This window comes from Eleutherodactylus coqui, chromosome 7, assembly GCF_035609145.1.
Source record: "Eleutherodactylus coqui strain aEleCoq1 chromosome 7, aEleCoq1.hap1, whole genome shotgun sequence".
Lineage (NCBI taxonomy): Eukaryota > Metazoa > Chordata > Amphibia > Anura > Eleutherodactylidae > Eleutherodactylus > Eleutherodactylus coqui.
The window spans coordinates 86,106,812-87,260,244 of NC_089843.1; the positions used below are offsets into that span (position 1 = coordinate 86,106,812).

General features: G+C 43.3%; 3 protein-coding genes across 6 annotated transcripts; 1 reads left to right on the plus strand and 2 right to left on the minus strand.

Moving 5' to 3' along the window:
• Window positions 1-9,543: 9,543 nt before the first annotated feature.
• Window positions 9,544-826,527, plus strand: SORCS2 (sortilin related VPS10 domain containing receptor 2). The gene is made up of 27 exons (XM_066573326.1): window positions 9,544-9,888; window positions 296,538-296,605; window positions 521,084-521,183; window positions 667,783-667,941; window positions 671,802-671,875; window positions 702,693-702,757; window positions 705,593-705,711; window positions 713,213-713,302; window positions 732,033-732,212; window positions 753,117-753,263; window positions 755,143-755,245; window positions 755,965-756,041; window positions 767,278-767,369; window positions 770,690-770,797; window positions 776,111-776,231; window positions 777,427-777,560; window positions 778,281-778,406; window positions 785,782-785,953; window positions 791,162-791,348; window positions 801,281-801,414; window positions 801,661-801,784; window positions 805,002-805,114; window positions 809,643-809,768; window positions 813,474-813,573; window positions 815,467-815,569; window positions 817,137-817,294; window positions 825,807-826,527. The coding sequence occupies exons 1-27, from the start codon at window positions 9,586-9,588 to the stop codon at window positions 825,869-825,871; spliced, it is 3,348 nt and encodes a 1,115-aa protein (XP_066429423.1). The 5' UTR covers window positions 9,544-9,585; the 3' UTR covers window positions 825,872-826,527.
• A 977-nt stretch (window positions 826,528-827,504) lies between these two features.
• Window positions 827,505-965,478, minus strand: AFAP1 (actin filament associated protein 1). Of its 4 annotated transcripts, none has more exons than XM_066573328.1 (18): window positions 965,351-965,478; window positions 911,615-911,743; window positions 907,111-907,208; window positions 895,993-896,074; window positions 888,843-889,054; window positions 887,259-887,438; window positions 874,396-874,488; window positions 872,504-872,582; window positions 863,439-863,591; window positions 862,933-863,144; window positions 861,804-861,949; window positions 859,229-859,346; window positions 857,003-857,260; window positions 856,198-856,312; window positions 854,404-854,568; window positions 847,162-847,352; window positions 846,672-846,833; window positions 827,505-833,769 (listed from the first exon to the last, which is right to left on the minus strand). In XM_066573328.1, exons 1-18 carry the CDS (start codon window positions 965,400-965,402, stop codon window positions 833,743-833,745), a joined length of 2,472 nt encoding a protein of 823 aa, XP_066429425.1. In that variant the 5' UTR covers window positions 965,403-965,478; the 3' UTR covers window positions 827,505-833,742. The 4 variants fall into 4 exon arrangements, with proteins under 4 accessions (XP_066429425.1, XP_066429424.1, XP_066429426.1 ...); XM_066573327.1 differs by having other exon boundaries at window positions 895,966-896,074; XM_066573329.1 differs by lacking the exon at window positions 965,351-965,478 and adding an exon at window positions 944,464-944,533 and having other exon boundaries at window positions 895,966-896,074.
• Window positions 965,479-1,017,129: 51,651 nt separating this feature from the next.
• On the minus strand, window positions 1,017,130-1,123,779 carry ABLIM2 (actin binding LIM protein family member 2). Its single transcript, XM_066573331.1, has 21 exons — window positions 1,123,692-1,123,779; window positions 1,095,255-1,095,398; window positions 1,085,260-1,085,443; window positions 1,084,533-1,084,648; window positions 1,080,037-1,080,163; window positions 1,077,626-1,077,719; window positions 1,074,285-1,074,372; window positions 1,069,051-1,069,109; window positions 1,067,099-1,067,176; window positions 1,064,156-1,064,302; window positions 1,056,682-1,056,802; window positions 1,052,105-1,052,206; window positions 1,047,916-1,048,020; window positions 1,044,868-1,044,921; window positions 1,038,335-1,038,387; window positions 1,035,760-1,035,898; window positions 1,032,319-1,032,377; window positions 1,031,705-1,031,759; window positions 1,028,179-1,028,186; window positions 1,027,903-1,027,983; window positions 1,017,130-1,020,412 (listed from the first exon to the last, which is right to left on the minus strand). Exons 1-21 carry the CDS (start codon window positions 1,123,705-1,123,707, stop codon window positions 1,020,299-1,020,301), a joined length of 1,944 nt encoding a protein of 647 aa, XP_066429428.1. The 5' UTR covers window positions 1,123,708-1,123,779; the 3' UTR covers window positions 1,017,130-1,020,298.
• Between the last annotated feature and the right edge of the window lie 29,654 nt (window positions 1,123,780-1,153,433).

The window sequence follows — 1,153,433 nt, forward strand, 5'->3', positions numbered from 1 at the left end:
CAAAAAATAACACGCTCCATAGAATGCATCCCTCTTAATTTTCAAATTGTCAGCCCCTTATATACCGGCAGACAACCGAGGGTCCCTTCTCCTTATGGAACCAATCCCATAAAAATGCATCTCTCTGAAATCAAATCGCTAGCCCCATATATAAGGCAAACCGACCGAAAGTCCCTTCTTTCTATGAGACATCTCACAAAATGCATCCCTCTCTGCTAAACCATTAACAACTAACTAAACTAACCTGAGGGTCCCTTCTCTTGTGAGATCAAATGAAAAGTAAGAGAAAAAAAAAATTCTGCAGATACAACAAACAATCTCCACTATCGCTAAAACGCTACGGACTTCAAAGTACAAATAAACTACAGACTAATTTCTGGGTGAGCCATTGGTGCGCATATCACGGTCAGTGGTCCATGACGGCAAACCCGGAGCCCACACGAGTTACCGTGTAGAACTCTTAACCCAACCCGTCCGGTCACAAACCACAGATAGTCCATCCCGCTGCAAGACTCGCAGTGTAAAACACAACATAAATATATGTTTGTCTTACCTGGAGTTCTAAGTGAGTTGATCAGGCTCGGTTTGCAGTAGGACGGTTTCTCAGTAGCGTGGATCCGGGTGAATTGCGCTGTAAGCTCCGATTTTACCGCCCCAGTTGGTTGCGCCATTTAAGAGGGTTAAAATTCTAAGTGCAACACCAATCGGGCCCACCCCACTTGCCCCGCTGCCGGCCGTAAGAAGAGACACCACACACAGGAGTCTGGTCTAGCTCCTCACACGGGAGAAAAAACTGCGCACTTTATTACAGATTACATGAGATCTTATACCCTCTGTCCCATCCCCACTAGGGGGTGATGGGCTCATAATCATATATGGGCAGTCCGGATTTCCGCCTTAGACAGTGAGGCGCCTCTGGCTTATACAGAAAATCACGTATTCAATTAACTCCAGTACAAAGAATTACCCACACAATTCTAAGAAGTCCGGCCTAACATCCATATATGGGAAGTCCGGATTTCTGGCCTAAGACAGTCAAAATTATGTACATTTGAACATCTTGTTCCAGCGCTTCTGGGAAATTGGCCAAGTACATGCGGCCTTGTCTGGTTCCGTATCTTCTCTGAATTTCTTAGAACATCTCTCTCAGCCTTGGGATATCTGATGTAAGGCGAAGTATTAAAGTTTTTTCTCATTTGGAATTGAATAAAACTTGCATACAGGTATAAAAGCATGAAAAACACATATGGCAATATATATATATACCCTCACAACTTCAGTTATTCCATGTAGGCCTAAAAAAGAGACCTACATTGTGAGCACAGTATCCTGTATAACCATATGGGAAATTGATCTGACCTGGCTTGGCAAGCATTGTTAGGTAACAGGCTTCACCCGGCTTGGTTGGGCATCGGAACAGACTTGACCATGCTTTGCTAGGCAGCACAAGTGATCTGAGCTGGCTTGGCTGGATACTGGATTTACCATGATGCAGCTTGGCTGTGCCCTGGATTTGACATGACCTAGGTTGGCTGGGTGCCAGATTTGGCCAAGCATGGCTGGGTATAGGACCTGGCATGGCTTGGCAGGGTGCTATAATTGATCCAACCTGGCTTGGCAATAGTTCGGCTGGGCACTGGACTTGACACAACGTGGCTTGGCTGGGTATCCGACTTGGCCTGGCGTGGCTGGGTGCTGCAATTGATCTTACCAGGCTTTGCTGGGCACCAGAATTGATCTTTCCGGTCTTGGCTGAGCATTGGATTTAACATGATATGGCTTGACTGCTCACCAGAAAAGGCACAATCTGGCATGGCTGGGCACCTGAATTGACCTGATCCGGCTTGATTTGTCAAAGGACTTGACTGGACTTGGCTTGGCTGGGTACTGGAATTTATCTAACCCAGTTAACTGGGCACCGGATTTGGCAGGACTCTACTTGGCTGGGCACTTGATTTGCATGCATAAAATTCCTTTTTGTCAAAGGATGTGGGCCATTCTGATATATAAAAAGCAACCACTTTTCTCTCTGTATATCAGAAAGGGTCCCATTCTTTTACCAGGATAGCTGGACGGAATCTCTTGTATAGGACTGGGAGGGCCTATACAATGTTAAAAAAAAATGTTTTCAATTGCAAGAAATGTGTATTAAATAAGCGCACTGCAAAACCATAGCCATTCACTTTCAAACAATTGGGGCTTGGTGTATAGTTTAAGACCGTACGGAATACTACCCCCTGAGTGAATACACCAGTCATATTAGCTGGTAAGGCGACGCAAATTCAGAATCCGATGCAAACTAATAAGTGTCAACAATATATGAGATTTATTTAAAGAAACAAAAGAACTGAACATGCCCAATGGGTGATGACGATGGTCTGAAGCTCCCAGATAAAAAGGGGCAATTTACTGCTGCCCAACAACAAAGAGCAGGGTGCTGTAACATGAGGTGCTGCAAGGGCACTGGAGTGAAAAAGCACTGGATCTGAAGGGTGCAACTGGAGATGGATGACCCAGTAAAGGAGACATGTTGAAATAGCAAGGAGCTATGGGAGAGCTGGATCGGTGACTAGAGTGGGTTTGGAAGACCTGTTGTGTCCACTGCATGAAGCCAACAGTGGAGAGGGCAACCACACGACATCGCTACTGCGATAAAGACCTAAGGAAACTGTGGTAGAGTCAGGCTTTGAACAAGCCTGAGCCAGTAGTAGCTAGGACCTACACACAACAAACTAGCCTTGAACCAAATGGTAGGTGTACACATCATTATGGACATAATTAGTAATCAACAGGCCTGTTGCATAGGAATGCACTACAGTGTGTTTCCATTGAACCATGTTGCTAATCGTTGGGTGCGTCATGGGGTCAGGATACAAGGTTAACACCGGACGTACAAAACTAAAGACTTCTTTCTTACAACCATTGGGAAGAGAATGCGTCTAAGAATGGTTAGTGAACTGTGGTAAGCATTATGTAACTTAACGTTTCGTGAAACAGTCCTAATTATCACTAGTTCGTTGCTTCCTGACAAAAAATTTGCCGCTGGGGCGGGATGGAACACGATTTGATGCTCGTTCGAGTACCGAGCACCATCGAGTACGCTAATACTCGAACGAGCATCAAGCTCGGCAGAGTATTTTCACTGAAATCTATTAAGCAACTTGCAGATAGTGAAAACAATTCTGATTTAAGTATTTTGTGCAATAGATGAACAAAGTTTTTATGTAGAAAGTACTAATCTAGGGGCAGCGGATTACCTCACAGTTAGGGTGCGGGCAGACGAGCGTAGGCGTATTTACGTTCGCACGAGCGCAACGTATAATCGCCCGAGCGATCGTTTTTCACCGATCACGACCAGAGCTAGAAAGCGTATTTTCGTTTGTTCCTACTTTGCAAACGGTCTTTTTGGCGATCGAATATGCATTGGCGCGTATTTCGGTCACATATGTTCCGTTTTTTTTCGAATTGCCGTTTTTACGCGCCGTAAAATCGCTCATGTGAACGAATACATTCGAAACCATTGCCTCAGATGGTCACGTATATACGTTTGGTCGCAAAAACGCGCCGTTTATGCGCTCGTCTGCCCGCACCCTTAGTCTGTATGTAATGAAGGAATTGTTCATGGGTTTTGTTCACAATAAGCAACCAGAGAACGGTTGAACAAAAAAAGTTGTAACAAAGTTCTGACTTGTCTCTGATTAAGTAATGGCACTCAAACTATGTGCCCAAGCCAATGGAGATGCTAATGTCTGGCCGTGTCTAGTGAGGTGTCTCTATCACTGTTTCTGTATTGCAGGCCTGCCCACTGCTGGACACAATACTCGTGTGTTCACACACCTGGTTTTACCTGAGGTCTTTCCTCACTTACAACTCTGGGTGTTCACAGTATTGTGTTGGCAGTGGCTGGTCTCCCAGAATCCGGCGGCAGCTTTTGATCCAAAAGCTGTGAGATATTGTATTACTCAGATGTGTTGCAGTCCTAGCAGAAGTGACCTTACAGAAGTCTCTGTGATTCTGCAGCATATCGTCCTGCAGCCTTGTATATCTAGTGGTCTACCTTGAGCAGAGTGTTTGCCCAGACAGCAGGGACCATGTGCTCTCTCCATCACACACCTCACCCTGAGCCCATGCTAGTTCACTTCCTCCTCCTCTCTGTGACACCTGACCTGCTTTGCCAATTAGTGAATTAATCAAGCAGAACAGCATTTTTCCTGCCATTTCCCAAACTGACCATTAGATGGCACCAAAACCTCACCTTTATATAAACCAGGTATTAGAGTACTCCCTTCAGCTTCATTACTGCATGAACCAATTTCCTAGGGAATTATTAAAGTGGGAATAACCACAGAATGCTCATAATGGTCCGCTGTCTTTCTACACTTCTACTGCACCTTTGAGTACTGCCTAATCCATTTCCCAGAAACACCTCAAATTTAAAGCTTCAGCTGCTGTTCTGAAACAGGAAGAACCTCTGTCATCCACACAACCAGATTTTCACTCTAACTCGTCCCTCCTGGCCACCTACAGTGCAGCGGTGACAGGAATGAATCGGTTTCATTGCCTTCGCCAACACCTTCTCAAACTCCATCCACCACCAATCAGAATCTAAGGCCTCAGCATGGCGATGTCCGTTCACACTGCATTGCTACTCCTATGCTCCTAAGGAGTCTCCAGATCAGTGCGGGGAGTTCTGATCCCTATGATGCTGTGAGTTTGAGTCAGTAAAGTCATTGTTGAGCTGCGACACTTATCCATGTTATGGGTGTGAAAATGTGCCTGTAATATGCTTGTGTAACTAGTCTTCGTTTACAAACCTAGCATAAAAAATGCATTTTTTTGTAAGACTTTTGCCGTACAGTTAACAACTGCCTGCAACTTTTTTGGCCAGAAAAATTTTTTACGAAAAGTGCCAAAAAACCCTTTTCCCAATTCGGTAGAAAGAAAAAAGTTTGGTACCATGTTAGCCAGCAGAACAAAATGCAATTGTTCTCAGTAAGGCCGCCTGCGCACAGGCGGATTTGCATTGCGAAATCTCGAGCAGGATTCCGCCTCCGGATTCTGCAGCAAAACCAGCCCATAGCATGCTATGAGAAAATGCGATTTCCTGCCCACAAGCGAAAATTGCGGTTCTTACCTCTCCCCGCTTGAGGGGAAGAAATAGCAGCGTGCAGTGATTTTTGTGCAGGCTATGCACGGCTGACTTCCATTGAAGTCAATGGAAGCCGTCTGCCCCACGGCCATTCTGCAATCATCATTGCAGAATGGCTGTAGGAGCCGCGTCATCGCCATAGCAACGGTGCAGCGTCCTCTGTACTGCGCATGTGCCTTCTGGCACTCCATCCGGCACATTCTCAGCAGAGGAGGAGACAGTGGAGCGTTAACCCCTTAATGACATGGCCTATTTTGGCGTTGAGGACCAAGTGATTTTTTCGTATTTTTCAATCTCCATTTTTCAAAAGCCATAACTTTTTTATTTTTCCGTGGACACGGCCGTATAAGGGCTTGTTTTTTGCGTGGCGAGCTGTAGTTTTTATCGGTGCCACTTTTGGGTACGTAGACAATATCGTAAAATTAAAAAAAAATTTTTTTTATGATAACAGGGAGAGAAACCGCATCAATTCTGCCATAGATTTCTTTTTCTTTTTTTTACAGCGTTAATCATGCAGCATAAATGACACACAAAATTTTTTCTGCGGGTCGGTACGGTTACAACGATACCAAAATTGTTATATTTTTTTAGGTTTTTACACTTTTTTGCAATAAAACCCCCTTTTTTTTGGAAATCTTTTTTTTTTCTCTATAGCTGCATTCAAAGTCCTGTAACTTTTTTTTTTTATGTACGGAGCTCTATGAGGGCTTATTTTTTGCGAGGCGAGCTGTAGTTTTTATTGGTACCATTTTGGTGAATGTACGGCTTTTTTGATCACTTTTATTGCACTTTTTGGGAGGCAAAATGCTAAAAATTAGCATTTTGCCTCTGTTTTTTAGCTTTTTTTTTTACGCTTTTTGTCGTACAAAATGAAAAGTGTGTTCAACTTTTTGTACACGTCATTACGGACGCGTCAATACCAAATATGTGGGGTTTTCATTTTTTCCCCCTTTTTTTATGCTAATATTAGAAAAAGCATAAAAAAAGGGGTTTTTTTACATTTTTTTTTTACATTTTTCTTTTTTTTACATTTTTCTTTTCTTTTTTTCACACTATTCGAGTCCCTCTGAGGGACTTGCAGCACTGTGCCTATGATCGCTGTCATAAGGCATGGCAGAGCTACTGCTCTCCCATGCCTTATCGCCTATACAGCGATTATAGGCACAGGCAATACAGGACGCCAGTGTCTGGCATCCTGTTGCCATGGCGACAGGCCGGGCTCTCGCGATGACATCGCGAAAGCCGGCCGGAGACACAGAAGGATCGCGATCCCTCTGTGAACTCTTTCCCTGCCGCGATCTACTTAGATCGCGGCAGGGAAGGGGTTAACAGCGGGCCCGCGCATCTCTGATGCCCCCCCGCTGTTGCAGCGGGACGCCGGCTGTGAGTGACAGCCGGCTCCCGCTGCGGGATAGCATGGGATCTTATGTGATCCCGCGCTATCCCCAGGACGTACCGGTACGTCCTGTTGCGGGAAGTACCAGGCTCCCAGGACGTAACGGTACGTCCTGGAGCGGGAAGGGGTTAAAGGGGTTGTCCCGCGAAAGCAAGTGGGTCTATACACTTCTGTATGGCCATATTAATGCACTTTGTAATGTACATTGTGCATTAATTATGAGCCATACAGAAGTTATAAGAAATTTTTCACTTACCTGTTCCGTTGCTGGCGTCCTCGTTTCCATGGAGCCGTCTAATTTTCAACATCTAGTCGCCAGATTAGACGCGCTTGCGCTGTCTGGGTCTTCTTCTTTTCTGAATGGGGCCGCTCGTGCCGGAGAGCGGCTCCGTGTAGCTCCGTCCCGTCAGGTGCCGATTCCAGCCAATCAGGAGGCTGGAATCGGCAATGGACCGCACAGAAGCCCTGCGGTCCACCGAGAGAGAAGATCCCGGCGGCCATCTTCAGCAGGTAAGTAAGAAGTCACCGGAGCGCGGGGATTCAGGTAAGCGCTGTGCGGTGTTCTTTTTTAACCCCTGCATCGGGGTTGTCTCGCGCCGAACGGGGGGGGGGGGGGGTTGGGTTTGAAAAAAAAAAACAAACCCGTTTTGGCGCGGGACAACCCCTTTAAGCTAGGGTCACCGGCTGGGCACTGGGTCGAACTCTGATGCGGGAATCCTGCATGCGGGGTCTGACCCGCCTGTGTGCAGGTGGCCTAAGAGAAGCAAAGTAATCTGGTAGATATGATCCCTTTTTATGGCTAACAAAAAGATGATGTTACAGCAAGCTTTCAAACCTCTTCCTAAGGGCGCATTCAGATGACCCAATATCGGCTGGGTTTTCACGCCCAGCCAATATACAGCGTCTTTCTCTGTAGGGGGAGGAGGCTGGAAGAGCCAGGAGCAGTGCTCTGAGCTCCCTCCCCCTCTCTGCCCCCTCTCTGCCTCCTCTCCACTATTTTCAATGAGGAGAGGCAGGGTGGAAGCGGAGCTAATTCCCAGAAATTAGCCCCGCCTATGTCCTGCCTCCTCTCATTGCAAATAGTGCAGAGGAGGTGGAGAGGAGGCAGAGAGGGAGCTCAGAGCACTGCTCCCGGCTCTTCCAGCCTCCTTCCCCTGCAGAGAGAGATGCCGTATATCGACCTGTGTGAATACCCAGCTATTATATGGTCGTCTGAATAAGCTCTTAGAATGACAGTCTGAAAACCATATTCCCGGACCCTCCCCTCCTATGTTACAGGCAACCTCCAAATTTGAGAACCTTTATAATCAGGAATTCATTGCCCTCTGACACACAAAAAGTTATCCCTGTAATGTAAGGAGCTGCCAGACCTGCTCACATATACTGACAATATACAAATCCCCAACACACAACAGGACTATAAGATCCCGGGGCCTCTTCTGCTCATCCTGTTCTAAGTGCAGATTAGTCACACCATGTCTGTGCCCTTTTATATGTGTGTATGTAACATATCTATAGATCCATTTTTTTTTTCTTTTTCTTCGACTCTTGTCCTATAATGCCTGACGAAGAAACCTAATTAGGTTTGAAAGTTCGCTGTAACATCTTTTTGTTAGCTATTAAATGATATCCTATCTACTTTGAGATTACTTTTTGTTTCTCTTACTGAGAACAATCACATATTCCTAAAAAAACACTATTTGTGAAACTACTGTAAAACAGAATGTGACTTTTTAAAACTTCTTTTTCTGACCACTTTTCCTGAATAAGACCTACAAAGGTAGTTGATATTGGCTCTAATTTTAAAGCACTTTTCTGACCTTTAAAAAGTCCCCGGGCTAGGGAATGGCATAAAAAATAAAATGGCCATCCCTCACCCATCCACTATGCCTCTGGTCCAGCGCCTCTGACCCCTTCGCCTCCACTATGGCTCGTGCTGAAAGAGGAAGCAATGACATCACGTTTATAATTCACATGACTGCTGCAGCCAATCGCTGATCTTAGTGGTCATGTGCGTGTTGAACATGATATCAACACTTCCTCCTTCAACTGGATCAAGGCTGAGAGGACTGGGTTGTGACGCTGGACCAGAGGCACAGTGAAGGGGTGAGTAATTACTAATTTAGCTTTATTTTTATACTATTTGCTACCCCAGGGCAAGTTGTGTGTTTTTTTTTGTTTTTTTTTAATATATATAAAGTTTGGGTATATGCACAGCCTTTTTTTCTGTTCTGAAAAATGGGCTTTTTTTTGTGATATTTTCACAATTTTTGTGTTTTGTTTTTTTTTGTTATCTATATATTTTCTCACTGTGATTTTAATCTGTTTTGCATCCTATTTTTGCGTGCAAAAGAACCCCACGATGGGTCATATGATGTAATTAAAGGTTCTACACACTATTTATGGTTATGTTTATGTGATTAAAAACGGACTTCAATTGCATTAAACAAGTGCATTTCATTTTTTAAATTTTTTTTTTATTGCCCTCATAGACTTGAATGGGCGCTTTTCGTCCGAAAATCACAACAAAATAGGATATGCTGCAATTGTTTTTGGACTGTACATCTGATTAAAAAAAATCACACATATCAATACAATCCTTTAAAATAATATGCTTTATTTCAGCCCAATTTTTACAGACAGAAAAATCATTTGTGTGAATGTACCCTAAGTCATAAAAGTTATATATGTTGTGCAAAGCAAAAATAGACTGAAGAAAAAGAAAAACACCCTTTATGCCCAGAGCTGTGACTATAGTAAGCCACTGTTATCAGGTTACCCTGTGATGTCCATATTACTTACTGTACACTGGTACCTGCTACAAAGTGATATAAAGTACATTACAGAGTCAATGCACATATTCACCAGCAGGTGGCGCCCGCATTCCTCTCCCAATGACAGCTTCACTTGTAAGCGCTCAGTGCTATCCAATGTAAGGAGGAAAAACCTTGCTTTGTTTGCAATCCCACCCTCTCTCTCTGTATCTATCTATCTGGTATACACATCCTCAGCCTGTCACTAGCCACATCAGAAGAGGAGCATGGCACTGAGGGGGCCACTTCTGCCTCCTCCTATGGGTATCCTGTGCTTTGCCAGTCTTTCCCTGCTGGTGCAGCTGGTCCAGGGCACAGGCTGGGTGAACAGGAGGAGTACTCGGGATCTACAGGAGGCTGAGAGCAGAGTTGATGGAAATGGGGTTACTGAGGATGCTTATGCTTCAGCTGGTCGTTTTGGGAGGGCTACAAGCAATGACCACATCTCACTACTCAGCACCTCGTTTGTGCTCAAGGGGGATACATCTCATAACCAAGCCATGGTGCACTGGACCGGGGAGAACAGCAGCGTGAGTGACTCCTAACATTTCTTGTGTGCTGGAATTAAGGTTACCTGGCACTTGACAGATGCTGCCAGCCCCTTTAACCCTCACTGCTACCATGGCACACTTGCTACATGCACCCTGATTTTGCCAATGGAAGCTTTCAAGTGCCCATTGATACAGGTCTATGAACTGCCAGAGTTAAATTCCCCGGCACAAGTCTTTGCACTGCAAGAGTTAAATGCCCTGGTTCAAGACTTTGCACTGCAAGAGTTAAATGTCCTGGCACGGGTCTGAGTTAAATCCTTTAGTGCATTTATATGGACAACTTGAGTTAAATTCCCTCTTATACTCCTAGGCACTGCCAGGGCTAAATGCCCACACGTTGATGTGCTGTCTCGGTTAATGCCCTGGTACAGATGTGTGCACTGACTAAATTAGATGCCCTGGTACAAGTCTTTGCACTGACAGAGGTATATGCACTGGCACAGGTCTGTGCATTACCCAAGTTTAAATAAATCCTCTGATGCATGGGAATGGACTATGTGAGTTAAATTCCCTCTTATATCCCTATACACTGCCAGGGCCCAGACATTGATGTACTTCCTGGGTTAAATGCCCTGGTACAGCTCTATGCGTTACCTGAGTTAAATCCTCTGGACTACTTGAGTTAAATTCCTTTATAGTCCTGGGCACTGCCAGGGCTAAATGTCTACACATTGATGTGCTAAACTCTGTTAAATGCCTTGGTATAACTGTGTGCTACTGTGCACTGACATAATTAAATACCCTGGTACAAGTCTATGTGCTGACAGAGTTAAAGGTCCTGGTACATATCAGTTAAATTCCTACTTAGATGCTTGTGCTCTGCCAGGACTAAATGCCCACACATCGATGTGTTACCTGAGTTAGGTGCCAACTTATATTTATGTACTTTCCCAATAGAATACCTACTTACTGAAAATGTTTATGCATACTCCCTTTTTGTCCATGTACCTACTTTTTAGTATTTTGTCCTGTAACCTATCTGTGTACTTGCTGAGCTAAATGAATGAAATGCTGAATAATCATGCATTTCCATTTAGTACATAAGTGAAGACCCATGAGTGAAACATCCATATAGAAGTCTATGTAATATGTTAATGCTAGTTTATGTGCTTTTACCACCCACTTCCTTGAGATTGCTATCATTGATGTTGCTGCTGTTTGTTACTGTACCTGTGCATTGTTGGATAGTGCCATGTACTTCTGCTCTATCTGCCCATCAATCTATGGTGACACCTGTCACACTTGATGTATGATCTTCCACTACCAGTTAACAGGGAACTGCTGATGTGCTGCTGCTGGTCATTCCCTTGGGTCTCCATTGTTTTTTATGATTTGCTATAAAGTATACCATGACATACAAGCTCCAATACTTTTGGATGCAAGTTATACCCCCTGTTTATATGATTACCATTCTTGCATTTCCTGCTGTTTGTAACTCTGTTTCTTGTATGTGATATTCATGTCATTAATGCATATAGGGATCTGTCCAACAGAATTGGGGGAATGTGAATGAGATATCTTGCATGGTTTTCTTTTCTTGTATCCACTGTCAAGAATTGGGGTGGTCTCAATTTAATTTCCGCTGGAGGATACTCTGAGCCAGGGAATACATAACAGGCTGGGGCTGTACAATTTCCACTCACTGGCAGGAGTGAGGCATGTGCCAGGGCATTCATTCTTCAAGGATGTGGTTTTTGCTTGGGAACTTGCTTTCCAGTGGTAGGAGAACTAAAAGTGACAGCAGGCATTAATGACTGGAGATGCTGAATTTATGAATTTATCAATAGCTGGGAAAATTGACTTCTTATGTATAGAAATGTTTTTGCATTGCAATTTGTCAGTAAATGGTTTGTGTGACCTAGACATGAGACCAGGGATGTCACATAAAGTGGGAAACTTGGTTGGGCAACAAAACGTACCTTCAGATCAGCTCCATCGCTGGAAACCCCCTTTCTTCACCGGGGCTGGGGTTTGCCCCTCAGCTGTGAAGCCCTTTTGTTATCGTCAAATTGGCCAACTGCTCAGTCTGTTCTTATGGAATCTACAGATCATGTTGGGGTGGGTCGTCTTGCAATGAGTATATAAAAAATGACCTAGGACTGTTACTTCTGATGCTTACGACCATGAATATTAAACGATTTACATGAATCAAAAATTAAGGTGGTGAATTACAAGCAAAGCAACTTGTTTATATACCAGCATTGTGCATGAGGGGATTGCTGCAAAAGTTAACTGACTCTTATTAAACTAATAATAAATAATAGCTATAAAATGAATAATAATAAACAATACTGGAAACCATTATTACATGTAGTTGTACAGAGAACGTTCTATAATCCATACTTTGATACTTGTTTCTAGCACTGAGACTAGAAGCAGTAGACTGAGCAGAGAGAACCAGTTGTAGGATTCCTCAGATTGGAAAACAAAGTGAGGCTGGTTTTACACCCAGGGTTTTTTTTTCTTTCTTCTTTTGTGGCATTTTCCTTGCAGTCTTTTTTTTTAATTTTTTTTTTTTTGGCCAATGCTGTGATCACGTTGGCTGAAAGTCTATAGTGAAATATAAAATGCACTTCAAACAATGCATTTGCTATATTTTTCTACCTTTTTTTTGGGCAGTGTTTCCCAGCACTGGTGCATTATGTCTCCACCGGATGTATGGGTGGAGACATGGGTTGGCCGGGCCGTGTTTCCCAAACTTTTTCGGCTCATAACCCACCTCATCCAAAAAATTTTATCTCGTGACACATCTGCAAAAAACAAAACTCTCCCCCTCTTTGTCTCCTTCCCACTGCTCCCCTGCACCCTTGTAACTTTTCAGGGCACACCAATGTGCCATTGCACCCTGGTTGGGAATCCCTGCTTTAGAATATGCACACAGGTGTACCAGAAATTGTCAGACGCAACTCTCATCAGACAGTGCAGGTTCTAATCTCTGGTGCTAGGACATGAAAGCACTGGAACTAACACATATTAAACATGTAATGAATAGTAACCCCCCCCCCCCCCCCCCACAAATAATACTTGTAAAATAAACAGAATAACAAGTGCTTGAATTTAATGGCACTTTTTAAAAGCAATAAAAAAAAAAGGCTGAAAAACTTTATTTATGAAGGAGGCCTCAGGATAACACTAATTCTAGCAACACAGTAAATATATATTAGTGCGTGTGTGTTTATAGTAATGCATTATTATTACTACTAACAGCCAGCCGTGTAATATTGTCATCATACACTCTATGATACTAATGAATAAGGATGATATATATTGTATTATATGACAATGTAACAATAATAGAAAATAATACAAATGTATGTTCTTTTTATTGGTTATTGACTTTAAGAGTGAGGCTGCCTGCACACGGGCGGGTCAGATTCTGCATGTGCAATCTCGCAGCGGAATTTGACCCCGGCAACAGCGGTATCTACACGTACCTGCCTTTCTCTTTCTCATCTGTACTGCGGATGATTTTAAAACTCCTGCTTTTCCCACATCATCGCCTAGCGGAAGGGCCGCGGATCGGACAGCTTCGGCCAGCTGCACACGAACAGATCGGCATTGCGGAATCCGCATCGCAGATCTGTAGCAAATGCTATTCGTAATATGCTATGTAAAAGTGATTCTTCCTGCAGATGAGCGGAAATCAATTGTATATTCTGCTTGCGGAGGAAAAATTGCAGCATGCTCCATTTTTGCACGGATTCCTAACATTGAAGTCAATGGAAGCCGTCCGGCCCGTGGCCCTTCTGCAATGACATTGTGGAAAGGTCCCGGGTACCCGCGTCATTGCCTAGGCGCAAGAAAAGTAGGGATATTTTAATAAAAGAACTGTACTGCGCATATGCGATGGCGAGCCGTGCAGACCATCCGCAGTACAGGAAGAGTAGATCAGAAGCTCGTATGCACGGACGCCGGCAGGGCACAGGGTCTGATTTCTGCTACAGGCTCCCGCATGTGGAATCAGACCTGTTCTTGTGCAGGTGGTCTTACATTGACTTCAACGGAAGCCGTCTGCGCAGAATCCGCACAAAAATGGAACATGTGGGCCAATATGGAGCTAAAATACGCTCATCTGAATGTGGCCTAAAACAGAATCATGGATAGAACCATAGGCTGTCATCACTAAAGCATTGACCAAAGTTACCAGCTTAGGTCTATGTGTCCTCAGGTATCCGTCCGTTTACCTTAGCTGGACAGAATGGCGCAGCTCGCAGCTTTGGTCTCCTTTTTAGAAATGGTTCCGACTAATTTCGGCATTTCAGACGGAACAGTTTTGGGGATCATAGATGCGGACTTGGAGGCAGTCTGGGTTGAGCCTTCTGCTTCAGTCCACTATATACTATTAGTCAATTACTAAAAATTAAACAGTCTATATTGATTATTCGTCTTAGCAGTCTGCCATAAAATATACGATGATCTCCTAGAAATGAACAATACATGGAGGCCAATTTCTAAGTTCAGAGCAACCTGTAGGAGTCGGGTCGTTTCTGAAGTAGAAGGCTCGTTATCGTCTGGCACTGTCCTTATTAATAGAGCAATTAGAGGGCGTCTTTCTCTGTTCCTAATTTGCAGTCCTATTACGAGCCGGTAACTTTAGCTCCTCGGTCACAGTAGGCTTGTATACAGGTCTAGTAGTAACATGTATAATACATCAGGGGGATGATAATAGAAAGCAGATTGTGCTAGAAGTTCATCCGATGTGGATTACAGGCCGACCTCTCTGTCCGTCATATCACAGAGGAGAGGGGAAAGAGAAAAATCAATTTTCTAAAATTAGACCAGAGAGCTGTAATCTTCGTCCTGAAAGAACTGGTCATGTGACTCCTTCAATCATTAGCTTTGGGTCAACTTAATTAATGGCCACTTTATTCTACACGGACTCTGCAGGCCAACAAAAGCGTGACTAGTGCAGTATGTCAAATGGGCTGAAACGTTGATTTAGCAAAAGTGCTCCTATCTCCATAATGCTTCCTGACTGCTGTGTCTTTATCCTCCTTATTGGGGAGGGGGATGTTTTTGCAAATTTAACTCCGTGCTGCCTGGGAATAGGAAACTTACTCAGGCTATCCAATAATTTGAATGTAAATTATGGCAAGAGATGATATAAAATAATCAGGAGTATATGGAGTATACGACTTATATGAAACATGTTGTGTGAGTTCACACGTTGTGAATGTGCTGCGGACTTTCACCTGCCGATTTCACACTACAATGTAAGTGAATGGGGTGGTAACAACGTCGTCTAATTACAGCGAGAATCTGCAGCTGAAAATAGTAAGATTTTCATGGCAGAACTAATTCCTTACAAGACCGTTTTTGCACCTCATCAGACAGGGGCGTGGCTAAAAGTAGTTGTAAAATGCATCACATTTACTAATTGTGGCAGAAACATTTAGTGTAAAGTAAGCCAAGGAAGAGAAGAGTATGTGATATATCCAGTAATGATGCACCAAATTTATCACATACAGTGCGCTACGGTGTATCGCAGCTTCTGTCTGACTCATCTACTTTTATGCTAAGTTTAAGACCATCTTACGAATCTCGCGCTGTTTCTAGAAGCTGAAATGTGTATTATCTGCAGTGGCTGAGATGTATAGTATGATTTACCACTGCAGTGGCTTAAATTATGATGTTCTGCAGCAGCTGAGATGTATGTTATAAGGGTCTGCAGCAGCTGTGGATTGTGATGTGCTGCGGGGGCTGAGATCTATATTATGAGGCTCTGCAGCAGCTGTGGATTGTGATGTGCTGCGGCTGCCGAGATGTATATTATGAGGCTCTGCAGCAGCTGTGGATTGTGATGTGCTGCGGCTGCCGAGACAGCTTACGAGGGTCTGCAGCAGCTGAGGTGTGCATTATGACATGCAGCTGTAACTCCTATCTGTAAATACACATCACAGCTTAAAGGGAACCCGTCACCTGTCTGAAGCACCATAAACCTGTATAGGAGAGCGTGCACAGAAGTCTAAAAAGAATCAGATTTTTGGCTGGCAGGCGGCCACCGAGGGTACCAGGAAGTGAGTATGAGAAATGCATCACCCGGATCTGTCACCTCGCCTAACAGTACCATAAGATAATTTATGGTGCTCCAGGCAGGTTCCCTTTAATTGGGTGTAGACCTGTAGAATACATTCTGTAGGGTGTGCTGTGGGGGTTTACATCAATACTAGACTAGTAAATGCTGCCAGTAAATTTCATACTCGTATGCTTTGCTCCTTTTGGATGAAGGTGCATGTCGCTCACTTTAGTGCTGCAGCCCACTTCTACCCATTAATGGGGTCTTGGCACCTTGATGCATATGGATTGCAACTTTCAATATGTCTTTTTGATGAGAAAATGTGCAAAGTGACAGTGACCTTTAAGGTGGATATGTGGTGACCTAGTGAAACTCGTCTTCATATCCACATAATGAACCATTCATCTGTAGGGTACTTCAAACTGCGATCTTAAAAACCGTGAGAAACTGCAGCAAAAAATTAATTAGTAAGTTGCAGAACCATACATTACAGAACCATGAAGGGGAGCTGTCCAGCAATTAAATCATGCACAACATTAAAATTCAATTGGAAACACTGTAATGGACTTTACACTCAATTTCTGCCAATCTTAAAGCCTATGTGTGTGTGATCATTCCTATAATATACTTGCCCTTTAAACATTTTTTGTTTTCACCACTGAAAATCAAGTTTGAAGTGCTTACCACTGGGGGTCTCTCTTGTCTTCCGGCAGTCCACTGCCTGTTGTTAGGCATTTGGCTTCTCTAGTAACAGGGAAATGGGGACACTACTAGTTACATGTAATGGAGGAGCGGGCATTCAGATGCTGTCTTGCAGCTAATAAGAGCAGGTCTATGTAAGGCAGCATGCGAAGTGTGGGAGAGGAAATCCCGGCTAGTAGAGTATGCTTGCTGGTGATCGTGGAATTCTGCGGTCTCCATTAATGGTATATTAATGGAGACCTCGAGCGGCGTACATTTGCGGCAAACAGAACATGCCCCGACTTATTTCCCACTGCAGAAATGCGCGGTAGAATTCTGCATGTGAACATTGGCAGGTTCTATTGAACCTACTAGCTTTCTGCCTAATAGCTGCAGAATTCACACACGGATTTCCACTGCGGGAAACTTGGTAGAAATCCATTCGTGGGCATTCACCCTTATGTGTCCAGTTAAGCCCTTTTATTTAGGCTTGAATGATTATATCTGGAACAAGGAGACCTCCCAGACGCCGTTTACTGAGCACACGGGAGTCAGGGGAAGCAATAATTAAGATAAAGAACTGGTGTCAGCAGAGAGTGCAGCTCCATGACCCTACGACGGCTCGCCACTGTATTAAGTCTTTGTGTAAGTGTATCAAGCAATTATTTGTACATTATCAAGTGGAGTGCTATCTGTCTTTATTTACATCTAAGACTGGATCTGCATGCGGAGGTTTACACTGTGATCACAGTCCACTTATAGTAGTCATTACATTGTGTGTTGCATATGGACAAGCCAACCTGAACCAATCGTTAGAATGGAGCAACTCCTAGATCCCATTTATACTGATAGATGATCGCTCAAACAAACGTTTGAGCGACGGTTTTGAGCGATCATCTTTGCATAGTCTATAGTAGCTATGTAGCTACTTAAAGGGGTTGTCCCGCGGCAGCAAGTGGGTCTATACACTTCTGTATGGCCATAATAATGCACTTTGTAATATACATTGTGCATTAATTATGAGCCATACAGAAGTTATAAAAAGTTTTTTACTTACCTGCTCCGTTGCTGGCGTCCTCGTCTCCATGGTGCCGACTAATTTTCGCCCTCCGATGGCCAAATTAGCCGCGCTTGCGCAGTCCGGGTCTTCTGCAATCTTCTATGGAGCCGCTCGTGCAGAATGCAGGCTCCGTGTAGCTCCGCCCCGTCACGTGCCGATTCCAGCCAATCAGGAGGCTGGAATCGGCAATGGACCGCACAGAAGAGCTGCGGTCCACGAAGACAGAGGATCCCGGCGGCCATCTTCAGCGGTAAGTATTGAAGTCACCGGAGCGCGGGGATTAAGGTAAGCGCTCCGGTAAGCTTCCTTTACCTCCCTGCATCGGGGTTGTCTCGCGCCGACCGGGGGGGGGGGTTGAAAAAAAAAAAAACCCGTTTCGGCGCGGGACAACCCCTTTAAGAGCTATGCAGGTGGAGCAGGACACCACTGCTATTGCTCGGCGAACAATACAGCTGTTTTGCATAAGCAAACGGGTGCATTGTTCTCCGCGCTTACAGCTCGCGTCCCGCTATGAACTACCAGCGGGACACGAGCTAAAAAAATCTTATCAGCGCTGCCGACTGTGATACCAGCCTGCACCGCTGATAAGAGTTCATCGCTCAATTCTAGAAAGCTAGAAATGAGCGAGGAATGAATGGTGCGTGAAAACTGCACGACGTCTGTACATTTAGACGTAGCAGTTATCGCTCAAAAGACGTCTTTGAGCGAATTTTGAGCAAGAATCGTTGTCTAAACAGGCCTTTACACTTTTCTTTGGTTGACTACCATTTTAGTATGTGCATGGGTGGCCATGGACCTTTTTAAAGGGCCCCTGTTTGGATACAGACTCCTTGACAAAGTGTGAAATGCTCATTGTTGATTACTGCCCTTTCGTCTCACAATTTGGTTGGTGGACTGCCATAAGAATAATTAGTCCTTTTACATGCAAACTATTAGAAAGTACTCCTTTTCTTTTCTTTACTTTTTGGACCCCTATGCAGCTGCAGAGATTATGTCTTCTCCTGAGTATATATCACTATGTGCATAGAAGTAGTATCATGAAGTTCTATCTGCTATACAATGTACTGCCTCTTCATGCTACACAGACTTGTTTAGGTCCCTCCTGCTCAGTGAACATAAAGCACTGTGCTAAATCCTGTAGCTCCATGATATAAAACATGGAGAAAAGAAGAAGAAAAGATATAAATTATAAGCTGCAGTGCAGTGATATAGCTCATGACAGTAGGTTTTGATATTTTATTGATAAGTGCTCGTGTCAGTAACTGGGTAGCGCCTGATGTGAGATTTATGCAAAAATTTCATTAACTGCGTAGTTGTAAATGTATAAACAGGACAGCTTTGTATTTCTGTTACAGCAGGTAAATCTGTGCAAACAGCAATGAGACGAAAGCCTTGATGATTAATTAATTATTCACACCTTGGCCACGCCTGGGAATAGGTTGGGCTGTATATAGCAGTCTCAATTGTTCTGATACTAAAGGGGTTGATTAAATATTAATTTGTTTTGTTAGAGCATGCAAAACAATGCTGGTGAGAAGAAATATATTCTAGTGCATTGATTCTTAATGCTTGGCCTTTACAATAGCGGGAATCACTCTGCTGCCTATGTCTTAGAGCAGGGGTGTCAAACTCCTTTTCGATGAGGGCCACATCAGCCTTAGGGCTCTTTCACATGGGTTGCTGTGTTTTTACATTTGCCCGCCGGCGCTGTAAAAAACACGTGAATGGGTGCACAAAGCAAACATTTGTGCGTCCAATCAGATGGCCCGTGTCGTAATGCAGTTGGGCGGCAGCCAGCAATGGGAGGGGGCGGGAGCTTAGCAACTAGCTCCGCCCCCACCCCTCCCATTGCAAACAGCCAGCAAGGGGCAGGCGCCATCGTATTCCGGCCGGCAAAGATAGTTTACACCATGGGAATATGCCCGTCTGATCTGATGCATTGGATTCCAATGCATCAGATGCTAGCGTATTTTGGCCGGCCGTGAAAACGTCAGCCGATATCCGCTTGTGTGAATAAAGCCTTATGGTTGTCTTGAAATGGCTGATTGTGTTTGACGTGTGTCATCGAGCATATAGGTCGTGGGACTGAGCTGTTAGGGCCAGTAGCAGATTTAAGACTTATTAAGCTGAATGTGCCAGAATTCAGGCTCAACTTGCACCAAGAAAGTGACCTACATGCATGGCAAAACATTCATTATGTGTTTTTAGATACTTTTTGCACTTTGCTTGACAAAGAGGTGTGTTGTAATGGGAAATGGGTGTGGTTAAACGTTACATTTTGTTTGACATAAAAGAAGTCAACCATTGGGTGGTATAAAGTTAGGCAAAAGTGCTGGATTGTGGCAGCAGACAATGGGTAAGTACAGATCCTTTTGTTTTAGCACAATGGATGCTATAGGTGGCATGTAAGGGGTTAACAGCAGGGATCTTTGTTCTCACCGATCCCCGCTGGGGCAGCGGGAGGCCAGCTATCAACCACAGCGGTTTCCCCACTGCAGATGGCACAGGTTCAGCTTATAAGCTTGTGCCATGCACAGGACGTTGGCTTAGGTCCTGTTGCCTTAAGCACCAGACAGTTGGAACGTAACCTAAAAAGTTTAAGCAATAATCACACAAAAATTTAAAATAGCATTCTAATGTATTGTCTTATATTATCATGTTTCCCTCGTTTTATGTGATGTACTCTATCCATCTCAGTTGTTGAAATCCAGAGCTTAAGGTCACTGATCTTGTCTTGGCCTTGATTAATGAGAGACAGCAGTCCTGCTATGTTCTACATGATGATCCTTTGTCCGGTGCCATCATCATTGTAATGGTTCATGGTGTCCTTCATGCCTTCTCATATATCTTTGTCAGTAGAACAACAGTACTGACCTGTTGCTCTATTTGTGTGTTCAGGAACTATATGAAGAGTGTAATACATATATAACCTTGCGCACATTTACACGGATCACTTTCTTTATGTGTTTATTAACAGCTGACTAAATATTTATTACCACAACTCTCATAACTCTCGCTATATTATATTGTGTCTCCAGGCAGTATGCTGTAATGCATATATAAACACTTTGATATAAAACCCGTTATAGTAGTGGAATGGGCGGGTGGTAATGCCGTGTTACAGGATGCATGATGGTTTTTATGGTGTGGCGGTGACAGACGGAGGTGGAGGCGGCATAATTTTTTTTTTTTTAATAACCATTTTTACTAAAGAATTGGTAAAGATTAGATGGGTTGCCCTCCTATGGAGAGACTAGTACTTCAAACATTACAAAAGTTGGCAAGTCCCTTCGAACTCTTTGGTAACTGGCCGGCTTCACTTATAGTACTGCATACTTTATTTCCTCGGCATTACACTATCATCATGGCTTCAGTGCCCTGTACGTGCCAGAGTACATCAAAACAGATGCATTGAATGCAGTACATCACTAGCGTCTACCAGAGGCGTAACTTGAAGCTCCCGGGCCCCGATGCAAAACCTGTAACAGGTCCTCCAACTATAATGCTTCACTCATAGTACTGGGTTACCTATATGGAGAAGAGAGGCCTTATGGGCCCCCTAAGGCTCCTGGGCCCGGGTGCAACCACATCCCCTGCACCCTCTATAGTTACGCCCCTGGCGTCTACTGTAACTGCACCTTGCACATAGCAACTTTGTAACGTGCCTTTACTACCTCGGTACATACATTTCTACATCAAGTACTTAATCCTTACATACCCAGTAGAACAATGTTAACACATATCAACTACTCTACACAGTCACATCCATCATGGTCCGTCAAGTGTTCACACGAAGTCATAGGAGACCGGTCTCGCATGTCCAGATGCTTCATAGTTTTCCCTGGACATGTGAGACCGTCTCATATGACTTCGTGTGAACACTTGACGGACCATGATGCCTCTGGGAATCGAATCCCCTACATGAAGGGTGTCTCCCTCTCCTTCCACATGGCTTTATGTTTTCGGCCACTTTTTCACCCTCTGTTAGGGCTTTTTCTTGTCGACCTGTGCTGCCCACCAGCTTATGTCGGATACGACTGCTGCCACGTCTTTGCAGGCCCATGTCTCTCTAATGTGCTGCTCACAGACTGCATGAAATGTCTTGAAACCCCATTAACATTGCTTGTACTATAAAATGCTGCGACATTCGGCACACATGTGAACATCATTCTAATGCAGCCTTCGGCCATGAGTTTCATTCTAATCCTAGAATTGCAACAACCACAATGTGACTTCAGATTTTGCCTATAGAGGGACCTCACTAAATATCTAACCATGAGGGTCTTATTGAAGTGATCCCACTATTTGTTTGCAACTTGGGGTGATTGTCTTACAGATATGACACAAGTATTATTGGTGTTATGTGGGGGAGGGATTGACACCTAATCAGTACAATTCATTGCATATGCCGCAAATATATTGCCAAGTATTTCAAAGGTATTATCTGGACTGGAAGAGAGAAAAATGCACATTTACAGCAAGATCCGTATTAATCCCATATGCCACAATGGAAAATGTGCTTAGAGCACTTTTAATTATGTTTCATTTAATCGGAAAATTCCTTTAAGTAGTATCAGACTGGGGTTCACTAGGCCCACCAGAGGAAATAATTCTTCAAGTCACCTCCATCTATACAGAACATGTCCACTTCTAATTACATTGTAATCTTTATGGCCATTGTGCACAAAGGACATATCATCAATAAGGTCTAATAGGTTATTTGGGATCATCCTATAAGAAATAGACCTTGGTGACAAGTGATTGATCCAAAGTCCTCTCCCAGTGGGGGTCTCTTCTGCCTTTAGGGCTCATGATAGGGTCATTATTTAGCCACAGTTTCCTTCCATTGACTGCAGCTGTGGCTATACTTGGGCGAATGCTACTACGTTACATGACCGTGACCATTGATGGATTAAACTAAATCTACATGGAAAATACGAGCAGTTTCTATTTGTAGCTCTCCACTAATGACAGAGGGACATTTTTTTTTATCTCCCTTGATTCCATAGCTTTCTATTCCTGGATGCAGGTAATTATAAAACATAGCTGGCAGCTGCAGCCAGGAAATTACATGAGGCTGAATGAAGCTGACCGTTATCATCATCAACTACTGACTTATTATCCTATTTATGTAAATGCTTAAAATCCATTTCTACAGAGAGCCAGGAATGGGCAAAGGTTCTATATATATCTATAGTATGCAAATGGGAAACCCCATCCCCATTGTACTGTGAATTGCTGCAGGTTTGCAGTGAACTAAAACTTGGCAGCAATTCTATCACCTATGAACTTAGCCTATGTTATATATGGCCGTAAACTTGAGATATTAATGTGAGACACATCTTTAAAGGATCTCTACTTTAATATTACACCCATGTTCCACCCAATAAATATGATCCGAGTAGTGAAGACTGCAAAGAAACCTACAGAAAACCTTCAGTAGCAAGTAGAGGTTCAGTGGACCAGTTTGCTTATCCCAGATGGTAGAGTAGTTTTCATAGACATTTGCATTGGGCTTTCTAGTAAATGGTTTATACCAATAAAAATATTATATACCCATGTGTTTCTTCAATTGGCCACATCATGAGGATGTAGCAAGGCACAGCAGCAGTGTAGAGTGGGAAAATGAAAATGCATAACTAATGTGTATCCTACTCTGTCTGCTCCTGAGGAAGGATTCAGGCCTTGCTTTCAAGCATGGTGTAAGTATGACTCATGGACACGTCATACCTTGACACAATTAACCCTTTCCAATCCAATTTGTATCCTGGTTTTCCTAGGGGGCTTACTCTTTTTCTGTCATTATACAACTGCACTATCTGCTGGCTGAACCCAGTACTGCATGAGGTGATACGTTGGATAGGTTCTGACAGCAGAGAGGCTGACAATATACAGTAAGAGAACCCCTATGGACGTCTTCCAACATCGGAGCTGTACAGCCTTAAATCATAATGTCTTCAGACGTCAGACAGTGGATTTGGAAAGGGTTAATGACCGCAATAGGGCAATATATACATGAGTTCAGACACCAACACTTGGGAAACACCAGTATAGGAGTGGGAATGCTCTCCCTAGCCAACTCTGGCTAGGCTGGCCTAAAAGCAGGGTGGACGTTCCAATAGGGATGGCCTCATGTCTCGAATGTAGGGGACCTAACCTGTCCTTACTTAGAGGATAGGGAAGAACTCGTATATAGTAGATGGAAATTCTATACAATACACAAAAAGGACCTAGTCTATTTTCCTGAGTATTTGCGCACCAAGCCCTCATAGATGTCTTTGGGTGGTGAGCATGCACATGCAAAACACAGGAACATGCGCAATTCTGTGAAAGAGAATACTTCTGGACTTTTTAAATCAGGGTGGGAGTGTTTTGTGCGCATATGTGAACAGGCCATGCATGTGCAATAAGTACAGTACTGAGGAACGCAAATCAAACTCTTTCACTCCGCAAATACATTGCACTGAAGCGTGTGAAAATGCGGTCATCTGAAGCCGCCTTAAGACCTCCAGCATGCTAACCATTTTTTCATGTGAGTAGTCTGCTAAAAAAAAAGCACTATACACCGCATACGGACTTGTATTACGTAATGTGGTAACACACACTAGCAAGTTTTTTTCAAAATAACATGGACTGCGAGAAAAAACGAATTGCATGCTCTTCTCTGATCCGCCCATGCAGGTCAGCGCAGTCCGTGCGCTGTCCGTGTTTTTGTTTTTTTTTTAAAAAGACAATTGGGTCTGTTAATTTTTTTTTCTCTTTTGTTTGTGGACCTAAAAACTGATGGCACACAGAGTAAAAAAAAAAGCAGCCACACAGACTGAATACGGAGGCCACATGGAGCTGCACACATCTGAAAAAAACCTACAATTCTTTTTTGCTAACAGAACATGGAATTAGTTTTATTTTTACTGCTAGTGTGTGCCTAGCGTTTGGTGGTAAATACCTGTATACTTCATTTATTTACATTATAGAATTCTCTTGAGGAGGGTCAACAAACAAAATCTCTGCGCCCCAAGTTTTCATGGAAATACTTCATATACTATTGCATGGGGCACATGCACCTATGGATTTCCGGTTAATCCTATACTGTCATTCCCGTATGGACAGGCTTGTACAATCCTCCAGCAGCGCAGAATGGGCAGCTTCTGCTATGAGGAAGAGCGTCTCAGGATAATCCCATTACTGGTATGGAAGTGGTTGTGTATAATTGTTGTTACATGTATGCAGAATGCTGACATCAGGGCTGAACACACGGGGGAAATTGGTTTGACAGCTTGAATGCAAATAAAGACAGACGAGAAAAACTCACGCTGCATTTCTTGTAAATTCTCTTGTGCTTCAATAAAGGGCATTTGTAAATTTATGACTGTGAAATACATCCTGCGAGGCTTATAAAGGCTGGGGCAGAAATACTATACATTAACCCTTTTCGGGCCTTACAAAAAGCAAGGCTATAGTAAGGGGTATGAACCTTTGTTATGTTCTCCATATTCATGGGAGGTCTCCAAAATATCCATGCTGCTTGAGAAATAGACGGGGACAAAGGAGAAGATAAGCGGTGAACCTGCACTATGAAATATTGGGCTGGGTAAACAGCTGTAGTATTTATTGTCTGTAAGAATTCACAGATGCCTTGTAGCGCTTTCAAAAAATTTCAAAAAAGGCACACAAGAAAAATTTAGGAAAACCAGGTATTCTTGGATAGAATTTTAGGATTCTTTGGAATTCTGTAACTTCTACAACTCTTAAGTGCCCAAGAGTTCTTCACTACATTCTCCTTAGAATCAGATACAATAGTTTCAGTCCCTCCGTGGGTTTGTACTTCTCTGACTTGTCTTCATATAACGTTCTTCTGACTCTTATGCCTAACCCCCCTTTCTTTTTTTTCTTTTTTTATTTCTTTCTTCTCTCTTCTTTCTTTGTCTTCTCTCCCTAAAGAGAATATTGTTCTCTTATATAGAAACATCTGTGGTTTTCGGGTTGGGTGGAGTTTCTGTCTGGTGACAGGTACTTAGTGAATGGAACATACATCCCACTCTTCCCCCTTTCTTAGGGGTTGGTAAAGGTGGTCCCTTGGTATTGTGCATAAAACTCTCATGGTGCTGTATTCTCTGGTTGGCAGACCCCACCTCCTCTGGTTTTGTTAAATGTGTTCTGATTAGAGATGAGCGAGTATACTCGCTAAGGCACATTACTGGAGCGAGTAGTGCCTTAGCCGAGTATCTCCCCGCTCGTCTCTAAAGATTCGGGGACCGGCGCAGGTGACAGGTGAGTTGCGGCAGGGAGCGGGAGGGAGAGAGGGGGAGAGAGGGAGAGAGAGATCTCCCCTCCGTTCCTCCCCGCTCTCCCCCACCGCTCCCCGCCCGCTGCCGGCCCCCGAATCTTTAGAGACGAGCGGAGAGATACTCGGCTAAGGCACTACTCGCTCGAGTAATGTGCCTTAGCGAGTATACTCGCTCATCTCTAGTTCTGATGCATTGTGTTTTACACCAGAAGTGCATTCTTTTGTCTTCACACCTTTTATGGTTGGCTATTTCACAAATTCCATTGACAACCATGTTGTTTTGGAAACCTTTAAAAATGTATAAATCCTAAAAAATAAATTCAAAAATGGTGGGGTTGTATAGTATTAGATGAAACTGTTGTGTTTATTATATAGTAGAAACATGTACGTGAATGGGGCTGAGCTGCAATACCACACACAACCTGTGAATAGGTTTGGTGTAGAGTAACATAGGTTGAAAGAAGACAAAAGTCCATAAAGTTCAATCTGTTTTACTGTGTTTCTGGAAGAAAGAAGCCAAGTCTTTCGAAACCCACATAACCTCTTATTAACAGGCGAGCTTTCTTTTTTTTTCGTTCTTATGTTTCCATCTTTGCATTCCAAGAGCTATAACCTTCTCGGTGCTGAATGAGGGCTTTGGGTTTTTTGCGTGACAGGTTGTACTAGTTAATAGTATCATTTAGTGTACTGTGTAATTTCAGCATGCGCAGATGAGCTACACCAATCTACCCGCAATAGTTCATCTGCATATGCGCTGGCTGACAACCATACAGCGCTCATGTGAGACTTGGCAGCGCTACGTGGGTTTGAGGAGGCGAGGCGGTGGACTTTGGGAACGAACGGGCTGCTAGCATAGATGGTCCAGCTCACCAACCGGACCGCGCTGCCTCGTTTCCATATTAAATGGGAGAACTTTGAGCTCCAATTACTGAAGTATGCTACTATTATCAGACCAACCAAAAGGTCTTGATAAAAAAAAAAGCATTGTCAGTATTGCAGCGCTTCTTTTGGCTTACATTACTAAAATCTGCTGACAGGTTCCCGTTAAACACATTTCCTCTACATATTTTAATTATGCTGTGTCTATAGTTTTGGTATGATATTCAAATATCAATAATAATAAAAGTCAAAAACAGCAGTAATGCATATTTTCAAAAAAAAAAAAAACCCTCCAAAACCATTAATAATAATTGTTGTGACCTGATTTTTGCCCCGATATATTATTTTTACCATTTTTAACGTCTTCTGTGTTACCAATAATTCCTTCTTAAATACGTGAACAAATCCTCTGAAATGATTGCAGTGCTGTTGCTTTTTTGACCTGAGGCAAACCGACTAAATATTCTAGACTTCTTATATGTAGCATTGGAGAACTTTCCAAATGACCTCTTCGATACGACAGCTTCACTAATCTGATTTCCCAATCCAAACAGGTCAAATTTATTCTAACCGGAGCCATGTATTCAGGGTTAGACCGGGCTCCCACAGCCGTAAGGGTAAAACGCTGTGGGGGCCCCCGCAGCGTCTTGCGGCTGTGAACCTGGAAATGACCCTGTGTATGACCACATTTGGTGCCAAAATTGTATTGCACATGATCATGACTCACGCAGGCGGTCATGCACAGTGCACTTTTATTTTTATTCTATACTTTCCGTGCCCTCGCTTAGCGATGATTCGGTAATAGAGTTAAGGGAACATACTCTGCTGAGCTTGATGCTCGTTCGAATATTAGCGTACTCGATGGTGCTCGTTACTCAAACGAGCATCAAGCAGTGTTCGACCCCCTCCCCAGTTTTTGGCTCCTCCCCGCTGTGACGTGCCTGTTTTGGCTCCTCTCCACCGTGACACAGAGAGAGAGACAGACATCCAAAAATGCTCGAGTCTCCCATTGTAATCAATGGGGTTCGTTACTCGAGTAGAGCTCTCGAATTTTACGAAAAGCTCGAATAACGCGGACCCGAGCATTTGGGTGCTCGCTCATCTCATAGTAACATAGTAACATAGTTAGTAAGGCTGAATGAAGACAATGTCCATCTAGTCCAGCCTGTCTAGCCTCCTGTTTTGTTGATCTAGAGGAAGGCAAAAAAACCCCAACAGCAGAAGCCAATAGCCCTTTTGGGGAAAAAATTCCTTCCCGACTCCCTAATGACAGACTGTTCCCTGCATCAACCCCTAATAGTTCCTACCTGCCTGTATACACGGATTAACAAATAATCTAAGATTTATATCCTGTAATATCCTTCCTCTCTATTAGGTAGCAACTCTAGAATTGGTACTAGGAAACAAGTGACCCAAATGAAAGCACTGGGTGAATACGTCACCTTTTTGAAGGATAGCAAAAAATTAAAACCCGTATATGCTACATTCGCAATAAAAACATAACTTTTATGGCAAACTTCTAATATTTTTATACTTTTGCTAACTTTTATTGCTTAAAAACACTAGGTGATGTTTCAAAGGTAATTGGTGATTTAATATTGTTCACTGTTTTATGAATTATTGCTACATTAGCTAGTTAAAATGCAAAATTGCCCCCCTGATGTGTTTCATTGGGTAGATCAGCGTCTTCAGGGGTATGGGGGGCAGTGTGCTATGAAGTAATAAAAATACAATTATATATTAAAATGTAAAAAAAGTTATCTAACAAAAAGTTAACTCCAGAAGAGGGAGTCTTGGGGCTCCTTGAGGCACCTGGACCTGGGTATAGCTGCTACCTCTGCACCACCGAGGTAGCCAAATTATTTGTCGTATAGATAAACTATAGTTAAGAAATAGAGATGAGCGAGCATACTCGTCCAAGCTTGATACTCGTTCGAGTATTAGGGTGTTCGAGATGCTCGTTACTCGTAACGAGTACCACGCGGTGTTCGGGTTACTTTCATTTTCTTCCCTGAGAAATTTGCGTGCTTTTCTGGCCAATAGAAAGACAGGGAAGGCATTACAACTTCCCCCTGCAACGTTCAAGCCCTATACCACCCCCCTGCAGTGAGTGGCTGGCGAGATCAGGTGTCACCCGAGTATTAAAATCTGCCCCTCCCGCGGCTCGCCACAGATGCGTTCTGACATAGTTCAGGGAAAGTGTTGTTGATGCCGGAGCTGCTATAGGGAGAGTGTTAGGAGTTATTTTAGGCTTCAAGAACCCCAACGGTCCTTCTTAGGCCATAGAAATCGCAGATCGCACCTATGTGCGATCTGCGATTTCTGTTCTCTTCTCTATATGCGCTCAATGGGGCTGGCGGCAGCAGCGCCGACCCCATTGAGAACATATAGAAGACAAATCATTCTTCTCTGCCACAGCTGTAACAGCTGTGGCAGAGAAGAATGATGTTTGCCCATTGAATTCAATGGAGCCGGCAATACAGCAGGTTCCACTGAAAGCAATGGGCTGCCGGCGATCGCGGGATGAATTGTCCGGAAGGGCTTAAATATACAGTATAAGCCCTTCCCTGCAATTCATCCAGAAATGTGTTACAATAAAAATATATACCGTATATACCGGCGTATAAGGCGACGGGGCGTATAAGACGACCCCCCAACTGTCACCTTATACGCCGGGAATACAGTGGAGCAAAGAATAAAAATCATTACTCACTTCTCCTGGCGTTCTGCGCCGCTGCTGCAGGCTGTCGCTCCCTCCTGGTTCCCGGCAGAGCATTGCTTTCTCTACGAAGGGCTTTAAATCCCCGCCTCCAGAAACACACGTGCCTTCAGCCAATCACAGCCAATGACAATGATGTCATTGAATGGCTGTGATTGGCTGAAGGCACGTGTGTTTCTGGAGGCGGGGATTTCAACCACTGCGTCCAGAAAGCAATGCTCTGCCGGGGACCAGGAGGGAGCGACAGCCTGCAGCAGCGCCGCAGAACACCAGGAGAAGTGAGTAATGATTTTTATTCTTTGCTCCGCTGTATTGCCGGCGTATAAGGTGACAGTTGGGGGGTCGTCTTATACGCCCCGTCACCTTATACGCCTGTATATATTTTTATTGTAACACATTTCTGGATGAATTGCAGGGAAGGGCTTATATATTTAAGCCCTTCCCGACAATTCATCCCGTGATCGCCGGCAGCCCATTGCTTTCAGTGGAACCTGCTGTATTGCCGGCTCCATTGAATTCAATGGGCAAACATCGTTCTTCTCTGCCACAGCTGTTACAGCTATGGCAGAGGAGAACGATCTTTATGCTGACAGTGGGGGGGGGGGGGGGGCACTCTTGCCGCTATTGTGGCTTAATAGTGGGACCTGGGAACTTGAGATACAGCCCAACATGTAGCCCCTCGCCTGCCCTATCCGTTGCTGTGTCATTCCCATCACTTTCTTGAATTGCCCAGATTTTCACAAATGAAAACCTTAGCGAGCATCGGCGATATACAAAAATGCTCGGGTCGCCCATTGACTTCAATGGGGTTCGTTACTCGAAACGAACCCTGGAGCATCGCGAAAAGTTCGTCCCGAGTAACGAGCACCCGAGCATTTTGGTGCTCGCTCATCTCTATTAAGAAACAGTTAAAATATTTTTTTAAACAGTTTAACACAAGAAGACGACTCAAGGATTTTTCTTCATTGCCGAATTCTCAATTTTACATCTCAATGCATTCTAAATACATGTTCTAGATTACACAAACCCAAGCCAACCTTGGTTTTTATGCAGCCCGACAATAGCCGCAGGGTTCTCTTGTTCACCTGTGTAATTTTCTGCAATATTCATTTCCCATGCTTGGAAGGATTATGTGCGAGACACTCTGATTACGGCCATCAATACATTAATAACTTTCATAAACTGGAGGTTTGCAAAACCATATGGTATTTAATCTTGGAATGTGACTGGAAGCCAGCGAGGAATATGGTGCTGGCTTAAAAAATTGCTTTAAGATTCCATATCCAAGCCTGTTCATGCTGGTTAGCGGGAATCTGCAGGTCCTAAAAGGGTTAAGGAAAGGAATATTCAACATTTTAGGTAGAATGTGTTGTCTGGTTTCAATCTCGGCTTTGTTTGATGACTTGTCAGAGGATTCCTGGGTAAATGTGCCCAGTGAGCCTGCATAAGCATGGCGATCACTAGACAATTCCACATCCTGTCATTACAGAGCTGAGCACGGAGGCGTGTAATCCGTCTCCAGTTCTGTGTCCTCATTACTTTGTTTTGTGATCTGGAGAATTAAATATTTATACATTTGCTGCACGGTTAAACCTATCCAAGGCTTCCCGCGTAAGACATACCGCAAAACTCTTATTATATCATTAATTTCAGTCTTACTGTTGATTCCATATAAGCGCAATAATTATTTACAGTCCAGCTGATGGTAAAAAGACGAGACTTTTCTGATATTATTCCTAGTGTTTTCACCCAAAATGGCTTTTGGCGCAATACAATCTGTACAGGAAGTAGAATATAACCTCAGTTAAGTATCTTAACACAGCATTTTACTCCAAGTGTTCGTGCTATTATTTTGGGTCTTGGTCCCCATCAATTACAAGTGAGCAATGTCCCTTTCAACCTCTTAATGCGACAGTGGGAGCCAGCTGACAGCCAGCCTCCTGCTGCAACAGCAGGGGTCAGTGAGAACACCAATCCCCGCTGTTCACCGCTTACATGTCGGGATCAATGTAGGTGATGGCATGTTAAGTGTTTAAAGAGGGAGTCTGCTCCCTTTGTGACATTATCGGCCCCCCTACTATATAATAGCAGAGGGCTAATGGGTTGTCATGGCATCTGGGCACCAGAAAATAGCCTGCCAGTGCCTGTGAATGCTATTAGAAGGGATAATGCATTGCAGTACAAAAGTACTGCAGTGCATTATCATAACATTCATAGCTTTTCTGGTTTGAGTCCTCTACTGGGACATAAAAAAATAAGAATAATAAAAAAAAAAACACTTGGCATGGCAAAAACTGGAAAAAAAAACTAAAAAAAAGGGAGAAAAAATACCTATTTTGTTCATTTCACTTCCCAAAAAACGCAATAAAAGTGATCAGAGAGCTGTATGTACCCCAATATGGTATAGCTCGTCATGCAAAAATGAAGCCCTTGCATTGATCTGTGCCGAATTAACCACATTGGAGTCTGTTCTGCACCTGTCCGGCGTTTTTACTTGATGATAAAGTCCTGCATGCACAACATTTCCGTCCGACATTTCATACCAGATCTGCGCCAAAGGCTTTGAATAGAGCCTTCGACGTAGATGTGAAGAAAGCCTTGGATGCTTCTTCATTTTTATTTGCAGTTAGCATAAGAAATCGAAATGCAAATATCTGGAGGAACCCAGGCTGATGGATTTAAGAGGAATGAAAATGGCAAATTGAAGGACATTTGTACAGGAAAGGAGCTAATCTCAGTTTTGCTAAGTGCAGCTTCAGTTTCAAGGGCTCTTGTCGATAATGCCCTTTCTTGCTCCCTATTTCCAAAATGACAATTGAAAATAATATACAACACCATCCAGTGACCTACATAATCTGTAATTAAATTGTTTAACTAAGAGCGCTCCTAGTTCCTTGAAGTAAAATGAGGATTTAGTGAATTGGCAAAGATGTGCGATATTAATTCAAACATATGTTCAAATTTACATTACATTAATGGAGTATAGGCCCCGTATAAAAACCCCCTTCATTGGCAGGTTTACAGCATACCGGAGCTGGTGCTAGAGAATTCAATAACATTTATCGCAGTATTCCCTGTTACATTTCTCATTGGGGATTAATTGAAATGACAATTAGCGATGGTTTCAGATTAAATTATAGTCCAAAAGTATAAATCCCTCAGCAAATAGCTGAATTTGCAAATTTATGTATTGCTAAGTTTTTTTCAATCATTAAGGCTGGATTCAGACGAACATATATCGGCTGGGTTTTCACACCGGCCGATATACGTCATCTCTCTCTGCAGGGGGGCGGGGGGGAGCTTGGAAGAGCCAGGAGCAGTGCTCTGAGCTCCCGCCCCCTCTCTGCCTCCTCTCCACCCCCTCTGCACTATTCGCAATGGGGAGAGGTGGGATGGGGGCGGGGCTAATTCGCGGAAACTTGGCCCGCCCCGTCCCACCTCCTTTCATTGCAAATAGTGCAGAGGGACGGAGAGGGGGTGGAGAGGAGGCATAGAGGGGGCGGGAGCTCAGTTCCTGCTCCTGGCTCTTCTATCCCCCCCCCCCCATGCAGATGAGGACACCATATATCTGCTCGGCCTGAAAATCGAGCCAATATACGATTGTCTGAATCCACTCTAAGGGGGTTTCTAGCTTCTAAAAATTGATGACCTATCCATAGAATAAATCATCAAGAACTGATCATTAAGGGCCTTTAAGAAGGTTTAGTAGGGCCTTGAGAACATGGCAGTTATAGAATTTAAAAAAAAACCATTTTGGTCATGTTAACAAATATAATGTAACCGTTTTTTTTAAAGTCTAGTACCGCTATGGTGGTGTTGGGAGTGGCATGATCGTACAGGGGCGGTACGGACGTAAAACTGTCCTGATCTTGGAGAAACAGAAGCAGTGACACTGAAGTTTTTCAGCTGGGCAGAAGGGAGAAAGCTAGATTCCTGAGTACTATCGTATGTATTCCCTGAATACAGCAACGAAGTAGAAGCTGTAAATTTAAGTCAGCAAGCCTGCATGATTTGCCTACATTGCATACTGCAGGGTGAACTAAGTATACGCAAAAATATTACCTGTGTAGTGCCAATGCTACTGTTTTAATGATGAGCAAATTTTTCAAAAGTGCAGTTTGGCCAGTTCACTGAACTTTTGCAGAAAGTTTGGTTCAATCCGAATTGGTTTGCACCGAACCAGATGTTCACCAAAACCCCTAAAACTGGTGTATAACACTATCTTAACCCCTTCCCTACCCATGACGTAAAGGTACGTCATGGGAGCGGGGTACTTCCCGCAAAAAGACATACCCTTACGTCCTAGGGATAGTGCGAGATCATAGCAGATCTCGCGCTATCCCGCAGCGTAAGCTGGCCGTCAGTAATAGCCGGCCTCCCTCTGCAAGAGCCGGGGTGCGTCGGAGATGCGACCCCCCCGCTGTTAACCCCTTGCCTGCCACAATCTACGTAGATCGCGGCAGGGAAAGGGTTCACAGAGGGAGCGCGCTCCCTCTGTGAAGTTGCCAGGCTCTCGCGATATAATCGCAGAGAGCCCAGCTGGTTGCTAAGGCAACAGGACGCCAGATACCGGCGTCCTGTATTGCCATAGCTTTTTGTCATATTAGGATTAAAAAAATTTAAATCCCACATATTTGGTATTGTCGCATACGTAATGATGCGTACAATACGTTGCACATGCTTTTGACTCTGCATGGAAAAAAGTATTTAAGAAAACGCAAAAAAACTGAGGCAAAATGCTAATTTTTAGCATTTTGCCTCTCTAAAACGCAATAAGTGAACAATAAAGCCGTATGTACCCCAAAATGGTACCAATAAAAACTACAGCTCGTCTCGCAAAAAATAAGCCCTTACAGAGCTCGTAAATGGAAAAATAAAAAAGTTACAGGACTTTGAATGCAACGATTTAGAATTTTTTTTTTCCAAAAAAGGGGTTTTATTGCAGAAAAGTGGAAAAACCTAAAACAAGTAAGAATTTTGGTATCGCTGTAACCGTACCGGCCCGCATTAAAAAAAAAAAAAGATTGTGTCATTTCTGCTGCATGATTAACGCTGTAAATCTACGGCAGAATTGATGCGTTTGCTCTCCCTGTTATCATAAAAAAATAATAAAAGTTTTACAATATAGTCTGTGTACCCAAAAATGGCACCATCAAAAACTACAGTTCGCCACGCAAAAAACAAGCCCTTATACGGCCACGTCCACGGAAAAATAAAAAAGGTATGGCTTTTGGAAAATGGAGATGAAAATCCACCAAAAATCATTGCGTCCTTAAGCCCAAAATAGGCCATGTCATTAAGGGGTTAATAGCCATAAAAGCCTTACATAAAATTCTGAAGGTAGTATACAGGGCTTTTATGACCTTTTTTAGAAAGTGATATACACCAGTGTTCAGCTAGTGTTGAGCGAACCAAACCAGTAGAACTCTAATTTGGGTACAACTTTGCTAAAATCTCAGTTTGGGTTTCTGTCAAACCAAACTTTTGGCAAAGTTTGACCCCAAACAAGGTTCTATTGGTTCAGTTTGCTCAACAGTACTCTTGTTATTAAAGCTTTGTTTGAGCAAGAAATTATGTGGTCTGTAAGAATGTACCGTATGTTCCAAAGAGCCGTATGATTCCGATGCAGGCCTGTAACTGGGCGTTCTTTCAACAGTAACCAATGGTGCTGCAGACAAAAAAGCAGTCTCTCCCATAGTAAGTCTGGAGAAGTCCCTGCAGGGGACTCTGCCTGGTAGCCCCATGTGTTGGTGGGGTTCTCCATCTTCATTCTCTCACTAGCATATGACATGGTCATTGTTATATGACAAAACCTAAGTCCTGCAGAAATTCTTCCGTTGAGCTTCCTCTTTACCTAAAATATATGATAAACTCTTCTTCAAAGTAACGTCCAGTTGTGAATTGGCAGAGCCCCAGCTGGAGAAATGCTCTTCATTTCGAGTGAAGTTTCAGTATCAGTCAGGAGATAGGAATCTCTAGGGGACGTATGAAATAACTTATACAAGTCATAAAACTTAGATTGCAGGTCTGGCAGATCATACCAGAACCACGAACAGATTTCAGCTGTCAGATCATATATCATACTGATGTAACTACTTGGGATTCTGAAGTTCAAAAGGTTTTCAGTAAATTGCAATGTCTGGTATAAGACAAGGAACCGCCTGAGAACATCCCATTGTATCATGACACCGTAATTATAGCCTGGCATCACAAGCCCAACTCTTCTGATTGTGGTCAAGCAAATGATACTCTTCTCACAGCCAGTTATTATGGCATGAGCACTTTTTACCTGTTCAAAGACTTCTACCAGACTGATGGATGGGAATATTTGATTGGGAGCTTGGATGTTTTTTTTTCATAACTCTATGACTTAAAGGAAAAGTCCATGTTGTCTAACGTTATGCATTTGTAACCCTTTACTACAGACAGAGATTAGGCTAGGGCTTCATGGTGAGAAAATCAAGGCTACTCCTCAATCCACTTTAATGACCTCTGTGTGCTTTTAGTGAATGGAAACCTTCTTATTTACATTAAGGGCTCACTCACAGGGGCGTATGTGGGCTGCGTATTTTTTTTTATACATGTGTATTTGCAGAGTGCAGCGTATTACATGTGAATTTGCTACATATTTTAAATGCCCAGAAGAGCTTCTTCGGATGACCATTTTTGCGCACATAAAATATATGCATGCAACGCACAGGGAATCGAGCCCATTGATGTCACTGGGTTTGTTTCATGCTCGTGTTTTTGTGTGTGGATTTCATGCATGTGTAAAAAAAAATAATAGCTGCTCTATTTTCTTGCGTATTTGCTCTCCAAAGGTCCCATAGAAGTCTATGGAAGGTGTGCAGATACGCACTCCATATGTGCGCAAATGTACAACACGCTGTGCAGTGTTACTGGAAATGGAACACCTCTGGATCTCATTAGGTTAAATAGTCCTTTAAACCACGGAAAGCGTGTGAACTGACCCTGCATGCGCAAAAAGTATACTACTATGCGCAAATCAGCCTCCTCATTCACAGTGCTAATATATTGCGCTAAGGCAACTGCATTTGCACATACCCTGGTGTGAGGCCGCCCTAACCCATAAAATAATGCACACCCAAATAGGACGCGCTGCGTTTTTTTTTTTAATGCGTGTAATATGTGCATGAGGAAAATACATGTCTGAGTGTCCCAAAGTAATTCAAAGTGCTATGAGGACTACGCATCACGCACGTAGGAAACACATGTATTACGCAGCGCACATATGCCCATGTGAGTGAGCCCATAGACAGTGACATGGTCAAAGTCGCCACAGCCTTCCAAGTTTTCCCTGCAGTGGGACCCGCACCTATCTTGAGTTAGGACCCCTGGCCTCCCTGAATGTGGTGTCTGAGGGTAGTCGAGAGAACCGAAATAGCAGAGTCAGTAGGAGTTACAGAAACTGTGTAGCACAGGGAACTATGCTATTTATGTAACCCAGTCATCTACACTGTTACCACTCTTTGCATAACTTCCATTGATTTATAAGCTGTTCCTGTTAGTCCGGCCACCCACCTTGTTATATCAGTGTTCCCATCTTGGCTTTTTTTCTTTTTAAGAAATAGCACCACCCTTGTCTGTGTCTGGTACTGCAGCTCAACTTCAAGTAAATGGGGCTGAGCTGCAATATTAGACATATCTAAGGACAAGGGTGGTGCCATTTCTGATGAAGAATCAGCCTTTTTTTTCTCTTTAACTCTGGATAACCCCTTTAAGGGAAAAGTGCTCTTTAAGATCAGATAAACTAAACAAACAGTTAAACTATAAGCTGTTCCATGATAACTGTGTGATTATATCCTGAGGGATGGTTATGTTACCAGGGATATTCTCGGTGTGCCAAGTGCACTAGTCCTGCCATTGTATATAATTTATATTGAAGTAATGTTCTATTATTTGACATATGCAAACCCTGCATACCCTTATAGGATGGGACATCTGTGCAGTCCCCTTATGATGCTGGAATGGGGCCTCATAGCGTAGTATATAGGTTTATATGGAACGGACAACTAGTTTACAGCAAGTGTCGTCTCGTATTGTGCTCAACTGCTGAGAATAACACACATGCTTCACACGGTGAAAATTGGCGGAGAACTCTGCATATTTTATTTAAAGTGCTTGTGCAGCTTAAGTTACATACAATTTATCTAAAATAGAGGAAGTCAATGCTGAAACCAAATATTTGTCTATCCCCGGCTGTTTCTGGCTGTGCCGGCTGCAGTCATTCCCAATATACCAATAACACCGGATGATGAATCCCTCGTGATATTCCTTTATGGTAAGCCGTGTATTCAAATTGCCAATGCACCGCTCCCGTCTGGCTCGTATACTTTTATTTTTGGCGTTTTGTTAAGATTATAGTAACCAGGTGTTTGGCTTCTGTAATGCTGGTCTGTATAGTCGAGGTCTTGTTATTATGGCCCTGCAATGGTTTCTTCTATTAGGCTGTCTTTAGGAAAGCTGGGTGACAACCGCAGAGCATGCAGAGGCTACGTTAGTTGTCAGGCCTTTTTTGCTTAAGTCTTATAGGCAGATCTGTCTGGTTCCCATTGCATGCCAAGAGCTAGGGTGTCGCCGTCGACGGACATTTCTTGGAGGACATCATCATCATATACAGAGTAAGTTTTACTAACTGGTTAATAACCGCACTCCGTTAACATATGGCAGGCGGTCCTGGGCTATAATATTGTAAATGTATGGGTTTAAAAACCCCTTGGATTGCAATTGAACAGGAGTGGGTTGGGTGCTCTGGAAAAATACTGTTTCTTCTGTTGGAACTTGTGCTGAAGAAATGAATGAGTATCCTCTGCATGGCAGTCGTAGCCGATCCAGATGATCTGTGCCGAGGGCTATGTTCAGGAGAAACTTCACTGTCAAAAATAAGTATGCCTGAATATCTCAAGAGGTTTTGGTATACTGTTTTTTTTATTCTGTTGGGGGCGGGCGGGCATATTATATAAAAAGATACTAATAAAAAAATATATAAAAACTGCAAAAAAGAAGAAAACAAGTGAATTAAAAAAAGTTAAAATAGCCTTCCGATCACACAAAAATATTCACATAATATATCAAAACAACCAGAACAAACATGGAAAAAATTGTAATCCTTCTAGTACAGATTTGTAGAATTAAAGATGAAAGCGGAAAATAATTTGTACTTTTTTGCATAATTTTGGCCTTAATAAAACCAGAAATAAAAAAAATAAAAAAACTATAAAAATTATATATATAAAAAAAAAAAAGACAATGGGGCAGATTTACTTGGCGTTTTTATAAGCCGGTATAAGTAAAGATTACACTGTCATGAAGTGTGGCTAATGTATTAAGAAGCGCAAGCCGTTCCCTATAGCAACCTTTTCTATTCTGCTTACTAAATTAGCCAAGTGTTTGCTATGTACAGTAGCTGCTCAGGTTTTCAATGAGTGGCCCTAATGTTTCCACTACAGTAAATAGACATAGCTCTCTAATGTCTGTGCAGATACATGATACCCATTGGCACACTGCAGTAGAACATTTGTTCTTTGATTGCACAGGCCCAAAGAGAGAACAGTAGTAGAGCAAGTAATACCTTCATTACATGAGGAAAGTGCTGGGAGTCTCTGCTCCGTCCCCTGGAAGAAAGGAATGTCTTATTCAGGTGTGCAGTGGAGTCTGCACAATACCTGCCAGGTAGAGCATGAGATAAGGAGGAGAGAAAGAAGTGCCGGATGGGAATCCTAAAATACTGTATATTCATTGAAAACTGTAGATCAATAATAAATCACACAAAAACTGTAATAAAATAACTCAGAAAAAATTATTTCTACTGCTTCCCTGGATATCAATAAGTGAATTAAAATGGCGACTGCATAGCCTGAACTGTTTCTCAATAATTCTGTGTATAGTAGTACCTCCTTGTTTCGGCTTGCAAATAGTGGCTGCTCAGATTTTTAATATTACATATTAATTATATAGCCTATACAAGCATAGACCATGCTCCTCTTTCATCTATCCCTACAAATGGTGTAGGCACAGATAGTACTACCTTCTCATAGCTAAATTATACAGGCATAAAAAATGCTAAATCCCTGTTTCTCCTTATAAATGATAGTATTGCCTTCATGTTTTTCCCTGTAAAAAAAAAAAAATGTAGACACAGATCATACTGCCTCTGTTTCTGTTTGTAAATTATATAGGTACAAATAGTACTGCCTTCTTGTTTCTGTTTGCAAATTATATAGGTACAAATAGTACTGCCTCCTTGTTTCACCCTTTAAATGTAGATACAGATAGTACTTACTCATTGTTTCTCCCTGCAAATTAGGTTGATACAGACAGTACTAACTCGTCTTTCTCTCTGTAGGCACAGTTAGTAGTATCTCCCTGTCTCTCCCTGTAGATACAGAAAAGGCAACATCCTTGTTCATCATTAAAGGGGTTTGGTCTTTAAAAAAAAATCAATACTTCCCTATTCCTCCCCAGGCAGCCTTCTTTCTGCATCTTCTCCTCACTGATCTTCTCCAGCCCCTCGGGTCACCTCACTACAAGCCGGCCGGATACTCTTGTTAGGATGTGTCCATCCTGGCATTCTTCTTCCTGCTGGGCAATGTATGCTACACAACTAGTGACATAACGTTCACTGCCTAGGAAGGAATGCCAATCTATTGCAGAGATGGGGCGAATGCGCTGTCTCTGTAATAGCTCAGCACTCCCTGCTAGTGACGTAGCGTACATTGCCCAGCCGGAAGAAGAATGAGAGGAATGGACGCTTCATCACTGGAAGAAAAGGATCCGGCTTTTGGTGAGGTGACCCAGGGGGACTGCAAGAGAGGGGAGAAAATCGTCGGGGAGATGATGTGGTAAGTAAACTGCCTGGTGACAAATAGGTAAGTGTGTTTTTAATGACAGAACCCCTTTAAGAACATCAGAGGGTCCTTTAGTATAACCAAAACAGAATAAAGAAATAAAAGTGGGAAAAAAAACTATTACAAAACTTAAAACACTAATAACCTTTAATTATGCTGCTTATATAGCATAAGATCATAAAGATCATCACTCCTTGTCTATAATGGGTCTCACAATCTATTTTGCCTATCTCGGACATACACTGCGGCCACTTAGCATATCAGTATGTTTTTGGGTAGAGGGAAACCGGATCACCCACAAGATACCCACAGAAATACAGGGGGAACATGTACATGAAATTTCCTTGGAGATGATGTCCTTGTTAACAGTGCTATAATGAGACTGCCTGAGAAAGCAGAGTAGAAGTGCTTGCCTATCTCCGTCAGTCCCATTGTCATGAATGGATTGATAGCATGCACACTTGAGACCACCACTTCATTCATTTGGGGACACTAAGGACCCCTGTTCTTGTGATCGGTGAGGGTCACAGCGGTTGGACCCTGACTGATCAGATACTTATTCCCTATCCTGTGGACAGAAGAATGACTTTTCCTGAGAAGTTTGTTTAATTTTGAAAGTGAAATAGTTTAGAAAGTTTGTGAACCGTCTATACTACGGATGACCTAAAACCATGCATGATTATGTATTCTGTTCGAGTTGCAAATAGATGAAGAAAAATGGCTGCCTTTAATTAAGCAGGATTTATGTGTCTTTCTTGTCTTTATACCAGAAGTGCTGGAATATTATATTAGTTCTGCGATTTTGTAAGTGCATTCTTCTTCCTTCTTTTTTTTACACTGTAGAATATAATCTCTCTGGTCAGGATAGAGTTAACCCCATTCCAGCTTTCTTGCTTCAGAGTTTGTTTTAACAGAATTAGAGTTTACCATCTTTAGGAAATGATTTTCTGCAAGTAATGATTGTAAGCATTATAAGCAGGCGTGATACATTCATGCAGAAAGGCCAATGATATCTTCTTGGAGTTTACAGCATACTAATAAATATGCCGCCATCTGTTGCACAGTACTAGGCAATGGTAAACGTAGCCTTGATTACAAGGTAGAGCCGCTCTATAGTGCTGCTATCCCAGACTATTATATTCTATAACCGTGTCAGTCTTCTGCTTTATCCGTTTCATTTAATCCAGTCAGAAGGATCTGAAAATATATACATTGAAACCAGACATGGCTTCCCTTTTATAAGCCACGTGAGACGGTCAGGTCGACATGCAGCTGCAGAAAAGGGTCACTTCAGCAGAGGTAGGAGGTACAAAAAACAGCCCGTAAAACACACCACAAAACTGTCATCACAACATGTAGGCCGAGAAGGGGAAAGAAGAGATCTGGCGGAATGTAGGGGAAAGACAAATTTATTCTAGAACTTTTAGTATAGAATTTCTTTAATGGAATCTGTGACATTTCTAGAACACCCTTATCTCCTTTCATTAACTATTCAATAAAAAATCTATTTTAATTCGGACTTTTTGCCTCATGGCTAATACAGCCAAGATGGGTATGAGGCTAATCACACAATGGTTAAATAAAATCTAAGCACAGTGTGATTGGGCACAGTGCCAGCTGCCACTTAGCCGATCAATACTGTTTAATATTTTCCCTCTGAGCTCCTGAGAGCTTGCAGAAAATGATATTTGCTTTTAGTAATATGGTACCCAGGTTCTATTTTTTTCTTCCTAGGTCTCTATTAAATTTGCATAATTATTTGTCCTCATGGTTGTATTCAAAGGGAAATATCTTGTTTCAGTATGATTTAAAGGGAGTGTCCACTTTTGGCAATACTTTTTGTTTTGCTGTGTCTCCTGGTGATCATGATGATTAGAGGGAATCTCATAGCTGGGACACCAGACATGAGCTGTAACTTGCAAGGGGACCTCTACTGCAAGTGATACCTACTAATAAACCCCTTTATTAGTAGGTAAATTGGTAGATCGAACACAATGGAGGAGGAGGAGAAGTAGTTATGGACATATGTCTGCTCTTTTAGGTTATTCTCTTGTCAATATGTACATACTGCACTGTAGATCATATTAAGGTTTTTTTTTTACTTTCCATTGGTTATAGTGTAGATGGTCAGGGGAATTGGGGTGGGACTCCCAGGACACAGGCCTGGACCACAAGGGGGTTTTAACAGAGGCCATCCTGGTCTTTGGAGAGCATTTTAGAGGAGATGTTAAAACCCCCGGGCTCTGGCCAAGACTTCTGACTTGTCCTTTCTATGGGCTGTGAGATGGGATACTGTGAGGCTGCGGTGGATGAATTATCACAAGATGGCAGATGCGTAGAGTATCTGCAGCTTGTATGACTGTCTTCTTTGTTGCTGAATACTAGGGAAGGGCGAACCATCCTAGGGGCTCTTGGATCAATTGCAACTTGCCTCAAGACTTGGAACCAGCAATGCAGCGTCACTACCAACTTAGGACTGCACCTCACTATGTCTGTGTGCGTTCTCGCTCCAGCAGAGTCCTTACGCCTTTCAAGAGAATGCCAACCACAACCTCCATCCTTTAAATAAATATACACATATATACGAATCAAACTTGTAAACACGATAAAGAAATGTAGAGCGGAGGGACATGCCCCCTCTCTACAATGGGATGCTTGGACCACACTGGTATTCTAAATCCTCTGCTCCTGGTGCTCAATTTCAATTTTGGCTGTACACATTGGAAGACACGTTGGATCTGTTCTATTTTCACAACTGCGCCAATCATTAAACAGATATTAGATACTGGGTTGAAATAACACTGTCTGGTGTAGAATGTGCTGTATTATAAAGAGTATTTACAGCAGGTCCCTACCTGCCCAGCAGTCAGAACAATGTTTTATGGGGCTTCGGAGACTGATCTAAAGTGAAGCCATTTCAAATTGTAGAAACGGCTAAATCACACATTTGGTTCCGGGAAAATGGACTTGAAGGGTGCTAAGAATTTGTTAGACCTGAAGACACAGTTGCCTTATTGAGATACATAAAGACATTCCGAAATAAAACAACCCCCTGAGGGTCGTTGAGTCACCAATTTCTATGTGGCATAAGAAATGAAAAGTGAGTAAAACACTGGGAACTCTTCTTTTTCAGTTTAATGCATCTGTTTTACTGGAATATATGAAGATAGAATATTGTCTGCTGACTGGGGGAGTTGTCAAAGGTCCACATTGTAGAATGAATCGTTGGCACTCGCCAAAGTAAAATCTATAGCACTTCTTTATTTTGTACCTTGGTACAAAAAAGTGCAGGAATAAAATCGAAAAGACGCTATCTCTAGCCTCTAAGTAGGAGGGCTAGAGAAGGCGTCATCTGACACGAAACGGCCATCGTCTGTGTGCACCGCGTCCTTGATTTTATTTTGTACCAAGATACGAAATAAAGAACTGCTATAGATTTTCCCTCGGTGAGTGCTACCTATTCATTCTACAATGGAGATATTTGAAAAACTCTCTTACCGTGGCTGAGCGCCATCTATCACACGGAACCGCGGCTCATTGATGGATAAATGCCGTCTGCTCTTTTGTTTGAGTTGTTAAAGGCACATGTAGTTACACTGCACCGAAAACAATATTGTCATAGTATATTATAATAAATTGTATAAAGAAAATGAATACAAAAAAAATGAAGGTGTTACATATAGGGATAAAAAATATGGACAAATGACAGAAGGAAGCTGATTGCTATAGAAACCCCTTAATCTCAAAGAGATTCTCTAATAAATGTATTTTCAGAAAAATCAGATTAATAGTGCAGGCTGAGAGAGAGATTAAAATGACTTCACTGCTGTCAAACTACCGTTTTATTTAAAAGACCTTGTCAGACATCACATTCCTAGCAACTAGTCTGTTTATACATCTAGAGCTCAAGTCCTGATTGCCATTGATCCAGGGACGAAAAAAGGCTTCGGAACACTCTGACACAGTGGATCCATTAGTACAGTGCGGTCTATGTCTGATTTGGCTTTGGGCTACTCCTCAGGCTGCTCTATGGGGTCCTCTGGTATTCGTCCTTTAAACCCTTTTTGATGGATCTGCTCTAAGGTGCAGGGTACCCCAGGTAATTTCCTCAGGAGTAGTCCCAGCACAGTGATAGCTAACCCAGGTGGGCCAAAAGGCACCGGAGCGTGATACCAAGAGACAGGCAAATATGTCAAGACAGGTACACAACATGGTAAATTAGGGTGCAAGTCAGGATAGGCAGAAAACGGGCTGAGGTCAGGACAAGAAGGGTTTAGGAAAACTGAGTGCACAGGCTGAGGGTCAAAACTGGTAGGCAGATAGGATACAGAACACCTTTGCTTGGAACACAAGGAACTTTATTGCTTAGGCACCATTCAGTGTGGGAGAGTGCTTTAAACAACTTGGGAAGAGTTGGGATAGGCTGAGAACAGGAAAGCTGGGTGCACGCTGGCATTTTAAGAGTTGGGCTTAACATGTGTGCAACCTATGGGACACGAGAGATGGTGTGGAGATGGAGACTCCAGTGACAGCGACCCACTGCAGAAGAAAGTGTGAGTAGGTGCTGCTGATTGCAGCTGGCAACCATAACAGTCAGATTAATCAAATGTTTGCAAAAATCCACTTAGATGGAGGACTTTGTTCTAACTTTTATACATATGTACTAATCTATTAGTATTTTGTTCAGTGTTGCTCTCTAGATCAGTAGGTGGCATGGTATTTTGGAAGGCTAGCTGAATTTTGTATAATAATCCTATAATCGGGAGATATAAAGAGGTTCACAGGAACATCCTGTATCACCGAGATAAGCAACATCTCTAATATTTCTCTGTGTCGAGTACCTAGGATCAGGCAGATATTGTCCCACCTCTCACATAGATCTTCAGAACAGACTCGTGGATGGCAGGAGGTCAAGCCTATATGAGTCACTGTTAAGTTGCTCCTGGAGCTGCTTGCATGCTCAGGTCCTGTACAGTACTTGTCCATAACCTGTTCCTGGGAATTTATAGGTGATAACTCAGTAACATGTGAACCGATAACCGTGAATTATTTTCTATACAGGTTCCCAGGTGGATTATGATACCTGTTGTCCGCACCTAAGTTTGAAGGCATCCTAAAGCTGCAGCTTGCAAGAAGAGGCCTATGTAATTCACGGTCAGCAGGTGCCACATAGTGTGAAGCACTCCTTCTCAGAGTATTGCCTATCTGCAAAAGTTAGATTAATTAGAATTAAATCATTAAATACAAATATAGCAAGAATCTCACCTTGCTTGCATCCGTATATGCTTGTCCACTTTCTATAGCAGAGAAAAATACTCACGTCCTGAACCACTCGATTCGGATGGTTACGCTTAAATCTGTGAATATGATGGTGGGAATATGGACACATGCAGAGTATTTTTTTTCTTGCTTTCTTTGAAGTATGTGCTTTTACAAAATCAGGTGCACGAAGAACGCGTTTCAATGCTACTGAGCCTTGTTCACCTTGTAGAGTTGAAACGCGTTGTTTGTGCACCTGATTTTGTAAAGCACATACTTCAATAAAAGCAAGACAAAATACTCCACATGTGTCCATATTCCCGAAATCATGTAATTTAGAATTAAAGCTTTAGGTTGGAGTGCCACTCTAGGGTTATAGGGTTAAAGCTCAGATTTCCTGTTGTGTGCAGTAATTAACTTTGCATAGTCTTGCTAATTTAAAACTTTGAAAGCAAAAACTGCTAAATTGCACGTTTAAAAAAAAAATAAAAAATTCTACTATATAGCAGTTGTGTAATTTCAATCTAATAGTCCTTTTTTTTTTTAAACTTCAGATGATGCATTCTTTCAGCTGAGTGCAAAAAACAATGCAGTTAGTTACTGTCTAGGCTACGATCCAAGCATCAGTAAGGACTCAAAATCTGGGTGGTTCCTCCAGCAAGAAAAAGTACTGTAAACTATTGTAGGTAGGCATGGAACCAGACTACACCTAGATTGCCAGACAGGAGATACTTATATAGGCACTTCACTCTGAAAATGATTGTGATGAGTAAATGCAAAAAAGTGCATTCATAGTGAATAAAAAGAAGTGCTAGGACAACCCAATCCTCTGACTGTGATTACTTGTATTGTAACAGTACACTGGTTTGGTGCTTGCAGGCACTCTACATTTCGTGGTGTCAAAAATCTACAAGATCTATCAGCTAACCATCCTGATCTTGTTGTAACGTAACATCCTAATTAAGTGCGATGGTCCAGAGTGATGTCCTAGTATTAGCTTGCCCACGACCACATGATACACTACACGGTATATTGGCAGTGTCATTTGGCACTGGATGCTGAGAGATTAAAATATCCTTTCAGTTCCAGGGCTGATAGGTTGACTAAGCCAATAGACAGCCCAGCTAGTCTATCAGTTTCTCTGTAAGGGTATTTGAGCCGCCTCTATTTTGCAAAGGTTGTTGAATATACTTCAAGTGTACTGGTCATTGTTCAGCTTTTCTGTGCTCCGTTTTCTGTATTCTATGCTTAAGTCTACAATGTTCTGTGGTTTGGCATTCAGCGGTCGGAGACACTTGTTCCACTTAGCTTCTCTCCTGCAGCGGGGTCACCCTTTTCGGGGGTGGTGCTCTGCTTGAGTTGTCGGTCCAGTTTGGACAGTTCAGGTAGTACCTAGTTGCCATTACCACAGTTCTTTCTCTTAGCCTGTTCAAATCCCTTACATTCATTTTAGCCATCACATTATTTTGTCTGCTGGTGTGTCCCTGTTATTTCCTCCAGATTGAATTATCTTCGGTTGCACCAGCAAACATATGTGACAGATCTCGGATGACATCTTGCATACATCAACCATGAATGGCCTCCACAAGACATACAATGAATGTGTTGAGCCACAGTCTGGTCTATCTGTTAATCCCAACATCCTTTTCTTCAGGAGTCTCCTTATTGCATGCTACTATTGACTCGGCACAGGCTCTTCAATCACTCTGAGGCCATTAGATAATGATGCAAACAGCATCCACTTAGCCGTATGGAATGGTGTATTTGTAAATGCTGCTATTACTTATCCTAAGGGCCAGCATTTCCCTGAGTGATATTTTTCTGTGGTCTCCTGTGATTTTCATACTATAATATTAATTTGAAGCTATTAATTTCTTCTGCTGGGCTCTGACTTAACCCCATATGATTTACCTAATGTCAGCTGCCTATACAAATAGACCTACTGCATTATGACCAGGGTGTGAATACTTATACTAGAAATTTTATTACATTTATTCCATTTTTTTTGCATGGTCTATTTATAGGGTACATCCCTATACACAGTCTATTAAGAAATTAAATTATATGTAATTCTCATAATTATACAAGCAGCATGTAATGCAACTCCCCAACATATTACCTGGTATACCTCTCAGTCAGTAATAATAGGATATTATGTCTGGGTACGGAAATATATTAGGAAATTACATAAATATTTAATTACTAATTAAGCAAAATTCCTTTAATGCGACATGAAACCAGATAGGTCTCAGATTTATCAGATGTTTCATTACAGATTCCTCCATTGGTGAAGGAAAAAAGAACGCTATCTTTTCTCCTTACGGAGAGCACCTAGAAGGTGAGTGATGAGGAGACTTATAAGGCCATTCATACTCCTCTGGGTAATATGCAAATAAGGGAGATGGAACAATACCTCTGCAGCACCACCTATTGGAAGGCAGCATTCCTGCAAGTCAATGTTAGACTCTTTTTATACAAGCATTGTTATAAGGGTGACTACCCACTACAGTTCTTTTTCACAGCGAAATTCGCAGCGTTTTTTTTTTTTCTCTAGGGGCCTGTGGGACTTGTTAATGTTAAAATCACATCACGCAAAGTCGCGATTGCGATATTTTGGTTTTTTTTCCACAATGCGTTTTTAACATTAGAAAGCCCCATAGACACCTGGAAAAAAAACACAGCAAATTCGCAAATGCTAGTGGCTCGTCGCCCTAAGGCTTGTATAAAGAATCTAACATTAACTTGCAGGAATGTTGCCTTTCAATAGGTGGCGCTGCAGAGGTATTGTTCCATCTCCCTTATTTGAAGGAAAAAGCACTATTTTACATGTCAAAATGATGGACATCCTATATGTCGATGGGGTCTGTTGGCTACTTGTCATAGGACTGATCCATCAGAGTGTTGTGGACACGCAGATGATTGTCTGTGTATTTATACTATATGAATGCCACTACTATAAAATCATCACTATATACATGTGATTTAAATAAAGCAGCATGCCCCAAAATGTAGCCTTTTTTTTGCAGGTGGTGGCCGTGCAGCTTGTCCATAGTTGGGAGTTCTTGTTCCCCGTGACTGCAGCGAGCGCATTGTATGCTCTCTCTGTTATTCTCAGCATGATCGCGGTAATATCAATAACAATACGGTAAAGAGTGAAAATGTCCAGATATGTATTCAGCTCCCTGCTGCTTATAGAAGGAGGGGTGTGATTGTGACCGCAGGAGTCTGCATCTGTGATTCTGCCAGCGCACCTTCATCATGGCATGCTGAGAGTCAGGAGACCCCGGCTGATGGCTTATCAATCAGTGGAGACCCATAGACCGCATGCTGACCCGTGTCTTACTTCTCTTGGGTTTTTTGTAATTCTAACATAAATTTCCAAGCTGTATACAAGCAGCTGCGCTGTGGAGATCTTGGAGATATATTTTTACACTGAAATATAATGTAAAATGTCTATCCCTCAGTCAGATGCTGCACTCATTAAAGGGAAGCTGCTACATCCCCACAGCTTCATAAACTAAGTTACGGTGATGTTATGGGACTTGACCTGGGGCTGGGTGATGTCTTTATACTCACCCGCTCCCACTTCAAAGCCTCCGGGAATCACAAACATAGTCAAGTACAACACCTGGCTATCTCGTTCAGCCCCGCAGAGTTGAATGATAAGGCAGTGAACATGTCTGACACAGGACCCCCATTGTGATGATCGGCAACTGGACTGCCACTGATGTAACCATTATCATCTATCCAATAGATGGGTAATAATTGTGTATTACCAGAAGTTCATACTTCAGGGGACCTTGTACAAAAGTTTACTATGAGGCCCATAGTTTCTAGTTACGCACCTGGGAATTCACTGACCATTAATGCCTATGAGACCCGGACGATTTACTACAGTGAAAGATATATATTAAATACATTTGAGGAGCTATTTTCCAGTAGTAGGGGTTATTTCATGAAGTCGGATTAATGATCATTCCTTCGCCATACAACACTATACAGTTTGCATTGGCTTGTGTAAAAGGTCCTTTAAATAAGCACCGATTGACTTGCTATATCGTTGAGCCATGCTTGTTCGGGCAGGAAATCTTCATGTGTAACAGAAATAGAGACAGCAGCTTAAAGGGGTTTTCTGGGAATTTACTATAGGTCATCAATAATTGATTGGAAGGGGTCCACCACTCTGGATCCCCACCAATCAGCTGCTCCTCTGGCCTCTGTCAGTGCAGCCAAACTGGACGTCCACATCGGTGGTCAGAATCGGGAGTGCAATGGAAGGCTTCAGCCCTATTGAAGTCAATGAGAATGATGCCTTCTATTATACTTACAGCTCTGACCGCAGTGAGGAGCCAAAAGTGTAATGGAAGGCATCACTCCATTTGATTTCAACAGGAGTATAGTCTTTCTATTATACTTCTGGCTTTGACCACTAATACAGCTTTACTGACAGCAGTTGGAGTATCAGCTGATCGTCAAGGATCCTGAGTGGTAGACCCCCACCAATCAATTATTGATGACCTATCCTGAGTATAGGTTATCAATCGTAAATACCTGGTGCCACATCTGACCAGGATGTACTGAAACCAGTCCCCTGAACAGCTCCTGTTTACACAGTGGAACAGAGAACATAAACAACCACACATGTGGAATAGCAGATGAAGAAGGAATCTTTCCCTATATGACTCAGAATAATGGACTGTGCCTGCCTATAGCGGATGTACCGTCCTGATAAGAATGCACCCGACCTCAGCCACTTACTGTCCCCATCAGAAATAGAAGTAAACAACTAAGTAAAAATACAACTACCACCAGTAACCTCAGTACTTAGCTTGAGAAGAGAAGGGAAAAACAGGAGACCAAAATCTAGCTCTGATTCCAACAACCATCAGATGAAGACTGAGAATAATCAGCACAGGTCCACAGCCAAGACAGGAATCATAGCCATCCCTAATTACAAAGGAGGTGCAACAGACACTCCCACCAGTGCTAGAGAAAGCTGAGAGGAAAATCCAAAACGGCACTAGCATAACTGAAAGAAAGCCGAAACCTGCTACAACACCCAGGAACCCCCTTAGTTTAGTGTCTTATAAGACAGCTTTCCACATGGCGGCTGCAGAAACCTCAAAATCTGAAATACTAGTGAACGAAAAAGTGAGAAATCTTTGCAGGAACAGTTGTTGCATTTACTACCTTTTTGTTTTATCTTCTTTTTACTCTCTTGACCTTTCCTTCTTGTGCCTGCAAATGTTAAATTAGGAATCCAAATTGCTGGATTATAATACAAGAGTCATAAAAATACATAAAAAGATTTGGTTTTATCTCGGCTTCATTCAACAGAATACTAACCTATCAGACTACAGATGTAGAAGAGCAGAGTTTGTCATCATGCACTCCTGGTGTTCCCTCACTGATTATATGCAGGACTACATGTATCCCTGCTACATTACTGTGTAAAGAATGGAGACCTAATGACAACTTTAACTCTGCTACATCTGTAGAACAGACCCAGTCATGATGTAATTTGGCTATTATCAAATTAAAATTCGTTTAATCCTGCAAGCTGTAATTAATGGAGATCTCTTCCTCCATCTGGTGACCTTACCTGACAGACCAACTCAGAACTTGCTGGTCTTGTGTTTTTCTAGTGACACGGCGGCTGGCAGCGTCGGCACATTATAAAGTCATTTTGCATGACGGAAGTTAGGATGTCGTGGGTAATGTACCAAAATAATTATGAAGTAAATGTCAGTCTTTGTTTATACTCCAGAATGCTATCGATTTGCGCCAAGATAAGATATTGGTACCTGCAATAAATGGTTATTGATTGAGCTGCTTTTTTCTTTCCATTGTTTTGCGCTGGATGCAACATGCTGATCCAACACTATATAACCATTATCAGTATTCATGGCTGGAAAACACGACCATGGCATCTACATTTCATAAAGTGTTCTGCTTAATATAATGGCCACTATTGCTGTGTTCTAAAAACTTTCAAAAATTGGCAGATTAGCAGCAATAGTAATGTGATTCTTGGGTATTTTTCTTCCATCCAAAGTTTCAGGGTGTGGGTAGTTCCTCTTTGTGTCCTCCCAAATGCCAGGTCATGTCATTAGCATGCACGTCAATGGGTGTTCTGGAACAGAACCTAAAACTCGTACCATATTACTTAGTTTACAGGGTTAGCACTTGGGTGTGTATGCCCTGTATGGTGGTAGAGGGAGCATCAGCTGCAACAGATATAGCAGTTTATTTGAACATTGTATCATGTTGTTGTTGGATAACGTTATGTATGGAGCTGTTATGTTGATACTATTTGAACACTGTATGATGGTATTTACTTAGACATTGTATGGTATATTATTTTGCAGTGTATGGTGGTGGCAGCATTGTATATCATTATTATTTAGGCAACTATGTGGTCAATGTATAGCACTGTTGTTTGGGCAGTATGCTGTATGGCTCTCATAATTGGACACTCTATAGTATGGTCATTTGTATTCTTGTAGAACATATGGGGGGGAGGGCACCCACATAAGTTAACACGTTGGACATAGTCTAACATACGGCTATTAGACTAATCCCATTTTTATATGTATTTTACTAGAGGCTCTACAGCAGAAATCTGAGGCCCATTAACCCCTTTAGTGGCACGTCCAGAAAATCTCTGGGGCTTGCTGCACTGACCATGCAGTTAAACCCCAGAAGATTTCCGTGGACAGCTCTAGTGCTGAAATGCTGGCCAGGACCCACAGTTATTGTGCCACTGTACACGTTTGTCACTTTGAATTACCTCTGGGGCTTGTTGTGCTGACATGGTAATAATAAAACCTGCCACTGAAGGGTAAAGGGCATATTCGATGGAATTATCTGAGATTAGACTTTTCTTTTATGGTTGACCACCATCCTCCATGTAAAACATGAATATAAGTGGATTTTCTAAATCAAAGAGCTCTCTTAGATTCCTGACCTGTAACTGTATATGTATAAAGGAAAACTGAACCTAAAATACATCATTTGCAATATGCGCAAACCTAAAAAGCTAGTTGATGCAGCTTTTCTAAAACCATGTTGTCAAAAAAAGAAAGTGCTGAACTAACAAATTTTATGTACAAAATTTTATTTCATTGATTGGAAAATCAATATTATCAAATAAGCAGTACATATTGTAAGTATAATTAGCCATTTGTATTGATTCATGTTCTGAAGCCACAATTATCAGCTACTGATTTGCAGACACATAGAAAATGCAATACAGCAAAAAAATCCATTTATCTCATGCAATTATTATCATTATTAGTCAAAGGCTGACAGACGATAAATTAAAAAAATAATGATTTTTGTCCCTTGATACAGTATCTGCAGGTTCAAGCAATACAGAATGAAATCCAATTACAGAATTATATGTCTTTCTTTACTAGACTGTGCAGTGGGCTCTGGAAGTCCAAAAAAATTCTATCTTGCTACTTCTTCCATTAAAAAGGGAAAATTGGCTACAAAGAGCATCATCTCTCTTTCTCTGGAGGACCCAACATGTTTGTCCACTACATTGACAATCCATTGATACTAGCTGGCACCATATAATGCCATCAGAGTATATATACCCCCAACTCTTTTATATTTTCTTTTATAGAACACCTCATGCTGTGATTATTTTTGTGGAACATTTTTATTCCTTTTGGATAATGTGTAATAGATTACCATTTACATGACCCGGGGACCATACAGGTTGTGTTATTTTGACATCACATCTGGGATTGATATTTGTTGGATTTGGCTGTATACTAAGATCATTTGCCAATCATTTGCCAAAATATCCTGTTTCATAGGAATACATTAGGTAGCTCAATTGGTCTGGGCAGCAACTTCTTTTGGGGATTTGCAACTTTTGAATGCTTGCAGCTACAGTTTATTTAGTGGAAAACATGCAATGGTCTTTTCATTGGATGGTGGGAAAAAATAGAAAATGAGCCTGTGCATTAAATATAACGCTTTTCTTTAGGCTGTGTTCCCACCTGTGTCACTTACTGACTTGGCTTTGGTTGACTCCTTAGGGCTGTTCTAATGGGTCCTCTGGTTTTTCTCCTTTAACTCATGTTTGAGGGATCTAGTCTTTGCTGCAGGGAACCCCCAGGTTGTTTCCCCCGGAGTAGTCTCAGTACAGTGACAACTAACCCAAATGGGCCAAAAGACACCGGAAAGTAGTATCAGGGAAACGAGCAAGGAAATAGCCCGTATAACAGGCCAAGGTTGAGTAAGGCGGTAATTGGGCTTGCATTTAGGGCAGGTGATAATCAGGCAAGACATAGACAAAAGACAGGCAGAGGTCAGGATAGGCAGAGTTCAGGAAAGCTTGGTAACCAGGCAGATGGTCAAGTCAGGTAGCAAGCAGAGTGCTGTAATACATTCCCCTTGAATGCTAGAAACCTTTTTAGTCAGGCACCTTCCACTAGAAGAGCTGCCTTATATAAACTGTGAATGACTGAATAGGATGGGGACAGGAAAACTGGATGCATATGCTGGCCCTTTAAGAGGTGAGCTGATCAGGTGCCTTATGGGCAGAGACAACAGCCAGAGGAATAGTGTGGCACGCTATAGTTCTGCCACACAGAAGATGGGGACCAAGAGGATGCCAATGCCTGCCCAGAGGTGGAGAGGATGGAGGGTGCCACAGACTGTGGTCAGTGGCCATAACACTCCGTCACTGATTTCAGCTGATTTCAGCTGACTTGACTGCAAGAATAGCTCTGTTCTACTCTTCAGAATGACTAACTAAAATGGATCCTGAATGACACTGTTATAAGTCAATGATTACTGTCAGGCACCAGTGGTATCCATTGAGCTTTAGTCAAGATTTGGCACCAGTAGCTTATCTAGCTGCATCCCTAAATCATACATACTGCAGGTGGGTGCCACATTGTGCCAAAGTATTATTTTTTTACGAGATGCTCCAGATCAGTGGCCATTGAATTGATATACTTCAAAATTGCATGTACAGTAGAACGTAATGGGAGCTATACAGGCTAAAGAAAGGGGCATTCAAGTTGGTTCTATTTCTCTTCAAATGGGCGATGTGATCCAAGAGCGCCACCAATGCTGTAGTAATGGCAAATTATGCCAAGGATCCGCCTAACGTTCCTGCCACAGTGAATGATGGGGAAAGCTTCTTGCCTATAGATAGGCCTGCCGATCCAAACCAGCACCAGGAGCCAGGCCGCATTTCAATAATCGGAAAATTGTCAAAAACCTTTCATATGCCTACAAAATAGCTTTATCCTTGCAGATGAATGACCCATATTGAGTAGAATTGTTGTACTTTCCTGTTGAAATTCATTGTGAAACGGCACATTATGTTTAGCATCTCCGTTCACCTCCATAAATCTTTGTCAGGGATAAGCTAGCATTGTGTGGTAAATAGACTGTAGTCTGCTGAGTGTCTGACTAATCCGCTATTGATTAATGCTGATCCCAAGAGGGGGAGGGTCCCGTAGCATTACAGAATACAAGAACATATTGATTATTGCATGTCTAAAACCACCATATACATACGAAAGGACTAGAAATGCCACTGGCAGCATCTCGCTGCAGTCACTGTACCAGAAAGTAGGTTAAAAGTATTCTGCATTTATAAATCTGATGTATTCATATCTGTGGTTCTGTAATAACTGGTGTGCACCTAAAGGCATTCAAAAATTACTTTTATGTTCATATTTCTGTATATGATTATTTATTGTAAAATTGTCAGAGGGGTTAATAGACTGTGAGGGTTATTGCAGCTCATCCCCGTTCAATTAAATGGGACCGAATTGCAATACCAGACATAGCCCATAGACAGGTGTGGTGCTGTTCCTGTAAAATACACAACCCTTTTAACTTCTAATCTTGAACATTGCCCTTAAAGAGAAGAATATTCTACCAGAATGGTGCTGGGAATAAAAATCAGTAAATTGGGTCATGTAGCCTAAATGCCAATTTTTTTTCTTGCATATATTATAATCCAAGGCCTAGAAAAGACTTGTTTTACAACATATACTAGCATTATATATATTGTGCAGGCCTTAGGGTGTGTGATTGGTGTGGTCCTATAGGGCACATTGGTTGCACCTGCTGAAGGCTGTCTCTTTGTGTAGAGGGAGAGATCTGTCACTCTCCATGATGCAGGCAGGGAGAGGTTGGTGCAGCTCCGTACTGACTTCATCTTCAATGTATGTTTATTCTGAAATGCTGCTGTGTTTCAGAATACAAGATACATGGATGCAATGTGCACGTCTGGGGTTCGAGTAGTATGGACCCGGTGACAGATCCCCTATTAATTGTACAGCAGTATTTTGTATAATGCTGCTGTTAGATTACATTACGTATGTAGCTTTATTTGGTCACTCTATGTTGGTAGTATTTGAACACTACATGGCAGTATTTACTTAGGTAGCATATAGCTCTTCTACTTATACACTTTATAGCATATTACTTTTGCAGTGCATAGAGGTGGCAGGACTATATAGCCTTGTTATTTAGACACCATAATGCATGGCACTGTTGCGGTGCATCAGCCACAATCACGTAGTGGAGTTGAGATGGCGTTGCAACATCTACCCCAATTCACATGACTGCACCTTTGACGTATGTGCCCTGCCATTCGGCGCTCGGTGCCCATGAGAGCTTTCTTCTTGTCACAGTAGAAGACCTCGGGGTGTTGCCTGTCAGAAATCCCTCAGTTGTCTCAGTGTATAATGTGCCCTTCACTTCCCTGCTCAAACATCCCCTGTGATGTATGGACTGATTGGCTGGCTAGGGAAAACCCTTTCCTGTCTGCCAATCAGCTATAATGGAAATGTATTTATTCCAGTCCCGCCTCTACATGGGCGCCAGTTATTGTCCTGGCTGTGGTGTTTTGCTGAGGCAACGGACTCCTCTCAGCTAAGAACTTGTGTGTTTTGTTTTTTTTTTCTTTTCTGTGTAGAGTTAACTTCTACCAAATATAGTGATATATATTCCTTCTACATTTAAACTTTTCCCTATCCTCCCATGTAGAGACAGACTTGGCCCCCTAGATTCCTGACAGGAGGCCACCCCTAGTGGAGTGATTGTCCTACTTCTAGGCAGGGTTTGCCACACCAAAGTTGGTAACCGATAGCGTTCCCATTCCCGTACATATTTCTGTTACCGTTATTTGCCCTACCAACGTTCTTGTAATATAATGTGTATCTATATTGATTCATTGTGGTCATTAATTACATCTTCGTCTGACGCGTTGGTGACGTTCTTGAAGGATGCCTCACTTGCACCCTGCACGAACATAGCACATATAATTAAGCACTGTTTGACGAATATTACACCATATGGGTGGAAGCAACAGATGGTTCCCTACTGGGTACCACTTAAACTAAAGCTGGCTGTGATACGATAGGATGATGGTTGTGTTTGGGGTCTTAAAGAACATCCTTGTAATAATGTTTGTCAAGTTTCAATAATGAAAAAAACTCACATTGTAGGACACGTAAGCTATAGTACTAGTAAATGTAAGTCAATGTTCATGCCGTGTTTAATTTATACAAGGAAAATTGTCTTCCCAGGTGCCAGCCTGAAGTGATAATCCTCAATTTTCTTGTTTCAATATGTTGGGTGTGAACGAGAGGTAATTAGGGGTGATTAGTCAGCCTTGGCTGTGCCAAGGAACGTCATGTATTCGCCTTCACAACACTCGGCGAGAAAGCAGAATCAACACTTCCATAAATGACAGCAGAAGACATCTTCCTCAGCTCCTTCACTATGTTGAAAGAAAACAGAGGCTTTCACTTTGAACACGGCAAATTGCTTAATTGGCTTTAATATGGCTGTAGCAAAAAAAAAAAGCTTTGCGGGAATGGAGCCGATGCTGATGTTAAACTGTCACAGACAAAGCTGGTTTTACCTTAATCAGAGAAATGCTGTTACGTTTTTAACCGGTATGTCTCGTTTATAAATAGCAGGCGAACTGATGGCGCTGTCACATGCCTGCGTTTCGGCTATGTGGATGCTCCTAATGACTCTGTAGCTAGGATTCTTTATTTGGTTGGAAACTATTTTTACTCCGCTTTCAGACCCATAATGATTCTGTTATATATTATTCAAGATTTTGTCTTGAGGTTTATGAAACCCTCGTAGCACATATATCATAGGCTTCTCTAAGGTGATTACTTCCTTGCTCTAGGGAACATATTGCTATTCTGTAATATAGAAAAAGCTGACTATAATTATCCTTATCATTTTTGTTGGGTTTTAGGTTGTTTTAAACTGTGCTGATAAAAGTTTGAGAAAGTTGAGCTGAAATTATAACTACAGTAACATGTCAGAAGCAACATTGGCAAAGTTAGCTTGGACTCTAAAGTTCCCTATTGTTTTTTATATTAATACGGTAGGGATCTTGAGTATCCCAACAGCATTATCCTGTGCAATGACCACATGTATTTGTAGGGTATAGAGATGAGCGAGTATAGTCGCTAAGGCACATTACTCGAGCGAGTAGTGCCTTATGCGAGTACCTGCCCGCTCGTCTCTAAAGATTCGGGGGCCGGCGCAGGTGACAGGTGAGTTGCGGCGGGGAGCAGGGGGAAAGAGGGAGAGAGAGATCCCCCCCTTCCCTGCCGACCCCCGACTCTTTAGAGGCGAGTGGGGAGATACTCGGCTAAGGCACTAATGTGCCTTAGCGAGTATACTCGCTCATCTCTAGTAGGGTACCATGTCCCCTTCATTTTGGAAGAGGCAGTAGTGCACATAGAAGAGGAGCAATAAGAGCTCCTCTTAAGCACGAAGATCAAACTGGACCTCTCATTACAGTACTGGGTTGTGCCAGGAGGGTCTGGGATTTGTGTCCCTTACCATTGACCAATTGGATTCTCGGTAAAAGATGGTCCTCCACACGCTTTTGCCAACTGAAAGCAAATGGAGTTGGATCAACCAAGGCAAGGCTCCAATAGCTACTTCTATAGCATATGCACAACAGGTTATGATTTGACCGGGCCAACTCCCACAAGAGTTATGCTCATATGTGTCTATATAGCATGGGAAATGATACTTCATTATCTCTGGCCATATATAGTACTGTGTAAAAGTTTTAGGCAGGTGTGGAAAAAGTGCTGCAAAGTAAGAATCATTTCAAAAATAGAAGGCACCTGACTCCAAATTTATTGCGCCGCAGGATAACCACCTCAAACATCCAGATAATATCATTATGAACTATCTTCAGCATAATAAGGAAAAGGAAGCCCTGGAAGTAATGATATGGCCTCCATCCACAGAAGATCTGTGGTTTAGTTCTCTAAAATATTTGGAAAAACCTCCTTGCAGAGTTCTTTCAAAAACTGTGTGCAAGTGTACCTAGAAGAATGGATGATGTTTTGAAGGCAAAGGATGATCACACCAAATTTTGATTCATATTTCTCTTTTGTTCATTCACTTTGCATTTTATTAATTGACCAAAAAACTATTAACACTTCCGTTTTTGAAAGCATTCTTTCTTCACAGCATTTTATCCACACCTACCTAAAACGTTTACACAGTACTGTACACCAGGTAACTGTTAGCCAAACACTCATGCAGCCAACAGCTAATACTCCCAAATTTCCAGAGGTATACTAGAAGGCGTCCTGATGCGAGCTGGTTGTGTGCATTGGGAGGCTTTCTATAACGCCTCTGGCTCCGACCCAATACAGATGGAGCTGTCAACATCCCGCTACAATGAGTGTGGGAGCGGAGATCAGCTGATTGCTGGATGTCCCAAGCACTGGGCCCCCAGCCTTATCTATTGAAGACCTCTCCTGAAGAGATAATGATGATAATCTATACTGTAAGGGGTTAAAAGCCCACAATACCACTTTAACCCCTCTAGTGGCACACCCAGAAAATCTCCGGGGCTTGCTGCACTTACCATGCAGTTAAACCCCAGAAGATTTCTGTGGACAGCTCTAGTGCTGAAATGTGCAGAGCACTGAGTTGTCATCTGAAATCTTCCAGAGTTTTTACTTGTATTGTTGGCTCATTTAAAAAAACCTGCCCTGTGATTCATGACATGGTAATGATAAACCTGCCACTTAAGGGGTTAATATTGATGGCTAGCCATAGATTTAAATAGGACTTTAAAAACCACACCACCTCAAAATAAAAATCCCTGTCGATCAGCAAATATTCCTGGAGAAAGTTTTGCCTAGATTTATTGCAGTATAAAGATACCTTTACCTAGGGTGGATGATGTCCGAATAATCACTGGAAACAGCTATTTTGGGCAATAATCGTCCAGTGTACACGAGAGAAATCGAATACTTGTCTGAGTAGGTTGGTTTTTAGCAGAACCAAAGACCAAACAACTATTGGCCCATGTAAACCGGTAGGCATTCATCTATGAACGACTGTCTGTTTGCAGTAAATGGAGCCAGGAAGCTGGAGCGATCTCCGGCCTGCTCCATCTCCATTCTCTGAGTGACTACACACTGGAGCGATAGTCTGTAGGATGGCTGTTGGGCACTTATTCACTCAACAGTCATTCCATGTAAAGGTACCTTTAATGTAGTGCCCTGACCTGTCAAAGTGGCTCTTTGCTGTTACTCATAGACGAGGACGCCAATCTGGAGATCTCTCTATGATCTTCATATATCCGTTCAGAGTATTTGAATAGGGGTTGTCTTAATGAGACAAAACCTTTAAAGAACAATTCTTGCTTATGAGGCTTCATGTCCACGGGCGGGTCGGATTCCTCATGCGGGAACCTGTAGCAGAATCCGACCCTGCCCGTGGCTGAGGACCCTGCATACCTGTTTCGGTGGTCTTCTTTCTGTATTGTAGATGTGTGCGGATATGCCGGTTGGCGCACATGCGCAGCACAGGTTTTCTTTTTCAAACTCCTGCTTTGCCGCAGAATCCACAGCCCGTCCGCAATGTCAATTGCAGATGGGCCGCGGATCAGACTGCTTCCATTGACTTCAATGGAGGCCGTCCGCGCGGAATCCCCACTAAAATGGAACATGCTGCGATTTGTTTTCCACATGGGGAATCAGGAAAACAATTCCACATGTCTAAATTGAAGTGCGGACACCATGCTACCCTATGGGCAGCTTGAATGGCGGATCTTCCGCGTTGGTGTCAAAGTCTTAAGCTGATCATAAAATGTTCCCTGTTGGAACCCCAGCGATCAGCTGTGATCTGTGGGAAAACCTGACAGTGTTCAATTTCCCAACAGCGCTACCACAGGAGAAATAAAACATTACACCTTTTTTTAAAACATTATCTTCAATGCCCATTTGCTTCAAAGATTGTATAAAGCAGAACAGGACAAGTCTTCCAGAACGAGATACACTCTTTATAACTGCTCTCGATTATGGTCAAGAGATGAGGATGCTGAACAGAGGCCCCCCCCTCTATGAACTCAGAATTCCCTAATGGGGGGTATGGAAATGTTTTTTTTTTCAAAATTGGACAATCCTTTTTGGTACTGAGAACATTCAGAAATATTTCTATACAGAAATGCGAGCGCTATTAACAGATCTGTGCATTTGTATTGATGTTCACAGTTGGGGAATGATTTATTGTTGAGTTCTGGTCACGACACAGAGGATATATCGGTAGTCAGTGTGAAAATTGACATAGAAGGTTAGCAGGAATAGAAAAGCCTCATATCCTGGGAGGTGAGAGAATGTATACATCTCACCTATTCTGTATATGGCCCTATTTTGTACACATGAAATCTAAAATGATCCTGGCATGAGTTACTCACCACTCGGAGGGAAAATTCATCTTGCAATTCCTATCACATAAGAAACACAAACACAATAAAAAATAGTTCACGCTGTGTCAATGTTCCATCCAGCACTTTCCTCAATACTTATTTATACAAAGCCGAACATTTAGAGATCAATCTGTAAGACTGCAGTTCATCTTTTAAAAACAACCTATACCACAATGCGCTAAGATTTCCGTAAGAAGAATAAAAGTAAATTACATTAATTGGAACACTCTCTAATGAATGCAAGAAATGGATATGAATGTCGCCGGCACAGTGGGGGGTCATGTTATTTTCCAAATACGCCACCTCTATTTCTCGGCTTACAGCGATCAGAATGTCACCGGTGCGCCGTACCCAGAAAATATATGCAAAGTGTGCAGCTAAGTGTTTTGTTTTTCTTCTTGACTTTCTGGATAAATATTCCTTTTTCTATTTCTACATCATCGGAGAATTGTAATGGAGCTGGGCTAAGAGTAATGGTTTATCGTAAAGTGTATACTTTCTCAAAAATTGTTCTGCTACATAAACATAAAGGCAAGAAGTAATACTGATATCTTAAAGCAGAGTAAGTAATCGCTCTTCCTGAAATTAAAGTTATGTAAAAAAAAAAATTCAAAAACATTTACTGTACAATATTGACCTGGAACAAAATTTACATGTATAAAGAGGTAGGACCAATGAGGGGTACAGTAAGCAGCTACGTAGGGCACCATTGGGAGGAATGTTAAGTTAGGAGGTAGCCTCACAAAAAACAATGTTCTGCATTTTAACTGCCTCCAGTATGATGCCCGCTAAATTTTTTCGACAGGTAGCAATGGTAACACAGGGATAAACTTTTTACCACTAATCTACGCTTTCCTGTAGAGGTGAATGGTGGTATACAATATGCTAAGTTGGTCAGTGGGGAGATGAAGATTGAGGGATAAAAGATGAAGGACTTTTGTCATTGGCACCACTTCATACATTTGTCTTTGGCGACAAGAGAGCTTGTTCCACTCCTGTTAAAGGGATTTGGCAGATTATCCAAACCTGACCCAGTGGTTCAATGCAGAATCCCTGTTGACTAGAAAGTTTATACATTTTTCTCTGGTTTCCAAGCTGTTGTTTATAGATGATGACCCAGTGTTATATGTCATACCATAATCATTGATTAGTTAAATATCAAACTAGGGTATTCCATTAAAGGGTTTGTCCGAGATAAAACTTCTTTGTTGAAATGGGTCTTCAGTGTGAAGAAAATAATAAAGGGCTCCCTGCAAGTCCATCACTGATGGGTCCTGGTCTGTTCGATGGCGATTTTTACAGGCTGCAGCATGTTGTGATGTCCCTTAAACAGGCTGCTGCCACCTATAAGCATTGTGTCATCAAGGAGATTTGGAGTCACCATAAGGGAACTTCCAGACAGCTGGGAGAGTTGACTATGACCTCTTTATCAAACTGGGTCTCCCATGTGAAAAAAAAATGATAGACGTTTTATCTTGGACAAACCCTTTAGTATTACAAAAATCCTTTCATGATGGCAACTTTCCGGTTTCTGGACAAAACTCTGTCCCAAGTCCGGAAGGTTTGTATATTACCTGCAGTTGTTTTGCTCTGCTGTCCTTCCTTTCTGTTGGCTTGGGGTCCTGTTTTAAGCTGTCAAAAATGGCAATTTTCTAACTACACTTCTCCCTGATTGGCAAGCACTGATCATATGAGCAGCTCTTGCCAATCAGAGAGCAGGTATAGTACATTGGTAGCCTAACACTATTAATGCACAGTGGGGATTAGGTAGTCTAAAGATTGCTTCAGAGCCAGCTTGAACAGCTGAAAAGGTGACCCACAACTGGCAGATTTGAAGGGAGGCAGAGAAGAAGTGGTCTAATAGGTTTAACCCTTTGCAATCCAATTTTGGATTCAGGGTTTCCTAGGGGGTTTTCTCTTTCTGCCATTATATAATGGCGCCACCTGCTGACTAGAGCCAGTACTGTGGTATGTGACATGCTGGAGAGGCCCCTGACAACAGAGTGGCCAGTAATCTACAGTAAGAATCCCCTGCCCGATGTCTTCCGACATTGGAGCTGTACAGCCTTCAATCTGAATGTCTTTAGATGTCAGACAGTGGATTGGAAAGTGTTAAAGAACATCTCTATAGGATCATTAAGTTTAATATATAATATAGATGTTTCCTAATCCCTTTCAGTTCATGAATAACATACAGGACTTGCTTCTTAATGGGTTAATAATATTCACAATTTATTAATATTTCTGGTATTGATTGGGATAGTAATGGCAACCTGTTCCTGGTTCATAGTAGATTTAATGGGTGAATGCAGTAAATAATACTAGCTGTTTTTCAGGGTCAGAAATATTACTACAATCATCCCCAGTGGTCTGGGGTCAATAACTAAAATAATTGGTCAATAGTGATTAACTTTACATACCAGTTCTACAATATAATATACAACTCTTATTTATCTATCTATCTCTATATCTCTATCTTTATCTCTATCTCTCTATCTTATCAATGTAATCTATGTTGTAAAATATGACCGCTGGCTTGCCATGTCTGATTGCAAATGGAGTGACGTCACGGTGTAAGCCCCGGTTCACATGATAAACATGCCGGTGCATGCTTAGTGTCACTTTAGACACTGACATGAGCCCTTTTCTGCTGGTTTGTGGTTGGATTGGTTGGCTGAGAATAGGTTGTCCCAGCCAGTCAATCAGCACTTGTCTGTACACCTTTATTCTGGCATCTCCTCAAAGAGAACGGTGGCCATACCCCAAATCTGAAGATGCTTCTCTGTTTACTGACTATAGTGATTTATGCATTGATTTGTCTACTAGCGCACTAGTTTGCGTTACCTCTAACTCTGCATATATTATTATTTACTATTGTTACCATATTCCCTGTTTCATACTAGGGAGAGTCAGGGTCTCCTCAGGTTCTTGATCTGGCATCGCCCTCATCAGGGCAAACGCGCTGCTTTTTGGCAGAATACTTGGTTTTCGTACTTTTAAGGTCAGTTTTCTATTCCCCCCCCCCCTTTTTGGTTTTGTTATTCATATATTGTGTTCTCTGCATTAGTAAATTGTTTGTATTTCCGTCGTTTTAGGACATTAAATTATGTCTGACCTGGATGAGGAATTTTGCATTCGGCTTGGACATAGATTTTTTTCCCATCTATCCACCAATGCTATTGTATTTTCTTCTGTCATAGTCCTCCTATGTCCTTCTCAGGTATATGTTTCAATGTTTTTACTTTTCTCCTTCAATTTCAGAGTTTTAATGTCTTTATTCTTAACTTTCTCCCTAGCAAGGAAAGAGGAGATAAAAGTCCTGTCTCTCTAAAAAGTCAGTGAGAAGTTATGACACACGCGGGATTTCAGAATTGCTCAGTGTTTGTATTTTATCAAATATTTGTTCAGCCGCAGTAAAGCTGTCTAGAATTGATAACAGTCTATAGTCCTAGATAAATTTCCCCACTGTGATACCGAAGGTTAATAATCCGTATGTGGCTTCTTTAAGACGGCAAAGCGTTGATTGCGATTCGCAGCTCAAAGTCATTAGCTGGGTAAGGAAGCTTGACTTAGATTTTCATTTTAGATTTTTGGGAAATTGCAAGAAAAGCTTCTAGAAAGTAGAAACTTTCATGGTTTTAATTTAGCCAAAATTCATTTTTACAGAATCTATACGCTCAATTTAGTAGGAGTATATAGATGTGTGTTGGCTGGGTGAAATGGAAAATGCCCTCAGTCTACTAAGTAAGTAGGATAATTTTTCCCTAATTTGTCTGAGAGCGTGTATGAGCATAAGTTGTATAAGTTACAGGAACCTCATTCCTAAGAGTATTTTCTTCTCCTAGTAGCAACTGCTGTTAATAGTCCTAAACCCATGCCAGGGCTGTGTATATCTCAAGACTTGAAGGCACCATAACCACCTATATGCACTCATTTATATATTGCTACGGAGCTTTGCTTCTATAGTGCTGTACATGTTCCGTAGAGCTGTGCAGAGCATGTTCCCACTCACATCAGTCCTTGTCCCTATTAGGACTTGATCTATTGCTTACACATAATACAAGGTGCCATTTTCATAGAAAGTCTATCAACCTTTCATTGTGTTTTTTTTTGGACTGAGGGAGGAAATTAGAATACATGGAGGAAACCAACCCAAGCATGGGTGGAACATATCCATAACATCCAGTGATGATATGTTTTGATGTCATGTGTTCTCAATGATCGTTTACGCTGAGACGGTGCTGTGTAAAGTTATTTGTACCTGACTACTAAATTGATGATATGGGGAAGGTATTGGAGTTTTCAAGTCCATTGCTACATATAATAGAGATTGCAAAATTCTCTTCTCTCCCTTCCACTTACAATTCTACTCACTTTGCCAACTTTCTACGTGTGTTGCATTTTTGATTGCTTACATAAAGGTGGTTATAGGGGTTTTCTAGGCTATATTTATTGATGACCTATGCTCAGGATGGATTAATTGTTGACCGGCTTGCCATCACTGGCAAAACACAGGGTAGAAAGGGGAAGCAGATGGCTTGGTCCCCTGTGTAGTGACTGTGGTTGGTAATTGCAGGCGCTGCTCCCATTAAAATCAATGAGAGCTACATAATTTATTAAAGGGCCCGACACTTTTAGTATTAATCTTTTTATTATTTATATAGTTGAACAGTTTAAGGTTAGTTTTACTCTCCTTGGTAATAAGTCTCTCTGTTTCCACCTTTGCTGCTTTTATCTGCTTTTTAGAGAATTTACTTTTTCCCTGTAGGTTGCTAGTGCTTCTTTGCCATCTTGTTGTAGCAGTTTAAACAATTTATTTTTGTTGTGTATTTCTCTCTTTCCTTCTTTATTGAGCCGAATTGATTTTCTCCTATTCTTAACCCGTTTATTCCTGTAAGGTGTGAACCTCCCACAAAAGTATTTATTTAAGGTGTTTTTAAACATTTCCCATTTATTGTCTGTACTCTTATTTTTGAGAACATTGTCCCAGTCAATAAGGTTAAGGGTATCTCTGAGGTGATCAAACTTTGCCTTCCTAGAGTTTAGTATTTTTGTAGCTACCTTATAAAACTCTCTCTTAAAAGACAAGTGGAAACTTATTGTAGTAGTATTTATATCAACCTGCACCCCTGCTATTCTGCGAGGTCTGCTGATTTTAATATTAGGTCCAAAATGGCCGTCCCTCTAGTTGGGTCCTGTACAATTTGGGTAAGATAATTATCTTTAGTTATTAATTAGAAACTTACTACCTTTATGAGATCTGCAGGTTTCAGCTTCCCAGTTTATATCCGGATAGTTAAAGTCCCCCATAATAATGACCTCATTGTGATTTGCTGCTTCTTCTATTTGTATCAGTAATAGATTTTCAGTGGCTTCTGTTATATTTGGTGGCCTATAGAAAACTCCTATGAGGATTTTATTATTGTTTCTCCCTCCATGTATTTCTATTAATAGAGACTCCACATGTTCATCTCCCTCATATATATATGCTCCCGTAGTGTGGGCTTTAAATAGGATGTTACATAAAGACAAACCCCTCCTGCTTTCTGCCTTTGACGATCTCTTCTGAATAAACTGTAACCCTGTAAGTTCACTGCCCAGTCACAGCTTTCGTCCAACCAGATTTCAGTTATTTCTGCTATGTCTTAGTTTTCCTCATACATTATTACTTCCAGATTATCAAGCTTATTGGTCAGACTTCTAGCATTAGTCACGATACAGATATTTTGTATTTTACGTGTATCCCTACTAACTATTCTGCCAGTTATAACTGTACTAACCCCTCCTACTGATCCACCCCTATTCTCATTACTCCCAGATCTCTGTCTACACTGTCTTCCCCTCTATCCCTCTAGTCCCACCTTCCAGTCCCTGGTTTAAACACTCCTCTAACCTTCTAGCCATCTTCTCCCCCAGCACAGCTGCAACTTCTCCATTGAGATGCAACCCATTCCTATAGCAGAACCTGTAGCCAACAGAAAAGTCAGCCCAGTTTTCCAGGAACCCAAATCCCTCCTTCCTGCACCAACTCTTAAACTACTTGTTTACCTCCCTAATTTCCCAGTGCCTTTCTAGTGTGGCATGTGGTGCAGGTAGTATTTCAGAAAATACTACTTCGGAGGTCCTTGCTTAAAGCTTACATCCTAGTTCCCTCAAATTTGTTTTGAAGGACCTTCCACCTACCTCTAACTTTTGTCATTGGTGTTAATGTGCAGCATGACCGCTGGATCCTTAGCAGTGTCTCACAATAATCTGTCAATCTGATCTGCGATGTGTCAAATTTAAACCCCAGAAAAGGGGCTCGGCGCTCCAACAGGAGAACAGTAGTGGAATAAACTTGAGCGCTAAAAAGGTCAGTATAAGGTTTAGGAGGGAGTGCCTCAGCGCTGGAGTTTCTTGCGGTCCACCTGGACATGACGTGCATTCCAGAGGACGTGCTCACGTCATCCGCTCAGTCACGATACCCGGCAATGGTGAACTATGCGCTTCACCAGTGCGTCTCGTGCACTCTAGAGAACATTTAACGTCACCCGCTCTATCCCGACACCCGGAAGTGGTATCTGGACTGACCGGGACGCTGTGGCGGGATGTCCATTGGCGTGCAGACATGTAAGTCCCGGTTTTCACGTTTAAATTAATTGTGTTGTATGATGTATTGTACTTGATAAAGTTGCGGTGATCGTGACGAAAAGCATCATACAGGACTTTTAAATGTTTTTATTACGGAATTAAAAGAAAGGAGATTCTTTTGCCAAATCCAAGATTCCACTGCTGTTCTCCTGTTCGAGCGCCGAGCCCCTTTTCTTGTTTTTTTTACTATCCTTATACGGACCCCATTGGAAGGAGGTACGATTGGCTAGGTAGCCCCCCTGCTTCACCCCATCAGGAGGAAAAAGGGAAGGACGTATGGATCTATCCATATGTGAGTGTTTTGATATGCTATCCAGGATGTGCAGGGGTTAGTGGGGAACCTGGCCCTTGGGCCACACCACTGACACCGGGTAAGTCCTGTGGATTTTCTTTGTGCATTTTCCTATTGCAATGGCTGAAGCGCTGTCCTATATATATATTATATATATATATATTTTCAAATTCAAGCACCAGGAAGACAACACACCATTAAACGTTCCCGGTCTTTGTGGCAAATTGCCCTGTGTTTGTGGCAAATTGCCCTGTCTGTTGCCCTAATAATTGACTTTCCCACTTCCAGGACCCGTCTAGCCTGTCCTGCGCTCCTATTTTTCTTTTTACTGGAGCAGACATGCCCCTGGTGCCCCTAACTGTCACCCAACTAGCTACCTGATCATCCTGCTCTCCCAAACTACCATCCACCCCCACATCTACCCCAGCGAGTGCCTGTTCAGTGAGCAGCAAACTCCATTCCATGATGTGAATGGATCTCAGTATTGCACGCCGCATATTTAGATCCAATATCTGGGCTTCCAAATGTGTAACATACTCACATCTCATACAGCAGTACATGGCTGTTCAAGGACTGCATACATGGCACAAGATGTACACTAGATGGCATTGTCAATCATGGAGCACATTTTAAAGGCCCATTTGCTCAAGTGACTTTTGAGCAATAATCGTTGTGTGCTTTTTGGCGCAAGGTGATCGTTCAAATGTGGAGCAATCACCTTGTGCTCCGAGTGGGGGATGAAGAAGACAAGCGGGGCCACTTGTCTTCTGCATCCAGCTGTTCTCTGCTTGGAGCGCCCGGCTCTTATACAGACGAGCACTCCGAGTGGGGTATGAAGAACACAGCTGGACCGCTCTGTTTACAGTGGAAGTCGCATAACTGCTGCAGCAAAGCTGAGGCCACAGTATTACCATTCAGAACTCCTAGCATCATGTCACCTAGGATGTGGGTGCTGATGCCATGAGTTCAGGCGGTGATGCTGCAGCCTCTGATTGGCTGAAGTACTTGCATGACGTCTGCTAATGGTACAGACCAACATCGTCACAGAACCGCTGCTCTTAAGGGTGAAGAAGACAGATGAGTATTGTTTAATTGGTTATTTTATAACATGGGCACTTAGAGTGTTAAGGCAGCAGTATATAGTCCTAAGATCTCACTCACGACCTGAAGGCTGTGAGTTCAATCCCCGCATGGTTCAGGTAGCCGGCTCAAGGTTGACTCGGCCTTCCATCCTTCCGATGTCAGTAAAATGAGTACCCAGCTTGCTGGGAGGTAATAAATAAATTACCTGAAAGCGCTGCGGAATAAGTTAGCGTTATACAAATAAGAAGTCCCTCCTGCCCTTTCTTTAATTTTTTTTTCATAGTTGAACGCCTTTAAGAAGTCCACTATGCCAGTGGTGCAGTTTTTTCCTCCACGGTACTTTTTGTATTTGATACTGGGATGGGTTATATCAGAAGTAAGTTGGCTGGCTTTCCCTTTTAAGATTACACAATAGGCAACAAGATCTTTTCACACAATACAGGGCACAAGAGTCAATTAATTTGCTATATAATAACTCCCAGCTAAGATGTAGCAGAGCTTAGAGACTGAGCAGTTCCTAACGACTGTAATTTTCAGTCCAGATGTACTAAGCAATTCCAGCACTTGAGCTTGTGCCAGCGTCTCGCAGAACAGCATAAAGTTTGCCCTGGGCTCTGTCAAGTCGATGCATTCCCTGACAAGCTAGCATGGGCGGCTGGTGGATGTGTGCGATTTACTGACTGCAGTGTCTGTGACACATACACCGATCAGGACAACACAACCCGTGTTCTACCTCTCTGTTCTAAATAGCCTGGTGATCTAATGGTATGAGACAGTAACATTGATATTCCTGTAATGACTGGTCCTTGGTTATTCACCTATGTAAAGAAGGGCTCATTAAAGGAAACGGGAAACTAAGTGATTTAACAGCTACAGTCGATTTATATTAGATTCCACACTTTATAATGTAACAGAATGACATCTACAGTATTTAAAGGATGCATTTACATATATTGTACTATACCTGTACTGTGGAATAGACAACTACATATACAGGGTGTAGTCAAAAACACTGCTGCGCTACATGAGTACGCTTACCTTACTTCAGTCATAGCAGCGGTCCCATGGGACATAGATGCGGAAAGCGGATTTCTGTTTTTTACGTGCTACTCTTCAACTTTCAATTGGGTTTTATTCTCTATCTATATCAGGGGCCACAACACAAAATTGAAATCTATGTTCTGGGCCTGTGTGCCATACCATTGTGTAGCGTATCCTCGCCTACCTATTCAAGTACGCTATTCTTATAATATAGGACACAAGTATTGAGATATAGTGCTGGGTCCGTCTTTTTGACCCCATAACTCAGGTATATTATAGAGTTGCTATACAGGATGGAAACATCTGTCTTTATGATCAATCTCTTGCAAATAGAGTAGGCTATAGTGATATTAACGGACGTTCCTAGATGCCCAATGCAACATTTTTAACAGGGCCACACTGGGCATGTGGCATTTATGCTGCAATATTGGTGTCTTATGTGGTGGACGGGGCTCAGGTACCAGAGCATGGCTGCTACTGCTAACTCAGCCTAGAAGGGCATAACTATAAGCGATGCAATGAACACTTTAAATGGAGCTCCCTACTGCAAAGAATCATGGTCCATAGTTACATTACCATTAAAAATTCACTTAGGAGGAGTTTTTACTACTGTTATACAGTGCGGCGATGTCCTATATCATGGCAGTTAAATCCTGAGCTGAAACGCCTTAACCTACATATTATAATGCCACATAAAGCGGACACAGCCTTAAAAGGATTTTCTGCATTTACAAGTATTCCATGAAAATACATTAATGCTGTCTGATGGATAATTCTATAGGGCAATTCTGTGGCTTATGTGATGTTCTATTACTGTAAGGCAGCATTAGAGGGGTCGGGAGTTTACTAGCTGGAATATATATACATACAATGATATTTCTGCAATTCACAGGACTGCAGCGGGGTTGGATCTTCAGAACGCTCGGAATTCTCAATTTTTTTCAATTGGATATTTCTTTATTTTCCAGGTTATTGGAGTTCTTGTTTCCTAATCCATAAGGCCCCAATGACATGATGTATGTATTGCACAGATTCTGATGCAGATTCATGTAGGAATCTGCGTCATTGTGCCATCCCATTGATTTCAATAGAAGTTTTCCTGGCATGGATTTAAAATCCACGCCATGTTGAAACCGTGCCAGGTGACCATATACGGATTTGCCCTATTGACAATGATACGTGGATCCGCATGCAAAGCTGCTACAGAATTGTGAGGTTTAGCCTTAGATTACGGCCACAGATTATGCTGCTGCACACAAACCATCCATTACAAAGCGCAATGCATCAGCCATATACAATGGTGCAAGGAACGTCATCATTGGACTGTTGAGTAATGGAAGAATGTTTAATGAAGTGATGGATCATGCTACTCCATCTTCAAATCAGATGGACATACCTGGGTGTGGAGGATGTCTGGGCAATGCCTTTTGCCTGAGTGTGTTGTGTCAATGATAAAGTACAGTGGAGGCACCGTTATGGTCGAGATGTTTTATATGGCATGGTTTTGGTCTGTTGGTTGTACTGGCAAGAACCATTAACATGGAGGTGTGCCTTGACATTCTAGACAATAATGTGCTGCTGATAATGTGGCAATGCTCTGGGAATTCTTAGCACTACTTGTAGCAACAAATCCAACGCTGTCCTACATTGGTTTGAGGATATGGATGTTCCACGATTGGGACGGCTGCACAGAGTCCAAACCTGAACCGTACTGGACATCTTTAGGATGAATTGAAATGTCAGGTCAGAAAATATGAACAGCGTGCATCTTTCTTTGATAGAACTCCTCGCCATATGTTTGCAGGATGAATAGAAGGAAATACCAGCTGAAGTGTATCAGACGTTAGTAGAAAGTATATCATGGAAAGTATCTGATGTCATTAGGGCCAAAGGAGCTCCACTAAGTATTACTACCTATTTTTTCAAGGTCAGAAATATAGCTACAAATATCATCCCTAGTAGTCTGGGGTCAATAACTAAAATAATTGGTCTATAGTGATTAACTTTGCATACCAGTTCTACAATATAATTTAAGTGTCTGTCTGTCGTCTCATATTCTATCTATCTATCTATCTATCTATCTCATTATCTATCTATCTATCTATCTATCTCTCATATCTATCTATCTCTCATATCTATCTATCTCTCCTATCTCTCCTATCTTTCCTATCTCTCCTATCTCTCCTATCTCTCCTATCTCTCCTATCTCTCCTATCTCTCCTATCTCTCTATCTCTCATATCTAGCTATCTATCTCTCTATCTCTCATATCTATCTATCTATCTCTCATATCTATCTATCTCTCATATCTATCTCTCATATCTATCTATCTATCTATCTCTCATATCTATCTCTCATATCTATCTATCTCTCCTATCTATCTCTCTCTCTCTCCTATCTATCTCTCTCTCCTATCTATCTCTCTCTCCTATCTCTCTCCCCTATCTCTCTCTCCTATCTCTCTCTCCTATCTCTCTCTTCTATCTCTTCTATCTCTCATATCTAGCTATCTCTCATATCTATCTATCTATCTATCTATCTATCTCTCATATCTATCTATCTATCTCTCATATCTATCTATCTATCTCTCATATCTATCTATCTATCTCTCATATCTATCTATCTATCTCTCATATCTATCTCTCTATCTCTCATATCTATCTCTCTCTCTCTCCTATCTCTCCTATCTCTCCTATCTCTCTATCTCTCTATCTCTCTATCTCTCTATCTCTCTATCTCTCATATCTATCTCTCATATCTATCTATCTCTCATATCTATCTCTCCTATCTATCTATCTCTCTATCTCCTATCTATCTCTCTATCTATTTATCTATCTATCTCTCATATCTATCTCTCATATCTATCTATCTCTCCTATCTATCTCTTCTATCTATCTATCTATCTATCTATCTCTCATATCTATCTATCTCTCATATCTATCTATCTATCTATCTATCTATCTATCTATCTATCTATCTATCTATCTATCTATCTCTCATATCTATCTATCTATCTATCTCTCCTATCTATCTCTCCTATCTATCTATCTCTCTATCTCTCCTATCTATCTATCTCTCTATCTCTCCTATCTATCTATCTCTCTATCTCTCCTATCTATCTATCTCTCTATCTCTCCTATCTATCTATCTCTCTATCTCATCTATCTATCTATCTATCTCTCTATCTCATCTATCTATCTATCTCTCTATCTCATCTATCTATCTATCTCTCTATCTCATCTATCTATCTATCTCTCTATCTCATCTATCTATCTCTCTATCTCTCATCTATCTATCTCTCTATCTATCTCTCCTATCTATCTATCTCTCCTATCTATCTATCTATCTATCTATCTATCTCTCTATCTCTCCTATCTATCTATCTCTCATATCTATCTCTCCTATCTATCTATCTCTCATATCTATCTCTCTTTCATATCTATCTCTCTCTCTCTCCTATCTCTCTCCTATCTCTCTCCTATCTCTCCTATCTCTCCTATCTCTCTCTCATATCTATCTCTCTCTCATATCTATCTCTCTCTCTCCTCTCTCTCCTCTCTCTCCTCTCTCTCCTCTCTCTCCCATCTCTCCATCTCTCCATCTCTCTATCTCTCATATCTAGCTATCTATCTCTCTATCTCTCATATCTATCTATCTATCTCTCATATCTATCTATCTATCTATCTCTCCTATCTATCTATCTCTCTATCTCTCCTATCTATCTATCTCTCTATCTCTCCTATCTATCTATCTCTCTAATCTATCTATCTCTCTATCTCTCCTATCTATCTATTTCTCTATCTCTCCTATCTATCTCTCTCTCTATCTCATCTATCTATCTATCTGTCTATCTCTCCTATCTATCTATCTCTCTATCTCTCCTATTTATCTATCTCTCTATCTATCTATCTATCTCTCATATCTATCTCTCTATCTCTCATAAATATCTCTCTATCTCTCATAAATATCTCTCTATCTCCCATATCTATCTCTCTATCTCCTATCTATCTCTCTATCTATTTATCTATCTATCTCTCATATCTATCTATCTCTCCCATCTCTCCATCTCTCCATCTCTCTATCTCTCATATCTAGCTATCTATCTCTCTATCTCTCATATCTATCTATCTATCTATCTATCTATCTATCTATCTATCTATCTATCTATCTATCTCTCATATCTATCTCTCCTATCTATCTATCTCTCTATCTCTCCTATCTATCTTTCTCTCTATCTCTCCTATCTATCTATCTCTCTATCTCTCCTATCTATCTATCTCTCTATCTCTCCTATCTATCTATCTCTCTATCTCTCTATCTCTCCTATCTATCTATCTCTCTATCTCTCCTATCTATCTATCTATCTATCTATCTCTCATATCTATCTCTCTATCTCTCATAAATATCTCTCTATCTCCCATATCTATCTCTCTATCTCCTATCTATCTCTCTATCTATTTATCTATCTATCTCTCATATCTATCTATCTCTCCTATCTATCTATCTCTCCTATCTATCTATCTCTCCTATCTATCTATCTATCTATCTATCTATCTCTTCTATCTATCTATCTATCTATCTATCTATCTATCTATCTATCTATCTATCTATCTATCTCTTCTATCTATCTATCTATCTATCTCTTCTATCTATCTATCTCTCCTATCTATCTATCTATCTATCTATCTATCTATCTATCTATCTATCTATCTATCTATCTATCTATCTATCTCTCCTATCTATCTATCTATCTATCTATCTCTCTATCTCTCTCAGTTCTATAGAAAACCACATATAACAAATTGCATCACTATAAAAGACAATTTTGATCGGGGTGATAAATGCGCACAATATAAAAGTCATTTTTCCATTTCAATGATGATTGATATCTGAAAAACAGAGTTGATTGATAGTTTTCTATAATATAATTATGGAAGATTTTGCGTTGCTCAGCACATATGTTTGTATATTGCGAAACAAATGAATCCTAGATGAGCCAGGCTCACACCCAGTCTGACATTTGACATTTCCATGGCATTTTACCCAGTAACCTAGTGATATCAGCCGTCTGACTCTGAGTCAGACACATCTGACATATTATTGGGGGTCCTTTTGCTTTCAGAAGGGAAATTTTAAATGTGATTCAGGATTGGCAAGGACAGAAACAAGTGGCAGCTATGACTTGTGGAATGAAAAATGTTTCTCTAACAGGGGTTTAAGATGTTTATTGTATAAGAAAAGTGCCTTTTCTACTAATATACATTGTATTGATTGTCTCTTTGAGACAGGTTTATAATGTTATGGTCAGCTCAGTGCAAGTTGGCAGCTCTCATGGGAGGATATGCTAATATCCTGAATCTAAAAAGCGGCCTCTATGCTGTCCGCGTATGTCACAGCAGCATTTTTTAATTGGTCGCTTGTGAGAGTGCTTCCAATAGAGGAGGTGTGAAAATTGGGCTGCAAAGTGCTATGTCACAGGAGCCTACCACGAGACAACGTAGTCCCTCCGTCCAGAGCACCACAAAGGGATAATCCCAGCTGTACGGTGCATGCATGGCCTATTTAGACTGCATCTCTTTTTGCTGTTCCTGATCAAGCTGATTCAAGAATGCAGCATCTGTGTCCTTATCAGCAGGTCCCAAGGCAGGTGATATGTGACCGCCACCATCACACCCAAAAGGGTACCAGCCAGGACCACTATGACGGGCATCCAGTGGCTACTGTAAGTGCTGTGCCAAGTCCTCAGGGTCAAGCAAACCTTTGTCCGTGGCTGTAGACATCCCCCTCACACCTATCCAAGACCCAACCGGGCATCATTCCTGCTAGCCACAGTCTATCCTTATATATTCAAGACATATATTGTGGGGAATGTTAAGCATATGGTAGGCGGGGGTAATACATACATATATGTCCAATGGATTGTATGAGATTTGAAAAAAGGTCTGCTTGTTTTAAACAGACAGCGCCACTCCTGTTCCTGGACAGTGTCTGGTATTGCATTTACTTGTATGGGGCTGAGCTGTTTCTGAAAAAAAACCAAACAGATTTATTGGTTTATAGTTTTATACAGCCCCTTACTTAGACCTAGATGAAAACATTTTTGCAGAAGTGTTCTGTCCCAATGTATTGTAAGAAATACATGATACGGCAGAGTGAGATATGGAAGACTATGGCATCATTACTGCCAAGGTGTTTAACCTCTCTTATGCAGTCCGTAGAGCACAGATACAGATTCGAGCTGATCAGTGGTATCTGACAGTCTGGTTGCCAAACATGTACAGCCCCTTGTTGTCAGGCAGCACATCCCTAGCAATCAGTCTATCTCAGATTCTTTGATCAAGGCCAATGAATGAGTTCAGGGGTGTCCAACCTTTTTGGAGGCAATCTGCAGAAACGGTTCAGGCTTTTACATGTCGATTTCGCCCATTAACAGGGTGCAGAGCCACGGCAAAAATCATAAGAGGGAGCCATGGATTTTGCTGCAACTTTTAGAAACTGAATTTGCACATGTGAAATTTCCGCCATGTGAACGTACCCTTAGGGTTCAAATAATTGATACCCAACTGAGACACAGCGGCAAATAACACTGATCTGGTGACTTCTAAATTAATGCACTGGGCTTCCCACTGATTAACTCACACAGACTCAATCACAGTATGGGCTACTGGGCATTGGCCACTGGCCTAGCTGCAGGATGAGAGGGAATTAGAGAGGGTACAGAAAGAGGTGGAGCTAAGAATGCCGCTGCTCCTCTGAGTATGTCCCAATGCCACCAGGCCAGTAGCGTGTCACGTGATCAGAACGGCCTGGAGGTGGGACTATTAAGGGCAGGACAAATGAGGGGGCTCACTGGCTTAGACTCGGCCAGCATGGCTCTCTATTGGCTCTCCACAGGGACTCTCCTACAACTTGGAGAAGCAACAGTGGATGAACTCTAAGTGCCCACCGACGGACCCCTCCACTTGTGTGCCAGGGTTTCTGTACTCTGTTATTTCACAGTTACATAGTACTAGTTGAGCAAATGGGTTACTGCGGTTCTTATATACAGCTTCGGAAGTATGCGGTTAAGTTGTCACTGACAGTGGCCAGCTCTATGTGTAATGAAGCACAGTGGTTGGCCCACAGAATGGTCAACCCATTGGGAAATTTCCAGGTGCAATAAATGGCCAATTCTCCCCTATGGGCCGCATTCCTAGCCATCTTGGGCCACAGGTTGGACCCCCTGCACTGGCATTTTGCTTCCGTTCAGGGCTTTAGTCTCTGTTCTCTTTTTGGAGCAGAGAAACGGAGAGGTAAACTGGAATAAGGTGATCAGTTTTTTCCCCCATTGTTTTCAAAAAAATTGAATGCCTTCAGTTTGCTTGCATTCCAGTAAGTTTCCATTTGCACAATCTGAAGCATTATTTTCCCACCAAGCTGTTCCATTATCCTTTTTTGCACTTGGATATAAGGGCATGTTCAGCAGCACTAGTTAAGGTGCACAGGGGAATGACAGTGGCCCGTTAAGTGAAGGCACAGTCAGTGCACCACTACTGGGGGGAGGGCGCCGCCGCCGATCACAGCAGGGTAGGGGTGTAGTGTGATGAGGAGACTGCAGTGCAAAGTGCCACGTCCTGCTGAGAGCAAGATTAACAGCAGCCAATCAGGAACAGGGGCGCTGCCCCCTGTCAAACACCAAGTATCTTGTCACTGCCCACACTTTCGGTGGCGTCAAGATACAAGAATACCGGTTTCTGCAAGGTATAGGTATGATTAGGACTCAACACAAGCTGACTGAACTCGCTCTAATTCATCGATGATGCAAATCACTTGCTCATTATTATTTACTATACTGCAACCGAAAGGGCCACCCATTCCCTATTGCCATCTATATCGCTTGGCTGTAAGGAAAGCCATGAAAGGTGTCAAGAACTGGAGAACAATGGGCTTCAATCACAATTTTTTGACAGAGTCCTAATGTGCTCCGAGTCTGTATAAATATAAAATCCATCAACTGCTGTAAAAATAAAATGCTTTATGGAAGGTGCCTAATTTTTGTCATGGTGTGCCACAACTGTGGCTCACCTGTCACTGGAGTAGCAGGCAGGCAACTCCGTTCCTCCTGTCAACAGCTGGGATCTGTCCACTCCATGCTCTGCATCCTCTGTTTGCTCTCTCCCTGCTGCTTGTAGGGCACTTGTGCTCCCGATCCATTTCTTAAAGGGCCCGTGCTCGCTCCCTTTTTATGGTTCCCTACCAATCTTAGTTCCCCTCTGGCTATTATAGGCATCTTCCCTATATGGAGGATGCTTAAGTAATTGGTCTACATCAGCCATTGTAACAAAGCCCCTGTTGGTGTTTATTCTGCATCTAACTCATGCTTGACTCCTGATGATTTTGACTTTTGTACTTCCTAATTATTGGACTTCACTATTGCTCACTGCCTGCCCTTATTTTCTGCCTGACCTTCTCCCTGACCATTGCCTGTCTGACCACTATGCTACAGTTCACACTATTGGGTACCGTGCCTCAGCTCTGTGCTACATCAGCAGCCGCATTACCGGGACTATATGGACAAATAATTGCTTAGCGACCCTGCAGCAAGCACCATATTCTGTTTGAAGGTGCAAAGGTAAAAAACAGGTTCCCCATTTATCCTAAATTCAAACCGGAGGGTTGCAAGGTGGATCCACAGCCATCCATTTGACAGTTTGGGAGATTATCTTGGTTTGCTGGTCCACAGGTGAGCCATGCACCTCCATTGCTTCACATGCTGCTCAGCCAGGGCATATTGACTTGTTTCTTGGATGGGTGGGCTGTACTCTTTTCTTCTTGACACCCCTATGCTGCCTGTGTCCAGGGCAGATGGTATGGCATGGTCTGCCACATACAGATGTGCCAGCGCTAATGCATCTTGCACTGGCATGGAACCACAATTTACAGTTGCAACTATGCTATTTGCGTAGCACAGCCTCCATGCAAACTGAATGGCAGCGGTCATACTATACAGATAGCGTAGCTGCGCCAGCCGGCTTACACCGCAATGTAGCGCTCTATCCTTAGAGAATGGCGCTGTTACATCTGTACATACAAATTGTGTGCGAGTCGATTTGAACCTTCAGACTTGAATGTCTTTGGCTATGAGGCACAGAAGTGAGTTAACCAAATTGTCTATGTTCCTATAAAAAGCAAGACTAAAGTTATTAGCAATCATTTCTAAAACATCTTATCAATTGTGGACTAGGCATTAAAGAATAAAGTAGACGGCGTTGCCTTTTTAAAATATACATAAAGTTTTGCCGCAGGAAGGAAGTCTGTGCTATAATGTGTTTAACTTGATTTATATGCAAATCTAATCACCCTACACCTCAGCTTGATTACTTTATTCATAAAATTTACCATTTAAATAAGACGCTAGAAAGGCAGTTTTTATAGACTAACGGCAGCGTCATCTAAATAGTAATTTGTACTTATAAAATTTAATGCGGGGATGTGATGGGGAGCACAGAACTAATTAGCATGGGTTTCTGCTGTCGCCCTGAATATGGTATTAGAGGTACAACAGGGGTGACTTTTGCTTGTCTTGGGAGGGGGGGAGTTGTTGTTTATCTTGTCCATTCAAGTCGCTGTATGAACAGTATACCACCATAGAGGGTGGATGTTTAAGTGCATTTAACTAACATACATAGTAACATAGTTTGTTAGGACGAATGAAGACCATGTCCATCTAGTCCAGCCTGTCTATCCTCCTGTGTTGATCCAGAGGAAGGCAAAAAAAACCCCCAAGAGGCAGAAGCCAATTAGCCCTTTTGGGGAAAAAAATTCCTTCCCGACTCCCTAATGGCAATCAGACTAATCCCTGGATCAACCCCTAATAGTTCCTACCTGCCTGTGTACCAGGATTAATAATTAAACTAGCCATAATACAGCCTCATCTTACCGACAGTATTCAGCAGCCATGTCTGGACTGTTCTTCATTCCTGTAACTCCCTTAGGGTTCTATGGTGATCTAAGGTTGGTTCAGCTGAGCTGCAGGAGATTTGTCTAGTTAGGACTGAATCGTTTGTATACTAGATCAGTGTTTCTCAACTCCAGTCTTCAAGTATCTCCTCTATGAGGCTAATCCATAGATAATGTCTATGGCAATGGCTGTTGCACTGAAAATATCTACTTCCCAATATTTGAATGTCTATTACTGAAACCTTATTAAGCGATGCCCTACTCTGCTACAAATTTGGATAAGTCTGCCTCCATCAAGGTCCATTTTGTGGGTCAATGCTACCAAAATAGGATAGATGGAGGGTATGTAATTATGTCACCTAAGGAAATCCTGAAAACATATAATCCTCTTCTACGAGGAGTTAGTACTAGACTGGACCAGGGAGAGTCATTGGATCTTGTGTATCTGGACTTTTCCAAAGTGTTTGATACTGTGCTGCATAAAAGGTTGGTATATAAAATGAGAATACTTGGTCTGGGCGAGAATGTGTGTAAGTGGGTGAGTAACAGGTCAGTAATAGAAAGCATAGGGGGGCTATAAATGGTACATTCTCTGATTGGGTCAGCATTACTAGCGAGGTACCACAGGGGGCGGTATTGGGCCCTATTCTTTTTAATATATTAATGACCCAGTAGAAGGATTGTGCAGTAAAATATTAATATTTGCAGATTATACAAAACTATGTAAAGTAATTAACACAAAAGGGTACACCAGACGGCTGCAAGAAGATCTAGATATGTTGGGGGCTTAGGCAGTAAAGTGGCAAATGAGGTTCAACGCTGATAAATGTAAGGTTATGCACATGGGTAGAGGAAATACATGTCACCATTACACACTAAATGGGAAACACTGACATGGAGAAGGACTTGGATTTTAGTTACCTGTAAGCTTAACTGTAGCAACCAGTGTCAGGCAGCTGCTGCCAAGGCAAGTAGGATCATAGGGGGCATCAAAAGAGGTCTAGGGGCACATGATGAGAACATTGTTCTTCCTCTTTACAAGTCACTGGTCAGACCCCACATGGAATATTGTGTACAGTTTTGGGCACCGGTACTCAAGAAGGACATATCAGAACTTCAGCGGATACAAAGGCGGGCAACTAAAGTAGTAATTGGTGAACTACAATACCCAGAGAGGTTTTTAATTTGGGGTTATTTAGTTTAGAAAAAAAGAAGGCTGAGGGGCGACCTAATAACTATGTATAACTAGATCAGGGGACAATACAGAGATCTCTCCCATCAGCTATTTATACCCAGGACTGTGACTGTAACAAGGGGTCATCCTCTACATCTAGAGGAAAGAAGGTTTCTACACCGACATAGAAAGGGGTTCTTTACTGTAAGAGCAGTGAGACTATGGAACTCTCTGCCTGACGGTGAACTCTCTAAAGGAGTTTAAGAGGGGTCTAGATGCCTTTCTTGAGTGACACAATATTACATGTTATAACATTAATTACTTCAGAAGGGTCGGTGATCCAGGGATTATTCTGATTGCCAGATTGGATTCGGGAAGAAATTTTTATCCCTAAAGTGAGGAAAAATGGCTGCTACTTCCTTGGGGTTTTATGGTTTGTTCTGGATCAACATTAGGGAAGGGATTTTTTTCAGAATAAAATACTACGCTGTTACTTTGTTACATGAACTGCTAGAGGGGCACTTGAGGACTAGAGTTGGGAAACGCTACACTAGCCCTGCAGTTTGGTGCTAGTATCAGGGTGCCACCTAGCAATGTTAAGTAACAGAAAAAGTGTTGAATGAGTGAGAATGCCAGGTTGTCTTGCTTCTGAATTGGTCTATGTTCCACTTTCTGTGGTACTGATGGACTGTTGGTTTGCATCAATACCGGTCACCACTAGCTGTTTGCTAATGATATGTATGACACAGTTGGATCTCCAAGAGAGCATAGATATCTAGCAGGGTTACCGGCTTCCTGTGCCGTCTGTTGCTGAGCACTGCCAAACATACTGACAGAAAAAGATATCCATTAGTGTTTCAGAGAGGCTGAGCAGTGAATAATTTTAACTTGGGTTTTTGCTGGTTTTACCCTTTTTAATTTTTTAAATGTGCATTATGAGCACTTCGTCTCTTTTCAGCAGTCACATCTAAATGGATGAAGCAGCAGTGTGCATGCTCCATGATCGGTGAAGGCCGGGCCAGATTAACAATGGTGCCAATGGAGCACTGGCTGCAAGTCCCACGTCCCCACTAAGCTTCAGGGTCCTGCGGCTGCCTGCTCTTCAGCAGCTTGAGAGACCCCTATATGCTGAAAATGAGGCAGAGCAGAAGTGGCGGCTTTATCTAATAAGGGGCTGAAAAGAAGGCATTATTATTATTAAAAGGGGTAGAAAAAGTGGGATTTCTAAAGGTGACACTAACAATGGCATAAAAATGGTGCATTATTAATAACAGGGATAGTAAAGGTGGCACTATTAGTTACAGGGGCCAAATTTGAAATTTTACTTTTAGCGTTGGCCTTAACTATTATGGGGTAAGAAAGAATGACATTGTTACAGGGAAAGAAGAGGGCATCATTAGCTATAAGGCAGGAAAGTCAGCATTATTATCTATGGGGGCAGGGGAGATACCATTTTTACCTATGGGGCAGAAAATATGACATTATAATAGAGGCAGAAAAAGCAGCATTTTTATTTATGGGAGCAGAAAGTATGAATTTTTACTTATAGGGGCAGAAAATGAGCATTTTTTTATTGTGGGACAAAAGAGGCAGCATTATAACTGAAAGGGGCAGAAAAGGAGGCACTTTTACTGTGTGGAGGTCACTAAAAGTAGCACTCACTCCATGGACCCCAATTACTTTCAGGGGAACTATGGATTGTATAGAGATGTGGAAAATGAAGGGAGGGTGATGGAACAGCCAGGAACCCAAGATTCCTGTGTGTCCAATTCTGCAGAGACAAGTTGTGACTGGGAGGAGTCATTGTGATGGTGTGGGTGCTCATAGAGAAGAATAGGAAGAGAGCACACCACCAATCATTGATAATGCAACCTGTGATCACTGGAGGTAGCTGCACTGTAATCAATGTCATTATGTTGATCTGGTCACTGACTATAATTTAGAGATGTATTATTGCTATGAAGGGGTGACTAGCAAGCATTATTACTACGAGGGGATACAAAGGGCATGGCTTGGCATAAGAAAGGTGTGTGGCCTAAAAGTTTTCCAAGGCGCACTACATGCGCTGCAAGAATGCTGCACTAGAGGGGGTTATGATGGCCAGGCAGGGAGGGCATAGGAGCCCCATCATAATTGATTGCTCTCTGCTGTGGGTAGCATTAATCTGACCCTGGGTGGAGGTCCCAGCAATCAAATTTAGCAATCAGACTCCCATCCCCAGTCTTGTGGTAGGGAATATGTTAAAATCTTTAAGTCAATCAGACCACTGGTGTTATCATTCACAGCAGAAGGGCTTATTCAGACAAGCGTATATCAGCCAGGTTTTCATGCCCGGCCGATATACGCTGTCCCTCTCACTCACCGGCTCTCTGCTTCTCTCCTCCCCTCCGTGAAGATGATGCTCATGATGCAGTTTGCGGTGGGATAGAAGGGCAATAATGCAGTTTGCGGTGGGATAGAAGGGCAATAATGCAGTTTGCGGTGGGAAGGAGGGGCCGCTATAATGCAGTTTGTGGTGGGATGGAGGGGCGGCTATGATGCAGTTTGTGGTGGGATGGAGGGGCGGCTATGATGCAGTTTGTGGTGGGATGGAGGGGCGGCTATGATGCAGTTTGTGGTGGGATGGAGGGGCGGCTATAATGCAGTTTGTGGTGGAATGGAGGGGCGGTGATAATGCAGTTTCACCTGAGCCCCAACAGCGGCAGAGAGGTGAGTATTTTTTTATTACACATGTAAGGGATGATTTTCAGGGAAGGGCTTTTATTTAAAGCCCTTCCCCAAAAATCACTGTACGCAGCCCATTGCTTTCAATAGAGCCACCGGCAGCAGCGGCGGCCCCATTAAAAGCAATAATGCACGGACCTCACTCAAGTATAAACCCACCCTAGGCTTATACTTGAGTCAACAAGTTTTCCCAGTTTTTGGGGGTAAAACTTGGTGCCTCGGCTTATACTCGGGTCGGCTTATACTTGAGTATATACGGTAAATAATATGAAGGCTGTGAATAGAGTCCATCAGAACAGAATGAACTTTGAAGTACTTTAGATAATGCTAGAACAAGAGTAGCAGCATGAGGCCATAATGAAACGTCTGCAATTTGTGAAAATTAAAATGCTTCCTTAGATAATATGAACTTTCCTGCATTAAATGATAAAACTTTTTACCTTTTGCGATGGAGCCGCATAGATTACTGACCCATTACTTTTTCATTTCCTTACATAATTGGGCTTAATTCAGCATGGTTATGTTGTAACCGTGAATTTTAAATTGAACTTTTTCGACTCCTACACGTCGTCTTTTCCTATTGGGGAACAATGATTGATGCACGCAAAGCACTGCTAAGTGTGTAATGAAACAAATCTCTCTACAGGAAACAAATGTAATGAGGTAGGGGCATTACTGCCGCCGGCATCATTAATATTAATATCTTCATTTCATAAGGCTCCGAGTTTTTTTTTATTTCAGTCCATGAACAAGTCAGGTGGTATCAGCCGTACTATTACATAGGGTGCTGTAAATCTGTAATACCTCTATAAAAGTAGCGTGTGCACTAACTGCCTTATCTACTGCAGTCACAACGAGATTAAAGACCATTTTCCCTAAATCAAAGTATCTCCCAAGACGAAGACAACAACGATTACTGCTTCTCAATCTGCCCTGTCATGCAGCAATATACAATGGGGGATATTTTACTGCGTAACTAGACACATTTGCCATTCGGTACTCTGATGAATAGAGTGTACGTACACAGAGCCACTTTAGTACCCTAGTGGGTCCAGTGCAAGGGTATTAAGGTGGGCCAAAAAAGAAGTATGGGCTCAACTCGCCAGCAGTATCCTCCAATATCGCAGGGAAATCAGAATTTCAATGGGAGCTCCGTCCTCAAGCAGCCGATGGCAGATGGCTAAACTCCATGTGAAAGGCTGTTGACAAAGGCTATTGTAGCCTAAACGCGTCCAGCGCAGACCTGTGAGCTGTATGCTTTTTATTCAATAAAGAATATAATTTTTTTAACAGTAGCAGCTCCTCTCCATTTTTATTTTTTTCATATTAAGGTGGGCCCCCTAATTACCATTGTCCTGTCCCCTCCAACCCCAAAGCTTTTTGAAGCTAAACAAACAGATATACTCTCTTTAAACCTGCAGCCTGCACTTCCCTGTGGTCCCCCGCTCACTACTGTGTTCAGTGGTCACATGCTCGTCTAAACATGTGTTACTCCGTGTTACTGAGACTGATGATTGGCTGCAGCAGTTGGCAAGCAAGAGCATAAGAAGTTGGTTGAAGTTCTGTATTATGGAGACTGTTTAGGTTTGCAAGCCCAAATGGTTACTCTATTCAATCACTTTAATCAACCTCTGTCCTGCCTGGAGTGCTTACTGTGGTACCTCAGTGCATATGGAATAAATGGTGGGAAGTGATTCCAAGAGGCGGAATGTACAGTAAACCAAAACTGTTTTTATTCTTTAAGAGCAGATGTGAGAGAAACTTGACTTGTTGCAGATCATCAGGGACGTGATATAGGGAAATACATTTATTGTCTGTGCATTGAATTTTAGCTGTGTTCCTTAGCTGTGCCTGATTCTAACCGACTTGCTTTCACCTCTGCTTGGTGCCTAGAAATGGCTGACTTAGATCTCCTTCTTCTCTCCTCTCCTCTTCTCTCTTTACTCTGTGACCAAAACATTCTTGCTCTTGAGTACTCACACTTTAGATTTTCAACTTCCCACTGCACTGGCTTTCTCCTTGTTCCTCCCTGGTCTCTTTCTCTGGCTTATCTAGACTAGACTTCTGGATCAGACTAGTTAACTCCACCCACTCTCTATCTTTTATACTACCAAGATAGGTCAACCTGTAATGGGGGTCTAGATTACCAATCCCAGTCTCTCTGTTCTTGCTAAGCCTGACCTAACACTCCCCTGACTGTTGCCAGGTTATCTATACACACCAAGGACTGGAGAATATTACCAGAACACACATTTCAGTGGAGAAATATGTATTTAAGTATACATTTACAATAATCCCTGCCCCCCAAAGGACTGATGTAGGAGACATTACAGTGAAATATCTTTCAGATAACTACCCAAAATGGCATTGAAATTTTGTCTTCACCAAAAAGTTATATGATCTAACTGAAAATCTGCCACAGGAAATGTGGTCTGGATAAAGGGGTGGTCTTCCCACAGAAGTGGTCTTTTTGGAGAGGTTTGGCTATATCTTTATTTGATTGCAGTTTAGAAACTTGCACAGGCAGTCACAGGCATTCTTCACGGACTTACATGTACATGCTTATAAAGAAACGCACCTTGACATGTCATCACAAACGGCGAGACAGAGTGACAGTCAGGCATGAACTACAAACATGACAGCTATGTGTGTAGCGTGCAGCAAGAATGAATTTACTTAGCTGGTATCTTATGAAAACAATTACAATACCAGAAGGAAATGCAGTATCTTTTTACTGAATCTCCAGCGTAGAGATATAGATACAACTCTCATCTGTCCCTGTTCTCATCCATTAATAATGAGGCACTATCTTTACAGTTTGTCTTAAAGGGATATTTTCATTTTATAATCTTATGGCATATTATATGACCTTTAAGATACCACTAATCATAAAAATGTCTATTGTCATGGAAAGAAAAATGGAGCTCTAAAAAAAGGAATATGACGAAATGAATCACCATGGTGTTAAAGAGGAGGTGTCACTTTTTTTGATATGTCTGTTTTAGTAAGTAATTCTATTGACCATGAAACAACAATTCAAGAGCATCATTTCTTAGAACACTGGGTTAAGCGGTTCCTCGGTTATTCCTCCTATAAATGTATGAATAAATAGACAACTGGATGCTTTCAGTTGGGGGAGGGGGGTCCCTGCATTGCCTGGCATTGTCCATCCAGTACGTCTAACATCAGACTGTGTAGAGATACAACCCTTTGGTACTATTGTACCTTGACTCCACCGGAAGCTAGGGGTCTGACATGGCTTGCATGGAGGAACACCCCTGTCACGCCCCTAGCTCCTGATTGGCTGTGGACTGTAGATTGGGTTCCCTGCTTCCCCACATGCCGCAGTTATGCCTCGCATTCCGACTCCGTAGATTGAGTTCCCCACATGCCACAGGTGTGCCTCGCGTCTTGCCTCTGCCTCTCGCACATCCCCCAGTGTGTCTGTCTCTGGTGCTGACTTTTGCCATCAGTGTTCCGCTGCTGTCCCCTCCCCGCTTTCACTCTCCGTGGCTCCCTCACATCAGTTGTGCCTCGCATCCCGGCTCCGCAGCTCACTCTTCCCGGGAGGCTGCTGTCCAGCGGCATCTCCCGACCCGGCTGCACTCAGTTTGGAGAAACCAGTCCTGCGGGCTCACCTATCTCACGACCCGCTGCTGTGATTTGGGCTAGTGTCTCACTAGTCCCTGGCCGCATTGTATCTTTGCTAGCGGCGCCGCTGTCACAGTCCCTGGGAAAGGGTTCGCATCAGTCGGCGCAGTGCACAGTGTCATCGGCAGTCTACCCCTCAGCCCTCCCGGACCTGGGAGCGGAGGCGGGTGGACTACAGCTGTGCAAACTACAGTGGCGGGCCAAGGAGCAGAGGCAGGGGAGCTGAGGCAGCGCTTCCAATGACAGTGGCGCAGCAAGGCGACTATATATGAGGCCGAGTGCTGGGATCAGGCAGGAGGACCCGTGCTGTCGCCAACTCGGCTCTGTGTCCTCCCGCTGCTGTACAAGCCAATCGGAAGCTATGGGCTTGACAGGGGGCATTAATCCCAGTGAAGCCAGATCAGCCCCTAGCTTCCAGTGGCATCAAGATACAACAGTACCCAACCCTTTTGTCAGATCTCTCTCTCTCTCTCTCCCTCCCGCTCCCACTGGCTCACCCCCGCTCACCCCTGCTCACTCGACTATCTGCCTTTACCAAGTGTGCTCGCTCATCTCTACAAAGTTGCTTCAGAATTATTATTTTATGGGGAATGCAAGTCTTTACTGATGTAGACATGTCCAGAAAGATGACAACTCCTCTTTAAAATGCCAGCATTTTAAAAAAGTTATTTAAATAAAAATTACAGGTTTAAAATGGTGAAAAGTGAAGACATCGTATACTCTCCTACTCCAGTGACTTCCATTAAGTGCTAGAACCCTGGTTCCTGCCACTGGGAACCTGGAAAAAGTCGGCAGGCGGTCATATGCCTTACATTATCCAAATGATGAGTCAGCCAACCACAGGCTTTCAACAGTGATTCTTCCATTGCTGCTGAAGCCTGGGACTGGCTGAGTGGTCACCTGCACGGTAAGACTGCCCTCTAGGGTCTTTCGGGTTCCAATCGACAGGAAACGGGGCTCCAGCGCTGTATTGGTGGCTGCTGAAGTAGGTGAGAATATATTTTCTCTTTTTTAACCCCTTAAGGACCAAGCTGTTTTGTACCTTAAAGGGGTTGTCTCGCGAAATCAAGTGGGGTTATACACTTCTGTATGGCCATATTAATGCACTTTGTAATATACATCGTGCATTAAATATGAGCCATACAGAAGTTATTCACTTACCTGCTCCGTTGCTAGCGTCCTCGTCTCCATGGTTCCGTCTAAATTTGCTGGCAGCTTGCTTTTTTAGACGCGCTTGCGCAGTCCGGTCTTCTCCTTTTCAGCACGAGCCGCTTCAGTGTGCTCGCCGCTACAGCTCTTCTGCGCATGCGCAGACGAGCTGTCACTGCTCGGGAGCGCGCTGGAGCGGCCATTCTGTACCATCCTCTGTTAGAGGAAGGTGCAGAGCCGCCCAGCTGTCCCGCCGTCCTGCCGCCCAGGTAAGTGATGGGCCGGGGGGGGGCTGCCGCTGTGCCGGGGGGGCTGTCGCTGTGCCGGGGGGGGGGCTGTCGCTGTGCCGGGGGGGGGGGGGGGCTGCGCCGGTTACCTGCTGCCTGGCGGTGGGTGACTGTGTGCCGTGGTCGGCCGCGTTCAATCCAGGGGTCCGGTCGGCGGCTGCAGGGCGTCTGGTTGTCAGGGAGACACAGCTGGTAGCGTCTCGGGAGCGCGCACGTCGGGCTACAGCAAGCAATGGGAAAAGAGCCGGCGGCCATCTTGGGAAAATTTTTATAAGTTGCTGAAACGCTGGAACTGTAAGTACAAACCGGCTAGAAAAGTCATTTACAGGGGGGCTTAGTAATGTATGCTTAATTAGGGGGACTGGGCAAAAAAAAAATTCACTGCTTCCTCGAGACAACCCCTTTAAGGATCAGACACTTTTTAGGGATTTTACCCATGTGGTGGTTTTGCTGCCCTATTTTTTTCCTTTAGCTATCAAAATTATTTTTGCTGTTTTCTTTTTTTTCCCTGTGACATATAGGGCTATTTTTTAATATCTTTTTCACTGCCTTTTCCCCCCCCATTTTTTCATTTTATTGGGGGTAAAAAGCTAAAAAAAAAGTTTTTTTTTTTTTTTAACATTTCTAGTTATTTTTTTTAAAACTAAAATAAAGTATGGGAATGGGTTTCTCTATTTGTTTCGGACGTTTTGTTAAATAATATGTATGGTTTTGGGTTACAGGGCGCTTATAGTGACGTTTTTGGTTGGCGTCTGCTTTGTGTTGTTTTCTTTCTTATGTATATATTGTTGTTTTATTCTGTAATTTAGTTGTATTGATGTATGTAATTATGTTTTTTTTACTATCTATGTCCCTCATGACATCATGTAAGACCTCTGGGGGACATTCACATGTTTTTTGAAAAAATTTTTTATTTGACACTTTCCTACTGTAGCTGGGGCATTCATAGAAGCCCCAGTTACAGGAGAAAACAACCCTCGTAGTGACATTAGTCACTGGCAGAGCTGGCCAGGGTCTAGTATGACCGTCCAGCTCTGCTGGAGTGCTTTCTAGTACACAGCACTCATTGAGTGGAAAAGGCAGAAAGGCTTAAAAACCCCTTCTGCCTTATTTTCCGGGTTATCAGCTGTCACTAACAGCTGATAGCGAGTATGCTCGCTCATCACTAGTTAAGTGCAAATGCTCGAGCAAGCGAGCATTGCCCTTAGCGAGTACCTGCCTGCTTGAGAGAAAAGGTTCGGCTGCCGGCGGCAGGCAGGGAGTGGCGGGGGATAGCGGGGAGGAACGGAGGGGAGATCTCTATCTCCCTCTCTTCCCTCCCCCTGCTGACTGCCGCAACTCACCTGTCACCCGCGTCGGCAACCGAACCTTTTCTCTCGAGTGGGCAGGTACTCGCTAAGGGCAATGCTCGCTTGAGCAATTGCCCTTAGCGAATATGCTCGCTCATCTCTACTGATAACCCGTCCTGACCCTGATTGATTGCAGAGGCAGGAGGCCTAAGGCGCCACCGTAATTTTCCATATGACTAGGCTTTAAGCCCGGGACCAGACACGGTAAATTTCTTTTTTTTTTTTAGTTCCAAAAAAAACTTTTAAGACTGGAAACCCACAGACCTCTCTTGAATAATTCTTAGCTGACACAGTTCTGCAGGAAATAAATGACAAGAAAGCACTACGCTCTGCACACTAGAGATTATAACCTATACTCACCTACTGGCCACCAAGCAATTTTATCTCGCCCCTTCTGAAGAACATTATTTGCATACATTCCCCAGGCTTTATGTATCCTGGCTGCATGGATGCGATAGAAGCTGACAGCAATCCCTTTCCATGGCTGTGCTCCGCAGGATCAGCACTGTGGGACATGATTTTAAAAGATAGTACATTAGTAAATTAGAGATGTATAGTGTTCAGTTATATGGGCCATATTTACTTTCCCCTTCAGTGGCAAATGCAGCTGAAAAGCTCTCCGAGGTCCACTCTCACATTGAACTGGGTATTGACAAATTACGAAGTCGTTGGCTGACACCCAAGAAAATAACATACTGTAGATACCAAACGATTCCATGAGCGGTTTGCTGCCAAGCAGCACATCCAGCATGCTCACTGCATCCCCTATCGTGTACTGCTAACTGGATTTGATTGTAAAGTGTCTCATTGTAATCTGCAATAAGTATTACTTTATATCAGTTAACCCAGAGTAGTGATAGAGGAACTAAGCCACTAGATGAAAATTGTCAAAAACTAAAAAAAAAAAATTCTCATACAGAAGATGAAGTGAAACCGCTGATCCCTTTAAAATGACCAGATTTCCAAAAAAGCTCATTGCTTCAGAAAAGAAATATTACCTATAGTTTTGTAGTCTTTGCTTTGAATTGTCTACTAATGAGAAAAGTATCTTGGGACTGCAAACTGTTAACACTGAGGTGATGAGGTCTGTTTACTTGTACATTTACGTAAAATTTTTTGACAGTTCTAAAAAAAATTGTTGATGCAGTTTTATAACTCTCTACAAGTGGTCTGACTGAAGCCTCAGTGGCAGGTAAGGCCTTGGGCATGTTGGGGCATTTACTCACCGTGCGTGAGGCCTTAGGACTTTGGATACTTTCTACCTGGTAGACTACCGGACTGGGAAGTGGGGAGTGTAGGCCCAGTCAGAGGGATTACTGGCATTGAGGTGGTAGACGGAGAGCTCTCGGCGTGCAGACCACATCACAGTAGACCATTCTTGCATCAAAACCGTTAAATGTAGAAACAAAAACAACACTTCACTGGTTAGCATCACCAGAATACTTAGGCATGGACGGTAGTAGGCAGCATGGTCCTCCTCTTCACTAACAAAACGATCCGTAACAAGTCCCAAATGACACCATTTTTGCCTTACAGTGTAGTGGACTACAGCCTTCCGAGGCTCCTCTCAGTCCCCAGATCGGGAACAGGAGATAATGCTCAGCATCTGTGTCTTCGGGAAAATCCTCTTAATCCCCCAGACTCTGTCACACACCCCATGACCACGTGGAACTCACTTCTTCATATAAACTTGACTTCCCTAGCATTAGTCAACTCTTCCCAGCTGTCCTTGTTGTTGTAGTCCTTGGGGGTTGGGGGCCTACCTGGATCAGGCAATACAACTTACTCCTTTAAGTAACTGGTTACCAAGAGCGAAGGGCAAAACAGTTGCTGAAAAACTGTGGGTGAGCTGAGTGGATGAAGGGGACTCTAGTTTTCCCTCCGGCCCAATCAAGTCCACGTTATTTTTAATGCAACTTTAACGACATGTGGCTTTTCTTTCTCCGGATGCTAGGGTGGCGCACACTTGAGTGGAATCAGGAAGTCATCACAGCCTCTGCTGCTGCTACTAGACCATCGGCTTACACTAGCAGTACTCATTACACACCAACTTAGACTGGTTTACTCCTAATCTGCTAGGTGGCGGCCACCATTCCCTAGTTTTCCATGGCAACGGGGACTTTTGGCACATTGTGCCAAACATGGATTGCCACACCCAGTGCCTAGATGGCAGACTGTTTAAACCAAACGTTTCTTGCAACATGCTCTTTGCAAGGGGCTATTAGAAAGACTGGCCTTATATTTTCAAGGCATTCAGTTACTTTTGGATTGCAATTAACAAGAGATATTGATTCATACTGTACTGTATATAGGTGAGAGATTTGCATAAAAGTGGTTCTCCATGATAAGCTGTTGGAGAGGAAGGAGCCAATATACTATTTTTGCACTTCTAGAAAGTGAGAGAGATTTCACTTTCAGGGTTGGCTATTTCAACTGATTTATGCCTCTATCTATCTCCTATATACCGATCTATCTCATATCATATTTATTTATCTCATATCTATTTTTTATATCTCATATCTAGTTATCTCATATCTATTTTTCTGCTATCTATCATCAGTGGCATAATTAGCTTTTTTTTCTCTCTTTGCAGAAAAATTCTAAAACTTATTTTTTTTTATTTATCCCTTATTTTGAGCAAAACCGGCACGAAAGTCAAGACAAAAGACAATATCACACATAGAAAATAATGAGAACAAATGACCCAGTAAGAGAGTTGTCCTCGCTCGGCAGTGGCAGGCTAATTGCCTTTACTGACAATTTGCATTTTTATGAGTTTAATCAAGAGATGTAAGAACATCACCTAGTGACCGAGATGAAAACTTAAGCAGAAGAGACATGATTTATTTATTTTGGGACACAAATATAATGTCTGCACAAATCAGAAATAAAATGCGCGGGCCTATTGCCAGGATTCATTAGGACGAGATAATGTTTACGTGGCAGGCAAACTTTTGGTTTATTCCAGAGGCAGCAAATGTTTTATTGTTCGCAAAGCATGACTTCATTATGAGTGATTTATATGGGTTGTCTGAGTTAGGGCCGGCTCACACGGGCTTAATTTAATAGAGTGTTATGCGTGTGATGTACGTGCGCATTATATGTGGTGAATGGGGTCGATGCAGGTACATTGATTTTCATTGATCCATTCACCCTTGCGTATATACATTGCATATGATACTTGTGTAAAAAAAAAAATGCAGGATGGTTTTTTTTTAATTTTACTGTATCTTACGCGCGATAGTCATATTCTCTATGGGCGCGTAATAAACTCTGTACATCGCAATTACATTGCGTAGTTGCGGCGTTTATAAGCAACATTGCTAAGCGTCAGAGCGGGAAATAAGGAAAAAAGTCAGACTGCTGATGACAGGGTGTGTGAGGCTCACATAGCGGTAAAACGCTGCATGATATACGCAGCATTTTATAACACGCTCATGTGAGTCTGGCCTTAATGACACCACTGTTTTGATACAGGCTGCTGTGACATCCCATAAACCTGCTGAACCAGCCAATGACAACGCTCAGCTATGATTGCTGCGCGCTGTCATTGGCTGCTGCAGCTTGTTTGTAGACAGGCTCAGGCTGTAAAGTGACGTCACGGGGAGATCAGAGATGCTGGCGGGGGACAAGTGGTGGAGTGGGGAGAGGTGAGTAACCGCTGATTTGTTATTTTAACGTATGGTAGACCCAATGACAGGGGTGTCTTTAACCGCAACAACCCCTTTAATGTTCATTGTGCATCCTCAAGATGTTACTGCTGTTTTACATGCCCCAAATTATAAAAGGACTTGTCCACTTCCAGACATCCCTTGTCAATTATTTTCAGACATCGACTATTGGTGACGTTCCACCTCTGCTCTAATACTAAGCTGCTTGTAAAAAATAAAGCTTTCTCATTGATAAGGTAAGGTCCCCTGATGCAAGCACCTAGTCATGACTGACTCCTAGGGTGACATTTTCTGGGCAGACTGTTTTTGCGGGGTGGTTTGCCATTTCCTTTCCCAGTCATCTTTTACCCCCCCAGCAAGCTGGGTACTCATTTTACCTATCTCAGAAGGACGGAAGGCTGAGTCAACCTTGAGCTGGCTACCTAAAACCATGAGGGGATTTAACCCGAAACCTTCAAGACTTTATTTGTGCTGCCCTAACACTCTGCACCGCACGAGGCAGCAGAAATACAGTACTAAGCTCTCACTCCCGACGGTGCTTTCACCAGGAGACTTTTACGTTGCCTTTCTCATTGAGCTGGTCTTAAATGGAACTAGTAGTTTACATTCATATCTGTCAGGCCAAGTTTAAAGCAGAGGTAAAATGAACGATCATCCCAAAACGTATACCATTCCAGAGCTCACACTAGGCCATCTTCATCATAAATGGCCAAGTAGGCATTCTGAGTCAAGGATCCGTGCCATCTACTGCAGACAGAGGCCACTGCTGTAATCATGGTGTGCTGCAAATGTTTACTACTGTATGGCAGGTATGGGCTGTGCAGTATTATAATGTGAGTGCTGCGTAGTAGCAGTTTTTAGGCACTCTATTGAGGTATTCTTGTTTTTTGGTTATCACGATGTATTATTGTGTATGATAGACCACTCTATGGCAGTATTTTGGATACTATATATATAGTATATAACAATACTTTTATCTTGATTGCTCAGAGCTATTCTCCGCTCTTCTATAAACACAAGGAGCAATAGCTGTGCTATTGCACCACGATCCTCAATTTGCTCCAAAAATTTGTGGCTGTATTAGATTTTTCTATGTGTTCATTGATATAATTTTTAATCACACTGCTGTATCAACCCATGTTGACCTCTTTTTACAGGTTTTTAACTCTGAAATATTCAAAAAAGCCCTCCCAAAAACCAGTTGTTTTTTTTATAACATCATAGCCACATCATTGGCCTAAAGGCTCCTTCAGACGACAGAGAGCCTGTATCTATGTGCTGTCATACTATGCTCTGTTGGTGCCTTATGTATAGAGCTATTCTACTCTTCTAGTGCAGGGAATAACTCTGTATATGCAGCATCTGATGGAGCAGGCTATGATTATTCTGTTGGAGATGTACATAATCCAAAAAAAAACCCTCTGTGTACTCCCGTATGAAATCAGAGCTGTCTGGGAGGATACTCTGTGGAATCCTGGATGTGAAAAATCTGCAACTTTTAGAGTAGAAGCAAAGTAGATGAGATTTACCAAATCTCCTCCACATGCTACGGGAAGAAAGCCCACTCGGAAATTGACCTGTGATACATTGAAAAGTGTGAAATCCCTGGTTAAAGGAAGTCTGTCAGTTGATTTTATAGCTTATTGTGTTATAGAACAAGCCCGAGTTGGACGATGACAACTGTGCCTTTCATTTTTTTCGTGAGATGCTTCAAGACACCACAATATCGCACTTGCCACACTTCCTGCATGGTATGCAATTCACAGTAAACCGCACACTGGGTAGATCAGCTTACAAACTATATAACCAAAGCACATGCCTCAGCCATCATACACATTTAATATCTGAATAAAATTGCACAACTGTTCTTTATACTAACCGCATAAAGATGCAATGTTCTTGGCTCATAATTTGATCAAAACGTGGGGGCAGTTCTGCTACGTCCAGGTAAACCTTATTGTATGCCTACCTTGCTCTAAAATACACCAATGCCTTGCATTCCTGGGGAAGTGGCTGCCCTCACTTTTTGTCTTGCACTTCATTCACCCATCTGTCCTACGTGGCTTATTGAAACTATATAGCCAGGTATCCAGCTTTCCCTGAGTCCATTGGAGGCCCAAAGAAGTCTTTTTAGAGTTAGGTACCTGTCTAGAAAAGTTCAATCTAACGTAGTAGATGGGCCTACATGCCTTGATCAAAATGTTATACGAACCTTGCATTTTTATGCGGTTAGTGTAAACAGTTGCGGAATTTTGTTCGGATATAGAATATGTATCAGTGCTAAGGCACATTTTCTGCTACTGTAACTATTACATGGCTCACGTTCCTTTTTAATATTTAATTTATTTGTTTTAAGTGCTGACTTTTGTTTTTCGTATGCATCTCACAAATGAAGTCTTGCATGTGCACCAGATGCCTTAGTGCCTCACAGGAGATGTCACTTGGGATCTGGCGCATGCGTGTAGTGTCATTTATGATGTGCATGGCCACCAGAGAGTCACTGCATATATGCTGGATCCCCTAGAGGGTCTTTAAGTGCGTGGCGTCTCGAAGGGTTATGTTAAAGACTGAAGAAGGTGAAGAGAGACTGGAGCACCGCAGAAGGGGATCTGCTCATCGGACAGATTTGCTGTCAATCCCCTACTGCACAACAAGTGGAATACTTTGGCTTTAGAGTATCTGCTGAAGTAAAGTAAGGTAGAGTAGTTATCTTCCACCTCTGGCACATCCTATGACACAATTAACTTGCGCTCGTAAAATTAACTCAGACTTTCTTTAGGCCGTCTGCGGATTCCGCAATTCAAATCCGTTCATCTACAGTCGGCTTTTGCACTGTGGATCCACAGCAAATACCGTTTGTTACATGCTATAGAAAAGCGCTTCTTCCGGTGCACACGCGGAATCGGATTGAGATTTCTGTGAGCGGAGAAAAAAATCGCAGCATGTTCTATTTTGGTGCGGATTCTGTACAGACAGCTTCCATTGAAGTCAATGGAAGCCGTCCGACCTGCAGCCCTCCCGCTTCTGACATTGTGGAAAGGTCGCCAAAAAAAACGTAAAAAAAAAAATCTATACTTTGCAAGTACGGATAAAAGAAGGTATGTGCGGATGCCGGCTGCCGTCAGGGGTGGATTCCGCTGTGGGCTCCCAGATGCTGAATCTGACCCATTCATGTGCCGGCGGCCTTGGTCTGCAGCAAAATCTGAATGTAGCATATGTGGATTTTGCAGTGGATTCACACTAAGCACTTCTGTGAGTACTTATATTACAGCTTCATTTTGCACAGAGCTGTAATAGACTGTGTGCCTTAATGAGTCACGTACCTGTGTCAATGTAAAATGATCAGGAATGGTTTCCCTTCACTGACAGCAAGCAGAGACCTTTAAAAAATGGTCATTAATTGAAACACAAAACAAATATTAAGTTGCATAAATTAATTCTATAGTGATTTAAGCCTTATTTACATAAAAGTAGAAAACCCCTTAAAATGTAAAGGCATTCTCTTGTTTGAGGATGGAGGGGGTCGCCTGAATCAGGCAGGCATCACTTGTCAATCTTTTGCTCGCACTATATTAGTTGTACAGTTGCCGCTGATGAACATCAGGTCAGTTGCTGGTGATTAGATCTGCACATTACCCCTGGCTCTGGGGCAGAACCTGCACATGTTACTGAGAGGTAGCAATGTATGATTGTGTCATCTGTTCATATGGAGCTTCCTCCACTGAATAAGAAAACAGATGTTGAGATTCTTGAGAAGTTCCTGTGGAGAGCCAGGCCACGAATATATGTCAGACCCACACAGGTCATTATCTCACATGACTATCCCTTTCATAGAGCAGACAGGAAAAGGATCTGCTCTCTGTCATCTGTCTCTATTCTCCCCGCACAGTGAACAGGGAGGAAACAGCTGTTATGTCGACTTCTGTGCTCGGGGAAATCACCAGCACCTGTTTAAGGTGGTCGTGGATACTTTATTAAATATGAGATGACAAGTGCATTCAGGGGGACAACGTTAATATAATTTATATGACTGGATACACCAGAAATGTTTCTCATTGGGTTGTTCCTACCAAGAGTATACATACAATAGAGGATGCTTTTGCAGTGGATCCAGCCATGGTGGGTCCCAATCCCTTTGGTATCAGGTGATGACAACCTGGACAGGAATTGTATTGTATTAGCGTTGACCTTATGCCAACTGCCCATCCCTTGTTTGCTAAGGGCAACAGTTTTTAAATTGTTGAGTGGCAAAACCTGGCACCTTAGTGGGGGAACATTTTATCTTTGGGCTCCTAATTGTATTCTCATTGATCTTCTACCCACTTTTTCCTATCACTACTTTTACTTCCTAGCATTACTACCTTCTTTATTTCCCAAGTACTCTGAACCTAACAGTTCCGCAGCTCTGGGTACTTTATCTACATACTTCTTGCACTCATTGTAATTTTGTATGTAGAAGAAGATGGGGTGCTATGCATAGCTGACAATGTAAAAGGGGTACGCCAGTGATATTTATTGATAGTAACTGTAATGGTTGGAGACCATGGTCAGGACTCCTCCTAACTCCCTCATCTATCAGTCACTGTCCACGATCTTCCTCAGCTGTCAGATGCTGCAGACAGCACATTATCTGTCATACCGGTGCTCCTGTCACTGCTGCTTGTAGAGTACGCACCTAAATTTCCCATCCCCAAATAATTCTAACAGCTTTGAAGACTCACTCCGCTTCACACCCTCTGTTTTAACATTAGCTCTGGGAGGTGTCTGGCAATTGGAGGTACAAGAGGTCCTTCTCCCCCTCTCCACCTTCACATCATTTCCTACAATGTGGCGCTTTTAGCCCATCTCTGACATACTGCTGGTTCTGACCAGGCTGTCTCTGGCATTGCCCCACGATGTCAGTTGCGGCTGTATAGAAAAAGGTAGAAAGGGACTAGTCCAATGGGCCCTTTGCTTTAGGGGACATGGAAGTTCTAGACGTTGGACGCTGACCTATCAAACGTGGAAGATATATGGATTTCTACCATGACCGTACCCTTTAATACTGCAAGACTAGGAAATTGTGCTCATTTCCTATATTACTATTTTTTTCGAGGAGCTGCTGTAAAAGCAACAAGTTCCCTGTTTTAAAAGTAAAAGATACTTTACTAAGATATCATTACTCCATTTCTGGGTATGGCAGCCATTACAGGGGGTGCATTTGAATGCACCAGATCATTACTAGCAATGGGTACCACAATCGGATGTAAGCATGGAGATCAAGCAGTGCCGCCGACACACGTTGCTATGGAAAAGCTAAAACATATTGGGGCTTATTCATACATGAGCTCCACTGCTCCTCTTTTATATGTTTACAAGGGGTGCGGCTCTACCCTGCTCTCTTAAGTATTAATACTAACAAGAACAGTCTGAAGCATTGTAAAGCCATGAGTGGCCGCTGAAGCTTTCCCAGGCTCCTGAGTTACTGGATAGCCATGTTTAGCAAAGAAGGGTCAGCATTCTGCACTGCAGCCTGACCCCTTAAGACTGAACCTTTGTTCTTCCCGGGCTCTTTTTCTGCTTGATAGTTAAGCTCTGTGTGGAAGCCAGGAATAAAACACAGCATGAATTGACCACTTTGAAGCAGAGCAGAGTCTGTGCAGTCTTAGTTCCAGCTGTTTTCCATGGGGGACAGAGAATGGGGGAATTGGATGGGGGAACAGGACTGGAGAGGAGATGAACGTGACTGGGCTTCTTTCAATGACTTCACTGTCTGCCTGTTCATTATGTTATGTTGTCGCTCTGAAGATTACTGCTTCAATTACCACATAAAAGCAGATTGGAGACAACAGCGTAACCAATGTATCCAAAATGTTGCTTGTGGATATTTTTTTCGCTTCCCAAAAAGCAACTGTGTCACTTATATGGAATAATGTAACACTATGAAGAAAAACCAGAATGTTTCATTAACTACATGTATTTGGATGTTACTATAATTTGGCTCATTTAAAAGACTTATCTTATGGCTACAACACAGTGCATAAATACCCTATTAGGACATATGGATGTCAGAGTGGGGTCCCCCTCTCGAAAACCCTTGCTATGAGGAGCAATCGTGGCTTCTACTCATGCAGGACCAAGACGGTCACGCATTACATAGTCATTCAGCTGAATGGCCAACATGCCGATTAGTTTATTTGATGGTAATTAGGTAGAGCGTCACCCTTACACTAAAATGCACTTGAGCGCTGCATGCATTGACTCTTTGGTGAACCTTTGGTGGGCTTGGACAGAGCAGACAACCCATGATGCCCAGCAAGTATTGTACAAGGGTTTTATTAGAGGAGTATTCCCATCTCAACTTTTACATTGTTGTTTAAGTTTGGCCACCGCTAGACAATCAAAATCTTCCAGTCTGAGACTGGCATATAGCATAGCTGCTTTCTTTCGCTTCAGCCGCACTGATCCATTCTCACAGGAGCAACACTGATGCCATTACTATAAGCTTCTCTCACTGTGTCACTTTTCTCCACTTAGTGGCTCTCTCTCAGCTTACATGGGCGTGTTTTTCTCTCCGCGAGGTTGGCTTGTAGGGGCCACACTCGCTCCCTCCACACTGCAAATCTTCCTGCGTCACCTGTCCTGTTTGAGCGCACTTTCAATGCCATCCAGCCCATCTCCAACCAGATGATCTGAACCCACCAATCAACAAATTGCTTGTGAGAGGGTAATCCAGAGAAGCTAAGACAATGGCAGCCAAGCAGCACTCACTCTTTGCTCCACAAGGGCGGGATCCGTCTTGCGATATCCCGGCAGATCACGCGCATTGAGTTGTATCAGACGATGGTGATTTAGATTTGTAGGAGATGACGGAGGAGCACGTACCAGGTGTGATATGGGCTATGCTCTATGTATGTAATTAAGTTATTATACACAGTTGTGTGGTCTATGCACTCATTGGTTGATGTCTGTTAAGTGTTATTTATACCATGTATTATCACATTGGCTGGTTATGCTTGACAAAGACCTGTAGCAGACTGGTCGAAACGTTGCAGCCAATTCTCATGACGGAGGAATAAAGTTTGGTATACTTTTTATTGCATCGGAGTGCTGTCTCTGCATTATACTCTATTAATCCAGAGATGCTGTTATTACAGTAGTATCTGGTAGCTAATTTGTATAAGTTCTACATTATACGTTTGCCCTTTAAAATTATTATTTGTACATTTTCACACCTTCCAGCAGAGTGGCCCCCTACAGTACACTGCTTTCATAATTTCTATTCACTTCTATGGGAGTTAAAGAAACAAACAGCATCGCCAGTGGCACTTAGCTGTTCTCATCTTCCTGGGCACCTTGTACACAGCAATGTTCCCATTGCAGCCATATCTGGCCAAAATGGGAACATTCCTTTTAATTAGAGTAGGACCCATGCACAATAACCACTGGTCGTCACACAATTGTATCAGCGTCCTTTCACAACCAAAGTTAGATCACGGGACAATGCCTGAAAAGAAACTTTTTAAATACACTCCATATATTTTAAGCTCATATGGTCAGTGCTCACACCAATCAATGGTTGATTTACACATTGCCATCTTTAACCCTTTCCAATCCAATTTGTATCCTGGTTTTCCTAGGGGGCTTACTCTTTTTCTGCCATTATACAACGGCACTATCTGCTGGCTAAAGCCAGTACTGCATGAGGTTACACATTGGATAGGCTCCGACAGCAGAGAGGCTGGCAATATACAGTAAGAGAACCCCGACGGATGTCTTCCAACATCGGAGCTGTACAGCCTTAAATCATAATGTCTTCAGACGTCAGACAGTGGATTGGAAAGGGTTAAATAATTTTTACAAAATTGGGACAAAATGCAACGGTTTTGAAGTGATTTAGTGAAAATTATGGCATTAAAACGCAATATAGCTGCAATATGTGAATATACATCTAATTTATCTAGTTTACACTAGGCATCCAATAATCCATTTTCATATGGTGGATGGAGCAGGGCTTCCAGCAACAATCCAAGTGAATGGAGCTGAGCTACACCTTAAGACATGACACATACACAAGACAGGAAAATGAATTTAGCTGCACCACCTAATGGGTATGAGACTTCATATAATGGAGAACAATTGCCTTGAATTACTGATTAATCAAAAGTTTCTACAGATATATATATATATTTTTAACTTATAATTGTTGATTCTGCATTCTGAAAAAATGGGCCGAAGTCTTCCTGCATAATACATTGCTCAGTAATCCTTGCCTATTTCTGGTTTGTCTTCTTAAAAATCCACAGGCAATATTATCGCCTTAGTCAAGATTAGCATGCTAGAGGATTACAGCATATCCACTATTTTATGACAATTTAATAAAACTGCCAAAATACCTCCTGCCAATCAGAAGATGGCATCAGACTGTAAGCTGGGAACAGCATAGGATGGATTCTGCATTGCAAGTGATATAACATATTAATTCTACTGGGAAATAAGCCGCTCTGTATAAAGTAAGCTGAGAAAACTGTTTATGGGTCGGCAGTGTTTTCTGACTATACAGTCAGTGTGTTGTGGAGTTTACAAGTTTACCAACACGTTATAAAAAAGTAATAACCGAGGTCGTGTTAGAAAGTACTGCAGATTTATATCTTGTTAGTTTTGGTTCTTTATTAAAGGGAATGTCTCATATATATTACAGTTTTAGTTTCATTCATTAGTTCTATGTCTCCAGAAGAGAAATATATAATTTTTTTTTTTTTTTTAACTCTCCCTGGGTGCAACCATATTGGGGGCACTTCCTTCCTTCCTGTACAGACAGTACAGCAGGGTGTATGCCGCTGAGTCAATTGACAGTCTCCAGGAAGTGATGCAGTACAGCCCCCTTCCTCATTGACCAGGGTGTGAAAAGGGAGCTGTATACGGGAATGTATCTGTGAGTATAGTTTACATCTTGCATTATCTGTCTTCTGCTGACTATGTCCCAGGCTACACAGCAAAGTTGACAAGTTATCTGCAGAAAACAGGAAATGTCAACCTATTGAGTAAGCACTAGTGGACTGGTTGTTGAAGGCCACCTGCACAAGGCAAAGCCGGATTCCTCATGAAGTGAAGGTTCTGACACCACAGGTCAGTTTGTATGTATCCTCCCTGGACAACCCCATTGAGATACACAGTAAAGTCAGTGTAAAGATACAGCATATGTTTTCACATTCTTTATTATTGAGCAGCAGTATTCTCCCATGTCCCTTCCCTATCCCTGCCGAATATTGCAGTATGAAAGACCTGCCAAATATATTTGGGAAGGGGGTGTAACAACTGTGTTTATTTCCAGTTCAGGAAGCTGGTTATCCCTATACAGCCCCCTATAAATAAGAATATGGATCTAAACATGTAAAACCTTTTTCATAATTAAGCTAAGTTAGTCTTTAAGTGGGTTTTGAGGGTGATAAGAACTTTGAAATCGCCTTAGGTCATGTTCACATGGCACAGATTTGCAATCTGTAAATCACAAAGTTGCATTTTGCTAATCTGTGGACCTTTTTCTATTAAATATAGAACAGAAATCTGCAGTTTAAACTCTGCTTTCAGATCGGCTAGCAGATCCTATGCAAAATTCTCCAATAGGGAGTTAGAAAATGGGTTTGCTGACCCAGGTCATTTATTTAAAACGTGTCTCTCGTGGAGACAGGTGGCTTAAAGGCCTGTTTCACACAGGTGACAGCAGCGATTTTGCTATGTACACGCAACTTTGTAGCTTCAGTGGTACTAATGTGAAGGAACCCATAGGAAAGCATGGGCTTCACATACATTGCAAGAAAATCGTGCATTTTTTTTTCTTGCCCGTGTGAAACAGGTAAACAATAGTAAAAGTCCTGGACAACCCCTTTAGGCCTATCCTCAGGATAGGTCATCCATATTTGATTAGCAGGGTCTACCACTTGGGATCCCTGCTGATCAGCTGGACCCCGCTAGACCTGCTGTCAGTGCAGACAGTGCTAAAAGCAGATAGCGCTGTCTAGATTGTTGTGGCCTAGTTTGGTACTGCGGGCACATTACTCATTGAATTCGGGCTGCTATAATGTTGACTGCTTTTTTTGTTGTAAACACTGGCATTCACCCTGGTAATTAGCTGATTGGCGAGGATCTTGAGTGTCAGACCCCATTGATAAACTATTGTTGACTCGAGGACAGGTTAATAGTAAATGTTATGGACAAGCCTTTTAAATGACAGCACATGTTAGTCACTCTAATTAAGATAGTATTACCCCCTGATCACATTGGCCAAGAAGGACCTGGCTATGGAACCTTAATAAGGAAGGAGCTGTGGATTCATCAAGCTTCCTCTCAAGTAAGAGGAGGGCGGCAATCGCATATATAGCCCCAACTTTATTGCAATACCTTACAAAGAAGTACAGGTAAATCCACAATGGGTGCAGAAGCACTGAGGCCTCATTCAAATAGACCTGTCTGATACAGATGCCCTTCAGGCCGAATGCACACGGACGGATTTGCATTGCGGAATCCGGAACGGGCGTCTGTCTTCAGATTCTGCAGCAAATACCTGCCATAGCATGCTATGGAAAAGGGGCTTTTCCTGGTCACGAGCGGAAATCAATTTTGACTTTCTGCTCGCGGGGGAAAAATCGCAGCATGCTCTATTTTAGTGCAGGCTCTGCGGGACTGAAGTCAATGGAAGCCGTCCATCCCGTGGCCCTTCCGCAATCATCATTGCGGAAAGGCTGCAGGGTCCACGTTATTGCCAAGCGATGGCGTTGCCAAATCTGTCCATGTGCGCCGGCCGGCGCCTCCGCAGCACAGAGGAAAAGAATCTGGACAGGTATGCAGGGGTCACCAGTCGGGCATCGGGTTGAATTCTGCTGCGGAATCCCGCATGCGGAATCCGACCCGGTTGTGTGCATGCGGCCCCGGTGAAAGCAGGATTTATTTGTGACTACGGGAGGCGCAGTGCAGCTGTAAGGCAGGTGCAGAAGTTAACTTTCTCTTTAAACGCTCTGACACAACAGCAGGAGCTGGGGAATTCTGAGAATGTGACATGGGTTAATCTCCAGTATCCTGATGTGATCCCATGGTCATGCCCGGGTCCTGCTAATTTAATAGCCAGTCATAACTGGGCAGATTATGTGTAAGCAGTAGCTGGTGACACATATGTTTTATATATGGAGCCACAGCAGCATTTCCAGTCCTCCGGCAGTGAAATCCTGCTGTTCATATATAATGCATGTTATTTCATCTTACGGCTCTTTACAACTTCATGTAGAGGTCCAGGAGTTCACTCTGCGGAGCGGAACATACCTCCAGGACTGTGAAGACCGTGGGTTGTGTTGGGGTTTATTCACACAGGCAGGTGCAATTACAGTCCATGAAAAACACACTAATTTCAATGCATAAGTGTGTGGGACATCAGTATGTGTTGTTGTTTTTTTTAATGTCGATGTGCATCTGTTTTTTTTTTTTTTTTTCACATGCACAAAGAAAAACTGAAGGACCAATTTATTTTCTCTACAACTTCTTACTATTAATTAGTGACAAACGGGGAGCACTCAGATAATCTTGTGCGCTCCGTTATTTTGTGCTCTCGTTGAGTTGAATGGGTGATTCTGGTCCGTGAAAACTGCCCAGAATAGAGCATGCTGCAATGTAATTTATATATATATATATATATATATATATATATATATATATATATATATATATATATATATATATATATATATATATGGGATTTTCTTTTAATAGAAACGAATTGTATTATTTTTAATTATATATATATATATATAATTAAAAATAATACAATTCGTTTCTATTAAAAGAAAAGAAAATCCCATTGTCTTTAATGGGTTCATTTGCTGTCAGTTACACAAAGTGAGGGCACATAGATCGAAAATACTCCAGTGTGAATAAGCCCCGCTGTCTGGCAACTCATTGTAAAAAGTAATAATTAAGTCATTGTGAAATGATTTCAGAATTTTAAAAATCTCTGCTGTCAGTGAACTCTGACAGCAGTTATGTTTTCTTTGTTTGTAGTCTGTTACCATGGAGACACATAGGGCCGCAAAGGAGCTGTAGATTAAAAAAAAAAAAGAAAGATTTTACATTGGGACAGTAATAGAATAGTTCAGCTGTCATAAAAGCCGAGCTCTCGGGCCCCAGTGCAATCTGTAACAGGGTTGAGGAAGCTTTTCCATGCTCTCTTCCAGACCCTAATTGAGCGAGCCGAGCCACTTTAACAAGTGGCCACAAGCTCCACGCTATCACGTATCATCCAACCATTACCAATTTGCAGGATAGAGCTAGCAGTGGTGGGCGGAGTGCAGCAACAAATCCCCCAGGGAGTATGCCTTGATGTGTCAGGTTGCCAGGGATCTGGCAACATTAACCCCTTGAGTGGCAGGTTTCCTACCACCCTGTCGTGCCCACCAGGGCAGGTTTTTTAAAATGGTCTAATCATTGAATTTCAACTAGTTTTGCAGTTGCGTCTCAAGAGCCATAACTTTTTCATTTTTCCATTGACATGGCCATATGAGGGCTTGTTTTTTGCGGGACAAGTTGTGATTTTTTAAACGGGGGGGGGGGGGGGGGAGGAAAAAAAGAAATGGGGAAAAAAGAAAAAAAGGGGCCATGTCATTAAGGGGTTAAATAATGTATTAACTTCCTTCTCTGGGTCATTACGACGCACACGGATACCACATGTGTGATTGTATTTTTGATTTTTTACAAAGTAAAGGGAGACAAGTGTTTTTTTTATTTGTTTAATAATTTTTTTACTTTTTTTTTTTTCATTTTTTTTAAATTTTTTTTTTTTTTTGTCCCTTTAGGGGACTTCCACAGGGACCCATCAGGACCCCTGATCACATTCCGGGGGTCCGATGGGGACAGCCCTTTACATGCTGCAGTGACAGCCCTTTACATGCTGCAGTCACATAGACTGCAGCATGTAAAGGGTTAACACAGCAGAGATCGGAGGTTTTCTCTGATCTCTGCTGTAAGAGCAGGTACCTAGCTGTCCTCTGACAGCTAACAACCAGCTCTCCCTGCCACAGAGACCATCGGCTTGCTTCTGACAAGCCGATGGTCTCTATGGCAACTTGTAAACAAAGCAGGACATTGCCGACATGTCGGCAATACCTTCTGCTGGTTTTTCAAAGCCCTTGCACTGCTCTGTGTGGGTCTGTGCAGGCAGAGCACACTGTCACAGCTTGTGGCATTGTGCTCTGCAGCTCCCATAGTGATACATAGCCCGGAAATCTTCCGGGCTATGTTGCTATGAGCAGTGGAGCTCGTCCCGGAAATTTTCCGGGCGTGCCACTCAAGGGGTTAAAGGAGGGGAGGAATGTAACAGACACTGATCAAGCGGCTGAGACACTGACAGGCAACCATGAGTGCCACTCCATCACATACCATCCGCCCATTATAACAGGGCCCCGACCTACAAAGTACCTTGATAGTTGTATCTTCTTATATGACAGAGGGGTTTCTGAACCCCCTAAGGCACCAAGGCTGGGGTGCGACTGATATCGCTGTACCCCCTTATTGCCACATGCCTACACATCGGTCATTACCCATCTTTCCTAATATCCTCAATGGCATAATTAACGTTCTATGTAGTGATACATCATCTGCCCTCATACACAGTAGCTTTGTAGCTCGGTTTGTTTGCCATGTCTATTTATTTATAAGTGCATCTGCCATGAGGAGTAACCGGAGGCACACACTGCAGAGGGTTGGCAGGGCCAGGCAGCGACCCTCTTTAAAAGGGGCGGGGCGATAGCCCACAATGCTGTACAGAAGCAATGAGAAGCAATGAGAACTCCAATCCTGTGCCACCTCCATCAGGAGCTGCAAACGTGGGCATAGCAATGGGGAATCCATGTGCCACACAGTATTCATTCTGTCAAGGTGTCACATAGCTCAATCCACACTGCAAGAGGAAAGCAGTCAGCGCTCTGCCCCCTACCCAAGGAACTAAGTTTGCACCAACAGCATAGGTGGGTCCTAGGAAACCCAAGACATGAACAAAAAATTGATCCGAGCGGCCAAACATAGCAGACTTGCACCGCGCCCACGGCATAGGCCTCGGCCCACAGATTCAGCAATCCTAGGCTGGAAGCGGACTTTCACTGCACCAAGGACATAGGCCTCTGCACAAACCCTCAGCAATCGCGTGCCTACAGCGGACTCCAATGCTAGCGTAGCTGTGCACGTCTCATTAGCGCTGTATTGCTCCTGTAGTTTGTCCCGATGCAGTGCCCCGGATAGTAGAGCTAATGTCAGATTAAATACAGGTGGGCTTCGGCCCACACTACATGCCCCAGTCAGACTGGGGTTCTTTATAAGTAGACACAGGCAGGTACAACTCAGTGTGGACCAACAGCATGGGTGGGTCCCAGGAAGCCTGCGGCGTTACATAAATTAATCCCATTGCATTGCCCAGCACAGCTGAGGAAACGTCAGATTAAATGCAGGTGGGCTTCGGCCCACACTGCATGCCCCAGTCTGACGAGGATTTTTAATACATAGACACAGGCAGGTACAAATCCCTAATGTGAAGTCCGTGTGGACCAAAAGCATGGGTGGCTCCCTGGAACCCACCGGCGGTACATAAACAAATCCCATTGCAGTGCCCAGCACAGCTGAGGTAACGTCAGATTAAATGCAGGTGGGCTTCGGCCCACACTGCATGCCCCAGTCTGACCGGCGTTTTTAATACATAGACACTGGCATGTACAAATCCGTAATGTGAAGTCCCTGTGGACCCACAGCATGGGTGGCTCCTTGGAACCTATCGGCGGTACATAAATGTATCCCATTGCAGTGCCCTGCTTAGCAGAGCTAACGTCAGATACAATACAGGTAGGCTTCGGACCACAGGGCATACTCCAGTCAGATTGGTAATATGTACCTTAACAGTAACCGCGTTGGTGGGAATGTGGTCGCGACTGCGGACCTAGTAGCGCGGTTTTATTTAGTTGGTTTTCGGAATGTGGCCAGAATTAAGTGGGCCGTGGCGGGGGGATGGTGGGGGGGCTCTCTTGCTGTGTCGTTAAAGGTGAAATTCTTGGACTGCCACCAGACGGACCAATGCAAAGGTATTTGCCAAGAATGTTTTCATTGTTGGAGGAGAAGGGGGATGTTTTTGAGGTACTACGTGTCCTCTCTACGTGTCCGTGGTTATATGCACCTTAATAGTAACCGCGTTGGTGGGAAATGGCCTCGCCGCCATCATGTCTTTGGGAAGCCTCCGTTTCCACACCCCAGTGACATAGCATTAGCAGCGGTATAGGCAGAGCCCAGAATTAGTAACATTTTAGCGATAGCATTAGGGACAGACCCCAGTAACATATCACTAGCAGCAGTATAGGGGGAGCACAGTATTAGTTCCATTTCAGTAGTAGTAGCAGTCAAGACAGGCCCCAGTAACATATCACTAGCAGCAGTATAGGGGGAGCACAGTATTAGTTCCATTTCAGTAATAGTAGCAGTCAAGACAGGCCCCAGTAACATATCACTAGCAGCAGTATAGGGGAGCACAGTATTAGTTCCATTTCAGTAGTAGTAGCAGTCTAGACAGGCCCCAGTAACATATCAGGGGCCTACCCCTACCCCTCAGCATGGTGTGTTACGAGTAGAGAAGAAACGGAACGCTGTAATTAAATGTGCCGCTTATTGGCCTGTGGTTGGAGGCTGACTTCGCTTACGGAGCGCACAGCAGAGCCACGAAACAATTATGCGCAAGCCTGTAGTGAGACCTAGGTGCGTATGACTGAGCTACTGGAATTCACAGCGCAGAAACAGTCAAGTGGCCAAAGGCCAGTGGTAGGCCTTAAGTATTTTGCTTCAATTTTTTAAAATGGTGAGGTGAAAAACCAGACAGACACCGTATGCAGTGTATATATTGTATACTGTTTCCCTCTGGCGGGATGACGGCGATCATGTAACGGACACAGCAGAGCCAGGAAACAATTATGCGCAGGCCTGCTGTAACGCTTAGCTGGGTAATAATGAGCGACTGCTACCCCCAGCAGACACGCAGTAAACTGAAGACGGTCACAGGCAGGCCAAATATAGTATTTTTTTTCCAATTTTGGGGAAAAAGCCCACTGCCTATATAGCCTGTATATGGATTTCCCTGTTGGAGGATGACTGTGGTTATTAAAAGCACAGTGCAGCCAGAACAAAATTATGCGCAAGGCTGGGTATTAATTAGCGACTACTACCCTCAGCAGACACGCAGTAAACTGAAGACGGTCAGAGGCAGCCCAAATATAGTATTTTTTCCCCCTTTTGGGGAAAAAGCCCACTGCCTATATAGCCTGTATATGGATTTCCCTGTTGGAGGATGACTGTGGTTATTGAAAGCACAGTGCAGCCAAAACAAAATTATGCGCAAGGCTGCAGTAACACCTAGCTGGGTAATAAGTGAGCGACTACTACCCCCAGCAGACACGCAGTAAACTGAAGACGGTCACAGGCAGCCCAAAGATTTTTTTTTCCAATTTTTTTGAAAAAGCCCACTGCCTATATAGCCAGTATACCTCTTTCCCTGTACCACTGTCCCAGCCTCACCAGTACTGCCCCTATACTCAGTAAAATGACTGTAGACTGAGGACGCTATGGTCTGCACGCCCGATATACAAAAAAAAAAAAAAAAAAGAAAAAAGGGCAACACTGCTTAAACCAGCCTCAACAGTACTGCACACGGTCAGATGTGGCCCTAAGAAGGACCGTTGGGGTTCTTGAAGATGAATATAACAGCCTAACACACTCCCTATAGCAGCTACAGCAAGACAGCACTTTCCCTAATGTCTCTCAGCGTGCATCTGTGGCGAGCTGCGGGCGGACCCAGTTTATATACTCGGGTGGCACCTGATCTCCCCAGCCACTGACTGCAGGGGGGTGGGATAGGGCTGGAACTTCACAGGAGGAAGTTGTAATGCCTTCCCTGTGTTACTATTGGCCAGAAAACGGCACAAAATTTTCTGGGAAGAAAATGAAAGTGACTCGAACATCGCGTGGTACTCGTCACGAGTAACGAGCATCTCGAGTACCCTAATACTCGAACGAGTATCAAGCTCGGACGAGTACGCTCGCTCATCTCTAGTCTTGAGCAAAAAAACCCAACAACTATGAGACAGAACCCAATAAAAGTTGGTGTGCGCATACTCAGTAGGCTTTATATTTCTAAAAATAGTACCAAATTTTGACACCAGGGGAATATTTGGCACAGTTGAATCGTAAAATAAAGGAGTAATCACCATTATTGGCTAAGAACCTGTTATGTTCATGCTGGGCACAACTACAATGCCCTTCATGAACCTCACCAACATCTCAAACCATGACACGCTCATGTCCGTAATGGACCAACATATACATATGTAACCACCAAAACAAAGGATAAATCAAAAAGAGGAATGGGATGGAGGGCTCTGTCTAATAGTAATCTGATCATCCCATAGGCATGGCCCCACATGTCGAACCTAAGGCATCTAGCCTGTCTTTAGATGGAGGATAGGAAAGGAAGTACAGCAGATGGAATTGCTAACAGAGCTAGGCAAAGGCACATAGACAGGAGGCAGGCCAGACACAACAAACAGGACATGGTTCAGGCATCTACCAGCAGATGGAGGAAAACAGACAAGACTAGACTCAAGCGTCCGATGACCATGGGATGGGTGGAAATAGACAGGACATAATTCGGACAGCTGATCACCATCTGATGGGTGGCTCTGAAATAGACAACACCAGACAGACAAACGTCTGAACAGCATGCTTGTAAGGGCAGGTCCAGAAGAAATACACACCGGTTATAGCTTAATAGCTGGCTAGAGGAAACCCTTCCATCATCCTATCAGTCCACACACCACAGGAAATATTGAAGAAGAGAATAGAGGAACATAAGACCATGGAACTTTTGTGTCACGTTCGAGTAGGACTTATTCACCTGGCCCGCACCAAAGGTTATCAACCTGTCTAAAAAGATGCGATAATTGTCCGTAACTCCTTAGTCACAAGCCTATATTTCCCTTAAAGACAATTACAATTTTTTTTTTTTTTGGGGGGGGTGGGGGGTGGGGGGGTAATGGACAAAAAATACAGAGATTACACCATTGTTTTGAGGTTTTGTTTTTGAAGCATTCAGTAAAACACATAAGTTTTATGCAGATTTTTATTTTGTGTTTTTACTACAGCCTTACAATAAAAGCACATTTTTAAAGAAAAACAATTGACTCCTCATCGCTGCATTGTAAGACCCATAGCTTTTTTTAATTTTCCGGCAACAGAGCTTGATTTTGTCTGGAAGAAAGGTAGTTTTTATCAGTACCATTTTGAGGTGCACATGACATTAGGAATGACTTTTATTGCGTTTTTTGATAGGCAAACAAAAGAAAAATAGCAACTCTGGCGTTACTTTTAAAAATTATTCTTACTATGTGTGATAAATAGAAAAATATTTTTGTCAGGGTCATTATGAACCCAGTAATACCCATTATGTGCTGCTTTTTGAATGTTCTATTTTTTCAGTATGTGGGGAATACCGCGAAACGTCCGTGTGGGTGACATTTGCGGATTCCGCAATTGAAATCTAGTCGTGTGAGACTGGCTCAAGTCAGTCATTCCTTTTGCAGTGACTCCATGGTTGGGAATCAAACAGAGGAGGAGGGATAGAAAAGGCAAGAGAGAGGAGAAAAAGACAGAGAAAAGAGGGAGAGTAAGCAGAGAGAGGAGACAACGAGAGAGTTATAGAGGAGAGAGAGAAGGAGAGCAAGAGAAGGAGAGAAATGGAACGAGAGAGGGATAGACGGAGAGAGAGAGAGGAAGTTTTCTTGGAAAGGATGCCATGAGATAAAACATTTTTGACGAGGTGTGTTTCAAGCTGATAAAGTTTTGAGAAACACTGAAATGCGTAGCACTGTTGGCTAACTACTCAACAGAACTGACGCATTTACAGAGAAGTCCTTATTTTCGAGGCAAAAGCTCCAATACTCCTCACTGGGACATCACTGGGTGAGACAAGTGTGTCTTGAGATCTTTTAGCTGCACTTCAAGGTGACAGACATTTGTGCTGACGTGCGTAACACTTTGCTCTTAAATGCTGAAATAATTGCAGACATGAACAAATATCTTGGAGTACCGGTATGATTAGGTGATTATAATGTGTACGACGTGAGAGCGAGCGGCTTAGTATAATTACATAAATCATTAATCACAAGTAGTGCTGCTCTGGATTACCCACCCCATGCATACAGACGGAGTGTGGCTCAATATTGTCAGTGGAAGGGATGAGCCCGTGACTGTACTTGTAAACCAGTTACATGGTAATGGAATAAGTATCAGTCTGGCAGAGTTTTTATTTTTCCCTCCTTTTTTTTTCCTATTTCCATGTATTTCTGTAATAAAAAGGATAATTTTTTTTATAGAGCAACAGAAACTGGTGGCGGATTAGGCATTCGAGTTGCAGGTTACGTGGTGGGGCAGGAGCTGACAGATGGAGACGGGATTTGTAATGAACTTTACTAACAAGAATCAAGATTTCACTTCACTCCATAGGAGGGCACTTATACTTAATCGTTTCAGGTTTTAATGGAAATTCACTCTTACAATATGTTTGTATGTGAGACGACAGAATTCACTCCTAACCAGCCATCTCCATCGCTTAATTTTCTATGTTTTCGGAGTTCTGCGGCATCGCAGACTCAACCCCCCCATAGGTGCAAATGTACATCTCCAATACATCACTCATATCTCAAGTTAACATTCATCATCGCATAATGCCACCACTACAGAATGCCTTATCACGCTACTGCAACAGTGCAGTCCTGTGAAAAACTTCGCACCAAAATCGAGGTGTCTAATGTGGATTTGTCACAAGGTGGTATGTCTTGTTAAAAGTATTGCTAACCATTGTCAGCAGCAGATTGTCGAGGCACACCTCTGTGTTCATGGTTCTTGCTACTACAACCAACGGACCAAGACCGAGTAATGTCAAGCATCCCCAGACAATAAAGGAACCTCCACCATACGTACCTTCTCCAGGCATTCTCCGCACCCAAGTACATAGAATGGCTAGATGGAGAGCTTGGCTGGATGGATTGATTGGATAGATTGGATGGATTCAGAGCTGTAAGGCCGCCTGCAGATGTGCGGGTTGGATCCGGTGGTGAGGATTCTCGCCGCGTGACCCGACCCGAGCGCCTGCAGGGACCAGCGCCTACTCACCCGCGGCCCCGGCTCTCTCATGTGCCGGCTGCCGGGCAGCCGGCGCATGCACAGACCGGAGCCGGCGGCGGGTGAGTGACGTTTCTGTGCGGGGCTCGCAGAGCCCCGCACAGAAATAGAGCATGCGGCGGTTTGTTTTCCGCGTGAGATTTCGTGCAGCCAAACCGCTGCCGTCTGCATAGGAGTGCGTTTGTTAACTCAATCCGCGGGAAATCCTGCCGTGGAATTTCCGCTCGTGTGCAGGCGCCCTAACTTGAAGCTTCTGGGCCCGCATACAAAATCTGTAACAGGGCCCCCAACTATAATGCTTTATTCATAGTACTGGGCTTACTATATGTAGAAAAGTGGCCTTATGGGCCCCCTAAGGCTCCTGGTCCCGGGTGCAACTGCATCCTCTGCATCCACTATAGTTATGCCCCTGGATAGATTAGATAGATATGAGATACATTATACTGCGTTTAGATGGAACAATTCTTGGAATTTTTAAATAGAAATATGAAACCCTGAACTAGAAATTAACGGTTCTTAACGATGAACTTGCCTATCTAAACATCCTACACGGGCGCAAACAAGCTGTGGATGACGGCACCAGCTCGTTCTCTCGTGCAAACGACTCTGATTCAGAATCATTCAGTGCAAAAAAATGCATTAGATACAAAGTAGATAGATAATTAGATATCACATTAGCAAGTATAAGCCCCGAGATATGGAGATAACACGGAGAAGCATTGATTTCAAGCTCTAACAAGAGCAGTCCTTCCTTACACTCTATTAGAGCTGTACAAAACGGCTGTTTCCTTCTGCTATGAAAATTGGCTCGGCAACTGATTATTGTGCTGCACAACTATTCCTTGTATTACATAAACTGGCAATATTGTTTAATAACCACATTGTTCATAGCCCTCGCTCGCTGCCGGAATGTCGGAGTATATCAATCCATCCTGAGGAAGAGCGCTGTCTGTCCACAATAATTGTCTGCATTTTATGGGAAGGAATCGCAGCTTCCCCTCAATTATATTAATGAATATCACTTACATTTCTTCTAACTCTCAGAAATCATTCGAAAACGCAGAAAAAAAAAGATTTCCCGTACTGGATGTAGACAGCGCTTGGAAGTGGCCGTAATCCCCTGTAATAAAACATAATCACTTTAATCTGGACCACAATAGTTGTTCTGTGTGTTGTGGACAAAGCGTTCTGTATGGTCGATAGCATTTCAGCTACGGTACAGTTTACATAGGACAATGTCTGCCCTGCTCTGACATTTCAGTTTACCGAAAACCGCAGATTATACTCGGGCAAGAAGAAGAATATGGGTTTCTCTAAAGCCGGCGTTCTTTTCAGGGATTATTGCTGCAGTGGCAAAAGCCATGATCCTCGGTCCTACTAATCTCAGCAACATGAATGGGAACGAAAGCAGCAGAGACAGTAGCGATTGGAGACTCTCACTGTATTATAGCTCTGCTCTTCAGCCGGACATGAACACTTAGATTAACACTCCATGTACCAAGTATTGTACCCAAGGCAAGTCACAATAATACAACACTAGCAATACCCATATAGGAATTTCTCAGAGCACTACTTAAAGGTAAAATTCTGTAAATCTGTCAAAACAATATATATTGCATAGCCGAAAAATAAAAGGGATTTTCCAACAATCTGGATATAGAAAAACAAGGTAAGGGTATAATGAATGTAGGAAGACAGTGACAAAATCACCGAAGCAGTGGCTGCAATCAACTGGGTCTTTACAGAAAAAGTTAGGTGGTAACAAATACAGTGGTGCAATAGATATAGCAGAGTAGAATAAATATATATATGCAGACAAGCTTTGACAAACTTTGTCAAAAAGTTCAGTTTGCCCTGAATTAGTTGGAACCAAATTGTAAATTCATAAAAAAAACCTAAAACTTGAACACTTTTTAAGAGACCTGAACCAACGCTGGTGGTCCTTCAGTGGATGCAGCTCAGTGGTTAACTTTGTAAAACTCCATACAGATGTTGTCTTTGCTCCGATTTGAACCTTCGACTCCAGCACTAGAAGGCAACAGTGCTAACAACTGAGCCGCTATGCTTTTTTTCTTCTCTGGAGGAAGAAACCAAAAACCATTCTGATCTGAACCTAGGATTCCAGTGCTACAAAGCAATACTGCTAACCACTTTTCCTCCTCCAACACAAACACGGGGAGAACATACAAGCTCCATGCACATGTTGTCCTTCGTCAGATTTGACCCTAGGATCCCAGCGCAAGGCAGCAGTGCTAATCACTAAGCCACATCCTTCGAAGGACATCCACCACCACCATTGCTTCAAATCCCTTAAACAGTGTTCAATATTAGTTTTAGGGGGTTTTATGAGCTTTTATTTCGGCTGAAATGAACCACCCAAAGTTCAGATTCTCATCAAACTGAACTTTTAGTAAAGTTTGACCTGGATTTGGGTTGTACAGGTTTGGTTCACTTATTTCTAGTTGCAAGCCTGTGTATATGGCAAGTCTCTAGCAAGCTGTAGCTCTACAGTGCACTACCATTTTTAGGAGCTCTATTCTCTGTTTAGCTAGTTGCTTTTTATACCACGTGCCCTAAATTTGTTAAACTTCCACTGACTTAGGTTAGTACCTGTATCTCTAGAAGAAGGCCTGCTTTCTAGGGATTACTGCTCCATCCTGTAGTCGTCTCCACCCTTGCACTAATGCAGGACACAGCACTAGCGTTAGACCAAGAGATGTGTCTGCTCAACCACGCAGTGCAGACACTTAACACTTAATCCTAACACCGCAGCAATATCTCTGGGTGTTTAGAGGAGTCCCGAGCTCAGGGGTGTGCAGTCATACCTGTCTATAGGAGATATGGAACAAGCCCAGTTGGGGCACTCGGCTGTTCTGTATATTCCATAGGTATTGATAGTGAGTGACCATACATATGCACCAAGTTTTCTACTACAAATAGGTCCAGGCACATTTTTTTGAATCTGTAGAAGCACCAGAGATTGGACCCTGCCCGATCAAACATTTCTGTGTGCATTTGAGGCAGCACACGTGGTTGTTTGTAGTGATAAGTGTTGCACATCTGATTTAAACCCACTGTCACTAACTAATACTCAGCTATACCAAAGTATTACGTGGTTGAAACTATGCAAATTAGTCCAAAATTTACTGACATATACTTTAGAACAGTACTTCTCAACTTCAGTCCTCAGGACCCCCAACAGGTCATGTTTTCAGGATATCCTATAGTAAGAACACCGGTGGCAATGTCTGAGGCACTGACCATAATTACATCACCTGTGAAACACTGAGGAAATCCTGAAAACATGACCTGTTGGGGGGTGGGGTTGAGACGTGAGTACTGGAGTTGAGAAACGCTGCTTTAGAAGCTCTAACAGTGATGTTTTGGATAGTTAAGGCTTTTGTCAAGCTGAATATAGAGTTGAATCTGAACTGTATTTGCCGCATTTGTTGGAAAAACTCTTTAATTAGGGATTTTGAGGGGCCACTCTCTGGGTCCTTATAAAACTGGTTAAAGGTTAAGTACACCCTTGCACATTTTTTTCCTTTTAATCAACATGTTTTTGTAAATGAAGACTTTTTGTAATTGGTTTTCATGAAAAATTTCTGATTTCTATGCTTTAGGCTGGAGGACTGAAATCGTGGCAAATTCTATGCTTGCATTGTTTTCCAAGGCACTTTAGACCAGAGGACTGAAATCATAGCAAATTCTGTCAGTCAAAATAAACTGACCAACACCCCCCGCCCCCCTTTCCCGCTAGCCTGCTCCCCTGTTGTGAACATGCATTCACTGCCTTTCCACTGAACTATGAAAGTGGTTTGTATGACAGTGCTAGGGGATGGTGGAGCAGATCAGGAGGACAGAGCAGAGAAAACTACTATCACAGAGGGCTAAATGACAGTGCTAAGTGATGATGGAAGAGATTAGAAGGATAGAGGGCAGAGAAAGCTATTATAGAGGGCTGGAATTCATTCCATGGGGTATTTTCTGTTATCAGCAGTGAGAGGTAACAGAACTGGCAGCTACTCAGAGAGAGGATGCAGAGATAGCTGTGTAGTGTTGAGTGGACATGGTTATGCTACGTAGCCTCTGAACGAGAAGAGAGAGGAGGAACAGCTGAGCTTGGTACATTCATGAGAGAGACTAGGTGATCAGTGCTGGGAACACTCCCGAGCCAACAACTTAAATGTAGGAGAGCCTGAAAATCAAGTGAAGTAAGACTCAGTGCAAAAAAAACCAAAACTATGAGTTCATATTTTTCTGAAGCTGCTCCATTGAAAGCAGAGGGATGAAGGCAACCCCTGCAGGGATGTGAGGCTCACCACTTGTGAGGATTTTCGAAAATAAGCCTTAGCTGTAGAAAAGGATAAAAAAATACATCACCTAAAAGCGCTGCCCAGCTCCGGCGCGTCTTCTCCCCGGTCCTTGGCACTGTTCTTCGTTTCTTCTGGCTGGGGATTGAAAAATCCGCGCCTCCTGAAAGCGCTGCCTCTGATTGCAGCACTGTGACCAATCATAGCCATTCAATGAATGGCTGTGATTGGTTCATTGAGCACTGGCTCTGATTGGCTAAGTGTCACAGCGCTCAGCTTATCAGAGGCAGCACTTCCAGGAGTCAAGGATTTTTCAATCCTCTGCCAGAAGAAATGAAGAAGAACTGTGCCGGGGACCATGGAGAAGCCGCTCCAGAGCCCAAAAGCGCTTCTAGGTGATATTTTTTTTTTTCCTGCAGCTAGGGCTTATTTAAGGGCTTTGATAGTAGCATTTCCTATTGCCTATTGATGCGCTAAAAAAAAAAAAATGCTCGTCTGACCTAACGGCAGGAAACTTTGTCATTTTTAATTAGAACAGAATTCTGTTTAAGTCTATGGATCACATTTGTCATATTTGTCTTTAGGTGTTAAAGGAAAAGGAAAATAGACACACATGTTGAACAGAGAGAACACAACCCCCTACAGAAAGCTGACCATCTGTAACTCTAAAATGGGTACTGGTAGACAAAGGCAGAGCATGGTGCTGGCACCAGTTATTCCTTGCAATTCCCTTTCAATTTCATTTTATGTCATCAATTGCCTGCAAATCATTAACATTCCTGAACAATTTGAGAAGTCTGAATCTTATTTTCTTGTAGACTTTGCTGAGCTGTGTGTTCTGGTCTGGATCTGATGTTTTATCATTAACTGGTGAGTTGTTTCGTCCATTGGCCAGCGTTCTGCACAGTGTCAGTTCTCTGATTTCACTCATGTATCTCTCAGATTTCCTTTGAAGGTCTGAAAAGAAGTCATTCACCTACAAACAAGCAGATTTTCTCACAGCACAAGGAACGACTTTGTTTAGTTTCATTAAATTGAACATTGGCAGTGTGGTAAAACGTAAAATGGCAAAATACACTGAATGGTCACTGCATTAGAAACCCCTACCTCACTGCATTAGAAACCCCTACCCCATAACAGGTCGGTCCACCTTTTTGGCTTATCACAGCTTTCATACGTCAGGGAACAGATTCCCTCCATACTCAACTCGCCCCATGCCCGCAGCAGCTCTATCAGTTGCAGGTAAGTGGGAGCAGATCCCACAGCCTTTTACAGTATATCCCAAAGATGTTCATTGGGGTTACAGTTCGGTGAGCTTGAGGAGTTCATTGTTGTCCTCCAACTGCTCCCTATTTATCTTAGCTTGATGACACGGATCGATGTCCTGTTTAAAAGATGCATTGTGTTTGGGGAAGATTTCCTGAAGATATGGGTCCAGATGGTCCCTGTAGGGTTCACCATTCTGATATGCTGATCAACAGTCCTAGGCCATGCCAGGAAAATGCTCCCCAGACCATGACACTATCACCACCAGCCTGTTGAACCCCAATGGTGCTCCCATATGATCTGGCTGTGTGCTACACCAGTCGTCCATATGTTTCAGCAGAAAACAGGACTAGTCACTGTAGACTACTTTCTGCCATGTGCCCAAGGTTCATTGATATCTTTCCTGGGCCCCTTGGAGGTGTTGTTGGCAATGATGCGGGATCATCAGGGGCACCTTTGTCAAGGTGACACAAGGTGTGCTGCTGCATGGTCCATTGTGGAAATTTGTCTGACTTCCCCGCTGTTATACTGCTGAGTCAGATGACCCACTGTGGCATATCCTTGCTAAGATACCAGACATGCCATCCAACACTTGTCTCGAGAAACAAGCACCCGTGGCCTGCTGCTGTGTGATCTTCTGTCAGATGTCTGTTCATAGTCCAACCAGTCTTGGTACACGCTTGATGCTGTGGTTTGGGAACCGCCAACAAGTACATCTGTTTCAGAAATACTGGCGCCGCACCTCCCGGTACCAACAGTCTACCCATGGTCAAAGTCATTCAAGTCACCATGTTTACCTATGACTCCTAAATGTTGCCTTCTACCGCAGAGAATTGGTCAGCACCTTATCTGAGAGCAGATCGTGATGTGACCATCACGTGGTACCATGTTACTGAGCACAAGAGGTCCTGTGCCAGCTGTTCCTAATGCAGTGATCATTTAGTGTAATATTAATAACTACAATGAATCAATTTAGATTATATAGACTGTATACCCACAAAAGAACTACATGGAAATTTCTACATAGCAGCTGCTTAGGGTTGTGGAAAAAAGTGCTATGTAATGCTCAGATAAAACAATGTTTAGGTCCTGGTTTTAAAACCAAGGAATGGAGACTTTAGACCCTGCTGTGAATCATACTGAGTAGGGTGTTGGCATCTCTGGGGCATTTACCCTTTCTTATCTTTCCTACTGTAAAATTTGGGTTTGCAGCTACACCTTAATCTTTTGGTTTTAACTAGTGTTTCAGGTCTAAGCTTCAACATATAGGTCAAGTAACAGCAAATTAGCAACTTAACCATGATCTGTCACCCATTGCACCAAGTATGAGCCTCATACAGTGTTCAGCCCAGTTCTTTTAAAGCACCTGGATGCATCAAACAAGTGTCCTCCACTGCGTTGAGCATCTAGTCCTAATATTGTAGGTTTTTAACATTGTACCTCTTAATTAATTCATTACATTTTATGCCAAGATTTTCAGTTTAACCCTTTCCAATCCAATTTGTATCCTGGTTTTCCTAGAGGGCTTACTCTTTTTCTGCTGTTATACAACGGCGCTATATGCTGGCTAAAGCCAGTACTGCATGAGGTGAGACGCTGGATAGGCTCTGACAGCCAAGAGGCTGGCGCCTGGCAATATACAGTAAGAGAACCCCGACAGACGTCTTCCAATATCGTAGCTGTACAGCCTAAAATCATAATGTCTTTAGACATCAGACAATAGATTGGAAAGGGTTAAGTAACCACATTATTCTCTCTGGCACAAAATGCTGGAAATGAATGGAACACTTGTTGGTCCCTGCTTTAATGGCAGTGATGGGTTCCATCCAGAAGTTTAATGGTTCTTCACACGATCATGTTTGCGCAGGTATTTGTGCACGCCAAAATTTGCGCATGCCAAGCGCACAGAATAGAACCCATTGATTTTAATTGGTTTGTTCTCATAAGCGCATTTAGCGCGTGCATTTCGCTGGCACGGGCAAAGGTAGGACCTGCTCTATTTTTCTGTGTTTTGCTCAGGAAAAGTCCCATAGAAGTCTATGGGAGGTGCGAAAATACGCAAGGGGAAGGGTGTGGCATTGAGCAAGACACATGGAAAAGAGCACATCTGCACCTCATTAGGCTTTAAATGGCCATGAAATCCACGTGTCACGTGTGTGTATGTAAACTGGCATGCACAAAAAAGTCCAGTACTATACTGAGACACGTGCGCAACACAGATTATGTACCTTCAAACTCTGTTCACGTGCAAAGTCACTGTGCTGCGGCAAGCGTTTTTACACATAGCCTTGTGTTTAGCCATCATTAGTGTTTATTGGTCTGCATGGCTTTGCATTCTAAACACTGTATGGATGTCTCTCCTATCCATAAAATACGCAACATACGTAGAAAGCACGCTATTTTTCCTGCGTCTGTATGTGTGTGTTGCATGTATTTTTGCTGCATATGTGTGGGTTTTCACGTCTGTGTTGCATCCGTGTGTAATCCCTTTTTCATGTGCCCAAAAATACAACGTTCAAGTGATCCTACTTTTGTTACAACCCAAAGAAAACGGTGTGCACAAAAGAACGGCACTGAACACGCACTAATACATGTTAGGGCTCCTTCACACGGTGGTTTTGAACGTGTAAAATTTCCGTGTGCAATACGCAGTGAATGGGACCCACTGATTTCATTAGGTTCATTCACACGGTAACATAGTATGTTAAGCTAAAGGGAAACAATGTCCATCTAGTTCAGCCTGTTTCAACCTTGTTGTCCAAGAGGAAGGAAAAAAAAGCCCCCAATGAGGCGATCCCTTTATTGTGTGCCATTTTCTCGTACACACGAAAAATAGGACCTGCTCTATCTTTTTGTGTATTTGCACACCAAAAGTCTACATAGAAGTCTATGGGAGGCACGCAAATGCATGCGCAAAAGAATGTGCAGAACACTGTGCAATTCCGTGAAAAAAGAACACATCTGGAACTCATTAGGCTGAAGGGCCATTTAATTTGGGACATGTTCATGTTCATAAAATACGCCTATACACATAGAAAATAGCCTCCTACATAGTGCAAATATGTTGCACAAAAATGCATGCACCAGTGTGAAGGAGCCCTTAGCTACGTTTTTTTTTTACGCACCCATAGACTTTTTAATGGGTGATTTTGGTCAATGAATACAGACCAAAATAGGACAGGCTGTATGTAAAGAATGCACATCTAAATACACGAATTTAATTCAATGTGTCCGTATGCTGTCAGTACTCAGTCCGTAAAAAATATGGACTGAATATGGACACAAAATACGCCAGTGTGAATGGGCCCCTTGTGTTGCGCAATGTAACAATGGTGTGGGTTTTCAGCTAATGGTCAAGTAGTCTGATTATGACAGTGATAGTATAATTTGGGCTGAAAGACTGAAGCCTAGAAGATACCGGGTTGTGTTCATTCTCACATATCACAGGATCTCTTAGAATGTATTTCCACTTTGAAAAGGTATTCTAAAATATTCTAAATTCCATATGCTGGTGAACTTGCCCCTTCAGGATGGCCTCTCAACCTTTAGAAAGTGGAGGCTGCATAGACGAGAATTCATATCTGTCCGATTTCAGTAAATGGCATTTCTCACCGGGTGATTCTTGTGTCTCCTTTTATTAAGAAAATATATGCTCAGAAGATTTATTTCAGCAGCCGCTATGACCTGAAGAACTCCAATTCCACAATGAAATAGACATTTCATTCTAAAGCTAACAAAAGCCGTCTTCTGTCAGCATCTCGTAATAGTCCAGATTATAATAGAAGCTTTCTTGGTTAAGAAGGAATTTAATAACACCCTGTTCTGATCATTGAGAAGACCCAGACATCTTTGTTTTGCTTTTATTTTGTACCGGGATGTAACAAGGACTACATTTTACAGTGTTCTTTGTCTTCAGCGTTGTCTTGCTGAAGATGACATTTTTAGGTTCTGTTCACATCACATTCAGGCTTTGCTTTTTACTGTCCTGTAGTCAACTCTATAGGAGATTGCAACAGACTATACTTAGAAAAAAGTTACATGGACATATCTCGGTGCTTTGGGCATCTGCCGAGTCTATAGGGCTCTATGGATTTATTTGGCATCTACATTGGGAAGTTTCCCAGTGCATTTGCCAAACAAAGGCAGCATGAACATAGCTTTACTGACTGAGGAGGGTCCTGTACGTTGGGGAATTGGAACTACAATACAGGCCGCTGCAAGGAGATGAGATTTCCCTCTTATTGCAAAGTTAGCACCCAGTACACTTAATAGCAAATCTTCAGTTTTAACATCTCACAGTCATTCACTTTTTATGGATCTGTAATATGGTCCATAAAAATCTGAGCCCATACTGTTCCTCTATGCGGCGCCAATTTCTTACATCATAAAGATGCTCACAGACTCGTATAGTACCCATGATAAAAGAAAAAAATCATGGCATTGCATGCAAAATACGGAAGAACGGAGTACCATGTAGAGGTACCTTATGGCAGGACATGGAGTCTATGCAGCTCTGTGGTATGGAACTATAGGGGCTCACTTATGTTGCTGTACAGTCATGTTCGGTTTCCTTGTGTAACTGTCATCTGAGCTCCGATAATACACTAATCTCTCATAGGAAAAGTAGTTGAATTTATGTTTGGGCTTGGACTTTAGAAAACATCATAGGTAGAGTTGAGCGAATGTACTCTGCTGAGCTTGATGCTCGTTCGAGTATTAGCGTACTCGATGGTGCTCGTTACTTGAACAAGCATCAAGCAGTGTTCGACCCTGCCCCAGTTTTTGGCTCCTCCCCACTGTGACGTGCCTGTTTTGGCCACTCCCCTTCGCGACGCAGCGCGCGTCAATGACAAATTTTTTGGCAGGCAGAAGGGGGAGAGAGATGGGGAGAGAGAGAGAGAGCGAGCGCTCGGGACCTGGCGTCCCACATACAAAAATGCTCGAGTCTCCCATTGTAGTCAATGGGGTTCGTTACTCGAGTAGAGCTCTCGAATTTTACGAAAAGCTCAACTCGAATAACGTGGACCCAAGCATTTGGGTGCTCGCTCATCTCTAATCATAGGACTAAGGATCAGTACAAGCTAAGTAGAGAAGTCTATTCGCAACATTTACAACATAGAGTTAAAGCATACTGGTCACCAAGTATAAGCAATATAAACTAAGTTTAGTTATGATGCTAATAGTTTAGGTGATGCGAAGTCCAGGGAGCCTTTTTTCATACTCACCTGGTTGCCCGCTGTCCCCTGGCAAATTCAGCTTGGGCACAGTAGGCTGTTAGCGTGCACACGCATAGATGAATATGAATGAATATGAATGCATGCAAAGCCTTCTGAAGATGACTGCGAACACCCTGACCACCAGGAGACACTGCAGGTATATGGGGAGCCAGGCGAGTATAAAAATGTCACCTAAACTATTAGCACTATAATTTTGTTTATGCTGCTTATAGCCGGTGGCAGCTTTTTTTTTAACATCTGATTGTTTTCTAAAAATAAAGACTACCGCCCCCCCCCCCAAAAAAAAGAGAATATGACTAGAGCTTATAATGGCTTCTCACGCTGTGGCCTACATTTCCTGTGCACGCTGGACTTAGGGACTTACCCTACTGTGGGCATCAGCCTCATTGACCTCCTGCACATGAGCCATGTTCGTTGCACATAAGGAGCTGAAGAAAACTGTAGTTGCTGATTATCAGGCAAGGGGAAGGGTTGGGGAGATATAGTGTAGAAATCCTGGACCAGTCCAAACGAGAGGGATACCCATTGAATAATTTACTGTTCATTTGCATATGGCGAGTGTTGTAGAAAAACAGCAGTTTCTTGGTGAGGGCAGCACTATAAGGTATGCTAATATTTGTGTTCCTTGAAGCTGAAAGCAGTAGTTTTTCCTCATGGAGGCCTTCCACTGTATATTATGCTCTGACCTCTATTGATCTGTCCCAGTCTACACAGCAAAGCTGAAAAATGGACTTCAGAAAACAAGTCCTATCAGCCTCATGTGTCTGCTCTAGTGGTTAGTGTGAAAACTGGAATATTTAAAGGGGTTGTCCCGTGCCGAAACGGGTTTTTTTTTTTTTCAACAGCCCCCCCGTTCGGCGCGAGACAACCCCGATGCAGGGGTTAAACAAGAACACCGGACAGCGCTTACCTGAATCCCCGCGCTCTGGTGACTTCTTACTTACCTGCTGAAGATGGCCGCCGGGATCTTCTCCCTCGGTGGACCGCAGGGCTTCTGTGCGGTCCATTGCCGATTCCAGCCTCCTGATTGGCTGGAATCGGCACGTGACGGGGCGGAGCTACACGGAGCTACACGGAGCGCCATTGAGAAAAGAAGAAGACCCGGACTGCGCAAGCGCGTCTAATTTGGCGATTAGACGCTGAAAATTAGACGGCTCCATGGAGACGAGGACGCTAGCAACGGAACAGGTAAGTGAAAAATTTCTGATAACTTCTGTATGGCTCATAATTAATGCACAATGTACATTACAAAGTGCATTAATATGGCCATACAGAAGTGTATAGACCCACTTGCTGCCGCGGGACAACCCCTTTAAGGTTTTTTTATGTGAATAGTAAGATTGTTTGTTTTTACACAGAACAATTATTGTTCAAAAAAATACTGGATCGTTAAAACTTGAGCACTAATGGTTCAGTGTAGCCACAGCAAATGATCAAACAGTGAATGATAATTCGTTCGTTCAGCGTTCATTTTATGCAAGCGTGCAAATCATCATTGGCTCATTCGCTAATCGAATTGGTTTAAATTTTAATCATTCAGTCATTCACATTCTCATTGTTGCAGTGAATGTGAACGACTGAATGATTTGCAATCAATCAATGTATCTGCCTGTATACATAGACTGCACAAGCGAATGAGTGAAGTCTTTCATCGTTCCTTGTGCAAACAATAAATCGCTCAGTGTAACAGCACCTTAACATAAATAATAAAAAAATGTTTAGCATAAAAACTCAATTTAGATGAACAACGATGAGACAGACGTGCGACAAAGTTAGTCCAGCAGCCATATTTAATTCACTTATCCTTTCCCCAACCTTCTCTTATCCAAAACCCCTCCCCCACCCCACCGAACACTGGAGGGCCATGGGCATCACAAGTTAAGTTTATCCCGAAACTGCCTCATAATTAAGAGGATAAAGTGGATTTGCCCCGGTTTAAAAAAAAAAAAACCCCCAAAAAAACACACGCATAGAAACTGTGAAAAACAAAGAGAAAATTGCAAAAAAATATTGAAATAATTATTATTGATGTTTATTTGTTTCTTTTCCTGCAAGTGACCAATATACAATCTGATGCAATTCATTTATATTATGTAATTGTACTCGCATTCCTTTGATTTTTTGTAAAACAAAGAGAATTTTTAAAAAAAGCAAAAAAAAAAAAAAAAGAAAAATCCCCCAATTTTAGATAATAGGCCATTTTTGTTGAGATACTACTTTTAAATTTCCCCGACTCATCACCTGCAGGTAATCCATTGTTACCCAGTAATGAATGCTGCAGGACTTTGGCTGATACTTTGTTGCTGTATGTGTATTACATGAGAATGCAGCTAATTCATTGATCAAGGTGGTATCATCAGACAACAGCTCCACACACTAATCTATTCCTGTTGTCCCTCACGGCTAGCCTGACAAGAGAGATGGGATTGCTGCAGTAAAGCGTATCAGCCACTGATCATTTTTTTTACTTTGAACGGATTCTCACAAACTACTGCAGCAGCATTATCTCCTATGTACAGCTGGTAGCGGTCTGACAAATGAACATAAAACTGCAGCAGACTACCAGGCTACCATCAAATATTGAGTCCTGTAGGGATATACGTCACCACATCGGGTTGTTGCTTTAAGCACTCAAACTCAAAGCTTATATTTTTAGTGCAGTAGATATATACACAAATCTAATGCAGAGAAATCTAGAATTGATAGGTCAGTATTGCAGGATGGCCCACCCTTGTATTTGTTGGTCCCATCTATGGTAGTCATGGGACACTACTAATGCTCTTAAGTGGAGTTTTGCAATCAATTTATCTCTCACGCTTATTAGAAGGTTTCCTACAATAAACCGCATGTCACAAAACTTGGCACAAGATGGGGGAATAAGCAATTCCTCTAGCTGGTACTATCTCCTAGAGTTGTGATCAAGGGGTTTCTGGGGTCTTAAGGGCTCCCCCAGCCACACCTTCTACCATTCACTTGTGACAACAGAGTGGCAAGCTGATTGAATGCAAGAAACTTCAGAATTAATATACTGTACAATTCAATAATTTTGTCACATTTCCCAATGAGGCACTCCTAGGGGGGAGTCCTAAATGGCTAGGACACTATGTGAGCACCATGTAATAGAATTTCATGTGGTCACTGACTGCTTGGCTGCTAGAAATAGGAAAATTACCACATGCTAAGAGACTGTTCTTGTTAGAAAAGAGAGATAATTTGACCATAGCCAACGTAGTAAGCTTGGTTCTGGTATCGTATCTATGTACTACACTTTGATCTGGTATTGTATCTATGTGTAAGCTTAATTGTGATATCTTATCTATATGGTATTTCTGTAGTAAGATTACTTCCGGTATCAAATCTACATAGTACGCTCAGTTCTGCTATTATGTCTATGCAGTAAACTTCAGATCATCATTAAAACTTCATACAGGGCCCATGGTAGTCTTAAACCACCCCTGGTCAGGACACACACAACACGGATGTCTAGAGGATAGTTTTCAGTAGTGCCAGGGTTGGAGAAGCCACAGGTTTACTTGCTGTCTATTTTGCAGGTACTGTATGTGCATAGCCGCACAGGCTGCTCTGGGGTCTGGAATCGGAGATTTTTTTTCATTAATTTAGTCTGATCTGGTCTTGGTTTTGGGTTAAACCATGATTTATAATTGGTCTATTTATTGATTTGACTGAAAGTGCTTGTGTTGGTGCAATATTTCAGAATTTTGGGCCATACTTTTAACTTTGCCTAGGGTCACACTTTGTCTAAAACTGGTCCTCCTTTTGGCAGCAGCATGCACTGTAGCAAGGAAGTCAAGAATGTATTCCCGGGGTCATCAACTGAATAGCATAGTCAGGAGATAGGCCAAGATTCGATACCAGGAGTGGACCACAGTAAGCAGGCAACACATCCAATAGACAAGACAGAAACATCCAGGAGCAAGGTCTAGGTCAGAATCGGGAGTCAAGAACAGAGTCAATATACTGTAACACAGGCACAATAGCCAAGCAAAGGATGTACTTTGATCTACAGGAGACAAAGCCAAGGTCGTCTTTGAATAAGCTACCTGGTTGATGTCAGAAGGAAGTGCCATGGCAATCAGACGCTTCAACAATGATGAGCAGAAGAGCTGCAGGCAGATCAACTGAGCTATGGGAAGCCATGGCAGAGGAGTGAGAAGAGGCGATTAACACCTAAAAAGCCACCTAATCTGCTAGTCCTCATCTCAACCCTGATTTTACAAGAAAAGGGATAAAACTAGAGGCTGTTTTCCCATAGGAGCAACATTTTGGAGATATGGAAGACTTCTTAGTGCCAGAAGATGCCCTAAAGTAGTGTGCGAATAGAAAACTTACAGAGCAGGAGTTTAGGAAGACCGCATGTAGCAGGGGGAACCTGAGGATCTGCCAAGGACACAAAAATATTCTTTCTGCCTGTAATATTTTTCCTAATGGGGGAGGTACATCTAAGATTTGCACTTCTTTTATAGTGAAGTTAATTTCATCCACATTAAACCTCTCATTGCTCGTATAAGCCTTAAGCTCCAGTCTTACATCACCCATAAAACGAGCAGAAAATGTTATATATTTTTGTCAATAGCGTTAACACTCATTCAATGTAACCTACATAATTCCACAAATCAATTTTGAAGCTACCTGTGCCAAATTAGAATCTTGGAGAACTCCATTAATCCTAAAAAGACCCTTTCAGTTTTATCAGCATTCCTATAGTAAAATATGTAGTAAAAATAATACCGCAGGCTATAAAAGTTTAGAGGGTCAATTTCTGACTTAAAAGATTTATAAGCTAAACATTATGGACACGGTTAAAGGACTTTTATTTGCTTCGGTGCTTTTTTTCACCGTGAATAAAAAGTGGGTAGAAAAAGTGAAAACAACACGTATAGGTCTGTTAGGATTTTCCAGGAACAGCTGCCCAGTCTTCACAACCGGTAGTCCCCTCAGTGCTGGAAACCTTCCCCCCCCCCCCCCCTCAATATCAGCTTTTAAGAGTGAAAATTCCCAGCATTTATAGACCTGCCAGAAATCCATATTGCCAAAAGCATGTTTTATCTCTGAAGTATTTGGATCAGAATTGCTTCCCACAAGGGAAGAAAAGGAAAATTACAAAAGAAATAGACTAAGACGTATTTGGTAATGAAAAATAATGAGGATCACTTGGGCTTGTAAAGTGATAATTCTCAAAAAATGGCTTGGTTAACCTTCCCTTATGGATGGTGGCACATTGGCACCAACTTTAAGGCCATCTTTTTGCATTGAAGAATAACCGAATACAAAATGCATTGCAAAAAGCTCAGTGGTGAAAACACAGCATGGAACTCCTCTCGTTTGTGCACTCCATGGATGTTTTTGAACATTGTATGGGTCCAGCTAATTTTTGTATTCCTTTAAGATATTGTTGCTTTATAATTTTGATTTTTCACTTATAGCCTAGATTTTTTTTTCTTTTAGTGTCTCTTCCATTAGCATGAAAACAGCGTCTCCTTCACAAAACTTTGCCCAAGGATCTCTACAGACCAGCCCTGCATAGGTCCACTATTATGTTCTCAGCTATAATGGATAGATAGATTCACTGAATAATAAAGTGTCCATAGCCCTTTAGCTAATAATGCATAGGACCTCCTTTTGATCTTCAGAACTGCAGCAATTTATTATGGCATAGATTTCACTAAGTTTTGAAATCCTTCTGCAGGAATATTGGCCCATGTGGACAGGAACCTTCTTGCAGTTGTGGCAAATTCACATATACACATGCTAACAGGAAGGCAGAGGCCTAACTTGAAGCTCCTGGGCCCCAATGCAAAACCTGTAACGGGGCCCCCAACTATAATGCTTTTATTCATAGTACTGGGCTCCCTATATGGAGAAGAGAGGCCTTATGGGCCCCCTAAGGTACAACTGCATCCCCTATTAGTTATGCCAGTGCAGGAAGGGTACATCAATTCATGCTGCTTGTACCAAATTCTGACTCATCAGCATAGTGCAGAAGAAATCTGGATTCCTATGGCCGGACAATTGTTTTCCACTGCTCAGAAATCCATTTTTTTGCGTTATTTGATCGACTTGAGTCTTGTCTTCCTGTTTCTCTTAGACATTAACAACACTCAAACTGCTCGTCTGCTGTTATAGCCCATCCGTGCTAGGGAACTATGAGTTGTACATTTGGACATAATTGGAGCACCAGCATTGTATTTGGCTAGTATTTGCTTGACTGTTTGTTAAAATGATCCTTGACATCCTCCTCTGACCCCTTTCATTGATGAGTTGTTCATGTCCACAGGATCCCATGTTGCTGTTTTTTTTATCCTCGATCACACCATTTTCTGTATACTCTTGACACTGTTGCATGAGAAAACCCCTAAAGGTTGGCAGTTTTTGACATACAGTACTTGACATACATTCAAGTACTGATGATGAGCCCTTATTTGAAGTCACTCAGATTGCATGATTTTCCCATTTTGGTATGGATTCATACGGAAACTGATCCACGGAAAGCTTGCTCACTTGACTTTATGCTGTAGTCCGGGATCACATGGCTAATTTCCATACAGGGAAACTCCAGTTGTGAAGTGTCTCTAATAGTGACCATACATGGTAGATAGCTAGACGGATAGATAACCTTTAACACGATTTTAGAACATTTAAAAGTCTTAGACGTTTCAATGAAAACTTTAGGACAATTCTAACTGTAATAATAATTTACTGCAGACGGTATGTAATATTATACAATTATTAGATATGCCAACCTATATTAAAATGGCACAATAAATTCCTATGTTTCACAAGTAATTTCTTTTTAAGCAAGGTTTACCTTTTATAGGTTCACTTTTTGAAAGTTTTATTATTGGTGATCGGTGGTGTTTGTACCTAACCGTTATCATGTGTTCTGTTAGAACGCTTTAGCAAATTGCTCCCATATACAATATGGTATGGACCACAAATGTGTAATACACATTAAATGATGTGGTTTTCATTTTGAACTGCTTTCCAGTATGGAGTGAATTTACTTCCTGCACTATAACTCCATTTTGCCAAGCCTCTTAAGCACAGAAAGCCCAAGAGACTTCATCTGAAATAATTAAAAAAATTTAAAAAAAGGTATAAAAAGAGTGAAATCAAATTTTCTAGTATTACATTTTTTTTTTACATTTTGAAAAAAAATCTGAGCTTAAAACTATAATATTAAAGTGGTGTTTTCATCTCATAAAGTGATATCGCTACGGCAGTAGGTCAGTATGTTACGATCAGTGGGGTCTGAACTTTGGGACCCTCACTGATCCGGAGATAGATGCTCCTGACCCCCCCCCCCCCCCTCTTGAATGGGGCTGGCATCATAGGTGGCCGAAGTGCCACAATGCAAAGAAAAACAGTAAAGGCCCATGGCAAACGATGCCCGACATTTGTCCCTGTATCCCCGCGCGCCCATGGAGCTAGCACAGCTGGCTCGCACACGGAGCGGCCAGCAGGGGGGCGGGACAGTGCAGGAGATTTCTCTCCTCTCGCTCCCCTGCCCCTCTCCATTCACATGACACAGGCGCCATTTGCTTTGGAATGGCGGCTATTTAAACTGTACGATGAGCAATGATCTTCATCGCTCATCTTTAATGCTGCATAAACTATGAGCTTCACCGCTCATCGTTCAGGTTAAACAGCAGCCGTTCAGTAGTGAACAGCTGCTGTGTTATCTCAATGCAGAAGGGCGGGGTAGCAAGAGAGAAATCTCCTGCATTGCCCCGCCCCCCTGCTGGCTGCTCTGTGAGGGAGACAGCTCTGCTAGCTCCTGTGCAGGAGCAAGAGAGCGCGGAGACACAGGGACAAGTGTCGGGCATTGTTTGCCTGACAATTGTCCAGTGTAAATAGGCCTTAAAGGGGCTGCTAAATTAGCACTGTGGCCCCTTCATTCTCATGATCAGTGGGGGTCTTTGAGGTCACATCCCCACTGATGTGTGTTAATTACAATGACTGCCTTCAGAGAGCGTAATTACTATTATTTCTTCTCTGTCCTTTTGCCTTTGGAATGTGATGTTCACATTGCCCAGAAACACCTAATGATGCTTCCACACAGGCTGAATTCTTGGCCCGATGTACAGAGTATCGATCAACATACGTGTCAATTGGTACTCCTTTCATTTTCCTTTACACGGGCGGAGAAGTTCCTGTTGAAGATGAAGGATCGGTAATATGATCGTTCATTCCCATAGCCTGGCTGTTCAGATGGGGAGATGTACTGCCGATCAGCGAGCGCTTTTACGATCACATAAACCAACTGATCAGCCAAGGAACGAGTGTGTGTGCTTTCATCGGCTGATCGTTGGTCCCTTTATATTGGTCAATTGAGCATTTGGAGGAACACTTGGGGCCCAATAATCACACATCTGGACCTCATTAGGCTAAAAAACCTATGAAATCACAGAGGGTGTGTTTTGCGTACACAAGTGAACTGGCCCTGCGTACGCAAAAAGTAGAGTACTATGCGCCGATACGTGTGCAAATCTTACCTCATTGGCCTCGATCATTGCGTAAATACGTTATACTGAAGTATGCGCAATTGCACATAGGGTCGTCTGAAGAAGCTCTAAATATGCTCCCCAAATGTGATGTGAACACAGCCTAAGGGCTCTTTCATTCGGGCGTGTTTTTCATCAGTATTTTGTGAGTGAAAACCCAGAAGCGGTACAAAATACGGAAGAAATGCAGATCTTTCCACAATACTTTCTCTCTGTATGTTCTACTTCTGATTTGGGCTAAAAAAATACTGATGAAAAATACGCCCGTGTGAAGGAGCCTTAGGCCTCATGTCCACTTGAAAAATACAATCCGCGCAGAATCTGACGCGGATTTCCGCGACGGATTCCGCGCGTATTTGCTTTAAATGGTATTTTTTTGCATGCAGATATCCGCACACATTGCTATCAATGTGATAGCAATGTTGCCGATCCGCGCGGAATCGAGCATGCCACGGTTTTTTTCTCCCGCGTGTGAAAAACGCAATTCTTTTAAAATGCCATCCGCGGGTGCAAAAATCAATTTAATGGACCGCGGATGGCCAAGGATTCCCTATGGGCAAAATATGCTGCGGATTCCGTTTAGCTAGTGGACATGAGGCCTTAAGGGCGCATTCACTTGGGTGTATATATGCAGCATATTATACATGTAATGTGCAGTGAATAGAGCCCATTGCTTTCAATGGGTTTATTCACACCTGCATATTTTTCTTGTGACTTTTGAAAAAAAAGGCAGCATATCCTATTTTGGTGCATATTACGCACCGCACAAGCCCATTGAAGTCAACGGGCTTGCTTAAATATATAGTTAATACCCAGCAAATCTGCATATTCACTGCATATTCACACTGGAAAACAATGGGGTTTCTTGCATTTTTGTAACCCATAAAAAAACTACAAATGGGCGAAATATGCAGGGAAGGGGCATTTTTATGCAATATGGCAGTCTGAATGAGCCCGAACCGCACCACAAATGTTGGCCACATAAGGGCTTCTTCACCATGTTTGCGCGGGTATTTGCACACACAAAAATATGCGCACACTAAACACAGAGAATAGAACCCATTGATTTTAATTGGTTCGTTCTCATAAGTGCGCTTTGTGAACGTATTTTGTTCGCATGTAAAAAAAAGTAGGACCTGCTCTACTTTCCTGCGTTTTGTGCCGCAAAAGTCCCATAAAAGTCTATGTGAGGTGCGCAAATATGCAAGGAGAAGGGTGTGACACTGCGCAAAACGCAGGGAAAAGAAGACATCTGGCCGCTCTAACTTTTCCCTATAGTTGGTTATAAAACAATCTAGACTTTGTCATTACTACCACCATACACTGCAAAAATATGCTAAGTAGCAGCGCCACACGATAATGTTAGCGTACAGGACTCAAATAATACTCAGATTTCCTTATGGAGGGATGTATAATACCACTGCTATACATGGTGGTAGCCTCTGGAACCATTACAGCAGGGTACAGCTGGTACACCATGCGCCGTTGCGCAGGTTAGACGCCATGAAGGCCAGCCCCAGTCCTATTGCCCCCAAACATAAGGTGAAAATACTACAAATAAGACCGATTCAGGGTAAAAATCAAGAAAAAGGTTGAACGACTTGAGTGCGTCATTGAGTTTTAACTTTCCCTTTTTAATGTTTGTATTGCTTTCCCTCTGCAAAGTGTTCACCTATTTTGATTGTTAATCTCCATTTGGTATGGCAGTAACGCAGCTGCTGCCTTTGTGGGATATTTTTACATCTCGTACAAAATGCATTTCGCCCACGTAAACATTTTAGATCTAGTGACAATGGTATTAATTGTTAACAGGAGCAGATTGAAGAAAAGTATGGAAGGGGAATTGTCAAGCAAAGAAAATAATGCGCTTTGGTGGCTGCTTACTAAATTCAGACTATCCATATTGTTTGCCGAAGGTCAGGCCAGGGCAGCACTACTTTAAATAACTGGACAACCCTTTTTCAATAGGAACCCCTGTGTGAAAATAATAAACCCATCTGCAGTCACCGGGATTGATCCAGCTCTGCAGCCTGCTGCAATCCCGTTTTTTTTGTGATGGATGATGTCACAGGAAATCATGTGACCACTGCAGCCAATGAGAGGCTACAGCGTCACGTTCTTGAACTTCTGGCATCACAGTGCTCAGGATGTGAGTGTCAATGCCAGGAGAATGGGCGGGTTGCAGCGCTGGATCCCAGCAACCATGGAGGGGTAAATATATCTCTGTTTAGTATTTTCATACTGGGAGTCCAATTGGAAAGGGCGTCTCCAGTAACCGTATTACTGCTTTAACTATTTTTGGTACTGTGACCCTTTCAAGAAGTCATTGGATCAGCAGCATGTGAAGGTGGAGGTACTAGGTTGTTTAAAGGTTCCTTCCCTGAATTGTGGACATTAGGTAACTGCTGTTTATGTCTAGTTCTACAAGGACAGCAAATGGTGGCATCTACAACGACCAAAAATTATGGTGTCTGCCAATAGCTACATTGACATGTGAAATCAGGTGGCACAGGTCCTAATGCGTATAACTTCATGCACTACTATGTATGATCCTAAACATTATATCAGCAAAGACTACCTACTGTGCCGATGGTGCAACCATTGACTTTTGCCACCGTGCAGCATCCAAGCTGATTTCCACCTAGAAACTTGTAAGTTGACATAATAGAAGGTAGGCAGAAGTAACAGATACTAAGAGCAAAATTGAACTAAAGGGTGACTTTACACGGGATAGTTATTATCTAAATAGTGGCTTGATAGAGCCAATGTAGGTGACAGTTGTTCATGTAAACATGGGCAGCAACTGGGCGATGAGCGGGAATTGTCTTTGCATAACTCTTCAGTAGCTAATTAGCTACTTAAAGAGTTAAATGCAGGTGGAGCAGGACACCACTGATAACAGCTGCTTTGTTCTCAGAGCTTTAAGCACCACCTGCCGAGAAAATCAGCATGCAGTATTGATAAGTCATCAGTGATTTCTAGCTTGCTAGAAATCAGTGATGAACGAATAGTGCACAAACGGTGCATGATGGCCGCGCATTTAGACACGATTATCGCTCAAAAGATGGCTTTTGAGCGAATTTTGAGCGATAAGCGTTGTCTAAATTGGCCTTTAGAGTGGCTTTATATGGAAAGACTGTTGTCCAAATAGTTGTTGAAAAGTGTAAATATAAGCAATAGAGATGAGTGAGCATACTCGCTAAGGGCAATTACTTGAGCGAGCATTGTCCTTAGCAAGTACCTGCCCGCTCGGAAGAAAAGATTCGGGCGCCGGCGGGGGTCGGGGAGCGACGGGGGAGAGCGGGGGGAACGGAAGGGAGATCTCTCTCTCCCTCTCTCCTCCCCCCTACTCACTCCCACAACTCACCGCTCGCCCGCACCGGCACCTGAATCTTTTCTTCCGAGCAGGCAGGTGCTCGCTAAGGACAATGCCCGCTCGAGTAATTGCCCTTAGCGAGTATGCTCGCTCATCTCTAATAAGCAACAGTTGCTCCATGTAAACGTGCCCTATAGTGATTAGCGATATTTCGTTCACTAGTCGCTTCATTTCATCCCACCTAAAAAATAGTCCCTGTTTGATTAATTATTGTCTAGCGTAGACAGGCAATCATTTAAATTTGAACAATTAGTCAGAGAGCTGTGTGCTTCAACAACCACAATGTTGAACCACAAGTGAGCAACAATCGCTCCGTGTAAGAGCTCACAGACAACAGTCATTCAGACACTAATAGCTCGCTACTTGAACGATAGCTGTCCTGTGCAAAGCCACTCTTACTTACATCTCTCCCAGTACTGAAGTAGCCAGGACAACTTCAGGAAGTCCTACATTTTGGATTGCCCCCTCCATTTAAAGTGTAAAGGGCCATTTACACGCAAAGATAATCTTTGAAACAATTGAAAGTTTGCCTAAAGTGTTAATTGCCATTTACACTTTATCATCTTCATTTCAATGTTAAAGGTCTTCCAAGAGCTGTTTGCAGAGCCCAGCCTGTGATTAATTACACGCCCAGCTGTGCACACAGCTGCATTGTTCTCGTTCGGGCTACCTGCAGGTTACAATGTAATTACCTAACTCCCGTGGAGAACCCAGCATGCAATCTATTGAGAGACACTTAATCTCTTTGCAGCTGAACAATGGATTTTAAGTTCACCTTAGTGAAAAGTGCACAACACCTGCGTTTACATGCAACGATTATCACTAATTTTCGGTCGTTTGATCGAATTTTGAATGATAATCGTTACGTGTAAGAATGGGCCTTAACTGGAAACCTCTCAAAAGCAGTGTCAGCAAGTTTTGCTTAACTGAATGCTTTTCATTCTATAGATATTCCACTGTATCTTCGAAAGGGTCCCCCCCATGAAATTTCGAGATCCCCCCCTAAGTACAGTAGGCTGTTAGGTCATAAATGCCAACATGGAGGGTCCCTAATTAATATATAAATATATATATTTTTGAGAGAGAGAATATCACCTGAACAGGAATTATTGGTAGAGGAGGAGGACCCTTTAAGTCTCTAAGGTGGTGGAGGTCCACAAGCACACGGCTCTTATTTGCCCTTTGCATAATGCAGCCCTGATTGCCAGTTCTGTCTGCTGAGGTTTGAGATACTTGCAGTTGTCTGACAGTTTCCTTTGATATCTGCTGCTGAACACATCATAAAAATATGACATTTTGCAAATGGAAATATTATCTTAATTGCCCCGGTAGCCTTGTGGGAGCAACCAGTCTCAGCTTCTCTTTGGTTCGCATTTCACAAAGATTAATTCTCTTTTTCAGCATAATGTCACATTTCTATTTTTTGCATCTGAATGAATTGGCTCTTGACTACATCTTCTCTGGGATGCATCTATTTTTAATCTGGTAATTAATGAAGGTTTTGGAACATTGTTTGTAGACATTAATGTTCGCCTTGGAAAAAAAAAGAAACCGCACACAAATGAGTTGCAAGCTGCCAATGCACGCCTCATTGCCAAGGCTGTTTCTCCAATTACTGTTGTTTCTGCAAAATTGCTTCGGGATGGCACGGCACTTGGTGCCTACGTAGGCATTTAAGTGCAGAAGCAAGTGGTCACACCGCTAGCTGCAGGGTCCACAAAAGCTTTCTTCCTCCTTCTGCCTTCTGTTTTTTTGTTGTTGTTGGTTTTAAAACGTGTCGGCATCTAAGGAAGATTACATAGAAGATGCTGAAAGGACGGGCAGTCTGCAAACATTACTCATCGCAAAGTATAGCCATCACTTTGAGTCCTCCGCTTCTCTCCGGCTTTTATCCAGGTGTATAACATAGCAGTTACTTAACGTCTGCCGGAAAACAAATGCAGATGTGTGTTTTTTATGTGGCTGAAAACCAGCAGCTGAATAACTTGAGAATAAAGGAATTTTTATTGATTTTTTTTTTTTTTTTTTTTGATACTTGGTTGGGAAAAGCATAAGCTCTGAACATATGGAAGGTTCTTTGAGGGCACTGATTGTTTCCTGTCATTCAATCAATGTTATTGGTGGGATCCCCTTAAAAAGACAACTCACTTTGACATAATTTTAGAGTTAACATCTTAATTTATTTATTAGCTGTTTTTATCTTCTATCGATCATGCGTTCTTCCCATATCCCAGACACCCCATGCTGGTTCAGTGTCTGTGCATTCACTAATACTTTGCAGCCTAGGAGATGATCCTTATACAAGGTACTAAAATATACCGAAATGCAATGCATTTGACAGTTCTGTTGTTCAGCTCTGTCCTAGGAGCTGGCAAATGTGGAAGTGCTAGAATGGCACATGGTAGACCCTAATGGCACTGAACAGAACCCACTGACTTTAACTTCACAGTGCCATTCCATCTGTGAGGCCGGGCGGATTTCAATGCCGCAGTAAGACGTAGGCATTGAGAGCCATGCTTTATGCGGATACGACTTGTGGAAGAAAAATCGCAGTATGCTCTACTTGGCCGTGAAATCCGCATGGACGGCTTCCATTGATCTCAATGGAAGTGTCCGACCCACAGCCTATACGCAATCAACATTGGGTATGGGCTGCAGGTAAGTGCGTCATCACTGAGTTGTGGAGGAAATACAACCCCCCCGTATTGCATATGACCGCCTGTGAGCCCCTGTGGTCATCCCCAGTACAGTTATAGGAGGTACGCAGGGTCACTGGCCGGGGTCACAGACAGAATCCACTGAGAGCCTCCCGTATGTGGAATCTGACCCGCTCGTGTGAGCCTGGCCTGATTTTTGTGAAAATCAGCAATGGAGGAGTCTGATCGTCTTCAACACTGATGTGAACAAAGTTTTAGTGCATTACATTGCAGGTGACTCTATCAGCAAGGGCATAATTTTAGAGGTTGCAGAAGTTGTGGTCGCACTCAGACCCTGGAGCCTAAAACTCCCAAACAATCATGCTTTCCCATTGAAGAGGTCATTGCCATAAATCGTTTCTGGCCCCATAATAGATGTTTTGTTGAGGCCCAGGAGCTACAGGGGATGCCATCTTGACACAACCTTTTTTAGTAAATACTTAGGATTTGGGTCCTGCCCAAAAGATTTTCCCAGTATAATCTTCACATTAGAAGCAGAAAATGTTGAGTGCTTATTCTGGTCCTCAAAGTTTCAGCCAGTGTTGCAGGGTTGTATCTGATAGGGAGCTGGCAGGGTAACTGACCTGTGTGGTGGGGGCCAGGAGATGCTACCAAGCCACTCTTCCTAGGCCAGGGTGGAAAGCCCAAATACAGTACATCTCTGCTATGTCAAGCTTTGAAAAGAATTGGTGTCTTAGATGTTTTAAGACTTGTCCCCTTGAGTGTGGCTGAAGTCTGAAACACTGACTTACCTATGCTTCCCGATACCAGCGGGGGACAATAACATAAGTAAACAAATGCAACAGAGAGGGGCAAATACCACCCCAGAACAGCCATGTCACTGGGCAGAAGACCCGCGGCACCTGGCCCTGGTACGTGAGCCTAATGACCTCACTGCTTGTTCCGGAAAATGATCTCCATTGCTTTCTTCGATTTCTGTTTTATACATTTAGATGCAATATACTGTTCTGCAAATGGTGCATTACTTACAAATATACTACCCTACCAAAAGTAATTGGACACCTCAAATCAAAAGTATTTGTTTACATATGTTAATACTTAGTGAAGCCTCCTTTGTCCCTAATGGCATTGGATACTCTTGGTGGCATAATGTCTACTAGTGCCTGCTATATTTCAGTTGGTATTTCCCTCCATTCATCCTGCAAATGTCTGAAAAGTTCTTTCAAAGAAGATAGATGCTGTTTATATTTCCGTAGGGTTCAGACCAAGTCTCTGATCAATCGTGGAACATCCATATTCTCAAACAAACGTAAAACAGTGTTGGATTTGTAACTAGGCGCATTGAGGTGTTGGAAATATTGCTGACTATTCCCAGAGTATTGTCAAATCGTCGGCAGCACATTATTATTTAGAATGTCATGCTACAGCTCCATGTTCATACTTCTGGCCACTACACACAACAGACCAAAACCATGCCATGTAGAACATCCACCATACTCGCCTGTTGGCACAATTCACTCAGGCAAAAGGTGTTCCCCGGGCATCATCCACACCCAGGTACATCCATCTAATTTGAAGATTGAGTAGCAGGATGTCGCTACATAGAACGTTCTTCCGTTGCTCAACTTTTAGAGATGGGCCAATGCATCATCTTTGATGTTTGCAGGATGAATGGAGGGAAATACGAGCTAAAGAGTATTAGATGTTAGTAGAAAGTATGCCAATGAGAGTATCTGATGTTACTAGAGCCAAAGTAGGTCCCACTAAGTATTAACATAAGTAAATAAATACGAATTTTGATTCTTGCTTTTTGGCAGGATAGTATAATAAGGATACAGCAATGACTATATCAAGACCTGAATAGTTCTAATATGTTATAATGGTACTAAAGAACTTTTACACAGCAGATCTGCACAATACCATTTCACCTGCACCCCTTGACCACATTTCCTTCTTGAGATCTATGTAAGCAGCATCTATGACATTTTATGCTCTTCAGTGTAATACTTTATATCACTGCGGACCATTAGGAATCCGGTTCCCCTTGTTTCCCCCTTAGGCTGTGGAGATACTTGGTAAATATCTAAATTCTGCCACACAGGAGATTATTGAGAGTCTTTACAAAGCATTAAGTAGAACACTGATTTTTGCCATCTGCCGTTATGCCTCAGCCGGGGCACACACCATTTAAATTCAATTTTGTTTCTATTCCTTCATGAGCATTTAATAGCTTTTTTCAGGTATTTTCACAGGCAATGGGGAATAGTGTACAGATCAGGTGTAGCCGGATGAAGTGATATGATGCTGCCTGTAAAAACATTTCAGAGGGAATACACCAGCCGGCTCGAAGATACAAGAACGCTGTACGAGAGAAACCTCAAGAATGCAATATTTATCAGGAAAGCAGTGGATCAGGAAGAATTGGGGCTTGTCGGAGACCTTTAGAGGAGAACCACTGTTAGGCCACATATACTAGGCTGATTCAAACCTCAATATACCTTTAAGGCTGTCTTTACACGTGCAAGTGCAACTTTGGCGCAAGAAGCTCGGACCATCATCGCACTTGTAAACTAGCGATTTTTCTTGCAATTGCAATGCACTTTGCTAGAAAAACACAGTGCATCGGTGCACATACGATTTCCACACGATTTCTTCATACGTGGAAATTGCGTTTTGCTTTAATAGTAGAAATAGAGAAATCGCATTGCACTCGTCTTTAAATGCCAGTGCAATAGGAGGGTTTTTTTTGCCCCCCATAGAAAATCAAGGGCTATTTCTAATCAGAATCGCCCAAAAATAGTGCATAAAGAGATTTTTGCATCTCAGACCATCGGTCCAAGAGAAAATTTCCTTGTGTAAAACAAATACATTAATGTGTTATTTTCACGTGTGAGTTTCAGTCATATCGCTATTGGCCAGTATTCGCCCATGTAAATACAGCCTTAGGGGTTCTTCACACAACCGTCTTTGCTCACGCAGAACCTGTGCAAGTTAAACACAGAGAATGGAAGCCATTGATAGGAAGCCATTCATAGAAACTAGAGATGAGGGAACGTGCTCTTTAGAGCAATTACTCGATCGAGCATCACTTGTTTCGAGTAACTGCCTAATCGGGCGAAAAGATTCGGGGGGCGCCAGGGGTGAGCGGGGGGTTGCGGTGGGGAGTGGGGGTGGGGTGGGAGAGAGAGAGCTCCCCCCTGTTCCCCCCTGCTATCCCCCGCTCCACCCCGCCGCCCCCTGCCCCCCCCCCCCCCGCCGCCCGCAGAATCTTTTCGCTAAAGTAGGCAGTTACTCAAAAAAAAGCGATGCTCGATCGAGTAATTGTCCTGAACGAGCACGTTCGCTCATCTCTAATAGGAGCCCATTCATAGGAACCAATTCATAGGATCCATTGATTTCAATGGGTTCGTTGTCATAAGTGTGTTTTGGGACTGTAGAAAGAAAAAAAGTAGCACCTGCTCTATTTTCTTGATTTTTGCGCAGCAACAGTCCCACAGAAATCTATGGGAGGTGCAAATATACGAAATGGGAAGGGTGTAACACTGCGCAAAACACGAGGAAAACAACCCATCTGGAGCTCATTAAACTTACATAGCCCTTAAATCCACCAAAAAGGTCTGTCATGTGCTCAAAAACTTCTGTAATATGTGCGGACATGCATGCAAATCTAACTCAAAAGCCTTGTTATGCTCAAATGCGCAGCACAGGAAAGCGTTTTTGCTCAAAGGCTTGTGTGAAGCTGCCCTTAGGCTGGCTCCACAGGCATGAAAATCGCATGATTTTCGTCTGGTACGATAGTAAAAAAAGCAGAATATAAAACCAATGATTTGCAATGGTTTCCTTCCCATCTGCAATGTTTTTACTGATGCGATGTCGAGGGGATACAAAATCGTGGCGTGCTCTATCTTTCTGCGATATGTTTTTTTTTTAAATCTCCCATGTTTGCCTATGGAGGTTTCTTTTCATCGCATCACAATGCTACAAACGTGCGTTGCAATTTTAACATTACAAAATCCCGTTAACTTATGCGATAAAAAATCGCGCAAATTTGTCACATGACTTTATCACGGGCGGCAGCGGTGTGAGATCATTCTCCAAAAAAGCATTGCGGACGCTCACAAATCACAGTGAATCAAGATGCGATATTTTGCCGCGATTTTCTTGCGGCAAAATCGTGATCGCCCGCGTGGAGACAGACTTAAGCTGAGCTCCGTTTTTCTGATAGAGGTCCAAGTTTCCTGAGCAGACAGTCCAATTATATAGTTCTCCCTGCCAGTGAGGATAGAGGGAACGTAGGAGTATAATGCATACTGTTTAAAGATTGAGTTCAATAGTCAAAGACCCAATTAACATGAATGAATGTTCGTGTGGATATTGTGCCAGAATCTGCACTGGAATCTGAGTGTCTTCCATGTGCCATTATTCCTCACGCCTAGATTTCAAATCTGCATCAAGAGAGAAAAAAAAAAGAATTGCAATGGCTACTACTATTTCTCTTGGGTGGCCATGCATGAATTTGCCCTGTTAAGTATGCATGAGGATCCACAGCATTTCAAAAATGCTAATCCATGGCCGAAATAGAAGGTCGCCTGCACATGGGCAGATCGGACCCTGCATGAGGGATTCCCACAGCGGAGTTTGACCCCAGCTTGCCTCTCCACCGCCTTCTCCTCTGCTGCAAATGTGCCGGCCGGCCGACACATGCACAGTACGGAGGACACAGCTCCTGCGACCATTCTGCAATGATGATTGCAGAATGGCCACGGAACAGGCGGCTTCCATTGACTCAATGGAGGCCGGCTGTGCGTGGCCCGCACAGAATCACAGCATGCTGCGATTTCTCCTTCGCGAGTGGAAAATCGCAATCGATTTCTGCTCATGGGCAGGAAATTGCGTTTTCTCATAGCATGCTATGGGCTGGATTTGCTGCAGAATCCGGAGGCAATGCAAATCCGCCCATGTGCAGGAGGCCTAAGGGTCAGCCTCAGATTCCTCAAGCTCCCCCTAGTGGTGACTGCAGGCTGTAAGAATTTTATGGTTTAACTATATGTCTGTGCGAAAAGTGAAATAAGCAGGGGACTTGGAGCTCCATATCAAAACAATAGAGTACAGAATTTTGGGTTCATTTAGATGAAAAAAAGTGGTGATCTAATTCTGTTTTCAGCTTTTAAAGGTTCCTAACTTATGGCAGCAAGCAGAGAACTTGAGAAGCAGAAGGAATTGATACAGAATACTTATTAGGAAATGGCATACCTTTTCTTTTAAAAGAACAATAATCTTTAGCTGTTGAAACTGGAATATCTCTTTAATGCATCTTCTGATAAGTCATAGACATGTGGTAGCATTGCCATTGATGGGATCTGAGCTCATTCCCAAATGTCTGTCATGTGAAATCAAACAATAGTAGCTATAATCGGAAGATGTGGTAGATTCAGCTCACACCTTACCTGCCGTCATTGGTGCATTAGTAACATTTTTACTTAACATTGTAAAGGGGTTTTCTGGCTGTAAACTACTGATGGCCTGTCCTCAGTGTAGGTCATCAATAGTAGATAGACTGGGGTCCTTTGCCCAGGACCCATGCCAATCAGTTGTTCATTGGGCTGGTGTAGTCATGTACTGAGCTGAATTCTGCAGGAAGCAAACAGCTCCATTCTAACAGTAGTGGCCAGGCTTGATATTGCAGGCTAACTTCCCACTGAAATAAATTGGAACTCTGCCTGCAATGCCAAGCCTGGCCACTGCAGTAAGAACAGAGCTGTCTGCTTTTTGCATAATTCAACTCAGTGCACAAACACGCCAGCTTGGAAACAGCAAATCTGTGGGGTTCCTGGGCAATGGACCCCAACCAATCTACTATTGATGACTGATCCAGGAAGCACAGACCTGGCGTGGAGGTGAGCGTTCTTTATATATGATCCTGGGAATAGGCTATCAATAGTTTATAACTGGAAAACCCCTTTAACCTTTGGCAACCGTACATACTTTTTTGATAACATTTTTGAAAGACTTTGGCTTATTCCACAGAACACCATAGCCCTTTTGACTTTGGAACCAGTTTTTCCAGAGCGTCATCCCGACGGCCCCATTACATATGGAGGTTGCCCTCTGACCCAGGTAGGGACAGGAAGAGTTTAAAAGCACCTCCCTTTCCACCCGTGCTTCAGTGTCTTCCTGTCCCTACGGTGGGACAGAGGAGCAGCTCCAGAGCTGCAGGAGATAGGAAGCTGCGGAGGCAAGAAGACTTACCGCAAAGAAATACTTACCGCACGCTGTGCGGCCCCCCTGGAGGGGTAGAGGTCGGGGCCGCACACTCAAGAGTCCCTGCATCCCCGACCTGCGCCGCCGACGGAGCCGTCAGTCGCCTAGTAGCGCTGGTCTCCCTCGCGCGGATCGCATGTTCGGGCCGCCGCTGCTGTGATGGGATAGTTCCTCCTGGCAGGGGAACGGCAGCGGCGGCCTCCCTGGACCTCGGGCGCATAGCGGTGACGTCATCCGGCGTGGTGACGTCACGCGCACAACGTAGGGGGCGTGGCTACCGGCGAAAACCCGGAAATGGCGCCAAATTCGAAAATCCTCCCCATAAAAGCAGGCTAAACTCCATGGAGGTTCCTGCTGACTGCCAGACAAGTGTATGTGAGTATGTCTACCCGCGACAGCTCAGCACGTGAGGGAGAGATTGACACCCTACCAACTGTAAGTAGGCTATACGCCAAAACATGCGCAAATGGTCACTTGTACAGCGGATGCATATATGTTCCCTTTCTTGTCTCCCCTCTCCCCCACTTTCATGGGTAGATGGATAAGGAGGGTCCAAAGAAAATGGACCCGAGGAAAAAATTGAAAAAATGCGTCCTCTGCAACAAAAGGCTCGAGGAGAGCTATAAAAAACCCCTATGCGAGGAGTGAGTGTATTACCGCAAGTAATGCTCCTGAATCCAACGCTTGCACTGCTATAGCAGTGAATTGCTCTGCCTTCACAGATGCACGGGGAAAATTCTCGCAGAGGAGAAAGCAGCATTCAAATCCGATATCCGCTGCATGATAAGGGAAGAGCTGCAGGCTTCCATGGCGTCCCTTCCCCAGGCCCAGCCAGGTCCGTCACGGGTCCCTAAAAGACCTAGACAGACCGAGTCGGCGAGTTCGATCTCCGGTGAATCGCTGGAGCTCCTATCCGAAGGGGAATTAGAGGACCCACCGGTTCCCATAGAAGACGAGAAGAAATATTACTTCTCATCAAACGACATTGCGCACCTCATCAAGGCGGTGAGGGAAACAATGCAAATTGAGGAAGATAACCCGCCGAGAACAATCCAGGATGAGATGTTTGGCGGCCTCCGATCTAGAAGAAAGATCATGTTCCCAGTCAACCAGACGCTGCAGCAAGTGATCATAGATGAATGGCAGGAACCGGAAAAAAGGATCACTGTTCCAAAAGAGATCCGAAACCGGCTCGCATTCGCTACCGAGGACGTCCGCCTGTACAGGGAAACCCCCAAGGTGGACATCCAGATCGCAAAAGTGGCCAAGAAGACCCTCTTGCCCTTCGAGGACACCTCCCAGCTATCCGATCCGATGGATAAAAAAATCGACGGATTAATGAAGAAAGCCTGGGAGGCAACATCCCTCACCATCGAGGCTAACATAGCCTCAACCTCAGTGGCTAGATCCATGACGCTCTGGCTAAACAGGCTAGAAGCCTCCATAAAGGATCGGGCCCCCAGAGAGGAGTTGGCCAGCTGTCTCCCCCTCTTAAAAATGGCTACCGCCTTCCTGGCTGACGCATCAGCGGAGACGGTAAGATACGGGGCAAAAACCGGAGTCCTCAGCAACTCAGCGAGAAGGGCACTATGGCTGAAGACTTGGGCCGCAGACATTACATCCAAAAATAAGCTCTGCGCCATCCCCTTCCAAGGGGAATATATGTTTGGGCCCGTCCTGGACAAAATCCTGGAAAAAGTCGGCGACAAGAGTAAAACCCTGCCTGACAGACAACCTTTCAGGAAACCATCCTTCCCGAAGAGGACGCGCCAGCCTCCTCCCGAAGTTAAAGGGAAAGGGAAGACTGGAAGATGGTCGTACCCCAAGGGAGGTCGGGGTAAGGAAGTCCAACCCTCCCCTGAACAAACAGGGGGTAGATTAGCGGGCTATCTAAGCCAGTGGCAAGGGGTAACGTCTAACCCCTGGGTACTCCGAATAATCGAAGTAGGGTACCAAATTGAATTCCACTCGCTACCCCCTAGGAGATTCCTTATAACCTCCCCGGGGTCCCTACAGGAACAAGGGAACCTCATAAAAGGCGTTCAGGAACTTAAGGACCTAGGGGTCATTGCGCAAGTCCCCGATCACGAAAGGGGTGAGGGATTCTATTCCCCCCTATTTCTAATAAAGAAACCGAATGGTTCCATTAGGACTATATTTAATCTTAAAGCCCTAAATAAATTTATCTCGTACAAAAAATTCAAGATGGAAACAGTAAGATCCATCGTCCCACTAATAGATCGAGATAGTGTAATGTGCACCATAGATCTTAAAGATGCATATTACCATGTCCCAATAACGGCAGCCCATCACAAGTACCTGAGGTTTGCTCTGCGGGAGGGAGACAAGATCCAACATTACCAATTCACGGCCCTTCCATTCGGAATCTCCACCGCCCCTCGGGTATTCACGAAAATCGTAATAGAGATGGTAGCCTACTTCAGGCGGAATCAGATCCGCATATTTCCGTATCTGGATGACTTTTTGTTGGTGTCAAGGACGGAAAAGACCATGCGTATAGACCTATCCATGGTCTTATCCACCCTAAACAGTTTAGGGTGGATAGTTAACAAGCAGAAGTCCGACTTGAACCCTGGTACACAAAAGGTGTACCTGGGAGTATTACTAGACTCCCACATCCAGGAATCCCGGCTTCCATCATCTAGGAAGGAAGACCTCACCCAAAGAGTAAAATCCTTCTGTCAGGCTACGGCGGTTTCCATTAGAGAAACAATGAAGGTGCTGGGCATCCTGACGGCTTGCATTCAGATAGTCCCATGGGCACAAGCCCATACCCGGCAATTACAAGGATTTATCCTTGCCAACTGGGACAAACGGCAGACATCCCTGGATAAGAAGGTGAGCCTGTCCGTCCGAGTCAAAGAGTCCCTACGCTGGTGGACCTCACAGAGGAACCTAAGCAAAGGTACCTCTTGGTCACAAGAATCTACCGTACCCATCACAACAGATGCCAGCAAAACGGGATGGGGAGCCCAAGTAGCCGACCAAAATCTACAGGGGATTTGGGACCCCCAAGTAGCTAAACGCTCATCCAATTTCAGAGAACTAAGGGCAATCTGGGAAGCCCTTCAGGCGGCAGAACCCCTTATAAAAGGAAGGCATGTCAAAATCCTAACCGATAATATGACAGCTCTGTCATTTGTCCGTCACCAGGGGGGAACGCGACACCCGCACCTGCAACGACTGGCAACAGAGATACTCCGCTGGGCGGAATCCAACGTGCTGTCCCTCTCAGCGATCCACTTAAAAGGGTCCACAAACGTCGCTGCCGACTTCCTGAACAGACAGAGCATCCATCCAGGAGAATGGGGACTGAATCAGCGAGTCTTCGACCAACTAATCTGCCAGTGGGGAGAACCGCAGATAGACCTGTTCGCCACGAAGAGAAATTCAAAGTGCCAGGACTTTTACTCGCTGAACCCCAGAGACAATCCACGCGGGGTAGACGCCCTGTCCCAAAGCTGGGACATGGACCTAGCCTACGCCTTTCCTCCCTTCCCACTGATCCCCCGCACCCTCAGGAAAATCCAAACCAGCCGGGCGTCAGTCATACTAGTTGTCCCTATGTGGGACAAAAGGCCCTGGTATCCCCTGCTAAAAGCCTTGGCGATCCGGGGTCCATTCCTACTACCAGCCGTAGAAGATCTTCTCCTCCAGGGCCCACTAACATACCCAGGGGTCGAGAAATTGAAGCTAGCAGCATGGATGCTGAAAGCATGATACTGCGTGGGAAGGGACTCTCCCATAATATAATTACTACCCTAACAAAAAGCCGTAAACCTATCACGATAGCTATCTACGATAGGATATGGAAAAAATTCACAGAGTTCTGTAAAATAGAGCCAGGGAAAATCCCAGGAATTGACATTCCCGTAATCCTGGAATTTTTGCAGGCAGGCCTAGAAAAAGGCCTTAGTCCTAGAACCCTTAAAGTCCATACAGCAGCACTAGGGTCCTATCTAGATTTTCCCTTGGCAGAACACCGCTGGGTGCGTAGGTTTCTCAAAGGGGCAGAACGGCTTCGACCCTTTGTTAGAGAAACCTTTCCTACCTGGGACCTAAATATAGTCTTAACTAGCTTTTGCCAATCCCCCTTCGAACCCCTCTCACAACTCTCCTTGAGGCTGCTCACACTAAAAGTTACCCTTTTAGTTGCCATAACATCGGCTCGGAGAATAGGGGAATTGCAAGCATTACATTGTATTGAACCATACATGGTAATACAAGACGACAGGATTACCTTCAAACTAGACCCAGCCTTCCTTCCGAAGGTAGTGTCAAAATTTCATAGGGAGCAGACGATCACTCTGCCCTCCTTCTGTCAAAATCCCCGTAACGAGAAAGAGAGAGAATTTCATAAACCTAGACGTTAGGAGAGCTGTTCTAGCGTACCTAGAGGCCACCCGCTCTTTCCGTAAAAATAATAACCTCTTCATTCAATTTCAGGGGCTGGCAAAAGGAAAGACGGCAACTAAGAGCACCATCGCGAGGTGGATCAAGACCGCCATCCAAGAGGCATATAAAGCCAGGGGTCTCGACCCTCCGGGAAAAATTAGAGCTCACTCCACTCGCTCTCTTTCCTCCTCTTGGGCAGAAAAAGGCCAGGCGTCTGCCGAGCAGATCTGCAAGGCGGCGACCTGGTCGAGTATACATACATTTACCCGACATTACAGGGTTAACGTCCAGTCGGACAAAGACCTGAGTTACGGACGTAAAGTCCTTCAGGCAGTGGTCCCACCCTAGGGCCACGTATAATTTGGTATACTCCATATGTAATGGGGCCGTCGGGATGACGCTCTGGAAAGACACGGATTACTTACCGGTAGTCCCTTTTCCAGGAGTCATCACGACGGCCCATAGTTCCCTCCCCTTTAAGAATAATTTATGTTCTTTAAATGTAAATATGACCGAATAAAGGTAAAATTTGGTTTAGTAAACATTGTCCACCGTAATGATTTATAAGTCACTGAAGCACGGGTGGAAAGGGAGGTGCTTTTAAACTCTTCCTGTCCCTACCTGGGTCAGAGGGCAACCTCCATATGTAATGGGGCCGTCGTGATGACTCCTGGAAAAGGGACTACCGGTAAGTAATCCGTGTCTTTCCTAGGGTGTCAAACTAAGGGTGCATTCACACGTGGCAGATTTGTTTCACAAATTTCTTCATTTATTCTATTCATCTGAATGGCACTTACAGGAATCCAGGTGTTTGCCACCAAAATACCATTCAGTTGTATAGGAGGAATTTTCAATGCAAACATCAAAATCTGCTGTGTATATCTTCATTTTCAGCTCACTGAACAACCTCGTTTACGACCTAAAAGGTTGCAAGTTCAATCCCCCATAGTTCAGGTAGTCGGCTCTAGAATGACTCAGCCTTCCATCCTTCCGAGATCGGTAAAATGAGTACTCAGCTTGGTCAGGGGTAATAAATTAAAAATCGCCTGAAAGCGCTGCAGAATAAGTTGGCGCTATAGAAATAACAAGATTTATTTTTTATTTTTTGAAAGCTGCAGATCCGATTCCTGAAATCTATGGAAAGTAGCTCCTATGGTCAGGTAGAGCTTCATCAATCAGTATATATTTACTCTGCAATCGCAGGGTTAATATTCTATTACATTGTGCCGATATAAAGATGACCCTAAAAAATAGGTCCAGGTACAAAACCATAGCTTAAAGCTCGTGGGTCACAGTCCAAAATTTGCAAGAGGGTCCCCCATCTACCATTTATAATACTAGTATTGTCTTATGTGCCATAGTGGCTATGGACCCTTGTGGCACCAGACCCCAAGAATAGCTGCTACCTCTACACAATCTCTCTTGTTCACTCCTAATCATGTACAGTATTACTTAACAGCTCTTTGCTCTGGCTCACGGGTTCACCATTAGGCCTAGTATTTAATTGCAATAGTCATTTATGACAATATTAACTTTTGGAGCATGATCAGTTAAAAGGAACCTGTCACCAATTTTGGGGGTATTTAACTGCTGGCAAGGTGCAATTGCAATGACAGAGCTGAGCGTGCCAAAGTGGGTGAGACCATGGGGATTGTAAGATGGTTGTCACGGGTGGCTCTGTAATCCCTCCCAACAGTGGCAATAAAGGGGCTCTGCTCAGCTGTCGCACAGTGGCAAGGATAAGGTGTAAGGACATGTTTGAAATAAACAATTGTTTTGTCATGGGTGAGGCAAGTACTCCAACCTGATCTCCCAAGTGTAGTGGTGGTGAAATAACTTGAGATGAGTCCAGTAACTTGTATTAGTAAACTGGGAGCACCCAGGTTTACTGAGGCTTTTGTGAATACAGATGAAATACAATTAACTTGTTGCAGTGTTAGGATGTAGCAGGGCCGGCGATGATGTAGTAATTGAACATGTTGAAAACGGTAGATTTGTATTTTGAACAATTTTCTTCAATGCTCTCTCTCTACTCTCCTAGAGGCTACTCTGTTATGACTTTCCCTCAGTATTGGTTAGCTGATGGGCTTACTGGAAGTGTAACATGCAGGTGTCGGATGTTAGTTGAAAATGGTCGTTGAATTAATCCAGGCTTTGAACTCACTGGGTAGTTTAACTTACTGTTTTGTGGAACGCTGGCCTCCAACTCAGATCTCCTCACTGCAGGAAAGACAAGGGAGTGGAAAGGGACATTCCCACCCTTGCTGGCTTTGTGAAATACTGCACCCACGGCTGATTTGCTAACACACCTCCTCTCCGACCACAACTTGCTGCTGACCCTCTCTTCTCCGACTCCTCTGTCTCTCTCTCTCTGTCTCTCTCTCTGTCTCTCTCTCTCTCTCTCTCTCTCTCTCTCTCTCCTCTGACTGCTCCTTCACTTCCTCCCTCACTTCCCGCACTTTTTCTTCTCTCCACCCTCTCTGCATAGGGACTCATGTTAAGGTTTCCTGCCCCGGACTCACTCACCAATCAGTGGAGGTGTGACATATAGCCAATAGGTAACCAGCACTAAGCTCTCAGCTTAGGAAGGGGAGAAACTGGCTTTCTCTGATGTGCAGCACCTTCTATGCCTAAGGAAAGCGCATAGACAGGCGTGCTAAGACAAAAGTTGATGTGCCTATTCTGGAGGACCCTCCGGGCCACTACACATTACACTTGTGAACACCACCATTGGCAGGTTATTGTAAAAATCTCTGTATTCTGTACCACTCCAAAAACTAACTTTTATAATTGTGTGACAAATACACAAATTGTTTGTTTCAAGTCATCTGGGTAGGCACCATTGCTTTTCGAGTCACTGCTTGACTGCCTTTTTCCTTCTCAATCCGACTTGACTGTCACTCTCCACTGCTCCTGAGGTCAGCATCTTCCTCTTTGCTATCCCTTGCATGCACTATTGGCCATAATCTACCCATCCACTGTGTTCATGCACCGTGAGCTGAAGTGTAAACACCTTGACTTGACCCGTATATATGTACATGCGCCAGAACCTAATGCCAGAAGGATTGTTGTTGCATATGGCTGGTGGGCTCTGCGCAGAGTCATCTGCGACAGACGACTTGTCAGTTGTCAATAGTGTCTTTACAAGGTAAGGGCAGCAGGTTCTGGCGCACGTACGTGAAGTGGAGGCTTACGGCAGAAGCAAAGGGAGGTGACAATCTGACCAGAGTGGGATGAGAGAGTGGCGACTCAATCAATTTGGAAGCAATGGTGCCCACCAGATGACTCGAAAATAATGATTTGCTTATGTGGCGCGCAATTCCAGAAGTAAATTTTGGGGGTGATACAGGATGCAGAGATTTTAACAAGAACCTGTCACTGATAGTGTTTACAAGTGGAATAGCACATTGTTGCCATCTAATACCCTAAAAACTGTTGACAGGTTCCAATTAAGTGTCATATATAAGTGATATAACACATCAGAAAAGGATAATTGACGTGTCGCAATGACCACTTTTCAACATAGACAAAATTATCACAAATGGACAATAGAAAGTAATATTTGTCAAATTACCCCAGACAATTACTTGTGCGAATACTTGTAATTGTTGCGATCCTAATGACAATTATAGGCCTGTGAAGTATTTGACACACAAACTTGAGCATAAACAGCAGTTTACAGAATATTTTCCAACTTTGAATATCAAGCAAAAACTAAAAAAAGAACATTAATCAAACTTAAGTCGGCTGTCTATGGAAACGGCCTTGATTTTGCGCTGGTGGCGTCTACGCTTATGTTAAGAATGACCCAGTTCTGAATCGCTGCTTTTCTTTATGAAAGTATACATTTACACTTGAATACGAAATGGATAGATTGTTGATTTTAGGCCCCCGAGGAAATAAATCAGGGCAGCAGATCTGCAGATGATGTAAACTGGAAAAGACATCATGGAAAACAATATAAAGAAGAGAGAGACAAGAGTAAAGGGAGTACTTGTAAAAAAAATCTCCAATACAAGTTAATACAGTGATGTAAAGATTACGGAGAGAATAGAACAGTACTGAGCGGGGATTAGAGAGAGGAGAAACGAACAATGAGAAATGTGAAACTGGAAAGTAACATACAGGAAGGGATTCTATTGGACAGCATGGCCCCAGACGCTGCAAGTGCGGTGGTCCCCATTCTCTGAAGTACATACAGTATAACAGTAAAGGGATTATATAAATACTCAATGCCTCAAGTATTTACATCATGTATGGTAATGTAGTTAGAGGCCTTGACATAGAGGGATGTACTTCATTTTATTATTTGTCGTTAGATGTGAGGGGGGGGGGGGTCACATAGAGGTGATCAAAATGAGCCCTTCATTGTGGTACTGGGCTTTGTTAGGACAGGAGGATGTAGCATTTCTTTAGAATAATATAACTTTTATTTATATCGCACAAAGATGTTCTGAAACACTTTACAAATCAGAGGGTACAGAACTGTGCAGAAGTTTTAGGTCAGTATTAAGGTGTCTTTAAGCTGAAAAATACAGACAGATACTTATCCATCATGTAATACCATCAAGGCGATAACATGTAATTTTGCAATATAATGTTATAATTTGTTTTACAAAGCTGCAAGATATTGCTTTACCTGTGGTTTCCCTCCACCGCCCGCTTAGTTCTCCATGGGTATCCAATAGTTAATACCTGCATGCTTTACTGGTCAGGCATGCTCGGTGCCTTTTTAAATTCTGTAATAATTACACAGTTTGTACAGTCATGAACATACACTCATCAGTAACTGGCAGTGGTGCATTGTGGGAGATGTAGCATTTGTACTCCTTGGTGGTCACTTTAAATAACAATGTGGAAACTTGCAGCTGGTGTCGCGACCTGGACCAGACCAAGGAGGGCGGAGGAGCATCGGAGAAGAAGATGGTAGTCACTGTGGCTCTGCTGCTCCTCTCCAATGGAAAACATGGCCAGGCGTGTGCTACACAGTGGTAAATGGCAGTTCTTATTTGGGTGCTACCCGCAGAGTCGGGTAGGGTAAGATGGTGATACCCCGTGCGGTGCTACCCGCGGTGTCGGGTAGGGCAAGATGGTGTTTTGTCATGAGGTCAGTCCGTATATGGTTAGGAACCCATTCCGAACAATTATAATAATACAAAAGGTGGAGAAATAAACTAAAGTGTGGTACCTCAGTGCAGATATTGACTTGGTGGTGTGGAACTCCATGAGTCAGGTTGAAAGGGGCAACCAAATAAACATTTATTGGAGGGAGAGTTGTTCTTTAAGTGTACAGCATACAAATTACTTTTACTTGACTTTGAGATGCAAACATGCATTTACTTTACTTTAAGATGACGGTCAACGCTGAATTGACTTTTACGGATATCAACTGAACTTGAATTGAGATTACTCTCTTTCCTTGACTTTGCTTTCTGTCCTGTTTAGATTAGTCTTAGGCCCTGACTCTTCTTCCCTCTAATGGTGCTAATCATTAACTGCTGTCATTGTTTTGTTCCTTGCTTTAACGTGCTCTCTCTCTGACATGGGAGCAATGGTAGTACTCACACTTTTCTCTCCCCTCCGCACTGGCTCCTCTCTGTCCTTGCTTCCTTCTCTTTCTCCTTTCTCTCCTAGACTGCCAACTCACTAGCTCCACCCCCTCCCTCCTCTTATACTATCACCGTAGCCCAACCTGTGGGGGAGAAACATTACTCAATCACAAAGCCTCTCTTTTCCTGCTATCTGGCTAACCACTCCCCCCAGGTTGTTAAGTGATCTGAAACCCTATGGGCATGCCAACTTGCCAGTGATAACTTTACAGAGCAGTGAATGTAAAACATAAACTTAACATTGGCATAGCACATTCCAGATAATAGGCGCAGCTTGAGAAAAGTGTTAGAGACAGGAATGGGGGGTTCAGAGTATGACGGAACTTAGTCTAAGGTAATTAGCAGAATGGGCAACGTGTAGGGTGGACGACAGATGAAAGAGGAGACATAAGGCAGTGCAGCACTATGAACAGCTTTTATAGATGAGCGTGATAGGTTTAAATAGTAGTCTGTGGTGGACGGGCAACCAGTGCACTGACTGGCACAGGGCGGAGGCATCAGTGTAGTGATTGGAGAGAAAGAGCAGTCTGGTTGTTGCATTCAGGATGGAATGGCAAGTGGAGAGATTAGTGAAGGAGAGACTGATTAGTAATTAGAGTAGTCAAGACTAAAATGGATCAGGGCAAGAATAAAGAGTTTTAGCTGTTTCCACTGTAAAAAAAAAAGGTTAGGTTCTGGAGTTATATTAATGCTAAGAGGGCTAAGAAAAGGCACATAACAGACAGGAGTTCACAGCCACATCTGACGCAACAAGCAGGATATGATTCAGGTGTCCACGCATCAATGGACGGATGGGATTCAGGCGTCCAAACACCAACAAATAGGGATTCAGAAGTCCACACACCAATGAATGGAGGGGATTCAGGTGTCTGCACACCAACAGACAGAGGGGATTCAGGCATTCACCAACTGACAGCAAGGATTCAGACAGGACATATACCTCATACATCCGACCACCATCAGATGGAAAAAGCAGAAAAAGTTAGACTCAGGCATTCGACAACCTTCGGACAGAACTTAGATCAAACATAGACAACACCAAATGTCCATACATCATAGCTACAGCAGAATAACTGGCACCCATACAGGGCGGGGCTGAAATAAATACACATCTGCTATGACTGATTAGCCAGCTAGGGAAAAAAAACTCCCTGTTGGCCAATCAGTCCACACAACATAGGAGATATTGAAGCAGAGAAGATAGAAACATTACACACTGAGGGATTTCCAACAGTTAACACTTCTGCAGTAACAGGAAATATGCATTTAAAAGCACCCAAAGCATGGTCACGTGGACCAGTCTGATGCAGAGACACCACCCAGGATCCACTTGGGTACAAAGAACTGTCACGGGATGTATTCTTCTCAAGGACTGTACAAAAGACCAGGGGACACTCATTGCATGTAGAAGAAAGGTGATTTAGGCATCTACATGGGAAGGGGTTCTTTACAGTTAGTGTAGTCACACTATGGAGTGCCCTATTCCAAGAGGTAGTAATGGCAGAGGTAATGATAACATTTCTAACAGATCTGTAACTAGACGTGGTATAGAGTCAGCAGTTAAAAATTGACAGATGACTTCCAAACAATGTCAGAAAAGTCATCAGGCAGTCCAGGAGCAAGGCTAGCATGGAAGATAATCTATGTATGAAGAGCACAGCACTTCTAATACTCTGAAAGTCTTGCTATTGTATAGAAGCTACATAAAATCTAAAATGATCGAATGTGGGGTGTAAATTGATGTCAAGTCAAGCAGGACCTGCGTGTTATTCTAGGCTGTCATAGCAGACAGTCTTTGTTCTGAATAAATGAACCTCAACACTTTCTATAAAGGGCAGGGAAGCAATGTCAATGTGGTTAACAGTTTGGAAAAAAGTAAATAATATTTGTAATGGGAAGTTTAATTACGCATGGATCATAAGCCGCGAGGAGGAAGCAACGTGAACGTCGGCTACGGCTGCTTTCTGCATTTAATGTCTGTCATGTATAATCCACAGTTCACCGAATAAATCGGAGGAGCGATTACAGGATTCTCCATGTAAAAGATTAATAACTCAAGGAGTAGGTTACACAGGAATGCCTCTGAGTAGCTCTGGGACTGATTAATGGGCATTTATCAGATCTAGACAATAGTTGGAATACGCCATGCAAACTGTAGTCCATAGAGAAGCCATCAAGTATGGGACATTTTACACCATGAACTCATTTGTCCTTTTCACTTAAATAAAAAATAAGTATTTTAAGTTATTTTTTTCTTTTCAGAGTACTGTACCCCTTCATTTTTAGGATCAGCAGGCATCCAAGAGCTCAAATACCCCTTTAAATAATGTAGATCATTTTGTTAGACAGAAAGATTGATGTAATGTTAAAAACTCTTTTAACATTAGGCCGATGGGTGTGAAGTGTCCATATAATTACATAAAATGTGATTGTTCTCAGTAAAGGCCCAATTACACTAAGTGATGATCGCTCAAAAATCACTAAAAAGCGATTGTTTCAGCGATCATCCTTACGTCTAAACGCGCGTCCATCGTGCACTTTTCAAGCACTGCTAGCTGATCGTTAAATTCAGGCCAACCTAAAAATCGTCGTTCGTCCTTATCAGCAGTTCTCCACGGGTAGTGCTGATAGCATTGTTTCCTGTCGGAGAACAATGGAACTGAAAGCAGATAAGAGCCCTCGGGCTATTAATTGCTTTCGGCTAAAGGCTTTATTTGCACACTAAATTGCTATTAAGTAGCTGAGTAGCTACTTAATAGTTTATGCAAAATGATCGCTCAAAGCTTTCACTCAAACTGTCGTTTGAGCGATCTTTGAGCAATCATTGCTCAGTGTAAATGGGCCTTAAGAGAAACCAAGTAATCTTGTAGATAGGATACCTTTTAAAGACTAACAGAAATACATGATGTTATAGCAAGCTTTCGAACCTCTTCAGGATTCTTCGTCAGGCTTAATAAAATAGATCCGAAGAGGCATGAATATATTTTTCTATCTCTTGTCCTTTTTAAAAAGTCCTTTGAGTAATAAGACTTTTAGGTCCATTTACACTGACATCCGGTCAAGAGAAATGGTTTCCTATGTGTGTTTCCAGCTTCTTTTGTTGTATATCTGTGCAGATTCGTCCTGGACTGTAGCCTCTGTTTTGTTTCTCCAATGTAGCTTCCATCAGGGCACCTTATACACCGTATCCTGTACACCACATTGAAGGATGTGCAGGAGAATCAGTGATCTCATAGTGCTGTGGTGTGTTGGGTATGTGGACTGTCTTTGGGAAGGATGTGGGTAGAGGTCTTGTATTTTTTGATGTTACAATGGGAAAGTACCCACCTCTGACGGTGATGAGAGGGCACTTCTGTAGAGAGGGTTTCTTACGTCTGGTTAATATGTGAAGAGACATAAATCAGGAAATATTTCCTTCAGTCTATTGACTTTTTTGGAATATGGGTTGGAGATCAGCATGAACTTTCCTGCAGATTTCCAGGAGCTGTATGTCACCACTAGGGGCACCCTGCTGTTCTCTTCCTTCTGTTTGTATTCCAAGAGGCTTCCCCGTGGACTCCCGGTGTCTCTGCTCATCTATAATCAGTGGATGGTACCCCTGTTGTAGGAATGTATTCCTCAGAGACGACAGATGTTGTTTCCTGTCTTCACTGTCTGAGCAGATCTGGATATATCGCAGAACGTGACTGTAGATTACGGACTTTGTGTCATGCAGAGGCGTAACTTAAAGCTTCTGGACCCCAGTGCAAAACCTGTAACAGGGCCCCCAAATATAATTTATTCATTGTACTGGGCCCCCTATATGGAGAAGAGAGGCCTTATGAGCTTCCTAAGGCTCCTGAGCCCGGGTGCAACCCCATCCTCTATAGTTAGTCCCCTGGTGTCATGAATGGAAGCTGTTCCATCTTAGATGTGCTGGATGTCCTGAAGGTTTGTGGTAGATTGAGTTTTTATTGATATGGTCATGTCCCAGAAACGTATTTGAGAACGTGAGAGGTTAAACGTGAGTTTGATGGTTGTATGGAACTTGTTGAAGTTCTTGTGGAAGGGCAGCAGCTCATCTTCAGAGCTTGTCCAGATTATTAGTAGATCATCAATGTAACGCACGTATGCTAGAGGTTTAATCATACAGGTAGACAAAAATTCTTCCTCTAGTTTGGTCACGAAAAAGTCTTCAGGTATATGTCCTTCTCAAATGAGATGGCATATGAACCAGATCAGTTGTATGGTTGGCTTTGTGGCTAGAGTGTTCTTTGGGAGGAAGTAGTGGCATGCGGCTATCCCATCCTTGTGTGGAATGTTGAAGTACAGGTACTCTAAGTCCACGATTGCCAGTACTGTGGCCTCTGGTAGTGGGCCCAAGGTTGACAGTTTGCACCCTTTAAAGGGGTTGTCCCGCGCCGAAACTGTTTTTTTTTTTTTTGCATAGGCGCCCCATTCAGCGCAGGACAAACCCAAAGGAAGTGTTGAAATTTTTTTAAAAAATGTTACTTACCCGAATCCCCTGTCTACAACCTCTTCCTTCTTTTCCTCCAAGATGGCCGCCGGGATCTTCACCCACGATGCACCGCGGGTCTTCTCCCATGGTGCACCGTGGGCTCTGTGCGGTCCATTGCTGATTCCAGCCTCCTGATTGGCTGGAATCAGCACACGTGACGGGGCAGAGCTACGCAATGATGCGTAAAAGGGGGCGTGGTCAGAACGCCGCTCGTGCCCGGACCGACCAGAAGGGAGAAGACCCTTCTGCGCAAGTGCGTCTAATCGGGCGATTAGACGCTGAAATTAGACGGCACCATGGAGACGGGGACGCCAGCGCATGGAAGGTGAGTATATAACTTCTGTATGGCTCATGTCAGGACAGTGTCCGGGATATGGGGGTCCCTGAGATATCCCGCAACCCCTGTCCCTGCCTACTTGCCCCCCTGGGCTAACCCCCAGGGCGACAACTGGGCGGCGGTCCCTACCCTCACTAGGGAAGCGGGACACGGGAAGACAAACAGACACTGAAGACAAACAACGGTAGAATGGTCAGACAATCCGGGTCGGCAACAGGAGGGTACGCAGTACAGGGGGGTCAGGCAAAAACGTAGTCAAGGTCCAAAAGCAGAGGTCAGGAAAGCCGGGGTCACAAACAGGAGTCAAAGAATACGCGGGTGCAGCTGGAAGACCAAACTAACACTGGCAAGGCCTGAGAGGAAAACACACCTATTTAAATGCTGTCAGCGCTCCCGCCCCAGAAGCTGATTGGGGCGGGGAGCCTGACAGCAGCAGGGCTAATCAGGGCGGTGCTGGGGGCACGCCCCCAGTCTCACTGCACAGACAGTTACCAGGGAAGCCAGCCTGGTAGTCAAGCGACTAGAAGCACCAGCTGGCTCCCTAGCAACCCGGCGGCGACCAGTCTTACAGCGGCCCGGGGAGATCACAAGAACCGGGGTACCTCTGCGCCGTGCTCCTGTACCCCAGGTGGCCGGACCGGTGGTGCGGGCACGGCGGCCCCGAGAGTTGCCGGTTCTGACAGTACCCCCCCTTCTACGGGGGGACACCGGACCCCCATGGCCAGGTGCGGGCTTAAGCGGGAAAGCCCTGTGGAATGCCTGGACTAGGCGTGGCGCATGAACGTCCCTGGCAGGGACCCACGTCCTATCCTCAGGGCCAAATCCTCTCCAGTGGACCAGGTACTGCAGCACACCTCTAACCCGTCGGGCATCCACCAGCCTTTCTACTTCATACTCCAGTTCCCCCTGTACCAGAGAAGGAGGAGGCGGGTTCTGGGTGGGTAGAACTGGAGTCACATACTTCTTAAGTAAGCTTTTGTGAAACACCTTGTGGACCTTCCAGGGGTCAGGAAGTGCCAACTTATATGACACCGGGTTGATGACCTGAGAAACAGTAAATGGGCCAATGAACCGAGGAGCAAGTTTCAGGGAGGGAACCTTGAGTCTCAGATTCTTGGAGGACAACAAAACTTGCTCCCCGACTACAAAAGGTGCAGAGATGGTACATCTTTTATTTGCGTATTTACGCAGTTTCTCTTGGGAACCCTGAAGGTTCTTACGAACCTGGGCCCAAACTGTGCACAGTTCCTCAGAGGATATGTCGGCGGCCGGATTGTTCGAGACCACAGGAGTGGAAAGCGAGAACCGGGGATGAAACCCATAGTTACAAAAAAAAGGTGACAATTGGGTCGACGAGTTAACATGGTTGTTGATAGCAAATTCGGCGAGAGGTAAGTAGTTGGCCCACTGATACTGGTTATCAGAGACAAACAGTCGCAGATACTGGATAAGTTCTTGGTTCATTCGTTCCGTTTGTCCGTTACTCTCGGGATGGAAAGCGGAGGAGAAGGACAAATTTACGTTTAAATTTTTACAGAAGGCTCGCCAGAAGCGAGCGACGAACTGAACCCCTCTATCTGACACAATGTCCTCGGGGATCCCATGTAACCGAACAATCTCCTTGATGAACATTTCAGACAGAAGTTTGGCGTTAGGCAACTTGCAAAGCGGAACAAAATGTGACATTTTAGAGAAACGGTCTACTATTACCCAGATGACCGTATTCCCCAGCGAGGATGGCAGATCAGTAATAAAATCCATGGACAAATGGGACCATGGCCTGGACGGAATGGGCAAGGGAAGAAGAGGACCCTCAGGACGTCTCCTGAGATTCTTCCCCCTTGCGCAAACCGGGCACGCGGACACAAATACCCGTACCTCCTTGGCCATGTGCGGCCACCAATAGAGTCTGGATACTAACTCCAGCGTACCCCTGATGCCGGGGTGTCCAGCTAGGACAGAAGCGTGTGTCTCCTCTAACACTTTCAATCTCAGTGACGATGGGACAAATAATTTGCCTTCCGGAAGGGCTTCAGGAGCAGATTGTTGAGCGGCGTGAATGAGAGGTGAAAGGTCGGAGGAGACAGCAGCGAGGACCACCCCAGGGGAGAGAATGCTCTCAGGCTCCGGCTCGGCAGGTTCCGGAGAACCAAAGCTCCTAGACAGGGCATCAGCCTTGACATTCTTAGAACCGGGTCTATAGGTAACCACAAAATTGAACCGAGAGAAGAACAAGGCCCAGCGGGCTTGCCGAGCATTTAACCTCTTAGCGGAATCTAGATAGGTGAGGTTTTTATGGTCTGTGAGTACCGTGATCTGGTGATGGGCTCCTTCCAAAAAATGCCTCCACTCTTCGAAAGCCCACTTAATCGCCAGCAATTCCCGGTTGCCTATATCATAGTTCCGTTCGGTGGAAGAAAACTTCCTAGAAAAATAGGCACACGGTCTAAGGTTGGTGAGAGTGGAGGGACCTTGGGACAGTACCGCTCCCACACCAAACTCAGAGGCATCTACTTCCACCAAAAAAGGGCTGGACAGATCTGGTTGTACTAGGACAGGTGCAGAAGAGAACGCCGCCTTTAAGGTATCGAAGGCCCTCAGAGCCTCAGAAGACCAGGTCCTCACATCTGCCCCCTTTCTGGTGAGGTCCGTTAGAGGTTTAGCCACCACGGAGAAGTCTTTGATGAATTTGCGATAGTAGTTGGCGAAGCCGAGGAAGCGTTGAAGGGCTTTCAACGACCCTGGCTGGGCCCACTCCGTGATGGCTTTCACCTTTTCAGGATCCATCTGGAAGTCGCATGGCGTGATGATATACCCCAAAAATGATATCTTTTGTACCCCGAACACACATTTCTCGAGTTTAGCAAACAGCTTGTTATGTCTGAGTCGAGCTAGTACAGTCTGAACGTGAGTATGGTGACTTGGCAAGTCGGAGGAAAAAATCAAAATGTCGTCTAGATATACAACCACGAACACCCCCATGATATCCTGAAACACTGAGTTCATGTACCCCTGAAAAATGGCGGGGGCGTTACACAATCCAAAAGGCATAACTAGGTATTCAAAATGCCCGAGGGGCGTATTGAAGGCGGTTTTCCACTCATCCCCCTCCCGAATGCGGATGAGGTTGTATGCTCCCCTGAGATCAAGTTTAGAAAACCATCGGGCACCAGCGACCTGGTTGAGGAGGTCAGGAATGAGTGGAAGGGCATACTGGTTTCGTACTGTGATTTTGTTTAGCTCTCTATAGTCAATACAGGGCCGGAGGCCCCCATCCTTCTTCTCAACGAAGAAAAACCCGGCACCCACCGGGGATTCTGAGGGCCGGATGTGCCCCTTGGCCAGGCTGTCCTGGATATAGTCCCTCATGGATTCTCTCTCAGGAACCGTAACGTTATAAATGCGGCCCTTAGGAAGTTTGGCCCCAGGAATCAAGTCTATTTTACAGTCCCATTCCCTATGAGGGGGCAGAGCTTCAGATAATTGTTTGGAGAACACGTCAGAAAACTCGGAGAGGTAATCTGGTAGGGGGGTCCCCTCGCAGGTGGAGATTCCCACCTTCACCGCACAAAGGTGGTTGGCACAGCGGGGACCCCACTTTACCAGTTCCAACGTGTCCCAATTTACTACCGGGTTGTGCTCCCGGAGCCAGGGGAGGCCTAGGACGACGTCCACAGACAAATCTCTCATCACTAGAAAGGTGCAGGTTTCCACGTGTAAGGCTCCTATAGTAAACCTTACTTCAGGGGTAACCAGATTAACTACCCCTGCTTGCAGTGGAGTGGAGTCCACTCCTGAAACAAGAATCGGAGTCTCTAAACGTAACAGAACCCCGGACAGTTGAGCAACGAAATTAAAGTTAACGAAATTAGCAGCAGCCCCAGAATCAACGAAGGCTTGCCCAGTACGGTGGAAAGCATGGAATTCTAGGGTGCAAGGCAATAACATTTTGGACAACACAGGGAGTACCTTGGCTCCTAGACAGTCCTCCGGACAACTGCCTAGGAGCGGACGTTTTCCCTGCCATGGCTTCTTGGCGCAGGTTGCAATGCGGTGACCCGGCTCCCCACAGTAGAAGCAGAGGTTCTTCTTCAGGCGATTTTCCCGTCGCTGCTTGGGGTTCATGGCTCCCAGCTCCATGGCCTCGGTGGTGGGAGGTGGAAAAGTCGGGTCAGTAGAAGAAGTGGGCGTGGGGAGTGGAGTGGTCCGAGCGGCGTGTCGGCCCCTCAAACGTCGGTCGGCCCGAATAGCAAGCGTCATGGCTTGCTCCAGGGTTCTAGGCTCTGGGTGGGCCACAAGTAGGTCCTTGAGACCCTCAGACAGACCGGTCAAAAATAAGTCTTTTAGGGCGGCATCGTTCCACCCGGATTCCGTACAATGTTGACGGAATTGGGAACAGTAGTCCTCCGCCATTTTACAACCCTGGCGCAGGGCCAGAAGTTTGGAGACTGCGTAGCCCGCCCGGTCGGGTTCGTCATAAATTTGACCCAGGGCGGAAAAAAAAACGTCAAGGGATAGTCGGGCTGGAGAGCCTGCTGGTAGCGAGAAAGCCCAATTTTGGGGGTCCCCCCTCAGGCGGGTAATTACAATTCCCACTTTCTGGTATTCAGTACCAGAGGAGTGGGGTCGGAGATCAAAGTAGAGCTTGCAGCTCTCTCTAAATGCAAAGAACTGACCTCTCTCTCCAGAGAAGCAGTCCGGCAGCGTGGCTCGGGGTTCTGACATAGTCCCGGGAGCGGAAGGGGGCTGCATGGGACCTGCAGCCGCCACTTGTTCCTGTAGCTGCGTGCGGGCGGTTAGGTCCTGGACCAGGTTAGTAAGGACCTGGACCTGGTTCGCTAACGCAGCCACGGCCTCCATCGAGGGATTCAAAGTAGCCGGGCGGATGCACGAGTCTGACCTACCTTCGGCCAGTGTTACTGTCAGGACAGTGTCCGGGATATGGGGGTCCCTGAGATATCCCGCAACCCCTGTCCCTGCCTACTTGCCCCCCTGGGCTAACCCCCAGGGCGACAACTGGGCGGCGGTCCCTACCCTCACTAGGGAAGCGGGACACGGGAAGACAAACAGACACTGAAGACAAACAACGGTAGAATGGTCAGACAATCCGGGTCGGCAACAGGAGGGTACGCAGTACAGGGGGGTCAGGCAAAAACGTAGTCAAGGTCCAAAAGCAGAGGTCAGGAAAGCCGGGGTCACAAACAGGAGTCAAAGAATACGCGGGTGCAGCTGGAAGACCAAACTAACACTGGCAAGGCCTGAGAGGAAAACACACCTATTTAAATGCTGTCAGCGCTCCCGCCCCAGAAGCTGATTGGGGCGGGGAGCCTGACAGCAGCAGGGCTAATCAGGGCGGTGCTGGGGGCACGCCCCCAGTCTCACTGCACAGACAGTTACCAGGGAAGCCAGCCTGGTAGTCAAGCGACTAGAAGCACCAGCTGGCTCCCTAGCAACCCGGCGGCGACCAGTCTTACAGCGGCCCGGGGAGATCACAAGAACCGGGGTACCTCTGCGCCGTGCTCCTGTACCCCAGGTGGCCGGACCGGTGGTGCGGGCACGGCGGCCCCGAGAGTTGCCGGTTCTGACAGCTCATATTTAATGCACAATGTATATTACAAAGTGCATTAATATGGCCATACAGAAGTGTATAACCCCACTTGCTTTCACGGGACAACCCCTTTAAATAACCAAATGCTTTCTGCCACCACCAGAGGGAGCTCATTGCATACTGTTTTATTATTGAGTTAAATGAGAGTTGTATATTCAGGGAGCTTTCCTACAGACAATCAACATTTTAGTGTGTAATGTTAAATTCTCATGTGTGTTGAGGCTTCCATATATAACATAAGCCACGATGCTCCCCAACTGCATTGTTTGGTGGACCCTAATGACTTTTATACAGGATTCAAATGGGTCTCTACACAACCTGACAGTGCCAGCTCTGACTGGACTGTGTAAAGAAATGTCCGCCTTGAGAATGGGAATCGTAACACCCAGTTTTCAATTTATTCATATTTCCAGAAGAAATGACAGCGGAATGGGTTAAAGCAAAGTTGCCAGAAAAGATGCTGCAGAATTATTGTTTCATGGGGAATCTAAACCAGATACATCAGCAGAGCTGACATCTCCCCTTTAAGACTCCTGTAGGATTAAGACCTTGACTTATAGTGTAGCATTGCACATGGATTTTGGGAGCAGCATTCTTCATTTGCAGGGGATCTTTTTCCAGGGATGAATTTGCAAGTTGTACATAGAAACTAAGAAAATAATTGATAGAAATCAAATCTATTTGGCTGTAGAATTATTGTGTTTGACAGGATGATGAAATGGGACTTCGTAGAAGGTTTAATCAAAACGTACGAGTCCTGGAGGTCTTTCAGTTCACATTATTCAGATATGAAATGGCTTTCCATTCATGGACTCTGGTAACTACGGGGTTGGCTTACACTTTTTCTTGGCACCATTTCAGGCAGAATATAATTCTCATGGAATTCTCTACATGTGTCACAGAAGTATCACTTACAACCTATAAAGCTCCAGCAGACATGGAAAGAAATGACATTTTGGTAAATCATATGCTTTAACTTAACTTCTTGCTGCAGTCGAGAATTTTAATGAAGATTTGTCCGTATTTGTTCACAATGAAAATACAGTTTCAGCATCCAGTCTATCCACCGCTTTAGAAGCTGTATGTGAAGGCTTGGGTATCTGAGTGCTGTTGCAGAATTGATAAGACCAGCATGACTTATCAAGGCCATCGGGCCTTCTACTTGTCCTAATTTGAAATGATACAACATAATAGACATGACTAGAAGGGGTTGTGCCGAGTTATAAAGTTATCCCTATCCACAAGATAGGGATAGCTTTATGATCGTTGATATTCCGACTGCTGGGACCCATATTGATCTCAAGAACTGTGGCCTGAGGGCCACCACATGAATACAGTGGAGGTCATGCATGCACTCCACTGATCCATGCATTTCAATGGGAGCATTGGAAGTTGCCAAATACAAGTACTTGGCAAACTCTGCTCCCTTAGAAATAAATGGGGTGGTAGTGCACAGGCATGACCTCTACTCCATTTATGTGAGGACCTTCTGGACCCATAATCTCAAGAAAAATTGTTACAGGACTTTCAAAGCATACGAACTATTGCTACTAAGCATAGTAGACAGCGATCAACCAATACAATGGCATGGATGAGATAATGATGTATATAGAAGTGTTGTAACATTAGTTCAATGACTGGGAAATGCCTAAAGGGGTTGGTGGAGGATCAACCTCTGGGGTCCCTATGATCATTAATATGAAAATCCCTAAATAAATGGAGTGGTGGTCAAGCATGTGCACTGCTGCTTTAATCAGTGGGACTGCCAGAGTTAGTGTAGTTCAAGCACTTGGTTATTTCCAACAAGCAGTCCCGTTAACATGAATGGAGCAGTAGTGTGTATGTTTGGCTGTAATTCCATTCACACAAGGGGGCATGGGACGCTATTCTCATGATCAGTGGGGGTCTCACTGGTTGAATCCCCACTGATCAGATAGCTTTGGATAGGGTATAACTTTCAATCTTGGAACAACCTGTGTAAAGGCGTTTTCCTATCTTATCCTTAAGCTGGCCATACATACCCATTCAGCCAACAGCTATTCCACCTGACCCTTCACATGCATACTTGGCCAAGCATGAACATGTTCTCAATAGGGAGAGGGGAGTAAGTTCCCACCAGACACCTATGTTTGCTTCTAATCTCCTTTGAGAATAAAGGTTCAGGCATGTTGAAATTCAGCAGCCAGATCCTTCTCTCTCCTGACATCTGCTGTTAGGGAAGCCAGGAAGCCCCCATACATATTAGATGATGGCCTACCCTAAAATATGCTGTCATACAAAAATCACAAAAAACCCATACATCTAACTTGTTACTACATCCAACCAGATGTCAACCATGCACTAAAGGGATTCTTCAATGTCTGGAGATCTACAAACACAAGGCCAACATTTTTCCCGGTGCAAGTTGGTGTTGATAGACTTCACTCATTTGAGAAAGAAGGGACACCTGATGAATGGATGGGGAGTTGGGCACTGTGTATACTTGCAGTGCTAAGTGGTTGAGTGATGTTATGCACACTGTCAACTATCCCATCCCTCCAGGCTAGCTCTTATATAAGTTGCCTTAAAATGTTTTTTCATAAAACTCTGCATGCAATTAGTGCATTATATGATGCAATTAATAAACTTACCATTTTCAGTGTATGCAAATCTCAGTAGAAAGCTCTTGTTTTTTAAACCCTGCCAGATGATTTTTCTCTATATGTCAGCATCTTGTGGAGCTGCATGAATCATTCTCCTCCTCTCTGAAGTTTCAAAGTGCCGCTATCAACCCATTAGCAGAATCAAGCAATTGTGTTGCATGGTGCCAATGTATTCATGTCATGGGCTTGGTTCTGGTACTGTATCTATATACCAAGCTTGGTTCTTGATGTATTTATGTTATAAGCTTGGTTCTTGTGCTGTATTTATTTACCGTGCTTAGTTTTGGAGCTGTAGGTTATGTGCTTGGTTCTGGTATTGAATCTATGTACTGAACTTGGTTCATGCTGTATTTATACATGGAGTTTAGCTCTGGGCTGTATGTATGAGCTTGGTTCTGGTACAGTATGTATTTACTGAGGTGTTCTGCTATTTTGCTGCTTTCTACGCTAGCCAAATACAGTCACACTGCCCATTAATGCAATGTATAATTTCTTTCATAAAAAAAAAATTCAGCATAGGGTGCCATCTAACCTAAGGCCAGGACTGCCGGAGGGTAAGTATCCAGATCATTCGGTGTATGGAAGCCTTGTTATGTGTTCAGGTCCCGAATATGTCTCCATTGTCTCCGAAAATACAACCGTCTTCCTATTACTGTTGCTTTCTTTACAGATGGCTCAGTCCTAATTTTACTGTGCTCCCAGGTATTATTCCATATCACACAACACCTGCCGGAATGGCTTTTTCCACAACTTTTTCCAAATTGCCTGTAAATCATTATATGCTTCATTTAATGGGGAAGACAACAAAACCATCTGCTCCAGTCTTGTGCCATTACCTGTGATGTAAATTAATCATTTTAGGCACATTATTGGTGATTCCGTGTCGAGAATATTCTTAGCATGCCCCCCCCCCTATTGTTTGCATTTAACTTCCGTTTTAAGATCTCTGCTGGCAGCCAATGAACAAAAACTTTCATTCTGTACATTCAATAGCTGCTTTTTATTGTGTCTTGCTCTCACTGTTGCATGGCTCATTAAAAGAGACATTAATGTTTGTGAATACCCTGGATATTCTTCCATTAGATAAATATGGAAAACACCCTTTAATAGACTCGTGTCCTTGAACTGAAAAGACATGATTTTCTCATTAATACGCGAACAATAACGCAAAACAAAGTGATGTGATGAACATCTTAGCCATATCATACATATTCTGGCGGAGCGCCATTGTGCTCTCGGAGTCTCGCTTGGATTACACAGACAGATGTAAACATGAGGCAGAACACATTTCTGGCTCATTATTACTATTTTATATATAATCTGCTCCTCTGGCTCAAATTATACCAGATTCAGAATTGGAGAAGAAGTATAAAGGAAATCGTTACAGCCTTTACCTGTTGGACCCAATTACTGACGTGGAGAAATAGCCGCCGCTTCCACGCATTATGGCCACTCTTAGACAAGCATAGTTAAACTCTGGATTTTTCGGACCGTAATAAGGAGCTAATGTAAATGTCTATGTATCTATTCACATGGCTGTATTTTTCAGAAAAAAAACACAATTTTCGCTTATTTTGTCTGTTTTTGCCTCCATATTGGGTTATTTTCTATTGGCCAAATACAGATGGGCGATGACACAGGTACCTGCGGCCTATCTGCAGTGTCAATTGTGGATGGGCCGCGGGTCAGACTGCTTCCAATGACTTCAATGAGGCACAAAAATAGAATATGTTGTGATTTTATTACCGTAAGCTGAAATCGCAATTGTCTGCACATCTTCTATTTTTTGAGTGAATGCGGAATGTCGCGGATCATCCGTGTGGGTGATGATTGCGAATTCTGCAATTCAAACTTGGTTGTGTGAGACCGGCCTTATGGAGCGGTTACAATACGCTGGTCTCAAAACTGGCCTGTTGAAGATTTTATCAGTATTCCCAGTAGTCGCAGCAGAGCTCCTCCTTAGGCCAGGCTTACACGAGCGGGTCAGATTCTGCATGCGGGAAGCCCAGATTCCGGCCGGTGACCCTGCATACCTCTCATAACTGTACTGTTGATGACAAGGAAGCCTCTGAGACGGTCATGCGAGGTACAGGGTTTTTTTTTTGTTTATTTGTATTTCCTGCGCTGCTGCTTAGCGATGACACAAGTACCCGCAACATGGACGCAATGTCAGTTGCATATGGTCTGTGGGTCGGATGCCTCCAGTGGCATTAATGGAGGCCATCCATGTGGATTCCACATAAACATTGAACATGCTGCGATTTTTCTTCCGCTTGCAGAATATACAATTCGTATCCACGAGTGTAAATGAAAAATCAAAAATGTGTGAAATTCAATGGCTGCGTTTTACCACAGATGGACAATACAATCTGCAATACAAATGCGCCCGGCCTTATTTGTAGACCTAATGGTGTATTCAATCTCCTACACAGTAGTCACAGCCATGTTTATGTGCTCTCCCCAGTAGTCGCGGCCATGTTTATGTGCTCTCCCCAGTAGTCACGGCCATGTTTATGTGCTCCTCCCTAGTAGTCACGGCCATGTTTATGTGCTCTTCCCAGTAGTCGCGGCCATGTTTATGTGCTCTCCCCAGTAGTCGCGGCCATGTTTATGTGCTCTCCCCAGTAGTCGCGGCCATGTTTATGTGCTCTTCCCAGTAGTCGCGGCCATGTTTATGTGCTCTTCCCAGTAGTCGCGGCCATGTTTATGTGCTCTCCCCAGTAGTCGCGGCCATGTTTATGTGCTCTCCCCAGTAGTCGCGGCCATGTTTATGTGCTCTCCCCAGTAGTCGCGGCCATGTTTATGTGCTCTCCCCAGTAGTCGCGGCCATGTTTATGTGCTCTCCCCAGTAGTCGCGGCCATGTTTATGTGCTCTCCCCAGTAGTCGCGGCCATGTTTATGTGCTCTCCCCAGTAGTCGCGGCCATGTTTATGTGCTCTCCCCAGTAGTCGCGGCCATGTTTATGTGCTCTCCCCAGTAGTCGCGGCCATGTTTATGTGCTCCTCCTCAGTAGTCACGGCCATGTTTATGTGCTCTCCCCAGTAGTCACGACCATGTTTATGTGCTCCTCCCCAGTAGTCACGGCCATGTTTATGTGCTCCTCCCCAGTAGTCACGGCCATGTTTATGTGCTCCTCCCCAGTAGTCACGGCCATGTTTATGTGCTCCTCCCCAGTAGTCACGGCCATGTTTATGTGCTCCTCCCCAGTAGTCACGGCCATGTTTATGTGCTCCTCCCCAGTAGTCACGGCCATGTTTATGTGCTCCTCCCCAGTAGTCACGGCCATGTTTATGTGCTCCTCCCCAGTAGTCACGGCCATGTTTATGTGCTCCTCCCCAGTAGTCACGGCCATGTTTATGTGCTCCTCCCCAGTAGTCACGGCCATGTTTATGTGCTCTCCCCAGTAGTCGCGGCCATGTTTATGTGCTCTCCCCAGTAGTCGCGGCCATGTTTATGTGCTCTCCCCAGTAGTCGCGGCCATGTTTATGTGCTCTCCCCAGTAGTCGCGGCCATGTTTATGTGCTCTCCCCAGTAGTCGCGGCCATGTTTATGTGCTCCTCCTCAGTAGTCACGGCCATGTTTATGTGCTCTCCCCAGTAGTCACAGCCATGTTTATGTGCTCCTCCCCAGTTGTCACGGCCATGTTTATGTGCTCCTCCCCAGTAGTCACGGCCATGTTTATGTGCTCCTCCCCAGTAGTCACGGCCATGTTTATGTACTCCTCCTCAGTAGTCACGGCCATGTTTATGTGCTCCTCCCCAGTAGTCACGGCCATGTTTATGTACTCCTCCTCAGTAGTCACAGCCATGTTTATGTACTCCTCCCCAGTAGTCACGGCCATGTTTATGTGCTCCTCCCCAGTAGTCACAGCCATGTTTATGTGCTCTCCCCAGTAGTCACAGCCATGTTTATGTGCTCTCCCCAGTAGTCACGGCCATGTTTATGTGCTCACCCTAGCAGTGCCCCTTTTTCTTCTTCTGCAGTCACAGATATCTGCTCCTCCCTCTGTAGTTATGGCTGTTACCATTGGTCAGAGCAATGCCCAAGTACTTCCCAGCCACATAGACAGCACTGCGACCGTTTTACGTAAAAGCTTTACGTAAAGCTTTAAGAGCTTTACGTAAACAAAGGGTGAGAGAGGGATGTTCAGCGTCAGGATGCAAGCAGCTCCATGACGTCACTCCATCATGCCACCTGCGCCGGGCCGGGCAAGGATTCTGCGCTGTCTAGGTTAAGCAACTACTGAGGTGGCATATGGGGAGGATATTAAAGATGAACTTGGGGGCACAGTTTTTGCTAAGAGGGCACTTGGACTTCAAATAAGATAAAAAAGGCCTTTGGAGACAACGTTACTATTTAGGGGGTTCTTGGGGTCACTATTAAGGGGACTCGGATAGTACTGAGGGGGCATGTGGGGGACACTATTAACCCCTTAACGACACAGGGCATACAGTTACGTCCTGTTCATCCTGCGTTTGTGTGGAGGCGATCAGGGGCCAGTCCCGTGCCATACAATATGGGTGCCGATGGTTTCTTACATCTGCAATCAGCAGCTATAAGATTCTTTAAATGACGCTGTCAGTTCTGATAGCAATTAAATCACCCCCCATTAAAGTTTGGCGATCTTGACCCCTCGCGCGATACGATCACAAGGTGCCGTTCTGTTACCATGGCAGCCTGGGACCTTCTGAAGGCTCCCTCTACAGCCATGGTCAATTGCCTGTCAAATCGCCATATAATGTAATACTATACTACATGGGTGATCAAATGATCACAAGTTTAAGCCCCCTATGAGGGCTAAAAAAATATATTGAGTATAAAAAAAGCTTTTAATTAGAAAAAATAAAAGGAAGTAAAAATGTTTTAAAATAAAACCTTTGCCCATATGTATAATTAAAAAGTACAAACAATTAAAAAACAAAAACATATTTGGTATTGCTGCATTTGTAAAAGTCCGATCTACCAAACTAACGCATTAAGTCTTTTGCAAAATGATCATCGTCGTCAAAATAATACACAACCTCAGAATTGCGCCTTTTTTCTTTTTTTGGTCCTTCCATCTCCAAGAAAAAAATTAAGAGTTATATGTACTCAAAAAGGGCATAAAAAACCTGTAAGTAGTCCTGTGCAAAAATAAGGCCTCACACAACTAGGTGAGTGGAAAAATAAAAATGTTATGGCTGTCGGAACATGAGCATGCGTGAGATAGGCTGTCGTGCGCAGTAGAAAATTGCTGCCATTTTTTTGCATGACTGAATTGCGTACACCAGATTTGCGCTTGTGAACAAACCCATTGGAATCAATGGATTCTATTTTCTGTATATTGCGCTTGCAAATATGTTTGTGTGAATCCGGCCTGCGGGTATACATATCTGAATATTCTCAGTAAATCCATGAATATGAGAGACGTACGGACCCCAGGTTCAGCTACGGAGGGGCCGTTGCAGCCATTGTTCCTTCGCCCAGGCGAGAACTATATAAGATATTTATAGAAGCCTTGTTTAATCTTCCCTGGTCTTTAATGTAACTTAAATCTGCACAGTTGTTTCTGAAGATTAAAGGTTGCAGCCATCTGGAATGAATCTCGCCATCGCGTAGAGACGAGGGAAGATGCTGTAATCAGGGATTTTTCTCCCAAGCATGAGACAGTGCCCATTACTACAATTAACCAATTGGGATCTGGCTGTACAAAGTGATTGCACGCTTTACAAATCCTCCAGAGAGAACAGTAATGTATACCATCAGTGGAAAAACACAGAACAACAATATTATTTAATACTTACAAGGTAATTCCTTAAGGAGCAACTCCCTAGTATCATTACTTTGCATCACTCCTCACATCTAGGAGTCGCTCTGCGAATACATATACACAGTACATGGGAATGTCATGTCCTATGCAAAATTCCATTTTACACAGAAATCCACGGAGTAGATGGCAGGCAGGTATTCTTACCCGCTATGCCACTTGTAAACCATAGTCCATAACATTTTACAAGATGTATACACACGCACAGTCATGAGAAAAGTTAAGTTTTTCAAGCTATTGATTTATGAGGAGTACTTGATTTTTCACACTCTGCTTCTGCATTTTGGCCTAGTTCTTGATACATGAATAATGACACAATGGTGTAATTTGTCATGAGTTGTTGTATTTTCTTATTTTATGACCTTCTGAGGACCAGATAGTTTTGTTGTGTTCAGGCGTTTGGAGCCTTCTCAGGTAATTCTGGACTATAATACTGTAACATAGGATCAGGTCAAGATAAGTAATACAATACTTTTGCATAACTTTGTACGTTGCTTATATCTGTATATAAAACTAAAATGGCCTGAGTTTTGGGGTATCACTTTGTGACCATTACAAAAGACAGTGTGGTACACACCCATTAGATGGACGTTTTGTCCATACAAGCTTAGTCTATGGGCTCCTGCCCACAGACTGATCTTTGCTGCAGAATCCACAGCGGGTGTCCACACTGCGCATCCGCAGCAAATAGCGCCCATAGCATGCTATGGGAAATCGATTCTTCCTGCACACTTGCGGAAATGAACTGTGGTTTCCGCAAGCAGAGGAAAAATTGCAGCATGCTCCATTTTTCTGCGGATTCCGTGTGGACGGCTTCCATTGAAGTCAGTGAAAGCTGTCCGAATCACGGCCCTTCTGCAATGTAATTGCAGAAAGGTCACAGATTCTGTGAGAGAAGCAGCAGTTTAACCCTTGCGAATCCAACTTTGGATTCGGGGTTTCCTAAAAGGCTTTCGTTTTTTTGCCATCTGCTGGCTAAAGCCAATGTGTGCACCAGAGAGGCTCCGACAGCAGAGTGGATGGCAATAGACGGTAAGAATACCTTGTCGAATGGCTTCTGACATTGGAGCTGTACTGTCTTCAATTATAATTTAGGAAGACGTCTGACAGTGGATTGGAAAGGGTTAAAAAAATCTGTATTGTACATGTCCAACGGCGAGCCATGCAGACTATCCGCAGTACAGATGAAAAGACAAGACGGCAGGTACGCACGAACGCCGCTGCTAGCAGAGCCAGATTCCGCATGCAGAATCTGGCTGCTGTGTGCAGGGGCCTAGAAGGAATGCTAAATAAGAGAGTTAAGGGAACAGCGTAAGAGGCTCCAGACATCAGACGGAGTCGCACCCAGGTCCTGCTGCCTGAAGGAGCCCAGAGCCTCATTGCAACATATGTGGGGAACCTATTACCGATTTTGCTATGGAACCTGTGAAATTCAAGTTAGACTATATATATATATATATATATATATATATATATATATATATATATGAATAAAATAAATATATTATATGAATATGACCACAGCACATGGTGACATCATGTACCTTATCAAAATCGATTCCAAAAACAGCCAAATGAAAGCTCTTGACTTCATTTCCATCTAAAGCAATCCTTGTGTAATAGTAAATACCGCTGTTTGCAAAATGAAAGAACCCAGAACATGTTAGAGAATCTCCATAATGTGCAGTAATGGGAATTTGCTTCAGTGAATTGTCTGTGGGTGAGGATGAAAGGAGGAGAGCTTAAAACACTAGGCCCATCACGTCATCCGTTAATCTCTTCTTGCATCTCAAGGTTTTCTTTGGATTTCCATGGCTCCATCTCCGGCTGCATGTGTTCTGCAAACCACTTTGCCAGTTGCTACAAACATGAGCAGGTGATGCTTCCTGCGAGGAAGAAACTTCCAAATAAAAGAATAGATATGAAATAAGAGGAACGCGTGTAGAATGAGGCAGGGATTATCAGCTAGACGCTAGATTTTGTAGTTTCATATGATTTATTTTCCCAGTGAACCCTGCGTTCCTTGGGTCATTTTGAAGGGGCACCAGAAACCCTCACAGGATAGGAGTTCAGATGGCAGCGCTGCCCATGTGCAGTGATCCGTATTACACACATGAGTGAAAGGTGCACTTGCTGTCTTGTCAAATCCGTGTTTTAGGCAAACTTTTGATTTTTGAGATTTTCTTTTTTTACTGCGCATTTCTAGACAGAACATTAGCGTGCAACTTAAAGGAAAACCCAATGACTATGTGGACATTATTCTTCGCCCAACAGAAGATATAATTAACCCTTTCCAACCCAATTTGTATCCTGGTTTTCCTAGGGGGCTTACTCTTTTTCTGCCGTTATACAACAGCACTATATGCTGGCTAAAGCCAGTACTGCATGAGGTGACACGTTGGATAGGCTCCGACAGCAGAGAGGCTGGCAATATACAGTAACAGAACCCCGACGGATGTCTTCCAACATCGGAGCTGTACAGCCTTAAATCATAATGTCTTCAGAGGTCAGACAGTGAATTGGAAAGGGTTAACGGATCAGTAACATAAATGCTATAGTAACAGAAACTGGGCTTCACAATTAGGAATAGCTTTAAATTACTTTCAGCTTTTCCGTTTATAATTTACAGATCCACCAAAATTGGCTACTAGTTATGGGCAGCTTTAGTGCGCTTTACCCAAGCAGCAGGATGACAGGTTTCCAGCACTATGGAGGAAAAGAGCACAATTTATAGATTGTTTCAATTGTTAATAAACAATATTACACTTCACTACAAAACCTAATATTATATCGCGTTGTAAGTTTGTATCAGAAATGTGACATTATGTGGTGGATTATAAGCAATGCCCTGCCTTTTATATTCCATTTGTACAGCTAGTTGAATGCGGTGTCCCAGATCTTTGTACTGTAATATCTAGATTTTGGGGTTCATTAAAAGCTTCCCTTTATTACACTAGCAATGACATGGTGCCTGTCACATAAGGAATAGACTTTCATTGCATGACCGGTGCTCAACATGCAGCTATTTCTTGTAGAAAAGTGGCAGACTGAAGAGAATGAGTCCTGGCCGGCAATCCATATCATAGTTTAAGGGGTATTCCACATCATAGACATTTATAGCACATCAACAAGATATACCATAAATGACCTATAGGGAATATCCAGAGGTGGGATCCGCACCCATCTCCAAAACAGGAAGCCTTGAACCCTGTCCCATCACAAGCCACTACATCCAGGTAAGGAATGAATAAAGGGATGGCCACACATATGCACAGCGCCCTCCATTAATTTTTATGAGAGTTATAGAAACAGGCAAGCAAGAAAACCTGCACCTATCAAACATTTAGGGCACATCCTGTGACTGTGATAGGAATGCCTAGGATGGGGAGAATCCTTTCTAAAGGGAATGTGTCATTAAATAAATGTCATATTGTATAAAATAGGTTTTTATGTTAAATTATAGTTTTTTTTTTAGAATTTTCAGTAACTTATAAATTCTTTGAAAAGTTGAATTAAAGAAAAATAGACTCCAGCAGTTTTCACACTGACCACTTTTTCTGAAAAATATGCAGTGTCCAAATACTTTTGTCCATATAGTGTGTGTGTGTGTGTGTATATAATATATACACACAATCCAACATTCACAAAAAAGTGATGGTCACAGCTTACCTCTTCTCCCTCTCTGCAGACCTATATCTTTCCAAGTTAACAAGATACGAGCAAAAGCTGTATAGTCTGACCCTGCAGTCATATTCTACATATTACTAACTTACATTTGATAGATGACAGATGGAATAGAATACTGCTGCAGGATTAGACTATACAGGGTTTGTTTTGTAGTCTGTTACCATGAAAACCTATAGCTCTCCATAGGAGCTGTATACCCAAAATGCTGGAAGATTTTTAACTAAGAAGGGTTGCAAGCAAAGTTGCTTGATTTTTTTTTTTTTTTTTTTTTCATTTTATATCCATTGGGGAAAAAACATTCCAAGGCAAATGTGTTGGTTACTCTAGACATTTAAGGGTTTGTTTGGTTGTTAACTACTGATGGTCTACCCTTAGGATTGGCCATCAATAGTAGATCAGCTGGTGTCTGCTACCCTGGACCCCAGCTGATCAATTGTTCACTGAGCTGGTGTGTTAATGTACTGAGCGATTTCTGCAGGAAGCAGACAGCTATGTTCTCACTGCAGTGGCCAGACTCGGTATTGCTGGTAAAGTTCTCATTTACATCAGTGGGAACGGAGCTGCCGTCTTCCTGCAGAAATTGGCTCAGTACTTAAGCACACTGGCCCAGCAAATAATTGATTGGTGTGGGTCCTGGGTGGCAGACCCTTGCTGATCTACTATTGATTGCCTATCTTAAGGATAAGCAATCAGTAGTTTACAACTGAACAACTCCTTTAGCTGCAGGAAATGTCCTATAACTCACCATCGTCTGCCTTCTATAGAGTACATTGTAGCAGCAATATAGTAAATAATTCCAGCTCGTCCTCTGCTGTCACCGGAGTAATCACGCGATTATTTCTTAAAGACACTCAGAGGCAAATGTCAAGAGAAATGAAATCAAGTGGTAAACACGTCTCCTGGAAAATATTATTTTCCATTTGACATGTCCAAAAGTGTAATCATCAGTCATCTTGTGAGCTGCGAGTTTAAGGAGAGTGAACTTGGTTTTCACTTCGTCTTATGTCTCCTGGCATCGAAAACTACAATTATATAATCAGGTGAAGTTTTCTTCTTCACGTCTCTCAACTTGTCCATGTGACTTGGACCAAGGATGAACCGTAATTGTCTCCTGCCTCAGAATTTTCTGATCCTCTTAGTGGGGAGTTTGGTTAAAGTTTATTTAATTCTTAAGAACATACAGTTGTCCTGTGTGCTATGTATCCTGTTGTTCGTAACCATTTCCAAATCCACGGGAGATTCCTGACCAGTGTCTCATGTTTTTGTGACCGCGTTTGAAGTGAGTTAAAGGCAAGATGATGTCCTCCACCACAGACTTTAAATGCTCCATTCATCTCCAATGAATTTAAAGGAACATTTCCATCATATTTTATTGTCCCAATGCACCTAAAATAAATACTAAAGAAAGTCTGCAAATAGTTTTAATTGAAAACTTGGTAAATGTATGTATCTTCATGGTTACAGGCTGTAGACAAATTTGGAAGTCTATATAGTTAGAGGGAGCTGATGCCAACCCTCGTTGTGTTTTTTAATTGGCTAAGGGCATACAATACCTTCAGAAAGTTCTGGGGGTTTTTTTTGTGGGGCTTTTTTCCCCTGAAGGGAACATAGAGTGGTTGTTTTATGGGTGGGCATGTAACAGTTCTGACATTTTTATGTTGGGAGTTATAACAAAGATGGCTGAGGTTGCTAGCTGCAAGAGGACTTGTCAAATATATAAAGGTATATCACTTGTTTTGCTACAAATAGTGTACATATACCTCAGCCATGAGGTGGTAGAAGGAAGACAAATTATATGGAGATGAGGCAAATACAGTATATTATACCATATGTACCATCTTGATGAATTTGGCATAATTGGCAAATGGTCACATTGTTCATGAGGTTTTAAAAAGAGGCACAGGTCTATCAGGCTCAATTAGTATCTTAGCGCTGATCAAGAAGAAGACAAAAATACCTATTAGGCCTACATCCGTTGCCCAATCTTACAGGAGAAATTCCTGAACAACTCCAGTATGGTAGAATAAGTCCCTATATCATTGTCCCATCTCCTGTAATCCTGTACATACTAATATAGCTGGATATTATTGCTTTCAAGAAATGCATCCAGGTCCCTCTTGAACTTGCCGTAGGGTGGCACATGGCCCTTTTACATGGGTTAAGAATCTGCTTATGAGGACAGCTGATCACTAATATAATTGTTTATCCCCATAAGCCGGCTGTACATCTCCGTATCCACCGATCAGTGAGCAGCTTTATGCTGGCATGAGGAAGCCAATCAGCTGACAAATGAGCATTTGCTCATTCATTGACTGATTGTTGGTCCTTTTACACAGCCTGATTTGTCGGGCGGAGCAGTGTTCTGAGGAATGCTCAGACGGAATGAAAGAATCAATAGTCTCACTGCAATTACATTACTGTATCTCTGATTGTGAAGCCTTCTTTCCTCACGCCTAGCTGTGGAGGATGCCCCCTTTTTCATGGTTGCAGACCTAGGGATAAAAGGATCATTAGATAGATCTCTGTACTGTCCATTCATATATTTGTACATAGCTATTAGACCACGCCTAAGTGCTCTTTTTTTCCAGAGTTTTTTGCAACTTGAGTGCATTTTTCATTTTTTGGAAGTTCATGCATTGGCTATGGATAAAACTCCTGTGAAAGTGTTCAGGAGAAGGGGATACAGTACTTACCAATAGTCAGACTCCAAATTTCAGGACAATTTAAACCCCACTTCCATCTTGCCCCTTCAGAGCTCCCCTTTACATTTCAAATTAGTATAAAACTTCCCATTTTTTATTCTGCCTTGCAGGGCTTTCATGCAAGAATTTGGACTGCTAGCAACTAGGCATTAGTTAAACAACATCTAATAGCTTAAAATGCATAATTCTGTTCTTTGACAGGTGCTTCTTAAACAATGTGAAGATCTTTAGGTCTTTCAGTGCTCAATTAAAATGTCTTTCAGTGTAATTAATACTTTATATATAAGGAAACGGCCAATTAAGTCTCAGTGACCCTTCAAATAAGAAAACTCCTGCTGTAAGTAATGACTTACCATCAGTCTTAGAAGATAAGCTCATGTAAATCTGTCTAGTTACCGATAGCGGCTGCCCTCCTGGCTGTTCATCAATACCTGGGCCCGCTTGTGGCAGTGATTTCATATTTTGACATATGTCAAGATCCTTGACCTGACCCTTTACACTTGTAGTAACATTTTATACCCATTCATCTACTCCCTTTACTGCTGGGAATCCAGGATCAAAGCCGTCTTTATGCAGAGGTCTCGGCAGGCTTAAAATATAAGGCAGCAGCAATCCATTCATAGTTATGGGATTCAATGCTGGGAACATAATTCTCTTAAAGTGTTGCTTCTCTCTCGCACAATGCAATGTAAAGGAGTAACCACTTTATAATACATCCTTCTAATACACTTCAGATGTAACGTGTTAGATTTTCAGATCTGTAAAGCCTATGTAAAATAAAATATATTTCTAGAGAAGATTGGCCGGGAACATTCATTCAGGCTGAAGAGGTGACAATAATGTGATCTGAAGTCAACTTTATAACAGTTTAAAGGGTATTTACTGTCATTTTATAGAGAAATCGGTTATAAATATAAAATCTACTTTATCAACACCTTCTAGGACTATTGCTCTATGATAAATGGGAAATAAATAATACATTTCTGAATATAAAATCTACTATTGTTTATATGGATCCAGCAAAGCACTGTACACTACATTATCAGCCCCTCCACCAATGGAGCACGAAAACTAAGGGTGCTTATAGACGGAACGATTTATGGTTCAAAACAAAAGAAAACATTCAAATGGCATAAGTGAACGTTAATCTTCGGTCTAAACGCAAGCCAACGACTTGCAGGCATAAAAAAACTATTGTTGGCTTTTTCACTTATCGTTCGGTTTAAATGGCGCTGGTTCAGACCTTCTCATTCGCTAGTACAGCTTGTTTATTGACCACATTTAATCAGTCCCTTGGTCTGATTCATCGTTACGAAAGTATTTTGCCCGTCCTGCCCTCGACTCTGTTCCAAGACCATTTCTTTGTATATACCCTCCAGTACCATGTTATGGCAAACCTGACCAAGTTACATCAGCTCTCTCTGAACCAAGACCTAAGTAATGGTCTGGAGTTCCCCACAGTGAAGACCATATCCTGATTGGTGGGGTTAAATGGTGAAAATTGGGAAAACCCTTTAAGAGGCGGGCCCAACGCACAAGTACCCTTTGAGCTGCAGTGATCGCTTGAGATGCAGGCAGAGAGAATTAATGAAGGGGTAGCACAAGGGGCATGGAGGAGGTAAAGAGCTGCTGTCGGTCATGACCAGCAGACATAATAATATGGCTGTTTGAATGGAGTGGTTGCTTCAAGTGCACGTCATGATTTCAACGGGATTGCCGGATATATTCAAGTACTCTGCTATCCCTTCACAGTCCTATTGAAAAGAATGGAGTGTCAGAGCGCATGCATGGCCATGCTGTCCCGGAATCTATTAGTTTTCACCTATTTGGAATACTTTCCTGGCACTGGTATATATGGGAATAGTCTGTCATAACTGTATATTGGGGTCCCACTGTTGCCATTCTTTATGGAGTACCCTTCTGCCACTGTTTATGGGGCACTTTTCTGGCACGGTTTATAGTGGGCACTCTACTGCTCTATTATTGAGGGCACTTATTGGTACTGTAAATAGTCAATGCATCTGTGGTGGTAATAGAGGGACCGGTTTGTACTTGGACATTGCACCTATGGCAGGGATCTGACTGGTTGTTGGGTTACAGTGAACTATCCCAGCATTGAGAGATAAGAGCAAGTGATTTTCATTTTCTGCTGAATGCAATGACAGAAGGACAAGGCTGTTACAGCAAACCGGAGCAGAGAACATGCTGCTCGTACATTATACTCATCCCTCACAAAAACCAGCTTTAGCTTTTTTTTTAAAGTGTCATCTAATTTTGTACAGCAAGGAAAAGCGGCACAAAGCCTATTCTATGCATGAATATTTGAAGAGCTGTTCCGCACCTCCGACGTGATCCTTCATACTTCACATCTGGTTAATGTATGAGCCAGCACTTTCCTGATCAAATCCTGCGAATAGGAAAAAAAAAAAGAAATCCTACCATATTGTGTGATATTTCGTTTTGCTTATTGAGTGATTCTTTGAAAACCCGTGTTAAGCTCAAAATTAACATCTTAAAGAAACATAATAAGTGTGGACAAGGTGTTAGGTAAATGAATGTTCTCACTCCCAGTATTACATCTGGCTTGACAAGTGGCTGTGGAGGGACAGATGTATAATTGGGGTGACATTTTAATATACGTGTCATGGTCAAATATTTACTTTGGAACTTGCTAATGGCTGAATGTATAATAAGAATGTTCTATGTAAATAGAATTGGTGATATCACAAGATATTAAAATATGAAATGGTACTATATACAGATTTGTGGACTGCTTTTTATGGGCTGTTTCTGGGGTCTATTATAGTTTTTATCGAGTAGAGTATTAAGATTTTAGAAATTATAAACTTCATTGTGAGACTTAAGTGCTTAAAAAAAAAAGTCACATGCATTATGGTTTTTAGTATTGGGACTTCTCGGTGGGTTCTTCATGACAGTGAGTAGTAATGGAGCTGTTCTAGTCTGGTGGAAGACTTGTCAAAAAAGTGTTACCAAATTCAGTGCTTAACATAGAGCCAGCTTTCAGAACGGAGGTGTAAATTGAAGCCCCTGGATCTTAATGTAGAATGGTATTGGTGTCTTCTTATGTGGTAGATGGGATTTTGGGCAGAGGCGAGACTGCTAATTCTGTATCCCCGATAGAGCTACGCCCCACTCCTAAAAAAATGTAATTGGATTTGCTTACAAGAAAGAACATTCTAAGGCCCCAATACAGACATGAATGACCATGTTCCAAGGAGACCACTATTGTAGAGCTCACACCTTCCTCAGTTGCCTGTAGACGGTAAGCAAGCTTGTAGTTGTGGTTTGGTAATTGGTTAAGAGAGTGACAACCACTCTAGATAAGAAATGAGCAAGAAAGGAGATCTTCAAATCAAAACGGGACACCGTCCCCCAATAGTTGTCCCCTGGACAAATCACACAATAGTCCTAAATGTTCTCCAAGTTGTTACTTCCTTCAGTGATGAGTTGTAAGTAGAGGACCTCACTGATGGGACTTTGGGTGCCCAGCAATCAATCATTCATTCAAATTCATTTGCTTCAGAGGAAGGTATTAAAAAGGGGGTTGCACCAGATGGGGTGACATTTTAAAATACGTGTCATGCTTGGGGGTTAGACCAGATGACCCTGGAGGTCCCTTCCAACTCTACCATTCTATGAAGGTGCTCATTAAAATCAACCAATGCACTAGGTCCACCAAATCTAGAGTAGCTAAATCTGGTGAATAGAGGGGGGGTCTAGAGTGGGGATCATCTTTATTACTTCCATAATCCCCAATAGTACATATGATAAGCGGTTTTCCAAAGTCTTCAAGCCTCCTTAAAGGGATTTCATATATTAGCTTCCATCACTTACTAACTTGCCATGGACGTTGAGGTATAGTACTTGCAATTGTTTCAGACAAAGTGAATATGGTGTTTGCAGTAAATGAAGAACTCCAGTTTAGATTTGTTAAGAGCTGACAGCTGTCTGTAGAGTTTTATGAAGCACTTACCCCGAGTGCTGCCGGCGAGTACAGGCTATATCAGCGGAAAACAGAATACTTTCATGTTTAGCTATTCACTTAGGTGGAGAAATGATCGCTGTTTTGACTTTTGTTTGAACTGTAGGATAAATCAGTTCTGCAAGGTACAGAACCATGAACTCGCCAAAAGTGGCAGAAATGCACTTGTTATTTCATCTCCTGTTTGTTAAATCCTCTCTTACGTGTCAGGACGAGTTCATTGAACTCAGGGGATTTTAGAGATGACACATGGTCTTGTATAGACCGGAATCAGAATTGGGGTACATTTTACACCAGTTTATTATGGCTCTGCACAACCCTAGAAGTTGTATGGAACCCTAATATGGCATCTTATGGAAGCTTTTCTTCTCCATTGGATACTGTATGAATCCCAAAGGAACAAAAATGGTGGCTTGCTCCATTATATAGTATATGCATAATAAGGTACCATATGATGGCACTTGGAATCTGCCCTGTGTATCAGGCCTTAGTAAACCTGAAGTAGGTTAGGGGTAAAGGTGGTAGAACTACTTCTAGAGCATAATGCTCCTGAAGACAAGGAGATGTTGGAAGTAGGAGTTTTTCTGGGATTTCATATTGATTACTTGTCTCTAAGTACGGCTGCCCCTAGAAAGACGTAGACCACCGAATAAATATCTTTTAATTCTTCTTATGACTTTTTTGGGTGGTCCTTACACCTGGGCCAGGGACCTTAATATATGCCAAACGTATCAGGTTGGGTTGCACCAGTGTTGGCTCTTGCCTGCCCTACTGTGCCACTTTGGGTCTCTGGGAGGCTAGCCTCTACAAGTTATCATGGGTACTTTGCAGCACAATGCTAAATTTCACAATGCTTGGAAGCACATCAGTGTTGGGTTACGCATGGGCCTGTAGTGATTCTAGATACCTTCTTTGTCCTTCAAGCTAAAAGCCAACATGTACACAACACAAATAGGGAATAGTGGGGAAACAACCAACAGGCAATAATAAATTGAAAGGAGAACATGCACATTTACCGTAAGGAGTGAGATAAGCCAGCTATCCCTTTGTACACTTATCTGTGATTGGTGGGGATGCTACCTTTAGGACCCACACATCAATAGATGGAAGACTTCTTCACTATAGCACCCAACCACAGGGAAGAGGATGCATAAGTTGCAATAGCGCCTAGGCTCTACTGCCTAAGGGTGTAGAAAGACCCCTCTGCCCCGTAAGAAAAAAAACACTTAAAAATGGCGCATACTGATTGAGGGGCACTGCTACAGATTTTGCATTGGACCCCAGGAGCTTCAAGTTACTCCTTTGCCCAGCACAATGCCATCTAAGTGTATACAGGCTTGCCTGATACTACAGCTCCAGTCCAGTGAGTTTTGGCGTAGATGCAGGACCATATAAAATGGTGCAGATTAGAGCATTGTTGTATCCAGTAGTTCCTTCATTGTGCTGTTGAGTGGGGCTCCTGTGCAAACTCCCACATATTACATATAATGATAAGCCATTAGTGTTAAATCGTGGGAAACTCGAGAATAATGGATTAGTCTGGTGCAGATCAGTACCCATGGGGATATCTACCCACTCATCATTTCATGTAAGGCAATGGTGCCTTGGCTATTGACTAGATAATACACTCTGTCTTTGCAAGGTACCTGTTCAGCCAGATCTCCCTGTTGCATGCAATAGCAATAAGGTTAGAGGGAGTAGGAGGAATGAGAACGATGACATTTTACAGATGATTGCACATCGCAGCCCTGTTCTTCTCTGTAGGGTGATACAGGACATTTGGGATATGGGAACCTCCCCTTCCTCTTATTTCTATCTTTGAATTACCTTAATCATGATCTTCAATTCTCCTCAAACGCTAAGAAACCTCATTGGCTGCACATTGTAGACCTGCATTAGGCACAACATGGAAAATACTATCATTTTTATTTTCTGAAGATTGTGTTTGATTGTGGGATATCTTTAAGTTTTGAGAAGTCTGCAGTTTCTAGAGTATTTTCACCTAAAATCGTCTTTCATTATATTCAGTTTCTTCGTTATGTCTGGTTATCTCTTACTCTCTGAAGTTTTGTGTACAGGAGATCTCCTTTTTGTAATAAACTTTTCTTAAAAGTTAAAGCGAATTTGGAAGAGTTCAGGCCGCACATGTGGGATTTCACCTTCTAAATGGCTATACATTGAAAACCCATGCGTTAAGTGGCTGAACAATAGCCGCCTATTGTCCCAGGGATATAGAATATACATTGTATAATGCTATAGAGAGAAAAAAGTGATAAATGGAAAAGATGACAATTGAGGTTTTGTACTGAAGGCCTGACTGCTGTTCTATATAAAAATCTACTAACAATGTGATGCCGGCATTGAAAATATGATGCCTCTTTGGCGCTCAAATATTACCTAAGCTTTTCATTGACTTGTTTTCCTTGAATGCATTTACTTGTTTCCTTGAATGTCTCCTAATGCAGATCATTCTGTATTAGGGGTTATTCACACAGGGGTTATTAGAGGTATGTTGATCAGTGCCTAAATATTGCACCGCTCTCTCCACATGTTCATATGCATATTTAGTGCTTATGCTCTTTTTTGCATGTCAAATTCACTGCATTTTTCACGCGAACAGCCCCCCCCCCAAAAAAAAAACAAAAAAACGCAAGAAGGAACAATTGATGTCACTGCCTACCCTTGCAGAAAAAGGGACCATACCTCAAAAGTGTTCCTCTTTTGGAAGGACAGTCCCAATTTTTGACCCAAGTCCGTCTATCCCTCTTTGGCCCGTAAATGTCCCTCTTTTTGACCTTGAAAATAGATTTGCATTAGTAAACTTACCACATTGCTGTATGGTTCATAACTGTATATTAGACACCAATTTGCATATTATTCTATCATATGGTGGAATTCGTAAAAATTTCTAAATTCCTGTTCTAATATTTAAAGGGGTTGTCCCGCGCCGAAACGGGTTTTTTTTTTTTTCAATAGGCCCCCCTTTCGGCGCGACACAAACCCAATGCATGTGTTAAAAAAAAAAACGTTTAGTACTTACCCGAATCCCCACGCTGCGGCGACTTCTTCCTTTCCTTACTAAGATGGCCGCCGGGATCTTCACCCACGATGCACCGCGGGTCTTCTCCCATGATGCACCGTGGGCTCTGTGCGGTCCATTGCCGATTCCAGCATCCTGATTGGCTGGAATCGGCACACGTGACGGGGCGGAGCTACGAGGACCAGCTCTCCGGCACGAGCGGCCCCATTCACCAGGGAGAAGACCGGACTGCGCAAGCGCGTCTAATCGGGCGATTAGACGCTGAAATTAGACGGCACCATGGCGACGGGGACGCTAGCAACGGAACAGGTAAGTGAATAACTTCTGTATGGCTCATATTTAATGCACGATGTACATTACAAAGTGCATTAATATGGCCATACAGAAGTGTATACCCCCACTTGCTTTCGCGGGACAACCCCTTTAAATAAAAAGCATTGAAGTGTGTAGATATGGATGGAAAAGTGGATCCATCACACCATGAATCAAGAGGGCTCTTCTTTAACCGTTTGAAAGGTTGGGAGATATGCATCAGACCGCTTTCACATTGGCTACAAAATTACACGATTTTCCAGCAATACAACGGTGCTACAAAACGCATTTTTGTGAAACTCATGCTTTTTAATGGTTTCCTTCCCACTAGCGATGTTTTCACTGATGCTATGTTGCGAGAAAAAAAATCATGACATGCTCTATCCTTCTGCGATGTGTTATTTTTTTTTTTTTTCTTTTTTAATCTCCAATGTTTCTCTATGGAGCCTCCTTGTTTATCACATTGCACGAACTTGTGATTTTTATGTGATGCGATTTTAACAAGTCCTATTGACTTTCGCAATAAAAAATTGTGCAATTTTATTGCGGGCGTCAGCGGTGCAATTTGAGATTATTCTCAAGAAAAAAACTCTCTGATGCTACAAAATCGTGGGAACAAAGCTGCAATATCATGGCAATATCGCTGGCGCCTGTATGAAAGAGGCCTGGTGCTCTCTGCTCAGGAACCTAGTCGGGTCTATGCCCAACAGGCTGTCATCGACCTGGAAAACCAGGGACGCTCCAAACCTGAAGCCGGCAGACCCTAAATTATCATCATATGATCAGGACAGATTTCCAGCCCTTGGAAGTAAACAATAAAGATTCATATTTAGTGACCACAAGTAGAGTTATTGAGAACAGTAGGGAGTTTATACAAAGAGAAACGAGGTTTATTGCTGGAACTATCTATTTTCAAGACAATTTCTGTCTATAGGTCCTATTAGGCAACATGAACATAATAAAGGGGTTCCACCACTTGGAACCCCACTTCAAGGAGCCTGAATGCAGAACCACAGTATCTGATCTGTTGGGCTCAGCACATCCATGCATCCATGTGTAAGGGGGTGCCTCCACATGTTCCTTTACACAGCAGAAACTTGCAGCTGCAATGTTAAGTCCCAGTCTTACGTGATGGAAGTGATGTACTGCATGAAATGCAGCTGAATTTGATGTACCTTTCACAGTTATGGTGCATGAAGTTTGCAAGTAGGCGGTGCTCCGAATTTACATGTAACTAGGTGGTTTGGCTTAGTTGCAGAAGTTGGCACCTACAGTGTCTTGAGGCCACAGACCTCTGGAAACGGAGTATGTGGTACTAGTTTGACAGACAGTAACCAGAGAGATGCAGATGCCTTCTTGGCTTGAGATTGATACGTATTGTAAACGTGACTTCCGGTTAGAGTGATGATAGGCAACGTTTAAGTACCTCGGCCTCCCATGGAGCGGAAGCATTACTCAATCGGCCCATATTAAGGTAATGTTTATTTTGTAAATAAACTCTGGCCTTCGTCAGGCACTGCTGCACCATCCCGCACCTTCCACCCCCGACACAGGCACAGCCATGCATTTCAGTAGTTGACATTTAATGTTATATTCCACTGGAGGGAAAATGTAGCCTAACTTATCAGCCATGAAATTGAAAAGCATAGCCAGATTTGGCTTGTTCCGGCAAGAAGAGCTGAGGACTTCAAGTAGCCGGATGACATCATCTTACCAGCTTTGATGCAAAAAAGGCTTGTCCACACGAGACAACCTCTTCAAGACTTTCCTTCAACCATTTTCAACTGTGAGAATAGGTTCTGCAATGTTACTGTCTATACAGCGTTCTGTTGGGTGAGAAGGATGTGAGGTTTTCTGCAATCCCCCGTGTTCTAATTGTGTATTGTGTGGTGGTTTGGCAGCGAGGTGGTTAAGAACCTAGATTACACGGTTCATTGCATTGTGTATTTTGCAGCTGTGGTGAATGATAGGTTGGTCTGCACATTTTAATGAGGTGAGGTTCATGGACCGCTCTATCCCGCAGATATGGCTGCACATTCTTGGCTTCAGACAGGGTTTGTGTAGACTTTATGCAAGGGCTGCAGCTATACATATACAGTACACGGGTGGTAAGTGCCACTTCTCGTCTTCTGACGGGTAACCAGCGGAGAGCTGTACTTGTGTTTATAGAACGGGATATTTGAAATCACTGAGCAAATCTTTCAAGCTTCCACTTGGAAAGGCAACTTGCAGCTGAACAGTCCGGCTCCTGCATGCTTGACTTATTTCTTCCTTGGTGGGAAATGCTGTGAAGCTGTTTTAATGCTTCATTTCCGGCGCTACTATTGCCAGAATGGTGCCGTAGTGGGCAAAGGTACCCCCTGCCAAATGATGTTTCCATTTATTGACTACTTGTGTCTTTGCTGTGTTTTTTGATTGGATTTAGTATTCACATTCATACGGCGCATGAAACCTATTACAGATTCTACCTTTTCAAAGAAACATAACTAATTGCAGATATTAAAGTGCACCTTTAAGTAACATTAATTATGTAGTCAGTAGAAATAAAGTTCAGCAACTTTTTAATATACAGTGTGATCACAATTAACCCCACCCCTCCCCACAACTTAAAGTTGCATCCCATGGAGGGCATGGGCTTAGCTTCTGTGACTGACAGCCGGCCCCCTTCTGCTACAGCAGGGATTGGTGAGAACACTGATCCCTGCTGTTAACCCCTTACACAACTCGATCAATGTTGATCACTGCATGTAAAGGGTGCACAGAGTAAGGGCGCTTCCTATATGATGTCATCGGACCTCCGCAATGTAATTGCAAAACTTAAAACTTGAGCAATTTTATCACCCATGTGAATGCACCCTAAGTAACAATACTATTCAGACATGTGGAAGAAATCTGTCAAGAATGAGGACATGCAGAAGTGATCCTTGAAGAGCCCAAAGAGAATTTTGGCAAGTTAGCCAAATGAGAAGAGGCCTAGTGACACTGGACCGATAAGGATGGGGTGAAATTAAAAAAACGGAAAGTTTGGAACTCTGAGCTGGAAGAGTATGGAAACTAGTCTCCTAACAACAAATGGACATTGCTACAGCCGTTGTTGAGAGGTCTATGGAGAATCTGTGAGAGACAAAACAGACACGGCCCAGTCAACAATGCTGAAATTCTTTTTTTTCACATGGATCACTCCCACGTGTCCTGAATAGTATTATTACCAACTTTGGTGTAATTACACCCAGTAGACGTCTCTCTAGACACCTCTGAATAGGGATACTTTAATTATGATCACCCTGTATATTGCTTTGTTGTTTCTTTGCATGTTTTCACTTATTTATTTATGTTTCTGGGTACTGTGAAATAAACTACATATAATATGTGGCAGAATCTGTGGTGCAGATGTGAGCTCGGCCTCATTATGCTATTATTGTCTGGTCGCACCCAGGGCTGGCCTAATGCTGGACAGTGCTTTGTTTAGTACTTTCTGTTGGCATCCCCCATGTAGCGTATGGCCATGTAGTGTACAAATATTGCCTAATTGTAAGCAGCATGCAATTTTTAAAGCAACTCTCCCGTCTTGGACAAATAAAGATGGCCGCACCAGCTTCTCTGACTACCTGATGTTCACTGTGCATTAGTATGCACCTTTAGTCTAAAACCCTACACCTGCTTTGATTGGCCAGTGCTGTCCATGTGAGTAATGCCGGCCAGTCAGAGCAGCATGTAGTGTCGTAGAGCATATTCATCATTGTACTCAGAGCATGCTTGGAGCATGGAGAACAAAGAAACCAGGACTGGAGAGAGGTGGAAGAGGAGAGAGCTGATAGCAGTCACTGCCCAGTACTACAGTCCTGGTTTCTATGTTTTCCATGCTTTGGGCAGGCTTGGAGTGCAATGATGAATATGCCATTAGACTACAGAGTACATGCAAAATGTCAGACCACTGGTGTTGCCATCATTGTTTTTCTAGGAATGGAGGGTTGCTTTAATGATTGCACAACAGTGCCATATGTTGACCAAATAATCCTTCCATAGAGTTGTAATGAGAATGTCACACAGTGCCACCATACATGTTAAAAATACCCCGAACAGTATCTTGGTAAGGCCTTAGTCAGACGGGCGTTTTTAGCCGCGATTTGCGCATGCGCATGCATCCGGCGATTTTATAAAACCATTGCTTTGCAATGGTATCAGACACATGGGTGCTTTTTATGCGCTCGTCCGATAAATTATAGAACAGAAATCGCAGATCGCACCTATCTGTGATCTGCGATTCCTGTTCTCTTCTCTATATGCGCTCAATGGGGCCGGCGGCAGCAGCGCCGACCCCATTGAGAACATATAGAAGACAAATCATTCTTCTCTGCCACAGCTGTAACAGCTGTGACAGAGAAGAACGATGTTTGCCCATTGAATTCAATGGAGCCGGCAATTCAGCCGGCTCAATTGAAAGCAATGGGCTGCTGGCGTGCGCGGGGTGAATTGTCGGGAAGGGCTTAAATATATAAGCCCTTCCCTGCAATTCATCCTAAAATGTGTTAAAATAAAAAAAAATTGTATACTCACCTTTCCGCTGCAGCCGGAGTCCAGCCGCGGCCGCTGTCAGTTCTCCTGTACTGCTTCTCGGCACTATTCAGCTGGCAGGGCTTTAAAATCCCCGCCTGCTGAATGATCTGCCTCTGATTGGTCACAGCCCTGACCAATCAGAGGCAGGTTTCACTCACACACCCATTCATGAATGGGTGAGTGATTGCTGCCTCTCAGCGCTGAGCCAATCAGGGGGCAGGTCTGACTCACACCCCCTTCACACCCACTGCAGGACGGCCGCGCGGAGCTCCGGCTGCCGGGAGAAGGTGAGCATATATATATTTTTTATTTTTACACATTTTAGGATGAATTGCAGGGAAGGGCTTACATATTTAAGCCCTTCCCGACAATTCATCCCGGGTTCGCCCGCAGCGCATTGCTTTAAATGGAGCCGGCTCTATTGCCGTCTCCATTGAATGCAATGCGCTGGACAGCTGCGGCCCGTTTCTAATGAAACGCGGCTAGGAGCAGATTTTCGGGCGATTTGCGGGCGACTTGCGTGCACCGGTCACGCGATTTGCGGATGCGCATCCGTCATGCGATCCGCAAATCGCGTGAGAAAACGCCAGTGTGACTAAGGCCTAACAGTCCCACATAATGTAGGTGAAGGTTGCACTCTCTAATGTCTCACCAGTTCTCATGGCGTGCTTACTTGCTCTGAACAAGTTTCATTTTTCTATGTCTTGGCCCAATATTTAAATTTCAAAGAGTTGTTCACCTTTTTTTTTTTTGCAAATTGAGGTTTATTCCTGCTATTTTCTTTTTTGCAGTCAAGTGTAATAAATGTGCTAGGGGGAGACAAAAGGCAATCAGACACTTTTTTAGGGAGGCTTCACACACCCTGTCCATGCTGCAGTATCTCGGGAGCAATTTTTCCTGTGGATATTCCGCAGCATTTAAAAAATCTTGTCCAATGGAGCGGAAAATTTCTGTGCAGAATCCGCAGTGTATCTGAAATATGCTGCCAACTCAAATTTTGCAACATGTCTAAATCTGCAGATTCTGATAGTGGATTAGAAGCCCGCAGCAAAATCTGCACCTTTTAGGCCTCATGTCCACGGGGAAAATCAGGCCCACCGCGGATTCTTCATGTAGAATCCGTAGCGGGTCCCTCCTGCCCCACGGATATGAGGCCTAAAAATCAGAATAAACTCACCTGCTCCGGACGATGCGGATCTTCCTTCCTTCGCGGCCGGATCTTCTTTCTTCGGCCCGGCAGATGTGCTCGGCACGCGCCAGGCCGAAGAAAGAAGATCCGTCCGTGAAGAAGGGAAGAATCGCATCGTCCGGAGCGGGTGAGTTTAATTCTGGTGCGGGTCTCCCGTGGATCAGGACGGCTTCCATAGACTTCAATAGAAGCCTGCGGGAGCCGTCCCCGCGGGAGACCCGCACTAAAATGGAGCATGTGCATTTTTTTTTCCACACGAGCATCCGCACCTGACGGGTATTTAACTACCTGCGGATGTCCAATGCATCCCTATGGGGTGCGGATCCACGTGCGGGAGAAACGCTGCGGATTTCAACCCCGTGGACATGAGACCTTAGGATTTACTATGTATTCTCTGTGAATTTTCTGCTGCGGTAAGACAACAGCGAATACGCCTCTTTGTGAAGGCACAGTCTCTCTTCATAATGTTTTCTTTTAAATACAGCACTATAGATGTACCACTATGGAACCCTTGGGGACCTTTCACACTGGGTGGAGTAGTCTGCACCGCAAGCCACAGTAAATTCTGCACCAAAATCCACAGGCGGATTTGGATGCGGAATTGAAAATTCGCCTAAAATCTGCCTGCAATTTCGTATCAAAATCCGAAGTTAGACCTGCAGATTTTGGCATGGAATTCCGCAGCAGCTGCTTTGTCTGCATCCTGTGGTGTAATTCCGTCCCCTCACTAAGATGCACCTAAAGACGCAGTTTAATCTGCAGATTTCTGCCCCACAATGTGAACTCGTATGAAAGTTCCTTTTAAGGGACAGAATATTTCTGCAAAACACAGCAGAATTTACCGCCACACCATAATCTCTAAAGTGCTAGCAGAATTAAGATATTTTCAATTCCGCATATTAGACTTGAGGATTTGGTGCGTAATTCTCTGCAGGTCAGCAAATTCTATTGCGTCCTTTATTTCAGTATTTAGCATGACTGCTGTCACTTGCAGAACCCCCCCCTTTTTTTTTCTATCACAGATTATCCATACTTTCCATAGGCATCAGTTCAACAGCGCCCCTATTTGTCAACAACAGGTACTACCTTTATTGGTTCTGGACGATTCTATATTCTGTCCCTCTCCCCAAAAAACAGAGCTACAATTCTAAAGCACTAGAAATAGTTATTGATTCTCTACACAGAGAGGAATGGCGTAAAGCAACAGAACACGGTTTAGCTCGCTAACTCGACAATAGCGCTGCCGCCCTAGGCTCAGCTTTATACAGTCTTTCCACAAATCCAGACCTGCTTTTATCTCTATGTCAAGGTTTGTTTTATATTGAAATAAATCCAGACATTGCTGAATGCATTACCTTTACACCCAGCTTTATTGACACCACCAACAGATATTTCTTACCTTCACATGCGAATGCATTTCCGTATACGCCGGAGTTATATCCAGGAGTCACATTTTTATAGAGCGTGTCTGCTTCCCCTCCGCTCCAAAACAATTCATATGCTGGGCTTTATATCAGAGAAGACAGTTCTATTATATAGATGTTGACCAGTTGCCCTCAATTAATAGTGTTTGGCAGGAATGGACTATTTTTTACAGTCTTACACATATTTTCCTTCAGAAATAAGAAAAAATATAGAACGCGCACGCACACATAGGCACTCATACATAAAATGGGAAAATCAACAGCCGGATTGTGTAAGCCTGACCTTTTAATCCGTTGGCTGTGAAGTTAGCATATAAATACAGAATACACACATTTCTGCTCCGCCATCTGCTTGGCTTAAGTTCTGTCTGCGAGTGTTTGGTTTACTGACAATCGTGAATTATACCATTCTATTAAGCCATCAGCTCTTATCTATGCGTACGTGTGCGCGCAAATGTCTCTGCTTGATCATAGTGGCGCAATATAGACTGTCTTAGGGACAGATGAAGGACTCGGGGCGGGGGAAACGATTAAAGTCCACTTTTTGCATTTTTTCAAACTGAATGTTATTTTGTCGATTGATGTTGGTGAAGACGTTGGTTAAGGCAGAAAAATGATCATGGTCCATTCTAGAATCATGGAAAGAGAACACGGTTGGTTGCTGGAAAAATGATGCCAACGGGACAAGTTCAAAGACTATAATGCATTTTATACGTCTGTTGTCCATGTGCCAGTGTCCATTTCACATGCAAAAAAACAAGCGAATGGGAAATGTCGCAATGTGTACACTGGACCTTGGACTTTGTCAAGATTCCCAAAACACGATTCCATGATGTGTCCAAAGATGTTGGAATATTGAATAATCTGTACTGTTCTGCCATTACTTGTGGACAAATTTGCAGGCTCTAAAACAATTAGTGCCAACAGAATACCATGATTACTATGACAATTTGCCACAACTGGGCAACGTTTTAAGATGATGATTAACCCCTTTAGTGGCACACCCGAAAAATCTCCGGGGCTTGCTGTACTGACCATGCAGTTAAACCCCAGAAGATTTCCATGGACAGCTCTAGTGCTGAAATGTGCAGAGAACTGAGCTGTCATCTGAAATCTTCCGGGGTTTTTATTGCATTGTTGACTTATTTAAAAAACTTGCCCTGTGAGGCATGACAAGGCAATAATAAACCTGCCACTGAAGGGCTTAAAGGGACGATAAAATGTTTTTTTTAGAGATGTTCCATTCATGTATTACAGTGTTCAAAATTCCATTTCATTGTATATCTTAGGTCAGTTTCATGTCTGCATTAGAACCTCCAGTTGGAGGTTCAGTCTCAGATCTGGCAAAAAATACTGAGAAGAAAAAGCACCACATGCAGCTGAGTCGAAAGCAAACGGACCCCATTATAGTAGGTGAGGTCCATTCAGCACTGTTCAGTTCTGTCCTAAGACGGAGCCGTTCAGCCACAAGGATTCCCCTTTTCTGTTCCCCGAAGTAGGAAAGCGGGACCCGTGACACATCTGGGAAACCACCCTTAGGATTGATGAGCTGTGAAACTTTCAAATTAAAATGATGAAAATACCGGTACACTGTGATCATCACATTCCAGACGTGAACGGCGTTGAATAGACCCCTTTGACTATAATGGGGTCCATCCAGTTTACAGCTTACTGACCAGCATTTTGCCACACGAAATAGCACAGCATGCTTCACTATTTCATTTGGGATCTTCTGCCGGATCTGTGCCGGACGCTCCAAACAGCCTGTGGGGCAGATGGGAACGTGACCTAACTAAAAAATATTAGACATCACGACAAACTTTTTAAATGGACTTCCCCTATACAGATTTAACCATGAATTTCAATGTTTGTAATGAGCCACCACCAGACAGAAGAATAGAGTCTGCTTTAGTTATATTACGCTGCAGTTTGCTGGGGATTTCCCTTGCAGAATTCGGGTCTCAAAGGTTGGATTCTTGCCGATCAAACATTGATGGTCTATCTGAAGAATATGTAGGTCATTATTACTGAAGTCTCGGAGCATCCCTTTAACCTCATGGATTTGGCACCCTCATATGCAGTAGTATCATGTTTTGCAGCCCAACTTTCCAGCTTATTCTTCTGTGTCCAGTTTTTCTATTGAGTCGGATGATTATTCATTAGTGCAATAAACATCAAGGTTTTTTGAAGAGATAAAGGGATTACACAAGAATTGCATTCTACCAGCTGGTAACCTCTGCAGCCCCATTAGTTGGTAATACAAGTTGGGCCACAGAAAAGTAGTCTGGCACCACGCTCTTATGAAAGCTGTATAAAAAAATCTTTGTTGCCCATAGCAACCAATCACCAATCTGTTTTCATTTTAGCTCAGCAGTATAAGAAATGAAAGCTGCACTGTGATTGGTTACTACGGAAAGCAAAGACATATTTTCTTTTAGACAGGCTTCATAAGAATGTGGTACCATCTTACTTTTCCATGGCCCACCCTGTAGTTCAGCTTAAATACCTAATCCTAACGCATTAGGCTGCCTTGTCCACGGGTGTAGCGATATCACGTGGCGGATCTCCTCCTCGAGAGCAGGAGACAGCTGACGTTTCTCCGCACTGAGCCTATCTGACAGATGGGCTCACCGCAGCAAATTGCAGCATGCCGCGATTTACCGCCCACGAGCCGAGAATCGCTATGATTGTCAATAGGGGGGGCTGCGCTTTGGAAAGCATTCACTGCGTTCCCCGCGGCTGGATTATCACCAGAAAATTCACCCGTGCACAGGCAGCTTTATATACATAAATTGCTCAATATATAGAAATGTCTAAACTTACAGAATTTGGTACTGTGCCTTTAAGAAAACAATCTTGTATTCTATAGGTGTATCGGTGATCACATGGTTTTATACTTAAAGGGGAATTATGGTTATAAAGTAAATTTTCAAAAATTCCAGATATGAAAGGTGTTTGTGCACGGCTGTTTTGGGGTATAAATTGAGCAGCTATTACCCTCTTATCCTGACCTCAATTTCTGATATTTACCCACATCGCTATTTTTCAAGATGGCCGACACATTCTTGCTGATATGCAGCTTTAAACTACATTTCCCATCATTCCCCTTCTGTACTTCCTACCTTTCTGCATCCCCACCTAGGTGATTATTGGTCAATAATCTGGTCCAGATTGCCGAACCCATCCCTGGTCGTTCCTACTGAGCAAGTCCGAGCTGTAGCACTGGAGTGTGTACAGGACGTATCCAGGGCAACCTGGGGATAAACACTTCTGAAGTGCCAGTAGAAAGTAATAGTGTTCAGAGCCACAGACACAAAGCAGAACCACACCGAAAGCTTCAATAAATTTTGATTAACGCTCATTTGACAGCAACTTAGCGTAATCGGAATCCCCCATTAATATTAGATGACGTTTGTGTTTTGGGTACATTATGTCATATATCATTGATATCTGATATGTTATATCCTAAATGATTTATTCAGAAGTGGAAATGAGGAATATAATCCGGTGTATGACCGCAGCGGTGTTGAAGTCATTTTAGTTTTCACTCACTTCCAGCTCATGTTGATCTGACATCTGATATTCTCTGTAGTGAAATAATACATCGACCAAGACGCCCCTTACTTACAGCATTTCCTGGTGTGTTTTATTTCCATTGAGTGACATGCAGGGGCAGAAGAGAAGACCTCCCAGGTAGCCTGTGTGAGAAGACTGTTAGAATGTGCAATTAAGCGCAGCCAGTCCGGTGCACAGATACATCTGCTTGCTATCACCCTGCTTCATGGCCAAGTGTCCTAATTTTGTTTAGAGCAGATTTGGAATTTCGCAGCTACAAACATTACATCTTTATCAGATGACTGTTGCCAAATGACTAACATATGATGGAACTCCAACTGTCTAGAAATAAAACAAAACCAATGTTTATAATTCTCGAGGCCCGTCCACACTGACGTATGATCATCCGTGAAATGCACATATTTTTACTCCCCAAAAAATGGATGTTTTGCGGACCCATAGGCTATAGTGAGTTACATGTATGCAAACAGTGCATATATTGGACTACATGTAGGGAGAGTGCGATTCTAAAAACTTAAATGTATCCTTACATTTATGCCTTAAATGTATGCCTTTTTAGGTTTTTTTCTCATCCGTGAATCCTATGTGTGGATACCAGCGTGGTGGTCCCTCAGTCATACTGGGTTGATAGGAGTGCGGTTCCTAACTGCAGTAACGGACACACACACTTTACAGACACCATTTCCCAGATGGAACTGCTACATCTTTATCTCATATACTCGTACAATTGAAAGTGCATGCAGTGATGTCACTGCTCAGGAATAATTCTTAGGGCCTGTTCACATTAGCGTCGGAGGTCCCGTCTCTGAATTTTGTTAAAAAGCAGGATGAAATAGCACTGCTGCAGCACTATTTCATCTTGTAACGCTATTTCTTCTTTTAAAATGCCAGCCGGAGACCAGACACACCCCATTATAGTCAATGTGGTCCATTCGCTGCCATTCGGTTTTGTCATATGATGGTTCAGTATGGCCTTTGGGTTCCATTCTTGGTGTCATAATAGAGCAGTAAACTAGAACCCACAGCGCTAGTGTGAGCTAGCCTGTAGAAGGATGTCATAGAACATGGATAAAATGCACACTACCACACAGATAATAAACACAATTATGCCACTGTACAGGAGTAATAAATACAGTGATGCTACAGTAGAGGGTGGACAAAAATAAGGAAACACCGTGCAAAATGAATGGGATTTTAATTGGCACTGAGCTGCCTTCTTGACCCAAGCTTGGTGGAGAGCTTTCCCACCAAATTTGTGTTTACTCCACCTCTTGCCCTGCTCTGTGTGGTTTGGGGAGCAAGCTGGTAACAGCAGCTGAGTGGCTCAAACCTCTGACCAGTGAAACCTTGTTGCTTGGCAGATGTTCACTTCTGCCTGGCAGCATCTGTGTCATATTAGCTCCACTTTAAAATCTGTCTTTACATGTCTTATTGAAATATGATTTACAATCTCATGTAACTTAAGGCATGTTCCCATATTTTTTTCCACCCCCTGTATATACAGTGATGTCACAGTAGGGAAGAATAAATGCAGTGATATCACGGTATGGAAATGATAAACACAGTGATGTCATAGTACAGAGCTAACAATCCTATTGATGTCACGGTACAAAAAAACACGGTGATGTCACAGTAGAGGGATAATAAAACAGTGATGGCATAGTACAGAAAATACAGTACAAGGGTAATAAAGATAGTGCTATTCACATTGATGTTGTAGTATAGGAATGACGTGCACAGTTATCTTGTTAATACACAGACAACGCACAAATTACTGCAGCACAGACATAATAAACACCATGAAGTCATAGTAAAAATTTAATTGCACACAGTGATGTCACATTCTGCGATAAACCTTTAATTATTCACACACTGTGATGTCACCGTACAGATTGTACAGGTCACTGGGTCCCCTAAACCACTTGTCCCCTTTGGTGACTACAACCTCTGCACTCATTTAGTTACACTCCAGATGAAGGGATATGTTCTCTGTCCCGCATCTTTCATGTACAACAGACATCCAACGGCACTGTAGGATAAAGAATGGTCAACCCAGAGTCTAATAATGGTTATGTTTAGAAAAGTGATAGATCTTTCTTCCTAAAATCCATTGCTATATAACCAATTAGCCCAGACACCATCTTTACCATCGTGTAATAGATTGCGTTTTACTCTGCAAGGCACTAAAATTGTCGTGCTGCATACAATCACACAATTAATGACTCTAGAGTAAATGTGAATTTCAATTCATTATGAGAAGCTCTTCGTTAATAGGTTTCCTTGTGTCATCTTGACAGCACCGAGTTATTATCCGTAAATTTGCTAAACATCAATACCACAATGCTATGCAAAAGATAAGAAAGTCTAATTATACAAAGGTTATTAGAGAGAGCCTGTCACGGTTTCCGGACCTGTGACCCCTTTTCTCTTAAATCTGGACAGGGAAGGGTCAAGTACACTTGATGCAATTGAATAGCCAAAAAGCCTCATGTAAAGAAGGGGATCATATATATTAGTTGATTTCATGTATCCATTATGCTATTTTCTACCTTTCTTCAGATGCCTTAAGTCAGTGTTTCTCAAAGTTCCTAAGCCAACTTTCAAGCCCCTGTTACATTAAAGTACCCCTATGATTATATATTCTGCCGGGTGACCTCTTATCCTATTGATTGAAAGGACAAAAAAAGGAATTTTATTCTAAAGATGGCCATATGCAAAAACCAAAATACTGCCAACTTCTTATGTGCATGGGGAAGCCAGATTCATTGTAGAACTAAATACCAAACTGGCTTCTAATGAGTAACCAATACAAAAAATTGGAACAGGTATTCACAAAGATGACTATGAGCAGATAATAGGTGCAGGAAATTAAAGGATTGTGTTTATCATGGCCTTCACTCTGTTCTTTGTTTCTTTTTCGCCATTGCTAGACATCTTGCTTCCATTCTTCCATTGCCTTCTCCTTCGATCATCGATTAAGATTATTATGTGCTCCTGCTGATGATTTTCTTTTTTTTTAATGGAGTTATGCCTTCTCACCTGCTGGGCCCCAAAGCAGCTAAATTGGTATTAACAGCCAATCACTAATACAAAGATCACCAAGTTTGATAGATCTTTTCAGTTCTTAGCACAAAATGGTACTCAAGTTAGGTTGTACATATTATAGAGTCTGTCATTGATGCCATATGGGTAAGGCGGCTAGGACTGGGGGGGGGGGAGTAAGGAGGGGGTCCCGTTTGCTGCTTTCCTCCTTACTTCCAAGTTTCCTCTCCCATGTCCATGAACAGACAGCAGGTCACACAAGCACACTGCCACTCCGTTGACTGCCAATGAGACTGCCGAAGATAGCCGAGCTTGTGCAACCTGCCTTCTGCTCGTGTTTTAATCTATCCAGTGGATGGGTGAAAACATAAAATTTTTGCCCCAAACCAATTTATTCCTTTCACATCTTCCAACATTTCTTTGAAAGCTCAAAGTTCTCCTAAGTTGATCTTTTTATCTTTTTTATAAGATTTAACCATTTTTATCATTTTCCGTTCTAACCAGAATGCTTGATATTGTTAATTTGCCACCTGAAATATACCGCCTTTCATGTGCCTCTTCTCCTCTTAACTGCGTCTCCTTGCTTCATCGAGAGAATGCATCTTTCATTCTAGAAGCTAAGGAGCCTCCCCCAGCCACTGAATGATTATTGTATAGCTTTTATGGCTAAGGAAGGTCGAATGGTCCAACAGGAAAATGATTGGTGTTAACTGGTTTAACTTTTCCTTTTTCAAACTTCAAGCACAATTTTTTTTTCTCTTTGTGATGATCAGTGAATATATTTTGTTGCGCCCATTTCCCTGGCTGTGATCCATAATAATGAAACTCCTTGGTCTGAAGTTCAAACGGAATATGATGAATCTGTACCATTACCGCATTGCCATATCTCTGAAAAAGAAGACTATGCAGTCGGAACAGAGGATTCTAGTAGACTTTGATCAGAAAACTGATGAAAGGAGAAGAAAAAGAGCTAAAAGACAATAAAAACTGTTCATGTGGCTTAGTTAGAAGATCACATTAACTAAATCACCTAGGGACATGCTCAAGAGATCCCCAAGGACTGCAAAGTACTGATCTCAACCAATGCCTAAGGTCTAAACCTGTGATTTCCAAAGAGGTGAAAGACAAAAACTGATGGTAGAGGAGACCCTTCTACTGCTAATGGCAAAGCCCCATGCATGGACCCTGTATGGTGGCACATGGAGCCTCTATGGGTTTGTATTACAGAACTATATAACTGGTCACTCTTGTGCCACCTTATTTTGCCTCTTTAAAGGGGTTTTTCAGGCTTTTACTATTTTTTTCTCGGATCTATATTTTATAAGGGATCAGAGATAACTGTATAATCGCCATGGTCGTCTTCAACTTAGGCCAATTGTTCGTCATTGTTAACAGGCAGATACTTTTAGGTAACTTTGCATTGGGTGCTATTCCTAAATACATGTGTATTATAAGAATACGCTTATCCAACTTGGCCAATTGCTTATTAAATACACAACTTCAGTTGCCATAAGCTCTTCCACAAATGACATTTTCTTGAATACGTTTACAATTTTGCGACTGGATTTCCTTGTGTTTCCTTCTAATCATTCTTTATACATGATATATGTTAAGAACTGTTCGGTTACATTCATATCATACAGGAAAATGGCTTTGTGTATGTCATAGCTGAAGGGGGTATCTTGTTCTTAATCATCCCCTCCTGTTCTCAACATGAGTCGACAATAGAGGAAAGCTTGAATGGAGGCTGCCGACTTCTGCCTCAATCATGCAGAATGCATTTGCCATTAAGAATTACTAGAAGCAAAGCAAGCAACTACGAGACGCATTGTCATAGGAATTTAGAGTATATAGCACTGTGCAAAAGTTTTAGGCCGGCGTGGAAAACCTTCTGCAAAGTAAGAATGATTTAAGACATAGAAGTGTTAATAGTTTATTTTGTCAAATAACAAAATGCAAAGTGAATAAACAGAAGAGAAATGTAAATCAAATCAATATTTGGGGTTATCAATCTTTACCTTCAAAACAGCATCAATTCTTGCACACAGTTTTTGAAGGAACTAGGCAGGGAGGTGGTTCCAGACATCTTGGAGAACTAACCACAGATCTTCTGTGGATGTCGGCTTGCTCAAATCCTTCTGTCTCTTCATGTAATCCAAGGCAGACTCGATGTTGAGATCAGGACTCCAGGGGGGCCATATGATCACTTCCAGGACTCCTTGTTCTTCTTTACACTGAAAATGGTTCCTAATGACCTTGGCTGGATGTTTGGGGTTGTTTGACGGTCTGCAAATTTATTCTGCAGCAGAACAACGCCTTCTATTTTTGAAAATAAATTCTTCCCTTACAGCACTTTTTCCAACTTTGCTGCTATAACAGGTCAAACACAAATTGTAGATGTTGAAGAATGATATCCTACAGATACATCCAGCATCATTAATGTATAATTATGATAGCTTCTTGATTATATCACATTCGTGTCCCCTCATACATCATCTATGTACCCTAACCCATCATGTGATCGTTGGTGGGAATGTTTCCATTGCACCTGTTCTCTATCAAAAACTAGTAATTAAGTGTTAATTAACAGTACTGGAACGAGCACAGGCCTGCATGCTGCTGGACAGCGCAGCCACTCTTCACATTACAGAGTGGTTCCAATTAGGGAGACTTGAAACGAATTTCCCAGCATGCTCTGTGCCTCCTCTGGAAATGACTAAAACAAACTGAAATCTGGAATATTATTAGAACTAGCAAAATATTAAATTAAAATTTGCATTGTAAAAGATCGCTGGACTTCGGGAAAGAAGCAATTATGTAATGTTATATTATAGAAATGAAGCCAATAAAAGTGGCGATGCTTAATCCGAATTCTATGAATAGAGATATTAGCATACATTTTTACTTTTTTTAAGATGAATTAATAAAATGCAGAAAAACTTGAGCACAAAAAGAAATTAAGTTAATTGCTCTATATTATATCGTACATTGCAAAGTCTTTGAAAACAGTGCTCGGTTCTCTTATTCTGGCAGTTTAATAGCCGCGACTTAATTACACTAATTATCCCCCAGTATAAAAATAACTCCTTTTTTTGCACCTGCATCTTTGACTTTGTTTCACAAAATGTAATATTTTTGTTAAGCTAACCAGAAGAAATGACGCCAGTGAGCACAAGTTATGTAAATCGGCAGTGAGCATTCAGAAAATGGCTTTGAACATACTGGGGGCACAGAGGGTCAGGGCCATTATCTGGTACAGTTGGTTAGCTTTGTCCTTAAAGGCTACAGTATGTCCACTTTTGCAACCAACGTACTTTTGTTGCAGAGCATCTCAAATGGAAAATGAAGCAACATTGTAAATAGTTTTAAAAAATTAGTGCTTTGTGTCTACAGCTCCCATGCAGATTTGTATGTTGTTAGGGTAACAAACTACATCAGGGGCATAGCTACAGGCTTGTACGCTTGGGTGAGAAAGCTCAGCTTCCCCCACACACCACTCCACCACCTCACACCACCCCACCACCCCACACACACTCCCCATTGTCACATATCCAACCTTCGTTAGTGCAATTTTAGTCAGAGAAAAACTGTTTTCCGTGACATTTTAATGTGTTTGCAATACATTTTTTCGTTTTTCGCATGTGATTTCCACCCATTTTACATCTGCTTTTCACTGCTCTACATATTTCTGTTTTTTGATGTAGTCCTCATAGTAACCTGCATGAAAAATGCATCAAAATCCCATACAAAACTCATGGCGTGCTATTAGTGTAACTCTCCCATAAATAATAATGGGCAATTCTGGAAGAAGAATCTAACAAATATAGGACAAGCGTGAGCAATATGCAGAGAATAGAACCCATAGATTTCAATGGGTTTGTTACCACTATTGCCTTTTGCGCATGTATTGCATGTGTGCGGGAAAATACGCAGCATGTTCTATTTTTGTGCGCATTTTCGTACCAAAGGTCCCCATAGAAGTCTATTGGAAGTGCGCAAATGCACACAATATACGCACAAATGTGCAATATGCTTCGCAATTCCATGAAAAAAAGAACACATCTGGACCCCATTAGGTTAAATAGCCTTTTAAATCGAGGCGTGGGAGTGTCCCGTGCGCAACAAACCCTGCCTTGCATGTGCAAAACGTGCAGTAAAGTGTGCTGCAAAACGTGCAGTGAAGTGATACACGCACAAATCAACCTCGTTCATAGCACACATACATTGCACTGGGGCGTGCACAATTGCGCATGTGCTCGTTTTAAAAAACATTTAATTCTGTTAAATCCAAGAGAAAAATCACTTGTGTAAAATTAACCCATTCGAATGATTGGGTTCTATTCTCATGCGAGTTCTGGCTATCTTTGAATCGGACAGAGAAAGAGCAAGGTATTGAGTTAATTACACTAATTGCCCATTTCAATGAATGGGAGCATGGTTGCGCACTGAGGGATTTCTAACAGATGACAGTTCAGTGGCTTTCTGCGGTTACAGGAAGAAGGCAGCACATTGTCATTTGTAAGTTCATGTTGGTGATGAGGACCCTTGGGCCCCCCTAGTTTATGACCAGGTCCCCGTTGTGACCCCATAGCTACCTTACTGGACTGTTTTAGACTTGCATAGTCTAATCCTGCAGTCATATTACTGTCTGCCCCCTACTTCTTGCTGACCTAGTAAGTTAGTAATTAGAGATGAGCGAGCACCAAGATGCTCGGGTGCTCGTTACTCGGGACGAAATTATCGCGATGCTCGAGGGTTCGTTTCGAGTAACGAACCCCATTGAAGTCAATGGGCGACTCGAGCATTTTTGTATATCGCCGATGCTCGCTAAGGTTTCCATTTGTGAAAATCGGGGCAATTCAAGAAAGTGATGGGAACGACACAGCAACGGATAGGGCAGGCGAGGGGCTACATGTTGGGCTGCATCTCAAGTTCCCAGGTCCCACTATTAAGCCACAATAGCGGCAAGAGTGGGGCCCCCCCCAACAACTTTTACTTCTGAAAAGCCCTCATTAGCAATGCATACCTTAGCTAAGCACCACACTACCTCCAACAAAGCACAATCACTGCCTGCATGACACTCCGCTGCCACTTCTCCTGGGTTACATGCTGCCCAACCCCCCCCCCCCCCCCCGCACGACGCAGTGTCCACAGCGCACACCAAAGTGTCCCTGCCCAGCCTTCAGCTGCACTCATGCCACACCACCCTCATGTCTATTTATAAGTGCGTCTGCCAGAGGAACCACAGGCACACACTGCAGAGGGTTGGCACGGCTAGGCAGCGACCCTCTTTAAAAGGGGCGGGGCGATAGCCCACAATGCTGTACAGAAGCAATGAGAAATATAATCCTGTGCCACCGCCATCAGGAGCTGCACACGTGGGCATAGCAATGGGGAACCTATGTGCCACACACTATTCATTCTGTCAAGGTGTCTGCATGCCCCAGTCAGACCGTGGTTTTTTATAAATAGTCACAGGCAGGTACAACTCCGCAATGGGAATTCTGTGTGCACCCACAGCATGGGTGGCTCCCTGGAACCCACTGGCTGTACATTAATGTATCCCATTGCAGTGCCCATCACAGCTGAGGTAACGTCCGATTAAATGCAGGTGGGCTTCGGCCCACACTGCATGCCCCAGTCAGACTGGGGTTCTTTAGAAGTGGACACATGTAGTTACAACTCCGTGTGGACCGACAGCATGGGTGGGTGCCAGGAAGCCACCGGCGGTACATAAATATATCCCATTGCATTGCCCATCACAGCTGAGGTAATGTCATGTTTAATGCAAGTGGGCTTCGGCCCACACTGCATGCCCCAGTCAGACTGGGGTTCTTTAGAAGTGGACACATGCAGTTACAACTCCGTGTGGACCGACAGCATGGGTGGGTGCCAGGAAGCCACCGGCGGTACATAAATATATCCCATTGCATTGCCCATCACAGCTGAGGTAATGTCATGTTTAATGCAAGTGGGCTTCGGCCCACACTGCATGCCCCAGTCAGACTGGGGCTCTTTAGAAGTGGACACATGTAGTTACAACTCCGTGTGAACCCACGGCATGGGTGGCTCCCTGGAACCCGCCGGCGGTACATAAATATATCCCATTGCAGTGCCCAACACAGCTGATGTAACGTCAGCTGTAATGCAGGTGGGCAAAAAATTAATTGGATTACACTGTAGGCGAGGGCCCCAAAAAATTGGTGTACCAACAGTACTAATGTACCTCAGGAAAATTGCCCATGCCCAACCAAGAGGGCAGGTGAAACCGATTAATCGCTTTGGTTAATGTGGCTTAATTGGTAACTAGGCCTGGAGGCAGCCCAGTTAAAATAAAAATTGGTTCAAGTTAAAGTTTCAACGCTTTAATGAGCATTGAAACGTATAAAAATTGTTTAGAAAAATTATATGACTGAGCCTTGTGGGCCTAAGAAAAATTGCCCGTTCGGCGTGATTATGTGAGGTTTCAGGAGGAGGAGCAGGAGGAGGAGGAGGATTATTATACACAGATTGATGAAGCAAAAATGTCCCCGTTTTTGATGGTGATAGAGAACGATGCTTCCATCCGCGGGTGCAGCCTACGTATTGCTTAGGTATCGCTGCTGTCCACTGGTGAAGAAGAGAAGTCTGGGGAAATCCAGGCTTTGTTCATCTTGATGAGTGTTAGCCTGTCGGCACTGTCGGTTGACAGGCGGGTACGCTTATCCGTGATGATTCCACCAGCCGCACTAAACACCCTCTCTGACAAGACGCTAGCCGCAGGACAAGCAAGCACCTCCAGGGCATACAGCGCGAGTTCAGGCCACGTGTCCAACTTCGACACCCAGTAGTTGTAGGGGGCAGAGGCGTCACCGAGGACGGTCGTGCGATCGGCTACGTACTCCCTCACCATCCTTTTACAGTGCTCCCGCCAACTCAGCCTTGACTGGGGAGCGGTGACACAGTCTTGCTGGGGAGCCATAAAGCTGGCAAAGGACTTGGAGAATGTTCCCCTTCCTGCGCTGTACATGCTGCCTGATCTCTGCGCCTCCCCTGCTACCTGGCCCTCGGAACTGTGCTTTCTGCCACTAGCGCTGTCGGATGGGAAGTTTACCATCAGTTTGTCCACCAGCGCCCTGTGGTATAGCATCATTCTGGAACCCCTTTCCTCTTCGGGAATGAGAGTGGAAAGGTTCTCCTTATACCGTGGGTCGAGCAGTGTGTACACCCAGTAATCCGTAGTGGCCAGAATGCGTGTAATGCGAGGGTCACGAGAAAGGCATCCTAACATGAAGTCAGCCATGTGTGCCAGGGTACCTGTACGCAACACATGGCTGTCCTCACTTGGAAGATCACTTTCTGGATCCTCCTCCTCCTCCTCCTCCTCAGGCCATACACGCTGAAAGGATGACAGGCAAGCAGCATGTGTACCCTCAGCAGTGGGCCAAGCTGTTTCTTCCCCCTCCTCCTCATGCTCCTCCCCCTCCTCCTCCTCCTCAACGCGCTGAGATATAGACATGAGGGTGCTCTGACTATCCAGCGACATACTGTCTTCCCACGCCTCCGTTTCCGAGTGCAAAGTGTCTGCCTTTATGCTTTGCAGGGAACTTCTCAAGAGGCATAGCAGAGGAATGGTGACGCTAATGATTGCAGCATCCCCGCTCACCATCTGGGTAGACTCCTCAAAGTTTCCAAGGACCTGGCAGATGTCTGCCAACCAGGCCCACTCTTCTGTAAAGAATTGAGGAGGCTGACTCCCACTACGCCGCCCATGTTGGAGTTGGTATTCCACTATAGCTCTACGCTGCTCATAGAGCCTGGCCAACATGTGGAGCGTAGAGTTCCACCGTGTGGGCACGTCGCACAGCAGTCGGTGCACTGGCAGATTAAGCCGATGTTGCAGGGTCCGCAGGGTGGCAGCGTCCGTCTTGGAGTTGCGGAAATGTGCGCTGACCCGGCGCACCTTTCCGAGCAGGTATGACAAGTGTGGGTAGCTGAACCACCAAATTAAAGACATGGGCCAGGCATGGCACGTGCGTGAGGCTGCCGAGCTGCAGAGCCGCCACCAGGTTACGGCCGTTGTCACACACGACCATGCCCGGTTGGAGGCTCAGCTGCGCAAGCCAGCGGTCGGTCTGCTCTGTCAGACCCTGCAGCAGTTCGTGGGCCGTGTGCCTCTTCTCTCCTAAGCGGAGTAGTATCAGCACGGCCTGCTGCCGCTTGCCCACCGCTGTGCTGCCACGCCGCGCGACACCGACTGCTGGCGACGTGCTGCTGCTGCTGACACATCTTGATTGCGAGACAGAGGTTGCGTAGGAGGAGGAGGAGGAGGGTGGTTTAGTGGAGGAAGCATACACCGCCGCAGATACCAGCACCGAGCTGGGGCCCGCAATTCTGGGGGTGGGTAGGACGTGAGCGGTCCCAGGCTCTGACTCGGTCCCAGCCTCCACTAAATTCACCCAATGTGCCGTCAGGGAGATATAATGGCCCTGCCCGCCTGTGCTTGTCCACGTGTCCGTTGTTAAGTGGACCTTGGCAGTAACCGCGTTGGTGAGGGCGCGTACAATGTTGCGGGAGACGTGGTCGTGCAGGGCTGGGACGGCACATCGGGAAAAGTAGTGGCAACTGGGAACCGAGTAGCGCGGGGCTGCCGCCACCATCATGCTTTTGAAAGCCTCCGTTTCCACAAGCCTATACGGCAGCATCTCCAGGCTGATCAATTTGGCAATGTGCACGTTTAACGCTTGAGCGTGCGGGTGAGTGGCGGCGTACTTGCGCTTGCGCTCAAACAGTTGCGCTAGCGACGTCTGGACGCTGCGCTGAGAGACATTGCTGGATGGGGCCGAGGACAGCGGCGGTGAGGGTGTGGGTGCAGGCCAGGAGACGGTAGTGCCTGTGTCCTCAGAGGGGGGTTGGATCTCAGTGGCAGGTTGGGGCACAGGGGGAGAGGCAGTGGTGCAAACCGGAGGCGGTGAACGGCCTTCGTCCCACCTTGTGGGGTGCTTGGCCATCATATGCCTGCGCATGCTGGTGGTGGTGGCTCCCCAGCTGATCTTGGCGCGACAAAGATTGCACACCACTGTTCGTCGGTCGTCAGGCGTCTCTGTGAAAAACTGCCACACCGTAGAGCACCTTGACCTCTGCAGGGTGGCATGGCGCAAGGGGGCGCTTTGGGAAACAGTTGGTGGATTATTCGGTCTGGCCCTGCCTCTACCCCTGGCCACCGCACTGGCTCGGCCTGTGCCCACACCCTGACTTGGGCCTCCGCGTCCTTGCCCGCGTCCACGTCCTCTAGGCCTACCCCTACCCCTCAGCATGGTGTATTACCAGTAGTGCAGAAACAGAACGCTGTAATTAAATGTGCCGCTTATTGGCCTGTGGTTGGAGGCTGACTTCGCTTACGGAACGCACAGCAGAGCCAGGAATAATTTTGCGCAAGCCTGCTGTAACACTTAGCTGGCTGCGTATGAATTAGGAGGACAACTACACCCAGCACAGACCCAGTACACTGAGGACAGTCACAGGCAGCCCAAATAGATTTTTTTTCCCAAATGTTTTTGGAAAAGCCCACTGCCTATATTTAATAAATATATGTCTTCTGTCCCTGCCTCACCACTACTGGCCCTGGAGTATGTAGAATTACTGCAGGGCGCAATGCTCTGCACGGCCGATATGTGCAATGTGCAACACTGCAAAAAGCAGCCTCAACACTACTGCACACGGTTAGATGTGGCCCTAAGAAGGACCGTTGGGGTTCTTGAAGCCTAAAATACTCCTAACACTCTCCCTATAGCAGCTCCGGCACCAACAGCACTTTCCCTCCTCTATGTCAGAATAAATCTGTGGCGAGCCACGGGAGGGGCCGATTTTTATACTCGAGTGACACCTGATCTCGCCAGCCACTCACTGCAGGGGGGTGGTATAGGGCTTGAACGTCGCAGGGGGAAGTTGTAATGCCTTCCCTGTCTTTCTATTAGCCAGAAAAGTGCGCTAACGTCTCAGAGATGAAAGTGAAAGTAACTCGAACATCACGTGGTACTCGTCACGAGTAACGAGCATCTCGAACACGCTAATACTCGAACGAGTATCAAGCTCGGACGAGTACGTTCGCTCATCTCTATTAGTAATCCTTAATGCAAATAAGAAAGATGCAACAATACCTCTGCAGCGCCACCTATTGGATGGCAGCATTCCTGCAAATCAATGTCAGACGCTGTATACGGGCCTGTAGGGCAATGATTGGGGATAGGAAACCAAGCCAGAAAACCACTCACAGACAGCTGTATCACGGTGATAACACCTAGGGGGTGGGGTGGGTACATGGTCTCTCCACAAGGAGAGAAGACACCTGAGAGGTGAGTTAGGAGACTCATACGGCCATTAGAGATGAGCGAGCATACTCGTCCGAGCTTGATGCTCGTTCGAGTATTAGGGTGCTCGAGATGCTCGTTACTTGAGACGAGCACCACGCGGTGCTCGTCTCAATTAAACGAGCACTGACCATTGAATTCAATGGAGCCGGCAATACAGCCGGCTCCATTGAGAGCAATGGGCTGCCGGCGAGTGCGGGATAAATTTTTGGGAAGGGCTTAAAAATATAAGCCCTTACCTAAAAATCATCCTAAAATGTGTAAAAAGGAAAAAAAATATATACTCACCTTGTCCCGGCAGAACGATGTTAGCCCATTGAATTCAATGGAGCCGGCAATACAGCCGGCTCCATTGAAAGCAATGGGCTGCCGGCGAGCGCGTCATGAATTTTCGGGAAGGGCTTAAATATATAAGCCCTTCCCTGCAATTCATACAGAAATGTGTAAAAATAAAAAATATATATATACTCACCTGGTCCCGGCAGACGGAGTTCAGCTCTGGCCAGCTGGCAGTCCTCCTGAACTGCTCTGAACAGCTGTAAGTAGTATTCAGCAGCCGGGGATTTAAAATCCCCGCCTGCTGAATGAGCTGCCTCTGATTGGTCACAGCCTGACCAATCAGAGGCAGATCTCACTCACACCCATTCATGAATTCATGAATGGGTGAGTGAATGCTGCCTCTGATTGGCTCAGCGCAGCTGTCAGCTGAATGACAGCAGTTCAGCACCACAGTGCAGGGGACAGCAGGAGAAGACACAGCTGTGCCCCGACAGCTGAAGGGAGGTGAGTATCTATTTTTTTTGTTTTTTAAATCACTTTTAACTCATTTCCAGGGAATGGCTTATATGTAAAGCCCTTCCCTGAAAAAGAATTCAGGTGTGCCAGCAGACCATTGTCTTCAATGGAGTCGCCGGCAGCAGCAGCGGCTCCATTGAAGAGAATGCCTGTATTTTTATTCTTTTTTACACTAAAATCTTTCTTTTTCAGGTAAGGGCTTATATTTTTAAGCCCTTCCCGAAAATTCATCCCGCGCTCGCCGGCAGCCCATTGCTTTCAATGGGCTAACATCGTTCTTCTCTGCCACAGCTGTTACAGCTGTGGCAGAGGAGAACGATCTTAATGCTGACATAATTTTTTTTTAATTTTTACACATTTTAGGATGATTTTCAGGTAAGGGCTTATATTTTTAAGCCCTTCCCGAAAATTCATCCCGCGCTCGCTGGCAACCCATTGCTTTAAATGGAGCTGGCTGTATTGCCAGCTCCATTGAATTCAATGGGCTAACATCGTTCTTCTCTTCCACAGCTGTTACAGCTGTGGCAGAGGAGAACGAGCGTTATGCTGACAGTGTGTGGGGGGGGTCTCACTCTTGCCACTATTGTGGCTTAATAGTGAGACCTCGGAGCCCGAAATGCAGCCCTGCATGTTGCTCCTCGCCTGCCCTATCCATTTCTGTGTTTTTTACATGACTTTGGTGATTTGCTAAGATTTTCACAAATGAAAACCTTAGCGGAGCACCAGTCATATACAAAAATGCTCGAGTCGCCCATTGACTTCAATGGGGTTCGTTACTCGAAACGAACTCTCGAGCATCACTGAAAGTTCGACTCGAGTAACGAGCACTCGAGCATTTTAGTGCTCGTCCATCTCTAACGGCCATGCATGTTCATCTGGGTAATTTATGCAAATAAGGACGATGGAACTATATCTCTGCAGCGCCACCTATTGGATGCGCTTTAGAACAATGATTGGGAATAGGAAACCAGTAACCCTTAAGGAACTGATGGAAGGGAGTATGACTGCAGGATCTGACTACATAAGGTTTCTCTGTAGTCTGTTACTATTGAAACATAGTCTGCATAAGAGCTGTAGACCCAAAACAATGGGAGCATATAAAATTTTATTTACAAAATGCGATTGGATTTTTAATCAAAACTATTTACAAAGTTTCCTTTTTTTTTTTTACATGCACTTGATAGAAAAAAAAACTAATTACGAATGTGCTTGGCCCCATGGCGAAATTTTAAATGTCCAATCCTTGAGCTTAAACATTACCAGCTCCATGTTGGGGAGCCTTAACACGGGATAGAATTAGTCCGCACAGACATTTCTGCACCACAATGTTATCCCTATGGGGCTTGAATTCCGCATCTGTTAAAACTGCAAGATTCAATTCTGCTGCGAAAATCTGAGCATCTTGGAGAATTGTTCTTGCAGATTTCTAACATAATTCTGCAACTAAAGTCTGTGGGACAAAAAAATTAAAGAAATTCCGCAAGTCCTTCCGCAGTTAAAAATGCAACCAAATTCGCACTAACTGACAAAATTTGAATCTGTGCTACGCCCTACAAACAATACCGTTTCCATGTGAAAGGTCCCTAAAAGCTATGCAAAAGTTCAGGCGAGGACACCCTTTTTTGTGGAGTTGTGCTTAGAGAAAGAAAGCCAGACCGCTGTGCTGTTACCCTTAGGCTGGATTCACACGAACGTATATCGGCTCGGTTTTCACGCCGAGCCGATATACGTCGTCTCTCTCTGCAGGGGGGGAGGCTGGAAGAGCCAGAAGCAGTGCTCTGAGCTCCCGCCCCCTCTCTGCCTCCTCTCTGCCCCTCTGCACTATTTGCAATGGGGAGAGGTGGGACAGGGGTGGGGCTAATTCTCGACACTTAGCCCCGCCCCCATCCCACCTCCTTTCCCACAAATAGTGTAGAGGGGCAGAGAGGAGGCAGAGAGGGGGCGGGAGCTCAGTTCTTGCTCCTGGCTCTTCCATCCTCCCCCCCCCCCCCGCAGATGAGGACGACGTATATCGGCTCGGCGTGAAAACTGAGCCGATATAAGTTCGTGTGAATCCAGCCTTGGGCTGGTTTCACACGGCCGAGTGCGATATTGGGCCGTGAAACTCTGCTCGTTATTGCTTCCGATCACTTCAGTACAGTTTGAAATCCCCTGGTGTGGCTGAAAGCCACTCCGGAGGATCGGCAAGTGTGTTCCATTGTTTTTTAATGGGAAACCTTGCATCACACTTGAGTGCATCTCACATCCCGTGCGCGGTGTTTTCCAGCCCCATTGAAAACAATAGGCAAGACATTCCAAGAGAACGCCAAATGTTAGGTCATGCCAGGATTTTTTTAAAGCACCACGATGCGGGAAAATAAAATCGCTCATGTATATGACCCCATTCATCTCGCAATGCACAAATCTCGCACGATTTTCTTGGCCATGTGAAAGCGGCATTACAGGCTTAGGAATAATGTAACAAACAGCGGAGTTCCGATGCGTTGTCCCAGACCTGAGACCTAAATTCATTATGATCTCAGACCTGACCCCCAAATTATATCATAGCCTATATATACAAGGTGCAGATATTAGCACCATTCATATTGCCTCCATATTTTTACTAAACAAACCCACTTTACTAAGAGCAATATTACCAATAACACCGTAGTAGGTCTAAATGGTACCCCACACCATAACATTTTCCCACTATGTAGCCACATAATAATAGCACCATAGCATTATTGAATAAAGACCACTACAAAGATCAATATTACCATCAATATCACTATATGAAAACCAAATACACACCCCTAGACCATGACTACATAATACCACTATGCTTTTACTAGAAAAAACACTATACAAAGGCCAATATTACCGCTATATAGTGGCCAAATAGTGATGGATACTAGTTCTTCACATGTGCAGGCTACATAAGTGGTTATAGTACAGTTATCACTAGTGATCACAGGTGATGTTCCCTCTGACTGGAGTCATTTACTTTTCCCTTTTTTCCCCCATTCAGCTCAGATCACATTGACGACTTCTTCCAGTCACAGCTAGTCTCTGTAGAACTCAACACATATACATTTTGACTCCTTGCTTTTTCTGCACCTTCCCTGCCTTTTCCACATCTCTACATAATATACCCTTCCATAGTGCCCCAGATAGTAATAATGTTGTGCAACACATTGTCACCCATTTTTTGCCCCCCTTAGGATCCACACAGTAACCATTGATTTGAGTGCCCACACATAGTAAAAATGCCCCCTTATGTCCTATATTAATAATGTCCCTGGTATGCCCAACTTTATAATACTACTTCCATATGATCCCATTTTAATCATAGCGCCCCTGTATGCCTCCACTTTAGTGATACTGCCCCATATGCTCCAACTTTGGTAATGAGCCCTGTCCAGTACATAGTATACACTTTTCCATGATCGCGTGAGTATTCTATTGTAGAATGTGATAATTCCCCTGTCAATCCAGATTAAAGGTGTGTTACTGGATTACCATGCGAGCACACGGCACATAGGCTGTATGGTGCTTTGATTTTTGTTCGGGGGTTGCTCACAGTCTGAGTATTGCCATATTTTATTATGTCCATATAGAGTAAATACGGTATCTGGATGTGTTTTTACTTTGAGATGATTTGCAGAAGAAATGACACACAAGAATTGTCTCCGGTACTTACAGGAGTATTATGAAATGTCACCATTCATCTGACCAATCATGTACAGATCAGCAGTATTCAATCAGACAGTGATTCTCCTCCCAGCTAAGAAATCATCCAGCTTCAGTACACTGAGGAGAGAGACATGCAGCTTTCATCAGCGAGATGTTTTCACCATTTCACGTTTTACAGCTTTCACATATTAGCAACATTTCCCTTTGGGGTATTTAGGCTGCACATGTGTATTACATTTGTCTTAATTACTTTCCCGTTTTCTAGCGGATGGTTCAGCCCTTTCCCTCTTTTGCATTATAAGGATGTATGCACATAGGCAGGCAGTCAAAAAGGCACTCGGGGAAAATGGCACAAATGTTACTGCAATTTCACAATGAAACATTAAGGGAGATATATTAAAGTAAATGTGCCAGGATTCAGTCTGTCTGTGCTATAAACCAGGCATACATGGCCTGCATCGGATTTATTATGTGCTTTAGACTTTCTGTACCTCCCCATATAGGGGGACCTTGTTGAAGAAGGGTACGGTTTAAGTGGACTTAAAGTTTTGGCATAAAGTAAGCCAACCAAGACTGTCTGAGCATTTTTGGCACATTTTTAGCCTGCCTACTCTAAGCCTATAATGTCTAAATATTAGGTTACATTCACACATGTGAGCGAGATATTGGGCTAAGAAACTTGCACTTGGCGACTTGCGATTTTTCACTGCGAGATGTTGCGTTTTTACTTAAAAATTGCATCACATTGCCTCTGTGAAATTATGATTTTCACCCTTATGCATCCCAATGACTTTAATGGGAAAAATCGCATCGCACACGCATGCAAGTGCGATCCGTTTTTTTTTTCAAAATTCCATAAGAAACAATGGGCAATTCCTTCTGTGGGAACGCCCAAAAATAAAGCCTGCTGTGATTCCCTTTTTTCCCTCGCAGCATCACGAGGAAACCCATTCAAAAGAATAGGTTTCATATTCGTACAAAGTTTTGTACATCTCGCATCGCATAACCCTCGCTCAAGGTTCTCGCCCCTGTGAATAAGCCCTTGGGGTGGCTAAACATAGCACGTATTTACTGTGGATTTTCCGCAGTGCAAGCCCACAGCAAATCTTCAGTAGCCAAATCCGTACCTAAATGGGTCAGGTTTGGTCCTGGATTTACTTGCCGAAAACAGGCAGATTTTAACCCTTATTTTTCAGCAGAAATCTACATTTAGAGTCTGCAGCATTTTTTAGAAAATGCTGCAAATTCATTGTGGAAAGTTTCTGCACTGTGTGAAGGAATTTTAGAAATCTCTTCCACTTGGCTTGTAGTATAAATGATGCAGAGTTTCTGCAGTGATTCCTGCAATGGAAGTTCTGCAGCATATCTACCAGGTGTCCTTATGCCCCATGCCCATGGGTAGATTTGATTTGCGGAATCTGCATGGGTCACCCGCATAGAAGATCTGAAATTCAAAGTGCCCATAGGGAAGCATTGGCATCCACAACTGAATTTAAGCACGTGGATTTAATTTCCAGACCGTTGGGTGTGGAAAACAAATCACAGCATGCTCCATTTAGTGTGGATTCCATGTGGACAGGCTCAATAGAAGTCAATAGGTGCTGACGATCTGCAGTGCATCCGCAAATACAATTGCAGAGGCACTGCGGATTTAAAAGTTAAAATCAATTAGGGTGGTGGGGAAAAGGCTGGGAGGAGGGGTTGGGGATTTTCTTCCATGTGGATGATCCACAGTGTGGAAAAACCATTACATTCGCGATCTCCCGCAAATAGTTTCCGCAGGTCTACCATTGTTGAAATCCGCTTGCAGAATCCGATTTGCCAGTGGACATGAGGCCTTAGAGTAGGACCACATGGTGCACACCCTTGTTACGGTTTCACAGATTGTGGTAGTGATCCCCTATGCACTCCCGAAGGTGAAATCCTCGTTTCCATGCTATGAATTCAAAACCTGTTGAGGATTCTGTGCTGCTTTTTTTTTTTTTTAATGCAATGTGGATGGGATTTATAAAATCTCATGCAGTTCGTCGCTCCTGTAAATGCTGAGGATTTTTTGCCTACAATTTTGCGGCACAAAATCCACAACGCATGCAAAATCCACCCCATATTGGACGTAGGGGAGGATGCAGGTACAATAATTTGTGGTGCTGGGAGATTCGAGGCAGAAGACCAAGTGCAGCGATTGTCACCATGGGCCGCGCTCATGTGAGTTAAACACCAGCTTGTTTTGACTAAAATCAACGGTTTTTCTTCCTGATAAGGCCTGGTAATAGATTACTGCTGAATGGCACAAACTCTATAAAGGTTTACTAGACACCTGGTTTATATTTGTATAAAATATTAATGCAAAGAACCTTGCTGCCAATGCGTGCCAAGCGTGGGCATTCATCCCCAGCTAAAATCTATTTACTCTTGTCACTAGAAGCTTCAGCAACACGAAAAATCCATTTTATTTTGAGATTGCCTGAAAACTGGAACAATTCAGTCTCCAATAATTGTGTTTTTTACCTGTCATTAAAAGATAGAAATAGCACACAATGACTTTATTGTTGATGCAGACGACTCCGGGAGGTCAAAAAACTGTTATCAAACCGAGTTTAAAAAAAAATAAAAAATTGAGTCTTTTCTTTGCCTTTGTGCTTTATATTTTTCACCTTGTGGACATTTAATGATTTTTTTTTTTTGCCTTTTACTTATTTTTTGCTTTGATCATATATTATCTTAGACCATTACTTTTTAGCTACTGGCATTAAGCATCTAAGCAAAAATGTGATGTTCAGAGAACATGACAATGGTTTGATTGAATGTTCCATTATTCGGCGGGAAGCCTTGTCACCAAGCTACCTGAACCAGTCGGGAGACCCGAGCCCTTTAGTTTGATTGCAACACTTGTCCTGGAGGAAATGATTGATGGTGTTTTTTGTATGAAGCATCACTAGCTGGATCCTGTACGTTGAGAAAGTTAAAAAATAAAATTTCTAAATGGCTACTAATTTTTCAAACAAGTTGTGCTTCTATGATAGATAACCAAAGTGATAAATAACAAAACAGCTATTTCATTTATTTACCTAAAATGAGTTTTTGTTCGACCATTCATCCAAAGTGCTGGCCACTAGGGGTCTTCCTTTCCTCCTAACCTGCTGTCCACTGTCTGATGATTGACAGGAGACTTGGAGATGTTAGAAAAACATGTGGGGAAAGAGATATGTCATCATGCTCATTAAAATGTACTGTATAGACAGCAGAGGGGAGGGGGGAGGAGGGAAAGGTGAAACACAGTTGCTGCTTGCAAGCTAAAATAAAGTCATTGTGTACTGTGTTTTAACTACATGAATCACATCTTCACTTCCCTTTTCTTGCTGTTCACTGTTTTACATGATGATGTTATGTCTGTGTGTTACAGACACTGACCGACCAGAATCTTTACAGCTTTCAGTGTACAGTCTACAGAACACAGTAGCAGCTCCTTCCACCAATCCTGAGAGAATTGAGAATCAGATGTATACCCTGCAGAGGAGGAAATGGGAACAAAACAGGATGAAAGTTATATAATGGCCAGAATTAGGGCTATTCTTCATGTACACACATGGCAGATTATTCTGAAAAGTTATCTGCAAAGTTAGCTATAATTTAAAGCAGTGTTTTCCAAATTCCAGTCCTCATAGACCGGAACAGGTCATGTTTTCTGGATTTCCTCAGTGTTGCACAGGTGATGTAATTATGGTTGGTGCCTCAGACATTGCCACAGGTGTTCTTACCATAGGATATCCTGAAAACATGACCTGTTGGTGGTCCCTGGGGACTAGAGTTGGGAAACGCTGCTTTAAAGTTATTTGTAGAGGTGAGCCTGAAATATAATATACATCTTACATGGCTTATAAGTGTTTTCTCATTGGTCATTGAATCCTGAAGTAATAATGGTATTGTCCCTAGTTTGGTTGTCAGGAATGTGGACAGTGATGTGGTTGTTTCTGACTCATAGGGGTATTTTCCCCTATGTAATAAAGTAGGTACCATGGTGTGACTAAGAGGGTAACACACAGGATGTCCAAAAGCAGACAGTGGATGACTAAAGACACCTCTCCAGAGCTTTCAGAATGGCTGACCATGATTGAGGCCTTCTGTAACACACAGAGATGATGCTGCAGTGTCAAGATAAGGTGTACCTGTTTCCTAAGCAGAGAGCGCTTAAAGGGCTTGTGCCAAGTTATAAAGTTTTCCCCCATCAACAGACTAGAGTATAACTTTGATTGTTGAAGTCTAAACTCTGGGATCCCCACTGATCCTGAGAATAGGAGTCTGGTAGGTCTCCAAGTGAATGGAGCGGAGGTCGTACAGATACTCTGTTACGCTACTTCATTGACAGCACCGGAGATTGCTGAAGCGCTTGCTATCGGTAATCTCCAGCTCTGTCATTAAACTGTATGGAGCTGTGGCACACCTGCAGGATCTCTGCCCCATTCACTTGGGGACCGACCGAACCCTCACTCTCAGAATCATGGAGTCCTAGCAGACCCCATCAATCATAAAGTCATCCCCCCAACCTGTGGGTAGGTGGTAACTTTATAATTTAACATGAACCCTTTAAATCTGCCATGTGCCATAAAGAAGTACAACCAAGTGTGATTAATTGCAAAATTCTTGAACAAGTAGCTGGACTGTGCCGCAGGGAGAACTGGCCACTCATTGATGTATTCCTCTGAAGTGAAGATGATGGCAGAATTGGTCTAGTACAGATCACAGTCAGTATGTACTGAGTACATCAAGGACACCTGGTGTAAGGAGCAATTGCTTAAATAAAACGTTAAACGCTAATATTAAAGCTGCTCTCACGTGGCCTGCTTTTTACTTTGATTAGCGCAGCATTTGAAATGGCGTGCTAACCACTGTACAACACTTGCATTGATTTCAATTGCGGTTCGCAGACCAGTGCTCAAACCAGCGCTTCTTGTGTGTTTTAGTGTTTAACGCACCTCATTGCTGTATTCGAAAACACAGTGCAACGGATTTGGACAAGGCGTTTTGTGAACACATGTGTGAGAGTGGCCTTAAGGGTTCTTAATATGTTGAATAGCCAGATTTTGCTAGAAACTTTGCCATCCCCTAAACTAGTAACATTCAGAGACTGCAGATTTCATCTGTACATATATACATGTGCATTACAGTCTTGCACTGCTGTACTTGTTACTGCCTAAAGAAATAGTTGGCGCCCACCACTGCCTGATTTTGTCATTGTTTTCTTGCATTCGTTACACATTAGTCTGGTTCAATCCATCCCAGGCTATGCTAGGAAAAGGCAGCTCTAAAGTACAAGCTGCTGGTTTAAAAAGCTGGGATTCTGCACTTCGTAGCTCAAGTTATTCATATCATATAGGGTTATAGGCACAAGTCTAGGGACTGAGACAGTATTAGTATTTCCAATGAAAGTGCAGAATTGGAGTTGGAATACAATTGATAGTGCTTATTTTTGGTCATATTTAGTAAAAACACAATCCGACTAATAGGTTTACCAAAGTCTTATATAACTGGATACCAGGTGAGCATTACTACTGTAAATCATAGAAACATTAGAAGTAATAGTCTCATGACTATATAGTAGCACTGTGCCCAGGGTTGCCACCCTGATTATAATTTTTTTGTATTGATGACCTATCCAAAAATTAGTCAACATTTTTTACGGACAAACTAAAAATCATAATAAATTCTAAAGATTACGACTACTGTATCTCTATAGGTGAGAAGAAAACCCATTATTAGAATATACTTTGTATTTATCATCATCACAAAAACCTGCCCATGCCTCTCCAGCTTCAAGAATCAAGGACACCTATATGAGAATGATGATTGCTAATATTAACAGACGTATTAATAGAAAGTGTCCATTCCCAAGTATAATGATCTAGTTGTGCAATAATAGCAATACTCCTATATTACCAATGCACTGGGGCAGTTTTATGTTATTTCTGTTATTAGACTCTGATTAAATTATAACATTTTTGTCCTGATGACTTCTCTTTGGCAATTTCCATCACTAAGTTTCATTAAAAATTGCAATAATAGTAATGTGTATAATTAATAATACACCGTGACCTGTATATAGTGTATACACAACCAAGCCATTAATTTTAATAATATACTTTTAGAGGTTTTATGTCTAAACATTTGCATAATCCATTTCTTAATTTAATTGGCTGCTTCACCTTTGGGAATATTCTGTAAAGTCAATAAAATGTGAAGCTTGCCGCAATGTTTATTTCCTTTGTTAGGCGTTCTTCCCTTAGGTTTGTTCATTGTTTGCATATGGTGTAAACATTCAGATTTGATCTTATTAAAACAAAAGCAAAAAACTGGAAATGAGTTCAAGGCCTCATACACACAGATTTATTATGGACCATTGGTGTACAGAGCTATACTATGGGCCCATACTATACCTATATGTGCCTTTGACATCATGCAAAGGTCGCCTGCACACGGGCGGATTTGCATAGTGGGCGTCCGCCTCCGGGTTCAACAGCAAATACCACCCATAGCATGCGTAATGTCATCTGTAACACCTCTGTAATACGAATCTCTAAACTGACCCTTTAGTAAGTACAGGTGTCTTCACAAATTGCGCATGATTATTCAGAGAATAGATTACATCGATATAAATGGGTTCGTACACATTTTCCGTTTTTGTGTGTGCAAAAAAATAGAACCTATTCTATCTATTCGGTCTATGGGAGATACACAAATGTGCGCACAGAACACATCTGGAATGTATTAAGCGAAATACAAGTGAACATGCCCGCGAAAAGTACAGTGAAATGCACTGATGACTCAGTCATAGAGTAGAGATGAGCGAGCACCAAAATGCTCGGGTGCTCGTTACTCGGGACAAACTTTTCGCGATGCTCGAGGGTTCGTTTCGAGTAACGAACCCCATTGAAGTCAATGGGCGACCCGAGCATTTTTGTATTTCGCCAATGCTCGCTAAGGTTTCCTTGTGTGAAAATCTGGGCAATTCAAGAAAGTGATGGGAACGACACAGCAACGGATAGGGCAGGCGAGGGGCTACATGTTGGGCTGCATCTCAAGTTCACAGGTCCCACTATTAAGCCACAATAGCGGCAAGAGTGGGCCCCCCCCCTCCCAAAAACTTTTACTTCTGAAAAGCCCTCATTAGCATGGCATACCTTTGCTAAGCACCACACTACCTCCAACAAAGCACAATCACTGCCTGCATGACACTCCACTGCCACTTCTCCTGGGTTACATGCTGCCCAACCCCCCCCCGCACGACCCAGTGTCCACAGCGCACACAAAAGTGTCCCTGCGCAGCCTTCAGCTGCCCTCATGCCACACCACCCTCATGTCTATTTAGAAGTGCGTCTGCCATGACGAGGAACCGCAGGCACACACTGCAGAGGGTTGGCACGGCTAGGCAGCGACCCTCTTTAAAAGGGGCGGGGCGATAGCCCACAATGCTGTACAATAGCAATGAGAAATAGAATCCTGTGCCACCGCCATCAGGAGCTGCACACGTGGGCATAGCAATGGGGAACCTATGTGCCACACACTATTCATTCTGTCAAGGTGTCTCTGCATGCCCCAGTCAGACCGGGCTTTTTAATTCATAGACACAGGCAGGTACAACTCCCTATTGTGAAGTCCCTGTCGACCGACAGCATGGGTGGCTCCCTGGAACCCACCGGCGATACACAAAAATATCCCATTGCATTGCCCAACACAGCTGAGGTAGTAATGTCGTGCTTAATGCAGGTGGGCTTCGGCCCACACTGCATGCCCCAGTCTGACTGGGGTTCTTTACAAGTGGAAACGGATGCATTTATAATTCCCTGTGGACCCACAGCATGGGTGGGTGCCAGGAAGCCACCGGCTGTACATAGAAATATCCCATTGCATTGCCCAACACAGCTGAGGTAGTAATGTCGTGCGTAATACAGGTGGGCTTCGGCCCACACTGCATGCCCCAGTCAGACTGGGGTTCTTTACAAGTGGACACATGTAGGTTAAACTCCGTGTGCACCTACAGCATGGGTGGCTCCCTGGAACCCACCGGCGATACACAAAAATATCCCATTGCATTGCCCAACACAGCTGAGGTAGTAATGTCGTGCTTAATGCAGGTGGGCTTCGGCCCACACTGCATGCCCCAGTCTGACTGGGGTTCTTTACAAGTGGAAACGGATGCATTTATAATTCCCTGTGGACCCACAGCATGGGTGGGTGCCAGGAAGCCACCGGCGGTACATAGAAATATCCCATTGCATTGCCCAACACAGCTGAGGTAGTAATGTCGTGCTTAATGCAGGTGGGCTTCGGCCCACACTGCATGCCCCAGTCAGACTGGGGTTCTTTACAAGTGGACACATGTAGGTTAAACTCCGTGTGCACCTACAGCATGGGTGGCTCCCTGGAACCCACCGGCGATACACAAAAATATCCCATTGCATTGCCCAACACAGCTGAGGTAGTAATGTCGTGCTTAATGCAGGTGGGCTTCGGCCCACACTGCATGCCCCAGTCTGACTGGGGTTCTTTACAAGTGGAAACGGATGCATTTATAATTCCCTGTGGACCCACAGCATGGGTGGGTGCCAGGAAGCCACCGGCGGTACATAGAAATATCCCATTGCATTGCCCAACACAGCTGAGGTAGTAATGTCGTGCTTAATGCAGGTGGGCTTCGGCCCACACTGCATGCCCCAGTCAGACTGGGGTTCTTTACAAGTGGACACATGTAGGTTAAACTCCGTGTGCACCTACAGCATGGGTGGCTCCCTGGAACCCACCGGCGATACACAAAAATATCCCATTGAATTGCCCAACACAGCTGAGGTAGTAATGTCATGCTTAATGCAGGTGGGCTTCGGCCCACACTGCATGCCCCAGTCAGACTGGTAATATGTACCTTAACAGTAACCGCGTTGGTGGTAATGTGGTGGTGACTGCGGACCTAGTAGCGCGGTTTTATTTTGTTGGTTTTCGGAATGTGGCCAGGATTAAGTGGGCCGTGGCGGGGGATGTTTTGGAGGCACTACGTGTCCTCTCCACGTGTCCGTGGTTATATGCACCTTAACAGTAACAGCGTTGGTGGGAAATGGCCTCGCCGCCATCATGTCTTTGGGAAGCCTCTGTTTCCACACCCCAGAGACATACCATTAGCAGCGGTATAGGCAGAGCCCAGAATTACTAACATTTCAGCCGTAGCATTAGCGACAGGCCCCACTTACATATCACTAGCAGCATTATAGGGGGAGCACAGTCTTAGTTCCATTTAAGTCATTGTAGCAGCCTACACAGGCCCCAGGAACAATTCCGAAGCAGCAGTATAGTGGGAGCGCAGTCTTAGTTCCATTTCAGTAGCTGCAGTATAGCCAAGGCCCAAGTTACATTTATGTAGCTAAAGTGTAGGCCAACCCCGCACACACTTCTGTACCATGAGTGCAGGCGAAGAACATACAAATTGCTATGATTACACTGTAGGTGAGGGCCCCAAAACATTGGTGTACCAACAGTACTAATGTACCTCAGTAAAAATTGGCCATGCCCAACCAAGATGGCAGGTGAAACCCATTAATCGCTTTGGTTAATGTGGCTTAAGTGGTAACTAGGCCTGGAGGCAGCCCAGTTTAACTAAAAATTGGTTCAAGTTAAAGTTTCAACGCTTTTAAGAGCATTGAAACATATAAAAATTGTTTAGACAAATTAGATGAGTGAGCCTTGTGGCCCTAAGAAAAATTGCCCGTTCAGCGTGATTACGTGAGGTTTCAGGAGGAGGAGCAGGAGGAGGAGGAGGAATATTAGACACATATTGATGAAGCAGAAATGTCCCCGTTTTGGATGGTGAGAGAGAACGTAGCTTCCATCCGTGGGTGCAGCCTACGTATTGCTTACGTATCGCTGCTGTCCGCTGGTGGAGAAGAGAAGTCTGGGGAAATCCAGGCTTTGTTCATCTTGATGAGTGTTAGCCTGTCGGCACTGTCGGTTGACAGGCGGGTACACTTATCTGTGATGATTCCCCCAGCCGCACTAAACACCCTTTCCGACAAGACGCTAGCCGCAGGACAAGCAAGCACCTCCAGGGCATACAGCGCTAGTTCAGGCCACGTGTCCAGCTTCGACACCCAGTAGTTGTAGGTGGCAGAGGCGTCACGGAGGACGGTCGTGCAATCGGCTACGTACTCCCTCACCATCCTTTTACAGTGCTCCCGCCGACTCAGCCTTGACTGGGGAGCGGTGACACAGTCTTGCTGGGGAGCCATAAAGCTGTCCAGGCCCTTAAAGACTGTTGCACTGCCTGGGCTGTACATGCTGCTCGTTCTCCGCACCTCCCCTGCTACCTGGCCCTCGGAACTGCGCCTTCTGCCACTAGCGCTGTTGGATGGGAATTTTACCATCAGCTTGTCCGCCAGGGTCCTGTGGTATAGCAACACTCTCGAACCCCTTTCCAATTCGGGAATGAGAGTGGGAAGGTTCTCCTTATAGCGTGGGTCGAGCAGTGTGTACACCCAGTAATCCGTAGTGGCCAGAATGCGTGTAACACGAGGGTCACGAGAAAGGCATCCTAACATGAAGTCAGCCATGTGTGCCAGGGTACCTGTACGCAACACATGGCTGTCCGCACTAGGAAGATCACTTTCAGGATCCTCCTCCTCCTCCTCCTCCTCCTCCTCCTCAGGCCATAAACGCTGAAATGATGACAGGCAAGCAGCATGGGTACCGTCAGCAGTGGGCCAAGCTGTCTCTTCCCCCTCCTCCTCATCCTCCTCATGCTCCTCCTCCTCCTCCTGAACGCGCTGAGATATAGACAGGAGGGTGCTCTGACTATCCAGCGACATACTGTCTTCCCCCGGCTCTGTTTCTGAGCGCAAAGCGGCTGCCTTTATGGTTTGCAGGGAACTTCTCAAGATGCATAGCAGAGGAATGGTGACGCTAATGATTGCAGCATCGCCGCTCACCACCTGGGTAGACTGCTCAAAGTTTCGAAGGACCTGGCAGATGTCTGCCAACCAGGCCCACTCTTCTAAAAATAATTGAGGAGGCTGACTCCCACTGCGCCGCCCATGTTGGAGTTGGTATTCCACTATAGCTCTACGCTGCTCATAGAGCCTAGCCAACATGTGGAGCGTAGAGTTCCACCGTGTGGGCACGTCGCACAGCAGTCGGTGCACTGGCAGATTAAACCGATGTTGCAGGGTGCGCAGGGTGGCAGCGTCCGTGTGGGACTTGCGGAAATGTGCGCAGAGCCGGCGCACCTTTACGAGCAGGTCTGACAAGCGTGGGTAGCTTTTCAGAAAGCGCTGAACCACCAAATTAAAGACGTGGGCCAGGCATGGCACGTGCGTGAGGCTGCCGAGCTGCAGAGCCGCCACCAGGTTACGGCCGTTGTCACACACGACCATGCCCGGTTGGAGGCTCAGCGGCGCAAGCCAACGGTCGGTCTGCTCTGTCAGACCCTGCAGCAGTTCGCGGGCCATGTGCCTCCTATCTCCTAAGCTGAGTAGTTTCAGCACGGCCTGCTGACGCTTGCCCACCGCTGTGCTGCCACGCCGCGCGACATCGACTGCTGGCGACGTCCTGCTGCTGCTGACACATCTAGATTGCGAGACAGAGGTTGAGGAGGAGGAGGAGGGTGCTTTAGTGGAGGAAGCATACACCGCCGCAGATACCACCACCGAGCTGGGGCCCGCAATTCTGGGGGTGGGTAGGACGTGAGCGGTCCCAGGCTCTGACTCTGTCCCAGCCTCCACTAAATTCACCCAATGTGCCGTCAGGGAGATGTAGTGGCCCTGCCCGCCTGTGCTTGTCCACGTGTCCGTAGTTAAGTGGACCTTGCCACTAACCGCATTGGTGAGGGCGCGTACAATGTTGCGGGAGACGTGGTCGTGCAGGGCTGGGACGGCACATCGGGAAAAGTAGTGGTGACTGGGAACTGAGTAGCGCGGGGCCGCCGCCGCCATCATAGCTTTGAAAGCCTCCGTTTCCACAACCCTAAACGGCAGCATCTCAAGGCTGATAAATTTGGCTATGTTGACGGTTAACGATTGAGCGTGCGGGTGCGTGGCGGCGTACTTGCGCTCCAACACTTGCGCTAGCGACGGCTGGACTGTGCGGTGCGAGACATTGGTGGATGGGGCCGAGGACAGCGGAGGTGAGGGTGTGGGTGCAGGCCAGGAGACGGTAGTGCCTGTGTCCTGAGAGGGGGGTTGGATCTCAGTGGCAGGTTGGGGCACAGGGGGAGAGGCAGCGGTGCAAACCGCAGGCGGTGAACGGCCTTCGTCCCACCTTGTGGGGTGCTTGGCCATCATATGTCTGCGCATGCTGGTGGTGGTGAGGCTGTTGGTGGTGGCTCCCCGGCTGATCTTGGCGCGACAAAGGTTGCACACCACTGTTCGTGGGTCGTCAGGCGTCTCTGTGAAAAACTGCCAGACCTTAGAGCACCTCGGCCTCTGCAGGGTGGCATGGCGCGAGGGTGCGCTTTGGGAAACAGTTGGTGGATTATTCGGTCTGGCCCTGCCTCTACCCCTGGACACCGCACTGCCTCTTGCAACCTGCCCTGCTGCTGCCCTTGCCTCCCCCTCTGAAGACCTGTCCTGAGTAGGCGTTGCACACCAGGTGGGGTCAGTCACCTCATCGTCCTGCTGCTCTTCCTCCGAATCCTCTGTGCGCTCCTCCCTCGCACTTACTGCCCTTACTACTACCTCACTGCAAGACAACTGTGTCTCATCGTCATCGTCCTCCTCACCCACTGAAAGGTCTTCAGACAGTTGCCGGAAGTCCCCAGCCTCATCCCCCGGACCCCGGGAACTTTCCAATGGTTGTGCATCAGTGACGATAAACTCCTCTGGTGAGAGAGGAACCACTGCTGCCCAATCTGAGCAGGGGCCCGAGAACAGTTCCTGGGAGTGTTCCCGCTCCTGAGCATGTGTCATTGTAGTGGAGTGAGGAGGCTGGGAGGAAGGAGGAGCAGCAGACAGAGGATTCGGATTTGCAGCAGTGGACGGCGCAGAACTGTGGCTGGACGATAGGTTGCTCGAAGCACTTTCTGCCATCCAGGACAGGACCTGCTCACACTGCTTATTTTCTAATAAAGGTCTCCCGCGTGGACCCATTAATTGGGCGATGAATGTGGGGACGCCAGAAACGTGCCTCTCTCCTAATCGCGCAGCAGTCGGCTGCGACACACCTGGATCAGGAGCTCGGCCTGTGCCCACACCCTCACTTGGGCCTACGCGTCCTCGGCCGCGTCCACGTCCTCTAGGCCTACACCTACCCCTACCCCTCAGCATGCTGTATTACCAGTGATTTCCAAGCCAGGAAAGAAATTGGCGCAAGCCTGCAGCCAAAATAGAATTTTTTCCCTTGTTTTTCAAAAGGACAAGCCACACTGCGTGTATTCAATGAATACTACTAAGTTTAATAACTGTGTTGTGGCCCTGCAAATGTGTCAGAGAACTGCAGTGATGCAAAGTTATTCGCTACAGTAGATCAGGGTTTTCCCATGCAGGAAAAAAATTGGCGCAAGCCTGCAGCCAAAATAGAATTTTTTCCCTTGTTTTTCAAAAGGACAAGCCACACTGCGTGTATTCAATGAATACTACTAAGTTTAATAACTGTGTTGTGGCCCTGCAAATGTGTCAGAGAACTGCAGTGATGCAAAGTTATTCGCTACAGTAGATCAGGGTTTTCCCATGCAGGAAAAAAATTGGCGCAAGCCTGCAGCCAAAATAGAATTTTTTCCCTTGTTTTTCAAAAGGACAAGCCACACTGCGTGTATTCAATGAATACTACTAAGTTTAATAACTGTGTTGTGGCCCTGCAAATGTGTCAGAGAACTGCAGTGATGCAAAGTTATTCGCTACAGTAGATCAGGGATTTCCCATGCAGGAAAAAAATTGGCGCAAGCCTGCAGTAAAACGTGGCTGGCTGCGTCTGATTTTTTTTAACGTTCTGCACGCAGCACACACGTACCCAGAGCCCTGAGGACTGTCAGAGGCAGGCGAAATAGAATTTTTTCCCTTGTTTTTCAAAGGACAAGCCACACTGCGTCTATTCAATGAATAATGTATGTCTTCTGGCCCTGCCTACACAATTCTATCCCTGTAGTATTAATGCCGGGTGCAATGCTCTGCACAGCCGGTTTTGAGAAAAAAAAAAAAATGCAACACTGCTAACAGCAGCCTGGACAGTACTGCACACGGATAGATGTGGCCCTAGAAAGGACCGTTGGGGTTCTTGAAGCCTACACTCACTGCTAACACTCTCCCTGCCTAACCACCACTTCTGTCCCTATTGCTGGGCGCAATGCTCTGCAGATCCAATTTTGAAAAAAAAAAAAAAATTACAGTGCTAACACAGTACTGCACACTAGTAGATGTGGCCCTGAGAAGGACCGTTGGGGTTCTTGAAGCCTACACTAACTGCTAACGCTCTCCCTACAGCAGCTCCGGCACCAGCATCACTGTCCCTCAGCTAACTCACAAGGCATCTGAGCCGAGCCGCGGGAGGGGCCGATTTTTATACTCGGGTGACACCTGATCTCCCCAGCCACTCACAGCAGGGGGGTGGTATGGGGCTTGAACGTCACAGGGGGAAGTTGTAATGCCTTCCCTGTCTTTCAATTGGCCAGAAAAGCGCGCTAACGTCTCAGAGAGGAAACTGAAAGTAACCGGAACATTGCGTGGTACTCGTTACGAGTAACGAGCATCCCGAACACGCTGATATTTGCACGAATATCAAGCTCGGACGAGTACGTTCGCTCATCTCTATCATAGAGCAAATATGTTGCGCTGAGGCATGCCAAAAACATATACACTCATGTGCAGCTTCCCTAAGATATATGGGAACAGTTCTGCACCCTCTGAGGATGTATTTACACAATTTCCAAGAATCAGGCTAAAATGCATTATGACTGCAAAGCGTGATTATAGCTTAATCGCGGCAGCAGGGACCAGGAGCCCTCATGCTCTTGTTTTGTGAAGATCCTAATGGTGAGTTGCTAACCCATCATACATCCCTGGAATATCTTAAGGTAAGACCCTTTTAGATTAGTTTTACATGGCGAGTGTGATGTGCCAAAGCACCTCCCATCACTTCAGTACAGTTACGATTCTCTGGAATGGCTTTTAGCCGTGTTGGAGAATCAGAAAGTGTTTCCCATTGTTTTCCATGGGAAACCTTGCATTGCACTCGCGATTACATCTCACGCCATACAATGTGTTTTCTGGCCCCATTGAAAACAATTGGCTAGGCGTTCCGAGGGTACGACCAAAGATAGGGTATGCCACAATCTTTTTCCCGCACTGTGACATGGTTAAAAAAATCAGTCGTGCATATGACCCCATTCAATGGGGTTCATATTCGTGCGAGATGTATGCATCTCGCAACACACAAATCTTGCACGATTTTCTCAGCTGTGTGTAAGTGCCCTTATGAAGGATGACTAGGACTTTTAAACGAGGGCGCATTCACATGAATGATATTCTTGTGCAAGTTTTATGCGACGCACACATAGCTCACAGAAATATGAAATTCATTCACACAAGCGATTTTTTTTCTTTCTCTCTATTTCTCTCGCAGCATGCTCTGTCTTTAGGCATTTCCTTGGAACACCTCGCCCATTTTTTTCAATTGCACCTTGAAAGACATTGCATGGCACTCGCATGTCATGCAATGTTTTCCATTGAAGTCAATGGGAAATGCCTGCGATCCTTTCCTGATATCGGGCATTATGGGAGATGTGGGTCTCACAAAAAAAAAAAAAAACATGCATAGTATCAAATGTCGAAATAACTACATCTTCTACAATGCAATATAGCATTTCAGTATCTCCCCTGTGGTGAATCAGTATCCTGCTTGCAGCTTTAGATGTAACTGGAGAAGGACATCTATAATGAAGCCACAATGTCATGGAGAAATACCAATTACATTGGAAAAGTTTCTATAGAATTTTTCAGTTCTGATCATTTCAGATTGTGAAGTATAGTAGCCAAATTCCGCCCTACGCCCACTTATGCCCAACATAGGCAGTTGTCTCCCCCAGAATAGCTTGTCTGCAGCTCCTCTCTCCCTATGAACGGCGCGGATAATAATATTAGTTATTGTGTCTTGTTTTAGATCCGTGGCAGATGGGTCGGCTGTAAGAGCATAGGATTCCAAACCCTGTTATTATAATCATGTATCCATCCCTGCTATGAATAGTTACTGAAAAGTTACTTTTACTAAAAACATGAAACTTTGTATAGTCTGTAGCAGCTGCTGAAAATACTGCCGTTTATAAAGAGATTCTTCACCAAAACATCTGGAGTTTTATACCCTTTTTATCAGTTTTGAAAAGACTTTACAACAAAGTTTCCAGTACGGTTGTTTGTAAATTTCTTGTATGTAGATGTAGTCGAGTTTGCTAACAAAGCGGAGCTGGTTATTCTGCACTGCTCATTTTGATATAATTTGTGGCTTTTCATAGCACTGCAAGTAACTTTCCTGAATCTTCTCAACCAAGTTATCCTGGCAGATGTGGTGAGACACTTCATAACCATCTCTGCTGCATCTATAAATGTGTTACAGAATGAATGCGCTATTAACATTCTATGAGCCTTTTTTAATTTAGAAACTGCATTTCATTAGAGTACATAGTAGAGAGAGCCTCATAGGAATGATCGAACTGGGCATCCCATTATGGTGCCAGGCTTTGCCACCCAAAACAGAAGAGCCTTGTGTCTGTTTCCCCCTTCTTTCCTCTACCTTGTTGTTTGCATACAACTAGCGATGAGCGAGCGTACTCAGCCACGCCCCTTTTTTACCGGAGTACCGTGATTTTCGAGTACTTCCGTACTCGGGCGAAAAGATTCGGGGGGCGCCGTGGGTGAGTGGGGGGTTGCAGCGGGGAGTGGGGTGGAGAGGGAGAGAGAGAGGGCTCCCCCCTGTTCCCCGCTGCTACCCCCTGCGCCGCCACGCCGCCCCCGAATCTTTTCACCCGAGTACTGAAGTACTCGAAAATAGCGGTACTCGATCGAGTAATTACTCGAAACAAGTACGTTTGCTCATCTCTACATACAACGCATCTTTTCTACAGAGGGGAAGTTTACAAAGGGCCCCCCTCCTCTAGAGCCCTAGAGCAAGAATTACAAGTCGTCTTTATTTCCATATGTTATTACTTAGTGGGGCCTCGTTTGGCATTAAAGACATTGGATACTCTCTGTGGCATACTTTCTAGTTACATCTGATACACTTCAGCTGGTATTTCCCTCCACTCTTCCTGTAAATGTCTAGTAAGTTCTATCAAAGAAGATGCATTGGCCCTTCTACAATGGTGTAAGTTTCGTTGTCATTGGGATTTTCCACAAAGTGCCAGCTGTCAGTGCCATGATGCACTAGGGTCGGAACCGAAGCTGTTGCTCCAACCCCTGTGAAGTGGCCGGTGCTTGTAATTACAGGCTGGGATCTCCATCAGTGCCTGCCAAAAGCCACATGGTAAAAAGATAAAAGGATCCCTAGAGAGACCGGGCTCCAATTGGCTATACCAAACTTGCCTACAAGTCAACAAAAGCCCGGATTATGTCTGCCTTAGCATAAAACATAGGTCCTTTTATTGGGAAAATATGAGATGAACTAGCAGGCGTACATGTGATTTAAAAGCCCAAAGATGCTGGGAGTTCAAGTGTTGAACAAGTTCCATTTAGAATGTGAGATTCTGTAGTGTAATTCAGTTACATCAACTCTCCGTAAACCCTGCAGTCAAAAGATCAATACAGCCCCGACATGTTTTACCAAAAACGTGTCCTCAGGGAAAAATGGCTATATGCCCACGAGCCAGTGACTACCGACAGTTAGACATTGGGAGGTACCCATGGTAATATCAATCCAAACAAGAGGTCAAACCTCCATAAGATGTTCCACAAATAATAGTACTTGATGGATAGGTTCATGTACCTATCCAAGCGCCACTACCAATTGTTACTAACCTTTTGTTTCCATTGTGCTGGTCACAGCGCTGCAATAGAGAACGCCTGGTTTTGTTGGGCATTTTGCATCATAGCCCTGACATTGTGAACTCCAATAGTAAATAAGCACTTGCAAATGGATAGTTGAAGTATCTTCTCCCATTTGGTGTGCATGTGCCTGGCATTTACTTTGGCGCATGTCCATTGCTTTCAATGTTGAACTTAGGAAAAAAATCATTCAGCTATCAGTTAGTAATAAAAATGTTAGCGTAAAAGTAGTACTTAAAGGTGGGGGTATTGATCGGATCCATGAGGGGGAGCTGAAAGTACTCACCTCCATCTTTCGTGATGTTCCACAGTGTTCTGGCCCTTCCAGGACCTAACACCACCTTCTGCGCATGCACTCCAGATGTAAAATGTCACACGCATGTGCAGAAGGCTGGGAGGCCCAGGAAATTTAAAATCACCCTGCTCCCGACTAGTATGCGGTTCCCGGTCACATGATCGTCATTATATAATGGATAACAGTGATCATGTAAAGCAAAAAAAAAGTGTGAAAAGAAAAAAAAAATTAGTTTCATCTCCACTCGTGAGTCATATCTTGGGGTACAAATCCTAATTTTCCTGTGTTCTCTAAAGAAAAAATGTCTTTAAAATGACATATTTGCAAAAATATGAAATGTTATGTTTTTTCCTCTAAATTGCATTAACTCCTGAAAAAAAACTTGTGGGGTCAAAATACTCCTGACACCCCTCAGTGAATATATTAAGGGGTGTAGATTTTAAAATGGGGTCATCTGTGGGGGTATCTATCATTCTGACTCCTATGAGCATTTGCTTTCCTACAACCAGCCAAGATTGTAAAGTGTTCCTCAAAATGTTAATGTTAAATTTTTACGTGTCCTAAATGGTTAAAAAAAACTATCGTTTTTCAAAGGTGCATGCAGAATAAAGTAAACAGATGGAAATATACTATATATTATCAAAAATAAGTATATTATGTTTGCACATCTATGAAATTTGAAAATGGGGAAAAAATATCAATTTTTCTCAAATGTTGCCAATATTGGCACTTTTAATAAATATACACAAAATCTGTTGGTCTATTTTTACCACCTAAAGGAAGATCAATATGTGACAAAAGCAATGTCAGAATTACTTGGATATGCAAAACCTTTACGGAGTTACTCTATGTTAAAGTGACACATGTCAGATTTCCAAAATTTGGCTTCGCCATTAAGGTGCAAACAGGCTTTGTCACTATAGGGTTAAGATTAGGAGCCCTCCTATATGTGACATCAGGTATGCTGGCATGTTCCAGGTCAGAATCTGCCCGTAAAGTTGGCCTATATCATCTCATGATCCTCAAGACCTGTTCAGAGTAACCATCGTATGTTCCTATACAGCTTACAATCTTGTTAGAGAAACCGTGCTCAGCAATCATAACAGAGCAAACTGTTTTCCATTTTAGCCCTATGATAGCCTAAACGGTTAACCCTTGTCTCTAAACATTCTACGGCGGTTATGACACTCCTGTTCAAAAGATTCATTACTAGAGCCATTTCTTCTAGCCCTTAATTATTGTCCAGTTGGCATTCCCCTTCTAGGTAATTGGTGGGACCAGCTGTCCCAGCATAGAAGGCCATTAGATTTTCTAAAGCTGTCAACTTTGTTGATCTTTCAACCATGAAAACACACTACAAATTAACAGATGCTTGCCAATATTGTTGTTGAACACTCCAATAAATTCCGAAAACAAGGTATTCAACTGTCCCATAAGATGACTATATCATCTACGAAGCATCCCCAGCAAAGGGTATCTAAGAAGACGTTAGTGGATTCCCACCAGCCAAGAAATAGATTTGCATGTCTGTGCACACAACCCCCCCCCCCCCCCCCCATGGCTACCCCATGTGTCTGATGAAAGTATCCTCAAACAAAAAATAATTGTGAGTAGGGGCAAAGTCAAGAAAGAACCAAATCATTGTGTGTAGAACAGTTCTAGTTTGGGATACTAGCATCATACTGACTATACATATGGATGCATTACAGAATCTAACCATTCTCGGTGGAACTTGTTGGACACTTGAGCTCCCAACATCCTTGGACTTTTAAGTCACATGTATTCCTGCTAGTTCATATTATAATATTCTCAATAAAGATCTATGTTTTATTCTAGGAAAGACTTAATCTTGTTACTTTGTAGGCAAGTTTGGTATAAACAAATCATGTGATGACATGGCGCTCGATACATCCTGCAGCAGGAGGAGGTAGCGGTTACCCTCGGCCATGACCAGTGGCCATAACAATGGAGTGAAGCTTTATAGCAGGAACTCCTGCTTCAAGAATTAGGATATTGTACAGATAACAGGAACATTCACGGGCACATGGACGGTTTATGATGCCGCTGAAGAGCCACCGTCACGTAGTACTAATAAAGAAGATTGCGTTTTAGTTTATATTGTGTGATCTTTTTAATAAGTAGCTGGGTCCTTAGGGGAGCTTTATTTATAATTAAAAATGTTTAATTGTGACTAGAGGATTATTAGATTGAATTCTATTACCTTTATCTGGTCATAATCCTCCGCAACTATTCCCAACTAATTGTCTAATTATTTTCAGTACAAATGTGCACTGCAGAGGAAATGGTATTAAGAGTTCGCATAACAATACAATCATGTAGTTCATTGTAGAGGAAAAATGGTTCTTACTGTTTTCTCTATTTATGTCTGTCTATCTATCCATTTAATTCAAATAAGATATTTGGGGGGGGGGGGAGGGCAGGACTAAATACACATTAGTATTGCCAAACGAAGTGAGAAATACGAGATTGAGGGATAAGGACTCATGCCATGGACTTGTGTAGCTCCTACATCAGATATCATCATATCCCTCTAAGTCTGTAGCAGGCACTAACATATTGTGTATCTATCTGTCTGTCTGTCTGTCTGTCCATCCAGTGTTGGCCAGACTGGAATAGAAGTGACTTACCGTATGTACTCAAGTATAAGTCGAGTCAATAAGTTTTACCACAAAAAAATGGCAAAACGTATTGACTCGAGTATAAGCCTAGCTAGACTCAAGTTTATACTAGGTAAAGGAAAAATGCGATCCTCACCTCCCAGCCGGCGTCTGTGTCCCCGGCGCGATGGTCTTCCCGGTGGTGCGGCAAGCTGCTTGAGAATTCTCCCCGCAGTCATCTCCCTGCTTGGCTTTGAATTCCCCCTCCGTCAGCACTGTGTAGGTAAGCGCTGTAATTGGATCGAGCGCCAACCAATCACAGCCGGCGCTCGATAAACCAATCACAGCAATTCAGTGATGTCATCCACTGACTGTGAATGATTGAGCGCTGGCTGTGATTGGCTGGCGCTCGATCCAATCACAGCGCTTACCTTCACAGTGCTGACGGTGGGGGAATTCAACGCCAAGCAGGGAGATGACAGCGGGGAGTATTATCAAGCAGCTTGCTGCACCACCGGGGAGACCATCGCACCGGAGACACAAACGCCGGCTGAGAGGTGAGTATTGCAGGTTTTTCGTTGTTGTTTTTTTTTTTTACCTCACTCAAGTATAAGCCGAGGGGGGCTTTTTCAGCATAAAAAAATGTGCTAAAAAACTAGGCTTATATTCGAGTATATATGGTACTTGCATTACCTGTACATTTTCAGATCTTCAGGATGCAGTATTTCTTCTAATCAAAACACTCTCAAGAGCCATAACTTTTTTTATTGTGCTGTTGAAGTAGATTAATGAGGCCTTCTTTTTCAATGACACCATTTCAGGGTAGATATCATTTATCGATTCACTTAGTTTTTCAATTAATTTTTTATGAGGGGTAGATGGGAAAGGACAATAGTAAATCTGCTATCCTTTTGTTTTACCTTTTTTTAATGGCATCTGCTGTGAGGTATAAATAATATAACTTTATTCTACAGGGTCATTATAATTGCAGTGTTCCAATTATGTATAGTTTATTTCATATTTTATTACTCTGGCACTGTAAAAACAGGATTTACAATGAAAACAAATCATTTCTGTGTCTCTACAATGCTATAGTCCATAATTTTCTAGTTTTTCCACTGCCATAAGTGTATGAGTGCTTGTTGTTTGCTGGATGAGTTGTAGTTTTTACTTTTATTTTTTTTTAGAGAATCATAGAATGGTAGAGTTGGAAGGGACCTCCAGGGTCATCTGGTCCAACCCCCTGCTCAGTGCAAGTTTCACTATATTATCCCAGACAGATGTCTGTCCAGCCTTTGTTTGAACACTTTCATTGAAGGAGAACTCACCAGCTCCCGTGGTAACCTGTTCCACTCATTGATCACCCTCACTGTCAGAAAGTTGTATATTGCGATGATGGGAGAGTGGACCATTTCTGGAGCGTAATAGTACAGTAGTTTGCAGGAAGGAATACAGGTCCTGGCAGTTCCTGACAGTCAACTCCAGCTGTCGGGGAATGCTGGGAGTTGTAGGTCCAAAATCTCCTCACTGCATCGCTAGTAACTGTGAGTGAAATCCTGCCGCCATGCTCTGCTGTGAGCTCCAGGATGTGGGCGAGTGACAGTGGATATTCTGATATCAATATCACTCCTGACTTGCAGAAGGAAGGTGCAAACTGATAAATGGAGGGCCACCTAGGAACACATTCATGGCAGAAAGGTAGAGCCCATGGAGGGAGAAGAAGGGCCAATGTTCAGGTTCTTTCTTTGTACAAGAGCTAAGCCACGGGGTGTTATCTGGGCTAAGGTCTTACATTGGAGGCTGGAGCTGGGAGCCTAGTATTCGTGCTTGGGAAAGATCCAAACTTGGTAGGCTAGAGGTGGGCACACAGTATCCGTCTTGGCATTTACCATGCATGGGTCAGATCCGTCTGGCCAAGAACTCATACCTGTTCCATATGTTGCTTAAAGAATCAATAGACTTTATTAAGTAACTTTGTAACAGGTTCACTCACAAGTTTGGATTTCATGGTAATAAGAGTTAACAGTCTCTTTGTCTCCTATGAACCAGGCTATGATGGGGCAAGGACACTTGAGGTACAGAAGACATCCTATTGAGAATTCACCTCTACTCTAACCGACAGCAAAGGAGGCTAGACTGCCTGGCCTCTTCAGCGCAGGCACACAAAATTGCGCCCCCATGAAAAAATAAAAAGCAGCAACCAACTATGCCACTTCAACATGGCCCCTTCCCATTTCCTCCGGCTATACCTGAAGACAGCCTCCCCCTTCTTAAAGATACAGTAACACACAACAGGGGAAATAAATTTAGACACTAAATAGATATGAAACCTAAAATAACAATAAACTACAGGGGTTAGAGATGAGCAAACCTACTCAGTTCGGGTGTTTTTGAACTCGAGCACCGCTTTTTCCGAGTAATTCACTACTCGGACAAAAAGATTTGGGGGGCGGCGTGGTGGAGCGGGGGGTAGCAGTGGGGAACAGGGGGGGAGCTCTCTCTCTCCCCCCACTCACCCCCAGCGCCCCCCGAATCTTTTTGTCCGAGTAGTGAGTTACTCGGGAAAAGCGGTGCTCGAGTTCAAAAACACCCGAACCGAGTAGATTTGCTCATCTCTAACAGGGGTACTCCTTGCTACATTGCCACTTGCTGTACCCCTAGGCTCTATACCTGGGTGCTCTGCTCGGCAGGTGGGTCTGCAGCAGCGCTGGAAATGCAGGGAGTGGCACCTACTTTTCAGCTCAGGACCCAATAGGGAATTCACCAGCTCCCCAGTGGGACAGTCTTTATCTCGATTTACCTATTTGTCGGTCTGTCTACTCATACATACACGGCATTATGCATGAGGAGTTAAACCTGTTGTACAGGATTGTGCGCCGCTGTAGTGAGAGGATTATGATATATGAGTTTAATGCCATTTTTTTGTCTTGTGGAGTAATTGCATTGAATTATCGCAGCGAATACTTGGTGCGCGAATTATTGTTTTGTAATTGAAAAGGTTTTGGGAATAAATGGTTTCCTCTAGGAAGCTGAGTGCAAATATGTTTTAGGTATCACACCGGTAGCAATGATTGAGAAAAAATATTTCTAATGAATCATAAACAGCAATGATTCCCTTTCAAAGACGGCTTTGTTCTGGAAGGAAACAATAGGGAATCTATGCAAAGAATGTCGTATTTAAGTTCAACTCAGAAAATGTGTTCAAATAATTGGATCGTCTTATCATTTTTACAGCGGAATAAAAGGATGAACCACATTACAGACTCGTGTTATAAGGTATGGGAATACGCTGATCTATCCGGCACAATCATTTTCAAAGATTGGACTAGAACTAGGCCCCTGATGTTGTAGACCCCTCCACCACAAGAGAGAACAGTAGTATGATAAATGCATGATGGGTCGAAACAATGTAATAGTTGTAGTCTATACTTAATGAATAAAATCCCAAATCTTCGACCATTTGTAAGCCCCACCTCCATTCTAACCATTGGTCTAAAATTGGTCCTCTTCAGGGTTTGATTTGCTGGTCAGACTCATAAAAAATAGTACTATTGGCAAACATGTGTTTTACAATTTTGGGGAACCCTTCCTAAGTAATTTTGTCCTGGCATCAGGAGCCAGGTGAAGGCTGCCTTAAAGGGGTTAGCAAACCTTGTAAAATTGAAAGACCATCAGGATAGACTATCAATATCTTCTTGTGGGCATTCACCGCTCGCGATCCTCTTCGATAGGGTGATTGAAGGTGCTGCGGTGCTCATATGAACATGCTTGTACTGTCGAATACCTTCTTATTGATATTGGCTGTTCTGAGCACTACAGGCGAGGCCCCGTTCACTTCAATCAGCTAACTGGTGGGGATCATGAGTGGTGGACCGCCATCAATCATATGTTGATAGCCTATCCTGAGGAAAGGCCATCAATTTTACAAGGTTGTAAGTTCAACTCTAAGCCTTTCCTGCATGGTGGAATGTATGCTTGGATTCAGATGTGAATTTTGTACCGAAAGCAATGTCGGAATCCCAGTGGTTTCCAGATCCTCATATTTTTATAGGCATTTGTGTGGAAGGGAAAAAACGAGCATTGCAATTTTTTGTCACAGTTTTCATTTAGAAACCGTGCAGATAATATGGCAGATGACTGCACGTAGATTTTCCCTATTGAATGAGCTAAATCTGTTCTGCTAGCCCCACCCACAATCTGTGATTGACAGTCTTCTAGCTATTACACAGTATACTGAGAAAACTGCCAATCACAGTGTGTGTGTGGTGTATGCCTAGAAGTGCTTCATGAATAAACTGAACTCATCTCTTTCCAGGAGCTGCAGAAATATGCTGTAAGTTCTTAAAAACCACTGGTGTAGATTTCAGCCATAATATTTTCCAATTTTTGCAAATTACAATCAATTTAACAAGCTGCTGGCAACCATGTCCCATAAAAAAAGTGAGGCCAGAGCAAAAGTTAAGGAAGTTGCAAAATAGCCATGCATTACATTAGCAACTTTCGTTCACCAAGTGGAATTCGTGGATACCGCTTGTTAAATACCCCCATTCGTTTTTTTGTGGCATTTATTGCAGTATTTTTGTTCAAAAATGCTACATCCATTTTAAAGTTTATGGTAAAATCTATATAAACAGAGTTTTGGAATTTTTTTTTTTTTGTATTTTTGGAGTTACTGGCATTTTATTCGTACCTGTACAAAAAGGCACAGAATGTAAAGCTTCATTAAAATACATTTTTAAAATCTACATGAGTTTTTAATAGAGATGAGCGAGCATACTCTGTAAGGCAATATAGTCGAGAGAGCATCGCCTTATTCGAGTACCGGCTAGCTCGTCCCTGAAGATTCAGGGAGGCCGCGGGGGTGCAGAGGGGATCTGGAGGGAGACAGAGCGAGAGAGATCTCTCTCATTCTCCCCCCCCCCGCAGCCCCCCCGAATCTTCAGGGACGAGCCAGCAGGTACTTGAAAAAGGCGATGCTCTCTCGAGTATATCGCCTTAGCATGTATGCTCGCTCATCTCTAGTTTTTAACTATAAGACAAAAGGAGTGTGTGTGAACGAGGCCTAACGCAGTCAAATTCTTTTGACTGGCATCTGATAATTTAGAAAACTATGATAGCTAAGCACTTTTTCCTGCAATGAAAATAAATAAAATATGGATTGCCCAACAATCTGTCCAGAAGTGCCCCATAAATGCATATTAACATAAACATCTCTCCTTTTCTGGTCTGGGTCTGGGACTCTTGGCAGGCATGGGTTTGTGAGGGATAGCGGGAGATTTATCAAAACTAGTTCAAAGGAAAAGCGGAGCAGTTGCTCATACCAACCAATCACAATACTGCTTTCTATTTTGCATGATTGGTTGCTATGGGCAACTGCTTCATATTTACTTTGCATAGACTCTGATAAATCTCAGAGCATCTTTTATGTCAGCTGTTTTAATTTGATGTGAACGACTCCATCAGTCTTGGCTCTGTGCGCTCTGCACCTTACCTTGGGACCGTCAATAGTTTGTTTTTTTTTATTGCCGCCTTCTCTTGTGCGCATCGTTCGGTGAAATGACTTCATATATGATCTCAGATAATGTGCTTCTTAAATGTAATTGGTTTGGCCGTGAAAAATGAATTATATAATAAACATATGAGCATAGCGCTCTGGAGGTCATCATCTCCTATGAGTTAGAGCCATCATAAAGGCATAGTGGCTGCATACAAGAAGTGCAAGATCGGGATATTATACCGTATTCTGTGTTTTCTTTTCGTATAAAGTGTTTATGAGGCCTCCACAAACTTGTATGTTCTTTCAGTGAAGCTAGAGCAAAGTGAACTATGATTACAGTTTTTTCAGGCTATCATTGGTGTTGGAGGTTTGACCTCTTGGTCCCTGCTGATTAACACAATGAAGGGGTCCCCTTTACTATTAACACAGGAACAGCAGGACATCACAGCCAAGCTGCAATAACAGGCATATTCGACTATCCAGACGAGTCACTGTTTCTAGATAAAGAACCTAGGAACAATTTATTGTTAGGATTGGCGGATGCCAAAAGGTCAGGCAACCACCAATGAAACACCGAAGGCCTATCCTATGGATGGACCATCAATCTTTTAATCTTGGAAATCCTTTATAAACATTTTGTACCACATCTGATCTGAAACGTTTATCGACATCTATTTGAACCCACACCGCTGTGTTCAGCGGTGTTCATCGGTACCATGGACAATGAATAGAGTGCCAGGACTACGTTCAAACTGCCCTCAGCCACAGACTTTCAGATGATGGGGAGTGAGAGATGTTGCATTCACATTTTGGTGATTAAGAGTCCCAGTAATCGAATCACAACTGATTTAGCATGTATTACCTCCATGTGATTAGGTGATAAATGCTTCAGGCTGGAATACCCCATTAGTTTATACAAGCTGCAATGATGTTTCTACCTAAATGCTATATATACAATTGCCATCTCCCTGCACTCAGAAGGGAATACTTAAATGGGTTTTGTCATTAAAAATAAAAATCTATACTCGCTTATTCCTCCCCCTGTCAGTCTCCTTACCACATCTTCTCCTGGCTGAGCTTCTGCAGTGCCCCCGGGTCAGCTCACCGTACACTGGCCGGCTTGTTGTGAAGGCTGCATTCCTTACATTCCTTCCGGCTGGGTCAGTGAAGGTCAGGTCCCTGTGCTGTAGCTTTCACTGCCTAGGAAGAAATTCTAATCTATTGCCGAGGCAGCTCGCATGAGCAACCTCTGAAGTAGATCGGCACTCCCTCTACTGGCCTGTGAGCTGTGACGTAACATACATTGGCTGGCAAGAAGAAGACTGCCTGTAAATGTACATAACCTCACAGGAATGAGCCAACCAAGTAAGTATAGAATTTTTCTTTAATGATAGAACCCCCTAAAAGGATTTTTTTTAGATTTACCATTTCTGTAAAATCAGCCCCCTCATGCCGTAAAATAACAACGTACTCACCTTTCCCCGCTTCCACTATGTCCTGCGGCACTGCTCTGGGCCTCCCCTGTGATGCTACATTTACAGGCTTCTCCAGCCTGTTTATGGGACATCACAGCCACTGCAGCCAATAACAGAGCTCAGCACTCAATTGATGAGCTCTGCTATTGGCTGCATTGCCTATGATGTCCCATAAACCAGGTGGGACTGCAGTCTGTATGTGAACATAGACACTGAAGACTGAGCAGGACAATGGGACACAGTGGGGAGAGGGGAGTATATACTTATTTGTTATTTTACTGCATGGGGGGGTTGAATTTACAGTAATGGCACAACTTGGAAAACCCCTTTAAGTTTTAGGATAGGGTGCCATAGTTGATCTTTTCCCTGCGTGAAGAGAGCAGGGAGTGGAGGAGAAAGATGCAAGGCACCATGATATTGAAATTGAGTGAAGAGAGGGGTTCTGTTCCCATTGAGCTGATCTTCCTCATCACTCAGGTCCTGCAGCTCACTAGCAGGTCAGTCCCCTCCATAGGAGATAATGCAGGACTAAACCCGACCCCAGCCCATAGGTACTGCAAGATTACTAGCAGGCCTGCTGAAGGACTATATAAAGCAATTAAAGCTGCTGCACTAGGCAATGTGGCAGCAGCAGAGTAGAAGCAGCGGTATCTAGACTATGTGAGGGGCTGGAGAAGGGCACCAAGAACATCATGGTGGACATTGTGAGGCTTGTAGAAGCAGCAGGAGGCTGCTTGAAAAGACTGATAGTGGTATGAGGAGCAGAAGTGATGGAGTCACAAGCCGTGATCCAGAAAGACACGGACAGCGAGGAAGGATATGGTGGCTCTCTTCCTGCACGGGACTTGGTCTTGGAAGAGGACAGCGCCCGGTGTTCGAGCCCGGAACATCGACAGCTGGACAACTGTCAGATATGTGAGGCCAGCCTCAGACGATTACGTGTGCGCACAACTGAAGGACTAATCGGACTATTCAGACATATGACTGCTAGGTGAAGACCTAAAATGTGGTCACTGGTTATATATGTTAATATGTGTACTGGTAATGTAGGGGTTAATTATCAGGGAGAGTTAAATTCTGTCTATGTAAATGTATGTACTGGGACGGCAGGCCACTTCACAGAGGAGCTTTGCATGTAAAGATCATGTAAACTGTAAGTGAGGTACCGCATTTAGTGCGACTGTATTTGCCGTACCTTTTGCACCTACGGTACATCAAGTCCATGAGTACATGGAGCTCTAAAATAACGTATAGGTGAGCATTACGGTCTGTATGCATGGAGGCCGCGATCTTGGTGTGTGCCACAGACCTCCTGAAATTGATTATGTAAGACATCCACTGTTATACCTCAATGGGTCATGATGGGCATACCGCCAGATAATGGGCTCGTGACTACAAAGGAGATAACTGAGTCTCTCTGGCTGGACTGTTATCATCAGTTGCTGGCACTCTGAAAACATCGACCTATGACTGGCACCATGAAGGACATCTATGTTATTTTCTCTGGGAGGCACACACTGTTTAAGAAACCTCGGTGACTTAAGGCCAATTAACACGCAAAGATAATCTTTCAAACAATTGAAAGATTGAAAGTTTTAGCAATCTTTCTGCATAAAGTGTTAATGGACACTAATGTCCATTAACACTTTATCATCTTCATTTCCATGCAAAAGGGTCTCCAGGAGCTGTTTGCAGAGACCAGTGTGTGATTAATCACATGCCCAGCTGTGCACACAGCTGCATTGTTCTCATTGTGGCTGCCAGCAGGTTACAATGTAATCTCCCGCTTCCCGTGGAGAACACAGCATGCAGTCTGTTGAGAGATACTTTATCTCTATGGCTGAACGATGGATTTTAAGTTCACCTTAAAATCATCGTTCAGGCAAAAAGTGCACAATGCCCGCATTTACTTGTAACGATTATAATTGTTGCGTGATAATGGGCCTTTATTCTTGGGGCACAGTGGGATTTCCATATACTGGGATCTAAGTAGTGGAGGTATCTGAGGCATCTCGCGGGGAATGGTGGCATCAGTGGTTAGCATTATGAAGGACAATTGTGAATGTCACTCTGGAGGGTGTCTCTTGCTGCCACCCTGGGGAGGGGGCATCTGTGATTGGCATACACTGTTAAAGCCCCATTCTTAGAACCATTGCTGACTGCCTCCATGTATGAATTCACTAAGCTTGTGTCATACTTGTATGCTTGTTAGACTAATACACAGTATTGCTTGTAATAACTCAAAGTATAGTAATAAAGGACATATCTGTAGCCAGAATTGTATTTTCAGTAGTATTTACCTAATTAAAACAAGCGTATTGTACAACAATCTCAGCCATGCTCATTTACAGATAAATTAAAATAACTCACCAAACCGTATCCCCCCGCTGAATATATTATAAGCTCATTATTACTCATTTGAATAATCGCTTGCAGCGTTGCCAATATCACCGTCATCTTGGCTTAATGTGAGAATACTTCCATATCTGAAGCATTTTTGAAGTTCGGGTGCAAAAGAAAGAAAATTAAAACTTAAAACGGCACAATATTAGCAGAGGCCACGAGCGATAGCCGCAGGTGACTGCTGTTCGGCTGCCATCGTTCAGTATGGTGGACAGGCTTCGGAATAAGGGTTCAGCACTTGCTGTGTGTCTGAAGCGAGGGCTGCTTTGGATATTCGCTTAGAAAGGCGTTTATTTTAACACGAAAACAGTTGGGCACTTACTCTGTGCCAAGCTGCAATGTGTTGTGGCATTGTAATGCTTTAGAGCATCGCTTCAGCCCGCAGCCATGGGGTTTCCGGGATGCACGTTAATCAGCTGGTTCTTGGCTTATTTGAAACAGAGTAATTTACATAGGTATGATAATGGGATAATTCATAATAAACTGAAATCTCATCAGTCATCTGATATTGCACATACTCCGTTTAGAACTGCATGATGATCTGGAAATTTCTAAAGGAAGAAAGCGGAGAAAGATCCAAGTAAGGCCGCTTGCACATGGCTGGATTTGAATTGCGGAATCCGGAACGGGCATCCGCCTTCATATTCCATAGCAGATGCCTACTATAGCATGCTATGGAAAAGTGTTTTTTCCTGCCCACGAGCAAAAATCAATTGTGATTTTCCGCTCGCCGGGGAAAAATCGCAGCGTGCTGTATTTTTAGGCGGATTCCGTGTGGATGACATCCACTAAAGTCAATGGAAGCAGTCCTACCCACGGCCCTTCCACAATCATCATTGTGGAGAGGTCGTGGGACCCGCGTCATCGCCTAACAATGGCGCGGCCGTAACTGTACTGTGCATGTGCGCCGTCCGGCTCATCTGCAGTACAGAATATGAAGAATCTGGACAGGCACGCGGCGTCGCCAGCCAAGCACAGGGACGGATTCCGTCCCAGTCGTGTGCAGATAGCATATAAGTAATAGTGGCACAATTTGTGTTTAAAGAGGTTAGTCTTCCACTTCCCCCTATTCACAGGATATGGGAGAAGTGTCTGGTTGGAGTCTGACTACTGGGACTCCCATGGAACAGAGTCCCCATCTATGGAGTGGAATTTGCGTATGTACTTTGCCGTGCTTTATACAGCTCTATGGGACAGATGGAGATATCCAATGCTGTACTGAAGAAACTCAGACAGGATTCAGATCCATTAAAATCAATGGGGCTTTTGGACTAAGTCTTTTTTTTCATAGACCAATGGTTTGTGTAAACAGAATTGCAGCATGTCCTGTTCTGGTCCGATTCACAGATGAGAATCAGACATGCAATGTCCACTCTTTCGCAGATCAGACAGCACACGGATGGGGTGTTCAGAAGCTATATAATGTGAGTTCTACCCTAGAATCTCTGGTGTAACTCGCACTCTACCATTTGTTTGCAGCTATAGAGCCACTATCTTTTCTTCTTAGGGAGAGCACCTAGACGGCGAGTGAGGAGACTCAAAAGGCCATTCATGCTCCTCTGGGTAATATGCAAATAAGGGAGTGGAGGTATTATTCCATCTCCCTTATCAGCTATAGAATTGAATGGAGAGGGGCGAATGTGGTGCGGCATTTAAATGCTATATACAAGACCCCTGTGCTTCTATTCAATGGGGTCCCACAGGTGGAAGCATCACTGATCAGACAGTTATTCCCTGTCTTATGGTTTGGGGGTGGTAGTGTAAAGTTTAGCAGAAGCTTTTAAATTGGTTATTCCTTATCTCTACCTAGTTTAGTCTCTGTAGAAGCAAATGTTATCTTTCTGTGATAACTTGATAATCCAAGACATCTGGCATCCATCAACTCCCATGCAAGGTTATTTATACTAGCAGGCAGACTATGTGGTTGCAATGGGGTTGCTGGAGAGAGTGGAGAGAACCTGGACAGGACTTGGCCCTATAGAAGAACCGCACTGTTAAAGGGGCTTTCTCACTTCTACGGTAGCCATTTTGCTGTATCAAGCAGACAGCTCTTTACATCACACGGTGGCCCCAGTTGGTACTGCAGGCTGAATCCATTTACTTCAGCAGGACTTAGCATGCATTATCAAACCAGGCCACTCCAACGTATAGAGCTGTCTGCTTCCTGTAGCAAAAAAGCTTAAAGGGGGCGCAACCTCTTTAAGAAGTAATGCTTCTAACACTGCCTGGTGATATATCTTCATTACCTTGTTTTCTATTTTCACTTACTATTACTCTATACAGTAAAAACTCTACCTGGAAACTATCAACAAGCAGGTTATGAACTGTTAATGATCTATGGATTGCTTGAAAACACAAAGCTGCCTCAGCTAATAAATACCTGGTGGTTATTAAGTGTAGCCCTCATGTTGTTTCATCCCTTATATTGGCTGCCTCCGCCATGCAGAGGATGCTTCAGTTGTAAAGTTTGTCTTGTAATACTAAATTTGTCTGGTACCAAGAAGAACGAGGTGTCGGGATGGGAGCTGTGCTTGTCGTGCAGGGTAGAAGAAGGTCAGGTGTATAAAACACCTCTGATAAAATCTATAACCGCTGTCTCGCTGAATATATAACGGAGTGGATTTATTGATCCATAAAACTTTCATCTAGGGCAACTTCAGTAAAGAATCCCGTGAGAAATGTAAACGGAATCATTTATCTTCTGATCGATACTTTTGGTAGTTTTAGGAAACTGTTGTACAAAAAGTTAGAAGAATAAATAATGGCAATCTATCCTGCATATGGTAAAACTGTGGAAAAGGGGGGTCCACAAAATCCGGTCTCTTTTACAAGTCTCGCAGGGGCTGTTACCCAGCTTTCCTAATATACTGATCCATCGAATGCTTGAACTAACAAAGATGCAGCAGCACTCTGCGGGTGATATGATTTGTTATGCTCGGCTATACACAGAGAGGCGGTATATGATAAGTGGTTATGGGATTATACAATGTCTAGGCGTCCATGTACTACTCTGCTCAGCTCTGTGAGGCGACCTCACAGCTGAAGGGGCACAGGGCTTAGCTAAAACCTTCTTGACCCTTTTTTCCAGTGACCTGTGTGGATTTCGGCATCTGTACTTCCAGCGATCAAGACTTAAGATGTTATCCGATATGATGGATACCCTCTTAGTTCACCACTGGTGTGAGACCATGACAAAGTGGTCTCATTCAAATACGCTGTGTTTTTGGGTTTAGCCCTGCAAAATCTACCCAGGATGAGTAGGAACTGACACATTTGCAAGTCATGCACTGACTGCGAGGTGTATAAGTGTATGACATGGTCGAATTGCCATTCTGATGGCTAATGTTGGCTATATTGGTTGCCACCTGATTTTCGCAGAAACAGAGTCTAAAGCTGGGCTCACACGGGCAGCTCGGATTCCGCATGTGGGACGATCGCTGTGAGCCCGGTCGGTCACCCTGCGTACCTGTTTTATCTGTATTGCATATGACTGCGGTGGCTTGTCGGCGGTTATGCGCAGTAAAATTTAGGTTTTTTTTTATTAGTATTTCCCGTGCCGTCGCTTAGCGATGTCAGGGGTACCCACAGCCCATACTCAATGTTGGTTGTGTTTGGGCTGCAGGTCAGATGTCTCTCTTGACTTGGCTGTCCGCAGCAAAATAGAGCCTGTTGCAATTTTTCTTCCGGTCATGGAATATGCAATTCGTATCTGCGAGTGTGACGGAAAAATCTAAAGTACATGCCTTCCAATGCCTGCGTTTTGCCACAGAAAGTCAGCACGGATGGCGATCGGGAATTCTGCAATTAGAATCCGTTTGTGTGAGTCCTCCGTAAATAAGGTTCTGTACATACCACCTTCAGGGCATACGCCTTGAATTGTGCCTCTGAATGTATACAAAGACGTATGTAACTGTATATACCTACCAGTTGCATACATAAGGCATTGACTCCCTTTGTAATGTACGGGCTTTTTTTAAAGTAAAATCCCCTTGATTCGAAGAGGGAAGTCAACCACGTTTTACAATCGGTTTCTGTACGGTCTGAACATTTTACTCAGTCCGGTCTCCGAACACAATTTCTGCAATAGCTTCTGCTGCCTTAAAATAACAAACAGAGCAGTACTTATATGTCTTTAGCACTGTTGCCCCGCTGTCCTCCCAGTGACTGTTGTGGAAGATTATGTCAGCGGAAGTCACCTGACCCCTGCAGCCAATCAGAGGCTGCAGCATCACTACCCGTTATATTGGCATAAAGGCTCACATCCTGGGCATCATTATGCCAGGAGCTCAGAAAGGGGACACTGCCGTGGTCAGATGACTTCCACTGACCTATTCTTCCATAGCAATCACTGGGAGGACAGCGAGGTAATATTGCTGGATCTCCATGATGCAGGACAGGTAAATACTACTGTTTGTTATTTAAAGGCAGCAAGAGCTATTACAGCAATGGTTTTTGGTAACCAGACAACCCCTTTAGGCCAAAGTTGACAAAGTTGCGCGAGTATATAGCACCACATGCAAGGATTTTTGTGGTGGGCTTTAAATATAAGCCCTACCCTGAAAATAAGCTCTAGCTGCATAAAAATGGTATTGCATTTTTAAAGCAAAACATCAGCTCTCCAGCACTGTCATCTCCCCACGCATCTACCCTGAAACTCCCCGGCAATCACTTGAAGTTCTACTGCAGAGTTTTCTGATCAGGACTTTGAAAATCCCTACCTGCAGGAAGCTCTGCCTCTGATTGGTTCCTCGAGCGCTGGCTCTGATTGGTTCTCGAGGCCTGGCTCAGCCAATCATGGCAATTGAATGATTTAATGAATGGCTGTGATTGGTTCCTCAAGTGCTGGCTTTGATTGGCTGAGCGCATGCTCAGGAACCAATTAAAGGTAGGGCTTCCTGGAGGCGGGGAAATGACAGTGCTGGAGATGTGATGGATTTCTTTTTTTTATGCTGCTAGGGCTTAGTTTAGGGCTTTTATAGTAGGATTTCCTACAAAATCACGCAAGAAAATCGCTGTGTGGAAGCAGCCGTAAGGTCAGATGCTGAATGCTGTACACAGATATCCATTTATGAGGCACACATGAGTTAAAAAATGATAGTAATGCACAATACAGCATCTGATACTCCAAGACCAGCACCTATCAAATGCTATTCACTTAGGACTCATTCACATCAGCTTTTTTGTTTTTCGTTCTGTTGTCTTGAGCAGCAGCACAACGGAAAAAATGGTTCTGTTTTACTCACTGTTGATTTTAAATGGGATTTTCCAAGTTCCGTTATGCTTAGTTTGGTTCTGTTCCATCTGCTTTCAGTTTCTTGAACAGAAAAAGTAGTTCAAATAAAAAAGTAAAGTGAGCGGAATAGATCCTTACTATGTATTTTACATTAAAGTCAATGGGTGACAGAACTGAAGGGAAAAGTTTCTATGTGGTTCAGTTTTTGTCGTCCGTTTAATGGATCCATTTTATCCTTCAATAAAACAAGTAAATAAAAAAAGATAAGCCACTAATACAAACAACTGCAGCTACAATGTATCAGCTTTACAGTATAATAGGGGTAATAGATTTAAAATTGTAAAGTATAAAACTGCAATGACTGCAATCCCAAAATACTTAGAAATCTGCTATGGATATCGATAATTTTAGGAGAAGGGAGGGAAAACGAAAAGATAAAGGCAACGAGCTAATAGGGGGAAGATGGTATATTGTGATTTAAATATTGGTTTGACAATGAAAACATAAGTTAGTTTATAGGAGAAGTTATATAATTTGACAATATTATGATTGCTAGATGGTTTTGCTATATATCGTTGAGAATTTTGAGTGAAGACTATACAGTCTTAGACATCATATATCCCATATCTTGTGGAACTTTTCAGGACATTTTCTTTTTTTAATCACAATTTTTTCATAGGAATGATCATGTTGACTATATTATACCATTGGGCTACAGTTGGGGGTGGTCGGTCCATCCATCTCATTCGCTATTGTCTTATGAGCTATAAGAAGTGCTTTACTAAGTAAGATTCATATATGGTGATGCCACTGATCATCATCTAGAAGACCTAAAAAATAAGCCTCTGGAGTAGAGATGAGCGAGCACCCAAATGCTCGTGTCCTCGTTATTTGAGTCGAGCTCTTCGTAAAATTCGAGAGCTCTACTCGAGTAACGAACCCCATTGACTACAATGGGAGACTCGAGCATTTTTGTATGTGGGCCGCCGGGTCCCGAGGATTTTTTTTTCCTTTTTTGGTTCGTGTTCTCTCTCTCTCTGTCTGTGTCTCTCTCTCTCGGTCTGTGTCTCTCTCTGTCTGTGTCTCTCTCTCTGTCTGTGTCTCTCTGTCTGTGTCTCTCTGTCTGTGTCTCTCTCTCTGTCTGTGTCTCTGTGTGTGTGTCTCTCTCTCTCTCTCTGTGTCTCTCGCTCTCAAAAACTTTGTCGTTGACATGCGTGCTGCGTCACGGCGGGGAGGGGCCAAAACTGACACGTCACAGCAGGGAGGAGCCAATAACTGGGGCGGGGTCAAACACAGCGTGATGCTCGTTCGAGTAACGAGCACCATCGAATATGCTAATACTCAAACGAGCATCAAGCTCGGCAGAGTACGTTCGCTCAACTCTGCTCTGGAGTTTTGGGAACAGGGAATCTGATTAATTCGTTAAGTAAGTTTGTCACCTCATTGCAAAAAGATTGAATCTCATTGCTGTTACACATTAAGTGAAAGAAATCAGTCTCTGGTATTAGATCTATGACATGTAGAGGTTGGTCGTCTCCCCATGTGATGTAATTTAGCAGGCGTTGATGTATTATGTAAAGTTGAATAAACGTATTGTTAGCAGGTGGAGAAAGCATCAAATGGGATTCCATAATGTGAGACCGATATCCAACGATAAAAATGGATATAAAGGATTTCTCTTCTATTTTGAGTGCCATAATTGAGAATTTAGATCTAAATAGATAGGTGTAAATGGGATATCAATCTCTTCGAGCTCTATGTATGTAAGATTCTGATTTAAAGGGTACAAGGAGAAGGATGGGTATGGCTCTGGAAATTGAGTACATACAGCATGTTGTAGTTAAAGGAACTTGTGGAAATCTGATCTGGGATTCAAGGATACAAAGGTGCTTTGATATGTGATAAAGATCTTATATATCAATATTCAAAGTTAGGAAATTTAAAAAGGTGAATGGATCTGTCTTTAAATGAGCATACACCGAAGAAAGACAAAAGAGTACAAAACAAGTCTGTTAAAAATGGAAGCAAACAGATCAAAATGGAAATAAATTGATAGAAATGGTCTTTTTTTTTTTTTTTTTTTTTTAAGATCTGCCTACCGGGTTTATTAAGAAAACGGAAACTATGGTTTCCATTTGATTCAGTTTTAAATTTTGTGTTTCTCTCCATCTTATTTAAGAAATGGATTTGTTAAAAATGCAAAGCGCTGATGTGAACGAGACCTTCCTGAGCATTAGAGAAATGAAATGGTAAACCAGACTTTATCAGCCTTTGCTTAACACTTAATCCCATGTGACAAGAAATGTCTGCCAAGAAGCCTCTAACATCTGTTCATCTCATACTAAGTAACAATAACTATATGTAAATGTACAGGGAATAGCAGGAGCCCAAAATATATTCTAATCCAATTCATTTGCATTGCGATTTGTTATATTTACTTATTCGATTTAGATTGGAATATATTTTATTCATCACTAAAAAGCCCAATCCTGTCTCAAAATTCAGCCAGGGTGACTACAGATAGCTACAAGATCCCTTTCACAATTCCTACATCAACCCCTTGTAAAACATTGATGACCAGGGATGGTCTGTTGTAGAGTTCCCTGGTGTGTTGATGCCCCCTGCCTCTTATAGTATTTTTGTCATACGGTGCACAGTAAATGCTGCTTAATATTAAAAGTACCATACAATGTCAGTAGCCATAAAGTGCTCGACTCCTATAACCATACTGTAAATATACAGAACGATGTCCAAATAATAGTGCCAGTCTCAATCATGAAACCCAGGGAAAATGAGCAGGTTTCTGATTGCAATAGGCAACTTATCGACTTTTGTTCTGCATTCGTTTTCCCTTATGAGCCACAGCCTAGTTACACTATCCTACCAAAAGTATTTGGACATCTCTTTTAGTAGAATGTATTTGATTTATTTAGCATGTCATATGTTCTAAACCACGCCGCATAACATGCAGACCCTTGGAGGTGTCAGCCATAGTCTGTGACAGGAACTGTACACTATTGGGTTTACAGATTCTGCTGCTGCACACAAGCCATCCATAGTGAAGTGCAAAGCATCGGGTAGTCTACAATGGAGGACAATGGATACAAGAAATTGTTAGCATTGGATAGCTGAACGATGGAAGAACCTTGTATGGAGGGACCAATTGCACTACTCCATTATCTAATCAGATGGAAGTGCTTGGGAACGATAGAACGATGCAATGCACAAATAACTGTGCGAACAGTGACCATATAATAAGGTACATATAACAGCACCAAACAAGTAGTACTGCTTTAGAATCTTTTTATCTCTGTATATCACCAAGAATTTAGATAATCCCCAAAAATTATTAATTCTCAACATCAAGTGATCTGATTCGAATGGGGTTTTCCAATGCTGGGTTTACCTTTAAGGCCTATTATCACCTCAGAATCTCACCCAATGGAGAATGTTCTTAACCTCTAGTGGGTGAGTCAAGAAAACAGTGATAATCTGACAAGTCTTCTTAAAAGGCATGTAGTGACCCCAAAAGGGTTGTATATAATGTTGACACTGTTTTGAGGTAGTTCAGACACTCCCCTCAGCCTTAAATAGTTAACCACAAGTTAACCTGCCTAGTAACAGGATTAGGCGTAATCTGCCCGGCAACCAGCTTATTTTCATTGGCTGATGGCAGTTTGAATTCTCATTGGCAAATCTCCAGTAATAGAAGAAATTTAGGATTGGCTAGCAGACAGTAAGGTGACAGATGAGAGGAAGGTAGTGATTTGAAAGAGAGAAAAGGAGTTATAGGAAAGCCCCGCGTGGGACGTCAGTTAAACAGTAAGCTAGAGTAGTTAGTGGTCGTAGAGCAGAGAAGAAGCACATAAGAAGAGTTAGTGTGAAGAGAAGACGGGGAGTGGAGACAGAGCGAGGAGGGGACAGCATAGAGATCCCACTGCGGGTGAGCGGCTGTAAGAAAAAGGGAGTTCTGAAGTCCTCCTTCCAGTCAGAGTTCAAAGCGAGCGTATAACCGAGAGGTAAAGCACTGAAATGCCTAAGCCGGGTATAATCACCTTGGGTGAGCGAGTCAGCGCAGCATCAAGCACCTAGTTCTGACAGATATGTTACTGTAGGAGCCAGCGCCATAGTCAATACTACAGTAGAAAACATCCTAAAAGCTGTCATCCCACAGCCATATATCCCCAAGTCATCCCATCTACCTCACTGCCATTTATCCCCAAGTCATCCCGTCTACCTCACTGCCATATATCCCCAAGTCATCCCGTCTACCTCACTGCCATATATCCCCAAGTCATCTCGTCTACCTCACTGCCATATATCCCCAAGTCATCCCGTCTACCTCACTGCCATATATCCCCAAGTCATCCCGTCTACCTCACTGCCATATATCCCCAAGTCATCTCGTCTACCTCACTGCCATATATCCCCAAGTCATCCCGTCTACCTCACTGCCATATATCCCCAAGTCATCTCATCTACCTCACTGCCATATATCCCCAAGTCATCTCGTCTACCTCACTGCCATATATCCCCAAGTCATCTCGTCTACCTCACTGCCATATATCCCCAAGTCATCCCGTCTACCTCACTGCCATATATCCCCAAGTCATCCCGTCTACCTCACTGCCAAATATCCCGAAGTCATCCTGTCACCTCACAGTTGTATAACTCCAAGTTATCCTGTAACCTCACAGCCATATATGCACAAGTTATCCTGTTGCCTCGCAGCCAAATATCCCCAAGTCATTCTGTTACCTCAAAGCCATATATCCCCAAGTCATCTTGTCACCTCACTGCCATACATTCCCCAAGTCATCCTGTCACCTTGCAGCTATACATCCCCAAGTTATCCTATCTACCTTACAGCCACATATCCCCAAGTCATCTTGTCACCTCACAGCCATATATCCCCAAGTCATCTTGCCACCTCACAGCCATATATCCCCAAGTTATCTTGTCACCTCACAGCCACATATCCCCAAGTCATCTTGTCCCCTCACAGCTATATATTCCCCAAGTCATCTTATCACCTCACAGCCATATATCCCCAAGTCATCTTATCACCTCACAGCCATATATATTCCCAAGTCATCCTGTCACCTCACTGCCATATATATCCCCAAGTCATCCTGTCAGCTCACTGCCATATATATCCCCAAGTCATCCTGTCTACCTGACTGCCATATATATCCCCAAGTCACCCTGTCACCTCACTGCCATATATATCCCCAAGTCATCCTGTTACCTCACGGCAATTATTTAAGCAATCTGTGTAACCCCTGTATGACTTTGAAGAAAACCTTTTATGCTACTTCTTGTAAAAAGGAGAAATGTTTACTAGTTTTCACCCAATTGAATATTTAAAGTGTTTCCATCTTGATTACCTTACTGCCACTGTCCATTGCTGTCTGATTCCTTCACTACTAAGTATTGTGCTGTGTAGCACTGGCGTTACGACAATTACCATCACCAGTCATCTTTAGCCATTGACTCCTCTGCTGACGCTCCTATTTGGGAAGCACTAGTGATGGCCGCTGTGACACCAGTTTAGCTAACTGCCACTCTCATCATTCACATTGTGCTGCAGGACGAAAATGCCGTCAAATAGGATTTGTACCTCCGTGGCCTTTATAATAGACTCTTTTGGTGCTTAAAATGAGAAAAGCGAAATTTGAGATGTTGCATACAAACAGTCAGGTAGCACAAGGTTCTGGGTTATTTATCACTATGTACACCTATATAGTATAACATTTGCTGAAATGTGTCAAAGTAGTTTATACCCACTGACCTTGTTTTGGTATAACAATTAAATATGCATACATCCGCTCCCGGCAGAAAACGCCATTTGTTACACTTTTCTTAGCTGACACTGTGATTTCTCTGTCTTTTGCTAGGAGTAGACATTAGACATGTGGAGCAAGAACAAGAGCCAGCCTAATGCCTTCCAGTCATAATGAATATGTACTCTTAGAAGGAGGATATACTTTCTTTATAAGCAGTAGGCATTGTAATTGCGCTTTCTGTATATATTATGTACAGGTTAAAGGAGGTTCTCTAGAACTAGAGAAACATGCCAGTTTTCTTACCCAAAAGGCACACCACTTGCCTATGGGTTGTGTGTGGTATTACAGCTCAGCTCCATTGAAATGAATGCTGCAAAACCGCAGTGCTGCATAACGGAGCAGATTTATTATTGAAAATATGGAAGTTTTCTGGTGCAAATTTTGACCTAAAACTCTTGCTTTGTGCCATATTTATCATGTGTTTTGTCTGAATCATAATGCTGCAGCCAATCAGAAGCTGTGGCATCACTGCCTGTTCTCCTGGCATAAGCGCTCACATCCTGCGTGCCATGAGTATAGAATCATGATGCTGCAGTGGTCTTGTGACATCATCCTCCACAACCACCACTGGGACCACGGCAGGGCTACGGTGCTGGATCGTTGGGGTTAAGGAAGGATTAGTGCAGATCATTTTCTTAGCACAGCTGCTCTCATAAATATAACGTTGTCTGGTAACTGGACAACCCCTCTGATCATTGTGCGATTGGTAGGTGTCTGACCCTTTGTGCATCTGACAAGTTAGCAGAATGAAGATGCTGTAGTATTTGCTGGTGCTACATGGTATTTATTAGTACACAGTGTCATTCATGTTGCTGTGGCTGTAACTGGTATTACATCTCAGCCCCTTTTACTGCCGCCCCTTATTTCTGCTAATCAGTAGGATAAGATCCCTTCCGATGATACATTGATGGTCTCCCCCATGTTATATCATTGATAACTTCTTTAAGTAAAGCCGTGTAGATGATATCTGTGGATAGTAATGTTTTCTCGGAAGTTGCCAAATAAGAATTGCTTATTCAGGTGCCAATAAAACCATCCTGCCAGTCTTCTTGCTTTAATGTTTTTAATAGTGGACTGCTCAATGGCTTGCTTCACAGGACATTAATTTCTTGGGTGTTCACTTGGAAGGACCGGTATAGTCATGGCACATTAAATAAACTATGACTGTGAACCACTGCCTTCCTAATAGCTGTTGACTCTCACTTAAATTGCCTACCATAACAGATGACAGGGAAGAATGCGCGTCTCAGCAGTCGATGTTTTATAACCCCACTCCAATCTCTTAGATTGTGGAAGCCTTTGACAGTTCCTTTTTATGATGACTCAAAAAGATCTTCCCTGCTTTGTAAGATTTTTTTAAACCAACATTTAGAATTCCACTCGCACTACGTTTTTTCACAGATTTTTACAGTAGCGATGTTACCGATGTGGAAAATAACTTGAAATAGACATTATTAGGTACAATGATGCAGCTATCGTTGTGTAATGGGGCTTTTAAAGATCAGGAGTGGGGTCTGCTTTCTATACAATCCCCCCCACACCCACTGCTTGTACAAGTATAAGGACTTCTTTACATCATGGTTTTGGATTGCTGTCAGAGTTGCTGCACAACAGAAAAAAATGGCTCCGTTTTAAGTCCCATTGATTTCAATGGGATTTTCTGAGCTTCAGTTATGTTCAGTTCTATTTGATTTATGGGCTTTTGTGTGTGGGATGTAGAAAATATAAATGAATGTAAAGGGAAAAAAAAGAGTGCAATAATTAGGAAATCTCCTATAACCACATTGTATTCCCAATAGAACATAAATCTTGTTATTTGTATAGCGCCAACTTATTCTGCAGCGCTTTCAGGTGATTTTTTATTTATTTTATTTAATGTTGCCCCATTCTTGTCTGATGTAGGATTCCAGCTGCTCAACAGTTGTGGGTCGTCATTATCGGATTTTGCGTTTATCATAATGCGTCAAATGTTTTCTACTAGTGAAAGGTCTGGACGGCAGGGACCGGTAAATACCGGACTCTTCTGTGAAGCCATGCTGTTGTGATGGATGCAGTATGTGGTTTAGCATTGTCTTGCTGAAATATACAAGGCCTGTATATGTGGTTCTAAAACCTCTATATACTGCTCAGTACTGATAGTGCCTTTCAAGATGTGTACGCTGCCCATGCCATAGGCACTAATTCAACCCTATACCATCAGAGGCTTTTGAACTGTGCGCTGATAGCAACCTAGATAGTCCCTCTTCTTTGAGTCTGCAGGATATGGTGTCCGTAGTTTCCAAAGCGAATTTAAAATTTGGATTCATATCACCACAGAACAGTTTTCCATTTTGCCCCAGTCCATTTGGCCCACATAAGATGCTGGCATTTCTGGATTGTGTTGATGTATGTCTTCTTCTTTGCATAATACATCTCTACCTTGCCTTTGTGGATTGCACAGTAAATTATGTTCACAGATAATGATTTCTGGAAGTATTCCTCAATGGACGCAGTGATTTGCATTACAGAATCATACCTGTTTTTAATGCAGTAGCGCGCGAGGACCTGTAGATCTCATTCATTTAATATTGACTGTCGGCCTTGTCTCTTGTGCACATGAATTTCTTCAGATTCTCTGAATCTCTTAATGATATTCTGTACTGTAGAAAGTGGAATATTCAGTCTTCGCAATTTTACATTGTGGAATTCTTAAAGGGGTTGTCCCGCGGCAGCAAGTGGGTCTATACACTTCTGTATGGCCATAATAATGCACTTTGTAATGTACATTGTGCATTAATTATGAGCCATACAGAAGTTATAAAAAGTTTTATACTTGCCTGCTCCGTTGCTAGCGTCCTCGTTCCCATGGAGCCGACTAATTTTCGCCCTCCGATGGCCAAATTAGCCGCGCTTGCGCAGTCCAGGTCTTCTCCTGTTCTCTATGGGGCTCCGTGTAGCTCCGTGTAGCTCCGCCCCGTCACGTGCCGATTCCAGCCAATCAGGAGGCTGGAATCGGCAATGGACCGCACAGAGGAGCTGCGGTCCACGGAGGAAGAGGATCCCGGCGGCCATCTTCACCGGTAAGTATAGAAGTCACCGGAGCGCGGGGATTAAGGTAAGCGCTCCGGTAAGCTTTCTTTAGGTCCCTGCATCGGGGTTGTCTCGCGCCGAACGGGGGGGGGGTTGAAAAAAAAACAACCCGTTTCGGCGCGGGACAACCCCTTTAAATTGTCCCACAACTTTTAGATGCAGCTTTTCACAGATTGGTGAACCTGTGACCATTTTTGCTTCTGAGACACCCTGCTTCTCTAATATGCTCTTTTTATACATAGTCATGTAACTTAGTAGAAAATTCACCCTCCAGCTGTTCATTAGTACCACTTACTTTTCCAGCCTTTTGTTACCCATGTCCTAATATTTGCGAGATCTTTTGTTGCCATCCATTTCTAAACGAGTTAATATTTTTAAATTAAATGGAAAAATGTCTCACTTTCCCCTTGATATGTCTTCTAGGTTCTATTGTGAATAAAATATGGTTATATGAGATTTCAAAATCATCTCCTTCTTTTCTTTACATTTCTTTACATTTTACACAACTTTCTTGGAATTGCGGTTGTACACCTTCGGCCAAATTTATAGCATATACAGTTTAACTTTCTCTACTTGTCATCTTTAGCCATTCGAGCTCACATCCCTGTCCTGACAGTTTTCACTGCTTTCATTATTCGTTTTAAGTTTAAATCTCCGCTACAAAAATTGAATTTTCTTTCGCCATCATTACCAAAGAGTTTCTAGACATTATATGTCAAAAATGTAGGCACACTGACACATTGCGCAGAAACTGGTTTAATCCAAATGTTTCAGAATTCTTTTCATCGTCAATGTTACTTTTTATAACGTGGTAAGTCTATCCAGGGAAAAGCTAACACAGTCCCTTAAACCCTTAGTGACGGTCCTATAGAGTTTTTACGTTCCAGCTAAGTGGGCTTTAGTCCTCAAGGACGTAAAAATATGCTACCCCTGAGGATTAAAGCCACGTGGGTTGTGGACGTGACGGCTCCATGCTGTCGGTTCCTAGAGGTAGCCGAAAACCTGGAGCTGTTCCGGTCATGCAATTGGCGCTATCCGCTGGAAAGCAGCGATCGCATCAAAGTAAATAAAAAGTGAAAAAAGTTAGAGTTTCAGCTCCCCTCACGGATCACATCCATGAGAGGCGCTGAAACTGCTCTCCCCCACCCTCCGCGATGATCTGGTCCAAGAAGGACCTTCGGCCATCTTCTGCGCATGCGTGACAAAGGACAAATGGCGATGCATGCGCAGAAGACTGAATTGTTGCAGGACATTTGAAATCTCCTGGCTCCTGGTTACTGAAGGTAGCCAGGAAGCAGGAGATGTCACCGGGGACCACAGTGACTGGTCCCTGGGCCTGTGATCACCGTTATCCAATGGATAACTGCGATCATGGGAAAAGTTAAAAAAAGTGAAATTTAAAGTTTCACCTCCGCATTAGGGAAGTTGAAAATACTCACCCCCATCCTCTGCGATGTCCTACAGCGATATTGTCCTTCCAGGATTTTATGTCACCTTCTGCGCATGTGTGCCCGACAGAAACGTTGTGTACGTGCACAGAAGGGCTCGCGCCCTGGGAGATTTGGAATCCCTCTGCTCCTGGCCAGCATGTGCAGCCTGAAGCAGAGAGATCATGGTTATCCAATGGATAATAGTGATCATGTAAAGTTAAAAAAAAATGTAAAAAAAAAGTTTGTTTCATCTCCAATCACAGATCATATCAATGAGGGAGGATGAAATTACGTACCTAAGACCCCTGGAATTATCCACGGACCTTACCGTGGCCTTTGTGCACGCTCCCATCGCCAAATGGCGGACGCATTCACAAAAGCCGCTGGTTGCCCGGGTGATTTTAAAATCTCCCTGCTCCTGGCTACCAAACTGTGGGGGCAAAATACTCATGACACCCCTCAGTGAATACATAAAGGGTGTCGTTTTTAAAATGAGGTCCTTTGTGGGGATATCTATCATTCTGACACCTGCGAGCCTTTGCAATCTTGGCTTCATACAGGAAAACAAAGTTTTCCTCAAAACGTTGATAAGCAATGTTAAATTTGTATTTGCGTCTCCTAAATGGTTTTAAAAAAACGAAGTTTTTCAAATATGCGCCCAAAATAAAGTAAACAGATGAAAATATATATCTTAACAAAAAATCTGTACGGTATGTGTGCACATATTTGAGATATTGCAGTTGAAAATGTGAAAAAAAATGTTTTTCCAAAATGTTCCCAATTTTAACACTTTTAATGAATATACACAAATCCGATCGGTCTATTTTTACCACCTTAATGAAGTACATTATGTGGTGAAAAAGCGATGTCAGAATCACTTGGATATGCAAAACCTTTACGGAGTTATTCTATGTTAAAGTGACACGTGTCAGATTTCCAAAATTTGGCTCCGTCACTAAGCGGTTAAAGGGGTTGCCTTATCCATTTCTCAGAGTAGTTTTATGCAGGCTGCGGCCATGGATTTATCTCATTATCTCTATCCACAATATCTTAACACATCAGTGAGTGATCTGATCTGTTGAGCGTATCTATTAATTGTGCTAACAATCTCAGGCAGTTTTTAGTAACTTGTCTACTTATTTTACAAGTCAGTGAAATGCAACATTACATGTGAGCCTGTGATCTAATTGTTAAGAATGCAAAGTCATTGACTAAGCCTCAGTAATGAGAGTTTTACATTCTTCCTCTCGCGTGGTGTTAAAGTACTTAAGCTTTGATTGTTAAGGAGGAATAATGGTGATCGTTGACAGAGGTATTGGCTGCATAAATATAATTAAATTTTGGAAAACCTCTTGCCATTTATTATAGATTTATAATACAGCAGTGTCCGTACTAAAAGCCATGTCATATGGTTTATATGTTTTAGGTATCTAAAGGCATAAAAATATGAAGGGCAATAAGGTCATAGTTTTCTTAAAGGGGTTGTATGAGAATTTCAAGATGATCTCAAGAATGGTAATCCCATCTCCCACTTTCCTGTAATCTGTGGGTCGCTTTTACCCCCACAGTGATATCACTTTGAATGGCCAAACATGTGCAGTTAGCACTCCTTTTATTCCAATCGGGCTCACTGAAATAACTGAGCGCGAGCCACATGCGTATCTCAGCAGTCCCATTGAAAATGGAGCGCTACATTCAGTCTCCTTGTCACTGGGAGAGCTGCAGTAACCCTGCAGTGAAGATAATAGAGAACATGAGACCATCATTCTTGAGACTAGCAGGGGTCCCAGCAGTGAGACCACCTCCACCCCTCACTGATTAGTAAGTTATTTTATGTATATACTGTGGGTAGGGTACAGCTAGGAATTCTGGTACAACCCCTTTAAATACATTAATGCGAACCCAAAAAAGGAATTAAAAAAAACCCACTATAATTTGCATCCCTGGGCCTTGATGAGCACATTGTTAACCACCTAGGTGCCAAGGTCACTATTGACTATGAAGGCTTCATCTGGCATGGGACATCTGAGGGCTTATTCCATCAGTACTGTGTGAGGTGATAGTGGTGGCGAGGATTCCCATTGTATTCTGCTAAATTCAGAACTGTTAAATATGTTAAAGATCCTGTTGCTTTAATGAGGGGCTGGGATTGAGGAGTCCCAAAATCAGTGGGCTTGGAACATAGTGAAAAGAAGGAAGTATGATTAGGAGGATAGGTATAGCATCAGGGAACATCTCATAGGAGAAGTAAGCATCTGCATTGAATGGTCTTATGAATTACAAGCCACAGAGAAAAAGAGAAACAATTATACCTGAAACCATGTAAATTTAAGAAAATGGGTCATGTGGCAAAGAATTTGCCTACTATTTCTGGCTGTTGTGTATTCTGTCCTAATCAATCTACCTCAAGATATGATGGATTTCCAAGAACTATTGTTCAAGTTGTTAATAAATTGGTTGTCAGAATGAGTTTCTGGCCTTGGTATGAGTCTTTTTCCTGGAGACCTAAATCTACCCCCTGTGGTCAAGCCCCTTTCCTGATCCATACACCCACCAACACCCTCCAGGAAAGGTAAACCTGGTGTAGTCATGGCTGTGCCTTTCCAGTCCAACAAACCTTTCCCCTTCTTGTCCTCCTACAGATGCATAATAAAGCCCCTTAACAGCTGCCATAGGAAAACACATTAATCCTTAAGAATAGTGAATACAGCATCAAAATATATATAATTTGCAGAATAAGACTGCAGTTCATTCAAGTATCTTGAGTTTGCCATTTTTCAGAGTCTCACGTCTTAAGAACAGGAAGGACAGGTACTCATCTAGCTTTCAACCTTATTCCTTGCAAGAAGAAAATTGTGGTATAACCAGTTGAATTGCCTTTTTCAACCTTATCTTACATGGTAAAGTCATGGGAGGGAGATCCATGCAGAGATAGGGAAGAAGTATGCAACTAATTCGAATTACCACCCATGAGATCCACCAATGTATCCTTTCAACTTTTTGGATGCCTATGGATTCCTAAGAACTTAATATGAGACATTATTAACCCTTTCCAATCCACTTTGTATCCTGGTTTTCCTAGGGGGCTTACTCTTTTTCTGCCGTTATACAACGGCGCTATATGCCGGCTAAAGCCAGTACTGCATGAGGTGACACGTTGGATAGGCTCCGACAGCAGAGAGGCTGGCAATGTACAGTAAGAGAATGTACAGCCTTAAATCATAATGTCTTCAGAGGTCAGGCTGTGGATTGCAAAGGGTTAATATTATATTTAAATTTCCTCTTGATTATGTTAAGACAAACCTGTCCTCTAATTTTTCTGTATCACACACACAATGGGACCAATATCATAGATAAATAATAAACTGCATACCAATATAGATGGTACATATCAACCCCATGAAGATTTGTCCCTGATTTGGTTTAGAACAAAGACCTAATTGCTCTATAGCAACATTGCTAACCCCTGAACCCATGTTTTACCCTGTATACCATATGAGGCCACATAATGCTGCCAAACTTCAATTATTCTATGGCTTTTCCTCTGTTACAAGCCCTTCCATTTAGCATTATTCCATAGTAGCTTGCATGTTGCAGTTATTGAATGTACTAACTAAATACAGAAGCTCAAAGCCTAATTAGGCTATGGGCGTAAAGAGTTGATTCCCCTAGTCCGAATACGGTAACAGACTTCTAGCATCAGCCAAATAACGAGTATGAATTCTTTACTCCTCTTTCCCTGTAGTTTGCCATGGAATAAAACGCACTGTTCTTTGATGTGAAACAAGTGATTCAAGACGACCATTAGATGACAACACCCTATATCATTTTCAGCAGCCGATCTATAGAAGGCAATTCTCCAAGATTCTGTGTCTAAGAAATAATTACTTGTGTTTTAGATAGCAACAAGTATAATGATCACTTATCTTGGCCGCGTTATGTCAAAAACAGCTAATTTGTGCTTGCTAAAAATAACTACAAACAAGATTAAAGATACTTTGGTGTGTTACAAACAAGCATAGAGACCGTGGAGTTAATGAGATTTAACACCCCAACTTGTGAGCAACCATTGCTTCAATTACTGGGAGTTCTAAAATAGGGGTACAGAGGATGCTGTCACACTGCAAGCTGGTACCTGAGATGGCCCTGCCAGAAAGGGAAACGCAAGCATATAATGGCACCTGTTAAGTGGGTGCTACAGATACTGCATTGGGCTCCGTGAGGTTTAAATAGCACCCAGGAGCGTAGCTAAAGGCTCATGGACCTGGGTGCAAAAGTTTATCTTGGGGCCCCCCAACTTTTCTTAACCCCTTAACGCAGAGGCGTAATGCAAAACCTGTAACGGGCCCTAACTATAATGCTTTATTCATAGTAATGGGCTCCCTATATGGAGAAGAGAGGCCTTATGGGCCCCCTTAGGCTCCTGGGCCTGGGTGCAACCGCATCCCCTGCATCCCGTATAGTTACGCTACTGATTGCACCTCTCTTGATTACATTAAACCAGCAGTAACAGAATTAAGTTGGAAGCCTAACGAAAACGGCAAATAATGGATAGATATTTAATTGGTATGGCATTGCTGAACATTCTAGGGCACTGAACAGCATTGGGCCGTGGATACCTGCATGCCTAGGCCCTCCATAAATAGTGCGGCATGATGTTCCATGATAGATCCCAACTGGCCCCAAAGTATCTATGTTCAAAAAATATATAGTTATAGAAAAAAAACTTGTTTCAGCACTGCTTTATAAGTGGTGGCCGTTATGCCCCACTAGCACTGACCCAACATAGTGGATCGTGCCTATCAATGCATTCTGCACGTTCCAATTGTCTTGGTTTTTAAGGAGTTGAACTATAAAACAGTCCTCACATATGTACAAAAGTGGGCATCTCTAGAAGAGTTTGTGGGCGTTCCTGGACAGATTGAGGGTGAGGCTTAAAAATGTCCTGCAAATAGAAATACAAATATTCTGTCAGTCCTTGCGGTCAATGTAGTTGACATTTTCAGAATGGAAAACATCTCCTATTAATCTAGTTGTACACAAGATCTATAAAGGAGTTTCTGGGATTTTTATTTGTCCTTACACTGAACCATTCAATTATGATTGATGGGATATTCGATCCTGAGGATCCCATAGATCTGCAGAAGAAAAGGTCAATGTAGCTTGCTTGAGCACCTTTTAGTGTTTATCCAAGCACAGTGCTGTCCATATAAGTGTGGTCCTGCCTGGTACTACACTCAGCTATGTTTACTTGAATGAGCAAGGTTGCAGTAACAGGCTTAGCCAAACTCATATAAATGTCACTGCATCAGGGTAAATTAAAGGGGTTGTCCCGCGCCGAAACGTTTTTTTTTTTTTTTCAACCCCCCCCCGTTCGGCGCGAGACAACCCCGATGCAGGGACTTAAAAAAAAACCGCTCAGCGCTTACCTGAATCCCCGCACACCGTTGACTTCTATACTTACCGGTTGAAGATGGCCGCCGGGATCTTCTTCCTCCGTGGACCGCAGCTCTTCTGTGCGGTCCATTGCCGATTCCAGCCTCCTGATTGGCTGGAATCGGCACGTGACGGGGCGGAGCTACACGGAGCTACACGGAGCCCCATTGAGAAGATAAGAAGACCCAGACTGCGCAAGCGCGTCTAATTTGGCCATTCGACCATTTTAGACGGCGAAAATTAGACGGCAACCATGGAGACGAGGAGGCCAGCAGCGGAGCAGGTAAGTGAAAAACTTTTTATAACTTCTGTATGGCTCATAATTAATGCACAATGTACATTACAAAGTGCATTATTATGGCCATACAGAAGTGTATAGACCCACTTGCTGCCTCGGGACAACCCCTTTAATGAATAATTCTCTTGTGAGCATAGTAGTCTCCTTTGATGATTGGGGGAATCAAATCCATTAGTACTTGATGGTCTGCAGTATGCTAAGCATAGACCGTCAATGGCAAGTTCCTTGAAAAACACCCTTTTGAAGTGGTTGTCGAGTGTAGTAAAACATGGCTACTTCCTTCCAAACACGGCACCACTCTTTGTCTGTAGGGATGTATCTAGTATTGCAGCTCAGCTCCATTGAAGTGAATGGGAGCTGAACCGTAATACCAGACACAACTCACAAACAAGGGTGGCACTGTGATTGGAAGAAAGCAGCCATGTTTTTCTAACCCTCGACAAAACCTTTAAGGTTCTACATTCAGGACAATTGGTTGATTTCAGAAGCAATTAGCATTTTGTGTAGAGTAGAAGTTGTAAGTGCCCAGAGTACACACAAGCCAATGGCAAACAGTCAAGACATAATTGTTGTGACCTGAGATTCATTGAAGTGCAGTTTTTAGTAAATTCCCATTCCCTATCACTCTTACGTCTACAATATCCCCACAGGGTCTACCAGGCAGCTTTTCTCTGGTGCTTCCTGTTGGTTGATATAGCTGCCAACATGAGAAAAGATAGTCACCCCAGTTTCTGCAATGGGAGAGAACTACTAAAATTTACTTTTCTGACTTTGCGTGGAGCATATGTAGTCTGTAAGGAAATAGTTTTATTTCTTGCTTCTTCTGTCAGTATATACTGACCCTGCTATAGCAGCAAGAGATTTGGGTTGAGCAGCCATGGCCAAATGAATCGTTTGCTCCGGCTGGTTTCTACACTCACATTTGCTTATAAAAGATAGCATGAAAATAGCTATTATTAAAAGCTGGGAACTCTCTCATTAATGATAACGGCATATAATCTCCTATACAACGGCAAACATGTTTATGAGGAGAAAATTGCCACTCCACGCCAAATGAAAACATTTTATCCATGTGGTAACATGAATCATTTTCACTCAGGCATCATGTAGCTATATTGTCATTGAGGGAAAACAGCATGTTGAGATGGTGTAAAAATAAAGTGGCTTTCACCACAATCCCCTATCAAGTACTGTTATTAGCATTAAGTTGACTTTACTGCATAAACTGTACACAAAGGCCATGACTCAGTGTTCATTATAGAAATGGTTTCATTCATAACTGTTCCTTTTGTAGTCACTATACCTTAGGGGAGCCGTAGAGAGAACCTTTTAGTTTTTACTATAATTTAAATGATATTTTATGTAATATTTATGCAATACACTGTAAAATGATTTTTATGGCAATCTTAGCTTCAATTTTTTTAAAGGAATTTCTGTAGCGTTCCAGCATGTTCCTTTTCTTCCACCTCCTCCTTCTCTTGTTCTCTTTCTCTTCATTCTTTTCTTTTCTCCTACTTTAAACTTTCTTCCTCTTATCCCTCTCTTACCCCTTGTCTTTCTCTTCAACCTTCCATTCCTCTTTTCCTTCTTCCCCCTCTTCTCCTTATTGATTTCTCTTCCTCCTCCTTATCTTAGTCTTCATGCTCCTGTCACTATTCTTCTTCCCCTCCTTCTTTATCTTTTTCTTCTTGCTTTTCTTCCATTTTCTCCTTCCTCTCTGTCCACTTTTCTACTTTCCTTCTTTTTTTTTTTTACTTTTCTTTATCCTTTTCTACCTCCACTTATTTTTCCTCATCTTCTCCTTACTGATTCTTCCTCTTTCTCTTTCTTCTTCTCCTTCTTCTTGTTCCTATTACTTTTCCTCACCTTCTTCATTTTTTTACTGCTCTTCTTTAGCTTCTCTTTCTTTTTTCTCCTCTTTCTCTTCTTCCCTTCTTTTACTATTATTTCTCTTCTTTGTCATCCACTTCTCCTTCCCTTTTACCTTTTTTTCTTCTTTCTCCTTATTTATCGAATTTTCTTCCTCTTGTTTTTCCACTTCTTTTCCCCCTTATGGTTCCTTTCAGTTTTTTTTCTTTCTTTCTTTTATTCCTCCAGCTCTCTCCCTGCATGTTCTTTTCCTGCCACTTCTCCTTTTTGGTAATGGTTCCTTTTGCAAACATACTGTAAGCAAAATTAAAATTGTTGTCTAGGCTTAGACAAACATGGCTCCTATTTTCCAAACACAGCGCCACCTTTGTCCATAGGATTGTGTATGGTATTGCAGCTCAACTCCATCGAAGTGAATAACAGCTGTGCTGCAATAGCAGACACAACCCATGGACAATGGTGGTGCTGTAGTTGGAAAAAAGCTGCCATGTTTTTCTAACCCTGGACAATTCCTATAAAGGAGAGGTTATTACCCATATTTTTCACTAATTATGACCAGCTATTGATACAAATTTATTTTCTTTTCTCCAATCTTTTTATCTTCCGACTTGTAGATTTGTAAATTGAATTGTCTGTACACGATAATGGAGGTCGTCTTTGTGACTGAGCAACTGTTAATGGCATTCAAAGATATGCTTTACAGAGGTTACATGAATCATGGGAAACTGTATGTAACTCATTGGCTTTGATCAGAAAGTGTTGTGGGCATGCTCTGTGACTGATGATGCATGGGTTATTCTGCAAGGAGGGGGAGAGGAGTTGTAAATTAATCTTCATCAAATGTGTTAAATATGGGTGTCGCCTTTCTTTGCAATTCTGTCTGTGATGATAATGAGATGAGTACTAAAAAGTTTTTTCTACAGAACAGAAAGTGTCAGTCTGCTATTAGGCTTAGTGGTCAGTATGAAAACTGCAGGAGTATTAGTATTTTATCATTTTACATGATGACATGGAAATTTTTTTTAAAAACCTAAACATTTTTGGAAAATATGTTGAACATAAAAACTTGAATTAAACTATTATTTGTCTGATGACATATTCCTCATTTCAACTTTTAGCTGTCTTAAGGGAATTTGTCATCAGGTTATCCTATGCCTATTAATATGCCTGTCCATTAAAATCTGTGGGCGTGCCTGTGAACAACAAGAACACTTCACGATACAGTTTCTCAAAAGTACAGATTACAGTATGTAATAACCCTCTAGTACTATCAACATTGTCTATTAGAAAGGCAAATCATAGAATACACAAGCACTGTTTTCGGTATTTAAAGGGGTCCTGTCATTTAAAAAAAAAAAAATTAATTCTATACTTACCTATTCCTTCCCCGTCAGCCTTCTTACCAGAACTTCACCTCACCGATCTTCTCCTGGCTCCTCCAGTCCCCCAGGTCACCTTACCACAAGCCAGCCAGATCCTCTCCTTCCTGTGATGAAGAGTACATTGTGGGCATTCTGCTTCTTGCAGGTCAATGTACGCTATGTCACTGGTGGAATAGCATTCACCAGTGATCACTAGTGTTTCATATACTATATGAAACACTAGTGGCGAGATATCACGCATCTGTACTGAAGCAGGCTGTCGAGGATTCGGCATTCTTTGCTAGGCAGTTAACGCTATGTCACTTGTAGAGTTAATTGACCTGCAGAAAGTGAACTGCAGCTGATGGACGCTCGAAAACAGGAAGAAGAGGAGCTGGTCGGCTAGAGGTGAGGTGACCCGGGGGACTGGAGATGAAAGGAGAACATCAGGGAGGTGAAGATGTGAAGGCTGCAGTATAAATTTTTTTTTCTAATGACAAAACTCCTTTAACATTTGCTTGGTACCCTGGGTGACCTATCCCTCTTCTTTTGCTAACAAATGTTTTAGTCCATGAATAGGGCTTGAGCACAAGAAATTCGCTAAAAATTAAATAACCTCAGTATAAGATTTCTTCCCTACAGCAGGCCTGCTGACTAGGCTAACTTTCACTTTATATGTACTCGCATACAGTCATAACACAGGCCGGCCACACTTACCGTTTGTCGTGTCAGGTGCCTTATCTGGTGCTGGGCTAGTCCTTGCCTTTCTCCAGGATTGGGATCACAATGATGGACAGTGTTCTGCATATAGCCATTCTGATTGCTTAATAATGCGAAGAATTCTACATTATTGACATACATAAGTAAATATTTTCACCCCAACATGTGCAAATTTGTCCTCCTTTAAATTTCCTCTTGGCTCAAGATCTCTCTAGATTAGTGGTATGAGATGACTAGCTTTTTCAAAAATTGTGTTATTATGTTTGGTGGTGGTAATGCTTTATGTGTCTGCAGGAAAATGTATGAAAATTGTATTATCAGAACTTGGAGTAGCAAAAATGTACGGCTGGACACATCTGTATGTAAGGTATCTGTGCACAAACCAAGATCCCATATTTTAGCTTTATCCATAGTGCATAACTGAAGAATACAAATGAGTTTGCTCTGAGTTCTTACTACACAGCTGTGCAAATAAAATGAAAAATAATTGATTTTTTTTCTAATTATTGGAGACGTAAATTATGCAAAAGCCATTTTGTCTCTCATCATATTTAGTTTTCCGTGCCCTGAGATACGTTTACACAGTCTGACACAAACTATTTGTGGAATAGAATTGCAAATCTAGTCTGAAAGATTTCAGTTTGTGAACCGTTCCAATCAGTAAAAAGATCTGGAGAAGTCTGTAACTACAGTAGAAAGTATTTTTCCCCTTCTGACTATTAGGGACACGTTTAGACCAGAGGTCCTTAACGTGGCTCTCCACCTGCCAATAGCTCCTTTGGCCACCAAATGGCACATCTGACTACAGAAGAGTAAAATAGTTGGTAAACCTGGGCTGGTCTGCCCCACTATCATACTGGGGACTCTTAGTCTACCACACTAATGGGCCCCAAAGGTCCAACAGAGGACAGCTCAGTGAAGAACTAACTTTGGAGTTCATTTCTTATGGGATGATCCACAAATATCCTATTAGACCTTATCGATGATTTGTCCTGCATTTGCAATGATAACAACTAAGATTACAACATAGTTAAAAACTGGACATGTTCAGTATAAATGGAGAGGGACTTTTAGAATCATTTCCTCTTGTGGCCTAAGAAGCCCCCAGTCCAACATTGCTGCCAACACTCATGTCCAATGCATTCTACTTGGTCGAAGTCGACTCTTCACCAACATTGCAGAATGTAGTGTATTTTTCATTTTCCATCATATTGCTACTGGGTAGAGATTAGAGAGTTAGAAGGTGTACCACATTTATCACAGCGGCATACACATTGTGATAGATTTGGTGTATCTTGCTGGACATGTTAGATACTTTTCTCTTCCTTATGCCACTTCTTAAAGGGAACCTGTTATGTCCCCACAGCACTATAAACTAAGTGCTGGTGCAGTTGGGGTAGGTGACTGAAAGTCAGGTGATGTATTTTTTATACTCAGCCACTCCCTGATTCTTGCGGTGTCCCCTTCTAAAGTACATGCACTGCAAGGACTTGCATGGGAAAGCATGTGCACAGGACTTTGAAAAGAATCAGATTTTCATGTGAAGCCTGGATTTCAGATGTGTGCACCGTGGGATCCAAAGAGCAGCCTGGTATAAAAAAAATGCATCCTCAAACTCCCTGTCACCTGCCCTAATTGCACCATAACTTAGTCTATGGTGTTTTAGGCAGGTGACAGTTTCCCTTTAAACATCTTTCTTTAGATCATTTTATTTTGCACCAGTATTTTGACACAATGTGCCACATTTTAGGCCATGCCTCTTTTTGTAAGCTATTTCTACTTTTCCTCATTGGCCATTTTTCAAAGCATCTATTGAGGCACGAAAAATGTCCAGAACACAGCATAAATGTTGTGCACCTGATTTATTTTATTTTTTTTGGTCCCAATTGAGCTAGAATATTGGTGCATTTAACTTAATAAATCTCCAATGTCTTCATGCCAAACTCCAGCAGGGTGGCATCATTCTTCATGACAGATCCCACCTGAAAGTATCTATATTCAAAAAGAATATAGTTACAGAAATGTATTTTTTTTAGTATTGCTTTACAAGTGGGGGACATTTTGCCTGTCAGCACTAACCCAACATAGTGTATGGTGTCTATAAATACATTCTGTACCACCCAATGGTTTTGGTTTTTGAGGGGTTGTGCTTTAAATCAGGCCTCAAATGTGTTCCAAGGTGGGCATTCCTAGGAGAGTTTCTGAGCGTTCCAGGATAGATTGAGAATGAGGCGTAAAAATATGATGCAAATAGGGATATAAATATTCTGTCAACCCTTGTAGTCAATATAGATGACCTTTTTATATCTCCACTAAACTGCACAACTAGAGAATTATTCAGAGATTTAACCTGAAACTATCAGGAAGACCATTGTCAGGCGTTTAGGTGCCCAACAGCCGTCCCAACGACTGTCACTCTTGTGCTTTTATACAAGAGCAATAGTTGTTCAGTGAACGGAGACGGAGCATGGCAGAGATCTCTTCTTTCATTAACAATGAACAGGCAGTCGTTCAAAGATGAAGAAGTTGCTCATTAGTTGCCTCATTTCAGTGAGTTCAAAAGAAGCAACTAGGGACTGATGGGCATTTTCTTACTCAGTACCCTATCTCGTTCACTTTTTCATGGGCCGACTAACAGGCCCCCTCACCTACCATGTATCACTCATGATACTGTTGTCTTCTTATGTGGCAGAAGGGTCTTTGAGCACTCTCAGCCACCAGTGGTTCGGTGGGACTGCTACTTCCTAGCTACAACCCTGTTCACTAGGACGTCTGAAAGACTTCTTCATGAAATTATTATGATGGGAATCTATTTTTCACTGGAATTCACTTCTGGAACATTTATGTACCTTTCATTAGAATGAAGGTTCAGGGTACTTCATGGAGGCGGATATATTTTGCATTTTACAATTTTATCACCCAAAGAATACATTCATCATACAAAGTGATCGACAGAACATATTGTACAAGGACACGTCGCAAATGACTTCATGCCACAAACTCCTACAAGTACATTTATTGCTCTTGTGGAAACTTCCAGCATTGAACCTATAATTGCCTTGTTCCATTAGTTGTCCCAGATTAAATAAAATGTTACCTGATGGGATAATTATCCTAGTAGTTGGAAGGAGCAGCAGTTTTCAGATAATGTGAAGGCCGAGCCTAAACAATGGACGATTTCACACTGCAAGAACACTTGTATTTTTAACATCAGCTGTGAACAGATAAAAGCGACAAAGGAAAAAATCCACTGGAAAATACTAAGAATATAAGAAAATACTAAGAAAATACCACTGGAATGTCCTAAGAACCAGACAAAATATCAGGACAGGTGTGTAATTATATTTACTTGTCCTCTTGCTGTGCCTGATCCTGCTTGGATGCAAGTCTTGCTGTTCTCCTAGTTAAAGAGGTCCTTCAAGTAGAGGTCCTTCATCTAAAAATATGATTACTAATACAGGCTGAGATGGGAATTGCCATGTTGTGACTCAACATTGAATGGCTGTGATTGGCTGATGCCGCGTGAGTTAGCCAATCGCAGCCATTCAATGATGTCATTAAATAGCTGTGATTGGCTGACGCCGTATGAGTTAGCCAATCACAGCATTAGCTTTCTGGAGGCGGGGATTTCAAGCCCCGCTTCCAGAAAGCAATGCTCTGTCGGGGACGAGGAGGGAGCAACAGCCTGCAGCAGCCCCGCAGAATTCCAGAGGAGGTGAGTACTGCTTTTTTTTTTTTTACAGTTTTTTGACACCCCATCCCAGGCCTCTCACTAGCGAAGCCAGATTCCTACTGTACACTGATGAAGGGCAAAAACCCTGAAACAGCTGTATGTACGTGGAGTCTGGCTTTGCTTTTGATTCCCGGTCATTGTAACAAGACTTGTATAAAAAGTCTGACTTTGATTTGAAGGAATGCTGCCTTTCAATCTCCCTTATTTTTAATGTTCGGAGTAACATTTGTGCTCGATAATTGAGCCATATAAAAAGCCCTTTAGGCCCTGGTACCTAAGAGGACCCAACAGCCCTTCTGTCACAATATTGGGCAGTTTTATAAATAAACTGTGGTGGTTGTGGTGCTTAGTATAGATTTTATACATAGTCCCGGGAACTTTAAGTTAAATGGGTTTTCCAAGATGTATGATTTACATGAAATCCAGCTCCCCTGCCATACAATAACAAATAGGCTTGTACTCATCTCTCCACGCTTCCACTGTGCCCCATGGCGCTTCTCCAAAAGTCCACTCTGACGTCAGGTTTACAGGCTTCCCTCGCCTATTTACAAAAAGTCTCACCGGTAAACTTGGCGAGACTGCAGCCTGTACATAAACAGTGGGATCTGGACAAGCAGGGGTGTGGGAAACAGCAGGAACAGGGAGAGGTGAATATAAGTCTAATTGTTATTTTATGGCAGGGGGCTGGATTTTATGTAAAACCTACATCTCGGAAAACCCCTTTAAATCTATGTCAGCCTCAGTGGATCTGAGGACAAATAAAGCATATAGAGTCAAGTGGCTTTCTTTCTATGCCATATTAATTAGATTTGGCCATAATCAATTTTAGCATGGGATTATACCTCACTATAGAGGATATAGTAGGATGCTGGAAAATTGTAAATGAGATAAAGCAGGGGCAGTTGTGCATATTTCAATTTTTGATACTTTACCCTCTTGCTGTTTCTACATTGAGCCATAAATTAATGATGATAATATGCAAGGTCAATTACAACTACAGAGTGTGGGAGAGTTTAATAGATTACCATGGTCTTCACCTTTGATTCATACTACACTTAACAGAATGTTCCAATTAAAAATTGTAACTCGGCTACTACGTAACCATGAAGCTCTTTGTGCTGCTTTGTACTCTACAGTATGGTTTCCACGCAGTAGCACTAAGTGGCTCTCATCTTCATAACAATCAATGTGTTAACCTCCTCTGTTCCGAAAAACAGATCTCCATTCACCATAAAGCTATATTGAGCATTTATTCTGCACAAGATTTTGGAGGTATTTCGAGTTGAACAATTGTCTAAATACAGACATTAGTCAATGAAGTAATGTTAGACAAATGTATCACTCTCTATGGGTAGATCGCATAGGGAAACATTGTTACCACCACAGTTGTTACTCACTACCCAGTGGGATCAATGTCATTTTGTATCATAGCAAGATCATTTATATTTTCAACTGGAAGCCTGAAGAATAAATATTCTGCCTTGGAAGTCCAGTTGTTATAGAAACCAGGAGGAACATTTCGATAAATCATCAAACAGAAGAGAAGGGTAAAGTCTATCTTATCATATCCTGACCCGGAGACATATTCCATTCACTTTAATAGTGCTACTTTATTGATTTGACTCACAAACTATATCCCTTGGACTTGAATTTAGTAGAAATTAATGAAATTTTCATACAGATGTAGCAGAACTGATTGGAGAAGATGCGCAGAGTTGAGTTTGTCATGTATACAAGTCAACCCGGTAATAAAATGTATGGCTGAGAGTCAACCTACTACTAAGAATTTATCACAAAGAGCAACCCAGCAATATGACAGGTCTGTAGTACGGGATCTGTATGCGGGAGAGGTCTTGGTCCCGGAGTCATTATTTTGTAGTGCGAATGGTACATAGCGCTGAAGGATGGGTTGTGTGATACTCGCAGAGAACTGACAGGTCTTGTACTGTCGGACGAGTTTGTTATATTATCAAAAAGAATCTAAAATAGAATTTATTTTGTTTGTTGTTTTTGCTTTTTTCTCTTTTTTTTTCTTCTCAGTATCCAGATAATAATAAATTATTTAAAGCTGAGGTTAAAAAAGTGTTTTGCTCAAATTTATATGGAGGAGTATGACTGAAGGTCGCGTCTGCAGTTGTGGGCATATTGGGTGCTGCCATAAATTATAGAACTGGAAGTCTCAGCATGCGACCGGCGGCAGGGACTTGTCTGCAAAACAACAGGATGGGATTGATTATTTATAATGAGACGTTTGTTGTGCTTTATTACATTTCAGTTATGAAATATTTGTGAGACTGCACTGCAGGACTGGACTTTAAAGGGTTGTTCTCATTAGGACAAGTCCTGGTTATTAGAGATGAGCGAACACCAAAATGTTCGGGTGTTCGTTATTCGTAACGAACTTCCCGTGATGCTCGAGGGTTCGTTTCGAACAACGAACCCCATTGAAGTCAATGGGCGACCGGAACATTTTTGTATTTCGCCGATGCTCGCTAAGGTTTTCATGTGTGAAAATCTGGGCAATTCAGGAAAGTGATGGGAATGACACAGTGACGGATAGGGCAGGCGAGGGGCTACATGGTGGGCTGCATCTCAAGTTCACAGGTCCCACTATTAAGCCACAATAGCGGCAAGAGTGGGCCCCCCCCCTCCCCACTGTCAGCATAAAGATCGTCCTCCTCTGGCACAGCTGTAACAGCTGTAGCAGAGAAGAACGATGTTTGCCCATTGAATTCAATGGAGCGGCAATACAGCATGTTCCACTGAATGCAATGGGCTGCCGGCGATCGCAGGATGAATGGTCGGAAAGGGGTTAAATATATAACCCCTTTCCTGCAATTCATCCAGAAATGTGTTACACTAAAAATATATACCGGCGTATAAGGCGACCGGGCGTATAAGACGACCCCCCAACTGTCACCTTATACGCCGGTAATACAGTGGAGCAAAGAATAAAAAGCATTACTTACGTTTTTAGATGATCTGCGGCGCTCCTGCAGGCTGTCACTCCCTCCTGGTCCACGGCAGACAAGCTTTCTCCACGAAAGACTTTAAATCCCTGCCTCCAGAAGCACATGTGCCTTCAGCCAATCACAGCCAATGACAATGATGTCATTGAATGGCTGTGATTGGCTGTGTTTCTGGAGGCGGGGATTTCAAGCCTTGAAATCCCCGCCTCCAGAAACACAGCCAATCACAGCCATTCAATGACATCATTGTCATTGGCTGTGATTGGCTGAAGGCACATGTGCTTCTGGAGGCAGGGATTTAAAGTCTTTCGTGGAGAAAGCTTGTCTGCCATGGACCAGGAGGGAGTGACAGCCTGCAGGAGCGCCGCAGATCATCTAAAAACGTAAGTAATGCTTTTTATTCTTTGCTCCACTGTATTACCGGCGTATAAGGTGACAGTTGGGGGGTCGCCTTATACGCCGGTATATATTTTTAGTGTAACACATTTCTGGATGAATTGCAGGAAAGGGGTTATATATTTAACCCCTTTCCGACCATTCATCCTGCGATCGCCGGCAGCCCATTGCATTCAGTGGAGTCGGCTGTATTGCCGGTTCCATTGAATTCAATGGGCAAACATCGTTCTTCTCTGCTACAGCTGTTACAGCTGTGCCAGAGAAGAAGGATTTGTCTTCTATATGTTCTCAATGGGGTCAGCGCTGCTGCCGCTGGCCCCATTGAGCGCATATAGAATGCATCCATAGCGAGCAGCGGGAGGGGCAGATTTCAATACTCGGGTGACACCTTATCTCCCCAGCCACTCACAGCAGGGGGGTGGTATAGGGCTTAAACGTTGCAGGGGGAAGTTGTAATGCCTTCCCTGTCTTTATATTGGCCAAAAAAAAGCGCTAACGTCTCAGGGAAGAAAGTTTAATTTACCAGAACACCGCATGGTGTTCGTTACGAATAACGAACATCCCGAACACCCTAATATTCGCACGAATAGCAAGCTCGGACGAACGCGTTCGCTCATCTCTACTGGTTATGTGTCTTATATGGGTTTATGGACATCATAGAGCAGAATTTGCTGCTTAATAAGGGCTGTCCGATAACTGGATAACATCACTTGTTTAGGGCTGCCTGGGATAAAATAATAAACTGATATATATATACTTATCTTATGCCTCTGCTGGGATCCATCGCTGCAGCCCCACTGTGGTCCCATCGTGTGTTGTGACAGATGATGTCATAGGAAATCAGTTGACCGCTGCAGCCAATGAGATGCTGCAGTGTCATGTTCCCGAACTCCTGACATCATGGCTCTCAGGGTGTGAGCGCCGATACCATGAGGACGAGCGGTGGTGATCATTTAATGCAGTGGTCACCTGATTTCCTGCAGCGCTGGAACCCAATAGAGGTTGTGAGATAACTATATCTCAGTTTATTGTTTTATCCCATACTACCCTAGGTTGTCCGGTAACTGGACAACCCCTCCCTTCATTAGCTGGATTGCTGTCAGATGTCTGCCAGGCCCAGACTCATCATCTGATCACTAAAGGTTCCTCCAGGTGGTTTTACATAGGATGACTATCATCCAATTAGTCGTTCGAAAGAGCGAAAGTGAGCGATGGTTGTCAACACAGACACCAAGGTGACGAGAAAGAATTGATTCACTAGTTTCTTGGCACTTTATTTCAGCTCCCTTAAAACAGGTACTTATTAACCCTTTCCAATCCACTGACGTCTAAAGACATTCTGATTGAAGGCTGTACAGCTCTGATGTCGGAACACGTCCAGCAGGGTATTCTTACTGTAGATTACTGGCCGCTCTGTTGTCGGGGGCCTCTCCAGCATGTCACATATCGCAGTACTGGCTCTAGCCAGCAGATGGCGCCATTGTATAATGGCAGAAAGAGAAAGCCCCCTAGGAAACCCTGAATCCAAAATTGGACTGCAAAGGGTTAATTAATAATTATCGTCTGGTGCAACCAGGTAATCATCGTCTTCTAACAACTTGGCCAGGAGGTATGCACTTGTTTGGCATCCGCCTCCCACTGAGCGCTGATTGGCTCCCGCATTTTTTAAAAATATATTTTTTCCCCTGCTACTTAATGCTTATTGGTTCTGAAAACGCATAAATACGGGGGGATGATTCCCGACTGAAGACTTCCTGCTTCTCTTTGAAAAACCTTGCTACAACTGTCTCTGGCTGGATTTTGTATTCAAAGATACACTCGCTACTGCAGTCTGTCGCTGGTTTTACCTTTCACAGAACACTTGGCGGCGCCTCTTGGTTGAAGACCATTCATGTATTTATGGGCTTTCAGTGGACTCAACAACCAATGAACATACATTGGGTATGGAGTCAAAATTCAAATACGAGCCCACGAGAGAAGCTCATGCCCCTTTTAACTAGTCATTAGAGATGAGCCAGTATACTCTCTAAAGACAATTGCTCGAGCGAGCATTGCCTTTATCGAGTACCTGCCCGCTCGAGACCAAAGGTTCGTGTGCTGGCGGCGGGCAGGGAGCTGCGGGGGAGAGCGGGGCGGAGGGGAGATCTCTCTCTCCCTCTCTCCCCCGCTCCCTCCTGCTGACTGCTGCTACTCACCGCTCCCCCGCGCCGGCACCCGAACCTTTGGTCTCGGGCGGGCAGGTACTCGATAAAGGCAATGCTCGCTCGAGCAATTGCCTTTAGCGAGTATACTCGCTCATCTCTACTAGTCAGTAAACAATATTTCGGGCCCTGTAAACAATTTGTTGAGGGATTGTGTGCTTTTACACGAAGCGATTCTTGTACACTTGTCACTCAATTTTACAAACAGTCATTCATACACTTTAGTGACTATTCCCAGCTACTATTCAATGAGAGTTCTTTCGTGTTCGGTTAACCATATACAAGGGGTTGTCCAGATAAGACCACCCTTTTAAATGAGGTTTGGTTCTTTTAAGACTGACTCACCCTAACCTTGCCAGCTCAGCTGTCATAAAATACGTGTAGATTCATGGGTTGTCGCTTTATAGCAGATGGTGTCATTAGAGTATTGGCCCTTTTACACACAATGAGAACTGCACGATTCTCGTTTGCCCAAGCGATCGAGCTGGTGACGCCCTTACCTGCTTGTTCGCGTTTGTGCAGCCTGTTGAGGCAGACAGATCATTGTTGAGAATCGTTCAGTTCTCGTTCAGTGTTTCAGATTCCCATGTGATACACCGAGCGGGGAGTGTTTAAACGCAACAATAAATGAGCGAGCCAACAATGATTTTCATGGCAGCTGAAATTGAATGGTGAACGAAAAGCAAACGATTCTCATTCATCCAGTTGCTGGCTCTCGTTTAAACTGACCAATTATTGTTCACTTTTGTTTGTTTGAACGATTTTTTGAACGTAATCATTCCATCTAAACTCACCTGAAGGCTATGTTCACACTGTGGTTATGGCATATATTCCGCATATGCACTCCATGCACAAAATATTTTCGTAGGAACCATTTGACCCACAGATGTGAAAAGAATATCCTTTTGGCATCTGTAGTGGTGGTACACATTTTTAAATACCAGATCCTATGGGCAACCTCTGCCAATGTATACATATATAGTAGCAAATGTCATAGCCTTTTGCTGAAGCATACGTCAGGAAATCCTCCCAGTGTGCCTCCATTTGGAGGCTGAAACCCAATGTGAACAGAGTGGTGAGCTGTTAAGCCTTGGAGCTATTCATATCAGCATTATGTTTAGGCAGTTGGCTTTGAGTTGAGCACATTAGTACAGAACTTTACATTGGCAAGAAAAAGTTAGTGAATTCATTTGAATCATCTGGATTTTTGCATTGATTACTAATAAAATGTTGTCTAATTGTTGTTTAAGTCACAATTATAGACAAGCACAATCTAACCATAGTAATAACGCACAAAATAGTTGTACTCAGGTGTTACATCTGAGCCGAAATCACTTTATCTGGATCTGTCCAAAGGGACAGATATATATATATATATATATATATATATATATATATATATACTGTATGTTTAATATAACAAAACTTTAACAAGGAATATCAAACAACGGAAAGAGAGAAATTTCATCCTAACTAATACGGCAACATCCTGCCGCAAAGTTGGGCGATCACCCTGATTAGGGCAGCCCCACACTAAGAACCTTGGGGGACTACCTAGATAAAAGGGGGTGATAATTGACAGATGTTACAAAAATAATCAGCAGCACTAGGAAGCAGATGTAACACCATGTTAATAAAAAAAAAAAGGGATGTAAATGGTAGATGATAACAGCAGAAGGATGTGGACAGGACCAGAACTCCACCACCAGAGGAATAACTGGTGCCTTCTGAGAGGAGGGGCTAGAATTTATATACTACAATAAGGATGGACTGCCCGACTTGGGAAACCACCTCCCCACCGAAAGATCAAACTCCACAGTGGCAAAAAGATGTTAACACATTGGTGCATAGCTTTGAATGATGGAGCATATGATCAAGTGGGCTGGGCTGCCATTGTGATGTCAGCCCAGACCCGCTTCTGTGTTATACGGCAACACCGATCTTAACTTTTGCTTACTTTCATTGATCGTTCTCTCTGAGAGGGATTATGTCAGGAAAGGTTTTCAGCTTCTGAATCAAAACATGAATAATTTCATTAATTTGCAGCAAGCAAAAATTTTGAAAATGGTGAGACATTAAAAAAAGTGTTAGGAAATTGGTTCCATTTTCATTCTACAATGGTTAAAGGTGTTTCCATGATCTATCATTCATGGTCTGACCCCTCCTACCAACATGACTAGGACCTGACCCAGCACTGCGCTCACCCTGTATCTGGTTTTTAGCCTAAAATCAATGAGACAGAGTTGCGGTATTAGATTCAGTAATTGATGTAGATGGAATTGCGTAAAAGAGAACAGCAATCCAGTAAGTGCCATTATTTTCCGAAACCTTTTTTCAGTATGTGCTGTAAACAAGAAAACAAAGTTTTATTATCTTTGATTTTATTTTCTGTATTTACACAAAATATTCTATATGGAGCACAAAGCGAGGAAAATAATAGAAGTGACAGGACACGGTGTTCCAGAAATAACAGTCGTGGTTACAATGACAGCCAGTTCTAAAACTTCTGCAAATCTCTTTCAGTTGTATTGTTCCCACAGACAGGTTGACATGCAAACAATGTTAAAAAAAAGTACGGGAAGAACAATACCGCAAAAAATAACAAACAAAGTTTGAATATAAATTGAACTGAATGAGTGGGAGAAGAATTAATTGGCTTGGATCAAATTATCTATCATGATACCACCAAATGATAAATTTAGCTATTATCAAATCTTAAAAACCATGGTACGTGCGTGACTGGGGTTACTAATCTCAAGGAATGCTGTAGAAAAGACAGACCTTGCCCACTTATTTCACTGGTCTCCACTTGTCTAGTGGTAGCTGGTAACTTGCCGTCTAAGCACATGACCGCTGCGACCAATCCCTGGCCTTTACCACTGATTGACGCCAGGATTGGCTGTAGTGATCACATGCTTAGAGATCATGTGACCAGCTGTCAGAAGGCAAGCGGAAGTGACGGAGGCCCAGAAGAACTGTTATTGAAGTAGCTGGAGAGCAGCTCAAAAATGGATATTGTTACTGAGTGGGGTCATAAAGAGAGCATTCTTAATAGGTTGTGGCATGAGGGGCTTAATTAATGAAGGGGGATCTAAAACAGTATTATTCATGAGTGGGAGCATAAAGGAGTAATGATTTCCACCAAATGACAAATTCAGTGCTGTAATATCTCACAAACTCCCCTCTGTATGCAGATTTATTAGATATTGTCTGTGTACAGATATATATTTATTACTGGGACATCACTTTGCATTGAGCTGACAGTTTGTGTTGTGACAATATGTTATTTTCATTGTCTTCTACATCCAATTACCACACCTGCAGTTGCATCAAGTTAGACAACTATCTATGTAATGTGAAAAAGTTTCCCTGTAGTCAGTGACTGGCACACTGCTCCTCCACAAGTCACCCCAGAAACTTCACTTTTTTAATGATCTACTTCAAGTATTCTCCAAAATAATGACCAGAAAGTTTTAAAAGCTCTTTTGACATTATGACCCCATTCTGTAATACACATCTGCTTGTTGCCATTTGTAATGAGCAGTATTATAGCATGAAACGAAATGTACACAATACAACATGACTAGATAGATAATAAGAGAGATGTGAGAGGGATAGATGGTCGGACTGTGAGGCAGATATTTGGACTGATAAATACTGTAAGTAGATCCTGTTGATGGCTGGCACAAGATATTTGTCTACATGAGTCCCACTTCCCCTTCTCCACCAATATTATTGACCGCTACTATATGCTCCCCCCCCCCCCCCCCTTTAATCCAAAATGGCTAACCATATAAAAAAAATCAGTAATTAAGTACATAAAATCACAATTTAAAAAAATCAGTAATTAAGTACATAAAATCCCAATTTAGTAGAATCTTACCATTTTTAACACACTCAATTACACTTGGATGATATTTGTATATCATTCTAGGTTTATAAATGTAAAGTAAGATTCCTTTTAATCTAGTAACAGTGTCACATTATCATGTACTGTGATCTGGATTATTGGAAGGTCATGAAGAACTGTATAAAATGTACCTGGAGGAAGTATATATAGCAATAAATTACATTACAGTTCTATGGTAAAAAAAAAAAATTACAGTATCTATGTTGCAAAATTAAAAGTTCCAGTGTAATTTTTGAAATCTAAGCCCTCCCCCAAAATAAGCCCTACATGAAAAAAAAAAAACAACAATACTCACCCAGTAGATGACGTTCGTGTTCCTCGGGCTGGGCTGTGGCATTGCTGCAGGCTTCTGTGTAGTCATGAATGCCGACAGAGCATTTCTTCCTTGGAGTGGGGTATGAATATCCTGCCCCGGCAAGCAATTGCTCTGATTGATTCATTGAGCGCCACCTCAGCCAATCAGAGCCAGCACTCCATTAACCAATCACAGCCATTCAATGATGTCATTCAATGAATGGCTGTGATTGGTTAATCGAGTGCCGGCTCTGACTGCCTAATGCAGCACTCGGTGAGCCAATCAGAGCAATCACTTGCTGGAGGCGGGGTATTCCTACCCCGGGACCAGGAAGAAATGCTCTGTTGACGTTTAGGAGTACTCAGAAGCCTGCAGCAGCAAGGGAGACCAGCGTGAGGAACCCGAACACTGGCTGCTAGGTGAGTATTATAACTCCCCCCCATCCCCGAAAATAAGACACTGTGCCTCCTTTGGGGCAAAAATTATCATAAGACAGCGTCTTATTTTCGGGGAAACGCGGTATGTAAGGCTCCTGCAGACTGCTGATATACGCAGCATTTTATGCAGTAAATAGAACCCTACCTGTGAATGAGCGCTTAGACTGATGGCTGTACTATGACCCTACCCCTTAACCATCTCAAAGCAACATCTTGAAAATTGCTATTTGAGAAAGTGTCACATCCCTGTTTTCTGCTCGCGCTCTTGGTTTATTTATCAGTCGTACAGAGTAGCAATAATAAACATAAAGTTAAGAAAATAATCTCCGGTGCAAGTCATATAAATAAGTGGCTCCTGAATGTAATCCTATGAGCATAAACATCTGTGTAACAAGTGCCTCTTCCTGTCTGCTGTTCTGCTACCGGCTCTGCTCTTAACCTCCCATTCAACCACAAAACATGCTGCAAACAGGAGTCTCCACGCTACAGATCACCCACTAATGTGGAAAACACATGACACTCTCAGCAGTATGGCAAGAAGGTAACATCAATCCTGAGGGAGCAACAGGCAGGAGTACATTTATTTTTTATTTTTTTACTAGAAGACAGAAGTTCAATGACTATAACACATGATGAGGGTCATTCTTCATATTCTTCTTCTGTTTTATACTATTATAATTTTTTTCTATGTTACTGCCTTTGTCATCCTCTCTGTTGTATTATTTTCTCACTTCCGTTATACTTTTTGTCATTCTTTCTTTTGTATTATTTTGGTTCTTCCCCTGTTGTATTTTATTATTATGTTTTCCTCAGTATTATTTTGCTAATTTTTCTATTGTATTACTTTGTCACTTTTCTGTTGTAATGTTTTTTTTTATCACTGTATTATTTTGTCATTTTATAGTTTTTTTTCCTGTTGTATTATTTTCAACTTTTTTTCTAGCGCATTATTTTGTCTTTTTTTGTAGGATTCATTTATCACTGTAAATTACATTATTTTGTTATTTTTCTGTTTGTATTTTGCCTCATTGTTTTATTTTGTAAATGTTATTTTATTTATTATTATGCAGATTTATTTACAAAGTTCACCAACTGTTAGCACTAAAAGTTTAATTATTATAACGTTCTTTCATTCCTCAATATAGTTACTTATAGAAATCCTTTTGGAAGGACATGTAGACTCTCATTTTATGAACTATGAAGAATGGTCAAATATTCACAGAGTTGCTCAATGTATCTCCAAGGCTCCTGTGTTATGATAATGGGAGCCATACAGAAAGTCTCCTTTATTGATTTTGAGAGCATAGGAAATAAAGAATATGATTTTATGGAGATCTGAGCAATTTTTCAACCGCATGCTTATTCAGCTTACTCCCCTCTCCCAGCCAGGAAACTGTTGGCCAAGATGTGTTTATCCAAAATAGAGGAATATCCCTATATCCTTTGCTTATGGAGAGGAGGAGCTCTCTTCTACTCCTCAGGGGTGGTACAAACCAGAAGTAAAGCCAACCTGAGTTAGTGGGCCACAAACTTCATGCATTCCACAGTAATCCCAGGTTCATAGGTTCTATAGGATATATGCTCTTGTTAACAGTAATTTTATGAACTTGTTTTCGCACTGTTCAGTTCAAACAGTCTCGACTTACTTCTGCATAGGGCTCACAATCTAATTTAAGTATCTCAAACACACATACCAAGGCCAATTTCATAGGAAGCTAATAAACTATTGGAATGTTTTTGGAGTGTGGGAGGAAAAGGAGAACCCTATGGAAACTGAGACAAACACAGTAAGAACATATAAATTTCCTGCAGATGTTAACCTTGGCTGGATTCAAACCCATGATTCTGTTGCCTAAGCAACAGTGCTAATCACTGAGCCTCTTTGTTGGTCATGGTGGTCCTCTCAAGGAAGACCGGAACCTGGTTCCCCAGTGCTGATTTTTATAATATGCAGTTTAATTAGATTTATTGTCAAAAAAGTTATATTGGGTAGTACTAGTATTGTAGCTTTAAATTGCAGTGGGGTTGCTGAGGACTCAAAAGCGGAGGGATGAAACACGACACTTCTTTGGGTGTAAGCTTTTCTTACCGGGCGGATGTGCGAGGTTGATTCTTCTTGTAGGTGTAGAGTAATATTTAGATGGTTCTGGACATTGTAGAGCAAAGAAGAACAGTGTGTTGACAAATCTGTTGGTGTTACTGGACTCATTAATCCAGGCAGTGTTTATCTCCAGTGGCCACCGGTTCCTCAACACCTCCTCTGCAGCCTACCTCTGACCCAAAAATAAGACGACATTGCTGTAATGAACTGTTGCCAAAAGTTTGTTGGTTGAAAATAAAAGTTCAACATTCCAGCGTGAACAGTGAGTTTGGTCAAATTCATTAACTGTACACTTTGCTGAAATCCATGAAGCACAGAACAACTTCTGCCACAATAACACGATTCACCACTCCAGTTTTTTCCTGGAGGAGAGAGCGACGGCTACAGAGATGAGGGCCCTCACTCTCATGACTGAATCCGATTTTTTTTTTTTGCTTTCGGCCATTCTTCCATTACCTTCTATCTGGTCTAGATCAAGGGTTGTCTTCTCAAGAAGGTCTGTTGGAGACAATTCCCTGTAGTTCCTACCAATTCTTTGAGACCTAACCAATTTCACTTTTCATCTCCGAGGTTTCACTGCATTTACATCTCTTAGACAATAACTTTGGTACAATTTGTAGAACAAAGTGGATTCTACATTATTATTACTACTTATTATACTAATGATGACCCTAATGGGACCTAAATGCTATAATCCTCAGATCTCTTCCAATGTATACCTCATTACTGTTTCGCTTTGAACTTTCCAAATGTTGTGACATTTGCTTAGAAAACCATTGCAATTTCTGAGAACAAAGAATTCTGACCACATCATTCAAGGCTCTCTGCAGTCTACCAGGGCAAACAAGAGCTAATTTCATATTTCAATGCATGCAAACACATTTGATAGGAATAATAAAGTTCCCTTTGATTAGTGGCTGTATATTTATCCAAATGCTCTAGTTTGCAGATTCAGGAATGGTTATCTCTATTTCTTAAAAGACAGGAAGAATAGAGCACATCATTTTAAATTGTAAATCTATTTATATGCTAATGTCTCTGCATTCCCAACCACAAATAGCACAAGTGGCGTTGGACAGTTTAATCGCATACGTGGATTAGGCAGCAATGGCCGATGCATCTAATTTTACCGACTCCGATTTATTTATTTTTCTATGAAGTTAAAATATACAATCGGCAGCATACATACACACCATAGAAGCATCCAGGAGGTTAGAGAAGGAAGATCTGGGCTTTCTTGGTCTCATTCACTTTGCTACAAGAACCTGTGCAGAACTCTCTTGTAGAGTAGACAAGAATGAACTATTTCAAGGGTCATGGCAACAAACACTAGGCACCTCTGTCCTGTTGGCAAATCCCAGCGCTACTATGTGGGGTCCAGTTCGATCTTGGCTATGGTGCCCTCTCTCTTCTGGACACATTGATGAGGAGCTGTGTGTGAGCTATTGTTCTGCCAGTGATGGACATCTTAATAGACTGTGCAGAAGATAGTGTGGTTTCATTTCCAAATAGTTTTATCCTTTTTGTGATCAGGCACTTTCATTTCTGTAATCATAATAGCAAAAATTGGAAACCTTTCCGTCTAGACGATCCTGAGTTTGACTTTGAAATATAACTTGGAGAGACTTTCTGTTATTTTATATTCTTCTCTTGTCTTAAGTTGGCTGTGAAGAGAAGACAAAGCAAGTTCTTCACCATATTGTTACTTAAATTACCTCTGTGAACTTAAATAAATGTATCCACATGATCTGATTTACAGAAGAATAAAGGGGTTGTAGAAGATTATAAAAATGTGGCTGTTTTTTATATTCAGCTTGTGTGGCATTACAGCTCAGCCCCATTAACTTCCATGAAGTTGAGCTGCAAAACAGAGACCCCGCCAATAGATAGATGTGGTACCATTTTTGCAGGAAAGCAATGTTTTTGTAAACCTCTAAAACCTCTTTAATGTTAAAAAAAAGTTTCTTCTTTGTGATGTGACATATTAAAATTCATTTTTTGTCTGTCACATGTCAGAATGTAAGATTGGGATTGGGGTGAAATCATGCTGTCACCCCTGGTTCACGAGGTGCTTTGCGTCTGGCTCGTACAGAACATTGGCTTTGTGCACATTAATAATGCTCCATCCAGGGTCTTAATGGAGTTAATATCAAAATCTGTGATATTTTTGAAGGTAACCGAAAGCGTACCCTGTTGGCCCATTGAAGTCAATGGGGCCCATCGGTGACTATTTGACTCTATATAAAAAAAGATTAGTCACAGCATAATGGTGTTCATTATAAATAGAAGCTATAATGCTAATGTAAAAGGGGCCTTTTTGTGGTGTGGATAACAAATAGTAGATGCCTTTATTACTGGAATGGAAGATCTGACCAAAACAATCCAAAATAGTCCCTCCTCTTCCAATTCTGAATAAGCAGCTGGTAGGTTCTATATCTACTCAAAGGTATTAGAAGGCAAATCTGCTAACATCCGTAGAAGGGTCCAGACCCCATTTGTTGTGTAGTATTCGCCTGTATGTAACCTACTTCTAGGAGGACCATACATTTTTTGTAATCTTTTATATGATTTCACTAGTACAATATACAGCTGTGTGTTATTTCTATTGAATTGATACATATTTTCATGTAATAACCTAAAAAAGTAAAGAGAGATAAAAGATTAGATGATTGCACTATAACAGCTCCGTACTGACCATTCATTTGTGATAGGTGAACTTTGAAAAGCTCGGTCCGACTGGTACGTGGAACTTTTGCAAAATTTTGTTTGGTCTGAATTAGTTTTAAAGAAACTTAAAGTTCATTAAAACCCCTAGAACTGGTGTATAGCACTGTCTAAGGGCTTAGTCACACGGGCGTTTATTGCCGCGATTTGCGCATGCGCATGCGTCCGGCGACTTTTTAAAACCATTGCTTTGCAATGGTATCGGACACATGAGCGCTTTTTATGCGCTCGTCCGATAAATTAGAGAACAGAAATCGCAGATCGCACTTATCTGCGATCTGCGATTCCTGTTCTCTTCTCTATATGCGCTCAACGGGGCCGGCGGCAGCAGCGCCGACCCCATTGAGAACATATAGAAGACAAATCATTCTTCTCTGCCACAGCTGGAACAGCTGTGGCAGAGAAGAACGATGTTTGCCCATTGAATTCAATGGAGCGGCAATACAGCCGCTCCATTGAAAGCAATGGGCTGCCGGCGTGCGCGGGGTTAATTGTCGGGAAGGGGTTAAATATATAACCCCTTACCTGCAATGCATCCTTAAATGTGAAAAAATAAAAAAAAAGGATGTTCTCACCTGCTCCCGGCAGCTGGAGATCCCGGCGGTCGGCCTGCAGTGGGTGTGAAGGAGGTGTGACTCAGGCTTGCCCCTGATTGGCTCAGCCTGAGCCAATCAGAGGCTGAGCTCAGTCACACCCATTCATGAATTCATGAATGGGTGTGACTGAGACTTGCTTCTGATTGGCTCAGCGCTGAGCCAATCAGGGGCAAGCCTGAGTCACACCTCCTTCACACCCACTGCAGGCCGACCGCCCGGATCTCCAGCTGCCGGGAGCAGGTGAGTACATCCTTTTTTTTTATTTTTTCACATTTAAGGATGCATTGCAGGTAAGGGGTTATATATTTAACCCCTTCCCGACAATTGACCCCGCGCACGCCCGCAGCGCTTGCATTCAATGGAGCCGCTGTATTGCCGGCTCCATTGAATGCAATGCGCTGGACAGCTCCGGCCCGTTTCTAATGAAACGCGGCTAGGAGCAGATTTTCGGGCGATTTTTGGGCCGATTTTTCGGCGCCGGTCACGCGATTTGCGCATGCGCATCCGTCATGCGATGCGCAAATCGCGTGAAAAAACGCCCGTGTGACTAAGGCCTAAGGGTGGCTTCACACGAGTGGGTTTTTGTGCATGCATATAAGCCCTTCCCTGAAAAAAAAAACATTTTAATGTAAAAAAAAATACTTACCTCTCCGCTGCTGCCGTCACCCCCGCGGGGATGAAGAACACATCTGCTGCATGCAGCAGATGTTTCCTTCATCCCCGCTAGTTAAAAGGATTCCCTGCTGCTACATCTGCCACATCTGTGGCAGATGCAGCAGAGGAATTCTTCAAATTGTCACACATGTCAGCTGCGGTAGAGGATTCTGCTGCCGGCAATTGATTTCAGAGAAGGGCTTTAAATATAAGCCCTTCCCTGAAAAATCAAGTAAAAGTGCTGAAACCCCCCCCCCCCAAAAACAAACATACTCGCCTCCCTTCAGCTGCCGGGCTCAGCCGCGTCTTCTCCTGCTGTCCCCAACTCTCTAGTGCTGAAAGAGCTGTTTGTGATTGGCTGGCATGCTCAGCCAATCACAGGCAGCTCTCCCCGAATGAATGACGGCAGAGCATTGTTTTCAATTGTTTTCCAATGCACGCAGCTGCATACATGCGGTTTTTGCTCGTATGTAGGTGCGCACCTATATACGCGCAAAAACACACTCATGTGAAGCAACCCTAAGAGCTATAAAAGCCCTCTATAAGGGCTCATTCATACTAGTGTATGAGAACAACGCTGCGTTGTACTCATCGCAGCCCCTACTCTCTGCCGGCAGACATCACGTACGGGCTACAATTGACACTGCGGATGCCTGTGATTTTGACGTCACGGACGTGTGCATTGTGACTTTTTTTTTCTTTTTTTTTTTTGTCCTTAACATTTCCTGCCCTGTGCAGAGCAGGGATGCGTATTCAACGTTGTCTGTTCGCAGGCATTGCGAAGGGGCAGCATTTCAATATGCAGCCCTTCAAGGGCTGCGTAAGAAGTGCAGAGAAATAGAGCGTGCTGTGATATATTTCTCATGCGTCTTATACGGATGTCCCCTCTCAGTTCTAACGCAGGTGTGAATGGAAGAATGAAAGTCCATAGACTTTTATTTCTTCCATTCACAGCGTGTTACGCACAGGAAGTACGTATGCCTAATATGCGGGGACAATACACCTGTGTGAATGAGCCCTAACACTCAGTGTTATCAAAGCTTTTATGGCTCTCAGACAGTGCTTTACGCCAGTGTTCAGGACTAGTGTTGAGCGAACTGATCCAGTAGAACCTAGTTTCAGGTAGAATTTTGCTCAAAGCTCGATACGAGTTAATGCTGAACCAATCATTTAGCAAAGTTCAACCTGAAACGGGCTTCTACTAGTTTGATTCGCTCAACATTACCATTTATAATAATGCTATCTTATTCTATGGTAAAGAAGCCTTAGGAACCAGGGCTGCGGGCAGCTGTCATTTCTTTTCTCTTACAGCTAATCTTTTTTTTTTCTGAGAATGTTAGTCTGTTGAAAAGATTTGCATAAAATGCAAAAAATGGAGTGTTTATTTTCTAGAAATAGTGCCACCCATGTCCATGGGCTGAATCTGGTACTACAACTTAACCCGATTGATTTGGGCTGAGCTTACAGTCCTAGAAGCAGGCAATAGAGACTAAGGCGATTAAGTCTAGAAAAAAACAGCAGATCTTTATAAATCTCATAAACACTTTTAACCCTCCCTAGCAAATTTTCGAAATTTATAGAGATGCATGTTCACCGCTGAAAGTCTCTCTCTCTATCTCTCTCTCTATCTCTCTCTCTCTATCTCTATCTCTATCTCTCTCTCTCTATCTCTCTCTCTATCTCTATCTCTCTATCTCTCTCTCTATCTCTCTCTCTCTCTCTCTCTCTCTCTCTCTCTATCTCTCTATCTCTCCCTCTCTCTCTCTCTCTCTCTATCTCTATCTCTCTCTCTATGAGAGAGAGACTGGAATACCCATGTACATTCTATATTTACATGAGACATATGCCTCATTTATGGATAGCACAGTAATTGAAATAATTTGGTTGTTGCAGTCTCTAATCGTTGAGCTCTTTATAGGATATCTTTATTAGAAAATAGGGCAGTAAAGTAGCAGAAAACTTTTATATGCAATACAAAGCTCATATTAATATTATGTTGCTCCCAGCAGGATGACGAATTGGAACAAGAGGGTGTGCAAAATTTTGTGTTTTTATGCTTTTATGTTTCTGTCATACTGGTTATAAGAACATGGCTATTTTCGTCTAAAAACAGCACCACACGGGTTGTATGTACTATTGCAGCTTAGCTCCACTTTCTTTAATAGAGCTGAACTGCAATACCAAAGACAACCCATGGACAGATGTGGCACTGTTTCTGGAAAAAAAAGAACACCTCTTTTTCTAATCCTGTGCAACCACCCTTAGGCCAGTGGCACACGAACGGATTTACATTGCGGAATCCGCAGTCAACGTCCACACCACGGATCCGGAGCAAATACCGTTCAGAGTATGCTATGTAAAATCCCTTTTTCCTACAGACTTGCGGAAACTAGTTGCAATTTCTGCAAAAGGAGAAGAAAATCTCAGTATGTACTATTTTCGTGTGGATTCCACACGGAGATTTTCCAATGAAGTAAATGGAAGCTGTCTGACCAGTGGGCCATTCGCAATTGATATTGCAGATGGGTCAGGAGTACCCGTGTCATCGCCTAGCGCCGGTGTGGGAAAAACACAGATTTAAAAAAAAAAAACTGTACTGCACATAACCAACGGAGAGTATCTGTGCTCATCCGCAATACAGGTACGCAGGGTCACCGGCCGGGGTTAAGGTCGGATTGCGCTGCACACTCCCACATGTGGAATCCAACCCGATCACGTGCCGCCGGCCTTAGGGTATGTTCACACGGCAGATTCCACCACAGACTTCTCAGTGTGGAATCCGCCTGTAAAACTCTGGCAGAGTTCTATGGCTCTATAGCTATTGGCATCTGTAGATACTGTCATAGCATTACAGAAATGTATTGCAGCCGGGTCAGAACTTTATATGACCGGCTGTTGCCACCAGATAAGAACGTAGTCCTCAGCAATTGCTCCCTGGGTCAGGATTATATAACAAGCACTTAGTAATATTGAAGTGTTGTTAGCATCAACACAAAATCACCGACACTTTTCATAGCCAACTTTTCTGCTTGTTTGTAACTTCTGGACTACCACCGAAAGTGATTCTGAGGATCCGGTCCCCAGCTATACAAAACCTGTGCATGTCTACTTTTAATGACATGGTAATGCATGTTGTCGTCATTGCCCATCAAGAAGATAAACCCATAAGCAATAGATCGAAGTGTTAAGCAATTGTCTTCAAAGTCACCCCCCAAATCGGGCTACTTTTGCCGGAACATTAAGACCTATGACTGTTTAAGAGCTTGAGCTCACAAGAGGTTCCCCTGGTAGTCTAGTCGGTCACCTGGTACTGGTATATTATGGAGACCAATGATTTACTGTATTTACATGACATGCAAACGAAAGTTCATCCAGTCAACTGTGCTAGTTCTTTATAATTTTGCAATACTAATATCTCTGTATCTTCCACAGGTCATCCTCATACTGACCAAGTACTATCACTTCGACATGGGGAAGGTCCTTGAGAGCTCTTTATGGAGGTAGGACATATTATTACAACTTTTTTGAGTAGCTTTCTGAATGAGTTTAGACCAATCCAATAATTGACGTTCATATTATATTGCGGTAGTGTTTTATTTGTGGTTTTTTGTTTTTAATTTTTTGAAAATTTGGAAGAAGATTGTATATGTTCTATGAGTAAAATGAATAAGAGAGCAATTGGTTAATGAAATGTTTGGACATGTGACAGTGCATATTGTTAATTATTGGCTTTAGCTGCCTCTACTGTGGCATTTGACCAACGACACCCACTTTGGTTTGCCAATAACAATGATTGTTGTCTATTATATGGTTTCGTGACTGTACAAAGTTTTAGATTGACATAATTCCGTACACATTACTGTACAAATGTTCAACATTTTCACCTTTTTGTATACAATATGTCTATAATATAAAATCTCATGCTCTGTACAACCACCAAGTTGTTTGGAGACATAACATGACAGCTATCTCTTTGGTCGCCTGGGTGCCTAGTCTTAAGACATAGAAGACATACTGAGGTTTGTGATGTGCTCTACTGGAGACCAAGTTGCATAGTTATTCTCTCCTAGAAGCATTGCTTGTAGAACAAAATAACTTCCTAATTTGGTGCCACAGAGTGCTCTGTATCAGGGGCGTAACTATAGGGGATGCAGGGGATGCGGTTGCACCCGGGCCCAGGAGCCTTAGGGGGCCCATAAGGCCTCTCTTCTCCATATAGGGAGTCCAGTACTATGAGTAAAGCATTATAGTTGGGGGCCCTGTTACAAGTTTTGCATCAGGGCCCGGGAGCTTCAAGTTACGCCTCTGCTCTGTATGGTGGCACATAGCATGCATACTGCTCCCTATCAGGAACTTGCACGGATTGTGCTACACATGGTTCAGATGTTTGCATAAAGCCTAAAGGTACTGTATAAAGAAATGAATGCACGTAGTTTAGAAAATAATATAAAACCTTTTTTGAAGAATTTTTTCCATCTGCTTGTTCCACATTGTAGAATGAATGGTGTTACAAAAGTAAGGCATGATTTTGATCGAAGTCTAGATATAGCATTTGTTGGGTCCTTTGCCTCCAGTACTGCCCAATATTCCATGACATGAGTATTTTCCAGTCTTTCATGCAGAATATTAGCACCAGATGTATTGACCTATACACAAAACATACTGTGGAATTCTGCAATGTGCGAAGCTTATGGGCTGGATTGGTGATACAGATGTATAGACTTGAGATACTGGCATGCTACGGCCTCTGATCCTGATAACCTCGCAATTTCATGTCTTTGGGATGCTGCTGCTCTATTGACTCATACTAACAATTATTTTCATATGTGTGGAAAATTATGACAACAGCAAACACATGTTTTAAACCACTTGACATTGATAGCTATTTTATGAATGCGTGACTATAGGCCTCTCTGGACTGTAGACCTTTCCGTTTAAATGCTCCGCAAAGTGCTATGTTTTATGGGTGATATTACATTATAAAGGAGAGATGAAGGAAGATTGTAAAGCAGACTTTTCTATATTTTCCATCTGTGCTGCATGTGTTTCAGCAGCTAAAAAAGGTATATTAGAATAGGCTGAGACTGTATGTTCCCACAATGTAATACAGTCATTGTGACCTTCTGGTATGGCATTGAAAGCCACAATGTCAAGTTGTGACATAATCTATTTAAAGGGGTGGTCTCGCGAAACCAAGTGGGGTTATACACTTCCGTATGGCCATATTAATGCACTTTGTAATGTACATTGTGCATTAAATATGAGCCATACAGAAGTTATTCCACTTACCTGCTCCGTTGCTAGCGTCCTCGTCTCCATGGTTCCGTCTAAATTCGCTGGCAGCTTGCTTTTTTAGACACGCTTGCGCAGTCCGGTCTTCTCCATTCAGCACGAGCCGCTTCAGTGTGCTCCCCGCTACAGCTCTTCTGCGCATGCGCAGACGAGCTGTCACTGCTCGGGAGCGCGCTGAAGCGGCCATTCTGCACCATCCTCTGTTAGAGGAAGGTGCAGAAACTGGAGCTGCCCAGCGGAGAAGCCCAGCCCAGCCCAGCAGCCCCGAGAAGCCTCCCAGGTAAGTGATGGGTCGGGGGGGGGCTGCCGCTGCGCCGGGCTGCGCCGGGGGGGCTGTCGCTGCGCCGGGGGGGCTGTCGCTAGGCCGGGGGGGGCTGCCGCTGTGATGGGGGGGCTGTCGCTAGGCCGGGGGGGCTGCCGCTGCGCCGGGGGGGCTGTCGCTAGGCCGGGGGGGGCTGCCGCTGCGCCGGGCTGCGCCGGGGGGGCTGTCGCTAGGCCGGGGGGGGCTGCCGCTAGGCCGGGGGAACTAGCGCTGGGCTCCGGAACCTAGCGCTGGGCTCCGGGGCCTTCACCTGGGCTGAGGGTCTAGCGCTGGGGAGCCGGGGGCTAGCGCCGGTTACCTGCTGTCTGGTCGGCGGCTGCGGGGCGGCTGGTCGGCGGCTGCGATGCGTCCGGTTGCCATGGAGACACAGCTGGCGGCGTCTCGGGAGCGCGCACGTCGGGCTGCAGCGAGCGACGGGGAAAGAGCCGGCGGCCATCTTGAGGAAACTTTTATAAGTTGCTGAAACGCTGGAACGGTAAGTACGAACCAGCTAGAAATGTCATTTACAGGGGGGCTTTGTAATGTATGTTTAATGGGGGGGACTGGGCAAAAAAAAAAATTAACTGCTTCCTCGAGACATCTCCTTTAACATATTGGGAATGGACACTGTAAGCATTGAGCAGATTTGCATAGGAAATGGAGCTCTGGACAGAGAACAAGCAAATTAGGTAGTGGTTCTCATTAATTTATAATTTACATAATATTACCATACCTCCATATAGTGCAGAAAGAATACTGTCATGCAGCCCACATCATATATATATATATATATATATATTGTGCCTAATATGGTAGTATCTATACATTACTGACTTAAAGAGCTCACATAATATTGTCATATTGTAGTTCCTCTATAAAACTACAATTCAAATAAGACCACTACACACTGTAAGACAATACTAAGTGGTTTAAGACCTTTAGTGGCCCGCCTGGAAAATCTCTGGGGCTTGCTACACTGACCATGCAGTTAAACCCCGGAAGATTTCCGTGGACAGCTCTAGTGCTGAATTGCTGGCCCGGACACAGAGTTATTGTGCCACTGTACATGTTTGCCCCTTGAAATTTCCTCAGGAAAATCTTCTGGGCTTGCTGCGCTGACTTGGTAATAATAAACCTGCCACTGAAGGGGTTAAAGGGGATATCTGGATGCTATACAATTTTTAAACCTATATTCAAATCTGTGAAAACAATTAAAGCAGCTGTGTTTACCTGTCCTCATTCCTGGCGAACCAGTCCTGCAGCCGCACGTCCCTCCTGATCTAAGTTTAGATATGGAAACCCCCTGACTGCTGCAGCCAATCAGAAGCCACAGCGGTCAGGTGCCATACTCCTGGCATCATGGCTTCCTGAATCTGAGCAGTGATGCCAGGATAATGGCACCTGACCCTTGTGGCTCTGATTGGCTGCAGCCGTTGGGTGGTTTCCATTCCAAAACAAAGACCAGGAGGACTGCATGGTTTCAATGCTGGATCGCTGAGGACAGGACTATGCCGCTTGAGAGGGCCCATGGGTGGATAGAGGGGCAACTGGTAGGTTGTTGTCTAGGGGGCTTCAGAGAACTGTAACACTGAGCTACCTACTAGTTGTGTCTGGATGCCAAGGCATTCATTTCAAGGGAAAAGGAGAATAACAGGGAGAAGTCCTCTTCTAAGGGCCTAAGCAAGGCCTGGGGCACAATATCCTGTGTGTTAGATTCGAAACCATACTGGGTGTGGTAGGCTGGTCACAGGGCTGGGACCTTACAGGTGTGGGTCATCGGCTGGGTGCCATTACAGTGAATGTACACATTCTTTTGATGGTGCAAACAGAGCCTTTTATTAACATCTGACTTCACTATCACCACTCCACTGCACTTCTACGTCTGCAATGTTCATACATGCCGCCTTGTAGAGCATGTGTCATTCCTATGACGATAATTTAATACTTTAGGGCTAGCCCCTCACAGGTATGTACTAATACTTTTATGTTTTCACAAATTTGGAACTATGTTTAAAAAAATGTGTATTGCTTCCCTGCGGGTATGAGAATTGTGGCCTCGGACATGGACCTGGTGGAGAGGAGGATTTGGGGAGGTGGTTGCTGGGGGATCAGAGAGGGGGAGGAATACCGGGCGCTAACTCAAGCTTTATTAACCTCTTGAGTGAGTGCCTCTGTATGCCCCTTTCCGGCCTTGGCCGCGGCTCGACCGCTACTGCCTCTGGTTCTCTTTACTGGAGTTCTATTCTTTCTCTTGGGTGTCTTGTCCAATGGGAACCTTTAGGATACATTCACATGGGCGAGTTTTCTGCACTAATTCCATCCAAGTGCAATATGGATGGAGCTTGCACATGAAAAGAACATGTGTATTTCTATCTTTTTATTCACATGAGCGATATTTCTCTTGGACCAATGGTCCAAGATGCAGAAATTGATACATATCCTATTTTTGGGAAATTCTTGTTTAAGAATCGCCCATTATTGCCTATGACAGACAAGAAAAAAATGGTATCACACTCACATGTAAATCCGAGGTTCATGCAAGTGGGATGAGATTTTTCTATCTTTACTATTGAAAAAACATGGTTTTCACACACATGAAAATCGCAAGTTCAGTGATGCATTTTTCTCTTAAGACAAATCGCAATTGCAGGCCAAAATCCTAGGTTAAAGAATGCGATATCGATATCTCACTCGCTTGTGTGAATTCACTCGGACACACTGTTTACCAGTCTTTAAACCATCCCTGCATAAATAGATAGACTTTACATTGCAGGATGAAATACTAGTTAAAGTGTATCAGTATGCAAAAACTGGGTTGAAAGCAGCACACAGACGTACCTTGTACCAAAGGAGGCCTTGTAAAAATTGATGTTGCATGCTCCAAAAACCTGGTTCTGGATCCTGAACCATAAACATGCATATAGTCCATATGTGGTAGAGTAGCAACCAGGAGTACTCCAAATATAAGGTCTCGCTCACATCCTCCGATGTACATAAATCTTTATTGTGCCCAAGTAAAACGTGAAGTGTATCGGACGTTAGTAGAAAGTAGATCATGGAGAGTATCTAATGTCATCTGGGAATGTCTAGCTTGCAAAAAAGAAGATTGAGAGGAGACTTAATAGCTGTCTACAAATATCTGAAGGGCTGTCACAGTGCAGAGGGATCAGCCCTATTCTCATTTGTAGAAGGAAAGACTAGAAGCAATGGGATGAAACAGAAAGGGAGGAGACACAAATTAGATATTAGACAGTGAGGGTGATCAATGAGTGGAACAGGTTACCGCAGGAGGTGGTGAGTTCTCCTTCAATGAAAGTGTTCAAACAAAGGCTGGACAAATATCTGTCTGGGATGATTTAGTAAATCATGCACTGAGCAGGGGGTTGGACCTGATTATCTATCTATCTATCTATCTATCTATCTATCTATCTATCATCTTTCCTTTTATCTGAAGCAGATTTTCTTTAGATTTCTAATCTATGACCGTGTAATGATCTTTGCAAGGCATCTCTTGAGTCCTCTACTTAAATGAATCACCAAACGAGTAGGTAGGTATGTAGATAGGAGAGATATAGATTAGATAGATTAAAATCTATGAATGTTTTGTCTGCAGCAGATTGTCAATGGATTTCTAATTTCTGACTGTCTAATGGTCTCTGCAGCAGGAGTCTCTTGATCTCTCTATTTAAATAATCCCCTTTTCAAGTTTCTTGGTAAACAATTACCTCATGTTGGAATAGGAAATAGATTATGGAGATGGATAAATACTGTAGATAGATTTTTTTTATCTACATTTTATCTGCAGCTGATTTTCTTTGAATCTCCAATTTATGACTGTGTAATGATCTTTGCAAAAGGAGTCTCTTGAGCCCTCTACTTAAATATTTAATTGAATAATGCTATTAATATTGACCTTCCCGCGGTCTCTCAAACTTCTGGGAGAACATCCGGAAAAAGATCATTTAACACCATCATTACTTTTCTATGACATTTCCAGGTTGCTATTTAGAAGATACTTAATTGTTCTTCATTGACTACTGCTGATTATTAATGTATGTAGATATATTGGACTTCTTCTTGTTTGTTGCATTTTCTATTCAAAATTACAAAGAGGAGCAGCACTAAAGGTCTTACAGGATATGCCTGCATTTACAGACCAATTTATAGTTGTTCTTAATAACCGACACCAATGATGCTGGTAGTTTTCTTGCATACAATAGTGCAGCAGTCTATAGCAGTACATGTTGTATCTGCCTTGCGGCTTCCTAATGGTAGGATGCATATTACATCTATAGTATGGTTGCTCTTATGACCCTAATGGAAAGAATAATGGGAGTACATTGTAACTGGATAATAGTTTTTGATGTACAGATGTAGCAAACGTTTAACTTGAGCAAGGTGACTTTCTGCAACAAGCTGTTTTTATAGCATTGAAAAGCTATTGTTATCTTAACCCTTTCCACTCCAATTTTTTGTTCCTCCATTCTCCCCAGCTCCAATTTATTTGGAGCTGGGTCAATGGCATTCTCCCTTCCCCCTTCTGATCTCTGATAGAGATCAGGAGGGTGCTGGCAGTCACATGATCGTCGGGCGGAATGCAGCATTCTCTCTTTACCCTCCTGATTTCAGCTGTGACTGATAGCTGAGATCAGGAAAGTGTCAGTGGTCACATGATCGCCAGGCGGAATGCCGTATTCTGTCTTCATCCTCCTGATTTCGGCTGTGAGTGACAGCTGAGGTCAGGAGGATCCTGGCGGTCACAAGATCACCGGGCGGAATGCGGAAGTGTTACTTCTGCATTCTCTCTGCATTTCATAGTGCTAATTGAGCGCTATGTAATGTGTAAAGGGGAAGGCATGAAGGGTTAAAAAACCTTTATACCTTCTCCTCGGGGGTTCTCGATGAGGATCAGTGCAGGAGTGCATCTGCACCTGGTATTTCTGACAAGCGGGTGCAGATGCACTCCTGCCCTGCATTGGTGAGCCTGTTCCAACATCGGAGCTATGGAGAAATTTCATGATGTCAGAACGGGTCAGTCCTTGAATTGGAAAGGGTTAACACAAGAAAAGACATAGCAAAGCTATTCAAAGGGCAAATAAATAGTGACACCGAACGTTTGTTTAAAGTATTAGGTCCCAAGTAAAACTTTGCTACATCTGTCATTTTGTTCTTATATGTGCATATCTACAAGACACTGAGCTAGTTATCTTGAGTTGTAACTCTAGCTTTGGGGACACCAATGCAAATTTCGTAGCACAGCACTCCACCTACCATGTACCATTTATAATAGTGTCGTCTTCCACTACTTCTGTCCTCCCTCAAGCATATCCAAAGAGATACCTAGTGATGACTATGGGGTCACCCCAGTGTGGGTGAGTATGCAATAGGTTTACACTATTAGGCTATTCTGGAGCTAGGTATGAACAGCCCTCTCTCTACTTCCTCTACGGTTCAGTGATGACCCGGTGATTTGAACCTTTGGGTTGTGTTCAAGGGCTATGGCCAAAAAGTGGTAATAGTACGTAAGTCAGATGCCGTAAACTTTACATTTATGGTCTGCAAAAAAAAGAAAGACAAATGCTATTCAAAGGCACAAGCATATTATAAATATGGTGGTTAAGGGGTCCATGACCATTAATGGTCTAGGGCTAAGATACTTTATCGCTGCTTCAATTTTATACCGAGTCATGCATTGGTTTCATCTCTTTTTTTTGTTTTCATTTGACTTTCTGAACCGATGTGGAATTGTTTATTCATATTCTTCTCAAGTATCCTAGAAAACTGAAACAGTGCTCTGTTTTTTCCATATGTTCATTATTGCTGGGGATTCGACAAAAAAAAGCCTTGGATTAGCTCAATTGAATTAAATTGCAGCTAATCTGCATGCAGCTCTGTTACCAAATCCACAACAGGAATCTGAATTTCAGCCACCAAATTATTGTAAAAAAATGCACAGTGGATTTGACAATAGCAAATTGGAGACGGGTGAACATGTATCATGGTACAAAGCCACAATGACTAATGAGGATTCCACAATTATGTAAGAAGAAAATATCGCAACACACAATTCAACCTTTATTATTGTCCTTTAATATATAAAAATATGCAAATCATGGATGGAAGAGTGCCTCCACAGTGCCACTTACTGGAAGGTGACTTCCCTATAAGTCAGTGTTCGACCTTTCAACAGGCCTTAACAACATGAATAAAGATTGTAAAGGCCTTTCAAGGTCTGCTGAAAGGTTGAACATTGATTTATAGGCAAGTCACTTTCTAATAGGTGGTACTGTGGAGTTATTTTTATGTATTTGCATATTTTTTTCCCCAGGAAGCATTGCATGGCCCATATAAGACGTCCTATGCCAACCTAAAATGGAAATCATGTCAAATGGAAGCACCTTTGGACTCCATTTGACTAATTAAAATCTATGGTTCCATTGGTTCCATCTAGGGTTCTGAATGCAGAACCAAAAAACTACTGGATCATGTAAATGGTATCCTACCCTCCCTGTTTTTGCCTGTAGGCTTAGTCCCAAGAGAGGAGCATTCTGAGAGGTAGGTACCCAACTTTCCCAGGTTAAGATTAAACCACCTGGTATTAGCGTTAGAACCCATCTGAAAGCTTGGTCACCTGGATGTTGGTAGATGGGCCAATATGATTTGATCAAATTATATACCAAGAACCTTGCATTATTTAATGTGGTTAGAGTATTGATTCTAGGTATGTATACCTCTGATAGTCAATATATTATGAGTGCTGTTGCCATTATTTGGTTCTGCTTCCATTGTATGTTGCAGCCGTGGTTTAACGTGCATCTGTATAGTTCTATTGGGAAGTGATGACCTATTTTATCCTTTTTTCTGCAAATAGGGTTCTGAATGCCATTTCCAGTGATTCGGACGGATTTGCAGGATTGAAAGGCTGGGCGCACAGTAACTCATAGTGTGAACCCAGCTTTTTTAAGGGGTGCATTGAGACTCTGTGCTTTGGGCAGCACCGCCTATAAATATAGTCCTGGGTTAACTATAATAACATTGACCTTGTCCACAATGCTATAAATGGTAAGCAAGAATCCGGCCAGAGCCTCCTAGTGTCAGGACAGTGTCCGGGATATGGGGGTCCCTGAGATATCCCGCAACCCCTGTCCCTGCCTACTTGCCCCCCCTGGGCTAACCCCCAGGGCGACAACTGGGCGGCGGTCCCTACCCTCACTAGGGAAGCGGGACACGGGAAGACAAACAGACACTGAAGACAAACAACGGTAGAATGGTCAGACAATCCGGGTCGGCAACAGGAGGGTACGCAGTACAGGGGGGTCAGGCAAAAACGTAGTCAAGGTCCAAAAGCAGAGGTCAGGAAAGCCGGGGTCACAAACAGGAGTCAAAAGAATACGCGGGTGCAGCTGGAAGACCAAACTAACACTGGCAAGGGCTGAAAGGAAAACACACCTTTTAAAATGCTGTCAGCGCTCCCGCCCCAGAAGCCGATTGGGGCGGGGAGCCTGACAGCAGCAGGGCTAATCAGGGAGGTGCTGGGGACACACCCCCAGTCTGCAGCACAGACAGTTACTAGGGAAGCCAGCCTGGTAGTCAAGTGCCTAGAGAAGCACCTGCTGCCTCCCTAGCAACCCGGCGGCGACCAGTCTGACAGCGGCCCGGGGAGATCACAAGAACCGGGGCTCCCCTACGCCGCACTCCTGTAACCCGGGTGGCAGGACCGGTGGTGTGGGCACGGGGCCCCCGAGAATTGCTGGTTCTGACAGTACCCCCCCTTCTACGGGGGGACACCGGACCCCCATGGCCAGGAGCGGGCTTGAGCGGGAAGGCCCTGTGGAATGATCGGACTAGGCGTGGGGCATGAACGTCCCTGGCAGGGACCCACGTCCTATCCTCAGGGCCAAATCCACTCCAGTGGACCAGGTACTGCAGTACACCTCTAACCCGTCGGGCGTCAACAAGCCTTTCTACTTCATACTCCAGTTCCCCCTGTACCAAAGAAGGAGGGGGCGGGTTCTGGGTGGGTAGAACTGGAGTCACGTATTTTTTAAGCAAGCTTTTATGAAAAACCTTGTGGACCTTCCAGGAGTCCGGAAGTGACAACTTATATGACATCGGGTTGATAACCTGCGACACAGTAAATGGGCCAATGAACCGAGGAGCAAGTTTCAGGGAGGGAACCTTAAGTCTCAGATTTTTGGATGACAATAAAACCTGCTCCCCGACCACAAAAGGTGCCGAGATAGTACATCTTTTCTCAGAGTATTTACGTAGCTTCTCTTGGGAGCCCTGAAGGTTCTTACGAACCTGGGCCCAAACTGTGCACAGTTCCTCAGAGGATATGTCAGCGGCCGGATTGTTCGAGACAAGGGGAGTAGAAAGCGAGAATCGGGGATGGAACCCATAGTTACAAAAAAAAGGTGACACTTGAGATGACGAGTTAACATGGTTGTTAATAGCAAATTCGGCGAGAGGCAGGTAGTTGGCCCACTGAAACTGGTTATCAGAGACAAAAAGTCGCAGGTACTGGATAAGTTCTTGATTCATCCGTTCTGTTTGTCCGTTACTCTCGGGATGGAAGGCGGAGGAAAAAGACAAATTGACATTTAGGTTTTTACAAAAAGCTCGCCAGAAGCGAGCGACGAACTGTACCCCTCTATCTGACACAATATCCTCGGGGATCCCATGTAGCCGAACAATCTCCTTGATGAACATTTCAGACAGAAGTTTGGCGTTAGGTAACTTGCAAAGCGGAACGAAATGTGACATTTTAGAAAAACGGTCAACTATGACCCAAATGACCGTATTCCCCAGCGAGGATGGCAGATCAGTAATAAAATCCATGGACAAATGGGACCATGGCCTGGACGGAATGGGCAAGGGAAGAAGAGGACCCTCAGGACGTCTCCTGAGATTCTTCCCCCTTGCGCAAACCGGGCACGCGGACACAAATAACCGTACATCCCTGGCCATGTGCGGCCACCAATAGAGTCTGGATACTAACTCTAGTGTACCCCTGATACCGGGGTGTCCAGCTAGGACTGAAGCATGTGTCTCCTCTAACACTTTCAATCTCAGTGACAACGGAACAAAAAATTTGCCTTCCGGAAGGGCTTCAGGGGCGGATTGTTGAGCAGCGTGTATGAGAGGTGAAAGGTCGGAGGAGACAGCAGCGAGGACCACTCCAGGAGAGAGAATGCTCTCAGGCTCAGACTCGGAAGGTTCCGGAGAACCAAAACTCCTAGACAGGGCGTCTGCCTTGACATTTTTAGAACCGGGTCTATAGGTAACAACAAAATTGAACCGAGAGAAAAACAAGGCCCAGCGGGCTTGCCGAGCATTTACCCTCTTAGCGGAATCTAAATAGGTGAGGTTTTTATGGTCTGTGAGTACCGTGATCTGGTGACGAGCTCCTTCCAAAAAATGCCTCCACTCCTCAAAAGCCCACTTAATAGCCAGCAATTCCCGGTTGCCTATATCGTAGTTCCGTTCAGTGGAAGAGAACTTTCTAGAAAAATAGGCACACGGTCTAAGGTTAGTGAGTGTGGAGGGCCCTTGGGACAGTACCGCTCCCACACCAAACTCTGAGGCATCTACCTCCACCACAAATGGGCAGGACAGATCCGGTTGTACCAGGACAGGCGCTGAAGAGAACGCCGCCTTTAGGTTATCGAAGGCCCTCAGAGCCTCAGAAGACCAGGTACTCACATCTGCTCCCTTTCTGGTGAGGTCCGTTAGAGGTTTAGCCACCACGGAGAAGTCTTTGATGAACTTGCGATAGTAATTGGCGAAGCCGAGGAAGCGTTGAAGAGCTTTCAAGGTACCTGGCCGAGCCCACTCCGTGATGGCTTTCACCTTCCCAGGATCCATCTGGAAGTCGCATGGCGTGATAATATACCCCAAGAATGATATCTTTTGTACCCCAAAAACACATTTCTCGAGCTTAGCAAACAGCTTGTTATGTCTGAGTCGAGCTAGCACGGTTTGAACATGAGTACGGTGACTCGGCAAGTCGGAGGAAAAAATCAGAATGTCGTCTAGATATACAACGACAAACACCCCCATGATATCCTGAAACACAGAATTCATGTACCCCTGAAAAATGGCGGGGGCGTTACACAAGCCAAAAGGCATTACTAGGTATTCAAAATGACCGAGAGGCGTATTGAAGGCAGTTTTCCACTCATCCCCCTCCCGAATGCGAATGAGGTTGTATGCCCCCCTGAGATCAAGTTTAGAAAACCATTGGGCACCAGCGACCTGGTTGAGGAGGTCAGGAATGAGCGGAAGGGCATACTGGTTTCTGACTGTGATCTTATTTAGCTCTCTATAGTCAATACAGGGCCGGAGACCCCCATCCTTTTTCTCGACGAAGAAAAACCCGGCACCCACCGGGGATTCTGAGGGCCGGATGTGCCCCTTGGCCAAGCTGTCCTGGATATAGTCCCTCATGGATTCTCTCTCTGGAACCGTAACATTATAAATGCGGCCCTTAGGAAGTTTGGCCCCAGGAATCAAATCGATTTTACAGTCCCATTCCCTATGAGGGGGCAGGGCTTCAGATAATTGCTTGGAGAAGACATCCGAGAACTCGGAGAGGTAATCTGGTAGGGGAATCCCCTCGCAGGTGGAGATCCCCACCTCCACCGGACATAGGTGGTTGGCACAGCGGGGACCCCACTCTACCAGTTCCAACGTGTCCCAATTTACTACCGGGTTGTGCTCCCGGAGCCAGGGGAGACCTAGGACGACGTCCACAGACAAATCTCTCATCACCAGAAATGTGCAGGTTTCAACATGTAGGGCTCCTATAGTAAACCTTACCTCAGGGGTAACCAGATTAACTACCCCTGCTTGCAGTGGAGTGGAGTCCACTCCTGAAACAAGAATCGGAGTCTCTAAACGTAACAGAACCCCGGACAGTTGAGCAACGAAATTAAAGTTAACGAAATTAGCAGCAGCCCCAGAATCAACGAAGGCTTGCCCAGTACGGTGGAAAGAATGGAATTCTAGGGTGCAAGGCAATAACATTTTGGACAACACAGGGAGTACCTTGGCTCCTAGACAGTCCTCCGGACAACTGCCTAGGAGCGGACGTTTTCCCTGCCATGGCTTCTTGGCGCAGGTTGCAATGCGGTGACTCGGCTCCCCACAGTAGAAGCAGAGGTTCTTCTTCAGGCGATTTTCCCGTCGTTGCTTGGGGTTCATGGCTCCCAGCTCCATGGCCTCGGTGGTGGGAGGTGGAAAAGTCGGGTCAGTAGAAGAAGTGGGCGTGGGGAGTGGAGTGGTCCGAGCGGCGTGTCTGGCCCTCAAACGTCGGTCAGCCCGAATAGCCAGCGACATGGCTTGCTCCAGGGTTCTTGGCTCCGGGTGGGCCACGAGTAGGTCCTTAAGACCCTCAGACAGACCGGTCAAAAATAGGTCTTTTAGGGCGGCATCATTCCACCCGGATTCTGTACAGTGCTGGCGGAATTGGGAACAGTAGTCCTCCGCCATCTTGCAACCCTGGCGCAGGGCCAGAAGCTTGGAGACTGCGTAGCCGGCACGGTCGGGTTCGTCATAAATTTGACCCAAGGCGGAAAAAAAAGCGTCAAGGGATAGTCGGGCGGGAGAGCCAGCAGGTAATGAGAAAGCCCAATTTTGGGGCTCTCCCCTCAGGCGGGTAATTACAATTCCCACTTTCTGGTATTCAGTACCAGAGGAGTGGGGGCGGAGATCAAAGTAGAGCTTGCAGCTCTCTCTAAATGCGAAAAACTGACTTCTCTCTCCGGAGAAACAATCCGGAAGCGTGGCTCGAGGTTCTGTCATTGTTCCTGGAGCGGAAGGGGGCTGCATGGGACCTGCAGCTGCCGCTTGTTCCTGTCGCTGCAAGCGGGCTGTTAGGTCCTGGGCAAGGTTCGTAAGGAACTGGACCTGGTTCGCTAAAGCTGCCATGGCCTCCATCGAGGGGTTCAGAGTTGCCGGGCGGATGCAAGGGTCTGACCTTCGTTCGGCCAGTGTTACTGTCAGGACAGTGTCCGGGATATGGGGGTCCCTGAGATATCCCGCAACCCCTGTCCCTGCCTACTTGCCCCCCCTGGGCTAACCCCCAGGGCGACAACTGGGCGGCGGTCCCTACCCTCACTAGGGAAGCGGGACACGGGAAGACAAACAGACACTGAAGACAAACAACGGTAGAATGGTCAGACAATCCGGGTCGGCAACAGGAGGGTACGCAGTACAGGGGGGTCAGGCAAAAACGTAGTCAAGGTCCAAAAGCAGAGGTCAGGAAAGCCGGGGTCACAAACAGGAGTCAAAAGAATACGCGGGTGCAGCTGGAAGACCAAACTAACACTGGCAAGGGCTGAAAGGAAAACACACCTTTTAAAATGCTGTCAGCGCTCCCGCCCCAGAAGCCGATTGGGGCGGGGAGCCTGACAGCAGCAGGGCTAATCAGGGAGGTGCTGGGGACACACCCCCAGTCTGCAGCACAGACAGTTACTAGGGAAGCCAGCCTGGTAGTCAAGTGCCTAGAGAAGCACCTGCTGCCTCCCTAGCAACCCGGCGGCGACCAGTCTGACAGCGGCCCGGGGAGATCACAAGAACCGGGGCTCCCCTACGCCGCACTCCTGTAACCCGGGTGGCAGGACCGGTGGTGTGGGCACGGGGCCCCCGAGAATTGCTGGTTCTGACACCTAGTGCTTGGAGTCATCACTTTCCGATCAATTGAATTATTCTATATTTGGATATCACCCTTTATGGATTATATATATCCAACCAGCAAAAAGTCTGTTATGCCAAAAAATTGACAAACTCTAGGCAAATGCAGAAGAGTGAGAGAGAACAGATGTTTGTACTTTTGTTGTTGAAGAGAGAATGAAGTTGAGCACGAGTAAATAAAGTCTGTAGCGGAGGGGTGGAGGGTTGAGAAGGGCAGTAGAGGACTCTTGGGGTTGCATTGCACCTCCTTCTTTAGGGTTTTTTTTTATATATAGCAGAAGTACTGCGATTTTCCACAGCTAAATTGACTGTATTTTCCATTACTAGCTGGAAGGATGAGATTTCAAGAAATATTATCCACATACTGAAAAAAATGTGTAGCATAAATTGACCTGTGATGCGAATTCTAAATCTGCAGCGTGTCAATTGATACAGAAGATTTTCGGGGGAGATTTCAGCTCTTCAAATGAGAAGGTGAAATTAGGTTCAAAATTTTCACCAAAGTTTTTATGTTAAATGTGGATTTCAATGCAGATTTTGTTATGCTGCTGATTTTCAGTGGAGATTGCACCTCTTCAAATAACAGGGTGAAATGGGCATCAAAATTCACACCAGAATCTGACTGTTACATGTGGATTTTTGCTGGCAGGAGGCCTAAAAAGCTCAAATTATAGACCCACAAAAAAAGAACAAAATCAGGACAACATCATTTTAAGTGATTGCACTCTTTAAACAAGCCCATTTTATAAAAAAAATCAGAAGTGACCCCAACAAAAAGTTGATTGCAGGGTGTCTTGATACTGTGACTACCAATGATCAGATGTAATCTGTGATTGATCCTGGCAGCCAGTGTTTAATTTCTCTGCAGCGCCACCACAGGGAATGTATTGGCAGTACACAGTTCCTATAGAAATCAATGGGTTGTCTGTGTAACCTCTGGACATGCCAGATCCTTCGAACTGAGAGAAGCTGTGGTCAATAAATGGGGACCCAGAATGGGAGACAGTCAGTTAAAGATATATTCTCATCTCGGTAAGTTATCCACTATAGGATAGGGGATAACTTTCCAGTTAGTGACGGTCTGACTGCTGGGACCCCATCTATTCAGAGAAATTGCCCCTGGCATATCCCTAAGGTTTGACAGCAGTGGCCACGCATCCACTCCACTGTGCCATTCAATGGGAACTGTCTGAGATAGCTTAGTTCAAGTGCTTGTCAATATCCGGAAGCTCCATTTTGTTTAATGGGACCGCCGGAGATTGCCGAGCGCTTGTGCTGAACTCTGCTATTTCCAGCTAACCTACTGTAGTCACTTGTGCGTTGGCGCGGATGTGTGACCACCTCTATCAAAATTTCAGGACATGCGGATAGAATCTTTCTGAATTGGTTGAGGACAATTTGCCAAGCTGAGAATAACCCTTTCACTCAGAATTCCCTAACAGTGCCCTTAATTCTTACTGGCTGCCTAGTTTGAAAAGAAATTAATCATGTACCCCTACTGGCATCTTTTGTGTGGAGGTTACCTTGTATTCTTTTGTTAAGCTGCATGTATTTTATTAGCATTTGGTCCTTGCTGTATCAAATATCCCCTCTTAATGCATGAAATCTGTGGAGAATTGTGGTGGGCTTGTGCTAATAGAGGAGAGCCAATCAGAATAAGCAGAGCTGTAGTATAAAGCATGATGGGGGGGGGGGGGCAGACTCACAGCTCAACGCCTCTGATGAGGACAAAGTGCGATTTTAGACTAAAAAGCAGTTAGATTGTTGGTTGTAACTTACATTTCATGTGTGAGTCCTCAAGTGCTCTAATGCTTTAATCTCAGTGTGTGTGTGTGTGTGTGTGTGTGTGTGTGCGCGTGCGTGCGTGCATGTGTGTGGCGGGGGTGGGGGGGCATAAAGCGACATTATAATACGTCCTCCCTCCATAATGACTGAGATGTTTATTTTAACAGTGTAGAAATGTATATATTTTCGATACAAGACCTATCTAATAAAAGTTTCCACATCTCATCATCATGTTGGCACCGTCCATTCCTTATTCTGGGAATGCAATTAAGCTCTGTTATTAGATAAATAAAAGATAAAACGTCATATTCACGGCCGGCTTGTACGTTTGGACCTCAGCCATATACTGAAAGAATTCTCATTATACAGAGGTACAATGGCCAGTTAATATTGGATTACTTTTGGCAACAAGACTATGGCATTGAGGTGTTTTAACACATTTAATTACTTTAGTCTCATAATAAAAAGTACTTAAAGTTACATTGTGGGTTCCACCATTAAATCTGACACCAGGCACTTTCTAAAATTAAAATATTGCATGAAGGCGTTACAGCAGAACGCAAAACTCACAGTTTTAATTGAATTTCTCTGAAGAGCTGGCTAATTTAGAGATGTTACAGTGGGTCTGACATACTGTGCAGGAAATTCACAGATATCCAACCTGCATAAAGTCTAATTGCACTCTAAACCAATTAGGCGCCATGTAATTTTGCAATGTAAATCAGTTTGTAAGGCTTTTCCCTTTCTTTTATCACTGCTGCTTCATGCTTCTTTGTAATACACACTCAATAGCAATTTGCAGCTTTAAAGGGGTTTTGCAGCACTGAAATATTTATGACTTATCCTCCGCATAGGTCATCAATATCAGATTGGTGGGGGGCCAACTGCCGACACCGTTTACTGATCAGCTGTTTGAAGGGGCTGCGCCACGTAGACTAGCATTGCAATCTCTTTATTGTATACCAGGCACAGTGCCATGCATTGCATAGACGCTGTGTTTGGTATTGCAGCTCAGTCACATTCACGTGAATACAAATAAGCAGAAAGGCCATGTGATTGATGGGCATGACATCTAGGGCAAAGGAAGAGGGCACACTGCTTGCTTGGATGCTGTGCCCTCTTTAAACAGCTGATTGGTATAGGTGTCCAGAACCGGACCCTCACAGGTCTGATATTGATGCACTAGCCTAAGGGTAGGTCATCAGTACTTAAAGAGACTGTCCAAGTAGGTTTTTACAATTTTATGTTTGTGCTCCCCTTGTATAAAAGCAATTAAAAAAAATCCTACACTCACCTCTCCCTACTCCCTGCTGTGTCCAGAAACATCTATCTTCCATGCTGGGTAACGGTTGACAATCTGCAGTCAGTTTGCAGCAGCCAATCACAGACCTCGGCATTCAAACACTGAGGTTTGGGATAGGCTGCAGCAGCCTATGATGTCATGTACACAGGCTGACTGCAGACCATCAGGAAGACCTCAGAGGGTGCTGGACACATCGAGGAGCCAGTAGAGGTGAGTATATTTTTTTTTTTATGGTTTCATACACGGGGATCACAAATTAAAAAAAAACAAACTTTGATAACCCATTAAAAGGAGTTGCCCGGATACCGGACAACCCCCATTCAATAGGGCTGGCTGTGTTAAAATAGACAAATACTTATCCCTCTGCAGCCACAGGCTACCACGGCTGCAGCCTCGCTGTGGTCCCAGTGATTGTTGTGACAGATGATGTCACAGGAAATCAGATGACTGCTGCAGCATCACTGCTAATTCTCCCGGCATCAGCACTCACATCCTGAGCGCCATAATCTTAGAAGTTCAGAAACGTGATGCTGCAGCTTCTCATTGACTGTAGTGGTTACCTGATTTCCTGTGACTTCCTCTTTTACAACCATTGCCAAGACCACAGCAGGGTTACAGTACTGAGTCCTGGCTGCCACAGAGTGTTAAGTATTGTTCTGTTTAACAGGTCTGAATGTGTTAAAGTAATAAAGTGGGGCTGTCCGATAACCAGACAACCTCTCTAAGTCCTGTATAATTCCTTTATAAGTTTCTTTTTACTAATATATATATGTATATATATACACTACCGTTCAAAAGTTTGGGGTCACCCAAACAATTTTGTGTTTTCCATGAAAAGTCACACTTATTCACCACCATGCGTTGTGAAATGAATAGAAAATAGAGTCAAGACATTGACAAGGTTAGAAATAATGATTTGTATTTGAAATAACATTGTTTTTACATCAAACTTTGCTTTCGTCAAAGAATCCTCCTTTTGCAGCAAGTACAGCATTGCACACCTTTGACATTCTAGCTGTTAATTTGTTGAGGTAAGCTTGTGAAATTGCACCCCACGCTTCTAGAAGCATCTCCCACAAGTTGGATTGGTTGGATGGGCACTTCTGGCGTACCATACGGTCAAGCTGCTCCCACAACAGCTCAATGGGGTTCAGATCTGGTGACTGCGCTGGCCACTCCATTACCGATAGAATACCAGCTGCCTGCTTCTGCTGTAAATAGTTCTTGCACAATTTGGAGGTGTGTTTAGGGTCATTGTCCTGTTGTAGGATGAAATTGGTTCCAATCAAGCGCTGTCCACTGGGTATGGCATGGCGTTGCAAAATGGAGTGATAGCCTTCCTTATTCAGAATCCCTTTTACCCTGTACAAATCTCCCACCTTACCAGCACCAAAGCAACCCCAGACCATCACATTACCTCCACCATGCTTAACAGATGGCGTCAGGCATTCTTCCAGCATCTTTTCATTTGTTCTGCGTCTCACAAACATTCTTCTTTGTGATCCAAACACCTCAAACTTGGATTCATCCGTCCACAACACTTTTTTCCAGTCTTCCTCTGTCCAATGTCTGTGTTCTTTTGCCCATCTTAATCTTTTTCTTTTATTGGCCAGTCTCAGATATGGCTTTTTCTTTGCCACTCTGCCCTGAAGCCCAAAATCCCGCAGCCGCCTCTTCACTGTAGATGTTGACACTGGTGTTTTGCGGGTACTATTTAATGAAGATGCCAGTTGGGTACCTGTGAGGCGTCTGTTTCTCAAACTAGAGACTCTAATGTGCTTATCTTCTTGCTTAGTTGTGCAACGCGGCCTCCCACTTCTTTTTCTACTCTGGTTAGAGCCTGTTTGTGCTGTCCTCTGAAGGGAGTAGTACACACCGTTGTAGGAAATCTTCAATTTCTTAGCAATTTCTCGCATGGAATAGCTTTCATTTCTAAGAACAAGAATAGACTGTCGAGTTTCAGATGAAAGTTCTCTTTTTCTGGCCATTTTGAGCGTTTAATTGACCCCACAAATGTGATGCTCCAGAAACTCAATCTGCTCACAGGAAGGTCAGTTTTGTAGGTTCTGTAACGAGCTAGACTGTTTTCAGATGTGTGAACATGATTGCACAAGGGTTTTCTAATCATCAATTAGCCTTCTGAGCCAATGAGCAAACACATTGTACCATTAGAACACTGGAGTGATAGTTGCTGGAAATGGGCCTCTATTCACCTTTGTAGATATTGCACAAAAAAACAGACATTTGCAGCTAGAATAGTCATTTACCACATTAGCAATGTATAGAGTGCATTTGTTTAAAGTTAGGACTAGTTTAAAGTTATCTTCATTGAAAAGTACAGTGCTTTTCCTTCAAAAATAAGGACATTTCAATGTGACCCCAAACTTTTGAACGGTAGTGTGTATATATATATATATATATATATAAATAATATAAAATTGATGCTACCTAGAAACTGTCAGCAAGCAGTCTTGTGCTTCTGAAAGGTCCTTTTTAGAGCATTTTGACCTGTAAGATGTAATGGTAATACCTGGACCAAGCAGATCTATTTTCTTTTCACAGCAGGTCACTATTATGCCCTTAAAGTATTACATTGGAACATTGCATAAGAATAACAGGTCTGTAAACAGCAACTTGTCGCTAGTTTCCAACCCACAATGTGCATATTATAAATAGCTAATGAAATAACTAGACCTATAGGTCATACAGAGCGAGACACTTTTATGTCCTCAAAGTTTGATATAGGAATATAGCAATAAACCTAAGAAAATGGTAATCAAATCAGATTTAGGCCTGGTGCAGCTAACCCTTATCATAAAAGAGCAGCTGCAGTAGTGACAGAGATTCCCGAGTAGTGTTGAGCATACCAAACCAGTAAAACCCTGTCGGCACAAACCTGAATTGAGCTTTTAGCAAAGTTCTATACAAAACGGGGTTCTACTGGATCCGTTTGCTCAACACTAGTCCTGAACAATAACATTGTCTAAGAGCCATAAGGGCATATGGAAAAGAGATTGTGGAGAGGAGACTGCCCCTTTAATGAGCTAAAACTGCTGATTGTTTCCATGTATAATATGTGTTAATTACCCATAAGCGTTAACCTAGTCCTATAGAGGCTTTTTAGTTTTACTATCCCGTTTCATTATATTTGTAAATCATATTGCATAAAAGAATGTACCCAATGGCCCTCATGGCATACATTTATGAGTTCTCAGACAATCTGGAGCTCGGTTTAGCAGAAGTTAAATGTTTAATTGCTCCTTCTAATGTGTCTTCTTGATATACTGCCTGTGTGGGGGATTTCAGGCAGCGGGCTAAAAGCTTCTGTTAAGCTAGAGTATTTGATACATGTGCAGTCAAATGTATCTGCGAGTAAAGAGGGAACAGTGTTTCTTCATACAGTTGAGGAATAGATGAAAAATAGAATACATTTAAGCTAAAAGCCAATGAAAATATTCAGCAGACAACTTGTTTTGTTCCACTTTTAAGGAAAAAAGTAGTCTAGTAATATATCATTCCTGGCATGAAAAATGACCTTTAAAATCGAACTCAAAAGTGCACTTCATATTATACAAGCTACATTTTTTAACTATAGTTATGTTACTTCCAGAACAGGGAATATAAGCCTTTTCAAGGATGTGACAACTTACTGCAGTGCAGAGCATCCTGGTCATATATCTGAGTTTCTTGAAAAATTGTATCGGAGGCCCCAGCGCAAAATCTAAAAAATGTGTAACATATTTGGTCACCTAATGTACCATTTCTTAGGTGCAACTGCAATCTCTGCACCTCATACTGCATACAAGAATATTCACAGTGATGTCACAACCTGGATAATGTATAGAATAGTATCCCACCGCAGGGGTAATAAACACGCTGATGTCACATTACAGAAATAATAAATATAGTGATGTCACAGGGCAAGAATAATGAGCAGTGATGTCAAAGGACAGGGATAATGAACACAATGATGTAACTGTATAAGGATAATAAAGACAGTGATGTCAGAGTACAGGGACTTTAAACACGATAATGCACACAGTGATGTCACAGGACAGGGATAATAAACACTGTCACAGGATAGGAATTATAAACACAATGATGTCACAATACAGGGATAGTAAATAGTTTACTGTAGAAGGATATAAACCCTATGATGTCACAGGATAGGGATTATAAACAGTGATGTCACAGTAGAAGAATAATAAACACTGTGATGTCGTGACACATTTCCCCGGTCAATTAATGTCTATGACCGGTTCATCAGGATAGCTATGCTTTCTATTAGTCTGATAGTAGCCTGTTCAGCCACGAACATATTTTGTGCAAAGATTGAGATAGCTATACTCTCTCAATTAGAGTTGTTATTTCTGAACCATCTAGCCGCAGCCTGTTTTGCTGCCAGCATGTTATGTGCCCAAGAACCGGTCATAGACATTAATTGACCAGGGAAACGCGTCGATAGGTGGCTTTCCTGAGAAAATAAGATCATAATAGAGATGCTATCCTAGATGAATGAACATTTATGGTTAATCTGGCTAACAGCATGATGGCATAGTGTGACTTTTTAGTTACTAAGATTGGGGTTGCCTTGGTGTGTATCAACTGGCATTTGTGCTAGTATATAACAAAGGACAAATGATTGGCTATTTTAAATCATATTGCCAATCCATAAAATCCGTTGATACTATTGGATATTTAATGGTACCTTGCATATGGAATGGTGGCACTCATGAGGCCTCATATCAATGATATGCATGAGATTATCATAAATCTATATGGATTTCCTTGACAATAAAGTCATCCTTAGACTCTTGCCATCGTAGTCTTGGGTGACGTCTGTAGACCCATTATATGCCATCATAACATACGCTGTTATATGCCAGTTCATTCATGCATCCTGGAGAGTATATACACATAATATCCTCCATGATGTACTGATTGCATTATGTGCACAGTGCATTGATGTTGATAAAAAAAAAACCTATGGGACCCATATTTCTTTTCTTCTCTTTTTTTACATAAAAAAGAGACACAATAAAATAATTACAGTTGTCTCAACAGAGGTTGTTGGGATAATATTAATAAAATAATAAAATATCTTCCCAAACCTCTTTATAAGAAGAGTTGCTTTCATGCATGAAACAAAAGAGCATAACTGCATGATAGAGTGCTTTTTGTGGGGATCCTATTGAGTTGGTCATTTTCAACACTAGGCCCACGAGGGCGTGATTATAGTTTCATTACATGTATGTGTGTCGTCCAATTATTTTACCTACTATATTTAATAAAAATTAATTTTACGTCCTCTCAGTGACCTCATATAATTCTAATGACTTTCTTGCCACGGTGATAGAGATCACGATGCGAGAGTAATTCACAAACAATGGCATAAAACTATATAATAAAGACAATATATAAGGATAAACACAGGGATGTCACAGTAGAGGGGTAATAAATACAATAATGTTACAGGAAAGGGATTATGATGAACACAGTGATGTCACTGGAAAGGGATAATGAGCACAGTGATGTCACTGTGTTACGCCAAATTTTGTTGCATTTTAGGCCATGCCCACTATCTTATAGCCACCTTCCTTGTGCAGTAAGCCATGTTCCTGATCTTCTTCATTGTTGTCACAATATGGAATAATGGACACAGTGAAATCACAGGAAACATATCGGTTATCCTTCTCATACGTATCTAGTACTTTGAGTTTATAATGATGTCCACCAGGGGCTAGTCTCCTCATTACTACTTTAGGGTGCGTTCACACATAGCTGATTTAGTGTGGGTTGTATCACAGATTTTGGTGCGGATTTGCAGCAGATTTCACTTGAATTCAAATTGTAGGGGTGAAATCTGCTGCAGATTTGCTCCAAAATGTGCTGCAAAATTTCAGCAAATCGGCTACATGTGAACATACTCTTAATATAAAACCCTCTTGCAGTCCAAATCCAAGAATGTTTACATTAATCAGTGTATTTGAATGTTCATTTGTCAATGAGCCTAGCTGCAGAGGGAATTGGTAAACTGAGGTACACAAGTGATAATTAGAAAAATAATAAAGCCATGTTAAGATCCATTTGTAGCAGCAAGCCTGCTTGTTGATGGTTTCCAAATAATTTCATTTTTTTTCTATGAAGACTATAGATAGTACATTCTAAATTCACATTCATAAATCAATGTTAATGCAAGGCGGAACTTTTTACATGAAGGGGTTAAGCATCCTTCGTACTAGATGCCAATGCCATTAACTATATAATTGGGCCATGCTGGACGTTCACTTTTACAACATCTGGAAAGCCACCTACTGCAGACCACTGCTCTTGATTAATATTTTTAGGATGCTATGATGAGTTAATTAAAGTTTTCTGTAAACTTGATATCTTGACACAGACCGCCACATATTTATTATCACTGAACCCAATTACTGGATCTGGTTTATTTTATGGTAAATAGATACCTGAAGCATTTCGATATCCGGCTGAATTCATTATTCACCAACTCAGACTGATTGACTCATTTACATAAGTGAAGTTAATTTTAGGAATGTCTAAGAGGCTTGTTAATATTTTATGTAATCCCTTTCCAAAAAAGAAATCCTAGTCACAATGCTTCTATTTATACAATAGCACTGGCTCTGCTGGGTCAAGACTGGAGCCGAAGTCTAATGGTCCTGCTCACTTTCTAGGCATGAGTAGATACAAATTTAACTTGCTTCCGAAGATCAGACTGGAGTTTCCCCCGGACTGTAGGGGGAGGATTGAGTTAATACATTGTCAGTGTGCATACCGGTTTCAGCCCAACGCAGAATCCGGGTACTCTGGTCAGCTTTGGTAGGTAACACCTTTTGGCTTGGTTTATGGTAAATCTGGTTTGGGCCGTGACCGAGCCTCTTGGAAATAGGCACTGGGCAATGCAGCTGTTCTCCTCTGCCAGGAATAACTGACGTAGGCATCTTCTATCCTGAGAACTGCAGTTCAGCATTATTTTAACAGTGCAACGGGCTCAACTGGTTCATGGCCATATACCAGCCGACATCAGTAAAGTTTTGTCATCAGGTTGCAAAAGTTCAAAAGTCCTTTCTCCCTTCTCCGGGTGAATAACAAGCCATCATAAACAATGTTCTGTCTCTCCTCAAGCTAACCATGTCTGGGGAGAGTGTCCCCAGGTGCTCCATAATTCAACTTTAGTCCATAGGGCTTTGCAATCACCTGGTTTTTGGCCTGAAGGGCTATCTGTAGCCTTATCCCTATCCTGTTCAGCACTTCGCTGCTTCTACTTTACTGAAGACTCTACACTCTGGCCACACAACGCCCCCTTTCCAGTTACTGGTCCAGGGTTGCATAGAATTTTTTTTTTTTATCCGCGAAATCTAAGGCCCACTCACAATGTCCGTTGCGGACGGGCTACGGGTCGGATGGCTTCCATTAACTTCAACAGAAGCTGTCCACGCAGAATCCCCAGGAAAATGGAGCAGGCTGCGATTTTTCATCCGCGAGTGGATACTGCAGTTGGCTTCCGCAATTTAAATCCGCCCATGTGCATTCACCTTAACAAGTGCAAAATATATTTAAAGACATACGCACATAGACCCCCAGAAATATTAATTCTTCCATATAATGACAGTTCTGGGTCACTACAGTTCTTGGTACAAGGGTCCTTTTAATGTAAAACTGATCACAGGGTGGTCCTCTGGTGAAACCTGGAGCGATCAGTGATCGTCTGTTTGGGAACCTGGCAGGAAGTGTTACATTTCTATCGAAATCACTTCTAGAGCGACAAAATTATTCTTTTTAGCCAATCACCTTCCCAATTATTATCTACATTAAACCTGGCTTGAGTGGTGGTAGTTACACATCTGTATATGTTTATTGGGGAAATGCTGATTTGGGTCTGTAACTACAGTGTAACATTAGAGATGAGCGAGCGTACTCGATTCGGGTGTTTTTGCATTCGAGCACCGCTTTTTCAGAGTAACTGACTACTTGGACGAAAAGATTCGGGGGGCCGGGGGCGGCGTGGTGGAGCAGGGGGTAGCAGTGGGGAACAGGGGGGAGCTCTCTCTCCCCCCCCCCCCACCCCACTCCCCTCTGCAACCCCCCGCTCACCCCCGGTGCCCCCCGAATCTTTTCGTCCGAGTAGTCAGTTACTCGGAAAAAGCGGTGCTCGAGTGCAAAAACACCCGAACAGAGTACGCTCGCTCATCTCTATGTAACATATATTACCATTGAAACATGTCCGGAAATTACAATTTTCACATTTTTAAGCTGCATGAAAAGCCTTTATATATGTGTCTTCTGGAAGATCACTTTTGAATGCGTCCACTGTAGTTCCTCTATAGTCTATAGGGACATGCACTTTAGCAGACATGTCTTTAGATTACTACCCCTATACGTTTATAAGCCTTTCAACTGCACTCGACCTTGGTGGGTATAAATACACGCTATACCCAGTATTGCTTTACATTTTGCTAATTGCTTGTGCTGAGTCAGCACATTATGGATATATGCATATCGCACTATATATTCATCACAGAAGCCATTAGCCACCTGGCTACTGCAAACGTTGGCAAAAACTGGATCATTGAACAGATGTGATCACCCCCTCTTATATAAATCTCCGTCATTATTTTCTAAGGAGATAAACATTTGTTTTGGACCGATAAATCGTGTGCAGAAGCTGTGGCATTGTCTGCAAAGCATCATGGACTGTTTGAAATATGACAACCTCTGCTCATGGTTTTATTTTATGCACCACTGGATTAATCAAGTAAGATCTTCTGTTTTAGGCCTTACAGCATTTCTTTCTTTGACCTGCTACATATGCAGCTCGGCAATAAATCAATCTCAGTGTGGAATTATACTGCAAGATGGCAGTCGTTCACTGTGGCTGTACAGTTCAATGATTTCAAGTCAAACTACCAGTAATTAGCTGCTATGCAGTATGCCACGAGATAAAGTGAGTACAGATGGTTTTCTCCTGCCCACTTCATTGCCCAAAGCCAGCGTAGCAGAACAAGTGAATATATTTACCCAATCTATGTGGCTGTTGTTGCTTCGTTTATTTACATATGTGCATTTTTGTTAGGTTTGTAGACCAATCCTTTTTTTTGTTTAATGCTCCAGTGCATTTAAAATAAAAACAAAATGAGAATTAATTTTACGCCTATTATGACCTGTTTATATAGTGCCTGACCAAGAGTAAAAAATGCCTATTTCTTAAAAGCACTCCTGTATTTGGTTTTAACCTTTTCCAATCCAATTTGTATTCTGGTTTTCCTAGGGGGCTTACTCTTTTTCTGCTGTTATACAATAGTGCTATATCCTGGCTAAAGCCAGTACTGCATGGGGTGACACGTTGGATAGGCTCCGACAGCAGTAAGAGAACTCCGATGGATGTCTTCCAACATCGGAGCTGTACAGCCTTAAATCATAATGTCTTCAGAGGTCAGACAGTGGATTGGAAAGGGTTAAAGGATACCTGTCATGGAATAAAGTCAGTGGGGAATAGCTACATAGCTCTGCAGTTGCAGCCCTACTGACTCTTTCCTAGTTTTATTTTCCATATTCACCTTCCTTCACCCAAAGGGCCTTTTTTTAAGGGCCTGCCCCTGGTGTTGTCAATGTGCCAAGTGGGCAGTCCCCAACACTCACTATCAATGGTTGGTATTGCACTGTCAATCGAGTCTGATATCAATCATTGACAGAGAGCAGTGGGGACCACCCACTTGAATCATTAACACCACCAGGAACAGGACCTAAGAGGAGACGATCTGGGAGAAGAAAAGTTTTACATCAAGTCCTGCTGACGTTATAACTTGAAGGTCCTCTTTAAGGATATATTAAGGTTGATGGAAGATCCCGGACGCAGACGATTGGATGCCCTGGAGGATTACTTAAAGATCTATGTATTTTGCTTCTCGGAATAAAATGTAGTGGAGGCCACCATCCCATTTCTAAAATTTGAACTACCTGACCTATTATAACCACATATAGAAGAGGTAGTTGTACACATGTGCATGGCCACTAAAGTCCATGGGAGTTATGTCGATAGTCAAGCTAGTCACTCCCTTAGACATTAAAATATAGGGAGCCACCTGTATGCATCTCCATGTTGTTGACTGATTAGAATTACCAGACCGCTATAAAAGAATCCTCATTTTTCTGGGAGGCAGAATTCCTAGAAGTGAGTAGTGACTAATTTACACATATAGGTGGTGTAATGAGCCAGAATGGAGATGTTCATGGTAGCCGTTAAAGTACAAACCACTCCCTAAACAGCTACACTACAGGAAAATATCAGGGTGATAGTAAAGGGCTGGTCTCTACTCCCTGGTATAATGTTTTAGTGTGTATCCTGATAGAAGAGAATCCAAGGAGACAGGGGAAAAGAGTCCAACTCATGTGTATCTGGTTCAAAAACTTGTCGATTCAATATCCAATTGATGAAGGCACAAAGCTTTGCAATCCAGTTGAATGTCAGGTTCTGAGGGTGGTGGCTTTAGTCCCTGCTACCTTCCTGCTCTGCACTGCCTTTGTGGGTTTCGCTCCATGACCCTGGAGTCTGCAGCTTTCACTATGCATCACTGCTCCTTGAGGACTAGATCCAGGAATGGCTGTGAGATACTGTTACAAACACCAGCTTACTTGTTTACACAACACTCTTCACTCCTTTCTGAACATTATAGATAACTAGTAGAACTTTGCTCCTTCCACTGCTCCATGCTAAGTATCCGAACAGCGGACTGTTTCATCCCTCTCTATACTGCTCTTTACCAAGCCACCACCTTCAAGGCAAGACATCAATCAATACACTGCACCACACATTTAAAGACACATACACACACTTAGAGATGTCATTATTATTATGTAGTGACAGTTCTGGGTAGCAGCTGCCAGGATCATTAATAAACAATGATAGATAGTAAGGAGGTGGAGTCCGTAAGGCGGTAGAGGCCCCTTTGCAACTTGCGAATCCACTGTAGCACAGGGCTAAATTATAGGGCGGACACATGCATTATTTTTGCAAATTTAAGTCAAATCTAGTCAAAAAGCAACACATTATGCAAGAATATAATAGTTTAAAAGAATACATTAAAATGAAACCTAAAAGTAATTGTTCATCCTTTTTCTCCATCGGTCAATAAAATATATTTTCCATTATTTGTTTTCCAAATTCTGAAGGTCATTTCAAAAACTCAGATGTTTAAAAGGTCGATATAAGGTCAACCTTGTATAAAAATATGATTAAAAATGCAAGGGCCTAGAGATTACTGCGACCCATGATTGATTTTCAGTTGCTTTCTCCTTAAAATAATATTTCAGAGGATAGGGTGTTCAATTATTTGTGGATAACTGGACTGAACTGTCATGGACTGATGATTTAGGATTTTTTTTCTCCAATAGCCTTATCTCTTCACTTTACCACATGCTGTAATGCCTGTTTTCTAACATTCCTCCAAAATCAATTTATATGACACAATTTCATCTGGCGAAGGAATGTTAGATAGGATTAGGATCTTGACATAACTTGGAAGTGGCACAAAAGGAACAGCTGCAAGGAATGTAGAGTCACACAGAGTTCTGAGCTCCATAGCTACTCATGCGAATCACAACTGCTCGAATGTCCTCAAAACAATATGGCTTCCGGCGTTATGATTTTTTTTTAAAGTTGAAATCAAGCTGTTATTTAATGAAGCAATGACACATTAAAGATCAAAAAAACAGATTAGAACTAAATCCATTTTGACAACTTAATTTGTGTATTGTACTAAAATAATATTATTAGGGTTATAGCATTACATTTAGGAATGCTAAAGGAATTTAGGGTTATGGAAGACTAGACAATGCATTGTAAATACTACAATACCAGGGTCAGTATGCTTGCTTTCAGTGAAAACTGTGCAGTACTGCATTTTCCCATGGTTGGGACAACATGAACCTGGTGACAGGGTACCTTTAAAGTAGATATCAATGTAGATAATGTCGTTTTTCGTCAGTGGACTCCTATGACCATCCTTTGGTGGGTTCACTGCATCCAGTCTTATTATTACCCCAAGATAGCTGATGCCAGATGCTAGTGGACAATACTTACCCCAGGCTAAGGAAAGGTTGTGTTGCCGTTAAGTCTACCAAATGTATTAGGCGGTTCAGCACTATTAATACATTTGGTGCATCTATCAGGCTGTCTGTGCGCCAAAACTGAAATTTACGCCAATTACAAAAGGCCTTAGGTTTCTGCTATAATTTACACCAATTTCTGACATAAATTATAGTAAATCTGATGGGCTGAACATGACTACACTCCGTCGCTTAGCCTAGCCCACTTTTTAAAAAAGTTTTGGGTTCTGCCAGTAATCTTCCAAAATTTGCAATTTTGGCCCTTGCACCAAATTGCTGACCTTTTGAATGCCAGAATTCTGGTGCAGGAAGATTAATACATACATATTCCTTTACTTAAGTGCACCCTTTCAATAAACTGCTTCACAGAGTAACTTATAATAATGCACAGAGTGCCAAGGGTTCTGTAATATGGCTAGGCCATGCCAGGTGTGGCGACCCTTGAAGAGACTTTGCCACCTAGTTTTAGCCCTGTAAGCTAACCTTTTGGGTTGAAAGTAGGTTATCTGCTGAGCCCAGGGATGTAAGTGTTAAACTTGCCTTACCCTGTTGTGAGCGCTGCAAGACGCCACTGCAGTGCACTGAGCGGCGCTGTTAAGTAGTTCGCCCATTATAAAGTTAGAACGAGCTGACTACTTGGTGCGTTGCTCAATTGATTCACTGGTGGCTTTCCGCGTTGACACCAGGGCTATGATAGGAGAGATATGTATAACACATCCTTGGACTCAATGGGTCACCTACTTTCAGCCCATAAGCTTAACTTACAGGGCTAATAGTAGGTGACAGATTCCCTTTAACATTGAATTTCATTTCATCAATTTAATATTTAAAACCCCTTTAGATACTTATTTGGTTACATTTCTTAAGGATTTAAGAAAAGCTTTTGCCCAGACGGACATTCCCCAGCTCCAGCATCTCCCAGCGTTGGCTGGATAGGAAAGCCGAGTGATCCGATGTTCTACAGGAATTCCATCTAGAAATCAGTCTCACTCTTGCTCAGGGCTAATATGACCCTTTAATATAATTCATAGAAGTGTTTGCAACAAATTCCAGGAGTCGGATTTTCAGTAATGGAGCAATTTCTTCTTTGAAACGATTCCACTTAATATAAACTGGAGGGACAACCGAGGACTGCTAAAAATAAGAACAATCCATTCAATGTGAAGCATTACGCTGCACCAGGGATCCCCTAGGAGCACACTTCTAAATAAACATACTTGTCTTAAGTGGAGAATCGTAGAGCTGAGACCACAGAAGGGGCCAGCAGATTATTTTACTTCATCTCACTTTATCTGATGGCAAAATCATTCATTCCCAAACTCCCCGTATTAATAAATTGTGGTATTTATCCTTCAGGTCCAATAAATGAGAAACTGCATAGACCACTTCAGTTTCCATGTAAATAAAATAAAACGCCAGTTACTTTTATTAACTCTTGTGAATTAAAAGAAAAACGCACACAGCAGTTGATGACATAGGAGAATTACCTAACACTGCTATACTGATGGGACCTGTAGCAGGAAGGTTATAACTAACTGCAAAGGCTTCATAGACAAAATCTATTTGGATGAGTATATGCATCAGTAGTATCTATTTATCTGTCTACATGCCAAAAGTCATGGGACAGGAGCTAATAAGTAGAACTCTCTCTAGCCCAGTGAAGTGCATCAACTCGACATAGCATCAATTCCAAAAGTGAATTGGAGCCGTCCAGAGAAATGTTGCGCCATGCTGTCAGGATAGCCACTCACAACTCTGTGGTATTTGTAGGTACAGGATCTCGGGCACGAATGGACCTCTCCACCACTTCCCATAAATGCTTGATTTGGCTGATGTCGGGTGACCACCATTCATAGGAACTCCCCAGAATGCTCCTCAAACCAATTCTGGACAACTTGATCCTATAAGATGCTGCATTATCATACTGCAAAATCATTGTGGGGGTATATGAAGTCCAAGAAGGGTTGTAAATGGCCATCAAGTAGTGAAACATAATGGGCACTGGTCAATAACGTGTTTAGGTAGACCAGTGGACCCCATCTGTCTCATAAGAACAAACCCCACACCAGTATTGAACTACCACTAGCTCGTACAGTTCTTTGTTGATAACTAGGGTCCATGACTTTATAGGGTCTTCGCCACAACAAGACTCTACCCTCAGCCTAAAACAAGTGGTACTGCGACCCATCAAACCATGCTACATGTTGCTAGTTCCCTAAGGTCCAGTTAGTAACCACACGACCTCGGTGATGCACTGTGTCCAGTGTTGAGGTGTTAGAAGAGGCTCTCTGGTGGGTCTTCCGGTCCCATATCTCATGGAAGCTAAAGAACGCTGCATTGATATGCGGGGATGACCTCTTGCAATTCTAGCCAAACATGGACAACCCCTTTAATAATCGTGATTGGCAGAGTTTATACAGTTGTAATGTAAACAGGCTCTCCATGGGTTAAAATAACAAATCCACTTATAATCTCCTCTCCTGGTTCCCTTTTATACAAATTATTCCTTTAAATGTAAGGCTATGACAATTTCCTTATTTTATTTGGTTCAGGGATTATTGAGTTAATCCATATTCTAAAGCATATTTTATGAATATGGAGTCACCTGAGAATATCAAAGTAAAAGGGGATTTCTGGTTTATTTATTAAAACAAAATTAGTTTCATATGCAATTAATTACTATGATTGATGGATATGGTTTCCATTGACTATTGGGGCATGTACAATCTCAACGGGGTTTTGTCCTTTGTGAAGCTCTGGTATATATTTAATAATTAGGCACGCACAGCACATGTCCTGTAAGAGACTAAGAAGCTATTCAGACAGCCAAGTAAAAAAAAAAAAGAAAAGAAGCTCATGTAGTATATGAAGTGTACTGCCTACAAGCGGGATGATCGTCCCAATAGAGATGGCCCCATGTTAGAGCCTAGGGGCCTGGCTTGCCTTGGATGGTAACAGGCAAGAACACTGGACAAGGGAAATACAACATAAACATAGAAACAGGATTGCTCACACCTAGTGTCCAGATCCCTGAACAGGGGTTAAAGGGTGAATACCGGGAAATCAGCAGGATAACCCCCTTAGGTTTAGCCCTAAATCAAAGCAGTTGGTTGGCACAGTGGGTCCACACTCACTGTCCATAAGAGTGCACTCAGGCCTTGGACCTTGGCTGACCCCTTGTGCAGGGGAATTCTGGAATGGTTTCAAGAAGAAAGAATTTCGGAATGGTTTCAAGAATTAAACAGCGTGATCGGCAAGGACAAATTCTGTTCTATTTGTACAATCTGAACGCTCACCCCTTATTTCCATTTATACTGCTCCGTTCCTGGGGCCATCACACAGCACATGGGCAGTGTCTGTGTGCTGTGCAATGTTTTTGGCATATGTTTGTATGGGCACTACTCACAAACGACCCTATGAATACAGCCTTAGGCCAGTTTCAGACAACTGTAGTACGGACGTATTTCTGCGTCCATAGTAAAGACTTGTGTGCCAGCACAATTGCAGGGTTTACTCACCTGAACTCAGAGCATCATAGGGACCTATGATGCTTTGAGTTTGGGTCAGTAAATGCTGCGGTCAGGCCAGGACACACATCCGTATTGCAGATGCAAAAATGTGGCCATAATACGCTTGTCTAAGCCTGGCGTAACTCAGATTTTTTATTAGAAATATAGGAGAATTGAGTGTTGGATTTTCAGCATTATAGAAAACATTGCTTAAAGTGAACCTGTCATATTGAACATGCAATTTGATCTGAGCATATTATGGAGCAGGAGGAGCTGAACAGATTGCTGTATTGTTTTGTTTCAAAAGATTCAGTATGACTTGTATTTTATTCAATCGGTGATTGATAGCCTTCCCTGTATCAGTGTACATATAGAGATCATGTCAATCAATGATGGCTCCACCCACAGGACTCCTAAGCCCTTAATAGGCAGTGATCAATCTGATTAAATTACAGTTTGTATTATGTCTTTTCTAGAGATGAGCGAACACCAAAATGTTCGGGTGCTCGTTATTCGGAACGAACTTCCCGCGATGCTCGAGGGTTCGTTTCGAACAACGAACCCCATTGAAGTCAATGGGCGACCAGAGCATTTTTGTATTTCGCCGATGCTCGCTAAGGTTTTCATGTGTGAAAATCTGGGCAATTCAAGAAAGTGATGGGAATGACACAGAAACGGATAGGGCAGGCGAGGGGCTACATGTTGGGCTGCATCTCAAGTTCACAGGTCCCACTATTAAGCCACAATACCGGCAAGAGTGGGCCCCCCCCCCCCTCCCAACAACTTTTACTTCTGAAAAGCCCTCATTAGCATGGCATACCTTTGCTAAGCACCACACTAGCTACAACAAAGCAAAATCACTGCCTGGATGACACTCCGCTGCCACTTCTCCTGGGTTACATGCTGACCAACCGCCCCCCCCTCCCCCCCACAGCGCACACCAAAGTGTCCCTGCGCAGCCTTCAGCTGCCCTCATGCCACACCACCCTCATGTCTATTTAGAAGTGCGTCTGCCATGAGGAGGAACCGCAGGCACACACTGCAGAGGGTTGGCACGGCTAGGCAGCGACCCTCTTTAAAAGTGGCGGGTCGATAGCCCACAATGCTGTACAGAAGCAATGAGAAATAGAATCCTGTGCCACCGCCATCAGGAGCTGCACACGTAGGCATAGCAATGGGGAACCTATGTGCCACACACTATTCATTCTGTCAAGGTGTCTGCATGCCCCAGTTAGACCGGGCTTTTTAATTCATAGACACAGGCAGGTACAACTCCCTATTGTGAAGTCCCTGTGGACCGACAGCATGGGTGGGTGCCAGGAAGCCACCGGCGGTACATAGAAATATCCCATTGCATTGCCCAACACAGCTGAGGTAGTAATGTCGTGCGTAATACAGGTGGGCTTCGGCCCACACTGCATGCCCCAGTCTGACTGGTGTTCTTTAGAAGTGGACACATGTAGGTTAAACTCCCTGTGGACCCACTGCCTGGGTGGGTGCCAGGAAGCCACCGGCGGTACATAGAAATATCCCATTGCATTGCCCAACACAGCTGAGGTAGTAATGTTGTGTGTAATACAGGTGGGCTTCGGCCCACACTGCATGCCCCAGTCAGACTGGGGTTCTTTAGAAGTGGACACATGTAGGTTAAACTCCCTGTGGACCCACTGCCTGGGTGGGTGCCAGGAAGCCACCGGCGGTACATAGAAATATCCCATTGCATTGCCCAACACAGCTGAGGTAGTAATGTCGTGCGTAATACAGGTGGGCTTCGGCCCACACTGCATGCCCCAGTCAGACTGGGGTTCTTTACAAGTGTACAGATGTGTTAAAAACTCCGTGTGCACCTACAGCATGGGTGGCTCCCTGGAACCCACCGGCGGTACACAAAAATATCCCATTGCATTACCCAACACAGCTGAGGTAGTAATGTCGTGCATAATGCAGGTGGGCTTCGGCCCACACTGCATGCCCCAGTCAGACTGGGGTTCTTTAGAAGTGGACACATGTAGGTTAAACTCCCTGTGGACCCACTGCCTGGGTGGGTGCCAGGAAGCCACCGGCGGTACATAGAAATATCCCATTGCATTGCCCAACACAGCTGAGGTAGTAATGTCGTGCGTAATACAGGTGGGCTTCGGCCCACACTGCATGCCCCAGTCAGACTGGGGTTCTTTACAAGTGTACAGATGTGTTAAAAACTCTGTGTGCACCTACAGCATGGGTGGCTCCCTGGAACCCACCGGCGGTACACAAAAATATCCCATTGCATTGCCCAACACAGCTGAGGTAATGTCAGCTGGAATGCAGGTGGGCTAAAAATTAATTTGATTACACTGTAGGCGAGGGCCCACAAAAATTGCTGTATCAACAGTACTAATGTACATCCCAAAAATTGGCCATGGCCAGCCAAGAGGGCAGGTGAAACCCATTAATCGCTTTGGTTAATGTGGCTTAAGTGGTAACTAGGCCTGGAGGCAGCCCAGTGTAACGAAAAATTGGTTCAAGTTAAAGTTCCAACACTTTTAAGCGCATTGAAACTTATAAAAATTGTTCAGAAAAATTATTTGAGTGAGCCTTGTGGCCCTAAGAAAAATTGCCCGTTCAGCGTGATTACGAGAGGTTTCAGGAGGAGGAGCAGGAGGAGGAGGAGGAATATTAGACACAGATTGATGAAGCAGAAATGTCCCCGTTTTGGATGGTGAGAGAGAACGTAGCTTCCATCCGCGGGTGCAGCCTACGTATTGCTTACGTATCGCTGCTGTCCGCTGGTGGAGAACAGAAGTCTGGGGAAATCCAGGCTTTGTTCATCTTGATGAGTGTTAGCCTGTCGGCACTGTCGGTTGACAAGCGGCTACGCTTATCTGTGATGATTCCCCTAGCCGCACTAAACACCCTCTCTGACAAGACGCTAGCCGCAGGACAAGCAAGCACCTCCAGGGCATACAGCGCTAGTTCAGGCCACGTGTCCAGCTTCGACACCCAGTAGTTGTAGGGGGCAGAGGCGTCACCAAGGATGGTCGTGCGATCCGCTACGTACTCCCTCACCATCCTTTTACAGTGCTCCCGCCGACTCAGCCGTGACTGGGGAGCGGTGACACAGTCTTGGTGGGGAGCCATAAAGCTGGCCAGGCCCTTAAAGACTGTTGCACTGCCTGGGATGTACATGCTGCTCGATCTACGCACATCCCCTGCTACCTTGCCCTCGGTACTGCGCCTTCTGCCACTAGCGCTGTCGGCTGGGAATTTTACCATCAGCTTGTCCGCAAGGGTCCTGTGGTATAGCAACACTCTCGAACGCCTTTCCTCTTCGGGAATCAGAGTGGGCAGGTTCTCCTTATACCGTGGATCGAGCAGTGTGTACACCCAGTAATCCGTCGTGGCCAGAATGCGTGCAACGCGAGGGTCACGAGAAAGGCATCCTAACATGAAGTCAGCCATGTGTGCCAGGGTACCTGTACGCAACACATGGCTGTCTTCACTAGGAAGATCACTTTCAGGATCCTCCTCCTCCTCCTCCTCCTCCTCCTCCTCCTCAGGCCATACACGCTGAAAGGATGACAGGCAATCAGCCGGTGTACCGTCAGCAGCGGCCCAAGCTGTCTCTTCCCCCTCCTCCTCATCCTCCTCATGCTCCTCCTCCTCCTCCTGTACGCGCTGAGAAATAGACAGGAGGGTGCCCTGACTATCCAGCGGCATACTGTCTTCCCCCGCCCCCGTTTCCGAGCGCAAAGCAGCTGCCTTTATGGTTTGCAGGGAATTTCTCAAGATGCATAGCAGAGGAATGGTGACACTAATGATTGTAGCATCGCCGCTCACCACCTGGGTAGACTCCTCAAAATTACCAAGGACATGGCAGATGTCTGCCAACCAGGCCCACTCTTCTGAAAGGAATTGAGGAGGCTGACTCCCACTGCGCCGCCCATGTTGGAGTTGGTATTCGACTATAGCTCTACGTTGTTCATAGAGCCTGGCCAACATGTGGAGCGTAGAGTTCCACCGTGTGGGCACGTCGCACAGCAGTCGGTGCACTGGCAGCTTAAAGTGATGTTGCAGGGTGCGCAGGGTGGCAGCGTCCGTGTGGGACTTGCAAAAATGTGCGCAGAGCCGGCGCGCCTTTACGAGCAGGTCTGACAAGCGTGGGTAGCTTTTCAGAAACCGCTGAACCACCAAATTAAAGACGTGGGCCAGGCATGGCACGTGCGTGAGGCTGCCGAGCTGCAGAGCCGCCACCAGGTTACGCCCGTTGTCACACACGACCATGCCCGGTTGGAGGCTCAGCGGCGCAAGCCAGCGGTCGGTCTGCTCTGTCAGACCCTGCAGCAGTTCGTGGGCCGTGTGCCTCTTATCGCCTAAGCTGAGTAGTTTCAGCACGGCCTGCTGACGCTTGCCCACCGCTGTGCTGCCACACCGCGCGACACCGACTGCTGGCCACATGCTGCTGCTAACACATCTTGATTGCGAGACAGAGGAGGAGGAGGAGGAGGAGGAGGGTGCTTTAGTGGAGGAAGCATACACCTCCGCAGATACCACCACCGAGCTGGGGCCCGCAATTCTGGGGGTGGGTAGGACATGAGCGGTCCCAGGCTCTGACTCTGTCCCAGCCTCCACTAAATTCACCCAATGTGCCGTCAGGGAGATGTAGTGGCCCTGCCCGCCTGTGCTTGTCCACGTGTCCGTAGTTAAGTGGACCGTGGCAGTAACCGCGTTGGTGAGGGCGCGTACAATGTTGCGGGAGACGTGGTCGTGCAGGGCTGGGACGGCACATCGGGAAAAGTAGTGGCGACTGGGAACTGAGTAGCGCGGGGCCGCCGCCTCCATGATACTTTTGAAGGACTCCGTTTCCACAACCCTATACGGCAGCATCTCAAGGCTGATGAATTTTGCTATGCGGACGGTTAACGTTTGAGCGTGCGGGTGCGTGGCGGCGTACTTGCGCTTGCGCTCCAACAGTTGCGCAAGCGACGGCTGGACGGTGCGCTGAACTACACTGCTGGATGGGGCCGAGGACAGCGGAGGTGAGGGTGTGGGTGCAGGCCAGGAGACGGTAGTGCCTGTGTCCTGAGAGGGGGGTTGCATCTCAGTGGCAGGTTGGGGCACAGGGGGAGAGGCAGGGGTGCAAACCGGAGGCGCTGAACGGCCTTCGTCCCACCTTGCGGGGTGCTTGGCCATCATATGTCTGCGCATGGTGGTGGTGGTGAGGCTGTTGGTGTTGGCTCCCCGGCTGAGCTTTGCGTGACAAAGGTTGCACGCCACTGTTCGTCGGTCGTCAGGCGTCTCTGTGAAAAACTGCCAGACCTTAGAGCACCTCGGCCTCTGCAGGGTGGCATGGCGCGAGGGGGCGCTTTGGGAAACACTTGGTGGATTATTCGGTCTGGCCCTGCCTCTACCCCTGGCCACCGCACTGCCTCTTGCAACCTGCCCTGCTGATGCCCTTGACTCCCCCTCTGAAGACCTGTCCTCCTGAGTAAGCGTTGCACACCAGGTGGGGTCAGTCACCTCATCGTCCTGCTGCTCTTCCTCCGAATCCTCTGTGCGCTGCTCCCTCGGACTTACTGCCCTTACTACTACCTCACTGCAAGACAACTGTGTCTGATCGTCATCGTCCTCCTCACCCACAGAAAGTTGTTGAGACAGTTGGCGGAAGTCCCCAGCCTCTTCCCCCGGACCCCGGGAACTTTCGAATGGTTGGGCATCAGTGACGATAAACTCCTCTGGTGGGAGAGGAACCGCTGCTGCCCAATCTAAGCAGGGGCCCGAGAACAGTTCCTGGGAGTGTTCCCGCTCCTGAGCAGGTGTTATTGTAGTGGAGTGAGGAGGCTGGGAGGAAGGAGGAGCAGCAGACAGAGGATTCGGATTGGCAGCAGTGGACGGCGCAGAACTGCGGGTAGACGATAGGTTGCTCGAAGCACTTTCTGCCATCCAGGACAGGACCTGCTCACACTGCTCATTTTCTAATAACCGTCTCCCGCGTGGACCCATTAATTGGGCGATGAATGTGGGGACACCAGAAACGTGCCTCTCTCCTAATCGCGCAGCAGTCGGCTGCGACACACCTGGATCAGGAGCTTGGCCTGTGCCCACACCCTGACTTGGCCCTCCGCGTCCTCGGCCGCGTCCACGTCCTCTAGGCCTACCCCTACCCCTCAGCATGCTGTATTACCAGTGATTTGATTTCACAGGCAGCTAATAAATTGGCGCAAGACTGCAGGCCAAATATAATTTTTTCCCTTTTTTGAAAACGAAAGGCCCCACTGCCTCTAGTGAATGAATAATCTAAGTTTAATAACTGTGCTGTTTTCCTGCTAATGTGTCACAGAACGTGAGGGTAGCAGAGTTATTAACTGTGGCAGAGCAGGTATTTTTTTTCCCGATTAAGGAAAGCAAATGGCGAAGCCAGGAGTAAAACGTAGCTGGGTGCGTATGATTTTTACAGGTTGCACACGCAGCCGACACGTGTCCACCGGCGTTAGGACGGACAGAGGCAGGACAAATAGAATTATTTTCCGTTTTTTTGCACCAAAAGGCAGCACTGCGTATATTCTATGAACATGAGAAGTTTAATAACTGTGCTGTTTTCCTGCTAATGTGTCACAGAACGTGAGGGTAGCAGAGTTATTAACTGTGGCAGAGCAGGTATTTTTTTTCCCAATTAAGGAAAGCAAATGGCGAAGCCAGGAGTAAAACGTAGCTGGGTGCGTATGATTTTTACAGGTTGCACACGCAGCCGACACGTGTCCACCGGCGTTGGGACGGACAGAGGCAGGACAAATAGAATTATTTTCCGTTTTTTTGCACCAAAAGGCAGCACTGCGTATATTCTATGAACATGAGAAGTTTAATAACTGTGCTGTTTTCCTGCTAATGTGTCACAGAACGTGAGGGTAGCAGAGTTATTAACTGTGGCAGAGCAGGTATTTTTTTTCCCAATTAAGGAAAGCAAATGGCGAAGCCAGGAGTAAAACGTAGCTGGGTGCGTATGATTTTCTAAAGGTTGCACACGCAGCCGACACGTGTCCACCGGCATTAGGACGGACAGAGGCAGGACAAATAGAATTATTTTCCGTTTTTTTGCACCAAAAGGCAGCACTGCGTATATTCTATGAACATGAGAAGTTTAATAACTGTGCTGTTTTCCTGCTAATGTGTCACAGAATGTGAGGGTAGCAGAGTTATTAACTGTGGCAGAGCAGGTATTTTTTTTCCCAATTAAGGAAAGCAAATGGCGAAGCCAGGAGTAAAACGTAGCTGGGTGCGTATGATTTTTACAGGTTGCACACGCAGCCGACACGTGTCCACCGGCGTTAGGACGGACAGAGGCAGGACAAATAGAATTATTTTCACTTGTTTTACAAGCAAAAGGCAGCACTGCGTATATTCAATGAATAATAACTGTGTTGTGGCCCTGCCTATACAATTCTTTCCCTGCAGTATCAATGGAGGGTGCAATGCTCTGCAGAGGCGATTTTGAGAAGCAAAAAAAAATGCAGCACAGCTAACAGCAGCCTGGACAGTACTGCACACGGTTAAATATGGCCCTAGAAAGGACCGTTGAGGTTCTTGAAGGCTACACTCACTCCTAACACTCTCCCTGCCTATGCAGCACTTCTGTCCCTAATGCCGGGTGCAACGCTCTGCAGAGCCGATTTTGAGAAAAAAAAAATGGCACTGCTAACAGCAGCCAACACACAGCTATCAGTGGCCCTAATAAGGACCTTTGGGGGGTCTTGAAGCCTACACTAACTACCAATTCTTTCCCTACAGCAGCTCCGGTACAAACAGCACTGTCCCTCATCTAACTCACACGGCATCTGAGCCGAACCGCGGGAGGGGCCGACTTTTATGTTCGGGTGACACCTGATCTTCCCAGCCACTCACAGCAGGGGGGTGGTATAGGGCTTGAACGTCACAGGGGGAAGTTGTAATGCCTTCCCTGTCTTTCAATTGGCCAAAAAAAGCGCGCTAACGTCTCAGGGAAGGAAGTGAAAGTAACCAGAACACCGCATGGTGTTCGTTACGAATAACGAACATCCCGAACACCCTAATATTCGCACGAATATCAAGCTCGGAAGAACACGTTCGCTCATCTCTAGTCTTTTCCCATAAACTGTATATCAATCTGCTCATCTCCTCCTTCTCTATAATAACATGATTCAACTGCATGCACAATAGATTCATGATGCGTGTTTACAGATTCCCTATAAATTAGGCAAATTAGGAAAAAAGATATTTCACCAATCATCACTCATTACTGAAGCAAATGCAGATTTTTCTAAATAAACACAATTCCCCTTTAATAGCCCAGATATTACTTCTCGGGTCCAGAAAGAGAACTCTGTATATTGTAGATGATTTTTTTTTTCCGATCATGTCCCATATTCGGTTTGGTATATGACATTTCTTAATGACTTGTGGCTAAGTGTATTCAACCCTAAATCCATTTTTGCCTTTTATTGGTGACAATTTTTGTACATAAATATATCTCTGTAAAGTGACTTTCCCTTGTAATTATTTTTTTTCACTTACAGTTGACCTTTTGCTTATGTCAGTGATAAACAGACAAAACTACAGCGCTGAAGTGGTAATATATCAAAGCTGTAATAGGAAAACAGCGTAAAACTATGTCCTATGTTCTGCATGAGAGAATCATAAACTTATTAAAGCCACGCAGTACAGCCCTAAAGAAGAGACTTAAATACACATTGAATAAAAAGTGAATTGATACATAGATAAATATGAGATAGAAATGCAGTTGAAAAAGTGGTTCTTTTTCATCCATGCATGTAACAATGCAACATTTGAGCTCACATTATGGAGCTCTCCTTGAAGCTGCATTTGTGAGTGCTTGTTACTAGAACTATTGTTCTGTGATCAGAAAAGGAACCTAGCCTTTGCCATTTGTTTGGCTGCCCTTTGTAATGTAATCATGTTGGTAAAGAAAAATTAAATGCCACTGTAGTGGCCCAGCGGGTTCTACAGAACACCCACAGCAACACCTGTCCTGTCCCACCTGTCTGTGTGCCGTCCTTAGACATAGAAGCTGCCATCCGTAGGAGAGACCCCATTTCTCCCCTTTTTTCTACTAAGCCTAGAGCTTAGCTCGTTGTCAGCTGGTGCCCTATTGGCTGTCAGTCAACTTTCAAATTCATTGGTGCAGAGTCCAGGGGCGGGAAACCAGCAACACAGGTCCCTATGCAAGAGTGGGAGGAGTAGAAAAAGTGCGGGAATGAGAAGAGGAGATAAAAGCAGCAGTGAGTGAGCAGTCAGAGACTTTAGGCTTTTTGCTTCTGGCTTCCAGCTAGTCAGAGAGTCAGAGAGATAGAAAGGAGTTCACTCTCATCATCCCGAGGTTGAGCGAGGTCCCCTTTCCGTTCCCTTGGTGTTTCCGTGATAGCGAGTAGAAGTAACAGTGAGTTTCAATATACCCGGTGAAGCCCCAATATACAGTGCTCTAGAGATCACCTTAAATCTCCCTTCATCCACCCCCTGCTCAAAGTCCGTTAAATCAGGCTAGCGGGGAACTATCTCAAGTCAGTGAAAGTAACAAGAGAGAGAGAGTTTTGAAGTATTTCCTTCACAATTTCAGCAGTACTGTTATCCCCATTATATTGAAATCACTGCCATCTACAAGCGTACATTATAATCGTACTTGTGAAACAGCTTAGTAGACCTGAGTGCTCCCAGTCTTACTATTACAAGCTACTGGACTTGTCTCATTTATTTCTTCGCCATTCCATCCTGAGAGACCCAGAAAGGAGTACTGGCGTCACCCGTGACATCAACAGATTCGTCTGTTACACGTACCGCAGTGCATTCTTTAGACAGCTGCACAACCCATGAGCAGAGCACCCTTATCGCCACTGTTGGGAGGGATCACCGAGCCACCCGTGACAACCCTTCTACAAACCTCCCTCACTTTGGCGCACTCAGCTCAACCCTTTTGAAAAGGGGTTATCTTTATTAGACAGTTCTTTTAACTCCTGCCATACCTTAACCACAGTAATAAATTGCAGGAACCACATTGCTCCTGCAAGTCACTATAGTATTACAGAGTAGTGACGACACAGGCTCAGGAGCTGTTCCCATACCATAATTTGAGAGTGCCAACTGTATTATACAACTGGCACACCGCAGGAACGCCCAAGATCGGAGATAACGTTGTTCCTCCAGTGACCTCATTGGCCCCCTGCAATGTGATCGTGGGGTGTAAATGTATATAATGTGTGTGTGTGTAAATGTGTGTGTGTGTGTGTGTGTGTAGATAGATGGATGGATGGATGGATGGGTGTGTGTGTATATATAATGTGATATGTGTGTGTATGTGTGTATATATATATATATATGTGTGTGTGTATATATATATATATATATATATATTAGAGATGAGCGAACACCAAAATGTTCGGGTGTTCGTTATTCGGAACGAACTTCCCGTGATGCTCGAGGGTTCGTTTCGAACAACGAACCCCATTGAAGTCAATGGGCGACCAGAACATTTTTGTATTTCGCCGATGCTCGCTAAGGTTTTCATGTGTGAAAATCTGGGCAATTCAGGAAAGTGATGGGAATGACACAGTGACGGATAGGGCAGGCGAGGGGCTACATGTTGGGCTGCATCTCAAGTTCACAGGTCCCACTATTAAGCCACAATACCGGCAAGAGTGCCCCCCCCCCCCTCCCAACAACTTTTACTTCTGAAAAGCCCTCATTAGCATGGCATACCTTTGCTAAGCACCACACTACCTCCAACAAAGCACAATCACTGCCTGCATGACACTCCACTGACACTTCTCCTGGGTTACATGCTGCCCAACCGCCCCCCCCTCCCCCCCCACAGCGCACACCAAAGTGTCCCTGGGCAGCCTTCAGCTGCCCTCATGCCACACCACGCTCATGTCTATTTAGAATTGCGTCTGCCATGACGAGGGACCGCAGGCACACACTGCAGAGGTTGGCACGGCTAGGCAGCGACCCTCTTTAAAAGTGGCGGAGCGATAGCCCACAATGCTGTACAGAAGCAATGAGAAATAGAATCCTGTGCCACCGCCATCAGGAGCTGCACACGTGGGCATAGCAATGGGGAACCTATGTGCCACACACTATTCATTCTGTCAAGGTGTCTGCATGCCCCAGTCAGACCGGGCTTTTTAATTCATAGACACAGGCAGGTACAACTCCCTATTGTGAAGTCCCTGTCGACCCACAGCATGGGTGGCTCCCTGGAACCCACCGGCGGTACACAGAAATATCCCATTGCATTGCCCAACACAGCTGAGGTAGTAATGTCGTGCTTAATGCAGGTGGGCTTCGGCCCACACTGCATGCCCCAGTCTGACTGGGGTTCTTTATAAGTGTACAGATGTAGTAAAAACTCCGTGTGCACCTACAGCATGGGTGGGTGCCAGGAAGCCACCGGCGGTACATAGAAATATCCCATTGCATTGCCCAACACAGCTGAGGTAGTAATGTTGTGCTTAACCCTTTCCAATCCAATTTGTATATGGTTTTCCTAGGGGGCTTACTCTTTTTCTGCTGTTATACAACGGCGCTATATGCTGGCTAAAGCCAGTACTGCATGAGCTGACACGTAGGATAGGCTCCGACAGCAGAGAGGCTGGCAATATACAGTAAGAGAACCCCGACGGACGTCTACCAACAACGGAGCTGTACAGCCTTAAACCCTAATGTCTTCACAGGTCACACAGTGGACTGGAAAGGGTTAATGCAGGTGGGTTTCGGCCCACACTGCATGCCCCAGTCAGACTGGGGTTCTTTACAAGTGGACACATGTAGGTTAAACTCCCTGTGGACCCACTGCCTGGGTGGGTGCCAGGAAGCCACCGGCGGTACATAGAAATATCCCATTGCATTGCCCAACACAGCTGAGGTAACGTCAGCTGTAATGCAGGTGGCCTAAAAATTAATTTGATTACACTGTAGGCGAGGGCCCACAAAAATTGCTGTATCAACAGTACTAATGTACATCCCAAAAATTGGCCATGGCCAGCCAAGAGGGCAGGTGAAACCCATTAATCGCTTTGGTTAATGTGGCTTAAGTGGTAACTAGGCCTGGAGGCAGCCCAGTGTAACGAAAAATTGGTTCAAGTTAAAGTTCCAACACTTTTAAGCGCATTGAAACTTATAAAAATTGTTCTGAAAAATTATTTGAGTGAGCCTTGTGGCCCTAAGAAAAATTGCCCGTTCAGCGTGATTACGTGAGGTTTCAGGAGGAGGAGCAGGAGGAGGAGGAGGAGGAATATTAGACACAGATTGATGAAGCAGAAATGTCCCCGTTTTGGATGGTGAGAGAGAACGTAGCTTCCATCCGCGGGTGCAGCCTACGTATTGCTTACGTATCGCTGCTGTCCGCTGGTGGAGAACAGAAGTCTGGGGAAATCCAGCCTTTGTTCATCTTGATGAGTGTTAGCCTGTCGGCACTGTCGGTTGACAAGCGGCTACGCTTATCTGTGATGATTCCCCCAGCCGCACTAAACAACTAAACACCCTCTCCGACAACACGCTAGCCGCAGGACAAGCAAGCACCTCCAGGGCATACAGCGCTAGTTCAGGCCACATGTCCAGCTTCGACACCCAGTAGTTGTAGGGGGCAGAGGCGTCACCAAGGATGGTCGTGCGATCCGCTACATACTCCCTCACCATCCTTTTACAGTGCTCCCGCCGACTCAGCCGTGACTGGGGAGCGGTGACACAGTCTTGGTGGGGAGCCATAAAGCTGGCCAGGCCCTTAAAGACTGTTGCACTGCCTGGGATGTACATGCTGCTCGATCTACGCACATCCCCTGCTACCTTGCCCTCGGTACTGCGCCTTCTGCCACTAGCGCTGTCGGCTGGGAATTTTACCATCAGCTTGTCCGCAAGGGTCCTGTGGTATAGCAACACTCTCGAACCCCTTTCCTCTTCGGGAATCAGAGTGGGCAGGTTCTCCTTATACCGTGGATCGAGCAGTGTGTACACCCAGTAATCCGTAGTGGCCAGAATGCGTGCAACGCGAGGGTGACGAGAAAGGCATCCTAACATGAAGTCAGCCATGTGTGCCAGGGTACCTGTACGCAACACATGGCTGTCTTCACTAGGAAGATCACTTTCAGGATCCTCCTCCTCCTCCTCCTCCTCAGGCCATACACGCTGAAAGGATGACAGGCAATCAGCCGGTGTACCGTCAGCAGCGGCCCAAGCTGTCTCTTCCCCCTCCTCCTCATCCTCCTCATGCTCCTCCTCCTCCTCCTGTACGCGCTGAGAAATAGACAGGAGGGTGCCCTGACTATCCAGCGGCATACTGTCTTCCCCCGCCCCCGTTTCCGAGCGCAAAGCAGCTGCCTTTATGGTTTGCAGGGAATTTCTCAAGATGCATAGCAGAGGAATGGTGACGCTAATGATTGTAGCATCGCCGCTCACCACCTGGGTAGACTCCTCAAAATTACCAAGGACATGGCAGATGTCTGCCAACCAGGCCCACTCTTCTGAAAGGAATTGAGGAGGCTGACTCCCACTGCGCCGCCCATGTTGGAGTTGGTATTCGACTATAGCTCTACGTTGTTCATAGAGCCTGGCCAACATGTGGAGCGTAGAGTTCCACCGTGTGGGCACGTCGCACAGCAGTCGGTGCACTGGCAGCTTAAAGTGATGTTGCAGGGTGCGCAGGGTGGCAGCGTCCGTGTGGGACTTGCGGAAATGTGCGCAGAGCCGGCGCGCCTTTACGAGCAGGTCTGACAAGCGTGGGTAGCTTTTCAGAAACCGCTGAACCACCAAATTAAAGACGTGGGCCAGGCATGGCACGTGCGTGAGGCTGCCAAGCTGCAGAGCCGCCACCAGGTTACGCCCGTTGTCACACACGACCATGCCCGGTTGGAGGCTCAGCGGCGCAAGCCAGCGGTCGGTCTGCTCTGTCAGACCCTGCAGCAGTTCGTGGGCCGTGTGCCTCTTATCGCCTAAGCTGAGTAGTTTCAGCACGGCCTGCTGACGCTTGCCCACCGCTGTGCTGCCACACCGCGCGACACCGACTGCTGGCGACATGCTGCTGCTAACACATCTTGATTGCGAGACAGAGGAGGAGGAGGAGGAGGAGGGTGCTTTAGTGGAGGAAGCATACACCTCCGCAGATACCAGCACCGAGCTGGGGCCCGCAATTCTGGGGGTGGGTAGGACGTGAGCGGTCCCAGGCTCTGACTCTGTCCCAGCCTCCACTAAATTCACCCAATGTGCCGTCAGGGAGATGTTGTGGCCCTGCCCGCCTGTGCTTGTCCACGTGTCCGTAGTTAAGTGGACCGTGGCAGTAACCGCGTTGGTGAGGGCGCGCACAATGTTGCGGGAGACGTGGTCGTGAAGGGCTGGGACGGCACATCGGGAAAAGTAGTGGCGACTGGGAACTGAGTAGCGCGGGGCCGCCGCCTCCATGATACTTTTGAAGGACTCAGTTTCCACAACCCTATACGGCAGCATCTCAAGGCTGATGAATTTTGCTATGCGGACGGTTAACGTTTGAGCGTGCGGGTGCGTGGCGGCGTACTTGCGCTTGCGCTCGAACACTTGCGCAAGCGACGGCTGAACGGTGCGCTGAACTACACTGCTGGATGGGGCCGAGGACAGCGGAGATGAGGGTGTGGGTGCAGGCCATGAGGCGGTAGTGCCTGTGTCCTGAGAGGGGGGTTGCATCTCAGTGGCAGGTTGGGGCACAGGGGGAGAGGCAGGGGTGCAAACCGGAGGCGGTGAACGGCCTTCGTCCCACCTTGTGGGGTGCTTGGCCATCATATGTCTGCGCATGGTGGTGGTGGTGAGGCTGTTGGTGTTGGCTCCCCGGCTGAGCTTTGCGCAACAAAGGTTGCACACCACTGTTCGTCGGTCGTCAGGCGTCTCTGTGAAAAACTGCCAGACCTTAGAGCACCTCGGCCTCTGCAGGGTGGCATGGCGCGAGGGGGCGCTTTGGGAAACACTTGGTGGATTATTCGGTCTGGCCCTGCCTCTACCCCTGGCCCTGGCCACCGCACTGCCTCTTGCAACCTGCCCTGCTGATGCCCTTGACTCCCCCTCTGAAGACCTGTCCTCCTGAGTAAGCGTTGCACACCAGGTGGGGTCAGTCACCTCATCGTCCTGCTGCTCTTCCTCCGAATCTTCTGTGCGCTGCTCCCTTGGACTTACTGCCCTTACTACTACCTCACTGCAAGACAACTGTGTCTGATCGTCATCGTCCTCCTCACCCACAGAAAGTTGTTGAGACAGTTGGCGGAAGTCCCCAGCCTCTTCCCTCGGACCCCGGGAACTTTCGAATGGTTGGGCATCAGTGACGATAAACTCCTCTGGTGGGAGAGGAACCGCTGCTGCCCAATCTAAGCAGGGGCCCGAGAACAGTTCCTGGGAGTGTTCCCGCTCCTGAGCAGGTGTCATTGTAGTGGAGTGAGGAGGCTGGGAGGAAGGAGGAGCAGCAGACAGAGGATTCGGATTGGCAGCAGTGGACGGCGCAGAACTGCGTGTTGACGATAGGTTGCTCGAAGCACTTTCTGCCATCCAGGACAGGACCTGCTCACACTGCTCATTTTCTAATAACCGTCTCCCGCGTGGACCCATTAATTGGGCGATGAATGTGGGGACGCCAGAAACGTGCCTCTCTCCTAATCGCGCAGCAGTCGGCTGCGACACACCGGGATCAGGAGCTCGGCCTGTGCCCACACCCTGACTTGGCCCTCCGCGTCCTCGGCCGCGTCCACGTCCTCTAGGCCTACCCCTACCCCTCAGCATGCTGTATTACCAGTGATTTGATTTCACAGGCAGGAAATAAATTGGCGCAAGACTGCAGGCCAAATATAATTTTTTCCCTTTTTGGAAAACGAAAGGCCCCACTGCCTCTAGTGAATGAATAATCTAAGTTTAATAACTGTGCTGTGTCCCTGCTAATGTGTCACAGAACGTGAGGGTAGCAGAGTTATTATAACTCTGGCAGAGCAGGTATTTTTTTTCCCAATTAAGGAAAGCAAATGGCGAAGCCAGCAGTAAAGCGTAGCTGGGTGCGTATGATTTAGCAATGTTTTTCACGCAGCTCACACGTGTCCACCGCCCGTAAGGACGGACAGAGGCTGGACAAATAGATTTGTTTTCACTTGTTTTTCCACCAAAAGGCAGCACTGCGTATATTCAATGAACATGAGAAGTTTAATAACTGTGCTGTGTCCCTGCTAATGTGTCACAGAACGTGAGGGTAGCAGAGTTATTATAACTCTGGCAGAGCAGGTATTTTTTTTCCCAATTAAGGAAAGCAAATGGCGAAGCCAGCAGTAAAGCGTAGCTGGGTGCGTATGATTTAGCAATGTTTTTCACGCAGCTCACACGTGTCCACCACCCGTAAGGACGGACAGAGGCTGGACAAATAGATTTGCTTTCACTTTTTTTTCCACCAAAAGGTAGCACTGCGTATATTCAATGAATAATAACTGTGTTGTGGCCCTGCCTATACAATTCTTTCCCTGCAGTATCAATGGAGGGTGGAATGCTCTGCAGAGGTGATTTTGAGAAGGCCCAAAAAAATGCAGCACAGCTAACAGCAGCCAGCACAGTACTGCACACGGTTAAATATGGCCCTAGAAAGGACCGTTGAGGTTCTTGAAGGCTACACTCACTCCTAACACTCTCCCTGCCTATGCAGCACTTCTGTCCCTAATGCCGGGTGCAACGCTCTGCAGAGCCGATTTTGAGAAAAAAAAAATGCCACTGCTAACAGCAGCCAACACACAGCTATCAGTGGCCCTAATAAGGACCTTTGGGGGGTCTTGAAGCCTACACTAACTACCAATTCTTTCCCTACAGCAGCTCCGGTATAAACAGCACTGTCCCTCATCTAACTCACCAGGCATCTGAGGCGAGCCGCGGGAGGGGCCGACTTTTATATTAGGCGAACACCTGATCTCGCCAGCCACTCACAGCAGGAGGGTGGTATAGGGCTTAAACGTTGCAGGGGGAAGTTGTAATGCCTTCCCTGTCTTTCAATTGGCCAGAAAAGCGCGCTAACGTCTCAGGGAAGGAAGTGAAAGTAACCAGAACACCGCATGGTGTTCGTTACGAATAACGAACATCCCGAACACCCTAATATTCGCACGAATATCAAGCTCGAACGAACGCGTTCGCTCATCTCTAATATATATATATATATATATATATATATATATATATAATATAAAATGTGATATATATATGTGTGTATGTATATACACGCTGCACTACAGAAGTGTTGCTGTGTATTATATGAACAACTATAGGTTTGCATTTTGAAGCCCCTATTGGGCTTTTGAGAGGGAATTTTCCCCTAATTTTCTTTATACTTTCTAAGTATAGAAATCAATAAAAATGCCTTTTTCCATTACTTAATCCTTTATTTTTGTTAAAAAAAACATTACCTACATGGTATCACTATGTCAAAAACAATAAAATCCGAACCTACAATAAAATGAACACATTATTTTGCATCGTGAAAATTGTAAAAAAAAAAACAAAGCCAAGGAACTGATCAAAAAGTGATCATAAAGTCACAAAAATGATAGCAATGAAAATTACAACTCAACGTACAAAAGAGAAGCCCGTAGCTTGGTGGATAGAAAAGTAAAAATGGTATAGGTCCCAGAATGCACCAAAATTATATTATTTTCAAAAGTAAAATGTTTTTATTGTACAAAAGTAGAAGAAAACCTTAAAAAAATATATAATTTTTGATATCTTTGAAATTGTAATGATCTACAGAAAAAAGTTATCCCGTGATTTAGCGATGCAGCCAAATGTATCATGACTGTGATAACTTTCTGAGACAAATTATCTTAAAGTCTTAAGCCATTAGAAAGTTATTGCTGTCTTAGCCCAATAGAACCCATTGCAAAGTAATTGTAAGGGTAAATAAACGATTACATGCAAAGTTATCATAGCACATTAAAAGTCGTGTGAAACTTGGCGGCATCGGCATACTGCACAGTGAACGCTGTAGAAAAACAACCCAATTTTAAAAATGCCAGAATTTCTGTCTTTTTTTTTACTTGTCTTCACCCCCTCCCCCCTTAAAAAAGAAAATTAAAAAGATATGGTACAAATAATGCAATGTATAAGATGGTGCCATTCAAAAATGCAACTTGTCCTGCAAAACAGGAGCCCTCATATGGCTATGTTGACAGAAAGATAAAAAAGTTATAGCTTTTGAAAAGTGGAGATAAACAAAACCCCAAAATTACTATGCCATTACTAAAGTTTAGGTCACATGACTGACAGAAGGATTGAGATGTATATCTGTCTTTAATCAAGGGCAACCCAAGGAATTCTAAAAGTTATGAAAGTCACTTAAGTAAAATACATCATGTATGTTGAATAGAACAAAAGTGGAACTAAATATTTGCTCATTTAGGCTGGCTTTACACAGTTTGACTATTGTTCAAATAGTCCCTGGAGGTAGTCGAGATATTAGCGTATTGGAATCCAATGCATCAGATCACGGTGCGTATCGGACGGCCGTGAAAATGGACAGCCGATATGCGCTCATTTGAAAGAAGCCTAAGACTGAATAAAATTAGAGATGAGCGAACATACTCGTTTAGGGCGATTTCACAATCGAGCAGCGCTTTTTTCAAGTAACTGACTACTCGGGCGAAAAGATTCAGGGGGCGGGGGTGAGCAGGGGGTTGCAGAGAGGAGTGGGGCGGGGGGGAGAGAGAGAGCTCCCCCCTGTTCCCCACTGCTACCCCCCGCTCCACCATGCCGCCCCCCCCCCCCCGAATCTTTTCGCCCGAGTAGTCCGTTACTTGAAAAAAGCGGTGCTCTATTGCGAAATCGCCCTAAACGAGTACGTTCGCTCATCTCTAAATAAAATACATATGTCCATCTAGTTCAGCCTATTTTTCTGCTATCTTGATCCAGAGAAAGGCCAAAAAAACTCAGAGGTTGAAGCCAGTTTTCCTAATTTTAGGGGAAAAAAATTCCTTCCCGACTCCAATCTAGCAATCGGAATAATCCCCGGATCGAAGTCCTATAATGTAAAATAATTACATTACTAAAAACGTTGTTTCCGGAGTCACCCACCATTAGAAGTTTCCACTCACAAACAACAAAGCTACAATTTTAGGATAACAAGAGCTTTTCCTATAGCCTAACATTTTGGCAAAGGTTTTATTGCGCTATATTATATGAAACACGTCTCGTAGATCTACAAGAAATGTGCCTGGAATGAAACGCAATGCATTTTACAACCCGGAATACCAAAGATAGAGTACTTCAAATGCTGAGATCAATTTTACAGCCATTCCTGGTTAGTGCTCCCATAAATGACTTTCAGGACCGAGTCTTGAAATACAACTATGGCATGTTGTTGCTGCTGGTAAATGATGGAGTGCACCAACTACATAATCCAGAACAATTCAGGGAAACGGGCAGAAAGAACTTGTAGGTATAGAACACTGGCAAGCAGAAGGGGATTTTACTTCCAGAATTCTACTATAGTTCCATGTATTTTTGTGAAATCGCTTATATGGAACTAGTCATGAAACTACCAACCTAGTATCCTTCTGTAGGGCATTGACTGGGGATGTCCAGTGGCATAGCTCAGAATGAGCAGATCATGTAACTCTTATGGGGTCTGCATGGGCAGGCCCTTCCTTTGCTGGTATAGTACTAACTTCAGTTATAAGCAACCAAGTTATTGAGACCTTCAGTCTGAGAAGTAATTGTAATGTGGAGGGGATGTTATAGACAGTGCAGCCGTGGATAGATGGAGGCAAGGCAATTAGTGCAGCAAAAAAACTTTTTACTGTACATCCATACACTCTTTCACTCCATAGGAGGCCACATAATGCTTTAACTTTACCAAATGTGCCCAATGCTCGCTCTCTACAGTCCTGCAACAATATATAGGCCTAAAGTTCACCATACAGGCATCTACATTAACGAGCATCATAGTTTCTCACCAGTCTTGTAGTTTTCGGGGGGGGGGGGGGCTCCCTGATACTGGGCAATGGGCGGTCCCTCTGGCTTTACAGTGTTGCTTGTGGCTACTCCGTCCCTCCAGCAAGTACTCTTCTGGGTGGACATCTGGCGACATTCTCTCTTTTGACTATGGGCACACTCTGCCTCCAAACGAAGTCTGCAACTCCTTTCACGCCAATCTGCTATGAAAGACACCTACCTGCTCACCATCTCTCAGGACACTGTTGTCTACCTGTTCATATCTATTGTTATGTCCCTGTGCTTTCTGTGCCTATTTCAATAGGTGCCATAGGACATTCACCAGAGAAGTGACTTGAAGATCCTTGTCCACGTGTACCTGTCACTTTGCTTTTTCCTCTGTACAGCGGATGGTACACATGGCGAGCCGTCGTACATGTGCAGTACAGTTTTTTTTTTAACCTCTGCTTTTCCCGTGTCTTTGCTAGGCGATGATGTGGAATCTGCGACCTTTCTGCAATGTGATTGCAGAAGGGCCGCGGATCAGACAGCTTACATTGACTTTAACCCCTTAAAGGGGTTGTCCCGCGGCAGCAAGTGGGTCTATACACTTCTGTATGGCCATATTAATGCACTTTGTAATGTACATTGTGCATTAATTATGAGCCATACAGAAGTTATAAAAAGTTTTTCACTTACCTGTTCCGTTGCTGGCGTCCTCGTCTCCATGGTTGCCGTCTAATTTTCGCCGTCTAATGGCCAAATTAGACGCGCTTGCGCAGTCCGGGTCTTCTTATCTTCTCAATGGGGCTCCGTGTAGCTCCGTGTAGCTCCGCCCCGTCACGTGCCGATTCCAGCCAATCAGGAGGCTGGAATCGGCAATGGACCGCACAGAAGAGCTGCGGTCCACGGAGGGAGAAGACCCCGGCGGCCATCTTCAACCGGTAAGTAAGAAGTCACCGGAGCACGGGGATTCAGGTAAGCGCTGTGCTGTTTTTTTTTAAAGTCCCTGCATCGGGGTTGCCTCGCGCCGAACGGGGGGGGGGGGGGGGGGGTTGAAGAAAAAAAAAACCCGTTTCGGCGCAGGACAACCCCTTTAATGACATGGCCTATTTTGGGCTTAAAGGGGTTGTCTCGCGGCAGCAAGTGGGGTTATACACTTCTGTATGGCCATATTAATGCACTTTGTAATGTACATCGTGCATTAAATATGAGCCATACAGAAGTTATTCACTTACCTGCTCCGTTGCTAGCGTCCCCGTCGCCATGGTGCCGTCTAATTCTGATGTCTTCTTGCTTTTTTAGACGCGCTTGCGCTGTGCGGTCTTCTTCCTGGTGAATGGGGCCGCTCGTGCTGGAGAGCTGGTCCTCATAGCTCCGCCCCGTCACGTGTGCCGATTCCAGCCAATCAGGAGGCTGGAATCGGCAATGGACCGCACAGAGCCCACGGTGCACCATGGGAGAAGACCCACGGTGCATCGTGGGTGAAGATCCCGGCGGCCATCTTGGTGAAGGAAGAAGAAGGAAGAAGGAAGACGTCGCAGAGCGGGGATTCGGGTAAGTAATAATTTTTTTTTTTTTTAACACATCCTTTGGGGTTGTCCTGCGCCGAACGGGGGGCCTATGGAAAAAAAAAACCCATTTCGGCGCGAGACAACCCCTTTAAGGACGCAACAATTTTTGGCGGATTTTCTTCTCCATTTATTAAAAGCCATTACCTTTTTATTTTTCCGTCGACGTGGCTGTATAAGGGCTTGTTTTTTGCGTGGCGAACTGTAGTTTTTATCGGCGTCCTTTTTGTGTACATTAACTATATTGTAAAACTTAAATTTTTTTTTTTAATGATAGCAGGGAGAGAAAACACATCAATTCTGCCATAGATTTTTTTTGACAGCGTTAATCATGCAGCATAAATGACACAATCCATTTTTTCTGCCGGCCGGTACGGTTACAACGATACCAAAATTCTTACATTTTTTTTAGGTTTTTCCACTTTTCTGCAATAAAACCCCTTTTTTTGGAAATCTTTTTTTTTTTCTAAATCGTTGCATTCAAAGTTCTGTAACTTTTTTATTTTTTTATGTACAGAGCTCTATGAGGGCTTATTTTTTGCGAGACGAGCTGTAGTTTTTATTGGTACCAATTTTTTGATCACTTTTATTGCGCTTTTAGTGAGGCAAAATGCTAAAAATTTTCCGTGCACAGTCAAAAGTATGTGCAACTTATTGTACGCGTCGTTACGGACGCGACAATACCAAATATGTGGGGTTTTATTTTTTTTTAACCTTCTTTTATGCTAATCTGAGAAAAAGCATAAAAATAGTTTTTTTTACTCTTTTTTTACATTTTTTTTTAATTCATTTTTTTAATCTTTGTTTTTTTTTACAACATTTGTGTCCCTCTGGGGGACTTTCACCACAGTCCTGATGATCGCTGTGATAAGGCATGGCAGAGCTACTGCTCTGCCATGCCTTATCGCTTATACAGCGATCTCAGGCACTGGTAACACAGGACGCCAGTGTCTGGCGTCCTGTTACCATGGCGACAGGCCGGGCCCTCGCTATAACATCGCGAGAGCCGGCCAAAGACACAGAGGGAGCGTGCTCCCTCTGTGAACTCTTTCCCGATCGCGGCAGGGAAGGGGTTAACAGCGGGGGGCGCATCTCCGATGCCCCCCCGCTGTTGCAGTGGGACGCCGGCTGTGACTGATAGCCGGCTCCCACTGCGGGATAGCGCGGGATCATATGTGATCCCGCACTATCTCCAGGACGTAAGTTTATGCCCTGTTGCGGGAAGTACCCCGCTGCCAGGACGTAAACTTACGCCCTGCAGCGGGAATGGGTTAATGGAATTCATCCACGGAGAATACATGAAAAAAATGGAGCATGCTGTGATTTTTCTTCCGCTTGCAGAAACCGCAATTGGTTTCTGCAAGTGTGCAGAAAGAATCAATTTCCCATAGCATGCTATGGGCGCTATTTGCTGTGGATCCGCGGTGCAGATGAGTGGCGCGGATTCCACACAACTATCCGTCCGTGGGCAGGAGCCCAAAGAGGGAAGAGTACTACCTTGCTCCCCTCTTACTACTAAAAGAAGCTCACAGACGCTCTGATAAGCAGCCTCATCAGTTGTGCTTCTGTTGACTCTAATGGGGTCCGTTTAATCTCTGGCCAGCAGTTTGGCATTTTGCTTGAATTTACAGGACACAATAGCACTGCTTGCTGCACTATTTTTTCATATTTTCTAGCAGAATCCGTGATGAAGATTCCGAACAGAACCTGTGACACTGATGTGAACGAAACCTTATTAGAACATTAATCACTTTCATTCCTTTGTTTGTAAATAAGTATAGTATCATTTAGTAATTCCTTCTGCTGCATCATATCCTGAATCTGAATACCACCACTCGCAACACAATTGCAACTTCTTCACCCCTATAGCTACAATGCAACACTTAATATCTGCATGACAGACCATATAGATATCAAGTAAAAAAAATAAAATAAAAAATCAAATGTTGTATTGCTGTGTTCGTAATGACCCAGACAAAAAGGTTACAACATTATTTAACCCACACAGTGCATGTCATGAAAAAAATATAAAAAATCTGGTAAAAAAAGCTAGTTTTGCCTACCTCACCTTACAAAAAAACGGAACAGAATGTGATCAAAGCATTGCATGGTTCAGCAAATGGTACTATTAAAAAGTACAACTCATCCTGCTAAAAAACCTTTTTACAATACCACTGACAAAAAAGAAAGATGTTAGGGGGCTTTGAATGCAAAGATAAAAAAATATATATATTTTTTTGATATTGGTGTAATCGTATTGGCCTGCAGAATTAATTTACCGTATGATTTAAAGAGAAAAAAAATGGCAGGATTGCAGATTTTGTTAATCTTGCCTCTAGAAAAAAATTGAATAAAAACAATAAAATGTTACATGCGCCCCAAAATGGGATAGATGAAGACTAGAGTTCATCCCACACAAAAAAACAAGCCCTCATAGAGCTCAATCGATGGAAAAATATAAAAATTGTCTGGCTCTTGAAATACGGCAACAAAAAAGCAAATGTTTTGAGGGGCGGGGGGGGGGGGGGGAGAAAGCGTTTTTTTGTGTACATAAATAACAAACTATAGAAAAACTATATAAACTTGGTGTCGCAGAACTTGTGCTGACCCAGAGAATCATGTTATCCCATTATTTATTTTTAAAAATGAACGCTGTAAAAATGAAATCCAAAAAACAATTGGCAGAATGTCTTTTTTTTCCCTAAATCCCCCTAAAAAAATTAACAAATTTTTTACAGTACATTAAACGTACCCAAAAATGCCATTAAAAAATACAACTTGTCCTGCAAAAAACAAGCCCTCATACAGCTATGTTGACAGAAAAATGAAAAAGTTCTGGAGTGCGACGATTGATCATTAAGGCGCAAACGGGCGTAGTCGCTAAGGGGTTAAAAGAAGGGGGAATCGAGAAAACAGCTGAAGACCGCTTAAAGTCTATTCTATCTATCCATCCATCCATGACATTTCGAACACAATACTGGAAGTAAACTGTTAATAGTATGCCAAATACAAATGTGTAAACTCCAGCTCATTGATGGAACAGGCCCACTCCTCTGACCTTGCCTCGCACGATTACGGTGGCTGATTATTTATTTAACACTAGGCCCGTTGATTGATGTAATATCCAATTGCAGTGAATTTCCAGAAATCTGCTAAATGCTGTTGACACGGACTTCTCGGGTAAGGGACATGTTTCAGTAACAGCTGCTGCTTTATCTTCGATCTAGAGAAGAAGGCACAAGCTGGAGATTAGAAAATACTGTACTTAATGAATCAACAGAGGAGCTGATTGTCAAAATTATATGGCGGAGAGCTCTCAAGACCCGCAAGTTCTCCTATTCCGATGCGTGTTTATAGAGTAAGGCCTGAAGGAGAGGTTGAACATGGGTAGATGCTGTAATTTCATCTTGTGTTGGTGCTTAGACAAACAGATTATAGCGTTGCCAATTTTATAAAGTGTGCTGTGCAATTTCAATTTGAACAAACATAAAATATCACTTAAAGAATTGATAGTTTGTGACATTCTTCTTCTTTTCAAGTATTCTTCATGCAAGCAAGCATGTATTGTGCTCAGGCTGATTTTTTTTTTTTTTTGTTCTTTTTTTATAGAATACAAGGCATTGGAAAGCTAGCAAGATGTATTCAATTATATTTATACTTTTAGCTCTCATTATACTGCCTGACCGTGCCAAAATACTATGTAATATCCATAGTACACACATAAAACTGCCCTATGGTTTCCACATTATGCTTCAATTCGATTCTCAAATAATATTGGCATGCACAACTAAATAATGCTGTGTGATGGAAGCTTGCACTGCCATTCATGTCCTAGGTTACCCTGGATCTCAGGAATCTCAACCAAAGAGCATCAGATTATTGACAGTAGTTGATGGACACTGTTCAGCTCTTCTTCTCTCCTCCTTTTCGAGGGGTGGGGTGCCCATAGCCTTTCTGATGACTGAGGCAAAAAGCAAATCTTCCCACCCCCTCCTTCTCACAAAAGAAGCAAAAAAAAAACCTAAACTAATAGTCTAATAAAACAGTTACAGTACTCCAAATATGTATTATTGTAATCATTAATACTAGAACAGTTGATTACATAAATACAGTACCAAACTCATGCCGAGTATGTAAATACAGATCCAATATCAGTGCCAAAATATAGCCCCAGAACCAAGCTCAGTAAATATATACAGCAAAATAACCAATCTCAGTACACAAATACAGCCCCAGAACCAAGCTCAATACATAAATACGGTACCAAAACCAAGTTCAATAAAGGGATAAACTGTAAAATCAAGTCAGCCCCTGCTATTTAAGTGTATATTTGCTAATACCACCTGAACAATGGTAATTTATGATGGGAGTTGTCAGTTCAAAAACAAGAGTGCTACTACCGATCATCACTCTACAGACCATACAGTGACTACATCAGAGGCAGTCAGTAGCAGAATAAATAATGACACACTGATTCACACATGATGTCATCTCTAATAACCATTGTCATTTTCTTCTCCCTCCAGTGCAGACTGACATAACAACTTCTCCTGGACACAATTTGTCTCTTTGGAGGTTGCTTTTTTATATCTCTAATCCCTATAGTAAGATAAATTTTTAATAGTGCCACACATGGTTTCCTGTATATACGTTTAGTTCATAGCGCCCCCTGAGTAATAAATAACAACCCATACTATCCCCCTGTAATGAACAATGATCTGCACTGTCTCCCTGCAGTAAACAAGGAGCCACACTGTTCCCCTATAGTAATAAATAGCCATAGCATCCCGCTATAGCAAAAAGTAACCATAATTCCCCCTTTAGTAATAAATGACCATAATTCTACCTGAAGTAATAAATACCTAGAAACCCTGTAATAATAAATAGCTATAGTGTACCCTGTATTAATAAAGAGTCATAATCTCACCCTATAGTAATAAATAGCTATTAGAGATGAGCGAACGTACTTGGTAAGGCCGATTTCGCAATCGAGCACCGCGATTTTCGAGTACTTCACTACTCGGGTGAAAAGTACTCGGGGGCACTGTGGGGCGGGGCGTGGTGTGGTGGAGCAGGGGGTAGCAGTGCGGAACAGGGGGGAGCTCTCTCTCTCCCTCTCCCCCCCACTCCCCTCTGCAACCCCCCGCTCACCCACAGCGCCCCCGAGTACTTTTCACCCGAGTAGTGAAGTACTCGAAAGTAAGTGCTCGATTGCGAAATCGGCCTTACCGAGTACGTTCGCTCATCTCTAATAGCTATCAAACTACTAACGACCACTTGTCTGTAGTATGTGAGTGAGAGCTTTTGATGCTCCACCCCTGGTAATGTCATCGCTTTGCCCCCTGGTGATGCCATCGCAGGTCCTACAACATATATAAAACACAGAGTCTGACCGACAGAAGAACAACACAGTTGGGGATCGGGAAGGGAGGATAAAAATAACCCACTAAGAATACAACTAAGCCATTATTATCTCAGAAGACCCAACTCAGTAGTCCTGACAGAAGACACCGACCTACCACCACCACAGAGATCCAGTGGAATAAAGGACCTGTGGTGATGTCACTGCTGTGGGAGGAGCCAAGCTGTGTGTGAGATGTGTGGGGTGTAGTAGAGCTGTGTGTGTGATGTGTGGGGATCATAATGCATGTACCATGTAGCAGAGCTGTATGGTGCATTGCACCACCAGAAACACTGCTACAATAATTTCCTATGCAACTCAGCAGTCCCGACAGAACACACTGACCTACCTCCACCACAGAGATCCAGTGGGCTGAATGAGCTGTGGTGATGTCACTGCTTTGGGAGGGGCCAAGCTGTGTTTGTCTTTTGTGGTAATCAAGCTATTGTGTGATGTGCCACCAGAAACACTGCTACTATAATGTCCTGATAATTACTAGTAATGTATTAATAGTCATAATGTCCCCCCTCATATTATTAAATAGCCATAATGTCCCTCTGTAGTAATATATAGCCATAATTCCCACTGTAGTAATAAATAGATATAATGTTCCCAGTATTAGTAATGCCTATACTGTCCCCTGTAGCAATAAATGGCCATAATGTTCCCTTTTGTAATAGCCATAATATTCCTTTTTGCAATAGCCATATTATCCCCTTTATGAATATACAGCCATAATGTTCCCCTGTAGTAATAAATCGACATAATGTCTCCTTTATCCTATTTCCTTGAAAGTAAGACGTAGTAATAGCTATACTGTCCTCTGTGGTAGCTATAATGTCCCCCATAGTAAAATAGTAAAGTCATTCACCTTACCCATTGTCCGATAACGCCTTCCGTCCACCACCTGCACTCTTCTATCTGACATCCTGTGGAGCGACATGAGGTGACGCAATAACATCATTACACTGCCTGTGTCCCATAGAAGGAGAAGGTGTCGGAAGCCTAGTGTGGCTTCCAGCACCATCGCTGCCACTGGTAATTGCATCTGCGTCTTAAAGATCCAGATGTGATTAATTTTAAATCCTGCCATATAGGATCAGGGAGCAGCTTGCTGATCCCAAGCAAGCAGCAACTGTCCTGCAAATTGCTGCCCCCCCTACAGTAGGGAAGAGGGGCTACCTTAGGCCGAATGCTCAACTTGCCCCATAGATGTAGCACCTGTCCCCCTCCCTGCGCCATGACTTCTGCCCATGGCAGCGAAAATGCCCACAACATTCTCCCATTGAAGTCAGTTTTTTTCCTTACTTAATTGTATTATGTCAGCATGTCAGCTGTAGAGCAATTCTCTGCATCTGGTACTGCAGCAGCTTAGGCACATAATTATCTAAAGAAAAGAAAGCTTGTCAATGTCTATGAAAAATTAGGGGAACAATTAAAACAGCGCGTAAATGTCCAGGTTTTGTTCAGCACTTAGTTTGGAGAAGTTTTGAGCTGGGAGTTTACCCTACCCACTAGCTTCTGATTGACAGCTTTGTCCCTATCCCCAAATACAGCCACCAGCCAGCTTCTGATTGACAGCTTTGTTCCTATTTCCAAATATACCCACCAGCTTCTGATTTACAGCTTTGTCCTTATCCTCAATTATACCCACCCACCAGCCTCTGATTGACAGTCTTATTCCTATCTCCAAATATACTCCCCTACCAACTTCTGATTGACAGCTTTTCCCTATTCCAATAACACTATTAGGCATATAGATTCCATACACATTCCAAGTTTTCAAAACTAAATTTAGTTCAACCGCCCAGACAAACTCTCCCAACACTCACAAGCAATCATTGAGGGTTTATACAGAAATCGGCTCATTTAGGTCTTTTTAAGATTGTGACTATATGATCTACATGCCCGATAGCCACCATAACCTTTGTAGGCACCAACTAGCAGGAGTATAGTGAGGCGGAAAGTTACAGGGGGCATGCATCCTGGGTGCTGGGAAGACTATTAAGCCACTATGTCTTATTCAGGGTATTTAGATACAGGGCTAAGGCAGCAAACTGAAGCTTTTCCCAGGGCAAAGTAAAACCTAGCTATGCCCTTGCCGACAAAGAGTTGAAGTGCAGATGAGTTTCTAACAAAGGTCCGTCAAAATCATTGGCTGCACTTCTAATCTTCGCTGTGTGCCTTTGTTCATCTTGTATGTGTATTTTGCATGTCTTTTATGTACAGTTCTATAAGATACAACATACAGATAATCCTCTTAGTACAATGCGGACATTTAAGAATCCTACTCCCAGTACAGTTTGGGCAGGATCAAAACACTGAATCTTTTATCAGATACTCTGGGAGCAGTCATAGAATATCTGAGGGAAAGGATAAGAGAAATGGACATTGCAGAAGGGATGTTTGGATTGGGGTTTGTTTTTATTATATAATTGACTGATGACGGCGGAAGCAGGATGCTTTGCAGAGCTGTGTGACCCCCAGGAGAATGTCCTGCGTGGTGTGCTATTTCAGCTGATAAAAGCAGCGTGTGTTCTGTGATATTTGTTGCAGCCTGGGGTCATTTTTTAGAAAGAAAACATAAAATGAAAAATATTGCAAGATTTATCACATCAAAGGAAACTCCTTGCGGCATCATAAATCCCGAGCTTCTTTTGTATTGCTGTGGCAAAGCACTGATCGTTGATGTAGTGTTTGTTATTGTAGCTTGCAGTCTCTACACAATGTGCTCAGAAGTGGAGCAGATCTTTATTGATACATGCTGTGTCTATCAATGTGTACAAGGAATTGTGTCACTATAGGGTTGTGTCTTTACTTCATCGGTAATAGCCAAGGTGCTGCTGCAGAACATAGCAGTGTGCTCTGCACCATGATATATAGCAACAGTCCTCACAGATTGCAGGAGTCAGGGCAAGACGGAGTAATTGTGATAGCAAGAGAAGCCCCAACCGGTTATTGGCTGCGGTGAGGTCAAGTAGCCTCTAGCTTTAGGCTCTTTATGCCGGTGGCATCTGTCAGCTTTTATAAAATACTAGAGTTGTGTTGTTGGCCTCAAACCAAAACGTCAAGTGTCTATGTCATTTCCTTAGGTATCTGTTGTGTCTGATTAAAGGGAACCTGTCAGCTTAAATTTACAGTCCCTTTTGCTGGCATGATGTTATGGAGCAGGAGGAGCTGAGCAGATTGATATATAGTTTTATGGGGAAAGATTCAGTATAACTTGTACTTTATTCATGTAAACCTCTGCTCATTCTGAGCTGAACAGTCCAATGGGCGGAGCTATCAGTGATTGACAGCTACCCATATATGTACAGTCATACACAGTGATAGGACCGCCCATTGGACTGTGCAGCTCAGAATGTGCAGGGATATAAATGAATAAAATACAAGTTATACTGAATCTTTCCCCATAAAACTATATATCAATTTGTTCAGTTCCTCCTGCTCTATAACAGGATGCCTTTCGTTTGGACAGCGTGTTTTAGCTGACAGACTCCCTTTAAATGGAATAGTTGGGTTTCTGTATGGTGGTCCCTATGATCTGGCAGCGTACTGCCGGGAGGATTTCTTGCATACATATGATATGCTTGCAGGAACTTGAGGTGCTTACTTGTTGGCCACCCAATCTGGTCAAAGTTGGTGGCACAGCTTAAAGCTTCTGGGTTTAACTGCAACATCTGTAACAGGGTACCCCACTTACCATGTGCTATTTTTAATACTGGTGTCCTTTGATGGGGACTTTTTGAGCCCCCTCAGGAACCAGGTCCCTTGACTAACCGACTACCTCTGCACTTGTATTAGCTTACACTTCTGGTCAAAACATTGTTTTTCTGCTCTGACTCACAGGTAAAAATATAGATATAGTTTTAAGCCGTATTCATACAAAATGGGTGCAAAATCACACACAACACACGGACACCATCCCTTTGCTCTGCAATGTTTCTAGACCCCATAGACTGCATTCCCTACTCTCGTCCATGAAAACAGCCAGCAATAAGACATGCAGTGATTTTTCTCATATGGACCATCAACCATCTACATGCAGCAGCCTCATTTGCTATTATGTGTGCTGTCCATGGAATACATGGACAGTTCTCGGCTCAAAAATACGGCCATATGAATGGGGTCTTAAAAAAATGTATGACAACTTTTTTAATGCTGGTTATATTTTACACTCATTAATACGATCAATAAGACCTATTAATATCCTCAATAAGATCTAATTGTGAATAAGCTCATAAGAATAAGATGCAAGTGATGAGTAATTGGCTTCAATTTCACCTCCCAATGGAGTTATCTCCTGCTGGACCATTGGGGTGTATTGTCCTATTATTGTATCAGACCTTAAACCCACAGGAGGATTCTCTAGGTTAACCCCTTAGTGACCATCCCATAGTGTTTTTACGTCCTGGCTGGCTGGGCTTTAATGCCCAGGGCTGTAAAAACACACTCGCTCTGGGAATTATACCCCTGCGGGCTGTGGACGTGGGTAATCTGTCATTAAGGGTTGGGATATCCATCCCCCGGTCATGCGATCGTCAGTATCTAATGGATAATGGTGATTGCATTAAAGTGAATACAAAGTAAAAAAAAAAGTTAAAGATTCAGCTCCCCCACAGATTGGATCTGTGAGGGGAGCTGAGAGTACTCACCCCCGTCCTCTGCGATGTCCATACGTCACGCGCACGCCCAGAAGGCCGGGAGTAGCCGAGAGCAGGGAGCTGTTACGAGGAACCACTGCATGCGGTTCCTGGTCACATGATCATATCCATGAGGGGAGATGAAATTACGTACCTAAGGCCCCTGAATTTATCCACAGATCTCACCCTGGCTTCTGCGCACACGCCCGTCGCCAGAATAGTTGACGCATGCGCAAAAGCCGCGTATTGCCGGAGTATTTTAAAATCTCCCTGCTCCTGGCTACCAAACGTAGCCCAGAGCCTGGAGATTTCACTGGAGGTCGTGGTACATGTTCCTTGGTCACGTGATCGCCATTAACCACTGAAGTAAAAAAAAGTTAAAGTTTCACCTTCTGTCACGGATTGGATCCGTGAAGGGAGGTGAAATTACTAGCCTAAAGCCTTCGGTGATGTCCTCCGACAGGATCCTTATCCCGAGCTTTGGCACATTTGCCCATCGCCAAAATAACGGATGCAAGCGCAGAAGCTGCGCAGGGCCCAGGAAATTTAAAATCTCCTTGCTCCTAGCTACTAAAGGTAGCCGAGAGCCTGAAGCAGTGACCGTGGGATAATAGCGATCTCGTAAACGTTAAAAGGCAGTTGAAGTTTGATGCTCCTTTCAGTTTGTGCCCTGTTGTGCATACGGACAGAAGATTAGGGCCACAATGGGTATGTTTTTGAACACAGGACAAACGGGGGTATCCATTTTGGGGTGTAAATCCTCATTCCTATGTATACTGTACAAAGTTTTTTTTTTTAACCCCTTGAGTGGCGGGTTTCCTACCACCCTGTCGTGCCCACCAGGGCAGGTTTTTTAAAATAGTCTAATCATTGAATTTCAACTAATTTTGCAGTTGCGACTCAAGAGCCATAACTTTTTCATTTTTCCATTGACATGGCCATATGAGGGCTTGTTTTTTGCGGGACAAGTTGTGATTTTTTAAACAAGGGGGAGGAAAAAAAGAAATGGGGAAAAAAGAAAAAAAGGGGCCATGTCATTAAGGGGTTAAATAATGTATTAACTTCCTTCTCTGGGTCATTACGACACATGGATACCACATGTGTGATTGTATTTTTGATTTTTTACAAAGTAAAGGGAGACAAGTGTTTTTATAATTTTTTTTATAATTTTGTTCCTTTTTTTTTTTTTTTTGTCCCTTTAGGGGACTTCCACAGGGACCCATCAGGACCCCTGATCACATTCCGGGGGTCCGATGGTGACAGCCCTTTACATGCTGCAGTGACAGCCCTTTACATGCTGCAGTCACATAGACTGCAGCATGTAAAGGGTTAACACAGCAGAGATCGGAGGTTTTCTCTGATCTCTGCTGTAAGAGCTGGTACCTAGCTGTCCTCTGACAGCTAACAACCAGCTCTCCCTGCCACAGAGACCATCGGCTTGCTTCTGACAAGCCGATGGTCTCTATGGCAACCTGTAAACAAACCAGTGCAGGAGTTTGCCGGCATATCGGCAATATCTTCTGCTGGTTTTTCAAAGCCCTTGCTTTCTTCTCTGTGGGTCTGTGCAGGCAGAGCACACTGTCACAGCTTGTGGCATTGTGCTCTGCAGCTCCCATAGTGATACATAGCCCGGAAATCTTCCGGGCAGTATCGCTATAAGCAGTGGAGCTCGTCCCGGAAAATTTCCGGGCGTGCCACTCAAGGGGTTAAATGACACAATTACTAAAAAAGTGAAAATCATTTTTCCCTTCTGCTTTGATTCATTCAAAATCCATGGGGTCAAAATACGCAGTACACCACTAGATGAATTCATTAAGGGGTCTAGTTTTCAAAATGGCGTCATTTGTGGGGTTCTCTATCATTTTGGCTGCTCAAGGGCTCTGCAAGTGGGCAATAGGGCCTAAAACACAAGCAAATGTCTGTACTGAAAGCCTCCGGCTGCTCATTTTGGTGTGGGCCCCGTTGTGCATACAGACAGAAGATTAGGGCCACAATGGATATGTTTCTGAAGACAGGACAAAGAGCGGTATCCATTTTGGGGTGCATATTCCCATTTTCATGTACTATAGAAAAAAGAACTGTTTTTAAAATGGCATATTTGCAAAAATAATGACATTTTATTTTTTCTTCTCTAAATTGCATTAACTCCTGAAAAGAAACTGTAGGGTCAAAATACTCCTAACCCCCCTCAGTGAATGCATTAAGATGTGTATTTTTTAAAATGGGGTCATTTATGGGGGTATCTATCATTCTGACACCTATGAGCCTTTCCAATCTGGGCTTGGTGCCGGAAAACAGTGTTCCTCAAAATGCTAATGGTTGAAAAAAAACTAAAGTTTTTCAAATGTGAGTCCAGAATAAAGTAAACAGACGGAAATATATATCTCATCAAAAATGTGTACAGTATGTTTGCACATAATTGAAATATTACAGTTGAAAATTAAATATTTTTCTAAATTTTCCCCAGTTTGGCACTTTTAATAAATCTACAGAAATTCTATTGGTCTATTTTTACCACCTTAATGAAGTACAACATGTGGCGAAAAAAGTCAGAATCAGTTGGATATGCAAAACCTTAAAGGGGTTGTCCCGCGGCAAAATTGTAAATTTTTTCTCTGCCCAGTCCCCCTCCTAAAACAAACATGATCTACCCATGGAAAGCGATTTTAAAGAGAGTTTCTACTCACCGTTAGATCGTTTCATGAAGTTATAAAAATTCCTCTTCCAAGATGGCCGCCGTCATTTCCCAAGGTGCACCGCTGGTCTTCTCTCATGGTGCACTGCGGGTCTTCTCCCATGGTGCACCATGGATGTTCTTCTCCATTGGCTGATCGGCACCATGTGACGGGGCGGAGCTACGCGATGACGCTGAGAAGGGGGAGGAGCCAGGACGCAGCTCGTGAGCAAGGACCTTCCAGAAGGGGATTCCTGTCTGCGCAAGCGCCGACTGTTGCGGCGACCAGAGAAGAAGGCTTCAGTCATCGCCATGGAGATGGGGACACCAGCACGGGAGGGGGTAAGTGTATAACTTTTGTATGGCCAATATTTAATGCACGATGTATATTACAAAGTGCATTAATATGGCCATACAGAAGTGCTTAACCCCACTTGCTCACACGGGACAACCCCTTTAACTGAGTTATTCAATGTTAAAGTGACACGTGTCAGATTTCCAAAATGTGGCTCTGTCACTAAGGCGCAAACAGGCTTGGTCACTAAGGGGTTAATCTGCTCGGCCAGTATGACCTTGCATTAGCGACAGAGCACAACAAATAGGGTGTTTGCATCCCAAATGACCATGTATATCCTCATTTTCAGGTTAATAATTCTTTCTGTACTCGTGCAACAGTTGAGCAGCACTTATCAGATGAATTCACATCAGTGCAGAATTAGAGAAAAAGTTACATTTTGGTTAATTAAAAAGGCTGCATTTGTCATCAGAACTAATATATGTTCGCTAAAAAGTTTTCATGACCTGAAATGAATCCGTAAATGTTGAAAATGTACAATGGAAATTCTAAAGAGAGGTTTAGCAGAATTTGTGCAAAGACTTTTGTGTCAGTGCCTGACATGCAGAACATTGAACTCTCGTAACAGACAGAGGTAATTTATCCTCATTTATACAAGCTTATTTCTGCATTTAATCCATGTCCAATCATTTCCACAGCCTAACAAACTGCTGAACTCGCCGGGAATAAAGCATATGAAAAATTCATCTCAACCTTTGGAGAAAAGGTTGATTGAGATTACGTCCTGCCAACATGTTGTGTTTGTTTCTTGTAAAGTAAAATGTGCCTTATTAGAATATACGTATTTTTGCCATGCAAAGCTAAAAATTTGCACTGGCGTCGGGGTAGATGATAAAACCATTAGGGGATACTTAGTGCAGTGTTTTATTATTCAGTCCAATGTACATGTGTATAGTAAGTGCCTAAGCCTCTCCAGTGCTTGAATTTAAGTCCGAATATGCAGGAGATTTGGAGTTCTGCATCAGAAAACAAAAGTGGCAATTCATCATCAGGGGGATTTTTGATGCTTCGCTTCTCCAGTTTAAAAATTTAACAAATGTATCAAATCTTGCATGATGTTAATAAATTTTGTTACAGCTATAAATACGTCTATAGATGTGAAGTCACTGCGGGAAATTTATTAAGACCGGCATTTCATACGCCAATCTTCATATGATTTCCCTAGACGCATAATACACCTAATATATCCACAAGCCTCTTCATATATTAGACTCATCTCTGCTGCTCCATGGGCCGAAACAGAAACATATGCTAGGTCCAACCTAGTGCAAATTTCTGGTATAAGTTATACATCTGTTGGTGCAGGTAGCCACACCCCTCCTGATAAGACCTGCCCACTTATTTACAAGAGTGGCAAGGGAAACGCAAAAAAACAGAAACTTGCCTAAAATACTTTATGACTGTCCCCCACCGTGTGGGGAATTTATCAAGGCTGTATGGTAGTTTTTTGGCATTACAAAATTGCTAATTTTTGTGCAAGAAAGGTTTTCCTTAAATTTTTCATGACTATTTCCTGTTATATGCTTTACATTGCAGTTTTCCAAAGTGTCTAAAAATGGGGGGTGTAGTCAGACTGCAGTGTAATTTTTAGACAGATTTCAGAAATGTGATTTGTTTTTTTTCTAAATGTCGCAAAATTTGTCGCAATGTTCCTCCAATAGCTAGCTTACTGGCATTAATAGCAACGCCACATTTCTAGAGCTATTTAAAGATCCAACTAATTTTATCATCAACGTGCGAACTTTGATACATTTGTTGCAAATAACAGCAAAATGGCCTCAAGCAAAAACCACAAATGACAAATCCCCCCCAAGGTATGTTACTCAGCTACTGGAGTAAGATTGTGACAAATTTTGCAACTCTTTAAAACTTTACATGTCAAAAATGTTTCTAGAAACCTCATTCTACTCAAACTCCATCTCCTTTTTTAGGCACTTTTGAAAAGTGTACCATCTGCTCTTTGTGGGGCAAATCAATAGTAAATAGTAAAACTGATTTGCACCAAAAATGTGCTGCATACACCAGAATTCTGTAACAACACTAAGGCCCTCTGTCAACGGGCATTGTGGTATCCCACGGCGGAGATCCGCTGCAGAAGCCGCCCGGGAGCAGGAGCGGGCAGACGAATATCTGCCGGTCAGCCTATCCGACAGATAGGCTGACTGTGGAGAATCGTGTCAATTCGCAGCATGCTGCGAATTGCCGGCCGCAAGCAGAGAATTGAAATGATTCTCTGTTCATGGACACGGGGTCGGCGCTTTCCATAGTGTTGCTATGGAAAGCTTCAGATGGCGTGATTCGCTGGTGATTTACCGTCAGCGAAATCACGTCCGTGGACAGGGGCCTAAGAATCAATGTGCTGAAATGTTCTGACTGCTGTGAAGATTAATTCATCTAAAACAGAGAAATTTAAAACATCTAAACAGAATATTGGGGGGAAATCCAAATGCTCTTCAATTCCTCATCACTGGGTGATCCATCTGTGTGTGATCAATTGTGTTTTCTGCGGACCCTTCTGAAAAGTTTAAACTTTTCTACAAGAACAAGACATTCCAGAAGGGATTTTGTAGAAAAAAAATATTGGGACACATTTATTACTGGTGCTGTGCCAATATTCTGGAGCAGGTTGCCTGCTTTTTGGGTGCAAATCAATTTAGACACATTTACTATTGATTTACGCCAAAAAGAACAGATGTTCCACCTCTCATTCCACTTTTCAAGTGTCTATAAAAGGAGGCGTGACTTGCCGCTCAGCAAACTTTAGAGACATTTATGACATGTGAATTTTTAAAAAGTCACAAAATGTTTTGGTCTCACTCCAATAGCTATGCAGGGTACAGTATATAATGATTCCACATCTCTAAATATATTTAAAGATGCAACAAATACATAAACCTCTTGTGATATTTGATACATTTCTCATGTAAACTGGAAAAGGGAAAAAATATAACATAAAAGTGGCATCAAAAATTTCCCCCATTGATGTATGTTGTCTTATGGACACACCAAGCCAGATCAACATTGAAGGGGCCCTGGCACTCCAGCAAATAGTGTACCCCCTTCATTCTGTTGATCAGCAGGGGTATTTTGAGTCATACACTCACCAATTACACATTGATGGATAGGACATCAGTGCTTTTCCTAGCAATGCTATTAAGACATTGAATTGATACTTCAGTTATGCAAGATAGATAGACCATCTAATCAGAAGTAATTTGGCACCTGAGGAAGAATCAAAAGTACTATTTATTTACATATAGTAATACTTAGTTAGGCTCCTTTGGCCCTTATGACTTTGGATACTCTCCATGATATACTATTTACTAACATCTCCCTCTATTCATCCTGCAAACTTCTGGCGAGTTCTCTCAAAGAAGATGTATCGGTCCATCTAAAATGCTGCAAGGAGCGTCAAAAATGAAAGAACGTTTTCTAAACTGACATCCTGCTACTCCATTTTCTAATCAGATGGACATACATGGGTGTGGAAGATGCCTGGGGAATGCTTTTTGCCTGAGTGTGTTCTGCCAACAGGTAAGTACAGCGGAAATTCCATTATGGTCTCAGTCTGCTGCTTGTAGTAGCAAGAACCATGAACACATTGGTGTACCTTGACATTCTAGATAATAATGTGCTGCTGACAATGTGACAGCACTTTGGGAATGGTCAGCAATACTTCCCACAAGACAACATGCCTTGTCACTCATCCAAAACTGTCTTACATTGGTTTTAAGATATGGATGTTCCACAAATGGATCGGCTGCACAGAGTCCCGACTTGAACCCTACAGAACATCTTTGAGATGAACTGGAACATTGAGTCAGGAAATCTGGAGGGTGTCTATCTTCTTTGAGAGGACTTGCAAGATGTTTTCAGGATGAATGGAGGGAAATACCAGCTGAAGTGTATCAGAAGTTAGTAAACCGTATACCATGGAGAGTATCCAATGTCTTTAGGTCCAAAGGAGCTCCACTAAGTATTAACCTATATAAATACTATTTTTCATTCATACTGAGGTGTCCAATTTTCTTTTGGTAAGATAGTATAGATACATAGACAGACAGACAAACTTTTTTGCAAGTATGTCCTTTGGCAGGCGGTTCTGACATCCCTCACAACTACATACACATAAGACCTTTTAGATAAAACTATAGCAGGAAAATATGATAACACTACTTACTGTATTAAAGATAAAGCTGTATTCTTTAAATGAGCAATACGTTCACATGTTTAACTTTTTCATAGGAGGTATACAGCATGTTGGGGTAATTTCACGCTGCATATCACTGTATAGGTGCATATGTCGCCCATAGTCCTGCATTATATATATATATATATATATTCACACCATGTAGTATATGTATTTTTACTGGAGCCCTCTGGATGGAGAAGTAGTCTACCATGCTATTCCATGCAGCAAAATGAAAGTGTATTGACATATGCCACCCTGACGGACGGTAAAAGAACATTCTTTTGAAATCCCTTGGGAAGATGAAGACCTACAGAGACGTTTGACATATATGCTGAAAGCTTCCATCGTTTCTAATGTGATGTGAGCAGTGCCTAATAATTCCTTTTCCTGAGAACATAAGTAAGGCTGAGGTGATCCATCTTTCTGTCTCCGAGCTCCGATAGTATCTCTTCATGGACGGACCATTAGTAAGGTAGTAGTAGTCTATCTCAATGGCAGGACACGGCGCACTGTCATTATTCTTCTATTAGATATCAGGTAGAGCTGTTTTCTTTTAGCACCATGCCCAGATTCTGTCCGCCATAATAAATTGCAGTTGTTTTCATAATCTTCTATAGAACTTTCAATATCTTTCTGGACACTTTAGAATCTTGACTGGAACAGGGACAAGTCATTTCTTCTACATCCGTCATTGGGACAAAGCGGAGGGCTAGGCTGCAATAATGAAAAAGGAGAATCATTTGCTCAACGAGAAAAAACCTGTTCAAAATAGAGCTGCTCCATCTCCACCGACGATATATTTATGAGTGGTAGAAGAAGTTCCCTCATTGTCAGACAATAGATTCTAAGGTGCTTTAAGAGCTTCTATGAAAGTGGAATTTATAGCGTTTCTTTGAATGGACACCACAATCCGTCCGATGCAAGTGACTTTGATGAGTATGGTAATTTACCTTTCCTGACTTTTTGGTTTGGCCTTTTGTTCTCATAAATTTTCTCTTTAATAGAATCACTGTCTTTAAAGTCTTTTGTAACCTTTTAAGCAAAACTTTGCATATACTCTACGGTAGAAAAGGTTTCTAAAGAAACTCGAGTTGCTTCGTAAGTACATTGCATTATTTATCTTGTACTGATTCTGAGTTACAACCTGTATAATAGCCCAGAGCTGCATTCACAGTTCTTCAGGGCTGAAATTTCCCAGCATTCCTTGCTGATTGAATGCCTAGACAGATCGTCATTGGTAGTTTGCATTCTGGGAAATAGTAGGGCGGAATCACTATTGAAAAATGCTGCAGTTTTTTGGTGCACATTGGGGCTTAGTTACTTAGATTGGTGTTTGACATACTGGCCTAAATACACACTGCGCCGGGGTGGGAGTGACAAATGAGGTGCAAGACTCTTAATCGACCTGTCTCATCTGGCAGCAGCTCCACGTGTCTGATGCAACTACACCAGCTTGCAGATGGAGTAGGCTTTTGCCTTAATCTATGCCAGGTTCTGGCATAATTATAGTAAATGTGACGGGCTGTGCACGGCCGTACCACCCTAACACCAGGCTGCACCCATGTTTTGAAAAAGTGGTGGGTCACAGGGTAAATACCAGAAAAGTTGCAGTTTTGGCACTTGTGCCAAAATTGCAACTTTTTGCCACTAGAATTCTGGCACAAGTGAAATGTAAAATACTTCGCAGTGTGCCTGGAAGCTTTCTTACTTGCTTTCCCCCACATCTGTGATGTATTTTAAACACTTTACACATTTTTCTTTTCGCCCAATCTAAAAAGTTGCGTGTCTTCATGGAAAGGGGGCATGGCTTCCTGGTAAAGGGAATGTGTGATATTTTTTGCCAATGTTTATGTAAACTGGTGTAAAATAGGCCAACTAATAGGTGGTATTTAGGGAGCATTCACATGGCCGAGACACACAAAACTTGCAAGAAAATACAACCCGTTATTTGCAATTGGTTTATTTATATGGGCATTTTTTCTCTTGTTGCTAAGCTGTGAGTTGAAAAAATTGTGGCATGTTCTATATTGCCATGCGAGTATTAACACCTTATTCAAATAAATCACTAAATGTTTCAATCTTTCATTCATTTAAAGATTATATTTGCGTGTAAAGGGGCCTTAAGTTTGCACTTTTTTAACTACTGGACAGTATTAGTAAATCTGCCCCCGTGTCCTTTCTCTAGTCCCGCTAAAGTAACCTGATGTGGAAAAAAAACCTCACTGTCCTACTGCATTATATGGGTTCAATAAAGCAGTTAGGTACATGTCGCTTTCAACTGACCTGCTGACTGTTTCCAGTAACAATCAACAGACTTATCAATGGACCTTTAACTTCGGTCAGAGATAAGTAATATGTAATATTTACAAAGTTATTCATCTTTTACGTGGATTATATCTGTGCACAGATTGACTAACTGCTGCTTTATTGCCAGCATTGAATTCTATGGCATTGTTAGGAATATTCGTATTAGTGACAGATAATCCATATGTAATCTTCATGGCCGCCAAAGAATAGGAAGTGGAAAAATACCTGACAAAAACATCAGTTAAGTAACTTGTACTGTACAAATACAGTGGAGTACATGGGCTTTGTGCAAGTACTTATGGTAACTGTAGCCAGCAACATCTAGTAGGGAAGACGGCACACAACCTACAGACCATACAGTGCCGCCAGGTTTCCCTATAGAGTCACAATAAAGACATTGCAGTAGAAGAAGAATCACAACACCTCAAACCCCCCTAAAACCTCTTTAGGGAAAAGTCATGTTTGGCCACAAATCTCCCTATAGTGGCCACTGCTGGAGAAATCAGGTATTACAGTACATGCTAGTTATTCAAACTAATGGCATCCATGTAATACATGGATAGCTTGATTCTTCTGTAGTGGGATCCATTCTCACAGAGCAGCTCCTCTCTGATAGAGCAGGAGACCTCATCCATGACGTCCATATGTCTCAATAAGGATTATAGACAAGAGTTGTCTTGCTAAGATAACTAACCCCCTCTGTAATAATTAAATGTAATGTTTGTATATCCAAATAGCAAGAAACTCATTCCCAGCAGCGATGGCCTGAGCGTCAGACATTCACTTTATTTTCACCAAAAAGTACTTTGTGCTAAATTGAATTTTCCTAACAATTATTATGCTTCCTCTATCACCTTTCAAGTGTGGAACATTAGAAGTGGTTAGCACCAGCTATAAATCATTTATGGAAGTCCAATTTAATTTGCAGTATAAAAGTAACAGAGGCCCAAAACTACAAGAGCCGAGAAATCAAATGTAGCTGCGCCAGATAGCATCAGCTGCAAATAACAGCATATTGCTGCGGGTGACCTGGATCTAAGGAGGGGTATATTGCTGGAGAAGTGTCTTATGCATGCAATTAAAAGATAATGATGTTTACTAGATATATAGTATATTTATCTGCATTAATTTTATGTGTGTCCGCCAACTACCACTGGAAATTGGGATTATTTAATCTCATTTCAATACATACTGTATCTCTTAATATGTGCATGATTGCAGGGACATATTCAGGGTCTATATGCAACACAGATGGACACCTCATACATACATTAACCCTTTCCAATCCAATTTATATCCTGGTTTTCCTAGGGGGCTTACTCTTTTTCTGCCGTTCTACAACAGTGCTATCTGCTGGCTAAAGCCAGTACTGCATGAGGTGACACGCTGGATAGGTTCCGACAGCAGAGAGGCTGGCAATATACAGTAAGAGAACCTCAATGGACGTCTTCCACCATCGGAGCTGTACAGCCTTAAATCATAATGTCTTAAGATGTCAAACAATGGATTAGAAAGGGTTAATCAACACATGAACATGCCAGTCACTGCAAGTTCGTAACAAAGCCTTCATAGCCGTACCTTCTTCATTGCCCTTTAAGTAGTGCCAACCACATGCTATGGTGATGGACTATGATATGCACCCAAATCACTGCCTGCACCAACATTTAGCACACCAAAGCTGGGCATGCTCAATGAGAACTTTCTAGCGGATGGAGACCTGACTATTTTTGCTGTGCCATAGGAGAGAGCACAGGGACCATGTCAGGGAGCTGCCAAGAGACTGCAATAGACTGTAGAAGAGCTGCTGCTGAGAGGAGCCTAGACCCCTGGTTGCGAGAGGGCTGCTTGAAGAGGACACCGTGTGCTGGACTGAGTAACTGAAGTCTGCCTACCGTCTGCAGCTAGTATGCTGCATTGATGCCAGTTATCCCTTTAGTGAAGAACTGTGTGATTTGTCTTTCTGTTCTATGGAACTGATCTTTGTACAGCATGATTGATATTGTACTCCCGACACTATTTTGCATTGTGCGCAAAGTATGATTAGGCCCAAGGTCCATGGGCAGGTCGGTGCAGGCGAGAGCCCGCAGTGGAATCCCACCCTGCCCGCAGCCCAAGGCCCCTTTGTACCTGTGCAGAAAGTCGGCAACGTCCACACGGACCTGTCAACTTCTGGGTTCTCTGTACTGTGGATGGTCCGCATGTCATGAAGAGTACATGTAGGTATAGATTGGATATACAAGTATATATTGTAATGCAAATGCATTATCCTATATACAAATGTAGCAGAGTTGCATTTATCATTTATCGCCATAACTCAGTAATCCTAGGTAAAAGCACAGTGCAAAATTACACACTCAGCTCTACCATACCTGTAAGCTAATAGTGCTATGATTTTTATAAATCACTGAAGGCAGCAGAAACCCCAGAAAAACAAAATTGGGAATTACAGAAATAAGGTCTCTGTTAAAATATAACTTTTAATGGACTGACATTATGACCAAAAAGACGAGACAAAAGACATCCCACATAGCTATGGTTAATAACATAATCTTTATATAGCACCAACATATTCCGCAGCTCTTACAAAACAGGGAAGAACAGATACAAAAAACAAAGATGCAAAAACCACGGTTCCATGTAGTAATCAGTTGATGGAGACAGTAGGGGTGAGGGTCCTTCTCTAACGAGTTTACATACTACAGATAATGGGGTGATACAGAAGGTAAAGGGCTGGAGATGTGCACGGTATGGCGAGGTGGAGAGTGAGGGATGCTATACACACAGACAATGGTCAGGCCGTATAGTGGCGGAATCGGTATGACTGCCGGGGGCGAATGATGGCTAGCAGGGATTGCAGTCAGTAGGATAGGGAGCATGTTATCAAGCGGAGTACAGAGGGGTTTGGTTTTTAGAACATGCCTGAAGTTTTGTGTGTCAGGGAATGCCTGGATAGTTTGGGGTAGCGCGTTCCAGAGGACTGGTACTGCTCTGGAGAAGTCTTGGAGGTGGGAATGAGAGGTCCGAATTAAAGGGGCCTTTAATCTGATTTCATTAGCTGATTGGAGGTTGCAGACTGGAGGGCGGCATAGTGCTATGGAGAGCTTTGTGGATGAGGCTAGTGAGTTTGAATTGATTTCTGTATTTGATGGGCAGCCATTGCAGTGACTGGCACAGGGCAGAGGCGTCTGAGTAGTGGCTGGACAGGGAGATGAGCTTGGCTGCTGCATTCAGGATGGATTGGAGAGAGGTTAGTCTGGTGCAGGGGAGGCCGATCAGCAGCGAGTTGCAATAATTGAGCTGAGAGTGGATGAGGGCAACAGTGAGTGTTTATAGTGTGTCCACAGTGAGAAAGGAGCAGATTCTTGCAATGTTCTTGAGATGCAGCTGACATGTTCAGGCGAGAGATTGGATATAGGGGGTAAAGGGGAGATCAGAGTCAAAAATAAACAACTATTCCTTTTCCCTCAGTACGATCATGCACTCAGTAAAGGAGTACTGGCATTATGGTTGACAAAATTGAATTAAACCACACAGATTCTTAATTCCACATATAATGGAAGGGACAAAAGTGACAATTAATGCCCACTTGGCATCTGTGCCATAAGATATATGCTGGTTATGAATCATATGCTGGTTAGGAATAGCATCCACTATAACGGCTGTAGTCCATCACAGCCAACTGCTATATCTAAGTTAGTGCCTGGCTATACCACCACTCCTACTGGGCGAACTCCTGTTAAAATAGTAAATCATTACTAAATCTCTTTGCTTTTTCAGTGGTGCGTGATGTATCAACACTAGATGTATATAGTTCAGTATTGATAGTGTAGAATATAATGATATCTGCTTTATTTTAGAGCCTACTATCAGTAGTATTAGCTTACACCACAGCACACTCTCAGTAGGTTCTCCCCTATCACTAAGGTTCAATGCACACGGGCGTATTTGCATTGCGGAATCTGGAGCAAGCGTCTGCCTCCAGATTCTGCAGCCAATACTGCCTGTAAACATGCTATTGAAAATCGCTTTTCCATGTCCACGAGCGGAAATCAATTGCAACTTTCTGCTTTTGGAGGGAAAATCGCAGCATGTTCTATTTCAGTGTGGATGGCTTCCATTGTCAATAAATAGCAGTCTGATTCGCGGACGGGACGTGGTATCCACATCACGGCGTGGTATGATCTGTACTGCGCATGTGTCCCGGCGAGCGAATCGCAGTTCAGATTATGAAGACGATGGACAGGTACACGGGGGTCACTGGACGGGCACAAGGTCGGGTCCACTGCTGGATCCCACATGCGGAATTCGACCCGGCCGTGTGCATTTGGCCTAAGGGTGCATAGTAATAGTTCTGGCTCTCTGAATTAAGTACAACAATGCTAGTGCCTGTGCTGATAAATCTGCTCAACAAGTTTCCTTTCATAAAGAGGTTGATCAGGAGATAATATGAGTCAGGCTAGTACAGATATACATGCCAGTAGATAGCACCAACTGGCTAATAACAGATAGTAGAACCTACAAAATAAAGAAAGCACCATTAGCCTTGATGGTGGACTGGTGGGGAATTTGATAAACCTATATTATTATCAGGCAGATATACATTTAAGAATAATTTACTGCTTCCTACGCTGAGTAAAAGATAGCATTGCTTGCCAATTTTTATATCTCTTTTTCTTGAGGTTACTAAGGAGGAAGCTGGACTGGAACTTACATGTTTATGAAAAGGCTTGATCTTGGCGGCTGTTCTTTGTGAGCACTTACATTAAGTATATTTTACTTGGCACAGAGAAGAGATTTTTGGACAATCCTGGTTTCTTACAGTGGGGCAGCGTCGGGACAGGGAACTGTAATAGTATCTTCTATAGGACTCTTATAATGAGTCAGACGTCTTCCTGCAGTAATAAACTTCTCTTCACATATGAAATTACAGCTGACACAATCTGAAAATAATTTAAGGGAGGGTAATTGTGCCAGTAGTTTGTTCAAATATGTCTAAGGGGACATCAGGACATTGCATGAGAAAAAGTACAGTAAAATATCCCAATATGTGCGCAAAAATGCCCATTTACGGCGAAAATACGTTGTGCTGAGTCGCACACAAAAACCCATATGCCCGTGTGAAGCCGCCCTAAGGCTGTTGATCTGTATGCAGAATTAGTCCTTTTCAATAGCAAATCCACGTGTTGAAATGTCAACATAGATTCTGCACACATCAAGAAGTGTGATGTGCCTTCACACCAGGTAGATTATGATGAGGATTCGCATTGGAGGTAATGGGATGCAGATTTGACTCAGAATTGGCACAGATTGCAAATTCTACTGCAAAAACCTGCTATGTGAACATACCCTTAGAATGCGCAGTTTGGGGGTCATTTACTGTGTCTGCTGCCAGGGGTTATAAGGCATTTTTGTGCTGGAGACCTATCTAGTAGTCTGGTGAAACCTATAGCGCCCTTATAATAACAATAATAACCTATACTTGTGTAGTGCCAATATAATCCGCAGTGTGTTTCTACCAGGTAAAGCAGTGATCATATGAATGAACAGATTCTGAACATCAACAAACGAGGAGGGTGGATGGCACTTGTTCTCAGATTAATGTTTTTAATTTTAGTATTGTTGAGGGTAAATGACATTTCCAGATATGTGCAATAACTGTAATGTGATAGGAAAATATCTGTGCTTCCTATTAGTGACAACGTCCGCTGATATTACCACCATCTGTTACCTACATGTCAGAGGCTTGGAAAAGTTAAAAATTATACCATTCAAGCTTACAGACGCTCTATAATCTCTTTGGACTTCAATAACTCTCAGGCGAAACAACAATGTTGCTGCCATTCACTGACAACAGGCAGTGGCTGTTTTCATTATGCAACAATTCAAGGTGTTCTCCAGTTTTATGCAAATAAAGCACAATATTGTATAATGACAGTTGGGCCAATTTTCTAACGATATTTGCGTTTCCATTTCTTACTGCTTTTGAGTGGATCTTATTGCTTACATCCTGCAAAATGATTTGAGAGTTTATCATTCAGTCCATTCTATGCAATCCTCTGTGAGCTAAATGCATCAGTAGCACTAATCTCCCTTCTGCCCTCATAGTTCGTTACAATGTATCAGTGAAATGTATCATTTTGGTTTCAGGCGCTTTATTCACAGAGAATTGTCCAGACTTGATACATTGTAGTAAGCCTCCAATCGTGAGATGCCTTAGGTCTGTGCAGGATGTCAAACTCTGGATTATTGCTGAGTGAACCAAACCAGCCAAACCCTGTTTCAGATTGAACTTTCCTAAAGTTTAAGTTTACAACAAATCTGAACCTCAGGTGGTTCATCCCGGGCAAACCAGATGGTAGTTCTTCTCTTGTGGCTTAAATGCAGTATAATGTGGTAAAATTCTTTAGAACATGGCAGGCCTGGATGCCTTCACTTGGACCTGGGCTGCCATGGTACCCAACGTCACCCTGCAATCACATAATAGAGGTGGTGTTGTGGCAATAAAAGCAGACACCCCTCTCTGTAGCAGTTTAGATCTTGCAGTCAGCATTGACCTTAGCATCTAAGTGGTTAAAAGGATAATCAAAGTTATTGGACATTGCGGGCAGGTACACAGGTCAAAAGTTGGTTAAAGGAACTAAATATAGAGGGTACACCATAGAAACCCTAATAATTTCTCTCTCTACCCCCTATAGTTTAACACGAACAGAGCTCCAGTTCTATCAGTGCTACCAACATGCTATTGGTGCCATTTTAAAGGGAAAATTGTTACCACATCCCCCCCCCCCCATCATATCAACATATTTGCTCTTTGTCACATATGACGGCCTTTTCCCAGAAAAGGAGTGAAAAGATGAGCAATTGCTCATCTAATCCCTCCTCTATGCCATTTAACCCCACAGATGCTGCAGACATTGCGAATGACTGAACAATTATTTTTATGCCTGCAGAAAGTGAATCCTGACCAAGAAGTGAATTCTCATTTGTCTTTCACTCGTTGGCCATGGTTACACTTATAATTCAAATTCACATGATACAATGATTTTTTTAAACAATTATCATTCTGTATAAAAGGGCCCACAGTTTCAGCGGTATGCAGAAAACTCTCAGACTTGGAGCTCATTCCCACGGCCGTATGTGTAGAACGCAGTGGGTCTACCAAAGCATTTTACAGATACACAGCCCATAAGCCCTGCTGGCAAAGACCGCGTATGAGCTGCATATGTCAGTGAATGACACATCACAAACATGCGGAGTGTGTTTTTTTTCCCCCCATGCTTTGTATGGAAACGTTGCTCATATGTATTGTATTGTGTATGGACAGATTATAATATGTAGCCTATACAAGGGCTGTGTATGATATGCAGAGAAATAGAGCATGTTCCAATTTATTTCTCTAGTGTATCGATACGCAGTGTCAACACCACAGTATGCATGGAACAATGAAAGTCCATTGACTTTTACAGACTCCATTCTCTGCGTATCATCACGATGAAAAAACGCCCGCGGACAGGAGCTCAGTGAGATCAGAACTATGACAATTACTTTTATCACTCATTTCTGGGAGTAGTTTTCCTCTAAGAACTTTTATATTGTATTGTGCTATATATGTAGACATTCTGGGGTAAAGAGGACTCACCTTTTCCTTTTGTCAGCCTCCTTTTCTTTTTGCGTTCCTTTTTAATCTTTGCGTTTCTTAGGCAACAAGTATTTCATGATGACTTTTATCTGCGAGTCGCCTCATGAGCCCTAAAACCTTTGTACAGCGAGTGAAACTTGTGATGGAATTAAACTAAATTTTCAGCGTGGGCTTCATTGGCAAGAAGAAGACCGCTGAACCTTGAATCCGTGCAGCATGCAGCATGTCAGAACAGAACATACAAAGTAGCGCACAAGTTAACTCCCAGTGACAGCGAGAATTGTTTCTGTATCATTTCCAGTAATAACACCGTTCAGCCTCTGATCTTTCACCCCCCAGAGTTACAATCATTTAGTCTTCTTACGAAAACTGTAAATGAGATCAAATAAAGTATAAGTGGGAATGACAAGCCCTTCATGTACACTACAGAGGACATATCACCAGAAAAATCATTTCAAGAGGCTTGGAGGATTAATTACAAATAATTTCTCCGCAAAAAATATCATTGGAAACATTTGATATACTTTTTAAGGGTTATTAAAGTGTTGGTTTTGGCCACTAAGCAAATTTGGGGAATACATCACAAGTCACATAATGTTTGGCTACTGTAGAGGGGTTTGCTTAGAGTTCCAAAACTGCTCATTTGGGGTAAAATACTAAAATGAAACACCTTTGAATGTAGTTTCTAATATATCTCATGGTTTCCAGCTGCCCTTGCCCTTTTTTCCTCTTCTCTGCTGGGAAGTGGAGGCTCCTAGGTAACTTTTTAACAATAATTTTTATTGATGTTTGAAACTGACATAAGTAAAACAAAAGTAGAATAAGGTATATTGTAGTTACATTGTATCAGAACATCGTGGTGGTCATAAAAGCAAGAGTAAGGCCGCCTCCACACGGGCGGATCGGACCCCACATTTTATACAGCTGAGCGCTCCGAGCGGGGGATGAAGAACACAGCTAGACAGCTGTGTTCTTCATCCTCCGCCTGTCTTCAGGGAGCGGGATACAGCTGAAACAATAGTATCAGCTGTATCCCACTGTGAATTCCTGATAACTGATCGCTGATGTTTCAGCATGCTGAAAAATCAGCGATTTAGCGACTGGTTGACAAAAACTGTACGATGTCAGTGCAGTTAGACACAACTATTATCGCTCAAAAGATGGCTTTTAGCGATTTTTTTTTTCTTTTTTGAGCGAAAATCGTTGTGTTTAAATGGGCCTTTAGATGTGGATCAGTAGCATATTTGGTAATCTTTGAGGTAACCTGACAAAAAGTGTTCAGTTTCTCTGCAGCATCCGCACAGGTTAAGTTAAGCATTGCATGATGATCATGCAAATCAATGACTTGTCTATGTAATGGATAATCAAATTAGTCCTCCGGAGAGAGTCACTTTTTTGTAGCTGTTCACCTCTCGAATTTATGATGGAGGTCCCAAATTACTCTTTCCCCTCCATTAGCTGAAAATCTGCTAAGAGGGTATTTGAAAATAAATGTTCTAAACAAAACAACTTTTCAGCTATCTTCAGCAGTGAATGGAACGGTAGTGCACACGTATGACCTTTGCTCTGTTTATTTAGGGACTTCTCATATTCCGTTCTGGTCACTGGTTTGAGTCCCAGTAGTCAGACCCTCACCGATCAGCTGTGGATAGGTGTTAAGTTACAGTAGTTTTGTGGGACAATCTATTTCAAGATCTTGATTTTGGAACCAAGAGTAAACAAATCAGGTTCTGTTGTAACATTGGGTTCCTGCGTACTTATTCTGTTAATTCAAAAAAAAGGGGAGGAGATATTGCGTTGTATGTTAAGAAAACATTAATCTCCACAGAGATTTAAGCTTCAGAGCATGGGAGTTGTGTAGAAACTGTTTGGGTAAGAATACAAGGAGGGAACAACAGAAAGGACACCATTGTAGGCATTTACTATAGGCCGCCTGGACAAGCAGAAGATATTGATTAACTCTTTCTACATCAGATGGCCAAGCTATCAAAAAAGCACAACAAAGTGATCATGGGAGATTTTACCTATCCAGACATTTGTTGGGAATCTCTCTCAGGTAAAAGTAATGGATCCAACAAATTCTTATCCGCTCTTGTTGACAACTTTATCTTCCAAAAGGTCTAAGAGAAAACAAGGGGATCTGCTATCTTGGACCTAATTCTTACCAACAGAGAGGGAATGGTTGAGGATGTAAGGGTGGCTGGGACCTTAGGAGGCAGTGATCATGCTATCCTTGAATTTTGCATAAAAAGGGGAGGAAGACCTCAGAAAACTCAGACCTCAAGGTTGGATTTCAGAAAGGCAGATTTCGATGAACTCAGAAAGAGGGTAGGAAGAATTCAAAGGCTGAATGTTCTTAAGGACAGAAATGTCCAAGAAGGTTGTGAAATATTGTGAAATTAGATTCTCAAAGCACAATAGTTAACAATCTCTAAAAGAAGAAAGAATGGGAAGCATTTAAAGAGACCAGGATGGATGAACACAGAACTTGCACACATGTTAAAAACAAAGAAAAATATGTTTATCAAATGGAAAGAGGGGGAAATAACTAAAGAAGAATATAATGCAGTCTGCAGAAACTGTAGGGCAATTGTCAGAAAAGCTAAAGCTAATAATGAATTGAGGCTTGAAACAGAGGCTAAAAGCAATAAAAAGGGATTTTGGGGGTATGTCAAAAACAAAAAAAAAGTCAAAGATGCTATTGCATGCTTACCAGCCGAAAATGGTGAATTGGTTAAGAAGGATGTTGAGAAGGCCGAACTTTTCAATTCCAATTTTGTATCTGTTTTCTCTCAGAAAGTAGATGGAACATCAACTGATCTTCCCTATGCTATTGGGGGAATAAAAGAATGCAGGCTATCTATAAGCAGAGAGATGGTGAGTGAACACTTAGCTAACTTAAATGAACTCAAGTCTCAAGGTCCAGATGAATTACATCCTAGGATACTAAAGGAAGCAATTGAGGTAATTGCTGAACCCCTCGCCATAATCTTTGAAAATTCCTGGAGAACAGGAGAAGTCCCAGAAGATTGAAAAAGGGCAAATGTCCCTATCTTCAAAAAAGGGAAGAAGGTGGATCCAGAAAACTACAGGCCTGTGAGCCTGACTTCTATACCAGAAAAGATCTTTGAACAAATTATTAAACAGCATGTATGCAAGAACTTGGATAAAAATGGAGTAATTAACCAGAGCCAGCATGGGTTTGTAACAAACAAGTCATGCCACACTAATCTAATTTCTTTTTATGACAGTATCACTGACTGGGTTGATCAGGGAAATGCGGTGGACATAGTTTTTCTTGACCTTAGTAAAGCATTTGACAAAGTATCTCATACCATTCTTATTGAAAATATGACCAAATATGGGAATGACAAGGCAACTGTTAGATGGATTCACAACTGGCTGAGTGATCGTACTCAAAGAGTGGTCATAAATGGCTGCACATCCAAGTGGAAGAATGTATCAAGTGGGGTACCACAAGGCTCTGTCCTAGGCCCAGTGTTGTTCAACATTTTTATAAATGATCTGGAGAAGGGAATTGACGGGAAACTGATCAAATTTGCTGATGACACAAAGCTAGGAGGGATAGCTAACACTAGGGAAGAGAGAGAGAGTATTCAAAAAGATCTAGAAAAGCTTTCACAGTGGACAGCAACTAACAGAATGGTATTTAGCAAGGAGAAATGCAAAGTCCAACATCTGGGCAAGAAAAATGAAAAAAGCACATACAGAATGGGAGGAATTGAGCTAAGCAGCACATCTGAAAAATACTTGGGTATACTAATGAGTCAGCAATGTGATGCAGCAGCCAAAGACTGAACATGAGTCAACAATGTGATGCAGCAACCAAAAAGGCAAACACAATTCTAGGGTGTATTAAGAGAAGCATAGAGTCTGGATCACGTGAGGTAACTATCCCCCTCTACTCTCCCTTAGTCAGACCACATCTGGAATACTGTGTCCAGTTCCAGGCAACCCACTTTATAAAAGACACAGACCAACTGGAGCAAGTTCAGAAAAGAGTTCCCAAGATGGTAAGCAGTTTGCAGATCATGTCCTATGAAGAACGGTTAAAAGATCTGGGAATGTTTAGCTTGCAAAAAAGAAGGCTGAGAGGAGACCTACTAGCAGTCTACAAATATCTGAAGGGTTGTCACACTACGAGGGATCAGCCCTATTCTCATTTGCACAAGGAAAGACTAGAAGCAATGGGATGAAACTGAAAGGGAGGCGAGAGATTAGATATTAGAAAAAAAAAAAAAAATTCTGACAGTGAGGGTGATCAATGAGTGGAACAGGTTACCGAGGGAGGTGGCGAGTTCTCTTTCAGTGTTCAGAGGCTGGACAAATATCAGTCTGGGATGATTTAGTAAATCCTGCACTGAGCAGGAGGTTGGACCTGATGACCCTGGAGGTCCCTTCCAACTTTACCATTCTATGATTCTATGTCACTACTGTATTATCCAATCCTTTCCTCTACTTGTTCTGGTTTGTGGACTTGCTATCTAGCACTTCTACTTAACTTCTCATGTCTAATAGAATAATATTACCCACTTCATAAGTCAGAGATGGAGCTTCCAGGCTATTAAACCATGCATGTGCTTCTCTATGACACAATGGATGAATACGCTACTGTACTTTGGCGCCTACAGCAAAGAACGGGAGTGTAACCCACTCCACACCCTGCATTAAATAAAGCTGTATAATATATGTGAACCTATAGGCAAATGACATGGAAGTCTACAGGGTATGCGTGACTTAATATCTCTGATTTTTATACAATCAATTGCTTTAAGACTGGGAGGAATATATATATGATACTTTGAATGCTTGTTAACTTACATTGAAATTCTGTATTAAATGGTGACATCCCACTGGCCTTAGAGCAAGGAAATGCAAATCACCCATAATTCTTGCCATTAACGGGTCTTATATCTATTTGGTAACGCTGTGTTAATGATAGCTAGACTCGTGTAACTGCTCTAATTGACATTTCAGATGTCATTTTTACAGTTTAGTCACTTTCTCTTTTTTACTAGAATATTAGATTGTGTTTTAATGAATAAACATTCATTTACTGGGTTTGGACACTGATATAACAAGCTGTTATGTGGTGTTTGCATTTGAGCACTTTTAGGATGAAGGTAATCACAGAATGTCCCTGTGCTGAAACCTCCAGTGATCAACTGCAATCTATGATGGAATAGCTAGTGTTAAAGTTCCCTGCAGCGCCACTACAGGGGAAATTTTGCATTACACAGGTTCCGTCCTATTTGAAATGAATGGGCTTCCCTTCTAATGCATGAACAACTCCGGTCCTACAGAACTTGTGGCGTTCCTTGTAGCTGTTCTGGATAATAGATCAGGGTTCTGAACGGATAGACCCTCTCTATTAGCTCAGATTTCCTCTATAGGCAGCAATTTTGAACACTCCGAGAGGTCAAATAACATGAATTGCAAAGAAATGAAGTCACAATTTGTTGACAGTCCAGGCTTGTCATACAGTACAAGAATATCTGAGTGTCTCACTTATAGACTGTTGTGCATGTTAGTCATGCATCAATTATACTTGGAAGGCATGTACTTGATTTCAGAATATTTGACCGTTGTGGGCCTTATAAGCACCACACCAACTCGTGACCCACCATACCCAATGAAGTCAAGAACGCCATGTAACTTGGATAAATTGGCCACAGCAGCCTTTTTATTAACAATTATATTAATATTAAAAATATAAATTATATAAATATCCATATAAATACAGAGACTAAGAACAATAAGAAGGGGCATTGAAGGTCTACCATGCGTTACGAATTTGTAACCTCAACAGCTCCTGTCCAACTCTCACCCACACTGCACCAATTCCAGCTGAATCTTGCCCCAAATTGTCGTCCTACTGAGATTTCGGACCAGTAGGGGCACACTCCATAAATAAAATATAACCCAGGGGACTTGTAGGACAGGTTTTTCATAACCAGGCATTTCCAAAGGTGGTTGCCTGTCGCAAGAGGCACATGTGAAAGTGAGGGTCCCATCACTAATCATAAGTACATTTCAATGTAAATCTTTCATGGACAGTGAAATATATCTTAAAGGAGATGTCTCGAGGAAGCAGTGATTTTTTTTTTTTGCCCAATCCCCCTAATTAAACATACATTACTAATTACCCCTGTAAATTACTTTCCTAGCTGGTTTCTACTTACCGTTCCAGCGTTTCAGCAACTTATAAAAGTTTCCCCAAGATGGCCGCCGGCTCTTTCCCCGTCGCTCGCTGCAGCCCGACGTGCGCGCTCCCGAGACGCTGCCAGCTGTGTCTCCATGGCAACCGGACGCCCTGCAGCCGCCGACCAGACGCCGCGCAGCCGCCGACCAGACGCCCCGCAGCCGCCGACCAGTCACCCACCGCCAGGCAGCAGGTAACCGGCGCTAGCCCCCGGCTCCCCAGCGCTAGACCCTCAGCCCAGGTGAAGGCCCCGGAGCCCAGCGCTGGGCTCCGGGGCCTTCACCTGTCAGTAAACATCACCCCGACCCATCACTTACCCCCCTGGCCCAGCGCTAGTTCCCCCCGGCCTAGCGACAGCCCCCCCATCGCAGCGACAGCCCCCCCCGGCCTAGCGACAGCCCCGCCATCGCAGCAACAGCCCCCCCGGCCTAGCGACAGACCCCCCCGGCCTAGCGACAGCCCCCCCATCGCAGCGGCAGCCCCCCCCGGCGCATCACAGCGACGACAGCCCCCCCCGGCGCATCACAGCGACGACAGCCCCCCCCCGGCGCAGCGGCAGCCCCCCCCCCGGCCCATCACTTACCTGGACGGCAGGACAGCTGGGCGGCTTCTCCGGACGGCAGCTCCAGTTTCTGCACCTTCCTCTAACAGAGGAAGGTACAGAATGGCCGCTCCAGCGCGCTCCCGAGCAGTGACAGCTCGTCTGCGCATGCGCAGAAGAGCTGTAGCGGGGAGCACACTGAAGCGGCTCGTGCTGAAAGGAGAAGACCGGACTGCGCAAGCGCGTCTAAAAAAGCAAGCTGCCAGCGAATTTAGACGGAACCATGGAGACGAGGACGCTAGCAACGGAGCAGGTAAGTGAATAACTTCTGTATGGCTCTTATTTAATGCACGATGTATATTACAAAGTGCATTAATATGGCCATACGGAAGTGTATAACCCCACTTGGTTTCGCGAGACCACCCCTTTAAAGTAACATTGCTAGTAAGCAAATACACTGTGTTATGCCTAGTCTAGGGGAAGGTGTGTGGCACAAGGATTCTCCCTTTGGTGCTCTTTGAATCCCTTTAGAGGACACAACCCCAAGACGTAACAAATGGGTCTCTTTTTTTTAATAAAGAATCTTGGATAGAAAAACAGGCCTCGCTGTCTATAGTGACCAATCACGGCAAAGTATTCATTTCTTAAACTGCTCTTGAAAAGTTAGAGCTGCTCTGTAATTGTTATACGCAAAAAGCAGTTTTTGTTATAGACAGTGTTGATAAAGGTGGTCCAGTACATCTGTTTTCTTAGAGAGTTTGTTTTTTTTTAATTAAAAGGCCCAATCATAAATCGACATAATTAAATCAGGTTTTATCATAGCTATATTCCTTTACCATTTTTATACCGTTTTTATTGATTTATTCATTTTAGTGTTCCTGTTCACATAAAAAAATCCAAATTTAAATTAGCCACTAGAGCAATCAGCATAGACATGGCATCTGCTTTCCCGTCTTATGTAGCTCACTTGTCAGCTTTGCTGTATACACTGTGGTACAGTGAGCAGAGTCATCTCATAATCATTTGAATGTATAAAAATTATTGAAAGCTTTGATGTACCTATATATCCTGTCCCCTGTTCTCCGGGGGCTAGGGCTGTTCTCCATTACTTCCTGAAGTTATGACATTTCTCCCTAGGATAGCTGATAAAAGTATGATCAGTGGGGGTCTCAGCGGTGAGAACCCCATCAATTTTGAGAAATAAGGTTTTATGTCACAGCTTCTCCCCACTGCAGGATTGAATGGAATGGTGGTCATGCCGTATGTACTAGCGCTTGGCTATTTCCGCAAGCCGCATTGAAATGAATGGACTGGCAGTCACACATGCACAGCCAAGGCTCCAATCAGTATGACATCAGTCTGGGTGGGAGAAGTGACCCCACAGTGACTGGAAGAGGAGGACATGGGACAACCATTGTTGAAATCCCACCGAGCAGACTTAAATCGCCTCTCCTATGGATACATGATAGAAGTTTAATTTGAATATAACCCCTTTAATGAAACTAAAATCAAACACAGTATTTGAGCCATTCCCTTTTAAAGGGACCGATCGTTTTAAGTTTGGTATCTAAAGTAGCAGGCATAAGTTTAAAAAAATAACAGGTCAACATCGTTATATTATATCATATATTGTAAATCAACATTCAGTTATTCTCTTCATGTAAAGACTGATATCTCAAATATGATTTTACTAAATTATCTTGTGTAAACTCACTAATTCAATATGGTTTTATATAAGAACTGTACAAATAGTAATTATAGGCAGATCTACAAAAGTATCTCTACGTGGAAAGTTTTCTTTATTTTGTGATTCTATGTTGTGACTACTAATTATTGTTCTGCGTTTTATATTCGGATCCATTTGCCTTGTAGAGTTTATCGTTTCTTTTAATTGCATGTCTAATCTGTATGCATGATTAGCATCGCATCCTATTTATCATCTGCTTTTAGTCTATAAAACAATCATAAAACCAGAGTATAAAAAGATGATACATAGTTGCAAAGAAAATTAACCAATCACTACACATCCAGCGTGCCAAGGAATTGCAACGGCCCGAGACATTTGAGTGGCGAAATGGTTACCTCTCCCTTTAAATTGGAGTCCTAATTCCCACTGGTATTGGAATAGGTGGCGCATTCAGATGGCATTTCGTTTGGCAAGCTGACTGTCATTATCAGTAAATTAAATGCATAAATTAATACTAATCACGGATATCAAATGAAATAAAACAAACAATGATTCTCCATCTAAAATGTAATTAAACACTTGATTGCTATGCTGTAACATATCTGCAAATGTACGACTCCTGTATAATATTAATTCCTCCAGCTTTCATAGTTGGCCACAATTTATACTTAGTTCTGCCGTATTTGTAAGTCTGTTCAGATGTTGCAGCAATCAGAGAAATCATTGCGACGTCGGATCAGTTGGCGGAGACACCAAGGCCCCTAGGGGGATACGTAGCTCATTTCATCCACACACACTGGGCCCTCCAGAGGAATTGTGGAAGACGCTATGCCGAGATGAAGCAAACATCCTTTAATGTCTCTATCAAAGTATGATGTCTGTCCCTTAATGGTCTCTTGCTGATTTATTTGGCGTACAGGAGTTAAGTCATATCTTTTATGAAGTGAAGCAGACTGTGGCGTTATTCTCTTTCATCAAATTTGCCATAATGGATTAGAAACCAGTAGTTGAGTTTGTCCAAATCATAGTGAGCTCACGACTATGAAGTTACATAGGACTGCTGGCAATTCTGTTGCATTATTTTAACCACTTCGCGACAGCCTACTGTAAATTTATGTCGCTGCTTGCTGGGCTCTGTGCAGCAGCAACGGAAATTTATGTTCTTCACTCGGCAGGTGATCACATTCCTCTGAGCAGGCGAAACACCCCAAACTGGCTGTTACTAAACACCTGTGGTTCAGGTGCCATAACGAGGATCTAATTAGTTCATGTCCCAATGATGTCATCAGAGTGATAGCCACTTGTAGCGCTGGCTGGAAAAGTTTGATGTGCTAACACACATTCTGCATTTCAGTCTCTCTCTCCCCATCTCTCTCAGAGAAAAGCTGAAAGTATTGTGAAACATCACACTTTAAACCTAAATTAACCCTGTCTATGACAATTAACTATATTAAATTAACTATTTAGTTAGTATAGGTAATTGTATAGCGTATGGTTGGTTAATTTTTAATCATTTATTTAGAAATTTCAAATCCACATTAAAATCCCCACTAATGGTGGAACGCTTAATTTGCTATCTTTGAAGTACCTTTACATTCATTTAGTTATATTAATTAGTTATTACATAATTTAATCAACACCATTTATCTAAATTAAAATTCATAATTTAAGCATTGAATACAATATATTTCAACATTTTAAAAATTCAAAGGGTTTTGGTGAAAATACTATTGATGACCTATTCTTAGAATAGGTCATCAATAGTTGATTGGCTGAAGAATGCCATTGAGGACCCTGACCGATCAGCTGATTGTGCGCCTGCTGACAGCGCCGTAAATAAATAATGGTCAGAGTGGAAGCCACTGCTCCGACCCCTGTGTAGTGGTTGGTGCTTGTAACTGCAGCCTAGGGTCCCATTGATTTCAGTGAGAGCTGCGCTTGCAATTACAAATGCCAGCCACTACACAGGGATCGAAGCTATGTATTTATGGCGCTGTCAGTGGGCGCACAATCAACTGATCGGTCAGGGTCCCAAGTGGCGGACCTTGCCCAATCAACTATTGAGTATTTTTTTCTGGAAAATGCCTTTAATTTTAAATTGCTATGTCTCCTAAATTGCTCAGAAACATGCAACATTTTTAATGTATGCTTATAAAATAAAGAAAACAAGTGAAAATATATAGCTGATAAAAATAAGTGCAGTATGTATGTAGATATTTGACATATTGCAGTTGAAAATGCAGCGCACTCTTACGAAAGCTGCCTAAAAGAAAATATGTCCTTGTCCCTCCTAGCAACCAATCACAGTACAGCTTTCACTTCTTATACTGCTGAGGTAAAATGAAAGCTATGCTGTGATTGGTTGGCAACAAAGATTTTCTTTTAGATGGCTTTCAAAAGTGTGTGTTGCTGGACGGCTTTTCTATGGCTCAACCCTGTATTTGGGGTAGACATGAATTATGACTTTAATGAATTTTTTTATGGTGTGCTGCATTTTTTATTTATTTTTTGCTGACCTCTTTGAATTGGAGGGAACCCTACATCTTGACCTCCATCAATTAGATCTTTGGTATGTCCTTTTGATATTTCATAACAGTGATAAGGTGGTGTTACACAGGACGACTATTGTCCAAATAGTTGCTTGATTGAGTGAACATAAGCAACAGTTGTAAACCAGGTCACCAACTGAGTGACGAGCAAGAATTCATTCAGTAGTCACATCGTTTCAGCTCACCTACTATTGATGACCGGCAGCAGGAAGCAATCTCCGGCCCGCTCCACCTCCATTCACTGAGCAATCATTTCTGTTGTGTGAAAGCACAGGAGCGATAATCACTGGGACAACTGTCAGGCGCTTAAGTGTCCAACAATCGTCCCGTTTAGAAGTACCCGAACACTGTCACAGATGTGATAACTAGGGAAAAAAGTTCCTACAGCCCAGACAACTCCTACATTAGATGCTGTCCATGGTGCTGAATCTTGCAGCAATGTCTATTTCTGTGCTCTGACTCCTGACCATAGTCGCATTCACAGTCCCTCATTGCTGTGGACCAATAGAAACGTCCATATGCATTGCAGAAGTCATAAGTCTGACACAAATGTTCTGCACCCATAAGAGGAGATCAGGGTACTTGAAGGAAATAACTCACTGCAGTTATTAAGGAATCCTGTAGGTTTTAGTTGCTCTGTAGTCACAAGCTCCTCTAGATATGTTTGCCAGCTGCTGATTCCCATTTTACCACTGAAATTAATAAGCATACCCTGAGTGGTATAGTTATGAGGGATCCAGGAAGACACCCATTGGTCAAACAAATTGTGTATGGCCAGCATGTGTCGTGCCAACATTTAAGTATAGTTCCGTTATGATATGGGGGTGTTTTATGTGGCATGGTCTCGGTCTTTTGGTTGTAGTGGCAAGAACCATGAACACAGTGTGCCTTGACATACTAGACAATAATGTGCTGCCGATAATATGACAATACTCTAGGAGTGGTCAGCAATACTTCCAACAAGACAACGCACCTTGTCACAAATCCAACACGGTTTTACATTGGTTTGAGGATATGGATGCTCCATGATTGGACTGAATGCACACAGTTCTGATCTGAACCCTACTGAACATCTTTGGGATGAAATCCGACATTGAGTCAGGAGATATGAGAGAACTTGCCAGACATTTGCAGGATGAATGGAGGGAAATACCAGCTGAAGTCTATTGAATATTAGTAAAAAGTATATCACGGAGACTAGCCAATGTCATTAGGGACAAAGGAGGCCCCACTAAGGATTAACATACGAAAACAATTACTACTTTTGATCCTTAAATGTCTGATTACTTTTAGTAGGAGGGTGTAAGTTGGCTTTGGCTTTATTATGGTCATCCAAATGTTTTCTTATAGTAATTATTTCAGTAAAATTCAATTAATCCGACACCATGGGCTCCAGAAATTTTAATCGTCCAGAATGCAACAAACGTCCAGAACAGCTTAGTGAGGTCTGTCAGGGCTCTGTGCTATTCTTGCTTACCCATGTGCTGGCACTATGGTGGTCCCAAATGACAGCATGAACATAGTCTTACATTAGTAACAGGATGCTATTCCGTAGTCCATGCACAGTATATATATTCAGGGAAGGACTTGGCCATCATAGCTCTGAGCTAAATGACCCTGGAAATTTGACCTGAATTTGTAAAGTTGAAATTCTGAAATCCTGAGAGGTCCCCGGTGTAATTATCATTTCAGAAACTGCTGTTGGAGAGTCCTTTATATAGATCGGGGTTACACAGACTGTGGGGTCAACCTGGAGATGAGGCAAAAATGAATCCAGGCCTGCGAACTGGTGCTGAAGAGAATTACACGGGAGATTGAAGAAAGGATAGAAATATACATAATTCAAGCTGAGTGGAAAATGTCCTGCTTGCTGGCAGTCAGCGTCTTTGAATGAAGTCCAGCTCTGGAAAGTGCTGTAGGGATGTAACTCAAAGAAGCCAGCTTGTGGGGTCACATAGGCCAGCACACAGCTACAGAAACATGGTAGCCAGACCCTTATATGCTGGCCAGGACTGGTGGTGCTGATTCGTAACTGCTAATGTTTTATCAGCAGGCGCCCAGAGAAAATAAAGCAATTGAAGATTGATTAAAAATCCATTTGTTTTAAAGATTCTCTGGGGAGATTTGTGCTTTTCTCGAGATTTCTTCTGTATGACGGATGTGGAGATGTCAATATTTGCAGGTAGATGCAGCTCTTAACCTTGATGGGCAGAACTACACCGCGGATGAGTGAAGCAGCGTCTTTACAGCTTCCTCCTGCACTCCAGCATATGTCTCAAACCGGGGCAGACATCTGCTTAGACAGAATGGATCGAGTTTTAATTTATTTGTCGTTGACAACAGACAGTTTTATTTATCCGTTCACCGTCATCGCAGGCCGCAACACACGCACCACTGTGACACCATTATCGGGATCGTTAAATATCATTTGCCTATTTCTGTCTTGTCCAAACTGAGCTTTTAGATTTGGTTTAGAAAAGGAGTCTGGATTTCGACCAACACTTCCCAAGTGGCACTGACATTTGCCATGTATTTAAATGAATTTATATTGTCTCTAAGAAGCCATTCGTGCTCATTCAGGATTTTCATCTCGTAGCTAAAAATGGCTCAAAACTGCCTTTCGCTCTTTGGCACACAGTCTGGCTATGCAAACATGGAGAACTTATTAAATGGGTTGCCTAAGACTTCAGGTACTTCTTCTGTGGATGACCTATTTCCAGAACAGGTCGTCAATAGCTGATAATGCAGGCACAACTCCCATTATATTCAATAGGAGCTGCGCATGCAGTTACAAAGCAGGCCAATGCAGTACGGATGGCACAATCTGCTTCCTTCAGCCATACTGACAGCAGTGCCAGGAATCAGCTGATTGGCAGGGATCCTGAGCAGCCAATCATCTACTGATTACTTATACTGAGGATAGTTCATTAGTAGAAAAAATGCCCAAAGTCCTGTAAACCCCCTTCAATTTAACTGGGACTATATAACATTTCATGTCACCTAGGATGGCGCTGCAGTCCAGTTGAATGCCCACTGACTATAGCCGATTAATGAGGGTCCCAACACTTGGGTGCCTTATAATTATCTGGGTACCCTTCTATCAGTAAGGGATTATCTGAACTGGAGAAACACTTAAGTATAATTAAAAGTTGTTCTTCTAATATACAGTATTTAGTTGCTTTCAGTGAGTGATGACAGGGATATTCCCATCATAGAATGCTTTGGTATACTATTGGAACATGCTGTAACATTTCAATCAGTTGGAGTCTAACCTCTGGAACCCCTGCCGATTCAGAGATTGGGACACAGTAGCACCCAGGTACAGAAGCTGTTGCATAGCTTCACTCAAATGGGTAGGGCTCTATAGTAGATTCCTGTACAGTTGGAGGCCACAAACTTCCCCGTGCAGGGAAATACAGAGATGTAAGGTGTGCCCAGGGCAATTCACTTTTCGCCTCATGTGGTGCAGTGTTAAGGCAGCAGTATGCAGTCCTAAGCTCTCACGACCTGAAGGCTGCGAGTTCAATTCCCGCAGGGTTCATGTAGCTGGCTCAAGGTTGACTCAGCCTTCCATCCTTCCGAGGTCGGTCAAATGAGTACCCAGCTTGATGGGGGGGGGGGGAGGGATAAATTACCTGAAGGCGCTGGGGAATAAGTTGGCGCTATACAAATAACAAGTCCCTTCCCCCTTATATGATTACGGTATATTGGTCTGCACCATAAACTATGCACGCTATGGATGCCTGCACAAGTGTTCCATACCAGCATATATATAAATATATATATAGAAAACATTTTGGTGCCAGAGAGTGGATTTACTTGGCACAGTAGATGCTGGTAGTTCTAGAGGAGTCCGATCAGAGAAGCTGTGGAGAACTATGCAGGGTGAAGATTTGTGTGTGCATACTGAACAGAATGCGAGCTGCTAATGGCAAAGGGAGTAAGTACCGCCAGAGACTATATACAATTTGCTGACTAGTGACTTGCTAATTGAACATTACAGACTGATCCAAATCTGCATGGATGCACATCCCCCATGCTGCAAGAAAGACCAGAGGTGAGTACCATCACTGGGTCCTCTAATGCAGTGGTCCCCAACCTTTTTGGCACCAGGGACCAGCTTCAAGCAAGACCATTTTTACAAGGCCCGGCAGGGTTGGGCGGGACATGGGCGGGGTTTTGGTTATAGGGGGCGGGGTTATGAAGGGGGTTGGAGTTTAGTGCATTCTTATTTAGTTATGACATTAGAATGTCCTGGCAGTACACACATAGGGCAGTGTATAATCTCCCCCCCCCCCCCAGCACACACATAGGGCAGCATATAATTTATCTCCCCCCCCCCCCAGTAATAGACAGCCCCCATCCCTCAGTAATAGACAGCCCCCACCTCTCAGTAATTAGCAGCCCCTCCCCCTGTAATAAGCAGGTCCCCCCCCCCCCAGTAATAAGCAGGTCCCCTCCCAGTAATAAGCAGGTCCCCCCCCCCAGTAATAGGCAGCGCCCCACCCCCAGTAATAGGCAGCGCCCCCCCCCCAAGTAATAGGCAGCCCCCCCCCCCAAGTACTAGGCGGCAGCCCCCCCAGTAATAGGCAGCCTCCCCAGTAATAGGCAGCCCCTTCCCCTGTAATAAGTAGCCCCCAGCCCACCCCAGTAATAAGCAGCCCCCCCAGTAAGCAATCCCCCCCCCCCCCAGTAATAACCAGGTCCCCCCCCCCCAGTAATAACCAGCCCCCCCCAGTAATAAGCAACCCCATTCCCCTGTAATAAGAACACCCCCCCCCAGTAATAAGCAGCCCCCCCAGTAATAAGCAGGTCCCCCCAGCCAGTAATAGGCACCCCCCCCCCAGTAATAAGCAGCCCCTTCCCCTGTAATAAGCAACGGCCCAGTAATAAGCAGATCCCCCCTGTAATAAGCAGGTCCCCCAGTAGTAAGTAGCTCCCCCAGTAATAACCAGCCCTCCCAGTAATTGGCAGCCCCTTCCCCTGTAATAAGTAGCCCCCCAACCCATATACTTACCTCCTCCCTGCTGTCGCTCTCTGTCTGCTTGCCCTGACGTCAGCCCGGAACGCTTCCTCCCCGAGTCCTCTCCTGCGGAACTAATGAGCAGGGGACTCGGGGAAGAGTATCCTGGCTGCACAGACGTCAGTGTGCGCCGGCATCAGCGCGATTACCAGCGGGGAGCTGCGGCGCCCTCGCTGGTAATCGCTTCGGTGGTCAGCGGCGTCGGCACGCCGCGGGCCACATAGCACAAGGCAGCGGGCCGGATTCGGCCCGCGGGCCTTGTGTTTAGAGTAAAAGTTCCCGGCGGTGCCGCGGACCGGCGCTAAACACCCAACGGCCCGGCCCCGGTCCGCGGCCCGGCGGTTGGGGACCCCTGCTCTAATGCACTGATTGTTAGTTTAAGTTGGACTGTTTGCCACCTAGTAGGAAAACCTCCAAAATTTGTATTTAAGCACTGTAATCGCTAAACATGTGCTATAAGGGGGTTTTCTGGTTAAATACTAATGATGACCTATCCTCAGGAGATAGCAGTGGATCCTTAATTATCAGCAGATCGCCAAGCCCGCTGTCAGCTCTGGAGAGACTGTAACACTGTAAGCTCACTGCCCAGTCACAGCTTTCATCCAACCAGGTCTCCGTTATTCCCACTATGTCATAGTTTTCCTCAGACATTATTACTTCCAGTTCGTCCACTTTATTGGTCAGATATCTAGCATTAGTCACCATACAGTTTAGAAGGTTTTGGCTATTTTTTATATAATGTGTGTCCCTCCAGTGTAATTTCATTCCAGTTTCACAGTTTTCCACTTTAACAGCAGCATCCATAGGTGCCCCAGTTACAGGGGAATACATCCCCCTGTAGTGACAGTGGTCACGGACAGAGTTGGGTTTGGGGTCTTCTAAGGCCCTGCATCTCTGCCATGTCAGGGGTCCCCAGCAATCACATGCTTGCTGGGTCCCATAGAGGAAATGGCACTGCCACTTCCTGCATTCTCTACATAGCGCTCTTGAAAATGGTGGGGAACTGAAACACAAGTTATAATAGAAAGTTGGAGAACTTTTTTTGTGCACAATTGTTAGACTTTTTTTTACAAAAAAAGAAAATAAAACCTACAATGCTTTTAAAATGCCATCTATGCAAAACAAGAGGAATGAAAAGTCACAGTTTTAGAGTGAAGGTGGATGACATGAATTACTCAGCAGACATCACTACGCAGTCCTCATCCTCTCTTTATGCCAGGCACATAGCACTGGAATATTTACCAGCAAGGAGCTGCTTTCATGCATAATGCAATTATGTAAGTATAGCTTTAGTACACACAGATAAGAAGCCCTTTCCCCCCATTACAGATGCATGCTGTTTATTTAAAATGAATGATGCATACTCGAATGCTGTCCGCTATAATCCTTTATAATGAAAAGATTTAGTAGAGATTGATCAACTTTTATTGTTTTCCACCCTTAAAGGAGAAATCCCCTTTACTGGCTCATTCTGCACTTCATTTAAGTCCAGATAAAGATTCTAATCAACAATCAATGTCCAAAATGAATATGGACATGAATGCCATTGGCTCCAAAACATATCCTGGAATATTCCTTTTATCTTGTTCTGCATGGAATTTCATTTGTTAGGGACCTTTCACACAGGATGGAATATTCCCTAACAGCGTTGCAGAATATGCCCTCCTCCAGAATATCCAGCCCCAAAATCCGCACTGCTTACAGAATTCCGCACCGGAGCAAAATTAAAAATAGCAGACGCTTTCCAGCAATTCCACAACAAAATCCGCAGTTAACAGTGCAGAATTTAGAGACGGCATATTCCGCAACGCTGTTTCTGCATCACAATGTTAGCCCTATGGGGCTTGAATTCTGTACCTGTTAATGTTCATCTTTACTTCAAGACTGTAAAATTAAATTCTGCAGTGGAAAAGCTATCAGCCGTGGAATTAAGAACGTCTTGTGGAATTGTTGTTGTGGTTTTCTAACATACAGGAGATGTGATTCTGAAGTTAAAGTCTGTGGAAAAAAGCACAATAAATTCTGCAAGACGTTCCGCAGATCGCATTTAAAAATGCTACAAAATCCACATCTTTGCTGTGTCCTGTTCAATATTCTATCCCGTGTGAAAGGTCCCTAAAGGTCCATTTACACGGGATGAATGTTGGGCAAACGAAGCCTGACACTCGTCCCTGTGTTTCCTCGCTCCCGTGCTGTCACACGGGAGCTAGCAGAGCTGTCTCGCTCACGGAGTGGCCAGCAGGGGGGGCAGGGCAGTGCAGGAGATTTCTCTCCTCTCGCTCCCCTGCCCCTCTCCATTGAGATAACACATTGGCCGTTCACTACTGAATAGCCTCTGTTGAAACTGAACAATGAGCTCATCGTTTATGCAGCATAAAAGATCAGCAATGAGCTCATTGTTTAGTTTAAACAGCGGCTGTTCAGTAGTGAACGGCTGCTGTGTCATCTCAATGGAGCCGGGTGGGGGAGTGGGAGGAGAGAAATCTCCTGCACTGCCCTGCCCCCCTTCTGGCTGCTCCCTGAACCAGCCAGCTCTGCTAGCTCTTGTGCACGGGAGTGAGGAAACACAGGGACGAGTGTCGGGCATAGTTTGCCCGACATTCAGCCCGTGTAAATGGACCTTTAGTGTTTCAGAGCTGCGTTCAGAGTTGGGAACAGGGCGTTGGAATCACAATAGATCATCTTAGATTTACATAGATACATTTTCTAGTCACCAGTCATTCACTTACATGCAGCATACATTGATCATTTCCTGTTTTGTCCTCATTTGCCCTCATTTTAGGTGACCTTAACATCCCCACCAATGACTCCACCTCCCCATCTGCCTCTCAGCTTCTATCACTCACCTCCTCCCTTGGTCTCACAACTCGCAGCCTCTCCCACTTATAGGGATGGAAATATTCTGGATCTGGTCTTCCTCTGTCTCTGCTCTGTTTTCAACTTCACTAACTTCCCTCTCCCACTCTTTGACCATTACCTCCTCTTTTTCTCTATCAAACACCTTAGCATCTCTACAGACCCACCTACCTACCGTATGTTCAGAAATCTTCAGGTCATTCACACCCAGAACTTTGCTGAGTTTTTACAGTCCTCTCCTGCCCCAACCTGGCTGCCACACATTACAACACCACTCTCAAACATGCCCTGGATGAAGCGGCACCCCCCGTGACCCAAACCATCCGGTGCAGACCGTAGCAACCATGGCTCACTTTCAGACGCGCTTCATCTGTCGGTGCTCTACGTATGCTGAACGGTTGTGCGGAAAGTCACGAAGGTCCGCAGACTTTCTCCACATCAAATTCATGCTCAGAACATACAACCTAACGGTCTACCATTGCTAACAAGTCTATTTCACCTCTCTCATCTCCTCACTATCTCACAACCCGGAATGACTCTTTGACACCTTTCACTCCCTTCTCAGCCCTAAATTGCAATCCCAGCGATGAATCCCAGTGCTGAAGAGCTGGCTGCTTACTTCAAAAAGAAAATTGATGACATCTGGCGAGAAATAACCTCCCAATCTCAGACTAGCCCCCATACTAGTCTCTTCAGTACTGCATCTAGCTCCTGCTTACTCTGTGTACTCAAACCAATGACCGAGAATGAAGTCTCCAGGTTTCTTTCCTCTGCTCGCCCCACCACCTGCTCTAGCGACCCTCACACCTCCTCCCATACCTCTCCCCGGTTGTCATCTCCCACCTCACCACTATATTCAACCTCTCTTTGCTGATGACACCCAGTTATATACCTCTTCCCATGAAATCACAGCACCATTCCTTCAGAAGTTAACGCCACTGACTGTCTGTCCGCTGTCTAACACTATGTCCTCTCTCTACCTAAACCTAAATACCTCAAAAATGGACCAAATGGTGTTTCTGCCCTCTGCTAACTGACCTCATCCTGACATCTCCATCTCAGTGTGTGGCACCACCATAACTCCCAGACAGCACGCCCGCTGTCTTGGGGCTATATTCAACTCCATTCTCTTTATACCCTACATCCAATCTGTTGCCCGAACATGTCAGCTGCACCTCAAGAACATCACAAGAATCTGCCCTTTTCTCACTGTGGACATGTTAAAAATGCTCCCTATTGCTCTCATCCAGTCTTGGCTCGATTATTGCAACTCTCTGCTAATCAGCCTCTCCTGCACCAGACTCACCACTCAAGAACCCTGGTGGTCATTTGAACAACTGGTTCATTGTCAGTGCAATGGGGCCAGACGTCGTCATCGGGGTCAGAGCAGGAAGTCTTAGAGGTGCCTTCACTCCAATTGAAATCAATGAGAGTGGAGCCATCTATTACACTTCTGGTTTTGCATTGGGGTCAGAACAGGAAGTCTCAGAGGCAGCTTCTCTCCCATTGATTTCAATATGAATGGAGCTGCCTAAGATTCTTGCTCTGACCCCACTGCACAGACAATGTGTTGGACAATCAGCGGATCACCTGGGATCCTGAGCAGTGATAGGTCATCAATAGAATTTTACTGGAAACCCTCTTTAAGCTGCTAATATCTATGCTCAGCTTTTCTTCCAAAATTGCACTAATCAGCCTTTTTGGTTTAGTAAATAAAGAGCACTGAATTAGGAATGCCCACATGATGGCACACATGCACCCTGGGAGCTAGAAATACATCTCCTCCATTTAGAGTTTGCATTTATTAGCATGGTGGCACAGCCTATGTGAAAACAGCTATTAATATGGTTAATGGTGCACCCTCATCACCATCTCTACCAGTCATTTTCAACAAGTAGGAATATGTAGTAACTTTAATGCTGTCTTTATTGACAAACTGTCTTCATCACCAGTTGCAAAAAAAAGTATTTTGCTATCCTAAGTTGCTCTTTGAATATTTCAATAGACTCTGCATGGCCATCTATGAATAAAGCTGAGCTTGGCCTTGAAAATATGCAAGTAGGCTTCTTGTAAGAATTTGCTAATTAATCTGTAAATGTCAAAATACCATATGGTTGCCTAATTTTGCATAAGTGGTTGGAGGGAGAAAGTAAAGCAGCTGACAGCCAGCAACTGCTTAAGCCAAAACTCCATCAGAAAGCTGCTTGTTTCCTTATAATCTCATTTCAAGTTCCTGAAAATTTCTTTATTAAAATCAGGAGCAACTAAATGGTGTGTGTCAGTCCACTAATAGGTAGCTGGATGCTAAGAGTGAATCTCCACTACTTAAAGCAGATGTCTGCCCTTATTTCCACTGATGACCTTTCCTCTAGATGGGTCATCAGTAGTTGATGGATGGGGTCCGCTGCTCATGATCCAGTGCAGCGAGCCAGATGATCAGCTGATCAGCCCCCTTCTTCATTTACCGTTAACTGGCTCCACTTCCTTGACAGCTGCTGCTGGAAGTCAGGTGACTGCTGTATCTAATCGGAGGCCGCAGCGTCACCTTCCTGAACTCCTGGCATCATGGCGCCCAGGATGTGAATGCTGATGCGCAGCAATCGGAAAGTGATGCTGCAGCCTCTGACTGGATGCAGCGGTCACTTGACTTCTGGTGACTGAGGATGAGGACAGGGTAGCGGTGCCTTTTAGTGATGCCCCGAGGTGGGCAAAAACAGGTGAGTATACCTTATTGTTATATTCTAGCCCATGCCCAACCTGTTGAAACCACACAAATTTAAATGATGAAGGTTTTCATTCAGTAACTAAAAGTGGAGTTCCTGAAAAAAAAAGTTGAATGGGTATGTTTTAGTTATTTAATACCATTTTTTTTGGTGAAACCAGATTACCATTCACCATCAGCTGCTCAACAGTAGTACGACTCATAAAACTGCAAGTAATTAGCTAAAATTGTACCTTAAGTATTTAGCAAAAAAACTGCAAGTAATTAGTTAAAATGTACTTTATACCAGACTGCAGAATGACTGCTCTCACAGCAGTGATGTCACCGCAGGTCCTTTAGCCCACCGGATCTCTGTGGTGGTGGTAGGCCAGTGTCTTCTGTCAGGACTTCTGAGTTGTGTCTGAGATAATAACAGCTTAGTTGTATTCTCATTTTGTTATTTTTTCCCCTTTTCAAGAGCCCTTACTTTGTACTTCTGTCGGTCAGCCTCTGTGTTTTATATATGTTGTAGGGCCTTCAATGACGTCAACAGGGGGAGGAGCGATGACATCACCATGGATGAAGCATGAGAACCACTCACATACTAACTGACAAGTGTTCGTTAGTAGTTTGATTCACCTGCTGCCCGCTCAAGTAAATGGGCGATCTTCTAGTTTAGTTACTGGCTTCTCTAGCTAATAATGTAGAAAGTTTGGGAAGTTTGAGTCTACAGCTCCTATGCAATGTGTGTGTCTCCCCGGGTATAGACTTCAAACGAACCCCATGTAGTCTGAGCCTGCAGTCACACTCTCTTCCATCTGCCCCCTACTTATTGCATTTGTTAGGTTAGCAAGAAGAAAAGGATAAATGGATGTCGATATGACTGCAGGATCAGACTACACGCGGTTTGTTTAAGTCTTTTAACATGGAGAGACAGAGATTGCATAGGAGCGGTAAGCACAAAACAAAAGTAGATTTTTAATTAAAACTATTTGCGAAGCTGCTTAATCTTAGCTGAACCAGAACAATAGAAAATTTGGTTGCCAAGATGGACCTTCTCTATTAATAAATCTGCATGGTACGCTTTATCGTACAGGATTTCATGAAGATATAATATTAATTACGGTGCACGACTAGGAATTATTTTCAACCGTCTCAATATTTAATGGGAAAGATAATTATTCCCAACATTGACTTTTACTGCGTGAATATGCATAAGGAACAGATTGAACATACAAGTGAGACAGGTTTAAAGAAATCACATGCATTCATTTTTTAGCACCATCCAGCGATATTATTTTTTATGAGCCTTCTGGTAACTTTGTTATTTACCGCTCTAACTTTTAGAGTAAATTCCAGCATGTGAAATAGCAGAATAGACAGTGTGGAATGTGCGGGTTTAATAGTCACTGTAATTTTTAGAGAAGTCATGTTTTTTAAGCACATCAACGACTTACTATATAAATGGGGTAATAACCATTGGGAGGCAGGTAACTGGCACATGCAAATTGGAGACTACAAGACTAGAACATTGACCTTTTGGGTTGATAGCGGCCTCATTCCAGCAAATTAATTGGCTGTAGAAAGGGTGCGCTTTAAATGAGATGTAAAGCACAACTGGCTTCCTTGCAAGTTAATTTCAATAGAGTTTCTGCTCTGAATGGGGAAACCACGCCATTAATCTCTGCTTCACCACATTTGTCGGCAGTTCTAATGGCCATATACCTAAGGATACAATTAATGTAACTGCAAGGGTGCTGTATTCATTCATTAGTCATTGTGTGGCCCTGAAATGTTTATCAGTGGTTTGCATAGAATTTAGAATGACTTAATTTGTGGTTTGATGCCATACCTATGGGTCAGTAATTGTTGACCTGCAAGCATCTGATTCTTTGCCTAGCGTATCTATTTGAATGTAATAGGAACCTAACGCTAATGAGATTTTTCAAGATGGCAGGATTTATTAATGCATAAATATTTAATTATATCCCTTGTGTCACATAAAAGCATAGCCCATGGGCTCTGGCAGCATACAGCTGAAGAGCCCATAGGTGATACAGATCCATAATTATATCACGTGACCCTATATAGGTAATGCCGGATGGAGCAGCTTTTTACTTAGCCCTTTTTAATGATAAGTTCTTTTACATTCTTTCAGGATACAACCGAGATGGTGTTCATGAACGTTACTGTAGTATAATGATATTGATAATGTCACCCAACTGTCTATCAGCTGCCACTCAGGAGACTGGGAAAGCTGAACTCCTCAATATTTTTAATCTCACCTTCCTCCCTCACATCTGAGAGTTTTCTGATATGCATTTGGCTTCACGAAGTCTTTGATCCTGATGTTAATAAAATTAACCAGGGACAGGGGGATATTAATTACCCCCTACCAGGGAGGTTTGACACCTTGGGTATTTCTCCTGACATTCTGGCTCCAAGATTCTATTCAGAAGAAAATCTTTTAGTAGGGATTACTGGTTGTACGAAGGTCCTAGCTTGATATAAATTATTTTTTTGGAATTGGGCAAGCCAGCCAATTAAAATGCATCTACACCCATTGAGGTACGGGCCCCAGAACACCCCAAATGGCATATCAGCGTACCTGGTTATAATTTATGTGTCATGCTGAATAGATAAAACCATGACCATACATATGCCGAAGGATCTCTTGCAGAGATATGGCCAAAATGGGGAATTATGGTTTTTCAGAGGTCGTATGCATCTAACCCACCCCTCCCTAAATTATCTCAGAGGGAGCTTGGGGGAGGTGTGTTCTGGGGAATCCTTTATAACTCAGGGCTCAATGAACCCATATTGTCAGACTACAGAGATACGCTATGGTGTAAGTCTTTCCTATTTGCTTCCTTGACTCCACACAAACAGAACCTTGGCCCAAATATCCCAAATCTGGTATCTCTCTTTATTTTCTTCTTGCTTTATTTTAACGTACTGTCTATTGTGTATGCCTGTAAATCTTATTGCTGTTGTAACATCTTTTTCTGTATATTTTTGTATACTTATTAATATTTAGCACCGCTAGTCATTTTTAGAATTAATCTGCAATTTATTAGACTTGTCCGTTTTAAAATGAACCATAACTCTGAAAATTGTGTTCATAATTCATAGTCTGGGTTCCAGCTCACCTTTTAAAAGCTGGTAGTGACAGTGAATGAGTGTGGGTAATGTAGAGTGCCGGAGGCATTAGACCACTTCAGGGGGTGACTTGAGCTTTTGTTCTGTATGCGTGCAGGAGCCTGGAAAAGCTGGATACAAATACACTTGTAGTCTAAAGACTCTACACTTGAGTGATCGATTGAGGCTCTGCCGTGACAGTTGGTAGCAGTGAGTGCACTCAGATTAGTCGATCCATGACAAATTGGTGACGCAGGCGGAATCGGTCAGGGTCCCCCCTCACACTCTCCTTGACAGTTACCAATATTACCAATATGTCAAACCATGATAATGTTCTTCATAGGCCAACATATACATATATCTGAGTACCAAAACAAGGGATACACCAAACCACAGAAATGGGAATTCTATCCCTAACCAGCGTTGGCTTGGAGGATTCTGCCTAAAAGCAGGGTGATCATCCCAAATATATGAAGCTTAGCTAGTCCCTAGATGGAAGAAAAGAAAGGACATACAGCAGATAGAAATGCCAACAGGACTAGGAAAAGGCACACAATAGACAGCAGTGCAAAGCCACAGCAGACACAACATGATTTAGGTGTCCGCACACCAACAGACGGAGGAAATTCAGGCAATTGCTCAACAATGGATGGAGGGGATACAGACAGCCTAATACCAGCACACAACTGATCACCATCAAACAGGTGGCTTAAACAAGACAGGACGTAGGCCAAGCATAGATAACACCTGAATAGCATGCATGCACACAGCAAAATAACCGGCAACGTGTACTTGCGGGGTCAGAATAAATATACACCAGTTATGGCTGATAGGAAGGTGCTGCCCTTAGTCGGCCAATCAGTCCACACAGCACATGAGATATTGATGCAGTTAAGAGAAGAGGGGAACATTACACACTGAGGTATTCCCGAAAGACAACTCCTAAGGGAACCCCTGCAGCGACAGTATACACTGAGGGAATCCCGACGGATGACTGCCAAGGGAACACTGGCAATGACAGGAGACCCAGAGGGACCCCCTATAGATAACACCTAAAGGAGCATCTGCAGTGACAGGGAAAAGACATTCAACCGCTACCCAAGGCGTGATCATGTGGACCAAAGTGACATAGAGATAGTATTCCGGTTCCACTCCCTGATTGCATCTGGCATGCTGCAACAATTGTCATCCAAACAATATTTAGGGTACGTAAATAAATCTGGAATTTAACTTAAAAAATATGTTGCCTTTGAACAACGAGAACAAAGAGCAGATTATTATGTGATTTTTTTTTTCCGTTTTCTATATCCCAAATAACCGCTTTAATGGCTTGCAAGACCGCAGAAAAACATGACCTCTCTTTTTGAGAAACAGCGCCACTCTTGTTCACAGGCTGTGTCTGGCATTGCATGTAAGTGAACGAGGCTGTGCCGCAGTACCAGATACTGCACATAGACATGAGTGGCGCTGTTTTTAGAGGTAATAGCGTTGTTTTTCTAATCCTTTCTTTCTCATCAGTCTACCTCTGCCTGAAGCTGTCAGCGGAACAGATTGCCTTCCGCACCACTTACAGCTTATGATACTCAGCTGGTCAATTGGCTGAGCATCTCACATTATGTGATGCCACAGCACTGGTTTCATCACTAGTTCTAGCTGGGATATTTGGCTGCTTCAGTCCACTCCTATACATTTTCCTGTCTTGACAGCCTACTCTGTCACTCTATTCTTACTGGTTCTGGCAGGTTTTGCTATTCTGCTTCTATTTTTTATTTTTCTGTTCTGTAGGAGACTTGGCCATGGAACACATGAAACACTGAGCCCTTTTAGGCAACTGGCATCTAGAGCTGATTTCCTGGAGGTTGTAGAGAAAGCTGTAAAATTGAGGCAGAGAAGTATTTTGGAACATTTTCAGACATACATTACTTTTAATTGGTTCTACCTGTGGGCAGTCTGGAATCACTTGGTTCTGAAGTAACTGGAAACTCCGTCAAAGAAGTTGCTTTTCCTGAGAGAAAAGTAGGGCATCTTGTGTTACTGACCTGTGTCATTGTTGTTGGGTGTGCAGGTCATGGTATATAAAACAACCCACCGAGAAACAAAATCACAATCATTATCAACAAAGAGATTATAAAGCAACTTTAGTAGAAAGTTAAAGGCTTTTTTTTCACTTTTATAAATGAGGCTGAATGCGCAACTCCAGCGGTCCTCTTATTAAAAACCTCTTCCCCCTCCGTGTATGAATTCAACTTTCTAATCTAGTATTAAATAATAAGAGATGTATGCTGTTTGTTAGCTTCAGGCTGCATACTGTGTTCATTTCTATATGGGGCAGAATGGGAGACTTCAATTACTGCAGCCCTTTACTTCCTCCCTGCCTTTGTTAGCTGCAGGAGCATATAGAATGTGTGTGAAAAAGATTTATAGATAATAATAGACAGCATAAATAATATGACTACCTTACCAAAACTGTGTATTAAAATGTCACGGCACTGACTGCACTGTGACTTTTGGGATGTTGATAAGGGTCCAGGGTGACATCACTATGTCATCCACGGACCATGTGGTACACTCAGTGGCACATACGAAATGTCATTTTGCTCAACACACAAAGGTAATAACATCTCCCTTTGGCTCCAGTGCTTCCAGATTTGTTTTTCATCCCAGTTAGTCTTTCTGTTTAAGGGTATTTAAACTGGCTCCTTGATGTAAAGGGGGACGGTTATACCTATGTACTGGTGAACACGCTATGTGATAGTGCTCAATAGACCTGTGTTCAGTAGTTCTGTTAGAGTTCAGCTTTGTATTTAGGCTCCCCGAGTCCCTGTGGATTAGTGTTTAGTACTACGTCTCCCTAGTGCACCTAGGACTGGTTCTAAGCTTTTCTCCTATAGTGGAGTAGCCCTTTTTGGGGCAGATACTCCGCTTGAGGAGCTGGTCTAGTTCAGGCGGTTCTGGTAATAAAATGGCAACCATTTTCACAATTCATCATCGCAGTTTGCTAAAATCATCTTGGTTAGTCTGTAAAAATCCAGGTAATCTGCCCACCAGTTTGACTCAGTGTTGTGATCCGGAACTTGTCACCTCCGGTAATTCCAACTGGTTGTACTGGACATGACATATAAGCTATTCATTTGTTTGTAGAGAGAACTTAATATTTCATCAAGTCCTTTGATTACAGCAGCCTTGACACTGTTTCAAGTATGCTGCATGATAGAGGTGAGGGAATGGGGAAATGGAGACAAGGGTTTTGTAAACTGTCTCACTTGTACCGGTAGTTGCAGTTCCTGTTTCCAGAAAGCAGCTTTACAATATTTGTAACATGGCTGACCATAACAACATCCTTTTAATAAATGTATGAAGAATGAGAGGTCTGCAGTAAAAACAGCTTGGCATTGAAAGGAAAGACTTAACAGAGATATTGAGAACATTTCAACATCCTTATTTGTTCATTAGTATGTAAGTTCCATGCAAGTTGCAATTAGGAGGTAAACTATTGGGATGATGTTACCAAGTGGGTTTGTACAAGTATGTTGCCTGGTACCGCAATTGCATAGGAACTGGGGACACAAAACAGTGGGACATTTTCAATCACGACCCCCATTACAAAGCAATTGTAGATGCATTGAAGTGATAAAAAAATGGTTGCAGAGCCAGAGATAACATTTGTGGCCATTTCAACAAAATCCTCAGTTGGATCTGCAGATTTTAGTGTGGAATTCCGCAGCAGCAGAATAAGTTGTAGATTTTGGTGCATATTGTGGGTTAATTCTGACCCGTGGGATAGCACCCTTATGATAAGGACCCAGCCTGTTCTCATGTTTTCTATTCTGGGAAGTGCTTATTTACTCTTTAGTCTGATGTAGGAAGTCTAATTATCCTACTACATTATAGGAGCTCGGCTAAGCTGTTACAGAAATGTCTGACAGCAAGCTTGTTGACTGTTTCCAATGTCAACTATCAGAATAATAAAGTACTACTTTGGAGTATAATCCAGACATAGGCCGTCTGCCCATTGCGGAATCCGGGTCTGCCAACAGCAGCCTCCGCGTACCTAGTTAGTTTAATTTTCATCTGTGCTGTTGATGGTTTGCACGGCTCGCCATCGGACTTGCGCAGTACAGATTTTTCAAATGGAAACTACTGCTTTTCCCACATCATTGTTTAGCGATGATGCAGAATCCGTGACCTTTCCGCAATGTGATTGCGGAAGGGCCGCAGATCAGACGGCTGTCAATGGAAGTCCTCCATGTGGAATCCACAAAAAAATGCAGCATGCTGCAATATTTCCTTCGCTTGTGGAAACTGCAATGGGGGATGTGTCTCAAAGTACCGGAAGAAAAAGCATACATGCAGCACTTTTTCTTCCATCCAAAAGCTGGGCAGTTGAGCGGAAACTGAATGGACCCCATTATAGTCAATATGGCCCATCCAGCGCTGCTTGGTTCTGCCCTGAGACGGAGCCATTCGTTCATGGGGATTCCCCTTTCCTGCTTCTTGAATAGATCAGGAAAGCGAAACCCCGAGCGCAGACGTAAAACCACCCTGAGGCTACCTTCAAATAGGCGAACACGATATCCGTCTGAGAAACCCACCCCAATATTGTACATGTCAACGTGTGATTTACCCGTGGATGCTAGGCATTTTACATGCAAAAACACCTCTGTGAAATTCCTATTCTCCGGCGCGTGTTTCACGGACATCATTGGAACAGCAAGTGTTTCTAATTGATTTCAAGGGGAAACCTCACATCGCACAGTATGCGGTGTTGGACTGTCCCATTGAAAACAATGGGTGATGCGTTGCGGAGGACCAAAAAAAAAAAATAGGACATGCAGCAATTTTTTAACTCGCATCATCGCTGTAAGGGAAAAACAATCATTCATATTCGAGCAATTTTTAAAGTGTCTCTTAATGAGTGAAACTTTCACATAATTCGTGTCGTGCGAATGTAGCCTAAGTGTGCGTTATCACCTGTGGAGGATTTTACCTTATTACCTGTCTTTCTCCATCCCTGTCGTTGTATGACAGATACTGCACACCTTCTAATTACAGGGAATCAAAATAGTGTCGAGAAAGCGAGACTGGAAATATCCACAAATCCTTGTCTATCAAACGAGATGAGTTTTGACAGATCACACTGAGAACTTCTCTCTTCTCCCGCTTTGCATTGAAGATGCCTGTGCTTATTTTAATCTCAGCGCCGTCCTCCCTCACCAGTTAACAGAACAAGAAATGAACCAGTAATAATTCCCAGCTATAAACTGGGACTAGTCCAACGGAAGATTTCAGAACTCTATAAAGTTTGTCTCCTCTCTGATCATCTTCCATCCCCGCCTATAAATGTGAATGCCGATGATTCTTTTACTGGAGACGGAGATTGTAACAATTCTGACTGATCAACTTTTTATTGAAGAGAAGCATTCATTTTACTGTTTCACTTCACTTTCTTTTCTGGCCTCTCCCAATTCCATCTTAAGAGGATCTTTTTGTTTGTGATCTTTACACTGTGATGGTAGCACCCAACTTCAGGGGTTCCTTGAGACTCCCAAGGGACATGTTTCTACTCTCCAACCATATAGAACTCATCCATTTCATAGACACTGGTGGTGATTGTCTCCAAAGTCAGCTCTTAGGCCTCATGTCCACTGGGTAAATGGAATTGCAGCGGATTTGGCCCATAGGGAATCATTGCCATTCGCGGGTCCATTAAATTGATTTTTGCACCCGCGGATGGCATTTTAAAAGAATTGCGTTTTCCATGCGTGGGAGAAAAAACAGGGCATGCTTCATTTGCCGCGGAATCCACGCCGATCGGCAACATTGCTATCACATTGATAGTAATGTGTGTGGATATCTGCATGTAAAAATATGCCATTAAAAGCAAATCTGCGCGGAATTCGCCGTGGAACTCCGCGGCGGATTGTATTTTTTGAGTGGACAGGCCCGCTACGGATTCTCCATGGAGAATCCGTAGTGGGTCTCTCCTGCCCCGCGGACATGAGAGCTGAAAAGAAGAATAAATAAGAATAAACTTACCCGCAGCGGACCAGGAAGGTCTTCTCTTCTTCACGGCCGGATCTTCTTTCTTCGGCCGGCGGATGTACTCTGGGCCGAAGCAAGAAGATTCGGCCGTGAAGAAGAGAAGACCTGCCCGGTCCGCTGTGGGTAAGTTATTCTTATTTTGGGTCTCCCGCGGATCCAGACGGCTTCCATAGGCCTCAATAGAAGCCTGCGGGAGCCGTCCCCACGGGAGACCCGCACGAAAATGGAGCATGTCACGTTTTTTTTCATGCTCCATTTTTTTTCTTAATTCACTTTAATTGACCATCCGCGGGTATTTATCTACTCGCGGGTGGTCAATGCATCCCTATGGGATGCGGATCCGCATGCGGGTGATCCGCTGTGGATTTAAAATCCGATTTTGCCCGTGGACATGAGGCCTAATGTTGTTGTAAGGAACCGCAGGCAGCGGGTTCAGGGGTTTCCCCGTTGATGTGAGCGCAGGGTGGAGGAGTCACCATTGCTGTACAAATGTTCTGTTTTTCTCCTGTTTTTTTTTCGTGGATTCCGCGTCATCGCCAGGTGATAATGCGGGAAAAGCAGGAGTTAAAAAAAAAATCTATACAGCGTATGTCCGACGCGGGCCGTGTGGACCATCTGCATTACAGATAAAGAAAAGAGAGAGCAAGACGCTGCTACTGCCAGGGATGGATTCCGCATGTGGAATCAAACCTGCCCATGTGCAGGCGGCCTAAGTTCAAGTTGCCGGCAAGACACAGAATATGTTATGAACTGCCCTTCGTTATTCCTTGTCTGATCTTTAGCTTTTATTCCCGGCACTGGCAGTTGACTCCTTTCTGGGATCTAAAGGTCAGCTGTGATGCATCCTTTCACCACCGCCACCATACACTCTGCACCACCTAAAATTGTGCTGAAGTACATCTGTTTCCAGGGGAGCTACTTAGTTACCTGACCACTCTTTAACCCTTTCCAATCCACTATCTAAAGTCTTCCTACATACTGATTAAAGCTTGTACAGCTCCAATGACAGAAGATGTCCGACAGGGTATTCTTACCATCTATTTCCAGCCACTCCGCTGTTGGAGACTCTCTGGTGCACACACACTGGCTTTAGCCAGCAGATGGCACGGTTGTATAACAGCAAACAGAGAAAGTCTTTTAGAAAACCCTGAATCCAAAATTGGATTGGAAAGGGTTAAAGAAACAAAATAATTTATTAGCCGAAGTACCAGGGCTGCCCCCCCCCCCCTACAGCTGCATACTGTATACTGAATATGTAACCGGTCTGTTCAAGATCTATAACCTGTAATGGTAGATAGTTGTCACCAAGAAACCGAACTAAAGAAAAAGCTGAACATACAGTTAGTGGCCAATTAAAAGCTATTTTCTGATGAAATAATAGGTTTTTAACTGCAATCTTAAGCCCCATTTAAGCAAATATGATCGCTCACAATTTGTCAGTTTCTGACAGTTTTGAGCAATCATTTTGCATTAGCTACTAATGGGCTAATCAGCCCATTACTAACTAATTAACTTCATTTGCATGTATTTAGAGAATAGCGGGTGGTCTGTTCTCTAAACACATGCCCATTGTTTTGCCGTGGGCTGCCGGCTGCATACTATGCTATTAGCGCCGCCCGCAGAGAGCTCAGCATGCAGCCCCTGCTATCAGAGACAACGGATTTCATACTGACCTGAAATCAACGATGAACGAACAGTGCACGGTTACTGCACAATGGGCACGCATTTACACGCAAAAGCCATTGTTTGGACAAATTTTGAGCGATAATTGTTGTGTGTAAATGGGGCATTATGTAAAACTTCAGAAGATATAATAATGAGTTCTACCCTATAACAAAGTCAGCTCTGCTACATCTGCTGTTGTTTTTGTGAATATTAGTAAAACTTTTCTAAAGTCAGATAGAACTTTTGCCCTCTGAGATATAAATGTCACTGTGTCCTATCGCGTCTGCTCTTGGAATAAGTGCACATTTTCTTATAATGATGATTGAAAATTAGCTAACCCCCGCTATTAGAGGCGGCCTGGAAATTAGCAACGTTTACTGCTGTCTTTATGTCACTACCGGAACAATAGAGGCCTTCCGAACTCCTGCGAGCTGGATTTAGGCAAGCTCTTTTTCTATTTTAGTGACTGTAAACTCCGCAAGCACCCGGGACAAGCTGTGATTTTGTTTTCAATCGGCCTAATGCACAATTTTCCTGTAGGAGGAAAGTAACTGAATGATTCTGGAACATTAAATGAAGGGAAATGAATGGCCCCTGCTTTCCACACTGAGAAATATGGCATTAGAATACTTGGACTAAATCTAAGTTCGTCTTGTACCCCAATGGTTTTTCTTATATAGTGTATTGCGTTTAATAGAGACGTTTCCATTAATTTAATTTTCTTAAAAATAGAAAATTATCACCTGTTAACATACATGGTGATTCAAAAAGTAAAGCTGATTACTTCATACATGAATTGATATACAACAGCTAGAATGACATGGAAAGTTAGAAGAACTCTACCAGTTTTTAATGCACCTTACAGATGTACGATGTAGGCTCCGATGGGGACATGACAGAAGTGAAGTCTGGAGTCCTGTTCTGTCCAGTCCCATTCCAGCGGATCCTCTGTTATCAATTTCATATCAGTTGAGATGCATTGTTTTAGGTAGTCTAGTGTCACTAACAGCGCCCACATCAGACATCTGCAAGGTACAATAAAAACTGGAAGAGTTCACTCTGGCTGTTGTATGCCAATTCATGTATGAAAAAATCAGCTTTACTTTTACACCATCCCTTTTGAATCGCCCTGTATGGGTACTTTACTAATTTTTCATACTGGACTCTTGTACCATCCACTGCTCTGTGTATGCAATGGTGCATGATGATGCATCATCCTAATGATGACACACCACATCTCTCTCCCCCCCACTCCCCCCTGCTGACTGCCGCAACTCACCTCTCACCCCCGCCGGCACCCGAACCTTTTCTCTCGAGCGGGCAGGTACTCACTAAGGGCAATGCTCACTCGAGCAATTGCCCTTAGCGAGTATGCTTGCTCATCTCTAGTTATAAACATCAGACATGCAGGATGACACAGTAGGGTGGCGAGGAACCGGATGAGAATTTAATTGGGAAGTATATAATGCCGGTGTATTATTCTCCTGTATGAGGGACTTTTGAGATGGTTGGAAAACTCCTTGGATTTGTCTCAGCAAATAAAAGGTTATTCGTTGTATAATAAAACCTAATGCAACTTTACATTATGCTTTCAGTATCCATTTTTTCATGGTTTTTAAGATCTCTGCTGGTTGTCATTAAGTGGAAAACATTCATTGTTTGAAAATCTGACTCGGTTCATGTGATAGACACCCATGCACATGCTTAAAGACTTCTGTAGCTCTGATGGTGTGAAACCAAGGAGCGGGGACTGAAAACCATGTGGGCAGAGTTTTCATACGGCCGCTTGATTTTGTGGGAAAAACGGCATATTACAATTTGCAGCCAATTAAGAATTTCCTTTTTTTTTTTTTAACCCGATCCACATTTTTTGGCACGCAGCCACCACTAAATTATTGGGATGTGTGAAGAAAATGCAGAAGTAATCATTATAGCCAGCAAATTTATAAAGACTAAGGTAATACTTGATGTAACATTTGCATCTAGTGGCTAAGTTGTGTAATAACACCTCTGGATCACTACTCTAGATGATTTTCTGATTGGTAGTCTTCAGGTCACCTCATGGACAAGGGGTGAAGCAGTTGTTGTGAAGTGTGAACTGGTGATGCAGGTAGTTTTGGAGTGGCTGAGAAGGAGTGAGCACAGGTCAACCAAGTCTACCTTGCTGGTAGACAGAGAGGGCTACCTGAGCTGGGAGGAAGCTACTGAGACCGGGGAAGAAACTCTCAGTAAGAGAGCTTAGAAGAGATGCTTTCGAAGAGGACAGATCGATGCTGCAAACATTAGAGAATGGCTATAGTGTTTGTGCAGCAACTAAACATAAACATTACGTGTAAGTAGAGACCGGTCTCTAGGGTAGGACTATAGTGGGCACACATTAACACAACTACAATAGAATTATAACTTCCAAGTGGTTGACTACCATCATTTTGAGCTTGTAAATGTATTGCCTTTATTTGTCCTGCTGTGTAGCAAAGTCAGGCACTGGGGTGGAGCCTCAAGTTTAGCAGCTGCAGATCTGGAGAGTAGTCAGGGAAGAGCCAGGAGTCAGCAACAGGAGGTCTCTGTTTGCAGGTTAGATGGATGAGATGGGTAGCATAGTCAGAAGAGACGTCAGCAGTCAGCAACAGGAGGTCTTGGTTTGCAATGTAGATGGATGAGGGGGTAGTGTAGTCAGAAGGGAAGTCAGAAGTAGGTATCATGAGGTCTTGTAGTAATAGTAGAGGAGCAGGCAGAAGTAGAGCTTGACCAATGCTGTGGAGCAAAATAATCACGCAAGGAAGGGGTGTGTGGGACAGGCTTTTATTGGAATTCCTAATCAGGAACAGGCGGAGCTACAACAGGGGCTGGATAGTAGGATGTGGAAACAAGGTCATGGTATGCAGGGGAACTGTCCAAGGCTGAATTGCTCAATAGGTAGAGCCACCAACTAGAGCACAGGAGGTTGTGGGTTCGAGCCCTGACATGCTGTGTACTGAAGATACCTCTCCAAGTAGTGTTAGATACCCAAGCTACTAAGGGAGGCTGCATTAGTAAACTTCAAATATTGAAGCACTCGGATTTGTCCACATTGCTGATGATGATATCAATGGATTGATCAAGGAGAGCCTATAAACTCCTGATCGAGCAGTGTACTGTAAAGTTGTTATAATTAGGGTAGTATGTGTTTACGTTTAGGAGGTATTTAGGTTGTGACAACCATCAGATTTGATGACTTACCATTAAATCACACTGGTTATACTCTGTCACAATCTCTGTTCCAAATCTTTTCAGCGCTAAACAGAAAATACTGCAAACCTTGTCTTTGCAACTCTGGTTTCTCTGTCATATTCCAACCCCTTGTGTACTACTATGATCACACTAGAGTATTGTAACTATATGCAGCCATGCTCCTGTGTGTCACACATCACATGATTGGGACAGACATGTATCCTCTGGAAGGAAAGTAATAAATTACAGCAAGCAGAGATCTTAACAAAGGAATTGATACAGAAACTAAATTAAAAAATTGCGTAGCTTTTCATTATGGAATCAAACAGTTTTAGTGGCTAAAACTCTATGCCAGGGCACCGGTTACCAGTGGGCATATACCAGGGCACTTATTAGCAGTGGGCAAGCTAGTCTGATGCCTGCCGTGACAACTTATAAACGCCATAGTGTAGATGGAGGATGCTTTTAGGTAACAAGGAGAATAGCTCGTCTGCTGGGACCACTTTATCTATTTACTACACTCGCCGTTCTGCACTCATCCTTGGAAAAGTAGCTTATTCTATAAAGTGCAGCTGTAGACCTCGGGCTTAACCTCTTATTGCCCACAGTCTCTGGCCCATCTTTTAGACACCTGTGAGCCTACACAAATTGCTGAGATTATATACATAGAGATTTACTGCAAGCTACTGTGACTCTACACTGTACAGCACTGACAATGTGCACTACAAGTCACAGCATGGCCTGCGCTCCTATAGTGTTGTATGTGCATCTACTGATCCCTGCATGCACTAGCTTCTGTTTGCAGGTAGATCAATCCTGGGGGGTGAATCCTAGTAAAGAAGGACATTGAGCTAATACAGAAATATTACAAAATCCATTGTTTTTTGCACCTCACACTTTGGGCCACATACATGTTTTGAAACAAAGTATAGCACAGATATAGCAGAGCTGGGTTGGTTATTAATTGCAGTGTGTTATGTGTGGTTTCTCCTATTTCCTAAAGTGGTGTCCCTGTCATAGAAATGTATTGCCTGATAAGTGGGGTCCCACCTCTATTGGGACAATGGACCCCACTAATCCTGAGAACTGGGGGTGAATGGAACAGCTGCCAGGTATGCACACTACCTCTCCATTCATCTCTACTGCTGAAGAGAAGCCAAGTGCAGAGCTTTCCAATCTTTGGTGGTCTCACAGAAAAGAATGGATTGGCGTAAGTGTGCTCAACCATTGCTTCATTCATACAGAGAGACAAGGGACCCTGGTTCTTGCGATCAGAGGGGCTTCCAGTAGTCGGACCCCAACCAATCACACACTTAGCCCTTATGCTCTGGATGAGGGATAAGTTTAAAGGGGTTTTCCAGGCTTTTACTATTGATGATCTATCCTCAGGATAGGCTATCAATAGTTAATGGTGGACTGCTCTTTGGGATCCCTGCCATATTACTACTTTATGTTGATTTTTAGATGTGGCATAGCTAATTTTGTCATTTGCATGGATAATTTGTGACTTTTAATAGGAAAAAGGCACTAAGAGGGCTGTCCAAAGATTTGAAATGGTATTCCAGGCATTTACTGTTGATGACCTATTCTTAGGATAGGTGATCAATAGTTGATCGGTGGGGGTCTGCCGCTCGGAATCCCTGCTGATCAACTGGTCCTCTGGCCCGCTGCATTAAAATTGGACTAATGATCCTCCAGCCCGCTGTCAGTGCAGCAGACCGGTTGTCGTCATCAGGGGTCAGGCCAAAAGTGTAATAGTCAGCCTCCCTTCCAATGAAATGAATGGGAGCGATGCCTTCCACTACATTTCTGGTTCCTCATTGGGGTCAGACCCGGAAGGGATTTTAATTGCAGTGTAGACGTGTATTACACTTACGGCCCTGAGGACCAATGGCGACAGCCGGCCTGACTGCACTGTTAGTGCATCAGAGGATCAGCTGATCGGCGGCGATCCTGAGTGGCTGACCTCCACTGATCAGTTGATCCTGAAGATAGGTCATCAATAGTAAAAGCCTGTAATGCTCATATAAATCTTCGGACAGTCCCCTTAGTGCCCTTCCTTTCTATGGAAAGTCACAAATTAAACATGCAAATGACAAACTCAGCTCTGCTACATCTAAAACTCAACATGAAGTAGCACTATCTCGATCTCCACCTCTATTTTGTCGCTCTCGTGGCTTGCTGTGAAGTAAGAACTCTACGGCCGGATTTGCACCTTGTGGATGTTTCAGAATTGCGGTGGCAGAATCGCCACGTCACGAGTTTTCTGCTGTGACCCCAGTATTAGACTCTATTTTCCAGCCATTCGGACGAGCGACATTTTGCAGGGTACTAATTAAATATAAGCACGCAGTCTGTCTGAGAAGGCCTGTCAGATGTGGCAGGTGTTCGCTATCCGTAAGTAGATCTATTCCCCGCGGAGTGGAACTTGTTGCATATATTACATGGCACTTGATAATGTTTCAATTAATGTTAAAGTAAATATTCAAAATGTCTGCAGACGTCTTCACCGAAGCAGATGAAGCCTGCGAATGTAGGAGGAAGGCGTTGTGTCGCGGGAGAACGTTCCCCGTAGACGTAGCGGACGTCTACCATACGTGAAATCTAATAAGTTTTGGCTGATACATTTTCTTTTACTTTGTGTTTTCCTTGCTGGTAACCTGAATCTTAAACAAATCCATTTGCGGTCCGCAGGGAGCGCGGACGGCGGCGGGCGCTGCAGCCTCTTACCCACACGTGTCTGTTGTTCGCCATTGACATCTGCGTCTCTGACCTACTGGTGAACTCTGTAGCGAGAGGGTCCGTCGCTACTCAAGATACACGGCCAATTCTGTTTCCTTTCCCCGTCACTTGTACGGTACTAGAGGCTGATGTACAGTGCAGATGTAGCAGAGCTGAGTTGGCTGGTGTACAGTATAAAGAGACCCTAGGCTCAGCTCGTCATGATATTACATTGTGTTATACGGTACAGGTGTAGCAGAGCTGAGTTAGCTGGTGTACAGTATAAAGAGACCCTAGGCTCAGCTCGTCATGATATTACATTGTGTTATACGGTACAGGTGTAGCAGAGCTGAGTTGGCTGGTGTACAGTATAAAGAGACCCTAGGCTCAGCTCGTCATGATATTACATTGTGTTATACGGTACAGGTGTAGCAGAGCTGAGTTGTCAAGTGTATATAGCCAACGTTGATGCAGCTCATTATGAATTACAGTATGTTTTATGGTACAGGTGTAGCAGAGCTGAGTTGCCAGGTGTATGTATAGTATCTAATGACGCAACTCATTGACAACTCAGCACTGCTACACCTGTACCGTATAACACCTTGTGATAGTATAGCTTGTGCCGTAATGTAACCCACCTTAATCTGCCAACTCAGCTCTGCTACACCTGTACTGTAAAACATGACCTAATTCCACAGATAAAGCTAGATTGGCACAAGCTATACTATCACAAGGTGTTACACAGTACAGGTGGAGCAGAGCTGAGTTGTCAGGTGTATATAGCTAATCCTGATGAAACTAATTTTGAATTACAGTAGGTTATACAGTACAGGTGTAGCAGAGCTGAGCTGTCAAACAAAACTGTGGCACAACTATAATATCACAATGTACATTAATGAGGCAGCAGAGCTGAGTTCTCAGACATATAAAGCAATTTTTGGCTCAGCTTTATGATATCACATTGAGTTATACACTACTGATGTAGCAGAGCTGGATTTAACAATGCCACACTACATTTAGCCCAGTTTATGATATCGCACTGTGTTCCCTACTTCAGATGTAGTCGAGTTGAGTTGCCTGATGCATAAAGTTTCTTTTGACTCAGCTTGTGACATTACAATGTGTCATACAGTATAGATGTAGCAAAGCTGAGTTGTCAGATAAACTAACTCCATTTAATGTGACAATCCCGTTGTGTTATACAGTACGAATGTAGCAGAGTTGATTTGTTAGATATACTGTATCTCTATCAAGGTGACATTGCATGGTGTTATATAGTACATATGCAGCACATCAGAGTTGTCAGATGTATCAGGGCTACATTTGGCGCCCCTTTTTGTGATCTGACAATGTGTTAGACTGCACACATATAACAGTGCTGCAGTATCAGGGGCATCAGGATATACTTTGTACACCTTATCAGGATATTGGCATGTGATGGAGATGTAGCAGAGTTATCCCGTTCAGCTCTACACTGGCCATACACACTGATGACGGCCGAGGATTTGGTTGCCCTCCCGCTGTCCACAATGTCTTCACAGGAGAAAGAAGAACTGATGATTCTGGATTGCAGCAGTCTGTATAGCATGGGGTCATAAGCGGTATATTCAGTGCTGATTTCACATTTTCAGGTGGGCAGACAAATGTCAAATCATTTACTTTTGGAACTTATTCTGTATCAAACTTGTGATGTGTTCCAACCGCTGCCATAATTACCGCTCTACTCTGTATTCCAGCCAGGGGCGTAACTATAGAGGATGCAGGGGATGCGGTTGCACCCGGGCCCAGGAGCCTTGGGGGGCCCATAAGGCCTCTCTTCTCCATATAGGGAACCCAGTACTATGAACAAAACATTATAGTTGGGGGCCCTGTTACAGGTTTTGAATCGGGGCCCGGGAGCTTCAAGTTACACCTTTGATTCCAGAGGTTTCAAAACTTCAGTCCACACAACCCGCCACCAGGCCATTTTTTCAGGATATCCTATAGAGCAGTGTTTCCCAACTTCAGTCCTCAGCGCCCCCAACAGGTCATGTTTTCAGGATATCCTATGGTAAGAACACCTGTGGCAATGTCTGAGGCACTGACAATAATTACATCACCTGTGCCATACTGAGGAAATCCTGAAAACATGACCTGTTGGGGGGCGTGAGGACTGGAGATGGAAAACACTGCTGTATGCTACACATGGAAGAACATTTATAGGAATACCCAGTATATATACAAGGGGTGTTGAGGTAGGAACCCCCATGACAGCCCACATAGACAATCACCCCTGCATTACATAGCTCTAAAATATGGAAACATGTACTTAAAAAAGTGACCTCACTAATGGATTTTCAACCTGCTCATGTGTCTTTTTAAGCTGACTACTGACAGCCAGGCTCCTGCTCTAAATGTCAGGAGAGTAGAGACCTCAGATCCTGGCTGTTTAACCCCTTACATGCTACAATTAATAACAACTGCAGCATATAAATGGATGTCGGGGGTGGGGGCGGGGGATCTTGCTGTCATCCAACAGTAGCCTGCATGCGATAGCATGGGTTCCCATGGCAGGTGGAAAGCTGAAAAAGATATTTAGGTCTGCTGTGTAACTCAGCCTGTTATACCCCACCTCCAGCAGAGTCTAATACACTGCTTTCATAGGCTTAGTAAACTGCACTACCTGAGTAATGCGGTGTACTATCCTAGTGATCAAATTATCTACTCTTCAAGCCGACTTGAGGGACTAAAAAAGTGTGTCAAAAAAAGTTCAGTCAAGTTTAATTTAAAGAAAAAAATCCAGTTAAAAAAACAACTTATTTTTCACCACAAAAACCTGTTTTAAATGGATAAAATAACAGACATAACTGCATTTGTAGTGACCCAGACAATGAAAATATTTAGTTATTTATCGCACATGGTGAACGCAGTAAAAATAATTTTTAAAAGTAATGCCAGAATTGCTACTTTTCTATTGTTTGTCTCCCCAAAAAACATTAAAAAAAGCAATCCACAAGACATATATATGTAAAAATGGTACCAATAAAAACTACAACTCTTTCTGCAAAAACAATAAGACCTCAAATAGCTCTGCTACCAGAAAATTCAAAGCTGGTATTTCTAAGAATGCGATGATATAGATTCAATTGCTTTTCTTTAAAATCATATTTTTGTTGTAAAAAAAGTAGTATAAGGCCTCTCTCACACGGGCTACAAAATCTCGTTACAAAATGCATATATGTGAAGCCCATGGTTTCCAATGGGCTCTTTCAGGATACATACTTGGTATCACAGTAACTGTGCAGATCCAGATAAGAAAGTTATCATTGTCTACATGCCTAATGGGTACTGTTGTATCTTGTTGACACCGGAAGCTAGGGTTGTGACTGGTGTTACCAGAAGTGAATGCCCCTGTCATGCCCCTAGCTTCAGATTGGAAGACAAGATACAACAGTAACGCCCAGGGGAGCACACACAGACGCTCACTGTACCCGTCAGCCTCGCAGCGCAGTGTGTATCCCCCCCCCCCATCTCACCTCCCCGCTGTCCTCAGTCTTGCAGCCGCTTGCCTTTCTCTGCTCCCTGCTATGAACATGCAGTCTGCATTGCTAAATCTCACCTCCCCGCTGCTGTCACTGTCCCTGGCGCTTGCAGTTATTGCCCTCACGCTCCTGCGCTCTCTGTTGCGAGTGTCCGGACAGTGGTGGTGCTGAGAGGGGAAAAGGCACAGTGCCAGAGACACTGACAGCTGACAGCAGGGGAGGCTGAAAGCGCCACACATAGCACTGATGGCAGCCCACCGGGGAGAATCACTACGGGCAGTGGTGGAGCGGAAAGCCCATAACTGCAAGTGGCAGTGACAATCACAGCAGCGGAGAGATGAGATTACCGGGAAATGCTAGTTGCCCCAAAGGGGAAGCGCATCAATCCACGTGGCATCCTCACTTATTGCTGACGCGCTGACACTCACAGCGGGGGACATTGCAGGGAGCCCGGCAGAGAACAGTCACAGCAGAGGACTCAAGTGCCTAGCAGTGGCCAGAGGAGATTACACGGGGCACATGTCAGAAGAACTGAACTTTGGCTTGGATGGAGGGTTACAGCTAATTTGCTTACATTATTAGCTGTAAATGCTTCCATGTGAGAGCAGCGGGGCTGCAGTAACATGGTAGCATTATCCGCTAAAAATGTAAGCCTAACACTGAAACTAACCCTCCATCCCATCCAATACTCATTCCCCACGCTGCTAGGACCTTGCTCCAGGCAGGCAATCAGCATCTTGTGGGCGTACACTGGGCGGATAAAACCCCATCACTAGGTCTCCACCCACACTTGTGGTGGAGACAAGATACAATAGTACCTTCCAAATGGTGGATGCTGTAAAAACAATACCCAAAAGCAAAGGCTCAATTTCTGGACATCCCCATCCCCCCCAAAAAAACATAAAAAACAACAAAGAACAGCATAATAAAAGGTTATCCAGCACATTACATGTACCCCAGAGTGGTGCTATTAAAAATACAACTTGAACTTGATACTATAATAATAATTAGTGAGATTATTATATTAAAAGATCTAATGTACATGTAAATGTAAAGATTCTGGTTGATATTAAGTTATCCTCTATCCAACCACTGGGCCCGCCACAGAAGGCCAGAACAGGGGTCTTATGCCCCTTGAGAGACTGGCAAAATAAGTGGCGCAGCAGCAGCACGCATGTTCAGTCAAAGCCATATACATTTCAATGGCAGCTGAATTCAAGGGCTCGGCAATCTCTGGGGCTCTCACTGAAATAAATGGAGCTGTGGCTGAGCATGTGCACTGCCACTCCATTTACTTTGACAGTCTCTTGGGGCATGGGACCCCCATTCCGGCAATGTGTGGAGATCCCGATTGTCAGACCCCCAACGTTCAGCTAGTTATCCCTTATCTTGCGGAAAGAGAATAACGTAACATTACTGGAATATCCCTTTAATAAAAACAATACAGTATTGCACAATGTAACCCTCATAATTAGTATCCTTCCGACCGTAACAAACCATCCTATAACTATACAGCATATCCAGAATTTAGATTTGTCACAAATGGGGAAAATAAAAGAGGGAAATTCTGGAATTGTGCTGCTTTTTTATTTGTACCCTGAAAATTAAATTGACAATGAATAAATACTAAGCTACATACGGACAATGGCCAGAATGGTGCACAAAGTTCATCGGGTCTCTGTTGAAGCAAAAATACATTTATGAATGCCGATGTGGCTGTATGAAGAAATGGATCTCATACTTGAGAAGAAATGAGTCCGAGTCCTAAAGGACTTAAATATCCCCCATGACCGATCCTTAGCAATTCAAATATATTAAAATGGAAAAGCATCAGGAGGTGCAGATGAATTCGGAATCAGAAGAGTTAATTGCTTAACAACTTCCTGGTTTTAAGAGGGAAACATTTATTGGAGAGAGCCATGGAGATCTATTCAGAGTAAAATCAATTCGCCTAAACTCTGCAAAATGGTCAATCAATGGAGAAAAATCCATCATTTGCGAGGACACAGTATTTGCCGCTGAAGGAAGCGCTGTTTCCTGTTATTTCCCAACAATGAGGCTTTGCCAGCGGAGGCACTGATGCGGTTTTTATGAGTGATACAGAATATATGGTGCTATTATTTTGCTGGTGATTGCAGCAAAAATGAACATAATGGGAAGGTAAACAATGGATATAATACATAATTGTATTTATTTAAAAAAGGCTGAAAACTTTCCTTCCAGAGCGATCAAATCATCTTCTACCGCCCCCCAGTGTATTGTCAGCCCTTAATAAGCCTGGCAAGGAGCAAGATTCTTAAAGCAAAGACTTGGATGCATCTCGCACAAAGACCATTGTGTTCACTATTGACTTGGAGCCTAATAGTTAAATCTAAATTAAATTCTGTTCTCGGGTTTTGTTTGTGACCTTGAGCGAGTCGCTATCTCTCCACACCTCGGGCGAAAAGATGAAATGATTGAGTTGGTTGCTGGGCTCTCCCAGAGATAAATTGGCGACAACTAACTACAAAACACAGCAAAGGCCAAATGTTAATGTTACTTATCGGCAGCAGGATGTTTGTCTGATACATCCAAAAATTCGAAGGCAACAGTTTTTAAGGTCTGTCTAGGTTTTAGAAGAATTCTTCTAAAGTGCTTGTATGAGTTTAAGGCGCACTAACCTTTCGGATGATGTATGCTCATCAGCTAGCTTGTCTTATTTATGTAATATACTTGCGTTAAAAATGTTGCTTTAACACTGTAAATCACGTTTGAAGGGGCTGCCACTGGGGGCATTCTTTCTGGGTTCTTTGCTGTCCACTGTCTGTCATTTGGTACAGAGCTCCTGTAGTAACAAGGACACAGGGATGTTTCCTTAGCAATAGGGTAAGAACTATATTCGCAGGGGAGCTTTCATGCACGCAGAGCTAGGAGGCTGACAGATCTGCAGACACTGTGATAACGATCTCCACAATCTCTGCCTTTTCTTTGTGCGCGTGTACACACATTACATTGGATTTACTCACCATTTGGCCAGAATGCCTCAATTGTCCGGGGAGAGCAGAAGTGGGGAAATTTAGATTCCCCTTCCCTCTCTGATTGGACCACAGACTGTACAGTGTAGTATGGGAAGTCAGGGCAGGGAAATGCAGGATAGTGAACTACTGGGAGAATGCTAGGCTTGCTACACCACTCCCCAACATGAAAGTGGATTGCACACAGCATAAAAATGGGGAAGACCACCTGAAAATCATAACCTGTTATGTCTTAGAAAGGGTGTTGAAAATTCAGGTATGCTTTAGTAAGTTGGAATAAACTTTTCTCATACTTAAATAGATATTTTTTGCAATTTTCTGATAAACCTTGTTTTTCATTTCATCATCAGTTTTAAAATCTCTGCTTGCTCTTTGCATATTCTGATTATACTATTTAATGGTTGACTTAGGACAGGCACTGACATATGACTCTTCAATGTGTTTTTTAGAATAGATGACCATTGACTATAATGGCCTGAGTATATGGCCTCTGGAGAGAAACTTTTTGTCATTGCTGCTTCCATTTCGTAACAATCACTTCTGGTCAGATATGCACTAGTCAGATGTTAATGCCATATCTTAGTGGTATGATATCAATGTCTATCCTACCAGGCTCTTAGTCAAGTGAACCCTTAAACACTATATATGTTGCTATGGGAAAATAAAGATTCATAAAGTCTTGATACTTTTTGGATGATATCACCTTTTTTTGGATTCTGCAATATTGTACTGTGGAATCATGGACCACAGTGACTGATGTATCCAGTTTGATGACCCAATGATATTATATATATGGAGTTCTGTAGACCTTTGCACAGTAAGCTGTCATTGTCTATCCTAAGGCGTCGGCTCTGCTGATGTGTGCTTTAGCAAAGACTTGCATTCTCCACAAGAAAACTGTTTTCTTAGAACTCTACATTGTACCAGTCCTGTACTACTATTTATGATTTAAAGGGCATTTTTTGTTTCATTCATTATGTAACTGGCCCCTGTATATATAAATCAGGTAATGTTACCTTGGTTAGTTATTCCATTCTATCTGAAATTCCAGGAGTGCTTCTCCTCAGATGGTCATGTGATCTCAGTTCTGACCAGCTCAGATTTTACTTGGGTTTATGTGTTCTCAAACTAGTCAGGTTGTCAGTCAGCATAATTCTGTGTGATGGACCCAACCACACAAACTCTTTATAGGGAAACACAGACACTCCTGTCACAATCACTGATGAGGATCACACAGTTATAATAGAGCAGATCACAGCTCAGCCTCCTGACTGTATATTAGTGGTTTCTAGTTTATTTAGGGGACTACAAAAGGTAATGGTAGTGTCTTCTTCGCAGGTAGAGATTGTGCAGGCTGTAGCTGGTCATGTGATGCTGTTCTGATTCATTATGGGAGTGTTAGCCGAGTATAGAGAAAGTGAGCAGGGAGAATTCTCAGCATCAAGATGGTGTCTAATAGGTATCAGACAGGTGGATGCTCTGCATGGAAGTGACTGCAATACACATAGGAGACATCCAAAGTGTGACGGACAATCAGGTGAGTGGTGCACGGATGAAAAAATGTGTTTTCATTGAAGTGGCCTTTTACATTGACAACTGGATGTTACTATTCTCCTTGTTAGAGGCAGTGACCTTGCAAATTTAGCCAGTATCCAATCAGTACTCACAGTTCATAAGGACCCCCCCCTTCCCAATAAGGGCAATGGTAATACCAAGTTATCATTTTTATTCATACATTTCCAGTAGGAATAACAGAGGCACAGCAGAACAGAAATTAAAATGTTAGAAAAGATACTTCAGAATAGTTATTTCAGGAAAATGCAAGCCATGATTGGTCGCAGCGCTCAGCCAATCAGAGGCAGTGCTCAGCCATTCATTAAATTCAATGAATGGCTGAGTGCTTCCTCTGATTCACTGAGCACAGGGACCAATCACGGCCATTCAACTGCAATCAGAGGCAGCGTTCCCAGGAGGCGGGCTTTTTAAATCCCTGGCCAGAAGAAAATGATGCAGAACACTACTGGGGAGCCAGGGAGAAGACGCATCAGAACCCCAACAGTGCTGCTAGGTGAGTTAAGATTCTTTATTTTTATTTTCAGCAGCTAGGGGTTATTTTCAGGGAAGGGTTTATATTTCAAGCCCTTCCCCGAAAATCCCTGCAGGGGTTGCCTTCAATCCAATTGCTTTCAATAGGGCGGCAGCAGTGCTGACCCCATTGAAAGCAATGGATAGCATTGCGGTCCTCTGCCACAGCTGTGGCAGGGGATTCTTTCGTCCCCGCTGCAGTCCCATCATTACTAAACACTGTGATAGTGCTGATGGGACTGCACAGTGTTCGACCTTGTTCGCTGTGCAAATACGTTGCACTAAAGCGTGTGCAATTACTCATACAGTCATCTGAAACCATTCTAAGAAAGACTCGGTTATGATATAATAACATTCCAAATTGAGAGTAGAGTAATATATCTGTATCGCATACATCATGCACAATGTGAGGTAGCAGCCAGACCGAAAGGAGCCGTGAATGTAGTCATTAGAGGCATGAAAGTGTCATCTCACTTATTTATGACAAAACTTTTGTAAGTTAATCTCACTTAGACAACTTCCATCTGCTTTAGGAAAAACCTGAAAAAAATCTGTCCTTTGTATACAAAGTTGACATGTGATATTTTACCAAGCGTGGGATTAACATTAAATTGCATCGGTGAATAGAGGAATTAATGTGAAGTGTTGTTATAAAATATTGGGTTACTGACAGTCCTTTCCCAGAGTGCATCAAGCAAACCCATCCCTTCCGTATACAGCAGAGCTGTTCTCATCTCTGCCCCCCTGCTTAGCACCACTCATGTAGAATATTGGAGCAGGGCTGACATAGTGCTTAACCAGGGCTGTACAATGAAGCAATGCGGTCTCTGTGGTTCCCAAACATGCATGAAAAGAGGGCCCCCGATCTCCTAATAAGAAAGAACACCGGATGTGGAAATCTCAGCTATCTGACATTGATGATATATACACTACATCGATATGGCATAAATATCTCAGATGGATATAGATGCCATTCTAGCTGCATTTTCCACTGTCCACCCATTTGGTTGTGGTCCAGGACTTCCATCTACATCACTTCCACTTTCCTCTTAGGTTAACGCCCTTCAGTAGTAGTGCTGGGTTCCATGGCGGTGCTACTTCCACCCACCACAGCGTCCTATCCTTTCTTATAACCCCACCGCCTACACCCATAGGCATTCCGGGTGCAGGTGCAATAGCAGCAGTGTGCTGGGATCCTGGCAAGTCCTTCTGCAAGGGTGGCTTAATATACAGACTATGCATGAGCAAGGGATACAGGTCAAACAGATCTGACTGGGCAATGAATGCTACTTCACTAGTGAACGTACATTGCCCAGGCCAGAACTAGCGAAGGAAGATGATGTACACAACATCACTGGAAGTGCCAAAAAACTAAAAGAATTTAAGTCACATGACCATATCTTGGATCTCGAGAACCACAAAAGCTGGTAGGACACTAACTTATTAGCCTTCCATAGAGTGATGTCTGTGCAGTAAATTCTTATATTTTTCTGTACCGGTCAAAACTTACAACCCAGTAATAAAGCATTCGTGGTTGTTCTCTTTGGATAACCCCTTTTATTAGGGAGGCCAGATGAAAATAAGTTGACCACATGTTGTCCTATTCTGGGTCCCCCAACAATTGCCGATAATTTGCAGAAAGTGTTCAGTCACCTGTAGCGGCACCACAAAGGAGATGAATCATTACATACAGTCCATGCAAGTGCCCGGCATGCCAGGTCTCTCAAGAGAAAGACATAAGGGGAAAATTACTAAGCTTGGCATTTCCAATGCTGGGCTTAGTGTGATTCCCCCCAATGCACACCTCTTCATGTATACAGCGCATCCCAGCAGCTGCCTTCTTAGAATTGTACACTGGATCCGACCTGGCGTAAGGTTTCAAAAAAGTGGTGGGCCAGTGCAAAAAGGGCAAAAGTTAAAAAAAAATTTTAATTCCAGAAACTGGTGTAAGACACTTTATAAATGTTGCCCCATAATCTTTGTGGCTTGTTATTGATGGAGGTCACACATACCATTCTTCTAAACCAGACAAGCCCTTGAAGCAGGAGTAACGTGAGATTCAGTATTAATAAAGGTGCTAGCTACTGTCTATATGCCAGCCTGAGATCCTTGAGGATTAAAGTGCACGTCTCAGATGCATCTCAAGATCCAACTGTCACTTGGCTCGCTCTCTTAGCTCTTTTGTTGTTTCTTCCTTGTAGCTCTTTTCATATGAGGAAAAGCATGTAGTAAAAACCATCAAATCCAGGGAGAAATCAAGAAGAAACCCCCTAATGGCCATTTGCTTATTTAGCTTGGGAAAAGTTAAAGATGGTCACAGATGAAACACATGATAGTCAGGCTGCTTCCCCAGATAAATCAATTCAATGTCGTTTAAGTGTTAAGTCTACATATAGCACTCTCTTTAGGAAGGACTCCAGGAAATATCAGCTATATTTTCCTAAATGATATTTTAGTATGTGGGTCTGTGGTGTGCTGGAGATCACGGAGCACTTTAATAGTCCCGTAGAAATGGATGGAGTCAAAATTAGCATGCATCACAACAACTCCATTCATTCATGAATACTAGAGACCCCCATTCTTAAAATCAATGGAGGTCCAAGTGGTTAGACCCTTACTGACTAGATAATTACTATCCTGCTGATAGGTGAGTCATGGAATGACCCTTTTAACCCCTTACTGTCATCCGCCAAACATGTGGGGCTTATAAGCCCTCTCCACACAACAGCCATGATCAAATATAACTCCAATCACAGTTGTTGAGAGGGTGTACAAAGATCGCAAGTTATCCCCTATCCATAGGATAGGGAAATATTTGCTGATCAGTGGGGGTCTCCTGTGTCCACCATCCTCCTCCTTGCAGGCGCACTGCACCCCCCAAAGTGAGGAGGAGACTGAAAGTAGGGACTAACTTGCTATCAGTGGATGTCTCCGGTGTTCCCCGTCATCCTCCTGCTTGCAGGCTTACTGCACCCCACAAAGTGAGGAGCAGACAAAGTAGGGACTAACTTGCTGATCAGCAGGGGGTCTCCCGTGTCCCCCGTCATCCTCCTTGTAGGCTTACTGCACACTCCAAAGTGTGCAATTTGGGGTGTTTGTCACATGGGCACATGGTCCTATAAAAAATATAATCCTGGAAATGCAAACATGTCTGTCTCAGAAATGATTGCTTGCTCTACGAAGAACATCAATGAGCACTTTCTGCAGTATCATGACAATGAGGCGTATTAACAATTCATTTTGACATACATCTACCTACTGAGATCTCTTTTCAGCTTCGGTACCAGGATGCCATTTAAAAAGGGAAGAAAACCACTTTGAAGTCCTCCCGGCGCTTTGTCAATTTTATCAGATGGGCTGAAGTGCCGCACTCTCTGTACTTTGTCACATGCTGTTGCTTTTCAAGTCCAGCTATAGGCTAACACAAACCCCTTCATGTCCCAGTGATAAGTGGCGGGGGCTCGGCGCTGGAAGCTTTTAGATGGATAGATTGCTAGGTAAGATTTGAAGGCTTAAAACAAACGTCGTGTTCTCCTTCATTGTTCGGAAGATGAAAATTCAGGGTTTTTATATGGTTAAAAAGAAAAGGCAGTCACCGGGGGACCCTAAAAGCCCCGGATAATCCTGGTTGATCACAGGTTATGTGAAGTTGCCAAAAATCGACACAGGTAGATTGTAACGCCGTCAGCTACATTGTTACATTTTAGCTCTGCCATACATGGTAACTAGAGATGAGCGAACGTACTCGTTTAGGGCGATTTCGCACTCGAGCACTGCTTTTTTCGAGTAACTGACTACTCGGGCGAAAAGATTTGGGGGGCGCCGGGGGTGGCGTGGTGGAGCGGGGGTAGCAGTGGGGAACAGGGGGGAGCTCTCTCTCTTTCTCCCCCCCCCACTCCCCTCTGCAACCCCCCGCTCACCTCCGGCGCCCCCCCGAATCTTTTCGCCCGAGTAGTCAGTTACTCGAAAAAAGCGGTGCTCGAGTGCGAAATCGCCCTAAACGAGTACGCTCGCTCATCTCTAATGTTTACGTATAAAAATGCTATCCCCGTATGGATGATGATTGGTGGGCGGTCAAAGTGGACATTATTAGTATAAAGATTTAATCAGTTATGGAAACACAGTATCTGATAAGCCTTTGGAAACCTTTAGGGGCCCCTTCACACACTCAGATGGTGATGAGAATTTTGGCAAAGATTCTTGGAAGTCTCTTCTAAATCTCTTGAAAAGCACTTGTAAGGGATGATTTCATGCACCGTGGGGCAGGTTTACTTGTACTGTCTAAGGGCTCCTTCACACTGGAGAGAAAATCTTGCATTACGAGAGTGAGTGAAAACGCACGATTATGAAACCAATGATTTTCAATGGTTTTATTTTCATTTGTTATGTTTTCGCTCCTGCGGCAGAAACCGGCCCATTGAAAACAATGGGAAAACATTGCAATCTCCTGCTGCGGCTGTGACAGCCGTGACGGGGATGAAGGGAAACCCTGTAGGGATGCAAGGCTGTTTCTGTGTGAAAACGCCTCACATCCAGGGGTTTTCAGAAGGATTACGAGGGCAATATTGGGCCGTGATTTATGAACTAGCTGAGCCGCAACATTGATTGGCCAATTCATAAATCCCGCCTCCACAACATTGATTGGTTCTTAAAACTCTGCTCAGCCAATAAATGCAGAGCTGGATGAACCAATCACAGCCCTCGCATTGGTTCATCCAGTGCTGCATTGATTGTTTGAGTAGCGTTGGATTAACTAATCAGAGCCATTGCTTTCTGTAGGCAGGATCTTTGAACTTCTATTGACTTTCGTGATAAAAAAATTGCACAATTTTAATTTGCAATTTTATTCCAAATGGCCGCGATGCGAAAGTATTCTCACAAAAAGTAGTGATATCACTTAAAAATTGTGGAAACAAAGATGCAATTTTCCGTGATTTTTTTTTCGTGGCAAAATCGCTGTCTCCCATGTAAAAGAGGCCTAATGGCTTGTGTAAAGACAGCCTTGAAAACTTCATTACTACAAAAGTGTGTATCTGCCTCAACCTAAAGAACTCATGCACATGCCAGAGCCTGAGATATTCTTTGCTAGAAGCAATGGGCGTATTCATCATTGCACTCCAAGTATGCTCTGAGCGTGGAAAGCCTAGAAACCAGGACTATAGTACTGGGCAGTGACTGCTGTCAGCTCTCTCCCTCCCACTGCTGGCTGAGTACTCTGACTCTCTCCTGAGGTCACTAACATTTAGGCCTCATATCCACGGGCACGCATGGTTTTCCAGTGCAGTATCCTGCAGCGGTTTCCAGCCGTGCCCACAGACATGATACCAAAAAATACATTTACTCACTTGTCTAGACGCGATATGGGTCTCCTCTGTTGCAGACGGATCTTCTTTCTTCTGCACGGCGGACTCGCTCAGGACGCCGGCAGTGTGCCATGCGCATGCGCTATGCTTTCTTTTTTTAAATGTCCCGCTTTGCTGCGGATCCGCATACGGACGCAGTGTCAGCTGCATCTGTGCCACGGTGCGGACGGCTTCCATTAACTTCAATGGAAGCCGTCCATGCGGGAAAACCGCAGCAAATGGTGCATGCTGGGGTTGTTTTCCCCAGCAAGCAATCCGCGCACCGGGGTGCCCAATGATTCCCTAGGGGCGCTGATTACACACGTGGGAGACCCGCGCAGATTTTTAAATTCCATTTTCCCTGTGCATATGAGTAGAGATGAGCGAGTATACTCGCTAAGGCACATTACTCGAGCGAGTAGTGCCTTAGCCGAGTATCTCCCCGCTTGTCTCTAAAGATTCGGGGGCCGGCGCGGGTGACAGGTGAGTTGCGGCGGGGAGTGGGGGGGGGGGGGGAGAGAGGGAGAGAGAGATCTCCCCTCTGTTCCTCCCCTCTCTCCCCCGCCACTACCCGCCGGCCCCTAGAATTTTTAGAGATGAGCGGGGAGATACTCGGCTAAGGCACTACTCGCTCGAGTAATGTGCCTTAGCGAGTATACTCACTCATCTCTAGACATGAGGTCTACTAGGCTTGTTTCAATACGGAGCTCCAACATGGCCGTGTGCATGGCCTTTAAAGCTGGACTTTTTATCAGAACTTTCTGGCAGGCATCATGCAGATAAGTATCTTGCGTTTCTCCAACATATCAAACATCTTGTATAATTACTTAGAACCAGCATTTGTTAAAGAGAAGAATACCTCCCTTGGATGTTCGAGTGAATAGAGATGTTGGCTCTGAATAGACGCTCAGCATTTTCATAAAAAGGATCTCTAGACAGAAAGGGGTTGTTATTTAATCATGTTTGTTTGTGCGCCATTAATGTCTTTAAACATCCCATTACATAAGCTGATTTCAATGTACCTAATTTTCAATTTGATGTACTGAACAAGCTTGTTAACTGGGTTTGATTCTTTGAATGAGCAGAATCAGGATGACTAACAAATCAAAACAAATTAGAGTTAGAAACGAGGCGGGGAGGAGATGAGCAATGCAATCTTTTTGTTTCCGAGTACGGCAGTACAAGACTCCATTGACATGATGCAATATATTACATAAAGGTCATTCACAAGCCGGCCGCTGCTCAGTGGCTTACAGTATTGAGGGCCCGAGCTCCTATTTCCTAAAACCTTTTTGCACCATATTACCCTACTTACCACCATGTAGGTCATATTAGAATTTAGAAACTTATAGAAGGGCAGAGTTGGAGGCGACCTCCAGGGTCACCGGGTCCATTTTTCTGTTCTCTGTTCTCAGAATCGGTGGAGGTTCAGAGGTCGGACCCCCCTCAATCTATCAGTTTTTCACTATCCAGTGGATGGGGGAAAACCATGTAGGGGCTATTTTACTATTAGGAGGTTTATTTACAACTCGCAGTTTTCTGTCAAATTGCAGCTGAAAATTTGCAGCACTCTTGCAATGTATTTTAGATACTTTTGAACACGGTATCTGACAAAGGAGTGGGTGTTCCTTCTTTAAAGAGGACGTAGGCTGAATTGCACCCAAAATTGTGGCAGATTGTGTCAAAACTTTAGCACAATTTTTAGCATAAACTAAAGGCCCATTTATACTGAAAGATAATCACTTAAAAATCGCTCAAACAACATTTTTAAGCGATCGTCTTTACATGAACTCTTAAGTAGCTAATTAGCTACTTAAGAGGTAATGCAGGTGGAGCCGGATACCGCTACGATAACTCTGAGAACAAAGCAGATGTTTTGTATATGCAAACAGCTGCATTGTTCTCACAGCTTTCAGCTAATGTCCCGCTGAGAACTGCCAGTGGGATACCAGCTGAAATAATACTATCAGCACCGCCTACTGAGAAAATAAGCGTGCCGCGCTGATAACAGTCATCAGTGATTTCTAGCTTACTAGAAATCACCAATGAACGAAAAGTGCTCGATGGCTGCGCGTTTAGACGTAACTGCTATCGCTCAAAAGACGGCTTTTGAGCGAATTTTGAGCGATATCGTTGTGTCTAAATGGGCCTTCAGCCAAATAAAAGGTAGCTTAAACATAGACTCGATAGTTTTAAACTTCAACAGAGCAGTTGCAATGAATCTTGCATTTTATGACTGTCTAGTCTACTTTTGCTCTTTCTCAGGGTGTATTTACATGCTCAACTTTTCTGTACAAGTTTTGTTCATTGCGAGACCGACAAAACCCACACGGAAATAGACCCCATTATTTCCTATGGGCAAGTTAAAAATTGCATTGCACTCACATCGTACTCGCATCTACATATGAGTGCGATGTGATTTCTTAATTTTCCTATTGAAAATACATGCACTTTGCTCGTGTGTGAAAAACATGTTGAAATCCGTAAAATGTTCAACAATGCGATGGGATATTTTGGCAAATTGCATCGCATAGAAAATTGCAATTTTACAATTCTTCATCCGTGTGAATGCAGCTTTACTTTTAGACAAGATTAGCAAATAAGCACCAAAGTCTCCAAAATACCTCTTTAATGGTTCAAATAGCCCTGCTGTAGATATTAAATTATTAATCCTGTGCTGAATACTTTCCATATTGTCATATATTCATATAAGGTTCAGAGCTCCAGTTTTTAGTGGTGGTCCGACCACTCAGATCCCCACTAGAGATGAGCGAGCATACTCGCTAAGGCTAACTACTCGAGCGAGTAGTGCCTTATGCGAGTACCTGCCCGCTCGTCTCTAAAGATTCGGCTGCCGGCGCGGGTGACAGGTGAGTTGCGGGAGTGAGCAGGGGGGAGCAGAGGGGAGAGAGAGATCTCCCCTCCGTTCCTCCCTGCTCTTCCCCGCTGCTCCCGCCCGCCGCCAGGCAGCCAAATCTTTAGAGACGAGTGGGGAGATACTCGCATAAGGCACTACTCGCTCGAGTAGTTAGCCTTAGCGAGTATACTCGCTCATCTCTAATCCCCACCATTCACCGGAACGGGGTCATGCGTCTCTAAAAGATTTGCAAAATGACCATAGCAGCAGAACGCATGCTTGGACTCATTTCATTTCAGTGAGAGTCGCAGAGCTTGAATTTGGCTATTTTAGACCCTCCCATTAAAATACATCTAGCAGTGGCTGCCGCACCATTCATTCTCTCGGGAGACACAGGACTCCTCTACTGGCGAATGATGAGGGTCCCCCACTGATCATTAAGTTATCAGTGACATTGCTGATAGGGGATGATCTAATGTCACCAGAACACCCGTTTAACACGCCAGGGCCTCGGTGCGACTGCTACCTCCGCACCCCTTACAGCTACACTCCTGGTCCCACACTACAATGAGTAACGGGCCTGGTTTCGGATAAGGACACTTCTATTTATTTCCCAATCTTCAGGCACTCGTTCTCGGTTTTCTTACATTACAATCATTCAAATTGATAAAATACATTTAGATAAAGAACGTGTCAGAGCCTACTGCGATAGAGAAGCGCCAGTCTGTCTCAATTTGTCACATAGGCTTTTTATCACAAGTTCATTCATCCATTGTGGATGTTATTATGTGAGGAGAACGTCGGCTTCTATGGTGTTTTTTTGACAGTTGAGCAATTCTGAAATCAAATCATCGTTACATGTTCATAAAGGGTTATTACAGCAGAAGCACCGAAGGACTGCCATTTATTCTCCGTAGAGCTCGCGACGGGCGATCTGCTCTGTTGTCCTTCAATCAGGATATCTTCATTGCAGAGCGGGAGTCATTTAACATTTACAACATCAACTGTAAGCTACCTGCATCTTTACCGATGTCCATTAATAATCATTTCCCCTTTGATTTCTGGATATGTTAAAGGAGATGTCCCGCGCCGAAACGGGTTTTTTTTTTTTTAAACCCCCCCCCGTTCGGCGCGAGACAACCCCGATGCAGGGGTTAAAAAAACAAACAGCACAGCGCTTACCTGAATCCCGGCGGTCCGGCGTCTTCATACTCACCTGCTGAAGATGGCCGCCGGGATCCTCTGTCTTCATGGACCGCAGGGCTTCTGTGCGGTCCATTGCCGATTCCAGCCTCCTGATTGGCTGGAATCGGCACGTGACGGGGCGGAGCTACACGGAGCTACACGGAGCCCCATAGAGAAGAGGAGAAGACCCGGACTGCGCAAGCGCGGCTAATTTGGCCATCGGAGGGCGAAAATTAGTCGGCACCATGGAGACGAGGACGCCAGCAACGGAGCAGGTAAGTATAAAACTTTTTATAACTTCTGTATGGCTCATAATTAATGCACAATGTACATTACAAAGTGCATTATTATGGCCATACAGAAGTGTATAGACCCACTTGCTGCCTCGGGACATCTCCTTTAAATGTAAATTATGCAAAAACATAGAACTAGTTGTAGAGCTACAATATGGTACTAATGAGAAATACAAAGCCTGAAATCGCTGTCTACAAATGGGTAGAAATGGGTCTGTAAATTTGTATTTCATCTTCATAAATGTCTGAGACGTATGGATCACTAATTCGGCCCCGTGGCAGTGTACAGGACCATATGAATTCCTATAGAATGGGGGAGAATACTTCTGTAATGCCACCAGGGGATTGACTGAGAACTTTAAATGGACTTTAAAAAAAATCTAAAAGTGGCCCCATGTTGTAAAAGGGTCGTATTTACTAGCAGAGAGGGTCAATACAAGTATTACCGGATGCGGGATCTGTGCTTTGGTATGTCATCCATCCAACATGGTGCAAACTCCATATCAGTTTTCTCCACATCCAGGGTGCCTTCCCCCTTAAAGTTGTAAACAGTAATATGGAGGCCCTCCTTACATTTGATCGCAGGGGTTTGACTCCCAAAATCCATGCTGATCAATAGAATATATGTGCCCCAAGAGAGCACAAACCTGTATTTGGTCATAATAAAACTGCCTGCCGAAGGACCCCCCCCCCAATGTTCTTTCTAAAATAGGAGGGAACTTAGGCCCTCCTTCTTCACAGATTAACCCCTACCTATTTGCAAAAATTGAAGAAAAATCGTTATAAACTAATTTCTGTGTTCTCTACAAGATTTTTACAATACAATTTTTTGAAGGAGATGAGAAAACACAATAGACTAATAAACCAAACTGTGAGGGCGAGATGTCCCCTGCTGACTTTTATCATTCACTTCTAGGTTTAGTGTTTCTATAATACGTGGATGACAGTTCAGGTGTGTTTATATTTTAACCCTTTGCAATCCAATTTTGGATTCAGGGTTTTCTAGGGAGTTTTCTCTTTCTGCCATTATACAATGGCGCCATCTGCTGGCTGGAGCCAGTACTGCGATATGTGACATGCAGGATCGGCCCACGACAACAGAGCAGCCAGTAATATACAATAAGAATACCCTGCCGTACGTCTTCCAACATCGGAGCTATACAGCCTTCAATCAGAATGTCTTTAGATGTCAGACAGTGGATTGGAAAGGGTTAAGGTTGAATTGGAATGCATTGGACAGTCATATGACCATGCGATGCACTTCTCTATTCAAGTAAGTTATATAAATAAAGCTGGCCTGCTTGTTGATGGTTTCCATAAGTAGCAACAAACTTTTTACAAACTGCACACTACTAAACTGTTTAAAAATATTTATAGTCTTTCCTTGGGGTCCTTCCACACGAGATGATTGTCGGAAGCTTAAGCTCATGACCGTCGCGATAATTGCTGCTATGCTTTTAAACAGGAGCGAAAATCACTCAGTGAATGGAAGTGAATCTGTCAAAGATCACTCCAGCCGCTTGCCTCCATTCACAGTAAACAGACTCTTGTACATCTATGTTTACACAGGCCAATCATCGTTACTGCCTGCAGAAACTGAATGGCAAACTAATTATTGATTGGCCTTCAATTTCACCAAGCATTTACACTGAATGGTTATTGTTCAGATCTTTATTATTCAGTGCAAATCTGAAAAATTATCGTTCTGTGTAAAAGAGCCCTTAGGATATAGTGGTTCATCAATGTGTGGGATTTGTGGATTCAACCCTTGGGATTCTCAAGATCAGCAGGGGAGAGAACAGCTGTGAATATGGCATCTAATGGACTTTATAGTCCAATCATTTTCTGTTGGATTTTTATTAATTTGTGATATTATTGAAATGAATGGGATTAGCTGGGGTACCAGTAGAGCTGTATGTACTAACTAGCCTTTCTGTGGACCAATGGGGGTCCAATTAATCATCTTTCGATTAGCTATCCTAAGGATAGGCAATCTATGATGTTTTCTGGAAAGAATGTAAATATATTACAAAATTGCTTCAGTTTTACAAGTTTATGATTTTTTTAACTGGTGTAAATCAACAATTATGTGAGGAGCTATAGTAAGAAAAGGCTGGTGGATAATATAATAATAATCTTCATTTATACAGTGCCAACATATTCCGCAGCGCTTACAATACAGAGGAAATAACACAAGACCCCGGTTACATGAAGTAATCAATTGGTGGAAACAGTAGGGGTGAGGGTCCTGCTCCAACAAGCTTACATACTACAAGTAATGGGGTGATACAGAAGGTAAAGGGCTGGAGATGTGCACGGCATGGCGAGGTGGAGAGTGAGGGATGCTATACTTATAGACAATGGTCAGGCTGTATAGTGGCGGAATCGGGATGACTACAGATACCAGTTGATGACGGCTAGCAGGGATTGCAGTCTGTAGGACAGGGAGCATGTTATCAGGCGGAGTACAGAGGGGTTTGGTTTAGGGGATGTGGTATGCCTCCCTGAAGAGGTATGTTTTTAGAGCACGCCTGAAGTTTAGTGTGTCAGTGATTGCCCGAATATTTTTGGTAGCGCATTTCAGAGGACAGGTGCTGCTTTGGAGAAGTCTTGGAGGTGGGAATGCGAGGTTCGAATTAAAGGGGCACTCAGTCTGATAGGCGCAACTATCCAGAAAAGATGGAGGGACAGCAGGAAAAGTGTTTCAGCTCCATCACTGGTACCACCAGCGCTTTTGGATTCCATATCCCTTAATCCTAGAAGTGATGTCCCACCCAACGTGACTGAAGACTGCCGCAACTCACCGCTCCCCCGCGCCGGCACCCGAACCTTTTCACTTGAGCGGGCAGGTACTCGCTAAGGGCAATGCTCGCTCGAGCAATTGCCCTTAGCAAATATGCTCGCTCATCTCTAATCGACACCAATATCCACTGAAAAATCTGCACCACTTGGTACGGATTTTGACACAGATCCACAACAGACTTAACACCTTCAATTGAAGGGGTGAAATCTGTTAAGAAACCACATCAAAATCTGCACCACATGGTTGTTATACCTTCGGAGGAGTTGCTATTAGTTTAGCTATTGGAGAACAAGAGGCCCATAAACTGTTCTTGCCCTCTGATGTCTGTGTCCTCCAGTGACTTCTAAGTAGCTGTATGATAACTTGTCGATACAACTTGACTCATGCTTGTCTTGTCTAGAAGAAACAGATATACATTTCGCATAGAATATGTAGCCCTTCATTATTCACCCACTCCTCTTTTGCTGTTTTTACCAGACGAAGAAGAAAAGTACATGTATCTCTTCAGCACCTGCCAGCTGGCTCCTACTAGCGCTTAATGCTTAAGTGCCTAAGGATCCTCAAACACCAACACAAAATTGCTAATTGCAGCGGAAACTATTTGGATAGTCAGAACAGTTGAGGAAACAAATTATCTGTAATGTTGAGACAACAGTTTGATTCAGATTCTAAATTGTTCATCCATGAAAGGCGCCACCCTGTTCAATAAGCAGAATCCTATGACCTTTACTTCTAAGTTCTCCTACAAGTTTAATGCTCATTATCAGTCATTGCAAAACAAGATCTAAGGAAGGTGCGGCAAATGTCTTAGTCTGATTTATCTACAAGATATGTGAAGAATGCTAGCTGCTTATGAAGCCATGTGCAGGAGACTGTGTAGTGGTATATATATAGTCCCCTGCTGCTTCATACTATGTGTGCTGCTGTATTGTGCTCCACGGGGCGCCATGTGTTGGAGATAGTCTCTTCTAGAGGATGATAGCTTTATAGTATGGCATCCAATAGAACAAAAGGATGTCATCTGGAATGCATGTTAAAGCTTAGGCAATGTATCTACATATACCCATGTGATATGACAAAACAGCGCATCCCATATTTGATTTCTCACGCATTACAAAACAAATCTCTGTGTATCTCTGTATGCGGTTATCTGAAATCCCACAATGCACTGCCCTTTGGAGAAAAAAAAAACTAGCAGAAATCCAAGTCTGGTTTTGAATAGCAATGGAGAGAAAATATCATGTTGCAGAAATTTAGTAGGACGTAAATAAAAAGAAGACCTTAAATTGGCTAAGTCAGGTCTCGTATCTGAGGGCAGCACAGGATAAAGGGGAAGACCCTTAGTTGGGGGATATATAGTTTAATATGGTTTAAGTCAATATTTCCAAGTGAAAAGTCGTTTAACTGCTGCTAGGACTCATAGAGAAAACTTGTGAGTCCTGCTACAGTGCCTACTCCTACATTAACCCTGTGAGTCCTGCTTCCTCTTCCCACTTACAAGCAAAGCCTGTGGGTGTTGCTTCGTCCACCCACTCATACAGAAAGCCTGTGAGTCCTCTTACTCCATCCACTCATACAGAAAGCCTGTGAGCCCTGCTCCCCCTGCAAACTTAGATAAAACCTATGAGTCTTACTCTACGGTAACAAGAGGGCATCCTCTATGTCTAGAGGAAAGAAAGTTTCATCACCAACATAGAAGGGGGTTCTTTACTGTAAGAGCAGTGAGAGTGTGGTACTTTCTGCCTGAGGACGTGGTGATGGCAAAATTGAAAGAGGAGTTTAAACGGGGACTAGACGTCTTTTTAGAGCAATACAACATTACAGGATATAGACATTAAATAGTCAGAAGGGTTGTTGATAGGGGGATCTTCGAGCAGCCGGACTCATAGTCAGGAAGGAACTTTTCTGTGAAGAGAGTTGATCCAGGGATGATTCTGACTGCCATTATGAAGTTGGGAAGGATTCCCCCCCCCCCCCCCCCAAAAAAAAATGGGGTAAATTGGCTTCTGCCTCATTGGGGTTTTTTTTGCCTTCCTCTGGATCAACATGGGGGGTGGAAATAGGCTGAACTGGATGGACATTTGTCTTTTTTGAGCCTAGCATACTCTTACTTCTCCCATCCAATCATAAAGCTAGCCCATGAGTCCTTCTACTTTCACCGCACATAGTGACTGACAATTCTCCCTGTATACAAAGTCATGAAAATAGCTGTCAATCACTGTGTGGGCAGGGAAATCAGGACTCACTGGCATTATCTATAAATGAAAAAACGTGCCAGCATCCATGAATGTGAAGAATTTAAAAGAAGTGATTTATTCTCCCATAGCATCAACAGAAAAAGGCGACGTTTCGGACCCCAATTGGGCCTTTGTCAAGCTCATTTTTCATTTCTACAAACACTGCGGATGAGGCTTGGTTCCAGGTGGCTGCTGCATCATTTTAAGGTCCTACCATAACTGGTTTATTATATGTGCTGCTAGTAATTTTTTCTGATCGAGGCTTTATCTATAAGAGAGAGGTGTAAGCAGGATATATAAGCTCTCTGTACAAATGGGCGGGAGAAGCATGACTTGCCTTTTCCATGAGTGGACAGGGGGAGGAAGACTCACAGGCTTTTATCATGAGTTGGGGGAGGAAGCAGGACTCACAGGCTCATTGTACAAGTGCTAGCAGGACTCACAGTCTGTCTATATAGAGTGGGCATGGGAAACAGGACTCTCAGGCTTTGTCTGACTCCTTCTTCAAGCTCTACATCTCCTCTTCTACCCTACGCTGCTTCCAGATAGGACACCTGACACATTTATTTGAAGTTCCTGACCATTTTATGTTAACTTAAACTATGAAATGATGTTGAAAACTGGTCTTTCCTACTGTGTCTTAAGGGGCGCTACAATATTACAAACTGTTTCAATCACCTAAACGGTCTTAGAAGCCCACTCTCCTCTGCACAACACGGGACTCCCTGTTAAAGCTTTTGCACTGTGGCCCAAAAGCCTAAATCTTCCCTTTGCTTGTATTCCCATGTAGTAAGTGCGCCATAGAAGTATCAATTGCTACAGGACATTGAATTTTCAGATTAATGACACAGACCTTCAACTCTTCTGCTACAAACTTTTTGTTATCCATAGCACAATGAGAAGATGAAGCTCTAGTGTCCTGAGGTCAGCAGAGAAGAGTGGATAACGGTATTCAGATGATGCTCAGAACCGCACTTCTCCTTTATGGCAGCATTAGTCAGCAGAACCGCTATTTAAAGCCTCATATTTCTTGTCTGCTATAAATAACTTAAAGCACCAGAAATAACCTTCCATGAGCAGCGTCAGCTCCTAGTCAGTGCAGAATAAATAGTCCAGCATCACCCAGAAAATGAATAAATCTCCTCTGGTTTATGAGATTCGAGAAGAGATTGCTGTGTTTATGTTGGGCCATTTGTTAGACATTTTGCAAACTAAAAGCCATAAAAGTGACATATTATTTATACGTATACACTTAATTGTGGCATAGATATAAAATCACTAGTGTACAGATGTATTAGAGCCACCTAGTTTGTGTGTTATGGTCAAGGAGAACTCCACTTCTGCAAATCATATTACAAGATACCACAGTTTAAAGTGGAACTCGAGGCAAAAATGAATAATCACCAATTGATCAGTGCCATTGAAAGGGGCTCCTGGGTAGTTGTGGGGGTCATGGGTGGTCTTAGGGAGAGCCCATGTAACTGTTGGAGGCTAGGGGATTTTGGACATAATAGACTTGATCACAGGGATTGCTCCTACTCACTCGCAATTCTGGATGGCGGAGCTCACCATAGGCTATCATAAAGATGTGGCTTCAACATGACTTTAGTAATAAGTTCAAATCCCAGAGTTTAGTGTCTGAGCAGCTCCCATATTATCCACTAACCACTCCCTGCTATTTTGTATGATAGGGAATTTTTAATGTTAAAGGTTATAAGTATATTGTACGATGATCCGCTATATGTTTTATAGTGTATGACTGGATGTTGACTGCCATCATGCCTCGGAAGAAGCCATCCAGTAGAACCCAGGGTCGGGCTGCTGCATGGGGTGCTGATGATTGCAGCCGACAAGCTTTGATGTTGATATAATTTACATAATTTGGGGGGAATGATCATTAAATTATCCCTTACTGACTTTAAAGATTCTATTGTGAGCTTTCTTCAGATAGTTCCATGTTGGAAACCACTCAACTTCATAGAGATGGGATTCGGATGACGAACATTGTTCTAGTTTCTACTGTAGTTTGCTTTCACCGACGCGGTGCTGAGGCATTTTTTATGTGTGGGAAAGAGCAGCTCATTGTGAGAAGTTACAGATAAAGTATATTGTATGTAGACTTAGCTGGAAATGGACTACTCCACCTGCTGAGCATGTATACTCATTAGAGATGAGCGAGCATACTCGCTAAGGCAAAGTACTAGAGCGAGTAGTGCCTTATGCGAGTACCTGCTCGCTCTTCTCTAAAGATTCGGGTGCCGGCGGGGGAGAGCGGTGAGTTGCAGGAGTGAGCGGGGGGAGCGGGGGGGGGGAGTGAGAGAGAGATCCCCCCGTTCCTCCCCGCTCTCCCCCTCCGCTCCCCACCGGCACCCGAATCTTTAGAGACGAGCGGGCAGGTACTCGCATAAGGCACTACTCGCTCGAGTAGTTTGCCTTAGCGAGTATGCTCGCTCATCTCTAATACTCATTCCAACTATCAAAGTATTTTCTTTATTATTATTCTTCATGCAACAGAGCAATAAACATGGATGCAAAAGTGTACAAACCCTTCAAGAATGCAAATCCATTTTTGTTTTTTTTACCATATCCGAATGTAATACTCTTCTAATGGTCAGCGTTGTCCAAGTCCTGATTAGCACATATCTATATTAATAAGAGAGGGTATACAGAAGACTAAGCACGCCGCTTTGCTGATTAACGGCAGAAATCAGCCGTGATTTGTGCTGATTGAATTTAAAGGAAAAAAAACTTCAGGCAGAACTCTGAAAGTAGCTCCACGGGTCTTGTTCATTGCTACAAAAAGCTGAGTGATGCATACAAATAGCACTAATTAATTTTTCAGTAGGATGCCAATGTGCCGCGCATACTGAGTCTCACAACACTGGCATGGAATTATTATTCTGCAAATGTCCTTAGTGCCGTGAATTATAATCGGACTGGAATGGGAATATAAAGAGTTTAAGCAAAGTTTGAATTAAGACCCTTTTGTATTTCCATGAATAGGAAACAGTTCACCTTCTTCTTAAGTAAAATAAAGCCTGACCTACTTGAAGACACAATGAGACTTGTTTAATAACACAAGGAAGCGGTACAAATGGTGCTGTGACCCTGGCAACCAATCAGATGCCAGCTTTGATAACTTTTCTTAAGGTCAGAAGAATGAATGTGAATGCCTTAGTGGTTACTAAGACTTGAGGTTGTTTGTTTTTTTTCTGCTTGAATGCTAATACATTAGAATTCCGACTAATGAGATTGATAGATGTAGAGGAGCTGAATTTGTTATTTGGCACAGCTCATGGTGATAGCACAATGTGGTGTTTTACATTGGACTTCACCGCAGGTTACCACATTGATCTGATTTGGTATGAGAAATGTTCAGCTCTATTTTACATTTTTGTAGTATAGAATAAGTAGAATAATTGTTGAATATCAGCTACAAAAACGGTTTCCTTGAGTTCATTATATTATGGGGGATGTAATATATATATTTTAATACATCTAAAATAACAAATAAAGCAACTTTGCAAACAATTTAGATTTTTTTTAAATCCTGCTCTTTTGTGTCTACAGCTCCTATGCAGTTCTATGCGTCTCCATGGTAGCAGATCACACATGAAGCCTGTTCCATGTGATCGGTGCAGTTCTACTCTCTTCTGTTTGTTCCCTACTGTTTGTTACAGTAAATTCAGTAGGTTAGCACAAAATATGGGACAAATGGATGGGATTAAGTAGAATTGCAGGATCAGACTACACTAGGTGTATTTCTGTTGTCCTTTACCACGGAAACACAGATTTAGGAGCTGTATATACAAAACAGTTGACTTTAAAAAAAAACACTTTAAGGACCAAGCACTGTAAATTTATGGCGCTTGGTCCTGGTTTTTAATCTTGGACGATAACAGAAGTATAGCATGGGATTAAATATTCTGCTCCTGCAATCAGGCAGGAGCAGGTTGGGTCCTCGGCTGTTAGTCATAGGTGAGAACCCGGAGGAGGCAGGAGAAGTGGTTTTTAACCACTTAGATGTTAAAGAAATAGTTAGAAAAATAATTTACAGAATGAAATAATATATACATAAAAAAGAAAGATATTCAAAATTAGCCCCATATGTCATAGGAAGAAAAAATGCAATAAAAAGGGCAGTAAAACATCACATGGGTAAAATCTCCAAAACACCCTGGTCCTTTAAGGGGTTAAATTAACCCTGTTTGCAAATAAATAAATGGCTGCAAAGATGTACATAACCATTAAAGGAACACTTAGCTGTCATGGCGTAACCAATTCCAGGGCACAGGTGCAGTTCTGGGCTGACATCACGGTATCAGCTCTGGACCATGTCATGCATCTGCTGGCACATGCTCAGTTGTCATCCAGTGCTGGACACTGAGAAATAAATATCTCTCTGTTGTCTGTTGACTGATTGTCTGGCTGGGCTGGCTGTTATCCAAGACAACCTATCAGTAACTTTGTTTGGATATTTATACCAGCTCCTCCTTGCAGAGGATGCTGGTTATGCTATTCAGTTTCCTGGTATTTCTGGTCATGTTTACTGGTGGTGTGGAGTAATTACTCTTGGTCAGTGTTTTGTGCCGTCTCTTGTTCAGTGTCAGTTTGTGCTCCTATCTTTTTGTATGGTTTGCTTCTTTCTTGTATCTTTTCTAAGGCATCCCATGTGTGTTTACTGGATCTAGCCAGTATGGTTCAAACCTGGTGCTTGTGTCTCTCCTGCATTCCATCTAAGAGCATTCCTGTAGAGGGGTTGCCCTTCTCATGGCAGTTGGTCCACTTTTTAGGCCGATTCAGTAACATTAAGATCAGGGAAAGGTCCAGACACTTCCTGGTTCTTTGCACTGGTGTGTATGCTGTCTCCCTGCCCTACCTTGTCGCTGTGGTTTCTATGTCGTCCTTATTAGATGTGCCATTAGCTTTTGTGATTCTATTTAACCCTATTCCTGATGGTTGTTTCCCTTCTTATGACTTACAGCCACTTCTTCCTGCCTTTCCTATATATGATGGCACTTCCAGGACCATTTAAGGACCTCTTGTAGCTATAGGGCCTCAAGCGCATGATGTGTACTTGAAATGAATCTTTCAATCAAGCTTGAAGGGTTTGATCTGTATCAGAGAAGGTTTCTGTTTGCTTATATGAAACATCTGCTCTCATCTAAAGAAATGTAATTGCCGTTATTCATCTTTTGAACAGTTGTTACATTTTCATGTTGTTTGCCGATATTTAATTAGCGGCAAATGAAACTTTATTGGTGTTTTAGTTGCCATGTTCAGCGTGCCCAATTACTGCACTCATTCCTGGAGAACTTCTCCCCCCTTAAGAGACATTGTAGCGAAAACTTGTCATCTTCATCTGTCAACAGATTTTTATGTTACATTTCATTGTGTGAGTGGAACATTAACACAAGTGAAGAAGTCACATAATTAAAGGGGCAGCGACAGCTATTATCATATCATATTATTGTGGCAGTGAAAAAATAGCCAATGAGTTGCTTTCTATAACCACAGTTTTTTAAAAGTGTCATTTGCACATTACTGTCATATTACCTGCATGGAAATACACATACAGAAAACACTGGAGGGAAATTATCATCAGGGAGATTTTTTATACCATTTTTGACAGAAAATCTAACCATTTTGCTCATATCTATCTGATAGATATGAAATAAATTGATTGAGAGGTAATAATCTATATGGATCTCATTTCTATCCATCTCATCATTATCGATCAGATTGATAGATTTGGTATAAATAGATATGACAAAAATGGATAGAGAGATTATCTATCTATCTATCTCATATCTATCTATCCCATATCTATCTATTTATATATCTCATATCTATCTATTTATATATCTTATATATATCTATCTATGTCCCATATCTATCTATGTCCCATATCTATCTATGTCCCATATCTATCTATGTCCCATATCTATCTATGTCCCATATCTATCTGTCTCATATCTATCTATCTATCTATCTATCTATCTATCTATCTATGTCCCATATCTATCTATGTCCCATATCTATCTATGTCCCATATCTATCTGTCTCATATCTATCTATCTCATATCTATCTGTCTCATATCTATCTGTCTCATATCTATCTATCTCATATCTATCTGTCTCACATCTATCTGTCCCACATCTATCTGTCCCACATCTATCTGTCCCACATCTATCTGTCTCACATCTATCTGTCTCACATCTATCTGTCTCATATCTATCTATCTATCTATCTATCTATCTATCTATCTATCTATCTATCTATCTATCTATCTATCTATCCTATATCTATCTGTCTCATATCTATCTATCTATCTATCTATCTATCTATCTATCTATCTATCTCATATCTATCTATTTATCTATGTCATATCTATCTATGTCCCATATCTATCTGTCCCATATCTATCTGTCCCATATCTATCTGTCCCATATCTATCTGTCTCACATCTATCTGTCTCACATCTATCTGTCTCACATCTATCTATCTATCTATCCATCCCATATCTATCTATTTATCCATGTCCCATATTTATCTATGTCCCATATCTAACTATGTCCCATATCTATCTATGTCCCATATCTATCTATGTCCCATATCTATCGGTCTCATATCTATCTATCTCATATCTATCTGTCTCACATCTATCTGTCTCACATCTATCTGTCTCACATCTATCTGTCTCACATCTATCTGTCCCACATCTATCTGTCCCACATCTATCTGTCCCACATCTATCTGTCTCACATCTATCTGTCTCATATCTATCTATCTATCTATCTATCTATCTATCTATCTATCTATCTATCTATCTATTTATCCTATATCTATCTGTCTCATATCTATCTATCTATCTATCCCATATCTATCTATTTATCTATGTCATATCTATCTATGTCATATCTATCTATGTCCCATATCTATCTGTCCCATATCTATCTGTCCCATATCTATCTGTCTCACATCTATCTGTCTCACATCTATCTGTCTCACATCTATCTATCTATCCATCCCATATCTATCTATTTATCTATGTCCCATATTTATCTATGTCCCATATCTAACTATGTCCCATATCTATCTATGTCCCATATCTATCTATGTCCCATATCTATCGGTCTCATATCTATCTATCCGATATCTATCTATCTATCTATCTGTCCCATATCTATCTGTCCCATATCTATCTGTCCCATATCTATCTATGTCCCATATCTATCTATGTCTCATATCTATCTATGTCCCATATGTATCTATGTCCCATATCTATCTATGTCCCATATCTATCTGTCCCATATCTATCTATTTATCTATGTCATATCTATCTATTTATCTATGTCCCATATCTATCTATTTATCTATGTCCCATATCTATCTGCCTATTTATCTATCTATCTCACATCTACCTATCTCATATCTACCTATCTCATATCTATCTATCTCATATCTATCTCATATCTATTTATCTCATATCTATCTATCTCATATCTATCTCATATCTATTTATCTCATATCTATCCGTCCCATATCTATCCGTCCCATATCTATCCGTCCCATATCTATCTGTCCCATATCTATCTGTCTATCTATCTCATATCTATCTATCTATCCGATATCTATCTATCTATCCCATATCTATCCCATATCTATCTATTTATCTATGTCATATCTATCTATGTCCCATATCTATCTGTCTCATATCTATCTGTCTCATATCTATCTGTCTATCTATCTCATATCTATCTATCTATCCCATATCTATCCCATATCTATCTATTTATCTGTCATATCAATCTATGTCATATCTATCTATGTCCCATATCTATCTGTCTCATATCTATCTATCTATCTCATATCTATCTATCTATCGATCTATCTATCCGATATCTATCTATTTATCCTATATCTATCTATTTATCCTATCTATATCTGTCTCATATCTATCTATCTATCCCATATCTATCCCATATCTATCTATTTATCTATGTCATATCTATCTATGTCATATCTATCTATGTCCCATATCTATCTGTCTCATATCTATCTGTCTCATATCTGTCTGTCTATCTATCTATCCCATATCTATCCCATATCTATCTATTTATCTATGTCATATCTATCTATGTCCCATATCTATCTGTCTCATATCTATCTGTCTATCTATCTCATATCTATCTATCTATCTATCTATCCCATATCTATCTATTTATCTATGTCATATCAATCTATGTCATATCTATCTATGTCCCATATCTATCTGTCTCATATCTATCTGTCTATCTATCTCATATCTATCTATCAATCTATCTATCCGATATCTATCTATTTATCCTATATCTATTTATCCTATCTATATCTGTCTCATATCTATCTATCTATCCCATATCTATCTATTTATCTATGTCATATCTATCTATGTCCCATATCTATCTGTCTCATATCTATCTGTCCCATATCTATCTGTCCCATATCTATCTGTCTCACATCTATCTGTCTCACATCTATCTGTCTCACATCTATCTGTCTCACATCTATCTGTCTCATATCTATCTATCTATCTATCTATCTATCTATCTATCTATCTATCTATCTATCTATCTATCTATCTATCCATCCCATATCTATCTATTTATCTATGTCATATCTATCTATGTCCCATATCTATCTATGTCCCATATCTATCTGTCTCATATCTATCGGTCTCATATCTATCGGTCTCATATCTATCTATCTATCTATCTATCTATCTATCCGATATCTATCTATCTGTCCCATATCTATCTGTCTCATATCTATCTATGTCCCATATCTATCTGTCTCATATCTATCTATGTCCCATATCTATCTATGTCCCATATCTATCTGTCCCATATCTATCTGTCCCATATCTATGTCATATCTATCTATTTATCTATGTCCCATATCTATCTGCCCCATATCTATCTGCCTATCTATGTATCTCATATCTACCTATCTCATATCTACCTATCTCATATCTACCTATTTCATATCTACCTATCTCATATCTACCTATCTCATATCTATCTATCTCATATCTATCTCATATCTATCCATCTCATATCTATTTATCTCATATCTATCCATCTCATATCTATCCATCTCATATCTATCCATCTCATATCTATCCGTCTCATATCTATCCGTCTCATATCTATTTATCTCATATCTATCCATCTCATATCTATCCATCTCATATCTATCCGTCTCATATCTATCCATCTCATATCTATCCGTCTCATATCTATCCGTCTTATATCTATCTATCTCATATCTATCTATCTCATATCTACCTATCTCATATCTACCTATCTCATATCTACCTGTCTCATATCTATCTGTCTCATATCTATCCGTCTCATATCTATCTGTCTCATATCTATCCGTCTCATATCTATCCGTCTCATATCTATCTATCTATCTATCTATCTATCTATTTATCTCATATCTATTTATCTCATATCTATTTATCTCATATCTATCCATCTCATATCTATCCGTCTCATATCTATCCGTCTCATATCTATCCGTCTCATATCTATCTATCTAATATCTATCTATTGCGTATCTATCTCTCTATGCATGCAGAATAGGTTATCCGATGTGTGCGGTGTCATTGGTATTTTTAAGGGAGCATCAAGTGGGAAATAGTCCTCTTGGAATCGCCTTTTACAGTTTACTCATAAACATAATTTGCCCTACATGAAAAGTTGAGTAACTTTGCAAATATATTAAAATAGATATCTTTAGCTGTGAGTTATTAGAAAAAGATGATGCTTGACAATCCCAGAGGATATATAGTTTAATTGCAGGTTTTTTTTTACAGAGATGTATGTCAGTCTTCACTCTAGCCCTGTCATTCTATTCCTGAGTGAACAGAATAGCCTAAACAGGAAATAAAGTCCCACCTTCCAGATAGAAGAGCACTACAGTGGATAAAAATATGTAATTGCAAAGAAAATACACAATTTAAATTGTAATTCTGCAGTTCTTTCAACTTTTCATCTTGACCTTGTCTAGTTTGGCTCAGCAACTCTATTATTTGGGTCAGTTAGTAAATCGGCTGAAAGAAAAGTTTGTAGACCCAATTAAACATAGTATTTTATCAGTTTTTTAAGACTTGGCCCATGGCTTTCCTAAATAAATAGAACCAAGTACAAATATGCATATTTTAGTTGAATCCAAGCACATTCTATGGCCTGTATTGAAAACAGATGTGTATTCGTACAAGCCATGTAATTTGTCAGTGGCACCACACCTACGCTGTGAGATATTTATTGTCCTAAGGAAAGGCATGGGCTTCACCTTCTTGCAGGGTTCCCATTCTGAGCCTTTAGAAGAACATATAATGTAATTATTTATCCAGGTGTCAGTGTGAATGGGGCTGTATCCCCAATTTTGGAGGAAATAATCTGCTATGACATAAATTGCTGCTAAGAGGATGGTTTATTTTTACAGTTCATATTTGCCTACCTGCCAGTTACTTGCTGGTTCTGCCTTTAAGATTATTTTTTCTATCCATATGCCCTTGATGGAACTGTCTGGACCAGTGTTCCCTTTAAGCTGCGCAGCCACACAGCTTCTTGTTTCCCCATGCACAGAAGAATAAAATCCACGTATGCCACGCAGCCCATAGGAGTGTCTCTTCCCCTCTGCAGCAACATCCAAAGCAGGCTTACAAGCTGCTGCAGCAGAGGAGGGATGCTCCTCCTCCTTTGCCATGACCACCAGGGGCTAGTGATGTGGGTGGTGGTGTAACACCGGATGCAGGATACGATGCAGTAGATGGAGTGACTAAAGTTTACAATATTTATTGATAAACATGGAAATAAAAATGAAGACCAATAATACCACAATAATGTTTACCCAATTAAATCTTTTTACTTAGAATAACTATGGCTAACTAGACCCTAGGGATAATACTCTGTGCACCATTGAAGAACAATATCAATAACACTCAACTATTATCAGCAACGTTTCACACAATGTCTAGTTATGGAACATATAGCACACCGACACAGCTTCCCCTTAAGGGTTAAAACTTTACTAGAGTCTCTTAGAAATGCTGGTTCCCATATTTATATAATACCCCTTTAAATAACACCATCCATAACATGGGTTCGAGCATCAGAAACTTGCACAATGTTAGTGACCGCAGTATGAGCCCTACCTCCTATAGCAGGCCTGCTAGCACACTGTCTTTAACTCTCCTCCATGTGCACACCTATTGTAAGATTGAGGCTAGGCTCACTTAAAATATGTCACGTGGAAGTAGTCACTTCGACTGACCCAGACTAGTTCAGGGCCAGGATTGCTCCTCCCTCCATGATTTCCGTAGATCTTTGTTGTGTTTCCAGACCAGCAGGGCACCTGGACAGCAGCGCTCTTTCTCTCTGCTCCAGACACCAGGCAGTCCCCAGTCACTTTCCCTTCTCAGTAGCTCCTGCAGCTTCCCCTCATAGGCAGCAGCTCCTTATCTCTTAGATTCGGGTTCAGTAGCTCCTCTTACTTTCTCTGCTCAGTGCTGTTTCTCCACTGTAACTCGGCACAAAAAGGTCCCATTTATAACCAAGGCTCCAAACTTTAGAAAGTTCCTTCTGAGCATGCTCAGTTTCAAAGTGCCAAACGTTGGTGCAATTTACACTCCAAATCCTTGGCAACATTTTAACCCTTTAGGGTACCTTTTTACACCTGAGTAGGACTAGGCAGGAAAAAGTAGAGCAACGCAGACACATCAGTTAAATGATATTGAATTGCGCGAAAGGGTTAAAGGTATTTTTTTAGACCAATCTTAAGGTCCATTTACATTAGCCAGACTTTTGCCCTGATGTAATGAAGTTTGAACCACACGCATTTGTTTTATTTTCTTTGACACAGACTGAGATTCAGCTTATGGGGGCGAATAATGGCAATTACAATCTTTCATCCCCATAGGCCGGCTGTACATCTCCCTGTTTACGTTAACATTTTACCTGGGAGAAGGTCAGAATGCTGATTACAGGGATACTGTCTAGGCTCTGTGGAGTCCCTATGGGTTTATATGAGCCGTAAAGGTTTAAAGCTATGCTTCATATTGACAGATTTAGGAGAATTTGCTTAAGCATTGAGATTGTTTTCTCGTGGGGTCTGCCTTCCAAAAAGCCCAGCGAATGAACCCAGAAAATGGTGAGACGTATCACTGACTGCACAAATAAGCTATGGTAACAGTTCTTGTTGATAAAGTTTTGGAAGCATTATATGGCGTCCTGTGTCTTCCTAGTATGGATGTGATTAGACAGCTTTCCAAGCCAGTCTGATGAGTCTCCAGGTTACTAAGGAAGCAGATGCCTGGTTGCCCCTCTTGGAGATCCCTAGACAAATAACCTGCTCCAGTTTACTGGGTGCAACTGACTTCCTACTTCTCATTTCTTAAATAGTAATGAGTGAACTTTTGAAAATTTTGGTTTAACCGTTAGACCCAATTGGTTCGAACCAAACTAGAATTTAACCAAAACACCTAAAAACAGTGTTTAAGACTGTCAAAGAGCCGTGAAAGCCAGGGCTTTAATTGTTGGTAAGACAGTGTTATATACTATTGTTGAGTGAACAGAAGCAGTAGAACTCGGTTTGGGGTAGAATTTGGCTAGAAACTTGGTTCATGTTCATGCCGAGCTAAACTTTTTAGCACCATTCAACCGAATATAAGCTAAACCCAATATTTCGTTTTAGTAGGTGTTGTGTGTCTTGGGCACTGCTTTGGTCATCCACCAACACTACTTTTTACGTATTTGAAACAGAATTGCATGAGTATAAAGGCATTTTCATATTCTACTGATTGTTTACCAATATAAAATATATTATTATAGAGTGTAAATATGAGTATAAATAGGAATTAGGTTAAAAAGTATTAAACAATCAGGAAAGGGTTAAGGCAAAGTACTACAGCTCGGGTAGTGACATGTAGACCAATCGTTTTTGCCCAGATGAGCGTGGTCCACTGTTGTAACCCCTTGTAATCTACTCTATAATGTATTGCAGTGCCAGGTCATGTGTGGGCTTCTATTTTGTGTACAGGACTTTGATCTTAATTTGCCGTCTGACTGATAGTCAATGTAGTTGTCGGAGCTTGGCTGATAGCTCTGGCGAGCTGCCTGAAAGCAATTGATTTTCTTGTTGGAAAAACAGAGCGAGAAGACGTTTCCATTGTTATACCTTTAGCATGTTGTTCCTCCACCTCAAGTCTCATATCAGTCTGTAGACAACATATATTTTAGCCTTTGGTCAAAACTCCCATGAGACTAGTTAAAGGTAATGGAGAATTACGAATACCCAGAAGATGAAGCAATATGATCAGTTGGGGATGAAGAATGAAATTTGGAAAATAATACAAAAAAAAATAATAACCTATTCACAAATAATAACTTGGATCCAATATTCACACCTTTAGGGCTAATCTCTATTATTGTCAGGGATTGAACCTAGGAACTCCTGTACTCCAGTCAGCAGCTCTCCCTGCTGAGCTATCAAACTGTCTAGGCAGCTGCCCTGCTGAGCTTAGTCATGACCTGGTTCCATGTCCTGGCCCTGCCCTGCTTCTGATTAGCCAAACTATAAAAGCTTGGCCTTGCCACTGCTCCAGTGCGCAATTATTGAGCTCCCTGCCAATAGTCTAGCTCCTCTTCCTAACCCAATCCTCTACTCCTGTGAACTGAGACAACCTGTTATTGACTCCAGGCTTCCTCCTGACTACGTTACCTGCTTTCTCCCTTGTACTGCGACCTGAGACCTTCCGACTCTCCTCTGACTACGCTCTCAGTGCTACAACACCAGTGGCTCCAACCCAAAACCAGACTTTTTACAAGTATAGGCTCTCATTGTGTGATTTGACGAGGGTCCTTGGCAGGGGCGTACGTAGAAGTCATGTGGACCCAAAGCAAGACTTAGAATATCCCCCCCCCCCAAAAAAAAGAGAGAATATATAGAGATCACAAGTTAACAGGAATGATTCACTGAGGACTGCTGCCATACCAGATTAAGCTCTGTATCCACACAGCGTGCCAAGTCAGGCTGACTGGCTACTACACTCAAAAAGTGGCAAAGCACCAACAGCCACTTACTGACCTGGATGGAACCAGGTGCAATCGAGGTACAGAAGGGCACACACATGCAAGAACAGCTGGCCCAGCAGCAATCAAACCTAGGAAAGATGGTGCTGCTACACACATTACAAAAGTGTGCCGCCATCTTTCATGAAACAGAAGGTTTAGAAGCTAAGCTGCAAGAGCAGTGTCCTGGCAATCAGATCTCCACCGTTCACTTATTGAGGACCTGTCCTCTGGATAGGAGTCTTGAGGATTATGTGTCCTTAGAAATAGATGGCAGATGGGCACCAGAAAATCACCTAGCTTTGGGTAAGGGAAAGCCTAGAGACAGTTATTGGGCTATCAATTAGCAAACCCTATTGTAAGTTCTGATTCACAGTAACCATATTGAAATAGAAGATGGATATAAACACAGAACATGGATTTTTAATGGATTCTATTCTTATGAGATTCCCATGCCAGTGTTTTCAACACCAAAAATGTCATTTAAATTGGGAGGGTCTTTGAGGTCATATCAATTTAGTTACTAAGAGTCTAAAATGCTTGTAACTTAGGAACAGGTTGAAGAAAAATCCAATTGTCCAGATGTATCAGCAGATTTAACAATAGGGTGTGTGCCGTATTGATAAATCTGCTGTACACTGCCCTGGCGAAGAGACCGGTGCACCAGTAATAATAAAGCTCCCCTTCAGCATGAAGTAATGTCCTGTGGTGCATTTACAGTACCAAAAAATGTAGGACTTAAAGACAATACTATGGGGGAAGTGGGAATTTAATATGTTCGGCATTTCAAACACAGGTCTTAATTTTATCCATGTTGGCATAAGATGCACGTAATATATCAAGAGGTGCATGCTTCTTCATATATTAGGCACATCATGCGCAGACCCTGCACCTACACATAAGTCTATGCCACTCAGTAGCTGGAGAAGATTTTAGGTATAATTTTCAGTAATTAATGGTGTAAATTACACAAAAATTTGTCAGTCATGGAAAGCCAAGCTCCTTCCCAACAAGCCACACCCCTTTTAGAGAATCTCTTGGATTCTTTGGAAAGCTCCTATGAAAATGAAACCTTCCAGACTCTTGGAAGAGTTGGCAGGTCTCCTGTGTGCTGCATACACCTACCATGCCTAATACCTAACATTAGTATCAGGGGTTAATACAGGGATTTCTCCCATGATTTATTTATACCCAGGACTGTAACTGTAATAAGGAGTCATCATTTACGTCTAGAAAAAAGAAGGTTTGTACACCAACATAGAAAGGGGTTCTTTACTGTAAGAGCAGTGATACTATGGAACACTCTGTCTGAGGACGTGGTGATGGTGAACTTGCTAAAAATTGTCAATAGTGGCCTGGACGTCTTTCTTGGGTTTAACAATTGTAATGAACCAAAGCTGGGGGGTCTGATGTCATAGTGGTGAATGTCTCTGCCTCTTTCCCACCTGGCGACACTACAGCAGAAAGTTGAGGTACCTGGTGTTATATGCTGGTCTCTGCCCCTTGCTATGATCTGGTGTAGTGCTGCCTGTGTCCCCCAGAGAAAAGAGTCCAAGGAGGCAGGAGGAGGTTAATTAACTCCCCTGTTTATCACACACTCAGATGGTGACAAGGTAACCTGATCACAGCATGTAAGGTGTTTATAGAGGATGCATGCTCCTTCTGGGATGTCGTTGGCCCACTGCAATTTCATCACTGAGGGCTGATGGGTTGCCTTGGCAACCAGATGCCATTACCTGGCGCCCAGGTATGCCATGGCATATGATTGCTAGCAATAGGGATAATACAACGCAGTAAAGACATACTGCAATGTATAATCATAACAATCATACATTTGTGAGTTTAGGTTCCCTACAAGGCCATAAAAAATGTGTAAACAAAATAAAAATACTATAAACAAAACGTAAAAAAAATACAGTCCAAATTCCAAAAACGTTGTCGCGCTGTGTAAAATGTATTGGATGATTGAGATCTACAGGCCTTCAGGCGGCACTGCATTAAAAACGGGCATGAATCTATAATGCCAATCACTGCATTGGCTCAGGAATACTTCCAGAAATGATTATCGGTGATCGCAGTTTGTTGTGCAATCCACAAATGCAAGTTAAATCTACGTCATGTAAAGAAGATGCCATATATGAACACAATCCAGAAATACCAGCGTCTTCTCTGGGCCAAAATTCATATAAAATGGACTGAGCCAAAATGGAAAACTGTTCAGTGATCAGATGAATGTAAATATGAAATTTTGGAAAATAATGAAAGTCGTGTCCTACGGACTCAAGAGGAGAGGGACCAATCCAGCTGGTTATCAGCGCACAGTTCAAAAGACTGAACCTCTGATGGCATGGGATTGCATTAGTGCCTATGGCATTGACAGCTTACACATCTTGAAAGGCACTATCAGTACTGAACAGGATATAGAGGGTTTAGAACCACATATGCTCCCATCCAGACAACATTTCTCTCAGGTAAGGCCTTGCATATTTCAGTAAGACAATGGTAAACCACATACTGCATCTATCACAACACCATGGCTTTACAGAAGAAGAGTCCAGATGCTGAACTGTCCGCCTGCAGTCCAGACCTTTCCCCAGTAGAAAACATTTGGCGCATTATGAAATACAAATTCTGGTAAAGAGAACCAAGGACTGTTGAGCAGCTAGAATCCTACATCAGACAAGAATGGGACAACATTCCTCTCCCAAAACTTCAGCAAATTGTCTCCTCACTTCTCAGATGTTTACTGACTATTGAAGAAAAGGGGGTGCTACACAATGGTGGGACATGGTCCTGGCCTGACTTTTTGTGAGATGTGTTGCTGCCATCAATTTCTAAATGAGTTAATTTTTTTTAATGAAATGAAAAAATTAGCCCCTTTCACCTTCTGACATGTGATCTGTGTTCTATTGTAAATAAAATATGGTTTCCAAATCATTGCATTCTTTTTTTCTAAACATTTATTTACATTTTACACCTTTTTTGCAATCGCAATTGTAGTAAAAAAAGAAAAACAACCTTTCTTGCCCACCACTTACCCCTCTTTTTCAAACATAAAATATAAAAGCACACATTTAGTATCACTGCCTCCATAACGACCTGTAATATAAAACGAACACAGTGTTTATTCTGCATGAAAATAAAAATTAAAAAAACTCAGCTAAAGTGCTTATTTTGTTCATTTTGCCTCTCCAAAAAAGCAATAAAAGTAATCAGAAAAGCCATATGTACCCCAAAATGGTACCAATAAAAACTTCAGCTCGTCTTGCAAAAAACAAGCCCTCATAGAGCTTTGAAAGGTAAAAAAGTTATAAGAGTTTGAATGCATCGATGCAAAGAAAAAAATTGTATTGTATAATAAGTGAAAAAAAATATTTTCGACATGTTACATAAACATGCAGAAAAAATGTATAATGTAATTTATGCTGCATGATCAATGCTGAAAAAAGCCAACAAAAAAACCTTTTGCAGAAATAAGGTGTTTTTTTCTCCTGGCCCTCCAGAAAATGTACAATAAAAACTACCGATAGCAGTTGCGAAAAACAAGCCCCCATATGGTCCTATCGACGATAAAATAAAAAAAGTTATGGCTTTTGAAAACTGGAGATAAAAATCTCCCAAAAAATCATTGCATCCTTAACGTGGTTTTGTCATAAAAAGAAATAAAATTCTATACTTGCCTGTTTCTCCCCCCTTTAGGCTCTTTACCACATCTCTCCTCGCTGAGCTTTTGCAGTGCCCCCAGGGTCACCTCACCCCACACCTGTCTGCTGGATTCCTTGCATTCTCTTCCAGCCGGGTCACTGAATGTCGCTTCCCTGTGACTTGGCGTTCACTGGCTAGTAAGGAATGCTAATCTATTTCAGAGAAAGCATGCATGAGCAGTCTCTGCAGTAGATCGGCTCTCCCCCTGTTGGCCTGTGAGCTGTGACGTAACGTACATTGCTGGCAGGGAGGAGACTACCTGGGAATGTACGTAGCTTCACAGGAAGCAGAAGAATCAGCCAACTGGAGGTGAGATGACCCACTCGGACTGCAGAAGCCAGGAGAAGATGGGGGAGGTGAAGATCTGGTAAGCACACTGTCTGGGAGGAACAGGTAAGTATAGAATTTTATTTATTTATTTTTAATGACAGAACCCCTTCAAGGCCTGTTTTACATTCATTTGCATTTTTGTGTAATGAACAGTGCTTTTTTGTGCACGCCTTGGCGTATTATACTGTACTTTTTGCTTCCGCAAGGCATGTTCATTTGGATGCAGCAAATAAACACTCTAATTGAAATGGGTCATTAGTTCCAGAAGTGTGGGGTTTTTCTGTTTTTCTTTTGATTTTTTTTTTCAGCACACACATTTGCGCACCCCTCATGGACTTCTTTTGGTGCACAAATACACAGAAAGAGCATGTTCTATTTTGTTTACGTGACCGAAATTCACACACAAAATGTGGAAATCTGAGGGTTCTATTCTCAGTATATTGCGTGTGCAAATATGCCCATATGAAGCCGAACGAAGTCCAAATTAGGCATAAGTTGTGAATTTTGTTTGTAAATACGGCCAAAAAGAGGACATCCTGCGTTTTCTTTTTATGTGAACAATCAGTCTATGAAAACGCTCATCTGAATAACCAATGCAGATGGCCTTGTGTGCAGAGGGCCTTGTGTGCTGAGGGCCTTGTGTGCTGAGGCCTTGTGTGCTGAGGGCCTTGTGTGCAGAGGGCCTTGTGTGCAGAGGGCCTTGTGTGCAGAGGGCCTTGTGTGCAGAGGGCCTTGTGTGCTGAGGGCCTTGTGTGCTGAGGGCCTTGTGTGCTGAGGGCCTTGTGTGCAGATGGCCTTGTATGGTGTCCGGTTTACAGATGTAGAAAATCCGGATGGTGCTGGTATATAGATACCACAGTATATGGTAAGCTTATTTGTACACTGTACAAATGAATTATCTGTGCCCTTTATAGTATACAAAAGGCAGATCTCCAGAAAAGGTACTGAACGAGGCTCCGTCTGAGGATGGCTGATGGGTGAAAACATATTTTCTACGATTGCAGCTCATATCTAATGCAAATTGATCAAATATCTGCCTAAGATGCTCTTATGAAACTGGCAAGAGACCGCTTCCTACTTTCATCCTATTATATATGAGCACACCTGCAGCGTGCATCTCCTTCCATAACAGAATATGTATAGATGGAACACCAATTTCCCAGCACTTACTGCTCATTAGTGATATGTTATTTTCTCCTCACACACCTGTCATTGGAATACTGTACAAATATTCAAACATATGTTCTGCTGATTACGAAGCCCAATTAATGTAAAAGCAAATAGCATCTACTTTCTAATGGGAAGTCAAATAACTTTTTTTTAATTAACACAGAATATATTTTTAACGAGAAAAGAAGAAAACTTTTTATTTACGTAGAGAACATGCGGTTTATTATATCTGGTGTTGGGCCAGTGGGAACGATGTATGACACAGGGGTTCAGAGAAAGAATCTTCCCCTCAAACCCAGCACTAAAAAATATATAGTAAAATATTGACATTGTAACGCAAAAACGTTTAGCTGGGATGAGAAAAACAAGTTAAGGAGAGAGAATGGGATGAAAGTCCTATTCAGGATTTCAACGAGAAACTAATGTCTATTAATAGAGATGAGCGAGCGTACTCTGAAAAGCACTACTCGCTCGAGTAATTTGCTTTATCCGAGTATCGCTGTGCTCGTCCCTGAAGATTCGGGTGCCGGCACGGAGCGGGGAGCTGCAGGGGAGAGCGGGGAGGAACGGAGGTAAGATCTTTCTCTCCCTCTCTCCCGCCCGCTCTCCCCTGCTCCCCGCTGCGACTCACCTGTCAGCCGCAGCGGCACCCGAATCTTCAGGGACGAGCACAGCGATACTCGGATAAAGCACATTACTCGAGCGAGTAGTGCTTTTCCGAGTACGCTCGCTCATCTCTATCTATTAACAAACCTGACTGGGACAAGATATGTGAATACAAGAATATCATCCTTCCGTTGCAGGCACCAGATCAGAACCCTAAACTAATACAGACCACCTAAGTAAATACAAACTCTAGACCAAACCCTCCAAATAAATATCGCCAGAGCAAACCAGCTAAACACATAAAGACCTCAAACCAGACCCCTAAATAAATACAGACCACTAAATATATTTAGACCACTAGAGCCCTGCAATAAATGCAGACTAGGTCCTCAAAATGAAAGCAGACCCTACAGTGGACCCCTGGGGCTGGCATCAGGCCATTGTCCATGGAAGAACAGTAGAGGATCAGGGAGAGGCGAGTTAGATTTAAAGACCCAGATTCTGATCTTTATAGTGAAATATGTACAAGCGTGGATCTGAATATAATCTTGTAGTTTACCCCAGAAGTGTTGTACAGTTATACAGGTCCTCATTCGGGAGCTTACATTTGGGGCACATCATCATTCTATCTGGATGCTGTATAATTTGAGGTAGATTAAACCCATAATAGGCAAATTTTCTAACTTGCACCAATCCCTCCAGGATTTTATTTGCTAAATCCTGTTCAGGTATGGATGTCATCTAGTCACTTAATGTAGCAATTGTTTTCTTGTGTCAGTAGAGGGTAGCTATGGTAACCTTTTGTGAGTTCTGACCCAGTAAGTTATCAAAACCGTTACATATTGATTATTTTTCTAAATTCAATGTAAACACTTTTAATGACAAAGGATATAATATAAAATTCTGTAAGTAGTCAAGATCTGCCTATACTTAGTCCTCCTGCGCATGGCAGGGTCGGATCAGGCATGCGGGATACCGCAGCAGGATCCGACCCTGTGCCCGGCCGGATTCGTCTTTTTCTGCACCATGGGAGGGCCACCCGTTGCACATGCGCAGGACAGATAAAGCCATGACGTCGCTAGGCGATAATGTAAACACAGACCGGCGCGGGTACCAAGCGCCATCACAGACACAGCGGGAGCAGAGAGCGGTAAGTATATTGCCATTTGTCATTGAAATACATGGAAAGGGGTTGTCTAGAGTTTATATAACTCGGACAACTCCTTTAATGAAAAACTAGGGATGCAAGCAGTGAAAAAGAAAAAATCATCATTACTTTATATGATCTGATTAGAAAATTGCATTTCAAGATGTTACTTGTTTTGTATGTGACTAATCATGTTTTGTAATTGCAGCTGACAGGGAGGAACGCTGCAAGCATGTTGTCTAATAACGAAGATGCTCTATTTATAACCTAATTTATAACAATAACCGCCTCGTCTAATGGCTGATGACAAAAGCACCTGTTAGATAAATTGTTATCAGGTGTTTTCATAGCATGAGTGCTGGATGCTAGGTAAAAAGTACTTTAAAACTCTTCTAGTCATCAGTGATTAGATAATGTTTGCCTTCTCCTGCTGTAATCACTCGATAATGAGAAACATGCTACATAATAGTCGGACAAATGTTATTGCTTGCCGTTATTGGTAGATTAAAAAGGGTTGAGCTCTACATGATCTTGGTGTTTATAAGTGGCAGTATCATAGTAGTTGGTCGTGATGGAGTCAAGATATTGTCGTAGACTAATAACTGGAAGGGTTAAAGCAAGATGCCACCCTCAAAAACACCATCCAAAATTCTGTGCTGATTAATTACATAAAGGGCCACTCCAGCAAAAACATTCCTGCCCCCCTCACTCCACACATTTGATGTCTCCTCCGTATATTGCTGTCACTGTCGGACACCATCTAAAGGTTGGGATTTATCCCTGCTTTCTCTTTTACTATTCTCTGCTATCGATTCCATGATGCGTCAGTATGTTATTACGTAAGCAGTGCCATCTCTGCATGCAGGGGGGACACTGCCACTGCCATCTCTATTTTGTATATAACTACAAATTATAAATATACAGTTGGGAGAATGAATTTGGGATCTTATTCAATATTGCTAGATTGACGCGGTGTTCACTACTTGAACATAAAATATTTGGAAAATGGTTCTAAGTGTTTTAAGAACTACGGAGCCGAGGATTCGCCTTGAACTGTTCGCCGTCCACGGCTTGGTCTTTCACGTTTTGGGGACGTGGCAACAGTCAAACTGGTCAGCACTTGATATAAACGTCGCTTAGCAATGCTTGACTCTCCCTAGCGGCGCTGTTGGCTGAAGCACAACAGCGCCGCTAGACTTAACATAGGAACTTTGACCTTGCCTGAAAGGGAGCTCAATGTATCAAACTCAAATTTTATGATTTTATGGTGGTGGTGAGGATGTCACAAATCTAATGACACCAAAATCATCCACCAAAGGTCACACAAAGGGGTCAAAGTGTGGTGCACGAAAAAGCCTGCATGTTTTTTTATATTAGATATGTGACAAGAGTTGTGTGATCATCAGTAACTGTGATAGGGGTGTCTGTGTCCCCCTCTTAAAGAGCTTGTGTGGTAGGGTCCATCACACCTAAATTATGCTGTCTGAAAAACTGACTGATTTGAGAATACATAAAGCCAACTAAATCCCATGTGTTCAGAATGACATTAGATGACCCACCAGAGGAGAAAGATTGCAGGAAATTTCAGATAAAAAGGAATAAGTATCCAAGGTAATACTTGCTGACTCCTATGCACTGGGGGGGCTAGTTATATAATGAATGGAAAAAGAAATAGCTGGAATGGCCCTTTAATACACTGAATGGACACTTTATTCGAGACATCCATCTAGTAGCTCCTTGGACCTCCTTTGCTCTTCAGAACCGTGGCATTTAATTGTGGCTGAGATCCCACTAGGTGTTGAAATTGTTCTGCAGGAATATTGGCCCATGTGGAAAGGAAGCTTCTTGGAGTTGCCACATATTAGCTACAGGTGCTGACATGCTCTAAACAGCTGACAAAAAGGGTTCAATTTATGCTGTTTGTGCTTATTTTAGACCCTCCCATCAGCATGGCACAACAGAAATCAGGATTTAGCTGACCAGGCAGGGGCGTAACTATAGAGGATGCAGGGGATGCGGTTGCACCCGGGCCCAGGAGCCTTAGGGGGCCCATAAGGCCTCTCTTTTCCATATAAGGAGCCTAGTACTATGAATAAAGCATTATAGTTGGGGGCCCTGTTACAGGTTTTGCATTGGGGCCCAGGAGCTTCAAGTTACGTCTCTGTGACAAGTGATGTTTTTCCACTGATCAGTGATCCAGTTTTTGCCCACTGGAGTCTTGCCTTTCTGTTTCTCCTAGACAGCAATAGCGCTGGAACTGGTCACTGCTGTTATATCCCATCCGTGATAAGGAACGATGAGTTGTGCCTTCAGACACATTAGTTGGAGAACCAGTGCTGTATTTGGCTGCAGTTTGCTTGACTGGGCACCGTCTGCTCATCAGAACGATTCTTGACATCCTTCTATGAATCTTATCGCCGACAAGTTCTTTATATCCACAGGATCCCCTTTCTCTGGATGTTTTTTCTCGGTCACACCATTCTTTGTATAGTCTTGACACAGACAAAAGCCCACAAGGTTGGTACTTTTTGAAATCCTGGCCCGACTAGTCTAGCATCGATGACCAGGCCTTCTTTGAAGTCACTCCTTTCTAATGTGGATTCACACTGAAACTGATCCATGGAAAATGTGTTACTTGAGCTGACAGCCGCAGCGGAGGTTCCCTGCATCCCTGAAGTGATGCATGGCAGTTTTCACATGAAAAGACCTCACATCCTCGGGGATGGCGAGGGCGATATCCAACCGTGATTTATGGCCCAATATCACCCTTGTCCGTGTGAAGTTAGCCTGTTATTTATATTAATCACATAAAAATGCAGTTTTTAGCGCACAAATAAAATTGTACACCAAGAACCTGGCATTTTTATCCGGATAGTTTAAATAACAGTTGTGCATCTTTCACAGATGTTAAGTGTGCATGAGTGCTGAAACGTGTTTGTTACTGGGTTTTTGTAGCATATCACAAGAATTTACTCAATTAGTATCAAGAGAATTTGGAGGGGTTGTCTAGTTGTAAGCTAATAATGGCCTATCCTCAGGATACACTATCAGTAGAAGGTTGGTGGGGGTCTGTCACTCAGGACCCTTAATCAACAGCTGCTTGCTGGGCCAATGCACTTGTGCACTGAGTTGATTTCCACAGGAAGCCGATTGCTCTGTTCCCACTGTAGTGGCCAGGTTTGGTGTTGCAGGGCAAGTTCTCATTCATTTCAATGATAACTTTTCTGCAATACTAAGCCTGGCCACTGCAGTCGGAACAGAGCTACCTGTTTCCTGCAGAAATCATCTCAGTGCATGTGTTCACCAGGTCAGCAAACGGCTGATTGAAAGGGTCAATGGCAAAAAAATGCCTCACCAATCTACTACTAATGGCTTATGTTGAGGAATGGACATGAATAATTTACAAGTGAGCTACTCCTTTAGTTAATTTTATGGAAATGCAAGGGAGGGCACATCTAAATTCCTCCTGATTCCACTATAAGTATACATGATCAGTTGAGCATACATGTATTTTTTGATAGGGAGAGGAGAATAACCCGCTGTTGAACCACTCTGGCATGGGCTTTTCTTTCATGGCTATAAAGGATGGAATATGTTGAAATCTAATATGCCAGATCAATTTGTCCCCTGCCATCAGGGCAAAGTCAGGAGACCTCCCCACACACATTAGATAATCATTTGATCCTGGCAAGACTGGCAGTCTTGGGTGACCTTTATCTAATATCATTGGCCAAGGGCAACGAACTTAACATAAAATATGTTCAATGTTTGTAGCGAATTCTCCTTTAGAAAAATCTAATCTTTTCTGTCACAGTGTCAAGCCTGATTGATATGCTAATAACTTGAATGAGGTTGCCAGGCAGCACATCCTTAGCAACCAGTCTGTCAGATTTCTCAGGTCAAATTGTCAATGAGCTGTTGGTAGATTCTGAAATCAGGTTTTTTCCTCATCTCTTTCCTGCATAAATGTTCCTTTTCTACTTTGCATTTAAGAATAAAAAACAAGAAGCGAAGAGAACCTACAAGATAATTGTTCAATTGTGTTCTATTCAAAACATTCTCTGAAATATAAAGCAAGACGGAAGATTTTACTTTGCTCCCACAAGACAGCGGAGAAGAAATAAAGGTCAGATACCTTAATTTATATTCAGGCTTGCAGCGAAAAGAAGAAAAAAAAAGAGATGTTCCTTCAGAATCCAGGATGAATCCACAAGACACGAGTCTTCTACTAAAGAAGCAAGGGAATTGTTTCAATTGGACTTGGGTATTGATTTCCTCGAGTCTTGATTAACTACAATGGACGTAGAAGAACATACAACTTGTGATATCTCTGACCCCAGTGCCCAGCCGAATGTAAAACAATGCGGATCGTCCCATATAGATTTATATATGGGATGTGATGAGACCGCTACCCGTTCTACTCGTGCATGGTCTTATAAACATGTCACTGGAACAGAATAGCATATTGACCAGCTTTTGTTTTATTCCGGATGACACCTTCAGGTCACTTATTCTCCAGGCATTGGAGCAGCTGTGTCTATTGATTAAATGTGTGTTTCTAGACTAATGGACATTTGTTTTTCTATCATGGAGTTTAACACACAAAAATAATGGGAATATATGTGCTTTCAGCATTTTCTGGGGCAAAGTAAGTTTTTCTACATAAATCACCATGCGCTGATATTACTAAAGATTGACCATTGACTAGCTGGCATCTAGCTGATTACTTTACATTGTGCTCATTTACATCAGCGCTAGGACTTTCTAATTTTTTGGGAGCAGATAAACTGCATCTTAAGGTCGAATGAAACTGTTATATAATGAAACCAAATGATGCCGAACAGACCCCATTGACTACCAGATTTTGCCGGATTTGACAGGGATGCAAGTAGTTCTATTTTGTCCTGTTTTTTTGGTGGAAATCGGTGACAAAATCTTCGACGCTGATGTGAATGAGCGCCAATTGTTCAGCTTGCGATGATTATTGGTACGACTATTGAGTGTTTGCGCCTGACAGGTGGTCCCGTGTAAAAGCCCCCTTACACATACTTCCTGGAGCACACACCTAGAGAGAAGTCCTGCTTTTTCGTGAGGCATTGGTAACCCCAACTACCAGCTTGATTGACCGTTTTCTTCCTATAACATTGCAGAATATCATCATTCATGGTATGTGGGTGGGTTAACAGGGTCTCATAAATAAGCTGGACCTATCTCTATCCATGCTGCCCTCAGTGAGACAAGCCTAAAGAGCATGACGTATTCTCTTGAAGGGGAATGTATCACCTTATTTTTTACTAATTAATACCAGATAGTTATACATTTTCCATTTTTCTAATCTGATTGTAGATTTTTTATTCTATTGTCTGTACATAACAATATGGACAACATCTTACCTGAGCCGCAGTTAACAGCATATAGAGATATTCTTTACAGCAGAACTCATGGGTGCCAAACCATAGTGGACAGGGAATGACCCATTGACTTCTATAAGCAAGGGTTCAATGCATACTCTATGACCTGGGCAGAGTTCACTGCAGAGGAGGGGTAGAGGTAAGCTGTGACTACCACCTATTGTGGATTTTGTGTTATCTACTATATGCATAGGTGTTACATTTCATTGTAATCCTGCCTGTCATAATGAGCGGACTGCTGAAAACTTTTCTCTGCAGAACAGGAAGTGTCAGACTAGTAGGCTTAGTGGTCAGTGTGAAAACTATAGATAGTGACATCAAAAATGTAAAAAAAAAAATTAAATTATGTTTTCTATTTAAAAAAATGACTTGTACAACAGTTCATTTTTTGTTGACATATTCAATTTAAGTCGAGGTTAAAAGCTACTTTCTCCTTTCCAAACTTTCCGCTTGGCTCTGATGATAAAAATCCAGCCTACCCATTTACAATGACTTTGCTCTAGCCGGATGACTTTGTCTATTTTTTCCTCTCCTTTCCCTGTCACCTTCATTTCACTTTTGCCTTTTTCACTTGATCTTGGACTTAAAAGAAACCTTTCAGACCTTGTCGTCTCGTTTAAAACAGAAAACAAAATCCCGCATTTCATGCCATTTCTTTGTAGTAATTTGGTTTCATTCTGCCTGGGTTCCGCCTGTCAGTATGTGAGCTATCTCCCAGCCTTTAATATTACCAGCTGTGTAACTAATTGCATATCTTCAGAATTCATGCAATAAAAACTGATTTATCAGAAAGCCTCGTCAATTCACTTTGCTTTACAGAGCCATTTGCCTGAATTATTTTCCTTTGACATTTCGGCTCAAATCTTTTCAAAGTCTGTAGAAAAATAAGTAAGTGAATACACTGAAACCTCGTTATGTGCTTACTGTTGTTTTCCAGAAAATGGCAACACAATGGTAGATTTGCAGAGTCATTAAGCAATATCTATGACATGCTGCAACCGATGGAGAGTCAGTAACGCTGTAGACTGTTCTAAAAGGATCAGCACTGCGGTCTAATGGGTAGAATACTGAAGGAGAGAATACAGTCGTACAAGCCCAACTGAGTACCAGAACCGCCCCCCCCCCCCCCCCCCCCCGACGCTCTGAAACAATAATGGAACTCAAAAGGTCCAACTTGGGGTCGTTGTCGTGCTGCAGACAAAATTTTGGAGTCAAGCGAATGCCTTTTATTTTTGAAAGCATTCCTACTGTGAAACATTTTTTTCTGGTACTATATAGTGCATTTGTGTTTAGGGGATATTTGGGTCAGACCCCGATTTTTCCCTATGTTGTGTGTGTATGGAAGGAGTATTATTTTTAAGCCATGAACAGATGTTTAGAGGTATTCCACATATACTCATAGCTTGAAAAGCCCCATCTTACACATAGCACAGGCTGACACTTAGAAATTTTCCTTAATCGTGATATTTATGGACCTGTGCACTATACACACACCTGTTTGCAAGGTTGGGACCTAATTTGGCATCCATGTATTGCCAGTATAGTTGAACAAGGCTTGCATTCTTATGGAATGCACAATATTCTGACCTGCACAGTTTCTCTCTTATAGATAAGAGAAAAGCTTTATTTTACAAAAGCTGACAAAATGGCTATAAATTGTCTAATTGGATAATTTTGTAGTAATATCATGTAGCATCATCTAGGGTTTATAAGTTTATGGCAGACAAAGCTGCTTGTCAGACGATCCTCTCTAATAGTGGTTTGTCGAGGGTGTCCTGAGCCGGGTCGCCGTGTGTGTGTGTGTGTGCCGTCACACATTCACTGGTCCCAACACCTCCTTACAGTCTGGCCAGAATGGGCCGAGTGGCAGGTAATTCGTTGATACAACCATCCAGCTTCTCACATTACTATATTATGCCTCTTTCAGACTCTGGTAATGGGGTGAAATCTGTTTGATTGCATCGTAGAGGCGTCTAGTGACCAACAAGCTCTACACAAGCGGAAGAAGAGGTCACTGCACACAAGGAGCCTCCGATAGCATTTTTATAGGCCAAGGATAGAACCACTTTTAGGGCCTCGGGTGACAAGACCGTTCATCTAATCACACCCCGACTCTAATCATTTGTATATCAGCCTGAGATGTAACTGCATGCCAGGTTTTGCAGCAAAACAACAACTTCTTATAGGGATGTAATTTTTTTTTTTTACAAAAAGTGTATGTATGCATGTTTATCTATCCATCCATCTATCCATCCATCTATCCATCCATCTATCCATCCATCCATCTATCCATCCATCCATCTATCCATCCATCCATCCATCCATCCATCTATCCATCCATCTATCCATCCATCTATCCATCCATCCGTCTATCCATCCGTCTATCCATCCGTCTATCCATCCATCCATCTATCCATCTATCTATCTATCCATCAATCTATCCATCCATCCATCTATCCATCCATCCATCTATCCATCCATCCATCCATCCATCTATCCATCCATCTATCTATCCATCCATCCATCCATGCATTCATCCATATAGAAATTTGTTAACCCCTTAACGACCGGGCCATAGTGTTTTTACGTCCTCAGCAAGTGGGCTTTATTCTCTGAGGAAGTAAAAACATGCGTCCTGCAGAGAATAGAGCCCCGTGGGCTGAGGACATGACAGCTCCATGCCGTCGGTGCCCGCATGTAGCCGACAGCATGGAGCTGTCATCCCGGGCTGCGGGGACCCCCCCCCCCCCCGGCATTGCGATCGCAAAAAAGTAAATAAAAGTGCCCCAAAAAGATAGATATTCAGCTCCCCTGATGGATTGGAACCATCAGGGGAGCTGAAAATTCTCACCTGTCTTGTCGGCGGTGTCCCCCGGAGATCTGGTCCTCCCGGACCCGCCGGCGGCCTTCTGCACATGCGTGCCAGACGATTACGTCACGCGCATGCGCAGAAGCCCGGGAGCCCCCGGCAAATTCAAAACCTCCTGGCTCCCGGCTCCTGAAGGTAGCCAGGAACCAGGAGGTGTTACCGGGGACCGCGGTGAGCAGTCCCCGGGCCCGCGATCGCCGCTATCCATCGAATAGCAACGATCGCGAAAAAGTTTGAAAAGTAAAAAAAAAGTGCTAGTTTCACCTCCCCTCATGGATCCGATCCATGAGGGGAGGTGAAAATACTCACCTAAGTCGTCCCCGATGTCCCGGGTGCCCGAATCCCCGTCTGCGCATGCGCGCCCGATGATTGACATCGGGCGCGTGCACAGAGGGGCTCGAGCCCCGGGAAATTTAAAATTTCTCTGCTCCAGGCTGCCATGTGTAGCCTGGAACAGAGGGATGTCACTGGAGACATGATCACTGTCATCCAATGGATGACAGTGATCATGTATAGTAAAAAAAAAGTGTGAAAAAGTAAAAAAACAAAAAAGTTAAAAAAGTTTGAAAAAGTTTTTAAAAAGTTTAAAAAGTGTACATTTCATCTCCCCTCACGGATCATATCCGTGAGGGAGGATCAAAGTACGCACATAAGGCCCCCAGATTTATCCGCGGACCTTACCCCAGCTTCTGCGCACACGCCCGTCGCCAAAATGGCGGACGCATGCGCAAAAGCTGTGGATTGCCAGGATAATTGAAAATCTCCCCGCTCCTGGCTACAAAACTGAGCCAAGAGCCCAGAGATTTCACGGCGGGCCGCGGTGAGCGGTACCTGATCACGTGTTCGCCGTTATCCAATGGATAATGGCGATCACGTAAAAGTTTTTTTTTAAATTTGAAGTTTCATCTCCCCTCACAGATGCGATCGGTGAGAGGAGATGAAACTTTTTACCGGAGGCCTCCGTATTTGAACCCTGATGCAATGCTCATCCGTGAACTTACCCGGATTCTGCACATGCAACCGCCGGCAAAACACCGGACACATGCGCAGGAGTCGGGGAGCCCAGGAAACTTAAAATCTCCTTGCTCGCAGGCGACCAATGGTCACCGAGAGTCTGGAGCAGTGACGGGTGGCCTCGTTGAGCTGTCCCCGGTCATGTGATAAATAGGTAGCGATCTACCTTAGGCCGGTCTCACATGACCGGATAGGAATTACGGATTCCGCATGCGTCTGATCCGCGGTAATACGCAGATCAATTGCATTGGATTACCTAATTCCGCTCACATTAGTGAGTCGGAATTGTGTAATCCACTCGCAAAAAAAAGAGAACGCAGCAGGTTCTATTTTACCGCGGCTATCCGGAGCATAGAGCCTGTTGTGCTTTATGGTCGCGGATATACCCGCAGCCCATACGCAACTGCGTTGTATACGGGCTGCGGGTACCCGCGTCATCGCTAAGCGACGGTGCGGGAAATACAAACAAAAAAAAGGTACTGCGCATGACCGCCTGTGTGAGTAGGCAGTTATGCGCAGTACATTACGCGGCCGTACGCAGGGTCACAGCTGGGATCCTCTGCGGGCCTCCGCAAGCGGATTCCACCCACGGCTGCGTGAGCCCGGCGTTATTCTGACCGCTACCTGTGATACGTATTTTACAAGAAGCCCCGGGAACGTTCGCCTTCCTGCAGTTCCAGGAGCAGCTTGTTGAGCGCCTTCTATGTGAGACCGCCGCACCTCATCAAGCTTGCGGAGACTCACGGAACGCCACTTTTTACACCCCATACCCGCTACTGAGGTCAAGAAATGACCCCCAAAAAGCATGAGAGGAGGGGGGATACCGGTTTTATTGCCCCATAAGCCCATTCCAACCAGCCTCCGTAATTACCACTGTCTTCGGAAATACCACACAGTTCACATTATTACTTTTATCTAAGATTTGCGAAAGCCAAAAAGGGCGCGGAGTGTGTGTGTGTGTGTGTGTGTGCGTGTGTGCGCGCGCGCGTGCGTGCGCGGGGGGGGGGGGGATTTTTAGGGAGTCAATTTTTATTCTGTACAAATAAGCAATGGGGTCTGGAATTTATTCAGTTGTGCCCTGAAATCCAACGGGTGTTCCCTCCTTTATAGGCCTTGCCATGGGACCTGTAAGTAGATGAGGGCCACAATGGGTATGTTTTTGAACACGGGACAAACGGGGGTATCCATTTTGGGGTGAACGTCCTTATTCCTATGTACACTGTACAAAAAAACTGTTTTTAAATTTAAAAAATTGCCAAAAAAATTGAAAATCGTAACTTTTTCCTTCTGCTTTGCTTAGATTCATTCAAATCCTGTGGGGTCAAAATACGCAGTACACCCCTAGATGAATTTGTTAAGGGGTCTAGTTTTCAAAATGGGGTCATTTGTGGGGGTTCTTTATCGTTTTGGCCACTCAATGGCTCTATAAGTGGGCAATGGGGCCTGGAATTTATTCAGTTGTACCCTGAAATCTAACGGGTATTCCTTTTATTGTAGGCCTAGCCATGTGTCCTGTAAGTTTATTAGGGCCACAATGGGTATGTTTCTGAACACGGGACAAACAGGGGTATCCGTTTTGGGGTAAAAGTCATCATTTATATGTGTGCTGTACAAAAAAACCTGTTTTTAAATTGACGCAATAGCCCAAAAAACGAAAATCGTAATCTTTTTCTTACTGCTTAGCTTAGATTTATTCAAAAATTGTAGGGTTAAAATACACAGTAAACCTCTAGATAAATTTGATAAGGGGTCTAGTTTTCAAAATGGGGTAATTTGTGGGGGTTCTCTATGGTTTTGGGCGCTCAAGAACTCTACAAGTGGGCAATGGGGCCTAAAAGGACTTCAAGCAAAATCAATGTTCTGAAAGCCACCGATTACACCTTTCATTTTGGGCCCCGTTGTGTATGCGGACATAAGATTAGGGCCACAATGGGTATATTTCTGAAAACAGCACAAACAGGGGTATCCATTTTGGGGTGCAAGTCTTCCTTCATATGTGTGCTGTACAAAAAAAGCTGTTTTTAAAATGACAGAATTGCCAAAAAAACAAAAATTCTAATTTTTTTCCTTTTGCTTGGCTTAAATTCATTCAATAACTGTGGGGTCAAAATATGCAGTACACCCCTAGATAAATTCCTTAAGGGGTCTAGTTTTCAAAATGGGGTCATTTGTGGGGGTTTTCTATGGTTTTGGGCGCTCAAGAACTCTACATGTATGCTATGGGGTCTAAAAGGACTTCAAGCAAAATTTCTGTTCTGAAAGACACTGACTACTCCTTTCGTTTTGGGCCCCGTTGTGGACTCAGATATAATATTAGGGCCACAATGGGTATATTACTGAACACGGGAGAAACAGGGGTATCCATTTTGGGGTGTAAATCCTCATTTTCATGTAAACTATAGGAAAAAAATATGTCTTTAAAATGATAGATTTGCAAAAATATGAAATTTTACTTTTTCTCCTCTAAATTGAATTAATTCCGGATAAAAAACTGTGCGGTCAAAATACTCATGACACCCCTCAGTGAATAAACTAAGGGGTGTAGTTTTTAAAATGGGGTCATTTGTGGGGGTATCTATTATTTTGACACTCTCGAGCCTTTCCAATCTTGGCTTGGTGTAGGAAAACAAAGTGTTTCTCAAAATGCTAAAAAGTAATGTTAAATTTGTACGTCTCCTAAATGGTTAAAAAAAAAACGAAAGTTTTTCCAATGTGCACCCAAAATAAAGTAAACGGGTGGAAATATAAATCTTAGCAAAAATTTCTATATTATGTTTGCACATATTAAAGATATTGCAGTTGGAAATGTGAAAAAATGACGATTTTTTCAAACTTTTCCCAATTTTGGCGCTTTTAATAAATAAACACAAATTCTATCGGTCTATTTTTTCCGCCTAAATGAAGTACAACATGTGGCGAAAAAACAATGTCAGAATCGCTTGGATATGCAAAACCTTTCTGGTGTTTTTCCATGTTAAAGTGATACATGTCAGATTTGCAAAATTTGGCCTGGTCATTAAGGCGCAAACAGGCTTGGTCACTAAGGGGTTAAGGATATCACAGCATTTCTAGATGTCCAATAAAAATTACCATTTTTATGGACTCTTTAGGCTCAGTGGCACCAACCATGGATATATAGTACTTTTCTATTCAAAGGCCAAAATATTTAAGACCTGAAATCAGAAGTTTCTGCCTCCAACACATCGCCCTCAATGGCTATAGTGTTCCTTTTAAGAATACTTTCATGAAGGTGACTATAAATAGGATCTTACTGTCTTATTTAAGATGTGTTTATGTTCACAGAAAGGTTTCTCTGGCAGGGAAACATTTGGCCATCACATTACTGGCAAGCTAGTTATGATTTGCTGTGTGATACGATCAGACCTTTCTAGTTACTGGATTTTCTTGACACATTGTTTAATTTAAGGGAAATTGTTTGATGTTTAGAAATACCTTTAGTTATTTGTATTCACCACAAGTTTAAAAAAAACCTCCATGTCGATGACCTCTGTGGTAGAAAAAATGGAATTGCAGAATACAGTAATTCTTCGTATAAGCCTCCTAGTCTTGGGCCGAAGACTTTCCAACCTATAAGACAGGGACTAGAGCCAGTGGCAACAAAGATTGCGGTTGTGGAAGGCAATTAGCCAAGTTTATGGCATGATTCTTATGTTTCTGCTTAATCTGAAAGTCTCATGTAAATTTGTACTACTGAAGATATAAATCACATCAGTGAATTACCAAAACCAGACTTCACTGAACTTAGATGGGTCTTCTACCAAACTAGGAGCGAGGATTTTCAGTTCGCCAGAATATAACATTCCTGAAATGACTTCCTGTAGTAGTTGTCACCTTTTAGTGCCTGGAACTGGCCTAACCATAAGATACCACAATCGTTGCCGTTTTTCAACAACTACCCTTGTCTATGATCTTTTCCTGGGTTAAATCAATGTTGACAAAGGCCTTTGAACAAAAAATTGGCAGTATTTTTGTTAAAGGGGTTGTCCAGGACTTCAGGTCATCCATAGATGGTCGTCAGCAATCCGCCGCTCTGGATTCCCCCTCAATTCCATTTAATCCAATGGGAGCTGTGTCTGCACTACTAAAATCGGCCACAGCAGTGTGGATGGCGGAATCTGCTTTCTGCTCTGGCCATACTGACAGGGTGCAGGGAATCAGCTCATCGACAGGGATTCCAAGGGATGGACCCACGCCAGTCATCCTGAGGATAGGTCATTAAAGGAGATGTCCCACGCCGAAACGGGTTTTTTTTTTTTTAAACCCCCCCCCCGTTCGGCGCGAGACAACCCCGATGCAGGGGTTAAAAAAACCACCCGCACAGCGCTTACCTGAATCCCGGCGGTCCGGCGTCTTCATACTCACCTGCTGAAGATGGCCGCCGGGATCCTCTGTCTTCATGGACCGCAGGGCTTCTGTGCGGTCCATTGCCGATTCCAGCCTCCTGATTGGCTGGAATCGGCACGTGACGGGGCGGAGCTACACGGAGCTACACGGAGCCCCATAGAGAAGAGGAGAAGACCCGGACTGCGCAAGCGCGGCTAATTTGGCCATCGGAGGGCGAAAATTAGTCGGCACCATGGAGACGAGGACGCCAGCAACGGAGCAGGTAAGTATAAAACTTTTTATAACTTCTGTATGGCTCATAATTAATGCACAATGTACATTACAAAGTGCATTATTATGGCCATACAGAAGTGTATAGACCCACTTGCTGCCTCGGGACATCTCCTTTAATACCTAAAATCCTCAAAATACCAGGCAATTCGCTTAAGGTGATTATCAAGTATAAGTTTGTTACTCTTCCTTCTTACGTTCTGGCAACCATAACTTTTTATGAGGCTTCATAGTTTTTGAGGCCTTTTTTCTTGTAGCATGAGATGTACATCTTTAGTCATTATTCTCAGATACTTATATGGCAACATTTAATTCACATTATTTACGCTCCACATGAACAGATGTCATAACCTTATTGTACAGGTTCTTACAATCACAGGTATACCTGATAAGTATACAGATGTGCGCTCCCTTACCTTTTTCTGCAAATTCTATTAAGGACTCCAATTTCTCATGACAGAAATTTAATATATTACCGTGGCATGCTCGAAAAACCTCTCGACAGGCTGCCACTTACATCACAGCCACTGGGTGGCCACAAATAGATAAATATAGAATAAATCTCTCCTGACAGAGTATTGTGAAATTATGATTTTCTTTCTTTTAAGCTGGTTATCTCATGGCACGCATCTCTGGATATGTTCTGCCAAGAGAAAATATTTTTTTTTGTTTTATTAAATTATTTTTTTTAATGTGTTTCAAAGTAACTTTTATGATTGCTAATTTTATTTATTTTTAAGTGTAACTATTAAGGTTAATTTTTTGTCCATCCATCCCTACCATACCTCCCCCCCTCCTACCCTGCTTCCCTCCTCCCTCCTTCCTTCTTTCCCTCCCTAACTCCCTCCCTCCTTCCTTTCTCCCTTCCCTTTTTTCCTTCCTTCCTTCCCTCCCTCCTTCCTTCCTTCCCTCCCTCCTTCCTTCCCTTCTTTCCTTCCTTCCCTCCTTCCTCCCTTCCTTCCTCCCTCCCTTCCTCCCTTCCTTCCTCCATTCCTTCCTTTCTTCCTTCCTTCCTTTCTTTCCTTCCTTCTTTTCCTTCCTTTCCTTCCTTCCTTTCTTTCCTTCCTTCTTTTCCTTCCTTCCTCTCCTTCCTTCCTTTCCTTCCTCCCTCCTTTCCTTCCTTCTTTTCCTTCCTTTCCTTCCTTCCTTTCTTCCCCTTTCCTTTCCCTTTCCTTTCCCTTCCTTTCCCTTCCTTTCCCTTCCTTCCTCTCACCTCATCTCCCTCCCACCTTGCCTCCCTTCCTCCCTCCTATCCTTATCACCTCCACATTTAAAATGCATAGGAATCTGCATTGCCCAAGAATTACCTACTGCCAATGACATACAGATTTACAAAATGTTAACTTGACACTTAACAGATTAAATTCACAGTTGTAGCAAACTTTAACTTTACTTTTCAAGTGGCTTTTGTTGCATTCTCTAATGGTCACCTTAAAATTGGAAAGATGCTCCTGAAAATGTTATTTTTTTGAGGATTTAGAATTTGTGTTATGTAAATATTTAGTGCAGAATGCGGTTGCCTTAAATCCATTTTTAACCCCTTTGTGACATAACAATCATTTCCCCTTTTATATTCCAGCTGTCATAACACACTTATTTTTTTGCTGCTGTAGGTGTATGAGACCTTGTAGTTTGCGGGACAAGTTCTATTTTTTATAGGAAACAATTACAGGTATATACAGTATAATGTGCTGAATAATTTATAGCATTTTTTTTGCTGCTGGGCAATGTGAAAAAACAATTTCACCTTGTTTTGCAATTTCCTTTTCATAGCAATCATCATGTGATATAAATATTACATTAACCTTATTTTATGGATCATTATGATTTTGACATCACCACATTTACAGAGGTTTTATTATGTTTTACCACTTTTCTGCAATATAAACACTTTTCTTTTTATAAAAAGATTAACTTTTAGTGGCACTGCATTCCAAAACCAGAGCATTTGTATTTTTCCATCAACAGAGCTGTATGAGGGCTTGTTTTTTTGCAGGACAACTTGTTGCGTTTGTTGATAATTATGACTTTTCAACTACTTTTTATTCAGAACTGAGATGATCAGAAAACAGCTATTTTGCTATGTTGTTTTGAGTCTTACAGAATTTAATTTGTTTGATAAACAGTAGCTTTATAGTACAGGTTGTTACAGATGTAGCAATTATGGATATTTTTTTCAATATTAAAAGAATTGAGCCATGAGAATTTTTCCACTCACACTTCAAATGGATGTAACTCCAGTTCGTTGGAGGCTACAGACATGCTTTTGGTCTTGTTTTAAAACCAAAAGCATGTATATATTCACAAACAGAGCTCGGGGTAATCAGTAGGTGGTTAAAGTTGGTTGCAACCGTGTACTTAAAGTGTTAAGTGTCAAATCAGTGTTCGCTACATCTGTATGTCAATGTGCATTAAGGGGTTAAGAAATGATCTCTGATTGGTTGCTATAGGCAATGAGGTCTATTTTTAAAAATATAGCTCTATGGGTGCATGCACACGGTTGGATTTGCTTTGTGGAATCTGGAGTGGGCATCCACCTCTGGATTCCGCAGCAAATACTGCCCATTACATGCTATGGAAAAGTGATTCTTCATGTGCACAAGCGGAAACCAATTGCAGTTTTCCCCCACGGATGAAAAATCGCAGTATGCTTCATTTTTGCGCAGATAGCTACCATTGAAGTCAACGGAAGTCGTCTGATCTGCGGCCCTTCCGCAATTAAAACTGCGGAAAGGTTGCAGGTTCTGTGTCATCGCTATGCGATGATGTGGGAAAAGCAGGAGTTTTTAAAAAAAGAATCTATAGTGTGCATGTCTGATGGCTTGCAGTGCAGACCATCCGCAGCACAAAGAAAAAAAATGGATAGGCGCGGACGCCGCTGCTGCCAAGGCCAATATTCCGCTGCAGAATGCCGCATGCGGAATTCGATCCGCCCATGTGCAATGCAGCCTTAGGGTACCCACTAAATCGATCTTTACTGAAGGCGTGAAGTACAAGGTGCTAAACCCATTCCACTGATATTTCTGAGTACCTGTGAGCACCTTCCATCTCAGTTTTTCTAAATGTTCAATATTTAAAGAATCCCAGTATGGCAGTAGTAATAGTAATTGATTCTTTTTTTTACAGTGCATAGATACTAATGCAGGCATGCAAAGCTATTGACTACAGAAATGTACAGAATGTAATGATCCGCCTCCATCCATATATTATGCAGATGAATTCCCTTCATGATTTCATATTTTAATTATTTTATTGCACCCTGCTGTTATCCCTTCATTTGGGTCATTTGCTAACACCTGACAAATGATATTATTTTGTAATGTAATTCTTTGCATTTTATGACTTAAGTAGCTACAAATGACAAACTATCCCCACTATGACTGTCAGAGCAAGCTGAGATTTGTAGTTTTGATATAACTAGAGAGCCACAGGTTGGAGACCACTGTCCTATCTCACCAACCCCCATACCCCATTCATTCATACTTCTTTTTTCTTTTGTTAATTTTCCTTTTTTTCTAAGGTTGCACCCTGAAGTTGTGCCATTTCTGTATTGTCTTTCTGTTGCCTGGGGCATATTGTCATAGTAGATTCACAGCCTGTACCATAGCATGAGTGCATATTCTCCAGTGATGTCCAGCCAATAATGCCACTTTGAAAAATGAATTGTGACTTACACTTTTATGTGGCACTATGGCTGATACTGTTATGTGTGCGAGATGTGATGTTACTGTGTTGGAAGGAATTGTCTGCCAGCAACAGTGCTAGCAGAATCGGGCTTTTCAAAAGTTGGCTACTCCAGCTAACAGCTCTCATGGACCACAGGTTGTCACCCTTTTACATCTGGCTTTCTGGTGTACAGTCCAACGGAAGTCAGGTGACCACTGTGGCCAAACAGAGGCCGCAGTGTCACCACCCTAACTCCTTACATCAGCGCTAACACTCTAGGCGCCATGATGCTAGGAGTTTAAGACAGTGATTTTGCAGCTTCTGATTGGCCACAGTGGTCACCTGATTTCTGTCGGGCTGTACACTTGGAAGCCGGGGCTAGAGTAGCTGCTGAGCTGAGTTCAGGGAGAGGTAAGGATTCTCTATTCTATATTTTACAGTAGGCCCAACTGCTGGCAGAATTTTTCATCAAAGTGATAAAACTCTTTCAATGCTTTTGTAGGATATCAAGAAAATAAGATTAATGTACATCAAAGGGAAACTGACTTTTCATTGTGTTTGGGCAAATGACAATAGGTCTCTTTTTCAACATCTGCTATGCAAAGGGTCCTGTGGGCTCAGCTGTTGCACTCTTAGGCACTACCTTATAATTCATTCCAACCCTAGATTACACTTGTAAAGTACTGTATATTGAATCTCTTTAGTTTGTTAGAGACAGAGTGTTAAGTAGAATTACAATAATTGAACTTGATTCAGTGATTTCAGATTTTCTGCTCTGCATTTAAGATTCTGTATATGAATTTAGGATTGGAGAGGTTGTCCAGTTACCAGACAACATTCCCTGTACCGGTCCAATGGTGCTAAAATATCAAAAGGAGCTATACTTATCTTTACCTACAATCCAGCACTGCAAACCTACCGATCTCCCAGTGTTTGTTGTGGAGGGTGATGTCATCTGACTACTGCAGCCAACCAAAGGCTACAGCATCATCACTCTGAACTCCTGGCATCAACGGTCACATCCTGGGTGACATGATACCAAGAGTTCAGAACAATGACGCTACAGCCTCTGATTGGCTGATGACAGTAGGTGATGTCATGTTCTACAACAAAATGGCAGAAGATCGGTGGACCACTGGAATGTGGGGATTGAGGACAGGTAAGCACAGCCCTTTTTTTGTAGTTATATTAGCACCGTTGGACCTGTAAAACGAATGTTGACCGGTAACTGGATAACCCCTTTAGGTATTTTTAATTTTTCATCTTTTTGGACATATTTTCTTTTCCAAATCTATAATCCAGGGCGCTGATACTTAGTTGTAACATTCTTCTTCCTGGTTGTCAATTGTAATAATTTATTTATAGAGAAGAAGCACTAAAAGAAAGTTTTATTTCTTCACAATGTTGCCTGCGGCATTACCTCTGAGGCACAATGGTAAACTTGCACAAAATACATAATTCTCCTCCTAATTTGTTAGCTTATCCTTGGTATATCTATGTAGTTATAATACATTTATGATGTGCTCTGCAATTGCAATTAGTTGTATGTTCCACCACAATAATGCTGCTTATATGGGTCCTGCAGATGCAGAAAATGAGGAGTTACTGTAAATGACACCTAGTCATCTCCAAAAAAACATTATTTGTTAGGATTAGAGTTAAACGAACATTCTCTGGCAAGCTTGATGCTCGTTCGAGTATTAGCGTACTCGATGGTGCTCGTTACTCGAACGAGCATCAAATCACGTTCGACCCGCCCCAGCTTTTGGCTCCTCACCGCTGTGACACAGCGCGCGTCATTGGCAAATTTTTGGTCGGGAAGGGGGAGAAAGAGGGAGAGGGGGAGAGGGAGGGGGAGAGGGAGGGGGAGAGGGGGAGAGAGAGAGAGAAGGAGGGAGAGAGAGAGAGAAGATGGGGGGAGAGAGAGAGAGAAGGAGGGAGAGAGAGCGAGAAGGAGGGAGAGAGAGAGAGAAGGAGGGAGAGAGAGAGAGAAGGAGGGAGAGAGAGAGAGAGAAGGAGGGAGAGAGAGAAGGAGGGAGAGAGAGAGAGAGAGAGAGAAGGAGGGGGAGAGAGAGAGAAGGAGGGGAGAGAGAGAGAAGGAGGGAGAGATAGAGGAAGGAGAGGGAGAGAAGGAGGGAGAGAGAGAGAAGGAGGGAGAGAGAGAAGGAGGGAGAGAGAGAAGGAGGGAGAGAGAGAGAAGGAGGGAGAGAGGGAGATAGAGAGAAGGAGGGAGAGAGAGAGAAGGAGAGAGAGAAGGAGGGAGAGAGAGAAGGAGGGAGAGAGGGAGAGAAGGAGGGAGAGAGGGAGAGAAGGAGGGAGAGAGGGAGAGAGAGAAGGAGGGAGAGAGGGAGAGAGAAGGAGGGAGAGAGGGAGAGAGAAGGAGGGAGAGAGGGAGAGAGAGAGAAGGAGGGAGATAGGGAGAGAGAGAGAAGGAGGGGGAGAGGGAGAGAGAGAGAAGGAGGGAGAGAGGGAGAGAGAGAAGGAGGGGGAGAGAGAGAGAAGGAGGGAGAGAGAGAGAAGGAGGGAGAGAGAGAGAAGGAGGGAGAGAGAGAGAGAAGGAGGGAGAGAGGAAGATAGAGAGAAGGAGGGAGAGAGGGAGATAGAGAGAAGGAGGGAGAGAGGGAGAGAGAGAAGGAGGGAGAGAGGGAGAGAGAGAAGGAGGGAGAGAGGAAGAGAGAGAAGGAGGGAGAGAAGGAGGGAGAGAGGGAGAGAGAGAAGGAGGGAGAGAGGGAGAGAGAGAGAAGGAGGGAGGGAGAGAGAGAAGGAGGGAGAGAGGGAGATAGAGAGAAAGAGGGAGAGAGAGAGAGAGAAGGAGAGAGGGAGAGAGAGAGAGAAGGAGGGAGAGAGAGAGAGAAGGAGGGAGAGAGGGAGATAAAGAGAAGGAGGGAGAGAGGGAGATAGAGAGAAGGAGGGAGAGAGGGAGATAGAGAGAAGGAGGGAGAGAGGGAGATAGAGAGAAGGAGGGAGAGAGAGAGAAGGAGGGAGAGAGAGAGAAGGAGGGAGAGAGAGAGAAGGAGGGAGAGAGAGAAGGAGGGAGAGAGAGAAGGAGGGAGAGAGGGAGAGAAGGAGGGAGAGAGGGAGAGAAGGAGGGAGAGAGGGAGAGAGAGAAGGAGGGAGAGAGGGGGAGAGAGGGAGAGAGAGAAGGAGGGAGAGAGGGAGAGAGAAGGAGGGAGAGAGGGAGAGAGAGAGAAGGAGGGAGATAGGGAGAGAGAGAGAAGGAGGGGGAGAGGGAGAGAGAGAGAAGGAGGGAGAGAGGGAGAGAGAGAAGGAGGGGGAGAGAGAGAGAAGGAGGGAGAGAGAGAGAAGGAGGGAGAGAGAGAGAAGGAGGGAGAGAGAGAGAGAAGGAGGGAGAGAGGAAGAGAGAGAGAAGGAGGGAGAGAGGAAGATAGAGAGAAGGAGGGAGAGAGGGAGATAGAGAGAAGGAGGGAGAGAGGGAGAGAGAGAAGGAGGGAGAGAGGGAGAGAGAGAAGGAGGGAGAGAGGAAGAGAGAGAAGGAGGGAGAGAAGGAGGGAGAGAGGGAGAGAGAGAAGGAGGGAGAGAGGGAGAGAGAGAGAAGGAGGGAGGGAGAGAGAGAAGGAGGGAGAGAGGGAGATAGAGAGAAAGAGGGAGAGAGAGAGAGAGAAGGAGAGAGGGAGAGAGAGAGAGAAGGAGGGAGAGAGAGAGATAAGGAGGGAGAGAGGGAGATAAAGAGAAGGAGGGAGAGAGGGAGATAGAGAGAAGGAGGGAGAGAGGGAGATAGAGAGAAGGAGGGAGAGAGGGAGATAGAGAGAAGGAGGGAGAAAGGGAGATAGAGAGAAGGAGGGAGAGAGGGAGAGAGAGAAGGAGGGAGAGAGGGAGAGAGGGAGAGAGAGAAGGAGGGAGAGAGGGAGAGAGAGAGAAGGAGGGAGGGAGAGAGAGAGAAGGAGGGAGAGAGGGAGATAGAGAGAAGGAGGGAGAGAGGGAGATAGAGAGAAGGAGTGACAGAGGGAGATAGAGAGAAGGAGTGACAGAGGGAGATAGAGAGAAGGAGGGAGAGAGGGAGATAGAGAGAAGGAGGGAGAGAGGGAGAGAGAGAGAAGGAGGGAGGGAGAGAGAGAAGGAGGGAGAGAGGGAGATAGAGAGAAAGAGGGAGAGAGAGAGAGAAGGAGAGAGGGAGAGAGAGAGAAGGAGGGAGAGAGAGATAAGGAGGGAGAGAGGGAGATAAAGAGAAGGAGGGAGAGAGGGAGATAGAGAGAAGGAGGGAGAGAGGGAGATAAAGAGAAGGAGGGAGAGAGGGAGATAGAGAGAAGGAGGGAGAAAGGGAGATAGAGAGAAGGAGGGAGAGAGGGAGAGAGAGAAGGAGGGAGAGAGGGAGAGAGAGAAGGAGGGAGAGAGGGAGAGAGAGAAGGAGGGAGAGAGGGAGAGAGAGAGAAGGAGGGAGGGAGAGAGAGAGAAGGAGGGAGAGAGGGAGATAGAGAGAAGGAGGGAGAGAGGGAGATAGAGAGAAGGAGGGAGAGAGGGAGATAGAGAGAAGGAGTGACAGAGGGAGATAGAGAGAAGGAGTGACAGAGGGAGATAGAGAGAAGGAGGGAGAGAGGGAGATAGAGAGAAGGAGGGAGAGAGGGAGATAGAGAGAAGGAGGGAGAGAGGGAGATAGAGAGAAGGAGGGAGAGAGGGAGAGAGAGAAGGAGGGAGAGAGAGAAGGAGGGAGAGTGAGAAGGAGGGAGAGAGGGAGAGAGAGAGAAGGAGGGAGAGAGAGAGAAGGGGGGAGAGAGGGAGATAGAGAGAAGGAGGGAGAGAGGGAGATAGAGAGAAGGAGGGAGAGAGGGAGAGAGAGAAGGAGGGAGAGAGGGAGATAGAGAGAAGGAGGGACAGAGGGAGATAGAGAGAAGGAGGGACAGAGGGAGATAGAGAGAAGGAGGGAGAGAGGGAGATAGAGAGAAGGAGGGAGAGAGAGAGAGAGAAGGAGGGAGAGAGAGAGAGAGAGAGAGAAGGAGGGAGAGAGAGAGAGAGAGAGAAGGAGGGAGGGAGAGAGAGGAGGGAGGGAGAGAGAGAGAGAAGGAGGGAGAGAGAAGAAAAAAAAGAAAAAAAAACAAGGAAAAAACAAAACTAAAGCTCCGGGACCCTGCGTTCCACATACAAAAATGCTTGAGTCTCCCATTGTAGCCAATAGGGTTTGTTACTCGAGTAGAGCTCTCGAATTTTATGAAAAGCTCGACTTGAATAACGCGGACCCGAGCATTTGGGTGCTTGCTCATCTCTAGTTAGGATGAATGATATAAACTTCTTTCCAAGTAGAACTTCTATTCTGATACATATGAGTATGTACAATGAGCCGCTGGTTTCATGATCATTCTGGTATAAATATCATTTTATTACAGCAGCATTAAATAAGATTAATTAAAATTGCACTAGCAGTGTTAACACCTCAAGAGTTCTCGACTGAACTCAGTCCAAGCAATTATATTAAATTATTCATTTTCTGTAATCATCTGAATTTTAATATGTTCTCAGCAGACCTTGTTTTTTCACCAACTGATAATGTGTGTTCAAAAAGTTTCAGAAGACTTAGAAGAATAGACAGAAAAGTGACAACTCCAATGATACACTCTTCACCTTTTATGGCTCATAGACATACAGTGTACCATCGACATAAAAACGTTGCATAATTTTACTAATATTATTTACCTTGTACTGATCTTGAGTTACATCCTTTATCATACTCCAGAGCTGCCTTCACAATTCTGCTTAGCGGAATTTTTATTATAAGTATAGAGATCTTTAGTTTTCCCACATAAACTACACAACGCCTGAATTACTAACAGATTACACTACCTTGAATGTGAATCGCAAGCGAAAGCTATGTGCCAAAATTGAATTAACAAGGGATCTCGGTTCTGAAACCTGCAAAATTGAAAGGGCAGTTCTGGAGTACAAGATAAATAATGCAAGATATTTACAATGTTTTTTAACTTTCCATGTAGAGTTGTAGGCATATAGCTGCGGAAAGGTTTAAAGGGATCCTCCAGTTCTACAAAATGAAGGGCCTATCCTTAGCACAATGGTGCCTTCATTCAACTGATCGCGAGGAATGCTTGGAGTTGGACCTCGGGGATCTTAAGGGTAGGCTGTCAATTTTGTAAAACTGGAGAACTGCTTTAATAGCGCCAGATTGTAGGCATAAAACTACGCTCAGACAACGTTGATCATGGCTAGTAAGTAGGCAAATGGAGGGGAATAACGCTTTCCAATCCACTGACTGACTTCTGAAGACATTATGATTTAAGGTTGTACAGCTCCAATGTTGGAAGACGTCCATTGGGGTTCTCTTACTGTATATTGCCAGCCTCTCTTCTGTCGGGGCCTATCCAACATGTCACCTCATGCAGTACTGGCTTTAGCCAGCATATAGCGCTGTTGTATAACAGCAGAAAAAGAGTAAGCCCCCTAGGAAAACCGGGATACAAATTGGATTGGAAAGGGTTAAGAGAGTGTATATAGATGCAACAGAAGTAAGGGTCCTTTTACACAGCAGGTCATTTAGTAGTGCAATGAGCGCTAACTGACAATGAGCATGTTCAGTATGCATACATGGGCAAATGATTGGCTGTATAGAGACAAGGAATACTTTGTCCTCACACTATATTACAATTGTACTGGATTACGATTTGTCCCCATACTGCTATCATTGGTCGGCTACACATTTCCCCATTCACCTAGAAAGATGTGCAGCTAACCAACCAGCATTTATATGTGACGATCAGCTGACACAACCAAGCATTTGCTCGTGCATCGACTGATCTTTGTTTCATTTAAGGGCTTTTTATACAGTCTGATGATTGGGCATGGTAACAAGGTAAACCTTCTTTGAGACTGGAATTTGGGTCTTAATAGAGCTTTATGTTTCAGGTGACATATGCAAAGTTCCTGTGTTACAGGGTTAATCCAATCTTATAAAGTGAAGCATATCACTAGGCTAGCCATCGTTTTATGATTGGTGGGGTTTGATCTCTGAGATCCCCACCAATCCTAGAATGAAGGGACGGTAGTGCTGGTTTGGTGCTGTTTTCCCTGCACAGCTGCGCCCTATCCATCCTCTGTACAGGGAACTGCAACTGCCTCATACAAATGAATGGGGTCTGCTGCAATACGCTGCACAGCTAGAAGACCAGGCACCACAGTGCAGCGAAGACCATCACTCTGTCCGCTTCATTCTCAGATGTGCTGGAAATCCGGAGGTTGGACCACCACCAATCATAATGGTTACAATTAATTAACAAGAACAGAATTTTTTTTTAATATTACTTATATGGCATAGAACCACCATAAACAGCCGGGTGTATGGCGTAATCCTCCAATGAAGAAACTCTTGACCAATGAGTTCAGATTGATAACCTTTTTTGTATGAAGCAGCAGCTAAGAAACGCATTTTGAGGGCCAATGGCCTCTTCCTCAGTCCAGCTGGGATACACGCGGTGTGGAGTGTGGTTTATGCATGGCTCAGTAGTATTGAATATAATGGGTTAGGCACCAATACCAGATGATATTGCTGTATAGTGCTGGTACATGTGCACCCACGTGCACCAACACCATTTAGCAATATCCTCTGGTTTCAATGCTGGTGTTTCATACAATAAAAGTTATCAATCGTACTCCTTCTTCAAGAGTTTCTTCGTTGGAGGGTTGTGCCATGCACCAGGCTTTTTATGGTTGTTCCACACTCTATTCCACACCCAGTCATGTGATGAGGCGTCCACCTGGTTGGCAGCACCTCCATTCCTCTACTCTGCGATTGGACATTAAGCTATCCTAAATCTCGAACTTCTAGGCGCTAACTCAGGGTTGCTCAAACTTCTCCTCCATACTATTATTTATATGGTGACAGGGATGCTTTGTCTGACATTGGGTTTCAATAAATTCTGTGGCTGACTCTCAACAAAAGATCCAGTTATTGGACTAGTATTTTATAGTATTATATTGGCACTAATAAAAATGACGGTGGCTGACACTCATGGAGAGGGATAATGGCTTTCACTATTATAGGGGCACTTAAAGTCTTGTAGTTTTAGGGGCCTTGTAGTGGTTACCGCTATATTTGGTACTATGGATGCCTTTGCTATTGAGAGCACAGTGGGTTTAAATGTGATGGAGGGACTATTGTGGTCACAGTTCTGTTATGCATTAAAAGAGAACTTTAGTAAAATCTTTTTGTCACGGAGAGAGCGGTGAGGGAGAGAGGGGGCGATACCTATTGATCCCGCTTCTGTTCCTGATTACTTACTAATCAACTATTCTGAGCGCACTTGTTGCTACCAACAATCAAGGCAGAGCCTCAATGGATCATCCTAGCGAGATTGCAAGCTTGGAGTCATTAGAATACAGTTTTTATCCAGGTTTCCCATGCTTCTGCAAGCATGCAAAGCAAAAGCTCAAACCACCACTTGGTCCGGTCTAATGCACTCTAGCGCTCTACAATGCTGTGCACAATACACACCCTGCCACCACCAGCTATTAAGGGAAGCTGGGACCCAGACTTATGAATTATTAGCACAATCTTTGGAGTTAGGAGTCATTTTAAAACGGACAAGGCTTAACTAATAAATATATATGTACAAAAGTATACAGAAAAAGATGTTACATGGGAATATAAGGTATGCAGGTATATACACAGAATTTTAAGATAAACAGGAAGAAATTTAAAGGAAGTTACCAGATTTTGGGATACACAACGCAAAGGTTCTGATTGGTGGAGTTCCTAGAAACAAAGTGCTGGGTAGTAAGTTGGCGCTATACAAATAAAGAGTATTATTATATTATTATAAATCTAATGCACAATACATAGTACTGGGCTGGAAGAGGTACTGCATGAAAAGTAAAGCTAACTAAGAAAAACTGCCTTCAACCAAGTCTTAGCTAAAATTGGATTTTTCTCACAGGACCAAGTAGCAGTGTATTATAGTACACAGCACATTTATTGTCTGTAGCCAGGAAATAGAGTTGTCATTAGAAGGGTCTATGGTCATGGCAAAGTCCTGCCTTATAATACCAGGGGAGAACTAGAAGCAGAATTGTGTCTGACAGCTACTTTATAGGATCTATCACTGGTGAGTTGATGATTGCACCCACAGTATGCATGTGAATAATACAGAGGGACATTACAGTAAATACTTAGTGCAGCTCTGAGCTTGTTATAGGCAGCATCTTATAAAAGATGTGAATTACAGTTTGTACTAAGTCTATAGACGAGAGAGTTTATATGTAACCATGTTGCTAAAGCTCTCTCCAGAAAATAAAGAGGATCCCAGTGCTCCCTCCTCTCTATCCTAGTGCAGAATGGCCCTTAATAGCCGGGCAGGAAAATTGCTTTATGGGATTGTAATGGGAGGCTTGTTTAGCACTTAGACTAAATTCTCTCATTGAGTAATTTATCATAGTGGGCTATGAACCAAAGAACACAAAATAAGAAAGTGCTATGGATCTTTCTCAATCCTTTTTCCTTTATTTTTCTTGGATTTTCTTTCAGTGCTCTCGTAAAATCTAAGTGTTTCAGCTACAAGGATGAATGTTACCATATAATACTTGAATATACAGTAAGTGTATGCATTCAATGTAATGTATGGCATTTGAAATGTAAAAATGTAATATATAGAGATATTTAGCTTGGGAGGTAAATAATCGTGGAGAATTTTATTTAGAATTGTGAAGCCATTTTGGATACCAATTTATTCATTAACCAACAAATTATCTATATCTGTCTATTGCATATCTATTTATCTATCGCATATCTATCTATCTCATATATATCGTTCTATCTTATATCATATTTATTGCATATCTATCTCTCTCATGTCTATCTATCTTATATCATATCTATCTATTTTATAGCATATCTATCTCATATCTATCTATCTCATATCTACCGTTCTATCTTATATCATATCATATCTATCGCATATCTATCTCATATCTATCGATCTATGTATCTTATATCATATCATATTTATCGCATATCTATCTCTCTCCTATCTATCTTATATCACAACATATCTATCTATCTATATCTATCTATATCTATCTCTCTCATATCTATGTATCACATATCTATCCATCTATCTTATATCATATCTATCGCATATCTATTTAGCTATCGCATATCTATTTAGCTATCGCATATCTATCGCTTTCATATCTATGTCTCTATCAATCCCTCTCCTATATTTCGCTCTCATATATGTATCTCATATCTATTTCTCTCATACCCATGTCACAGGCCTCTCGCTACCCAAGCCAAAAACCTACTGCACACTAATGAGGGGCACATACCCCAAAACAGCTGTCTATGTATGGATTCTGACTTGGCTTTCAATTCCCAGACATTGTTACAAGGCTTGTATGAAGTCTAACATTGACATGCAGGAATGTTGCCTTCCAATAGGTGGTACGGCAGAGGTATTGTTCCATCTCCATTATTCTCAGATCTACGTCTCTCATATCTATGTCTCGTCTGTCTGTCTGTCTGTCTATCTATCTATCGTAATAAGAGCACTATGTAACTGCAGTCATGCCCTGGAATACTCAATCACTATAGACATAGATATTAAACCACAAGACATCATGAGTAGGGGCACCAAACCATTCATGGATTAAAACTTTCAAGCATCAGACAACAGTGACTTCGATGTTCTGGACACCAAGTGCTGTGCACCTACTGTAGATGTACATAAAGTTGCATTAACACTGGAACTAGACCCTGTAAGCTGCAACGCTACTGCCGCTGGCTAAACAGAGGTGCAGAGTCCAAGAGATTCCCTGCTTTTTATCCTTTAATCCCTATATAAGCATCTGAACTTTGCTGCATGGAAACGCAGGTCATGCTCTCCAAAATCAATACCAAATATATGAGGGCAAGGTAAGATTAACCATCGCACCACTAAAGCAAAGTGTGGGCAGGAGCTTGTGAACTACTAGAAAACAATGACTTGGACATTAAAGGGGCTCTACAAGAATAAAAAGTTATCTCTTATCCACAGGATAGGGGATATTTTGCAGATCGGTGGGGGTCTCACCGCTGTTCCACTCTCCTGTCACTGCAAGGGTTTTTTCTCTCCTCACAGTGACATAACTCTGAATGGAGTGCTGGCCGAGCATGCACAGTCAGCTCTCCATCAATTTCAATGGGAGTGACGAAAATACCTGAGTGGGTGCAACTCCTGTGTCTTTGCAGTCCCATTGAGAGTGAATGTAATGTTGGTGCGCTTACATGACGGGCGCTTCATTTATTCTCCGCCTCACTGCAGGGGGTGCAGTAAACCTGCAATGAGGAGGATGGGGGACATGGAACCCCAATTCTCGAGATCAGTGCTGAGAGCCCCACCCATCAGCAAGAGTTATCCCTTATCATGTGAATAGGGGATTACTTTAAATTCTACTACAAGGTATGGGCTCTACAACCACTAGATTCAGGAAATTGACCACTCAATGTAAAGATAAAAATACCAGACTTCAGAAAATGGTGCACCAAGTCAATGGACTCAAGGATTGGATCACTCAATCACTATACAATAGTAATTTGGATATTACAGCACTAGACACCAGGGATACAGGGAGCAAACGACTGGATTCAGAGATCGGAACGCAAAGTGTCTTGACAACTAAGACTTGGACAGTATACCAGTAGAAACCTGAAATGCCAGGGCACTAATCCAGTAGACAGCAGGCATTGGAACACCAAAATAAGTCTATTTCATGGCTGTTTCATGTGTCTTTCAGATCGTAGCCTCCTTGAGATGTCCTTTCTTTGCTTAGCAGTCTTGTTTCGTGTGCGATGACGTTTTTTTTGGGGGGGTGGGGCAGAGTTGGGGGGTTATTTTGTTCTGATAGTATTATTATAGTGTAATAGAACTTTTTACCAACTATCCTTCTAGAAAAAGACAAAGTTTGAGAAAGGCTCCAAGAGAAAGAGGTAGTCAAAACATAACATTGGCACTGGTTGGAGAATAAAGGACTCTGTTGTTCTATCATCATATATTTGGAGTGCTGCCCCTTTGTCTGTCTGTCTGTCTATCTTGGTCAGGGGGATTTCCATTTACTTACTTCAAGCTAAGATCTTGGGAATAGAGAGGGATTGAAGTACAAAATATATTAGAAAGTTGGAAGAACTTTTCATTATCAATGATTTTTATTTGCTTGGACAAACTCTTTAAGAGGATTAAAACTTTTAAAGAGCGTTTCTTTAATTAATTCCAATTTTAGATAAATACTTAATTGTGCTTTCTGGACATGCCTTTGAGCTTTGGCCTGCTTTTACAATGCAGTAGTAGTAACCCATATTGATTATATTACTGTCATTATAGGCTTAGGCATTGTTGTCACACATCATTCAGCTTAAGCCGTTTTTATTTTTCTGTGGTTCATTTTTCAGTAGACCCTAATTTTTTATCATCCATTGTAAAGAATCCTTCTGAGCATCTGGTGTACACTCTAAGTCTGGTTATGAATCCCCATAAATTACATTTTACGGCCCAATTCACTTCTTGAACACCTACCTAATTATTTGTCTGGGAGATGTAGATGTGCGGGGATAGTGCGATTAACTGTGTGGTTTCTGCTGTCAATAATTAGGTGGTATATTTTATACATGATCCAAACTATTCAATTAAAATACAGTAAATGTGCCAGTATCCAAAACAATGAGAGATCTGCTTCTGTCATCTGTAATCATTTGCAGTAACATGGAGGATGAATCAGTGGCTAGAATGTGTCAGTGGTTAGTGCAAGAAAAAGTAAGTGAACCTCTATATAAATGACCTCTCCAAGAGCTAACTGGCAAAAGTCTTTCAATTAAAAAGATAAGACTGGAAATGTGGGTTTCAGAGGTTCTTTGCTTATTAACCCCTTCACACCCCATGACGTGCATGTACTACACCATCCGACCTGGGAGTTTGCATCCCACTGTAAAATCAGGGATCAGTGAATCGATGTTGATCACAGTATATACAGACTTAAAAGAGGGATGGAGTTCCCTCTGTGACATCATCAGCCGTCTGCCATGAAATTACAAACGGCTCATGGGTTGCCATTGCAACTGGAGGCCTAACAGTGGTCTTGGGGTTGGCCATAGCAAGTACTGGCAGGGAAACCACATAATTCTCTGCAGTACAGAAGTACGCACTATATTGCAGGACATATATTATAAAGTAATACCTAAGCAATCATAGAATTGCAGGTTCAAGTACTCTAAATGAACATAAAAAGGTGAAAGAAAATAAAAATAGTTTTAAAAATACACATAAAAGTGAATACAGTTTATTGTGCATTTTTCTTTCTTCTTTTTTTTTAAGCCATACATTTGGTATCGCCATGATCCTTAATGACCAATGCAAGAAATCTAAAACACTTTTTATCCCACATGGCAAATGCTATCGGAAAAAACACAGCCAAAATGTTTTTTTCCCCTCTCTTTTTATCTCCCAAAGAACACAATAAAAGTGGTAAAAAATAAGTCTTATGTAAACCAAGAAGATACCACTAGAAACTACAGTTCATCATGCAAAGAACAAGCTCTTACATAGCTCCGGCCTTAAAAAAAATACAAAAGTTATGGGTTGAATGCAGCGATGCAAAAAAGTTTTCTGAAAAAGGGTTTTTATTGCGAAAAAAAATTGTGGAAAATCCTGAAAAATATATCCTTTTGATATTGTCGTAATCATATTAAACAGCAGAAAAAATTATCATGTCATTCCAAACGCATTGTAAACAACGTAAAAAAAATAAAAAATGGCAGAATGTATGCGTTTTTTCACCTTGATGTCTCAAAAAAAAAAAAAAGTCATATAATACATTATATCCACTCCAAAATGGTACCAATAAAAACTATAGCTCGGCACACAATGAACACGCCCTCAAATGGATATGTTAATGGAAAAATTAAAAAGTTAGGCAGTATTTATACGATCAATAGTGAGTCGAACCCGAGCTTCTTGAAAAATCGCGCATGTAAATAAACGCATTCAAATTCAAAAATGGGTTCATTTTTCATGTGAGTTCTGTCCATGCCAGACAGAATGGAATTCACATGAGTTAGGCCTTAGTCAGACGGGCGTTTTTAGCCGCGATTTGCGCATGCGCATGCGTCCGGCGATTTTTTAAAACCATTGCTTTGCAATGGTATCGGACACATGACCGCTTTTTATGCGCTCGTCCGATAAAGTATCGAACAAAAAATCGCAGATCGCACCTATCTGCGATCTGCGATTCCTGTTCTCTTCTGTATATGCGCTCAATGGGGCCGGCGACAGCAGCGCCGACCCCATTGAGAACATATAGAAGACAAATCATTCTTCTCTGCCACAGCTGTTACAGAACGATGTTTGCCCATTGAATTCAATGGAGCGGCAATACAGCCACTCCATTGAAAGCAATGGGCTGCCGGCGTGCGCGGGGTGAATTGTCGGGAAGGGCTTAAATATATAAACCCTTCCCGGCAATTCATCCTAAAATGTGTTAAAATAAAAAAAAATTGTTTACTCACCTTTCCGCTGCAGCCGGAGTCCAGCCGCGGCCGCTGTCAGTTCTCCTGAACTGCTTCTCGGCACTATTCAGCCGGCGGGGCTTTAAAATCCCCGCCTGCTGAATGATCTGCCTCTGATTGGTCAAAGCCCTGACCAATCAGAGGCTGAAAACACTCACACACCCATTCATGAATTCATGAATGGGTGAGTGACTGCTGCCTCTCAGCGCTGAGCCAATCAGGGGCAGGTCTGACTCACATCCATTCATGAATTCATGAATGGGTGTGAGTGAGGCATGCCTCTGATTGGCTCAGCGCTGAGCCAATCAGAGGGCAGGTCTGACTCACACCCCCTTCACACCCACTGCAGGACGGCCGCACGGAGCTCCGGCTGCAGGCAGAAGGTGAGTCTACAATTTTTTTTAATTTTTACACATTTTAGGATGCATTGCAGGTAAGGGCTTATATATTTAAGCCCTTACCGACAATTCATCCCGGGCTCGCCCGCAGCGCATTGCTTTCAATGGAGACGGCTGTATTGCCGTCTCCATTGAATGCAATGCGCTGGACAGCTCCGGCCCGTTTCTAATGAAACGCGGCTAGGAGCAGATTTTCGGGCGATTTGCGGGCGACTTGCGCGCACCGGTCACGCGATTTGCGGATGCGCATCCGTCATGCGATCCGCAAATCGCGCGAAAAAACGCCCGTCTGACTGAGCCCTTAATCCGCTGAGTAAATACAGCCTTAAAAGGTAAGGCACATTTACACACAAAGATGATCTTTCAAATGATTGAAAGATTGTAAGTTTTCAGTGATCTTTTTGCATAAATTGTTAATGGACAATAATGTCCATTAACACTTGATTATCTTCATTTGCAGTTAAAAGAGCTTCCAGGAGCTGTTTGCAGAGCCCAGTATGTGCTTAAACACACACTTGGCTCTGCACACAGCTGCATTGTTCTCCTCCCGGCTGCTAGCAAATTACAATGTAATCTCTGGCTCCCGTGAAGAACACAGCATGCAGTCTATTGAGAGAGACTTTATCTCTCCATGGCTGAAAGATAGATTTCAAGTTCACCTTAAATTTATCGCTCAGACAAAAGGTGCACAATGCCCATGTTTACTTGTAACGATTATATCGCTAATTTTCAGTCGTTTGAACGAATTTTGAGCAATAATCGTTATGTGTAAATAGGCCTTTAGGAAAAATAGGTGTGTGTTTGTTTGTGCCTCTGCATAATAAAATATTTCCATCTTCTGCATTAGCACAATTTAATAATGATATATTAGGCATTTAATGAGAACGTAGTTAAATGTAATCAAACATGTGGAACGGAGGCTTTAAGGAGCTTCGTAACAAACAAGTACATTAATAGAGGCTGATTGTAAGCACTGAGTGTTCATCAGTGACTGGGGGACAATAATCAGCCTTGTGTTGTGTAAACCTTTAGGAATTATCACATTTGCATACATTAGAATGATACAATCTTGCTAATTGGTAGAATGTAACAATGTATCAGAATTCAACATTCTAATTCCTGAACAGTGCAGTGACCCGGTAACAATAGTGGCAATGTATGAAATAATAATAAGGCCTTATACATGGATGACATGATAGGCTTTTCATACAGCGAGTTGGTCTGGGAAGGTAATGCATTTGGATAACTCCACAGAAAAATACTGTAGTTCATCTACAGTATTCTTGTACTTCTCTCTGCTTCTTTGTGGACATTCACTGATGTAAGATTATGGTTGCACTCTACATAATAGGCCACTCACTATGCATCACACCTTCCATACTATGGAAAAAAATCCAATCAAAATATCATCTGTTTTAGGGCTCAGTCACACGGGCGTTTTTTTTGGTCCGATCTGCAGACATGCTTGCGATCTGCAGATCTATAGACCCAATGCATCCCAATGGGAGCAGGCACATGTCCGATTTTTATGCAGATATGCGATGAATTATAGGACACAGCGATTCGCAGAACACGCCTATCTGCATTCTGCGAATCGTTGTGTTCTATGTATGTGCTCAATGGGGCCGGAGGCAGCAGCGTCGACCCCATTGAGAACATATACTACAGATCGTTCTCCTCTGCCACAGCTGTAACAGCTGTTGCAGAGGAGAACGATGTTCGCCCATTGAATTCAATGGAGCCGGCAATACAGCCCGCTCCATTGAAAGCAATGGGCTGCCCGTCCCTGAAAACCATCCTAAAATGTGTAAAAAAAAAAAAGTATACTCACCTTTTTCCTGCAGCCGGAGTTCAGCTGCGTCCAGCCAGCAGTACTCCTGAACTGCTCTCTGTAGTATTCAGCAGCCGGGGATTTAAAATCCCCGCCTGCTGAATGGGCTGCCTCTGATTGGTCACAGCCCTCACCAATCAGAGGCAGCTCTCACTCACCCATTCATGAATTCATGAATGGGTGAGTGAGTGCTGCCTCTGATTGGCTGAGCGCAGGGACCAATCAGAGGCAGCTCTCAGGTATTATATGGGTTTGTTCAGACTAATTTGGACCCAACCAAACTTTTTGCAGAAATTCGGTGAGCTGTCCAAATTGAGCTTTTCAAATGTCTGCTCATCGCTGATCATAAATTCTAGTACTGCAATAGTTTTTTAGGCATTTTTGAACTTATTTACTCAATTTTTATGGTTTCCACAGCCACTTTTAGCAAGTAAATTAATACGGTACGTAACCACTGGACAACATTGATTGAGGCACCAAACTATTGCACACCATATGATCGAGTCACTTCATACTAGGAACATAAGCATCAACAATGAAGGGCTGCAACCTTGGGTACAACAAGAATTGAGGTATTACACCACTAAATGTCAAAGGCAATGGAACTAAATTACAAGAATATATGCATTTGACCACCAGACATCATCATGTACTGAGATACTAAGCCACTAAACAACAGTAATAAGAGCACCAAGCCACACTCAGCCACTAATGACATAGACATCATGAATAGGGGCACCAAACTGGTTTATTCAGGGACTAAATCACTAAATCTCCAGACAACAGTAATTTCGACATTAATCCACTAGGCACCAAGTGTTATGCACCTCCTGTAGTTTAATGGAGCTTCTCTACCATTCTAAATTTGCATCTCATAACAGTCAAACTTCTTTAGCGCCACATTTACTATGTGTTTTAGATGCTTTTGGACACTTTTTTGCTGTGCTGGCAAAGGGGTGTTCCTTTGTGGAAAAGCGGTGTGACCTAAATGCCACAGGATGTGCCAAAAAATGCCACAATTTTTGTCCTAAACTAAGTCAAATAAAGGTGCTAAAAAGTTAGACTAGACAGTTCTAAAAATCGACAAATGTATCATTCAGCAGAGCTACTGTCTAGTCAATTAAATGGTACTAGATATTAGAATTATTCATAATACCAGTGTTTCTGGTGGCACAATGCACTTATAATATAATATAATATAGTGAATGACATCATCACATGTAACTCACTGAAAGACCTGTGATGATGGTTGGAGTTGGTCAAAATATTGAAGGACCTGTGATGACATCGCCGTAATGTGATCAGGGCCGGAGCTCTGAGCTCCGGTGATTCAGCTGCTCACTGAGGTGAAATCATGGCTGGGATAAAGGACCTGTGATGATGTCACTGTCATGTGATCAGGGGTGAAGCATGTAACTCACTCTATGAAGGACCTGTGATGATGTGACAATCATGTGATCGTGGGCGGAGCATGTAACTCAGACACTCACAGACAAGTGGTTGTTAGTACCTTGACTAGTAACTATTAGGAAATAATTATAGTACCAGTGTTTCTTGTAGCACAACGTGCCACTAAGCTGTACTACATGGTACATGCATTACGATCCCCACACATCACACACACAGATCTACTACATTCATCTTGATTCCCACACATTACATACATAGCACATCACACACACAACTCTGCTACATGGTACATCCATTATAATTCCCACAAATCACACACACAGCTCTACTACATACATCCTGACCCCACACATTATACACACAGCACATTACACACACAGCTCTGCTACATGGTACATCCATTATGATCCCTACACATCACACACAGAGCGCTACTACATCCATCTTGATTCCCACTCAAGTCAAACACAAAATGCCACAAGGGCATCTTGCAGGGCTATATAGCAACCCTGTATTGCTCAATATACATATGACATTGAGCTGAATTGCTACAAGAGTACCTCACAGGGTCAGATACCCTAAGGGCTATGCCTTAGGTCCCATTACCCCTACTCTCCAGCACCTGTTGAGGGACTTTTCTTTCGTGTGTGTATGTCAGACTTCTAAAAAGTCTTTTTAGATTTTATTTTCAATAAAGGTTATATTTTAGCAACAAATGTACTAAGAGGCACAAGCCTTTTAAAACATTTGTTGCATCTGATGACACCTCCGTGTGTCAGAGTGAAACCTACATCAGCTATAATTTACACCAGTTTCTGGCATAAATAATAGTACATCTAACGGGCCACATGTGGCCACACCCCCTAACTCTAGGCCATGCCCAATTTTTCAAAAAGTGGCAGTGACCAGCTTAAATCCCCAACAAGTTGCAATTTTGCACCAAAATTCTAAGAGTCAAGGGATTCAATAGACATTAACCAGTGTATGGTTGTTTCACGTCTTTTGGACCCTAACCTCCGTCACACATTCCTTGTTCACATCGCAGCCTTTTATCATCTGTGATCTAATTTCTTTCCAGATTTTATTGTGTTTATATTATTGTGGTGTTTAATAGAACCTCCTTAACAATCACACAGTTATAGCGACCTTTTATCAAAGCCTCCTGTTGTTCTCGTTACCTGCCTTTTACCGATGCGTTTATTTACTGCTTCCTGTAACCCCCCCAATAATCCCCATTTACAGAATGACACAATTATGTTACTACTTATAGGTACAGTGGCCTTTGTTCACCTCATGTCCTATGTGCAGTTTATTTTATGTTATTGTTTGATGCCGCTGACACCCCGTTCTACTGCTCTGTCGGCAGTGATTATGGCTTTCTGATGTTAAGTCACTCTTATGCAAATCTGTTGTAAACATTAGTACAGAAATGTCACTTTCAAGTAATATTCTGACAAATCATTTTTATTTTCGCAAACTTTAACGTTAAGGCCGTATGTTGAAACATAATTACCACCCTGAGGAATGAGTCGGTGCTCAAACCAAGTCAATTATAAAGATTGAAAATAGATGAAGTCTGAAGTACGAACACAATAGAAGCCATTAAAGAATATACAGCTCCAACTCACAGGGGGGCAGTTAACACATCAATTTATGCCGTAACGTATAAACTACATCTAATATTAAGGGGATTAAAGGCAATACATCAGCTATATTTTTCTTACTAATTAGAAGTAGATAGTGATACATTTGATTCATTTTCCATTTTTCTAATCTATTCTTATTTTCTGATGGTAGATTTTATTGTTCTGTTGTCTGTATGTCACTATAGGGGAAGCCATCCTGCCTGATCTGCATTTAACAGCATATAGGAATATAGAAAATTAGTGACAAAAAATGACCAAATGGTCCATCCAGTCTGCCCTTATATTGTTTCCTTTTCATTTGTCTCTTAAGATAGATACACTTATCCAGGGGCGTAACTAAAGGCTCAGGGGCCCTGATGCAAAAGGTGAGCTAGCCCCCCCCCCCCTCTATCTGTATCTGTACCCGTACCCATACCTAAACCATGCTGCACAGAGGCATAACTTAAAGCTCCTGGGCCCCAATGCAAAACCTGTAACAGGGCTCCCAACAATAATGCTTTATTTATAGTACTGGGCTTCTTATATGGAGAAGAGAGGTCTTATGGGCCTCTTTATTTTCACTGAAATGCATGTATTTTGGACCAGCAATTGTTTTTGCATTAACATTTTGCTCTCTTTGTCTTCTGCATCTTTTACTTATCACTGTGTATATAAACTGTATTCTAAGAAAACTTTTTTTAATGGGTCAGCTTTTAGAGGCTCAAGCGCCAGATAGCCATCTTAACGATTATTGCTGCTGTTCTTTCACACAGGAGCGATGATCTATTGCTCACTGAATAGGGGTATAGCATGCCGGAGAGCTCTTCCGGTCTCCCACCTTCATTCGTTGTAAACAGGCAGTCGTTCATAGATGATCAGCTTCCTGTTTACACAGGCCGACAGTTGCTTGGTTTTTAGCTCAACTTTAAGCCGAGCGACAAGTAAGCAATTTACTTATCCTGTAAGGTCCCATGTTTACATGGAACAGATATAGTGGTAGAGCGCTACTCTGTTGAGGATCCGGTGTGGAAAAGAGCAAAGTGTTGATTCCAGTGGGTAATTCCTTTACTGTACAGTGAAGAAAGCGACTTATATATATATAATCCTGGTGCTGCCAGATCAGTGACAACCTGCTGAGGTTGGCCAGTGTCGCAGTGGAGAGGAAGAGGGATATGGTGGCGCAACCTTTAGGATAGATGTACCCAAGCTTGGAGTTTTGAAGGAAAATGTATTAACTTTTTTTGATAAAAGCCAGCAGAAAACATAGAGCGCTTCAAGGCCTTGAAACGCTCTCCAGTTCCCTTTGTCTATTATTACAGTTTGTTTACAGATTAGAACCCAATCAATGTGAATAATACACAGTAATAGGAAACCTATAAAAGGGTGCACATACTTTTTTTAACGGCCCCATAAATTTCTTTCCTTAATCTTGTGGAGCTTTCCATTGAATACCTCCACATGTCTATATTTATATTGGTCTCTACATAAACATTTTAGAACTAGTTTGTTTTTTAAGTGCCGTCCTTGAATTGGAAACATGAAACCCTGGCATCCTAGACATTTACATACAGCAGACTAAGATATTCTAATGTCATGCTCCAACGTAATTTACATTACAAATTTATTTTCCAACATTAAATTCTGCATCTCCGTTCTTCCAAGTCCTCGAGAGGTTTAGACGCACTTAAAGCAAGTTATCCAATTCCTCATTGCTAATTCATTTTTAAGCTCCTGCTCTAAAGGAAAATCTGGTTTGAGACACTGTGTCGGCTCCTGGGGATCGTAGGCAAGTGACTTCTTCCCTATGTGCCTCGGGCTTCAGATACTGAAAAGCCAAAATTGTGATCCTTTCTCTCTAAAGCATGACTGATCTCTGGTTGAAGGCTGAGAAAATTAAGTGTTGTCCTACTGTGATATCACTGAGGAGGTATGGAGGCCATCAATAGGCTCTTTAACTTCTGCCTAAAGGTATTCTCAATGAGATTGGTATAGATGAGGTCAGGGTGGCCTGTAAGTACCTGAGAAAAATTTCTTGACGGTTTATTATTATTTATTGCCAATGGGATTATGTTGAAAGTCAACAGAGTCCAAGAAACTGTGCATTTCTTAAGGTCTGTATCAAATGTAAGCATTTTAGAATTAGGCTATATATGGTTGAAGTTCCCTCTTCTTCTGTCTTGGTTCAACTGGACTCAGCATTGGTAATAGGTTTACAAATAGTTTGTTTTCCTCTTTTCTTCTACAATATTACAAATAGTTAGCACCTGGCTTCCATATAGCCATAATATCTGACCAATCATGAAGGGTAGAGGAGTTAAGTTATATACAGTCAGAATAAATCCAATATACAAGTATAACGTGACAATTTCTATTTTCTGCTACAACTTTTATGACCCTCATTATGTTGGCAGGGAGTAGCACCATCCGAAACAACAGATAGTATTCCCCTTACCCGTGGTAGTATTCGTTGTTTTAACCACTGCAGGAGTGATGCATGACTAGTGCTGTATCACGAAGTTGCAAGTAAAGATGGCCATCATACAGGGTGTATCTAAAGTAAGTCCCACTTTTTAGTAAATTTCCTACTCAGCATCCAACATACATGAGAGGCTGTTTTCTGGTTTACGTGATGCACAAGGATCCCCGGTGTTATCCACATTACATCGATTCAATGTGAGCCCTGTAGGTGACGCAACAAACATCAGGCGATCACAGGGAGGAGCCATACAAATTGTCCCTGTGCCAATTCAAATACACAATTCAAATACATACGTATGAGCCCAGCCTTAAGGACCACTTAGACACAACGATTATCGCTCAAAATTCACTCAAAAGCCTTGAGCAATAATCGTTGTGTGTAACTGCACTGACATTGTGCCGTTTTCGTTAAGCCGTCACTCATTGTTGTCTTTCTGTGCTGAAAGACGACCATGAACCTTATCAGGGATTCACAGCAGGATACAGCTGACACTATTGTGTCAGCTGTATCCAACTCCCTGATGACAGGCGGGGTATGAAGAACAGAGTGGTCCAGCTCTGTCCTCCATACTCAACATGGAGTGCTCGGCTGTATAACAGTCGGGCGCTCCGTGCAGAAAACATCTGGATGCAGAAGACAAGTGGGAACACCCCACTTGTCTTCTGAATCCTCTGCTCGGAGCACCCAGGTGTATAACAGCCGGGCGCTAGCAGCAGGGAACAGCTGGATGCAGAAGACAAGTGGGGACACCCCGCTTTTCTTCTGCATCCTCCGCTCGGAGTGCCTGGCTGTGTGACAGCCAGCTGCTCCGAGCGGAGAACAGCTGGATGTCTTCTGTGAGGGTATATGACCCTGACACTTCTGCATCCTCTTCTCTGAGCGCTCGGCTGTATGACAGACAGGCGCTTTAGAGCGGGTAACAGTTGGATGCAGAAGACAAGCAAGGACACACCGCTTGTCTTTTGCATCCACCGCTCGCAGTGCAAGGTGATCAGTCAACTTTTGAGCGATCATCTTGCGCTGCAAATAACACAACAATTATCTCTCAAAAGTCGCTCAAAAGACATCTTTTGAGCGATTATCGTTGTGTCTTAATGGGCCCTTGGATGGAGTCTTGCAGGAGTTCGATTATCACATTGATGTTTCTTGCGTTATTCACTGACCTCACATTTAACCAATGCAATGTGGATAAAATGTGGACTCCTTGTGCATCATATAAATCAGAAAACAGCCTCTCATGTACATTGGTTGCTAAGTAACACATTTATTAACCTGGACTTCCTCTAGAGACACCCTGTCTATGCACATGTAATATATACATCTGATTGAAGTTTGACAATTGCCAAAAAATGCGGATGACCACATCATTTAGTGTCTGTGAGAAGATGCAGCTAAAAGACTCTATAGGCAATAATCTTGCATGATACTGTGATATTCTGCATCTTCATGCGACCGTTGCATGCAATTTTATTTTATTTAGTCTAAATTGTGAAAAAGAAAAAAAAATTACTAAAATCTCATTACAATCCTGTCAATTACACGGGCAAACTTATAAGCACGTTTGGTAGCACCACTTCACGCAATACATGTCAAACATGGTCTTTCACCATGGAGCCCCAACCCTGATTATAGCAGCAAGGCGCTGATTCATTTAGTTTATAATTAAATAGTTAACAGGAAGAAGAGAAAATCCTAAACCAACTCAGCAATGACTTATTTCTGAATTGTTCTGTGTGTTGGAACTGATGCAATTCTATCTGATGACTGGAAATTAGAACTTGAGAACATTTATTCTTCTCACATTGGTGTTTTGGCCACAATACCGATGTTCTTTGGTGTTTGTGAGTCACAGCAATGACCCGTCTGTGTAAATGGATCGAAATGCGTGCAGTATCATTTTACTCTTAAGAGCTGTTGTGCAAGTTGTAAAACTCATCTGCCCTTGAACGTTTTGGACAGAATCCTAGGAAACAATCAATAGCAAAAAAGACACCTGGTTTTAGTATTCATTACTTTCCAAGTTTTACAAGGGAACCGGCAGCAATCTACATTTTCACATATCAGTAAATCTCAGTTGACCAGAATCATCAAGGTAAAGTTTTGTTAGGGAAACATCTTAGCAGAAGACTTTTAAAGGGAACATGTTGCTATACTGGTTTGCTACAAAGTAGGGGTATCTTGGGTTATCAAACAAGAAATGCAACTTGTAACTTCTTTTTGCAACTTGAGTCTGCCTGGCATTGTAGATGTCCATGGATTTCCATGGATAATTGGGCATCCAGAACTCTGTGCTGAATGTAGCTCTGGGCTCCAGCATACTGAAAGGGGGGAAATGAATTCCTCTACAAGCCCAACATGCTCTGATATTAAAATGGGTTGTCTACAATGGACCAACCATTAAAAGGAAGCCTCTCACGGTAGTTGTAGTCTATAAAATAATCCCAACAATGGCTGGGTGATGTGAAGACCAGTACAAGCTTACCTCTATTTTACCTCAAACTGCTGCCTTGTCCCTGAAATGAATGTTTTTCTGCAATGCACACTGCATTCACATCAGCCAGACAGCAATGCACTCCCTAGGACTGGTCTGGACAATCTCACCACGTTCCTTCTAAGCTCTTCCATTTTTCTAATGGCTGACGTCTCCAGCTCCTTTCGATATTGAAAGAGAACCTGTCACCTTGGAATAGCACCATAAACTAAGTTGCATTTTCGGGAGGTAACGGAAAGATTGGGGATGTCGTTTTTATACTCGCCTGCTCTAGGTTCCTATGGTGTCTGCCGGTGAAAATCGCACGTGGTCTATAAATCTGACTCTCTCCAGATTGCCGCTGCACAAGCCCTCATAGAAGTCTATGGGAGAGCGCATGCATAGCAGTCTGTAAAAAGTCCAATTTTCAGACCATGCGCAATCTTCATTGGGGGACAGCACAGGAATGGGGGAGCAGATGAGTATAAAAATGACATCCCCCAGCTTAGCATATGGTGCTGTTCTGAGGTGACAGGTTCCCTCTAATAATAATCCTTATTTCTGGAGCATCCACATATTCCGTTGTGCTTAACGAGTCAGAGGAAACAGACAAAATAAGACATTGCATACAGTATTAAACCAGTAGACCGTTTAAACAATAGAGGTGAGGGCCCTGCTCACAATGGCTTACAATCTATGTGGAAATAGGGGTGACACAAGAGATAGAAGTGCTTGTTCTGTACAATAGCTCTGCCATCTTTTAAATAAATAGGGTATTGTACATAAAGCTGTATGGACCGATCACCAGCCAGTATCTGTTGCATTGGGGTGTATGGGGTGTGGGGAATATATTAGGATGAAGGGGGTCAGGTTTCCAAGGCGGAATATAGCAGCTGGGTAAATGAAGAAGAAATGGATTACGAAATGTGATAGGTCTCCCTAAAAACTTGTATTTTTAGGGCATTCTAAAACTGTATGGAATTAACCTGGTTGTCTAAGGTAGTACATTCCAGAGAGCGGATGCAGCTCAGGAAAAATCTTAAAGACAGCATTGGGAATTTCAGATTAAAGATGAACTTGTTTAAGTCATTAGCAGAGAGAGTGAGTAGGGCGATAGACAGAGGCGAGGGAGGAGATATAGAGTGCAGCACTGTGGAGAGCTTTGTGGATGAGAGGAATGAGTTTAATATGTATTCTATAGTGGAGGGGCAAGCAGTGCAGTGACGGGTACAGAGTGGAGGCACAGGATATTTAATACATTTATTAGATTTAAAGAGAACATTTTTATATCAAAATATGTATAAAGCATTGACACCATAAATCAATAATTGCATATGTAGGATTAATAATTCTTTCATAATTCTATTTGGTGTCTTCTTGCAAATTCCTCATCTGGAGAAAATTTACTATTAAAAATGTGCCACATTTCTGGTGCAAATTGTGCCAGAAAACTGTATTGTATGCTTTGTACCACATTTATGATGTGTTTTAGACCTTTTTGGATGCTTTTTCTTTCCACATCCAAAAAAAGACGTAAGGCTTTCCAGAAAGGGGACATATTTCATTGAAAGGGGTGTTGTTTAAATGCGACATCATGCGCCAACATTTTGGAGCAAAGCCTGGCATAAACCTCTAAAGTCAACCAGGTTTGTCATCCAGCAGAGTCACTGTGATAAATGCGGCACATTTTAAGCCTGTCTGGTCTAAGTTTGCACTGTCTGACTAATTGACAATAAATCTACCCTAGTGTCTTTACCAGATTAATGTCCGAAGAAATATTACCAAGCTGCACATATAGGAACACAATGCCATGTGAAACAATAGACAGGAGCCCCTGATGTCCTCCCTCACCCCCTACCCCACAAACTGCTTCTGTTTTACATTCCAGTCATGTGAGGGCAATTTCTTCTGCATTACATTACAGCCGCAGCTCCGTATAAGAGGTAACACTGAGTTAATTACATATTCCAGGCAAGTCACGGAAAGGCGGTGAAAATAAGGCAATCACTATAGGACTGTTTGACAATTCAAGCAGAGGAGCTGTGGAAATTACTTTGCAACCATAGACATTTTTTTGTCCTTTCATTTCGTTTTCAAAGGATTAAACAAAAGGGTCCAAGAAACTTATTGAAACAAAAACCAGTAAAGGAGAAAACCCGCAGAAGGTGGCACAATCTGCATAACTCATACAAATGAGGATTTTCCAAGATATCTTCTCATTTTTGGTAAAGAACTAGTCACTGAGCCTCTTATATTGACCCCTTTCTATATCAGTACCAACTTAGACTCCAGTCCAGTAGGAGCAACCTATACATGATGTGATATGAGCTTTATTATAACAGTTATGTCTCATTTATGGATCTGTCCTTCGTTACCTTTTATGCTTAGCTCAACATATCCCGAAATTTGTAGCACGAGATGAAAAAAAGATGATTTTGTGATACTCTGTCAGGAGATGTTTCAGCTATAATTGTCTATCGTGGACACCCAGTTGCGTCATACTCATTGCAGCCGGTTATGAGTTTTGCTAGCATATTGAGAGAAGGTATTGGATTTGTATTGTGATTAAATAGAGTCCTTAACAAAATTTTACCTACTAAGATACAATTCCAAGTCATATCTGAGACCCATACTGTCCGACTAGAACTTCAGCCCAGCAAGGAACCAGAATGGATTGAAAATTACCAGATTAATACTTTATATGTGGTCATCAATCATTCAAAGTGTTCAAGTGAGTCCTGCACTGCAAGATTGCTCGTCTGTGATCTTCAAGTCATCAAGTAACCGAGTCACTGCCATTACGTCATATATAGGATATGAACAGGTCATGAGGCAAGGTTGTGAATAGGGTTGAGCAAAAAGTTCAGTTTGCTAAAATTGCAGCTCAGTGAAAACTTTGCTTATCTCTTAGCGTTACCATGTAGCACATTAAAAGGATAATCTGGGACTTTTATTATCCGCAGGAAAGGTCATCAATAGTTTATCAGTGGGGGTTTACCAGTTGGGATCCTTGCTGATTGCTGGTTCCACTGTCAGTGCAGACAGCACTGGAAGCAGATAGCGCTGTATATACTGTAGTGGCCCAGTTTGGTACTACAGGTACAGCTCCCATTGAATTCTCACACTGTTGTTAGCTCTACTTGCTTTCAGCGCAGTGACAGTGTGCACAACAATCAGCTGATCAGCGAGGATCCCTAACAGCGGGCCACCGCTGATCAACTATTAATGAACTATCCTTACAGCCTTTCTAACCTCTCTTCCATTGACTTCAATGGAAGCCGTCCATGCAGAATCTGCATGAAAATGGAGCATGCTGCATTTTTCCTCTGCAAGCGAAAATCACAATTGATCTCCATAGGAAGTAATGAGTGGTATTTGCAGTGGATTCGCGGTATAGATTCTGACTGTGAATTCTGCAGCGAATATCCGCCCGTGAGCAGGAGGCCTTAACTGGACCGCAAAGGTATATTTAATTTGCACTCATCATATTGTTGTTTGTCAGAGGAGACCTGAAGCTGTTTGAACGCAGGGCAGCAGTAACATCTTAAAACAAATGCATATGTGCATGGAACTACATGTCCCAGCCAGCCTGCTAATGGGATACCCTGCATGTACTATCTACTAAGCCCGCTATACAATTAGGGTGTAGATTCCCAGCAGTGACACAACTTTGAGGGGCTGCAGTGCAGGAAATGCTTAATGAATATGCATCTTAAGGCTCAAAACTTGCTGATTATGTCTTAAAGAGGGAGTAAGTGCCGGAGTCTGGCATATGGTTACTGAGAAAGTTTGGAAGTGACTTGATGCTGATCAAGGGACTCCATAGGTGTGCAAACCTGTTGTGGGTGATTGTTTAATGAGAACTTGGGGACACTTTATAAAGAATAGCAGTTCCAGTGTATTGTCACCAATACTCTAGTTTGTCACATTATACTGCATTACATGTGTTTCCGCGAGCGCTCCACGGTTTATCAAATTCTAATTGTTTTAATTTTATTTTAGAATTTGGTATTAAATTAATTTTTTAATTTAAATATGATAAAATGAACTTCATACAGTACAGTCTAGAGTATATGATTTCCCCCTTTCTTTGTTTGACAAAGGCGGAGGGACCCCGAAACATTGCAGAAGTGGTGGGTTGTTACAGAAATTTGTATGGTATTTTCCCCACCTTATTACACATCTAAATTACATTCTTCTCTTGATGGCTTAAAAAAGTGATAATCGGCTTTAACAATATCCTTCATACCATTTGTATGCAGCGATTGAAAGTTTAGAAATTGTTAGCCTTACTATTTAATTAAATTGATTCTTATTAAAACTAACGAACATATGGAAATCGCTAAAGTAACAAATTGCAATTTCAATTTAATAAAAAAAAGTCCAAATAAATCCATCTGTGCCAATTAAAATCATTTTTCATTAGAGAGAACTTTTCATTTCGGTCTTGCATATAAATAGCGTTTGCTTGGTGAATCAGAACTTTCATGAATCGAAATGATATAATAATCACCTGCGCATAATGGATGATATTTTACAGCTTCGAGGTGAACACTTTTTTAAGAGTACGGTTACTGAGTTCGGTTGTTGAAGTTTGAAAACCTAAAATAAGTGTCCACTTAAACTAAATTCTGTGCTGATTAACTTCATAATCTATATTTGTAACAAGCCTGGCTCCATTACTCTGATCATTCTGTGCACATATTGCGGAGGAGAACAAGTTCTGACATAAATCTAACATATGTGAGAGTAACCCTATTGACCGTCTTTGATAGTTGTAGATGGTATTAATGCTGCTTTTTGGGACTAAAAAAAATATATATAATAAGTCGGAAATATATAAAAATTGAGAAATAGGGTACACTCAACTGCCTAAATGGGTCCCTCAGTCCAGCACAGGAGCCCTGGTCCCTGCTTCTCTGATCCCGGGAGAAGCTATTGCAGTCACCTGCTGTCCATTGCACATGTGCCAGTGTAGCCAATCACAAGCTTCTGTGGTCATGTGCCGTTCATGGTACTATCACCATTGAAGTGTGTGATTCGCTAAGCAGTCACATGCACAATAAATAGCAGATGAAAGCTGTAGCTTCTTCCAGTATCGAGATATAGTGGTTAAAAAGGTATCCTGTGCTTAGGGTGCAGCTTCACCAAAGTTGTGTTCTTAGAGTGGCAGTTACTTTAAAGAGAGAGCGTGCGGGTGGATACCCATAGACATTGTACCTATAGGATTGTATATCTCAGGATTCTCTATGCCCGCTCTCCTTCAGATGTCCCAAGACAAGGTGCCACCCTTAACAGTGGCTACCTCTTCCTTATAGCGAACTAGAATCGGAGACGTAACGGCTAACCCTTCCAGTTTAGGCCGATAACACCAGGTGAGTCCATTTCCTGTACATTCACGTCTGCTATTAGGATTTCACATCACTGGCAGAGGCGCTGTCCTGGTGACCTGTTTATTTCTTCTGTGATCGAAGACGTGGGGATTCAAACTCCTGCGTTGAACTGGGGCCATTTACAGACATTACTGTGGCTGATTTATCAAGTTTATTACATGCTCTGCCTAGTATTTCTTTTTAGTTCTGATAAACCATTGCAAAGCTTGGTGTGATGATCCTTTGTTCCACCAGTAGATAAGCACTGCCAGAGGTATTTGGAAGCTGCTTATCCCCCTCTCCCTATGGTAATAAACATGAAATTACTTGACCACCAAATTTCATCTAGTTACCAGTGTCTATCATGTCTGCTGGGAGTGTCTAAGAAAGGCTAGAGGAGTGGTGGAGAACGCTGGCCAATTGCCCCTTTTGCCCTCTAATCTGACCCCTCCTTCTCTTCCATTGTTATTCGATGGTCCTTTTTATGTGCATCATTTTTGTATGTTTATGAATATTTTTGATAACAAAGCCAGTGAATGTTGGAAATGTCAGCTGAAGCTTATATTAATTTTTTCTCTATTACTTAATATATCCAAATTGTGAATAAGCTAAATGCCTTTTGTATCAATTCTATTTTTTATTTAGTACAAAGCAGAGTCTTTTGGGGGACGGGGGTGCAGAGATTTTGTGCAGAATGGGATTCACCATCTAAAATGTACCTCTTCCAGTGCTTTATCTGAAATAAATAATTGTACGTTGCCAGTCAGAATGATGCTGTGAAGCCAACCGCTCTCATGTGCTTAATCTGCACTTTCCAGATTAAGCCTGCCAATGTCATCGGGTCTCATCTGACAGACACGCTTTGCAGCATAACAATCACATCCACTTTGTACTATGAATCCATGAGTCTATTTATAAAAACCAAGTAGATTTTCACAAAAGTACGTTGGTGTCACATTGACACTTCTGAATGTTTGTAAATGAGCCTTGGTGAGCTTCATTCCTTGTGAGCTTGCCATTTAAAGAAATACTAAATCTATAAGTGATGGTATAATTAAGCATGAGATAAAATTGCCCCCACTGTATGTCAGTCTGCAAGATGTTCTCTATGTTCCTGAAATAAACCATCATGTAGAAATCTTGCAGAGAAAGATCATTTCCCTTATATTTTAAGAAGGTGAGGATTAGCTAAGGAGAAGGGGCTTACAGTTTCCAGCCCTCTATTGCCATCAGGGCAGGGGGAGAGGCTCCTGCTGCAGCTGTCTACCTTACAGTAGAAGGGGAGAGACTAAGCCTCTCGTTTATGATTGTTTTGTGTATTACCTGTTCATGTAATGTGCACCTAATGAAAAGGGGCGTGGTGGAGTGAGGGGGGAGTGGCTGGTTTTTGGCGCAAAAGGGCTGTTCTACTTTCTGGAGTGGAGAATGTGTAAGAGGGGGTAGACAGTGTTCTGCAGGAAACCCATTACCCGGGTACACAGAAAACAAGGACTTTGTTTATGCGGATCTCAAGCTGAAGGCTACTCACATCCCGAGTATGGGAATCTTTGATCCACAAACCGATTGCAGACTAAAGTCACTAGCATTGGCCCAAGTAAGGCCTTTCTTGTTCTTGGAACTGTTAGATTAAAAAGTTTGTTCAGCAGCAAGGCATGAGAAAAGCTATTTCCTTCCAGAGCTATACTTGAAGCATACACTGGGTCGCCAAACCAAGGGTAGTGTTTGAGGCTAAGCAATATAGGTCATAGCCGGATTTAGCCTGGCCAGACTGGAGCCACAATAGCCTTATGAGTCTGTTACTGATGTACGCTAGCAAGGCCACTATGTGCAGACTGGTATCCCAGTCCTCGTGGTGGAAACTGGCTGTCCCGAGTCACTGGCCAGATCGTCCATGGTAGGGGAAATCCCAACTAAAACTACTACTTGACAGGTAGTGACATTGCAGCAGAACACAGTTTTGTGAGATGAAGGAAATGGCTGACCTCCTGAGACATATGCGCAGCCTGAGGGGTTCCCCATGGTTTAAAATAACAAAACCGCTGATACCGCTTCCTGCTCGTCCCCGCCACCAGCTTCAGTCTCCTTACTGATGTTATCTTTAGAGGCTGCAGTCAGCCTGAGCCATCTACATACAAGCTGCTGCAGCCAATGACAGTGCTCAGCAGTTATAGCTGAGCACTGTCATTGGCTGCAGCAACAGGTTTACAGGATGTCACAGACTGGAACCTTCAGCAGGGAAGAGGGGAGCAGGGAGTATTACCAGTTTTGTCATTTTATGCCTTAGGAAATCCTTTAGGCTGCCGTTTCATAACTGTGACAACCTCTCTGAGGTGTCCATATCCTTTTAACGGCTGTTGACCAACATCTATTTTTTCCAGTTTTACCCTACACATGTATGGCTGCAAAGCTTGGGAAGAGTGGTATAACCCTTAGTTAGACAGTTGGGAATAGCCGATTGGGCATGTTGAAATCCAACATGCCTAAACCTTCTTTGCCCATCGAAAAAGAACCAGAACACCTTTATACACATTAATAGTTGACCAATCCCACTGAAATTGGCAAGTTCAGATGAATTTCCTCTAAAGTTTACAGGCATCTTAAGATATGGGCACCTTATTATCGAGGAAGCTGTTTACACAATGTCCCTCTGCAATCTGTGTGGGAACCTTGCATCCAGTGTTCAATTTCCCTACAGTGCCACCACAGGTCCTCCACATCCTTTGTAGCCGCTCTCCACTTTAGCTGATAGAAGAGAGTCCTAAATGGATGACTCTGCTCTGTTAACTAAAAAAACTTTTGTTAGGCAGGTGGATGTGGATCCATCTTGCCACAAACTGACTTCACTGTGGGCTATCTGAGGAGGCATCACCTTCACCCTTCCAAGTGGGACACTGTCTTTGCTGCCAGGGTCCCCAAGCTGTTATACACACAGATAGTCTCCGTTATGAGGCTGCTGATGCTGCACTGGACCAAGGCGAAGTACTTGAAGGTCTGCACAGGAGCGTAGTGGAGAAACTGACTGTAGCCAGAGCTAGCAGCACAGGTGCAATAACAAGGTCCAGGCTGAAGGTCAGAGCAGGCAGCAAGCAACAACAAAGTCCAGAATACAGAGCTGAGGTCAGGGAGCACAGACATCAGAAAAGAGGCAAGAGTTGAAGCCAGAATATATGCAGAAAGGGGCTTTGTCACAGATAACCAATAAGATCGAATTGCATAGGCATCCTCCATGAGGGAAGGATGCTTATCATAGTAGGGAATGGCTGGTAATTGGTGGGGGACTGGATTTGGGGACGTGAACTGGCCCATTAAGAAAGGGGCGAAAGCTGAGCGAGCAGAGGTATGGTGTGCAGCATGTGACAGGCCGGAACCCCAGGACCAGGTGAGCAGCGGCAACACACTGTGACAGCTTTAATAGGGGATCTTGAAGATTTTAAGCCAGACAACCCCTTTAAAATGACCATTCTTGAATTTATTACAACTTATGGTTCTAGACAAAGTTTAGCCACTAAGCTAAACGAAAGCTAAACATTTTATTGGTTACAAATTTGCTGCATTGGTTGCTCATTTCCTGACCTAAATCCGTGTCTTGGCAGAATATGTAAGAGAAGGTTAAAAATAAAGTTCCTTGAGAATATTTTTGTGATTAAAAGTATAAAATAAAAGCGAGGCCATTCAAGGGTACTGCGTGAAAGTAAAGCCAGTACAAAGTGGTGAGTTAAGGAACAGCCAATTACTGTACAATATAATTACACTTCATTCAGCAAAGACCTTGCACAGAGTGTACAGTAATGGGTGGAGAAAATGGACAAGGACTATACAAATGAAATTATATTTAGCCGGTACAAAAAGCATCTATAAAAATAATGATAATTTTCCTGAGATGGACAATGTGATTCAATATTCCTGCTGTTCCGGCAAGTACATTAAATTGCTAAAATGTGTCAGGAGGAAGGGACTGTGCGTGACAATGGGCCGTGACTCTGACATTTCAGAATTTAAAGTGAGTTCTAATGTATCCAAAATTACAAAGTTGTCGAAGTTACTAACCAAGATTGTTACTCCCCACCATTGTCGTGGCACAGTGGAGTTTTTTATTTTTAAATCTCCTGCTTTCCTTGGGGCGATCTGCGGGACGTCCACAGTGTCCGTCATGGATGGGCCGCAGATCAGACAGCTTCCCTGGACGTCAATGGAAGCCGTCCGTGCAGGACCCGCAGAAAAATGGAGCATGCTGCAATTTTATTTATTTTTTCCCGCACGTGCAATCCGCAAATCAGTTAGAATGACATCCACAGGTATTTAATTACCTGCGGGTGCCCAATGATTGTCTATGGGCTGATTGAATTGCGGATCACATGTGCTGGTGACGCGCGGATTCTGCAATTAAATTATGCCAGTGGACATGAGGCCCTGGGTTCACACAGGGCGCAATTGCAACAGAATTGCCATGCAAACTTTCCGCACGAAAATTCTGTCTGCAATCTTAAGCCTGAGACTCAACAGCAAAGCGGGCAAGATTTGCAAAAATATCATCCACACATTGCAGAGAAGCCGTTGTGGCCAAGCTGCACTGAATCTGACATGCTGCGCAGAATTCAAAGCTGTGGCATGTCAATTGTATCAGCGTTTCTGCGGCGGCCTCTCTCCTCTCTATAGGGACAGATGGCCTCAGCGGAATACAGGCGGCGAAGTCGCTTCAAAACCGGGTTTTGAAGCTGCATTTCAGCTGTGGAAATATCACGTTTTTTCCATGGGGACCCACTGCGGTCATTCCGCCAAATTTCCGCCCCGTGTAACCGCAGCCTAAATGTTGTTTTGTTGTACACAATGGTGATGTGGGCATCAATGAAATGTACTGAACAGGGTACCAACCAATCTTACAATGACTCTGAGTATATGGACACCCTAAATAACCTGTGCTATTTTGCCACTGTGGTAATAATGTGTGGGCACAATGTAGTATTTCATTATGGGGGCATCAATCAGTGATTGCAATGAGTATATGAACACTTCATCTTGTAGTTAGTGGGTTAAATGTCTCTTTTTTAATAAATCATTCTTGGCTTGCTAGAGCAGCAAGGTCAATTGTATTATCTTTGTGAATTCGCAATATTGAGGAGCAATAATGAGTTTAGTACAAATTTGTAAGCCACAAGGACAGACATACCATATGTGATAGCGGTGCCGATGCAGTAGGAAAAGGCTCCTTAAAAGAGCTTCATACTGTCTGATAGATTTCATGTAAGATTCTGTGTTAAATGGATTCTGGGCTATTTCATTGTTGACTTCTCTTCATCAATAGTTGATCAACAGGGATTCACCACTCGGGACACTGGCTATTGTTTCCTGTGTCTGCATTTGCTTGTCGCTCCACCAATCAATAATTTAAAGATACCAGGATCATCTCTTGGTTCTTTAAGGATGTTCCTGAATCTAGAGGAGCCCTGTTCTTTGTTCATAGGGCTCCTCTACGAAGTATGTGTCATTCTTCACTTCACCTGTATTCTCCATACCATTGTATGAGCTAGAGGTTTCCCACCCGTGGACTCCTCTCTTCATGCTCTCTCTAAAAGATTAGGGATTTTTGCTCTTTTGAACAGCCTTTTCGGACTGACTGTGTGGACGCCTGTCCCTTGACGGGCGCTCCACACCTGGTAAGTCCTCCCCCTCTACTTTTTCAATCCTCTACCATTATCCTTCAGCCACCTCCTTAAGATACCCTGTAGTTGGAGCTCTGGTCCACCAATCTTCTTACCTCCTTTCATCCTTGGGTGGGGGAATCCCTTCCGCCCTGGGCGGGGAAATCACTTCAACCTCGGGGGGATGAAGAGATTCCTCAGAGTGAGAAGAGGCTATTTTCACATGAAAATTCCTTTCACATGGTGCAAAGTGAGATATCGGGTCATGAATCACAACCCAATATTACCCTTGACAGTGTGAAGGAACCCTAAAGGGGTTGTGCCAAGTTTTAAGATTACGCCCTATCCACAGAATAGGGGGTAAATAATTGGTGGAGGTCCAACTGCTGGACCCACACAATACCGAGAACAGGGGTCTAGTTGGTCCCCGAGTGAATGGAGTTATGGTTGCGCAAGTGCTCCACTCACTTCAATGACAGGGCGGGAGATTGCCAAAGCACTTGAATTTAGTAATGCCCTGTCACTGACGTGATTGGAGCAGCAGCATGCCTGTGTAATCTCTATTCACTTGGGGACTGACTAGACCCCTATTCTCAGGGTCAGTAGAGGTCCATCCCAGCAGTCAAACCCCCACGATCATAAAATTAATCCCTTTCCTGTGGATAGGGGATAATTTTACAATTTGGCAAACACCTTTAAGTCTCAATCCTGTATATTGGCAATTACTCTTTTCGAGTAATTGCTTGCTTGTCCGAGCACCATGCACGGGAAGGGGGGGGGGGGGGGAGAGTGAGAGATCTCTCTCCCCCCCCCTGCTCCCCCACATGGTGCTCAGACGAGTAGGCAGTTACTCGAAAAGACCTCTCGAGCATCAGCCTTAAACGAGCATGCTCGCTCATCTCTAGTCACAATGTTACATTGCATGACAGTTATTCCAAAGAATATTTTTACTTCAAAGCAGTACAAAGCGGGTATAGGTTTTGCATTTTGCAAGAATTATCAAGCTAAATCAAGCCTAGAGGTGACCACATGATTAGTACCAATATATAGCTTCCTTGTAAGCATCGCACTTGTTATTATCTGATATTAGAGAATTATGCCGCCAGTCTGACCTCATTTAATGGGTTGATCACTATTTGTTGCCAACAGCAATAATAGGGAACAGGCTGGGAAATGCGAATACTGTATGAACATGAGTAGCAGTCCAGAGGTTAAGTGAAGTTTTATTGCCTGTAAAATTATATAGCATCTAATAAGAGCAGAAAATTCCAATGTAGTTCCAAGCTACTGTATAGCTGAAATATAACTCATCCTCGCGTCATACGAATAGTGTAAATAACCTAATGACACCCGCACCTTTAAATTATGGGTTTCGTGAAATTTGACCCAGCTATTGTGGGCAACTCATTTTCCAGAAAGCTTTGGACTTATTCAGGGTATCATTATATCATACAGTGATATGAAGTGACACTAAATCTAGATATGAATAGTAAAAGTGTAGGGGGGTAGCGTTGTAACTCTCCCCCTTACTGTAGACAGCGGCTTACGGGCGCTCTGTCTACATAAAGGAGCGCGAGTGGGGAGAGAGAGGAGACTGGCGCTTCTCAGTGCCAGTCTGAATAGCGCTGCAGCGCTATATGACCAAGCCTTTGCACCATCCAGAGAGTCACAGTCAGGGAGGGCAGTAGGAAAGCGCCAGACGATGCCATTTTGTTGAAGCTTATATGAGGCTGTGAGAGAGGGGTTCAACCCTGATAGTGATGTGGGTGATGATGTGGCTAGCATGTCACTGCTCAGTAGATTCCCCCCTCCATAGGAAATAATGAAAGGCTCAGCCCCCCTCTGGGATGAAAACATTGCTCATCCACCTTGTCATGGTTAAGTAATCTCTACTCAAAATCTTTATATAGAGAGTATTATGCAACTTTAGATCACTTCATATTATGGGTTGTGTCCCTATTGAGGATTACGACTTTTAAATTTGTCTATTTGCCAGAGCGCTTAGAGAAAACCCGCATAAACACATGGAAACGATACAAACTCTATACAGATGTTGTCCTTGAATTGATTTGAACCTAGGGCTGCAAGGCAACAGTGCTAATCACTAAGCCCCCTTGCTACCCTAAATATAAATATGTGTCATGTTCTCTCTATCTGCATAGAGTTTTACTTGTTAGGGCAGCAGATTGTGCTTTAGGGCTGCTCCTCCTACTGTTAAGGCCCATTTACACGCAAAGACAATCTTTCAAACGATGGTAGAACTTGCAGAGGGGTCATGTATCAATGCCATTATGCATTATCTGGGCTATTCAATTGGGTAGATACCTTAGGCCCCACATGGCCTCGAGGGAAGGCCATGTAAAGAAATTTTACATGTGAACACACACAATTTGATGCATTCCTATGTAAATTATGTATCCAAGAAGTATCCATTTTATTAGTGTGTGGTCTACATCATGGGTGCAGTACAAGGTGCCTATACTACAGGCTTCCTAAATGTAATTGCGGTACTGACCATTTTGCTCGGGTTTATTTGCTAAACATTCAAGAAATATTTGGAATTTGTATCCATCACTATCAGCGTTTGGTAAATCCAGATGGCACATGAACAGATCAAAGCACTGGAAAACAACGGAGAAGTCATCCTGGATTTGCGCCCACTGTTCTTAGTCTACATAAGAAACAAATGACGATAAACATCTAAGCTGAATCAAACTCCAGAAATGTCACATTTATCAGATCGATGGAAATATGTTTCTGGTTTACAATGGAGAAACAAATCTGTTGGGATTTTCTGCTTCATTTATAATTAAAACAAAGGAGATTTAGGCGTTGTCATTCGTATCCTTTCTTTTTTCCTTGTTTTAGGGTGGTTTCATGGACGGGTTTTTGTGGCCTTTTTTAGGGGCCTAATTCAAAAGTGTATTTTAAAGTAAAGGTAAATCTAAAGAAAGGCCACTTACATTCCCCTCCTGCTGGACCCACTTCTGATTTTGTGGCTCAGACACTGCCACCCTCAGGGTGCATTCACACGACCGTATATCGGCTGGGTTTTCACGCCCAGCGGATATACGGAGTCTCTCTCTGCAGGGGGAGGAGGATGGGAGAGTCGGGAGCAGTGCTCTGAGCTCCCGCCCCCTCTCTGCCTCCTCTCTGCCCCTCTGCAATATTTGCAATGAGAGGAGGCGGAACGGGGGCAGGGCTAAGTTTCGGGAATTAGCTCCACCCTGTCCCGCCTCTCCTCAGTGAAAATAGTGTAGAGGGGCGGAGAGGAGGCAGAGAGGGGGCGGGAGCTCAGAGCACTGCTCCTGGCTCTTCCAGCCAACCCCCCACCCCCTGCAGAGAGACGCCGTATATCAGCCAGCGTGAAAACCCAGCTGATATCTGGTCGTGTGAATGCACCCTTAGGGTATGTGGACTCTGTCCATGTGAACTTACTCTTAAGCTACCCTCAGAAACAGTCTTTTTTCTGACTTTTTTTGTGGCTAAACAAAGCAAAATAAACCACCTGTATTTTTGTCTGATGCCAGCGTTTTCTTAATTGGCTTTTCTATGGTTTTGTTTAGCAATATGCAAATACAATGTTTGGAGGGCACTTCATTTTTTACTTATTGATGTACAGCAAACTTCTCGATGCAGCGTTTTTTGCCAAAAAAATTGCTTCAAACAACACAAAAAAGCTGAGTTTTTACAAGGCTGTAAAAGCAGCCTTACCGCCTTAATACTCCAGGACGTGTGCAGGATTTGTATAGAGTGTTATTGGGAGCCGATCCTGCTCCATATAATGAGGGTGCCGGCTGTTTATCACAGTTGACCTTTGCCGGCAGCTTCCGCGATCAGCGCTCATGTTGGTGGCAGCTGGCATTTAAATGCGCCGATCAAAGTTCCGGGATCCGAAATAGGCCCCCATGATGAGATTGCGATGTGCCGTTTGGTTGGCCTCTGAAAGCCCATGCCTGTGGCTTGCCTTTGATAGACTGTCAGTTCAGAGTATAATGTAATACTATGGTATTGCATCATACTGCAGGAGCGATTGAATGATTGCAAGTTTAAAGGGGTTGTCCCGCGCCGAAACGGGGTTTTTTTTTTTTTTCAACCCCCCCCCCCCCCGTTCTCCGCGAGACAACCCCGATGCAGGGGTTAAAAAGAACACCGGAGAGCGCTTACCTGAATCCCCGCGCTCCGGTGACTTCTTACTTACCTGATGAAGATGGCCGCGGGGATCTTCTCACTCGGTGGACCGCAGGGCTTCTGTGCGGTCCATTGCCGATTCCAGCCTCCTGATTGGCTGGAATCGGCACGTGACGGGGCGGAGCTACACGGAGCCGGCATCCAGCACGAGCAGCCCCATTGAAAAAAGAAAAAGACCGGGACTGCGCAAGCGCGGCTAATTTGGCCATTAGACGGCGAAAATTAGTCGGCTCCATGGAAACGAGGACGCTAGCAACGGAGCAGGTAAGTGAAAAACTTTTTATAACTTCTGTATGGCTCATAATTAATGCACAATGTACATTACAAAGTGCTTTAATATGGCCACACAGAAGTGTATAGACCCACTTGCTGCCGCGGGACAACCCCTTTAAGTCCCGTGTGGGGCCAAAAAATAGCTAAAAATCAGTTTTAAAAAGGATTAGCAATTATTTTAAAAAAAAAGGCAAGGTCACTGATGGCAGCATGAAGCAGTGACAGACATGCTAATTCCAACGGTCTGTCAATTATGGGGTAAAGTGCAGAAGTTTTTAAAAACTTATATAATGTTTCTCCAGTTCCAAGCAGGAGATGATTCCAGATTATTCATGAGGTGCTGCTAGCCCCATCCATCCTCCATGATTTATAGTTTTCTAGCTACTACACTGCATACTGAGAATACTGCCTATCAGGGCTGATGGGCGCTGCAGATAAATAATCTGGACTCTTCGTTTTGGGGAAGCTGCAGAAATATGATATACGTTCTTAAAAACCGCATACCCCATAAGTGATAGACCACTGAAATCAGCATGGCTGTCACTACTTCATACTGCCCAGAGAGAGGACAGCAAAAAGTATATGACAAGTTCCTTTTTAGCAACATTATTTAAACTACATTTTGGGGTGAAAAATCACTTTTTCTGCTTTCCAGACTCAGAATAGAATTTATCTGTTTCAATCTAAAGCCCCAATAACTTTATGTAGTCTAGGGCTCCATGGTGACTTAGATTGCAGTTAAATTGCATGTTGGAGCGCTGGTTAGACGACCTCAGCTTTTTTTTTGCCAAGTTGCACCAATGGCAACAATTGAGACCACATTTTGTACAATTTAAGAAAAACAATTCTGTAATTCATCTATCTAATAAATGTATGACCTCACCTATCTAAAATATATACGCAGTATATTTAAGGAGAGAGACATTGCAGCACTGGCCACCCTAGTAGCTGCACTGCTACAATACATATATATACTGTATATATATGTATATATGTATATATTCTTCTTTTTCATAAAATTGTATTTTTCCAGCAGCAAATTGTTAAAAACCAACTAACGTATCAGATTTTTACAGCCGGCGTAACCCATTTTCTAAAGGATCAATATTTAATATAAGAAATGTGACCTACTGTACTAAGGAAGAATGAATACCATAGTAATAAATATAGTATTATGCAAACGGTGGGAAAACTAAGCCTTGTAGTGAACAAGGAGACTCAGGTTTCCCCGTCCATAAAATATGTTTTCTGGGAAGAATGAATATTAAAAAATAATGTTTTCTTTTGGTTACGCACATGGCATGATGTTATTTTTGTATGAGGTTTTGCACTATAGGATAACATATTCTCCGTTTTCTCACACACTGAGTTTTTTTTCATCTTGTCTGCACCGCTAATTATTCTATGATGGGTGGCGGTTTCCGAACCCACCACAATTTCATGCGGTTTGGGCAAGAAAGAAAGCCAATGTAGCATAGACATAATATCAAATATATAAAATAACACTGGGTTGTGTAAAACAATATAGCAAATATTAAAGTTATACCTACAGTGAAATCGATGCAGTAATAAACCATACATAAAGGTACCGGGTAATGGATGTGAGCTGCCGGGGCCAGCATGCCATATCCTAAGTCAGCGACTTCAACAGGAGGAATAGGGAAATGCAATTTTCTAATGGGACTTCCAGTTGTTAATATATCATTGCTTTCTCTAACTAGGTCTTCGGATTATGGAACTACGTACACAAAGCTGAACCTGCAACCTCGTGCCACCACGGTGATTGACAAGTTCTACATTTGTCCCACCAACAAGAAGAAAGTAAGTAAGAATGTCCGTCATCTCAGTTCAAAGTCACTCTTGATGTTGTAAAACAGTAGTGGGTCTCTCCACTTTGGACCATGTCCTGGTGGGTTATCAATACTTGGACTGTTATAAATGGTTCTGTCCATGTCTAACTGTAGTATAAGCACTGAAGGAGCATATTGTATGGTGGTGTGACGTGTGATGTCATCAACTTTGGGATTATTTAGGTTTTTATGATTTTGTGACATCATGGAATCTTGTTTTGTGGGTGGTTCTTGTTATGCGTTAGTGAAGCTGTGACATCACTTAACCTGATCTACCAGGAAAAGTACATTAAATATTGTTGTGATATCACTTACCTTGCTGTTATGAAGCTGTGATGTCACTTGACCTGGCCCTGTGTTTGCATTGTATGAGGTAATTAACTTTTTGATGTTGTGACGCCTATCCACAGCAGCGATGGAATTCTGCCATGGGGGAGCACTAAAGGTCACTGCGATGAGCCTATCTTAATGATAGGTTCATCACGGAGAACCGCGGCACACCGCGATTTTTAGGTGCGACCGGAAAATCGCTGTGGATTTCCCGCTCGTGTACATCGGGCTGCGCTTTCCATAGTTATCCTATGGAAAGCATTTCAAGCGAGATCCACATGCAATTTATCGCCGCAGATCACGCTATGAAATACTGTGTACAGCCAACCTAAGTACAGTATACATGTAATGGGTGTGTTTTGTATGATGCTATGACATATCTAACCCTAGCATTGTATCAATTTATATATTTTCTGTGTGACTTGCCATATGTATTAAGTTAATATGACAGCATTGACGTCTACGCTATGACTGCCTGATGTGATCTCATTGACTCTGATCCTATAAATCTGACCCTTTCTGACCTCTCCCATCTAGACCTATTATGGCATCACTTAAGCCAGCTCTATATAACTTTGAAGCTTTTGACCTTACTGTGACACCACTGAACCTCACATTTTCTGTGTATTATATTATGTTATCTTGTGATATCCCTGACCATGGGCTTATAAATTCGTTGCATAATGTTATTAAATCCCTGAACACCCATTGCATGGGGGCAGTGCATTCACTGAGCTCTTACCTTTGAATCCTTTTAATGATGCTATGACATCACTGACTTCTACTGATTGCATATATTGTATTAGGATGTGACCACTAAATTCTGCAGTTTGCATACATTTTGTTACGTGTGCTGCTGGGATCTGTAGTTCTAGGCTTCCTAGCAGCACAGCTCCACAGGAGGTGGAGGGTTAATTGATTGAGCTGGCTGGGTGCGGTACTTCCTGATAGCCAATCTCCTGGGTCTGTGCTCACATATAAACTAAGCTCTTGGTCAGTCTGTGTCTGGAGTTCAAGGTGAGCAGGAGTGAAAGTGGCCATGTGTGAACAGTGACTAGTTCATCCTCCCAGTAGCACAAGGCCAGTTTGCAAGATACCTGTGTGTACCTAGTCCCTTTGGTCACGATCGTGTGGGCCCCGTGCTTTGTTTGCCCACACGATCATAACACATTTGAGGATATTTATAAAGCCTTTTATGGTAGTTTCTGGAGTACAAAAGTTGCATATTTTTGTGCACTGGCATACAAAAGTTGTATAGATTTGTGCAAAAACTTGCGACTTTTGTGCTAACCTTGCCACCTTTGTAATAAACGGTTAGGGCTTTTGGGAGGGTAGTGGCCACCCAGCTTGACACACTTATATATGCTAGAAAGGTATGCCAAGATAGACCAAGTTTACTTTTCATGGACGTGCCAAGATGTGCCTAATACATGAAGATCCATGTGCTTCTTTATATACTAGCCACATTGTATACCGTGGAAAATTTTCCTTAGACGGGCATTGGAAATTCTGGACTTACTAGATTTCCCCCATTGTATTATTATCCCTAAACTCTACCATTTGTATACATTGTATTAGGATGTGACATCACTGAGCTCTACCATTTGTATACATTGTATTAGGATGTGACATCACTGAACTCTACCCTTGGTATAGATGTATTAGAATGTGATGTCACTGGCCATGGTCTTTTGTAGTCAGTGAAATGTTTGCTGAAGTTTCTAGTTCATATACCGTTAACATACACTACGGTGTATAATCTCAAGTTGTTACTAAAACCTAAAGTTTTGTATAGTATTAACTTGTAAAATATGTATAGATATGTTCACCTTTACCTTTCCTTCAGTTTTCCTAAAGACAGCAATTGAAATACAAATTCAATACATTATTGCCAGATTGCCAGCAAAATGCTGTAAAGGCTGCAATTCACATCACAACCAATGGGGGACCAACATCTCCTGGCAGAGCAGAGGCTAACTGGCAGATTTTAGCCTGGATGGCAAGCACCCAACACTGGCCCATGAGCAGCGGCCCATCTGTAACCTGTTTACTTCTGCTTTCCATAACATAAATACAGTATCAAAACTAACCTCGGTACATAAATACAGCACCAGAACCAAGCTCATAACATAAATATAGCACTAGAACCAAACACAATACTTAAATTGGGCACCAGAACCAAGCTCATAACATAAAACCAACATCAGAAACAAGCTGAGTACATAAATACAGCCCCAGAAACAAACAGTACATTGGGCACTTGCAAAGTCAGGTTAGTCATTGGCATGTAATTTCATACCATGTGCAATTTCAACTCCTAATATAACTTTAACAAGGGTATGCTGGGAGTTACTTTTTTTTTTTGCAAATAAAAACATTGCAGCCCACCACTCTGGCCGTCAAACACCGGAGGAAAATAAAGATTTATATTGAAAGGATTCACATGTCTTCTCTGGTTGGAGTCCTTGGCCTTTTCTTCTTCATCCGTCATGATGACTTCTCCTAGTCATGACACGCCTTTGTAGAGTTGTCTTCCGCTCCTTCTTTTGCAGCACATCTCCATACTCTGCCCTTGAAAAAGTATCACACAGTTTGCCATGAGTAAGGCCGCTTTCAGACGAGTGTATCTTGGCTCTATGTTCTGCGAACCGTAATACGCAGTTAAAGTATATATATGTATGTATCTATTCACATGGCCATGTTTTTTCTGTTTTTGTCCCCATATTGTTATTTTCTATTAGATAAGTACGGATCAGTATTTGTCAAGTAGGATATAAAATCTATGGAGGCAAAAACAGATGAAATATTGATGTCATACGGTTGTAATGTCATCTATAACACGTCCGTAATACAAATCCGTATTACAGAGGTGTTCCAATACGCTGCTCTGAAACTGGCCTAAAAGTGTGGCCTGAATAACAATGGCCCCCAAACTGTGCAGAGTATCATAAATTCATCTTGTCCTTTCAAAGCTGGTTGAGCCAAGAGGAAAAATAAGGAAAGACCCATATAATGTATAAGACTGTTGTTGCATTTGTAGCAGAGTTAACCAGAAAGTGCATACAGATGCCTCTATCCCAGTCATATTAAACATCCCGACATAGTGTGCAACAAGCAATGCACTGGTGCAGTATTGATGGGTGTACTTCAGCAAGGTCAGTGCAAAGCATCCATTGCTATATTTAACCAGTACAAGGCGAGTGATCTGGTAATGCACTACATGAACTGAGACAAACTCATCCTTACAAGGAAAGGCTAAGAAGTCTTGAAGTGTATCCAAGTCATTGATTTGATTCTTAAAACATTTATAGGCACTTTAAATGGCGATCACTAAAGCTCTGATGTGTGTTATATCAGATGGGATGTCTCCTGCACTCTATATGTTCAGACAAAGTTGGCTTTGGAGTAAAGGCCCATTAGCACGGTCGATTATTGGGCACAAACGCTTGTTCATCAGCGGTTATGCAAACAGAAAAATTTTTGTTGCTCGCCTGCACATCTTCCCGTGTGAATAGGGAGATGTACCAATGACAGCTCTATGAGAACCAGCGATCATATTATTGATTGTCCCCATTAATCCGATCATCTGCTGTGTGTGAGCGCCCGTGGACGAGTGTCGATCAACATGCTTTGTTGATCGGAACTTGGGAACTCATTACATTGGGCCAATACTCAGCCTGTGTAAATGGAGCTTATAACTGATCCCTAATCATGGAGTGTCAGTCTAAGCAGTGCATACATGTGAGGGCAAATGCATATGGCAATATAGCATGCATAGTGTGCAATATGATGTGTGTATAGCATATTATCCAGGGTTATGACCCGCGTGTTCCAGATATCTGTGAGAGTTCCAGCTAACAGACTCGTATTCTAAGGCAGTGCTTCCCGAGCTGTGGGGTGGTCCTCACTACTGAGTTATCCCCCAGTTTTATGACCCTTCTGTCCCATCAGAAGTGATCTATAGCAGATTTCCGCATGCACTAGCAGGATGTGACAAGTTATAATCCTCCTTGTGGCAGAAGAGGTGTGAAGAGGGTGATTGGTGACTCAGTGGGGTACAGCGGCTGATACTGAGAGGGCACTATGGCTGGTGCTGGGGACTGTAGCTAACATTGCCAATAACACGTTCTCCTTCGTTTTGGCTGCATATAGTTGTATTTCAATTAGTGTGGCCCAATGATATCACCATAGATGGCATATTTAAAGTGGTATCACACTTTTAAACCTTTGTTTTCTGTCTGTGTGTATTACCTCTTCCTAATCCTGACCTTGCTTCTCTCTTGGTCCAAAGGCCTGATATTACTTTGTTGACCCCAGTTCTTTTGGTAATTATCAGCACCTGCCTTCTATTAACCTTTGTCTATTCTGCCATGACCTAGCTTGTCATCCTCATTAATGTAGCTGCCACTAAAAAGTGATTACTCTGGTGACTGTGACCCAGAGATCTGACTGGGAAAGTCCATGGCTTAAGTCACATGTAACCCATGTAGTTGCACAGAACACCGGCCACCTTTCTGCAGGGGGGGCATCAGACGGATAAATTACAACCTTAAATCTGTTAGACCAGACAATCTTCTTTCTCTATGCAGCAGCGACTTGTGAAACTACACAAATCCTCCTCCTGGCTCTGTCGCCTCCTCTCTGATGTGCCAATGTCAGCCCATTGGTGCCCCTGAACACAATAGCTTAGTTTTGCTGCGATTATATGTTATATGCTTGGTTCTGATATTGTATCCATGTATTGGGCTTGGTTCTGGTGTTTTATTTATATTATGAGGTTGGTTCAAGTGTTGTAATTATTTTATATGCTTAGGCCGGGCTCATACCGGAGAATTCCAATTGCAGAGGATCCACGGCAAAACACGGGCTTTGTAGAGCATGTAAAATCGCTTTTTTGCTCACACTCATGGATCCGTGTATTCCGGGGGTGGAGGAAAATCACAGCATGCTCTACTTTGCTGCGGACCCTGTGTGGATGGCCTCCATTGAAGTCAATGGAGGCCTCTTGACCCGCAGCCCATACGTAAGTAACATTGCGTATGGGCCGCAGGTACCCGCGTCATCACTAAGCAACAGAGCGGAAAATACAGACCGTCAAAAAAGAAAAACTATACTGCGCATGACCGTCAGCGAGCTGCCACGGTCATACACAATACAGAAAATTCAGGTATGTGATGTTAGTTCTAGTTCTGTATTTATTTTGTAAGCTTGGTTCTGGTGCTATATTTATATCATGAGCTTTGGTTCTGGTGCTGTATTTATGTTATGAGCTTGGTTCTGGTACAGTATTTATTCACTAAGCTTTTCTAGTGTGGGTATACAGCTAATTTGCAGCTTTCTCATAAGCAAAACACAGGCAGCCTGCTTATCAGTGCATTATAAATAGTTTATGATGGGAGAGGCACTAAAAAGAATTTCATAGGAGTTGCCATCTAACCTGGGAAGGTCTATACCTCCATGAGTGGATAAGAGGAGAATAACAGGAGGATTCTGTAGACTTTGCTGCCTGATTAGTCAGCGCCAAACTGCTTTCACTATCCTGAGTGAGTTCCATGATAAAGGATGGCTACTGAGCCGCATTCTGACAGCAAATGGGAAATATTCCTTAGTATTCTTAATACATATGATTTTTTTCTGTATGTCCCTAAGCTGAAGTGAGGGCAAGATAATTGGCACATGGACTGACCTTCGTTTTAGTCAAACCAGCAGAACAATCTGCAGACCAGCAGATCAGATTTCACAGAACCTACAGAAGTGATAATGTAACAATGGAGTTCAGGACTGACACAATTTAAAACAATTCTGTCCCCAAGATCTGGAGCCACCGCGGTGAATAATTCACATGGTTCCTCCGTCCTTCTCCCAGGAGTACGGCAGGATATTTTTGCTCAGACCATTAACATGTTTTTTTTTCTTCCCTGTAACTTGCTCGTGTCTGAAATGCTGACAGGTTGTATTTTTCAGGAAGGCACAAAACTGCACATTGAAAAGCCATTATCTTGCAGCAAGTGCATTGCTGTCAGTTAGAAGTCACCTCTGACAATCACTAGGCTATATGGTAGATAAGCGTGTGATAGGAAGCTGACACCATATCTGTCCATTAGGATGGAGAAAAGGAAAGATTCCCTTACTCCAGGCATACACATCCACCTTGGTAATGGGAAAAGCTTTAAGACAATAGATATAAGTGTGTGAAGATAAGGGCCAAGCAAAGGAAATTGGTGGCAGGTAGACAGTTGTTGGTCTGGTATTATCAGAGCAGCACAATGAAACACAAGTCTGTATCCAGGTGTAGAGCAGATAACCAAGAATGGGGGATGATGGATATGAGTGTGACCTTGCCAGGTGGGATACAGAAATACTAAGCTGAACCTATTGTATTCTATGGAAGTACTATAGCTTGTATGTTACAGGCAGATTTTGATGTGGACTTTGCTGCAAGTTTGACCACTGATTTGCCCATTGTGTTGCAATGAGAAAACAAGTAGACATGCAACTGATGAATGACAGCTGTGTGGGGGACAAACAAGCGTGTTAACAGTGTTAACCCTTTCCAATCCACTGTCTGACCTCGGAAGACATTATGATTTAAGGTTGTACAGCTCCGATGTTGGAAGACATCCTTCGGGGTTCTCTTACTGTATATTGCCAGCTGTCGGAGGCTATCCAACATATCACCTCATGCAGTACTGGCTTTAGCCAGCAGATAGCATCACAGCAGAAAAAGAGTAAACCCTCTAGGAAAACCAGGATAGAAATTGGATTGGAAAGGGTTAACAGTTGGCCATCCCCAAAGAACAGATCTGTCCGTATGAACTCTGAGCAACATGCTCACTCTCAGTCAGTGGTCCTCAGCACAGGCAGATTATCTGCCCATCTTAAAGGACCATTAGACGTCCTGATTATCACCATTTACGGCTGTCCTTGTCCCCTGTTGAGTTGGATGCTTAAGCACCCGAAGGTTATCCCAACGGTTTCTCATGTGCTTGCACACAAGAGCGATAATGGCTCAGTGAATGGAAGTTGAGTAAGCCGGAGATCTCTTCCAGCCACCCACTTCCATTCACAGTACACAAGCAGGTGTTCATAGATGAACGGCTGACTGTTTGATCAGGTAGATTGTTTGATTTTTATGCCTGCACAAACCCAATGATGAACGATAAGTGTACAAATAATCTTTCATTGTTCAGTCGCTGGCAGTGTTTATTCTGGATGATTATAATTCAGTGCAAAATGGCCATATGGCTCACAATGGTATTCAAATGCACACACATACACACTATTAATCTAGCAGTACAGTATATTTCTGAAGCAAACCAGAGAACCTGGGGAAAACCTACCGAAACCCCGGTCAGATGTTTGTAACTCAACTGCTTTACCAATAACTTGCTACTATCAGAAGCAATTAAAAAATTATTGACTTGGCAGGTTGTACCAGCTCGGCTGATTTCTGATCAAATGATTTACTGCAGATGAAACGAGTAGGAATTCCCCTGTGGACACAAATATTTGTACTTAAATCAGCAAGGACATCATGTTCTGAGTGCGGAGTTGAAAAGGTTTCAATTGAAAACTAAAAACAATTTAAAGCGTTCTTGACTTTGACAGGTACAATCAGGCCTCGTGTGTTATGGCTCCATGAGACCTCTACTGTCTCAAAGACTCAACCTGAACTCAAGAAGCCACCTTATTACATTTAACCCTTTCCAATCCAATTTGTATCCTGGTTTTCCTAGGGGGCTTACTCTTTTTCTGCCGTTATACAACGGCGCTATCTGCTGGCTAAAGCCAGTACTGCATGGGGTGACATGTTGGATAGGCTCCAACAGCAGAGAGGCTGGCAATATACAGTAAGAGAACCCCGAAGGATGTCTTCTAACATCAGAGCTGTACAGCCTTAAATCATAATGTCTTCAGAGGTCAGACAGTGGATTGGAAAGGGTTAAGCTTCATAAAGAGACAAAAAAATAAATTCTGGACAGTTTGATATTTTTGGAAACACAGTCTAACATATGGATCTTATTTAAGTTGTTCAGTCTTTTACAAAGTTTAGCTATCTATCTCATATCTGTCTATCTGTAGAGTAAATATTAAAGTGATCACTTAATTTAGGTAATACTCAAGATATTGTAGCCTTATCAATCAGGTATGCCTAATTTTATATAGGTGATGCAGAAAAGAACAATGAGAAACACTCAAGTGATGCTTCCAAGCTCTTCTGTTTTATTGTTTCAATGCAAGAGGTTATGTAGTTTGGCATTCCCCACAAAGTCAGCAATTCGAAGTCTATAGCATGTGTAATACTTTTCACTTAGTAAAACATTACAAAGGTTAATTATGACAAAGCTGCATGCTCAGCATTTGAGACCCTGTTAGTAAAATTTCACTACAAATGCGTCTTTTGCATCCATACTTTTTGCTATGTACACAGCACAAATATGATGCACACAACACTACTGCGTAAAATATCCAATACTTTCACAATACAGTAAAAACTCTACTGACGTTAGTAATCCGTCCGAAAGCAATCATCTTTACCTTAAACCGTTGCTACTCAAGGTAATTTCTATAGGAATCAATGTAAATCCAATTAATTCGTTCTGGACATTCCAAAAAACACTCCAAACCACATTTAATGGAGAATAAATATGGTCTTTAATACAAAAAAAATAACAATAACAATAATAAATGAATATGAATGACTACTGTAAAGAATAAATACACAGTTAACATGTTATTGTGTGTTATCCTTGGTGTTACATAGGATTGCAGATCACATCTACTACATCATCTGTCCTCAGTATTATCACCGTGTTCCCTGTGGTGCTGTTACAAAGGACTGCAGGTGACATCTGCTGTACTACATACAGTACATCATCTGTCCTCAGCGTCATCACTGTATTCTCTGTGCTGTTACATAGGACTGCAGGTGACATTATTATCTGTCCTCAGTGTTATCACTGTATTTTCTGTGCTGTTACATAGGACTGCAGGTGACATTATTATCTGTCCTCAGTGTTATCACTGTGTTCTCTGTGATGTTGCATAGCACCGCAGGTGACATCTGCTGTACTACAGTACATCATCTGTCCTCAGTGTTATCACTGTGTTCTCTGTGGTGTTACATAGCACTGCAGGTGACATCTGCTGTACTACAGTACATCATCTGTCCTCAGTGTTATCACTGTGTTCTCTGTGATGTTGCATAGCACCGCAGGTGACATCTGTTGTACTACAGTACATCATCTGTCCTCAGCGTTATCACTGTGTTCTCTGTGGCGTTACATAGGACTGCAGGTGACATCATTATCTGTCCTTAGTGTTATCAGTGGGTTCTCTGTGCTGTTACATTGTAGTGCAATTGTACAATACTGCACTAGTATATTACCTGCCGCCGATGATGGAAAAGGGTGGGTTGCATTAGCAGCAGAAGGAGGAGGAGACGCTGAGCAGGAGATCACGTGGGTTCAGCAGCAAGGCCACGTGGGTCGGCACATGGCAGTGTTATTAGAGGCAACCAATGTTACTTTTGGCTAAAAAGACTAGACTTACTCGAAATCGGCCTTAGTAGATGTCAATGCTAGTAGAGGTTTTACTGTATCAATCAATACTTTCATTCTCCCTCTATCTCAGGGGCGTAACTATAGGGGATGCTTTTGCACCCAGGCCCAGGAGCCTTAGGGAGCCCATAAGACCTCTCTTCTCCATATAGGGAGCCCAACACTATGAATAAAGCGTTATAGTTGGGGGCCCTGTTACAGGTTTTGCATTGGGGTCCAGGAGCTTCAAGTTACGCCTCTGCGCTCTCTCCTTCTCTCTCTCTCCCCCTATCTACCTTCTGTTATTATCACTATTGCAAACAATATTTCTTCTCAAAGCACCAAAGTTTACTATATACACATACAAATACTGTATATATGTGTGTGGTCATTCCTGAAGAAAATAATCTATACAAAGGCTGCCTATTGTGTCGGTTACATGATGGAGGAAATACACTGTGCCTTTTAGAATGTGACGTATTGTAGGAAACACGTTGCATGCATATTATATTAACCATGAAGGAAGTCATGTGCTACATTTAGTAGTTTAATATGCAGAAGACAATCCCGTTACATGTGTAACCCATTGGATCTTCCTTTCCTGTGGAAAATGTCAAAACTGGCATTGTTCTTTCACGATGCTTCCTGGGGGGTAATTGTCATACAAAGCAGATCTCCTTATAACAGAAACCTTTTGCAATAAGGAGAATTCTGTGAAATGTTTGGAAAAAAGCTAAATGGTCATTGTTGAAGAAATGGTGTGGCGCAGGGGGCGTTTTTCTGTTGTCACTAATCTTTCTCGGCCTTATATGTTTTTTTTTTTAACATGGTGCCTATAGGTGAAGGGCGCCCCTGTGTGTATATTACTGTATACATAAGCATTTCGTGGCACACTAGTAGAAAGCCGATCCCAGGACGGTGGCTGCAATATTACCCAAAACAAACCAACGTGGTGGTCTCATTGCGTGTCGCCCCCTGGCCTACTACTTTTGTAGACACAGGTGGAATTTTTCAAAATCCTCCGCAGGCTTTCTTTTATTTTTAGAGTATATAATTAAAATATTTCCTGGTAAACAATATTCTAGTGAAGTTTGTTCTACTGTGTGGTCCATGGAAATGTACGCCGGCACGACGCTCTTAGGAAAGCTGTCTAAAAGAAAGGCCATCTTTGTTGCCCAAAACAACCAATCACAGCGCAGCTTTATTTCACCTCAGCAGTATAAGAAATGAAAGCTGCGCTGTGATTGGTTGCTAGCGACAACAAAGGCAGGTTTTATTGTAGACTGCTTTCATGAAAGAACTTACACAGAAATTGAAGCCATTCATGTGACTGGGTTTGTTCACATGAGCTATTTTTCATGTGGACCCAGGGTTTAAGTTTAAAAAAATCTCTGCGTGTCCTATTTTCATGTGAGTGAGAATAGAGCATGTAACGTGCCGGAACCTGTGCATTACACAACACGTGGACGGGGTGTTCGTGTGATGTCAGATGCACCAAGAGTCTCGGTTGTTGGAACGCAACTTGTTCTTGGCATCTGCCATGCGTACAGGACATACAGGACGCAGGCGCTGGAGGGAGAGTTCAGGGGTCACAGGCTCTGATTATGCTAGCATTGGCCAAACTGTAGATAAAAAGGGAAATTGAGTGAAATACTTGACAATGTCTGATTGCTGCCCGACCGGATGATCGAAAGGAGGGGTGGGGGAGGGGGGAGTGAGCTATTACTACTAGGCCAAATACTAAGAGCAATATTACTATTGGGGCCACTACTGGAAGTAATAATACTACTGAGAGCACTATTGAGGGCACCATTACTATTGGGGCCACTACTGAGGTTACTATAACGATTGGGAGCACTATCACTATTGGTGTTGTTACTGGGGGCACTATTACTATTGGGGGCACTACTTGGAGCACGATTAGTATTGGGGCCATAACAGGGGAATACTATTACTATTGGGGCCACTACTGACGGCACTATTACTGTTAGGGACATTACTGACCTCACTGTTACTGTTGAGGACACTACTTGGAGCACTATTACTATTGGCGGCATTTAAATCCCCCAATTGTTCAGGGGTCCCACACAGCCCCCCAGGGCTGCCTTAGCAGACTGCCTATCAAGCCATCCCCGTGGGGTGGCTTGATGGACTGCCTGTCAAATGGCAGTATGACACAATGCTATAGCATTACGACATACTGCAGGAGCGATCAAAGCATTGCATGTTGTAGTCTCCCAGGGGGACTTTAAAGTAAAGTAAAAAAAATTAAAAATCAATAAAGTTTTATTAATTGTAAAAAAAAAAAAGTTATAAAAGTTTGAATCACCCCCCTTTTGCCATATTGATTATTAAAAAATCTAAATCATAAAATAAAAATACATGTTTGGTATTGCCGCGTCCGTAAAAGTCTGGTCTATCAAAGTAGTGCATTATTTTTCCTGCACGGTAAATGGCGTCCGAAAAAAATAAAATAAATAAATAATGCCAGAAATGCACTTTTTCAGTCACCCTGTCTCCCAGAAAAAATGCAATAAAAAGGCGATCAAAAAGTTGTATATATTCCAAATTGATACTATCAGAAACTACAGGACATTCCGCAAAAAATGAGCCCTTGCTCAACTATGTCGACAAAAAAATAAAAAAGTTATTGCGCGCACAAGATGACGGCAGAAAATAATTGAAAAAAATTAAATGTCTTTGAGAAAAAAAAAGTGTAGTATAGTAAAAAAAAACTATACAAGTTTGGTATTGTAGCAATCGTACTGACCCATAGAATAAAGTTATCATGTCGTTTTTGTTTTAGTTTGTGCGCCGTAAAAACAAGACGCACTGAAAGATGGTGAAATGTCGTTTGTTTTTTTTCATTTTACTCTACTTATAATTTTTTAAAAGTTTTTCAGCACATTATATGGTACTTTAAGTAGCACCATTAAAAACTGCAACTCGTTCTGCAAAAAACAAGCCCTCATACAGCGACGTCGATAGATAAATAAAGGAGTTATGATTTTTTTTAAAGCGGGAGGAAAAAACAAAAATGGAAAAAAAAGGGCGCGTCATGAAAGGGTTAACTGCTACAGAATTTCTGACCAAAACAAAATATTTTGTGGCAAAATTAGCTTAAACAGGATTGCCCAGTTAGGATTACCCTTGTCCAGATGCTCTGTTAAAGCATATGGCTCTTATTATATAGCAGTGTGGGATCCACTGCTCAGGACGACCCTCTTAACTAGAGGGAAGAGCCTGCTCTGGAGAACTTCCAACTGGGCAGTCATTCAGCTTTTCCTACACTGAGGATGTACACTTGCACAGTATCACTGCATAATTGGGCAGTTTTACCATTCTGGACTCTGTAAAAGCTGGGTGACGACCCCACGGAAGCTGTAATTGCAGCCATATTACTTGTCAGCCTGCTTTCCCAGAAAGAGGTGTAACTAAGAAGGCACAATCACAGAGTTTTATTTGCTGGCTATTTTTTGTAGGAGGGAAATGCTCCTTGCAATCTATTTTAAGGCGACTTTTAAGATTTCACTTGAGCTCGATAATAAGCCCGAGCCGTGGATGGATTAATTGAATCAAAATGTTCATACTACTTTGCCGCTGCATAAAAAGATGAAGAGGTGATTAATTAAATTAGCATTCCTGCATTTAATCTCAAGTACAGCAAATGACCTACATAGCAGAGATAAAAGCAGATTTATATTACCAGGCTTCTTGTACCCACTGTGTAAGCTCCATACATAGCATGTGTTTATGTAATAGTAATAGTGCCCTGAGTAGTGTCCCCAATAGTAATAGTGCCATCAGTAATGTCCTCAATAGTAATGGTGCCCTCAGTAATGTCCTCAATAGTAATAGTGTCCTCAGTAATGTCCCCAATAGTAATAGTGCCCTCAGTAATGTCCTCAATAGTAATAGTGCCGTCAGTAATGTACCCAATAGTAATAGTGTCCTCAGTAATGTACCCAATAGTAATAGTGCCGTCAGTAATGTCCTCAATAGTAATAGTGCCGTCAGTAATGTACCCAATAGTAATAGTGTCCTCAGTAATGTCCCCAATAGTAATAGTGCCCTCAGTAATGTCCTCAATAGTAATAGTGCCGTCAGTAATGTACCCAATAGTAATAGTGTCCTCAGTAATGTCCTCAATAGTAATAGTGCTGTCAGTAATGTCCCCAATAGTAATAGTGCTCAAAGTAGTATCCCCAATAGCAATAGTGCTGTCAGTAATGTCCTCAATAGTAATAGTGCCGTCAGTAATGTACCCAATAGTAATAGCGCCCTCAGTAATGTCCCCAATAGTAATACTGCTCAAAGTAGTATCCCCAATAGTAATAGTGCTGTCAGTAATGTACCCAATAGTAATAGTGCCCTCAGTAATGTCCCCAATAGAAATAGTGCTCAAAGTTGTGTCCCCAATAGTAATAGCGCCCTCAGTAATGTCCCCAATTGCAATAGTGCCGTCGGTAATTGCCCCAATAGTAATACTGCTCCAAGTAGTGTCCCCAATAGTAATAATGCAGTCAGTAGTGTCCCCAATAGTAATAGTGCCCTCAGTAGTGTCCCCAATAATAATAATGCCGTCAGTAATGTCCTCCATAGTAATAGTGCCGTCTGTAATGTCCCCAATAGTAATAGTGCTCCACCAAGTAGTGTCCCCAATAGCAATAGTGCCCTCAGTAATGTCCCCAATAGTAATGGTACCCTCAGTAGTGGCCCCAATAGTAATAGTGCTCCATGTAATGGCCCCAATACTAATACTGCTCCAAGTAGTTGCCCCAATAGTAATAGTGCTCCAAGTAGTGTCCCCAATAGCAATAGTGCCCTCAGTAATGTCCCCAATAGTAATGGTACCCTCAGTAGTGGCCCCAATAGTAATAGTGCTCCAGGATTGACAGCGGCATTTAAAGGGTTCATTGCTATTGCCAGCGAGAGTCAGCTGTAGTAAACAGCTGACGCCTGCGCTGTATGCAGAAAGGTCGCCCCGCGTTCTGGAGCGGGAAGGGGTTAAAGGACAACCTGGTGGCTCCGTGGTTGGCATGGCTTCCTTGCATTGCTCAGGTCCTAGGCTTTCATTTGACCCAGGCAACATCAGCATGGAGTTTTTTGATCGTCCCACACTCCAAAGAATATACTTATTAGGGCGGCTTTAGGGCTCTTTCACACGGGCGTATTTTACATCAGTATTTTGTGAGCCAAAACCAGGAGTGGAGAGAAAGTAGAATGGAAAGAGTCGCATTTCTTGCGTATTTTAGACCCGCTGCTGGTTTTGGCTCACACAATACTGATGTAGAACAGCCCGTGTGAAGGAGCCCTTAGACAGCCGTATTTGCCCATGTATTTTAGTGCAATGATTTCAATGGATTCATTCTTATAAAGCTGCTCTCACAGAGGCGTCTTTAAAAACATGGCGTTTACAGCGTTTTTTAAACGACGTTTGCAAACGTATTCAACATAATTCACCCCATCATTGTAATGGGTGATGAGGTGTGATAAAAATCACTAAAACACACCAAAATAGAGCAGACAGCGCTCGAATATCACAGCGATATTAACACCGAGCTCAAACGCTCGTCTGAGAAGCCGCATTGAAATTTGTTGGAGGCGTTTTACGGCGCCGTAGTAAACGCTGTTAAAACCGCCTGTGTGAGAGGAGCCTTATTTATCTTTTGTGCGCACAAAGAAAACACAGCATGCTCTAGGGTTCCCATAGAAGTCTGTGGAAAGTGCACAAATGCACACGCAATATGCGCGCAAATGCACAAGACACTGTGCAATTCTGCAAAAAAAAAAAAACACATATGGAACTCATTAGGCTTAAAATCATGGGGGGGTCCCACGCCCATGTAAACTGTCCCTGCGCGCACAAAAAGTACAGTAATATGTGCAAAAACGCACACAAAAGAGCATCATTAGCTGTGCAAATTCAATGCCCTTACGGGAGTTTTTTTTATGCATATGCTCGTGTAAAGGAGCCCTTAATTAGATTAAATTACCTCCTATCCAGTTGGCCCTATTGTGTGTGCTTGAGATAGGGCACATTTATATGGGTATATTGTATGTCCATATTACATATGTATTTTTTTACGGATGTAATATAGATACCATAAACCCTACTGATTTGCATTGAGGTATTCGGATGTGCCTTTTTTACGCTCGTTAAAAGAAAAAAAGAAATCGCAGCTTATCCTAGTTTAGGCTGGATTCAGACGACCGTATATCGGCTCGGTTTTCACACCCAGCTGATATACATCGTCTCTCTGTGCAGGGGGAAGCCTGGAAGAGCCAGGAGCAGGAACTGAGCTCCCGCCCCCTTTCTGCCTCCTCTCCGCCCCTCTGCACTATTTGCAATGGAGAAAGGCGGGATGGGGGCGGGGCTAATTCTCAAAACTTAGCCCAGACCCGTCCCGCCTCCTTTCATTGCAAATAGTGCAGAGGGGCGGAGAGAAGGCAGAGAGGGGGCGGGGGCTCAGTTCCTGCTCCTGGCTCTTCCATCCCCCCCCCCCTGCAGATGAGGACACCGTATATCGGCTCAGTGTGAAAACCGCGCCGATATACGTTCGTGTGAATCCAGCCTTAATCTTCATCACGGTCCAAAACCACCCATTAAAGCCTATAGGATCACGTAACAATGCAGCCAATAATGCAGTTGCATGCGTATTCGCTGCATTTTATGCATGTTGGCAGGAGAGATGACAGTGGGCAAAAAATACTGGCATCAATTGGGCCTCCTTGCATTTCTTTGTACACACTAAAAACCGCAGATATAGATACAACACATGCGTACAAAAAAGAACACATATGCACCAAAAATGCACTAAATACACACATACACCGGAATTACATATACCCGTGTGAGTGTGCCCTTAGATTGGACAGGAACTGATGTGAATGGTGTCAGCTTTTGTTCAGTGCTGTGAAATATTTGGCGCTACATAAGTGACGGGAAATAAAAACGAGGTTTTCAAAGTTTGGACCCCCACCAAGGATTGGAACCTTGAAGGAGATAGAAACAAAGAGCTTCCGTTATTTTATGTAGATTATTCCTATGGGAGTAATGGGACAGATGTGCAGATGTTCTCTACTGGTGGTCAGCGGTATTAAAAATCCATTTCCTCAACATGCATACCCTTGAACTGAATTCTTCAACGTGATAGGTGAAGTACAGAAATGTGTGTGGATAGGGGGGTACGTTCCCTGCAGCTGGGCAATGCCGGGGGGGACAGACCACAAGAATGTCAGTCTGCTGGGAGTACAGCTGCATGGATATTGTCGATTTGCAGTGCCGGCTTGGGGCTGATCTGACTTTTTCCACGTCTGGGAAGAGAAGTTGAGTAACTTACATCTGTGTGTTACAATAAAGGTCAACATTTATCCCGCTTTCATTTTTATTGCAGATTTCTTGTAATCAAGGATGACACATCGCTTGACTCTATTAGGAAATTGTGTACATCCAGAGAAAGACGCTGATTAAAGACAGCTTCTGCCATGTTCATACTTACCGTACTGATGACTCAAGAGATGCGATGTACAGATAAATCAAAATTTAACATGACTTTTTATGTGTTCTAACAGTCTGAGCCTCAGTTTGTTTACGCTTTAATTGCTTTACAATGGATATTGTGTTACAATAAGAGAACTATAGTTTTTAATGCCTTAGAGAATTGTCCAGTTGCAAACCACTGATGGGCCTATCTGCGGGATAGGCCATCAATAGTAGATTGGTGGGGCTCTACTGCCCAGGACCTTGGCCAATCAACTGTTTTCTGAACCATTGTTATCATGCACTGAGCTGATTTTTGCAAGAAGCAGATAGCTCTGTTCATTCTGTTGTGGCCAAATTTGGTATCGCAGGCAAATTTCCTATTAAATAGCAGCTTAGCGTGCAATGGCAAACCTGGCCACTACAGTGGGAACAGAGCTGTCAGCCTTCTGCAGAAATTGGCTCTGTGCACAACAACATCAACCTAGAAGACAGCTGGTTGATAGGGATTCCGTGTAGTGGACACCTGCTGATCTGCTATTGATGGCCTATCTGTGGCCTATCCTTTTAAGATAAGATAAATTGTTGCAGAAAATTATCACACTCAAGATAAACTTTGCTGCATATGTATTTTCCTTTTTATTAAAGGAGTTGTCTTATATATATCTTATAAAGTCATCTAGTCATCAAATAAGGGGGTCTTCTACTTAGGAGCTTCTTCTATTAATCATGGCAGAGAGCTGCTAAGAATCAGCAGCCCTGGGTGATCATATATATCATAAGCAGTCATTGGAATGGCTGCTTGTAATATTATATTTTTCCTGTAGTGGCCGCTGCAGGGAAAAGGAGCAGCTGGTTGTGGCAGCAATCACCTGATTGTTGCAGCAGCTCTCTTATGAAAGGGGTTGTCTGTGATGTAAAGCCACTCCAGAAGGCCCTTATAGGTCACAGTTTCAACAGAACTGCAGGAACTATTGTGACATTTACGAAATAAAGCAGTTATAAGAGCTGTCTTTGCCGTGGATTTGATGTGCTATCTGCACTGCAGTAATTCCACATCCCATTACTTTCAATGAGAATCCCTGACATAGCGGTCCATCTGCTGGGCCCCAGCCAATCCTCGTAATTAAGGAGCCACAGAGCTAATTTAGCGCTATGTGCTCCTTAGATGGGTTGTACCAGAATACACTTTCATCACCTATCCATAAGATAGATGCTAAAAATCTAATCATTAGTAGTCTCGCCAATGAGTTCTCCACCTATCCAGAAAATGAGGGTCCTGTGTCCTCACTCTCCTTATGACTGCAGGCTCGCTGCACCCCTAGAGTAAGAAACAGGTTAAATGGAGTAGTGGCTGAGCATGCGCAGCGCCACTCCATTCATTTCAATGAGGCTGATGGAAATAGATTAGTACAAGCGCTCTGCTATCTCTGGAAGTCCTGTATATGGGACCACCACTCCATCCAGTTTCCTTTTTGTTGTGGTGGTGCAGTAAGTCCATAGTGAAAAAGAGAGAGGGGGCATTGGACCCGTGTTCTCAGGATTGGTGGGTGTCTCAGTGGTGAGACCCTTACTGATTAAACTTTTATCACTTATCATATGGACAGGTGATAAAAGTGTATTCTGGTGCCACCCCTTTAACAGTAATTCCCTGCACAGGGTTGCAGTTGACCACCTGCTGTGTAAGAAATAAGTCGAATGGACCTCATGATCGACTGGGGTCCTAGTGATATGCTGTAGTATTATGATATAGGAATGCTCATCCAAGACCCTGAAAATGTAATGGAAAGCATAGACACACATTGTCAGTTTGTAGTTACACCCCCTGATTGGACTCGCTGAGAAATTTGGACTGATCACCCAGGGAAAATCCATCCCGCCAGATTATCTTGTCTGTGGGGGATTCCCTCTATATTTGCAGTGATAATTAAATATTAAACTGGGGCCGATGGCCCTTTAAACAACATCATCTTCCAATGCCCTTCATTTGCTAGATGTTAACTTGTCTCATTTATGGTTTGTTTTTGCTGTGAAGCTCAAAGGTGAAAGATTAATTTGCTGTGGTATATTGGATCCACAGTATTTAAATGAGTCTCACATTCCTTCCCCCTTACGAGATGAGATGATTCAGGGTCTGCGCAGCCATCAGTCACTTCACATTGCTCCTTATTGACTGGCATAATGAATACTTTAGGATTATTGAGTTTTTGAATAATTTGGAGATGATGAAGTTTTTTTTTCTTTTAGATCACTTATGTGACCCAAGCCTGTATAACTTATAAATCCTGTAGAAAGAGGCTGCATATAACAGCAGGCACGAAGTCACTATATCAGCATGTATTATAACATGACAAACGCAGGCTTTATACCAGTCAATATCTATTTTTGTTAGTGTTGATTGCCTGACTGTTTTTTAGCCCTGCTCCATTAGTATATAGCTATAATCAGTGGCTCCAGCTTAGATGCGGTCTGTTTGAGTATACAGTAGACTGAAATACCTTTATTGCATCATCAGAGCTTCAGGTTGCATTACACTGCAGTACTTACTACCTCAAGGCAGAATAAAACAGCTAGATATAGGGTGAAGATAGTTAGCGGGATTCTGAAGATAAAGATCTTGGCCATCATTCCCAAGTTGAACAGATCTAGTGGGACCATCCTGGATTTTACGGTAAGTGCTATCCCTGGTGTCTCCTCTGCTAGTCCCAGTGCTGGGAGGACCTTGCAGACCTGGAAACTTGTAGTTATGAAAAGCTAGAAATGTCAATGTCTGGCCACAGAATAACACTAGATGAATTTGGGCAAAGCATGACATTGTGTGGCTACTGTTTGGTGTCATGTGGGCAATAGAGTATGTTCTACATACGTGGCACTAACAGGATCTGTAGGTACTATCTACGTACTGAATGGATGCTGCATGGCACGGTCAGGCCAACACATGCAGTGTCCACTCTACTTATCTGATCACTGTGCAGCGCTGTTTGTTGTCTTACTAAGGGCTCATTCACACGGGTGTATTCAGTTTTGGTCCGTGAAATAAGCAGTGTTTTCATGGTATGAAACTGTGCGTATTCCCTGCTTATTGCATTTTTTTGCATGTATTCATTACTTTTTTCACATGTGCAAAAAGAGCCCCATTAATGTTATGTGGCAATACGCATTGAATACACAGGCATCATGCGTATTTACATGACCTATTGACTTGAATGGGCTCTTTCGGCCTGCTATATACACTAAAATACAGCATGGTGCATTTGTTTTTGCGCTGGTAAAAATACACGTCTGTATCCTCCAATTCGATTCAACTGGGTTTCCACTCTCAGTTTTACGCATGTAATATGGAGCACAAATACACGTGTGGTGGTCTAAGGCCTCATGTCCGGCCCCACGGCCGAGGACACTGTGGGTTCTCTACTTACCCATCCGAGACATCTGCAGGTCTTCATTTTCTCCTCTGCAGATGCATGTGGGCGCTCCGCCGCACATGCGCAGTGGGGATTTTTTTTTATAATCTCCTGCTGTCCCGCGTAATCCGCGGCATATCTGCAATTCAATTACAGACAGGCTGTGGATCAGACGGCTTCCATTGACTTCAATGGAAGCCGTCGCTGCGGGATTCGCAGCAAAATGGACCATGCCGCGATTTGTTTTCCAGACCAGGTCAGCAAACAAATCTGCATGCTTTAATTAAGCTGCGGAAGCCCATGTCTCCTTACGGGCGGTTTGAATTGCGGATCGTCCGCATGGGTTCCCCCGCAATTCAAATCCGCATGTGGACATGAGGCCTAAGGCTGTATTTACCCAGGCGAGTGCGATGTCAGTGTGAGGAAATCAGACTGGAGCTGCACTCTCTTTTCTGCAATTTTGCACATAATTTCAAAGCATGTGTGAGGTATTTTGCACAAGAATCACATGCTATGCATCACGTGTACTTGCATTTTTCTTGCACATGAAAAAAATTTTTTTTTAATCTCCTGCTTCCCCGCAGTCCGCAGCACGGACGCAGTGACAGCTGGAAGCCACGGGACCCGTCTGTGCGGGAAAACCCTACAAAAATGGAGCATGCTGCGGTTGTTTTCCCGCGGCCTTGATCCGCACGCTGGGGGAAAATGACATCCGCAGGCATTTAATTGCCTGTGGATGCCCAATGATTCTCTATGGCGTGCGGATCGCAAGCGTGGGAGACTCGCACAGTTTTTAAAATTACATTTTTGCCGTGAATATGAGGCTTTAGGGCTTTTACCCACTAGTGATATTTTCCCTGCGATGCAACAGCGATGATTATGAAACCAATGGTTTTCAATGGTTTCATACTCCTTTGCGATTTTTTTTTTTTTACTCCGGCTTCGCATCGCAGAGAAGAAATCTGTGATATCGCTCAGTGTTTTCAATGGGGCCAGCGGCATTGGCGCGAGCCCCATTGAGAACATAGGCAGTATATCACTGACTTCTGCCACAGCTGCCACAACTGTCACAGCTGTGGCAGAAGTCAGCGATATTATATCATTGCTTTCAATCGGGTTGGCGTTGCTGCTGCCGACCCCATTGAAAGCAATGGGTTGTAGGCAACCCACGCAGCATGGTTTTCGGGGAAGGGCTTGAAATATAAGCTCTTCCCTGAAAATCATCCCTAGCTGGTGAAAAAAATAAAAAAAATTATATACTCACGTCTCCACTGCTCAGGCGCGTCCTCCGGCTGGCTCCCCTGCACTGCTGTCAAGCTCTCTCAGCAGGCGGGGATTTAAAAATCCCCGCCTCCTGAAAGGGCTGTGCTGATTGGCTGAGCGCTCAGCCAATTACAAGCAGCGCTTAGCTATTCATTGAATTCACCCCCTATGGCTACGCCCCTGCATGGAGATCCCTCCTACATATGATATGTCAGCAAATAACTAACAAACAATAACTGTGTAAAAGTTTTCAAACATTTGTCTTCAGTACACTTCAGCAACTTTTCTAAGCAACTATCTGAACGATAGTTGCTTTCTGTAAAGGTACCCTAAGAAGTATATTTATATATAAATATTGCTGGGTGGAGCCAAAGTCTTTACAGCCTTCTGATCAGCATATCATAGAACTGTTAGAGGCGACAGATGCAGTTTCTAGTCATGATGATAATGATCAGAAATGTTGGGTAGTATGCCTATATGCATGAGCCTTTCTGAAAAGTTATACATGGGGGGGACATAGTTTTCTAGGGTGCTCTTAAACTGTCCACTATGTATAAAGCATTCCTTTGTCTTGAAACCCACTAAATGGCTGAATCACTCAAGATGCTGGCTTTATGTTTTGCAAATGATACCACCTGCCAGAACATCCAAAGGATGTACCATAAATGCTCCATAGGCAACTCTATCCATGGGGAGAATGTGGGTTCCATGATCTCTGCTCCTTGGTTCACACTTTCCCCTATAGTGAGCGCCACTTTGAATAGTTTGACAAAATGATTGCCGTCAAAGAAATGTAAAAGTTATGGCTTTTGGAAGGCAGTCATGAAGATAAAAAAACCCTGAAATATACGCCGTCATTAGGGGTTAATGTGACTACACATTCTGCAAATAAACTAGAAATGTAGCAGACATGGCATATATCACATTAGAGAAATGTTCAGCAAGACTGTTAATGCAATCCCATGAAAGTGAAAACCGCACAAAATAAAAATGGAAGTATAGAACCTGCACCGGTAATGCCTTTCCTTACTTTGATTTTCTTCTCCCTCTTTGTATTCACAATGGCACTTGACAGCGGTGGCTAAGATGCCTGTCAGCAGTCTTTTGAAGTTGTGTGTCACAAAGTATTCAGAGTCAGGTGCTTACGAGTCCGCGGGGACCTGGGCTCAGAGCAGAACATAAAACTTTTGTAAAAGACTAAACTGAATAAAAGAGTCATTAAACAGTCTGACTTCACATGACTAATTAGGTGTGCGACTGTTTTTTACCAGTCACAGTGCCCTTTTTTAGTCATACAAGTTGGGGGGGTTAGGGCCTGTGGTAATTCATACTATGTACAGTACAGCAATGTCTCATATAAAACCAAGTGAAGAGAGTGGAAGGATGGAGCGACTTTTTCACTTGGAGTACAGAGTGGAGTGACTTGCACACAGAGTGGCCAGCAGGGGGGCGAGGCAGTGCAGGAGATTTCTCTCCTCCCGCCCTCCCCTGCCCCTCTCCATTGAGATAACACGCATCCGTTCGCTACTGAACGGCCGCTGTTTAAAATGAATGATGGGCAATGAAGCTGATCGTTCTGTTTAAACAGCAGCCGTTCAGTAGTGAACGGCCACTGTGTTATCTCAATAGAGAGGGGCAGGGGAGCGAGAAGAGAGAAATCTCCTGCACTGCCCCACCCCCCTGCTGGCCGCTCCGTAAGCAAGACTGCTCTGCTAGCTCCTGTGCAAGAGCATGGGAGCGCAGAGACACAGGGGGCGAGTCTCGGGGATCGTTTGCCCGACATTCCTCCCATGAAAATGGAACTTAATTTGAATAAAAATAATGCACACAATCTTATTAAATGAAGCTTACAACAACTTATTATGTAGTCGTTCTCAGCTGCCTCCGCAAATATAGTCGGATCGCCAGTGGTTGACGTGTGTGGAACTTGGACTCATCAATTTAAGCAAAAAACCAAGTCCAGGTGCCATCTGGGAATCAGCTGAGATCCGTCTTCCTTTGCAGTGGATATCCACAGTGTGTAGGGGCAAACTTAGTGCAAAATTAAATAGCCTCTTTTTCGATGCTACAGGGCCGCACAGGGACTTTTCTAACAGTAAATCGCATTTGATTAAGGGCTTATTTACACGAGCGTATATCGGTTGGGTTTTCACGGCCGGCTGATATACGCTTCCATCTAAGCAGTTCCCCTCCCACTCACCGGCTCTCTGTCTTTCTCCTTCCCTCCGAGCGGTTTGCAATGGGAGGTAAGCTCCTGCCCCCTTCCTGCTCCTTGACCATAGCCAGAAATGGGAGTGGGCGGGACAGAGCAGAGCTTAGCTCCGCTCTGCCCCGCCTCGCCCCCTCCCATTGCAAATACCGGACTGGAGGAGAGAGGCAGAGAGCTGATGAGGGGGAAACTGCTTAGATGGAAGCGTATATCGGCCAGGCGTGAAAACACCAGCCGATATACGCTCGTGTGAATAAGCCCTAATGGTGTACCTTTAAGCTGATATCTGAGCAAAGGCAACACATGTCTGGAGGTTCATCCCAGTATGTTTTCAGTTTCCTCTTATGCTCCCAAAACATTCTCATAGGTTATGAAATTGACTCTATGGATTTGTCCACATGGTGGATTGACAGGTGCGGAAAAATCAAATGTTGATTCTGTGCCTACAACCCGCACGTACTTTTATGGCTTTCAGGAGAGGTTTTGCATCAGATGCAGATCTTGACGTGGATTTTTGAATAAGATTTTTAGTAGGGGGATTTTTACATGGATTTTGATGCCGACTTCTACTTTCAGCCAACGGGGAGGTATAATCTGAGATCTGAAAAATAAATAATCACACCCCTTTTTACAAGATGCCATTTTGAAACAATATAAACTGCTTTGCAGACCATACCTCTCGTAGTTCCCATATAGAAAAAATAAATGCAATTCCCAAAACATGACTGATGTGCTATTATAGGCGGTAGGACGATACTATTATGCAACGGGTATGTTCACACGGGATGTATATGCTTTGTATTTTCCACTGCAGATTTGTGTTCAACACACACACACTGTACTACAGTACATGGTCAATAGAGTACATTTCAATAAACCTTATCCAAACACTATAGGGAAAATCTGAAGCATGAGTTGACCTGTGGTGCAGATTTTAATTCCACAGCATATTTATTAGAGATGAGCGAACGTACTCGTTTCGAGTAATTACTCGATCGAGCACCGCGATTTTCGAGTACTTCAGTACTCGGGTGAAAAGATCCGGGGGGCGGGGGAGGCGTGGCGGCGCGGGGGGTAGCAGGGGGGAGCCCTCTCTCTCTCCCCCTCTCCCCCCCCCCCACTCCCCGCTGCAACCCCCCACTCACCCACGGCGCCCCTGAATCTTTTCGCCCGAGTACGGAAGTACTCGAAAATTGCGGTACTCGGGCGAAAAAGGGGCGTGGCCGAGTACGCTCGCTCATCTCTAATATTCATTTATTCTGCGGATTGGTTGCAAAATTGTTATGGATCAATGGGGAAGTCAAAATCTGCAATAAATCCCAGTTGTTGCAAATTTTCAGTGGATCACTGGTCGATCCCGCAGCAAAATCCACAGGCAAGGACACGAGTACAATTCTTTGCAATCATTTTTATTGGGTTTTATAATAAAGAATAACAGAAAGTTGACATATTTGTTGTATTGGAATACAATTTCTGTTTTAACCCTTTCCAATCCACTGTCTGATGTCTGAAGACATTCTGATTGAAGGCTGTACAGCTCCGATGTCGGAAGACGTCCGGCAGGGTATTCTTACTGTATATTATTGATCGCTCTGTTGTCGGGGGGGGGGGGGGGCTCTCGAGCATGTCCCATACCGCAGTAGTGGCGCCATTGTATAATGGCAGAAAAAGAAAACCCCCTAGGAAACCCTGAATTCAAAATTTGATTGCAAAGGGTTAAACTTACAATGCGTTGCTGAATGAAACTAATGTTCCTTCTTAGAAAAGAAAAGAAACTAGTTGCCTTTCCAAGAAGCAGTAAAACTTTACTCACCTTCTCATCTTCTTCTCGCTCCCATACCTGCTCCCCTGCTGGTCTCTCCAACCCGGTCATCCGAGATGATATATCATATAAACATGTGATCGCTGCAGCCGGTCACAGACTGCAGGGGTAAAATGGATTGAGACGTCCTTAATGGAGGACAAAAGAGAGGGGAGCAGGCATGTCTCTGTATGGGAGTGCAAAGAAGATAAAGGTAGGTATACTATTTAAAAAAAAAACGATCCCCAGCCACCAATCCGCAAGCAAGTTTGTAACCAATATGGTGGAGATTTGTAGCCGCAGAATTGCTTGCAAATTTGCTGCAAAAACTCTGGGCACAATTTCTGCTGCAATTCTGCCCTTTATGGACCTCCCTAACCCTTTCCAATCCAATTTGTATCATGGTTTTCCTAGGGGGCTTACTCTTTTTCTGCCGTTATACAACAGCACTATCTGCTGGCTAAAGCCAGTACTGCATGAGGTGACACATTGGATAAGCTCAGACAGCAGAGAGGCTAGCAATATACAGTAAGAGAACCCCGACGGACGTCTACCAACATCGGAGCTGTACAGCCTTAAATCATAATGTCTTAAGACGTCAGACAGTGGATTGGAAAGGGTTAATATGTGCCTGCCTGAAATAGAGAAATTAGATTGTAAACCCAAGTGGGGGTTATACTGAGGTGAATGATGATAATCCCTGCACTGTGGTGTGAAGCATGCTATCTCTATATAAGCAACTAGAAAATAGAGAAAAACAAACACGATTATAGGTCGTCTTTCATACGCCCCCCTACCTAATGCTCTACTAAACCTTACTATGTACAAGACTAGGTTCATCCCCATCTTAATCAAATATGTTAATACTTTTTTTATGATGCACCAAAGTTTCACTTCACTCTTGAAATAGAACAACCTACTGACCTTCTTTTCCTATATTTATCAATCTTTTTGTTTCCTCTTGTTGCTAAGCGACATCTTCCATGGCGACTGAAAACGGAGCAGCGGTTCACTATGATCTAGGGCTAGGTTCACCACTTTGGCTAACTACTACTGTAACGGAGGATTTTCTCTGATTGATGTTTGGGTCGAGTGACACGGAGCATATTTTCCATCCAGGTGTTCAAATGCCAGAGACGCTCATAGCAGAAAGTTATGTGTTTTATGTATTATGGAATTTCGTAGTAACTTTCTGGCTCTTCAGACATTTTTTACACCTGCAAAATTCTTTCAAAAGCCTAATTAGACCTCTTGATTAATGGGCATATGGGTTTTTGTTAACTTGGAATCTATTGAGTTTAACACTGGCAACGATCTGGATAGTTTCTATAGCTCATGGCGCATGGGGTATGGGGCATAGTGGGTCCCATCATGGGCACTGTTTGTTATGCCTGTAGAATACTAATGAGTGGGCATACAATGTCTGCTCGTTGAGGATTGGCCATTACATGTACTTGGCACTTTGAGCAAGAACTAAATAAATTGTGAGTATTTCTTGGTCTGCAACAAAGATGTAGTCCATCATACCATTGACTTACTTAGTCCCATGCACATGATGTCCCATAGGAGGAGTGTGCGTATGGGACTCTGAAAAGAGTCAGATTTTTGGACGTCAGCACCTGGCTCCCTGCCACCAACCTCAATAGCACCATAAGTTAGTTTATGGTTGTTTAGTCAGGTGACAGGTTCCCTTTAAGTAACAGCACAATATATACCGTCTGGGTCTATATGTTACAATATGAGCAAAGACTACCCTGAGTGACAGCCCACTTCCCAGTATGCAGCAACCTGGGTGAATACTTAGATTTTGACTATATATGACTGGCCAGTAATTTACCGACTTCGATAATTCTATATTGTGTGCACAATATTAAGGACACACAATTGTAGAGTGCGTACTAAGTGAAGGCTCGCCACTATGTTTGTGTGCAATATTGCGGTACTATAAATGTGTGTAGTATAGCGGTACTATGGTGGTATAGTGATAATATGCATCAAAATACTTTTTACATATGACTTTTTACACAGGTTCCTGGAATGGAACCTGTTCACAAGTAGGGGATCCTCTGTATGCAGCATATTACACACATTTTTTACACAGCATATTACACACATTTTTATTAGAAGATGAGTATTTTTAATCACAAGATTTTTGGTCGCATGAAAAAAACGCAGCAATAGGCTAGTGTAAAAACACAGTAAATATGCAGGAAACCTGCATGGAGGCAGTCCTACCATTTGCCAATTCATCACTATTAACTTTTGAATCCCCTAGACTAAGAACCACGGTCTCCGCATTTTTTCAAGCCGCCCGCCCCGCCCCCCCCCCCAAACGTCACACCCTGCCCCCTTGGTCTTTGAATAACAATGTTTTTTTGGTGAATGCACACCAGCACCAGGAAAATCATGCTATGTCTTATTTTCAGGGAATGTCTTATTTTCAGGGAAACAGGGTAGTTATTTGGTCGCCCCTTAACAGTCTTTTTTCCAGGGTGAATAATCCCAATTTTGTCAGCCTCTCTGGGTATTCCAGTCTTCTCATTCTGTTTATACTCAGTAATAGTTAAAATACTTTCCTAAAAATTAGCATATATTTGCTATAGAATCATTATTTAGGAACATTGAAGATCTGGGACCAGTATGGCCCTTTATGTGAGGACTTAGAAGAGCGTTTCCACTCCACAGCTTTCCTGCTAGCGGCCTCTTCTTCTCAGGAAAAAAGTCCTCTGAGATATATAGTATTCTGAAAATCATTTATCTTTCACTTCGATTTGCAAGGAAATACCAGCACGGAGAGCAGTAACACAAAGATGATTCTCTAGATGTTGAAAATCAATGGCTGAAAATTAAAAATCAACAAAGCTCTTACATTCGGCCTAAATGAAATGGCCCATGATCCAGTGAATTCTTGTTACAAGCAAAATAGACTGTTAATGGTGAGTGAGCGGCATCTACCCATGCCGTATCATCACTGTAAATAGCCGGATAATGGGGAAATGATAGTCAAAGCTTAATTATAAAATAACAGAAGAACTCAAATTAGATGAGGCAACTTTATTTGACAGTAGCACCTCTAGGAATGGGCAGCAAAGGCAAGGGCAACGGGTCTTTACCAGTGTCAGGAGAACAGGCTAATTGCCATATCCTCAGGCAAATCATTTGGAGACAGTGCTAATATGGGCCACATAAGTACTGAAAACGTTTTTTTTCCCTCTATACCCCAGGTTTCTTCAGATTCTAGCAATAGCCATAACCAGTGGCGTAAATAATAACATGGCCAGTCTTTGGTGGCTATGAACAATGTCTCATACCTGATGTTCATAGTAGAAGTAGCTTGCAGCCTCTTGTGAATCAATGACTAGTGAATAACTAGTAGCAGGTAAAACAAAGAGAAAGCTCCTGTGGGATAACCGTTATCTGATAAAAATATAGGACTCTACGAGAGTAGGAAACTATGACAATTATCCAGATCCACACTGATGGCAGGATATCCAAGCTCTCCATATATGTATGAATTTCGAGAATGTAGATGTGTTTATTGCAGGTATTTTCTCATATATAGAAGTTTGGCTGATCACATTGATTGTTTCTCCTATATTAGGGATGCCAGTACTTTTCCAGTGTCTAAGAAAAACGAAGTTCGATCGTACCAGAACTTGACAGCCCAAAATTAGAAATTTCAGTGGGATTAGATGTGAGTTAATATTCATCAAGGCTAATTAGGGAGAGTTCTGACGAACTAAAGAAGATAGTTAAAACACGGAGTCCCAATACTGTTGGACCTTAGGGCAGTTCCACAAAATAAGTAGTAATGAAACCTTGCTGCTACAGTTTCTCCATTAATCAGCCGATCAATGATTGGATTGGAGTATAATACCATTAGTGTGATTTTCTTTAATGTTTCTACATGAGTACTACACTTGAGTGCTTTGTGAGTCACTGGGCTTGCTTCCATTCTACATTGGTACATTTTAAGGTCTAACTCCATTTGCCACTCTTTCAAAAAGTATGTTTTTGGAAACTAGCACCATCATGTAGAAATGCAAATATAGGCTTTAATCCTTTAGGAAATATACAGAATATATTTAAGCTGCCCCCGAAGAAGTTGAGGTTTATGTATGTAGAAGATGCTGAATTTGTAAATATTGGTATTGGCCCCCTGGTGTCAGATAATATTGAGTTGCTCAAATGGAGTAGGAGATTCTTCCATTGATAGATGTGGAAGTGTAGAGATACCTAGTGCTCTGGGGAGTCTTCCTGAAATACTTTCAACATAGGATCAAAATTGTCTTCACATAGTTTTGTTTTTTTATGTAGAGCTGCTGTTGATATCCCCAGGTATTTTATACCTTCCTTTTGCCAATCAAAGGGGTGTTTATTTTGGAAGTAATATAGCAAGTCGTGGGGATATTCATAGGTAAGATTTGGGACTTCTGTGTATTTATTTAGTAGCAAGATATCAGTCAAAACTATTTTATGATCTCCAGTGCATTATCAAGAGATGGTATGGGGTCTGTTAATATCAAAATGATATTGTCCACCGATAGCAATAAGTGGGGATGATCACATCTGTATTCCTTTTACTTAAGGTATTTTCTGTGAAGGCTTGGGCTGGTGGTTCTAGGCATAATATAAACATTAGTGGGGATAGACACTAATGTTTATATTAGGGTTGTAGCCCTGTCTGGTGCCAATTGTAATTTTGAATGCACCATTAGTGAACACTTGCCCAGAAGGATTTGAGTACAATGCAGATATGACTTTGAGAAAAAGGGTTGTCAAAGACCATTTTGGAAATAGATGCAATAGCGTATGACCAATTTATACTGTTGAAAGCCTTTCTGGCAACCAGAATTTAAAAATGTTGGAATGTTTTTAGATTTGATTTAGAAAGTTAAGATAAACGCCATTCTGGAGGCTAGAATTTTTGCATAAATTTTGATATCAGTGTTTAGTAATGATACAGGCTCAAAGTTCTGGCAGGAATAAGGTAGCTTCCCTGGTTTAGGAAGAGTAACTATTAGGGATTCTTGGCTTTCTAAAAGTTTTATACTAGACATTTATAAGGCCATCTGGGCTAGGTAACATAGTATGTAGGGCTGAAAAAAGACATATGTTCATCGAGTTCAGCCTATTACCCGCCAATGTTGAAATGGAGGAAGGCAGAAAAAAACCCAATGAGGTAGAAGCCAATTTTCCAAATTTAGGGTAAAAAATTCCTCCCTGACTCCAATCTGGCAATCAGAATAATCCCTGGATCAAAAACCCTTCAGAAGTTATTAATGAATGTAACATATAATATTGTAGCGCTCAAGAAAGGTGTCCAGTCCCCTCTTGAGTTCTTTTATAGAATTTGCAATCACCATATTCTCAGGCAGAGAGTTCCATAGTCTCACTGCTCTTACAGTAAAGAACCCACTTCAATGTCGGTGTAAAAACATTCTTTTCTGTAGAAGTAGAGCATACCCCCTTGTTACAGTCACAGTCCTGGGTATAAACAGATCATGGGAGAGATCTCTGTATTGTCCCTTGATATATTTATACATAGTTATAAGGTTGCCCCTTAGCCGTATTTTTTCTAAACTAAATAATCCCAATTTTGGTAACCTCTCTGAGTATTGTATTCCACCCATTCCATTTATTACTTTAGTTGCCCGCCTTTGTACCCGCTCAAGCTCTGATATGTCCTTCTTAAGTACCGGTGCCCCAAACTGTACACAACAGTGTTGTTGGGTGATTTACCAACTGGTAGGGCATTGATATGTTTGAGCACTTCCATTGTTGTGATTGATGAATCTAGGGTTTCCTTTTGGGTTTCAGAAAGAGTGGGTAGATTACTGTTTTGCAGGAACCTTTGAATATGATGAGTAGCACTTGGGAACCTGAACGGGTCGGTTTTTTTGCTTATACAAGACTGACTATTAGTCTTGAAAGCCAGTTGCTATATCTATAGGGTTTGTGGTGACCTATTCTAATGAAGGAGTCTCTTATGTATGCTTTGTGGGCGATCAATAAGACATGAGGTTTCACTTCAGGTGATGTATTATGAGTGAAGTAGTCCTTCAAATCTTTCTCCATATTGTTTTTATGTTCCACCTGCGATAATAAAGAGTCTTTACTACGCCAAATATATATTAGTGGTTGGTTATATTGTTGGTAAGATTGCGGCATGATCGGACCAGGTGATCATTTTGATCGTTGATTCTTGAGAAAGCAGTAGTTATTTTCTATCTGGTATGAACATGTCTATCCTCCAGTAGTTATTATGGACTTTCGAATGGAAGGAGTAATCGCTCTCAGAGCTATGCATTGCACGCCAAAAGTCGAAAGGTTCTTCCTTCCACCATATGTCACCTATAAATTGGGCCAGGTTGTGCAAGTTGGAGGAGGTGTCAATGTTGTGTGAAACTGTATTGAAATCACAGATCAGTAATTTGCCTTGTTTACTTTTTGAAATGATGCGTAGGGTTTTCTGCGTGAAACCTCCTTGTTTTTATATTGGGGGCATATTGTGTTATTTATGGACTGTTATAACGTATCTGCCTTGGGAATCTATTTTCTCTCTGATAGGCTGAAATGCCACACAGGTTTTTTTTTTTATTGCAATTAGAACACCTCTCGATTTGGTAGAAAAGTGAGATTGAAGAATTGTGGAATAACTAGGCTGTTTAATGCAGAAGGCATCCTTCGATATTATATTATCTTGTGCACAAAAAACATTGGGGGTAAATTTTAAAATTTTCCTACAAAAAAAACACGTTTTTGGTGGCTATTAAGCCCCTTAACATTTAATGATACTATTTTAATTACCATGTTTAACAGTGAATAAAAGAAGCATAGGAGTCCTGTGTAGTAAAATCAGTACAAGGGAGTTATCATAGGAGTGGTGATCTTGTGCCATTATTAAAGCGGTTTTTCAGGATAGGTCATCAATACTTGATGGGCTGGGGTCCATCGCTCTGACCGATTAGCTGAGCGGGTGCATGCAGTCAGTGCCGCTAATACAGAGGTTGGAGCGGAAGCCTCTGAAATCAATGGAAGCCATGCCTGCAGTTACAAGCACTTGGCACTATACGGAGGTCGGCGTGGAGGCTTCTGCTCTGACCTCTGTGTATTTGGAGTGGAAGTCTCCACGCTGACCTCCCATGTAGTGGCCAGCGCTTGTAATTGCAGGCAGAGCTCTCGTTGAAATCAATGGCATTTCCTTGGAAACCCCCCTTAATATTTGGGGCATAGTAAGGGAGGAAAAAGGGAAAATGGAAACAACAGCAAACAGTCCTTCACAAACTTGCGAGTGGGGAGTAAAATGTAGCAGCTCGTTTGGAGCTGAGTACCATATGCAGGGATAAAAGTTCTCCGGTGTATCTGAATGTTGTGATTCATGAACTCTCACCAGCGGGGCAGATTTAAAGGCAGTGGTGAACTTGTTTGTGAGCCCTTACAGCGAGCCATTCCTATGGAAGGTGTTGACTGGCTTGTGGGATTGCTCTGAATTTGATCATCTTGTAGCATGACCTGTCTTCTAGGTGCACCACTTTATTTAGAAGTTTCTCAAGTTCTACTTACAAGTTACAGTGCAAGTCTATAAAATTACTGTCCGATGATGCAAGTTCTGCCATTTTGGATTCTGTATGGGTAATTCTATTTTCTGCTTCAGCAATTGTCTAACTAATAAGTAGAAGTAGATAAGTAAAATTAGATTGTAAGGAAATTTGTAAGGCTTTTTTTTTAGCATCGCTTTCATGGTGGTGTCCATCACCGATATGTCATTGACAGGTATATCGTCAAAAACAACTGTGATGGCGGGTGATATAACTTTAGAAGAGGTTTGGTCACTCACTCTTGCATCAGGATGTCCTCCTGGAGAGCCCATCTTTTGTCATTATTTCGCTGAGCTGACTGAGGAAGAGAAGGCTACCTCTGCCATGTGCTCGGGGAGTTGATGATGGTCATCAAGTTGTTTCAGGAAGTCTTGCACCGCTTTTGTGTGGAAATTCCTTCAGGTTTTTAAGTGAACTTGTAAGGCTTTGCTGGAAGTTCCTGCTAACCAATGGTTCAGTGTTGGATCTTCGCATTGACGCCTCAGACTTTCTCAGGCTAGAACTCAGCAGGTTCAGATACAGGGGAGCTTTCACGTGAGCTTCTTGTTCCTGTGTTGGGGACTTAGAGAAGTAAGAATTGATCAACTCCTCTGGTACGCCTCTGCAGGATCCTAGATAGCTGGGTAGCAGATGAGGTCTGTTTAGCTATGGAAATAATGCTTTGAAGTCACATTATAGCCCTGGTGATTGAAGAGCTCTATAGTCAGGTAGCCATTTACTTTGGCACCTAAGCCAACCCCCCCCCCCGCCCCCACACACCCTTCCCCACCATCTGAAAACTTTTTATGCTACTGTTGTAGTTTTATTTGCAACCCATATCCCTACCAAGCTCACCTATGCCTAGGGTTCATCACAGTGCCAAAGAGAGCAGATCAATAAAATATTACCTTGCACTTTAACTTTACTACTTATTATGTCTTGTTTGCAAACTCCTATGTATGGAGAATGAGAAAACAAAACTCTGCAGCCTAAATAAGTATTCTGTATGTAAAATTTGGGGCACCAGTTTGAATCTGATTGCTAGTGACACTGCGATGATATATAATATAGAATGTCTGCCAAGGTCATTCCTTCCGACATTTCATAGCCTCGCTCCTTGATTTCCTGACCTTCCTAGCAGATTAAGTAATCCTGTGAGGTGGTGACATTCATCGGCAGAGACGTTTACTTTCCCTTGTAATCTTCTTCAAGAACTCCAGAAAGAAAAGGTCTAGAGCAACTTTGGAATGATTGTATACATTACATAGAGGACTGGCCGTCTGCAGATCTTATTTTCATATCTCAGCTGGATCCCATTTATACAAATATCTTGTATTGGGGTACGTGCACCATTCCCATATTAACTATTTCAGGCTGGTTTCAGATGGTCATAATGCAGCTACCTATTATCATCCATATTATGGCAGTGCTAGCGTAAGTCTGTATTTCTGTGCTGTCGTACATAACCCACTACTGGACAACTACGCAGGTTTAACATGCAGAAAACGGGAAGAAAGTCGACGACGCTGGTGAGAACTTTAATGGCAGCCATGTTGGTTGTTGAAACCAGATACATGTAAGGAGCGGCTGAAAAGCATTCTGTTTCATTAGATATACCAATATTAGTTAAAGTGACCCTCCAGTCCTGGACAAAGATGGCCGTACCGTTTCTCTGACTATCTGGTGCACACTGTGCATCAATATGCATTAGTAGTCTAAGACACTACATGCTGGTCTGACTAGCCAGCACGGCTCATCGGGGTGTCACTGGCAGGTGTAGACTAAGGATACTTAATAATTCACAGTGTACACTAGGTAGTCAGAAAAGTCGGTGTGGCCATCTTTGTCCAAGTTCGGAGGGCACAGACAGCAAACTGAATAGTGTCCCTGGTAAAGAGAAAACGGGCTGTGACTGTCCATAAGTGTATTAAATAGGGTTGCCTGCTATTCTAATTTTTTTGTTTTTATTTTAAAAACCCTTTTAACAAAGCGTCTTCCAGTTTGGACCCCCTGGGATTAGTTGTAATCTGTAGGGAAACCTGTCAGTAAATGTTCAATTTCCGTGAAGTTTCACCACAGGGGAAATAAAGCATTACACAATGGTCACAGAAATCAATCTGCTGTCTGTGTAATGCAAGAAATGTTCTTTGTAACCGCTCTGCACTTTGACCAAGAGATGAGGATCCGGATTAGAGGACCCCCTCTATTAAAGGGGTATTCAGAGCATTTAACCCCCTGCAGAATTGATGACTTGTGCTCAAGATAGGTCATCACTCAGTAGTAGTTAATAGGCAGAGGTCTGCCTCTAGGGACCCCTAGTGATCAGCCACCACAGCTGGCCATATGTTCACAGTTCCATCCGCACTGAGGTCAGAGCCAAAAGTGCAATAGAAAAACCTTTAAGCAGATGACCAGCCCTACGGTAGTGAGTGCGAGGGCTGAGATTAGCTAATTGATGGGGTTGCCTGCCGATCAACTACCGATGACCAATCTTGAGCATAGGTCATAAAAACTGCTACCATATTTCCCCGAAAATTAGACCCTGTCTTATATTAATTTTTGCCCCAAAAGAGGCACTGGGTTATATTTTCGGAGAATGTCTTATTACAGTGGTAGAGCGCTACAATTTCAATTTTACTTTTGCTTTTTGAGGCAGCGTTCCTGCCTCTGACAGTGGCTTTAGCACATCATTGATGAGGTGCACTAAACGCAAAAAAATGGAACAGACAGCACTTGAAAATCTCGTTCGAGCGCATGTCTGCGAGGCTTCGATTGAAATCAGTGGTATTGTTATACCACGATTACCACGACGTTCAACACGTTAAAAAAAAATCTGTATGCTACTTACCTAGCACGGATTAGGTCCCTCCTGTTGGTCTGTGGAGTTCTGGCAGCTTGCTGGCAGTTGCCGACAAAAGATCGCTTCCTGGTAACAGAATTCGTAAACCCCGCCTCCAGGAAGCGATGGCTCTGATTGGTTCTCGAGTGCCACAGCTTACCTAATCAATGCAGCGCTCGATGAACCAAGCACAGCCATTAAATTGAATGGCTGTGATGGGTTCATTGAGCACTGCATTGATTGGCTCAGCCATGGTGCTCAAGAACCAGTTAGAGCCATCGCTTCCTGAAGGCGGGGTTTACGAACTTTGTTACCAGGAAGCGATGTTCGGTCGGCTGCTGAGGACTGCAAGTAAGCTGCCAAAACTCCGCAGAGCGGCGTGAGGGACCTGGGCAGCTCCTGCTACGTAAGTATTGCTTTTTTATGTAGTGTAGCAAGGGCTTATTTTTGGGGTGGGGCTTTTATTTTAAGCACCTCCCCCCTAAAAATTAGGGTAGGGCTAATTTTTGGGGTAGGTCTTATTTTCGGTAGGGGTTTAATGCCCAGAATATTCTTTTAATGCAGTATTCAATAATGGGGATATATATTTTTATATATATATATATATATATATATATATATATATATAATTTTTATTATTTTTATTTTTTTAAGTAGTCATTTGATTTAACTATCAACTGATTTTGTAAACAGTTTTACAACTAGGCATGGCTCTACTATTATGTTGTTGAAAGGTAGTTTATTAGACATCGGGCTCTTTAATCCCTAGTATTTTTGTAGACTTTCAGTTGCTGCAGCCTATTCTTTTCATTGTTACACATGGACCTTTTTCCTCGGACACACCGCTGGCAGCTAACGACTTCGCAGCTCGTCTGCTCTCACTTCTATTTTGATAAAACAGTGCATTTTCTTTTACCCGCTTAACATTAACCAATTGTGAAATTCTTATGATCACATGAAAAAAAAGACAGTAATTCTCGACTTGACAAGACAGTGAGGTCCCACAGACTTGAGCTTGTGAAGGCCCTTTCTTCGCAAGCTCTTTTCTTTATTAGCGGAAGTTCCTAATTGCAGAGTGTTCACAGTGACAGATGAAGAATACATCCTGGCTGCCTGCTGGCCCGACTCCCGCTGTTGTAAAGCAGGCAAGAATCTGAGGCTTGTTTGAGAAAGAGCATCGAGGATCTATGAGGAGAAGTCATGAATGGTTCTGCCTGTTGTAAACAAGATGACCAAAGATGGCAGCTATTAAAGCACCGTGTATTTATAGACGTGTCACATGGCTGCCTTGTCAATTATCCATTTCCTTCTTTTCATGTCAGAGCGTTAATTTGCAAACAAGTTGGATAATCCTGTTGGAGGCCTCGATGCTGAGGTGAAGAGAAGGATGTGGGAAGCCCTGTTCAGTGTCAAGTGAAATGAATGTTAACGAGGTCCAGCGGTTAGATTTCCAGTCGGCAGATACGGCTAAGCTATTATTTACTAATTGGGTAAGGACCAAAACCAATGGGTAAATACATGTATCTTTAGAGGAGACGCATAACTTTGGGATTCACTTGGATTCATACACAAAAGGCCCTCATATATTAAAACTCTCCAAGAAAACAAAAATGGCCTCGTTGCACATAGCAAGCAAGCTCAGCACAAACGGGCTTTTTTTTTATATTGGAGCCACTTGAACCATATGCTGATTGCAATGGAACTGCTTACCAGCAAACAGCAGACAAGCAAGAGGTTTTTTTTTTCTGCACTGGCCACTGCATGTAATACATGAATGATGGGGGTGTGGTATAACAGAAGCCACTTTTACTGAGTGGCTTTCCTCTGTGGCTCCTACAGGTCGTTCCCTCTATGAGATAGGTGGTTCCCTTCATATACCTTAAAGGGGTTTTGTCATTAGGAAAAGAAAATTAATACTTAACTATTCTTTCCCAGGCAGTCTACTTACCGCATTTTCTCCTGGCTCCTGCAGTCCCCTGGGTCACCTCACCTCCAGCCGGCTGGATCCTCTTCCTCCCTTTTTGGAGCATCCATCCCAAGCAGTCTCCTTCCGGCAGGTCAGTGTACGTTACATCACTAGTGGCGTAGCGTTCACTGCCTAGCAAGAAATGCAGGGGTATTGCCAAACTGCCCCTGTGCATTGGCTCACCACGAGCGTTCATATACTATCATCGCGAGACAGGGCGCATGTGTAGTCTCGGCAGTAGCCAATAGTGCGACGTAGGAGTCGGCATTGATGTAGCGAACATGGAGCTGCAGGAAGGAGAATGCCAGCAATGGATGCCTTGTCACAGCAAGAAGAGGAATCGGCCAGCTTGAGGTAACGTGACCTGGGGGACTGGTGGAGCCCGGAGAAGATTGGTGGGGAGAAAATGCAGTAAAAAGACTGATGGAGGAGGAATAGGTAAGTATTGATTTTTTTTTATGACATAACCCCTTTAAAGCAATCTTCTGGTTTCAGGGCAAAAATCTGTTCGGGGATCGGGGAAGGGTATATTTCCTGCAGTTATTCTTCTTTGCTGTCACTCCAAACCGCCATTTCTCCATCCTGCTTTTGGCTGTTGACGATTGTGTGATACGCGGTGAATGGAGTTGATGAAAGTCAGTGGACTTTCATTGATCTATTCACATGTGCTTGTAGATATGCACAAAAAATAGATTGCAGCATTTTCTATTTCTCTGCATACCACGCTCTGAACCAATGGATTGGAAGGACAGCAGAGAAGAACTGCTGCCACTTTACCCATTCTCATCCCAGGATAGAATACTATCTCAAAACTGGAGAGTCACTTTAATAAGACATATGACAGGGGTTGTCATTAGGAGAATATCTTTTTAAGGTGCTCAGAAAAAATGAAATTTGCACTTTTCTTGATAGTTGTGGCCCATTTTTCTTCTTCAGATAATTAAAGGGGTTGTCCCACGGCAGCAAGTGGGTCTATACACTTCTGTATGGCCATATTAATGCACTTTGTAATGTACATTGTACATTAATTATGAGCCATACAGAAGTTATAAGAAGTTTCTCACTTACCTGCTCCGTTGCTGGCGTCCTCGTTTCCATGGAGGCCGTCTAATTTTCGGCATCTAATGGCCAAATTAGACGCGCTTGCGCAGTCCGGGTCTTCTTCTTTTCTCAATGGGGCTCCGTGTAGCTCCGCCCCGTCACGTGCCGATTCCAGCCAATCAGGAGGCTGGAATCGGCAATGGACCGCACAGAAGCCCTGCGGTCCACCGAGGAAGAAGATCCCGGCGGCCATCTTCAACCGGTAAGTAAGAAGTCACCGTAGCGCGGGGATTCAGGTAAGCGCTGTCCGGTGTTCTTTTTTAACCCCTGCATCGGGGTTGTCTCACGCCGAACGGGGGGGGGGGGGGTGTTGAAAAAAAAAAAACCCGTTTCGGCGCGGGACAACCCCTTTAAAGATGGCCGTAAGGGTGCATTCAGACAACCGTATATCGGCCGGGTATTCACACCGGCCGATATACGGCATCTCTCTCTGCAGGGGGAGGAGGCTGGAAGAGTCGGGAGCAGTGCTCTGAGCTCCCGAACCCTCTCTGCCTCCTCTCCACCCCCCTGCACTATTTTCAATGAGGGGAGGCAGGACGGGGCGGAGTTAATTCCCAGAACTTGGCTCCGCCCCGCCTCCTCTCATTGCAAATAATGCAGAGGGGCGGAGAGGGGGTTGAGAGGAGGCAGAGAGGTGGAGGGAGCTCAGAGCACTGCTCCCGACTCTTCCAGCCTCCTCCCCCTGCAGAGAGAGATGCCGTATATCGGCCGGTGTGAATACCCGGCTGATATACGGTCGTCTGAATGCACCCTAAGGATGTATTCGCACGAACTGGTATAGGGATTCTTTTTTTTTCTAAGATATGGCTAAGATATGTGACTCTACAAAACTATTCACACAATAAGGACATACATTGGTCTACCATAAATATATGCTGAATGCATGCATGCATCTATCTCATTAACTGCTCGGGGTAGCTTTTATAGAGATATAATATTCATGATTTTCTTAATTTTTCCTGTTATTTTGTTCTCATCAAAAACCTCAAGAAAACATAAAAAAATACCTTATAGTGTACTTGCCAACTTGTGAAGAGAGATACAAAGCAGATGCTGTATTGTGATGTTTGAGCAGTGAGCAAAGCTTTGGGCCCCACTGATTTCTTTAGGGCACATCCACAACTCACAAAATAGTGACCATGACCCCCTAAGTCATCGTTTGCCAAACTGTGCTCTGTGGAGCCCTCATGGCTCCGTGAGCAATAGTCAGGGTCTCCGACCGAGGGTCTTGGTCTGTGGTGGCGAACCAATGCATGCGTGCCAGAGAGGTCTCTGCGTGCCTCTGCTGGCACGTCCGCTGTCGGCTGCTCACCACGATAGTGATTACCGGCCGGGATGCCGCAGCTTCCCGGCCGGTAATAATGCAGCGGTGCTGATCCCGGTCAACACTACGACATCAGTGTGTGCAGCAAGGATCTGCAGGAGAGGAGGAGGGAAGAAACGTTTCGGGCTCACACACTGATGTCAGTGTGCACCTGGGATCAGTGCCAAGAAGAGGAGGAGCAGCGCTGACTACAAGTAGGAGGTGTGTATATGGGTTGGGGAGGCTATTATTACTGGGGCTACTGTGGGGTTAACACTGAGGGGGTTACTATTACTACTGGGGCTACTGTTGGGTTAATACTACTGGGGCTACTGCGGGGTTAATACTACTGGGGCTACTGTAGGGTTAATATTACTACTGTGGCCACTGTAGCGGGTCACTATTCTACTGGTGCTGCAATAGGGATCACTTTTACTACTAGGGCCAATATAGGGAATGCTATAGGGCTATTACTAGTGGGGCCAATAAAGGGACCGCTATTACTACTGGAGCTACTGTTGGGGGTCACCATAACTACCGAGGCCACTGTGGGGGATACTATTACTACTGGGGCCGCAATAGGGGTCACTATTACTACTGGGGCCAATAAAGGGGATGCTATTACTACACAGAACGGATTTGCTGGGGAATTCACAGCAGCTGTAGCAGCAAAGTGGATGAGATTTTGAAAATCTCATCCACACTCTGTGGAAAAAATCTGCACAAAACCCGTGTGGCTATTGACATGTGGTGTGGGCTTTAATTCCGCAGTATGTTAATTTTAAAAATAATGTATATCAATAACCCATCCAGTGCTCCTACCTGTTTTTTTGGGACTCCATGAGAAACTTTTGCTTCAAAAGGGCTCCATGGCTGAAAAAGTTTGGGAAGCACTGCGCTAATTACACCCCAAAATGAATATAGACACACAAATGCCCACCACACACCAGACCGCCGATACATTTGCTTGTCTTTGATTACTGCATATACAGTATATATCATCCAGCACAAATAATCCAGAATATTCCAGGTTTCCTGTGTGCAGATGCATTGTTTCTCATCGAACTCCAGCTCCGTGGAGATTTCTTCATTGCATACGTTATAACGTCATTCCGTAGACCAGCAAAGACGCCATTTCTCTAAATAGAATTCCTATAGCAAGAATGTTATTTTTGAGTCCCAGCCAACAGCCTATCCCGATTGAAATGTCAGTGCGGTCATTAGCTGGTTCCCTGAATGTTCCCATGAAATATGGCTGACACACTCTTCACCGTCACACGGCTTTGGATGTATTTTTGCAGATGCTGAAGGCCTCACACTCCCCATGTGTTTGAGTAGATTTGAGTCACCCTGCCGGATGCGCTCTCTGTCAGTCACTTAGTGATTTATGGAAAGAAGAAAATCTTTCACCTTATTTAAGAATTCTGACTTGGGTTTTCTTGAGAAAAGTTCATCGTTAAGTGCTTGCAAACACGGGGATGTTTGACATATTGTATACTGCTGTCTGCTAGGAACGATTTGAGGTATGAAGGCCACATTTGAGACACATCCAGCATTTCAAGCAGTGTACAAGGCCAAACATGGCATCTCTCAAATGTCCAGAGGCGCAGCAAAAATTCCTGCAGGGAGAATTTTATTTTTGTCTAAAACTATGATGTTTTTAATGGAGACATGACATATTTGTTTCTATAGATTTCATTTTTATACATTTTATTTACTTTATATATTTATTTTATTCACTATTCTTCATGTTGGTCTGCTTTTTAGGCCTCATGCCCACGGCCAGGTTGAATTCCGACAGCAGAATCAGACCTGGCACCCCCTCAGAGACCCTATACTCACCTGTCCGGATCAGCCGCAAGTGTTTCGGCCGGCACACATGAAGCAGCGACGCTGGGCTGTGACGCGGATTACTGCGATACTACTTAGAACATGCTGCGATTCTCCCCCCGCGAGCGGAAAATTACAGTTGATTCCCGCTCGTGGGCAGGGGAGAATCGTTTAACACAGTATGTCTATGGACGGACATTGCTGTGGAATTCGCAGCGATAATCCGTCCGTGGGCATTCGGCCTTAACCCTTTAAGAACACGTCCTCTTTTTGGCCATAAGGAGGCAACAATTTTTTGGCGATTTTTTTTTTTTTTCATCTCCACTTTCCAAAAGTCATAACTTTTTTATTTTTCTGTCGACATGGCCCATCTGTGTTCGGTGCTTTCGATGGCAAGAATATCATGGTAGTATATGGTAATGTCGGTAATTCTCTGTGTAAAAACACATGCAAAATACAGATCCAATGGAGCACAGTGCCGATTCGACTAGAGCCTAACACATAGGCAATACAAATTAGTACATCAGCAGTAATGTGATAATTTCATGGAAAAAATGGTCCAAATTTTTATTAAAATTTTAATAACTTGGGGATGGCCATAATTGCTTCATTGTTGCATGAGTACCGTACATAGGATCGCTGAGTCAAATGTGCAATGATTTTGTGCTCATAGGATACTAGTGGAATGAATCAGAAAATCACTGAGGCCAATTTGGATGCCAGAATCCTGACATCCAAAAATCGCCAATTTGACGTACACACCAAAACAGTGACTTTTCAGTAGCTTGCTTCCTTTTTTTTAAGTAGGTGTGCCTGATTTTAGGGGTCAGGGCTGAGTGCAGCCCATCATATGTTCTATGATGTAGCCCAGAAACTGGACTAGATTGTAATGAAAACCTGTTCCAGCTCAGAACTGGCGTAGATTTTCATATGCTACCCAGATGCTCTGCCAAAAGAGACATGTATAAAGAGGCTAGTGCCTCTTAATGTATCACTTGTAGCCAGGTGCAGTGTTAACTTAGGGAAGGGACTTGTTTGTATAGCGCCAACTTATTCTGCAGCACTTTCAGGTACATTTTGATTTATTACCCCCCCCCCCCCCCACCAAGCTGGGTACTAATTTTGCCGACCTGAGAAGGATGGAAGGCTGAGTCAACCTGGAGCCGGCTACCTGAATCATGCAGGGATTGAACCCGCAACCTTCAGGTCATGAGTGAGAGCTTAGGACTGCATACTGTAGCTGCCTTAACACTCTGCACCTGGCATGTCAAAAACTTAGACCAGCATGTGAAAAGCCTATCTAAGTAAATAGGACCCAATGTGTATAAATACTCTACAAACAGACCAATACTCTACAAACAGCTTGTATAGAGGTGCATTGAGTCCCCAAGCATTTGTAGCATTGTACAGCACGATATTATGGAGCAATGTTTCTAGGGAAGCGTACCTTCGTAATATGGTGCCTAGTAGAGCGTACCATGAATTTTTCTACTGGGTTCATACAGGAAAAACTCTGTATGCCTCGATATGAAATTGAGGGCATTCAGAAATACCATAGGGCTCCATAGACTTCTACGGGTTCCATTTTACAGCTCTTTATATTTTGTAGATGTCTGTTAAACAATGCAGCGCATATAATAGCCTATAAACCCATTGATGTCGAATATATGAATTCACAATGCCCCATTCCAACATCTGATGAATGCAAGCTTCAAACATTGTATACAGGAAGCTAGGTGACAGCATCTTCCAGAAAAAGCACATGAAATAATGATGTATTAGTCGAACAAAGACTACTCACCAGGGGTCACTGTTAATTATGAGCCTTCGAATTCAGATTGTAGGCTCATTAATGGAATTGCCTTTTGATCAGTAATTATTGGGAAGTTTGCATGGACTGGCAGCCCTCCGTATAACGACACATAGAGCCTATCTTTCGGATCTTAAGTAATAATTACTGCTAACATTTTGGAAAGTTTAAATAACCTTTTCGCTTGATTAAGTCATTAGTTGAGTTGTTAATTTATGAGTGTAGAGGGTTATGAATAAATTATTAATAGCAATTAAAAGCTGGCCACCATTCAGGAGTAATCAGGACTCGTCTTTGCAGGGGATGAATTCATTTAATTTAATATGCATTTTAAATATGTATAAAATATTGACTGCTCTAGCCTTTCGTGACGACCTAAGAAAACGTGAAGTTTATGGCAGAGAATTTCCTATTTCGCCACATTGTAAATTGAAAATTTTATTACAATTAGGTTTCTACAATGATTTAGAGATCTACATTCAAAGGATGAAGTGAATGTATTACAATATAATAACCGAATCCGATTCTAATAAGTGAAGGAAATTAGTGTAAAAGACAAATTAGACATTTTTTTAAATTATCTTTTCACATGCTGCTTAATAATGATGTTAATACCCAACATAATTACAAATACACAAACGTTGGCTTGTAGAAAACCTGTTTTCAAACCCCTTGTTTGGAACTGTTGGGTTTATAAAGTGGGGCTCTCTGTTCAGAATACTTTTTGGCCAAAATGACCCATTTTTCCTGTGTGGCACTGTAGGGAAATTGAATGATAACTGCGTTGTACCACAATTGCAAGTTATTCCCTATCCACTGGATAGGGGATAACTTATTTATCAGTGAAGGTCTAACCGCTGAGACTGCCTCTGATCCAGAGAACGGTAGTCCCATGTCCCTTGCCCTCCTCACTGCAGGATCAATGCATCACCCGCAGTGATGAGGAGACTGAATGGAGCACTGGCACTAGTGCTCCTTTCTCTATCAATGGGACTGCTAGATATGTGAGCATCATCTTCTTGTCTATTTCCGTCAGTCCCATTGAAATGAATAGAGTGCTGACCATGCATGTTTGGCCAGAGTTCCATTCATACAAAACGTCACTGCAAGGGTGAGGAGTGACTCCCGTAGTGATAGACAGAGCAGGACACAAAAGTCCCGTTTCGGAGATCGGCAGGATTCTGAGCCCTGAGACTCCCTGATTAGCAGATTATCCCCTATCCTAACCCCTTTAATGTGAAGTTGCCCCAAAAATTACAGCTGACCTCTGGGGTTTCAGCAGGTTGACCCATTTGAGATGAGGTTATTGTCAATTGACACTTTTAACTGATATGGATTCTTTTATATTACTTTATAATTAATATGGCAAACAGAAAGGTGAATAACTGGTCCATGGGTCATGAAAAGGGAGGGATGGATCAAACAGCCGTTCTATATTGTGAGGCAAATAATCAGGGGCCAAGTTTGAGCTTTGCCAAAGAGACCCTCTATTCTAGTACCATTTAAAACTACTTCTCGCTTGTATGATCAGTAGAGATGAGCGAACATCAAAATGTTCGGGTGTTCGTTATTCGAAACGAACTTCCCGCGATGTTCGAGGGTTCGTTTCGAATAACGAACCCCATTGAAGTCAATGGGCAACCAGAACATTTTTGTATTTCGCCGATGCTCGCTAAGGTTTTCATGTGTGAAAATCTGGGCAATTCAAGAAAGTGATGGGAACGACACAGCAACGGATAGGGCAGGCGAGGGGCTACATGTTGGGCTGCATCTCAAGTTCACAGGTCCCACTATTAAGCCAGAATACCGGCAAGAGTGGGGCCCCCCCCCCCTCCCAACAACTTTTACTTCTGAAAAGCCCTCATTAGCATGGCATACCTTTGCTAAGCACCACACTACCTCCAACAAAGCACAATCACCGCCTGCATGACACTCCACTGACACTTCTCCTGGGTTACATGCTGCCCAACCGCCCCCCCTCCCCCCCCCCCACAGCGCACACCAAAGTGTCCCTGCGCAGCCTTCAGCTGCCCTCATGCCACACCACCCTCATGTCTATTTAGAAGTGCGTCTGCCATGACGAGGGACCGCAGGCACACACTGCAGAGGTTGGCACGGCTAGGCAGCGACCCTCTTTAAAAGGGGCGGAGCGATAGCCCACAATGCTGTACAGAAGCAATGAGAAATAGAATCCTGTGCCACCGCCATCAGGAGCTGCACACGTAGGCATAGCAATGGGGAACCTATGTGCCACACACTATTCATTCTGTCAAGGTGTCTGCATGCCCCAGTTAGACCGGGCTTTTTAATTCATAGACACAGGCAGGTACAACTCCCTATTGTGAAGTCCCTGTCGACCAACAGCATGGGTGGCTCCCTGGAACCCACCGGCGGTACACAAAAATATCCCATTGCATTGCCCAACACAGCTGAGGTAGTAATGTCGTGCTTAATGCAGGTGGGTTTCGGGCCACACTGCATGCCCCAGTCTGACTGGGGTTCTTTAGAAGTGGACACATGTAGGTTAAACTCCCTGTGGACCCACTGCCTGGGTGGGTGCCAGGAAGCCACCGGCGGTACATAGAAATATCCCATTGCATTGCCCAACACAGCTGAGGTAACGTCAGCTGTAATGCAGGTGGGCTAAAAATTAATTTGATTACACTGTAGGCGAGGGCCCACAAAAATTGGTGTACCAACAGTACTAATGTACATCCCAAAAATTGGCCATGGCCAGCCAAGAGGGCAGGTGAAACCCATTAATCGCTTTGGTTAATGTGGCTTAAGTGGTAACTAGGCCTGGAGGCAGCCCAGTGTAACGAAAAATTGGTTCAAGTTACAGTTCCAACGCTTTTAAGAGCATTGAAACTTATAAAAATTGTTCAGAAAAATTATTTGAGTGAGCCTTGTGGCCCTAAGAAAAATTGCCCGTTCAGCGTGATTACGTGAGGTTTCAGGAGGAGGAGCAGGAGGAGGAGGAGGAATATTAGACACAGATTGATGAAGCAGAAATGTCCCCGTTTTGGATGGTGAGAGAGAACGTAGCTTCCATCCGCGGGTGCAGCCTACGTATTGCTTACGTATCGCTGCTGTCCGCTGGTGGAGAACAGAAGTCTGGGGAAATCCAGCCTTTGTTCATCTTGATGAGTGTTAGCCTGTCGGCACTGTCGGTTGACAAGCGGCTACGCTTATCTGTGATGATTCCCCCAGCCGCACTAAACACCCTCTCCGACAAGACGCTAGCTGCAGGACAAGCAAGCACCTCCAGGGCATACAGCGCTAGTTCAGGCCACGTGTCCAGCTTCGACACCCAGTAGTTGTAGGGGGCAGAGGCGTCACCGAGGATGGTCGTGCGATCGGCTACGTACTCCCTCACCATCCTTTTACAGTGCTCCCGCCGACTCAGCCTTGACTGGGGAGCGGTGACACAGTCTTGGTGGGGAGCCATGAAGCTGGCCAGGCCCTTAAAGACTGTTGCACTGCCTGGGATGTACATGCTGCTCGATCTCCGCACCTCACTTGCTACCTTGCCCTCGGTACTGCGCCTTCTGCCACTAGCGCTGTCGGCTGGGAATTTTACCATCAGCTTGTCCGCAAGGGTCCTGTGGTATAGCAACACTCTCGAACCCCTTTCCTCTTCGGGAATGAGAGTGGGCAGGTTCTCCTTATAGCGTGGGTCGAGCAGTGTGTACACCCAGTAATCCGTTGTGGCCAGAATGCGTGCAACGCGAGGGTCACGAGAAAGGCATCCTAACATGAAGTCAGCCATGTGTGCCAGGGTACCAGTACGCAACACATGGCTGTCTTCACTAGGAAGATCACTTTCAGGATCCTCCTCCTCCTCCTCCTCCTCCTCCTCCTCCTCAGGCCATACACGCTGAAAGGATGACAGGCAATCAGCCGGTGTACCGTCAGCAGCGGGCCAAGCTGTCTCTTCCCCCTCCTCCTCATCCTCCTCATGCTCCTCCTCCTCCTCCTCCTGTACGCGCTGAGAAATAGACAGGAGGGTGCCCTGACTATCCAGCGGCATACTGTCTTCCCCCGCCCCCGTTTCCGAGCGCAAAGCAGCTGCCTTTATGGTTTGCAGGGAATTTCTCAAGATGCATAGCAGAGGAATGGTGACGCTAATGATTGTAGCATCGCCGCTCACCACCTGGGTAGACTCCTCAAAATTACCAAGGACATGGCAGATGTCTGCCAACCAGGCCCACTCTTCTGAAAGGAATTGAGGAGGCTGACTCCCACTGCGCCGCCCATGTTGGAGTTGGTATTCGACTATAGCTCTACGTTGTTCATAGAGCCTGGCCAACATGTGGAGCGTAGAGTTCCACCGTGTGGGCACGTCGCACAGCAGTCGGTGCACTGGCAGCTTAAAGTGATGTTGCAGGGTGCGCAGGGTGGCAGCGTCCGTGTGGGACTTGCGGAAATGTGCACAGAGCCGGCGCGCCTTTACGAGCAGGTCTGACAAGCGGGGGTAGCTTTTCAGAAAGCGCTGAACCACCAAATTAAAGACGTGGGCCAGGCATGGCACGTGCGTGAGGCTGCCGAGCTGCAGAGCCGCCACCAGGTTACGGCCGTTGTCACACACGACCATGCCCGGTTGGAGGCTCAGCGGCGCAAGCCAGCGGTCGGTCTGCTGTGTCAGACCCTGCAGCAGTTCGTGGGCCGTGTGCCTCTTATCGTCTAAGCTGAGTAGTTTCAGCACGGCCTGCTGACGCTTGCCCACCGCTGTGCTGCCACACCGCGCGACACCGACTGCTGGCGACATGCTGCTGCTAACACATCTTGATTGCGAGACAGAGGAGGAGGAGGAGGAGGAGGGTGCTTTAGTGGAGGAAGCATACACCTCCGCAGATACCACCACCGAGCTGGGGCCCGCAATTCTGGGGGTGGGTAGGACGTGAGCGGTCCCAGGCTCTGACTCTGTCCCAGCCTCCACTAAATTCACCCAATGTGCCGTCAGGGAGATGTAGTGGCCCTGCCCGCCTGTGCTTGTCCACGTGTCCGTTGTTAAGTGGACCGTGGCAGTAACCGCGTTGGTGAGGGCGCGTACAATGTTGCGGGAGACGTGGTCGTGCAGGGCTGGGACGGCACATCGGGAAAAGTAGTGGCGACTGGGAACTGAGTAGCGCGGGGCCGCCGCCTCCATGATACTTTTGAAGGACTCCGTTTCCACAACCCTATACGGCAGCATCTCAAGGCTGATGAATTTTGCTATGTGGACGGTTAACGTTTGAGCGTGCGGGTGCGTGGCGGCGTACTTGCGCTTGCGCTCCAACAGTTGCGCAAGCGACGGCTGGACGGTGCGCTGAACTACACTGCTGGATGGGGCCGAGGACAGCGGAGGTGAGGGTGTGGGTGCAGGCCAGGAGACGGTAGTGCCTGTGTCCTGAGAGGGGGGTTGCATCTCAGTGGCAGGTTAGGGCACAGGGGGAGAGGCAGGGGTGCAAACCGGAGGCGCTGAACGGCCTTCGTCCCACCTTGCGGGGTGCTTGGCCATCATATGTCTGCGCATGGTGGTGGTGGTGAGGCTGTTGGTGTTGGCTCCCCGGCTGAGCTTTGCGCGACAAAGGTTGCACACCACTGTTCGTCGGTCGTCAGGCGTCTCTGTGAAAAACTGCCAGACCTTAGAGCACCTCGGCCTCTGCAGGGTGGCATGGCGCGAGGGGGCGCTTTGGGAAACACTTGGTGGATTATTCGGTCTGGCCCTGCCTCTACCCCTGGCCACCGCACTGCCTCTTGCAACCTGCCCTGCTGATGCCCTTGACTCCCCCTCTGAAGACCTGTCCTCCTGAGTAAGCGTTGCACACCAGGTGGGGTCAGTCACCTCATCGTCCTGCTGCTCTTCCTCTGAATCCTCTGTGCGCTGCTCCCTCGGACTTACTGCCCTTACTACTACCTCACTGCAAGACAACTGTGTCTGATCGTCATCGTCCTCCTCACCCACAGAAAGTTGTTGAGACAGTTGGCGGAAGTCCCCAGCCTCTTCCCTCGGACCCCGGGAACTTTCGAATGGTTGGGCATCAGTGACGATAAACTCCTCTGGTGGGAGAGGAACCGCTGCTGCCCAATCTAAGCAGGGGCCCGAGAACAGTTCCTGGGAGTGTTCCCGCTCCTGAGCAGGTGTCATTGTAGTGGAGTGAGGAGGCTGGGAGGAAGGAGGACCAGCAGACAGAGGATTCGGATTTGCAGCAGTGGACGGCGCAGAACTGCGTGTTGACGATAGGTTGCTCGAAGCACTTTCTGCCATCCAGGACAGGACCTGCTCACACTGCTCATTTTCTAATAACCGTCTCCCGCGTGGACCCATTAATTGGGCGATGAATGTGGGGACGCCAGAAACGTGCCTCTCTCCTAATCGCGCAGCAGTCGGCTGCGACACACCTGGATCAGGAGCTCGGCCTGTGCCCACACCCTGACTTGGCCCTCCGCGTCCTCGACCACGTCCACGTCCTCTAGGCCTACCCCTACCCCTCAGCATGCTGTATTACCAGTGATTTGATTTCACAGGCAGGAAATAAATTGGCGCAAGACTGCAGCCAAATATAATTTTTTCCGTTTTTTGAAAACGAAAGGCCCCACTGCCTCTAGTGAATGAATAATCTAAGTTTAATAACTGTGCTGTGTCCCTGCTAATGTGTCACAGAACGTGAGGGTAGCAGAGTTATTAACTCTGGCAGAGCAGGTATTTTTTTTCCCAATTAAGGAAAGCAAATGGCGAAGCCAGGAGTAAAACGTAGCTGGGTGCGTCTGATTTTTAAACGTTGCACACGCAGCCGACACGTGTCCACCGCCCTTAGGACGGACAGAGGCAGGACAAATAGAATTATTTTCAGTTTTTTTCCACCAAAAGGCAGCACTGCGTATATTCAATGAACATGAGAAGTTTAATAACTGTGCTGTGTCCCTGCTAATGTGGCACAGAACGTGAGGGTAGCAGAGTTATTAACTCTGGCAGAGCAGGTATTTTTTTTCCCAATTAAGGAAAGCAAATGGCGAAGCCAGGAGTAAAACGTAGCTGGGTGCGTCTGATTTTTAAACGTTGCACACGCAGCCGACACATGTCCACCGCCCTTAGGACGGACAGAGGCAGGACAAATACAATTATTTTCAGTTTTTTTCCACCAAAAGGCAGCACTGCGTATATTCAATGAATAATAACTGTGTTGTGGCCCTGCCTACACAATTCTTTCCCTGCAGTATCAATGGAGGGTGCAATGCTCTGCAGAGGCGATTTTGAGAAGAAAAAAAAAATGCAGCACAGCTAACAGCAGCCAGCACAGTACTGCACACGGTTAAATATGGCCCTAGAAAGGACCGTTGAGGTTCTTGAAGGCTACACTCACTCCTAACACTCTCCCTGCCTATGCAGCACTTCTGTCCCTAATGCCGGGTGCAACGCTCTGCAGAGGCGATTTTGAGAAAAAAAATAATTGCCACTGCTAACAGCAGCCAACACACAGCTATCAGTGGCCCTAATAAGGACCTTTGGGGGTCTTGAAGCCTACACTAACTACCAATTCTTTCCCTACAGCAGCTCCGGTACAAACAGCACTGTCCCTCATCTAACTCACACGGCATCTGAGGCGAGCCGCGGGAGGGGCCGACTTTTATATTAGGCGGACACCTGATCACCCCAGCCACTCACTGCAGGGGGGTGGTATAGGGCTGGAACAACACAGGGGGAAGTTGTAATGCCTTCCCTGTCTTTCAATTGGCCAGAAAAGCGCGCTAACGTCTCAGGGAAGGAAGTGAAAGTAACCCGAACACCGCATGGTGTTCGTTACGAATAACGAACATCCCGAACACCCTAATATTCGCGCGAATATCAAGCTCGGACGAACACGTTCGCTTATCTCTAATGATCAGTTCAAACTAGTTATATAGTAGTGGATCAATATTAATACAATTTTACACTTAGCTAAAGGTTACGTCACACAGGATGACAGTTGTTCCAACGACTTATGGCTCTTGTGCTTTCACTCAGGAGTATATTTATCCAGTGAATGGAGGGCAAAGCATGCCAGGGATCTCTTTTAGCTGCTTACCTCCATTCACTGTGAACAGGCAAACTTTCAATGATAAACAACTGCCTGTTTCCACTGGGCGAGAAGTCGCTCACTATTTTTTTTTTTTTTGCTTCAGTGAGCTGAAACAAATCGACTACCGACTACAGAGCAGTTTGTCACTCAGTACCCTCTCACAACTATCCCTCAAAATCACTTGTTTGAGAGATTTCTTTGGTTGATTTCTTTGTGCTGTGTAAAGCCTCATTTAGACCAACGAATGTCCTCTCCTGCACGGGAGCTAGTATTGCTGGCTCACAGAGGGGCGTCAGGAGCTGATTTCAGTCCTCGCCCCCCCGCCCCTCTCCATTCAATTAACATAGTGACTGTTCACTACTGAACGGCTGCTATTTACACTGCATTGTCATAGTTAAACTCATTGCTCAGGATTGTATGCTGCATAAACGATGAGCGATGAGTTTAACTATGACAGTGCAGTTTAAATAGCATCTGTTCAGAATTGAACGGCCACTATGTTAACTAAATGGAGAGGGGCGGATAGAACGAGAATTGAAATCTGCGCTTGCCGCCCCACTGTGAGCCAGAGATACAAGCTCCCATGAAGGAACACAGGAGCGTGTATGTGCGGGGACGAGTGTCGGGCATCGTTTGCCTGACATTCGTCGCGTCTAAATGGGGCTTAAAGCCACCCTTAGCTTAACATTCCCAATTCTATAAATATCTAAAGAGATTTTAAATTTTGGATTATCCCTTTTTATTAGAGGGGGCTGCGTATTTAGGGTGTATGTCTGCTAGAATCCTCAGCAATCAGCTATAATCTGCTAAGAGCTCAGCAGTAAGTGTTTACTTTTCCTGCAGCTCCCCCACAGGAGAATTTAGGCATTACATAGTTACTTTTCAATTGAATGTGTAATCTGTGTAATGCATGGTTATGCCTGGTCCTGCAGTATAAGTGATGCTCTGGGGACTTCTCTCTAGTAACGCAGATTTCCCTATTAAGGTTTTTTGAAATTGGTTTTCTAAACCAGACAGGACCTTTAAAATCATATTTTAACATCTTATATTTTAAAACCATATATTACAGTATTTCTGTACATAAAGCAGCAAAAATCTAGGAAGTTCAACATCTTTCTTTACATTTGAATAGAGTTTTAGAATGACAATAGAGCTATAGCTTTCCAATACCAACATACCTTTGGTTATACCTGGAAGGTTAAATATATATAAAGTCAATCTGCTGCGGGATGAAAAACTCTAAATAATTCCATTTAACTGTCTTTCAATATTTAATGCATCTGCAAGTAAACTCTGTCAAAACACATTTCCCCCTGAGCTTGAAGCTGATAAATTCAACCTACTTCTAGCTTGTACTGGCCGGGTGTAAAGGCTGCATGAACACAGTGGTGTTAGTTTCTAGGAAAAAGTTGATGATGCCACGAGGCAGTCTTTACTTTTTACCCAATGGATAATATTTTATGTCTTTGTGAAACAATACTAACTACCAATCATTTAAACATAAGGGCCATTTACACACAATTATCGCTCAAAATTTGTTAACCCTTTCCAATCCACTGTCTGACGTCTGAAGACATTATGATTTAAGGCTGCACAGCTCTGATGTTGGAAGGCGCCCGTCGGGGTTCTCTTACTGTATATTGCCAACCTCTCTGCTGTCGGAGCCTATCCAACGTGTCACCTCATGCAGTACTGGCTTTAGCCAGCATATAGCTCCATTGTATAATGGCAGAAAAAGAGTAAGCCACCTAGAAAAACGAGGATACGAATTGGATTGGAAAGGGTTAAACGAAAATGAAAAAAATATGTTTACTATTCGTTCAGTATTCGTTATCTCTGACTTTCAGTCAGCATAAAAAATATCGCTAAATTGTGGGCTTGTCGTTGTCTCTAAACGCTCCCCACTCAGGGCTTCCCATGGAATGTGAAGCGCTAAGCAAGAAGCCAGTGAGAAGCCCATGATCCAGAGGTGAAGTCTGCCTGTCTAAGCGCTCTGCACCAGCGTTGATGACCTCAGCGGTGCTATCAGCACTCGTGTAGTCGTTTAGAGGACTGTCAAACGTATCTAAATAGGAGATAAGAGTCTTTATCATGTTGGATACTTAAAAGGATTGTCTCACTAAAACAGTTAGGGCATATGAACATCATAGAACTGGTTGCCATGTTAATGTTGGCTGCATCAGTCAATGGCCATACATCAGATTGTCTGTCTTGCAATACCATATTTCCCCTGCCTTCCGTGAGCTCTGCATGGGAAATGCCTGTCTGGTCACATGTTTTCACAAAAAATTAGCTTAGAAAGCTTAGATAACTTTTTCAGAAACTTCCCATTACTCCCACTGCTTTGAATTTCAACCAATATAGAGACTACATAATGGAATTTGAGTGGATGATAAAGTCAAATTTATTCAATTGACCAAAAAGAGATCTAATGTGAAGCTCCAGGGCTTCTGAGCAAAATTTGTAGCATATAGTGCTGTAACAATCTCTGTTGGAGTGGGTTCAGTCATAACCATGCCCAGAGAGAATGGAGATCCACACTCGATCCCCGGACAAATGCCGATCCAGTTGAAAACTATTGATTATGCCAAGCAGCACTTACATCGTCGTGTGATCTTGACTTAGGCCTTATCTTGCCCCTCTGTGTGGCTATTTATGTTTGCTGTTTGGCAACTGGCATCATTACTTTGGCTCCATAGGTCCACCTAAATTTACCCGCACGGGTAATGTCATCCTAATCATTTCCTCTTGGAATTTTTATGTGCTGTAGCCTACAGAAACACAGGAATGGGAATGCTATCCTTTACTGACTTTGGTGTGGCAGACCCTTCCTAGAAGGGCAGCTGCACATCAGGAACCTAAAGGGCCTAGACTGTGCAGAAGGAAAGAGCAAGTACTTAGCTGACAGGGGTCCGCGGCCTTACCGAACATTCAGGCGGGGAAATAACCGGTGTGGGTCCAGAATAAATAAATTTACGTTATGGCTGATTGGCTGGCTAGTGCAAACATCTTCCTTTGGCCAGTCAGCCCATACATCCCAGGAAATGTAGCAGTGTTGTCAAAAAAGGGCAAATTATACACTGAGCCCACTGCGGGATTTCTGACATAAGACACCTCAGGGATCTTCTACAGTGATAAGAAGAAGGCAACTATTGGCGCCCAACACCTAATGACAGTGTGTATGCGGCGAAGGTGCATGTGACGTCACCCTGGCTCAACACCTAATGACAGTGTGTATGTGGCGAAGGTGCATGTGACGTCACCCCGGCTCAACACCTAATGACAGTGTGTATGCGGCGAAGGTGCATGTGACGTCACCCCGGCTCAACACCTAATGACAGTGTGTATGCGGCGAAGGCGCATGTGACGTCACACCGGCTCAACACCTAATGACAGTGTGTATGCGGCGAAGGTGCATGTGACGTCACCCCGGCTCCACTTCCTATTTGCAACCGAAGCACCACGACAGCCTGATTTTTTATTATCTGGTCTGGGGTCATGCCCAGAAGGGGGCCCCATTTAAAAATGTGGCATGGGTCTCAGCACATTCTAATTATACAACCTACCATGTGCTGCTATCGTTTTATATGGCAAAGGGACCTTTTGGCCCCCAGATGTAACTTCTTGCTTGGCATCCTTATAGCTATGAACTGGCAACAAGTCATTATTACCCAAAGTAGTATTTCATTTAACAAATGAAACATGACATTGTGATGAAGTCAAGTCAAGATCCATCGTAATAAGTGGCATACAGATATGAAAAATGATGTTTTGTATTCAGTTGTACACATGGCATACAACAGCAAACAATGCGCCAAAGATGAAGCTGCAGCAAGAAGAACAAGTATTTACACTGACAAAGCAGAGGTATCAAGGGAGTGAAAGTCCCTGCGCTGGAACACTGCTTGTTTTCCAAAACAGAAAGTTCCATTTGCTTTGCAACAGTGTCGGTTCTAATTATAAATAACACAATCCGTTTCAGTTACTTTCTGGTTGGCAGAAGATCTGATCTGACTCTCATTTTTAAATGCAGGACTTGAATGTGTTCTTACCCATTTCAGGGGTTCTTTGAGATAAAATAACTTCTTAATGACTTAGTTGTGCATAGAATGAGAGATAACTGCAAAGTTTTATAGACTTTTTAAGCCTTTTTTTCCCATCTTTTTTTCATTGCCCTCACCTTGTCATGAGGTTGCCCTTGTCCACAAATGGAAGATCGTACAATGCCTCTACAGCGTCACCTATTGGAGGTAGTTTCCTATAAATCAATGTCAGACCTTCTAACAGGCCTTGTAATATGACTGGGAATCTAAGTCCAAACCAGAGTTCTTTCTAGAAGGAAAACTGTACAGACAGACTGTTTTGGGATATTTTTGTGTACAGTAGGTTTGCTAACTGGCTGGGTGTCAGGCCTATGATGTTGGTCAGGAAAGGTATAGTTTCTCATTGTGAATAGCACCTAGTAGGCATGAGGCCCAGGCATGATCCTCTGGGAAATTAAGTATGCAAATTGAAGATGGCAGGATGCCACCTATTGCAAGGTAGCTTCCCTTAAAGTCATAAACAGCACTGTCCTCACTAAAAGATGACATGAGTGAACAGAACACATACCTCTCCTGCTGCTGTCATGCCCATCAACCAAAAATGTGGCTTTGTTTTAGCAACTATAGTACATGACAGTTCTATCCAGACCTGTCCATGCAGACATATTGAACTAAGTATTTCCATCTACATCTTCCATTTACTTGACCCATGTTGTCTTCATAAAGGTGATTGGACAGGTCACGTATTTCACACAAGCATACTTCTGTACTGATACTCTACTATTATCATAATTTCCATCATCTGTCTGTGTGGTTTATGCCCATCTATTTATGGCACTTTCCTTGGACTATCCAGCTCTGTCCTTGCTGACATAATGATATGAGTGAACAGGGGTCAGAAACGCTATCTTTTCTCCTTAGGGAGAGCACCTAGATGGTGAGTGAGGAGACTCAAATGGCCATGCACACTCCTCTGGGTAATATGCAAATAAGGGAGATGGAATAAAATCGGTCATTGTTACAAGGCTTGTATAAAAAGTCTGACTTTGGCTTGAAGGAATGCTGCCTTTCAATAGATGGCACTGTGGAGGTTTTTTTATTCCATCTCCCTTATTTGCATATTACCCAGAGGAGTGTGCATGGCCATTTGAGTCTCCTCACTCACCGTCTAGGTGCTCTCCCTAAGGATAAAAGAGCGTTTCTGACCCCTGTCCCGGCCTCTCACTAGCAAAGCCAGACTCCTACTGTACACTGATGAAAGGCAAGCGCCCTGAAACAGCTGCCTGTACATGGAGTCTGGCCTTGCTTTTAATTCTCGGTCATTGTTACAAGGCTTGTATAAAAAGTCTGACTTTGGCTTGAAGGAATGCTGTCACTGCGGAGGTTTTATTCCATCTCCCTTATGTGTGAACAGGGTACTGCTACTCACAAAATCAACGTATTATTCTACTGTTGCTGTCATGATTCCTATCAATCAGTTTGGTCTATTTCCATCAGTGTTGAGACTATACTTGTCCTATTCAGCACCGTCTTCACTAACATAATGACATGAGTAAACCAGTCACTGCCTCCCACAAGATCAACATACTCTTTTCCTGCTGCTATCATTCTCATCAACTGCCAGTGTGGCCTACTTCTATCAACTGTATGACGCTGTCTCTTCCCCATGTACATAATTACAAGAGTGGCAGGTCAAGGGGATCACTCTGCTCCTGCTGTTGTGAACATTCCCATCATCTACCTATGTGATCTATATCTACTTTATGACCCTGTTCTTGTACCATCCAACAATAATAATATGAGTGCAGAGGTCACTGTCTATGAGAAGATCATCATACTCCTCCACTGCTGTTGTCTTCATTCTCAGTATCTATCAATGCTGTCCACTTTTATCTCCCTTTTTACACTGCCTTCATTCCATCCTGCCCTGCCATAATAATTACATTAGGGGGCAATTTACTGCCTATATAAACTATAGTGTTTTATGCTTGGTTCTGTCTTCCCAGCTGTAACTTTAGAAGAGGTAATGGTATTTTATTCTCACTCGAAGTTTAAATATAAAAATCTGTCCTCTACAACTTTTCCAAGCAAAAGAAATGGGAGAATTATGAGACGACTTTTGAACAAAACCGTAATCGTGCCTTATGAAAGTAACCGATTATTTCCCACATGTTTTGCTGCAGCACATTACACAAAATGAAACATTTCTTTGCTTGTTATAGGTATACATTTGCTATTCGTCCTATACGTCGGCTTATTTCATCCAGCATTCGGCTAACATCCAGACTCCAGAACGACCCAAGAGAGTAAATAATGCATAAAATGTAATATTTAACATTTTCTTACTTTTATAGGATCACGAAAACAAAACATTTCCAAACGAGAATAAATGTTTCCATACAGTCTAGATATTAAACTCCTCTGTTTACTCTTCTGCGGTTGTAAGTAATATATGTTGTACGCTCCGTCTCCTAATGCAGATTTTTATTGCCTGACTCTTTGTTTCGCTAAACTTTAAATCATGTAAATACTTTAAAAATGAAAGCCATGAAATGAGCTGACGATCATACATACACGCAGGGCCAGCCTTATGTTGGACGGTGTCCTATATGAACAGTCTTGTATATACCTTCTGTTGGCGACCACCCCATATGTTTTACTGCCATGCAGTATACAAATAGACCCGTACAGTGCCTAAATAAAAACGCCATACTGTGCTGCCTAAATATTAGTTCTGTGCACTGACAAAAAGTCTTCAATACAGTTGCCAAAATGAAAGTGCTATATAATGACTTTAGTAGCAATGAAAATAGCGCCAAACAGTGCTTGAATATTAATAACATACCGAGACCATATAACCGCTCCACACAAAAAGTCATCTATTATTTGAGATTAACAAGGTCTAAATAATACTGTCAATCAATATTCATGGTGGTCACAAGAAGACATTATTTTGCCATCTTTGGTGCGACCACACAAGTTGCACAACCCTGAGGCCAGCCCTAGTGCTTGGATCCCTCTTTGTAAATATTAATAAAATAGAGTAGCAATAAAGGGAATGCTTGGTTTAGAAAACCCATTTACAAATTCCCTATTAGGAAACTCTGAGTTAATAGAGGGGGTCCCCTTTTCAGGACCCTCATCTATTAGTAGAGAGCTGCTACAAAGGGAGTCTCGCGCTCTGGAGGACCAAGCACATGACTGCATTACATTGATAGCCCATTGATTTCAGTGGGTAGCGTGTAATGCATCATTTGTCCTGAGGTGGTGCTGTAGGGAAATTGTACACTTGTCGTTGGTTTTGCACACTGCTTCTAACAAAAAACATTTTAATAAGACATTTTAAAAAGTAGACAACCCCCTTAAAGGGTTCTCCCAAAATCTGAAGTTATAATAACTTATTACCTATCCACAGAATAGGGGATAACTTTATGATCAGTGGGGGCCTCACTCCTGAGACCACTACCGATCATTAGAATGGGGTTCTGTTTCCTCCTGGTCACTGTGAGATCGTGTCTCCCATAGCTGGTTGCACAGTTGTTCCATTCATTTCAATGCGCCTGATGGAAATTGCCGAGCACTTGTATTTGGTGACCCGACAATCCTTTGAAATGGAATGGAGTGAACAAGTAGGCATGACTACCGCTTAGTTTAATCTCCTCCTCACTACTGATGGTGCAGTAAGCCTGCAGGGAGAAGGACGCCCCTTGTCCCTGTTCTTGGGAATGGTGGAGGTTTCAGCAATGTACGAGTCAGACCAATCATAAAGTTATCCCGGTGACAGGGGATAGCTAGATTTTTTGATAACCCCTTTAAGTCAGTCCACTGTAATGGTGCAGGCCAAAATCCATTCCTCTACAGTAAATACATAGTAATGTAAGATACAGCAAGAGAATAAATATACAGTCCGTTATGCCGGTGAGCATCTACCCACAGCATTATACCGTATGGAGCACAACTAATGAGATATTCACTTTTATACAGTAATATAGGAAGTGTCGTGCCCTGCGGCTTCTAGTACTCATTATCCACAGCATCCGTGACCCAGGGCAGCCAGGATTGTGCTGCAATACAAGGGAAGGAATTAGTGCTCAGATACAACCGTACATAATCTCGGCATGTAGACTGTATCCATGTCACCTCCAATGATGTTGAGCTATTACTACTTGATAGCTGACCTGAATCCACGCTGTATGTGATGACGAGCTGAAAACGCATGTTTTCCTATTTATAAATTATACAGATTTATGATATTTAATGTCTACTTAGCACTTAGAAAGTGCATTCACTTTTTAATGTCAAATGCTAACATGGGTCTGTTTTAAAGGTAATGTCCAGGACCATAAAATTGGATTTTTTAATTTTTTTTTTTTTTGGGGGGGGGGGGGGGGGGGGGTTAGAAATAGCACCCTCTTATTCATGAGCTGTGCAAAGATTTGCAGCTCAGTCCCAATCGCTTTAATGTGGAAGAGCTGTCCTACCAGACACATTCCATATAAGCAACAGTGATGCCTTTTTTTGGAAAGAAATCTAATGTTGTTTTTTTTGTTTTTTTAATTAAATCCCAGACGCCACAAATAAAACAAAGATCATTGGAGAGGTTACCATGATGCCTAGGGCAGAGGTACAGTAACATGCAAATTGGTCGATGATTCAATCACTGGAACTAGATAAGCATCCTTGCTCAAAGGAGCACCACCAGGAATCTAAAGACCTACTCCGTAGTCCCAGGAAAAAAAAATTGTACTAGGGGGCCAGGGGATGAGTTAATATTACCTGGTGCCCTCCTTTATGATCTCCTGCTTTCTTCTTCATTCTTTCAAATGGCCACAGTGATTCTTAGACTACTCCATGCTTACTGAGCATCAGTAATCTAAGACATTACAGTCTGCTCTGATTGGCCAGCACTGCTCATATGACTAGTACTGGCCAATCTGAAAACGGCATGCAGTGTGTGACTACCGAAACACAGAGTGCATCGAGTAGTGACAGTATAGCCATAGCCATCTTGGAAGACTGAAGAGGGGCACAAGGAGCAAACTAATCGGCAGCAGAATGGGTAGAAAAGAGGGCATAAAAGTTACTGTAACTCCTCATTCCTGTCCTGGCACAAAGTTTGTCCCAGGGAATGGAGGATCACTTTAATATTATTTCTCTAACAGCATTATTTAGAATTTGTATATCACTGATGATATATATGGAGCTTTTATGTGTCATTTTACATCGATATCATTATTTGCATGGCAATATTACTGAACCTATACACTATTTTACGGTATATTATTTTGGCAGTATATAGGGGTAACCAAACTGTACAGCATGGTCATTCCAGCAACTGTATGGAAGTGTTATTTGGCCAGCCTATGTCCCTGTTTATTTGGGCACCATTCTAGCTGGAGCTTATAAATAGGGCCTATATATTGTATAGTTATTTGTGCACTATATGGCAGTACACCACATCAGAGGCGTAACTTGAAGCTTCTGGGCCCCGATGCAAAACTTGTAACAGGGCCCCCAACTATAATGCTTTACTCATAGTACTGGGTTTCCTATATGGAGAAGAGAGGCCTTATGGGCCCCCTAAGGCTCTTGGGCCCGGGTGCAACCACATCCCCTGCATCCTCTATAATTACGCCCATGCACCACATGTTCTCTCCTGTTGGAACGCCAATGCAGATGTGAATCAATTAAAATCTTCCCCACTGTTCCTGATTTGGTTTCAATTTGTACTTCCTCTCTTGTATTTACTCAGCCTAATGTCAGCACAGAAACTCTCCCCGGTGCCCAATGTCCTCCTGCCTGATGCATGACATGGACAGAAAAGAAAGCTGCCTTCACTTTCCACTTCTCGTCAGCTTTCCTTAAATCAATTGAAAAACTCCATAGGGTTCAGCTGCCCTAACATTTTGAAAACTCATTTGTCCCATGAATTCAGCTCTAACTTAATTTCACGTGGCTGTTATATATGAACTGTACATGGAATAATTTTTGGTTAAGTACTTAGAGCAGGAAATTGAGAGCTCCGTCCTTCTCAGCTCTTCAGGCATTCGGTGACCTGTGAGGGAACTTTAATTGCACAGAAAGTAAATGTCTCTGAAGTGAATGCGTAATAAATCTCCTTTAGAATTCATGCTTCCCCTCTTGAAATAATACGGTTTACTGCTCTTGCAGAGTGGAGCAGTAAAAAGCTGAGACCTGATAGATGGAGTGCTGCTACCTGCCATACAAATGTTGACAATCACCAATATTGAGATTGATACAGTAAAGAGCGGAAATGGTTGACGCTTAAAGGGACATGTAATTAAATTGTCGAAAATGTTTGCATCTCTATATGATTTTTGCATATTTTTTGCTTTCAGTTGGATCCTATATATATATATATATATATATAGGATCCAACTGAAAGCAAAAAATATGCAAAAATCATATAGAGATGCAAACATTTTCGACAATTTAATTAAATTGTCGAAAATGTTTGCATCTCTATATGATTTTTGCATATTTTTTGCTTTCAGTTGGATCCTATATATATATATATATATATATAGGATCCAACTGAAAGCAAAAAATATGCAAAAATCATATAGAGATGCAAACATTTTCGACAATTTAATTACATGTCCCTTTAAGCGTCAACCATTTCCGCTCTTTATATAGCATTTGAATCACAAAGTATTGAACATGTAAAGCTAGACCCCCTTTCTGATGAGAATGTCCCCAAATATCCAATATGCAATGGCCCTACAATAATAATCTAAACAGATTAATTAGCTATGTAAAGTCATTGCATATTGGATATTTGTCATTGCAGCTCATGTCAATATACACCAGAGCTGCATTCACAATTCTGCAGGCTTCAGAGATGGAATCTCTCAGCATTTCCTGCAGGGTCGATGCCTAGACTGATTTTTTTCACTTCATGTGGATATAACCTTAATGATGGAGCAGAGCCTTCCTGAATCACTCCGCCCAATCATAAAGTGAACTGAATTACCTATTGAGCCACAGATTTATAGGTGCATGATCTTTTCTATCTGCTCCCTGCTCATATCTCAGAGCAAGAGCCTGGAGAAGTGGGTAATCACAAATAAATCTGTTCTGACTTCCACTAGTGATCTTCAAATTAACCATTTGACTGCTGTAGATCACCAAGGATCTGTACATTAAACCCTTCACTGTCCTAGACCTCCAGGGATTCTGACATATACCATTTCACTGCACTAGACCACCAATCATACTGGAATAAATCCGCTCACTGTTCTAGACCAACAGGTATACTAATAATAGACTTTTTATTGTGCTAGATCACCAGTGATTCTAACGTTTACCCCTTCACTGCTATAGACCACCAGGAATATTGTCATTAACCTTTTCACTGCCCTAAATCACCAGGGATGCTGATGCTAACACCTTGTACATGGACAACCTGGCCTACAGACCTAAATCCCGTCACTGCCTTAGGCCCCCAGGGATATAGAGATTACCTTTTTCTCTGCTGTATGCCACCAAGGATACATATATTAACCCCCTCATTGTCTTAGACCACCAAGGATGCAACAACCTTTTACTGCTGTAGACCACCAGAGATGCAGACAGCTATATTTACTGAGCTAGACCCGAATGATGTTTGATACTATTTGCTTGGAAGTGGCTGATTTATACCTTATTCTAAGTGTGCTGAGTGGTAGTATTTATTTGCTGCAGTTCTGTATTGCCCAGAGGGAGCAGCATCCTGGTCCCAAACGTCCCCATTCACTAGATACAAAGGAGAGGACACACTGCTGAAGATCTGTCCTGGGTAAGCGCTGTATGCATTTGGCGGTTTGCCAAAAGATAGAAAACTCTCCTATGATTCTCATTCAGTAAGCAGAAACATTACTAACAGAAGCTATTTTAGTAAGATTCGTAGATACATTGGCAGGGAACAGATCGTTTGTGCATTTCTAAGACATCTGTTTGATGTATTATACGACAACAGAGGAGAGCGTTGAGTTTTTTTTTGGTCTTTTCGTTGTTTTTTTGTGCTTTTTTGTTAAATTCCTTCCTGAAATTGTTGACAAGTTAATGTATTGCTGACAATTTGCACAGAGCAAAAAATCTGGCTCATCAATGAAATAGACATCATCAAGCATATGCTGTCCTACATTCGTTCTGGTAAACTGCATGCATTTTCATTGGGAGTATAGAGGAGGAAGAGGAGGAGGTCCACCATGCTGGATTTTCCATTTCAACATTCTGCTAGAATACGCAGTAGGTGCCAGGTTATGGCATGTTTTAGATTATTGAATGGTCCTAGGAAAGTACATTATTTACTTGCAAGGGCAATGACCCTTTAGAAGACAGGCCATAATAAGCTGCCAACATAAAAATATAGCACTGTCACCATATCTATTAATCCCATCAATTTCAAAGAAGGCAGCAAACAGTCGCCCTTTGACATGCACCCAACTACAAGCGTCCTTATCGTACTTTTGTCACATTGTGCAGGCTTGAAATATTGTTTTTCAAAAATGTCACAACTGTAGAAGTACCCCAAATATGTACAAGTAATGTACAATAATTACATGGAGTAGATGAGGTCCCATAGCAAATAACGAAACGGGGGCAGATTGCTAATTCACAAATTCCCTGCATTGTTAAGGAAGTTGCCCGGAGACCGGACTACCCGCTTCAATGGTGCTGCCGGCATTACAATAATAAACTAAGATATACTTGCCCACCCGCGGCTGCCTGGATCCAGCGCTGCGAGACCCTTTGTGTATCACGGACTGTTTGCTTATCTTACAAGGAACTGTTACTGTCTTCCGACTGATGGATCGCTGCCAAGTAATCCTTTGTGAAGTGAGTTATATTTCCAGCAGACTGTTTGTTTATGGCAAGAATACCCGTTCCGAATTATCGGAAGTATAAACGGATTCAGGGACTGTTTCAGTTACTTGTTTTCCTGTTGTTGAAGTTAAGACGGAAGTCGGCCTCCAGTCTGGGAATTACTGCAAGCCACTGCACCTTGTTGCACTCCTGCGATTGGCTTGTTGTGCCAGTTGTGGCCCAGAATCTGGCCTGCGAGTGGTAATGCCTACCCCGCCACTAGGAGTATCAGCGGGTTCACATCCCGAGTCTTCTGTGGTTGCCAGTCCCCCAGCTCCAAACCTGCAAGAGGGCCTGGCCTCAACCCAGGGGCCCCTGTTGTTAGTGTATGGAGTTGTTTTGCAGACGTTCTATACATTGCCCAGTGTCCTGGGCGAGGCACATGTTCTGAGGGAGCGCCAAACAATAAGACATGCAGTGATTTTTAACCTTGCATCATCGCTGTGAGGGAGAAAGTCATTAGCGTGAAGAACTCTATTCAAGAGAATGATGTTCATATTCGTGCACGTTTTGTGCGCTATGCAATGCACAAGACTCATTTGAGATTGGCGCTCGTGTACATGTAGCCTAAGGGTCTATTTACTCCATACGATTTTTCGTTTGACGGAGCGAACGATGTCAGAGTTCGCTTGGGCAGCCTGTTTATACAGGCAGACACATCATTGGCCCGTTGAAGCGATAAATCATTCAGTCGTTCACATTCGCTGTATAAGTGAATGAAAACGACTGAGCGAACGGTATGTAAACGGAACAATAAGTGAATGAGCCAATGATGATTTTTATGCCGGCATAAAACGAACTATGAACGAAAAGCGAACGATCGTTCATCAGCTGCATTTACACTGAACGGTTATCCTCACTTTCGCTCAGTTAAACGTTTTTTTGAACTTTCATCATTCCGTGTAAAAGGTCTTAAAGTGCGTTGTGCTAACGGAAGCAATGGCAGAATGAAGCCAGTTGTATTCAGGAGAGAAACGCTCCCCCCTGCTGTGACTGGTAGGCCTGGGTGTGTATAGGTCTGAGCGAGGAGGGGCGAGGGAAGTGAGGGGAGCAATCAATACAGCAGACTCAGAACTTTCTTCTTTCACTGTTAGCCAAAGAATACAATATTTTTGTGCCACTTTGGCTAATAGGAATATGGGCCTGTGTTTGTAGCATGCTGCTCTTACACAGCATATTCGGATGACAGATCCACTTTAAAGGCTGTGTTCTCTTTTTAGGGATTTTTTATTGCTCCAGCACATCTGAAACTTAAAAAAAGCTAATTTGCTAATAGTCTTAATTAAAAATACAGTTTGTAGTAGTTTTGACTATACAGCTCCTACGCAGACCTATGTGTCTCCATAGTTATAGGGTACAAACAAACCCTGCGTAGTTTGTAGTTTTGGCCTGGAACCTTTGTATGCCTTATCCATGTTAAAGTATGGTACTTAACAGCCACTCCTTCAGTATAGGGAGGTGTGTGAGTGGTTGTTCACCTGTGCGGTGGCTCCTCCATGTAGCAGTCTGCATGTTGAGGGGTGTGGTGCTTCTACCTACCCTCTTGTATCTGTATATAGGTAATTATATGGCTGCTTTCTGTGATTTTTTTTTTGTATATCCTTTTTTCCGTGATTTGTCCCTGTAGTTTGAGACTGCAGTCATACTCCTTTGCATGTGTCCCCTAGTTCTTGCTAACCTACTACGTATAATTATGAGGATAAAGACATTGTTCTGTGATCAGTGACCTTGGGCCGTATAGTTCTTTCTACTTGAAAGAACATTTTTCTCTTCCCAATCCTCCATACTGGGTGCATGCCATAACCCATTAATAAAAAATATACTGATTCATTTTTGGTATAGATGTTCAGAGGTGATTTCTGCTAAGTATCTGGCTTGAAGGACATTTGGATAATTTTCAAAATGAAAAACTTGCCAGAAATAGAGAAATAACCTATAAAAATGATCCTGCTGCCCTACGTTACCACTCTGGGTTGGCGCCTGCTGGGCTGCTGTGACGTTGTGTCCATAGTGTTATCCAGTGAACTCTATTAGATGACTTCTTCTTTAGGATAATAACTAGCGATGAGCGAGCATGCTCGGATACAGCAGTTACTCGAGAGAGCATCGCTCTTCTCGAGTAACTGCTTAGTGGTCCGAGCGTGCTTGGGGGGGGGGTAGCGGGGGTGGAGAGAAAGAGATCTCTCTCTCCCCCCGCCGCTCCCCCCCGAGCACGTTCGGACCAGTAAGCAGTTACTCGAGAAGAGCGATGCTCTCTCGAGTAACTGCTGTATCCGAGCGTGCTCGCTCATCTCTAATAATAACGCAGTGGATTTAATTCCCTTGCAGAATAGCACATTCATCGGTTTTAGACATTAATTTAGTTGGGATGTTCAACTTGCTATCTCTAAGAAAAGCCAGGCTGGGACAAGGGGTTGGCTTAATAGTCATCTTCTTCAGGCACCATTGATGAGTTAGTTTACAAGTACCAAAACCATGTACACTGCAGATGCCAGGATATAGAGGTGCATATGTAAGGGGTCTACCTCCAGACCTCAGTGTTGTTGCAGCTTCTGCAGTGTTGATTTTTACTATATATGTTCAGTGTACCTTTTTAAGAGGGGGGGGGGACTCCTAGGGGATGGGAAGCAGATGTTTGCACAACACCATCTTAGTTTGCAGTGTGAGGCAGAGCAGCAAGCATATAAGTAGTAGCATGCTTCTTTCGCTCCTTTGGGGCAAGGATGGAGAGGTCAAGTTTCCTTTGTATGAGGCACAGCAGGAGACTCCAACAGAAAGAGTATCTTTGGACTGTTGCAAGTGTATCGGCCCCTGCAATCTCCTTTCCTTAAGAAACTAAAGGTGCATTTACACACACAGATGATCGCTCAAATTTTGTCCGAAACTGACAGTTTTGAGTGATAATATTGCATTAGGTACTAATGGGCTAATCAGCCTTTCAGTAGCTAACTATCTTCATTTGCATGTATTTAGAGAACAGCGGGTGATCTGTTCTCTAAATACATCACTATTGTTCTCCAGCAGGACAGCAGCTGTTAAGTAATGTTATCAGCGCTGCATGCGGAGAGCTCAGGATGTGGTCTCTCTTATCAGGGACGCTGGATTTCATGCTGATCTGAAGTCAGCGATGGCCGAAAAGTGCACGATGGGCACACATTTACACACGATTATCACTCAAAATATGGCTTTTGAGCATATTTTGAGTGATAATTGTTGTGTGTAAAAGGGCCTTTAGCCTAGTGACTAAAACCAGTGATTTTGCTATTTAATGTTGGAATAAAGAACTCTTTTTGGTCATCTGCAACTATGTGGAGTCATCACTAGTACCTTCAATAATTACAATGGTTGGTTGCCCAGGACGGGGAAGCCCCCCACAAAACCGTGACATATGTCTGGACCCCAGCAGGCCCCTGACTCATTTCCATCACATACTCCACAGAGGTAGACCCCAGACCCGAAGCCTCTCCAGTGTCCATACAGTCCTTTTGTGGGGGAACAACATATGTAACATAATTCTAAAACCTACCTCGAGCAATAGGAAAAGTTACATTGCCTGTGACCTCTGTAGATGGCTTTGTGGTTGCTCTTTGTTATCAGCTAGCTGTCAAAGGCAGGGTACTTTAGTGTGATCAGGGACGTCAAATATGTGCTTTCTTGATCTGTCAACCTAGCTGGTCACAATGATAATAGAACACAACCAAAGCTGGCCCTATGAGGTCCCCCATGGGAGCTCCACGGCTTTCTGCCTAATAGAGTTGTCGAAGCAAGCTTGAACAATCCTTCTGATAGAATCCATAGCCTGCAACCTGATCAGCTTGTGTCCTCATATAATACATCTTGCCCATAAGCTTTTCTTAGGTGCTGAGAGAGGTTGTATCTCCACCAACTTCATTTTGTTTTTTAGAATGTTGGTTGCAACATTATCCCTTCGGTAGCTTCAGGGAACACACATCTTCCCATTGCTCCCTTATATTTTCCTCTTCGCATGCTTCTATGGCATGAACTGACTGGCTGAAGCCCCTGTCACGTTATGACCTGACCTCCCTTACCCTAGTTTCAAAAGTACTGAACATGTCCACCAAAATGTCCCTTTTGAACTTCATGTCATGGGTGGCTCGCTTCCAGTCCTACTCCATCGGTCCGCCTCACTGTAGCAAGATAGGTCCTATGCCAACCTCAACTCATGCGTAAACCAACCCCGTGACATGAACCAGTACAATAGTATCCACCTAACAATGTAAACCGGAACATTGACTTTGCCAATTTGTTTCTGATTGGTTCGTTACATAGAACTTTTCATTTTGTTATTCCTAAAGCTTTTCAGAGGTTAACAAAAAGTTAACTTCCTAAAACTCCACACTCGTTGAATGTTATTTCTCATCATTATGTATGGATATTATTACCGGTTCCAAGTTCTGAATAAATCTGTGTTTCCAGTTAACAATTTTTGGTAAATGCTAATGTAGTGTAGGAAAAAGCTTGATATCCCTGCTCAGCAGCCGCAAGTACAAGTTCAGCTGTAATCTGCTTTTCAGCTAGCCATGCATAGTATTGTAATGAGTCTACAGTGTTAACGAAATTTATTGTACAATTATAGAACAATTTAATGGTAATTTGTCCTCGGCACAGAACGAGTATTTCCTGGGAGTGCAAGGGCTGTATTTGCCTTTTTTATTACCCCCATCAATGTGAAATACGTCCTCTTCGTAGGCAAAATTTTGTATAAACACATACTAATTTGCAAAGAAACAACTCAGATCTCTGGTTTACTTCATAAGGAAGACAAAAACATAACTATGGATGGCACAGATATTATCTCACTATATAATACATTTTCTACCAGGAGCCGTAAGCAATCTATGACAAAGATACGCCTCCTGAAACAAGTAAAAAATTTACATTTAAATGACTATTTAGAGCATCCAGTTACACTATTGTGTCACCGCTCGCTATGAGCTGCCCCGTGGATCACCTTAAAAGATAAATGCATTGCTTCTTCGCTGTATTTGAGCATTATGAAATGAAAACTCATTAATATTTGCTTTATCGATCGATTAATGCTTGCAAACTGTTACAACTTTTTTGCATAGATAAGTAGTGCATGTGAATTAATTAAACTTTGTAATCTTCAATTTCTGGTAGCCTGTAGTTCCCTTTCCTAACACGCAGGTGCTTTGTAAAATTTATGGAACATACTCCAGTGTAAAATTGTAATTTGAAGAGGAGGGAGGAGGGGGATGCAGCTGCAGTATGTAACTTTAAATGGGATAGGGAGTGGCAAGGGGAAACATCAGATTGGCTCACAGCTCTTACATCATACCCTGAAGATCCCACCCACTTATTAATCATGATATTTGGTATTTGTGATGTCATAGTAGGGCGTATTTTTAAAACGGCACAAAATAATGGAGCACTTGTACACTACAACTAATCCGGATTTAATAGTCATACATGTCTGTAATGTTAAATAAGGAGCAGTGATCTGGTAAATCCAATAGGGTTGTGATTAGGGATGAGCGAGTAGACTCGCTAAGGCACTACTCGCTCGAGTAATGTGCCTTAGCCGAGTATCTCCCTGCTCGTCCCTAAAGATTCGGGGGCTGCCGCAGCTGACAGGTGAGTTGCGGCGGGGAGCAGGGGAGAGCTGGCGGGATAGAGGGAGAGAGAGATCTCCCCTCCGTTCCTCCCCGCTCTCCCCCGCCGCTCCCTGCCCCCCGTCAGCCCCCGAATCTTTCGGGACGAGCGGGGAGATACTCGGCTAAGGCACATTACTCGAGCGAGTAGTGCCTTAGCGAGTATACTCGCTCATCCCTAGTTGTGATCCCTACCAATCGCAAGATTGACCATTCGCTCTACTTGTCTTTCACCATGTGAGTGGATGGAATTCCCAACGGAGTTAGCAGACAGGGTCACACAAAACTTCCCTAGTAATGATTGGACATTGGAGAATTAAATGACAGGAACACTTAGAAGTGGTGGGACCACACAGGGCTGTTTTAACGCATTGGTGGACCCAGTGCAAAGGTGTCATGAGTGGCCTCTCCCTCCTACACATGATGGCACTGTGTATATTTTATATATATATATATATATATATATATATATATATATATGATTTATTTATTATATCCTTTTATTCTGTTTGGTTTCTATTTTTTTGACTAATCAGATAAGGCTCTTTTCACATAAGTGTCGGAGGCTCCGTACAGAGCGCAAATCTATCATGAAATGCTGGACAAAAAAAAAGTTGTGAATGCAGGACTTTTTCATTCACTAAAAAGGCCAGACAGGTGCAGGAACCAAACAAACCCCATTATAGTCAATGGAGTCCGCTTGGCACAGTTTGGTTCAGTTATGAGACAGATCTTTTCAAGGGGATTTAGTTTTTCTAATCCCTTAACGAAGCAGAAAAATGGAATCCCTAACATAGCCTGCAACACTATTTGTTCCATTTAGAAAATGGAAACCGAATGGAAGCCAACGGAAAGCTATCTTTTTGTTTTCTGTTTTTTTAAAGAAACAGAATTATGACTGGAGCCCTAATGCTTCAAGGATTGGCTTCACTGAAAATGTAGCCATAGATGTGTGACAAAGTGAGGAGACTTTCCCACCACAATGTGCTTTTTGTACTTTGTCTCATCAACTAACGCATGAATATCCAACTTTTTCTTATATAGGCTCTAGGTTCTGTTATAGACATCACATTATTTTTACTCCACTCCTCAACCGTCACCCCCCACCCTATAGTGGGGACAACACTGTAATTAGTAGTGGGGGTGTTATTCTATAGTTAGACTATCTAAATTGGTCTTTTGAATGACCACATAAATTATCATCATAGAAGACGTTCAATATTCTCTGGTAGTTTCCAGCCTTCATGAACCTGTGGATTAGACTTTCTGATGTTGACTACAGGGCATCAGGAGCATGCACGATAACTGCTTCTTGGCTGCACTGACGTCACCACGCATGCGCCTCATCACTCAGAGATGTACACATACATTGTGTTGGAATACACGACGTCTCCAGCAGGCAGAGCTGGGGACGTCACTAAGGGCAGAAAGGGATGATAGGAAGGGAACAAGCCCAGACCACAGACAGAGGTGGACCGCCCATTGGAAGCCCAAGTGGCACAGCTCCTTCAAACAGCTGATCAATGGGAACCCCTAGTAATCTGATACCGATGACCTAACTTAGGGATTGGCCATCAATATCACAGTCATGGAAAACCCTTTAACTCATTACTATAATTTTCATTATTTTTTCCCTTTTGGCTGAATAACGTCTAACAGACATAGTTTATTCTTAGGTTACTCATTCATTTCAAGCTCGTTTCTCGGCTAAAGACAAGTCTAGATGTAGATATGTAGTTATGGAGAAGCACGCAGACAAATTCCCTTTAATTGCTGTGTAGAATGTAAAACTCTCATTTTCCCTGATTATGTAAAGTGCCTTAGTGGCAGAATCCAAGATTTCATTCTCTTACCGTGAGATGAGTGTAATTATGTGCGGCTACATCAGGTAAACCCTTGTTTGTGCTGCTGACATATGAATCATGGAAATAGATAATGTTCTCCACCAGATGTTCTATATATTATTCAGCGCCACCTCTCCTTCGGGGACCAGGTCCAGTTTGTGTTTAGCTGGGATTATCTTGTTTTACTTTTTAAAGATTCAATGCAAAGTTGCTTCATCTCCTGCGCTTGGATTCCATATTGTGTCTACTATACAGATGGTCCTTTTATAGTAAAGCGTTTGAGATTGCCTGTATGTACGGCTAACGCATAGAATTCCCCATAATGAGTTAGCTAGTTTAGGATAATTTGAGAAAAAAACCTGCTGTGATAACTAGAAGAAAACATCCTATCCAATATACGTAGGCGTAAGAAGCAGATGAGCAATGCAAGGCAATCTTCTAATATGTACTTACAACAGAGAGACAGTGGAGGAGCAATGGGTAGCCTAACCATGCACCAGGCTAGGGATGCCACTAGCATATGTCCTGGGTGCCAGAGTGGTGCCAACAAACCGCTCTGTCTTGGCCAGGGTATTTAGATATAGGACTAGGGCAAGAAACCTTTTCCACAATAAGGGCCCGGTCAGATGGGCTCCACACATCTGCCAAATGCACGTGACCGAAGCGCCGTACAGAGGCACAAGACTGCAATACTATCCCACTGCTTTCAGTGGAGCCGGCACTGATGCTGCCACATTGAAAGCAATGTAATGAAGGCAACCCCCACATGGATTTTCAGGGAAGGGCATGAAATAGGAGTCCTTCCCTGAAAATAAGCCCTATCTGCCTAAATTCAATGAATGGCTGAGCGCTGCCTCTGATTTGACTGAGTGCTGTGACCAATCACAGGCATGGCTAAGCTGCCATTCAATGAATGGCTAAGCGCTGCCTTTGATGGGTTACAGCGCTCAGACAATAAGACCCAGCGCTTTCAGGAGGCGGGGATTTTCAAATACCCGGCCAGGAGAAAATGCTTCAGAAGAGTGTCGGGTAGCCAGGGAGAAGATGGGCCAGAGCTGGACAGCGCCACAGAGGTGCTGTATGTATGTATATATATATGTGTGTGTGTGTGTGCAGCAAGGGCTTATTTTCAGGATAGGGCTTATATTTTTTATTCCCCGAAAATCCACCATGCGGGTGTTGCCTTCATCCCATTGCTTTCAATGGGGTGGCAGCAGTGCCAGTCCCATTGAAAGCAATGGGATGGCATCGCGGTCCGCTGCCACAGCTGTGGTAGGAGATTATTTCATCCCTGCGGGGAAACCCATCATCATTGAACACTGTGACAGTGGTGTCACAGTGTTCAGTGATGAGGGGACTCTCCGCGAGGATTAACGGAACCCTTCGGGAGTCACATCTGTAATTTTATGTGCAGCACGGACCTTACAGGCACGCATTTCCTATTTTTTGCAGATGAAAGTATTTTGTGCCTCTAAAAGACAGACATGTCAACGCTTCATAGGGAACCAATGGTTCTAATAGACACAATTAGGCACTCACAAAAAGTCGCTCATCTGACCGTAGCCTAAAACATCTCCCAGCTGAAGCTCTATACTTATGTGTCTCCTCTCTAATATTAACCCCTTTTGTTTTTTCTTCATCTTTGTTTTTTCCTCTCTGCTTAAGGCTTCCTGTCCATGGGCATGGAGGAATATCACTATATTCTGCCGCAGGGAAGGGGGGGAAGCACTGAAAGGCCTCCGCAACCAGCCTGTCTAATAGATAGGCTCACTGCAGAGAATCGCAGCAAATCGTAGCATGCCCCTATTTTAATCTCACGAGCGGAGAATCGCTATGATTCTCCGCTCATGGATATCGGGATGCGTTTTCCATAGTTAGCCTATGCAAAGCTTTTCATAGCGTGATCCGTGGGCAATTTATTGCTGCGGATCGCTCTATTGCTATCGCCCGTGGACAGGCAGCCTTAATAGAAATCATAACTTCTTTATTTTTCCATCAACATAGCCATCTGCGGACTGTTGTTTTTGTGGGAACAGTTGTATTTTTCAGTGGTACCATTTAATATACCGAAAACCTGAAAAAGCGGATGAAATTGATTTAAAAAAAAAAACAAAAACATAAATTTTGCCATTTTGGAGGAGTTTTTTTGTTTTTATACAGTACATACTGCAGTAAAAATGATGTTAAAGGAGATGTCTCGAGGAAGCAGTGAATTTTTTTTTTGCCCAGTCCCCCTAATTAAGCATACATTACTAAGCCCCCCTGTAAATGACTTTTCTAGCTGGTTTCTACTTACAGTTCCAGCGTTTCAGCAACTTATAAAAATTTTCCCAAGATGGCCGCCAGCTCTTTTCCCTTCGCTTGCTGTAGCCCGACGTGCGCGCTCCCGAGACGCTACCAGCTGTGTCTCCCTGACAACCAGACGCCCCGCAGCCGCCGACCGGACCCCTGGATTCAACGCGGCCGACCACGGCACACAGTCACCCACCGCCAGGCAGCAGGTAACCGGCGCAGCCCCCCCGGCCCAGCGACAGCCCCCCCTCCCCCGGCCTAGCGACAGCCCCCCCGGCCTAGCGACAGCCCCCCCCCGCCTAGCGACAGTTCCCCCGGCCTAGCGACAGTTCCCCCGGCCTAGCGACAGCCCCCCCCGGCCTAGCGACAGTTCCCCCGGCCTAGCGACAGTTCCCCCGGCCTAGCGACAGCCCCCCCCGGGCATAGCGACAGCCCCCCCCGGCCCAGCGACAGTTCCCCCGGCCTAGCGACAGCCCCCCCCGGCCTAGCGACAGTTCCCCCGGCCTAGCGACAGCCCCCCCCCAGCCTAGCGACAGCCCCCCCCGGCCTAGCGACAGTTCCCCCGGCCTAGCGACAGCCCCCCCCGGCCTAGCGACAGCCCCCCCGACCTAGCGACAGCCCCCCCCCCGGCCCAGCGGCAGCCCCCCCGGCCCATCACTTACCTGGACGGCTGGGCGGCTTCTCGGCTGGGCGGCTTCTCGACTGGGCTGCTGGGCTGCTGGACGGCTTCTCAGCTGGGCGGCTCTGCACCTTCCTCTAACAGAGGATGGTACAGAATGGCCACTCCAGCGCGCTCCCGAGCAGTGACAGCTCGTCTGCGCATGCGCAGAAGAGCTGTAGCGGCGAGCACACTGAAGCGGCTCGTGCTGAAAGGAGAAGACCGGACTGCGCAAGCGCGTCTAAAAAAGCAAGCTGCCAGCGAATTTAGACGGAACCATGGAGACGAGGACGCTAGCAACGGAGCAGGTAAGTGAATAACTTCTGTATGGCTCATAATTAATGCACAATGTACATTACAAAGTGCATTAATATGGCCATACAGAAGTGTATAACCCCACTTGCTGCCGCGAGACAACCCCTTTAACTTTATTTTGTGTCACTATGATTATGATGATACCAAATTTATATAGTATTGCTTACTGTACTACCTTTAAAAAATAAAATATATATTTTTTAATTTTTTTTGCCATTTTCCTGGGCCACTAGGACATTCACAAAGTTGTCCCTTAGGTCTTCCTGTGTTATCTGGACGGTGTGCTTAAGAATATTTCTGTACTTTGGTCAGGGTTGATGGAAAGCTGAATGGAGCTGTCTCTCTGCCCCAGCCACTGAAAAACACCCCTGCAGCACTCATGCCGCCGCCACTACCATGCTTTACTCTAAGGTTGGTATTGCATCAGTGATGAGTAGTACCAGATTTCTTCCAGACATAACTCTTAGAATTGTAGCCAAAAAGTACAATTTTGGTTTCATCAGACCAGAGAATCTTCTTTCTTACAATCTGAGTCCATTCATTGCTTTTTATCAAACACTAAGCAGGCTTTCATGTGTCTTTTACTGAGGAGAAGCTTCTTTTTGGCCACTCTGCCATAAAGCCCAGATTGGTGGAGTGCAGCAGTGATGGTTGACCTTCTGAAGGTTTCTCCCATCTGCACACAGGATATTTGGAGCTCAGCCAGAGTGGCTATTGGGTTCTTGATCACATCTCTTACTAAATCCCCTCTTCCCGAAGACTTAGTTTGGTGTGTCGGCAGCTCTAGTAAGAGTCTTGGTTGTTCTAAACTTCTTCCATTTAAGAATTATAAAGGCCACTGTGCTCTTGGGAGCTTTCAGTGCAGCAGAAACTTTTTTGTAGCTTTCTCCAGATCTGTGCCTCCATACAATCCTGTCTCTGAGCTCTATAGGCAGTTCTTTCCTCCTCATACCTCATAGATGATCAAAACAAATGGGAAGCCGCCAAAGCTAAATCTCAAGTGTCATACCAAAGGGTCTGAGTACTTATGCCAATGCAAAATGTCAAAAATCAAATAGTTGGAGCACTACCAGGGATAGAAATTACAACCCACCTCTATGGAAAACTAAGGAGACTCTACTCATAAGTGTCCGTACATACGGTAAGCACTCCTACAAATAGGTAGGCACAACAAAAGGGAGTTGAACTTACTTAGATGTGGTGGGTACCATAATCGGAGCTTCAGATGTAGCAAACGTTAATTTAACGAGTAATGATGATTTAACTACATTGTAGTATTGTGCTGTAAATTGAGATATCCCGATGCATCAGTCATGTTAGAGATCCCTACATCGGTAAGTATAATGTTCACTAAGTCTCAGGTGGATGGTAATGTGAAAAATAGAGTTGTCTACTTGCTGTCATTTCAGTTGTATAGCATAGTCAAAGGTAGCAGGTAAAGGACCTGTAGGATGTAGATTGTGGGACGCTCCGGACAGTAGCATACAACCACTGACTTCCATCAACAGTCCATCACTGAATCTGATGCAATGGCTGCACAAGGTCACCTACCAATGAGAGAGAGGTCTCCTTTGTCAGGAAATAGGCTTCTGTAATTTGCCAATTACTGTATTACTACTTTGCTATTTTATACCATTGTTTCTATTTAAAAAAAATCATAGGGCTGGACAACCATTTTGGGTCAGAATTTCCTATGGGGTTTTTCAATGTATGTTTTTTGTTTTATACCAGCAGCCCCTTTAAATTGCACAACCACTTCTTAAAGACCTCCAGTAATGTAGAAGACAAATACAAACCAACTGCTTGTTCACATCTATGTCAAAGGCTTCATATAGATCCTCCGTCGCAGATTCTTGTTACAATTCTGGATGAAATAGAATTGCCTGAAAAATGCTGGAGGGCAGAATGGAATCCAGACAGACCCTATTATATTCGATGGGGTCTGACCAGCACCATTCTGGTCTGGCATATAGCAGATTTAGGACTTTCAGTTTTACTATCTTTGGATTGTAGGGCAGAACCAAATGGAATTTGAAGCTATAGATGTGAACAAACCTTAACAAAAACTATTGTATGCTTGATTTTATTTCTTGAATTCCACTTTACATCACAATACAGAGTCTGCGCACAATATATACACCCATTGACAAAAAAATAAATAATGCACCAAGGAGTTGTTACTGATATAGGTAAGTGATTACAATATAAGCGTGAAAGAATAAGTTTATTGGTAATAACTATACAATGAAAGGAGGCTTTAGTTGGACCGCCTCTAGGTTGGATACATGATGAGATACAATTGAGCATGACATACAGGCTCTCTATGGTATCCTGTGGTACATTTGCCCACAGTTGTAGCTACGAAGACTCTAGATCCTGCACACTCCTAGGCTGCAGAAGCTAGTTTACCAGCTGGTCCCATAAATGATCAATCAGTGATATATTTGCCAACCGGGCAGGCTAAGTAAATGCAGTAACCTGCTGGAGGCTTTCCTGGCAAACTTTTGTTGCATGCGGACAACTATTAACCTGCAGAAAAATGGCTCTTGGAAGCCACCATGAGAGCTGCAGGATGTCTTGAACATATCACTGATCTGTTAGTGTCCCTCATACTGCTACTAGGGGTGACCGAGTCTTGTATGCAATGGCTCTCTGGATCATCACACCAGCAGTTGGAGCAGTGTTGCTCCACAGCAAAGGCAGGATTGAAGTGCTTTATGTGAGCCTCCATACTTGACAGTCATCGGCTCCCAAACAGAACGTGGATTTGCTGCTAAAGATGATACAGTTCCAGTCCGTAGAATTTCAGGTTTTTCGTTCACAACTCCACTGCAAACAAAGGCATTGGTGTTGGGTGTTAATTGCAGGACACATATTAGGCACTGTGACACCAATTTTTTTTAATGCTAAGCACCTCAAAATAGTTCTGGCAGAGACAGGTTCTGTAATGAAGGTGCCACCTTTGTCTTGATGGTGGAAAATGAAACTCTTCGATCTGCTCGCGCTTGTGGGCTGATCAAATGATCCTCTCTACCGGTGTTTTGTCTGGGCCATTTCAATCAATGATCTCTCAATAAGAGTTACACAACACAAAAATAGCTTCTGAGAGCACATTTAAAGGGTAATGGTGGGGGGGGGGCACTTTTACAGCCTTTGGTGGCAAGATCCAGTTTCTAATTGGACCACAACTGTAATCATTTACTTATCTGCCTGAGACATAACCACATGCAGAGTTTTGCCCAATCTAACATTTCTATTTGGATGCATTATTATTTTTTTGTCACTGAGTGTAAATCTTATGTTATCAGACAGCCATTATGTATAAAAGGGATCTGGTTCTATTATATAGTAAGCATTCTGCCACCACTATGGCATTAATTATCCAAGTACAACCTTACATTGCCATCTGCTGCTGTAGGGCATCAAAGAGAACTTCTGAACCCACTGAAACCCTTCCAAGTCCTTAAAACAAAAGATTGGAGTGATAAGAGACACATATGTTGTGCAACGTTGTTAATGCAAAATTATGTTTGTTGCAAGCAATATTAAATCTGAATTATATACAATGTTCATGGGGCCCTTACCCCAAGTGGATCTATTTCCTGTGCCTTTCGTCACTTACTGCTGACTGATATACTTTGTGTAAGCCGCCAAGAGGAGTAGAGGAAGGGAAATGACAACTATTTAAAAACTCACTTCATTGAACCTGCCAAATGTAATCTTTACCACGCTTATGCTACTTATGGCACTGCCCCCAAGGAACCTACAGATATGAATAGATAGGATTTTTGCATTTTAATTTCCACATTTTGCTATGTGTGTTGTAGGCACGGGGTACACATTTTATAAATAAGATCTACGTCTTGTAGCCTTTGCCTGGTTGAAAGGTTGACTGATTGTCTTTACTGTGAAGTAATTTACCAAAGTGGATGACCTAATTTTGTAATTAAGAGATTATTTTCTGCAAAGCTGTCTTGGCTGTAGAGCTACTGAGGCGCGAGGCATGGAGTTTCCCTAGGATAGTCACATTTCAGTGAGTAAACATGATTTTAATTACCAGTAAACAGCTGCGTGATGCTCTACATGAATATTATCAGAGGGCTTCTAGAGAAAACCATGTCCCAAAACCACTCAGCCAGATGAATTCTCTTCTTCGAGTGTGAAATTGAACTTATCATATATGCCTTATAGGTCTTAATTAAGTCAAGCATTCACTGCTGATACAGCATTTTTATATTTTCCATTACGGACCTCGGTGTAGACGATTTGTAAATGTTATGGATAACTGGGAACATATCTGGAATTGGGGAAGACTTAATAACTGAGCTGAGCCTTCCAAAGTAACTAGACTGCCATCAGATATCTTAACGAGTCCATCAAGGTCAATCTATTATCATTTCCAATGTGTTAATCTAGAACATTGTTCTTAGGGCTTATTCTGGCTCCTAGGGCTTATTCAGACGTGCGTATATTGGCCGGGTTTTCACGCCCGGCCAATATACGCTGTCCCTCTCTGCAGTGCACTGAGCTCCCGCCCCCTCTCTGCCCCTTACCACTGTTCACAATGGGAGGATGGGGCAGGGGCAGAGCTATGTTCCGCCACGCCCCCTCCCATTGCAAATAGTGGCGACGGGTGGAGAGAGGGCAGAGAGGAGGTGGGAGCTCAGTGCACTGCTCCCATTCTGTCCCGCCTCCTCCCCTTGCAGAGAGGGGCCGTGAAAACCCGGCCGATATATACGCACGTCTAAATAAGCGCTTAAGCTGTTTCAAGACTACAAGTCTCAGCATGACTTGATAGCTTGTGGCTACCAGGAAATGCTAGAATATGTAGTTTTGCAACAGCTAGAGAGCTACAGGTTGGGGGTTACTGACCGTTGTAGAAGAAACCTGCAAAACCCTTTTCATTTGAAAGCACAGTGAATCTTTGTCTCAATGACTTCAATGAGATCTAATAAATTTCCATCTTTGATCACTATTTTACAATTTATGTATATAATTGACAAAAAGACAAAAAAAAACTAGCAGGGACACAATTGTGCCGTCATCCTTCAATTATGAAGACCAAAACCACAAACAAATAAAAAAAGAAGGCACACCAAGATTAAAATAAAACCTCTCTTTATTAAATCCCGTTAAAATTAATTAGTTAGGATATCCTAATACAGACATCACCACTATTGTGATATAGTAATCATAATCCATGAATACAAAAGGGCAAAATACCTGGATACATAACTCATAAATAAATCATGTAATTCTCCCTAAGTGTGGGAAGCGACCAAGAAATTGATTTAAATGTCCCCCAATTCTGTAGAAAATGTATGTACTAGTCCATAAATAGCAATGCATTCATAGTCACTAATATGTAGGCAAAAGAGCTATATTCACTTTCTTGACAATCAAATGCTATACTTATTATTGTCTCCTTTGATTTGATGGAAATTGCTCGTTATAATTTGCCATTTAATTATGGGAGGAAGAAGATAAAAAATATGGCTTATTATGATGGGCTGATAGAGCGCCATTGTGCGAGGTATTACTACTTATGTATTTCATCGAACTTCTGTACTAAGTCACGTGTGTGAAAAATATAAAATAAAAACAACAACTAATAAAATGTTCAAAAAGAAAACCCTTTTCCCATTTTTCCCATAGAATTTCTAAACCATAAAAAAACAAACGTAATTGGCAGTTTTTAAAAGTCTGAACTATTGAAGCGTTGTATTATTGTATTATTTATCCTCTATGGTGAATACTGTTAAAATAACTAAGGGAAAACAATAATGCTAGTAACTCCCAAAAACAACTAAATAAAAAGTCATCAAAAAGTCATATGTACCCTGTAATGTTGCCAATAAAAACTACAGTCAGCACTGCAAAAAGCAATCCCTCATACTGCCCAATTAATGGGAAAACATGAATAGGATGATAAAGTAATTTTTTTTTAAATTAAGATTAAGTAAAAGTAGAATGCTGTGAAAACAAACCCCCCCCAAAATCAATGTCTTGTTGTGTTTTTTATCATTTTACTCATGTTAAAAGTTATAAAAGTTACAGACTGCAGTGATGCAGAGAAGTTGCGTGGGGGTTGGCAAGCTGAACGTTTGCATCCAGGCCCATGAACCTTCCCTGTTAATGGGACATAAACAACTGCAATCATTTTAGGGGAGTGCATTCAAGTAGCTGTTTCTGTATAAAACAAGCACAGAGTATTAGAAAATACTATATATGCCTCCAATTTTATGCAGGTTTGCTGCTTAATTGCTTCTTTTCAGCTTCATCCTAACTTTAGATAATGCCCTACGTGATACCTTTTGTTGCCATTCCTCATATAGTGCACCTTAGTTATACAGTATAGTGCCCAAATAGCACTGCTACACGATGGCCATATAACTAGAGATGAGCGAGCGTACTCGCTAAGGCAAACTACTCGAGCGAGTACTGCCTTATGCGAGTACCTGCCCGCTCAGCTCAAAAGATTCGGGTGCCGCCGGGGGAGAGCAGTGAGTTGCAGGGGGGAGCGGGGGGGGGGGGGGAGAGTGAGGGAGAGATCTCCCCCCGTTCCTCCCCACTCTCCCCCGCCGCTCCCCCCCCCCCCCCCTGCCGGCACCCGAATCTTTTGAGACGAGCGGGCAGGTACTTGCATAAGGCAGTACTCGCTCGAGTAGTTTGCCTTAGCGAATACGCTCGCTCATCTCTACATATAACCCTTTCATACATTAGCCTAAATACCAATACTAAAGTGTCGCTACCACCACGCATTAAAAAAATAATACACTGCCACTGAATGCCACTATGTAGTGTTCCAATAATAACAATAAACAGTGACCAAATAACAGTTTCTTGCGTAATCTAATAACATTTCTATACAATCTTTAAGGCCTCCCTCACATAGGCGTTTGCAGAAACTGATTTAAAAAAAAATCCATACTCACCTGGCGGGGTCCCCGCCGCTGTTCTCTGTAGTTCCGGGCACTTGTCAAGCCGACAGGAGTCTTTTGCTAGTGACAAGGTTTGAAGACCCCACCTCCAGCAAGAGATTGCTCTGATTGACTAAGTCGGCGGCTGAGTGACAGCCAGCTCAGCCAATCACAGCCAGCGCTGGATGCACCAATCACAGCCATTCATTTTAGACTACATTAGTATATAAGCCCCAATGTGACTATTGGACTCGTATGCTGCCATACAGGGACCATGCACACTACTTGTCTTAGTGCTCGAGCCCTACAGATGCATCTTTGTACAGCATACTTCATGGGAATTACACTACATTTGCTATCTTTCTTGGGCAAAGAATATCTGGCATTTGTCTTCTGCGATGATCATTTTCTTCATGCATTTCGGATTTCTTGATGCTGCTTTTAATTAAATAATTGGAGCTTCTGTTTGGCTGTAGTGTGGCGCCTGGTTATGATGCTGATTTATCTGCTTGTTTACTTAGAGCTGGTAATGTTGTCTTCATTAAGGTCATCTGAGGTAATGAGGGGGAGCGTAGCGCTCATCCAATTTCTGCAGGCTCAATGGCTGAACCTTGCTAAAAAAACAAATCTGAAAAAAAAAGGATCTTAAAAGGGTATTTCCATCTCAGTAAATTATTCCCTACCCAAAGTATATGGGATAATTTGCTAATCAGTGGCGGCCCGGCCGCTGTAACTCCACCAATCAACATATGTCACTCCAGTGCATTCTTCATTTCTCCATTCATTTCAATGGGACCACCCAATGGGACCACCGGAGATTGCTGATCATCTAAACTCTGTTTTATCCATTGAACAAGAGTTCCCATTGAAGAGAATACAGCGGTGCTGCCATACTGCCAAAATTCTGGGATGTGCTGTGAGGTGACATCTCTGGATCAGTGGGTGTCCCTTGTGGATAGGGGATAATTTGCTGAGATGGGAATATCCCATTAAATTAAAAAAAATATGGGCGGAGGTTTATTAAGACCACCATTTCAATTGGTGAAGCTAACATGCCCCATACAGGCACACGGTGCATCTAATGTATGAAGAGGTGCACGCTTCGTCGTGCATTAGGTAATTCTTGGCCAGTCTATACACCAACACAGAAATCTATGCCAGGTAGAAGCTGGCATAGATTTCTGGTGTAATTTGTCATTTTCTGGTGTATATTATGCACAAATGTGTCAGTCTGGGGCGGCCACACTCTCTCCTGAAAGCTATGACACTTTTATGGAGAAGGTCACGGAGTGGTGTAGAGCAGGGGTCCCCAACTCCAGTCCTCAGGGACCACCAACAGGTCATGTTTTCAGGATATCCTATAGTAAGAACACCTGTGGCAATGTCTGAGGCACCGACAATAATTACATCACCTGTGCAACACTGAGGAAATCCTGAAAACATGACCCGTTGGTGGTCCCTGAGGACTGGAGTTGGGGAACACTGGTGTAGAGGACAAAAACCTACAACATTTTTTGTACAGGCTAGTCTTATTTGTCTTCAACATGTTGGGCCTCAGTTATTTTTGCACCTATGTTTTTTGCACTAGCAGCAGCAAAGTCACTTTGTAGACTGATGGTCTTCAACCTGTGCCTACTGAATAGTTGTTGCCTTTTAGTTGTTGCCTTACATTTTCCCAATATTTCCTGAGCTGAACATACAATTACAGGTGCAACCAATGCAATTAGCTCTATTACAGTAGCGCTGACAGGGCTCATGTAATAACAGCCTTAGTTCTCATCTGTGCAATTCAGGACTGGATGGGACTTTTAATTGCCTTGCTGGATGTTAGACTAAATGACAGTGACATTCACAGTTCTTGTGGTGTAGAGGCTGAACTGCAACTCATTTTCCCAAGCAGTAAAGTATCTCACACTAGTGTGCAAGTATTCTCCTCCGCTTCCTACCTTCCATGACTGACAGCTGATATCTTTAGAGAGATAAAGTTTAAACCACTTTCACACCCCTGTGTTTTGTGTCAACGTCGTGTCAAGGCAGCTTTTTCCGTTTCGATGGAATTGTCACAAGGAACCTAATTCTACCTGGAGGTACAGCTGATATAAGGAAAATTGTTTAAGAAGAAGGTGCCCTGTCAATACCAACTAGAACAGCTAAATTAAGACCGCTCCTCATACAGTAGCTTAGAGTTACTCATGCAACTTCTATATGGCGGGGAAAGTTTTCTGAATATTTACTAGTAGTATAACTTTAAACTAATTTATAATAGTATCTTTTCATATACATTAGCATTTGAATTACTCAATGTATTGAATATACACCTATGAGTTTGTACTTAAAGGGGTTCTCTCAGTAAAATAAAAAAATGTATGGTGTAACTTGTAAAAAGAAAAGAGTGAAAAAAACAAAGCTAACTCACCTCATCCCGTTGTTGTTCTTCCCTCCGATGTTTACCTGGCGCGTGAGGGATCAGCTCTTGCACGCGCATGCGCGCTCTTGTCGACCTGGCCATGTCTATCCTCTGCCGTCCTGGAAGAGTTCACAGCGAGTGCGCAAGCGCGCCGGGAAGGGGAACACGTGTGCACTCGCCGTCGACTCTCCAAGGACGGCAGAGGTTAGATGCGGCCAAGCCAATTAGTGGTTGATGCGTCACTTATGATGCGTCGACCACTGACCTGGGCGGCAGGAATTGCCGCCCGACATGGTTGGAGCAGATGCGGAAGCTGGAACTTTACCAGCTTCTGCCCTGTGATTGGATGGCTGCCGGAGAGAAAGAAGAAGAGCAGCAGCCTCCCGGTGACCGGCCCCGTAAGGCACAGGTGAGTATGATTTTTTTTTTCTGACAGAACACCTTTAAAAGGCCACTCTGGCAAAATCACATTTTTTGATCCCTGCCCCTCTCACCTGATTGTCTGTTACTCTCGGCAGCCCTCCTTTATATATTTCGGTCACTTCCATGCTGTGCAGCCTCCTGTCTGATGCTTATCAGATGCCATCTTAATCTTGCTTTCACTTTCCCATCAATCCTATGTTGCATCAGAACAGCACAACATGATCAGCTACAACTTATGCTATCTCTACAACACTGCCATTACCTTCTGTATTCTATGCTCTCCTAAATAAGCTATAAACCATAAGTATGCAGTCAGGAGGATGAGCTGTGATCTCCTCTATTACAACTGTATGATCATCACTGTGACAGAAGTGCCTCCCCTTCCCTATGGGCAGTTTCTGTAGTAGTGTCCATGTAATAGCATTACACAGACTAGCACATTGACTAGAAACTGAACACATAAATCTAAGTAGTTCTAAGCTGGCCAGAACTGAAATCATATGACCATCTAAGGAAAAAAGTTTTCTAGAAATTTTAGATAGATAGGAATATCCAAAACTAACCAAGATAACACTAGTGGATATAAATACTGGGGGGATAGCTACACAATGAATAAAAAAAATCACTCAAGTGGCTGTTCGGGTTCCGGAACACAAAGCTACTTATTCCACAAGTGGCCCCACAATTGTCCATGGGTGGCACCTGGTATTGCAGCTCAGCTCCATTGAAGTTAATAAGATCGAGCTGTAATACAGTAAACAACCTGTGGAGAGGTGGGGAGCTTTTTTGAACAACTCATTTAACTCAACCCACTGTATAAAGTGAGGTGATTTGTATGATTGGTTAATTCCTACTCATGGGTGCGGCATTACACTCAAGCAACCCAAAACCTGAAAATGTAAACTTGACTGCTATTAACTCTAGTCTCCTACTCTACCCCAAGTCAGACTCGGATGCTGATGGAATGGATGGAGCATAAATGCTGCGTAATTAGTTGTTGAGATAACCACCAATGTTACTGCCATTGGCTCCCAATCGCACTTGCCATAAGTAAGCACTATAAGGTGCCTGGAAAATGAATGAACAATTAGTTAATAAATGAATGAATGTTAGATTCCATTGTTATGATAGTATATGGTATATTTATCTATCATATTCTATGTTCTTCTCCATTCCACTGTGCACAGGATATTGTCTCCTGCCGACAACTGATGTGCTGGCACCCAAATACCTTGGCACACATCTCTCCCGTCTCACTTATGTCACACATGCTGATACTGATAAGTGGAGCTTAATTAGCTGCCAGTAACAATAACACATAATGATACTGAGACTGCTGCAAACCCTGCTGAGCTGATGTTAAAACCGCCACTTCACTGATGTCAATGGTTTAGTTCACATTCGCGTATTTTGCATGCGCATTTCGGTTGCACAAAAAAATACGTAGCGTGCTTTATACATGCACATTTGCGCAGGGTAAGAACGTATCTTGAACTCGTTACACTAATTGGAGATTCAGTGGCTGAGAGCATTATAACGTGCTTTTTTTGTGTGCACACGTGTCCATGATTTGCGCGTGTAAAAAGTATAGTAAAAGATGTAGCTGTGTGCACAATTACACATTGTCCGTTCCACAAAAATGCAGCACAGATGCGCATACGCCTGTGTGAATCCGGCTTTAGAGGCTATTCACATGGCCTATGTTTCTATGCAAGTTTTGTCCAATTCTGAGATGGGAAGACCTCATACGGGAATAGAACTTAATCATCTGAATGGGTTTATTCACAAAAGTGATTTTTAACTTGGACCATTAGGCCAGATTCACGGGAGCGTATATATATATTTATGCATGTATTTGCCCCCCATTTTTGCAGAGAGGATGCTGCGTACTTGCACGTGCAATTGCGGTTTTTACTTTACTTTTTGTGCACACAAATCGTGCACATTTGTGCGTGCAAAAAAAGATACACAGCAATGCTCGCAGCCTTTGGAATGGCCAATTAGTTTCATGACTTCAAAATGTTCTTTTTCCCTGTGTATTTTTTTTGCGTGATTAAAATGTGCACGCAAAATAAGCGCATGTGAATGAGGCCATTGAAATCAATTTTCTGTGTATTGCACACACAAACACGCTCGCCTGAACCCAAGTTTGAAAAATTGCTGATTGGCTGAGTGCTGCCTCTGATTGATCACAGCTCTCAGCCAATCAGAGGCAGCGCTTTCTGGAGGCGGGGATTGAAATACAGAAGAAGATTGCTGGGGACAGGGAGAAGAGCCGGACAGCGCTTCTAGATGAGTTAACTTTTATTTATTTTTTTTCCTACAGCTAAGGATGATTTTCAGGGAAGGACCTATAATTCAAGCCCCTCCCCACCTTCACCCCCCAAAAATCATTGCCACAGGGGTTGCCTTCATCCCATTGCTTTCAATGGGACAGCAGCAGCGCCGGCCCCATTGAAAGCAATGGATAGCATCGCGGTCCTCTGCTACAGTGCTGTCACAGTGTTCAGTGATGAGGGGACCTTCCTGGAGCAGCTGCGCTTCTACAAGTGAACAGGCATATGAAACTTTGCCTATTGAAGGCCTGAACACAGTATTTTGTGCGTATGTAAAAAAATAAAAAAATAAAAAGCACAGAGCTTTGGTCACGCCCATTTTGCACTTCCGCGAAGTGCAATTTGTTTTTTCCGCACATAAGCGCGCACAAAAAAAAACATGCTCATCTGACCAAGATCTTATGTCGTTTGGAGTCATAGCCAAAATTCTTGAGCACAAATCACTTCACACAGCACACGGACACCCTGTATGTGCGATGTGTTGGACACAGCGCATTTGTATGTACTACTCTTGTGCGAGACTCCTACAAAAGTAGAACATACTGCGACAATAGTGTCTTTTTTGTGCACATTTTGTGCATCTTGCAACGCACAAAACGCACAGGAGAATACCGGCCATGTAACTACAGCCTTACAGAACATCTCATGGAGGGGTGGGGGTTCTGAACAGGGACTCCCTTTACAGCATGTTATCCATATATCCCAGTAGGGTATGTGGACTGGCACTTTCTTCCTGAAACAATACCTTTAATTTAGGGTCAATAAAAGAAGCAAACACGTTTAAAAACTGTTTATAGTTTCATTAAAGGGAAGATGTCATCACAAAATGACCTATTATAGAAATCACATTTTTAGATCAAATATATTTTTAAAGAATTTTTGGTGTTTTTTTCCTTTTACATTCTAAAATCTTGCATTTTTGAAAAAAACTCTCAGTTTATCACTGACCGATATCGCACTTGTTAGTGTGACAACAGCCTTAGGCTATATTTTCATGGTGAGTCATAGCCAAGATTCTCGAGCACAAATCGCACATTTTTGGATCAAATATATTTTTTGAGCCGAGGACATATAATATATGTCCTCGGCTCTGTAGTGCTGATATATCAGCAGCCGGGGATTTAAAATCCCTGCCTGCTGAAAGAACTGATTGTGATTGGCTGAGGTGCTCAGCCAATCACAGGCAGCTCTCCCCTGTCATTCATTTGGCGTTCATATAGCCGTTTTGCTAGTAGTTATCACACTGGCTACTGTGCCGTATAAGCACAAGGTGTTCGAACAGTTAGTGACCATTTAACAATGTAGGCTCTTACCACCCATTAGGTTGAGCCAACCTCGAATTTGCTCCGTTTCTCCATAAATCCCATAACAACCGCTTACTTTCACAGTGCTGCCATCAGGACACCACAAATAGTACAGCAGTCAGGAGCCAAGAAAATGAGTTTATAAAAGGGGCCTACCCAATTCAGCTTAAGCCCCCCTCGACAGTTTGCAAAGATTCCCTCTGTCTTTCTCCAAATGTGAACTATGAATAAAAGTATTGGGGGTTTAAGATGAAGAACAGAAGAAGTTTTGATGTCATGAGGTCCACACGTTTCAAATAACATCCTTGACGCTATGTACAGCATGCCTTTGGCTGCAGAATATATACACAATGGAAGTTAATAAATGATAAATGCCTTTGGAATATATAAAACTATAAAACTTTTAACAGAGTATATCAAGAGTTCAAGAGTTTTGTAGGTCAAACGCTGAAGACGTCTCTGGTGGTGGCCCTGGTGCCAGGAGTCTATATCTGGCGCTAGCAGTTCAAAAGACGTCAGAGCGCAGACAAGACTATAATGATGTGCACAACGACTTGTCTGCTTGGCTTTCCTTACTTTAAAAAAGTCATTTATTTGCAGTGGGCTGTGAAATCCCTTCCAAAATAAGTGAAGCCTTATCTGTCACACAGGGACAGAACAGCTCCCTCAACTCTCCAGGCTACAATACGGTGGCTGGAAGATCTGAAATGTCTCAAGCAAACCAAAGCAAACTGTAAGGGATTTGTGCCGGAGCTTGATAAATGTTATCTCCCGTTCCGTGTTTTGCATGTTGGGAGAGTGAGAATAAATGAAATAATATGTAAGACTATCGATTGTGAAATATCATAAGCTGCTACAGTACGGCAGCATTGATTTACAGCGTCAGCTCTGACATAAATTGTGATTGCTGTAATTCAGATACATTGTTATTTTAATTGTTCTGCATAATTCCGGTGTTTGTGCCGCGTGTGACAAATAGTCCATTCGGGAAAAAATCCATTGTATTAAATCATGTGCTAAAGCCTCTTATTCACATTTAAAACTGGCAATCCCTGTCTCCGGGTGAATTATGGGCGTCTGCTGCAGCCGTCCAGAAGTCATTTTTTTTGGCTTTATAGAATTCATTTTATCACCATTAAGGGAGAACAGATTTAGATTCCTTGTAAAGGGAAATTATTCCAGATACTGTCCAACATGCACTTGCTCTGTAATCACAGGTCAATTTTATAATCATTAACAATAAGTTACAATATCAGTTCTGGCTTTTTTTTCTGTCCACCGACCATTCTTTTCACTGTTGTTTCTAACACCTTTCTGGGCAGTGGATACTGTATAGCCCTATACTGATCTTGCTGGCTCGTGAATAGAATGCCAAGATGACAGTGAAGACTGATGCTTAATAGGCAGAGCAATGAAGATCACAGAGGGGGTGACTGAATAATAATATAGTTAGCTAAGGCCATCCATGAATGGAATATAGCTATGTGTGACCTGTGTAGTTGCACGGGGTGTCAACTCCGAGCTTGTAGGAGAGGCACCAGGCGGATGTTGACTGATGGTGATTGACCTCCTTAGGTCCATTCGGCCAGATGATCTTCTTCCTCCAGCAGCATCTTGTGGAGCTACATGAATCATTTTCCTCCTGGCTCTGTCACCTCCCTTCTGATGTTCTGAAGCGCCATCAACCTATCAGTGTCCCCATAACACAATTGCTTATTGTAACTATGTGCTGAGATTGGTTCGTGCTGCATTTATGTTCCGAGTTTGGTTCTGGTGCTGTATTTATGCTATGATCTCAGTTCTGGTGCTGTATTTATGCTATGATCTTAGTTCTGGTGCTGTATTTATGTACTGAACTTTGTTTTGGTGCAGTATTTAGTTTGGGTCTGGTTCTGTTTTGTTATAAGTTTGGTTATAAGGCTATATTTATGTACTGAGCTTGATTCTGCTGCTGTATTTAGGTTATGAGCTTGGTTCTGGTATTGTAACTATGTACTGAGATTGGTTTGTGCTGCATTTATGTTCCGAGTTTGATTCTGGTGCTGTATTTATGCTATGATCTTAGTTCTGGTGCTGTATTTATGCTATGATCTTAGTTCTGGTGCTGTATTTATGCTATGATCTTAGTTTTGGTGCAGTATTTATGTACTGAACTTTGTTTTGGAGCAGTATTTAGCTTGGTTCTGGTTCTGTTTTGTTATAAGTTTGGTTATAAGGCTATATTTATGTACTGAGCTTGATTCTGCTGCTGTATTTAGGTTATGAGCTTGGTTCTGGTATTATAACTATGTGTTCACATTGGTTTGTGTTGCATTTATGTACTAGCCTTGGTTCTGGTGCTGTAGTTGTAATGACCCTGAATTGTAACTACATAGAGTATGTACGTAGTTTATTTAAATAATTGTTTCTACTCTTAGTGTATATATTTTATTAATGTTTATATGTCACTTTATATATAAGCTAGAACAGATTTGGTTATTGGAGGAACCAGCAAGTCCTACCTAGTGGGCAGACTAGACTCCTGTCTAGCCCCTGAGGTCTGTGCTCAGGGGAGGTCCTCCAGTCAATAAATAGCCCCATCCAGATTTTAGACAGTTTAATTGTAGTAGTGAGTTGTTTCTGAGAAGAGGAGAAGAAGTGAAGAGAGTATTTAGAGTAAGCAGTAGTGTGGTAAGAAGGAAAGGTGTAGTAATAATCACGATTAGAGGAAGGAAAGTTAGAGATAGAAAGGAAAAGAAAGGAAAAGAAAAGGATGGTTACAAAAAAGCTGGGAACAGGACAGTCAGAGACAGATCCATTCCCCATGTCTGAGAGCAGGTGCCAGATATGATGCATGATATAGCGAGCGGTATCTTCAGTACTAGATACAATGCATTGTTCTGAGGGCGGTATCTCAAGTCACCAAACTCTGGACTGTTGCGGACGGGAATTGAACTATGTGGAATGTTACTTTGTTTTACCTGGAACTACAAAAGTGAGTTTTCCTGTTTCACCCTTACTGTGACTCCTGGAGCTCCTTCTCACTAGGGAGCTCATGCACTATGCCGCATGCTACACCGCCATCCGGCAGCAGGGACCACAAACCCCAACCAAAAACCTTGTTTGTAGCACAACTGGGTGGGCATGCAACTATCAAGCTGCCCTTCACTTATGAACTACAACCACCATCATCCACTATTTCACCCCTTTCACTTGCAGCAGAGCAGATGAGAGTCAGATGGGAATTTGTAGCTAAGGTGAACATAAGCTGAACCCTATTCCTCGTGCTCGCTGCATATTTATGTTATGAGCCTAGTTCTGGTGTTGTATTTATATACTGAACTTGGTTTCAGTGCTGTATTTATGTACTTAGCTTGGTTCTGTTGCTGTATTTATGTACTGAGCTTGGTTCTGGTACAGTATTTATACCCTGAGCTGTTTTTGTGTGGGTATGCTTCTATTTGGCAGTACAAATCTGGCATTACATTGCGGCCATTAAAATGAATGACTTTCCATGTAATGTAAGGATGCGCCAGGTCTAAAGACAATAATACTTTCAGCACAGTTGTCCTTTCAGCTCCACACTACTCCACGCTCAGGCAACTGCTTATCATGCCTTGGACTGCGAGTAGAACCTACAGAATCACTAAGCCTATAATCCATGTAGCAACAATGGTTCACAGAAGGCTGCATATTATCCCATTGTTCCTGTCTCTTATTTAGGATCCTTCTTTATCCCTTGTTTCTCAGTAGCTGGCAGGTCCTTCTTCTGAATCATATTAGATGACCCTGCACGTCCTGGGCAGGTTAATGTGGATGAAGCATGATGTGACAAGCTGTCAAAACGAGGATGTGAGTTTACTATAGAGAAGCATGGCCGACGTTTACCAGTTGCTTTATTTAAGTCCTGCTGCTGCCAAATCCTCCGATGGTTCAACGTATTCCTCTTTTATATGCTAGTCCTTTCATATCACAGCACACAAAGAATATGAAGACATAGAACGGATCTTCTTCAGTGTATCAGCCAAGTGCGGTCTACAACTTTTTATCTAATCCGGTTCCTCTGTAAGGAGTTAATGAGAAGTCTGAATGAGGAATTAAAGGGGCCGTACGGAATAGAAAAGCCATTTACCAATACCCTATAGGAAACAGGGAAGTCCTACGTTTATGGCCTTCTTCTTTTAGCCAGAATATCTCTCTCAGTAAGAGCCAGCACTTCATTGTATTACATGACAGGACTGTTTTTTGGGAGTTCTAAGATGGGCATCTGCCCAGGGTCACCATTCCCTAAAGGTCCCAAGGACTGGACCATCAAAAGTGACCTGAAAGTGGAACATATAAAATTTCACAACTCTGGGCCTATCCTCTTTATTATCTAATCATTTCATGGTTGTATTATTTGGGTACTGAATGGCGGTTTTAATTGTTCACTAAATAGAAGTATTGTATGGGAAATATATGAGCACTGTGTGGTAATATTGGAAACTGTATGAAGGTACAGTATTATGTAGGTATTGTATGACCGATTGAATCTCTTAGGGCTCACTCAGATAGGCGTATTTAGCCTGCTTATTATGCGCATATTTTCTTAATGCACATAATAAATACGTATGCAGTAAATACGTATGTAGAATGGATACTAGAGCCCCCATGCCTCCCTTCCCCCATAAATCATCTTGTATCCAAGCTAGAGGTGGTACAACAAGGTACTAGAGCCTCCATACCTGCCCATATAACATCTTGTATCCAAGCTAGTGGCGGTACAACAGGGTGCTAGAGCCTCCATGCCCACCCATATTGCATCTTGTATCAAAGCTAGTGGCGGTACAACAGGGTGCTAGAGCCTCCATGCCCGCCCATATCTCATCTTGTATCAAAGCTAGAGGTGGTACAACAGGGTACTAGAGCCTCCATACCTGCCCATATAACATCTTGTATCCAAACTAGAGGCGGTACAACAGGGTACTAGAGCCTCCATACCTGCCCATATCACATCTTGTATCCAGGCTAGGGGTGATATAACAGGGTACTAGAGCCCCCATCTCCCCCCTACCCCCATAAATCATCTTGTATCCAAGCTAGAGGCAGTACAACAGGGTACTAGAGCCTCTATACCTGCCCATATCACATCTTGTATCCGAGCTAGAGGCTGTATAACCGGGTACTAGAGCCTCCATGCCCGCCTGTATCACATCTTGTATCCAAGCTAGAGGCGGTACAAAAGGGTGCTAGAGCCTCCATGCCCGCCCATATCGCATCTTGTATCAAAGCTAGTGGCGGTACAACAGGGTGCTAGAGCCTCCATGCCCGCCCATATCTCATCTTGTATCAAAGATAGAGGTGGTACAACAGGGTACTAGAGCCTCCATACCTGCCCATATAACATCTTGTATCCAAACTAGAGGCGGTACAACAGGGTACTAGAGCCTCCATACCTGCCCATATAACATCTTGTATCCAAGCTAATGGTGGTACAACAGGGTACTAGAGCCTCCATACCTGCCCATATAACATCTTGTATCCAAGCTAGTGGTGGTACAACAGGGTACTAGAGCCTCCATGCCCACCCATATCACATCTTGTATCCAAGCTAGAGGTGATACAACAGGGTACTAGAGCCCCCATCTCCCCCCTACCCCCATAAATCATCTTGTATCCAAGCTAGAGGCAGTACAACAGGGTACTAGAGCCTCTATACCTGCCCATATCACATCTTGCATCCGAGCTAGAGGCTGTATAACAGGGTACTAGAGCCTCCATGCCCGCCTGTATCACATCTTGTATCCAAGCTAGAGGTGGTACAACAGGGTACTAGAGCCTCCATGCCTGCCCGTATCACATCTTGTATCCAAGCTAGAGGCGGTACAACAGGGTAGTAGAGCCTCTCTTCAAGTGTTCAGTTCTCCACAATAAAGTATCCTTTTGTTCTGATATTGCAATCACTTATTTATATCAATGTTACAATCACACAGAGAACGTTTCATTCGATTCCGACCATGTCTTCTAGTGGATGTATATATTTTACAGTGAGTGTATATATGTGTGATCACTAACATTTGCATTTCATTGTATATAAAATAGTGAAGGTCACACAGTGCCCACTTTGATGTACAGTCAGCTGCACATATCCCAATATTATGTCCCATTCCAGCACATGGGAGCTCAGTATAGTCAGAGATAAGCGTGGCTGCAGTGATTCCCTCGGCGTGCATTGATGATTCAGTACTTTTGACAGGATCTCAGGCGGTAGAGTATTTGACTTGTGCTCGCCTTCAAAGAAGAATTCCAATTAATTTAAATCTTCAATTCCCCGACCCATCCATATCTGAGGGCACATAATCAATATCAATCAGATGCAACTGTGAAAGCATACACCTAACAGCAAACCAGCTCCATCAGTCCATCAACAGTCTGAGCTTGTCATTATCCACAGCAGTCATCATCTTGGCGTCTTTAAAGGAATAATAGCACAGATATGAAATCATCGTTTATCAAAGAACGTTTCCACCTTCATGCGACTTCAGCTTTTTTTTTTTTTTAACCTATGGGAAATTATCCTAAATGCAATACAAGTACTGATGTGCGGGATTATCATCTATAACTAGAAGCACTCCCTGATTGTTGATCAGAAGTGCCACAGTTGACATCTTTTGAGGAATCTGTAGGTATCTAGTCCATATGGACAAGCGTATGTAAATAAGAAAGCTCCATCCGGTGGTCACATATTAAGGAGACTATATTATAATATGAGAACACATGTACTACAGACGTATGCTTCTATACAATATGTGGTATGAGATGAGCAACTTTAGAGAAAAACAACATGATTACTCCATACTCTATCAGGAGATATCTAACCTATATTTGTGACTCTGTAGCCACCCGGAGGTTGTGATTGTCCCTGCAGAATACCGAGATTTTTCCAAGAATGCTGTCATACAATATTAAATTAGTATTGCGAGAAATTTGAGTCTTTCACTAAATTCATGGAAAATTAAAGAAATATTCTCATCTGAATCTTATACGGGATATGCCATAAAAGTCTGATAGATGGGGATCCCATCTCTGCAGCCGCCAAGTTATAGAAACAATGGAGCTCGCTATGTTACACTGTTTCCCTAACTCCCATTCACTTTTATGGGAACTTGTGTACGGCAGCCAGTTTGTCTGTTTTGTATGTTCCGACCACCCTTGGCTCCTGCATGCAGATTCATCAGGGAAGGGGGGGGACAAAATTAGTGATAGGTGCTAATTACAGATGAGCGAGTATACTCGCTAAGGCTAACTACTCGAGCAAGTAGTGCCTTAGCCGAGTATCTGCCCGCTCGGCTCTAAAGATTCGGGTGCCGGCGGGGAGCGGCAGGGGAGAGCGGGGAGGAACGGAGGGGAGATCTCTCTCTCCCTCTCTCCGCCCCGCTCCCCCCTGCTCACCGCTGCAACTCACCTGTCACCTGCACCGGCAGCCGAATCTTTAGAGACGAGCTGGAGGATACCCAGCTAAGGCACTGCTCGCTCGAGTAGTTAGCCTTAGCAAGTATACTAGCTCATCTCTAGTGCTAATCCAAGACCTGCATCTTCCTAACAAAACTTTATACTTCTAAGGCTAGTTTCACCCCAACGTGTTCTCACACATTCTTAATACGGATCCATGATGCTGACGTGTTATAGATGATTTTGCAACCATATGTCATCAGTATTTCATAATTTTTTGATCTGGATTTGCTGTTATTGGTTTTATTTTCTATTGGGCAAATACAGATCCATATGGCCTAAATGTGGAGTAAAAATACACTCATCTGAAAGTGGTTTAACTCTAAATGAAAAAAAAAAAACATTGCATGAACATCAGAGGTTCAGCTAAAGGCTCAAAAGTCTTGGGCCTACTTCTATCTTCTTGGTAGTCTGAGTGGGTGAAAAGGAGGTGGCAATTTAGTATCTCTGGGATGTTGAGTGGTTATTCGTAATAACCATTGTGATTTAGGATAGTGAAGTTGTTAATTCCAGCATATTTAGTAGTCTAAGGGGTTTATGCCCACTTTCTTTGAGGTCTAGGCTCAAATTTGCATCCCTGGTGATTAGAGATGAGCGAGTATACTCACTAAAGCACATTACTCGAGCGAGCAGTGCCTTAGCCAAGTATCTCCCCGCTCGTCTCTAAAGATACGGGGGCCGGGGAGCGGCGGGGGAGAGCGGGGAGGAACAGGAGGGGAGATCTCTCTCTCCCTCTTTTCCCCCCCGCTCCCCGCCGCAACTCACCTGTGACCCGTGCCGGCCCCCGAATCTTTAGAGACGAGCGAGGAGATACTCGGCTAAGGCACTACTCGCTCGAGTAATGTGCCTTAGCGAGTATACTCGCTCATCTCTACTGGTGATCTGAAATATTTTTTTAAATATACGTTTGAAGGGATCAATGGCAACTTTCCTAGTGGTCTAGGGTATTGAACTGGTCTAAATAACATCCCTATTGGTATAGAGTATTGAAAAAAATCAACATCCCGGCTGGTCTATGTTATTGAAGGGTTGATGCTAACATCTCTGGTGGTTATGTAGCTCTCTTATACCACTCCTACAACTTGTACCATATAAAGTCAATGGAAGCCATCCGACCCGCAGCTTTTCTGGAACGTCAATCTGTAGATCTGTACTGCGCAAGTGCGCTGGTGCGATGGCTGAACCATCGGCAGTACAGAGAATGAAGAAAAATGTAGATACACAGGGGTCACTGGAATACCTGTGGGGATTCCGTGCTGGATTCCCCATGTGGAATGCGTGTGTGCCGTGTGCATGAGGCCTAAGGGTGGTTTCACACCTGCGTTGGAACCTTTGGTCGGAGGTTCCGTCGCAGATTCGGCACAAAATACCAGAAGAAAAAGCACTGCATGCAACACTTTTTCTTCTGGCAAAAAGCCGGACCGCCAAGTGGAAAGCAAACAGTCAATGGGGTACATTCGGCATTGTACTGTTCCATGAAAAGACAGCGCCGTTCTGCCAAGGGATTCCGTTTTCTTGCTCCCTGAACAGAAACAGAAATCAGAACCCCTGCCACAGATGTGAAACCACCCTATTGATTATTATCTAACCCCTTTAAATCGGAAATAATAAAATGTCCTCCTATAAACTGCACTGCGCCTTCATGGGACGTTGCAAAGAAAGGATATGGGGTGGGGAGAAATCTTCACAGCATCAAGCTTAATTCAAGAAATGAAGAGCTGTCTTGTGGACTAGAGATGAGCGAGCATACTCGCTAGGGCAAAATACTCGAGCGAGTATTGCCATTTTCGAGTACATACCCACTCGTGAGAAAAGATTCGGGGCCGGCGGGGGTGAGCGGTGAGTTGTGGGAGTGAGCAGGGGGGAGCAGAGGGAGAGAGAGAGATTTGCCCCCAGGTCCTCCCCGCTCCCCCCCCCCCCCCCCCCCCCCGCCGCCCCCCGAATCTTTTGGCGCGAGCAGGCATGTACTGGAAAATGGCAATACTCGCTCGAGTATTTTGCCTTAACGAGTACGCTCGCTCATCTCTATTGTGGACCCTTGTCTTGGATTTAAGCGATCATTCACAAGAAGAACAGAATAAGACCAAGGAATTTTTGGAGCAAAATAATGCACTTATTCCAAAGAGAAAAGTAAATGGCTCAATGTGATTTCATGTATGATTTACTGGAGAATGAATATGTAATAACAGTGCTACTTAACTTGTCAATTTCTTTTTTGATAGTAAATTACCCTCTCAATATAAGATCGGCAATTCAGATGAAATAGTTGGTTAGGTTAAAGAGAGAAAAGTGTCTTGTTTGCCAAATTCATTACCCAGGAGAAAGATATGAGTTTAGAAAATGTCAATCAGATCACTGTCTCTCCCCGGATCCATAATCCAATTTGCTGTGAAATGCCAGCACACTGCCTGCCCTCCTGGGAATATAAAGACGTCCACAACCGGAGCGAACACATACAGATTTGTCTGGTTAGGGACATGTGATGGGCAGGAAAGACGAGATGGCCCGAGAACTCAAAAAAGATTTGTATAGAACCCCATATGTTCACCCTTGGTGGTTTTTGTCACGGTTGTCAGCTGTTAACAAACGCATTTATAAAAAAATGCATGTGGTTTTAACAATACATGTGTGTTTTTAAAAAGGCATGTTTTTTGAAAATCCACATGCAATTTTTAATTGCAGTTTAAATGCCATGTGTGAACGCAGCAATGGGGCTCATCCACGGGAAGAATTTTTACGTCACTGTGTTGTCGGTATTTGCAACTGACCCATTACAGTTAATGAGGTCATAAAGACGTGTATTTATTTACATGAACTGCTCTATTTTGGTCCAACTTCTTGGATGACAGTTGCCCATTGAAGTCATCGGGTTTGTCCGGCAGAGAAAGGGTGGCTCTGCTTAGTAATTAGGCACGCCCCCCTCCTTTGCGCAACAGCCTCCCAGGTGCTTCCTCTCCCAGAGAACTCCTGGGATTCTGCAACCCAGGCTGTATGAGAAGAGATGCCCCTGTACTGCAATAAGAGTATTAGTAAAGGACTTTGGTTGTGATGATGAAAAATGTGATGGCATTAGGCCTGTGAGTTAGGCCCAAGTCTAATGTATAGTTAGAGGCCAGGCGGCCAGGTGTTGATTTTATGTACTGGTTTATTGTGGAGTGCTGTAAACAATTGTGGTGATGGAAGAAAACTGGCAGGTGCCAAATAAAGTTCTGGTTGTCAAGTGAGTTTCTGAGAGTGACATCAACCAACTTATGAGAAGATGGCAGTTCTAATGCCCTACTGTCACAGCCCTAATTCATGTAAACTTAGGTCATGTGTGATGAGTATCCAAAGAGGTTGTTTTGTTGATCCTGAAGAAGAAAACACAAAACTGCTGTAGATAGATGCCATTACAATCATCATTGTTGCAATATTCGGGGGAACACATCCTAGACATTTACAGCATATCCACAAGTTACATCTGCAAAACCCATAATGTCTGAATTCCCTTTTAAACTCCTCTCCATCATCCCCTACATTTTCAGCTGCAGATTGCTGAGGAGGCAGGGCACAGTCTTGAGGGGGTGGGGCTTAGCATTCCGTCCCCGTGTGAAGGGTCCATAAGGAAACTTTCTAATAAAATGGAATATTTCGCAACAGCATTTCAAAATATGCCACCTTGTAGAATATTCAACCCAAAATCTGCACTGCTGACATGTGGATTTTGGTGCAGAACTGAAATTCACAATCCTGCCAGCATTTCCGCTTCAAAATCCGCAGTTAGCGGTCCGGAAACACTGTTGTGGAATCCTTTGTCCCATGTGAAAGGTCCCACCACAACAAACAAAGATGGCTGAACTGCTTCTCTGACTACCTGATGCACACTGTGCGCTAGAATTGATCGTCTAAGACCCTACACGCTGCTCCTACTGGCCAGCACTGGCAATCACAGCCGTTGTAATGTCTCATACTAATGCGCAGTGTGCGTCAGGCAGCCAAAAAAGCTGGTGTGCTTTGTTTGTCCAGGCCCGGGGGTCACTTTAAAGAAAATTGGGACATGGCGGAAAACTTTAATATCTTAATGGCTTAAACAGGGTTCAGGAGGGAAAAAACTAAACGCAAAAACAAGGGGGCACATTCTGAAATTAGTTGGGTGACTTTCAGAAGTCGAGACATAAAATCTTACTAAAAGAGTTGTAGATATTTGGAACAAACTTCCAGAAAACATAGATGGAAAACCAAAAGTAAGTGAATTTAAGTTGCTTGGGATAAATAGCTATCCTAGGAGAAAATGGAAATAATTCTGAGGGCAGACTGGATGGACCATGAGGTCTTTGTCTGCCTTCAATCGTCTTCGTTTCCTATGCCAGACGGAGCAGTGGGAAGGATTCCTGCTGCCGCCAGCTGCCTTACAGCTGGGATACAGTGATAGATGCAGTGTTCTTGCCAATACTGTGCTGCACCCAGTAAATATCGGGGTTCTATACCATTGTGTCATTTGGCCTGGAAAGGAATACATCTTGTTTGCTATCATGTCCATCATTCTTTCCCGTTGTATTCTACCTGGTCTTGAGAGGCACTGAGTACTTTTAAACTCTCTCTTCATAAACCACTTTACAGTCATAATGAAATTTCTGCAACTGATGGCTCCAAGGTTACATATCAGAAATGCAAATCCATTAAGCTATAAAATGCACACAACAGCCACCTCTAGCTGTACCCAAGATAATATTGCTATAAGCAATTGCTCTAATTGAAAGGCTTTACTAAATATCCTGTATACATGCCAACTGAACAAATCCCCCTTTTTTTTAAAGCAATCTGGAAGTGAAGTCTCAAATTAATTCAGCATCTTTATGTAGCTAAAAAAAATTCCCGTTAATTAGAGTTATTTATATTCAGCTGCATGTGTCTTGCATCATATTAACTGAGCTGGGGTATATTAGTGCCAGCACCCATGCTTATTTTGTTTGGCACATCGTCATTCTAACAGGAAGGCTAAATATTTCATGCAACATAGTGAATGTGCTGAAATGTACACTTAAAGGGGAATGGAACATAGGCATGTATAAAATCTGTAAGGCTGAAAGGGGTATTCCAGCCCCTAACATACTGTATATCACTGATAAATTACTGTGTGTGTTGATTCGTTCCTTAATATATAATAACTTTATAGGGACCAATGCCCAGTTTTTTCTTTTATAAAGCTCAAAATCTTCTGCTTCCCTTCCTACGGCCATAGAATTAAACTATACAATTCTGACTGCCTGTAGTCACCACTAGGGGGAGCTTACCGTATACTGCTTTAAATGACTGGAGGGGTGTATATTACCTGCTGTTGTTTATTTTTGCTAATGCCCCTCACTGGTTCAGGATCCTGTTTTTAGCTGTCCAAGTTTGCCATCAGAATTAATTGTCTAGCTATCTGGTGCCTTCTGCTCTGCAATTGACCAGTAGTGATCACGTGAGCAGTGCTGGCCAATCAGAGATTAGGTATAGTATATTGGTAGTCTTAACAGTAGCAATGCACTGTGAGGATTAAGGAGTCTGGTCAGGAGTCTTGGACAGCTAAAACAGGAACTAGTGGATCAGAGGGACTTAAGAACTGAAGACCAACAACAGGTAATATAACTGACGATTACAGGCTACAATTTAGTGTAGAATTGGAGGGTTGCTTTATTGTCAAGATCAGTTGTTACTGTAAAAATCCACATGTGGTAAAGTTTACCATTGAAGAGGTTTTTCAAATTTTAAAAAACTTTCCCCAAGATTGAGAATGGGATGAAATCTAAGCCAACCATTATTCACCTTTCCAGGGCTGCCAACCAAGTCCCCTAGCCTTTGCTTCCCAATGAAACAAGAAGTGATGACATCATGTCCATTGGTCACATGACAGCAGCAACCAGTCACTGGCCTCAGCATTCACATGCCATTCGTGCACACATTATTTCTGAGGCCAACAGTTGGCTGCAGCAGTCATGTGAGTGATGAACGTGACGTCACGACTTTCTGTTTCAGCAGGGACGTGGTCAACAGCACAGTGAAAGGCTGAATAATGGTTAGTTTATTTTTTTAAGCCATTCACTACCCTGGGGCAATTTTTCTTTAACCCTTTCCAATCCACTGTCTGACGTCTGAAGACATTCTGATTGGAGGCTGTACAGCTTCGATGTCGGAAGACGTCCGTCAGGGCATTCTTACTGTATATTACTGGCCGCTCTGTTGTCGGGGGCCTCTCAAGCATGTCCCATACTGCGGTACTGGCTCTAGCCAGCAGATGGTGCCATTGTAAAAGGGCAGAAAGAGAAAGCCCCCTAGGAAACCCTGAATCCAAATTTGGATTGCAAGGGGTTAAAGGTTAGAAGACCCCCTTTAACTCTTTGTCTTTCCTAGCTCCCACCTCTAAATGCATATTTGCTTTGGCATGTTTCTTGGCACTTGTGGTGTGCTGTTATAAGTTTGTAATCTAGCCATTGCAACGTGCCCTTGCATATATTTATTTCACTTTGCCTTGGAGGTGCTGCCTAAGCCCGTTTTCCTTGCATTGTGCATTTGGAGGTGTGACGTTCTCCATCTTGGACATGTACTCCTTTCCATTTGGCCAAGGCTGTTTTAAATTAGAAGTATATCTGGATCCTAGCTGCCCTGAGTTCACTTTGTAGACCTATGGCCCAGGAAAGGTATGTCATTTCATTTTAGGGTCCTATTTGAGTGGTCTTGTTGGGGCGAATAGGATCTGGCAATGTGATCAAAATATGTATTTAAAACATCAAATGTATAAATATTGCAATAATGCAATTTGGATTTCAAGTTTTTGCTTTTGGCATGTTTCTTGGCACTCGTAGCGTGCTGTTACACCCTGTCTGTGTGTTTGTAATATGGTCACTGTAATCTGCACCGACATATATTTATTTCAGTTTGTTTTGGAGGGCTGTCTAACCAAGTTTCTTCCTAGATAGATAGATAATATGGCTTAGCGATGCCAGGAAGTATGACATGTCATCCCTGGCATCCTGTAAACAAAGACCATCGGGAGACCACCAGAATATTTGGACTGGATCAGTGAGGGATTGAAGAGTTGAGTTATGTATTTTTGGGTTATTTTGAGAATATTTGCTACAGTTTTTTTTGTTTTTTTAAACCCTCATACAACTCTTTAAACCTATATTTTATGTAACTATAAGGGGGAGCAGCTGCCCTTGCTGTACTTACAGTGGAACGGCTCACAGCTACTTTGGCAGTAATCCCCCCTACCCTCCGGTCTAGATGCAGCTAAAAGGGAGGACAGGAAAAGTAGAGACCGGCTGAACATCGATTTGAGGGTGGCACTTGTCAATGGCATAAATACAGGCACCCTTAGCTCTGGGTATTGGCTATTTTCCCTGCCAGTGCAGCAGCAAGGAGATGAAGGGGCTAACAGAGGCACTGGAAGCACCAGAGCTGAGTGTAGTGAGGTGCCATTTGTAGATGATCAGACCCCAGTAGAAAAAATGAGCAGGATTAGGCCCCGTCTCAGCCTGCCCCCCAGCGACAAGGTCCTCAAAACTTCTAGGTGCCCCAGAGGTGCTATAAAAGTGATTTCAGCTGCGTCACAGAGGAGTGTGCATGTGAATCAGCAACACTAGGCTGGACTGAAAAAGGCTTACAGCTGAAGTGGCCGCTGACAGTAGAGAGCGGCCTAAGCATCACTGTTCCCATGCGTGCTGGGACTACGAGAGGGTCTGATAACCATGGGCTGAATACAGACTATGAAAGGGCCTGATGATCCGGGGTGATGGGGCAAATACAGAATAGCATTGAAAGGGCCCTGACAATTGGGGGCCAAAGGCCCAATGAGCTTCACAAGAGAGAAAGTCCTTGCTGTGGCTTTGATGGCAGGGTGACCATCCAGACTACTATGGACTCTTGATTGGGGAATGCTGCCGATCTTGGGTTAGCCAGGACTGGTGAAAAGACACTGCCATAACGTGACCTATATAAGAGGTATCGCTAAAAAATGAATGGTGTACACACATGAAGGGAGTTAGCAGGCCTGCCAACAGGGGTGATGTTAAGGGGACTTAAGGCCCTTTTACATGCAATGATTATTGCTCATAATTTGTCCAAACGGCTGAAAATGAGTGATAATCGTTACATGTAAACATGGGCATCGTGCACTTTTCGTTTGAACACTGGATTTCACTTCACATAAAACCCATCATTCAGCTGCTGAAAGACTGAGCAAATACACTCCATTTGAATGTTTTTCGCTCCTCTTTCAATAGACTGCACTATGTTCCCCTCACAGCATGTTTACACTAGCCAGGATAAGAACAATGTAATGTTCCAGCAGCCTGGAGGAGAACAATAGAATGTGAGGGCAGCTGTTTGCACAGCTAGGAGTCTTTAAACTAATGCTGGGTTCAGCAAACAACTCTTAGAGGTCCTTTTACATGTAATTGAAGATGATAAAGTGTTAATGACCATTAACACTTTATGCAAATACATTGCTAAATGTTTCAATCTGTTGGCTGTTTGAAAGATTATCTTTGTGTGTAAAATGACCCTAATACAGCTAGAAACTGACTTTTGATAGAATAGATTAGAAAATGGTTTCCAGATACTGTGAGACTTGGAGTATGCTTTATTCATGGACTATGTGAATTCCAATTAAGTATGCTAAAGTTTCAGTTGTCTTATTAATACTGTATGGAAGGACGCAATAGATCACTTGCCGGTAAAAGTGTAGCAGTGAGGTGTAACGAGGCCTGCGATGGAGACCTTTGAAGAATTTGATATCTATGTCTGTATGCGCCTTGTGCAGAAAGTCAGGGCTCCAATGGGGGGTTAAAAATCTAGGCTGTAATTAGCAGAGTCTATAACGACCATTATGTAACAAGTAGTTTACTTGTTGCGGCCCGGTCTAAAGGCCCATTTAGACACAATGATTATCGCTCAGAATTCGTGCAAACAACATTTTTTGAGCGATAATTATTGCGTCTAAATGCGTTGCCATCGTGCACTGTTTGTGCACTATTCAATTATCAGTGATTTCTAGCAAGCATCACCAATGGCTCTTATCAGCGCCACATGCTGATTTTTTTAAGCAGGCGGCACTGATAGTATTCTTTCAGTTGGTATCCGCTGGCAGTTCTCAGTGGGACACCAGCTGAAAGCTGTGAGAACAATGCAGCTGTTTGCATATACAAAACAGCTGCTTTGTTCCCTGAGGTATCGCGGCAATATCACGCTCAGCCTGCATAACTCTCAAGTAGCTAATTAGCTACTTAGAGTTATGCAAAGATGATCGCTCAAAACTGTCACTCAAACTGTCATTTGAGCGAATTTTGAGTGATCATCGTTCCGTGTAAATGGGCCTTAAGATATTTGTTCTGTTGTAACAGATGAGAAGGTACTCTAGAGTAGAGGCACCATGTGCCAAGGAGAGTCTACACCAGACATCAGTATGTAATGGAGAAGACTGTCGCACTTATGATGCATTGAGTCTGCGAGGTTCGTGTCATGCCATAGAGCTTCAAAAATATGATAAATTGCGTGATACAGATGATAGTTGCAGACCGCGATCAAAATACCTTCTTGTACTGACGCACAGACATATCAGTATGTATCTTAATTTGTAACACTGTATGATGTTTAATATAGGATCCAAGTAATGCGCACCCTCCTATGTAGTGAAAACCCGACCTTTATTAAGTTGTTTGTTTGTTTTTAGTTTTTTTTTTAAAATGTGCTGCCTCCGTCTGTCACCGCCGCGCCATCACGCCGCATCCACCTGCTGCACAGTCTTAAAACAAGCATTGTCCTAGTTAATCTGAAGGCTGAATTAACCCATGAATGACGGGTACGTATGTTTCAAAATGCTTCCAACTTAAAAATAGGCATTAATATATTTATATGAACTGGAAAAACAAATAAAATATACACATTCACAGGTATTTTACTGATCGGGCGGCACAAAGAGTTAAAGCTCTGACTGGCCGAATACATGATATGATTGACTGAGTCACTCAATTATTTCAATCACATAAACACATCTTCATCGCGGCGGCACGTAGATTTGATTAGTCACCACCAAGGCTCAGAATTCCCCAGCACTTCATTTACCATCATGACCGTAATTAAATGTAGCGCACACTCATTGTGGTTGCCATGGTGACCCATCAAGGACATGACCATGGTACCATCAGAATAAGTGGTGAAAAAGCTTCAAGAGGGCCCATGGCAACCGAACAGTCGTTTCAGACAGAAGTCAACAGGGAACATCTGCGTTTGGGCTCGTTCACACACGCAGCGTAGTAGGCACGCATAATTCGCAGTGAATAGAGCCCATTCACATGAACGGATTTTTTTCACTCGGTAGGCGATCGTGGGAAAAATTATGCGGCATGACTTATCTTGGTGCGTATTGAAATTAATTGGCGTGCGTAAATGCACATGACATACGCAGAAAACCTGCATATTTGCTGTGCACATATGAAGAAAATCAATGTGATTTTGTGCGGATTTTTTTGTGTGTAAATGTGGTGCATTTGCGCACACAGGTACATGCTGGGGTGGGCAAAATACACGGGCATAAGCACATTTCGGGGGGTCAAACGCGTGGTGTCGTTTCGTTGCTGAAATGCGCTTACACTTGTGTGAGCAAGCCCTTCCTATTCGTAGACGGGGTGTTGCTCGTTCTGGAGGACCTGTCTTGTCCTGCATTACACAGACACTTTATTTGGGCACTGTGTAATACTTAATTTCTCCTGTGGTGGTGCTGCAGGGAAATTGAACAGTTATTGCCAAGTTTTCCCCTTAGATTTTGGTTGATCATCGGGGGCCCAGCTGGGGGACATTTTTGTGATTACCTAATTACCAAGGGACCCGTCTAATTAGCAGAAATTGTCCAAAGTGGAGAATCCCTTTTAATGTTCTTATATTTAGGTCTTACTAGGTAATGGTGATAGTGACAACCACTATGAACACTATTTTTGTTGCTCACAGGTTGTCACTTCCCTTATATACAAAGTGAAGGAAAGAACAATTGAGTCAGAGCAGATGGGTTATATAGTATGTACTGTGTGCATCCCAAGTCTTAGTGCCTGGGAGGTGCCATAAGAAACCAATAACCAACCCATTACTCAATTAACAACCTTAACTATCAATGAAGCATAATAAGCTTCATTTCAATAAGCGATCGATGGGTAGATTCTACATAACCGTGCAGCCTATAAGGCTGATGTCCCAGAGATGCAACTCTTAATTAAGCCTGCTTCAGTGTTCTAGTATCGGGTTCGGTTAGGGGTATTATCTAGGCAGGTAAATTACCTTATTGGAGGAGATACTAGCTCTGAGAAAACCGTGGCTATTTCATTTTCTGATAATTTACAGAAATTTGCTCTGATTCAAAAATATGTTCCTTGCTGTGCTGGCGGCATGAGTCTGTCCCTCAAGGAAATTGCTGTATAAAAGTAGTTACTGCAGTTATATTGTTCCACTGTGGTCAGCAGGAGAATTCTCAACCGTTCACATATGTGCCATAAGGATGACTGTACTTATTATGTTGTTTATCCCAAAGATTGTAGCTTCCTTAAGGTTACAGCCGAGTCTAGCTTTGTGGATCAACTTAAAGTAACCACAAGCGGAATCAACAGACTGTAAATGTAGCTTCCTGGACTGCTGCAACAGTTCAGACCTTTGCAAAATACAGTTTTTAGCCGGATAGAGAAAAATTTTCTTCGGCACTTTTCTATCCAGCCAAAAAGACTGAGAGGGATGAATACCTAGTGGAATGGAGACCAACGTGGTCTCCGTCTTACATATCGAACTCTCTGGTTCTGTCCTGCTTTCATCAAGGTCCCTATCCAGTTTTCTACCTAGAAGACAGAAACCCGAGATTAGAACAGGGGCTGGAGATGAAGTCCTAATGTGAAAGTGCATAGCCCAACACTTTTAACAGTACGTGTGCTTTTTGGAGTACATTTGCGATCTAACCCTTTCCAATCCACTGTCTGACGTCTTCCTACATTCTGATTGAAGCTTGTACAGCTCCAATGTCAGAAGACGTCCGACAGGGTATTCTTACCGTCTATTGCCAGCAACTCCACTGTCGGAGCCTCTCTGGCGCACACATACTGGCTTTAGACAGCAGATGGCACCGTTGTATAACAGCAAAAAGAGAAAGCCTTTTAGGAAACCCTGAATCCAAAATTGGATTGGAAAGGGTTAACATATTGACTTAAAAAAAAAAAAATCTCTTTGCACAAAGGGCTGTCTCACACAAGCGTGTTGGTATAGCATATTATAGCGCGTAGCAAACCTGTGCACAGAATGCGCTGTACTAATCTTCCATAGGCGGCCATGTTGCACTCTCATGTATTGTGCAAAAAACACACAGAAGCAAAATCGCAGCCCGTTCTATCTTGGCACGTGTTACGCGCCCATACGCGCCAAGTTAGTGTATGGCGATTGTTAGTTTGCAGTAAGCACATAATGTCATTGTGTACTTGCTGTGGGCCACGTGTGTGACTCCCGCGGGTGGCATGCACTAAGTTACGTCCGTCTGAGCCCAGACAAAAACAGTTGGCAGTGTCTTAAAACCAACGGGATATCCATAATCTGCTTTATTGGCCGGTGTTCAGAAAGCTGAAGAAGGAGGAGGTTATCTGTTGCTTTAGTTGCCTCTTGTTTTATGACTTTATGACTAAGGCTGTTTTCACACGGCCAAGAAAAGCGCACAAGATTGGTACGTTGCGAGATGCATAAATCTCACACAAATATGAACCCCATTCTTTTGAATGGCATCATACATATAAGGAAAGAAGTCACCGCATGTCCTGTTTTTGGCTTTCCCTAGCATTGCATGGTCCTTTGTTTTCAATGGGGCCGGCAGCAGCATCGCACCACCTGCTAGGTGCACGCGGTGTGATGCAAGGTTTCCCCATTGGGAGAAACTCTTCGATCCTCCGCCGCCTCTGTTAGCCTTGCCGAAGGATCACTACCTCTCTGAAATGATGGGAGGTGGTTTATAGATAATAATGCCTTGCATCTGTGGGGTAATGGCATGTTGGCGAGTGCGATATCTGGCTGTGAGTCACAGCCCGATATCGCACTCGCCCATGTGAAGTTAGCCTTAGGGCTGGTTGCACCAAAGTCTGATAGGTTTTTCCTGGGTGGTGAAATTACACCCGCGTTTGCTGCTTGGAGCGGCCATGTTTTTACAATTGCTATCAATGGTGTGAAGATCACCTGACCACAGTCACCAGTGTTGGGCTTAATGCATCCATATATGAGCCAAAGAAAACTATCAATAAGCTGCATGTGTCATTCCTGTCTTATACGTTTCTCTTCTGTATTAGATACTTTGGCTCACAGAAATAATCAAAAACTGGATCCGAACTGCATACATGAATCCGACCTTCTGCTGCTCTCTTGTATCTACCTCTTTTGCTTAAAAAACTGTTAAAAACTGCTAAACAAATCTACATTTGTGAGTGCAGCCGTACACTACAGAAGGGCTCACTGAAGGACACTACATAAAGGGGTTGTCCAGTTACAAAACTAGTTTTTAAAAATAGGGCCAATTCTGTTAAAATGAAAGAAGCAGCTCTGCTTGACCATCCTCTGACCTGGCGATCCAAGCACTAAAGCTCCGCAGTCTACCCGGTCTTTGTTGTGAAACGGACACCACATAACATGGACACCAATTAAAGGCTGCAGTGTCACTGTTCCGAACTCCTGTCATCATGGTGCCCAAGATGTGAGCGCTGATGTCGTAACAATGGACATGGACACTGTGACCTCTGATTGGCTGCAGCGGTCAAGTGGTGTCTGTATCTTAACAATGACCAGGAGCACGGTGGGACTGCATTTGAAGACATGTAAGTATCTCTATTCTCTACTTTTATTATTTTAACAGTGTTGAAACTATTTTTAAAACTTGTTTTGTAACCAGACACCCCTTTTAGTTTAGCAGGGACATTTTTTTTTAATGTTCATTTGCGTCATTAATGCAAAACTAAATAGTTTCTAAATAGTCTTTATTAAATAGTTTCCTACTATTTTCCTGTTGCAGAGTCATTGTAACTACTGTGCCTAGCTGGCTATGTGGCTGCCTGTGGCAGATCACACAGCACACTGCTCCTGGCTGTCAGGTCTCTTTGCGTTGCTCCTCCCTTCTCTCAGTGATAGCATGGGGAGAGTGTAGTGGTAGACTAGAATGTAGAGAATGGGAAACCTTCCAAGCCTTCAGTGAAGAAAGATCACACAAGCTGTACAGTACCAGGCTATAGATTGGTGGAAAAGGACAAACAGGGTGGAGGGGTGCATCATGTAAGCTCTATGTGAGCATATAGAGAAGTAAGAGCATGCACCACAAGGGAGGGGAGATCCCTTATGGACTGGAGGAGAACTCAGTCCAGAAATGAAGTTTTGGGATACCTGAGAGAATTGAAGGCAGCCACATCTTACGCACGCAGACCTCAGAGTCAGCATGTATAGTGTGCCATAGTGGGAGGTTAGTGTCATGATGACAACCGATCTTCTCCCACCTGGTTACATTACAGTAAAATGTGGGGGGAAGTGGTCTTACAGGATGGTCTCCATCCATTGCTATGATAGTTGTAGTGCTGCATGTGTCCCCTGAGAAAGCGAGTGCAAGGAGGTAGGAGGGGTTAACAGAAAAACTCACTTGCTTATTACGCACCCAGGTGATGATGAGGTAATATCCATTAAAGTTCACTTTTACAGTATCCAGGCCCTGAGGTGGTGGCTTGAAGTACTGCTGCCTAAAATCCAATAATACTTGGGACAAATCGTGCAACCTCTATTTTGCATCCTTTATCCTCAAGTTCTTGGAACCAGGAAAATGGCTGATGCTTCTGTTCCCTGATATCTGCACGATGCACACTACACCCATTCTTCCAGTCTTCTGAACCTTCTGGAACTCTGCAAGTACTTTTTTAACTTTGGGTCCTCCCAGTGATATAGAGCCCATTGGCTGAGAGGCAAGAGGCTAGATAACCACTGAGTTACTGAGGCTGCCTTATCTCCTTCTGAACTGTACTCTATGAGCAAAGCCTGGTGTACAAGGTGCAGGTTAAAATGTTCTAATCAGGGGGCATGGCCTGACTGATGGAGGGTTAAGACATGTGGTGCCTGCGCTCCGTCTTCCCCGCGGCAAAAAACCACATAAAAGAGGCATCCAACTGCTAAAAGACTCCTTAAACGCAGACATGGGAAGGAGAGGAGGGGGAAGCAGCACCAGCAAGTCCAGGGAGGACGATTCCGGGCCCCTGGACCGCTACATGACCGCCGCCGGCGGGCGCCGCATGAGGAGAGGAGAGGGCGCGAACTCCACAGACCTAGAAGAAACCATGGAGGAGAGGGGAAGGAGGCGCCGGACAGAAAACACAGCAGGTCGGGACACGGAGATCGGCTCCCCACCTAGAGAAGAAGACCCCACGAGCCTACAGCACAGCGGACCGAGCGGCGGGAACAGAAGAAAACAAGATGGCGCTGGGAGAAAGCACGTGAACATGCCTCGCGCCAGACACATAGACAGACCCCGGGACCCCCCGGCAGCAACCCCAGACCTCCGCCCGCACCCGGAGTATCCCTTACCAGCGTCAGAGAAGACTCGGGTGCCGGCGCCGAAGCCGCGGGAGCGAAGAGCCGCACCAGGAAGTCAGGGTCCGGCGGCCATCTTCCACAACCTCCGAACCGGAAGTAGAGGTACACGGAGGCCTGCAGACGCGGAGAGAGGCAGCGGGGGCCCAGGAGACATGGCGGGAGACAAAAGACCACACAGGTACAGGGGAGGGATCACACACCAGCCCCCCTGATACTGGAAAGGCCAGTCCAAGACTCCACAGCGCAAGGTGGGAGACGGGGGACAGAGAGGGGGGAACAGACAAGACACCCTCACCCCAGGACCATACCTGGGAAGCAGAGGAGGAGTGGGCAACCACACCTGGACCCTCACCCATACCCCCTGGAAGGGGAAAGAAGAAGGGCAATATAAGCCCCCAGACCACCACACAAAGCCCAATGAGGCAACCAGATTCCCCAACCAGGGGCTTAGCAGGAGGGGCAGAAATGAGCAGTAGCCCACCACAGCCACACAGGCGCAACATTGACAGTGACAAAAACAGCCATGTCAAACACTCAGATACCGCCAAGAACCTGCAAAGCACACAGAAAACAGACAAACAGACTCTAATTGCTAACCAAGGTCAGGCAGAGAAGAGAAACCCCAAACAAGCTAATGTGCACACCACAGATGACTGGGATTGGAAGGAACACCTCAGATCAATCCCCACCAAGGAGGACCCAGACAACCACTTCGCACAATTCGCCTCCTCACAAAGATCTGCGCTGGAATCCTTGCAGAAAGAAATCCAGCAAATGGGCCATCGCCTGCAAGAAACAGAAGAAACACAAGAACAAATGCCTCAATATATAAATGAACATCATGACATATTAAGCGAACACGCTAACCAAATCGCAGAGCTAGCTACCCAGTTAGATGATATAGAGAACCGCCATAGGCGAAACAATATTAGAATCCGAGGTCTAAGTGAAGAAATCGAAAACAAACACTTAGAGAACTGGGCTACCAAATGCTTCGGCGACCTCCTTAGCAGAACCCCGAACGATATAATTGAAATCGACAGGATCCACAGGGCCCTGGGCCCAAAATCTACAGATCCAGAAAAACCAAGAGACGTAGTATGCAGGATCCATTTCTTCAAGGAGAAAGAGGAGATATTACGTCAGATCAGAAACAAAGGGCCGATCAACTTCCGGGGAAGAAACTTGCTGTTTCTACCGGATCTCTCCAGAAAAACGTTACAGCAACGTAGAGCTCTCAGACCACTGCTAGCACTCCTAAAAGAGAGAGAAATCCCCTACCGCTGGGGATACCCATTCCAACTGGTTGCGGGAAGAGGGAGCGAGACAGCCACCTTCAGATCTCTCGGAGACCTCCCTAAATTTCTTACGGTTCTCAAACTGCCAATGGTCGCACTTCCGGAATGGCAGAAAACGAGTTACCCCACAATCACCCCACCTAAGGGGCAGTGGCAAGTGGTGAACACTAATCGCAGAAGACCAAATGAGACTGATAGAGACCAACAACCAAGAGCCCACAGACAATGAACTCTGAATAGGAAACCCCCGCGAATGGAGAAACAAAGGACAACCTTCTCGTTCTGTGGCTCTCCCTCCCACTTTCCCCCCCCCCCCCTTTTCTTTTTTTTCTCTCCTTTTCCTCTCTCTTTTACCCTCTCGCTCTTTGAGTGATTTACAGGATTGGATGCCCTACACAGCGTTCTTCAGCCGCCGTGGGGAGGGTGGACGAGGCCCGGACCCAGACCCGACCGGACTCAGTCACTCGCCCCGCTAGGGACCGCAGCAATGCATTGCTGCAAAGACGTTAGTCAAATGTTAAGTGTTAGTTTAGAACCACATGTCATACCAGAAATGACAAGATTTCAAAACGTTACAAGTGGTCATATGTTCCCCTTTCCCTTCCTCCCCCCCTTTCCCTCTTGTTTGACCCTCCCCCTCCCCCAACCTAGGTTGTGCCCGGTAAGAAGAAGATCTCAACTAACGGTACTCGCTGACCCACAATATCACCTCCTCACATGACAGGATGGAGAGACTAAATGTATGCTCCTTTAACACAAAGGAACCAGGTGCTGTGCAGGCTCCACAGGAAAAGGGTCACGATCGCCATGCTGCAAGAAACACTCTTCCCACGTACCGGAACCCGAGAATGTGGAAAAAACAAATTCTACCCCTTATGGTTTCACGCCACCCACCCGAAGAATAAAACCTGTGGAGTCTCTATAGCATTCCATAAATCCATAACACCTGTCATCCTATCTCAAGAAATAGGAACAGATGGGAGATATATATTTCTTAAGATATCAATCGACAATAGGATTATAACAATTGCTAACCTTTATTTCCCTAATCAAGGACAGGTGGCTTTCGCCTCCAGAGCTCTTCGGGGACTAGCGGACTTCGCAGAGAGGACCCAGATTATTCTGGGAGGCGATTTTAACATGTGTATGGACCCCCGACTAGACTCTTCCACGGGACGCTCGGCACTCACCAGATCAGCCATCCGAAGGGTTCAGAAAGTGTTAGTGAGTATGAATCTGATTGACCTGTGGCGCATTCTCCACCCGGGTAAGCGTGATTACAGTTTTCATTCTATGGCACACAATTCTTACAGTAGAATTGATTACATATTTGTATCACATAGTTTACTCGACAGGGACCCTCATTGTTCCCTAGATATATTTCTATGGTCAGACCATTCCCCGGTGTTCGCATCCATGGGCCCTGGGGGAACAGAAAAGAAGACACCCACGTGGCGCCTTAACGATCACCTACTCAAGGACATAGCCTGTCTAAACGATAGAAAACAAACGATAGAAAATTTCAAACTGGACCACGCCACGGACCCCACACCCGCCCCGATAAAATGGGAAACTTTGAAATGTGTGTTGAGAGGGGTGTTTATATCTCATGGAGCTAGAATTAAAAAAGATCAGACAGCAAGACTCACCCAATTAATAAAAGATCTCAATGCTAAGGAAACGTTAAATTAATCCAAAGCGACCCCTGCCCTACAAACCGAAATATCAGATCTTCGGCATAAAATACTAGACATCCTGGATCAGAAAGCCCTTGCCAGAAGAGATAAAATTAGAGCCAGTTACTACGAATACGGTGATAAGAGCGGCAGATGGTTGGCCAAAACACTACACCCTAGATCGGCCCCACCACACATACACTCCATCAATTCCTCAACAGGAAAACGAGTACACTCCCCACGGGAAATAATGGAGGAATTTCGCCTATTTTACTCCACACTATACAACATTCCCGAAACACAGAGAGAACCAGATACTCAACACAAGCAAAAGATAGAGGAGTACCTAGGACGCCATGTCACGAGACACCTTTCTGCAGAGGAGTCTCAGGCCATGGAGGGAGATTATGCAGGTACTGAAGGGAATCAAAACGGGGAAGAGCCCAGGTCCGGACGGGTTCTCCCCGGGATTCTATAAGTCATGTGGGAGCCTTGTCTCTGATGTGATCCTGAGGGCCTTCAACGCGGTGTCCCGGGGCTGCCCCTTTCCTCCACAGGCCCTGCACGCGCATATAGTCCTAATCCCCAAACCGAGAAAAGACCCTCTAGCGTGTGGTAACTACTGCCCGATATCGCTCATAAACTGCGACCTAAAAATTTTCTCCAAAATCATAGGAAACAGGCTGAGCACCTTGATACCCCGACTTATACACGGGGATCAGGTCGGCTTTGTACCGGGGAGAGAGGCCAGAGACAACGCTGTCAGGACCCTGTCCCTGATAGACTGGGTGAAAAGGAGGAAAACGCCACTATGCTTGCTCTCTGTTGACGCAGAAAAAGCATTTGACAGGGTAAGCTGGAGATTCCTGGAGGCGACACTTCAGGAAGTCGGACTGGGACCTAGGACATTAGCTTGGATCATGGCACTATATAGGGGCCCCTCGGCTCAGGTCAGGGTCAACGGCAACCTATCTGACCCCTTTGAGATCAAGAATGGCACGCGCCAGGGGTGCCCCCTGTCCCCTACCCTCTATATATTAGTGATGGAGACGCTAGCTAATGCCATCAGAAGCAATCCCTCGATTAAAGGAATAAGGGTGGGAGGTGAAGAACATAAAATCTCACTCTTTGCGGACGATCTCTTAATCTACGCAGCCGAACCCCGAATAGGCCTTCCCAATATCATGCAGGAATTTACAGCATTTGGCAAACTCAGCAACTATAAAATTAATGCCCAGAAGTCGGTAATCCTTAACATATCGATTCCCAGAAGGGAGGCCGACAATCTAGCTGCGGTTTTCCCATTCCTTTGGAAATACAATTCATTCAAATACCTGGGGGTCCACATCCCAACAGATATATCACAGATATACGAGCTTAATTATAAACCTATATTAGAAACCCTGAAGGGAGACCTAGAGTGATGGACGGGCGCCCCACTATCATGGTTTGGTAGAATGAACGCGGTTAAGATGGATATTCTCCCAAGATTACTATACATCTTCCAAACTGCACCATGTAACCCCCCGAATAGTTTCTTTAATAGCCTTAGAAGTCAATTACTTAAGTTCATATGGAAGGGAGGGTCCAAAAGACTCAGCTACAAGAGCCTCACAAAACAGAAAAAAAAAAGGGGGAGGGGGACTCACGGACTTTCGTTTATATCATAAAGCGACCATAGGCACCTTAATTTTAGACCTATACCATCATAGGACAGATAAATTCTGGGTGCAAATAGAGATTGAAAATAACATTGTCGAGACAAGGGGGGGCTTCTGGATCCCAGGAAACACCAACTGGGAGAAAGCAGACGCATCAAGCATGATACGAACAATGTTGGGAGCGTGGAGGGGAGGATGCCGGATCGCGGTCCCGGGGCCCCTCACACCACTAGTCGGGAATCCCCAACTCCCGGCGACACTATCGGCACGCAGACTGAGGTTCATACCAACAGGAGCGGAGGCCAGGGTGGGGGAGGTGGTGGAGCCCGGAGGCATGCGAGATCTAGTGTCCCTGGAAGGAACACGGGGGGTCCCCCCGGGCTCATGGATGCAGTACCTTCAGATACGTAGTTACCTAATAAAGATCAAACCTAGCTCGGTATGGAACATGAGTTACACTCCCTTCGAGAAATTATGTTGTGTCACGGAAACCCCCAGACACACAGTCTCATTACTTTACAATCAGCTGTTGGATGAGAGCCTGGAAAATCACCAACCCAGGTGGATAAGAGCCTGGGAGGAGACGCTGGGCAGGCCGGTCTCCGAGGAGCTCTGGAGCAGAGCGTTCCAACTCACACATAAAATGTCCATCTCCAGTAGGCTCCAGGAGCTAAACTTTAAGATCATATCACGATGGTACATGACTCCAGAGAAACTACACGCATTATTCCCCTCATCCCCGAATGTATGCTGGCGTTGCCGGGTAGGAGTGGGCTCAATGATACACATTTGGTGGGATTGCCCTATGGTGACACCTATCTGGCAAGATATGGAACGCCTGTTCGTAGCAGTGAGCAGAGAACCACTCACATTAACACCTGAGCTGGCGTTACTATCCATTTCGCCAGGCGGTGCCCCGTCGCTCCAAAAAGGTCTATTGAGATTCTTCATCATCGCCACAAGGCAGGTGATACCGAGATTCTGAAAACAGAGCTCAGGTATACCCAGAAGCGCATGGGTAGGGGCGATGGACGAGATAGAATGCATGGAGAGACTTAGGCTAACGGAAGAAGGGACAGGATATGACCAGTTCTACCGAACGTGGGCTGCGTGGATAGATATACGCAACACGCCTGTATTCTTGAGATGGCTAAACACAGGTTCATGCGAGTGACGAGGATGGATCACGAGTACCTATGACAAAACAATGTACACAACCTAGAGTCCTGGCATTACCCCCTGCCTCCCCTTGTTTGTCTTTCCCTTTCCCTCCTACCCCATTCACCCCATCCACCATTGCAAAAGTTAACCCCTAGTTACAACATAGCCAAAAGAAACTGGATTTTAAAGGAAGTTTATTTGTTGATGCATACAGCAATACCGCAGTTTAATCTTCATAAGTTGTATTTACATAGCAGTATCCAAGCTTTGACGATATCCGAAATAATTGTATAAGTGATGTTAACAAAAAAGCAATAAAAATACTTTGATGAGAATGTTCTAATCAATGGGTCTGAAAATGAATGAAGGAATGAAGATTGCAACTTAGGGCAACTGTTCTAACTCAAGGTAACCGCTATCATATGTAACAATCATTTTGTCCATGTAAAAGGTGTCCATAGTAGAGATGAGCGAGTATACTCACTAAGGCTAACTATTCAAGCGAGTAGTGCCTTAGTCGAGTATCTCCCCGCTCATCTCTAAAGATTCAGCTGCCGGCGGGGAGCGGGGAGTGGGGAGGAACGGAGGAGAGATCCCTCTCTCCCCCCCGCTCCCCCCTGCTCACCGCCGCAACTCACCTGTCACCCGCACCGGAAGCCGAATCTTTAGAGACGAGCGGGCAGATACTCGACTAAGGCACTACTTGCTCGAGTAGTTAGCCTTAGCGAGTATGCTCGCTCATCTCTAGTCCATAGCCTTTAAGCTAAAATCGCATATATCCTTATGCTGTTTGATACAATTACAATACACATGTACCTTTTTTCCAAACTTCCAGGAAATTCACTTTTTCGAAATATTCAAGAAGTCGCTTTTAGCCAAGATACGTTATCAATACTATTCACTGCCTCTCTTAATCCATCGCTTACTTCATAGTCATCTAAAAGCTGATTTTAATAGAACAAGCTTGAAAATTCTACATTTCGCCTGCGCTGATTGCTCATTTCTTCATGTTTACGAAGAAGCAGTTTTGAATTGGAATAGAAAGCTTTTCTCGAGACGTGAAAGGCACAGTTATATTTTCTACAATTGGATGAGATCCCGGGAATCTATAAAAACTTCCTACCTTTCTTATCTACGGCTGATTACACTTTAAATGCTTCAATCTTCCCCTCTTTTTGGGTAAAAAGTACTTATTTTTAGATGGGGTCAGAAGACATTTTCTCTGAATCCTTTCTTTGGGCAGGAAATAAATCATATTCGGCATTCTAGAAGCAATTAACACCACTTGGTGTGGAAGCTTTGTCTTTCAGTCTGTAAAGGAGAGAAAACGTGACACATCATTTTCACATTGTACAGAAATTCCTTACAACCGCTGCAGATACGGTTTATGCTTTACGCTCCCTGTCTATACCCAGATAACATGTTAACTTTCAAATTGAAAAAATGGTAAGGTAGAAAATTCAAGTTACAGAATTTTGAGATGTTAAATATGTCTTAAAGACTGTTAACTCTTGCGCACTAACATTTAAAGAGACATACCAATTACTTATCTTCTGACATTTCATAAAAGCTATACCTTTACACCTTCTCCTGTGTAAAATATTAATTCGAACTCACAAACCCACAATATCTGGCAGATGCCAAGAGAAGAACTATAAAATGTTATCTTGTTGGTATAGGGGTCTTGTTTCCATTCACAAGAGGTTCCTCATGCCTCGGATTCCTGCTGGTACTTCTGTGATGGTGGATCCTATTGATACATATGGTGGCATTGCGCAGTTCTGCAACCATTCTGGAAGGCAGTCTTTCAATTATATTATGCTGTCTGTGGTAGTTCACTCCCAACGACCCTTGAGATAGCATTAATATCCCTCTTACCAGGCCTATTTCTGGGGTGAAATAATGACTTCTCCACCACTTTATGGGGGCAGTTCGTATCTTGATCATGAGATATTGGAATTTGACTTGTGTTCCTTTCAGTTTCGGAAATTGCAGACTGCCTTAATCATATCATGCACATGGAGGAACTGACCACTATGAGTAAAGATTGCTATGACCCCTTTATGCATGCATGGTATTACTGGTTTACATTCCGAGCTACTGCAGTCATGCATGACTGCATCCAAGGCTGCGACTCCTGATCATCAAAGGTGATGGGCTGCAGGTCTTATATCAGTCTTACTTCCTTTACCCGATTTCCTATCCCTACTTCCCATTCTCCAGGTGTTCAGTTCTATTAGTTTGTCTTCTTTTGGGGTCTGCCCAGGTACACTTTACGCAGAGCGTTTGTGATTTGTGGAGATATCTTCAATAGATTTACTAATGACACTTGTGTTAACCCTTTCCAATCCAATTTTGGATTCAAGAATTCTCTTTTTGCTGTTATACAATGATGATATCTGCTGGCTAAAGCCAGTGTGTGTGCCAGAGAGGCTCCGACAGCGGAGTGGATGGCAATAGACGGTAAGAATACCCTGTCCGACGTCTTCTGACATTGAAGCTGTACACGCTTCAATCAGAATGTAGGAAGATGTCAGACAGTAGATTGGAAATGGGTTAAATTTTACTAGTGCTTGACATTTGCTCATCGATGTATCGATCCTTTAAAATGATTGCATCACCAGAACACCCAGCCATTAGAGCAGGAGCTCGGCTGTCACCAGTGAAGAACTCGCTCTTGAGGAGGCATGGGACACCGATGCAGGGCTTTATTTCATAAAAAATAGAATGAGGCTCATCAATGACCATCGTTAAAATGATTGACAGTTATTAATGGGTTATAGGGATTGCCTGGTTACCCCAATATAATGTTTGCCCAATGTAAAGGAAGGGGTGAAGGGAATGCTACTGCACCCATTTGTGGAGCTGTTCTAATAATGGCACCTTCACTTGTTGGTTGTGATAATACGTTTATGTGTAAGGGTATATCTAAAACTCCTCAATTAGGGCTCTCTCACGCGAGCGTACATTATCACGTATTACGTTCGGGTTTTGATCAAGTAATCGGATCTCGCATTGACTTTCGCTGTGCCTCTTACACACAGCGCACAAAATGCGTGCACAAAAAAAACGTGTCATGCACTATATTGGGATGTATTGCCGGCATGCAGCAAGTACGCATGTCATTGGTGACCTCCGCGCAGGAGATACGCTGCAAAAAACCCTGGTGTGAGAGAGCCTTGCCTACGAAGAAAAATTATGTAGATTTGATGCAAGTTTTTATTTATTTATTCCAGTTTTTCTCACGTACTGTAAGTGCAAAAAGGAAAAAACTAAAGTAAATTGTGGAGTTAGACTCGTTTTGTAACATTTCATGCAAAGTAGCTCATTTCAGACCCTGCAATTTTTATATATTTTGTAACATCTGATGCTTTATTCATTTAGAAATTGAATTATTATGTGCCCAAGGGTAGTAAAAGGATATCTCCCCTACACTGCGCTGTATAGAGGGTTACCATGGTAACCACAGAACCTACAAATGAAAAATACATAGTTTTCAACCAAAGAAGATGATGGTAAATGCCGAGGGACATTATATCAACACAGTTTGGACTGGTATTTGGTTAGAGGTCTTCTCTAATAAAAACTCTTCTGCTGATTATTCTTTTATACTCCCATCTATAATTAATCTAAAATGCTCTTACATAAACAGAGCATAGTGTGAAAACAAATAGGAAATCAATTGTAATAACACAAATAAGAGTTGTTGCAGAAATTCTTCATATCAAAGAGAACCTGTGATCAACTAGAAGCACCATAAAGGAAGTTTATGAACTTCTAGGTCAGGGGCCAAAGTGTCCAGGGATGTGCTTCTTATACTTACTTGGCTCCCTGTTCTCTCGCTGTCAGCTCTGGAAGTTGGTGAGCGGTCCATGCATCAGACTCATCTCTGCTGTTAGTGATCACATACACCCATAGGGAACACTGCATGTGCACGTGCATTGACTGCAGGCAAGAGTCCGATGCATGGACCGAGTGCTAAGTTCCTGGGTTGCAGATGAGGGAACAGGGAACCAGGGAAGTATAAAAGCACACCCCTTGACTCCTCAACCTCTGTCCTATAAACCCATAAAAGTAGTTTATGGTGCTCCTAGGTGATGACAGGTTCCCTTCAACTTTGGCTGTGTCACTGATGGAAGTTTCATGATGCAGAGTTCAGGATACGATGCAGCAAAAGGAGCAACTAAAATGTACAACTTTTTTTTAAGAACAGAGAAATTACAAAAAAGCAATAATGAAAATACTTAGATTCTATCTACTGCTAACTAAATTGTAGGACACCTTTTGGGCAACACTTAGTAACAGCAGTATCCCTGTAAACAACATTAATAATACTTGATTATTAGCAATACCGTCTCAAAGAAATACAGATTGTAGAATGCAATGCACAGCTTCGATTTCGAGATTTCCACCCCAACACAGTCTTTTATCAAGGCCAGTTTCCATATACATTTGCAATGTCTCTTTAAGTAACTCAGTCCATGAACAGGGTTCAAGCACCAAAGACTTGCCTGATACTCAGTGTTCTTAGTATGAGCTCTGTTTCCTATAGCAGATCTGCTAATTAATTGTCTTTATAATTAATAGAGATGAGCGAACGCGTTCGTCCGAGCTTGATATTCGTGCGAATATTAGGGTGTTCGGGATGTTCGTTATTCGTAACGAACACCATGCGGTGTTCTGGTAAATTAAACTTTCTTCCCTGAGACGTTAGCGCTTTTTTTTGGCCAATATAAAGACAGGGAAGGCATTACAACTTCCCCCTGCAACGTTTAAGCCCTATACCACCCCCCTGCTGTGAGTGGCTGGGGAGATAAGGTGTCACCCGAGTATTGAAATCTGCCCCTCCCGCTGCTCGCTATGGATGCATTCTATATGCGCTCAATGGGGCCAGCGGCAGCAGCGCTGACCCCATTGAGAACATATAGAAGACAAATCCTTCTTCTCTGGCACAGCTGTAACAGCTGTAGCAGAGAAGAACGATGTTTGCCCATTGAATTCAATGGAGCGGCAATACAGCATGTTCCACTGAATGCAATGGGCTGCCGGCGATCGCAGGATGAATGGTCGGAAAGGGGTTAAATATATAACCCCTTTCCTGCAATTCATCCAGAAATGTGTTACACTAAAAATATATACCGGCGTATAAGGCGACCGGGCGTATAAGACGACCCCCCAACTGTCACCTTATACGCCGGTAATACAGTGGAGCAAAGAATAAAAATCATTACTTACGTTTTTAGATGATCTGCGGCGCTCCTGCAGGCTGTCACTCCCTCCTGGTCCACGGCAGAGTATTGCTTTCTCCACGAAAGACTTTAAATCCCTGCCTCCAGAAGCACATGTGCCTTCAGCCAATCACAGCCAATGACAATGATGTCATTGAATGGCTGTGATTGGCTGTGTTTCTGGAGGCGGGGATTTCAAGGCTTGAAATCCCCGCCTCCAGAAACACAGCCTATCACAGCCATTCAATGACATCATTGTCATTGGCTGTGATTGGCTGAAGGCACGTGTCTTCCTGGAGGCAGGGATTTAAAGCCTTTCATAGAGAAAGCTTGTCTGCCGTGGACCAGGAGGGAGTGACAGCCTGCAGGAGCGCCGCAGATCATCTAAAAACGTAAGTAATGCTTTTTATTCTTTGCTCCACTGTATTGCCGGCGTATAAGGTGACAGTTGGGGGGTCGTCTTATACGCCCCGTCGCCTTATACGCCGGTATATATTTTTAGTGTAACACATTTCTGGATGAATTGCAGGAAAGGGGTTATATATTTAACCCCTTTCCGACCATTCATCCTGCGATCGCCGGCAGCCCATTGCATTCAGTGGAACATGCTGTATTGCCGCTCCATTGAATTCAATGGGCAAACATCGTTCTTCTCTGCTACAGCTGTTACAGCTGTGCCAGAGGAGGACGATCTTTATGCTGACAGTGGGGGGGGGGGGGCACTCTTGCCGCTATTGTGGCTTAATAGTGGGACCTGTGAACTTGAGATGCAGCCCACCATGTAGCCCCTCGCCTGCCCTATCCGTCACTGTGTCATTCCCATCACTTTCCTGAATTGCCCAGATTTTCACACATGAAAACCTTAGCGAGCATCGGCGAAATACAAAAATGTTCTGGTCGCCCATTGACTTCAATGGGGTTCGTTGTTCGAAACGAACCCTCGAGCATCACGGGAAGTTCGTTACGAATAACGAACACCCGAACATTTTGGTGTTCGCTCATCTCTAATAATTAACCTTTTCCTTGGTGAGCACATCCCATGTCCCATATGAAGCCAGCCTCACTTACGTTTCGTGGGCTTCCACCATCTTCCACCAGCTTCCACCATCTGCCATAGTCATAGTAGTCAGTAATTGTATAGGTAAGGTAAACTCTGCTCACCTTCCATTAAACGCTGTTTGGCAGGACTATCCAAGTGGGAAATGTCTATGCATGCACGTGGTTCTCTCTTTTGAAGTTGAAAGTAGTCGCCAGTTCAGCTATTGTGTCTTCATAACTCCCATAGACTTTAGTGGAAATGTTCATGCACATTCATGGGCAACTCTTCTATATGTGGCTGCAATACTGGGGCCAGGTGAGATCTGAGCCCCAAATGTGGGAAGGGGACTACCATAAATATCAATCAGTCTCTGCATGTATGTGATCCATGCTACTCTTATGTGTCTCTATTAATCATTACTACATATGGTGCCCTATGTCATCCTGTTATCAAAGTGAATCATATAGATAATTACTATAGTCTTCTACATGCTAAATACAGTACCAATGTAACACAGAACTTTCATCCACAGTTTATCCAATAACGCTGTTGCTATTTAAAAATCCCATTTAAAGCTTTGGCTGACATGACCGAATGTGGCAAAGGATATTTTGTTGTAGTAAGTTAAGTTAGTAGGATTAGACATATCTAGGACAAGTAAATGCAGACACTGACAGGCATGCTATCAATAATAAACTTCTAGTTCATATACTTGAATGGGTTGTCTGGGATTTTTACTATTGATGACCTATCCTCAGGATAGGTCTTTAGTAGTTCATTGTAAGGATCCCAAGATCATCCACTGCTTGGGATCCCCACTGATCAGTTCATCGCCAGTTCTGCTGTCACTGGGGACAACTCAGGAAGTAGATATCGCTATCCATATTGCACCCGCCTGGTGTGCAATATGGATAGCACTATCTGCTTCCAGTGCTATCCGCACTGACTGTGAAGATGGGAATCAGCTGATTGGTGGGAATCCTGAGCGACAGAACCCTACTGATCAATTCTTGATGGCCTATGCTGAGGATTCATCATCAATAGGGAAAGTTCCAGATAACCCCTTTAAAGAGGTTGTCCAGGATTAGAAAAACATAGCTTTGTTTAAAAAAAAACAACAAAACAAAGCCACACCAGTTCATGAGTTGTGTGTAATATTGCAGCTCCCCCCCCCCCCCCCCCCATTCACTTTAATGGAGCTGCGATACAATACCAAAGACAACCCATCAACAAGTTTGGCAAAATGTCTGAAAAAAAAGCAGCCATGAGTTCATAATTGAGTACGTCTTTAATAAGGTGATGCTACTTGCACCCACTATGGCTTGGAGGCTGTATACTGAACTTTGTAGTAGGCAAAATGTAGCACACTGTCAGGAAGGCTCATTAAATATACAGCACCAGATTGACGAAGGATGACTACTGATTCACCAAAAATTTTACTTTAAGTAAAAATCAGAAGTGTTCTGTTCACTCTCAGAGACATAGCTAATGTACAGATGTGTCCTCTTTTAACTCCCTTCTTGGCACCCCAGATGAGTGGCACACAATGACATAGGTTCTCATGGTAAGCATTAAAACTTATATCTGTGATGGATGCCTCTGACAGATGCAATCCATCCGCCATCCATTGCCAGTAGGCTCCAATGTTAAGAAAAATGTATATATTTAACGTATGCAGTATTTTGCTCAATGGTCGTAATGAATGCCTCACATTCATTGTCAATGTTGAAAACAACTAATTTTTTAATGTACACTTGTTTTAAAGGTGCAAGAATGTTTCAATGTTTGTATGCTGAGAAATTGGAACCATTGACAACATTTAAAAAAAATGTTCACAGAGGACGCATCTTCTTCATATTAGCAGAGGTAGCAGTTATACACAGGACCTGGTGCCAGAAGGGGCTCAAAGGCTGTTCTGCCACACAAGACGACACAAATAATAATATAAATCGCACTGTAGCTGGGAGGCCAAGATTTTACATTGAGGATGAGGAACTTAAAATATGCCTCTTTTTGTTTTTTGTTTCTCATTCTCAAAGAACTGCCCTTGGACTACTACTTGCCTTCCAAAAGCTCAGTTTTAAGACTGCCAACTATTAACCCTTTGCAATCCAATTTCGGATTCAGGGTTTCCTAGGGGGCTTTCTCTTTCTGCTATTATACAATGGCGCCATCTGCTGGCTAGAGCCAGTACAGCAGTATGTGACATGCCAGAGAGGCTCCTGACAACAGAGCGGCCAGTAATCTACAGTAAGAATACCCTGCCGGACGTCTTCCGACATCGGAAACTGTACAGCCTCCAATCAGAATGTCTTTAGACGTCAGACAGTGGATTGGAAAGGGTTAAAGCTCACCTAGTGTGTTCATGTTGTCCACCGTTCAATTCCGACTAAGAAACCCCAGAAAAATAATTTTCTTGCTTGGATTCTTAGACTATTTTTGATTATTTCCCTAGCCAACTTTGGATCACGCCAAGGGCAACACTATATGGGCTCTTTTAACCTAAGCTACTTTAAAACCCTGTAAGCAAAAGTTTCTTGCTGTACACCGAACTCGCTTAATAAGTGAATCAATCTTTCCTGAACCTACAAATCCTTATGTTTGCCCCAAACAAATGGTCTACATGGGATTTTTTTGTTCTTTCAGCATGAATCAAGAACAACTCTTTGGATAGCGGCTAATAGATAAATGTTCAAAATCCATAGGATCGTTCAGCTTTTTCCCCCTTACAATAAACATTACTCCAGGGGAGCCTATTATAAAAATTCTCTCAGATATCACAAGTTACTATATCCTTTCCTATTTCAAAGGCCATCATAAGATCTTTTTATAACACATCTTAAATAATACAAAGCCTTTCTTCTCGCCATAGGATCAGAAAGGTTCTCAGTGTGACTATAAACTGCAGAAAATAATCAAACGTTCCGGATTCTAAAAATACGAAGGAGTCAGAAAGGTGGGCTATTGAATGCATTCCTAATGGTCTGGCTGAGATTTTATAAAAAGAATCTAAAGTATCCTATCGCCTGGAAGAATCTTCAGCAGACAAGAACCAAAAACATAACGATCCCTCCAAGACCTACATTTCCAATTACACACTATACATACCAAGTTCTACAACACAATAATTAATCCCATGGCAACACTGAGAAATTTGAATGACAGTTTCCACAAAAACACAATACAGTGGCCTTTGCGTTTGGTCTATTCAACAATGTTAACATTTTTTGTAAGGCAAGAAATGGCAAAAAATAGAATTAAAGTATGTAGAAATGTTCAGGTCATCAATTTGTCAAGTTTCATGGTCACATAGGTTGAAAAATATTCATCAAGTCGACTCCAGGGAACTGGAGGAGTTTCTGAAAAAAGAAACTAATAAGACCTGATCCAATTTGCCCTACGAGGGAAAAAAAGACCTAGACCCCTTGTGGTGATCGTATAGAATCTAAGCTCCAGTAAGATTTTATTTTAAACTAATATTCATGCCACTTGGAATTAGAACCTAAGGCTTTCTGAAAGGAATCCTTTGATTGCAGTAGAGGAAGACTTCCAAATTTTCACAGCTCTTCCACAGTAGGATATTATGCCTTTTTTCTTTAGTAACAGTGTCCACATGTAATACCGCCATTCACTGTAGTGTCACTGCAAATTACAAGTAATCAGAAAGAAAATGTACAATGCACTAAAAAAAAAAGACAAAATATTCAATATTCAAGAGGTCTTGCTGCTATTATCCCCTTTCTATGGGTGAGTAGTAGAGATGAGCGAGCGTACTCGCTAAGGGCAAATACTCGAGCGAGTAGTGCCTTATGCGAGTACCTGCCCGCTCGTCTCAAAAGATTCAGGTGCCGGTGGGGGAGGGGAGAGGCGGGGGAGAGCAGGGAGGAACAGGCAAGATCTCTCTCTCTCCCCCCCCTGCTCACTCCCGCAACTCACCGCTCACCCCCGCCGGCACCCGAATCTTTTGAGAAGAGCAGGCAGGTACTTGCAAAAGGCAATACTTGCTCGAGTATCTGCCCTTAGTGAGTACGCTCGCTCATCTATAGTGAGTAGCTATAAGGGGTACAAAGATAGCAGTTGTTCCCAGGCCCTGGTACCAGAAGAGCATCAAAGGTTCATCTGTCAGAGGAGACACCTGTGTTGTTAATGCTACATGGTAGATAAGGCCTACTTCACACCGGCAACACGGCATCGCCGCAAGAAAATCACAGCGATATCGCTTTGCTGATCTGTGCAATATCACTGTGGTTTCTCGCGGTGATACCAAGATTTTGTAGCACTACAAAGTCGCGTGACTTTGTAGCACCACTTGCAAGGATTTTTCTTTTTGGTGAGGGGAGGGGGTGCTTGAAATATAAGCCCTAGCTGCAATAAAAAAAAAAAATTTCTTAAAGTATGCATCACCTTAGAAGCACTACGGGCGCTGCTGCAGCTTCCTCCTGGTCCCTGGCACTTGTCTCCTTCATCTTTTCTGGATGGGGATTGAAAAATCCCTGCCTCCTGGAAGTGCTGGCTGTGATTAGCTGATACATAGCCAATCAGCCAGCTCTCAAAAATGGCTGTGACTGGGTCATAGAGTGCATCATTAGCCCCCAGAAGTGCTGCATATACATCTTCCCCGGTTACTGCATGGTCATGTGACCAGCTGCACAGTCAAGTGGCCAGTATTGGAAAGCGTCCTATAAGCACCTCCAGTCCACGTTGTAATGATGCTTAAAGAGATTTTCTGTAAACAAAATGGAAATTCTAAAAATACTGAGAACTAGGAGGTACGGCTAAGTAGTGGAAATCTGTACCATTTATCTGCCGCTCTGGACTATCTTCCTCGTCTCGTGTCACCCAAACTTTACCACCAATCTTATGGTGAGACCCCCCTGCAATCCTGGAGGGCCCTTACTTTATGTTTACATGCATCACTTATGCACTAAACACCATAAGAGAGTGTTACCTCCAACTCCCAGCATGCATAGAGCTTGTTTACCGGCCAGCGCTGTAGCCCCGCCCACAGCTTACCAGTCCTACAACTTACCAGCAAAAACCTCCCTCTCACTCAGTGCCAGAGAGCTGCTGCAGCAGGCAGACAGGAGCTTCCGGTACTCTGAACTGCACATGAGCAATACAGTGCAGTACTTCTGCTGCTGTCCTCCCATCATGCACTGCTCACAGGATGTTGGAAGCTGTGAACATGGAAAGAAGTAGCAATTGCAGGCAAGATATCAAAGAAAATTGTAATATTTTTTCAGGCAGAGGGTCAAGTAACATAAATACAAAATGAAGAAAGTAGCTTGTGATGATGTAGATTATGTTTTAATATTTTAGTCTGTGCCCGGAATACCCCTTTAACAGTTTATTTTGTACTCCAACACCCTTTGGTGGATTCGGTTTCGTAAAGAAACTCTATTATATTTTGTACATGTTGGTTGCTATTGAAGACTTTGGGTTCTGAAGTATTGTTCTTATTGATCAGTACTTATTGGACATTAATATAAATGCAAATTATATGCAAATCTAAATGTAAATTAATTTATCACATTATTTAAATACATTTGTATCACAATTAAGTACATATCATTCCCTCATATGTAAAAATTTACAAAGCAATTAAAATTAATAAAAATATGTATAGAGACAATTAAAACAAGCTTATAAATCGGCTTATGTAAGATTTAATGTAATCATATAATATAATTATGCAGATGTAGCCAAGATTAACTTCATATTTATCTTGCACATTTGAAAAGCTATTGTTCGCTTATCTTAACATACCAAAAGCCATTGTGAAACAATTGATAGGGTAAATAATCTGTGCAACAGGAAGTTATCTTAATGCACTTAGTCAAGTTAAACTTTGCTACACCTGTATCTCTAACTTTGCAGTCAGTGTACTAGCTTTGCCTATTGAAGAATGGTTTATACAACTCCCTTGGAATGCAATAATACATCTGTATGCAGTAAGCCTCTAAGCTCCCCCTACTGGCGGCAAGCAGCTTCAATTTTATTTTTTAACTACGCCTAAACAAAAGATTTTTCACTATGTATCGGAAAATTGGACCTCTGACACCTAAAATTTATGTGTTTTAATCACAGATTGTGCAATCATTTTTTTTTTTATATTATCTACATGGCGTCCTACTAGCTGGAGGCCTAGAACAATCTGTAATAGCCCAAAGACTAATAAACAAATTTGAATGAAATTTGGTCAAATCATACCTTACTCAGTGAGAATAGGGAACCTCTCATAACATGTTTGTTGAGCACTCTTTAAAGGCCCATTTACATGGGACGAATGAGGGGTAAATGATGCCCGACACTCGTCCCCCACATTTACTCGCTCCCGTGCTGTTACACAGGAACGAGTATCTCTGGCTCTCTGACAGAGCGGCCAGCAGAGGGCCAGGACAGCAGGAGGAGATTTCACTCCTCGCTCTCCTCAGCCCCTCTCCATTCACTTAAGACAGCAGCTGTTCAGTACTGAACGGCTGCTGTTTACACTGAACAATTGTCATTCAGAATTTTATGCAGCCTAAACTATGGACGATGATGGTTCAGTGTAAACGGCAGCTGTTCAGTACTGAACGGCCGCTGTGTTAAGTGAATAGAGAGGGGCGGGGGAGAGCGAGGAGTAAAATCTCCAGCTGCCCTGCTGCGAGGCAACAATACTTGCTCCTGTGCAAAAGCAGGAGAGCAGGTACTTGCGAGGACGAGTGTCGGGCATCATTTGCCCGACAGTCGTCCCATGTAAATGGGGCTTAACCCAATTGCCCTTGTCTAAACAGTGGCAGTCACCATCAAAGGAAACACAATGGCTAGTCTGGGTGGCTAGCCTGACTGTCTCACTCGGCATACTATGCCACCACAAAAGCCACTTTTTGCTTCAGTTGTGTGGTCTTTAAGAGCTTGTGCTTTTTGACCAAATTTAAGTTTGTTCATTAGTCTTGGAGTTCTAGCCAATTTTATGGCCCTCCAGCAAGTGGAAAACCCTGTAGTTGTGTTTTTATTATAAGAAAAAAAGTCTTTTTTTTATAATATCGTAAATGTTCTATAATATATATGTATGTAAGCAGGACTAATACTTTGTGGGTTAGACCAGGACAGCAGTCAGAAAAGTTTCATCAGAATTTTTGGCTGCAAGCTTGTTAGGTTTACAATATGGCATGTTGATTGCGGTATAATATGTATCTCCAGGAGGTGTTTACTCATTAGAATATATAGTCCTTAGTTGATTAAATAATTTAATTTACCCTTAAATCTATTTTGCAGCCCCTGAAGGCATTGCTGGTGGATTCCATTACAGGAACAGACTGCAGATTTCAACTTTTTCTGTAATAGAAGTAATACTTGCAGACAGACTCTTAACCTCTTTTCCTGGCAAAGAAAATCCAATATAATTCATGTCAGCAAAGACTCTTTTATTAAAGGACAAGAAACACCCTGCGGTTGTGCGCAGACGTATAGAGTGTGGCACTTTAATGATCAGCACCATTATTAATACCGCATCATAAATCCTCCATCCATCAATAGCTGCAGATGGTGACGATATCAGCATTAGTAGTCTGTAGAACCTCTACTGCTTAATCAATAGCTATTAGATAAAAGGCTAATTTAGATATTGAAGCTTGCATAGTACATTTGGAATTACACGGGAAGGATCATTCATTTTACGAAGTTCCATTTCATAGCCGTCAATTAAAATATTTTTCAAAGTTCTGAAGTGATTGAGGACAGAAAAGAACTCTTTCCTCGTCATTAAAGCTGTAAAAGAACTTTGGGCTGGAACAAGATCAATAGAGACTAGAGATGAGCGAACTTACTCGTTTAGGGCCTTTTTGCACCCGAGCACTGCTTTTTTCGAGTAACTGACTACTCAGGTGAAAAGATTCGGGGGGGGGGGGGGGGCGGGGGGGCGGCGTGGTGGAGCGGGGGGGGGGGTAGCAGTGGGGAATAGGGGGGAGCTCTCTCTCCCCCCCCCCCCCCGCACTCCCCTCTGCAACCCCTCGCTCACCCCTGGCGCCCTAAACGAGTAAGTTCGCTCATCTCTAGTAGAGACTAGAGCATGCTCGGTTAAGGCAGTTACTCAAGCGAGCATCGCTCTTCTCGAGTAACTGCATACTCGTCCCGTCAAATGCGAGGGGCGGCGGGGGGTAGCGGGGGGGGGGGGGGAGAAATCGATCTCTCTCTCTTCCCCCCCCCACTCCCACCCGCTCACCCCCGCTGCTCCCCGCATTTGCCCAGACAAGTACCTTGTTTCCCTGAAGATAAGACATACACTGAAAATAAGACATAGCATAATTTTCCAGAATTTTTGAGGATGCAAAATGATTTTTCAGGCTTTTTGAGGATACTTGAAATATAAGCCCTACTCTAAAATTAAGCCCTGCTAACAGTTAATTAAAAAAGTCAATTTAAATAGTGTCCAGGCAGCTATACATGTAAAAAAGTTAAACCTTTTTTTTTTTTTTTTTTTTTAAAGTATTTTTATTGCTTTTTTGTTAACATCACTTATACAATTCTTTCAACTGACTTGGATACCGCTATGAAAATACAACTTATGAAGATTAAACTGTAATATATCTGTCTGCTTCAAATAATAAACTTTCTATAACATCCAATTTCTTTCGTCTGCTGTAACTTGCAGTTAACTTTTGCAATAGGGGACGGGGTTAGTGAGGTAGGAGGGAGAGGGGAAGACAAACGGGGGGGGGGGGCAGGGTTAGTGCCAGGGCACTAGGTTGTGTACGTTGTTTTGTCGTAGGTACTCATGATTTATCCTTGTCACTCACATGAACCGGTATTTAACCACCTCAGGAATCTAGGGGTGTTGCGTATATCTATCCAAGCTGCCCACATTCGGTAGAACTGGTCATATCCTGTCACCTCCTCCGCCAGCCTAAGTCTCTCCATGCGTTCTATCTCATCCATCGCCCCCACCCAAGCGCTTCTGGGTATACCTGAACTCTGTTTCCAGAATCTCGGTATCACTTGCCTTGTAGCCATGATGAAGAATCTCAATAAACCTTTTTGGAGTGATGGAGCGTCACCTGATGAAATGGATAGGAGCGCCAGCTCAGGTGTTAATGTGAGTGGTTCTCTGCTTACTGCTACGAACAGGCGCTCCATGTCCTGCCAAATGGGTGCCACCATAGGGCACTCCCACCAGATGTGTAGCATTGAGCCCGCTCCTGCCCGGCAACGCCAGCATACGTTCGGGGATGAGGGGAACAATGCGTGTAGCTTCTCTGGAGTCATGTACCATCGTGATATGATCTTAAAATTTAGCTCTTGAAGCCTACTGGAGACAGACATTTTATGTGTGCGTTGGAATGCCCTACTCCAGAGCTCCTCGGGGACCGGCCTGCCCAGCGTCTCCTCCCAGGCTCTTATCCACCTGGGTTGATGACTTCCCAGGTTCTCGTCCAGTAACTGATTGTACAGTATTGAGACTGTGTGTCTAGGGGTTTCCGTGGCACAGCATAGTTTCTCGAAGGGAGTATAGCTCGTGTTCCATCCCGAGCTCGGTTTAATCTTTATTAGGTAGCTACGTATTTGAAGGTATTGCATCCATGAGCCCGGGGGGACCCCCCGTGATCCTCCCATGGACCCCAGGTCTCGCATGCCTCCAGGCTCTACCACTTCTCCCACCCTAGCCTCACTTTCTACTGGTATGAACCCCAGTCTACGCGTTGATAGTGTCGCCGGGATTTGAGGGTTCCCAACTAATGGTGTGAGAGGCCCCGGAACCCCCATCCTGCATCCTCCCCTCCATGCTCCCAGCATTGTTCTAAAAAAGTTAAACCTTTTTGAACAAAAATTAATATGACACTGTCTTATTTTTGGGGAAACACGGTATGCAGTTACTCGAGAAGAGCGATGCTCGCTCAAGTAACTACCTTAGTTGTGCGTACTCGCTCATCTCTAGTAGAGACTTCTACCGGCCGCATGAGGTCACACGAGGATCCATTAAAGTCAAAAAGACTATGTAAAATCCTGATATACTAAGCAGGTATTTTTTATTTAGATTGAGGTCAAGAGAAGAATTTCTATTGAAAGGAAGAGCTCAGTGTCTCAGTTCATATAAATAAAATGGGATATTGTCACTACACGTACGAGGGATTTACTGTGTCCAAGCATTGTCAGGATTGAGATTGCTTCTATATTACTTTTGGAGAAGGCAAGTAATATAATCGCCCACATTCTTTCCAAAGATAAGAAAAATATAACGAAACAAAGTTTTAGAAGACAAGAAAAAATACTTTCAAGCATTCTTTGAAATAGCACTGACATGTATTGTTCCAGCGCATCCATAGCTCTATGGCTAATTGGCTACAATTCAGTCATCCTTCCTTTTACTACAAGTTTTATAGGCGAGGAAACTGAGTCAAGGCTCAACAATGAAATTCAGATATTATTTGACTTTATAAATGCCAAATGCATAAGGACAAAGAAGAAGAAATAGTTATAAATATTAATAAAATGTAACCGGAGACCAGAGGATAGATAAGACATTTACATAGTTCAATGACATGCATTCTTATATTAAAATTCACTGTTCTAAAGGAGGTCAGGAGAGACGCTGATGACATTTTCTGCCTTATTCACATACAATCAAATCAAAATATTAATGTACATGCTTAAAGGTAGAGGTCTGGTTTAGGAAAATCATATTCAAATACCTTATTACTCTTATTCGCAGTTTCCAGCTATTAGCCAGAGAGGAGTGCAACTACAAAGAGTGTCTCTCTTTCTGGAGGACCTTGCGTTACATAGACAGCCCATTGATATCTATAAGCACCGTGTAATACTGCATAACCCCTGTGGTGGCACTGTAGGGAAACTCAACATTTGCTTTTAGTTTCCTTTGCTGACTACAGCTAATTGTTGGGGGTTCTATTAGTGCAAAATCCTATGATGAGTTTATTTTGGGGGCTCCTGCCTGAGAAGAAGGGATAATATAGATAATAATGTGAATAGAGTTAAACCTGCTCACATTGTATTAACATTTATCGGTAAAATCAGCTTCATAGGCCATTAATTAAAGGGAGCTTATCATGTCCCCACAGCACCATAAACTAAGTGATTAGAGATGAGCGAGTACACTCGATAAGGTGAGTAGTGCCTTAGCCGAGTATCTCCCCGCTCGTCTCTAAAGATTTGGGGGCCGGCGGGGGGCAGGGAGCGGCAGGGGAGAGCGGGGAGGAACGGAGGGGCGATCTCTGTCTCCCTCTCTCCCCCCCGCTCCCTGCCGCAACTCACCTGTCACCCGCGCCGGCCCCCGAATCTTTAGAGACGAGCAGGGAGATACTCGGCTAAGGCACTACTCGCTCAAGTAATGTGCCTTAGCGAGTATACTCGCTCATCTCTATAAGTGATGGGGTTTTTTTTATACTCGCCCACTCTGGTGATCCATCAGTAGTGTCCTCTTCTGAAATCCCAGTTGCGCACTCCCATAGACTTGTATTGAAGAGCACGGAACTCTGAAAAGAGCCAGGTTTCCATGTCCCGCTGGTGAGGTGGACACCGTTGGATTGCAGGATTGGGAGAGTATAACAAATACATCGCCCAGCTCCCTGTGACGCCCCCTAACAACATCATAACTGAGTTTATAGTGCTGTGGGGATGTGACAGTTTCTCTTTAAAGATCTAGAAAAATGCTGAAATATTTCTATATACAAGATCATACAGTAGTTCTAGATGCCTTCTAAGAGGGCCCATAAACTTCACAGACTATTTAACCTCTTTCTGCAACTATTTTTCCTTTTTTCATTTCTTTAACCTTACTTTCAAAAAAAATCATAACTTTATTTTGTTGTCAATATAGCCACATGAGTGTATTTTTCAGAATGAGTTGTATTTTCCAATGGTTCATGTATTGAAAAATGTTTAAAAATTTCTAAGTGGGGTACAATGGAGAAAAAGTTCAATTTCACCTTTTTTGGGGTGTAGGGCAGGTTGTTTTTACTACCGTAATGGAGTAGTAAAATCGAAAGGTTAACTTTATTCTGTGGGATCGATATGATTACATCGATAACACATTTATATAGTTTTTCTCTGTTATTCTACCCAAAAAAAATCACTTTCTGTTGCCATTGCATAACTTTTTTAAAAATTTTCAGTCGATGGAGCTTGTTTTGTGTGGGACAAGCTGCGGATTCTATTACGGATGCCACAATGCCAATTTTATGTTTTTTCTTAACTTAAATGTTTTTATTGCAATGACTAGGAAAAGGGTTTTCTTAAACTTTTAAATAGTTTTCTTGTAATTAAAACATCTTTGATTTACTTTACTTTTTTTATTGGGCGGTTGACCGTGTGAAGAAAACTCCTGTCACTAAGTGTGTTAAAATAACAAACCAGTGGTTACTCACCTTTTCCCTCCGCTCATTCCCGCCACTGCTTCCGGTCTCCACTGTCTTTGTTTACAAGCTGCTGTGACGTCCTGTAAACCTGCTGTAGCAGCCAGTGTAGGCATCCAGCCATGATCGCTGAGCGCCCTCATCAGCCACTGCAGCTTGTTTGTAGACCGGCTCTTTATGATAGCAGCCTGTACAATAATGTCACAGGGAGACCAGAGATGGTGGCAGGGGACAAGCAGGGTAGCAGCAAGTGGTGAGTAACTGTTGATTTGTTATTTTAATGCATTGGACCTTGTGACAGGGGTTTTCTTAACTTGGGCAACCCTTTGAACTTGCGATTATCATATTGCTTGTAAAATATTCCGTTTTGTATTCAGTATACTCATATTGTTCGTAGATTGGCCTCTTCTTAAGACCTACCACAGGCAGGGCTTAATAGAAAGAAAACCGTAGTAGGCTAGGGATCCTTCGTTAAGGCCCCAGGCTGCCATGATAACCAATTGTCACCTTGCAATCTAGCCGTAGTGGGGAAGGTGATTGGGGGACGGTGGTAGCCCCTCCTTTTGTCAGTACTGATAGCAGCATCTAAATGGTTACATGCCTGGGATTGGAGTTATCTCTGATCCCAGCTGCTGTGGCTGGATATCAGCTGTATTTGGCAGCTAGCACCCACCATGCATGGAGTGCGCTCAGATCCTGAGCATGCTGCATACAATGACACCCGATATCCGCTATGCATATACAGCAGATGTTGGAAAGTTGGGGTTCATAATAGTTTTTTTAGAGTTCTACGCTGGGCAATTCCTTTGCCATTCTTCTTGGAAATGTCTAAATAAATTAACAACTAGGTCTTACCATTCCCAGTGGGCTCTGTCCCGAATCTGTCCATTCAGTGCCAGGAGTTTAGATTTTTTAGAGATGCATTGACAAGGAAAATGGTAACATCTAGTTATCAATGTATTCATGTATTTCCAGGAGCAACAGAAGGAATTGTGTAACATAAGGGGTTACAAGTAGAGATGAGCGAATGTACTCGGTAAGGGCGATTTCGCAATCGAGCACCGCGTTTTTCAAGTACTTCACTACTCGGGTGAAAAGTACTCGGGTGCGCCGGGGGGAAGGAGGGGGGGTAGTAGCGGGGAACAGGGGGGAGCCCTCTCTCTCTCCCTCTCCCCCCCCCCCCCCCCCTCACTCCCCTCTGCAACCCCCCGCTCACCCCCGGCGCACCCGAGTACTTTTCACCCGAGTAGTGAAGTACTCGAAAATCGCGGTGCTCGATTGCGAAATCGCCCTTACCGAGTACGTTCGCTCATCTCTAGTTACAAGTCAAACAACTCCTTCAGATATAGGTTTTTTTATTTCGCTAATTGATACAATCAACATTATTGTCCCAGTTGGAGTTATACTTTACATTCTGAATGTAACCAAAGCTATAAAAGAGAGAAGCCTAATTATCTATGAGCTGATCTTCTCTGAAGCCCCTCGAGACCGCTTCATATGCTTCTTCCTCCCACTGATTTTTGCGGCAAAGTGGCAAATCATGAAACGTAGAAGTAGTTACAGTAAATGTAAATAATTTCATCACAGTCTCCTGGGAGGTGGAGTTCTTCTCCTGAGGGTAAAGTCATTTTACTGCTCGGCCCAGCCATGATTTTCTTAAATTTGCCACCTGAACCTAATATTTGTGTGGAGCCTTTGCATGGTAACACTGTTAGCTCGGAGTATTTGCATCTTGTTCCTGGGACCGTGGTTACACTTGTCACAGTGTAAAATCTAAAATCGGTGACAGACCTAAAATAAGCCAAGCGAATCTTATTAATTCTTCTCTAGGTTTTCCTAAGGAAACATAAAGTACATTAAAGGTCAGCTGGGAGGCTGAAAATGTAGAGCAAGTCGTGTGTGTGGAAACAGGCGCTGGATACCAGATAATAAGCTCCTTCTGAGATTGTCAGCAGCTGTCAATTATGCGAAGGCATTACATGACAGTTTAATGAGGCGCCTCAAATGTGGGGGATTTAACAGCTCCCAGCAATGTGCAACCTATCCCCTTAAAGGTATAGAGAAACTGATAAAAGATGGTATGTGATTGGTTGACTGCATTCACTTACATTCTCAAACCTTTTGTGGCTCAACCCAACGGTAAAAATGGCCTGGTACTTTGTAATCAAGGCAGACGTGATAGATCCTGTAGATATATGATGAGAGTAGGTTGTTACGGATGTCGCACAAAAAAGACCGGTGGAGACAAGGACAATATTGCAGTATGCCATAACTTTTACAGTATATTATTTTACGCGGTTCACTCATTGGGAGAGTGCAATATTTGCAATATTACCCGCAAGAGGTAATCTGCTAGGTCTTGTGGCCACAAGCATCCTCCTTTGGTGACTATTTACAGCTGTATCACTAACAGGATGGTAGAGGTGGCTTAAACTGTCCTAGTCACTAATGTGACCTCCCTGACATAGGGGAGATGTTCTATGTAAGGTGTCTCTGGTCTCTCTCTTTCTACTGGGTCCCAGTGTGACCCTGGACTGCGGATATTGCAGGTAGACTTCTGCCAGCACTTCCCTCGCAACCAACTACAAGAGTCCCTTTTTCTGAGGCCCCAGACACACCCAACCGACTGTTTAGGCAGACTTACTCCAACTGGGGGTAAATAAGAAACTATGTCCACAGCTATGTACTTGCCCCCAAAGATATCTCTGGTTTTGGCTTTCTCATTAAATTGATCTTCTGCTACTACCTCTCGGGTCTAAGGTCTATGATGCATCCTAGGCCCTAGTCACTCTTCTCTTACATCTGGTCAAGCAGGAGAGAGACTCACTCTCTTCCCGCATGTTCAGCCATTTTTGCACCACAGCCGCTGTGTCCAGCCATAAAGTTACTCTGTCTTTTGCTTTCACATTGTCTCCCGCAATCACTCTCCTGCAACTACATCCATGCACAATTTGTTACAGGACTGGAACTTGTAGCCTAGCCCACAGATTGCTTTGTTCTCTGCTTCATCACCCTTCTACTGGATAGTTGTCAAACTCCAATTTTTGGCATACTACGCCACCAGCTCTTTCCCTCCAGCAGTTACTGGCTGCCCCACTCCTGGAGGAGGGAGACTCCTTCTCCCCCTTTGAATGCTCTTCAGCGGCCTTTTCATAATGTGGCTTCCCTTAATGCATTTGGAACCTACTATGTCACTACTCAACTCCTCTTCTTCACCAGTCACCAAAACAGGGTCTCTCTCCTTTGCTCACCCCGAGAAAGGGAGCTGAGTGCCTGCCTGTCATGTAGCCTGAGCTTAAGTTCACCACAGTAATGACTAGAAATGAGCGAGTACCAAAATGTTCGGGTGCTCGTTATTCGAGTCGAGCTTTTTGTAATATTTGAGAGCTCAATGGGAGACCCGAGCATTTTTGTATTTGGCCCGCCGGGTGCCGATCTCACTCTCTCGCCAGCCTGCCACATACTGCTGTGGACGTGCCGATGCTGGCACGTCACAGCAGGAAGTTGTAATGCTGTGAGGGGTCAAAACGGGGCGGGGTCGAACTCTGTGTGGTACTCGCTCGAGTAACGAGCACTATCGAGTATGTTAATACTCAAACGAGCATCAAGCTCGGACGAGCATGTTCTCTCAACTCTAGTAATGACCCATTTGGCACCAATGTTTAAGGCACACCTTCACTTCTAAGCAGGTGATGCATAAACCTTGTTACTGCTCCTTATCTGGGCCAGCACATCGTTCCTACAATCTGCACTCCTATCAATGTCAACATGTACATCAGGAAGGGAGCAGGGGTTCCTCTCCACTTTCTCAGATGTCGGCGTGACAGAGCCCCTCCAATAGGGCAGTGTTGGAGTAGCAGCACTGTTCGTATCTTCAAAGGCGGTTCTTCCAACAATAGAGAGCTAGAGAGAGAGAGCTAGAGAGAGAGAGAGCGAGAGAGAGAGGGCGAGCGAAAGAGAGAGAGCGAGAGAGAGCGGGATAGATAGAGAGCGAGAGAGAGCGGGATAGATAGAGAGCGGGATAGATAGAGAGCGGGATAGGAGATAGATAGGAGATAGATAGGAGATAGATAGGAGATAGATAAAGGTATGAAAGAGATCAGTGGCATTACTAGAAACTCTTGGGCCTAATGTAAACATTTTAACAGGGCTCCCCCTGCTAACGTGTATTATATTTGGGCCTTCAACAGCTACAGGACCTTGTAGCAACTGCGACCTCTGCACCCCCTATTGCTACACCCCTGAGAGATAGATAGAACAACCCCTCTTGTTAGACGGGTTCCCTAACAATATGCTAATATGTAATACAGACATTTTGGGTCTTCCAAATCGTAAGACGCTCTTTATGGCATCTTCTCTGCTCTGGTCAATAAATGAAGAACCTCTTCCATTAACTCATAATTTTCCTATTCATCAGTTGAGCACCGTATAGGTCACATAAATATTGTTAGAGCCCTTATGCTATATCTGGCCGACAATATCCGCCCTTTCATATTGTCTCGCCATTAAACTGTCTCTTCCACTGTAGCATTAGAGGTCAATCTTACCCAGAGCCGCCTGTTTTGCATCCCCATTTGTCTTGATAATTGCCCACTGCTTCATTTGCACATTTTCTTCAGGTAATTTCCTTAAAGTAAGACAAAGAGACCGTTTTTGTGCCTGAGATATGTAGAGAGCTTTTAATTTTCTTTTAATTATGTGGAACGGTTCTTCATTTGTCTCAATGTATCCATTCTTAGCCCAGTCCTCTAAAGAGCGATGCTAAATCGACATTATAACCACTTTGCGCCAGGGTTTGTTAATTTTGGCAAGTTTTCCTATAACCACCGTCTGACAGAATCAGTGAAATAATGAATTCAGTCGGGAAATCCTTTGTAGTCTTACAATAAATAGAATTTATTTGACAATTTCAGAGTGTCTGCTGGACATTTCCAAGTAGGTTGTATATATTTCTTCAGCCAAAGATTGGTCTTGATGCTGAACTATGTACAAATCTTCACATTTTCTGCTTCCAAAAAACAACCCATTTTTCATTCCTCTTCCAGTCACGTAGTTACTCTTCATTTTTATGGGAAGTAAGTAATCATGTTCGAATGCTTTCCTCCAACTGTGACTAAAATCAGAGGTGTGCCTTCATCCATACTATTACAAATAAGACCGTGGCTTCACGGCACAAATACATAGATTGTCACGTTACGTTTCTGCAGCTGAACTGCATTTCACCTATTTGGATTAATGCTCTCCAATAGCAGAATGGAGCATTCAATTATCAACCACTTTACAATTAGGTTCCTGTGGACAATCGGCTTGATTAACTCCATGGTTTGTGTCCCTGAACAAAGTATTTTGTAAAAAGATGGAAATCTCTGTGTACTAGTTTGTTTAGTGTTATGTTAACTCCTTGAGGACATTTTTTTGTTCTTCTGTTTTTTCATCCTCACCCTCATGACTTTAGTATTTCTCCATCAACATAGCCATATGATAGTTCATTTTTTGCGATATGTGTTGTATTTTCTAATGGCACCCTTTACTTTAATCTAATTTTCTGAAAAACTTTTAAAAATTTCTAACTGGTGTGAAATGGAACATTTTAGACATTTTTTTCTTTTATGGCGTAATCTTGCAAAAAAAATTACATGTTAAAACAACCCTCCAATTTGGGGAAAAATTCTGTTCCAAGTCCCGAGCAGGAGGGGATATATTACCTGCAGTTATTCTCTGCCTGTGATTCTGCCACACCACTGCTTCCAGGGCCTACCGGACCTACCGGACCTTCACTGACCTAAATGAGAGTCATGTGACTGGCTGCACGCTGTTCAGCACGGCTGGTCATGAGACAGTCATTCACTGAAGGTCCCTTACCCTGTACACTTATGTCACCCTAGCAGTAAAGTTTATGTTTTACCACTAGCACCTAGAATGACATGACTGTGCCACAAACTGTGATACAACTATGATGTCAAGGGGCTAGTCACCAGCCTTTTGACAGCATAGTTATATCACAATCCGTGGACTGGTAGAAATTCTCTGCTAGAGTGCATATGGGCCATATGTTGTACAGGCCTGCTTTAGATGAGCCCTGGTATAACATCAAGGACTAATGCACCATAGGTGCAGACGTACTTGCTGGCACATAACGCCTCTCTTCCACAATCTTTCCTTGCCCTCTCCCAAGTGCCTTGCAGTTCCATCACAACCTATTTAAACCTTGCAGCAAACCACACACAAATACATCATTGCTTACCCATAAACAACATGGGTGTTCTTCTGCCACCCGCCGTGCCATAAGAGAGATACTCCCCTAGTCAATGTCCGTCATCATTATCCCTGTAGTGTTGGCACACTAAACTGTTGGAAACCAGTCTCACACGTCTGGGAGCTCGATCTTTATGTGGATCCCATGTCATAGTGCCGTCACTTTCTTCCGTGACTGAGTCTTGTGCGGGGAGAAAGATATTGCCTCTACTTCCACATGGCTTCTCTTCGGGCCTCTGGCCACTTGATCCCTGATCACTCCCCAGTATGGCGATATAGCCACTCATATGACTCATGATAGCAGCCATAGCAGGTCTATCTCTGTGCCTGTTTTACTAGTCTCTGGCCATTCCCCAGCATGGTGATTCGGCTACAATCTTTTAGGATGGTCTTCAGCATTTCTATCGTTCTCACACGAGGACTATGTCCTTCTCTGAGCTGCCTCATGGCCTCACCGTCCTGTGGTGCAGCTCCTTGTTTTTTTGCATATACCCCAAGATAGCTGCTGGCCACGTCACACACAGGCGGGATCCAGGGGAAGGGTTTAGCAGTCCACAAACTATTCCCTATTGAGAGGCTGTCTAGCTATGCCACCGCTACATAACTGAGAGGAAGAAGCCTTCTCTCCCAGCTCTTCACAGCACCTGTCTGATCAGTTCTGTGAGCGCCAAGTCTACTGTTTCCATGTGCCCATTTTCTGGCGCATGGCTCAATCTCTCCTCTCCGCTTCCTGTGCCTATCTGACAAGACGTGGGCCAGAGTTTCTCCTGGTCAAAGCGACTGCTTGTCAGAGTGGCTGTGAGATGCTACAGTGACAGAGGTAGCTGGACACCACTTACCCCTCTTACAATGGTAGCAGGAAACTGCCCTATGTCAATGGAGAAGATATGGAGTTCTATATTGATAACACCACTCTAATAACATGAATCAGTGCAGACTTTTGGGCCGATTTAGAGGAAAATGGTTAAAGTGGGTCAAAATATTTAAGTATTTTGAATAATACGTATTACTTTTTGAAACTGCCTTTCAAGTAAACACATAATGGAGGATTCTATCAAAAAGTTCTTGGAAGTGAGAATAACCCTGGATTGTAGCCATCTTTGTCTATCATGGCATATTTTCTTATTTAGAGCACAGAAGTATACTGATTACGATAATCACATATTTGACATTTTTGAAAGATTATCAAGACCATGATCTTATAGAATAGAAAATCAGCAACAGTTAGGTGAATGAGAGCTGGAAAGGAAATGATCTGAGAATTTCCTTGGAGGTTACATCAAAAACAATTCTGTCTCTTAGATGAAAAAAGAATAAAGAGTAACTTTAAAGGAGTGCACCTTTGAGGGTAAAGTGTCTCTTATTGGTACAGATATGAAGGATTGGCATTATAAAAGGCAGTGTAACACAAGAAGGAATTAAAATACTTTTTGCATTTTTTAATGGTATTAATGTCCACAAAAAGATACATTGTACATTAAAATGTGTCCGTAAAATGTACATAAGTCGGTATTAATGGGTGCGGGAGTCTGAAATACAGTGATCAAAGACTATCCATCCATAGAGTATAGTACATAGCTAAGTAATTATAGATAAATGTGATAGGGTATTTATACAACTGTAGATACGCTGATCTATTCTGCAAGCAGGGGACTAAAAAACGCTATTCATAATTATTCAGGTGATATTTCAAATGCATGGGTTTATGGGCACAGTTGAGTGACAGATGTTCGTGCATTCACTGGTGAGATGGCATAATTTGCAACTATTTTCCTAGGTGTGCCCAAAATATTTGTCCTCTTCCCTCAGTGGTATTACAGTTCTTCTCCATTTCCATCAAAGGGACTGAACTGCATTCTTGACTGAGCTTGGAAGAGTATTCAAAAACATAGTTTACCACAGCCACATGGACCATAGACTGGGGATTACTCATTGACTTTATGGGAGAGTGCTGCGTGCATGCTTTGAGTGCAGTGTGCAAGAATAGTGAGGAGATGGTTACTTAAGGCCTTTTTACACACAACGATTATCGCTCAAAATTCGCCCCAAAGCCATCTTTTGAGCGATAATTGTTGCGTGTAAACGTGCCCATGTTTCATTTTTCTGCCGAACAATGATTTTCAGTTCGGCATAAAGTCCATCATTCGACAGAAGAGCTTATAAAAAGGACCGCATGCTGTGTTCTGCCTGGGGAGCGCTGATTACATTGCCTCAGCTGTCAGAACAAATGTATTCAGAGAACAGACCACCCGCTGTTCTTTGTATATAGCTCCCTGCAGCTCACACTCATTGCTTAAGCTACTAATTGGTACTAATAGGCATTAGTACCAATTGGTAGTTTTATGCAAAATGATCACTCAAAGGCCATCTTTTGGGCGATCATCTTTGTGTGTACATGGGCCCTTAGAAGCAAATGTTTATAGAACAGGAAGTGAGGCTTCAGGACTGTTTATATATACATATATATACACACACACACACATACAAAGTCCATTTTCTGGCATTACATTCCCTTCGACAGTGGCTATGTACATGTTCTGTGTAAATGGAGGAGTCGCACTGTATCATTTCCTTTATCCCGGACAGGATCATGGTATGCTTCAAGCACTATAACACATTTAAAGAACTACATCCTATGATCCACTGGAGGAGATCTGAGTATCACAGGATAAATCCCACTTTAGACAGATCCTAGAAGACAAGTCATCTTAAACTATTCTTATTATTCTCATTAAGTGACTGAATGTTCTGCTATTTACACTTTGTAGCTAATCTGATTGCTGATGTGACACTGATTTGTCAAAAGGTTCCCTCTCGCTGGTGTTCTTATGTAAATACTAGCATATACAGAAATCATTGCAAAACTACCCAAAGGAAGCCCTGTCAGTATCTGAATAGATGATAAAGCCCTATTAAGTCCTTCTCCTAATGGTGGCTGAAGTCGAAAAGAAATGTATTACTTATTTCTATGGCTTTGTGGCTGCTTCTACTAAGCACTGACATAAAAGGGAGAGTTGGTGCTCTGAACAGACACCACGTCCCCCTTTAGTGCACCCTTAACTCCTCGGGAGGACTGGTCAACATGAAGACACACAAATTAGTTAGGATTTTGTTTATTATTTGACATCCCATTTTCTTAAGCACATGCTTTGACACAAGACACTTTTTTTCTGCTCCGAAAGATTCCCGTCATTATTACAATTTTGACTCATTGTAACACAATCAGAACTTGGGATTTGGTTTTCTACACAATTCTAATTACTTTCCTTGTTCTCATCTTCTTTATTTCTCTTCACAGATTATTCTTGTCAGCTCCTCCGTCTCTGAACAATGTCTCTTCACAAGCAGCGATGAAGGGGCGACCTTTGAGAAATCCGTGATTACCTTCTCTGTGGAGACCCTCATTTTTCATCCAAAAGAGGAGGACAAGTTACTTGCTTACAGCAGAGATGCCAAGGTATTGTTTTAGGTTCAGCCTTATGATTAAATTGAAATTATGCTGTTGTCGAAAATCCAAAAAGTACAAATGGAGAATGAAGAGGAGACGTTGTCAAAACTTTCAGCCAAACCTTTGGCAGACCTTTAAATAAACTGAAGGTATCAGAAATAGGAACTGCATTATTGTACACAGACCAACAAATGTTACAATGTTGTTTGTAGGGTCTATGTGTATTCTATTTAAGCAGCTATGGGGTTACATGTATGAACATATCAGACCTCTTAAGGCCCATTTAGACAAAAAAAAAGGCTTTTGAGCGATAATTGTTGCGTGTAAATATGCCCATCTTTCAGTTTTCTGCCGAACAACAGAACTCAGTTTGGCTTGAAATCTATCGTTCAGCAGAACAGCTGATAGGCAGGACTGCATGCTGTGTTCTGATAACAGAACAAAGAAAATTTATCCAGAGAACAGAGGGCGGTCCTCTGAATAAATTCAGCTCCAGGTGGCTCACATGCTACTAATTGGTACTAATAGTCATTAGTACTGATTAGTAGATTATGCAAAATAATTGCTCAAAAGCTATCTTTTGAGTGAACCTCTTTGTGTGTAAACGCATCTTAAAGGGCCCATCAATCTATAGTCTACAATGTTCCTGGCACATACTGTATAAATAAATACTTTGCCTATTACAGGACATGTAGCTGATGCATTGCTCACAACATTTAACTCTCAAGTCATGTGACATTTTATGCTCCATCCATAAGCAGCTGGCAATGGCTATTTTATGTAAATGTGCATAAACCAGTTTCTACCATTTTGTAGGACAGTTACACAGAAAAATTGGACTGTTGGCAGGTATTTTTTAAAGGTCTCTACTAGAGATGAGCGAGCATACTCGCTAAGGGCGATTAATCGATCGAGCATGGCCCTTAGCGAGTACCTGCCCGCTCGGAAGAAAAGGTTCGGCTGCCGGCGGCGGGGGAGAGCGGGAGGAATGGAGGGGGGATCTCTCTCCCCCCCGCTCTCCCCTGCTCACTGCCGCAACTCAACTCTCACCCGCGCCGGCAGCCGAACCTTTTTTTTCCAAGCGGGGAGATACTTGCTAAGGACAATGCTCGATCGAGTAATTGTCCTTAGCGAGTATGCTCGCTCATCTCTAGTCTCTACATCATTAGTTTGCTAACCTATACTTTTGTGGCATTGCAGAGTGTGGTTGGACAATGATCATATAGATAATTATACATATTCTGTATATGAATATGTACTGATCAGCCATGACATTAAAACCTGCCTAATATCGTGTAGATCATTCATGCTGCCAAAACAGCCGTGACCCATCTTGGTAGGCATGAACTCAAAACCTCTGTATGTGTCCCGTGGTATTTAGCGCCAAGTCAGTAGCATATCCATGTTTCACACTTATTTTTCCAGCTTATCCCTCAGATATTTGATTGGATTGAGATCTGGGGAATTTAGAGGCCATGTCATCACCTTGAACTCTTAATAATCCTTAAAGCATTCCTGAACAATTTTTGCAGTGGGCTAGGATAGGTTATCCTCCTGAAAAAAAGCCATTGCCATTAGGGAATACCATGAAGGGGGATAAATGGGTCTGTATTATGTTTAGGTAGGCGGTTATGTCAAAGTTACATCTACATGCCAGGACCCAAGGTTTCCCAGCGGAACATTGTCCAGAACATCACAACGCCTCCACCGGCTTGTCTTCTTTCCATAGTACAACCTGGTGCCATCTCTTTCCCACACCACCACCTTCCATTGTAGCACGGTCCTATTGCAATAGTCATGAGCCTATTGTTGGTACTTACGGTGATGGACAGAGGTCAGCATGGACACTGTGACTGCTGTGTATATGTGCAGCTACTTATATAGCAAACGGTGATACACTATGTGTTCTGACATCTTTCTATCATAGCTAGTAATAAGATTTTCAGCGATTTGTGCTACAGTAGCTCTTATGTGGGATTGGACAAGATGGGCTAGCCTTTACTCTCCTACACATCAAAGAATGATGGGTGCCCATGACCCTGCCACCAGTTCGCTGGTTGCCCTACCTTGGACCACTTTTGTTATACTGGGAACACCCTACAAGACCTGCTATTTTGGAGATGCTCTGATTCGGTCAACAAGCAAATACAATATGACCCTTGTCATAATCATTCAGATGCTTACACTTGTCCAGTTTCCCTTTTTCCAACACGTGAACTTCAAGAACTGACTGTTTGCTCAATGCCTATGTACTGACTATTGACGTAGAACCACTATGTCAATCTACCGGGTAGGTGATGACCCAATCCAACACGGCTGACAGCTGACCTCGGCAGCAAGATGCCTGATGTCCAAAACCCTGTAGGGAGATAAGCTAGGGAAAAATACCTTGCTCTGAGCTGGTAACAGGGAGAGGGAAGATCCTGCCTATAAGCAGGGCTGACATCCCAATAAGAACAGCCCTGTGGCCTTCCTCTAGGCACTGACTGACCCTCACAGGACAGAACACCTATAAAACAAAAGGCAGATCAGTATGGGGGCAGGGGCGTAACTATAGAGGATGCAGGGGATGCGATTGCACCTGGGCCCAGAAGCCTTAGGGGGCCCATAAGGCCTCTCTTCTCCATATAGGGAACCCAGCTGGGGGCCCTGTTACAAGTTTTGCATCGGGGCCCGGGAGCTTCAAGTTACACCTCTGTACGGGGGAGTACGGAAGCAAAAGAGGGACAGGATAACAAGGATAAACAGAGAAGCAGATTCACAAAAACGACAGACAGCAGGACACACGGAAGGATGAACAATAAAGCACAGAACACTGAATGATAGCAAATAACTGCAGGAGCAGCGGTTAAACATGACATCATGGAGCAGGACTCACAACAACACTGAAGCGCTGTATGAAAGGGCCAGGGCAGCTAAATAGGCCAGTAATTGGAAAAGATGCATCAGCTGAGCTGAAAACCCAGAGCAATTAACTATAGGAGTGCTTGAAGAGAATAGGTATAAACTTAGGAACAGGTCGAACAGGACGACGCCCGCATCTGCCAAACACAGAAGCAGAGGACTTTGTCTGAACAGTGCACCCAAAAGCCTAATATATCTCGCCCTTTGACAAGTGCCAATATAGTTAGATAATCAACGTTATTCCCTTCACCTGTCAGTGTGGTTATAAAGTTATGGCTGATCTGTGTACAGTATGTTTTCTGATATAATTCTATCTGCTGGTGGTCACCAGTTGGGAGAACTAGCTGCATATGGATGTATAAAGCTACTATTACATTCAATGGAACCTGTATGTATCTGTATGCAGTGAGCTCCCCTTAGAGGTTGCAGGTAATTGCAATGACATTGTCTTGGCAAGAAGGGTATGCAGTTCACTGCTGGGCACAGAGTAGTAAATGGTAGGTACAACACTGCCAGTCAGTTCATCTGCATTCCTATGGGACACACACATTCATTCCCCTGCTATAAGAATACCACATTACAATCAATAATTCAGATCATATTGGGATGGAAACCTTGATGAAACAGGTTGTGTATTTTATGACTGTTCTACAGCTCACACAGAGATGCACTATTTCCACAGATAGATTGCATCCTCTCTATTGAATACACAATATAACTTGTCTTGCAAAGTGTACAGTATTACGATCTCAACAATAGTAATCGGTTGCTATTCAAGACATAACACAAATAATATCCCTTCTTCTGGACTAAATCTACAAATCTCAAAGAACATGAAATTGATGTAAAGTCAAATGTATCGCACCGTACTTGCTGCCCACCAAAAACTGCTGTGCTCTGATTCACTAGTCTTGTCACAACCCCATTATATCAGCATAATCCTGTTTTATATTTTCCTTCTGCAGCTTTATGTCTCAGTAAATCTTGGGAAACAATGGGATCTTTTGCAAGAACAAGTCACCAAAGAACATATATTCTGGTAAGATCTCCATCTCCGCTGTTATAGAAACAATGTAGCTCTTGGTTTGTTTGTTACTTTTGCTTGGTTACTTTTAGACCTTATTTACAGAGAGCATGTAGGGTGGCATACAAAATCCGCTCTGTGCTACAGAGCTGTTGGCCTCAAACAGAGACGATCTGTGTAATATGGCATTCAATGGAACATAGCCTATCAGACTATGACATTGGCAGCATACGATAGTACGGCATGGCCCCATAGACTTCTGTGGGTGCTATATTACAGATATATTTGGCTCTAATTGGAGAGCTGAGCATGGGATGGACAGACTCATAAGTCCATGGACAGTGGAAGATGGGGAATTTGATGGTCACAACACATGGACAGCAGCAATTGGAGGTTTTTTTACAGGGAAGATATACTTTTCAGACATATTTAGGTGTTCTAAAGCGAGCTAAAAGAGGACAGAAACGTTCAGGGGAGCAGATGGATCCATATACTTCACGCTCAGCTCGCCTTAGGATAGGAGATAACTTGTTGATCAGTAACATAAAATAGTATATTAGGCTGAATGAAGACGGTATCCATCTAGTTCAGCCTGTTTCAACCCCCTTGTTGATCCAGAAAAGGCAAAAAAAAAAAAAGGCAGAATCCAATTAGTCCATTCGGGGGAAAATTCCTTTCCAACTCCATAATGACAATCAGAATAATCCCTGGATCAACCTTTGATTGTTCCTACCTAAATGTAAGACGCGGAACAACAACCCTTCTGGTCACCTAATGTCTGTATTCTGTAATATCATAGAACTCTAGAAAAACGTCTAGTCCGCTCTTAAACTCCTCTATGGATTTTGCCATCACCACATCCTCAGGTAGGGAGTTCAACAGTCTCACTGCTCTTACAGTAAAGAACCCCCTTCCGTGTTGATGATGAAACCTGCTTTCTTCTAGACATAGCGGATGCTCTCTTGTTACTGTCGCAGTCCTGTGTATAAACAGATCCCTTATATTGTCCCCTAATGTATTTGTAAAGAGGCATTTGGTCGCCCCTTAGCCATCTTTTTTTCCAGAGTGAATAACTCTAATCCTAATCCCTTAGCCTCTCTGGGTATTCCAGTCCCAGTGGGGGTCTGAATGCTAGAACCCATACTGATTCTGAAAATGGGATCTGCTGCATCCAGGAATGAACATGCATGCTGCCACTCCACATATTCATTCCCCTTCATGGGAGTGCTGTAGATAGTTGAACGCTTGAACCTGGATATCTCCAGCAATATCATTGAAATGAATGGAAGCAAGCTTATGCAACTATTGCTCTCTTCGTTCCTGAATGCACTGGAGCCCCATTTTTTGGGATCAGTGGAGATCCCAAAAGATTGACCTCTATCATTTGTACCCCCTTATGTGCTTCCTTCTTCCCTTGTTCGCTAACATAGCCCATGTAGATGAAGGCATATTCCAATCTTTCCTTTTTAATTGCACGCTTATTAACAATCCTGCAACTCTAACAATTGAAGGCCATGAACTTTTTGAATATTTTTAAGAGCTGCCTCTCATGTATCTCTCCGGCATCCAGAAATATGCGTTCAGCCTGTGCTTTATGGTAATTTATTTGTCATAATGATGAAAAATCACATTAAGATTTTCATGATGCCAAAACAAAACCGTCTTTTTAGAAAAATCCATTTAGAGTTTCTCAAGAGTTGAGCCTGAAATGACAAATTTCATGTACCGCCTTAATATCTGCTCCATTCACTTAATGTATAACGCCATAAATAACTTTGTAATGCTTCTGTGGGAACCAAATCATCTTCATTGCATGATGGTGATCGATGAGTTCTCCTCTCAATTAATAGTCAACAGATGGTACAGAATAAAGAGGAAGAAAGAGCTATTTTGCTACATGCAGCTACGCAATCAATAATGTGACGATAGACAGGTCTTTTCAGGATTTTTTATTTATTTGCTAGCTGGAACACACAGTTATAATATAGCATTATATTATGAACTACGACTTGGAGAATTTCACATTGTGTTCCAGGTTTATGTGTGTAGGTTGAGTAAAAGAAGCTATGCAGTAAAAGGGGGAAAATAGCTGACCATTTCATCACGTTAATAAGGCCAAATTTCACTTTTTTGGAATATGAAGGAAATTTTATTTATTTTTTTGGTGGCAACTAAAAATTATGTAAGCTATACCGAGTCATAAAATGGTGCCCAAAGAAATCCGTAGGGCCCTACTGTATCTCTATAGGCCTCTGATTTCATATCAAGGCATATAACATTTTCTTTTGTTGGATTTCTTATGAATTGTACAGGGAAAAGAAAATTGTGCCCTGTACAATACAGCCCTGTAGTAAGGAGCTACAAAGACTCTGTGTGCCTTCATCTAGCCTACATGTCGGATAAGGAACGGGATGGTGGCACAATGTCAGCACCGGTCCACGTGATCTACATACTAATTCATGCTCAATGTCATTTCGGCATTGGACGTTGACATGAGCTCCTCTGCTTGTCTGTGGATGGATTGGTTGGCAGGGAGTGGAAGGTGTCCTGGGGATGGGGGGGGGGGCAGACAGCCAATCAGCACTTGTCTGTACACATTTATTATGTCTCCTCCTCACAGAACATGCTGGTTATACTTCTAGCTGAAGGTATTTCTGGTCCAGTTGGCTGCTTCTGTCCTGTTCTACAGTTAAGATAAGTCTATTTGACTTAAGTGTAGTCTCGGGTGTATTTACATCTGCCTCCTGACTTGTTGCTATATATGCATTGGTGCATCTTGTTTATAGTAGCTTAAGTAACATCTCTGCATTATAGTTACCATTATCCCTGTACGCAACTAGAGAGAGTCAGGGCCGCCCTCATCAGGGAGAGTGTTCAGCTTTTAGGTAGGCTCTCCTCTTATTGGTAGGTTAGTGTCAGATTTCCCTTGCTTACCTCTTTTTGGTTTCGTTATATATATTTATTATTTTATCAGCATTAAAATATTTTGTGTATATCTGATCCGGATGAGGTATTTTTGCACCCAGCTCGGATGTAACCCTTCGTGTATTTGCTTGTTTAGTCTATTTGCTCCCTTTTTACTCTTGAAAAAAAACTTTAATAGAACGAAAAAAATACCACTTATCAAAAAAATTCAAGATCTCCTGACCAACTTTTCCCTTCCCCTGGCAGCAAAAACCTGAAGTGCTGGTAGGAGGAATGAATACACACTAGCATCACTTCATTTTAATGTGAGTGACAAGGATGGCCCTCTGCCAACACACAGATATGCTTTGTTGTCCCCCAAGGGTCACATCCTTTGATGGCACACAACAACCCAAACACATTCAGCCTGCGGCTTTGTACATAATGTTGCCAGAAATACATTCATTAGGGAAACTGAAAGACTCTCAATGTATAATTACAATAGGAAACTCCTTGAAAAGCTTGTCTCCAATTAAATACTTGCTAGGACTGCATCCCCCTTCTATAACACATCCTATATTTCTTTTACCCATCTCTGCTTTCCCCTACATTTGCATATTAACCAACATTTGAACCCCAAAGCATAGCACATATTAAGTCTTGTCCCCAGAACTTGTCCAGAAACGCTCCCCTTACTACAATTTAGCATAAAGCCAACCCCTTTTGAGCTCCGGTTTGCAAGAAAGTTCTGTGAATATTAAGAATGTTGGCAAGTATGTCTTTGGCCCTTGTCCTCTTTCCTGTTGTAATTAGCAGGCACCATCATAAGTGAGTCCACCGTGCCGCAGACAAGAACTAATGTTGACCAAAAATATTACTTGTGTAGTCAGTAAGGTCGTTGATGCAATAAGTTATAGCCGCCTTTGGAAATTGAGGCATCAGAACATGCAGATAGAGCTGAGTCTTGAATCTCCTGGGCCCATTGCAGAATCTGTAACTGAGAGATACCAAGGGCTAATTAAAATGCTGCTGTTGTCTTATGTGGTTGAGGAGTTTTTCAGCACCAGGGGACTAGGTGCTTATAGGATTTTGAAGTGGAGGTAAGCTTTATAGGTAAGTGCAGACGCAGTGGGTGGTAGGGTCTTAGCTAGTCTTTCCTTCACCTGGAGCAAAACATTTAGTTGCTGCTCTAGCCTTGTGTCTAAATCATCTCAATAGAGTGGAGTGACATATTGTTGCACCAGCCTCTGAGGAACATGCCCACCGAATCTGCCCATTTCCACGCCCCTGAGCAGAGTATATAAGTGTATAGAAAGACTAAAACTGTGCAGTATATCCCTTATGGTTGCTTTTTCACATAGGGCCACACACATACAACTATTACAATCCCTGCCTCATAACATAATGCCATTTATTTACTCACAAGCTATGTGGTTTGAATATGGGAGTTATAATATATTGCCGGATCTGCCGGCAATCTGCTATCATTTAGCCTTTAATTTTGGAGCATTACGAAGCTATTTGGTACAGCAGAGTCATTTTTAGCATCCAAGCCTGATAAAATTAGAATCTATTTTTAGTGGTTTACAATCTGTCCAATTACAGGTGTTATTCGCAACCATTAAATTGATTCATTGTGTTCGTGAAATCATATTTATAAAAAACAACTCATCTATTTTTATTGCTCTGCAGAATGTAACCCTTTTAAAAGCTTAAACAACAATCTAGTCCTCTTACAGAATAATCCAAACATATGTTGAGGAAAAGCCCCATAAGCATAGTTTATTTTAATCATGTTCCATGGATTGCATGCAAATTCACATATACAGGCCATATGTAGTAGATGGCGTTATACCTCATAGCTTTTAACAAAGTTGTACGTGAGACTTCGCTAAGGACTTTATTAAGGAAAAACTCAACCACAAAAAGAGAATATATAATTAGCAAGAAGTTTGCAAGCTTGCACTGCTTTCTGGCTGTCACCGGTACAGTATCCCTATGTGACTGTAGGACCTTTGCTCCACGAGGAGCTATAATGTGAGAGCCCCTCAACTCACCTGTTAGAACTGGGGTTTGGAAATTCCAATTCTTTTGATAGCCCAGAGTCTTAGAGCTTGGGGCCACACTTATCAGACATCCACTATATAGACTGTTAATCGATGTCCATGATGAGGAAACCTTTTTAAAAGGTTTCTCCACTTTCCTGTTAGAAGAGTCCTTTGACAATACGCTGATCACAGAATGTCCCTCTGCGGACCTCCAATGATCACATGTAGTCTGTGTGTGAACCTGGAAATAAGTGTTCAATTTCCCTGCAGCACCACCGCTGGGGAAATTAGGTAGTACACAGTGCCCATACACATCAATATGCTGTCTATATAATGCAGGACCTGATAGGTCCTCCAGAGAGAGATGCTCTTTGTAACCGCTCTGGCCAAGAGATGATGATCCTGAGCAGGACCCTCCTTTATTAGCTCAAATGAGGTACATGAATGTTGATTTTCTACACTGAACAGCTTTACTTGACAAACTCAGCTCTACATATGAATTCATATAACTCCATTGTTTCTTAATGTAAATATGAGTTGGGTAGTGCAGAATTTAGAATTAAAATGTCAATCTAAAAAAAATTCAACTTTAAAAATAAATTAGAATTTTAAGGAAAAACCATAATCGTGAATATAGATATATTTTGAAAGCCAACTAAAAAAATGATAAACTGTCATTTGCATATTTAAAGATATTAACCCTTTCCAATCCACTGTCTGACGTCTTCTTACATCCTGTTAAAAGCTTGTACAGCTCCAATGTCAGAAGACGTTCGACAGGGTATTCTTACCATCTACTGCCAGCCACTCCACTGTCAGAGCCTCTCTGGCACACACACACTGGCTTTAGCCAGCAGATGGCGCTGTTGTATAACAGCAAAAAGAGAAAGCCTTTTAGGAAACTCTAAATCCAAAATTGGATTGGAAAGGGTTAGAGAGCTAGTCTGGTGAACTTGCTTTTCATTCATTATGTAACTAGTCCCCCAGTATATACAAGTCTGCTAGTGTAACCTTTGTTAGTTATTCGTTTTCACCTGAAAACTCCTGTAGTCCTTCTCCTCAGTTGGGTCTTTCACACCACCTGGGAATTAATTTGCTTTATTCTCTCTCAAGAAGTCACTTTTTCAGTAAGCATACAGTAATTCCTGTTTAATGATATAACACGGGCTATTCAATGGGCGAGACAAAATTCCTATAACAGTTACTGCTGACAATTAGAGGCTTTTGTCACACAATTATAATGAAGAAAATGACAGTTCATCCTCCCTGACTATGGTTTTTAGCTTAGGAGAATATGGAGGTTAGTGATAATTACACTGTCCTCCCAGCAGGCAGAGATGATACAGGCTCTAGCTGGTCATGTGATGTTGTGCTGATATGTCATGAGGTTGCTAGCTCAGCATAGATAAGGAGAATTCTGGATACATCCAGGATATGACAGGAATCCGCTAATGGGGAGGGCAGTGATTAAAAAGTGTTTTTGCTGTGTAACATAATCATGGCAATGATTATGTAACTCAGTAAACAGAAAAAGATGACATTGCACGAACATTATCAAAGGAATTCCGATTGACCAGAAATGTAAGCAGTAATAATAAATAGTAATAATTAATACAAATTAATAATAATAATGATAAATATGTATTCTAAGCATCTAGAATCTATTGGGCCAACACTTTAATTTCCAAAGTCATACCAGTAAAATGTTTAGATTTTTCTAGAATATTGTCCTGGACTACTGAATGTATAACCATTTCTGGCTTCCATCCTGGGATATTGATTGCTGGAGTTTCACCATAGGGCTTTTAAGTTAGTTCTCACTCTATTTGTTTGTGTTTTTTTATATTTTGACGTAAAACTTTGCAGTTCTACACTTTTTGTCAACATTGTAAATGACAATGATCAAAAATTCCATTTTTCAGACAATCCCCTGTGAATGACTTCCCTGCAGTTTACTTTGAATATTGATTTAGAACTCTTGAACCTGGGAAAAGCTGACAGATTCTCAGCTATTATGGATTGTTTCACTCACGTGGACCCATAAGTCTTCTTCCCAGGAACCTTCAGATGGTTCATTATATTCTCATTATCCATCATACAGCTGAACTGGTAGCGCAAGAGCTTGAAGCGAGAATGCTAAATGCATGGGCATACTGCTCCAGACTAAAAGTGTCCTCGCCTGATTTTGAAGATTTTTCTCTTATTATTTTTAGGGTTTTAGGCAATTCAGGTCAGAGCAGAGATTTCTGTCGGGCAAATTTGAAATCTATTGCAAAGGAAAAACTTGTTATAAATGCATTTTCATTGGCTATGATGGTGTTAGGATTGTGAAACTTCTTGTAACTTTCCAGAATCCTTGGTTATTGCACAGTTAAAATGTGAAGGACTTCTTAGAAGAAGCCCTTGAAAAACTGCTACCTCTGCACCCCTATAGCTACATTCTTGATTATGGGTGGTTACATAGGGTGAAAAAAAAACATAGAAGAGGGTGCTATATTTGAAACTGCTACTGGTCTCCTTCTGGCACCAATAAAAATGGCTTATGCCACACACTTCATCGTTTACTTTATATTTGACCCAGATTGCCCCGCATCTGGATTGCTGGCCTTACAATAGATTAAAAACTCTCTTTCGACCCTAAATGGGCAGTCAGATAATATCACTAAATCAATCGTTATGACTATCAATGCTATTGATGGTGAAATGAATGAATGATTAGCCCTTTTTAAATTTCTGCAATATTTTTGATTTCCCTATTACTATATCTTGTAGTCAGTACTGTAAATAGCTCTTTCCTGTAGATATGGTGGGATGAGTTCCTTTTCTCCGCTCATGTATTATTACCCCAAGCCATGGTCAGTCTTGAAATGAATAATTTGTGTTTTGACCTTGTATTATATATTTATGCATATTTTAATGGGGTATTTCCATCTTATAAAGTGTTGGCATAGCACTAGCATATGACATCACCTGATGATCAGTGGGGGGGGAGGAGGTCTAAGCTGGTCCAGATGCTAGGACCCCCACCATTCCTGCGAATTGAAGGCCTGTTCCCTGCACAGCAGATAGTTGGAGCACCACTGTGCAGGAAGAAAACCGTAAAAGGGCCATAGTGCTAAATCAGACTGATATCTGATCTAGTGATATACAATGGAAATAACCCTTTAATAAAATTACCTCTGAAAACATCTTATTTCCAAGCTCAATATTTAGAGGGCAACCCATCCCTTTTCTTATTCTTGTCTGACACATTTTAACTCTCTTCATAGGGATGAGCAAACTTTTCAAAATTCATTTGGTTTGCCAAATTTTGTCAGGACATGAAGGAGGTGGTGGTGGTTTTTCAGTGGACGCAGCTCAATGCGTTTAGCACTGTTGCCTTTAAGGGCTGGAGTCCTGTGTTGAACTCTGACCATGGACAACATTTGCAAGAAAGTCTATGCAGATGTCCTTGGTCAGCTTTGAATCTAGGACGCCAGCACTTTAATAACCATTGAATAACCACCACCCACTCAAAAAGTGTTCAGTGTTCGTTGTAGGGGTTTCTATGAACTTTCGCTTAGGTCAAAATGACCTGCCTGGGGTTTGGCTTCTTGCCGAAATGAACTTTTACTAAGGTTTGACCCAAATTCGAGGTCTCTATCTCTCCATCATCATTTTTACAGTGTGGAACACAAACCTGCCTGCATAGGAAGCAAGATGATAGCAGTCCTATGATTTATCCACATAACTGTTTCATCAGCTATTCATGCCTGCGCAGGTGCTGAACAGTAGTTGAACAAGTCCATCGCATGCACAGTTATAGATGTTTTTGCTGGATTAATCACATGACCATTGCCATCTTGCAACCTTTGAATACAGAGATTGCACGTCTCAATGCAAACATAAGCGCATACATTGGCAGACAGGATCTTCAATTGTAGTGCTGGCATGAGATATAAACATAGTTATAGGCTTATCATCAACACGATACTTTATGGCCATTTAGAAAATTTTTACAAAACGTTGCCAACTCCTTTAACCCTTTCCAATCCACTGTCTGACGTCTAAAGATATTCTAATTGAAGGCTGTACAGCTCCGATGTCGGAAGACGTCCAGTATGGTAATCTTACTGTAGATTACTGGCCGCTCTGTTGCCGGGGGCCTCTCCAGCATGTCCCATACCACAGTACTGGCTCTAACCAGCAGATGGCACCATTGTATTATGGCAGAAAGAGAAAGCTCCCTAGCAAACCCTGAATCCAATTGGATTGCCAAGGGTTAAATGAATCGCACATTTTACGTTTGCTGTGCATTTTCAGTTTAGGTCTTGCTTGGCTCCAAGATTGTAGTGTGCAGTCATTCACTGGATAGTGTTATTGGAATTGCGTCAAAAAGTGTGGTGGATTGAATGCTTACAGTAGCAACAAAAGTCTCATAGTCCTCTAACTTGGTTAAGGCTGAATGTTGGAGATGACACCAACTAGTCAGAATCTGTACAGAGAACTATAGAAACGTTATGCCCCCATGTTTTGCATTTTAACATGTTACAAATTCAAGCTGAGGTCAGAAAAGGAAGAAGGTCGTCAATCCAGAGGAGGGGCAATCTAGGTCAAATATAAAGTAAATGATGAAGTGTGTGGCAAAAGCCATTTTAACTGGTGCCAGAATGAGACCAGGGGCAGTTTCACATATGGCACCCTCTTCTATGTTGGGCAAATATCAGTGGATTTTGGCACAGTAATAATGACGAACAAACTGGTACATTTACAACTTAACATTTAGACATTATTTATGTTATGAATCCTGCACTGAGCAGGGGGTTGGACCCGATGACCCTGGAGGTCCCTTCCAACTCTACCAGTTTATGATGTTGTTAATTAAAGATGAACAAAATTTTGAAAAGTTCACTTTGGCCGCTTCACCAAATTTTGAAAAAAAGTTTCATTCAAAACGAATTAGAACTTCACCAATCCCTATAAAATAATGATCCTTGCCAAACACTGGTGGTTCTATGGCTCAGCGGTTACCATTGTTGCCTTGTAGAGCTAGAGTCCTAGGTTCAAATCTGACAATATCTGCATGCAGTTTATATGTTTCATAATAATCCCCTTTATCTGTGTAGCACATAGATATTATACAGCACTTAACATCACTTGATATGTTCTTTCCCCATTAGGACTCACAATCTATATTTACCTGTTAGTATATTTTTGGAGTGTGGGAGAAAACCCACATAAACACAGAGATAACATACAAACTCCATGCAGAGGTTCTCCTTGGTGTGGATTTCCTCCCACACTCCAAAAACATTCTAATAATTCCCAATGGGGACAGAAAATATCAAGGGATGTAAAGGTGGTGGGGCTTCTTCTGTGGCTCAGTGGGTAATGCTATTGCCTTGCAGTGCTGGGGTTCTAGGTTCAAATCTGACAACACCTACATATATGTGCTATATAAATAAAGGTGATTATTATGAAGCACAAGGAGAACATACAAACTCCATGCAGATGTTGTCAGATTTGAACCTAGAACCTCAGCACTGCAAGGCAATAGTGTTAACTATACATACAGCGGCTCCTGGTGACAGCTCCCTGCTCTCGGCCACCCGTACTAGCAGGGAGTTTTTAAATTTTCCAGGCCTCCTGGCCATCTGTATATGCACTTGACGTAATACTATCCGGGGAGGACGAGAAAGACACCAGACATCGCGGAGGACTGGGGGTGAGTATTCTCAACTCCCTTTACGGATCCAATCCGTAAGGGGAGCCGAAACTTTAATTTTTTTTACATTGACTTTAACGCGATTGCCGGTATCCGGTGAATACCGGTGATCGCGTGACGGGAGTGGGGTCCTGCGGCCCGGGATAACATCTCCTGCATGTTGTCTACCTCCAGTAACCAACAGCATGGAGCTGTCATGTCCAGAGCCTGCAGGGCTTTCATTCCCAGAGGATGCATGTTCTTGGTATATAATTTGATCAAATTACGTTGGCGCATCTACCAACATCCAGATGACCAAGCTCTCAGATGGATCCTAACGCTAATACCAGGTGGTTTAATCTCAACCTGGGAAAATTTGGTACCTACCTCTTAGAATGCTCCCCTCTTGGGACTAAGCCTACAAATAAAACCAGGGAAAAGTAGGATACCTTTTATATAGGAGGGACAGAAGGTAGATGGCCGGCAGGTGTGCACGACCCAGTGAAGGCAGCCAAAACTTCACAATCTTTGCAGAAAAAAAGGATAAAATAGGTCAGCACTTCCCAGTAGAACTATACAGGTGCACGTTAAACCACGGCTGCAACATACAATGGAAGCAGAACCAAAAACCGGCAACAGAACTCATAATATCTAGGTTTCCCTAGCATGCCATTATATTGTATTGAATTTATATCATGAGAAATTGGGGCCTTTAACACATTTATCGGACAAGTAACTGTATACAGTCCGGGCTCATTATAGACGCTACACAAGTTGTCTTTTTGATACATAGTGAAAAGTATCTAGAGGGTTTGTCCCATTTATGAAGCTGGAAGCCGTCCCACCTCAGTGTCCTTAGCAGCAGCTATGTTTTCTCTCTTTAAAAGCACATTTCAGCAGTTCTTTGAAGCCGGGCTTGGTTTCTCGAGTCAATGCTGTGTGTTTGAGAGGACAAATATTTGGCAGAACATTTCAAATCACTCAGGTCCTTTGTTTTTTATCCCCTTGCAAAAAACATCATTTTCATCAGTGTCTGGCGGGGAGCTAATTGAGAATGTATCAGTTCACAGCACTTTTGTGAATGAACTATTACTGCTTTACCATAATGATTTGTGCTGCAGTCTGAAGAGAAGCTTCTCTGAGTGCTGCAGACAATAGCCAGTGGGAGACTTTAATTAACCCAGAGAAAGTGACCCTACTATGGCACAGCATATAGTCTTCTCTGAATAATAATGGAAAATTGTATAACAATACCACTTTTCTTTTTGTTCTTAAACTTTAATGAAAAAGAATAGAATAAGTGGCATAATAGATTTGCAAGGAAGCTATTTGAATAAAACGCCAGATAGGGTTCCACTTTTTTTTTTTACATTGCAGATTCTAGCACTTTTGTGTAAAGGCTATAATAAACACTTGATGTGGGAATGTTATTAGACAAGGGGATATGTTAGATTTAAAAAGTTTTTTTTTTCAAAAACCGCACGTCTCTTGTATGTGTACATTCACAAGAAAAAGTTTACTAGCCCTTTTGAAAGGACCTGAATTTCTGCATTGATTACTAATAATAGAGAAAAGTTCAGAATTATTTCTGGGATGCCTTGAATACACGGGTTTCTTCAGGTAATGCTACAGCATCTTGATAAGGATAAAGTCAGGACTCTCCATTCCAAAACACAAATCTTCTTCTTTTTCAACCATTCCTAACTTGACTGACTTGTGTTCTTTGGACCATTGTTGTGTTGCAACATCTCTTCAGCTTGAGGTCATGGTCTGCTGCCCTTACATTCTCCTGCAAAATGTTTTGATACACCTTAGCATGCAATGTTCCCTTAATGATCATAAGTGGACAGACCCCGAGTTAGTAAAGCAACTCCAAACCACAATGCTCCTTCATGGTAGGGATGAGTTTGGTGTTGGTGTGCAGTGTTCTTTTACCTCCAAGCATAGCATTGTGTATTTGTTCTAGAAAGTTCAACTTTTTTTTTTTTTTTTAACCAAATAGTTTTTTATTAGTTTGATTCCACAATTACAAGTATTTAACATTAATCAGTCAATACATGTTGAAGTATTGTCTCATCTGTCTATAGAAGTTTTTCCCAGAGGTATTGTGGAACATCCAGGTGGTCTTGGGAAACTTAAGATTGGCTGCCATGTTTTTTTTGTTTTTTTCAGTGGACAGCGGAGTGTCTCTCTTCATTGTGCCCTGCCCTGAGCACCATTCTTGTCCCATGTTTTTTAATGGAGGACGTACGAGCAGCAGTTTTTGCAGTTTGCAGAACTTCTGCCGGTCTTTTGCTATTACTCTTGGGTTCTTTCTCATCTCTTTCAGGATCAACCATTGCGCTCTTGAAGTGATCCTAACAGGGTTCCTGCTCCTAGGGAGAGTAGCAACAGTTCTGAATTTTCTTCATTTGTATATACTTTTTCTGACAATGCATTGATGTACACCCTGGTCTTCAGCAATGTTCTCTAGTCCTTTCCAGCTTCCTGTGTCTCTATAACATTCCTTGTGAGCTCTTTTGAAATTGTTTGTATTGAGACGTGATTCACTCTAACCAGTCTTTCTTGAGAACTGATTTTTCAAACTCTGTCTATATGCAACAAAGGCCTGTCTTGTGCAGTGGTAGCCTTATAAGAAACAAGGTCACAGAGACCAGTGGAGGAATCCTAGGACTCTGTTCGGGGCCCTATTCTTTTTTTTTATATGTTTATAGGTGACATAGGAGAAAGTTTGATAAGATGCATTCAGCTTCTCTTTCCAGCACACCCACCCCTGGCCTAGACCCATTGCACATCCATACATAGGTCTCAGTATTATACACACTGCATCGGATCTCACCCGAAAGTGGGCACATTGGGAACAGGCCTACTTGTGATGGGACAGATCCAGCGCCTGCTCGTCGGCCAGACACAGAAGCTGACAGCACAAAAGTAAAGTTTATTAAACAGAACACATCTACTGTATAAGCCATTAGTAAAACTAAGCTACTGCATGAAGAACTGTGCCGTGAATGGTGTAGAGAAGACTGCAGGCAGACCGTGAAGCAGCAGCCATCCCTGCACTGCAGTAGCCCTACTGCACTCCGCTATACAGCTGAAGATGGATATTCCTTAGCATGGTCTTCAGCTACAATAGCTAGACGGGGCAGCAGTAAAAGAGCTCTTCATCATTAATATCCTCCTCAACGTGTTAATGAAATCTATTGGAAAAAAAAATAATTTTTAAATGGCCTGCTTTAAATAAGAATAATAATAAGTAAATGACAATTACACTTTATTACAACGAGCCATTGAAAAGGGCAATATAAAGTTTGCTGCAGCTGTGTAAGTGTATATATGTACAATGTAATCACTGGGCAAGTTTCTCCGCGAAAACCCCTCCTTTACATAAATCCCACATATGTCTCTGATTCTAGAGGTAGACCCTGAAAGTTAAATTCAGGAAATCCTCTTTAAACCGGTAACATGTTTAATAGAAAACCTGGACTTAAGTATTGTAATTCTGCCTATACTCCGAAAAGTTTGGTGAATCCCCTTTTAAATTAAATTTTTGAATCTACTGATTTGTATTCTTTGCCATTTAAGAGGTGATAGAAGACAATTCAATCTAGATTCAGCTGTTTGTAGGACTCCACAAATACTAACCGCCTTCTCTGTGCTCTCGGCCTCCTTATGAAATGATCTGTCATGTCACTTTTATTGCAGCATATTTGCTGAATTCACCTGTTTATCCGGCTGCAGCTCCTACGTTTATTACTAAATGAACGGCTGCATGAACCTTATTTTATTACCCAGTGTGATCCATTCCTGACGTGTCTAGAATATATTGATTTTTCACTCTGTGACAGGGACAGAAGAACCTTTAACAATGAAATATGGTGTTTTGATGGGAGCCGAAATGACCAGTCACCTAATTCCTGCCCTAATGGTTCTAGGTTTGTATTAGTGCGACATGTAAAGTGGCTACTTTGAATTTAGTAATAATCTATCAGCACACAATGTGTTGTTTGACCGCTTATCGATTTAGGCTTCTTGTAGAAAAATTCAACATACATTATATTAACCCTTTCCAATCCACTGTCTGACGTCTTCCTACATTCTGATTGAAGCTTTTATAGCTCCAGTGTCAGAAGACGTCCGACAGGGTATTCTTACCGTCTGTTGCCAGTCACTCCGCTGTCGGAGCCTCTCTGGCGCACATGCACACTGGCTTTAGCCAGCAGATGGCAGCATTGTTTAACAGCAAAAAGAGAAAGCCTTTTAGGAACCCCTGAATGCAAAATTGGATTGGTAAGGGCTAAAATATCACAGACCAAAACTGAGCATATTTATTGTGACTTCATTGACTTTCATGGGTTGCACTGTTGCTTTAAGATCAGTTTTTGTCTAACTTCCGGACTTGTCCATAGTGGGATAATAAGAACAAATCAACATTTCACACTGTATATCTATAAGGCCATTTTCAGCCAAGCGTATTTTATCTCCGTATTTTGCAGACTGCAATACAAAGCTAATATTAAATTTATATATCTATTCACGCGGCCATATTTTTCATGGCTGTTTTTTAAATACACAGCTTTTTTTTTGGTGTATTTGCCTCCATATTGCTATTCTTTTCTATTGGGCAAACACAAATCAGTATTTGCCCAATAGAAATTATCATATACAAACTCAAATACCGATGAAATACAGCTGTAATGTCATCTGAATTGCATGCGTATTACGGACAGGTTTCCATACGGTCATCTGAAACCGGCCTAATTCATATTTAACTCCTCTAGGACTGAGCCTGTCAGGTTCTTTTGCGCATCGTAAATTAAGTTGGTGGGCTCAGGAAAGGGGCTACAGAATCCAGCGGTGTGCTTTTTATACCTACCGGCCTCGCCTTTCCTTCAGGAAGCCACAACTTAGCCCATGCATCGGACTCCTCTGCATTCAATGTGTGCACACACATAGACAATAGTGGGGCACAATAGAAAAGTTGCCAGTGTTCTGACACTAATTGCACCAGAAGACTGTCTCACTGACTTTGCGCCATATTTATGAAGTGCTTCAGATGCTTCTGAAAAAGTGACATTGTAGAAAGAAGCAAGTTCTAAATGTGACATTGTGAGCCAACTTCGAGCCAACATTTGGACACAAAATTTGGCGTAAACTAAACCGACTAATAGGTAGTATAATTATGTGCACAACTGCTAATATTTTATTGTTTGAGACTGTTGCTGTAGGTTTTGTGCCGGTAGGTGCCAGTTTTGATTGACTGAGCGTGTGCATTGCTGGTATGGTGTAGGAAGGCTTATGTGTTGCTACATGACACCCAAAATAATAAAAAGGTGGCCAATACAGGAAGGGCATTGTTGTTGAGGCACTTGGAGTTGGGTTGAGCAGAAGGACGTGTGTCAATTTCCCTTGGGCTGCTGTTAGCTGAATAGGCCAGTGTTCGCATAATGGACGCTTTAAGAAAAAACAGTCCATCGGAAGACGTTTCAGCTGCTTGAACCAATACTGGACCAACCGGAGAGAAAGTCAATACCGGGAGAAAGCCATCCAAGAGTGTGCCATTCTGCTATAAACTTAAAGGGGTTGTCCCGCGCCGAAACGTTTTTTTTTTTTTTTTAACCCCCCCCCCACCCCCACCCCCCCGTTCGGCGCGAGACAACCCCGATGCAGGGGTTAAAAAAACAAACCGGAGAGTGCTTACCTGAATCCCGGCGGTCCGGCGTCTTCATACTCACCTGCTGAAGATGGCCACCGGGGTCTGCTCCCTCCGTGGACCGCAGCTCTTCTGTGCGGTCCATTGCCGATTCCAGCCTCCTGATTGGCTGGAATCGGCACGTGACGGGGCGGAGCTACACGGAGCCGGCATTCTGCACGAGCGGCTCCATTGAATACAGCAGAAGACCAGGACTGCGCAAGCGCGGCTAATTTGGCCATCGGAGGCCGAAAATTAGTCGGCACCATGGAGACGAGGACGCCAGCAACGGAGCAGGTAAGTATAAAACTTTTGATAACTTCTGTATGGCTCATAATTAATGCACAATGTACATTACAAAGTGCATTAATATGGCCATACAGAAGTGTATAGACCCACTTGCTGCCGCGGGACAACCCCTTTAACCATTTTAAGCAAAGATGTAGTCTCCACCTCTTGAAGCAAGAAAGCAAGGCCATGGCCTTGGGAAGCCCCATGACTGGGCATTCACCCACCGATTCCTAGTGGATGAAAGATGCGAATCGCTAGATAGCCCAGCGGTCCCCACAGTACCTTCCTGAGGCTCCCTCTGCTGGGGGTCCTCTTTAGTGGTATAACGTTAGAGTAGACTGTCTAAAGATGTGCCTGAGTTATCTTAAATCTGACAAGCTATAAGGCTGCCCAATTATTAGACAATATTTGTAAATCTGCATCCGTGCATGCGTACTGATCGCAGAGATTAGTCTGATGCATGGATCATGCGTTGGTGTCCCGGTAAGCCAGCGAAGTAAGGGGGAGGCAGGTAAGTATTAAAAGCACAGTCCTCGAATTAGTGGCCTCTGGCCTATGAGAGTTTGTGGAGCTCATATGATCTTACAGGTTCTCTTTAACCCATGAAGGACTAGGCACAATAAATTTATGGCGCCTGGTCCTGGGCTTAAAGCACCGCCGATAGTAAAATGAGAGGGCAGGACGGGTTATCAGCTGTTAGTGACAGCTGATAACCCTGAGGAGAAGACAGGAGGGGGTCTTAGCAGTTTCTGCCTTTTCCTTTCCTGAGTACACAGCGCTCAATGAGCACTGTGTACTAGAAAGTGAAAGTGGAAGAGTTTCTTCCACTGCGTGAGTCAGGAGGACATGTGACAGCCGGGGTTCCCTGCTATAGCAGTGCTGGAGGGTCATACTAGACCCTGGCCAGCTCTGCCAGTGACTAATGTCACTACAGGGGTTGCTTTCCCCTGTAACTGGGCTCCTATGGATGCCCCAGCTACAGTGGGAAAGTGTCAAATAAGAATAAAAAACATGTGAATGTCCGCCAGAGGTCTTAAATGACGTCATGGGGGACATAGATAGTAAAAAACATAATTGCATAAATAAGTAAAACAAAATTACAGAATAAAAAACAATATATACATAAGAAAGAAAATAACCCAAAACCGTCGCCATATGCGCCCTGTACACTAAAATCATACATATTATATATCAAAACGACCGAAACAGAGAAACCCATTCCCATACTTTATTTTAGGATAAATATAGAAATTAAAAAAAAATAACTATAAATTTTTTTTTAAAAATCATTGTTTTTAGCTTTCTACCCCAAATAAAACTAAAAAACGGGAAAAAAAGTCAATGAAAAAAATATTTTAAAAATCGCCCTATATGTCATGGGGGAAAAAAAACGCAGCAAAAATAATTTTGATAGCTAAAGGAAACAAAATAGGCCAGTAAAACCGCCACATGGGTAAAATCCTTAAAAAGTTTGTTTTTTAGGGCTTATTCAAATGACTGTATATTGGCTGGGTTTACACGCCCAGCCGATATACGGTGTCCCTCTGTGCAGGGGGGGGGAGGCTGAAAGAGCCGGGAGCAGTGCACTGGGTTCCCTCCCTCTCCCCGCCGCTCAGCACTATTTGCAATGGGAGGGTGCAGAACAGGGGCAGAGCTAACTTCCAGGATTTAGCTCCGCCTCATCCCGCCCCCCATTACAAATAGTGGCAGGGGGCCGAGAGGGGGAGGGAGCTCAGTGCGGGAGCCCCCGGCTCTTCCAGCCTCCTCCCCCTGCACAGAGGAACACCATATATCGGTTGGGCGTGAAAACCCAGCCGATATACAGTCGTCTGAATAAGCCCTTTAGGTGCAAAACAGCTTGGTCCTTAAAGAGTTAAGGCTGCCTGTCAACAGGCGTTGCGAAATCCCGCGGCAGATGTCCGCCGCTTGAGCCGCCGCTCGGGAGCAGGAGCCGCTCGGGATCTCCACGGTGAGCCTATCTGACAGATAGGCTCACTGCGGAGAATTGCGGCGAATTGCTGCCCACAAGCGGAGAATTTAAGGCCAAGTTTATTTCTTTGTTTTGCAAGTTTTTTCAGCATAATTTTATAGTACTTAAGAGGAGCATTTAATTCATACAATTTTATTTTTAGAATAGTGGCATAAAAGAGCAATTCTGTTCTAGTTTTTTATATTAATGACAGTGTTCATCATTTTATGTTAATACAAACGATATCTTTGTTGTTCAGGTCATTGCAAGCTTTTATTTAATCACAATGCTGGGCCTGACTGGCATGAAATGAAAGGGGTCACTGCAACACTATCAGTACAGACTGGTTACAAATATTGGGATCCTGGCTCTTATTGTGGGAGCATGGTTGTCAATTACACGCAGCAAAATGGCGCTAAGTGCTTACTTACTGTTTTTGCCATTTTGAGCAGATTGGGCGGGCTCTTATTTTTGTCCAGTATGATCTTTCTGTTGTTTCCAATGCTGGGGCTCCTTCTAGTGGCTGGTGCACGGTACTACAAGCCAAATGCTGATGCGCTATACTAATATACTGGAGCACTGTCTAGTGGTCAGCATGTGGTACTACCTCTACTTTTGAAGCCCTCCCTCTGATATCACCTCACCTATTCCAAACAAACAGCCTTTTAGCTCTCATTGTGACTCCCGCACAATGTATGTATTGTATTTTTTTCTGTAATTGTCTTTTGTCTACCAGACCTTGGCTTGTGATCTCGACCTACTGTACTTCTTTATTATCTCTGAATTTGAGCTTGCAAATCTGACCTTCGCCTTGATTGACTACTCACTTATATCTGGTTTGGCACATCCTCTTCTATCAGTCACCAACTAGGGATGTTAATGGGTCAGTTAAAGGGCTACAACATGCAGGTCCATGGGATCCAAGTTCATACTGCCTTGCAGCGTTCCCTGGTGAATACCAGAAGAGGGAAGACCTATTAAACTCTATGCCTCAAGACTGCCAGTGCTAACCATGAAGTGACAAAAAAACAAATCTAGGAAAAAAGAACTCCGCGCTCCAAGGATCGGGGTGGGATGAAGTAAACTTCCCAGCAGCTAGATGGTTAACAACATATTTATTCGCTGAAAGGTTCAGAAAAAGGATTTGCAACGCGTTTCGGGACTGGTAAGCGCCTTTTTCAACAAAGTAATTACTAGTCAAAGAAGTTTTCATGTAAGTGCCCATGTAGCAGTTGCGGTTCCGGTAAACTTCATTGCTAAGGTATGATTGACAGACAGGTCAGATATGGCTAAGGTATGGGGAAATATTGCATTGAAGTGCAGTTTTACTGTAAACCACTGTAGTTTTCAAATTGATTGATAGCCATGTGGGGTTTGCAAGTAAAACTGCTACAGATGTACCCAAGCTTTACTTGACTGTAATAACTGTTTGCTAGAGGTAATCTTAAGCCATTGATAGGCCATTGTTATATTAATACAACACATTGAACAGCTATTGAAAAGGTAAATAAACTGTGGTGCAGAAAGTTATCTTAATGTGTTAAGAGTTAAATTAAGGTCCTTTTACACGCAAAGATAATCTTTCAAACGAATGAAAGTTCGAAAGATTTAGCCATGTATTTGCATAAAGTGTAAATGCCCATTAACACTGCATCATCTTCATTTGCATACAAAAGAAAGGATCTCTAGTAGAGATGAGCGAGCGTACTCGCTAAGGCAAACTACTCGAGCGAGTAGTGCCTTATGTGAATACCTGCCTGCTCGTCTCAAAAGAATGTCGGCGGGGGAGAGCAGTGAGTTGCCGGAGTGAGCAGGGGGGAGCGGGGGGGAGAGAGTTGAGAGAGAGATATTCCCCCCGTTCCTCCCCACTGCTCCCCGCCGCCACCCGAATCTTTTGAGTCGAGCGGGCAGGTACTCGCATAAGGCACTACTTGCTTGAGTAGTTTGCCTTAGCGAGCACACCCACTCATCTCTAATCTCTAGGAGTTGTTTGCAGAGCCCAGCATGTGTTTAAACACACTCCCAGCTGTGCAAACAGTTACCGATACATTCCATTGTTCTCCTCTGGCATGTTTACACTAGTCCAGGGAAGAACATCATACAGTCTTTTTAAAGAGGAGAGAAATACATTCAAATGGAATATATTTGCTCAGTCTTTCAGCGGCTGAGCGACGGATTTCATGTGAAGTAAAATTATCGCTCATTTTCGGCCGTTTAGACAAATTTTGAGCGATAATCGTTGCATGTAAAAGGGCCTTTAAAGAGCAATCGCACTTTTTACAAACTTTTGACATGCCACAGTGACATATCAAAAGTTTTGATCAGTAGGGGTCCCGGTGCTCAGACCTCTGCTGATTGCTGACACAAGAGGACTGCAGCACTCATCTGAGCACTGTGCTCCTCTGACTGTCATTGCTTCCTGCCGCCTCTTCTCGGCAGTTTAAGACTGACACATAGAGGTCTATCTTCTGCAGACCTCTATGCCTGTATGTCCAACGACTGAGAGGAGCCGACATGCAGCGAAGACAGACGAGCTGTGAGGCCTCTTTGTTTCAGCAATCAACAGGGTCTCTGCAGCAGGACCCCCACTGATCAAGACCTTTGACATGTCAAAAGTTTGTAAAAAGTGCAGTTACTCTTTAAATCTGGCTACACCTGTATGTTTCCACAATAAGGGCCATGCACTTCTATGGAAGCTCTATTGCTGCTGCATACATGTGGATCTGCATGAAACCATAATCTTCATATGCTTCATGCACAAGGAGGATCAGGATGAACAGTGCAACATGTCCTGCTGAAGTAGGAAAGCGTACAAATTTGTGCTTTACTACATGGGATTCGGAGGAACCTATTACATATAGAATTTAAGTAGTAAAATGAATTTAAAACCCCTATGGAAGTTGTACTGGTGTCCACGTTAGATGTCACCCAGCTTTCCTAGGAACAGATATTACAGCTAAGTAACATTTTGACAGAAGAGGTTCCATTCAGTATGTTCTCTTCTTCTTTGGGATGACTTTCAGCATTAGCAGTTGTTGTTTTGTATGGATTACATGACCCGCTTGGTCTCTTGTGTTGTAGAACCTGAGAATGCACAAACCTTTTTATGTAACAGATTTACTGAAAGTGCCTCTCATGGGAGATTTAGGCTTCAGAAACAAATACATGGCTGCCGGTGAAGCTTTACCCGTGATCTATGGCGGCCTACAGCTCTTTCTTCTTCTAATACTTCTCCCCATAGATCTTTCTGTGTTCCTCCATCGGCTCTTTGAAGTCTTTGAATATAATGACTTTCAAGCACCCATCCGGCCTACAAGGCACCTATAATCCCTCCATACTCTGTGAGCATTCCTCTCACTTAACCTACATTGCGGCACATGCCTATACCAGACTACTAGTGGCCTTCTATAGACCTACTTGTTCACGGTGGGAACCATCAGTCTGATGACATGTAGAACAAGCAGTAATGAATTGTCTTTGCTCCGGGACCCAATAAAGATACCGAAGACCCTTGAACTCAATCACATTCGAAAAGAAAGCTGTCTTGAATCTGATACATCTGGGAAGGATTATTCCACCTGGAGCAAAGCAAACGACATACAAATGCAGAACATTGCGAGGGGTTGGACATCAATGAGGACTTTATTATACTATAATGTTACACCATTTACATTGAAATTGCCACAGGCCGCAGCAAACGTAACAAAGCAATGGGTTGTTGGAAAGCACAATTTATGGAACCCAAGTGTAAGTACAGTAAATCAGATTAGCTCTATAGTTTAACCCTTTACATGGGATGCTTCTATAGGGATTTGCTCTTAGGTCACCGGAAAACCTAAGATACTGAATTCTGTATTATACTGTATATACAAAGGTATGGCAGATATGTGCAAGTACACAGAAGACTTGGTCTATTCACAGGGGCATACTTGTCCATATTACGCCCGTATTTTTTACAGACATGATACAGACATTGATTTAGAAGTGTATTTTTTATACTTGTTAAAAAAAATGTATCATGTTTCATTTTAGTTCACATCACAAACCTAAATTAACCATTTAAAGTCTATTGATTGATGTAAAGAAACAGTAAATATGCAGTTGAATGCACAATTATTGCAGTTTTTCCGCATGTTGCCAGGAGGCAATGGAAAAAAAAGGGACATCAATTGGGCCTTCTTGCATATTTTCTTTTTTGCTCATGAAATACACCGTGTGCTAATCCAGAAATGAATGCAATATGGATGTAAGAAACAGACACATGCACCAAAAATGCATATCCACATGAGTGAAAATGGTGCTTTTTTTTCTGTAACTAAAATTGCATAGGCCTTAGAGATGAGCGAACATACTCGGTAAGGCCGATTTCGCAATCGAGCACCGCGATTTTCAAGTACTTCACTACTCGGGTGAAAAGTACTCGGGTGCGCTGTGGGTGAGCGGGGGGTTGCAGCGGGGAGTGGGGGGAGAGGGAGAGAGGGCTCCCCCCTGTTTCCTGCTGCTACCCCCCACTCCCCTCTGCAACCCCCCACCCCACAGCGCACCCGAGTAGTGAAGTACTCAAAAATCGCGGTGCTCGATTGCAAAATCGCCCTTACCGTGTACGTTCGCTCATCTCTAATAGGCCTGTGTGACTGAAGCCGTCGCGGGACAACCCATGTCCATATGCTCTGTTAGGACATAGAGATGCGGGAGGGTCTTTGGATGTTCTTCTATTACCCAGAGGAAACCGCTACGAGGAGGGAATGTCTCTCGCTCTGACAAATTTGGCCAACCAATGATTAGGGCAACATCCATTAAAAAAGAATGCAGCATAATGAAGATTTTGGAAACTTTCTAATAAACTTTGGCTCACATTTACAAAGTTGCCAAAATAATTTGACACATTCAAGGCCTGCTCTTAGGATCACCCAGAAATGCCCAGAAACACCCACAAACTGCCCATTTTTGGATACATGTGTACAAACCGTGCTTCCTTTGCCTGGACTGTTGGGCTCTATGCATTCTTTAGGCTGGTTTCAGATGAGTGTGTTTCAGCTCCGGATTTGGTCCGTGTTTTGAGGACCGTAATGCAGAGCTAATATAAATCGATGTAACTAGTGTGTGTTTACCTCCATATTGTATTATTTTCTTTTGGGCAAATACGGATCAGCATTTGCCCAGTAGAAAATAAAATATGCAACAGATCAAATCCATACAGTTGTAATGTCATCTGTTACCTGTCCGTGTTACAGATTTGTCTTAGGGACATGTTACAATACACTCGTCTGAAATCTGCTTAAGTAAAAGAAAAAAAAAGATTTTTTAGAGCAAATTGCACCAAATTTATTAAAGCGTGCACTCCTCCGGTAATGATTATAAAAATCATAGAATGGTAGAGTAGGAAGGGACCTCCAGGGTCATCGGGTCCAACCCCCTGCTCAGTGCAGGACCACTAAATCATCCCAGATAATGTCTGTCCAGCATTCGTTTGAACACTTCCATTGAAGGAGAACTCACCACCTCCTGTGGTAACCTGTTCCACTCATTGATCACCCTCACTGCTAGACAGCCCTCTCCAGGTCATGCTACAGCATCCTGATGGGGTTAAAGGGTTCTTCCAGGCTATCTTTATTGATGACCTATCCACAGGACAGGTCAACAATAGTTGATCAGCCATTCAGGCACCTGCTGTCACCGACAAAACACAGTGTACAGAACGGAAGCAGACAGCTCCAACCACCATGCACCGGCAAATGCATGCACAGCTCTCATTGACTTTAATGGAAGCTGCGCCTGCAGTCAACAGCAGCAATCTGAAATCTGATTTCCTGCAAGTTACCTTGTATCACAGAGGCGTACAGAGCCCACGTGATAAACATCCAGTCGTGTGAGCCCGGCCTTATCATTGGGAATATTGCATGTATACAACATGTGAACAGGTGCGGCACTAGTTTTGAAAGAAAGCAATCGCATTAAACAGCATTGAAGCATTGTATCAAACTATCAGGATAGGAGAGGGATTTTGCTACTGTTTAGAGCATACCTAACTTGTCATATGACTTTTCAGAATAAGCGGTCGTGTGTGTACATGAAGAATAGCACCATTTCTGCTCATTTTATGAATTGTTTCCTGCATTTATCCCATTTCTTCACTATGCAGGCTGTATATCTGATTCTCAGTTCTCTCAGAACTGGTGGGAGGAGGCTGATGTTATGCAGTCTTCTATACAGCATCGGTGGGTGTCTGCTGCCCAGGACTCCTGCAGATCAGCTGTTTGCTGGGTCTGTGTTCTCTTGTACTGAGCTGATTTCTGCAACAGGCAGACAGCACTGTTCCCACTGCAGTGGCCAGGCTTAATATTACAAGTTCCCATTCAATTCAATGCCTGTAATACCTAAAATGGCCACTGCAATGCAAACAGAGCTGTCTGCTTCCTGCAAAAATCAGTTCATTCCACAAGTGTATTTTCCCAGCAAACAGCTGATTTGCAACCCTTGCTGATCTACTATTGATGGCCTATTCTGTAGATAGGCCACCAGTGGTTTACAACTGGACAACCCCTTTAACTGCAAGACAATTTCCTTCACTGGATACAAGTGTAGCAAACTCGCAGCATTAACTCCATACATGTTTTAGGCTTTAGATGTAACCAAGAATATTTTCAGACACCGAATAAATATTAAACATCTTTTCAGTCCTATTGATTGTTAATTATGAGGACGTCCTATTCCATAGTGCCGCACAACATGTTGGCCATTCTAAATGAGCCTAGTGATATGATTTCTGAAGCTGGTTATGAAGCATATGGCGGCATGAATCATTCACATGGGATAAAATGCTTGGTGCAGCCGCTAGAATTTATTAATCCTTTGATGGGAGACATATGCACCCGGGTCTTTTAAGGTGCAGAAAATGTGACAGTGCTTCAGAAATGAGATGCCATTAAAGTGAGGCGAATGAAATATTTAACAATGCAGCTGATGTATGAGGAACCCCTTGAAGTTCTCCGCTGATTGTTAGCAGATTCCAGGCTCTCACTTCTTTTTTTACCTGCACAATTTAATTAAACAGATTTGCAAATGGAAATATTTTATTTTAGAAGGTGGAGTGTGATATGGAATGAATGGCAACATATTGTCATCACTTTGTGTGACTGATCACATTTAGCATTTTCTTTGTTTAGTGGTTTTGAACCTGCGGCTCTCCATCTGCTGCAAAACTCCATCTTGATAGGAGAAATCGTTTGGCTACAGGTTGGAGGCATCACTGTTCTAGAGTAATTGGTGTGCATACGAGAAAGATTGCACCATAGCAAAGAGCATAATGAGCCCCAATTATGGTTTGTGAACCAGGACAGAAGGGTCCGCTAAAGTTTTCATCCTGTCCCCCCTTTCCATTATCTTTACAGCTATTCTGGCCTGTTTGATAACAGTGCAGTTTATGTATAGGTTCGTACCAATCATAAGAATGGAGATAGGGCCAAACAGGGTTAGATAATCTCTCCAAGGGCCCCATAGCAGCACCATGATCTGTCTCTATGTCCTTGTCTAGAGCAGTGTTTCTCAATTCCAGTCCTCAGGGACCGCCAACAGGTCATGCTTTCTGGATTTCCTCAGTATTGCACAGGTGATGTAATTATTGTCAGTGCCTCAGACATCACCACAGGTGTTCTTACTATAGGAGATCCTGAAAACATGATCTGTTGGTGGTCCCTGAGGACTGGAGTTGGGAAACGCTGGTCTAGAGCAGTGTTTCCCAACTCCAGTCCTCAGGGACCCCAACAGGTCATGTTTTCAGGATTTCCTCAGTGTTGCACAGGTGATGTAATTATTGTCGGTGCCTCAGACATTGTAACAGGGGTTCTCACTATAGGATATCCTGAAAACATGACCTGTTGGGGGTCCGTATGGACTGGAGTTGGGAAACACTGGTGTACAGCACACCATTTACTAAGTCATCACATTCAATTGCATAACAAAATATCACCAACGATAATCCTTGCAGTTATAAGGTTGTATATACACCGGCACTAGCGATATCGGGGTTTAAACAGATGGCCATGATTTTGCCCCGTTATGCGGCTGTGAAAAACAAAACAGTTGATTTCAATGGTTTCGTTTCCACTATTGGGATTCTTGGGTGTTAATACTACGTGCAAGAAAGATAGGAGTTGCCCTATCTTTCTCGCACGTAGTTAATACTACATACGAGACAGGTAGGGCAGGACCTATCGTCCCGCTCTTTTTTTTTTTCCTCAAACTCGCACAGAGTTTGAAAGGTAAGAAAAGAAAGATTTTTACCTTGTTCATGCACAACTACACTCCGCAGCCCTCAGTCAGTGAAAATCAGAGATGTTTTTCTATCAATTTCCCTGCAATTTTAATGCATACGCAATGCTTCTTGCATTAAGAACGAGCCACTTACATCAGATTTAGGCTATCTACAAAAGGGCGAGCACAATATTGGGCTGAGAAACCTGGCCCTTTAGGTGTTACAGTATGAGGAACATCAATGGGATGTTATAGGTGACTTCAAAATGATCCCATTCTTGGTGGGATTGCAAGGTGAATATACATAGTATCCATGTTCCTTGTGTTTATGGGATAGTAGAGATACTGCCAGGCTCTATGAAACTGTTGGGTGGCCAACGAGAAATGATTTTGTGGTTGATGAAAACAACATAAAATGTGAACAACTGGTGAAGCAAGAGAAGATATTAATGCCTCCTCTTCACATAAAACTGGGGCTCATTAAACAATTTGTCAAAGCATTAGGCCCTAATTCTGAAGCTTTCCAATACCTAAAGACTGTTTTTCCACAACTTTCAGAAGCGAAGATCAGAGGGGGAATTTTTGTGGGCCCACAGGTGAGGAAATTAATGCATGATGACGAATTCATGAAGAGACCACTATCAACTGAAAGGAAAGAATGGAAGAGTTTCATTAATGTTGTAGAAGGTTTTGGGCAATCACAAGGTGAAGAATTACAAAAATGTGGTTCAGAATCTTCTTAACGACTACCACAAGATGGGATGCAAAATGTCACTCAAGTTGCACGTTCTCCACTCACATCTAGAAATGTTCAAGTCAAACATGGGCGCATATTCAGAGGAACAGGGGCAAAGAGTCCACCAAGACATTAAAGAGTTTGAAAGGAGGTACCAAAAACAGTATAATGAGCAAATGCTTGGTGACTATATCTGGGTAATAATTAGAGAAAGTGACCTAACCCACAAGAGGAAGAGGAGGAAAACTGTGCACTTTTAGAGGTGGTTATTATGTGTTTAATCCTTTACAATCCAATTTTGGATTCAGGGTTTCCTAGGGGGCTTTCGCTTTCTGCCATTATACAATGGCGCTATCTGCTGGCTAGAGACAGCACTGCGGTATGTGAGATGCTGTAGAGGCCCCCGACAATAGAACGGCCACTAATCTACAGTAAGAATACCCTGCCGGACGTCTTCTGACATCGGAGCTGTACAGCCTTCAATAAGAATGTCTTTAGACGTCAGACAGTGGATTGGAAAGGATTAATGACATTTATGTAACCCTCAAGTGATTTTTCATGCACGGATGCATATTTTACATGTTCAGGACAGTTTCAGCAATTTTATTCCCAGTAAATATTTTTATACAACACTGCAATCCAATTTGAACTGAGAAAATAAAGGAATTTTCGCAAATTTTGAAAAATCGATCTCCTGATTCTAAAAACAATCTCACAGATAAAAAGTTTGGATGTTTTCATGGTTTGGTGACCTAATGAATCGGAAACAAAAAAAAATCCACCGAAACAAAATCTTGGTACACAGTGTTATCACTCAAAATTCGCTCAAAAGCCATCTTTTGAGCGATAATCGTGTGTAAATGTGCGCCCATCATGCACTTTTCATGCACTATTCATTCATTGCTGGCTTTAAATAAGTTTAAAGCCATCAATGAGCCTTATCAGTTCTCAGCAGGATACAGCTGATAGTATTCTTTCAGCTGGTATCCCGCTTGAAGTTCTCAACGGGACACCAGCTGAAAGCTCCGAGAACAAAGCAGATGTTTGCAGATAACAGCACTCCTGCTGTCATCTGCATACAGCAGGAGCCTTCATTTACACGCTAATAAATGCTTAAGTAGCTAATTAGCTACTTAAGAGTTTATGCAAAGTGATTGCTTAAAACTGTCACTCAAACTCATGTTTGAGCAGATTTTGAGCGATCATCTTTCAGTGTTAATGGGCCTTTAGCCAGTTTGGGTGGGAAGGCAATGTGAGCCAGTACTAGAGACAGGTGTGGGTCTGTGAGATGTGACTCTTCTATTTAGCTTTCATGCTATATTCCGTGCATATTCTATGGAAGTCTCAGTTGAGAATACTCTTTTAACCTCCTCTTCAACCCGGAAATAGAATAAAAACACTACTTCTACCCTAAACCACTGTCAAATAAATTTTTCTCCTCTTCCTTGGACTACTATATATTAAACCAGGAACTAAATTTGAATCCCAACCTTTACCCTAGAATTCCTTGCAACAAAATATTAAAACTGCTTCTACCCGAGACCACCAGGGATTAAACTATTAATCCCCTTCTGCCTTAAACCCCCAAGAATGGTCTACCCGAGACCACCAAGGAGTCAAACCTTAAAGAGGTCATTTAGGTCTTAGGGCGATTTTTTCTAATAATGACCTATCCTCAGGACAGGTCATCAATAAATAATTGTCAGTGGTCTGCCAGTTAGATCCCCGCCGATCAGCTGATTTCTGGTGCTGCTGTCAGCATGGCAGCCCTGGAATTTAAAAGAGCTGTGCCTGCTATACCAACCTGGGCCTCTGCACTACTGACAGCACAGTCTGCTTCCTGCATGTTTGTGTTGTGAGCAGCACCATGAATCAACTAATTGGTAATGAATGATCTCTAGCAGCAGACCCCTGCAGATCATCTATTGCTGACCCATCCTAAAGATAGTCCTGAACAAACTCTGTAATCTCTCCACTACTCTAAACTACCGGGGAAGTCTTTAGTAGTCAAAAATATGTATTTCCCTTTTTTTCTGTTGTCTAAACTTGGGTGTTCCCATAAAATTAGCTGCATTTAAAAGATTACGACACAAATGTGTTCCCATATGGAAGTTTATTATTCCTCTACTGTACCTGCCTGGCTATTAAGTCTGTGCTATGATATACCACCCCTGTCGTGCATTAATGACTTTTCCTTGCACTTTGATGCGTTGCTTTTGGTGATGTTTATACAGAAGATAAATAAGAATTTTTTTCCTACCGTTTTATATTCCTGGGTGAGTTTCATATTCGGAGTGAGAGATTGTCTGTTGTAGCATTGGTGATCTAATCTTGTATTCATTATGCAGCATTAATTACACATTGCTGGGCTTTATTCTAGGCTCAGTATGGGTTTGTATTCTTGACTTGATAAATTGGCTTAAAGTACAGGAAACCGAAGATTGTGGAATACATTTCACTAGGCTGGGTATTAAAATAATTACTTTCTGCTGTGCCTTATTATTGAGACTTTACCAGCGATTGTTCTCTCTGAAGAAAGAACATTTGGTGTTTTTCAAGCTTTGAAGTTTCAGAACAACATTTGCTTATGGATGAGCGTCAGCTCCGCAGCACTAAGTGGACGTGTAATCTCCAGGACTTGAATATTTCCCTATGAAATGAATACAGTACAAATTGGGCCTCACTGTGTAATGAGGATCATTTATAATGTCATCATTACTGTTATTATGTAAATATAGAGCACTAATACAAATAAAGCTGGTTCTAATTAGGAGCCTGGCTGGGAATGCCAGCGCTGCTAGTAATTATTCTGCTGCTGAGTATTTCACAGGTCAGATATGACTTTCCCAACAAATTGTATCTTACTTCTAAAGATCAGTGGAATCGTCAAAGCATTTCTACTTGTAGCATAGTCCATCCATCCTCCGGGAGTCTAATGCAGAATTTGCATGTGCCATTTACACTAGTAGGCTCTTATGTGGTAGAGGGGCACTAGGGCCCACTCCGGTATTAGGGCTTGGGTACAACTGCTACCTGTGGAGTTTGTACCCCTATAGATATGTCCGACTGTCCGTCTATCCATCCTTACTTTGTAAATGTGACACCTTTAGGGATGGCCACTGATTGTATCTACTGGTGGTCGGTGAACGGACAGCATTGTTTTTGTAAATTTCTTGTCTGCTGAAATAAATGTCAGCTGCATTTCCTAAATGGATGTATAGTAGGTGATTGACATGACTCTTTTGTGTGTTTGCAGGTCTGTTGCTGGAGTAGACACAGAACCAGGTCTGGTCCACATGGAGATACAAGATGTAGATGGAGGTAGGCTAATTTACTTTTTAATGTCATGTATGTAAAATTCAATTTGCTCTATAGCTTGATTGTCATTTGTGTCAGGGCTTAATAGGCTTACATTAAAAGTATAATATACTGCAGTACTGAAGTGTTGCAGTTTATTATGCATGTGATTGAATGAGTGTTAGTTCAAGTCCCCTATGGGGGCTAAAAATAAAATAAAGGAGGGTTTGATAAAGCATTTTTAAATATTAAACAAACATAACCATTAAAGGGGTTGTCCAGTTATCAGAAAATATTCCAACTGTGCTAAAATAACTAAATAGTGCAAGAAAGCAATTTTTAAAAAGGGTTTTTGCTCTTAAAAAGTAGTAAAACATAACAAAATCTATAACTTCGGTGTTGCTGTAATCGTTCTGACTTGCGGAATAAAGTTAATAAGTCACTTTGACCACAACATGAAGACTGTAAAAACTAAACCCAAAACAAGAATGGCGCGATTTCATATTTTTTCCATTTCACTCCACTTAAAATCTTTTAAAAGCTTTGCAGTACATTATGTAGTATATTAAATGGTGCCATTATAAAATGTAACTCGCAAATCGTCCTGCAAAAAAAAACAACAAGCCCTTGTATAGCTATCTCCACAGAGTTACCGCTCTCGAAAGGGGCAACAATAAAATGAAAGGGAAAAATGTTTCAGGAGTGAATGGGTTAAGCACTTAATCAGCACAGAATTTTGAACCCACATATAGATCACTGGCGTAACGATAGGGGATGCAGTTGCACCCGGGCCCAGGAGCCTTAGGGGGGCCCATAAGGCCTATCTTCTCCATATAGAGAGCCCAGTGCTATGACTAAAGCATTATAGTTGGGGGCCCCGTTACAGGTTTTGCATTGGGGCCCAGAAGCTTCAAGCTACACCTCTGATATAGATGTAGCAAATGGCAAACAAACATTCTGCATGCTACATTGTATGACAATCTGATGATCTAGAACATTTCATAATCCAGCCAAACTATAGCGCCCCTACGGTCCAGGGACAAAATTATGTCTGGGGGACAGAGGGGAAAGTTATATTACCTGCCGTCCATCCTCTGCCCTGTTGTCACTCCGATTCTCCAATCCCGGGCTAAATTTATTTGTGTGCTAGACTACAACTGCTCTCTGATTGGCCAGTGCTGCTCATGTGGTCAGCATACTCCAATACAGTAGGAGTATTGGAGTATGAATTAGGTAGCTAGGAGTAATAGTGAGACTGCAGTCGGCATCTTGGATGACTGAAAGTGAAACCAAGATTCGGCAGATCTGAGAGAAAATGGTGTGGAGGATGGATGGCGGGTGATTAACTCCCCCATCCATTTCCTGGACAAAATTGCTTGCCAGGATCAGAGGGTCACATTAAAAGAATTTTTCTTTTTTCTATCCTTCCCCTTGATCATATTAAAAGGGTTGTACCAAGATCACAAGTTATCCCCCATCCACAGCATAGGGAATAACTTGCTCATCGTGGTTGTCTCATTGCTGAGACCCCTAACAATCTCAGAAATGGGGGTTCCATGTCCCCCTTTGCCTGTCACTGTGAAGATCACCCCTGCAGTGATGCTAGAATGAATGGAATGATGGCAAAGAATATGTGATCAGCACATCATTTATTTCAATGTTGCTGATGGAAATACCCATGTGCTTCCTGCTTGGCTATTTTAGCAGTCCCATTGAAAGCGAATGGAGCGTCAGCATCCTTGTGCGACCAGCGCTTTGTTCACTCTTCTCCTCATTCCAGTGGGTGCAGTTAGCCAAATTGAGGAGGACGGGGGATATGGGACACCGCCTTCTCTGGATCAGTAAGGGTCTTAGCGTTGAGATCCCCACCAATCAGCAAGTTAGGGGATAACTTGTAATTTTGGTGCAACCCCTTCAGTGATGCTTTAGTGGGGTCTCTATGTTATTGCAAATCAATCTGAACTACTGTACTTATACACTACATTTCCCCTATACGTTGAGCTGTCATAGCAATCTGTACTGCCGGGCCCCATTCAGGCGGTCATAATGCGACCACACATTTGCATCCATAGTAAACACGGCAGTAAGGTTGACGTGAACCAAAGTTGGATCACCGTAGGGATCTATGCTGATCGAAGTGCAGATTCTTGAGCTTTGGAGTTTTAAGTCTTGCAGGCATACTGGTGAATTCATACACGGTTCCACCACTTTCAGTAGAACAGGGATGAAATGTACAGTGAATCCACAACAAAATTCTCAGTGAATTTGGGGGCGAGATCCACTGTGGAAGATTTGTGCGTCTTTTCTCACCCTAAGGGCTTATTCACGCGTCAATATTTTTTATCAGTATTTTGTAAGCCAAAATCAGGAGTGGAGAGAAAGTAGAATTGCATTTCTTCCGTAATTTGGACCCGCTCCTGGTTTTGGCTTACGAGATACTGATGAAGAATACCAACATGTGAAGAAGCCCTAATACCGACGCTAATATTTGGCTACATTACGGCTGTCTGAATGAGACCCGAAGCAGCATATAAAATTGGCTTATATTTCTTCGAAAGCTTATTTCATGCCAAGACCCATTTACTCTGCTCCGTCTCATGCTCATATTTAGGGATTTATAGCTCCTTCAAGGTTATGTTTAATCGCGGCTCCAGTAGAAGTTGCCTCCTGAGATTTTGCAAGAAACAGCAGACTCTTAATACATTTGTCTCGCAGTGGTTGTCTGCCGGCTCGGTACACCGCATCTCACCTTAACTGCAAATACAAGTGGTCAATATTTATATTGTGGGAAACGCTATTCTTCACTTCAGCAGCCTCTTCCAGATACTTAATGTTTCCACTATTGATTCTTCTCCACAGGTTATCGATATGTGACATGCCAGATTCAAAACTGCTCCGACAAAACACTAACATTTCAGTTTAATGGGAACATTGATCGCAGTTCTTTAACTGTACAGGATGATTACATCTTTCTAAAGGTACGTGGCATCATATTAATATGCAGTAGCTGCAAGGATTACATAGGTATTATAACAGTGGGATGAAGCAGCCGAGTTGTTACTAAACTTACTGCTCTCCGTTTATATAGCGCATACATATCCCGCAGTGCTATATACAGATTATCATGCCCGGTCCCCTGGGGACTCGCAATCTGTATGTGTGTATTAGTATATTTTTGGAATGTGAGAAACCCATGCAAATGGGGCAAGTGGTACGTGATGGTGTGGCGGTGACAGACTGAGGCGGAGATGGCGCTCTATTTTTTTGGTCTTTTCATTTCTTTTTCTGCAAGTATACTCTACTTAGAGGAAGGAATGGTAGGCCTCCATAGGAGGGCACTGGTTCTTGTATGTTACATTAAACATCACACAGCGTTAAAGATAATAATTAGGCACGTCAACTTTACGTCACTTCACGAGACTGGAAGCAACAAGTTACCTGCTTCGTCTCAGGAAATTGCCTCCTATGCCCAATCCTTATTTTTCTTCCTTTAGCCAAGACCCATAGCATCCTGTAGGGGCTGTGTCTATTCACAAGATGCCGATGTCATTGACGTCAATACACCTCAGGTCTGCCACACTATGAACAAGTGGCTTGTTGTGCCCTCACATCCATCAAAGACATTAACACTCCTAGTATAGTATAATCACAATAGTGGCTTCACACAGGTTATTGTTAACAAAATATTCCTCCGCTCCTTGTGGGATTCAAAACCACTTTGCATCTATTCAATACTATTTGTAAATATCCAGACTCGATTCCAGTCAAAGTCCCAATACTATTGTTCAATACTTTACTATCCTAACAATTGCCCCATACTGGTGTGCACACCCAATGTTGGAGGATCCACTTGCATCTCAGTGGCAGGAAGTACGACTTTGATCATCAGAGCTCTTTCGGCTGTCTATCTTTGGCTCTGATCATCAGGGCCCTCTTTCGATTCATACCTACACTTCAGACACCAGGAGCTACACATGCAGCCTGGTTCTTTCTCCATAGTTTCTTTATTGTCTGTGCTGGTGTGGCAATTTAAATACTCATCGTAGCCATCCAGCATGTTATGCTCCAGCATTTACCGAAGAAGAGGTTTTTCCTTGAAACGCATTTTTCTGCTGGTTATACTCCTTATATAATAAAATCTTCTTATATCGTACCATTATCACCATTTTTGGAGTCATTGCAACTTAAGCCATTTTTCTTTCATTTTCACTGTGTACTTGGTCTTGTACAGGTCTATATCTGGCCGGCAGCACCTCCCACGTCCACTTGTACCACTATACACAAACAAACTTTGTATATACACCCATGGAATAGCTCTACCACGCTCCTTTCACCCTCTCAATTCTCCTGGCACCTTTGGCCCATGGTCATCAGGGCCCTCTGACCATATCCAGCACTGCTCCGCAGCATGGGGACAGTACTGGACTATTGAACTATAGCATCTGCCACTTCACTTGTAGGCTATGTTTTTTCTGCTGATGGTTCTGCTTCCTTCAGATGCTGCATCACAAATACTTGTGATGTAACACACCTTTATATACGGCACCTGCACAATGTGGGGAACTTTCCCCAGTGTTCGAGCCTGGAGACGGGGCTTAGCCCCTCTTCATTTCCTCAACAAGGGTCTGGCTTTTCATAGTGGTGACATGATTAGTACATCACCGCTAAATCACTGCTTCCTCTTTATAGTGCTCTGTGCACCTATTTTTTAACATTCTAAGCACTGTCCTATTCCTCAACTCCCTTCTGCTGTGCTGGAAGAGGAGCACGGACTTCTACTGATGCTCTCAGCTCCTCTCCTCCTCTCCTGATTTCCCCCCTCTGCCCAGCTAAGGCTTGGGCCAGGGGGGCGGAGCCTAAAGGCAGCAGTCCTGCCACTTGTTACAGTGGCTTAGTTGCACAGATGTAAAGGGGGTGTGGGGGCATGGGCCAGCCCCCCCCACCCCTTATAAAAACATGGGGCGTACATACAAACTCCATGCAGATGTTGCCTTGTTCAAATTTGAACCCAGGACCACTACACAGTAAATCACTGACCCACTCGGGTGCCCTTAATAAGAATTTCACATCCATAAGAAATTAATTATGTTGAAATTCAGCCCTTAGGTTGGGCTCATCAAGATTATGATGTTGTATTCACTGCGGTTTACTGCATCCCCCGTAGTGAGGAAGAGAATTAATGGAGTGACAGTCGTGCAAGCGTGATGCCACTTCATTTATTTTTAATTGGTCTGTGCAGATAGCCAAGCGGCAAGCACCCGAGTGTTTCTGTCACCCCCAAAGAAATGGAGCGCCGACTGCTCATGCTCATCCAGCGCTCTATTCAGTGTGGCATCACTGCGGGTGGGAGAAGCCACCCTGTAGTGACGAGAACAGCGGCATTCGGGATCCCAGTTCTCAGGATTGGTGGGTGCCTCTATATTGCCGATGAGGGACTCATGCGACTCAGGGAGTATATCCCCAAAAGAGACTGTGATATGGGAATGTGAGAATGGTCGCAATGTGGTGTGAGGTTGAGTAGGAGAATAGAAAATATGATACAAGCCGCTATGTGTGAAGAGATGCCATATGAAGACATGTGATATCCTGTAAGTGGAAAACAAGGCACTTTGGGGTAGAAGCGTTATGAGCCAGCAAGAGATTATGACAGGCGAAAGTATATGAGAGATGTTTGCTTGGTTCGAAAAAACGTGCCGCCTCCATCGGTCACCGCCGTGCCATAACACCACCTGCCTTCATAACTGCACGTACATAGCAAACATCTGTACTAAGGGTTATAAAGCGGTAAGGCTCATACTAATGATTATTTAATGACTATATACCATTAAAAAAAATCTATAAGAATGCCTTCTGCTGGGCCAGAGAACTTAATGGATTCCTGCAAGCTTATATAGACTCTTACTTCTAACTTGCCACTTTTAATCAGAAATGGCTTCTGTTCGAAAATGAAAGCCATTGCCTCCAGAAATCCATAGGCATCATACTTAAGTTAATCATGTTTTGCAGTTCAGCTATCAACCATTATTACGAAACTATGATCTTAGCAGGCACCATAATTGGCTAAAACGGTTTAGTTTAGAGTCAGCAGCAAGTCAGACTACTCCTGGGGTTTCCATTGTGTTACCAGCATTCTGCTGACCTGATAATCCACTGAACCAGTGTGTATATTCAGCTACACATATGTATATTATATTTCAAGGGATTTTCAGAGAGTAAATCATAGATATCTTTAGCATAGACTATCAATGTTTGATTGAGAGACTCCCCACTAATCAGCTAAATGAAGGGGGTATAGCATTTTGGCCTGAGCTGCAGCGGACCTGGTTGGGTGTGGTCATACTGTTCATTAATTGATAGCCTATTCAAAATTTAGGCAATCAATGTTCTACTTCCAGAAGACACTAAAAAACGTGTATCTCTGTTTACCAGAAGCTTCAGAGTCCTCTGCCCTTGATTTCAAGGGGAATTAGAGATGTTCCCTTCTTACAGGAAGCCTCAGATATCTGCCTTCTAATTACAAGAAGCTTTAATTATGTTCCCTTCTTACAAGAAGCTGAGGTCTTCCTCTGTTTACAAAAACTTTAAATGGGTTATCCTAAAAGCAAAGTTATCCCCTAGCCACAGGATAGGTGATAGCTTTATGATCGGTAAGGGTCCAACTGCTGAGACCCCCACCATCATCAAGAATGGGGGTCCGGTATCTCCCTTCCTTCTCTCTGTGGGCTAGATGCACCCTCAACAGTGAGGAAGAGATTGACTGGAGCAATGGCCGCGTATGCATAGTGCCACTCCACTCCTTTTCAGTAGGACTGCTGGAGACAGTCAAGTACAAGTGATTTGCAATTTCTTTAAACGCCCCAGAAATAAATTTGGGCGTCTGCCAGAGTTCCATTCACTCTGACATCACTGCAGGTACGATAAGTGTCCACTGCAGTGAAGAAAGAAGGGTACACATGGGATCTGTGGGGTTTCAAGGGTGGGACCCACACCAATCATTAAGTTACTCCTGTGTTGTGTACAGGGGATAAATTTTGGTTTTGGGATAAGACCTTTAAGAGGAGTAGTTCTTACCAGAAGCTTTAGAGTTGTCAGTCCTTATTTCAAAGGGACTTTGTACAAGAAGCAAAGGTGTTCCCTTCTTTCAAGAAGCCATAGAGATGTGGCTCTGCTTATAAGAAGCCTCGGGGTTGTGCCTTCTAATTTTAAGAAGCTTTAAATGTGTCCCCTTCTTCAAAGGAGTCTCAGAGGTGAGTCTCCTGCTTAACAGAAGCCTTGGAGGTGTGACTACTAATTACAGGAAGCCACAAGGATATCCCTCTGCTTACAAGGAGCCTAGGAGGTATCCTTGTCTAAGAAGCTTTAGAAGGTGCCTTCTCCTTATTTACAGTATGCCTCAGAGGCGTTCTTATACTTATAAGAAAGCTTCAGAGATATGTATGACCCTGGTTACTATAAGCTTGAGAGATGCAGACCCTCTTTGTCAGACTTCTCAGAGGTTTGCTTCTCTAAGGTGCATTTACTGCCAACAAGAAGCCTCAAAGATGTGGTTCTTGGTTAGACAAAGTCTCTAACGAACGCCTCCAACTTATAAGAAGCTACAGTACAAAGATGTGTCCTTGCTAAGCAAAAGTCACAGAGAGTGTGTGGGGAGCTTACTGCTTACCAAAAACCTTAGAGGTGTGTCCCAGCTTACCAGAAACCTCAGAGGTGTGCCCCCTGCTATGCCACAAATGTGAAAATGACCGTGTAGCATTGATGATATATTTTGTTTTTCTGTAACGGTGCTAACTGTTCCAGTTTGCATTGCAGTACATAAGCAAAATGTCAGGCATGGCAGGATGCACTGTATTATGAAAACTCCTTGGCTCCATAAATCTATGTAATCTAATTAATTTCTGTATGGTGTCCGGCCACTTTACTGCTACCTTCTGAAGCTTTGCTTGTCTCTAAGAATTTAAATCAAAAATGCTACTGGCAGCAGATAAGAGCAATTCATTTCTCCTGATGGGCATGCTGCAGTGATGAGGACGGGCATTGATTGATGGTAGAAATGGCTTCTGCCTCTATGAACTGCACATTGTCGAGATATGATACAAGATTGAGTGATTTATGAAAATGGAAGTTAAACATAGGTTCTACCGCTACATGCGAATTTGCAATCACCACAACTTCTAGGGATATCAGATACGACAAAACCCTTTAAAGCATTTCCAACTTTTTAAATGACTTTTCACAATAAGCTGTAGTGTATATGCATGAGGAATAACACTATACCTGTCATTATATGGTTTGTATATGGCATTTATCAACAGATTCCCCTTCTGCAGACTGGATCTCTAATTTCCAGTTCTCTCTGAGCTGTTGGAAGCAGAAAACTTGTCTCTTTAACATACGCATAAATGACTGCATCAGCGGGAATAGAAGAGAAGTACCGAGAAGTGTAGCTGTGATTTCAGTAGTTGTAATATAGTAAATAGCTCGCCTTTCCCTCGTCATCACCTCTTCCCCACTACTCTCTATAGACTTATATGGGCAGCACAAGTCATCACTCTTCTTTACTTCCTGTTTTCTATCTTATGTCTGTTACTTGAAATGAGCGTCACTTGACAATAGGCAGTAGACAGCAAATTAAAAGGAAGGGAGACCCCTAGTGGGCGGCACTTAAGAGACTTTTTTTTTAATACAAAGATATCATTTTAGATAAAGTCATTTGCACTTTTGATTTACACAATTATCACACTGGCGATCGCATAAGCACCAGTTGTTTGAAAAGTTAGTGACCATTTAAATTCTCCAACAGATCCCAAAACATATTTATGGACAGATTTTATTTGCAGTCATTGATAGAGGTCAATGAAAGAAGATAACACCTACATTATATACTCAATAGGACTGAGCAATTAGATTATAAGCTCCCAAGCCGCCCTTAGATGCTCCTACTCACCAACTAAATACAAAGGGCAAAGATCTGATGATTCACAAGTCAAAAATGAAAAAAAATGTACAACTGCATCACATTTCCTATCTTGTAGTGATCTACTATTCACAATGATCCACTCTGACACTAACATATCCCAGTGGGCGCTGCCTGGATAACCCGTTTAGATTCGAAGCTACACTGTGTATGTGCCATGGTATTGTCTCAGGTGGTAGTATTGGGATGCAGATTCAGAATACAATGCTGCAGAAGGAGTTACAAAAATCTGCTATATTTATAAAAAAAAGAAAAGAAATGCAAGTAAACAATAGTATATTAACAAGTAACCATTAACCTTTACTGATGATTCACCTTTCACGAACTACGGTTAATGAAATCCTAGGATCAGTAATACGTTATGCACAATAAGAAGCACTAACACTTTGTATTTAGCATGAAATAATAATAATGCCAGCAAAACAGTATCAGTAATGCTGTAAGCAAATTAGTAAAGTTGATCAAAAATAGGAAGCATGTAACGTAACCTACTGTTCGTCTATTAAGGATCAGCACAATCTCACGCTCTTGCTGGCCTCCACACAGTTCCTCTCCCTGGCCTGGTCAGTACAGCGCCAGCACTTTGGACAGTCCCTCCCGCGGCCCTGGTGCTCCCTGCAGACTCTGTTACTCTGGATCTGCAGCGCTACTCTCTGTCTTGGCTGCTCAGCAGCACTCCTGCTGTGTCCTCTTTACAGCCTCTGCTGCATCTCTCCCGGCATCACACAACAGCACCTTTTATATGGCGCTTGCAGTGCTGAGAACATCCCAGGGGCACAGAGCACAATAACTTCCTGCGCCTTACTCTTCAGCCATGCTTCTGAGTCTGGTGCAAGGCCAGTCTTCTCCTTTGCTCCGCTTCCTTGTCTGATAGAGGGGCGCATCTTAGCATTACCGAAGCGGATGCTCGTCAGGGCAATTGCGAGCTGCTAGAGTAAAAGAGGGGAGTGGAGCAGCACTTCCCTCTTACAGTATCGCTACTCAGGGGCGTAACTATAGAGGATGCAGGGGATGCGGTTGCACTCGGGCCCAGGAGCTTTGGGGGGCCCATAAGGCCTCTCTTCTCCATATACGGAGCCCAGTAGTATGAATAAAGCATTATAGTTGGGCGCGCCATTTCAGGTTTTGCATTGGGGCCCAGAAGCTTCAAGTTATGCCTCTGTCACTACTATTAGACCGATTTCACACAATTGTATTATGGGTGCATGTATGCATTTTTAATATAGATGAGTGCCCTGACCCGACTGCAGGTGTACCCTCCTGAACTCATAACATCATGGTAGCTATGATCTTCCAGGGTCAGGTCAGTAGATGCATGGTCGGGCTAGGACACTCGTCTTTGCATAAATGTGCCCGTAATACAATTGTGTGAAGCAGAGCTTATAGTTGTGTACGCCTTCTATCCAGTGCATTCTAAATCTCACTTGTTATTTATGTAATTCATTCGTACCTTCTCAGCCATAACATTGCTCTAATATTTTACAATCTGCTTGTGAATTTTGCAGACAACGACAGGAAACCAAACTAAATACTATGTATCATACCGACGGAACGACTTTGTGCAAATGAAACTTCCAAAATATGCACTTCCAAAGGTGGGTTGATACTTCTGGCAATTCTAGGGCTGAAGTTCTTGTTACTAGATATTTGTGGTAATACAAAATATTTACACATTGATGGAAATTTACACTGACATGTATATAAATAATAATTGTATAAACAACACATTCCTATATACTATTATAGAGATGAGTGGGACACATAGGCGCTGCTTATCTCTTACTACAGAACTCATCTGTTGCTGATCACTTTTATAGGTACATTCCCTCTCTGCCAGCCACGGATTTACTGATATGTAGTGCTTCCTCTCTCTTTAAGAAGAATTTCTTCAGCAGCTGCAGTGTATTATACAGTACTGCAGTGTATTTTAAAGTACTGCGCTGCAACTGTTGAAGACCTTCTTAAAGGCTTGTTTTTTCCATGAGAGGTTTTATTTTTCATAGTACTATTTAATGTACAATGTAATGTATTGGAAAACATTTAGAAATTCCTAAGTGGAGCAAAATGGAAGAAAACACAATATAGCCATTTTTGTGTGTGTGTGTGTGGGGGGGGAGGTTTACAGCATTAACACTGCAGTAAAATGACATGTTGTCTTTGTTCTGTGGGTCAATGATTACAGCTATATCAAACTTATATATTCTTTTTAATGTGGTACTGTTCTGACTTCTATTTTGGTGTACATATGACTTTTTGATCATATGACTTTAATTTTGAAGTTTTTTCTTGGAGATGAGAAGACAAAAAAAAACCACAATTCTGGCGCTGCATATATATATATATATTTTTTACTGATGCTGTTAACTGTGGTTGATTAAACATGAGATATTTTAATAATCTGCCCTTTTACGTATGCAGCGGTACCACTTTTAATTTTTTTCTTCATTTTCAATGTTACAACGGGAGTTTTTAAAACTTACTTTTTAATATTTAAAAAAAAAATAAAAAAGGGTTTTTTTTTTAGAGATGAGCGAACGTACTCGGATAAGCACTACTCGTCCGAGTAATGTGCTTTATCCGAGTACCTCCCCGCTCGTCCTGAAAGATTTGGGATGCGCTGCGGAGCGGGGAGCTGCAGGGGAGAGCGGGGAGGAACGGAGGGGAGATCTTTCTCTCCTTCTCTCCCGCCCGCTCTGCCCCGCTCCCCGCTGCGACTTACCTGTCAGCAGCGGAGCGCCCCGAATCTTTCAGGACGAGCGGAGAGATACTCGGATAAAGCACATTACTCGGACGAGTAGTGCTTATCCGAGTACGTTCGCTCATCTCTATTTTTTTTACATTTTTTTTCCCCACAGTGGACTTGAACTTGCGATCATTGATTGTTTATCCAGTATAATGCAATACAATGGTATAGCATTATAGTGTACTCTAACTGGCAATCTATGCAATCATTCATGTCAGCCCTGGGGCCATTCAGAAGGGTGGCTCGGCTACCAGAGCCAGTTCCATACACAGATACCCTATGGCACACCTTGGGAAGAGGCTAATGTTCTTATAATTTACAGTGGAGAGTACAGTATCTGATAGTCAATTAAATATTTTCTAAAAAGTTGCAAAGAAAAGAAAAAATGAGTGCCAGCACATGTAAACAAGGAAGCTCCACAGATCCATGGACATGTAGACTGATCTATTAGATTTGTCTGAAGTCCAGAAGTTATAGTTTCAAAACAGCTGTGCCTTAGGCACCATGCCAATACAACGGTGCCAACCAGATAATACTGCCTTTATACCCGTACCAGTCCTGAGAAACTACAAGTCACACATCATTATGTTTACAGCTGTTGACCGAAACCAGTGCCAGCCTTAAAATGATCATGCCCTCATGGTATAGGGAGTACATGTACAGTATATGTCCATGACGGGGGATTTAAATAGCAAGTTTCTCAGCTTCACATGACTGAATAGGGTTGAATACCTAACTTCAGGCTTGTTCACATCAGCATCAGATGTTCCATTCAAAGCCTTCGTAGCTAATTTAAGTCAAAATACAGCATGAAATCGCTGCATGCAGTGATATTTCATTCTGTAAAATGCCAGACAGCTAAAACCAGACAGCAGAAACCAAATGGACTTCATTATAGATAGTTCATAAGCCAATGATAAGACCAGTGAGGAAGACCGTGAATAGAGTGGCGGTCGAGCATGTGGTGCGCCGTTCCATTCATCTTCAATGGAACTGCGGTAGATAGCCAAGCTCTTGTACTCAGCTATTTCCGTCAGCCCCATTGAAATGACTAGAGTATTGCTACATCACTGTAGGCAGGTTCAGCGAACACATAGTGAAGAGAAGAGAGTGTCATAGGACGCCCATTTTTGGGATCGGTAGGGGTCTCACTTAGGGTTGAACTGGGACTAAAAATCTGCCCTTGCACACAAACCCCATCAGCCCACATACAAAGCCTGACAGTTTTCACACCTGTCTGCTGGAGCCAACCACCCCTCCAATATTTACATAATGCCAATAGATTTGATACCAGAACCATGCACAGTAAACATAGTACTAGAACAAAGCACATATCAGTAGATAAACATGGTACCAAAACTAAGCTCCATACATAAATACAGCACAAGAACTAAGCTCGTTACATAAATACTGCCTTAGAACCAAGCTCATAACATGAAGATGGCACCAGAATCAAGACCATGACATAAATGCGGCACAAGAACCAAGCTTGTAACAAAAACAGAATAAAACTTTAACATAAAAGCAATACCAGAACAAAGCTTGTAACATAAATACAGCACCAGAACCAAGCTCACAGCATAAATACAACATCTGAGTGACAGAGGCTCTGGCACCGCAGTGAGCACTGCATCCCCTGCTGCACAGCACTGTGTATTAATATACATGTGCCTTGTCACATTATAGCAGAGTCTTATTCAGTTGAATGGGACTGAGCTGCAGTACCAGGCATAGTCACTACTTGAAGTATAGCGCTATGGCTGCTGGACAATGCAGGGGATGCCGCACTCACGGAGCATCTCTGCTTCTTTAATCAGCTGATCGGTGCAGGTCCCAAGAGTCGGACCCCCCACTAAAATATAGCATTTATCTATATATATAAACCCTTCTACCTGAGTCTGTACAATTGAATCTGTGTGTCTTACATAGGTCATAGATCTGTCTGTAAGGCTTATATGGCTAATTCCCTCCAATGTCTCTATTTTGCTGCATACTTGATGTGTAATTAGGGCACTTTTTCCATAGCATGATACCAAGGTGCTCTATTTTACAGAGTACTAGGATAAGATTACTAGCAGTGCATAGAAATAGCAGGTCATTCATCACGGCAGGACTTATCTAGCCCTCGCAGTGGCATCAATTGTTCAATGTTGTATGGAAACAGTAATTTTGTAGTGCAGTCTGCTTCTAAGGAAAACTTCAATACCGAGAGTCTGAAATGAAGTGTTTTACCTCAACTGTCTTAAAGCTCTTCCTACTCCAGCTGTGTAAGATGCAAGTTGTTTAGATGGAGCAGAAATAATTCTGCAGAGGCAAAGTTCAATTTGCAACAACTGTAAATTTGTACTGCACATGATATACATTCCTATAGTACAAGGGAGCGCACATCACTTAAAATGCTGCATATAACTATGTCCCGGTAACAATTCACAGTGGTAGAGAACCGGCCTTACTACCACTGCAATTAAATAGAAGGAAAACCCATTTTCATATGCACTATTAAGTAATTCTGAGTTAATAGAGGGGGGCTCCTGTTAACCCTTTCCAGTCCAATTTGTATCCTGGTTTTCCTAGGGGGCTTACTCTTTTTCTGCTGTTATACAACGGTGCTATCTGCTGGCTAAAGCCAGTACTGCATGAGGTGACACGTTGGATAGGCTCTGACAGCAGAGAGGCTGGCAATATACAGTAAGAGAACCCTGATGGACGTCTTCTGACATCAGAGCTGTACAGCCTTAAATCATAATGTCCTCAGAGGTCAGACAGTGGATTGGAAATGGTTAAAGATTCCTATCTCTCGGCTAAGGGGACAGCCGTTATAAAGTGCTGCTCTCGCTCTGGAAGACCTAACTTAGGGCCCTTTTACATGGAACGATCATCGTTCAGCAATATCACAGGATCTGAGTGATGATAATCAGTGTAAATGCTGCCAGCGACTGAACGGCGAACAATAATCCGTTTACGCTGGCATAAAAATCAAAGGACAATCGCCCTGTGCCAGTCTGTTGGGGTTGATGGAGACAAGTTTTTGAAAATATGTAAATCTGTCCATCACCATTGTATTTGACTATGTTTAATTTTAATTATATTCTTGAAAAGCAAATAAAGAATAAAACAAAAAAAAGTCTAATACATTTGAATAATACAGTATGCATAAATACAAATTAATTTATCAAAGGCGCAAAAGCAAATATGGTATAGCTCACCATTCTCAAAGCAATATTACAGCGAGTTAGACAATTGTAGAATCTGGGTGCTAATCTGAGGCAACAAAAGTAATCCAGCACTCGGGAGACAAAGATCCAAAATCTTACTTGAACGATTTAAAATCCACCATGTTGGCTACATAAACCTCCTGTATAGCCATAGCCACACTGTAGCATGTGTCGGAGTTGACTCCCATTCTAAAAAGAAGCTTGGTATACATTTTATTGCTATATCCCTTCGCATAGGGAATTGTAGTAGAATTGTAGACATACTGGTCCAGTGTATGCCTAATAAAACACTCTTGACAGGTACATGGGGTTCTATGGACATATCAGAGGATATGACTGAATACTCCTGATGTACATTTCAAACACAGCCAAAAAGGAGATGTGAACAGAGACTTCGATGGTTAACAGATGCCATATAAATGTTATGGGTTTGAAAATATTTTATTGCCTCCTTAAACAGAATGTATAACGAAGGCCTCAGAAAATGACATGTTATTTAAATTAGCTTTCTGTTTATTTTTTTAATTTTTGCAGGGTTTTTTTGTCCTTTTTTGATTCGTCGCATAAAAAAAATCTGAAACTTTTTCTTTTGTGATCATGTGTTTCCTCCTTTTAAGTAAACAAGGAAAGAGCGCATTGTAGTCAATGAGAACATGAAAATGATGGCAGCACCAGGAGAAGAGTGTACTGATTATGTGGGAGGGAGTGACTTGTCCATTTCTGCTGGAATGTTGGTAAAGACACAGCTTCATGTGACAGGGGAAGAATCCTAAAACAGTCAGGCTAGAACATCTTGTTAGTCAGTAAGGTCACTGGCATGATTACAGCAACAGGACAGGAGTGTGCTGAATTGTGGGAGATAATGATCTGTCCACTCCTGTTGTTATGAAGACAGAACTTTGTGAGACAGGATATAGTTATGAAATGCATGTCTATAGAACATATTGTATTCAATCAGATAACTGGACTATTTAAAGCAGCAATCAAAGGGTGTGCTGATCGTGTTGGAGGTAGTGATCTGTTTAATTTTGTTTTTATGAAGACTTCATAGGACAAGGGCAGAGTCACAAAGTCGACTGGAATAAAATATCCTGTAGCTAATCAGATCACTGCTTTGATTATAGCAGTAGGACAGGAGTGTGATGATTTTGAAGGAGGCAGTGACCTGTCCACTTATTTTATTGTCTTATTGAAGCCAGGGCTTCTTGTGGCAGGCAAGAGTCATGGATCAGGAATGGTATTATTTCTCCTTAGGGAGAGCACATTTGCAACACCCCAGAGGAATACCCTGGACACTTGACTTATGTGAGGAGCTGGGAGGGATAAGTGTTGGCTTGTCACGGCAGCACTCACCAGCTCCTTTTCCCAGAGGGATGACACGTAGCCAAGGCCAAAGCAGGATTGCAGGACACCTTTGACACCCCTAGGATAGGAAATGCCAACAAACAGGATGAGGGGAGAAGTAGTTGTTGTCGCGGGTGACGTCACAATTCCCACACACCGATATATCACACGGCAGAGAATAAACACTGACACTGGTGTATAGTACCTTGGGTCCCCAGGAATGGTTAGGGCCCAGTATTAACTTTACTTGAATGAAGACTATGGTACAAGGCAATTTAGACTTTTCAAACTTTACAGTGCAGGTAAATTTATGCTTTGCAGAAATTAGACTTTAACACAGCTCTATTAGACTGAAAGACACACGTGTGTAAATGAAGTCACAGAATAGCAGTACCTCCACCTCGCTGTCATAGACTTCTGGACGTGTGGGTGTAATAATTATTTGGTGTACCTCTACATGGTGATCCTGAATCTGGACGGCCGTGTAGGAAAATGACGGCCTTGCACACCAACAACTTTGAACTCACAGCTGCTCTCTCTTAGGCTGGGGCTCACTCACTCACATCCAAGATGCAGTCGCTACAGGAAATCTCTCTTTCTCCTCCATCTTCACCACAAGGAAACTGAAGGTGCTTCAATGTGGCTCTGTGTTAGCACTCTCTCTTATGTTAAGCCAAGATGGCACTCTCAGTGAAGATGGATCTCTGAAGCTCCTTTCCCGCTCTCAAGCACTCCTATTTATACCTTCACTTATACCACATGAAACAAGAGACTGATACAGGCAGGCAAAGATTTTATTAGAGTTAGGCCTCCTTTCCACGAGCGTGACGGGCTCCGCCGCGTAATATTACGCAGTGAAGCCCGTCACGGCGCCCCCCAGAGCCCCTATACTTACCTGCGGGAGATAGCGTGAAGACGCTTCCCCGCCCACCGCCGTCGCGTCGTGTGACACGCCCACCGTGTCACGTGACGCGGCCGGCAGTGTCACGTGACGCGCCGGCCGCGTCAAATGACGCTGCGGCGGTAGGTGGGGAAGCGTTTTTTCACGCTATCTCCCGCTGGTTACAGCGGGAGATAGCGTGAACGGACGGCTTCCATTGACTGCAATGGAAGCCGTCAGCGCGTACAGCCCGTCCTCACCCGCAGCAAATAGAGCATGCTGCGGGTGAGGACGGGAGAAATCGCGGTGCGTAATTCCGCGGTGGAATTACGCATCGTGAGCATTGTGCTATTAGGTTCAATAGAACCTAATAGCAGGGGGCCACGCAGCAGATTTTTGCCGCGAATTTACGCGGCGTAAATCCGTTCGTGGGAACGAGGCCTTAACCTCTCAAGCACCGTAGCTGTGCAACACATACACTGGAAATAACAAGACAACCTTGCACAGTGCATCTACATGGGACAAACATGTATGACATTTATGGAGTGGGCAAGGATGATATTCTGGGACACTAGACATTGAATGTATGAGGATTATAAGGCCATTCATGCTCCTCTGGGAAATATGCAAATGGCAAGATGGAGCAATGCCTGTACAGCGCCACCTATTAAAAGGCAGCATTCATGCAGGTCAATGTCAGGTCCAGTAACAATGACTGGGAATGATTAGCCAAGGGCAAAATCCTTTTCGGAAGCAAAAGATAATCCTGCACCAACAGACTGTCCCAGTCATTGCTATAAGGCTTGTTAAAAGGCCTTACATTGACTTGCAAGAATGCTGCCTTCCATTAGGTGGCATTGTAGAGGCATTGTTCCATGTTCCCATAGGCGGAGTCATGGAATGGTCTCGGTAGGACTACTTATAGCAAATCACACCACTGGACTGATTGCAGCAATGTAAGAAGAGCATGCTGATTTTGAAACAAGACGAAACCTCTCCTTTAAAACGAAAGAGTTGTCAGACTAACTTCCTGCTTCCAGTATCAAGAAGTATAATAATACCAAAGACATCAGTTTGGTTATGACTAGAGATGAGCGAGCGTACTCGGAAAAGCACTACTCGCTCGAGTAATTTGCTTTATCCGAGTATCGCTGTGCTCGGGTCTGAAGATTCGGGTGCCACTGCGGCTGACAGGTGAGTCGCAGCGGGGAGCAGGGGAGAGCGGGCGGGAGAGAGGGAGAGAAAGATCTCCCCTCCGTTCCTCCCCGCTCTCCCCTGCAGCTCCCCGCTCCGTGCCAGCACCCGAATCTTCAGGGACGAGCACAGCGATACTCGGATAAAGCAAATTACTCGAGCGAGTAGTGCTTTTCCGAGTACGCTCGCTCATCCCTAGTTATGACCTCTACTCTATAAACAGCCTTGTATGTGCAAGCTACATATTTAATTTATCTTGGAAAGACCGGGCGCTTTTAATTTTTGTCCCATTTTTGCACCATGTGCAAGGTGGATCTACAGGCTGCATCTGTCTGTATGAAAACAGATGCTTGTTAGTATGCAAGAGGTTACCTAAATTAAGTACTTTGCTAAATTGACGTTGATATCAGTGTATATTTGATGGTTAAATGAAGTAAATGATGCCGCATTTCATTAGAAGAAGAACATTCCTTTAAATTATCATTTATATTTATGCCGCACTCGCCAAGCGCCTATTGACCATTATTCACTTCTGTGAATTTTGATTAAGTAGACGCCTGCAGAACAAGTGGGAGGCCGCTCTGAAGCGCACGCCATAATATATCACCAGTAAGTTATACTGCTTGCAGAGGCATCACTGGTTTATTAGACTATGTTAATTACTCCGTCCAGACACACTGAAAATACATCCATAGTAATAGACCCTACAGTTTAAATGTATTAACAGCTCGCCAAATATATGACTGCCCTGATTCCTATAACGCTGCCTTCCCTCTTCGGAGGCACATATTTTGTCTGAACTAATTCTGATGATAAATATAGAGTAAGAAGAATGTAACGGCATAGAAATGAATGGTCGCTGCAAAAGCTAGACATGATTTAGAGGTCATTAGCGAAGGGAGTTGTGTCCTTTCATAGCAGTGATATAAATAAGGATTATTATCTGTGTTTGCCATGGATATGAATTAGATATGGAAATTGATTTTATTTCATATATTTTTCTATTTAAATGAGTTGCTCATGATTAAGTAAAAAAGTTTTTTTTGCTCTGAAAACAGCAGCAGGCTTATCCATCGGCTATGTGTGGTATTGGTGCTCAGCCCTATTCACTTAGGCCACCTGCAGACGGGCGGAAATTCCGCCCCTGGAAGCTGCCATAGGATTGCGTTAACAAATGCAATCCTATGCAGACGGCTGCGATTTTGCCATGCGGAATCTCGCGCGGCAAACAAATTGCGGCATGCTCTATTTCTGTGCGAGCCCGGCACAGAAACGTCACACACCGGCCGCCAGCTCCGCTCTGCGCATTCGCCGGGCCGTGGGAGCAGGTGAGTGTCACGCTTCTCTCTGCAGACGCTCGGGTCGGGTCCTGCTGCGAGAATTCTCGCAGCTGGATCCGACCCGGCTGTCTGCAGGCGGCCTTACATGGGACTGAGCAGACTGCCACACAAGTCTATGGACAGGAATGGGGCTGAATCTGTAATCAGCTTCCCATTCCCCTCTTCATAAATGTAAAAAAGTCCCCAGGTTCTCAGACTACGTTATGCACAGTGTGCTTCAGTACTCTGAAAAAGGTTTGGTATTGTGTTGGCCAGTAGAGCAAAATGTGATTGTTCCCAGCAAGAGAAACCAAGTAATCTTGTAGATATGATACCTTTTAATGGCTAACAAAAATACATGGTGTTATAGCGAGATTTTCAACCTACAAAGGGTTCTTCCTCAGGATTAAAGTGAATAGATCTGAAGATATATACACACACATATAAAAAGGCACAGACATTAATCTGTACCTAAAACAACACTAGAACATGATGAGCAGAGAAGTAAATACCCCATTGGTCCACTGATAAGGGATGTGAAAGTTTTATGGTCTCTAAATTGGTGTTAGGGGGTCACCAGGCCTGTGTGTTTTCTCTGCTCCAGATTTCTCATATTGCAAGAAGCCACTTCCGAGGTTCATTCCGGGTTTTAGTATATCAAAGAAGGTTATAAACTTGTACTCCCAAATTCTTCTGTGACGTAGAGATTTGAAGTCGCCTTTTAATATAGTAACTTCCATATGTTCTATGTTGTGTCCGTGACTAGAAAAATACTACATGTTCCCATATGCTAACCACACTTGCAAGCGCAATATGGGGCCCTAAGTCCAGCCCCATATCATGCTCCCCATCATATGAATTCCCCGGGGACGCGAGGAGTTTTCATGTCAAAACAGCCTCACATCACTTTGGGGAAGAAGCAACCCTCTGCCGCGGCTCCGATTGTTTTCAGCAGGAGATCTTGCGATGCTGCCACCGACCCCATTGAAAACAATGGGCGCTGTGATGTGAGGGCACGCAGCAAGGTGTAAAATGCTGCCATTTGTTTCCTACGTAGCATTGCAATGCCATGCAGGAAGACATCACTCATGGATATGACCCCATTCCAAAGAATGGGGTTCATATTTGTGCAAGATTTGTGCGTCTCACAATGCACAATTCTCACACATTTTCCTCGCCCGTGTGGCGGCAGCCTTAAGGTGCTCACACAAATGTCAGGGGAAAGAAGGGTCGGGTATGTTAGATTTCAACACGCCTAATTCTCTGTTTCCCATGCATGTCTGGCAGCGGCATGTTCCCCTGTCCCCAATGATTACACGCCTGTCTGCACCTAGCATGCACGTGTTTGGCGTGTGGATGGTAGAATAGCTGTTAGATGCCAGCTATTGAAGATGTATGGGCACCTTGATATAACTCATTGAGTCCTCCTCTTATGTCCACTACTTTCTTCCGGGAAAGTCGGGTGACAACCAATTATGCTGCAATTCCATTCCACCCAGAAGTTGTCCCTCCTAATCCAAAATAGACGTATATAGAATTCAAGAACCTAGAAGGATGGGTTATAACTTCTATGGGCACTGTGACAACAGCCATATTAGACACAAATTCCTAGCAAACAGTATTATTTCAGCTGTACAGGGCCATCAATAAGTTTACAGTTGCAGTAGCGCTGACGCGGCTGAAAGCAGCGGGCGGACTGTGGTCTATTTTTAAAAAATTATGGAATTTTATTTGAATTCAGCAACTTTGAGATTACATTGTCATAGACTGAAGATCTTAAGTACATTTTAGTGCTATCAAAAGCAGCACACATTGACGTTCATCTTAAAGCCATCATTAAAATTCCAAAGCTGCTTACAATGTGCTTGTTCTGCCTTCACAGCTCAGAATTAGAGAAGTGAATGTTTTCTTCAGTAAGGAAATCGTTTAATCCAAAGTTTGTCACTTTGAACTGAACTTCTTTCTATAATGGAGGTCCTGCTCCTTTATCTTATTAACGATTTTTACACTAACCTTGTAACTGCATGGAAACCACATCCGTTGGGGACATTAATTAAAATAACTTAGTCATAATTAGAGGCATTGGATCCTAAACAACTGTTCCCCACATAGTCAGAAATAATAAAACATTGTCAATTCAGTCACCCAGTAAGACAAATAAAATAATCTTGAAGATAGGATACCTTTTAATGGCTAACAAAAAGGAATGATGTTAACAGCAAGCTTTCAAGACCTGTCACGGCGCTTCAGGCATTGACTAATTTTGGGTATAGGCGCAGGTCCTGGGTTAAACATATCCCTATCTGTAATGTTACTGGTAGGCTGACTGGGTTGTCAACCTCCTCAGTCTATCTGGTACTCTGAAGGGACTCTAAAAACTGACTTTGGAGTTCTGGGAGCGTCAGTAATACTCTTAGTGCTCTGGTCAATATTTTGCACTGTGTTCACTGCTCATTGTCAGGTGTGCTTGTTTCTCATTGACTTAGACTTTGCTTCTTTCCAGTGGGGTTGCCCTTTTCAGGGTGGGTGTTCCATTTAGTTGCAGGTCCAGTTGGGGAGTTCCAGGAGTACCATCATCAGTGTTTGTTTGCGGTGTCTGGTTTAACCCATTAAGGACCAGGCACAGAAAATTTATGGTGCCTGGTCCTGGGCTTAACACCCCGCCGATAGTAAAATTACGGCGGTGCTTTAAGCCTATTGTCTCTGCAATCAATTAGAGGCAGCACGGGTTATCAGCTGTTAGTGACAGTTCATAACCCAGAGGAGAAGGCAGGAGGGTGTTTTAACCCTTTTTGCCTTTTCCTTTGCTGAGTACACAGTGCTTAATGAGCACTGTGTACTGGAAAGTGAAAGGGTTTCTTCCACTGTGGGAGCTGGGGGGTCATGTGACCGCCGGAGTTCCCTGCTACAGCAGAGCTGGAGGGTCATATAGACCCTAATGTCACTACAGGGGTTGTTTTCCCCTGTAACTGGGGCTCCTATGGATGCCCAATCTACAGTAAGAAAGTGACAAATAAAAATAAAACAAAAAACATATGAATGTCCCCCAGAGGTCTTACATGATGTCATGGGAGACATAGATAGTGAAAAACATGATTACATACATCAGTAAAACAAAATTACAGAATAAAACAATCTATATATATATAACGCTGAAATCCCTCACTGACTGACTCACTGACTGACTCACTGACTGACTCGCCAAAAGTTCTCCAACTTCCCGATGTCGTAGAAACATGAAATTTGGCGCAAGCATAGATTATCTCCAAAATAGGAAAAGAAATTGGGTCCCAACTCGATTATTCAATTCTAGCGCAAAAGAATTGGCGTCGAAATTTAACGTACATAATCTAAATCACTCACTTCCCAATGTCATAGAAACGGGAAATTTGGCACGAGCATTGATTATGTCATAAATAGGAAAAGTTAATAGGTCCCAACTTGATTATTCAATTCTATGCGCAAAAGAATTGGCGTCAAAATTTTACGTACAGAATCTAAATCTCTCACTTCCCAATGTCATAGAAACGTGAAATTTGGCAGGAGCATTGATTATGTCATAAATAGGAAAAGCTAATGGGTCCCAACTCGATTATTCAATTCTATGCGCAAAAGAATTAGTGTCCAAATTTTACGTGCGGAATGTAATTTTCTCACTTTCCGGTGTCATAGAAATGGGAAATTTGGCACGAGCATTGGTTATGTCATAAGTAGGAAAAGCTAATGGGTCCCAACTCAATTATTCAATTCTATGCGCAAAAGAATTAGCGTCCAAATTTTACGTACGGAATCTAATTTTCTCACTTTCTGGTGTCATAGAAACATGAAATGTGGCACGAGCATTGATTATGTCATAAATAGGAAAAGTTAATAGGTCCGAACTCCATTATTCAATTCTATGCGCAAAAGAATTAGCGTCCAAATTTTACGTGCGGAATCTAATTTTCTCACTTTCTGGTGTCATAGAAACATGAAATGTGGCACGAGCATTGATTATGTCATAAATAGGAAAAGTTAATAGGTCCGAACTCCATTATTCAATTCTAAGCGCAAAAGAATTGGCGTCGAAATTTTACGTGCGGAATGTAATTTCTTGACTTTCCCGTGTCATAGAAACAGGAAATTTGGCACAAGCATTGATTATGTCATAAATAGTAAAAGCTAATGGGTCCCAACTCCATTATTCAATTTTATGCGCAAAAGAATTAGCGTCCAAATTTTATGTGCGGAATGTAATTTTCTCACTTGCCGGTGTCATAGAAACGGGAAATTTGGCATGAGCATTGATTATGTCATAAATAGGAAAAGCGAATGGGTCCCAACTCGATTATTCAATTCTAGCGCAAAAGAATTGGCGTCGAAATTTTACGTGCGGAATGTAATTTTCTCACTTTCCGGTGTCATAGAAACGGGAAATTTGGCACGAGCATTGATTATGTCATAAATAGGAAAAGTTAATAGGTCCCAATTCCATTATTCAATTCTAGCGCAAAAGAATTGGCGTCAAAATTTTACGTGCGGAATGTAATTTTTTCACTTTCCGGTGTCATAGAAACGTGAAATTTGGCACGAGCATTGATTATGTCATAAATAGTAAAAGCGAATGGGTCCCAACTCGATTATTCAATTCTAGCGCAAAAGAATTGGCGTCGAAATTTTACGTGCGGAATGTAATTTTCTCACTTTCCGGTGTCATAGAAATGGGAAATTTGGCACGAGCATTGGTTATGTCATAAGTAGGAAAAGCTAATGGGTCCCAACTCAATTATTCAATTCTATGTGCAAAAGAATTAGCGTCCAAATTTTACGTATGGAATCTAATTTTCTCACTTTCTGGTGTCATAGAAACATGAGATTTGGCACGAGCATTGATTATGTCATAAATAGGAAAAGTTAATAGGTCCCAACTCCATTATTCAATTCTAGCGCAAAAGAATTGGCGTCGAAATTTTACGTGCGGAATGTAATTTCTTTACTTTCCAGTGTCATAGAAACAGGAAATTTGGCACAAGCATTGATTATGTCATAAATAGTAAAAGCTAATGGGTCCCAACTCCATTATTCAATTTTATGCGTAAAAGAATTAGCGTCCAAATTTTACGTACGGAATCTAATTTTCTCACATTCCGGTATCATAGAAATGGGAAATTTGGCACGAGCATTGATTATGTCATAAATAGGAAAAGCTAATGGGTCCCAACTCGATTATTCAATTCTATGTGCAAAAGAATTAGCGTCCAAATTTTACGTGTGGAATCTAATTTTCTCACTTTCCGGTGTCATAGAAACGGGAAATTTGGCACGAGCATTGATTATGTCATAAATAGGAAAAGCTAATGGGTCCCAACTCGATTATTCAATTCTATGCGCAAAAGAATTAGCGTCCAAATTTTACGTGCGGAATGTAATTTTTTCACTTTCCGGTGTCATAGAAACGGGAAATTTGGCACGAGCATTGATTATGTCATAAATAGGAAAAGCTAATGGGTCCCAACTCCATTATTGAATTCTATGCGCAAAAGAATTAGCGTCCAAATTTTACGTACATAATCCAAATCTCTCACTTCCAAATGTCATAGAAACATGAAATTTGGCACAAGCATTGATTGTGTCACAAATATGAAAAGTTAATAGGTCCCAACTCGATTATTCAATTCTAAGCGCAAAAGAATTAGTGTCCAAATTTTATGTATGTAATCTAATTCTCTCACTTCCTGATGTCATTTTATATAAAGGAAACGTCGCATGGTTGCCTCCCCGTGGTGTTTCCTGGGTAACGCAGAGAACTATGCAAAATGGTGAACATATGTTTTTCCTCAGTATCTCTAAAGTAACCACGACTTCATAAGATTTTCCGTGTGAACACCAGATAAACACCAGTACCAAATTAACTCGGGCGAAGCCGGGTATATCAGCTAGTACATACATAAGAAAGAAAATAACACGAAGCCAATGCCAACAAAAACCGTCGCTATAAGCGCCCTGTAATCCCAAACCATACGTATTATATATTAAAACGTCCGAAACAAATAGAGGAACCCGTCCCTGTACTCTACTTTAGCATAAATACACTAATTTTTAAAGAAAACTATAAATGTTAAAAAAATCATTTTTTTAGCTTTTTACCCTTAATAAAACTAAAAAACAGTAAAAAGTTTGTGAAAAAGATATTTTAAAAAAATTGCCCTATATATCACGCAAAAAAAGCGCAGCAAAAATAATTTTGGTAGCTAAAGGAAACAAAATAGGGCAGTAAAACCGTCACATGGGTAAAATCCCTAAAAAGTGTCTAGTCCTTAAGGTGCAAAACAGCCTGGTCCTTAAGAGGTTAAAGCTTCACATGTACTCAATAAAAACAATAGTAGCGTTTGACAGAGTTTAGCGCTGCGCTGAAAACGCAGCATTAAATGCTGGACAAAACGTATGCATGAGAACGGCCAAAGGCTTGGAGTTTAGAAGTACTCGATGAAGACGTGACAATGAAGATCTGTTCACACAACAGCAAGTCTGCCAAATCTTTCATTTGGGAAGTCTTTCACCTTAGTGTGCAAGTCTGTTTTTGACAAGAAATAGAAGTTCCTCCTGTTTTTTTTTAAGGTCTTATAAGTGCAGCCTAAGCTACTTAACAGCAGATGGTGGGGGAGAGAGGTTCCCAGCTTTTCCGTAAGTTCCAGTAAAGTTTTCCCACGGACGATTGGCTTGCTTTTTGTCAAATATCTACAACTCCACATCAGCATTTTTGCATTTTATTTTTGCTCCAGGCTTCCTCATCTATATCTTTAAGGTTCTGTTTGCCAATAACATATTCTTCATTAGCTGAATCCACATCTGGTCTTCACAACATTCCCTCAGAATAGAAAGCACACACGACGCTGCTGGAAAACCATGTATGTAACGCGGCCAACTCAGGAACAAAGTATGTCAAACATTGAACGAAGTGATCTCAGTTCCTCACTAGGAAGCCATGAATCATTTCTAAAGCTGCATAGATCTGTTGTGATTGGTTATTGGCCTGTCTAATAATGCTGCCGTGGGTTTTATTAGTTAATAATGGTAAAAAATTGGCTGCTTAAGTATTCATATTTCATGAAAATTGCTATTCAAGCTGACCTAATTGCTTTCTAGAGGACACTGAATTAGGAAACCTTTTAACCACAGCAGCTACGCACGTTAAGTTTTAATATTGCGCCGAGCAATTGAATATATATGTCCGATTAATCAAGTGAAATCTAACCAGGGTTGTACATATATTTTACACATACTGCTGTATATCTTCTCATTAATTAGATAATAAATGCTTCATTCCCTTCCATGATTGATATTTCATTATCGGTTAGTATCCTGTATGTTCCCTATTAGTCAAGACTCCGAAAAGTCTAGAATTTGAAGCAATGTCCTCTTTGAACAACCCATTTTTGATTGAAGGGTCCTCTGACAATTTACTATTCCTAGGGTGTCCTGCAGCTGGTACCCCTAGCAATCAGCTGGGATCTGTGTAGGAACCTGGCATCAAGTCATAAATTTCCCTGCAATGCCCCTACAGGGAAAATTTAGCATTACACAATTCATGCTGAAATATTTTTGATGTCCATGTAATTTATGGAATTGCCAAGTCCTCCAGAGTGAAAGACACTCTTTGTAGCCACTTTGGTTAATATGTAAGAAGTCGAAATGGGACGCAGAACCACTACTGACTCAGAAATCCGTAATTTGGGCTATAAAAAAGGATTTTTTAAATCAGACAACCCCTTTAACCCCTTGAGTGGCGGGTTTCCTACGACCCTGTCGTGTCCACCAGGGCAGGTTTTTTAAATGGTCTAATCATTGAATTTCAACTAATTTTGCAGTTGCATTCCAAGAGCCATAACTTTTTCATTTTTCCATTGACCAGGCCATATGAGGGCTTGTTTTTGTGGGACAAGTTGTACTTTTTGATGGCATAATTTTGGGGTATATATAATGTATTGCATAACTTTTGTAAAAACATTTGTAGAGAGATTGGGGGGAAAAAAAAAAGAAATTCTGCCATTTGTTTTTTGGATTTCATTTTTACGGCATTCAACATGCAGAATAAATAATGTGATAACATTATTCTCTGAGTCACACCATTCCAGCGATACCAAGTTTATACAGTTTTTATGTTTCGGGGAGGAAAAAAAGAAATGGGGAAAAAAGAAAAAAAGGGGCCATGTCATTAAGGGGTTAAATAATGTACCAACTTCCTTCTCTGGGTCATTATGACGCACACGGATACCAAATGTGTGATATTATTTTACATTTTTTACAAAGTAAAGGGAGACAAGTGTTTTTATTTTTATTTTTTTTATACTTTTTTTACTTTTTTTTTTTTTTTACTTTTTTTTTTTTTTTTCCCTTTAGAGGACTTCCACAGGGACCCATCAGGACCCCCTGATCACTTTCCAGGGGTCCGATGGTGACAGCCCTTTACATGCTGCAGTGACAGCCCTTTACATGCTGCAGTCACATAGACTGCAGCATGTAAAGGGTTAACACAGCAGAGATCAGAGGTTTTCTCTGATCTCTGCTGTAAGAGCTGGTGCCTAGATGTCCTCTCACAGCCAAGCACCAGCTCTCCCTGCCACAGAGATCATCGACTTGCTTCTGACAAGCCGATGGTCTCTATGGCAACCTATAAACAAAGCAGGAGACTTAGAAGCAGGAGATTGCCGGCATATCAGCAATATCTTCTTGCTTCTCAATGTCCTGCTTTGTTTTCTGTGGGACTGTGCAGGCAAAGCACACTGTCACAGCTTGTGCCATTGTGCTCTGCAACTCCCATAGTGATACATAGCCCGGAAATCTTCCGGGCTATATCACTATCGGCAGTGGAGCTCGTCCCGGAAAATTTCCGGGCGTGCCACTCAAGGGGTTAAAAGAATACTGGTTGGTGTGTTAATACGGTGTTTATGGACTACGTCAGACATATACATTTGTCACTTCATAGAACTTTCTTCCATTGTTCAACTGTCCAATGACAATGCTCCTTAGACTATTGTAGATGGGCCAATACATCTTCTTTAGGAGAACTCACCAGACATTTGCAGGATAATTTAAGGGAAATACTAGCTGAAGTGTATCCGATGTTAGTAGAAAGCATATCACAGACATTATCTGATGTGATTTGGACCAAAGGAGCCCCACTAAAGGCCCATTTAGACAAAACGATTATCGCTCAAAATTCTTGTTTAGGTGTCCAATTACCTTTGATAGGATAGTGCATTTGCAAAAAAAACAACTAGTATGAAAACTATACTTTTCTCATTAGGAGACCTACACAAGCCTATATATTGTCTCGTGGTCAACATTTGGAACTTTTGATGAGCCGTTAAGCAACTATAGATAAATCTGGTTATCCATGACACTAGAGATAAACCTAAGGCATATCCAATTGTATTTCAATTCAGCTCAACTGCATCTTAAATGGTGGTCACTCAGATGAAGACAACTTGAAGTAACTTTTCTGTGGGCTTAACAAGAGGAATAAACATCACTTCTGTAAAGATCATATTAATATAATGGAAAACAGTAACAGCATAAACAAAAGGAAGTGTCAATTTTAGTAAATTGATGAAAAATTTAAATGTTTGCTTTTTTTTGTTTGTTTTCTAGGATTTACAGATCATAAGCACAGATGAAAATCAAGTGTTCATTGCTGTTCAAGAATGGTATCAAACAGACACTTACAACCTGTATCAGTCGGATCCACGAGGAGTGTATTACTCCATTGTTCTGGAGAACGTGAGGAGCACTAAGCAGCCGGAAGAGAACGTCTTAATAGATATTCTAGAGGTAGGAAGAAATCACAGCAGGACACACTATAAAAGTAGAATTACATGTTATTCCATCCTGCTAGATTCTAACATTCATGTGCAATGGTTACATGTATTGATGAGCGAGTATCCGAGTATCCTCCCGCACATCTCTAAAGATTCGGCTGCCGGCGCGGGTGACAGGTGAGTTGCGGTGGTGAGTGGGGGGGGGAAAGAGGGAGAGAGAAATCTCCCCCGCTGCTCCCCGCCCCCCGCTAGCACCCGAATCTTTAGAGCCAAGCGGGCAGATACTTGGCTAAGGCTCTACTCACTCGAGTAGTTAGCCTTAGCGAGTATACTTGCTCATCTCTAGTTACATGTAATGCTCTGCGAACCTTTGAAAAGTTTGGTTCAGCCAATTTGCCAAACTTTTGTAAAAGTTCGGTTCGGTCCAAATTAGGTCAAACTGAAATGGAAGTTTTCCAAAGTCCCTAAAACTGGTGTATAACACAGTCTAAGAGCCATAAAAGCCTTGTATAACACTCTGAGAGTGTTTAGGAATAGTGTTTAGCAAACCGAACCAGTAGAACTTTGTTAAAAGCTCGGTTTGGGTTTTTTGCCAATCCAAACTTTATCAAAGTTTGACCCGAAACAGGATTCTACTAGTTCAGTTCACTCAGCACAAGTTATATGGCACAAGGGACAATTTGATGAAATGGGTGATCTAGAGAGCAATATGGAGGCAGATCATGTGGCTGCTATAAGGTCTGTTCCTGGTTGGTTCTATTCCTATTACTACTAGCTGGTGAGAACCTAGGGCCAATTTGGTTTATGCAGTGGGACTTCCTCTTTTCTGTATACACTGCTGATTGTTAATCAATTGAGGGTAATACACTATTCAGGGCACCCTTTGCAAAGAGTGTCTCATTTTCTGGAGGTCCCTTTGATTTCAGTGGCGTATAAGAAACCACTGATAATATCACCTGATCATGAATTGGTCCCAGAAACATATCCATTCTGGATCCTTTTATCAAAAAGAGATTATCCACACTGGACATCATCTTTAAGAATAAACTAGTCAGAAAATTCTAACAATTCACTTTAGTCTTTTATCTATATTTTACAAAAGAAGGAGTTGTAGAAAAGTTAGCAGAGATTAGTTTGTCCTTTTAGCACTGATCATGGTGATCATGCACCACCATGCACTTCTGTTGGAACCAACATTGGAAAGTCACATTGCTGTCCTGTAGATCCTCAGCCTTCTGAATTACTCCTGCAGATAAAGTTTTCTGTTGAGCAAAGATCATGAAACAACTTTACTGAACAGACCAAAAAGTCGATCCTAGGAGTCGCATTAACCCTTTCCAATCCACTGTCTGACGTCTAAAGACATTATGATTTAAGGCTGTACAGCTCCGATGTTGGAAGATGTCCGTCGGGGTTCTCTTACTGTATATTGCCAGCCTCTCTGCTGTCGGAGTCTATCCAACGTTTCACCTCATGCAGTACTGGCTTTAGCCAGCATATAGCACCGTTTTATAACAGCAGAAAAAGAGTAAGGCCCCTAGGAAAACCAGGATACAAATTGGATTTGAAAGGGTTAAATGGCTTTTTGCTCTTTGTTATTTTGTACATTATTGCAGCAGTCAAAATCTATAATGAAGTTGTGAATTGCACTTTTTGTGGCAAGAACGGTCACAGTCGGCTGCCTTTCCTGGAAATCTTAGCTTTGTTTTATCAAACCCCAAACTATTTAATATGACATAATAGTTGAGTAACAGCAAAAAAAAATGTCTAGATGTACAAAGAGCAGATTTGGTGGCCAGTTGACCATGTTGGCAAACTTCAGAAGCTAAGGAAGCTACATTATGGTCAATGTCATGCTCATTAACCCTTTCTAATCCAATGTCGGGCCTGCCCCGACATCATAATTTCCCTCCACAGCTCTGATGTCGGGACTGGTCCGACACTGCAGTGCAGCAGTGCATCTGCACCCGATCATCAGACACATCGGGTGCAGATACACTTCTGCACTGATCCTCATCGAGGACCCTCGAGGAGAAGGCAGACAGAGTTTTTAACCCTTTCTGCCTTCTCCTTTACACATTACATAACACTCAATTAGCGCTATGTAATGCACAGAGATTCCGGCCACCGGTCATGTGACCGCCGGTGTTACCTGACCCCCAGCGGTCACATGAACGCCGAGCTGGGAACCTGCACCGTGGGAGACCTGTTTACCTGTCCGGCGTCTTCCGCATTCTCCCTTCTGCCTCCCGGCCCGGCGATCGTGTGACCACTTAGTGCCACCTGACCCCAGCGGTCACATGATCGATGAGCTGGGAGGCAGAACGGAGAATGCGGAAGACGCCGGACAGGTAAACAGGTCCCCCCACGGTGCAGTGAGCACCTGCACCCTCCGGAACTCTGTCAGTTCAGGAGGGTGCATGGAAAATGTATTTTTTCTCATCCATTCTCCCAAGCTCCAATTTATTTGGAGCTGGGGAGAATGGATGAGAAAAATTAAATGGATTGGAAAGGGTTAAGTTACATAAAGTTATATACAGTAGTATCACTTGCGTATTCTACTCTAATGCTTTAGTGTATGATAAATCTGTCCGCAAGAGCGTCAGAATTTGAATATACTTGTAGCTCGGTCCAAACCACTTTGCAAGTACAGTATTTCTAGGGAAATAATGAAGATCCAGGACTTTTTAGACAAACCTCAAGGTTCTCCATTTGACTTCAAATGCCAAGAGCAGAAAGGATTTACCCATCTCAGTAGTCTAGCTTTAGGTCTATAGGATATTTTAGAAGATCTGAAATACCCCTTTCGTCAAAATTCTGTTATTTTATTATTGCATATGCAAATAGTGCCAGCCCACTCGGCAGTTCAATACATTAGCATGAAAATGTATGGTCCTGTAGTGTCCAGTTATTTCAAGAATGTCTTGTAATTTTACTTAATTTAGCAAAATTTGTTTTTGTGAACTTTGTTTCACATGGTAGAATAATGTACAGTAAACGGGTCTTTGTCTATAGAAAAGGATTAAACAGCTGTTTGGCAATTTGTATAAATTCACTCAGCTTGGATTACTGCTTTGCCAAACAACTATATAAAATAACTCTGCAGTAAAAAAAAGGATTATAATGTGCATCTGTGCATGGACGTCCTCCTACAATGAAGAGCGGATTGATCTTCCAGCATGTGATCCTACTTTATGAAAGTACTTGTAGTAAAATTAATGACCCAGGTTGCAAAGAAAAACAGCAAATTGCAAAGAGCCACCACCGAGGCATAAAAAAAACCCACTCCAAACTTGTTTACATCAGTCACCGGCTCATTGTAGGCATGCTGAATGACAACTAGAACATAGCTACACCACATTCCAAGAAAAATATAGACACCCACCTCTGACCCAACTCTGACCTTATATGTTCATCAAAAAGATCAAAATGTTCCTAATTTATACCAAGATTGCTTCTGTCATTAAACACAAGGCTGCAAAACATTCTTGCCCACAAAAATCTCATTCCAAAAATAACCACTAAGGGCCCTTGTACACGGGACAATTGTCGGGAGCTTCTGCACCTGACGGTTGTCCCAGCGATAGTCTCTCCTGATCTTTCACACTCGAGCGATGATCGCTCAGAGAATCTAGGTGGACCGGGCTGGAGATCGCTCTGGCCACCTGCCTCCAGTCACAGTAAACCTGCTTACATGGACCGATCATCACTCAGTTTTTACGCCTGCTTAAACTGAAAAGCAAACAAGCAAATGAATTATTGTTCCGTCGCTGGCAACATTTACACTGAATTATTATCATTTAGATTCCCGCGATCCAGCGAGAATCTGAATAATTATTGTTTTGTGTAAAAGGGCCCAAAGGCTCATGCACACAGTCAAATTGTGGCTTTGTACAATCTCCAATCTGGACAGAACCATAATATGGAACCCACAAAGGTCTATGGGGCCCCATTGTATCTCATATGGAAGTTGATGCTATATAGGTTCTTGACACATGCTTTTGTAGTCTTTTCTAGCTTCCTGCATCTCTATAACACGTCTTTCGAGGTCTCATGAAAGCTGCCTGCTTTGAGGCGGGGTTCACAATAACTGATCTTTCTTGAGTAAAACAGAAAAACAGTAACCAGACTTTGTGTTTCTTTACTTAATGAGTAAAGCACCCGTGAAACCCAAACTTTCAACCTCTACTTCTCATGGGGACGAATAAGCGTATTTGCAATCACTCGTCCCCATAGGCTGGCTGTATATCTCCCCTTCCATAGCTGATCAGTAAATGTTTTTATGCTTGCTAAAATTGAACAATCAGTCGATGAACGAGAGTTGGTGATAATTAGCTATTGCAAGTGCTTGCATTTTCTTGGTAATTACAAGGCTGCATCTGCAAACACAATTAGCACAATTGCATGAGTGTTTGCTAGAAAAACTTGCAGGGTAATTTGGACTGAGCTGCAACTCGGTAACTTTCGGGAAAACGCAAGCATTAACGGTAGCCGCTAGCGCTTGTGTAATAGCACCATTAATTGAAACACCTTCTGCCAATTAGTTCTTAGAAAAGTCATTAAACAGAGGTTCACTTACATTTTCCTCCTGCACTTTGAATGTTTATTCAGTGTGGTCAACTGTGCGTTATTAGATTAGTTAGATTGAGTTTTTTCTATAATCGTGACTTAGATAACAATCAGACCACATTTTATTATAGTCTGTCTCACAAGAGAATGCAGCCGGTAGTGGCAGCATTGAGTGTATCACTCTGCCGTTTGTGGTTGGTGATTGGCCTCCTGTCCTCTCCTCTGTGATTGGCCTCCTGTCCTCTCCTCTGTGATTGGCCTCCTGTCCTCTCCTCTGCTTTGGTCATGTGATTAGCACCAGTAATCTTTGGCCAATCCACAACCGGCAGGTAGATATTTCTAAATTTTCTGGTTTATTTTAAGATGTATTTCGGGGAATTAGAAAACCACATTACAGTAATGTATGTAAAAAAAACTGGTTTTGTTTCCACAACTTGTTTTATTTCCTTTATTATTGTTTCCTATTACTTGCTAACTATTATTTGTCCCCAGCGACCTCCGCTGCCCCGCCTCCCCACTTCAATAATGCTCTGTGTTCGACATATCCAACAGAGATCTTTCTATGTAGCTTTTAATGCGCTGTACTTTGCCGATGGTATTTGTGCTTCCAGAGATAATACACTTCCGCGAAGTAAAATCTAATTCAGAGCAGATCCCCGTCCCGGCACTCTATTATACAGCACTGGATGTCTTGCATGTAGAGAATTTTTGGCCGAATTGTCAGTGCCCACAATTTTACAGAGCACAGATGTTCACAATATACATCAGGGCTAATTGCTTAATATGATGATGATAATTGACTGCTAATTTCAGGCTGTCATAGGAGGAAGTGTTATGAACCAGGGCTTTTTAGAGAACACTATGGATTATGTATAAGGCTCAAATGTTACACTTAGTGCCTGCAAACTAAAGCCAAAGGAGAAAATCCTGGATTGTAATAGTTCTAAAGGGAGAGGAGAAGCTCAACCAAAGCAAACATTATATCAATGATGTTCTCATTCTGCTCCATTACTAGATCCTAGGGTCCAGTTTAAAGGGAATACATCAGCTGTATTATTTCTTCACTAATTAAAACCAGATAGTGAAACCATTTCCACTTTTATTATCAGTTTTTCATTTTCCGATTATAGATTTTTATTCTATTTTTTTGTATATGACTAAGGGGGGCGGCCATCCTGCTTGAGCTGCATTTGAAAAACAGCATTTTGAGATGCTTTACAGTAGAACTTTTGGGCCATTCACACAGTGGACAGGAGGGGAACCATTAACTTCTATGGGAGAGTGTTCTAGGCATGCTCTGCTCACGTGCAGAGGTCCTTTTCAAAAAGGGGGAGGAGGTGAGCTTTGACTATTTTCTATTGTGAATACTTGAGCCTGTGTTATATATATATATGTGCAGTAAAACCTCTACTAGCATTGACATTTACTAAGGTCAATTTCGAGTAAGGTCGTTTTTTTTAGCCAAAATTGTTCAATAGCCAATATGTTCAATAACATGTTAAATGCTCATTTATTCTTTACAGTAGTCTTTTATATTTATTTATTATTGTTATGTTTTTTTAGTATTATAATTTTTTTATTTTTCCGTCGACATAGTTGTGCGAGGGCTAGTTTTTTGCGGGATAGCTTGTAGTTTAAGTTAATACCCATTCGGCATACATACAGCTTTTTGATCGCTTTTTATTGCATTTCAAACATGTATTTTTCCTTTTATGACTTCGATTTTTTTATTATAGATATGGCAAAAAGGGGCTAATTTTAAACTTTTATTACTTTTTTTTTTTTACAATTGATAAAACTTTATTGATCTTATTTTCACTTTTTTTTTTTAAGCCCCCCCGGCGGACTACAACATGTGATGCTTTGATCGCTCCTGTAGTATTACCTAATGCTATAGCATTACGTCATACTGCGATTTGACAGGCAGTCTATCAAGCCACCCCACGGGGATGGCTTGATAGGTAGTCTCCTAAGGCAGCCCTGGGGCCTTTCAGAAGGGGCATTTAAAGGGTTAATAGCTGTGCTTGGCAGTGGGGCCGATTGCATCTATTGCCCGCTAGTGTCAGCTGTAATAAATAGCTGACGCCCGCGCTGTATGAGGAGAGGTCGCCCCGCGACCTCTCTTCATAACACCCCAACGCTCCAGGGCGTAAATGTACGTCCTGGAGTGGGAAAGGGTTAAAGACCATATTTATTCTCCATTAAATGTGGTTTGGTGTGTTTTTTGAAATGTCTAGAACAAATTAATTAGATTGACATTGATTCCTATGCACATAGTTACCTTGAGTAGCAAGGGTTTCAGGTAAAGCTGATTGCTTTCGAATGGATTACCAACGTTATTAGAGGTTTTACTGTAGTTGTTGCCCTTCATTGTAAGCCCATGGGGGGGGGCTATAAAAAAAGTATTATAGGGATTTAAACCTTTGCAATATCGATTATCCTAGCCTCAGGATAGGTCATCAATAGTTTATATTGCAGGGTGCTTGAAAAAGGGCTACAGTGGTTAGCCGAAACGTGTTACACTTTGTACCGCAGGTCTCATGCTAGAGACCTGCCTTTTATTGTATCCTGTACCAATAAATTGGAACCTCCATTACCTATATCCTGTACGTGGACCCAGAGTAATTTGTGTATACAAGGTGATCCTGGACTTCTAGAGGGGAGAGTTTTTTCAGCAACCAGCTGATTCCCCTCCCCTCTACCTGGGTGAGTAAACTCCGATCCTCCTGACCTAGTGTCCGAGGTTAGATTCGACACTAGGTCTAACTGGTTAGATTCGAACTGCCTTTACCCCCACCTTCACGATGGGGGGGTCGATTTTTTTTCTTCCACATGCGGCTCTCCTCTGAGGTGGATTGTGAGAGGATCAGGGAGGACCTCCTTGGGAATTGTCGTGTTTCTTCATCAGTTCCAAGTCACTGTCATTTATTGCTGTAGAATCCCCCACAGTGCATTGGTAGTGTTAGACTACTAATGCACTCTACTTGCTCTCTGATTGGTCAGAACTGCTTATGTGATCAGCCCTGGCCAACCAGAGAGCAGTGCATGGTGTGCACTAGGTTGTTAGAAAATTGCTATAGACATCTTGGCAAGCCAAAAACGGGGCCTACAATTGGCAGATCGGAGGAGCGGCAGAGAAGAACAACTGCAGGTAATGTACCCGCTCCCTCTCTGGTCTCAAGATAGACTTTTGTCCTGAGACCGGAGGGTCACTTTAAGGTAACTGGGATGTTTCCATCTTTGCTGTCTATCCAGCCCTTAGGTGTCTGTCACTCTCTGAATCCATGGGTAGCAGTCAAGAGTTCTTCTCACGTCTTCAAACAAGCAGCTACTAGAGGAGGTTATACAAATAGGACTTATGTTAATGCCAAATCATTTCATGGTTCATTGTACTCTTGGTAGACCCTATTAATATACCGGAATGTAAATTTGGATTACAGCTCATAACAAACAACGTTCACAGGAGAAGTGCTGAAAGAGGCTCATGTTTTTGAGACGTGTCATGTTGGAAGAATGCTGTAATGCCCACATACAATAGAGATTGGCTTATGACCCTTCATAGTTCCTGAAAAATGGCAATCACTGGATTGTCGTCCCATCGCAGTGATCACGTTCTTTAAAAAAATACCAGGTAAAGCGCTGAATACTTCTGGATAAATAATGTAACAACTTTTATTTTTTGCATTCCGCGAATCTGTAGTGCATGTGAATATGGAAGGGTGGCATCTTCTGATAGTCCCCTTTGTATCCTGGAGAGCCCAGTATTATCAGAGTACAACAAAACCTTATCCAACCCTATAATATAAACCACAAAGGAAACTTTTGGAAATATCAACAAAGCAATAAAAAAAACAGCAAATTGCAATGGCATAGTGAGAAACAAGCAATTTATAGCGTCTAGTGTAAAGCAGCCTCTTGTAATAGGAATCATATTCCATGCTGCTCTGAGTAATTAGACCTAGAACATCTATAAAAACCCAGCTGCCCCGCGCTCACACCTTGGCCCATAAATATAATTGAAATCCACATGTAAAATAATGACAGCTATGATATGTTGATTTTATGTGTCACCTGCCTCTGCTGCAGGAACAGCTGCACATAGATCAGTACCAGGCAGACCTCACTTGTAGGGTCCTGCTGAAGCCTCCTCCGAAGAAGGACTCAACTCTTCCAAGCTCCTCTGAGAGGGTCCTTTTGGCATACGTTTGTAGGGTATGCTCCAGCATGCTTTTTTTTTTTGCTATGTTGAAAAGCATAGTCAACTATGCTTTTCAATACAGAGTCATACTGCACAGTATATATTTCTTTATCCCCCTCTTGGCCTCTGCCATACATGTATGATGAGGTTTAGGCCGAATGCACACGGCTGGGGCGGATTTTGCATGCGGGATCCCACAGTGGAATCGGACCCTGTGCCCGGCTGGTGATCCCTGCGTACCTGTCCGGATGGTCCTTTTCTGTGCTGCGGATGTGCTGTCCAGTGCACATGCGCAGTACAGAAAACACTGCGATGACGCGGTATCCGCGACCCTTCCGCAGTGCCACTGTGAAAGGGCCACGGAATGAACGGCTTCCATTGACTTTAATGGAAGCTGTCCACACGAAATCCACGCTGGAATAGGACATGCTGTGATTTTCCCTCCGCGAGCGGTTTTTCATAGCATCTGTATGGGCAGGTATTTGCAGCAGAATCCAGAGGCAGATGCCCGCTCTGGATCCCGCAATGCAATTATGCCCAAGTGCATTGGTCCTTAGAAGGAGAAGTATTGAGTGGTCTCCGCAGCTGAACCAATTTCATACATGACAGGTGCTGCTATGTTACATGGCTGACACCTGCCTGCAGCAGTCAGGATCAGAGATAACTCTGATCCCAGCCATTTAGCCTCTTACATGCTTTTGTTAATAGTGACACGCCATTAAAGTGTTTCACTAGAGGAAGAGGTAGCTCACAGTGTGCCGATGGCTTGTCATGGAAGCCGAGCACCTAGTAAAGGCCCCCTGGGCTGTTACCTTAGTGTCATGGCATGTCTTCAACACTTCACCTGCTGCCTGGTTTGCGGTCAGGTGCCGTCATCCTGCACACACCGCTCACCATGTCTGTTCCACCACTGGCACTCTGCTGTTTGTATGTTCGTGCTTCTACCCCTTCACATAAAAGGGCCAGTGCACATGCTCCTAACAGGTCCCCCATAAACCACCATCCACTTCCTGCTATATTAGGCATCCTGCCCCATGGGTATGCCTAAGCAATCGGTCTTCTATAGCCACTGTGTTTGTGTAATCTGATTCTGCTTTTGCCTGTGTTCTTGACAATTCTGATTTCTGCCCTCCGTGACCTCTGCTTTGTATCCTGGACTTATTATTGCCTGCTGCATGCCTTGTCCATCTGCTTGTACCTCATTACTGTACCTGTACCGCCAGCCCCGATCATAGTCTGTTCACAGCATGAAGTACCACGCCTTGGCCATGTGCAGCGTCAGGAGCCACACTATTGGGACTATATCTATGGTATATCTTGTTTAGCCAAACGACGAGGTTCCCCAAGTGCTGCCTTCTCAGCCCCAAATCAAACAGGTGTGTGCTAGGGTGGATCTGCATCTGTCTGCTTGACTACATCTCGCCCTGCAGACAACACGCCTTTACATAAGCCACATGAGGGGAGGCGGGACGGGGGTGGAGCTAATTTATGGCACTTAGCCGCACCCCATCCCGCCTCCTCTCATTCCAAATAGTGCAGAGGGGCGGAGAGAGGGTGGAGAGGAGGCAGAGAGGGGGCGGGAGCTCAGTGCACTGCTCCTGGATCTTCCAGCCTCCTCCCCCTGCAGAGAGAGACGCCTTATATCAGCCGGTGTGAATACTCGGCCAATATACGGTCGTTTGAAATAGCCCTCATACAGATACGTCAATGGAAAAATAAGAAAATTATTGTGCTTGGAAAATTACTACGAAAAAATTAAAAATCTCTGTGATGGGAAGAGGTTAATATGAGAGGCTATATACAGATGTGTTGGTCTCTAAATGGAACCTGTCCCAAAGCACAGGCAGCATGCACCTGGAACAGGTATACACAGCGCAAACATGTAAGTGTTCTGAGAAGCTGTAAGGGTTCAGAATAAACATACATTAAAGTTTGCCTGTTTGACTCAGGAACGGAGCTCTCAAGTCAGAGGCGGATTGCGGTGGACTCTCCCCATTCACAGCAATGAAGTCTGACCTTGTATTTAGGGAGAGACCTGTCCAACATGCTGCAGGCCGGGAGAGCCTCTTTGACTCATGAGCTCCATTTCCTAATTTAACAAGCATACTTTTTAAAGTGTGTTTATTCTGAAATGGTGTAGCTTTACAGAAGAACGCTTTCATGGAATCACTGTGCATATCTGCCTCGGGTTCTTGCGTCAAATACAGAATACAATTTAAACTCACTATCCTCATCCAAGCTCTCCACAGCACCGCCCCAACCTACATTGCTTCCCTCATCTCAATCCAGCACCCAGCCCGCACCCTTCGCTGACAAAATCAGATTAAGTGCCCCTTTAATTCGAACTTCTCATTCCCACCTCCAAGACTTCTCCAGAGCAGCACCAATCCTCTGGAACGCGCTACCAAAAGCTATCCAGGCAATCACTGATACACTAAACTTAAGGTGTGCTCTAAAAATGCACCTCTTCATGGAGGCATACCACATCCTCTAAACCAAACCCCTCTGTACTCTGCCTGATAACATGCTCCCTGTCCCGCAGACTGCAATTTGTGCCAGCCACAATCACCCGGCACCTGCAGTCATACCAATTCAGCCACTATACGGCCTGACCGTTGTCTGTGTGTATAGCATCCCTTACACTCCACCTCGCCATACCGTGCACATCTCCAGCCCTTTACCTTCTGTATCACCCCATTATCTGTAGTATGTAAGCTCGTTGGAGCAGGACCCTCACTCCTACTGTTTCCATCAACTGATTACTTCATGTAACCGGGGTCTTGTTTTTATTTCCCCTGTAATGTAAGCGCTGCGGAATATGTTGACGCCATATAAATAAAGATTATTATTCTTGTGGTTGGAGCAGCATGAGCCCAGTGACAAGTTCCCTTTAACTGTTCACCTGTTTCAAGTAATGCCAAGAGCTGTATAGTACACACTTCCATATGTCAGGGCTTTAAAGCAGTACGTATGGAGTGCACAGTATATTAAATATCGGAATAACCGTTCAATCTATATTCTAATCCTGATCTCAATATAACACCTGTTTTCCTCCTTTTGCTTTTTAGATCTTTTTCTAAATATCTGTTTTTCTGTTTGTTCTCAAAATTGCCGAATAAGTACATAATGGTGTGTGTAAAAGATAACAGCGGTAGAGTATCATTTGCAAAAACACACTTAATTACACTAATTACATTAATAGGTGCAGTTACTGCAATTTGGACTATGAACAAGCAGCTGAGCATTAATACCACAGAAAGGCAGCCCAGAATATTGAATCTCGTAGATGCAGTCAACTGTTCAGTTCTCAATATCCACAATGCATAGGCTATGATATAGAATAGAAAACTTAAGGGGGTTGTTGCACTTCTATCTGTTTTGCTGCAGGAAACGGACTGTTCCATACATTTTACAGTGGCCCAGGTTGGTACTGCAGGCTGAGATTTTCTGAAATTAATGGAACTCAGCCTACAATACCAACCTGGGCCACTGTGCAATATATGGAGCTTCCTGCAACAAAACTAGAAGTGAGACAACCCCTTTAAGTTGATCACAGCTTTGTGATTCGAATCGATGTCCTTTTCATAGTTGCAGGCCTTACGTGGCTGCCATTACCACATTACTTCTCATCTGGGATTCTGTCCTATATCGGACCTTCCACGAGCAAGCAGCACTCACAGAACTAAGCAAGTAAGTTAGAAAGGTCACTGGGTCCTGTTGACAGGGCACGACACTACCGGCAATACCGCAGAGCTTCCGATTTTGGATTACCTCCCTCCCATCTGGCTGTGATGCTAACACTTTGGTGAGGAACTTTTGACTTTTTTCTGTACCTGTTATTACAGAATGTAATGATTCACGTACAGTGAAGATGTGCTCTCTTCACATTCGCTCCCTCTCCATGTTTGTCTATGTTCCATACATGAGGAACAATTGGCAGGGTCCTGCATCACAGCTATATCTCTGTCTCATCGATTGCTGCCCCCATCACTATCCACTTCCACCTAGCCCACTAGCTACTACATTTTCTGGAGCTGCGAGCAGGTGAGCCAAGATGAGGATTGGGTAGCACCAGCTTGCTTCAGGAGACAGATCAAGGAACTCATCAGTAATGGCAGAAGCCCACCAGCTAGAAATATCTACAGCACAGAGTGCAGGAGTACCAGAGCAATGTGTGAAACCTCTTGTTTCACAATCACTGCATGCTTACTCACCACCTTTTCCTCCTGGACAGAATCCGCTGACTTTGGGCTTTGTGGCCAATATCAAGTGTGAAAGGGCGAAGCGAGCACGGTTGATATCCTTCACCGCTGAAGAACATGCAAATGCCACTATTACAAGGAGGTTGTTCAGTTTGACCCACATGTATTGTATGGTTTTGTTAAACATTTTGGACATAAGGATGATATATTTGCACACTGTCTGTTGCCTGGATTGATGTCTACATTTCACCCTAGTGGAAGGTCCAAGGGGGCATGGGTTGCAGTCATACACCACCCTCATGAACGAGATGGCAGAGTTGTAGTAAAAGAGACTGACTGGGACTGAGACTTATTTGGATCTAGACTTTTGGCATCGGAGGTGTACATGCTGCCACCCCCAGGACTTATCCAAACTGGGATTGGCTGCGGAACATCCAGTGCCAACAAGGAAAATGTACTGCTCCTAAGCACAAGCCCATCCCTGTAGAAACATCTGCCGAATCAGTGGCTAAAGGTCAGCAGACTCTAGCTGGGCCTGCGTAGCAAGAAGGAGCTGCTGTTAACATCCATTTAAGTCCTGTGCTAGTAGTGAAGGGAGGACAGGACAGATGTCTCCTGTGCCACCTCACCAGTTTTAATATGATATGGTCTATATTTTGCTGTTTGTGAGAAACTGTTGACATAGTTAATTTTACCTTAATACGTGTTTCCCTTTATTTGTGTTTTTGAAAGCAGCGTTTTCAATTTTTCAGCTCCGCATCATGGTCCGGGACAACCATGTATAAAAAAGGGGGGGGCATGTAAGGGAGATATTTTTGTGCCTCCTATGTTTTCTTGCTTACATATATTTTGTGATAATATAGTGTTATCATGCTACTGGTTCTTTAATAGTGGGTTGCGCAGTGGAACTGAGGGCAGGTTTTTCTTGTGAGAGGGTCCCAGAAGAGGTAGGCCCATGGCTAGGAGAGAGGGAGTTCAGGCTAGTGAAGGAGTTGCTGCAAGTTCACTACAGAGATGGTGATTCTAAGCTCCACTTCATAAACTTGTTCACTTGAGATTCTGTCCTATACCGGACCCTCTGAGGGAGCAGCACTCATAGAATGAAGCAAGTGTGTCAAAGTGTCACTAAGTCCTGTTCACACGGGAAGACACTAATGGCTACAGAACAGACCTCCTGATTTCGGATTACCGCTCTCCAATGTGATTGTGACACTAACACACTGGGGAGGAACTGTTAATTTTTTGTCTGCAACTGTTATTAAAGAATGTTTGAAGCAAGTGATTCACATGTGGAGAAGATGTGGTCTTGTCCTATTCACCCCATCACTATGCTGTTCTATGTCCAAAATCTAGGGGACAGTTGGAAGGGACCTGCATCACACCTATATCCATGCCTTACTGGTTGATGACGCAATTACCAACCACTTACTCTAACTGCCATTATCGAGTTAGGAAGGCATTTTTTTCCTCCAAATGAACTAAATTGGCTTGTTTTTTTTTTCTTTTTGCCTTCCTCTGGACCAACGTAATTCATATACAACCAGAAAAAAACTTTTTTTACAGCTGCGCTACAATACTGACCCTTTAAGTAGAGAGGGAATAAGCTCCTAGAAACCGCAGTTCATAGCAAGCTGCTTATTATTCCCCAAAAAAACATATACATAAAAGATAATAAAAGCAACGCGTTTCTGCGTCAACTGACGCCTTTATCAAGCTTGATATAAATTTCTAGGAGCTTATTCCCTCTCTACTTAAAGGGTCGGTATTGTAGCGCAGCCGTAAAAAAAGTTTTTTCTGGTTGTATATGAAATACGTTTTTCCCATTTGTTTGTAAAAACTCTGGGGTACTTTTTAAGCTGCTGCTCTCCAGGATAGCATGGATGAGTAATATCAGATACACATATATATGTTTTTCTGGATAATACGGGAGACCCTCCAGCAAAGAAATCTCTGAAAGGTGAACTTGGATTCCAGGTGCAGGCGGGACACAAAAAGTTTTTTGTTGCTCCGCCTGACACCCGGTAAGTAGAATCTCCAACAGTATTTTTTTTTTTTTTTTCTCCCCATGGTTATGGCGCTCTTCCTAACTTGTGTTTCTGGACCAACAAGGGGGGGAGGGGGTTGAAACATGCTGAACTAGATGGACATTGTCTTCATTCAGCTTAACATACTATGTTACACTTCCATCTGCCCCACTGACTATTACAGTACCAGGAGGTATTTGCAGTCTGGCATGATTGCATTGATACTCATTAAGTGGATATTGCACTTCATCAGGTAACACCTTCCCATATATTTCTATAGATGATATGGTATGGAAAAAGAAGTGGAGCTACCGCAGTGGAGGTCAGGTGCAGTGGTGGAGAATAGATTCTTGTCCTAATTTGGTATCCTGTTGGTGAAATAGCAAGAAAGCGTGGGTTGCTGGTTGCTGCCAACCCAGTAAGCATACAACCAGTGGGTAGACTTGTGCAGAAAGAAATGGTGGAAACCAAAAGGCTGAGAATAAGGCGCAACCCTTAAATAGACATGCACATACATAGAAGTTTGTCATTAAAATTTCTCAATTTTTATTCAGTAGAACCAGCTTAAAAAATGTGTTTCTTAGCAATGCAATGCTTCTTCTTCAGTATTGCTGGGGCCATGCACTCATGAACAGTGGGCCAGGGCCTGGGTGCGTGTAGGGCTGACTGTGCACCGCCTGTTTTGAAAGCGGAGTTTTCAGTTTTTCAGCTCCACATCATCGTCAGGGACAACCATGTATAAAGAAGGGGGGCTTGTAAGGGGGATATTTTTGTGCCTCCTATGTTTTCTTGTTTACATATATTTTTTGATACTATAGTGCTATGATGCTGCTGTTTTTTTAATAGTGGATTACGCAGTGGAACTGAGGGCAGGCTGTTCTTGTGAGTGGGTCCCAGAAGAAGCAGGCCCATGGCCAGGAGAGAGGGAGTTCAGGCTAGTAACTAATCACAGCCATCGCTTCCTGGAGGCAGGATTTATGATTTCAGTAACCAGGAAATTATGTATGAGCGGCTAAGGACTGTGGGAAACATGTTGGAGCTGTGGAGAGCAGCGGGAGGGACCTGGACCAAGCCTGCTAGTATAATAAGACGCCCCCCCCCCCCGAAAATAAGACCTAGTACCTCTTTTGTGGCAATAATCAATATAAGACAAGGTCTTATTTTCGGGGAAACACGAAATGTAATAGACGCAATCAATAACAATTTTCCCTAGTAGTTATTCTTTGCGGCTCAGTGGTCTCACCCAGCATTGTCATCTTTTAGTAGACGAGTCATAGGGTATGGTATAAACGTTATTACATCCCATAAAAATGATCTATAAAGCATGACTTTGATGGAACTTTTTGAAGACCTCCTTAAGTCATTTTTCCACTTACTCAAAAGCCTAGTGAGAACAAAACCGTAAATGTGTCTCTCCGTCTTCCTTTAAGAATTCATTTTTCCAGTTGCAGCAACATCTCTAAAAAGAGTAGCCAAGGGATATTTCATTGTAAGAACTCTTAAATCATATTCGATTATTTTTCCTCCGTGTAAGTAGTGAAGTTCCCAAGCAATGCCAGACTTCCATGCGAGGCGATCATTAATTTTCAAAATAATCAAAATCCTTTTCTTCTCATTTTTTATTCCAAAGCCACAAATTGCTGAAAAAAACCAGTGTTTTAGTATATGGATGGATGCCAGGCCCGTCCTGTTGTGTGATCTCATGCCTTGCACAGGGATAACCCAGAGCAGGAGATGTACATGCTGACAATGCACAATGCAGACCATCAACACTTAATAAGTTCCAGCTTTAATTTGCTATGAACATATGTATCCAAATAGTTCAAAGAATAGAAAAAATATGATAGTCTGTTTATTTTCCTGTCTTTAAATTGTCTTCTGCCAGGTGGAGACGATACAATGCTTAATAATCCCGCTGAGCTCCAGCAGACTAAACCAAGAATGTTCCAGTGAAATGCTTGCAAATAAACAGATAGTTGAATCTATCAAAAGTCCTTATTTTCAAAGGCAAAATTAAAAATCTGGGTAGCTACAGGAATGCCCGGGATTAATAAAATATGCCAGTGTGCATACTGAGGTTTGTTATATAATCAACATGCTTTGTACCAAAAAATATACATACTATTGGGTGGGGTCCATGGAGGTTAGGCTTAACTCATGTTGACCTCTTCTCAAGGAACAGCGAACTGACCCAAGAATCATCGCTCATACAAAGGATTGGAAAAAGTGGGAAAGCAAGTAGTGGGTTCTACTGTCCCATGATGGTAAGGGTTTGGGGTCACCAAGCAGCGCCAGTAGAGCCCCCATTTGGATTTCTTCAATGAGGTTTCATCTTTTCTATGTATATCCTTGATCGCTATGATGACCCTGTTGTAGAAGAGCACGCTAGGCTCTTTCTTGCCGTTATTGAGTTCTTCAAAGGACCCATTCACACGGACGCGTTCTGTGTCTGTATTCAATCCGTATTTTTTATGTACTGAATAAAATTTATACATGCAGTTTTTTATGGTGACTGATGTGCATAAAAAATCTCAGCATGTCCTATTTTGGTCTATATTCCCAAATTAAATTGCCCATGAAAATCTATGGCAGTGTAAATAAAACATAGTGAAAACAAATGTTACAATGGTTTTAACGCATGTTACCAGGAGCCAACCAGTTATAGCTTTACCAATAGTATAAAAGGGGTTTGGGGGAATTTGTCTCCTTTCAGTACTGATGACCTATCCTACTAGTTGGAACCCTAGTGATCACCTGATCTCAGGCCCCGCAGTTGGTCGAATTCTGATGGCTCTATCTGCATTGGGGTCAGAGCCAGAAGGTTATAGAAGGTTGATTTCAATTGGAGTGAAGCTTTCTTTAAAAATTCCAGCTCTGACCCCAATGCGGACGTCCAACCTGGCAGCAGTGAGTGAGGGACTGAGGCCAAATGATCACTGCGGGTGCTGTGTGTTGGACCCCGCCGATCAACTACTGATGACCTATTCTGAGGATACTGGACAGGGTTAAAATGCTCGGCAAACCCCTTTAATTAAATGACATAACCGTGCCAAAGCACTATGAACACCTGCCAACAGTTTTTGCTGTCCTGAATGTAATTGTCAAATGTACAGCATATGGTCCTGCAGCTTGGCTTCGTTTTGCACTCTGGAAGCACTATTGGTTTTAAGCCTGGATTATCAGGATATTTTATTACAATAGGAAATAATTTACTACTCTACTATTGAGATCTGTCTCTGTTGTGCTGTTACAACGGTCTACTCTACGAGGAGATCCTCTGATGGACCCAGGCTACGATCCAGTAATGTTTTCCAAAAGTCCTGCACAAGAAAACCCCATTTGGAAATGAGTTTAAAGCATTCACTGGGGTCTATTTCATATAGGAGGATCACAAATATCATTGTTCACAACGTTAATAGATTGAAAAGGTTAACACGAAGGTTACAATGTAATTATACATGTTCTGTACAAATGGGTGGACCTCAAAACCATTTGGGTGCAAGGAAGTCCAACACCGCCCTCTTATCACAGCTCTGGAATTGTCTACTTTCCTCCAAGCAGTAGATGCATTTTCTTATAACAATTAACGTCTGATGATTTATAAAGAATAAGCCCGGCACATAAATTCCCTTCAGTTTATAATGTACTTTTCATGAGCTTCTCAGGTGAACTTATTTTCCATTTCCACACTCCGATGCTGTAACGTATACTTTACTGCTCACTGGAAGAAATATTGTCTTAAATCTTTGTCTCCCAGAGCTCTAAGCTCCTACAATTCTTAGGAATATAAACTATAATTTCACTTCAAGTGCCTGATGGGAAGAACTTGTATATTTATACGAAAAATATTAGCTTTTTACATTTAGAAAACCTTCCCTGTGGCAGACATTGTAAAACATTTAAAAGTGCTTTACAGGCCGGTATGGTAATAGGAGGATCATTGTGCGGATTATTTACATATAAATAAAGCAGGAAAAAACTGTGAATCTATAATCGTCTGCCGTCCGGGGGGTCTGCATACTTGTGGATGACATTGGTGGCTTTGTAATTCACAGCTTAGCTAAATTCTGGGCCACGATTCCAGAGAAAGTGTGGTTATTGGAGGTGCTAGACGCTTTAAAGGGTTAAGTTTTTTTTATTTTAAGGACAAATGTTTTGTTCTAAGTTCTCAATATATCTTTCTAGTAGTCAAAGGTTTATTTTTTAACCCAAATCCACTGCATAGATATAGATTGAAATGATAACATTCTGGCTGCCTTTGGCGACCACTAGAGGGAGCTAAGGAGAATAAGGTCTACTGTACTTACACTGTATCTATGGAGCTCAATGTATATAAAGTCTGCAGTGAATACTGAAGCTGCCTCTATTGGTCACTATAAGTACCTAGAAGTTTTACATTATCCTGCATGTTGGTACAGGAGATTGGAATCTTAATAGTGGTGGGAGTACCATTTTTTTTAAATTCAGAATTCCAATCGTCTGAATCAACATGCAGGATAATGTGAAACTTCTACTTACCTATAGTAACCTCCAGTGTTCACCATAAGCAGCCAGACTGTTATAATTTCAATCTATGTCTATGCAGCGGATTTGGGCTAAAAATGTATTTACTGCAAACGTTATATGCATTTAGCACAATAGACACAATATTCTCCTGAGCTCCCTCTAGTGGTCACTATAGGCTGACAGAATTTTATCATTTCATTCTATGTCTGTGCAGGGGATTTGGGTATATACATAATACATAGTAAATCAATACAAATGTTGGGTGGACATTCACTTTAAAGGGACACTGCGCTTTTCAGATCACTGAGGTACAGGCGTTTAACCCTTTCCAATCCAATTTCTCTCCTGGTTTTCCTAGGGGGCTTACTCTTTTTCTGCCATTATACAACGGCGCTATATGCTGGCTAAAGCCAGTACTGCATGAAGTGACACATTGGATAGGCTCCGACAGCAGAGAGGCTGGCAATATACAGTAAGAGAACCCCAACGGACGTCTTCCAACATCGGAGCTGTACAGCCTTAAATCATAATGTCTTCAGAGGTCAGACAATGGATTGGAAAGTGTTAAATGTTTTGATCAGTGGGATACAGTTGCTGAGACCACTACGGATTGCTAAAACTAAGGGATAGAAGCGCTCATCTGAGCGTGGCTCTTTTTGGCTCTCCTTGTAGCAGTGTCTAGGATCAATAGAAAGTCTGCACACTTTATGTTCATCACAGCTGATGGGGCACAGAATTCAGCTTCGTTTTAGCAATTGGTGGTGGTCTCAGTACCTATACCCCACTGATCAAAACTTCTTACATGTCTATTTTATAATGTTTTCTATAATTAATTCTAATTTCCAATCCATTAATGTTAGTAAGCCCAATAAAAAATATATATTTCTGCCTTCCAACTTCCCCTGAAGCTATATTCACATAGCAGAATTCTCAGTGAGGATTCCACCAGTAAACCATAGAAGAAATGCGTGGCTGTGGTGCACATTTCAGCTGCGGATTTACCTCTGTCAATGGACAAAATCCATGTGCAGAGGTGGGGGGGGGGGGGGTGAGTGTAGAAAAGAATGATTTATTGGGTGAAACGTACCAATATAATAATTGCCAGAGGTGATATTGACATGATGACACAAGCCAATTGCCCAAGGAACTCCTGGGAGACGGCACCGGTGAAAGTCGAGGATATGTAGAGATGGTTTTGATAACTAGTTATATCAGTTTGAAGTCAGGGAAGCAGAGAGACACTGGTAAGCCCACACCACTATAGGGGTAGATACAGGAAATACTGTACCCATTGCTAAATGGCCCGCATTGTGCTAATACAGTAATTCATGTAACATATAATGTAGTTCAGTGGTAGTTCATGGAAGGCGCGAGAATGAATACAATTTAAGTGACCTTTCCTGTGTTTTATTTTCCAGGTCAGAGGAGTTAAAGGAGTTTTTCTAGCCAATCAAAAAATAGATGGTAAAGTGACCACTCTCATTACTTATAATAAAGGCCGTGATTGGGATTACCTGACCCCTCCAAGTGTGGACATGACGGGCAAACAAACCAATTGTAAACCGGTAAGTTTCAATAAAATCTGTTATGCATCATTATGCAACTGACTCAGCTAATTTTAGAACTCTTCTGTTGCTCCAGATGCCAGCCTACAGGGCCAGAATTTCTCAACGTACATCTATATGATATATATACGCACACGGTCTAGACATAACAGCTGGCTCAATGCTAAGAATTTGTTATTAACGAAAAATAACTAAAAATGATATTATAGTGAGAGAATCTAAGTTCAAATTAAAAGAAATTGTAAAATCAACGGTTTATATGAATTGTTTCATTTCTTTACTTATTTGAATGTCTCATAAGTATTTCATTGATGCCAGTCTTGTAGGAAACAATAGGGATTAGTAGAAAAAAAATCCAAGCCAACCAATTATGATTTTGATGATGCCATAGATTGATGATTTAAGTATCTGATGTCACACTCAACGAGTCTGATATATCTTAACATGATTAACTTCTAAAATGTTATACACCTTTCAACAGCTGTGTAGCCAGAACCAATCAAATGAATCCTATTTAAAGGCTATGCGTATTTTTCAATGGATTTTTGGAGTAAATGAAGACATTTTGTATTTGATTTTATTAAAAATTGTTGATTGTTTGATATCCATGCTTGTGGTGTTTTACAAGGCACTGCAGACTGGTGGAATTAAATCTTAGCAAATTCTATCAATGATAGTTAACCGACAGCTCCTTCTCTAGTCTGCTACCCTGTCAGATTAGGAGGACAAAAAGCAGACTAGAGAAAACTACAGCCCTCTGTAATAGTTTGATAGTGCCAGGAGATGGTGGAGGAGTTCTTATCAGCACTGAAAAAGACCAGCATCTACTTGGAGAGAGGATGAGATACAGGTGATAGCTGTGTAATACTGAGTGGGCGTGGTTGTGCTACACAGCCTCTGAGAGAGGAGAGGGGAAGGAGAGCTGAGCTTGTTCACATACATGAGAGACCAGCTGATCGGTGCTGGAAATACACCCGAGACATAAATTTGAATGTAGGAGAGCCTGAAAACAAAGCATGAGGCTTTCTAAATGCATGAGAATGAAAATTCAATGTAATTTTCTTTTTCTGCAAGTACTTAGTAAGGTATGTGTGTATTCATTTTACATGCACAAAAGTTTTCATAGCATTTAAGCAAGAACTTACAATCATTTTTTTCTTGTGGCTAAACTGAAGGGGGAGGGGTAGTCCAGGCTACACAATTATGCTTTATTTATGTATTTATTTACGGCGTAAATTACAATAGAAAACTATGTCAGCTCCTAACTGGCATAGATTTATGGATAGGTGCAAGGACGGCCCTAGATACACCTACTATATAAAGAAGTGTGCACCTCTACACACGTAGAGCGCATCGTGTGCTGTGGAAATTATATTAAGAGCGGTGTTCGAAACACTGGTATTAATAAATCTCTACCATCTTTCTTGGAGATGTAATGGAGGCTGCTAACTTATTCTGGGCGCATATATTTATATTCCACAACACTTCTGCTCGATTCAACCCAAACAACCAATCACTGTGAATCAGCCAACCCAAACAACCAATCACTGTGAATCAGCCAACCCAAACAACCAATCGCTGTGAATCAGCCAACCCAAACAACCAATCAGGTTGTGAATCGAGGAGAAGTGTTGTGGAATATAGATATATGCGTTCTGGACCCTGTTGAGAAGAGTGAGACATTTCAATGGACAAGAATAAGTATGGGAGGTTGGTCGGAAGTCAATAGAAGTCCCTATTTATATTCATTTTATGTTAGAGTACAGAAATTGTACTTTCTTCTGCGAATTCAAACTATGGCTGTGAACTACACTGGATATCCACTGGATGTTTAATAGAATAATTATCTGTGTTTTGATCTCTCTTCTATCCTGAAAAGCCTGAATGCCACCTTCACCTTCATCTCCGCTGGGCAGATAATCCTTACGTATCAGGAACCGTCCATACCAAGGACACAGCCCCTGGCCTGATTATGGGAGCTGGTAGGTCTTTTATTTTACTTTTTATCTGATTTGTTGTCAGAACAGCTGCAGAAAGAAACTTTTTATGTAGAGATCATCAATGAAAAGGACACACATGAAAAACATCCTTCTTTATTTGAAGTCATATTGAAGAGTTTTAGAACATTTTGGCCTATAGATATTTTACATACTTGTTTATTTCCACAATTTACGTGGTAGACCAAAAGAAAGTTGCTTGGGAGGTGGTTTTTTTTTATGACCTTCCTTTATAAAATACAGACACTGACAAAACGCTTCAGCATAAAACCAAATTCAAAGAGATGTGTAACTGGTCCCCAAATAAGTTGGCACTATACAAATGAAGATTATTATTATTAACTACCATGGATCATTTATAATATTAGTACTTGGTGGGATAGAGGTCATGTTACACATTTATAAAGTGTAGTTTAAAGGGTTTGTCCCGTTTCTGGCTGTTTTCTTGCAGGAAGCAAACTGCTCCATACATTGTGCAGTGGCCTGGGTTGGTACTGCAGGCTGAGTCCCATTCACTTCAATAGGACTCAGCCTGCAGTACCAAGCCAGGCCACTGCACAATATATGGAGCTGTTTGTTTCCTGCAGCAAAACACCTAGAAGTGGGACAATCCCTTTGAAGTATGTGAACAGAAATTAATTTTTAATACAAATTAATGATGTAAACCTTCTTACTCAAATTATTACCATTTTATTTAAATCTAGGTAACTTGGGCTCACAGTTGGTGGAGTACAAAGAAGAGATGTATATAACATCAGACTGTGGGAAGACGTGGAGACAAGTAAGCTCTTCCTGTTTTCTGTTGATGTATGAAGATAATGGCTTCACTCACAGAAGCTCCTTGTTCCTCAGTGTAACAGGACCTCCATGTGCCATGGACCATTTATAATGCTAGTGTCTTCTGGTGGGGCAGATGGGCCTTTGGCATATCATCATGGATATGGGGCAATAGCTATCTCTGCACCTCTTATAGCAACACCTCGGCTATACTAATACTGGCTATAGACTATGTATGTTGGCTAGGCTTTCAGTGGAGAACTTTAGGAAAACGCAGCTTTTATACGTCAGAACGTAGCTTTGGATGTGAATAATAAATGATCAATAATAATAAACAAGATCAGTAGAAGCAAAATATCTGACTTTATTAAAATGTAGACTTTAGAGATACATGAAAAGCTGTACTTAAAGGGCTTGTGCCAAGATAGCATCCTCTTTTCATATTACCCCCTCTATGGATGGAGGAGAGAGTCCACCTAGACAGGAGACGATGTGCCATCTTGTAATTACAGGCCAGCCATTTATGTGAATCGCTATCTTGTAACAATACATTTCTATTGCAGCCAGCCGTCTTTTTTCTAAGCTTACTAACCCCAGTTTTGATGACCTCTCTGGGTATTGTAGTCCACCCAGTGGTACATTAAGGGGACCAAAAGCTTAGGGCTGTTCACATACTGTAAATTGCGGTTCTTCTCACATACAACACAACCCTCTCCCCCTCTGGTAGAATATTCTGGAGTGTTCATGGTCTCTGATCATGTCTGCACGATTGGAACATGACCACTGGAACCAATGATTGCCTTCGATGATCATGTGAACGACGAACCAACCCATGAAAGCTGCAGGAGCTTCCTGGTCTGTAGTAGTGATACTGGACCAAAGGGACATTTAAAGGGAAAGCATTGTTTTTGCTTTATTTAATACTGTTAGGATACGTTCGTATGGGGCAGATTTTGGTGCGGATTTTGACGTGGATCCATAGCAGATTTCGCCCTTTTTCTTTTTGTTAACAATTTTGATGTCCCTGTAGAAGACTTGATCCTGCAATGCTATGATCCGATAATACATTGCAGTATGCATGTGTGAATTAACCCATGCAAATGAATGGGTTCTTATCCCGTGTGAGTTCTGCCCATCTTAGAATCGGGCAAGGGGAAATCGCCTGTGTGAATACAGCCTAAGAAATAGTGCCAATAAAAGCTACATCTTGTTCCGCAAAAACATAAGCCCTTATCAACAAAAACTGTTCTGGCTCGCGGAATGGGGCACTCAAAAAAATACACAGTCCTGAAAGCTCAAAATAGACCAGACTTTTAGCGATTAAGTGCCTCATGCACAACAGGAACTAAATCTGTGAACAATTGGCTCGGCCATATTTGAGAAGATTCCTACGATTGGTGTTCATTGTTCAAGATCATTTTTGAAATTTTTTCCTTGAAGTGCGTCCCTCCTCCACGTCTTACAGCAACGTTAAGCAGCGTAGGTTGCTTTTCATTCATTGTAATGTAGGTAATCAATTAGCTCCACGCCGCGCCCCGCTGTTGTGTGAAATGAAGTTTTCAGGAATAAAGACGGACCCCGTGAAGGAGGAGAAATATTTTTATCCATCGCTTTGCTTCCAGCTGTTAATATTAATCTTTACCCTCATATTTGTTTTGCTGCCTGTAATGTATTTTATTCTCAGAACAATAGCATTTGATATAAAAGTCTGGGCTGCTGAGGCGCTGCAGTCTTCAGAGCGTCGCCGGGAATTAACTATGAGCAGAGTATGGAATGTTTGACATTCCGGGAACTGGTTTCACAGCCGGACATTAACAAGAAACCATCACACACATCTCTTACGGAGAAGGACTTCTTTCGCCAAATGTAAGATCATATGGAGACAATAACTAACTTGAATCTCCTGGGCCCCAGTGCAAAATCTGTAATGAGCCCCCCTACCTACCATGTACCATTTATAATACTGGTGTTTTCTAACGGGGCAAGGGGGGCTCTGGCCCCAAGTGCAATCAGTACCTTTCATAGCTGCACCTTAAATGTAGTATAAAAGATACAAACGTTCAACAGGAAATTACAACTTAGAAGTTATTAAATGTGGTAAAATAGCAGCGTTTCTCAAGGAGGGAAAGAGTGGTTACTTGTGCAATTGCTATACATCTTTTTTTCTCTATAGGGGAAACATTGAGGCCCTCCAAGAATCATAGTATTGCCACAATTTTGCTGTGAAGTCTATGGCATACAATTAATGGGGGTGTCAGCAGACAGATGTTGGTTATGGGTCGGATCTTAGCAACTTGGGGCCAAGGTTTTTTTTTCAAAGGTCCTTGAGCAACAGTAATCATGGCTGGCATGGCATTCATAGTCATCGGGAATCTCTGGGTGACTCCAAGGCCTCAGCACTGCTGCTTCATGTCATGAGGAGGTCCACTCCATAGTTGCAGTGCAGCTCAACAAACAACGTTATTTAACAATTTGGGTCTCTGGCTTCCTTCCCTCAGGCATGAGAGCTGGTTCTTTCCCTCAGGCCTGAGGGCTGGACTGGATTTAAGTGCCGTGACAATTCAGGCATCCATATAAGCACTCTGGAGGAGTGAACCAGAGAGCTTCTCTCGTAACAGGTGTAGCCTCTTTTCCCGTGCTTGCTCAGTGGGCAGAACCTACTTTCTTTTTTCTAGACTCCTCCGGAACTCTCTGTTCCAGAAATGAACAGCCTCTTTGTATAACAAAGGTGCTGCCTGGCAGTGCCTATGCACACCCTTCCTGCGTGGCACCTTATCACCAGTCCATGCTCTCAACGTGAGGGCACTTACTTGAACATTACAGAAAACAAACGATAGCAATAAAACATGTATGAAATGTGGACCTACCCAGTCATCCCTTACATACACACCATGAATGCCGATGATGTGGCTCATGAACCCACTATAAATATTTATATGTGACAATATCTGCCTAAATGTGGAGGGCTAAACTTCTGATCAGCGGGGGAACTGGCTGCATGAGGTATACAGCCATGTCCCTATTGATGCTATCCCAGTTTTTTTCTTTACATACCCTTCTGTTGGCATGCATCAGCCCCCATTGGATATGAAGCCCAGAAATGGTACTCTGTCAGGTGGGCAGTCTTTTCCACTGAGTGCCAATGAAAGATGTCAGGCTTGATTGACACTGAGTGGTGGAGATTGCCCACCTGATAGAATACTAGTGTATCCAATGGGAGCAACTGCGGGTAAATTGGGTTATGTTTAAAAAAATGGCAATAAAGTAACCAGGGATACAGCTGTACATCTAAGAGGATGTGACAATACTCCTACGCTGTATAGGTAAATATCTGCTTACTATAAAAAAAAACTGTATTTTTGCCAATTTCTTAGAACATCTATGAAAAACCACATTGTAGTACTGCAATCAAAAACCATAATTGCTCATGTATAAGCTTTAAAGTATAATTCAACTTTTTAAAAACTCCTGACATGTCAGAAGTTTTGATCAGTGGGGGTCCCAGGGATGAGACACTTACATAGTAACATAGTATGTAAGGCTGAGAAAAAGGCGTCAGAAACGCTATCTTTTCTCCTTAGGGAGAGCACCTAGATGGTGAGAAGACTCAAATGGCCTTGCACGCTCCTCTGGGTAATATGCAAATAAGGGAGATGGAATAAATCCTCCACAGCGCCACCTATTGAAAGGCAGCATTCCTTCAAGCCAAAGTCAGACTTTTTATACAAGCCTTGTTACAATGACTGGGAATTAAAAGCAAAGCCAGACTTCATGTACAGACAGCTGTTTCAGGGGTTTTGCCCTTCATCAGTGTAAGGTAGGAGTCTGGCTTTGCTAGTGAGAGGCCTGGGATGGGGTGTCAAAAACGCAATCTTTTCTCCTTATGGAGAGCACCTAGACTGTGAGTGAGGAGACTCAAATGGCCATGCACGCTTTTAATTCCCAGTCATTATTACAAGGCTTGTATAAAAAGTCTGACTTTGGCTTGAAGGAATGCTGCCTTTCAATAGGTGGCGCTGTGGAGGATTTATCCATTCTCCCTTATTTGCAGGCTGAGAAAAGACATATGTCCATCCAGTTCTGCCGATTACTACCCAATCTTAATCCAGAGGAAGGCATTAAAATCCAATGAGGTAAAAGCCAATTTTCCCCATGTAAGAGAAAAAATTCCTTCCTGACACCAGTCTGGCAATTAGAGCATTCCTGGATCACCGACCCTTCTGAAGTTATTAATGATTATAACATATAATATTGTATCACTGAACAAAGACATCCAGGCCCCTCTTGAACTCTTTTATCAAATTCACCATCACCACGTCCTCAGGCAGAGAGTTCCATAGTCTCACTGCTCTTACAGTAAAGAACCCCTTTCTATGTCGGTGTAGAAACCTTCTTTCCTCTAGATGTAGTGGGTGCCCCCTTGTTACAGTCACAGTCCTGGGTATAAATAGCTGATGGGAGAGATCTCTGTATTGTCCCCTGATCTAGTTATACATAGTTATTAGGTCGCCCCTTAGCCATTTTTTCTCTAAACTAAATAATCCCAATTTTGATAACCTCTCTAGTTATTGTAGTCTGCCCATTCCATTTATTACTTTAGTTGCCCGCTGAAGCTCTGACATATCGTTCTTAAGGAACGGTGCCCAAAACCGTTCACAATATGCCATGTGTGGTCTGACCAGTGATTTGTAAAGAGGAAGAACAATGTTCTCATCATGTGCCCCTAGACCTCTTTTGATGCACCCCATGATCCTATTTGCCTTGGCAGCAGCTGCCTGACACTGGTTGCTCCAGTTAAGCATACAGTTAACTAAAGTCCTTTCCCATGCCAGTGTTTCCCATTTAGTGTGTAATGGTGACATGTGTTTCCTCTACCCATCTGCATAACTGTACATTTATCAGTGTTAAATCTAATTTGCCACTTGTTTGCCCAAAACCCCAACTTATCCAGATCTTCTTGCAATTTCCTTGCGTCCTCTCTTTTGTTAATTTCTTTATATAGTTTTGTGTCATCTGCAAATATTGATATTTTACTGCACAATCCTTTTACTGGGCCATTAATAAATATATTAAAAAGAATAGGCCCAATACTGCCCCCTGTGGTACCCCTCTAATAATGCTGACCCAACTAGAGTATGTACCATTAATAACCCCCCTCTGCTTTCTAGCACTGACCTGTTACTCACGCACTTACACACATTCTCGCCCAGACCAAGCATGAAAATTTTATATACCAACCTTTTATGTGGCGCAGTATCAAACACTTTGGAAATACAGATACACAAGATCCAATGACTCTTCCCGATCCAGTCTAGTACTTACCTCCTGGTAGAAGCTGATCAGATTGGTTTGACAGGAGTGATCTCTCATAAATCCATGCTGATATGGAGATATACAGCTATTTTCCTTGAGGTACTCCATGACAGCATCTCTTAGAAACCCTTCAAACATTTTACCCACAATAGAAGTAAGACTTACCGGCCTGTAGTTTCTGGTTTCACCTTTGAGCCCTTTTTGAATATAGGCACCACATTGGCTGAGCGCCAATCCAGTGAAAAAGACCTTGTCGAAATAGAGTCCTTAAATATAAGAAACAAGGGTCTCTGTATCACATTACTTATTTCCCATAAATTGTTAAAGCGAATGGGCAGAAGTGTTCAGCTGAGCACTGTGCGCATTTGGCTGACATTGTATGCAGTGTATAGACTCCTTAGACTTTCTATGGAGCCCATACATTGCTCTGAACCAAGCCAAAAACAGCTGAATGGTCACCGCACTCAGATAAGCGTTTCTGCCTGTGTGTTTGAGCAATCAGTGGGTATCTAAGCACCTGGCCCACCACTGATGAAAACATCTGTTGTGTTACTATCACGTCAGAAGTTTTTTAAAAGTTTAATTGCACTTTAAAGCTGTTTTCTCATTTCAATAAATAGGTCATAAGATGTTTAACTTAACCATTCCCATAACTTCTGTTTGTTTTGATAAGTTTCAATATGTTTCCACATGTGGATTCTGCCATCCCTAATGGACTCTAGGCAGTCCATTCTTGGGTTTCAGTGGTCACACTCCCACAATTAATATTTGATGACCAGTCCTATTATTTGTTCACAAATGGTGGGAAACCTCTTTAGGCTAGGGCTACACAGCGACACTTGGCCACGACGGAGGTTCCATAACCAAACATTTTTGTGTAGCAGTGCAAGCCACAGCTTGCGCCGACCATAAGTAACAAATTGCAACCTCGGGTCTTAATGTCAGTATTGTATTGCAAAGCCCTGGTTATACAAGATGGCTGAAGGCTGGCACTGTGCCCTTGTAATTACATACACTGGATTTGACCATTGGGAGAGTTATAGAGATTGTGTGTGTCCAAGGCAAATATTAGTTCACATAATTTATCATCTGTGCACAATTCAGAACTGTGACCTCGACACTGAGACACTTTCATATGTTGTCATCCCAGTTATTTAATGACTAAACCTTGTTGCTAGCAAATATATGAGTGTGCAGTCTATGCCCGAACTCTGCTATATATCCTCGTGCTGCATTATTACTTCAGCAAATACATAACCGTCATTCCTGTTTTGCTAAGTCAAGCTTTCTATATGAATTGATGTAAAAGCAGGTGTATTATATTACTGTATGTTCTGTGCCAGTCGAATGGACTCGTCTACAGTTCATCTAATTGGATAATAACATTTGGGAATTTAACACTAGTTTTGTGTTGCCTAGGTCACATGTAACTGGTAACATTTTTTTATTGAGTCATAACTTTGGTTTTGTACCAATTGAGTCGTATTTTAGCTGGCCTTATATCCTATGCAGCATATTTGTGTGTGCCTCACACCCAACCCAATCATGACAGATTGTAAGCAAGCGTGTCATTGTGCACAGCACATGCATCTGTTTGTTTTTGCTAGTCTGGAGCTGCCTGGAAATCTGAAGTATACTTTCTGTTTTCTGGAGACACAGGCCAACAAATTATTCACATTAGTTTTCCCATGGCTTCAAGAGATTGGAACTTCTCATGGCCACCATAAAACCAGTGTGGATACTTTGTTTACCTGAATGTCCCCTGAAAATAAAAGAAAGTATGTTTCAGATTTCCAGGCAGCTCCGGACTTGCAAAAACAGACAGAGACATATATATGTTTGTTTACATGCATAGGATGTATGGCTCGCTAAAATACCGGCTCATTTGGTACAAAACCAGAGTTATGACTCCATAAAGGCACATAACCAGTTAATTGGGACCTAGGTAACACTAAACTAGGTTTCAGTGGTGTGGATTTTTCGGCATGGGAATTTCAAATCCTCTTTTTCTGATAAGAAAAAGAAGTGATATTAGACTTCTTGACATGGGATCCACATAGTTTTTTCTGAACTCATATCCCCATTGTATGAGCCTTATCAGTGTACAGATCTGTAGCTTCTAAATATGAAAATCCATGCAGACCTCCACTGTGAAAAAGCATGTATTTCTGACAAAGATTTCAAATGAACTCCGCGGCAGAAAATTCTGCCAGATGCCTGCATGAACATGGCCTTAGGCTATATCCACACATCTGTTGCAGATTTTGGTGAGGAACTGCCTCAAAAAGTAATACACAGATTTTGATGCAGATTTTGACATGGATTACACCCCCTCATGTAATGAGGTAAAAGCCACACTGAACATCTGCAGCATGCAGAATCCGCGCTGCATGTCAATTAGGGCCCAGTTCATACATGGGTTCCGTCCCCAAATCCCATCCACACTGCCAGTACTGTAAAATGCTGTGTATCTTCCACAGGAAAATCTTCAGAATTTCTGCAGTGTGTAGACATACCCATGATTTTAAAGGCTATGGATACTTTTAGGGAACACATTTTTTTGTCACTTAAATGCATTTTGGGCTGACAATCACTTTTTCAGTTCCCGAGGCTGCACTGGCAGTTTGGTTTTCAGCTCTTCTCTCTCCTTTCCTGCACTTTTTATTAACTAATTGTTGACCACAGCAAAGAAGCTTTGTTGTGGTCATAAATTAGCTTAAGAGACTGTGGAGGGAAACTAAGGGTCATTTTACACAGAGTGAAAAATCCTTTGAACAAGATAACGATGACGGAGCCCAATGAGGTCCAGATTTGTTCTTTTTTTCACGGCATTGCGCAATGTATTGTGCATTTCTGCACATATATAGTGCGTATTACCGCACCTCCCATAGACTCCTATGGGGCCCTTGGTATGCAAATATGCAGGAAAATGGAGCAGGTCCTTTTTTTGCGTATGAACAAGTGTGTTGAAAGGAAGCGACTACTTTGCAGTTTGTCGCCCAGTACTCTGTCAGGTCGCATGTTTATCGCTTGTTTTCGACCAATAGTTTACCCCATGTAAAGTCACCCTGTAATATCTGTATACAATGATATGTAGAAAGTGCGGAAGTCAAACTGTGCCAAACTTTTGAATTAAATCCTATGGCAAAAATAATTGTCAGCTCAAAATGCACTTAGTTAAGCGGAAAAAAAAATTAATTTACTACTTGCTCAGTGGTAGATGTAGGGAAGACTGGATCCTTATAGAAGGCGGTAATAGGCCCCTTGCTTTCCAATAGCTAATTTGTCAGTAGTAAGGGGCTTAAAGTGGAATTCCTTACTCAATGACCCTTTAGTCAGGCCATACAAACTGGTGAATGACAAGTCACCATTACTTTTGAGCCAAAGGAATTCTACCCCATCAGGATATATAGACAACAGTGAGTGGGTTGACTTGCTTAGGACTCCCCTTGAATAGCCGCAGCAGAGAGCCATAGTCATACTTTTATATGGGAGCTATATACTTGTAATGGAGTAAACACTGCAACAAAAATGGGAGACTTTTGGGGGTGCTTTAACTACCATGATCCTATGATCAACAGTTTTTTTTATGGTATCTAGAAAAAAAGGGGTTGGGTACCGTGTTAACGAGCAGAGCAAAATGTGATTGTTCTCAGTAAGAGAAACCAAGTAATCTTGTAGATATGATACCTTTTCATGGCTAACAAAAAGACATGATGTTATAGCGAGCTTTTGGACCACACAGGGCCCTTCCTCAAAGACCCTGCCTGAAGAAGGACCCTCTGAGGTCTGAAAGCTCACTATAGCATCATGTATTTTTGTTAGCCATTAACCCTTTCCAATCCACTGTCTGACATCTTCCAACATTCTGATTGAAGTCTGTACAGCTCCGATGTCGGAAAACGTCCGACTAGGTATTCTTACTGTGTATTTCCAGCCGTTCCTCTGTCAGAGCTTCTCTGGCGCATCACATACTGCAGTACTGGCTTTAGCCAGCAGATGGTGCCGTTGTATAACGTCAGAAAGAGAAAGCCCCCCTAGGAAATCTTGAATCCAAAATTGGCTTGGTAAGAGTTAAAAGGTATCATATCTACAAGATTACTTGGTTTCTCTTACTGAGAACAATCACATATTTTTGGTATCTAGTAATCCTCTTGTCTGCAAGGACTGCGCACTGGTATGTGTGATCCCCTGACTTTACTTCATTTATCGTGTATTGTTCTTGAGTTCATTGTCACTCTAGTCACATCCAAAGCTGTATTCAAAAGACAGAGGACAGCTTGATCAGCTACTTCTCCTTAAATTGCATGCAACATTTGATCTCTTCTATGCTACGTGAACGGATTTGTTCAAGTTCAGATAATATCGGTAATGGATTGTACTTGAGGATCTATGGCATCATGGCTTTAAAAATGCAGAAGCCTGGAGATCTGGTAATCTCATGTGTTTACTGCTGGACACCTTTCCAAACACCAAAAACAAAAGGACTCCACAACTAAGTATTGCAAAGACAACCTCCAGTTTTCACTGAACTGTCTCTTTAAGAAAACCTCCCCTTTGTAGATACACCGCAGGAATTATTCTGCATCTATTTAGTCTTACCAAGCAGAGTACTGGAGAAAAGCATCACATTGACTAAAATCCAGGAAAATCATAAAGATGATGTTTTTTGGAGCTATGAGAAATGTCTCGGTCAGCCTGTACTGCTAAATAAACTTGACAGATCATTTCAGGCAGATGATGAACAAGTGCAGAATTGCTGCCAGCCACCAAAAAGAGGCTTCCAATCCAAAATTACAGTAAGAAATCCTCCTTTCCACAAGAATTTTTCTCTTGGCAGCCAACGCTCCGGGAGAGAGAGCGAGAAAGATTTAGGAACTGGTATAGCAACTTGGTAAAGATTTAGCCCATTGTCATCACCTTTCAGGGTATTAATCTGTCATTCTTTACAGCCCCAGATAGCGGCAGCTGTTATAGCGCTGTCAAACAAAGTATCCGTCCAAAACAAACAAGTGAATAAAATAACACTGCACAGAAAAAGAAGTGCTGCTCCGGAGTATCACCTTACAGGGATTAGCAGTTACTCTAAACTACGGGCAAAGATCATCTGTGAAAAAGATCAAAAAGTCATAAAACAGGCAATGAGATTACAATGAAGATATCCACTTCACTGCTATACATATGTTATACATATAATACTTCTACAAGTAGACCTTATCTCTATGGACAGCGAACCCACCTTAGTGATGTGCAGTCTACTGGAGACACAAACCTACCTCTTTATGCTGGTAACGCTGTATTTACACAGGCGATTGGAGGTCTATGGACTTGCGATATGGACAGAAGTTGCACAAGAAAAGAACACATGAACACTGATGCAATGCATTTTTCCTGCAAATGCATCGCAGAAAGAAATCAAAGGCTTACGAGTGCAATATTGGTCTGATTTTCTTACTTGCCCGTCTAAATGTGGCCTAAAGGCATTGATGACCTATTGTTATTATATGTCTAATATATGTCTAATCAATGGGATTCTGCCTGCTGCTACCTCCAAGGATCATAAGAATGAAGTGCCATGCTGCTTCACCTCCTGTCAGCTCCACCTGGGTTTTTTTAGTGGCCATATGACTGGACCATGGTAGTCAGTGATCCACCTTGTGGCCTCCAAAAGAAACCAAGTGGAGCCATCAGGAACTAGAGAGATATGGTACGTACTTAATGCCACTGCCATCTCATTCTAGCGCTTACCAGGGATTACAGGTTGGATACCCACCATTCTTATTGATATGCCATAAGTGTGACAACAAGGAAATCAGCGATGTGTGAACGTACCCTTGGGAAGCTTTGAGTCAATAAACACGCCAATGATCAATTTTATGAATTGGCAAAATTGTAGCTGACTTAATAATCTTTATTTATTTACATAGGTGTTTGAAGAAGAACATCATATCTTATATCTGGACCATGGTGGGGTTATTGTGGCCATCAAAGATACATCCATACCTCTGAAAATACTCAAGTAATGTATTATGTTTTGACTATATAAATTGTATCTTCCGAAAATGTGATTTTTGTTTTTTCTTCCTTTAATTGCCTCCTTTTCTTTGACCCCGTTTTGTCTCATAGTATAGTGAAAACAGAGAAATACCTATGTGCATCAGGAGGTGATCCATGTCCCTCTGCTCCTCACTCTCCTGTAACTGGCTGCAGCTGGAGCCTCCCCCCACTGCTCTGTGTTCAGTAGGACAAACACATTGGTATTCCCCACCCCTTAGCTAAGCCATTCCTCAGCCAAAAATGTAAGAAATCAGCAGTATTTAAACAGAATTGTTTAAAGAGACTCTGCCACCTACTTTTAGACCTACAAGCCAAGCTTATGGGCTGAAATTAGGTGACCCACTGAGTCCAGGGATGTAAGTGTTATACTTACCTTTCCTGCTCCCCCGGTGTCCGTACTGAAAGCTGGCGCTGATTGCAGTGAGTGGTGCTGCTAAGTAGTCCACCCATTATGAAATTAGAATCGGCGGACTACTTGGTGCGCTGCTCAATGAATTGAGCGGTGGCTTTCAGCACTCACACTGGGGGGAATGATGGGGAAAGTTTAGTATAACACTTCCTTGGACTCGGTTGGTCACCTACTTTCAGTTCATAAGTTTTAGCTTATTAGGGCTAAAAGTAGGTGACATTGGGCTCCACTCTCAGTTCTGCGGGTCCAGTCTCCCCCCTCCCCTCACCTCCCCTCTACTTACCACCTCACCTATCGTACCTATGTCTAGTTGTTCAAAGTTTAGTGTCTGTTGTGTCGTCAACTGTTCTACAAGTTGTTTTTCTCTTTTTTTGTGCTTAATTCTTTTCTTTTTTTGGATGCTACTCGAAGTTGGATTTGGTAATGCCGTGATAGGCTCTTACTGAGCTCTTTGAGTTATGCTCCTCATTTTTCTCTCCTCTGCAATTTTAACAAGCTCACATAAGATTGGATTTTTTTGGTAGCTGTCTTTCTTTTATGATGAGACAAGTTTTACGAAAATGTTAATAAAAAAGAGAAGAGGCTCTAAAGAGAGGGTGTTATCCTAGTCATCCATCCAAGCCGTGGTGATTACAATCATTGGTTGGGGCCAACGGTGCTATGCCTCAGTCCTGGGCCTAAAAAAGATCCCCTCAGGGCTATTCTAAGACTGGCTGTTAGGGCATAGCTAATGAGAGTCAGTGAATGAGAGGAATCCTAGAGTCCTCAAGGACCCCAACGGGTCATGTTTTCAGGATTTCCTCAGTGTTGCACAGGTGATGTAATTATTGTCGGTGCCTCGGACATTGCCACAGGTGTTCTTACAATAGGACAGTGATGGCAAACCTTTAAGAGACCGAGTGCCAAACTGCAACCCAAAACCCAGTTATTTATCAAAAAGTGCCAACATGGCAGTGGGCGGGGCTTATCACGATGTATGATTTTACCTCCATTGTTCTAAAAAGGACAGAGCGACTTCAAAATAGACAATATGCAGATTTTGACTGCTTTTTGGATGCGGAAATCCTGCAGAATGTCCTCAGCGCAAATTTCTGTGGAAAATTCTGCAGCATTTCCGCATCCAAAAAGCAGTCAAAATCTGCACACTGTCTATTTTGAAACTGCCCATTTCCACCCCAGCGGTAATAGTGACCCCCTCCCCACGGCGGCCCCAGTAGAATAGTGACACCCCACGGCGGCCCCCAGTAGAATAGTTACACCCCACAGTTGCCCCCAGTAGAATAGTGACACTGCACAGCAGCCCTCCATTATATGTAAGCCTCACTGAAAAATAGCCCTCCAGGCCAGGTAAAATAAAAGCGAAATAAAATGCAGAAGCTGACCTCTCCTGTAGTGCTGCCGACAGCGCTCAGTGTCCTGGTGCCACCGCCGCTCCCTTCAGCATCCGCTGCCAGCAGCTCTGGTCCTGCCGCCGCCACTCCTTGTCCTCATCCTGCCGGCGCTGCATGTGCTGCTGCCCCAGCCTCTCGGGATGCGCCGATGCCACCGACGCTTCCTCTCCTTAGGCCACACACACACCGAGCCAATCACAAGCTGGGGGCGTGAGTACATGTCAAATTCCTGTATTATGTCGCCACCCCTAACTTCCGGTGGCGACATAATACAAGAATACCAAGTCGGGAAGGGGGAGGAGGATCCTGGCTGCACACTGATGTCACAGTGTGCACCAGGATCAGCGCCGCTAGCTGCGCAGCTGAGTGAATGCCGGCAGGGGAGCCGCGGCCCCTGTCGGTATTCACTAAAGTGGTGAACGGCCAATGGCGACGTGTGCCAGCAGGGAGGGCTCTGCGTGCCGCCTCTGGCACGCGTGCCATGGGTTCGCAACAACTGTTATAGGATATCCCTCTATCTATAGGATATCCTCTAATCATGACCTATTGAGGGTTTGTGAGGACTGGAGTTTGGGAAACACTGATCTAGACAATGTTCTGTCAGTTGAACAGCCTGGACTCACATTGTAGCAAGCTGCCAGAAAGATTTGTGCATATATTATGAGGATTCAATATACACGACACTTTAGTATTTCAGTAAGGCCAGGTTCCCATGAGCAGGCCAAATTCCACATGCAGGAGGCCCACAGTGGATTCCGTCTGTGAGCCCGGCCAGTGATCCCACGTATGGCACTTTACTGTATTGCGCATGACCACGGAGGCTCGCAGGCGGTCATGCGCAGTGCAGGTAATTTTTTGTTTGTATTTCTTGCGCCGTTGCTTAGCAGTGACGCGGCTACCCGTATTAATGTTAATTCTGTATGGCCTGTGGGTCGCACGCCTCCATTGACATCAATGGACGCTGTTCTCACCGATTCTGCAGTAAAATAAGGCATGCTGCAATTTTTCTTCTACTCGCAGAATACGCAATTCATATCCGCGAGTGTGCAGGAAAATTTGAAAATACATGCCTTTCAATGCCTGTGTTTTATCGCAGATTGTTAGCAAGGACACCGATTATGGAACCCACAATTCAAATCCAGCCGTGTGAGACCGGCCTAAGGCTGCATTCCCATCTGCGGTGTGGTTCCGTTTTTCTGCTCTGTTACGGGAGCAGAAAAATGGAATCCCCTAGCCAACTGACAGCGCCGAACAGACCCTCGTGACTATAATGGGGGCTGGTTGGTTTCCATTTTACCAAACGAAAAAGTCCTGTATGCGGCTCTTTTTCTTCCGGTATTTTGTGCTGATCCCAACAGCTGTAAAAGCAGCGAACTCACTTCAGTCTCACCTTTGCATTGTAATAATTATGCAACTAAAAAAAACATGCTTTTTTCAGTTTTCTTTATTTTGATCGATTTCTTGTCTTATTTTTCCTTTTAGATTCAGTGTAGATGAAGGCTACACTTGGAGTGTGCACAACTTCACCAGCACCCCTGTGTATGTGGACGGACTTCTTAGTGAACCCGGAGATGAGACTTTGGTGATGACGTATGTTACTTTTTGGTTCAGACTATTATTGTGCTTTTTTGATGTATAGACATTTGGAGGAAGATTCCTAAAAATATTTCCACCATCATTAAGGTGTGAGAAAGTTGCAGTTTTTTGTGCAAGTCTTACCTTTGCAAAAATTTGCAACAGTTGTTATTTTCTTCTGTTCTTGCCACTTTTGTAAAAAAAAAGTGGATTGGGCTTGGTGAGACAGAGAGGGGGTTACCCATGTCCCATCTAATCCACTATAAATATTGCCGGATTTTAGTAGGAGGCACATGGGCGGATCAGGATGCGACAAATGTATTAGGGCTCTTTCCCACTGGCAATAGATTTTCCTGCGATGCGAGAGTGAGAACGCATGATTATGAAACCAATGATTTTCAATAGTTTCATTCTCACTTGCGATGTGTTCACTCAAGGCTCGCAGCGCTAAGAAAAATCTGCACTATCCCCCATTGTTTTCAATAGGGCCGCTGTCATTGAATGACAGCTGAGCGCTGCCTCTGATTGGTCACAGCACTCAGCCAATCAGAGGCAGCGCTTTCAGGAGGGTGGAAATTTTCAATCCCGGCCCACCAAAAGACAGATGAAGATTGCCTGGGATGGAGAGAAGAGCCGGACAGCTCTTCCAGGTGAGCTGTGTCAGGGGAGCACGATGTACTCCCTATGTTTTCAACAGGGCTTGTGCTGCTGCTGCCGGCACCGTTGAAAACAATGGGTGATAGTGCAGATTTTCTTTAGCGCTGCGAGCTGTGAGTGAACACAATGCAAATGAGAATGAAACCATTGAAAATCATTGGTTTCATAATCATACGTTTTCACTTACTCTCGCATCGCAGGAAAATCTATCGCCAGTGTGGAAGAGCCCTTAAGAGGCTTGAGTGTCTTTATACATTTGCCACATCTTACTCCAGCAGTGTGTAAAATGCTGGTCTTAGATAAATGTGCCCCATTGTACCATCTTCTAGTTTTGTGGATGTGGCCGTTATCATACTGTAAGCATTTGGTGTTTTTTTCCATATTTCTTCCTTTTGGTTATTAAGGCTATGACTATAGACATGTATAGAATTCCACCACCAATCTTTCTTCCGTGTATAACTACCGTGTTTCCCAAAAAATAAGACAGTGTCTTATATTAATTTTTGTTCAAAAAGGTTTAACTTTTTTACATGTTTAGCTGCCTGGACACTATTTAAATTGACTTTTTTAATTAACTGTTAGCAGGGCTTAATTTTGGAGTAGGGCTTATATTTCAAGCATCCTCAAAAATCCTGAAAAATCATTTTGCATCCTCAAAAATTCTGGAAAATCATGCTATGTCTTATTTTCAGGGTATGTCTTATTTTCAGGGAAACAGGGTAACACATCCCAGGACGAAGACATTAGTTTGTTGTAGATTGCAATTACAATTCTAGAATACCCTGTTTTGTTTTGTTTTTAAAGTTCCGCAGAAGCTTTAGGTTTAAAAAATCTACATATTTTGGTATCCCTCAAACTTGTTACATCCTTGGTGTGAGATACAGATTAGAGTTGAGCGAACACTCGATGGTGCTCATTACTCGAGCGAGTACCACGCCGAGTTCGACCCCTCCCCGTTTTGTCCCCTCACCGCATTACCACTTCTTAATGTAGTAGGAATACTGTAGTACTGTGGAGAGACACAGACATCCTGTTGTGTTGAGGAAGCAATGGGATGTCTGTGTCAACCCGGCCACAACTGTAATATAACCCCTAGTGACCGCCTTGTTTTGCACCTTAATGACCACCATTGTTTTTTTAGGTTTTATTTTCTGGGTTTCCCCAAATGCTATAAGTGAGACATTCTTTTCATTCTGTATTTCAATACAATTCCAGCAATACTGTAGTTTTTTATGTGCTAATATTTTTATTCAGTAAAAACACTTAAAATAGAAATTTTTCCATGTTTTTTTTTACACTTTTCCCCATGAGACAACGGACATAATATTTTTTTAGTTCGGGTCATTATGAACGTGGCAATATGTAGTATGTCTATTTTGTATTTTTTTTCCATAACAAAGGGGGTTTGTAGGGAGAAAGTGTTTTTTCCTTTTTTTTTTTAATAAACTTTATTTAACCTTATAGAATTTTTTTATCTTTCTACATATTTTTGCGATCATTCAGTTACTTGTATACTATGCTGCACTATTTATGTAGTGTACTGTACTTTTGACAGACCAACAATCAGACCTTGCCAAAGTTAGAGTCTGATAGGCTGGCATGCCTAGCAGATCTGGAGTCTTTCATCAGGCTTCCAACTGCCATGGCAATCCATAGGCACCCTGCTATGGCATTAAGGATTGCCATTAGATGACAGGGGAAGCCCCCTCCCTCTGTCACCTGCCTATATGCCCCTATAGTTATTGATTGCGGCACATAAGGGATTAAATGGTTGAAACCAGAGGTCTCTCCACTCCCGGACGTTAGTGCAGGAACCCGGCTGTCAGGATGCATCTGAGCCCCAGCTCATCTTGACTTGGGAATTCTGTGCCAGCCTTAGATTAGGCCACCCAAAAAACATGGCAGCCTAGCCTAAAGACACTAATTGACTGCCATAAAATCACATTCAGCTGGTCACTGAGAGGTTAAAGGAATTGTCTCTCCTTGACGCTTAAACTAGTCTTGTATATAGCTGGCCCCATGAGTTAGGCTTTAGAAACCCCTAATGATATATAATGATTTAGATATATCCACTCCTGGGCACGCTGGGTGGTATTAGTTAATATGACCCCTATGACAACTCGAACAACTTTTCCATAGTCCCAGATGGCAAATATCTATAATGCATTTGCATAGTTGAGAGTCATCTGTCTGGGAAAGCAGAGTGTTGGCCCCTATGGTGTCTATACTGGTTAATCATCAGGCAGGTCCCATTGATGCTGAATTAAAAGACTTTCATTGTATACTTCCATCCTGTATATCTTATGCATCGGAGCTTGAGAAAATGAAGTGCTTTGGAATAAGGATGTGAAGATTTTGAGTGCATTAAATGAAGCATTATAACAAGCTTGAAGTGATATCCATTCACCAGAGGAGTTCCTATCTACAGTGAGAAACTACACTGAGGATTCTCTTTGACAATTCCCTGAGCCTCAACTTTTATTTTGATGATAAATGTAGCGTGCTTACCTGTAAGACTAACAGATGTGCTTCAAGCTCAGCATTTTATCTGAAGTATTTCTGCAAAGTAACCACAAGTTTTTAATATTCTTCTAAGCCTCACTATTTCTCAGTGGGTATCGGAATGAGGAACAGTGCTTAGATCGCAGTGCCACCTAGTGGACAAGAAATGGAATATGGAAGTGTTCATTTTCCGGAACATTTTGAATAGCCGTTTCGTTATTATCCAATTATTTAATATGAATTCTATAATATTGTGTATTTATTATTATTGTTGTTATTACTATTTATAAATAATTATTAACTATTTAGGTAACAAAACACACATGTTCCTTCTATGTCCTGCGTTCTGCTTGGGTCTACAAGTTTTAAAGCTACAGTACAAAATTCCCAATGATGTCTTCATGATTCTTGTGATTGTACCCATCTATCCACACCAGCTGTTTCATCTTCTCATTATATAGTATTTGCCTTTCTCAGTAAATCAGGTTTTCCCTATTGTGGTGCGCCGGCCCCGATATGGAAATGGAGCCCCGTGGACGTCTCGACATCAGCCCCTACTTACGTGTCCATGCCTTTTGACACATCTGTCATTCGGCGCTGAGCACTATTGAGTGCCTTCTTCCTGTCACTGCAGAAGGTCTCTCGGGTGTTGTCTGTCACAAATCCCTCAGTGGGCTCTGTGTATAATGTGCTCTTCTTCACTTTGCTACCATGACATCTCCTGATTGACAGGGAAGAGTTTCCCCTAGCTAGCCAATCAGCCATAATTATAAGGGAAGTGTATTTTTTCCAGGGCCACCTCTACATGGGCGCCGGTTATTGTCCTGCCTGAGGCATTTGGTAAGGCAGTAGACTTTTGTGTCAACTAAGTACCTGTGGTTATTTATTTGGTGTGGGGCTTATTCTTTAGTAATGGTTGATCCAAGGGGGTCCAGCACTTGAAATCCCTGCTTATCAACCGTTCACCAGGCCTGCTTTCGGCGTAGACATCGCGGAAAGCAGATAGCACTGTCAATATTGTAGTGGCACAGGTTGGTACTGCAGGCACAGTTCCCTATGAATTCAATCCGAACTGTATGTGCAGTACCAACCTGGGATAACACTATCTGCTTCCAACGCAGTCTGCATTGATGGCAGCCCAGCAAAAAACTGAAGGGAAATCCCAAGTGGCGGACCCACATTCATGAATTACTAATGATCCTGAGGATAAGTCATCAATAGTACGAGTCCCAGACAACCCCTTTAAGGCTTCATGTTCACTAGGAAACTCGGGCCCGCGCGGATTCACCATGCAGAATCCCGCAGCGGGTCCCTCCTTTCCCGCGGTCATGAGGCCTGAAAATTGATTTTTCTTACCTGTTCGGACGCAGCGGAACTGCCTTCCGTCGCGGCCGGATCTTTTTTTTTTCAGCCCGGCACACCGGATGCGTGCCGCGCGCATGCGCCGTGCACTCTTTTTTTTTTCTTTTTAACTCCTGCTCTCCCGCGCTCCCGGGGCAGAGCAGAAATTCAGCTGCAGGTGTGCCGCGGATACGGACGGCTTCCATAGGCTTCAATGGAAGCCTGCGGAGACCTGCAGAAAATTGAGCATGCTGTGGGTGATTTCCCGCATGTGCAATCCGCGCAGCAGGGAAAAAGGACATCCGCAGGTATTTACTTACCTGCGAGTGTCCAATGCATCCCTATGGCCACGGAAAACGTGTGACACCTGCACGGATTTTGTAATTATGATGGTCCAGTGGACATGAGGCCTAACTCTCAATTCCCTAATATAGTTTTTGAAAATAGATTTTTGGAACCAGACATCTCTTTTAAGCAAGGCTTCTATTTCTTCAAAAATGTTAGCTTTTCTTTAGTACTTCGAATTATGCGGTGGTTACAAGTTACATTCCCTTATGGCAATTCCCTATTAAGCCCAGCAGCTCAGCCTCCATGCCTGGCTGATCATAGCAAAATGTGTTAAGGTTTGTTGAGGATATTGCTGCTGAGAAATCGTAGTTGAGCATTTGGGCTTTGTCAGGTTTTTTTCTACACGGTAAGTCATATGTCTGCTAGTAGACCCCATCCATCAAGAGGAACGGTCGGCATCTGCTCCGCTATCAAAAAAGTTACTGTTCTGTAAGAATAAATCAATAAGGAAAACCTAACATATGGCCATTTACATTGCAGGGTGTTCGGACATTTTGGTTACCGATCAGATTGGGAACTAGTAAAAGTGGATTTTAGACCCTCGTTCTTTAAAGAGTGCACTGAGGAGGATTACGACTCTTGGAATCTCTCTAATACACAGGTATTGTGTGCTGATGGGTAAAATGTAGATATACAAAGGTGCTGCTCCATTCACTTAAGGAACTTGGGATGTGCAGATATCTGGATTTCTAGGAGTCCCAGAACCCTAGTAATCAGATATCTATTGCCATTTCTGAAAACCCCTTTAATTTCTTAAAGGGAATCTGTTGGCTCGAACATACTGTCCAAACCACAGGCTTCATGTTATAGAGCGGGAGGAGCTGAGCAGATCAATATATAGATTTAGTATAACTTGTATTTAAACCTTTGCTCATTCTGAGCTGAACAGTCCAATGGGCGGAGCTTTGGTGATTGACAGCTATATGTGCATGACTGTACATTCAGAAGTAGTTGTGAATCACTGATAGCTCCGCCCATTTGACTCTTCAGATCAGAATGAAAAAGGTTTAGATGAACAAGATGCAAGATATACTGAATCTTTCCCCATAAACCCATATATCAGTCTGCTCAGCTCCTCCTGCTCTACAACATCACGCCTGCAGTTTGGACAGTGTGTTCAACCTGACTGATCCCCTCTAATAGTTGCATTGTGCTCAGAGCATTGTTTTCCTATTTAATAATTTTATATTAATATACTTAATATATTAATATAAAGAGACTTAAATAGACCTTTAATGTAACTCTTCTTCCTCTCATCACAGCATGATTAGAGCCGGGCAGTGACATCATCAGACCTCAGATAACACTATATCCCCTTCTGTTTAGAATTGTCTGTTTGCTATTGTCAATATTAAAGCTACTTATCTTGGATCAGGTAGTATTACAGATCTGTCATTCAGTTTTGCTGTACACTGTAAAGCAAAATCATACTTAACTAGTTTGGAGCCTAGCCTATAGTGTTGACCTCTAGTGGCCATTTTTAAAAATGCAATATTTCCTGACTTCTTTTTTATATGCTTCTAATATGTAAAATGAACTTTAAAAATATAACATTCAGATGTTAGTGTCATTTTGACCAATAAGATTCACAGTCTTTAGAGCGAATAAACCTCATATTGGTGGTTCAGTATAGTATATCACTAGTTATGTACATGTAAGTTATACATCTGTAGTAAAAACCAACCAACCCTGAAGAGAACATAAAAATACCAAACTTCCCTGGTTGGATGTGATCTTGTGGCCCTATCCTTATAACCCATCGACAACTTATTTATGTTCATGTAATTTACATACAGGGAGACCATTGCATTATGGGTCAGCAGAGAAGCTTCCGTAAGAGAAAGACATCATCATGGTGCATTAAAGGTAGAAGTTTCACTTCAGCCCTTACATCAAGAATATGCCAGTGTGAAAGCACAGATTATGTGTGGTATGTATATTCTATGTTTATTAATGATAAGCCATGTTGGGTGTTTACAATATAAACGATAAAAAGCATCCCTATGTAATAGCTCCATTGACTAACATTAGTGCGATATTGCAGGTAGATGTAGAGAGGCCTAAAAGAATCTCTCTGCCACATAAGTACATGCCAGTATTATAAACAGTACATGATAAGTGAGTGGTACAGATATTTTAGGGTCCAGCAGTTTCAAGTTACGTCTCCGGAGTAAGGAAATAAAACAAGCATTAAATACTGTACAAACAATTGAATAAGTCCTTAAAGTCTTCCAGTCTGCTCATCGGCTTGGAGATCACTGGAACTACTTGGGCAGAGGACGGCTGTACCTCCCATGCAGAATCTTGGTACCCGCCCAGGAGCAAACTTAGATGATGGGAGGAGAACATGAATGTAATGCAGAGGGCAGGAACAGGAATTAGAGCAACAGCTAGTAAGTAGGAAATAACGAGAGCAAAGTAGGAAATGTTTGTAACCCCCCACAATAAGGCATAGCCAGTACAGCCTGGAATTATAGTATGAAGCAAAACTGATGAGGAGATCAGGAGATATCAAAAGAAAGAAAGCTTTTCTACACTGAATTATTACACTTATAAATATTACAGAGGAGTTTCTTCAGATTACACGTTTTGGGCTTTGTGTACATTTTATGTCTGTTCTAAATTTGTATTTCATGTTCTTAACTTGCAGTGATTATGGATTTGAACAGGAGGTCACCCAAAAACAAACTAGCAGATGTTTTGCCGATTTTTGGTACAACCCAGAATCTCCACCAGAAGATTGCATGGTGGGACGAACTTATACAAGTTCAACAGGGTAAGACTCCAGATTGTATAGTGAGTTCTGTATCAATTACTGTATGTTCTAATGACTGAAGAGACTGGTCAGCATTGTCCTTTAGCATTGCTTACATTTCAGCTTCCAGTGATTTCAATGGAAAGATGACAGTGCTCAGTCAGATCAAAGCTGGACATGTAGATAGATAGGGATCCTCTACCAGCTGCTAGACCATAGTGCTAGACCACAGCTTCTAGACCACAGCTTCTAGACCATAGCTTCTAGACCATAGTGCTAGACCACAGCTGCTAGACCATAAACCACAGTGCTAAACCACAGAGTCTAGTCCATGGACCATAGTGCTAGACCATAGACCATAGTTATAGACCATAGACCATAGTGCTGGACCATAGACCATAGTGCTAGACCATAGACCATAGTGCTAGACCATAGACCACAGCTGCTAGACCATAGTGCTGGACCACAGCTGCTAGACTATAGACCCTAGTATTGGACCACAGCTGCTAGACCATTGACCCTAGTGTTAGACCACAGCTTCTAGACCATAGTGCTAGACCACAGCTGCCAGATCATAGACTATAGTGCTGTACCACAGCTGCTAGACCATAGACCCTAGTGCTGGACCACAGCTTCTAGACCATAGACCCTAGTGCTAGAGTGCAGTTGCTAGACTATAGGCCATAGTGCTGGACCACAGCTGCTAGACCATAGACCCTAGTGCTAGACCATAGACCCTAGTGCTAGAGCACAGCTGCTAGACCATAGACCCTAGTGCTAGAGCACAGCTGCTAGACCATAGACCCTAGTGCTAGAGCACAGCTGCTAGACCATAGACCCTAGTGCTAGAGCACAGCTGCTAGACCATAGACCCTAGTGCTAGACCACAGCTGCTAGAACATAGGCCATAGTGCTGAACCACAGCTGCTAGATCATAGACCCTAGTGCTAGACCACAGCTGCTAGACCATAGACCCTAGTGCTAGACCACAGCTGCTAGACCATAGACCCTAGTGCTAGACCACAGACCCTAGTGCTAGACCACAGCTGCGTGGGATATATGAATTGGCTGAGCCGCAGCTGTGATTGGTTCTTCGAGCGCTGCTTAGCCAATCAATGCAGCGCTCGAAGAACCAATCTCAGCCATCACTTCTTGAAGGCTGGATTTCTGAATCCTGTAAAAAGGAAGTGATGTTGTATGAGTGGCTGGGGATTGCAGGAACCGTGCTGGGCTCTGGAGAGCAGCAGGAAGGACCTGGACTGAGCCTGCTAGCTAATGTTTGGGGTTTTTTATGTAATGTAACTTGGGCTTATTTTCAGGGTAGGGCTTATATTTCAAGTCTCCTTGAAAATCCCAAAAAATCAGGCTAGGGCTTACTTACCAGGAACCACGGTAGTCACTTGCTGTACAGGCAACTGCAGCAAAGCTCAACTCACTTGAATAAAGCCATGTTACAGCCGGTGAACGAAGCGCTGCTGTGCAGGCAGAAAGCTGAGGGGATTGGCAGGAATTCCAGTGATCAGACCCCCACCATAATGTTATGGCATAGCCTAACAATATGCAATAACATTATATGATGGAAATACTCCTTTAAGTAAGATTATTAAATAACCAAAGTAGTAAAAGATGGAATGGTGCTGGGAAAGTACGGGCTGCTCCATCAGCAGGATGGATTGCAGCATCGTTCTCCGTGTCTAGAAGTCTTGAAGCATGAAATTTAAAACCCAGCGCACAGTCCACCTCTATAGCACCCAGGGAAGCACAATGAAAAATAGCCCTGATGGAAAGAAGAAAAAAAACACAAGGCATACGAAGCAATTTGCACCTTATAAAGTCTTCGTTCCTGAAGGGCAGTTTGATAAATAGCCGTGGCGTCCTGATTCTCTCCTGCCCTTATCCTTCTGTAATAAATATACAGGATCAGATATCTGATTATGAAGAATGACCACTTAGATGTATTGAGCCGCTGCTAGTCCTACAGGTTCACCATGTCTACCCAACGCACCCACAACTAATATCAAAGAAACTTCTGATAAAACTGACCGAAGATCTGTGCATAACTTCTTGCTGAAGTAATCACAGGGCAGGGATGTGCCACATAATTATGTAATGCCCGTTAGATAGCCCATTGTGAAAAAGAGAAGTGTGCGGTGCTATGGAAGGTGGCAATGGTGCAAGGAGTCAGCAAGATGCCCTGAAATACTGTGCCTACTATAGCTCTCATAAAAACTGTGCCAGTCACAGCGTCCCCAAAGGCAGTGCCCCCCCCCCCAATTGCATTGTTAGCTACAGTGTCCCTAAATATATATTGATAGCCACATGCATGGTATACTAGCCCATCAAAGTGAACTGAGGATCTCTACCAAATAGCCCTTCTACAGGTTAAAAAAAATATATAATTTTGTGACTTATTAAAGCAGCCCTCCGATCCTGGACAAAGATGGCCGCACCGCTTCTCTGACTACCTGATACACACTGTGCATTAGTATAAGACAATACACGCTGCTCTGACTGGTCAGTACGGCCCAGGTGAGCAGCATTGACCAGTCAGAGCAGCATAACGTGTCTTAGACTACTGAGGCATACTAAGGTTATAGTCACACAGGAGGGTTTTGTTTTTTGCAGACGTGAAAAATCAAACTAATTTCAAGCAATTTTTTCATTTTTGTACTTTTTCCTAGCGATTTGCATCCAGTTTTTACATGCATAAAAAAATGCTGATTGGCCAAATGATGTAAATGAAGGTTCTTCACACCTTATAAAAAAGTGCAATCCATCTCTTTAATTGCACTCATAGATTTGAATAGGCAAATTCTCTTGTCTGAAAATTGCTACAAAATAGGAAATGCTGTGATTTTTTTTGCTTCGACTGTTGATCTGATTAAAAAAAAATACAGGTGTGAATAAAATAATTTGCAGCGTCCCATAGGGGGACCCCGGACACCAGACATACGTGGGGAGCTGGGAGGGTAGAGTGCTGACTTGCCACGGTGGCACTTACTAGACTCCATTCCGGAGGGACACATGTAGCCAGGGCCACAGTCGCACTGCAGCCCAACTTGGACACCCCTAGAATAAGGAATGCCCACCAAACTCGATAACAGGGGGGTAACTGTTATGTGTGACACCACTGTTCCCATCAGTATGATCCCCGGCAAATAAATACAGCCACAGACAGTCTTTGCAGTACCACTAGTCTCTGGGAACATCCAGAGCCCGGCATTAACTTTACTTGGAGAATAATCAAAACAGTACAAGGCAGGTCAATGACTGACTTTTCAGTGCAGGTAAATGAATAGACTTTAGAGATTCTTGATTCGTAGTACCTCCACCCAGCCTTAGGGACGAGTGGCTGTGACAGACAAAAAGGGTGTACCTCTATGCAGTGATCCAGACTTCAGACAGCCGCGTAGGAAAATAATAAACTGGATAGTACCTCTGCACTGGTGTGATAGTACCTCTGCACAAGTTAGACTTACTGACGCTCTCTATCTGTTTCTGGGGCTCACTCCATTGACATCCAATCACATGCAGAACGGGAAATCTCTACTCCTCTTCCATGCTTCAGCACATGAGGGCTGAAGGTGCCTCCATGTGTCCGGAACTTCTATCCCACCAAACTCCTGAAGACATGGACTCTCCCTTCTCCCGCTCACCAACACTCACATTTATAACCTCCTCTCATACCACATGACATGACATACTTGATACATTTACATGCAGGCTTGGATTTTATTAGAAATTAACCTCTCAAGCGCCACAGCTGTGCAACACACACACTGGAAATGACAAGACAGCTTTGCACAGTGCATCCACATAAGACAAACATGTATGACAATATGGAGGTTTCCAGAATGAAGTACTGGGTCACTACACATGTAAAAGAATATGCTTTATTTCTATCCAATTATGGTCCAAAAATTGGATGTAAAAATTGTGTGAATTTACAGCCATATGATGGTGACACATAGTGATGCCTTCAATATTTTAGAATTCACATCCGTCTTTTCTGATATTTGAGGGAAAACTATAAAAAAAATATAAATGTTAGGAAAAAATACAAAAATAAATTAAAAAAAAAAAAACAAGCACTGTTATAACGCTAGCCTGACTCCTGTAGTGGACATGTAATACATCAAAATTTCCAGGAGACAGTGCTGAATATGAATAGAAAACCTATTTAAACGAACACCATATCATAACACTGGAAAAAAATAACTAGATTGCTAAAAATCATGCTTTGCTTTTCTGTTTTTTCAAGCTATAAATAAAAAAGAACTCTAAAAAAGGAGAAAAAAAAGGGGCAGTTCTGTGTATAAAGATGATCAGAAAAGTAACCTGCATTCTCCATGAAAAAATGGTGCTGTGCAAGAATCACATCAACAGTCCAAAAAAGGACGGCTCATAAACTGGCATGTACCTAAAAAGGCTAAAACTGTGTCCTAGAGGCTCAAAAAACACCCTGAAACGGTTAAATTCCATATTCTTACTATATTGACTGAAACAAATACCCTAGCGATATTCATCTGGCATTCATCAGCAGCAGCACAACATGTATCACTTGCAGGGGCATGACTGTCTATTGTTGGATGTTCTCTGTTTCTAGTCTCCTTTTGTTTTATTCTCCACTTTCTTCCCCCCTTTAAATTAGGTGGATCATCTCGTAGCGTCGACATCTAGAAACGTTGCGAGCCTCGCCCAATCTGTTCTCCCTCATTTTCATTCACCCGACATCAACTGCACTATTAATTAAATTCAGTGTTAGTGTTCTCCAAGCGAGTAGGCGCCCATGAAATTCCTAGAGCATACAAGCCAACGAAGGGGAAAGCACAGCTTCCATTGGAATAAACAGTCCGTCCCTTTGAAAAATAATTGCCTGCTTTACATTTTAGGCCCATCCAATTTAAAAAGGATTTCGGTTTACTGCAAACACAAGGCTGTTTAGTAAAGCAAAGCCCACGGATGGGTTATCTGGCTTCATCTGGAAAGATACTCTGTATTTCTTGTCTTTCTCGCACATTGTGCTGTTAGCCGATCTGCCACTGTGCCATTTGTGGTTGTTATGTAGGATTAAGAGACTTGGAAGTCACATTTACAGGGTCTGCCTTTCCAGGGATTTAATGCCGAACAGTAAAAGCAATTCAGTGACACAACACATGTGCTAAATGATGTATCCAAGTCATTATTCGGGGCTTCCTAGGCAAATGACTGCAGAATACAGTGAAGGGCATTAAAGAGGTGGCAACACTGAAAGAAGATCATTAAAATCACGTTCGGCTGCTTCTGTAACTCCAAAGAAAGTTACTCGGAATATTTGAACCCCGAATTGTGAGGCATTTTATTAACCCTTTCCAATCCACTGTCTTACGTCTAAAGACAGGCTGTACAGCTACGATGTCGGAAGACGTCCGGCAGGGTATTCTTACTGTAGATTACTGGCCGCTCTGTTGTCGGGGACCTCTCCAGCATGTCACATACCGCAGTACTGGCTCTAGCCAGCAGATGGCGCCATTGTATAATAGCAGAAAGAGAAAGCCTCCTAGGAAACCCTGAATCCAAAATTGGATTGCAAAGGGTTAAGACCCAACACGTTCTGAGCAGGAAAGCCTCTGAAAATAATATTATCATGCCCATTTTACAAGCGAGTTTTCTTTCAAAGTCTAGCAGGGACTGTTCAGTTGACAATCACTTATATATGTCTATGCGTTTTCGGGAACCAATGAGAACTAGCTTGGAGAGCAAAATATTTTTTAAAAAAAGGGAGCCAAATGGACATTTGGTGGGAAGTGCAAAGAAGTGCATACCTAGTTGTTGGCTAGTCCTTGAAAGATAATGATTTTCTGTTTGCACTATAATAAGCCCCTTAAAGCCAGAGGACGTAAGTTTATGTCCTAGCAGGGTGGTAGTTAACCCCTTAATGACCACTAACACGGAATTAGACAGTCTGTATCGGTGGTCTATGTATGAAGAGAGATCGCACGCAGGAGCGATGAAAGCACCGTAAGTTGTTGTCCCCTCTGGGGACTAAAAAAAAAAGGAAAAATGAGAACAATGAAGTTTTACTAATTATTTTTTAAAAAGTTATAAAAGTTCACAAAAAAACATATTTGTAATAAAATAATTAAAATAATAAAACAAAAATACGTCTTTGGCATCGCTGTGTCCGTAAAAGTCCGATCTATCAAAGTAATGCTTTATTTACACCCCATACGATGAACGTCGTGAAAAAATAAAAAATAACGCCAGAAATGTGCTTTCTTGGTCATTCCTTCTCCAAGAAAAAATGCAATAAAAAGCGATGAAAAAATCATATGTATTCCAAAACAGTAGCAACGCAACCTACAGGACGTCCCGCATAAAATAAGCCCTTGCACAACTATGTTGACAAAAAATAAATAAAAAGTTATTGTGTGCAGAAGATGGCGGCAGAAAAAATTGAAAGAAATTAAATATCTTTGAAAAAAATACAAGTACTACAGCAAAAAAAACCTATACAAGTTTGGTATCGTAGCAATCGTACTGTCCCATTTAATAAACTAATCAGGTCATTTTTGTCAGTTTGTGCGCCGTAGAAACAAGACACACCTATAGATGGCGGAATTTCATTTTTTTCCCATTTCTCTCCACTTAGAATTTTTTCAAAGTTTTTCAGTACATTATATGGTACAATAAATAGCACCATTGAAAATACAACTTGTTCACAAAAAACAAGCCCTCATGCAGCGACGTCGATGGATAAATAAAGGCGTTACGCTTTTTTAAAATGGGGGAGGAAAAAAATGAAAAATGGAAAGACGGAAAAAAGCTTGGTCACTAATGGGTTAATGCAACAGGATGTAAACTTAGGTTCTGTATATGGCATGGGCCCTGAAGTAAGCCCACACTATCCCAAAATGTCAGTCAGCTGTGACTGAAAGCTGACCTCCCACTGCAACAGCGGGGATCGATGAGAACACAGATCCCTGCTGTTAACCCCTTACATGCTGAGATCAATGTAGATCTCAGGCATGTAAAGGGTTTAGAGAGCTTTTATCTATACTGCATGGGAAAGAAGAAACTGAAGCTGAGTAAAAAGGGCACAATGGAGTGAGGAATATAATGGAAAGGACTTTGGAACAGCAAAAAGGGTGTTAGAAGGATCCCCTGAAAAAAAGGGCTGATCACTGGATGTCCCCTTGCTGCGGGAACCCCATCAGCAGTAATCTGCAGGGAAACCTAGCAACAAGTGTTTAATACCCCTGTAGCGCCATCACAGGGATAATTAAGCACTGCATGGTACCCTTTGAAATACACGGGCTATACATGTAACACGTGAACATGCCATGTGTGTCTCTTTGTAATTGCTCACCACTCCAGCTAATGTGTATATATTCTTCCTCTTTTTGGTATATTACAGGTATAGGAAAGTTGTATCTAACGTGTGTGAAGGAGGCATCGATCTGCAGGAAAATTTAGCCCATTATCAATGTCCATTAATTCCACCAAAAGGTTTGAGAATCACCATCAAAGGAGACTCTATGGCTGTAAAGCCCGGAGAAGACGTCATGTTTATTGTACAGCAGGAACAGGTAACTGATTAATGATTATACAATGTGAAATACTGTGCATGGCATTAATGCTCATTACAATAATGAAGCTTATGATCGTTAATACACTATCCTACCAGGAGTAATTGGACACCTGAGCAAGAATCAAAAGTAGTGCATATTTCCGTATGGTAATACTAGGTGGGGCCTTCCTAGGCCCTAATGATACGAGATACTCTTCATCATATACTTTCTACTAACGTCTGATACACTTCAGCTGATATTTCCCTTCATTCATCCTGCAAACGTCTTGCAAATTCTGTCAAAGAAGATGGACACTGTTCTTATTTTTGGACCTGACGTTCCAGTTCATCCCAAAAATGGTCAGTAGGGATCAGGTTGGGACTTTGTGCAGCCGGTCCAATCGTGGGAAAATCCATATTCTCAAACCAACGTAAAGCAGTGTTAGATTTGTGAGAAGGCGTGTTGTCTTGTTGGAAGTATTGCTGCCCATTTCCAGAGTATTGTCATACTGTTGTCTAGAATGTCAGGCCCACCTCCATTTTCATGGTTCTTGCCAATTCAACCAACAGACTGACACCATGCCACGTAAACCATCCCCAAACCATAATGGAACTTCCACCATACTTAACTGTTGGCATAACTCACTCAGGCAATAGGTGTTCCTCAGACATCCTCTACACCCAGGTTCTATAGAACCTTCTACCATTGCTCAACCATCCAATGACGATGCTCTCTTACCACTATAGATGGCCCAATGCATTTTCTTTGAGAGAACACACCAGACGTTTCCAGAATGAATGGAGGGAAAAACCAGTTGAAGTGTATCAGACATCAGTATGCCACGAAGAGTATCTGAAGTCATTAGCGCCAAAGGAGGCCCACTAAATATTAACATATGTAAATAAAAGCTACTTTTGATTCTTGTGTCCAATTACTTTTGATAGGATAGGGTACTGAGGGTATGGGAAGGCTTACTATAACCATTTCAAAAAACAAATGATAATGTTTCTTAATTTCACCCCTTTAGCACACTTTAATGTATGGGCTTTTCTGCTACAGTTTTTATTGTTGAGTTACATTACTTTATAAAAAGCCAGAGCTGCATTCACAATTCTGCTGGTTGTCACCAGAAACAGTCAACAAGCTTGTTAGGAGACACATCCCTAATAGGTTAATGGGCCATTTAGACGGGACGAATGTCGGGCAAACGATACCCGACACTCGTCCCCGCGTACACTCACTCCCGTGCTGCTGCACTGGAGCTAGTATCGCTATTTACACTAAATAATCAGTGATCTGCTCATCGCCCATCGTCTATGCTGCATAAACGATGGCTGATGAGCTGATTGCTGATCGTTCAGTGTAAATAGCAGCCGTTCAGTACTGAACAGTCGCTATGTTAAGTCAATGGAGAGGGTCGGGGAGCACGAGGAGAGAAATCTTCTGCCACCCCACTGTGAGCCAGCGATACTAGCTCCTGTATGTACTAGTGTGTACGGGGACGAGTGTCGGGCATCGCTTGCACCGCATTTGTCCCATCTAAATGGGCCTTAAGTGAGCCCCTGTAATGCACTGGGGCAGTTATTTCTTTCCTATACTACTGTAAAGTGTCAAGATCCAACTCTGTGATCAGATAATGAGCCAGCCAAGGAATTCTGGGAGACTTCAGCTCTGAAGTCTGCAGAACTGTAAATGCAGCTCTGGACTATAATATCAGCTGAAAAGGTGCAATGTATTTACAAAGTTACTCTACTTTTTATAAATATTAATTCTAGATGTAAAATAGTGATCAAAGTCGGATACTTTACATAGACGTTAAGGTGGACATGCACTATTAGGCACGATGCTGCTAGTTGTAGCAAAGCCATAATAGAACTCCACATGAGGCTTGCGTTAACTTGAGTGGCATAATGCGTTAACCCAACAGGATAATGCGGTATAGCGTGCTTAAGAGAAACATGATAATAATGCATCAATGGCTTTCCTCTATAGAGAAAAACTATTTGCAAGATGTAATGTCCCACATCCAACAGCAGGTGGCACAAAATGTCCCGGTGTCCCTCAAAGCCAACTGTGAGCTGGAGAGCAGCAGGGTTATGACGGCTGAGCTGCTGTATTCAAGTGCAGGAAAGGCTCCTGCCTGGTGATCCCTGATAGTGAGCCACCCCGCTTGTGCCCCAGTATACCACTGTGTGCTCCAGTGGTCCCTGAAATCCCCAGCTATGAGCTGGAGGCGGAGAGGAGCAGCGCTCTGACAGCTGAGCCACTGATCAGTACTGCTGACTCCAAGTGCAGGAAAAGTTCCTGCCTGGTGAAACTGGGTAATGAGCCACCCAGCTTGTGCCCCTGTGTGTTCCAGTATTTCCATAAGTCCCCAGCTGTGGCATACAGTGTCCCCCTTTGTGCCCCAGTGTACACCTGCGTGTTGCATTGTCCCCCAATATCCCTAGCCAGAGGCGTAACTTGAAGCTCCCGGGCCCCAATGCAAAACCTGTAACAGGGCCCCCAACTATAATGCTTTATTCATAGTACTAGGCTTTCTATATGGAGAAGAGGGGCCTTATGGGCCCCTAAGGCTCCTTGGCCCGGGTCCGGGTGCAACCACATCCCCTGCATCCTCTATAGTTACGCCCCTGTCCCTAGCTATGGGCTGAAGAATAAGAGCAGCATCCTTAAAACAGCTGCACTGCTGTGCTCTTCTCCCCACATGCAGTCAGGGTACCTGCCTAGTATACCCACTACTGAGCCACTCATCTTGTGCCAAAATATCTCCCAAAGTCCCCAGCTCTGAACTGGAGAAGAAGACCAGCAGCGCTCTGCCAGCTGAGCCCCTGATGCAGCACTGCTGTCTCCAAAAGCAGGAAGGGTGCCTGCCTAGCAAGCCTCACTAGTGAGCCACCCAGCTGTCTACTTGTGCCTACAAGCCTCCTCTGTGTAGTGGAGCCCAATCCCCATAGCCCTTTCACTGGGGTACTGTTCTGCCTCCTGCCACCACAGCTGTACTCTACTGTGGCCTTTATTGTTTCCATTTGTTCGCTTGGCTTTGGTTCTCTTCAACTGCCATCTAGTGGCTAAAGCAGATATTACACTGTACATTGAATATTATCCTTCTGCGTTATGACAGACCACACTGGCATGGCATTGAGTGAGGCTACCTAACACGCAACGAGCCAAGTTAACGCAAGCCCTACCGTATCTGTACTCAAGCAACTATAGAAATAATTCTTTATAGTGTGAATATGCTCTTAGTCAACATTTGCCCTACAGAATGTATAACCTAGTTGAAATACAATCCCATATCCATCCATTACAGTCAGCCGCGATTATTCTCTCTTGCTGTAGAGACATAGACCCTAAACCATTCACTTTGTCACGACCAAACACACATCTAGTTGCAAGAATAAAAATGGCTACTTGGATGTGCAGCAGTGAATATGACCCGTAGTAGGAATATTTGGCCAATATACACGGCCATATGGACATAACTTGGTAAACAAAGACGGTCTCTGCTACAGTCAGAGTTAACAGGTCACATCTCAGCAGTTACATTTTCTATGGAGCACAATTATATCAGTCCGATATCCAGAAAAGTATAAGACCCCTTAAAGCAATGCCCTATATACAGCATGCAAGGTCTGAACTAGTTGCTATTTGAGGACTGCGACCAGAACATCAGCAGATCCGTCTCTTGATGGGATTCTCTGAAAAGCTGTGTAATTAAATTATTAGAGTAGGAAGTTGGCTCGGCCCAGCATAAACTATGTGACAAAGCTCTCGCTTCCCTGTGAAAACATTACATTCCTGCCAAAATAAATGTGTGAAGTTTTATAGACTTCTGAGAACGACCTGCTAAACTAATATATGGGGAAGAAGAGCTGCGCCACTAGAGAGCCCTGCACACAACTTCTATAGGGGATTTATGGAGATTTTAGCAGTTTATCGTATATAAAGAAAATACAAAAGGCGCCTCGCAATTTCCATTTTCCAGCCATTAAAAAAATTGCTAGATGAAACTTTGGGCCTCTAGTGAATTTTAATAGGTGCTAAAGGGTCTTTTTCTAAATGTCTTCTCGTAGGTGTTCTATAAAATGAAGCTTAAAGCGGTTGTACCAGAATTTCAATTTATCTCCTACCCACAGGATAATGTGCTGATCGGTGGGGTCCTCACCGCTGAGACCCCCGCTGATCTTAGCGAGGATCCCGTGTCCTCACTGTGGGGTTAAAAAGAAACTCTTTCACCCCCCACCCCTCTCCCCTTCATTCCCCCACAGTGAAGAGGAGATTGAATGAAGCGCTGGTCGCGCAAGTACACTAGTGCTCCATGCGCTTTCAATGGGACTGACGAGATACCCAAGTGGCACCAGTTTGAGTATTTCACTCAGCCCCATTGAGATGAATGGAGCGCTGATCACAGTGACATCACTGCGGGGGAAGAAGTGACCTCCGCAGTGACTGAAGAGCATAGAACGGGAGTCCCATTCTCAAGATCTCAGTGGTGAGACCCCCAACGATCAGCAAATTATTTCCCTTCCTGTGGATAGGGAATAACTGGAAATTCTGGTAGAACCCCTTTAAAAGGGTTATTCTCAGCACAGCTAGTTATCCACTACCCACAGATAACCTGCTGATCAGTGGGGGTCCGACCGCTGGGACCCACTGATCCTGAGAGTTCAGCCCTGGTGTCCTGATTTGTGCGCGGCAGAGGCTGCACATGCATGACTCTACTCCATTCATATTGGGGGGACTCTTGGGAGATGGCCAAGTTCAAGCGCTTAGCTATCTCCAGCGATCCAATTGAAGTGAATAGAGATACGCATATATAACCAACTTTTGGTGCTGACTGGAGTTATGTCACTAAAGGCTTACAATGCGCTGTGACTGAGATGTGCGCAGAATAGATTTACATAAAACATACATTCAAAATCTACAGTAAAAAAATTGAAATTTTTGGGCGGGTTTTCCCACCTTTAATGTGATTGTTGGAGGGTTAAATTTCAACATTTTGTCTGCCGGCACCTACCGCTAGAGGAAGCTTAGTGCATAGGGAATGACTGCAATAATATATCAGTATACAGCGAGATCTCCCTTTTCGTAAACTAGACTAATAGCGGTTTTCAGTATGGGGACCCCAGGTAGTCCTTGCATTATGTTGGCTTTGTCATTTTAATATCACCTTTACAAAGAGCTGCATGTCTAACAGTGAAATATTTGGGCTTTTTCCTACAGGGGGACATATTAAACACGAAGTATCAAGTAGATTTGGGAGACGGATCCAGGCCCATTAATGTGAACCTTACACTGACAGGTGAACCCATCCACCACCGCTATGAGAATCCTGGAATATACCGGGTGTCTGTTAAAGTGGAGAATGTTGCTGGACATGCCGACGCCATCATCTACGTGCAGGTCATCAGTAAGTGACACTTGAATGCTTTTAATTAATTATTTCATACTTGCAACAACATTGAAATACTTTAATCTGCTTTACCTTATCATTGTTTAATTCTCTATTCACATCCAGAGCTGCATTCAAAATTGAGAGCAGTGCATTATGGGAGCTGAATGGCCCAATTTGAGCTTGGGTATTAGCTCATATACTGAACTGAAACATATTCGGTTTCCAAGTTCACCCAACAGATGATGTAAGCAGCTTTGGTTGTGAATGGAGAAAATCAGCCCAAAATAAGTAAAGCAAAGTATCTGCAAGGTTAGCGTACATTTTGCATAGCTGTAAAGTGTGATATACTTTAAAACATAGAAATTAATATGCAGGTTCTTAATAAATAAGTAATGTGACCGTTTATGATAATTATATGTATCACAGGTAATTATTGAAATATGTGTATAAACCGATGCTGAATTTATATCATTATCCACTTCAATTGCAGATTAGACCTATTGGATCTGTGGAATGGTAGATTTTTAAACAAGTACAGACTATGTATGGATTTCATATATATATGTACGTGTGTGTATATGTGTGTGTGTGTGTGTGTGTGTGTGTGTGTGTGTGTATATATATATATATATATATATATATATATATATATAATGTGTGTGTGTATATATATATATATATATATATATATATATAATGTGTGTGTGTGTATATATATATATATATATATATATATATATATATATATATATATACACACACACACACATATACACTACCGTTCAAAAGTTTGGGGTCACCCAAACAATTTTGTGTTTTCCATGAAAAGTCACACTTATTCACCACCATGCGTTGTGAAATGAATAGAAAGTAGAGTCAAGACATTGACAAGCTTAGAAATAATGATTTGTATTTGAAATAACATTGTTTTTACATCAAACTTTGCTTTCGTCAAAGAATCCTCCTTTTGCAGCAATTACAGCATTGCACACCTTTGACATTCTAGCTGTTAATTTGTTGAGGTAAGCTTGAGAAATTGCACCCCACGCTTCTAGAAGCATCTCCCACAAGTTGGATTGGTTGGATGGGCACTTCTGGCGTACCATACGGTCAAGCTGCTCCCACAACAGCTCAATGGGGTTCAGATCTGGTGACTGCGCTGGCCACTCCATTACCGATAGAATACCAGCTGCCTGCTTCTGCTGTAAATAGTTCTTGCACAATTTGGAGGTGTGTTTAGGGTCATTGTCCTGTTGTAGGATGAAATTGGTTCCAATCAAGCGCTGTCCACTGGGTATGGCATGGCGCTGCAAAATGGAGTGATAGCCTTCCTTATTCAGAATCCCTTTTACCCTGTACAAATCTCCCACCTTACCAGCACCAAAGCAACCCCAGACCATCACATTACCTCCACCATGCTTAACAGATGGCGTCAGGCATTCTTCCAGCATCTTTTCATTTGTTCTGCGTCTCACAAACGTTCTTCTTTGTGATCCAAACACCTCAAACTTGGATTCATCCGTCCACAACACTTTTTTCCAGTCTTCCTCTGTCCAATGTCTGTGTTCTTTTGCCCATCTTAATCTTTTTCTTTTATTGGCCAGTCTCAGATATGGCTTTTTCTTTGCCACTCTGCCCTGAAGCCCAAAATCCCGCAGCCGCCTCTTCACTGTAGATGTTGACACTGGTGTTTTGCGGGTACTATTTAATGAAGATGCCAGTTGGGTACCTGTGAGGCGTCTGTTTCTCAAACTAGAGACTCTAATGTGCTTATCTTCTTGCTTAGTTGTGCTTCCACTTCTTTTTCTACTCTGGTTAGAGCCTGTTTGTGCTGTCCTCTGAAGGGAGTAGTACACACCGTTGTAGGAAATCTTCAATTTCTTAGCAATTTCTCGCATGGAATAGCCTTCATTTCTAAGAACAAGAATAGACTGTCGAGTTTCAGATGAAAGTTCTCTTTTTCTGGCCATTTTGAGCGTTTAATTGACCCCACAAATGTGATGCTCCAGAAACTCAATCTGCTCACAGGAAGGTCAGATTTGTAGCTTCTGTAACGAGCTAGACTGTTTTCAGATGTGTGAACATGATTGCACAAGGGTTTTCTAATCATTAATTAGCCTTCTGAGCCAATGAGCAAACACATTGTACCATTAGAACACTGGAGTGATAGTTGCTGGAAATGGGCCTCTATTCACCTTTGTAGATTTTGCACAAAAAAAACAGGCATTTGCAGCTAGAATAGTCATTTACCACATTAGCAATGTATAGAGTGCATTTGTTTAAAGTTAGGACTAGTTTAAAGTTATCTTCATTGAAAAGTACAGTGCTTTTCCTTCAAAATTAAGGACATTTCAATGTGACCCCAAACTTTTGAACGGTAGTGTATATTATATACATATAATGTATAGTGCCTTAGCGTGTCTTGTGTCAGTTTGTAACTGAAATACTGCCACCATGTGGTTGGATAACCACATGACGCACTAAGGCACATATATATGGGTCAATAGAGGGGGACTTGACACCTAATGATTTATACTGTAGAGGACACTGTGGTCCACACTCACCAGCCATGTGGTGGAGGTTAAGGGCGAATGATGCGCCATCCACTTATCAGTCTAGGTAAGAGCGGCTCCTGCTCCATCCGTAGAAACTCCTGTGCCCAGCGGTTCCTACTGCCCAATCACGGGTGGTATCTGGCACCAGTTTTTGGCCACGGGCAATTTTATGTTGCCTTCTCAAGAGTAAGGAGAGGAGCAGATGTAAAGGTAACTGTTTTGGATTCGCCTTTGCAGCGAAGATTAGTGAAAAATCATGACAAAGTATTTACCTGGAATGTTGTTTATCGGGAAAAATTGTAATTAGATGCGCCAACAAAAAAAGGAAAAGCCTGCAGAGGTTTAGGAAAAATTCCACCAGTGTCTACAAAAGTAGTAGGCCAGCGGGGCAACACGCAAAGGGACCTCCGTGTTGGTTTGTTCTGGGTACATTGTGTATTCGAAATAGCTGATGCCTTTATATTACAACTATTATTCCTAATTCCACTAAGTAATTGTCATGATCAGGAAAGGGTTATCTAATGAGACCACTCTGAGTAATCGGCTGACCACCAAGAATCCCGTTCTGTACATCTTTTACAAAATCAGCTGAGGCCATGCCAGCCACACATTTCTCTTGCAACAGCTACTGTAGGGGAAATGTAGTGTCACACGATGGCCATTCAGAGCAGAAGTCCCCTGTTATAGGGCGGGTCTCCATTCTGGCACATAGAAGAGGTCCCACGCAAGCAAACACCCTTCAGGTTTTATCCACCTCTCATTGAGTACAGTGCATTAAAGAAAGGATTAGAGATGAGCGAGCGTACTTGCTAAGGCAAACTACTCGAGTGAGTAGTGCCTTATGCGAGTACCTGCCCGCTTGTCTCTAAAGATTCGGGTGCCGGCGGGGGAGAGCGGTGAGTTGCGGGAGTGAGCAGGGGGGAGAGATCTCACCCCCACCGCTCCCCGCCCCCCGCCGGCACCCGAATCTTTAGAGACGAGCGGGCAGGTACTCGCATAAGGCACTACTCGCTCGAGTAGTTTGCCTTAGCGAGTATACTCGCTCATCTCTAGAAAGGATGCATCTGTATTCCATTTCCGTTTTTCTGTTCCTATGACGGATTGGCAAAACGGAAAGCAAACACACAGAATATCTAACGGTTGGGGTAAAATACAGTAATGCAGGCGTAAGCAAGAGCAGCAGCTCCATGAGATGGACTCTGACTTTCTATTGTTACATCTCCTATTAGAAGGAAATCTCCTACACTGTAACATAGTTTCCATTTGGGTAAATAAAGGGAAACACAATTTCCCTTCTGCAGAAAGTTGTTTATACATGAATTAGTCATTTGCTTGTTGGAGAGAAATCCCTTCACAATAAGCCCAAATTCTCACTGCAATGGAAAGTGACAGCAATTCTGCTGATACAAAAGCGTTCGCTTCTGTCTTCTTATAGACAGAAAAATCTGAATAAAATTACAATTTTTAACCTCGGCAGAGATAATATTTTGCGATTCCCAGAGGAAAGGATCCAATCCAATAGCAGGAAATCTTTCCTGCACATTATTTGCTTGCCTTCGGTAGACCTCCGAGTCAAGTCTTATCTCCATGTCCCTATACTAATAAAATCCAAGTCTAATAGAAGTTATTAAAAGCTGCAGACATGAATCCCCATAGTGTGTAACAACCCCCAAATATGTATTTACCAATGGCGGGCGCTACCGCTTAATATAGAAGAATTCACTGAAGTCCCAACTTACTGGAAGATATTTAATGAGATGATTTTCAATGTGGACGTAAAATGTCATAAACATCTTCCAAGTGCATGAGTAATCCTGTGAATATATTCTGCGACCGGCCAAATTATTATTGGGAGTGTGTTTCTTTTGTTGGCCGCGTCGCATCAGAGTTTTGCCAGCAAATTACATCTCTGTTATTTAATCCAAGACTGCACACATAAGGACATTAAATCAAAGCATATGTTAATACATTCCTCAATAAATATTTCAACTCACGACCATATTTATTTTTTTATTTTGGGCGACGCTGTAAAACTGAGATTACAGCACTTTTATTGCTAGACACCGAGTAATCCATCGTAATACAATGGAATACAATTTAACGTGCTACAGTATGCTATTGCAGAAACACGAGTAGATTGCACAGAGCAAGCTTGAAATGGACCAATACTACTACCCCACTGAGAACTTGTACTTAGGGTAAATGGAACCCTGCATGGAGATTCTATTGCCACCCTCCCAGGCATAAGAAAATAAGATATATATTGTATTAATAAGCGGTCAGCAAACTAGCAGCATAACCACATCAAAACAGCTCAGGGAATAAATACAGCACTAGCACCAAGCTTATAACAGAAATACAGCACCAGAACCAAGCTCATAACATAAATACAGCCCCGGAATCAACCCCAGTATATAGTTCCAATATCAGAACCAAGCTCCTAACACAAATGCAGCACCAGAACCAAACTGTCAGCATATCAAATTTCCCCCCCCCCCCCTCACCCTCCACAACGTGCCACTGCCGCTCCCAATGCACACCCACCTATGGCACCTAACACTCCCCATTTCCCTGAACCTCCTGAATTAACCCCCCACCCCTCCCATTTTTTAGGGGGGGGGGGCGCCTCCCCTATTGTTTTCTACTTATTGAATACTATATGTACCCATTGTATCATCTGTGCTCCTCTGTGTTCTGAAAGCGCTGCAGAACACGTTGGCGCTATACAAATATAGACTATTATAATTTATTATAAGTACTGCACCAACCAACCGAAGTACATAAATATAACACCAGAACCAAGCTCATAAAGTAAATACAGCACCAGAACCAAGCCCATGAAATAAATGCAGTACCAGAACCAAACTCTTAAGATAAGTAGTCTACTAATCAACCTCAGTACATAGATACAATTCCAGAACCAAGTTATAACATAAATAGAGTAACATAACCAAGCTTATAACATAAATATAGTAGTAGAACCAAGCAATCATGTTGCCAGGGTGCAAATAGGCTGACAGCTTACCCTAGGCCTAGGACATCAGAGGGGAGAAAACAGCCAGAAAGAGAATAATTCATGCAGCTCAACAAGGTGCTGCCGTACAGACCTAAGGAGAGCGAGTGCCCCCATCCTGCCTCCCCTACCGGCTACTGGCCAGCACTCTGTGCGACCGCATACCTTGTACATAACTAAGGCTGGCCATGCCTATACTTACTGTGTGGCAGGGGTGATTAACCCTGGTGGTCTGAGTAACATTCAATGAATGGTCCCTGGAGGTTAGTGTAGGATCAGCATTTTATAAGTGGCCCGTGAAGCAATTCGTAGCTGATCCCTGAAGTTCAGTAATATTTTGAGTGGTTCGGAACTGGTGGTTATTGGTACAAAAAAAAGGTGGTATTCCTGATAGTCTGTTTGTTTTTGTAAACTTAGTGCCCTAGTAACAGAAAAAAATAGTTTTATCCCAGTTAGTTGTTTTTCCCATCTGATCATTCTTGCTTTTTGACAGAATAGTGTTTCAAGCTGGGCTATTCTGTATATATTAATCTGCATTCTTTTATGCAGGATTTATACAGCATGCTTCTCTGTTAATCTGTGCCAAGCCAATATACCATGTTAGGACATAACGCGCAATGTCCCATCAAGTGCACTAATGTGTATTCCAGATGATTTCTTCTTTAAAGCTTTCTTCCCTTTAAACACTTAAACAGATTCCCATAAGTCTGTTAGCACTATAGTACACTGCAGTGTGTTACTTCCCCTTATTATTGTGATTGTTGTGGTGGTTAAATATTAAAAGCTTTGTGTATTATAACACTATAATTATATAGACTTCTCGGGAAAGAACAAACTTCAGAAGTTATGTGCATCAGGATATTCGTATAACATATTTAAAGGAACTGAGGTTTTTTAGGTTGCAGGTTCACCCAAAATCAATGACATCATGGAGCCTGAGTGATGTCATTGTGCTTTATTGCACCTGTGTGCAGGTAATGGATGCATTGTAAAGGATTGCTGCTGTAAAAAAGTTCTTTGTTATATTTCCTATTAGGTCATGTTGAGATTATATGGATCACTTTTTTACTACCTTGCCATCATGCAATCAATGTAATAGACACCTACTGATTTCAGTAGACATCCTGTAATACTTTATTATTCCTCTAGGGGTACTGTATTTAAAATGAGCGCTTAAAGGGGTTGTTCAAGTTAAGGGAAATCCCTGTCAATGGATCCCCCATGCATTAAAATAACAAATCAGCAGTTACCTCTTCCCATTTTTCCCCCAGCACCAGCTCCCGGTCTCCACTGTCTGTTTACAGGCAGCTGTGATGTCCTGTAAACCTGCTGTAGCAGCCAATGACAGCCTAGAATGCTGAGTGCTGTCATTGGCTGCTACAGCTTGTTTGTAGAAGAGCTCAGCCTGCCAAGTGACATAACGGGGAGACCGGCAGCTGAGGATGACCAGGGAGAGTTAACTGCTAATTTGTTATTTTAATGCATTCATAAGGGTTTTCCTTAACTCAGACAACCCCTTTAAATTTTACCTGGGACCTATCAGGAAGTCTTCCCTTCTCCCCACAATCTTCCTGACTCAATGAATCAGCAATCTGGAATGTCCAAACTAGACAATTTCTTTAACTATGTTATTCATAAACATATAATGGTTTCAGTGGGCACCCTGTAATACTTTATTTTTCCTCTAGGGGTGCTGTATTTAAAATAGGAACTTAAGTTTCATCACAGATCGATCAGCAAGATGTCCCTTCCCCTCACAATTCTCTTGTTTCAGGTGAATCTGCAACCTGGATTGTCCAAAGTAGACAATTCCTTTATATTTGGTATTCATAGAGAATACTTCCTCAACAATTAAAAATGAATGATTATCTCTAGCAGCATGACAGCTCTGCATACAGCCTACGGAGTCTATCCGCAGAAAGTTCTACAAACCATATGGAAACGGTTTGTGAGGCACAATAACAGATTTCAGCTTCAGGATGAGATCACTGGATGCTCTTAATCTTGCATTTCTCTGGATCTTGAGCTGTTTGAGTAAAATGAAACTGAAGGCCGGAATCTGCAGAATCTTACAATATTAATGAGTGTGGTGGTTCAAAGGGAAGGCCGGCCGGCATGGTAGAATTCGTGGATAGAAGAGAGGATTTTTTTCAAAGTCAAATAAAATCAAGCGATAAGGAGAATAAAAAAAGATATCGCTCAATTCAAATAGTTATTATCTTTACCCTCTTCCTTTAATTCACTATTACTATAAAGTAAGTCTCCACCTTTGATCAGCATTTTGTTGTTTTTACACTAAACAGATCCAAAATTTCTTACTGATTATATTAATAATAGATGATTTGCAGATTTGGGGTGCCAAAGCTTTTACTTTCCTTACAAAAGGCATAGATTTAACTAATAACATTTTGTTCACCTGTAGCCACCTCTAGGGGGAGCTTACTGCATACATGCACCTCCCATTGAAATCAATAATAACACAAATGCAGTAAGCTCCTAACCCCTCCGCCACTCCCCCCCCCCCCCCACACACACACATTTCCAGTGGTGGCTGCAGACCGATCTAATTTTATCATTTAGGCTGGGTTCACACAGGGCGGATTTGCCGCAGAAATTCCGCGCGGAATTTCGCCGCGGCAAATCTACCTGCAGCCGCTAATCTCGGGATTAGCCAGCCATGTGGATGAGATTTCTCAGAAATCTCGTCCACACGGGACGGCCAATCCGCTGCGGTAAGTCAGGCTGGAACCTGAAGATGCAGAAGGCTTCAGAAGATGCAGCATGTCTATTTATCTTTTATTTCCGCTGCAGCCGCGCTCTCCTCTATGGGAGCGCCGGCCGCAGCGGAAGAGCGAGCGGTCGGGCCGCTTCAAAGCCGCTGCGGGTTTTTCCGCGGCGGTTCTCCCGGCGGAAATCTTGCGTTTTTTGTTGCGGCCAAACCGCGGGATTTCCGGCGGGAATACACCCCGTGTGACCCCAGCCTTAAAGTGTAACTGTGCTTTCCTAAAAACTTTTAACGTAATTGGGGGTCTGTTTGGTGAGACCGCCACCAATGGTTAGAATGAGCCGGCTGAAGTGTTTATTTGAATGTCACTGCCCACTAGCTGAAAATGGGCCCATAGACTTTCTATTGAGCTCATCTTCAGCTAGCATGTAGTGACAGTTTTCAGATAAGTGTTCCAGCTGGTTCGTTCTAGCGATCGGTGAAGTCATCAGCTGGACCCCAGTGATCACAACTATTGACATGTCTCCATAACATATCAAAAGTTTTTAGAAAGCTCAGTCGTAAGTTTATGGCTTGAATAGAGTTTGGAATGGTTTATCACAAAAACAGAGCTACTCCTAAAAATGGGCACTACATCTGGCACTCCATTCTGAGGAAGAAAGACATAATGACTTGTTCTCCTTCAGGCAACGGAAAGGGCAGAATCATCCCTGCTGTGACTCGTGGGCACCTTAAATGTTTACTTAAGGGGAAAAAAGTTTTATACCTCTGGTTCAAGAGAGAGAAAATAAATCCTAAGTCCCCACCTTCACCCATGTTCTCCTTCATTCATCTTCTTCCTCCTAGTTGAACTCAATGGATATACTGCGTCTTTTTAGCTGTCCTAACTATATATACATCAATATACGACATGACAAGCATTGTAGACTGATGACATCATTTTTATGCCAAGAAGCATTGTGTGCTTATGCCTACATTATTGTATCTTTAACCTTACATTGTGTCTTTTATTGGCTACTTACATTTAATAGGAACTCTGGAACACACTTATGTTAGGGCTTCAATGTGACTGTTGCCTCTAAATGTCTGTAAAATTGCCACAAATCCTAGCTTGATTTACAGCATTATCAAAAAAGACAGGAAGACCATCATAGCAAACCTGGGAGTTCCTCTAGCTGTCCCGTAGAGTTGGCCATGATGGTATAACTGCAGCTAGAGGGCAGACTTGAACCAGTAGTACACAAATGTGCCATTTCTCACTGTTTGTCTATTTGTTGTATAACTGGAGAGCATATAGGATCCTATAGCTCTATCCAGACGTGTAATGTGGGTACAGATAAAAAACATGTACAATGGCTCACACTACCTACCATACAAGTATGCCAATTACAGTACCGGGGTCCTCCTATGTGGAAGAGGTACTATCATGCCCTACTAGGCACCCCTGTTGGGTACTACTGCAACCTTTGCTCAGCCTGTAGCCATACTCCTGGTTCCATCACCTGGATTAACCAGGCTGCCCATGTGTGCCCTTCACAGATGTGTCCAAAAATACCTCGTATGTTTAATACAACTGTGACTGGTGACTTATGTAGCCGATATTGTCTAATGCTCCCAGGGTAAACTGGAATAAAAGATGTGATTTGTTTTTCAGCTCCTCTCCAGGCTTTACATCTTGAAGTGGTGCCAGTCGCTGGCAAAAACCAAGAAGTGAATTTGTCAGCTGTTACGCTGCCAAGCAATGCAAACCTGTCAGTCTACTACTGGTGGATTGGAAATAACACGCAGGTACAAGCTCAGATCTGGGTTGTAGTCGACCATTGTAAGACAGATTGATCCTGAAGGTCATTACGGCAAGCGCTTTACTTCTTGTTCAGTGAACAGTAAAATCCCCGTCTTGGAAAGGAAAGTTGGAATTAAAAGAAAAGGAATAGAACTTCTGTATTGTTAGATCAAATTGCCAACATGGAGGGGGGTCAATGTTTTTTTTTCCTTTCTCTCTTTATTTAATAACACTTTTGTGTTATTTTTTAGCCTTTCCTGACTTTGGACAACTATCTTTTGACCAGATTTGCTGAGGGTGGAGAGTTCAGGGTGACGGTGCAAGTCTTATACTGGAATTCCATGCTGCAAGACTCAAAGGTTGTCCGAGTGTTTGGTGAGAAACTGTTATTTTTGTTTCATTTTGTGACTCTATGCTCATAATAAACAGGTAGAGGCTACCACTCAATAAGACTGATCAATGCATATGGACTGCTGCTAGTATCGTCTGACTTAGTGCACTTTGTGTGATTAGTTTTTGAGCACCTCTCCAGTGGGGCACAGCTATAATAAATGACTGCGGTGTATTTGTATTGGCTATTGTTATCCTGTAATGTGAGCTTCAAGCTGCAGCTCTGCATGTTCAGATTGGCTTCGGGGTATAAGCACAAGCCCATACATATAGCTAGAGATGAGCGAGCACCAAAATGCTCGGGTGCTCTTTACTCGGGACGAAATTTTCGCAATGCTCGAGGGTTCGTTTCGAGTAACGAACCCCATTGAAGTCAATGGGCGACAGAGCATTTTTGTATATCGCCGATGCTCGCTAAGGTTTTCGTTTGTGAAAATCTGGGCAATTCAACAAAGTGATGGGAACGACACAGCAACGGATAGGGCAGGCGAGGGGCTACATGTTGGGCTGCATCTCAAGTTCACAGGTCCCACTATTAAGCCACAATAGCGGCAAGAGTGCCCCCCCCCCCCCCGCACTGTCAGCGTAAAGATTGTTCTCCTCTGCCATAGCTGTAACAGCTGTGGCAGAGAAGAACGATGTTTGCCCATTGAATTCAATGGAGCCAGCAATACAGCAGGTTCCACTGAAAGCAATGGGCTGCCGGCGATCGCAGGATGAATTGTCGGGAAGGGGTTAAATATATAACCCCTTCCCTGCAATTCATCCAGAAATGTGTTACACTAAAAATATATACCGGCGTATAAGGCGACGGGGCGTATAAGACGACCCCCCAACTGTCACCTTATACTCCGGCAATACAGTGGAGCAAAAAATAAAAATCATTACTCACTTCTTCTGATGTTCTGCGCCGCTCCTGCAGGCTGTCGCTCCCTCCTGGTCCACGGCAGAGCATTGCTTTCTGGACGCAGGGCTTGAAATCCCCACCTCCAGAAACACAGCCAATCACAGCCATTCAATGACATCATTGTCATTGGCTGTGATTGGCTGAAGGCACGTGTGTTTCTGGAGGCGGGGATCTAAAGCCCTTCGTAGAGAAATCAATGCTCTGCCGGGAACCAGGAGGGAGCGACAGCCTGCAGCAGTACCGCAGAACGCCAGGAGAAGTAACGAGCATCTCGAACACCCTAATACTCGAACGAGTATCAAGCTCGGACGAGTATGCTCGCTCATCTCTACATATAGCACATGCATATTTTGCATCGAACATTTGGTTGGCAAATGACACATCTGTATGTGTAGTTAGCCAGCATGGTGGTGATAGTTTGGACTGATGGTGTTATCTTCACGGTGGCCTTTAGTAAGTGAAGGACTCCCTAAATGGCTACAGTATAGTGAAAGATGGGGGTGATGGTGAAGGGCTGGTCTCTGCTCCCTGGCATGGTAAAGGAGAGTCCAGAGAGACAGGATGTGAATTAGGGCTCGTTCACATGGGTCACCGCATATTACGCACGCATATATCTCGCGGGTAATACGTGGGGAATGGAGCCAATGAAAGTCAATGGACTTTCATTGATTCATGCACACCTGCGTGTGGACACTGCGTATTGATACACAAGCGAAATAAATTGCAGCATGCTCTGCTGCTCTGCGTACCACGCAGCATAATACCCATATACTTCCATGGGCTGCGTATGATACCCTGTCCATACGCTATGCATTGCATACTTGATGCAGAAGCATAATGGTTCAACGTCAAATAGATGTCAAGACACAAAACTTTGTAATCCAATTTCCAAATCCAGTCCTGAGGATGGTGGCTTAAACAAGTTCTACCTTTTCAAGTTCTATCTGAATGGGGTAAATCGGCTTCTGACTCATTGGTTTTTTTTGTCTTCTTATGGGTCAACAAGGGGGGATGGAAACAGGCTGAACTGGGTGGACGTTTGTCTTTTTACAGCCTTGCATAGTATGTTACTATATTTCTACTCTACTGCTTATGTGGATTTCCACTACAGCGCTAAAATATGAAGCCAAGCTGTAGCTCTGTACGGGGCCTCTAGACATGGTCTTAATGCTCACATTGTCAGTTTGTCCTATTACTGATTTGTATTCATATATTTGCGTAACTTTGTATATGTTGGTTTCTGAAGGTGAGACATTCTTCTTCACTGAACCTTCTTGTATTCTTGCCACTGGACATCCAATATTGCACAAGTGTCAGATATGAAATATATCACTGAGCATTAGTTATACTATTTATGCCATTAAATATAGGAGTTTATATTTGCTTATTTTTTTCCAGAACTAGCACCACTATTCTCTATTAGCGGTGTCTAGTCCTACAGCTCAGTCCCATTTGTGTGAATGCAATACCAGTTTAAGGACAAGAGTGGCGCTGTTCCATCCCCTTTTGATTCCCAAAGAATGGGCTATTTAAAGTGACTCTCTGATTTTAAGACAAAATTCTGTCCTGGGACAGGAGAAGAACCTGCAGTTGTTCTTTGTTGCCCCTCTGATTCTATGGTTTCAGGCTTTGCTTTCAGCAAGATTATTGCAGCAATGTTGTAATTATCTAACACACACTTTGCACTGCTCTCTGATTGGTCAGTGCTGATCACATGGGCAATTCTGCCCACTGAAAATGCAGGTACAGTGTATTGGTAATCCTAACATTGCCAATGCTGTATGGGGATTAGGTAGTCTGAAGATTGCATCAGCCATCTTGGATGACTGAAAACAGGACCCAGAACTGGAGGATCAGAGGGACGGCAGAGAGCAACTGCAGGTAATAGACCTCCCTTCCCCTCCAGAATTTTATCCTGAAACCGGAGGGTCACTTTAAGCACATACCTCATGATTCCACCTACAATTTGCCCCCAAATGTTCCAGAAACACCCCTTTTAATATAGTTCAGCATAAACTCTACTTCTCTTACACTCCAGCTAGAGGGACGGTCCAGTGAAAATCGTGACTGCTCATTTTGTAAGTGAGGATTGCAGAATGAAACCCATCGAGTGAACACTTGGTGTGTGTGCCACAAAACTTAGTCCTAAAAGTAAGACCATGTGAAGATTCATACGAGATGAATGTGTTCTATCTCTGTCCAACTTCTGACTCGGTTATCTTTCCAACCTGAATGCTTTCTTCTGTCTCTTCGTGTAAAGTAACTGATCGCTCTTATGTATGCAATGTCTTCCAGATGAATTCCAGGTCCTTCCACTTAAATTCAGCAAACACCTGGACATGTATAATCCCAATATCCCAGAGTGGAGAGAAGACATTGGACAAATAGTAACTCAACTCCTTGCAAAGGTAACACAGGGCTACAGATACTATCTTAGAAAATGATGACAAAGTGTCAATACTGTTCCAGACCACTGGGCCCCATTTCCAGTTTTCTTGTTGAGCAGATCTGGCCCTGTGCATTCGTATATCTGAAATAAATCTATTTCTGGCATGTTTTAATAGAAAGGAAGCTTCCACGATTCACTCAGCTGTCTGTAACTGTACTGGGAAATCTGGCTGGATAATCAGGTCAGAGAGAAAATATATATTACAGAGACTGAAGACACTCGTGTGATCACAATAACCCTTTCCAGTTCTATATCCCGGTATTGTTACTCCCACTGCTTATACTATCACACTAAACGAGTATTTTTCTGGAGGTAATATTTCACATTTGTCCAAATTTATATTTCTGGAGGTAATATAGTAGGTTTCTGGAGTAATATTTCACATTTGTCCAAGTCCTTTCCAAGAAACCAACCAACAGATTCAGAAACGGGGGCAGGGATAAACTGAATGATGTATATAAGACAGAAGGTCTCTGGGTTGCTCGTCTAAGACAAGACAACTGACATTCCTAGGTAAACCCCAGGATCTGACCTGCCAATATACCGGAGCACCCGCCCTGAAAAGGGTGACCACACAACTGTAAGTTAAGTTGATTCCCTATACATTCCTGGTGGAGAGGAAATATATGAGGATAGAGCAGGACAGAATAGACAAATAAATAAGTCAAGGAAAGAGTTTGAGAGCAACAAACGTCCATACCAGAGAGAGAGAGAAGCAAATGGTGGAATCCAAAGTCCAAAAAATGAAGGCACTAAAACAAAACCTTCGCAAGGACAAAAGCAAAACACATGTAACCACTAGGACCAGTATACAAATGTATTACCAGCATCTTCACCAGAGAAGAGCCAGAATAAATACTCTTAGTGAGCTCTTGATAGGCTGAGACAATCGACAACTCAGCCAGCCTATTGGCTCTACAATAGAGCGGAGATGTTTCTCCCTTGGCGCTCAGTGCTGAATGCCACTGTGCATGTGCCAGGAAGCACATCACATGGTTCGACGACACCAACACTGTGACATGCAGTAAAAATGGAACAGCAACCCTGACATATACCACTTCTACATAGGTACGACCTCAGGCAGGCAATCAACTGTTGATGTTCTATCTTGAGGATAGGTCATCAATAAAAATAGCCCAGAAAATCTCTAAAAAAAAAAAACTTGCTAAGGATTCCCTAGACTAGATGCAAGTGTAGCAAACACTGTGGATCTGAAATCTGCTGTATAGCCATAGCACTAAATAATACGATTTTGGCTGTTTGCAAACACTAGAAGGAGCTAAAGAGCTTACTGCATATAAATTATCATTGGGTTTACTGGGAGCTGTATACAGTAAGCTCCCCCTAGTGGTGGCTGAAGGCAGCAAGTATTTTATCATTGCCTGACTGCAAAGTTCTTGTCTCATAACATGTACTGTGCCCTAATTATCTTCAAAGTGAGACCCAAAGTGTCGTAGTACATTGTGTTGTAATTTTAGATGTTTAGATGCCTCTTTGCTGTGACTATAAAACTAAGGCATTGCTTCTAGATGAGACTACAACGCCTCACTGAGGCACCATATGGCGGCACATGGAGTCATCTGTGTGCGCACAGGTTTTGCACAAAGCCTTATTGTAATTTCACATTATAAAATAATCAAATGCCACTATAGGATGAAGCAATATTCATCAGAAACCTAATATCAGACGTTTCCTGCTGTGTGTCCACGCCGGCCAGGCTGTCGGGAACTGGAGTGCATATTGACAGATGATGAGGAAGTATCATTATGTGAGACTTTATTATTTGGTTTTGTGCCCCAGAAAAGAAACACAATGACATGATTGATATGCAGATTTTCCTGCCTTGGCAGATCCGCTCCACTAAACTGGCTGGACTAATGTTTATCTCAAAATTTGATTAAAAATGTGCAATTCTCGTCTCCAAAATGCAAGTTACAGGTCGTGTTCTATTATTGTCAAAAGACATTCACTGCGTGATTCAGTCCAAGGCTCAGATCTCAGGGCAGCAGGAGGAATCCTGGAAACAGTACATCATTTCACTCTACACTTGGCATTACCCAGAGTTTCAGGTTTGCTTAGACAGATGTCTGATTTAAAGTCAATTTATGGTCCTTATACACCTGGACAGTATTTTTATTGCTCTCAATGTCATTTTCACTTTTCTCCCATTTAAAACCGTTGGCCACAGATGTAGAGGATGTAGAAGCTTTTTCCATGTACAGGGTGATTCAAAATGAATGGTGCAAAAGTAAAGCTGATTTCTTCATATATGAATAATTAACATACAACAGCTAGAATAGCATGAAAAGATAAAAGAACTCTTCCAGTTTGTATTGCACCTTACAGATGTTCGATGGTGGGCGCTGTTGGTGACACTAGACCACCTTAAAACATCACATATCTATTACAGTGGAATTGATAAGAGAAGTATCTGGTAAGAACTGGCCTACCGACTTCACATCTACCGTGTCACCAATGGCACCCACATCATACATCTGCAAGATGCATTCAAAACTGGTAGAGTTCACAATATGGCCATTCATAGTCATGTACAGACAATAGAATAAAAAAATCCACAATCTAAATATAATATTAGAAAATCTTCTACTATCTAGTTTTAATCATTGGAAAAACATATAGGTGATATATTCCCTTTAAACAGGACTCCGTCCCTCCCTTTTCCCTTCCCTATCTAAGGGTAGCTTCACCTCGGCTTCCGTGGTCATCCCTCCTCCTGTTCTCTGTTTAGGACATCAATGGGAAGGCTAGGGAGGAGATGGAGGCACACAGTGGTGAGCTGGTGCTCCCTCTTGGGGTGGTACATGTGGCATAGAGTGCTGCCTGCTTCCCAACCTAACCTTTTATGGCCGGGCTGGGCTGTAGTAGTCCTCTGATGGTCTCACTGATGTACTGTCTCCTAGCGCCTTCCTTTTCCTGCTGCCCTAAATACTTAGAAATGGTGTAATGGGGATACAGTTTCTTAATTGTCATTGCTTCCTTTAAAGTTCTAAGCAATGTTTTTCTTATGTAGGAACACATGATTGGTTTATGGCCTCCTCTGGTGGCTAAATGTTGCTATTATAGTTATATTTTCAGGTCCCGGTCATGTGGGGCGGTGGGGAGGATTGCTCTGATGACAGTGTCTTTACTTAAACATTCGTTCCTGCTAAAGCAGGACAGGAAGTGAAACGTTCGTCATGCCAGTCGGTAACTGCACTAGGCCGCTGACACGAACCTGTGCTTCACCACACCACGCGGGTGGCACGGCAGTAAGAAAGTTGTGCAAAGCACTACCGAATCGGCATCTGCATCAATGGAAACTCAGAGAGCTGCATGTTGGACTGGGTCTCCCCCTGCCACACATGGTCTGTGACTGAACTGTAAGTGCTCCATCCGAGCTCAGACTCCGTAGCCAGCCGGCCGGCCGACAAGATAATTCTGAAGAGAGCTCTAAAGAAATATACAAAATACCAGACTGCCGTACAACGAACTGTCTTCTGAAGCGGTTTTTAGTTACCAAAGTCTTCAACCTGAGCAATAACACAAACTTTGTTCCCGTTTGCTGTGGGTCACGTAATCCTCGAACCGAGGAACTGGAAGAACTGTTTGTTTTTGACTTGTACCTTACTGACTCCCTGGAGCTGAGGGGAAGCGTTCTTTTCTTTACCATTAATTGTTGACCGCAATATGGCTCTGTTACCCTGTGATTTCCGCAAACCATTATCGCCCTCTCTACAACCCCCCTTTGACAGGGAGTATTTCAGCAGGCAGGGGAAGGGGCAAGATTGAAATGCCAAGCCGGAAAGTCTCCTGCAGGAGACAGCTGCAGCCGAAATTACAATGGCTCGGGCCCCACCGGTAACTCCCCTATCCGAGAGCCCTCCAGCAGCCCTGACACCGCCTCCGGTTACAGAGGACTATTAGAGGGGGTAGGATCAGACCACGGCACATATTTATGGTAAACATATCATAAATAGTATTAAAAAAAAAATTAAGGCTGCGAAAAATGTCGGGGAAACCTGGTTTGAGAAGCTCTGATATAGATGATAGATATGATCAGTTTATTAAAGCAGTAGTATCTCCTATTTTACTCCACACCATGTCAACCACTTCACTGTGGTTGTCAAAACTTGTCTGCTCAACCAATCAGGGGTGTAGCTATAAGGGCGGAGAGGTAGAAGCACATCACTACCTGGCCCTGAAGCCTTATGGGGTCGATAGGCTCTTTTTTCACATAAGAAGACACAGTATTATAAATAGCACATGGTAGGTGGGCCTTGATACAGATTTTGCATTGGAACCCAGGAGCTTCTACATCTTTGCAGCCGATCCTCCGGTTCATCCAGGCTATGCCACAAATCTGTTAATGTTCACGTCAAATTCCTTGTACATGACATTAAAAAGACACCTTTAATATACTTCCCCTATCTTGTCTCTACCTCCTGCATATAATGGAAACGTAACCCACTTGTTTAATGTAATTACAGGAAACGAATATCCCTGAGCAGACTCTAGTGACGGTGGTGAAACCTGGATTACCGACCACGGCTGACTTATACCTACTACCACCTACAAGTCAACCAAAGAGGAAGAGAAGTGTTCCCATGGACAAGGTATGGTATAGAAGCACTTACTATTAGTCAGTCCTCAATCCCTGGGAATGTTCACTCATCACTGACTGATACAACAACAGACCTCAGGAAAGTATTGCAGATTATTATGTGTACACTTTTAGGGCAGGAATATTTCTTGGGCTATAAATGCCACCGCTTCCCTTCTCCCTGGTGCCAAATGGATGAAAACGGCCGGCGAGCAGAAATAAATTACTGTTCAACAGAGTATTCGTATTTGTCATGCATGAAGAGGCCAACGGAGGCAAAGACAGCAATCTGTGTCCGGGAAATGGAATTGTCCACAATAAAGCAAGCAGGAGGTATAACACTGGAGGTTATGTTAGTGTAGTAATATACCTGCCTTCATAATATGTCCGTACACCAATAGAAAGGACTTCAAATCAATCTTATTCCTGCACATCCCTGTCTTGTCTTGATTATTTTACATCATGTAGTAGTGTGATTGTAGAGGCCTCCTTGTGGGAAGTAGCTTTAACCAGGTTCTTCACCAGGTAAGTCGATGGCTGCAACATACAATAGAAGCAGAAACCAAAAAGTGACAACAGCACTCACAATACAGTTACTATCAGAGGTATACATACCTAGAATCAATACTCTAACCACATTAAATAATGCAAGGTTCTTGGTATATAATTTGATCAAATCATATTGGCCCATCTACCAACGTCCAGGTGACCAAGCTATCAGATGGGTCCTAATACTAATACCAGGTGGTTTAATCTTAACCTGGGAAAGTTGGGTTCCTACCTCTCAGAATGCTCCTTTCTTGAGACTAAGCCTACAAATAAAACCAGGTGCCTATTTACCTTCTGTCCCGCCTATTTGAGATTATAAATGGTATCCTACCTTCCCTGGTTTTATTTGTAGGCTTAGTCCCAAGAGAGGAGCATTCTGAGAGATAGGTACCCATCATTCCCATGTTGGGATTAAACCACCTGGTATTCGCGTTAGAACCCATCTGAGAGCTTGGTCACCTGGACGTTGGTAGATGGGCCAATATGATTTGATCAAATTATATACCAAGAACCTTGCATTATTTAATGTGGTTAGAGTATTTATTATAGCAATAACTCTAATAGTAAATTTATTTGGCTGGCTATTGCCACTTTTTGGTTTCTGCTTCTATTCTATGTTGCAGCCGTGGTTTAACGTGCACCTATTTCTATTGGGAAGTGCTGACCTATTTTATCTTCCATTCAGTCAGTGATGCTCCTTCCTGTGTAAAAGCACAGGAACGATAATCGCTGGGATGACTCTCCATGGTAACAGACTGCAAAACAAATTCTGTGTAGTCTAAGGGTGCTTTTACACAGATCGTCCCATGTAAAAGCACCCTTAGACTACACAGAATTAGTTTTGTAGTCTGTTACCATGGAGACACATAAGTCTGCACAGGAGCTGTGGGAAAAAAAACGGTAGGCCATTTTTAGTTAAGAACTATTGCAAAATTGCATCATTTTGCATTCTGGGTGTATTGGGATAATTAAGAAATAGTTATGAAGCTGTAGAGAAAAAAATGGAATACTTTATTTTATTTGGACTCTTTTATACTTCGTTTCACTTCTTTTGCTTTGTGAGCCTAAACTGCATACAGCAGAGTTTCCGGATGCTGACATGAGCCATTAATATTGGGCACGTTACCCTGGGATTAATATATGCAAGCTGTGGTTTTCTCATTTGTACACTACACTCGTTACAAATCTTTTGTTGGAGAAGATTAATTGACTGCTTGTTGTTATAATGGGATGAATATATTTGAAGCTTTGTTTTTTCTGATCCTATCGTAATTATTTTTTGATTGTATAATGATGTTGCTGAAATAATGTGGTTAGTTAAAAGCGTTAATAATTCAGAGCCGCTGTGATATTGTCCCAGGTAATCATTTCCTTATCTGCAAGGAGATGAATTAACGTTTTGCTTTACAGATCCTCGTGATTACACAGAACCTTTTATTTGCATTGTCTGGCATTAAATTTAATTAAAGATTGATAAATATTTATAAAAATCCCAATTAATTATTTATATACAATCATCAATCAACGTCCACATTTCAAAATAATAATCTGAAATGGTTATTTTCTTTGTTTTTCATTACTGCTGCTATAAACACAGGAATGACCACTTTATTAGAGACACCCATGTATGGAGCTTAGACCTGTGACCCCAGAGTGCAGCATGAAATCAGCTGAGTAAAGGCCCATTTATACACGATTATCGCTCAAAATTAGCTCAAAAGCCGTCTTTTGAGCGATATTCGTTGTGTGTAACTGCACTGACATCGTGCCGTTTTCGTTAAGCCGTCGCTCATCGTTGTCTTTCAGCGTGCTGAAAGACAACGATGAGCCTTATCAGGGATTCACAGCGAGATACAGCTGATACTATTGTTTCAGCTGTATCCCGCTCCCTGATGACAGGCGGGGTATGAAGAACAGAGCGGTCCAGCTCTGTTCTTCATACCCGGCACGGAGCGCTCGGCTGTATAACAGCGGGAGGCTCCGTGCAGAAAACATCTGGATGCAGAAGACAAGATGGCACACCCCGGTTTTCTTCTGCATCCCCTGCATGGAGCACCTGGCTGTTATACAGCCGAGCGCTTCGTGCAGAGAACAGCTGGATGCAGAAGGCAAGCGGGAACACCCCACTTGTCTTTGCATCCTCCGCTCCGAGCGCTTGGCTACATAACAGTCGGGCGCTCCATGTAGAAAACATTTGGATGCAGAAGACAAGCGAGGACACCCCGCTTGTCTTCTGCATCCCCTACACGGAGCGCCCGGCTGTTGTCTTCTGCATCCTCCACTGGCAGCTGTAAATAACACAACGATTATTGCTCAAAAGTCGCTTGAGCGACATCTTTTGAGCGATAATCGTTGTGTCTAAATGGGCCTTTAGCTTTCTGTGAATCAGTTTCAATTTGAATCCACAGTCGATGGGAAAATTGGGAGATCTGAGTGACTTATAGCAAGGCCTGGTCATTGGTGGTACACTTGCCGGGCCAGTATTTCATAAACTGCCAACCTTGTGGGTATGATAGAGAAAAAGCATGCAGGAAAAGGGGATCACGTTGATGTAAATAACTTGCTGAGGAAAGGGGTCGGAGGGGGATGTCCAGAATCGTTCTTAACTGCCCCATCCATATATCTCTGACCTCATCTTCCGATACCTTCCCAGACATAATCTCTGATCCTCACTAGTCCTCCTCCTCTTGTCTGCTCACATAATTATCTCCAAGATTCCCCCCCATACTCTGGAACTCCCTACCCCAAATGATTAGACCCTCCGCCATCTTAGAAAGTTTCAAAAAGAACTTGAAAACCCTTCTCTTCAGAAAAGCCTACAAGCTACAGTAGTCCTGCTGCCTCCACAACATGAGCAGCTTCTAGCCTCGCCTACTGCCCCCTATAGACTGTAAGCCCTCGCGGGTGGACCCTTTCTCTCGCTGTACCGGTGTCACTTATTTAATCATATTTATAGTATTTCCTGTGTTATTGTCATGTTATATACAGTACTCACTCCCTTCTGTATGTCATATGCAACGGCCTGCGATTAATGATGCAAATAAGTAGTAAGAGCAAAAAAAGAACTCTGAGATTGGGCTAACTGGCGATATCTGGATATTTTTTTTTTTTTACGAGAAATTCCATTTTAACCCTGAATTGACATTCTTTTCTTTGTGTCTTCTTTTAGAGGATATCGGTGATAAAACAGGCCTTGAATGCATATAATATCACATTCTTCCTCAGAGGTGGATTTTGGGTTCTAGTAACATTAAGTGATTCTGATTCAGGTAACCCTTTATTTTACGTGTCCCTTTAAACAAAAAGTATGCTTCACATTTGGGTTTATTTAGCTTCCAGCAGCGATTACGGTTCATGAAGTTCCCCACACACCGTGCTTGGCATATAAATCTGTATTGTGTTCCGATTACATTCCGTGCCGTGGCTGTCAGTCCTAATACTAAGAGCGATTCATTCAGACTCTTGCTGGACTGCAAGAATCTGAACGGTAATCATTCAGTTTAACCCTTTCCAATCCACTGTCTGACCTCTGAAGACATTATGATTTAAGGCTGTACAGCTCTGATGTTGGACGATATCCGTCTGGGTTCTCTTACTGTATATTGCCAGCCTTAGCCAGCAGATAGCGCCATTATATAACAGCAGAAAAAGAGTAAGCCCCCTAGGAAAACCAGGATACAAATTGGATTGGAAAGGGTTAAATGCAGCTAGAGACTGAACGACGAGTGATAATTATCATTAGAATTATAACTAGTTCGCTTGTTGTTTAGTTTCTGAATGAAATAAAAATCAACCGACGATTGGCCCGTGTGGACACGGAGTCGTTCATCTATGGGAATGGGGACAGGTGGGCAGGCGGAACAATCTCCGACCCGCTGTGCCTTCGATCACTGAATGATCATTACTCCTGTGTGAAAGCACATGAGCAGTTATTACTGAGACGACCGTTGGGCGCTCAAGCGCCCTACAATCATCCCATGTGAAAGGCCCCTTAGCTATAGAGGACATTGGGTTGAAGTAGACGAACGTATCTGTTTTCCAACTGAGTAAGGCTGCATTCCCATGAACGTATATCGGCTCGGTTTTCACGCCGAGCCGATATACGTCGTCCTCATCTGCAGGGGGGGAGGATGGAAGAGCCAGGAGCTGGAACTGAGCTCCCGCCCCCTCTCTGCCTTCTCTCCGCCCTATTTGCAGTGGGGAGAGGCGGGACAAGGGCGGGGCTAATTCACAAAACTTAGCCCCACCCCCATCCCGCCTCCTTTCATTGCAAATAGTGCAGAGGGGCATAGAGGAGGCAGAGAGGGGGCGGGAGCTTAGTTCCTGCTCCTGGCTCTTCCATCCTCCCTCCCCTTCCCCTGCAGATGAGGAGGACGTATATCGGCTCGGTGTGAAAACCGAGCCGATATACGGTCGTGTGAATCCAGCCTAAGTGTGATTGCTCAAGATAGTGAGTCGGGACAGTTGGCCACTAGTTCAAAAAGGTCGTCTGTCATCCTCTGGGTCAATACTGCAAAGTTTTACAATTTCCTAATGTACTCCATGTAGCAATTGATCAAATCTTTTTAAAATCTCTGCTTCTGTCATTGAATGGAAACTTCCATTGTTGTGGCTGAAATTTGGTTTTGGTGATGTGATGGACACACAAATGTATGGCTGGTTGCGGGTGTAGATTTCAGAGGTTGCTTTTGTAAAGAAGCTGTATGATCAGAACATGACCAGGACAGATTTTTACGCTCTGGAAGTAAAGAGTGGTTCCCATTCAAGGGCTGCAAGCAGAGATGTTAAAAACAATGAGGAATTAATATTCCAAGTAGGTTAGAAAGTTAGAGAACTTTTCATGATACAATGAATAAGTTGCGTCAGTTTCTAATCTCTCATAGAAGGAAACAGCGCAATGTGATTATTAAGGTGAAATACTCGATGATTTGGTGATTGAAAACCACCAGAAAAGTTTTTTTTAATGATTTCCAGGAATGATATTTTTTATAATACGTTAATTCATTTTTATCAGCCCAAGCCTATTAGACTGTCCAAAGTCTAATGTCTACATAGAGAGGACACAAGAAGTGTGAACAAACACCACCCAAGCCTTCTGCCCCAAGTAGGTGCCCAGTAGACGACTGCGTTTATTAACCTAAGCTCTATGTTTTCTCCCACAGGCTCGCAGGCAATCGGAGGAACAGGAGGGTATTGTGCCATAGTGATTATATTCACCATCTGCCTTGTAGCGGTTGGAGCGTTCATCCTATATAAGTTTAAAAGGCAAGTTACATCTATGTAAGGCATCCTGGAAGGAATGGCAGATGTTTGAAGGCTACAGATATAGGGACGTTTAACATAAAGAGTTTGTCCAGTTACCTTTTGTAATGTCAGGTGCAGATCTGTGAAAATAACAAATACAGCGGTACTTTCACATTCTCTGCCCCAACGATCCAGCGTTGCAGTCCCGGTCTCTGTTCATAGCAGAAGTCACCTGACCCCTGCAGCCAATCAGAGGCCTCAGTATCACCGCCCATTCTTCTGGCATCAGTGGTCACATCCTGGGCGCCATTATGCCAGGAGTTTGGAACAGTGATTCTGCAGCCTCTGCCAGTGGTCAACTAACTTCCACTGTCAACAGAGATCGGGAGAACCGCGGGGGATGCAACACTGGATCACTGGGGCTGAGGACCAGTAAATACTGCTGGATTTGTTATTTTCACACATCTGCACCTAAAATTAAATTTTCAAAAAGTAACCAGACAGCCCCTTCAATTGCAATAAGAGAACTTGTTGCAGAAAGTTACCTCTCAAGACATTGAAAAGCTATTGCTATTTTATATTAGCACAACAAAAGACATTAAAAAACTATTTAAGGGGCAAATAAACTGTGACACAGAGCATTCTCGTAATGCGTTACAAGTCAATTTAAGCCTTGCTAGATCTGTACATGCATAATAAAAGGAACAACTGAAGTCCCACAAAAAGGAAAAAGATTAAACAAAGGCTGGACAGACATCTATCTGGGATGATTTAGTGATCCTGCACTGAGCAGGGGGTTGGACCCGATGACCCTGGAGGTCCCTTCCAACTCTACCATTCCATGAGATTTGTAAAAGCAGTTGCTTAATGTAGACAATCCATATACCCGAGCATATAGATGTATTAAAGTGAACTTACACTTATCAGTCACAGCGGAGATCAGCAACGAAGAATATCTATCCTCTTGATGGACTGGCTTTGTCTCTATATTACACTGATAGCTCATTGATTTAATGGTTTTTAATATTGTTGAGCGAACCGAAACAGTTGAACTCTCTTTTGTGTTGAACCTCGGGTGGTTTGTCTCGGCGAACCTATTAAAATAGTGTTTCTTCTTCTTTCTTCTACTTCTTCTTCTTCCTCCAGTGTTAAGAGTATTTGTGAAGTTTGAGTTTGGTTCAAACTAATTCAACACGAAACAAACTTTTTGCCGAAATTCGGCAAACCTGTTTAACCAAACTTTTGAAAAATTGGCTCATCGCTAGTTTTTAATTTCATTTTCCAGCAGTTTTTCTCTTTAAGTAATATGTTTGCTTCTCTTTAACTTTTGCACATCGATGGTTCCATGTGAAACACCCCGGCCATATGAACCACTTCATGATGTGAACACTTAGAAAGAAGAAGACCTGGAGGTCCATAAGGATCTTCTGTCATTATTTATCAGTGGGCCCCTTGGATTGCTTTGGCAACAGTCTAATTTGCTTATAATAGGCTCAGTATTGGGTATACAGCCTAAATATACAGTTCTGTTGAATACATGAAAGCTGGTAGTTCCAGTTCTTCAACACTGTTTTTATGTGTGATACAGGAAAATGCCAGGAAGGAATGTCTACGCTCAGATGCACAATGAGAAGGAACAGGAGATGACAAGTCCTGTGAATCACAGCGAAGACACACAAAATATCATCCAGGGAGAAGAGTTCATTGACGATGACTTGGACACACAAACGCTAGGAAATGCGAGAGGTAACGGAAAACTTGTAGATAGATATATGAAGGGGAAACCTGTGGTGTTTAATAGCATAATACAAAACTGTAGCTTAAGATGAAGATAGAGATGCAGGTCCCAACATAACTGAGACTTTGCTGCTCTTCAGACCTTCTCCGTTGTGAGCTCCATCCTCCTCCTTATTACCTTCTTCCAAAGAAAACCATAAGGATTATGTTCATAACACTGAAATTTTTCAATAGATTTGAAAGTCTTGCTTAACATGAGAAGTCCTATATGGTCTCCTCGAACTCAACCCAAGTCTTGTCTGATTATCGAATGCGACCTTAACTACAGGATTAGAAAAACATGGCTGCTTCTACAAACAGCACCACACCTGTCCTCAGCCAGCTCAGCTCAATAACTACTTGGAGCTAATCTGCAGTACGATCACAACCCATGGACAGATGTGGTACTGTTTTTGGAAGAAAAGCAGTCATATTTTTCTAATTCTGGACAACCCCTCTAAATAACATCTGATTGTTGGGGTGAAGGGCTTGGCAGCTGCACGTTTCTCCTGCAGTGGCCACTACAGGAGGAATGGGGTATTACATGGCGCCCATTCAGATGTAATAAAGGGTCACGCTGAATCCTCCCAACAGGGTATATGGAAGGGGTTGTCCTAATGGGTCAACCCCTTGTTCTCTCAGATTATGCAGTGATCAGGCTTCATCTTGCTGCATTCTGTCTGAACATTGTTTGGGTCCACTGTACTACAGAGAAAAACTAAAGATGGACCTTATTGTGCCCAGTATGTGTATTGTTTCTTTTAAATTGGCCAATTATGGGGCCCAAACATTCCTACCTACATTCGTTCACCTGACACTCAGACGTGTAAAATGGCAAATAGTCAGCTGACGAATGAGCAAGGGTCCCTTCCTCAGCTAATTGTGTTAAGTGAGCAGGATAGGTACGGCTGCACATCTACCTCTGTAAATGGGGAGAAGTGCAGCCGATCAGTGATAGGGACAAACGATCAGTCATTCCCATAGATCAGATGATCTGCTGGTGTCTAGGGAGGCAACAAGCTCTGACCGACATTACAGCTGAATGTCATCACTATGCCTCCTTACAAGGTCCAAGATTTCTTAATGAGAATTGATTAGCATGAACTTGTATAAAAGTGGAAATTCCCTTTAAATGCTAATTATGTTATATAATAATCCAAATAGTTGTTTTTCCCACCCCTGATGCGCACATAATGATGTACGGTGAACGGGCCTGTGACAATCTGATCCAATTGTACAGCATGGGGTGTTCAAGTTTTATATGTTTTTTTTGTTGTCTTTGGCCAAGAACACAAAGATGGTCACCATGTTAGAATTTTCTGAACTATGTAACTGGAAGACTTGTTAGATCATTTAGTCATCGCCCAATGTCCTCAAGGATCTTCTGCTGTATTGTGTGATGGTATGGGTGTTGTATGCAAGAAATGGCTGCGCTTGCTTGTTGCGTTACTTCATTTTAGAGGGAAGGAAGTGCTGTTAACCCCCTTCTATACCTGGAATTGTTATAGGCCTATAGATTTGTTACTAGACATTGAAAATGCCATTTGGTGGACAAATATTATCGTGTCTCCTACGAAACAAGAAACAATTTTTTATGCTTTGCACTCCACATCTTCGAATGTTACCATAGCTTGATTTTTTTTTTACTTTTAAAGGGCCACTAAACCTAAAAACAATAAAAAAAAACAGTCAGAAGTGTAAGGAACATGTACAAAGCAAAAACACTCAATTTGATATTCGGTATGACTAGAGTCATGGGGGTGCGTTACGTACGTGCACAAAACATGTCTTGTTCTCAAAGCGTTCCTATCATTACAACTTTATATATAAAACTTTTTGGAGCAAAATTTATCATCCTCACATCTGTGTAAATTTTCAGAAACCTCAGTCACCAAAAATCCATCTAGTATAAACCAGTAAGTATGAGATAGGGAAGAAGAGAGGGAAGAGGAGGATGCAGTCTATTGTGCAGACATGATGTTATGGAGCAGGAGGAGCTGAGCAGACTGATATATAGTTTTATGGGGAAAGATTTAGTATAACTTGTAGGTTACTCATTTTAATCTCTGCTCTTTCTGAGCTTAATGGTCCAGTGGGCGGTCCTATTAGTGATTGACAGCTGTCTGTGTATGACTGTACATACAGGCAAGGCTGTCAGTCACTGATGGCTCCGCCCACTGGACCATTAAGCTCAGAAAGGGCAGAGATTAAAATGAGTAACCCACAAGTTATACTGAATCTTTCCTCATAAAACTATATATCCATCTGCTCAGCTCCTCCTGCTCTATAACATCATGCTGGCAGAAGGGTCTGCAAATTCAAGCTGACAGGTTCCCTTTAAGTGACACAGCAAGCTGGAGAGGGAGAAGCAGAAGGCGGTGACAGCTAATTGGCTCAAATAACAGAACATAGCTCTGACATCACACCAGGAAGAGCCGGCCCACTTCGTAATTGGAGAGGGAAACCAACAGAGGCAAGAAAAAGACCCAAAATGTGCAGGTTACACACAACATGGGAGCCGGCCAGCTAATACACAGTGTGACATCGGGTGGACTATTCAAGTCAGGATGGCTGTATTTTCACACAAGACAGATAGTAACACTTTCAGGAACTCAGTTCCATAAAATAATTTCCCTTTTAAATATGCCTTTCACTAGTTTTATTCCTATACACAATACAGCAATGTTCACACTGTATAACACATATATAGAATGGTAGAGTTGGAAGATACCTCCAGGGTCATCGGCTCCAACCCCCTGCTCAGGATCACTAAATCATCCCAGACAGATATTTGTCCAGCCTCTGTTTAGTTTGTGCATGTCACTGTGCACAAAATAAATCCTAACCGTCTGGCCTCTTACTACACATTCATGTAGACCCTCATTATATTTAGACGTAGCACCAGATTTCAAGCATTACAGGTCAGCAACCAATTACCATATGTCTTCTGTCAGCACAGGGGGCTTCCTTTCTCTGTCGTGCCTTACACTTCACAGCATAGAGAGCCTCTCCAAAAACCGACTGGACTCGGGAAACAGCAATCTCAGAAGCTATTCCTGAGAGGCACATGTTCTCTTTTATTGAGACATCTTAGTTGCCTCCTAATTAGGCTCATTAGCCAGCCCAACACATCACAAAACACTTTTACCCTCTGGTGGCCACTTTACTTACTGCACTCCTACAACATTAGGATTTACTTGTTCATAACAATAGGAACGCTTTAAGATTGTTCTAATGGAAACATCAACCACTTTCTACTCAATCGACTTAGTGGCCCTTTATGTCATTGAGCAGCCATCCATTGAGCATCCATCAAGAAGCTCTCATTCATCCTCTACTTCATTTTCCCATATACTTTATTTTTGCTTGTTTGTTTGTTTTTTTACGGCCCAACCTTGGGATTCCTCCACACCATTGCCTTGCAGTGACACTTTCTGGGAGAGGAGGATTCTTGAGCAGCTACAAGGTCCCTTTATTGTCGGTGCCTGCCAGTGTTCATTCGCAGGTCAGTGGCATGCTAGGTGGATGTCTACTCCTACCCCTTTGTCCCTCAAGATTATATACACTCTTAAAATGAAACTCCGCTTTTCTGCATTATTATACAGTGTATTCTGCATATAATGATGAGTTTTCTCATCTTGTACTGATTTTGAGTTCCACAATTTCTTGTGCACTAGTCACATCCAGAGCTGCTAGCGAGTGTACTATAGGTTGACCAATAATAATTCTGGAACAACCTTTCCTAGAACTCCGCACTGTGCCATGCCCCTGTTATTACTCCTGGAAATGTATGCATAAAGTGACAACTGAGAGCTATCATTCATGTTGTCAACCTCATGACATCTGTTCCTGACAGTTCAGTCAGAAACATGCAGCGCAGAAGCCCTCTGAAGACCTTTTTGTAGGGCTCTGGCAGTGCTCTTTCTGGCCCTACTCACACACAGGAACAGGTACTGGTTCAGATGCTGGGTTGATGTCCTTCTGTGGTCCTGCCTGACTTGGCTTTGTCCTGGTGCCTACTCCATGCCTTGAGACTGTGCTGGGAGATGCCGCAAACCTTCTTGTGACTTATAGGCATACCTTCTGGGAGGAGCAGGACTACCTGTGCTACCTAAATGGACTGCAGGTACAACCTCATGCTACCAATACTGACAGGGACACTACCAAAACTAGAGAAGAATCAATCAGGAGAGAGAAATTATCTGTGTCCACTACCGGCCAAACATCTCATTTTTAGGGGTTGCCTTGCTGTTGACTCTCCAGTGGTGTTGAGTGAACCTAAACAGTCGAGCCCTGTTTCAGGTCATACTTTGCTAAAAGTTCAGTTCCATATAAACCTGAACCTCGGGCGGTTCTTCTCAGCTGAACCCACTAAAATTCCTCCTCCTCTCAGTAGTTAGTACTGTTGCCTTGCAACACTGGGGTCCTAGATTCAAATCTAATGGAAGGACAACATCTGCATAATGTTTGTGTGGGTTTCTACAAACATTCATACAAACTCCTTGCAGATGTTGTTCCTGGTGAGATTTGAAACTAGGACCTCAGTGTTGCAAGGCAACAGTGCTTAACAGTGAGCCATCATGCTTCTTCATCCTCCTTCCTGCTCCTCCACATGAGTGTCACAGCGCACTATCATCACAGCTCACCCACATCTGGAGATGTGGCTAGTCGCCGCTGTCTCTCTTCTTCCTCAAGCTGAGCTATGTCCTCTCCACCCTGTGCTCACCCTTAGGTCTTTGCCCATAGGGCTCATACGCACTCCCAACGCTTCTCTTAAAGGGCCGGTGGGCACTTTCTAAACCTTTCTGCATCCAATTCAGTCCCTGGGTGAATACCTAAGCAATTGGTCTCATTAGCTTTTGTGGCAAAGTCCCTGTTAGTTGTGGCTCCTGACAATTTAGGCTTCTGTGCTTCCTGACCTTAACTCTGTTTACCAGACTTCGTTATTGTCTATTGCCTGCCCTTCTGCCTGGATCTCGTTTCTGCACTTCTACTGCCAGCCATGACAAAAGCTAGTTTTTCGGATACCTACCTGTTCGCAACCTTTAGCAGCCACACTACTGGGACTATCTGGACAAGTAATGGTTTGGGGCCATGCAGTAAAGACCGTATCCCACTTAGAGGGTTCATGGGTGAAAACTGGGGTTAACCAGGTGCTGCCTCCCTAGATTGCCACACACAAAGGTTTTGGATCCATATCCATTTATCGGAGGAAACATGTATCAAGGAGAGCGCCTTGCACACCGTCTAAGACTATAGCAATATAAAAATATATAATTCAACTCACCCGGTGCTAAGCGTGCCACCTAATGGTGACCCGCTTGTACCATGAATCCAAGTCCGTATATATTGGTATCTTTCCAGAGGTTTCCCCGATATCCAGTTCCCTCGAGAGCTGCAGACTAAGTGATGCTCCGATCCTTTTACAAAGACCGGGAAGAAGTTAAAAAACTTTTTCTGCGCTTCTTTTTAGGAGTTGCCTCGTTTTCCAAAAGAATCAGGGTGACCCAAATTCAAAAATTGAGGTTTATTAAATAAATGAAATCCGGAGGTGATGTACCTCTTTTTTTAAAAAACAGATAAAACATCCAATATGTATGCAACGCGTTTCGGCGTTATCAAACGCCTTTATCAAGCATAATGTTCTCAAATCATGATTGCTATATATAATAAACTTTACATACCATGTGAGTTTCTGGGGGAGGAACAACCTCTATTCTGATCCGATGTGCAGCGCCATCATGGGCGTTTGCCCTAGCATGGCATTCTGGACCCAACTGAAGGCTCCCAGAGCTGCTATACGTAGATGCCTATAATGTCCTGTGCATGGTAGGGTTAGATAGGCAACAGTAAAACTCACTATACACTTCAATACTGTAGTATTGCATTATATAGTATGAGCAATCAAATGAATAAAAGTTCAAGAATAAAATGCGTACAAAAATACATTTGTTTCTTAAAATGGAATTAATAAAAATTACAGCTCATAATGCAAAAAATGACCACTCACACAGCCCAATCGATGAAAAAAATAAAAAAAGTTACGGGTCTCAGAGTGTGGTGACTGAAAGCAATTTTTTTAAAAGAAAAAAATGTATATACTTGTTAAAAATATAAATACATTAAACTATCTGCCAGAGAATGATGCAATTTTTACTACGCTTCAAAAGCTGTAAAACAACCCCCTCAAAAATTGGCGCAATTGTATTTTTTTTTACTTCTCTCCACTTAACAATTTTTAAAAGCTTTTCCATAAATTATATGGTACATTAAATGGTACCATAAAAAAAATACTACTCATCTCTCAAAAAGCATCATTCAGCTATGTTAATGGAAAAATTACAAATCATGGTGCTTGGGAAACAGACAAAAAAAAACGAAAAATTAAACATGAAAAAATCTCTGTTCATGAATGGGTTAATATTGTGTACAGTTTTGGGTATCTGTGCTCAAGAAGGACATATCAGAGCTTGAGGGGGTTGAAAGGCAGGCAACTAAAGTAATAAATGGAATGGGCGAACTACAATACCCAGAGAGGTTATCAAAATTGGGATTATTTAGTTTAGAAAAAAAGATGGCTGAGGGGCGACTTAATAACTATGTATAATATATCAGGGGACAATACAGGGAGATCTACCATCATCTGTTTATACCCAGAACTGCGACTGTAACAAGGGGGCGCCCTTTGTGTCAAGAGGAAAGAAGGTTTCTACACCGACATAGAAGGGGGTTCTTTACTGTAAGAGCAGTGAGACTATAGAACTCTCTGCCTGAGGATGTAGTGATGGCAAACTTAATAAAAGAGTTCAGTAGGGGTCTGGATGCCTTTTTTGAGTGATACAATATTGCATGTTAGTCACTAATTACTACAGAAGGTTTGCTGATCCAGGGATTATTCTGAGTGTCAGATTTAGACTCAGGAAGGAAATTTTTTTTCACTAAAATGCAGAAAATTGGCTTTTACCATATTGGGTTGTGTTTTTTTTTGCCTTCCTTTGGATAAACATCATGGAGGGCGGGAGGGGATAATGGATTGAACTAGATGAATATGGGCCTTTTTTCGGCCTAGCATACTTTATTACAATGGGTGGTTCATCTGCTGAACTCATCCGGAAGCTCTACTCCTTTCTTGTTCAAAAATGCCAAGATGCCATGTGTTCTAGATAGACTGCACCTGAGTTGTAGCAGTGGTGGCTCAGTGGTTAGCACTGTTGCCTTGCAGTGCCAGGGTCCTAACTTCAAATCCGACTAATGACCGCATCTGCATGGAGTTTGTATATTTTTCCTGTGTTTTGTATGTTTATAGTGCATACATTTACACCGGAGGAGAAGTGGTGGCTCTGTGGTTAGCACTGTTACCTTAAAGCACTGGGGTCCCAGCTACACCACTGACCAAGGAAAACATCTACATGGACTTATATAATGGAGATTATTATGAAAAACTGGGAGAACTTGGGGCCCTTACACACTGAACGATAATCACTCAGACTGTCACTAGATTGCAGCAACTGAACTACAAACAATTTATTCACTTACCACTTGCCGCTCAGTTTCTACAGGCATAAAAATCAAATGACGATTGATCTGTGTTCATAGATAAACGACGGCCTGCTTCCAATGAATGGAGGCGGACAGCCATAGTAATCCCCGGCCCACTCGGCCTCCATTCACTTAACAATCCTTGCCTCTATGTGAAAGCGCAGTAGCGATTGTTGCTGGGACGGCTGGTAGACGCTAAAGTGGCCGACAGCCATTCCTTGTAAACTCTATGCAGATGCTGTTCGATTTGAACCTAAGAACCCGCAACTACAAGGCAAGAGTGTTAACCACTGAGCCATAGGAGAATACCCACCTCCATTTGGCCAGGATCCATTATATTGGTGAACGCTCGGATCAAACTAATTCCGACCAAACCAGCTGAACCGAACTGTACAAAATTTCGCTCAGTGACTTCTTTCCATCTCAATGACGTCACGCGACTACACCGAATCCCCAAGTGCAGCATTGCTATCGGAAACATCCCAAATTACTCCAGATTAGAGCTTTTTCTATCTTAATGTTGACAGCTATTATATGGCAACCTGCAGAATTTTCAATGCAGCTCTCATATGGAGAAGGAGATGTGCAGCAGCTCAAGATGTCTACAAGATAAATACAGTAAAACAAAATCCATGCATTTATACAATCTTTCACCATCTTCAAGGAGTTCAAACCGTAAAATGATGTTCTAAAGCGGAGTTACACTTTAAAGCCCAACAGACAACTCATACGCCTTGCCACTGATAGACGGTCCCCACCGACTCACCAGAGCATCCATGAGCCACCATGGATCAGAGCACAGTGATTTTTCTTTTCCGTTGGTACTGCACCTTTTTATTTTCTATTCTTGTGATAAAATTGCCCTTTTTCCATTTTTCTTTTTTTTTTTACTTGTCATTTTAGGAGCGACCAGTCATGTTGTTCATTTTCTCTCTTTCCGCAGGTAATCACTCAGGAGTGGTTTTAAGTATTAACTCCAGAGAAATGCACAACTACCTGGTTAGCTGATGTTTACATAAGGAGACAATCGTCACAGACTCTTCCCTACATTGTAATATTTCTCCCTGGTAAATCATCAGACTGGATGATCAGACTGTAAAGCAATCGGAGAAGTTGTTTCTAACCCGTTCCGAATATATAAAAATTTCTGCTACTAAGGAAGAGCAATCGACCGATACGTTCTAAGGACTCGTTTTCATACGAATTGTTACAATTCATACTCAACTGGTAGCAAATTTGTAACCCGCCACATATTTTGTGTTCTATCCATATTATGTGTACACTTTATTACCTTTTATCTAGATTTTTTTTCATCTCCCAAGATTCAAGTTTACTTTAGAAATACGGATATTTCCACCATTTGGTTATTTTTTTTTCTCCCCCCCCCCCTCCCCCGTTTTTTTGTATAAAGGCAATGTGCTCTGGGAAAGAACAGTGATGTAATGATACTGTATTAATACGTCAGTAGTATGTCCGCACATAGGATCAGTCTCTGCACTATTTCACTACAGCACCTGAAAGTAGGAGGAGCTTCTCCCTAACAATGGGGATTCTGCACCAAATGGTAAGACATTCCAGACTGTGGTATAGTCATTGCAAAATTAACACAGGGCAATGGTATTTTTTGTATCTTTGAAAAATATTAATAAAATTAAAAAAAGAAATTCTGGCGATTAGAGGTGATTATTGGAATTTGAGGCGTAAAAGGGAAGGGATGAAAAGTCACTGAGCTTGTTGTAGTCTCTCCGACATCCAGAGGTTCTGCACTGGTTCAAGTTCTGTGAGGATCCAAATTATCCTATGTAAATTATTGTATTGCGGCACTCCGGCTGCAATCTGTGGAGCCAGGGATACATCATGGCATCAGCCACGTGAATGTGCCTTTGCTGCCGGGTGGCGATGAGTGCCAGTTTCCTTTCACTACAGAAGTTCCTTTAGGAGTCGTCTGTTGGGAATCCCTCGGTGTTTGATGTTACTTCCTTCTCTTTCCTGCTTCAATGTCTCCTGTGGTGTATGGACTGACTGGCAACAGAGAAGTGCCGGCCAATTAGTCATGATGGAAGTGTATTTATTCTGGGTCCGCCTCTATATGGGCGCTGGTTATTTCCTGCAGCCAAGTACCAATGGTGATACTTTCACTGTGGGACTTAGTCACCTGAGACTAGCTCTGTTACTATTTCAATTTATCCCTCGTTCTCCTCCATCTAGAGACAGGCTAGCATTTCCAACGTCTGTCTTAGTACAATTTCCTCTGACGCACAGTGTGCTTAATACATGAAGAGGCACATCCTGGCATCTCTGTGCGCTTTCTTGCTAACTCCAACCTGGCATACACCTCTGGTATAATTGCCACACTCCCAAAAAGTGGGTGGGGCTTGCCAGGAGGTAAAGTGTCAGGGCTGGTGCAGAATGATCAACAGTCCCAAATGTTTACACAAATGCCCTCATGCACAAAAATTTGCTACTTTTTTATTGCCAGAAACAGACATAAAAGGTTTTGTAAATGTGCCCGCGACCCTACAAGAATCTGAACGATCATTTCGTGTAAAAGGGCCCTTTGTCTTTGTTTACAAGACTCACAAATCAATTCTCTGAATCTACAAATAAACTGTACAAAAAACACAAAAACTGGACATTCTTGTAAATTCATTTTATTAATAGTGCACAGAATTTTATATGCACTCGAAATGCAAGTGCAAGTCCATATTAATACAGTGTAGAGAATGTTTAGAGAATAGCCTAATACAATAATCCATTGGATCCACTTCCAGAACAAGCAGACACGTCAGAATATTTAAATAAAATATGCATTTGAAAAATTAAATATGTCCCATAAGATGGATCTATTTACAGGCACTACATAAACGCTGGACCAGGATACTCTGAACCGGTCTGTACTATTGCAAAGAAGTCTGGCATCGCCCCCTTCCCTCCGCAACAATAAAAAATTATACATTTTTGAAATACAATAAAAAAAAAAAATTAACAATATAATACATTCATGGCAGGTACAGCATATGACAAGGTCCGGTTAGATTACAGATAGAATATATATAGAATGGAATACTGATGTGTAACAACTGCTCAAAAGTGCCACTGTACCCAGAAACCGAGGGCATCGCATTACAGGGTCAAAAGAAAACCTAAAAAACACCCGCTGGTATGAATATTCACCAAAAGCATAAAAAAACGAGGTGTAATTCAATTAAAATGTGGAAACTCCACATCAGCTCTGGAAAGCTTTACATACAGTCCTGTGTGAAAGTTTTAGGCAGGTGTGGAAAAAAAGCTGCAAAGTGAGAACTTTTCTAAAAATAGAAGGCGCCTGACTCCAAACTTATTCTGCAGCCGGACAAGGACCCCAAACATCCAGCCGATGTCATACCAACGAGGAGTCCTGGAAGAGATGCTACGGCCTCACAGAGGGGCCATGCTACTCGAAAGCATTCTGACTTTGCAGCATTTTCCCCACCTGCCTACAACTTTTGCACAGTTCTGTATATTCTCGTGTTGATGCCACAGTAATTCTCATCTATTAGCACGCTGTGCTTAGCTTGAATGAGGTCTTGTTCTCACTGGCGTTAGCCTTCGCTAACCATTTCCCAGTTCCATTTTGAAGAGCCGAGAAATGGAAATAAAAAGAGAGAATTAAGCATTTCAGTTGTTTTCCCCATCGATTTCAATATTTAGTTTTCTTTTAAGAAACAGAAATATTTTTGTTGCTTTCCGCATAATTCTATTGCATTTCTTTTCCGTTTTTCAAAGTGGACAAATGGTGCAGCTGCCGGCACGATTTGTTCTATTTTTGTTTTTTTATACCGTTGAAGTCAATAGGAAAAAACGGAAACGTTTAAATTCCGCTTTAGCGCCCCTCACACGGCCTCTGTTAACCATTTCTATGTTCTAACAGCAGTGAGAACGTCCTGACCCTGTCAGATGCTGTTGTTATTGAGGGTTTTATTTTACGGTCATTGTAAAAATTGTATTAAAAATTTAAAAAAAAAATTAGAAATAAAAATATAAATTACCAAAATAAAACCCTGCCGAGTGCCGTTCTGACTGCAATGAGTGAAAGGAGGCCCATAATCAAAAGGTAACAGTAAAATAGAAAATAGGCGTTTGTTATTTAACCACATATCCCAAGGTCAGACTCCTGCGTTTCCAGTTGAAATATCGTTCCAATCATTGATATCAAATCAATGAAAGGACAATTATGAACTAATTTTTGTGACCTGTGATAATAGAGACTGATATTTAGAGTTTGTGCGAACAGCCCCCATATTACGCTTCCATGTGACCGATTTTATATGGAGGCACATACATATTTGCATGTTCTGTTACATTAAAGGGGTTGTACTAAGATAGGTGATAAAAGTCTGATAGGTGGGGTCTCACCATTGAGAGCCCCACAATCCCGAGAACCAGGGTCTCTGTTTCCTGTCCTTGTCACTGCAGGCTCGCTGCACCCACCCACAATAAGGAGGAGACTGAATGGAGCGATTGTCACGCATGCACGGTGCCGCTCTCTTCATTTTGAATGGCACTGCCGGAGATAGCGGAGTACATGCGCTTGCTTGTTCCAGTCACTGTCACTGAAATGAATGTATACCCGCAACCATGCGTGCATTCAATCTGAGGTCACTGTGGGTGGGAAAAGTATCCTGCAATGACAGAAGAACGGGTCACAGAATTCGCATTCACGGGATCAGTGGGGCCTAAGTGACAAACAGAGAACCAAAGATGGCCACACCACTTCTCTCACTACCTGATGCACACTGTATGCTTCAGTAGTCTCAGACACTACATGCTGCTCTGACTGGTCAGCACTGGCCAACCAAAGCAGGTGTAGTGCCTTAGAGTAATAATGCATACAAATACATAGTGTAACATCAGATAATCAGAGATGTGCTGCGGCCATCTTTGTTTCTCCAGAACGGGTGGGTTGCTTTAATGAATAAAAAAAAGTGGTGAAAAGATAAAAACTACAAAGTTTAAAAAGTTCATATTGTACGCCCATTAGAAAAAGGGATCCTTGCAAAAAAAAACCAAAAAACAGAATCTGTGGATATTACAAACTGCATCGTAGGAAAAGACAACCTAAATTACGCTGTAAAAATAGACTGACGTAAAAACAGTTTAGATTGGATTGAAACCATATATACACCAAATGTATATATCACTACATGGATGGTGGTGGGGGGGGGTATCTTATATATACATCACCTAGAAGCTCTAAGTGTGTTAAATACTAAAGTTTGTGGCCAAATAAAAAAAGTTACTTGTGCTCTTGAATTTCCTGTTCTGCACAATCTGCAAAATAGGAGGGGGGAGTCAAAATTTACCCGCACTCCAGTTATATTATGGCAAAACTTCTGTGGACCGCACTGTCTTATCAACACTTTCTGTTGTATTAAAAAGGTTTTTGCTCACCCACTGCCTAGGTGTCTCCTCCTTTGGAAAGATTATGCATCGGCTTGGGATCTCTTTCAGACTGCTTCAACCGCTCTGTCCAGTTGCGGTACACAGGTAAGTAGATGCAGAAAAATGCTGTCTTCACCAGGTGATCGACTCCTCACGGAGTGGAAACGCGTCCTGTGTAGACGTCTGACTGTTTTTATGTAGCGCTTCATTCAATAAAGGCTTGTGGACACTATCTCTGTGAAGACAGCATTTTTCTGCATCTACTTTCCATTGTAGACTGCTGTCTCCCAGTCACTGCTGTGCAGGTTTGTTACTCCAGTGCAAAACAAAATGTCCGTGCAAGCTAAAAATCAGAGATGACTCTTATCAGCGCCGCACACAGAGTTCTCCGCGGGATACCAGCTGATAGCATTCTTTCAGCTGGTATCTTGCTTGGACTTCTCTGGGGAATACCAACTGAAAGCTCTGAGAACAAAGCAGCTGCTGTTCTTGGAGTTATCAGCAGTATCCCGCTCTGCCTGCATTGAACTCTTAAGTAGCTAATTAGCTACATAAGAGTTATGCAAAGATGATTGCTCAAAACTGTCACTCAAACTGTTGTTTGAGCGATTGTCTTTCAGTGTAAATGGGCGTTAAGGGAAGAGGATGAAGATTCACTTCTAATTTCTTGTTGACAGAGGGACAAAATATATTGAAACGGGGGGAGATTATCTTGAAAAATATTATATTTGTCTTTTCTGAAAGTGGATTCAAAAAAAATTCTACAACCAAAGTGCAGATAATTTTTGACTCCCTCTCGTATTTCACTGGTAGCCGGAAGTTACCAACAAAACCGGCCATTGGTGAGGCAATGCAGAGCTAGTCTTAGTCACCCAGTGATAGGAGCTACATACAAAAATACACAGACTCTTCCCTGTTCTTCACCGCTTTCCTTTAGACTTGTGCGTATTTACTCTTAGTCACATCTGTGTGCCTTCTGTGCTTATTTGGATTGGCGCACTCCTATAGCTGCGGTAACAGCCCATGCACGAACAGCGCACCCCAATATCCCACTCAGGTACAGCCTTGGTAAGACATGCAGTATAAAAGCGCGTTACCATTTCCAGATCTCGAGGTGGTCCATAAATACGCTGATAGCTCATTCTACGTCTCCTCTTCCTCTTCTAATCTTTGTGACGATTCAGGTGGAGAATAATGAGATGTACGAGTCATGTAGATTAGGGGTATGCGCTTATAAACGTGTATATATCCCAGGAGCCCCAATGACCCCCCCCCCCTCCGCCCCAAAGTATTTACAGATATAAATTAAATCACCAACAATACAAGATATAGAAATATACAAATAAATAATAAAATTTGTAGCAACAAAAAGATTTTAAAGGAAATCTAACAGTTTTGGTAAAATTTTGATCCTTCAGAAGCGTAAGGCTGAGGTGCAATCATGAAACGGATGATCAGATGTGGCTGTAGCCAAATGAAAAGCACAAATCAGGAGCTTCTATACATGGGCTGTCGCCACTCCTTAAATCTGCAACAAAATCCTCAACATTTACAAAATTCATTTGAATTAACATATGAGAATAAACTGATAAACTGTGATTGATTAAAGGGGTTGTCCACTACTGATGGCCTTAGGATAGGCCACCAATAGTAGATATACAAGTGCGGGTCTGCCACCCCGATCAGCTGTTTAACAGGGCAGTGTTCCCAGGCATGGAGCAGATTTCTGCAGGAATCAGACAGCTCCGTTCTCACTGTAGTGGCCAGGTTTGGTACTACAGGCACAATGCCGATTGAAGTGAATGGGAACTTTGTCTATAGTACAAAGCTGTGACTGCAGTGAGAACAGAGCTATTCACTTCCTGGAGAAATCATCTCCGTGCACATGCACACCTGATCAGTGGGGCATCCCTGGCGGCAGGCCCCTTCCAATCTAGTAATAATGGCCTATTCTAAGGCTAGGCGATTAATAGTTTATAATTGGACAACCCCATTAAGTATAAAAAGACCTGTTTACCCTAGGTATGGATATGAACTACAATGATGTAAAGTGGCCATATACACAGGTAAGTACATTTTTGCAACCAGTATTTTTATTGCTCTATTGCATTTAAAGTGAAACAACCTCACAAATAGTATTCATTAAAAGGTCTACTTTTTTGTGTACCCAGCTCTTATGCAGAATAAAAAGAAGTGGTTGCAAAAGTGCAGTTACCGTTCTATGTATGAACATACTGTACATGGAGGTAGATGTGTTACCATTGGAATCAGGTTGATCACCTTAAGATTAAGGTCCCAAATTATCTCCTAATTCAAGGTAGCATAAAGAGTTGCCCCCATCCCACACCCAGTTGAATAGATTAGCTTTAACTTTGAATGGGCAGACAAGGGCTTTGTTCTGCCCACAGAAATGCCATCTGAGCAGCTCAACGCAAATGCAATACTAAACTCCTCGTAAAGGGAATGTGTCAACGACTAGACTATGATGGACTTATTATTTCTAGTGGTCGGTAAACCAGGCAGGCAGCAATGAACAAGCCAGTTTAGAATCCCCCTGGGAGTGTTGTCTTCTGTGAGCTGGCAGACCTTCCTATAAAGTCTACAGTACCTTTTTATAATACATTAAAGGGTTACCCAGGACTGGAAAAAACATGGCTGCTTGATGCAGGTTCTGTCTGGTATTGTAGCTCAACTTCCTTAAATGGGTTGTTCCACTTCTGGTTGTTCTGCTTCAGGAAGCAGACAGTACCATACATTGCACAGTGGGTTACTACTGCAGACTGCTTCCCCTTTAAAGTGAATGATGCTGAGCTGTAATACCAGTAACAAACTGAGGACAGGTGTGGTGCTGTTGCTTCAAAAAAGCAGCTATGTTTTCCTAGTCCCTGGGCCTATATCTCATACATATCTGGGGCCATTTTCAAACTCAAGGCGTGGACTTAGAATAAAGATTTCTGTCGATCGAGATTAGTGATGACAAATTCCATTGTCTGTACAGGACAGCCAACGCTGTGTGCCAATACACTTCTGTCTTTTGCTATACAGAGTGAAAGGTGCAGCAACATATTTGATGAAACATTGCCAGGATCTTAGAAAACTGAAAATGCAATTCATCAGGTCAGACAGCAGGGGGCAGACAAGAGAAAAAAAAACACTGGAATGTGACTGAAGGTGTATTATGTGCATATAAAATAAGATACTGAGGATACGGCCGGTTAACCCTGATCCTCAGCGAGCGGTCAGCTGGCCGGTAATGAAAAACTGAGGCCGTTCAAACGCTGACCACATGGCAAAGTAATTGGTCCTCTGAGACAAAGCCCTTCACAGCCGTTCTGCTACGTTAGGAGAACTTTATACAACAAGCTATGCACTCTTGTATAAAAATACTGTGTGGTTCTGTCTCTTGGTCCGCGCTTCTTAAGGCTGAAATTCAGGCCACAGGATGACTGGTTGTTTGCTTATGTGCCATTTTTCTGCTCCCACTCCTTTAGAAAGAAAAGAAAACGATTCATTAGTGAACACGAATATCTAAAGGATTTAGGACATTAAATTTTCAATTCTGGCTATAAAACAGATATTTTTGGTATAACTTACCGTAAAATCTCTTTCTCGTCGCGTTCATTGGGGGCCACAGCCTAGACCATGGGATATAGCCACTGCCCTAGGAGGCGACACTAAGCAAAAAAGTGTTAGCTCCTCCCTACCTGGCTATATCCCCCCTGCAGGCACTCAGCTAATTAGTCTGTCTGCAAGCAGTAGGAAGCCAGTGGGAGTAAAATTATACATATTATGTTTTATACATACCAAAACGAACTCTTTGGCACAATTTTCTGCCGAACCATGACCGAAGAACAGAAAGTTCCAGCAACCGCCTAAATAAATAAGGGGTGGGTGCTGTGGCCCCCAATGAACGCGACGAGAAAGAGATTTTACGGTAAGTTATACCAAAAATATCTGTTTCTCGTCCGTATCATTGGGGGCCACAGCCTAGACCATGGGACGTCCACAAGCAGTCCCGAAAACAATATATTGGGTGGGCATTCAAAGTTCGGCTGTGCGGTCAACGACCGCCGCCTGCAAGATCTTCCGGCCAAGAGCGGCGTCAGATGATGCAGCTGTGTGGACCTTATAAGATTTTGAGAACATATGTAAGGAAGTCCAGGTGGCTGCCTTACCCTCCTGAAGGGCTGAGGCTCCGTGACGGACTGCCCGGTAAGCCCCTACCGCCCGTGTGGAGTGGGCCGTAACCCGAAATGGCGGCGAGCGCCCTGAGGTGCGATACGTCTCTGTTATCAGGGACCTTATCCATTTGGATAGGGTGACTTGAGGCTGCCAAGCCCCTTCGGGTCCCCTCCGGAATAACGAAGAGGGTGTCGGTCCTACGAAGCGCCTTTGTACTTTTCACATAGATCCTCAGCGCCCTTACTATGTCCAGGTGGTGCAGCATTTTTTCCTCTTTGTGTACTGGATCTGGACAAAAAGAAGGCAAGACAATTTTCTTCATTAGTATGAAACTGTGATACCACCCTTGGTAGAAACTCGGGTGATGGCCTCAGCACCACTTTGTCCTGGTGGACGGTCATATATGGCGCCTGCATAGCCAAAGCCGCCAGCTCCGAGACCCTACGGATTGCCGTAATGGCGACGAGGAATACCACCTTCCAGGTCAGTAGTCGCATAGGAATCTCCTTCAGCTGCTCGAACGGCTGGCCCGTCATAGTGTCTAACACGAAATTAAGGTCCCAAGTTTGGACCGGGGGTTTAAACGGGGGTGTCGTATGGGCGACTCCTTGCAGGAATGTACGTACTGCCATCCTCTTTGCGATTGGTTTTTGGAACAGTACCGTTAATGCCGACACCTGTGCCCTTAACGAGCCTACCCTCAATCCTACCTCGAGGCCTGATTGTAAGGATGCAAGAATTCTGGCCACCGACAATTGCATCGGTTGTACCCGCCCCTCCTCACACAGGTGAAGAAGCGCTTCTCAGACTCTATAATAAACTGCCGATGAGGCTGGTTTTCTGGCCCGTATCATAGTCTGGATAACCTTCTCCGAATAACCTTTCCTCCTCCACACCTCGGTCTCAATGGCCAAGCCGTCAAATGTAGAGACTTGGAATTTGGGTGTAGAAAAAAAGGCCCCTGGGATAGCAGGTCTCTTTGCTCTGGAGGATGCCACGGTGTGTCGAACAGTATTTCTATGATGGTCGCGTACCAGCTTCTTCTTGGCCAGTCTGGTGCTATTAATACTGCTGATCATCCTTCCTGCTTGATTTTCCCTAGGATCCTCGGTATGAGAGAAATGGGTGGAAATACGTATAGGAGCTTGTACTCCTCCCACGAAATGGTTAGCGCATTCGTTGCCGCTGCTTGTGGATCCCGTGCTCGGGACATAAATGGGCGTAGCCTGTAATTTAGTCGGGACGCTCTGAGGTGCACGTCTGGCGTGCCCCACTTCCGGCATATCGTCCGAAATACTTCTGGGTGCAGCCCCCAATCGCCGGGATCCACTGTTTCTCGGCTTAGGTAATTCGCCACCCAGTTTTCTCTATTCCGGGAATGTAGACTGCGGAAATCGAGCTCAGATGCTTCTCCGCCCACGTTAGTATGCCTGCTACCTCGCTCATTACCGACACGCTCCGTGTTCCTCCTTGTCGGTTGACATAGGCCACCGCTATGGTGTTGTCCATCTGAATACGTACATTTTTTCTCTTGAGATTGGGCCCGAAGTGTCGGAGAGTCAAGTAGATGGCCCGCAACTCTAGGATGTTTATATGTAGCCTTGTCTCTTTTTGAGACCACACTCCTTGAACAGACTGATCCCCTAGTGTTCCGCCCCAACCTGAAAGGCTGGCGTCCGTCGTCACTACTGTCCAGCGACTTGGGCCCAAAGGCCATCCCGCCTGAAGCCTCCCAGGTTCCAGCCACCACTTCAGTGACCTTTGGCCTTGAGGAGTTATCTGGATTCGCTGTTCCAGGGTCATCCAGAACCCATTCTGGCGTGACAATATCAAGTGTTGTAGTTTCCTTGACTGGAAACTGGGCGAACGGAACCGCCTCGAATGCTGCCACCATCTGGCCCAGGATAGCCATGCAGTGTCTGAGGGTTAACGGTTTCCCCTGTATTAGGGACCGGACCCCCTGCCGGAGCTTGTCTACCTTTGCTTGAGGTAGCCGGACCTGGTGCTGGCTGGTATCGAATATCATGCCCAAAACTCCAAGTGTTGTGTCGGTATTAGGCATGATTTTTCGCGGTTCACTATCCAGCCGAATTCTTCTAGAATCTTCCTCGTGACGTGTACGCTGTTGCCGTCCCACGACGGTGCCTTTATTAGTATATCGTCCAGGTATGGAATGGCTGATATACCTTCCGCATGGAGTGGCGCCATCACTGCTGCTAGTACCTTCGTAAAGACCCTTGGAGAGGTAGACAGGCCGAATGGCAGCGCCGTAAACTGAAAATACCTTCCCTGTGTTTCGAAACGAAGGAATTTTTGATGCGTTTCCCGAATCGGGATATGGAGATAAGCGTCCTTGATATCTATTGAGGACAGAAATTCGCCCGGTTGCATGGAGGTCATCACGGACTTGATTGACTCTATCCGGAAATGTTTTGTTCTGATGAATTGGCTCAACCTCCTTAAACCCAGCACCGGCCTCACTCTGCCGTCCTTTTTGGGTACAAGAAAAAGATTCAAATAGAACCCTTGCCTCTCTTGTGCCTCCGGTATCGGTTTCACAACCCCCTGTGCCAGAAGGTTCCGCACTGCCTGCTGTAGGTTGGCTACTCCTTCCGGGGTGGTAGGCACTCTGGACCTGCAGAACGAATTCCGTGGGGGAGTCGTGAATTCGATTGCGTAACCGGATGTCACAATTTCCTGCACCCACTTGTTACTCACGCGCCTCCCCTATGTCTCTCGCAATTGGGAGAGCCTGCCCCCCCCCCCCACCCTGGTGACACTGGGTGGGGGCAGCATCTCGTGCCGCGCTCTTTTGATCCCGCTGTTTTAGATATTCCGGGTCGGGATCGCCATGTTTGCCTTGTTTTGAAAGAGGGGCCCCTCTTTGCGTCTGTCGGGGTTCTTGTAGACTGGGACCACTGCCCCGACCCTGGGCGGGATGAAAAAAACGCCGAAAGGATCTAAAAGAAAGAACGGTTTCCTTTTTAGTGGAACCTTCTCCTTTCTTGCCGGCATTTGTGGTAACGACGTGCTCTTGCCGCCTGTAGCGCCCTTTACCATGTCATCCAGTTTAGGTCCAAACAGCCTGTTTCCTTCGAATGGCCATTTTGTTAGGGCCATCTTGGATGCTGTATCTGCTGACCAGCTTTTTTTTTTTTTTTTTTTTTTTTTTAGCCAGAGAGTTCTCCTTGCCGTCACCGATGCGGCGGATGGCCGGGCACCGAACTTGGCTGCGCCTAGCTCTGCTGTGCATACAAATTTGTTTGCCTGTATGACGTTGTTTGTCAGTTCGAGCAACTCATTTGGTGGAGCGCCTGCTACACTGTCTCTCCGTAGCTGCTTGGCCCAGGCTATGGATGCCTTGCTGACCCATGCGGTCGCAAAACTCGGCTGTAAGGCGGTGCCTGTGGCTTAAACACGGTTTTGCCCACGCATCCAGCTTCCTGTCTTGAGGATTAGCCAGCATTGCTACCTTGGCTGTTGGCAGTGCTGTGCTTCTAGACAGACACGACCCTGGCGAGTCAACTACCGGAGGAACCGCCCAACCCCTTTTTCAGGCCCCCTGGGAATGGGTATGTACTTTCCCAAGTCTTCCCGGGTTGCCTAAATTTCTTATCCGGGTTCTGCCATCCCTTATTAAGAACCTCCGAAAAATCCGTATGGTCTGGGAAGACCTGTCGTGATCTCCTTCTGCCGTCTAAATGACACCGCGGAAGGAGGCGTCTGCACTGTTTCCTCCATTACTTGGAGGGTTTCCCTTATGGATATTACGAGGCCGTACATTAGGCTGGCTAGGCGCGACACCTGTTCCTCGTCTAGTTCCAAAACTGACGAGCCTGCAGAGTGGTCGTAGTCTTCAGACCCACTGCCCTTGCCTGCCGTTTGGGCCGTGTCCTGGGGCGCCTATGAGCAAGATGCTCGAGGGGACTCATCGCGAGCCCGGGCTGGTCTCGCAGAATACCGGGACCGTGAAAAAAATGCCTTGATCTATGATAAGCATGCACGGACTCCCTGGACCATGAGAGCCATGAGAGTCCCTGGATCGTCTGGACTTTGAGGGTCCAGACGACCTCCCGGTGTGGCGCGCTCTATGGGGAGTGTCCTCGCTGCTAAGGGACCTCCTCCTTTTGTGTGCCCTCTCTCGTGCATATTCCGAGGAGGACGCGTCTGAGCTGGGCTCTAACCGGCGTAACATCGCCGCAGAGGATATGGCCAAGCCAGAAAAACGGCAGCGGCCAGGGACCTCGCCCGTTGGGGTTCGGGCCCTGGCTCCACAGGGGCGGCGGGGGGCACCGGGGACCCTGGGGCTGCGCGCACCGCGGCACATCTAGTGCAGCGGGGGTCGACTTGACCGCAAGCGAACTTACCGCTGAGGTAGTGCAAGCGTAATGCTTCACCCTCCCCTTGGCCGGGCTGGAACCCTCTGATCTAGGGTCAGACATGGCAACAGAAAACAATTCCCAGGTAGCGGGAAAGCTAAGTACCGTTACAGGAATGCCTGCAGGGGGGATGGGGAGGGCGAGGGGGGAACACCGCAAAGTGCTGCCTTGGGCAGGGCTTACCCGGTCTAGCAGCTGTTTCTGCGGTTCCCCCGGTCCAGCTGGAGCCTCTGGTCCTGACGCTTGGATGCTGTCGGAAGTCGACGCTGGTGTACCATACGATCTCGCGGCGTTGGTGACCCGGCAGGTGCTGTGGCAGGGACTGCTGCGGAGTTGCTACTGCTGCTGGTGCCCGAGACAGGAGGTGCTGCTGCTGTCCGGGTGCTTTCTCCGTTGCAGAAGGAAACTGCAGAGGGAAACTGCAGGACTGCAGGGCTGAACGGCTGGAAGGCTGGAAGGCTGCTGTGTGCTTCAGGCGAGCTGCAGGTGCTGGGCTCAGAGGTGTAGACCAATGAAGTGTCCCAGAGCGCGGCCATTCCTCTGTCCGGCGGTCTTTTTACACTCACCCCGGTCGGAGGGGGCGTGGCCTGCCCCGGAAGCGTCCCCGCGACCCGGAAGTGACGCTTTCCGGCCGTGACGACGGCGCTCCGCCCCCCGGAGCGCCGTGCCCGGAGGTGGCCTGCCGGCCGGCGTCCCGGCGTCCTGCGACACGCAAGCTTCTATCCCTGGCCGGGAGAGCTGCCGCTGCCGCCGCCTTTGCTGCTGCTATCGCCGCTGCCATCGCCGCTGCCGCTGCCCCCGCCGTTGCCACCGCCGACGTCCTGATGCTCCTTAAGGTATGCGTTCAAAGCTCGGCTGTGCGGTCTGTCCGTGTGGCGCCGGAATGCTCCATAGTCCCAAGCGGGGGTGTCTTTGTCCTGGGAGCCACAGCCTGCCCTTGCGTCGACTACTCCAGCAGTGCTGCCCCCTACGCGTCACCGTCAGACAGTGCGCTACTCCAGGGAGGGGGAGCCCTATGGCTGGCGGGTAACCGACTCAGATGCGCATTGCATGGTCGGGCCCCTTTTTCTTCTCTGGGTGAGACGCCGCAGTAGTGGTGGAGACACCCCCTGCCTGCGTCTCCCCCGGGAGGCCAGTAGAGCCAGGGAAAAGCCCCGACTCCCCGGATTCCCGCGAATAGCTCTTTCCATGTCTGCCTCCTAGCAGACACTAAGCTAAAGACTAATTAGCTGAGTGCCTGCAGGGGGGATATAGCCAGGTAGGGAGGAGCTAACACTTTTTTGCTTAGTGTCGCCTCCTAGGGCAGTGGCTATATCCCATGGTCTAGGCTGTGGCCCCCAATGATACGGACGAGAAAGGTTAACCCCTTCATGACCGCTGACCGTACATTGACGTCGCTGCTGCCTGGGCTCTGTGCAGCAGCGACATAAATTTATGCCAGCCACTCTGCTGGTGATCGCAGCCCCCCACAGCAGGTAAACCACCCCTGTTAGCAGCCTGTTCAGAGGGCTGGCGTTGGGACATGATTGGTTCAGGTCCAGATGACTTAAGGCCCATTTACACACACAAATAATCTTTCAAAAGATTGAAAGATCAGCGATCATTTTACATAAAGTACTAAAGGCCCATTTAGACAACGCTTATCGCTCAAAAGCTGCACCATGGACAGCAGATACAGCTTGCAGTCCTGCTTATCAGTTGTTCTGCCAGGGAAGGGGGCTGACAGCTGAGGCAAAGCAATCAGCTCTTCCCCAACAGAACACAGCGTGCGGTGCTGCTCATCAGCTGCTCTGCCCAACGATGGTTTTCAAGCAGAACTGAAAACCGTAATCCGGCAAAAAACTGAAAGATGGGCACATTTAGACACAATGATTTTCGCTCAAAAGACGGCTTTTGAGCAAATTTTGAGTGATAATCATTGTGTCTAAATGGGCCTTAAGCCAATGATAGCCAGTGCTGGCTGGCACAGATTGTATATTACAAGTATCAGTGCTCTCAGAAGAGGGATAAGGAGAGCTGACTGTGTAAAACACCAAACATTAACCCCCCTTCTATTACTAGCTTCTATACCATGTGTTACACTATACAATCACCTATACCAACTAGTCATTTTTTGAAATGTATCTAGAAATAACTTCCTTCTTAAAGGGCACATTCACATGCAGGGGACTTTGGTGCAGATCTGCAACAGATTTCATGGTTTCAAATGAAGGGGGTGAAGTCTGTTGTGGATCCATGTCAAAAATCTGTGTACAAATGGCCAGCAGTGGTGTAATGTGGAATTAGATTATGGTACGTTCACATGGAGGGAAATTAGTGCAGATGTTCCACAGTGGAAAAGCGGCACCAATGTCACTCCATGTGAACGTACCCTTATATTCATCTGTTACATCAATTACTATAATCAATTCACGAAATCATCAATACAGCTTATATATAAACTAAACTGATTGCAAAAGAAAATTAAAAACATAATTATGTTAAATTAGTGAATCTAAACTGCTCAGAAACGTGCAAAATTTGTTAAATGTGCTTCCAAAACAGAAGTAAATAAGTAGAAATATAGATTTGATAAAAAAATAAATTGTACAATATGTATGTATATATCTGACATACTACTGCAGTTGGAAAAATTAAACTTTAAACATTTTCCTCAATTTCGGCATTTACAACAATTGCGCACAAATCATATTGGTCTACTTTTACCACCTAAATAAAGTACACTATGTGCCAAAATTTGGCTTTGCCATTAAGGCAAAAACAGGCTTGATCTTGAAGGGGTTACATTGCTTAAAAAAAAACAAAAAAAACACGTAATTGCATAATTTGAAAGCATTTACCTAAACTGACCACTAGAGGGAGCACCTTATTCTCTTATCTGCTGCTCAGGCACATAAAAATCCAATCATTTACCCATTAGCTATCAGATTGCTTCCCCGTTGCATCAGCCGCAGACTGGCGCATGTGGCGACTAAATTTAGAACAACCGTTACACATAAAACTATTTCATGATGACGCGACTCTAACCAAATGTGATTTCTCCAAATATGTCAAACCTGCAATCTTCCAGCAATCATATGACTATAAGGCGCACATCGATTCTGTCAGACTTGTGAAATCAAATTCTAATTTCACTCTTGCCCATACACTGAACCAAATGAGAGAATCAACAGCGTGGGGTCACAGCTAGGGGGGCCGCGGAGGTAAGGGCCATTCGGCTATTTATGCCATAACTCAAGTTAAACAATTCCGGCTTCTATATGTATGAATACAAGGCTGATCCCATAGCCCAATTACAGAACATAGCAGTCAGGGATACAATATATCAATGAAGCTGTATTACCCCATGGAATATACACTGCTCAAAACAATTAAAAGGGTTTTCCAGGAGTCAGCTACTGATGAACCATCCTCAGGATAGGTCACCAATAATTGATCAGCAGGCATCCGCTGCTTGGGATCCCTGGCAATCAGCTGACTGAAAGGATAGTGGCACTCGGATGACCGCATGCTGTCACTTCAGTCCATACCAGGAACTCTGCCATGCATTGTATAGTGGCTGGGCCTGGTATTGCAGCTCAATCCCATGCACTTGACTGGGACTGAGCTGCTGTTGGGCTATGTGACCACTGATGCCACATGCCTGAGAAGAGGCCCCAGCACTCACCCAGCCTCTTCAATCAGCTGATTGGCAGGAATTCCGAGCTGATAAATCACTGAGCTCATCATCCTGGAAAACCCTTTAAGAAAATACTTAAGCCCCATATTGGATCTCGTTGATCTCTATTCATATCTGCCAAATGTGCTCTGTGTGAACATGTCTCATCTGTGAAGAAAAACGGGTGCCAATAGCGGGTGCCTGCTAATTCTGGTGCTCTCTGGTAAACGCCAATCAAGCTTCACGATGCCCAGATGTGGGCACAGCTCCCCCTACAGGATGTCGGACCGTCGTGGCACCCTCCCGCAGTGTGATCAGACACATGTAGGCCAGTAGCCTGCTGGAGGTCATTTTGTAGGGCTCTGGCAGTAGTGTTTTTCACACAAAAAAAGCAAGTACCGCTGCTAATGCTGTAAGAATGTAAGAATGTGCCATCTTGGAGGAGCAGGGCTACCTGTACAACGTGAATGGGCTGCAGGTAGCGCCTCATGTACCAGTAGTGACAAGACCAACAAAACTGGAGAAGAGAAGAATGATCTGTGGCCACCACCTGCTAAACCACTTCCTTCTGTAGGCATTGTCCTGCTGTTGCCTCTCCCCTGCACCTATTGTCATTTTGTATTTAGGCCCCCTATTAGTTGGCTTAATTTACACCAAAACTTCTGGTGCAATTTAGGCAACAAACCCTTTTTTCAGACAAGATGGGGAAAAAATATCCGAAAGTGTCTAAAACACAGTAAATTTGGTGTTCGACGTGCGCGCTCCCGAGACGCTACCAGCGGTGTCTCCCTGACAACCAGACGCCCCGTAGCCGCCGACCGGACCCCGGGATTGAACGCGGCCGACCACGGCACACGCTCTTGGGCCACAGTCACCCACCGCCAGGCAGCAGGTAACCGGCGCTAGGCCCCGGGGCCCAGCGGCAGGCCCCTGACAACAGACGAAGGCTCCGGGGCCCGGCGGTCTATACAGTCCCCCCAGCGCACACAAAAAACCCCCCGACCCCTCACTTACATGAGGCAGGGCTGCTGGGCTGGGCTTCTCAAGTTTCTGCACCTTCCTCTAACAGAGAATGGTAGCAGAATGGCCGCTCCAGCGCGCTCCCGAGAAGTGACAGCTCGTCTGCGCATGCGCAGAAGAGCTGTAGCGGCTAGCAGGCTGAAGCGGCTTGTGCTGAGAGCAGAAGACCGGACTGCGCAAGCGCGTCTAAAAGAGCAAGCAGACAGCGAAATTAGACGGAGCCATGGCGACGGGGACGCTAGCAACGGAGCGGGTAAGTGAATAACTTCTGTATGGCTCATATTTAATGCACGATGTATATTACAAAGTGCATTAATATGGCCATACAGAAGTGTATACCCCCACTTGCTGCCGCGGGACAACCCCTTTAAGTCCACTAGTGGGACAAATATAAAAAAGTTAAGAAAAGTGTAAAAAAAAACAAAAAACTTTTCCTTTCCTTAGTATGTAAAGAAAACACAAAAAGAACTACAAAATTTGATATTGCTGTGTTCATAATGATCCGCATAAACAGTTAGTAAATTATTTAAACCTGTAAAGTGCAAGCACTGAATTAAAAAAAAAAAAGGCAAAAATAGCTAATTTTGCCTTTCTTGCCTTACAAAAAAAAACAGAACAAAAAGTGATTATCGAGTCACATGGATTAACAAATGGTAACATTAAACAGTACAACTCGTCCCACAGAAAAACCTCTCATACAGCACTATTTACGGTAAAAAAAAAGTTAAAGGTTCTTTAAATATAGTGATAGATAAAAAAGAGTTACAAAAAAAGCCTTAAAAAACTATATGAATTCGATATCCTTGTAATCGTTCTGATTCGCAGAATTATTTCAACATGTTATTTATATTGGATGCTGAACGCCATTTAACCCCTTAAGGACGTGACCTTTAGCCCCTTAGTGACGGAGCTTTTTTGCTTTTTTCCATTTTTGTTTTTTCCTACTCCCTTTTAAAAAATCGTAGCTCCTTTATTTATCCATCAGCGTCGCTGTATGTGGGCTTGTTTTTTGCGGGACGAGTTGTATTTTTCAATGGCACTATTTATTGTACCATATAATTTACTGAAAAACTTTTAAAAAATTCTTAGCGGAGAGAAATGGAAAAAAAAACAACATTCCACCATCTTTCGGTGCGTCCTCTTTCTACAGCGCACAAATTGCAACAAAAACGACCTGATATTTTTATTCTATGGGTCAGTACGATTACTACGATACCAAACTCATATAGTATTTTTTTTGCTGTAGTACTTTAATTTTTTTTTTTTAAGATATTTAATTTTTTTCAATTATTTTCTGCGGTCATTTTGTGCGCGCAATAACTTTTTTATTTTTCCGTCGATGTCGCTGAGCAAGGGCTCATTTTTTGCAGGATGTTCTGTAGTTTCCGATAGTATCAATTTGGAACACATACGACTTTTTGATCGCTTTTTATTGCGTTTTTTCTGGGAGACAGGGTAACTAAAAAAGTGTATTTCTGGCGTTCTTTTTTTTTTTTTTCAGACGACGTTCACCGTGCGGGAAAAATAATTCACTACTTTGATAGATCGGACTTTTATGGACGCGGCGATACCAAATACAGATTTTTATTTTATGATTTTGATTTTTTAATAATGGATATGGCAAAAGGGGGTGATTTAAACTTTTATAACTTTTTTTTTAACAATTAAAAAAACTTTATTATTTTTTTTTACATTACTTTGAAGTCCCCCTGGGGGACTTTAACATGCAATGCTTTGATCGCTCCTGCAGTATGACGTAATGCTATAGCATTACGTCATACTGCTTTTTTACAGGCAGTCTTTCAAGCCACCCTGTGTGGATGGCTTGATAGGCAGTCTGCTAAGGCAGCCCTGGGGCCATTCATTAGGCCCCCGGCTGCCATGACACCTGCACGGATCCCCCGATCTCACCGCGGGGGGGCCGTGCGGGACCCCCGAACAGCGTTCGGGGGATTTAAATGCTGCTGTCAGAATTGACAGCGGCATTTAAAGGGTTAATAGCCGCGATCGGCCGAACAGCCGAGCGCAGCTATTGCCTGCGGGTGTCAGCTGTAATAAACAGCTGATGCCCGCGCTGTATGGAGGGAGATAGCGCCGCTACCTCCCTCCATACACGTCCTGCAATAGCAGGACGTAGTTTTACGATAGGGCTGTCACTAAGGGGTTAACCCCCCTTCGTTTTTTCCTTCCCCCCCTTTTAAAAAATCGTAACTCTTATTTATTTACTGACATAGATGTCGGAGGGCCTGTTTTTCGTGGGATGAGTTGTATCTTTCAATGGTACTATTTAATGTACTATATAAAGTGATCTTATTGTGGGGGGGGGGGGGGGGGCCTTACGGGACCGCCAAACATCGGTCGGGGGGATTTAAACGCAGCTTTCAGAATTAACTGCGGCATTTAAAGGGTTAACAGCTCCGATAAGTCACGCAGCTTATTGAAGGTGTTGTGGGTGGTTGTTGGCTGTAAGAAACAGCCGGTGCCCGCGTTGTATGGAGAGAGATCGCCTCGTGATCTCTCTTCATACATACCTCGACGCTGTAGGATATAACTGTAGAGGTTGTTGCATTTCTAGCTGTTTTGCTGCAGGAAGCAGATGTCTTCATACACTGCGCAGCGACCTGGGTGTATACTGCAGGCCAAGTCCTAGTGACATGAATAGGACTCAGCCTGCAATACCAATTGGAGCCACTGCGCAATGTACGGAGCGGTTTGCTTCCTGCAACAAAGCAGCTAGAAGGGGACACCACCGATAAAAGTGTACCCTCCCTTTTTTGAGCATTGTGTATAAATCGTATAGGACTGTGATTTTCATTGGAATGAACATGATGGAAGGTACCAAAATTCCTGAAAACCAATCTTAAAAATCTCCTTTAGATCATTATTGTAGCCTGAGCCTTAGGGTGCAAGACGTACAAAACTTGCTTGAAAATACAACCCATTATTTACATGGGCGATTTGTCTCTCGCAGCGAAGTTGCGAGACGGAAAAATCTCAGCATGTTCTATTTCGTGCGAGTCTACTAGGAGAACACAACATGCATTTGGGTTGTCTGTGTCCCGTGCGATGCGAGTCGTGCCCGAGAATGTTTGGCGAGACTGGCAGTCACCCGTGGGAATGCACCCTTGCAGAGAACAACCACTCTTACCTTGGCCTTCCTTAGCACATGGCCTCGTACCGGGGAGTTATTTGCATTGGACTGTCTCTTTAGTGCAGCAGCACTGTTGACTGGTAGAGAGCATTCCGCATCGCTCGTGTCACAACTGGAGATGGGAGAGTTCTCCACAGTCCGATGCCGGAGACTTGGAGACTGCAAGGGTAAAACTATTATCAGCCCATATATACTCCTAGTTGTAAGATATTACTGCCATATACAACTCACATAATCAAAAGGTGGGTCAAAACAGGCAGTAGTCAAACAGGCTCTTAAGGAATCCACATAATACTGCCAGACAGTGCCCACACTATATTACAACTCAGTTCCTAAATACCACCACCATACACTGCCAAATAATACTAGGAGGTCACAGTCGGATCCTGGGCTTTACATTCTTAGGTGCTACCTTAGGGAATGGAGACCCTGGACAAATGCCTAGTTTGCCACCCCTTTGAGCAGCTCTTGGCCCAAGAAGTCTTACCTGTGGCCTTGATGTTCCAGTCTTGGGTTCTATAGCAAGACCAAGAGTAATTCCACCTGCCATAGCTTTCTTCAGATTTTCTTTCACCTCTGTCAGCTCCAGTTCCAGATTAACCCGCTCAGACTCCTTCAGTTTACACTCTTCCTCCAGCTTCTTTAACTTGTCCTCCAGCATTGCCTGAGATTTTCTCCCTAGAAAACAAAGAATGAGGACATTTCTTGTAAACGGCCACAGACTGAACTGCCCCTGGTAGATAGCTAGAGAAAAGGGTCAACAAACAGCGTCACTCTTGTCCATGGCCTGTGCCTTGCAAAGCAATTCAGCCCCATTTACATGAATAGAAAAAATGGCAGATCCCCAAAACAGACTGTATATAGCTCATCTTATGACTTATCATAACCCCTTAAGGACCCGCCATCTGGTGGTTTTACTGCCCTATTTTATTTTCTCCAGTGCCCAAAGTTATTTTTGCTGCGTATTATTTCCCCATGACATAGGGATATTTTTTAGATCTATTTTTCCCCAATTTTATTTTTAGTTTTATTGGGTAAAAAGTTAAAAAAGCGTTTAATGTTGCCTTTTTAGCACTGCACTAGATGCCTTACAACAATCCCATATATTTCAACTAGCTGATATACCCGGCTTCGCCCAAGTTAATTTGGTACTGGTGTTTATCTGGTGTTCAGACGGAAAATTTTATGAAGTCGTGGTTACTTTAGAGATACCGAGGAAAAATATATGTTCACCATTTTGCATGGTTCTTTGCGTTACCCAGGAAACCCCACGTGGAGGCAACCATGCGACGTTTCCTTTATATAAAATGACATCAGGAAGAGAGAGAATTAGATTACATACGTAAGATTTGGACGCTAATTCTTTGGCGCTTAGAATTAAATAATCGAGTTGGGATCTATTAGCTTTTCTTACTTATGACTTAATCAATACCCGTGCCAAATTTCAAGTTTCTATGACATCGGAAAGTGAGAGAATTAGATTATGTAAGTAAAATTTGGATGCTAATTCTTTTGCACTTAGAAATGAATAATCGAGTTGGGACCCATTAACTTTTCCTATTTATCACATAATCAATGCTCGTGCCAAATTTCAAGTTTTTATGACATCGGGAAGGGAGAGAATTAGATTCCGTATGTAAAATTTGGACGCTAATTCTTTTGCGCTTAGAACTGATTAATCGAGTTGGGACCCATTAGCTTTTCCTATTTATGACATAATCAATGCTCGTGCCAAATTTCAAGTTTCTATGACTTTGGGAAGTAGGAGATTTAGATTCCGTACGTAAAATTTGGACGCTAATTCTTTTGCACTTAGAATTAAATATTCAAGTTGGGACCCATTAGCTTTTCTTATTTTTAACATAATCAATGCCCGTGCCAAATTTCAAGTTTCTATGACATCGGGAAGGGAGAGATTTAGATTCCGTACGTAAGATTTGGACGCTAATTCTTTTGCGCTTAGAATTGAATAATTGAGTTGGGACCCATCAGCTTTTCCTATTTATGACATAATCAATGCTCGTGCCAAATTTCAAGGTTCTATGACATTGGGAAGTGAGAGAAGTAGATTGCGTACATAAAATGTGGACGCTAATTCTTTTGCGCTAGAATTGAATAATCGAGTTGGAACCCCTTTACTTTTCCTATTTTGGAGATAATCTATGCTTGTGCCAAATTTCAAGTTTCTACGACATCTGGAAGTTGAAGAATTAGTGGCGAGTCAGTCAGTGAGTGAGTCAGTCAGTGAGGGCTTTCGTCTTTATATTTATAGATGGGGCTGCTCACACAAGCATCAAAGCGTAGTGTCTTTAATGCTGCGCTTTGACAGCGATGCATGTTCTATCTTTGGCTGTTTTCAGCCCTGCATCGCCCATTGAAAAGAATGGGCAGCAGTTTCAGCACTGCTGAAAACATGGCACAACTTGGTGCCACGTTTTCGGCAGCGCTAAATGCCAGCTACACTACCAAAAAAAGGAATACTCAGATAGCTGGCGCTGTCTGGAACTCTCAGGAGCTCCGTGCAGGCTGCGGGGGGCACTTGTCAAGCCCACAGAGGATCTTTTGCTAGTGACGGGGATTGAAACCCAGCCTCCAGCAAGAGATTGCTGTGATTGGCTGAGCCCCGCTGAATGTCATCTGGCTCTGCCAATCACAGCCAGCGCTAGATGCACCAATTACAGCCATGAATCCAGCAGTGGCTGTGATTGGCAGAGCCAGCTGACACTCACAGGGGCTCAGCCAATCAGAACAATCTCTTGCTGGAAGTGGAGGATTTTAATCCCCATCACTAGCAAAAGATCCTCTGGTCAGCGAGGACAAATGCCAGGGGTTCTGGAGAGTAGCGGCAGGGACCAGACAGCGTCAGCTAGGCGAGGATTGATTTTTTTTTTTCAGTATCCTTGGCTGCGTTTTCAGCTGTGCCTTTACTGCAGTTTCAGCCAGCGCTGCTGAAACGGGGCTAAACCTGCGGTAAAGGCAGCATTGAAAAACACTGTGGTTCGGCAAACGCCTGTGTAAGGGAGGCATAAGGCTAGGTGAAAGAAATATGGAAATTTGGAGCTTTGCATACAGATGTAGCAAATGATAACTTGACAGTTAACACATACCTTAAAGGGGTTCTACTAAAAACAACTTTTCTCACCTATCCAAAAGATACATAAGAGTCGAATCAGTGGGGGGGCTCACCACTCAGATGCCCATCGACATTGAGAATAGGGGCCCTTCACTTTGTTACTGCACTCACCAGCAGGGATGTCAGAATGAATGGAGCTGTAAATGCGTATGCACGGCATTGCTCCATTCATTTCAGTGGGGCTCACGGAAATAGCAAAGTGCAATAACTGCCGCTCCATTCAATCTCCTCCTCACTGCAGTCGGTGCAGCAAACCAGCAATGAGGTGGAGCGGGGGACATGGGACCCCCATTCTCAGTATCGTAGGGGTCTCAGCGGGAAGACCCCCCATTGATCAGACCAATCATATATTCTGTGGACAGATGATAAAAGATGTTTTTTGAACAACCTGTGTAACCGCAATGTGATAACTCAATTTACAGTCCAGTCATGTTACCGATGGCCACATCTGTAAGACCCAGATACTTGCCATTTTGAAGTTCTTTAAACACAATTATTGTAAATTCTTCATATATTTCCTGCTCTAAATCATATACATTAAAGGATATGGACACTTCTTTTCACTTATAGAAACTTGGTCACTATGTTTTTGCAGCTCTCGTCATAAGGCAGTGACTGTCACAAGGATGGCAGTGATATGTCTGGATCTGTGCAGAAGTTTTGGAGAAACGTGCATTTTATATTAGTAGCAGTTAAACACAGAAGTAGTCCTGGATATTAATGATTTGAAGGCTAACCACGCCCACCCCAGCCTCCAGCAATGATTGGCAGCTCCCTCTCTATGCACAGTAATAGGGAGACAGAAGTCAATCATTGAATGATGGGTAGGGTAGGTGTGGCTAGCCTGCAGCTCATGAAGATCTAAGATTACTTTTAGTAGTCCTCTATGCATGTGCTGCTACTGATAGAATGCAAGTTTCTCCAAAACTACTGCACGGATCCATATAGCAGACATATCGCGTGATCAGAGTGACTGTAGGGGTGCATAAGATAATGACAAAACAGATGGTGACTATCTCTTTAAAGGGAACCTGTCATCCATTTTTACTTTAGTAAATGAAGCCCAGTGGTAGAATCATTAATTACACCAGTTTTCAAAACCAATTGTTTGCATATGTAAAGCACACAGTCCAGTCTGGTGGGCAGGCTGGATTGCCTCTTTTCTCCTACGCCATCAACGCTGTGCCTCAACATCGAATGGCGCTGTTGAAAGGCGAATGTGCAGATGACCGCAGTGCTTCTGTCCACAAAAGGGAGTGCTCATTTGTGCTTGCGCCGGTGAGCGGTGTGGCAAAACTTCTTTAATGCAAGAGAGCTGGTCTGGCCCGCCTACTGGGCTGGTCTGTGTGTTTTACATATGGCACGGGAATTTGTTTGAAACCACAAGCAGTCATGGGAAAATAAGTTTTGAAAACAGGTGTAAGTAACGATTCTACCACTAGGCTTAGTTTACTATAGTGGTAGCAAGCTCTGATTGGCTGAGACAGTCAATGAAGGGCTGTGATTGGGCATCGAGCCAGTGCCGACAACCAATCACAGCACTCTATTGCTGGAGGCGGGGTTCTCAAACCTGGCCTATGGCAATAGACTTATGAGTGCAGGGGAAGCCCGAATAAGCGGCAGAAACCAGCGGCCCCAACCCGGCCTGCAGCGGCTAGGTGAGTATTGCTTTTTTTTTTCTCTACCGAGCTGGGACTGATTTTGGGGGTAGGGCTTCTATTACAAGCCCTCCCCATGAAAATCGGTAAGCGGTTTAACGCTGCCAAAAACGCGGCACCAAGTGTTGCTGCGTTTTCAGCAGTGCTAAAACCGCTGGCCATTCATTTCAATGGGCGACGCAGGGCTGAAAACGCCCAAAAATAGAACATGCATCGCTGTCAAAGCGCAGCGTTGGGAGGCGCTGCGTTTTCAGCCCTGTGTGAGCAGCTCCATTGAAATGAATGGGAGTGTTGTACAGTGTTTAGCGCTGGGCTGAAAAGGCAGCGCTAAACGCTGTATAAAACGCCCTGTGTGAGGGAGGCCTAAGGGTGGCTTCTGCTATTTTCCTGTCACACAGTGTTCTGTATTCGAGCCTGAAGAAGCTCCTCGCTTCTCCTTAAAAAAAGGATTTACATCTTCCTGCAGCTCTTTCTTACTTTTAAATGTAAGGGTTTGCTGAGCCAATTAACAGTTTTCTGTAGAGTTCTGGCTTCAAGATATATTTTCAACATACAGTGGCCATGCTGGAGCCAATTAGGGTAATTCTGAGGGACCCCTGTAGAGTAAACTACAGGCAGACTTTTAATACATCTGTCAGTGAAGCCTGACTGACATCTGGTTTTTATCTCTCCTCCCCTGAGGGCTCATGTCCACGGGAAAATAAGAATTAAAATCCGCAGCGGATTTTAACTCTTCTCCCGCGCGCGGATCCGCACCCCATAGGGATGCATTGACCACCCGCGGGTAGATAAATACCCGTGGATCGTCAATAAAAGTGATTTTAAAAAAAATGGAGCATGAAAAAATCTGGACCATGCTCCATTTTCATGCGGGTCTCCCGCGGGGACGGCTCCCGCGGGCTTCTATTGAAGCCTATGGAAGCCGTCCGGATCCGCGGGACACAAAAATCATATTTTACTTACCCGCTCCGGTTCTTCTCTTCGGTGCCGCGCCATCTTCTCTCCGACGCGGCCGGATCATTTTGCTTCGGACCGGCGCATGCGCGGGGCACGTCACCGACGTCATCATGCACATCCGCCGAGCCAAAGAATGAAGATCCGGCCGCGACGAGAGAAGATGACGCCGCCGCGAAGAGAAGAAACGGAGCGGATGGGAGGTGAGTTTATTCTGATTTATTTGTATTTTCAGCGCTCATGTCCGCGGGGCAGGAGGGACCCGCTGCAGATTCTACATGTAGAATCCGTAGCGGGCCCGATTTTCCCCGTGGACATGAGGCCTGAATGTTCTTATCAGCTGATTGATGACCACAACAAGGATAAACTCTGTTATGGGCATAAATGAGCTGAGAAGGTGAAGCAGAGGAGAGAGAGGAAAGGATATTTTTCACCTCACTGACAAATCTATTGAAAGTTAGTCTGCAACTTGCTACATTCAGTGACATGCAGAAGCGACTGAAGCCAAATGGGGCAAAACTTTTAATCAACTGCAAAAAAATTGTTAATTCAAAATAAATGCATCTTAGTAAAAAAAAAAGTGGCCTCAACTGATCCATAGCCTCTGAAGTTGATAAAAATTATATTTTTTCCAGAAGCATTAACCCCTCGTGTCCATAAACTTGTATTGCAAAATACATAATAAAAGTTTTATAAAATGTGGTGCTCTAAATCCCTGCATCCCTTTATACAGTAAATGAAACACTGGCTGCCGGAAGCAGCCACTAGGGGGAGCACACTACACATGGATTTATACAGCTACTATTGATCTCCATGGGAGCTGTACAAAATCTGCAGAGTTTCCCCTAGAGGTAGTTGTAGTTACGGAAAGATGATATTACAGTGTATTCACACAAGTGATGTTCCTGTGCAAGTTCTGTCCGATTTCGAGATGTAAAGAGCTCTTATGGGAAAAAAATACAAGCAATATTTCACTAGGAATGACAGCCAGGGTTTGAAGAATTACTGCATGTTCTATTTTTGAGTGCTTCTTGTTCAAGAATCGCTCATTATTTTTTAAGAAAGCATTAAAAAATGGATCAGACTTGCCATGCAAGTGAATCATTTTTTAAAGCATTTTACTACTAGAACCCCATGTGATTTTTTTTTCCACGTGAATGAAAAACGGATGTAAATCTGATGCATATTGCGCATTTTCTATTGCAAAAAAAAAATCACATGTAAAAGACTAAGGCCTCATGTCCACGGCTAAAATGTGATTTAAAATCTGCAGCGTTTTTCCCACAGCGTGATCCGCGCCCCATAGGGATGCATTGGACATCCGCAAGTAGTTAAATACCTGCGGATGTCATTTTCCCTTCAGGTGCAGATTGCGTCTGCGGGAAAACACCCGCAGCATGCTCCATTTTTAGTGCGGGTCTCCCGTGGGGACGGCTCCCGCAGGCTTCTACTGAAGCCTATGGAAGCAGTCTGGATCCGCGGAACACCCGTACCTGAATTGCTGCTCTCTGGCGCGGAAGAGCAGGAGTTAAGAAAAAAAAAAATGGAGTGCTCGGCACATGCGCGCAGCACGCTGTCGGCGTGCTGAGCACATCCGCTGGCCCGAAGAAAGAAGATCCGGCCACGACGGAGGGAAGATCTGCAGCGTCCGGACAGGTAAGTTTAATCTTTTTAGCCTCATGTCCGCGGGAAAGGAGGGACCCTCTGCGGGATTCTGCATGGAGAATCCGCGGCGGGCCTGATTTTCCCCGTGGACATGAGGCCTTAGTTTTTCACTGGCCCACATCACACTCGTCCGTGTGAATATACTCTTACCATGTGTAGGGAAGCAGGTCAGAGCTGGGCCTCTGCTGATCATAAGTCCCATAATAGTTGTTTCACATGAGTGGAATTGTTTCACACCAAAACCAGCAGGTCTGCCTGCAGATTTGGATGCGGAATATGAGCCAATTCTCTGGGAATGACACACTATTATGGTCCGTACCTGCATTAGCTTCGATAGCTGCTTTAGTATCGCGCTTCTCTTTTCGGAGTTGGGCCAGTCTGTTCCTCAGAGCTTCTTTCTTTTTCATTAGTTCATCCTCCTTCTGCTGTAGTTTCTTCGCATCAGCCTCCACTCTGTTCTTCCCGTATTTATACTGGTCTGCATCTGTATATCCAAGAAAGTGGCATCACTACTACAGTACATAAAGGGGTGACGTTTAGCACTTGAGCACTGACAGGAATAAAGAATACGAATATCCTGCCTTATATACATGCAGGTGACACTATACGGCAATGCTCCCTCTGTGCCTTCCTATAGGCATTACAATTCCTGTGCTACGAAAACAGTGTGGCTTGCTGTGCTACAATGTCTGTCTAACTCCCACTCAACTTTATATAGGTGCAGGTCCTACCTCTGTGACCTGGAGTGATCAGAGGTTTATAGCACATCCCATAGATATGCCATAACAGTCCTAGGTGGGAATACCTATTTAATAACATTTTTACAACATCTAAGGCTGCCTGCAGACGGCCGGGTCGGATCCGGCTGCGAGAATTCTCGCAGCGGGACCCGACCTGAGCGTCTGCAGAGAGCAGCGGGTCTCTCACCTGCTCCTGCGGCCCCGGCTCTTTCATGTACCGGCTGCCGGCGCATGCGCAGAGCGCAGCCGGCGGGTGACATTTCTGTGCGGGTCTATGGAGCCCCGCACAGAAATAAAGCCTGCTGCGCAAGATTTTGCGTGGCCAAATCGTGGCCGTCTGCCTAGAATTGCGTTTGTTAACGCAATCCTATGGCAGCTTCCAGGGGTGGAAATTCCGCGGTGGGATTTCCACCCATCTGCAGGTGGCCTAACTTGAATAGAAAAAGTGCTACACAATGATAAAGTTTTGTAGAACTAGTTACAGAAAGTACTAAAACAAAAAGTAACAAAACGTTCTGTAACCCCTTTGACTTCAGCTCCATCCACCAAAGCTAAAGTCTTCATTGATCTTCTTGGTTTGAGGAGTTCTCCACAATATGCACCTTAAGACATAGCTAAATCTGTTGCTATGGATTCCTGCTCCTAAACCATATGTATACATGTGGATTTGGGTGAAGAACTTTGTGTCTATAGCTGTGTATTGAGGAAATGTGTTATTTGTGTGGAAGCACCCAAATACAGACTGTAAGTCTATCTAAAAAGAAGTAGTGTATTTGCAAAGTTGCTAAAATTTTATGTAGCTAATGTTTAGAGATGTGGCAAAGATTTGTGATAACTTTTTGTGCTCTAGTTTATCTTCCCTTTCAACTGTTGTGTTAAGATTAGAGATGAGCGAGTATACTCGCTAAGGCACATTACTCGAGCGAGTAGTGCCTTAGCAGAGTATCTCCCCACTCGTCTCTAAAGATTCGGGGGCCTGCGCCGGTAACAGTTGAGTTGCGGCGGGGAGCAGGGCGGAGCGGGGGGGGGGGGGGGGGGGGAGAGAGAGATCTCCGCCCCGTTCCTCCCCGCTCTCCCCTGCCGCTCCCCGCCGGCCCCCGAATCTTTAGAGACGAACGGGGCCGGCGTTCGAGTAATGTGCCTTAGCGAGTATACTCACTCATCTCTAGTTAAGATATTGATAGTGTTCAATGGAAGAAGAGAAGAACTTGACATGGAAAGTTATCAGAGTCAAGTTAAACTTTGCTACAGTTGCACATATCTGATGTAAAATGTAACAACAGGTGAATATTACAGATTATCTTCTAGGAGCACCATTTACAATGACAAAATGCCACTGAACAGCAGCAGATGCCAATGAATGCTTTGCTTACTGGAGTTATTGCGCTTGACAGTGCTAGTAGGGGTTGGCTTCCTTTGCAGGCTGGTTACGATTCTGGATTTTGATGCAATCCCATTAGATGCTGAAGGAGGTTTCTTGCTCTTGAGCTGCAGAGGAGAAACAAAATTACCGGTAAGTGAATACATTAATTTTTAAGAAAACTTCACTTTTAAAACATTCCACATATTCAGTATTCTTAAACTAAAATGCTGTTGAACTCTTCACATCCGGGTTTGGCTTATGCAAACTTTGTACTAAATGCATGAAGAATGTTGGTCAGACGCGCTGTCTGAATCTAGTCTATTAGCTGAGCGATCAGAGGATCAGGACATCATTTAATAACCTTCAGTGAAGGATAATGTAGTTAAACAGTAAAATATCAATCTGCAGTAGATGAAACATTGAGGAGGGAAAAGACATCCGATTAGAGGGCTTTTAATGGATTTATGTAAGTGGTAATGAATTGGAAGATATTAAGGGATATGGAGAAAATTACATGGCTTTCACAAGGATCTAATTAGACATCGTTAAGCCAATAATCTGAGGTCATGGCTCGGCTTTCTTATTATTTTGGTTCATGAGCAGCTATATATGGTTTTGCCCACCGATGGGTATATGCACTAGCGAATACACCTTTAAGGCACAAATACTGAACACGCCGGCTGCTTTTTATACATCTGGACATGATAACAATTAGTCACTTCCATTCTTCACACTACTGGGATGCTACTTTTCAATGAGTTCTCTGCTCGGGACAATCCCTACTTCTTAAAGAAAATATAAGAAAGCTGTAGTACCTGAGAAGAGGAGCCGGCAGACGCCCTCCCCAGAGTAGGAGAGTTGTTAGTGACAGACTGAGAGGACAGACTGGATGAGACAGGAGATTTGTAGTGGTTAGGAGAAAGTTTCTCAGAGGAAAACCTATTGGGCTTTTTGTCAGCTGACGGGTTGCGTGCAAAGATTTTTGGAGATGGTAAGTTATCGTACACATCTGGATCATCATAGTGCACCTCTTCGCCCTTGTGCCGGTTAGAATAATCCTCGTCCGGCATCCACTGGAAATACACATAGCTTCACTATTAGGTAGGGGAACATGGAAAGAACAGAAAGCAATGGGGGAAAAGGGGGAGAAAAACAAGGGACAAACAAGTGCACAAAGCCATATTGTCTGCAAAGAAGAATGGCATTTACTAATACTAAGGAGAGAAAAGGAAACTGTGGACAAAAGAGAAATAGTGAGTGATATCTATCATTGCACCCAGTGCATGTAGTCACGGACCTGGTGTGCCCAAAAATGAGCATTTTAACCTCTTAATGACATGGCCTATTTTGGCGTTGAGGACCAAGCGATTTTTGGTATTTTTTCCATCTCCATTTATCAAAAGCCATAACTTTTTTATTTTACCGTCAACGCGGCCGTAGAAGGGCTTGTTTTTTGCATGGCGATCTGTAGTTTTTATTGGTGGCACTTTTGGGTACATAGACAATATCGTAAAACTTTTATTATTTTTTTATGATAACAGGGAGAGAAAACGCATCAATTCTGGCATAGATTATTATTTTTTTTTTTTTACAGCGTTAATCATGCAGCATAAATGACACACTACATTTTTTCTGCGGGTCGGTACGGTTACAACGATACCAAAATTCTTTTTAGGTTTTTACACTTTTTTGCAATAAAAATCCTTTTTTTTGGAATTTTTTTTTTTCTCTATAGCTGCATTCAAAGTCCTGTAACTTTTTTATTTTTCTATGTACGGAGCTCTATAAGGGCTTATTTTTTGCGAGACAAGCTGTAGTTTTTACTGGTACCATTTTGGGGAATGTACGGCTTTTTTGATTACTTTTATTGCATTTTTTTGTGAGGCAAAATGCTAAAATATAGCATTTTGCCTCTGTTTTTTAGCGTTTTTTTTTTTACGCTTTTTGTTGTACAAAATAAAAAGCGTGTTCAACTTTTTGTACACGTCGTTCCGGACGCGTCAATACCCAATATGTGGGGTTTTAATTTTTTTTACCTTTTTTTATGCTAATGTTAGAAAACATTTTTATTTTTTTTAACATTTTTCTTTTCTTTTTTTTACACTATTTGAATCCCTCTGAGGGACTTGCAGCACTATGCCTATGATCGCTGTCATAAGGCATGGCAGAGCTACCCTTAAGGGGTAATGGGGCATAAAGAGAAAGCCTATAACCCTTAAAAACATGGCCTTTTTTTCTCCACTTTCGGTTTTCTCGCCCCGCTTTCATAAAACCATTAGTCTTATTTATCCATCAACTTAGCTGTCTGAGTGCTTATTTTTTGCAGGACAAGTTGTATTTTTCAATGGTACCATTTAATGTAGCATGTCGTGCACTCAAAAACTTAATTAATCTAAATCACAAAGTACCGCGTTTCCCTGAAAATAAGACACTGTCTGATATTTTTTCCCCCAAGAAAGGGCACATTGTCTTATTTTCGGGGGGATGTCATTCATTGAATGGCTGTGATTGACTGCCAGCGCTCAATTAGCCAATCACATCGCCCGCTTTGTTGGAGGTGGGGTATTCAAACCCCCGTCACCTGCAGAAGGCAGCTGTGGAACGGAGAAGGATACCGCGTGGCCGGGGACCACCACCACGGACCGTGTGAGGTTTTTGTTTTTTTTTGTGGGGCACCCAAGATAGGTCCTATTTTTGGGGGAGGCCTTATATTTCAACCCTCCCCCGAAAACCTGATAGGTCTTACTATCGGGGTAGGACCTATTTTAAAGGAAACACTGTATATCAATGACCTGGTCTGCATTGTTGCAGCAGTATTTTTTGGCAGCAAGATCATTGCCGTAGACTTGCTATCGAAAAATATTGGAAAAATGATGAAAAGAAGTCGATACTTGCACTCTCTGGTTTCTTTATGCTCATTTAAGATGCAACTAGTAAATAAAGACTATATGTGTGTAATAAATTCACTTCCCAAAAGCCAGCTGAAAGAGTGACAAATGTTTAGTGGTTGTCAACAGCCATTTATTGTAGATCTTCCTTACCAATCCATTAATACACGGGACATCATCGTAGTGAAGAGCCACTCCGCTGGGACATGAGTAGCCATTGGTGGGGGCTTCACGATAGGGATTAGTAGATATCACTCTTCTGTTCATGAAACTGGAGGAAAGAAAATGCAGAGGGGAAGACGTCTCGTTAAAACAACATCACTTTACCATCCAGTTCTTTCCTCCCACATTTACAACCCGATGCCTCTACCTCCTCTTACAGAGTACGCGACTCCCAAACTTTACTGCCTTAGAGGAGACATAAGTATTTGGCAGTAGGTGGCAGTACTACACAGTGTTGCTTCTTCCTGCAAATACGTGACCATATTTGGGGCATATAATGCTGGCTATGTATGTGAGATATTATACTGAACAGCTCTGACGACTTTTTTAGTTTTAGGCACCAGATTGACAGTATTAAAGCTGTATAAAACCAGATGAAGGCCATGAGGGGTGACAAAGGGAGCCCCCTCTGAAATGATGATTGTACACAAAAGGTTAGATGGAGCAGATCTGAATTTTCTCCAGTCCTGTATATTGGTACTGAAGGACGGCTTCCAAGCACAGCATCTTTCAATGGGTGATCATATGGTCACAGCTTCCGTACTCCGCACGATAACCATCACTCGCATGCATGTCGAAATGCAGGAAGGGGTGAAAAAAACGAAGTCACAATGCAGATGTGACCACAGCCTGAGGCCTTGTTCACAGGAGTGTTTTAACGCGACTATTTTGCCGTGATAAAACGTTGTCTTCACGACCGTGTGAAGTATTGGATTTCAATGCATTCATTCACATGGGCGATTAGCAGCCACGTAAAAACATCCGGCCAGCGAATATAGGACATCAGCAGCCAAATACGGCGGACAATGTTTTGACGCGGCTGGAAAAGATAGGTCTATGCCCGTTCTTTCCGCCACGATCAGCTGGTGGCTTCCATAGGCTTCTATGGGAGTTGCCGGCAAAGGGGGGGAGCTTAGCAGCAGCTAGCGCTACTAAACTAGGCCATTTAAATAATAGAACCTATTTTGAGCATTTCTCCTAACCGAATGAATACCGGGGCTGTGGTGTATGTACGCCACACCCGGCCATGTGAATGTGGGTAAGCCTGTAGTAGATTATTCCACAGGGTAACAGATACTGCACATATTTACAATTTGCTTGCACTCAAATTTCTTTTAGGGCTGAAGAATGATGCAAGAAATTGGTCTGTGCCAGTGACAATCCCGGACTATTATACGGGGTGCAGCATGTGGAGAGGACCCAATGTGACCTTATATTGGGAGTAGGACTTTAATGCATTAATAATCGGTCATCTATTGTAGCTTCTCCTCCCCACATCTACACCAGGGAATGATTCAGGTTTGGAACCAATATGCCAAGCTGCACTTTGGGAAGTTGCACATAGTGTATTTTATTATCACTAAGCCTTGTGTGTAAATGCTATGAATCACAGCTTCCATTGCTAAGATTTTATATATACTGTACATCCGCACACAAAATACATTCTACAACACTATAGGAAACAAAAGCTGCTGTCATTTAAATATCTGGAGCCAAAGTGTCTTAGATCATAGCTTTGGATGGGCTACAGCTTCCAGGGCAAGACCAGAGTTTAAAAAAAAAAAAAATGTCATTGCTCCATTTGCAGCTTTACTGAGCACCACCAGGGGCGCTCTACAGAAGAGAACAAGCACAAAGACTAATCAGGTTTTTAGTAACAAGGAGATGAATAATCAGGGATGACGAGCACATTTGTCTTTATGCTCTTGAAATGAAATCAGTGGGACACAGAAAAAAAAGAAGAGAAGCCAAACTGCAGTTTTGACCTGGTCGACTGAAGTACAGTTAATTTAACAGGACAGAAAAGGGAGTTTATATGTAAACACATCATCTGCAAAGTAATGTGAAAGGACATTAGGAGATCCCGTAATGGATAATTAAGGTACTTGGCAACTCCCCAGAAAACAAAGATGTTTAACTTTAGCTTTGATATATGGGAGGGCAATTTAGGTGAAAAAAAAAACGAAATGTGATCCACAGGCACAAAACACAGTGCGATCTGTTTGCAAGTTTCAAGATCTCCACTTGCTGTCAGTGAATGCTAACACTTCTAGTTAGCTTGTACAGATCTAGTCCTGCTCACACAACAGTTTAAACAAGATCATCCACAAGCCTATAGAGTAGATCTACACTGATACGCTGTAACAAACGCCAACCACAAAGCAGCTTAAGACCCTTTTACACAGTCCAATTATCGTGCATGAAGGACCGTTCCTTTACCTGATCATAGGACCATGCAAAAGACATACTGCTCATTCATCAGCTGATTGTTGATTTGCTCACTGATCAGCTAGATGCACAGCCATCCTACAGGGGACAACGATCGGAGCTACGGAAGTTCATCCTCATAAGAGATTCTCAATTTGTGTAAGCTAGGGGTAAAGCAGCACCGATTCACATGCTCATTGATTGGCACTGGTTACATCAGGCCAAGAATTTCCTCAGTCCATCTTACTCTCACCCTTCGTTGGGCTATTCTGCATCTCTACATCACCGACCCTCTTACCAGAAAGACTGCTTCGCTGTCTGGATTACATTGGCTGTGGTGTCCACATCAATGTAGTCGTAATGCAGAGCTCCGGGATCCGTAGAAGAACCTGTTTCTGCCAGTAAGATTCCTATCCACCTGCCCATATTTTCAGAAGATGAAGCCTTAGGAGCAGAAATATCAGTTTAATTAGTAGAGAGATAATATCCAGTCCTAATTTTAGGTCACCGCACCTGCCATTACTACCTCTTGAGGGATTCAGAAGTCTGACTACACTTACTGCGAAAAACCCTAGATGTTCCTAGTCCTCTGCGCATACTCAATACATTATGTGCCAGGTTCCTTTCCTTATATTGACTGCACAAGACCAATATTTCAAGCCGTTTATTATAAGATACCTCTAATTGAAGAGTGAAACCCAAAATGTACCCTTATATTTAACATCAGGACTTACAAGGGATTTATAGAGGGATAATATTTAATTTGGATAACTATTTTTTATCTCTTCTGTTCTGCAACCTAAAAATTGCATTTGCTTCTGCAACTGCTGCTTGGCATTGAGTGCAGCCGTGTGGCTTATAGTAAGCAGTATACTCAAATGCTTCTCTTGTCCTATTATCTCCTGTTTTATGCCATTGAATGTATACACAGTTATCTAGTACTGCAACCTTGGCACATTACATTTATACAGGGCAGATGGGCCCACGTGTTTTGAACACAATGTGTGCTAAACACTTTGCACTTTCATGTGGTTAGTACAAACAGTTGTGCAATGTTATTCAGATACTAAGCATGTATGTGTAGTGACGCAGGCGTTTCTGATACTGTATTTGTTGCAGCCATGGCTTACATGCACCATCACAATTGATGGATGTGCTGACTTTGTTTTACGGTGTATTCTCAGATATAATGTCACTCGGTCATACAAAAGATATATTCTAACATGTGGGAACATTAACTAAGACTGAGGACTCTCTGGATGGTGTCCGAGTCTGTCACGTGTGTCATATTCCTCAAAAAACATAGCACTTGGTTTTCTGAAAAATCAGTCACAACTGAGAAAAACTGCCCACATTGAACTGAACGCCATATTTTTTCAATCTTTAGGATTGCCACCATGTAATCTGGAATATATAGATAGCCATACCTCTAGCACGGCCACCTCCTGGCCATTACGGAGAAGACGGAATGTCAAAGGATGCTTGGAGTCCAGGCCTGGGATGACTTCACATCCTCTCAGAGGTATGGAGACTATGTGTGTCTTAAGATCTGTCCTGTCTTTATGAAAGATCAGTTTATTGTCCTTCACCCGGCACCATCGTTCCCTCCACCGGTTGTTGCTAAGGACATTTAGGTAACCTTAATGAGCAAGAAATAAAGCAGTTTAGACCATATGATGCGATTACGCCTTCCTATTACCAATGTACTTAGAACATAAAATTCTTTATTGTAAAGTGAGGCACTTTTTGCAGTGTACGGCGGTGGAAAAACTGTATAGTATAGTAGTTTTATTGGGCCAACATTCTGTAGGGCTCGGTTATTTGGACACCATTCTGTATGTTGCCTATAATTAGGGGTTATGTATTATAGTTATTTGTCACTCAGATCTACACACATATATAATTTTTATTCGATATATTCTACACTTCTTACCACATGTTGGAACATCTTCTTCTGCCGATGAGGTCTGCTCATCTGTACTTGGTTTCTTCTTCCCCAGACCAATTATTTTTGTTATTTTCTTTCCCGTTACTTTGGTTACTGTACCTTTAGGCTCAGCTTTCGTGCCGCTTTTCTTCCTTTTCACTGGAGGGGCAAAAATAAAATCTTTAGTAAATTATGGTTTTCAACTGATAACAGGTTTGTGAATTAGCAAGTATATTACTGTGTGTCCAAAAGATCAATGTGCTATAAAACTCCTTTCCTATTTAATCTAGGAGACATGCTGCTGACTAGCTCACAAATAGCAGAATAAATGAGATTACCCAGTGGTTGACTGTGAGTAGTCACAGGGCATTAATGACCGTGGGCCATTTAAACACAAGAACCACGCGATGTTAAACAGCTAACATCATAAAATGAGAATGGAACGTGCAAGATATTCTCCTCCACCCATCCTCCAGTGAGAGTCTGGGTTCTGGCAAACGTAAAAGAACAGCGTAGGACCATCATTCTCTGATCCTTGGGAGTCTCACTGCTCGATCCCCAAAGTATCCAACATTAAGTGCATATCCTACAGATACTCCATAAACATCTCCTGTTAGAATACTTCTTCAATGAGTATTCTGTAACTAAGGAAATAGTGACGCTCACTGACTATGTCAATTTAACACTTCAGGAATGCCGAATGACTGTAAATGTCTTGTCGACCTGAAGCGTGTATGGAGCGGGCTCGGGAGCCAACTCTGCCCCATACTCTGCAGCCTTCACCTGTTTTTTAGCTTACAGCCGCCGGTAACTGTCACGATCAGAGTTAGCTCAGATCGCAGCAGTTAACTTCTCAGATGCCACATTGAAAGCTGACCGCACGTCTGAACAGTCAGGGAGAGGTGTGTGGAGTGTTTGCTTCCGCGCCCTATCGGCATCTACCACAACACGATTGCAGGGTGCCGATGGGCTACCATGGCAGCCCAGAGCCTACTGAATGTTCTCTAGGCTGTTATACATGAAAGCAGTATTGCAGGATATGGTACAAACAATCAAATGATTGCAATATTAAGTCCCCTGAGGGAACTGAATGAAAGTGTAGAGACAGATCTAATAAAGTTTTTTTTAACATATTATAAAAATAAGAAAAATATTAAAAGTTCATAAAAACCGTTTAGTTTTTTTTTTTTAATAGGAGGTAGTCGAGTTCTCCTTCAACGGAAGTGTTCAAACAAAGGCTGGACAGACATCTGGGATGATTTAGTGAATCCTGCACTGAGCAGGGGGTTGGACCCGATGACCCTGGAGGTCCCTTCCAACTCTACCAGTCTATGAGTCTATGTTATGTGGTCATAAAAATATTTGCCTTGTTCACTAATCATTCGGTTTTAATACACATCATTCAGTAATTCTCATCACTTATTCAGTGAATGTGACCGATTTATTGTTTGAACGAGCCAACAGTGTATCTACCGATATAAACAGAGTGCTCGAGCGAACTCAGACATTGTTCACTTGTCCAAACAATAAATCGTTTGGTGCAAACGAATGCTTAGAGTCTTTAGAGTCCATCCAAAGCCGACAGTCTCAGACTGTACAGAGTCGCATCCTATTGACATCGGGAATGGTAATGCCCACTTGTCTATTTTTTCATAAAGAAATAACAGAGGAACTGTGCGATGCAAACTCCAGGAAAATATACTTTCAAATTATAATTTCATGGCCAACACAAATACAGGTGAGGAGAGACGAAGCTTTTCTTTCTATGAAATACAAAAAACACACAAATATTCTCAAGCCAAACAAATTGACACAAAGCCAAAAAAAAAAAAATCACCACACAATCCATATAAATACCGAGAAACTTGCTAAAATTAGACATGGACATGGCTGCTGATGACTTTTTTCATAGTCATGATATTTAACCTACATCCCTAAAGGGTGGTATGCCAACAGTGTGTGCCAATGGTCAATTTCAGCAATGCCGCAATAAAAAGGAATGTCTGTGACCGGCTTTTCTTGGCCTCTTCCTGTATTACCATGAAAGCAGAATACGGCAGGAGAGCCAAACACTGTCACTTTCATTGTGATTAATGGAGGCCACAAGGGTGACCACAAAAAACACAACCCAGAACAGACAAAACCTATTGGTGAGATGATATTTTTCCATGGTGTATATTTAGATCTATGATATTAAATTATATTAAATCAGCACAGAACCTAAAAACTACATGGGATTTCAAAAGATGGACATTCACTTAAAGGGATTCTGACACCAGATTCATGAAGTCTGACTCCAAAGCCGAGCTTCGAGTCATGGAGGCGGGCCGTGCCGAATCCTCCCTGCCCACAGCATGCGCAGTGACAGGTCTTTTCCTATAAACAAGAGGGCTTTCAGTCTACATTATGCGGGCAGGGAGAAGCCGGTACGGCCCGCCTCCGTGACTCGAAGCTGAGCTCTGAGTCAAACTTCATGGACCTAGAGGAGATAGATGGGTGTTTGATGAACTGCTCCATTCATTGAGCACCGATTCTGGTGATTCACGAAGATCCTAAAGGTCGGATCCAGTAGATAGCTGAAAATGTGAAAAAACAGTAACCGAGCCAGAATACCCCATTAAAGCAGACTTTCTGTCCAGGTATAGCCATTTGAATACATGTACTGAAATGATCAAGGGAAGATATGTCTGAAGTACAACGGACTATAACCCTATGCTACATCAGTATCTTTAGATACCTCAAACTTAACCCTTTCCAATTAACTGTCTGATGTCTTCCAACATTCTGATTGAAGCTTGTACAGCTCCAATGTCGAAAGACGTCCGGCAGGGTATTCTTACTATATATTACTGGCTGCTCTGTTGTCAGGGGCCTCTCCAGCATGTCACATACTACAGAACTGGCTCTAGCCAGCAGATGGCGCCATTGTAAAATGGCAGAAAGAGAAAGCCCCCTAGGAAACCCTGAATCCCAAATTGAATTGCAAAGGGTTAAGGAGGGCATACGCATTAGACAGCGATAGGTTGATGTTTGAATAATAGTCAAAGAATTGCCTGGCAAATTGTTTTGCCAATACAACCATACACATTTTAGTCCATTTTGGCCATTACAGTCATTTAAACTGGCCTTACATGTTCAATAACACCAGGCGACGGATGACAGATCTTTCATCTGAACCATTATATGTATAATGGCACCATACTGAGTCAACTACTAGCGACTATTGGATCAAGACTTTGAAGATAGAGGACTTATTTCTAGATGGTGTACAATTGATCGACTAATACAATCGTTCATTGTTCAATTCCACTCGGCAAACAAGCGTTTTGTAGATTTTGATCTACTTTAGAATAAGGGTCTTTACATGTGGTGATTTTTAGCGCTAGTTGTCCCGTGTACACATGGGACCAGAAAGGGTACGGAGGGAGAATTCGCTCATTAGTTGCTTCAGGTCACTGAAGTGAAGCGACTTATTTGTGACAACTTGTTCAGTGTAACGCGTCATCTTTAAACGACTGTCTACAGTGAACAGAGGCGGATGGCTGGAAGAGATTCTGACTCGTTCCACCTCTATTTACCTACCATTATCGGTCCTGTGTAAGGCCTAAATCCCACAGGCGGATTTCCGCAGCGTGTCACACGGCAGAAATCTGCGGCATCGCCCCGCAGTTATTAGGTTCTATTGAACCTAATAGCGCAATACTCACGGTGTGGAATTCCGCCCCATGAAATCACCCATAATCACCCGCGGCATGCTCTATTTGCCACAGGCGTACGTGCGGACAGCTTCCATTGCAGTCAATGAAAGCCGTCCGTCACGCTATCTTCCACTGTAGCACAGCGGAAGATAGCGCGAAACCGCTTCCCCGCCCACCGACGTTCGCGTCATATGACGCTGTGGGCGTGTCATATGACGCTGCCAGCGAGTCATGCACTGTACTGCGCAAGCACGCTGTCACGGGATGCGGGACACCTGGCAGCAGATCCAGAGGCGAGTATGGGGTCTCTGGGGGGGGCGCTGTGACGGACTCCGCTGCGGAATTACGCTTGCGGAGCCAGTCCCGGCCGTGGGCACTAGGCCTTAAAGCACAGGAGCCATAAGTCTTGGAATGACTGTTGGGCACTTATGTGCTGGAAAGAGGATAACTTTCAGGGTTATATATTGGCTGTTGCTATACCCTATAGATTACAAGATATATGTATAATATTGTAATCTGGATACTTTGTTAAAAACAAACTTACTGTATTCGAATGGGAACTCATCTTCACAAAATGTGAAAGCGTCAACCAGCACCACTCTATAAGATGTATTGGTTCCCAATCTAACTAGTCAGTGCAGGGGATCATCCAAATGGCATAAATTCTTACTGGCGATTCTCTGAAGAGACTACCCACTGCCAAGCAGAGACAAATAGAGTCGAGATCTCAGGCAAACAGTAGTTATTAAATGGAAAATAATATGTGAAAGTTGTAAAAAGGGTCACTGGATGTATCACAATGGCTTATTATAATTAGGCTCCATTTGTCCTCAATAAGGTAGTATAGAATGGGATCAGAGAAATTCTTCTACCTGCCCAAAATGTCAGGAGAGTCAAGGAACTTTAAAGGGGTTACCAATTGTCTGGAATGATTTAGTGAATCCTGCACTGGGCAGGGGGTTGGACCCGATGACCCTGGAGGTCCCTTCCAACTGTACCATTCTATGGTATGATTCTAAACGACTGATGGACTATCCACAGGATAGGTCATCATTAGATCAGCAAGGGTCTGACGCTCAGGACCCCCTCTTAGCAGCCATTCGCTAGGTCAGTCTGCTCATATACTAAGCCGATTTCTGTAGGAAGCAGAGAGCTCCATTCTTACTGTGGTGGCCGGGCTTGATATTACAGGCAATTCACCTCAATGGTTACTTAGATGTAATACCAAGCCTGGGAGCAGAGCTGTCTGTTTACTGAAGAAATCAGCTTAATAAATGAGTGCAGTGACCCAGGAAACCCAGAAGGGTTCCAAGGCAGCACACCCTGACAATCTGCTACTGATGTGATATCCTGTGCATCGGCCATCAATAGTTTACAGCTGGAAAACCACAAATGGAAAAAAACATTTGGACGAGTGTTGCTCCAGGCAGTTTCAATACCGGCAGTGAGTGGGGGGGGGGGGGGGGGGAATAAAAAGAGATATGGGGTTCAGAGGGTTTGAAGAAGACAACTCCATATTGATATTGCAGGCATGGATGTTACCTTACACCCCTATATGTTTGGCATGGAAAGTACCTCAGAACATACAGTATGGAAGAAGGATTTATGTGCAACATAACATTCTTTCACAATGAAGAATGATCGGTGTCCATGATTGTAACCCACTATTACCACTCCCAATAGGCTCAGTTAATGGTATCCCTGCTGGCTCCATAATGGCAGGAGGCCTTTAACCTTAAGCTGGCTATTACTTTGCATCCTTAATGAATGTCCTGTATCTGTTACATAGACGTCACATATTATCTGCCTGACATTGATGTGTCTGGTGAACGAGGTCTTTAATTTGTGGCTCTTCCATTAATGCATCATCACCAGTGTCTGAAATATAAATGAAGGCAGCGGCCTCCAGGATGACTGCTCTCAGCGGCGGCGGACGATGCGGCATTCACTTCCCAAGGTCATCCTTCTGCCTCTGACAAAATATGGCTGCGTGATTGTGGGCCTGACAGCGATAGGATAAATTACAGCAGGAAATCAATAGTAAGCCCTCCGAGATCCATTCTAATGTAACCAGCAAGCGAATGGTTTAGGAGAGATGACAAATTCAATGATCGGCTTAACTGACTGGAAAAGATAGAGCTTAAACTTCTGATTCTCATCTCTGTGCAAGCCCAAAAATAAGCTGAGCGTTCTGTATTAGCAAGATGTGACCGACGAGCTCATGAGTAAAATGGAAGAGCCATTAGGTAGATGGAACCCAATAAAGAGTTATTACCCCCGCCTCCAGAATCCGAAGGATGTTATCCAGGTTCAGAAAGGCATTCCTACATGCACACCATAAGGAATTCCTGCCTATGGTCCTCCTTTACATGGTACTGTCCTGCAAACCCACCCCCACACCTAATTGTAAAGCGGCTATGCCAAGTATTGCAGACAAGCCAAGTTACAGATGAATGTGATATTACAGGTCTAAACAAGGCAGCCCCTTTCAAACAGCTGATCAGTAGGAGTGCCGGATGTCAGACCCCCACAAACTGATATTGATGACGTATCCTCAGGATACGTCATCAATAGTTGATTGGCGGGGGTCCGCCACTCTGCATACCTGCTGATCAGTTGATCGCCGGGCCCACTGTACGTGTGGACAGTGCTGGAAGCAGATAGCATTGTCAACATTGCAGCGGCCTGATTCAGTGGCAGTCTTGCCTGCAGTACCAAATCGGGCCGCTGTAATATGGACAGCACCATCTTCCTCCAGCACTGTCTGCACTGACAGCAGGGTTCAGTCAATCAGCTGATTTGTGGGGATCCCAAGTAACCGATAGTAGTCAATCAACTATTGATGACCTATTCTGAAGGTAGGTCTTCAACAGCAAAATTCCAAGGGAAACCCTTGAAAAAAAGGGAACCTGTTATCACGTTTGAGCCCCATAAACTATGTTATGGGGCTCCAACCTGAGGGAACAGGGAGTGGTGTTTTATACTCCCCAGGTCTCACATGTTCCCCCATGTTTAAGTAGTTCATGGGACTCAAAGGTAATAACAAGTTCCCATAAAATCCCTAAAATGTCCTATAAACTTACTTCTAAGAGTACAGAACAGATTTTTAACCAAATGATGCTTCTAATGGGCTTTCACAATTACAAGATATTTGCACTTCTATGGGGGAATAGAAGCACTTCTGAACTATGCATGCCTACACATTTTCCTCTGCTGCGGTTAGGATATTAACTTACTCCAAATAGCTTTTAAGTGTCATATAATGGTCGCTGATGTATAACTGCCTCCTATGCCATAATGGACAGTCAGTGATATCTATGAACAAAGACAATGACTTTTGAAGGATATCAGAACCGGCTGGTGGTGTCTGATGAGTGTTTATGTAGTATCAGCCCCAGAAGTGACTGGAAGGCAGAGGTCAGACATAGAGGAACCACAGGGTTATACATGAGCTACCGGGAGGAAGTCGGTTCTCCATAAAGAATAACAGCAGAACAAAGCATACAGCTATAAGGATGCTGGGTGGTCTACCCAGAGGAGATAACAGGAAGTCATTCAATCTTATAGATACATAAGGTAAAGAAAAACCATGCCATGTAAATCACTGTAATGCACATAACACTCTTTTGGGTGGTTGAAAATTGGATAGACTCCCGGTAAATTGAACATAAAAAATTGCTACATGTTTTGCAAACATTAATAAAAGACTTTGTGGAATATTTTTTTTCTTAATGGCCTGTGTTTAAGGGAGGTCATCAGATCAGTGGTAGTCCAACTCCTAGTACTCCTTCCATTCAGTTGACTGTAGGGGCTATGTTATTACACTGAGTGCTCCCATCATTGTTTTCTAGACACAGCTCCATTCATTTGACAGTGGCGGTGTTTGATATTACAGCTCACTGCCATGGTTCACTTCAATGGTATTGAGCGGCAGTGGGTTTGCAAAAGCAATCACAGAGCCGTTTTAAATAATGAAGGGATTTCAGCATTCTTCAGTCAGGACTCCTTCAGCAGGGTGTTGATCCCAAACAATCTGATATTGATGGCCTAGCCTTTAAAAGGGTTTTCCAGTCAGCGCTTCCTGAAAAACTCCTTTAAAGGCCCTTTTAGACACAACGAGAATCACTCAAAAATTGCTCAGAGCAGTCCTTTGAGCCATTCTAGTTCTGTCTAAATGCAGGGACATCGTGCAGTTTTCGTGCACGAGTCGTTGATCGCTGAATTCTAGCTTGCTAGAATTGAGCAATCAGCTGTCATCAGCGGAGCAGGCTGATATCAGCCGGCTGTGTCCTGCTGTAAATTCACAGCGGGGCGTGGGCTGTAAGCGCAGAGAACACTACAGCTGTTTCCTTATGCAAAACAGCTGTATTCTTCTATTAATGGCAACAGCTGTGTCCCGCTCCGCTTGCATATTTTATAGTAGCTACTTAGCTACTATAAAGTATGCAAAGATAATCACTCAAAACTGTCATTTGAGCGAATTTTGAGCGATCATCTATCAGTGTAAATGGGGCTTTAAGCTAGGCCAAAGTTTTGTACTCCTGGAAAAACTGTAACCTAAATATTATCTACTGGTCCCCTGAAATCAGTAATTTCAGGCTGGTGAGAGGCAAGGTAACCAGCTGACTGCCAAGGATGCCTATTTCTTGTTTGGTGAGGGGGCTGTCTTCATGAGACAATCCCTTTAAATGAGATCATTATAGTTATGGACAGGATGCACACACATGCCCTGACTAGCTCACTGAATGCCAATGGTCTAATGTATTCAATTCAACCAAAGCTCATAGAATTTTGCATCTTTATCGGTGAAGGAGTATTCAGATGTTTGCCTGTGAGACTTATGGTTATCTTTTCCTTCTGGAGAAGGCTCTAACTTTGGCTTATATTCCTAATTATTTTAGCAAGGCTCATGAAAAGGTCTGACATGGACTTGCAGGAATGCTCTCTTCTAATAGGTGGCGCTGTAGAGGCATTGTTCCATCTTCCCATTTGCATACATTTTCCACAGGAGCATGCATGGCCTTATAGGTCTCCTCACACCTTTTAGATACTTTCGCTCAAGAAAAACTATACCCTTCCTGACCGCCACTGTGACCTGGAACTCATCCAAAACTGCAACTTATTGTCCGAAATGTGTTACAGCTAGGTTACATTGTAACAGATTGAGATGAATGAATAAATCAACTCATCTGTATCTCTGTGCCATAAATACTCTGCGTGCTTGTCCTAGTTTTAAGCAGTATTGCCTAATGTGCGATAAGCAGTCCATTTAAAATCTTACCAGAAGATCAAAATATGTACAAAATACGTAAATATGTTTAAGCGCTGCGGAATATGTTCGCGCTATACAAATAAAGATTATTATGTACATACCGGGCTCCTTGCCATTGACGATTGCTGTGCCATTCTCCATATTACATTCTCCATCTGAACTCGGCCTCTCTGATGATTTCTGTTCAAAATAAAGAAGACAGTGTATACATAATGGAGATCAGTGCTCAGGTTTTCTGACAAAGAGCTCCAAATCTCCTACACAAACTTCCAAGGATAAATTATAAGAGTGTGGCTGCCTGTAGGGGCCATTATAGGGAGCATAGGCACTCGCTGTATACAGTATTATACTTCAATTCAAGGTCTGGATCTTATGCAGTAAGCTCCAGAGCTCCCTCTAATGGTGGCTGCAAACAGCCGGAATGTTATCAGTCAATCCAATGGCTATACAGTAGACTTGGAGTTCTGTATTAGGAAAAATAGGAGCACCGCCCATTACAAAAAGATAATAGAAAACTATCAGCACAGAATTTTAAAAGAGAAAATATGTTCAATTGCGAACATTCACTGTGTTAAATCAAATACAACTGATGTTAAAGGCTATGGTCACCTATGGAGGCCTGTTGTAGAAAATTAGCAATCTTTAGATCACTGGTTCGATTCTGGCTTGAAGGATGGTAATTACTTCAAAACGGTTGTTGATCCGGGAATTATTACGATTTTTTAACTTTAAGTGAGGAAAATTGGCTTCTACCTCATTGTTGCTTTTTTTTGCCTTCCTCTGGATCAACACTGGGGGGAGGAGTAATAGGCCAAACTGGACGGACATAAATCTTTTTTTCTTTTTTGGCCTAACATACTATGTTACCTTTGCACAAAATTGTTCTATTGTTCATTTGCTTCCTAAATGGGAAGTTTCTAGATTTAAAAAAATGTCAGACTATTTTACTGCTGCAGAGTCTGTGCAACTCCTTCAACCAGCTGACTGTCCTGCTGTATGTATCACAGATCAGGCAGAACACCGCTCTTGGCTGTATGTGCTCTTCCCCGCCTTTCTCTTGTGTTAAGTTATCTTCATGTGTGTCAGATTTGAACGGGATTTTATCGTGGGTTCCACATTTAAATCTGTGTCATATCCAACAATCAGAATTGCCGGTATGCGAGTGGGGTTTCTGCAACCTAGTTTACTTGCGACTGACATTTTCCAGGTTGATTCATAGTGCCACCATGGAAAGAAATCTGTTGTGAAAATAAACAGCATGTTACTTATTTCGGATGGAGAATTATCCCCACTGAATAAAATACTAAACCGATCTGCGGCAAACCCGTAGCAAATCTGAGGCATTTCCACAGTGTAAATAGGGGTAGCCTTGGATTACTGCCATGGATTTTTGTGTTAAACAAAGTGTTAAGATTTGCAATATGAAAATCAGACACAATGTGAACACAATCTTATATAAAATAACATTGAGGTGGAGATAGATATACAGTACATCGCAGATCAGAGAGGAGGAAAAGTATCTATGTTCTAAAGAGGTTGTAGGCAGGGAGGAAAGCACACAAGATGCAGCTTGCAGAGGGAAGGAGAGAATCACACAGGCGGCAAACAAGTGTGGAGAAAAAGCAGAGCACCCCTTGCAATCTCTGGAGAGGGGATCACACACTCCTCAGTATCAATATCTGTCAGCATAAGTGAAAGCAGACCCTCATGGATTGTAGAAGGGGAAAGCAGTCGGAGAATGAAGCTGTGCTGGTAAGTGAAAGCTAGTGAAGGAAGCAGCATCCGTGACACACAGACACCCAGCATACTAACAGCAGCTTGTAAACGGCATGTCCGGTGGTCTGACAGTGAATGAAGATTGTAGCCTGAAACTTAAGTGTAACTTTTTATCTTAAGGTAGCCACTAAAATCATTTCATGCCTTCCAAAAGGTGCCTGCTGTCATTCAATGAGACTATAAACTATCGTCTCTGCGTAAAAAGTGAGGATTATACCTTTTCTGTTTCTGACTTTGGCACAGGAGAACTTGAAGAATGTCCATCTGAATCCACGCTCCCGCTGAAACTATAACATACTTCTTTAATTACCTGAAACAAAGAGAAAGAAGGGAGACATTACATATGAGAAGATCTTTCTAAACCCATCACAGAAAAGAGCAAGAATATAATACATTTTAAATATACTGATAAATCTGCCACATGGAAATTAAAAAAAAAAAAAATAATGCTTCCCTTCAAAGCATAAAACTCTGTCATCCTGTGGCAACCACTAGGGGGAGCTCAATTGCACACAGATTTATATTGCTTCTACTGAACTCAAAGACCCTGTAAAAATCGTTGTACAGTCGCTCCCCTAGGGGCATCTTTGATCTTCTGGTAATGCTATCCCCATGTGTCGGATGCAGTGTTTAATCTTAAAAGTACTTGCATGGTCTGCCTCTAAGGAAGGCATATTGCTGATTGCCCCCTGTTAGGGAATACCAATAGTCATGTGGGTGACCTGATTTCAGAATCCTGTTGCATAAACACTTTGCTATATACAAGCGCTGACCTTGGGCCTCAGTGTCCTTATGTGGAGTCTTGTCATTGCCATTCAGGTGAATGTTTTGATGCAAATAGAAACCATAAATGTTTAATACAAACCAAGTCTGCAGGTGTGAAGTCCACATAATTGTAGGAGATTATACCCAGTGTTTGAACCTACATCAAAAGCTGCTACATGGCCGCAGCCCAAAATAAACGGAGTTTTCCACAGTCCCTCCAAAAGTTTAAGTTCAAGTTTGCAAAGCAAAATAAACAGTCTGCTTGTGATATGATCACCGGAGCTGCCGTTGATGAATATCAATCAGAAGTGTCGCCTTTTGACTTATTGAAACAAATACATCAAATTCCACGAAGATTTATATTAAAGGGATTGTCCAGGATTAAAAAAATGTGCCTGCTTTATTTTCCCAGAAACTGCACCACACTGGGTGAACACTATTGAAATGAATGGGTCCGAGATGTAATACCACAGATAACCTTTGGCTAAAAGCAGATCTCTAACAGATGACTGTATGACAGTGGTGGGGAATGGTGGAGGAGATTAGGAGGACAAAGGAAAGCAGAGAGGAGAGTAGTAAAAGCTACTGTATTGCAGATGACTGGATAACAGGGCTGGGGGATAGTGGAGGAGATTATGGGGACAAAGGAGAGAAGAGAGGAGAGTAGTAAAAGCTACTGTATTGCAGATGACTGGATGACAGGGCTGGGGGATAGTGGAGGAGATTATGGGGACAAAGGAGAGAAGAGAGTAGTGAAAGCTACTATTACAGAGGGCTGTAATTCACTTTTGCTTTTTCTGCAGTGAGAGGGAATGGGACTAGCAGCTACTCAGGGAAAGGATAACAGAGAGCTGTGTAGTATGGAGTGGGTGTGGTTATGCTACACAACCTCTGGAAGCAGAGAGGGAAAGAGGGGTTGAGCTTCTGTGTGTTCATGGGAGATACCAGCTGATTGGTGGTGGGAATGCCCCTGAGCCAGAAACTTGAACATAGGAAAGCTTGCAAACCAATTATGAGGCTTTCTAAATGCATGCGAAGTAAAACTCAATGCAAAGTAAAGGAAAAAAACAAAACAAAAAAAACAGGCAAGTGCATTGTATTTCTGCAGGGACTTTGTACTATACATCGTGTATTGATTTTTTTATGCACAAAGGTTTCTATAGTCTTTAAAAAAGATTTTTGCAAAAACCTTTACAAATGCCTGGCTGTGGCTTCAAAATTAATACAGTCATTATTTACAGTCTTCTCGTTTGTTGCAGTTTAGCTGTGCTCAATCAGGGACCTTTTAGATGGCTTAACAAGAGCCAGATTATAAGTGATGATCAACGAGATTGGCGCTTGTTTAACTGGCCTCTACATAGGCCGATTCAGAATTTATGGAGGACAAACAATCGTATATATATTATCAATCATCCCCCATACAGTTTCATTATTGTCAGCAGCATATCCTCCATTTACATAGGGAGACGTGCTGCTGCAACAATCATCGTTGTCGGCAGCACACCTCCCCAAATTCCAAAAGACGTGATCAGCCGATAAATGAGCATTTGCTTTTTAGTAGGCCGATTGAGTTATATTCACATGGCCCAATGTTCGGCCAAATGAGCATTTGTATGACCGTTTGTATCCAATCATCGGCCATGTAAAAGGGCCTCTAGGCACAGCTATAATCAATAACTCCAGCTTAACTGAACTATATGTTTGGAGATTGAGGTGGTCTGATAAGACATAAGGTTTTCTGGTTTTCAGAGACTCAGGTTGCTGTTCTGTCCCTCCACCATGCTTTACACTGCAGCTAACTGTAAAAGCACATCTGGAAGTCAGGAGTTTATTTTCTTTACAGCAAGAACAAAGCTATAACTAAACAAAACACACCGGTAGAATAAATTTGGGATATAGATTGTGGCCTGAAGTTGGGACAAGGACTAAATCTGAGTGACAACGAAAAGCATGTAGAGTGCTGCAGAATACATTGTTGCTATATAAATGAATAAAACAAAGGAAATGTTCAAAATGCACAACTCATGTCTAAAACATCGCCCCATAAGACCACTGACTGCATGAACCTTGGAGTTGCACAATCCAAAGACTAGCAAATACCTAAATCTGACCCATTCAAACCATGTACAACACAAACCCCATCCCTCACATAAAGGAATCCAATTACTCAGCATCCTGGAACTTTATTTTTACCTCTTGTTTGACATTTGAACTCATTGTGGCCTTTTTTGGCTCCAAGAACTGATTAAGTTACTTTGGCAAGCGCTCTGTGTAATGCAAGCTGCAGACAAAACACTGGGAAGCTCTTTGGCAAGTGTACAAAGTAGCGTTGAAGAATTCATGCTCTCCATCGAGCCGTCCCCCTGTCACACCTCATGCACATATAGGTGTGGGCTCATTTTAGAACACATGTTTATGGTAAAATCGATATCTGGTGAAAAACTGCTGTGTTCACCACATTCTGCGCTGACCGGCTATACGTGAAGCCTCAGCAGGAAAAGACTTATGTTAGGAGGTTTGCGTCTGATTAAATCAGTCCTGCACTCCTACCCGCGGTCCAAAAGCTACTGCTTCCTACAGCTTGTAAACTCGTTGACTGTATCGCATGCTTTTATCCAAAGGGGAAGGGATTCACTGCCAAAAGAAATTAAAATACAGCTTTTATTAAAAAAACACAAACCAGGAGCTAGAAGTAGCTAAATACCAAATAATGCCAAACTAAGGAGCATCTCTCTATAGGGTTCAGTCCAATGGTAAATTGGGATTCAGGGATGCATTGGTAATAAAAGGTTTGTCCCCCAGAGTATACATAAGGGAGAAATCTATAAACTCTCCCCCTCTCTTCTTAACTCATGAGTGGACAAAGCAAGCCAAGGTAACCCCAATATGCCGAGCCAATCAATGACATTTAAATAGTCCAAGGTTCAGCATAATTCCAAAGAAAAATTGTAAGGACAAAAAAGTTTTTTTACCGAAATCCAGAGTAGCAGAGCCCCAGATGATATGGCTCTCAATGGATAAGGAGCTAAAAGGTGCATAAAATCAAAGATCTACTATAATGAGCACCGATTCTAAACTTAAACAGCTGTCTGATACTCCCCACTAGCTGATGGATCATGTCCCTGACAGCTATATCCACACGATATACTGCCTTCAATGGCTACCATCTAGACTACTAGTTCCCAGATTACTCACTGGATATTGCTAGCGGTACCCTTAAAGGAGATGTCCCGAGGCAGCAAGTGGGTCTATACACTTCTGTATGGCCATAATAATGCACTTTGTAATGTACATTGTGCATTAATTATGAGCCATACAGAAGTTATAAAAAGTTTTATACTTACCTGCTCCGTTGCTGGCGTCCTCGTCTCCATGGTGCCGACTAATTTTCGCCCTCCGATGGCCAAATTAGCCGCGCTTGCGCAGTCCGGGTCTTCTCCTCTTCTCTATGGGGCTCCGTGTAGCTCCGTGTAGCTCCGCCCCGTCACGTGCCGATTCCAGCCAATCAGGAGGCTGGAATCGTCAATGGACCGCACAGAAGCCCTGCGGTCCATGAAGACAGAGGATCCCGGCGGCCATCTTCAGCAGGTGAGTATGAAGACGCCGGACCGCCGGGATTCAGGTAAGCGCTGTGCGGGTGGTTTTTTTAACCCCTGCATCGGGGTTGTCTCGCGCCGAACGGGGGGGGGTTTAAAAAAAAAAAAACCCCGTTTCGGCGCGGGACATCTCCTTTAACACAACGCGTTTCAGCTTAACAAATACAATCTGCCTCATCAGGAGTGTATGCCGATATAATAGTCCAATAGAAGACAACGAACATGTCTGACCTTGATGGTACGTCAGATATCAGAAATCAAATAACCTGTTCCACCAGCACACACCAATTCAGTGCTCCAGAGGTTAGAGTCAGGGATGACAGCCAGCCAATAGAGTAGATCGCAGTACCTCCTTCAGCCAACCAACAGGCATACTCTAGATGTGGGGGCGTGGAGACAGCAGCCAATCAGGAGAGCCTTTCCCTCATTTAATAGAACACAGTGGTGTCACATATTTTTTTCCCTAGAGCGCGGATATGTACACGGCTGTTTCACAAGATAGAGGCAAACTCTGGAATAAATCCACAGTCACATCTTAAGTGAGCGCAGGAAAAGAGCTGCAGTAGCGATATATTGCAGTACATATGACAAATGACCAAATCATAGGACCTTGACAGACATGGAATATCACTCATGTGGACAATCAACCAATGTCTTATAGAAGATACCCGAGATACAACCGCATAGTATAACTCCCTCTAACTACAGGATATCTTATAAGATTAACATTATGGGATCCAACAGGGAATAAATCAGTATTCCATATATCAGTCCTGACGAGCATTAACCAAATATCCATTCACATCATTGCCAGATATGTACTAGAGAGTGTATATGGTCAGAAAACATATATCAATCAATACGTCCCCAAACCCCAATATACCTTTGGAGCGAACCCTGTAAATATTACATAGGAAATGCCCCCAAGTTTAGCATTATTTGGTATTTAGCTACTTATATTTCCTAGTCTATGGTTTTTAACTATCTTAATAAAAGCTATATTTTACTTTCTTTGGCAGCGAATCCTTACTACTGAGGAGATTTGATTTATTCAGCAGTGATAGATCTTCTATCTAAAGGAGCTTAAATCCGTAAAAGAAAAACTACAAAAAAAAGGCAATATCAAGTACTGATCCAAGTTTTAGGCAGGTGTGAAAAAGTGCTGCAAAGTAAGGTCCAATGTCCACGGGCGGGTTTGATTTGCGGAATCCGGGAGATCCGCAAATCAAGCCGCCTATAGAGACACATGGGCATCCGCAAATGGATTGATTTGCGGACCTTTTGGTCCGGAGAACAAATCACAGCATGCTCCATTTTTCTGCAGATCCCACACGGACGGTTTCCATTGAATCCGCGGCCCACCTGCAGGTGACACTGCGGACATGCCGTGGATCCACGGGAAAGCAGATTTTTAAAAAAGCCAAAAAACTACTGTACATGTCCGATGGTGAGCGGTGAGGACCATGCGCAGTACAGTGAACCCACAAGTGGAGGGATCCGCGTGGACATGGCTGCCGGGGAAGTGCAGGTAAGCATGGCTCACTGGCCGTGGCAGTGCGGGATTTCCTGCACAGAATCTGCGCGTGTCATGGACACGAGGCCTAAGAATGCTCTCAAAAATAGAAGTGCTAGTGATCAGCATTTTCATACGTAGGTTGAAGTGATCACCTGTTGTGTATATTTGGTTAATCACACACCTGCCTATAATCTTAAGAAATCCCTGAATTTTCCCTTTCATTGCTTAGTATCTTTAAAGGGGTTATTGCTTGTTTTTTTTTTCTGATACCAAGGCTCTGTATAGTTACATATGAAAATTCTGTCTGCTTGCAGTCACCACTAGAGGGAGTTTATCGCATACATTGAACTCTTATGTCAAATGAGTCCACATAACTAAAAGTGAACAGAACTGTATCCCTACATCTACGTTATGGGCTTAAAAAAAAAAAATCTATTTCTGACTCCCTGACCTTTTGGGCCAAATCTAAAGCCTGTAGTAGCGCTTTTAACGGTCACACATGATTTATAGTATTATCCTCCTTATAAGTGACCTTTTGGACCCCCCTTACACTGAAGGGTCAAGGTGCATCAGCAACCTCTGTGGCCCTCTGAACTGGTGTATAGTGGTTCCCAAGTAGAGTGTAATACAGAATGGCAGCTTGGGGTATGAGGCCCGAGTCAAATCTTCTTTATGTTCACCTAGAGATATACAAGTGTGTCTAATGAAAATGACAAATAGGAATTTTGCCTCAGAACTCAGACAGTCTGTTTTTATTCTGAGTCGTGAACCTTTCCTTGGTCAAAGAGCTTCATTCTAATTATTAGTTATTGTGGAAGGGCTTTAAATGACAGGGATTTTAGCGGGCCACTTCCTGATGAGCCGCCCTCAGGTCATTAATGTGGTTTTGCTGTCTAGACAAAAGTTTACTTCAGATGTGGCCTTTGTTTTGCTTCTTTATATGGCTACTGCATCTGCTGTGCAGAATATTCTGTGCTTCTATCACTTACCACCCAAATTACTACATGTCAATAAAAGATTCATTCCAGGGAATAAAAAGGTGTGTGTATGTATATATATATATATATATATATATATATATATATACACATACACTACCGTTCAAAAGTTTGGGGTCACCCAAACAATTTTGTGTTTTCCATGAAAAGTCATACTTATTCACCACCATGCGTTGTGAAATGAATAGAAAATAGAGTCAAGACATTGACAAGGTTAGAAATAATGATTTGCATTTGAAATAACATTGTTTTTACATCAAACTTTGCTTTCGTCAAAGAATCCTCCTTTTGCAGCAATTACAGCATTGCACACCTTTGACATTCTAGCTGTTAATTTGTTGAGGTAAGCTTGTGAAATTGCACCCCACGCTTCTAGAAGCATCTCCCACAAGTTGGATTGGTTGGATGGGCACTTCTGGCGTACCATACGGTCAAGCTGCTCCCACAACAGCTCAATGGGGTTCAGATCTGACTGCGCTGGCCACTCCATTACCGATAGAATACCAGCTGCCTGCTTCTGCTGTAAATAGTTCTTGCACAATTTGGAGGTGTGTTTAGGGTCATTGTCCTGTTGTAGGATGAAATTGGTTCCAATCAAGCGCTGTCCACTGGGTATGGCATGGTGTTGCAAAATGGAGTGATAGCCTTCCTTATTCAGAATCCCTTTTACCCTGTACAAATCTCCCACCTTACCAGCACCAAAGCAACCCCAGACCATCACATTACCTCCACCATGCTTAACAGATGGCGTCAGGCATTCTTCCAGCATCTTTCCATTTGTTCTGCGTCTCACAAACGTTCTTCTTTGTGATCCAAACACCTCAAACTTGGATTCATCCGTCCACAACACTTTTTTCCAGTCTTCCTCTGTCCAATGTCTGTGTTCTTTTGCCCATCTTAATCTTTTTCTTTTATTGGCCAGTCTCAGATATGGCTTTTTCTTTGCCACTCTGCCCTGAAGCCCAAAATCCCGCAGCCGCCTCTTCACTGCAGATGTTGACACTGGTGTTTTGCGGGTACTATTTAATGAAGATGCCAGTTGGGTACCTGTGAGGCGTCTGTTTCTCAAACTAGAGACTCTAATGTGCTTATCTTCTTGCTTAGTTGTGCAACGCGGCCTCCCACTTCTTTTTCTACTCTGGTTAGAGCCTGTTTGTGCTGTCCTCTGAAGGGAGTAGTACACACCGTTGTAGGAAATCTTCAATTTCTTAGCAATTTCTCGCATGGAATAGCCTTCATTTCTAAGAACAAGAATAGACTGTCGAGTTTCAGATGACAGTTCTCTTTTTCTGGCCATTTTGAGCGTTTAATTGACCCCACAAATGTGATGCTCCAGAAACTCAATCTGCTCACAGGAAGGTCAGTTTTGTAACTTCTGTAACGAGCTAGACTGTTTTCAGATGTGTGAACATGATTGCACAAGGGTTTTCTAATCATCAATTAGCCTTCTGAGCCAATGAGCAAACACATTGTACCATTAGAACACTGGAGTGATAGTTGCTGGAAATGGGCCTCTATTCACCTTTGTAGATATTGCACAAAAAACCAGGCATTTGCAGCTAGAATAGTCATTTACCACATTAGCAATGTATAGAGTGCATTTGTTTAAAGTTAGGACTAGTTTAAAGTTATCTTCATTGAAAAGTACAATGCTTTTCCTTCAAAAATAAGGACATTTCAATGTGACCCCAAACTTTTGAACGGTAGTGTGTGTATATATATATATATATATATATATATATATATATATATATATATATATATATATATATATATATATATATTTTTTTTTTTTTTTTTGCAGGAATTTTTGTTATTGCTCCAAATGCAATTACAATAAAAAAATTAAACAATTCTAATAAATAAGCATGAGAGCTGTATACACAAATTGGTAGAATTTTAATCATCACCAGAGGGGAAAACCATAAAGCTTTTTATGCCAGATTCAGACATAAAAAAGTTGCAAAATGTTGCATACAAAAATCTGGCAAACATTTCTGTGTAGGAGCATGGAAGAGCCGAGATGCACCTAATATATGAAGAGGTGTGCGCTTCTCTATATATTATGAGCATCTTGTGTTAGCAGGGTTATTAAGACAGTTTGAAATGCTGGTCTTAAGGCCTCGTTCACACGGGTGACCAAGTCACATTGCTACAAATTGCATGTATGTGAAGCCAATGCTTTCCTATGGGTTACTTCACACGTGCGATATTTTGTAGCATGCATCAACCCGACACAAAAACCTTGCGCGTTCAGCGATATACACGAGACTCCTTAGGTTTTGTAGCCCATGTTTCCCTATGGAGCCTCTCTATCTGTTGCATCGAATGAAAACAAGATTTTCGTGCGGTGCGATGCAACTTTGATAGTAGGAAATCCTACTGTCAAAGCTATAATCTAAGCCTGGCTGCAGGGGAAACCCTCCCCCAAAAAACAAACACATACATCACATTAGAAGCGCTGTCAGCCCGGCCACATCTTCTCCCTGGGTCCCGTCACTGTTTCTCTTCATCATCTTCAGGCCGAGGATTGAAAAATCCCCGCCTCCTGGGAGCGCTGGTAGTGATTGGCTGACGCTTAGCCAATCACAGCCAGCACTCGATGAACCAATCACAGCCATTCATTGAGTGCTGGCTCTGATTGGCTAAGCGTCAGCCAATTACATTCAGCGCTTTCAGGAGGCGCAGATTTTTCAATCCCCAGCCAGAAGAGAAGACGACACCCAGTGCCGGGGATCCGGGGAGAAGCTGCAGCGGAGCCGCGGACAGCGTGTCTAGGTGATATATGCTTTTTTTTTTCAGCTACGGCTTATTTTCGGGTTAAGGCTTATATTTCATATTGCCTGCTAGACAACCTGCTTGGAAACAGGAGGACTCAAGGGGGCTTGTAGTTAATGGTATTTTCCATATTAAAAGGGAATCTGTCAGCCTTTTTGGGGCCACAAACCACCGGCATACCGTTATGCAGCTTGGGTTTATCTCTCTGTAGATAGCCCTGTGAAAGTCATCCACTTCGCCTTTGTTTAGAGAGAAAAAAAAAAGTTGGGACTTACCGTAAAGGAGTCCAGAAATCATGGGTAAAGAGACAATTTTAACATTTTTTTTTTAGAAAGCTAAGACTCAGCTGCAAAATGGCATGCAGGTGATTTAGTGGCCCCAAAAGTGCTGGCCAGTTTCGTTTAAAGGGGAATGCGCTCTACTGTTGTTGAGATTATTCATGGTACCTATGTATATAAGTCACCCTGTACTGTAGCCTAAATTTTTATTCATAATAGTATGTACATCTTTAAAAGTTTCATATATCCTGAGGGAGCAAAATGCTTCATATGACTCTCATTTATAAGGAATGTGAAGAAGCTCCTTATGTTCTCAGGGAATAGCTAACAAAACCCTGGATGAAGAAATCCTGAAAAACAAGTATTGAGCAGTAGTAATACTGGATGCAACTGATGCGAAACGGCAAATTATTAAAACATGTCAACATTGTAGAAACAAATCAATGTATAACTTCTTAAAGTGATTCTTCCTAATAGGCTGAGAAGGCAGAGCATCCAAGTGCATGCAATCTGTATCACTAAAAGTCCTTAAAACAATGCTCACAAATGGTGAGCCACAGCCAGAATAACCATACACAGACAGCTGTTTCGGGGTTGGATAGTTTTACTGGAATGCCACCTTCCAATAGGTGGTGCTACAGAGGTATTGTTCCATCTCCCATTTGCATATTTTCCAGAAGAGCATGGATGGCCTTTTAAGTCTCCTCAACCTTCAAGGAGGAATGATATCCTTCCTGACCCATATCTATAGGCCTCTCACTAGCCAAGCCTTCTGCACACGGATGAGCAATCACCCTGAACCCACTGTCTATACATGGTTATTCTGGCTTTGGCTCATAACTCCCAGTCATTGATACAGGGCTTGTTTAAAAAGTCTGACAATGACTTGCAGGAATGCTGCCTCCCAATAGGTGGCGCTGTAGACGCATTGTTTCAATTTCCCATTTGCATAAATTTCCCAGAGGAGCATGCATGGTGGTCTTATAAGTCTCCTTACACCTACTAGATGCTGTCTCTAAGGAGAAACATTACTCCTTCTGGCCTTCACCCATCCAAGCTAGCAACCTACTGCATGATGAGGAGCAAAATCCCCAAACAGACAGCCTGTGTGTACAAAATTATCCTTTCCTTCTAGAGACAACTCTGGCTTTGTCTTATACTCCCAGTCATTGTTACAAGGCCGATTAAAAGGTCTGACATTGACTTACAGGACTGCTGCCTTCTAATAAGTGGCACTGTAGAGGCATTGTTCCATCTTCCCATCCACTAAACTGAAAAAAGTTGCAATTTCCTGCTTCCCAGTAAGAAGAGCAGCTCTGGAGTATAAACTGCTGCTCTCACAAGTGAAATAACGTGAAGACTCAGAAGGTTCAAGGACTCATCTAAACTAGAGAGAACGTTTACATTCTTAGTAGTGAGTTGTGCAGGCAGGAGGTAGAACTTTGAGATTTTGCACCTCATCATGGAGAATACCGATAGTTGTCACAATGTGCAGTAGTAAAATATCCTTTCTTCCAACAGAGAAGAAATCCGGTACTTAGTTCTCTTGGCCGACTACAAAATGTTATATTCTGTGTTCAGTGAACTTGCTACAGTTTATGAAGTAATACATTTCATAAAAAGCACAGCCTCTTCCAAATGGAGCTCAGATGGAGATTTCACGCATTAATGTGTTGTAGTTGGAAATGTTACTTGAAAATATTACATGAAACAGATCTGGGGCTCCAAATGGAGAAAATAGTCAGATGTTACTGGAGCATTTTATAAAACATATGAAAAGGGGAAAATTGGAATTCTAGTGAAACCGTGAAAGGGAAACGTAATCTAGACACAGCAGTACTACAGCTGTTGCCGAATTCCCATTGTCCTTCTATCTCCACTATCCTCTAGCATGGCAGATTGGAAATTTTAGAACAGCTGATAGGTTACGAAGGCAGATGGTATGCAACTCAAATTACCAACATGACCTGTAAAGGTCTACCAAAAATGATAACCAGGGGCGTAAAATATATTATATTACAGTAGTTTCCATTAGAAAGCTGACTTTTGGGCAGTAAGCAGATTTCTCCAAGGCTCACAATAGGCTCATTCACAACTGCCTTGCAATTTCAATACAGACATTTACATGATGTTCCCTAAAGAAGATTAAAAAAAACATGTCTGTTTTCTTTCATAATGAACGCCCCTCTTGCCAAGAGGCCGCATCTGGTATTGCAGGTCACACAATTAAAGGGGTTGTCCCGCGCCGAAACGGGTTTTTTTTTTTTTCAACCCCCCCCCCGTTCGGCGCGAGACAACCCCGATGCAGGGAGGTAAAGAAAGCTCACCGGAGCGCTTACCTTAATCCCCGCGCTCCGGTGACTTCTCTACTCACCGCTGAAGATGGCCTCTTCCTCCGTGGACCGCAGCTCTTCTGTGCGGTCCACTGCCGATTCCAGCCTCCTGATTGGCTGGAATCGGCACGTGACGGGGCGGAGCTACACGGAGCTACACGGAGCCCCATAGAAGACTGCAGAAGACCCGGACTGCGCAAGCGCGGCTAATTTGGCCATCGGAGGCCAAAAATTAGTCGGCTCCATGGAGACGAGGACGCCAGCAACGGAGCAGGTAAGTATAAAACTTTTTATAACTTCTGTATGGCTCATAATTAATGCACAATGTACATTACAAAGTGCATTATTATGGCCATACAGAAGTGTATAGACCCACTTGCTGCCTCGGGACATCTCCTTTAAGTTTAAAGGAGTTGTGGCGGAATTGCATGTTTTCTCTAATCCACAGGATAGGGGAAAACTTTCTGATTGGTGGGGATCTCACCAATTTCGAGAACAGGGGTCTTATGTCCCCCTTCCTCCTCACTGCACCTCTTCACAGTAAGGAACAAACTGAATGGAGTGCTGGTCGCACAAACAATCTGGAGCTCTATTAACTTTCAATGAGACTGCTGGAGATAGAAAAAAGTGGTATGCGCTTTGGTATTTCCGTCGGCCCCATTGATATGAAGAGACCACACATGTTCATACATTCCATAATTTTCTTTACTGGGAAAAACCCTTTAATTTCTGGTCAAACAAAATAAGGACCTACAAGGATATCTAGGAGTTTAACGGACAAAACAGAACAGATGATTGTTGGAGAGATCAGATTACCTTCAGCCATTGTTCGGCCTGTTCTTCACTTTGGACAGCCAGAACCAGAGCATCTGTTCCCTGATGAGTAATCTTCAGTTCATGCTTTTTCTTTTTACTATCCTTTGGTACATAGGAGACTGAGCAGCCATTCAAGAGCAACTCCATCTGAGGCTGCTGATCCTTCGAGGATTTGTAGCACTAATTAAACAGAAGATGAAATCATCAGACATATGAACTCTGACACTTCCCATAGTGTAAAAGTCACATTTCAAGCATGACATGAAAACAACCCTTGTTCATATCCTCTATGTACCATGGCTGGGTATATAAAGGTGGTTCACCACTAGGGTCATGGTGTATGAGTCAAGGGGAAATATGTGGTCTGCCAAGGCTTCCCCTGCAAAATGAGTTTGCCAGGAAGCATTGAGTGCTGGACCTGCAACAAGCAGCTGATCCCCAAGGTGTCCACAATCTGAAAGGGTTGTATCTGACAAAACACCATAAATCATAGGTTATGCTATGATTGTTTTATAGTTCACATCAATTATGAAATCAAACGTCGCATTTTGAAAAGGAGATGAACACTGATTATAACGCATCATGTATCCTGTAAAAACCAAATTCCATTTATATGTGATATGAATATGTGCCGCCCTAAAAATACACTGAATGAACGTATACAATGCGAAGACAGACCCTGGGTTTAGGGGTTTTTTTGTCAGTAGATAGAGGTCATGGCACTGCCTGCACTGGACCCAGTGTGATGTCATGACAGATCATATGATGCGCCAATAGGCGCATGTTCAGTGTCATTTGGCGCTAGAAATCTGCAGGTCGATTGGCCGACTGGGCTGTCTTTTGTCCCATCAGCCTATCAGTAACTTAGTTAAGGTGTCTATACTGGCTCTTCCAGAGAATGCCAGTTACACTCTAATTCATTTGTACTACTGCCCCCCCAAAAGTGTTTGCCTTTACAACTCTGGGCATTGCTTTGTCAGTGATCTGTCTCATCTCTAGTATGTGGCAATTTGCTCCTTCTCCTTAACTGTCTTGGCCCTATTTGTACTTTGTCTGTAGCCATTATACTTTACCTCCTGCTCAGTCCATCTTGTTCTGTTCTCCTTTTGTGGTACCCCTCTTCCCCATATTCTTACTAGGGAGATGCAGGGAAGTTTTCAGGTTCCTGTCACAGGGTCGCCCTTCTCAGGTTGAGTGCTCTGCTTATAGGCAGGTTCTCCCTCAGTAAGGTTCAAGACAGGTCCTTGTTTTTTTCATGCCTTTTGTCTTGTAACCTTAGTGTACTTTATGTATCTCCACCCACCTCCATCCTTGTATCAATGGCCACAAGGACAATAGATTGTTGGATTAAAGGGAATGTCACAACTAATTACTGTCAATAAACGGATGCCATTTCTCCAGAAACGGTACACTTCGATAAATGTCCACCATACATATAAGATGGTGCCTAGGATCTGGCAACTTCTAAAACACAATGGCGACATCACTTGCTTAAGACTTGACTAAAAAGTTTTAATTCTATAACTGTGAAATGGTGTTCAAAAGCTGACCTTACTCTTTAACTAATATGTTGGTAAATCTTACCATTAATTTGTTTTCCTTAATAACGCATAAAAGTTTTGTCCACTGGCCGAATCTTTTCTTCCGCAGGAGGAATGCACAGATTTTAGCATCTTTTACAAGATCCATAGAAGCTTCTTCAGAGGGCCACTGAAGTCTCTTTTTCTGTCCTTTTCCATCTTCCTCTTCTTCATCGTAAGATTCGTATGAACTGCTCATCGCATCAGAGTCGTAATCTAAAGATGACAACATTAGACAGAATTAATTGGCCATATGAACTTTACTTAAAACACTACAATCTTCGTACATGAAAGCTACTGGAGTTGTACAGGGAACATAGAAGTTTTTGCTGTGATTTTCACAAAATCAATACAAAAGTGAATATTTTTGCAAAACATTGGTACATTGTTGCAAGCATGTGGACATGTATACATTTAAAGACAATTATTCCTATAATCTATACCGGACACAATAAGAAAACATATTACATTAAAGGGTTTTTTCAAGACTAAACTATTGATGACCTATCCATATGATAGGTCACCAATAGAGATGAGCGAGCATACTCGCTAAGGGCAATTACTCGATCGAGCATTGTCCTTAGCGAGTACCTGCCCGCTCGGAAGAAAAGGTTTGGCTGCTGGCAGTGCTCCGGGTGCGGTGGGGGAGAGCAGGGAACGGAGGGGAGATCTCCCTCTCCTTCTCTCCCCCCCGCTCACTGCCGCAACTCACCTCTCACCCGCGCCGGCAGCCGAACCTTTTCTTTCGGGCGGGGAGATACTCGCTAAGGACAATGCTCGATAGAGTAATTGTCCTTAGCGAGTATGCTCGCTCATCTCTAGTCACCAATAGTTGATCAGCATTAGTTCACCCCTCAGCATCCCCACCAATCAGCTGTTTAAAGTGACAACAGAGCTTGTGTGAGCGCCACTGCCGTTTCAGTTCATAATAGGCACAGCGCTGTGCATGGTGTAGCAGCTTACTCCTATTCACTAAAATGGGACGGAATCGCTCTCAGGCCACATGACCATTGAACGTGACTTTACATATCTGACAAGAGGCCATGGCACCCACCCGAGAGCCACAACCTCTTCAATAAACTGACTGGTGGGGATCCTGAGCAACGGACTCTCACAAACCAGATACTGATGAACTCTTCTGAGGATAAGTCATCAATATTTTGTCCCAGAAATCCCTTTAAAGGTTTTTCCTAAAGAATATAAATGAAGAAATTCAATGAGAACAAAAATCTAATCAACCAGCGGAAGCAGCAGGCCGACATATATTCTCCTACAGCCACCATTGCAGGAAAAAAAAAATATGGTATGAAATAGCTCCCATTCAAATGCCTAGTCATAGTCATACTAAGTCCTCCAGAGCTAGAGCAACTCTTTGCAACGGTTCTACCTAAGAGAGGGCGTTCCCCAGTGGAACACTTTCCTCTATGATATTTACATGTTTTTATAGGACATATGGACAGGGACGGTCCTAATCAATTCCTTTACTAAAAAGTTTATGACCCCTTTAAAACTTACTCAAAGTTGGCAAAAAGTTCACATATTTCACCATATGGGTATTATGAAATGTTTTACTAGTGTGAAAACCAGAGATTACACATTGAGGGTCTAGTTCTTATACAATATTTGTCCAACATTGGATTGCATACAGACCCCCAGGAGCGTTCATGTTCAGATGGGAACTCAATTTTTTTCTTCTTTTTTAATGTTAGCAAGCAGTCAAATGAGGCCGAAACAGCGAGCCAAGTCCTCAGCTGATGATAGTCTTGGCTTCTTGTGTAAATAAATCATTTTCATGTTGATCTAACAAGCAATATCACAACATGGAAATCCTCCAGCTCCATCCTATAACAAACACCAAAGATCAAACATAAAATCCACGCCGGTACCAAACTGTGAAGAATGTTCTATCCCTGCAGAGAAGAAACAATCAGATTTCCTGATTTGTGTTCTGCAAGGACTGACCCAATTGTTTGGCTCACGTAGAGCCTCAAGCCACAAAATCTAATCACTTTGTCTGTCTATACGTTTTTTCTTACATTTGCGGACACGTGGTTTTGTAACTGCGTCAACATCAACAAAGAACGACCTCCATTTCTAGCAGCGGGGGATTTTGGCCACGGACATGACAGTCCCTGCTGTAGCAGAACAAGCTGTGTGTACGTTCCTCCTCTTAGGCACCGGGGGAATTTGCGGAAGGCAGCCAAAGAAAATCACAGTAAGAAGGGAATAGCCTTTCCAAAGCCTGGACTGTATTAACGCTGTCAAGAACCGAGGTCAAAAGGGTGCCAATAGCTGCCAGCAATAAACTAGTATATCTCTTTATGAGCGATAATTCAGATTACAGTCAGCTGACGTGATTACTAAAAACAAAAGAAAAATACTTCTTCTTTCAATGGATGTCAATGTTACAGTTAAAAGAAATCCATAAATCAGAAAATATAATTATGGTAATTATTGTATATTATCAAAATGATTTAATCATTATTTCATGCAATAACTAGTGATCTCATTAAATAAAGTTATTGAAAGGATTTTTTTTTATTGTTAAGAAACCATTTTTATAGGATTAGAAAAAATAACTTATAATTTTAACCCTTTGCAATCCAATTTTGGATTCAGGGTTTCCTAGGGGGCTTTCTCTTTCTGCCATTATACAATGGCGCCATCTGCTGGCTAGAGCCAGTACTGTGGTATGTGACATGCTGGAAAGGCCCCCCGACAACAGAGTGGCCAGTAATATACAGTAAGAATACCCTGCCGGACGTATTCCAACATCGGAGCTGTACAGCTTCCAATCAGAATGTCTTTAGACGTCAGACAGTGGATTGGAAAGGGTTGAAGGGGTTGTACCCTTACTGAGCCACACTCAATCTTGGTGCTGGTGTCTGTTGTGACAGCTGACATCAATGGAAGTCAGGTGACCGCTGCAGCCAACGAGAGACTGCAGCATCATCGCTTATTCTCCTGGCATCGGCACTCACATCCTGGGTGCTATGATGTCAGAAGAGCCAAATAGTGATGCAGCAGCAGTCACCTGACTTCCGATGACATCAGCTGTCACAACAGACAGCGGGATCACAGCAGCGCTGGAACCCGGTGGAGGGGCACGTACTGACTAGTTCATTTTACTACAGTGAGCGCTATAGAAGGGATGTTTGTCCAGTAACCGGACGACAACTTTAAGATATTGTAGCTTTCACACTTGCCACTAAAAAACACAACAGGCTGGTTTACAATTGAACAGTCACCTCCTTATTATTAGAGGCTGTAGGATAATGATACTGCTGTAGGAAACACAGGACCCACCATTCACAATATGTATAAGCTGTGACTATCAACTCCTCTGTACTGGTCCCAGAGCATGCAGAGAACAGTCTCTCATACAAGTCAAAGGGTCCCCTCCTGTCCATTATGTGGATGGCCAATGAGGCTGCTGTAAAACATTTCTCGAAATGCTGTTAACCCTTTCCAATCCACTGTCTGATGTCTGAAGACATTATGGTTTAAGGCTGTACAGCTCCGATGTTGGAAGACGTCCGTCAGGGTTCTCTTACTATATATTGCCAGCCTCTCTGCTGTCGGAGGCTATCCAACGTGTCACCTCATGCAGTACTGGCTTTAGCCAGCAGATAGTGCCGTTGTATAACAGCAGAAAAGAGTAAGCCCCCTAGGAAAACCAGGATACAAAATTGGATTGGAAAGGGTTAAATGTAGATCAGACAGGGGGGGGCATGGCTACCGCCCAACATGAACGACTGCATGGTGAAACCTCACAAATGTGGCACAAACACTCCACTACAGGGAGGAACCACGTGGAATTTAAATCAATGCAATAGCCACGATCTGGTTGTGAACAGTCAACCTGTGCATTATCCGATTCATGGAGTCATGGCAGCATAAATTGGTGCAGAAAAAATCAAGTATAAAAATCAATCTTTATTTGATGATACAACTCACTGGTTAGAGCCGGGCAGCGAATAATACCTGCAACTACTGAAGGAGAAGGCGCAACACACTTCCAAAATATCCCTTTGGTCTGTGCTGGAACACCGGGATTTGTACGCTGGACAACTATTACTACTACATGGACCAGCCGCCCGGGCCTGGCAATGGAGGAAACAGATAACTGGGTATAGAGGAAGCCCTCTTGAGACTCCCCTTTGGGGAAATGGATCTCCTCCACAAATGTGAAATCTGCCGGCCACACAATACAAGGTTGGTTATGGAGTCACTTCTCTAGAACATTTATACAGAAATGGGGTATTTGTCTCTTTTGAACAATTACAACACACACATCAGATTTCCAGATCCAGCTTTTAGGGATTTTTGAAACATAAACATGCGTTTGATGCTCAATTTCCGGAGCCATACTGGTTCATCCCTACATACCCACCGATAGCTATTCTGCACACAGGGGCCTGAAAGGCTGATCTCTACTTTGTATACCCATCTTATTCAATCTAAACTGGCTTATGTATAACTGGGTGTTGTGGACAAATGGAGGGAGCTCATGCCCTCCATCACCGATGAGGACTGGACCAGAGCCATCTTATATCTAAAACACAATATTTACTTGTTAGTGTCGTATACAAATCCACCGTTCTGCTCCGATTTGAGTGAAGGATTGGGGCTTCTCCATCTTGGATGGACTGCTGCTTCTGTTTTACTCTTATGGAGAATACTAGTGCTGCTCCTATTCTTTGCTTTTTGCTCTATTCAGGATAGGTCAGCAGTAGTTGATTAGTAGGGATCCACTCCTTAGATTCCCAGCCAATCAGCTGATTGAAGAGCCACAGCACTTGGGTGTAAATCACAGCCTCTTCTCAGGCGACGAATATTGGTGGAATTAAAAATCGAAATCTCACAAACTTCCCCTGTAATTTGTGTTGCCCAAAAACAACCAATCACAGCTCAACTTTCATTTCTTATACTGAGGAGGTAAAATGAAAGCTGCGCTGTGATTGGTTGCTACGGGCAACACATTTTCTTTTGGACAGCTTCCTTAACAGTGCGATGCTGGGCTCATTTTTGTGGCCTACTTTGTATATTCCAGGACTGCTAGTCATAAAATCGCCCTGCAACATATATCACCTAGTATTCTAGTAGTCGGTCTCATCAACAGCGATTAAGCAGCTTATTCAACTATATGTCCTACATCAGTGTTATCTTTCCCCAAATGAGACTTTTAAAAAATGAAGAAAAAAAAAAAGAGTTCCCGCTCCACAATGTCAATGAAATTCTACACCTAACACAAATTTTATCCATCTACTATGGGTCTTTTTAGGTGTAGGTCACTGATCTCCTTAGTCTTATAATAGGTATGCCACTTCCAGACACCCAAACGTGTATTTGTTGGGATTGCTAGATGAAGAACAGTGGCAATATCATACTCACATTTTCCTTAATGAGGTAATCTTTATGGCTCGTAAAGCTATTGCAATGAGATGGACAGATAGGCAACCTCCTACACTCTCCCAGTGGCGCAATATGGTATATACTGTACTTCCGTACGAAAAAAAAAAGAATATTAGAATAAGGCCTCATGGACGGGCCGCGGATCGGACGACTTCCATTGACTTTAATGGAAGCCATCCGTACGGAATCCGCACTAAAATGGGAGCATGCTGCGATTTCCCCCCATTGCAGTTGGACAAAAAGATTGCCAAGCCCATCCTCTTGCATAAGCGCCACATCCTCTTGCATAAGCTCCACCCACTCCACAACCTCTTGCATAAGCTCCACCCCCCTTGCATAAGCTCCACCCACTTCACCCCTCTTGCATAAGATCCACCCACCTCACCCCCTCTTGCATAAGCTCCGCCTACTCCACCCCCTCTTGCATAAGCTCCACCTACTCCACCCCCTCTTGCATAAGCTCCACCCACTCCACCGGTTTCCCCAGATGAAAACGGAACTGATCAGAAAGAGTAACCTGTCTTCTCTGCAGAATTTCGCCAAGACTGTCTATTTCAGGAAAATGTATAATTTCTAGGCTTAGCATTCTTTTACCTCTCAGCTGCCACAAAGCACACACAACCTACTGCAGTGTATATAGACAAGGAACGTAGGAAGTGTGTGACTCCAATATGGCGGACCCTAGGGAGATTCATAAAAACCAGGACAGAAGAAGAGTGAGTGCCACCCCCGATGATGAGAGAACCTCAGAGATAGATTGCAGTTCCTACACATCGCCGGCCAGGGGGAGGCGCTGTATCAGAGATAAAGCCAAAGAAGCAACAGCACATTATCTTGTGCTCCGACCCCTTTTATTCTAAGCATTGGTGGGGATCGTAGTACTTGGGTCCACACTAATAAAACATTACTTGCATATCAATATGAAATCAATGATGGCCAATAATGATTTTTTTTAGGACACTTGTTTCTGTTGAGGGTTCTCAGGAAGATGCGTTAATTCTACAGCCGGTATACTCTCAAAAACATTGTGTCATTTAAATCTGCAGAAAAAGTTGAGTAAAACTGTAAGAATTTGCTCAACATGTTATGTAGATTTAAACTGGGAAATGGTGCAAGCTGCTGATCTCATGTAATATACTTTGAAGCAGTGGACATCAATCTACGACATCAAGTGGCCTCAGATGTGACCCATGTCTCCACCCATGGGTCACATATTACTTTTGAGGTTCTGAGCCCCTTGTTTGCAGCAAAGAGGTGGCGGCATTTGTGGTACAGCGGTATGGGAGTTACAAAAATGGCCATCTGAGAGTGCTCAGTTGTTTCCCACATCCTGTTCACTATAATGGACCACGCTTATACATTAACCTCTCTGATGCAAACAGTGGACACAAAACCCTAGTACCTGAGATTGATGGCGGTCCAGCAGTTCGATTAGCACAGAACTCACATTAATGGCATATGTTATGGCAAAAGTTTTCAATCTGTGGCTTGTCAGTTGTGAAACTACAACTTATGGCGCCCTCAGGGCATGCTGGGACTATAGTACCATAGGTGAAGAGGTCTGTGCTATGCTATACAAGTGTATAGTGGGAAAGGCCCTTTAGTAGTGCTGATGCACAGCTGGGAGAGGGCTGCCAACTGTCACCACTGCTTTAAAGGATACTGGTACATGAATACCTATGGCCGCGTACCAACATAAATTAATAACTCACTGGAAGTTATGTACTCAGGGGCTTTACCAGGGCTTAGAGGCACAGCTTCTTCATAATAACCTTCTGGAAGTGACGAGGTGGGCAAAGGTGGGGGTCCATTGTCTGGAGGCTGTTACAACAAAAGATACAAAATATTAAGGAACATCTTAATATATGCAGTAATTGGCACATAATACATAGATAAGCAGAGGCAACAAACATCTACTGACTGCCTACAACAGACATTTCATGTTGTCCATAGACCCAACAATGAGATCTAGAACCCCAGATGTACTGGACTTACTTCTTGAAAGCAGTCATACTGATCTCTTATAGGAATTAACCTCTTATGCCACTCACACCGGCATTTCTTTTTTTTTTTTTTTACAGTGTTTAGCGGGCGTTTCAAATGCCCGCTAAAAACGCTGTACTGAGCCTCTATTCTTTTCAGTGGGGCTTCCCAACGAGCGTTTTAGCAAAACGTTTCTAACGGGTGCAAAAACGAACGCTGTACATTTTATTTTCATGCGTTCAGCATGTTTTTGCTATACCACATCACTAGAGATGAGCGAGCACCAAAATGCTTGGGTGCTCATTACTCGAGTCGAACTTCCCGCGATGCTCGAGGGTTCGTTTCAAGTAACGAACCCTATTAAAGTCAATGGGTGACTCGAGCATTTTTGTATATCGCTGATGCTCGCTAAGGTTTTCACTTGTGAAAATCTGGGAAATTCACGAAAGTGATGGGAACGACACAGAAATGGATAGGGCAGGCGAGGGGCTACATGTTCGGCTGCATCACAAGTTCCCAGGTCTCACTATTAAGCCACAGTAGCGGCAAGAGTGCCCCCCCCCCCCCCCGCACTGTCAGCATAAAGATCGTTCTCCTCTGCCACAGCTGTAACAGCTGTGGCAGAGAAGAACGATGTTAGCCCATTGAATTCAATGGAGCCGGCAATACAGCCGGCTCCACTGAAAGCAATGGGCTGCCGGCGAGCGCGGGCTGAATTTTGGGGAAGGGCTTAAAAATATAAGCCCTTACTTGAAAATCATCCTAAAATGTGTAAAAATAAAAAAAATAAAAAATGTATACTCACCTTTCCGCTGAAGCCGGAGTTCAGCCGCGTCTGGCCGGCAGTTCTCCTGAACTGCTCTCTGTAGTATTCAGCAGCAGGGGATTTAAAATCCCCGCCTGCTGAATGAGCTGCCTCTGATTGGTCACAGCCTCACCAATTAGAGGCAGCTCTCACTCACACCCATTCATGAATTCATGAATGGGTGTGAGTGAAAGCTGCCCCTGATTGGTCCCTGCGCTGAGCCAATCAGAGGCAGCACTCACCCATTCATGAATGGGTGTGAGTGAGAGCTGCCTCTGATTGGTGAGGCTGTGACCAATGAAAGGCAGCTCATTCAGCAGGCGGGGATTTTAAATCCCCACCTGCTGAATACTACAGAGAGCAGTTCAGGAGAACTGCCGGACAGACGCGGCTGAACTGCGGCTGCAGCGTAAAGGTGAATATCCATTTATTTATTTTTTTGCTTTCAATGGAGCCGGCTGTATTGCCGGCTCCATTGAATTCAATGGTCAGTGCTCGTTCAATCGAGACGAGTACCGCGTGCTGCTCGTCTCGAGTAACGAGCATCTCGAGCACCCTAATACTCGAACGAGCATCAAGCTCGGACGAGTATGCTCGTTCATCTCTACACATCACCCATTGCAATGATGGGGTGTGTAAAAAATGCTGTCAAACGTGGTCAAAAACGCGGTTCTAAAATGCCACATTTTTACAAACACCGGTGTGAGAGTGACCTTAATGACAAGAACATTTTTTTCTTTTCTGCCGCTCTGCATTTTGGCAAAATAATTTTCTAAATAACAGACACTAAATGGTCATATAAAGCACTAGGCGGCGGTGTGACTGAGAACTGTTTGGGGGGGTTAAAGGGAACCTGTCAACACCCATGAGCACCATTAACTAAGATACGCTGCTCACGGGCCAGGTTTCAAGCCTTGCTGTCACCCATGGACGTTTGTGTCAGTGGACGCCTCTCTGCAGATGCGTCCGCACACTCCCATAAAGAACAGCCTGCAGACATTGGTCCACTGCGTGCGCACAATGTTCTCTATGGGAGTGCACACCGAGCTGCAGAGAGGAGTCCAATGGCATCAGCTCCACAGGTAACGGTAAAAGAAACGGGGAGCTGGGCGGGCATAAATACTACATCCCCGGACTCCTCTGAACATGTCTTATGAGCACCATAGCAAGTGGTCACAGCGGCTCCTTTTAATGCCCAAATGGCAGTAGTAATAGGCCACTATGGGTATCAACACTGGACATCAAATGTCAGAATAATTGAGCACTGAAAGGGGTTTTCTAGGATATATCATTGATGCCAATAATATGAAATTGTGGATAATCCAACCATATGGACCTCCACAATCATGAGGTGGTTTGTGGTTTTACCACAATCCATTCTACCTTTGTCCATGGTGTGGCAGAGGAGCCACTAAAGTGTCATGTTCGAACCACTATGGGGCCAGATTTCAGGAGAATGGTTGGTAGGGAAGGGTTTTCTCTGCTTTGGAGCTGGCTGATTATGCTCTGTCTGAAAGGGATTATTAACCAGAGTTGTAAGACACTCAGTTGTGGTTCTCAGTCTGGTGAAGAAATGGGTGATACAGAAGACCTGTGGGAGCCGAAGTGCATGACAGGGTATGGGACAAACCCTCTGCAGATCAATGGATTGTGAAGTTTTGGGCACTAGACCTGACCATTAGGGAAAGATCTTATATGTTTAGTAAGAGGCCAGACGGCCAGATTCTGATTTACTGTCTATGCATTGTGTTGATGTAAAGTGCTGTAGAGGGGTGTTTGCTGTGAAGCACAATATAGTTGGCAAAAAAAGAAACCTGGAAGTGAATTTACTGCATATGCCAACCGTCTTATGCAGGAAAATGGCTAATTCCTCAGGTGTCAGAATGGGTTATGCTTGGCACTACAACTCAGTCTCAAATTAACTCATTATTAGATTCTTACACACCGGTTATGTCCAAATTACTAGAAATAGTGCCTCATGCCTTATTCTACATCAAGCTTTATGAATATTACCGCTGAGGTATATGCTAGCTAACACCACCTTGTAGTATTTTCACTTGACACTTTGACCCATTTTTCTTGAACAAACATACAGAAAAGGGAAACCTTAGTGTGGCCGATCCTGACCCTAAACTCGTTCTTACGGTAAAAGGCCCCCCAACTCCTTAAGAGTTTCACTTTACATAATACAAATACTTACAAAGAAAACCTAAGACGCAGCGCTGACTCCCAGACCAGGAAAGCCATTTCATAATTAATTTGTAAGTCAATATTTTAAGTAAATCTCCCCTTGTTTTCTTCTATGTGGAAGTCATACAGAACTCTAGCAATGAAGGAAATGAAACACAAATGGTTCATGTCTGAGTCAGATACCTTTACACCGATAGTTACTACAGGGCTGGGCCGAGCTGCACTTTTTCGCCAATGTCAACACAGATGGAATCAATTTACGATTGTACTAGCTGTTCTTTCTAGCTGTCTAGTAATGCTTCTCTGCCTAGAGGTCTGTCATGGAAAAGTCCATGTAACAAACAGGATTCTGTTATTACTGAAACATAACGGACGTTAGATGGAGGAAGGGAGGCTAAGAAATAACCAGTAGTGATAAGACTCCGGTTGGTGCTCAGCTTTAGCTATGAGAAATAGTAAGGACTCCTACTACTCATCCTGTGAGTTAACCCTTTGCAATCCAATTTTGGATTCAGGGTTTCCTAGGGGGCTTTCTCTTTCTGCCATTATACAATGGTGCCATCTGCTGGCTAGAGCCAGTACTGTGATATGGGACATGCTGGAGAGGCCCCCGACAACAGAGCGGCCAGTAATCTACAGTAAGAATACCCTGCCGGATGTCTTCCGACATCGGAGTTGTACAGCCTTCAATCAGAATGTCTTTAGACATCAGACAGTGGATTGGAAAGGGTTAAATCTTCAGATGTTGGAAAATGGATCACATAGGTTGGAATTTTGACCTTGCCAATAGAGATGAGCGAACGTACTCGGTAAGGGCGATTTCGCAATCGAGCACCGCGATTTTCGAGTACTTCACTACTCGGGTGCGCCGGGGGTGAGCGGGGGGTTGCAGAGGGGAGTGGGGGGGAGAGGGAGAGAGAGAGGGCTCCCTCCTGTTCCCCGCTGCTACCCCCAGCTCCGCCGCCCCCCCCCCGTCGCACCCGAGTACTTTTCACCCGAGTAGTGAAGTACTCGAAAATCGCGGTGCTCGATTGCGAAATCGCCCTTACCGAGTACGTTCGCTCATCTCTACTTGCCAGCGAATTATGAATATTGGGTATGTTTTTTTTTTTTCAAAATTGACATTCATATAGCACACCAATGGCCAATGTCAATGGACAGGGTGTCAGCTGATCAGCTGGTTCTCCTCAAGTAGGTAGACGGTCCTCTAACATTTATGACAAGTCAGTACAGAATTGATCAATGGAAGCATATCGTCATCAAATTAGATATTATAATTGCAAATATTTCTGCAGTCAAAGTTCTGGAAGATGGGACATTAACGAGCTCAAGATCGACATTGGTACTGACTAGTCAGTAACTTTTGCACTTTTTGTTTTTGAGCAGATCATTTTTATTGAAAAATCTATTTTTGAATACAACTACCCCTTAATTTCATTACACGTGCATAAGCATAAAGCCCTTTTAGACAGGACGAATATCGGGCAAACTATGCCTGACACTCATCCCTGCACATACTAGCTCCTGTGCACCTACACGGGAGCTAGTATCGTTAGCTCTCAGCGGGTAGGCTGCAGGAGATATCTCTCCTCACTCTCCTCTACCACTCTCGATTAACATAACATAGTGGCTGTTCAATACTGAACAGCAACTATTTACACTGAATGATGAGCGATCTGCTCGTCGTTTAAGGCCTATTTAGACGCAGCAATTATCACTCAAAAGTCGTCTTTTGAGCGATAATCATTGAGTCTAAACGCGCGGCCATCGTGCACTGTTCATGCACTATTCGTTCATTGGCGATTTCTAGCAAGCTAGAAATCACAGATGACGCTTATTAGCACCACACACTAATTTTCTCAGCGGGCGGCTCAGATAGTATTCTTTCAGTTGGTATCCTGCTGGCAGTTCTCAGCGGAACACCAGCTGAAAGCTCAGAGAACAATACAGCTGTTTGCATATATACAAAACAGCTGCTTTGTTCTCTGAGCTATGGCAGAGGCATCCTGCGCCGCCTGCATTAACCCTTAAGTAGCTAATTAGCTACTTGAAGTTATGCAAAGATGATCCTTCAAAAGTGTCACTCAAACTGTCGTTTGAGCGAATTTTGAGCGATCATCTTTCAGAGTAAATGGGCCTTTATGCAGCATAAACAATGGACAATTAGCTGATCGCTCATCGTTTAGTGTAAATAGTGGCTGTTCAGTACTTAACGGCCGCTATGTTATGTCAATGGAGAGAGGCAGGGGAGCATGAGGTGAGAAATCTTCTGCAGCCGTACCACCCCCCTGCTGGCCACTCTGTGAGCGAGCCAGCACTACTACCTGCCGTGCGGGAGAACGGGAGCGAGGACACGCAGGCACGAGTGTCGGGCATCATTTGCCCGACATTCATCCTGTCTAAATGGACCCTTATACACATAGAACAGATCATTATTCCACCCAAACAATACCATCATAATTATATTTAAGCAGATCATAATTTCTCCCATTCCCAACAAAATATATATAAAACGTAGGCATGTACAAAAAAAGAAACGGAAAACCTGACTTGTCCACCTTCTCACTTCTCTTCCTCACCCCATCAGCTTTTCTATGATATCTTAATGCAAGCAGCACTCTATGTGAACTATCCATCACATATACAAGACCAGCGTCCCCAAATGTTCTCAAACCTAATCAAAACAGCCTCTTTTTTGATACATCTACCAAGCATATAACCAATATTATTTTTCCGACAAAATCTCCTATCATTAGAAAGGGGAGGAAACTGCTGCATCCAATGGGCAGTAATCTTCTTCCACGCCTAATACAATGCTCTCTGAATTCCAAAAAGAGCATGTCCACAACTCCATCAACAATATACAATATAGTTCTGGGATTAAATCGAATATCAACGAGATGTTTTTTTAATTACCTCTAGTATCCCATTCCAAACTTCACACAATTCTACACAATCCCAGACCATATGCATTAAAACCACACCATCCATATAACATTTTGGGACAGTCTGAGTTACATCTGATACCCATGCTAAACAGCTTTAATGGAGTACGATAAACTCTATGCACTAAATACAATTGCAATACTCGACTTTCAGATAGATATGATTGGAATCATACGCAACACTGTGGCCCATTTATCTTCGCTAATATGGCCTAAATCTATTTACCATTTTTCTTTTACCTTTATTGGGAATTGCCATAAATAGTAAGAAAGCATTTGACTATATAAATAAGATATTATACCCTTCATAGCTTCAGAACACCCAAGAAAACTCACCAAAGGGTGTTGGACTATAAGCACAGATATTGACCGAGCTTGACCAGAAAACGAATGTCTTAACTGAAAAAAAGAAAACTATAGGGGATCATGATAAAGCTCTCCGAATTGTCAAAACTATAAAAACACCCCCAGGATGTATGTATTCCAAAAAACATTACCCTTCTCTTCTTCCATGGTAAGAATCCCTCCAACTTATTTAAAAAAAAACAAAAACAAAAAAAACCCTGGCAACTTAGGGTTCCTCCAGAGGGGAGGGCTTGCATATAGTAAATCGAACTAGTTGCAAACTCTTGCTTCAATTTATTCCATAATTTGATTTTTAATGCAATAGTCCTTTATAGTACCTTTTTCCTCTTTTCATCCCTCTCTCACATACCATTGTAGGGAGGGCTACAACCTGTCATTCTAGAAACCTATTTACCATTCAACTCTACCCCTTCAACTGTTGGAAATTCAACGCCAGAAAACATATCCAAGCATTTGGAATTGCCAACTCTCCAGACCATTTATCACTTTGAAGGGTCTCAAGATTTAATTCTAGCAGATTTCTTGTTCCAACTCCTAAATAATGTATGGAGTAAAAAATCTATATGGTGATGAAATCCAAATCGGAGAACTGTCAAGTATATGAAAAGGAGCTCTGGCAACAAAACGATTTTGGTAAGATATCTCCTTCCAATTATTGACAATGGGAGATGATTCCAGACTGTGACCTTAATCTTCAAACTTTCATACCAATGGAAGCAAATTGGCAGAAATGTGGTCTTGAGGCTTAGAAGATACCACAACTCCCAAATATTTGAATTCCTTCACTATTTGTAGTTGCGTATGTTCCAAAGAATAGTTCACCGGCAAGGGATCTAAAAGGAAGCATGACACATTTCCTCTAGTTAATAGTGAGACCCAACATAATACCAAATATATATATAAAAAATGGACATATCAAGACTCATTGATCTGCTCACATCCCACCCGTATACAACAACAGATCACATGCATATGGTGAGAAACGTTCCTCAGTTTCTCCATACTGCAATCCAACTATATCAGGTGATTGTCTTATCAAACCAGCCAGGGACTCAATTGCCAAGGCAAAGAGAAAAGGGGACAGGGGACATCCCTGCCTTGTTCCCCTCGCTAACAGCATCCATCCAGAAATACAACCATTGACCCTAACTCTTGACCCTGGTATTAAATAGAGCAGTTTAACCAATGCCACAAATTTCTCACCAAAATGCATCCATCTAAAGAAAGCAAAACATGTCGACTTAAGAGGCATTTGTGTCTGCTTTGGACAACTGTTTGGAGATACTTTTCTGCAAGTCCCATTACTTGTTGCTCACAACATCAGCTGTTATTGGCAGGGAAACAGCTGTGTTGTGGCTTTAGCTAAGGAAGGAGATCTTGGACAAGAAACCCATTGTAAAACCCATGCAATTTATCCTATCTCTGGTAATCTCTGTGCACATTACCAGATGTTGTATTACTCAACTGCATTTTATGCCCCACTTCAAGTTCACATCTTTCCAACGAAGCCCTAGACTTGGAGCCATTTTTCATAACTACATTACTTGTGGCTTCATGTGTGGAGCCTGTGTGACCAGTTTCCTCCCAGGCCCTTATCTGAATTGCTATCTGGGACCATCACAGGTTCATTAAGAGATTGAATTCTGTGGTCACAGAGACAGAAGCTGATTTGATTTTTCATTTGATGGACAGGAGGACATCATTTGGAGTAGAATGGGACGTTGCACTTGGGAAATGGTTGCAATTCTGTTATAGAGAAGTACTGCGTCTCTTACATGTTTTTCTAGTGGGACATTAAATGAGCTAGCCTGTATGTCATAAAAAGATGGCTACATGCAACCCCCCCCCCCCCCCCCAAAAAAAAAAAACAGCTATATGGGGCAGAAAGGAAGTATTGGTGCCCAGTTCCTGGTGCCAGAGCCCCTCTGACACATAAAAGACACCAACATTGGGACATGGTAAATGGGAGCCCCGTTACAAATTTTGTATTGGAGCTCAGAAGCTTCAAGTTACACCGCAGGGCAAAAGGAAAAAAAAAAGCTGAAGTTGAATCTCCCTCATGACTCTTTATTGCCTTAGCTCTATGGCCATAGTTCTATTAACTCAATTCAAATATAGACCTGGAAGAGACATGGAGATATAAATAAAAGCAAGAGCCAGGCAAGTGTGGGAATAACACGCACTCCCCAACTGGCTCAGCCTCAGGCCAATTGTGTAAGTTTACATCACAAAATGAACCACATAAGATTCAGGTTATTCCAAAAATAATTTGCATCAGGATTCCCCCTCCAAGAACTGAAAGGTCAGGTGAAATCCCTTCCATGTTCCCAGCAGCCGCCATCCTACATTCTTCACCTTTTATCCAAAAACTCTAGCCCATTTGGCTCGTGGAGTCTTCTTGTCAGCAGCCTTGTGTGAAACCCTGGATCACACTTTCTCCTCCTGGCTGCATTATTAATGAAGACAGCATAATTTGCCTACAGAGACCTCACAGTACTAAAATGTTGAAAGGGACTCGAGTGCATTTCCTTAAGCTTGATGACTAAATGTTCCGAGGATTTGCAAAAAAAAAAATGGAAGCTCATGATCAAAGAAAAAAAAAAGGAAAAATATAAGAACAGCAAAGTTGGAATATTTTTGGATAATTCTTGTTATGCGGGGGGGGGGGGGGCGCTTGTCCATGTTGCCTGCACGAGACCCTTTCTATATGAGTCAGAGCAGAGCGCTGCTAAAAAGTAACGGCTAGCGCTCAGGTTGGCTCAAGCCACCCATGTGTCAAATGCAGGGGTGTAGCTAAACGTTTATGGGCCCAAGTGCAAAAGTTCAGCTTGTTGGACACCTGAACAAGAATCAAAAGTAGTATTAATTTACATGTGTTAATACTTAGTGGGGCCTCCTCTGGCCCTAATGACATTGGATCCTCTCCGTGGTACACTTTCTACTAACGTTTGATACACTTCAGCTGGTATTTCCCTCCATTCATCCTGCAATCATCTGGTGAATTCTCTCAAAAAAGATGCAATGGCCTGTATACAATGTCTAGAATGGAGAGCAGTCATTGGACAGTTGAGCAATGGAAGAACGCCCTATGGACTGACAAATCACGCTATTACATCTTCAATTCAGATAGACGTACCTCAGTGTGGAGGATCCCTGGAGAACGTCTTTGGCCCGAGTGTGTTGTGCCAATAATTAAATACTGGGGAGGTTATGTTATGGTCTGCAGATTTTTTTGTGGCATGGTCTTGGTCCAATAGTTGTAGGGGCAAGACCCATGAACACAGAGATGTACCAGGACTTTCCAGCGAATAACGTGCTGCAGACAATGTTAGATTTGTGATAGGGTGTGTTGTCTTGCTAACCATTTTCAGAGTATTGCCACACAGTTTTACATTGGTTTGAGGATATGGATATTCCACGATTGGACTGACCTTCACAACCTGAACCCTACAGAACAACTTTGGGATGAACTGGAATGCCAGGTCAGGAAATATGAACAGCGTCCATATTCTTTAAGAGAATTCCCCAGACATTTACAGGATGAATGGAGGGAAATACCAGCTGAAGTGTAACAGACATTAGTGTAAAATATGTCATGGAGAGTATCCAATGTCATTAGGGCCAAAGAAGGCCCTACTAAGTATTAACATATGGAAATAAATACTACTTTTGATTCTTGCTCAGGTATCCAATTACTTTTAGTAGGACAGTGTATGTACATGTTTGGCAGTATTCAATAGGATACAGGAAAGTTGTGACAAAGGGGAACATGTAGCCCTGACAAGTAAGGATAAGGGTCAGGTTCATGGAACATGCTGATGTAATCACATTGGTTTGTAGGCCAAGAAGACGACTAGGAAACCAAGACTGCAACCACATGAGATATCAAGTTTGTTCAAACCAAGAAGTACAGTATTAGCAAAGAGATATACACAGACCCGGAGAACATAGCCAGATTTTAGAGAAAAGCATATGCTCATTCTGGAGCATTTTGGGTTTGAAAATGTTTAATATTATATAATGAAGTGTCCTTGTGATTAAAGTGAACCTCAATGTGTGATATTGCTCAGTTACGGACTCAACGGTCATATCTAGTGAACGTCTGCGTTGCATATGTATGGCCAGGGTAATTTGGGCACAGGAGAACTTAGCTCCAGCAGTCAAGGGCAAAATCGGAATATGCTGGCCATCTCGAACAACAGCTGGAAACAAAAAGTAGAGTTTGGCCAAGCCTACAGTATATGCCGACCGAAGATTAAATCGGCTATTTAAACATTGTGCTGTCTCACTGCCTTCTGCAAACATCAGACACCTCTGAGCGGCTCAGCATTCAGTGAGTATTGGAACATATTCTGGATACTTTTGCTTTCCAAGAAAAAGGAACAGGACAGAGATGTGTATTGAGATAGTGCTGACGTGATTACATCTCCCGGTTACAGTCTCCACTTGATATATCCTGTAGGTATTGTATGACTTGAGTTACTGCTCCATGTACGGTGATTATTTGCTTAACGCACAGTGGTAAGTCCCTAAATGATTACAGTACCATAAATCAACAGACGTCTTACCAGCCACTGCTGGGGGATTTCTGGGAGAGGCATTTGAGGAGGGGCAGGTACATTACTTGAGGTCTCCACTTTGTGCACATGATTCTTCAGCTCGAATTCTGTGGACGACAATATGAATATTGGCATGAGAACAATGCATTACTGTGATCTGCTAACACGAGACTACACTGCCACAGAGCTAGAGAGGGTTCTTCAGTATCGTGACTTAAGGCCCTTTTACACACAAAGATGACCGCTCAAAAGGTGGCTTTTAAGCGATCATTTTGCATAAACTACTAATTGGTACTAATGCCTATTAGTACCAATTAGTAGCGGGTGAGCTGCCGGGAGCTATATTCAGAGAACAGCGGTTGGCCTGTTCTCTGAATACATTCGCTATGTTCTGCTGCAGGGCTGACAGCTGAAACAATGTAGTCAGCGCTCCCCGGGCAGAAGACAGCATGCGGTCCGTCTTATCAGCTCTTCAGCTGAATGAAGGATTTCATGCTTAACTGAAAATCATCGTTCAGCAGAAAAGTGAAAGATGGGCACATTTACACACAATGATTATCTGTCAAAAGATGTTTTTTTGGCTATTTTTGAGCGATAATCGCTGCATGTAAAGGGGCCTTTACAGTTGCCCAGCAACAACAAAAATCGCCATAGACGTTAATCAGCAGATCCCACTAATTTGCTCAAGACTGACAAACAAGACATATGGACAATAGTAGACAGCACATATCAGTATTTTCCCCCAAAGCTCTCCTCTAAGGGTATGTTCACACGGCAGAATTGCAACACAATTTTCCATGGCGAATTCTGCTTCTAAAAAACACATCAGAATCTGCAGCTTTCTCGCGGATCTACAAACAAATCTTACACCTTTGGTGGTCAAGACATGCGTGTATAATTCTGATGTGGAAAATCGAGTTACCGTTAGTTTTCTTGTCACGTAACAGGTTTGCTAGGTACAGATCTGCACCAGATAGCAGCGTATTTTGACGTGGTTTTTAGGGATTTATTTCGCCACAGTAATTCCCTGCTGTGTGAACATACCCCAACAATAAGGACAATTCACCATAAGAGCAGAGCGACATCACAGCTTCACCAATGATTCTATTAGTGGGGTTGCACCAAAAAGTTCTGTTCATATACTATATTATGGCATATGAGAGTCATAGTATGGCATTCCCAGCTTAGGAGCCCCGTATATAAACTGGAATGTAGAGCCACTTTGTAAAAGACATTCCTATTTTAGTTGGTTTTGAGCTGTCTTTGTGTTACAGGATGACATTCATCTGAACGGCTATGATATAGTACATTACCCCGGCAGCAACTGCTGCGGAAAAAATGTCTGTCTGGCTACAGCTTTCCCTGGCAGTGTCAGCGGTTTACCGAGTGTACCAGTAGTAGGACCCGTGAAGATCGGCTGTGTGCCCCATTCTAAAAGGCATAATGTCTGAAAGCACAACCCCTTTAATTGTAGGCAGATACTCAGCTTATCTAAATGTGTTTATTACTGCAGAGGAACAAGAGGATTTACAATTGGAACATCAAACTTTCTTTGTCATAAGAACTTGACAAGAATGTACAACTTTCTAATAAACTCTATGTTTCATTTGCCCCCCCCCCCCCCCCGACACTTTCAAGGTCCCTGTTTGCCATAAGTGAGTCAACTCATTGTTTATAAGGGACGCCTGTCAAGCACTTTAGCACCCAACAGTCGTCCTGGCAATTATCATTCAGTGAATGAGACGGAAGCAGGCCCGAGATCGCTGCTGGCCGCCCGCCTCCATTCACAACTATCTGTTTAGACGGGTTGAACAGAGTTTTATTTTTATGCCTGCACAAACTGAATGACGAACGATAAGCGAACAAATTCTCGTTCAGTCGCTGGAAGAGTTTACACTAAACTTTTAATTGTTCACACTCACATAATAATAGTTTACTGTAAAAGGGCCCTCAAGCAAAAGGTATACAGATCCAATACGTCTCACAGCTGAGCGGTTGCAACATTTGTATTCAGTCCAGGCAATCCCTGTAAGTTAAATACACCAGCTGCACATATTGCTCTTTCCCCTTTATGATTTGCTACAATATATCAGTTTAGGTAAAATGTAAGTACTTTGAGGCTGTGTATGTGCCTTTTGCAAGCTGTATTATGGTTGTTAAGGCTGGATCACGGGAGAACGACTCCTCATCCCAACATTTGTTGGATTTGGGTGAGAACACCCTTTACTACTCATTCTTTGGTCCCTAAAACCCTGCTTGGATGTGCACCAGTGAGATTAATCTGGAGGCGATCACTTAGAGCTAATGCTCTTTCTCGGAACACACTGAAGAAACCTCATTATAACCTTGGGTGTGTAGTTTTTCACAAGCCAGTAGCTCTGAAAAACAGCTGTAGAAAAGTAAAAATACAAAAAGCTGGAAATATTTACACAATCCTGCTCTTCTGTACCATATAAATTAGCACTGTCCTACTGGCAGCCCTCCATCCTGGACCCAACACCGTAATAAATACTACTATACTAGAGGGCAAATACTACATGAATGAAGCAGCTGTATGTACATTATTTAACCGCGCTTTTACTATTGTAATCCAGCATGTAAAATAACCTACAATAAATAGAATTTCTAGTGTCCTCCATTAGGACAAATCCCCCAAATCCTTTTTCCATAGATCACTGAAAAGCTATGTAGATTATATAGTAAAGTCTTACTTTACTTAATACTAAAATTCTAACCATCTAAGAGGCCAAAATAACAGAAGGCAATGGTAGTTTTACTTTTGCCATCCATGGATGTGAGATATAGAGCTCTCAATTTAATTTTTTAGAAAATCACACTTTTCCAATTTTAATCATTAATCAGGGAACCCATTAAATCATACTTCGTTTCTGGTGGCTTGCTAGAATAAGGAGTAGCACTATATATGACCATTATATGACTTGTATATGGAATATATCACCATCTCTAATTCTTAGTTTATTCTGAGCTGGTGGGTGTAAACTAGCTGCGGTGATGTCTCTTATATCCAAGGAGATTCAGATCACCAACACTAGCTCTCATATAACGAGAAGTAGCAGCAGCATGGAGAACACTATACAGCAGTACTGAACAGTGTAAATGTGATTCCAGGAGCTGTAAGACAGTAAAACAGTTAAAGAGATTGTGCCAAGAGTACAACCTCTGTTCACATACCCCATCAGGGCATATGAATGTCATGCAGCAGGGTTCCCTACTGAGAACCACTCTGCAAGAAGCTCGCAATCTGGTGGCCTTCTAATGTCCTAGTATTGAAAGGATGGCCTTTCATGTTAATGGCATCCAACTGGCCATGGCTTCCCCAGACAAAAATTAGCTGACTGCTGGGGAAGCAAAGAAGAGGAATTGGGGCAATCAGCTGTTCATCCCATTGTGAAAAGTGTTGTAGGTGTACATCTTGGCACAGCCTCTTCAAGGAACTTTTACTTGGAGGAATTATCGGCCAAATGATTGCCTGTCTAAACATACATTCCCGAAAACTGACCAGTGATAAAACACAGGATAATTCTCTCACACCTTGTAGACAGACATAAAAGTTATCGTTTGTTGGTAGCACTTTCTCTACATAGGCTTCGATGAGCAGCATTTACAGTAACCAGATTCCCCAATGAGCTGATAAGCCATTTGGCCTCTCAAAACTGATATAATGTACACAGAGAGAACAGTTTTGGACGATGGAGGAGGAGGTGGAGCAGAGGTAGAGCCTAACATTACCCTGTTCAGAACATGGTAGTGTTAAGTCCCTTCTCTTCCAAGATGTACATGAATTCTCCCATCCAGAATGGATCTCCACTGACTGCACTGAAAGCAGCTATTTTATGCTATTCTTGGACGACCCCTTTAAGATCACTAATGCATAATTCATCTTTTCCTAACTAAACCAGTAGCCTATATATTTAGGCTACCAATTAGGACAATGGATGTGGCTACCTGGTGACAACATAATATCTCCACGCTGTTAACCTGAAAGGCGTTGGTGCCTATTCATATGTGCAACACAAGAGCTTCCAGTCCAGTTTGACAAGAAGAGAAAAAATGTGGCAAGGTCCCAGCATTGAACCGTGGATTACCAGGTAAATTACATACTGGAAATGGGGTGTTTTTTAAAGTTTTTCTTCTAATCCTATGTTTCCGGAGGGCCCAATTTGAAGCCAATTTTTCTTATTCTAGTCAATTTAATAATTCAAATTGTTTGATAACCTGCACCTGTAAGAACAAGGGTTAAAGATACTTTACTTTCTTCAGAACTTATTAGTTGTAATCATTTTCTTTTTAGATATTTAAACATTTGAATGTGTAATAACGATATTGTGTAATGAATGGATCACGTATTAGACTAATAAGACAAACTGTACAGGGATGTCATAACATAAGTGAATCATTGTGACATTCTCATCCTCTGCAGGGCTCGAGGCATTAAGACGTGCTGGGTTAACCACAGAGACAGCTTGACTTGGACCGCAGTCGTCTTACTGACCTTTGGATGACTGTATCCTTTGCAAAATGTTGCTTATGACAGTCTTTTTCTCTTTTACAGTTGTCGTAAGATATTCATGGTCCAGTAGTTGTAGAAACAAGCGCAGCTCCACAATCAGCTCCTCCATGTCTGCAAAACAATTGAAGAAAGTTATAAGACATTTCATCATAAAGAGGAGAACAATACTTCCATCACACGTTCCCTACTGAACATTAAAGAGGCTGCCAGGCGTGTTTATTAAATGGCTTACCATCCATCAATTAATTATAATTGGGGGCTCATACACCCCCACTAATCAGCAAAACACTCATGTAAAAGGCACTGTACATGTATGAACAATCACACCCCATTTAGTTTGCTTCATTGGTAGGGGGTCCCAGACCACCTCTTAAAAACAGCAATTTCACTCAAGTATGAGCATTCTCCTACCATGGCAGTAATATCCACTGAATAGAAGCTCATTGTAGTCAGCACTTGTTGTATTATGTCTTTGAAGGAACAACAACTTTTACATTTTGCACCTTGAATGCTGTCATGGTCTTCCTTCTAGGATTGTAGAAGCAGTCTATTCTCTACACAGATCAATATCATCTATGAAGCAATAAACTAACCCAAACACATGGCTCTCTACAGAAACATATGCTACCACAGAGACTGGCGAGGGGGAGTGAAAATGCATAATTAGGAAACCAATGAATTTCAAGTCTGATTCTCATTTGCGATGTTTTCACTCCTGCGATGCTGCGAGAAAAAAAATTAAATCACAGCACTTCCTATCTTTCTGTGATATTGCTCACTGTCTTCAATCGGGGCGGCGGCAGTAGTACCGCCACCATTGAAAGCAATTAGAGGAGATAGTGATCCCCTGCTGCAGCTGTGACAGCAGCGGCAGGGGATTCCTTCATCCCCGCGGGGAGTCCCCTCATCACTGAACACTGTGACAGCAGTGACCCGGGGATCACATGACCATCGGGTGCCCCAGTCACAGCAGAGCTGCAGGGTCCTGGCCGACCCTGTTCAGCTCTGTTAGAAACTATTGTCACTACATGAGGAGGTTTTTTCCCTGTAACTGGGACTCCCATGTATGTGGCTGCTATGGATGCCCCAACTACAGTGGAAAAGTGTGAAATAATAAAAAAAGAAATACAGTGTGAATGTGAGGTCTTGTATGACATCATGGGGCACATATATGGTAAAAAAATAGTTACAAAAATCAGTAAAAAAAAATTACAGAATAAAAGAAAATGACCCACTGCCGACGCCAACGAACACAGTCGTCATGTGCCCTGTAATCCAAAACAAGCAGAATTTCCACCCGTGGAAGCTGCCATAGAAGTGCGTTAAAAAACACAATCCTATGCAGACGGCAGTGATTTGTCCGCACGGAAAACAAATCGCAGCATGCTCTATTTCTGTGCGGGGCTCGCAGAGCCCCGTACAGAAATGTCACTCCCCGGTCGCTGGCTCCGCTCAGCGCATGCGCCGGCAGCCGTCACATCACAGAGCTGGAGCCGCTGAGCAGGTGAGTGCCGCACTGGTTCCTGCAGGGACTAGGGTCGGGTCCCGTTGTGAGAATTCTCGCAGCGAGATCCGACCCGTCCGTCTGCAGGCGGCATTACTTGGTAAACCTGGTATTTGTCTCTGGTTAGCCCACAGGCACATCCTGAGCTTCTACTAGAGGTCTGATCATGGATGGTATAATGTTGCTAGGAGCCCCAAAATTATGGGCGAGGTAGCCACAATGTAACTGCTCACTCCATCACCAGGAAAGCATAATGCAACACATCAGGAGATCTTCTTTAATATGTATTCCACCATCTCCATATCTGAACATACAGTGCTGACATATTGGAGCTCCTCAGTAACTGCATCCAATTTTCCATATGATAGATATAATAATGTTCTCCAGGTGTCAGAAAATCATGCATGTAAATTACACTGTCCATATGTTTTACATAATGAGAAAAGGCCAGGGTATTAATGGATTAGTAACTACACATGGTAAAATAAATACATGGCGTGAACAAGACATTTCTTTTCATCATGTCAGGCTAGACATAGAGCAGTGCAAATTTAACTCCCACAATCTCAAACAGATCTGAGGATGGAAAAATATCGGGAAAAGTTAGAATCATACCAGGAGTTGGAAGGGTCATCGGGTCCAACCCCCTGCTCAGTGCAGGATTCACTAAATCATCCCAGACAGTGGCAACTTTAATCAGTTTGCCCTCAATTTCCTCCTCTAGACCATCTATAAAAATGTTGAACACCACTGGGCCCAGGACCAAGCCTTGTGGTACCTCATTTGAAACATTTTTCCACTTGAAAGTGTAGCCATTTATTACCACCGAGTACAATCACTCAGCCAGTTGGGAATCCATTTAACAGTTGCCTTGTCAATCTCATATTTGGTCATTTTTTTCAATATGGATGGTATAAGATACTTTGTCAAATTCCTTAAAGTCAAGATATACAATATCTACTGCATTTGCCTCATCAATTCAGTCTGTGATTCTATCATAAAAGGAAAATAGATTTGCCTGGCATGACTTGTTTGATACAAAGTCATGTTGACTCTGATTAATTACTTCATTCTCATCCAAGTACTTGCATACTTGCTGTTTAATAATTTGCATACTTGCTGTTTAATAATTTATTTAAAAATCTTTCCTGATACAGAAGTCAGGCTCACAGGCCTGTAGTTTCCTGGGTCCACCTTCTTCCCTTTTTTGAAGATAGGGACAACATTTGCCCTTCTCCAATCTTCTGGGACTTCTCCTGTTCTCCAGGAATTTTCAAAGATTAGGGAAAGTGGCTCAGCAATTACCTTGGCCATCTCATTCAGTACCCTAGGATGCAAGTCATTTGGACCTGGAAAGTTGAATTAAAGTTAGCTTAAGGCCTATTTAGATAAAACGGATTCCGCAGCAAATATCCGGCCATGGGCAGAAGCCCATACTCTGTGCATTTGTGTAGAAACATTTTAGTTTGTGATCAGTGTCTCTTACTCCTACTTTCATTCTGAAGGTTTGCCCTTTATTTTTTCTTTGTACTTCTAATAGCAAGGTTCTCAAATGTATTAATTAGCAGTATATTTTTGCCTGTCCTTTTACTTGCCTTCCCATATCGTTCTAGTTAAAAGCTCTCCTAATGAGTGAAGCAAGGCGCCTGCCAAATATATGCTTTCTTGTCTTTGTAAGTCTCTAGCAAGGACTCCTTCATATAGGTAATTCCCTCCATGGTCTAGGAATGCAAATCATTGCTAACAGCACCACTGACAAAGAATTAGCAACAGGGTTCTCAAAGATATCACTTTCAACTATTACTACCTGTATTTTTGGTGGCCTTATAAATCTGGAGGAGATTATACAGATGGCCCATTGATTTCAGTGGGAATCGTGTAATACTTCACTTGTCCTGCTGTGGCAGTGCAGGAGGAATACCTGCAGGACAATTCCCCCATAGACTTTAATGCATCACTGGTGGTCTCAGCAGGGGGACACCGAATCAGGAAGTCATTTCAGCAAAATGGGATTATCTAAATTTGACAAATCCCTTTAACAAAGCGCAATTTACAATTTGCTTTTGAAGGGAACCTGTCATCAAATTATAAGCACCATCAACAAGTTACGGTGACAGGGAATTCAGGGAGTTGCATCTCATACGTGTATCCCATTCCTGTGGTGTTCCCCAGCAAAGTCAGTGTGTGTACAGCAAGGCAGGAACAGGGGACTGGGCGAGTATGAAAAAGACGTTTCCCAAACTCTGCATCACCTAAATTTTAATCACCATAATGGCCAACCTACACGTAACGATTACCGAATTTGAGCAATAATTGTGCAGTGCAAAATAAAAAAAAAATTGCTTACTATTCGTTCGCAAGTTATCGCTGATTCATCAAGTTCATTTCACCCAAGGACAATTTATGAAATAGACTTAAAGGAGTTTTGAGGCTGAAGTTCCATTGATTTCAATCAAAGCTGTGCCTGCAATTACAAGTGCCGGCCACTACGCAGGGGCAGAGCAGACCCCACTGCATCCCAGCACTGACGGCGGCCGCTACCTGGAAAGCTCCTTTAAGTCAAGTTCATAAATTGTCCTAGTGTGAAATGAACTTGATGAATTCCTACAATATCTGACGAGGATTGGGGTAATATGCCAGCTTTCCATCTACTGGCATCTCCTGCAGCTAAGAACAGGTTAACTCAGCTTTTTATCATCCATCAGACCTCTGTCTCCCTTCTCTGATTATACAGTATTATGCTGGAGTAATCTCCTTCTGCAGCTTCTACATATCACTTTATATAGGCACTGCAGTCTCAATAGGAGGTCTGTGAGGCTAGACTGACGGCTTGTTTTCCCTCTCCTCTTCTTATAAATTAATGGATAAGAACATGCAAGAGAAGAGAAAAAGAGCTGAAACCAAAGCTCCAGCCCCACTGACAGATCTACTGGGACTTGGGCCTCCAGCTCACTAGCATTTTTTGTATCATCCATGTGTAGTTTGTAAAAAAAAAAAATAACAGACTACACATGGACAGTGTATGAACTCATATTATTCTCATCCGTTTTACGGACAAGACTCGCCCATTCAAGTCAACTGAGAGAGTGGAAAAAAATGGACAGCACACGGATGCCATCCATGTCCAGGCGTTTTTTTGCAGACATCAAAATGCATGGCATACGGAAGGGGGGGGACTGACATACGAACAAAATAAGGAGGCTACATGGATCTGCACTCCATTTTAACCCTTTCCAATCCAATTTGTATCCTGGTTTTCCTATGGGCCTTACTCTTTTTCTGCCATTATAAAACAGCGCTATCTGCTGGCTAAAGCCAGTACTGCATGACATGCTGCGTTGGATAGCCTTCAACAGCAGAGAGGCTGGCAATATATAGTAAGAGAACCCTGGACGGATGTCTTCCAACATCGGAGCTGTACAGCCTTAAATCATAATGTCTTTAGACATCAGACAGTGGATTGGAGAGGGTTAAAACACAAGTGTGATACGTAGAAGCTGCACAAGTCAAAACAGTGCAACATTTTAATGAAAAGCTAGAAGTAAAAATGATCGAAGGTCCAAAAAACCATTTAAGAGGGGGGGAAAAAACTGCCCCCCAAAAGATGTCCGTAGCTGTTAAGTCTTCGTCATATATCTTATCAAATATACAAGACATATAATAAATATTCATGGGGAGGCAGCCTTTCGGATCACAAGAACACAGCGATGTCATATGAAAACAAAGATGTCTTATACCCCATTGGTACCCACAATACTCAATTCATTCAACAGCAGTAAATAGGACCGCTCACGTTTCCCCCCTTAGCATGTAGACGGTGGCAGCCATATCACATTGTAGATATTGTCCCCACCAGTGAGCCTACAAGGTGGCGTGAGCTAGTACATGTTACACAATTGTGAATTTCGGGAAGTTGCTCCCTTCTGTTCTGGGGTGTAGAGGCTATTAGTTGAGGTCCTGCACCAGGGGCACTGCAGCCCTACCGCCATGTATATCCAAGGTGGTGGGGTCCTTTTAATTTTCATGCTTTCTAGTGGCAATCCTACTTTCTAGACAATGTTAAAAAAAATCTCTATTTTGCAGCGAGTCATAAATCATTGCAATCATTTCGCTTTACTGCTTTGATGTCATGTTAATCAAGATCTGAGCGTTCTCCGCCGTCTGCCTCTCTGTAGAGATTAATTATGTGGTATGACCGATTTCCTCTATATCCTCTATAGCCAAATCCTTTTACTATACAGTAACATCATTTAATCTGACCTGCTAGATGTAATGCCGCCCGTCAGCCCAGATAAAACCCACCCGGACAAGAACTGTGGGGGCTTTACATGCTCCTCGTTACGCCGCCGACGCTTAGAGGGACTTATGCCACGGGGATTTAGCGCACAAGCTGTTACATGGTCCATGTTGGCTACAGATAGAGAATATATGACAATATTATCTTCAGTCAACTTAGATTTGTTTTGGAAAGTCTTATGGACAATGAAGATGGACTCCATTAACATTTCCACAAGGGAGGTCATCCAGCTTTCCTAGACTCCTGGGTGGCTATGTAACAAGGCTTAAAGCTGTCCAATCTTTTGTTTCCTTGGAAAAGAGAAGTCCCAAACCTAACTGTCTCATAAGGAAATGGAAACATTAATGTGATTGCCACCGGTTTCATCACCAACACAGAAAGGGGTTCTTTACTGTAAGAGCAGTTAGACTGTGGAACTCTCTACCGGAGGAAGTGGTGATGGCAAAATCCATAGAGGAGTTTAAAAGGGGACTTGATGTCTTTCTGGAGAAGGATATTACAGGATATAAATATTAGGTTAAGTGTCAATCCTGGTATATAGGCAGGTAGGAACTATTAGGGGTTGATCCAGGGAACAGTCTGATTGCCATTAGGGAGTCGGGAAGGAATTTTTCCCCCAAAAGGGCTAATTGGCTTCTGGCCTTGGGGTTTTTTGCCTTCCTCTGGATCAACACAGTAGGATAGACAGGCTGGACTAGATGGACATTGTCTTCATTCGGCCTTACATACTATGTTACTATGTTCCGGCTTCTCTAAAGCCACAAGCTCCACTGTTAATAGTTGGAGAAGCAGTTTCATGACAAACATTTCTATAAAACGAAAAACGTTTAGTACTGTGTGAGCCAGTAGAGTAAAATGTGATTGCTCTCAGTGAGAGAAGCCAAGTAATCTTGTAGAAATGATAACTTTTAATGGCTATAAAAAAATACATGATGTTATAGCAAGCTTTTGAACCTACTCCGGGTCCTTCCTCAGGCATAATGGAACAAATCTAAAGACGTATTTAGTATATACACATGATCACATGTGAGGGCATTTCCACTGCATGGATAGACCAGGCCCACAAAGACCATCTGCTCTGATTCGTAGGCCTCCCTCCCACAGACGTTTTGGTACAGTGTGTAGTGCCACCTTTTCAGCGCTGCATGCTGTACAACGCTCCCATTCATTTCAATGGGGCTGTTCACACAGGTGTCAAAACGCTGCATCTTCAATGCTAACATCGCTTGACAGCGATGCATGTTCTATCTTTGACCGTTTTTAGCCCTGCGTCACCCATTAAAATGAATGGGCAGCGGTTTCAGCGCTGCTGAAAACGTGGCACAACTTAGTACCACGTTTTTGGCAGCGCTAAACGCAAGCGCTAGCTGCACTACCTAAAAAAAAAAAAGGGTTAATACTCACCTAGCTGCCGCCGTCTGGGTCCCCACCGCTGTTCTCCGGAGCTCTGTGCTGGCTGCCAGGCACTTGTCATGGCTGACAAAGCATTAATTGCTAGCGACGGGGATTGAAATCCCCACCTCCCATGACTTGCTGAGCCCGCTGAGTGTCAGCTGGCTTCGCCAAATCAGAGCTGACGCTCAATGCACCAATCATTGGTGCATCCAGCGCTGACTGTGATTGGCTGAGCCAGCCAACACTCAGCTGCCTCAGCCAATCAGAGCAATCACTTGCTGGAGGCGGGGATTTTAATCCCTGTCACTAGCAATAGATGCTTTGCCGGCCATGACAAGTGCCCAGCAGTGTGCACGAAGCTCTGGAGAACATCGTCAGGGACCCAGGCGGCAGCAGCTAGGTGAGTATTGATTTTTCTTTTCAGCATCCTTGGCTGCATTTTCATCTGTGCTGAAAACGCAGCCAAAATATTGTCAAAAATGCATGATAGCGCTGCCGAAACCGCAGTAAATGCAACATTGAAAAACCCTGTGTTTCTGCAAACGCCTGTGTGAGGGAGGCCTTAGAGGGGAGGCCTGAGCAGGAGACCCATTTAGCAACAATCAGATGCACGATCACAGTCAACTGCAGGAGCAGGGGGTGAAATACATAGAGTCTCTGTGCAGATGTTGTCTAGCAGCAATCAAAGCTGTGGCTCAACTTGTCAAAAGTCGCCAGTGTCTCAAAATGCTTATGGCAGAGCCCTTCAATTCTAATCTAAGGAAAATCATCGAAACCGATCACTTATCTTTACTCTGCAGACACAGCAAGGATAAGCACACGCAAGATCTCCGTCTTTAACCCTCATGTGCTACCATGGGCTCTGTTTGACCCCAGCCCTGCGCATTGCAGCCCTGCATTTGCAACAGCTACCAAACAAGCGGTAAAGAACTGGAATAAAAAACCTAGACCAGACGGACTGTGAGATGTCTTAGGGTATGTTCACACGTAACAGAACTAGCGCAGATTTTCATAGCAGAAAATCCATGCAATTTCCGCATCAAAATCCCAGTGAAAAATCAAACATTTGATGCAGATTGTGGTGTGCATCTGCAGCCGATTTCATCCTTTCAAACAAAACAAAAATAAATTAAAAAATTCGCTTAAACAAGACAGTCATCCTGGGTCAAAAAATAAATAAATGAAAATCCCCCAAAGTGACTAAAGGCCCATTTAGTGTCTTTTGAGCGATAATCGTTGTGTGCATTTACAGGGCAAGGTGATCGCTCAAACATTGAGCGATCACCTTGCGCTCTGATCGGGGGATGCAGAAGACAAGCGGCCCCGCTTGTCTTCTGCATCCAGCTGTTCTCTGCTCAGAGCGCCCGGCTGTTATACAGCAGAGCGCTCCTAACAGAGGATACAGAAGACAAGTGGGGCTGCTTGTCTGGACAGCTGTGTTCTTCATACCCCACCTGTGTTCGGGGAGCGGGATACAGCTGAAAAACTTTTCCTGTTTATTGGGGTCCATTGGCTTTCCGCTCAGCTGCCCGCATTTAAACTGAAGGAAAAGCGATTCGGGGGCGGAACCTCCAACGAGAGGTTCCAATGCAGATGTGAAACCAGCCTAATCCAGTCCAAACTATCTGATAGTTTACTACAAAGTATCATTGTAGATTAAATGTGTCATCCTGGAGCCTAGATTAGAAGATAGAACTGCTACAAACCTTCAGCTATGAGGAATAGTGGACCTGCAATAGACTCTGTAGAGTGTTCCCAGTCACTGACAACAAACAGAGATCTTGAGGATGGTGGGGAACTAAGATACAATGTGTATTAATAAACCGCAAGGCTTCCAACTACATAGTGAAACTGCTAAAACGTGGTTCCCCTGTGGCTTCAGTATGTTCTCCTATAACCGGCATACATGGTCTGACAATCTCCAAAAGCATAAAATTACGCGTTTCATCTTCGCTTCCCAGGCTGCAGTAATCTGGGCTGAATTTTCTTTATAGGGATATTAAAATAAATCCAAATAGCCTACAACATAATTACTTCCAGACTTCTACTAGAAAAGAAGTGTAAAACTCAAGGAAACGAGCGGAGATTATTTTCTTATCAAATTGAGCGCACACAGATGGAGGAGAGCGCCTTGTCCTATGCGAACCCGTTCTCTGCTCTTCTACATAGTATGTCTGTGCACAACCAATGCAGCTCTGCTACATCTGTATATCTTACAATGGATACAAAGAAACCTGAGCAATGTTATTACATGCAGTACACAACAGCGTAATCTAGTCTTCTCAACAATAACTCACCTGGAAGAGAGAATATAGACATTCCGGTTGGGGTCCGAGCTCTGGAAGCTATAAATCCTGCATTCACTTAATTCCACTCTTACGGAACCTCCACAAGTTCAACAATTTCTCTTTCGGGGAATAACCATTGTTTATTCTTATTCTTTAACCCTCGGAGAGGCTGGCACACGTCTCATGCACTGACTGAAGTCCTATGACAAGTCAAGCAATAGCCCCTTGGAAAATCCAGGGGGTTTGGATGTGAGCCGCACATGCCAGAGGCAGACAGAGCATCCTCTGTAATAGACCTCAGGCCTGAAATCTCTGGTAGCAGATGGCAGCCAGCTATAGGGCCAATCCCAGGGGAGGTGTAGTCAATGGTAATTTCAGTCAATTAACGCACACACTCAGCATTATGTACTCCTCTACGCCCCGCACCAGAAATGGTCTTTTTGCTGTTCAATTGTTTGACTTTCTGGCACACACAATGGCTGGGTTGTGAGTCCATGACAAAGAACAGAGTCGGTGGAGGTGCTATTTTTGTCATGTTTAGACATGGAAATGCCTCGGAATGAATAGGATGAAATGCACATTGAGGCTGAAACTTCTTAGTGATTGAGAACACGGAACGTTTCCTGTTTGCTTTAGCATAAACTAATTGCATTAAAAAGCCATTGGTGTGGTGCTTGGAATATTGTGGGAGAGGACTAGTTATCCTCCAGTCCAACAAGTCTATGACTAAATAGCAAATATATATACAGAATTAGAGGCTATTAAAAAAAGGGAAGGGGCTAATTGATTCACAGCAAAATGGAAAGAGGCATAGCTCCATGGAGAAACCCTTCCCAGCTTGGAGAGGAGCTAAAGGTTCTGGAGTAAATGAGACAGATACTGAACGCCTTCGACAGGGATTGGAGATTTCGGTCATTGCAAAATCTGACATTATATTCTATTAGGTAGCCCCCCCAATATTTGCTGTCATGGGGAGAATCAAGCCACCCCAAGATATATTAGCTGGTCAGCTGCTTCTGCCAAAAGCAGCAGGTTTATCCGACATGCATCTAGCATGTATAGCTAGCTACCTTACTGGGGTTCTGCCAAAAATACAAGCCCTAGTCATATCCCCCATTAGAACATGTCAGCGAGCGGGCTTCCCTGATGTGGTTGATTTTGAGTTATTGTTCTATTACAAGGATAAACATTCAACTGAATGGATGTCATGTTACAGTTCCCATGCAGGCGGAGTGCCTGGCCGGTCATGGCTGCCTCTGATCATTCGGGAGCAGGGACTTGGTCGATGACAGGACCACCTTCTGATATGGATGTGTATGCTGGGACAGCACCTTTAATTCTATTGCTGTTGATTGGAATGTACAATTCACCAATGTGATCCTCCGACATAGATCCATGACATATAAAAGAGTTATCAGTGGTCAACCCCCCCCCCCCCCCCCCCCCACTGATCGGACACGTATGGGTGCTCAATTAAGGTGGCATAAATGCTTGTGTTTGGATGACTGATAGTAGATTTCCAGTCACACTGGGTATCTAACGTCTAAGATTTGTCCAACCTTGGCGAGACATCAGTCCATCGATCTATGTCCAATGATTGCTTCAAGGTACAGCGCAAGGAAGGCGTCCTATAGCACCCTAAAATGCATTACTGCATTCTCTTGCCATCTTACATCATTTCATAGAGGCACAAGTAGCATCGTACAAGGCTGCCTTCACACAACCGGATTTCAGTTGCAGAATCCGCAATCGTCACCCGTGTGGGCGATACGCGGCATTCCGAAGCTATTGAAAAAAAAATAGAACATTCACATATGCGCTCAGAGGATCCGATAGCGATTGTGACTTCCACGAGCGGATTTAAAATCACAGCATGTTCTATTGTTGTGGAGAATCTACACGGATGGCTTCTATTGAAGTCAATGGAAGCGTCTAACCCGTAGCCCATCCGCAATGGACATAAAAACTAAATATTTAAAAGAAAGGTCATCCACAATAGAGAAAGAGAAGGTGCGTGGGGTCACCAGTCGGATTCCGCTATGGGCCCCCGCTTGCGGAATCCGACTCGTTCGCGTGGAGCCAGCCTTGCACTTACTCTTGTGTATCCGCCCAATGGATTAGAATTATGCCCTCTGATGTAGCAGCGGTTCACACCATTTTCACGTATGCAAAATGGCAGCCAGCTTCCAGTGTGCTTCGTAGTCTGAGACACTCCCTATTAGACCCATTTTATTGTACATACATGAGAAGGGGACTGGGTATGGGGTGTACATCAGCAGCAAGCATGTTAAATGGGCACCAACTTTTTAACAAACTTGTGGTTCTCTTAGCCAGTGTGAGAGCTAGCAGAAATGAAAATCACTTTATCAGCCCAACAAAATGAGGTTTTTCTATTATAAAACCCTCTAAAGTGTTAGCAACTAGGTATCTCACTTCCTTCTACCTTACCACTGCTTGTCGTCATGTGAAGTCTGTCTCTAGCAGAAGAGACTTTGTGACGGATTACAGGAAGTGTGTGGGAGTGATGTCTTTACTCCCTGCTGTCTCATACTGCCCATAGAAGACTATGGAGAGGAGAGGGTGCTGAAAGAGGGAGGCAGCAAGAGTCACACAGACACCTAGCTGCAGCTACTATTAAGAGCTTGTCCACATCAGCGTCAGAGGTTCTGTTCTGAACCTCTGTAGCTGAATTCCCTTTAAAAAAACATGATGAAATAGCTCTGCATGCTACTCCATCCTGTAAAATGCTAAATGAATGGACAGAAACTGAACAGACCTCATCATGGTTAATGGGATCCATTTGGCACCTTAGGTTCCATCCTAAGATTCAGCCAGCATGTGCAGTTTTCCTGCTCCCCTAACAAGAGCCCAGAGCGCCAGTGTGAAATAGCCCTAAGTGATTTATCTCCCCTCAGTGCTGAATTCACATCCACACTGCTCAGTACTACTATACAATGCCCTCCATGATGCTGCTATTTAGAAAGGTGTGATACAGAGATGGAATAAGAGATCCTGCTACTTTATATGTGTAGTACATAGAGACATCATAGAAAAGAGTTTACACTCACCAGCTAAGAGAAGACTGAGAATTATAGCTACAATCTGCAGAGGGGAAAACTGATGAAAATGTCCTTTAATGGCCAGAAATAGTGTTATTCCTCATGCACACACAGCAGATTATTGTGAAAAGCTACCAGAAAGCTTGGGTGCACTGTAACCGGGATATATAATGAAACTTTTACTGAGCATTATGGGGTTGCTTTAACATGTGGGATTTTGATTTCACGTAAAATTTGTAAAACATAGACAAATGCTGCTCCGATTTACTAGTGTGTGCACCGTGTCCTACTTTAGTTGGGTTTCTTGGCTGTTATCTTCAATCAAGAGCAAGCTGTGCCAATCTAAGCTTGACCATTTCTTGGATCTGGCTCAGCTTTTCACCATGAGAATCTGGACCAGCCAAAATCATTTGCGAGTTTCCAAGAAAGTTTCCAGATGAATTACTGCAAAGAGAAACCCCCGGCAAACAGAGCATGGACAGAGAGAACACACAGAGCATGGACAGAGAGAACACTGCACAATAGCTGCAAACTGGGAAATGTCTTCTAATGTATAAAGCCAAACCTAGAGCTTTGGTGCCCCATACCAAGTGCTTTCTCTTCAAGGGGATTTGGGGTAAGCCAAGCAGGTCCCATTACCATGTTGAAAACAATCACAGAAAATGGCCGTTACTTACTGGGTGAGGAGTGCATATAGATGCATCCTCCTCTCACCATGCAGGTAGCTGACTACCAAATGGAGGAGCCAATAACACCTGTGCAGGACACCGATGAGACAACCACTCACACTGCCATTACCATGTTGTGAGCTGGTCATGACTATACACAGGACATGTATGGCATATATACGAACTGCAGACTAAAACTACTGCTGTCAAAGCTGGAAGCAAATTGGTTGATACTACTTGGCATGGTGACTATTATGTGCTGTAAAGCACAGTCAATAGTGATGTCAAATTAAGGAACATGCATATAGGATTACCAGTAATTTACACATTAATGATGTCATCGGTCATTAATCAACCAGAACATTTATAGTTTGGTGGCATCACAATGACTGCAATGGGGCGGAAGTGGAAATTCTTGGCCAGCGCCATTTCTTTATGAACTCCCAAAAAGACATGCAGGAGACATAAAAAAGTATGCTACAGTATAGTATGGAATACTATGAAGAAAGCCTACGAGTGTCATGGTCCCTTTACAAAGGCTGATCGGACCCAAGAGTTCCTCCCAACGCTTGTTGGCCTGACAATTGGACCCTGTAAAAGGGATCAGTAATCAGCCAATGAACAAGCATTTGGCTGATTGGTTAGTTTAGGTGAACATAAAAAACGCTTGTATTAAAGAGGAGATGTGTAGCTGATCTATGGAGGAGGAAGATCGCTTTAACAATTGGCCATCCTCGAAGAGCAGATCATTTGCCCGTACACACGGAGGGACGAACTCTGTGGTCACGAACTCAGATTATCTGCCAATGTTTAATATATAAACTGATGACTTTTCCTTACTCACACCAAGGATTTAATACCTGGGCTAGAAGATCGACATACCCATCCTGTAGGACATCTGGAGTTGTACCTTACATGTGACTCTCAGAGCCTGTGGAGACAGCCACACTCCATCAGAATGGAACTAAACGTGGAACTGAGGTTGTGTTAGGATACGTTTTTTCCCCATTGATTTCAATGGAGTTTCAACCCCCCCCCTCAAAAAAAAAACAAAAACGGAAAGCACATGGAAATACTTCCATTTGCTTCCATTTCGTCGGGTTTCCATTTTTGAACAGAAATAACATGCTGCAGACTGCCCAGCAATACTATATAGTGAACTTCTAGCTAGAGTCAACGGTGACCCGCTCCTTTAAGCCATGGTCACACTGGGGAGGATTCCCGACGGAAATGTTGCAGTTTGGCCGCGTCGAAAAACCGCGACATTTCCGCCGGGAGAACTGCCACTGCAAAACCCGCGGCGGCTTTGAAGCTCCTCTATGGGAGCGCCGGCCGCAGCGGGAAAAAAAAAAAATGAACATGCTGCGGCCGGCAAATCCGCGCCACAGCAGCGGCTTCTGCCGGCTTAGCTGCAGAGGATTTGCCGTCCCGTGTGGACGAGATTTATGACAAATCTGGTCCACACGGCTGGCTAATCCCAGGATTAGCGGCCACATGCGGATTTGCCGCAGCGAAATTCTGCACGGAATTTCTGCGGCAAATCCGCCCCGTGTGAACCCAGCCTTAGACTCCGGAAGGCAGCCACCAGGTGTATGCTGTATATAAAGGACGCATAGTAAATATATTATATAATAAAGCCACCTGAAAACTTGTACAGATGTGCGGCTGGGGATAGCTGCAAGTCGGGGTGTCCGAATGTAAACCTGCCTCCTTGCAGAAACACACAGGGCTCAGCTATATAAACTAATGACACCGTGTATATAGTCTGCCCTGTACGTATGTATATACTCAGCACAGATCTCTGGCCTGTGTCATTAAGGATGCCAAGATTATTCCGACCACAAGAATGTTCCAAAGTCTTCATGATATTTTTAGCTCTTAAATAAGTAAAATAGTAGGATTCTCAAGGAGTGGCACACGGTACACCACCGGCGGTAGAGTGAAAATGAATGCAGGGTCTGACGGACACAGTGCCGCCACACACTGCAAAAATACAACGAGCATATACTGCTCAGATACCACTCACAGCGATCGAACGGCCCTTAAGGTAATATACTACAGGCCATTTATGGCCCTTCCTGAAAAGGCAACCGGCAAACGCTGCGAGAGCACACAGGTCGCACACACCTCTACTTCACCCCTTCTGCATAACCCAGCCTAGATTACAACCCAGGCCGCCATGACGTTTATACAGATTGTTGGAGCTCCCGTTATGATGATTTCTTTAAGATAGATATTCCACTATTTTACCCTGATGAAGTTGGGCATTCATCTCTATGGGACAAGTTGAGAGAAGCAGCATACAGCGCTGGACTATGTCCGGCAATCCCACACAGACGAATGGAGCAGCAGCGTGCATGCTCAACTGCAAATCTATTCATACAGAGGGACACAGGACCCCCATTTTCGCAATTGGTGGAAGTCTCAGTGGTCAGACCCCCATGAGAATCAGGCATGTCTCCCCTATACTGTGGATAGGTGACAAGTTTAAAACTTGGGACAGCACCTACAAACACCCCTCTTTTTAACCTTGGAAATATATGTGCATTAAAAGGGGTTTTCCAAAAGGGTTTTTTTTAAAAAAAAGGTATCCCAAAATGTTAAATCTTTACACAAAGCCCTGCTCATTGCTGCTTTGTTTTTTTTTTACCACGTTGCCACTCCCCCGAGGATCCAGATTCTGCGGCTCACACCCGTTTTATTTTTTTTTTTTATCCTGTATAGTTCTTACGAAGGCAGATAGCTGTACTGAAGAGAAGCTAAAAAGGAATCTCTGGCATCCACCCTCTCCCTTATTTAAGTGATGCCATTTATGACAGTTCACTTTCTGCACAGGCTGGAGTAGAAGACATCTGCGCTATAACAGAATGTCTCAAGAAGTCAGAACTTTCTCTTGCAGCGGGTCTGGAGTGGAGATCAGAGAAACAAAGATGTTTAGGTGAACTACGGCTATGGAAAAGTTTTGATTATTAAGGCATGTGTAGAACAATGGGCTTAGTTCATCGGACCCTGAAAAGCTCTTTAATAGATTCAATAGATTGCTTCAAAGAGTCTGTCTGGTTCCTAGCTGTATATTAGACCCTACATAGTACCGTATATTTCATGATTTGGTGCCATTTGGATCTTAAAGAGGCTGTCCAAGATTAGAAAGACATGGCTGCTTCCTTCCAGAAACAGTGCCGAACTCATCCGCAGGTTGTGTGTGGTATTGCAGCGCAGCTCAACTAGACTGCATGGGGCTGAGCTGCAGTACTGCACACAACCCGTGAACAGAGGTGGCGCCGTTGTTGGAAGGAAGCAGCTATGTATTTGTAATTCTTGTATTTGTATTCCAGCCATGAAGAAGACCTCAACACTCGGCCGTATTACAACAGTCTGAAATTGGCACAATTGTAAACTTTTCACTTACTTTGCATTTCAAGATCAAAAAAATGGAAAACTGGATTGATATGAGATTTCAGGAATATTCTTAATAGTTTCCTGATTCGGGAGAAGAATAAAAGACGCTGCTTTGGCTCCGAACTGCATTGTGTATCGCACATTATCTGTGGCTTAAGGAAAACAGATGCAGAATTGACTTCTTAGAGGGTGAGCAGATGGCGAGGAGGGGGATATAATCTCTGTGCCAGGCCATTGATATCGTCTAACCTTTGTCAAATAAATCTGGATGTGTGATGGTGGAGTCAGTGGGAGGCTGATTTTATGAGGCGCTGCAGCCAGCTGGGGATCCTGGCCCTCTTCTTAGGCGCTTGATACTTTCATTTTTTCCTTTTGGTGCAATTAAAACTATACACAACCTCCGGGATAAGTACTGTAAACCGACAAAAGATGCATTAGATAGGGTGGCGATTGGTCTACGGGCTGCCAAATTATAAAGTTCTTCAGATTATCAGACTTGCCCCCCTCAATTCTTATTTAAATACTTTTTAAACACTTGACCGCTGCCTAGGTAGAATGAAGAGTATATTTAAAGAGGTACTGCAGAATCCTAAAAACATGGCTGAAAAAAAAAAATGCTATCTGAAATTGGTGTGTGTGGTATTGCAGCAAAGCCTCATTCACTTCAATAGAGCTGAGCTGTAATACCAGATACAACCAAATGACAGGTGTGGCACTGTTTTTGAGGGGGAAAAAAAAAAATCAGCATTATGAAGTCATTAGAAGTCAATGGAGGCATCCAACCCACAGCCCCATCACAATTAACATTGTGTACGGGCTGCCGGTACCACGTCATCACTAAGCAATGGTGTGGGAAATACGGAAAAAAAAAAGTGTACTGCGCATGACCGCCTGCAAGCCGCCGTGGTCATTCGCAATAAAGTTCGATCAGGTACACCAGACGGAATCCGCTGCGAGCCTCGAACAAGCGGAATCCAACCCGTTCGTGTGAGCCCGGTCTAAAGGTGTATGCTCATTTATGGCACAAACATATCACAGTTGACAGTAGACCCCCAAGACTTCTAGTAGAATTACTGCTTTTTATGACTTTTGCAGTAAGTAGTAACTAGAAAGACAATCTTTCCTTCACTACAAAAGCTAACAAGACTTGTAAAAAAAACTTTTTTTTACCTCACCAAGCAGTAAAATGTTAAAGAAGTAAATGTACCATTCCTGGGTGATGTCATATTCTTCTGCGCGGTTACCGCTGACAAGACACGTGGGAATTCTGCATTTCAGGCCATTACATCATGTGCGGCATGTTCAGCGGTGAGGTCATTGTTTCAGCCGCCGCTGACCTGATACCAGACTTCTGCAGCCTTCAGCATCTGGCACGGTGGATATACCCTGCACAGCCAGCCATTCTGTCTAATAGCATGCTACAAACATGGAGTCATCATAAGGTTTGCCCCATCTACTGAGGCAAATACTCGTATCTACGCAGAACGTTGAGGATCTATAATGTTGGGCACACAGAATTCTATGGTCATGGGAACTTACTATAGGACCATTGCATCACTTGTTAGAGAGGTAATCACCTCTAGAAGTACTGCCTCTACGGTACAATACGGTGGCACACAGGGTACCTACAAGTTTGCAATATGCTACTGTACGGCTTCTGGGCACATAGCCATGCCCTGCGGATGGTCTCTTTGCAGTTTTTGTATGCCTATAACTGCTATTAAACTCGAACATGAACTAAAAACCCCATATAAAATAACAAGGTCTCAATACATCTCCAGGTAAAGAAGATCTACGTAAATTCACGGACCATGAGTACTTACCGCTGTCATAAGTAACACAACCCCAACCCGCTACATAGGTTGAAGTGTTTTCACGGGACTTAAGGGGGACCGGTTATCAGCTTTAACCAATATGAAGTAAGACCAGCGCTACTATTATGACTGCTGTTTGTTTCATACAATAAGGCCTCCCTCACACAGGGCGTTTGCAGAAACGCAGCGTTTTGCAACGCTGCGTTACTGCAGATTCCGCCCCGTTTCAGCAGCGCTGGCATACTTTATGCCAGCGTTTTGGCTGCGTTTTCAGCTCGGCTGAAAACGCAGCCAAGAATGCTGAAAAGTAAAAAAAAAAAAAAAAGCAATACTCACCTAGCCGCTGCAGTCCGGGTCGCGGCCGCTGCTCTCTGCCGCTGATCCGGGCTTCCTCGGCACTCACAAGTCTATTGCCGTAGGCCAGGTTTGAGAACCCCGCCTCCGGCAATAGAGTGCTGTGATTGGTTGTCGGCGCTTGCTCGATGCCCAATCACAGCCCTTCATTGACTGTCTCAGCTAATCAGCGCCGGCAAGCTCTGATTGGCTGAGACAGTCAATGAAGGGATGTGATTGGGCATCGAGCAAGCGCCGACAACCAATCACAGCACTCTATTGCCGGAGCCGGGGTTCTCAAACTTGGCCTCCGGCAATAGGCTTGGGAGTGCCGAGGAAGCCCGGATCAGCGGCAGAGAGCAGCGGCCGCGACCCGGACTGCAGCGGCTAGGTGAGTATTTACTTTCTTTTTTTCTACCTAGCCTAGCTGGGACTGATTTTCGGGGTGAGGGCTTCTATTGCAAGCCCTCACCCCGAAAATCGGCGAGCGGTTAACGCTGCCAAAACCGCGGCACCAAGTGTTGCTGCGTTTTCAGCAGTGCTAAAACCACTGCCCATTCATTTTAATGGGCGACGCAGGGCTGAAAACGCCCCAAAATAGAACATGCATCGCTGTCAAAGCGCAGCGTTGGGAGGTGCTGCGTTTTCAGCCCTGTGTGAGCAGCCTCATTGAAATGAATGGGAGTGTTGTACAGCGTTTAGCGCTGGGCTGAAAAGGCAGCACTAAGCGCTGTATAAAACGCCCTGTGTGAGGGAGGCCTTACTGTTGTATGACGGTAGGCGAAAGCGTATCGGAGTTATCGCACTTTAAAACTTTCCCGCGCCGCATGTAAATGAGGCAGAGCGGTCCGGGTCAGTGGGCTGGACAGTCTCTACTAGCAGCTTGTTTTGCCCAAAACGCCACCCTTCCTGCCTCCGGGGACGACGTAGTAGGCAGATGGAGAGGGAACATGAAAGTATAAAAATTACCCACCCCGGCGCCTCCCTGAACAATATCATAACTTCTTTTATGGTGCTGTTCGGAGATGACAGGTTCCCTTTAACCCTCTGCTGTCAGTTGTTGCCCTCCCTGACCAGCTTCCATTTTTCAAATCTGACATGTTAGTTAGGCCTCATGTCCACGGGGAAAATCAGTCCCGCCACGGATTCTTCATGCAGAATCCCGCAGCGGGTGTCTCCTTTCCCGCGGACATAATTCCTAAAAAGAATTACTTACCTGTCTAGACGCTGCGGATCTTCCCTCCGTCGTGGCCGGATCTTCTTTCTTTGGCCGGGCGGATGTGCTCAGCACACCAGCAGCGCCGTGCACTCTCTTTTTTTGAACTCCTGCTTTCCCGCGCTCCAGCGATTGAGATCAGGAGTTCAGCTGCGGGTGTGCCGTGGATCCGGGCGGCTTCCATAGGCTTCAATAGAAGCCTGCGGGAGCCATCCCCGCGGGAGACCCGCACTAAAATGGAGCATGCTGCGGGTGATTTCCCGCACACGCAATCCGTGCCTCAAGGGAAAATGACATCCGCAGGTATTTAATTACCTGCGTGTGTCCAATGCATCCCTATGGGGCGCGGATCACGCGTGCTGGTGACACGCTGCGGATCTGTCCCCGTAGACATGAGGCCTTAAAGTGGTAATAGCTTTGTCAGAGTCACTTGCGTAATTAAAAAGCATTCCACAGTTTTTCGTGACACTTTGTACATTATTATGTTCGTGGTCAATACATACGGTACTGGCTCAATCATTAGTACTGTTGCCTTGCAGTACTGGAATTGTAGGTTCAAATCTGACCATGGGTGATGCCTATATTGGCTTTTTATGTTCTCTTTGTGTTTATTCTTATTCTTTTATTGCCCAAAAAACAGAAGAGCAAGTGGTAGCTAAGTGGTTAGTGCTGCTTCCTGGCCGTGCTGGAGTTGTAGGTTCAAATTTAAAGGCCGATTTACACACACAGATCTCTTTGAAAAGACTGAAAGATCAGTGATCGTTTTGCGTAAAGTACTGATAGGCACTAAGACCCCATTTACACTTGAAGATAAATCGCTCAAAACTCACTCAAACGACAGTTTAAGTGACAGTTTTGAGCGATCATCTTTGCATACTTTATAGTAGCTAATTAGCTACTAAAGAATATGCAGCCGGAGTGGGACACTGCCGCGGCCGCTAATAGAACAATACAGCTGTATTCTTCTCCACTCTGACTGCCAGTGTCCCAGCTGTGAATTCACAGTGAGAAACTAGCAGAGAGAATCTTAACAGCACAGCCTGCTGTAACAACAGCCTGCTCCACTGATTCTAGAATTCAGCAATCAACAACTCGGGCACGAAAACTGCATGATGTACCTGCATTTAGACGGAACGAGAACCGCTCAGAAGACGGCTTTGAGCGTTTTTTGCGCGATTCTCGTTGTGTCTAAAAGGGCTTTAATTGCCATTACCGGTAGTACTTAAAGGGGTGGTCTCGCGAAACCAAGTGGGGTTATACACTTCCGTATGGCCATATTAATGCACTTTGTAATGTACATTGTGCATTAAATATGAGCCATACAGAAGTTATTCCACTTACCTGCTCCGTTGCTAGCGTCCTCGTCTCCATGGTTCCGTCTAAATTCGCTGGCAGCTTGCTTTTTTAGACGCGCTTGCGCAGTCCGGTCTTCTCCATTCAGCACGAGCCGCTTCAGTGTGCTCCCCGCTACAGCTCTTCTGCGCATGCGCAGACGAGCTGTCACTGCTCGGGAGCGCGCTGAAGCGGCCATTCTGCACCATCCTCTGTTAGAGGAAGGTGCAGAAACTGGAGCTGCCCAGCGGAGAAGACCAGCCCAGCCCAGCCCAGCCCAGCAGCCCCGAGAAGCCTCCCAGGTAAGTGATGGGTCGGGGGGGGGCTGCCGCTGCGCCGGGCTGCGCCGGGAGGGGGGGCTGCCGCTGCGCCGGGGGGGGCTGCCGCTGCGCCGGGGGAGCTGCCGCTGCGCCGGGGGAGCTAGCGCTAGGCCGGGGGGGCTGTCGCTGCGATGGGGGGGGGCTGTCGCTAGGCCGGGGGGGCTGTCGCTGCGCCGGGGGAGCTAGCGCTAGGCCGGGGGGGCTGTCGCTGCGATGGGGGGGGCTGTCGCTAGGCCGGGGGGGCTGTCGCTGCGCCGGGGGAGCTAGCGCTAGGCCGGGGGGGCTGTCGCTAGGCCGGGGGGGCTGTCGCTGCGCCGGGGGAGCTAGCGCTAGGCCGGGGGGGCTGTCGCTAGGCCGGGGGGGCTGTCGCTAGGCCGGGGGGGCTGTCGCTGCGCCGGGGGAGCTAGCGCTAGGCCAGGGGGGCTGTCGCTGCGCCGGGGGAGCTAGCGCTAGGCCGGGGGGGCTGTCGCTAGGCCGGGGGAGCTAGCGCTAGGCCGGGGGAGCTAGCGCTAGGCCGGGGGGGGCTGTCGCTAGGCCGGGGGAGCTAGCGCTAGGCCGGGGGGGCTGTCGCTGCGCCGGGGGAGCTAGCGCTAGGCCGGGGGGGCTGTCGCTGCGATGGGGGGGGGCTGTCGCTGCGCCGGGGGAGCTAGCGCTGGGGAGCCGGGGGCTAGCGCCGGTTACCTGCTGTCTGGTCGGCGGCTGCGGGGCGTCCGGTCGGCGGCTGCGATGCGTCCGGTTGCCATGGAGACACAGCTGGCGGCGTCTCGGGAGCGCGCACGTCGGGCTGCAGCGAGCGACTGGGAAAGAGCCGGCGGCCATCTTGAGGAAACTTTTATAACTTGCTGAAACGCTGGAACGGTAAGTACGAACCAGCTAGAAATGTCATTTACAGGGGGGCTTTGTAATGTGTGTTTAATGGGGGGGACTGGGCAAAAAAAAAAATTAACTGCTTCCTCGAGACATCTCCTTTAATTAGCTTCATCTGCATGCAAATGAGCTTCTGGGAGCTGTTAACGAACTCAGCAGGAGGTCTGAGCTCTGTAATTAGCTCTCCATGGAGAATTCAGGACCACAGACAGCAAACATAGCTTGGGGGTTTGGCAGCTGAGGACAGCTGTCACAATGTTATTAGCTGTAATTAGCTCTCCCCCAGCAGCATACATTCTGCGGTCCTGCTTATCAGCTGTTCTGCTGAATGACGGTTTTCAGGCAGAACTGAAAATAGTCGTTCGGCCGAACAGTGAAAGATGGGCACATTTAGACACAACGATTATCACTCAAAAGACAGCTCTTGAGCGATGTTGCCCTTGATGAGATTTGAACCCAAGCATTACAGGGCAACAGTGCTAACCACTGAGCCACGGTCACTGCAGAACCACCAACACACTGAAAAACAGATATGCGTGGAAAGCTTACACATGCTTTCCACTTCATTCTGTTTTTAACCTTTTAAGGACCAGACTGTTTTGTACCTAAAGGACCAGACACTTTTTAAGGATTTTACCCATGTGGTAGTTTTACAGCCCTATTTTCTTTTTCCCTTGAGCTACCAAAAATATTTTTGCTGTGTTTTTTCCCCCCATGACATATAGGGTTAATGCAAACGTGAAAACACACAGGGGTGCCTTCACACTTGCAATCGCGATATCTTTAAACGCAAATGTCAATAGGGCTTTCCAGTGTTAAAAAACGCATCTCACAAAAATCGCAAGTTTGTGCGGTGCATTTTTAACAATAGAAAGTCCTATTGGCATTTGCGTTAAAAAGAAAAACACGGCAATATCGCGATCACAAGTGTGAAGGCACCCGAATACAACTGTGCGTTGCAGCTGTGAAACAGAGGTACACTTCAGACTAAAAACTGATCAGAACAGATTTCAAACTGATGCAAACGGAAACTATCCATTTTTTTAGATGGACCAATGTCCTTGAGTTAGGCTGCCTGTCCATGGGCGATATATCACTGCGTTATCCGCGGCGATAATCCGGCCGCGGGTAACGCAGTGAATGCTTTCCATAGGCTAGCTATGGAAAAAAGCGCAGCCCGACCTCGCTATGCTTCTCCGCCCGCGGGATTGAAATGTGGTATTCTTGGAGAAACCCTCCAGAACATATAGAGGTACAATATGGCGGCGCATAGATACTATATTGCTCCTTTAAATAAAGATATTCTCAGTGGTTACAAGCCAATATGTGACTCCTTGCTACACTTATCAAGTATTAATGTGTGAACACAACTGAAAGCAATTAGCATGACCTCAGCGTGGAAGAGCGCTGCCTTTACAATACTGTAGTGATAGGACGTGGCTTTGCATGGAGCATTATAACCTGTATGGACTAATCACATGTGAGAGAGTTAAGTAGTTGAATGCATAACTTTGAGACGTCAACGGCAGAGCACATGAAGAGAACGGGAAGGATGTGAAATGTCAAGAGGAAGGATTTATTCTTCAAAAGTTGTATCATATATCCCCGGCAAACAAGCAGAAGATGCCTATACCGCACATACCAATCAGGTCTGGGCAAGACCACCACACATTACTGCATGACAGTGGTAGTAATAATACTCAGATAGAGTCCTCCACCTCCGATATGGTAGGAAGCAATATCGGCTCTACAGAACAAGCGAGTTGCAGGATGGGATAATCTACTGCTAGAGGATAACTCCCACAGAGCTCATATCAAAAAAAGAGATCTTATTACACCCGGCTGAATACTGGATAAATTTATTTTTTTTTCCTGACTTTGCTAAGGAGGTTAGAGACAATAGTAACAGTCATTAAAGTCATGCACAAACACAGATGTGCCCTTGTACAATGCGTATTTGCCATCTCATCCGGGTGACCAAGTGGGAAAGTTGGTGACCACCGATACATAGGTCTGTGCTTGGATCAGTTATGATCAGTCTTCCCAACAACAATACTGTTGACAGTTGCATCATGGTGGAGGATATGTAATGGAGCCATGAAATCTATGACGTTACTCACTGACTTGCAATAATGTCCAACAGGTTTCCCTAGGGGTTCCAGTACTTTTCACAGAGCCTAATGCTACAAATGAAGTAGACCAGTTGGCTGTACTTAAGCAAGTCCAGGGTATGTTCATTACAAACTATGAAGTCAATGCAGGCCTTCCAATCCGTGGCCCATCCGCAATTGAATTGCGGACGGGCCACGGATTCTGCAGGGAAGCAGGAGTTTAAAAACAGAAACACAAAAAATACTGTATTACACATGGATTCGGCACTTCTGCACACATCCGCAGTGCAGAAAAAAAAAAGACGACCTGTACAGGTGCGCAGGGTCGTCGGCCACTGGCAGGGATGGACTCCGCTGCAGGCTCCCGCATGCGGAATCCGACCCTACGGTGGACATGAGGCTGTATGGAAAAAGCTGGTTGCTACAAAAGCAAGATGCTTGAATGTCAAAGTCTGCAGACAAGGTGACTGGCAAAAGTTGGCATGGTAGCCTGGGCCACATTAAGAAGAAAAGGGAAAATGAAAGACTCCAATCAGTCTTTAATTACGAAATGTAACAGTACTATAAATACTTAAACAGTCTGCAGAGCGCCTGTGTAGAGCTGGTATCTAACAATACTATGGTCACTGCATAAGGGCTATATTGGTCTTTGTATTGGGTTTTGTTTTATCAGTAACAGTATGTTGGTATTGTTCCAGTGCTATTTGGTGGTAATATGTGATCATGGTGTTGCAGTATTTGTCCCTTACAGTGTTATTATTGAGTGGTTTTTATTCATAACAGTATGGTGGTATCAGTTGCTATGCACTGCTAATATCTGATCACAGGGTGACAGTAAGTAGCCCTTTTATATTATTATTAATACTGGCCTTAGCATAGTGGCTTTTATTCAGTGACAGTATGGAGGTAATACGAAGGGTGATAAAATTCGCACCTTGTATATATGACAGTATACAATATTATTTTGGGGCTTGGCCTGAGCTAATAGATCTGTGTTTAGTTTGGCTAGACCAGTAAGGGCACACTTGGCAACCTAGTTTTTGGATTTGTAAGTGCGACCTGGCAGGAAAGTATATCCTTACATGAACTTTTATGTATGGTTTATAAATGTCCATGAAACGCCATACAAACACATGCTATAGGACCCAGTCCTTTATAGTTCTGCCCCTGCACATGTGAGGTTAATCCGAGTGGTCCTAGCATTATATATCGGTCATCTCCATAAGCAGACTCGCTCTCTCCATTCTGTCAGCGAGAAATGAGGCCCGAGGAAAACAGGCCAACTTAATAAGCCACAAGGTCATTGCAGCTAAACAATCTTTACTTTTATATCCCATTTAATTATGTATTAGGCGTTCCAATGTCTCCCCCATCAAGTGTTCTTCTAGCAGCCCACAGACATGATTCTTTCAAGGTCTGGAGATCACAGGTCCCGTTGCCAGTCCCTAACTGGGAGCCGTCTGCCCGCGAGCCAAGTGGTATTACTTCAGCTTAAATATTGCTGCAATTTGGCATCATCGCGCTCTTCTTTTTATAGGCTGGAAAAGAACACTTTTGGCCTCGAAGCTCCTAATCATGTGGAATTACGGTGGTAGCCGAGCGAACAGAGGAGTTAGAAAATTAATAAGAGAAACTTGCCGAAACATTGTCTTATTAAACCAAAAATGTGTCACCATTACAACAAAGCCTGCTGGACAGAATAAAATCTGAATCAAGTGTTCAGGATCAATGGTGCAAAAAAGGGGAAAAGAAAAAGAAAAGAAAAAAAAGAAAAAGAAAAGAAAAGGAAAAGAAAAGGAAAAGAAAAGAAAAAGAAAAGGAAAAGAAAAGGAAAAGAAAAGGAAAAGAAAAGGAAAAGAAAAGGAAAAGAAAAAACTCTAGCAAAAAAACAGAAGTTTTCTCAGAGTTTGGGTCGGTTCACACAAGCATATAACGCAGCGTTTTACCGCTGTGCGATCCAGTGGTGAACTGGCATATTGCTGCGTATCTCACGCACGTCGTCATGGGCAGCTGGAGATATATATATATTATATATATATATATATATATATATATATAATCTCTGTTCTGCCGCTCAGCGACGTTGTGTATAAACCCCGCACCTAGGCAATGTAATTGCGCATGTACAGCGTTTATTACACGCCCATAGACTATCGCAGGCGATATGCGGTAAAATTGAACACGCTGTGTTATTTTACGCGCATTATACGCAATAAACAAAATGCGTGTGTGAGTGGGTCAATGCATATCAATGTACTCTCATTGACTCCATTTACTGCGTGTTGTGTGCGCGTATATCGCACACACAATGCGCAATGAATGGTGATAACGTGTTCCACTCCTATAACACTGAAGAAGCCACATGCCATACTATAGGAACGCTGTGATCACATGGGTGCCTAAATGTGACATCTTCAGGATGGACTGCCACCACAGTCATACTGTTTACACATGGCTAATGGCCCATTAACACGCAACGATTGTTGCGCAAAATTAATTGAAGACACAATTAAAAAGTGCACAATAATGGATACGTATGAACGCCATCGTGCACTTTTTGTTTGCTTTTCATTGTCGCTAAGTATCAGCCTGCATAAAAATAATTTAAAAATCACCAGTTCGCTCACTTCCCCCTACGTGAAAACACATAAAGCACTGAACGAACAGAGAGCGACTCTCAGCGGTGATTCTGCGTGAACTAGCTGTGATGTCAGAGCTAGCTGTGATGTCACTCGCCGAAACGAGAATTGGCCCTGGGGCACAAGGCCTTTTCTTCTTTATCTAAGACAGAGGCCAACTTTCTGAAATGGATTTGCAAATATAACCATCACAGATCTGCACACGGATTTCACCTCAAAAGAGGAGGTCTCACTTTTTCCCCTGCAATATGGATTACAAATCGGCAATCACATGAATAGGGTGCACATTCCACGCGGAATAGGAGGAGAATCTGAAAAAAGTCTGATGGGAATAGCCCTTTAAGAGTAGTAAGGGGGGGGGGGGGGAGTTTCCTTTTTTCTTTAAGCCTACTATGACTTCAGTTCCATCCAATAGTGAGTCACTTCTTCTCTACCTGTAAAGCTGTTCAGGCAGTACTTAGATCTCCTTATATCTTACAATACATCTTACATAAATGAATCGATCTCTTCAGATTAAACACACGTCTCGTGTTCAGTAGGGACTGGTCTTCAATTCTGATCTTCGGTTCATGTGGTTTGTATAAATCTTCTAACACCTTATCAAGGTGCAGCCAAAATAGTTGTTCTCTTAATGCACATTTTATGGATTAGGTGAAAGTTAACACCATACTCGAAGAGTAGTGAACCACCGAGCTCCAAGTCTGTGAGGACTTTACACATTCCTGAGTGCGATAGCAACAACTGGCGGTAGAAACCAGTTCCTTCAAGGTGCTACCTCTACCGGCCAATGATCTTCAACATGACTAAGGAGCACTTGGTATATTAAAAATAAAAAATATTTAAGAATGACCTTCAATACAAAACTTATCATGAAATACAAATGTCTCCTCCTCCGTTAATAAACACCACTATAGTCATTACTTAGAGAAATCGGAGGAGTAAACAACATAAAAAAAACTAAACTACAGTGTTAGGGCTTATTCCCACGAGCGTATATCGGCTGGCGTTGTCAAGCCCGGTTGATATACGCTTCTATCTAAGCAGTTCCCCCCTTCCCTCCCACTCACCGGCTCTCTGCCCCTTTCCTCCACTGCGGTGTTTGCAATGGGAGGGGAGGGGCAGAGCTAAGCTCTGTCCCACCCACTCCCATTCCTGGCTATGGACAAGGGGCCGGAGCTTAGCTCTATCCCACCCCACCCACTCCCATTGCAAACCGCTCGGAGGGGAGGAGAGAGGCAGAGAGCCGGTGAGTGGGAGGGGAATCCTCAGATGGAAGTGTATATCAGCTGACGATGAAAACGCCGGCTGATATACGCTTGTGTAAATAAGCCCTTATATTCACTCATTTCCTAAGACCCAAGCTAGACAGACTTATGGCTTATTCACACTGGCACTAGTTTCAGTTAGGCCGGTCTCACATAACCGGGTTGGAAGTGCAGAATGTGCGGCGTTCCGCACACATTCAAATAGTAGAACATTCACATGTCCGCTCACATGATTGCGATTTCCGGATGTTCTATTTTACTGCCGATTACACATGAACAGCTTCCATTTTAGTCAATGGAAGCCGTCCAACCCACAGGCATCTGCAACTGACATTGGGGGGGGATAGGTCGTGGGTACCCGCACCGGCACTAGGCGATGACAAAGAAAGAAAGAAAGAATCCTGTGCTGCCCATGTCCAACGGCGTCTCGCTGCAAAACAGAATATACAAGATACACGCAGACGCCAACTGAGGACAGGGCCGGACTCCACTGTGGGCTCCCGACCCATCTGTGTCAGACCGGCCTTACAGCTATCTAATGCTCTACAGTAGATTTTGTGGCTAAGGAGGAAGTCAAAGAGTGGAGAAAGGAAAGAGATATTGTGTATCGACAGCTGAAAGGCAGGAAGGAGTGAAGAGAGTGAAAAATAATTGGAGGCTGGAATGTTGATTACATTGGCCTACCTAAACGAGGTCCACCCATGAAGAGGGCGCTGAATAACAGGAACTTGACTACAACATAAACAGGACAAGGTTTGCATAGCTCTTATCAAGTCAATTCCAAGGATATAACCAAATAAAATAAATTAGCAAACAAACTACAATTCAGACATGTCTAGAACAAGACAGTAGACGTAAGACTGGGTGGTCTCTCCGCAAAACACCATGAGAAATAAACAACTCAAGCCCATGCTCCCTGCCCTCTAATTTTATTGTGTGCTTGCTCATTACGCGAAACAAAGCACACACTTAACATCCATAGGAAACAGTGACTAGGAGCGTTACAAGGTAACCGCCCAAATGAGACGCAAATGCCTCGGATCACGGTAACAATGGAGAAATAAGCTCCGATTAAACTCGATGAATCTCCATAAAACTCGATTCTTGACCCATGAAATAATAGGACAAATTGTGGTTTTCGTCTTCCACAATGACGGTACATAAGCCATTCTGCCTGATTCAATATTAAGGACGTTGCAGACATTAGAGAATGCTGATTAAGGAAAATCAAGTCCTGGCAGAAGTTCATCTATGAGGTGGTCTAGAAAAGAATGTGCCGGGGTTAACGAAGATGTGAGGAAGAAGAAAAGAAATAAATAACAATTATCCTGCCTCAAAACGATTGAGCTGAAAGTACCGGGGCCAACGTTCTGAGATGGGGGTCATTTAGGCCTCCTACACGGGTGACTCCCATGTGCCGCCATGTAAAATGACATCTGATGTATGCCATGATTTTTATTCTGTCGGCTTTGCACAGTATAGCTTTATAGAAGTCAACGGGTGCCCTATAATGAAAACTGTACAACTTAGAGGCTGTGCAGAGCCAAAACATCACTGAAGAGAAAGCTGTTCTTGGTCAGTGGCTTTCTGCTCTGGATCATAAAACAGTAGAAATGTCACCAGATAAACAATAGTGAGCATTATTTTAAAAGTAACTTTAATTGTTCTCATGTTAACGCAGTGATTTTTCTTCATTCCAGACAATAGGAATGAATGATGGTGCATTCAAGCAGAACTGTTGAAATCGTCCTTATGTCATGTGAGCGAAACCCAATGTCATCGCCACAGATTTCAATCAACGCTACCCAACCAAAAGTGTCCATTAGCCACAGTGTATTTGCCAAACTTCTTTCCAAATTCAGAGAAACCGGTTCTGTCACTGACAAACCAAACTCTGGATGACCATTACTGAGGAACCGGTTTCTCAAAGTTTGTTAAAAAGTCTATCCATATGCTTCTGCACTTGCCCATGTACTATCTAAGGTCCTCCACTCTCCTTTGTACATAGGCCACTACAATGACCTGTTGTACTGAATACTGGATGGTGGCAACCAGGCATAGCAGTGACATGACTACTAACATCATCAATGTGACCAGTGGCTCTATGTCAAGTATGGCATACCATGTGGCCCAGTGAACAAAGACGAAACGCAATGTTGGAGCGTTAAAAAGGTTAGTACATGGCTCTTATTTTGAACCCAAGTTGCAGACATGTCTTAGCAGATTAAGAAAAGTTCAAAGGGATAGAACAAACAAATCATAAGGACCTCAACATTCTCTTTAAACATGCCTGAAAAGGTAGCAACAAGTTTATTAACCCATCCGAGAGGCGGAAATGGTTACTGTTCACCATTAGAGATGAGCGAGCATACTCGCTAAGGGCAATTACTTAATCGAGCATTGTCCTTAGCGAGTACCTGCCCACTCAGAAGAAAAGATTCGGCTGCCGGCACCGGGTGGGGAGCTGCGGGGGAGAGCGGGGAGGAACGGAGGGGAGATCTCTCTCTCCCTCTCTCCCCCCGCACTCCCTCTCTCCCCCCGCACTCCCCTGCTCACCACCGCAACTGACCTGTCACCCGCGCCGGCAGCCGAACCTTTTCTTCCGAGGGGGCAGGTGCTCGCTAAGGACAATGCTCGCTCGAGTAATTGTCGTTAGCTAGTATGCTCGCTCATTTCTATTCAACATCCATCCCTGTTGATACATTTCAGTCTATAAAAAGCTGCATAACGGGCGTGATCGCCTGACGTTGTGCTCAATATTTAATACCACAACATCTTAAATAAAAGATTACTTGAAGATTGTAAAATATTTATGGCATTCTAAAATTACCATGATGGACAAAACTCAGATTTACAGAGTGTCTTAGGCCGGGTTTACGTCAGCACTGGAACCTCAGTATGGAGGTTTTGTCGAAGATCTGGCACAAAATACTGGAAGAAAAAGCGCAGTCATCAAAATTTGTCATCTGAACACACTTTTTATGTGGACATTAGAATTCTTGGTTGACAGCAGCCCATGGCCCCATTCATACAGGGGTATGCTGCGACAATAATAAGAATAGCATGCGCTCAAACTATTGGGCTAACAATTATTCAAGTCCCATACAGTGCCGACGATTGCTAACTGAGCACCAAACAACTTGCTATATTGCTGATCTGCCCTTGTTTGAGGCAGTGAATATGTCTATACAAATGGACCTTTGAACTAGATTATCAATCTAAGATCATTGATGGTCCCAAACCTGAGAGCTCCACCCAGAGAAAAGCGGAAGTCACAGTCCTTTCACTGAAGTATCCATGAGTGTTCGGTCGTGTCGATAGAACAGCTGCACTGCAGCCCCTCCACCATTGATGGCCTATCTTCAGGAGAGCCAACTCAATCAATCCCAAAGCAAAGACAAGATCAGAAGAAAACGTAACCCCATTCTTTAACCAACTTCTGAGCCTCCCAGACTAGTCAATATTATATATACTGCTTTTATGGCTTTGACACCATGTGTAAAAATGCAGAGAAAACAAAAGTTGTAGATGCATTATAAACTTATATGGACCATCTCCAATGTTGTGTCACCACTTACAGAAGTAATGTCTTCATTAGAGATGAGTGAGTATACTCACTAAAGCACATTACTCAAGCGAGTAGTGCCTTAGCCGAGTATCTCCCCACTCGTCTCTAAAGATTCGGGGGCCGGCGCAACTCACCTGTCACCCGGGCCAGCCCCCCGAGCGAGTATACTCGCTCATCTCCAGTCTTCATCTTCAGTGCTTGAAGTTGCACTGATCAATAGGCTAGGTGAATGACAACTTGACCTGATCAGAATATGCGCTGAAGACACTCAGATAGCGAAAGTGACCAAAAATATTTTAGGATGTATTTACATTGGGGAGTGCAATATCGGTCTAAGAAAAATCGGACCAATATTGCATTCATAAACCTGCAATTTTTCGGTGATTGCAATGCATTTTGGCTTTAAACAAAAACAGAATATATCTATCTATCACACACACATATACACACACACACACATATACATATACACACACATATACATATACACACACATATACATATACACACACACACACTTTTTTTTTCTATCCACATGAAAAACACAAGTCCTGTTGTTCAAATAGTTAAAACTGAAAAGAAAAAAAAAATAAATCACAATCTAATGCAAATTGCATAGTATTCAAGTTTCTGCATGTAGCCATAGTAAATAATGGTCAATTCTTGAACACCGGTAGGATTCAACAAACCCCCTTTTTCACAGCACATTAGAACATGCCATTTTATACAGTAAGAAGACTTTTCTTCATTTCTCACCATCGGGATGGAGTATGCCACCACGTGCTTATATGACATAAGTGGGAGCCTTCTATAGGGAAAATTTTCCTATATAAACCTTCAACGACAGGAAGCAATAAAGTGTGATTAGAGAACAAGTTCTTATTTCCTGGCCACTAAAAATAGAAGGTCCTCCGACTCCATAAGTCCACCAAATTGTAGACATTTTTCATCCACAGGTTAGATGCAAATTGCCTATTTTCCATGAGAGCTTTTCCTTACGGCAAAACTATGTATTTATCATATGGTTCTCCAGGCTGACAAAAGTCCGATCGTATCTCTAGTTTGGCAACATTTGCGCCTCTGCAGCGAGAGAATCATCCCAGTAACTTGGCCAAATGCCACTGACTATTTCAGCCCCCTGAGGCAGTCGAGTAACAGAATATTTTCCAACACCCCAGTAAGTGTTTTCCTGCAGATTTGGACTGCTGAGAACTCCCATTGCTGATGATGCCGTTGTGAAGACCTAGACTAAAGCAGGCCAGGAACCCTCGATACAGATGCTGCAGAAGAGTCCCAGATAAGAACCCAACTTCTATACGTTCCATCTGAGGAGTTAACAGCTAATTGAAGTCAGATTTGCCAGGTGCATTAGGGGCTAAACACATAAATCTGAGAAATGATGAAAGCCATAGCCATTAATCAAATAATCCCATCGGGGCCGCAAAGAAATCTAAAAACACATCTTGACCAGATTTCCATCAAGGACTGAAAATGGTCAAGATTACCACAAGTAAGTAAAGAGTCTCACACCGGCTAAAGGAAAACAAAAGGAAACTTTTAGACAGTATATGCTTGAAGCAAACAGCAGATCAGATATATCTGGCATCAAATGATCAACTTTTTGCATGGCAGAACAATGAAAGAGGCATAAATAGAGCTACACTTGTGTACAGGCGAGGCGTTCGAGACAAATAGCATTAGTAGCTGTAGTATTGACCAAAAACAAAATTTGGAAAACCATTGTACAATACTCTAATTATTTTCCTGGTCCATAGTCATAAAAATGTATTAACCCTTTCCAATCCACTGTCTGATGTCTTAAGACATTATGATTTAAGACTGTACAGCTCCGATGTTGGAAGACGTCCGTCGGGGTTCTCTTACTGTATATTGCCAGCCTCTCTGCTGTCAGAGCCTATCCAATGTGTCACCTCATGCAGTACTGGCTTAAGCCAGCATATAGCGCCGTTGTATAACGGCAGAAAAAGAGTAAGCCCCCTAGGAAAACCAGGATACAAATTGGATTGGAAAAGGGTAATATATGGTGGCCATTCCAATGAATGGCTGCCATGTGATACAAAGCAATGGCTGCCATGTGATACAAAGCAATGGCTGTCTTCTCATCATGTAATGTGATGGCATTATCGCAAGGCTATGCCATCACATTATGATTAGAGAACGTCCGTCTTCAGGGACCCCCAATGTTCGTAAAGCGATGCCACATATTAGCGACATGCCTTCACTTTACAAGATGGTAGATCACACGGACGCCTGTCGGTATGCAGTCTGATCTGCGGGGACAGTGCACATTGCATGTCTTATTCTCATATACAATATGGACCAGCATAGGACATACAACAGTTGTTTTTTTTTTCACATGGACCATCAGTCCGTATGAAAACTCGCCCATGTGAATAGCCTCATAGGATATAATGGATCCGTGTGTCGACTGTGAAATACACGGGCATAAAATACGGGCATCGGAAGAAGGCCTCATTTTACAAAAAGAAATAAAAGTTGGTCCTTCCACTTTAAGTCTGTAACGAAGCAGAACTGAGATAGCATAATCTTCATACCCGGAATATGAGATCATCTGATTTGGCAGATCTACCATACAAAAACATGACAAAGAGAACACTGACATTCCAAGATAAATGATCCCCCGGCTCCTCCTACACTGTGTTGTGTTTGCAGCTGTCACCCGACTAACCCATGACTCTCATTCCAGCACTGCCCCAGGGCAGCTGTTCCCTTCTCTGCCGGTCTTGTCATCCCCTATTGTATACACAGCACAAGGATTTGACACGGATTCGGCAATCACATGCATAAGTCTGTCTACACCATTCTTAATGTACAATTCCAAAAAGACAAAGTGATGGCTGATTCTCTCAGAGCTCTTGGGCATACGTAGCAATTTTTGTACACCAATTTTTTGACATACAAAAGTCACAATTTTGGAGGAAATTGCAACTTTTTTAGGTTTACAGCAGGCCCCGCTACTTTTCCTAAAAAAATGGGCGAGGTCAAGCATTAAAGAGGCGCGGCCCTGAGCAGCCCATCCCATTTATTATAATGTACGCTATAAACTGCTGGGAGCTGGCGGAGGTTTTCATCTGGTACACGGAGCTGCCACCAGCTTCTCTGACTACTTGACGTACACGGTGCATTAATATGCATCATTAGTCTAAGACACAACGCCTGTTTTAATTGACCAGTGTTACTCACATGAGCAGTGCTGACCAATCAGAGAAGCATATAGTGACTTAGCTTACCAATGCATACTAGTTTACTGTGTGCATCAAGTAGTCAGAAGCAGTTTGGCCATCTTTGTTTGTCCAAGCCCGGAGGTTCGGACATAAGAACTGATGATTATAGGACAATTTCCTACATTTTTCATTTGTTTTTCAGACTATTGAAAGTATTTAAGGTCTGCAGACATTGCAAGACATACCGACTTCCGAGGGCTGCTGCAAATCCTCTAAGCTGGCCATATACATTATGTAAAAGCTAGCCAAACTCGCCTTTTGGCGGATCAGGTGGCTAGCTAAGCTGTATTCGAGCCTTCCGACTCTTCCTTGCTGGCAGATGTTGGGGGAAAGACAGATCAGGTAGGTTAGATTTCAACATGCCCAATACTTCACACCGGCGGGAGATAAAAGCCATCTTTTGAGCGATAACCGTTGCATCTAAACGCACTGCCATTGTGCACTATTTGTTCATCACTGATTCTTAGCAAGCTAAAAGTCAGCGATGACTCATCAGCGCCCTACACAGAGTTCTCAGCGGGATACTGCTGATAGCATTCTTTCAGCTGGTATACCGGTCAGACTTCTCAGCGGGATACCAGCTGACAGCTCTGAGAACAAAGCAGCTGTTAGCATATACAAAACAGCTGCTGTTCTCGGAGTTATCAGTGGTGTCCCGCTCTGCCTGCATTAACTCTTAAGTAGCTAATTAGCTATTTAAGAGTTCATGCAACGATGATCGCTCAAAACTGTCACTCAAACTGGTGGTTTAAGCAATTTTCGAGCGATCATCTTTCAGTGTAAATGGGGCTATAAGCTGCTGCCTAAGGAGTCTTCCCATGGAGTATTCCCCACCTCCCATTGGAAAAAAAAATACACACTCGAATTTTGACATTTGTGTTTTATACAAGCTCTACGATACAATGCTAACTATTGTTGTCTCATTGTCCTCTCGTCTCCCCGGGATAAGTACTACTCTTCACTGTTGATCTGCAGTTCATACTATTTATATATGGTAATCACAGGTTCTTTCTGCGAGAGCCTCTTTCAGATAAAATAACTTCCTGAGGATCTAAACCTTCGGCTGATGTGGTATTGCCAACCACAAGTCACTTGACTCTCTGCTTAGGAATCATTCTCTTTTGATTATAGTGGTGGTACCAAGTAAGGAATTAGAGAAGATAATGCAAAAAATAAATTAAGGAATCACAAGACAAGAAGAAGAGAACCTCCCTCCACCAAGTCACGATTTCGAGAAGACAGGGCAGCAATTTCCAACATTCCTACTATAATCCTAAAATAATTTCTGGAATTCTTGAAATGTAAGAGCTTCTATAATTGCATATAAGGCTGATATAATTGCACACTCTTTGGCCTTAGAGATGTGCAGAGCCCATTTTAACCCTTTCAAATCCAATTTGATTTTTCTAGGGGGATTACTCTTTTTCGGTGCTATATGCTGGCTAAAGCCTTACTGCATGGGGTGACACGTTGAATAGGCTTTGACAGCTGAGAGGCTGACAATATACAGTAAGAGAACCCCAATCGGACGTCTTCCAACATCGGAGCTGTACAGCCTTAAATCATAATGTCTTTAGAGGTCAGAAAGGGTTAAATAGTAGTCAGCCTGGTAAAACCCAATCACCAACCTTTTTTAACGGTATACGGCACTTCGTTTCACCGACCACCGTTGGGAATATTTAGTATTACATGCTGGCTTTTGCAATGAGTGGCCGGCAATATAATGCGTGACCATGCCAAGTTCACCAGAATGTCAGCCCTCTATCAATGTGCGCAGACATCATGAGAGGTAAGTGGTTTACACGAAAAGTCATCCATTTACAGCATACAGATTACACAGGCTCAGGAGCCAAGTCCCTACTATTAGCAGCAGTGGCCGACTGTGAGTGACACCTAGGGTTCGCTATAATGGCCAGGATAGGAGATAACTCCAATCCTGGCTGTTAACCCCTTATATGGCGTGGTCAATGCTGGCTGTGGCATGTAAGCGGTTAGCAGAGGGAGGGAGCTCCCTCAGTCACGCGATTGGATGACAAAAAGCCAATGGGTTGCAATGGCAACTGGAGGCCTAATTGGAGGCATGGCTGGTACAATCAGAATGGAGAGAGAATACACTGCAATACAAAAGTTTTGTGGTGTATTATCTCAGGGATCGTAAGATCGCATGTTCAAGTCCCTTAATGGAACATTAAAAAAAAACGCAACCAATTTTTTTTGTTATTTAGTCTATCGCAAAATATAATAAAAATGATTAAAACACATACACACACCTCAACAAGCACTCGCCTTCACACAGGTTTCGATAAAGAAAAAAAAAAAAGGGAACATTTTTTAAAAGTTACGGGTCTAAATGCAGTGATGCCAAAAATTAATGATTTACCAAGAAAGTTGTTTTTTTTTTGTTTTGTTTTTTGTATTGTGTCCCCTTAAGGGATTAAGGTGGCCATACACCTTCGTGGATCAACTACAATCTGTTTGGAAACCTGCAAGCACCATGGCAGCTGAAGTGGATCATTTTGAAGTGAATGAATTGGCTGTGTGATTCACACCCTTTGTAGCTGCTTTTCAGTCTAGTTAATAGTGGAGGCTCTTCTAATATTCGAGAACTCAATAACAGCCAATTTGAAAGTGGGTTTTGTAAAACAGACAAACCCTTTTCTGTGCTTGAGATAAGACAATTAGATTATGAGCTCCACCAGGAAAAGGGATAATGAGACCGATTACCACCAGGGCTATGGAATATCAATAATGTGTAATAAATTAGGATTCTCAGAATATTGAGCTGTGAACAGGAGGATTTGGATTGTACTGGCACTGTGCGATGCAGAACAGCTAAAACCATCAAGAAAGATCAGCCTTTTCCAAATGTGTGTGCAGTGATGTAACCCAGAACGAATACATTGTGGAATTCCCAGCTCAGCAGAATGGCTTATTTGTGAACAAACCCTTCTAACGCTCTTTGCCACCAGGACATAAGGAATACGTCTTAGGATGCGTTCACATGCCAGATCTGGCCAGGCAGCTGGATGGATGGATCTCATTATAGTCAATTGGCTCTGCCTGATGCCATTCGGCCACAAGGATTCCCTTTATTTAAAAACCTGCCCCGGGTACATCCCTAATAGGCAAATGATCATGGCAGCACTGAGGGCCTTTAGAAGCCCCCAGGCTGCCATGACACTCTATTAGCACTCCTACTATCTTGCATATAACCTTTCCATATTGTAGGAACGGTTTATAAAACGAAGGGTGTCTGGTTTAGAGGGCAGTTTTCAAGATTTAGCAATATTCAAGCATGTGCCTAGAATTCTACGATGCACTACTACTTTTGAATGGTGAGGAATGTCCGTCACATTGAGAAAGCACGAGGCCAGTCCTGGGCTACTGAGAATTCATTGTAGAGATATATTATAGAGTATCTATAGATCTTAAGGCATTGCTATCACATGTGTATATAAGTGCCTCTGAGGTCGCAGCCTCCCCAACACAGGTCAAAATAGTTTATCAATTTTGACTTCCCACTTCATTAGGCACAGCAGCCCCCCACCACTTCTATTTCCCCAGTAGTCATGGCAGGAATCCCACTTTGTCAATAGTCACAGCAAACCCCATCTTCTTACTTGTCACAGGACCACCCTTCTCCAATATTCCTATCTCTACTGACATTAACTTTTCCCCCAATTCCTCCCCCAAAGCAATGGTCCACTCCAGCTTCAATGCCAGCATCCAACAAGTAGAAGTCTCCAGCTGCTGAATGCAGGAAGCAAAAAGTCATCAACAGAGCTAATTTTATAGTTGGCATGATAACCATGTTTCGTCCTGCCCTGTGGTAGCACATGTATTGCCTATGACTCTGTACTATGGAAGGCTTAGTAATCGCGTTGAGTGAATCGATCCAGCAGTTTGGGGTCGAACTTTGCTAAAAGTTTCGTTAGGGAGACTTCGGTGATGTCATAAGGAGGATAGCGTAACAGGGACGCAAAAGGACTTTAAAACTAAAGACGGATCCATTCCTATTGCCAGACCCAGAAGTTGTGCAGGACTGTCCACCCTTTTCTTGTGGTCCTCAAGTCAGGAATCTTTGGAACAACTTCATAGACTGGTGTTTTCTTTTATTCCTTTTCAGACTGTTTTGTATTTGTATGCCCCTTACCCTTTTGTATATTTTTACCTAAGCACTGCTAACCCTTTTTAGAATAAAGCTTTAAACTTTATTAGCTAGTCCTCGACACTTTACACAATCCATAACCCCGAAGAGAGTGTTAATTGTGTGTCGGCTAGTGGAAACAGAGAAGGCTCATATCCATGACGTAAGGAGAACCAAGATGACTGACCTACCTGTCAGAAATGGTCAGGGGTGGCAGTAAAGTGTGTTGGTGCGCGCTAGGCTGTACAGGATGCGATTTGGGCTCCGTCTTGCACACGTGCAGGGGGGGGGGGGGGATGGAAATAAGTCATCCCTCTAGTCTACCCCTGAGCGCTGTACATCACAGGCTGGTGACTGTCAGACCCGTGAAGTCTATATCCATGACATGGTATGTAACACTGTCTAAGAGCCATATAAATGCCCTGTACAACACTGAGGCTTTACAGGCCTTTTATGGCTCATGTATATGGATTCCTGGGTTAGCAATAAAGAACAACTTTTTTTCAGCCATTTTTGGGAGCAACTAATATTGGCCTATATTGGGGCAGATACTATACCCCGAAACAAGCTTCTGATACATTGCAGGTCCATACTAATCCATTTCCAGCCATAGCTCTGCTAGCTTGCTGATCATGTTTCCAATAGATCTTGGAGCTCGGAATAAAGAAGCTTTATTCTCATTGATTCCATCTGTAATCTGAGCCTGCAGCAGTGAATATGCACGGACAGGAGTTTCCAAAGTTGTACAAGAGGGTAGTGTGTTTATATTCCTCACTTACTTCATGCTGAGATTTTCTCCCTCACACCTCAGTCACGTAAAGCAATTCTTGGAGAATCTGTAAGCCGGTCATAGTATGGATCTAGAATACAGCATCCACAGAACTATATGGGCTTGAATCCTATCTCCTTGTGCCAAATTACAAGACTATTCTGAATAGCTCTATAATTTGGCACATGGGGATGGGATAGGACATGAAGGATCTAATGAAGCACCTACGGACTTGCAATATGATGTGCCACTGTATAGGGTCCATGCATTTAGTAAGCTAAATGTCTTCGGATGCTAAGAGTATGTCCATTTGCGGCAGATATGCTACACATTATCCTGGTAGAGGATCTGCAATGTTTAGAGTAACAGCCAAGTGTTCTAACTTTTCCAATTCTCACCCACACGAAGTGGAAAAAAAAAAAACAACAGCAGAACATCCGCTCTGTCTAGAAGTACCCTAAAAGGGAACAAATTTCTACATTTTACAAAGTAGATGATACAATAATTAATCCAGTCTGATCAGCACAAATATAGAAAGAATATTCAAGTGCCATTTAAAAATGGCTATGGTTTGAATAGGACTCTAGCCACCACTATGGTATTCTGCCGCAAAAGAGGCTGTCCTTTATATTAAGGTGACACATCATCAAAGATCCAAAGTTATGTAAAAAGTGTTTTAAATGGTAGTGGACATTTCTGATTTCACTTTCATTATTACTTTTAAGAGCCAAGCTAGTTAGTTATTTGTGTCTGAAACTCCTGTCCTCTTTGTCCTCAGATGGTCATGTGATCTCAATTCTGTCAGATCTACTTGGGGGTTATGGATTCATTTTCTAGTCAGATTCTCAGTTTGTGGGATGCTGTTACATGGATCTATCACTGAAGTTGCCTGCAGGGGGGGATACAGGCACTCCTGTCAGTTACTAATGATCACAGAACTCCTGCCACACAGCTATAATAGAGGAGATCACAGCTCATCCTCCTCACTGTATACTTATGGTCTTAAGCTTATATAGGTGAATACAGAAGGTAATAATAATTAAAATGTTACTCCTCCCCACAGCAAGCAGAATGGTATAACCTTATCTAATGCATCATGGGATAGATGTGAAACAAAGTTAAAAAAAAATCTACGCCTCAAGATGGTGACTGAGAAGAATCAGACAGGGAGGGCTGCACTGCATGGAAGTGGCTGCAATACACATAGACCTCCAGAGTGTGACTTGAAATTAAGTGAGGGGGCAAGGATGAAAAAATGTGTTTTCGCCAGAGTGGCCCCATAAGGAAGTTTTAGCATGACAGAAACCCCCTTTAAATTGAGAGCTACTCCCAAATGATTATTCATGTAAAATACCTATTGCTTGTGTTTTATATGAGCTCTTACAGGGTTTGTACCAACATTAGGAGTTATACCTGGGGTTCTGTTTCCCCAGTCCTCCTCACCGCGGGCTTACTGCACCCCCTACAATGAGTTGCACACTGAATGAGTGCCAGTCACGCAAGGGCACTAGCTCTGTATTTATTTTTAATGGGATTGCAGAGATAGCCAAGCGGCACATGCTTGTGTATTTCCATCAGCCCCACTGAAAGGAATGGAGCACCAACCATGCATGATCAGCCAGCACTCCATTCATTCTGATGTCACTGTAGTGGTCCGCAATAACAGACAGAGCAGGACCCAGAACCCCCATTCTCGAGATTGGTGGTGGTCTCAATGGTGAGACCCCCACCAATCTGCAAGTTATCTTGGTACAACCCCTTTGACTCCAGCTCATGGTGTTGGGGGTCATGAGTAAGGGATATCTTCTAAGAGCAACATATGTCCTCATAGGGTATATAGACAGACGTTGTTACCATCCATGAATATTCAGCAAGTTTATGCTAATGAAATTCAGCCAGTCTACTTCGTAACGACCTCACTAATAAGGAAAGCCTTCAGACCACACCATGATTAAAAAATTAAAACAAATTCAAGAGGAAGAGCATAGTCACATAAAAGTAAACATGAAACAGGAAAATGCATTTTTTTCTCCTTTCAAAAGAACACAGTAATGAAGGGTTGTATCTGGTTTTAGAACACCTTCAATTAGGAAGACCACAATCATAGGTGGTAGAAGAAAGTAAGCGTGTCTGCCCCGAGTAGATCTGCTTTCCTCAGCGTTACGCCTCACTTTTATGTGGACAGGTAATCCTTTAAAAAGAAAAAGCAACCTGAAAGACATTGTAGCCCCAAAACTCCCAAAGGAAATGATTCTGAGCGGCGTGGTAAACCATGCAGGTTTCTGGTTGACTTGCCCAATTTGAGAAATGCAGACAGAACAGAATCTTCCGACACTGACCAGTGTGGTGGCTCTGACTATATCACTACTTACATATCCAAATGCCAGCTCTGCAGTTTTAATTGCGATGTCAAGGAAAACCATCCAAAAACAAGACATTGCATTGTCATGGGTGGTCCCTATTAATGAAAGAAAAAGCCAACCTTGATTTCGTGACTCATCACAATTGTAGCCAAGAGAAGTCCTGCAAACTGGTCTTTTACTATCTACAGGTGCCCATGATAATGATTATCCGTTCAGTTGCATCCGACTTTCGGTCACTCTATGGATCAATGTTCTCCACGCATTTCTGTCTTTCACCGCTTCTTTCAATTTCACGATTGACATGTTGGTGGTGGTCTTGATTGTATCTAGCCATCTTGTTCTTTGTCGTCCCGATCCGCTCTTTCCACTGATTTTGCAAAGCATCAGTGCTGTTTCCAGTGAATTAGCGCGCATCACGTGGCCAAAAAAGAGAGCTGCTGTTTGATGATTTTACCCTCTAGTGATATTTTCGGTTTGACACGATCTACCACCACCTTGTTCATTGTCATGGCAGTCCAAGGTATCCGCGGCATTCTCCTCCGGCACTATAGTTCAAACGCATCAATTTTCCTTCTGGCTGTATTCCTGAACGTCCAACTTTTGCAACCATACGTCGTTATGGTAAAGACGATTGCATTGACCAGTCTGGTTTTTGTTGCAATGCTAATATCCTTGCTCTTCCAGATCTTTTCCATTCCTTGCATTGCAATCCTACCAAGTGTAATCCGTCTATTGATCTTCGGTCCAGATTGCCCGTTGCAATCGATTTTGGATCCAAGGAAGATGAAATCCTGGACTGACTTGACTTCGTTGTTAATTTTTACGTTCAAGGCCATTGCCTACCGCGTTGAGGACTTTGGTTTTCTTGCTGTTGAGGTACAGTCCCATGCGTTCGCTTTCCCTTTGCACTTGTTGGATAAGGTATTCCAGGTCCCTTTCACTTTTTACAAGCAGGGGGGTGTCATCTGCATATCGAAGGTTGACGACATTAGTGCCACCAATTTTGACAGATTTCTAATTTGTACTAATTGCATCACTTCATGATAGTTTCTGTGTACAGATTGAAAAGGACAGGTGCCCATAGACTTTAGTATTCTTCCACTCAGCTTAATGGACAGAGGCTCTAGCAACTGTTTATCTCACAGTGGGAACAAGGGAGAGCCAGGTGTGAAACCCAAAATGCCCAAACCTTCATTGCCCCCCTAAATCTGCTGTAGGGGGAAGTAATAAAAGACCTCATACAAACACCTTAGATAGACAGTCCCACGGAAATTAACAAACTTGGGCAACTTTCATCCAACGTTTATGGATGAAAGAAGAACAGGTTCATAAAGCTCAATTTATTAAAATCATTCAACTAGGATGTGGCAAATTAATAACTGGCTCAGATTTGAAGAGGGCGGATAGCTAGAAAAAGATATCTTTTGCAGCTCTTGTTAGAAGCCATTGGGATACTGTTCGAGAGCAAAGGGTTGAGGGCAGCGTCATGGTGCAACACTACAAACATAATGGCAGGAGGACCCTATAGCAAATCCCCTTTATGCATCGTCCATGGTTACTGAAACATTACAGTATATTTTCTCTCAACCAGTGAATAATGTGATTGAATGGGGATGCGGTGGGAATTTCTTCTTGTGGAGAACACCATAATGGTGTAGGGAGCGTTAAAGGCCATGCTGTACTCCTAGGGAAAAGCTTTACAAATGGACAAGGAGATCCAACTTTGAGCCAGAATGGTCTTTTAGTCACCCAACCAAAGCTTAGGGGCACCATCCATATCTTGGTTTCCGACAAAGTTTCCATAGGACATCTGATTAAATGACACTTCTGGAGGTAATGTTAGGAAGTTGCGAGAGATTGTAGAACCCACAGAAATATATTTCTATTGCAAATCGATTTTCTCCAGATGGAGTAAATAGCGCTAAAGCTTCACAACCAAGTACCCTGTTCGACCACCTCTAGATTGGATAAAAGATGTGATACGGGCGGGCATGGAGGCTCTAGTACCCAGTTGTACCGCCTCTAGCTTGGATACAAGATGCGATACGGGAAGGCATTGAGGCTCTAGTACCCTGTTGGACCACCTCTAGATTGGATACAAGATGTGATACAGGTGGGCATGGAGGTTTTAGTATCCTGCTGTACCGCCTCTAGCTTGGATACAAGATGCGATGCGGGAAGGGATGGAGGCATACAGGTTCTATATGGTATCCTGTGGCGTATCAGTCTACATTTTCTGTACCTGAGCCTCTACATCATGCAAACTGGTAGGCTGTTGAAGCTGGCGCCCCAGATGTTCCCTTACATGTTGCATTGGAGATAAATCTGGTGACCGGGCAGGTCATGGACGTTTAACATGTTGGAGGCATTCCTGTGACGTCTGATTGAGTCGTGCTCTCGTTAGTAATTTGCATTGCATCTACACTGAATCGCTTATCGCCATTCACTAACACGGTCCTGCAATGATAGCATCAGCCCTGAACTCCACTGTCAAACTGTTTCATGCATGTATAGAAGCAGGAGGAGGTCACTTCAAGGACGCGTTCCTTACTTCAGTCATAGCCGTTGTCCCACAGGGCCTTATAGAAACACGGAAAGCGGATTTCTTCTTCTTACATGCTATTCTTCAACTCTGCAATTAAGTTTTAATGTCGCTCTCTTATAGGGGCCACAACACAAAATTGAAACCCATGTTCCAGGGCCCCCAGGGACTCATGTGCCATACCATTGTGTAGCGCATTCATACCTTACTATTCAAATACGCTACTGTTATTTCAATAGAGGACAGCAGCACTGAGAGATAGAGCTGGATCAGACTGTTTGGCTATACCCTGTATTGGGGCCAGTTTGATCTTTGCAATGCCACCTTCTTCTATGTTGGCCTTTGTCTGCTACTATGCATCGCAACACAAGAATTTCCCACTTTGCTTTGCAGAGAAAACCGTTGCAGATGTCTTCACAGTAAAATGTTATTACTAGAAATGCTTCATGTTGCATATCACACAATAAATTAGACGCGTTTTGGAACTTGTGAGGAATACATAATGTGCCAAGATGATCCGTGCTCCACAACGTCTGACAAAGGCAATGAGGGGGATTTGTGACACGTGTGTCGGGATGAGAGACAGCAGAGACAAAAAGTTTCATTTAATGAGGAGGGTCTTACACGATTAGGGTCTGTCTGCCTTTTGTGTTCAATGAAAGACAACTAATGAGCAGCTTGTTACAATAGAACATTTATTGTTACTCTTCTCCTGGAGAGAACAGTATTGCATCTGATTGACTGGAGATCCCACGGAGGTGATGTTTAGGAGACCAATGACTCATTCGATGCACAAAGTGTCAAAAACAGAAAATGCTGGCATAGTTCTCTAAAGGGAGGCATGCGAATACGAGCTTCATTGCTGAAAGCAGAGAGTGTACTTAAAGGGAACCGGTCATTCTTTCCAACCGGCTGTGTGAACGCGAACTTCTATAGGGATGAATGGGGGAGCGCACACACACAGCCGGCTGAAGAGTCATGTTGTGCGCGCGCATTGATACAGATCAGGAACATGGCGCCCAGTGAGTATAAACACCGGACTTCCCATTCCATCACCTTAGAGCTCCATAAAGTAGTTTATGGGGCTCAAAGTTAATGACCGGTTCCCTTTAAGGCTGGGTTCACACAGGGCGGATTTGCCGCGGAAATTCCGTGTGGAATTTTGCCGTAGCAAATCCGCATGCTGACGCTAATCCCGGGATTAGCCAGCCATGTGGACGAGATTTCTGAGAAATCTCGTCCACAGGGGACGACAAATCCGCTGTGGCTAAGCCTTTAGAAGCCGCTGCTGCGACGCGGATTTGCCGACTGCAGCATGTCTATTTTTTTTTTCCCGCTGCGGCCGCGCTCTCCTCTACGGGAGCGCCGGCCGCAGCGGAAGAGCGATCGGCCGGGCCGCTTCAATGCCGCTGCAGCTTTTTGCTGCGGCCAAACCGCGACATTTCTGTCGGGAATCCGCCCTGTGTGACCGTGGCCTTATGGAGTGTCTTTAGAGACTTAACTTTATTAGTTCACATTTCGACTCAATATGCCAGTCCTGTCCCAGTTGGTACCGCTATGGAGGATTATTCCATCACTCATATATATGCACAACTCCATACAGAAAAACATTTGACACAGTTACTCATCTTGAGGTCTTTATCCCTTAACTGAAATCGCTGATTTAGCATTTAGCAGTAGTGACCCGGAAGAGCCACTTATGAGGCTGAATTCACTTGAGCGTATAAAAACTTGGTTGTGCCGCATCCATTTCTGCTGTGTTTCCTGCAGCAGAATTCCGCAGCTATTAGGTTCTATTGAGCCCAATAGCTTTCCTGCTGTCAATGCTCATACGCGGAATTCTACCACGGATTTCCGCTGCGGGGAAATAATTTGCGTCATGTTCTATTTCACTGCGGATTTCTGCAGTGGGAGGTCTCCATTAATGTAGTATTAATGGAGACCGTAAAAAAACGCGGCGGAATTCCGCCATCACTTGTGTTTCTAAACGTGATACTCCCACAGCGGAAATCCGCGGCAGAATTTCGCAACGCTCGTGGGCATGAGCCCTAATACTCATGTGCATCATTGATTTTTCATTTCAGCAAGGCCAAAAAAAAAATTTGAACAAAAGGTCCAATCAACTTTTTCTCCATCTCTAAAGCTGGTGTCACACAGACATAAGTGCATTTACACCCACAAGTGGCGTTGCATATTTGCGTGTGCATTTTACTGCATGCACATTTGCGCGCAGAACTAAAAAAAAAAAAAAAAAAACCCAACCATGCTCCCATTCATTGATTATAGAGCATGCTGCATATTTTCTCTTGTATGACCGAATATATGAACGAACGCATTGAAATCCAATGGCTCTATTCTGTGTATATTGTGTGCGCAAATACATTCATTTGACACAGGCCTTAGTAAGGAGTCTGGGAAATACGGATAGCATCTGTCTTTTCTTTTGCACCCCCGCACTTGAATGGGCGAGTCTCATCAGCACATCAGATGCAAGCAGAGTTTATTTTTTCCCCATCAGACCTGTGTGTCTAATCAGTTGTGGACTCCGACTTCACAGAAACTAAAGATATGATCATGTGAATAAACCCCAAGTGCGACCACTGAGAAGCCGGTGTCTCACCAACATAGACGGTCAGCGAGAGATTTCCAAATCCTAATGCTCAGCAGATCTCATTGGTGGTGCATGACCAGCATATCAGTCTTCTTCAGAGGAAAGAGATGTTCTTCATCTTCGAATTGTCACCCCATCTCCGGTAACCAAGTGATGGAAAAATGACCTCTCAAAAGGCCCTGACCTGTAAGAACAGATTGGACATTGGGATGTTGGCATTATCAGCACGCATTCTGGACCATAGTAGTCATGCTGATGGGGTCTTCAACATTTTAGTCAGTTAGGCTAGGCACATACTAGCCTTAATGCAAGTTGCACCCAAGAGACTAGGTCACAACTAGCACTGGACACCCATCCGTGCTATCAGACATGTCTGGGAGACAAACAGAAATAGGAAACACCGTGTGAACCTTAGGTCAGTGCCAAATAAGTCAGACCAGCGGAGTCGGAACAGGAAGTATAACAGCGTTCAGTTGTATGCATGTTGGGAATAGGGCATTCACACAAATATTTCCTCCAAAATCCAAGACTGTTTGAATCATGGGAGATGGTCTACACGTATGTTCCTCAGATAGGAGGGGCGAGGAGTATTCTTACCAATATGGAACATTTCATTGATCACAGGAGGTCATTTGTGATCATCTTTAGATCTATGGTCACATGCCTATTAAAAAACATTAAGACTTTTTCTTATTTGATTATATACTGTTGAATGGATTAGTTTGTAGGCGAATGATAGACAAAAAAACTCAAATGTCAAGTAAAATGATCCACATTCATTATAATAAACAACCACAAGGAACAGTTGCATGATAATTATTCAGTATTCAGCAGACGCACATTTTGTATACTGCATATTTCCTCCTTTGCAGAAGTGTTCATGCCCTCAATCTGCACGGGCATTGGGCCAAAAAAAATTAGCGTAAGAGACCTGAAGGTTGCTTGTACTTCTGTAACATCAGGCTATACAATACTTTATCTACAACACGTCTCAATGTAAGAACCCAAGGTGGCAGGCGTAGTCCCGGCCCCTGTCGGGACGGCGGGCGCAGTCCCGGCCCCCATCGGGACTTGCACATTTTTGGATTAAGATGTATATCATGCCTTGCAGACAGCAGTAATAACACTCTGCATTGTACCTCCGTTCGCCTTCAGGCAGGTGATTTCTTCTCCGGGCTGAAGGTTAAATCCTTTTCAGCTCTCTTTTCTGCACAAATAAGCTTTGTATAATCAAATTACAGAAAACATATCCCCGTTATCCTCATCCATCAACAGGACTGCAACAAGGGGTGAACACTTTTTCATGAACATATATTTCTACTCACATCCCAGATGGTAGGAAGTACTGATAATAGAAGATTGATACCATTCAATGGTCATATGCCCCGATGACCATCACAAGGGGTCCTGCTGACAAGTCACAATCAATCATCTGCTATTGGCAGATAAGAATTCTTAGACCATGGTCGATCGAGCCAAAGTTGGTGTCTTATGCGTACAGGCGACCATACACATTAGACAGACGTAGGGTAATGGATGCATAACCATTGAATGAATGATCATTTGCTGAATGATGAATTCAACAGTACAGCTATCCACATTATAATCCATATTGCCCATTAAGGTACCTTCACACATGGTGAAATCCCTGTGGGCATTAGGCAACCGAATGCCAACAGCAAGTCCACTGGAAATCCGTGGTGGCCAAATCTGCTTTTGGCGGTGGAGGAAGATCTTTCTGGGAAAGTTATTTCAAGGGGTCATTTGTTACTTTATGGTTTTTAACATGTGAAAAGTAAAGTTAAAAGTTTGAATGCTAATCGCTGCACAGGTTTAGGAATAATTAGTTTTCAGGCCGTCTACTGGTGAGCGAAGGATTCCTCCCAAGGAGGCTGCATGGCACAAAGCCCTACAGATCTGATCGGTAAGAAAGCATCCATGACCTGCTTTAGATCCGGACTGTTCTCCGACTTTATATGGAGAGACACAAACACAGAAAATCCGCTTCTAACAGTAGGGTTTTATTTCATGCCTTTAAGAAACCCAACAACCAATGAGGCCGTCGCACCAAGAGCGATTCCCACCCATCCAAGGTCTACAACGGGAGGACATTCCAAGCTCTACCTCTGATGGACGTCACTGCAAAGGCATATAGTGAAATCCTTTGCTCTGTATTGAAGACTGCAGACTGCTATTCCATACACTTAAAAGGAGGTATATTGACCCTTCTGGCCGACACTGAGTGAACAGGGGGCCTACGGATACGCTCAATATATGCGTCAAGATTTCCTGGCACATATGGTAAATGTACTCTATAAATGCAGTGTGAAAGTCGCTAATTGGCTAATTTACATGAGGAAAAAAAACTACGATAAATATTTAATGTATAAGGTGGACACCCCCCCCCCCCCCCCCAAGTCTGGTGTATGTCGTCCACAGAACCGTCGGCGCCCCCCCTGAGCCCTTGGGATGACATATGTTTCTGTGTGAACAATGACTCCTCCTAAATTGCCGTATGCTGAGCCCATGAATTAATTATTCCTTCTTCACCCATCCAACTAATAATTTTGCTTTCTCACTGGTCAAAGACTCAAAAACATACAGACAGAAATACTTCAGCTGCTACACCCGATAGCAAAGGAGATATCAACACGACAACGGGGCGACCGTCCCTCACCAACATGTATCTGTCTCACCGGTCATACGATGTAGGAGTATGAAAGGGGATGTCCAAGAAGGTTAAAACAAGGGCCTGCCTTTTGTCCGTGGGCTTTGTCTAGTAGTATAGCTGACTTGAATAAGGATAGGTTGCAGTACCAAGAAATGACACTGGAAAAGAGTGGCGCTGTTTCTGGGAAAAAAATAAAAAGCAAGCTAGACCTAGGTTTCTTGTCGAGGACAACCCCTTTAATGAAAATCCCAACCAGTTTTGTAATTATTGTAACATTGTAGATTATAATGATATTACTATGGAAATAAATATCTGAAGTGTTTCCAATGATATTTTATATTTTTTTCCTAGGCAGACTGGATGACGACCAATACAAGTTGTCATGGGGCTCACTTACATTGGTGCTTTGGGGCTACATTTTCCTGCACGGTTAGACCCCATTCACACTGACAGATGATCGCTCCAACGACAGTTTGAGTGACAGTTTTGAGCGATCATCTTTGCATAGTCTATAATAGCTATTAAAGAGCTATGCGGGCGTAGCGGGACACCACCGCTATCCCTCGGCAAACAATACAGCTGTTCTGCATAAACAGACAGCTGCATTGTTCTCCGTGCTTACAGCTCATGTCCCGCTGTGAACTACCAGCAGGATGTGAGCTGAAAGAATCGTATTAGCGCTGCCAACTGTGATAACAGCCTACTCTGCTGATGAAAGTTCATCGCTCAATTCAAGAAATCTAGAACTGAGCGAGAAACGACTCTTGCACGAAAACTGCGAGATGTCCGTGCATTTAGACGCAACAGTTATCGCTCAAAAGACAGCTTTGAGCGAATTTCAAGCGAGAATCGTTGGGTCTAAATGGGCCTTAGGCTGGGCTTGCCTGGCCGTAAGTAGCTGCGTGCCACGTGTGTGTCTACACAGCAAGTACTCAATGATACGCGTACCTGCTGCGTGACGCCAATCCCCATGCACTACCTTGGCACACTTCTTGTTTCATGTAACTTCTCCATGTAGAAGGAGAAGCGCTGAACAAGAAGCCAGCGATCCAGCAATGAAATCCGTCTGTCTAAATGTTCTGCAAAAGCGCTAACGACCTTTACGATGACGCCGTTCAGCTGTCACTCGTGTACAAGTGCCATGTCTAATTCATAAAGCAGAGACGGTAGCGGCGCCCTTCAGAGCCGACTCTTCATTGGCTGAAGGCACACGAACATATAAAACACAGGGCGATTATTGCTAGAATGATCGCTGGAAATAGCAATTATCGCCGAAAGTTGGCACTGAACGAGGAATCACTTGTCAGAGTCACTTAGTAAATATCGGCCCGTGTGAACAGGCAGTCGCTCATCTCTGAACGACTGCTTGCAACGAATTGAGGCGGGCAGCCAGAAGAGATCTCTGGCGCACTCTGCCGCCATTCACTGAACGACTGTCGCTCTATGACTGTTGGGTGCTAATGTGCCCTACAGCTGTCCCAACATGTAAAGGTGGGCACCAAGTGCGAGTTCAGGTCATGATGGCCATGGCGCCCCCATCAGTAGTAACAGGCCACACTCATCCGAGGTCGGTCATGGTCACAGCTAGGTTGGGAATAGGTTCGATTTGCTACCATCGCCCAGTATCGGGTACCCTGAAGAAGACGGGGTGACGTGCTGGCATTTCCCACCCCTTCCTTGACACCCACCAGCCTACCACCTCTCCCCAGTTATATCCTAGGAGGTTGTCACCCACTTGCCATGGCCCTGAAAGACAACTAAGCCTCGTTATGCATCCTGAGGTTCTGCATCACCGCGCAACTAGGCAGATTTACGCTTTGGGACAGCGAGAAAGCTGAGTGACAACGCCAGCGATAACGGTGGCCATACTGGTTGTCACCCAGCTTTCCCAGATGCAAGCATGAAGCATCAGGTTAGTATTGTACACGCATTATTGTTTTGCTCTGACATCACATTGCGGCGGTTTGCGGCACGTAGAATAATTCACTGCAGGCTACAAGGACACGAGGAGAACAGGATGAATCACTTCATCAAACTGCAGCAGTACATGATGGAACAAGTGGAATGAGCGGCCGTTAATGATATTACAGCGGGGACCTCAGAGGCGCGGAGCGGTTTAACCCATTCACGGCCGGGCGCAGCTGCAGACCATCCGTTTGGCCGCAATCACAACTCATTCAGTTAACTTTCCCTCGCTGCAAACGGAAGAGCAAATTCCCAATGGAAGCAAATTGAAATACGTCCTAGTGAGCTCAGCCCGAGCGTCCACCAATCACAGCCGCACAGGAAACGAGACGGAGAACCACTCACAGCCCAGAAATGCCATTCACTGACTGTGCCAGTGCCAAGTATGCAGGGACAGGGTGGCATGGTGGGCGTTAGAGGCTTCAGGAGCGTTACTACAAGCCTAACACACAGGAAACCATCCCTGCACACCAGATACATTCTGAGTGCAGAACCTGAGGTTCTGCAGCAGCTGCAGTCCGTCTCCAGCATTCACCAGCTGTGTCTGTGTATATATACACGAGAGCAAGTGAGGACCTGATCCGAATCCCAATGAGCCCTGATCTAACCTGATGACTGGCGAGGCGCATACCCCCCCTTACCTATATAATACTAGACTATATGTGCACCTATATGTAATACAGTCTGTAGACAGCGCGCTATTCCAGATTATCTAATGGATGCACTGACATATACACTACAGCCCAATGATATAGCCATACAATGCATCCAAATATATTATATGCTGTGCTATGCTAGTCTATATACCCCATGTATAATGTGCATATCTCTGTATAAGAAATGCTAAATTACCATATAATTTACATATGTAATGCGCTATATACCCCATATATACACACTACAAAGATCTCTATATACCCCATATATACTGTGCACACCTCTATATACTACACATATCTCTATATACGTCCTATATACTACAAAGATCTCTATATACCCCATAACTCTATATACCCTATATATACACTGCACACATCTCTATATACCCTCTATATAATACACACATCTCTATATACCCCCTATATACTATACATCTCCATATACCCCACATATACTGCACACATCTATATACCCTATACATACTGTACACAGGTCCAACTAATGTAATGCATCCCTTATATAACACACTGTATTACAGCACATATCTCTATATCACACAGCCATACAATACATATAGTGCCCTCCTCTCCATATCACACAACGTCCCCCCCTGCATGGACTGCACACACACCAGCCGGGCTCCTCTTACCCCTGTAGGACTTCTGCATGGCGGCCCCGGTGCAGGCGGCTTTCCCGGGCATGGCGAGGAGGGTCCCGGGCTGTAACACTGCGGGCGGCGGAGCGGCAGCCTCAGCCTGTACTACTGCCCGGCCAGCATGTCCCTCCAGTCACCTCCAGCCAATGGGAGGGCGGCGCTACTGCCGGGGGGCGGGGCCTGAGGAACAAAGAAGAGGCTGACAGTCAGTGACTACCGGAGGGCGTCCGTGCACACACAAAGGCCCGCTCAGCCCTCTGATCGCCCGCTGTGCCCGCAGGGCTCACGGGAAGGGTCAGCTGTGGCCCCAGTCATAGTAGCCACAGTGGGGACACAACGGTGACACTGGGCCACGTGCCTCACAATGTGATGAAAATGTCTGCGAATTACCTCTCAGTTATGTATAGCAAATCCAGCAGTGATGGAGTTCAGCTGGACCTTGTAGTCAGTGCTGGCCGGAGTCTGTGCGGCCGCGGACCTGCCAACCGGTTACACGGCGCCAACACTCATTTAGCTTCCATGCCCTTTTGTCTGTACGGTCGGCGGTCCCCATACAGGTCCTGGTATTATCTGCCACTGCCGGCATTTCCACGAGGCGATGAGCGGGCGATGTACAACCATTTTTAAGCCCGTTTTACGCGTCACGATTATCGAGCGGTTTGTATGATAACTGTCCTCGGGGCGGATGAGAACCCAAAGTGGCCCTAGAAAGAAATGACAAAGTGGCCCTATGTCGTAGGTGGTCCCAAGTCAGCACCAAGTGGGGCCAACTTACATAGTCAGCAACCCCTCCCCCCCCCCCCAGCCGCAGCCACGAAAGTGGTCGGAGGGGAGAAGACTATGCGGCGTGTATACAGCCCGTCGCAAAAACGGTTTTTACTGAGCACAAAACATTTAAGGACTGGAGGTAGACATTACCGGAGCGGCCGGGAACCTCATCAGAGACATCCTTCCCCAGGAGAAGAAGTCGGGATGGAATGAAACTGGGTGTGATTGTAACATTATAACAATACCGCCTCTAGCTTGGATACAAGATGTGATACGGGCGGGCATGGATGCTCTAGTACCCTGTTGTACCGCCTCTAGCTTGGATACAAGATGTGATACAGGCGGGCATGGAGGCTCTAGTACCCTGTTGTACCACCTCTAGCTTGGATACAAGATGTGATACAGGCGGGCATGGAGGCTCTAGTACACTGTTGTACCACCTCTAGCTTGGATACAAGATGTGATACGGGCGGACATGGAGGCTCTAGTACCCTGTTATACCGCCTCTAGCTTGGATACAAGATGTGATACGGGCGGGCATGGAGGCTCTAGTACCCTATTGTACCACCTCTAGCTTGGATACAAGATGTGATACAGGCGGGCATGGAGGCTCTAGTACCCTGTTATACCGCCTCCAGCTTGGATACAAGATGTGATACAGGTGGGCATGGAGGCTCTAGAACCCTGTTGTACCGCCTCTAGCTTGGATACAAGTAACCTCCGAGAGCCTTTTTATAGACCATGGGGGGGGGGGACCACTTTTAGGGTCTTGAGTGACAAGACCGTTCGTCTAATCACACCACAACTGTAATTATTTGTATATCCGCCTGAGATGTAACTACATGCCAGGCATGAGATGTTTGACAAGGAGTGTACTACTAATGAATAGGATAGTTCAATAGTTGAGTTCACCGTTCAGGACCCCAACCAATCAGCTGACTAAAACATGGATGAAACCCATAATTACAAAAGAAAGGTGACGTCCCCGGAGATTCCAACGATCTATTGTTAAAGGGGTTGTCCCGAGGCAGCAAGTGGGTCTATACACTTCTGCATGGCCATAATAATGCACTTTGTAATGTACATTGTGCATTAATTATGAGCCATACAGAAGTTATAAAAAGTTTTATACTTACCTGCTCCGTTGCTAGCGTCCTCGTCTCCATGGTGCCGACTAATTTTCGCCCTCCGATGGCCAAATTAGCCGCGCTTGCGCAGTCCGGGTCTTCTCCTCTTCTCTATGGGGCTCCGTGTAGCTCCGTGTAGCTCCGCCCCGTCACGTGCCGATTCCAGCCAATCAGGAGGCTGGAATCGGCAATGGACCGCACAGAAGCCCTGCGGTCCATGAAGACAGAGGATCCCGGCGGCCATCTTCAGCAGGTGAGTATGAAGACGCCGGACCGCCGGGATTCAGGTAAGCGCTGTGCGGGTGGTTTTTTTAACCCCTGCATCGGGGTTGTCTCGCGCCGAACGGGGGGGGGGGGGGGTTTAAAAAAAAAAAAAACCCGTTTCGGCGCGGGACAACCCCTTTAAGTGCAGATTCAGCCAAAGGCAAAACCCCCGATGATCCTCCTTCTTCTCTGAGACACAACACCACAAGTACTGCTCCAGGCAACAAAAATGTTTGATTAAAAAGAAAATCGCCCAATGTAGAAGGCCCTTAGGCTGGGGTCACATGGGACAGAATTTCAACAGAATTCTTGTGGAATGGCCGCACCGAAAAACTGTGAGAATTCTGCTGGAAAAGTGCAGCTTCAAAACCCGCGGCCTTAATCCGCAGGTCTCCAAAGCATTCCGCTGCGGCTTTTTCTCCCCATAGAGAGGCGCTGCGGAAAAGAGAAAAGAATTGACATGCTGTGGAATTGAATTCCGCACTATATGTCAGTTTTCATCGGCTTGGCCGCAGCATGTGGACAAGGTTTTTGCAAAATCTCGTCCACTATGCTAGCTAATCCCAGGATTAGGAGCCGCGGGCGGGATTGCTGTGCGGACTTTCAACATGGAAATTCCGCGGCAATTCCGCCCCGTCTGAACCCATCCTAAAGGGTGCTTTTACACGTTACTGATTGGCTGTAGATTGTCACAGATTCTGGTGCAGATCTGCGCTCATTTCAGCCTTTGAATTGAATTCAAACTGAAGGTATTTAAGGCAGCTGAATTTACATTTTTTGTGTGAATCCCACCTCTAAAATTTTTTGGGTGCATTCAGACGACCATATATCGGCTGGGTTTTCGCACCCAGCCAATATACGGCGTCCCTCTCTGCAGGGGGAGGAAGCTGGAAGAGCTGGGAGCAGTGCACTGAGCTCCCGCCTCCTCTCCACCCCCTCTCCGCCCCTTGCTACTATTTGCAATAGGAGGGGCGGAGCTAAGCTCCCAGACATAGTTCCGCCCCCATTCCATCCCCTCCCATTGCAAATAGTGGTAAGGGGGGGAGAGGAGGCGGGAGCTCAGTGCACTGCTCCCGACTCTTCCAGCCTCCTCCCCCTGCAGAGAGGGACGCTGTATATCGGCTGGGTGTGATAACCCAGCCGATATACGATCGTCTGAATGCGCCCATTTACTGTGGATCCAATCGCAGATTTTTTCCTGTCAATAGGAAAAATCTGCATGCAGACTTCCGAAATGTTTCTGCACCAAGAAGTGATTTTCAGTGTCAGAATTCCACAAGCAGATTTTGCCCATTGACAGATGAACATACCTTGAAGGATTGAAATCTGCTGCAGATCTGCCCCAAAATCAGCAAATCAGCAGACATTTATCAGCAACTCCTCAGCGAATATTCTGCATCAAAATTCACTTCCTCATTTAAAGAAGTGGATTCCGCACCAAATATCCCGTGCTATAACTATATATGATTGGCATGCTGTGGATTTAAAATCCACACTGCTTGTCAATTTCCGCACAGAGTTTGTATGTTTTTTTCTGCTGCATGTATACAAAATTTTGAAAATCTCACCCACTTTGCTGCTACTGTAAATATCATGGATTTCCGTGCGGAGGGTCGGCATAGAAAATTCACAGTAAATGCGCGCTGTGTGAACCCAGCCTATTGGCATGTTCACATGTAGCTGACATGCTGCGGATTTTGGTGCAGATCTGCCACAAAATCCACAGGAGACCAGCTACTTGTTTACGCACCCTCATTTTCTGAAACTTTACAGAAAAATGGTATGGCCATGGAGACGTGTTAAGTAAAGAAATAAGCAATCCTCACCTCCTCCGGTGGCACCCAGTCCAGCTCCGAGCCACGGTCTTCACTGCTCTAAATTTGGAGGAAGGCAGCTACAATCATGAGCCATTCGGTGCGCACATAAGCACTCAATCAGTTGTGATTCCATGTGGCAGACCCTCCAGCCCTGGACTGGGAATCACCGCAGGAGGGGAATGTTACTTATTTCTTTATTTTCTATGGCTCCATGGATATGTCATTTTTTCTAGAAGTGGCTGTGTGGTTTCAGGACAAAGTTTTGTCCCAGGACCAGAGCAGGAGGGGTAGAGTACCTGAAATTGTTCTCCAAGATGGCCAGTGCAATCTTCAGACTAACTAATCCCCAGCATGCACTGGTAGTGTTAGACTAGCAGTGAACTATACCTGCCTTCTGAATTTGAACGAGCCCCAAGGCCCAATGTCCACATGCGGATTATAATTATAAAACCGCATGGGAGATCCGCAGCTCCAGAAGCCCTTAGGGATGCATTGGCATCCGCAGGGCAAATAGATGCATGGGGATGGGATTTTTTTACCCGGCGTGCGGGTCGCACGCCCGGGAAGATATCGCAGCATGCTCCATTTTTCTGCGGACGGCTCCAGTGGCTTCCATTGAAGTCAATGGAAGCTGTCCGTATCCGCGGCACACCTACAGCTGTTTTTGTGCTGTGACGCAGATCTGCAGGAGAGCGGAAGATTAGCATAGAAAAACTGTGCACGGCGCGTGCGTGTGGCACGCTGCTGGCGTGCCGAGCACATCCACCAGGCAGGAGAAAGAAGATCTGGATGCTACGGAGGGGAGCCCCGCAGCGTCCAGACTGGTGACTATGCTGTTATTTTTGGCCTCATGGCTGTGGGCACAGGTGGAAACCGCTGCGGGATTCCACTGTGCGTGCCCGTTGACATGAGGCATAAGGGTGCACATAATAAAAATCTGCATGTGTTGCTGTGGATTTTGCTCTTCACAAATCTGAAGCAACTCCTTTGCAAATCCGCATCATGCTACATGCATATTCTGCAGTGGTTTTGTCTGTAGCAGATCTCCACATACATGCAAGTCCACCCTAAGGGCTTATTCAGACGACCGTACATCAGCTGGACTTTCACGCCGAGCCGATATACGTGTCCTCGTCTGCAGGGGGAGGAGGATGGAAGAGCCAGGAGTAGGCACTGAGCTCCCGCCCTCTCTCCAGACCTCCCCACTATTTGCAACAGGAGGGGCGGGATGGGGGCAGAGCTAAGTATCAGAGCTTAGCTCCGCCCCATCCCGACCCTTCCATTGTAAATAGTGGCGAGGGGCGGGAGCTCAGTTCCTGCTCCTGGCTCTTCCATCCTCCCCACCTTCCCCCGCAGACAAGGACACCGTATATATTGGCTGGCCGTGAAAACGCAGCCGATATACGGTCGTCTGAATAAGCCCTAAGGCTGGATTCCAACTGGCGTATTTCGGCCAGGTTTTTACGCCCGGCCGATATAAGCTGCCCCTCTGATGCATTGGTTTACAATGCATCAGTGCACATGGGCGTATTTCCGCGGCGTAAAAGCGCCCGGGCCGGCCATGATAGTGCATTTCGGCTGGACGCCCTTATGGGAGCCTGTGTCAGCTGCCAGAGAAGAGAGGTGGGCATTGCAGGCTCGATGTATATGCGCCAGGCTTGGGCTATCTGAACGGGCGCACATAAAAACGCCAACGGCCATGTGAATAGCCACTAAGGGTGGTTCCACACGGGCAATTAAATTGTGCAATTTTCAGTAAAAAAGCTGAATTATGAAACCAATGATTTTCAATGCCATCCTTCTGATTAGGGATGTTTTTATTGATGCGATGTTGGGAGAACAAAAAAATCGCGGCATGCTCCATCTTTCAGCGATGTGCGATTTTTTTTATCTCGATTGTTTCCCTATGGAGCCTGCTTTTTATTGCATCACAATGCATAAACTTGCTTTGCGATAAAAAGGAGGCTCCACGGGGAAACATGGGACATAAAATCGTCATCACCCATGTGGAACTAGCCCAAGGCGTCATTTCTCGGCCACATAAAAAAGTCATGACTATCAGAACCAATGGTTTCCTATGTATTTATTAAGATGAACGATTTTTGGACACGCAAAAAAATCGGACCGAACAATATAGCACATAAGCGCAATTTCAGCTGCTGAGATTCAACACTGCTGAAAAATACAGGTCTTGCCCTATCTTTGGATGTACCAACGCAGGAGGCTCCATAAATGCCAATGGAAGTCTATGGGAGCCATCAGAAAAAGTGAGGGGGAGGGAGTTTAGCAGCAGCTAACGCTGCTAAACACTGACAGGTGCCTCTTGTTGAGGCATTTAAAAGTTATTAAAGTGGTTCTGCCGACCGGGGGATTTCGGGGCTGCATCATGTTTTCCCTGCAGCCAGCCGCGTGAATGGCCGTAGCTTGGACGATTTTTTAGCGCGGCTCACTTTGCTGAGAAATGACGCTCGTGTGAAAGAGACCTTAAAGGGGTTGTCTCGCGGCAAACATCAAAATTTTACATTACCCCATTACCCCTGTCACCCCCCCTGGCATAAAATAGCAATTTAAAGCGGTTTTTAAACCGCTTGCTACTCACCAATCTGACGAAATATGAAGTTATAAAAATCTTCTCCCTAAGATGGCCACCGGTCCTTTCCCAGGGATGCACTGCGGTTTTCTCCCATGGTGCACCGCGGGTCTTCTCCCATGGTGCACCATGGGCTCTGTGCGGTACATTGCCGATTCCAGCCTCCTGATTGGCTGGAATCAGCACACGTGACGGGGCGGAGCTACGATGACGACGCGGTGACCAGCTCTCCGGCACGAGCGGCCCCATTCACCAGCCAGAAGACCGCACAGCGCAAGCGCGTCTAAAAACGCCAGAAGACATCAGAATTAGACGGCACCATGGAGACGGGGACGCTAGCAACGGAGCAGGTAAGTGAATAACTTCTGTATGGCTCATATTTAATGCACGATGTACATTACAAAGTGCATTAATATGGCCATACAGAAGTGTATACCCCCACTTGCTGCCGCGAGACAACCCCTTTAAGTGTCATAGAATGTCATTTAAGGGTCTGTGAGCTTAGATCCCTCTCAATCAAAGGAGTACATATCATAGAGGAAGGCTGTGTTTCAATGGAGCCCTTGGAAAGAGGCGCCCAGTCCTGTTGGCTCCATGATCCTGTGCAGGATTCCCCTTTCAGAGAAACGGCATTATTAGCGGACAAGGAGTAGAAAAAATTGTACAAGGGTCATGGGAAGGGTGTGAAGAGGAAAACAAAAACCAGGCCCGTCTATCTTGGGTGGGAAATCCACTCACAATCTTCTATGTACACCATTGCTATCATCTACCAAATTGAAGGGCCAAGGCACTATGTGAACCCTTTCGGGCATATTTTCTGAACACTGCTACCTCCTCTCTCCCAAAATGGGAACATCTGAGCTCAGACCTCCCACCTATGACATCATTATCCTAAATGAAGCCAACGCGAGCCTTACACCGCTCTCACACCGACCGCTTTTTACCGTGATTATCGCGGCATCCTGAGGATCGCACTAATCGTGGTACAACGCTCCCATTGATTTCAATGGAGCATCGCAGACCTGCGCTCAAATGCGGCGTTTCTAACACCACAATTTTCAAGCACTGTTTGTTCTATTTTTCTGCATGTTCGTGTTTTTTAATGCAGCTCATCACCTATCACAATGATGGGGTGCATTAAACACTTTATCATGTGTTCAAAAATGCTGCTCAAAATCGCGGTGAAATACAGTGGTTTCGAGCTGCGTTTATCTGCATCAGAGTGGCCTACGATTTTTTTGCCCCATTCCCATCATGATGGGAAGACAATACACACTGCTCTGATAGACAATCTGCCTGTATTCTGCTGGCGCATAAAGCAGAAAGATAGCAGCATACACAAACCAGAACAGCTGAGTGAATAAATACTGTACCAGAACCAAGCTTAGTATATAAATATGGGCAAACTAACCTCAGTACATAGATATAATACAAAAACCAAGGTCATAACGTAAATACAGCACCAGAACCAAGATCATAATATAAATACAGTACCAAGGTCATAACATAAATACAGCACCAGAACCAAGGTCATAATATAAATACAGTACCAAGGTCATAACATAAATACAGCACCAGAACCAAGGTCATAACATAAATACAGAACCAAGGTCATAACATAAATACAGCACCAGAACCAAGATCATAATATAAATACAGTACCAAGGTCATAACATAAATACAGCACCAGAACCAAGGTCATAACATAAACACAGTAGCAGAAGGAAGTGATTGTGTTGTGGGCATGTCGATGGGCTGACAGCATTGCCTTGCAACATCAGAAAGGAAAAAGAGAAAGATGGAATGTAGCTTCACAAGATGCTATCAGATAGAGGAAGAAGAGCATCTGCTTGGGTGCACCTAAGGGAGGCAACCCCCTCAGCCTACATCTGCCTTGTGCCCCCCTACTGGTTGGTGGCCAACACCCCGTGCAACTGCACTGGTCATGCATAACTTAGACTGGTCATGACTGGGGCTTAACCCGCCTTTGGCCCACATAGGTCTATGTTGTGTTCACCGAAGAGTTTACACTGCATTAAATAATGATTAGATTCAGTTCTGGTAAGAAGGTGGCATCGGGCAACCACTGACATGGTCACAGATCTGATCACCATGCCTTCTCCAGCAGTGATTTCCTACGGGAATAGCAATAAATAATGGCACATTGAGACACTGACCCCTCTATTGTCAGTGACTGACCTCAAGTGTCGGCTACAAAGATGTAGTTCACTGACACTAATAACATTATAGCCCCTGAACCATACAGGGACCACGTCCACGGGCGCCGTGTGCCAGGCATGATATAATAACCTTGGAAAAGTGTGTAAAGCCTTTGGCTAATTATAATTATTTGCAGATGAGACCGCCTGTGGGGGTTGTAAATGAATATTTCTGCATTATCCTTTAAATACAACGCAATTCATTTTGGGGAAGAATACAATGTTCTGTCTATTGTTCCCACTGGGTTTAATTTCTGTGCATATCCGATAGTTCTGGTCTAATTTAGCAATAAATATAATCCGTTTCGTCACAGATATGTTTGTAGTTATCACGCATATGACTAATCATTAGAGATGAGCGAACGTACTCGTCCGAGCTTGATATTCGTGCGAATATTAGGGTGTTCGGGATGCTCGTTACTCGTAACGAGTACCACGCGATGTTCTGGTTACCTTCACTTTCCTCTCTGAGACGTTAGCGCGCTTTTCTGGCCAATTGAAAGACAGGGAAGGCATTACAACTTCCCCCTGTGACGTTCAAGCCCTATACCACCCCCCTGCTGTGAGTGGCTGGGGCGATCAGATGTCACCCGAGTATAAAAATCGGCCCCTCCCGCGGCTCGCCACACATGCCTTGTGAGTTAGCTGAGGGAAAGTACTATCGTGCTGGTGCTGCTGTAGGGAGAGCGTTAGGAGTTAGTGTAGGCTTCAAGAACCCCAACGGCCCTTCTCAGGGCCACATCTACTAGTGTGCAGTACTGTGTTAGCACAGTATTTTTTATTTTTTTTGTCCAAAATTGGATCTGCAGAGCATTGCGCCCAGCAATAGGGACAGAAGTGGGGGTTAGGCAGGGAGAGTGTTAGTGGTTAGTGTAGGCTTCAAGAACCCCAACGGTCCTTTCTAGGGCCACTTCTATCCGTGTGCAGTACTGTCCAGGCTGCTGTTAGCAGTGTTGCATTTTTTTTTCTTTTTCTCAAAACCGGCTGTGCAGAGCATTGCACCCGGCATTAATACTACAGGGATAGAATTGTGTAGGCAGGGCCAGAAGACATACATTATTCATTGAATACACGCAGTGGGGTCTTCCCTTTGCTAAAAAGGAAAAGAAATTATATTTGGCCTGCCTGTGTCAGTCCTAAGGTCTGCGTGTACGTGTGTGCTGCGTGTACAACGTACAAAAATCAGACGCAACCAGCTACGGTTGAGTGCAGCCTTGCGCCAATTTCTTTCCTGCCTGGGAAATCAAATCACTGGTAATACAGCATGCTGAGAGGTAGGGGTAGGCCTAGAGGATGTGGACGCGGCCGAGGACGCGGAGGGCCAAGTGAGGGTGTGGGCACAGGCCGAGCCAGTGCGGTGGCCAGGGGTAGAGGCAGGGCCAGACCGAATAATCCACCAACTGTTTCCCAAAGCGCCCCCTCGCGCCATGCCACCCTGCAGAGGTCAAGGTGCACTACGGTGTGGCAGTTTTTTACAGAGACGCCTGACGACCGACGAACAGTGGTGTGCAACCTTTGTCGCGCCAAGATCAGCTGGGGAGGCACCACCAACAGCATGCGCAGGCATATGATGGCCAAGCACCCCACAAGGTGGGACGATGCCCGTTCACCGCCTCCGGTTTGCACCACTGCCTCTCCCCCTGTGCCACAACCTGCCACTGAGATCCAACCCCCCTCTGAGGACACAGGCACTACCGTCTCCTGGCCTGCACCCACACCCTCACCTCCGCTGTCCTCGGCCCCATCCAGCAATGTCTCTCAGCGCAGCGTCCAGACGTCGCTAGTGCCACAGTTTGAGCGCAAGCGCAACTACGACGCCACGCACCCGCACGCTCAAGCGTTAAACGTGCACATTGCAAAATTGATCAGCCTAGAGATGCTGCCGTATAGGCTTGTGGAAACGGAGGCTTTCAAAAGCATGATGGCGGCGGCTGCCCCGCGCTACCCGGTTCCCAGTCGCCACTACTTTTCCCGATGTGCCGTCCCAGCCCTGCACGACCACGTCTCCCGCAACATTGTACGCGCCCTCACCAACGCGGTTACTGCCAAGGTCCACTTAACAACGGACACGTGGACAAGCACAGGCGGGCAGGGCCACTATATCTCCCTGACGGCACATTGGGTGAATTTAGTGGAGGCTGGGACAGAGTCAGAGCCTGGGACCGCTCACGTCCTACCCACCCCCAGAATTGCGGGCCACAGCTCGGTGGTGGTATCTGCGGCGGTGTATGCTTCCTCCACTAAAGCACCTTCCTCCTCCTCCTCCTCCTCCAACGCAACCTCTGTCTCGCAATCAAGATGTGTCAGCAGCACGTCGCCAGCAGTCGGTGTCACGCGGCGTGGCAGCACATCGGTGGGCAAGCGTCAGCAGGCCGTGCTGAAACTACTCAGCTTAGGAGAGAAGAGGCACACGGCCCACGAACTACTGCAGGGTCTGACAGAGCAGACCGACCACTGGCTTGCGCCGCTGAGCCTCCAACCGGGCATGGTCGTGTGTGACAACGGCCGTAACCTGGTGGCGGCTCTGCAGCTCGGCAGCCTCACGCACGTGCCATGCCTGGCCCATGTCTTTAATTTGGTGGTTCAGCGCTTTCTGAAAAGCTACCCCCACTTGTCATACCTGCTCGGAAAGGTGCGCCAGCTCTGCGCACATTTCCGCAAATCCCACACGTACGCTGCCACCCTGCGGACACTGCAACATAGGTTTAATCTGCCAGTGCACCGACTGCTGTGCGACGTGCCCACACAGTGGAACTCTACGCTCCACATGTTGGCCAGACTCTATGAGCAGCGTAGAGCTATAGTGGAATACCAACTCCAACATGGGCGGCGTAGTGGGAGTCAGCCTCCTCAATTCTTTACAGAAGAGTGGGCCTGGTTGGCAGCCATCTCCAGGACCTTGGAAAATTTGAGGAGTCTACCCAGGTGGTGAGCGGCGATGCTGCAATCATTAGCGTCACCATTCCTCTGCTATGCATCTTGAGAAGTTGCCTGCAAAGCATAAAGGCAGACGCTTTGCGCTCGGAAACAGAGCCGGGGGAAGACAGTATGTCGCTGGATAGTCAGAGCACCCGCCTGTCTATATCTCAGCGCGTTGAGGAGGAGGAAGAGGAGCATGAGGAGGATGAGGAGGAGGGGGAAGAGACAGCTTGGCCCACTGGTGAGGGTACACATGCTGCTGGGCTGTCATCCTTTCAGCGTGTATGGCCTGAGGAGGAGGAAGAGGAGGAGGAGGAGGATCCTGAAAGTGATCTTTCTAGTGAAGACAGCCATGTGTTGCGTACAGGTACCCTGGCACACATGGCTGACTTCATGTTAGGATGCCTTTCTCGTGACCCTCGCGTTACACGCATTCTGGCCACTACGGATTACTGGGTGTACACACTGCTCGACCCACGCTATAAGGAGAACCTTCCCACTCTCATTCCCGAAGAGGAAAGGGGTTCGAGAGTGTTGCTATACCACAGGACCCTGGCGGACAAGCTGATGGTAAAATTCCCATCCGACAGCGCTAGTGGCAGAAGGCGCAGTTCCGAGGGCCAGGTAGCAGGGGAGGTGCGTAGATCGAGCAGCATGTACAGCCCAGACAGGGGAACATTCTCCAAGGCCTTTGCCAGCTTTATGGCTCCCCAGCAAGACTGTGTCACCGCTCCCCAGTCAAGGCTGAGTCGGCGGGAGCACTGTAAAAGGATGGTGAGGGAGTACGTAGCCGATCGCACGACCGTCCTCCGTGACGCCTCTGCCCCCTACAACTACTGGGTGTCGAAGCTAGACACGTGGCCTGAACTCGCGCTGTATGCCCTGGAGGTGCTTGCTTGTCCTGCGGCTAGCGTCTTGTCAGAGAGTGTGTTTAGTGTGGCTGGGGGAATCATCACGGATAAGCATACCCACCTGTCAACCGACAGTGCCGACAGGCTTACACTCATCAAGATGAACAAAGCCTGGATTTCCCCAGACTTCTCTTCTCCACCAGCGGACAGCAGCGATACGTAAGCAATACGTAGGCTGCACCCGTGGATGGAAGCTACGTTCTCTCTCACCATCCAAAACGGGGACATTTCTGCTTCATCAATCTGTGTCTAATATTCCTCCTCCTGCTCCTCCCCCTGAAACCTCAGGTAATCACGCTGAACGGGCAATTTTTCTTAGGGCCACAAGGCTCACTCATATAATTTTTCTAAACAATTTTTATATGTTTCAATGCTCTTAAAAGCGTTGGAACTTTAACTTGAACCAATTTTTCGTTAAACTGGGCTGCCTCCAGGCCTAGTTACCACTTAAGCCACATTAACCAAAGCGATTAATGGGTTTCACCTGCCATCTTGGTTGGGCATGGCCAATTTTTTGGATGTACATTAGTACTGTTGATACAGCAATTTTTGTGGGCCCTCGCCTACAGTGTAATCAAATGAATTTTTAGCCCACCTGCATTACAGCTGACGTTACATCCGCTGTGTTGGGCAATGCAATGGGATATTTCTATGTACCGCCGGTGGCTTCCTGGCACCCACCCATGCTGTGGGTCCACAGGGAATTATAAATGCATCTGTTTCCACTTGTAAAGAACCCCAGTCTGTCTGGGGCATGCAGTGTGGGACGAAGCCCACCTGCATTAAGCACGACATTACTACCTCAGCTGTGTTGGGCACTGCAATGGGATATTTTTGTGTACCGCCGGTGGGTTCCAGGGAGCCACCCATGCTGTAGGTGCACACGGAGTTTAACCTACATGTGTCCACTTGTAAAGAACCCCAGTCTGACTGGGGCATGCAGTGTGGGCCGAAGCCCACCTGTATTAAGCACGACATTACTACCTCAGCTGTGTTGGGCAATGCAATGGGATATTTTTATGTACCGCCGGTGGGTTCCAAGGAGCCACCCATGCTGTGGGTCCACAGGGACTTCACAATAGGGAGTTGTACCTGCCTGTGTCTATGAATTAAAAACCGCGGTCTGACTGGGGCATGCAGACACCTTGACAGAATGAATAGTGTGTGGCACATAGGTTCCCCATTGCTATGCCCACGTGTGCAGCTCCTGATGGCGGTGGCACAGGATTCTATTTCTCATTGCTTCTGTACAGCATTGTGGGCTATCGCCCCGCCACTTTTAAAGAGGGTCGCTGCCTAGCCGTGCCAACCTCTGCAGTGTGTGCCTGCGGTCCCTCGTCATGGCAGACGCACTTCTAAATAGACATGAGGGTGGTGTGGCATGAGGGCAGCTGAAGGCTGCGCAGGGACTCTTTGGTGTGCGCTGTGGGGGGGAGGGGGTGCGGTTGGGCAGCATGTAAGCCAGGAGAAGTGGCAGTGGAGTGTCATGCAGGCAGTGATTGTGCTTTGTTGGAGGTAGTGTGGTGCTTAGCTAAGGTATGCCATGCTAATGAGGGCTTTTCAGAAGTAAAAGTTTTTGGGAGGGGGGGGGCCCCACTCTTGCCGCTATTGTGGCTTAATAGTGGGACCTGTGAACTTGAGATGCAGCCCATCATGTAGCCCCTCGCCTGCCCTATCCGTTGCTGTGTCGTTCCCATCACTTTCTTGAATTGCCCAGATTTTCACACAAGGAAACCTTAGCGAGCATCGGCGAAATACAAAAATGCTCGGGTCGCCCATTGACTTCAATGGGGTTCGTTACTCGAAACGAACCCTCGAGCATCGCGAAAAGTTCGTCCCGAATAACGAGCACCCGAGCATTTTGGTGCTCGCTCATCTCTACTAATCATCCATGCAGTATGACCCTGATCATCTAGCACCTCATCACATGACCATGACAGCCAATTACGGACCACCATAGAAGCATCGCTAAGTGTGACATCATCACCAAGGCGTACAGATATTTAGTCATTATGCCTTATGTCACCTTATGGACACATCATCACATAGCAAAAAAAGGTAGCAGTAGGCTATTCTACTATGGCACAAAAAACGTGTGGAATTTTTAAAATTTTGGGCACTTTTACACCACCGGAATACACCTGTGTGATCTGATGCATTAGAATCCAATGCATCAGATGGTAGTGTATATTGGCCGGCCATGAAAACGCCGGCCGATATACACTCGTGTGAATAAGCGCTCAGGCTGGATTCACACAAGCACAAGTGTATTTATGCACATTTTTAGGGCGTTTTTGCAGAATAGATGTTGCGTATTTGTATGCGCATTATGCGCCTTGGATGCACAAATGCACACGAAATAGAGTAGGTCCTATTTTTTTGTTTGCGCAAGAATGGAAAATGTGTACAAACTAGAGATGAGCGAGCACCAAAATGCTCGGGTGCTCGGTACTTGAGTCAAACTTTTTGCGATGCTCGAGGGTTCGTTTCCAGTAACGAACCCCATTGAAGTCAATGGGTGACTCGAGCATTTTTGTATATCGCCGATGCTCGCTAAGGTTTTCATTTGTGAAAATCTGAAAAACCCAAGAAAGTGATGGGAACGACACAGCAACGGATAGGGCAGGCGAGGGGCAACATGCTGGGCTGCATTTCAGGTTCCCAGGTCCCACTATTCAGCCACAATAGCGGCAAGAGTGGGCCCCCCCCTACTAATTTTTACTTTGGACAAACCCTCATTAGCAAGGCACACCTTAGATAAGCACCACACTACCTCCAACAAAGCACAAGCACTGCCTGCGGGACACACCCCTGCCTCTTCTCTTGGGTTACATGCTGCCCAACCCCCCCCCCCCCCCTGCACGACCCAGTGTCCACAGCGCACACCAAAGTGTCCCTGCGCAGCCTTCAGCTGCCCTCATGCCACACGCTGGCCTCACAGCCACACCACCCTCATGTCTATTTATAAGTGTGTCTGCCATGAGGAGGAACCGCAGGCACACACTGCAGAGGGTTGGCAGGGCCAGGCAGCGACCCTCTTTAAAAGGGGCGGGGCGATAGCCCACAATGCTGTACAGAAGCAATGAGAACTCCAATCCTGTGCCACCTCCATCAGGAGCTGCAAGTCAGTCAGTGCCTTTATGCCAGACAGGTCAAACACCGCGATGGGAACTAAGTTTGCACCAACAGCATAGGGGGGTCCTAGGAAGCCCAAGACATGAACCAAAAATTGATCTGAGGTGAAATATAAAGCGATGGCAGCATACACGGTGGTTTGAAGATGGTTTTTCCTTTTATTTCCTTCACAGATGGTAATACAACGTTTCGACTTGCGTCTTTTTCAAGTATAGTCGAAACGTTGTATTACCATCTGTGAAGGAAATAAAAGGAAAAACCATCTTGAAACCACCGTATATGCTGCCATCGCTTTATATTTCACCTTGGAACTTTTGGATCTGATCGGGTCAGGATCTGTAAGGTGGCTCTTGCATTTGTGTGTCCCTCCCTTGGAGGTGTTTAAAAGTGTGCTGCTGACAGCCATCTACATACCAAAAATTGATCTGAGCGGCCAAACATGGCAGACTTGCACCGCACCCACGACATAAGCCTCGGCCCACAGCTTCAGCAATCCTAGGTAGGAAGCGGACTTTCACTGCACCAAGGACATAGGCCTCTGCACAAACCCTCAGCAATCGCGTGCCTACAGCGGACTCCAATGCTAGCGTAGCTGTGCACGTCTCACTAGCGCTGTATTGATCCTGTAGTTTGTCCCAATGCAGTGCCCCGGATAGTAGAGCTAACGTCAGATTAAATACAGGTGGGCTTCGGCCCACACTGCATGCCCCAGTCAGACTGGGGTTCTTTATAAGTAGACACAGGCAGGTACAACTCCCTGTGGACCGACAGCATGGGTGGCTCCCTGGAACCCACCGGCGGTACATAAATAAATCCCATTGCAGTGCCCAGCACAGATGAGGTAACGTGAGGTTTAATGCAGGTGGGCTTCGGCCCACACTGCATGCCCCAGTCAGACTGGGGTTCTTTATAAGTAGACACATGCAGTTACAACTCCGTGTGGACCGACAGCATGGGTGGGTGCCAGGAAGCCACCGGCGGTACATAAATATATCCCATTGCATTGCCCGATGAAATGCAGGTGGGCTTCGGCCCACACTGCATGCCCCAGTCTGACCGGGGTTTTTAATGCATAGACACTGGCAGGTACAAATCCCTAATGTGAAGTCCCTGTGGACCGACAGCATGGGTGGCTCCCTGGAACCCACCGGCGGTACATAAATAAATCCCATTGCAGTGCCCAGCACAGATGAGGTAACGTTAGGTTTAATGCAGGTGGGCTTCGGCCCACACTGCATGCCCCAGTCAGACTGGGGTTCTTTATAAGTAGACACATGCAGTTACAACTCCGTGTGGACCGACAGCATGGGTGGGTGCCAGGAAGCCACCGGCGGTACATAAATATATCCCATTGCATTGCCCGATGAAATGCAGGTGGGCTTCGGCCCACACTGCATGCCCCAGTCTGACCGGGGTTTTTAATGCATAGACACTGGCAGGTACAAATCCCTAATGTGAAGTCCCTGTGGACCCACAGCATGGGTGGCTCCCTGGAACCCACCGGCGGTACATAAATAAATCCCATTGCAGTGCCCTGCTCAGCAGAGCTAACGTCACATACAATACAGGTGTGCTTCGGCCAACACTGCATGCCCCAGTCAGACTGGTAATATGTACCTTAACAGTAACCGCGTAGGTGGGAATGTGGTGGTGACTGCGGACCTAGTAGCACGGTTTTATTTAGTTGGTTTTCGGAATGTGGCCAGGATTAAGTGGGCCGTGGCGGGGGGATAGTGGGGGGGCTCTCTTGTTGTGTCGGTAAAGGTGAAATTCTTGGACTGCCACCAGACGGACCAATGCAAAGGTATTTGCCAAGAATGTTTTCATTGTTGAAGGAGGAGGGGGATGTTTTTGAGGCACTACGTGTCCTCTCCACGTGTCCATGGTTATATGCACCTTAACAGTAACCGCGTTGGTGGAAAATGGCCTCGCCACCATCATGTCTTTGGGAAACCTCCGTTTCCACACCCCAGTGACATAGCATTAGCAGCGGTATAGGCAGAGCCCAGAATTAGTAACATTTCAGCGGTAGCATTACGGACAGGCCCCAGTAACATATCACTAGCAGCATTATAGGGGGAGCACAGTATTAGTTCCATTTCAGTAGTAGTAGCAGTCCAGACAGGCCCCAGTAACAATTCCGAAGCAGCAGTATAGGGGGAGCACAGTATTAGTTCCATTTCAGTAGTAGTAGCAGTCCAGACAGGCCCCAGAAACAATTCCGAAGCAGCAGTATAGGGGGAGAACAGTCTTAGTTCCATTTCAGTAGTAGTAGCAGTCAAGACAGGCCACAGTAACAATTCCGAAGCAGCAGTATAGGGGGAGCACAGTCTTAGTTCCATTTCAGTAATAGTAGCAGTCAAGACAGGCCCCAGTAACAATTCCGAAGCAGCAGTATAGGGGGAGCACAGTATTAGTTCCATTTCAGTAGTAATAGCAGTCAAGACAGGCCCCAGTAACAATTCTGAAGCAGCAGTATAGGGGGAGCACAGTCTTAGTTCCATTTCAGTAATAGTAGCAGTACAGACAAGCCCCAGTAACAATTCCGAAGCAGCAGTATAGGGGGAGAACAGTATTAGTTCCGTTTCAGTAGTAGTAGCAGTCAAGACAGGCCCCAGTAACAATTTCGAATCAGCAGTATAGGGGGAGCACAGTCTTAGTTCCATTTCAGTAATAGTAGCAGTCAGTCAAGACAGGCCCCAGTAACAATTCCGAAGCAGCAGTATAGGGGGAGCACAGTCTTAGTTCCATTTCAGTAATAGTAGCAGTCAAGACAGGCCCCAGTAACAATTCTGAAGCAGCAGTATAGGGGAGCACAGTATTAGTTCCATTTCAGTAGTAGTAGCAGTCAAGACAGGCCACAGTAACATTTCCGAAACAGCAGTATAGGGGGAGCACAGTATTAGTTCCATTTCAGTAGTAGTAGCAGTCAAGACAGGCCACAGTAACATTCCCCTTGCAGCAGTTTAGGGAGATAACAGTCTCTTTCACATTTCAGTAGCTGCAGTATAGACAAGGCCCAAGTTACATTTATGTAGCAAAAGTGTAGGCCAACCCCACACACCTTGCTGTAGCATGAGTGCAGGCGAAGCCCATAAAAATTACTAGGATTACACTGTAGGCGATGGCCCAAAAAAATTGGTGTACCAACAGTACTAATGTACCTCAGAAAAATTGCCCATGCCCAACCAAAAGGGCAGGTGAAACCCATTATTCGCTTTGGTTAATGTGGCTTAATTTGTAACTAGCCCTTTAGGCAGCCCAGTTAAAATAAAAATTGGTTCAGGTGCAAGTTTCAACGCTTTAATGAGAATTGAAACGTATAAACATTGTTTACAAAAGTAATATGACTGAGCCTTGTGGGCCTAAGAAAAATTGCCCGTTCGGCGTGATTACATGAGCTTTCAGGAGGAGGAGCAGGAGGAGGAGGATGAATATAATACACAGATTGATGAAGCTAAAAGGTCCCCGTTTTTTATGGTGATAGAGAACGATGCTTCCATCCGCGGGTGCAGCCTACGTATTGTTTAGGTACCGCTGCTCTCCGCTGGTGGAGAAGAGAAGTCTGGGGAAATCCAGGCTTTGTTCATCTTTATGAGTGTAAGCCTGTCGGCACTGTCAGTTGTCAGGCAGGTGCGCTTATCCGTGATGATTCCCCCAGCCGCACTAAACACCCTCTCTGACAAGACGCTAGCCACGGGACAAGCAAGCACCTCCAGGGCATACAGCGCGAGTTCAGGCCACGTGTCCAGCTTCGACATCCAGTAGTTGTAGGGAGCAGAGGCGTCACGGAGGACGGTCGTGCGATCGGCTACGTACTCCCTCACCATCCTTTTACAGTTCTCTCGCTGACTCAGCCTTGACTGGGGAGCGGTGACACAGTCTTGCTGGGGAGCCATAAAGCTGGCAAAGGCCTTGGAGAGTGTTCCCCTGCCTGCGCTGTACATGCTGCCTGATCTCCATGCCTCCCCTGCTACCTGTCCCTCGGAACTGCGCCTTCTGCCACTAGCGCTGTCGGATGGGAATTTTACCATCAGTTTGTCCGCCAGGGTCCTGTGGTATAGCATCACTCTCGAACCCCTTTCCTCTTCGGGTATGAGAGTGGAAAGGTTCTCCTTATACCATGGGTCGAGCAGTGTGTACATCCAGTAATCCGAAGTGGCCAGAATGCGTGTAACGCGAGGGTCACGAGAAAGGCATCCTAACATGAAGTCAACCATGTGTGCTAGGGTACCTGTACGCAACACATGGCTGTCCTCACTAGGAAGATCACTTTCAGGATCCTTCTCCTCCTCAGGCCATACACGCTGAAAGGATGACAGGCAAGCAGCATGGGTACCCTCAGCAGTGGGCCAAGCTGTCTCTTCCCCCTCCTCCTCATGCTCCTCCCCCTCCTCCTTCTCCTCCTCAACGCGCTGAGATAAAGACATGAGGGTGCTCTGACTATCCAGCGACATACTGTCTTCCCCCGCCTCCGTTTCCGAGCGCAAAGCGCTTGCCTTTATGCTTTGCAGGCAACTTCTCAAAAGGCATAGCAGAGATTCCTCTGGTGATGCTAATGATTGCAGCATCGCCGCTCACCATCTGGGTAGACTCCTCAAAGTTTCCAAGGACCTGGCAGATGTCTGCCAACCAGGCCCACTCTTCTGTAAAGAATTGAGGAGGCTGACTCCCACTACGCCGCCCATGTTGGAGTTGGTATTCCACTATAGCTCTACGCTGCTCATAGAGCCTGGCCAACATGTGGAGCGTAGAGTTCCACCGTGTGGGCACGTCGCACAGCAGTCAGTGCACTGGCAGAATAAACCGATGTTGCAGGGTCCGCAGGGTGGCAGCGTCCGTGTTGGACTTGCGGAAATGTGCGCTGAGGCGGCGCACCTTTCCGAGCAGGTCTGACAAGCGTGGGTAGCTTTTCAGAAAGCGCTGAACCACCAAATTAAAGACGTGGTCCAGGCATGGCACGTGCGTGAGGCTGCCGAGCTGCAGAGCCGCCACCAGGTTACGGCCGTTGTCACACACGACCATGCCCGGTTGGAGGTTCAGCGGCGAAAGCCAGTGGTCGGTCAGCTCTGTCAGACCCTGCAGCAGTTCGTGGGCCGTGTGCCTCTTCTCTCCTAAGTTGAGTAGTTTCAGCACGGCCTGCTGGCGCTTGCCAACCGCTGTGCTGCCACCCCACGCGACACCGACTGGTGGCGACGTGCTGCTGACACATCTTGATTGTGAGACAGAGGTTGCATAGGAGGAGGAGGGTGGTTTAGTGGAGGAAGCATACACCGCCGCAGATACCAGCACCGAGCTGGGGCCTGCAATTCTGGGGGTGGGTAGGACGTGAGCGGTCCCAGGCTCTGACTCTGTCCCAGCCTCCACTAAATTCACCCAATGTGCCATTAGGGAGATATAGTGGCCCTGCCCGCCTGTGCTTGTCCACGTGTCCGTTGTTAAGTGGACCTTGGCAGTAACCGCGTTGGTGAGGGCGCGTACAATGTTGCGGGAGACGTGGTCGTGCAGGGCTGGGACGGCACATCGGGAAACGTAGTGGCAACTGGGAACCGAGTAGCGCGGGGCCGCCGCCGCCGCCATCATGCTTTTGAAAGCCTCCGTTTCCACAAGCCTATACGGCAGCATCTCCAGGCTGATCAGTTTGGCAATGTGCACGTTTAATGCTTGAGCGTGTGGGTGCGTGGCGGCGTACTTGCGCTTGCACTCAAACAGTTGCGCCAGCGACGGCTGGACGCTGCGCTGAGAGACATTGCTGGATGGGGCCGAGGACAGCGGAGGTGAGCGTGTGGGTGCAGGCCGGGAGACGGTCGTGCCTGTGTCCTGAGAGGGGGGTTGGATCTCAGTGGCAGGTTGGGGCACAGGGGGAGAGGCAGTGGTGCAAACCGGAGGCGGTGAACGACCTTCGTCCCACCTTGTGCGGTGCTTGGCCATCATATGCCTGCGCATGCTGGTGGTGGTGAGGCTGGTGGTGGTGGCTCCCCGGCTGATCTTGGCGCGACAAACCTTGCACACCACAGTTCGTCGGTCGTCTGCACTCTCAGTGAAAAACTGCCACACCTTTGAGCACCTCGGCCTCTGCGGCGCGAGGGGGCGCTTTGGGAAACAGTTGGTGGCTTATTCGGTCTGGCCCTGCTTCTACCCCTGGCCACCCCACTGCCTCTTCCAACCTGTGCTGCGGCTGCAATTGCCTCCCCCTCTGAAGACCGGTCCTCAGTTGGCTTATCACACCAGGTGGGGTCATTCACCTCATCGTCCAGCGGCTCTTCCTCCGAATCCTCTGTGCGCTCCTCCCTGGGACTTACTGCCCTAACTACTACCTCACTGATAGACAACTGTGTCTCATTGTCATCGTCCTCCTCACCCACTGAAAGCTCTTGAGACAGTTGCCGAAAGTCCCCAGCCTCATCCCCCGGACCCCGGGAACTTTCCAAAGTTTGGGCATCGGTCACGATAAACTCCTCTGGTGGGAGAGGAACCATTGCTGCCCATTCTGGGCAGGGGCCTGAGAACAGTTCCTGGGAGTGTTCCCGCTCCTGAGCATGTGTCATTGTAATGGAGTGAGGAGGCTGGGAGGAAGGAGGAGCAGCAGCCAGAGGATTTAGAGTTGCAGCTGTGGACGGCCTAGAAGACTGTGTGGTTGATAGATTGCTGGATGCACTTTCTGCCATCCACGACAGGACCTGCTCACACTGCTCATTTTCTAATAAAGGTCTACCGCGTGGACCCATTAATTGTGAGATGAATCTGGGGACCCCAGAAACTTGCCTCTCTCCTAATCCCGCAGCAGTCGGCTGCGATACACCTGGACCAGGAGCTCGGCCTGTGCCCACACCCTGACTTGGACCTCCGCGTCCTCGCCCCCGTCCACGTCCTCTAGGCCTACCCCTACCCCTCAGCATGGTGTATTACGAGATTAGCAGAAACAGAACGCTGTAATTAAATGTGCCGCTTATTGGCCTGTGGTTGGAGGCTAATTTCGCGTACGTAACGCACTGCAGAGGCAGGCAACAATTATGCGCAAGGTTGGGTATTAATTCAACAACTATTACCCCCAGCAGAGACGCATTAAACTGAAGGCAGTGACAGGCAGGCCTAATATTGTATTTTTTTGGAAGTTTTTGTGAACAACCACACTGCCTGTGATAAAGTCTGTATTTCGGTTTCCCTGTTGGAGACTGACTTGCGTACATAACGCACTGCAGAGGCAGGCAACAATTATGCGCAAGGCTGGGTATTAATTCAACAACTACTACTCCCAGCAGAGACGCAGTAAACGGAAGGCAGTGACAGGCAGGCCTAATATTGTATTTTTTTGAACTTTCTGGGAAAAAGCCCACTGCCTGTGATATACACTGTATTTCGATTTCCCTGTTGGAGGCTGACTTCGCGTACGTAACGCACTGCAGAGGCAGGAAACAATTATGCGCAAGGCTGGGTATTAATTCAACAACTACTACCCCCAGCAGAGACGGCAGTGACAGGCAGGCCTAATATTGTATTTTTGAACTTTTTGGGAAAAAGCCCACTGCCTATATAGCCAGTATACCTCTTTCCCTGCCTCACCAGTACTACCCCTATACTGAGTAAAATGACTGCAGACTGAGGACACTATGGTCTGCACGCCCGATATACAAAAAAAATTATGCAACACTGCTAAAAGCAGCCTCAACAGTACTGCACACGGTCAGATGTGGCCCTAAGAAGGACCGTTGGGGTTCTTGAAGACTAAAATACCTCCTAACGCTCTCCCTATAGCAGCAGCAGCATCACCAGCACTTTCCCTGATCTCTGTCAGAATGCATGTGTGGCGAGCCGCGGGAGGGGCCGATTTATATACTCGGGTGACACCTAATCTCCCCAGCCACTCACTGCAGAGGGTGGTATAGGGCTTGAACGTCGCAGGGGGAAGTTGTAATGCCTTCCCTGTCTTTCTATTGGCCCGAAAAGCGCGCAAATTTCTCAGAGATGAAAGTGAAAGTAACTCAAACATCGCGTGGTGCTTGTCTCGAGTAACGAGCATCCCGAACACACTAATATTCGCCCGAGCATCAAGCTCGGACGAGTACGCTCGCTCATCTCTAGTACAAACCCATTGATATCAATGGATTCTATTCTCTGCATATCGCACAAACAAACTTGCGTGCGCAAATCTACCCGTGTGAAGGAGTCCTGGTACTGGAAACTTTTTTTTTCTGTGCAATATCGTATGAGCCAACATACCAAACACTGTCTCATGAGATATTTCCATTAGCTATTTTCAGACAGGATTCAGAATTTTAAAAATGAATTGTGATTAGAGATGACTGAGCATACTCGTTAAGGCGATTTACTTGAGGGAGCATCGCCTTTTTCGAGTACCTGCTGGCTCGTCCCTGAAGGTTCGGGGGGGGGGGGGGGGCCGCAGGGGTGAGCGGGGGTTTCGGAGGGGATCGGGAGGGAGAGAGAGAGACACAGAAAAGTTTCAGGCCTCCGGTGAAGCAATGAGTTGGAGCTCGGGAAATCCTGAGAACACAGGTAGAGGGACAGAAAGAACTCTTTTCAACTCCTTGATCCCATTGTTACAAATTTAAAGCTGGCAACTAAGACTCGAAAATCTACAGTGCATAGGACAGGGGCCATCCAGTGGCCGAAACGCGTTGCATATGTCAAGACCTCCTGTGTGAGGGAACTTTTCTGTGTCGGATTGACGTGCCCATCATTAAATAAAGAAGATTTACTTAACGTGGAATGTGAATAAATTATCTCTACAGAGGATCATCTTCATACCTGGACATCTAGACAGGCCATCTTGGGACCTATATGGAAGAGGTTTCACCCCCATAAGCACCAGGGGAACCTCCCCCTATCGAGTGAGTTTCCCTATCTTCCACTTTTTGTTCTCTTATTCTGAGCGCACAGTGAGAACACTCCTAATCATTTCTTTACCCCCAATATCCTGTATATTGAGGGGCTGTTTTGTTTCACTTGCATATGCTGCTCTCCACACTGCGTGGATCATAGGAGAACCAAAGTCATTTTGTGCATCCATCGTGTTTATCGGGCGCTACTCCCACTACAGCTTGCATCATGGCTAGTGTGCAGATTCTGATGAGGAATTCAGAATGGCTTAAATCTGCCTGCAATTCTGCATCAAAATCCATAGTTAGTCATTCTCTACAGCAGCAAATTTCACTGTTCCCTGACGGAATAATTTTGCCTGTGTGAAGCACCCACCGGGGGTTTCCGGGTCTGAGGTATTAATGACCTACCTAATTGGTGGGGGTTCACTGCTCGGGACCCCTGCTGATCAGCTGTGTAAAGTGGCTGCAGCACGCCGGTGAGCACCGAGGAAACTCCACTGCATACCAGGCTCAGATTTGTACATTTTATAGCACTGTGCCTGGGACTGAGCTGCTCCTAGGCCACCTGATCCAGGACCTTGATGTCACAGGCCTCTTCAATCAGCTGACTGAGTGGCGGACCTCCACTGCTCTGATATTGATGGTATATCCTGGATGTCCTATAGATCATCAATATCTTTATATTATATTATGCACTCCTTTAGGGGTGCGTTCACCCTTAATAGATTTTAGTTTTTCTGCCATGGAAAAACCGCATCAATTCTGCTATATGTGAACGCACCCTAAGGCCTCATGTCCACGGTGCAATTAACATTTTAAATCCGCAGTGTTTTTCCTGCACGTGGATCCGCGCCCCATAGGGATGCATTTGACACCCGCAGGTAGTTAAATACCTGCGGATGTCATTTTTCCCGTCAGGCACGGGTCCCGCGTGCAGGAAAAAATCCAGACATGTTCCATTTAGGTGCGGGTCTCCCGCTGGGACGGCTCCCGCAGGCTTCTATTGCAGCCTATGGAAGCCGTCCGGATCCGCAGGAGACCCGCACCTGAATTAAACTCACCCGCTCCGGACGGTATGGGTCTTCCTTCCTTCGCGGCCGGATACTTCTTTCTTCGGCCCGGTGGATGTGCCTGGCGCATGCGTGCGGCACGCAGCCGGTGTGCCGAGCACATCCGCCGGGCCAAAGAAAGAAGATGCGGTCGCGAAGAATGGAAGACACGCACGGCCCGCAGCAAGTGAGTTTATTCTTATTTTCAGTCCTCATGTCTGCGGGGCAGGAGGGACCCTCTGCGGATTCTCCATGGAGAATCCGTAGCGGGCCTGATTTTCCCCGTGGACATGAGGCCTAAATACATATTATCAAGCAGTAATATCCTCCAGTGTTGTTTTTTATACATTACATCAACATTTCAACCCAGTTGGGTCTTCATATTTAATTAAACAGACAACTATTTTGTGACAAATTCCATATTTACCAGACAGATTACCATTTTGTGATTTAGTTTAGTGGAGGGAGGATTTACATAAATCTCATTTTGTTCTTTAAAACGTTCTGCTTACAAACGGTATCCCATGGGGGCAAACCCTGAGCATTTAGGAAAAACAAGTATGAAGCCAGTGATGAATGTTGTTAAAGCCGATGCAATCTAATACAAACAGCTATTTTATATCAGATTCCTGCTATATTATTATTCCAAAAATATCTGTATTTATTTTGTTACATTAGATTTTTTTATTGGGTTCAGCAGAAACATGTTCAGTTCAAAAGGTTAGAAGTCATATACTAAGATTAGGAATAGAGATGAGCGAGTATACTCGGTAAAGGCAATTGCTTGAGCGAGCATTGCCTTTAGCGAGTACCTGCCCGCTCGAGACTGAAGGTTCGGGTGCCGGCAGCGGGCAGGGAGCTGCGGGGGAGAGCGGGGCGGAACAGAGGGGAGATCTCTCTCTCCCTCTCTCCCCCCTGCTCCCTCCTGCTGACAGCCGCTACTCACCGCTCCCCCGCGCCGACACCCGAACGTTTAATCTCGAGCGGGCAGGTACTCGATAAAGGCAATGCTCGCTCGAGCAATTGCCTTTACCGAGTATACTCGCTCATCTCTAATTTAGGAAGTATTCCACAAAAATACAAAAAAAGCGTTACACCACAACCCATTGAACTCTACGGTCTGTGCATGGGTTTTTATGGACATGCAAGTTTCTCCAGTGTGAGAGATGTTCCTTGCAGAGGCTCCTCTGGATATTAGGACATTTAAACCAGGTAGACCCTTTAAAGTGACCCTCCAGTCCCAGACTGGTGGAGGGGTGTATATTAACTGGTTGCTTCAGTAGTCAGACATTGCATGCTGTGTTTTGATTGGCCGGCACTGCTCATGTAAACAGCGCTTTCCAATCAGAGTAGCATGTGATGTCTTAGACTACTGATGCACCACCATTGCTCAGTGTGTATTGGGTAGTTTATGAATTGCCACAGCCATCTTGGAAATATGAAGAGGGACCCCAGGAAGAAGTGGATTGGTGTCCAAACCATGAAAATGTAGGGTGCCAAGTAATGTAACATTTTCCCCACCCCACCTCTCGTCCCTTGACAAATGGGTCGTCTTAAGTTATAAAAATTCCCCTCCAGTTATTTCTTAGGGTGTATTTACACAAGCCAATGCAATATTATTCCAAATTGGACAATATGACACTCATAAACCTGTGATTGTTTTCAGCCATTGTGATGAAAACCAGGAGAGTAGTATTCTTAAAGCCAATGGAGCGGAGCATACTGTGAAGAGGCGGGTGATCTAGAATGTCAAGCTCCACAGAGAGACCGGAAGAATTAGAAAAGAGTAGTCACTCTTCGGCTTAGTCATTAGGAGATCGTTTGACACTTTAGTAAGAGCAGTTTCTGTAGAATGCAGAGAACGAAAGACTGTAAGGGTTCAAGAGCATTATTTGAGAGATAGCTTATTAGGCGAGATGTTCCAGGTGTTTGGAGATAAAGGACAGATGGAGGCCTTGGCCAATCGCTCAGATTGTCACCTCATAAAAGCAAGTCTAGATTCCGGAGAAATGCGTAACTAGAATTTTTAAAAGCTTTGCAGGAGTTGTCAATATTTATGGCTGATTGAGTAATTTTTGGTTACAAGTAAACCAATGTAGCAAGGACTGTGTAAGCTTGAAGGGATAGGAATGCAAATACTTTACCATCTCCAACTCTGAAGATGATCTGACCTTCTCGAATGATCCCTTTGGGTCTTTGCAGCTATGTATGACGTATGAAATGATATTTTTGCATTGGGACAATACAATCTCATTAAATGATGGCAGCATCCACACCCTGAACTGCTTGCTGTATTAGGGGAGATAAGACTTACAATTCATAAGAATTCTGTATCTGCACATCTAGAACATTTTACACAATGACATCTGTGAATCATAACCCTTCACTCCTCCTACACTAGTATCCTGGGAGAACGGCCTGAGGAGAACATCAAGCCAAGTGGTTCCCTCAACTGTAAATAATTGTTCATTAATCTGTACTTACTTCTGACAAAGATTAAGTTTCCTGTCTGCGTGGGGAGCAATCTAGAGCCCCCCTGAGTAGAGGGAATAGGCAGCTGTTAACAGATGTTTAGGGTGGTAAAGTCATAGCAATCATGGATGGGCTTAGCATTTGCAGTATGTGTTTGCTCTGTGTTCCCTATATCAAAGCAAAGCAATTTCCAGGAAAGCATACAGAAGACAAATAGAGGGGTCTCAGTTGTTTTACATTTTAACCTCCTCAAATTATTTACTTAATGTCTAGCATGTCTTTTATCATATATATTGCTAATGATTTGAGAGCATTAATACTTAATTAGTTGCCCCTGGGGCACCCTCAGAAATGCTGGCCAGAAATGAGAAGTTATAAATGTAATGGTGGTTAATCAAGATCTTTATAAGAGCCTCAGATGGCTTCCCAATGCATTCCAAGTCCCATGCACTCTGATCACAGCAAAGAGGCAGCCAGATCTATGCAGTCATGCATCATTATGAGCTTATGAGAATTACAGTGTAAAGCCTGGTTTAGACACAAGGATTATCGCTCAAAAAATCTTTTGAGCGATAACCGTTGTGTTCTTTACAGCGCAAGGTGATCGCCTAAACGGCTTGTCTTCTGCACCCAGCTGTTCCCCGCTCGGAGTGCCCGGCTGTTATACCGCTGAGCGCTCCGAGCGGGAAATGCAGAGGACAAGCTGGGCCTCTTGTCTTCTGCATCCAGCTGTTCTCTGCTTGGAGCGCTCCGAGCAGAGGATATAGAAGACAAGCGGGGTGGCCCCGCTTGTCTTCTGCTTCCAGCTTTCCTCTGCTCGGAGCGCTCAGCTGTTATACAGCCGAGCGCTCCGAGCGGGGTATAGAGAACACAGGTGGACAGCTGTTTTCTCCATACCCCACCTGTCTTCAGAGAGCGGAATGCAGCTGAAACAATAGTATCAGCTGTATCCCGCTGTGAATTCCTGATAACCGATCGCTGATCTTTCAGCATGCTGAAAGATCAGTGACAGCTTAAAAAAAACTGCACAATGTCAGTGCAGTTAGACACAATGATTATCGCTCAAAAGATGGCTCTGAGGGATTTTTGAGTGAAAATCGCTGTGTCTAAAAGGGCCTTAAGTGTGCTCAGGTTAATCATAGAATGGTAGAGTAGGAAGGGACCTCCAGGGTCATCGGGTCCAACCCCCTGCTCAGTGCAGGATTCACTAAATCATACCAGACAGATATTTGTCCAGCTTCTGTCTGAAGACTTCTATTGAAGGAGAACTCACCACCTCCTGTGGTAACCTGTTCCACTCATTGATCACCCTCACTGTCTATTATCTAATCTGTGTCTCCTGCCTTTGAGTTTCATCCTATTGCTTCTAGTCTTTCCTTGTGCAGATGAGAATAGGGCTGATCCCTCTGCAGTGTGACAGCCCTTCAGATATTTGTAGACAGCTATTAAGGCTCCTCTCAGCCTTCTTTTTTGCAAGCAAAACATTCCCAGATCCTTTAACTGTTCCTCATAGGACATGATTTGCAGACCGCTCACCGTCTTGGTAACTCTTCTCTGAACTTGCTCCAGTTTGTCTATTTCTTTTATATTGTTCAAAATATTTTTATTGAAACTTTGAAGTTACATACAATACAGTAATGTCACAAACATCGGTTCCTCCACTTATCACTTGTATTAACTAAACTGTGGTCCCCGCTGGAAGCTCAATTACAGAGGACAACTATAGTGGAGAGACATAGCGGGGAGCCAAATACAGAGTAGGATGAGGGTGTGGTCAGGAGAGTAGGGAGGGTGGAAAGTGAGAAACAAGGGAGGAGGGGGGGAGAGGAGGATAAAGTGCCCATAATGGTAGGAAAACCCATCACTCAGCACAACCTTACAATAGATAGCTGCTATAACTAAATCTATGGTGGAACAACAGCCGTTAGGAGCCAATTTTCCAATTTGGATGAGCTGCGGAAAAGTAATCAAGCAGTCCATATAGAATAACATTTTGTGAATTTATTTTCGTCATTGGCATTGAATTTTTCCATGTGAATTATGTGGACTAGAGTTACCAGCCACATTACCTTTGTGGGGGGCGAGAGACATTTCCAGAGTTTTGGAATGATCTGACTCATGGCTAGAAGAAAGAATTTGAGGGGATCTTTTTTAATTTTTAAGATGGGTCCTGGGATCATGGATAGTAGGGCTGCTTTTGGAGAAAGGGTGATTGAGTCATTGTACACTGCAATATATAGGTTGGTAATCTCCTGCCATAGTAGAGAAATCAGTGAGCAGGAGCACCATATATGTAGGAAACTGCCCACCCCTGGGAGCATCTCCAGAAGGTGTCTTGGGTCTGGGGCAACATCTTGGCCAATTGTGACAGGGTTTTATACCACTGAGTCAGTAGTTTATAGTTAATTTCTTGATATTTGGAGGTAATTGAGAAAGGATGGGTTAAACTAAAAGATTTAGTCCAAAGTTTTTCCGGGAGGGATTTTACCATCTCTCTCTTCCAGTTCACCATGCATGTCACAGTGTCATTATGTGGTGATGTGTTTTTTAAATTGGACACAGAATTCCAAATAAGGTCTGACCAAGGAAGAGTAGTGCGGGATAATTACCGCAAATGATCTAGACTCTATGCTTCTCTTAATACATCCCAGAATTGTGTTTGCCTTTTTGGCTGCTGCATCACATTTTTGACTCATGTTCAGTCTATGATCTTCTAGTATACCCAAGTCTTTTCACATGTGCTGCTGCTGCTTGGCTCAATGCCTCCCTTTCTGTATGTGCTATTTTCATTTTTCTTGCCCAGATGTAGGACTTTGCATTTCTCCCTGTTGAATACCATTCTATTACTCACTGCCCACTGTTCAAGTTTGTCCAGATCGTTTTGAATACTCTCTCTTTCTTCCCTAGTGTTAGCTATCCCTCCTAGCTTTGTGTCGTCTGCAAACTTGATCAGTTTCCCATCAATTCCCTCCTCCAGGTCATTTATAAAAATGCTGAACAACACTGGGCCTAGGATAGAGCCTTGTGGTACCCCACTTGATACATTCTTCCACTTGGATGCGTTGCCATTTATGACCAGTCTTAATTGCCCCTTGGGGCACTTTAAATTACAATTGCAGGCCACCTGTAAAATTGCTGTGATCAATGTTACAGGAAGTTGCCTTGAATAGCTTCCCGTAACATTGATCACATCAAAGTGCATACTTTACAGAAAGTTAAAGGCGGTGTACAGGTATAGAAAAAAGGCTGCTTCCTTCCAAAAAAATAGCACTGTACCTTTCCACAGGTTGTTTGTGGCAAAGGTATTGCAGTTCAACTTACTTCAATGTAGCTGAGTAGCAGTACCAGACACAACCCATGGACAGGTGTGGGGCTGCTGAAAAAAGCAACCTTATTCTTTGAAGCGAATACCCTCCCGAGGACATTAATGTACATCCGGACTAGGAAGCAACTCCCTCCTGAGGATGTAAGGTTACATCCTATGGATGGTGCATGCTCAGACAGCCTTTTACTGCAACAACGGGGGTTGGTAAAAAAAAAAAAAAAAACATCCCGAACATGCCATGATCAATGTTGATAGTGGTACATAAAAGGTTCACAATGGGAGGGTGCTCCCTCTGTGACATCATCAACCCTCCTCTATTTAATCGCAGAGTAATGTTGGGATGACATGAGATCGGCTTTGCCAGACAATGGCATCTGGAAATGCTATAGCCTAAAATTGCTATTATTAGCAATAATACATTGCAGTCAGAAATACTGTAATGTATAGCGATAATAGGTTCACAGGTTCAAGTCCCTACAGGGCCATAAAGAAAAAAAATGTAAAAAAAATTTTAAAAAAATATGGTATCATCACATTTGTAATGACCTGTACAGTAAATTGAACACATTTTTTTTAATTTTGCATGGCAAATCCTGTAAAACAACAAAAAAAAAAAGCTAAAAAGCAACCAAAATGCTTTTAAATTTGCCAACCAAAAAAATGCAATAAAGGTGATCAAAAAAGCCATATGTACCCCAAAAGGGTGTCACTAAAACTTATAGCTCGTCATGCAAAGAACAAGCTTTCTGACAATATGACAAGTTATTGAACTTTGAATGCAATGATGCAAAAAAAGTTCTAAAAAAAGTTTTTTCATTGTGCAAAAGTGGAGAATTCTAAAAAATATATCATTTTGTTATTATCGTAATTGTACCAGCCTGCACACACACACTGGACTTCATTTATCAATACTGCCCATAGTAGCCAATCACAATGCAGCTTTTATTTTACCACAGCAGTTTCACAAATAAAAGCTGAGCTCTGATTGGTTGCTAGGGGCAAGAACGACGATTTGTCTTTTAGACAGTTTTGATAAATGAGGCTCCCTGTTCTCTATCGGACTGCATGCACACAACTGCAGAGAGAAGTTTGCTTCTGTGTTGACTACTGGATGTTAAATGCACCCACCATTCGTGACTCTTACCCACTACTGCATATTGAAAAATCATTATCAACTCTTGGGAAGGCCCAGTATTTCTCTGGACCTCACCAGTGGATATTGGCAGGTGCCCGTGGCGGAGAAGGACAAGGAGTAAACTGCTTTATTTTCCCCGTGAGTTTAACCGAATGCCGTTTAGATTGACCAATGCTCTGGGCACTTTCTAGTGCTTCATGGGGAGGTGCCTTAAAGATATTAACATCAAGTGTTACCTCATACAAGTATACCTGAATGATGTTGTCATGTACACTGCCACCTTTGAGGAACATCTAAAGTGTCTGAGTCAAGTCTTCAAATCCCTTCAGAGTTAAGGGTTGAAACTCAAACTGAAGAAGAAGCTCCATCTGTCATGTGAAGGGGTATGGCCTCCAGAGAGAAGATTGTGGCAGTACAACAATCCACTCCCTCCCCCCAAAAAAATATGTTACGTGAGCTGAGAACATTCCTGAGTTTGTGTATATACTATAGACATTTGTGTTGACATGTAGCTGATTTGGTGCAGATATCCTCTCGGACTATGGAGCAGATCTGCAGCAGATTTCATTTTCAATTGAATTCAAATTGAAAGGGTAAAATCTGCTACAGATCTGCACCAAAATCTGTGACAGATCCACAGCAGATCAGTGAGGTGTGGGCACACCCTAAGACTATGTCTACACAGAATATATTTGCCATCTAATGTTCTGTAGAAGGAGTGGAGAATAGAGGAGGAGTCCGGGCGCCGACACTTCCACCAACAGCAGCGCCGAGCTGAGGACCAGTGGCACTTTGAAGACAAGAAGGAGGTAAGTATGCTACTTTGTCTACTGTGGGGGTCACTATTACTACTGGGGTCACTGTGGGGGTTACTATTACTACTGGGGTCACTGTGGGGGTTACTATTACTACTGGAGCCGATATAGGGGACACTATTACTGCTGAGGCCATTTGGCATCTTTGGGCGTACTCTCCGAACACCGCGCATTGTTTTCAATGAGATAGGAAAACACACATCGCATTGTATGCAATGTACATGCGAGGTTTCACATTGCAAACAATGGGAAACACTTGCCGCGCCAGAGGATCTTAACCTCAACAAAGTGATGCGAGGCGTCTTTTTTTTTTTTTTTTTAACAGAAAAACGCTTTGCATCCGCCGATACATTACATCTGCACAAGCGCAATACTGAGTTTCACAGCACAATATCATGCTCGGACTCAATATACAGGTTAAATAACCTTGTTGGCACTTTGCCATAAATATGTATGTTTTGGGTTACAATTTGGGCACTTGGTCTCTAAAAGGTTCACCATCACTGGTCTAGATTATTTCACATAGTAACTGCCAGCGCACCATCTGAGGGTCTCATACTGAGCCCCCAAGAATCACAAGGATTCCTGTGGTCCACCAAAGAATGAACAGTCCAACTAAACATTAGAGACCAGGTGCTGAATTGTACACTAACAACTAGGCAATGGGATGTTAAAGGGCTATATTTCAGCCAGAAGCAGTTCTTACCCATCTCCTGGGTGGGTGATAATTGCTAGATAGTTGGGATTCCAACTTCTTGAAAAGCTGGGTTTGCACCAAGTGGCACCATTCAAAGTTTGTGGCACTGACAGTAACAGTTCAGCAGATTGCAATAGACTACTGAAAGGAGTTCCAGGGTGCATGCACAACTGTTTCTGGTTAGAATACTCTTTTAACCATTAACTGCCCCTCAGGACTACAGGTGCCAGGGTGGCTTCACACGAGCGCGTTTTTGTGCGTGCATACGTTTATTACAGCCAATACATGTGTTCACATGTCCATGTTTTACAGACGTGCGCCTGTAAAGACAGGACATGCATGCACCATAGGAAATGCACGCATTGCTTCAATGGAGCGGCCGCTGCTGCCGGCGGCTCCATTGAAGGCAATGGTCTGCCGGTACTCCTTAATTGGCTTTCAGGGAAGAGCTTTAAATATAAGCTCTTCCCTTTAAAACAACCATTTTAGTGTTAAAAAAAAAAAAAAAAAAAAAAATATATATATATATACATATATATATACGCACACACTTAGCTGTCCGCCACTGCCGTGTCCCACATGCGGCAGATGTTTTCTTCATCCCCGCAGTAGAGGAGCTGCGGTAGAGAAGCCCGTAATTGTCTTTCAGGGAAGAGCTTTAAATATAAGCCCTTCCCTGAAAAACAAGGCAAACTAGTGTAAAAAAAAAACAAAACATACCAGGCAGCTCTCGCTGAATGAATGACAGACGAGAGCTGCCTGTGATAGGCTGAGCGCTTCAGCCAATCAGAAGCAGCTCTTTAAGCAGGCAGGGATTTTAATTCCCCGGCTGCTTAAAGAATTGCATTGCAGAATCGGGATAAAGAATTCCTTTGCCGCATGTGGCAGATGTTTTCTTCATCCCTGCAGTGGACACAGCAGCGGTGGACAGGTGATATAGATACATATATATCTTTTTTTTTTTTTTTTTTACACTAAGGGCGCCTACCCACTGGCGTTTTTTTCGCGTTTTTTGCGCGTTTTTTCGCGGCTTTTTTGCGCGTTTTCCGTTAATTTCCATTGACATTCATGGGTGCATTAAGAGAAAAATAAGGACACATATGCAACTGACAGTTCCTATGTGAAAAATTGCAACGGACCGAAAAAAAAACGCAAATGGACAAGAACACATTCTATACTAATAGCTCTTCAGAAAAAACGCAAAACGCAAAGGAAAAAAAATCGCCAGTGGGTAGGCGCCCTAAAATGGTTGTTTTTCAGGGAAGAACTTATATTTAAAGCCCTTCCTTGAAAAACAATTAAGGGGTGCTGGCAGACCATTGCCTTCAATGGAGCTGCCGGCAGCAGCCGCGGCTCCATTGAAGGCAATGCGCACTTGCATACATGCGTGTTTCTGCGCATACATGGGTGCGCACCTATGTACGCACACGCCCGTGTGAAGCCACCCTAAAACAGTAGTTCTACCACGGATCACCAATATTTGGAGCCTAAATATAACAGTACAAAAGCTGTATTAAAGTTACATTTAGGAGACGAGCTGTCTTAGATGTGAGATAGATAGATAGATATGAGATAGATAGATAGATAGATAAACAGATAGATAGATATGAGATAGATAGATAGATAGATAAACAGATAGATAGATATGAGATAGATAGATAGATAGATAGATATAAATGAGATAGATAGAAATGAGATAGATGGATATGAGATAGATAGATAAATATTAGATAGATAGATGTGAGATAGATAGATATGGGATAGATATGGGATAGATATGAGATCGATAGATATGAGATAGATAGATAGATCTTTTTTATTTATACTTAATATCCTATATACTTTTTACGGTTCTCATTTACAACTATGTATCCTCCGGTGACAATGGTGTAATGCTTATGTAAAGTCAACTGAATTGCAGTATTACAAGCTTGCCAGTAAACGCTTTCTAGGGAGGTCCACCCTCTCTGGCATGTTACTGTTATATGGCTGTGTTTCAGATCTAGCTGAAATAATTTATAAAAATATTTTGTGTGAGTTGTCATGAAAAATTCAGCTTGAAAGAGCCCAAAGGAGACCACCACATGGGTGTGTACGACAGGGCAGTGCTGATGGGATGGATACTCAGGGTTGTCATCATGGAAGCCACTGCCCGAATACCACAAAGCATGATATACATTATAAATGCATAATCTTTACAGAAACATTGAGATTAATATGGATTATTTGAGCCTTTTAAATACCATTCAGTATGGAATATATGATCGCTGACTACTTCCATACGATGGAACATTGAACATCACCACAGCAAGGCAATGAGTCATTCAGCAGGTGCTTCGCTCAGTATGGAGGTTGCAGAGTTGCTTTGCAATTAATTCTTTGAGCTGCTTTAGTTTTCATTAAAAACTGATGATAAAAGAAGGTTCTATGACTCAAAGCTCAGAGAGATTTGCATCATGTGACTCTATTATAGTGCATTCTTGTATCAGGCATCACATGCCACAGGTAGCCTTGTAGATCTACTCAAACAATGCTAATGCCTGCTTAGAAGATTTTAATGAGGTACTGGTAGGTTGACTCATATTTGCTAAATAATTAGCTCTGTGCCTACCACCCCTCATAATGGGACCAATAGCCTTGGGTCTTCTGTTAGACACAATAACAAGCCTCTTCTCCTTACAGAAATCCAGTAAGGGAGTCGTATGATTTACTGACAACATAGAAGAAGGTTCTTTACTGTAATAGCAGCGAGATTATGTTAGGGTCGTTTTACACTGAGAAATTAAAGGCCTATTCCAGTTGCTGTTTTTCGACTTTTCACCCATCCACTAGATATGTGAAAACTTATGGATTAGCGGGGGTCTGACTGCTGGAACCCCGACCGATCCTAAGACTTCAAGGGTCCTGTTTTCCCCACTTTTGTTCACCGTAGCTCCTATTCAATCAGAACTGAGCAAGGTCTTATTCAGTGGAACGCTGACTGCGCAGGTACGGTCAGTACTCCATTCATTTCTTTCAAAATATGTTTATTCATTTTCATATCAAATTAACAACAATAAATCGAGACGTCCATAGGGTTCCATTGGGAAGAATACAGAGTTACTAATAAACAGTGATTGAATGAGAATGGAGGGTGTCAGGTATTCTTCTACCTCCTCGGTTTGCGGAAACTGACTTACAATTAGGAACAGTGAACCTGTGACTTAAACCGTACGAATTAATTACATTCTGGGGTTCTACGTCGGGGAGAACCCCCGAGGTTGAGTCTATCTTCAGTTTTCTTGCGATCTAGGGGGAATCTTTCCCACCTCTCTATGTTGCGCAGAGCCCCATCTGCTATGAGCAGTATATAATGAAGTTAACTAAACTAAAACAATTAACGTGACATATTGGACCAAAGGCATTGTAACAGTAGGGGAGAGAAGGGGGAGTGGAAGGGGGGGTGGAGAAGAAGGTAGGGGGCCGTGAATCTCGGAGGTTCACAGTATAGGGGGCGGGGGTAGGGTTAGCATAGGTTGTAGCAGTCACCGGTTTAGATTCTCAGGTTTGCTTTACATCATGTTATGGGTGTTGTGTCTATTCATCCTCGCCTTATGCGGTTCCTTCTCTCAGCCATTTAAGGAGCCGTGGGGATTCCTTGAAGTCTATCCATGGTGCCCAGGTTGATATGCTGTTGGCGGTTTCGTAGTTCATCTCAGTGTCAGATCTTCTCAATTCCTTCATGTGTTTAATGTAGTCGACCGCCTCAACCCAGACGACTCTCGAGACCGCCCCCTCTCTTCTCCAGTACTGAGCAATGCTATGTCTCATGGCCATTATGAAATGGCCTAATAGGACTTTCTTGACCTGGGAGATTGGTCCTGGTATCATGGAAAGGAGAGCCATCTCGGGCGTCAGGGCCAGGGGAAGTCTGGACAATGCCCCGTACAGTCGGGCAACATCACCCCACAGGGAGGCAACCAAGGGGCAGCTCCACCATATATGTACCATGGTACCCACCTCAGAGCGGCATCTCCAGAGTACTCCATTAATTTCAACAGGGCTGACGGAAATAGCTGAGTGTTATGCTTGGCTATTTCGATCAGCCCCATTGAAATGAATGGAGTGCTGAATGCATACACGGTTTCCACTCAATTGAATGAATTGCATATAGAAAATAAATGTCTGCACATCCAACAAATAAATAAGGTGAAGGTGCACAATAAGCATTGGCTGCAATAAATGCTATAACAAACATGTGCTTCAGCACCCGACAGGCTTAATATCTGTAAGCAAATGCAGAATGATTTTTTGTACAAAGCGCATAAAAATGAAAGGCTCTCAGTGCATAATTTGATCCAATCCATGTATGTCAATCCGCCAAGTCAAGTCAAGGCGAACCATAGTGGATAGGTACCTAGCTCTATAGACACTTCTCTTTAGACTAAAAAGCCTACACATGAATGGAGTCATGCACTGCAATGTCCCATCTGTTTCAGGTGGTTCAGTGATAGCATATAAGCCAGGTACCCAGCTTTCCCATTCATGTAAAGGATTTTTAGTCTAAGAGAGGGTCTATAGAACTAGGTACCCATCCATTACCGTTCGTCTTGCCGTGGAAGATGGGCATGCATGGATTTGATCAAATCGTGCTCTAAGAACCTTACATTTTTATGCGCTTAGTACAAAAAAGCATTATGCATTTGTTTACAGATATTAAGTGTGTCGGGTGCTGAAGCACATTTGTTATAGCACTCAAGTGAATGAGATCTTCGTCAGGTCAGATTGGGTAGGGGTTGCAGTTCTCCAGTGATCGGAAGTGGGGCAAACGGGATCCCCATATTATCAGGGTCAGTAGAGGTTCCAGCGGCCGGATCCTCACCAATCCATGAGTTTATACCCATCCAGTGGATGGGTGCAAACCTAAAAAGTTAGTAACCTGAATAACCCTTTAATTGGCTTCTATGGGAGCTTCTATTGCCGTGATAAGCCGGCAGCAAAGGGAGAAGGAGGGAAGGGGAGTGAGAGGGAGAGCCTTTAGCGCTGCTAAAGTCTCTCCTCCTGGCCAACGGAATTCCAGCCTGCAGTGAATATTTACATTGCAGCCCGGTCATCTGAATGGGCAAAAAAACGGAAGATCTGGTCGCGGATTTCTCTTTTTCATGTGATTTTCACCCGCGATGCCGGCGGCTGAAAATTGCAGCTCCTGTGTAAAAGAGCCCTTACTCACAATTTACGGCTTACCAGAACTCCATGTATTATGATATCACCAATCAGACAACTAAGGCAAGCAATGTGCATCTCAGTTGGGTGATAACCAGTGACTATATAATAACATTTATTGCTATTAATGCTATTGACAGCATTATTATTCTTGTTGCTAAGAATACACATTGGAACATTAGAATTGGAAGTCAATGCAATTTATTAGCAATCAATGTCAAAGTCTAAAATGAGACCTTTTAATAAGGTAGATCAATAGACGTGACATTTCTGTTCTACCCCCTTCTGCTGTCTACTAGATTCAGTGTTATGACACTGTTGTTTCCATACAGTGTTGCGGAATATGTATGCGCTATATAAATGAGTAAAATAAGTAATTAAACAATCAGTGATGCATAACAGCTGTCAGCTGGACATTCAAAGATTAATGTATTTTATTAGGCTAGGCTGGGTACACACTAATGTTTGGTATGTTGTATTCCTGCTCCGTCATGGGAGCACGAAAATGGGATTCCAAATCCGCTCTGTGATGGAAACAGGTAGCACTGGATGGACCTCATTGACTATAATGGGGTCTATCTGATTTACATCCTGTCCTTTGACATTTACCTGGATGAAACTAGACTTTTACAGAAATCTAAGACGGAGGCTTCGAAAGGAGACTCCGACACAAATACGCACCCAGCCTTAGTCTTCAATTGGACCTCTTACTGAGGTAGGTCAATAGATATTAGGAATTTGGTTTTTACAACTTTTTAGTTATTTTGTGGTGTTACAGCTGATAAATGCCAAGTCAAAAGTCATGTCTATCCAAAGTCCAAGAATTTACATTCCCGACCATCACATACAAATATGTCTTAGCATCTACAATGTAAAACACAAACCAGCATTATACACTGAATGTTCACCGCATTAGGAACAGTTGGCACCTGGCATCTTGTGATCAGTGAAGTGGTAACAGTCTGTGCTCAGATAATGTGCTGACCTCTCCTCTGTGCAGCAGAAGGCAACATTTGGCAGTCATGGGTAAATGTGGTGACTTGAGTGACTATGACAGTGGGCAGATTGTTGGTGCCCGGAGGTATGGTGCCAGTATTTCTGAAATAATTGCACTCATTAGCTGTTCCCAAACAGTGGTAGGCCACATGTGGTTGATCCTACAGGCCACCATTGGGTACTCATCAACAAGGTGCCACAGTAGACCAACTGACCAAGCTGTACAGCAGTGTGGAAATTAGACAAATTTACACAATGACTATGGATTGTATCTTGCGTCAACTGGGATGCCAAAGACCAACAAAGGTACCTCTGATGAATCCGTGTCATCCCCAACACAGACTCCCATGGACCGAGGAAAGATGTCAATGGACCTTGTACACATGAAAGGTGGTCCCATTTCCTGATACATATTACCTGGTCTATATCTGGCGTTAACATTATGAAGCCATATCCCATGGATGCACCATTGAGGTTCAACAGGCAAGTGTTAGTCATGATTCCACAATCCTTGAATGACACACACTTCAGGTACCTGTTAGCTGACCATCTGCACCCATATCTTCAGGAAGTCTTCCCCAACCTCAGCAACTCCTTTTAAATGGACAGCATTCCGTATAATCAAGCTCAGATCACTAGAGAGTAGTTGGAGTAACAGAACAATGAATTCTCTACACTGCTTGCTGGTGTTACAGCTGGTGTTACATTGTGCTGCTGGGACCTGTAGTACTATTGTTTCTAGCAGCACAGCTCACAGGTGTTGAATGATTGAGCTGCCTGGATGTTGTGATCTCCTGCTAGCCAATCCCCTGGGTCTTTGCTCACATATAAAACCCAGCTCCTGTCAGTGTTTGTCTGGTGTTCAGGGTGAGCAGTCATGTTACTTCAGCTGGCTGTGTGATCTGTGCTCTGTCCTGTCCTGTTGCAGCTTGCTGTGTGATCTGTGCAGCAAAGAAAGCAAGCAGGATGCTTGGCTTCATAGCTAGAGGAATAACCAGTAGAAATAGGGAGAATGTGATCCCACTGTATACTGCTCTAGTGAGACCATATCTGTAATACTGTGTTCAGTTCTGGAAACAGAAAGACAATTAATAAAATAGAAGTCCAAAGCCGGGCTACAAAAATGGTGAAAGGTCTCAAAAACAAACTCATCAGGAAAGACTTAAAGATCTTAATTTCAATAGGCTTGTTGATTAACCAGTTGTATTCCTAATAGTGTACATGCTTAATATTTGGGTTTGCGGCCAGCCTCACTTACAGTTCTGTTAGGAATAGGAGTCATCACTTCTACCAACCCAGGCTTTTCTAGGGACAATAACGCGACTCTAGCACCACTCTTCATGCTCTTCGTTGCAGTCCAGTTGTTTCACCCAGTCAGGGCTGAAGTGCAGATTCTTTCTCTCTTTGTTGATTCTAGGCAAGTGGCCTCTGGTTCCTCAGTCAAACACCTACTGTCCTCTCCAAGCTGCACCGTCTCTCACAGGCAGCAGTTCTCCTACTGACTATTGCGCCTCTCTTTTGTAGCACTCTAGCAGCACTTCCAGGTCACTATCACAGTCCCTGCACTCTCCCTGCGATGCTGTTGAGCATGCCTAGTTATAGGTGCAAATTTTGGTCCATGCTGTAATTTTGCCACAATTTCTGGCGCATTTTACAGTCTATCACCACGGCAGCATTATTCATCCACTTAGGGAACCCCCTACACGTATATGAAAAAATATACTGTGTCTTCAAGGCCAACATTTCCTGTATACTTATGGAGTTAAACAATAGAGGGTGCCCTACATGTCAGTCCATCAGTGCTTAGCACAGGAGAAGAAACTTTCTACAAAACTCATCTCCTATAGACTTTTTCTGTACTAATAAAAAATCTAAGTCTTCTCGCAAAAAACAAGTCCTCACATAGCTCCATTACCAAAAAAATAAACATGTTACTGGTCTTAGAGTGCGACAATGCAGATTCAATTGTCTTTCTTTAAAAACTTCTTTCTTTACTACATATTAAAAAAAATAAAAATCTATATGGTATTGCAGTAATCGTGCTGATCCGAATAAGAAAGTTGTCATATTATTTTTACCGAATGGTGAGCGCTGCAAAAGCAAAACCCCAAACATGGAATTTTCTAGGATATTTCTCCATCCTCCTCCAAAAAAAAAAAAGTTATAAAAGTTATACACCACATTATATGTACCCCAGAGTGGTGTCATTAAAAAATAGAACTCCTCCCAAAAACACAAGCCCTCATACGGCTATGTCAATGCGTTATGGCACTCCTAATGCAACGCTAGGAATTGTTTGGTCCTTTAAGCACAAAATAGGCTCATCACTGAGGGGTCAAGCAGAAGTGCATACTGTAACATATAGTACAATGCAATACCATAATGACACCAGGGGGCAGCGGTGAGTGAAAGATCTTTATTTTTGTAGCACATGGTCATTATCTGCACTGCAAAATAATAAATCACAGAACAAAATAATCAAATGCGGATCCTTATTGTGTTACGTACCTGTACAGTGATAAGAAAGCGGCTTACGTTGTATTAATAGGAAGATACTGACCTACTGCAGTAATGTGAACTCTGCAATGTAAAATGCCATTAGTGCTATACTGTATGTATATTGGGGTGCGGATCGGCGACATTGCTCTGTAGAAACCACAGAATCAGTCGTTATTGAGCCCATGCTCACAGAACAAGACTACAAAACAGATTGCATACATTCAATGAGAGTAGAAAATAAAATGTATTGATAAATATACATTTTTTTTAAATTTAAATGGATCCATCTCTTCTAAGGCCAAAGTAACAATTCAAATGTTGATTTTCTTTACATGCTTGTTGGGCGATACAGTAAGAAATTTGCACGCAGGACCTGGCTAAATGGCATTGCATTACAAAAAGAAGTAGCTTTAATCCTTTATTTGATACATGCCGGGTTGCAAAATGTTGTTTGTACTATCATCAATGCATAGTGATAACTTTCCCAATGTGTGGAGAAGGCTTGGATTACTAAAGCATGGCAGGGTCATGGGAATATATGCCCTAATGTGAGGTGCATACAACAGAATAGAAATGGAAATAGAGGTAAATAGGTCACAATTGTGGTTCTGAAAAGTAGTTGGAATGCAGAACCCTCTGCGGACCACCAACATCCAAATAAAATGGATAAGAAACAATGAGCGAGGATGTGACAATTACCTAGAGCCTTCAGCTTGTTCAACCTAAAGTCTTGGAAGGATCCAATTCCTAGACTTGTACTAGCCCTGGGGGAAATGCTACCGTGACTTAGTGGGATGGCTATTTGAAACAAGATGGATAGGTGCAATTACAGAAATCGTAAAGAAAGATTGAGAAGCCTGAAGACTCGAATAAGAGACAAGGCATTCTTGATGACACTATTAATAAAAAAGATATCTAAAAAGATGAATGCCTCAGCTTTCCTGTGCTTATTTTCGCTACCTGCTTTGCATGACCAGTCAAGAAGAGAGGGAGACGGGGAGTGACGACTGCTCTCAGCACATTTTTCAAGCCCATGCAATCCATGATTTAACGAGCTACGTCCAATATGATTACCACAACCTACTATATAGACATGAAACCGAATAGACATGAAACCGAATTAAAGAGGACCATCCACTGGATAAAGTCAGTGAACATGGCTGCATAGCTCTGCAGCTGTAGCCCTGCTATCTCCATCCACGTTTCCACATGGATATCCCTTCACCTGGATGGACTCTTTATAGGTTCGGTTCTCAGCGCTCTCAATGAGTCATGTGGGCAGTCCCTTATGCTCACTTTCAATGGGCGATATCAGACTTCATTGACAGTCCAACGTTACCCAATGACGTAGGGGCTGCCTACTTGACACATTGACAGCCTCAGGAGCCGAACCTAAGAACAGTCCATCCGGGCAAAGGCAAGCAAGTGTGGAAAAAAAACAGGAATAGAGTCAGCAGGGCAACGGCTGCAGAGCCATACAACCAGTCCCATTGACTCTATCCTATGACAGGTCCTGTTTAAGAGACGGTTCATGTGTTAAAGAAAATAGAGGACTAGGAAATGGTTTTAACAGCAATAGTCTCAGAGTGACTCCTACTCCGATGCCCTTTCTCAACGAACACACAGCCTGAATGGCTGTCAATTGTTACTGAGTAAAAATGTACCTGCGGCCGACACACCGTGAGGTCAGACATTTTCTTGGACAAAAAAAAAATATTACTCAAAATTCAATAATATTATCCACTAGAAATTGTTAAATAAAAAACTGAGAAAGGAGGCAAAATGGACTCCTATGCCAATAATGGGAATAGTTCACATATTTAGTTTTAATTGCATTAATTAAATTTAAGTACATAGATGAAAAGTAATGTGTCTGCTCTTCCATCCTTTCTTTTTTATGTATGAAACCTTCCTGGGGGCAGCTGTACTGGAGACACACCCTTCCTTGTATTTCCTGTACTGATAGTACAGCAGTGTGTGTGCACTTTATGGCAACTGAAAGAAATTGGAGTCAGCTGACAAAGAAATATAGATTTTTACAGTTTCGAAAATGGACTACAGCCCCCTCCCCCATAGACCAGGAAGTGACATGGAAGCTGCATACTGAGCATAACACGTTATGTGAACACATTCAGTGTATGCAACTTGAAATCTCCTGGTGCATATGTCAAATGAAGCCATAAGCCCCCATTCACCCAATGGAGAGCAAATGGAGGCCTTTTGGCTCTCTGGTTGGTAGATATTGTGGTAAAACTGTGTCACATATGGCCAGTAGAGGTTTCTATAACAGTGTTTCAGCAGGGAAAGGTTGCCTCAAGTTGTTAATTAGGCGACATCTGAAAAGGTTTGGTAACAGGGTGGTGATTCCCTACGCACGTGAGGCTTGTGGGTAGGACACGTATGAACCCAGAAGGTGTCAGAGGAGAAGTTCTCTGGACAGCAACAAGACTGTTAGCAAATGGACTGTGTTTATGATATGTAATGAGGTAGGGTATTAGGCCAAATAGAGAGGACCAAAGTTGATGTATAGAGAGTGTCCAGATGGTCAGGGTTTATTTTGTTTTTTGCTTAATGTACAGTGTGGAATACTGTGAACCATTGTGGAGATTAATAAAATTGTCAGGTATCAGACTTAAAGAAGTTCCAGGTGTAAAGTGTGTTCCTGAGAGTGGCTTTAATCATCTTGAATGGAGAAGATGGCGATCCTGAGTAGTGACTAATTCCCTAATGTCACAGTGTATTTCACTGTATAGAAAAGCATCATCAACTACGTTTTTCTATGCAGAGTTGTCCAAATACTCAACTGACAAAATGTCCTCCTCTACAGTAGTGGTCTACAACCTGTGGCTCTCCAGCTTCTGCAGAATTACAACTCTCACCATGCTCCGACAGCTGCGGAAAAGGAGAAATAGAAAGCAATGGCTAGTACAATAAATTATTTCATTCTATCAGCAGGAGTTGAACCAGAATTTGGTGATGGCACACATCATTTGTCTTCTCTACATTTATTGTTATCGGAGTTTAACTACATGAAAAGATTTACAAGTCTGCTCTTCCATATGGTAGATAATTGCCAAACTGTATTTTAGCAAATGCAAAAAGGCAATGTAGCATCAGGTGATATTCACTGAGATATTAGAATGAAATATTTAAGGATGAATCAGGGATAACTTGGCTTGGTCTATGTTAAAAATATATATTTTATTCAGAATGTTTTTTTCATAAATATAATACTACTGACTATACGTTTTTGGCAATACTCACAAGAGTATGGAGCGGAAAAACCAATAATGGCAACCATTTCTAGCTAGTTACCGGGTAATGATTTGACTTGGAACCAAAATTGTATGACCCATACAGCTGCTATAGGGCCCATACAAAGAGGTGTCCCAGCGGTAGTTAGTCCCATTTCCTAATAGGTAGCAAGAACCTGTTCAGGACTTCCCTTCCTGGAGGAACAGGATTAATAGCCAGCACAAAGTTGAAAAGTTGTTAATTTCGATTTTGGCACTAGTGCACATTCACTTCTATGTATGCCACAGCCTACAACGTAACAGAGTGAGATGGGCCCTCATCCCTCTGTCCATAGTCCAATACTGCTAGCACTGTGGAGTATATATAATGAAACAGAGGCAAGAGGAGGGCTAGTATATAGATTTGAGAATGTTTGGCACTCTGACGCCCTTCAGTCATATCGCTGGTCTAATTCCATAGAGTTCTAACTCCCAATTTGCAAAATTTTTATGGGGAACTTGGAATGTTTGAAGCTAGTACAGTCAAACGTATCTGCTTCATCTGGAAAATTTTAAATATGCTCCCCTTCCTTGACAAAAAAGGTTTTTAATGCCAATTTACATTACATTAGGCTTACATTGTTCAGAGTAATTCCCAATGTTAACATAGTAGTTTCCTTGGAGTTAGAACATTGTTCTAACCGCATGAGTTGTTAAAGACCAAAAACTGCGTTCTAACTCCCGGTCTTAGCTTACTATTTCATATAACTTCAATAAAGACATTCCTTTCAGTTCTGAAAGAGAATACAATTACTTTTACATGCAAAGACTGTTTATACACGACTTATACATTGTTTCACGAGGATTGCAAGCAAGGTTAACTGAAATTTAACCTAACTGCAACCAGTGTTCACTTCAGAAGAGCCTCCCAACATGCCCTGTGCTCGCTTGAAAAATGTTTGGAAAGTTTCTTAAGGTCTCATACTTTTAGCTTAACGACTTTGGGCTTGTTAGGCCTCATGTCCACGGGGAAAATCAGGCCCGCTACAGATTCTCCATGGAAAATCCGTAGAGGGGCCCTCCTGTCCCGCGGACATGAGGCATTAAAATAAGAATAAACTCACCTGCTGCGGACAGTGCAGGTCTTCCCTTCTTCGCGGGCGGATCTTCTTTCTTCGGCCCGGCGGATGTGCCCATGCGCAAAGAAGGGAAGAACCGTATCGTCCGGAGCAGGTGAGTTTTAATTCTGGTACGGGTCTCCCGCAGATCCGGACGGCTTCCGTGGGCTTCAATAGAAGCCTGCGGGAGCCGTCCCCGCGGGAGACCCGCACTAAAATGGAGCATGTCCGGATTTTTTCATGGACGCGGATCCGCGCCTGACGGGAAAAATGACATCTGCGGGTATTTAACTACCTGCGGGTGTCTAATGCATCCCTATGGGGCACGGATCCGCGTGCAGGAAAAACGCTCCGGATTTTAATTCTTAATTTCCCCGTGGACATGAGGCCTTAGTGTTCAAATTTTAAACTGGAAGAACATTTCTGTCACTCCACATCTAGTTTTTATTCTTTTCACAGCTGACAAAATGCAAGCCGGCTATTGGTCAGAGGAGTTAGAACACTATAGATTGGACAATAGGGTATCCTGTGGAGTTAGAACAAAATGGAATTATTGATATCCCTCATGTAGACATATTATCTAAGCTTATGCAATGCTGTCTCCTCATAAACAAGGACAGTTAGAACATAGATGTCTACTTAAAATAAAATCGTCCAAAAGTGGAGTTTGAGCAGTATGGAACTGCTTGTATGCGGTCCCTTTACAAGGAATGACTGTTACAGAGGAACAGGAGGAATAGCTAAAAGTCACACAGAGAATAGCACAAAAGAACCAGAAGTGAAAGTCCAAAGATACTCTCTAAAGATGGCCACAGCATGGCAAGACAACAAAGCTTCCTACGGTGAAACCGACCAGGATGCTGAGAGTATTTGCAGTATCCCAGGGCTGGTTAAAAAAACCACCAAAACATCTGATAGGCTGGTTGGGATAACAGATAGTCCAGACAGCTTATCAAAAATTTAGAAGAAGCTCCTCCCACAGAGACAGAATGACACTGCGTGTGCACCGCCAGGCGCATCACATGGTCTGGTGCTGACACTGTGACATCACGCCAAAACTTGGAAGTAGATGACACCTAAAGCAATGTGATACATTGCGTCATCTGCTCATGGGTGGAGTCTGGTAACCTAGCTCAGCTCCACAGACGTAAATGAGGCCGAGTCACCAATAGCATACACAACCTGTGGACAAGTACGGTGCTGTTTTTGAAAGGATACAGCCATATTTTTTTCCTGTAAAATCCCCTTAATTCATAGCTTCCTGTAAACGGACTAATGCCATGCATAAGTACACAAGACTTCTACACAAGTCTAGGGTGAAGAACATACTTCATACAGTCTTATAATCAAGGTAAACTCAGGACACACAAGCAGGAATCCTCCACAGAAAATTATGGCTCTAATTCCAAATTCTTGTGAATTTTGATATTTTCAACCTGAAGAAGATATATGTATATGGGGTTCTTGGAAGCAGACTACTAGCTATATTTGGCCTTGTCTTCACATTCTTATTTACTGGTCCCTTCAACAAAGGTAACTAGATCCTTTTTTGTTGAGGCTTTTTCATGACGTATTATATATTATAACATGTCATGAAAATATATATATTAGAAATATATACATTTTTTAAGTTTATTATTTCCCTATACACCCAATTCTGACAACCAGACCACATCTGGCCACTAGTTAACAATCCTATTACAGCAGTGGTGAGAGTCACAAGTATCATTCGCAATCACAATAGATTTCCATAGGGAGATAATTACCGTATTGCCTTTTTTGTTATCTTGGAATTCGCCTGTAAGTATCTTAGTCTGATGAAGAGTTAACTAAAGGACAAAAATTATGACGCCATAGACAAATTAACGCCATTAAGCGAGTTAAATCCGTATCAGATTGTCTTGTGCTCTTTGGGCAACATTCAGTAACATGCTTATTCCTTCATCTCAGCACTTTCTTAGAAAACAGATTAAGTGGCTCCAGATGTGATTCGTCCCATAGCGCTAGTCCCTCAGGTTATCTCATTAATATCCTTGTATCCTTCAGCCACTAGCTTCTTAAAGGGAATCTGTCATATTCCTTTACATGGCTTATGGCTGACGATTGTCATGATTTGTACTAGTTTATATACAGTTCTCGACGTGAAAATGGGAAGAACTTTTCTGTATCCTCATTGGCTGGGCAATGTAGACATTGTATGCAAATTAGGATAAAGCTAATGATACTGCAGCTGTGCCAGAAGTCTCCAGATGCATGCGCAGGTGCAGTGTGACATTACGGCATTAGCCCCGGACCACACGAGGAGCCTGCTGGTACATGCAATTTGTTTTTGGCGTCAGACACTGAAGGGATAACATCGCCCTTCTGTGTTACCCTGATAAGCTGGCGAATGACAGCCCAGCCTATCAGGGTCTGTTAGGAGGTTCCTAATCTGGCTCCTCCTGTCAGAGGACACTGGTTATACTAGTGTAGTTGGATGGTAAGAACTCTATTTTCCCCTTCTTCTGATTTCCTACTTTTGAGAAATGACTACAGAGAGATACAATGTGTTGTGCACAACATTCTCAGACCTACGCCCTACCCATTAATACTGTAAAGCAACTGTATAAAAAGACTCCAAGTAAGCCAAGTTGCCTCAGCAGACCTAGTTTCTTAAGGCTTTTGATAAGCCTCATTTCTAGGCCTGGAATTTTATGGAATGGCGGGTAGATTGGTAGGTGATCAGCCATTCCGCCTGTTCCAGCATGGGCTCCCTGGTCATCCTCATTAAGCTCAGATGAAAGTACTAGGCTAATTAATGGGGCAGAAAAACTCACAGTTTGTGTGACAGTCTGTTGATCAGCATGCTCTATATGCTCACAGTCTACACTATAAAGTTTGGATCAAAAGAAAGTCAACTTTAGACTTTTAAACCCATGAAGCATCATTGCTGATGCCTCCCCCACAGGCACAGACCCTGACAATATATAGAAGTCCTTAACATGCCCTTCAATCGTGATTAGTGCACATGAAGACTGATCTCAAGAAGAAATGACAGTGCAGCCATATATCCACGAGGCAAAGTGGTACTAAAGCAATGAAAGCCACAGTGTCTATATTTAAAGGGGTTGTCCCGAGGCATACATCAAAATTTTACATTAGCCCATTCCCCCTGTCACCCCCGCTGGCATAAAATAGCAATTTAAAGCGGTTTTTAAACCGCTTGCTACTCACTGATCTGACGAAATATGCAGTTATAAAAAATCTCCCTAAGATGGCCGCCGGTCCTTTCCCAGGGATGCACTGCGGTTTTCTCCCATGGTGCACCGCGGGTCTTCTCCCATGGTGCACCATGGGCTCTGTGCGGTCCATTGCCGATTCCAGCCTCCTGATTGGCTGGAATCGGCACACATGACGGGGCGGGGCTACGATGACGACGCGGTGACCAGCTCTCCGGCACGAGCGGCCCCATTCACCAGGCAGAAGACCGCACAGCGCAAGCGCGTCTAAAAAAGCAAGAAGCCAGCGAAATTAGATGGAGCCATGGAGACGGGGACGCTAGCAACGGAGCAGGTAAGTGAATAACTTCTGTATGGGTCATATTTAATGCACGATGTATATTACAAAGTGCATTAATATGGCCATACAGAAGTGTATAACCCCACTTGCTTTCGCGAGACAACCCCTTTAAGTGCCAGCCATACAGTAGTTCCAGAGATGTTATAACGCCATTGGTAATCCAGTGATGGCAGCACAGGTCGCTTATTCTCCTTGCTGCCTGCACAGTAGGCAGTGCGTATTTGCATCTATGTGCAGATTCGCATATTGTCATCACTGAACCCCCAATGTCCTCATGAGTAAATATGGGAAACTAGCAGACTTTTCCAGCAGGTTTCCCTTTTTCCAAGAGGTCACCTGGACATACCGTAGTAGTGAGTAGGTATGTACAATACACTGTAACTGCCCTACAAAAGATATGGAAAAGCAAGGATATTAGCATTGCAACAAAAACCAGACTGGTCAATGCACTCGTCTTTCACATAACGATGTATGGTTACCTTGGAATGCCACAACGAACATGGTAGTGTTAGATCGGGTCAAACCAAAAATATCACTAGTGGGCAAAATCATCAAACAGCGACTTTTTTTTTTGGCCACATGATGTGTGCTAACTCACTGGAAACAGTACTGATGCTTGGCAAAGTCAGTGAAAAGAGAAAATCAGGACGAGAAAGAACAAGATGGCTAGACACAATCAAGGCCACAGCCAACATGTCAATCGCGGAACTGAAAGAAGCGGTGAAAGACAGAAATGCGTGGAGAACATTGATCCATAGAATGTCCGAAGGTCAGATGCGACTGAACCGATAATCATGATCAGCCCTGCACAAAGCAGCTGTAGGCCAGTTTCACATGAGCGTAATGTAACACATCCATAATACAGATCGGTAATACGGAGACAAGTTACAGATGACACTGCAACCATATGTCATGAGTATTTTTTATCATTGTTTGACCCGTATTTACTAAATTAATTTGCTTTATTCTCTCCTAGGTAAATACGGATCTGTATTTGCCCAATAGAAAATGACACCAATAACTGTGAATAAGCAGGTAAGAACTGACAAAAGTAGCGCATGCTGTGTTTTACAGCATTGCCACGACAAATATACGTAAATTTACATTAGCTCAATACTGTTCACATCATTTCTCTCCCCATCATATTAGATAAGTAATTACCATTTACATTACTTTACAGAATAAATATGAAGTAAATTAATACAATCCTGCATTAGTCACCTGTGGAACAATAGTTTATAGACTCAGCCATGTTCCGCTATACAGCAAATAATGAACTAAATATTAATAGGAAATATTTGATTTGGGATATTTTATTATTCACCACAAGAACAGAAAGCAGAACTTGTCGTGAAATACATATATCTATATTTAATCCTAATTTAGGCTTTTTTAGATCAACTGTATACTAATAAATAAAATGTGACAACTTCGTATCACGCTATATATCTAGATTATACTTTACTATATAATAACATTTATATACTTTGTTTTTTAGAATCTTTAATTGTTCTAAATAGAAAAGATACTTTATACTGGAGATACATGGCAGCTGCGGTCTGATTGTTTGGCATCGTAGCAAGTGACACTGCTTTAGAACTTCAATATTATTTTGGATTGTCCGGTCTGCTAACTTCTGCTCAAGTTGTAACACGACCATGATCTCAACTTCTACAGGCCGTGACATCTTTATATGTCCTTCAGCAAAGGTCAGCCCAATGGAAAAGAACACCAGTTGACAACCATGTCGATGGGTGTTCATGGATTCCACAGGCTGAGAATGGCAGCTGTGAGTAGTGCCGTGTGCTTTGAGCTGTTAGTATGACCATTCATCTCCACAAGACGGCTGGACACACCGGGTGATGTGCTGACGATCAGCGATCATTTTTAAGCTTGTTGGAAATCAACTGATGAACAGGTGATCACTTGATCATTGGCTGATTGTTGGCCCTCTTGGACATCCCAATTGTTCGCCAAATAAATAGTCGGAGGATTGTTCATGCCATATTAAAGGGCGTTAAGAAAACTGAGAGGGCTGACCCAACAGATTATTTTGGTCACACAATTGGCAACTGTGCCATACAATTGAAAAAAGCAAAAAACAAGCAGGTGGGCACCATCAAGGGAACTAAAGAAAGGTGCAACTTCTGTGTTAATTCATTCTTTTTCTCCCAAGGAACTATCTCCTGTGGAAGTCAACTTAGTGGCAGCGTGCACATACATGACTGCCGCTCTATTCATCTGGGGGTTACATGGGACCCCGTTCTCATAATCGGATGGAGTCCCAGTAGTTGAGTCCCTAATCTCTTACCTGTGGATAGGGCAGAAGTGATAAACTTGGCACAACCCTTTAAATGAAGAACCGTGCACAAAAGGTTTACACTATGATAAAACATATCAGCCTTTGAGTCACTGAGAAAGAACGGTTGGGTGTACACAAAGTGTTTAAATAATTACCAAATCATCAATCCTATCTTATCACTATGATTTATAGTAATGATCAGTTTCCTAGTCATTCAAGCATATCATGTGCACAGAAACCAGCGAGGCCATATTTTACCACCTAATTACCAATCTGTAGATATACCGTAGCTATATATATAATAACACTGCAATGTTCCACCTCAAATAACATCCTTCACACACTGGGAGTTGTAGTTTTACATCAGCTGGAGAGTTGACCACTGCATTATAACATAGATCGTAGTTAAAAATAAGGAAAATAGTAATAATAGATGGAAGAAAATGTAAAAATAATTTTTAAAAAAACCTTTTTTTCTTTTTTTTTATGCACCAAGTGCTTTAGAAATTGTAACGCAAAATAGGAATTTCTTTGTTGAATTTACGTAAGAATCATACTCCCCCTAGAGGATTTTTAGATGTACTACATTAGTTGCTTGACTTGCACTATCATGAACTCCTCAGCCTATCCTGGTTATGTATCTCCCATAATTACAAATGGAGAAGCCTGCAGTTGGTCTCATACAGTCAAATACCGACTGAATGAAGAGTAATCCAACAAGAGTAGGGTTGTGTGGATGAAATAAGAAGGAAGGGTGGTATTCATCACTCATACTACTAGAAGATCTAGATCAGAATTTCTCTTCCCCAGTCCTCAAGTAACCTCCAAAAAGTCATACAATAGATAGAACATCTTACTGCTCATCAATGAAGAACAGATCTGGCCAAAAACCACAATATTTCTACTGCACCACTACCATTAGCTATGGATTTGCCTTTCCCCATTTTATAAGTAGTATTAAATGTGCAACTACATGCCTCAAGCCTCATCCATATATCTCTCCTTAGTGACTACATCAATATTTGACAAAATATCCACTGTGTGTGGGCTGCAAGTAGACTTTATATGCAATGGTTGTAGGTCTAGAGAAGTAATCTCTACTCTCTAAGATACCCAATGCCAACTTTACTCTGCCACCCTTCTCATTTCTTCCATCAAACCCCATATATCTCCGTCTCTTTCCTCCCCCCTATGCCGACTTCCATGCAGTCATGCAGGTACTAAGCCACAACCACTATGGACGAGATTGGACAACTAATAACTAAAAATAAGGAATTTCAATTTAGTGATTTTCCAGCCCTATTACTATTGGTTTCCTACAATGGTGTCATCAATGTACGATTATATGGTAGCTCTTTTCAATCAGACCTAGTTGTTTTACTGGATACATATGTAAGTAAATGAGAAGTCAAACCTACGTAACTGCGCGAATTTCCAAGCCACGTTGATTATAAAATAAATAGTATAATTATGGCTGCAAAGATGCCTGAGATAGCTTCTATAAGAAACCTGGTTATTAGAGAATAACGTAATACGCCGGTCTTAGTGTTAGTGGATACATGGGTTTAGCAAGCACAGGCTTATTCTGGTACATATGAAAGGTTTTGCTATCAGATTAGTCAAGCTTTCATCTCCATAATAAACCAATGAATGCAGACATGGCTTACATGTGAGTCTTTGGCCTTCGTGTCACTTGATATTCATGAGAACTATGGCTACATGGGCTAGACATACTGTTGTACCCCTGACATACAGTGGTCGGTGTTACAGTGTTCCAGGGCAGCTAGAAATACTGTAAATAAAGCAACATTGGCAGACATTGGCATGTTAGAAGATGATGAGAGAACTGGCTGGCTCCTGGTGGAACAGTCTTGCCTCGTGCTTCCAGGAGAAGAATGTGAAGAAGTTGATAACATTGCAGATGGCAGTTCTGTTAAGCGGGTGGCATAGGCTAGAAAAGCAGTGCCTTCTTCTTCATGTCATTCCTCTTCCATAACGCCAAGCGATCAAACTCCTCGATGGTCATCTCAAAGATGCGCTGGAACTCCTCTGCCGACAGGTGTCTCTTTATTGTGTTCATGAAACAGAAGAAACAAAGAAAAAGTCTGGTTAGGCCTACATGTTATCACCTCCATCTAGTGAAAGTCAATAGATAAGGGGTTTGGTCTGCAAAACATATTTTCAAATTCTGATATTAGGGAATTCTAAATTAATGGGGGAGCGTCCCCCGTTCAGGACGCTCAGAGCCACCAGAAAAAAATACCATACTTTGGAGAAACAGCAATGTCCATGCATTTCACAGACAGCCGAGTGATTTCAGTAGTAAAATGGACAACCCCTTTCAGGATGTGGGGCTTGGAGTGATCAGCTGATCACCCCGAATTCTGCTCTCAGCACTTCCAGCAAAAAACTCATTTGGCCAAGAAAAGCCAAGTCCAGGCTGACGTTTTACCTTATCAGTGTACAGTAGGGTTTGCTGCCTGCTATGGGTCAGGAAAGGTACCGAGCACCTAGAATACAGCAAAAACCCTGAAAAACACTCTGTCTGTACATGGTCTACCTTTTCCTTCTGGAGAAGACTATGGCTTTGGCTTATATTCCCAGTCATCGATTTAAGGGTTGTTAGAAGGTATAACATTGACTTATAGAGAAGCTGCCTTCCAATAGGTGGCGCTGTAGAGGCATTGTACCAAGTCCTATTTGCATAACAAATTTCCCTGAGGAGCATACATTGCCCTATAAGTCTTCCCACATCTTCTCGGAGCGCTCCACAAGAAGAAAAAATACCCTTCCAAACACAGTGACAGATCATGAAAGGAGCTGTCAGCAAGTAATGTGGCATGGCTTTCATGGGGACATTGTGACTAGTACCGTATTAGTACACCAGTGGGCACTGTGACTGGTATTAGTTGGGCGCAATATGACTGTGAAAAGTAATCTTTGAGGGCATTATTGTTGGCATTAATGGGTGCACTATGGCAGAAATTCATGGGTTACACTAAGGCGTTGATAAACGAACTCAACAAGTATGGAGCCACAAATACATTCACATGCAGGAATTCTATCACCCTTTTTTATATTTTTTTTTCTATAAAGTTATGTTCTATCCTGCCCCCTAATGTGCAAAGTATTTAAACAGAATGACAGTGTGTTAAACCGAAGCTCAGCTTTGAAGCCCCTATCAGCATATTAGGGAATTGCATTATGAGCTATTCCCTGGTATGGCATCACTATAAAATCACTCGCAGTCTGGAGCATTTCCATTATTAGGGCAGCGCAGAGCTCGCTCAATGTCCACGGTATCTTATACAATACGGACCTAACAGATAACCTATATGATGACTGCTGCTCATCACTCAGGGCACACAACTGTAATAATGTAGGTTGGGTTTTGGGTATTAAGTCCAGAAATTGTGTGGGTGGATTTGGATGCTCATTACTGGCAGCATAACCCAGAACAAGTATTGTATGGAAAACTCACTGAACATGTATAACGTATTACTATGTGGGGAATGCTGCTGCGGTGAGATCATACTTGCAAAAGTAACCACATCGTATGGTCTTTATTTCCTTTAAAACAAAAGTTTGGCAAATATTCCTTGTATCCCATGAAACGAGGAGAGCTTAGGTCAATTCTGAAGAACAGGATTTAATTGGTCATTAGGACTTTAGGTAAATACTGAGGTACATGGAGCAATCACTCTCCTCACGGTATCATGAGAGCTGCAAAGTTAACAGTTGAAGAGCGGTGATTAAAAGTGATAGAACCCAGGGAAGCGTCTTGGCCATCTTCAGGAGGACATGCCTGTCTCAGTAGCTTCTTGCATCTTACTTTATAAAGTGATTATTTTAAATTGCAAGAATCGTCTGGCTGTCGAGATGTTTGCAAAAGATCTGAGACCTCCAATGTGAATTAGATTTTTTTTTACCACAAACAAAGCAATTTCTAGGGTACAATTGTGCTAGTCATGCAGAACAAAAGAATACATTGGTATTGTACAAATCTCAGTGTCAGGGCTCGCTGACCACAGCACATCAGGACCAGGGTGATGTCATGGCGTCAGCCCTGCCCCTATGTTCAGTGTCTTTCCAGATTTGGATGCTGACATGAGCACTTCTCTGCTGGTGTGAAGAGGGATGGGTTGGCTGGGAGGTGTATCCTAGCTGGCCAATCAGTGCTTATCTGTACACATTTATTCCAGCTCCTCCTCATTAAGGACGCTGGTTATACTTCTAGTTGGCAGCTCCTGTCCTGTTCCGCTATCAGTTAAGTCTCTTTGGTGGTAAGGATATTTGGGCGTTATAATATCTATCTCTTGACTTATTTTTATTTCTGCATTGGCATTTCATCTGGTTCACTGCATGCTTGTTTAACATCTATTCCGCATATAGTGCCATTTACTGTAGCAAACTTTATCTCTGTTTCCAACTGGGGAGAGTCAGGGTCACCACAGATACTAACATGGGGTTGCCCTCATCAGGGCCAGTGCTCCGCTTTTAGGTAGGGTCTTATTGCATTTGTAAATTTTGGAAACAGGAAATCTCACCCTAATTTTTGGTTTTGTTATAAATATTTTGTTTTCTGTGTTAGTATATTGTGTGTATATCTTTCCTTTTAGGACAGCAAATTAGTCCAATCTGGACAAGGTGTTTTTGCATCCAGATTGTACATAACACTCAGGAATTAATCTACAAATCCATCTGTTTATAGTAATAAAATGTTTGTGTTCCCCTCTCATTCACCAGTAGCCAAGAGCCACTGCTAAAGGCAACATTTTGCCATACCCTTATATACAATGTATCAAAGCAAGAGTGCACAACGTTTTCTGGTCTGAGGGACACATTCCAGATTGTACTACTTCCAAAGCCTGCAAGAAGTAAAACTGATACAGCACAGTGTCTAAGGGGGCAAAGCATGACACAGGGGGTACTGCTGCATAATTGTCTGCTTGCACGGACAATTCCAGTGAGTCGCTGCCAGTCACTATCATTAAGTACCTGTGGGCGGCCACAACACTGTCCACTGTAATGTATTCCTGGTACACATGTGACACTGTAGATCGAGGAATATTAAATGCCCGCACAACTTCAGAAATTACAAGTCCCATCCGCCTGGCATCCACCATCATGCTTCGTTCGAACTCTGATAATTCACACCACCTTGCTATGAGCAGTGTTCAACATCATTCACATCGTTCCCAAGCCATCACCTGAGGTAAAGCTACTTAATAATCAATTTATATACTGTTATCCCATGATTTTTGGCATGTCAGGTTTTTTTTCTATATATAAAGCCACACAGTATATTAATAGGGAAAAGGTCTACCATTGATATGGCATATGTTAATTGCCAATGACAGGTTACAATTTCAGTAAGGGTATGTAATGTCTAATTCAGATGACTATATACATAAAATTACCATTTATAAGAGTATCAAGGTCACATGCAGCCGCTTCAATGTGGCCACTGCCAAAACAAACTTTTCCTTAAGGCCCCGATAACAGCAGCATGGTCTCCCACTATGGTGCGTACACCCTTGGCATCTAGCGATATATCACAGATGGAGGCCTTAGGCTTCCGCAGGTGTACTATATTATATCCCGCACGGTCCCAGCTTTCCACAGTCCCTCTGCTGATCCCGTTATAGCCCATCTCTGGACTGCATATTGATTCAGGTGTTCAGCATTATGAAGTGCCTCACACCAAATACCCTGCATTAACGTTCCCGTCACACATGACGGTCGTATTTATTATTTATCCCCCTGAACTCCGGGACATCCCTGAGTCTTTGATCTCTTCTTAACAGCATAAGCCAAGGCCACACCTGCTCTAAGACAAGTAGATCCAAACCCGCACTGAATAAACATCAACACAGCGAAGGATTCTTAAGTAGCTACACGTCTTATTAAGAAGAGGAGCCAAGGGGTCTCTTATCTGTCCAAAACAAACCAAATGTCCCCAAACAAAAATTCAGATTAAAATGGCGCTTTTAACCTAAGTGGACGGCTGCCGTCAAAAGGTCCCCCTGTTATCGTATAATGAGATATATCCATTCATGAACTCCAGATGTACAAGCTTTTCGCACATTCTCTGTACTGGTGAGATGTCTTCTTTTTTTTTTATAATCCTGGCTTAAATAAAGAAATGAGGCTGCAAAAGCAAAATCGCTTGCTGAGTAATCAGGAGAGGAACACATTGAAGTATTTAGGGGAAGAAGTACCAATCTGAATAAACAAGGTTCTTTGTGAGTGATGTCCAAAATCCTCAGTGGTTCCTTGGCACGCTGGGGATATTATGCAGAGGACAAAAGGGGAAAATAGGATTTTTCAGGTTTTGTGCGCGTCACTAAGGCCTCCAAATTCTGTAATAGCATGGTGAACCTGAGGATGCTTGTAAAGAGAATTTACTCTCTAAATGAAACCTCCTAGTGATTATAAGGCCCAATGACCATGAGCGGATCAGATTCCGCATGCGAGAGCCCGCAGCGGAATCCGACCCTGTCTGCTGCCGAGGACAGTGCTTACCTTTCCAGGTCTTCTGCATGCCTGTTCTGGTCTTCTAATTTTCTTCACTGCGAATATGTGCGGAAGCGCCGTCCGGCGCGCCGCTGCACAAGCACAGTGGAGTTTTTCTTTTAAACCTCCTGCTTTCCCGCGGAACGGATGGTTTCCATTTACTTCAATGGAAGTCATCCGTATGGGAACCGCACTGAAATGGAGCATGCTGTGATTTGTTTTCTGCACCAAAAGGCCCGGAAAACAAATCTGCATGCTGTAATTCATGTGCGGACACCCCATGCTTCCCTATGAGCGGCATGATTTGCGGATTTTCCACGCGGGTGACATGCGCAGATTCCACAAATCAGATCTGCCCGTGGACATTGGGCTATACTCTGGCAGCAGGGAAAGTATATTACTGTTTTGCCTATGCACAGCTGGGTCAATAGTGAAAGGAAAGCAGTTTGTAACCCTCACGCTTTTGGGTCAGTAGAGGTGTACATTTTGGAGTTAAAGCATGAAGACCTTCATCATTTAGTATGCACCTTACTATACAAATGGAAACCCCAGTGCCTGTAGCCACTCAAAATAGCTGCAGGTCTTTTGCAGTCACTTGAGAGTTTTTGACCACCTGCCTCCTCAGGAATCTGGTGGCAACCAGTGATAGCTGCTTCTTCCTGCCATGTGCAGGTAGTATTGTCAGTTTTCCTCTAAATTTAAACTTGTTAACTATGCTTCCAACTGTATCTTTAGGAACATTCAGTGCCTTTGCTAGATTTTTGTATCTCGTTCCTTATTTGTGCCAGGCAATGATCTCTTCTTTTAACTTTCAGGACCACTCTTTTGACTTAGCCATATTTTAACATGCAATCAAACGTCATAGTCAATAAAGCCCTAGCAGTCCAGGAATTTGATATATTTTATCTCAAGGACATCTGATGCAACTAATGAGGCCCTTGATTACTTGCATCGGGTGTGCTTGAGACAACACCTGATTTGCAAATGTGTGCTCTTATGAGAGATTCTATTAAGGAGGTTGAATAGTTCTGAGACTGCAGTAGTTATTAAATGTAATAATAATAATAATCTTTATTTGTATAGCGCCCACTTATTCCGCAGCGCTTGTGGCATTTTGTGTTAACTATGGATAAACCACTTGTTATATTGGTTTTGTTGAGCTATTTAAATTGTTCTTGTTTGATTGTTTTTCTGCAAACAGCTAAAAGTTTGTAAATTTGGCAAATAAACGTAATTAGCAATGGGGGTTGAATCATTTGCTTCTTTTGGCTGGATTTACATGAGACGGAATTGCCAGCGGAATGTCCACAGTGAACATCCTGCTGCAGATCAGCCCTAAAATGCCTGCCTCCAAACCCGCACCATTTGGTGCAGGTTTTGAAGCGGGTTTCATCGCGAATTTCTGTGCGGAATTTACTCCCTCATTGAGAGGGGGTGAGTTATGCAGCGGAGACGACGATAGAATTGATAGAAATTTTGCGGGTAATTCCACCCCGTGTGAACCAGCCGTTGCCTTCCCGCTGCTTGATTCCTTTCATTCCTAAGTTTAAATGTGTGAAATAAAGTGTCAAGGTGTAAAAAATGAGAAAAACTAAATTACAAAAGGTTATATTTCAACATTTCAATTTCTTAATGAGTTAATTTTTAAAAATTAAATTGAAAAAGGTCTCCCTTTGAACTTCTGATGCGTGTTCTATTGTAAATAAGATGTGGCTATATGAGATTTCCAAATCATTGTAAACTTTCTTTCTTTACATTTTACACAGCGTCCCAACTTTTTGGGAATTCGGGCTGTGTAGATAGATTAGATAGAGAGAAATAGAGTGAAAGTGAATAAAAAAAATGCATACAATATGTGAGCGGTCAGGAAAAAGACTCACAAGGCTAAACCAAGTGCAGAGGGGTAAACAATTTAAAATCATTAAAGGGTTAATAGAAAATTTGAGAAATTTACAAAAACGTCAGAGATCTGGGTTGTCCTCTGGTTGAAAGTCTTGCAATACACTAATCATTTATTTCTAAAACATCCTAATCTACTTAAAGGGGTTGTTCGCCTACTGGAATCCCCATCCATCAGCTATTATCTGTAGGAAAACATGGCAGGAAGTATGGGGGTGGATGATCCTAGAGCAACAGAAAGTGTCTTGCACTACCATTACACAGGGTGCATCAGGTAGTCTGAAGAGCTGCGCCATCCTAGATGACAGAAAAGGGGCCAGAGTATTGGCAGGGCTGAGGCACAGTAAGTGAAAAGGGGGTTCCAAATACATTAACTATGCATTACTCAGCTAGTGTAAAACGGCTTATGTAAAACCAAAGAGGCGCTCTAAAGGGGTATTCCAGGTTTTTTGAACTGACGACCTATGCCCTGAATAGGTCATCAATAGTTGATGGACTGGGGTCCGCTGCTTGGAACCCCCATCCATCAACTGATCTTCTAGCTCCCTGCCAGTGCAGTGGGCTAGGGGTTGTCATCAGTGGTCAGAGGAGGAAGTCGGAGCACCAGCTTCACTCCTATTGAAATCAATGGGAGCACTATGCTGCTCTTAGACTTCCTGCTCAGGACCATTGTCGGGATGTCACATCCTGTCGTGAGCAGTAAGTGTAAGAGCAGCATAGCACGCCCATTGATTTAAATGGGAGTGAATCTGGTGCTCCCACTTCCTCCTCTGACCACTGATGATGGCATCTAGCCTTCTGCTAGTGCAGCAGGCCAGAGGATAAGTCGATGGATGGGGGTCTTGAATAGAGGACTGACATCCATCAACTACTGATGGAAAGGCCATCAATTAAAAAAGCAAGGAAAAGCCCTTTAAGTATTTGCAAAAATCCACAATCCTCTAGAGCTATAGTAATCCTACACCGAAAAACTCACACCCTATGCTCATAACATAGTGATATTACCACTTGCGTTGCCTGAGATTAGAAAAGTGATTGGTGAGTTGCACTACCAAGAACAGCCCATGAATAAGAGCGGCGCTGTTGCTGAAAAGAAAGGGTCACTAGTACCATGAACATGAGCACAAAGAACTGCTTTACCTCCAATCTGGTTCGGTCTACATCTTTGGGGAGCTTCACCCGCACTTGGTTTGTTACAATCAGCATTTCATAGGGATAGACCTAGGATGGAGAAACAGAGGAGAGAGCTCAGCCATGTGTTACCTGTGTCTTCAGACAACAAGAAATTTAGATACTGTACTTGAATCCATAAAGTCACATACAATGGTAAGACCATAAGAAAGGCATAGACAGTTTAACCTTATGCGAGAGAGGAGAATAGGTGGCATCCATTAGGTCTGGCCTCACGACTCTTACCTTGTACTCTGTGGAGAAAACACAGGAAACTTAATGGTGTTATAAACTCAGCTCTGTAATTGTATTCTAAGAAGTGGTAAAAATGGTGGACATCACTACTAGACTGGAAGTAATAGACGATCTTTCTAGAAACCAATAGATTGACCACCACAACTCCCACAAAGTCATCACCAAGACTGTGAAAATCTGCGTAGAAATAGTATCCTTCCCCGTTCTGGAATTGTTTCGCAATAAAGTGGATTTGCCAACCAGGACTCTTAGAAAGCTGAATGAGGAGCAATGAGGACAGCTATTTTCGTCACCATAATAGATGCCATTCAGCTTTCCTAGACACTGGTGTATCTTCCATTGAGGCAGACTATACAACTGCTATGTGTCTCGTGGAAGGAAGGGCATGATACTGAGCTATTTCTCCTTTACGACACAAAGTCCAAGCTTTTTCCTGCTCTTTGGAGCCGCTCACCGCATAGAGTTGTATACAGCTCCTGTTAAAGGGGCTTTACAGGAGAAAATTATTGCTGACCTAGCATAAGGATAAATCACCAATAGCAGATTATCGGGGGTTCGCCACTAGGAGTCCCCACCAATCAGCTGATTAGAAAGAGCTGCGGATGGCCAGAACTGTCAAATCACCATCCATAGTGCAGGGAACCAGTTTGGTTGTTCAGATCTCTCCTACTGAAGTGAAAGGGATCTTAACTAGAGATGAGCGAGCACCAAAATGCTCGGGTGCTCGTTACTCGAGTTGAACTTTCAGTGATGCTCGAGAGTTCGTTTCGAGTAACGAACCCCATTGAAGTCAATGGGCGACTCGAGCATTTTTGTATATCGCCGATGCTCGCTAAGGTTTCCATTTGTGAAAACCTGGGAAATTCAAGAAAGTGATGGGAACGACACAGCAACGGATAGGGCAGGCGAGGGGCTACATGTTGGGCTGCATCTCAAGTTCCCAGGTCCCACTATTAAGCCACAATAGTGGCAAGAGTGCCCCCCCCCCCCGCACTGTCAGCATAAAGATCGTTCTCCTTTGCCACAGCTGTTACAGCTGTGGCAGAGAAGAACGATGTTAGCCCATTGAATTCAATGGAGCCGGCAATACAGCTGGCTCCATTGAAAGCAATGGGCTACCGTCGATCGCGGGATGAATTGTCGGGAAGGGGTTAAATATATAAGCCCTTCCCTGCAATTCATCCAGAAATGTGTAAAAATAAAAAATATATATATACTCACCTGGTCCCGGCAGACGGAGTTCAGCGCGGCCAGCGGCAGTCCTCCTGAACTGCTCTGAACAGCTGTGAGTAGTATTCAGCAGCCGGGGATTTAAAATCCCCGCCTGCTGAATGAGCTGCCTCTAATTGGTCACAGCCTGACCAATCAGAGGCAGATTCCACTCACACACCCATTCATGAATTTATGAATGGGTGAGTGACTGCTGCCTCTCATCTGATTGGTCCCGCTGAGCCAATCAGAGGCAGCAGTCACACACCCATTCATAAATTCATGAATGGGTGTGTGAGTGGAATCTGCCTCTGATTGGTCAGGCTGTGACCAATTAGAGGCAGCTCATTCAGCAGGCGGGGATTTTAAATCCCCGGCTGCTGAATACTACTCACAGCTGTTCAGAGCAGTTCAGGAGGACTGCCGCTGGCCGCGCTGAACTCCGTCTGCCGGGACCAGGTGAGTATATATATATATTTTTTTACACATTTCTGGATGAATTGCAGGGAAGGGCTTATATATTTAACCCCTTCCCGACAATTCATCCCGCGATCGCCGGAAGCCCATTGCTTTTAATGGAGCCGGCTGTATTGCCGGCTCCATTGAATTCAATGGGCTAACATCGTTCTGCCGGGACAAGGTGAGTATATATATATTTTTTTTTTTTACACATTTCTGTATGAATTGCAAGGAAGGGCTTATATATTTAAGCCCTTCCCGACAATTCATCCCGCGCTCGCCGGCAGGCCATTGCTTTCAATGGAGCCGGCTGTATTGCCGGCTCCATTGAATTTAATGGTCAGTGCTCGTTTAATCGAGACGAGTACCGCGTGGTGCTCGTCTCGAGTAACGAGCATCTCGAGCACCCTAATACTCGAACGAGCATCAAGCTCGGACGAGTATGCTCGCTCATCTCTAATCTCAACGTCTGTGAGCGGAAATATCTGCAGCATAGTTCATATGGCAGAATGGTGCAGAATCCATGTCAGATTCCACACAGAAAATACACAGAGTAATAACATCATCGCGAAGGACTTTAGAGAAGTACTGAGCAGTGCAGGTATTATTAAATAACAGTAAATAACTCACCATTAACTCTAGCAGCATATCTGTATGTGAGTCTCTCTTCTTCCTCCTCCCCCCTCCCCTCTACTTTTTATAGACTTCTATGGACAGCATGAGTTATCCCTTTCCCTTACTTCCTGTTCTCCATCTGATTATCTCTGTTACTCAAGATGGGCATCACTTGACAGCAGATAGTGGACCGCAAATTAAAAGGAAGGGAGAACAAGAGTGGACAGCACTTTAGAGGGATTTTTCCCCACAAAAAGTCATTTTAGGGTAATAATGTAATTTGCACTTTTGCTAGTCATCATATAAGCAAAAGATGTTTAAAAAAGTCAGGGACCAATTAAAGTTTGCTGCAAATATATATTTTTTAATTTTATGGTAATTTCTAGTGATCCGTCCATGACTCATGATGTCAATACACATGCTACATTATCTCACACCTACGTTATTAACCTTTGTTATTATCTGTGCTCATGGTATAACCGAAACAATAGGCACATCGCCCACACAAGCAGGAGGACATTTTGCACAATATTTGTTGATGACAAATGCTAGTTTATGTTCCTTTCAGATGATATTTATGTTACTTAGTGAAAAGATGTTCTCATTCTGCACTGTATGCATATACAACAAGACATTATTACAGAGCTAAGAAGAACGTTAAGAGCTAAGGACATGTGGTAAGACAGAGGTTTGGTTGCCGTTTCAAGTACTTTTTCAGGTTGTACCTAAAGGGAATCTGTCAGCTTGAATATGCTGTCCAAACTATAGACAACATATTACAGAGCAGGAGGAGCTGAGAAGATTGATATACAGTTTTATGGTGAAAGATTCTGTATAACTTGCATTTTACACATTTAAACCTCTGCACCGTTTGAGCTTAGTGGTCCAGTGGGCGGTATCATCAGACAGCTGTCACTGATAGCTCCGCCCACTGGACCGCTAAACTCAGAATCTGCAGACGTTTAAATGAGTAAAATACAAGTTATACAGAATTTTCCCCCATAAAACTATATATCAATCTGCTCATCTCCTCTTGCTCTATAACATGATGGACTGCATGTTCAAGCTAACAGGTTCCCTTTAAGTCAAAGTTGTTGTCTGCTTTATGAAGACCACTTCATGTTAACAGTTTATTGAGTTCTGCAGTACACCCCATATATATATATATATATAAACACATATGTCAGGAATGTCTACATAGAAAGAATACATTCTGAATTGGGTAATCCTGTACCTTTCATGCCCCAGCTGGAATCATTCTCCAAATGGTACTGACCAAAGTTGGCAGCCTGCAGAAAGAAACAGAATATCTATAAAGATGGAAATTAATTGTAATATCATTTAATTCTAATGTACTGTAGGCCTAATGTCATTTATTGCCAATGAAGGCATAATGCTAAACTGAATATCGAGGGAACAGACTGGAGAAATGTTCCATTATGAACGACTGCTGATGGGAATGGTTCTCTCTAGTAATGGCTGTGCATCTGCATTTGTGATATGAATTATATGCTGCATTGTTCTTCTGCACATTATACAGTATAAATGTATTATCTATACATTATTTACAATGAAGGTTCACATCACAAGATGGCGCCTGCAACTTGTGTTACACACCACCATGTGGTGCCTCTCCGACAATCTGTGTCTGTACATTAGAGCCTATTGAGCTGTAGAACAACTTAGGGTTCCCCGATTCAACCTGTAAAAGCTGAAGCTGATATGTAGTCATAGCACGGTCACGGTCTACGTGGAAGAAGGAGGATGGAAAGGAATCATATGACTAGCGTAACCTGGCATAACGGTATGAACTGAACTGAAAAGATTGAATTAGCATTCTGCACTTACCCGATTTAGTCCGTTTTTACCATACCCAGGTAAGGATGCAGACTTGGAGTAAGGTAATCCTACATACCAAAACACAAAGAAACAAGTTATCGAGTCATGTAAAATGGATACATAACAACAGTCATGGTGTAATTGCCTATATTCTATGTGCATTGACAAATTAAAAAAAAAATCTAAAGAAAGCAGTCCAGACCAGTCTATATATTCCTAGATGGCATTTTAGAGTACTGTGCTAACACTGCTTGAAAAAGTGGTTCATGCTTTGTATTTAGTATGGAGATACTTCATCTTAACAGCGCACCATGTGGTTAGGCATGGTATTACAAGTAAAATATATACATTTATGAGTGTAACTAAAGGCTCAGGGGCCCGAGTGCAAAAGTTCAGCTGGGCTTACCCTTCCTCCATCTCTACCTGTACCACAATCTAAACCATCCTGCATACAGCTGCAAAACAGATTTACGTACATGAACTAGACCTTTGGCGTGAGCTTTCTAAAAATCACTAATTTCCTGGACTATGTGAAAATTTGTTTTAGCCCCTTAGTCCACTTTCACACAGCCAAAAAAAAAACGTGTGAAATTTTTGCGTTCCGAGACGCACAAATCTCACATGGATATAAACCATACTTTTGAATGGGGACATACACGAGTGATTTTTTTTCTTGCATCGTGGTGCAGGAAAATATCGTGGCATGTCCTATCTTTGGGCGCTCCCTTGGAATGCCTCGTATCGCCCATTCTTTTGAATGGGGTCAGCACAGCATCATACAAGGTGCACGCACGTGCGATGCAAGGTTTCCCCCAATGAAAACAATGGGAAACACTCTGTGATCCTCCGCCGCAGCGAGTATTGCTACCTCACCAGGGTGATGTAAGGTGGTTTTAACACAAAAAAGATTGCATGTTCGCGAGCGTGACATTGGGCTGAGTTTCACGGCCCGATATCATACTCGCCCCTGTGAAATTAGCCTCAGGCCACTCTCTCACATGCGCTTTTTACCATGATTACTGCGGCATTTTACACACGGCAGTCATGGCAGTAGAATGTTCCCATTGATTTCAATGGGGCCTCGCAGACTAGTGTTTGAAAGCGGCATTTCTAACGTCATCATTTTGAGCGCGGTCTGCTCTATTTTGACGTGTTTCTGGGCTTTTTAATGCACCTCATCATCAAAGACGGTGGTAAAATTGTGGCAAAAAATCAAAATCGTGGCGTTTTGACGACACTGTGTGACAGTGGCCTTAGGCTGTGTTCATGGTTTTGGTTGCATTTTTGAACCACATTACTGGTGTAAGGCCCGGTTTCACATCTGTGTCGGAACCACTGTTTGGAGGTTCTGTCACATATCCGGCTCAAAATGCTGGAAGAAAAGGCGCTGCATACAGCGCTTTTTCTTCCGTCTGAAAGCCAAACAGCTGGGCGAAAAACGGACAGACCCCATTATAATCAATGTTTGGTGTCCTGCAGCAACCAAGACACGAGGCACACGCTGAGGAGCTGGCGGGGGAAAGATGGCACTTGCCACGGTGGCTCTACCAAACTCCTCCCCGGAGGGACGTGTGTAACCATCCAAGGTACTGCTAGGCATCTTCCAGGCAACGCTGGGACAGCGGTTACCTGTATAGATGGGCAGTGCACTGAAGAAGTTGTCACTCGTGACGCCACCATTCGTTCACACCGTTGATTATCCAGCGGGTAAATAAGAGAGTCCACACACAGTTAACTTTGAATACCTCAATCACTGGGAACGGACAGTGACTGGAACTTTACTTTTCTTTAAATGTAACTTTCACACACCAGTGCAGGAAGAAAACTATTTCAGCACAGTCAGGGAGGAGAACACAGGATGACACCGGGCCTATGGGCTGAGTAATCTGTAAGGCTCCACTCCTGTACAGACACACTGGAGGTGGGAAGAACACTCCACTGACACGGACTTGAAATTAGTAGCTTGGACACTTCATGGTGACTCCTTTCTCTATTCACTCTTTAGGTAGGAATCCTGGAAATATGGACATCAGGATACCTCTCCTCGGCCTCCATCTCTTTACCACATGAAGGTTGAAGGTACACCCATGTGGCCGGCACTCTCACTCCACACTCTACCGTTGAGGAAGATGGTCTCTTCTGTCTCACATTTCACACACACACACACACACATATTATGTGAAAGGTGAGATATATATATACTTGCATGCTCACATGACAAGACAAAGTTGTTACATTTTCCAGACATATCCCTGCCACTCTCAGTCATTAACCCCTTACATGCTGCAGCTATACAATGCACATAACTAATGACAGGACAATTTGCACGGTGCATCCACACTGAAGACATGACATATATGACTATGATGGAGGGGCTAGATATATAGACTTCAGGCCACTACAAATGGAGTCCGTCCGGTGCTCTTTGGTTCCGTCCAGAGACAGGACAGTTCGGCCGCAGGGATTCCACTTTCCTGCTGAAATAAAGCAGAAAAACGGAATTCCCCAGTGCAGGTGTGAATCCACCCTAATCTGGGTACATCCTGTATATATTTATGTATGTTCAGCTGGTATAAGCTATACATCTCCTGTATATGGTGATATGGACCATGATGGTATAGCCTGGCCCAGTTTATATCAGCATGGTTGATATCACTACATACATGAAATGTGTAGCTTATACCATATACATATATAATTATGCACAGGAGATATCCAGGTTACACCAGCATGCTCCATATCACTATATACAGTGATATGGAGCATGTATACCTGTATATAGTGATATGGAGCATGCTGGTATAGCCTAGGTATCTCCTGTTTATAATTATATATGTACAGCTGGCATAACGGATACCAGCTGTACATATTTGAGTATGTACAGTACTTACCACCTCCTCTGCTCCCCGACACTGCCGGCCTCGTGATTGGTCAGTGCACTGCCGGCCGGACCAATCACGTGGCCGGCAGTGTACTAATAGACTGCAGTTGATACCAATCCCAACTGCAGTCTCTTAGTGGAAGGGAGGAGTGTGCCAGGGAAGCCTGCAGTCTGTAATTGGCTGCCGGCTTCCCTGGTAATGGCCCTCCCCTCCTTGAAAGTGACCCACAGACCGCGACAATGATACCGTATTTGGTAAAGGGCCAATGGGGACCAGGTTGCAATTGTGACCCCCTAGCGGTAGGCCAGTGTATTTGTTTTTGTGAGAAAAATGACATTACCACAAAGCATGAATCTACTACATCTACATGTCCACCTCACAAGTAATCAGAATGCCATCGATTGGAACAATACCGGTATATACACCATCAATCATGCCTGGGTTTGTACATAGTGATTAGATTGTTAGCTCCACTGCACCAAGGACTGAATTACTGTGCATCTATATATACTAGACTGCATGCATATGCCATGCTTTAGGTGTCTTGGAGGAACATAAAGCAACTTACGAGAGTAAGACTCTCCAGGGTTCCTCTGGGAAGATTCTCTGTAGGTTCCAGAATTTAGGCAAAGTGATCGGGTATCTCCTTCTGGTGAGTTACTCTGGCCATCCACGTCTCCTTTCAGATTCAGCCAGCTAGATTTAATCTAAGCGACAAGCCATGTCAATTAGAACGGAATCATTTTAGCCAGGTATACCTGCAAGTTTTAGCTTTAACATCAGAAACTAATACTGTCAAAAGAAAAATCAAGCACCTAGGAGGAGTTGTTGGAATCAAATGAAACTTCATAGGTGTGATATAAGTGATCACAATATTAGAGTAAAAATATAATTTATTGTGGAAAACTGACCGCTTGAAAGGAGGTTCTAGTATCCTGTTGGGCCTCTACATCGTGCAACCTCGTAGGCTGTCGAAATTGGTGTCCTAGATGGTTTCAAAATGTTCTATTAGCGATAAATCTGGTGATGGGACACGGAAGTATGGCAATGTTGTGTCATCCTGCTGGAAAACGCCTCTTGGAAGCCATCATGAGAGGAACACATGTGGCTGCAGGATGTCCTGAACATATCGCTGAGCTGTCATTATCCCTCTTACCACTACTAGGGCTGACCGACTGTCATATGTGAAAGCCCTTTAGACCATCACACCAGCGGTGGGGGCAGTGTGCTGCTCCACAGCAAAGGCAGAATTGAGGTACTCACCGCTGGGTCTCCAGACCTAAATACAGTGATTAGCAGTACCCAAACTAAACCTGGATTTGTTACTGAAGACAACCCAATTCCTCTCTATAGAGGTCCAGTTTCATCGTTCACAATACCACTGCAAACAGAGGTAATGGGGAGTATCAAAAGCACATGTAATGGGCGCCATAAGAACAAATCTCCTTCAGCCAAGCACCTGGAAATGGTTCAGACAGAAACAGGGGCCTGTAATGATGGTGCCACCTGTCTCTTGATGGTGCACAACAGTTGGAGCTCTTTGTGCTTGTTGGATGATTAGACAATCCTCTCTACTGGTGGTCTGTTGAGGGCATCCTGAGCCCGGCCGCCTTGTATGCATGCCCTCACGCATTCACTGGTCCCAACAGTTTCTAAGTCTGGTCTGAAAGGCCTAGGTGGCGGTCAATTTGTTGATACGACCATTAAGCTTCTCCAATAATGTGCCCCCTCTAAAACTCTTAACTGGGCAAAATCTCTTCAATTGCATCGTAGAGGTCTCCCTAGCGGTCAACGAGCTATATACAGGTGGAAAAAAGGTCCACTACACACAAGCAGCCTCTGAGAGATTTTTTTTTTATAGGCCAACGATAGAACCACTTTTAGGGCCTCAGATGACAAGACCATTCATCTAATCACACCACAACTCTAATCATTTGCATATCTGCCAGAGATGTAACTGCATGCCACGTTTTGCATCAAAACGACAACTTCTAGGTACTTGGTTTTTTGTTTTTTTTTTACAAAAAGTGTATATAGACCATGGGCGTAACTACCATGGTAGTAGGAACAGCAGCTGCTATGGGGCAATTTAGCCCAAGGATACCATCTCCACTCATAGTTGAGGTGCAGTTAGTGATCAATGTGGATGATCGAATGGGGAAGTGGTAAACTAAAGAAAACAGGGAAAAAACCATGAGGCCAAAAATTATTACAACCATTTTATGTGTGAAAGTCACTGCAACAGGAGCTGGGCCTCATAGGCTTGAGTCCCATAGGCTTGCTATGGGACTCCTAATGTATACACTTGATAGCATTCAAGGCTTTCCTATTCACTAATAATGAGTGTGTAAACTTATAATTCTACAGGATATGTGGAGTAGGTAAAGTGATTCCCTTATAGCAATAACCAATAATAATGGTGGGCCTAATGGCTCCAGACTCCTTTTTGCTTCTCAGACGTTCTTAACAAGGTCTGTATATCAATAACTAGTGGAATATCAGATACCTCAATTTTTTCCCCAAAGTGCCACAATTTTTAAAATATACATAAACTCAATATAAATACAATGATCACATTGAAAGCATATTACCGGGAGTTCAAACGTCTCACCTGGGACCCTACTGTTTACTTTTGTAGATAAATATGCCTCTCAGTTAAATTAGTAGCATCAGGGCATATACTGTAGAGAAACATGATCAGCACCAGTCTGTGGATAAAATCTTCAATGCTCTATTGGAATTTCAAATAAAACATGCTCACAACAATAGCCTGACCACGCTTACGTGTTTCAAGCAGATGTCCCCTCTTAGTCATAGCCATGCAAAGTCTAAGAGTGAACATCTACTCGAAACATGTAAGTGTGATTTGGCTACTGTTGTCAGCAGGTTTTATCTGAAATTCCAATAGAGCATTGAAGATTTTATCCACAGACTGGTGCTGATCGGTTTTCTCTACAGAATATACTTTTGTCAGCCAACAAGCAGATTTGTTCTATCCATGGAATATCCCTATGGATTTGGTTCATCTGATTCATGAACACTTGGACAGCGATTGTGGGTGAGCACCATTTTGTTACATATTATAGTAGCAGCAGGGCACCACCCATCAATACCGGACAACTGGCAGAGTTTAATAATTTTACCTTCCTGTTATCTGGATCTATGTTGAGTTCCTCCCCCACAGATCTCCTTGAACCTGCAACAAAAAGATAAGGACAATAAATTAAACACAAAATTTTGAATGTTTGACTATGGGGGCTGTGAGCAGCTCCTATCCAGGATCTTTAAATGTTACGTGGTGTTATACAGCCACAGATGTGGCTAAAAAGCATGCCAAAATGTGATGGCGCCACAAATCCTTGTTCAATTGTGGCAGTTTTGCAGGAGAACAAGCCGTTTCATCTGCAATAACTGTGCAGAAACTTTTTGACAACTTGTGGTAAAACCATCAAAGCCAGCTGTACTATAGCAGCACTGAGGCCACCAAGTGTTGGCTTACCCTTAACATGCCGGCAGATCTTGTCTCAGGATCACACTCCTTGTCCATATGCTGTATTAGGATGTATAGATGTCATACAGGGGATCACTCTTCGTAATAAAATGGAGAGCCACCATTCAGTAAAAACGACTCATGCTCTGGCGTTGCGTCCATGTATTATACAGATAGCCAGTCGTTTGAATGGCCATCATGTAATGTCTAGATATGGCTTCCTCTGGTGATAATAGCTAATAACCGAGGATGAAAGAAGCTGGACTATCTTGATTTTAAAGTGACTGAACAATACCCATTACATCTGTGATACCAAACTAATCAAAAACAATTAATCAATTTTGTTGTATTTTTTAGGTTCGACAGGGAAATCTGCCAATACTGCAGGAAAAAAGAAGTACCGTACTGCTCTTTCTCAATGATATCGGCGGGCCATCCAGTAATTTGACTGGATGTATCAGGTGAGACCGAACGATAATAGAAGAGGCTGATCAAGGCATCTTCTTTTACTTCAAAATGGCCGTCTTAGTCTTTGACATTCTGCTCTTGCTATATAATCCATACAATATAATTTCTCTGATTTAAGCCAAGATATTTTCTTCTATGTAACTTTGCTTTTTCAATGAGAATCATTACAGAGCATTGGTGCAGCAGATGGGACGTGGGTGAAATATTAGTGATGTATGGTAAGTCACATCATATGTATTGTATAGAAAACAGGAAACATGAAGAGCGGAGCTGGAATACAAGTTATTATTTCATAGATGGTTTAGTAACAGACATATGGGGAAATTTATCAAAACTAAAGGAAAGCTGGAGTAGTCGTCAACAGCAACCAATCAGTGATCGTTTCTTAAATCCCTTTTGTAAATAGAAGTTACAATGTGATTGGTTGCGATGGGCAACTGCTCCATATTTCAATTTGCACTAGTTTTGATAACTGTCCACCAGTTTATAGAATTGATAATAGTAACGTAATGGCAGTAGAGAACAGTCTGATTTGGCATTTTGACTTGAGCTGAACATCTAACTAATCTGGGACAAAATAGTTGCTAAGAACGTGCTGACTAAAAGTCTGTAATTCTTGGGCAGTGCATCCCTAGTAACTAGACTGCCAGACATACCTCTGCTGTACAGATCAGGAATGGTAATCGGCCCTGCATTCCAAGTTCTTTCAATCCAGTTAAGATCAAAACATGGAAAAAATGTTTGATCCGCAGATCCCACTGTGCAAGAAGCCAATAGATCCCTGCCCAATTATTCACCACATTGCTCCCTGCCCAGTATCAGCGAGTAGCGTTGGAGTCATCTGGTCCATCTGTTCACGCCCAGAAGAGGATTATAGACTGCACTGCCCACTTGGGAATGTTATATGTGTGCCACCATCTTGGGAGTATCATATGCACCAATTTTGGGGGAAATATATACAGCTAGACCCTATTATCAGGAGCACCATATGTATGACACTATTTTTGGTAGCACCATTTTCAGTGGCACTTTTTTAGGGCACTGCATGCATGACGCTGTTTTCAGGGGGCATTATATGTATGGTACTATTTTTGAGGGCACCAATAGTGTAACCCAATTTTTGATAGGGAAGAAAACATCTGATAGCTCTGAACTACGTTGAATACATTTTATTATATTACAAACCACAGCATATTTGTGATAGCACTCTGTATATGGCATTACTTGGACTGGTGTACCTAGGGTCACCAGTAGAATTGACTCCAGGGTCCCATCCTACAGTTGCATGCAAATATAATCTCTAACTGTAGGTGTCATGCCTACACACACATCATAGTAGCAGAATTATACAATAAGATAGCAGGCTCATGCTTACTGCATAAATCCAATACCAGAACTAATCTTACTACTTGAATACAGTACCAGAACTGATCTTACTGCATGGATACAGTACCAAGGCCGAGCCTATTACATAGATACAGCACCAGAACCGGTTTAGAGCAACAGCAACAGAACCAAACTGACTCCAAAGACAGTACGAAAACCAAGATTACTGCATAGAGACTTGCAAATTATCTAATCAAAGGGTGAATACTGAGCCATTCATATCACTTGTCCTTTGGTTCTGTCCCAGGATTCTCTCTGGAACACTGAAAACGTCATCCAGATGGAATCCTTGTTGGATCCACGGGTTGTCATTACTAGAACAGAGACCAAAACCATACAACAGTTTACACAACAACACTATTCTATATGGTATAATTTCCAAGTTGTAGGAAACAAATGGAAACTTGCTGCAACACAGGCCAAAGTTTACTGGTTTGGTATCAGTTTTAGTAATAAATAGAGATGAGTGGGTATACTCACTAAGGCACATTACTCGAGCGAGTAGTGCCTTAGCCGAGTATCTCCCGGCTCGTCTCTAAAGATTCGGGGGCCGGCGGGAGAGAGCGGGGAGCGGCAGGGGAGAGCGGGGAGGAACGGAGGGGGAATCTCTCTCTCCCTTTCTCCCCCCCGCTCCCCCCTGCTCCCCGCCGCAACTCACCTGTCACCGGCGCCGGCCCCCGAATCTTTAGAGACGAGCGGGGAGATACTCGGCTAAGACACTACTCGCTCGAGTAATGTGCCTTAGCGAGTATACTCGCTCTCTCTAGTAATAAAGCTTCTGGTTCCATCCAGGGTTCCGACTGTTTTTGGCAATCCACATGGCATTCCAGGATACAGCCAAAAACGTGATGTGATGTCCCCCCCCTAACTTGGAAGCCGTATGCTGTGCTCACATAGATAGAAACAGTGAGCAACTATTGTGCCATATCCATTAGTGTACATTGCATTGATGAATACTTCAACTACTACACTAGTTACATAGTAAGACTCTTTGCATCCCACTTTTTTATGCAAACTTCTGAAAATATTTAATTTTATCTCAAAAAAATATTCAAAAGTATTCCATTGTATATATTTTGCATAAGGCAATGACAGGCGTGCAAAAACGGAAGAGGTTATGTTTGCATTGTGCAAGTTTGCCTTTATTCTAAAAATATATTATTATCCATTATTTAAAAAAAAAAAAAAAAAAATCATCTGATGAGAAGTGTGAATTGCAAACGGATACGTCTAAAAGAGAATGCAGTTGGTGTAGAGCTGCATTATTTCTGGCAGTATGCAAAAAACAAGGTTGAAAAAAAAAAGAATACTTTTCAATATTTGGTGCATATTAGTAACTTTTTGGGCTTAAGCAAGTAGCTGTGCGCTGTCTAGGATGTGCTAAACAAACATAGATGCCATTTGTGTGCTGCTCACGACCTATGCTCATCCGCGAAAACAGACTAGAATGCAACATGCAGGGTTTTTTAAGTGAAAGAAAGCCTATGCAAATAGCCTCATTGGCTACTGTAGTCCGTGAACTGTCCGCACCGATCAGCAAGTTATGCCCTATCCCCTATAATCTTGACACAACTGCTGTAAGTCCCGAAAAACTCCTTTATCTATAATAGTTACCAGCACTAACTACTAGAACCACGGACCTGTGGACAAAGGTATGGATCATAATCAGCACAAGGAAATGTGTCCAGAATTTCAAGATGATTACACTTTAACCCTTTCCAATCCACTGTCTGACATCTAAAGACATTATGATTTAAGGCTGTACAGCTCCGATGTTGGAAGACGTCCGTTGAGGTTCTCTTACTGTATATTGCCAGCCTCTCTGCTGTCGAAGCCTATCCAACGCTTGTGTTCTGAAACATACTGGCCATTATAAGACACACTCTGTCTTCTGCAGTTCCCCTGTTCTATTATCACTCATACATAATAGTAGATTAGGGAACTGCTACAAATGCAAGTTCAGTCCTCTAGCCCCAGCTTTAGAGACAAAGCTGCTCTCTACCAAGAGAACTCAGCTCCCTTACAGTACCAGGAGGAGAGTAAAATGCTGTTAAATAAATCCCAGAAAACCTGATCAGATCCTGACTTCACATACAATGACTTCACCATCCACTTGACGATTACCCTTTATAATTATGTAGGTGAATCTGGAACTCAGCAGATGAGTCTGACCTTCATTCTCACATTGTTCTCTATTAGCCGGCTGATGATTCATAAGTATGTGCTTGTTTTACACTGCCAGTAAATGCTGCTTCTAGTTCTCTGTAAAACACCCACATTGATCTTCATCTATGTCTTCTGGAAAGAAGAAAATGTTTATATTCTACATAAACATTTTAGAATTTCACTGTTGCATTTTGTATGTGGTTTGTACAGCTCATGGGTGGTGCTGATGAGGAAAACAGAAATAATCAGAGGTGATAACCTCTGACTACCTACCTTGTGACTACCTACCTATAGGTGGTACTAAAGAGGCAGCCTCTTCTGAAACAAATGACAAGTGCTGAGCAAGGTTATTGCTATACTCAAATGTATAGTTACCTGTAGGTGGCACTAGAGAGACAGTTTTTTTCTCTCTGTAGATGAGGCTAATTTGCATACTTTTCCCAGGGCGCATTGCCTGTAAGACTCTCTATAAGGAGAACCAGTACCTTCCAAGATCTACTGTACTTAAAAGGGTATTCCCATCTCAATTTTTCATAGCTGAGATGGAAAATCACTGCTATAGTTATCGGCCACCAGGAGCCTATGGAGACAGACAAGTGGCATTGAAGTGAATTAAAGCTATGGAAACAGTGTGCTACACTGTTTCTGTAACTCCCCAAGCCGGGATGAGAATACCTCTTTGAAGGAAGTCTGTCATCTGATTTTACCATTATAAGCCAATTGTATTTTAAGGTGGACACATGTGAACGAAGAAAGCACTACCTTTGCTTTTTTCATTAGATGCCCCTATGCAGACATATCCTTGGTGCTGCGCTTACTGGGCGGTATGCTAATGCTGAAAAAAGTCCTATATTTTTATGGACTGTCCAGGACAATTGGCAAACCTGATCCTATAGCTTTATAGAGTGGAGTTAATATGGAAAAGATATGACAATTTCAATGCTGAAATCTAAAAAATAAAACAGGCAAAAAAAAAAAAAAAAAAAATATATATATATATATATATCTACTACACTGTAATACCAGTATGGTTTTGTGAAATAGATTTTTATACTGTTACACTTACACAAGTCTAAAATGAAATTGAATCGAACCAGCAGAGGGCAGTAATATGTTCTGGGATCTAAGTACTGAAATAGTCTTTAGGGTTATTTTTCATCGTTACAGCATTTAATCCATCTAATCTATCTCATTTGTCGGTCCCATCCAGCTCTCAATCCATCTTTAATATTATGAGAGCAATGTGGCCAATACCAACCAAGGCTGCAGGGAAACTTAAAAGGGTTTTTCGGGAACTATTGACAACCTATCCTCAGGTGTCCCTGCAATCAGCTATAAGTCAGGATCCTTAGATTCTTCTCAGGCAAGTGGGTCATATTCATTGGTCACATGGCCTGAGAGCAGCTCAATCCCATTCAAGTGAGTGGGAATGACCAGCTGTACCAAGCACAGCCACTAAAAAAAAGTACAGTGCTGTGCCTGGTAAAGACTTACGCAGCCACACGTCGACGCTGTCACTTCAATCGGTTGATTGGTACACCCCCAACGACCGAGGATAGGTCATCAATAGTTAAATCTCAGAAAACCCCTTTAAAACTCCCTGTAGCAGATCCATCAGCATGGAATGGTATAACATCCGTAGAGTTCTGATCAAGTTAAAAAAGAAAGAGAAATAAGACTATAAAAACATTAACAGCCTTAATGATTACTATACAATCATCCTTTAAATCAGTTAGGTCCATTAACCAATCATGTGTGCTACTGTAAAATGTTAATGGTGTCTAGTTATCAAGGACCAGAATACTTTTACTCTAAAGTGACTTCCCAGCCTCACCTGCAGGATAGTCACTAATCCTTACCAAAAAGGGCCAATGCAATCTCAGACCATCCACACCCAAGATAGTGGTCAGTAGTCATCGATATAGCACATGCACATTCTACAGCACTGTACGTAGACGGTCGTCACTTATACTTGAGCCTGCTCCCCATTGGGGCTTACAATCTAAATTACTAGTACTCCTCACTGCCATTACAGTTTTAGTCATTAGAAATCTGTAAGACACCAATATATGTTGATGACCGATTAATAAATAACCATAGAAAAAACAATGATTAGTCAACATGCAAAAGACAAAAAGTAGCAGCAAGCTGAAAGCAAGACTGTACCATGCTGTTTGTAGATAGGGGGTTTCCTATAGATGTTATCTTTAACTCCAGTGTCTACAGAAGAAAAAAAAGGAAAGAATAAAAGGGATGAGAAGACACGGCCTGCAAATAATAAATCCTTAAAGGGATTGTCCAGAATTAGAGAAAAGGGTCTACTGCTTCTTTTCGCCACAAATAGCGCCACTCCTGTCTGGAATGAGTCCGATACTGGCGCTCTGGCACATTTATTTAAATAGGGGTGTGCAGGACCGCACAGAGACCATGGACAAACGTGGCACTGTTTTTGTAACAAAAGACCCTTTTTTCTCATTCTGAACATCTCTATTAATTAAATAAAAGAAAGCGTGAGACTAGTCCTATGCTACATTTCGAATTAAAGGGGAAATCCACCTAAAGTCTTCTTCTGACTTTTTATATAGAAATGTAGAAAATAAATGACTCTCACCAATTCCTCATATAAAGGGGCAGAGGCACTTTGTAGAGTAAAAGTACATTTACACGATACACCTATCAGATGCATAAGCGCTCAACAGCCATCTCACGGACTACCACCTGACTATCGCTCCTGTGCTTTACACAGTACCGATAGTCGTTCAAGTCAATGGTGGAGCGGGCCGGAGATCATTCCGGCTGCCTCCAATCACAGTAACCAATCAGTTTTTCATTGATGAATGACTGCCTGGTTACATGGTCCAATAGTTGCTTGGTTTTTAGCCCTGCTGAAGACCAAGCAACTTCGACAAGTGAGAGAATTCGGCGGCCATGTGCACATCCAAATTTGCTGTTTTGCGGGATAATCCAAGCAATAATCACTCTGTGTAAAGGTACCTTTAGTCTTTTAAAGGCCAGTATCAGGCAAACCTAAGCAGATGCCACTGGACGTGGGCCTTGGCCATAGTGAAATAGGTAAACATGGCCTATACTTGTCGTAGGGTCCACAAAATCCTGGGACAGTACAGCACCAGAGCTTTCGATAGTCAAAGCCTAGAAGCCCCTCCCTGCCTTTGGGAATTGATGAAAGTCCTGGTAAATTAGAGATCGCAGTGAAGTTAGATGGAGTCCCCTTTAAGGTATAGCTGTCTTGCACCAAGAGTGCAAACAGCCATTTTGTGGTCTTGAAGAATATATAGAAGAATATCACTAAACATTTCACTAAGGATCAATGACATGGCACATTATTTGCAATTACATGTCACCGGTCACTAGTGAATTTATAGGTAGCGGTGCTTATAATACTACAAAATGGCCATCCCCACTGATTGTGAGAGGAATTCATTATAGGAATCTGTTAGTACATGAAGGAAGCATGAGAAGTCAAGAGAGAGCAGGAAGAATAAGTAGATCTTTAAAGCAAAGCTATTAGCAAAATAGATCAGATATATATGGTTTAAGAAGGTCTCATCTAGACAACCCTAATCCAGATGCCCTAACACACTGCAGCAGGCAGAGACTGGTGATGTAATTAATGCCAGTGCCCCCCAGCTAAGCCCCATCCACTTTTTGAAAAAGTGGTGAGAGGCGAAAAATCACAGAAAGTTGCACTTTTTCTTGCAAATATGGTTTCAAATAAAATGTGTGACTTTTTTGTTTTTAAGTCTGGCATACATGCGATGATAAGTTACCCCCATGTTTTATCTCTGTCTATAAAGGGAGTTTGCAAGTCTGTATCGGTAAAACTAAGTTCCAAAGACTGTAAACATTTATAAAAAATATTTTTTGATCAAAAATGTGATGGTTGAAGGTAAAAGTGCAAGAACTTACTACTGGTTTATTCTGTGAGAAGCTAGGCGAATTCATTCTAAAAAGAAAAATCTCACAAAAATATTACAGACTACCATATATACAGGTATTTTGGTGATAGTTTTGCATAACAGAACAGGGTCATATTGAGAGAGAAATAAAAAAAGGATATAATTTTTTTGCATATTGCTGGTAAGCATAGTAAAGACAAAGAATAAACATAATAAAATAATAATACAGAAAGCATATAACAATAAAAAATAACAAAAAGTGCTACTTTCTGTATCAGTGATTGCCACTCTTAGGGCCCATTTAGACACAACGATTATCGCTCAAAATTCGCTCAAAAGACATCTTTTGAGCGATAATCGCTTTGTGCATTTACACGGCAGTTTGAGTGACAGTTTTGAGTGTTCACTTTGCATAAGTGTATAAATGAAAGCTCACGCTGTATGCAGAAGACAAGCGGGACCGCTCTCTTCTGCATACAGCTGTTGTCTTCTCGGAGCGTTCAGCTGGTATACAGCTGAGCGCTCCAAGCAGGTTATGCAGAACTCAGCAAGAGCGCTGTCTTCTGCACACTCCAGCTGTGTTCACAGAGTGCTCAGCTGGTATACAATACAGCTGAGCGCTCCGAGCGGGAAATGCAGAACACAGCTGGAGCGCTGTCTTCTGCATACTTCTGCTGTGTTTCCCGAGCAGGATACCAGCTGAAACAATAGAATCAGCGGTATCCCGGTGAGAACTCAGTGAACGGTCCTGATAAGACTTATCGTTGTCTTTCAGCTTGCTGAAAGACAACGATGAGTGAATCATTAACGAAAACCGCAGGATGTCTGTGTGTTTAGATCCAACGATTCTCATTCAAAAGACGGCTTTGAGCGAATTTCGAGCGATAATGGTTGTGTCTAAATGGGCCCTTAAGTGTTACTATTGTATCACAAAACATCTGACTTGTCATAGCGTCGTGTTATAAGTTTTGATCAATTGGGGTCTATGTGCTAAGACCCCCACCTATCGTAGTGATAAATGGACAGAAGCCCTCAGCTAAGACTGGTGTTACTTTCTATGAGCCCATACGCTACATACACTGCTTGACTGTCTGAGTGTCAGTTAAACAACAAAAGGTGAAGGACCATAGCTGAAGGCTTGTGCCCCTTCATTTGAGCAATTGGTGGGGTGGGGGGTTAGCACCTGGCCCCCTATTGACAAAAACATCTGACATGTTAGAGCATATAGTGGTGACAACTCCGCACATATCTGAATTCCTTCTCAGTGATCACAGGGTAAACCTGAGCATGTGCCTACCTGGGATATGGAAATGTCTAGGCGCCTGTTGATAAGAAGAAGATGACGTAGATTTGGTGTCTGAGCACATGGATAAGCTTGGAGTGCTCCGCCCACTTTCACTGCCTCCAATGGGAAAAGCAAAGAGAGTAAATAAAACCAAAGTTCGAGAGTTGGTCAAATCATTGCGATCTGCTCTTTGTGACATACAATGGGTGGAAACCAAAGACAAACACAAACTCTGTAGACTAAGGACTCCGTTTTTGGTTATGGAACAAATGAATCGCACCTCTCCACAAAAATAAAGATACCCTACTCTGCTTTGTGCAATTTTCTAATACTAGATATAGATTTACTTAAATCATCAGATTCTCTTGACTGGTACTAATTGGTACCACTGAGAGTTTATCTCAGTAAAACTTTCAGTAGAGGCGCAAACAGGAAATGATGGGTGCAGTTTTTTTTTAGGCCAAAGCCAGGAATGGATCCTTAAGGGGGTTTCCCAGCTACAAAAAATTGATGACCTATTCTTGGGATAGGTCATCAATAGCTGAATGGCAATGGGAGTTGTGCTTGCAATACCATGTTAGGCCACTGCACAATGTACAGAACTAACTACTACCTGCTCTGTACACCATGACAGCAGCCAGGCAAACGGCTGACCGTCAGTGATGCCCACTGATCACCTATTGAAAACATATTCTGAGGATAGGATACCAATTTTTCGAGAGGTGGAAAACCACTTTTCGGGAGGAAAAGCATAAAGAAAGATTTGAACATGTCTTGTCTTTTGGTATCATTGGTAAGAATGTAAAAAGTTGCACCTACTTTAAATTACTTATTTTAGCTGAATGTTCTTGTAATAAGCTGACAAATGCCCCTCTGATTACTGCACTCACAGAATACAGCAAGGGTAAAAAGTACTGTAACTCTGTATAAGCCTACTCTGTGGATCCAGAAAAAGACAAGAACCCCTCTGAGGAAGTTCTGAAGTGCCTCATATTAGAAGGGAAACATCTCCTTCTGACTCCAAATATATGAACCATAGTAAATTCTTGGATCTATGACCCATCTCCTGCAATGTATTACCAATAATGTATAGATTCTTTCAAGAAAGGCATCCAGGTTATTCTGGAACTCAAATCAAACATCACAACATCATTGAGTCAGAGTTGTATTGCTCTTACAGTAAAGAATCCAAATTTATGATACTGTAGCCTATGCATATAAGTGGCTACAGGCAGACGGAAATTATTTAACTTGTTGTCCATGTAGGGAATTTGGGGCTATGTATCATAAAAACTGTGCTCTGACAGCAATAAAGATAGATGATGGAATGAATCAGCACAGACTACTGAACCTGTTAAGAAGAAGAAAAACAGAATAATATTCAAAGGTGACCATTCACTTTAATGGGAAGGACCACCTGTGTAACCAATTCATCTCCTATCACAGTATAATCATGACTATTTGCAAAGTTGCATGGGCGCAATAAACAAAATCTATGGCGATGGGTTCAAATTGCTATAGTATAATTTCAGTTCTGTGGGATCCTGGGAATTTACCTGCAACTTCCCATAAAAACAAATTCTAGAGCAAATGATAAAGGTGAAAGATTAAGGGTGTTTTTTTCTTCTGCCACATACCACAGGATCAAGTAACGATGCTCAATGGATTACATATTAATACACAGGCTAATTGGCTTAACTGCAGTTCCCCAGATATCATGCAGTTTATCTTTTCATCTACAAGGCCTCATTACCTCCCCTCTATGAATGCCTCACCATTAATCCTTGGCAAGTGCCAATCATAAAGGAGTTGTTTCAGGGTTAGAAAAACATGGCTGATTTGTTTCTAACACAGCGCCACCCTTGTCCACGTGGTTGTGTTTGGTATTGCAGTTTAACTCTATTGAAGTAAATGTAAGCTGAGTTACAGTACCAGACACAGCCCATGAACAAAGGTGGAGTTGTGTTTGGAAGAAAGCAGCCATGTTTTTCTGACCTCAGACAACCCTTTAAATGCATATACGGTAGGTAAACCCATTTAAGATGATCATTCAAAATTGCAATGCAAATTGGTTTTTAATGGGGAAGTCCTCTTTAAAAGGTTGCGCAGGATTAGATAGACATGGCTGCTTTTCTCCAAAAACAGTGACACAGCTGTAAATAGGCTGTGCATTGTATTAAAACTCAGCTCCATTCACTTAAATGGAGCAGATTTGCAATATCAGACTGAAAATAATGGCAAATATACAAGGTAGTTCTGTAACCTACAGACACGACTTTGGATGGAAGTTATTACAGGTTCTCTGTAAAGAGGAATTTCATCCATAGACTATAAGGTTTGGAGCTTGGAGGGATCATGTGTAAAGTTTCCTCTACGCAGGACGACTGTCAAGCACATAAGAGTCCAACAGCCAACCCACGGACTACATCCAGACTGTCACTCCTGTACTTACACGGGAGCAATAGTCGTTCAAGTGAATGGAGGTGGAGTGGGCTGGGGGTACACCGGGCCGTTCGCCTTCATTCACAGTAAACACGAGTTGCTCAAACATTTGAGCGGATCCTGTTTACACGGGCCAATAGTCACTTGGTTTTTAATTTTGCCAAACCAAGCTGTTCTATGCCCTCAATCTAAATACTTTGGCCAAGGCAGAATAGCTTGTTGGTGGCTCCCCTGGCTGCATGCTGACAAGTTATGTGATAGGCATCTATCAGAGCTGCAACGTCCAGACCCTCCAATAGAGGTTTTCATGAATTGTATGCAGACAAGGGCACTTGAAATGTGAAGAAGCCTAGGCCAGAAATGCCAAATGGTAGTGTTGGCTTCCCTATACTCACAGCTTTGTCTACTACCACTCACGGTGTCTGGCTTATCTACTGCATGTAAATGAATGGTGAATGACTATTCCTGAATGTGAATGATAAACCACAAATCTATTAAATGTTATTCACAAGCCAAACACGGATTAATGGATGATCATGGTGTGGGATTGTTGTAGATTGTTGAAAATGTGTATTCCGTACATTTATATAACATTACTGCATTTTGTAAGTAAATCAGCTAATAATAATAAAGAACATCTGCGAACATGTGAACTAGTCTGAAAACTATTTCTTGCCTTATCAAGGGGTCAAGCTGTTGCTCTATCCCTCATTTATTGCTTTAGACTGCAGCTCCGTTTGTCCAGATTGGCTGCTGTTTATGAGCACCAGCCCACCAAAAACCCATCAGGAAGTCAAGGCATGGAGTGCTGTTTTCTGCTAATCTGTTTTTTTCTACTGTCTTAGAAGCAACTTGGCTATTGGATAATTAAAACACATATAAATATACTAAGAAATATAAGTTAGTAGTCATCGGGGCCATTACCTCATGTATTTGGCTTGATTCTAGCTCACCATGGAATGTGCAAACTTCTCATTTCTCAAATAATGCAAAAATTACCAAACTATGATGTGTTGCCTGACTCAAGGGTGTTATAGACAAAGGAGATAGCAAGTCTCAGGCCCTGTCTTGCTATGGAGATGCAATAAGGGGGGAATCAGCAAAAAAAATGATGGCTTTTATGTATTATTCTTGGGTTCCTTCTACTCTACGTACTACCCTGTCAAGAAACGCAAGTATCCTTCAAAGAGGCAGGAGGAAATAGGCCATCCTGGGTCTGACTCATGTACAAACTGTTAAGAGTTAAAAAACATTCAACATGGAATAAACATGGCTACCTTCTTTCAAAGACTGCACCAATCTTATCCATGGGCTTTGTCTGGTAGTGCAACTCTTCCCCTTTCAAGTAAATTGGGATCAACCGCAAAACAAAACACAGCCCATGGACAAGAATGGCACTGTTAATGAAAGTCGGTGGCCATATATTTCATATTCTCATAAAACCCCTGTAATTTATGTTAAGACTTTAATTTCTATGAATAACACCATTTTAGGTCTTGTTAATCACACGCTCATGGAGGCTTACACTGTTTAGTCATTAGAGACAATGGTACAGATTTCCTTAGAAACGTGAAATGTGGGTTCAGATGGAAAAGGAGATAGTTTTATGGTTGGAATTAACATATAAGACATTTAAAAGAATAATAAAACAAATCAAAATAGGAAAAACAGAAGTCCCTTCTCATGCATCCACAAGACAAAACAGAATGGCCACCCAAAAACTACAGGAATCACATCACAATGGCATTCCTGTCCTTACCTTTGAAGAAAGGGATGTAATGATGCCTGAATGTAGATGTGGGGCTTGTATGTTGGGACAGGGAGATGCAGCTACTACTGGTACCGAAAGGCTCAGTAGCAGCTGATAAGGCAACAAAAAAGGAAATTAATAAAATGGTTTAGTTCCATGGTGGAACTCATGCAGAATCGATAGTAAAGATACATTGCAAAGCATTGAAAATAATAGAAGCAAATGTTTTGCAGCTTTCTTGTTGCATGAGATCATGCAGAGGTATCTGCTCAGCTTAATATCCAATGCCCTAATGGAACTGAACGTTTCCTCCAAAACCGAGCAAAGAGAAACTCAAAGCCGCCATTGAGACACTAGCTACTGTTTTCTATCAAAGAATCTGTTTGGTAGATACAGCCTACAACATCCATTTAAATTATAATATGTTCCCATATACAACCAGAAATTGCCTTTGGGATAGAATTACCAAATTCCATCACAAAGCCATCACGGCCTAAGCTGACCCGATGGTGGAACAGTGTTGGACCATCTGTAATCATCCACGATGATCCAATGAATATACAACCTGATGCCTAAAAGTTTAGTTTCCCAAGCTCTTGTTGGTATGGAAATCAGAGAATGGCAAAGAAATTTCCTTGTACAATGTCGTTTTTAGAGTTCTGATCCCTCGTCTTCAACATTTAGTGTCCAGTTCATAGCGTGAAGTGGTTTAGTTCCCTCCATTGGTGTCCATTGCTCTAATGTCTCAATCCCTTAGTTCTTAGTCCTTTATGTCCTATACACTGTATCTGCCCCTCATCTACTATCATCTGCCAGCTGTATTCTTCTCTGGAGCCCAGAGATGGTACGGTGCACACTCCTACCAATCACATTATAAGCTGGGCCTTTGTCTATTCGTGGCCGGAGCGGTTATCTACTTATTCAACTGGCCAAGATACTAAGCCATGCTGCGTATGGCTGTTTTTCTTACAGTACTGCAAAGAAAACACAGTATCACAAATGGTTCTCTGGATCATCACATCATGATAGATGAAGAAAGCAGAAAATTGTATGTGCCAATGATGAAAGTAGGTATTTGGATGATGGGTATGTCATGTATATAAACATCACAGTAAAAAGAGGTTAAAGGGAAAGTCCAGGATTAGAAAAACTTGGCTGCTTTCTTCCTAAAAAAGCACCATACCTGTCCACAGGTTACGTGTGGCATTGCAGCTCCACCCCATTTACTTCAGTAGAGCTGAGCTGTAATACCAGACACAACACATGGACAGGGGTGGTGCAGTTTTTTGTAAAAATTGAAAATGACCAGTAATATTGACAACAAAGCCAAGAAACTTGCGTTGCACAAAGAATTCATTCTGTATTGTGGTCATGCAGAAACCTAAGGACTATAAAGACAGCTTTAACTCCTTGAACACTACTTGGAGATTTCTGTTGCAAAACGTCTCACACGAAATCCGCAAAGAGACATTTAAATGAGTGGAGGTGTAGACCTCGGTCAGACGAGCAGAGATCCGCTCAGAAAAAAAAAACGCACCATGTGCGGAAAAAAATCTGCATCACCACGTCCATTGCCACCCATATGTTCTATCTTTGATAGGTGTGGATTTTTGCCCGCACACTATTAGGCCTCATGTCCACGGGGAAAATCGGGCCCGCTACGGATTCTACATGTAGAATCTGCAGCGGGTCCCTCCTGCCCCGCGGACATGAGCGCTAAAAATAAGAATTTAAAAGCATTTACCTATCCGTAGCGGTCGGCGAAGCTTTGCTCTTCCTCACGGCCGGATCTTCTTTTTCGGCCGGCGGATGAATTCCTTACGCCGGCGGCACATTGCCGGCACGTCGTCGACGTGCCGCGCGCATGCGCCGGGCACATCCGCCGAGCCGAAGCAAGGGAGATGCGGCCGTGAGGAAGAGAAGAGCTTCGCGGTCCGCTGCGGGTGAGTAAATGCTTTAAATTCCTATTTTAGGTCTCCCGCGGATCCGGACGGCTTCCATAGGCTTCAATAGAAGCCCGCGGGAGCCGACCCCGCGGGAGACCCGCACGAAAATGGAGCATGGTCCAGATTTTTTCATGCTCCATTTTTTTTTAAATGCCTTTTATTGACAATCCGCGGGTATTTATCTACCCGCGGGTGGTCAATGCATCCCTATGGGGTGCGGATCCGCGCGCGGGAGATCCGCTGCGGATTTTAAATCACATTTTGCCCGTGGACATGAGCCCTTAAGGTATGGTTGTAAATGAATCCAAACACTTACAATAGGCAGGTCTTAGCTTCATTCTCACCTTAGAAGTTGGCGGCTCTTGGCACCCAAGACTTATGCCTTTGATTTCATACTGAAGATACAAAGCTTAAAGGCTTCAGCCCCCTTTGGGGGACAATGCTTTTCACTTAAATGCATATATTTTGGGCTGACAATTATTTTTGCAAAAGGGTTTAATTAACCATTTTGCATAGTTTGTCTTCTGCATCTTCTGCATATCACTATGTACAGACACTGCATTCTAAAGGCCCTCTATACACTGCCTGCTTATTCTGAATGGAGGCAAGTAGCCGGAAGAGTTCTGAACAGCCACTATGTTAAGTCAATGGAGAGGGGCGGGGGAGAGCGAGGAGTGAAATCTCCTCTAGCCGCTCCTCTGAGAGCTAATGATACTGGCTCCCGTGCAGCAGCATGAGAGCAAGTATGTGCGGGGCGATCGACGGGCATCATTTGCACGACATTCGTCCCGTCTAAATGGGCCATTAGACTGCAGTGTCTATATGCAGTGATATGTAGAAGACAAATAATAGTACAACATTTTTAATCTAATCTATTGCTAAAACTATTACCAGCCCAAAATACACGCATTTAAGTGAAAAAAAATCTGACACCCCTCCCCTTCCCCATCCCTCCAAAAGGTATCCAAGTCCTTATCAGCTATTATGGTGTCTTCACTCTTTTTACAGCTATTACACAAAGCACCACAAAATGTGATTGTTCTCAGTAAGAGAAACCAAGTAATCTTGTAGATATGATACCTTTTAATGGCTAACAAAAATACATGATGTTATAGCTAGCTTTCAAACCTATTCAGGGTTCTTCCTCAGGCATAATGAAACAGATTTAAGACGCACTTCTATAAATACATATTACACATGATCACATAGGAGGGCACAGATATGCACTTAGATCTGTTCCATTAGGCTTGAGGAAAAACCCTGAGTAGATTCGAAAGCTTGCTGTAACATCATGTATTTTTGTTAGCCATTGAAAGGTATCATATCTACAAGATTACTTTGTTTCTCTTACTGAGAACAATTACACTTTGCTCTAATGACTAACACCGTACTAAACTTTTTTCATTTTACAAAGCACCACAAGCATATACCAAGAGGCAGACTTCAACCTGTTGATGCTGACTTCTACATATGACTTACAAGCATACAAGATGAAGTTGGAGGAAGTCAGATCAGAGGAAGCTGCCATGTGCATGTAAACCCCTTCCCTAAACTAAATCTGTACTGGCAACTGCTTCTAGTACCTAACACCCAATGAATTAATTAACATGAATATAAAATAGTTTCGAAATCATAGTTTAAGCATTTTTTTCTTATTTATAATAAACTATAGATTTCCAATGTGAAATCTAACATGCATAATGAAAACATTTTCTGTAATTCAATATGGCAGCCATCATGACACTTTACCACTCTTTACGATCTAAAATAATAGATCTTTCAATCAAAAACACCCTGACGTTATGGAAATGTAACTTAATGTACACACTATGTGGAGAAAAGTGGGAAAGGACCTTGGAATGAAAATGGTGTGACTACAATGGGATACATAATGCATAAAGATCTTGGCATCAGAAAATACATAAAGAAAAGTACTGTATAACATTTATGATTTATGAAACTGATTCACTTTGATGGGATAGGATAAAAGTGTGCACCAGAGCATTATAATACTAACAGCAGCACTGAGGACTTCTGCTTAGTATGCAACTCATATTGGCCTTGCTGTATGTGAGTCTCAGTGCATGGACAACGGAACAGCCACATGGATAGTACCGAAAGAAACGTTATATACTCGAATTCGTCATTAAAGCTCTACTATTAGAGGATTCCAATATGGATTTCACAAGATTATCCCTTTCCTCATGGGTGGGGTTAACCTGCACTTGACTCCTCCTTTCTACAGTCACTAAAACTATAGCACTGACTTAAGACTCAAAACACCCTTCCCGCATTGGAAATGGAAAGCTAATGATGGCTGGACAAATCAGAGATGGTAAGGGTGTGTAAAAATCATCCAGCACGAGGAGCGGGATCTATTTTATGCTTGTCCTATGGGACCATGGCAGTCACATAGCCTCACTATTATATGTATATATATTTAGCAATTTTTGCACTATTTACTATGAAGTCTTTCCTCATCCACTGTGTGTAGGCCATCAGTATACTAGCCATTTATACTAGTGCTGAGGATTTTCCTGTAATATTTCATGTCATTCCAGTATACGTGTATTTTCTACAATATTAGCATATTTGCTGTGATAGCAGTGGATACAGAATGTCACAGGTGATTTTATTTACCTGTCCGGCTGTAGTGCTGAGGCGAGTGTGATGTTGGCGTGTAACGTCCATAGCCAATGGAGCCCGTGGAGCTTGGGCTGGACGCCCTGTACTGTTTTAATGACCGGTCATCCAGATCTCCCTTAAAAATAAAATGAGAACTCATTATTACTTCAGTATATATTACACCTATGGACAAAGTGCTAAAGTAAATCTGTCACCTATACAGAACAGTACATCAAACAGACAGAAGCACAAACCACATGACAAAATGTATACTTATTCTGAGTGCAAGCTAGTGCTATATAGTGTATCTAAATGTACTATACCCTAAACTAAAACTATCCAGAATATCAATACCGAGTGAGCATCCTATATTCTGGTACTCTAGGATATGATTATTTAGGAGAGCGCATCCTATGTATGAGTAGAAGCATGCTACCCTTATGACCTATGGAAACATTTTGTGGCTAAGTTTCTGAATTCAGTTTGATTTCTACTTGTGTCACAAAATAATTTAATGTTTGATAAATAATAGTTTATAAATCTAAGATATTTGTCGTAACATTTGATTTCTATTGGACTGTAATGGTTCCTCATCTCTTAGGCAGAATGTAGAGTGGTTACAAAGAGCTTCTCTTACTCTGGAGGATCTGTCCACACCTACATTGCACAGACAGCCCATTGATTTGAATGAGCAATGTGTAATACCTTATTTCACCTGTGGTGGTGCTGCAGGGAAATTGAGCACTTATTACTGTCAGGTTTCCAAACAGATTACAGCTGATCCCTGGAGGCCCCAGCAGGAGACACTTTGTGATCTACTTATTGTCCAGCGACCTTTCTAACATATAGTGACTGTCCAAAGCAGAGAAGCCTTTTAAGAGAACTTGTCATAACACAGTCTCCTTTTAATCTGATTACACCCATTAAATGGCTTGCCAAGACAACAACCCTGTTTCTGTGACTCTTAGAAAGGCGTAGGTATCCAGTATCCACCAAATAAGTGCTAAATGTTAAATCACGGGGACCCGCTCCATCACTAGTAAGGGAATTCTGGGTCTCCATGTTCTACTTCACCAATATATGAGGCTCAGTTTGTATGGACTTAATGTCAAGCATGTGTTGAGTCCCTTCATACAGTTGTATGGGCGTTACAGCCGTTTTACCTACCGTACTAGTGACTGACAGGGGCCCCAGCATTGTGGCCCCTAGCAATACTACATTCTTAGATATTCCTTGTGGGGAAAACCCATTTAAGGAACTTTCAGCAATTCACTAATGTCTGTCCAATACCTGAATATCTCCCACTCATTTAGGCAGGGAGGTTTACAGGGGTTTTATGGCCTGAATGGAATATGTACATGGACTATGGCAATGGTCATCGGTAGAGGCAATGGGACTTCCATCTGAGAGTTAAGTAAAGATCCACTCTATTAGCTGTATTACACCTGCTCAAAAAGGAAGCAATTCCCCTGATATGTCCACCCGAACCTTCCCGTCTCCGGAATGGGATTCTACAGGTTATTTATCAACAATAATAGACATGAATTAGCATTGTAACGGCTCAGCAATGAGATGTATGAAGATAACAACGCAAAAAAAAAAAAAAAAGAACACAAAAATATTTAAAAAATGATATTCTTTGACATGGCCAATTACCTCTGTAGGTGTAGGGGAGAGCAACTGAGGTGACTGCAAACAGCAACACAACATAGGAAATTAGTGAGAGGGTTCCATGCAAGTGACACTAATGGAAATAAGAGTTGTTAGCATCCATGTATTGTGAATCATTTACAGGCAGTCAGTATTCGGAGTACAAACCTTCCATTTATAATAAATAAAATTAAAATGTCTGTTTTTTTCCCCAGAAACAGCGCCACTTTTGCTATCAGCTGGGCCTGGTTTCGCAGCTCACCTCCATTCAAGTAAATAGGGCGAGCTGCAATACCGGACACAGCCTGTAGCATTGTTTCTGTAACATCTATCAAACGTGCACTGATAAAACAAAGGTAAATGACTAAAATGCTGGCAGGATAAAACAATGCCAATAGATACGGCACATTATTTTATCAAAGCCTTTTATTTGTTGTCATTTTTAGAATGTACAACAATGGTGGCTTCTGGACCCAATGGAATCGTAAAAGAAGAATGGAAACATGATATTTACAATGCAGCTGATTAGATCTGAGACTCCTGTCGCTGGTGGTAAATGTATGTAGGAAAAGCTCAGATGTTCATTTTTCGATTATTGCACTTGGCTAGCTAGGATCCGTTTATAGCACAGCGCTGGGTATGTGGTATATGTATCTAGCATAAAGCACAAGGATGGTGTAATTGTTGCTGACTACAAGTCTTCCTGGCCTGAGCGCCTAGAAACCCATAAATCACGGCGGTCTCAACTGGGAATATTGATTCAAGAAGTCATAACTCTGTGAGGTCGTTCTGGCAGGCAACACGGATAATAGCATGACGCTCCGGCGCTGGGCGTTGACGCGATTTCCTGTGATACTTCCCGGAAGCATCTTGGGGCGGATGGCTTCCATTGACTGCAATGGAAGCCGTCTGTGCAATTTTACGCATAAAATAGAACATGCTACGATTCTCCCCCACGAGCGGAAAATCACAGTTGATTTCTGCTTGTGGGCAGGGGAGAATCATTTAACACAGCATGTCTATGGACGGAGATTGCTGCGGAATTCGCAGCAGGTGTCTGGCCGCGAATTCCGCAGCGATAATCCGTCCGTGAGCATTCAGCCGAACGATGGCAAAACGAGCAAACAATGAGTTTCATGCTTGGATAAAATGGATGATAAGCGAGCAAATCATTCATCGTTCAATCGTTAGCCGTGTTTATAGAGTATAGGGTCAGAATGGTGATCCAGAGGTCCCTGCATGACAGGGTTGCTAGGGAACAGGGAGTGAAAGGGTTAACTAGTAAAGTTCTGCTGGGAAAAGAAGGAGGGGGTGCTTGGATGGGGACAGTTAGGGGTTGGAGGATTAGTAATATGGTAATTAGGAGGGATAGAGGCTATAAAAGGGGGGGTTTTCGGCAGAAGAGCCATCTTAGGAAAAGAAACTGATGAGTTCCGCCCACCCTTCCTTTTTTGAGGGTTTTAGGAGTCTGGTCGCTGGTTTGTAAGGTTTCATAAGTGAGTAATTTGTAATTTGGGGTTAAGATGGCAGGGGTTTTATAGTTGGGGGGAGGGAGTTTTGGTGAGTACGGCCTCACCTTTAAGACTTTTCCATCCCCCCCCCCCTTTTCATTCTTGATGGTTGGGTCTTGTGCTGCGGGAAGGCCAGGGTAGGGATCCCAGGTGGCCTGGATCAAATTTTGATGTTCTAGCCTTCCATGGAGGGAGGCTAGTGGTGCCTCCGAGCCAGGTGTATGGTTGGAGGCAAGGTTCGGTTTTTATGTTGCAAGCACCAGACGTTGTTTTTGGCAGCCCAAGGACCTCCTCTCCATATACATATATAACGAGAGAGATCTACAGTATTAAAATTGTATTTGTTACTTTATGTTAATAAAATGGTTGCTGTGGCCAAAATTTCCAAAGATAAAAAGGTCTCCGTGTTTTATTGTGAAGGTCTCAATAATGGTTGGGAGGGGTCACAACAGATGTGAATCTAGCATACCTGGGTCATGAACGATTATCGTTTTTCACGCTCGTCTGTCGAAGCTCTTACAGAGAAAGTTCCTATTGAAGTGCATGTGGATAGGCCATTAATACTTTACAGCCACACTATCCCTTTACACCTAACGCCACTGAAGCAGCAGCATGACCATAACATATAAATAAGACAAGATTTAAGAATTCTACAAGCTTCCTTGCAGCCACTTGACTTCCTGTCACAGTTACCACCGTTTATAGTTGTATTTTATGTGTGATGACCAATGTGATGTTAATAACTGCTTCAGTATATTGAACTTGTAAGTTATATCGTTAATGAATGCAAACTAAGGGGTGTGGTTGTAATAGATTGCTTTGTTAAAGGATCTGTCATTTTATTTCTGGACCATGCCATGTTCAAAGCGGTTCCGGGACAAAATAGATTTCCCGCAGTTGTCCTCTGCTGCCCCTCTAATCCACAGGTTTAAGGTTCCCCAGCAATTTTCTGACTATCTATTGTACACTGTTTTTTGATTGGTCGGTGCTGATCACTTGTACAAATCTGGCCAATCAGAGAACAGGTATAGTGCATTGGTAGTCTAATACTGCCAATGCACTATGGGGATAAGGCAATCTGAAGATTTGGCCTTGGCCAATTTGGATGGCCATAAACAGGACCTGGAAACAGTGGATCAGAGGTACGGCAGAGTAGATCAACTGTACATAATATAACCCTTTCCCCTTTCTGTCCTGGGAGAGAATTTTGTCCTGAAATTGGAAGACCACTGTAAGGCTTATTTGCTTTAGCTGAAACATGTAGTCATTCAGCAAGTGTATTTGGTTTTTAAAGGGAACCTGTCACCAGGTCCATGCAGTCCAGACCATGGGTAATATGGACCTGGGGCAGGTAGGTTGCATTCTGCAGTGCTGTAGCGCTTAGATAGTTGACTCAGAGCTCTTAAGTCAAAGATGTGGGGCACACCAGGCTGTCATCAAGACTGACAGCTTACAAAACAAGAAAGGAGCTGTCAGTCTTGATGGCGCTGGCAGCGAGAGCTCGGAGTCAAATTTCTAAGTGTGTTTTTTCTGCAGCATTTCAGAATAAAACATACATTGGAACACCTATCCTGGGTTAATGCTGCCGGCGTTTGCACAGCATCAACCGGGTGACCGCTTCACTTTAACATCTTGTCATAAAGTTTGCTTTTAATTTTTCACCCTGCAGTGCCAGAATTAACTCTTTTTCTTCTGCCTACAGCTGACACGGCATATCAACTCTATGGAGGAGATGCTGAAATCGTGGAAAACCATCTTACATTGGTTTGCTTGGTTGGTTGACCACCATTTGAGGACATATAGCTGTATTTACTGTGATCACTGTGTGTACAATATTCTGTGACTCCACGGTACATACAACTTTAAGACCCTCTGACCTAAGCAACAAAGACAGAAGAGGGAAAAGCTGCAGCAGCAAGAAAGATTGTAAGTTACCATATATATTGTGTACCGAGCGAGCTGGAGGTTTGAGGGAGATATGGTATTTCTTCAAAATTTGCATAGAGAGCAAAAAAATATTCAAACTTTTTTGCAAATAATACAAAGTTAGACGTATATTTTTAACGACATATCGTAAACTATAAAAAAGAAAAACTGATCCAATTTAACAGGCGCTGTTATAGTGCCCATTTTGACATTCTCAGGATAGGGCATTAATAGTTGATTCGCTGGGGTCCTCTGCTCAGGACCCTGGTTGATCAGCTGATCAGACACCTATGTCAGCGCCATAATACACAGGTGTCAGAGCGGAAGCTGCTGCCCTGACCCCTGTGTAGTGACCAGCACTTGTAACTGCAGGCACAGCTCTCATTAAAAGGGTCAACCAGTTGTAAACTATGCCCCCAGGATAGGCCATTAATAGTAGATTGGGGTGGGTCCATTGCCTGGGACCCCCACAGATCAGCTGTTCTGTGCTGGTGCAATTGTGCACTAAACTGATTTCTGCAGAAAGCTCTGTGGTCAAGGCTTGGTATATTGGTACAGCTCCATTTAAAAAAATGGGAACTTTGCTTGCAACACCAAGGTTGGCCACTGCAGTGGGAACAGAGCTGTCCTGCAGAATTCAAGTCAGTGCATAAGCACAGTGGAATAGTGAACATGTGATTGTCAGGGGTCCTGGGCTATAAACCTCACCGATCTACCATTGGTGGCCAATCCCTAGGATAGGCCATTAAATATAATTTACAGCTAGACAATGCCTTTAGAATCAATGGGAGCTGCCCTGCAGTTACAAGCACCAGGCCAGTAAAGATAAGTTGGAGCAGCAACTTCCGCTCAGACGCTTGTGTATTGTGGTGCTGTTAGCAGGCACCCAGTCAGCTGATCGTCCGGGGTCCCCAACAGTGGATTTCAGCTGATCAACTATTGATGACCTATCCTGAGGATTATTCAGCAATATTATTACCCCGGGAAACCCCTTTAACATTAAAGGGTAAAAATAAAATACTAATTGTGTGAGGTGCGTCCCATATTTTAATGCACATCTTTTTAATGCAAATATTTGTTACAGTTTTCTCTCTTGACACTTTTCAAAAAGTTGGTGAAGTTTCCTGGAAGGGCTTGGCAGGGTTACAATAATTAATATCAGAAATATAATAAAATATACCGTAAATCTATGCCAGCGCATAGCGTTGATATTCCGCGGCACGGACAGCCAAAGATGCACCAAATGTAACACATTTAGCGGAACTTACCCCAGCACACTTCAATGTAATCCGAGAGAGCAAAATGTTTTTGCTTAATTTTCTAACTCCCCAAATCTTACTACTTTGGAATCTCACAGTGAAGGCTCCTTCACACTGGCGATCGCGATATCGCGACAAAATTGCGACACTTTTGCCGCGTTTTTGAGCATCAGCGATGCTTTTTTTCAGCAAAAACATCACTGCCACGATTTAACGCAAAAGTCAATAGGACTTTCTAATGTTAAAAATCGCACAAAAACCACAAGTTTGTGCTTTGCGATGCGATAATAAGGAGGCTCCACAGGGAAACATTAAAAAAATGCAGAAAGATAGGACATGGCGCAATTTTTTTTCTCGCAACATCGAATGAGTAAATATATTGCAAATGTAAAGGAAACCATTGAAAAGCATGCGTTTCATAATTCTGCGTTTTCACTCACTCTCGCATCGCACGATTTTATCACTAGTGTGAAGGCACCCTGAAGTGTTGTTGAAGCAACCACTGGGACATGTCACCCTAAAGCTTTGCATGGCATGGTGCTATGATCCTCTTTGTAATTAACTCATTGAGCAGAAGGCAGGATACCTACAGTATTTCTTTAGGTGACGTGGTGGGGTTTCCACAGAGTTAGGGTGCATTTACAGTGCAAAGATGATCGCTCAGAAGATGGCTTTTGAGCAATCATTTTGCATACACTACTACTTGGCATCAATGCCTATTAGGAACCAAGTAGCAGCATGTGAGCCTCTGGGAGCTGTAATCAGGGAACAGACCTCTGGCTGTTTCCTGATGACTTTTATCTGCCAGAGGGGCTGACAACTGAGAACAGCTGATACAAAGCAATCAGTTGTAATCAGCTCTCCCCGGGCAGACCACAGCGTGTGGTCCTGCTTAGGGCAGACCACAGCGTGCGGTCCTGCTTATCAGCTGTTCTGCTGAACGATGGTTTTCAAGCAGAACTGAAAACCGTTGTTCGGCAGAAAATTGAAAGATGGACACATTTAGACACAACGATTATCACCCAAAATACGGCTTTTGAGTGAATTTTGAGTGATAATCGTTGTGTCTAAATGGGCCTTTACTCTTTAACAGCTCTATCATCCATTGCTTATAACACAGTGTAAATAAACCAGTTCCAGTACCTCCCCATAACTATGTCTGTCGTCTGCTGAGTAACTGATGTATGGAGAATAGGAGATCATATCAGGACGGTCAATATTATAGATGGCTTTACTTTTGGGAAGAGCCGCCAAATCCTTGTAGTCAATAATCTCATCTCCAAGTTTTGCCTAAGAAAGAGAGGAAAGAAAGAGATGAAAGACAGGTGAGAGTGGAAAACAGGCCAAGTAAAAACTATGAAACAAAGGCAAGGTGATAATTTAAGGGGAATAAAGAGTAGAGGTGGAGAACATGGAGAACATGGTAGAGAACATGCACCATTAGATTGTAAGGAGGACGGAGATGTGACAATGGTTAATAACAGTCTATCGAAATGGTGGTTATTAAAGCGGTTTTGTAAGACTTAGTGAGGATAAGCCAATTAATATTTTAATGGCAAGCATCTGACCTCCACAACCCCCTCTATTCTGCCAGCCGTCTTCTAGGTTTTCATTAGTAACAAGAACACAGTGCTGTACATAGAGGTGTGGCAGCGCCTGGTACTGCAGCTCAATTTTATTCCCATTCTATTGGCCTGTGTAGATGATGAAGGAGCCCAGTCCATGGAAAAAGGCCATCAATTTTTAGATACAACCCCCCCCCCCCCCCATATAATAGTAACTGATTCTTTCGAGACCTATGGGGATTTGTTCAACCAGTTAGAACATTTATAAGCACTGTGGTGTATCTATCGCAATCTATATTAATACTATTTACATCAAAGGGAGTTTATTTCCTTCATCACAATAAAAATCTACCACATTTGCACTTAGCAATAAGCAACCGAGGAGTGAAAATAACTGGAATACAATGTGGATCATGGCAAATGATCCTGCCATACACAAAGGTCTCAAGCACACCGTTCTGTCTATACGATGGCACATATTGTCCTATTACGGGGTGCTTTTATATTTTCACAGTACTCCCCGTACCACCATAAGGGGTCTATAAACAATACCGAATTCTCTGCACTATAACAAGAAATGGAAAATGTAGCAAAAGAGGTGCCAGAAATCAGAGGTACAATAGAGGTATAGTATGGTCCCATATATTTCAGTATGGACTATATTATTGATCCACATCGACATCTGCAGGAGGCCTTAAAGGGAACCTGCCACATCGCCTTGACTCTATGCAATCAATTCTTCACACTCGTACCATTTCTAAGATATTGAAGGATCACTGAAACAGGTTTTTCTACCCAGGACAAATGTCACAAAATATTGCCTTCTAGTTCCCGAGTGCGGACTGTTTTTTTTCCCTATTTTTTTACTTTACTGGTAGCATTTTATGACACTGAATTAAAAGTAGTACTCAGCGAAGACAGATCTGTGGGTATGATATATTAGATATATTTGCTGTATTTGGATATACACCGACACATTTCTATTGCATGGACTAAAATGTTCTCCATAAAACCACAAGGGATATATGAATCATCTCACACCATAGAACACATTGGTGAAGGCAGGAAGAGCTTAGTGTACGGAGTAAGACACTGCGGATGACTTGGCTATGACTAAGAATCCGCTGAGGATTCACAATGCGTAAGCACTTTTTGAGATATGTACATCATGTTTTTAAACATGTACTAATAAAGAAGGATTGTTTTTAATTTCCCCCTTGTGCTGGAGCACAACTGCTAATGCTAATGGACTACAAATGTTGTACGCAGTCATTATGGTGCACGCTGTCCCCTATTTACAAAGCTATCACCGCGCCGTTTATAAAATGCTTTATACATTCAGTAAGTCACACACGTATACCACAGCCCAAATCATAATGTACCCGTCACTTACTCTGTACATTTTGGAGCTCCATTTATTCCAGCACATCTGTATGCTTATATATACTGTATATGCCCTTTTGTGTTGAAGCCTAATGCTAAATCCACCTATAGCATCAAAAACGAGCCACTTAGATTTTGGAATCAGTACCGATCTTCTGATCACCCTATGGGTCAGGTGATGCTCCCTCCCGCACTTCAGTTTCATGACTTCCACTGATGTTATGTCCATTTCAGACCCCGTTTCATTCTAGCAGCTTCAGTGGTCAGCGCCAGAAAAGTTAATATTTTGAGCATGTGCAGTTCAAGACGCAAAGGCTTGTTGTACGCATACGCATTGATAAGGGACGTGTTTATGTGCTGCCAGAGGAGTACAGAGGATTCCAAGATGGCATAAACAGATACAGTGGACGGGCTCAATAAGTATAAAGGCCCATTTAGACCCAACGATTCTCGCTCAAAATTCGCTCAAAGCCATCTTTTGAGTGATAACCGTTGCGTCTAAATGTATGGACATTGTGCAGTTTTTGTGCACGGGTCGTTCCTCGCTCAATTCTAGTTTTCTTGAATTGAGCGATGAACTCTTATAATCGATGCAGGCGTTTATCACCGTTGGCAGCGCTGATAACATTCTTTCAGCTCGCGTCCCGCTTGTAGTTCAAAGCGGGACGTGAGCCGTAATCGCAGAGAACAATGCAGCTGTTTGCCCATGCAGAACAGCTGTATTGTTCGCCGAGGGATAGCGGCGGTGTTCCGCTCTGCCTACATAGCTCTTTAGTAGGTACTTAGCTACTATAGACTATGCAAAGATGATCGCTCAAAACTGTCACTCAAACTGTCGCTTGAGCAACTTTTGAGCGATCATCTGTCAGTGTAAATGGGGTCTAAAGGAGGTATAATGGGTGATTTCACAATTTGGCTTAGATGTCAGCGCTATGTATTGTGTAAAATGAAGCCATAGCATACCGGAACCGGGTGTGGACCGGACGTTACAGTAAAAACACAGTGGATTACACCTATAGATGTTAATAGGCAAATGTCTCTGATAGATACAGTTTTGTGTATTGAATGTAATCTAGCAGCATATATAATGGTAATTTACCTAGAAATATAAATCATGACAACATCAACAGAAACTCACATAGATGACCCTGCTTGGAGATCCAGATGTGCTTGAGGCTGGAACGGATATGATACTCTCCGAAGATGTTCTTGTTTCCTAGATAGTAATAATTACAGATATCAGATTATGAAGCACATGTACAATTAGAGGTCATGTAGCGCACGGATTGTTTGGTGTGCTGCTGTTAATTCTCTCTCTCTGTCTTTCGATTTCTAATTACTTTTAAGATTTTCGGTAGACAATGAATGGAAAAATACAGTATTTGTAGACATCCAAAATCTGAAAAAGCGATAAGAGACCCAATTAGTCCAAGCTATCCTCTGTAAGCTAAACAAAGAACAACTAGCTTTCCTGCCCAGTATATGACTCTGGAGAGAGACTAGGTCTGCCGAGAGATACACTGGACATCATCCTACCATAAGTAACTGAGAAAGAATCAAAAGCAGTATTTTCTTACATAATATTTAGTGGGCCTCCTCTGGCCCTAATGACATTGGATACTCTCTATGGTATACTGTCTACTAACGTCTGATATACTTCAGCTGGTATTTCCCTCCATTCATTCTGCAAACATCTGGCAAGTTCTCTCAAAGAAGATGAACACTTTTCATATTTCCTGACCCGAAGTTCCACTTCTTCCCAAAGATGTTCAGTAGGTTCAGGTCTCAGGACTCTGTGCAGCCGGACTAATGGTGGAACATCCATATCCTCAAACCAATGTAAAATAGCATTGGATGTGTGACAAGGCAGGTTGTCTTGTTGGAAGTATTGCTGACCGCTCCTAGAGTATTGTCATTGTCAGCAGAACATTATAATCTAGAATGTCAAGGTACACCAATGTGTTCATGGTTCTTGTCACTACAACCAACAGACCAAGACAGTGCCACGTAAAACATCCACAGACCACTACATTTAACTGTTGGCACAACACAGTCAGGCAAACGGTGTTCCCCAGACATCCTCGACAAACCCAGGTGGAGAAGCGCGATTTGGCATTCCATAGAATGTCCTTCCATTGCTGAACTGTCCAACGATGACACTCCTTACATTGTTGTAGATGGACTGATTTATCCTCTTTGAGAAAACTTGCTAGATGTTTACAGGATGAATGGAGGGAAATACCAGCTGAAGCATATCAGACATCAGTAGAAAGTATATCACGGAGAGGATCCAATGTCATTAGTGCCAAAGCAGCCCCACTAAGTAGTAACATATGTAAATAAACACTACTTTTGATTCTTGCTCAGGTGTCCAATCACTTTTGATAGAATAGCGTATATATAAAAGTGATGTCAAAGTTATCCGAAGGTGTAAGTTTCACTGCTTAGACTAGACCAACTCTGAAAGGTCTGGAATCTGGAAAATTGGACAAAAGTCAGAAGTTCAGGAAAAAGATGACAAGATGAGTAAGATCTCCAGTGATATACTGTATTATTTTGGGGAATCACTAATTGCTGTTGTACTATATTTGGGCTTGTGGGTTTGCGATTTTGTAACCTGCATTTGTTTTATATCCTGCAGATATCATGAGTAATGTTTCTCATGAATTACCTGATTTAAGGGGTTGTCCCGTGGTGATTGTCTTTTTTAAAAACAGCTTACAGGGTTATGAAAAAAATAAAAAAATTAAAAAAATCACACTCACCGCCACTGATCGGGTTCCGAATCCTCCTGTTTCACCACCAGTCTCTGTAATCCCCTGCAGCTGATCGCATTCTGTTTAACTACAGGACTACTGCAGCCAATTACCAACCACAGCAGTGAGACCACAACCAGTGATTGGCTACACCAGTCATGTGGTTAGACAGAATGTGGTGAGCTGCAGGGGAGTATACAGACTGGTGGGGGACCAGAAGGAGTCGGAAAGGGATCAGCAGGGATCCATAAGGTGAGACTACTTTTTATAACACTTTAAACTGTTCTAAAAAGAAAATAGCTGCTGGGCACCCTTATAAGTATCAACTACTTACCTTGTTTCTTTCTTCTGTTTTGGCAGCTTGTCTGCAAATTGGATGCCATATTGCATTCCCTATGGAAAAAAAAAAACATAAAACATATAGAAATAGGTTTCAGCATTTTTATTGCCTCTGAATTTTAGTTCATCACTGACAGCAAACAGAGATCGTAATGATAGAAACTAAAATACAGGGTGTTTTAAACAAATTGCAGAACTTTATATCATGCAAATAAAGCTTACGGTACTTCTAGAAGATTTACAGGGATTTGTCCAGAATTAGAAAAAGAAGGTCTGCTGTGTTTGCAGAAAGAGTGCCACACCTGTCCACGGGCTGTGGCTGGTATTGCAGTTCATTCACTGAAAAAGCCAAAAATGCAATACCTGATAGGCTGCAAAGCAGGCACAATCGCCGCAGAGCAGACACAGTCACCACAGGCACAGTTGCCATAAGGCAGGCACAAATCTCCACCGGCGATTGTGCCTACCTTATGGCGACTGTGCCTGCTTTGCAGACTATCAGGTATTGCATTTTTGGCTTTTTCAATGAGTGTCTTTGTTTTTTTCTCTCACCTCTGTGATTTGGTATTGCAGTTCAGCTTCATTCACTTGAATAAGGATGAGACGCAATACTACACACAGTCTATGAAAACTCTGGCCAGAATAAAAAACAACATGGAGGCGTAACTTGTGAAACGTTCGATGAGGAATGATGAATACTCCAACTGGCACTAGAACAATAACGAGATGTCAATCTAAATTATTTCATTACCAAAGAAATCCAGCAGAATCAAATCATTTAGATACACATCTCAGTATTGTGATCATGCTGGTTGGAGTATCCATTGTTTCTCATAGAAGGTTTCATATGTTGTGTCTCCAAGTGATGTTTTTTTGTAACAAGAGTTTACATTATATAAAGAAGCTTTGAGATTCTTGGACCAAAAGCTCCTCGTCTTCATCACCCCACACCTTCCACATCCCACGACCTCTAACCCCTGCTCCTCCTTACCGCCCCACCCCATTTGCCTTTTAATAACTGATTTCCACATGAAATCCCCTATTGCCTGTGTTCCCCATGCCTCGCTCCTCCCCACCCCCCTTGCACCTCCTGTACCACCCCCAACCCATTTGTTTCAAACCGAATGTACCCCACATTGTATTTGTTGCCTAAAAGCGCTGCAGAATAAGTTGGCGCTATACAAATAAAGATTATTATTACTATTCATCATGGCTTGCAGTAGGTTGTACCTAGAAACCGCTAGTACTACAGTCTAAGCCAGTGATTCTCAACCAGGATGCCGTGGAACCTTGGAGAGCTGCGGGAACCCGCCAGGGTGCTGCGACATTCATTGCCACTGAGTCAAAATTGGCCACATTAGGGATTAATTAGCTGCTGGGCATTAGCAATACAGTAAATGGGATGAGAAAAAAACGCCACAGGCAAGCTCTGTCCATGAGGCATAGTCATGCTGCCACCACAGAGGAAAGCACCCACTCAGGAGGCTGTTTGTGCATGTTGGACATCCACAGAGTTACAGAAGGGTATGTGTAAAGGGTAAAGGCCCTTTTACACGTAAGGATAATCTTTCAAATGACTGAAAGATTTAGCGATATATTTGCATAAAATGTTAATGGCTTTAATGGCCATTAACACTTATTTTCATTTGCATGTAAAAGGACCTGCAGGAGTGGTTTGCAGAGCCCAGCCTGTGTTTAAACACACTCCCAGCTGTAAAAACAGCTGCTGGCACATTCCACTGTTCCCCTTTTGGCTTGTGTAACCATGCTGCGGGGAGAACATCATACAGTCTTTTGAAACATGAGCGAAATGCATTCAAATGGAGTGTATTTGCTCAGACTTTCAATGGCTGAACGATGGATTTTATGTGAACCAAAATCCATCATTCAAACGAAAAGTGCTCGATGCCCGCATTTACATGTAACGATCATTGCTCATTTCCGGTTGTTTGGATGAATTGTGAGCGATAATCGTTCTGTGTAAAAGGGCCTTAAGCTCATACCTGTCTCTGGGAGTCGGGTGGGCGGAGACTTGGCCACACATACATCTATATTGCAGCAGGAGAGGAGCAAGAGAAACGTTTTAGGGTTGTTGGATGTGATTAAACTGTGATGCGGAGCGATGGTGAAGCTTTAGATATGGTTATATTGTGAAGTAAGGTGTTTTTGCTAGGGGTGCCCTGCAGTAAAATATTTTACCCTGGGTGCCCCAAGGCTAAAATGGTTGGAAAACTTTGGTATAAGCACTGCTGGTATGCCCAACATCACACAACTATATTAGACGAGAGATAGATATCACCACTACACTCATTGTGAACAAAAAAAAATCCTTTCCCTAGAAGTTGTCAAAATCAAATGAAACTTTCTCTGTGTGATTGTAATGTTGATAAATAAAGTGATTACAATATCAGAGCAAATGGATAATTTATTGCGGAAAGTTGAACATTTGAAGGGAGGCTCTAGTTGTTGTACCGCCTCTAGCTTGGATATGAGATGTGAAATGGGCGGGTGGGCTTGGAGGCTCTAGTACCCTGTTGAGCCGCCTCTAGCTTGGATACAAGATGTGAAATCAATGACCATGGAGGCTCTAGTACCCAGTTGTACTGCCTCTAGCTTGGATACAAGATGTGATACTGGCGGGCATGGAAGCTCTAGTACCCTGTTGGGCCGCCTCTAGCTTGGATATAAGATGTGATACAGGTGAGCATGGAGGCTCTAGTACCCTGTTATACCACCTCTAACTTGGATACAAGGTGTAAAACAAATGACCATGGAGGCTCTTGAACCCTGTTGGGTTACCTCTAGCTTCGATACGAGATATGATACGGGCAGGCATGGAGTCTCTAGTACCCTACTGGGCCACCTCTAGCTTCGATACAAGATGTGATATGAACGGACATGGAGGCATACAGGTTCCATATGGTATCCTGTGGCATAATTCTTCACATTTGCTGAATCTGATTCACTGCACACAAGGAACCTCTGAGAGCCTTTTAATAAGCCAAGGGTGGAACCACTTTTAGGGCCTAGGGTGACAGAACCGTTCATCTAATCACACCATAACTCTAATAATTTGCTTATCTGCCTGCAATGTAACTGCATGTTGAGTTTCGCAGCAGAATGACAACTCCTTCTAGGCGATTAAGTTTTGACAAAGAGTGTACATCACCTTCATCAGTTTGAATTACATTAAGATCAGTTCCCAAGGTTCTATCCTATCTTTTTGTCTACTTTTGGTTGGATCCATGAAGAAATGTACAGTCCATGGATTGAATAGAGAGGGGCTACAAAAGGTATCGCTCACTCTGGATGACCCAGCACATTTGATATCAATGGCTGATATGTAATGCATCATTTCCCCCGTGGTGGCATTGTGGGGGAATTAAACTCTAGCAATCAAGTACCTCTACAGATGCCAGCATCCATACTCCATGTAATTAGCTAATTATCAGTGGACCCTTCTTGCAAGAATGGAATTGTCCAAAAACAGACAACCCCAATAAAGAAAAAAAATACTAACTATTAAAGGCTTTGCAAACTCGGGCATGCATATTCGAACTGCAAATAGTCTTGATTAAAAATCTACCATTGTAAGTACACAGCTTCTTTGCAGACCTGTACGTCTCCACGGATACAGACTACAAACTCTGTGTGTGGTCGGATTATGCCCTCTACTTCTAAAGTAAAGACGGTGTGATTGATTTTCCATATTTGAAATAATTCCTTCCAATGTAGATATTACTTGTATGCCGCCTTAATAAGCAGCTAATATATTTTCTGGCTCCCCATGCATTAGATGTTGTTTACTACCACAGGAAGAGGAGTGCGACATACTGGTGGTAACATATAGCGCCATTTAACTCCAGTTGAAACGAAAGATCGGGCATGTTTAAATTTAATATGTCTGATCGTCACTTTCCCCCAGTTATCTATATATATTTTTTAGCAAGGGTAATAAATAGATTTTTCCATGTTCGTCATAGACAAACATGGCTACAGTTGGGAAATGGATAGCGCTGTTCAATTTCTGAGGAGTATCATTGAAACACATCAGGTTTGATGTCATTGGTCTTGCCATGGATATAATAAGACAAGGTCTTGTAATTCAGGAACGTTGCAGTAATGTCAGGTTGTTTCTAAACATAGCATCTGCCTTTTACAATTGCCTCGGCTATATAGAGCTCTGCCACTATTTATAGTCAGCACGGAGCACAGCCAACTCCAGGGCATTGTTTAACTGTGTCCTGCTCACTGCGGTGTGTTCGCCTTTAGAGTAGTTCTGGACAATAGCGATAACATTCTACCATTTTATACTAACAGCCCCTCTCTCCCGAATTTAATTCGAGTTGCTTTCATGTAATCAGATCTGAGCTTAGATGAGCGTTCCGGTTACAAGGGGCACTTGGAGCTGATATCAGTTTACAAGGGGCATCTGGTGGCATTATCAATTTACTAAGAGCCACTTGGTGGCATTTACATGCGGCACTTGAGGGCACTATTACTTTTAAGGAGCAAAAAATGGAAATTTCAATCTCGTAAGGGGCACAACCATGGATTTTATTACTATGTGTGGGCACAAGAGATTTTATATAGGATATTTAGGAGCACTATCAATATAGCACTAGTTTTAAGGGTCGCTGTCTATGTGGCACTGTTGGTGGTGGGGATTGACAGTATGACAACATTATTTCTGAAGGACAGTATTTTGAGGCAACATACCACACAACAGGTATAATAACGAGGGTAGATGGGCATAAATAGGCACATAATTGGGAATAAAGCAGGATTTAGAGTTTGTATAGGTTGGGAATAGGTTAGTGGAGTGCTGGAAAAGCCAAGAGCCAAAGATGTCTGTGTTGCAAACTTTGCAGAAACACGTTGAGCCTAAAGAAGTCATTATGGCGGCCTGGGCAAGATGGAAAATATGGGAAAAGTGACTGATTCCAGTCAGAGGGGACATCACCTGCAATCACTGGATTTTACAGCACTGTAAGCACTTGTACGGAGTGCAAAGCACCTGTATAGACCTGATATCTACCATTATATAGTTCCTGTATGGTCTTTGTATAATCACTATGATTAGGCTGCTCCTTTGCAATTTTAAACATATGGTACTTGGGTTGGGGATTCACTCAGGATGTTTCGTTTACCTTGTGCTGAATGGACTTCTAGTTTCGCCTGTGGCATGAGGTTTCATGGTAGTTAAATGATAAGTTAAAAAACACTCACCTTGCAGGTACATTTCCTCTCCCTCAGCAAACATCTGGCTGCAGCGGACACAACGTGCACAGGTTGGGTGATAATGCTTCTCCCCGGCCTACAAGGAACCAGTGGGATTTGTTAGAATGGAGTTTGATCATTTCTTTTTACTACATTTGTTATATGTTAAATGGGTTCTTCACAACTCAACTGACCTTGAATCCATGTTTGCTAATGACCACCAAAATATTTCAGAAAACTAGTTAAAGTGCTAACTACCACTTGTTCATCTGTCCGTGTGTGATGTGTGACTTACATGCAGAGCCTGACAGCAGCTGTGATGTGAGTTACCGGCTCCCAGCTCCGCCCCGATCACATGTGCACTGCATAAGGGATTATAGGTGGACTACATCCTCCACAAATCCCTGTGGCCTCAGTTGCTATGGATACAGCAGTAGTCAGTCTGGCAGTTTGTAACTGGTTGTAACACAGCTGCACACCTGTGTGGAGACTCCAATAAATGACACCTCACAAATGTCCACATACACAGCTGGCGGTGCATATTGGCCAACAACATTGAAGCATAGTCCTTCACTGCTATCTTCACATCTCCTGCAAACATGTCACCACAGAGGGTTCAACGCCGCCGTGAGGCTAATGCAGCTTACATGACAAGCCATGATTTCAACTCAGCCACCAGCTGAAGTTCATATGCGAAAGCTACGAGCGAACATGTCTCCTCAGCCAGCAGCTGAAGTTCGTAAATCACATGCAACTCATATGCGAAAGCAGCGTAGCAGAGCTGTGTTTGTGTGATGTGCATGTAGCAGAGCTGTGTGTGTGACGTTCATGCAGCAGAGCTGTGTGGCACATTGTACCACCAGAAACACTGGTACTATAATTTCCTGATAAATACTAGTAAAAGAATTTTCAGAACACCAAGGAGAATGGTAGCACCCAATTGTCAATTTACTTGTTATACGCTTCCAGGAGGAATAACAGAGGAATGGAACAATTCAGTTGTAAGCAAAGATGCTCCACAATTCTTATCTATATATACATAAAGACGAAAGCCCTCACTGACTCACTGACTGACTCACTCACTCACTCACTCACTGACTCACTCACTGACTCGCCAAAAGTTCTCCCACTTCCCGATGTCGTAGAAACATGAAATTTGGAACAAGCATAGATTATCTCCAAAATAGGAAAAGTAATTGGGGCCCAACTCGATTATTCAATTCTAGCGCAAAAGAATTGTCGTCGAAATTTTACACACATAATCTAAATCTCTCAAATCTTCCCAATGTCATAGAAACTTCAAAATTTGGCACGCGCATTGAATATGTCATAAATAGGAAAAGCTAATGGGTCCCAACTTGATTATTCAATTCTATGCGCAAAAGAATTAGCGTCCAAATTTTACGTACGGAATCTAATTTTCTCACTTTCCAGTGTCATAGAAACTTGAAATTTGGCACGAGCATTGATTATGTCATAAATAGGAAAAGCTAATGGGTCCCAACTCCATTATTCAATTCTATGCGCAAAAGAATTAGCGTCCAAATTTTACATACGGAAAGCATTTTTCTCACTTTCCGGTGTCATAGAAACGTGAAATTTGGCACGAGCATTGATTATGTCATAAATAGGAAAAGCTAATGGGTCCCAACTCCATTATTCAATTCTCTGCACAAAAGAATTAGCGTCCAAATTTTACGTACGGAATGTAATTTTCTCACTTTACGGTGTCATAGAAACGGGAAATTTGGCACGAGCATTGATTATGTCATAAATAGGAAAAGCTAATGGGTCCCAACTCTATTTTTCAATTCTATGCGCAAAAGAATTAGCGTCCAAATTTTACGTATGGAATCTAATTCTCTCACTTCCTGATGTCATTTTATATAAAGGAAACGTCGCATGGTTGCCTCCCCGTGGTGTTTCTTGGGTAACGCAGAGAACTATGCAAATTGGTGAACATATGTTTTTCCGGTATCTCTAAAGTAACCACGACTTCATAAGATTTTCCGTGTGAACACCAGATAAACACCAGTACCTAATTAACTCGGGCGAAGCCGGGTATATCAGCTAGTTTTACATGTAATCCAAGTATTTAGTAAAGCAAACATGTCAGTAGAGGGAACAGATCCTCTTCAATCCATTAGAGATTTTGTAGCACCAGCTAAAATATAGTCTTCATGCAAGAAGTCCCACAATGCATTAAAGCAGTTCTGTGAGGAGGAAGCTCGATTTCCTCCAAGTCTATACACAGGTCTGACCATCAATTGCCACAAATGTGTGCTTGAAGTTATTGCTGCTCAATGGTTCCTGCTTTCTACAGGGTTCACAAACTTTCTAGCCCCACAGTATGTATAATAAAAAGTGAACACAAGCAAAAATCTGTTTTCAAAAGGCAGTGCAGAGAGGGGATCCTGTCATCTACCGCAGTAACCACATCTTCTAAACTAATTAGTAAATAATTCATTCTCAGCGCGCTCTGCAGTGTAGATGGTCAAAACAAGGAGAACAGCAGTTGTCTAACTCCTCATATGTCTGCAATATTGTGCAAAGTAAAGGGATTCTGCATTACGTCAGACTTCCCACCATGTAGTGCGGATAAAAGGAGCTCAGACAAGTGGCGAGAAGAGGTTTTACAGAATACAGAAGGCCACAAGTTGCATTTTTTTAGGCTGCAGAATTTATTTACACACTATAGGACTCGAGATGTAAAAAAAAAATCAACATTTTGAGGCAGATTTATGAAACTATCTAAAAGAAAAGCTGCCCATAGCAACTAATGTCCTGGTTACGGGATCATGTGTGTGAATGGTACCTAAAAAGTTTTACGATATAGTCTATGTATCCAAAAGTGGCACCGATAAAAACTACAGTTCACCACGCAAAAAACAAGCCGCGTCGACGGAAAAATAAAAAAGTTATGGCTTTTGAAAAATGGAGATGGAAAAATACCAAAAATCGCTTGGTCCTCAACGCCAAAATAGGCCGTGTCATTAAGGGGTTAACCTATCTGTATATTTTTGTTCATAACTGTAAGGGATGCAGAGGTAGCAGTTCTATTTGGGCCCTGATGGGAACCAGCCGTCCCTTAAGCACATAGGACATCAGCATTATATATTGCACATGGTAGGTAACACGTCATTGGTTTTGAATTGTAAGAGGAAACAAAGAACTAAGAAAAAACCCAAATAAGCTCAGAAAGGGCATATAAACTAAATCCTGTAATTACTTATTCCACTTCTGTATATATTATGTATAAACTACAGTATATCAGTACAGACAAGAAACATTCAACTAAGACAACCAGTAATATGTTACAATCAGTTGCAACATTTCTTGCTGGGTGTTACCTCTAGCACTCGGCCTGTGATGAACTTCTCACAGTGATCACATTTTATGCCAAACTTAGAATGGTAGTCCATTTCACAGTAAGGAATCCCATCTCTGCAAGACAAAGATGGCATCAAAGGTTAATAAAGTGAAATGATGTCATTTAAAACCTGCACATAGGACTATATCACCCAGCTATCATTAAGGCCATTATTATACACCACTCTTCTCTTTACCTGTATATAGTCTGACTAAATATATTGCACAAATGCACCAAGCAACAGGCAAACATGATAGTAATGAAACTTCTGATACCCCGTTTTCCTAAAATAAGACCTACCCTGAAAATAAGCCCTACCCAGATTTTTTTTGGAATTTTCAGGGAGGTTTGAAATATAAGTTCTACCCCAAAAATAAGCCCTAGCCATAGTAAAAAAAAAAAAAAAGAAATACATTACCAAGCAGGCTCGATCCAGATCCACTGCGCTACTCTCCAGTGCCCCAACGCACTTCTTGCAGTCCTCGGCCAACTCACAGAAGATAACTTCCTGGTTACGGGATTCATAAATCCCACCTCCAGGAAGTGATGGCTCTGATTGGTTCATCGAACACTGCACTGACTGGTTGAGCAGCAGTCGAAGAACCAATCACAGCAATCGCATTGTGGAGGTGGGATTTATGAATTGGCCAATCAATGCCGCTGCTCAGCCAATTCATAAATCCCACCTGCACAACACAATGGCTGTGATTGGTTCTTCAACCACTGCTCAGCCAATCAATGCAGTGCTCGATGAACCAATCACAGTCATCGCATTGGTTCATTAAGCACTGCACTGCTAGGTTGAGCAGCGCTCAAGAACATATCGGAGCCATTGCTTTCTGGAGGCGTGATTTATGAATTGCAACCAGGAAGTGATCTTCTGTGGGCGGCTGAGTTCTGCAAGAAGCACTTCGGAGATCCGGAGAGCAGCCAGAGGGACCTGGACTGAGCCTGCTAGGTAAGTGACATCCCCCCAAAATAAAGAAGGAATCAGCAGCACTCTGGGGGGGGTGGGTTCTCCTCAAAGAATATACTGCAAGCCCGAAACGGGATTAGATCCAAATCCCAAAAGTGTACAGTCCAATAAAGCAAAGTTAGGCAGCAGGTTTTTAGGTGCAAAGAACTTTATGCATCCATAGGAATGCCAGATGAATACCTCATGATCGCATGATCGCATGATTTCATAAAGTTCTTTGCACCTAAAAACATGCTGCCTGACTTTGCTTTATTGGGCTATCACCCAAAAATAAGACCTAGTGCATCTTTTGTGGCAAAATTAATATAAGACAGGGTCTTATTTTCAGGTAAACCTGGTATATCTCATTAGGGGTTAGTGGCATAATCCTCTCCCTCCAACAGCCCATAGCTCTCCATTTCTTTGGATCTTTGTAAATGTTCAAAAACCTCCTTAATTACCAAAATAAATGAACGCACATTAAAGGGAACGAGTCATTAACTTTCAGCACTATAAACAACATTATGGGACTCAAAGGTGATAGAATGGGGAGTCCACAGAGCTGTGTTTCATACTCACCAGGTACCCTGTTCCTGCACAGTGTCCCCGTGAAGTTGTCGCTTGCAGCAGCGTGACTCTTGTAAGCCAACTCCCGTTCATCTCTATAGGAGAGCGTACAGAGCGGGCTGAAGAGTCATGCTGTATGCAAGCAACACAGCGCTGGAACAGTGCACCTGGTGAGTAGGAAACACAGCTCCTCGGACCCCCATTTCCTCGTAGTTTATGGGCCTCAAAGGTGATGTCAGGTTACCTTTAACTAATAAACAGGGAGAAGGGGGGATGCAGCTGCAGTTTTACTCTAGTCAAACCACTACAGAACCCCTACAGGTGGTCATCAGGCTTTTCAGGGAACCTGAATGACACACAGTCATGCAATTTAATAATGGATAGCAATTAGAGATGAGCGAGTATACTCGCTAAGGCACATTACTCGAGCGAGTAGTGCCTTAGCCGAGTATCTCCCCGCTCGTCTCTAAAGATTCGGGGGCCGGCGCGGGTGACAGGTGAGTTGTGGCGGGGAGCGGGGGGAGAGGGAGAGAGAGATCTCCCCTCCGCTCCTCCCTGCTCTCCCCCGCCGCTCCCTGCCGGCCCCTGAAAGGCACTACTCGCTCAAGTAATGTGCCTTAGCGAGTATACTCGCTCATCTCTAATAGCAATGCATCCTTATATGTTACTCCGGGTCCACAGGAAGACAGTGAACAACCTCTGTGGCACCATATAGCAGCCATAAATGCTTATTCTACAGAACCGGTTACTAAAGCGGAAGGTCAAAGAACCTGTGTGTTTCCAGCAGACACTATGCACAATACATCCATGTTCTGTTTCATCAGTACATAACTCTCTGATAACTCTTGGTCTGTGATCCACCTACTCACTTGCTAATATATTCTGCCTTCAAATGGACACCACAGATCTTGCATTTGAAACAATCTAAGTGCCAGTGTTTTTCCAGGGCGACCAAAGATTGCCCATTTTTTATTTCCAAGCCGCAGCCACCGCAATCTGTAAATAGCAGAAAAATATATTGCATTAAGAGGCAAATAGTATAACATTATATTGTATAACACAGTTTGCAGACACCACTAGGGGGAGCTCACATTTACAGACCTTTACAGCTCTCATTGAGTTCCACAATAACTCTGCTGGGTATCCGTCATAGATACCTGCTTTAGGCCTCCTGCACACGGGCCGATTTGCATTGCGAGATCCGGAGTGGGATTCCACCTCCGGATTCTGCAGCAAATCCAGCTCATAGCATGCTGTGAGAAAATGTGATTTGATGCCCACGAGCGAAAATTGATTGCGATTTTTATTTTATTTTTTCGCGGGCTACGCACGGACGGCTTCCATTGATCGTTGCAGAATGGCCGCAGGAGCAGTGTCATTCCCATAGCGATGGTAAGGTGTCCTTTTAACCGCGCATGTTCTGGCTGGCAAATGCTTAGCAGAGAAAGCCGCAACATCGCCATAGCGACGGCGTAGCGTCCTCTGTACTGCGCATGTGCAGGCCAGCACATTCGCAACATAGGAGAAGACCGGCGGAGCAGTAAGCTGGAGTCACTGGCCGGGTACCGGGTCAAACTCCGTTGTGGGAGTTGTATCAGGTCACGTTAAGAGCCAAGCAGAATGGGACTTAGGATCACTACAGTATAAGTAAAGGTATATACACAATGGGACATATTTATAAGCCTTTTTATGCCAGCTAATGGAAAAAAAAATTGCAACTTTTTGTGCAAGTATTTGCACAAAAATTTGCAAATTGTGTTAATTTTATGCCAGCACCACCACTTTTTGAAAAGCGGGTAGGGCTTGTCAGGAGGGGGCATGGCCACCCTGGACCAACAGATTTATGTATAATTTGCACCAGAAACAGACAAAAACTATACCAGAAATGTACGCCAGTTCGTACCAGGCATATATTTCTGAGAAGGCACACAGAGGAGACGGGGATATCACCTTAATACATGAAGAGACGTGCGTGCTCCGGGGAAAATTGTACAGTGCCCGGCATCGTAAATTCCAGGCCTAGTACATTTCTCCCAATGATTCCCCCGGCAGAATAGTGAGTGCAGCAATGGAGTGTAACAGGATGTATCTCAGGATTAGTACACGGTAAAAATGTAAGTACCCAGTGACTCCATCAGCAGAATAGTGAGTGCAGCTCTGAAGTATACAGGCTATAATGCAGGATCAGTGCAAACAGGTAAGAAAAGTCCAGTACTGTGCAAAGGCTTTAGGCAGGTGCGGAAAAAAGGCTGCAAAGAAAGAATTTTTGGAGAATGGTTCAGTTTCGTTTAGTCTTCCACATTCGCTGTATAAGAAAATGTGAAAGACTGAATGAGTGATGTTTAAACGGAATAATAAGTGAATGAACCAACGATTATTTTTCTGCCTGCATGAAATGAACGACAAGCGAAAAGCAAACAATTCTCATTCGTCGCTCAGTTTTGGCTCTTGTTTAGACTAAACGATTTATCATTCACTTCCGTTTGTACTATTTTTGTGAACGCTAATCCTTCTAAGAGCGTCTTCACCGCGACTTGTTGTCAGCCCTCTGCTTCTCTGGCCTCTGCATGCCAGATCTAATGACTTATTTTGTGAACCACTCGTTGTGCTCGGAGTTCATTCCACATCTGCTCCTCAGCATGCGCCAAACACTCGTTCCCTTCCTGAAGCTCCATAAGCATCATCAAGCTAAATATAAATAGCATCCTAATATAAAGATGTGCTAGAAATGTGCTGGAAGGTCCTCCGTTTTCCATCTGGACACATATATAAAATTATAGCTTTTGTCCACCTTTGCAACCATATTTTTTATTGCTCTGATGCATCAACTACGAAAAAAGAAGCAACTTTGCCAATAATCTTCTTTAAAAACTTCCTACAGTTTTGCGTCTATAGTTTCTATACGTCTCCATAGTAACAAGCTAAAAACACATCCTGTGTGATCCGATGCTGCAATCATCCGCTCTCTTGTTCATCCCCTACTTCTTTTTAACATTTGGTGTGTTAGCAAGAAGCATGGTAAATAAAAGCATGGGGGGGGGGGGGTGATGATGAGTGCAGGATCAGACTACTCAGGGTTTGTTTGCTGCCTGTTACCGTGGAGATGCACAAGTCTGCATAGATGCTGTAGACATGAAACAGCAAAGTTGCTTTTTTAAAATTTAGATACTTTGGAGCAATAAAAATTACTGTGAATGGTCAACTAGCCTTTACAAAATGCTGAAAAGCAGCAGTATTATTTATTACCATTAGGTGGCAATGTAGAGCACTCGGGTTTCTCGGTGTATAGCCGTGCACTAGTTCTGTCCAATTCCAAGATGGACAGAACTCGCAGGGGTAAAGAACATATTCATTCAAATGGGTTATTCTCACCAAAATCGCCTGTGTGAATATGGCCTTACTCTAATACGTGGACAGACAGATCTACTACACATTGCACTACTCTGATGCAGCAGAGCTGTTTGTCAGATGCAGTAAAGTGGAGCGAGTCAAACACTATTTTCACCTTTACAGCCAATGTTCATCTATTATTGATGTGCCTCTAAAGTTAAAAATGAAGCAACTTTTCAAGTACTCTTGATGAAACTTGTGTTACTCTTGTGTTACTTCCTTCCATCTGTTCCCTAATGCTTGTTAGCCTACTGAATATGCATACGCAAGAAGTAGGACTGCAGGATCGGACTACAGAGGCTTTTCTTGTAGCCTGTAGCCATTAAGACACACAGCTCTGCACACGGGATGTACAGTATATGCAGAAAAAGGCTTTTTGCAAAGCTGATCCTTGGCTTGGTTCTGTTTTCCAGACTTTGACTCCTTGTTTCTAGTGAAGCGGGATGATAATACTACAGCATGTAAAGACATTTCAGAAATGAGAAATAATTCTGTGTAAGAATACTAGGAGATTACAGCTGTGAAGCCTGCAGACCTATGAATATAGCTCTGGAGTATACACAGTGTAAAAGCTCGTTCACATCAGAATTTTGCTTTGCTTTTTTAACTGAAACAGAAACAGCTGTGTAGGAGGCTTAAAACTGGGTGAAGAACAGCCAAACACTGCTACAAAGGTGAGGTTGCGGAAGACAGTTTCATGTCACAGCTCACACACCATGGCAAGAATGAGCACAAGAGAAAAGATTGTTGTACTGCATCAGCAAGGTCTCTTCCAGGCAAAGATCTCAAAGCAGACTGGGGTTTCAGTCTGAAATATAAGCCGTTCCCTGAAAATCATCCATAAAAGGTGAAAAAAAAACTACTTACCTCTCTGCTGCATCACTTCCAGGACTACTTGCTCTGCTTTAGGGCTTTTGCCCACTAGTGTATTTTTTTTTCTTGCGCTGCGAGAGCGAGTGAAAACACTCACCTCGCAGCGCAAGAAAAACGCTGCGATATCACTCAGTGTTTTCAATGGGACCGGCAGCAGCAGTGCCGACCCAATTGAAAGCAATGGTATAATATCCTGGAAGTGATAATATGGCCCCACAGAGCCCTGATCTCCTCATCATCCCGTCTGTCTGGGATTACATGAAGAGACAGATGGACTTGAGCAAGTCTACATCCACAGAAAATCTGTGCTTAGTTCTCCAAGATGTTTAGAACAACCTCCCTAGTTCAAAAACTGTGTGCAAGTGTACCTAAAAGAACTGATGCTGTTCTAAAGGTAAAGCTTGGTCACACCAAATATTGATGTGATTTACATTTCTCTTTTGTCCATTCACTTTGCATTTTAACTGACAAAATAAACTATTAACAGTTCTATGTTTGAAAGCGTTCTTATTTCACAGCATTTTCCCGCACTTGCATAAACCTTTGCACAATACTGCCGGTTTAAAAAAAAAAAATTCTGCTTGTCTCCATTTCTTTCTTGCTCCGGTCTTTTTCTTGTCTGTCTTCCCATGTGCACGCTCATTTAAAAACGGATCCAATAAACGGACAACAAAAACAGAACCCAATGGCAACCTTTCCGTTCAGTTCAGGCATCCATTGACTACAATGCAAAAATAAAGGAAGGGCCCTTTCTGTTCACCTCCAGTTATTTTAGTGGAAAGAACACTGCAATCTGCACCATTCTTGTACATAAAACGGAAAGCAGATGTAACAGAACTAAACTGTGCATAACTGAGGCTCAGAGAATCCCACCCAAATCAATGAGAAGTAAAAGGGAACTTTTTTCCCATTTTGCAGCTCCTGTAATGGGACAGCAAACCGGAAAACAAAGCCGCTGATGTGAGTGAGACCTCATCCAGTACAGCTTGTAAGCCGGGTCGGTACAAGATAGGAAATGTAATGTATTTACAAGGTTAATTCGCTTTTTATGTAGATTATATCTATATAACTGTAAAAGCATATCTGCAACCAGGAAACTTACTCCTCAGAGACTGAATTGACAGATTGCTGTTGCCAACAGTGGGGGAGACGGTACATTTTTGGCATACGCACTCCTTGCCATTAAAAGTAACACGATCGCCAGGAGGGAATGGGCTTCTGGAACACAGGAAACGTATACATTAGTGGAGGGCTGCAAACTACACACTCAATACGTCAAATTACTACTAGCGTACAAGTTGTATGGCGCCATACGGCTGCTTTCACACGGCTGAGAAAAATCGCACAAGATTTGTGTGTTGCGAGACGCACAAATGTGAACTTCATCTTTTGAATACGGTCATATACATGAGCGTTTTTTCACGCATCGCGGTGCAAGAAAAACTGGGTATGCCCTATTTTTGGGTGTTCCCTTGAAACGCATTGGCCATTGTATTCAATGGGGCCAATAAAAGCATTGAACGGTGTGCAAGGGCCACACAAATGCGATGCAAGTCTTCCCATTGATTGCTACTTCCCTGAAGTGATGCAAAGTGTTTTTGGCACAAAAGCGCCTCGCATCCACAGGGAACTAGCATGTTTGTGAGCGTGATATCGGGCTGAGTTTCATGGCTTGATATCGCACTCGCCCGTGTGAAATTAGCCTAGTACTGTTAACCTGTATACATCTGATTCGGCCGCCCTCCCCACAATGAATGTCCCATAATCTGTTCCCCTCTACAAAATCAGTAGGGTTTCCACCAGTAAATAAGGTCACCAGACTCACTTACCTGCATATCGCACACACAAAGCAAAAGGGGTGGTAGGTTTTTCCAAGTGCAGATACCACCTCCCCTTCTATGAACTCATCACAACTGAAGCATCTGGTTCCATAGTGTTTTTGATAATCCAAGGTGCATATGTAATCTCCCTGCCGGACGAAAAATCCACCCTGGGCAAGGTCACAGCCACAGACTAAACGAAAGAGAAAATGTTCACTATTAATAATGACCAACGGGCTGCAAGAACTCCAACAACATCAGCAGCTGCCTCCTCATCATTACTAGAGGTGTTAGGTCCCAGGGGCGAACCTCTGGCACGTAGGCACATCGCACCTCTGTGATTTCGGACTGAAGAGAAAGTTCGGTTAAACTGCTGCCAAGGTTCACACTGCCGAGTCCATGCCAGCCTTGGAGACCAAATGCTATTCACTAGAGGGGCAATATGGATGGCACTATTATTGGCGGCCTGTGGCTAAACTATTAATGGGCATCTGTGGCTATCACTGTTACCGGAGGTCTGTGGCTGCCCTGTTACTGTAGGTATGGGACTATGGGGGTCATGTGGTTGTAATTGTGCGTCACATCACGGTCATTGGGGGTCCAGTGGCCGTTAGTGGCAGTCCTATGTCTATTATTAGCCTATTAGCCTCTGTTACCGTTAATAGGAATTGTCAAGCTGTTGCTGCAATTAGGGGTCAGTAGCTATATCTGTTAGTGAGAAGCAGAGGCTGTTGGATTAGTATGGGGGTACCTTAGCACTCAAATTTTAGAACATCCTAAGGGCTCCTGCACACTTGCGTTTTTCTTGCACCTTCTTTTCACGCGATTGTCAATGGGACTTTCTAATGTTAAAAACACATCGCACAAAAATTGCAAAGCACCAACTTGTGATACGTTTTTAACATTAGAAAGTCCCATTAACAATCGCATGAAAAAAACGCAGCGACATCGCGTAAAAAAAAGGGTAAAGAAAAACGCAAGTGTGCAAGAGCCCTTGGGCTGTATTAACGCAGGTATTTTTTCTTGAGCCAATATCACACTTGGAAACCTGCAGTTTTTATTCTGCAACTGCAATGTGTTTTGCAAAAAAATGCTTTACCGTATATGTGACAGTTAGCTGCACAATGGGCTCTATGGTCGCGGATTCAGCGGTAAAATAGAACATGCTGCGTTTTTTTCCCCACAATCGGATTACGCAATTCTGACTCCTAATGTGAGTGGAATTGTGTAATCCAATGTATTTGATGGAATTGTACGTATATTACCGCAGATCATACGATCGCAAAATCCACAATTCACATCCAGTCGTGTGAGACCCGACTAAAGGTTTGCTATCCGTTTTAGGTGAAACTTATTTTAACATGATGCAAATCCCCTTGTAGATTTTCTGCAGCAGAATCTGAGTCAAGGTTGTGCGTGTCCATTGTTTTATATTTGCCGTGAATTTTAAGTCAGCGGGTGGAAAAAAAGCCCGCCGTATGAAGTGCAGCGAGGATTTCCATTAAAGTCAATGGGATAGCAAGCAAACACGCTGATTCTGATGCAGATTTAGGCAAGCCATCCCTGTCAGAATTCGCTCCCAAATAGAAATTTAGGCTACATTCACACGAGCGTGAATGTCGTGTGCGTTTTGTGCATTGTTAGACGCACAAGAGTCGCATGAATATGAACTCCATTCTTTTGAATGGAATCATACACACAAGTGATTTTTTCCCCTCATTGCGATGCTGTGAGGTAAAAAAAAAAATTGCTGCATGTCCTATTTTTTTCGTCTCCCTCGGAACACATTGCCCATTGTTTTTAAGGGGACAGTCAAACACCTCGCATACTGTGTGATGTGCTTGCGAGTGCGATGTGATGTTTCCCATTTAAATCACTGGTAAATAGAGATGAGCGAGTATACTCGCTAAGGCACATTACTCGAGCGAGTAGTGCCTTAGCCGAGCATCTCCCCGCTCGTCTCTAAAGATTCGGGGGCCGGCGCGGGTGACAGGTGAGTTGCGGCGGGGAGCGGGGGGAGAGAGGGCGAGAGAGATCTCCCCTCCGCTCCTCCCCGCTCTCCCCCGCCGCTCCCCGAATCTTTAGAGACGAGCGGGGAGATACTCGGCTAAGGCACTACTCGCTCGAGTAATGTGCCTTAGCGAGTATACTCGCTCATCTCTACTGGTAAACACTTGCCGATCCTCTCATGTGTCTGAATGAAGCGCCGGAGGATCAGAATTTCAGAGAAGTGATGTCAGGCAAAACACACATTGACAAGCTCAATATCAGGCCAGGTTTCTCGGCCCAATATCGCGCTCGCCCGTGTGAAGGTAGCCTTAATGGGGGTCACGCCATGTTTTACAGCTCTGAAGCCAGCGGTGACCCAGCATACTGCCACATACGGTGGTGTAAGTGTACTGCACATGACAGCATATCTCACGCACAATGTCATGGGCTCTATCTCGTGTGTATATGCAACAAAGTAGAACATGCCGTGTTCTTTTTTTGTGCTCGTGTATTGCGCAATTCTGACGCGCTAATGTGATAAGAACTGTGTAAGGCAATGTAATTAATTGCCTGAGAGTTACCCAGTTTCACATGGGCGTACAGTGCCTGCTTAATATGCGGCAATAATACATCCATGTGAGCCCAGCCTCAGGCCACTCTCACACGCCGTTCTTATTGCGGTACAATGCCGTCATTGAGGTCAATGGGGCCCCGCAGACATGCGCTCAAATGCGGCATTTCTAACACTGCGATTTTTGAGCATTGTCTGTTCTATTTTCCGGCGTTTTAGCGCTTTTTAATGCACCTCATCACCCATCACAATAATGGGGTGCATTAAAAAGCACTGTAAAATGCAGTGACATGCGTTCAAAAAAAACGCAGCTTAAAAATCGCAGTAAAAATGCTGCGTCGTTTTCTAAAAGCATGCGTGAGAGTGACCTCATAGCGATATTTTTCTATATATTCCCAACTTTCCATGTGAAGTATAGTCGCAAAGTTATTATTAAGAAGACTTATGTTTTAACTATATTATTGCAGCATTATTATTACATGACTGGTGTTGATATTCTGTATTTTTCTGACTATCAGACATAGTGCTAGGATATTCCGGCATTCGCTGCATTAACGGCTGCAGGGAGCAATTATCACCGTCTGCTTTCCCTTAGCGGATCTTCTGCTTTGTGCCTCCTCAACAGTTTCTGCTCTACAATGTATTGATTGTGAAGCTTTACGTGACACTAATTGTACATTACTGGAAATGCTAAATCACCCCGGCCCATCAACATAGATGTCTCTGCTCTTCTGAGAGATTGCCACAATGTATCAGTCAGAGTCAAATGTATCAGACTAAAACTGAAGATTGTTACATTGTAGCACATGCTTAGCCGGGAGAGCCGCTAGGTCTCTGAGGCCTTTCTCATGGGCGTAATGACATGCATGCTTGCTGCTGACAATCCCCATGCACTATCTTGGCTAGTACGCGCGTGTAAGACGCGCTAAGATAGAGCATGCCGAATTTCTTTCGCTTTGTGTAAGAGGCTCAGTTAAAGTATATGGGAGATTTGTACTGCAACAAAACTGTGCGCGTAATACGCAGTGACCATATGTTCATGCAAGAGAGGCCTTCGGCTGCTTTTACGCGGCCGAGAAGGTCGCAGGAGATTTGTTCATTGTGAGATGCACAAACATGAACCCCATTCTTTTAAATGGGGTCATACACATGAATATTTTTTATTTCTGTATCGCATCGCTATCCTGACGATCGCTACTTCCCTGAAGTGATGCGAGGTGTTTTTGACACAAACAGGACATAAGTTTATGTCCTGTAAGTATCATGTGACCAGGACGTAAACTTACATCCTGTAGTGTTAAGGGCTTGCACAATGTACACCGACTCACAGAGAAAAAGCCACAACATGAAGAATTTGTATCACCATTATGAAATTTTCAGGGTATATTCAGACAAACACCTTATGCAAATTAATGCAGTTTTGGGCCAATCACGAGATCTTGCAGTGTAATAATAGGCAAAAACCAGTCCGTGAAGTTAATTTTGGAGACATTGTTACACCCATAGAAACGGCTTCATGATTTTATGTTTTGTGCATGAAGATTAAGGAGTGAAATTGCCACAACCGTGAGTTGAATTTGGAGACGGTGGCCAGCAGAATGAAACGTGCATCGTCATATTACAACTGGAGCGCTGAGACAAGCGCCACAAGACACAGAGCGACACATCCGGTGCCATGCAGTAGCTGCTCCATAACCCACAGACAGATTAGCATGCTCCAATATTGTCAATGACAATTTTGCATAGATCGGCTGAAGCAAGTAGTGGTTAAGCCGTCCATTGTGAACATTGCCCCTCACACTGCAGCATGGTGGTAAAGCCTGCAGAGGGGTCACTCTAGATCTACCTGGTGTGATCAATGGCACAATGTGATGTTCGGCAACGAATCAAGACTCTGTCTCAGCAATGATGATTGAGGGTCTCGAGGTGACGTGACAATCAGGCTGATCCTATCACCATTTTGGAGGTTTGGGGTGTCATCAGCATCAACAGCCAGTCACCTCTAGAATGCATCAAAGCCACATTGATGAGATGCTAGAGTCCTTCCCACTACCATATCTTCAGGACATACCAAATTGTATTTTCCAGCAGGATACCATGCAGCCCCACACAGGGAACATAAGCATGCGTGCTTTGCAAGGCATCCAGGTGGTTCCTTGGCCGGCACGATCCCCACATATCTCTACAGTCAAAAATCTGTGGAGCACAACAGCCTCAGAACAAAGATTAATTGTGGTCTATGTTCAATACCATATGGTCAGCATCCCCCCAGTATTTGAGCACTCATTGGATTGATGTCACATCGCATAAACTACTGCATCACCCAACATGGTGGCCCCACTACTTACTGATCCTCTTGTTTATTGGGCCACAGGGGGACGTGTAATTGTTTGAAATTAAAATCAATTGTTTAGAACTTAAAAGCTATGGAAACCTTTGTGAATGAAAAATCAATATGCGCATGGAAAAAAAAGGATGTACTTATCTTTTGTTGCATTTAATTTTCCATCTCATGCATTTAAAAAGCATCATACTTGGTTTGCAGACACTCCTACATTTAAGCTTTTGGCTTAGAGGCGTTACCAGCACTGACAACTGTTTTTTTTCTCATGAACATACACAAGCTCAGCTCCCCCTCCCCTCTTTCAGAAGCTGTGTAGCATAATCACATCAATACTATACATAGATCTCTCACCCTCCGAGTCATTCCCCCTCACTGCTAATTAGATCAAAAAATTCAGCTCGCTATAATAGTAGCTTTCTCTGTCCTCCCTGATCTCTTCCACCATCCCCTGACACTGACATACAGCCCTCTGTGATAGTAGCTTACTCTGCTCTGCTTTCTCCTCCTGATCTGCTCCACCATAACCTCGCAATGTCATACAGCCCTCGAAAATAGTTCAGTGGAAAGGTATTGAATGCGCGTTCACAACCGGGGAGCAGGCTACGGGAGGAGCTGTCAGTTTACACTGATTGACAGAATTAGCAAAAATTTTAGTCCTGCAGTACCTTGGAAAACACAGAAATCAAGCAGTCAGAATTTTTTAATCGCAACTAATTCAAAAAAAGTCCTGATTTCCAAAAAACACAACAAGAAAAGAAAAGTGTGCAAAGGTGTACGTAGCCTTTAATTCTCTCTCTGTGTTGAGTTTGGTCTCATTTCAAGGAGGTCTTCATCTTGTGGCATTTTATCTGTAAAGCAATGTATGTTAACGAGTTGCAAAACTCTTCTCTCCTAATAAATTAAGTTCTGTGTTTCCACATGTTGGCCGGTTATGTGGAAGATAAGGGGAGATAAGCGTCGCCTCCCGCTCACTCTGGCTGATCACAGGGTAAATATTACGCATGTTCACATAGCAACCATGTATTCAGATTGTCTAATATCATACAGTAATTTATTCCTTACTGCTCGCTATAAATGATAGATTTGTGCAGGAAACGTTCTCTGACTGCTTCTACTATAAAGTGCGCCGGCACATGAGCTGACTGGACATAAGGGCTCTGTTTGTCAGGGACCGCGGCGCGTTGTGCACATACAGTACTGTACAATACCTCGCTTTATCTCAAAGGTCATTCCGTCTGTTGTGGTTCCGCACAGATGGATCCTGTTTTGGAGAGATTCAGTAACCTGCGTTTCTCTACATCGAGCCCCAGCACATCAGTGACATAGAGCATACGGATGAAGTGTGGAACAACTTATTCCACTGAAGAGGAAAGATGCTTTGTTCCAAAGCAATTGTTTTTTTAAGTTAAAAAGTTAAGTTAACTCCAGAACCTGACAATGATACAGAGATCAGCGTTGCTACATGTGCGCTGCTTTTCTCTTGTCATTGCTTTTGTAGCAATTTCTTTCTCCTGCGCCATCCACTGACTGTATAACATTTATGCTGCTCGAGGTTCTTCAGCAGCTGCTCTTAAAAAGAATGATGAAGTTTTATAGAAATCAATGATTGATGGACAGGAAGCTCCTTACACTTCAAAAAGAAGTTCTTCAGCAGCTGAGGTGTAGAATATAAAGAACAGGGCATTCCCTATTATAAATGATTAAAGGACACCTGTCATTGTCCCTGCAGCTGTCAGACCAGTAGTATGGCAGGGACGTGTGGGACAGGTTATACATTACCTTTCCCATTGCTCAGCATGTCTCAGGAGCCCCAAAATCCTGCTTTGAAACCACCGCGCACTGTAGAGCTGGCCATTGGACGTTCACGGCTTAACCCCTTCACGACACAGGATGTACAGTTATGTCCTTTGCATTCAGAGCTGATCCCGCTCCATACAATGCAGGTCTCACATTTTCTCAGGAAATAGTCATGATCATCAGGTTTCGCTGTTAACCCTATAAATGCCACGGTCAGTTCTGACAGTGGCATTTAAATCCCCCATTCGCTTTTTGTGGTGTCCTGAATGATACATAGAACGCATGGCAATTCAAAAGCAGCAGGGGAAGTATGTCATAGTCCCTGTCATGTTACTGGTTTAGTAGGTACAGGGACACCAACAGATGTCCTTTAAGAATATTAGAAGTAATCTGTCTGTCTGATAGAGTTTCTGTCTCTTGGAAGAGCAGACTGACAGCCAATGTGGCTGCCAAAAAAGTTCCCACAAATATTGCACGGACCCCATTTACTATATAGCAATACAAGAGCAGGAGTTGCGTCTTGGCATATCTACAGTACCTTGTGCAAATTTTCCCTCCCCACTCTCGGTGTTTTGCCTGTTTTTTCTGTGTTATAAGCTGGAATTAAAACGGATTTACATTTTGATTTTATGTAATGGACCTGATTGTTATAGTGGAATGAAAAAATAATACCTGGTTTAATAAAACAGATAGATATTGGGAAGTTGTAATTACACAAGTATTCTCTCCCCCCCCCCCCCCCCCCCCCCTTTGCTATGAAGCTTGTAAATAAATTCTGGTTCAACCAAACTTAAAAAGTCATATAATTAGTTGAAAAAAGTCAATACAATCAAAGCATCACATGATCTGTCACATGATGTCAGTATAAATACTTCTAATTTGAAAGTTGTGGAGAAGTATAGATTACGGTTGAGTTATAAAAAAGTATCCTAAACTTTGAACTAGTGTTGAATGATCATTGAAATACTCAGGTTGGGAGCGACTGACCCATTTTTTTGATTCATCTCTCTGCTTGAAGCAGAAAGGACAGGTATGTTGGGTTAGCACAGCTGACAGTGGTGGGGTCCCAGGTTCAAATCCCCATCAAGGTTAGATTTCAACCTAGAGCTCCAGTACTGCAAGGCAGCAGCACTAAGCCAACACACCAGGCCTTCCTGCTCCAAGCAGAAAGATGATATTTCCTGGGGATTTTTGCTAAAACTCAAAATCTGTCTGATCAAGATGAGCAACGCTACTCTGAACCTTCCACGAAGCACCATAACATCCATTATAACGCAACTACAAGCCTGACAAGAGACCAGGCAAGGGGGGCATTAATCAGAGCCTCAGCACAGGCACCAATGAGAATTCTGGAATTATCTATCCATAGGACCACTATAAGTCGAACACACTTTATAGAAAAGTGTCCAGAAAAAACAAAAACATTGCTTAAAGAAAGCCATAAGAAAACATGTTTGGAGTCCACCAAACAGCATGTGGCAGACTCTCCAAACACATGGAAGAAGGTTCCCTGCTCAGATTAGATCCAACACTTCCTATCACCTGAAAAGCTCGATTCGCACAGTGAAGTATGGTGGTGGAAGAATCACACTGTAGAGAGGCTTTTCATCGGTAGAAAACCGGTAAAAAAACTGGTTAGGATTGAAGGATGAACTGGTCAGGATAGGTCATCAATAGTTGATCGGGTATGGTCTGTAGCTTGGGAACTCGTCTGATTAGAGCGCAAATACTCATAGAAATCAACGCGAGCTGTGCTTGCAGTTACAAGTGTCGGCCACTACATGGAGATTGGCATGGAGACTTCCACTGCTTCAGCTCCGACCTCTGTGTACTTGCGGCGCTGACAGCATGCGCCTGCTCAGCTGATCGGTCGGGGTCTCAAGCGACAGACCCCAGCCGATCAGCTATTGATGAACTATCCTAAGAACGGGTCATCAATAGTATTCTCTCTGGAAAGCCCCTTTAAGTACTGGGCAATTTGGAGGGAAAATCTGCTTCTGTCTGCCACAGACATGAGACTGGGATAGAGGTTGACCTTCCAGCAGAACAATGACCCTAAACCTACTGCTAAAGGTACATTTAAAGGGGTTGTCTCGCGCCGAAACGGTTTTTTGTTTTTTTTCCATAGGTCCCCCGTTCGGCGCAGGACAACCACAAGGGATGTGTTAAAAAAAAAAAAATACATATTACTTACCCGAATCCCCGCTCTGCGACGTCTTTCTTCTTCCTTCTTCTTCCTTCACCAAGATGGCCGCCGGGATCTTCACCCACGATGCACCGCGGGTCCTTTCCCATGGTGCACCGTGGGCTCTGTGCGGTCCATTGCCGATTCCAGCCTCCTGATTGGCTGGAATCGGCACACGTGACGGGGCGGAGCTACGCGATGATGCTTAGAAGGGGGCGGAGCCAGAACGCCGCTCGTGCCTGGACCGAGCAGAAGGGGAGAAGACCGCACAGCGCAAGCGCGTCTAAAAAAGCAAGAAGACATCAGAATTAGACGGATCCATGGAGACGGGGACGCCAGCAACGGAGCAGGTAAGTGAATAACTTCTGTATGGCTCATAATTAATGCACGATGTACATTACAAAGTGCATTAATATGGCCATACAGAAGTGTATAACCCCACTTGCTGCCGCGAGACTACCCCTTTAAGTACTTTTTTAGTGGAAATGTCATGGAATCCTTTATTCCAAGCGCAGACCTCAACCCAATTGAGAACCCGCAGCAGGACTTGAGGACTGCAGTACATCAATGCAACCCATATAACTTGAAGGATTAGGCACAGTTTGCCAGGAAGGATAGGCAAATATCCCAGAATCCAGATGTGGTAAGCTAATAGAGAGATACCCCAATAGACCTGCATCTAGAATTGCACCAAAAGGTAGCTTCACAAGGGGTTTAATACTTATGGACGTTAAAGTTATATGGGTTTTTTTTGCCTTAATTACTCTTTGTGTCACAATAAAAAATAGTTGTACCTTCCAACCGGTCAGCATGTCGTGCAAATCAAATAATACAAACTGCCTAAAAATCCGTTTTAATTCCAGGTTGTAATGCAACAAAACAGGAAAAACACCAAGGGGTTGTGGGATGGTGAATATTCTTGCAAGAAACTGTAGGTAGATTTAGTATTCAAGGGTCCAGGGAAAGCTGTTGTAGATGTAATGGCAGCCAGGCTGTCCAGATTGGTTACGACCCAAGTTTCCCAATACCAGTCGTACATATAACGTTTTTTTTTCTCTTACAATGGGTATGTGAAGCATGGCTGTCCTTATAGACATACATATATGAGAGGTACTTACCTTTACATATAAAGCATTTGATGTGGAAATATTTATTCTGCACCCGAAGGACCTCTCCTTTACATGCACTTCCGCAGTTGTTGCAGAGGATGGCATTTCCAGCCGGCTTCTCTAAGTGGCTCTGTAGAGCCTGGTGCTGAGATACTGGGGAGCAGAAAAGAACATGGCATCTTAGGATTTTATATACTTTTACAAACTTTGTCCACAGAATGGTATATACAGTATATATCAAGTACATAAAATGTAGAATAGTCAGTCAAAAGCCTAGAAGAGTTTTACTGCTGATCCAAGTGACAAACAATAGATGTTCCAGGAATATACACTGATGGTTGATCACACTGATCAGTAATGCAAAGGAGCAACTGCAGTCACTATTGAAGTTACTAGTGCAGAGCTGCAGTACAAAGCACAGCAACTTGTATGGAGAACAGTAATAATTGTGTCTTGACTTAGTGGATCCAAGTAGCATCATGCATGAAATGCCCCTCTGATAACACTAAACAGCCTGCGCACGGTGCAGGGAGTATTAACACAATGAGACAGCTGGACGGCCGCAAATTTCAGGCACTAATTGGAAGCAACTTTGGGACTTCAAAACCTCCAACATGGTAAACTGGAATGATCAGAGGCATTACTAGTGTACTAGCTGCAGAGGACAACGTAAACTTCATACAGAATACATTAGAGTTCATTCGGGGCGAAATGCACCAAGGTTTTGATCGGAGATCCACAAGAGTTGAGCGAAGATCAAGTAGAAAGATGTTGCACCAACATGGTTTAGCCCATGATTTGGGTTCAAATCTCGTAACAATCTGATTTTGGAGGATCAAACTCGTTGATCTAAGTTCCACTGGCGAAATCCAAGATGGCAGACTTGACTGATAACCGGATAGGCTTTTCCTTTACTAGATGGGAAAGTATGATGCGCTAGGCAATATAGGATGTACTGTATACTTCAACAATGCATGGCACTAGGTAGGAACTTTGTCTATTTTAGTCCACTTTCACATCTGTGTTGGTCCCTCCGGCCACAGATTCCATCATAGATCCTAGTCCTATATATGTTCTCGCTACCCAGTAACAAAAAGGATGATCAGAGCTAGAGCCCCCTCTCTCCATGGGTCCCATAGCCTATATGATATATGTGGCCTTGACATTAGAAATGGTAACATCCAGTTGCCAGTTCTTTCATACATTTCCAAGAGGAATGACAGAGGGATGTCACAGTGCAGATTAATGAGAACAGGGGGCACAGTTTATGCATATTAGACTTGTGATCCAATCGAGCAGTTAGTTTCTCAAAAAGAAATATGGATGTCATCATTGGGTTTTGCAGCAGTGAAATGTTGCCGTAAGGAGCGGGGAAGCCATTATGAATAATACATAGTCCACTGCAGACAATCTCTAGGAAGCAGATTAAATACATTCCATTAATTCTCCCGTCAGGGCAGAGGAATTATTTTGCTCGTGATATAAAATAACTTGCTTAGATTGAGTACAATAGCGGCTGGTGGATTCTCAGCGTGATCCAGGTGAGCAATTTACAAATAAGAATGAATTGGATTTCCTAACTGAATGCGTAGTGTGCATAATATCCACCAGCTCGGAGCGTGGAATACGGAGATCACAACTCGGAAATGTGAGAACACGATTCTAAAGCTTCGGAGATTAGCAAAACACAAATGACAGGCAACCTTCAGTCCAGAAATACACAGGATTTCCCAATCCCAGTGGATCTCTCCCTGCCTGGCCCCGCATATTGGGTAATACGTCAGCCATAAACTCCCATGTTGGAAAACTGGATGTATACATTTTTTTTACTGGATACCACTATACAAAATAAAGTAGTCAACTGTCCTATTACATATAGTTGAAAATAAAAAGGTATACTGACTTATAGTGGGTGAATGGAACCTTCTGGATGTATACAGGGTGAGGCAAAAGTCTGGACACAACAGTTTAACAGGTGTATTGATGAAAAAAATTGACTTCCACTGAGTGAAAGTATTAATCAGGGGGGAGGCTGCATGTTTTTGGTAGAAACGTTTTCTGTGACCATTTTTAAATCTATGATATTGAATTCAGCTCAAGTTTTTCAGATGGTAAGGGGGTCAGAGGATATATCAGTCTTAACTAGAATTAACTCTGAAACACAATGGAATTGTCAGTTTTGCCCTATCTTTACTTGCTTAGGATTTACGTTTCACAAAGTGATGACATGTACGATGTGTCCACCATTCTGCTGGATGCACATGGTTAAATGTTTAATCCAGTCTTCATGATCATGCTAAAGAATGGCATGTGATATTTCTCTACAGCACGGCTGGATGTGCTGTTTCAGGTGAACCATAATGTGTATTTTCTCCACATATACAAGGGAATTTAAAGGGGTTGTTCCGCGCCGAAACGTTTTTTTTTTTTATTCAATAGGCCCCCCGTTCGGCGCGAGACAAAACCAATGCATGGGTTAAAAAAAACAAAACGTTTAGTACTTACCCGAATCCCCGCGCTGCGGCGACTTCTTACTTACCTTACCAAGATGGCCGCCGGGATCTTCACCCACGATGCACCGCGGGTCTTCTCCCATGGTGCACCGTGGGCTCTGTGCGGTCCATTGCCGATTCCAGCCTCCTGATTGGCTGGAATAGGCACACGTGACGGGGCGGAGCTACGAGGACCAGCTCTCCGGCACGAGCGGCCCCATTCACCAGGGAGAAGATCGGACTGTGCAAGCGCGTCTAATCGGGCGATTAGACGCTGAAATTAGACGGCACCATGGAGACGGGGATGCCAGCAACGGAACAGGTAAGTGAATAACTTCTGTATGGCTCATAATTAATGCACGATGTACATTACAAAGTGCATTAATATGGCCATACAGAAGTGTATAACCCCACTTGCTTTCGCGGGACAACCCCTTTAAAGGCCCCAGAAATAAAAGCTAAAGGCGTTAAAGGGAACCTGTCACCTGTTTAAAGCACTATAAACTAAGCTATGGTGCTGTTAGGGCAGGTAACAGAGAACTAAGTGCTATATTTTTTATACTCATCCAGTTCCTGGATTCCACAGTTCCCGCCCGTGAAGTCCATTCGCCAACTGAAAATCTGACTCTTGAGAATCCTGAGCACGCTCTTCCATAGACTGATCTAGAAGAGCATGCCCATGGAGCTCTGAAAAGCGCCATGATTTTCGGCTGCAGTACACACTTTGCAGGCGGGCACTAGGAAGTGAGTGAGTATGAAAAAATACATCACCCACCTCCCTGTAACCTGCCCTAACTGCACCATAACTTAGTTTATAGTGCTTTAGGCAGGTGACAAGTTCCCTTCAAAAGGGGTATTCCAGAAAGTGGTCATCCACTGGATCGGTGAAAACTGATAGATCTGCAGGGGTCCAACCGCTGGGACAGCCATTGATACCAATACCGGGGGACCAGTGTCTCCCCTATTTTCCAATGCAAGATGGTTTAGTCCATTCCTACAGCTAAAGGAAACAGGTCGCTGGTCGTACATGCTTGGTAGTGGCTCCATTCATCTCAATTGTGCTGACAGATAGCGAAGTCACTTGTGTATGTGGAAAAAATAAGTAATATGGTTCACCTGAAACAGTAAATCCAGCAGTGCTATGAAGAAATTTTCCCTGCAGTTCTTCAGCGTCTTCATAAAGACTGGATTAACACATTTAACCATGTGCATCTAGCAGAATAGTGGACACATCGAACACGTCATCTAAAGCACTTTGTAAAACTTTGCCCTCATTGAAATCCTAGACAAGAGAATATAGGGTAAAACTGATAGTCCTAGCATGTTTCAGAGTCAATTCTAGTCTAAATTAATATATCACATGACCCCCCCCCCCCACCACCACCACCACCATTTGAAAAACATGAGCTGAATTCAATATGGCGGATTTAAAAATGGCCACCAAAAAAGTCTCTTCCACCAAAAAATGCAGTCTCCATTCCAATTAATATTTTAACACTTTGGTCATTTTTTTCTTCATTACACCAGATAAACGCATGTGTCCAGACTTTTGCCTCACCCTGTACAGTGTGAACATATTACAGTATATTACTAATGCTTGAAATTTCAGGTTCAAAGCCTGCAGGTGCCCTTCTGTTCCAATAATAACCCTCAGCCATGCTTAATGTTATTACTGGGGCAATTTGGGACTGAATTGTCTTGTAGTAGTTACATGCATGTGGCTGTGGACATTGATGTGGATGAAAGTATGAAGAACAGTTCTCACTTTGACAACAGAGGCTTTTACTAGCAAAATCGCTGACCTTTGAAATCTGGAGTGCAAACATTTTTATATTAGATGGGTGTATCAGAAATCCCTTCTATTACCTATCCACAGGGTGGCGGTCTCACAAGATCACAAAAACGGGCGACCAATGTCCCTTTTACCTCGTCACTGCAGAGAGGTTTCTCCCACCGCAGTGATTTCACACTGAATACAGCGATGGCCGCACATGCGCAGCCGCTATTCCATTCATTTCAATGGGGCTAAAAGAAATAGCCGAGCGATTGCACCCGGCTATCTGCAGCAATCCTATTGAAAATGAATGAAGCAGCACAGCACATGTAATGCCATCGCTGCATTCAATCTCCTCCTCACTGCAGGGGGTGCAATAATCCTGCAGTGAGAAGAACAGGTGGACAAGGAACCCCCGTTCTCAGGATCAGTAAGGGTCTCAGCAGTGAGACATCAATCAATCAGACTTTTATCACCTATCCTATACATAGGTGATAAAAGTTAATTCTGGTACAACCCCTTTAACTATACTTAGTAGGCTTAAGGCCCATTTACACGTAACAATTGTTGCTCAGCATTCACTAAACACTCCCCACTCAGTATTGCATGTAGCAATGTGAAGCACTGAACGAGAAGTGAACAATTCTCAGCGATGATCTGCCTGTCTGAGCATTCTGCATGAGCGCAAACCACTGGTGGGGATGTTACTTGCTTACATGAGAAGAGTCCTGTGTAAACGGGGCATGAGGGAGGAATTATCAATGGCTTTGTGTCTTCTGACATTTTAAAGTCATAAACTTTAGCGCACGTAGGGGGGGGTCTCCACGTACAGTTAACCCTTTCCAATCCAATTTGTATCCTAGTTTTCCTAGGGGGGTTTCTCTTTTTCTGCCATTATAAAACTGCGCTACCTGCTGGCTAAAGCCAATACTGCATGAGGTGACTCGTTGGATAGGCTCCAACAGCAGAGAGGTTGGCAGTATACAGTAAGAGAACCCCGATGGACATCTTCCAACATCGGAGCTGTACGGCCTTAAATCATAATGCCTTAAGACGTCAGACAGTGGATTGGAAAGGGTAAAAATAAGAGACGAGCACTGAATCCAAAAACTAACAATAAACTTCATTTGGTGGCTATTTCATTGATACAGTCACTCAACACATTTTCTTGAACTCAACACATAGTTTAGAATTCTGCGCCACAGTCCAGGACAGTTTAGCAACTTTGTTAGGCTGCCTGTCCACGGGTGATGATCCGCTTGTGATAAATTGCCCGCGGATCACGCTCTGTGAAGCTTTCCATAGGGTTGCTATGGAAAGCGCAGCACCAGCGTCCACGAGCGGAGAATCACAGCGATTCTCTGCTCGCATGATTTAAATCCCGGCATGCTGCGATTGCCGTGATCCTCCGCAATGAGCCTATTTATCAGATCGGCTCACCTCAGAGACCTGTCAGCGCTCCCCCCTCCTCCCTCTCAGCTAGTAATATTCCGCCTAGGTCGTGGACAGGGGGGCGTTACAGAAAAAAAGTTCAGTCTTTAAAGGGGTTGTCCCGCGCCGAAACGTTTTTTTTTTTTTTTTAATGGCCCCCCCCCCCCGTTCGGCGCGAGACAAACCCGATGCAGGGGTTTAAAAAAAAAAAACGGATAGAACTTACCCGAATCCCCGCGCTCCGGTGACTTCTTACTTACCTTGCGAAGATGGCCGCCGGGATCTTCACCCTCGGTGGACCGCAGGTCTTCTGTGCGGTCCATTGCCGATTCCAGCCTCCTGATTGGCTGGAATCGGCACACGTGACGGGGCGGAGCTACGAGGAGCCGCTCTCCGGCACGAGCGTCCCCATTCAGAAGGGAGAAGACCGGACTGCGCAAGCGCGTCTAATCGGGCGATTAGACGCTAAAAATTAGACGGCACCATGGAGACGAGGACGCTAGCAACGGAACAGGTAAGTGAATAACTTCTGTATGGCTCATAATTAATGCACGATGTATATTACAAAGTGCATTAATATGGCCATACAGAAGTGTATACCCCAACTTTGTTTCGCGGGACAACCCCTTTAACATAAACACAGATTGTTTTCGGTAAGAGAAACAAAGTAATCTTGTAGATACCTTTTAATGACTAACAAAAAGAAATGACGTTACGGTGAGCTTTCAAAACTACTTCGGTTTTTTCATCAAGCTTCTAACCTGCAGCCTTCTATAAAAAGCAAGTCGTTTTGAAAGCTTGCTATAACATTATTTCTTTTTGTTAGCTACTGAAAGGTATCCTATGTACAGTTCACAGCACCTACAACTTATGTGCCTCACCCCGCCTTTTAAATCTACCTCAACGCCACCCTGTTGGACATGATGTGTCCTTCCATTCGCTCACACATGCGCAGACCCTGCCTCGCACAGTGACTAGGCGCACAGCATTCCCCAATTGTCACCAGGTCTGAGTTTGAGACCAAACACACATATCTGCAAGGGTCATGACAGAGACTGTAACAATCAGTGAACTACGCAGTTAAGCGTAAACAACATACATTTAGGTTACATAATTGTCCTGTCCAACTCTCTTATATCTATTGCTAAAGTAGTTATATAACGAGCATTTATCAGTAGGATGTGTATAACACCTCCCTGCTTGTCTATCAGTGCAGTATCTCTCCTATGATACTATGACAACTGACTATTACATTCTAGATGTGATGACTTATCTCCATAATAAACTCTCCATATAAAGGCATCACAACCTAATACTAGGACTGTAACAATCCTCGGATACATCTTTATTCTACTAGAATATATTAACACTACATAGATAACTTTACACATATAAGGCCCCTACAGAAGGCCGGGTCGGAGAATTTTCCAGCGGGATGCGGTCCCGTGCCCCTGCAGAGGCCTGCGGCTCACCTGTCCCAGCGTCTTCCACCCGTGTGCAGGGGGCCTAAGAGTTTCTGGCCAAACATTCCAACATTGTCTGCTAGGTAACTAGCTACATTACTGCACATATAACGGCTACCTGGGTAAATATCTTAGCAACTACAGCATTCCCCTAAGTTATTAGTGGAATTAACACATTTTCCTCTTATCAGTAGCAGCACATGCGTAAAGGACTACCTAAAGTAGTCTTGATTATTCATGAGCTGCAGGCTAGTCTTGCCCACCCTCTCCCCACTGATTGACTGCTGTCTGCCTATTACCGTGCACAGAGAGAAAGCGGCCAATCACTGGCTAGAGGGAGCGGTGGGCATGCAGTTGTCCCGCACCGAAACGGGCTTGTTTTTTTTTCAATAGCCCCCCCCGTTCGGCGCGAGACAAACCCGATGCAGGGGTTTAAAAAAAAACCGGATAGTGCTTACCTGAATCCCCGCGCTCCGGTGACTTCTCACTTACCTTGCGAAGATGGCCGCCGGGATCTTCACCCTCGGTGGACCGCAGGTCTTCTGTGCGGTCCATTGCCGATTCCAGCCTCCTGATTGGCTGGAATCGGCACACGTGACGGGGCGGAGCTACGAGGAGCCGCTCTCCGGCACGAGCGGCCCCATTCAGAAGAAAGAAGACCGGACTGCGCAAGCGCGTCTAATCGGGCGATTAGACGCTGAAATTAGACGGCACCATGGAGACGGGGACGCCAGCAACGGAGCAGGTAAGTGAATAACTTCTGTATGGCTCATAATTAATGCACAATGTACATTACAAAGTGCATTAATATGGCCATACAGAAGTGTATACCCCAACTTTGTTTTGCAGGACAACCCCTTTATTTCCCTGTGTGTCTTCAACGAATAAAATGCAAGTTTCTCCAAAACTACTGCACAGATCCACACAGCAGACGTATTGCTGTAATCCAAGCGACTGCCACTATCTTATGCTGTTCTCAGTGATGGCTGCAAAAACATGGTGTGAGATTCCCTTTAACATTCTATACGTTCTACCCAACTAGACCCGAACCATAATAATTTTCCCATGTTTAGAGGGTTAACTTTTCCCATCCCCTCAGACACACTTTTTATGCACCAAAATGTACAACTTCTAAAAAATATTCTACAGCACTGCAGCCCAAATGTAGACTAATACAAAGCTGACATAGATTTCTTTTCCTGGCACACGGAAAGTCAAAGATTTGCCAAGTTTATTAAGGGTAATAAAACTCTTTATAAATTTGGCCCATTTTACTCCAGGGCACGTCAGACGATTGAATTATATCGTTTATCCAAAAGATAGGTGATAATAATCTGATAGGCGGGGGCCTCGCTGCTGGAACCCTAAAATATCCTGAGAATGGGATCCCAAGGTCCCCTTTTCTCCTTACTGCACCCTCTGCTTGAATGGAGAAGTGGCTGAGCACTGGGACATCCTGGAGCTACCCGAGTACTGGGATGCCCATTCTTGGCAGACTATAGTAGGGGCCCCAGTGCTGGAAACCCCACCAATCAGACTTTTATTTCTTGCTCTGTGGATAGGTGATACAAGTCTATTTTGGTACTACCCCTTTAATACTGGCAGTGGAAACACTAGTCTTAATAAATTCCACCCTAAGGTCCGTTCAGCGCCATTTAATTCTGTCATAAGATCCACAGGACAGCGCAGGAAAACAGAACACTCCTTCACATGGTTTGCATTAGCGCCGTGAACGGTGCTCTTTTGTTTTTGCACATTTTATTGTACTTTTTGCACTTGCAGGGCCAGTTCACGTTAGCGGGACATACCTCCACCGTGATTATAAAGGCTATTTAGCCAAAGAAGTAATAGATGTGTTCTTTTTCCTGCTGAATTGCGCAGCGTATTGTTTAATCGCATGGGTACTGAGTGCGCATAGACTTCTATGGGAACCTTTGGTGCACAAAAAAAGAGCATGCTGCAAATTTTTGTAGCGCTCCACATGCAAGCGCAAAAAAGTGGTGAAAATGCACCCATTGAAATCAATGTGTTCTATTTTATGCGTATTGCATGAACATATTTTGTGCGGGCAAATCGGCTTGTGTGAAGGCGCGCTAATGCTGATGTGAACAGAGATGAAGGACGTGTTCACACGGGGTGGATTTACTGCGGAGGGGCCGCTGCGGATATTCTGTAGCTGATATACAGCTGAAAGGTTAACAACCTGCACCACTTGTTGCAAATTTTGAAGCAGTTCTAACAGGCTTTCGATGTGGCATTCAACCCCTCACTGAGAAGAGGCAGAATCTACAGCGCATCTGGTGATAAAACTGACATGCTGCGGATTTACATTCTGCACTGCAGGTCAATCTCCGCACGGGTTTTATGCCGATTTATTCTGCAGAGTGTGGATGACATCGTGCCAATCTCATCCGCTTTGCTGCTACTGTAAATGCGGTGGATCTTCCATGCAGACCCTCCGCAGCAATCCACCCCATGTGAACATGACCTTAGGGTGCCTTCACACTTGCGATAAAATGGCGCAAGAGTGAAAACGCAGAATTATCAAACCAAATGATTTTCAATGGTTTCATTCCTATTTGTGATGTTTTCACTCCTGCGATGTGGCATTAAAAGAAAAATAGTAAAAATATCGCAGCATGTCCCATCTTTCTGTGTTTTGCGATTTTTTATTTTTTTTTCCTAGCTCATGTTTCCCTATGGAGCTTCCCTTTTATCGCATCATAAAGCATGAACTTGCGATTTTCGTGCAATGCATTTTTAACATTAAAACTCCTATTGTCTTTTGTGCGATAAAAACGTGTAATTTTGGCACAAAAGAAAATCGCGAGTGGCAGCAATGCACAATTTTTTACAAGAAAAGGCATTGGTGACGCTCAAAAAAAAAAAAATTCGCATGAACACAATTGCAGCAATAAGTCAGCCCAGTGGCCAGAGGTTACACTATGGAACGTGGAGAATGGTTTTAGGAACCATCGAATTTCCTCATTATTGTCTTTTTCTGGCATTTTTGGGCATTTTTTCTGTCTACTGACCCCAAAGGGGACACTGCAACCCCAATGAAATTTGCATGTGGTTTTCATTGGGGAGGCGCAATATAATTTTCCAATTAAAAACTGCCATGGAGGAAAAACACTGACAAAGACTGCATGTATTTCCATATGTTTTTGCTCCTATTTTTGTGGTTTAGTAATGGTGTGACTTTCTGTGGTACCATCTCCGCCCAGAGCAGGGAGGTATTTTCTCTTTTTCCTGAACGCTCCCCTTTTCCATACACTGCATCTGGTATTGCAGCACTTACAGCTCAACCCTACTCACATAAATGGACAAGAGTGCTGCTGCTTCTGAGAAGAGAAAAGTAGATGCTTTTCTGTTCTAAACATGGCGCACCCCTTTAATTACATTATGCTAATTTTCCGATACATTCCTTTAAATCACAAGGCGAGTACAGTTCTTGACAAGTATTGTAGAAGTCGCAGATTCGCTGCCATCTGAGTCTATAGCCCATTTCTTGAGCTTCCTCCACAGTGAGTAGCTGTGGCATCGCAGGTGTGTCGTGACTATTACACATTTCCTCCCTCCATGACTCACTCCCTGCGAGTTGTTTTTCGCAGTGATAGTTAAGTGATCCGCGCTTAACCCACGCACGCACAGCTCTCATCAGCACTGCCTCCCCCTGCAGAGAACTAAACTCTTCTCTTGAAGTGTGGGTCTTTGCAAAAGTCTTAAAGACATAAATAATGGTTTATTACATAAAGATCTTAAAGAAAACCTACCACCAGGTCCTGCTGACCAAACTACCTACCTGCGCTTTGGAATAAGTCGTACATGAGTGCACCACACATACCTGTCCCATGTTCATGCTACTCGTGGTTTTGGTGACAGCTTCCCATTAACCTTTTATATGTGATATACCACAGGTTCAACCTGATGCCTCTGGGCCCTAATGCATAACTGTAACAGGCCCACTACCTACCATGTGCAGGTGGGGCTTTGGCTCCATCTGGCACCAGGTGAGATTGCTACCACTACATCCCCCATAGCTGCACCTCTGATTGTACAACGGACATGATGCCCAATAGGGAGGAAATATGCAATTTTTTTTTCTTTTTTACATGGACTGTAAAAAAAAATCCAAGTATGTCCTATTCTGGTCCAATTTCCCAGACAGCAGTTACCCATTCGAGTCAATGGATGCGCAAAAAACATGGAGCTCACACAGTGGACATCCATAAGCACTATTCATAATTGATCATTGCTAAGCAATTCTAAAAAAAATTGGGCCTTCTTCAATTTTATTTTGCATGCAAGAAAAAAAAATGGCACACAAATCACTCAGATGTAAAAAACCGGACACACAATGCATACGGATGTCACATGGACATATGCACACATTATAATCGGTCCGGTTTTCACACACTGAAGTCGGACATGCTTAAGTGAATAAGGCTTCCCCCACACGGGTGAGCGCGATATTGGGCCATGAAATGCAGCCCGGTATCACGCTTGTCAATGTGTGATTTACCCGCGGAATGTGAGGCATTTTTCTTTAAAAACACTTCAGTACTGTTGCAATCCTCCAGCGCGGCTTATAGTGGTGAAGGAAGATCACCAAGTGTTTCCCATTGTAGTGTAGTTCTCAGATGGTGGAGTGTGAAGGAAACTGTATTTATTATGTAGTTGGCCTGTATTTCAGTACTTTATATATGGGGAAAGGGTGCTGTCCCAAGTACATTCAAAGAGAATGTTAATGTCTTCTCTAGAGACTTCTTAATGTAATCAAGACGACCAGGGAAGAGCAGGATAGAAGATTAAAGTCTGTTGCTAATTGTGCCATATGACAAAATCTCTACTGCGCATGTCTGATAATCATCGTCTTTTCCCCTCTTCTGGCTAAATTACCTCTTCTGATTAAATCATAAACACTCCCCATGAGAATGACCTATCAGCACACCAAATGTTGCAATGTATCTGAATGTCCCACCTTCCTTTGTTTTAATTACATCATCAACGTTTTCCCACCAAAATGAAAGCAGATATCCTGTGGTACACACACTATAAGGGCTCGTTCACATGAGCGCTGTGGGCGCGCAGTATAGCCGAATGCAAAAATCGCTTGAACGTGTTAATTCCAGCTACTTGAAGTAGCCCATTCACATGATCCAAAGTGCATGTTTTCCAGCTCCCATAGGAGTCTATGGAAAGCACGCACCAAGGATAGGTCAGGTCCTATCTTTGCATGCACCACGGAGCTTAGATGCATCCTATCTTTGTCAGGTGCGCGAATTTAGCACGCCTAACATTCTTCAATGTGAATGCTTCTATAGGAACTCATGGGTTCCTAAAGAAGCTCGTCTTGCGCACACCTCTAACATGCGTGGACCGCGCTCATGTGAATGAGCCCTAATGATGTGTCTTTCAGTGGCTTCTCCTAGCTTGTATAAATCATATCTAATATGACACCCACAGTATATTGAATAGCGCAACTGCGCTAACACCGTCAACTTATAAGATGAGAAAATTTATTTAATATAGGGTTCTAGGATTAGTTAACCACTGCTGCTTTCTACCAGGAACAGTGATACACTTGTCCATAGACTATGTCTGGAATTTCAATACTGTGCGTGGTTTACTGTACTTTTTGCACGCAGAAATTGCGTGTATTTGCATGGGCATAAAAACACGTAACTATGCTCCCATTCATTGAAATGGACAATTAGTGTGATAAGTTCAATATGTGCTCTTTCCTTGTACATATGCACAGAAAAAGAGTGCCTTTTCGTTTTTGTGCAAATGAAAGGCACCCACAAAATACGTTTATGTGAACAAACCCATTGAAATCAGTGGGTTCTATTCACTGTGTATTGCGCATGCAAAACACTACGCAAATACGTTCTTGTGATACAGGCCTTAAAGAGCGAAAAGGCTGAGGGTGTGTATTAAATGGCAGAGCCAACATTTTCTGCTCTCCTTCCCGGGTAAGTAAATTTTTATTTTATTGTATTTTAATTTGGCAATTTTCTTCAGTTGGAGCAAGAGACATATTATCGCTTTGCCAGAAGGATTCTGTAATATTTCACAGCGCATTAACACATGTACATTCTTCTTAGTACTGAGAATAATAATGTGTGATGAGTAGAGAAGCCAAATGGTAGATTTAGGGTTTATTAATACGGGCGATTTTAATGTTCGGGTTCGTCTGAGTTTGAAAGTCACAACACTTGGACCCACTAAAGTCATTGAGGCTTATTTACTAATAGTCTAAAAGTTGGACAGTGCAAACTTAGACGGTCTTAAAATACGCCAATTAACTATGCAAATGGGAAATGTCAAATTTTAAGACGGTCTGGTCTAAGTTTACAGCACCTTTAATTAGCTTAACTTACACCAAAGATAGCACCAAAATGTTGGCACAATTTACTGTAATTTGGTGCAAGTTTTGGCACAATTTAGGCCAGACGCTCTCTGGATTAGAGATGTCAAGGAAATTAAGGATCAACATGCCTAATTCATTGTTCCTTAATCACTGGGTGAAGCGGGCACATGTTGTGTAGGGATGGCATCACTGGATTCCGGTAAACAGAGCCCAGGCAGAGGACCTATGAGGTGTTTGCAGGGGAACAGTATAGTTTGTTATTTTATGGCATTGTAAGCTTGCGGTAAAAAAAATATTTAATGGGACTGGACAACCCCTTTAAAGGGGTTGTACTCAAATAGACTTATTACCTATCCATAGGATAGAGGATAACATTCCAATCGGTGGGGGTCTCAGGGTGAGACCATCACTGATCAGACTTTTATCAATTATCCTATGGGATGGTGATAAAAGTTAATTGTGGTACAACCCCTTTAATCAGTGCTGAGGTTTACTATAAAAGAAATTTCTGGAGTATTATTTATGCTTTATACATAGGTTAGTAACAATGCCTCACTGCCATTCATGCAGCTGTGCTTAGTACTGAACTGAGCTGTAGTACCAGACACAGCCACATGGGCAGAGACGTTACTGCTGTGAAAGAGCAGCAGCCCATTGGTTCTTCTGATCGTGAGGTTCCTGGGATTGAACCCCTATAAATCAACATATTGGTGGCCTTTCCTAAAAATCTCTTTAAACATTGAACATAATATCTTCAGTTGTAAGCAGCAATATTCATCTTGCACTGAAGAGCTTAAGTAATAGCTAAACGGGAAATCCTGTCTTAGATAAGTTCAGTTTTACCTCTCAATGCCTAAAGGGCGAAGCAATAACATAAAAGCCGGTTATGTAAACGATATAAGTGAATAATGTCTTCCCCAGACACAGCGGCTATTAAATGTGGAAACACGTCACACTGTGCTCCCGTCTTGTGACCGCGTACGTCTCTGCATACAGTATGTCGCTTCATTGTTTCGGAGAATTCATCTAGTTGAATTGCTCCCAATAACAGCTGCGGTAAGTTGGATCCGCAGTGACTCATGTAGGTTAATAAGTTATTTGTCATACAATGGATGCCCAGTGCCAAGAAAATCGTTCATTTCCATGGATACCTGGGGTTCCCTTGCATTGTTAACAATACTTCTCTCCTCGCTGGCACAGGATTATCCCTCTTGTTTCTGTGACATTCACCTTCAAATCTCTGGATTCACAGAGATTTAAAGGCAATGAAAGGGGTTTTCTGTCATTTTAAAGGCTATGCTATCACTTCTTCATCAGTCCGACTACTGACGGCTCCAACGATACTCAGACTGAAGGAGCCGGAGTACTAATAAACTGCAGTATCTTCACAGTTTCTCACTGCACAGGACGCTCCTGTCCAGAATAAGATACTACAAGACGACCCATTAACTTGAAAGGATCATTGCTGAAGTGCAGGAAAAATTATGGTAATACTAATGCAGCTTTTTAATATACTTTGTGATTAAATTCCAAATAATTATCAAGATCTCTGCGTTCAGTTGGTGAATAGAAACCTGCTTAGAGGCTCATTACAAAAGAGAACTCCAATAGGGTTAAAGGGGTTGTCCCGCGGCAGCAAGTGGGTCTATACACTTCTGTATGGCCATATTAATGCACTTTGTAATGTACATTGTGCATTAATTATGAGCCATACAGAAGTTATAAAAAGTTTTTTACTTACCTGCTCTGTTGCTAGTGTCCTCGTTCCCATGGAGCCGACTAATTTTCGCCCTCCGATGGCCAAATTAGCCGCGCTTGCGCAGTCCGGGTCTTCTGCTCTCTTCAATGGAGCCGCTCGTGCAGAATGCCGGCTCCGTGTAGCTCCGCCCCGTTACGTGCCGATTCCAGCCAATCAGGAGGCTGGAATCGGCAATGGACCGCACAGAAGAGCTGCGGTCCACGGAGGAAGCGGACCCCGGCGGCCATCTTCAGCAGGTAAGTATGAAGACGCCGGACCGCCGGGATTCAGGTAAGCGCTGAGCGGTTTGTTTTTTTAACCCCTGCATCGGGGTTGTCTCGCGCCGAACGGGGGGGGGGGGGGGGTTAAAAAAAAAAAAAAACGTTTCGGCGCGGGACAACCCCTTTAACTCACATGGGTGTACGTGGTCACATGCATCTCTCCACATTTTTAAATATCAATGTGGTTCCAAGATGGTAACTTTCAAAATGGCTAGCATGTTGGACACTGCCCCTCTCAGATTTGCCCCTTTCCACATCTAGAAAATCACATTGTCTGATTTTTAACTAATTTATTTGCAAATTATGGTGGGAAATAAGTATTTGGTCACCTACAAAACAGGCAAGATTTCTGGGACTCACAGAGCTGTAACTTCTTCTTTAAGAGGCTCCTCTGTCCTACACTCATTCATTACCTGTAGTAATGGCACCTGTTTGAACTTGTTATCAGTATAAAAGACACCTGTCCACAACCTCAAGCAGTCACACTCGAAACTCCACTATGGTGAAGACCAAAGAGCTGTCGAAGGACACCAGAAACAAAATTGTAGCCCTGCACCAGACTGGGAAGAATGAATCTGCAATAGGCAAGCAGCTTGGTGTGAAGAAATCAACTGTGGGAGCAATAATTAGAAAATGGAAGAGATACAAGACCACTAATAATCTCCATCGATCTGGGGCTCCATGCAAGATCTCACCCCGTGGGGTCAAAATGATCATAAGGACAGTGAACAAAAATCCCACAACCATACGGGGGAACCTAGTGAATGACCTGCAGAGAGCTAGGACCAACGTAACAAAGGCTACAATCAGTAACACACTATGCCGCCAGGGACTCAAATCCTGCAGTGCCAGACATGTCCCCCTGCTTAAGCCAGTACATGTCCGGGGCCGACTGAAGTTTGCTAGAGAGCATTTGGATGATCCAGAAGAGTATTGGGAGAATGTCATATGGTTAGATGAAACCAAAGTAGAACTGTTTGCCAGAAACACAACTCGTCGTGTTTGGAGGAGAAAGAATGCTGAGTTGCATCAAAAGAACACCATAGCATGGCGGTGGCAAGATCATGCTTTGGGGCTGTTTCTTTGCAAAGGGACTAGGACGACTGATCCGTATACATGAAAGAATGAATGGAGCCATGTATCGTGAGATTTTGAGTGCAAACCTCCTTCCATCAGCAAGGGCACTGAAGATGAAATGTGGCTGGGTCTTTCAGCATGACAATGATCCCAAGCACACCGCCACTGCAACGAAGGAGTGGCTTCGTAAGAAGCATTTCAAGGTCCTGGAGTGGCCTAGCCAGTCTCCAGATCTTAACCCTATAGAAAACCTTTGGAGGGAGTTGAAAGTCCGTGTTGCCCAGCGACAGCCCCAAAACATCACTGCTCTTGAGGAGATCTGCATGGAGGAATGGGCCAACATACCAGCAACAGTGTGTGCCAACCTTGTGAGGACTTACAGAAAATGTTTGACCTCTGTCATTGCCAATAAAGGATATATAACAAAGTATTGAGATAAACTTTTGTTATTGACCAAATATTTATTTTCCAACATAATTAGCAAATAAATTTGTTAAAAATCAGAAAATGTGATTTTCTGGATGTGTTTTCTCATGTTGCCTCTCATAATTAAGGTCAACCTATGATGTCAATTACAGGCCTCTCTCATCTTTTTAAGTGGGAGAACTTGTACAATTGGTATCTGACCAAATACTTTTTTTCCCACTGTATCATAGCGCTCTAAAAAGACATGTAGGGTATTATTGTATCTTGATGACACCGGAAGCTAGGAGTTTGACAGAAGGAACACCCCTGTCACATCCCTAGCTCCCGATAAGGTCAAGGCTGGAAGGTCCTAGCAGCACACTGTGGATTGATTTGCGCGTTCCCTGCAACCCTAGTGTGAGGGTAACATTTCTTCTTTGGCTAACATTATGAGCTGTAAATGCTACCATGTTTCCGCTGTAAGATGGCAGTATTACATCTAATAATGTTAGCCAAAGAATAAATGTTGCTCTAACCCTAAGGCTGCACGGAACGCATAAATCAATCCACACTCTGCAGCAATTAGTGTCAGCGGCAGCTGGCTGTCAGCTCCGTGCTGGCCGCCGCCTCTGTGCTCCCTGACGGCGGGTCCCCTGCTCACAGCTGCTGCACTCAGCACTTGTGGTCCGCCGCCAGGAAAGTCGTCTGGCCACCGCCTCAGTGCTGAAGGCGGTTGTCAGCTCTGTGGCGGCTCACTGACGGCCGCTCCTCTGCTGACAGCTAGCTATGCTGGCCCACTCTCTGCTTGTTTTCCACTGTCGGGAAGCCCCTTCCAGCTGTAAATCCTTAGTGGGCTTCCAGGACCAACAGCCGAACCAGGTGTGCAGCCTATCACATACAGGGGGCGTCACCCCCTGTCAATCTTGGCTCCACCAGGACTTCCTGGTGGCGTCAAAATAGAATAATACTGACGTCTAGTTCCCTCTTAAACTCCTCTATGGATTTTTGCCATCCCCACATCCTCAGGCAGAGAGTTCCACAGTCTCACTGCTCTAACGGTGAAGAACACCCTTCTGTGTTCATGATTGAACCTTCTTTCCTCTAACCATAGAGACTGCCATTTTGTTACTGTCACAGTCCTGGCCTACGAGACAGATTTCTTTTTGGAGGGACCAGTGATGGAAATATCTAAAGAAATCTTCTCTATGCCACAGAAAATCAGACCTTTTCCTCCTAGCTGTAAGACAACTGGCTGCAGCAGGAGCCTCCCCCCCTCTCCACAATGTCTGGAGTAGGACAAAAAGATGATCAAATTATACCTTTTTGACAAAGCCCCACCCCTCATCTGATCTGCAACCAAAAATTGAAGAGATGACCAGGAGATTAACCCTGTTTTTTAACCGCAGCATTTCTAGAACATTGATTCAGTACAATGCAGAAAATGCTGCAGTATGATTAAAAAGGTCAGCAACAAAACGGGTAATTTCCAGGTTTACGTTTCCTTTAAAAAGTATTGTCAAGATAAATAATACATACATTTCAACATTCCTTACATATTTAAGCCCCACCCATAATTCAGTACCGGACTGCCCCCCCCCCCAAGAGTCACATTTTGTGTAATACTTGCATAAACCATGCCCCTTGGAGACAGTTTACCTACCTCCAGGGCCCTTCTTGGAGATCGCTACAGGTGCCCATTAATTTTAACTCATGATATGCTGGAAGATTTATAAAAATGGGACCCCTTTAAATAAACCAAAAAGTCTAATTGTATCTCAATGGAATAGTTTTTGTGGGGAATGACTTGAGAATCTGATTACAGATGGTGAAACAGGAAATAGAAATGAGCTTATTAAATCATTTTTCCGGATACATCAATGATGTCTTGTGCTATGCTAGCAAAACTTGAGAAACCATGAAAGTGTGACTAAATTAATAATTCAGGGAGAGCTGCTGCAGTAGCATCTCAGCGCAGTACGTGTATTTCCTGATACAGTCCACTCAGAGGAAGGCCCAGAGGAAATCCTCTGATCTATGGAAGCTAATGAACCAGGTAAAACACCATGTACGTCAGCATTGGCTAAATGGTTCAGAGGTTCCTCACCAGACCAGAACCATAACTGCTGCTATCTACTGTATACTGACAATATGGTATCATGTAAGCATCCATCTAAGCAAAATTTAAAGGGGTTGTACCAGAATTTGTAGTTATTCCCTATCTCACTTCTGAGATTCCCGTGGATCTCAAGATCGGGGGGGTCCCATGTCCCCCTGTTCTCACTGCAGGGTTACTGTACATCCTGTGATGCAGAGAAGACTGAATGGAGCACTGGTTGTGGCAGCACTCCATTCCCTTGGAAAGGGACTACCAAGACATCCGGGCGGCACACGCTCGGGTATTTCCATGACCCCATTGAAAGGAATGGAGCACTGACCGCACATGCTAGGCCAGTGCATCATTTATACTGATATCACGGTGGGGTGACATCACTTAACGAGGCAAATTCTATCACCAACGGTGCACGGTATTTGAAGATCACAAAATAAAGAAGCTTATTTATGTAAGCTGTCAGCTTATCTGTCACCTCCATCCAGTCCTGCCATCATAACCAACCTACAGATTCAGAGACAAAGGACAGGGACAGGCTGGGTGACATGTAGAACAAAGGGGATATTGAAGTTGCTATACATAGAGAAATGACCACAGACGGTGATAGAAATGTAGGTGTGCCTAGGATCTTTCCCTGATCTGCCCCTGACTGAAATGTATAAAGCAGAGCACCTGTCCTGAAAAGAGCGACCCCCCATGTCTAAAACCTAAATAGACACCTATGTATCGCTAGATTAATATGGACGAGAGAGTGAAGGAACTGAACATCGCAGTCTGGAATCCACAGTCCTAAAAGACACGCGAAGTAACTCCCAGAAGTACCAGGCAAATACGCCACACAAAGGAGCAGGACCAGTATACAAATGTATTACCGGCATCCTCTGCAAAGAGGAGCTGGAATAAATGCCCTAGGCATGTTACTGATAGGCTGTTTATCATCTCGATCAACCCATCAGCATGTGCATAGAGGCACTGTGACATTATCTCTGACAACTCACACTGGACAAGTCCAAGTTTACACTCCATTCTCAATAACTATGCATGAATCAGGCCTAATAGTATTATCAGGATACACACAGAAGGTTGAATGAGATTTTCAGTGGTGTATTGAGAGAGTTAATAGCTGAGGCAGTGTCTATGGGCATTCTCTCAGAGAAAAAAGGTGTTTTTTTGCTTCCAACTGATCCTATTATACCAATTTTTAATGGTTTGCCAAAAGTCCATAACAACGTTTATCCCTTCATTGCGCCCTATAATTTCTGTGAATGCATCACTAAATGAGAATATTTGCAAGGACAATTTATTACAACCCCTAGTACACTGCACATCTGGGTACATTAAAGGGGTTCTGACATAAAAAAAAAAGTTTTTTAATTACCTTGCCTGGCCAGGACCGATCGCCAGGCATGTCTCCTCCTTCGGGCATCTTCTTCTGTGGCTTCTAGAAGCAGAGCTGGAGCGTCAAAATGACCGTTTCCTGCTCTGCTCCGTCCGTCAGCCACTTCCGAGGTGAACGAATGGGCGCAACGTCACAAGCAGTGCTTGCTGTGGGCGGCCCGTCTGTCCTGGGTGAACTCCCGAGTTCTGCACGTGCGCAGTGGAGAGGCGGCCCGTCCTGACTCCTGTCAGAGGGCACCTGTCTTCTGTGCGCAATCCTGGAGGGGGGAGGCCCGTCCTGGCTCGTCAGAGGAAGAAGAAAGCCTGCTGGGAGATGACCCCCGCTGCACAACAACAACAGGAAAAAAGGTAAATATAAGGTTTTTATGCTCTAGCATGCCATTAATCGTGGGTTCCTTATGTCCATTAGGCAGACCAGGGAACAATGGCTGCTAAAGCATAAAAACTTTATACGTGTCAGAACCCCTTTAATGTCAGCAAGGAAATACTAAACTTTTTTTTGGAGTTTAATTGGAATGCGACATCAAGTTGGGTGACATGTGATGTGTGTTCGCTGTACTCTAGTATCCCCCATGATTTGGCCATAACAGCACTGGCAGCCCAGATGCTCGCTCGAGTAATTGCCTTAACCGAGCATGCTCGCTCATCTCTAATCAGTGGTCAATTCAGAGATCTCTCCCATGATCTATTTATACCAAGGACAGTGACTGTAACAAAGGGATGCCCTCTACATCTAGAGGAAAGAAGGTTTCTGCATCAACATAGAAGGGGGTTCTTTACTGTAAGAGCAGTGAGACTGTGGAACTCTCTGCCTGAAGATGTAGTAATGGGGAACTCACTAAAAGAGTTCAAGAGCGCTTTGGATATAAAGCACAAGATATCCAGGGAGTGTCATACTTCAACATAGACCTCTTATATTTATATCGAATGTATTGGAATAAGAGATGAGGAGCATGCTCGGATAAGTCAGTTACTCGAGCAAGCCTCACTCTTCTTGTGTAACTGCATTCTTGTCCGAGCAGGCTCGGGTGGGCGGCGGGCGATGGGGTGGGTGGGTGGGAGATGCAGTTACTCGAGAAGAGCGAGGCTCGCTCGAGTAACTGACTTATCCGAGCATGCTCGCTCATCTCTAATCGGAATATGAAATTCTGTGATCATGTGACTGATATGGGAGTGGCTTATCAGCTGACATCATGTGACTGATATGGGAGTGGCTTATTAATTCATATGAGGCTTTTTAAGTCTTTTAGAATGATTTTGTGAAACTGCCATAATTAAGAGGGTGCATACGCTAGAAACATGTTGGTCACACGAGCGTGGGCATTTGCTGATCATGTTTTTTTAACCAGGTTATGAATAAAATGGAGTGATTTTTAAAGATGACTTTTGAGTTGCAGGAAGAGATATGTTTATTACATAGTTTATATAAGTTTTGTACCATTAACGCCCCAAAAATTTGAGGAAAGCACCTTTGACATTTTTTTGCCCGGATTTGTAGGGATTGGAGGAAACGTTCCTAAAACTCTTTGTATAAAATATGTAAATAATTGCTTTAAAAAAATACCTGAAAAAATATCTGCAAAACTGGAAAAAATGTATGCAATTCTCAGACAAGGCAGCATAAATAACCTGGAGAGGGGCTCTCCAGGCAGTGCCTGCTGGGATACACTGGGGTCAGAGTGAAAGTTGCTACTCTGACCCCTGTGTATTGGCTGGCGTAATTAAAGGTGCTACTCATTGAAATCAATGGGACCCCACCCTGCAATTACAAGCGCACCTCCTATTGATTTCAAGGATCGCTGCGTCTGCAGTTGCAAGCACTGGCCACTACACAGAAGTTGGAGCAACAGCTTACACTCCAACCATGGTGCATCCCGGCGGGCGCTGCCTGGAAAAGCCCCTTCAAGTTACCAAGCACATTAGATAAAAGTAGCCCTGAAAAAACTGCAAAAAGCACCTAAATAAAGTAGTGTTGCAGTGGCAGGAGACAGCGGAGTACGGTAGCTGTTCTCTATGAATGGCAGGAGATGGCTCACCGCCAACCATTGTGCACACACACATCTTACAGGAGGTATATATTAGGAATACTACTCAGTGTTGTTGAGTAATGGGGGGGGGGGGGCATGAGAAGCATTAGCTGATCTGAAAGCATTCCTCAAAGCTGCCACTTTGCAAGTATACCCTGAAAACATGGGCGTACGTACCACAGTGGCAGACCATGCGGCTGCTATGGGGCACATAGATAAAGGGGGCCTGACGAGGTTTGGTTTCACCCCTTTTCTACTGGGGGACTGGAACCAGTGCAGAAGTCCCCTCCCTAGAGGAATTGAATTACTCAAAAACAAGCACTTTGGAAAATCTCTTAAGGGTAATGGAAAGTGAATGGAGGGAAAACCAAACACCAGACCCTTCTGTCATCGGTGCCAAAATCCAGCAGCTTAATAAGGAGTCCATTTTTATCTTTGCTATGGGACCCCCTCTGTATGCCACGGCCTGACAAAAAGGCTCTCTTCACATCAGAGTGGCGTTTTGTGCAGAACTTTTTTCCCATCCAAACCACAGGAACTATGATGCAATCCTAAGGATGCCATTAGAAGTCACTGCAGTCCAGCAGGAAACGGCAATGTATCATGTTAAAAGGGGTTTTCTGGGGCTTAAAAATATCACTGGTTCATAAATGTATAGAATAAAGAAGAACCACAAACTCACCCATTTCATTGGTGACCATCTAGTTCCTGACAATCAAACCCAGTAGAAGCCAGCTTTTGGTCACATGCTTTGTGTATGTGACCGCTCAGCCAATCACAGGCTCCAGTGGTGATTCTTCAATGGCCACTGATGCCTGCTATTGGTTGATCGGGCACACTCAAATGTACAGCATGTGACTGATCACCAGCTTTTTCTGGGTTGCCAGTAGTGGGCATAAGGGTTCCAGTACTGGTCAGAGCACTCCTGGAGAAGGGGAGTTTTTTAATTTTATACATTTCTGAGATAAAATGAAAGCTGCGCTGTGATTGGTTGCTATGGGCCTCAAAGACAGATTTTCCTTTAGACCGCTTTCATAAGAGTGATACTTTTCTGTGGGTTTTATCAGATACATTTCCCCTACCATTCATGCTGTGCACCGCATCTCTGTAGAATCTAAGAAGCAAGAATCTGCTCCGAGGAAGGCTTTGAGCCCCAGTAGGATGTCACTGGTTATGGAGCATTACATTACCCTTGTAGTCAGAGATCTCCCGGCCAACTGTATAAATAATACAATGAATAATATTCACGCCAGATATTAATAATTCATCCCTTGCTTGTGGTCCAGTGAAAGTGCACATATCAGGTTGTACAACATACGGTTATTTGTCAATGGACCAAGAATTCCTCCTTGTAATTGCAGTTATTTTTATTTCCACCAGTTCAATTACATATAAATTCTGCAATAAAAAGATTTTCTGGTTTAGAAATAACATTTTCAAATACTCTAAGGAGTTTAGCGGAGATTGATTGTCTTTTACTGGAGGACTCGGCATGCCTAGGCACTGCACAGACAGTCCATTCATTTTAATGGTAACAATGTAACACTTCATTTCCCCTGCGGGGGTGCTGTAGGGAAATTGAACACTTACAATGTAATTGAATTCCAGCTGATCTCTGGAGATCTCAACAGCAGGACACCATGAGATCAACTTATTCTTACAGGGACCCATTTAACAAAAAAAAGGACTGTATAAGGGTGGTTTCATATCTGCGTTGAAATCTGACTCAAAATACCAGAAGAAAAAGCGCTGCATGCAAAACTTTTTCTTCCGGGTAAAGGCCAGGCAGCTGAGTGGAAAGTAAACCGACTCCATTATAGTCAATGGGATGCACTCTGCGCTGTTCGATTCCATTATAAGAGTCGGCCCCATTGAAAGGATTGGTAGAATGGATTAATGGCAGTTCAATTCATTTCAATGGGGAAAATTGCCATATGGGGATTTGCCATATGAGTGTTTTGGGTTAAGTGCTTTGTCACGAAGCGAATTAAACTCTTAACCCAAGGCACCGCTGCACCTTCAAAGTCCTGAATGCTAGCTGTCTAGTACAGAAGTTTGGGATGGACCATTGAATAGATCTACAGATCTGCCATTTAGGACTGGCTGACAACTGCTGAGAAAGCAGCTACGCTGTGACCAGACTGGTTGCCACCCTGCTTTCCCAGATATAAGAAGAGCCCCAGTACTGCAGTGCAAGAACAGGGTGTATATCCAATATCTAGTGCGACAACATCCAGCTCAGGTATTCATGCAGCGATTTTACTTTTGGCTTATTGTACTCCATTCCTGTGTAAGCCAGTTCTATTCCGGGGTCGGCAGTGACAGCTCTGCGCTCCTGTCTTATCTGCTGCTCCCACACTTAGAGGACATTCACAGTGATCATCGCTGCCCTTCCCTCGAATCCTGCTCCATGGTAACAGAAATGATCTTCCCATTGCAGTGTCATGAAAGCAGAATTTCCCAAGGTTTGCCTTTGTCAATGCTGCAGGGAATTCCATACATCTACAATATCTGTAAGAATGTAGCAGGAAACCTATCAGCTTCTTCATGGCTGAGAGACCAGCAACATTAAGCAAAATCAATGAATTTCTGCTATACTTCATCAGCCGATGCTGCACGTCTTGGCGGAGGTTTACACCTTGCTGATTTACTGCAGATCTGCAGCAGGTTTTACTCTTCCAATTTAATTCAAATTAAAAGGGTGAAATCTGCAGATCTGCAGCAAATCGTGAAGGAATTCATTGGAAAGCATGGGCTTCCCAAACACACGTTTTCTCACGCTATCGCATAGCGGCAAAATCGCGTAATTTTGTCGCCCCCGTGTGAAACTTGCCAAAAGTGGTTGTCCAGTTGCCAGATGATTTTTTAATTATAGGTGCAAATGAGTTAAAATAGCAAAAGCAGCTGCACTCACCCATCCACTGCCCCAGCGATCCGGCGCTGCAGCTCCGCGGTCCACCCGGTCTCTGTTGTGGAACAGCTACCACCTAACCCCTGCAGCTAATCAGAGGCCACAACAGTCAGCTGTTGTTCTCCTGGCATCATGGCTCCCAGTATTTGAGTGGTGATGTCAGGAGAACAGTATCTCACCACTGTGACCTCTGATTGGCTGCAGCAATCAGGTGGTAGCCATTCCACAACAAAGACCAAAATGACCATGGGTCTGTAGTGCTGGATAGACACAGAGGACGGGTAAGTACCCCCAGTACCCCTTCCTTTTTGTTACTTTAACCAATTTGCACCTATAATTTTATAAAATTGTCCGCCACCTGACAACCCCTTTAATTAACTTAGCAATTTCTGTTGCCACTAGGGGGTGCTATGTACAGAGCTCATAATCAGGACATAATGTCCAAACACAAGCCTAGCAAAATAGACGCAAGCAGAAACCTTTCCATTTGCTTTCTGTTTTTTGAAACCCCACCAACATCAATGGAGAAAAAATGGAAATGGTCAATTCTGTTTTCCTTCAGTGTCTCTGCTCCAAAAACAGAACAGAGAGTCACAAACCGGGACCTGAGCCTTAAGGCTCACACACACGGCACACATGGATTCTGTGTGGGAAATCCTGCACGAAACCCGCCCGCTGCCGACAACCCTGTTTACATGTCATTTCTTCTGTACTATGGATGTGCCGCCGGCACACATACGCAGTACAGATTTCCCTGCGCCATCGCTGGGCAATGAAGCAGATCCTGTGATCGTTCTGCAATGCTCACTGCGGGAGGGCTGCGGAACAAATGGCTTCCATTGACTTTAATGGAAGCCGTCCCTGCATATCTAAAATAGAGCATGCTGCGATTTTATTTTTGGCACGTTGTGTCCGCAAATAAAATCCGCTTGTGTGCGCGGGGAGAGGAATCTCCATACACATCTATGGGCAAATTGAGCAGCGGATCGCCTGTGTCGGTGACAAGCGTGGGATCCGCCATTCAATTTGCCGCGTGTGCATAAGGCCTAACGCAGGTATGAATTTACCCTAACTTTGCAAAAACATAATTTACAGTATCTTGTAGTGATTCTTAGTTATGATACATATTATGCTCCAGAGCTGTATTTACAATTCTGCTGGTTGTGTTTGGAAACAGTCAGCAATGTTGTTGAGAAACATCCACCCCCCACCACCACCACCACCACCACCACCAACACAGTTAAATCCCATACAGTCCTTGCAGCAATGCATTTTGGGAGATTGTGTTGTGCAACACTATATTACCGTTCATGACTGGTATAGCGGATAAGACTTCCCAGCACCCATAAGAGATGCCACCTAGCTCTTCTTCACTCCTGAACCCCAATTTTGCCATGTTACTGTATGTAGACAACATAAGAGCTGGGAATGTACCCCTACATAAGTAGTCTAATGTTCTATTCAATTTCTAGTTATAGGCAGCCTTAGCTAAGTGCGACCTGTGCAATCACGCAGGGCACTGGCCACTAGCTTGTAGGGTGGGGGCATTAGGTGGATGCAGGCTAGAGGGTTTTCCCTTCTTAGGTCCACCCAATTATATGATCTTCCTCTTTGTACCAGTGTCTTATGGAGCTACATAAATCATCACCCTCTTGGCTCTGTCTCTTTCACCTGAAGTTCCTTGATGCCACTGTCCGCACAGTTTCTTGGTTCTGCTACTTTTATGTTAACAGCTTGATTGTAGTGCTGTATTTATGTTGTGAGCTTGGCTCTGGTACTGTATTTATGTACCGAGGTTGTTTTGTAATGTATTTAGCTTATAAGCTTGGTTCTGGTGTGGTATTTATGTACTGGATTTGGTTTTGGTGCTGTATTTACATTTTGAGGTTGTTTTGTGATGTATTTATCTTATATTCTTGGTTCTGGTGATGTTTATCATAAGCTTGATTCTGGTGCTGTGTTTATGTACCGAGTTTGGTTTTGGTGCTGTATTTATATTGTGAGCTTGGATCTGGTGCCGTATTTACGTTATAAGCTTGGTTCTGGTACTGTATTTATTCACTGAGCTGTTCTAAAGTGGGTATGCTGCCATCTTGCTGCTTTCTGTACAAGCAGAATAGTAGCAAATTGCCTATCAGTGCTCTATTATTTTTCTCTTATGACAGAGGGCACCACGTGCCATCTAATCTAAGGCTAGCAGTGTCTTTAGACAATGTCTTCAAGCTAGTCATACCCATTAACTGTCAATGGATCCTATATATTTTGACGGGATTCATAGACAATCTACTGTCCTCCAATATGTCTTGTCCATGAAAACAAGTGTTGAACAGGTTTGATTTTTACCCATCGGAACGCTTTTCTCTTGGAGATAAGCGGTGCCAGATTTGTCTGAAAGACGCTTATCATCAACTATTAAAGTAACATGCATGCTCAGCTGAGCAACCGGAAGAACTTCCTAAAGCGTTCGTTGTATGCATGAATAGAGAACACAATGTGAAATATTTCAAATCTGGTTAGAAGAACCGTAAAGTAAACTTTTGGCAATGCCAATGAACTCTTTAAGGTCTTCAGATATCCTGGTGGTCGGACTACTATTAACCCTGTATGCACTTCTCTCTTTTAGGGGAATCCCTGTACGGCTATAAAGAATCTTGACATATATAATAGCAGTAACACAGATGTTCTCCGCTAAGAGGTGAAAACCTTACATATTACATTGTAATTGACCAGTAACTTTTAATGTCACGGTTGTATTTTTGTTAGCCATTATAACTTTTTCCCTTGCTATTCATAGAGCTCCAACATATTCCATAGCGCTGTACAGAGAATGCACCCAGTGATGTGTTCTCTTATTCATCCTCCATCATCGCACATGGGATTTACAATACTAGCCATTGATGTTATGTGACATAGTGCAAACTCCATGTCACATTAGTAGTAGCATGCAGAAACCACAAGTGTACCTATATCTTCCGGCATTCAGACAGGCCCAGGGGGCTGTAATCCCAGTAAATGCTGGCCAGCTGCTGGATCTGCACTTGCCAATGTTCGGCACCCAGCGAGTACTACAGGGCACTAACCGAGTCACTTGGAAGGTCACTGTGCAGAGACTATTAACGCCGCTCAGGCTGGGCTGCCGGTTCTTGTCTCAGAGCAGATGGTTATTTGACTCCATCATCTCCCACACACAAGGACAGACTTAGCCAAGTTGTCGGGGCTCACTTCTAAAATTAGCGACCCTCGGCGTCTGTGAAGGCTCCCACGCTTACATTTGGGAATACCTATCCTTACTGACATATCTGAGAGTCACTTACAACTAAATATGAGGGACTAGAGAAGGAATCATCTCTTCCCAAGGGCAAAAATCATGGGCTGGGGCCCTCATGTAGCAAGGGAAAAATAAAAAAAAGTTATAATTTTTTGGAAAATGGGAATGGAAAATGAAAGTGAAAAAAAGGGAAAAGAGCTGGATCAGGAAAGGGTTAAGGGAGAATTTCCACTATATACATTTCTGACATCCTCATTGGGAGAACATTGGGGTCCTACAACACTATTTGGCTAATTTACTGAAGCAACAATCGCCTTAAGGGCGACTTCAGATGACCGTATATTGTCCGGGTGCCGATATACGGCGTCCCTCTCTGCAGGGGAAGGAGGCTGGAAGAGCTGGGAGCAGTGCCCTAAGCTCCCGCCCCCTCTTCGCCCCTCACCACTATTTGCAATGGGGGAGGGTGGGGCAGGGGCAGAGCTAAATTCCAGGACTTAGCTCTGTCCCGTCAATATCCGCCGATATACGGTCGTTTGAAGGCGCCCTAAGGCCCATTTACATGGAGCGATAATCGCTCAAAAGCGATAGTTTGAGCGATAATTGTTGCGTCTAAACGCGCGGCCATTGTGCACTTTTTGTGCACTGCTAGTTTATCGTTAAATTCAAGCCTGCCTAAAAATCGTTGTGCAGTCTTATCAGGACCGCATGCTGAGTTCACCGCAGTTAGTGCTGATAAAATTGTTTCCCCATGGAGAACAAAGGAGCTGAATGCAGATAAGAGCCCTCCGGCTTTTAACTGCTTTCAGCTAAGGCTTCATTTGCACGCTAATAAGCTATTAAGTAGCTGAGTAGCTACTTACTAATGTATGCAAAATGATTGCTCAAAGCTGTCACTCAAACTGTCGTTTGAGCGATTTTTGAGTGATCATCGTTCCATATCAATGGGCCTATAGAATGCAGTGAATAGGAGGCACTCTCCATAAGCAATGCTTGACTTTTTCCTTAAATCCCCCACACCCCATCCCACCCTCCCAAACAGTTCAACAGAAAAGACTCTAAAGAATCATGTCAGCTTCTCCATTGCATTCTATGGTGACCACGGCCACTATGACTCCCTCTCTCCTGATAGGAGAGGGTTCCTAACACAGATTTATAGAATATCCTATAAATTATGGGAATACTCCTTTAAGTACTGTTCTTTTTTTTATTATTTTGGGTAATTTTTTTTCAATTGAACTTCAAATTCCTCACTGCACTTGCTTTTCAAGCTAAGAGTGATAAATGGACAACAATAAACAGGATGAAGAGGTGACCGTTGGTGGTGTCAGGGGAATTAGAGCGATTAATAGCATTCTGCAGGGAATATATCATATTAGTGACATATACTCAAATGATTGTGCCATTTATCTCTTATAGCTGGGGTCTGTATATTAATATTAATGGAATATTCGCTGTGGGCTCCTCAGTAAGATATCGGTTAAATTTTGCAGTTTTCACCATGTTTTCTGTAGCTCACTTATCAACTTGCATGGCCAGTTTTAGATTTCTGGTCAATGGAAAAAACTGGGTATGGGCACGACCAGTTGGAGAAGCAGCAGACATTAGGGAATTAGCTCAACTGTGTGTTGAAGAAGTCATCAAAGTGAAGACTCAAAAAGTACTAACACAAAGGACGAGTGATAAGATGGGCTGTACACCCACTGGCGTTTTTTTCTCCACTGCGCTGCAAAGCAAGTGAAAACTCTCGCTTCGCAGTGCGAGAAAAAAACCAGGATGACGCCAGGATATCTCCAGTCTTTTCAATGGGGCCAGCGGCAGCAGCGCTAGCCCCATTGAAAAGATATGGAGAATACCGCAGACTTCTGCCCCAGCTGTCATGGCTGTGACAGCTGTGGCAGTTTCCTTCATCCCCGCAGGGACCGCGGGAATGAAGGAATCCTCTGTCACAGCTGTCACAGCTGTGGCAGAAGTGCAGCATGCTATCCCATTGCTTTCAATGGGATCGGCGCTGCTGCCAGTCCCATTGAAAGCAGTGGTTTTTGGCAACCCCCACAGTATGATTGTCGGGGAAGGGCTTGAAATATTAGCCCTTCCCTGAAAATCATTAATAAGTGGTTAAAAAAGTTTTCAAAAAAAGTACTCACCCCTCCGTTGCTCACACGCGTCCTCTGGCTGGCTCCCTGACACTGCTATCCAGCACTTTCAGCAGGCGGGGATTTAAAAATTCCCGCCTCCTGAAAGGGCTGTGCTGATTGGCTGAGCGCTCAGCCAATAAGAGCTAGTGCTTAGCTCCAATAACAGCTAGTGCTTAGCTATTGGCTGAGCGCTCAGCCAATTACAGATAGTGCTTAGCTATTCATTTATGAATAGCACTATCTTAGCTCAGTTTTCTGCATCCAGTGAAAATCTGAAGGATTGTCACTCAGTGTAAATACATGCACCGAATGATTGACGAACAAGAATTTGCTGACTTTTCATTCGCCGCTCAGTTTCTATATGCATAAAACTAAACGACATATCAGCCCGTGGCTCATCTATGATAGGCCATAGGAGAGACCATCAAGTTTTAAAGGCTGGATTAGAGACTGGCCTATTCAGCATCTTATTAATCAGGCAATTTTTTTCGCTTTTTTTCTATCATTACATTCACCGAACCATAATATTTTCTTTATTTTTGTCTTAAAAGCCTTCTGATTGCCTGTTTTTTTTTTGTTTTTTTTTAATATTATCACTTTGGTATGCATATAACATTGTTTAACTTTTAGTAACTTTTTTTTTTCTTGGGAGGGGGGAAGAGGGAAAAATCACAGGAAATTCCGCCATTCTTTTTATGGAGTTCACTGTATGGTAAAAATGACATGTTACCTTTATTTTGCAAGTCAGTACGATTATGGCAAAACCAAATTTGTAGAGTTTTTTATTTGGTAATACTTTACCACACTAAAAACACACGTCACGCCCCTATTGCACTATACACTATAACTTCAGCTGATGGTGCTATGGGGACAGGACAGGTTCCCTTTAAAACATGATATTTTCATCGCTGCATTCCAAGACTAAGAACATTTTGTTGCCAACAGAGCGGTGTGAGGTCTTCTTTTTTAATTTTTTTTCACAATGAGTTGTGGTTTCCATTTGTACTATTTGGGAGTGCATGCAACATTTTAAGTTCCCCATCCTGGGCAGTCTGTCTTTCAGGAAAGCATACCCTGGAACATAAAGCAGTATCAGGTGATGGGCCCAAGGGCTTCTACATGTATTACAATAATGTGATATTGTGTTCCTGTACCAGAACTGCTCTTTTGTCTTGATCATTTCGGTCACAGACCTATCTTATACATGTGCAGCATAGGAACGCACATTGTCCAGCACGGGAATCCATCCAGTGCTCGGGGTAGGCTCTCGTCTCTGTAGTCAGACTGAATTACTAGTAGGAGTCAACTTCAAAGAGCAACTACAACAAAAAGACAGGGGAAAGGACACATCCCACTGAGAAGAACCGAGATCACAGGAGGAAAGCGGAGACTAAAGGAACAGGACAAAAGCTGTTTTGTCATTCATCTTGTGGGCCAGGTAAACACTTTATTGCCTGGTGCGTTTTACATTGCATGTCACTCATGCGGCGATGCCCTTGCCAGGACTGTGGTGGGACTGAAGACTACTATTGGCTTGGCAAGCAACTACACAGAGTACTGCACATATGATTTTACTGGGTAGACAGTGAACAAGACTACTATTCAGGGCCGGGGTCACGGGCGTGCTATTAGGCACTGAAATTAAAAAAGTATTTGCCCCCATGCAGATGTCCCTTATTACTGCATATTTGTCACAATGGATGAATTCTAATCTAGTCTGCTGTTGTATTATTACTGCAGCTGGTTAATGGAGACAGCTAATACTGAAGAAGGGGGTGCCATAGCCCCGAAACGTGTCTACTTATGCTGGTTTGAATAAAACAGAGAGGTGGGGCTAATCCTCTGATGTCTTGGGCTTCTGTAAGACAGTCACACTTATACCCAGGTTTTACTATTGACCGCAAATCTAAAACTGGACCATGCATGTGTAAGGGGATACCCTAAACGGGTAAACTGTTGCTATAGCAATGGACTGCAAGGTGCATCAAAAATTGCACCAAATTGCCATGTGTACCAAGATTTGCGTTAAATTTCAGCACAATGAAACTAAGCATGCCGTCTGCTACATAATTGATTAGCTGAGGCTCCAAAATCAAAAGGATAATTTTGTGCTGCGCCACTGGAGAGCACAGGTAATGTTATAGTAGGCGGAGTTGCTGCTGGGAGCGCAATCAGGAGAGGTGCAACAGTCTGTAGAGAGTCAGTGGAAGTGGTGATTCCAACGCAACAAAACTGTAAGTAAGGCTAGCCTCAACTTCAACATATAGGTATGCACATCAGTAAGGAACTCAGTCCGTTAATTAGCAGGCCTGCTATCGGAAGGGCTAGCAGCACAGACACATTAACATTGAGCAAATTCCAAATGCTCAAATCCGGATTATGGACTGTGTAGTTTAAATAGACAGTGTACTTGGATATAGGAACCAGCTTTTCTAAAAGACTGCATTGGGTGATTATCACAAAAGTGAAATTGCGCAAAGAAGTCGGCCGTATGGGCTCAGTTATTATCGAGTGTAATTGACATTGTCCACAAAGTGTTTTTGCTGTATATTATATATTCTGCATAAAGTATTATTAATCCTAGGATTTAGTTAGCCGTAGCTAGCGGCAGATACATCTACAGTAAAAGTTAATTGGTTACTGGTTAATAAACTATTATCTACTTGCATTTCTTTGTTCATAAATAATTACTACATATTGTTGTAACTCTTTTGTGTCAGGTCTGGCGGCTCTGGGGGTGTCCGTGCCCCCACTATGGATCCTATTACCCGGGCTGCAGGGGTGCGGCGCAGAGGAGCCTCGGTCTTGGCGACCTCTCCTGGCCGCAGTGATCCGGTACGCCGGCCTCGGGCGCATGCTTCCGTGTGCAGGGAGCGTGTGCCTAGTTAGCCAGGTTGCTGGGGACGCAGCGCATTACCCGCGTCCTCGTTACCATGACACCCGGGTGCATTCCTTCTGTCGCTGCCCGTCTTTAGCAGGTGTCGGGGGCTGTTTACTCCCGGCGTCCTGTGATTGGGTCCTGCTGCTGTCAGGCTCCCCGCCCCAATCAGTTGCTGGGGCGGGAGTTCTGACAGCATTTAAACTGCTTAGTTTCCTCCTGACGATGCCAGTGTATGTTTGGTCTCCAGCTACACCCACGTTACCTGTATTTGATTCCCTGTTTTGACTCGCTTGCTTTGGACCTGACTTTGCCTTTGCCTGACCCCCTTGTACCTCGTTCTCTCCTGTTGCCGACCCAGATTGCCTGACCTGCCTTTGAGTTTGTGTGTTTTATTGTATTTGTCTGTGAGTCTGACTCCTGCCCGGCATCCCTAGCAAGCCTAGGGACTGTCGCCCAGTTGTCGCTCTAGGGCCTAGCCTAGGGGGGCAAGTAGGTAGAGATAAGGGTTGCGGGTAGGACTAGGGAATCCCCTCCCTGGACTCCAGTCGAACACTTTGGCTGCATCGTATCATGAATCAGCATCGCAATATCCCCATCCACGACACATGAAGTAGTGGTATGTATCAAATGGTAGAGAACTAGTTATTAGTGGAGATGATCAGCAAGGCTGACGACTGGAAGCACACTCAGGTCTGACACATGTAAAAATTAAAAGTGGACGTGTACATGTTCTGCATATATGGTGGGTGGATCTCCTCTGATCAAAAGAACCCCTGGTCCAACATCGCTTAAGATGGGTCTCGAATATGAAAAACAAAAACCTCAAAATTGTTCTTCAGCCTTCAACAAGCTAATTCTCTACATTTTTATGGTTCTTCGCTGTTGTGTCTTTTGGCCTTTTCTAATTGATGGTCACATGCTATAAAGGTCATACGTAACACCATCTCAATGGGACGTCTGCAGTAGACCGACTCAAACCTAAGAGTTTTGTAATCAGAAGAAAGTAGGTCAATTAAATTAAAAGTAATTGGATGGCCAGATATGTACTTCATACCCATAACCTGATTTTACAGGGCTGAAGCAAGTAATGAAAACTGTTTCTTATGCTGCGACCCATTTGCGAACATGCTGAAATACAATAAAGCTGATGTTGTTTGGTTTATTTCTGCAGCTTGTTGTCAGATCCCCTCTTTTTTCCTCTCGCTCATAAGACTATAATTATCTTCATTAGAATGTAGAACTAAATCTCTTTAACTCCTGCTGACCCAGCAAAATCTATTATATTGGTCCATTGGTTACTGGAGGCTTGCTGTGTCTGGAATCTTACAAAACATTTCCAAGAAATTCTATTTAAAAAAGGGTCTTACAAGAACATTATTGTAAGCTGAAGGTAGAGAAGAAATACAACCGAACTGAATGACTTTAATGAAGACCTGTCACATCCTCGGACAAATGGGAACAGCTATATACCTTTACGGCTGCATCCTTGCCGATTCCTCTGGTGGCTTTATTTTGGTTTTAACCCCCTTATTTCCCCTCAATGACTCCCATTACTTTTGAAGTCAATACTAATCTATTGTCAAGTGGGAGGTCTCCATTGTTCAGTATCAAATGCCACTGACACTGGATGGTGGAGACCACCTACATGACAGCAGACTGCTTCAAAAGTAGTGGGAACCATTGAAGACAAACAGGAGGATAAAATTAAAATGAATACACCTGAGGAATGAGCAGTTATAAAAGGTATATAGCCTGTCCTGTTGGTCCTCTTAAAAGCTTCCAAGTCCCAATGCAAAATCTGTAACCGAATGTCACCTCCGGCACCAAAAGCCCAGTTGTGAATGCTATCTCCGCATCTACTATGCATGTGCCCCTGGGTACAAAGAAATATTGGGTCACCAATGGGCAATGGTTTTTACCATTCTAGATCATGCTATCATACTTTGTGTTTTACAACATAGGGAGCCACAATAGTCACCAGCCTCTACATTAAGGAATAATGGAACAAGATACATATATGGACACTGAACAAGGTCTGCATGTGAGACAGAGATGACACAGTACACAGCAATATTGCATGGGGATGAGTTGCAATACCAGACACAGCCCATGGAAAATAGGGATGCTGCTCTTGATGTTAAAAAAGCAGACCATGAGTTCCAATCCTGCCCAATCCCCTTAAATATTCCCTTTTGTTGCAAAGCAATATAACGAGTTAATCGGATATCTTATATTCAGCAGTCCATAAAGATAGAGCGGGAAATTATCAAAAATGTCAGACGTGTAAAGGGCAAAACCCTTGCAACAAATTACTCCTCCAAAACAAGCTTGTCTCCTAAAATCTGATTATTCTCTTGTCAGCTCACAGTGCGGCAAGATAATACAATGCGTACTTGAAAATAGCCATTAGGGATTATATGGGAGATGAGCAAATCTTTTGAAGTACAATTCAGGAAATGCTTCAATATATTTGTAAAGCCATTCCAAGTGTTCACTTAGCAGGTTGGAAAAAATAAACTGGGAAGGTTACAGAGAAAAAGGGTGTGAAAGTCATTCTAATAATGCAAACACAGTATGTGATCACTCGAAAGACAGCTTAAGAGATAGATAGATAGATAGATAGATAGATAGATAGATAGATAGATAGATAGATAGCCAACGCAAAATCTGTCACTGATCCCCCTACTTCCTGCCATGAGGACATTTGGTCCTCTCAAACACCAGGTCCCTGGTGCACTTGCTACCTCCAATAGCTACACCTCTGATCGGAAGAGTTATTGACACAAGGAAGAGAAGCCAACCACTACTCAGCATCAATGAATATGGTATTATTGTATCCTGCCGCCACCGGAAGCTAGGAGTTTGACAGGGAAAACGCCCCTGTCACAACCCTAGAACCCTATTGGCGGAATAGGGAAAAGTCCTAGAAGGTTCATGAATGGATGAGGGGCTAAAGCGCCATGCCATGTAAGTGATACGCGCTCCCTCTGTCTTACCTGCAGCTGTGCTGCACCCCTGTTAGCCGCCTGGGTGTCACAGTGCCGCTGCTGTTGGCTCCCTGCTTATGGCAGATGCGGTATATGTGCCAGTTCCCCGACACTGTTGGGTCCCTTGCCTTCTAATTAATGCAAGTGACTGGGGCGCGCAGGTCTGTGATCCCTGGTGTGCTTCTGCACGGCGCTGGCCCAGTTGTTTTCTCTGCAGCGGCCTCAATGTTAAAGTGCAATCGGGTGCTGGGGAAGGGCCCCCACCGTGTGCTCGTGGACTGTGCTGCCGGCGCCTCAGACTGCCTCTTTCCCCGACCCAGTGGCCTCCCTGCAGCGGCCGGTATGTGAAAGTAACATCGGGTGGAAGTGGGGGTGCGTCTTCTGGGGCGCCACCGGCGATGCAGGTATAAGCCGCTTCTGGACGCTTTTGCCTCACTACTTTTTAGGAGACACTGTGCTACAACACTGAGGGGGGGTTCCGGCATGTGTCTTAGCCCTTGCAGCTGTGGCTGTGTGGTTGCATCAGGGGCCGCTGTATGGCTTTTCCCACTCCTTTTAGTGGCCTTCCAAGATATAGAGGCCAACCTGTTGTGCAGCCAATCAGCATCAGGGGGCGTTTCTCCCCTGTCAATCTTGGCTCCACCAGGACTTCCTGGTGGCGTCAAGATACAATAATACCAATGAATACAACGAGGAGTGGGATAAGCTCTATTAGATCTTTGATATTTACGGCCTATCCTTAGGATAGATCATGAATATCAGAAAGCTGTGAGTCTGACTCCTGGAACCCTCACCGATTGGCTGACTAAGGCCTTATTCAGATAGCTGCATGTGAGTTTTGTTATAAATCGGTCTATGTGCTGTCGATGAAATACATGGATAGCACATGGATGAAAAATACTGCCATTTGATTAAGGCTTAAAAGGGCCATGTGCTCTGGCAAGTATCACGTTCCCCTTTATTGTTTACCAGGAACTGCTTGTCCACTTTGTAGTGGTTGTGCCTGGTATTGCAGCTTAGTCTTATTCATACTGGAACGCCACGGTCCCTTCAACCAACCGATCGGTGAGTGAGCCAAGAATGGTCCCACACTGAACCCCTTTAATTACAGTATTCCCCATTGCCCTATCTCACCCATCAATAGCTGGCATTCTTATTTATCATACTTACTCCACATTTCTGGTTACCCTACTATAGATATGTAGCTGCTGCAGCTCCTCTTCTAGTTCTGTTAATCATTTCCATAAATTGTTCCCCCGTCCTAAAGGTACCCCAGGTCCTGCCTATACCACCTATCCATTGTCTCACCCCTGGATACAGTAAGAGAAGTCATGAATGCAGCTTCGAGAAGCTAAGACGACCATGAGTTGGCCGGCACATCTGCTCTGTTTTCTAGCCCTGTAATTTATTTTGTGATTCATTATTCACTCAGGAACATTATTAAAAGATTCCGAATGTCACCGACTGCCAGGGTAGGATATCCTGTCAGGAAAGACTTGAAGACCCTGCTGAGTATATTTTGGAGGCATTAGAGGGCTGGAAATTATAGGAACATTGCAATCCACTTGGGGTTTCAGAGAAGATAATATTGTTTCAGAGAAAAATAACAGTGTTAACAAAAGCTTGTGAATCTTAAGACTGGAAAGCCCGGGAAAAACAGGAGGAAAGTCATAGAAAGGGTGTAAATGTCATGTAGCTGTCATCAAAGACATGGAGAAAAACAATGAACGCCATCATAGGGACTAATAACAGACAAGGCCGAAGGCAAAAAATCATACTAACCTATCCACTGATATACTGTTGATGGTGTTCTCTACATTAGACAATTCCTATTTGTTAGCAGAGTTTCCTGACACTTAGTTCATTACAAACTGGCCATCACATCCATCCATTCAGTCCTGTCAGTGCTACCGACCAACAGGTTTAGAGATGGAAGACCTGGACAGGCTGATCAACATGTGAAACACAGAAGATATCAGGACTACTAGATGTGCAAAGAACAAGAACTCACAGCTATAGAGAAAGAGGTAATGCCTAGAATTGTTCCCTAGAAAGATGTCAATAAAATAGAGCACCTGTCCCGAAAAGGGTGACCACATGCTCAGAACCTAGATTGCATCCCAAAGTGTCCCTAAGTGGAACATAAAGCAAAGGGAATAAATTAGAACAGGGAGGGACAGAATGGAGTGATAAACAAACTATGAGCAGAATACAAAAGCAACAACAGTAGTACTAAAGGAAGAAACAGGAGTACAAAGTCCATAAAAGGACTTATATATAGAATTCATATACAGTAAAAGTAGAGTCATTTTATAAATACATTGTGTTACATATCATGTAACAATCCTGAGTTACAGCCCATATTATATTCCAGAGCTGCATTCACAATTCTGCAGGCTTTAGACCTTAAATCTAGAACTTTTTCTGGTAATTCGTAAGTTTATTTTTTACACTAGATGTTTTACACTAATCTGATTTTGGAAAAACTATCTGCAGTATAGATGTTCAGCTCAGTTAAGCTCTAACGTCTAACTTCAAGCTTGTTACCTGTTTCTAGCAGAATTGTGAATGCAGCGCTGCAGTATAAGACCCCATGTCCACAGGCATTGCGGTATCCCGCGGCGAATCCCAGCCGCGGGAGCCGGCAGATGGTTCTCAGCAGGTCAGCCTATCTGACAGAAAGGCTGACCGTGGAGAATCGGGGGAATTCGCAGCATGCTGCAAATTGCCGTCCGCGAGCGGAGAATCGCAATGATTCTCTGCTCGTGGATATGGGGCCGACGCTTTCCATAGCCACACTATGGAAAGCTTCAGCCAGCATGATTCTCCGGCGATTTACCGCCAGCAAAATCACTGTCGTGGACAGGGGGCCTAATACAGGCTGTAACTCAGGATAAGTATAGGCACTGGCATCCCACTAGGGGTTGCAATTGCGACCCGGCTCCTAAGCAAACGGGGGCCCACAGGCCCCCCTGCCAGACAGTTTCACCGCCACGGGTTGGCGGTGGGTGATGCTGGGGGAGGGCTGTTACCTGGGGAGCCGGCAGCCAATTACAGGCTGCAGACTTCTCCAGCGCGCTCCTCTCTTCCACTGAGAGATTGCAGTTGTGATTGGTTACAACTGAAGTCTATCAGTGCACTGAGGGCCGCGTGATTAGTTGGGGAGTGGAGAGACCGAAGGAGGTGGTAAGTACTGTAATTATCTCATATATATCTATAAGCGCTGCGGAATAAGTTGGCACTATATGAATCAAGATTATTATCCATCTCATATCTATTTATTTCATATCCATCTATCGCTGGTATAAGTTATGCATCTCCCGTATATACTGTGTATAATTGCACACTTTACATACAATTAAAAAGTGCATTAAGAAACACATGCGGTTTTAAAATGTATGCAGTCTTTGAATACCGCATGCAGTTTTTTAAAATATGTTTTTCCCAATTGTGGTTAAAAAGTACAACAAAAAAGATGAACACAGCCTAGAGCCACTCTCACACATGTTCAGAAAACACAGCTCGAAATCGTGACATTTTTACCACAGTTTCAAGCAGCATCTATGAACGTATGATATAGCGTTTGACAGCACTTTTTAATGCACCTCATCATTGTGATGGGTGATGAAGTGGGTTAAAAAATGCAAAAAACACGAAAATAGAAAAGACAGCTCTTAAAATTAGAAACCTCACGTTCGAGCGCTGGTCTGAGTAACCCCATTAAATCAATGGTAATGTTGCATCACAGTTAGCAGGGCGCTTGGGATGCCGCGCTAATAGCGGTGTGTGTGTGTGAGAATGGCCTAAGGGGCTACAAACAAATTTTCATGTAGTTCAGGAAATCAGTCATGTTTGGAAAGATTCTGCCAAGGGGCTGGAACATGTATGCAACACCATTTAGGTATGGGTGTGTGGGGTGGGGCAGTGGGGGGGGGGGGGGCACAGAGCTGAACTTTTGCACCAGGGCCTCTGAGCCTTTACTTACACCCCTAATTATAAGATAAGTAATACAATGCATGCATACTATACAAAGTCAATTAACTCTTCATGTTCGATGGCATGTATGCATGTAAAGTGCTGTTCAAAGCTGAAAAAACCCCTATAAAAGTATTCTTTAGGGGTGCCAAAAATTCTGCCCAAATATTTTTAAAGTATATAACCTTCCCAATGTAAAATCAACACTTCAGTCGGAATGAGCTATGTTATGTAAGCAATTTCTTCTAATATTTTTGAGGCTGGTAAAAGGAGTACCCAGCTTGGGTAAATAAAATTACCTTAAAGTGCTGCAGAATAAGTTGGGCTATATAAATAACAAGATATAAGATGCGGCCAATAATACTTCAGTTAACGGTTTTGGCATTTTTTTAATGTAGCTAGCATAATCAATGCCTTTTTAGCAATTTGCTTTCTATCTTGATTATAAATACATACATAGAACTGATGAACCTCTCCAAGGGGTCAGTAGAAAGAACTGGAAATACTGGAATCCAGTGTACAGGACCACTGTTTTAAATCAGACAATGTGATTTTCTGGATGTGGTTTCTCATGTTGTCTGTCATAGTTGAGGTCTACCTATGATGTCAATTACAGGCCTCTCTCATCTTTGTAAGTGGGAAAACTTGTACAATTGGTATCCGACTAAATACTCCTCCCCCCCCCCCCCCCCCCCCCCCACTGTATGCATTGAGCAGCAGCTTCCAGAGCTGACACCGGGGAAACAATGGGGGAGGCAAGTAGAACACACTCATCCCCAGACTCAGGGAGCACCTACTTTAAGCCCATAAACTTAGCTTATAGGGCTAAAAGTAGGTAACAGACTCCCTTATCGTTGAATACATTGTGTAAATTGCTGAAGAAATTGGAGACCATGTATCTGCTCTTATTATTAAGCCCTCTGTATAGGATAACTATGCTAACAGTAAGTTGTAGCTTTGATATTCGAGATAGTTTGCATAAAATTGTAACCAGACTAGAGTATATGAACCAGCATCTATTATTTTCCACTTACACAGCAATTACCTCATTCTCAAAAACAGAAGACCTCCTGCTGGGGTGCCCAAAGGGAAAATCAGTAATCAAACATGAAGACTGAACTGAAGAACTGCCCAAGAAGCAGTACATCAGTGTCTTACATTGTCTTAGAGGTCTTTTTTTGTTCGTGCACAGCCTTTTTAAGATCACTTTAAGGTTTTTTTAAGAAGTTGAGGTCAATTCCTATATGAGATGACTATTGCAGTAAATCATCCAATTTGGGGATAGAGTTAAAAAGGCTGTTTTCATTAGGAAAGGACTATAGGAGAGATCTAATAAAACGCTTGTCTAAAACTGAAGGGTATTGAAGTGAAGTGTGACAAATTTATTAAGAGGCTTGGGCCTCTTGATGGATTTGGCATATCTCGGGCAGTCCTTGTTCCACAGATGGAAATCTTTGCCTGCTACGGAGTAGGTGTACATTTGTGTTATTATTTGTAGTAATTTCTGATATAAGTGATGGTAAATATGTTGGTTTGTAGTATACTCGGCACCTTCGCTAAACCTTGCCAACTTTCGACACTCTTGACAAGTTGTGAGAAGTCTGAAAAATTGCAAATGATAACACAAATATGGCGAGCACCAGAATTTTTTACTTTCCTCTGTTTTAAAAGTGGCATAAAGTCTTTGATGAATTCCCCATCCAGATCCCAATCTGATATGCAGAACTATAAAAGTGGCATCCAGTGATCGGGAGCCTCTTTTATTAACATAAAGGGGTCGTACCGAGATACAAAGTTATGACCCTGACTACAGGATAGGAGAACCTATTATCGGTAGGGGTCCAATGGCTGTGACTCCCACCGATTCTGAGAATGGGGGTCTAGTCAGTCCCTAAGTGAACACAGTGGAGGTCACACAGGTGTTCCGCTGCTCCCTTAAAATCACAGGAGATTACCAAGTTCAAGCGTTTCAACAATCTTCAGTGCTATCATTGAAGTATATGGAGCAGCAACCCACATTTGTGACCTTCACTCTATTCACTCAGGGACTGACTGGACCTCTGTTCTCAGTAGTGGGGTCCAGCATTTCGACCCTCACCGATCATAAAGTTATACCCTATCCTGTGGAGAGGGAATAACTTTATAAGTTGGCATAACCCCTTTAGGTCGGAATTGTACTCTGTAATACTTCTGTACTTTGTAAACCTTTTGTAGGTCAGGAGACACTTTCAGACCCAGCAGATGATGTTGAATCCGACTGAATATTAAATGGGAAAAAGCCTATTAAAGATCTAAGTGGTATAGCTCTTTCAAGGGTGTTTTCCTGAACTTAAATATTGATTACCTATCCTTAAGATCAATGTCAGATCAGTGGGGGTCCAACTCTCAGCACAGTGCCATACATTGTATAGGAGCTGTACCTGGTATTGCAAACTCAATCCCATTCACTTAAATGAGACTTAGCTGCAGAAAGATGACTGATTAATATGACACCCTAAGCTGCAGAGCACAAACATCCCTTCAAATAGGAGATCGGCATGGGTGCCGGGAGTTGGATCTCCACAAATCTGATATTGATGAACGGTCAATCCTAAGAATAGGTCATCAATATTTAAGTCCCAGAAGGCGCCTTCAACTGCCATTAAAATGGTTTTGACCCTAGTAGCAAGCTCTAGTAATACCATGGTATCCCTGGTGCCAGTAGAGTACAACAGTATCTACCACTGTCGAAAGCAAGGCACATGAAGTAAGCCAAAGAGTCACATGTGGCTCTGGGACTACTTAAAAGGGTTTAAAACAAACAAGGGTATCCCCACCTTTCCTAGAGCGACAGGACGCAGCTGACAGCTGGCGCTGCCATCAACGATGACTTCTGCGTAGATGGGCTGGGCAGAAGCATGTGCCCGCTGTTGCCAATCAGACGCCACAGCGTTTCATCCTAAAACTCCTGGCACCATGGCGGTCAGAACATGAGTGTTGATCCCAAGAGCATCAATGGTGAAGTGGCAGCTTCTGGTTGGCCGCAGTGGTCACGTGCTTCTGCCTAGCTGTCTACGCGGAAGTCACCGCCGGCTGTCAACTGCATCCTGGGGCTCCAGGAAAGGGGAGTCTACCCTTGTTTGTTACTTTAGGCAGGGCCCAGCTGGGGGACAAGGTTTTGTTTTAACAAAACCCCTTTAAGGTCCTTTTATTTTAGTGCATGACAACCGTCCCAGCGACTATCGCTCCTGTGCTTTTACACAGTAGTGATATTCGTTCTGTGAATGGAGGCGGAGTGGGTCGAAGATCACTTCCAGCCACCTGCCTCAATTTAATCCAAAGATTGAGCAACTCCCGTTAACACAGACTGACGGTCGCTTGGTTTTTAGTTCTGCTGAAAACCAAGTGTCTCCAACAAGTGAATGATAAGTCACTCAGTGCCCTATCGGCAGCCGTTTGTACATAGGATGCCTATAACCCTAATTAGCTGTTTACAGTGATTATTCAGGCGATAATTGCCACGTGCAATAAAGGTACCTTTACTGGGTAACTCTGATGTAAGACAACAAGCATCTACTGAAGACAATGGATGTCTGACTAATTCAATAGGTGATTTTTAATTCCTATTACTATTAGGCCCCCTGTCCATGGGCGTTGCGGTATCCCGTGGCGGATCTCCGCCGCGGGAGCAGGAGCCGGCAGACAGATCTCCGCTGTCAGCCTATCTGACAGATAGGCTGACCGTGGAGAATTGCGCCAAATTCGCAGCATGCTGCGAATTGCCGGCCACGAGCGGAGAATCACAATGATTCTCTGCTCATGGACACGGGGTCGGCGCTTTCCATAGCAACGGTATGATCTTTTTCCACCATGGTTGGTGTGAAGCTCTTTGTGCTGGTTCTCATTATACATCAATGCCAGCATCTTTTCATCTGTGCAGAGGACAACATCTTATAGATTTTGCTACTATTTGGATGCAGCTGTTACCATGTGGCGGCTGCCGGGGCCGCGGGTGGTTGGTTGGCGTGTTACGCACGCTCGTGGGTCTGTATTCCTGTTGGTATTCTACCCTGTTCCATCTTGCTACGCCAGTCCCCCCTCTCGGTCCCTAGTGAGAGCAGGGACTGCCACCCAGATGCCTGCCTGGGGTTATCCAGGAGTGGAGGCAAGTAGGCAGGGCCACGGGTTGCAGGTAAGTTCTAGGGCAACCCAGGCTGGCGTATCATCGGGTAGGATACCGTAACAGCAGCTTTACTAATTTATACCATACTCTCACGGTTTTCTAAGAAAAGAGCCTTCTTCCTGCCCAACCTTCCATGAAAAACATCTTATTCTCACAGCATTGCTGGGTTCTTTGTGCTCTTTTTATCTTTGGGTGGATTTACAGGGGTGGTAAGTATTGAATGTTTTGTACAAAAATTGGCTGTAAACTGAACTTAAGACTTTGCATTTACACAGAACTGATTGCTTTCTGATGAATAGATAATTAACTTTATAAGCAGCACCTGGTTCTAATCACGTTCTTAATTAATGTAGAAGTGGTACGATAGTAGCTACTAGTTCATCTATGGCTTCTTGTTACTTCATTTTCCATGCATAGTGACAAACTAAAACATATTATGTATTATTGGACACATAGGATTACAATTAACGAAGGTCAGAGCCTGGAGACACTATTATAAGAGTGCTGGCAGTTTCTGCTAGTGCTTGCAATTAACAGATGATTGCTAAGCTTGACTTGTAAGTGCAGGTGCAGCCTGACAAGTAGTCCTAAATCACGAGCGTTAGTCATTTTCATGTAATCCCCTTAAACCACCCACAGACATTAGATTAATCCACTCTTTCTAAAAAAAAATAAATCACGCCCCCTAGAAGGAGTTGTTGTTTTGTTGCAAAACTCGGCATGCAGTTACATCTCAGGCAGTTATACAAATGATTAGAGTTGTGGGGTGATTAGATGAACAGTGTTGCCACCTGAAGCCCTATAAGTGGCTATATTAAAGGGGTTGTCCCGCGCCGAAACGGTTTTGTTTTTTTTTTCAACCCCCCCCGTTCGGCGCGAGACAACCCCGATGCAGGGGTTAAAAAAGATCACCGGACAGCGCTTACCTGAATCCCCGCGCTCCGGTGACTTCTTACTTACCCGGTGAAGATGGCCGCCGGCATCTTCTCCCTCCGTGGACCGCAGGACTTCTGTGCGGTCCATTGCCGATTCCAGCCTCCTGATTGGCTGGAATCGGCACGTGACGGGGCGAAGCTACACGGAGCTACACGGAGCCCCATTGAGAAGATAAGAAGACCCGGACTGCGCAAGCGCGTCTAATTTGGCTATTAGACGGCGAAAATTAGACGGCAACCATGGAGACGAGGACGCCAGCAACGGAGCAGGTAAGTGAAAAACTTTTTATAACTTCTGTATGGCTCATAATTAATGCACAATGTACATTACAAAGTGCATTATTATGGCCATACAGAAGTGTATAGACCCACTTGCTGCCGCGGGACAACCCCTTTAAGGGCTCTCGGAGGCTCCCTGTGTGTCATGGCCTCTTCTTCCGCTTGTGTAGAGCTTGTTGACCACTAGACGCCTCTACGACGCAGAGAAGAGATGTCACCCAGTTACCAGAGTTTGAGAGGGGCGCATTATTGGGATGTGAGCAGCTGAACCAACAGGCCTCCATGCCTGCATGTATCACATCTTGTATCGAAGCTAAAGGTGGTAAAACAGGGTACTAGAGCCTCCATGCCCACCCGTATCACATCTTGTATCCAAGCTAGAGGTGGCCCGACAGGGTACTAGAGCCTCCCTACAAGGGGTCAGTTTTCTGCAATAGATTATCATTTTGCTCTGATATTGCCATCACTTACTTATATCAATGTTACAATCACACAAAGTGTCATTCGATTCCGACAACTCCTTCTAAGTGCTTGAGTTTTTTGACAATAAGTGTATTTGTGGATCCCAACACTTTCAGGCTGGGTTTTCATGTAGCGGTAGTATTCTGCACAGGCAATGACCAAGCAGCAGAACTGCACACATTTTATTGATAATTGCTGCTGTTACTGACTGTGTAGTTTTTATAGGTGAGACACACTACTGCTACATAGATACCCAACAGAGGATTTCCTGAATCTTCTAAACTTAAAATGGGAAACTGCCCCTATTGATTTTCACTACCGGGTGGGCGGAACGATTACCAGCTGTGACAAGCTGTCTGGCATGGTTTTCAGGAAAGCTTATCTCATGTAAAGGAACCCTTAATAGATAATTGACAAATAAACTATTAGATCTTTTTGGCGATATGTCCTGTGTGTGCAATGCTAAGAACAAAGATGACAACGAACCATCATGTTTCGTATGGATGGAAGGCAGACCCAGAGAATCCCTTCCTCTCGTGGGCCTGAGGAACCCCAGATAGACCCCATTAGCCATTGATATGTTACCAATGTCTATAGTACTAATACTTGTATATGGGACACAAAGGGGAACGAGTGTACCTTCTTTTTACGTTACTTTACATGCATATATACACATAATTACAGTTAATGAAGGTTATATTCGGAATGCAGAAAAAAGTGAACAGATTGAATTGAATTGTGAAACTAACTTAAGGCAAAAAAAGCTGCCATTAGATGAACAGGATCAATATTGCTTCAATTGAGATCTCAGTGCATTATAGGGAATTACACTGCAGAGGACACGCATGTAGCTTGTAGTATATTTAACTACAGTTATGTACAAAATGAATATTAGATTTTTCATCACATTCTATGTACTAAATTGATGCACATATTAACTCGTATATAAAACTCAAGTACCATAATACAGCTTTGTACAGCATGAATGCATCACTGTGCACTTAGCTAGATAGTATATCATTTGGTCTCCACGCTGTCCGCAGTTACTTTTCGTTCCAGGTCCAGTTTATATACCATACAATTACAACTGATAGGCTGACTAGGTTAAAAGACAATCTAGCCAGCCTATCCAGCGCTAGCCCTATAGGGAAATGTTACTTTTTCGGTGTCTAGCGTTGAATGACACCATGCATGCATCGCCTGGCACATCATATGGTCTGCGGTGCCATGCTGATGTTATCCTGGGCGAGACGTAGAGTCTGAAAGTCATGGCACTGTCAGCGGTGTGACAGTACCGCTGGACTAGACATGGCACTGTGAGCGTGCACCCACTTTGTGCGCCAACCTTGACACCACTGGTGTAACTATAGGGAATGCGGTTGCACCCAGGCCAGGAGCCTTAGGGGGCCCATCAGGCCTCTCTTCTCCATATAGAGAGCCCAGTACTAAGAATAAAGCATTACAGTTGGGAGCCCCGTTACAGGTCTTCCATTGGGGTCTACAAGCTTCAAGTTACACCTCTGCTTGACACTGCTATATTTCCACGCTGGCAGATTGACCCGCTCAATGTATTAATGCCAGCATTCTGTGGTTAATATCTAGAAACAAATATGGCATTGCGACTGATCTCCATATTTTTGAAGTCTCAAGCTGTATTTTCCATCTTATACAAACTGTGCATGACAAAGTATGCGCGGCTTACGACTCGCGCCTAGTGCGACTCACCTATCAAACATCTCTGACTCTTTTCTAAATAGAAAGGATTTGGAAAATAACGCCCGGTTGATGAATACGAGGTATGCTGCATCAGGTGACAGATTGGCACAGTGTTCGTATGTTGCACATGAAACAAATTACCAGACCCAACTGATCTGCTGCTCTGGGTAAACCTTCTAGAACAAATAAAGTAAGTAACATTAAAATGAACATGAAGTACTATAATTTAGTAATTTGCTGCATCGCTGAACATATTCTATCAGCATTTGGAATTTACATTGTGGATTAAAATGAAAATGTAAAATAAATTGAGATAAAATTGTCAAATATTACTATGTCTACCTTAGTTAAGCAATTATATAGACCTATTTTGAAGGAAATATATAGAAATCAGGGATGGGCAAAATACTGAGTTGTTCACAATGGACAAACTCATAAAATGATGGGCTGATCATAGGATGTCCTGCTGCTGGGTCCTCCAGCGATCGGTTATAAGAAGCAAGTGTTGAATTTCCCTACAGTGCCACCACAGGAAAACTGAGGCATTACACAGTGTCCTTCAAGATTTATGGGCTGTTTGTATAATACATGAAGGTTCCCTATTCCAATAATTAGTAAAAGTTGTCAGATTCCCATCAGACTACAGTATCCAATGAATAGGTGCTAAATGTTTTTGGCCAAAATACCCCCTTGTTCAGCTCTTACAGATGTCCTAAGTCTGTGATTTCCAACCTGTGGCTCTCCAGTTTCAATGCTGCAGACCACTGTACCTATGTATCATGTCTCTAAAAACATTAAGACACAGATCTAACATAAGCCTAAGCCAAGAGTATATGAACTACAGAAGCAGCATCTGAGGCTTCTATAGGCCTGCAGTGTCCCAGCTCACAGTGGACCCATTACATGATCCCAAATCTGCCAGATAATGTAACATTAGCAAACCTCACCTGTGTTCCAAGAAAAACCTTATGGGTCACATGACTTGTTCTCCAAAAAAAACTACCTTAGGCCATTTTATTCAGTATGTATTGTGGTGTGTATGAATCAGTACAAGTAGAAGGCCATTCTTATTTTTGCTAGGGTACCTTCTCTTCTCTACACAGAACCCTGTTGACAATAGCTACCATAGCCATGCTTTCATTGGGTCAAGGAGCCACAGCAACAAAAATGTAAATCTCGCCGGGACCTTCATTTTCATAAACACTATCATTTTCTACCTACCCATTTGTGGAACAGCATTCCTCTTTGATTAAACCCCCCAAATAACTAGGGGAGGTACCCAGTCATTATAGACTTCACTAATCAACACTCATCATGGTTGAAGGATGTCTAATCAGCCAGACAATCATAGGCTTATGGGCGTAGTTCAAAAAAATCAAAACCATGTGGCCTTTGTGCTGGCGATGATCAAAGTTACTCGTACAATGCACATAAGGCTTTTATTTTTTTTTACCGGAAAACAGTTGGTTTGGTAAATATTTATTAAGTTGTAACCAAAATTAAAGATAACTTTTTGAATTTTTACTCTTGATATCCCCCCCATAAGAGTTGTATCCAAATGTGATTTTGTGTCTCTATTCTTAGCCCAGGGATCATCTGGCTCTTGAAATATTTACCCCTCCAGCAATTGAAATCCTGACAACAGAATTCCTGTCACTGTACAGTATGCTCCCAGACCCTGACTCGCCCCATTATTCTGCAAAAATGACAGCAGCAGGAATATAACAGCTCTGTGCTAATGTATGCACTGATCCACACTGTACACCATGTTGGAGATGAGCAATGACAGCGATTCACACGTTAAATAATTCAGCGAGATGACACATTCTTCTTCAGGATTACAAGCTGCATCGCCTTCTAACTTCACATCACTGATGCTTAATATGAAACATCCTATGGATCCCATGTTCCTGAATATTTAATCATACAATATACGGATATACAAATCACGATGGGAAGATCTAAACTAAGGAATGACCTTAGAAGCCAGTTGACAGTCAAATCAGCTTCCTGATGACAGTTGATATTTATGTTCAAATGTCAGAAGGCTATGCATGAGCAAGGAGTAGTAAAACGTGATTGTTCCCAGCAGAGGCGTAACTTGAAGCTTCTGGGCCCCAATGCAAAACCTGTAACGGGGCCCCCAACTATAATGCTTTAATCATAGTACTGGGCTCCCTATATGGAGAAGAGAGGCCTTATGGGCCCCCTAAGGCTCCTGGGCCCGGGTTCAACCGCATCCCCTGCATCTCCTATAGTTACGCCTCTGATTCCCAGTGAGAGAAACCAAGTAATCTTGTAGATATGATACATTTTAATGGCTAACAATAATACATGATTTTACAGCAAGCTTTCAGGTGGTTATCGACCCTTCATAAGGCTACAGGTTTAGCCTGATGAAGGGTCGATAACCACCTGAAAGCTCGCTGTAACATCATGTATTTTTGTTAGCCATTAAAAGGTATCATGTCCACAAAATTACTTGGCTTCTCTCACTGGGAACAATCACACTTTGCTCTACTGGACCAAAACTTTTTTTGTTTTACCTAAAGGAGTACTAAAGGAACATTAAATGTAAAAAAATGTGCAAAAAAATCCCAGCCCTTAATTCCTCGATCTCCTCTTTTCTTTTGATCCTATTTTATCTCAGATTATTGAGAATTATATAAATACAGCTTCTCTATGTGTCCCAGAAGATCAGTCCTCTCCCCTCCTCACTATCCTCTATCTGGCTGTAGGACAACTGGCTTCAGCAGGAGCCTCCCCCCTCTGCCCTGTCTGTAGATTGTTGTGTCCCTAACTTTGGCTAAGCCATTCCTCATCAGCCATTTGCCAACCCAAAATGGAACAGATCAACAGTAAATTAACTCCTGTGTTTTGTTTTTTTTCAGAATTTCTAGAAGACTGTTTCAGGACCATGAAGAAAATTATACAGACTGACAAATAGTGAGGGGGAGATTATCTCCTGTTTACTTAGATCCTTCATTTTTAGGTTTAATGTTCCTCAACGGGCATTTACTCATTGCAGTCAGAGCTAGAAGTATAGTAGAAGGCATTGTTTCCATTAATTTCAATGGGATTGAAATCTTCTATTAGAACTACCGGCTCTGACCACTGATGGTTGTCCGGCCCAACTGCACTCACAGCAGGTCAGAGGATCAGTTTATCGGTGGATATCCTGAGAGTTGGACTTGCATTAATTAACTAGTGATAACCCATCCTGAGGATAGGTAGTCTATATATATAAAATTGAATGTCTGCGTGTGTGTCTGTCTGCGTGCGTGTCTGTCTGTTTGTCCTTTATGCGCTACTACACCATTCATCCGATCGCCATGAAACTTTGGGAAGTTGTTGAGTACACTCCTGGGAAGATTATAGGCATAGTACATTTATGCTATGATAAATGGCGCACGTGCGTGTGTCGTCGACAGTTACGCCCCCCCCCCCCAGGTAGATCGTTCGATTTCCATCATTGCCACTAATTCTCTCACTTCCTGATGTTGTAGAAACATGAAATTTGGCACAGGCATTGATTATGTCATAAATAGGAAAAGTTAACAGGTTCCAACTCGATTATTCAATTGTAATCACCAAAGAATTAGCGTCCAAATTTTACGTACGGAATCTAATTTTCTCGCTTCCCAATGTCATAGAAACTTGAAATTTGGCACGAGCATTGATTATGTCATAAATAGGAAAAGCTAATGGGTCCCAACTCGATTATTCAATTCTATGCGCCAAAGAATTAGCGTCCAAATTTTACGTACGGAATGTAATTTTCTCACATAGAAGCATTAAATTTGGCACGGGCATTGAATATGTCATAAATAGTAAACGCTAATGGGTCCCAACTCGATTATTCAATTCTATGCGCCAAAGAATTAGCGTCCAAATTTTATGTACGGAATCTAATTCTCTCACTTCCCGATATATAAATGAATGTCTGTCTGTCTGTCCTTTATGCATTACTACACCATTCATCCAATTGCCATGAGACTTTGGGAAGTTGTTGAGTACACTCCTGGGAAGGTTACTGGCATAGTACAACTATCCTACGATAGGTGGCGCGCGTACGAGCGTCGTCGACAGTTATGCCCCCCAGACAAAGATCGTTTGATTTCCATCTCAAGCACGAAAGCAAAAGGCATTACGAACAACGGGATGAGTGTTCAACCATAAAAAGATGCATCCGCCGAACGTTTCGCAAGACAATTGCTGGATATTGAGAATGCTGAGGTAAAATGAAAGCTGTGCTGTGATTGGTTGCTATTTCTTATACTGCTGAGGTAACATGAAAGCTGTGCTGTGATTGGTGGCTACTTCTTATACTACTGAGGTTGCATGAAAGCTGCGCTGCGATTCGTTGTTATATATTATACCACTGAGGTAACATGAAAGCTGCGCTGTGATTGGTTGCTATATATAATACCGCAGAGGTAACATGAAAGCTGCGCTGTGATTGGTTTCTATTTTTTATATTGCTGAGGCAGAATAAAAGTTGCGCTGTGATTGGTTGTTATTTCTCTTACTACTGAGGTAACATGAAAGCTGCGCTGTGATTGGTTGTTATATTTTATACTGCTAAGGTAACATGAAAGCTGCACTGTGATTGGTTGCTATATATTATACCACTGAGGTAACATGAAAGCTGCGCTGTGATTGGTTGTTATCTAGATATATAAAAACGAATGAATGTATGTCTGTCTTCGCAGCAACGCACGACGGGTAAGCTAGTCAATAATAAATGCCTGGAATACCCCTTTAAAAAGAAGTTGAGGTCTCCACCTGCACCAAGTGACAGAAAGTCAGGTTTTCAATTTACTAGTAAATTAAAAAGAGTCTCTTAGTTCCTATAAACCCAATAAACTAATGTATTGGGCTCATATTAAAAGGGTGCCTAGTTGGATGGTAACATTTTTAAACTTATATCCCCCCCCCCCCACTTCCCCAGTTATCATTGCTGTGTGCCTTACAAGCTGCCACTCAATGCCTAGAGTGCATTATTCGTGTGTGTGCACCCAATGTTGGACTGGGATGCCTAGGGCCCACCAATAAAAATTATTCTGGGAGCCCACTGAACAGTTATATGCAACTATTACCTGCCTTAGATGCTGTACTTTGCCTATCTATATGTATTACAGTGAGTGTACAGCACCTATGCCATTCGTGTGGGGGGATTGGGACCAGGGGCGTAACTATAGGGGGTGCGGTTGCACCCGGGCCCAGGAGCCTTAGGGGGCCCATAAGGCCTCTCTTCTCCATATTGGGAGCCCAGTACTATGAAAAAAGCATTATAGTTGGGGGCCCGGTTACAGATTTTGCACCGGGGCACAGAAGCTTCATGTTACGCCTCTGATGGGGACCCCACTCTTGGTTCAGGGCCCACTGGGGGATTCACGTGTTCCTCTGTGGACCAGTCTGGGCCTGCGCATACACAATGAAGACTAGTGTCACTGCGGTGGTGGGATTACATCACTACTCAATAAATCAAGCTTCTGAAAAGAAATAAGAATCGTGAGTAACTTAAAAAGTTATATACATTGATGGGATAAAAAGAGTGGTAACAAAAACTCGGTGAGCATACCTCTTTATCATATTTTACCAGTAAATAAATGTGGCAAACTTTAAAAATAGTGGCAATGTCACCCCTGAACCACACATTTCACTTTGAGCTATACTCAGACACACACAGCTCCTTACTGCAAATTTACATGTGCAGCAAGAAGCCTTAAAGGCATGCGGACGGACCGGCTCTGCTGTAGTATCGGCCTCTCTGACCTTACTGCGCATTCGCCTAGTCCTGGATGCTCAACGCAAGAGGAAGCTGGAGATCTCAAATATTCAGCAAGGGGTACACAGGTTCTGTGTATATTATTTCGCCAATGAGTGCTAATTGGGGGATTCAAGGAGCGGTCAATGTACTTTCGTTGCACTCTTATGTAAAATGTGATATGTGTTCCTACACAAAATTTCCAATAAAAGATGATTTAAAAAAAATATATATTCAGCAAGGGATGGGGAAGTGGAGGACCAAGTGCAAGCCAACGGACCACCCTAAAGACTGTCAAGAACTAATTTACATAACACATATGCCAGGGAAAAATGGCTATTAAGGAGAACCTTTCGAGTCCCTTATGATGTCCAGGCTGCAGGCACTACAGTATAGTGACAGGGTCTGTAAGCTTATACCGATCGGTTCAGAGGTTTGTAAAAATGTACATTTTAAAGTTGAGCTGAGGGCAGACTGCAGCTTACTAATATTCATATATTCACTGTCCTTCCGCCTTCTCTCACTGATTGATAGGTCTCTCCTTATGCACAGTAAGGCCGAATGCACAGGGTCGAAGACTGCATGTGGGGTCCCGCTGCAGAATTAGACCCTGTGCCGGTAGGTGACCCCCCACCCCCTCCCGGCGTACCTGTCCGGATTGACCTTCTCTCTGCTGCAGGTGTGCTAGCCGGCGCACCAGCACACATGCGCAGTGCAGAGAGCGTGCGTCGTCGCGGATCCGCAGAAATTTCAAAATTGACAGTTCGGAATCACAGCGGGCCGGGTGGCTTCCATTGACTGCAATGGAAGCAGTCCGTGCGAGTCCTGCACCAAAATAGAGTATGCTGAAATTACAAGTGATTTCCGCTCATGTGCATAGAAGAATCATTTTACATTGCATGCTATGGACGGACATTGCTGCGGAATTCACGGCCAGATGCCCGCCGCAGATTACACAGTAAAAAAAACACTTGTGTGCATTGGGCCTAATACAGAGAGACCCCTCAAACTGTGACAGGGCAGTGGGGTGAGCAGTGAATATATGAATATTATGAAGTGAAGTGATCTATTATACTTCCGGCTTTGACCACTGATACGGATATCCAGCCTTGCTGCACTGACAGCAGGCCAGAGGATCAGCGGGGATCCCGAGCGGCGGATCCCCGCCAATCAGTTATTGATGGCCCATTCTGAGGATAGGTCATCAATAGTAAAAGCCTGGAATACCCCTTTAATGTATCTTTATAGCAGTTACAGTTTTATTTTTCTGATACAAGGCCCCAAATCCACTGTATAGCCATAGTTAAATAAAACTCTTGCTTCCAGCAACTGCTACTAGAGAAAGTTTAGTATAAATTATATGCAATAAACTCTTCAGCTCCCCCTAGTGGAGACTTCAGGCAGACTGAATTTTATCATTTAAAGCGTCCCACTGGAGAAAAAAACATATTCTGAACCGCTTCTCTGACTACCTGATGCATGCGTCAGTAGTGTAAGACACTACATGCTGATGTGATGGGCCAGCACTGATCATGTGGACAGCACTAGTTAATCAAAACAGGTGCAGGGTCTTAGACTAATAATGCATGTAATGCACCCAGTGTATCAGGTAGTCAAAGAAGCTGGCGCAGCCATCTGTTTCTCCAATCCTGGATGGTCACTTTAAAGGCTCATTCACATGGCCGTATGAGTACAACACTGCGAGTCTTGCAGCGTTGTACTAATCGCAGCTCCTACGCTCTGCCAGCAGAAGAGCTGGCAGAGAGTACATACGGGCTGCGATAGGCACTGCGCATGCCCAGGATTATGACGTCACAGATGCGCAGCGTGACTTTTTTTTTCAAATTCCCCACTCTTTGCAGAGCGGGGCTCCATACTAAACGCTGCCCTCGTGCAGGCATTGTGAGGTGGTAGCGTTTTAATACAGAGCCCTTTAAGGGCTGCGTATGAAATGCAGGGAACTAGAGCAATTTATTTCTCCTGTGTTTTATATGCAGTGTCCCCTCGCAGCTCCAATGCAGGTGTGGATAGAAGTAGATAGGCTTTCATTGCCTCCATTGACCTTGTGATACGCACGGGAAAAATGTGTACATAATACGTGGTGACAATACGCCCGTGTGAATGAGCCATAACTTTATGTCTAAGCAGGGGATTTGGAGCTTTAGGCCTCCTGCACATGGGCGGGTCAGACCCTGCATGCGGGATTCCTGCAGCGGAGTTCGACCCTGTGCCCAGACGGTGACCCATGCGTACCTGTCCAGCGTCTTCTGCAAGAGCTGCAGATGTGCCTGCCAGCACTCTTTCGTGATTGCGCAGTAGGCACTGGCGCTCAGCAATGACGTGTATCCCGCGATAGTTCCGCAGTGCTCATGGTGGAAGTGCCGTGGGATGGATGGCTTCCATTGACTTTAATGGAAGCTGGCCGCATGTAGCTCACACAGAGCTGCAAATTCCTCTCAGCGAGTGGAAAATCGCAATCGATTTCTGCTCGTGGAGATGAAATGGCGTTTTGCCTTTGAATGCTATGGGGTCGAATTTGCTGCGGAGTCCGGAGGCGGACGCCCACTGTGTTTTCCGCAATTCAAATCCGCCTGTGTGCAGGAGGTCTAAGTGGTCAAGCTTATGCTGACAAAATATTAAATATAGTTAATAATTCTGCACTAGTCTATCAGTTTGAGTGCGGCAACATACGCTTTTACAAAGTTTGCTGGCCAGACTTATGGAGAAAGCCTGGGAGTCGGCTTCTGCCCACACACATAGATTGACAGATATTCCTGTGTATATAGAAAGAGAGCTGTCAGTCAATGTGTGTGGGTGGCGAGGGAAGACAATTCACAGTCTTTCATCATAAATCAGGCCAGCGCTTATAGAGCTTGCTCTCCTATGCTTCCCACAGATAAGGCAGTAAGCATGTTAAATTACATATAAAAGAAACCCCCACAGTACCATAAATGAACCCCGTAACAGCTGTCTGTGTATGGATTCTGGCTTGGTGTGGCCTTTAAGGGTGATTGGTAAGACAAGAAGTGCTCTGGGAAGTGCATGGTTGCTACTTACAGCCTATCTAAGGGTTTTGGCAAAATTGAAAGTTATCCCCTAGCCACATAATAAGGGATGACTATCTAATCAGTGGGGTCCAATTGCTACGACCCCCACTGATATTGAGAACGGTGGTTCCTGTGTACCCCAAATAAATGACGCGGCCGTTGAACATGTACTCCACAGCTCCATTCACTTCAATGGTACTGCAGAAATAGCGAAGTGCAAATGCTTGGCTATCTTTAGCAATCCCGCTGAAATGAATGGAATTGCAGCGCACATGCTGAAAGGGGTATTCCAGTGATTGGACTTTTTTCAGTTTTTTTCTCATCCACTGGATGGGTGAAAAATGATAGATCGGTGGGTGTCCAACCCCTAGGACCACTAGTGATTCCAAGAAGGGAGGAACTGGGACCCTTTTATTTCACAATTCAATTTAGCCACCCATTTGTGTAATGGGGAATGGAACCGCTGGTCGCACAGCTATTGGCATGACACAGGGCTCATGGTAGTGCTCCCCTTTTCTTCTCCGGACAATCCTTCTTCCAGATGTCCAAAAAAGTCTGAAGGGGGCTTAATCAGAAAAAAAATACAGTACGGGGATTGAACTGCAGAGGACTGGGGTAAAGTTATTTCCACTGATGAAGCCCCCTTCAGACTGTTTGGGACATCTGGAAGAATGATTGTCTGGGAAGAGGAGGTGAGCGCTACCATGAGTCCAGGGTCATGCCAACAGTAAAGCATCCTGAGACCATTCGTGTGTCCAGTTGCTTTTCATCCAAGGCAGTGGGCTCTCTCACAATATGGCTTAAGCACACTCCCATGAATAAGGAATGGGATCTAAACCTCCTCCAAGAGCAACTTCTCTCAACCATCCAGGAGCAATTTGGTGATGAACAATGCTTCTTCCAGCATGATGGAGCACCATGTCACAAGGCAAAAACCTAGAAAAAATTTTTAGTCCACGGCCAGGAAACTCCCCAGATGTCCATCCTATTAAGAACCTGTGGTCAGTCCTCAAAAAGCAGATGGACAAACTAAAGCACAGAAATTGTGATAAAATCCAAGTACTGATTGCCATAAGTTAGGATTTGGC

What these genes read in the sequence shown, in the direction of transcription:
- AFAP1 (XM_066573327.1), bottom strand. Translation starts at nt 965,402, where the DNA reads ATGCCCGGGAAAGCCGCCTGCACCGGGGCCGCCATGCAGAAGTCCTAC. An exon ending in CATGCAGAAGTCCTACAGGG is followed by an intron (nt 911,744 to 965,350) that starts GTAAGAGGAGCC and finishes ATTGTTTTGCAG; the next exon opens with ACATGGAGGAGCTGATTGTG. An exon ending in TCCCGTGTATTAATGGATTG is followed by an intron (nt 857,261 to 859,228) that starts GTAAGGAAGATC and finishes GTGTATTTCCAG; the next exon opens with TGGATGCCGGACGAGGATTA.
- ABLIM2 (XM_066573331.1), bottom strand. An exon ending in CAAATGCTTTATATGTAAAG is followed by an intron (nt 1,085,444 to 1,095,254) that starts GTAAGTACCTCT and finishes TCTTTCGTTTAG; the next exon opens with TCTGTGGCTGTGACCTTGCC. An exon ending in TAGACCGAACCAGATTGGAG is followed by an intron (nt 1,020,413 to 1,027,902) that starts GTAAAGCAGTTC and finishes AACACAATAAAG; the next exon opens with AGACACCTGTCGGCAGAGGA.
- SORCS2 (XM_066573326.1), top strand. Translation starts at nt 9,586, where the DNA reads ATGGCACTGAGGGGGCCACTTCTGCCTCCTCCTATGGGTATCCTGTGC. An exon ending in TGGCCTGATTATGGGAGCTG is followed by an intron (nt 755,246 to 755,964) that starts GTAGGTCTTTTA and finishes ATTTAAATCTAG; the next exon opens with GTAACTTGGGCTCACAGTTG. An exon ending in AACGCTAGGAAATGCGAGAG is followed by an intron (nt 817,295 to 825,806) that starts GTAACGGAAAAC and finishes CTCTTTCCGCAG; the next exon opens with GTAATCACTCAGGAGTGGTT.